Genomic DNA, 1153433 nt, shown 5'->3' with positions numbered 1-1153433 from the left:
TGAACATTTCTTCATATGCCTGTTGGACATCTGTATGTCCTCTTTGGAGAAGTGTCTATTCAGATGCTTTGCCCATTTTTAATTGAGTTGTATAAGTTCTTTATATATTTTGGAGATTAACCCCTTATCAGATGTATCATTGGCAAATATGTTCTCCCATACAGTGGGTTCCCTTTTCATTTTGTTGATGGTTTCTTTTGCTGTGCAGAAGCTTTTTTAGTTTAATGTGGTCTCACTTGTTTATTTTTTACTTTGTTTCCCTTGCCCAAAGAATATATTGGCAAAACTATCACTGCAAGAGAAGTCTGAGATTTCACTGCCTACATTTTTTTCTAGGATTCTTATGTTTTCTTGACTTACATTTAAGTGTTTTATCCATTTTGAGTTTAATTTTGTGTATGGTGTAAGTTGGTGGTTTGGTTTCTTTTTTTTTTTTTGCATGTACCTGTCCAATTTTCCCAGCACTATGTATTGAATAGATTCTTTACTCCATTGTATGCTCTTGCCTCCTTTGTCAAATATTAATTGACTGTAGAGACATGGGTTGATTTCTGGGCTCCTGCTCTGTTCCACTAATCTATATGCCTGTTCTTATGCCAGTACCATGTTGATTAGAGTACAATGGCCTTGTAGTATAGCTTGATATTTGGTATTGTAATCCCTCCAACTTTGTTCTTCTTTCTTGGGAATGTTGAGGCTATTTGAAGTCTTTTTTGGTTGCATATAAATTTTTGGAATATTTTTTCTAGATCTGTGAAATATGCCATTGGTATTTTAATAGAGATTCGGCTTCTAATTTTAAAATAAATAATGGTAATGCTAATGCACGCATATAATGTTATAGTGTTCTTTAGAAACAAAAGCAATGAAATGTCATTATTTTATGGGCAGGACATTTCTCTGTTATGTTCTTGTTTCTTCCTGTGGTTCCTCCCGTCACACAACATCTTGGCTATTCAGGAGTAGCACCTTGACCTATGCATCTGTTGCTGACCTTTCAAAAGATCAATACATTGCTACATTAGCCTTTTTTTATTCTATGAAATGAATGGAAACTGATGCCAAACTTTCCCTTTGCAGGCATAAGCATTTTTGGAAGGTGAGAATAAAGAAGCTTTTCAGTGCTACATTTTGCACGATTAAACAACCTGCCACCTCGGCACAGCACTCTGGGAAAATAAATCGTGCATCTGAGAGGTTCTTTTTAAGGTCATTATCTACTGCAGCCACACAGCATCCAAATTCCCCTCCCCTCAGGAGAGTCCAGCCCCTTACCATGGCGCAGAGCTCTATCACATTACGCCACTTCTTATCTCACAACCTATTTCTGGGCTTGTTTACATGCCTGCAAAAGTGGGCTTCTGTCCCCTGGAGAGCTGGCAGGCACCCTGTGGTCTGATACCTCTTGTCCCTGAACATTAGACACTCTGTTGCCAATGGAAAGCCGCCAGAGAAATCACGTAATTGACAGTCTTGGAAATTTCACCTTTATCTCAGTCGATTAGCATGGGGGTTTTTTTCTTCCTCTTGTCAGCACAGAAAGATGACATTACGGAAAATGTAAAGTTAATGCTTATTGAAGGGCAACTTAGAAATAGGGGCTTGTGCAGTTCAGTTTTCAGTAGTAAAAAGACATTTCTACTACCGATTTCTCTCCCACAAAAGGTTATAGAAGCTCTAGCAAGTGTTGCTGGAAAGTAAAATCCTCTGAGATGACTCTCATTTTTCTGTTGTCTTTTATTATGAAACAAGGGGTATGTTATATTAGAACACCTCAATTTCTCTTTTTAGTGCCCAACCACTCAAACTAGATCACATGTTAATTGCCTTATATTCCTGCCTAAGTACTCCCTGCAGTCTGTTCCTCCCCTTTTACCTTATTAAATTATTTCTCAAGTGTCACCAATGGTCCCCTAATTAATCAAGTCCAATATCTCCTCAGGGTTCATCCTTCTGACCTCTTCATGGCCTTTGCCATGGCTGAGCACCTGCTCTTCCTTTCTTGCTCTTCTCTTGGTTTCCATGACATTGTACTCCTTTGTTCTCCAAACTTGATGAATGGTTCTTCTTCGTCTTCTTTGCTGGTTCTTTTCCCTCCTCCCATGACCAAACTGTGGGTTTCTACCAAAGCTATGATCTCAACCCTCTGCTTTTCTTCACCTACACTTACTCCATCGTCACATCTTCAGTGAACACTCCTCTACAGAGACCCCAACCACTAATCCCAATGCAGCTAACTCAAGCTGCAATATCTTAACTAAAACTGTCTATGAAACATATTTATTTGGATAATCAGCCAATAATGTCTTAGATTCACCTTAATTGCAGTGTGCTCAAAGTGTACCTACTCATTGTCCCCTTCTCTCCTCCCACTTGGGTACACTTTATATCTCCATCAAATACTATCCCCCCCAAACCAACCAGCATAACAATTTTGGCCAACTTCAATGCATCCTTCAAACTACTACATTAGCATAAGAACTTCTATAATACTTCACTATCTGCTTCATTAAATTCAAATTCCTGTGTGGGTGGCATTCAAGGTTTTTTACATATGGCATTAATTTATCTAATTTTGGTTTTTGAAATTCTCCAGTATGGGCCATTGTTGCTGGTCAAGCAAGTCTCTTCATTATAAATATACTTCTATACCAAACCTGTACCAATTCTATCTCTTCTGGTTTTGCTCTTTCCTTCTAGGTGGAATTACTTTGCCTCATCAATGTATCTATTGACTGATTCTAACTTCTTATAAGACAGATAGTTGTGTGATAATTAAGTATCACCTATAAATAATTAGTGATTTAAAGAGAGGTTATAGCCCAATGAATAAAAAACTCAGCCTTAAGAGTCAGAGTACTGTTTGAAATACAACTCACTTGTGATGTGACCTTGGGCAAGTTACTTAACCTTTCTCTGCTCCTGTTTCCTCCTTTATAAAATGGAAATAACACACTACCTACCACATAGGGTAGTTGGGAGGAATACATGAAGTAATGCATGTGAACTATTTAGTACAGGGCCCACCCCTTAATAAGTACTCAGTAAAGTCAGCTATTATCATTATAAAATGTATCTTCACCCTGCTGAACCAAATTTCATAATTTGTTTATTTAACAGATCAATCCTAGCTGAGAATGAACATAACAATAACCATGAATTGAAGACTGAAAATGTACCAATGTTTGATATTAATAAGCTGCTGAAGACTGGAGGGACACACAGGCACAGGAGGGCAGGCAGGTGATGGTACTGTGAGGGCAGGCCCTCTCTCTATTTTGTTCACCTTTGTACCTAAGGTACAGCACAGTGAAGAGAAAATGGTGAGTTCTTCATGTATATGGGTTGAGTGAACTACACAAAATCCCCAGATTTGGAATTTGAATCTAAGACAATGAATTTCTCAAGCTAAGTTTTCTAATTAGTAGTTTCTGTTAAGCCAAGGAGACCCTTTTGAGAAACTGGTCTAGATCTCTCCCTCATTGTGGATACACAGAACTCCTCCCAGTGGGTGGCTGAAAGGACATGAATAATTCCATTTATGGTTTGGTGTCTTCATTTACAAGCTTGACCTCCAACTTCCATTGCATACTGTAAGAGATTCTCCTTGAAAATAGTCTAGCAGTAATGCTTTATAAATGATTATTAGTTTCAAGTAATCCCTTAGGAAAGGACATGAGGCAACCACAGAAAAAGCATTAGGAAATACCTTATATATGATAAAACTTGCATGATTTTATGCAACAACTTGTCCATCAAAGTATCTACAACAGCAAAATTATGATAATAATATATCCACATTGATTTTCTAATTATATGCAGGCAACATGTGTTTCATAGGCAATAAGGAGATTTGGTCTCTAGGTAGAAGTGTGAAGTGAAACAAATTTTCTTGGTATACACCCCACATTTCTCTCTGTGTCCTTCTTCCGCATCTTAAAGTTAACTATTTTTCCTCCTATCTCACTCTTAGGACCAGTCCTCATGCTGATCAAAATAAAAGTCCACCCAATGGAGTGCTACACACAGGGTCACCTTCTTCCAAAGTTTTTCAGGATCCAAGATCACAATTCCTTTTTCTCCCTCCTATTCTTCCTTTGTCCACACCTCCCATACCCTGTAATAGCTGAACAAAAAAGTAATCTATTGTGATAAAAACTATGCATACTGGGGTATGAATGACTGAAACCCTCAGTATTCTCAGGGATGTATCTGCTTTTAAAATATGAGCCAGTTACACATTTGAATCTCTGATCTTTGAGCTGTTGGAATCTTAGATTTGGATATCTCATATAAGTCCTCAATCGACTCCTCAAAACTTAATCACAGAGAGGTTCATCAGTTCTCATTCACCTTATTATGTTTTGAAGGGCAAGCAGATAGTAGCACTAATTGTTTTCAAACAGAGTCATTGTAGTCATCCATTTAGTGATGGATAGTCACTGTCACATCAAGCCATCCCTCCCTCTGTCATTATCAGGGTAAGGTATTAAATGCCATCCAGTTTTGTTGGTTTGAGCTCCTCCACATTTCTCTTGGCAGAGAATTTTTTCTAAGTACCATTGTACATGGTTATTTTTAAAAAATAAGAAACGGTTTCTTCCCTTAAGAAGGATTAGTCAGTTTTCCATTTTCATTGTTTTTGTACTGGGATTAGCAAACATTTTTTAAAAGGTCCAGATAATAAATATTTGTTGACCAAAAGGCAAAAATCAAGGCTATCCTGTAGTTACTTAAATAACAGGAGAGAAAACAAATTTCCACACATATTTTATTCATGAAATTAAAAACTTACTTATGAACACTAAAATTTGAATTTCATATGATTTTCATGTGTCATAAATATTCTATTAATTTTCCCCCCTCAATCACTTGAAGATGTAAAATCCATTATTACCTTGTAGTTTTACAAAAACAGGCTGGGAGGGGTAGATGGGGAGGGGGAAGAAGTGATAGATTTGACTGTAGTTTGTTGAAAACTGTTTTAGAAAATGCCTTACGTGGCCCAAATCCATTAATCTAAGTCCCAATCTTTATAAAGGAAATAAAATTTACTATCACATATCTTTGAGTTGGGTAACCATGATCTGCAAGATTCGGTAGATAATATACAAGGTATTTGTATTAGGACTCTCTTGAATGGTTGCAGGTCACAAAAGGCTAAATTAAATCAGCATTAGCAAAAGAGGGGATGTGTTGCAGGCTAAGGTAGGAGAACCAGTGGTAGAACTAATGTTAAAGATGGTTTCAAGTGGGACTTTAAGCACTATTAGGATTTTCTATCTCTGTCTTCTCACTGCTTTTCTCTGAGCACAGATTTCATTCTCTAAGGGTCTTCTCTACCTAGTGGAGAATATAGCTACAGGCTACTTTAGGTTCACATGCCAGCTTGCCTATCTCAAGAGGATGGTTTTTCTATTGCTGGTTCAGTGTATTAAATCCCAGGGTTTCTCTATTGCTGGTTCAGTGTATTAAATCGCAGGAGAATCACTATAGCATTTGCTGTCAGAACCCCACCTGTTCCCTCTCAGGATCAGGTCTATTTTTCAAGCTCATGTCTCCCAGTGTGTTGTCACTCCCAACAGCCAACACCTGCAACTCTTTGTTGGCACACCTGCCCTCAGGTGGCTAAAAGCAGCTTGGCCTGCCCATACAGACTTCTAGAAGTATCTTGAAATCTATATCAATGGCAGGTAGCCTTTAAACAATGACTGACAGGTGTGGAATATACTCTAGCACCTTTACACAAAAGTGAGGTGTAGACTAGTTTTTCAGAGCTTTCCTATGTGATTGAGACAAAGGTACCTTTGTAGAAAGGTATTAACATTAGCAGGGCTGAAACTGGTAACCTTAAAAATGTCCAATTATAAGGTTGGCCCTTGGCTGGCATCTGGGAACTTGGATTTCAGGATGTTTTTCACCATTCCATTATAAGAGTTGTTGTACCTAAAGTGTTGGTACCAACAACTGGTGTTCATGCTGAACACCTATTGTCTTTCTTGTAACTTTGGACTTTGGTAGGTGCTAGGCAGAAGGTGCCCATAAGACCAACTCCCAGTAAAAGCCTTGAGCCCTGACCCTCCAATGAACTCTTGGTTGGCAACATTTCATATGTGTTGTCACAATTCATTTACTGAAGAAACTAAGTGTTCCTGAGTGACTCCATCAGAAGAGGACACTAGAAAACTTATGCCTGTTTTCCTTTGAACTTCACCCTATACATCCCTTGTCCTTTGCTCATTTGGCTTTGCATCCTTTCACTGTAATAAACGAGAGCTGTAGGCACAATTATATATTGAGTACTGTGAATCCTCCTAAAAAATCATTAGACCTGGGAGTGGTCTTGGGGAACCCTGACATAGTCTCCTTCATAGGACCCTGACTGATCCTACTGCCTTGCTTGGTGCTGGCTCCTTCCCAGTACCACCTCCCTCTTCTTCAACTTTCCCCTAGAGCTTTCTTAGAATATTTCCTAATAAGTCACATTCATAGTACTCCTCCCCTCAGGGTCTACTTCTGGGGATCCCAATATAAGACAGATTCTGATTATTTCCAGCCTAAGTAATGACTATAATCAGGGGGTGGGGTGGGGTGGGGAAAGGTATTCTGACTGTTCAAATTTTGATCCTTGATCATGTGGTCCTGTCTTTACCAAGAAGAAAAGGGCCTTTCACCAAGAGTAGGAGGAAGGGAGAACAAGAACTAGACAAACACAAGCAATGACTAAACCATAGATAATATGGCGTTTTCCTAGATCTAAAGACTTATATACTAACATAATATGATATTCCTGAAGGAATACCCTCATCTGAAAACACCTTTGCTCTTCTTCATTGACCCTTTTTCACAAAGCAAAATTTTATTAGTTTACAAGAGCTGCAGTAGCTACAATTAGAAAAACATCAAAGCCTTGCCCTAGCTGGTGTGGTTCAGTGGTTAGAGTGTCAGGTTTATGCTAAAGGGTCATGAGTTCAATTCCTGGTCAAAAGCATGGTACCTCGGTTGCAGGTTCACTCCCTGTCCCCTTGTTGGGGCTCATGCAGCAGGCAACCAGTTGATGTCTCTCTCTCACCTCCATGTTTCTCTCTCTCCCTATTCCTCCCTCCCTCTCTTCAACTACCTCAGAAAAGCAATGGAAAAAATATATGCAGGAGAGGATAACAAAAAATAAATAAAATCAAAGCCTTGTTGAAATGAAGAAGGTTGTGGTTTTCTAAACTCTGTTCATAGCTTAGTGACTTGTATCCTACAAACCAGCTTTTCAGCACCTAACTCAAGTTTGCACCTTGAGAAAACAAAAAATTACTTTTTATCACAAAATGTAAATGGAAACCCTGAACATTAAATCTTTAAAATCCAAAATTCCATCATAAATTTACTGATTTTTTAAAAAAGAATACCAACTAGGTGGAGTATCACACCTGCCCCTGGCATCCCATATCCATAAGCATTTTCTCAATAGATGTTTCTATCTTTTAAACATCTACTCCTAAAACATCTCCTTTTTGTTTTTGTTTTTTTTGTTTTTCTTAACTAGGATTTCTTTTATACACTTGTTGAAAAGTACGATTATAAAAAAAATACATTCACATTGAAAACATTTCAAAAGATACAGGTATGTGCAAAGTGAAAGTAAAAGTCATTCATAATCTCACCTACCAGAGATAAATATTAAGGTTTTTAAATGAATATATATGTATTTGCTTACTGAAAAAGGGGCTGATATGACTAACACCATCCTGTCATTCATTTTTTTACACTTAAAAAATATGCCACAAGCATTGTCCTAGGTCGTAATAATTGCTCAGAAATCTACCTCAGTTTTTAAAATGTATATATAGTATTCCATGTCATGACCATCACTATTTATTTAACTATTTCTATATTCATAGTGGCATTTAGGTTGCTTCTAATTTTTCACTACTTAAACACTTATGCAGTAAAATATCATGGTATGTATTTTTTTAAGAATTTGTGATAGTATTACTGTAGGATAAATTCCTGCAAGTTGATTGGCTGAATCAAAGTATGCATCATTTAAATTTTTGAAAATAATTTCAAAATTGGTTCAAAAGAGTCTAGACTCTTTTAAGCCACTCACCACTGTACAAAAGTACCAATTTCTGTACCTTCACCAAAATTAAGTATTTTAAGTTTGTAGAAAATTTTCTAATGTAATAAGTATCTTATACTATTATTTGCATGCTTTGATAATTATGACTTTGAGTATCTTTTCAACTGTCTGTTGGTCAATTACATGTCTACCTCAATATATTATCTTTTCACATAATTTTCCTATTTTAAAATTAAACTAATCACTTTTTTCCTAATAGGAAGACTTTATAAATTTTGTATATTACCCCTTTATCAGTCATATGCACTACAATATTTTTCCTATTTTCATTTGCTCCTTAGTGTTTTTATGCAAGTTTTTCATTCCAGACTCTAAAATGTTTCTGTTATCAAACTTGTTTATTTTACTCATATGGTTTCTCACTTTGATATCATGTGAATAGGGTCTTTCCCACCTCCATATTAGAAAAATATTTTCATGTATTTATGATAAAACTAATACAATGCATGCATCTTTCTCTTTGCATCACTTTATTTCTACTTTGAAGTTTCACCTTTAAAACGTGTGTCCCTTATCATCAAATCCCACTTAATCATCACCTAGTCTTGCTAAATACATTTCTTTCCTTTCATCTTTGCTCAAAGCCAACCCTCCATTCTCATAAATTCCTTATCAGAATCGCACCCAATTTACCTAATTAGTTCTTCTCTCTCCATCTAAGGCTTGAGGGAGGAAGTATGCTTTTTCAAGTGCAGACTCATTACTTACATGCGAGGGATGAGTTCTGCCCTTTTCACACAATGCTTCCCTTTTTAACTAAATTAATGGGGACCATGTTTCTTGCCCTATCACACAAAAATTCCAATTTGCACTCATGTCTCTGGGTTGCCCTTTTAATGAGTCAAGTATGCCTGAAACTGAAACACTGTCCCCTGTCTCTACTTTTGTCTTCCCCTCACCTCAATTGGGTTCCTGGTTGGCTTCCTTATTTGTGTTAGTGGCATCTAGTTACTAGTGTATTCATTTCCTAGGGCTGCCATAACAAAGTATCACAAACTTGATGGCTTAAACAACAGAAATTTATTCTCTCACAGGCTAGGAGTCCAAAATCAATGTGTCAGCAGGATGAGTTTCTTCTGATGGCTATGAGGGAGAAATCTGGCCATGCCCCTCTTCTAGCTTCTGGTGAGTTCCTGAAGATGTTTGGCATTCGTTGGCTTATAGAAGCATCACCCTTATCCCTGCCTTCACGTTCACATGGTTTTATTCTTCCCGTGTGTGGTCTGTGTTCAAATTTTCCCCATTTATAAGAATACCAATCATATTGCTTTAGGAGCCCACATCTTGACTAGTTACATCTGTAACAACCTTATTTCCAAGTAAGATCATATTCTGAAGTATTAGAAATTTGGACTTCAACATGTGAATTATGGGGGAAACATAATTTAACTTATAGCATGTAGGTTTAAAGTTACAAAAGTACCTTTGTCACTTACCCTTTCACCCATCCACCCCTTGACAATATCAGATCATCTGTCAAGTCCTGTACAATGTCCCATTATCATCTTTACCTTTTTAGCCAACAGTTCAGGTTCTCATTACCCATTCCTGAACTCGTACAAAAGCCTCCTAATTTCCGCTACTCAATTTACCCTACACCCTGGTAATATGTTGATCCTCTTCAATTACATCTGGTAAATTCTCAGTGACTTGTCATAACCTATAAAATAAAATACAAGTTGCTTCCCCTGACATTCAGACAGTAATTCTTAGCCTTGGCTTCCCTAAAAAGCAAACCCTGAGACAACGACTGGAACCTATGTACTTTAATTTTAGAAGAGATCTTAAAGAACATAACTGTGGCATGAGAAGAGTAAAACTAGAAAGTGAATGCCAATTCAAGCATGTGTTAGTGAGCAGGTTAATACTATGGGCAACTGGGGTTTGATCCAATTCTCTTGGGGACTGTCTGAGGAAACATGCGGAATAGGTTTCAGAAATACCCACCTGACAGGTAAAAAAGATAGATATTTATCCAGAAACACTCAATCCTCCATCTCCTGTTGGTCAAAAGTTGCCCCATATGCTTGTGTGAGAATGGGTGAGTGGGCTCTGCAGGCAGCCCCACCAAGCACAGGAGCCCCAGATCAGGAAGTGAGGGAAGTGGTGGAGCCAACTCGAAGTGCTCCAGGTAGCACCTTCGTGCAGCTGGTTGCTGGACCAATGGCTGGAGTATGTAGGTGGGCCAGCGTGATGGGAGGTAGAGTATTAGGGGTTTTCAATACAAGTGGAAAGAAATACAGGCTCTGTCTTGAAATCAGAGTTATATGTCTCTAAAGCCCATATTCATAATCTCTGCGGGGAGATCACAGATGAAATAGTCCTTTTCAGCACACACACAAAGAGCTGGCCAGTTTCTTGAGGCAAACTTTGAAAGCTTTTTTGGCCACTGTCAACAATGAACATATGGAGTTCATGTCATTGATGTTGGTGAGGTCTTTATAAGAAATAGGAAAACCATGTTCTTTATAAGAACAAGACAAGAAAGAGACGTGGGTAATTAGCTGACAAAAGATGATATGTTTGGGAAATGTTGAGTTAGAAATGCCACAGGGCAGTTCAGATGGCAATGTTCGTCAGACAGTGAGGAATTAGAGTTTAGGAGCTTAAGGTACAGACTGAAACTGAACACTAGAAAGCCACCTGTAAATATTTCTTAATTTAAAAAAAATGTCAGAAACATGGTTGACATTATTAATGGAAATTAGAGAGAGAGAGAGAAAAAGAAGCCAAATAAAATAATTTAAGTAACATTTATACTTTTCGTTTGGAAAAGTGAAATATCAGAGAATGAGTCATAAGACAGATGAAGTAATTAGGGGAATCAAAAGAAGATTGCTTACAAAAGTCAAGAAAAAAAGAGAATTTTAAGGAGGAGGAAAAGGCCAATACTGTTAAATGCTCCAGAGCTACAAAGAGGCTAAAGGAACTGAGGGTAGATAAGTCTGCAGTTGTGAGCTGTCTGTGCTGGTAAACCAAGGGGGATTGTTGGAGCAAATATCCAGATGATTGCATAAAACATGTATTGAATGCCTGCCAAGTACTCAGTACTGTGCTACCCGACAGTTTATGTGTCCTTTCAAGAAGCTCATATTATATTTGGGAATGTAAGACTAGAACATATCAAACAGCAACATAATAAAATTATTTCTTCTTACATTTTGGGGATTGAGAGAGAGAGAGGGAGATTTGTATAATGTTCATTGTATAAAAGTTCTATAATTTTTTAAGGGAACTTTTTATATTAAGATATTTGGAGAGTAAATTACAGCTGGTAAAAAAAATAATACAGAGAGATCCTGTGTGCCTTTTATCCAATCTTCCCCAGTGCTAATAATCTGTAAAGCTATAGTACAATATCACAATCAGGACATTGACATTGATACAGTCAAGATAAAGAACATTTCTATTCCTTTTGGGTTTTGCTAGATAATATTTCATGGAAAGGATTTACCACAGTCCGTTTAATCATTCACCGTTTGGATCATTTACAGTTTGGGTCATTATAAATAAAGCTACAATAAATATTAGCATACAGGTTTTTATATGAACATGTCTTCACTTCTCTGGGACAAATGCCCAAGTGTGCAGTTGCTGGTCACATGGCAGTTGGATGTTCAGTTTTTAAAGAAACTGCCAAACTGAGTGGCTGTACCATTTCATATTCTCACCAGCAATGTATGAGTGATTCCAGTTTTTCATATCCTTACTAGCATTTGGTTTTACCATCATATTTTACTTTAGCCATTCCAGTAGATATGTAGTGATACTTCTTTGTGGTTTTTATTTGCATTTTCATAATGGCTAATGATGTTAAACATGCTTATTTTTATCTAAAATCTTCAGTGAAATGACTTTTTATGTCTTTTGCCCACATTAAAATTGAACTATTTACTTGTAGACTGTTGAATTTTGAGAATTTCTTAAATATTCCAGATACCATATGCCAATGTGTGATCTGCAAACATTTTCTTCCACACTGTAGTATGTCTTTTCATGCACATAAAACAGAGTCTTTTGTAGATCAAAAGTTTTTAATTTTGATAAAGTACAATCTACTGATTTTTTGCCTTTTAGGGTTATGCTTTGGTGTCAACTATAAGAACTCTGACTAGCCCTAGATAATGAATATTTTCTTTTATGTTTATTTCTTAAAGTTTTATAGGTTTGTATTTAGCATTTAAGTTTATGATGGATTTTGAGTTAATTTTTAAAAAATATATGTTTATTAATTTCAGAGAGAGGAAGGGAGAGGGAGAGAGAAGCATCAATGATGAGAGAGTAAATGATCAGACAGAGACACTCCTGCATGCTCCCTGCTGGGAATCAAGCCTGCAACCCAGGCATGTACTGTGACCAGGAATGGAACTGTGATCTCCTGGATCATAGGTCGATGCTCAACCACCGAGTCATGCTGGCTGGGCTTGAGTTAAAATTTTATAAGGAGTGAGGCTTACATTAAGATTTTTTCCCCCAGTTGTTCCAGCACATTGTTGAAAAGGCCATTCTTTTCTACTTTGAATCCTTTGCACTGTTGTCAAAAATTTGGTGGGCTTATTTTTGTAGGTATATTGCTAGGTTTTCTATTCTATCCATTGATCCATGTATCTATGGCCACCAACACCACACTGTCATGATTACTGCAGCTATATAATGTTTTGAAATTGGGTAAACTGATTTCTCCTGCTTCTTCTTTTTTTTTCTTTTTTTCTTTTTTACCTAACTTACTTTAAAAAAAAAACTTCCATATAAAATCTTTAATAATATTCTCCATATATACAAACAGTGTAACTGTGATTTTGATAAGAATTACATTATACCTGCATATAAACTTGGGAAGAATTGACATCTTTACCAAATTGAATCTGCAGTCCATGAGCATGATATATTTATTCAACTTCATTTTTTACATCAGTGTAATGAAGTTTTTCATCAGACAAGTCTTGTTCATGTTTTCATAGATTTGCACATAAGTATATCAGATTTTGAACAATTATAAATAGTATTGCATTTTTTATTTCAGTGTCAATCTGTTCATTGCTAGCATATAGAAATTGAATTAATTTAGCATATTTTTCTTTTATTCTGTGACCATGCTGAATTCACTGATTATAGTTCTTGTTTTGTTTGTGTTTTTTGTAGATTTCTTGAGATTGTTACGTAGATAATTATGCCATCTGCAAATAGGAGCAGTTTTACCTCTTTCTTTCTGATCTATATTCCTTGTATTCCTGTTTCTTGTCATATCACATTGGATAGAACTTCTAGCACTAGGTGAATTAAGAGTGATGAGAGTGGGTATCTTTACCTTGTTCCTTCTCTCAGGGGGAAGGCATTCAGTCTTTTATCATTAGGTATAATGGTAGCCGTTGGTTTTTTATAAATGCTCTTTATCACGTTGAGTAAGTTCTTCTCTATTCTTATTTTACTGAACAGTTTTGTCATGAATAGATATTGAATAAGTTCCTTAATTTAATATATTATTCATTTATTTACATAATTGGGTCTTTTTCTATTTTATACCACTACAAAGAGCTTTAGGAAAGCCTCCAAGCAAAGGAAAAACTGAGGAGAATAGGTGGCAGGAAGAAATGAACAAATCCAAGAGAGAGGAATACTATAAGCAATGACTCAGGAAAAGCAAACCATTGAGGGGAGAATAAAAGAGAATTTTGTTTTAAAAATGTTTAAGTTGATTGTGTATACATGTAATTGACTATTTTCAGATGTCACTATATTTAGCCTGTTTTTGTCTTTCAAAACTATATGACCTCAGGTGAGTCATTAAAACAGAATAATCTAATAGAAAGACAATGAAATAGGAACCCAAAAGACAAGAGATGGGTACCATTACTGCCATTTACTGGGTAGTATCTTGACTAAGATCCTTGTTCTCTGTAATCTTTTGTTTCAATATCTGTGACATGATATAGTGATAACACCAGTCCTGCAGTATCCTTGATAATATCAAGTGAGGCACTTTAACTAAACATAGATCATGTTTCCAAAACAATTATTTGGACAGTTTCAAAAATATTTGGCACTATGCCAAGTCTTTTATGTTTAAAAAAATTGTTCAAGTTTTAATTTATGTTTTTTCTAATTTCAAACATACAAAATTGAGTTTTTAAAGTGCAATTAGAGTATAATTAACATACAAAAATTGCACATATTTAATGTATATATCTTGATGAGTTTGAATATATGCATATACCCATGACACCATAACCACAATCAAAGTACTGAACATATCCATGACCTCAAAACATTTCTTGTGTTCTTTGTGGATTGTGTGTGTGTGTGTAGTTAACTGTATTGTTAACTATAGGTACTAAGAACTTATTTCACCTTGCAAACTGAAACTTTATACCTAATGAGCAATAATTTCCAGTCTCCCTCTCCACAATAAATATCTGTCACATGAAAGAGTAGTTGAGGAAGACTTCTATATAATGACATGAAAAAAATCTTGAAAACATTTTTAAAAAATAAAGCAGCATTCTTAATAGGTGAGTGCAAGGCCAAGCTGTGGTTAAAGGGGCATTTTCACATTTTAATTCATATGCTTTTGCATTTCTTGAAGTTTTGGAAACAAGAATATAATTGAATATTAGTTTAAGAATTAAAAATTATATTTCTAAATGCAATTGTTATGTAATTTTTTTCTAATCTGAATCACTCAAAATAAGTTTTGAAAATAATAGAGAATCATGGTTATCCTATATTCATTTTTTCAGTGTTTTCTAACTTTATTTCTAATAAGCAATTCTTGAGAAACTGGGAAAGTTTGTTCAGCTGTATCTAAATTTGGTTTATTTTATATGCTAATTCAATTATTCAACACTATGCTGAAGTCTTAGAGGGATACAAAATGGAGGAGAGCTCATACATAAAAAGAACAAGGACATTGTCATTTCCATCCTTACAACATAAAAAAGCTTAAAAAATCAAAATTAGGGAGTTTTCTTGGGCAGGCCCATCAAAGTCACAGGGCAAACTGTCACCCTGAAATCTGGAGACACAGGCAAATATAGAAAATAACAGCCCGGCCAGGCATGGCTCAGCCATTGAGCATCAATCTAGGATCCAGGAGTTCGAGGTTCGATTCCCGGTCAGGGCACATGCCTGGGTTGCGAGCTCAATCCCCAGTCAGGGGCATGCAGGAGGTGGCCGATCAATGGTGACTCTCTCATCATTGATGTTTCTATCTTTCTCTCTTCCCCTCCCTTCCTCTTTCTGAAATCGATAAAGATATATTTTTAAAAAAAGAAAATAACAGCCAATATTATCCTACCTGAAGCAGGAGCCATTGAAGCCAGTAACTGGTAGGAATGCTTAAGTAGTAATTTTGATAAATGGCTGGAAGCTAAGTGTGGACTATTATGAGTGAGAAACTCCTGGAAGCTATTGTCTTGGGGATGGGGGCATACTTTAATGAGTTTGTACCCCCTGGAATACCAATAGGTCCCCAAGGTGGAGACAAGAAGAAAAAAAATCACTTCATTTCTCTGGCAAGGGGAAGGGGAAAGCAACCATTTGGAAATATGTCCAGAGCCTTTTCCATAACAAAGACCTGCTCTCCATGAAAAAAGACTTCATCCAGAGCCATATTTTAGCTGGGAGAGGGACATTTTTCACAACCCCAACTGCTTCTACCTTTTCTATCTTATGTTAAGGCTGGGTGGGGAGGTGAGAAGGGTGGAAGGGTAATGGTGAAGAAATACTTTCGAAGGTCACAGCCTGTTGACACAGGCCCACTAAAAGACTGAAATTTAATAAGATTATGGGATAATTCCTCTCCTCCACTCCTATCACCACCTACACAGAGCTTCAGTAGGATGGCAGTGGGATTATAGCTGAAAGAGGCTTAGACTCTATTTAAGAAGAAATTGGTCTAAATATATCAATTAAATACAGAGATTATAGTAGATTAAAAATAAACCCCAGCTAGATAATGTTCTCTAGAAGGAACACACTTTAAATATAAAAACACAAATAGGTTAAAAGTGAAAGAATAAAGAAAGATATAAAAAAGTGGGAGTAGCAATATTAACTTTAGATAAATGAGACTTCAGAAAAAGGAACATTAGCAAAGCTAAAGAGGCATTACATACTGATAAAGGGGTCAGTACTCCAAGAAGACATAACAATCCTGTGCATTTCTGCACCTAACTGAGTGTCAAAATAAGTGAGGGAAAAACTGATAGAAATGCAAGAAGAAATGACAAATCCACTAGTGTAGCTGGAGAGTCAACATCCCTGTTCTAGTAATTGATAGATCAAGAAAGCAGAAAATCTGTAGTGTTGATTCAAACAGCACTATCAGTCAATTTGATCTAATTGACATTAACAGAATCTCAATCCAACAATATCAGAATATACATTCTTCTTAAGCACACATGGAAAACCCACCAACCTAGATGACATTTTGGGCCATAAAACATACCTTAAAATTTTTTCAGTAAAAGAAATCATGCAGAGTATCTTCCCTGATCTCAATTAAATTAACAAATCAATAACAGAAAGATATCTGGAAAATCCCAAAACATATGGAGATTAAACTACACACTGCTGAATAACACATAGATCAAAAGAGAAATTTGAAGAGAAATTTCAAAAATGTATTTAACTAAATGAAAATAAAAATACAGTTTATCAAAATGTGTGGTATGCAGTGAACAGTACATAGAGGGGGATTTATAGAATTAAATCCATATGTTTGAAAAGATAAAGATCATAAATTAATAGTCTAAGGTTCCACCTTAGGAAACTCAAAAAAGAAGAAAACTTTAAGCAAAGAAAAACAGAAGAAGATAAATAATAAAAATTAGAGGATAATTCAATGAAATTGAAAACAGGAAAACAATAGACAAAATCAACAAAATAAAAACTGGTGTTTTGAAAATACCATTAAATTGATAAACCTCTAGTCAGGCTAACCAGGAAAGAAAGACAGAAGACACAAATTATTAGTGTCAGAAATAAAAGAGTACTTAATTATTACCGGCCCTTGGACATTAAAAAGATAATAAAGGAATACTGTGAACAATTCTATAACGACACATTTGATAACTTAGATGAAATAGACCAATTCCTTGAAAGATACAAACAATGGAAAGTCAAGAAAGGAAAGATAGATAATCTAAGTTGGCCTACATCTATTAAAGATATTAAATCAGTAATTCATAACCTTCCAAAACAGAAAGCACCAGGCCCAGACTGCTTCATTGGTGAATTCTACCAAGTGTTGAAAGAAGAAATGATACCAACTCTCTACAATCTGCTCCAGAAATTAGAAGCAGAAATTAGAAGCACTTCCTATTTCATTCTATGAGACTGGCATGACCCTAATACCTAAATCAAATAAAGACATAATAAGAATGGAAAACTATTGACCAATATAGATGCAAAAATCCTTATCAAAATATTAGCAAATCAAATCCAACAATGTATAAAAAGAATTTAAAACGACAACCAACGTGTGGTTTACTCTAGGTGTGTAACACTGGTTCAGCATTTGAACCATATCACCATGCTAAAGAAGAAGAAAACATGATCAAAGCAATTGATAAAGAAAAAGTATTTGACAAAATCCAATACCTATTCATTTTAAAAACTCTCAGTAAACTAGGAATAGAGAGAAACTTCCTCAACTTGATAAAGAATATCTCCTAAGCCCCTGGACAGTGTGCCTCAGTTAGTTGGAGTGTCATCAGGTACATCAGAAGGTGAACTGCCAAGTTCAATTCCAGGTCAAAGCACACACCCAGGTTTCTGGTTGAAGCCAGATAAGGGTGCTATGGGGGAAGCAAACAATCAATGTTCCCCACCCCCTCTCTTTCTCTCTCTCTCTCCCCCCTCCCTCCCTCCTTCCCTGCCCCCTCTTTCAGATCAATTAAAAAAAAAAAAGAGTATCTACCAAGACCTACAGGTAATATTATACTTAATGGTGACAAATTGGAGGTTTTCTTTCTGATTGAGAAAAGGCAAGAATGTCCCCTCTAACCATTCCTATTCAGCATCATACTGGACATTCTAACCAGTCGAATAAGATAATAAAAGGGGGTGGGGGGCATATATGGATTGTAAAATAATAAATAAAAATGTAATTCCCAGATGACATGATTGTGTATGTAGAAAATCCCAAGGAGTTGAAAGGAAAAAACAAACTGGGAACTAATGATTGTAGCAAGGTCTTAGGATACAAGTATAATACACAAAGGTCAATTGGGTTTTTTGTATTGGAAATGAACAACAATAATTTGAAAAATAGCAATACTATTTAAAATAGCAAAAGATATTGAAATTCTTGCTTAAAAATCTAATGAAATATGTACAGGATCTCTATATGGGAAACTACAGAATTCTGATGAAAGAAATCAAAGAAGCTCTAAATGGAGAGATATTCCATGTTTATGAATTGAAAGACTTGATATTGTTAAATGTCAATTCTTCCTAACTCTATCTATTCAATATAATCCTAATCAAAATTCTGACAAGCTATTTTGTAAATATCTATAAAGTGATTCTAAAGTTTATTTTAAAAGGCAAAAGACCCAGAATAGCCAGCACAATACCAAAGAACAAAATTGGGAAACCGACAGTATTCAACTTCAAGACTTATTATAAAGCTATAGTGATCAAGACAGTGCAATATCATTGAAAAAAAAAATAGGCACATTGATAAATAAGTCATATAGAGAGCCCAGAAATAGAGCCACACAAATATAGTCAATTGATCTTTGAAAAAGGCAGAAAAGCAATTTAATGCAGACAAGATAATCTATTCACCAAATGGTGCACAACTGGATGTATATTTGAAAAAAAAATTAGACACAGACCTTATGGTTTCATACCAAATTAACTCAGAATGGATTGTATATTTAATGTAAAATTCAGTACTATAAAACTTCTAGAACAATAAGTGAAAATCTAGATGACCTTGGGTTTGATTATGAGGTGTTGGTACAACAAAAGTACGATCCATTAAAGAAAAAAATCAGGAAGTTGGACTTAATTAAAATTTAAAACTTCTGGTTTATGAAAGACATTGTAAAGAGAATTAAAAGATTGGTAGTAAATATTTTTAAAAGAAATATCTGATAAAGGACAAATCCAAAATATACAAAGTACTGTTAAAACTCAGCAATAAGAAAACAAACAATCTGATTTAAAAATACACCAAGGACCTTAACAAACACTTCTCCAAAAAGATATACATATGGCAAATAAGCATATGAAATGATGCTCCACATCATATGTCATCAGGATAATGCAAGTTAAAACTACAATGAGATACCATTACACACCTATTAGAATGGCTAAAATTCAAAACACAAGTCCTCACCAAGTGCTGGTGAGGACTTGGAGCAATAGGAACTCTCATTCCTGGCTAGCGAGAATGCAAAATGTACAGGTACTTTGGAAGACAGTTTGTAAGTTTCTTATGAAGCTAAATGCAGTCTTACTAAATAATCCAGCAATTGAATTCCTGGATATTTACCTTAATTTGAAATTTATGTTTTCCCAAAAGCCTGCATGCAAATATTTGTAGCTGCTTTATTCATAATAAGCCTCAAACCAGAAGTAACCAAGATATCCTTCAATAGGTGAACAGATAAACAGTCACATGTTCATAAAATGAGACATTATTCAGCAATAAAAAACGAGCTATCAAGCCATAAAAAATGGGGGACCTAAAATGTATACGGCTAAGTGAAGATAGCCAGTCTTACAAGGTTCCATGTAATTCCAGTTATATGATATAATGGAAGAGGCAAAACTATAGAGACAGTAAAACCATCAGTGGGTGAGGGAAAAGAAGAATGGTTGTATAGATGAAAAATAGGTTTTTTTAGTTGTTTTCTATTTACAGCAGTGAAACTATTTTTTATGATACTAGACATCGTGTGTGTTTTCAAAACCTATAGAATTTTATAGCACAAAGAGTGAACATTAACTTATGCAAATTTGAAAAAACTATTTAGAAGGGCAGAAAATCTCATAAAGAAATGCAGATTGTGACAAATTGACTTAACAATTATAAAGGTATATATGAAAGAAGCTTACTGAAAGGGGTGGGTGAAAGGTGCTGACCAAAGCAAGTTTGAAAATGAGTAGCGTCTATAAGACTAGAAGCAAAAGAAATGCACATAAGCACTATACTTTAGTTGATAAAGTTGTATCCCATGGGAGTGTGGGCTAACAATTCTGAAACCACTGTACATGTATACAGGAATTGAAAAATTAAGTAAGTGCATAGTGGTTGGTGAGAACCAGGTTTCTCACTGATGGAGTGGAAATTTACAGATTAAACAATAGGATGAGGCTAGAATGATCCTTGCAGTAATAAATCAGAGTTGGAGACATCAGTATAAACTCATGTTTAGCTTAATGTAGATACAGATGGTTACATATAGAAATAGATATATGCATATGGATGAGTTAAGTAAAATACATTCATATATTTCTTGGCTATGTCAGCTGACAGGGTCTAGAAGCAATGGCATGCCAGTTGCAATGAGCATACTTAGCATCCAGATCTTGGATTCTAATACCATTTTTAAAAATAAGAACCAGGATCCTTGCAAAAATGGATGATTCTGGTACTTAGGCAGGAAATATACAAGATGCGCCTGGAGCATCTTCTAGTGCAAGAAGGTAAGGAAGGGGTCAAAAACAAAACAAAAAAACCCTACGCTGATGATATATTGAAGAGACACAGGAGCCAACTGAAAGGACTTGCAATGGCCAAAGATGGGACAATTTGAGGAACAAAATAAAGAGCTAGTGAACTATAACACAAAATATAAAATATCCATAGTCCATACTGATATACATAAATTACTGAATTCATTAATAAATAGAAGAGACAAATTTCTCTTGCAAAAGAATTCCAAATAATTTATGTAGATACTCTGCCCTCAAGGAGGGATCCAAAAATTCCCACTCTGCACACAGTGACTCCTTCCAAATAATACAAGTTGGGAAAGGGTGAGAAGTTGGGTAACTTTATAGTGGAAAGATCTGAAAAACAATGTTTCTGTTAAATAAACAACTCATATCAACAGTGATAAGTCACAGTGAAGCTATACATCATTGATATGTGATGAATTCCAGAAGAGTCATATTCTATAAAACACTTGACCAGTATTCTTCAACACTGTCAAGGTCATCAAAAACAAGGCAAATCTAAGAAATTGTCAAAGCCAATAGTAGCCTAAGAAGACACGAAAACTGTGACATGGTATTATGAGGGGATCCTGGAACAGAAAAAGATGTGGTAAAAACTAAGGAAATTTGGATAAATTATGGACTTTAGTTACTAATAATGTATCAATATTGGTTCATTAATTGAGGCAAATGTACCACAGAAATGTAAGATGTTAACAGAGGAAATTCAGTGTGAAGTATATGGAAATGCTGTACTATCTTCTCAATTTTTCTGTAAATTTAAAACTGTTTTTAAAAATAAAGTCTATTTAAAAAATCTGGTTTGAGGAGTTCCAACATAAATGACATAAAATAGAAGCATTTAGAAAAAACTGATGAAAAAATTTGCCGTGGGGAAGGAACAAACACAGTTTTGACTTAAAGGTGCTTTATAACCACTAGGAGAAATTTTTAGACAAAATAACTATAGAAAATAGAAATGTTCTAAATAACTATAGAAATTTTTAGACATAACTATAGAACAAAGTAGTTCTATAGGAAGTCAAAAAACAGTACAGAAAAGATGTAAAAATGGAAGGAGGTTAGCAAGAGAAAAGATATTCCAAATAGAAAACACAGAAAATATAGTCTGGAGTCCAGTTTGGGTGAAGAATAGTAAAAAAAAAAAAAAGGATTTGAATCCAACTGCATGATTCTTTGAGTGCCTAATTAAGAAGTTTGGTAATTTATCAACAATTACAGTATTTATACTGCTCATTAGTGTTGTTTAATATCAACAGGTTAAATAGTTTTATTTTTTTACTCCAATTTGGGACATCTAGAAGGACATTGCTGAGCAGAGTTACAACCTGTATTAGACAAGATAAATGAAGTATTTTGGAGTAGGTTACAGAGAACTCTTCCACCTCCAAAGTTATAGCAAAAAAATTGCTGAAGTCTTAGAAATAAAAATTAACCTTTGTAGGTGAATAGAAATTCAATATGTAACGTGTTTGATTATTAATATTTATCTTGCTTATGTCCTCTCTACTCTGCTGCAAGAGTAAAATGTCTTTTTAATTAAAGATCAAGCATAGCAAGGTGTTATCCATATTTACTAACTGAAACCAAAAATAAAAAATAAAAAGGCGAACAACTTCTAGATGCTTACATAATATCTTTTAAAAACAGTTACTTCAGAGGAGACCATATAGTGACTCAAAACAGGATGTTTAAAATTAGGTTTGGTTAAAGCACAGATTTGGAGTCAAACAGAGCTGAGTCTCAAACCTGGCTCCACCATTCACAGCCTCTGTGACCTGAGAGGCTGTGAATTTGAACCCCACTTTCTCTTCTGTAAATTGGGGACATTAGTTTCTTTCTCAATTGTTTTTTAAAATTTAAATTAGAAAATATGTATATATGTCCATTTCTGGCACACAGTAAGCCTCCATAAATGTCAGGTATTGTTATTTTAAAATAATAATTAACAAAGCACTTCACTAATAATTTTAAACAGTGTTCATTATTTTGCCCCATGCCTTTTCATACATGAATATCAATAATCTTCTTGTAAAAGGCATGGGTGAAGATGCTTGTACATTTTATAAGCCTCACTTGGCAAATTCCAAATTTCTAAATCTTTATTTAGCCAGCGTTCTTGGATGGCCTCCTTTTCCGTTGGTCTTTATGATAAATAAAGGGAAACAACACCCTTCTCTCCCATCTCACCCTGAGACTAAGATGCTGCTGCTACCTCTGCCTTGCAGAATATTGTGTGGCAGGAAGTGCAATTAATTAAGGGAAGGTTAAATGCATATTGATTCCAAAAATATAGGGTGATAATTCAAGTCCAAACTTGTTTTCAAAATGCAGCACCTCAGAAATAATGAAACCATGACGGGTGTGAATGAAAGGAGACGTAGCACCAGATGATCCCCACAGTCATTGCCATTTTGATGTCTGGGAAAGACCAGGTTTCCAGAACCTATGAACAACACTGGCTCATCAATGAGCAGAGGACCTTTGGGACCAGGGCTTTATCTAAGCACCCGTCTCTCCCTCCTACTCTTTTCTTGAGCATTTAAAATTCAGTCTATTCATCAAACACTCAGGAGATGTTCTGCCATATAAAGCAATGACAAAGTTTAGGTGAGCTTTACTGGACATAAACATTTTCTATTTTCAGTTAATAAAGAAATAGAGAAAAAAGTGGAAACTTATGAGAGAATTATATTTAAAGGGGCGATTAAAGAGATGTAACAAAAATGAGTATGTAACAGAAGTCTTGACATTGCCCGAGTGCATGGTCGTTTATGTGTTGTGCTTGAGACATAAAATACCAGAGAAAAAATAGCAAAAAAAGAGAGCACGTGTGAAGGGGCACTACATTTTTTAAATTGAAGCGATAAATTATACCTGAAATCTCCCCAGAGACCTGTAAATAGGAAACTGAAAGCATTTCCTTCTATTTATTTTATAAGTACAATAAACTTTATCAGCTTTTAGTATTGGAAACGTGTGCAATATTTATAGGCTGCTTACCTTCGATGCTATTCGGGAGATAGTACCAGGAGGCTAATGAAAGAGAAAATTGGGGTGGGGTTAGGGGTATTTTTTCCTCCTGTCCAACAATCAAGATTTATTATAAAGATTTATCGTGTTGCTTCCTGGGCCATTCACGGGAGCCAACATAAGGTGCTCTGTCTAGCCTGTGAAATAATGGGATTGGCCACAGGCACAGCGCTTTCTGGCTATACAGAAGGTCATTACAGAAAGACTCCTTGCACCAACACAATAACAGCTGTGCTCTAGGCCTCCTATGAGGAGACATTAAGAGAAGAGAAGAAATGAGACTTGAGGTGGCTCTGTGCCACATGGCGAGATCAATAAAGCAAGGTTCTGTATAAAGCCACTATCTAACATGAGTCTCCAACCACATGTCAATGGCAACAGCTGATGTGGTGCTTGGGACTTTAAGAGCAGGCAAGTTTAGACTTAGGAGCGGTAAAGAACAGTTTATCCAGGACTGAAATCTCTTTGTATCATGCAAATTTGAAGTTGTGGATCAAGGGTCATAAAGTTAAAACCTAGGCACTCTTGAATACCTTTGCAAAATTATTCCCAATATCATCACATTTCTAGTGTGACAAAAATGTTCTTGCCAGGTACCATGGAGTATTGATGTGGCCTTCATAGACTCCCCAAACATCAGGGGCTATGTGGATAGTGCCTGCTTTCACCCCTGAATCTTTATAGAAGTTTGTACAGATCAGTCAGCTGTTTTCACCTTTTCATTCGCTGGCACTGTATTGTTATTGTCACTGAGTTAGCAAATCTGCTCACAATTTTGTCTTAAGCTGTTTCTAAATCTCTCTTAATATACTTATTGCTCATATTTTAATAAAGATTCATGTTTAATAAATTTAGGGAATTCAGAACAATAAAACTAATTTTAATATTTTACATAACTGCCAGGAATGTATAAAAACAATTCAAAACCAACAATTTAAAATCTCAAATCTTTTGACAGTCTGCTCTGCAGACAATTAAAAAAATTAAAATTAATACTAAAATTAAACATTAAACATAAACATAAAGAGAAGGAACTCATTGTATCAAAATAAGCAATAGATATGTTCTATGAATCCAATCTGGAGACAACTGCAGAGGGAAGTTTAGACAGAAGCCTTGCTTGATGTTATTATGAAAACATCTGGTGAAGGTATCACGTACCAGAAGCCTATAGCCAGACAGTGGTCAACTTCAGGTCAGTTGATCTGTGCAGGGACAAATATTGCACATGGGAATTGTGTAAGTCACTGTATTTCATGCCCAAATCTCTTTAGAGTTTTCCTAGTCTCACAACCCAGGGTAGAGTCAGGCTGTGCTGTCAGCCACAATAATAGTGCTTAAGATCCTGGACGACAAGAATAAAATCTATGCAGTACTCTCAGATACTACACTCTGAAACTGCAATGATAAATATATTTCATGAAGCCTGTTTTGATTTTGTTTTTGCTTTTCTGTTGCTTTTTTTTTTTTTTTTTATCTTGGATGGATAACTGCATATACCCCTCAGTGAAAAATAGTGAAAGACTATATCATGTCCTCCACTCTACTAATCCCATTGTAAGACACGGTTCCAAGTCTCTGGTTCATTACAGAGTCCCCCAAACTCTGAGAAATTAGGATCTGTGCTGGAATTTTGGTCAGCTGTTTCAGAGATTACTGCAGTTGGTGGGTAAATCCTGCTCAGGCCTCTGCAGGTTCCAATCCACCCTCGGAAACTAGTAGTGCCTGATTTCATTCAAATTCTCACTAGAATGCACACTTCAGTCAGGCAGGGGTTCGTGTGCTTTGCTCAGTATGCCACATGCCCAGTGTCTCACGCTCAAGAAATATTTATTGAAAATATTTATTGAGTAAATGAATAATGAATAAACCCCATGAACTTTCTGGGAGTTTATAAGAAGAGGTAATTATGTCTCAAGTTTCCTGGGAATCGTGAGAGGGCCTGGGGGCTATTGGGGATGGCTGGGTCGGGAAGGGAATGTTGGTAAGTACAGCACTATTTAACAGGTCAGCTGCAAGCATTATTAAAAATACTCTAACAATAGTACAGGTCCTTGGAAGTAATAAATTGTACACACTTACTACATTATTAAATTTGCTCCTCATTACATCTTTGTTCTTTCTTTTCTCTTATCTCTAGGTCGGAGAACAAAGAGGGTAAAATTTAGCAGGTAAGAAATAGCAGGATATGAAAATCAGTTCCTTTAAAATTTGACAAATATTAGAAGATACAAACATTAGAGATGGTTTCAATGAAGCATCTTTTTGAGAGCTTGACCAATTTTCCCCCATAAAGAATTTTTTTTAACCATTGTAATAAAATTACAACAGGCTGGGTCAAATACAAACAAAATTAATTCAGCCAAATATCACTAACACAGACTGTACAGATGTATAACTGAACAGAGAAAATGGTCTGTTGTTTGGGACTGATTTTCCTAATGTAACCATTATCATAAAGCCCTTAGCCATGTCATCTATGTGATGGGCTGCTTCTATCGAAATAGCAGCTATTAGCTGAATTCTTCTCAGTGTTACCTGGAGGCTGCTCTCACCTGAGAGGTTGTCATGTTTTTCTTTTCACTTAGGAACAGATGTGCTATTCCAATGAGAATCTCTAATCATCTATATACCGTATGTGGAAAACATTAAAGCAACCCCAGAACGTCCTTTGTGACTTCAAATATACTAACCCATAGTAATCTAGCTGAGTGACACAAAAACACTATATTAAAGCAACAACAATCACAAGCTTGGAGCACATCTCACTTTAAGCAGAACTGTTCTTCCAGGTATTTGTTCTTTCTAGCATAACTGGTGACTCATGAGGGTTCCATGCCACTGGTGCCCTCACAGCGGAAATGAACTGTCAGGAATATGTAGTCTACAGTGTGCTCTCCGGTATCAGTTTCAAATGTTATGCAACAAACTTGGAATTCTTGGCAGTCTAAATGCCTTTAGTCATATCCGTATGCACAAAGTTCTGTGCTATTATCACCAAAGGTCTGTACATATAAATTATTTATAAAAATTATATAAATTAGAAGTATGCATAATAGGGCTATGGCTTTATAGCCTTCATAATCAACATTGTATTACATTAAACCTGGATGGTAATTGATTATTTAATTTTAAAAACATTAAATTATTTTAAAATTTTATCTATCTTTCTATCTATCTGGTCAAAGTATGAGAGTTAGTGTATAAATATAAACCTGTTTAATCTACAGAGTTTAGATGATAACTATAGTCAAATACCCAGCAACAGAAAAAAAAAAAAAGCAACAACCAGATAAAGATGAGTTCCAATATGAACAGTGTTTAATTGAAATGAGGTTCACTAACGGAATAAAACTGATAAATTTGGTGAGAATGTTAAATACTTGGTTACTTGATGCCAACCAGCAATTTAGAAGTAACTAGGTATAAACATTTTGCTTCCTGACTACATTTAGCATTTTAATAGTCGTGACTATTACATACATACGTGGAAGTAGCCTAAGCAAGAGAGAAGACCCCAAGACAGTCACAACTTTGAGGCGAACATGAAGGCAGAGGAACTTGATCAGCAGGGTGGGTGTACGCTTAGGCTTGTCCTGCTTACATCGAGGGGCTATGTTGCAGTTTCCCAGTCAGAGCTTCGAAGCTGTATGTGACTCTATGCCATAAAACCTGTAGTGTTTCAGGCATTCTCATTTCAACCTCAGGAAATTACATAGATGAGGTCCTATGATGGACTTGAGTCTGAGGCCATTTTGACAGAGAGAAATTGCAAATGTAGCTCCCAAGTCACATTCTGAAAGGGACATGCCCCAGAGCCAACTATGCCTGACTCAGTCCATTTTATTAAGCAAAATTTCCCTTTCATCTACAATTGATTAAATAAGAAACCAAACAGCTGTACCCTTCTTGGGCCAAGATAAGGTGCCATATTTCTTTATACTCAATCTCCACAGTTCCAGGAAATCACTTCACCTAATCATTAATTCTATCTACTCTCATTCAGCTTTTTTAAAAATGTTGGTTAGAAGAGCCAAAATAACTTTCTCAATTACTCTAAGAAGCATTTGCCATATTTCCTAGCAGAAGAAATAAAAGATGTGTTTTAGAAGCCAGTAAGCAGATCACAAAGACTCAGGGAGTCATCACCATTTTTTAAATTAATTATTTGTGAAATAGTAGCTACTTAATGCAGGAATAGACTTAGAAAAAGGCATAGATCTTAGTCAAGAAGCTAATGACCTATGTCAGACAGACAGAGCAATTTAGTCATAAAATACATCTGCAAAAAGGTGGATCTTACACTCAGGTTGGAGTGGTACCTTGGATCCTTTTCAATTTGGAAGGGGTAGTGGAGGAAAAACTTTAATGATGGAGAATCAATGAAGCTATTCACCAAGGAAATGAGAAATTTAGTTACCCGGAAGGATCAGGAACTCTTTTATGATTTTATGCATTTATTTGATGCACAGAATGTATTACATCTTGCTCGAGGATATGCTGATGATACAACATCTCCCTACACTGCTCCAGAATGTACACATTATATATTGATTTTTCAACTCAGAGTCCAGTTCTTATACTTATTAGAGTACATGGTACATAGTATATGCTCAGTAAATGCTTGTTGAACAAATAAATGAAAGCTTAATTCTTTCAAGGATAATATATACTCTGGGAGACACGGTAAGTCCTGAACAATTTTTTAAATTTTTTTTATTGATTTTTAGAGAGATAAGGGAGAGGGGCAGAGACAAACATTAGTCAGCTGCCTCCTGCACATGCCCTACCGGGGATCTAGCTGGAAACCCAGGCATGTGCCCTGACTGGGATTCAAACTGGCAACCTCTCGGTGCACAGGACGATGCCCAACCAACTGAGCCACACCAGCCAAGGCCAAATTTTTTTTTTTTTTTAATGTGGTAAGGGGACAGACCTGAGCAAGCAGAGTTTGATAAACAGAGCCCAGCCAGGCACATGGTGAGGATATGTTGCTCTATGTCAAAAAATGTAATTTCTCTTGCCATGTTTTGGAGAGATTTCAACAAAAATATAAAGTGCTTTTCCGTGATTAAATTAACAATGGCTTTGAGTTCCTAATGCTGAAGTTGGACATGAAACAGTCATTTTATTTGTGTCGTACACATGCAAATTGATTTGCATTTTGCAATGTCCCTTATTTTAAAGATTATGTCAAGATATCTATATAGCTATAGATATGATTTCACATTTTCATGATTCAATAAGAACAAGACTGTATACGGTTTATCCCTGGGCAGATTATGAGCAATAGGTGCCAGATTGGGGATTAGTAGGAAGACGAATAGCCAGGAAAGAAGAGAGGAAACCAAAAAGAAAAATGAGACAAAGCTGAAAATAGCATCTTCTATCTTCTCAGTAGTTCTGTATGCTAAGTGTGCATGTAGAAATGGGGCTTAGGAAGCTAAAGCGTACGTCTAAATTGTAAGGTTAGCTGCCGTTTGATGTTCTAATACACCGGATCCCTATGTACTCATTGAATGTTATCATTAGCCATACTTCATTTGTTTTCTGGGGTAAACTCACAAATTACGCTCTAGAGGTACAGTCGTCTGTCCTTTTATTCCTAGCCCCGGGACAGAACAGAAAGAATAAACAGCCTAAGGAATCCACCGCTTTTTGAGTATAAAGACAAGGGCACAATGACAACTAGTGCACCAAGGCCCCAGTGGTGGGAAGCAAGGTAAAATTGAATTGATTTCTCTGGGACTCTCATTTATGAGCAAATGTTTTGGTAACTCGTTTTGTCTACTTCCTATAATGTTATTTTTCAGAGCTCTGAACTTGAACCCTAAATATGTCTTCCACTCCATCTCTCCAGCTAATTTGGTGAGTGACTCAGGAAGCTGATTTGTGAAAATCCATCTGTATCTTAATAGTATGTCAATGGAATCTTGACTTATTGAGATACCAAATTCAGGTTTCTCTGCGACAGGATTTTGACTAGAAATAACACTGTAACCATAGAAACACCTATTCAATGAATAGTCTTGGGAGAAACAACATCACAATACTATTCAAAAAAGAAGAAAAGCAGGGAGAATTTCCTGACAAATTTGAAATAGAGAAGGATATTTCTCAACACAAAAGCATTGTGACATTCTCAGTTAGGAAGATTCAGATTTTTTTACAACAAGTAGACATTTTCTATCTTTCCTTCAGTCCACACATATTTTTGGAATGCTAACCACGTCCCGAGCACTGTTCTAGGCACTGCAATAAACAACGCAGGCCAAGTGGTAGATGCAGAAAAGAATAACACAGAGAAAGGAGATAGAACATTATAATATTGGCGAGGGTTCTACTTATTAAGGGGTGACCGAGAAAGACCACTATAAAAAGGTCACAATTGAGCTGACACCCAAAGGAAGTTAAAAAACAAACAAAGCAGAGTTTTCATCCTCTGGCTGGAGACAATAGTAGGTGTAAAGACCCTGCAGTGGGAATATTTTTTGGGTGTTGGAGAAAAAGTGAGGAGGCCTACAGTACTGGAATAGAGGAAAGGAAGGTGAAAGAGTTGTGATGAGAGTAGTGGGATCAGATCATGTAAAAATACACAGGCCACAGAAAGGACTTGGGCTTTTACTTTGAGTGATAAAGTAATTGTTTGGAGGACTTAACCAGGGGAGTAATGTGTGTTGATTTTTGAAGAATTACACTAGATGCTATATGGAGATTAAATTGTAGTGGGGACTAGGTGAGAAGCAGGGAGACCAATTAAGGATGCAATGACAATCTAGAAAATAGAAGACAGTGACTTGGGCAGGATGCTAACAGTAAACAAGGCAGCAGTAGGATTCTTAACATATTTTGAAGGCAGAACTGACAGGATTTGCTAATAAATGAGAGTAGCTAGCACAAATGAGAGTAGCTAGCACATAGTGCATTATTCTCACATGAGTGATGAAATTTAAAAATTAGTCCAATGCAAACTGCTTATTTTTCTAGAGAGAATTAAAGCTTAGAGAAGTAAAATTACTACTTGTTTTCATAACAATGATAACATTTTGCATTTACATATAGGCCTCTTTCAATATACTGATGATTTTTGATATGTGAACTTGTCTAGACTGGTCCCCAGTTATTCAATGGACTGTGAAGGTACGTTGTAGATGTCATTAAAGCCCATAATTAATGACTTTAAATAAGGGAGATTGACCAGGTTCTGCACTTCTTTAGGTGTATAGTTATTTTTTTCCACTAATAGACAGATCAAACATTTCCCCAGCCAGTTTTGTTGTGACTTCACCCTAGTTTTTGGTCTGGTGACCAAAAGGGTAAAATAGAGACAGGTGAGAGGAAAGGGGAAGGGAGGTGTGAGAGTGCATATCACCCTGCAATATTGTAAGCAAAGGAAGGGCCCTGTTCTTCCTACTTCTGTGAGTTCAGAGAAAACTGAGGATTCAAGATTTTCAAGGACATTAACACAGATAATCCCACCCCAAACCTCAAAACCTCACTCCTTTTCAATTAAGGCCTTGACCTTGGTGGAGCAAATTTGCCAGGTTGACAAATCAATCTTCTCTGGAATTCTACTACATTTAAATCACATTCTGGGTTTGATCCTTAGTCTTTTTGCCCTCGGCCCCTCTGGCTTTCTCACTTTGCCCTAAATTTGAGATTAATCACTCTCAGCCCTTCATTGTCTTTCTCTAATGTGTTGATAGCCCCCAGCCAAAGTCATATAATTCCACAGTATTCTATAATTAGTACTTTCCCAGAACCTCTCAATCGCCTGAGACAGTGCACCTGCCAATACACCCTCTTTCAGTTTCCATCCACGTTTACCTCTGGTGAAAGATGTAACTTTGGCATTGCTACAGTATTCCAAGAGTTATCAAAATTCCACCTACCACCACTAATGGGGCTCACTGCCAGCCTGCCAAAAGGTAATGGTGTTCCAATGTCCCATTTTAAAGCTGCTAGGACAATTCTGGTACCAACTGTTTTAGGTCAGGCTTCCCAGGAAATAGACTGTGGAGCAGAGATTTGAATGTATACTTATGGGGAAGGCTCTTATTAAGAAAAACACTTGTAAAGGAGTAAGAGGGATTAGGCAGAAGGAGAAGATGAAGAGCATTGCAGTTCCAACAAAGGACTTAGCCAATCCAATGGGGGAAGATCTGAGTTGTAATGGCCTTCAGAGCTGACTCATTTTGAGGACAGGGCTTTATACCCCTGCACTGATCAGTAACGGAATGCATGCTGCTTCTGAAGTGGGGTGTAATTTTGTGCATGGCACCTCCCTTCAGTGAAAGGCAATTCCTTCAGAAAGCCTCAGTGATAAGTCAGCAACAGCCTACTGGCAATTGTGGAAATGTATGTTTTGATCCCAAAGAAAGGACACATGTGGGGTACCACAGGATCTATCGCAGCATATGTTTTTGCTGAACTGCAAGTAGTTCAGTAGGGCGCAAGTGTAGAGTATGAGAGGGATAGGACTATATGATAAGGCCAGATGGGTAAGCTGTTACCAGGTAAGGAAGAGTCTGTCTTGCAATGGCAACCTCCAAAGTGTAGCAATGACCAACAGGTACTTAGACGTAAAACCTGGAGTTCAAGAGAAAGACCTTGATATAGAATTGTCTTATGTCTGACACATAGAGTTGAGAGTCACTAGGGAGTCATAACGGACAGTCAGTTCACCTGAGTCTGAATAAAGCTCTTCCCATATTACCTACAGTCCTCTGAATCTCAGTTTTCTCATCTGAAAAACCCTCACAGGACTGTTAGGAAGAACAAGTGGGATGGTTCATGCAAAGCACTTAAATAGAGCTCTCTGAAAATATTAACCCTTTACATGGCATACTAAATCATTCCTGACTTTGTTCTCAAGTCAATGAGAGGATTAATCCTGAAATGACAAAACTTTTATACCTACTTATCCTTTAAGAATACCTATGAAATGTGTGTATATATGTGTGTGTGATTGTGTGTGTGTGTGTGGTGAGAGGGAGGTTTCATTATGTTACTATTTGTCTTTCATAGCTGGAGAAATTGGAAGTCGAGCTGTTAAGCTCTTGAGTAGTTAAATTCCCACAGCAGGATGAGTCAGGATAAACAATTCAGTTCTTAAACTCCTCCTGCCACTGGGCTCTCTAACCACCAAACTCATAACCCACTGGGAAAAGAAAAGGACACTGATGTATAATGTTAATCCCCTAGCAGATGAAAGGAACTTCAGGGTGATCTTTCTGAGATCATTGCTCAGGGGTGAGGCCCCAGGTGTTGAGAAGAGAAGACATTATGAGGTTTATTGAGAAGAATATGACAGGGATGCGTTATCAGGTGACAGGGTGATGAGGTGGGTGAAGGGACTTCACCTCTTCTCTGAGGTCAGCCTCAGGTTGAAGGAAACGATGTGTCTGACTTTGTGGTGGGGGTGGAGAATTTTTAGTGACATTTCTCTGGAGTGGAGAGATGAAAGCTAATGAGTTTCTGGTCAAAGGCAGCAGCCTCCCTCTCTTGGGTCTGAGCATGACTTTAAGTTTGCTGTTTTCTTATAACCTCCTTTTATGTAAATATCACTTCAAGAAGGGAAGATGAAGAAGCAGCTTTGGAAACCCCAGCTTTGTTGATTACATATATTTTAAAAAAGCTACAAGTATAACATAGGAGGAAAGGAGTGGCCATCCACCTAGTGCCATGAGGGGAAGGGATAGGTACCCTGTAAAGAGATGGATTGCCTGGAGGTTGAAGGGGAGAGGGGAGGAGGAGAGGTGTAACTGGCAGCAACTATTAAACAGAAAGATGTATCTGTTTTCTGACAAGAGAGGAGGCAACGTGAAAGCAGAGCTTGCGAATATAAATGTCAGCTGCAAGCTTGAACTGCAGAGCAGTGAAAATAGTCCTCGGTAAAAAAGAAAAATAAAAGTGCCACCAAACTCCCTTTTATTGCCATCAGGCTTTTAAAATTATGATGATGCTAATTTCTCCATTTGGAGTGGGGACAAAGTGATCAATAATATAAACCAGGGCTTCTCCCTCCCTTCTCCCTACACACACACACACACACACACACACACACACACACACACACCACACACACGCCGAGCCAGAAGACATTTAGGAGAATACCATTGATAAGATCATCGGGAAAGTTTGTTAAATATTCATATTTGTGGGCCCATCTACAAAGATTCTAATCCAACAGATCTGGAGTGGCATCCAGGACTATATATTTTTAGTCAGCTCCCCAGGGAGGCTGATGTGAATGGTACAAGGATAACACTAGGAAAAAACCCCACCCTACTCTACATGGTCAGTGCCCATCCAAGTCTTAACCCAACACTCAGGAATATATAGAGCAAATCAATACATGTTTACTTGGCCAATACAAATAAGAAACCAGGATAAGAACAGTACTATCAGTATAAATACTTCTTTTTCCTTGAGGGTTTCTTCCAACCTAGGAATCTACAGAGAATAGCTCTTTCCAGAATAAAGGCTAGTCTGCCTCAAAGTTAATTCCCATTTCTACCCTAGGGGCAGAGATTGCTGATCATTTTTAAAGTAGGAGGTTTTATTTTTTACTTTCAAAACATACTAAAACTTAGTCTAGACTCTGTTGCAGGTATAATATCTGGTCCTAGACCCAGATCACTTTCCTCATTTCCCAAAAGCACCTGGAATTGCCACATCTCTAAACAAAAAAACGGTAAACTGTTTATATCGCCAAACAATGAGAAGTGGAAGGATCAAGTAGACAAGACTGCTTCAGTAGGGATTGTTTTTGTCATTATTTTTTCTTTTTCTATTTGATTTAGAAATTAAAATAATATTACAAATTAAATTTAATTTCTGTCTTTCTAGTTTATAACCACCCAGGAAAGATCTTTCTTCTTTGATTAGGTAACTAAAACTAGGATTGCATTAGCGGCTTGATAAGGAAAACTTGATTCAGAGTTGGCCTGTTAATAGCCTAGTGTTGTAGGAGTTAAGCAATAACAAACCAAAATGTAGATATCTACTATGGCACACTGTGGAGACTGATCTTCAAGCCCTAAAGAGGTTCTAAGAAGGTGCCTAGTGATCTTTGTGCATCCAAGCCCTTTCAGTTTGGGACATGCATTGGAAGGTTCATGCTAAATCATTCCATTTCATACTCTAAAATGCTCTAGTATCTCCAACCTTTGGAAGCAGAAGAAACCTCTTGAATCCAAAACCCCTTCCAAATACCACACCATTTTTTTTCTCTCTTGTAGAGCTCAATTTCTTGAGAGAACTGTCCTTCCTGCTCTCTCTTTATTGCTAACTTTTTAGTTAACTCAATCCAGCCTAATTTTCAGCCCACTGCTGCTTTATAACCCCCTTTGCTAAATCGACTAATGTTATCAAATCCATTGGTTATATCTCTGTACACATCTAACTTGACCTCTAAGCAATATTCAGTATGGTTTACTGTTTCCTTCTCTGATTGTTTGATACCATACTCTCATTTTCCCAATTTTATGGCTTTTTTTTTTAAATCAGATTCTTATTTGCTAGCATCCTCTCTTCTGCTTCCTTGGCTTCTTCTAAATGTGGGAATTCTTTGGCCCTCTGCATTTCTCTGTCTACATTCCCTGGTGATCTCATGCAAGCCTATAGTAATTAAAATACCCTCTGTAGCCCAATTCATCTAAAATTACATCGCTAGTTCTGAGCCCTTCCCTGTATTACAGCCTAATGTATTCAACTTCCTACTTAAACATATATCCAAATGAAACTCTTGATCGCCTCAAATATTACATGCCCATGTCTTCTCTCAGTACAATACCCCCATTCACACAGTCACATAAGACCAAACCCTAATTGTCATCCTTAAGCCTTCTTTGTTTTGTCATTGCCCATATTTAATCTATCTAACGACCCGGCTGCACCCTGATTCAAGCTACCAGCACCTCTCAAAACTGCTGCAGTATCTCTTACCCAGTCACTTTGCTTGAGTCCTTGCCTCCCTACCCATTCCCATTCCCCATATAGCATCAGAGTAATTATTTTAAAATCAGATAATGACCTCGCTTTCTTTTCAATGGCTTCTTTGCACAGTCTTCAAGACCTTGCGTGCTTTTGTCCTTTCCGTATCCCTCCCCTTCCCTTGTTTAAAGCACATTGATTTTTTTTGTTAATTTTTTTTTAAACTCCAAGCTCATTCCCACTTTAGGGCTTTCAAACTTTGTTTCCTCTCTCTAGAACAATTTCTCCACATGATCAACTACTTCTCATCATTTAGATCTTCCTTCAGTTGTCAGTTCCTTCCTGGCTATCCTAGCTAAGGTGGACCTCAGGCATCCCAGGTACATTCTGTCACACCACCCTGTTTGTTTTTTTTGTGTAGCACATATCATGACCTGAAATCTTAGTCATTTGTTTGACATCTACCTACTCCCCATACACCCTACCTAGATTGCCTTTCATGAAGGCAGTAACCGCATTTAGGTTAGTGCCTGGCAGATAACAGGGTCATAAACATTAAGTTACGAATTTTAGGATGAACGTACAAATCATGTATTAGAGTCAAAGATGTAGAATGTTGGCAATGAATTACCCCTTTAGAATTTATTTTACTTGTAGTAGTGAGTTGTGGTTCATCCCTACCTGAAACTCAGAATATATTCAAAGGACTATGATAAGTTAGTAGGTAGGAAGCTTCCTGGTGTTTGTTTTATTGATTTGGATTATTGTATTAATTTGGATTAAGATATCTTTAAGAAAAAAGTTTGTGAACAAATCCAAAGATTTCAGGAGTAGTTATGGAGTGGGAGTAATGATGTGAAGAGAGGGCACTCTGTTTCTCAGTCAAATCTGAAGCACTAGGGACCAAGTCTATATGAAAAGAAGTTATCAGGGAAAGCATACAGCTGGGGATTTTTTGTTTTTAGAAACTTCATAATGCAGAAAACACAAGCAATGTTAATTCAATGCCTAGGTAGAAAAGCGAGACACTGTACTGGGAGAAGAGCATCTCAGCATCTCTGTACACCTATGGCTCCAGTATAGCATGGATAATAGGTAATGGTGATACCTGTGGCCGCTCAAGGGTTTGCAGCTTTGGGAAACCTTGGAAATAGTCTTCTGGGCAGAAAGCCAGAGTTCTCACTTCTTGGCTCTCCCTTTTTAAGATTAGCTCTTGTTTCAGGCCATCATGCTCACAGATGGCTGTAGAAGAACCAGATGTACATCTCTCATTCATTTCCAGGGGCAAGACAGTGAAAGTTTAGGAATCCTAAAAAAAAAAAAAAATCTTGTTCTATCTCATCAGCTTTGATTCAGTCATAAACCCATCCTTGAATCAATCATCATGGTCAAGAGGTGAGGAGCTCTCTTAATGAGCTGAAGTCTGGGTGTTCCACATCTGGAGGTCAGAGATGGGAACCCTCTAAACTAAGACTGGGAACAGTGAGATGATTATGGCTCAGAAAATGGCTCATTTCATTCATTCATCAGCATTTACTGAGCACCTACCATGTTCCTGGCAATCCTCTAGGTGAAAATACCATGGTGAACAAAGCACACAAAATCCCTTTAATTGCTGCAATTTCCCAAGATTTCAAAGCTTCTTAATGACTTTTTGGCTCTATCTTGGGTAGTCTACTCAGGGAGCCTCTGTTCCACACCACAGTAGAGAGGAACCTTTCAGCTGAGCTGCCAGTTCTCCTCATCTGTAAGTCTTGCATGATGTGACTCCCCTGCTACAAAAAGCTACAATCATGCAGAGCAACCATAACCTTTCCCCTGAACTTAGAGGTTGCCAGCTGCTGAAACTATTTGTCTTCACCCAGTATTCAAACCTGGGCGTGGATGGACAGGAGACTGAGGGCAGAAGCATAGATGATGGGGTCATGGCTTCCTCTAGACACCAGAGAAACTTCACCTGTGCCCTCTTGGCAGAGGAGCATTCACTGCATTTTAATATAATGCTATCTTCTGCAGATACTTCATTTTTAGGCTAGTAGAAAAGGGAGGCATCAGAAGAAAGAATGCTGATGGGGGCGGTGCAGTAAAGGAACGAGAGCTAATAAACATTTCCCTCCCAAGGCAATATGAAGAATATTCTCACATTAAGAATAAGTAAGCATGCTTGAGAAAACTCAAGGTCAAAATGAAGTATAAATTATTGATTTTTAGTAAGTCAGGAACTAACATTCTACACTAACCCCCACCTCACGTTCTAATTTTGGCAGTAATTCAGCAGTCTCTCTCATGTCTGGGAGTCTGCCCTTCAAATAGCACCTGATATTTTTGTTTTATTTTCCTTTCTCATTTTTTTTTTTTTTTAAATATATCGTTATTGATTTCAGAGAGAGAAAGGGAGAGGGAAAGAGAGAAAGAGAGAGAAACATCAATGATGAGAGAGTTGTGATTGATCAGCTGACTCCTGCATACCCCCCACTGGGGATAGATCGGGCACAAACCTGCAACCCGGGCATATGCCATGACTGGGAGTTGAATCGCCTACCATCTCCTAGATCCTAGGTTGATGCTCAACTGCTGAGCCATGCCCAGCAGTTTCTTTCTCATTCTTACCTTACTTCTTTCTCTCCTTCTTTCATCCTCTCTCCCCCTCCCACTCTCATTTCTCTCAGCCTCTTTTCCCTTCTTTTTGCTTTAGGGTGTATCCTAGCAACAGCTATTTTAATTAAAAAGGGATGGGTAGGGCCATCAGTGTTGCCAAGGTTACCAGTATTTCCTGCTGTCATGGAGGAAGTAACTTGTGCACCTATCATAATGGAATCAGATGCTCTGACACATTCCTTGCTACTCTGCCTTTCTCCTCAAAATCCAGAGAAAATGAGTCTTCCATATCAAAAAGTTTTATAAAACTGTCTCACAGTTTCATGGATATTACATTTAGTAAGAAATTACTCTATAGCCCAGATGCTATTAAAAAGTTTAGGGCAATATAAAATGGCAAAAAAGACAATATTTATATTTTGACATCTTTTTAGAGGGCAGCAATTCTATTCATTTGATATACTGTCATATATCCATTAATAATAGAAACAGTATTATTGGCCAGCAAAGCTCATACTGTGATAATGACTCAATATTGGATACATTTGCCTTTTATAATAGCAAATGTATCCAATATTGATATAATAGCCCTAGTAATTTGTATCTATATACCATCATTTAAGGGAGTACATCTAATTTAAAAGATAAGCCCTGTCCAGGGTAGCTCAGTTGGTTGGAGTGTCCTCCTGCACACCGAAACGTTGCAGGTTCAATTCCCCATCAGGGTACATACCCAGGTTGTGGGTTCAGTCCTTGGTCAGGGTGTGTATGGGAGGCAACTGATTGATGTTTCTCTCTTACATTGATGTTTCTCTCTCTCTCTCTCTTCCTCTCCCTTCCTCTCTCTCTAACAAATCAATTTTAAAAAAACATATCCTTGAGTGAGAATTTTTAAAAAAGATAAAAATCTTTTAAAAAATTTATCCAAATTATCCTTACCATCATAAAAAAAATTAAAAATTTATTCAGCAGGGTCTCTTCTGTTCATTTTAAAAAGATAGCCATTAGTGTCCAGGAACTAATTCAAAGACTGACTATGTTGGCCTTAAAGCATAAACATCAGGCTCAGAAGACCTAAGAGCAGCCTCTATATGTAGTCCCATTTCTGAACTCACATTCCCCAGACTAGTCGGGTGAAAAATTTGAAAACATGTATTTATAAAGATACAAGCACCCCTTTGTTCATTGCAGCATTATTCACATTGGCCAAGACACAGAGACAACCAAAGTGTCCTTCAGTAGAGGACTGGATAAAGAAGATGTGGTACATATATGCAATGGGATATGAGCCATAAGAAAAGGTGAAATACAGCCATTTGCAACAACGTGGATGGACCTCAAAGATATCGCGCTAAGCAAAATAAGTCAGTCAGAAAAAGCTAAGAACCATATGATTTCACTTACATGTGATATAAAACTGAAAGCAACAAATGAACAAACAAGAACACAAACAAACAAAAACTCATAGACACAGACAATAGTATGGTAGTTACCAGAGGGAAGAGGGTGAGGGGTAATAAAGGGTAAAGGGGGTCAAATACATGGTGACAGAAGATGATTTGACTTTGAGTGGTCGACACACAATGCAATATACAGATCATGTATTATAGAAATCTATACTTGAAACCTATATAATCTCATTAACCAATGTCACCCAAATCAATTTAATAAACAGATACTTCACCTAAAAAGAAATACAGATGGCAAATAAGCATATTAAACAATGTTTTAAAAAAATATTTATGATGTTCCTACATCACAGCACCTTACATTGGCATAACTCCTTACAAAATCCTTAAATTTCCTTATTTCATTCCTGCAATGGCTCTGGAAGGATGCACTTTCCCCATTTTATAGATGATCAAACTAAAAAGCAGGGAGTTTGAGTGACTTTAGTGGCAGAGGGCCTGGCACCAGGTCTTTTGACTCCTAGTCATTCCTAAATCATTGCACAGTGCCTTCCTTTCACAAGATGCGGATAAAATAGTACCTGTGCATGGATTCTTCCCCTACTTCCTTTCAGTTCCTCCTGGAAGCACCTCTTGACTAAATCATTTGCACATGAATCTTCCTCTGGGGTCAATTCCTGGGGAACCCAACCTAAGAAAGGCTACAGCTCCTATCACAGTGCTCTTCTCAGTGGCTCCAGCTCTCACTAATCCTTTCTCTTGCCCCTTCATGCCTGAGATTGGTAGCAATTCCCACTGTTGCTAGTCTTGAAGTGTTTTAACAGTCTTGGTGGTTCCCTTAATCCTGTTCACATTCACTCTCTAGTTCTTTAACTGATGTATCTTGAGATACTTTTGGTGGTTTCTGTTTAATGCAGATATCATAACTGATAGACCTTCCTACTGATATCCCCAATTTCTCTTTCACCCTTCCTTCTCTTCAATCCATTCTCCATAGAACAGCTTTAGAGATAGTTTTAAAATATTACCTAGATCACATCATTCCACCCTTAAAGCCATCAGTGGATCCCTACCATGCACAGATAATGTCCAAGTTTCCTGCCATTATATAAGAGGTCTTCCATGTGTCAACTGGTATCTTCCTCAACTCTGACTGCAGTGGTACCTCGGTTTTGCAACGTCTCCTTTGACGAATATTTGGGTTCACGAACGCCCTAAACCCGGAAGGAAATGCTTTGGTTTTCGAACACGCCTTGGAAGTCAAACATGCCACAGGGCTTCCGCTGAGGGCAAGATCCTGAGGCCTAGTTGTCAGCTGTTGATCCCTCGGTTTTCCAGCATTTCAGAACTCAAACGGTCTTCCGGAGCGGATTACATTCCAAAACCGAGGGACCACTGTACTTCCTTCCTAATATACTTACACTGTAGCAATACTACCTACATGTAATTTCCAACAAAGACCAGGCTGCACCTCACCTCTGCTCCCAAAGTGTGGCATGTTTTCTTCTCCAAATGACACAGACTGATTCCTCCAGTTCAACAAGTGTCATTTCTCCAGCAAGGCTGCAGGGCCCTGGAAAGTAGAGATTATTCACTTATTAATTTTTATATCCTCAGTTTCAGCCTGACACAGAATAGAAAGCACTGAATGAATGGCCTTTCAAGGAGAGAAAATAGCTACTACTGTGCTAAAGCACCTTAACAAACCCTCAATTATTATTAGAGATATCTTTGAAAAGTAAACCAATAATGTTAATAATTGCCAGCTATTTGTGTCAACTCTGTACAAGACACTTAATGTTTAATGAATGTTATTATTTCATCTTCACAACAAACATAGGATATTATTATCTTTCTTTTAAAAAATGAGAAAAATAAGGCTCAGAAAGATAAGAATTGTCCCTTACGTCACACAGTTAATAAGGATAGATTTGGAATGTTGAGTCCTCCATAGCTGTCTTTATTTCAGTGGCTGTGCTCTCTCCTTTACAGAGAAGCATCTGTGCCAAAATATAAAGTAGCATAGCACCTATGACACAGCCCTTAGTCTACTTCTATTCCTAGCCTCCTGGTCAACATGAAGAAGAGGGACATTCATTGTATTCATATATCTATGTTTATATTAAATTCACAAAACCTTGATGGCATCAACAATACTTTATATGTGTATCCATTCCCAGCTATTTTAGAAGGCATTTTGTCTGGGGGCATTTCATCTGAAGAGATGGTAGAACTAGAGACAGTCAGATATTTACACAGGACAAATACATCCTTACTATATACTACAAACAATAAAATACTCACAGAACATTACTTCTCTGCAAGAGCTACTACTACAGTCTGCATTCCTGTAAATGTGCTTCACCAGTTCTCTTTAGGACTCAGCGAGGCCCTGATCACATGCTGATCACACACACAGAGCCAGATTCAGACAATTAAAGTCGTGATTTGTTTTTGCTACCATCAAAACTTGATAACTAAATGGTAGCAGTAGTTAATGTAGCATTTTATAAGCAACAGTGAATTACCCGTGGTTAGTGACTAATAATAAATTAGCATGGTTATACTCAACACAACACACACACACAAATGTCTACCAGTGAGAGATCATGTCACAAGCATGAAAAAGAGAAATTTTGAATCCGGGTGCGCAAAATCACAATAGGCAACTCGGGAAAACTGATCTGCCTCCTTTTGACTTTTGCCTAGCTTCAGGGCATGATTTCAGTCTCTCACTATTTTACGATGTGGCCTTCTCTGCACTCCTTCAACCCAATCAAGGGGCCAACTTGTCCTGGTTCTGCCCAGGACTTTCCGCATCCCAGGCTTCCAGTTATGATAACTGGTAGGCAGAATAATGGCCCCCAAAGATGTCTGCATCCTAACCCCTGTGACCTGTGAATAGATTACATGACAAAAAGGACTTTGCAAGCCCCTCTAGATCTGTACAAACCAGGACAATTGGTCAACCTACCCCATTTCTCACCCCCTAGGACTGGGCTCTAGAATTCTCCTTTAACACCTAGGTACCCTTCAGCTGAAATTACTTGGCTTCCCAAAAGATGCCCTAAAGCACTGACTCTTAAACATCAGTGTGAATCAGAATCACCTGGAGGGTTTGTTAAAGCAGATTGCTGGGCCTGCTTTCAGAGTTTCTGATTCAGTTGGCCAAGAGCAGTGCCTGAGCCCTAGCCCTCTTGGCTCAGTGGCTTAGAGCATCAGCCTGAGGACTGATGGGTTCGAGGTTTAATTCCGGCTAAGGGCACATACTCAGCTGCAGGCTCCAGCCCCAGTCTGGGTATGTGTGGGAGGGAACCAATCAATGTGTCTCTCTCACATCAACAATGTTTCTTTTCTTCTCCCTTCCACTCTCTCTGAAAAGCAATCGAAAAAAATCCTCGGGTGAGGATTTAAAAAAAAAAAGAATGGAGGCTGAGAATTTGCATTTCTTACATGTCCTCAGGACAGGCTGACTTGCTGCTCTGAGCACCAGACTTTTAAACCACTGTCCCAAGAGATAAAAACTTCTGGGACAGACAACTGGGAATCGAATTTCATCAGTACACCCACTTGCCAGGCATAGATAACAATGAGATGGGCTTGTGGACAGGTTCCAATTATTAGATCTGATCAAACACACAACTCTGACACCGCCTGCTTGATCTGCTAGAGCACTTTTGAAAACAGTTCCACCTTGATGTAGTGGAAGGGTTCTAGTCCCATTCTTGCCTTTTATAAACCTTGGGACCCTAAGCAAATTACTTACTACTTTGACTCTCAGGATTGGAGGTAATCCATATAAAGTACCTTGCATGGCATCTGGCATATGACAAATGCTCAATAAACAATAGACATGCAAGAAGCTCAGCCTTTCTAAAATATCGCTCACACAGCTCATACAACCTAATGAGGATGAGAAAGGGGAAAGTGGATATTTGCCATTCGACCTTGGTGTAAGGATTTGAAGTCTTGACTATACCATTCAAATTCACCAATATTCCCAGCACATTCTAATAATGTAGGTTTCCTGGATTCTCCTATTTTTTATTCATTTGAAAACATGCCTGAAACACCTCTTATGTAAAAACCTTCCATTTAAAATGTTGCAGCCTCTTCTATGTCTAGGATTCATTCATTCAATTATTTATTCAACAAGTATGTATTAAGGATCCACAGAGAATCCAGACATTATTGTAGGTGCTGGCTTTACAATGTACCAGAAGACAGAAAAGATCTCTACTCCCACACAACTTATTTTTTTAGGGGAAGGAAACAGAAAATAAAAGAAAGGAACAGGAAAGAAAAGAAAGGGAAAAATTTTAAAAGATAAGAGGAGAGGAGAACAAGAATGTTAGTGGTGAGAAGACAAAACTGGAAAGGGACTGTTTTACATTAACCAGGTGGTCAGGGGCGTCCTCTGTATGGAGGGAGCACTTGAGCTGAGATGTGAATGACTGGGGAATAGGCACTGCAAACAGAGGAGCAGACAGAATAATCCAAGAAGGAATGAGTTGTGCTCAAGAAGTAGCTAAATGGAAGTCAGTGTGTATGGATATAGAGAGCAAAGGAGAGAGCTGTGAGATGGAAGGATTCTGTGATTCTATGATGCTGTAGGTGTTGGGTTGGCATGGATTAGCTTCTGGCAGCAGGAAGCCTTATTAGGCAGAAGAAAATACCAATTTCAAGGTACATTTTCCATACACGATTAGCTTCTTATGTCTATTATTCTGATGACTAATCTGGTTTCTGCTTGTAGCATACATTTGTTGCTATTGTCAGCCCAACGTCCCTTTTCCTCTTTTTCGGGAAGAAGAAACAGTTCTCCTTCTACCCCCACCATCTGGCTGGTTGGGGTGGGGTGGGAGTGTTACCCGAGCCACAAAGAAGTCAATAATACAGGCAAAACCAATCAGAAATTCACCTGGGATCTTTCTAACTGAAGTTTGTGGGGAACAGCTCTTTTCCCTCACAAGTCATGAAGCTTTAAAGATAAAATTCTGAGGCACCTCATAGACATGGCTCCAGCCTCATGGGGAAAGTTGGTGTCCATGAGTGAAAAGAAAAGAGAGAAGCTGGGTTGAAATATGGGGAGACAGAGACAGAGAGAGACCTGAGGCCTTCATTTCTCTGGATGAAGACCACTGGATCCACTCTTGTTTCCCATTGCCAGAGTTTGGTTCCCTGAGACAAAGTGTTTCTCTAAGGTTTAAGACAGCTTGAGTTGAGCTTCTGTCATTTCAATTCAAGAGTTCTTCCTGTTACACAATTCATGGCTGCACCTTAAACCTGGACCTTTCCCAATTCCTGTCTTCCTGATTCTTGTCAGCAGCCTCCCCAGACATGTAGCCTCTATCTACCTGAAGCTTTCCTTGATTCTCCCAATCTTGGGAAGGGAAATGGCATAGTTGTTAGCCCCTGAACTTTAAAGGAACACATTTGTAGCTGAACTTCAGTTTATTTCAGACTAGCCTGAGTTGCTTAAGCAATCTCAGTTCCAGTTCCTTCACCTGTAAAGAAATGAAAATAATAAGTGCTTACCCAAAGGTAAGTACAACCCTATTAAACTTAAGGAGGTGGGAGTTAAATGAGGTGATGAAAGTAAGGCACTCAGCACCATGTCTGGTACACAGTTAGCCTTCCACAAATGGTAGCCTTCATTATAACTCAGTATTCAGACTCTATTAGTGCTCCTTAACTTCCCTTTGGGGTTTGCCCTCTGCTGCTGGCCAAATGGAATAAAATTGCTTCATTCTTTTTACCCTTCCCCCTCCCCTACTGAACCACCAACTGACTTATCCATCCATAATCTATAAAAAATTAGACTGTGTTCATGCAGATCTAAATAAAACTGGGGTGTGTGATCCCCAGTGCTGGTGCTGTATACTTACGATCACTGATGCTAATTGCAAGACATTGTGTCACTGCTCTGACATGAAAAAGGGTGAGATTGACCACACAGAATTACAAGCTGATAGGTTTTTGGAACTCTACTATGAAGCTGTTCTGCTGGGAGCACTGACAAGATAATATATGCAAAGCATTTGGTTTCCCTGGAAGACAGGTATGAGCAAATACATAGTAGAATTAATTATTGATTATCTGTGGGAAGGAGATATGAGAAGCAGAGACACATACTTCTCTTTTGGCATATTTTACATTCTGCCTTGTGTTGCGATTATTTTCCCTATCAAACTGTAACCTTCTCAAGACAAGGGGCTTTGCTTTATGAATTGCTGTAGCACCTATAATTCCTAGCAAATAGGAAGCTTCCAACAAATGTTGGTTAAGTAAATGTCAAATGAATAATTAGAATTCATGGTTAAAAACAAAACTTTTACTTTATTTGGAATAAAAAATAAGCAAGTTATAAGACAAGAATAGGCTTTGGGTTCAAGTCCAAGCTCTCCCTTCATTGGTTTTATAAATTTGGGTCAATACTTGATATATTGTATTTTTTTTTCATCTAAATAATAGGAACTTCAGTGCCCACTTGGTACTGTTGTGGTGAGAATTAGTATAACAATGCCTGGAACTACTCAATAAATAATAATATAATTATTAGTAGGATCCTAATGCTTCAAGTTATGTTTCAGGTAGTTCTGCATGCTTCCTTCTGGTGGACCAAGTTACCTCAGAACTGCCTTGGTCAGATAGAATCTTCCTTAAAATGGTCAGTTTTCCTCAATTACAAGTAGAGAATCTTGCATCTTAAACTATTTTTCTTTCTCTTATTTTAAATGTAATTAAATCAACAGTCTGGGCCAAATAAGAAAAAAAGACTTCACACTTACTGTATGACAACTAGGCATATCTCCTGCTGTGGTGACGCATTCCAGATACCTGCTACATTCCCTTGGCTCTCCTTTTACTTGTGAGGTTTTTCTAGGATTGAATTTGTTCTTCAAGGACATCATAGACCCTTGATGAAACATGTCAAGTGTTCTTTAAAATGCTCTTTAAATTGATCACTCAGTTTAAAAATGCATAGGAAGCAAATAAATCTGTTTGTGGATCCAACTCAAGAAGAAACTAGAGTGATGGCACAGATAATTCACCCATAATTGCTCTCAAGGCCCAGCAAACTCCCAACCATCTAGATATTTTTGCTTTGACTTAAGGGAGCAAGGTGTTGCTGCCCTATAATGAATGTTTCATAAAACTATCAAATCACTTACTTCTTTATTCTAGGCTGATTTCAGAGAATTTTTGATAGTTCCTAGTTGGAAAATTCAGGGTTTTGGATAGGTGCATTAGTGAGGGATGGAGGGTTCCCAGCAGCTTGGACTTTGAGTGTAGTTCATAAAAAACAAGTACATATCAATGGTAGGTCAACCCTTGCAGTGATGTCTTTTTGTGCCTTATTATTATAAATATAAGTCATTTCCTTCAACATTGAAGTACTAGACAACAGTGGAGAAGGGAATCTGTGAAAACACTCCAGTAGTTCTCCTTTGCTCTCAGGTAATTACCACAAACTACTTCTGACACTAGACATGTAGATTTTCCACATGTCAAACAATTCTCTGACACCAGCTGGGTGTCCTATAATTCAACTAAATTCTGACACTATCTACCTAAAGTTGGCATGGATCCCATACATTAAGGATTCAGACTCACAAAACTGCCCCCACTTCAGATACCAAACACAAATCCCAGGTAGAGGGGTTTCTATGACCTCCTCTTAGGGTTTGATAATTTTCTAGAATGGCTCACAGAACTCAGGGAAACAATTGTCTACATTTACTGGTTTGTTATAAAACAATACAATAAAAGATATAAATAAACCACCAGATAAAAAGATACAAAGATCAGGTTTGGAGCTCTGGTATTTGGGGATTTTTATAGAGACTTCTTCAGGTAGGCATGTTGAATCATTAACGCAGAGGATGGGGAGTAGAGCTAAAATCTCAACCTTCTAATCATGGCTTTGTCATTCTAGAGACCAGTTCCCATCCTGAAGCTATCTAGGAGCTCACCAAGAACCACTTTATTGGAACAAAATACCCCTATTACCCAGGAAATTTTAAGAGATTTAGGAGCTCTGTGTTGGGAACCAGGACTAAAGACCAAATATTAGAACAAAAGATGCTTCTAGTACTCCTGCCATTTAAAAAATTACAACTGTTTTTAGGAGTTTTGTGCCAGGAACTGGAGATCAAGACCAATATATTTTCTATTATTTCACAGAATCTAACTGCTCTATAAATAAATCACTAAAAGCAGTGTTAATGTGGATGAAATGGGAAAGAGGCTTATGGATTCAGCCTCTAGAGTAATTCTCCAAAAGTCAGTCTCCTGTGAATAAATAGTTGGCCAAATGACCGGCTAAAAGAATGTATACTCTGCCTTGTTTTCATTTGGTCTTCATACAATGCTTTAAAAAACATCTAGTTTGTTTCTCACCAGGCTCCCTTCTGCTATAGCTGGAGACAGGAGAAAGCAGAGTTATTTGGAAGCTTTCATGAGCTGCAGCAGGGCTGAAGAACCTTTCCCGTAGCCAGGAATCTGTGACTTGACCAGTACAATCATCATGCGTACAACTTGGTGATAGGTGTCTATTTCCAGTGTTGCCTGTGAGCACCACCCCCTTCCAGGCTTCTAGAGCACTTCTGCTATCCCCTGGATACACAAGGATCTCAGCCACAAGTGTCCATCTGGATTCTAACCTCCCGCCATATCTCCCCATTTCCCTAGACTATTTCTTCAACACCCTTCTCTTTGTCCCAGGCCTTGGAACCTACCTGTTTTCCAAAGTGAAAGCTAGTTAAACTGATAAACCAAGTGTATTACTCCTCCCAGGAGGCATATTCATATGTTAGTGAATGGCTTATGGAGGAACAATTTATAAATGCTAAAATAATAAATAGCTCCCATTTATTATACATTTAATGCATATCAGGCACCAAGAGTCACTTTACAGCCATTATTTCTATTCTATGCCACAATCACACAGGAAATATATTTGCCATTTTACAGAATGAGAAAACTGAAGCAATTTGCCTGAGGTCATAGATCCATTAATGGACAAATCTAGAAAATTATTCTGAGTCTGTCTGATTTGTTCTGATTCAGTATATCTAATGCAGGACTTTAGGTCCTAAAAAATAATAAACTATAATCCCAAATCACTTTCAATGACATAATAGAAAAGTGATTTAGGGATAAATAGGACTCTTGATGACCTTTATATCACACCTTGTTGTAGCTTCTTTTCTCCATCTCAGCATATAGGCAGCTCTACCCACCAAGAAGACCCCGATTTAAACTAAACATTTTACTGGTCATTAATCCCAAGGTAAACATATCTAAAGAGGTCTCTTAATCTCAAATCCCTGGCAATTCTGAACATAGGGCCTATCTGCTTTCTTTAGTTTAGAAATAAATAGCTCACAGGACATTTCATAAAAGACTGAGGAGTCAGAAGAAAGAATTCAACTGAAGCTGAGGATTAAGCCTGTCAAGCTAAAGGTGCAGCTCTCTGTGACTTCGGTGATGTCCAGGGAACCCAGAAAAGCACGGCTTGGTCTAAGAAGAGAAACAGGATAAGACCTCTAAGGAGGTGGATTTGGTGAATAATCAGAAAGAGAAAGATGTAGGGCAAGAATAGCAGAGCAATGAATCCAGCAATTGTTGGTCTTCAACTAATTCCAAAAGCTGAAAAAAGTTGGAAGTTCGGTCTATTTAGGTAACTCTTTTTCTGCTACATTGTGAATAAAGATTCTTACATCCCTAGTAAAGCAGAGTTTATTTTACCCAAGAAAACAATCATGAAAGTGTCTCTATTGACATTGTACTCTGGAAAAAGTACAAGAGAAAGAAGAGTATTGTTCCCTAAAGGCAAAGCTATAAAGAAGGTATCCAAAGACATTAGGTTGTGGTGGTCAAAGGGCACATCACCATTCCCCCTATTCACCATAACTTTGCATCCAACACCCTCCACACCCACCCCACCCAACACACACACCTTCCCTCTCCCTACCTTACCCAGTCAACTGAAATTCGTTGGGCACCTTTTCCATGGAAGGCCTTGTGTTTGGTAACCATGAGAAATACAAAGATGCATGAAACACAACCTTGGCTCTACAGTATCTCCATAGAATCACAGAGCTGAAAGTAAAGGACTTACTGTTTGAATGGCATTTTTTTTTAATCTATCTTTATTGTTGAAAGTATTACAGATGTCCCCCTTTTTTTTCTCCCCATTGATCCCTTTCATCCTATATCTGCCCCACCCTCAGGCCTTCCCCATACTATTATCTGTGTTCATGGGTTATGCATTTATGCATAAAAGTTCTTTGATTAATCTCTTCCCATCTACTCCCCAACCCCTGCCTTCCCTCTGAGATTCCTCAGTCTGTTCCATGCTTCTGTGTCTCTGGATCTATTTTTGAACAGCATTTAAATCACTGAATTCTTGTAAGTCTTTCAAAGTCAAACCTTTTATCAAATGTTCCATTGCAAAGTCTATGCACCTAAAATTAGCAGTCACTAATATCCTGACCACTTCATTTGCATTCTTTATTCTAACTCTCACAGTGACACTTTGAGAGATATTATTCCTGTTTTAAAGGTGAAAAAATGAGACCCAGATAGGTTAATCAGTTATATGGCTGGAATATGTAGGAAAGCCTGACTCCAAAGTTCATGCTAATATTTACTCTACTGCCTCTCACTTGCTTTATATCCAAATGTGGTGAAAGCTGGTGTCTGGGATCGTCTTTGTAATCCTGGTGCAGAGTGGGTACCCTGTGATTCCCCTGAAATCATAATGTTATATAGGCAGATAGACAATGGGCCGGGTACAGAAACTCACCAGGGCAGAAAGTCCCGGATGCCTAGCAAGGAACAAAACTGGGAAAAGAACCTCACTCCCAGGGTAACCTTCCCTCCCTTAGCATATTGCTGGTCATGTGGTTTAGACCTCCTGTCATGTTTTTCCCTAAAGGTAACATCTAGGCCTCAGTTATATTTCAGCTCCAGGTCCAGAAAAGCAGCAAAACCAGACAAGTGATGCAGTGGCTGCCTCAGGACCAGCTACATGGACTAATGACCCCTGCCCTGGCACTGACCAATCAGGGGAGACCACAGCCATGAAAGAGCATACCTGGGAAGCTGATGAATATTCTAATGAGACCCTCCCCTAGACCTCCCCTAAGATTTCCACCTGCAAGAGAGAGGTACATATACTCAGAATGAAGGACACAGCACATGCTCTCCCCCAGGGGAGTACACCTGCACCATTCCCTCCCCCCTTCTTCCCTCTAAGGGACCCCACAAGACTTGCAACCAAGGGAGCAATGGGCAGTGGCAGCTCATCTGGGGCTAACCCTGGAACCTGTCTCCAAGGCCTTCTTTTCTCTGACTTCCCAGTGAGTCATAGCAGGCCAGCCTAGGCTCTCGTGTTGCTTCTTCTATGTCCTTCCTTGTTTCACTGTCCTAAGCATATTTTTGCTGTGGCTAATAAATTCTTACCTACTTTTCTACACTCTGTCTCTTGATTGAAATCATTCCTTCAAGAAGACAAGAACCGAGGTCTTGTTTTCTCTTCGATAACAACAGTGGGCAGAAGGATAAGTGTGGCAATCCCTCCTTATATTCCACTAGGAGAAATTTTGGTCTTTAAAAAATATATAATCTAATGAGATAATAACAACTAAGAATATAGTTCACTTAGGGATAAATGGGCAGGGGTCAGTCTAATTTCTATGAACAATAGTAAAATAAATCCTTAAGGTAAGTAGGACTGACATACGGAGATGGCCTGGAACAGTTCATTTGTGGAGAACTGTCACAATGCAGCAGAAGGCAGCAGGACACCTTTTAATGAGTCCAAAATCTGCAACCTACTAATAGTATGACTTTGGACAACCCACAGCCTCTCAGAGCCTCAGTCCTCATCTATGAAATGACTATCATACTGCCTACTGCAGGCCTGTTGTGGAACTCAATAGCATGACACATGCAAATCAATTAGAAAACTGCAAGTATTCTCACCAAATAGGCTACTTTAAGTTTTAAGTTATTTCCAGTCCATGGAGATTTCCTTAAAGTAAAATTTTATACCCCGTTATGTCCATCCCCTACTTCCCACTGTGCCATTTTCTCAGAAAGTTTTCAGTGTTCAAGGATAAGATATGAATTCTTTGTGATAAATCATTCAAACAAGTGGGTAAAAAAAGTTCCATGAAAAAGAGACCAAGATGCCCAAATTGACAGCTAGTGTCATCTATGACAGATGCTCAGAGTAGCACCTTCTTCTCTCCATGGGCCTCAGGAATCCTGAGCTGGGGTGTTTCCTCTTGGTTTTCATCTCTGCAGGCTGGCTTTCCGGGGGGTGGGGTGGGGGTGGAGTGTAAGCAAACTCCCTCCCCATTTGCCTGAGGGGGAAGATGCCTAATTACCATACTTCTGATTTCACTCTGGAAGGCTGGCGCCAGGGCCTGAACACACACACACACACACACACACACACACGCACACACACACACACACTCCTGAGAATACAGACAGACAATGGCTGTCATCACCAACCCCGCCCCTCCCAAAACCATCACCCTCAAACCAGGATGGAGATAGTCAGGAAGAAGTAGGTGACTGGCAGAGAAGCTGCTTAAACAGAATGAATACCTCTTGGGGCTTTGACCAAGCCTGTTTTAAATATTTCATTCACATGTATATCCCAGCACTGCATTGACAGTTTTTCCCTGGTGAGCAGGCCCAGATTTTCATATTTCTTTTGCTTTTAGAGAGCTTGCCTTGTAGGAAAAAGCTCCCCTCCCCCCTGCCTTGCCTGGTATTACTCCTGAGAACATTCCTGAGCAAGGCTGTTTCCAGCTTCCATTCCCTGCCCCCTCCTTCTATGCTTGGAGAAACTACAGTGAAATCTCAGAAAATATTTCCTTTCCCTTAGGAAAAAGCAAGTTGAATGTTTAGCAAGAAAATCACTTCAAAAGCATTTGTTTCTACCCACCCCCTCCACCAGCCTGAGAAGCCAGGAAATGAAGCCACCATCAAAAAGTAAACCAACACCCCAGGGACTGTGGTAAGGGGTGCTCTGTTGCATAAATACCAGGCCACAACCCATTAAATGGAGCTGTTTTAACTATATCACAGGGTTTTCCTCCTGTGCTTCTAACCCCAAGGGCTCACGCTAAGCTGAGTGCCTGTCCACAGCATCTTTCTCTTTGGGGTCTGCAGATTTCATCCATATGGTCACCATTTTTCTTGCACAAAATGTATAACGTTGACCCTGCTAAAAAGAAGAGGTTCTAATCCAGTGTCATGGCACCTGCTACTAGCTTCACATATGTATGTTAAGCTTGATTGGTTCTGACCACATACTACATTGCTGATATGGTTTCCTTGTTTCTTTCCTCCTCTTTTTCTTTCTTCCCTTCCTCCCTTCTCTGCCACCAGTCTTTCTTCCTTTTTTTTGAAAGGGTGGAAGTTAGGATGGGATGGAAATGAGAATCTGGAACTATAGTAAAATCATGACAATTTCTTTCAGATCATTGGCTCCAATTAGCCTTTAAGGCAAGGACCAACCTTGAGCTCTCTTTGGGAAAGACTGTAGGCTTCTGTCACTGGGAGAAAGGGAACCTGTGGTCCAGCAGCAGCAGCCTCACCTGGGCACCTGCTTAAAATGAAGAACCTTAGGTCCCACTCCAGACCTACTGACCCAGAATCTGCACATTAACAAGATCTTTTGAAAAGCACTGGTCAGTGGGATGGCACCATATAATATTCACCTGCCAAGACATTGCCTCTTCACCATAAACCCACACTAAGACACAGGGAACAATCTCTGCTTCTCTGTGTATAAAATTACCAGTTTAATGGCTCCACTGACAGTATAAACACAGAAGTATGCACAAGCTCAGTGAGCTACATGGAGCCGAAATGTAAGGAACTGAATAGGCTCCCTACCCATGGAAGCCAGTGCTGCCCAGTAGCTCAGCTTCAGCTGAGAAAAGAATTTCCAGGAAGACAGACTGCCCCAAATCTGGATCATATCAGCTACTCAATAGCTTGCGAGCCCCTGCTGGTGCTGGCTTCACGGAAACAACCCTGGACCAAAAATCACCAGATGCAGATTCGGTCTATTTTCATCTTATTCTGGTTTAGGACAAGTCACTAGATTTATCCTCAGGTTCTTCATCTCTACAGTGAGACTATTTATACCAGCTTAGCTTGCTATATAAGTTAGTTATGAGGATCAAGTAAGAAATTTCAAAACACTGTGTAAACCACAGAGTGGTATTCAATTGTTATTTAGTATTGTTAATTAGTATAGAGTCATAGGACAGAGGTAGCTTCAGATTGGAAGGGATTTAATAGATCTGATGTCCTTTCTTAAACAGGAATTCCCTCTTACTAGTAAGAGAAATCACCAGTTGGTACTCTCCTTTCAGCCCAATGACCTCTGAGAAGGAAGAAGAGTAATAAGAGGATGGATGGATGGATGGATGGATGGATGGATGGATGGATGGATGGATGGATGGACAAGTGAAAATTTATTGAACATGAACACTATGTTAGGTGTTTTTACATATATTTCACTGATGTTCACAAGAGTGCAAGAGCACACAGACTTTCTGGGGTGGATGCAGTTATGTACCATTCCCTTCAGGAAGAATCAAGGACTTGTTCTTCCAGCTACTGGAAGTGCAGCCAGCAGAAATCTCTCAATTGTCAGCCCCTTGGAGGATTACTTTGGTTCAAGAATGCTGCATTCAATGACTGCTCAGCACAAGGGTATCAAGGTCCAGCTCTCTTCTCCAACTCAGGATGGCTCTGAAGAGTCATCCCATCTGTGTTTTCCATTGAGACCACATCAAAGATCCATCTATCTTTCTGTTCACGGATGCTTTCTTCCCTTGCCTTTTTTCCCCTTCCGTAGGGAACCATCCCAAGAGCACTTCCTAATAAACCATCTGCCTGATAATCCCCATCCCAGAGCCTGCTTCCCAGGAAACCCAACCTATGACACATCTTCATCCTAATTTATTATGCTTTGAGCCTATCTTGTCAACCACACACATTACTGAACATTCTTGAGATCAGACTATCAGAGACTCAGGGAAACAGAGACTACCCTATCAAAGCTGGAAGAAAACTTGAGGGTCATTTAATTCAGCCACTTCATTTAATAGAAAAGGATCTGAGTTTAAGTAATTAGACCAAAATCACCCTGTTAGTCAATGGCAGAGCTGAAACCAACCCCAGGTCTCCTTACTAATGAGCCAGTATATTTTCTATTGCACAATGACATTTTTTGAGAAAGAGAGAAGGCCTATGTCCATACCTGAGAAAGAATATAACACTCTCATCAATTTACAAAGTTGAAGAACAACAAGGCATTCAATAAAAAAGCTCCCTGCTTTAGTTTTTGGCATCTTTCCAAAAACAGATACATTAACATTTTTAAATACTGCTGGTTTCATATTCTTCCTGATAAGTAACTAGATATATCAGTTTGGCTGAGCTGATCTTCATTTTTGATGACAAATTTAGGTTGGCAGATAATCCAAGACAGATTCAACAAGCTCTATTCTGGGATCTCATAGGCCTGCTGAAGTTAAATACAACTTTAAGGTCCTCAAATAATTTCTGTGAATTACCATCCTTCTACTAGACAAAATGATCATCATTCAAATGCTGGGTTAAGACATAGCAGGCCTAGAGGATGAACAATGAGGACTCCAAGGGAGGGATAAGAAAAGGGGAAGACATCTATGGTTCTTCTTGGCTTATAAGTAGAGCAGGCAATTTTTCTTTCTATAGTAGATGTGACAGACTCTCTTCTGTATGTCTATAATACACTGTATAGTCTTGATTTTGTACCACATTGGATTATGGTTACCCTTTATGGCTCTATCTCCCCCACTAAACTATGAGTTTTATCAGTCAGGCTCTGTGCTTACTTTCCTGAGTGCCAGCATGTGATCAGCATTGAATGAAATGTTTGCCAAATGCATGAGTGTTTAAATGAATGATCGATTTTGTGGTCTCCTCATTCTTTCCTCAAGATAACTGCACATAAAAGCCTTATAGGGTCTGAGGACCTTACGGGAGAGTCTGGAACAGAGAGGAGCATTAAGAATTATCTTGTGTTATCTCAATATGTTTTACATATAAGGAAAAGAAGCAGAGGGCTGAAATAATGATTACCTTATACCTATACTATCAAAAGAATCATATTTTGTTTGGGCTAAATGCTTAAAAGGAGTGAATAGGACCCAGAGTTTTATTAGTCCATATTTTTGCTACCTCTCTTAGGTAAGAATTTTCAGCTTTTTCTTATATTTTAAATCTCTCCATTGAAACCTGAAAATATGCCATCTGGTCTGAACCTCATGATAAAACGAGAAACTGGGCCCAAAGTTGCCTTTATAGAATCACTCTACAGAATAAGGGTCTTCAGCCATTGATCCTTCTGCTTATGTGAAATGAGAAGGAGCACAGCTGGGCTGTCCACCTCAAGTCTTATTAAGCAGGGAGCTAATCTGATCAGAGGCTTGACTTAACTGAGGTTGATACATTTCCTCAGGGGTTTGCTATCCCAGAGGAGGAGGGGAATCAGCAATGTAAGTGTTTTCACTGAGGGATGCCTAGATTTGCAATTCAATTCAGCAAGGGGGAGAAACAGGATGGGCTACTGGGCTGAGGCTGAAAGCCAGGGGGTCATTGGATTCCTTAGCAGCAGTGACTGTTCAAAGGGGCACGGGGTTGTGGATCTAGGGCAGAGTAAAAAGCTTCAAATGTATTCTCTGTCATTCTGAAGAGAGGTGCCTCCTATGAAATGAAGAAGATTGCATCATCGATTTGATTAGCAGAAGGAGCTGGCTAAGACTAGCTGGCATAATCCTATGCTCTGTGATTTTCTCAAACACCTCCATCTTCTATTGTCATTTCTGTTGTCAATTATCAAACAGGCTATCAAACCAAAGCCAGGTGGAACTGGATAATCATAAAAATATCATCAGCCTGTTATTATTTTTGTTTTTATAATGTTAGCAGGTTCCAAAAATATGCTTTGCATGAAATTATTTTCATTGTTAGCATTAATTACACATCTCTGTGGAGCTCAAAAGATAGTGCCAGCATCATCTTAGCAGTGGGTCCCTGATTTTAAAGTTCAGAATACAGGTGGGCTTAAAATAGAGCAGAGGTCAGGCACCCAAGGGAGTGGAAGTCCTCAGCATTAAAAAATGAGGAATTAAGAAACTGGACAATGGGAGAGAAGTAGTAGAGAAGCACCAAGAAGCCTACTTTTGAATTGTGGGTGAAAAAGGAGCCACATATTAAACCCGACAAGCTCAGGAGAGGCCTGCATGGTGGCTTCACAAACTCAGAAACTTAACGTAACCACATAAAATGGTCTGAAATTAAAACTATTTAACTGAAAGCAGTTCAAGGCCAGTAGTCATATCCTAGGGCACTATGTTTCCCTAACAAAGGTCAGTCTTCACCAGAACTGAGCCTATCTGTTGTATTTTTTGCATCTAAGATAGCATACCTCAAAACATATTTTTGGAATATCAAAGTAATTTCTAATCTGCCCCACCCACAAAGTACAACCACCACATCAGAATAGAAACCACAAATCCCCTCATTATTCTTATCATGTTAATTTTAACTGTTAACTATCCTATACCCACCTATGTAAAAGAAGTATGTGTCTATTCCTTTTACTTTGTGTTTTAATTTATCTTTATTGTTGAAAGTATTACAGACGTCCCCTCTTTTCCCCCCCATTGATCCCCTCCACCTGGCATCTGCCCCCACCTACCCCCCCACCTTCTCCACACTATTGTCTGTATCCATGGCTTATGCATATATGCATATAAATTCTTACTTTTTATCCAGTCCCAGAGATTTCCCCCCTTTGCTTTCTCTTGCCTCCCTAATCTATCACCAATGGATTTTACATAACCCCCTTACCTCCTCTCCCCATCTTTCCCTTTGATTCTGATGTATAAAATAAGTGGTAAAACTGACATTCTCCAGACCATTTTCTCAATCCCTTGAGATTTTGCTTCCTGGCAACTGTCATCAGTTTGGCTCAAATAAACTCATAAAAATTCTTGCAGGTTTGGACATTTCTTACACTGGCAGAATTAATTCAATGTGAGAAATAATTTAAGGATGATTTCTATGCAAATTGCCATTTGATAAAGAATTAAGTGGCATAACATCATTACCTGATTAATAAACCCAAGAGATAAAACATTTTTTACATCATACCAAATGTATATATGATCATAAAACTGCAGGAACCAGTATTAAAATCCCCCTGCCTGGGATACCCTAGAGCTCTAAGGCATACCTTAACTGTACCCAGTGGGGCCCAAATGGCATAACTGCAATCATATTTTTAGGCAGGATATGATACCAGAAGTATCCAGAATATCCACACCTAAATACCACAAAGCAAGTATAATAAACTTAATTATACCTAACATTTGTGTAATTCTTTAAAATACTTTTGTGGGCCACTTGGCTTCTTTCTGTAACTGAGACAAGTATAACAGTATTATCATATCCATTCTGCCATGTTATCTCTTTTCCCTTACTGTCACATTAATTAGTGACAAAAGCTACATAGGCAAGCATAGGACCCAGATTTACTAATTAGTTCCATAGCATTGGTTTCATTATAACAGAAAGTCAAGAGTTTCACTTTTGACATGTGCTTTTGGTACCCAAACTACACTCGATGCACAGAGGGAAGTCTGTCCACCATGACAGTTCATCCTGGGAAATGAGGACTCTCAGGACATCTGCCTCCTGTCATCATTCATCAATTCAGTCAAATCACTGCAACTAAATACAGCCATAGAAGCCAAAGAGGACCATTAGTGTTCCAGTCCAGGAGTCACAATATAACCACCAGGTAATTCATTGAACACTGAATCAGCCAAAATAGAGCATGCTACCTTTCATCAGTGGGCTTTTGCACAATCAAATGACAGGTCTTCATGCAAAGACAGGGAAGCATAAAGGGGAGAAAAGCTGCCCTAATCTCGTTGTTATTTTATGAGCCACTAAGTAAGACTGATTTCTAGAAAAATCAATTTAAATAGTCATCAGCTTCTTGACCACTCAGTATGATTCCTATTGCCTTTAAAAATATCTCTCTGCCAACAAAATGAGCAACATGGATGAAATGACTAAGTTCCTAGAACCACAATATTTTAAAATTGAATCAGGAAGAATCAGAGAATCTGAGTAGATAGATTAAAACTAATAAAATCAGCCCGGCCGGGCGTGGTTCAGTGGTTGAGCATCAACCTGGGATCCAGGAGATCAGGGTTCGATTCCCTGTCAGCGTACATGCCCAGGTTGTGAGTCGATCAATGACTCTCTCATCATTGATGTTTCTATCTCTCTCTCCCTCTCCTTTCCTCTCTCTGAAATCAATAAAGATATATTAAAAAACAACAACAACAACAAAAACTAACAAAATCAAAGTAGTACTAAAAAAACTCCCAGCAAACAAAAGTCTGGACCGGATAGCTTCACAGGTGAATTTTACCAAACATTCAAAGCAGAACTGACACCTATCCTCAAACTATTCCAAGAAATTAAAGAGGAGTAAAGACTCCCAGGCTCATTTTATAAGGCCAGGATTATCCTAATTCCAGATGAAGACACTACAAAGAAAGAAAATTATAGGCCAAAATCCTTGATGAATAATAGACATTAAAATCCTCAACAAAATATTAGCAAATTGGATCCAGCAATACATTGAAAAGATCATACACCGTAATCAAGTGGGATTTATTCTGAAATGCAAAATTGGTACAATATTTGCAAATCAATAAACATTATACACCATGTAAGCAAAATGAAGGATAAAAACCTCATGATCATATCAATAAATTCAGAAAAAGAATTTGATAAAATCCAGCACCCATTTATGCTGAAAACTCTCAGCAAACTGGGAATAGAGGGAACATATCTTAACATAGTAAAGGTCATACATGACAAACCCACAGCCAACATTATGGTGAATGGGCAAAATCTAAAAGTGTTCTCCTTAAGATCAGGAACAAGACAGAGATGTTCGCTTTCACCACTCTTATTCAGCATATTCCTGGAAGTCGTAGCCATAGCAATCAGAGAAGAAGATGAAATAAAAGGTATCCAAATTGGAAAGAAAAAAGTAAAACTGTAATTAGTTGCAGATACTGCAAATAGAAAACACTAAACTCTACCAAAAAACTACTAGAAATGATATATAGATTCAATATTGTAACAGGATACAATATTAATATTCAGAAATTGGTGGCATTTTTATACACCAATAATGAATTATCAGAAAGAGAAACTAAAAAAAAAAATCCCACTTACAATTGCAGCAAGAACAAAGTAAGATACCTAGGAATAAATTTAACCAAGAGGGTAAAAAACCTGTATTTGGAAAATTATAAGACACTGAATAAAGAAATTGAGGAAGATACAAATAAGTGGAAGCATATATCATGTTCATGGATAAGAAGAACTAACATCATTAAAATGTCAATATTACCCAAAGCAATCTATAGATTCAATGCAATTCCTATCACATTTTCCTACCAATGGCATATTTCACAGAACTGGAATAAAAATGTATCAGGAACCACAAAAGACACCAAATATCCTCAGCAATCTTGAGAAAGAAGAAAAAAGTTGGCTGTATCATGTTACCTGACATCAAACTATACTACAAAGCCAGCATTAAAACAGCATGATTCTGGCATAAAAGCAGACATATAGATCAATGGAACAGAATAGAGAGCCCAGAAATAAGCCCACATCTTTATGGTCAATTAATATTTGACAAAGGAGGCAAGAACATACAATGGAGTAAAGACAGTCAATTCAATAAATGGTAATGGGAAAATTGGACAGATACATGTTAAAAAATGAAACTAGACCACTTCCTTACATCATACACAAGACTAAATTCAAAATGGATTAGACTTGAATGTTAGACTCAAACCATAAAAATCATCAAAGAAAACAGAGACAGGGAAATCTCAGATATTTCTCATAGCAATATTTTTTCTGATATATCTCTTTGGGCAAGGAAAACAAAAGAAAAAATAAACAAATGGGATTATATCAAACTAAAAAGTTTTTGCACAGCAAAGGAAACCATCAACAAAATGAAAAGACAACTCACTGAATGGGAGAACATATTTGCCAATAATACAGCTGATATGGGGTTAATATCCAAAATTTATAAATTACTTATACAACTCAACACCAAAGAAACAAATAATCCAATTAAAAAATGGGCAAAGGACCTGAACAGACTTTCTCCAAAGAAGACAAATGGCCAATAGATATATGAAAAGGTGCTCAATGTCACTAGTCATCAGGGAAATGCAAATTAAAACCACAATGAGATATCACTTCATACCTGTCAGAATGGCTATCATCAATAAACCAACAAACAAGTATTGCCAAGGATGTGGAGAAAAGGGAACCCTGGTATACTGTTAGTGGGAATGCAGATTGGTGCTGCCACTGTGGAAAACAGTATGGAGTTTCATCAAAAAGTTAAAAACAGAACTGCTTTATGACCCAGTGATTCTACTTCTGGGGAAATATCTGAAGAAACCCTGATTCAAAAGAAATAGTCACTGTTATGTTCATTGCAGTGCTATTTATACTAGCCAAGATTTGAAAGCAGCCCAAGTGCCCATCAGTATATGAGTGAACAAAAAAGCCGTCGTAAATTTACACAATGGAATACTACTTGGCTGTGAAAAAAGGAAATCTTACCTTTTGCAACAGCATTTATGAGCCTAGAGGGTATTATGCTAAGTGAAATAAGCCAGTCAGAGAAAGACAAATACCACAGAATTTCACTCAGATATGGAATCTAATGAACAAAATCAACAAACAAGAGAGAAACAGACTCATTGATACAGCTGTCAGAGGAGAAGAGTGTTGGGGGCCTCAGTGAAACAGGTAAAGGGATTAAGAAAAAAACAAAACTCATAGACACAGACAAAAGTATGATGAATACCAGAGGGAAAGGGGGGTGGAGGCAGGTAGAAGAGGGGAAAGGGGCGATAAATGGTGACAAAAGGAGACTAGACTTAGGGTGATGAACACACAATATAATATACAGATGATGTATTATAGAATTGTATACTTGAAACCTATATAATTTTATTGACCAATGTAACTCTAATGAATTCAATAAAAATATATATTTTAAAAAATCTCTAAAACTCTTCCAAGAAACAACTTTTCTTAGATCTTTAACACAAGAAAAAAACTTAAAAGAACCTTAAATATATGTTAAATATATTTAATATTGGTTATCTCTAGAGAATAGCCTTCTGAGGGCACTTTTTATTTCTAATTATTGCATGGTTCCTAATGATTTAATTTTTAAAGGTTATGTATTAATTTTGTAATCAGAAAATATCAATATAGATGAAGGAGAGAGAGATACCGAGAGGGATGGAGACCATATAGGTTCTAGGCCAATGCTATCATTTTAGAACTAAAACTCTAAGTCAGAGACAGATTATGGTTCATCAAAAGTTATATGGCTAGCTTTTGGCAAAACTAAGTTATCGGGCTGACCAGAACTACTGAAGCTCTTTATCAGTGTCTATGTGGTTAGAGATTGGCAGATGACTCTAAAGACCTTTCTTCTTCTAATAATCCGCAGTTCCAAGAGTAGAAAGGCACTTTGCATATATTGTCTACAATAGGGTGGTAACTTTATTTATTGCCTAAACAAGACATGTTGTAAGTGAAAGGGAGTACTATTAATAATTATTCCTAGACATCAGGTAAAAAACAGAACCCTTTGGGCATACTGGGTTGTAGGGTGACCCTGTCCTTCATAGATGAACAGTTTCTAGATCCTCATGAGGATTTCAAATAGCCAATGTCTAAGAGTCATCGATAACGCTAAAGGAAATAAACATTTTCAGAGATGTATGAAACAGAGGAACAAAATTTAAGAAGTTCACACTCTTTCTGTTTAATGGCTAATTGAGGCCATAATTAGAGTAAGACATTAAATGAGCTCTAGAATATTACCAAATGCAATGATTAAAGAAATTAAAAAAAAAAAAAAAAAAGTGGTAGGGGAAAATTTGGGGTGGAAAAGAAGAAGATAGAGAAGTGACCCATAATGGGGGTAACAGCTAGTCTCATGATGCCATAAAAAATAGTATTTATAAGAAAAATCACAAAAGTAATAGTTTAGGCAACAGAGTAAGCAGATGACTTTGATAAAATATTACCAAAGTAAGCATCATTTCTCACTGTGACAAGAGAAGCGCTGAAATATAAGGATGCTATGCAGGTATCAGTTCCATGTTTCCTGGCTTACAGGCTGTTCAATTTCCAGCCATGGTAACACATATTAATGGGAGGTTGGAACTTAAATAAGTATAATTTGAGCAAGCCAATTCTCTGTGGTATGCTTTCTGTAATGGATTAAAAGCTAACTGAAATGACTAGTCGTTGTAGAAATAAGGCATTGATCATGTAATAATAATAAGACTTGGCTTCCAAACAGCATAAAGCACTACTCAAAAGCAATTCAAGATATATTATTTGGTCCTCATAGCAGCCCTGAGAGTCAGAAATTATATTGTTGTGCCGATTTTATAAGTGAGACGACTGTGACTCAGGGCAGTGAAATAATCTGCTTATTGTTTTACCTTTACTGGAGAAATTGGAACTAGAACTCACTTCTGACCCTCCACTCACCTCATAATCCAGTGTTCATTGTACTTGAATGCCTAGAGAAAGAACTGACCTTGAAAAAGATGTGGGTTTAGTGGCTTCTGCCCATCCATTTCAGCCAAAGTCCCTCTCTTCGGTTTTCATATCCCCTAGGGACAATCCATCTCACTCAGCCCCTTCCCGTTCACCATCTGACCTGCCATGCTCTCTGAAAATTGCAACTGTGTTTTACCTTTGGAGTAACCAAATTCAATTATAGTTTCTGCCTTTGTGTTTCCTCAGCCTTTTTTCCTACACAAATTGATGGTGACAGCAGCGATACCAATTCAATTACATACCATCTTCTGGTTCCCAGTAATGATTCTGAGTAGGTCAACAGAGACCAGCTAGGCACAAGAATGACCGTGAATTAAAAGGAAAGGATAAGGGGTGAAAGCCTGAATTAGAAACCCATTTCCACTTACTGAGGAAATTTAAGTCAACTTCCCTCACAGAAAGAGCAGGGTAAATCATGGAAAGAGAAAGGAGAGAGTAGGTTGGTCAATTTATGAAAAAGGGTTTCTAGAAAGGATTAGAGAGCTTCACAATTATATTGTCCCGGTGAACAAGACCTGAGGGGAACCAAGTTAAATAACATCCTATCAAACAACTGGGTATTGTAACAGACATGTCATAGAAGAGTAAATTATTTGGGGAATTTTAATTCATTAAAAATTATCGATGTATTAAGCTCTCACCATATAGCAGGCTTTCTAGACTAGAGTGGAGATACTGCAGAGAACAAAATAGCAAAGTGCCTGCCACCATGGTGGTTACATTCCAGTGAAGAAGACAGATGGGTAATGTAAGTGTTATGAAGAAAACAAAGGAAGATAAAAGGACTGACAGTCATATGATAGAGACATGCTATTTAGGTAGAGGGGTCAAGGAGGACCTCTCCAAGGAGGTAACATTTGAAAAAATAAATGAATTGAGGAACAGGCAAGTAACACACACTACCAAATTCACTGAGGGCCAAACAGTAAATACATTTAATTTTTTTAACCTTTGTCTATATGTGTTACTAGCACAGACTTTCAAGTTTATTATTTTTATAACTGTCACCCTAGAAATGACTGTAAGAGGCTGAACAAAAACCTGTCATCTCTCACATGCTAAACTGAGTCCTCTACAAAATGGAGCCAATTTACCAAACCAAGTGATTTTGTGGGTGTATGTGTGTATGTGTTTCTGAGACAATTCATTAGAAATCAAGTCCTAAATAGTCTTCCTCTTCCTCTTGCTCTACTGCATGTTACCTAATTGTTCAGTCTTGGTTAAAAATAGACTTTCTGTGTTAATAAACTTTTTACAAGTTGGAGTTTGATTCACACATAATAAACCAGTTGGTACTACTGATTTAAGTCAATTCCAATACATATTATTAGCAGGATAATGTATTAAGCACAAAATGGGAAAAGAAGAGTAAAACGCTATCTTTGCTCTTAGACAACATACAATGTAGTATAGCAGAGAAGTACACAGATCGCTGTAATATGAGAATTATACTTCTCTCTCAAAGAAAAGAGAAATTTATTAAAATTAAGAGAAGTGTAGATAAGGAACATAAGTGATTTCAGGGAAGAGGAAAGATTTGAGATGAGGCTTGAAAGCAGGGTAGGATGTCAAAATGTAAAACGAGAACCAGAAGGCATCTCAGGCCAAAGAAGCACTATAAATATATTATTGAACGCAGGACAAAGTAAGGCCTGTTTGAAGACGGGCAAATACTCCAGTTTGGTTAAAATGCAGGTTATTAGGCATAAGGCAATGATAAATAAGTTAGGTAATGATAAATAGGGCAGGAAAACATTATGAATAACCTGGAATGCTGGAGGGCATTCAAAGGGTTTTGAACTGGGAAATGTCTTTAAGTGTTTCTAAGAAGGATAGGGGAGAAATAGTCCTAAGATGGGACGTGCACTAGGAATATACCTCTAATGTAAAGAGGACAGGTAATGAAAGTCTGCTAAGTACAGTGATGGCACTGGGAACAATACTTTTTAAAGAGAAACACAAACTTGCGATGACACAATTAATGGCACCTTTTGAGGGAGCTATTAAGAAGAGGAAATGAAGAGTTCTGCTTTATAAATATTACAGTATCTCTAGGACACGCAGGTGGAGATGAGTGGGTGAAAATCTGTGATTGGACCTTGGGAGAGGTTTGGTAGAAGTCATTTTAAAGGTGAAAATGTGGCCATGGGAGGGGAATCAGCACAATGGGGGGGGGGGGGCAGGGACTATAAAAAAAAGGTAGAAAGTGGGGTCTTACCTTAGGGGGATATTTTTTGTTAGGAACAGCAGGAAAAAGAAGCAGAGAAAAGAAAAGAAAAAGTCATTAGAGGTAGGATAGCAACTTATAAAAACCAATGGAGATAACAGTTTCAAGAAAAAAAAAGTATAGTCAATAGCATCAGTGAGACTTAGAGATCAAGGTGGTCTAGAACTAAGATCATGGGATTTACTACTTAGTGATGGAGGAAGCTTGTTTAGATTAGGGCAGGTATAAGCACAGGTGTACACAGAGGAAAAGAAACTAGAGAGCTTACATGAAAAGTAAAATCAGGGTAAGAATTATTAACCCAGCACCAGGGGAAAGGAATAAATTAACATTTACCCTGTGTCTACTTTGTCCCAACACTATGTAAGATACATTTATGTTTTATTATTTAGTTATCATGTCAACACTGTGAGAAAGATATTATTATTTTCTGTTAAAGATGAAAATCTAAGGTGCAAGGGGATTAAACAAGTTGCCCAAGGACATATATCTGTTTCCACAACAGTCCTGAACTTCTAGCCCTTGTGAGGCTAGAGCTGAAGGCCAAGGGCTAGGTTGAATGGTTTCAGCAGGAAAAAGGCCAGCACCTTCTCTTCAGAAATAGGACCAAAAGAAGAAGGGGACTGTAAAATAGATACTAAAGAGGATGTCACTTGCTGTGAGTGAGTCTTTGGAAAAATAGAAGAAAAAGCATTAGAAATGTTGCTTTTCAGTTTGATGTAGTCCCATTTGTGCGTGTTTTTCCTTTGTTTTCTCTTGCTCTAGGAGATGTATCTGTGAAAATTCTACTACATGAAATATCTATGACTTTACTGCCTATGTTTTCTTCCAGGATTTTTATGGCTTCACAACTTATACTTAAGCCTTTTATCCATTTTGAATTTAATCTTGTGTGTGGAGTAAGTTGGTGATCTAGCTTCATTTCTTAGCATGTACCTGTCCAATTTTCCCAGCACCATTTATTGAAGAGGCTGTGTTTATCCCATTGTATGTTCTTGCCTCCTTTGTGAAATATTAATTGACCATAATGGCGTCGGTAAGTTTCTGGAGTTGCTGATAGCTAAGATCTGGAAGTAGATAAAATCTGGAAACAGCCCAAGTGCCCATCAGTATATGAGTGGATAGAAAAGCTATGAGACATTTATACCATGGAATACTATGCAGCTGCAAAAAAGAAGGATCTCTTACTCTTTGGGGCAGCATGGACAAATCTGGAAAGTATTATGCTAAGTGAAATAAATCAGACAGAGAAAGACAAATATCAAATAGTCTCACTTATATGTGGAATCTAAAGAACACAATAATCTGATTAACAAAATAGATTCCGTGACAAATAAGCATGGAACACACTGACAAATCTCAGAGGGAAGGTGGGGGTGGGTGGAGAGAGATTAACCAAAGAATTTATATGCTTATATGCATAACCCATGGACACAAACAATAGTGTGGTGAAGGCCTGGGGTGGGGGGTAGGTATGGGATAAAAGGGGTCAATGGGGAAAAAAGAGGACATCTGTAATAGTTTCAACAATAAAGATAAATTTAAAAATAAATTAATTAATTAATTAAAATATATATATATATGTTGTAAAGTGCAGAAAGGAAGAGATTCTATAATGGTAGCAGTTACATAATTGAAATGACCCACTGTGCATTATAGGCTAGAGAAAGAGGCATGTGAGACTAGAGCAGAAGTTGGAAGAGGAGCTCAGGGCCTGAAGGTCATAGGAACAAAAAGCAGGTCACAGAAATGACCTACTTAGTATGTGGTAGACATTCAATAAGTATTGATTGGTATTTGATTGAATGAATTAAAAAATAAGTGAATACTGGCCAAACATAGGTAGTAGTAATATACAAATGAATAAGATACAGTACCTGCTTTAAGGATCTCATGAATTAGAAGGCAAAACAGGTCAACAAATAATATAATGCTACGGAGGCACAACAGAAAGGAAAGCATGGTCAATTCTGCTCTCATGGGACCATCATAGAAAACATTGTACAATAGAGAAACAGGTCTTCCAAATTCAGTGCTCTTACCCCTGTAGACAGAAGCCAGTCCATGGGAATGAAAATAAAACTAGAAAACTTCCAACCATTTTTAATTTATGTTTTTGTGTAGGTTTTGCGATGTATGTATATAAAAATATATACAATATATTGTATATATTTTTGTATATATTTTTGAATATATAAAGTAGCATACCTAAATTTGGGTTGAATGCTCTAAATTTTTGTCTCATGTGGTACACAACTAAAACATCACCTAGGGGATTAGGGCCTTGAGCTGTGTCTTGGAGGGTAACTAAAAATGCTCCTTCCACTCAGAAGTGGGACAGGGCATTTCAGAACGAAAGTGACAGCATGGATCCATTTCTTATGCTTGGGCATTATGTGAGCATACAGAATCAATAGGAAAAAAATTGAAAAGCTATTCTATTGGGAAAGGGGGGTATTGATAGAGTTATAAGCAAAGGAATGGCAAGATGAGATTTTCATTTTAATTAAATTATTCATATCAATAAAGAAGGAATTTGAAGGATAAAGAACTGGAGATTTGAACTTGGGAAGTATTTTAGTAATTTGGGTAAGAGATGATTAGGGCCTAACAAGTGTGAGTTACAGGATATGGAGAAAAAGAGACATACTTAGAACCTATTTTGAGGTTAAATGAGCAAGTCTTGGTGATAACTAGATATGGGCTTTATATCACTGAAGATAAAGTTCAGCTGTGAAAACAGAGACTTAAAAAATAAGCAGTTATACAGAAGAAAGTTTATTTCACTCTTATGTAATAGAAGTCAGTCTAAGACTGGCTCCATTTTCCTCAGGAACCCAGCTCCTTCCAGCTGCCCATTATGTCATCCTTGATGTGGACTTTTCCTTATGATCAAAGTTGGCTGCTAGAGCCAGAATCATCACCTCCATGTTACAGCAGAAGAATGGAGGAAGCGCAAAACTAGTGCATGCTTCCTTGTTTTAGAGAGAACTTCCTAGAACACTTCTGCCTACATTTTAGTGATCAAAACTCAGACACAAAAGCCTAGTTGCAACGTAGGCTGAAAAGCATAACCTTTATCCCAAGTACCAGAATAAATATTTTGGTTCTTCATTAAAGAGGAGAAGAGTAGATATTGAATAGCAACTTGCACTCTCTATTAAGGAATAAAGAAAAGTAAGAATCATAGATAAATTATAAGTTTCTAGATTGAGTGGGAAGATAGTGACACCAACAGAAAGAGAGACTGTAAAAGTAGGAGAAAGTTGAACTCAATGATGAGTTCATTTTTTGAATGTTGAGTTTGCAGTGACTGCAAGACATGCAAATAGAAATACCTCACAAGCAATTAGATGCTGAAGAATGGCCCAGAGTTAGATTCAGATGTCATCAATATACGAGATAAGATGACCCAGAAAGAGAATATAGAATGAGAACTGTGAGCTAAGGATGGAAACCTGGTTGATAGCAGGATGGGAGGAAGTTGCCAACATATAAAAGGCTCAAAACAAACAAACAAAAAAGCCTACTAAGGAGCCGTAGAGGCAATAGTCAGTTTTCAGGAGAATATGCTGTGCCATAATCCAAAGGGTGGAATGAGCATTTCTGTAAAATGCAGCAGAGAAATAAAATAGGAGGACTGACAAAAAATAATGATCATTGAATATCATGATTAGGAGTCATTGGTCACACTGAGAGCCCTTTCATAGGCATGGAGTGGCAGAAAAGTAGGAATAATGGCCAGTACTTCAGGAACTATCATGGGCATCCTAATCACCTGGGGATTTGGCTAAAAATGCAAACTGTGAGGAGGGGCTCAAGGTTCTTCATTTCTTATTAGTTTTCAATGATCCCCTGAGTGCTGGCTGCAGACCATGCTCTGAGTAGCAAGGTTGTGGACCAGTGGTTCTCAAACATTAGTATGTATCAGGATCACCTGGGGGGCAGATTACTGGACCCCATTCCCAAAGTGTCTGATTCAGTAAGTTTGGAGCGGGGCCTGAGAATCTGCATTTCTAAGAAGGTCCCGGAGAGATGCTGATGCTGCTGGTATGTGGGACCACACATGGAGAACCACTTCTATGGCTTCTTGTTTTGATAATTGATCTGGGAGACACTGGACCGCAGCTAAAGAGATATGGCAGGAACAGAGGGGAGGGAGTGTGTTGATATTTCTGCCTTCATTTTATTGTTGGTGATAGTAGTGCCAGTGTATTCACACTCTCATTGGATTAAGCACAAGTGTCCATTATGGGCTGGTATGATATATATTCTCAAGTTTTCTTCCTCTGTAGTTTCTCCGCATTAGCCTGAATCATAGATATACTGCAATTCTTATTCAGCCAACCATCTGTACCTCATTTCACAGTCTGTGAGTAAAATCAATATCTAATACAAAGAAATTAAAATACCCTAGTATCCCTAGCCAGAAGAGTCTCCCTATCTTAAAGGAATGTTTTCTTCTTAGTTGGAAAAATCAACCTACTCCACTCAATCTCTTGTTTATTTTCTATGTCAAAATCTTTGGGTTACCTACTGATTACCAGACCTGGCCAATTAGTCTGATTATCTCATCACATGTTTTCAACTTCTCCAGCTGTGAGAGTGACTTTTTATGTTGACTCTTTCAATAAAGAACTTGCCAAGCTGAGACAAATGATGAGTAAAGTAATAAACGCCCACCAACAATTTAACCTAAATACTTGTTTAGAGTAGCAGAACTGAGCCAGGGGATAGAGTTCGGGGAAGGAACTGTCCTGCTGTATTTTGAGGCTCTGAGGAAGTCCATAGCTTCTGGCACTTGTAAATGAAGTTGGAGCTAATTTCAAATTGGAAGCCATTATTGTTACATGAGCTGTATATGTATATGTGTATGTGTATGTGTATGTGTATGTGTATGTGTATGTGTATGTGTATGTACATGTGATTCCTTTGGAAAATACCAAGTGCTATCGGATTTATTGTGTATGTTCTGGAGAAGTAGGACTGAGGAGAACACACTGGTAAGGAAGTAGAACAGAAAGATGAATAAGGCTCCCCCTTCACAAGAATATATACTCTAATATTGTCTCACCCTTATTCCTACCTCCTCAGAGAAAGAAAATGGTACAGATAAGGTGTTTTTGTTTTTCCACAGTTTCCTTCTATGCTCAGCGGACAGAAGGGTAGAGGACTTGTCAAAGAAACCTCACAGGTCCAACATTTTCCATATGGTCTCCCAGTTTTTATGCATAGCCATGGTAGGCTTTCTTTTATTTAAACAAAAAAAATTTTTACAGGTCATCTTAGAAACTCTATGGGAAAAGAAAAATGCTCTTAGGCTAGAGTGGAAAGCAGACGTATCTTTGTCATTGAGAGAATGCCCGTGTTAACAAGATGGTTGGCAACCACCCTATGCCTCCTTCAAAGCCTGCCTTCTCTCCAGGCCCCCAGCCTGTCCCCTCCAGCTTGCTCTCTGATCAGTGAGATTCTCTGTGTCTTTGCGTAAAGGTCATGGAATCTGAACAGCTGCAAAACATACCGAAGGGGAATTAACTAGCTTGATTCCATCCTACTGGTTGAAATACATGACTCAGAATGAGAATCTCAGATTAGTGTTACGGGTCATAATCCCAGGCACTTGGAAATTCAGACACCTGTGTAACCTCTCTCAGAAAACAAGCTATCAATATCATTTTCTCAAAAATCCTGGGAAGAATAAATAAACAGCAAAGTGCTCAAAATTCCCTGATGGAAGTTATCGATTTCAGCTACAACAGTTTTGAAGACAATTACAAGGACCAAAATTCATTCGGTGACACAATGTCTCTTAATTTTCTAGAGAATACATTTAAGATCAATGTAGGAACAGACTGGGTGTGGACAAAAGAAAAAAGCACACATACAAGATAATTTGCTAAATTAACTGATTAATTGAAATAAACACATCAACCACAGCTGGTTTCCAGTCATTTAGAAGCACTTGTGAACATGACTGGATCAGGCGATTTGAAGTGTGGCGTAGACCTAGGGAGTTTGGGAGCAGCAACATGTTTATTTGTGCTTAAATAGAAACCCAGCTAGTCCAAGCAAGAACTTCCTCCACAGAAAGAAACTGCAAATAACCCATCCTCAGGCTGCCAACTAGAGGCTTATTTTAGAAAGAGTAAGCAGGATCCTGCTGCTTGGCCAGTCCAAGAGAATTTAGAGGTGCTTCTCCCACACACCAGGCACTCATTAGCATGTCTACTCCGTTTCTCAACCAAGTAACAGCTGCAAACAGACAATAGTGGGAAACTGTCACAGAGAAAGATTTTTTAAAGTACTGGAAAAGGCTGTTAATTAAGAAAAGATGGAGGGGGATGTTTTCTTTGGAAAGAAAAGCAACTCTTGGAGAGAAGAATAAAGTTTTGTAATAGAGTTTTGGAAAAGAGATCATAGTAAAATATATTATCATTCTGTTCACAAAGTTGAAACCGTAGTCACTTGCTCCTCAAGCATTTACCCAGCACTTACAGAGTACAATGCACTGTGCTGGGTTCTATGGGGGGAAGAAAAATGAAATCAGGCAGCTCCTACCCTTAGGCCACTGGCATTTCGTTGCGAGGGTAAAATATTTATACAACAACTGCTATGCAAAATCATAAGTTTCAGTCCCTTGCGAAATGGAATAGACCAGCTGTTCAGAACTGTTCCTTACAAGGCACAGTGGTAGGTGAGTTTAAAGGATGTCAGCTTAAGATGAATGCCACTCTTGACTTTGGAAGGGAAGGAATGTGAAAGGTGGAATCAAGTTGATTGTCTTTTCCCTCTTCTTTCCTTAAAACCCATAAGCTCAGGAAAGTTCCCCTCTGTTTATTGGAAGCTCACTCACAACGAGAGCTATATGTCTTTCACTCAGCAGAAAGTTCAAAGCCAAAATCTGGAATGGAAATATAAGGAACATCAGGCAATACAAGCCTCAGAGCAGCCAAACAAGCCAGGTCAAAGACAATCCAAAGCAAATAGAACCAAGGAAAGGAAAGCCAGTGCAAATAGTACTCATGGGGCACCTAACTGGGGGTGGGGGGAGTCGTTACAGGACAGAATTAAAAATCAGACCACATTTGATGAGAAATGGAGAATAAAAACAATTTACTGATTAATCATTATTATTCTCGATCACCACCTTATGAGGCAGAGAAAATAGGCCCATTTTACAGAAGTAATTGAGACTTGAACAGGTTCCTAAACTTACAGAGTGGAGAGATAGGAAGTTACAGCACTAGAATTCACATATCAGCTGATGAGCTAACCACTACACATATGGACTCCCTCTATGTGGAAACTACAAATAGATACTGGTAGCAATGGATTTTTAAGATTTCCATCCTATGCCCACGTTTCTTCTCTTACCATAGGTTTTAAGCTGGGCCGTGCGTGTCAAGCTTCTGTAGGCAAAGAACAGCTCAGAGTCTAAGTGAATGGCACGTTCGGCTCAGAGCAGACCGCAGACACCGTTAGACACTGTCATTTTCTACCCACCCATCTCTATTCTATCCCTCCTCTGCGAGTGTTCCTTTAGAGCCTTTTTCTTCTGGGTAGGCCAGCATGACTTGAGAAAAATGAAGCTTGGGAATCACAAGTAATGCCCTGATGTGCAGAGAACCAGGTTCACAACCTCAAGAACAAAGTCCTTTCTTCAGAGCTGCTTCAGTACCTCTAGTCAATGGCTACCTACCCCTCTGGTCTCTGCAGGGAAGAGACCAGGGTCCCAGGCTCACGCTGGCCTTCAGTTCAAGTGGACGGACATCCAGGAGGTTGGGGGTGAGGACTGCAACCCTTAGTTGGGGCTCAGGGGTGGTGACACCACCGCCTATTTACAGGTTCCAATGACTAGTTTCAACCAGCTAAGAAAATCAAGTTTGAGGAATGGTAAAAAGCATAACAGGAAATATCCTAGTTTCTCACATTTCTCAAGACTGGCTCTGAAATGGATCTGCTTAGTGCATGGGTGTGCATAAATGCTAATTGTTTGAAAGGAGCAACTCTTGGAACTGAAGCTCAGCTGATTATTTCATTGTTGCTGTTCATCTCCATGCTGAGTTTGCCTTCTAACACACCCAGAGAGTCTATCTAAGTGGGAGGCCGGGAAGGAGGGCGCCAATGGAGCGGAGATGTGCTTAATGCAGACACCATTAATAAATCACTGATAGTTAAGATATAGATTAGATGATGGGCAGCAGATGGGAAGGAGGTACTTCAAATTGCTTTTCTCATATAGATTATTGGATTAACAAGGAAGCAGCAGGCAAGTGGCAAACTGGTGTAATAAATTGCTATCATAAAAAGAAAATATTGAACTTATCCCAGGATGGTAATAAGGTTTTGTAGTTCATTAGCCCTCTGGAGAGGTGCTTGAAGTGGGACTATCCCTCTGAGACGGTAATACAGAGAGCACTCCCCATACTGCTCCTCCTCTCCTCACTATTGCACCTAAGCACCTCCTGGTGATGGGAGGAGGAAGGGAGAAAGCCAGCCTGAAGAGGGAATTGAATTAATGAATCTGGCTCTTAGCAGGCTCATGCCCAGCCCAGTACGTGACAAGTGGGGAAGCACATCACACCATTCCGGCAACCAGTACTACCTTCACTTTTTGTCCCTTCCCTAGCCTCCAACTTTTTATTTTGAAAAATTTCAAACCTACAGAAAAGTTGCACTAGTAATAAAATGAGATGCTATTTTTGCAGGATTCATCAATGTGAATATTTTCCCACATTTGCTTCTTCTCATTTTCCTTCTCTCTCTTTCTCCATCTCTCTCTCTCTTTTTTGGTGAACTGTTAAATGGCAGACATCAAAATGTTTCAGCCCTACATGCTATAGTATGTATCTCCTGAGAACAAAGTCATTCTCCTAAATATACACAATGGAATTTATCATTTTCAGAAAATTTTAGCATTGACATACAATATTATATAATAAGCATTTCATGTTCCAATTTTCTAAATTGTTCTAATAATGTCTTTTATAACTTTAAAAATCCACAGTCCAATCAAGAATTATGCATTGTTTATTGTCATCACGTCTCTTTAGTAATTTGTATTCTAGAACCGTGCCTAATTTTTTTTTTAACTTTTAAGACATTGACATTTTGAAGGATCCAGACCAATTGTTTTACAGACTGCTTCTCAATTTAGATTTTTCCGACTGCTTCCTCACGATTAGAATAAGGTTAAACATTTTTGGCAGGATGTGTCCTTCTTAGTGCATCACATCAAGAGACAACTGTCAGTTTTTTTCAAACTTGGTGACAGTAAGTTTGATCATTTGATTAAGGTGATGCTGCAGAATTTCTCCACTGTAAATGTACCATGTTCCCTCTGTAATTAATAAATAGTTCTCAAACTGGGTGATTATAAAGACCAACATTTTACATTGCAGTTTTAGCATGCTTTGGTGATTTTTGCTTGAGTCAATAATTACAATAGTGATTGACAGCCTTAGAAAAATCATCATTTTTTATTTTTTTACATTTATAGTGCTATTTTCTTTAGAGATGAGCTTTCTTTTATTCTTTCCATTTACTCTCATTGTTTTTGGTACCATTTTGGCTTCATGGAGTTTTTAAAGTAAGCGTTATAATTCATTCCTGCTATTATTTATCTTGCTGTTCGAGGTATCTCAAATTTGGCAAGTGGAAGCCCTTTCAATTTGGCTTCTATGGGTTTTGACATTTTCCTAAATAGTGTGGTTCAATTGACCCCTCTAGGTCTGAATCAGGTTTGGGTGCTCATTAAAAAGTCTTAATCCAAGGCCCCACTCCAGACCTCCTAAATCAAACTCTGAAAATAGAGCTTAGGAATCTGCATTTTAAAACTCCTGATGATTCCATGAATCTCACAGGATCTGGGCTGTTATGAATGAAATAAGTGACAGTGAAAACCACAAAGATGACTTATTATCATGAAAAATTCTTTTCACTTGAGCTTCCTAGGCTACTTTTTATCTGAGAGTATGGATTTTTTTTTTTTAATGAGAAGTTGGCTTCTTCAGGGTAAGCTTTGAGCCTATGTCCTCTGTTGGGTAAACCAGGTAGACAAACCCTGAACTCTCTTGAGTCTTTGATACAAATTAGGTAAGTTGGACAGAATATGTTAGAACCTCCAACTCCCTTCCCCTAACCTCCAAATTTCATGATAGAGTTTCCAGGGAACACAGTGGCCTTTCAAATATTCAGGTTCTGATCCATGCTGCATTTCAGCCCATGGAAACCCATGCCATCTCAGGGGGAAGCAGGTAGTTGGTAACTTTATCACAAAACCCTACCATTTCCATTGCTTTTTCTACCTTCCCTGGTCCTTTCACAGGTTCCAAAAATATGGTTCTTTGAAGATTCCCAAGGACATACTGCCCCATCTAAAATTAACTGTTTCATAAAAGATATGAGATATTCTTGCAAAAAAGGTAGGTAAAATGAGTCATCTACTCCACTTGGAAGCTATGAAAACTGAAAGGCAGAGAAACAGGGGGGTGAGAGGGTAGCTGGCTGGAGCAACCTCCCAGACATTGGGAGAGCCCTTCACAACACTCTGAAGTAGGTAAACTCTGTCTTTAATAACTCACATTTACAGCCATATTTATCAAGTATATACTATGAGCAAGGACTTTGCTAGTGCTTTATCTACTTTAGCTCATTTAATCTTTATAAAAATTTCGGGAAACAGAAACTATCACCATCTGTCTCTTAGAGGTGAATAAAATACATCTTAAATATTTTATTACGTGTGCAATTTACATAGCAAAGCAAAAGTTACATCTATGTTGCTCTAACCAGAACCCAAGCCTTTAAACACACACAACTGAAAAGGGCCTTCAGAAACGTGATTCTTTATATTAACCTAGGTGCTCGCAGTCTCAGCCTGTTGCTGCCAGCCAAAGGTCCCCACCTAACACTCGACAAAATCTGCCCCTCAAATTCCAAAGAAGCAGGCATTCAGGAAACTTGGTTGTGATCTTAAACAAGCCACTGTGCTTTTCTAGGGCTCATTGTCATCATTCTGGAAAAACAAGAGGGATAGATTAAATGTGTGTGTATATATATAATATTTAATAATGTATATATTGCCTTTCCCTTGTTAACACAATCTATCCAAACGCCAAATGCCTGATTCACATTTTCATACTAAGGTTTTAATAGTTTTGCTTTATTCTTTATTTTTTTAATATTTTAATGTGCCCATGTTTGTTTCCAGAGGCATTTGTATTCCACAAGAGGCTAATGTATTAACTCAAAACATGAGTTCTTAATAGTGGAAATTTCTAGGCAGAGGATCCAATGAGTATTGAAAAGCTGTTGTATCCTGATTATATTTCTTTTCCCATTCTGAGGATGATTGTGTTCAGGAAATGCTCTCTGAGATAAGGCTCGATAAAGTGGGACTCAAGCCCAGCTCTCCAAAACAGGGTTGGCAGAAATGAGGTGAGAAAACAGGCCCCACAAGCCAGCTGGCATACATGGCAGGGGGTCCTCCCAAGCATCAGAGATTCAGGGGAACCATAGAAACCATATGTGTGAGAAACACTGGCAGAGGAGGGATAGCAGATCAGAATCATCGCCACATGAGGTAAATCCCAGGAGATTCAATAGATAGTGGTTTCCAGGACCCTTATCTTCCAGGGAGCAGAAGCTCCTCTGTATCCCACTGGCTACTGAGACAAAACCCACTCCTCTCACCCTCACCCCACCTGGTTTCTCCTGGTTCAGATATCCCTCAGAAGATGGCTGGCTGACTAGAAATGGCCTGTGTCTCTGTCCACTGATTTTAAGCTTGAGGACAAGATAGGCATGATTTTGTTACTCGTCACAGCTCATAGCTCTTCTACAGAGCAGATACTCACTGTATGTTGTATTAAAAAAAAAAAAAAAAAAAGCAAAGAAAATGAGGCCAAGTTTCCAAGTTGCAGAACCCCAATTGATATTCTAGGCGAAATGAGTCAACATGTAGACCTAGTTCTTTTTGATATTGCTTGTAATTCACTCAGTCATGCAACAAATATTTACTGAGCACTTACTATGTACCAGGCACCCTACTAGAAGTTGAGACTATAGCAGTAGTTGATGAAATAACGTTCAGTCTAAGAAAAAGTCTTGTAAGAGTTTATTTGAGCCAAACTGATGACAGTTGCTGGGAAGCAAAATCTCAAGGGATTTCAAAAGTGCTCTGAAAAATGGCCGTTTTACCACTTATTTTATATATCAGAATCAAAGGAGAAGAGATAAAGGGGTTTGTCAAGGTAAGAAACATTTAAACTGTAGAGAGTTTTTATCTGTTTATTTGAGCAAACTGATGACAATTTCTGGAAAGCAAAATCTCAATGGATTGAGAAAATGCTCCAGAAATGGCAGTTTTGCACCTTAATGTATAAAATAAGGGGTTTTATGACAATGAGGGGTTTTGTAATCTCTTTTCTGGTGCAGTGAGGGGTCCAGAATAAAGGAAATTACCCTGACATCTTAAAGGAATGTTATTTTAGATGCAAAAACATAACAGACAACCTCAGTTAAAGTAAAGATTGACCTTTGTCAGCAAAGATACTGTCTTAGGACATGACTAGCAGCCATGACTTGCTTTTAGTTAGAGAGTTTTAATTTCACACTGTCCTATGTGATTACTTTAGGTCTCTGAGTTTGTAAGGCTGCCATGAAGGCCTCCCCTGAGCTTGTCAGGTTTAGTATGTGGCCCCTTTTCATCCATAGGTTACATGAAATCCATTGGTGGTAGATTAGGGAGTTGAAAGAAAGCAAAGTGGGGGAAGTCTCTGAGACTGGATAAAAAGTAAAATGCAAAGACACATACTTCTTTTACATTGGTGGGTAAAGGAAAGTTAACAATGAACTTTTACAGCACATAAAGATGGTATCCGGGAGACAAGATAGCAAATATTTATGCCTGTTTGTAGCCTGATTTTTTAAAAAATTTTAATGGTATCTTTTACCCAATAGTTTTAATTTGCATATTGTTAAATTTATCTATTTTTAAAAAATATATAGCTTTTGGGTTTTATGTCAGGATTATAAAGTTTTATTTGTTCTAATCATTCTATTTGTTTTATTTGTACTATTTCAAAATAGGTCTTTATCTTATTCTAATACCTTTAAGGTTTTGTTTTGTTTTCTTTAGAATTTGGGCTTCATTTACCACTTATTTTGATATAAATAATAAGATGAGATTTCAGCTTTTCCCCTCCACCATATTTCTTTTCATCATTTTTTAATATTTTATCTCTTTCATCCTAATTCTAGATTATTATAGTAAACCAAAAACATATATCTATTTGGCTGTATTTCTGGACTTTATCTTTTTAATTAGATTATTGGGATGACATTGGCTAACAAAATTATATAGGTTTCAGTTGTACAATTCTATAATTCATCATCTGTATAATTCATCATCTGTATATTGTATTGTGTATTTGCTAAGCAAAGTCAAGTCTCCTTCCATCACTATTTATTCCCCCACTCTCCTTTCCCTCTATTTTCTGTCTATGATTTTCTTTTCTTAATCCCTTCACCTATTTTACCCCAACCCCGAACCTCCAACCTCTTCCACTCTAACAGCTGTCAGTCTGTTCTCTGTATCTACGAGTCTGTTTCAATTTTGTTTGTTAGTTTATTGTGTTGCTGAGCTTCTATATATAAGTGAAATTGTTATAGGAAGTTAGACAGATAAGCAGAGCAATGAAGACAGGCCAGGTACAGAGACTCACCAGGGCAAAAAGCCCTGGATGCCTAACAAAAGGCAAAAGTGGGAAAACAAGAACCTCACCCCAGGGTAACCTATCCTCCCCTAGCATATCACTAGTCATGCCATTTAGACCTCTCTGGTCTTTTCCTCCCTAAAGATAACATCTAGGCCTCAGTTGTATTTCAGCTCCAGGCCCAGAAAAGCAGCAAAACCAGACAAGTGATGCTGTGGCTGCCTCAGGACCAGCTACACTGACTAATGACCCCTGCCCTGGCACCCACCAATCAGGGGAGACCACTACTCTGAAAGAGAATACCTGGGAAGCTGATGAATATTCTAATGAGACCCTCCCCTAGACCTCCCCTAAGATTTCCACCTGCAAGAGAGATAAATACGCTGGGGATGAAGGACCCAATGCATGTCATCCCCAGGGAGCACACCTGCACCATTCCCTTCCCCCTTCTTCCTTCTAAGGGACCCCACAAGACTTGCAACCTAGGGAGCAACAGACAGTGGCAGCTCCTCCGGGGCTAATCTCCTGAACCTGTCTCCAAGGCCTCCTTTTCTTCTGACCTTCCAGTGAGTCATAGCAGCCTAGCTTAGGCTCTCCTGTTGCTTTTTCTATGCCTTTCCTTGTTTCACTGTCCTAAGTATATTTTTGGTGCAGCCAGTAAATTCTTACCTACTTTGCTATACTTCGTCTCTTGATTGAAATTTTTCCTTCAAGAGGCAAGAACCAAGGTCTGGTTACAAAATCATATGGTATTTGTCTTTCTCTGACTGGTTTATTTCACTTAGCTTATTACTCTCCAGGTCCCCCCCCTTCTGTTGCAAAAGGTAAGATTGCCTTCTTTTTTATGGCTGAGTAGTATTCCATAGTGTAAACGTACCACTGCCATTTTATCCATCACTTACAATAGAACATGAGTCATCCATAAAGAAGAATGAAATCTTGCCATTTGCAACAACATGGATAAAGCTAGAGGGTATTGTGCTGAGTGAAATAAGTCAGATAGAAAGACAAATGCCAGATGATTTCACTTATATGTGGAGTCTATTAAAAAAATAAACAGGCAGAACAGAAACAAACTCATAGATACAGAGAACATTTTGATGGTTGCTAGATGGGAGGGGGTTAGGGGATGGGTGAAAAAGTGAAGGGATTGAGAAGTACAAATTAGGAGTTACAGAATGGCATGGGATGTAAAGTACATCATAGGTAATATGGTCGATAATATTGTAATAACTGTATATGGTGTCCGATGGGTACTAAATTTATCAGAGTGATCACTTTGTAAATTATATAAATGTCTAATCACACAGTTGTACACCTGAAACATATAATATTGTACTTTGACTGTAATTAAAAAATAAAACACTATTTTTTTAAAAAAAAGAAGAGGATATGTACTAAATCATAATACTGGATCACAGGATCTTCTCCAGTATGGTTGTTTTAATCTTTGTAGCAATATCTGTCTTTAATCTTTTTTTTCTCACTTTTTTTCTCCACAAACCACCAGCACCCCTTTCCCTGTCTGAACTATAAGAAATAGAGTAACTATGTGGATGTCATGTAGCTTTGCATCTGTATTTTTGAAACAAGAAATCCTTATGCTTAGCACCATTCTAGAAAGAAAGATTGCTCACAGAGCTAGTCCTAGGAAAAATTGGAAGGTAAATAAAACTTGCCTTGAAACTTAACCCCATTTACCTTTCCAATAGCATCCCCCAAGGAATTCCCAGGGAAGGTGTTAAAATTTCCTTTTGCTTCCCCGTTTCTCTATAATGTCAGCTCACTCAAACCATGTCCATGGTCCATGCTCAACATGTATCCCCCCCCCCCCCTTCAGTATTGTCAAAATTTACTTCTGTCCATGGAAATCTTACTTCAAAAATTCTGTTTAATTTTCTTCTTCAAAATATTCTGTGTAAGACACAGGGCCCTTGAGCTGTAGCCGTGTAACTGTGCAACCAGCGGCTGGCAGCAACAACCTGGTATAATGGCCTTTCCATCATTATATGTGAATACATTTTTACATGTTCAGTGAAGGATAGGAAGGCTGTTCTGCTCTGTTAAAGGTTGCAAAGGAAAAGAAATAAATTCAGGAGAAAAGCGTACTGGGAAATTCCCCCTGGCATTGGCAAAACTGGGGTTTTAGTCCAGGCAAGATCAGTAGTTGTGCCTGATTCATCTCACAAAGTGAATTGGCCTTTGGCCAGGAGGAGAGAACTAGAAAAATAAAAAACCAAGATCAATGATTGAACAATGAGGTCAATCACTAATAGAGGTAATGCTGACTCTCTAATGCTGACAAAGAGTTCATCAGCTTAGAGACAGAGAAGGTAAAGCCACTGGCCCCTAAAAGAAAAAGTCCCAAGGACCTTTGGCACCGAGGTAATCAAAGCTAAATCTCAATCAGGTTTCAACAAGGAACTAGATTTAGATTCAGGGAACACTCTGACCAAAGCCTATCACTGAGTCAGGTGTAAATTAAACTGTGCCTGACAATCATTAAGAAAGTGTAAGAAAAGTACTATTTTCTTAACAGGCATTTATTTCCACAGAAAAAAAACTTTAAATTTTCAGTTGTTTTACAACTGCTATTTCTCATACTGGCCAAGAAGTTCAAGTGCTTATTAGAGCACATTGTTCTTGATATGAAAACACTAAATACAAGCATGTCTGTCTCTATCTCAATTTAATAAGCCCAAATCTTAGGCCCTGCAAAGACACAGCAAAAATAAAAATAAAAATAAAAGTCATTTGAAATAAAAACCTGGTTTAAATCATAGCTTAGCTATTAACTAGCTATTCGATCACTGACAATTTACTTAAACTATAAGAGCCTATTTCTTAATTTTTAAAGTGAGTACTATATTACTAACTGCTAAGATATTCTGGGAGAATTAGAGATAATACGTTCAAAACAGTTAGCACCATACAAGCACAGAGTGGGGACATAAGGGATGGCTGTGACTCTTATAATCTTGGCATATTCCAGCCCCCTGTGGCCAGAAATTTGTTTCCAAGTTTAGCTTCCTTGAGTCATAAATAAACCTGTCTTCCAAAGTGATATAAAATTCAAAGGGTTATGTTAGAGATAATACCACAGTTCCTTTCCCTCAGAAATGATCCTTTGCTTTGCAACAGCTAAGGCTAAGCTCCTGCTGAGTTAGTCATGGCTTCAGGTGCTAGTCCTTCTTTTGAATGGGCAGCATTTTAACCAGAGATGATCACTCATTCATTCAACAACCTATTTACTACGGCTCAGGCACTGCACTAGGTCAGGGAGCACACAAATTAGTAAGATTATCACTGTTTTCAAGGAGCTCATGAGAGCTCACACTGATTTACCATAAAGAAAAAAAATGTTAACAGATGTTAATTAAAACATTTACTTTCTATTAATGTATAGAATTAAATTTAGGTAATATATATGTATATGCCTTTTATAGTAGACTCGTTTATGTCTCATACCATGGGTCTGGTTAGATAATAGAAACCATGACAGTTATTTTCTTTTTTTATTTTACTTTATTTATTTATTACTTTTAAATATATCTTTGTTGATTTCAGAGAGAAAAAGGGAGAGAGATGGTGAGCGAAACAGAAACATCAATGATGAGAGAGTCACTGATCGGCTGCCTCCTGCAGGCCCCCGACTGGGGATCGAGCCCACAACCCAGGCATGTGCCCTGACCGGGAATCGAACCATGATGTCTTGGATCCTAGGTCGATGCTCAACCACTGAGGCACGCCTGGCTGGGTGAGGCCAGTTATTTTAATAGAGAAATTTAATAGAGGGATTTACTTAAAGAGGTTTTGTCGAAGTAGAAAAAGGCAAAAGAGAACCCTTGAGATAACAGAGACAGTGACTGCAGAATGCAGCTACCACCCCTCGGGCTGGGCTAACAAAGGGAAATGGGTTATTAAAACAAAGAAATTTGGAGGATGACCCCATGGAGCTGAGGCCCAGAATTCTGAGGAAGAGACACTGCCCAGCAGGTGCTAATGACTTGGGTGCTCAGAGGGTCCCTACGGGGCTGGGACTCAGCTGGTACAGAGACTTGCGAAGAATAAGGTTGGGTATAGAGTATGGAGAAAAACTGAGAACCGAAACAAACTGCTACTGAAACTAGCCACTGCTGCTGGGGCAAAGCATCATTGCTGGTGTGACAGTGATGGGGGCAAGAAGCCAACGAACAGGAAGATACATGACACTTTTCTTTTCCTCTTCCTGCCTTTCACTCTCCCTGCACTGTGCTCTATTGGCAGAACCTCAAGGGGGCCAGCTGGCAAAGCAGGAGCATGGTCTACAGGGTCCCAGACAGAGCATCGGAAAGCAGAGTATAGGAGAGTAAGTTTGACTCAGAAAAATAATAACTTCATATCCAGCACACTATTTTGTCTTTAATAGTCTGTTATTTACCCATAATTCTGCTCACAGTCGTCTTGGGCCAACTTCAACAATGATATTTATTCATGTATCCATTGAACTAGGCACCAAAGGAGTTTTTGTGTTTTGTTTTGTTTTTTAATATATCTTTATTGATCTCAGAGAGAGGAAGGGAGACGGAGAGAGAGATAGAAACATGAATGATGAGAGAGTTGTCATTGATCGGCTGCCTCCTGCACGCCCCCAGCTGGGGATGGAGCCTGCAACCCGGGCATTTGCCCCAACCGGGAATCAAACCCCAATCACCTGGATCCTAGGTCGTCGCCCAACTGCCGAGCCATGTCTGTCCAGGTAGGAGTATTTTTAAAAAGACTAAATAAGTATTAAGAAACTTTGACTCTAAGACTTGCTCTGCCAGTATCTGGTATTGAAAAAACAAAAACAAAAACTTTAAGAAATAATATAAATGTTTTGTTGTTTTGGAAGGAATCGTGAAGATCATCTAGTCCTGTCCATTGTTTTATAGAGTATCTTAGCAATTTTTATACAGTAGGAATCCTTCACCATCCATATGCAGCCTATTTTGTTTGCTATGAAATAGGAGTGCTGAACCAATTGACCTTGGCTCTGTCTAACATGGGTTTGTCTCAATTATCACTCTGCCAACATCTCGCCCACCAAGCACACCCAGTCATTCAGCAAACATGTAACTAAATGTTAGGCATTGTGCTAGTCCCTGAAAATGGAGTTCCTGTCTTCAGTGATATTACAATCCATAAGGACACAAAGACAAATAGGTTATAAGACACTGGTTTTGGTGTACTGATGGAGGTATGCACAGAGCATTAGGCAAGCATGGAAGAGGAAGATTTATTCCAAATTAAATGTGGAGTTTGAGTTGAATCTTGAAAGAAGAGAGTTAGCTGAGAAGAATGAGAATAGGTAGAAAAGCCAGGAAACAGGAGGCCATCCCAGATAGAAGGAATAGCAGGATCAAAGGCTAGGACATGAGAGGAGGTTGTTTCAGTCTCCACCAGGACAGGCATACAGCCAAGGCAGGGGACAGTGTGTGATGGTACAGTTTCAGCTACGATTAAGAAATTCCTAGGGCCCAGCCGGGCATGGCTCAGCGGTTGAGCGTCGATCTGGGATCTAGGCGATCGGGGTTTGATTCCCAGTCAGGACACATGCCCAGCTTGCGGGCTTGATCCCCAGTTGGGGGCATGCAGGAGGCGGCTAATCAATGGCTCTCTCATCATTGATGTTTTTTTTCTCTCTCCCTCTCCTTTCCTTTCTTTGAAATCAATAAAAATATATTTTTTTAAAAAAATTCCTAGTGACATTTTAAAGCATCATTATTTTATATTACAAGAATTCCAAAGAAACAGTTCCAGAATTGGTTAATTAGGCAGCTTAATAATGTCAAGTTTCCCCCTTTATGATTCTTTGTAGATTCCCTCTTTTGTGATTCTCTGGCCTCTCTTTCATGGTTCCAAGCATCATATTCTCAGCACAATGTACAAAAGCATGAAAAAAAGGGCAGACTTTTCTCCTTAAGCATCATTCCTTTTTAATCATGTAGAATCATCTTTCCCAAAAGCCCTGGTTGTGGCCTGTTTCCAAAAAAAGAAAAATTAAGCCTAAAGTAAAAACCTGCATGGAGGTAATTATTTATGAGGGATGGACTGAGATGTGTGAAACAAGTGGGCGGGGTCAATGCAGAGGTGAATTTTTAAGCTGGCTCCCACCATAGGCAATTGTGGCTGGGTTTCGCCGGAGTCCTCTGAAGATCCATGTAGACTGCCCTTCAGGCTTGTCAGTCTTGCTCCTGTCCCCCATTAGACAAGGGTTTACCCACAGAAGTTGACTTTGTTGCGCTTCCAGCTCTATGAACACATGAATATTCCTGAGCATATTCTTAAGGCGCCCCACAAAGAGGTACAGAGATGGTCCAAGGCAGCAAGCAAGAAACTCACAAAGTGCTATAGGCAGCATCTGGATGGACACCTGCTTGTTATATCAATGGGCAGAGCACAGAGCTGGGCTGAGAGCATGTGAGGTAGGACCCATAATGTCTAACACACCTCCCAGCAGATTTCTCCTCAGTCTCCACTGTAAGTATTACACCATCATCCATTCCAAAACTACAAAGGATGGCAAGGCGCAGTGATAAAAGAGAGCTGCAGGCATATTACAAAGTGTTCCATCAATAGATAACGCCTGAAAAACTGTAGCAGCATTTTAGGCATGTTAAAAATATGGAAGTATTTTTTGAAAGAAAGACTTAAAAGTATTGAAAGAATTTGCCTGTGCATAGCAGGATATCAGGATAGAGTGCTGTTTGCTTATTTATTTATTCATATATTTATTTATTTTGTTATAGTCTTCTCGCACCTGAAACAAAGTTCATGTTTAACTTTGATTAAAGAAAAATTTTAAATTGTATGTGTAAGTTAACAAACAATGTGTAACTTACATAATTCATATACTCTTTGCCTTCAGGTGCTATTGATGGCCCTCGAGATGACCTTAGAAAGAGCAGAGTAAGGGAACACTATGTGCCTAGCTTGCAGTAGAAAGTCAATAGATGCTTAATAAAGAAATGGAAAGAAGGAAGGAAAGAACGAAGCACTGAGGAAAGAAACCTCTGGTTAGCACTGCCACCATCACCACCTCCCCCCTTTGGTGAGGAGGAAAGGTGCCCACACACAGCAAAGCCACCCCGGAACTTTCAGTTTAAGATCTTCACTGTGAGATATTTTTGACATACAGTTAAAATAAAGACAAGAAGGGAAGCCTTGGACTGACTTAGTTTCATCTTTCTGCTCTTGGATCTAAGTGGATACAATTATATAATAGTATAATGCTAGAGTCTTAAATATCAAGGTTGTACTGGGCACCTAAAAAACTCTGTATTGTCCCAGGCAACGAAACAGCAAATATCCTTGCCAGCTCTTAATTATGTGGTCTTCAAATGCTGTAACATAAACTCATTGGTAAACAGTAGGTGAAAAGTGAAAAAGATGACAAGTCTCTTCAGAAAAAAAAAAAAGTGGTCAGTGAATTTCTGAATTAAATATACTGAAGTACCCTGTAATACAATGACATGTTAATGCCATCCTTGTGTCCCCGGTGCTTCCTATGATGTCTTGCATGCAGGAGGTGCTTTATAAATTATTGTTGACATGAATTAAGCTGTATTGAATAGTGGAATTTATTTGGCATGTTTCCCAGTTATTCTAGCTCATATTTAACCTTGTCTTTAGTTATCCCTTACACTGGCATGTAGACTGGATGATTTCTGAATTTCCTATTGCAGAGCTCAGTCATGAGGGAAAGGAGTAGAAAGGAAAGAGAGGAAGGATGACGGTCAGAGAAAGAAAAACGGAGGGGAGGAGGAAAGGGGAAGGGGAATGGGGAACACAGGAAAGAAAAGGGAAACTGGAGCGCTGAAAAGCTTCCCTGAGGAGGAACTGAGGCAGCAGAAAATGGCTAAAGTTGGTTAAAATTGCTTTCATTTTCCCAACTTCGCAACGCCTTCAAATTTCCCTGCCTCTTTTATACTTATAATAAAAATTTCCCTATTGTGAGGTTTTATCTTTTTAAAAAAAGTGTGTACTTCAAATACAATTATGTATTTTAAATCTTAATACTTCTACCTCTTAATTTCTTTTGTCATTTTTTTTCTATTCTTAACACAAAAGTGATATCAAAAATAGGTAGGATTTGATGCCATGAGAACAAGGTTGTAACTCTCAAGTCTGCCGACTAGATTAGAATGCTATCGTCAGCACAAGCTAACTACGATTCAGCAAGGGGATGCTGTGAACAAAAAATACGAGCCTTTCAAAGACCAGAGCATTGTATATTGGATTGGATTTGAATCTCCTCTCTACTTTTAATATTTGTCAGTCATTAGCAGAACTGTCCAAATTTTTGCACCACAAATGAAGTGCGACGTGAGATCCTTGGAGAAATTAAAGATGACAGAAACAAAAATGACTCCAGATTAGAGGAATGAGTAGCAGTATGAAATCCCAAAGGAGCTGAGATTATATGTTTTAAAGAAAAAATATATACAGGAAAACTTAATTAGTCTTTAAAATATTATTGGATTATGTAGGGCTGGTGGTGGGTGGTTCTTTTCTGTCCCCATTAAGAAAAAAATAAAAGTGGTAATAAACTTTAGTATTAATCAAAGTGACAGAAATTTGAAAGAATCTCTTACCTTAAATATTAGTAAAACTCTAGACAATATTACTATATCAAAACTATCCAGGAAACTTTCGGGTGAATTCTGCCACAAATATCCAACGAAGCAAATTTACTTTTGGGTCACAGTCTTATTTCATATCCTACAGACTCTGAAATAGTGTGTTAGCATGTGGCTTTCTCATTTAACCATGTTATACAGAAAGTCTGCCTTCCTATAGAGTGAGGGATGTCACATAAGTAAATTAACCATAGTGTCCAGCTAAATCATTGCATCTAGTTTAACAAAGCCTAAGTCAGCACAGTGTGAATTTTATAAATCCAATCTCCTTCATCCTCAGGCTAGTTAGCCAATTCCTAGCCTGGGTTCTCAGGGATACCGCATCTGGTTATGCTCCAGGCAAAATTCCAGTCTCCAGTGACAACTGAGCCTCGAGTTACATGTTCCCCTGAGTTTCATAACCCAAAATCTTTTTAACAAGTCTCCCTTGAGTCAACTGTCTTACTTAAATCACCCACCACAGTCACTGTCATCCTACTCACATGTACAGATTATTATCACGTGCATTGACTCTTTTCTTCGTGTTTCGTTGCTAGTTAGGTTTATTATAAAAGTCACACTTAGAAACCCAAATTTTCAGCAGCGTGTTTTAGATAACCCAGCGGACAGGAGAGCAATTCCCAGCTAATGGGGGAGGAGGGAAATCCACCAGAGTGGCTGGTATTCTCGTCTCCATCTTTGGCCCAGCTTTCTCTCAGGCCCTCCTGTTATTCCGCTCAGGCTCTGTGACTGAGCTCACCTGCCCCAATGACTTTAATTCCTACTTATTCACTGATGACTCTCAAATCTTTACCTTCGACCTGTACTTCTCTCCTGAGTTCCTGATTTAAACACCCTTCTGGATATTTCAGTTCGTATGCCTTCCTACGTCTCAAATTCAACTTGTCCAAATTTGAATAGTTCACCTACATCCTTTCCTCCACTACATTCCCCTTTCTGTGTTTTGTACCTAAGTGAACGTTACCCTCCCTACCCATTTCTGTGATTCATAAACTTGGTAGTCACCTTGGATTCCTCATTTCCCTTTTGCCTGCCAATATTTTTTTAAAAGTTTTAGGAATTATACTTTATTAATTGCTTTCAAATATATTCTCTTCATCCCATCAGCAACATTATTAATGTTATCATTAATAATTTATTATTAATATTATTTAAAATGATTTCAAGTCTTTCACCAGGATTCCTTATGCCATTTGTCTATGCTCAATCCATTCTTGTCCTAACACCATTCATTTATTCACTCATTCAAGAAAAACTTCCCAGGGACATACTATGTGCTTAGTGCTTGCTCTTGGTTCTGGACCTTACCTTGCATTCAGTGTGATCCTACTAAAATTCAGATTGATCATGTGATTCTCTTGTTTCAGTTTCTAGTATCAGGGGAGAAAAATTATCCAGTGTCTAGAGTTCTTATGTAACACCTAAATTTTCTTATGTAAAAGCATAGTTTACTAGGGTCCCACATCTTGGCCTCTGTCTACCTTATCACTGTCATTTCTTGGCATTCCCTCTTACCTCTACTCCCACTTGATTTTCTAGCAATATTCAGTCATTTGCAATTCCTCCACTGCTCCATGCTCCTCCTCATCTCTTGGCATAGGTTCCAGTTTCTCTCTCTGTCTGGAAAGCCCATTTCCTCTATTTCAATGCCTAAGTCACAATTGCCCTTCAAAACCCACTGCTGGTGTTCTCTCCTTGGAGAAGCTTTCTTTGACCCTTTCTTACTGTTCTCTCTGCCTGAAGTGCTTCTCTCTAACTTGCTTCTGTACATCCCCTACTCACCTCTGACAGAGCCCATGTAATTTATATTCATTAGTTTACATGTGTACCAGTCCCCCTAGATAGTGAGCTCTTTATGGGAACATAATTTATTTTTTTTAGCACCCCTTGTGCTTAGCATATGGTACGTGCTTGACAAATATTTGTTCATTGAATTTCTGCACAGTTGGAAAGATGTCTGTAAAAGAAGATTATGAACCTACCTTCACTGATTAAAAGGAATTAAATCAGTGGGAGAAATAAGAAAAGTAGATGAAGGGAGTGAAGCCATTGAAGATTGCTTGCCTTTTTGTTAATTAAAGAGAAAGTCACAGCTTTCTTGTGAAGGAGGTGGAAGAGAGAAGGAGGGGGCACTAAGAAAGTAATTTGTGACCTCTTTTCACTGAAGTCTGAAGCAATCAAAAAATGCAAGTTATGGGTGTTGTAGTAGCCTGAGGGGGAGATGGTACTGATGTTGTTATTGTTTCATATACTATATTGAAAATGAAGGCACATGATACAGTTACGAGGCAGAGGCAATAACTTTGCCCAGGTTGTGACAGGTAGGGCTGGGTGGCCCCCAGTATCATTATTCCAGTTTTCTGCTGTATTAAGTTAGCAGGGCTGAGCATAGTGCACCTGTTTCCACTTCTTACCCTGGCTAGTAATTTGCTTTTTACATTCTGGAGAACATCATTCCATAGAAGCCCTGGATTAAGCGAGCAATGAACAAAATTAGATAATGATACAGTATCCAAATGAGTCCCTAAGAATTCAACCAAACCACAGCCCAAACCTTAGGCAAATTGTTTGCAACAACTCATATTTATGAAGAAATGGGGAGGGGTAGGAAACCTAATATAGTCAGTGTTTGATGTGATTATGTTGGTTCAGGTAGGAAAGCCTTACTAAGGGTGTCAGAAATTTCACCAACCTTTCTTGAAGTCAGTTCACCATGATATGTCCAATCAACTGATTATGTAGAACAATAAAATCATGGAGCTGAAATAAGCCTCACAGATATTCTGGTCCAATTTCCTCATTTTACAGGCGAGGAAACCAAAGCCTAAAGAGTTAAGAGAGTGTTTACTTGAAAATTGTTTTCAATGCTCTCCTGAGGTCAAGATTTAGCAAAAATGATCTCCTTGCATTTCAAACACTCTAATCTTAGTTTAGGCAGTTAGGAAAGTGCAGTTTACACAGCCTCTCAGGTCAGGAGTTACTGCTTATACCACAATGACTACATTTCCAAAATGCTACTTTCCTGTAATTATCACAATAGATGTACATACATTAAAGAACAATGTCAGGCTTAAGAGTGAGGCTGCGTGTATACAAGTCAGTATGCTAAATACATCTGGTAAATTATTCGTGACTTTGAGGGAGTCTTCACCTCTAAACATTTTAACCCAGTTAGCCTGTTACTTGGAAGGAATAGCTGAAAAAAAGGAGCTTGTCAGCTAAATATATGGATCTGTGAAGGTCACAGTGAAATAAAGTCATGGAATAAAATAAAATAAAATCCAGGGTAACCAAGTAATACCCCTTTCAGAGCTTCTAAGAGATAGCTGAAATTTCCAAAGAAAATACATCGGAATCAGAAATCAATGATGACGCTATTAAAAATAATCTCAGCCATGTTCTTCTCTTAGACTGTAGTGATACTTGCAGGTAATAAAGAAACATAGACCCTCTTTTTAACTTTCTTCTTCTCCAAAATATAACCCTCAGAGAAGAACCCAGGCTAATCCTTCCTGTATTGGAAAGCCCAGGACATCAAGGGTCTAGAAGTTAGTTGGACATATAGAGCTCATCCTGCCTGGCAAGGAGTTTTAGGGAGTTACTCAAGCCAGAAAAGGCAATTTGGACTTGAAATTCTGCTATCTGTTCAGGTAGTGTCCCTTCTGCTGAATCCAGAGAATTCTTGCCAACTTGGACAGCCACACTCTGTGTCGTGGATGTCTGCCCAGGGAAGCTGGATGGCTACCAACTCCTGCTTCACAGAGAATCATCTACACTCCTGGGAAGTTTCCTCTCAGTCATGAACCATGCGAAAGGAAGTTTGAAAGGAAGTTTCACATGAAAGAAAGTAGCCCTGGCAAAAGTTACCAATGGCATGAATAGAAATGAGGGCTTACCAGATGATTTAAGAAGTATAAGGTAGGTGAACCCTAGAAAAACTTGGGGAAGAGGACAGGTATGGTGATTCATGAGGTGAAGTTTACCTTAGTATCTTCCAGTCTGCCATTACCACACTTTATTCATTCTTGATACCCTAATGGAATAATTTATAAAAGTTTATTAAGCATAAACTACATGTTGTGCTAGATACTGCATGTAGATCTCAAGAGGTGTGAAAAGAACCTCTGCACCTAGAGAGCTTATTATGTAGCAGCAGGATAGAAAAGACAAGAAGGCAAGCAAAGTAAAATGTGATAAAGGCCAAATGAATTCTACAGAATAAAGGTGTTATTTCAGGTGAGAGAATCTCAATAGATTGTGCTTCAGGGAAGGAAACTTGGAACTTGAGCTAGGATTGAAAGATGGTTTGATAGAAATACCAGTTATGACTCAATACATATATTCGTCTTTATTTTTAGTAAGAAATTTAAAAAAGCAAAAAACTAATTATATTTGTATGGATACCAAGTCAATAGGTTACATTTCCCAGCATACAACAGACCCGGTTGTAGCCATGTGATTAGGTTTTAATCAATAAGATATAAGTATTGTGTAGACAACCAGAAAAGCTGCTTAAAATGACAAGAATCAGCAAGAAGAGGCACCAGTTTTTATACTGTTACCTTTTCTTATTTCTCTGACCTGAAACTTTACCATGATGGCTAACCTATAGCAGCCATTTTATTTTATTTTATTATTTTATTTTATTCTATTTTATTATTTTATTTTATTTATTTTATTTTATTTTAAAATATGTCTTTATTGATTTCAGAGAGAAGAAGGGAGAAGGAGAGAAGAGACAGAAATATCAATGATGAGTTATTGATCAGCTGCCTCTTGCATGCCCCCTACTGGGGATCAAGCCTGCAACCTGCGTATGTGCCCTGACCTGGAATGGAACCGTGACCTCCTGGATCATAAGTCGATGCTTAACCGCTGAGCTATGCTGGCTGGGCTATAGCTACCATTTTAAACTAGAAGATAATCTTGAGGTTAGAAATCACATTCTAGGATGGCAAAAAGGGCACAGGAATAAGAGAGTCTGCAGTATTTCAAGGTTTAAAGTCTAGACCAAGGGTTTCCAAAATTGTGGTGTTAATCAGTCATTTAAAATTTTTTTTCTCAAAATAGGGAAGGACAAGCCTTTGTACGGTTAAAAATATAAAATTAGAAAAATATACATCTTCATTTTCATTTCATATGAGTAAAAACTTTAACATTAAAAAATAAGATATGATCTCATAATAATCCTAAGTTGAATAAAATTAGCATTAAGAAAAAATTACATATTGTTCTTATATTTTATTTCAATATGGACCAGCAGCAACACTTTCATGGGTTAGCAAAAGTCTACACATAAAAGTTTGGAAATTGTTACCCCAGATTTAAAAAATTTTATTCTAGAGTAGTATTCCCCAAATGTGACCTTTAAAGTGATTTTGAGTGGTAAATGAGATGATTTGGGTGGTTTCTGAGGTTTCACATAGACTGGGTAATAAATAACAATGAATCATATAGTGAAAAAGTTATGTCTTTTTCTGTTTTCCTTCAGCTCCCTGAGCAGAGACGGAGATTCAATCTGTAATACTTTCAGCAATAAAGATAAATTAAAAAAAAAAAAATCAGTTTGGGACTTCTACCAGTGATCCAACACTAAGGAAATTTCCCATTTAATAAAGAGGAAGTAGATATCAATATCAGAGTCTGATACAAGTGCAGGTAAAAATAATTAATTACAAGTTGATTAACATTGTTTAGTTTCTATTATATTTATTTTTATAGTTACCTTTTTTATAGTAAAGGTCTTCCATTTTAAACTGGTGATTAAAAAGTTTCCTTTTAAAACAGGTTTATATAAGGTTCTAAAAAGTCAGTCTATATTAAGTAGCTATATTAATAGCTACTTGAATATAAGGGAGAATTAAAGTGGGCACAGGTTTTGTAGCAATGTGGATTAGATAAAAAGCAGACAAGATACAGGTCAGGTTAACCAGATCAGGGCCATGGAAGTCAGGAAGAGCAAGACCAAAGAGATGCCAAAGAGAACTCAAGGCAAGACAAGACCTTCTGGCAGAACCAAGTTTTTTCATTTTGACTTGTTGCCTAGGTTTCCAGGGTAGAGCTATCTACCGAGTAACTCTTTACGGCCTCCACAGGGTTAAGTTTCCAATTAGTCAGTAATTTGTGTAACATCTTCATGAGTTTCTGAATATTCAAGTACCACTCAAGATCCAAAAAGCTAGGTTATAGTTAATGTATTTTTCAGAAAAGCTGAGAAAACCATTTGTTTTGATATTCTATATTTTTATTAAACTAATCCAGTTGAGCTCAGCCTAGTCATTAGCTGCATCATTCTACAGACTAAATAGGTTCCCCAAATACTATGTTTCTTATCAAAAAAGATTTGATTCCATGAAATAAAAGATCATTACAGCTTCCAGAACCACCAAAGAAAAATTTCCCTCTAGGAGGGCCTAAAGAAATATTTACCTTTCTTCTGCTCTATGAACTCCATCAAAAACTTGAAGATTTCAAATAGATTTCCTTTCAACGGTCAATTTTTCCTTCCTTACAAGCAGTTCTCTGATTCCAGAATCTCACACTTATTTTACTAGCCCTTAAATAAATTTTATGAAGGTGTCAGTTTGAAAGGGTTCTTAAAGGTTGTCTAATTAGCCTCCCATGCAATGTTTAAACTCCTTCTACCAAAAACTCTACATGGAAATGGCTTTCACCTAAAATGTGTTATACCACTTGAAAGCATTCTAGCATTTAGTGTTTTTCTAAAAATAAATGAAATTGCACTGGGTTGTCAGCACACTCAGGCTAAGACCTCTTTCAGTCCATCTGAGAGATGGATGGCCAGGGTGGCTAAAATGTGTTATCTTTGGCGATATAACCATTTTTCTTATTGTAGAACTAACTGACCCATATAGAGATCAACTGATGACTTGGCCTCTTTATCACCCTGAACTCACAGAGTCATCTGGATCAAATACTAACAAATTATGGTAGTAATACAGTTATTTGGGGGAAGATATATGTCCTAAAATTAGAATTTAAAAAGTCACATTTATCTGGTACTATCTAAGTTATTGAAAAATTAAACTTGCATTATAATTAAACTAATAGTATTGGGTTATACCTTTTGGCTTCCACTCAAAAGAGAGTGGAAGGAGATTAGCATTAGTAGATGCCAGTAATTATGCTAGACATTTTCATCTATATTATCTTATTTAGCCATAACAATTTACAGAGATTCAATTTGAAGTAAATTTTCAAGGTCACACAGCTAGCAAGTGGTTTGATCTGTGATTGGAAAATTTAACTGTAAAGGTGGATACATGACATTATGAATTTGTTAAAACCCATGGAAATGTACAATACAGAAAGTATTGTAAACTATGGACTTCAGTTAATAATGTATCCATATTGGTTCATCAATTGTAATAAACATGCCACATTTATTCAAAATGTTAATAATAGGGACAACTGTGATGGGTAAGAAATATATTGGAACTCTCTGTACTTTCTGCCCAATTTTTCTGTAAACATAAAATGGAAAAAATTTATAAAAAAATAAATAAAAGATTCACACATATACATTTAACTTCCAATCACTCACTTCCCATTCTTCTCTAAATTCACTCCAGTCAGGTTTCCCATGGTCCTACCTATCCATGGACATTAACCTTATCAAGGTCATCCAAGACTTCCACATTGTTACATCCAATTCTCAGTCCTCATCTTACCCAACTTATCAATAACATTAGACACATCAATCACAACTTCTTTGTTGGAACACTTCCTCATTTGGCTTCTAGGTATTACATTCACTTGTTTCTTTCATCTTTTCCCTGATCCCTCCTTTTCAGCCTTTGCTGGTTTCTTCTTTTTATTTTGACCTCTTAACATTAGAAGGTCCCAGAGCTTAGTCCTTTTGGTTTCCCCACTTCTCTATCTACCTTACATTCTTAGTAAATTTATTTAATCCAAGGACTTTAAATTTAGTTAAACAGAACCAGTTTGATATTATGATATATATACATACATATGGAATTGGCTCACATGATTATAGAGGATGATAAATTCAAGTCTGCATTGTGGGCTGGTAGGTGGAAACTGAGGAGAACCAATGGTGCAGATGAAGATGAAGTCCAAAGGTATTCTGCCGGAAAATTCCTCTTGCTCAGGAACGCTGGTCTTTTTATTCTATTCAGGCCTTCAACTAATTGGATGAATCCCACTCACATTATGGAGGGCAATCTACTTTCCCCAAAGGTCACCACTTTCAATGTTAATCTCATCCAAAAACACCCTCCAAGCTGACACATGAAATTAAAGATTACACATCTCAAAAATAATTTGGCCAAATCTGCTCCACCCATTTTCTTTCCCCAACTCAGTTAATGAGAACTCCATCTTTCCATTTGCTTAGGCCAAAAACCATGGAGTCGTTCTTGGTTTGTTCTTTGTTTTACACTTTGCATTTACTTCTTTGTCTCCCACTTCCACTGGCACTGCCCTGGCCCATGTTATCATCATCTCCTACCAGGAGTAGAGCAAGAGCCTCTTTACTGTTCTCTGGCTTTTTCACTTCCCCTCCTCTTCAGCCTGTCCTACTGTTTCTCAGACTGAATTATGCATACATATCACCTGGGAATCTTGCCAAAGACAGATTCTGGTTTAGTATATATGGGTTGGGACCTGAGAGTCTATATTTCTAATATGTTCCAGGAGATGCTGATATTCCTGGTTTATAGACAACACTTTGAAAAGCAGAAGTCAGATTGATACCTTTAAAACAAAAATGAAATCATATTTCTTTTATGCTCAAAATAATCCAATGGCTTACTACTTTACTCAGTGTAAAAGCTGTGCTCCTTGAGTGGCCAACAATCCTAAATGGTCCAGATTCTCCTTCTTTTACTGTCATCAGCTACCACTCCTGCCCTTGCTCATTCCGCTTCAACCACACTGGCCTTCTCAGTGCTCCTCAGATACTACACCCAAGACCCTGCCTCTTGTTCCACTCTCTGCCTGGAAAGCTCTTCCCCAGCAAACTTCAATCACCTTTAAGTCCTGGCTCAATTGTCACCTTATCAGTGAATCCCACTCTAACCACTCTGTTTAGAATTGTAAGCACTTTCCCCATCCCAAAACTTCCTGTCTTCCCAGCCCAGCTTTATTTTTCTCCATAGTACCTTATCACCTTTACCTAACTCTTACTCATTAGCGGTAATGTTTGTCCCCCCCATCAAAGTATAGGCTCCTTAAGAGCAAGGATTTTTGTCCATATATCTCCAGCACTTAGCAGTTCCTTGCACATGGCAAATACTCAATAATCATTTGTTAAATAAATTAATGCATAAATAAATTCCAAAGACCATGTTTATTCCAGGACACCAGACTGTCTCTCCAGAAATAAAAAACTCAACAAAGCTTCACAAGAAACAGATCCAAATGAAAGTCCTCACATAAGCTTGTTAAAAATATATAACTAATGCCACCAGCACAGTACAATTCAATGCAGTATAAGTAGTATGAGCTGGCTCTTATTAAAATATATGCTTCATACAAAAAGAGAAAGGAAGAAATATTAAATGTTAGCAGTGGTGAGTCATAGGTAATAAATACTACTATATTTCCAAAGCTTATTATGAAAGTATAAATAAATTGGAAGTAAAGAAAACTTATGCAATATAATTGTTTTTCTGTTCTACATTGTTAGAATTTAAACCATTATAGTTTCATTTATGGTGTGCTAAAACAGAAAGAAGCTTCTGTGTTAATCCAGGTTCCTATTTCAAACCTCAGAACCTATCTAGCTATTTCAAGCAGAAGATAAATTGATTAAAGGGAAAGATCACAGGATCTCTAGAAACTCACAGCCAGGAAATCAGGCTGAAGTTCAAGTCTGAGGCTGATTAGCCCTGAATAAAGCAGATCACTCTGTCAGTTCCCTGACGGTGTGATCCACCCACCAAAGGGCACAAGCAGCCAGCACAGTTCTCACAGCACAGGAGTCACGGAGGCTGCCGTAGAACCAGCTTCACCACTGCCCCAGCTCTCCTTGCCCTTCTACCACACTCCACCAACCCTGCCAATGACAGGGATCCCAAGCAGCACCCCTTCTTAGGTCATATGCTTGGGTTAGGTGCCTAGTGGCAAAGGAGCCTGGAAGAAGCTTTTAGGACTCTATTATGGGAAATTCCCAAAATGCAAGAAAAGAACTTAAGAAGTGTTGAGAAACCACAGTTATGCCACAGGTCTACTTTGTGGGCTGAATCTGACCATCTCAGCCTTCAGACCTCAAACTACTACATCTTTGGGTTCAAAGCAGTAGCGTGCATTCAGGTCTGGGGAGCCATGCATAGCAGCTCTCCATTCCGCAGCATTTCCACCAGACAAGTAGAATAAACAGAAATAGTCTCAAGAGCAGAAATAGTAAAATGCAGTAAGATAATTAGGAAATGATAAGTTTGGAGTACTTATGATCTTTGTTTTAATATAATTTATTTAATGGAACGTTTATATAATTTAATTTTTACTAATGGATGTTTAACCACCAGCTCACAGGATTTCTAAACTTTAAGAATTAGCTCTCATGAACCAGAACAGCTGACTCCAGCACACGATGGGCTCAAAATAGGTTATGCTTTTTTCTGACATAGCTGGTATCTTTACAGTCTTGGACATCAAAAACTGCACAGATTTTCTGTTTCTAAACTAATTTGATAATCTCTTCATTTCAGTGTAAATGCGCCTAATGTATTCTTTAAGAAAGAAAATGGAATTCCTCCTATGTTCTTCCATTTCTTCTTATTGCCTTTGGGCAGATGCCTCAGTTTTTGAGAGCCTGATCTCAGGCTTCACCTTCAGAAGTCACCATTCTGTCACAGCTCCCTCCTTGACAATTACAGCCTGCATGGTCAGAGATATGCATAAACCAGTTAGGTGTATACTTCTGGTTAATTACTGTATTTAATCTCTCAGAGTGCAACTGTTCACACCCAAACATCTATTCCTAGATTAGGGCTTTTTCTTTCCTTAGTATATGGCTAACTTCTACCCATTCTCCAGGTCCCAGCTCAGACTTCACTCCTTTGAGGAAGACTTCCTGGAGCCTCCAATGTCCTAACATAGCGAAGGTGAGAGGTCCCTCCTGTGTGTTCCCACAAACACACACTCACCTCCACCATAATGCTCAGGACACGGATCATAATTTTTGGAGACTACTCTTTTACTTGACTGTCTTTATAAACACTTCTGGGCAGGAAGCCTGCATTATTGTCTTTACATGCCCAGTACCCACTTAGTACAGTACCGGGGATGCGGTAGACACTCAATTCATCCATCCCTTCATTAGTTCATTTGCTCTCTGGCTCAATACATGTTGAGCATCTACTAGGTGCCAGACACTGTTTTGTGTGTTAGACATATAGCAATGAAAAATAAATCCTACAGTTATAGAACCTATGTTATAAAGGAGGTATAAATAATATATAGTATGTTAGATAATGATATGTGCTATAGAGGAAAAAATAAAAATGTTATTTGTAAGAAAGAATTTCGTGGTAGGGAAGGGATTTAAGTAGGGTTTTCAGAGAAAAAAGCATCATTGGTAAGTTGACAATTAAGCAAAGACCAGGAGGTCAAGAGGCTAATATAAATAGCTAAATATAATTAGGTCCCTCTCTACTTTCACAGGACAGTATAAAATAGGATCTTTTGGGGCTAATGTTTCAGACAAGGATTGTTGAATATTAGTAGGCCTGCATCTCTAAACAGCCCCCGCACCTAGAGAGCAGTTGCTTTCTCCACACAGTAATCTCTCCTTTCTCTTCCTCCTACTCTTCCATTCAAACCCTGGCCCCCCTCATTCCTCTGACTCATCTGCTCTTTTATTCTTGGTCATACATTCTTTTCTGACTCATTCAATTCTAATCAGTGAGAATTTACTTCCCATGTGGCCAGCACTGTGCTAGATGAGAGGAAAGATTCTTTTAAAGAGCACAAGATCCTTGAGGACCTTCTGTCTAAATACAGACAAAAGAGCTATAAGCAAGTTCCTTCTCTTGACAAACACCTGTGTTAATATTACTACCTATAAAGTGATCTTTATTTTGTTAACAAAGAAAATGCATAACATTGCATTAAAGGGAACATAACATGATATACTTGGAATTGGGATGAAGTTTACTTGTTATCAATGCCTATATCTTCTAATTATTCCCCAGATCCTCGCCTTAAAAATAACATTTTTCTAGTACACAGGTGGTAACTGGATATGCATTATTCATGTGCTCAAGGCATCTACATTTGTGTTTTGGCAAAATATCTACCTCTCTCCCAGATCACACTGTAGCAATTATGCAGTGGCTAAAAAACAACTGGGTCTTTGTTGTTGAGTAGCTAAAGATCCCAGAAATGTGAAGTTTATTTTATCGATTTAAAAAGAACATGCAGATTTGTCCAAACTGGATTTTCATTTGTTTATGTGTTTCTGATTTAAAGGGGACAGTGTTTTGCAACCAGGACTGAATGAGTCAGACAAAACATTTCCAGCATCCTGGTTTGGTTATAAAGAAAAGGGTCCACCGGGTGTGGCTCAGTGGTTGAGCGTCGAACTAGGATAAGGCGATTGGGGTTCGATTCCCAGTCAGGGCACATGCCTGGGTTGCAGGCTCGATACCCAGTTGGGGGCGTGCAGGAGGCAGCCAATCAATGACTCTCTCACCATTGATTTTCTATCTCTCTCTCTCCCTCTCCTTTCCTCTCTCTGAAATCAATATAGATATATTAAAGAAAAAAAAAAAAGGAAGAAAAGGGATTAGCAATTGAACACCTGCTTGGTGCCAGGCATTGTGGCAGGTATTTGCAATATATTATCTTATTTAACATACGCTGTCTCAGAATCTTCACACACACACACACACACACACACGCATACACACATACACATACACACATACACGCACATGGGAGGAGGGTGCTATTACCATCCTTAGGTTAAATCACAGGAAACTGAGTAACAGAGAGCTTGAGTAAGTTTTTCAGTGAGGTGTAGCTTGGGAGCAGCAGAAATGGCATTCTAATTTAGGTGTGTCTGACTCAGAATCATGGCTTTGTCACTTTCCATATTTCTCTCAGATGACCAAATCCATGAGGTTATTACTTTGAATCTGCTTTAGCCCAGACCATAGCATTCCCTCCTCCACCCTCCAGCTTCCAGCTAGAGCCTTACACATCCAAAGTGTGGTTTTTAAAGATACCAAATGAGACTGTGTGAACCAGATGAATAGAAACCCATCCTGACCACAGGATAAACAAGGCTAAACACATATATTGATGATGGGTCATCAGTGCCATCGTTGTTGTGCTCAAAAGCTAACACAACCTGACCTCTTTATTTCCATAAATCTGTGTCACTCCCTGTCCTTTAAATGTCAGGCACTGTCATTTACTAGGCCAGAGAAGGGAATGATAAGGATTCCAGCTGTATAGATCAGGAGCGGAAATAGCCAGGTGCATTTTGACTAATCGTAGTCTTCTTAGTAGAAGACTAATCAGCCAGAACTTTCCGGCCTTGTGTTTCTGCTAATTCGCTTTTGACTGGGATCAGAGTCATGAGTCCTGAGCTCCAGTTTCCATTGCTGCTGCTTTAGTGTAGAGAATGTTGCAGTGGGGGGGGTGTTGATGCTGATATCTGGAAACACATATGGCCATGATTAGAGTGGTTAATTGGTACCATAAACCAAAAGGGTTCTAGGGCTCCTTCAGGGGAGATTAAATGTAACTGTATCCCAACGAAGAGTAAATCAGTGGTCCTCAATCTGTGCTGCAGTTCGTGTCCACCAAATTTTTATCAGTGTATAAATCTTATTTTTACCACTAAGTAAACACACCCATCAGTAAAATCTGTCAAATAGTCCATTGAGCTAGGCAGATTTGGACACATTTGGAGGAATAAGGTACAATTTGGTGCCAACTAAGAGGTAGGTACAGCATTAAGTCAAGCGTGTGGCGCGTAGAGACTGTTTACTGGAATATCTAAGAAATTTATTTTGTGTGTAGAAGATAACGGGGTCAGTAACACAGTGCTAATGCTCAATTAAGGGCTCTTGGAAAGGAACAGAGGCAGAGCTGAGGGGTGAATCCAGAACCCACTTCTAAGGACTTAGTTCTGTTTATTTATCCATCCACTGATTCTGTTAATGAATGTTACTAAGCAGGTACTACGTGTGAAAGGGAACCAGTCTCAGATAGAAATACTCCTGGCAATAAACAGCCATGGAGCTCAACCAGGGCCTTGAACCCAATGTGAAGTGCACCGTAATACATCACATTTTCCAGTTCAGTGTGTGTTTACTGCTCACCTATACAAGACCCACTGGGGACATTCGGTGTCTTGTAACTTGTAATTGCTAATGAGCCTCTGGCAGGTGTGGCTTACCCTAATGGACTGAAGATGTATCAGGTGCTTTTAGTTATATCTGGAAAAGTGCCCTGGTCAATGGCAAATCTCTTTAATTGGGCTTTTATCAGGCCCTTCCCTACTTCCTCAAAGTGGAGGAGGCTATAGAGCGAGATCAATGCCTGTTTTAGGGAGTGCTGACACATGCTTCCGAAAATGAATAGAGGGGGTGCCTTCTTTTGATATCATTGAAAATCACTTGCTGGAATGAATTTGATATGGATCGGCCACGAGAGCTGTATTACTGATGGATGACACAAATGAATTCGTAGTAGCATCTAAGCCTATTGATTCTATCCTATCTACATTTTGAAAGTGTTGTGTGGCCAGTAGCCCAAAGCTTTACCTCTGTGCACAACATTCGGGAGAACTAACTGACCACCCCTAACTGAGCAGAAAATGTAGGGGCATCTGCTCACTTTATTACGACGGGTGTATTGATTTGCTAGGGCTGCCACAAGAAAGTACCACAAACTGAGTGGCTTAAACAACAGAAATTTACTTCTCACAGTTTTGGAGATGAGACGAAAACCAACGCATGTGGGCAGGGTTGCTTCCTTCTGAGGGCTGTGAGATTCTGTTCCATGCCTCTCTCCTAGCTTCTGGTGATTTGCTGGCAATCTTTGGCATTCCTTAACTTACAGAAGCATCACCCTGATTTCTTCCTTCATCTTCACATGGTGCTCTCCCTGTGTGCAGCCTGTGTCCATATTTCCCCATTTTATAAGGACACCAGTTATAGTTTGTTAGGGTCCTATCCTTCTCTAATATGACCTTATGTTAACTAATTACATTTGCAACAACCCTATTGTCGAATAAGGTCACATTCTGAGGTACTGGAGGTTATAACTTCAATATATGAATTGGAGGGTGTCATTCAACTCATTACAATAGGGAAGGAATAGACAGGGTCTATATCCTGCTTAATGAGACGAATATAATAGGCTGGAGAACCACCCAAGGGGCCACAACCATGACTGGCACTCCACAGATAAGCCTCACAAAATTTGCAAACCTGACTCAGATGTATAAGTTATACAAAATGAGTCATTTAGTACTTTCCAACTTGTCAATTCTGTCGTGTGGCCAGTTTACCCAATCTAGGAGATCTGCTTATTAAAGTTTACTTGGAGAAACACTTAACTAAATACAGCAAGGTAGAGCAATTTAGCAAAGTAATATTTATAGTATATTCTATTTTTCACACTGATTCTGTTGTAATATCACAGACACATTTATGGAAAAGACTTGTATATAATAAAATAAAAATAATAACTACAGAAAATAGTTGTAAATCATATTGCTCACAGAAAATTTTTATTAAAACTATAGTAAAATAATCATGAAACTCTAGTAAATTTAAAGACAATGAAACTATAAAATCATAGCTGGTAACATATGAGGAGATTTATCTGCCCCATAAGGCAGTTAAAGCAGGTTGACTAAAATTGTCACCAGCCTCAAGCCACACTAACATTTCTATCTCTGCATTCAAGACAGATATTCTACTTTTTCATATTTTACCTCATCATTTGAACTTAGTAGCTGTTTCCCAAATTTCTGCCTTGTAGTGAGACTTGTAGATTTGTTAGAATAGTTCAGGTAGAGGAGATAATAAGACATAATTTAAGAGTTGAAATATCTGATGCTTGCTTATCATTGGAGCTCATCCTAAAATCTTCCAGGATATGTGGTTGTCTAGCAACCAACCAATGTCCTATAATGATGTACAAATTGATACTTGTGCTGAATGAATGTTCGAGTCCAAACCCAAAGCTTTGTGTAGTTAATTGAAAGCTAATGTCCTCATTAGGGGCTGTTTGGGAGGCTCAACAAGTGCAGTTTGCATGTGTTAAGTGTTGAATATTTATTAGTGTTGTTTAATACAGAGTAGAAAGAACTGGACAACCCATCTGGTAAGAACTAAGAGAATAAAAGGGTAGTTTGGAACTGCCCAACTCATAAATACTTTCAGGAGAGCTGATGCCCACCCTCATGTTCACTGCAACTGTCTTACCCTACGTTGCATCCTCCTGGTTCCTGACTTATTCTTTTTTTTTAACAGGATCTCACTATTACTAAGTCCAAACCACTTTAAACCTGGCAAGTAGATTCAGATCTATTATATTCCCTGTCAGTCATCTATAGTTCATCATAAAATTAGCAAAAAGAAAATGAATCTTTGTAGTTGACATGTTTAAAGCCCTTTGGGTTGACATTAAAATAAAGGTAGATTAAAAATGCTACATTAAGAAAATTATTTGCCTTAATTTTTGCTCACACAACCACCCTGAGCTTCTAGGAGTTATCCTGACTCATTGTTTATTTATTTTTTAAAAATCTTTCTTAAAAAGAGAGATAGCTACTTTAAGAAAAATCCTCTCAAGATCTAAAAATGTAAGTGATCAGTATTTGCTAAATTATTCTGTTGATACACTGACCATCTATTATGAGTTTAAGATTATGCTAGATTCTGTGGAAATAAAGGAAAAGTATGCCATGTGATTCCTCTCCCCATCATCAAGGAGCCCACCTGCTTATTAAGTATCAGAAACAGAACAAAAAATAAAGGATTCTCGATTATTCCCCCTTTCTACCCAATTTCATAATAAACCACTCCTTTAATAGTGTTCCCACAGAACCTACTTCTACTATTAGCCTTACTTAGTTCTGTCTGCTCTGATACAGTTTCTTCAGGTTAAGGACAGCGTCTTCTCGGTACCATGTGCATCTAGCATGAGTGAACATAGTACCTAGACCAGAGTAGGTGCTCAATGAGTATTTGCTAAATGAATGAGTGATTAAATGATTCTTTTATAGTGTCTCATGCAGTCCCTGAATCTACTAATACATCTGTGATGTCTCTAGGTAAGCTTGAGGACATCTCTATGGCCACAGAAAGAAAATTCTATGCGAAATTGGTGCCTTATGTTACTGTCAAAACTCTGCCTTATTAGTAACCTCAACCAATAAACTTAGATATTGTCAGTCTGTCAGCAACAAGTATATTTTTTGTAGTTTTGTATATAAGTACCCAACAGAGCCTTCTGAGATTATTTAAATGTTCTATGTCCACACTGTCGAACATAAAAGCAACTAATCACGTGTAACTGGTATGACTGAGGGACTAAATGTTTAATTTTATTTAATTGCAATTAATTTAAATTTAAGTAGCCACATACAGTGTTTCAGAATGTGAATGGGCATTAAACGCATTCAAGTGTTTTGCCATTAAGCACACCCCACTGTGCTGCCATGGTGCTAGCACAATATAGCTTCCTGACTTGTGATAGTCCATATTTCTAGTACATTTTTTTGTCTAATGACACAGAAATGGACTAGGAATGGATAGAAGTTTAGCTTTATTGTGGGAAACTTTCATTCTTTAGCCAGAATTTAACACCTTATTCACCAATTTCCTTAATTCTCTGACACCATTGAATAGTACCCTTGATCTGATAGCAGCTTTTCAGAAGGAAAAAGGGAAAAAGGAAAATAAAGAGAGAAAATTTCTACAATTTTCCTACATGACTCTTTTTAAATTTCAGAAGTATTATAATATAAAATATGTATACCATATAATTTAAAACAGAAATTTAGCCTTCTGATGTAGAAAACAAGATAAATGCACTTGTGTCTATAGTCTGCCAAAATTATGAGTTGCAATAGCTACTATATTCTTGAATAGGGTATTTTTTTTAAAAAAAATATATCTTTATTGATTTCAGAGAGAGGAAGGGAGAGGGAGGGAGGGAGATAGAAACATCAATGATGAGAGTCATTAATCAGTTGCCTTCTGCACGCCCCCTGCTGGGGATCGAGCCCACAACCTGGGCATATGTCCTGATGGGAATTGAACAGAAATCTCCTGGATCCTAGGTGGATGCTCAACTGCTAAGCCACGCCCAGCCAGGCAAATGTGCTACATTTTTAAACACTCAGAATTTTTGGAAGTATTGGTGTTATTCTCTGCCTTTCTCTCTACCCTTTTTAACCTCTCATTCTCTCTTCTTTTACACTTGTCTCCTTCACTAAGTTCCTAAATTCTTTCCATCGCAGAGAGATATTTTTACCACTGTTGCATTATTTAAGTAGATCTTTCTTCTTTGCTTCTAAACTGGTAATTCTTTATCTTAAGAAATAAATGAATTTAGTTGCTTTTTAATTCACATAGCTCTCAATTAATTTTGTACTTTTCTTCAGTAGCTCTCAATTAAAAAGAGATTTTCCTATAGAGAGAGTCATTTCATTGCAAAGTGTTATAGTGTAAAAAATTTATACTTTGCAAATTCAGAAAGAAAAAATTTACTTCCCTAAAGTAATAATCTGCCTAGACAAAGAAGATCATTTTTTTAGACACACCAGAGCTGAAAGTGAAGGGTCTCTATGGCTGTTTTAACTTATTTCTTACCCTAAACACAAATTCTAAGTACTACATCTGGCAATGAACCTGTGCTCTCTCTCTTAGATAAAGGTAATAATATTAATATTGTTATTAATATTAACACTATTAATAAAATCATAATGTACCTTCTATGTGTCAGGCTCACTCTCTCTCTCAACCTCTCTCTTTTCCTCTCTCTCTCTCTCTCTCTCTCTCTCTGTGTCACACACACACACACACACACACACACACACACACCACTGTGAGACATTATTACTGTCATTTTTCAAAGAACAAAAAAAAAAATTCAGCAGTTACAGCCAGTAACTGATAATGGGAGAAGTAAACTCCTGACCTTAATGCCACAGCCCTTATTGAATATTCCAAATTCTCTTGAAAATAACCACTTAGAATATTTTGGACCTCAAATTCAAACTTTCGGCCAGCTAGACCAATAATATTTATTCTGTTTCCTTTATATACCATGCTATTTTTGGTCCTGGTATAGAAAGGAATTCATATATTACAGGTTTGTTTGTGTGTGGTTTCATTTATTTTTTTACATTTAAGTCTATTTTCCTGAAAGCTTTTTTAAAAAAACAACAAAAACACAAAAACACAAAAGCAAAGCTTTGTTGAGATATAGTTTACATACCATAAAATTCACCACTTAATGTACACAATTCTGTGGGTTTAGTATATTAACAGAATTGTGCAACCATTATCACAACCTAATCCCAGATTATTTTCATCACCCCCCCAAAAAATCTTACCCACCATCCCCCATTTCCCCAGCGCTAGGCAACTACTAGTCTATTTTCTCTTTCTATGGATTTGCTTATTCTGGGTTTTTTCATATAGATGGGATTATGCAATATGCAGTCTTTGATAACTGGCTTCTTTCACTTAGCATAATAGTTTCAAGATTCATTCATATTGTAGCATGTGTCAAGAATTCATTTCTTTTTATTGTTGAACAATATTCCATTATATGGACATATTCCATTGTATCTGTCCATCCATCACTTGATGGACATTTTGGTTGTTACCACTTTATGGCTGCTATAAATAATACTGCTGTGAACATTATGTACAAGTTTTATGTAAACATGTTTTCATTTCTCTTGGGTATAGACCTAGGAGTAGAATTGGGTCATGTGGTAACTCTATGCTTAACATTTTGAGGAACTGACAAACTGTTTTCCAAATTCACAATGTCCCATTCACACCAGCTATGTATGAGAGTTCTCAATTTTTCCACATCCCGCAGGACACACATCTTTTTTTAAAATTTATCTTTATTGTTGAAAGTATTACAGATGTCTCCCCCTTTTCCTCCATTGGCCCTTCCACCCCACATCTGCGCCACCCCCAGGCCTTCCCCACACTATTTTCTGTGTCTGTGGGTTATGTATTTATGCATATAAGTTCTTTGGTTAGTCTTTCCCCATCCTCCTACCCCCTTCCCTCTGAGATTCCTCAGTCTGTTTCATGCTTCTGTGTTTCACATGAAATAGTTTTTTAAAAGGGAGTTTCACACAGATGTGAAGTTCAGGGAAGGTATTCCAAAGGCTAATTTACAGCACTGGTAATTTTCTCCAGAATTAAAAAGGAAAATAAAAAGAAGAGTTCAATGTAGCTGATATTTGGCCAGTTTGAGTTCTGGCCTGGAGAACATCTTGTCTAAGTATCAATCTCAGAGGTTCTTTCACAAAATCCTTAAAGTGTATACAATTCTTACTATCACCATAGTTATTAGAATTTTAAAAAAATATACCCAAATTATTAGTCATTAATAACCATGTTGAAATATTACATTTTGTCATGATCCAACCTAAAAATAGTCTTTCTATCTAAATTTTCTAAATGGTAGGCATTTCAAACAATGTTCCCCAGGTTTACTAACAAAAACAGAAAAAAATCATGTCTAGGTAAAACTGGGCTTTCTGTACGTTCTAAGCCTATGTAACCTCGAAAACTTAAACATGTTTAATTTGGATAATACAATATATTCCATGGTGCCTAGCAAAGTGCTGAACACACATTAGGAAATCAGTAAATACTCAGCGAGGAAAGGAAGGGAGGGAAGAAGGGAGGAAGAACTAGGAGAAAGTTAATTAAGAAACTTAAGGATACCTCTGGGATAGGGAAAAGTAGGTATTCCTTGGAATATAAGAATGTTTCGAAAATCAGAGTCTGCACAAATTAAGCATCCCCAAAGGGTGCTGTATAATATGTAAACCATAATGTTTAAAGCTTCATTAGTATTCACTAGTATGACTAGAGATGGTTATACTGAATTTAAATAACCAGGTAGATATGTGTTTCGATGATGAGACAGAAACCTGACATTTAGAGAAATGGTGATGTATTATTGCCTGACCTGTCAGGAAAGCTTATCAGAGAGAACTGGGCACCAAAGTTAAACAAATGAGTATAAGAATGTGTTAATACTGAATGGGTGAAGAGAGAAAGGTTCAAAAAATTATAACCCCTGTAAGCTGGTATAAAAATATGATTTTGCAATTGGAATTCCCAGGTATAAATCTGAGAGGTTCCAACAGCATCACCTTCAGTCTTAAGAAAGCTCTCACCATTAAGTTTAGCCTGTGTGAAGACAGAAATATACATAAAGTAGAGGCACAATGATTACGGGATCAAGAGTCATGAGAGTAGAAGTCAGTTCTCTCAAATATCAAAATTACAACACAGACATCATGAGATGACAGGTGTGACAGAATAAGCCTCTAACCCGAAACATCAACTGTCCACATCCTTTAAACCAGTCTTCCCTTCTATCAACCTCTAGAGTTCAAACTGGAAATAAATTCAATGAACCATCTGTATTGTATGCTATATTTACTCTTCCCAAGAGTACTTTTATTTTATTTAGGGGCAGTCCCTCTGGCCAAATAAAGGATGTTCTGTTGGTACCAGCCAAAGTGTCAATGGGAGTCAGATGAGGAGACTCATTTTGAGTGGTCTGGGAAAGGAGTGAGAAAAGAAAGCAGAGAGGACAAGACCTCCTCAAAGCACTCACCATAGTCAGCTACCTTCCCCACCTTTTGCAAAGTAATCTCTACATGTCTGATTGGGGGGAAAGATAGCACATATAATATAGATATTAAAGCTGTCAATTCATTGTACTGTGGAGAAATGGTCTGGTTTTGAGGACCAAGAAAATTTGAGGAAGTGTGAAATACAGTACAGTAGACTGAGGAAGAATCCATGGTGGTTCTGGGGTCAGGGTCATGAGACATGGATTCAAGTCTAACTCTGACAAAAAGTTTCTATAATTCACTTTTTCTCTTTGTGTGTGTGTGTGTGTATGCACACTCTTCTTTGTTTTTTTCTTTCCCTTTATATTTTTCCATTGCCATTTATCCCTCCTATACCCTCTTCCAACTCCACCCACCTCCTTCCACCACCACCACTGCACAGTCACCACATTGTTTTTTGTGTCCGTGAGTTTTTTCTCTTTTTTTTTTTTTTTTTTTTGTTCAATCCCTTCACCACCCTCCAGCACTCCCCACCACCACCACCACCAGAGCTGCCAGCCTGCTCTCTGTCTATGAGGCTGTCTCTATTTTGCTTGGTAGTTCAGTTTGTTAATTAGATTCCACATATGAGTGAAATTATATGGTACTTGTCTTTCTCAGACTGGCTTATTTCACTTAGCATAATGTTCTACAGGTCCATCCATACAGTTGAAAAGGGTAGCATATTCTTCCTTTTTATGGCTGAGTATGTATAATTTACTTCCTTTTTATTGATTTCAGAGAGAAGAAGGGAGAGGGAGAGAGAGATAGAAACATCAATGACGAGAGTCATTGATCAGTTGCCCCCTGCACACCCCCTACTGGGGATTGAGCCCAAAACCCAGACATGTGCCTTGACTGGGATTCAAACCACCATCTCCTGGATCATAGGTTGACGCTCTACTGCTGAGCAAAGTCGGCTAGGTAATTCACTTCCTATTTTTTTATTTCATCATCTGTATTGTTAAAGCAACAGTTTTTAAGAGGTAAAACTATATCACTCATACCAATGTCAAATGAGCACATCCCAAATTTTAATGAAAGAACCAATAAGATATTACAATAGCCAGGTAAAGAATTGTAGTCAGATAAGGAATGCTGAATTTACAAATATAAAAGTAGTACAACTGATCTATATCCATAAGGTAATAATCAATTCCACTCTATCATAATCATTCTTTGTATTATTATCAGGCTTTGATAAGTTAACTTTAACCTTGGCAAAATTGTAAAATATCCTCAATAAATACAAGAACTAGTCAGGGTACCCAGCAAATTTTAATCTTTTATAAGTTTTTCTTATAATAGGTTAAATGATCTCTTAGGGCCTTTTCAAATCTAGTATTCAATTAGTTTTCACAGTCAATAAAGGGAAAAGTAGAGAGAAGAAAAAGGGTAAGAGAGGCAACGAATTGAGAAGTCTAAAAAACCTTACGTACACACTGATAATCTAGTTTTATCACCAATAACCTTCCTCCTGTCTCACACTCCAGAATTTGTGTGCTTATTATTAATAGGTAGCATACTAGTTTAAACAGAAAGGGGAAAAACATAAATTACGAGAGACTCTAAATTTATTATACTCATGGATAAATGGCAAAGCCTTCATTGCACATTCACTGGATGCCAATGAAACACCATGATCCTTGGTTGAAGTAGAATTTGTTCTTGGTTAGACTGACAAGGGTAATTAATGCTTCTATAGAAAAGCCCTGATCCCAGTTACTTTATGTCACATGAAAGAAAATTCCCCTATCCACTCCTCCCTCATCTGCGGTTAATATTGAGCTATGAATCACACAATGACAGCTCTGCAGAGACAGGCAAAGTGGGGGCTGAGCTAACCCTGCAACACAAAGCACATAGCCAGGACTGCAGGAAAGAGCAGATACAGCTTTCCAGAGCAGAGCGGAGCAGAACTTCTTGCATAGGTTGTGTTTCCAGAGAAGGCTATCTGGGCTCTTCTGAGGCCACTGGTTATATTAGCATCTCTGTGTTATCTAGCCAGACATGAGCCCCTCTCTTCTACACACTCCCCTTCTTTTGTTCTCTCTTCCCCATCAGGGCTTATCATTTAGAAGCAAGCCACACCTAATGGCTGAAAGGAACAATTATAAGGAGGTTACGCCGGAGTTATTTAAATAAGCATTTTAAAATTTGCCAACATTTATTAAACATATCCTCTATGTCAGGCACACTATATTATCTCACTTAATCCACCCAACAAGCCCATGAGGTAGGCTTTAATATGATCTCATCTTATAAGTGAAGACAGTAATTAATTCGCTTGAAGTCCCACAGTTAATAAATGGCAAAGTCAGGGCACAAACCTGGTCTGGCTGGTACCTGACCTCACACTCTTAAGCATTGTGCACATAGCTTCATCCCCACCATGCCTCCCTACTGAGCCCTAACCATGCTCACAGGCAAGAAAAGAGCAATTCTACTTCCCTCAGAAAGGTAAATGGTAGATTACTTTATATATCACCATGCCGAGCTGTAGTAAACTTAGACCCACAGCACCTGTGCAGGGAGAAACCTGAGGACCTCATGACAGCACAGAACTGGTGCTGCCCTACTTCCTGCTCACTGCTTTTTTTACCCCCTCAGCGATCCCACCCGAACAAAGAGAGTGCAGTAGGATTTACTTTTTACAAAAGTTTGTTCTGGGCAGTAGGGTTTTCCTTGAGCAGAATTAAGTAAATACAATAAGGTCTGAGAATTCTTTGTAAGACCTCATGACCCTGTCTATTGAAATTCTATAATTCCATAATTAAAAATTCCCTCTATAGGAAATGTTTTCCTTTGTGGTAGCATTGCTAGGCAAGGAATTAGATCAGGCTTTGGAGGCAAATGAATCTCACCTGCACCCTTGACTAACCAGGCAAGTTCTTGACCTCCTTTGAGCCCACTTTACCTGTGAAAAGACAACCTAGTGGTCATGAAAAGTTGGTTGTTAGACTTACAGATACAGAGAATAGACTGATGGCTACCAGAGGAGAAGGGGCTTGGGGGGGATGGATGTAAGAGGTGAAAGGATTAAGAAATGCAAATTGGTAGCTACAAAATAGTTACTGTGATGTAAAAGTACAGCATAGGGAATATAGTCAATAATATTGTAATAACTATGTGTGGTGCCAGGTGGGTACTGGAAATATTGGGGGGAATACATCGTAAAGTATATGATTGTCTAACCGCTATGCTGTACACCTGAAACTAATAGAGAATAGTGTTGAATATAAATTGTAGCTGAAAAATAAAATTTTTAGAAAAGTTGGTTGTTTGAACTTCCCTTTTAAATGCAAATTAACCTGAAATAACTACTACTTTATTGTAATTTAATTTACAAGATAATCTTTCTCTTCAATAGATGTTGGGGAAATGATTGTTCTGGTAGAAAAGGAGAGACCCTAAATTGAAAGAATGAACATTAAAAAATAGAGAGGAAAAGAACCAAAGATACATTTTCCCTAAATCACAAAATCACCTGGAGAAGACAGTTCTTTTCTTCGAAACCAAAATCAAAGGTGGTAAAGGGAGGAGATGAGGGAAGGAACATTAATAAAGGATTTGGCAATGCAAAGACATCAAAGCCTATCTGTATCACCTGGGCACAAATCTTTTTTCTGATCATGCAATATTGCCTTCAGGTTTATACACATCTTGAATACTGCAGACTTGCAGGACAATGCCAAGCCCTAGGGCAACATTACAGCTAAAGGGTCATCACTGTATCTTTAAGCAGTACAAAACAGAGATGTGTTCATATTTCATTTTGTCTTTCTCTTACAAAAGGTACCTGGCACATTAACCAACTAGCAAAAGAACACAGCTGCGAGTCAAAAGACTAACCACTGGCCCAAAAGACTGTTAAGGTAAAAAAAGGCAATATAGGAACTATCATCTATCATTGCTTCCCTCTCCTGCCCACATTGTCACAAACATCACTCCCCCCGACACATACACTCATGTCCAGTATTTTTTGTTGTTTCACTTAACAAAGAAACAGAAGACATAACTAAACTGTGTGTACGACAGTGTACGGCTCACTTCTCTGTTAATTAAGACTGCTGTCTTGCATTGTTGGACACCCAGGGATTCCCCAAGGCCCAGCCTGTCACTAGCTCAGTATCACTTCTTTTCTCTGCTCAGTGTCTTTTCTTCCTGATGCCTATATCGGAAAGAAATTTTAAAATAATTATAATGGATGAGTCTATTTTGTTTGTGCTTCAAAGAGTTTCTAGGAACAAAGCCCATAGAGAATGAACCTTACTAGGACGATTCCACATTTAACTAAGAGATCTGTGGACTCCCAATTGAGAAAAAGGCCTAAACATCACAATGAATATTTATTAAGGCCTCACAGGTATGCTAATGTTGAGCTTTTGTTATTTTCACTGGCAGTCGCAACTTCAGACAGAAACAAAGGCACTTTTCTATTAAGGAAAAATGCAGAGGGGTAAAAGTCAAAAGACCTAGGATTCCGCTCCAGAATCTGAAACATTCTTTTGGAAACCTTTCTGAGTTCTTCCCCCTGAATAGGGTTTACCTGACTACTTCAGAGGGTTTGGGTGAGAATCAAGAGAGATTATATGTGGAAAAGTGATTTATAACCTGTTAAGTATTATATAAATATTAAGCTACACATAAATCCACTATATTAAAAAAACAAATACACCCTGGAACTTTAATAACACCAAGGTGACTACCACTATTGCCTTTAATTCCTGCCATCTTATAAAATATGCAATAGCAGTAGAGACAAAATAAATGTTTAAAATAAGACTTTCAGGATCTGTGTGGTCAGCTATGCTCACTCACTAGCAAAGTGTCTTACTACTCCATCTCAGTCTCCCAGCACACATGGCTTCAATTACATATAGTACAATATATGTAATTTTTCAGTATTGCTTATGAATATCAGAAACTACAATGTCCAACCCACCCATGTCAACGACTGAAGCATGGTGGCAAAGGGGGTGTTTCCAATGACAGGTGCAGTGAGCACACAATGCCAAACTTTTCTCAGATTACTTTCACAGGTCTAACCATTCCTTTCCATCTCACAAGTGTGACATGGTGTGAGAGTACCTGGGGAGCAGGGAGCATTTCTCGCCCACTTCTAAATTTCCAAGGTTAAAAGGGTGGGCATCCTAATTATTAAAAACACATTAAAACTATTAAAAATAAATACAACTATATAAACTATTTAAATTGCATCAATTAAAAATGCAGTTTAATTAAAATAGAAAAATGCATAATACTAAATTTTTAAAAATTATTTTAATATAACTTAACCAATAACAACACTTTAATGATACCATTTCTAACTGGCTGACATTTTTCATGCTGGAGTGTTTGTTGTTATATATCAGCACTATATCATCTTGCCTCACTTGTAGGGTAGCTGCACTGTTTGAAGTGATTACTAGTTCTCTGATAACTAGACATAATATCCAGGAATAGGTTGTGTAAACTGTCTATACTATGAGATCTTATCCCCAATTGTATTTGACAGATCTAGGGTGGACACCTACTCAAAATTCTCTCCCAGGAATTCATACTTTTGAACTAAGAAACATAATTACTTTGGCCCAACTACTGATGCTTTGAAGAGGTGATCCATTAACTGTGATTTCTAGAGCTTCTCCAGAACACATTTCTCTCAATGGCTGGCTGGTTGTTTAATTCTTCCTTGGAATCTGCAAATAGCCTAATATGTGTCCAGTGAGTTCCTTTTTTAGCTTACGTTATTTAAAATCTATATAGATACTTGCCATCAAAAGAACCTTAATATAGAAATTGCTACTCAGTTTTATTTTTCCTTTGCTCATTAGTAGTAGGCAAAACTCTAAAATGGCTCCCAAGATTTCCACACTCTAATTTGCACTCCCTCTATAATTCCCTGCCCTTGAATAGAGGTAGGATTTGTGAATACGGTAGGATATCATTCCTATGACCTTAAATAAATCAAATCAGAGATTATGCGGATGGGCTAACTGAATCGGAGACTGGCCCCTTTCTGAAGTTATAGCGAGTCGATGGGCCTATAGAGCAGGGGCATGTGACAAGGAACCATGCATGGCCTCTAGGATCTATGAGGGGCCCCGCCTAAGAACCAGAAAGAATGTGGGGGCCTCAGTCCTACACCCACAATGAACCACAGGGTTAAATGCTGTCGAAAACCACATGAGCTTGAAAGCAGACTCCACGCTCCAGAAAGAAATGCAACCCAGTCAATAGCTTGATATTTGCCTCATGAGATCCTGAGAAAGACCTGGCTAATCTACGCCCAGATTCCTGACCTTCAAAAACGGTGAGATAATAAGTTTATGCTGTTTATAAGTGTCTACGTTTGTGGGAAATTTGTTGTACAGCAATAGAAAACCAATACAATTATCAATTATTTTTTTATCCATTGAAAATTTATTATGCATTAGGAAGTTTAATTTAAAACCAACAGCATAGGAGGAGGACGATGGCGGCGCTGTGAGAAGCGGCAGAGCGCCCACGCTCCCAGCCAGGGATTTGATTTCCTCCTAAAATCCTACGTAACCAGCTTGAAAAACCAGAGAAACATACCTGAGTGCACGGAGTGCGAGTGGGGAGCACTGAAGACACATCATGGAGTCCGGTAAGAGAGGGGGGCGTAGCAGAGGGAGCCCCCCTGAAGCCTGTGCTGGGCGCCGAGCCCGGAGGCATGGAGGCTGCAAAGCTCCCTCCCCTCGGGAGTGCGGACGGCCTCCAAAAGCGGGGGTCCCACACCCGGAGCGACGAGAGGGGAAGGAGTGCCCCGCGCACGGGGCAGAGGGGCCCAGGGGAGCGGTGAGTCCCGGAAGGGACGGCGCCTTCCTAGGAAACAGCCTCTAATGGCGGATGGGCACATGGGGACCCTCTGCCTCCCTGTGGGGCACTGTGTTGAGCCCCAGAAAGCGCTGAATCTGCGTGCTGGGGGGAGGGGAGGAGCCCTCCCGCCCTGAGCTCCCGGTGCCGGGAGGCTGGGATCTGTGACCAGCCCTGAGGGGCGCCGTGGTGGCGTGTGAAGCCACCCCAGCTTTGCTGAGACCAGTGGTTCGGGGAGCCTCGTGGAGCTGACTTTGCGTCCCCTCCCTCTGGGTGACTTGGTGCGCAGGCAGAGGGACCTTGCAGGGCGGGCTTTCTGCCTGTGTGTTGCTTTGTGCGTTTGCAAATTTGGTCGCGGAACTCACTCCCACCTTCCCGGCATGCACTGCACGGACAGACCAGCGGAGGCTGGGACTGGCGTCTGCAGAGTAGACAGTCTGAGGGGCGGGCCTGGTGCGACCAGCCAACCAGAGCTGAGCAGGGAGGGGCGGAGCCCACGAATAAGACTCTGGGGGACTGTTGTTTGGGAACTGGAGGAAACGCTGAAAACCCCTGCTGTGGGCTGGGCAGGCAGAGGGCTCACCAGAACGTGTTTTTAATCTAACCCACTGAGCCCAGGATGCTGAAATGGCCCAAACAGAAAAGGCAACAGGCTGAAATCAATCTGAAGCTGCAGCAGGCCAGAGCCTGGGGAACTAGAATCAGAGGACAGGGTAGGGACTGAGGACCTGGCGGTGGAGCAGAGACTAATTCCCGCAGGGTGAGCGCCTGACAGCGACACCTCTAAGGGGAGTGATACCCTGGGCTACACTAGCCACCCTGCACCCTAAAGACTCTACAGAAGACTCTGGAGCAAGACCAGGCAACTACAAGGTTGCAAAATAGCTGACAAGAGGAGGTGGTCCACGGAGAGCCTCAGATCAACCATCGACCTAAGGACACCAGAGCCAAACCTAGACGGCTCCTCACATTGGCTGATACACAAGCACCTCCCAGGAGAACTGAAATCAGCACACAAAACAGTGACCCTCAGACAACACAAGCTGCCCAGAAGAAACTCACCTGATTGACTACCTTTTTTTCTTCTGTTTTTTTGTTTTGTTTGGTTTTGGTTTTGGGTTTTTTGGTTTCTGGTTTTTTTTGTTTGATTTTTATTTGTGGGTTTGTTTATTTTTTCTCTTTTTTCCTTAGGAAGAAGAGAAAGGGGAGAAAATTTGTTTTTTTCTTCTTTTTTAAATTTTATAATAATTAAAAAAAAATTTTTTTAAACATTTTTTTAACTAAATTTTTTTTCCTCTTTTTTATAAAAGTATTGTGCCTTGCTTAGCTTGTTTGTAGTTTTGTTTTGGTTATTTGCTTTGTTTTGTTTTATCCTTGCTTCTAATATCAAGACTTTCTTGATATCCCGGCTTAGCAACTGGGATTTTATCATTATAACCAAGTTTACAACTTTCCTCTATAGTTTCCCCCAAATCTCTTACCAGACTCCCTCCCTGCCTGGGCTATATCTCTCTCTCTCTCCTCTCGATCCATTGGAATAACTTTTTTTCTTTTTTCTTTTTCTACTTTTCTTTCGTTCTTTCATTATCCTTCCTTCTGTCTTCCTGTCTTTTTGTTCAATTGTTAGTTTCTCTTATTCTCTTTATTGTATTTTTGTTTTCTCATTTTCAACTATTATCCTATTCCTATTCTCTCCCTGAATTTTTTGCTGGCCCTTCTTTCAGGATCTTTTCTCTGCTTCTGTTACTCCCAGTAGCTTCTCTATTTTTTACATTTTTTTATTATTTTCTAAATTTTCACCAGTATTAACAGTAATATACATCTCTCTCTCTAAGCATTACTTTCCTTTCTCTCTTTCTTTTTTTTTTAAGCATTTGTGTGTGTGTGTGTGTTCTCCCTTCACTTTCCCAGTTCTATTTTCACATGGGTTGTTTTCATTGTGACTGTCAAGATATTTTGTAAGATACCTCTTGTTTCCTGGAATTTTAGTTGTGCATTGGCCTGCCTTGCCAACACCCGTACAACAGCTTACACAATAAGATTGGGGCTAAGACACAGCCAACCTGAGAGGATGGTCCTCCCAAGGACTGATCAATGACAATCTAGACCCAACTACAACAAGAGAACATAAAGAAACCACAAAAGGGACACTCACAAGAGGGACATGCCTAGAGCAAAGAGCTCAGAAGTATAAGGAAAACATACCTCTGGGCTCTACTGGACCCACAAGACAAAATCCCATCCCACAAGACTGGGAGACAGCAAATATATCAAATATATAGATACAAACACTAAGACCTACCAAAATGGGGAGACAAAGAAATAACCCCCAAATTAAAGAAAAGAAAAAATTGTCAGGAAAAGACTTTGATGAGATGGAGTTAAGCAAGTTATCAGAAACAGAGTTCAGAGTATGGATGATGAAGATGTTCAAGGAACTTAAGAAGACACTAGATGATAAGATCAAAGACCTTAGCGAAAACATGAAAAAAGAGATACATACCATAAACAAAACTCAGAGATAAAGAATGCTGTATCTGATATCAAGAATGCACTGAAAGGAATTAAAAGCAGGCTCAATGAAGCAGAGGATAGAATAAGTGACTTAGAAGACAAGGTAGAAAAAAATTACACAATCAGAGCAGCAAAAAGAAAAAACACTTAAAAAGCATGAGGACATTCTAAGGGAGCTTTGGGACAATATAAAGTGAAACATTAGCATTATAGGAGTGCCAGAGGGGCAGGAAAGAGAGCAAGGGATAGAGAACTTGGTGGAGGAAATAATAATAGAAAACTTCCCTAGGCTGGCGAAGGAGAAAGCCACACAAGTTTGGGAAGCACAGGGGGTTCCAAACAAGAGGGACCCAAAGAGACCCACTCCAAGACACATCATAATTAAAATGGCAAATGTCAAGGACAAAGAGAAAATATTAAGGGCTGCAAGAGAGAGACAAGCAGTGACCTACAAGGAAACCCCCATAAGGCTGACAGCTGATTTCTCAACAGAGACTCTTCAGGCCAGAAGGGAGTGGCATGAAGTTCTCCAAGTAATGAAAAGCAAGAACATGCAACCAAGATTGCTTTATCCAGCAAGGTTTTCATTTAAAATTGAAGGTGAAATAAAGAGCTTCCCAGACAAAAAAAGGCTAAAGGAATTCAGCACCACTAAACCAGCATTGCAAGAAGTGCTGAAAGGACTGCTTTAAGAAAAAGAAGGAATAGTGAGAAAAAGGTACATCAGCATAAAGGGGGAAAATGGCATTAAGTAAGTTGATATCAATAATAACCTTAAATGTAAACAGAATAAATGGTCCAATCAAAAGACAAAGTGTAGCTGAATGGATAAGAGAAAGGACCAAAATATATGCTGTCTACAAGAGACCCACCTGAGAGCAAAAGACTCACACAGGCTAAAAGTGAAGGGATGCAGTAAAATATTCCATGCAAGTGGAAAGGAAAAGAAAGCTGGAGTAGCGATTCTTATTTCTGACAAAACAGACTTCAAAATAAAGACCATAACAAGAGACAAAGACGGTCACTACGTATTACTAAAAGGATCAATCCAAGAGGAGGAAATAACCCTTATAAACATTTATGCACCCAATATAGGAGCTCCTAAATATATAAAAAATTTCTTGGGGGACTTTAAAGGGGAGATTGACAGCAACACAGCCATAGTGGGGGACTTTAACACCCCACTGTCAGCATTGGACAGATCATCAAGACAAAAAATCAACAGGGAAACACAGACCTTAAATGAATCACTAGACCTAATGGATTTAATTGGCATTTACAGAACATTTCACCCCAAAGCAGCAGAATACACATTCTTCTCAAGTGCACATGGAACATTCTCAAAAATAGACCACATGTTAGGGCACAAGGCAAGTCTCTACAAATATAAGAAGATTGAAATCATATCAAGCATCTTCTTGGATCACAAGGCCATGAAACTAGAAATCAACCACTATAAAAAAACTCAAAAATATTCAAACACATGGAGGCTAAATAGCATGTTATTAAACAATGAATGGGTTACCAATGAGATCAAGGAAGAAGTCAAAAACTTTATGGAAAGTAACAAAAATGAACAGACAACAACCCAAAACTTATGGGACACAGCAAAAGCAGTCCTGAGAGGAAAATTCATAACATTACAGGCCTATCTCAAGAAACAAGAAAAAGATCTATTGAACCATCTGACACACCAACTAAAAGAACTAGAACGAGAACAGCAAGAAAAGCCCTGAGGAAGTAGAAGGAAGGAAATAATAAAGATCAGAGCAGAAATTAATGACACAAAGACTGAAAAAAACAATACAAAAAATCAATGAAACCAAGAGCTGGCTCTTTGAAAAGGTAAATAAAATTGATGTACCTTTAGCCAGACTCACTAAGAAACAAAGAGAGAGGACCCAAATAAGTAAAATCAGAAATGAAAGAGGCGATATAACAACTGACCCAACAGAAATACAAAGGATTGTAAGAAAATATTATGAGCAACTATATGCCAACAAATTGGACAACATGGGAGGAATGGACAAATTCTTAGAAGCATACAACCTTCCAAAGCTGAATCAAGAAGAGGCAGAAAACCTGAATAGGCCGATAACTAATGAAATTGAAACAGTAACCAAAAAACTCCCAGCAAACAAAAGTCCTGGACCAGATGGATTTACAGGCAAGTTTTACCAAACATTCAAAGAAGAATTAACACCTATTCTATTCAAACTATTCCAGAAAATTCAAGAGGAGGGAAAACTCCCAAACTTTCTATGAGGCCATCATCATCCTAATCCCAAAACCAGATAAAGATGCTACAAAGAAAGAAAATTACAGGCCAATATCCCTGATGAACATAAATGCTAAAATCCTCACCAAAATACTAGCAAACCAGATCCAGAAATACATTAAAAAGATCATACATCATGACCAAGTGGGGTTTATTCCGGGGATGCAAGGCTGGTACAACATCCGCAAATCAATAAATGTGATGCATCACATAAACAAAATGAAGGACAAAAATCATATGACCATATCAACAGATGCAGAAAAAGCATTCGACAAAATCCAGCACCCATTTCTGATCAAAACTCTCAGCAAAGTGGGAATAGAGGAATCATACCTCAACATAATAAAGGCCATATATGACAGACCTACAGCCAACACCATACTCAATGGGCAAAAACTAAAACCATTTCCATTAAAAACCGGAACAAGACAGGGATGTCCACTTTCACCACTCTTATTCAACATAGTACTGGAAGTCCTCGCCACAGCCATCAGACAGGAAGTAAACATAAAAGGTATCCAAATTGGAAAGGAGGAAGTAAAACTGTCATTATCTGTACATGATATTGTACATAGAAAACCCTAAAGGCTCCATCAAAGTACTGCTAGATTTGATAAACGAATTTGGCAAGGTAGCTGGATACAAAATCAACATCCGGAAATCAATGGCATTCTTATACACCAACAATGAACTTTCAGAGAGAGAAACTAAAAAAGCAGTACCATTTACCATTGCTACTAAAAAAATAAGATACCTAGGAATAAACTTAACCAAGGATGTAAAAGACCTATACTCGGAAAACTACCTGACACTGAAAAAAGAAATAGAGGAAGATTTAAACAAGTGGAAGAATATACCATGCTCATGAATTGGAAGAATTAATATCATTAAAATGTCCATACTACCCAAAGCAATTTATAAATTCAATGCAATTCCTATTAAAATACCAACAGCATATTACACAGACCTAGAACAGATATTTCAAAAATTTATATGGAACCAAAAAAGATGCCAAATAGCTGCAGCCACCTTGAGAAAAAAGAACAGAGTGGGAGGGATCGCATTACTGGACTTCAAACTGTATTACAAAGCCACTGTAATCAAAACAGCCTGGTATTGGTACAACAACAAGCATATAGATCAATGGAACAGAACAGAGACCCCAGAAATAGACCTGCGCCATTATGGTCAGTTAATATTTGACAAAGGAGACAGGAGTATCCAATGGAGTAAAGACAGTTTCTTCAATAAGTGGTGCTGGGAAAATTGGACAGCTACATGCAAAAAAATGAAACTATACCACCAACTTTCACCATACACAAAAATAAACTCAAAATGGATAAAAGGCTTAAATGTAAGTCACGAAACCATAAAAATCCTGGAAGAAAACATAGGCAGTAAAGTCACAGACATCCCATGTAGTGGACTTTTCACTGATACATCTCCTAGGGCAAGAGAAACAAAAGAAAAAATAAACATATGGGACTACATCAAACTAAAAAGCTTCTGCACAGCAAAAGAAAACAGCCTCAAAATATAAAGGAACCCCATGGTCTGGGAAAACATATTTGCCAAGGGTGTATCTGATAAGGGGCTAATTTCCAAAGTTTACAAAGAACTCATATTATTCAGCAAGAGGAAGACAAACAACCCAATTAAGAAATGGGCAAAGGACTTGAATAGACACTTCTCCCAAGAGGACATACAAATGGCCAAGAGACACATGAGAAAATGCTCAACGTCGCTAATCATCAGAGAGATGCAAATTAAAACCACAACGAGGTATCACTTCACACCTGTCAGAATGGCTCCATCAACAAGTCAACAAATGACATGTCATGTGCTGGCGAGGGTGTGGAGAAAGGGAAACCCTAATACACTGCTGGTTGGAATACAGACTGGTGCAGCCACTGTGGAAAACAGTATGGAGGTTCCTCAAAAAATTAGGAATGGAGCTGCCTTTTGACCCAGTGATTCCACTCCTAGGAATGTATCCTAAGAATCCTGAAACATTAATCAGGAAGAATATATGTACCCCGATGTTCATAGCAGCACAGTTTATAATAGCCAAGATCTGGAAACAGCCCAAGTGCCCATCAGTAGATGAGTGGATAAAAAAGCTGTGGGACATTTACACCATGGAATACTACGCAGCTGTAAAGAAGAAGAATCTCATACCCTTTGGGACAGTATGGATGGACCTAGAGAAAATTATGCTAAGTGAAATAAAACAGGCAGCGAAAGACAAACATCATATGATCTCGCTTATATGTGGAATCTAAAGTACTTAATAAACTGATGAACAGAATAAATTCAATGACATGGAAGCATAGATGAGACTGAGAAATGTCAGAGGGATGGAGGAGGGCGGATAGGTGGAGGGGGAGAGAGTAACCAAAGAATTTATATGCATATATGCACAACCCAAGGACAGGGACAATGGTGGGGAGAGGGACTGGGGAGAGGGATGGGAAGGGATGGAAAGGGTCATTGGGGAGAAAAAGGGACATCTGTAAAATTTTAAACAAAAATAAAATTTGAAAAAATAATAAAAAATAAAGACCCTAGAAAATTCTAAATAAATAAATAAAACCAACAGCATAGCCAGGCCAAGTGTGGCTCAGTGGTTGAACGTGGACCCAGGAACCAAGAGGTCACAGTTTGATTCCAGGTCAGGACACAGGCCTGGGTCGTGGGCTTGATCTCCAATAGGAGGCATGCAGGAGGCATCTGATTGATGATGTTTTTCATCGATGTTTCTATCTCTCTCTCTCTCTCCCTTTCTCTCTCTTTAAAAATCAATAAAAACATGTTTAAAAAAACAACCAACAGCATAGTAAAAAGATATGTTATCTCTGTTCATAGCAGAACAGGTTTCAAAATATATTTTCTTTTAAATATATTCAGTCAGTATACAGTGCTTTATAAAATTTTAATTATTTTGTCTGAGATTACTTATGGTTTCTTTCCTATATCTGCAAGTGTTTGAAAATTGTGATAGCTCTCAATGGCTGTACCACTGGAACAATCTCTTACTTTCCTCTTTCTCTTTTCTTTCCCCTTCCCCCATATCTCCCATCAAAACTTCTGACCATACATGGTTCAGCATTCCTTAGAGGTTGAGTCAATCAGCCAGCATTAGGAAAACTAACCAACTGTGCTTCGGCACCTTGGACAGCAGCCTCCGTATGCCTGCCAAGCCCTTCCTCCACACCTGTGTTCTTTCACCCTGGCTATCTAGTCCTAGTTCTCTTAAGCAGATGAATTATGTTGTACTGTCTGCCATTCTTCTGTTTATGCTATTTGTTGTGGGTATCTGCAGTCAGTAACCAGCGAAGGAATAAGACCACTACACAGGTCAATATCTGCTTCTGTCCATTATTTATACCTACCTTTTTCATGAAACTGTCTATACTATTCCTGCATTCACCTCACACATTACTTTTTACAGTCCTTGTATGTATCATACAGCTCATATAGATTACCTGCATCCCTTCCCCCATCTAATTTTTTTTTTTTTTTCCTAACATGGTTATAACTAATTCCTTAGGGCAAGGAATCATACTTTGTACATTAGTATAAGCCTTGAGTACAGATCAATAAGTATTTGTTGATGGCGCAATACATAATATCATCATCAACTTTAGTCTCAGAAAGAAGGGGAAAAAAAGCACCTAAAAATTTGATGAGGAAGGATTTCCATCTGCTGATGTGCACTCTCTGTGTAATCCCCTCTCCTTCAGTGTGGGCAGAACCTGTGAGTGGGAAATAAAACACAAAATTATGATTTTATGGCAAATCTATTCATAAAATTCTATCTTAGATCCAGATCTAAAAAGATAAGTTCTGGATTTGAGAAATTGAAGAAAAAAAGTTATGGATACCACCAATTCTGTGCCCAAACTATCTCAAACATCCAAACGATATCAGAATCACAGAGACAAAGGGTTGCATCAGAGTGCACGGAGCTCTCCAGGGACCCTCTTCTGTTTCTTGGGGGTGGGGTGTCTAGGGTGGCAGTGATAGAACGTAGTCAGTGTATGAAAAGGAACCAGCCAGATCAGAATGCCTGAAAAGGAGTCTCCCAGATTTTATCTACTCTCTGTGGGAACGGCCATGAAGGTGCCCAGAAACAACATATGATCCCAAGTAGGGAAAAATTATATTCCTTAACAAGCAGTACTATATAGACTCATTGTAAGGGTTCTGGATACTAATTCTTGCTTATGTGATCCCTCTATTTCTGAACCTCCACCTCAGATAATGCAACTCTTTCTCTGGCCCTGAATTGCATGACCTAAGAATGTTCTATCTATGTCAAAGGAAGGGCTTTCTGTTGAGTTTAGAGTCAGGTGACATGGCCTTCGTCCCAGGACCATTTCCCATGTGTTCTGCTCTTCAGGTGTTATTGGTGTAGTGTTCTCTGTGATATCATCTGTTCCTAGTAGGAGCGGGATTCTTGAGGTGCCATAGGAATAAGAATTTCCTGAGGCCCTCACAGGAGGATGAGATATTGTGGAAAGTTTATTTCTGTGGAATTGAACCCTTGAGTTTTCAAGGTCTCATTTACCTGTATTCTACCATGGAAAAAGTCCCATTCTTCAGTAGAGCTAGAATCAAAGCCACTGCCCAGAGCTGCCATTCTATATTGAAGTCCAGCTCAGTCCAGCACCTGGCTAGGTTAGCTTGTGTTCCCAGATGCAGTCCATTGCTCGTGGGGTCCACAGGGCAATTCCTTTGTCTGGGGATTATGTATTCCCAAATTTTCATGGGCTTGCATTTGGGGTCCACCCTCCTAGCCAATGGTCTTTGTTCAGAGGTTAGACTGACAGACAAGCACCTTACCTACATCACCCCAACTTCACTTGCACTTGAACTCATCTTCCCCTTTGTCTGGTCCTCCTCCCAGTGATCTTCAGGGAATGGACGGGTGGTTCCCTGGGGAGTGTGATATTGCAGCTTTCCTGGTGAAGCTGCCCAGATGACCATGCTTATAATATCTGGCCTCCCCTGTGCTCTCTTCCTGTGATTAATAGCAACTAGCCAGTTGCCATGGTAACACAGGGACAACTTTGAGTAGTGTTTTGTTTGCATGTCAGAGTAGGATGACAGTGATCCAAACAGATACCAACACAGAATTGCCGAGGCAGCCCCGCTGAGTCAGTGCTGGCAACAAAGGACACCGGCGAGCTCAGGGGAAGCCAAGAAGTACAGGAAGTATGTGGGCACAGGTGTGTGGGAAAGAATGTCAACATCATGAGTCAACACCTGAGGACAAGTGGGGGTGGCCATAAGCACAGAAAAGGCAGAGGAGAGAACCAATGTGAGAGTGAATGGGAGAGAGACAAAATGAAGCAACGGTGTTAATTTACAGGATACAGAAGGGGAGAAGAGAAAGAGAAACAAACTGACTAAGTAGATGGTAACAGAGGTTCAAAAACAGAGAAAGAAGCAGAGAGTATCCACAGTGCCAGCTCGGTGGGGCAAAACTCCACTGCTAGCTTCTGGGTTTCACGAGACTGTCTTTTCAGCATGTTCCATGAAACATCATGCCCTAGAAATAGTTTCCATTTTTTTAGAACAGAAAAAAAACCAAAAAACTTTTATCTGCTTTTTCTCCCTCTCCATCTATCCTGCCACGCCTCCTCCCCACGGTAAAATTTCAATAATATTTCTCTGTATCTTGAAAGCACACATATGACAAGTAACCTATTACGATAATTCTAATATTTTTAATGAATTTCATGACTTTCTGATGAGGGAATTGGGACTTGCAGAAGGGAAATATTTTACCAATTCTTTAAAGGTAATTTCTGCCGCTGGGGAAGAGAGGCACATTAATTATATTCTTGTGATCAAGCAATGGTCCCTTTTAGGAGAGCCAAGAACTGGGCAATCAGTATCAGTGGCTATATTTAGCTAAGGGCCAGTTTCTACTTTGTACTCCGGCCTGTAAAGCCAAAGAGGAACGTAACAGCAGCACCATCAGGAATCCTGAATGCAGCTACAACATAAATGCTGTGGTCAGATGTAAGTCCTTCCTGCCCTTTGAAGACATGGGACGGGAATGGAGGCAGGGCAGCATGCCTTCACTAACAGGAAGAAACTTAACTCCAGTAGAAGGAGAAAGCGACAAAAGAAAAATAACTTTTTCCCGATCTCTTTGTAGTTTCTGTAGTCACCATATTCTTTCTCTAAGCCTTATTAGGAAAATATGTGTCTGTTTTCTCCAAATACTGTAAAATCATACAATCTTCCAATTGCATGAACTTACCTACAAAGGTAATTTAGTCTAATATCTTACTGAGAGTGGAATCTGATCAAATAGAAAAGTAGACCATAAAAAATGAAGAAAGTGAATTCCTTCATTTGGTCACTAGATTTTTGATAATAAAACCTCTAATTTTTCTCCTAGACTGGCAGTTCCAGACTGCAGGAAAGAATCAGGAGTCTGGGCTGGACTTCAGTCCCAAGGATCTGGGAAGAGAGGTAGAAACAAGATAGAACCAAGAAAGTGGGGTCCATCCTAAGGCACTTCAGTGCAGGCGAGGGATTCAGGGCCTTGGTGTAGAACTCACGCCCTGATCTACCTAAGCAGAGGGACTTCTAGGAGGAAGGGCCAGGTGGCACTCCATCCCTGACTAGTGATTTTCCAGCTGTTGCTTGAACCCTCTAAGTGTCTAAAAAAATTACAGCTTTGCCAGGCAAGCTATTTTATTGCTAGAAACCTCTGGTTACCAGGAAGGATGATTACAAGATCTGCGTTAGAAAGTTCTGCCTTCTATCTCCCCTTACCTCTTAATATCACATTTATCTTTCTGCAGCATCAGACTTTGACAGTACTTTTTCTTTCAACCCAAGCCCTTTTATTATTCTTAATTGGTTTTTGTGTATGTGTGTTTTTTCAAAAATGGGATCCCACTGGATTTTTGCTTTCCTCAGCTATTGTTCCAGGCCCCTGACAGTTTTTTCCCATTCATTTTTTGATGCTCTTTTTTTCATCTTGATGTGAGCCCATTAGAAAAGCTGAGCTGGCTGGGGCTCTCTGTGCAGCCACTTTACTTTCTATAGTTTCGGACTAGACCCCCTCTTTTCTTTCTCATAGATATTATTTACAATTGTATTGAGAATTTCATTTTTCAAGTGTTCCAACCTCCTGAGCCATAGAATAACATTTTATTTGAGTGTTTATTATGGAAACAGGGATAACGTATCAAAGTAAAAGAGGCAGACCACAGATCCTGAGGTGCACAGAAGGCAAGTGTTGATGGCCCAGTGAATGTGACAATAGATGTTGCCTTCTAGGCAGCCCCTCGGGACAGTCACTGCACAGAACAGGAGAATAGTAGCACCGCAGGAAACGCGGATGCTGAGCTGAGCCCACTCCCTGGCTAAGTGGTTCGCTTCATCCAACCAGGCTTTCAAGATAAGTGATTCTAATTTTGCTTGAACAGCATAGCAACTTGCAGTAAGTCATGGATATTTGGGTAGCTTTAAAGTGGTTATAATCACAAATGTCAAAAGCCTACACCAGGGATCAAAACACAAATGTTGACAGGAGCCAAGTAAGAAACATAAATGATAACTCGAGATGAATGTAAGACACTAACAGGTGGCAGTGAGTGTGTTTCACTGGGAAGGAATAGCAAATATTGAGATAGCACTTACCTTAAACCAGGCACAGGTTGAAGAGCTTTACACATATTTAATCCTAAAAACCACTCAAGGAGTTAGGTTCCCTTAGTATCCCCCAACTTAAAGGTAGGAAAACTGACACTCAAGCATTTAAGTTGCAAGCATATAAAGGGGATGTCTACTACTCAAGCCCAACTAATTGTTGACAAGAAGATTAATGTTCTAATGTTGTCAAATCTCATGACTTTATAATGGAAGCGAGGCATTCAAATTTATATATAAAATTTTGGCTTTATGACTCATGATCTTTAAACATATTTTATGGTCCAAACATGTCCAGCATTCAGCTCAGAGAACACTAGTTTGTGTTTCTGGTATTTAGTACACTTTAATAAAGAGATCTTTCTCAAGAATATGTCTTCAGTTAGTACTTTCTGCATCTTCTTTCTGGAATACTATTAGGAGTGACAAGATAAAAAATTCATTATGAGGAAGGAAGGAAAGGAGGGAGGGAGGGGAAAAAAGGGAGGAAAGAAAGAAGGGAAAGGGAGGGGAGGGAAGAAAGGGAAGGAAAAGAAGAAAGGAAGAAGGGAAGGTAGGAAGGAAGGAAGGAAGGAGGGGAGAGAGGAGGAAAGAAGAGAGGAAGGGAGGGAAGGAAGGAAGAAAGGTAAAATTAATTCCTGGGCCATAGGTCCTTTGTGTAGATGCATGTAGCACATTATACCACAGCTGTACACAACCACAGTTTCTGAATTCCAGAATGGCACACAAAAAACTGTGTATAACAAACAGAAGTAGATCCAATGGATAGTATCTTTTATTACTAAGCCTTTCAAATTCATTTCTGTATCTCCTACAACCTAAGTACATTACAACCATCTCTGCAGTCTTTCCCTCCCCTGATCCACTCCCAAATAAGGTGGAGCTGAAGCCACAGTACTGCCTTTCAATCTACCTAATTTCCCAGTCCACTCAACTGCCCCACACCAAAAACCTCTCCAATCATGCCAGGATTCCAAAAAGTCCCTTCTGGATATCTCTACTAACTTTCCAGAGACAAAAGTTTTCCTCTCAGGAAGAGCACACAATATAAGGCCAGTAAAGTTCATGGAGTCTGGCTTCTTTCTCTTCAAAGTAATTAAGGTTTAGGGAGATAAAGCAAGAGTTCATTTTAATAAGCAATCTGTGAGCTTCATTCCAGTGTTCTAGTTAATCTATTCAGATCACCAGTTAATTTACTATTTTGGAAACTTCTAGGAGTTGAGTGTATTGTGAAAGCAAATACATGCAAAATCCAGGTAGTTTTTTATTTCATGATTTAATGTTTTTCCTAAGGCTAATATCCCCCTTTTTGCTCTCCTGGCTAACCACTACTCATTGTCTAAACACAAATCACTGCCACTTCCAAGAAGCCTTCCCAGACACTCTTCCTTTACCTCAAGTTCAGCTGAGATGCTGTTTTTTGTGCTCTTCCTGCTAACTTTTATTCTTACCATGCTGTCCTACAATGGCTCTTTAGATGCTTGCACTGCTCTCCTCAGCTCCTGCCTCTTGGGGACAATGGATGGGTCCTTTTATTGCTGTGAATCCAGGGCCCAGCAAGTTACTGACTGATGCACAAGGAGCTGTCAGAAAAAGTTAATTTAATGAATGGATGAGTAAATGCTCTTCTATGCCCTTTGGGAGACACAAGGGAAAACTGTTATCTCTATCAAGAATGTCTGGGGTTGAATTTTGCCACAGAGGAAAGGAAAATCTCCCTCAGTGACCTTACCCTTTGAAGGAGACAAAAACACGAATCTCTCTCTCTACACTATTTCTCTCTGTGGCGATGGACTCTTAAAGAAAGTTTTATGATTTTACCAAGGATGCCTCAAGTACCTGTGATATCTGTCGATTTCTACAGGTAATCTGTACTGCTTGAATATGGACTCTGTTAGAGGGGGCATGGCAGGGAAGGGAAAAGACAATTTGTCTTCCATAGGGTATAGGCTAAAACTGGGCTTGCTTACCTGCTAAGAATTAGCTATTGAAGAGTCTGAAATCTATAGTATGTTTGTCTCATGGTGTTTTGAGGCACATTTGTGTATATTTGCATGCTTTCTCTTCTTGTTCCTCTTGTTTTACCCTGGGTCTTTTAGAAAAGTTCCTTTTCAAAAATTCATCTGATTTCAGCTTTCTAAAGGCAGAGACTAATATTCCCAATGCTTGTTTCATAAGGAAAGGGAGAGCAGCAGTGTCAGCAGAAATAAATAAAAGAACCCCAGGGCATGTATATCTATCCTTTGAACATCAAGAAAAGATAGGTTAGAGAATATAAAAGTGATATTTCTCATATACTTCTCCACCAACATTGTGTATTTAGCACTTTCTCTCAATCTTTGTGCCAACAACCTTGATTCAGGACCTCATTGTTTCCAATTTGCAGAATTTAATTAACTCCTCAGTGGTCTCCAGCACTCCAAGTCTCACCTCTCCCATCCTCACACCTTCCAATCCACTCACCATGCTCTGGAGCGATCTCCTTGAAAAATTATTTTACTGCTGACTGAATTAAGCTTCAGCATCATTCTCTTGCTTAAAAGTGAAGCACTACCTTGACACCAAAACCCAATGATATAACAAGAAAAATGCGCACCAATATCCCATATAAATATAGATAATGAAAATCCACAACAAAACACTAGTAAACTGAATCAAATAACAAATAAGAGTGTTATACACCACAAACAAGGTGTATTTATCCTAAAAATGGAAGATTTCTACAACATATGAAAATAAATCAGCAGATCACATTAATAGAAAACAAGGCCCAAACCATATGATCATCTCAGTAGGCACAGAAAAGTCATTTGACAAAATTCAACAACCTAGTATGACAAAAACACTTAACCCAGGAATACAAAGGAACTTTTTCAACCTGATAAAAGACATCTATAAAAAACCCACAGCTAATATCATATTAAGTAATATCGTACTTAATGGTGAGTAAAAATAATGTTTTCAGCCTAATATAAGGAATAAGACAAGTCTATACACTCTTGCTACTTCTAGTCAACATTGTACTGGAGGTTCTAGACAGGAAACTAAGCAAGAAACAGAAATAAGAGGCATGCAGATTGGAAAAAAAGGAGCAAAACTATCTCTATTTGTAGGTGACGTGACCTAATACATAGAAAATCCTAGAGTATCCACCAAAACTCTATTAGAACTAATAAATTATATCAGCAATGTTTCAGGATAAAAGATCAATATATGCAAATCAATTGTATTCTAACACACTATTGATGAACAACCTGAAAGTGAAATTAAGTGCATGCAGCATCTTTCAGGAAAAAGATGTGTGCTATAAAGACCAAATTTGGGGTGTGACAGTTGGTATATAAAAAGTACTCATTCCTTGTATTTATGTCATTGCATTTTTATATAATTTTTTTTTCTTTTTTTTTAAACATATCTTTACTGACTTCAGAGGAAAGAAGGGGGAGAGAGAGAGATAGGAACATCAATGATGAGAGAGTCATTGATCAGCTGCCCCCTGCACGCCCCCGACTGGGGATCGAGCCCACAACCTGGGCATGTGCCCTGACTGGGAATCAAACCCTGATCAAACCCGGATCCTAGGTCGATGTTCAACCACTGAGCCACTCCCGGCCGAGCTATATAATTATTTTCCAGTTACAGGTAAATGATGAGAGATAACATACTAATACATTTTACTTTTATTATTTTTAATATTTAAATTAATGGAATTAACATATTAAATGAAAGTCTTCCAACATATAAATAAAAGTCTATATGTGTGGCTGGGTAGACTGAAAACAAGGAAGTGTTGATTAGTTTTCTAAGAGCAATCAAGAAGAGTCTAACATTAATTATTTTTATTGTATCTTGTAAACAAGAATCCACTAATTCATTGATACACCAACTATTTAAAAGAATAGATGTAAGGAGACCTCAATTCCCCCTCCTTTTCAAAGATCATTATTGGTAGTGGGAATATAACTGAGCCATGATAGGAGACATGGCAAATATTAGACCCAGAGGCAGATACAATCTATGGGGTCTGATAATAGCAAGGTAAACAACAATGATAATTGACATTTATATTGAACTTACAAGTTCAGAATTCACTTTCACGAACATTGTCTCATTTCATTCTCATGATAGCCTCTGAAGTAATGAAGTTGAATTTTATTCTCATTCTATAGATTAAAAAAACTAAAGCCAGGGAGGTCGAATCAATTTTACAAGGTCAAAAAATCATTTCGTAGTATTATAAATTTGACTTTAGTTCTAGAAGTGCTATGGCTTCAGCTTTATGTTTAGATCTGTAATAAATTTGGACAAAATTTTTGTGTATTATATGAGTGAAGATCAATTTTATTCCCAAATATACATCCAGTTTTTTCAGCACCATACGTTTAAAAGAGTACTTTACGCCATTGAGTTGCTTTATCATCTTTGTGGAAAATCTATTGAACATATGTATGAGTCTATTTCTAGTCTTCTGACCTATATATTTATCCCTACACAATATTACACAATTGGTTACTATAAATTGATGGTAAGCATTTCATTCAAGAAATAAAATCCCTGTCACATTGTTACTTTAAAAAAAACAGTTTTGACTACTTCAGATCCTTTTCATTTCCATGGCAACATTATAATTAGACTGTTGAGCTCTAAAAAAAAAAAAGTCTGCTGTAATTTTTATTGGGATTCCATTGAATCCATAGATCAATTTTATTAATATTGAGACTTGGACCTCATTAGGGGGCCATTATTCAGCCTTCTACAGGGTGGAGGTAAAATTTTCTTGCAGCTTTCTGTATCTTAAACAGAAGGAAAAAGCTTATAGTTTCTTATGTTCTCTCATTCTCTTCTTTTTATGTTCATGATTTTTTGTCTTTACTTAATCCATGTGTGTGTTTACAACTTCTTTAGAGTTTTCCTCTGCAAATTCTCTCTTTCTGATCCATTCTGTATTTTTCTCCTGGTAATGGGTCAGTTTTTCTGCTATGTATTATATCTTCTAATTTTTTATTGGATGCTAGACACTGTGTTTCACGTTGTTTAGTGCCTGGATTTTAAAGAGTGTTAAAGAGTGTTGAATTTTGTATTAAAGAGTGTTGAATTTTGTTCTGGAAGGCATTAAATTTGTAGATCAGCTTGATCCTTTTGAAGCTTTTTAACAATGGGGAGGTACCCTTTACTCGAAGGCTTGTTTAACTACTAAGGTGCAACTCTTTTGGGGTCTCACTGAACACCTTGGTTAGTCAACAAAGAGTCATTGCTCTGACTGATTGAAAATCGGAAGTGTCTCTGTTCTGTGATCTCCTGGAATTGCTCAGTTTATATCTCCCCAACAGTACTTGCCCGGTCATGTGGCAGTAAGCAGCAACACCGATAGTGGACTAAAGAAGCTCTCACTCACTCTCTTTCCACGAGACAGTGGTCGGCCAGCTCCTCTTTGGGGCTATGAAAGAAGATTATAACAGTAAGTCTTTATGATTCCCGGACATGTCAAGAGGTATTGTTTTCTTACTAAAAGCAAAGGTGGATGCTCAAGTAGTTAATTTAAAATTTAAAATTATGTGAGCCCTAGCCAGGTGGCTCAGTTGGTTGGAGCGTCATTCCATATAACAAAAGATTGTGGCTCGATTCCCAGTCAGGGCACAGGATACAGGTTTGATCCCCAGTCGGGGTGTGTCTGGGAGGCAACCAATCAATATTTCTCCTTCACATGGATGTTTCTATCTCTCCTTGTCTCTCTACTCCTTCGTCTATCTAAAATATCAAAAAAAAAACATATCCTTGGGTGAGGATTAATATATACATATATGTATGTTTTATATATAAAATTATGTGACCATATTTGTGTATACGACAACTATAGCACAGTTCATATTGCCTGCAGACCAGGTAATTTTTAGTGAGATTATCATAAAGAGTTTCTATGAGAGTATTTATACATAATTTTTAAAAATATTCAATTTACACAAAAATAATTCCACAGTATCCTTAGTAGTTCACATAGCAAGTTATCCTTACAAGAGTTAGCTCTGAAATATATTTAACTTTCTAAAGTAAAAAAATATATGTAATTTCATCCAGAACTATGAGGAACATAATAATATTCTTTTTCTGATTTCTATAATTATTTTACTAAGGGGTCAGTCTGTACTCACTTCTGATAAAAAATAAAGCTGTTAAAAATGAAATGTTCTGATCTCTGTCACCTCTACTGAGAATAATCTACCTAGTGTGAATAGATTTTATTACATGTCATTTATGCATAGAGAAATGACTTCATTGAGCATTATAGTTTTTAAAGAATGGAATGAGGGGTTAATTAAATTTTGTATAGTCTTATTTTATGAAAACAGTTGAAAATGGCAAGGAATAACCTCTTTAAAAATGAGTCCTCTGATCAATGAAATAAGCATCAGTATATTAGAAACGCAGAAAAAGTTTGTCAGATTCCTAACATTTACTCTCCCTTTAACTCTGTTCTGCTGATTAATTTAAAATATTTGTCTCTTGCTTTGACCTGTCCCCTGAGCCTTAAATCAAGATGCTTGCTTGCCTACTTGACATGTGCACTTAGGTATCTGAATGAGAGGCTAAATTTAATGTGTCCAAAGTGGAACTCTCAATTTCTACCTTTGCCTGCACTACCTCAAATTTCTCCAACAGCCTCCTGCATATTATCTACTTGCTAAAAAACTAAGTCATTTCTCAGCTTCCCAGTGAATATCATTCAACATAAGACCATTCTCTCCATCAGGCTTTCCATTTGGCTGCTTCCATGTGTTAACCCAAACTAAGTTCAAATCCAATTTGAACTCTTTAGTGAAGAGAAATAACAGAGTCCTTTTCCAGTATCAAGCAGGTGATTCCCCACTTTTAGGACTAGAGTAAAATTCAGTAGGCACTTGTTCCCCATTGATTTTATCAAGACCCCTCAACTAAATCAAGGCAGTACTTTAGCAAAACTAGCTGCTGGTACTATATGTGTAGTTAGTATATTCATTTCCTATGACAGCTATACCAAATTCCCTCAGACTTGGTGGGTTAAGAAATAGAAATTTAGCCCTAGCCAGTTTGGCTCAGTGGTTACGGCTTCAGCCCACAGACTGAAGGGACCCAGATTTGATTCCAGCCAAGGGCATGTGCTTCCGTTGCCAGTTCAACTCCCAGCCCCAGGAGGAAACCAATCAATATGTATGTCTCACATCATTGTTTCTCTCTCTCTCCCCCTCCACTCTCTCTGAAAAAGCAATGGAAAAATATCCTCTAGTGAGAACTAAAAAAAAAGAAAAAGGAATAGAAATGTATTTTCTAGTTCTGGAGTCTGGAATCTTTTTCATTGTGCCAGTATCAAGGTGCTGACAGGGCCACTCTCCCTCCTAATGCCATTGGAAAGAATCCATTCCTTGCCTCTTCCAACTTCTGCTGGCTGCCAGAATTCCTTGGTTTGTGGATGCATCACTCCAATGTCTGTCTCCACTGTCACATTGCCCTTCCTTCTGTCTGTCAAATCTCCTTCTGGATGAGGGAATTTCTCTATGTCCTTTTATACATGTGATTGCACTCAGGGCCCACCTGGATAATCCAAAATAATCTCCCCATCTTAAAATTCTTAATTTAATCACATATGCAGAGCATTTTTTTTTTTTTTAATTTTGTGGGGGTTTTTTGGTCATGTAAGGTAAAATTCCCCTGTTTTAGGGATTAAGATGTGAATATCTTTTGGGGAAGGGCATTCTTCAGCCTACCACATTCATACAATAAGTATTTTGGGCAGTCTTTCTAAACATATTACTGATTGGATGAAGAGACCTAGGGTTGGATTACAAATCTAACTCCAATCATCTCTTTGTATATCTAGCAGTTGAACTGATATCATCTTCCCTTGATACAGTACAGTATAATGTTTTTAATGTTTTTCTCAACCTGTTATTACTATTTATTATCTAGAGCACAGTTACAAATAATTAGTGCTTATATTAACTCCTACAAATAATGTATTCTTTCTGGATTATTACAGACTCATCAGCTGCGGGTCACTGAAGGCATACATGTTAACAGTTTCACTTTAAGAGATAAAAATCAAATACTTCTTTATCCATGGATAGATTAAGCCACCTACATTGCTCCCAGTAATGTTGCAGTTAACACAAGGGTGAATATATCTTTTCAAATCAGTGTTTTCATTTTCTTCAGATTAATACCAGGAAGTGGAACTGCTGGGTCATATGGCAGTTCTATTTTTAACTTTTTGAGAAACATTCATATTCTTTTCCACAGTGGCTGCACCATTTCACACTCCCACCAGCACTGCATGAGGGCTCCCTTTTCTCCACCATCACTTGTTATCTGTGGACCTTTTTACAATAGCCATTCTGACAGGTGTAAGGTGATTTCTCGTTTTGGTTTTGATGGGCATTTCCCTGATGATTATTGATGTTCGTATGTCTGTTGGCCATCTATATGTCTTCTTTGGAAGTCCTCTGCCCATTCAGTTGGATTGTGTGGTATGTTTTTTTTATGTTGAGGTGTATGAGTTCTTTATATATTTTGGATATTAACCCCTTATCAAATACATTATTTGCATAAATCTTCTCCCATTCAGTAGGTTGTCTTTTTGTTTTGTTGATGGTTTCCCTCTCTGTGCAGAAGCTTTTTAGTCTGAAAGAGACCTATTTGTCTAATTTTGCTATTGTTGCACTTGCCTAGGGAGACATATTCAAAAAATATTGCTAAGACCAATGTCAAAGAGCCTATGTTTTCTTCTAGGAGTCTTATGGTTTAAGGTTCTACATTTAATTCTTTAATTCATATTTGTATATGGTATAAGAAAGTGGTCCAGCTTCATTTTTTTTTTTTTTTTTTTTTTTTTGCATGTATCTGTTCAGTTTTCCCAACACTATTTACTAAAGAGACTGTCATTTTCCCTATTATATGTTCCTGGATCCTTTGTGGTATATTAATTGACCATAGAAGTGTTGGTTAATTTCTGAGCTTTGTATTCTGTTCCATGACCTGTGTTTATTTTTGTGGCAGTAAAATGCTGTTTTGAATACTATAGTTTTGTAGTAGAGTTGGAAATCAAGAAGCATAATATTTCCAGCTTTAATCTTCTTTACCAAGATTGCTTTGGCTATTTTAGGTGTTTCATGGTTCCACATAAATTTTAAAATTGCTTGTTCCTCTTTTGTGAAAAATTCCATTGATATTTTAATAGGAAGATTTTCTATTTTTAGAAAGGAGAATTGTACCCTTAACATAGTATCTTGTACCATCTTTCTTTTATGTTATTCAGGAAACCATAAAAATTTATTGTTATTTCTAACAACTTCATGGTTAGATATTTCCAATGTCTATTTTTGAAACAAAGCTGTTACCCCTGCAAAGGGGTTCCTAACCATTTAATGTCATGGATTGAGAAAGTTCAGGGTAGTGGAAAGATCCTAGAATTTGTCATCCTAGAACCAGGATTTCAGTTCTGACTGTGCCATTTTCTCAGTTCAAGTTTTTTCATCTGCATAATGGAGGTGGTTATAAGAAAATCTAAAAAGCAATGTTGTTTAGAGAATTAAATGAAATAAGCATGTTTTGTGAACTGTAAAGTACTATTCTAGTTATAATTATGGTTACCTTTGAGACTCCTCCCATATATATCTTTGAAACAGGGTTTTATTTCAAATGACCCTCTGTTCATTGGTTTCCATTTAATCATTCATTTAATACTTACTGAGTATTGTCTATTAGACACTGTTCTTGGTGCTAGAGACACAGTAGTAACTAAAGCCATCTGAGTCATTGCCTTCATGACACTTACATTTTAGTAGAGACTGTTATGCTCTAGTGTCCTAACTTTAGAGACTTTTGCTAAGTTTGCCCTTTTAGAAGTCTGCTGTACTGTGGTTTATGAAGAAATAACACACGCACTAATATTCATTCACTCAACACATCACTGTGCATCTACAATGTATCAAAATTTGCTATGGATTCATTAATTAAAATGACAGCCTCTTCCCTTGAATGGATTTATTCATAAAAGTGATAGCCCCTTCCCTTAAATGGCTTAATCCCAAGGGTGAGATGATAAATTGGCAATGCTACTAGAGAGAAAGAAAGATTACAGCATCCTATAGAAGCTCTTAAGAGGAAACATCTAGCCCAGACCAGGAAGTCTTGTCTTCTCAGAGGTTCTAACCTCTCAGCTGGGTCTTGAAGGACTAACAGGACTGGTGAGGGAGAGATCAGATAGGCATTCTTGCAGGTAACTATCAAGATAAGTAATTAATGTGGACATTGGAGCATCTGCAGGTGAGAACACTGTGGCAGGGGACTGCTCAATTACAAGGCATTCAAAGAACATTTTCTACAAATTTCGGAAGGGTTCTTTTCCACATACACCCCAGTAATAAAGTACTTAGCAGTCTTATTTTTAAATAAATTTATCATTATTTGATGCCTATTAGTTCACATGCTAAGTAAACACACTTTATGTTTTCTCTTGTTTTTAATGTTTTTTATTGAGTTTTAGAGAGAGAGGAAGGGAGAGGAGGAGAGAGACAGAAACATCAATGTGACAGACATCCAAGGGCTGCCTTTTGCTTGCCATCTACTGGGGATCGAGCCCACAACCTTGGCATGTGCCCTGCCCCAGAATCAAACCAGTGACCTCTTTGTGCATGGGCTGACACTCAACAACTGAGTCACACTGGTCAGGCCAGAAAGGCCTTTTTGACACTATCTTTTCTTGATAAGACCAGGCAGGTTTTTCACTGCAGAACTGTCTTTAACATTTTTCTTGATACATACTTTTTTTATAACTGGCCTATAGTTTCATATAATTCCCTTTAATAATAATATAAACTGAACTGGAGCAGAGTTAAGAATGCTGATGAAGACTGACTAGGTACCATGGTGGGTTTTGGCAATGGTGGGAACTAGGTTAATCCTAATGTCATTCACTGGTCAGGTATTTTCATTTCCAGTTTAGCCAATTCACCCTATTTCTTGAAACACTCCTGATTGACCTCGTATCCTTGGTGCTAACCATTAATTGGGCTGAATATTTATTTGTGCAAATATTATTTTTGTATAATAGCTCCAATCTTATTTTTGAATACTTTTAAAAATCATTTTACAATACTCCTTTTAAACTATACATATATTTTATGTTGTAAAAAGCTAAATATTGTTGTAAAATTATCTGTAGAATAACCAAAGAGCTATAGGACTAAAGTTTATCTCACATTATGCCTGCATTTTCTGTTCTATGGTTGCTTTCAAAGCTAAATCATTTTTATGCTGGTGTATGGTTCTATTGCCCTTTCATGGCCTGTTTATGTTGTACTGATGATTATCAAGAGTGTGGTGTTGGGAGAAATCTGACGGTTTTATTTTTTTTCTCACAAAGAGGGAATTATTTCTTTTTTTTATGGGAACACTGGTAGTGATTACCCATTGATTTGCTAACTGCACGTAAAACATGCCTTTGCTACAACTTCTGTCTTTAGTGAAGGTGTCATCTTTTGATTCAAACTTGGAGGACTAGACTAAGCCAGTTAAAGTTGGCAGTGAGTCCTGCAATATATTGCCAACCCCATAAAGTATCAATGAAGGGGATGGTTCTAAGACAGAACAGCTCCTTTTCCCCTTTACCTCTGTGTGGAGATCTGTCATCCCTTCATCTGAAGTATTAAGGATGACCTTGTTGTTTGTGTGATTTATTATAAGAATTGGTCCTTACTGCCCTCTTCACTACTTTTTTATTATCAGTTGACCTGAAACCTCCACATTTTACTAATGTAATTTCTTCCATCCAGACATCCCCTGAAACCACTATGATTAGAATTTGTTTTTAACTCTGTGCCTTCTGGGATTTCAAAAAGTCCCCTCTTATTGACATAGTGCACTGAGGATCCTGGCACCAAGTCAGAGGGCACTTATTACAACCAAAAAACAGCAATGCAGAGCATTTGGATTGGGCAGACAGAGCTACAAGACCTTACAGACAGGGCCAGCATTTGGAGGAAACAAAACCTTCAGTGAAATTATCTGATGAAGAGCCAACACTGAAAGGCTATGTTTCCATAGTGATGCCACCAAATGGCAGAGTAGGAGATCCCAGCTTCTGTCCCCCAACAAAGATCAACAATTAGACAGCTATGCAGGAACAAAAACAGCTCAGGGAGGACTCCAGAGTCCATTTAAGAACTTCAACAATGCAGTGGAATGAAAAACTTGAATATAAACTGCACAACAAGGGAAAGAAGAAAAGCTTTATTTTGCCTATATCATCCCATCCCCCAAACCAGCATTGCTCATCAACAAGAGAGAACTTCCAAGCTAGAGAGCATTCCTCTGACCAGGAAATGAAGAGAAGGGTGAGCACCCAGGTTCCCAAAACTTTCCAGGTACCACACAAAGACCCTACTTTGGTTTTCCCCCAACCAGAGACAGGCAAAGCTGAGACAAATAGACAGCTAAGGACAAGGAGGAAAACCAGGAGCTACCAATATCACCCACACAGAAGTAAATGTGCTTTCCAGTGACCAGCTCTGCAGACAACCTCAGTAACTTTTACCACTGAAGAAACCAAAGGCCAGCACAGCTGCTGGGAACCTCCTGCAGATTTCACATGTGGGTAGGTTGCACATCAGATATTCACTTTTGCTGGTGCCAGCCACCACCCCATTTGGAGCCCAGAACCTATACCAGCAGCCAGTCCAAGCCTCTGCAGCTGCCTGAGTGCAAGAGGACAGCCAAGACCCCAACAACCTAGGTCCCAGTAGCCTAGACCCTAGTGACTGACCCCCATTGTTATGTTCTGCCCTTGGCAAGACCCTGTAGCCACAAAAGAGCACATTCATAGCCAAGGTCCCCACAGCCTTTTGGGGGCCCTGATTCAGCCCATATCACCTGTCACTGGCCTACACCACTGGGCTTACCTGCAACAAGCCAACTGCATGCTCCTGGCCCAACCTCCATCACTAGCTTCCATTGCAATGCACACTCCTGTAGGGGAACTGTGCAGCCTCCATTGCCTCAACATATGAAAAACAATTAGTGTAATGTACCATATTAGTAGAATAAAAGACAGAAATCATATGATCATCTCAATAGATGCAGAAAAAGCATTTGATAAAATTCAACATTTGTTAATGATAAAAACTCTCAACAAACTGGGTACAGAAGGAACACACCTCAACATAATAAAGGACATATATGACAAACCTACAGTTAAGATCATACTCAACAGTGAAAGGTTGAAAACTTTTCATCTAAGATCAGGAACAAGACAAGTAAGCCTACTTTCACCATTGTTATTCAATATAATACTTGAAGTCCTATCCAGAGCAATTATGCAAGAGAAAGAAATAAAAGGCATCCAAATTGGAAAGGGAGAGGTAAAGTCTCTGCTGATGACATGATATCATATATAGAAAATCCTAAAGATTTCATTAAAAGAACTATAAGAACTAATCAAAAAATTCAGTAGTTTCAGGATACCAAATTAACATTCAAAAATCAGTTGCATTTCTATACACTAACAATAAATTACCTGAATAAAGGAATAGAGAAAATAATCCCACTTACAATAACATCAAAACAATAAGGTATCTAGGAATAAATTTAACCAAGGAAGTGAAAGATCTATACACCAAAAAATATAAGACACTGATGAAACTAATTGAAGAAGACACTAATAAATGAAAGATAGCTCATGTTCATGAATTGGAGGAGTTAATATTGCTAAGATGTCCATATTGCCCAAAGCCATCCATAAATTCAATGCAATCCCTTTCCATCCCATTAGCGTTTTCCACAGAAATAGAAAAAATAGTTCTAAAATTTGTATAAAAGCACAAACAATCCAGAATAGTCAAAGCAATCTTGACAAACAACAAAACATCACACTTCTTTATGTCAATCTGTTGCAAAGCTACAGTGATCAAAACAATATGGCGCTGTCATAAAAACAGACACACAGACCAATGAAACACACTCAAGAGCCCAGAAATAAATTCACACATATATGGTCAACTAATACAAGGGAACCTAGAATCGTAAATGGGGAAAGGATAATGTCTTCAAAAAATGGTATTGGGAAAACTGGTCAGCACATGCAAGAATATGAAATTGAACCCCTATCTAATGCCACTTATGAAAATTAACTTCAAATGGATTAAGGACTTAAACCTACCACCTGAAACCGTAACACTCTTAGAAGAAAACATAGGGGAAAGCTCCTTGGCATCAGTCTTGGCAATAATTTCTTTTTTATATGACACCCTAAGCATAGGTTACAAAAGCAAAAATAAACAAGGAGGATGACCTCAACCTAAAAAGCTTCTGCACAGCAAAAGAAACAATCAACAAAATGAAAAGGCAACTACAGAATGGGAGAAAACATTTGCAAACCGTGCATCTGATAAGAGATTAATACTCAAATCAAATAAGGGACTCATATAACTCGATAACAAAAAATGGAACAATCTAAGTTAAAAATGGGAGAAGATTTGAACAGACATTTTCCCAAAGAAGACATGCAAATAGCCAACAAGCACAGTAAGTCCTCACTTAATGTCGAGAGGTCCTTAGAACTGCAGCAGAATGACCAAAACGAGAGATAGCAAATGCTGGCAAGGATGCGCAGAAAAGGGGACCCTGGTGCACTGTCGGCATGAAAGTAATTGGTGCAGACACTATGGAAAGCGGTATGAAGGTTCTTCAGAAAGTTAAAAATAGAACTACCATATGATTCAACAATCCCACTTCTGAGTATGCATTTAAAGGAAATGAAATCACTTTCTTGAAGTGGTATCTGTGCTCTCATGTTCATTGTAGCATTATTCACAGCAGCCAAGATAGGGAAACTCCTAAGTGTCCATCGTGAGATAAAGAAACGGTGATATATGATACACAGACACACACATACTGGACTATTATTCAGTCATAAAAAAGAATGAAATCTTGCCATTTGGGACGACATGGATGAAACTTGGGGTCGTTATGCTAGTTAAATAAGCCAGACAGAGAAAGACAAATACAGTATGGCATCACTTATATGTAAACTCTAAAAACAAAATAAAAGTCAAATACATAAAACCAGAGAATAGAATGGTAGTTGCCAGTTCCTGAAAGATGGGGGAAATGAAGACATGTTGGTCAAAGGATACAAACTTTCAGTTAGAAGATGAATAAGTTCCAGGGATTTAATGTACAGCATTGTATACTTGAAAGTTACTATGAGGGTAAAGCTTTAATGTTCTCACCATAACAACACATGAACAAAATGGTGATTATTTTACATGAAGGTTACTAATTAACTAACCTTACTGTGGTAAATATTTCATAATATTAATATATATGTGCATCAAACCATCTCATTGCATACCTTAAACTTAAAAATTGTTATATGTTGATTATATCTCAATAAATCTGGGGGGAAAAGAATGTAAATGATTAGCTAACGTCCTAACAGTGTGAAATGTATGTTTTGAAAATTTTCACAAAATGTTTATAATATCTGTTAGGTGAAAATATTAATAAAAGCTAGAATTGTAGTCCATAAGAAAAAAAAAGGCTATGTTTCCACCAACTAAAATTCAGCACGGTGCCAAGGAACAAGGGCACTGAGTCAGCAGTCACACCATGGTAAGACAAAATGGATCCGAAGCAACGTAGGATATGTATAACTGGGTCCAAACTAGATGACAATTATTTTAGCCCCACTAGTAAATGGTTATCATTTGTCCCTCCCTGCAGAGAAACGGGAAATTTATATTAAATCTCATCATATACCCATTAGTTTTCTCTGAATGTGTGTGTGAGTTTCCATTTGATGCTGCAACACATTACACAAACTTGGTGACCTACAACCTAAATGTATTGTCTCACCGTCCTGGAGGTCAGAGGTCAGGGGCTGCATCCTTTCTGGGAGCTGTAGGAGAGAGTCCATTTCCTTGCTTTTCTTGCTTTTAGAGGCCCCCCGCATACTTCAACCTGTGCTCCTGTCTTCACATCCCCGTCTGACTCTGTCCCTCCTGGGTCCTTATAAGGACATTTGTGATTACATTGAGCACACTGAGGCAAGACAGGATGATCTCCCAATTTCTATATTCTTAGTTTAATCTAATTTGCAAAGTGCCTTTTACCATGTGAGGTACCATTGACAGGTTCCAAGGATTAAGGCTTAGATATCTTTGAGGGCCATCACTCAACCTTCCACAGTGGGGTGAATTCTCAACAGTTCTTTTCAAAGACTGAAAGTTAGTCAGGACCAGCCAGCAAATCCTTTTTGTCATCTTATAGTCCAATGTGGCTACACCTGATTCAGATTCACTTGTGGTGTCCATGAGTCAAATCTGAGTGAGGAAAATCCTACACAAAATTGTTTGGGTGAGATTTCTTTTTATCTAAAATTCGCGTGTGCTATATGTTACCTAATGTATTTCTTCATTCAGGTCACTGGTATAAATTTTAAACTGCCAAGGACAGAGCCATTTTCTAGTCAAATAAAAACCTCCCTCCTTAAATATTAAACAGCAGCTATTGGACAAGTTATTAATTAATTTAATAATCCATGGAGTGTTTTACCATTTTACCCTAAATAACATGAAGGAAAAATGATCGAATCCTTCACTGAAATCAATAGGCACCAAGTTGATGATACTTTTCTCAATTAGCAGTCAATCACTACTTTAAAATGATATAAAATCAATTTGGCTTTACTCATGCTTGGTGAATGCATATTGGTTCCTAGTGATCAACGTGATCTTTTCTAAAGATTCAGAAGCCTTCTATTTAAAAACTTAATCCCAATTGCTGATATAAATTAAAATTCAGTTGTTCGGTTCATACGTTCTGGCATTAACATGTCTCACTGTAAAAAGTGGAATAGTGTATGCAAGTCTGAGGTTCATTGTCCCTCTCTTTATTGCCATGGAACTATAGCTTATTCTTACTCTACATAGTTAGAATAATCACCTTGGTCATTTTTTTCTCTCTTTCTCTAACGCTTACTCTATTCCCTTCACCTTTGCGTTAGCCTTCTGAGTGCTTTTCTTTTATATTCATCTTTTATTATATGTCTCTCTTTAGATCTTTTGTAAAAGCCTTTTATGAACTGGGACTGAGAACGAAATCCCTATGCAACCACATCATTTTTGTTAGATGTCATTCCTTTTGCCTTTCTCATTGAACTTTTCTAAACTTGCATAGCCTGAATCACATTTATAGAACTTTCCACGTGTCATCACTTATTTTCCCTTTCAGAGTCTGAAAGAATTTTAACAATTGGCTTTTTAGGTGTAGGGCACATGAATAACTGAGCTCAGTTCTCCTTTTCTTTGATATTAGGCACTTACTGTTACATTAGTAATCAGTTTTTCTTGCTTAGTTAAAATCAAATCCAAGATGATATGTGCTTATATTAAATCTCTCAGTAATAAAATAATCTGGTAGTCAAAAATTTATCAAATGCCCTCCTTTTGGCCAAATTAGACTTCCAACAGATTTCGAGAGAGCTAAAGTCTCCTGAAACACCAATATATTTCTTTGGAATCTGCCATATAGATGCATATTTTGTCTGTTTGGGATGTCTGTGAAACATCACACAATATCATTTTAATTTACTTTTCTCTCTGTGCCATTCAATTACCCTCTGCCATGCTTTCGATCTCAAGTTTATAAATTTGCAAACAGTTGGTATATTTTTTCTATGGGCAGATTCTCTTCACTTCTTTTTAAAAAATCTTTTTCTAGTTGCTATATTTCTGTTTGATCTAGTAACATCACACTTAGTAATGCTTAAAATTGTGTTTACCTTCTTGATAGCATATTGGATTCAATTATTACCCATTTGGGGGTGGGGGATAATTATGTGTCAATCTAAGGCCTAAGTGTCTTTTAAGATTTGTTTTCATACTGTTTTCACTTGATAATTCCTGGTCACAATAACCATTTGTAAAAAGAGGCACCATGGCATACAGCTGATGATAAGGAGAATCTACACCTCAAAGCCTAGCAATGAGAAATAAACACATTATAGCACATTTGCACAGTGGAATAGCATGACTATATAAAATAAGTATGCAAATAATGTTGGTACATGGAAATAACCACAGCCCTGTATACGGAAAATGTTATGAGAAACAAGTAGATCACCCCACTGATTCCAAATATGTGAAAATGAATATGTTCAAATTAATGGCAATTAGATCATTTGGAGAATGCAAATAGTTGGCACATAGTTTTCAATAGCAGTTTGGGGTATGTCCAAGGCATCAAGATTTTAAAACTAAGTAACCAAGAAGTCCATATTATATTTTTATACCTATGATGAGGCAACTTTATCCAACTGAAGTCCTCTCCAGTGTTTTCATTAGCTGACCCAGATACAATAGCTGAATCACTGAAATTCTTGTGAAGTGAACTTGGGCCAGAGGAAAGAAAAAAAAAATCGATTTTCTGTTTTTAGTTTTTTATATGTATGTACCTGTGTGTGTGTGTGTATGGTTGTGTGTATATATATACATTTAGAGATAGAAAATGACTGTATAGAGATGGAGATATACATATATACAATAAAGACCAAAGGTTTTAATTGGAGGGTTCATGAACTCCTCGGTTTCTCAAATGCAGCCAAAACTAACCTGAATCAGACTCACTTGGTGTTTTTGTAAAACATGGGCATTCTTGGACTTTATTTGCCTAGTTCAGTCACAAATGCTGGAGCCTAGGACTCTGCCTTTGTTGAAAAGCACCTGAGCTGATTCATAAGCAACCTAAATTTTAAGAACTATAGCACTATCATGAAAGATTTCTAGGGATTCACGAATCCCCAAATCCTGAGTGTATGATTATTTTTCATAGCTGTCTTTAGTGTTTTAATGGTTCCTGACTCCCAAAAGCTAGATGGAGCCAGGAGAAATTCTGAGATGCCTCTCTCATAAGCACACTTTTCCACAATAGATTTGGATAAGTTTAGATGGTCTAGCATGCTTTGAGAGTTTAAAAAAATAATAAGTCCCCAGCCCCAGCTTTTTCTTAAAGAGCTATAGTTTTCAAGGTATATTTGAGAAACAATCCTCTTCCAATGTTGGGCTTAAATAAGATTTACTTATGGAAGGAACCATCTGAAAGATTTATTTGCCACATAGACTGATCAAACTCAGAATTTAATTTGACTTTAACAGGCCTGGTTTTCTATAATAATGTGCCCTGGTGTTTAATAAGGTAGGGTGTGAGTTATGCCTACAGTCTTTATTTTACAGCAGATCTAAAAATCTTTTCTTAAGTCCTCCAGGGAAATCAGCCATCTCCAATGCAGAGATTGGGCAATGATTGTGTTATTGAGGATATCAAAAAAATTTCCCTTCTAAGAAGGGCAGTTCTTAGATGGCAGATATCTTTAGCACAACCACATCTATGGTGGTGAAAATATCATCTAGTTCTGTTCCCAATTACATTGAGATTGTGAACTTCAAACCTGATAGTGATGTTATAATGGGTATGACTTTGAGGGGAGCGGATGAGCACATTTTACATTTGGAAGCCAGAAAACAGACTATAGTAGATTGAAAAACAGAGCTACAATATTTTACAGCTCTTACCATCAAAAAGTAGAGTCTATTTTCCCACTCTTTGGATCTGACTATTCTTACAATTTTCTTTGACCAATAGAATATAACCAATTCTGATGTCTGGGCCATAATTTCTATATCTGCCTCTGAAAACTCTCCACTTCCATGTAAAAATACAGCTACTAAATGTGAGGTCACAAGGAGAGAGAGAAAAAGAGAGAGAGAGAGAGAGAGAGAGAGAGGGAGAGAGAGAGAGAGAGAAAGATGCAGCCAACAGCCACCATCAAGATTCAGACATGTGAGTGAGACAATCGTCCTATCCATGACTGAGAGAGGACATGACTGCAGCTGCATGAGTGACCTTAGGCAAGACCAGAAGAAGAATCACCCAGTATTTTGAGAAACACTAAATCATTATTTTAAGCCACTAAATTTTGGAGTGTTTTGTTACATAGCAATAAGCAATGCACAATGCAATTTTATCTTATTAAAAAGGTAGGAAAAGAGACAGAAAACACTAGAATGTTTTTAAAGACATTAACTTATTGTGGAAGACAAAATTATTTTCTGCCAAGATTGCCCTTTAAGGAAGAAAAATAATGTCGGACTCTGTCTTGAGACTTTCATTGATTTGTTTAAAAAATAGTTAATTTTACTATAATAATATTGAACTACATGCCCAAAGTTTTTCAAATAATTTAATTTTCACAATGACTCATTAAGATGTGTGTATTCTTCTCATATTTTTTAAAAAGCTGAAGCTCAGTTACTCAAGGTCATACAGGTAGTAAATGACATGGAGAAGTTTGAACCCAGGTCTGTCTAACTCTTAAACCCATGTTTTTTGCAGGTTTATCACCTCTTATAGGTTTAAGCATTGACCAAAATAGAAGTAATAATGTGACTGTTTGAAGAAAGGGCATGGCCCAAAGGCCTACCATGTATAATTCTCCTTAGTACACCTAAGTAAGAAATGAAGAGATAGAGACAGAGACAAAAAGAAAGTGTGCTAGAAAGGAAAGAATAAAGAGAAATAATTAAAATAATCAACTCCATGCAGCATTGAGTGAATTTAAAGAACTCATCCTATTGAGATAGTACTGCCTAAAAATACAAGTCACAAGAAACAATTTCATGAGTACTGGATCCTTAATAGTTTGGTGAAGAAACCAAGAAAATTTGGGGTCGGAAGCAGAAAGAGAAACCCATAATGCTCAATTCCCACAGCCCTTCCCTGGGTCTTGGCCAGAGTCAGAATTCTAGGCGGGCTGGCCCTCACTCTGCCCTAGTTTAGCATCTCCTATGGTCATTTGCTTGCTTCTGGGATAAAGAATATGCTGCTCTCACAGAATTTGTCCTGACGAGGCTTGGATTCAATATCCAAACACTGAAAATAATCTCTGTTTCTTTCTCCCTGTTTATCTCTGTCTCAAGGTCACTTGCTTAGTGAGGTGTGGGGTAGGAGTGGCCTGGGAGAAGTTGAGCAGCTCCATGGACTCTCAGAGCAGCATCCTATAAACCTAGCAACTCCTAGATTAACTCCTGGACTTCTTGAATACAAACCTCATCTAGCCCCTAAATTTTGCCTGCAGTGAAGGGGGTTAAATTTTTCATTTTCGCTTTGTTGTTGGTAGTTCAATAGATATTTGTTCTCTCTTCATCTCCTGCCCCTCCCCTCTGGGGCTGAAGGCTGGAGGTTTAAGTCTCTCTTGAAGAAGCAGCCATGCTTCATTTATTTCTGCTGCAGCCAAGCTGTTATGCTTCTGCTGAGATATTAAATCAAGGTAAACATTAATCCCCCAGGCTGGAGCATCTCTGAAGAGAAGAAAAATGTGGCTTCACTTCACAGGGAACACTACTGTCAATCCAGCCCCTCTGTTTTGCCCCTAGACTCCACACCCTTAGAGTTAATTATAAAGTGCTCCTGCTGGAGTATATAAGAAACCATATTTAATTTGGTAGGGAAAATATATTCACTAATCTTGCTTGAATACAAATGTTTCTGATGAGTAATAGACAAAAATAGATAATATTGTGCATCAAAACAAAGTACTTGCACTCGCAACAGAGATGACCATACAATCTATATTCCTGCATGACCTGGGTTCAGTGAAATGAGATGCAGACTATATGGGCAGTCATGCAATCCAGCTATATCACTCAAAAAGAGCAAGGTTGGTTTGAGAAAAGACCCAGAAGGTACCAGCTCAGGATTGCCATTTTTATACTGTTTTCCTCTAAATGTTTTAGTTTGTCATACTTCAATTTTACTTGGAATTTTGATGTCAGTGAAGGAAATTATTTACTTTAAATTAATTTTCCCAGCACCATTCACTGAAAAATTCATGATAGTGCTATAGTTCTTAAAATTTAGGATGCCAATGAATCAGCTCAGGTGCTTTTCAACAAAGGCAGAGTTCCAGGCTCCAGCATTTGTGATTGGAGTAGGTCCAGATAAAGTCCAGGAATGCCCACGTTTTACAAAAACACCAAGTGAGTCTGATTCAGGTTAGTTTTGGCTGCATTTGAGAAACCAAGGAATTCATAAACCCTCCAATTAAAATATTCGATCTTTATTATATATTAATATAAAATATATATGCTAGGCCTGTGTCTAGGCTCTCTATTTCATTTCAATGTTTTGTCCACTGGTTCCTATACCAGCATAACACTGATTTGATTATTGTGGTTTATTGTATGTTCTATTACCTTATAACCCAAGTCTCTTTATTTCTTTACAATATTTATTACTATTCTCACCCATTAATTCTTCCAGGTTAAGTATTTACTTTGTCAAATTGAAATAAATAAATCTTAGCGGGGTTTTTATCAAAATTTAATTGATTTTGGAAAGAATCAACATATCATCTAGAAATACATCTCCACTAAATAAATTTCTTCTTAAAATGTTTCACATTCTAATTTTTTAAAAAATTTTGAAGGACACTTCACTAAAGATATATGGATGGCTAATATACATATGAAAAGATACTTAACATCATCATATTTTTTTCTTCACTGAAACCACAATGAGATGCCACTGCACACTATTAGAATTCTTCAAAGTTAAAAAAAGAAAGGAAAAAATATATTAAATACTAGCAATGGGATTTCTCATTGCTGGTGGTAATGCAAAATGGTACAGCTACTTTGGAATACAGTTTGGAAGTTTCTTGTAACATTAAAAATATATTACCATAAAACTCAGAGCTCCTATACTTAGGTATTACCCAAGAGAAATGAAAATGTGTTTAGACAAAAACCTATATGCAATTATTTATTATGGCTTTTTTCATAATCACCAAAAGCTGGAAACACTCCACATGCCCATGAACAGGCAAAAGAATAAATAAACTGTGGTATATGCATATAATGAAACACAACTTAATAAAAAGAAACAAATTACTGATACTTGCAATAATGTGGATGAATCTCAAGCCCATTAAGTGCAATGAAAGAAGCAATACTCAAAAGGCTACATGCTTTATGATTCCATTTACATAAGGTACTGGAAAAGGCAAATTTTAGGATTAATGACTGCCGAGGGCAGGGTAGCAGGAGATTGACTATATAGGAGCATGATGCAGCTTTCTGAGTTGAAAGAAACATTCTATGTCTTGATCGTGTGGTGATGATACAATCTTTATCCATCTATCAAAATTCATGGAACTATTCATTTTAACAGAGTGAATTTTACTGCATGTAAATTATACCCCAATAAACCTGTCCCAAAAGAGGGAGAGGTTTTTTACTGGCTCATATATTTAAGAAGTGTGGGTGTTCTCTGGTTTCAAGCATATTTGGGGCTGAGTGCATAAGCAATGTCATTAGCCATATGTCATTCCTTCTTGCCCTTCCTTCCTCCATGTTGGCTTATTCTCTCTAAGTGGTAGGGCCTACCAGTTGCTCCCATATTACAATGATCTTTACAGTTTATAAACTCAAAACAAATGAGTTTTTGTTCTTCCTGTAACAACAGCAATCCCCCCTATTTAGATCTCATACCACATTGGTTGATCAATATCTGGGCCCTGGGAAGTGAGATGCTCTGGCTGACCCCCTTGAGTCATTTGTTAACCCCTGTGGCAGGAAAGACAGCCACATCAGAACTGCTTGGGGGGGGTAGAGGAGCAGCTTCCAAGAGGAAGGCGAGCCAGGAAGACAAAATAACAGATGATCCAACACCCTCATTCTTGATTACTGCACATCAGTGAGCTGTCCACTGTTCTTGTTGCTCAACAGTACTCAGCCAGTCTTCCCTCCTTCAAGCTGTGTTTCAAGAAATCTGTACAGCCTGTTTTCTAGATTTTCCTCTTTTAGTCTTATGCTTTCTCTTACAACATATCATCTGCTATGGAAACTTCTCTTATACCTCCCGCTTTTTCCACATGAACCCATCTCGGTGTCCTTGGGTAGAAATGGCTCTTCCATGCTGAGGGACTGACTTTAAGGTAGAATGCATTTCCACTCCCAGTTGGTGATCTGACCTGCCACTTCGGTGACAGCTGTCCTGGGAAGTGCCACTGCCGCCCATACTTGACTGACTCTCACTTGACTCACTCAGCAGTTGCCTTGATACAGAGCGAGAGAGGACAAGACCAACAGGTGAGCTGGGCTGATGTGCATAATTAACCTCACCATGCAAGCCTAACCCATGCCAAAGGGTGCTGTTAGAGCTCTTTCAGCTGCAGAGACTGACATACCGTCTGTGCATTTTTTAGGGCTCTCAGGAAGCAAATAGTTACACATTTGGAAGAAACATTAGAGACTATTTAGTACAAAAGTCTAATTTTACAAATGAGAAAAAGTAACTCAGAGCTTCTTGCCCAAGAGCTAGGACTAGAACCTTAACCTACTAACCTGTGCTGAGACTTCTCTTTTTCTGAGATTTTTCTCCCTGGCTAACAGATTTTTCCCTGAACATTTTTACCATAAATGAATGCAAATAAGTCTAGATTGCCACTCATTTGGTAGCAGATTTTGATGTCAGTGTGTTACCCTGGGAGGATGCAGACCTGAGTGACTTTGGAGTCAGGAAGGCTTGAATTTGAGCCCTGGCTATAAAAGATATTAGTTGGGGGACCTAGGAAATTTCCTCACCTATAAAATCAGGATAGTAATAGTACCTCTTTAGAAAGATCTCATGCATAATTAATAAGATTTTAGAAATATTTAGCATAACACCTAGTATGTGGTCTATGTTTCTTCCCTAGTGAAGAGATAAGGGTTAGAAAGGAGGGAACTCAGATAATTTTCCAGACAGTGGACCTAGTAGAACTGAAACAGTGATTTCATTTAATGCTGCTTTAAGAAAATACTGGTCTCCTATGAACATATCGCTGTGATGGATGTTGGGATGGGGGAGGAGGAGGATAGTTTTATGACAATAAATAAATAAATAAATAAATAAAAGCGAGTTCTGGGATTTTTCTAGGTAATATAAGTTTATTTTAGTATCTTGGTCTCTTAAAACCCTGAGATGATACAGAAAGGAACAAAGTCAAGGCAGGATTTGGGCAGCTAAATGGCAGGGTAGGACAGAAAAGTCTAGCTAAAATGACACAGGAGTACAGCGTATAGAGATATTCTTAGATAAGAAAAAACACACACAAAAACAACAACAAGGGAAATTGGAAAGTGTCTTGGGTTCAGGCAGGGAAAGAGTCAAGTCTAGGAGATGAGTCAATATAGGTGAATGGAGTGGAGGGTGCAGCTGGAAGAACAAGTAGTACAAATTGGGAAATTAATTGAAGGATCTGAGTCTCACCCTAAGGAGCTGAGACAATAAGACATTGGATCGTATGATGGCGACTACAAACAAGGGGCCTGGGTTCTAAGAAGTGAACTCACCATTGATACCAAGGCAAGGATTCCACACACATAACACCCCCCCGGACCAGGACTAGGCCAGAGTATTGTAAAGTCTACAGACTCGACAGAGGGGGAAACATTTAAGACTAGTATGGGCAGTGAGGAAATTGCCCAGTTTGCAAAGGAAGTCCTTCACAGTCTTCACATGACAGCAGGCTTTCTAATCCCTGTAACTTGAAATAGAAATAAAGAACAGGACAGCATAATTGCAGAATTTATAGAGATATTTTGGTACATGTGCCTGGAGGCATTTAAAAAATATGGTCTTGTTTTTCTGAATCAAGAAAATAAACTGAATACATTAATGATAAAGATGCTATCACACTAAAACCCAACTGATATATTTGTAAATAATTTTCAAGAATACTCTAAGGCTCTTAGGGTGCAGGTTATTTAGTCACATGAGAAGTGTTTTGTCAAGTAACTTGCAATTATCCTATGAAATTCAGTTTTGGAATTTCAAATTTGTAAGGCTATGTAAAGACCTTAAGGAAGATACCTTTATCCCTTGATATAGCAAAGTATCTCTCTCTCTCTCTCTCTCTCTCTCTCTCTCTCTCTCTCTCGCTCTCGCTCTCGCTCTCACTCTGGCTGTGTGTGTGTGTGTGCGCGTGTGTGCGCGCACGCGTAGGCACGTGGTAGGCAGCAGGGAGAGGCATGAGTGAAATATGTGGACATAGGGACTATGAAATAAAAGTTGAAGGACTGAATATAAAGCTAACTGTTAATTACTGAAATCACCTAGTGGTTTCCAAACTGTGATTTACACAGATCCAATAACTGTCTTGGGGTCTCAGTGACTAATCTAAGGAGAAAGCTTAGTCAGAAGCCCTGAAACTCATTTCAACCAAAGTGATTCTGCTTTTTATGTGTGTTATAAATTGAGATTGATTTCATAGAACATTTTGTTTGAAAACAAAGGACTCCAATATTTATCTCAGAAAAATTGTGAAGGATTTCAAGATGGACAAAAATTTGATTACTGAGTATCCAGTTGTAGTTCCTTTCAGTTTATTTAATTTGGAGAAGCTTGCACCTTTTATTGTCTTTGAGATATTTTACAACTATATGAATTATAGAATACTCTCAGTAATGCAAATGATTCTTTTTTAGTTACTTTAAAAAACTTTTATATTACAATTTACATTCAATATTATTCTATATTAGTTTAAGATGTACATCAAAGTGGTTAGAAAATCATGTACTTTACAAAGTGGTCCCCCTGCTGCTTCAAGTAACCACCTGGCCCCATACATAGTTATCATGATATTATTGACTGTATCCCCTATGCTGTACTTTACATCTCTGTGACTATTCTGTAATTATCAATTTGTACTGCTTAATCCCTTCGCCTGTTTCACTCAGCCCTGAAACATCAGTCTTTTCTCTGTATCTGAGTCTGTTTCTGTTTTGCTTGTTTACTTTGTTCACTAGATTCCATGTACAAGTGAAATCATATGGTATTTATCTTTCTCTGTCATCCTTATTTTACTTAGCATAATACCCTCTAGGTCCATCCATGCTGTTGCAAAAAGTAATATTTCATTCTTTTTTATAGCCGAGTAGTATTCCATTTTATAAATGTACCAACGCTTTTTATCCAATCATTGGGCACTTGGGTTGCTTCCATGTGTTAGCCATTGTAAATAATGCTGCAATGAACATAGGGGTACATATATTCTTTCGAATTAGTGTTTCAAGTTTCTTTGGATATATTCTTAGAAGTGAAATTGCTGGATCATAAGGCAATTCCATTATCAATTTTTTGAGGAAACTTCACGCTGTTTTCCATGGTGGTCGCACCAATCTTCATGCCCACCTACAGTGAACTAAGGTTCTGCTTTCTCCAAACCCTCGTCATCACTTACCTGTTGTTTGTAGATTTATTGATGGTAGCCATTCTGACAGGTGTGAGGTGGTGTTTCATTACAGTTTTGATTTTCATTTATCTGATGATTAGTGATGTTGAACAACTTTTCATGTCTATTGGCCAGCTGTATGTCTTTCTTGGAGAAGTGTCTATTCAGGTCTTCTGTCTACTTTTTAACTGGATTGTTTGTTTTTCTGGTGTTGTCTGAGTTCTTTATAATTTTGGATAGTAACCCTTTATCAGATGTATCACTGGCAAAAATCTTCTTTCAGTCAGTAGGCTGATTTTTAATTTTGTTGATGGTTTCCTTTGCTATGCAAAAACTTTTTAGTTTGATGTAGTACCATTTGTTTATTTTTCTTTTGTTTCCCATACCCAAGCTGATATAGCAAAAAAAAATTGTTGAGAAAAATGTTTGAGATTTTACTGCGTATGTGTTCTTCTAATAGTTTTACATGGATTTGAGTCTTACATTTAAGCCTTTTAACCTATTTTGAGTTTATTCTTGCATATGGTGTAAGAATGATACATGTAAAAAAAAAAAGAAAGAAAGCAACTAGACCATCTTTTTACATGTGAATAATTCTTATCCATAGAAAGGCAAATAATTTTTTTCTGGTGAAATATTGCCATGTAAATATTGACCAGTTTGGCATCTGTTTGTAAACTTATTTATTATTACCTATATGTGTGTGTTGTTTGAATTATCTTGGGAACTAGTTGTCAGATCTTACTGGTTCCCTCATGGTTTAAGGAGTTCAAGTCTTTGACATGTGTTCATTTTATATTAGTATGAGATTCATAATTTTACATTTAAAAATTATCCTTTAAAACTTATAAAACAATAATTGGCAGCTACTAATGTAAACATTATAACTCACACATAGAGAAGTTAGAGCCTACTGAATCTAAGTGACTTCCCAAGTGACAGTAAATTGTTAGTGTCTGCATCATGACTAAATCCAAATTTCAAAACTCCCTGTTTACTAATTTACTAATACACAAAAGGTTATTGAATATCAAAGTATAAAGGTAAACCAGTCAGTTATATTTTGTCACATATGATAAAATTAGCTGTCTTAATTGAGAATATGTATAAAATATATGATTTAAACTTAAATAGGACATGTCTAGACTGAAATCAGATTGTTCTTTACCTTCCTAAAGGAGGCCTCTGGTACCCAACAGCTCTGGGTCTGAAGGAATGGCTCTCATCATTTTTTCTGCCTCAACACCCATGATGGATGAGAGTCACATATGTGACACATTCAATGGGCACAGGTATGGTGGTCTATCCATTACATACAAATTCCCACACGGTAGTTACAACTTCCCTTTTTTCCTGCTTTAAGAGAGCATATCAGAATGCAAATGAATGGGTGACTATTAAGAGTTTATGCTGAAATACTTATTTTTAAAAAGCAAATCATTGGTAGAATTGGGTATTTTACCAATTATAAGGAATAAATTATCTGAACCTATCTTATAATCCTGGGATTCACTAGGGTATTTCATCTCTATGGTTGATAAGCACTGATTCAGAGAGATGTTAACCCTTCTTTTGAATAAAAGAAGCAGAAGCAGCTACACACAGTGAAAAGTGGAAATAAGCAAGGGGGAAAAACATATGAAACAACAAAGACCTTGAAGGAGATAATTAGAATGAAAGGAAAAAAGATTTCTAAGGGAGGGCCTTGGACAAGAAAGGACTGAAGGACAGTAGAGAAAGATAAAGACCAAATAATAGTGTCAACAATAAAAAATTAAAATTAAAAAAAAAATCAAATGAAGAAGCCAAATAAGTAAAGAACTGATTCAATGGTAAACCTTTAAATATATTTTGTCTTCTTGTGTTTTCTGATGAAGAAAGACTATCTTGTATCTCCCCCCCAAATTCACATGCTCAATTCCTAATCTCCAGTAACTCACAAGGTGACCTTATTTGGAGATAGGATCTTTACAAAAGTAATCAAGTTAAAATTAAGTCATTAGGATGGATTCTAGTCCAGGATGACTGGTATATTTTTAAAAGGGGGAAATTACATGCACGCAAGGAGAACATCATATAAAGATAAAGGTAGAAACCAGGGTCATGCTTCTACTAGCCAAAGATTACCAGCAAACCACCAGAAGCTAAGAGAAAAGCATGAAACGTATTCTTCCTCATAGTCCTTAGAAGGAAGCAACCATGACGATACATTGATTTTGGACTCCTAGCCCCCACAACTGTGAGACAATTAAGTTCTGCTGTTTCAACCACCCAGCTTGTGGTACTTTGTTATGGCAGCCCTAGAAAACCAATATAGCTCCAAGGCAGTTACAGTGGTCCTCAAGATAAGGGGCCCATGTCTACTTGTCAGGTAAGATGGCTTTCTCTACTGAGGGTCTAGAAATTAGAGAGAATTAGGGGCAGGGCAGACAGGGAACCAACAACTAGAGAGTGACTGTCAATTAGTGTTAATTAAATGGAAAAGAAAAGAAGAAAGTCAGACATTTTATTATGTATATCCAAAACACATTAGAATAATGAGTGGGCTACCAAGTGCTTCCAGGGTTCAGAATTATATTTCTGGCAGCAAACAGGTCAGGCAAGGTGGAGGGTGAGATAAGCCTGAAAAGTCAGGCTCATCCAGCAGCATGGTTTTCTCTGGGTCTAAAATACTGCCGAGAATGTGAGTTCCTGCAGCTTGAATGGTAATTCTCTGAGTAAAACAAAATAAAATTAAAATGCATGGGTGTTTTTAACAACTTTTTTTGAAAAACGTGACTGATTTAAACTCTGTAAGTTTGCAAGGGTAATGAATAAAGAGCTACCATGTTTGTTCTCACAGGACCTATGGCTTTATCTCTCTATATATGAGTCCTCACATATCTTTCAAAGAGGGAGAAGTGACAACTGGGATTATCAAAATTGTAGATTAAATGAAAAAATTAAATGTGTATAAGAGTACATGGAGGACAAAGAACATATGATGATTCCTAAAGCTAGAAAACACTCCAAACAGGAAAAGAAGACCACCATTTGAAGGAATGAAAAATGCGTTCGACAGTCAAAAGTGTAGGCATCAAGAAGGTACAAGAACAGTCACATACAATTACATGAAATGAATGTGACATCAGATGGTTAGACCAGTCTGACTACACTGAACTACTCCATTGTTGTGTGAAAACTTCATACCACCAGCCATCCCTCCAGGCATCCCAGAATCTTGCTTTCTCAGAATAGCTCTGTACTGTCAATAAGACAGGACCACTGTTCCATTATGTAGACCATGGTCAGTAGCCCTGTGGAAAGCAGTGATAAGGGGCATACTCTGTCCTGCCTTAAAAATAAATATGTTGCCCTGCCAGGCATGGCTCAGCGGTTGAGCATCGACCTAGGATCCAGGAGATCGGGGTTCGATTCCAGGTCTGGGCACATGCCCGGGTTGTGGGCTCAATCAATGACTCTCTCATCATTGATGTTTCTATCTCTCTCTCTCCCTCTCCTTTCCTCTCTCTGAAATCAACAAAGATATATAAAAGAAAGTTTACTGACTTTAAAAAATAAATAAATAAAATAAATAAATAAATATGTTAGGATATTCTTTCCTATCAGTTATCAAGTGATAGTTACCAAACTTGCATCACAGTTCTGGTGATGTGACATTCTGTTGTCTGGAATATCTGCTACTGACGTTATGCTCTTCCCTGGATCATCATCCCTCTTTATTTTTCTCCAGTTCTTGGTCTTCCCTTTCTGTTCTTTGCTTCTCCCTCACTTCCATTAGTGCATTCACTTTCTAAATCAAGTAAATTTTATATTCACACTTCTGCTTCTCCAGAACATGGTAAACAGCCCTAGCACCTGTCCAGACTGACTCTCCCTTCTTCCCAGGCCCATATCCTCTACGACTTAACATTTTTCCCTCAAAAAGGACAGTCTAATCCTAATAGCCATTATTCTATAGCAAAATAAGTAGTTGGGATAGATAAGTCTGTTGTTGGGGAGAGAAGTCTCCCCAGTCCCTTCAAACATTCATAGTCCTAATCTTATCTTTAAAAAATAATTAAATAAAACATCTTTACTTGCTCATATCCACCACCTTTCTCTTCCCTTGCTACTTAGTGATGTATGTTATCATAAATAGCATGAGACTAGGAATAAAAAAAATCTGGATTGAAGTCCTAACCATTTTTGTACTCTATAGAAGGAAAGTCTAGAAAAGTCCTTGAACTTTTTAATATTCTCACCTATAAATGGGATGATCATCATTAATCCTGACTACCATACAAAATTATTGAAAGGAGATTGCCTGAAAATGTCTGATCCAACTTAAATTAGAAAAATCAGCATGTTATTGAGACATTAGATGGTTGATAATCTTGCCTAAGAGAAGTCCATGACCTGGAAATAGATGGGTGAACTAAACCTTATCTTAAATGCTCAAAAGAGGCCAAGGTAAAATAATATTGACCAGAAAGTGGTATCAGATTTTGAAATGTTAAAATAAATGGAAAAAAAATTGTGAGAATGAGAATACCTAGGGATAGTTTGAGGAAGATGGCATGTCACTGCCCCTTTCTGGAATTCTATTCTTGCTTCTCTTCTACTGAGCCAAATCCTTTCAGCTCTCTTCAATAATTCCAGCCAACATTGATCTTGCCTCTTCCTGACTTCCCAGGGCACAGGAGATCTATATCATTTACTTGGGCCCTCAATCAACAGACTATTGTATATTGTCTTCATTTCTGTGCATTCTTTAATGTATTAATATTTAACAGTTTCTTAGGTTCAGGTGATTTATACCAGTGCATAGGGTTGAGCACAGTGATGGACACATTAACTGTTATGTTACCTATCTGCCTTTGCATTCTATCCTGTGATGCTTTCAGATTTCTGGTTCTCTTTCCTAGACTTTATGTAGTCTTGTATCCTCTTGGAAAAGGCAATTTTCTAAAATTTTCTTCTATATCTTTTCAAAAAGAAAAAATCCTTTTCAAAAGATTTTTGTTTTGTTTTGATTTGGTTTTAGTTTCCATAATAACTTTATTCCCTTTATTTTTCAGAGTTACTTCCTACTCCCATGTTAGCTCCTACTTCCTCCCTGCACTGTATTCTTCTCAGATATACAACTGATCTGGGTTGATGTCAACAACTTGGATTTATATGGAATTGTATATGGCCCACTTTCTGGCTTTCTGACACTCTGAACAGATGGAGTTTATATATATATATATATATATACCAGCCAGCATTTGCCCCATCTCTTTTCTAAACTACTGTATATTTTATGGGTGAAGACTACACTTCCATGATGCAATGCTCCCCACACACACCCCACCTCCTAGTTACTAACCTCCTTCTTTTCTGGTGATGTAGGTTCTGAGTATAAAAAGAGGGGTACTCACAGTATGAATATGCTTTTTAACACTGAACTGTACACTTGAAAAATAGTTAAGATGGTAACGTTTATGTTATGGGAGTTTTACCATAATAAAACACATACATATATTAGCCCCGGCTGAGTAGCTCATTAGGTTGGAGCATCATCCCCATGTGCCAGTGTTGTGTGTTCAATCCCTGATTCGGGCACATAAAGGAGTCAACCAAGGAGTGCATAGATAGGTGGAACAAGTCAATGTCTCTCTCTCTCTCTCCCTTCTTCTCTTAAAAAAAACAAAATTTTTTAAAAACTGAGAGTGTGTATGCTCCTGCTTGGGAACAAGGAAAAGGAAAGAAAAAGGGAGAAGACAACACAATGGATACCCCAAAAGCAGCAGACAAATGGTAGAGGGGTACCTTCCCAAGTTTTTATTTGAAACAAATCTAGCTTTTCTGAACCAAGGGCAGACCATAGGGTGTGAGGAAAGAGACAAGGTGTTCTTAAACGCTTTCAGTTAAGCATAATAAAGGTAAGCCATTAATTGTGTTTCTCAATCTAGAACCAAAGACCTTGTAGGTAGTGAAAATTCCCTCAGATTTCAGCAATAAATTGATTGCCATTGTTTTCAGTGTCAATGAAAATTTTCACCTTTTTCTCACCTTCATAGGTATATTTGCAGGAAGACGCCACAGAACTTTACTAGGAGCCACTATCAAGGTCTTTTATATGAGAAGCCCAATTTAAAAGAAAGCTCAGTTAATCAACTGTTTGATTTATTTATCTTACTTACAGGTTTTCAACTAAGGAAAAGAAAAAGGCAACATAATACAAAGTTTTTGAAAAATTTAGAAACTGATTAGAGGGGAGATCCAAGATGGCAGCAGACTAACTGGAAGCTACACTGAAACTCTCCTGGAACTAACCTGGATTTATAACTAAAACACAGAAAAAACCATCCTGAAAACCAACTGCAGACGAGCTGGAGAGCACCCTCATAACCAAAGAGTAAAAGTGGAGACTGCAAGGAGACTGGTAGGCAGTGCGGACTCGAGAGGGCTGGCTGGGCTCCCACAGGCAGCAGCTGAAGGTCCAGAGGGATATCTCATCTGGGGGGGGGGGTTCCCACTGAGGACTCTGGGGCCTAAACCCCAGGCTGGGCTTCCCAGCCAAGAGCACCAAAACTGAGAAAGGTGCCCACATAATATCTGGCTGTGAAAAGCAGCCGGGTTTCTGTCTGCCGGGAAGAGGCAGCTGGAATTGCAGGCACCCTCTTAAAGAGCTACTGCCCAACATTTTGTGTGCAGTCACTCACCTTGGGCTCCGGTGGAGGGGAAGAGGACTGGACTGGAGCTGTGTGGAGAGAGTCTGGGGAGAGTCATTCCCCCAGACTGTGAGGGACATCTTTCTTGGGAGGTGGCAAACTTTTGGCTTTTGCCTTAGTGAGGAAGCAATTGCCGCACCCTGCTGGAGAGCCTCTTGCCCTGCACAGAGGAGTTTCTACAGCCTGAGGCTTGTTAAGAGACTGATAACTAGCCACCCCACCTTGTGGAGCTTCTACAGCCTGAGGCTCATCAAGAGGATCAGGTTAACAAGTCTGCAGACTGAGGCAGACCTCAGGGTGCTTTGAGTTTTTGCCTGATCTGTTTTGGGACACAGGCCTTAGAAAAGCAAACTTTGGTGTGTGTCTTGATCCTGTCCAAACGCATCCAGCCCCAGCAGTGGAGACCTCAAGCCTGGGGTTGTTGATAGCCCCAAACAGCATACTCAGGGCCAGTCACAAACTGCGTCTGACATTGGCCTATACCACAGACCCTCCAAAAAGACTGAGAATCCTAGCAGATCTACCTAACATTTAGCCAAAATGGGGAGACCAAAAAACAAGCCCCAAATGAAAGAACAAGAAAAGTCTCCAGAAAAAGAGCCAAATGAAACAGAGATAAGCAACCTCTCAGATATAGGGTTTAGAATACTGATTATAAGGCTGCTCAACAGCATGAAAAAAGATTTGGAAACTATGAAAAATGACTAGTCAGAAATGAAGAATGACATAGCAGAAATAAAGAATACATTAGAAGGAATAAACAGCAGATTAGAAGAAGCTGAGCATCGGATCAGTAAATTAGAAGACAGGGTAGAAAAAATCAGTCAGAGACCCAAAAACCAAAAACAATTAAAAAACAGGAGGACAGTCTAAGGGAGCTGTGGGGCAGCATAAAATGTAACAATATTTGTATTATAAGAGTGCCAGAAGAGGTTGAAAGTAAGCAGGGGTTAGAGAACTTGTTTGATGAATTAATGGCAGAAAACTTCCCTAACCTGGTCAAGGAAAAAGGCACACAGGTTCTGGAGGCACAGAGAGTCCCAAGCAAGAAGAATCCAAAGAGGCCCATGCCCAGACATATCATAATTAAAATGTCAAAAATCCAAGACAAAGAGAGAATCTTAAAGGAAGCTAGAGAAAAGCAAACTGTTACCTACAAAGGAGCTCCCATAAGGCTGTCCTCTGATTTCTCATCGGATACTCTACAGGCCAGAAGAGAATGGCATAAAGTATTCAAGATAATGCAAAAGAAGGATCTGAAACCAACACTACTTTATCCAGCAAGATTATCAATCAAGCTGGATGGTGAAATAAAGAGCTTCCAAGACAAAAAAAAAGGTTAAAAGATTTTATCACTACAAAACCAGCATTACAGGAAATGTTAAAGGGACTGCTATAATTAGACATAGAAATAAAGAGAATGAGAAACAGCTATAAAGAAACAAAATGTCAGTAGATAAGTATCTTTCAATAATAACTTTACATGTAAATGGTTTAAATGCCCCAATAAAAAGATATAGGGTGACTGAATGGGTAAGAAAACATGACCCAACTATATGCTGTCCACAAGAGACCCACCTCAGAACAAAAGACTCATACAGGATGAGAGTGAAGGGATGGAAAAAATTTTTCCATGCAAATGGAAATGAAAAAAAAGCTGGGGTAGCAATACTCATATCAGACAAAATAGACTTCAAAATGAAGACCATAATGAGAGACAAGAAAGGTCATTACATAATACTAAAGGGACCAATCCAGCAAGAGGATATAACCCTGATAAACATATATGCATCCAATAAAGAAGCACCTAAATTTATAAAAAAAAAATTTAGAGGACTTTAAGGGAGAGATAGACAGCAATACAGTCATACTTGGGGAATTTAACACCCCATTGACTTCACTGGATAGGTCTTCCAGACAAAAATCAACAAGGAAACAGCGACCCTAAAGGACACACTAGATCAGATGGATTTAATCAACATTTACAGAATATTCTACCCCAAAGCTGCAGAATATACATTCTTCTCAAGTGCACATGGGACATTCTCAAAGATAGACCACATGTTAGGACACAAAACAAGTCTCTATAAGTTCAAGAAGACTGAAATCATATCAAGCATCTTCTCGGATCACGATGGCATGAAACTAGAAATCAACTACAATAAAGACACTAAAAGACATTTAAACACACGGAGACTGAAAAGCATGTTTTTAAGCAATGAATGGGTTATCAAAGAGATCAATAAAGGAATAAAAAACTTCCTGGAAGCAAATGAAAATGAACACAAAACAACTCCAAATCTATGTGACACAATGAAAGCAGTCCTGAGAGGGAAGTTTATAGCACTACAAGCCTATCTCAAAAAACAAGAAAAACTTCTAACAGACTCTTTAACCCTACAACTCAAAAACTTAGAAAGGGAGCAAGAAAAGCCTAAAGTAGAAGGAAAGAAATAATAAAGATCAGAGCAGAAATAAATAACATAGAGACTGAAAAAACAATACAAAAGATCAAGAAACTGATTAGGAAAAGAGTAGGAGAAGCTATGAACTATCAAGATGGGAAATGAGAGTTTCCAGGTATTTTCAAACATTTAAAACACAGTCCAATAACATGGGAAAAGAAGATATTACAAAGAGCTATCCTGGTAAGCTGGTTGCAAAGGGATTTTTATTTAACTCTTCACTACCAGCAAAATGAGGGGTACATTGCCATTAGCATATAGCCAATATTCCGTTACAGTTTCTAGCTGTGCAGCAACACTAAGAAGACAAAAGTAAGACAGCCCACTGCCCTCTGGAATCATCAATCTGTGTGTAAAACCTATGGACTCCAGAAAAAGATAATTATTCATTCCTTAAATACTATATATACAGAACTAGGTCTAGATCTTAAATGAGCAGAATAGCAGCTGCTGCCGTGGTGTGTGATAACAGAGATTTCAATGCTTCTTTGTATTACTCAGGGCCCTTCCTCTCTCCTTCCTTTCTTTTGAAGGTCAATGTTCCCAACCCTACAAGTTACCACTTATTCTTTTCTCATACTAACCAGATGCTACCTTCAGAGGCAGGAAGAAGGAATCTAATCAGAAGGCAAACTGCAGTAGAAGGAGCCATTTAATTTTCTTTTTTTTTTTAATTTAACTTGGTTTTATTGGGCTCCTACCATATAAAACCACCATGTAGGTGCACAGATAAACAAGGCACTATTCTAGACCTCAAGGAAGTTTTATAGTGGAAGGGGGACCTCACCTTAACCCAAGAGTCTATGGGAGGAAACAACAAATAGAGTCAGCTGATAGTGGACTAAATTGTGAGGAGATCTCAGGGTCCAGCCAGTGGTGTCTCATCACTTTCAAATCCTGGTTCAGCAGTGAGGAAGCTTGTTCTTTTCTACTGACTGGAGAAGAAGCTACACAGACGGGTTGTTTTTAAATTCCATTCCAGCTACCTCACACATCTATATTAAAGCTTGAGGGCAGTAGAAACATCTAATCCTGGATAATTAACACTTGGAAAGGGGAAATAAGTTTTAAGGTAAGAGAATTGCACTCACTTATCAGTTTTATAAGAACATAGATCTGTCTGCCACATTCATCTCTAAGCACAACAGAATGTGACAAAGAGCTTGCAATGATGCAAAATTATATGAATGGTCTTAGGGAAAGGTAAATACTATTTCCATTGCCTGTTAAGTTGATTCATTTACTCATTCATAATATTTGTTGAAGACCTTCTATATGCCCATCACTATTTTAAAAACTGGGTATATGTAAGATGATATACAACTGGGTGTATGTAAGATAGATGTATACAAGCTAGAGGGCCAAACCAGAACCATCCCAAAACATCTTCCAAATGCTTCGTAAGCCATGTGTTCCACTCTTGTAGGGATGCATCTAAGCTGAAATAGTCTACATCTCAATGATTTTGGCATTTTGATCTTTGACCTTTGGCTTTCTCCTACTGCGAGTGACATTAAGGATTCTTCAAAATATTCACTTGAAACTACCGCTGTTATTAGAAACCATTATAGTCAGAAAATTAGAAATCATTAACAGGCAGATAATGTGCTTGCTACTATGATATATGGGACTATATTCATCCTGCAGTGTAACATATCTGCTTCATCAGTGCAGGAACAGGACAATCTTTCATCTGGATGAAACAGCCTTGAAAGCTTTGTCACTGCAGTGCAGTAAGAAGCTACTAAAATGGTTCTTCCTGGCCTCTTTCTGCTGATTAAAAAAAAAAAAAAAAAAAAAGACTGCACCACCTCCCAAGGGCTTCATGCAGTTGCTATAGCAACACTACATCTGAGTCAGAACTATTAGCAATCACCATGGCAACAAGTGTTTCACTTGCCATTTCCAGAAACTCATTGCGTTTGGACTAGAATCATCACACCATGTAAAAAGGGGTGGGGTATTCCTCTCACTGGGAAACAGGATACTTTCTGCAAATAACTTATCCAAAAACTGTTTTAGATAAAATAAAATAAAAGGAATTATAAGGGAACCATGCTGTCATAAGCTGACTATCCTTTTTTCTAAAATATGATAGCCTAGTAGAAATAATGGTTAAAATGTTAATCATTGATATGGTAGATTCATTTTTCTCAATAAAATCTTTGTTTTGTAAAAGTTCCTTCCTATTTTGTACATTCCGATAACCGTTATTTCTCTTCCCCAGCTCTTTTTGTCTCTGCTAATTTCCCTTCCTTCACTCTGTCACACACTCTCTTGAATATTTAGCAGAGCGGAGATTTGTGGATCACACTTGTCAAGTTAGAAGCAGCGGGAAGGATCACACATTTCTGGAATTGCACCAGTGATGGACTGTGTAGTACTCTGTGGGAAGTGCTCATGGTGGAGCTGCAGGCCCATCCTAATTTTTTTTTTTAAACACAAAATGATAAGAATGAACAGATTTACATCCAGCCTGTGGCTTCCACAAATGGCTGGATACCAGAGCAGAATCAACACACCGCAGCTCTAGTCTCTGGGACCTACTGGATCATCTTTGCTCTCTCGCCACTCTCCTCCCTCCCTCCCTCCCTCCCTCCCTCCCTCCCTCCCTCCCTCCCTCCCTCCCTCCCAGGGTTCCTCTTCACCTCCTGATCTTGGTGCCCTCATCATACCATGTTATGTGGCACAATGACATTTTCTTGGGATTTTTGTCCTGAGTCACAGTTGCTATGGCAAGATAAAGTTGACTAGTAACTTTCAGAAAGGTTTCCGTGTGTACTGACAAAGTATTAAAAAAAGTGTTTTCCTAAACCAAAAGCCGAATTACATCAAACTTTAAATTGATCTTTTTCAAGTATCAAACAAGATACTTGGAAAAGAAAGCTTCTGTGTTCTCATGTGCCCTTTCTTACCTCAGGGGTCACACTTTGAAGAATGAAGCCGGGCTCCAGAACAAACTGTAGTTCAGAGAATACAACTTTACCAGTGATAGGAGAGAAATGGAGGTGACCCTTCTTTTCGCTGTGAATCCTAGGTTATTTTATTCTTCGATCCCATTATTTAGAATAAAGGTTGGAGAAGGGGAGAGGCAGGTAAAATTAGAGTCTCACTAAGCCAATGTGACAGGAAATCCTTGAGGAAAGACCCTCCAGCCCATTGTTTTGTTTGTTTGTTTTCACTTTGTTTTTTGTTGAGAGGTTAGGACTCCAAGGTCAGGATGACATTAGATCAAGAGTTGAGGACTATCCTGTAACCCAGGGTAAACAGTCATTCAGAAAAAAAAAAAAAGTTTGCATTTTATAATGAACCCACCTCTGAATGAGGCTCCCCCATTTCTATTCTGACCCTAGAGGAGCCAAGAAAATATGAATTAAAACTTCTGCAGAAAATGTGCTATTGGAATGCTCACATTTGCAAAGTTTTCTCTGAAATTCTATAATATGTATACAGACTGCTTAATTGTTGACTTGTCAATATTTTTTTCATGTTCTAAATAATATCAATGCTCCTCTAGAAAAGAAACCTGCCTTGTGACAAGGTGTGGATAGTCGAGTTAAGGGTTCACCTACGCAGTAGTCAGTGGGAGCAGCTTCGCTGGAAGACTCATACTCTGGAATTTACAATGGCTATTTGTGGACCAAACTGTAAGGAATTACAGAAGTGCCCACTTTGGAGTCAAAATTTTCTTCCTCACTTTACTAGCTTTGAAACAATAAGTAGTACATGACATGATCGTGCTGACCACATTTTTTCACATCTTTGAGATGAAGCTAATGATAATACCTACTTCATCAATTTTTTCAATAATTAAATGAACTAATAGATGTAAAACACCTAGTACAGTGCCTGGCATTCAACAAATATTATTACATTATAGTTTGATTTTATATACCGATTTTATATATTGCTTCCTACTCAGGGAGATATAAAAGATTATTTTAACAATTTTTAAAAATTGTTCATTAATTTTATTTATTAATTTCTTTATTCATTCAACAAACATTGATCTCAGAGAGGCAGAGATAAGATGTAGGCCTTGACTGGTAGGAGTCATAATTTCCTAAGGTAGAAAAGACTGGTAGGGGAAGGAAAGCATTGCAAATAATATTTCAGTTTCAGAATTAAAAAAGAGACTTTTCCCAACTGGGTGAAGTGGTCATGCATTTATCTTAGTGGACTGCTCTCCTTCTCTAACTCCACCTTTAATAGGTAAATATACCCACAGGCTTTTGTACTCCATTTGTGAAGCTATAGTATAGGTTATCCCAATACTGCCATTAAAATTGTTTAGTATAAAGTGTGTGTTTCTCTTGGCTATAAAAATAAAAGTTCCCTATAGACTGAAACTTGGCAAACATAGTTTGATTAAGGTGAGCTATTTTTATTTTATGCTCAAAAGGAAGCAATATGTACTAGTGAATCAAACTGTTTTGAAGTCAGAAAACTGAACTTCCATTTTGAATTTTCCCTTGAGTAATATATGGAAAGTTCCTCAGTTTCCCCCCATTTGAAAAAAACAGAGAACAGTTTCTGCCTCCTATGCTGTGTTATAGTGAGGGTTAGTAAAAGTCTTAAATATTATGATGAACCCTAATTCTTTCACATGCTGTCTCAGAATGGGAACCTGTAAATACTGCTTCTGTGGATTTTTTTCTTTTTTTTCCTTTAGTTTTAAAATAAGAAGGGCAATTTCTCAGTCTTTCTGTGTGTGTGTGTGTGTGTTTATTGTACTGGCTCTGGCCAGTGGTTTGTTGGAGCGTCTTCCCACACGCCAAAAGGTTGCAGGTTCAATTCCCGGTCAGGACACATGCCTATGTTGCAGGTTTGATCGCAGGTCAAGGCATGTGTGGGAGGCAACCGATTGATATTTCTCTCACATCAATGTTTCTCTCCATCTCCCTTCCTCTTTCTCTAAAATCAATAAAAACATATCCTCAGGTGAAGACTAAAAAAATTTTTTTTAATTATACTGGCTTTTAATACAATCTTGATTATGTTTTTCACAAGTCTAATATAACAGATTCTCACAAACACTTTAAATATCATCAAGGACAGATGAATCCCAATTGAGATTTTACTTAAAATTGCATTTACAGATTAATTTTGGAAGAATTAACATCTTATCAAATTGAGTCTTTTCAATAACCTTAATACATCTCATTCACTTAGTATTTCCCATGTCTTTTTTCCACAAAATAAAAGCAATTAAATATAATCAATACAGCCTGATTTAATCGTGAGCAAATAATCTAACAAGTGTCAGAGATTAAGCATTCTAGCAAACAGCCCATTCTAAAAGAACCGAGACCTGTTTGGCCACAATCAAAGAACAAGAGGATAGAGAGGGGTGCTCATCCTCTGAGCGTCATTTCAAATATTTTGTTTGTATTTGTACATTGCTGTTGATTTTTTACAAATTCCCACTTCACCACAATTTACAAAACTAGTAAATAAATTGCTTTGAGATACACTTTGCCTTTGATTTCTGCTTTCAAGGAAGCTCATGGAAGACAGCAAACAGGTAAGTTTCTATTTGCCACTCTCTTACACACACATAGACACACATACACACACACACACACACAAACACCCACCCCTAAGACTAAAATCACTTAGTTATCACCATCCCAAGTCCTCTTTCATAGAGATCATCCAGGGTAAAATCAACTGCATGACTGGCCTGACAAACAGTGACACTGTCCGGGTCTAGCTTGGACTGGGAAATCCTGGGAAATCAGCTGGTAGCTGAAAGTCAGCAGTAATTCACAATGAACAGAATTCTGCTTTTCTCCACGAAGTCTTTTCTTCTCTCTCCAGCTTAAAGATTTATCTTTTTTTCTCATAAAACTTTCAAGTCTATTTATCTGGCAACCTCTTCAAAAAGGTTACATTCTCTCTGTGGGCAGAAATTGTACCTTATGTTTGCTTTCCTTATAGCAGCTAAGACAAATAACTTGTATGGTCTTGTTAACAAATATTTTGATTTTAGAGTTCTCTAAGGACAAAAATAATAATAAAAATACTTCCTGACTGCTGCTGAGATACAGACAAAGGAAACTATTCCATCTGGGCACAGTGGGTACAGTTTTCTTTGCAACATTGCTGACTGCATATGAACAGTGTTTGAGGTATACATTGACTTAAGATCACTCTAGTAATTTTAGCTTATTTATATGGGTCGTCTTAGGGCCAAAAGGTACAAACAGCTCAACTTTATCCTAATCAATCAAGGAATGACAAGATGAATAGAGAAAGACCTAGAAACATTTTCAAGTATTAAGATTGTCCCTGTGATTTAGATAATACAATTCTGTATTTAAACGGACTCTGTTACTACCAAAGTCCATTCCAGTTTTGGTGACCCTTCTGACCCTCTGCTCTTGTAAGAAGTGGTCATTACCAGATTTAAGGTTAAAAAAACCCAAAAGCCTGGCCAGGCGTGGCTCAGCGGTTGAGCGTCGACCTAGGATCCAGGCCATCGGGGTTTGTCGATTCCCGGTCAGGGCACATGCCTGGGTTGCGGGCTGGATCCCCAGTAGGGGGCGCGCAAGAGGCAGCCGATCAATGACTCTCATCATGTTTCTATCTCTCTCTCTCCCTCTCCATTCCTCTCTCTGAAATCAATAAAAATATATTTTAAAAAACAAACAAACAAACAAAAACGACCACTATTAATTAGGGTTCCTTGGTTGCTAGCATCAGAAACCACTCCGGTTAACTTGAGAAAGTGTTATTGGAAAGCTACTGGGCAATGCATACAATAAAAAAAAAAAAGGCTGAAGACCTCTGCAATCAAGAACCAGGTAGCTTCCAAAGTTTTAAGCAGAATCTTAGTAAATGCTCTTCAGCTAGAATGAGTGGACTCTTTTTTTTTTTAAGAGAGAGTGATTAGCCAAGATTAGAGCACAGGCTTACTAGTTGGCTGTCCTAGAAAGAGAATCTGGCAGAAGGAACCTCCAGGGAAACCCATGTTTCCATAGATAGGACAGACACCCAGATTCACCAACTCACCCAGATTCCACCCAATGTAGGGAGAAAGAATCCACCCCCTCCTACCTCCCAAAAGAAATCATGAAGCTTTAAGCAATGGGGAAAGATATTGGGTGCCTCCATCCAAAACAACAAATATCCACTATAAACATCACCCCTTTTTTTCTGCTGTAGAGGCAATATTAGACCTATTTATCTGTTAATACTTACAGAAAAAGTGAGGAAAGTATGTGTGCCTGCTGTTTAGAACCTTTCTAATGAACTTGTCCCACCAGTATACTATATTCACATAAGCTTCTAAAATAAAGATTCTGCATAATCTTCTGTCCTGTGTATCACAGCATATAATCCAAGTGCTCAGTTTAGCAACATTTTGCAGCATTGATACAATCCCCATCTGATTTGCCTGAAAGATGAGAAGCAAAAATAATATTGGCAGCTTTTAATATTTTCCAAGCTTAACAAAAGAAGGAGGATTCTATGATAATAATATACAGTTGGATTGAAATAAGGAACTAAACGATTGGCTGTGCAAGGTTTATAATGTCTAAACTCCCACCAAGCTGCCATCACCTCTCCATATGTCTCCTGGTCATTAGGAGCCAAGTTTAGGATTTACAAAACTCAGGGTAATGCCTTTTCTGGTCATAATACCTGTAAGTGAGCAAATGAGGAGGATGACCTACTGTTCACCCAATCGGCATGGTTAGTAGCTGTTATCCAAGAAGCATGCTAGAGAGCCAAGACAGGACTTGCGTTTATACAAGCCTTCAAAAGGTCCTGCATGTCCATGTTCTGCTTTCTCGCCGATATTTGCACACTGTCATATGACAGCATAATGTATATTTACTCTGATTACTAGGTCATTTTCACTTCCCAGCCATTTGGCTGATAATTGCTATTCACTGTGTTTCCTAAATGCTAAATGAGAACATACCAGCACTGAAGAAAGATGTATGTGCCATTTTAGTGCTGTGCCAGGAAAAGAAGCCCAGATCACAGGCGTGCCAACTGCAAAGGCTTACTCTGTACTGACCAAACCTTACATCCTCATTTTTCCATTCAACATTTCAGAAGTTATATCTGCAGCTATATATTTAAAGTAATAGAAATAATGACCTTTGTGATTCATTTCTGCTGTGGCAAGCCGGCAAACTCAGTCCAAAAGATCCTGAATTATCTGTTTTAATTGATTCTTTACAGTTTGGATACACAAGCCAAATCATTGCCAACTCTTTCTTCTATCCTGTAAATGTATAGGCCAAAAGATTGCTTATCTTTCACGCTGGTTTTAAATGACTTCAGATGTCGGTACCTGCTATAGGAGCACATGGTTACCCTTTAAGATGTGGCATTTCCTATCTAGTAAAAACTCTTTGAAACCCTTTAGGGGTTTCTCCTAAACTCCAATTTTAGATGCATCCTCTCTGCAACTTCCTGGGCCTAGACAAGATTAAAGCTGAGGATACCATGCCTGGCTTTGTTTCCTGAGATTTGGGGTGAAGATCAATAACAGCACAGGCATGACTTAATGATCTTCACTTACTTTTGGTGTCAGGAGAGCACATGTTTGAGACACAGGTTTGCAGAGCTATAGAATAAAGAAATTGGGCACTAAGATGTTAAAGCAGAAGCCCCTCCTCGATAAAACTCCATGTTCACCTGTTTGGCTGTAGTGTGACTTTCCCAGTAAGATGCAGAGTGTTATACTAACAAGGGACCAGAATATAAAGGCAGGAAGGGTAAAGGGGGCAAAGCCAGGCTTGGTATTCTGTAAGTCTGTTCAAAGTAAGCTACAGAATTGAGAACTGTTCTCTGTGCTTGTCCTATGGGTTTGCAACTTGAATTAGTCAGACATTGCTGGGAGGTAGTTACAGGTATTCCAGCAAAACCAACAGAAAAGTTTGGGAGTTTCTGATTATGAATGTAGAGGTGCCTGGGTAGCAAGGAAAGCTTAATATACTTATTTTTAAACCACCAGAGAAACCAAGAGACAATGTCAATTGTTTTAAAAGAGTATCATAAATTCAAGAAAAAATACTGTGTCACACATGAGGTTTGAAAAGTTAAAAACAAAGAGCGGCACTACCAATGACAGTAACAACAAAGGTGATCCACAACACCGTCTTTTCCAACTTCCTCATTTCACCCTTGTTTCTACTTCCTATTTCACTGTGTCCACAGCATTGTCTTACATTGACATATAGATTGTATTTACAAGATAGCCATCTACCATCATTCACTCTGTTTGGGGTTCCACATATTTCTGGTGGGTCTTGGTTTAACCCTTTGTTTGTCTTTGTTGTTGTTGGTTGGTGGGTTAAGGGAGCTACTAGTTTGATGGGAAGTTTACATGATATTTCATGGAAAGGTAACTGGGCTTGAGTGAGAACGCTTGATTTCCATTCCCTTTTTACAACGTAAATGAGATAAAACCTCCCTGGGCCTTGGCATCTCTATGTGTAGAATAACATCTATCATGACTAACTTACAGGATTATTTAAGGAATCAAAAGAAATGAATATAAAATATGCTTTATAAATTGCAAAGTGCAGAACCAACAGGAATTTATTTTTTTTAATACAATGTTTTCCTGATTTTAGAAATTTTGAAAAATAAAGAAATGCAAACATAGACAAAGTCTTTTCTCAGAATTACAACTTTAAGTCACAGCTAAAATGTCTCATTCCTCATTTCTGGGGAAGCTTCTCTCCTTCAGTAAGGTGGCAACATCTGTCACATTCATATTTTGTCTCTGATTGTCTGAATCGAGAAACTATAAGGGAAATGGGAATTCTCAGAATATACTGCTACACAGATTCTTCCTACATTCCTTTAAGGAGCACATCTTCCGTGATGGAATATGCAATATTTGTCTATAACACACATGCACTTGCACACACATGCAAATACTTCTTATTCTATTCTATTCTTTTTTCTTTTTTTTTCTAATCTTCACGTGAGGATATTTTTTCCATTGATTTTTAGAAAGAGTGGAGACGAGGAAGAGAAGGGGGAGACAGAGAGACACCAATGTGAGAGAGACACATCGATTGTTGCCTTCTGCATGTGGCCCAACAGGGCCTGGGATCAACCTACAACCCAGGTATGTGCCCATGACCAGGAATTGAGCCCTTGACCTTGTGGTGCCCAGGCCAACACTCTAACCACTTAGCCACACCAGCCAGGGCACAAATACTTCTTATTCTGATGTTCAATTCATTTCTGGATGCTCTCTCAGAATGCACATAGATGGATTGCTGGAAAATTGTAGGTTTCAGTCAAGACATAGACTTCTACAGCAAACAGAAGAATACCTTGGATTTGTGATAGGCACACAATTCTGGTGATTGGTGGGTACCTTTCTTTAGGTCTTTTCTGGTCTGGATCTGCCATCATTTTGTTGATTTGCTGATTTATGTGTTGGTTTTTTTGTTTGTTTCAATCCAATTCTATCTGTGTAATAGTAGTAAGGAGTATCCCCAGATATAAGCATTAATGTGTATGTATCAGTCTTGGTGTGTGATTGAGCTGTGTTTTCATTCTTTCCAGTATACTCATTAGTGTTTTTACCATGAATTAAGAGATGTAATATTATAATTAACAAATATCTTGCATGTTGACCCAGAGGATGTGTTTTATCTGTTGGTTTTCACCCTTGCATCACTGGATGCCACAGCATCTCTGTCCATGCACATCCTTCATAACACCTGAAACAGTGTGGCTAGGAGGCACTCTTAGAGTGGAGGTCATATTAGATGAAAGAATAGAAAAGACATTGAAAACTTACAGCTGTTCAATGTCCTTTAATGTAGCACCCCAACCTAAATTCCTGGTTCCCATTTTGGTGCTCTCTTATTGTAATACCTGGTTTCCATTTGTCACATGTATCTCCTCTATTGTATTTTCTTGTCTGAAAGAGGAATTTTAAAATAGTAGGAGCAGGGGAAAATTAAAGGCCTGATATTTATGTAGTAGAAAGGTTTATGGTGGCAGGGAGCCAACACAAGATGAGCCCTTGTGAGCACTTCTGTCTTCCCTTGAGTAGCAAAAAGGGTTCAATCACATTCATCAAAGATTAAAGTGCTTTGAGCTGCCCCTCCAGAGCACTTGGAAAAAGATGCCTTCCTCTCCCTCACCCAGAGCATTTTAAGTTTTTCCACTTATCTATTAATTTCCTACATCTGGTACAGTTTTTCCAACTTTCCACCAGGGCTTCCTCTTAGAAAACCAGCAGTCATTCAGAGACATTTACTTTTCCTTTTCTGAGAAAAAACTTTGAGAGGCTTGAAGAGCAGAAAGAGGGGAATGTAGGGTTGACCTGCAAAAGCTGTGAAGTTTTGTTTTCAGAATTCCTGGCTTCCTGCTCTATGTCACAGATCTGTAGACATAGTTCTGAAAATTAAATAGAATGAGTAATGGGAACAAACCTGAAACATTCAACCCTGAAAGAAATCATGAGTCTGAATCAGGTTCAACTCAATTCAACTCAAGTATTGATTGACTGCCTAGGATGTGTTATCACAGAGTTAGCAGGCTAAAAAGCAGAAAACCTACAGAGAGGATTGTGATTAAGGCTCTCTCACCCATTGTACTTGATTTTCTTTTATGCCTGAATCTTGACTAACAACTTAGCTTATGAATTATAGAAAATTTTTGTGGAAAGTTTTTGGCTTCAGAGGATCCATTCTCATATCCTGGTAACAGGGTATTGATTTTCTTTGGGAAACAACCCTTCCTACTTTCAATTCATGATATTCATTAAAATTGATTCCATCACCAGTAACAAGGGAAGGTACGTGATGCAAGCTAAGGTGATCAGAGCATGGCAGTCCCCTAGCTACAGTGACTGGTTCTGGGAAAGGCACATGATGATATCAGAGCCAATCTAAGCTAATCCTGAGGCCATTTTCCAGAACCACCAGAAGAGAGATGCTAGCTCTCTGAGGAAGTTTCTGAGAGCATAGATTAAGGAACGAAAGCTGCTGGAAACCATATTACCATTAAAAGAAAGAGATGCCTGAAAAAGACCCAATCCAGAGACAAGCAGAACCAAGAAAGAACTCTGAAGTTGTTGTCTGAGCCATTAGATCCACCTTTCTCAAAGCCATCCCCCTTGGTATTCCCAATTACTTGAATCAGTAAGTTCTCCTTCTTCTTAACCCAGCTTGAACTGGGTTGTCACTAGCAACTCAAAGAATCCTGACAAACTTGTCTCTATATTTGAATTATCTCAAAGGATACAAATTTTCCTTCCATTAACCTTTGTTAATAGAGAGAAAAGATAATCATTAGGATATTATAGGGTATGTTTATTTATTGATATCTCCTGATATAAGCACATGTGAGTACTCATCTCCCCCAACTATGCACGGTAAGTGACTAATCAAATTCCAAAAGAGATCAGCAATTCTGCTCATTTGGTCTGAAAGATTCTGGGACAATATCAATCTCCTATTGTAATAGCCTAAAGCTCACCATCTCAATAAATCTGTTGTTTGTTACAGAATGTTTACTATCTGCCAGCCACCATGCCAAAAGCTTTACATGCCAAACATTTTATTGAGACTTCACAAAACCTTATTATGAATTCCATTAAAAATTAGAAAACTGAGGTTTATGCAAATTAAACAATTTAGCCAAAGTTTGGCTAGAATAAAAGAGCTAGATTTGAAACCATGTCTATATAATCCCAAACCTGTGACCTCAACTATATTATTTTCAGCCTACAGTCTTCTCATTTTCTTATCCTTTGCCTATCATCATGGTTACCAGTTGAGCTCAATAGAATCCTAAAGAAACTAACTCAACTCAGTTTCCTGTGGTTCCAGCCCTGCTCTGCTCACATGGCCCTCTTTGCTTACCTCAGTGCTAGGATTCACCAACTGCCCCAAACTTTGAAGATTTAAGCCATGCCGGGAAGCAACTACTCAAGGAGGCTCAGCCTGAGTGTGGGAAAAGGAGAGAGAGCATACAAGGAGTCCTCTAGTCCTCTGTAACTCACATGTCCTATTACAAACGAATCATCTTCCTCTTTAAACCAACTCTTCGTCAAAAGCAAGGACAAATCTCCAGTTATTGGGACAGCTTTTTCAAATGAAGTATCTAACTGTTGCCAGCAAAAATGGGGTTCTTTCATGGAGTCACAAGAAAAGCATTTCTGGGAACCCATGCATGAGAGGATGAGGTGTAGTGGTAAGATTTATTGGGGTAGAAATAAATGACTGCCCCCAGGTGTTCAGCATTTCATCCAGGACCAGATGGCTCAGCTCCATCCCACTGTGGAAGAAGTCCAGCCTTGTCCTCACCAAGCCCAGAAGGGCCAGGGTCCAGAAATTCTGTGCCATTGGCCTGGCATTGGCAGGGCATAGCTCAGTTCAGTCCATGCCAAAGCTTAGTCCAGCTCAGTCTCTGTCCCCATACAGCTAGCTTAGTCTCTGTTCCTGGCTGCACTCTGGCCGGCACTGAATTGCTGTTCCCTGGCCTGCTCTTGGGCCTGGGCTGCTACAGAGGCAATGTGTGTGAATGAGCCGGTGACTGCATGCTAACCGGACAGACAGGTCTTTGTTAAGCTTTGGTTATATCACCTAGGGCTTGGGAAGGGGCAAACTTTCTTTCAAACTAACCAGTCACTTTCCCAATACTTCATGGGCTGTTCTGGGTCTTCCCCCATCCAATCCCTTTCCTAGATCTTGCAGGATTTCTGTGTCCCTTATCCAATTTGGTCCTTTCCCAGGCGTGAAACCTCCTCTTCATGGTTGCCATCTTGGCTCCTACTGCGCATGCCTCCAAGTTCTGCTGCCTCATCTAGTTTCTACTGCACATGTGCTCCCCCGCCCTTCCCTTCTATTGCACACATCCCTAACAAAGAAATTTTCCCTGTTCTTCCCCCAGATAATTCTGCTACCAGGCCATTTGTAACCCAGGAAATTGGATAGCTGATCTTCCTGGGATTAAGTCCCTTTAAAAAAAATTTTTTTTTTTTTAATTGATTTCAGAGAGAGGAAGGGAGAGGGGGAGAGAGAGAGAAACGTCAATGATGAGAGAGTCATTGATCAGCTTACGCAAGTCCCCTACTGAGGACGGAGGCCACAACCCGGGCCTATACCCTGACAGGGAATTGAACCATGACCACCTGGTTCATAGGTCAATCCTTTTGGCAGAGGATGTGGCTTGCTCCTGGGGGTGTCTGAAAGCTGTAACTTCCAGATTTAATCAGGTTCAGCCAGTCTAGCTCCCTTCTCTTTTGTAAACTCCTAGCTGCCTAAGCTAACACAACCAGTTGTTAAACTCTGTACATTTTCCCTTCAATATACTCCTGTGTGTTACTTTCTTGTCCTACTTCATACAGCATTTGTTGTGTTACCTGATCTCCTTGGGGTTAGTATAAGCTCTTCTTAACCAGTTTCTCTGTCTCTGATCTCTCCCTCCCTCATTTCTCCTAGAAAGTAACCTAAAAGATCCTTTTTATCACATTACTTAACAGGTAAGAAAATAAAAAAAAACACCCCACCTTTATCTGCTTCCATTGTTTACTGAATGGGTTATAAAAAACCGTTTTAACATGGCTTTTAAGGGCTTCGGTAAACTGGCTTCTGTCTACTTTTCCTTCCCCTTACCTCCCTAAAGTGTCCTGATGGCTGGCTACTGAACTCAGCTTGCTTTCTCAACGCAGTGATCCTGGTCAGATTGTTTACCCTGCATGAGATGCATGTCCCTTTGTTTCCACCCACAGTAATTCTTTTCATTCTTAAAGACCCATATTACATTCTCTTTTTTTTGAAAATCCAACAGAAATTACTCCTCTTGCTCTGAAAACCTAGGGAGCTTACTGATATCACTGTTTCCTTAATTCTTGCCCCATGGTGCCTTGTGCTAACTATGCCAGTGGGATTTTGCCCTCCCCTCCTAGCACTCAGCTTTTAAGGGGCAGAGCTCGCAATTTACACATCTTTAGCCTAATACAGCGCCTGGCCTAGTACCTTGGCTGTAAGAGACCACACAGATCTACTAACTGAATACACGATATACATGAAATGAGTAAAATACTGTGATAGAAAGGATTCAAGATGAGCCCTAAGGGCCACTGCCTCCTGGTATTCATGCCCTTGTATAGTTCCCTCTTGCACTTAATAACCAATAAGATATTATAGAAATGACAGGTTGTGACTTCCAAGGTGAAATCATAAACAATATTGTGAATACCAAGAGTGGCCGTAACGTAAACTGTGGACTTTGGGTGATTACGAAGTGTCAATATAGGTTCATCAGCTGTAACAGTGTACCACTCTGGTGAGGGATGCTAATAATAAATGAGGCAATGCATGTGTTAGGGTAGGAGGTGTATTTTCCCCTCAATTTTGCTATGAACCTAAAACTGCTCTAAACAAAGTCTTTAAAAAATAATAATAAAAGGTATTATGGCTTTCACCTTGTGCTCTCTTCTATCACCTGCTCTTGGGGAAGGGAGCAACCAAGTCATAAGGATGTTCAGGCAGCCCTGTGGGATGGTCACATGTTGGAAAACCAAAGCTTCCTGCCAACAACCAGCACCCAGTTGTCTTCTACATGAGTGAGCCACCTTGGCAGTGAATCATCAAGTTTTCAGATGACTACAGCTCCTGCCAACATCTTGACTTTACTCTCCTGAGAAACCCTGAGATAGAATCACCTAGCTAAGTTGCTTCAGAATTCCTGACCCATAGAAACTGAGTGAGATAATATATGTCTATTGTTTTTTTAAGACCCTAATTTTTATGAAAAATTATTACAAAGCAATACGAAACTAATACACACACAGGCCCATATTGGTAGCTATAAATATGAGCATAAGAAAGTCCAAAAAACTTCCACTGGGTTTGAGGAGAAGATGAAGCAAAAAACAGGAAGTAATAAAAAGAGAGAGAAGACTTCTAAAATTTGAACACCTGAGTTGTATATGCAAGATGTTTCTGTTGCTAGAGACCATGAGTGAAAGATTATTTTCAGTATCCAGGTTTCTGTGCATGTTTCTGATATGTGAGCCATAATCTCTAGGTATTTTTGCAATCCTAATTATCAAATATATGATAAATATTGGTGACTATCATTTGTTCAGCATTCCTATGGACCAGAAACTGTTCTAAGATCTTCCCAACAGCCCTAGGATATGGGTACTCTCATTATCCCCATTTTACAGAAGAGACCACCGAGGCACACAGAGTTAGTAACTTGCTCTAGGTTTCTGAGCTAGAAGTTGGCAGAGCTGGCTTTGCATCCAGGCAGCCTGGAAAACAGCCCACACTCTGGATCATTATGCTATATGAGACATCACGCTTCCTTTAAAACTTGACAATATACACATTTCACAGAAATCATTTAAATGTATTAAGATAAAGTTTATTTAAAATTGGTGACTAAAATTAATTCATAGATTGCCTCAGGAATCATCATTTAGTTATAAGATGGTCTTACTTTACTTCAATTGATAGTTAAAATCCTGAAGTAAAGCTGAGAGGCTGACTCATTCTGAACTCCCTCAAGAGATCCTCTCAAAGCCTTGAGCGTATTTATTTCCAGCCTCCTGAGATCTGAAGCAGCCTTTGATTCAAGTTGGGTGCATCAAACAGTGATGTTTAAATCCAGGCAGCAATTGTCAATTTTTCAAATGCAATTAAATTTATTTTATTCTTTTGGTAAAGTCTAAAAGGAACATGATAAATAAAAAGAAAATTATAATTTAGTAGATATTTTCATTCAGCTCATTTTCAGTATATGTGCAAAATCCTGAAGAAGTCCAAAAAAATCTGTAAGACCCTGTCCTCAGGGAGTTTATACTCGGAGAGTTATACATTGATTATAATAGCCTTTCATTATAAATAAGGATAAATTATATTGTATGAATCTAATAAAGTAAACATGAATTTTTTTCACATCCCAAGTGTCCAACAAACCTTCTATTGATTGGATTATAGCTTAGAAAATAAAAATAATAGATCTCTTCTCAATATTCTCAATACAAATCTATAATAAAGATTATAAAATAATAAATATTTTCAAACTGTACTAATCTTGTTGTTTTGTTTTTCATTTAAATCATTTTTTAATTATAGTTCACATATAATATTATATTAGTTTCAGGTGTACATCCCAATGATTAGACATTAAATAACTTACTAAGTGATCATCCTGATAAATCTCACACCCTTCTGACACCATACATAGTTATTAGAGTATTATTAATTATATTCCCTGTGCTGTACTTAACATCCCCATGACTGTTCTGTAACCACCAATTTGTACTTCTTACTCGCGTCACCTTTTTCACCCAGCCCCCCAAATCCCCTCCCATTTGTCAACCATCAAAATGTTCTCTGTATCTATGAGTCTGTTTCTGTTCTGCTTATTCATTCATTTTGTTTTTTAAGATTCAATCATTGATTAATATGTATTTATTACCACTTTATTGTTCATATTTTTTTCCTCCTTCTCCTTAAACAAGACTCTTTAACACTTCATGTGATACTGGTTTGGTGGTAATGAACTCCTTTAGTTTTATCTTGTCTGGGAAGCTTTTTATATTTCCTTTGATTCTAAATGATACTTGTTCTTTATTTTTAAATACAAGATAAATACATAAGATAAATACACACTTATAAAAAGCGGTGAAAAAAGGAATACCACCCTGGTGATTCCCTGAAACCCTGCCCCACCCAACTCGTGGACCCATTCAAGCTGTTTCCGGGGACTTTTCCATACAAATCACCCTCACCTCTCACTAAGTGACCCCAGGCCCAGCCCTAGCAGCAGCCGGCCTTGGTTCACAACTTGGCCTCACCTGGGCACCTCCAAGCCCAGCACAAGTAGCAGCCATCTGCAGATAGCTTTGTAGCTCATGCCTGGTGGCCCTGGGAAGAGCACAGGTGGAGGCTGACCTTGGCCTGCACCTCCTGGGGAGCCTCAGAGCCGACACCCTCAGTGGACAGCTTCAGACTGTGTTGAAGCACCATCCACTCACCACCACAAGTGAACACTCAAGGTGGGACTCAGCGGGCACGAGAATTCCACTGAAGTCCTGCTCCATTGGGTGGATCCATGCACAGTTGATTCTGATTGGCATAGGGGTAAATCCTTTCCATTGACATGCCAACAGCAATCAAAGCTGAACTACAACAGAAGATGTATACAGCCCACCTGTAAAGGGAATCCACATGGGAGCCAAACCCACATCTGCAGATTACCTGTGGCCATTCAACTGAGCAAAACACATGTGCTAAAGTCTAAGTTGGATATTCCGCTCATGCTGTCAAGTGAGGTCCTGCATGACATCCTGAATTGTGCTCATATCTAACCTTAACTTAAGACTTAACTGATTTCCACATGAACTTTTAGGCATGGACATCTCCAGAACACTTGTAAGCCCCTGAAATAACTGGTGTGCAGCATGATACCCAAAAGCTAATTGGCAGCAGTGTACAGGGTGAAGTCCTCAGCACTTGTATTTACATAGGACTGGACACTGTGAAAACCACCAGTCACATAAGCATTTTAAAGATACCTCCAATGGCCCATTTGATTTGATTTTTTAAGAGTATATTACAAAATAGTTTTAATGTTGTAAAGGTAACATTAATATTTCAATGTGAATTTGAAGACTCAGGAATTTTTAAAGGGTATGAATGTTGATAGTGAATAAAACTGGTTACTTTGAGTATCTAGATATTATTCAATAGAAGAAATTAAGAATAGTTGAAACAGGCCCCGGCTGGGTAGTCCAATTGGTTAGAGTATCATACCGATGCAGCAAGGTTGTGGGTTCAGTCCCCAGTCAGGACACATATAAGAATCAACCAACGAATACAAAAATAGTGGAAAAACAAATTGATGCTTCTCCCTCTCAAATCAATAAATAGAAAGTATCTTCTAATAACCAATGATGGAGTGGTATTCAAAGGTACATAAAACAATAATATTCATTATTATTATTATTATTCATCATTATATTCATTATTATTATTATTACTATTCAACCTAGAAAAATGTATCAGTCCTTGACATAGAGGAAATCATAGGTTGGCCTTTGTCTGTATGACCATTCCAGTTCCAAATAGGAATACTAGATTACATTGTTTCTCATCTCTCAGTATGCAAGAAACTAATTATGTTAAATAATATTGCCTGAAGGGGTTTTTTTCAGTCACTGGAGAAAGATCAATGTGTTAAATGTCAATATTTAGTTTTAGAAAGCACACATTTTTCAAAAATATAGTTTTTTTAAATATTATTTTTCAAAACACAGAATTAACATTTTACAACAATATTCCTGGCCCTGGCCAGGTAGCTCAAGTGGTTAGAGTGTTTTACCTATATGCCAAGGTTGCAGGATCAATACCAAGTCAGGGCACATACAAGTATCAACCAATAAATGCATAAATAAGTGGAACAACAAATCAGTCTTTCTCTCTCTCATTCTCTCTTCCTCTCTCTCTCTAAAAATCAATAAATAATTTTACAAAAACAACAATATTCCTATTGTGATTCTTTGGTGGACAGTTGAAAAATACAACAAGACAAGCAGTAAAATATATATACCAAAAATTTACTGAAATAATATTTCAAGGAAAATATAAGGCTCTTATCAATCCAAAGGGACTTATTTAAGTGACTACAACCTTTAATATAACTATCAATTAGATGGGTTGGATATTCACTCCCTCACAATGCTAAAAGCTATACATGTCTCTGACTTGCATAAATAATAAATTGTCCTTTGTACAAAGATGAGCCTTTATTGTTCTATCCTTCAATCAAAATGGAAGTGCTAAATAGAAAACTACATCCCCAGGCAAGAAAAGGGTGTACTTCAGACAATATTGGATTTAAAACAAAATTAATGTTGTAAAATATAGAAAAGATTGAAAAACATATCAGGGAAATAATATCTAAATAACTTAAGGGGTCCTGTGAGAAAATAATGAGCTATTTAAAGCATAGGTACAGAACTCACCCCAAGCAGCATTTCTTCAAAAGAAGAACAGCTCGATCTGGTCCCAGGGCAATGACTATAATCATGCAAGTTCTGGGTTCTACTTCACGTAATGCCATTGACAGTGCTCTGAGAATCTGAGTCACAGACTGTGTCTGTTGGTGGGGTCCCAAGTACTTTCCATTCACCCTTTCTCAATATTCATCCACTGAATCTATGCCATAATGAGCCCAGGTAAAGCTGAAAGCATCAACACTAATAGCAGATTCTCAACTGGGAGTACCAAACAAATATAGCCTGTTTCTCAAATTCGCATCATGCCAAGCACAACGTAAAATTCCTGGAGAAAATGAGGTAACTATTGGCCTCCTCCAAGATCTTCTTGGTTAATGGAAATGCATGGATAGCCCCTCCTTTCCTACAGCCCCTCCATTGCCCGCCTTCCTCCACATCTTCAAACAGGAGATAGGCAGATCTAAATTGGTCAAATAAGAGTATACATGCTGGGCCTCAGCTCCAAGTGTTGCAGTTTTCACAATCAATTGGGAATGCCTTCAGGTTCTTCTATTGTCCCTAGGAATTTGGAAATTTAAGATACCATTTAAATATTCATACCTTTATTCACCTTAATTTACTATTTTAGATCTCTCAACCTTGCATTCCCTTCTGCTTCTCAATGGTATATGAGGCCTGAGTCATAATACCCAAGCCCAGGTTTTAGCTTCGAGGTGAAAATGAGGCAACTGGGCCTTTCAGCCTCTTTGGGTTTAGGCCATTCAATATACATTGCTTACCTGAAGGACTTCTCCCCAGCGTCTAGTTAAATGCACCAAAGTTCTGCATCGGAGTTTAGATCTAAAGTTTGGTCAAATACAATCATAATACGAACTTTTAAAAAATATATATTTTATTGACTTTAGAGAGAGGAAGGGAGAGAGAAAGAGAGATAGAAACATCAGTGATGAGAGAGTCATCTTTGATTGGCTGCCTCCTGCACACCCCCAACTGGGGATTGAGCCCACAACCCAGGCATGTGCCCTGACGGGGAATCCAACCATGATCTCCTGGATCCTAGGTCAATGCTCAACCGCTGAACCACACCCAGCCTATCATACCTTTTTTTTTTCTTCATTGTTTTTTGTTGTTGTTTTTATTGTTGTCAGGATTACAGATGTCCTCCGTTTTCCTCCTTTTTGCCCTTCTCCAGCAGTCACTTGCATACCATTTTGATATAATTACTGCCACAAAAATGAAGCTATTCTGTCAACATTTGAGCAAATATTTATAAATACTCTAGGAACTGTAGGTTGAGTTTACTATAGTCTTAGCAATGAAGCTAGTGGACATATATATTAAAGAGTTTCTACCTAAATGGGGAACTGTTTTTTATCTGCATCTTTGCAAAGTGTAGACTGCTGGGAGCACTCTTTTGGCTATGGCCATGAGACCAAAAACCATATCCAAGTCCAGATTAGGAACAGGCCATGATCAAGGGATCTATTTTAATATCAATGTCAAAACTCACTCCTCACAATTTTTGGAGACTCAGTGACCTCTAACAGTGTAAGGTGATTCCTGGAGGGCCTGTGGCCATTTGAACAGGGAGAATCTTCTGGATTAACTGAGGGTTCTGTGTGTATTACCCTTAACGTCTCTTTACATTTATACCCTGCTTTACCAACCACCACCAACAACTCATGTTTGTAGGCATGGACCTTTGACCTTTCTGAGGTTAGTGGAGCCCTGTAATTTTTCACAACACCATGTTTTTTAACTAAAACCATTGTGGCAAACCCATATCTTTAAATTATGCAGAATATATGACAGTCTCCTTTGCAACAGTGTGACCCCTTAGGAACCAGTCACATTAGCTAGCAACACGCCTCTACTTAATTTAGCTTTTTCTAGAGAATCATATAATTGCAACTACTTTCTGGTACAACTTTCCCTACCAATTATCTTATATGTGGATTATATTCCAAAACTTCAATCACTGAAGGTGTAATATTCCTATGACTTCAATGAACATATTACTGGTGGGAAGTCATCATACCCTCCACCAAGTAGTTTCTATAAAAGCCAACTACAGCTTCCCTTAAGGGGATTAACATACCCTTTTCTTGTTAAGGTAGCAACTCACAAAGCAGAAAGAATCTGTGTGGCTTCAAGTAAAAGCCTTTGGCCCAATATGGTAGTTCTCCATCCTGTTTATAGAGCCTTGGATATTACTAGTTTCTTCTAGTTTCTTGCTTTATGGAAGCTTCCAAATAGAACTTCCAGCATTCTTGACTTCAGGTTCCTCAGGGTGCAGACCAATGTCCCCAAGGCTTTTATATTCTATAGTACACACTTCTGTTCATTAGCCTCTCACATTAACAGTCCCAAAGTTTCCCTTCTCCTCATTACTCAGCTTCCAAGTCTATTGGCTTTCCCTGTGAACATTTTCTGGGTAAAGTTTAGGTTTCCCGAGCCTCTCTTAAGAACATGCATGTCCCTGCTAAGCATTCTAAGGGAATTTGGGAGACACATTTCACAATCATTCTCATTGGAGTCAGCAGATGAAACAGTTCCTCCTGGTACCACATTACCACCTCCTACTCTGGATACTGAAACAGGCACAAACCTACTATTCTCCTTTAGGTTAGAGCGATTGCTCTAGGCTATAACTGTGTCTTGAGGGACACTATAGTAGAGTTCCTTACTACCTCTCAGCACCTTCCAAACCCAGGGACCTTGGATGTGGCAACAAGGCCTTGTGGCCAAATGTTAATTGTCCTTGACATCTGCTCTCCCTTTATTCCATAGCAATAGATTTACTTGAGTACATGACTACTAATGAAAGACCTTAGACCTCACTGCAAGGGAGTATGTCCATGTTACTATCCCTGACCAGTACGACATGAGAGGAAGTGATATGTGTCTCTTCCAGATCTTATTTTTTAAACAATTGGACATGCACTCCCCTGACACCTTCTTTTTTCCCATTTACTGCCTGAAAGATGGATAGAAATGGACCTGCTCTTGGACCCAGGGATGAAAGCTTCAAGTTGAGATTGGCAGAGCCACCTTACGATTCTGGACTATTACAAAGAAATTATAGGAGACAATATTATAAGAGAAATAAACTCTGTCTGGTTTAAATCACTGACTTTTGTTCTCTGTTTGTGACAGCAGTTTTAGTGTGTGTACAGAATATTCACCTCCCTTTTTATTTCATATAGGCTCCCCAAATCTCATAGACAAATAAGTTCAACTCTGCTAATAATGCTTGATTACACAATTCTATTATAAAGGACCTGGAAGGGGACAAATAATAGTTGTAGAACCCTCTGTGGTCAACAAAGAAACAAGCAACACTGCTTATAACTGTTTTGATATCTCTTTTGCATTTCAAGCTCAGTAAGTTTTCAAGAACCCCATAGTTCTCCTTTACATCTGATGTAACTCAGTATTCTATGGTGGCAAAATTGCACAGGAGTTTTCTTCACTAAATGTGATTTTCTGAAAAGAAAAACTGCTATGTCTCCCTTCAAAAAAAAAAAAAAAAAAATGTAAGCATACATTTTCTAAACAGAACCTGAGAGAGACATTTGCTGAGCAATTATGAAAATTGCCCCATTATAGCTTATAAATTGTTCCTTTACATCTCAGACTGAGTATTACGACTGACAACCCCACCCACCCACCCACCAAAAGGAAATATGCTGCAGTGTTGTTCTGTCCATTGGTAATAAGGGATGCTATTTTCTCTTTGTGGGGTACAGAGGGAAAAGATACCCTGTAGTTTGCATGGTTTATAAATAGTGTTAACCATATACTCTCACCTGAAGTAATATTCTGTCTCAAGAATAATAAATCCACATCTCTTTTTACCCTTTCTACTTCCTTCCTAGAAGGTATATCATGTCACCCTAAAGGGGATTCATGACAACTATTGGGTAGGTACTTCTGGAAGTGGAAGGAGAAAATCTGAGGGGACTTTATTAGCATTTTTGACCCAGGGAATATTGTGATGGAAATTCTTCAGGTAGTTGGAGACACTCTCCTGGGATATAGGATCCTAAGAGCCAGTTTGAGGACCATTTCTCTAGGGTGCACAGGCTCATGCCATCATCATCATCATCATCAAACATTACTGTCAACAACTGTGTGTATTTTAATCTCCCTGTATTAGGGATTGTGATTGGAGACAGACGGAGAAATCCCTTACCCAGTAACTTTCAAAGAAGAGTAAATGAAATGTAAATTTGTTCTACATTTCTCAACATCTGCTCCAGAGATTTAAGATGCCTTCTAGGAACATGCCAACATGCTTTTATCTTTCTTCTCAACTTGCTTAATATCTCATAACAACAACCTGGAGTTTAACGTCATCCTATTTATCATTCTAAAGAAGCCACCCCTCCCTTTTCACACTCTCCCCTCCCATTGCCCCCAATACCGTCTGCATTATACAAGTACCATCCTACAGGCTGATCTGAAACGCACCGTTCTGTTTCTGTGCTGTCCGATCTACACCGATCACAACTGACACACACAGATTCCAACGTTTCACAATGTGTCATGCATGTGCCATTTTACTAAACATTCACAGTGAATGGAAGTATAAGTGGCACTATTTTTTTAAGCTTTGAGTACAAAAGAACAATAATCCTTGTTTTTCAGTTCCTCACGCTATGGCTGACACAAGACATAGATAAATTAGCACTCCGCAGAGTGACAAGACACACTGGGATGGTTTTGAAGAGCATACAACCATGAGTCAGTTCACCGTCCCTCTTGCATTGCCACCAAACACTAAGTCTTTGAAAGGAGAATAAACACTAAACCTTTGGAAGGAGAAGGTGTTTTGACTGCTTTGATGTACACTCCCTTTGACTCAGCTGCCCTAACCCAATCGTCCTAATACAACGTTCCAAGTGGACAAGAGAGCTTTGCGTAAGCAGTAGCTTCATTAACACGGAAATGAGGGCGATACCTGGTCTCACTGCTCATTACAGCTTAGAGGCGACTGATAAGTACTCCATAAAGTAGCTGGGAGCCCGTGTACTCACACCCCGCTCACACACGACAGGCCTTTTTGCAGCGTTCATCTGAGAAGCACCCTCTGCGCACCCCGCCCCCTGCACCAAGCAGCGTCCTCTGCGGCAACGCTGAAGCGCCCTCTCCTGTAGCAACCCCAAAGCGATGTCTCCAGCCCTACAGCATGCTCTTGTGTTCAGCTCCTTTTCGATTCAGTCACATCTGAGCAGTTCGCCAGGTGATGCCTGAAGGGAAAACAGAGAAAAGCAAAGTTCCTGGTCTGAATTGTTCCCATGGTCGGGCTTACGTGATATGAAAAGTAATGACCCTCAGGAACGGCTATTTTGATATATTAGAATGTTGAGATGCTCAATTTTATACTGAGACACACAGGACTGGAATACAAAGTGATGCCGGTAGAAAAATGAGAGCGAGAGAACAGTGTTTTGCTTCTTTTAAACAAGCCAGTCAAATAGCTCAGTCTGAAAGGCTGTGCGTGCTGGTGTGAGATGATCCTGCCCTCTCCCTTCCTCTCTCCTGCTTCTCCAGGGAAACAAGTGACACCTGGTCACTGCCCTTGATACGGTGTTTGATATTCTGAATTCCCATCAGCCCTGCACAGCGAGGATGATGTCAGCACAGTTGACATTGTTAGATCCCTGCTCTGCTTACATCAACTCCCTGTCGCTTGGGCGTCAGCTGACAGCGGCAAAGGGGAGAAGGCATCGACTTCTTAGCAACCAAGCTCATGTATTCGGGATCCAGAAATGACACCTGGTACTTTGCTTCTGGGATTTCCAGAGCTCCCCAGAGTTTCACCCAGATTGGAATATCATTGCTCTGAGTTAAAAAATCATTACTTACCCTCTTCCCATCAGGATATATATGCTCTTATAACATTTCAGATCAAAATGTTTATCACCAAAGTACTTTCTTACCAAAGTCCTCATCTCATATTTCCTCAGTTCCTCTGGGATTTCTTTTTCAACATTTTAGAAATAATCTCATTTCTGGTTAAAGTTGTAAAAACTAAAATGAGACCCTTCTATCACCCATCTACCTCAAATCAAAGATATGTACAATATAAGCAATCAAATGGGAAACAAAAATGATTGTGCTAACTGTAATCGTAGTCTCTTAAGGTGACTCCAGAGAAAGTGTGCCAGTATTTCTGTGTTTCATTTGCTCAATTATACCCATTTAGCAAAAAATACAGTGACACAGTGAACTCAGACAATTGCAATCTATATAGACATTCAGTCATATATTGACTATCTGGGTGGTGGGGGAGGGGAGAACTCTAAGAAAGAGGCCTAAGGGGATATTTCAGAAAGTTCTGTGCCACAATAGTTCTGTGGTAGAGCCATGGCACCATTCTACAGTCAGAATTCCCAGCAATGGAGATTTCATGCCTACTTTGCAAGAGCAATCTCTCCAAGGTACTGTGGGTATCCTGGCCGCTTCACATAAATGGTCCCAGTTATTTTGTAGTTCTCTTTCTGTTCACTTATTCATCCAACAAACATTTCTGGGTAGGATCCCTACTTCCGTGACACTCAGAGTCAAACGGGAGAGTTAGGTAAATAATTAGACAGCCACAGTAGTACTATGTGATGAGTACTCTCATAAGAAATAAATCCAGGGTGCTGAACGCAAGGAGAACCAGAGCTCAACTCACCCTAGAGCTGAGATGTGCAAAGAAATTCTCAGGGGTGACTGCCTTGAGTTTTTATAATTCTTTTTTCCGTTGTAATGCAAATGATTTTCTTAAGTCATGACTCTTTATCCATCACACTACTTCTAAAATTTTTAACAAGCAGCTCTATTCAGTCCAGACAGTTCATTTGCCTCCAGACATGTTCAGGTTACCTTGAGCATCCGCACTCCACAAAATAAGAGGCAGATATTACATTTGGCCTCCTGTGGCAGGGACAGGGAAAATGAGAGGCGTTCAGAGAGATCTCCGTTTAAATCTCAAGATCTGAATGGGCTGGAACTGGTAGTTGGGGGATACATACACACATATATATGTGTGTGTGTGTGTATAGTACCTCCTCCACTGGCACACCTCTGCCCCCAGCAGATTACTTTACAAACTGTATCATAACTGTTTACTTACTTATCCCTTACCCTCAAGAGACCCAGCTCTTTGAAAGTATGTTTCTGTATCTCCTAGGTATCCTCACTGCCTTACCTACGCCCTGAAACAGAAAAGGTGCTCAACAGATACTTTGGTGAATGAATCTTTTATGCTTTTGCATTATCTCCTGATTTTTGTTGTTGTTATTGTTGTTGTTATTAATCCTTACCTGAGGATATTTTTTCCATCAATTTCTTTTAGAGAGAGTGGCAGGGGGGCGAGTGGAAGAGGGTGGAGAGAGAGGCAGAGAAAAAAAGAGAAACATCAATGTGAGAGAGTCACATCAATTGGTTGCTTCCTGCACTCACCCTGAATAGGCCAGAAGCCAACCTGCAACCCATGCAAGTGCCCTAGACCGGGAATTGAGCTGTGACCCTTCCATGCACAGGCCAATGCTCTTACCATTGAGCCACACCAGCCAGGGCTTACTTCTGATTTTAATCCTGGCTTTAATCTTATAGTTCATTGGTTTAGAGCAGTGTTTCCTAATTTTTTCCTTATACTAGCCTGCATAGGAATGATAATATTTGTAAGGAACATGGCGTAAATGGGAGAGGCTGCTGCAGACTGTGGGCCATTAGCCCCACACCCTGACTGATGTCCCAGGACCCCGTTCTGCACAGTATACCTACCTCCTTTCCCCAGAGCTTAGGGAAGCAACATCAAGACATATCTGAAGTTCTTTTGAGGTTCATCAGTTGAAAAGCTCTTTTGGTTTATAGCATTAAAAAGGGAGAGCAAAACAGGTTAACTTTTTTCCACTTGGCTTTTTGTACCCCAACTTTGCTTCCAAAAGTTTTGTAATGTTTTCCCTCTTGACGTTCAGTTTTAAAAATATCTTTTTAGGAAATCTTGTGCATTGCTGGTGGGAATGTATAATGATGCCAACACTGTGAGGAACAGTATGGTAACTTCTCAAAAAACTAAACATAGAATAACCATGTGATCCAGCAATTCCACTTATGGGTGTATATACCCAAAAGAATTGAAAGTAAGGACTTGAATGGATATTTGTACAGCCCTGTTCACAGCAGCATTATTCACAGTAGTCAAAATATGGAAACAAACCAGATATCTATTGATGAATAAATGGCTAAACATCAGCTTTTAAAAGAAAATTCTGACACATTCTACAGTACAGGTGAACCTTGAGGACATACGTGAGATCAGCCAATCACAAAAGGACATTTATATGAGATACTTAGAGAAGTCAAATTCATAGAGAAAATTTAAAAATGAAAGGAAAATGGTGGTTGCCAGGGGCTCAGGGGAGGACATAATGGAGATTTACTGTATCACGGGTGTTGAGTTTCAGTTTGAAAAGATGTAGAAGTTCCAGATATGGATGGTGATGGTCGTGAGGGTTGCAGAACAATATGAATGTACTTAATGTCACAGAACTGTATATACTTAAAATAATTAAAATGGAAAATTTTATGTTATGTATATGTTATCCCAATAAAAGTATATATTTTTAAATGGCATTATTCAAAACACTAAAAATGATAATAATTATTACCATAACTCTTTGTGGAATGATTAATGTAATGCTTAGATACACTGTTGACTTCTCCAGATGTTATGGAAGGCACTTTGTTTCTCATCTTGCAAAGTAGAGATTGTCAATAAATATTCATTAATCCCACCCCCCAACCCAGCCCACCGTTATTACCACCAATATCTGTTGTCCAGATGGGTCCCTAACATTCCACACATTATGAAATTCTCAGGTCATTTCAGAATGCATCTCAACTTGACTTCTTTGTCATAAGCACAGAGGCATACACTTTTTCATTCCCACTCTTGCCTTAAATTTTTAATAAAATGTGATTGATTAACATTTAAATGCAAACACAAAAGCCTTGATCGATCTGCACTTACACTGATCAATGCTTCCAAGAAATGCAAAGCTCTAGTCTCTTGAAAATGGGACATAGTTTGGAAACTGACAGGTTTTCATAGGGTGCTTAGCATTAGATTAACACTTTTCTCATGACATATTTACAGAGCACAGGACAGAATTTAACATGAATCAAATAGCCTATTTTTTTGCTCATTTCACTCACTGTCTTTCCAAGGCAAAAATTAGACATGTTTTTGTTTTGTTTTTCTCTTACCCAGCTTCTATGCCTTCTTTCTCACCTTCCTCTTAGACTCTTAAAGTCTCATTTCTCATTCTTGGATAAGAAATCAAACTGAGGACAAGTTAAAGAATACTCTTGTTGGGAGAGAGAAGAGGGCAGAAACTGCCCAACAAACAGGGTCCAGTTGTACAGTTACAGAAAATCCTGCGCTCAACCCAGGAAAAACTGTCAGAAGCATGCCTAGAAACTAAGCTTAGCATTTTAATCCCTTGAGGATACAATACATTACTGAGACAAAGCAATTTGGACCTTGTACTTCAGTTGCTTGACCATTGTAGTTTCAACGCCTTTCAAATTGCCTGGTACATAGTAGGCCTTCAATTCTATTCCACAGAACCACCTTCTTCTAATTCAGTTAGCGATGCTGGTTTCTGTCAAGTTGCTTAGTAGCGGGTACTGTAGATAAGTAAAACAGAAAGTTGAATACTTTTTGTTTCACTGAGACACAGCAATGAGGGTCTAGGAAATGTCCACTGGAAGAATTCATATCCACATTGAAAAATCATCAAAGTAATAATAAGTAGGAGGAGATAAGAAGGAGCTTGACTTTCTCCTCAAAACGGGGATCTATTTAAAGATTCTAAGCAAGAAAAGAATATGATTAGATTTGCATTTGGAAAGATCTGCAGTTTGGAGATAAGATTGGATTGAAAGCCAAAAAGGAATATATAGTGAGATTAACAGTCCTTTTCATCTAAGTCTTCTTGGGTAAATTTTTAGAAGATAAAACTTTGACTGTGGAGAAACCCTGAAGGTTCACTGGGTCCCATAACTAATTGTGGTCCATCTGTGACCAGAAACAACTTCAAACCAGAAGTGACCCCGATTAGACTTGGCCTGCTCATGCTCCTTCTGCACTCAAAGCGTTAGGCCAGCTCCTAGAGGGGCTCTCTGCTTTCTAGCTTCCCCTAGGAACCCTTTCCTGCGTGTTCCATAGGTGCTTCAAATTCCACATGCCCCAAAACAATGGCCTTTTTCTGTCCCCTCTCCCTCCATGACCACAGCTATGCATTCCATATTCTTTATTTTGGTGATTATCATTGTCTTCTTTACCAGACACATAAAGCTGGGGATCTTTGCTCTCCTAGATCTCTCCTTTTTCTTTACCATATACATCTGTGTATTGATTCATTCTATGTCCTAAATACCTCTTAAACCTTCGCCTCTTCTCTGGCCTCATTGATTGTGCCATAGTCCAGAGCCTGTCATCTTTTACTTCAACTACGATAACAGCTACTACCAGGCCTCTTTGTGTCCAGTCTCTCTACTTGGAATTCCCCCCATTCCCAACTGTTGCTGCATTGAACTTTCTCATATGCAAATCTGATCATGTTGCTCCCCAGTTTAAAATCTTGCAATGACTGAGAAATTCAAATTCAAATTTCTTCATATGTCTTTTTGTGGCTTGACCCCCTAACCAAGCTGCCTGTTTAGCATCATCTCTTGTTAACCCCAACTTTAGCACGCCAGCCCTAGTCACCATCTCTGAATGAGAAACCCTTATTCAAAAGGTCAAACTCCATGTTCAGTGTCAATTTCCCTGTGCCGTAAGAGAAATTAGCCACTTTTTTGCTCTGTGTTCCGATAGCACTTGGTATATGTTTGGTTCTAACATTATTGCTTTGCATTGTAGTTATTTATATACATGTCTTCCCCCTGCCTTCTAAACCCTAGGTCTTAACTCTGGTCCCATTGGCTCCAGGATGAGTTTTGGAGGTTCCATGCTCATTCAAATAGCATGTATAATTCTGTGTGTAAGTGTGGCTACACACATGTAGGTAATTTTCATCTGCTTTCAGAAGTGTCTATGATTCCAAAAAAGTTAAATATCGTGACTGCCCTAAACCATGAACTTTTTAAGGGCACAGAACATATTGTGTGCTTTTTTGTATAACCGGTTTATTGAAGAGTCTGATCCCAGTGGGGAATAAACATGAAACAGTTTTATTTTTCTCTAATCCTTACTTTGAACTATGTTCTGTCAAATCTTTTCCTGCTTTTTAATGACATCTCAGACAGATCTCATAGCTTTCCGGTCTCTTTCAGTTATTAAAAAGACCAGTTCATTTGTTTGGCTCCTGATTCAAACAAATCAACTGTAAAAACACATCTTTAAAGCAATCAGGAACTTTGAATATGGGCTGGTATTAAAGAAGATCATGAAATTATTGTTAGTATTATTTGGTGTAATGAAACTGTGGTTATATCTTTTTAAAGTGTTTAAGCTTTAGAGCTATACACAGAGGTGTTTTCAGACTAAAATTACATGATATATTGGATTGGATTTATAATAGTCCAGACAAAATGTTAATAATTATTAAATTTGGAGAATGGGTACAAGGATATCCTTAATATTATTCTTTCTTTTTTGTGTATATTTGAAGTTTTACTAATAATGTACATTTTTTTCTAAACTTAGTTCAATCCAACCTGAAACTTCACTCACCCATATCCAGTGGTGTACTGGTGTTTAATGACCAACATCTTTGGGGGGGAAAATAGCTCTGATTTGTAACATTTGCCAATTTCCGCAGTGTAAATACTACCATGGCCAATTTCAAATTATAAACATAATACCATTGAATTCAGAGTTGGGAAGAGATGCGCAGTAGCACACTATTACATAATGTTCTCACCATACTAATACACTAGAAGTAAATAATCACATAAAGTAAAATGTAGCGATGAACTGTATTTATTGACTTTGTTTTCATGTAATTTATTTATTTAATTGCATGTTTAGAAATAACAATTTTTAATAATGGCTGTGTAACAGTTGGCTTACAAGGTTCCCGGAAATTTAACAATCTGCTCTGCCAGATCCAGAACACTACTCCAGCATCCTCCCCTTTCCCAACTGCCTAGTGCAGTGAAAGTTGGGAACCACTGCTCTAACCTGAACCGACACATCTCTACTCCTTACTCATTACTGTAAGCACACCCAGCTCCTCTCCACCAGGCCTCACCAGCCAGGGAAAGGGAGAGGCAAATAAATTACCCCCTCTCCTCTGCCACACTCTACTCACGCTACTGAATCCTTGATTCAGGATTGCCCCTTGAATCACATCCCAATTTGCTCCCTCTCTTCTTGAACCTTGTGTTTGCTTCAAAATAGCTATGCATATAGCTCTACAGTATTTAATAAGTGCTTCCATCTCTCATAAAGCAATAGCTTAATTTTTCATGGATTGTATTTTAAAAGAAAAGGATGAGAGAAACTTTTATTGCTAATAAACACTGTTAGGGTATTGATGATGCCTTAAATTACTGAGTACCCTCTTCGCTTAAGCTTAAGTACAACATATCCATTCATTATTTATAACCATTTAAAAATTTTAAGTAGTCCAATCCATGCTGTTACTTACACTTGTGACTTCAATTCAACAATGAAAAACCGTAATATGTATTTCCATATCCCCATTGAGAAGACAATTTATTTTGACCACTTTTCCCCAAAAAGAATAACATAAATTTTATGTAGAAGAAACAGACACAACAGAGTATTTATAGCACAGCATTTTATCATCATCAAAGTAAAAAAAAAATAAAAAATTACTAAACAGTATATCTGCACTTCCTATAATCTTTACTCAACCTAAACAGTACAAATTTACATGAATTTCCACAGTACAAATTAATTCAAAGATGGCACCTCTAAACCACTTGGCTTACACAACAGATGACACCTCTATGAAAATAATAGGCTGTGCTGCCATAGTCACAGACTGACAATACTGGAAGGAATTTCTAGCCAGCATCTTAATTCCCAGAGATATTAAAAGAATTTCAAGTTGGCTTTCACATATATATGTACACACACATATCATACAGCTAGTTAGTAACAAAAACAAAATAAAAAGAACTAATATTTATTGAGCTAGAACTGGACCCATTAATATAAATCTCATTTAATATTCACAGCCCTACTAGGTATTATAATACCCATTTTGCAGATGAAGACACCAAGATTCAAAGTATTTAAAAAATTTGGTCACCCAGCTAGGAAATTGGAGAGCCTGGATACAAATAAAAGCTGTCTGACCCCAAAGATTGCATGCAATCTTTGCCCCAAATCACTCTGTCTTCCAAGTCTGATACTCCACCCTGGTATGCTGACTCTAATTATCATTACTGCAGATGCAGGAGGGAGCAAGAACCAAATACTGCTACTCATTGAAATAAGTAAAATCTTAAATTATTCCATCTCCCAGGCTCTCCTACACAAATGTGGAATCAGAGACAAAAAAAAAAGCAGTAAGCTGTTTTGGTTCTTGGGTACTTTTGCCTGTTACTACTACTACATGTCTGAAGGTGTCTATAAACTAATTCATACAATGCAAGTCAGGAGAATCTGTTAGCCTTTCCAGCCTTCATCTTTGGTTTAATGCTATAGCCCCATCACCTAGAATAGTGTCTGGACCATTGTAAGAGCTCAAGAAATGTGTTGACTGTGTATATAGCTACTTCAAATGAAGAGGATTTTGAACATGGCAAGCTGCCTTAGTGCAAGATCCACAGCTCCTCTTGTGTTCTCACTTGTACTATTTAAAATGGAAAAAAAAAAAAAAAAAAGGTCCTTCACACAAGAGAAGGCAGTCATAAGCTAAACAGATGTGCTGCATTGCAGAAGTGAAGGTTAAAGGTTGAACTGAAAACCCCACTAAAGTAAAAAATGGTTTTCCTTCTTGAAAATAAATGTTCCTTGCTTTTTATGACCTTTAGGCAGAAGATTATTTAAAATCTCACTCAAGAATATAGCTAGGCTGCTGTGAGATATTCATTCATTGAGAATTCTCCGGAGACTTGTAAACAAGTATGCACAGTAATTTTGCATTATTTAATTATTTATTTTTGACGGAAGCTTTCAAGGTTTGTGGCCTTTTCCTCAGCAATTTTTTAATTAGCGTATCTGTTACCTCTGAGTGAGACAATTGCTAGAACTGCTTGCAAGGCTGCCTTATTGACATGCGAGAAGCATATCAAAAAGATTGAGCTTAAGAGGGAATCTGTACAGCCTGCCTGTTGGAAAATAAATAGCTCCAAGTGAATGTCAGGTTGTGGGCAATTCTACTGCAGAAGGTAGTGGTGACAATCAAGAGCATGCATGGGAAAATACTCTGGAAACTGAAACGGCTCAAAAAAGGAGGAATTGCTATTAAAGTGCTAATAATAGTGCCAAATTAACACATTTGCTACCATCATTTTTATCTTCTTCAAAATTAAAGAAAAATTTTGTTTAAATCACAGACTAAAATGGAAACTTAGGCTAACAGTTCAAGCGAAGAATGCTGGGCTCTTATCCAAATTGGTGCATGACACCCCGCATAGAGCAGCAGGTAAGTGCTCATCTTTCAGGATGGCCATGATGTTGCTAATGAACTGATAATCACAGTGCAATTTTTCTATGTTTTTTCCCTATTTCAATAGCACCTCACCTATCAGGAGCATAATATCAGCTATTTTTTTCCAGCTATTTTTTTTTTTAACCTAACTGGAATCTGAGTAGGGTTGGTATGTACAGAGAAAAAAGAGCAGCCAAAGTCAATGTCATCAAATCCCTTGAGCCAGAGCACTCATTCAGTCTGCCATGCTGATCAGAACCTTATCACGTTCAGTTTGTACACAAGGCTTGTCTTTATGGATTTCAAGATCACAGCGGACTATAAGCAACACGTTTTTAATACGGAAAGGACTTATTTAATCAGGTATATTGTACATTGATAGTAGTGAGAAAAGGTACCTGGGTAGAGCCTGCAATATTAAAGTCAATGTGCATACAAACTAAAAAATCATAGCAATCTAGGAAGAGTAATATAGAAGTGATCAGCCCTGGATACCCTGATGGCCTTTGAGGGCATCATTGTTTTACAGAATAATCACTTATGTGTGCAATGGTAACCTTAAGTCATCAAGAATAAGTTAAATAATGTTCAACTTTCTTTAATTAAGAAGGCAGGAAAGTGTGCAATCCATTTTAGAAATATATCCTTAATAAATGCCTTAAATTTTAAATAAAACTTTAAGCAGGCAAACCTGTTAGCTAAAATGACTTACTTCCTAATAGTTCTGACTCCCTGAAACTCTTGCAAGTCCTATATCTTCTTCTATTTTCCATTCTTAGAGCTAAGACTACCTGTGCCTTCCCAAGCATTTGAAACTAGTTCTTTCCTTCTTGGTTTACCTTTTAGCAAAGTGATCTTACCACTACCACTTCCCCTTCCCTAAAAACGTGTCCCAGGGATCTTAGTGTTTGTGGCCACCAAAGCCCCCGACTATGCATCTAACAACTACCTAGTATCTAGTGAGGCCTGAGAACTGGGTCAGTGAGATCATTGTGCTGGAAGTCACTAGGGATATGAAGGAGGGTACAGGGATGGATTGCTGAAGGAGAAACCAGGAGAACACAATTATTCTTTATTACAGACTGCTACGGTCTAAATTGTGTCTCACCTAAAATTCATGTTGAAGCCCCAACCCCTAACCTGATGGTATTTACAGATGGGGCTTTTAGGAAATAACTAGGTTGAGATGAGCTCCTAAGGGTGAGATCTCCATGATGGGATTAGTGTCCTTCTTAGAAGAGATCAGAGAGCTTGCTCTCTAGCCTCCTCCCGGCCCCCACCACTATCCACTCCCACCCCCAGCAAGAAGGCAGCCACCTGCAAGCCAGGAAGAGGGTCTTCACCAAATCCCAACCATGCTGGTGCCCTGATCTCAAACTTCAAGTCTCCAAACTGTGAGAAAATAAATTTCTGTTCTTTAAGCCACTCAGTCTAGGATATTTTGTTACGGAAGCCTGAGCAGACTAAGAAACAACACTCTCCACCACCATACACCCAGCAACTCTTGTTGACCACTTGTTATTATCCCTGTAGGAAAGGGTTTAAGGTTTTCATCTTTCTAACCCATAGGACAAAAAACAATCTCCCCAGGGAGGGGAAGGGCAAAGCAGGAAATGACGAGGCCGATCATTCCATATTTATTTATTTATTTATTTATTTATTTATTTATTTATTTATTTTTAATCCTCACCTGAGGATATTTTTTCCATTGCTTTTAAAAGAGAGTGGAAGAGAAGAAGAGAGAGAGAGAGAGAGGGAAACATCGGTGTGAGAGAGAGACATGTATTGGTTGCCTCTGGCACACACCCTGACCTGGGCCAGGGATCAAGCCTGCAACTGAGTATCACTGTCTGTGATACTTTTTATGAAAGAGTTGATGGGTCTTTCAGGAAGTTCCTGGAATAAACAATAAAGTTATTTATAACTTGTCTTCTAAGGCAAGAGCATCCCAGTGGAGAGTAGCAGAATATGCCACCCCAAAATATGCCAGTTTGGCATAAGGATAATTTTGAGCTGAAGGCAATTGAGATGTAGCAGATTTAAAAAGCAAACAACAACAATAAAAACCTCTCTTCCCTGCCCCTATTTACCTAAAAGCAGGACATAAATGTATAAAGGTGTCCCACCTCCCCTCTACTAGGCAGACAGAAGTTACCAGGAAAAACTCTAGACCCTTATCAGCCCAGAGCTGGCACCAGAGGAATCTATGTAACTTTACTAACTAGCCCTTATCTTCCATTAATCCCTCCATATATTTGCCTTCCCACAATTTGCCACCCCTAGAATCTCAAAGTCCTTTCCTCTGTCTTACCAATTCTCTAAAAATTTGTTGTTGTTTTGTTAAGATGCTATATAAGCCCAAATCCTAACACCCCTTTGAGTTACCCATCTCTGAACATTCATTTTTGCAAGTGGGATGCACATGCTTAATAAACTTCTGTTTGTTTTTCTCTCACTAATATGTCTCTTGTCAGTTAATTTATGGGGTCCCTTTTGGAGAAACAGGAGGGCAGAGGGAAAAAGTTTTTTCCCACCCAACACAGGAATGACAATGTTATATTGAAGGCAACAGTGAAGCGCAAAGTCAGGTCAGTGTAGAAAAAAACTGTGTGGATAGTTTCTATTCTCCATAATGCTCTTAATTGTATTCAGTTGTATACATGTGTTTCCCACCCAATAATTTATAAACTCTTTCAGAGCAGAGATGCTATCTTCCCCTGAAACACTGCCCATTGTTGTTTTTGGTCTTCCATATTGTTTCATCTTCAAAATCACCATCATCTCCAAGGCATGTATATCTTCTAGAAATTTCTATTATAATTTTCAAACCTTCTGTAGGCAAAAAGCTGTTAAACAAGGTAATGAGAAACACCAGTTGGGGGGTTTTCTAAATAAAAAACTAAAATTGTCTTAGATTCCCTGAGCATGTTCAAGGGAATTCATTCAGAGAGTGTATGTTTTGAGCTAATTTTAACATGAATTGATTGTTAAGCCTTCTCAATTGTTTGCAAAATAGTGCTAAAATAAGATAACTTGGATATACAAAAGCGCATTGTATTTTTTTTTCCATAGCAGTGCTAAGTGTTTAAGAATCACAATTGTAAAAATTCCATTTCAATGTGTCTTTATTTTTATTACACCAGTTTGTCATCAGCAAAACACTGTGAAGTTTCCTGAGGAGAGGAGAGTTCCTTTGCATTTAAATTCCTCAGAAAGAAATGTTTTTAATTATCACTGATATTATTTTAGATCCCATCTTAGTCACAGGTGCCCCGCTGATGACCTTTTCTATGAATCTGATTTCATTTATATCTTATAAAATGCTTTTTTCTCTTTCAGAAAAAATGTTGCTCTTCCTTTTCTCACATTTATTGCATATTATGTATCACTTCATCAAATGTTATAAGGAAGGGAGTTTGACATGAATTATAAGTTGATGGAATGTTTCTCAGAGACATCGCTTAACTATAAGAATGTTCCATGAAGATAACAACGGTAGGACCTATTTACTGCTGAATTGGCCACACCCCGCACTATGTCAGGCACCCCGGGCATTTTCTCAATTACTCTTTAAGCCTATTTCACATTCCAGATTCAAAAATGAGACCTTGGTCCCAGCCGGGCGTGGCTCAGCAGTTGAGCATCGACCTAGGATCTAGGAGATCGCTGCTTGATTCCTGGTCAGGGCACATGAAGGGTTTCGGGCTCGATCCCCAGTCAGAGGTGTGCAGAAGGCAGCTGATCAATGGCAACTCTCTCATCATTGATGTTTCAACTCTCTCTCTTTCCCTTCCTCTCTCTGAAATCAATAAAGATATATTAAAAACAAAATAATGAGACCTTGGGTGACTAGGCTCCTGAGAATTCACATTCTACTTCTACTTCATACTATCATTCCTTTTCTTAACCTATTTTAAGTCTCTCCCTTGGGAGGAGTCTCAAGAACAATTATAAGCCAAATGCAACACTGTATTCTCCACGGTTGTCAAGTGATGAATTCCAGGGTCCCCTAAAGTCAGCAGAAAGGCGTTGTACGGGGTCATATAAGTTCAAATCAACCAAAACATGCCCCTGTCTCTTACATTTTATAATTTCTTTTTAGATCATGATCTGCACCTTTTAAAGTGTTAGAGGGGAAAGGCTAAGAAATCCAGCTTCAAAAGATATAGGAGATAAGTTGAACACTGCCTTTTATCCTGCCATTAAAATCTTGAACGGTTTAACTACAGTTAGGCAGATAGATGCCTAGAGTTGTATTTCCCAAAACGTGGTAGATAGTAAGCAGTAAGTGTGTGAAGAGGGCACTTGCATTGCGTACCTTTGAGGAAGCTGAATTAAGCAAAGGCAAATAGGATTCTTTGCTGCAGGATTTCTAGAACCTTTAAGTTCTGAGGAGGATATATGGTATAGTATGCAGTGTTCATGTGTAAACATAAACAAAGGTCCCTGTGTAAAATAGAACACTATGTCACAGAGCATTTCCTAGAACTAAAGTTCAAAGAAAAATCATCGGGAAACACAGGGCTGGAAAATTAATATCAATTAACAAATGGCTTCAGGTAGCTCTGTTCTCTCCTTTATCAAAGCAGATGAAATTCATCTTCTCTTATTGATAATTTCTACCAAAGTCATGGGACTAATCTAAATAAATAAAATGAGGTATATGCCTGTCCCTCACCATTTGCTGTGGCCAGGGGGGGAAAAAGAATATGCTTGTTAGATGCCCAGGGACATGTGGCCATCCCTAATGCCCCCGTCTGGGAAGGTGTGAAGGCCGTGGGTTCAGACCCACATACATGGTTTAAGTGAAAAATCATGGACTACTACATTGACATAATGATAATGATATCTACCTTATCGATCTTACTAATGAGATTACTGTATTTAAAGCATTTTAGCACAATGCATGCCTGCCTGGCTCTTAGGAAGTGTTGAATAAATGGTAATTGCTATAACAAGGACAAGATCCACATCGTCACACCTTCTCTAGCTATCTGTAGGCCTTCCAGTCTAGAACAACTGCCTCCCAACCGGCTTATCCCTAATCCTGCGGGATAATTCTTCAAACTGCATCTAAATTACCTTTCAAAAATTCTTATCTGAGCCCTGGCTGGGTGGCTCAGTTGGTTGGAGCATTGTCCTGTACATTAAGGAAAGGTTGCAGCTTCAGTCCCTGGTTGGGGCACACACAAGGGGCAACAGATTGATGTTTCTCACATGGATATTTCTTTCTCTCTCTCTCTCTCTCTCTCTCTCCTTCCCTCTAATCAATAAGCATGTCTTTGGGTTAGAATAAAAAAAAATTTTTATCCAAGTATTCTACTCCCCTACTCTTCATAGATCTCTATAAAGTTCAAACACTTGCACATAAAAAGGTTTCTCTGCTATCTGGTAAAAGTCTACCTTTCCAAGTTCATCTTCCACCATTTGCCTGGTCCCATGGTCTCTACATTTCAGCCCTACCTCACCTCTTATCCTTGAAGACACTATACATTCTCATTCATCTGTTTAATCACATCCTCTGCATGTGCTCCTGCTGTTCCCTCAAACTGGGACATGCTTCCCGTGACTCCACCTGCGAAGTTTTCAAGACCAACTCATTTAGTATCTATTCTTGATATCCCCGGTCAGCCTCAATCACTTTCTATTCTTTGCTCCCATATAATTTTTACCTCTACCATAGCACTTCTCACACATTTTCATAAAATAATTGCTTGGACAACTGTCTATTTCCATGCATTACACAGGACTGTCTGTTGCAGGTAATAGAAACCTAATTTGAACTTACTTGGGCAAAAATATGGAGATTAAATTGGAAGTATTTTGGGTCACTCATGTAATCCATAGAATACACAAACAACCAAACTCTAAAAAGACAAGAAATACATCTCAACTTCTGAAACCATTCCAACCACAGACAAAAAAAAACACCACCAGAGTTTTGTTCCAAAGGTAAACCTGCATCATAGTTTTTCTGTGGGTAGGTTTTCTTTTCTCTGTGGAGTGTATTGAGATAAAATTTACATGTAGTAAAATATACCCTATTTGTATAAACTCTATGAGTTGTGGCAAACAGACATTTATGAAACCACCATTACAAACAAGATGTAGAATGATTTTTATCACCCTCCAAAACTTCCCCGTACCCTTTGTAATCAAATTTCCCCTGCAACCTCAGTACCTGGTGGCCACTGATCTGTTTTCTGTCCCTATAATTTTGTATTTTCTAGGATGTCACATGAAATCAGTATGTAGCCTTTTGAGTCTTACTTCCTTCACTGAGGGTACTTGTATTTGAGATTCATCAATGGTTTTGAATGTATCAATAGTTACTTGATCTTGCCTTATTATATTAACCAGGACCTTCAGTGTGATGTTGAACAGGAGTGGTGTGAGTGGACATCATTGCTTTTTTTCCCGTTCTTAGAGGGAAAGCATTCAGTAATTCACTATTAAGTGTGATGTTAGCTATACATTTTTTGTATGTGCCCTTTATCTGGATGTGAAGTCTCCTTCTATTCCTAGTTTACTGAGAGTAGCTAATATTGTTTTTGTTTTAAACCATAAATGGATACTTTATAAAATGCTCTTTTTTCATCTATTGTCAATATTATATGATTTTTGTCCATTACTCTGCTGATATGGTGAATTACACTGATTTTTGAATGTTGAACCAGCCTTATATTTCCAGGATAAACTCCACTTAGTCATAATGTATTATCCTTTTTACAAATTGTTGGATTCAACTTTCTAACATTTTGATGACAATTTTAGCATCTATTCATGAGGGACATTGATTTTTAGTTTTCTTTATTTGTAATATTTTTGTCTGGTTTTGATAACAAGGTAAAATGAGTTGACAAGTGTTCCCTCTGCTTCCTGGAAGTGTTTGTGTAGACAATGTTATTTCTTTTCTAAATGTTTAATAAGAAATACTAATTTCCTTAATAAATACATGATTATTCAGGTTATCTAATCTTGCATGTCCTGTTTGATAGTTTTTGTCTTTCAAATAATTTATCTGTATCATCAAAATTATTGCATGTATAGACACAGAGTTCTTCGTAATCTCTTATCCTTTTAATATCTGTAAAATCAATAGTAATATCCCGTCTTTCATTTCTGAAATTACTCATTTTTTGTCTTCTCTTTTTTTCCCCTTGCTCTGTCTGAGTGGAAGTTTATCAATTATATTGATCTTTAAAATACCAGCCTTTTGTTTCATTTATTTTTTTCTATTTTCTTGTTTTTAATTTTTTTGATTTCTACTCTTTATTGTTAGCTTCATTTTGTTTGTTCTAAGGTTTAATTTGTTCCTTTTTTCTAGAGTCTTACAGCTTAGATTATGGGTCTGAGGCCTTTCTTCTTTTTTAACATAAGCATTAAATTCTATAAATTGTATATAAAGCATTGCTTTAGGTGAGTCCCACAAATTTTCATGTGTTGCATTCTTCTTATTATATTTTTATCCTCACCATAGGACATGTGTATTGATTTTAGAGAGAGAGAAGGAAGGAGGAGAGAGAGAGAGAGAAGCACATCATGTAAGAGAGAAACATCAATCAGTTGCCTCCCATACTCGCCCCAACTGGGGACCAAACTAGCAACCTAGGTATGTGCTCTGACCAGGGATTGAACCTGCAACCTTTTGGTGTACAGGACAATGCTCCAACCAACTGAGCCACTCAGCCAGGGCTTCATTCTTATTTGTATTCAATTCAAAATGTTTCCTAATTTCCTTTGTGACTTCCTCTTTAACACATGGATTATTTAGAAAGTTGTTGTGTTGTTTACTTTCCAAAATGCGTGTGGATTATCCACATATCTTCCTTTTATGGATTCCTAGCTTAATTCCATCTGGTCAAAGAACATATTATGTATAATTTCAATCTTTTAAATTTCTTTAGGTTTTATAACCCAGAACATGGTCTACCTCAATGAATGTTCAATATATATTTAAACAGTGTATATATTCTTTTGTTGTTGGGTTGAATGTTTTATAAATGTCAACTAGTTCGAGTTGGTTGATAGCATTCACATCTTCTACAGCCTTACTGATTTTATGCCTTCTTGTTCTTTCAATTACTGAGTATTAAATTCTCCAGCTATAATTGTGGATTTACCTATCTGTTTCCAGTTCTACCAATTTTTGCTTCATGTAATTTGAAATTACATTGTTAGGGGGGATCCAAGATAGAGGTGGAGTAGGTGGAAGCTACACTCACTTCCTCCCCAAACCAAACTGGAGTGACAACTAAAATATAGACAAATCAACCTGAATAACCAATTGACAACTAGCAGAACATAAGTGTTATAAACAAGGATTTACAGAAGAAGCCACATTGACACTGGTAGGAAAGGAAGAGATGCAAAAGTCTGGCCCCGCACCCTTGGGTGGGCAGCAGTTGAGAATCTAGAGGGATATCTCAGCTGCAAAGGTCCCCCTGAGGAGCATGGGGTCTCAGTCCCATGCTGGGCCCCCCAGCCCAGGGCACCAGAGCTGGGAAGAGGAACCCACGCAACATCTGACTGTGAAAATCAGCAAGGATTCTAAAATTATGTTATGGCTCCTTAGAGACTGAAATTTTTATCATTATATAGTATGCATGGCTAGGTTTTGAAGTCCATCATGACTCCCTCACCCACAGAAGTCATGAGCAATGCCAGGTCCTGAGTTTCACATTTTGTCCCCTTTCACCACAGATTGACTATCTTTCCCAGGTAAACTCAAAAATTAACTCAGTTTCAGCTAGGTACTCAACCCTGGAGAAATCAACAGTGGCAAGGTGGCAGAGTCTGTAAGAACATGGCATCTACCCTGTAAACTGCAGGGTTGGAATGAGAGAAGGAGTAGTTCATAGTGGAGGGAGGCTAGGAAGATAGTACTAATGCTGCCCATCATGCTCTCTTCTAAATCATAAAAATGCTTAAGTCATGACAATTGTCATATTGGTAATCCTACAGAATCTATCAACATATCCAACAGAACCTATCAAGATATCCTCCATAGAAGTTTTGGCCAAAGGCTTTGTTTTGACTGCTTGCTTACTTGTTCCTCTGCCCAATCCTGTTTCTTTCCTTCCCCCAAAAGGTGTTATTGCTGAGAATACTTCCTTGTATATTACCTGCACACTAATCTACATCTCAGAGTCTGCTTCCTAGGAATCTGACTTGCAACACAGTCTCTTCAAAATCTAATAAAAGATATAGGTATGCTTTTCAAAATGACCACATAAACATTCAAGTTCATATAAATTTGGGATAGTCACAGCACTCTGATTCTCGCCATGGCCCCTAAGAGAACAATTTAAATCTCTCATTTTGCAGAAACTTAGGCATAGAGATATTTGTAATTTGCGTAAAGTCATATGCTGACTCAATGGAAAAACTAGAATTAAATCCTTGTTTCTAGACATATAGCCCATTACATTTTCCACTATCTTGAGAAATTTGGAGCATTTGCCTGTGTTTATATTTATAATTACTCAAATTAATAACCTAATAATTATGGAAAATATATCATGTTTCAGGCACTGTGCTTAATGTCTGTCCTGTATTATTTCATTTAATCCTTAGAGGAAACTTTTGAAGTAGACACAATCGTCCCCATTTTTCAGAATGACAGAAATGACAGAAATGAGGCTTCTTCAGAGTAACTGTCCAGAGGCAGTTTGAGAGCCAAATTTTTGATCCAGTCATTTTTCTATAGTGCCAGTTCTAATAATAGCAAATATACACATACATTGGAAATGTTTTTGCGCATAATAAATTTTACTGATTTTTCTACATATTACAGATCTATATAATAGGAAGTCTATACAAAATCTGAAAACCTGAACTTATGCTAAATGATTGGTTCATTAACCTAGCAAATAACACTTATTGAGTGCTTACTATGTGTCAGGGGCCTCAATCAACAATGACTAAGAAAGATAAAGTGTCTGCCTACAAGGAATTTAGAGTCTAGCAGGGATACAGACATTAAATTATTATAATTTAATGTATTATATATATGTGTATATATATATAATTATATATATAATGTATATAACTTAATTATTATAATTTAATGTATGCTAAGTTTCATTTTTATATCAAATTGCAATAAATGAAAGTACAGAATGTTATAAAGGCATTTATCAGGGGAACCTAAAATAGAATCAGGGGGTTTGGGGAGGTTTCCCTAAGGAGTGATATTCAGGTTGAGACTAAAGATGAGTACAGGAGAGTCCAGCGACATTAGATGGGGTAATGTGTTTGGCAAGTAAAATAAGGATGGAAGAAACAGGTCTCTATTTCAGTGGAAGAAAGGTCTTGTACCAGGGTTCTGAATGGCTGTGACTACCCTTGCCTCTATCTGTCCTATTTTGAGCGTGTCTTACCATATTTTTACTATGTTTCTTCTCTCTTCCTCAGTTCTATAATATTCTCCTTGATGAATGGAAATTAAGTAGTTAGTAGTTCTCATATTCTTTCTGGTATAGGCAGTCATCTCTCTGGAATGACTTGAAGAAAATGCTGAAAGCAGTCTTTATCCCATTTCACTGCCTAACTCATCAACACACTGCTATGTAATACCTCCCACTCAGCCCCTTCATTCATTTAAGTAATTACTACCCTCCATGGTCCTCATTTGGAAAGGCAAATCCTCTAGGAGTGACTATAAATGAAGCCCCTAAATCAGGCTGAATGATCTAATTACATTTTCTGCTTTCCTTATGGCCCAAATGAACAAGTGTCAGCAAACTGTCTCCCTGTTGAAACACTGTGAATTCCTGGTGTAGTAATTCCTGACCCAAGTTTTCCCCTTCTGTGACTGTGAATGCTTCGCTTTTTTGTTTGTTTGTTTGGTTAATCTTCACTAGAGGATGTTTTTTCCAATGATATTTAGAGATAGTGAAGAGCGATAGGGATGGGGGGAGAGACACAGAGAGAGAGAGAGAGAAAGAAACATTGACGTGAGAGAGACACACCAATTGGTTGCCTCCTGCACCCACCCCTACAGGTCAGGGATCGAACCTGCAACTCAGGTATGTGCCCTTGACCCTTTGGTGTGCAGGCTGATGCTCTAACCACTGAGCAACACCAGCCAGGGCATGGCACTTCTGTCTTTGGTACTTTGTAGTATCACCCAAAGGTGCAGAACAGTGTTTGCGCTGTTGATAAGGGTGTTCTCCACTCATATGGAAGAGCAGCCAGTCATGCCCACAGCCAGCCAAGTGACCTTTAAGAAGAATGGCTACTCTTTGCGTCACTCAACTCCATACTCAGCCCATACTAGAGCCATCTGATGAAAAAGGACACTTGTTTTTATTGCATAATCCTATGGTCTAAATTTAATGTGACCTGAGAAACTGACAGAAACAAGATATTGACAAGAATAAGGAGAAAAATGATTCTGCAGACATGTTAGGTAGGTCTTTTAGTTTCCATAGGCCTCATCTGCCTCAACTGCAAAATAAGGTTTGGGGACTAGATAGCTTCAAAGATTGCCTCCAGCTATGGTGACCAACTTTTTCCAGTTTGCCTGAGATGGTCTTGATTTTAAAACTGAAAGCCTCACATCCTTGAGACCTTCTCAGTCCCTGGCAACCTAAGATAGCTAGTCAGCCAACTCTCTCTCTTGCTCATGAGAAAGTCCTAACTCATCACTTGATGCACACATATTTAAATTCACTGTTTGGCTTAAATGGTAATAGTCTCAACTTCATGATGTTTAATGTCAACAGAAGTACAAATATTTTTGTCTAATTTCTCACATGGGCTTTATAGTCCTTTTATATTGTTTGATGTTTGTTAATTTAGGTAAATGAATGTTAATAGAGTTGAAGGTTGAGGGGTTTTTTTGCCTTGTGAAATTCTGGATACACCAAACTTCTTGTTTTGACTGAGTGTGGCATAGCAACTTTATGTGGCATGACATCTTTCAAAAGTGGCAAAGTACAGTGACATGATGCCATCAGTGAACTTCTCAAGAGTTGCTTTCCCAGCATCATTCATCTGCCAGTGCAAAGCACTTCACAAAATCTAAAATAAGGGTCACGGGTAATTCTAAATGCTGCAAAAACTATTAGCTGTTATTTGATATTAATATTAATGTAATTATTTCTGTGACACTTCTAAATTCATGCCTTTCTAGTCTCTGCTTAAAAAGGAAGCAATGACCTCATCCTTAGCTACTATTCTAAAATCAGTCATAGTGACTAAAACCCTTGTTTTCTTCACAAAAGAAAGAGATCAGATGACCTTTGCTCCGACCTTTGGCTTGATATTTACAAAAGCTAATTATGGGGTGGGCAACTCTCCTTTATCATTCAGGGACATTTGGTTAAGGTCTACTCTTTAAATTAAAAAAAAAAAGAAGTCATTCAGGAAGCTGCTTAGGGCCCTATACAGTATGATGAAATCTAGAATGGGATAGTTAATTTTGAATTTTGGCCATCAACATCGATTTCCTCAAAACCAATCAAGTAGAACATAAAGGCGATATAAGTCAGTCATTAAAAACAGTGTTTTGACTAACAAAACGTAATCAGTCCTCTGGTGTCCTGGTGGTTAGAGGCCATGGAGATACACAGTCTGACAGCTTTAGCATTAAAACTTATCTCATTTTCCACCACCACACCCTCCGCTACTGCATCAGCAAGAAAAGAACTGCAGGCAACTCTGTATTACTAAGACTCTAAAGGTTACTTGGCTAATAAAGAGAAGAATGCCCCTAAGATTGAGTGCAGTCATCTAGCCCACGGTGCACATATCTTACTTAAGGGGCTTTAATACAATCTTTATGCTTATAAATAGAGATTTTTGAAGGTCAAAAATTCAGAAGAAGGGGGGAAAAAAGCACTTGTAATTCAAACATTAATGGAGGCACACAGCATTCTTCTTTCTCCCCAGGGTCCCCCTGGCAATCTTGTTCTCAGGATAAAAGTAGAGGTCTGATTCCTTTTGTTCATTCCAGCCACCACCCTTCAGTCTGAGCAAGGCTGCCACGCCCAGTCATGGGACAAAGGCAAATACAGGAGAACTCTGGGCATGGAGACAGCCTGATATTATTGACAGATGTCTAATATACTGGTCTCAGTGACATGAAGGTGCAAATCAGTTGCTATCTTTATAAATGAACAATTAAAACAGGGGGCTTAATATATATGTGTGTGTATATATATATGTGTGTGTGTGTGTATATATATGTTCTAAAATGCTAACTGATAAAAGTATTCTTTTCCTAGAAAGAAAGGGATATAGCCAAAGGGTTTTCTGATTTTCAGAAAAAGGGTGAATGCTGCCCCCTTTTGACTGTTAAGAGCTATATACTAGACTGCTTTAAACCTGAAACATAATGCAATGAATAGACTCAAGATCCCATTTCTATAATGAAAAATCTGATTAAACCTTGGAAATTGGAAAGCTGAAAGGGCTCAAAGTTTATCTAGTAAAACTCTTAATGGAATTTTCCTAGCTTCCTGGAAGAGTGGTCATTCTTCATCCAGCCTCCTACCTCACTTTAGTTGTACCTCTTTCATTGGCCCTTAATTCTGCCTGGAATAATCATTTTAGTTTATTGCTGTTTCTCCCAATAGTGATAGACTTTTTTCTTTTTTATTGAATTTATTGGGGTGACATTGGTTAATAAAATTAGATAGGTTTCAGGTATATAATTCTATAACACATCATCTGTATATTGTATTGTGTGTTCACCACCCCAAGTCAAGTCTTCCATCAACATTTATCCCCCCTATAACCTCTTAGTGATAGACTTCTAGAGATCCTGAACCATGTCTTTTTTTGCCTGTGTAAGTATACACAGTACCTACAAAGCCTTGTGCATAGTGGTTGCTCAAAAAATACATGTTTATTGAAAGCAAATGTCTAGCTGAGGTCCAGATCATAGTCTAGTTATGAATAGTTTTCTCTGAGGAAAGCTAGTGAGTCCTTCTGGGGTTTAAAGTCAGGATATTCACATAAATGATGTCATACTTTAATCTAGGAACTCTAAACTTTTTGAGCATACATCCTCAATAAATGTTATGCTTATTTATAGATTATATAGACCTATAATTGACTATTAATGTTATATACATTAAAAATACACAAATAATAGACCCAGCCAGTTTTGCTCAGTGGTTAGAGTGTCAGCCCGAGGACTGAGGATCTCAGGTTCGATTCCAGCCAAGGGCATGTAACTCAGTTGCAGGCTCAATCCCCAGTCTGAGGGACACTTGCAGGAGGCAACCAATCAATGTGTCTCTCTAACATGGACGTTTCTGTCTCTCTCTCTCTCCCTCTTCCACTCTCTCTGAAAAGCAATGGAAAAAATATTTTAAAATAATAAGAATAATAAGAATAAAAATACACAAATAATAAAAATTAAACAAAATGAAGAACTTAGTTACACTGCATACAGACATAACATTGAGTGAAATAAACTAGACACAAAAGAGTGCATAACATATGATTCCATTAAGATAAAACTTGAAAACATAAAACTAATGTATAACATTAGGAGTCAGGATAGTGATCACCTTTGGGGGAGTATTGACTAGAGGGAAGAATATGAGTGACTTCTAGGATGCTACTAATGTTTCTTGATCTTGATGCTGGCCACGCAAGTCTGCAGTTTAAGAAAACTCAATAAGCTATGTATTTATGATATGTGAACTTATCTGTATACAGTATAACTCATTTTAAAAGATTTTTAAACAATACATTTTTTAAACCCACTTGCATTTCTTAGGGTGCATGGCCCCGATTTGGGCTACCTCTGATTTAATTAACAAAGCTAATCAAACTCTTCAGGTGACTGGTCAGACAGGAAGACACCTTCCAAAATGGAAATTCTCTAGCAGGAATGCCTCTGCATCAGTTCTTAGTTGCTATAGCAACTACGGGGCACTTACCCTCCTTGAGAAAGTTTGTTCATCGTCCTGCCCCTCTCGAGCAGCACGTTACTATTGCCCACTTGGGAAAGTCATTTTAAGCATGAGAACCTACCTTCTGGGGTGAAGGAGAGCACTTCCGTAGTGAAGAACCTCGTATGTACCTCCCACAGTCTCCTATTTCTCATCTGCAAAATGGGGTATGGGCTTCATGGCTTTGTGAGAAGGATTTGCTACATTAAAGTATGAAGAGGACAGAACCTGGCAACTTGTTGACCCTTTAATAAATTTATTAATTTAGGAAATGCCAAAAATTGTTAGGGAAAATACCCTGCTCTAGGAGCCTGAGGAACCAAAGCCTAGACTGGTCCTACCAGCCATTACAGTGAACACGTAAGCACATCATTAAATGCCTCTTCGTCTTAGTTACTTCAACTGTAAAATGACCACATGGCCTTCAAGTCACAAGGGTCAGCATCTAGATGTGAATAAAGACTAAGAGAACAATTCAAAGTTCTGCCAGTCATTGAGTAGAGGTTCAGTTTATCCCTGTTGCATGATTAGAATTTTATGACTTGCTGGCCAGTTGCTTCCTTGGCTTTTCACTTTATTACTACAATTTCCTGTGATAGTATAATTTCCTGTTTTCTCCCCTGCCTTTTTTTTCACCACGCTTAACCACATTGTGTTGTTGGACCATGAAGTTTTAAGGAAAGGACTCTGGGGAGATGGCAAGCCCTTTGAGACTGCCTGGTTAGCTCTGTGAACAGGACATGTCCTTTGACACACTGGAGGAAAATTGTGGTAGTGAGAGCAAACAAAAATGGTTTGGCCTGTGTCGAAAGATACAGCAAGGAAATGATATTTAAAAAGGAAGGAGGTCATTATTTAATTTTCAGAAGCAAAGTAGAACAATGAAAACCAATTGCTATTAAAAAAAGAAAAAAAGAAAAAAAGAACTGGAGATGATGCTATTCAAGAAAAAAATCTGTGGAATATTTTAAGCATTAAGAAAGGCTAAGAGCCCAGACCTCAAGTGTAAGTCTGCTTTTCTAGAATAATCACGTCCTCACAGCAAGGAGGAACACGGCGGGCACAGGCCCAGAAAATACATTGATGCCCAGATGTAAATATTTAGTAATAATGCATATATGAAAAGGTATTAAGAGGGGTCAGGAGAAATATAAAGATGCTTTTCACTGTTTAAGACTCTGAGATAACCGAATAGAACTACAGAATAAACAAAGGACTATGGAATTGTTGATATGGAGCCTTTCATATTTATCTCATCAATATTCTTGAGACAAGAGCAGAGTAAAACTAAGATTAAACTATGGTAAGGACAGAGTAATGGATGAGTATAATTGCCAAGAAGAAATGTGAGAGCAGAAAATGGGAAATTAAAGTTACCTTTCAAAGACAATAAGAGTAACAGGAAGAAGCAGCCCAAGATAAGTATCCTTGTAGAAAAGAACAGATAACAAACAAGGCAGGTATTTTCACCTGGGGAAGGCTGAGAGGCCAACGCAAATGCCAGAACTGTCCACAGGAAAGGTCAGGGCTGTGACGAGTGAGGCCAACTCCCAGATGGAGGGTGGTTGCTTTGGAGAATCCATTTGAATCCTACCTAGATCCAGGTACATAAATGTCTTTTAACAGATAATGACAATTAACTTTCTTCAGAGAAACTGACTTTATCATGTAAGGCAATGTTTTCCTGGCTGGTGGGGAAAGCTTACCAATTCCTAAAGCTGTACACCCATTAAAGTATGTATCTGAGATTCTGGGAAGGGGTGTCCATGGGTCTTGAATGCAAAAGGAACTCTTTATTAGGTGAAATATCTCCTACATCAATGCTTCTCAAACTCTATTGTAAATATGAACCACATGGGGATCTTGTTACAGTGAAGATCCTGATTCATTAAGTCTGGAGTCTGAGATTCTGAATTTCTACGAAGCTCCTGGGTGATGCCTACACCTGGATGATGGTCCATGGGCCATACTTTTAGTATCAAAGTAAACACGCACAATTTAAAAGGAGAAAGAAACATTAACAATATGAGATATATACCAAATCACCATTCGTTCCAGCTAGAGATTGAATATTTCATTTAATAAACAAAGATAACTCTATATAATTCCAGCCTTCCAGAAGTTCATAATTCAAGCAGACATTGCGTTGTTTGCAGCTGTCCACACGACTAGATACTATAGCAGAGACATGAATGTGGTGCTTTGCAGCACACAAATGGGGACCTGACTGACAAGGTCCAAAATAAAGAATAAACAGTTTGTACAAAAGAGCAGAGGCCAGCAACTGCAAGTAGTTTAGTATTGCTTAAATGCAGAATTTATTGAGAAGAGGCAAGAAGATGAGATTAGGCACCAGGTAGGTGCAGATCACAAAAGACTTGGTTCTGACCCTGAGGCGTTTGGGCATTATCTTATAAGCCTTGTTAAGCCATTGAGAGGAACAAAGTAATATAATTAGGTTTCTGAGTTTGAAAAGTCATCCCTGCTACAGTATAGGTTATAAGTGTGGGTAGAGCCAGAGGTGTAGAAACTTGTAATAGTCCCAGCAGAAAATAATAGGGTCTTGAAATAAATCAATGGCAGTGGGAATAAAGAGGTATGTTAAGCAAGCTGCCAGAGTAAAAACCAAGACGTGAGATGAAACGCTCAACAAAGACACCTTCAAGTAAAGAAAGGATATCTTTCCTGTGCTTAGACTCCAGAAATAAGTTAGGGGAAAGTCATACATTTTTGTGTCAATGATGTAATTATCAATTTTGAGCAAGAGGATGATAGAGACACACCATATATACATAATACATAAAATGAACTAGAACTTTAAGGTAAACATGCTAGAAATAAAGATAGAATCCACAAAGATGGGATGGAAAGAAGCAGTCATTTTTCGCAACCTAAAGCCAAGAAAATCTTTGTTCTATGTTTGTAAAGGAAGTAAAAGCCTACTTAATAACAAACTACTTAGAGAAAGAGTGAGAGCCTGGATTAACCATCAAATGACAAACATTTTGGAGAGGGTCTTCGAAAGAACTATAAACACATAACAGATGCTGTCTCAGGTCTATTGATCTGAAAAGATGTTTTTCTAAATTAATGTATGTGGTCATGACAGCAATCATAACCTGCTTCCTGACTCAGGCCCTTTTAACATCATCCATGGAAGAGCCTTCCCCAGTTCCCTTCCAGACGGGGTCAGAAATCATTCCTGAATAACTTACACAGGTAAAGTCACCGTGAGTAGAAATGGGCCAAGCAACTCCACCCTCTGGCCTCTCTTTCATGGCTGTGTCTCTGTCAGTATTGCCTCCCTTGGCTTTAACCTGTACTGCAACTATGCTCATTTCCCCAGCGGCATCCCAGCTGTTCTCCCAGGGGCCAACCTTCTCCCAGTGACCTTTTAAGCACTGCTGTCTTCCCTTCTACTCCTCTGAAACAACATCTTTTAGGTGCCTGGACCCAACTCCAGTGTCAAGGGTGTGGGGGGGGGGAGGGAATCCCCATACCACAAGCTGGGTATCCAACCATTCAACCCACTTCTGACACTGTCTACCTGGATATAGCATCAGATTCCATAGATTAAGAGTTCAGTCCTACAAGACTGCCCCCGCCTGCATGCACAGAGCCCCCTGCCCCTCCCCTACCCCCAACTACCCCCCACACTTCAGAAGCCAGTCACAAGCCCAGGTTGTTACCTGTGCTGCTGAACGGCCAGCTACAAATTGGAGATTCCAAAGACTCCCTCCAATTTAGGACGCCAATCCCATGTTCAGGGTGCTACAAATTGAAGGTTTCTAGAACCTCTCCTTGGGTTTCATTAATTTGTCAGAGCGGCTCACAGAACTCAGGAAAACAGATGACTTATTTTTACCAGCTTATTATAAAAGGGTGATAAAGGGCACAGTGGGCAGCAGGCTAGCCCATTGTTTCAGAAGCTGGTCCTAGAGCCGGGCTGCCTGAGTACAAACTCCAGTGTTACTTCCTGGTGATCTCAGACAAGTTACCCATTTTTCTGGACCTTGCTTTTCTCATCTGCAAAATAGGATATTTACCTTGTTTTATTGCACTTCATGTTCTTTAGTGATTTCTTAATATAGTTTTCATGTACACAAAGGCCTGTTCCTAGGAGCTGCCAGATGCCTCTGAAGGCCAATGGTGGCTCCTCCTTCGGCTGTTCTGCAGTTTAGGATGCTTCCACCCCAAATTTCTTCACTTTCTCTTTAACTCAGTTGACGCGCATGTAGTATGAAGGCTTCCTCATCATTTTATCCCATCAGCAATTTTCCTCATTACGTACATTTAATTAATCCCTTCTTGGCATCTTTGCCTTAGAGAACCAGATGAACATACTGCCATATATATATATTCGGAAATGCCTACTATGTAGATCTAATACCAAAAATAATGGGAAACCAGTAACTAGAAGGAAAACAAGAAAAAGCAGGACATACTATATAGAACATTGGTCTACTTGGATCTTTAGTTTACACATCAATAAACCCATCCCACTCTAAATTAATCTGCCCTTTATTTTTTGGTAGCACCTATTGTAGAGGAATAATGTCTGTATGATCCCCCATCACAAATCAGTCTTTCTTTTATTAGTTTCCAATTGTGCTTAAAACATACACTTAGAACCACAAGGCTCTGAAAGAATCAGGTCCCTGCCTGTTTCAGTCAACAATGGAATGAGTATAAGATTATAATCCATAAGATTATAATGGAGCTGAAAAATTTCTATAACTTAGTGGTGTTGTAGCCATGGTAACATCCTAGCCTTCCTAACATCAGAATGCAATGCATTACATATTCGTGTAAACAAACCTATTGTGCTGCCAGTCATATAAAAGTATAACATGTACAAGTATGTACAGTACATAATACTTGATAATGATAACAACTGGCTACTTTACTGGTTTATGTATTTACTATACTTTTTCTAATATAGGTAGAAAGAATAGACTCTAAAATAATGATAAAAAGTTTGCCGTGAAGCAATATGCCATGTTATGCCGGAAGCAGCCTCAAATATCTGTTTACTGTGTCTCTTGGCTGCATTATTTTCTCTTGTGCTTGATTTAATCTCATGTTGTTTTGTTCATCGTGACTCCTAAGCATACAAAACACACTGCTACTGTTTCCAAGGAGAGGCTACGTCAAGTGGCTGACCTGGAAACAAAACGAAAAATGATTAAGGACTACAAAGGTGGAAAATCAGTGGTGGCTATCGCTCGCCAATCAGGCATGTCCCATCCCACTGTAGCAATGATATTGAACAGCAAGAACAAAGTGATGGAAGCTCTTAGAGGATTGGCTGCACTGAATGCAAGGAACTAACAAATTAAAGAAGGGCCTATGTCAGACATGGAGAAATTCTAAAGACCTGGGTTGAAGACCAGACACAGAAGTGTATTCCTTTCAGCAACATAATGATTACAGCCAAAGCAAAATGTTTGTTTGTGATGTTGGAAAAAAAAGGTTGAGCCCAGCTATGATGTTGAATTTACTGCTGGTTCTGGGTGGTTTAAACAATTCAAGAATTCTTATTCATTGCATAATGTGAAAGTGAGTGGTGAGTCTGCAAGTACTGATGTGAAGGCAACTGAAGAATTTTTTAAAACTCTAGACAAGTTGATTGTGGAGGAAAATTACTTGCCAGAGCAAATATTCAATATAAATGAAAACTCCCTATTCTGGAAATGGATGCCTGAAAGGACTTTTTTCCATAAGGAGGCCAAGTGAATGCCAGGTTTCAAGATGTTTAAGGACAGGATAACAGTCTTGCTTGGGGACAACGTTGCAGGCTGCAAATGGAAACCCTTTGTGATGTGGCACAGTGAGAACCCCAGGGCCTCAAGCATGTCAGTAAGCACACACTGCCAGTGCACTACAGGAGCAGTAAGAAGTCATAAATGACCCAGATCCTCCTCTAAAATGCCCTCCTGAATTGCTATGCCAGTAAAATGGAAAAGCACTGTTTGAAGAAAAGCAGACCTTTCAAGATTTTACTTATTGTTGATAATGCTCCTGGCCATTCTTTTATTGGTGATCTTCATTCCAATACCAAAGTGGTATTTCCCCTTCCAAAAGCCACCTCTTTGATCCAATCGATGGATCAAGGACTTATAGCAGCTTTTAAGGCCTACTACCCATGAAGTACATTTGCCCAGGCTATTGCTGCAACTGAGGAAGACACTGATGCAATTCTGCAATGATTACATCTATGACTGCGTCAAGAACCTTGCTTGCATTTGAGGTGATGTCACCACGGAGTGTGGTATCTGGAAAAAGATACGCATGAAATTTGTCCATGACTTCAAAGGATTTGCCAAGAATGAGGAGGTTACAAAATCAACAAGGAGGTGGTTGAGATGACAAACAACTTTAACCTGCATGTGGATAAGGGTGACACTGAGGAGTCCCTCAAAGTGGTTACTGAGGAATAAGGAGTTGTTGGAGCTGGAACAGGAACACATAGCTGAAGAAGAGTCAGGAGAAAAGGGAACCGCAAAAGAAAAAGAACCTCTAAAAAAAATTCACAGTGAAGAGTTTAGTGAAGCTTTTTCAGGCCTCAACAAGCTCCTTTAAAAGTCTGAAAACTGCCCTGGTCAGTGTGGCTCAGTTGGTTGAGTGTTGACAATGCACCAAAAGGTCGCTGGCACATGTCCAGGGTGCAAGCTCGATCTCCGGTCGGGATGCATGTGGGAGGCAGCTGATCGATGTTTCTCTCTCACACTCTCTCTCCCTTCTTCTTGTCTCTAAAATCCATAAAAACATTTTTTTTAGAGTCTGAAAACATGGACCCCAACACCAAAATGTTTTCATTAATAGAGAGGAATGTTTATGGTGCATTATCTGCTTATAAGCAAATCTATGATGAAAAAACAACAATAAACAAATCAACCAAATCATCATGGACACATTTCTGAAAAGAGTGACACATCCTCAAAAAGAGCCTCAGGCAGGTCCTTTGGGAGTTTTTTCCAGAAGAAAGAATTGTCATCATAGGAGATGTCAGCTCCATGTGTGTTATTGCCCCTGAAGAGCTTCCAGTAAAATAAGATGTGGAGGTGGAAGACAGCGATATTAATGATCCTGACCCTGTGTAGGCCTAAGCCAATGTGTGTGTTTGTGTCTTAGATTTTTAACAAAAAAGTTCAAAAGTAAAAATAAATAAATATTTGAACAATAGAGAAAGCTTATAGAATCAGGATATAAAGAAAATACTGTATACAGCTATACAATGTGTCTCAAGCTAAGTGTTACTACAAAAGAGTCAAAGAGTTTTAAAAAATTTTAAAAAATTAAAAAGTTTATAAAGTAGAAAAGCTAGTGAGCTAAGTTTAATATATTGTTAAGGAAAGACAAATATTTTTTATAGATTTAGTATAGCCTAAGTGTACTGTGTTTATAAAGCCTACAGTAGTGCACAGCAATGCCCTTGGCCTTCACATTCACTCTGCACTCACTCACTGAGTCACCCAGAGCAACTCCCAGCCTTGTAAGCTCCATTCATGGTAAGTGCCCTGTACAGATGTATCATGTTTATCTTTTATACCCTATCTTTACTATACCTGTTCTATGTTTAGATATATGCTTAGATACACAAATACTTAGGATTTTGTTACAATTGCCTACAGTAGTCAGTACAGTAACATGTTGCACAGGTTTGTAGCAGAGAAGCAATAGGCTATATCATATAGCCTAGGTGTATAATAGGCAATGCCATCTAGGTTTGTGTAAGTGCACTCTATGATGTTCGCACACTGATAAAATTACGTAATGATACATTTCTCAGAATGCATCCCCCTCGTCAAGTGATACGTGACTGTATTTGGAACCGTTATCATCCTCACACTCTGTCTTAACCACACTGACCTTTCAGTTCCTAGAATATACTAAGCTCTTTCCCCTGCCTCAGAGCTTTTATCTATGCTGATATTTCTGCCTGAATTCCTCCTGTCTTCACTCTTTGAATAATTTCTACTTCCTTTGGCTATTAGCTTAAATGTCCCTTCCTTAAAGAGGCTTTCCTTGGTCCCCTTATCCCACAAAATTGGTTATAAGCATCTCACTGCTTTTATAATAGATCCTGTTTTCTTAACCTCTTAGCACTACTCACAATTTTAATTATTATAATTATTAATCTTTTATTGTGTGTTAAATGTCCCACTAGATTATAATCAGTAAACTGCCATGACTATTTTTTAAAAATCTTTTTATTAACTTTTAAAGAGAGAGGAAGGGGGAGGGAGAGAGAGAGAGGAACATCAATGTGAGAGTGAAACATCCATCGGTTGCCTCCTGCACACCCCCTATCAGAGACTGAGCCCGAAACCTAGGCATGTGCCCTGACTGGGAATCAAACCGGCAACATTTCAGTGCACAGGATGGTGCCTCACCAACTGAGCCACACCGGCCCGGGGAAGGAACCATGACTGTTTTATTTTCCTTTGTATATAGTGTCTTATACAGCTCCTGGTAGTGAGTAACCCTATCCATACTGTTGAATGAATGAATGAATGAATGAATGAATGAGTGCACAAACCTGTTAAAACATTTTTGAACAACTAGGGTTACGTAGCTTGTTGGAATATTCTTCTCTTTGTGCTCACTCCACTTTCTGATAATGAAGGAAGCAAACCTTAGTCACAGCACAGAACACCTTTTGACCTAAATCCCATAAAATGTATACAATTTATACAACTATGATATCCCAGAGATAGATATTCTTCCTTTTAGTAACCAGATTACATGTTTTCACCTTTTCTGGCTTAAAACAAAGTGTTGGTCATTGTCATCTTCTCAAATCCTTAGGCAATATTTTGGAAAAAAATTCTCCTGTACACTAACGTCTTCCACTTGTGATTACTCCAGAGTAGACATAGCCTCCCAAACTGCCCTTAATTTTTGTTCAGCAGTAATAGATACTCCCTGATGACAGTAATTTCTTAAAATCTAATATTAAAAGATCATTTTCCTTTATGGAGAACATTTGAACATTTCTATCAAAATAGGAAAAGTACATGCCCTTTGGCCAAGTAATCCACTGAGGAATGCTGTATTGTCTAATCAGCTAATTATTTCCATTTGCATTATTAAATTTATCCTTTGCTGGTGTTAATCCATGCAGTTCTCACAGGCACCCTGGGATTGTCCACGTAGTAGGAGACAATTAGCAGTCTTTCTTTCCAAGACAAATGTCTGTCTCTGTCCTTTCTATCATTTCAGTTTTGTTAATGTTGGTAGTAAATTAGTGAGCCTGAGTTCACTGGAACAAGATTCCAATCCTGTCGTTTCCAACTGAGAGAAGTCCTAGGTAGAGGGCACAAAAAATGTACTAGGTTCAAAGCTTTTGATTAATCTTAAAGTGGGTATTAGAAGTAGTCATCTTTCTATGAATATCAGGGATTTCAACTTTGAGAGAAAAAGTAATGGGTTAATTCCAAGTAGGGAATTCCTAGCCCTTCCATAAATGAGCATTATTCTATACATTTGAGAATAGAGATCCTGTCTCTACTATAACTATCCAAGGTAAATACTTGGACTTGTGGAAGTCCTCACAGAGCCATGTGAAACTTTACTTCCACCAACGTTCTACCTCCTTCCCCAGAACACAGAATTGTGTAACAGGTTAAAACCCCACAACACAGCAGCATTCACAAGTATCTCCATTATCTCCTTCTTTCTTAGACCTTCAGGAATGTGTCCCAGCCCATATAGACTCTGCTCAGACATTCCATGCTGTCAGTAGCAGAAAAAAAGGAATGAAAGAGTTAGCCAGACCAGCAGAATTGGGGCAAAGGGAGTTAACTTGGCAGTAGGGCTGGTCCCTAAAGAGGAGTGTAAATTTGAACCCAGCCCAGGCTGATGCTGATATTCAAGGGATTTCTAAGAAGACAGGGCACTATATGAAGAGTCTCTGGAGAGTAGCTGTATTCTGTTGGGCAAATATTTTGGTTGCAGTTAGGTTAGTCCCATTTGAAAGAAGGCTTGAAAGTAAGGCCCATCCCTCCAGGGAAAGCACATTAACAGAAAAAAAAATGATCAGAGCACCCGGTAAATGGTACAGAGGTTAAGTCAAAGCTACAGTCCCAGCAGGAAGCTGTACTGCACAACAGAAAGGAAGGAGAAAACCTGGTACATGGACTAGTTACAAATGTGGAGCATTACGGGGCAGATTGCCCCTCACTGCAAAAGCAAGTGGCAAAGAGCTCTGCACATGACACTAAAACTCAGACTCAGACTAGAGGCCACAGACTATTTGTGGGTCCTATCTACTTGTTAATTTGGGCAATTAAAATTATTGGTTCAGGTAGTTGCAGAATTGAGCCTATAGGAGAAAGATTATTGGAGCTTGCATTTGGACAAGGCTAGGAAAACAATAACTAAATAATATATATTCCTGAGCAACGTGGACAAAAAAAAAAAAAAAAAAAAGTGTTCTATGGAAAGTAAACTCAAGGGGTGATCTGGTCATAAATTCCTAACTAGGTAGGTCATGGTGAGTAGTCATGTCTCAGGCTTATAACTTTTTAGTGAGAGGTTTATCTTTGCCTTAAGCAAGCCCTGTCCACTGTTCTATACATCTACTTTAACTCACTACTGAAATAAACTATAACCACTCTCAAGAGAGCTCATAATCTTAAGGGCCCTGTAATCCAACCTCCACCAGATCAACTCCAAGCACATAATCTTAACAATTCTGTAATCCCATCCCACTTTCCTCCCACCTTCATGCAATCTTCCTTATCTTCCCTCCTTAATCTCAAATGCACAAAAGAAACTTCAAATTGTCATTCTCTTAAGCATTTATCTTAGTCTGTTGAGATCTTGTTTCCATGTACATCCTTTGGCTCAAATATTTATAAAAATTTCTTACAGGTATAAACGTTTCTTAGGTCAACACATGCAATACTCATAGATACTAGTTCATAAAAACTAGAATGCCTTCTTTCCATGGCAGAAGTGTGCTGAGTGATAAAAAAAAAATTTTTTTAAACCTCTGTTCATTGTTTATTCCTATGTCCTTGGGAATACACCCACACCCTTTTTAATAGTAATATTTTTCAGCTACAACTCCCTTGTATAAAGTTTTTATCAATATTTTGTGTCTCTATCACTCTCCTGAAAACAGGCTTAAAAATGAATGACAAGAACTCATTCGGTTAATTGATATACTGCACGGTATCCACTTTACTTCCTTACTAAAGACACACAAACTCTCTGTAGTAACGGCAAGTATCTTGGTCAGCTCAGGCTGCTGTAACAAATTACCACAGACTGGGTAGCTTACACGAAAACATTCGTTTCTCACAGTCTGGAGGCTGGGGAGTCTAAGATCAAGGTGTAGGCAGATTCAGTTCTGGTGCGAGCTGGCTTCCTGGTTTGTAGATGGCTCTCTTCTCTTTGTGTCCTCACAAGGTGGAGAGCAGAGAGAAGAAGAGAAAGCTCTTATTTCTCTCTTTTTATTATTATTACTTTTTGTTGATGTCAGAGAGGAAGGGGGAGAGAGAGAGAAAGAAGCACCCATCGGTTGGTTGCCTCCCGCACACGCCTGTAACCTGGGTAGGTGCCCTGACTGGGGATCAAACCCTCCACTTGCTGGTGTACGGACAATGCTCCAACCACCTGAGCCACGCAGGCCAGGGCTGGTTTACGTTTTAAAAGAATCACTCTGGCTGCCATGTGGGAAAGCTGGAGTGGGAGCAAAAAGGATTAGGAAGCTATTGCTGTTGTCCAAGGTAGAGATGGTGGTGGTTTAGATTAGAATGGGGCAGTTGAAAGGGAAAGTGGGGAGGGAAAAAGAGAAATTTGGGAACATTCATAGGTTTTTACCTGAGCAACAGAATAAAAAGATGTGTTATATGCTAAAGAAACATCCAGTGTAGGAGGTTCAGTTTTGGATTTTGAACGTGTTAAGCTTGAGATGCCTTTTAGACGTTTAGATAACAATATCAAATAGGAAACTGGATAGAGCCGGGAAGATGAGGGGAGAGTCACACTGGAGAGAAGTAGTTGGACTCCTGTAGACTTTTACAGAAATATATTTATTACTCTGTTACAGGGACAGGATTTATTTCCTTGTGTTGTAAATATGGTATATTTCTTTGCAGTGCAAGTTCCAACCTGGAGCCTGTGTTAGTTATTATGTTCTTCTGATTGCAGGCATCAGAAACTGTTTCTGAATAGCTCTAGCAAAAGGAAGAAATTTATTGAAAAGCATCTTTCAGTTCTCTCACAGAATAAAAGAAAAAATTGAAAGTCTCAACTCAGGAAGGGCAGCAACCAAGGCCTCACCAGAGGCCTTAGTGATAAGAGTTTGAGGTACTGCTATTAATACCATTCAGCTCTAATGACCTTAAGTCCACCAGAGTCACAGTAATGCCCTGCAAAGTTATGTCCTTCCCACATTCAATTCCCTCATCTATTAAACAAAGGGTTGACATAAATCCTTGCTATACAAAGTGTGGTCCTTGGACCAACAGCTTGTTTGAAATGAGAATCTCAGGTCACATGCTCTAGACCATCTATCAACATTTTCATTTTAACAAGATCCCCAAGTGATTTATATGCACATTAAAATTTGAGAAACACTGAACTAAATGGTTTTCCAGCCATAAAACTCTGATTGTCTGAATGGTCAGGGGTTATATGTCAGCTACATTGTGAAAGGCTCTTTGGATTCCTACCTATATAAACTTCATTTAAAATAAAATTGTAAATAATTTTGTATTAAATGATCACAAAATAGTTAAATTGTATGCTTAGTGTACACCTTGGTTACACCCAGGTAGGTAGAAATGTTGTAAACTTGCAGTACATTGTATGACCCTTCTTTCCAGAAAGTTCAGGCTTACTTTTGAGGTAAACTTCTACTCTGGTGATTGATATATTTATTGTATATCATTCAATGTTTTAAGGCTTAGAGATATGATATTCTTACTGGGTCAAAGTGCTCTAAAGTAGTCTTTTATTTATACTGCATAGTTGCTTTCATTGATCAGAATTCTGTATTTGTAGTGTTTTATTATTTATAGTTTTATTATTTATACTTCTTATGGCAATATTCTTGGGAGTTCATACTACCTACCTATTATAAAATAATAAGAATGAAAGGAAACTTATAAATATTAACACCATTGTTTCAGGAAAAGGCATGACAATTTTTAGATGATGAAAGTAGACATGAAAATTGTGGTTCAGAATTGTGGTCCAGAAAACCAACAGGTCTTGAAATGGAATGTAATCTGCCTGTGAACTCACAATCCCCCTAAATAACTTCCATGATTCCTTAAATAATCTTGTCCAAAGAATTCTCCTAGAAATGTATCTAGCAGCCATGATTTAAAGAAAATCTTTCAAATTTTTAAAGTAGGTTAGCTATTGAAACTTACTCATTAGCACTGTTTCTTTAAATGTGACCTCATATTAGAATTATCTGGAACACATATTAAATACAGAATCTATGATCCACTCCAGACCTTCCAAATCAGAATCTCTGAGGGTGGGGTCCAAAAATCTACATTTAAAAATAGTTCCTTAGGTGAGTCTTATCACAGTAAAGTTTGAGAATTACTGCACTAAAAATTAAATTTTCAAGTTTGGTTTTCCATTAACATTAGTGTCAATTTGCAATGACTGAGCCAAGTATTCACCGTTACTGTTTCATATTGTATTTGCTCACACTCTCCATGCTTCATATTGGAATGACATTTTGACAAGTACAGGGCTTTTTTTTTTTTAATTTTCCCAGAGGCTTCAAATAAATATTTCTTTTTGACAACCCATTAAGACAGTATGTACTAAGGTGCAGCATTTCCAGAACATCTAAAATATTGCCTTAGCCAGGATCAGGAATCACTTTTATCATTTTTTATTTTCAATTACAGTTGACATACATTACTATATTAGTTTTAGGTGTACACCCGAGTGATTAGACATTATATAACTTAGTAAGTGATTATTCTGATAAATCTCATACCCATCTGACACCATACATAGTTATTAGAATATTACTGACTATAGGGAATCACTATTAATAGAGGATCACTGACCTGCAGTGTAGGGGAGAGAGAGAGAAAGGAAAGAAAAACCACAAAAGGAGAGACCAGTGTAATATTTTAAAATAGAAAAATATGTATGTTTTAAGATTTAAGAAATCTATTTTGTTTGATGCAACTTTATCATTTTTTACAATACATGCTTGTTAAATTCACTAAAAAGAGAACATGGAAGTTCTATTATCTTACACCCCATATAAAACAATATGGGTATCTCTATAGTGACTCTACTGTGCTTAGCTCTTAGAAGGTACACTATACAGTTTGAATGAATAAATGGCATATACAATATGTACATTTTTACATAGTTTCTTGAAATTGGATTAATTTCTAGTTATCAATATACCACATAATTTTTCTGTAACAATAGAAATCTAATAGTCTATTGTATTTTATGTATCATAATTCATTTAACCAATAACCTACTAATGGTCATTTACTTTCAATTTTATACTACTAAAGACAATTCTGAAATAAAGATTTGTACAATTATTTGGTTATCTTTTGGGACAAATTCCTAAAGCGGAATCACTGAGTCAAAACTAAAACTGTAATACATGCTGTCCTCCTGAAATGCTGACTCAATACCTTTATAATTTATAACTATTTTCCCACAATGGATATCTTTGTCAATCTGATAATTAATAAATATAATCTCATTATTTTATTTTAATTACATGTATATAATTACTAGTGTAAATATATCTATTTTATAAATTTATTAGCCTATGTGTATATCTTTTTTATGAATTTTGTCTGTTCATGATCTTTAATTCATTTCTAATGGAATGGAATAGGACATTTTAAATTCCAACTAGTAAATACAACACCACAGAAACTCCATTATTTTGCAACCATCAAAGAAGAAAGACATTCCTAGAGAAATGAAATCAAATAGAAATTGAGAAAGCCATTTAAAATGCAGAAAGCCAAGTAAAATGCAGAAAGAAAGACAGAGAGAAAAGAGCAAAGTCAATGTAAGTGGAGGGATAGACTGAAATGGACATAGACATAGAGAACACAGAACTCATACACATCTACAGAGACAGACGCAAAGACACACAGAGACATGCACTGAAAAGACATAAACAGGGATCAAAAGTAAATAGTGACACCCAAAGGAAAAACAGATTGAAAGCACATGAAAAGGCACACGTGCATGACACATAATCGGATGTATATACATAGTGGTATATAGAAAGTCATATGAAAAACAACAGCACAAACATATAGAGAAAAAAATTATGCCCAAAAATACAGGAAAGAGAAATGCAAGAAAAGACATGCAGACTTAGCAACATGAGAACAGGCAGAATCAGATGAGCCTTTAATGAATTAAAACCCTGTAATATGGGGGTTTTTTTAAAGGTCCTTTAACTTTATGTGGCCTTATCCCTGGTAGCCAAAGTTAAGGTTATATTTCTTGCTCTTTCCTCTGCAGATCAGATCATCTAAAAGCAAGAGCCAGCCCTGGCCAGTGTGACTTGGGACACTGAAAGGCTGTGGGTTTGATTCCCAGTCAGGGCACATGCCCAGGTTTCGGGTTACATCCCCAGTCAGGGTGCATAAGTGATCCATGTTTCTCTCTCTCTCCCTCTCCCTCCCTCTCTCTAAAATCAATTAAAAAATAAATAAAAGAAAGAACCAGATTATAATCACACTTAGATTTCCCTCTTTATTTAGAAAAATACAAAAATGAACCCTGTTAATAAAACATGCACAAAGTAAATTCTTACTTTAGCAATTCCACATAAATGCACAAATAACTTATCCATTTTCTTTTTTCATTTAGACATAATCATTAGAATATGAAAAATAACTTTAAAAAATGACGTAAGCCCAATAGAGAGAACCACAGTTCTCACTAAAGCTATTTCTTTTGCTAAATCCTAATGCCAAAATGATCCTAACAAATCTACCATTTTCTGAATTGCTGTTGGGAAGGTGATGAAGGCAAAAGGTAAAATAGCAACTGAGAATCAAGCATCTGAAGAGATTATGGTAAAGTTAATCTAATTTGCTTATTAAGTTCCCTTCTCTGAGAAGGAAAAAAGTTCAGAACCCCCTGGTTGTTACAGACACCTTACTATTGAGTTAATCAAATCAACTGCATGGAAATTCTATCAAACGCTCATCAATCAACCATTATGAATGACCAAAAACAAACAAACAAAAAGTCTTAACTAGAAACCCATCAATTCAGCCTTGCATACAGACTCCGCCAAAGTATTGCAGGGATGCATAAATATTTTGAAATATGTTTAAATAATGTGTCCTGACTGCCAGTAAAATTTTTCCAAGCAAATGTTATTGAGAATGTTTGGGCTATCCACAAATGTTTTTACAAGCATTCCTACTAGGCAACTACTGAAGCCTCAGAAAAAAGTTCTGGCCAACAGGAGAATTCATAAGAAAGAAGTACTGCATAGAAGGGGACCTAAGGAAATGCAGACAGGACTATTTGAGGTGGTGGGTTGGTTCAAAAACAAATGCGTGTTTAATAAAAGCTTTTGAAACAAATAGCTCTGGCTAAAAAGAAACATTTGGATAGTGAGGGCACACCCAACAAAAATGTTTGTTTGCTGATACTAACATTTTGTTTGGCACATATTTGCCAGAGCAGAAGTGGGCAAAAATAAGATAAATGCAAACATCTCACAGAAGGCAAAATTACAGTAAATTTGTAAGTGTAAGAAAGATGAGAACATTTGTTTTCCTGAATGTAGAGCAAAAAAATAGATATTTATGGCTTGCTTAATGACAATTTTACCAGCATAAGGTCCCTTTAAAAATCCCTAAATATTAGTTATATTGGACACTACTGTAGCTTTTACATCTGTAGGATGCTGCTGCATAGTTCTTTTCAATTAAGTCACATAACAGTTCTCTGAGGTCAGCTGATGACAAGTATTATTATCCCCTTTACAGATATAATAAATTAGCTAGATAAGGCTGATATTTACCTTTATAATACATTTGCCTCCTGGCATTAGAAAATACACTTTTAAAACAGCATATTCTTTTGTTCTTTTAGAAAAAAATAAATTTAAGGTACATGCTATTGACTAATATTAAGAAAATAACTTGTATGATAAAGGAGAAAAACTAAAAATTGTAGGAAAATATAAAAGTTTAATTATTGGTGTATTTCTTTAATAACAAGTTTTAGAAGGCCTGCTGTCTACTCTTTGTTTTCATCCTATATCTTCGTCACCATCATAGTTTGCCTAAAATTACATGAAGTTCTTATTTATTTTTCCATTTTTCTTTTTTAATTCCTTGGTCTAACTAGACCCAAATTCTAAATGTTGTATACTGAGGTTCACACTCAGATACAATTTTTCCCTTACTTGAGTTGCCTAAGTTTCTGGATCTCCTTTCATTTCTGCTTCTGTTTTCCTTCTTCCCTGTAAATATGATGAATTTCATAGGTTCTGGTATCAGTTTGTTCTTCCGTGCTGACTCCTTTGCTCACTCTAACCCCTTGCAGGACTTTTATTGGCACCACTAAGTGGTCATGGTAGGTTGGGATGAAAGGCAAAATACCTCTATTTCTGGCCCCACTTGTCTCATAGCTCCAAGCCTAAATATCTAACTGCATATTGGAGATCTCCACTTGGTGTTCTACATCTAACTCAAAATGTCTAAAGGAGTATTCATCAGCTTCCCTCATAAAAAGCCTAATTTCTCCATTTCCATGTATGGTAATATCATCAGCCATAGACTGAATGTTTGTGTTTCCCCCAAATCCAAATATTGAAATCTAATCCCCAATGTGACGATATTTGGGGAAATGATGATAGGTGGGGCTTTTCAAATATAATGAGGTATGGAGTGCAAGCCCTCAAAGTGGGATTAGTGCCCTTTTAAAAGATACCCCAGAGAGTTGCTTTGTCACTTTCCTGCATGTAAGGTTACAGTGAGAAGACAGTGGTCTATGAGCCAGGAAGAAGGCTCTTGCCAGACACTGAAACTGCTGGCACCTTGATCTTGGACTTCCCAGCCTCCAGAACTGTGAGAAATAAATGTCTGTTGTATAATAGTCACCCAGCCTACTGTATTTTGTGATACCAGCCTGAAGGGACTAAGACATCACCATTCTAATAGCCTTTCAAAAAAATCCCTCCAGTTCCCTTTTCTATAGATCCAATTGCTAAATCCTATTGACCTTAATATCTGTAACACAAACTTTCTCTTTATTCTCATCAACATTACCCCAGTTCAACCACCAGTCATCATCTTCTTAATATTGGCTTCCTTGCTCTCTCTACTGTTTGTTTTCCATCTCTCAGCTTTGCTCGCTGTTGTCAGATTAGTCATCCCAAAGCAATGCCACACATTCGTGAAATAAACTAAAGTCCCTCTGGCTGATTTTCCTTTCGTTTTGTGGCAGCCAGGAGGAGTTAGAATTCAGCTTCAAGTACTTCTCATGTTTCCTTTACTTCTCCAAAGTGGATTGAGCAATCCAGCCAGAGGTATGTTCTCATGGGGTGGTCTTCACTATCAGAACAGCTATCATTTTATAATCTTTTCCCACTAGGTCTCTTCATACTCCATCCAGCAAAATAAACTGTTCTCCACACTCAGAATACATTCTGCACTTTCCAGCTTCTATGTTTTTTGCTCAAGGTGCTCACTTGAACACAGGAGTGTTTAAAATTCTCATCTCCACTTGTCCAAGTTCTTTCATTTTTTATGATATAAACTAGCCCATGAAGATCTTCCTAACTCAGACCCAAGGAGGAAGCAATCTCTAATGCCCAAAGCATATTCTCTGAGGCTTATTTGTAATTGTTAAAAACTTCTAATACATAATAGGTACCCATATCACTCTTACTAAACAGTAAGTCCTAAAACAGCTTTCAGTCTCCCTTAGCCTTTTAACAATAGTTATGGCATATAACTATTGATAATTGCCACATGATTGGATAAAAGAATGAAGAGCTAGAAAGGGAATTGTACTATAGCTAGAATATAAGCAATAAAGCATTAAAAAAAATGACTTCTTAAAACCTGTTTCAAGAACTTGTAGTTTAACAGTCCTCACAAAAATTAATTGCAGGAGCTAGTGAATCTAAAAGTTCTACAAATATGTGTCACTTTGAGGAATTCTAGTGTATGTTGGGCAAGGAACTATTAACATTATCTTTGTAGTGGGTCTCTTGTTTTTGCAAACCCACTATGAATTCCTTTTTATTCTGGTTACAGCACCTAATTTTGATTTGGTAAGCCTTCCCTCTTCAACTCTCAGTTGATCTGATACAAATGAAGCTGATTCCTGCTGTGTGTCAATAAAGTATATCCTCTCAGGCTACATAATTGATTCAGGGATGGGGCGCTGCAGCATGGATTAGAGTTCATCTCTGGACTTTTGTTATAACTATTGGGAAAGAGGCTTATCAATTGTAAACCTGAAACTCCAAGGTCCGACTTGGCAAAAGCTGCGTGAGAATGAAATCAACACGGAGGAAAACAAAGATGGAGAAAAGCTTTGCTGAGGATGTGATCCAACTTGGATCCACCTGTGTCTAAAGTTAGACTCTGTTACTCCCTGGTGTTTTGTATGTGATTTTTCCCCTGTTACATGAGTCAATAAATTCTCGTTTGTTTAATCTAGTTTGTGCTACGATTCTGTCATACCAAAATAATTCTAAATAATTCAATCATTAATTCTTGCACCAGCTCTGCAAGGTAAGCCTTATTATCTCCCACTTTACAGACTGGGGAAAAAATGGGTCTTGGAGCCTTAAAAGCATGCCCAGAAAATTGAAGAAGAAAATTCAAAATTGTCCCTCAAATATTAGTAGCATTATTCATGGGTGCTGCAAATATAAATTATTTATTTCTCTTTTTAAGGATTTTCTATATTTTCAAAATTTCTATAATAAGTGTGTATTAATTTTGTATAAAATAAATATTTTTAAGTATATTATTGTATATTTGATATTATTGTATAAACATTGTTATACTTTTCTTTATTCTTTTAAAATTAAGTCATAAGTATTTCCCATGTCATTAATATTTTTCAAAAATACTATTTTTAATGACTCCAAGTAATTTCCTGCTTGCCATTATTTAAACATTTTCTTATTGTTAGGAACTTATGTTGTTAAAATTGTTTTTGCCATTATAAGTAAGGTTCTGGTGAAAATAATGTATTTATATAATACTTGCTCACATCACAGATTAATTCATCGGATTAAATTCCCAGAATTATTTGGAGTTAAAAGGTACGATTGTTTTTATTTTTTAAAATATTTTCTTTTATTTTTAAAATGTTTTTATTGATTTGAGAGAGAGGGTAAGGGAGAGGGAGAGAGAGAAAAATTGACTGGTTGCCTCCTGCACACACCCCGACTGGGGACCGAACTGGCAACCTGGGTATGTGCCCTGACCAGGGATCGAACCAGCGACTTTTTGATGCCCAGGACGACGCTCAACCAATGGAGCACACCGGCCAGGATGGAATGATTGTTTTTAAAATCTCTTTGTACATATATATGGCCAATCTGTTGTCTATAAAATGGGTTCTGATTTAAAGTTTCATCAGAACTCACATCTCAATTGTGATATGACTGTTTTACCTCACCAACACTGCGTATTATCAGTTTTTAACTTGCCTATTACAGAAAATTAAAATTAGCACTACATTATTTTTAAACATAAATTTCTTTGATTATTGAAGACAGCAATGATCATTGCTGAATTTTAATATTTTATGTTCCTCAACTACTTATAAATCTCATTTTACAAAATGCCTGTTAATGCTCTTTGCTAATTTTTCATTAAAGTAGTCATCTTTTTCTAATTTTATTACACATATTAACTCCTTTCTTTCAACTCTTTACCATAAGCCTGAAATTTTTTATGTACAAAAGTAAAAATAAATTTTAATGTAGTCAAATCAATTATTTGGGGGTTTTTATTGCTATTATGTTTAGAAAGTCTTTCTCTTACTAATAAGCAGGCCAATAATATATTTTCCTAAGTACCTCTCTTATTTGTCCATTTCTCTTTAATCTCACTCACATCTCCATCATCTTTCTAGTCTTACCTTTATATTTAAACCTTCATAATCTCATCTGTTGTAATAGCTTCTTATCTCCCAGTATGCATTCTGGCTCTACTCTCATTATTGCTCTCAGAGAAATCAAAGTAATCTTTAATCTGACTGGATCTTTCCCCAGTTTAAAAATCCCCAATGACTTCCCACTGTCTTCAGGGTAAAAATCAAAACCTTTATGCAATATGGCACTTCACTAATTCTCTACCTTCTTGTCTCAAAATTCTTCCCTTTGTTTTCTATTTATAGTCTGATGAACATTTTTCCACAGATGCCTTTACATGGACTGTTTCATGGTCTTTTAACTCATTTCCCCTCTATACCTAGGTTGCTAAAATCTAGGTCTTAACTGAAACACATTTTCCTCCTGTAAACCTCTCCTAATTTACACAGTACATTTGCACTGTAATTGTTGTAAACAATAGCTACCTTCTCCTACAGATTGTAAGCTCCATGAAGGCAGAGAGAATGCATGACTTCCTGAACGCTATATTTTTAGTGGCTACCAAAGTGATAAATAATATGTATTAAAAGAAAAAAAGGAAAATGTATTATTTCACCAGGGCTACACTATTTTAATAATATAGCTTTATTATATGTTTTAGTGTCTGGTTGAATATATCACCAAATTTATTTTATTTTTAAAGTGTAGTTTGAGTATCTTTGTTCGTTTATTTATTTATTTTTATTTTTATTAGCCTCACTCAAGAATATGTTTATTGATATTTTAGAGAGAAAGGAACAGGAGAGACAGGGAGAGAGAGAAACATTGATGCAAGAGAGAAATATCGATCAGTTGCCTCTCTGTACACACCCCAACCTACTGGAGATCAAACCTGCAAACCTAGGTATGTGCCCAGACCGGGAATTGAACCCATAGCCTTCTGGTATATGGGAAGACCAACCAACTGAGCCACCCAGCCAGGGCTGTTTATTTATTTTAACAGAAAGGCATTTTGTCCAGTTCAAGGAGAAATAAGATTGGTATATTTTGAATGACTTTGAAACTATAAATAAATGTGGGCAGAAAGGAGTACTTTATAATATTTGGCCCTCTGATCCAGGTGTATGACATGTTCTCCATTATTCAAATCTTTTATTTCTAGAAATTTCAAAGTTTTGTTGCTATTCAAAATGAGATCTTTCTCCCCTTAGACTTTATAATAAACCATTTTATTTTAGAGAAGTTTTACGTTTAAATTGTTAGTTGCAAAGCTAATAGAGTTCCTTTTGACCAGTTTCCTCTATTATTGTCATCTTATATTAGTGTGATACATTTGTCACAATTAATGAATGGATACTAATACATTAGCATTAACTAAAGCTCATACTTTATTCAGATTTTCTTCACTTTTACCTAATGTCTTTTTTTCTGTTCCAGGATACATTATATTCAGTAGTCACGTCTCCTTAGGCTCCTCTTAGTTGTGATAGTTTCTCAAACTTGCCTTGAATTTTGATGACCTTGGCAGTGTTGAGGATACTGATCAGGTATTTTGTAGAATGTCTCTTGATTGGAATCTGTCTAATGGCTTGTTGTTGTTGTTGTTTTTGTTTTAACTTTGTTTGTCAGTTTATTTTGTTCGTTAGATTCCACCTATAAATGAGATCATATGGTATTTGTCTTTCCGTGACTGGCTTATTTCACTAAGCATGATAATCTCCAGGTCCCTCGGTGTATCGCAAAAGGTAAGATTCCCTTCTTTTTTATAGCTGCATAGTATTCCATGGTGTAAATGTACCACCACCTTTTTATCCGCTCATCTACTGATGGGCACTTGGGCTGTTTCCAGATGTTGGCTAATTGTAAATAATGCTACAATGAACACAGGGATGCAGATATTCTTTTGTCTGATGTTTTTTGGTTTGTTTTTTCCTTATGATTAGAGTGGGCTAATGTGTTCTGAGAAGGAATACCATAGAACTAAAGTGTTATACTCATCACATCATATAAAGGGCACACACTATGAATATGTCCTCACTGTTAATGTCGACCTTGGTCACCTGGCTTGTTTTCTGAGGTAGGCCTGTAATGCTATAAACTTCCCTCTCAGGACTGTTTTTATTGTGTCCCATCACATGATGGTAGCCATTCTGACAGGTGTGAGGTTATATCTCATTGTCCCCTTAATTTGCATCTCTCTGATGATTAATGACTTTGAGTATTTTTTCCTATGTCTCTTGGCCATGTGTATGTCCACTTTGAAGAAGCATCTATTTAGGTCGTTTGCCCATTTTTTAATTGGATCGTTTGTCTTCTTTTTGTTAAGTTTTATGAGTTCCTTATATATTTTGGAAATTAACCCCTTATTAGGTATATCATTGGCAAGTATGTTCTCCCATACAATGGGCTCCCTTTTTGTTTTGTTGATGGTTCCTTTTGCTGTGCAGAAGCTTTTTATTTTGATGCAGTCCCATTTGTTTCTTTTCTCCTTTGTTTCCCTTGCCCTAGGAGATGTATTTGTAAACATATTGCTAACAGAGACATCTGAGATTTGGCTGTCTATGTTTTCTTCTAGGATTTTTATGGTTTCAGGACTTGCATTTAAGTCTTTTATCCATTTTGAGTTTATTCTTTTATATAGTGTGAGTTGGTGGTATAGCTTCATTTTTTTGAATGTACCTGTCCAGTTTTCCCTGCACCATTTATTGAAGAGACTGTCTTTACTCCATTGTATGCTCTCACCTCCTCTGTCAAATATTAATTGAGCATAAAGGCTTGGGTTGATTTCTGGGTTCTCTGTTCTGTTCCATTGATCTATATGTCTGGTTTTTTTAGTTTCTTTTTCTGTGAGTTCATTATTGGTGTATAAAAATACCATCAATTTCTGGGTTTTAATTTTGTATCCTGATACCTTGTTGAATTCATTTATTAAATCTAGTAGATTTTTGGTGGAGTCTTTAGGATTCTCTATGTACAGTATCATGTCATCTGCGAATGATGCCAGTTTTACTTCCTCATTTCCAATTGCCTTTTATCAATTCTTCTTGTCTGCTGTGGCTAAGACTTCCAGTACTATGTTGAATAGGAATGGTAAAAGCGGACAGCCCTGTCTTATTTCTGTTCTTAGGGGAAATGGTTTTAGTTTTTGTCCACTGAGTATAATGTTGGCTGTAGGTTTGAAATATATGGCCTTTATTATGTTGAGGTGTGATCCCTCTATTCCCACTTTGCTGAGAGTTTTTATCAAAAATGAGTGTTGGATTTTGTCGAATGCTTTTTCTGCATCTATTGATATGATCATGTGGTTTTTGTCTTTTAATTTGTTTATGTGATGTATCACGTTTATTGATTTGCAAATATAGTACCAGCCTTGCATCCCTGGAATAAATCCAGTTTGGTCATGGTGTATGATCTTTTTAATATATTGCTAGATCCAATTTGCTAATATTTTGTTGAGGATTTTAGTATCTATGTTCATCAGGGATATTGGCCTGTAATTCTCTTTCTTTGTAGTGTCTCTATCTGGTTTTGAAATTAAGCTAATGCTGGCCTCGTAAAAAGAGATTAGAAATGTTCCTTCCTCTTGGATTTTTTGGAATAGTGAGGAGGACAGGTGTTAGTTCTTTGAATGTTTGGTAAAACTTTCCTGTGAAGTTGTCTGCACCAGGGCTTTCGTGTGCTGGGAGTTTTTTTTATTACTGCTTCAACTTCATCAGTAGTCATTGACCTATTCAGGTTTTCTGACTCTTCCTGATTGAGTTTTGAAAGGTATTTTTTTAGGAATTTGCCCATTTTGTCCAGGTTGTACAGCTTGGTGGCATATAGTTGTTCATAGTATTTTCTCACAATCCTTTGTATTTCTGTTGGGTCAGTTGTTACTTCACCTCTTTCATTTCTGATTTTGTTTATTTGGGTCCTCTCTCTTTGTTTCTTGATGAGTCTGGCTAAAGGTTCATCAATCTTGTTTATCTTTTCAAAGAACCAGCTCTTGGTTTCATTAATCTTTTGTATTTTATTTTAGTCTCTATGTCCTTTATTTCTATAAAATCAATAAAAACATACCCTTGGGTGAACATATATATAACTTTCTATAACAATTAAGTGTTTCACGCAACTCGAAATCATATAACAAAATTCTTTATACATACTTACCCAGCACCTTACTTATTGATGGGAATATCCTGGTGAACAAGATTGACATAGCCCCCATCTTTACAAAATTTATGGTCCTGTGCTCACTTTGGCAGCACATATACAAAATTTATGGTCTAAAAATCTGTTTATTATCTGTATGTTTTGAATAATCTACTTAAAAGTGGATTATAATTTTATTTTAATATTCAATATCCAATCCTTTTTTTAAATAAAAAATTACAGGATTGTCCTTTTAGACTAAACTTCTGTGACTATCACTTTTGACTTCTATAATTTTTAAAGTGTATATTTTAATTTGCAGTTATTTATTATTTCTACCAGCAGGTGGAACCCTTTAGATTTATTTTGTCTCCTAGTTTCACATAGCAACATACAGTGTAAGCTTTTGTGATTTTCTTTCAATTTAAAAATTGTATTTCTTTGATGTAATTTTTATTTCTAAAACAGAAGTTAATGATAGTAGGCAAGAATGGTCAGTACACATTTCAAAAAAAATCTACATTAATAAAATCTACATCAGCATGTTACAATAAAGTTGTGAATTCACAGACACTTTGTCATAGAGCACCTATCATGGTGTTCTATGGGGTAAATGCTTAAGCATGGGGTAAATGCTTAAGATAGACTCTATACCTCCAATGGGGAAAAATATGTATGAGCTAAAATTCAATAGGTTTCTATATTCTAGTCTAGATCATGGGTACGGAAACTTTCGGTAAAGCATAAGACAGTAAATAATTTTGGCTTTGTGGGCTTTAAGGTCTCTATTAAAACTCCTTAAGTCTTCTATTATAGCCCACAGCAGCAATATACAATGAACAAGGTTGTGCTCCAATAACAATCTTACACAACACGTGGGCAATGTGGTCTTTGGCCATAGTTTGCCCACCCTTGCTTTCAGGCCAGTGGCTCTTACACTTGAGCATGCATCAGCATCACCTGGAGTGCTTGGGAAAGCACAGGCTTCCAGGACTCACCTCCAGAGTTTCTGAATTGGTGGCAGGTCTCTGAAGGTGCTCAAGACTCTGTATTTCTAACAAGTTTCCTGGTGAGGCTGACTGATGCTGCTAGTCTAAGGAACATTGTTTACTAAGGAATCCTTATTCTAGGCTTTCATCATTTCTTCTGTGTTGTTTTTGTAACATTTAAAAACAGAGTTAAGGGGTGGAGGGGGAGAGAGTAACCAAAGAATTTATATGCATATATGCACAACCCAAGGACAAGGACAATGGTGGGGAGAGCGACTGGGGAGGGGGAAGGAACGGGGGGGGGGGGGAGGGTCATTGGGGAGAAAAAGGGACATCTGTAATACTTTAAACAAAAATAAAAATTATTTAAAAAATAAAATAAAATAAAAAATAAAAATAAAAACAGAGTTAAAATGAGCTTTTTCTTAACATAAACACGCAGGAAAAAAGGTTGGATGGGTAAGAAGTAAGACTATATGGTGACTTACCTGGTTCAATTATCACCACCTAGTATAGTGAGAGGAAATACATCCTGCACAGGGTCACAGGCTAAAAATGTGCTAACATTAGTATGAGATGGTGGGAGAAGAAGCACCCACAACTCAGAGGCAAACAATGCTTTCATCTTGACGTTATTCCTGTATTTTTATTATTATTATTTTTAATACCACAGTCTTTTTATTTATTGATTGATTTTAGAGAGAGGAAGGGAGAGAGGGAGAGAGAGAGAGACAGACAGACAGACAGACATCGATTTGCCGTCTCATTCATCTATGGATTCACTGGTTGACTCTTATATATGCCCTGACCGGGGATCAAACTGGAAATCTTGGCCTATCGGGGCAATGCACTAACCAATTGAGCTATCCCGCCAGGGCTAACTCCTGTATTTTTAATGCATATTTTTATATAGTTGATTTTGTAATATACTTTTTAAGCTTAGTGATCAGAATCACTCCACTTTTTACTAAAAATTGTCTGTTACCATTTTTAATGGATGCGTAATAGTCTATTATATACGTGTGTGATAGAGTGAAACGCCTGGTCCCTCTGACTTCATCTTGTTTCAAGCCTGCTTTGTTCTCATTGCCTACTGCTTAGTCCTGCGTATAGACATACTAATTATTAGAGGAATTCTGCTTGCGGCTTGAGTTCTACAAAAACAACTCCTTACCAGAAAGTGCCTCTCCTGAGGAGATAAGGGAAGTATGTACAAAAGTAATGATTGTTTATCAAAGATTTATAGGAAGCTCGTGACTGCACTCACTCAACTAGCGTCATCAGACTAAGAACAAAGCACAATCTTTCCTGGACCCTGCTGGCGGCCAGAAGTCTTGCCCCTCCCATTTCTCCCTTTCCTTGATGCAAGAAAAGCCTGAATTCTGTGTTTTCTCAAAATGGTTCTTTAGGACATGAGGCCCTCATCGTCTCAGCTTGGCTTTCTGAGTAAAGTTGCTTTCCTTGCCCCAACTCCCTGTCAATCAACTTTCTGGCTGTTGCGTGATGAGTGGTGCGGGATTGGGCTCACATGTGTGTCAGCATATTTTAACCATTCCCACCACCTCCGTAACTCTTGGACATTTATATTCTCCTCAGTCTTTTCCTGTTAAAAGTAATTTTGCAACAAACATGGTTGTGCATAAATTTTTCACCATTTTACATGTCTTTCAAGAACAATTAATGGAAGTGGAATTTCTGGCTATTTTTAAGGCTCTTGATGGATATCGGAGTTAATTTGGTTATAACTTCACCCTTATTTTATAACAGAGCCAGCTTCATTATACCCTATCCAGCATCATGCACTCCAGGCAGTTTTCTTAATTTATATACAACACAGACAGTAGCTGTAATTGGCTCAATTTTCCCTATCATATTAGAAAAATATCTGTTTATCTCCTCTGTCTCCAGTACCAAACCTTCGTCCCACTCATGCTATCTCACCCTCCCCACCCTTCATTGAGTTACATACACAAAAATAACAATCACAAGACACCTGGCTTCAGGCCCAAACACTGCCTAAGGCTGCATTCTCTAAGGTGTGTGGTGCTTGGCAGAAACACTTGTATGCATCTCTATGAATGTGCAGAGCAAAAGCCCTGCCCAAGGGTAAAACCACACCGGGTGGCACTCCAAAGAATGGTCAGGGGACAGATCTCTCTAACTTTGTGGCAGCATCTCCCTCTCCATGCAGCACAGCCTTAGTCAAGCCAGGGCTGAGGTGAAACAGCACAGGGAAAAGGACAATTTAATTTCTACAAGAAGCCACAGATACGCTTCTGTGCCTATAGTAGCCCTCGCCCGAGGAAATTTACCCCTGAAGATTGAGTGGAGAAGAGATCAGCTTTATAGCTTCCGCTCTGCATGGCTTTGAAAACAGTGCTTGACAAGTTTATGGGGAAAACTTGAAACAACCTATTGTCCAGAAAAATAAAAACTCAGATGTGTTCTGTGTTGATAGACAACTAAAGATCTGAAGAGGAACTGTCCTTGAATATACCGGGAATGACAGATGACAACCTATGCTGAATTCTCCCTCATTTCCACCCCCACCATGCCTTGGCATTTTATAAGTCCCATGAATCTTAGAATCAACACTGGGAGTACAGGGGTGTGACTCCAAAGTGATTGAGTTTCCGCCACTCAGCAGAATGGGATCTCGAAGTTGAAATTAAGTTCAATTGAGAAATAAGAAATGAAAGTTATATTTCTTGCAAGCTGGCTGAGTGGACTGAGTCTCAAACCTAAATGCCTGTCATTTTTTGATACTGTACTCCCAGGTATGTCACCAATCGCTACAGCTTCTACCCTGGATGAAAAGCATTTTCAGAATTGATGATGGAGAAAACTAAGGTAAAAACATGTCTACACAATATGAATGTTTTCAAATAACTGGCTTATTGGTGGAAATAATACTGTATCATGTATTCAATTGAGTTGGTGGTTAAAAGAAGCCCAAATAGTGATCCACAAGATCTCTACGATCATATCTTTGACAGCTTGACCAAATTTCTAGAGAATAACAGCAGTAGACCCAAGTTTCCATATTTATATTTCTTGCTTGAACTTCATGATGAAAAACAGAAAACTGTTCTGAGTTATTTTAACATTAAACACATTCGTCCTTGGACTTGAAAATGCTAATGCTTTCCTATGCCCATATGCTGAATAAAATTGAAAGTAAACAGAACTAGCATATTTTTGGAGTTGCTACTATAGTCATCAAACCAATTAAAAACTCATTTCAAGGTGGTTATTATAGCAGTAGTTGTTGTTATTTATATGTCTGAAGGAGAGACACTTCTGTAGTGCTACATTATACTACATATATTAACAATATGGAAAGAATCAAGAAAAGTTATCTATTTCATAAATGCCAGAATTGGTTCTTAAAGCTTAAAATTTTCAAAATCAACATCTTAAGGATAAAGTCCTTTCTGTACTATGAGTTTAACATTTTTAAGTAAAATTATATGTATGTTATAAAAGTACGGTAGATTAAGAATAATAATGTTTGATTGTCTGACTCATACATATATGAGTCTTCATTTATTTAATCAGATTGCCAGAGCCTACTCATAAATTAAAAGGCTTTTAAAGAATTAAGAGTACAGTTTGTCCTAGACTATAACATAGTTTACTGTATCTAACATATTTACCAATTTAGAAAGAGAAAAAATTAAGTTCTATTTAACAACCTTACCTGTACGATGATAAATATTAACCTAAAAGATTTTGTAGAGTATTTGCCAGAAAGTTCCTCAGATAGTTAATATTTTTTCATAGTTAATAGTCATTCTTATATGCAGAATTTTGTCTTCTCAACCACAGAGTAAACACATAGAGGATGGAGATTATGTTGTGCATTGCTCTTTATATCTCTATGTGTCACATACTTCTTCATGCTTGTGCAATACCTTAAGCCTGAGAACATCTATTCTACATTTCAGGAAGCTTCACGTGCACTTCTCCCTTTTCTTTGAAAACACATTAACCATAGAGTGCCAGCAGAAATTATTTAAATAAAACTAAGCTAAAATTATTAAATAGCTTGAGAGGCAAATTGCAGTCGTGGCTACCATACTCACAAATGCCCCAAACATACTAGTGGTGGTGATTCATCATTCTTGCCCTGTGCCATGAGAAGTGGTGGATATGAAGTCTGTGTAGTCTCAGCCTTCTTCAGGATGCTATAGCAACTACACTGACATTCCTGGCCAGTCTCACAAAACCAAGATCCCTCCCCAGAGAAAGTCCTGCTCATGTATCTTGGGTTTCTGGCTCTAGTCACACCTGAAACTCAATATGCACCTCCTCTTCCTGTCAAATATCTGCATTGTCCTGCATTGTCCACAGCTCTCCACAAGTGTTGCTTAACATGATGAAAAGGTATGAAATTCTCAGCTCCCAATAGATTTGCCCTTCCAATAGATGCTGGAGACTCCTTCCCTTGTGGATATACTGCTTGGTTTTATAATATTACGTTGAATTTATCAGCCGTATTCAGAGCCTAGAGCACCAAGGGTTGAGATTTTGTATATGTACTCACACAAGGAGACACAGTCTCCTTACCAGAGTTTTTGTGTGATCAGTCTTTTGAATTGTTTGCATTCTCTCTGTCTTGAGCTTCAAGGGAACCACCCCTTTGCTGCAGGGAAATCTGTGGCATTTTGTGTGCCCGTCATTCCCTTATATAACCCCATTCTGGTAAAAGCTATGCCATCTACGGACTTGTGTTGAAGAAATCTGTCAGTTAGCTCTTGCTGTGTGACAAAGAACCTTTTAACCTGAATGGCATTTATTTAGCTCATGTATCAGTGGGTTGACTAAAGGTTGGCTAATCTAAAAGGGAACAATGGGAGTTATCCAGTTGGAGCACTTATACTCTGCATGTCTCTCATTCCTTTCCTGGGTCCAGCAGGCTGTCCCAGGCCTGCTCTACCTATGTCAATGGCAGAAGTGCACGAAGATAAGAAAAAACATGCAAGTCCTTTTGCCCTTGGCTCAGCATTGGGATATTGCCATTTCTCTCTCATACTATTGGCCGTATGTCGCATGACCAAGCCCAAAATGTAGCAATATATCTTGCCTCTTCACCAGGAAAAACGTGGAGTCTTATGGTAAACAGCATGGATACAGGGAAGGGTAAAGAACTATAGCCATTAATGCAATTTACCACATTGCCACAGCTTTTACTTACACATAAATTACCTTCCCATAAACCCCAGGATCACATTACCTTTGCACCACTAAATTAGGAATTAGCAACTGATCAACAGCAGCCATCTCTTGTGTGTATCAACTTGAGATAGACTGATACAAGAGTTCTGATCAATGAGAGAACTTTTTGTTGAATAATAACGAGCTAATACAATTAGATATTTTCCTGGGGGGAAATGTGAAACATACATAGAGGGACATGGACAACTGAACTGAGCAGAAACTGAACAATACAGAAAATGAAGGCAATGAGTGGGAGATATCAGGCTTTGGAAGCTGTGGTAGGCTGAACAATGGCCCACAAGGATGTCCACATCCTAACCCCTGGAACCTGTGAATGTTATTTTATCTGGCAAAAGGAACTTTGCAGGTGTGATTAAGTTAAGGATTTTAAGATGGGGAGATTATCCTGGATTATTCAGGTGGGTCTGATGCTATCACAATGGGTCCTTATAAGAAGGATTCAGAAGTTAGAGTCTGTGATGACAGAAGCAGAGATTAGAGTGATGTGCTTTCAAGATGAAAAAAATACAGGCAGCCACTAGAAGCTGAAAAGGCCAAGAAAATGTATTCTCCCCTGAGAGCTTCCAGAAGGAGCCAACCAATACCTTGATGTAGCCTATTGATTTCAGACTTCTGACCTCCAGAGCTAGAAGAGAATAAAGTCATTGTTTTAAGCCATTAAATGTATGGAAATTTGTTACAGCATCAATAGGTAACTAATGCAGAAGCTGTGAGTAAAGCCATATGGTAGAAGGGAGTACAGATGAGGAGAATCCATTAACTGGCACCAGTAGTCACCATGGAAATGGCAGCAGCTAAGAGAGGGAGTAGTTCAGTCTTCTCCATAATGGAACATTAAAGTTAGAAGGATTAGACTTCTGCTTCCTTTAGAAGTACTCTAAACTCTTAAAGGATCTCCCAGTTCTCAAAGGTCTATCTCTTTAGCCACCAGCATTACTTTCACTTATCCCTAATTTTTCTGTTCCTTATATATACTTATAAGTTAATTAACTGAGGTAAACTTAGTGTTTATTATAATTCAAAGGGCCTAATCTACCTTATAATGACTAGAGCATATCAAGGTCCTCAACAGTGACATTATTGACATTTTGAGCCAGGTAATTATTTGTCGTAGGGAGTTTGCCTATGTATTGTAGGATGTTTTGCAGTATTCCTGGCCTCTACCCTCTAGATGCCAGTAACTTGGCCTCCCCAGGTGTGACAACCAAAAATGTCTCTAGACATTACCAAATGACCCCACAGGTCAAAATTGCCCGTGGTTGAGAACCACTGAACTCTACTAACCTCAGCCCTCATTATATGTTCTTTATTAACGGTAACTATTGTCAGGATTTTGATGTTTGTTAACTCTGACTAGTGTTTCAAAATTCTGAGAATAGAAGACATAACACACACTAGCTATGTGACCCTGCAGAAGTTTTCAACTTTTCTGTGGTTGTTATCTCATCTGTAAAATAGCAGTGAAGAAAACAGTATCTACCTCATGAGATGGTTATGAGAGTTGGATTAGATACATATCATGTGTTTGAAACAGGGATCAGCAAACTTCTTTTAAAAAGGGCCAGATAGTAAATTTTTCAGATTCTTCTAGGCCATAGGGCCAGTGTTGCAACTTCTCAGCTGTAGGGCAAAAGCAGTGGAGGACAATACTACGCAAACAAGTGGGAGTGGCTGTGTTCCAGTAAAACTTTATTTACAAAAACAGGTGACAGGCTGAATTTGACCTAGGCCAATTTGTAGTAGTTGGCCCAGCAGGTGCTTAGAAAGTGCCTGACATGCCCGGCCAGCGTGGCTTAGTGGTTGGGCGTCAACCTATGAACCAGGAGGTTGAGGTTCGATTCCTCGTCAAGGCACATGCCTGGATTTGCCGGCTCAGTCCCCAGTGGGCGGTGTGCAGGAGGCAGCCGATCAATGACTCTCTCTCACCATTGATGTTTCTATCTCTCTCCCTCTCCCTTCCTTTCTCTGAAATCAATAAAAAAAATTTTTAAAAAAACCCATAAAGAAGAGAAAATAATTTTTTTAAAAAAGAAAGTGCCTGACACATAATAAGTGCTCAGTAAGTCCTAGTTATTTTTATTATTATTACTCTTATGTGGTCTCACAGCAGGTATGAGGAAGTAGACCTACAACTGAGGAACAAAAGGTTTTCAAGGGAACCTTAATGTTTGGTTTTGGTTACTTTCCTCTTTAAGAGCCCATGGTTCTCCCTGGCAAACTATAAAGACCAAAGAAAAAGACAGGAATCTATACAGATAATAGGTCCCTTTCCTTATATTAGAAGTCATGCCTCCCTTGAAGAAGTGCCCAGGATGGTACAAAATCTTGACCAGTTTCCCATATCTACCAAAGATCATTGAAAGATCTTTTGGAAGGAAGGTATGTAGTAGTTCTTTATGGTGTCTAGGGGATCCTACAATCTTGACCAATGTGGAAGACCAAACAGAATTACAATCTAAGTTTCCTCACAAACTTTCTTCAGTATTAAATTCTAGAAAACTCTAAGCTAATCACATCAGGAGTTCAAATTTTGAAGGAATGAAAGTCGAAACTAAGCCCCATAGGAGAGGGGAAGCTTGACATTTCCTGGTATAAAATAGGTCACTAAATTGAACAATTTTTGTTGTGTCTGTTCAGCACCCCTTTTCCAAGTATTGCTTCACTCTACTCCCTAACCATAAATTTGCAGAGAGAGATGTCTCATTAATGTGACCCATCTCCAGGCCACAGTTGATTTGTTCTGGGGTGGACACTAGTCCTGGCTAAGCAAGTAAGTTCTTATCCTGAAAATTTTGTATCAGGGGTATAAAAAGAATTGTTTCTATCTAGGTGCTTAGACGACCCATAATAGGCAAGTACAAAGCTGTTGACAAATGTGGTTTCGACCATTGGATGGGGAAGCAAAGGAAATTGATCCACACCTTTCCTACAATGGTTAGAAACTGCACTTCCTAACTCTTCATCTTTGCTAGCGATTCTCCCCTTTCTTCCCTTCTAGTTCTCGTGAGGATTCAGTGTATGCTTATCTCCACTTTGAGATTACATCTCTGCAATAAAGACCCACTCAATTAATGGGGGCAAAAACTGCTCCTGGCTTCACTTCCACAACTAGAAAACTAGTCCTTAATCAAACTAATTAAATGCTATAAGTGTTTGGGGGCTCAAAGTCAAATTTTTAAAAGTTACATTAAAATTTTTTCAGTTACTAAGGGTAAAGATAAGAAGTGTTTTGTAGCCATTGTTCAGGTAGCACAACACTTTTATATTAGAATCCCTCCCTGCTTGTTCTCTAAAACTAGATTCTTGCTCACCATTCAGGACACAGTTCAAATCCCTCTTTGCCATGAAGTTTCAACAGTTAACAATTCCACATTAAGTATTCCCTTCTTTGATCTCCCAGAGCAGTGATTTTCAACCTTGTTCACATCATGGCACACATGAACTAATTACTAAAATTCTGCAGCACACCAAGAAATATATTTTTTTCCCCATCTGACCAAAAACATAGGTATAATTTTGATTCATTCACACCAAACAGCTACTGTTGTGTTGGCTGTTGTCATTTTTTTATTGGACAATCTAAAGAAAAAGAGGTCAGTGCCCCTGACTAAATAGTCAGGTATTGGATGTTTTAAAAATGTTTGTGGCACACCTGTTGGACATCACTGTCCCAGAGCATTTACTAGCAATATGCTTACTGCCATTTTCACGATAGTTATGGTGTCTTCTGCCACATAGCCAAAAACCTTGTAGAAGAGGCAGACCAAGGAAGCAGTGTCCATCACAGATTATTAGCCCCCCCGCCCCCCTCCGCCCCCCCCACTTCCAGCCCCATCTCCAACAGCCAACTTATTTACCCTTTCACTAATGGCTGGGTGAGAAAAGCTCAGGGTAAATGAGGTTTGAATAATTAGCTAAGTCAAATAGACTCTCAGAATTTAAACTTGAACTCTAGAAGGGAGAGAGGCAGAGAGGAAGACAGAGAAAAATAATAAACCCAGAGAGTAGCCATTATCACATTAATGGTAGAGCTATTGGTGCAGGGTCCTACCAGCTGCCTGGAATCCAGGACAAGCCTCCACTCTTATCTCCCTAAAATGCCATGCCATGGATCTTTATCCTAAAGCTCCGTCACATCCCATGTCTCTTATTATTACATAAATTCTAATGAAAACCCCCAGTGAGTCTCTATGACTGGAAATGAAAATAACTAGCAAAACACTAGCCATTTATTATGTCCCCTGTTGTCTTTTGTTGCATGTTGCATGCTTGACTATTTACTGAGATTATCAGCTCTTTGAAGGCAGAAATATTATGTGTCTTCCCAAAGGAGCTAGCATAGTCTTCCCACACATTGAGATCTTCATGAAGAACATATTAAATTGTAGTGACATCCAATCCCAGTATTTTTTCTATAACCAATTTAAAAATTATCCCAAATGTATTTGTTATATGCCATTTTAAATGATGACAGCTGAATTCTTTCAGATGTGGGATGTCCTACAAGATTTCTTCCCAGACAGTAGATAGAACAGAACAGTTTATCTAATCTATTATTTTCTCCTGCATTTAATTTACCTCCACTACAGATAGAGAATCAGCCAGCAAGTTCCTTAAATCACTACTATGTATTCACAGAATCAAATGTCTGCTGGTAAAACTTTCGTCCCTGGATTCTCTGCATAAATAAAAATCATACCTGGAGGTGAAAAAATACTATGGAGAGGCAAGTGAGAAATGACGGCAGCCAGAAAATATCAGGTAAGTGTACTGTTGGCTGTTTGAACTCCCCACCACTAGCTACACCCACCTTGGGAAATAGAAGCAGGGCAGTGGAGTATTATCTCTCAGCCTTCATCTCCACACTGCATTCTGACAGCACACTGGGGGCTCATCATATATAAGTATACAGAGTAACTCTACAAGGCTTAAGTTTTTCTCAAGTCTGTGATGTTTTGACATTTCAAACTATTAATCTTTAATAGAAAAGATAAATCAAAGGCAGGTTACCTTGGAAGTATTTTATTTAGCAATATTTTTAAATTACATCTCATAACTTTGATCCTTCCCTGGAAGTCTATACTTAAATCTGAAACTTTTACAAAATTTTAAAGCTTCAACTTTAAAAATACTCAATAAAGATGCAAGAAAGGCAGTAATATATTTTTAAAATGTATTCAGGACCAAATTACTTGTTCTGTTTTTTTTCTAATAAAGAAAAAAATTGCAAAAATATTCTTCCTAATACCAGAGACTATCTGTGTCTCCTTTCATTAGTATTAAGTCCCTGTATCAGCCACACATTTCTATCCTATGAAAGTCATGCTAATTCTTACATTTTATAAAAGAATTAGGAGAAACTTTTTCTACCAATTTCTCCTAAAATATGATTCATTCTCTTGCAGCTTTCATTTCCAGAAAAACAGATATTGCTTCTTTCTGTGTAAGAAACGCTATTGCTATAAATCTCAATTTTCCCCTCTTACTGGAAAATATTATCTAATCTTTTCATACTCTAAATAAAAATTCAGCTGTTAGTGTTCAATAATTCTAAAATGTAATTTTTCTAGTCTGTGTGTCCATGGCAGCAGACAAGACTAACTTCCACCCAGAATATAAAACAGAGTAACTGGAGATGTGATCTAAAAGTATATTATAATACATAACTATTGCTTGGCCTACTCCCCAAACTCCTCTCTGCCTATGGAGACCCACTCATTCTACACTTTTAGTTCAATGAGCCCTAGATGAGCCTGAGACTTATATCAGCCAATGGAATTCTCCCAATGGAAACTTCCCCCTCCCCCAGGCCTTTTGCTGGAATAGTAGAGAAATATGCATTCTGTCCTTCTGTGAATGTGAGTATTATTTTGTCCAGTATCTATCTCACCTGTTTCCCCTTATATGGCAGCCATTTGGCTTGGGTTGGACTGATACAACCCCCAATTCCAGAGGTGGGTTCTGATGAGTAACAGCCAATCAGTAGAGTTCCTGTCCCTCTTGCCCTAGATATTGGTTCCAGGATGGGCAATAACCTAAGTTGGTCCTCACGGAATAAAATAACTGAGGACACAGATTTGTTCTCTTGCTGTGATTGATGTGGTGTGCATCTGTGAGGCCTAGGACCAGCTGACATACAAAGAAGGGCTAAGAGAATCCCAGAGACTTTGATCAAATTGCATCCAAGTGCATCCAAACCACTGCACTACATCTGGACTTCTCTTATGTGAGCCGGTACATTTATTATTTAAACCAGTTTATGCTATCATCTATGACTGATGCCATTACCTGGAGATAGCCCACCTGAGCACAAAGTCAAAGTGGAGAAAAGTAGAGCCAGGAAAGCATGGAGGAGAGACTGATTGCTGGTCACTTCACTTGAGGTTCCTTCTTCATATGCAAATTAATACAGTATCCTGTCTTATTTAAGTCAGTGTGAGTTGGGTTTCTTCTGTCTTTAAATGTGAAATCCTGACCAATCCAGCAGTGTTTCTGGTTTGTACAGTTTACGGTTCCAAGACTAGATTATTGTCCCATTGAAAGAACCATTATAAGAACCAGATTTCAAAACAAAACAAAGAAAGAAGTATCATAATCTTTCAGAACTAAGTTAAGTATAATATAACCAACAGTCAGAAAACTTTAATTTATTATTCAGACAGATCACCAATTTGCTGCTTTAAAGGACAGTATTGGCTAAAAAATACAGAAAAAGTTAAAAAAAAATGGCTTAGATAAATTCCATCACTTTCTCAATACCTGGTTAAGTGTCTATTTTATATACTTCCATTGGATGGTTCTTATTATCTATATCACATTCCAGACTCCAAAGAAGATTCAAGGCTTCCTCTCTCCAACATCACCACCAAAGCTAAAGAAAGATTACGTGGATCAAGGCCAGGAGCACTGCTGTACTCCAGTGCTAACACTTCCAATATGACAAAAGAGGTTTCACATCTCTATGGCTTCGTTCTTCTTCTCTCTACAGTCTTCAAAAACTTTCTTTTGATGCTGTCTTTATGGAGTGGGGATCCTATTCTGGGTTTTTTCCTTCTCCCATGCAACTATTATTGGTAGGAATTTTGGCCCATTTTTCCAAGGTCTTTTCTACCACTATTACTCTTAGGCCCTGATAAATGGACAGAACATCAGGGAAGTCAAATAAGCAGGACATAAGTTTGGTGGTTAAAACAGAGGTTGAAAGAAAGAGCAGAGCTGTATTAGATAATATTTCAACCAGCTTATCAAAAAAAAAAAAAATCTCATAAATCAATTCTATCCCCAAATAAGGGATACCTCAACTATAACCTGTCAGTCACAGTAAACTACTTGACATTCCCTGAATTTACTCTGCTATGAATTTTGCCAAACCTCAGTTCCTAATATGTACTAATGGATACAATAATTGTACTTAACTCATAAAACTTTTGAAAAAATTAACTATACATATAGACACTAGGCACACAGTAAGTGTTAGGTAAAAAACGTATCTCTACCATGGCCTGTATTAAACTGTGATAGAATTATCACGTGTCTTTTAGGGGACTGTGTGATTTGTGAGGGTAGGAGGGTAGGACCCTGACTGATTTATATTTATGCATCAATATTTAGCAAAATTAAGTTCTCAATAAACATATGTCCAATACATAAATATCTGAATGCTTAGAGTTCAAAACTTCTATTCGCTATGAGGGAGAATAGGAAAGCAACTTTTCATAAAACTTTTTAAGCCATATACAAACCATATTTAAATCACTATAAACAAATATAAATAATAATGTAATAATGTGATAATTTTCAAGATATGTGCTTTGCATTCCTTCCAAATTTAATTTTATACTATCTCTGAATTTGCAGGGTAGGTAGTAGAGACTACAAAGAAAGCAAGCACTCTTCTAGGACACATAGATTAAAGTAAATCAGGGTGTTCAGGATCAGAATCAGGAGATAGGTCTAAGTGTATTTTCTTCCCTTTCATTTTTCCTCTAGGAAGGAATGCAAATTTACATCAGGCATATATAACACGCCTCTTAAACTACTGATATAGGGAAGCACTAAAATGTCTGAGGATTGACAAGAAGTAGAAGAGCTAGCAAGATGTTCAGTGAAAAGGCCATGTATGCAAAAGCAGTCCACAAATGCTGAAGGAGGCCAGAGACCAAAGAACCAGGCAGACAAGTCCAGCTTGTCCATGAATGTGTTTAACAGGGAACTTCCGTACAGAAATGGGACCTAGGTAGCCACAGGACCTTCCGATCTCCACATCTTTCACCTTTCAGCTCCCCTTAGAAACGGGCCTACGTGCTGGAAAAGGAGCACATGGGCAGTCAGGGGGAGGCCAAGAAGCCAAATACTGACAGGCCCTGGCGCCAGGGTGAGCTAAGAGATAGATAACATCTAGGGCTCCTTGCCCCAGAGGAAGGAGTAATGGAAACTTCATGACTAGCCTAAAACTTCTGTACACATTTCAGAGTCCACCCGGGGGGAGAAGAGGAGGTCAGAGGTCCAGGCTCTTTCATGGAGAAGTTAAGCTGAAGGTTAGCTTCACCATGGAGACAGATTTCAAGACAGGTTCAGCTCTGTCCGCACACAAGGGTTGTAATCATAGGCTCACGGGCCTCAATTATTTATAAGGAACAACTCCTTTCCCTGTCCCCCAAATCTAAATCATCCCAGTTTCCTGAAAATAAAACCACCTATTGTGCTTAGCCTTATGTACTTTCAATAGTACCCATCTTTCAACCAAATCCTTGAACGTTTTTAAAGCTCTTGGCTCCCAAACCAGCCTTTTGCCCTATAGTGAGCTTATCAGTACCTGCCCTAATGACAGATGTGTATGGATCCAATAAAGAATTCATTCAGAATGATAGTACTGTCGTCTCAGTTTTGAACATTATTTGCAAAGTGGATAGTTGATGAAGGTTTGAAGGAAATGCTAAAATTAGAAGGCAAGAAAAACATTTTTCATGATGACTTGTTTAAAAACTAGGGAAAAAAAACCTTATTTATTTATTTTTGGCAAGGGGGAGGAGGGTTATGGTCTCTAAATAGGCCAAGAAAATCAAGTTAAACATAATATACCTGCATGTTCTTTAAGAACAAAATTTATTGTATAATTGTAAAAGGTGCTGAAAATAGGCTTCCCCCCCCCCCCCAAATATCTATCCTCAATACTTAAAAGTTTATCATCCCTCCCCCTCCCCCCCATGGCTTTTGTACTTTCCAATGATTTTTATGAGGATAATTTTTAAAATTTTAATCTCAAAAAGGCATCCTGTTTTGAAACTTAAACTGTCCTTGGCAGCCCTGGCTGGTGCAGCTCAGTTGGCTGAGTGTCGTCCCATGCACCTAGAGGTTGCCTGTGCGATTCCTGATCAGGGCATATGCCTCGGTTTTGGGCTTGATTCCCAGTAGGAGGCCAATCAATGTTTCTCTCTCCCTTTTCTTTCCTCTCTCTCTCTAAAATCAATAAAAACATATAAAATTTCCTTGGCATTTAAAATGTCATTCATTTAGGTGCATTTTAAAATCTAGAAACTTTAAAATTCTAACTAAAATGTTGAAGAACACTGGAGTTACTAAAAGAGCTTTTAAATAAATCTTCTCTGAAGATTTAATACAGAGCAGATTAACTTTCTGCACAAATAGTTTAAGGATGCACAGTTTGAGAAAAGAAACTAATCTCTCCAATTTCCATTATGTTTTTCCCTACCAGGTGATGATCTTTAGTGTTTCTTTACCTACAGACATGAGCCGCTTGTGGCGGAGTTCACCAAGCTAGCTAGCTACATCTGTCATCATGTAAAGTCATACTCTTCAAGAAAAAACAAGTCAAGTCACCAAAGGTCCTTTTGTTTCTTTTTGCCAATCACAAATAGACACAAAATAAAACAGCTCTCTATTAGAAAATGGGCTTACTTGGTTTGTGGAAGAAGACAAAGAAGGATCTTCGTGGAGTTTGTGGCCTTTCCTCTGACTCTGGCTTCCTGACTGTGATTCTTGAATAGATGCTATTGCATTTTCTATTGGCCTGTGAGAGATACAAAATTAATCTTTGATAAACTGAACTATTTTGAAACCGAAGCTTGTTGCATGATTTTGAAAGATCTTAAAAGAACAGATTCTAGGCTGTTCTCTACAAAACATTTAGCAATGTGGAAATCCTACATGCCATCTCTACTTCATCCACCCTAACCCCGCCTCTCCAAAGGTCTACATGTTAGAAAATAGTCCAGAAATCCCTGAGCCACAGAGTGGCTTAGTCCTTATGTTATAGAATTGCTATTTATGAAAAATCTACTCAAGAATTGTTGTTAAAACCTAGAGAGTTATGTATAGAATATTAAATTTAATTTTAAAAATTAGAGCTTTATATTCCTTGAGTTTTTTTGGGAGTATAATGATGACAATGGCAAGAAACCTTCTGTGATAGGATGAATAGTTGTCCCCAGAGATGTCCATATTCTAATCCTCAGAACCTGTGAATGTGTTATATAGCAAAGGGGACTTTTCAGATGTGATTAAGATTTTGAGATGGGGAGATTATCCTGGGTTATCTAGGTAGCCCAACATAATCAAAAGGATCCTCATAAGAGGGAGGCAGGAGGGTTGGAGTTAGAAAAAAAAGTTAGATAATGATGGGGGTGGGTGAGCAGGGGATATGCTGTTGGCTTTGAAGATAGAGGAGGGGACCGTGAACTAAGGAATGCAGGTGGCCTCCAGGAACTAGAAAAGGTAAGGAAATGGATTCTCCCCTGAAACCTCCAGAAGAAACTCAGTCAGGTGACACCTTTAATTTACCCCACTGAGATTGACTTTGGATTTCTGATGTCTGGAACTGCAAGATAATAAATTTGTGTTAAGTCACTAAATATGTCATAATTTGTTACAACAGCAATAGGAAACTAATGCAACTTCTCTAATAACTTTCCAAGGTATATCAGGTCTATGGACAATTCTTTAACACTAAAAGTGGTCCTATTAGGCATTCACTGAACAACAGAGCCACAGAGAGGGAGAACATTGCTGGGTGAATCACATTTAGATGATTGCTCTTTGATATAATTATACATTTTCCCCCAGCTGAAATGTGATTGATCCAGTGACAGAAATTGCAGCAGACTTTAGGGCAATGAGGGAAAAAATTCCATCATTATTTGAGGATTAGGAAACAAAGTTTACATGAAAAGGCTTGTTCTGGCCCAGCATGTGATTAAGGGAAGAAATCTTTCTGATGCAACCACCCACCCATTACATGAATACCAGGAGTAAACTATTTCTCTATCTCTCTCTGTCTTTTTTTTTTTCTCCTCCCTGAAAGATCTCTATAATGAAATAACTATAAATTATACTGAGGCAGGGAGAGGGGGTTTCTTCACCACCTCTAATAAATCAGGGTGGGACCATTTATAGTGACATATGAATCAGGCACTAGAGCACTATTTACCTTAGAGAGAGACCCATCCGTTTTCAAAGCAACCCTGGATAGAAGCAACGATATCGATAGAAGTCCACCCAGGTGAATAAACCAGATATTCTGGTCATGATACAATAAGTAGGAATGACACCTTGGACTTAGTAAGCATCTCTGAGAATCTTACACTTTCATTGGGTCATCCTGAGTTGGGATGAGACATCCTTGCTCTATTTGATGATGGTTGGAAATTTTTAACTTGAATATTAAAAGATATGTGACTTGGTTTTGTGTGCTCAACTTGGTGATATATATTCATTCATAGAGGTTCCAGTCATAATGGAGTAGCTTATATCAGACTAATTTTATGTCAGAAACAACTAGAAAAGCTGAATAAAATATAAATATATAAAAACATTTGTTTGAAGACACCTGGTGCAGAGTTTGAGGGATTTTGATTCCTGATAGAAGGAAAGCATCACAAGGAGAGCTTTAAAGTCAATCTGGCCTTTTCCCTGAGGCATTTCCTAATTCACAAAATGAGGAAATAGACTTTGAGTAAAAAGCTACAGGCTCACTGGGTAGAGGCAAGAGAGGATATGGTTTGACTCCGTCAAAATGGTTGAAATTTGATGGGCAAAATTTCAGAAAGAAAGGACAGATAAGTAAGCCCAAAGCTGCATTTGATTTTCCCTTGAGAAGTTTGTGAACTTTGAGCTGTATATGCACAGAGTAACACCAACAAAGCCATCAGAAAACAGCAGCTTCATGAGGCTAGGGCTGAGCAGAAATTTCTTGCTATGGAAGACAGAAGATGGAATTTAGAGATGGCTAAAATAGAGGAGAATTTATAAACACCCAGACTTTCATTTGAGACCCTAGAAAGCTATTCCTATGGAAATAAATCTGCCTAAACAGACTTGCCTGATTAGACACTAATGCCTTAGGATCACTGTGATCTGCTTGCACACTGTGTGTCTCCCCAAAGAAAACTTAATTGCCATAAATGTTCATTAAAAATCCAGGATTCAGTATAAAATTATGAGACATGCTCAAAACCAGAAATGAGTGGTTCAAGGAGAAAAACAATAGAAATAGGTCCACAGGTATGGGAGTTTTATGTAAATAAGTACTTAATACTAAATAAGCATACTTAATATGTTTAGAATAAGAGGAAAAGATGGAGAATTTTAGCACAGACATGACTCCATCAACAGGAATCAAACAGAAATTCTACAACTGAAAAATACTATATCTGAAATTAATACTTCAATATGTGAAACTTTTGCCTCCAGACAGGATGGAGAAGATAGTAACATACCATGACTCCATTTGAATTTGGGAAAAAAAAAAAAAAATCAGATAAATTACAAAAACTATTGAAAACACCAGACTTGTGGTCACAAAGAGGAATTGATGAATCAAAATGCCAGAGGATCAGAACATGCACAGACTCAACAGATACTCCCCTAGGAAAAAGTAGTTAGCAAATTCAGCTTACCCCTGCAAATCCAGTATATCATAAAGGGCTTTAGACTTCTGCCATATTGTGCATTTGGGGGTTCAAGGCAAATTTTATGTCTCCAGGGACAGAAAAACTTATGTCACATTTGGGTTATAGGTGGATTTATAGAAATCTCCCTTTTGCTGCATTAGATGCAATTGTCTAACCTTAATTATTGGCATGTTGTCCTAACACATTTTGATGTTTAACTTAGTTTTATTTCAGTATGAAAGGAAGACTTTTCTTTAATATTCTTTTATTGGCTATTATCTGCTCAGACTTTTGGTAAGAACATGTATAGAAAAGTTGTACCTGTTTTCCAGTAAATGGCAAAAAATATCAAATAGTGTGTATTTCATACATGTTGTGCATGAAGAAGGGTAGCAAGATCTCTAATATATCCTTCAAAGACCATCTCAAAAGTCAAGCCTCCCATTAAGATTTCCATGATTTCCTATCCTTTACTCCTTAAGGCGTAAATAATATTTCTTTTCTGATCTCCCGTAACACTTTATTTATTCCATCTTTAAGATTCTTCTCATTTTGACTAGTAATAGGGATTTTTTTTTTCATATATATGTCTAATTAGTGCTCTTATTAGAATCCGAGCCCCTTGAGAGCAAAATTGAAAGCTGATTTGATTAACTTTTGAATCTAACACATATTCCTAAGTTCTTGAGTTAGGCATTCTCTTTTCTACATTCTCATGCTATACATACCACATATGTAAAAAGCATATTTTATCCCTTTATTTCTCTCCCAATATACAATGACATCTTTGCAGAAAAATGCCAAATCTTATCTATCTTTAGTTCCTAAGTTCTTAGCACTTTTAAATGTGCAACAAATATATCCAGTATGAATAATATGCACTTAATAGTAGTTGAATGAATGAGTATATAGCATAGTGAAAATAGGCAGACAGACTTGAGTTTAAAAATAAGGTCTGCCACTTGTGACATTTAAAGTCAAAATGTCTCATTTGTAAAATAGAAAAAGTACATTTATTACTGGTTTGGCCTTTTTTGAAGCTTTAGGAACTGTAAACTATATAGGATCTGTGAAGGTGCTAGGTTAGGGGACTAGCAGGAATTCCTTGTAAAGTCCTTTTCTAAGCAATCACTTTTATTTTCATTTTCTATTAATCATGCCTTTATCACTTTCCTAAGCTTTCTTATTAAATCATTCTTATTGTATCTTTTTCCTTAATTCTGCTAATGGCTAACCAAGAAAATATGTCTTTTGCCTCAACATAATTGTGGAATTCTTGCTACAACTTTTGCGATATTTGTATTTGTTTTTGTGGGGTTGATGGCCGAGGTATGTGTGTATGTAATGTAAAAATAAAGACTGAGGGACTCCTATAGACAGAGCATTCTAACCCAGATTCTAACATTAGGAGAACTGGATATAACCACCATCTTTTACCGGGGCAGTAATGTTCAAGGCCTCACCTGATCACCAATATTTGAATTAGAATATTTTACACTGCTTTCTTAATGCCTTATTATTATAATCCTAACAATTCTCATGGAAATGCATTGACTAATACCTTTAAAAATTTGTTGAAAAGGGTGACTTTTAAGTAGTACTTAGAGGGAGTCACTACTGGCCCTTGAAAGTATTATGGGAATAACTAGACATTTTTATTAAGTTTTACTTAATTTTCTAATTTGTAACTGATTGTGTATGGAATACTTTAGCACTGCATAAGTGATGCAGTGACATCACATTTTAGCTAAGATTTATACATAAGTTCTAAAATGTTTCATCTTACAGACTCAATAGCAATTTGAACATTTTACTGGACTTCAAATTTGACAGCTGATGCAATAATTTTGTAAGTTCTGAGATCCTCATACACATATTCCACAAAAAATAGATCTAATAGTATTTATGAGGTTAAGGCCTTGTACATATTTTTTCACTAGGGCCAATTTATTTTGTTTAAGTTCTGCCAAAAATCCCTAATCAAAGCCAGGCATCTGGCGCTTCCTTGTAAAATCCAATTTTAGCAAGAACCCTGCTAAATCAGTTTTGTAAAACCACCCTTCACCCCAACCCCACATATGACCATCCTGGATATATCATCAGGTTCCTCATGCTCCACCTTCCCTCAGGTGATGTCTAATCACTCCAGCCTGTCCTCAGCAAGAATCCTGTTAGGTTGGTTTAGCCAGAATTCCACCCACTCCCTTCCTTACTTCTAATGTTTCCTTGGTAATTTTCCATCCACTGACCACTCCCTCCCCTGCCCTGCTCCTTGGCTAAAATTTCCACTTGCCCATACTGTATTTGGAGTCCAGCACAATCTCTCTCCCCCACTACAAAATTCTAGCGGCACTGGTCCCTATTGGTGGTCCTGAATAAAGTTTGCCTAACCATCTTTAACAAGTGCCACCAATAATTTCTCTAATGCATGCTGTATCCAAGGAAGCCTAGGATAAAATTCAGAGGCCTTAGCACAAATCTTTTGGAAGCTATACATCAAATGCATGTCCTATAAGAATATTGTTTTAAAATTGCAAATACGGTATATTCTTTGTATGCACGCTATTTTTTAAAATTGAACTTATCGGGGTGACATTGGTTCACAAAACCATACAGGTTTCAAGTGTACAACTCAATAAAACATCATCTGCACCCAGCACTGTGTGCCCACCGCCGCAAGCGAAGCTCGCTGTCCCCATCCCCCCGCCCCACCCCCTTTCCTTCTGCGATAAAGTCCCTTATTTTGTGATATGTTCCTGCTCTCCTAGTTCCCTCAAATGTCCAGCTTTTAATTTTGGCGGAATTTTTTTCTTTGCATAGTGAAAGGAGAAACTTCTTTTTTTCTTTCTTAGCCCTTTTTAGGAATCCTTTTTAGGAATCTTTCCTCAGCTACCCGCTGGCCTTGAGCCTCAACACCCCTCCCCCCCGCCCCCCGCCTGAGGACTGGACCAACACTTGGTAAGAATTTGGCTCTGGGGAGTGCTATGTTGAGTGACAAATAGATGAGGATGAAGGTTTTATTGAAGCATCTGAACCGCATTTAATTTTCCGTGTTGCTTTATTTGTTCCTTAGCCCTCAGGATATTGAATTTTGTGGGCTCCAGTTGGGTCGTTGGTACTTCAGGCGTTTAGTAATAAGAAACATAATCTGCTTTTCCCGTTAGGATAATATCCTCATTTACATTAACGGCGGCTTATTCCGGACTGTTTTACATAGCATTTTTCTAAACCTCCAGAACGAACACATTTTCCCTGCGAGCTCTGGCATTGCCTCAGCGGCCTCTGGTGACCTCCCGGCTTGGCAACCTGCGCCCCACTCCGCAGGAATCAAGCCTGACCCAGCATGGCCTTGCGCGCCGCCGCCTCGCCAGACTCTCTCTCCGCTTTCCCTCCCATCGCCCTGGATCGAGCTTCCAACCAGCAGCCTCAGCGGTCGGCGACAGCGACACCGCCTCCTCCCTCCCCGCGGCTCCCCCGCGAGCTCGCTGCGCCAGACAGCGGGTCACCGCCGCCTCCGCTGGGGCATCCCGGCTCCATAGGCCTAGCACGCTCCAGACACCTGTCTCTCACTGGTCACCGCTGCTGCCCCTCACCCCGCGGCCCCCTCGGCAATTGGCCCCAGGCAGCCCTTCGTCATCCTCGGCCTCTCGTGGAGTCCCGCCTCCGTCGCCGGGTCATTTAAGTTTATCACAAATAAATAAATAAAGGAGGAAATAGAAATGCGTAGAAAGTAAAAGCAGTCGGGAGGGGGCGGGGGCGTGGAGGAAAAAAGGAGAGGAGGAGCGGAGGAGTAGACAACCAAACTTGGTTGTGTCTGTCTTGGCCAATCACGGCTCACTCCAGTCCGGTCTGACAGGCCCTCTCAACCAATAGCCTCTCACCTCTCGGATCACTGAACGACGAGATACGACCGACCCCTCCACACTGGGCGAAGGTGCGGCAGAGGGGGGCGGAGTGGGGAAGAGTGTCGACCAATTGCCTGTTAACAATCCTCTGAGCGAAGTTTCCACGCCCCAATAGGTGTTTGAGATAGCGGATTGGGCTTCTTCTAGCCCAATCGACGGTGGTAGAGATGAGGAAAGAGGAAGAAGGGGGCGGGGACAGGGAGGGGGAGGAGAAAGAGTGCATTTTGTTTATGGGCGGCAACCTCACGAGGAGCGTCCCATTCTTATAGGCTCACTGAGGCTACGAGTGGCACAAGAGTAACCCAATAGTGGGGAAAGATAGAGGGTTCGCGGCGTGAGGCGCCCAATGTGGACCTTCTGCTGAAGAAGTAAGGGCGGGGAAGTTTAGGAGTTGAGGAAAGAAGATTAAAGAGCGCAAGGAGGTAACGCCAAAAACTCTAATTTGTTGTAGGGCGGGCGGGAGGGAGGGGTATGTGCGTGCAGAGGGGGATGAGGCGTCTGCGAGGCGCTGGGAGTCGGGGGCGGCGGGCCGGGAAAGGAGGGGAGCGGGACGGGGTTGGTTGGGGAGCGAGCTGGAGCGGCAAGCCCGCGGGCCGTCGGCCGGCAGAGAGCGCGCGTCCCTGCGCTCCGCCCCGCTCGCGCCTCCTCTCCCCGGGCGCCCCTCCTCGCGTCCGGCGGCGGCGACGTCCTCACCCGACCCGGCTGGGAGGAAGGGAGCGCGGGAGGGTCTCGGGTTCCAGGAGCGGGCGGGGCGTCCTGCAGCTGGAAACGTGTCTTCTACCTACTTCTTTCTACTCCCTGCGCCTGCAGCTGCCGCTTCCAAGAAGAGGAGCTGAGGGCGACTAGCCTGGGCTCCGGAGCTGCTAAAAGCGTCCGCTTGTCTTCCGCCCCCCTCCCTCCTGACCCTCCCTTTCTTGCCTTGGCTTTCGTGGTCTCTGGAGCGTCTACAGAGAACGGGGGGGCGGGAGATGTCCTGGCCCCAGAGCCGCTGGATGCCCCTCCAGACCTCGGAGCTACCGGCCCCCGCCCGCTTCGCTGCTACGACTAGAGAGGAGGGGGCTTGGAAAAGGAAGACACCTTTCCTTTTTTCTCTCCTCCTTAGGAAGCATTAAAACATGTCGACTCTTTTTCAGTAGCTGAGATAAAAACAGCTGGAAGCTTTTTGAAAGTTTAAAAGAAACGCACTCGCTGTTACATTGTTCGATACATTACTAGCTGGGTGGCTTTCGGTCGTCTCCCACCACACCCCCCGCGCCTCCTACCTCTGCGAAGCTGTTATCGTTTTAAGGACGCCGAAGAGGCAGGAGGCAGGAATTTTCTAAAAGTTCTATTGATAAACATACTTGCACAACATATGCTAGGCACACACATAAACTATAAACATTAGCTAAAAACACAATATGGCGCACAGCTACTACCTAGCGCTGTTATCCGCTGATCTCTTAACAACCCGGTTGAATGGGGTCAGTGGCAGGATGATAGTTTTCCAATTAAAAATCCGAATGAAACCGGAAGTAATCTGGCAGCCTGTGGCTTAAGCACTGCCCTCAGACTCAGCATTGGCCCAAGCTAAACTGAACATGTTCACTTTCTAGACTTGTGGAAATCGCCTTCATTTATTTACCATTAAGAATACCAAAATGTTGCTAAAGGCGAAAGTTTGCTCACTGCGTAGTCTGGTATGTGTAAATTTCAGCTAATAAAATTAGTAGAGGCCAGTTTTTTCCTCAGTGTTTTCAACTGAACTCAAATCTAAAGTTACTGTAGTAACTTGTTGCTTTTGAAAATTTTGAAACCTAAATTATAACGACCATTTTGTAAATAAATTCTATAGGTAAACACTACTTAATAAGTTGTTAAATTCATAAACAGTTTACTCTCCTACCTGTTGCTCCTAATCCCAAGTACCCTTTGCTATCATGTGGAAGTAGTTAAAATGCACCCTTCCTCCCTTCCCCCAACATGCACCTGTAAATTTGACCAGCCCAGATTTGGCTACTTTATGCATTTATGCTTTACAGTTTGGTGTTTCTGTGTTTCTAGGAAAAGAACAAAGCCCCCTCAAAACAATTTCACACTGATTTTTCATCCCTTTGTTTGCTGGCTGTTATTTTTATTCAGACTGTATCAAAGTTGTCCATGCACGTACAGTGCATGGGTATCATTGTGCTCCCTTGAAATAGGCTTCTCTCAAGAAAGCTTTTGAAATTGTGCTTGAAGAACTGCTGAAGTTACTCATTGTTCAGAGCTCCAGATTCAGTTCCTAAAACTGGGGTCGTGAGTTCCATTTAGCTCAATTTTGGAGGGCTTTAGCCTTGAGAATACATCGTACTCAAACAGAGGAGAGAAGAAGAAAAGTGAGTTTTCTAGAAATTTAGCTGCTCAGTGAGGCAAGCCGTTGGGTTGTTTGGTTTTGTGATTTCAAATCTCACAGACCATGAAATACAGGCTTTTTGCATATGAAGATCAGGTGGCAAGTTAACTGGCTACCAGCCTCCAAAGCAATATGCCCTTTCATGGTGAGCTCCTGATTTTAACAGACTAAAGAAAGAAGTTTAAGATTAAAATTGTCAAATTTTATTCATTTTCAGGAAGAAGTCTTTATGCTTACCTGTCTAGCCCAGGTAAGATGCCAGTATTTTGAGATTACTACTGCACCAAGAAAATACAGTTATAATTCATGTGTACACTGACTAGCCATTGAAAGACAATATGAATTTAAAAGGAATACTAGAGGAAAAAAGAACTTTAATGTGAAGGTTCTAATTTGGGGTGCATGTGTATGCTTAGTTGATGTGACACCAGTTTCCTATCAGTTAAATCAGAAAGTTTTTGAGACCCACAAACATACAACTACTTTTGCTTTCAAACTAATACAAACTTGGTATAGGAATAAAAATCTAAGAAAAAATCCATTTTAAATAATTGTTTTTAATCTCAGACGTGAAAGTCTTCAGAAGACTTTCTCTGACCAAATTTGACTTCCTAGGAAAAAAGGCTATACTGAATAATTAGGTCATTTTGGAAGAGCAATAAAAGGTAGAACTAATTTCCTTTAAAGGATCTAACATTTATAAATGAATTACAAATTATTCTGAATATTTTAGAATGAGTATTAAGTAGATACATAAAACATTTGGAGTGAAAAAGTGGAGCTTGATTAGCTCTGCTTTATTCTCTGAAATAATCCTTTTTCTGAAATGTTGTTTAATTCCAACAACTTGTTCTAGACACTATTCTAGACACTTGGGAGGTAAGGAGAACAAGAAATAAACTTACCTGCATTGTCAAGTTCCATTCTAATGTAAACATGTACTTTACGTGCTTCAGATTGTTAGGAGGAGAGAGTTTTGGATGAAACTTTAAAACCTATCAGTTTTCTCGTTTTAGGGAATACATTCTGAAAGAGCTCACAGAGTTTGAGGGGCAAGGAGGTGTTTACCTATTGCCAATGATAAGAAAGGAAAAGCTTATTTTATTTCTTATTTTTACCCTTTGTTATTGTCATGAAATGTTCTCCATACATTAGGGTAGATCTTTATTTTTTAACAGAACACGGGTTTTATTTATTTTTTAATAATTTTAAGCATGCCTTTGAAATAAAATGTTACTTTATGTTTAAAAAAAAAATCTGTGTCTTGAAATTAACTGTAAAATACCTTTGGAACTTTGGTTAGCAAATTGTGATAGAACATAAGCTAGAATATCTGAAATGTTTTAGTTAGAATGAATTTGATTTAGGAATAGGTCTGAAAATCAAGTGCCTACGTTTTTTTCACTTGTGGTTTTATCAAGAGAAGATGGAAATTTGTTGTAATTAATTTACAGGTGACATTAAAGAGAGAGGCCTGCAAAAAAAAAAAAAAAGCTTTGTTATTTAAACCTTTCTTTCAAACTACAAAAGCATTTGATTGGCACTTCTCTGATTTAATAGACCATTTGTAATGCAAGAGGAACATTACAGAAGATTTTAGCATTACTTTAAATCTAATCATTTAGTCTGTAGGTGTAAAAATCCTAAATTTCTAACGGAAGGAAGCTTGGTGCCTGGTTAAGGGTGTATATGATTTAACAGTGAGTTTGTTGCTTCAAGTAGTGGGTGTCTCTCCTTTCAAAAACCTAGTCCATAGTCCTCAAATAACAGGTTGTGATTTTCTTCATTTTTCTTTGTCATGGTCAGTCTTATATTGTTAACCAAATATGAGTTCTTTTCTTAAAAAGGGTAACTCTTTTTACACAGTCCCCGCAGACCTCTCTGGTCTTCCTATCCCCTGCTGTGAAGGGCTTGTATTTCTATGCCTACATCAGATCTCTATTTATGCTAATTTGTAGCATAATCACCTCTTCCAAAGAGGGTACATATTAATGAACTTTAGAGAACATTGAGGTTGCCTCTCACTATTTGTATACAGACCTGCCAGCATCTGAAAACTATAAATAGGAAAATCTAGAAAGAAAAGCACAGACTGTAACTTATGTAATATATTATTTAGCTGAAATCTTTTTTAATGAGCAAGGTGGAAGAATGTTTGATAGAATGTTAAAAACTAAGAACTTTTCCTAATTTTAGTGAGGATGGTTGATGTATGTGTGTTTATGTGCATGTGAGTATATATTTATATATGAGTAATTTTTGAATAAAAACATATTTCAATACTGGATAAATAATTCCAGCCCTGCATAAGGCCCTTGACATGGAAGACATTAAAGTTCTCAGGTGATTTTGTGTAACTCACTTTGTTAGTTACCAAAAGTTTGCTGTGAGCAACATGAAACAAGCTAATTAAATCTTTGTAAATTTTGGATTAAAAAACATTTTGGAAGTTTTTTTAAAAGCATGATTACCAAGCAGCTCATAAAATGAATAAAATCTAAAGTGAAGAGTCTTAAAACTCTGCCTCCATATAATAAGACAGTTGAGAGTTTCAAAAACAGGTATTCATAGGGCAAAAGATAAAATCTTGACATCTGTCAAATTTTTATAGTATTAAAGTAAGCATGACTAATTCTATTAATATTCATATTTTTAGGTAAGTGTAAGTATGTGTACAGTGCATTTTAAGTCAAAATTTGGGGTGTTATTGGCTAGACATAGACATTTTTTTGCCAGAGATACTAGGCTGTGTGAGGGCTAACCATCTGTCAAGTGATAGAGACAAAGAAAGGTTTAATAAACTAGTCTAAAATTTGCACAAACTTGTTTTGAATTGTATTGTCATTTTGTTTTGGCCTTCATACTCTGTGTTGAATATGCATCGGGTCAGTCACCCCACTTTGTTTTATGAACAAACTATTCAAGGTCTGGATGAGGTTATTGTCACATCTGATGTGATCTAGAGGCAAGATAAAATATGTTTTGATTTTGTTTTCATGTAATGATAAATTCATAAATGGGCCACCCGCAAGCACACTTATTTTCACCAGCCCAATTTGAATTTTGGGTGTCTTAATTCTTTTGCTTTATATATTCAAGCCTTGTATTTCAAACCCATTCCTGAGCTGTTTGGTGGAGGGGGGAAGTAGCAACAGGAATCCAGATTGCCTGTTTTAGGTACAATATGGTGTGATGTGAAATTGAAACAGCAGATTGGTGAGAAACTTTAGTTTCAAACAAATATAAACTAGTTTGTTCAGTGAAGTCATACACAAAACAGTAGTCTCTATTGACAGGGCAACATTTTTTTTTTTCCAGTAATTTCCACACCATGAGGTCACTGTTTCTTTGGGCCAGCAGTCTGTTACCAAGGCATCATATAAGAAAAAGAAGCCCCAATAATGCTGATTGTAATGATATACTTAGATATGGCAGGCTGAGAAATTATTTATAGCAGTGCTAATTATATCAATAAAAATAGCAATATTAATGCTGTGAGTGTCAAAATCCATTTCTGACAGTATGAGGTAAACAGAAGTATAGTCAAACAAAGCAGCCAGCCTGTCTCCACTGTCAGCTCATGAATATGCACTTCAGGAAAAATATACAATTTAGAGAATTGGGTGTACTGATTTAATCTTTTTCAATTACTTTTGACTGTTTTTAAGATGTTCTTTATTTTTAATTCACACAATATTAAAACGACTTGGATTTTTAGTTTTGACATTCTTGGTATCTATTTTACTGTGATTAGTAAGATTCTAGAGACTTATTTATTTATAGTTAAGTGTGCATGTTAAAAAACAATACAAAGTGAAACAAAAACCATTGCTACCATACATACCCCCCCCCCCCCCAATAAATCTCTGGCTTCCTTTAGACATTAAAAAGCATCCTTCATGGTTTTGATTTAAGGAAATGCATACATTTCCTTTGTTGTTTTAATTACTTCTAGTTAGCTTTTTGAATTTTATGATATTTTAAACTTACTTTCCTAGGAATATAAAATCAAGGTAGTAGAAATCATTAAATTTGAAAGTTTTAACTTAAAGGGACAACATCTAACTTTTCAACCAATCCCCCATATATTTAACTGTTTCGTTTTACTATACATTATCAAAAGTCTCAAATGTAGAGTTATCCTAAGTCTAGTGTTGCCACTATCCTAGGTCTAGTTGTATGATCTTGGACATGTCATATAATCTGTATTTATCAGTTGGCTTCATCTTCAGGGTCCCTTTTAGCTCTAATAATATGAGTATGTTTCTTTCAACAATTGAATATTTTAGCTTCAGATAATGTTACTGGAAGTGATGTTTAAGGTACCAGGAAAGAGTATATGTAAAATATTTAACTTTGCTTTTTATTTTTAGTCCCTGATAAAACTTTCTTTTTAATGATACTTCTTTTCAAGTATGTCATAGTAATATCAGTACAGATATGTAATATTATGTATAAGTAATTAATATTAAGTACTTACAATCTTTTATAGTTGGTAATTATAATATATTCTTTAGTTTACATGAGTAAACTTTTTTTTTACCAACTCTCCTACACTCATGAAGATATATTGGTAATAGAATTTATAAACATGAATTTTTGCATTTCACTCTACATAAAGATTAACTGGGGAAGACAGGTAATAACATTAACTCACAATCATTTTCTAATTCTGTAAAATAATATAGTTATGTAAATAGATATGTTTCTTTCAAAGTGAAAAGGTTAACTTGGTTTTTGTGCCTCTCTAAGCAAAAAATCAGGAGCCCTTTCTATATAGATATTATAAAATGGGTAATTGTTAACTATTGCATTTGATTTTTGATCAGTATAACATTATACCCATCAGGGATAGGTTTACCTAAGAGGGCTGATAAGACAGCAAAAGGAAGTTGACTATTTTGATGAAGATAGTGGAAAGAATCTGTATTAGAAAAGACTTTACAAGTACTTCACTGTCAGATAAAGAAAGAAGCACCTGCACACGATTCATGTGTACCTACTTGATAGGTATTCATTTAAATATAACCTCCCCTGGCAGGTGTGGCTCAGTGGTTGAGTGTCGACCCATGGACCAGGAGGTTGCTGGTTCGATTCCTGGTCAGGGCACATGCCCGGTTGTGGGCTCGATCCCCAGTAGGGGGCCTGCAGGAGGCAGCCGATCGATCTTGCATTGGTTTCTATCTCTCCCTCTCTCTCTAAAAATCAATAAAAACATTTAAAATATATATATAACCTCAAAGTTTTCATTTAAAATTGAAAATAAAAGTTGACTCAGTTTCTTTTTGGTTGATTCATATTCCTTTGGCTGCTCCGAATGGTAGTGAGAGGCTCAAAATCATCAAACACTTTACCTGTTCACAAATGGAAACAGCAGCCTGGAGAAAGCTATTCTATCTCTGGATCCTCCCCCTTCCCTAGACCCACCCACAGCTCTAGATGTTCCTGGTACTACTGGTAATAACATTTTATAAATCACCTCACAGATAGAATGCACAGGGTGGAGCAAAAGTAGGTTTACAGTTGTAAGTACTTGAAACACAGAGTTTATTCTTATTTATTAATTATTCTATTAGTTTCCATATGAACAACTGTAAACCTACTTTTACCCCACCCTGTATATTGGGTAAGGGTAATTTATTCTGGCCTTCTAAATGTCTAGTTGATAGAAATGGCCGGAATATTAGATCAACCATTGGACACAAAAGGTGGTATGAATGTTTAAATGTGTGCAAGAAAAGAAAAAAAATATTCTAAGTGATATTTAAAAGGGAAGCTGAGTTTAGACTTAGTTAGCTTATGCCCAGCACATGTATTGAGGAATTAATGTAGATTCTTTTCTAAAGACATTGGTGCCAAAAAAAACTAGTAAAAATATTGGTGAGAAGCATAGCGAAAAGAAAATAAAGTACATTCTGCCCTTGTACTAAATAACAATAATAATAGCAAGAGCAGCCAGTATTTATTGAGATTTTATTCTGTACCAGGCGTTGGTTATATTTACATTTTCTCAGATAATTCCATAATCATATGAGACAGGTTCTTTTATTATGCCATTTTAAAAGAGACGCTAAGGCTCAGAAAGGTTAAGTAACTTGTTCAAAGCCACACAGCTAGTATATAACAGCTGGGAATTCAAACTCAAGTTCAACTTTAGAGATCCTAAAGCTCTTAATCACCACCCCATCATGCTTCTATTCTGGGACCATTTTCACTCAGTGTTTGCCCATATTAGTACTGGTAATTTTATTTTAAGAAAGTTATAGTGGATTTGGAGAAGGGCACAAGGTGAAAGGTATAAGTGGGAGAAATGGTTGTTATGGTAGAGTCTGTTTTTAAAATTTAACTCTTCAGTCTAGAATAACAAATGCTGAGAGAGAATATGTCTAAAAGTTTTACAGTGGGTGGATTGGGTAGCTGCTGCCTGCTTTGTTCGGTTCACTGAACAGCCCCAGAGATCACTAGCATTTGTTAAAGCAGTCCAGGGAAATCCTGAGTAGGAGCAGGTCAAAGGAAGCATTAGCTACTTGGAGGTAATGGTAGGTAGGGCTTGGAGGACTGGGAAGGTAAAGGTAAAAAAGAACTAAACCTAAGTAGATTGAGTAACTAAGAACTAGGGATCACAAAAAAAGTGGTGAAGCAGAACGGAAACACAGTAGATCAAAAACTGTGGCAGATCCTTCAGACTGGAAATCCCTTACATTTACTTGTTGTTTGTGCCCTTATATTTGTTTCAGAAACCAACAGCTGGCTTAAATAGGGGCCACCTAGAGTTTGGGATAGAAAGACTGCTGTGGTTTTGACACAAAGAAACATGATCACTGATACTAATTTAAGCATAAGCATATTACAGAGAAATGCAATTTAGTACAAAAATGTATGTGGTAAACCTGAGAATAGCTGTTATTTATTAAGTACCTACTGTGTACCATTCAGTTATGAAATCACTGATTCTGGGGGGATTTATAAGTTCCTATCTACTGTCCAGTTGTCAAATATAAGAAAACACCTGTTAGCTTTTCTGAGGATTTGATGGGTGAAATAAAGAATTCATTAATTTTATTTCATTTCATTATGTAATTTAGTCTCTGGTCTCCTCCACACATTCATGGAGTTTTAAACCAGGCTACATACACCAGGCTCAATGTGAAATAGAGTCTACTTCTCTTATGTAACTTTAACTTTTCCTTAGTCACCATACTGAAAGAAAGGTTTATTTTTATTTGATAGGATAAATACATTTCTGTCAGAGTATTAAGCTCAAATCAGCAGCCCAGGTAAAGTCAGTTTATTTGAGTTTGAATTATATTTAGGATAGCCAGCATGAGTTAGTGGAAAGGGAATTGTAGAAACTTTAAAGTGAATTTTTATTTCAAATAATTTTAATGACATCAAACCAAGTACAAATTGATGTGTGTGCCATGTACACATATAAACACCCCATTAAACAAGGTATTAGGGACTTCAAAAGTTTTTAAGAGATAATATTCATTGTTGAGATATATATATATGCATATATATGAATTGGATTATCTGAATGGAGTAAAAGAAGAAGGAAAGATGAAAGTGCTATACCATCACTTTTGTGACTTTACTTTTCCTTATGGTAATATCTGATTTTTTTTCAGACTGACTTTTAGTGCATTAGGAAATATGGTGCAATAATAATTTTGTGTGTTTCAAATGGACACATCACTAAGAAAAACATACTGTGAAGTTAGAAGGGTGATCAGTGTTCAGTTTATGCATACCTTTCCCCTTCAGGTTCATTGTCATTGTAACTCTTTTGCTCTTGTTTCTTTGACGTCTTGTAGTTCCTAGTCTTTTTAACAGCTATGTTGTTTGCATCTTACTTTCCTTTATATATCTGATTTTTAGAGAAATACCTTTGAAAACTCATGCTCTCAAAAATTTTTCTTGTTTTACTAAAGGGTAGAACAAGGCAGTGCTATGTTCAGGGTGTGATTTGAGCTAAAAAACAGTATGAAAAAAATGAACAGAAGTCCAGACCCTTCTGATGCAGATATTCTACATTATAGTCTCAACATTTGTTATAAAGTGAATTGCCAAAGTGTATAAAAGCCAAAAATAAATGGTGGTTGTTTTTCTGTAATTTTCTTTTATGCATAGGTCCGCTTCTATCTATTATTTGTGTAATGGTGAGTTTTATTATGTAAAAATGGGTGCATTCAGTGTAAAATGATTTGATTCGGTTTGGTGTTTTATATGAAGTTTAACTCCTGCCTCAAATTCTTTCACATTCATCACTCAGGAAAAGTAACATTTAGAATTATACTACACTGAACTGCAGTTCCTTAAGGGTAGGTACCATGTTTTTTTATTAATCTTTAAAACCTTAGTGTTTAGCAAAGTACCTGGCACACTGGAGGGATTCAGTGTTGATCAGGCTCTTTTGTAGTTGTCATAGGAAGATTACTTTGATCCTTGCTTACCAGGCTACCCAGTCCCTCATTTTCTTTTGACTGGCTCAAATTTAGCATTGTTACCATTATTACCTATTATAGGCTTTCTCTGTACTTTTCTAACTCCTGAACATTTTTACACATGCTGATGGTCTTTTCTCTTTTTGGATACTTAATGAAATTCTATCATGGCAGAAGTTTCCATAAAAAATTATATTTACCGTGATTCAGAAAAGAAATATATCAGATATTGTCCATCAGCAGTAAAGCAAATCTACAATCAATTCAGGATATTGTGTTGAATAGAGTACACAGAATTACACTACCTAGTGATTCAAGGAAGAAACCAAAATTTCATATCCTATGTGATTCCTATCTGGATAGTAGGACAAACAACCCATGGTATTTTTTGCACTTAATAGATTGCAATTGAGATTTGGAACATTCTGTATGATCTTTCTAATTCTTGAAAAAAAGTAAAGTTCATAAAGTTGCACACAACTGAAGAACAGAGTTTTAGCTTATTTTAACTTATCATCGAAGTTGTTTAGAAGTCTAGTCTGGTGAAACACTTTAATGTTGGGTGATATTACATCCTTAGCTCTTCTAGAAAGCGAAAAAGGTAGTTGGGCTGTGAACAACATGGAGGGTAATGTCATGTAAGCCACCATCTAGGACGCATGTTTAATTCCTATATAATGGCTGACATGCTTTTTCATTTTTGTAAGACGTGCTGGTTAGACATTGGGAAACTTACAAGATTGGCCAAAGTCATAATTTGTCTTTCTACTAACTGAAACTACAGCAAATTGATTTGAAATTGTTTCCAAACAAAAGATAATTATGTCCTGGAATAATTAAAACTGGGATTGCATTAAAACTTACTACAAGTGATTAATAGCTGTAGTATATTTTGGGATCTGTATCTAAGAGCATAAAGAGAACCTATTGTCATTTTCATATATTTAGGAATATGTTTTCTGAGAAAAGTATTAATTCTTGGGAATAATTATAATGAAGTCCCAGACATACTGCAGACTCATATACCTTCCTCCCTTAATGTTTTTAAAATTAAGAATTCTGAAAACCAGGTGACCTATGTGTGGCTATCTTTCCCTTCATTTTCAATTTCTGTTGCTTTTCTGAATCAAATCGCTGCTGAGATCTGTAAACAACTGTCATGACATCTTGGGCAGAAAAATGCTGCTTTGAAACTTCTCTGCCTTCGGTTGGGCAAGCAACCAGAGAACAGTACTAGCGTCCAGAGATAAAGATCAGAAAACAGGAGACAATGGGAAGAAGGCCGTGAGCTTCAGAGGTCTGTGAACCACTGTGGGAGAAGATCAGCATTCACCTATTTTAAGTATCCAAGTCTCCTCACCTAGCGAAAAAGCCAAAGTAGCTGAATATGCTGGCTGAGACTTCTCTGTCTCTGAGGTTGCAAAGAAGTAATGAGAGAGGAGGACAGAGATACCCTAAGCAGCTCGTGTTACTGGCAAAAATAAATGAAACCTGAATTTGGAAAAAAAAAAAAAAAAAGCATTTGAAGAAATTCAAATGCAGAGCAAAAAGAATTTTAGGTACTAAGAAAAACATCTCAGCTGAACAACTCAGTGGAAAAATCAAAGGAGAACATTATCACTGTTGAAACATGAATCAGTGAACTGAAAGAACAAGTGCAAGGAATATATCAAAGCACATAGAACAAAAACAAAACATGATGAAAATCTTGCATAAAAAGGATGAGTCTTGGAGGATGGATCAGAAATCAAAACGTGAATAACAGAAGTTACAGAGGGAGCAATAAAAACAAGTAGAGGAGAGGTATAATTAAATAATAGAAGAAAATGTCCCTGAGATTAAGAAAGATCAGAGTCTGTGGATTGAAAGGGTTTACTGATTTATACACTTCAGGCCAAATCAACTTTTCTACAACTGATTTACAGTTTGAGATCAAGTCAAACTCTGGGTCATACCCATCTCAGGGCTGATATGCAGCTGATATCCTTTGATAAAACTTAGGTATGAATTGAAGACTTGCATACAGAAGTTGCTTAATAAATACTGTTGATTTGACATAATTTTAGGTAACATACTGATTTCAACAAGGTAACAATATAGAAGTGAAAACATTTAAGAATATTTAAGAATAAAACTAGAAGTCAGCATATCATGATTTTAGACTAATCCCTTGACATCTGTGTCTCAGAATCTTAATCTTAAGAGTATATTTTTCTCACTTATTTCACAGAATTCTTTGTGAGGGACAAGTGAAGTAACAAATGTCTAAGTGCTTCGAAAAACAGGAAGCTTTGTGCAAAGAATGATGATGATAATGAAAATCTGAAGGCTGTCATGTTTTACACTTAATGGTCATGTATTTTATTTTATATAAATATTTCAAGTTGTATGTTTGATGTTAAGCCTCTTCACATATAATAATAGAACATATTACTGATGAAGGTATCAAAGTTTCAAAAAGACAAAATGGTGGAATCCATGGAAGGTATGAACACATTTAATTGCTTGAAGTCCAAGAAGAGTCTGTAGAATTTATTTCCATGGTCATTAAGGGAAATTCTTTATTCTGGTGTATCTCTTGATGACCTCTTGTTTGGGTTTTTATCACATCTGGATGAAATGATAATGTTGAATTTTGTTTCAACTTACTAAATGGCCTTGGACAACTAAGCACAGTTGTGTAATCTGTTGTTATATTTCGTTAGAAATTCTCCCTATAATTTGTAGCTGCAGTTAATAGTGACTGTAGCTTGAATACTTTAGTAAAATCTTTATTGTCTTTTAGTAACCAGACACCAAATTTGCCATTGGGTATTGAGGGGAGGGGGCGCTGCAACTATCGAGAAATACCTACATTATGATTTATTGGTTAAAAATAATACTACAAAAGAATAAATACATTTACATTCTTTTCTTATGGAAAAATAGATATAATCTTCATACACTAGAGTCTATACTATGTTATTAAAGATGCCTAGATTTTGGTTTGGAAAAAATGGAATGAATGAACGTGTTTCTCTAGGTGTAAATAAATTGTATCTGACTCTCTTCAAGAATACATGCTCATTAAATTAAATTAATTAACTTATTTATGTATTTACATCTTCATTTTAAAGTTTTCTTGCACCTACCTGGCCATTGTAGCTTAATGGTTTGAGTGTTTGCCATGCACCAAAGGGTTGCGGGTTCAATTCAATTCCCAGTCAAGGGCAAGTACCTGGGTTTCGGCTTTACTCCCTGCCCCCATTGGTGCACGTGTGGGAGGCAGCTAGTAGATATGTCTTTCTCACATCAATATTTCTTTCTCTCTCTCCACCCCCCACCTCTCCTCCTTCTCTCCCTTCTACACTCTCTCTGAAAAGCAATGGAAGAAAATGTCCTTGGTAAGAATGAACAAACAAACAAGTTTTCTTGCCTCAATAATTTGGTTTTTACTTTCTCCATAAATATTCTTGGTACTTCACTTGTCTGATTTTCTTCAGTTTCTCTACTGTTCCTCCAGCAATGGAGACAATATTATAAGAAAGTTGAAAAGATAGATCTTGAAAGAGAGAGTCTCTCTGCATTTCTTTAAATAGACCTTACCCAAGGCTACTAGTAAATACTGCCTGAATTGATTTTCTTTGATATTTTGTATTTCACTTAATGAAATCATTTGATCAGGCATAGTTGCACATATTATTTGTGTATTGATTATCTTTATTAAGTATGAAATTGACAGCAGTATTGATATATTTTTTTAATATATTTCTTCACTCTTGCTTAGCAGTGCTAGTGTTACTAGAGCAGTAGAAGGACTTTTCAGAATATTCTGTCTTCATTCTTGGATGTATGTGTCATTGCCAGTCATCTTTTAATTCTGTTCTTTTTCTGCCTCCTTTCAAGAAAATTTCTACTTACCAATGATTGCTCTCCCAAATGGAAGTTGTAGTTTGATAGAGAACAGCAAGGAAATCTTTAAGTAATCTGTTTATTCTGATCCTCAAGAAACTTAAGTGATCTTCCCTTAATTTGCAATATTCTTTAAGCCTCTTGTAACTCAGGAAAAGTTTCTTTCACTTCAGAGTAAACCTTGAATCCCAGAATCTTTTATCAGTATTGTCAGCTTCACTTTGGAATGGGCTGAAACCAAATCATTATTTCTTAACACTGTAATGAACTTTCCAAAATAATGGCACCAATCATCCCAATTCAGTGATCAGGCCTGTTTATTTAGCTTCTCCTCCAAGTCTGAATTTCTTGAGTCACGGATGCTCAGACCATGATTTTGTTTTTTTCTGCTTAGTTTTTTTTTCTTTTTTTTTTTTTTCCAAACTAAGTTTTAACTTGACTGAATACAAATGTTTACTTGTTCCATTTACTATACTCTTTATTTCATTCTTCATTCGTTATTTTTAATAAAAAATCATGATTGTATATGTGACATGGCATCAGGTCTCAGGTCATATTTTGCTTTGGCTGGTGGAACCTCCCTCACTCATTTGATCTTTTATTTGATCTTTCATCTTTTCAGATGTCCAGAGCTTAAATAGTGGTATATTTGTCGGAGGATTGACAGGTATCTTGCTTAATGTTTCTGGTAAAGTCAGTCTTTGACAATTTAATCTGCCTCCATTCTTAATCCTTTGTGTTTCTAGAATGCTTGCTTCTTTTGTTTCCTATTCTCTGTGTCTACTTTGATTTTTAAAATAAAATGTATAATCAGATAGTAAATAATTATGTTTTATTAATAACTCATATTAAAACATATTCAACTATTAATCTGCTATTCTAGGCATTATTTGTTAAATTATGTGAAAGGCAGAGTTAAGAAAGAAGTTTCTGTGGGATGGAATGAAAATAGGTGCCCACAAAGATATTAAGATACAGTGACAAAGAGCTGATTTATCAGACTCCAACTCATAAATGTAGATTTAAGAAAGTAGAGGAAAGAACTTTCACTGACCTGGAGAGATGTATGATGACACAGCACATGGAGCTAACTTGTGACGGATCGTTTGGAAAGGAGCAAGAGTTAGACATTGATGGAAAATCATGCATGTTTTTCACAGTAATTGGAGTTTTAAGGTAAATTACTAGACATGACCTGTTTTTATTAATCCCCACCTGAGGATATGTTGTTGTTTTTTAAATTGATTTTAGAGAAAGAGGAAGGGGGGTGTTGGGGAGAGAGAAAAACATTGATGTGAGAGAGAAACATGGATCGGTTGCTTCTCGTATGCGCTGTAACTGGGATTGAACCTTCAACCTTTTGGTGTACAGGATGATCTTCAACCAACTGACCCACTCGGCCAGAGCAACTCTGACTTTTTAATTGATAAATTTTTGCCTCAAGAGTGGATGTTTGATATTGGAAATTAATGTGTAGAGAAGGCAGAACTTGGAGGGGTAAATAGTAATTGGAAAGTAAGCTTGCTACATGAATGTAGGCTTGTGGAAAGGTAGTTGTCTAGGTCCTGGACTCTAGGCAATGGACACTGAGGTAATACTTAAAATGGGATATATCCTATAAGGGATAGGAATATATTAGTCAGAATGTACAGCAATTGTAGGAATGTGTGGTCAGAAAGAACAAAGATTAGGATGTGTGTAGATGGTCTTTATAGACACTCACTGGAAAAATACGAGATTAGACTTTATGGAAAAGCAGGGCACATAAAGGCATTATGGGATTGTGGCATCTTTTGAATGAATTAAAACCTATGGAGAACCAAGGCTCTCCTCAGAGGTATAAGGTTGTGCAGAGATATAATTTAACTTGATTTACATAAAACAGGAAGGAGTATTTTTGATGGAGGATTTTATTTTTTATTTTTATTTCTTACATTTAAGGGAGAACAGAGAGTAAGAGATAACTATATACTAACATTTTGCCAATGAAAATAGAGGAGAGAATTAAGACAATTTCGGTTCTTCTCATTTGCAGTCTAGATGCATAGCCCATTGACACAAACAGTGTGGTGAAGGCTGGGTGGGTGGGCAAAGCTGGGGGAAATGAAGGACATCTGTAGTAGTGTAAACAATAAAAAAAAGTCAATTGGGAGGTCCCAGATTTGAGAAAAAGAACTGTTATCTTGATATTTAGATTCATGCTTTAAAATTTCAGTTGGGCCTTGCAATTTTTTTAACATCTCCTCTCCCCATCATCTCTCATCTCTACCTAATTTTTGCCTTTTGTTTCAAGGTTAAAATTGAGACAGTTCAGCATGACATTGTTCAGATTTTCTTTTCAATGAAGATATTTTAGATAGGCTTACATTTGCTGCATAGCCAGTTTCTAATAGTCTCTGCCGTCAACATTTAGACAGGAAACCAAAGTGAAATTCTAAATGCTAAGGAGAACCCTTTAAGGTTTAGGAGTAATGTAGTTTTATTAAGATTACAAGAAAGACCACTGGACTTGACAAAGTCACTTTATATTCTAACTTAAATTTTCAAAATCAAAAAATGGGAAAACTTTCTCAAATACATGAGACTTCATGGGAAATAAGCTCTTATTTATATTGTAAAAATAAACTTTGAGCTGTAAAAATAAACTGGGACTTAGTGATACTGAAATTTTAAATAGTGCAAACTGTTCTTTTTTTAGGTGCTTATTGGACTATGGTTGGTTGGTTATTATGTGAATTTAAAGATGATGAAAGTAATCCTAATGTTGCTCAAACATAGCCAATCTTTAAACACTATAACCTCAATGATGCTTTACAGTCTTTCTTGTCCCACTTTTTTGTGTCAAACTAAAAAAAGTTGGAAATAATTCTTTAAAATTCCTTCCTTCACCATAGACAGTAGTTCTGTTTATTGTCAAATAACATATCTAGACTATTCTCCTAATAGCCTTTCACTTTTTTATTCCTGACTCATATTTATTTGCCTCACAGTCTAGAATCTTTCTGGTTCAAGTATCAATGGATAACAGACTGAAAATATTCCTTCCATCCTTTCTTTTTCCTTTTCCTAAAGATAGTTCACTTCTTTATCTTAAATCAATTCATTCATCCAGAAAAAAGGGTTGTGGTGGCAATAGGTAAAATATGAAACGTAAAATGTTGAGAATTATTGAAATTGGATAATGGATATAAGATAACATTCATTATACACTATTTTTGTATACTTGAAAATTTTCATAATAAAACCATTTTTAAATTGCATTCAGAAAAATAAAATAACCCAACCAACAGATGGATTTGTTGCCCAGTTATAACTAGATATGAATTCAGGGCACAGACTATAAAATTGATCTTATCTCAACAATTTATAATGTTGTCATTTAGTGCTTTATGTTATTTAGTCCAGGCTTTAAAGCACTTTGAATTATTACCTCAAATGCAAAAGCTCAGATCTGAAACTGCCAAACAGGGAAGACTGTCATCACTTTCATCCCTTTTCAAATCTCTATTTCTCTTTTGGTTAAAGCCATTTTGAAATCGTAGATGTTCTTTACCACACTGACTAGAATACTTGATTGTGCCTCAGAGATCTTCCATTTTGTCACTTTTTTCTTTTCTTTTTCTTTTCCCTGTGTACTTACGGCCTGGAATCAAATATGTTCTTGTGCGACAATCTGTTATAATAGAAAGAGCACTGGATTGGGAGTAATGAGTTTTTAGTCCTGGCTTTCTCATGAACTAGCTTGATGACTCTGGGCAATTATTTCACTCCTTAAATCCTTCTAATCTGAAATTTTCTTCAATTTCTCATTTGGGGATTTTAACCATTCAAAGTTATTTAAAAAAACACACACCAAAACTTCCTAGATAAAGGCACTGTGAGACTTTGTCATTTGTCCCGTCTGACTTAAATGCATCCTGAGGGTTTCCCTCAAGTTTTTACCTTGTATGTTTGCATCCCAAAACAACTACTTATTTTTTTAAATTGAAGTTTTTCAAATAGGTTATTTTTAAGAACTACTTTAGATTTGCAAAAAATTGAGAACATAGTACAGAAAGTTTTCATATATCACACACCCAGTTTTTTTATTATTAGTATTTTGTATCAGTATGGTACATTTGTCACAATTAATGAACCAGTATTAACATATTATTAACCAGTATCCATAGTTTAATCTGATTTCCTTAGTTTTTCCATAATGTCTTTTTCTGTTCTAGGATCTCATCCAGGATACTAAATTTCATTTAAAGAGTATACTTTCAGCCTGGCCGGGCATGGCTCAGTGGATCCAGGATCCAGGTGATCGGGGTTTGATTCCCGGTCAGGGCACATGCCCAGGTTGCGGGCTCGATCAATGACCGTCTCATCATTGATGTTTCTATCTCTCTCTCTCCCCCTCCTTTCCTCTTGCTGAAATCAATAAAGATATATTTACAAAAAAATTTTTAAAAAAGTATATTTTTAGAGCAGTTTTAAGTTTACAATAAAATTGAGAAGAAGGTACAGAGATTTCCCATATATCCCTTCCCCCCACATGCATAGCCTTCGCTATTATCAACATCACTCACCAGAATAGTACATTTTTTTCCCAATGATGGAACTACATTAATCATAATCACCCAAAGTCCATTTTTTTGGTCTTTAGATTCACTCTTGATATTGTACATTCTGTGGGTTTGGACAAATGTACAATGTCTCATATCCCTCATTATAATATCATATAGAATATTCTCACTGCCTTAAAAATCCTCTTTGCTCTGCCTCTGTTTATCTCTTCTTCCATCTCCACCCCTGGAAACCACTGCTTTACTTTACTATCTCCATAATTTTACCTTTTTCAGATTATTTAGTTGGAATCATATAGTATATAACCTTTTCTGATTTACTTCTTTCATGTAATAATATGCATTTAAGTTTCCTCTGTGTCTTTCCATGGCTTGATAGCTCATTTCTTTATGGCACTGAGTCATATTCCATTGTCTGGATGTACCATAGTTACCTATTCATTTATCTACTAAAGGACATCTCGGTTGCTTCCGGGCTTTGGCAATTATGAATAAAACTGCCGTAAACATCCTCGTGCAGGTTTTTTGTGGACCTGAGTTTTCAGCTCCTTTGGGTAAATACCAAGGAGCATGATTGCTGGATTGTATGGTAAGAGTATGTTTAATCTTATAAAGAACTGCCAAACTGCCTTCCAGTGTCTCTACTGCTGTGCATGGCCGGTATGTGAGAGCTCCTATTGCTCTGCCCTTCACCATGCTGAGTTGAAGTCAGTGTTCTGGATTTCACCATTCTCATAGGTGTGTAGTGGTATCTCATTGCTGTTATTTAATTTGCGTTTCCCTGATGACACATAATGTAGAGCATCTTTTCATATGCTTATTTGCCACCTGTATATTTTCTTTAGTGAGGTGTCTTTTAAGGTCTTTGGTCAGGTTGTTTGTTTTCTTATAGAGTTTTAAGAGTTCTTTGTATATTTTGGATAACAATCCTTTATCAGATGTATCTTTTGCAGATATTTTCTCTTGATAATGTCTTTTATAGAACAGAATTTTTAAATTTTAATGAACTAAGCTTATTGGCTTACTGTGGGGACTTGGAGACCTCTGTATGACAGGATTCCCTGGAATTTTTAACTCTCAGAGTTGTCTATGCTGAGCCTCTAACAACTGGTCAATTGCAGTTCAGGTTTTCCTACCCCAACACTGGTTCCAGTAACAATTTCCACTTGTGAGACACTGTTCTTGAAAGCTGTGACTCCCTATATTTGCCTGTTTCTCTCCCATCTTGGGGGCAACGGGTTGCCTTGTTTTCTCCCCTCATATAGATCCTAGAAGAATTGTTGATTTTTCAGTCTCTTCAGCTTTTTACTTGTTGTTAGGACTTCTAAGCTAAGGTTCCACATTGAATTTTATTAGTTAAGTACCATATAGAAATCTGATCCTTATTCATAACCATAAATAAGTAATTCATAATTTAGTGCTCGTGTTTTCTCTGTTCTTGTTTCCCCCCCCTCTTTTAGAATGAAACTGAAATATTTGGGAACTACTTCATTTGCCTTGGAACTATTAAATAAGAGGTTGACATGTAGGTAAAGTAGAATTAAACACAAAAAAACCCATAAGCTAAGGTTTATGAAGTATGTCCTGGGTGCCTGGCATAGAGCCTGTTGGTTCATACTTTTGAATTAGTCTGTTGGATTTAAATCCTGGTTCTGGTGTGTTAGTTATGAGACCTTGGCTCACTTTTCTTGACTGTAAAAGGTATAATAATAATAATTAATAGAATTTTGTGATGATTAAATGAGATAATATGTATACAATTTTTATCAGAGTCCACCATATGGTCAAATGCTTGATAAATGCTAGTTATTATCAATGCTTGAATTATCACATTTAGTCATCACAAAAGCTCTGGTCTATAGGTACTTTTATTTCACCCATTTTAAAGATGAGGAAAAACACCTTAATGATATTAAGGGATTTGTCTAAAGCAGTTGGGCCAAGATTTGACTCAATCTAGAACCCCCACACACCTTTAATTTTTATGCTCTATTTCCTCCTAATTAATAAGAAACAGATATAAAGACTCAAAGAAAAGTTTCTCTCAGTGTGGTCTTGAAATTCTTGTGCTCATGGAAGTGATTAATCAGTTGTTCTCTGAGAGTTGTTTAGATGAAATGGTGATCTTATTTTAGTGGACCATTCAATATTTTAGACATACCTATTTTACCAATATTATTTTTTTATTTTTTATGATTAGGTAACTATTTTATTAAGATATTTTTATAACTATAAATTAACATATAATTATATAGAAAGTATTGAAAAGTGCCCAAAAATAAAATGTATGTTTCTAGTACTTAGAGACAGCTGGTTTTTCTAAAAGATTATGTACACTTTTTTATTCTAAAAAAAGTTTCCCCGGTTTTATTGAGGTATAATTGACAAATAAAAATTGTATATACTTAGGTTTTACAACATGATTTTTTTTAAAGGGGTAACAACATGATTTAATATACATACATATTGTGAAATTATTAACAGTTAATTAACACATCTATATCACCTCACATAGTTACCATTTTTTCCCTTTGTGGTGAGAACACTTAAGATCTATTCTCAGCAGATTACAAGTATACAGTACAGTATTATTAACTATAATCACCAACCATCTGTATATTAGGCCCCCAGAACTTATTCATTTTATAGTATCATTAGGGAAGAAATAAATTGATTACTGAGGAAATTTGCTGTATTACTGAAGAATATAAAATTACACGCTAAATTTTATTTGAAAGTTATTCCCCACCTTGAACAACCAACCGTACTGGCTATTAGAAGTTTTCATATGGGCATATCTTCCTTAACTCAATGTTTTTTCATAAAAGCTATTTTCTAGGAAAGTATTACAAAATCATTTGGCTGTACCAACTAAATTCTCAGGTCCTAGAACCACAAGTGATAATAATGTGAATATGTCCTTACTTCACTTTAGGGCTAAGTAAATAGTTTACTAAATTCATTATCATTAGATGTTACTTCCTTAGTATAAACCATTCTGTTTATTTAGTTCTGGCTAGGACTATTTTTTAGTAGTTGGGGAACCAGGCTTAATGGAATGATAGGTGGAAGTTCAATTTTGTAACTTACTACTTGTAAGATCTTACAAAAATTATTTTCTTTCTCTGAGGCTCAATTTATTAATGAAAAAAATTAGAATAATGTCAAATTACTTTCTAGATTGGCAGTAAGGATTACATTCAGTAGTTGATGTGAAGAAATTTTGTAAGCTGTTATATGGCAGACAAATACAAATTGTTGATGAAGACATCCATAAATTGAGAACCCTCTGGTTTAGGAAGAAAAGGAAGAAATGGATTATCATTTAATGAATTTGTGCTATGGGTCAAACACTTTATATCTGTTTTCATTGGATACTTTTGTCCCATTTTTCCTAATGAGAAAACTGAAATTCAGGGAAAACGAGTAACTTGTTTGACGTCACAACTAGCGAATGTAGAAGATTGATTCATATCTGGGCTTGTTTGACTTTAAAGTCCATGTTCTTTCTATGAAAACACTCCGCTTCTCATACACCTAGAGAAGGAGTGTACCATCCATGAATAATTGAGAGAGAGGAAAAGCTAATCTGTCAGCTTCTCATTAAGATACAATGGTGCCTTACATTTTTTATTTCCTCTTTTACTTTCTGTAAATATTTCAGAATGATTTACTTATTTTTCTTTTTAATAGCAGTATGAGTTGGGTAGAAAACTGTGAGATTTCAGATGTGACTAAGTCACTAAATATTATATATCACAAGTGACCTCAGGTCATTTATCTGAAAAAAAGAGTCATGAAGAACATTTATGGTTTGTAAAGCATTCCACAAATTAATAAAAAATACTGTATAACAAATCAAAATTCTTAATTTTAGTGAATCAAATGGGATATATTATAATATATTTCAAATGAATTTTTTGTAATATTTAGGTAATAATTATTTCAAATTCATTGATTAGAATTTCCTTCTTTATGCAGAAAATATTACTGTGGAAACCAGCATTTAAACATTTCTTATATTTGGGGAGGGTTTGAGAAAAGGCAAGTTCCATGGAGTTTGACTAATCAAAGTGGTGTAGGTTACACAGAAGAGTTAATTAAAGAGAAAAAAATCACAGAAACAAAATTACGTTCAACTAATTTTTAAGTCAGCTTTTCATAGTGTAGCTTATTTTCATAGTGCAGCTCAATACTCAGATATAGATATGGAAACATTTAAAAATCCAAGTAGAAATTATTTTTTGATTTTCCATACCTTTCCATCTGTTATCACAGATAATCAAGGGTATTGTATTTTCAGAAGCTCTAGAGAGTGTTATGCTTCCTGCAAAGGTATAATAGGATATGTATAAAAACAAGAGCATATTTTGCAATGCTTGTGCAATTAATTGATTATTCCTGTCAATAATGGAGTTGCCGGAAGTTTTGGTGGCATCCTATGTACATTCCTTAAAAATCATTTGTTTAATTATTCAGCACTTAATCCATTCAAAGCATGGTACTTTACACTCTATTAAGATACAGGGATGGCTACAACATGACTTTGCCTCCAGGAACCTTGAAGTTTCATGGAAGAGACAGGCATGTAAACAACCAACTGTATTTGCCCTAATAAATGTTCCTGATTTTGTGCAGTTACTCTTTCTTTCCTGGGAAAGAAAACTAATTTTTATTGAGTGTTTATTATTTGTAGACATTATACTCCAAAAATTAATACATTTATTGTGCTTTGAATAGTGCCTTGCACTTTGTAAGCACTTAACGAATATTATCTGTTATTATCAATCTAACATAATCATCAAAACTATGAGATAGCTATTCTTATTCTCATTTTATAGATGAGCTATCTGAGACCTCAATAAATAACTTGCTTAAGGATACATAGCCAGTAAATATTATTCAGATCTGAGTCCACAGCCCATGCTGTAGAACAGTAGTATCAAAGTAGTATATATGCACTCTAGGAAATATGCAAGATGGCATATTATGGTTTGAGAAGCTATCACATGTTTTATGTATATTTTTTATTTTAAATACCTAAGAAATTAAAGTTGACTAATATTTAATATGTAGATTGTTGCTGGTAATGTCAAAGTATTATTTACATGCATTGTAAGTTATACAAACCATCTTGAGGGGAGGGTGGGAGATGCTTTTCTTAAAGATTTGGAGGTACTGAATTTTATCTGTGCCTTGTTATAAGGAGTCACAGATTACATTGTCTGCTTTTGACTAAACCAACACTTAGAAAACAGACAACTAAAAAAAATAGCAAAATAACGATAATACTAATAATCCAAGTACATTTGAACAAGAATCTCTCTAATACATATTATGAACATTTTGTCAGCTACATTACAAAGTAAAAACAATGCCAATTTAATCGTTAGATAATAAATGATCCAAAAAGAATGATCGAGAAGTCTATTTGAAATGTGGATTTATATTCACTCTCATTAAGGGTGAACCTCATCCTTGGTGTACGGTGTACCTTGAAGTATAGAAAATGAGATGGTGGAAGGCCATCTCCCTGGTAAGGCATTAAGATCTAAATATGCAGATCATGAAACAAGCAATGTTTAATGTCACATGATTCTCAGTTCAGACTTTTCAAAGTCATTAAGTTACTGTTTAGAAGACTTTTGGGGATTTTCCTTAACTGAATAGGAAAACACAAACACATATATCATTGGAAACACTGTTCTTCCCTCAATAGCAAAAACGGCTGAAGTACTGCATGAAAAATAATATGCCAACAAACTATATCGTGTTTCTTTGTCAGCAAATACTGTTAGAAGATGTGTGGAAGCAGTCCTGAAGATTTAAAGAAATAATTAGTTGAACAAATTATACAGTTTGAAAGGTTTACTATATAGTTAAAGTACCAATACTTGTAATATTTCAGCCAATGGTACTTGTTAGGTTTAATTTAAGTAATACAAAGAACTACATTTTTACAAATCACCAAAAGGATTACTGGAGAAGATACCAGCTAAGCATCAAAATTTTAAGTAAAACAATGCTTTCTATGAAAACTATGTTAACATAGTTTTGGAGTGTTGCAGTGGTTGGTTTGGTAGGAGTGGAAAAAAGATTTCCAGATAACATTACAGAGCTGCTTCTACACATGAAATTCACTCACTAAGCAAGCTATTTCAGCAAATCAATTGAAGTCAAAAGTATAAACAAGTGCTGTAGGATGTCATTGATGTGGTTAATTTGTTGTGTGGTTTTAAAAAATAATAAAATTTGGTAGAAAACAATAAAATTTGGAAGAACAGTACTTTGTAATAAGATGGAGAATGGCCACGAATGTTGTTTGTACATCAGGTTCACTGTTTGGTCAGTGGCAGGCAGTTGAGAAGCAATATCAAATTTATGGCAGTTGTGCATTTTTCTTTTACACAATGACAAAGAATTCTATTTTACTGCCCTCTTCAGTGATGACAGGTGGTTGGCATTACTATGCCCTACAACATATACATATTTTTGAAGAAAAAACAACAAAAAACAAAATACAAAACATACATTATCTCTATTTTTAAAGTAATGATACCTACAATGAATGAGAAGGTAACTACTTTTTGAAAGACCCATGTTATGGAGAGAATGTTTTCATATTGAATGTTTGTAATTATTTTATTTTATGTGTTCTTTCCTTTTTATTTTATTTATTGTGGTGATAGTGGTTGACAAAATTATCCAGGTTTCAGGCACACAGTTCTACAACACATCATCTGTACACTGTATTATGTGTTTACCACCCCAAGTCAAATCCTCATCCATTGCCTTCTATTCCCCCATACCCTCTGCCATCTCCCTATCCCTCCTTGTAATTATTTTCATTATAATGTAATTTTGTTGCTAAAAACCACTGTTACTGTAAAACTCTAGTTTCTGTATAATTTAAAAACTGTACAAACCTGTACGTGAACACTTGGAGCAGAATTTTATAACTTGTTTTAAAATCTTCCAAATGAAATTTTTAAATGGGTTTAAAAATTCTTTTGTTAAAAAATAAAATGCTACATATACCTCTTAGTTTATAAGAATGACTGATTGACATCTGGGAAGGTTGAAACTTACTAGCCAAATTTCAGCAAAATCTTTTACATAATTGGTGGTTGGGAATGGAAATTGAGTATTGTGATTTAATAAGCACAGCCAATGATCCTCTTCTTCCAATTGGATCTACTATTTTGTGAGCTCCCCTTCCCCCCGCCATGACAACCATGATAGCTAAGTATCACAATAACCTGAACATAGTACCAGATTTTTAAATGACTGTTTTGCAAAGTGTAAAACCAAGCCAAGATATAAAGAATGGCAACTATTTAATCAAATTACTCTGTCTAAATATTTTTTTTTTTTTTTAGTGAGAGCAAAAATGTTTTAAAATTGTTGATAAATACAGCAAAAGTAAAATTTATTTTGAGTATTGTTTAATCCTTATTTATCTCATCCTTTAACATGCCTATTACTTAATATATTCTGTTTGTAATATAGTGGTATATGTCTATAACTTATATATGTTTATATTAATCAGTGTCCAGTCAGTAAAACAGATATGATTCAAAACAGAGTGACTTTAATCCAGGGAATTTGTTACCAAAGTGTTGGAAAGTCTGGTGGGAGGAAAAAAAGGTGGCGCTGTTAGAAAGCAAGGTACCTGTAGAAAGCAAGGGTAAGTTTTGTTACCCAGAGCTTACAACAGCACTGCTGCTCAGACAGCTGGAGCTCTGCTGCTGCTATAGCTGCTGGAGTCACCACTACCACCGCATTTCAGTACCTGCACATCTACTGATACCAAGAGCCCAGGAGTCCACTGTTCCACTGAAGCTGTGGGGCTTATCAGCTTGCTAAAGCTTCCAGTCTCCTGTGGTGGCTGCTGCTGTTCTATAACTGTAGTACCATTGCTGCAGTAGCAGTCCTGAGGGCCAGATCCCAACAGTTCTGTGCTGCAGAGGCTGCTGAAGCACCATTGCTGAGATTTCTAGTGTCAAAAGCCTTAAGGGGGGGAAAATTCTGTCTCTGATCTTCTGCCAGTGCTTCCCATTTTGGAAAAGCAATCTGGGAAATGTAGTTTTCAGGTTCCACCACAGAAGAGAGCATGGAAGGAGTGGGAATGAAGTTGAGAATCAGCAAATGATCTACATAGAGTTCAAAATATTTTTACTAATGGAGTATATAATTTTTGAAAATTGAAGAATCCATTGCTCTAGAGTATAGGGAAGTAGCTCAATAGTAAAACTATTTTACTTCAAAGTTTATTAAACTTGTTTTAGAAGTCAGATTCTGGTTGTTATTCAAGAAGTACACATTGGTAATATATCGTTTATTTGCAGTCACTATCTGTTTTGATTAGTTGTAGTAACATTTCTTATGGGTCTCTGCACATGCCTTATCAGCTATAAATATTTTGCCCTTACCCACCACTGCCTAAAAACTGCTCTGATTTATTATTTATTTCTATATTAATTTAACTTTTAAAATAATAGTGAAAATGTAGCACCTGGAAAACTTCAGAATTTGCTTTATAGCATCTGATATTTTATTTTATAATATAAACTATTTTATACTATTTTATTGTAAACGTATTTTAAACATCTGATTAAACTGCTAAAGCACAAATTAATTATTGAATGGCATATTGAACTAAATGCATTTATTGGTGGAGGGAGTTTAGGTGGAGAAGTTTAATTATTTTAGACAAAACCACATGAATTTTATTAAATTGTTCACTTAAAGTCATTTTCAGTTTATTTCCATTTCAGACTTAGATATGACAACGTTAAGTGTGTAGTATTAGAATCTAAGACCATTAAATTTATAAAATGAACACAATGATGATTTATTCTTTCATAGCCTTTTTCATAATTAATACAGATTTAATTATGGGCAGTATTCTTCTCTTATTGATTATTAATAAAACTATTTCCTCAACTGGTGAGATACTTGTTTTATGTTTATATTTTACATAGGCTTAAATGATGTCGGGAGTATATTTTTGTATTCTGGAAGTACCAGTTATTACATTTTCAGTTTTGAAATGTTATCAGCTTGAAGTAGAGTAGGACATCCTGAAGTTGAATTTGTTTACTTGGTAATTTGTAATTTTAAAATACCCAATGTAGTTGTTAATATAAAATTTAATTTAATGTAATTCATTAACAATTTTCTATATCACAAGAATCTTGTAAAATATATCTAATATATTATACATTATGAATGTATATAGTCTCAATGAAGTTTTTCTGTATTTGTTAAGATAGACATTTTTATATAGATTCCTTTTAAAAAATTGATATGACCATGTATATTTAAAAGGTTATGGTTGCGACCCTATAACTTATTGAGGTTAAATGAGCTTTCTTAAACAGAATTAAAATACGGTTTCTATCCAGTTTGAATCATCCCGATGGCCTGTTGCCTCAGAGGAGTTAGCAAGCTGCTATCATGCTGACTCTATTATTAATAACTGGCTTCAAAATTACTGGACAGATTGTTATTAATGTTTCCAACCCTTTAATCAAACTGGTTCATGGTATGTTTCTTTTGTTACTTTTGAAAGTTGTTTATTTATTTATACACTGCCTTTCTTCATTATCCTTTCTTTAAATTTTACACTGAGACACAATATACTTTTAAAATGTAGATATAAAAAAATAAGTATTGAAATTATCTGGGGAATGCTTTCAAACCTATTCACCATCATTAGTCTTCTTCCAAAATTTCTTCCAATTGTTACCAGTTATTCTAGAAAAATTTTGGAGTAATTTTGTCAAGTCCCTCCCTCCATTCCTCACAATTTCATTTAATTGAATTTAAGCCTGACCTCAACCACTTCTTAGTTATGTGACTTTGGACCTTAGTTTCCTTATTTATAAATGAAAACATTGCCTTTCTTATAATGCTGTTGGGAGGATTAAAGGAGGTAGTATGTGTCGCACTAAGCACAGTTCAGTGTATGTAGACCCTAAGCACAGTTTCTGACACATATAGTAGTGATAACTTTGCTTACTAATAGTAAAAGCTTTCGTAGATTAAAAGAATGTGAAGACTGGGTTTTTCAATGTAGAGTCACCAGGCAGGACAATGGTGATTTCACCAATCTACTGGACAAACAACAACTACAATTAAGATGTCTCTTTTATATCATCTATGTGACTTTTAATTTTCCTATGTTATACACTCTGTAGTTTCTGTTTATTGTTGCTACCATATTTAAAACAATCTACATATGAATAAATTATTATGTAAGTATTGAAACTTTAAAGACAGTTGTTAGCAAACACTGACCTAGATTGTTTAGGAGAGAGGATTGGGCAGGGAGCTGAAAGAGTTCATGTAATAGATACATCTAACACATTTGTTTTATTACAAATGACACTTTTATGTTTTTTAATCCTTTAATTCAAAATTTATTGATTGTGTCATAAAGTACTTTCACCCCCAGGATTTCTGATTATCATTTAAGATCAGTTTATAGGGGTAGTAACAACAACAATAACCATAATAATCATGTAATTCAGACATTAATCTCTATGCCTCTTCTTTACTTGGCCATATTTCTCCCATATCTTTGTGGGAAAGGTGATTGACTCATAATCATATCTGAGTGATTCTGTGTTAAATACGCTTTGACTTTTTACTCTTGACTATTCGCCACTTACTGGCTACTATTCATAGTGCCACCGGTTACTCCTTGGAACTCCTGTAGTACTTTCTCATTGCGGAGCTTCTCTGTTTGCAAAGGTGTGAAAGTATGGCAGCACCTTCATTTTCTACCCTTCTCTTCCTCATTACACTACTGAGCAAGGCTGTAGAATAGATCAAGCTATTATAAGGTTTGGAGAGTAGAATATTTGCATTGCAAAATGCAAACTTCTTAGAGTTTAATATTAGGCATCACTCTTTGAAAAAACTCTTTTGGCCATCTTGACATTGGGAATTTCTCACTGCCCACCTTTCTTTCCTGTCATTCTCCTCTCGTTTCCTTCATCTCTATGCGCCCCTACTTTGAAATTGTTATTTCTTATGCAACTTACTTTAACCCCACAAGAGGAATTATTCCAGCCCCACTCCCTGACCGCAACCAGCTTACCAACGGGTTCTCAAAGGAGATGCTTCCTTTCCTATGAGGAACACTGAGGTCAACTTCAGACATACACTTGAACACTTAACATTGGATATATGAAAGAAATAATAGATAAATGAAATGTAAAGGCAAGCTGAATTTTCTTCTCAGAGATAATGTGAATTAAAATTCTGCTAGTGATAGGGCAGTACTATTTTTATTCATCATTTTATTGTGGCATTTTAAAAAAAAAAGCAAAGTTGAGTATTACTTTTATCCCTATATAACCATTTTTTGGTTTTCACGAGATATTAGAGTAAGACTGTTATATGCTGTTTAATACATTTTAAAAATGCTATTTACAGGTTGTTTATATCATTCTTAGAATTCAAATTTATTAAAGTTTTAATTAACCAAGATTTATAAATACCATGTATTGTTGCTTTGTTCATTTGTTCTTTCATCCATTCATTCAAGAAAACTTTATGGAGCTTCAACTGTATTTCAGGTGTTTTGCAAGGTGTTAGGCTGACTAAGCTTAATGAGTAGAGCCTCTTCCTCAGTCCAGTGGAGAAATGAAAAATGACTTCAGCACTGCAAAAGGCATAGTAAATGTGCTCCTAGTGATGTAGTTTATATGAAATACTTTGTTTTTGTTTTAAACTTAAACATTTGTTGACTAGAATTGAAATTAGACGTGCATCTCTTCCTACATAAGGATCATATTACTGGCCTTCTATACTTAGTAAACTGTGATTTATCTACACTCCTAGTTTTTTGGGGGGACTGATGGGATACACTTTTAAAACATATGACCAAGATTAGAGGTTATTATCTAATTAGGCCACAGAAAATTGACTTTATGATGGTGGCCTCAGTGACAAAGCCAGTACTTCATTTTGTTCCACTAATTCCAGACTTTTCCACCCATTTACTAGAGCTAAAAACTTTTGTTCTGTCCATCATTGCAACATACTCTTATTTTTACTCTTCATTTTTAATCTGGGCAGTAAAAATATCTTTTGGGAATATTCTTGTGAACAGTCTTAAACTATCCTAGCATTTTCTCCTGTTTAGCCTTAGGTAATATAAAACCATTAATGATACCTGAGAAAGGAATTGGCAAAAGTATACTTGGGATAGTGGCAAATACTTTTGAAAGTTAGTTGACTTTCTTTCCTTTTCAAAATTCAAAAAATGTCTTACCCATTAAGTACTTTTGGAAGTATTCATTTGCCAAGACAACAGTCTCTGGTCAAAGTGCAGATGGATAAATGATAACTCTAAAATTAATGAAATTTTATGCTCCAGGGTAATAGCTATCACTGGTTTCTACAATCATTTAAGAAGAACATGTACTGTGTACTTATAGAAGACACTTTACTAGGGACAGTGGATAAAATTTACTCAAAGGGTCTATAAACTATTAGAGAATAAACTCTCTCCAAACAAACTTCAATACCTCCCCTGCTCCAGGAATAGATGCATGTGTGCACATGCACCCCTACATACCTCTTTCATAAGCCACATTTTAAATTTAGATATTTCTATTTTTTTGAATTTTATTTTTGGCTTTTTGAGGGAGGGGCACAAAATTTAAAGGCACTGCATTACATGGGGTATTACATTATGTAGTGGCAAGATTATTTGCTTGCACTAAAATTATTTACATTCCTGTCCCCCATCAGCCTGTGAAGTTTGCAAAAGCAGAAACTACATCATACATTTTATCTTTTCACCCCAAAGTATAGTGTATGGCACATAGTGGGTATGCAATGCATAGTTAATGCACAACGATCAAAGCAAGGGTAAATTCTTTCTTGCTGAATGAATCTTATCAAAATCTTCAAAATCTCTTAATAATTCAAAGTTAAAACCAGCTGTATAAAATCACATGATGGTATTATTCACCATCTCTTACAAATCATTTATAATTGAGTCCTTGATTTTTCTATGCCTGTTTCAGGCTGTGAGAAACAGGACACTTTAAATTGTATTTTATTTAATATTTATTTAGTTCTTTAAATAATTATTTGTATTAGTATTAGCTCTTGTACTTGAATGAAGGAACTTTAAATAACTATATAGAGGTTTTTTCCCCCCCCCTTAACTCAGTATTCAGAAGAGCAGTCTATGGGAACTATATATAATGCAAGTAGGCTTTATAAATTGATTACTTTATTGATTATAGGTTATTTTCCAGTTCAAGCAAATGGAAGCACATATTTGTAGATATTTGGTAATAAAGATAAGTGATTGAATGTATAATGTAAACTTTTAAATATTATTGCTAGACTCAAACCAATGTATTGAGAGCTCTGGATATAAATTTATAAGGACATATTTGCACTATGCTGTATTAGTAATCAAGGGATGGTGAGGAATCATCACGATATGTTGAATTTGACTAATATCCACAGAATCTTATGGCTGGATGGGGCCTTAGTTATTATTAGATGTTGGGAGACAGTATGACATGAGCTCTAAACCAGGCAGGTGGTTTCAAATCCTATTACTCCTATACTATGTGATCTTAGACAACTCATTTAACCTCTCTTGTTTCATCACTTGGAAAATGCAACTAAAAATAATCTACCTTATAGGGTTATTATTAGGATTTAATGAGTTAATAAATGGAAAGTACTTAGAAGAGTACCTGGCACATGGTAAGCACCTAAACACTAGCTATCATCATCATAATTATTATGTTATCCAGTTAAATTCCTTCCTTTAAAATTTAACTTTATTGTTTTTTTTTTATATAAAGAAAAGGAGACATCTGTAATACTTTCAGCAATAAAGATAACTAAAAAACACACCAAACAGTTCAAAGTGAGTCAGTTTCTAAAATCAAGCTTCATTTTGCCTGAAAAAAAGAAATGGAAGCTGAGGATGATTACATCCCTTGCTCAGGGTATGCAGACTAGTTGGGGTGATGCTGAGAACAAAACCAGGTTTTTTTTGTTTGTTTTTTTAAAAAACATATCTTTATTGATTTCAGAGGGAGGAAGGGAGAGGGAGAAAGAGAGAGAGAAACATCAATGATGAGAGAGTCCTCACCTACCAGCTGCCTCCTGCACACCCCCAACTGGGGATTGAGCCTGCAACCCAGGCATGTGCCTTGCCCTGGAATCCAACCACCGTCTCCTGGATCCTAGGTCGATGCTCAATCGCTGAGCCACGCCCAGTCAGGCAACAAAACCAGTTTTTAACTTTCACTTTAGGATCAATTTTTCTACAGCATGAAATTGCCTCATGGCATATCAACATACTAGACAATTTAATAACTTTATAGCATCCAGAGTCTGATAGTCAACTAAGATGATGATATCACGTGGTGCTATGATTAATTCAATACATGGGTCTCAGTCCCAGCAGGGAGAGTGTATCTTGAACTCCAGAAAGTACTAAGAATGTGCCACTTATTGTGCTTGGAATCTAGTAAAGTGTGCAGATATGGAGAAAGTGTTGAGATGTTGTGCATTTTTCAACTAGCTAGTTGTTCTTTAGAAAAGGTGAATAGTCTTATGGTCCTTTACATTCCTTTTGGCTCCTGCTGGTAGAAATCAAATACTTCTTATTTTCCTTGGGTTAAAACAAAACAAAAATACCTAGAACCTCATTTTAAAAAGTCATGGCATACTAATCTAATTTGAATCAGTCTATCAAACTGTGAGGCTCATGTGCCTTTTTAAGTGACATTTTTCTTCATACATTTCAATAAAGCTTCAGAAAAATAATAGGGCAGTAGTAGAAAACCAGAACTAGGCTGAGCAGTAAGGAGCGAGATGCATGCTGGTACCTTAGGCACACTGAGTCTATTTTAGAAAGTTGTTTTTTTTAAGATGTGACCCAAGGTAGGGGTCAGTTACATCCCCTTTCATGTGTTTCTGTCCCCACTTTATTAAGTACCCACCCTGGAGAGGGATAAAACACCACTGGAGCACCAGAGAATTCGAATTGGTGGCTTACAATGAGAGGGGGGGCCTGACTCTTTGTTTCTTCTTTTTTTTCTTCTTTTTTTTTAAAAGGTATGCCTTTATTGATTTTAGAGAGAGGAAGGAAGAGGGAGGTAGAGAGAGAGAAACACCTATGAGAAAGAGAAACATATATGGGCTGCCTCCTGCACACCCCCTGTTGGGGATTGAGCCTGCAATCCAGGCGTGTGCCCTGACTAGGAATCAAACAGCGACCTCTCTGTGCATAGGATGGTCTGTGGGACTCTGCTCAACTAATTGAGCCACTCCGGCTAGGGCTGGACTCTTGGTTTCTTGACAGAATTTTCCCAGGACAATTTGCATAATGTGTGGCTGGACATTGCCTTCTAATTTCTGTGCTATACATTACCCTTTAAATAGCTAAAACAGTATTGATCTCTGTTCTGAACATGACCCAAGATTTTACTGACATTCTAAAAACTTTTTGTGAATTAGGTAAAGATATAATTGATCTATAAGTTATATATTGAAGTAATTAAGTTATTTACATTATTAACTGAAAACTTACTTTTAAACGAAGGAATTGATGCTCATATAGTAAAGTACTTTTGTTTATGCAAAGGAACACATTCTAATTTTCTTTTTTTAAAAAAATACATTTTTATTGATTTCAAAGAGATAAAGGAAGAGAGACAGAGAAACATCAATGATGAGAGCTGCCTCCCGCATGCCCCCACTAAGTACCGAGCCCGCAACCCGGGCATGTGCCCTGGCTGGGACTTGAATTGGGATCCCTAGGATCATAGGTCTATGCTCGACCACTAAGACATGCTGGCTGGGCCACATTCCAATTTTTGAAGCATGATGAAACACTAAGGCGTATAAAAGGATGGCTTTATAATTAATATTCTTAATATACAATTAATTATTGATGGCCAAATGCAGGGTTTGAGTAGGTTAGGTCCACTCATATTTTTTATTTAAGTTTTTAAAAGAATATTTAACTTCTATTTTAATGTTTCTAAGTCCCGTCTAAATGGCTTACAGCCAAACTGCATTGAAATATTTTAAGGAAGGTGCTGTCTAGGTAAACAAGCAGAGTCTAGTCTTAAAAAATTGGGGGACAAGGGAAAGCCCTAAAACTAGTGCTGTTTTCTTATGTTTGTAATTCTATAGCTGCAAATATATCACTTACAGGAGAAAAGGCACCTGGGAGTGGAGAAAAGGGGTGGGGAGCGCATCATGGGGTGAGGAGTGTAATATCATTATTTTGATTCTAGCATGTGAATGAAATTGGTTAGAGGTATCGCTCAAAGAAAAGCAGTTTTTTCCCCTTTAAGGATGGTTTATTTATAAGCATTTTGATTATTTTTATTTTTACTTCCTGATAAAAGAACAAGGGGTTTCTATTATGGTTTCAGACCCATAATCTATGAAATCTTGTCCTGCTTGTGATGGAAGCTTCCTATGGAATTTATTTCTGTTGTTGTAACACTAGGTACTATATGCATTGCACCTGTTCACACAGAGTACATTGCATTGTGATGTTTGTACAGATAGGTGCTCCAAATAAGAATCCAATCTGCCTTCTTCTAAAGTACTTTTCTATTAGGTATTTAATTAAACTTAATTCTGTTTTGGTCCACAATTTTGCATATGGTCTTGACTTATTTACTGAGCATTGATTTCTTCTTTGCAGTTATCAGTTTTGTCTGAGATCAGTTTTCCTATTGTATGGAATCTGTTTCTTTCAGAGCCTCCTTTAAGACTGCTCTGACTTTAAAATCATTACTAGGCTTTTGTCAGAGCAGATTTGTTGACAGTCTCCTCACATTAAAAGAATAAATTTAAAAGATTGCACAAATAGGCTGTGCATTTCACTATTTCCTGCTAATATGCAAAAAATATATTTATGATAATTACATGTACTGTGTGCCAGAATTGAAACAATACATTCCTCATAATGGAGCATAAATAAAGAAGGTGGAGCCAGCTGCTCTTAAACTGTTTATTTGCAAGCAGTAATGATATAGAGAATATACCTTTTTTCACTCTGTTAGTCTGGCATTACTGAACCTGTTGCTGCATTAGACGAGTTGCATTTTGCTGGATAGGGGAAGGAAGGCTGACTGCTGTCTGGTAGGAGGGCTTTGTCTGTGCCTTTCTCTCTCTGTTTCTTTCTGTTTTTCTTTCTCTCTCTCCTCTTCTCTCTCTCTCTCTCACTCGCTTGCTCTGTCTCTGTCTCTCTCTCCCTCTCTGGCCCCCCCTCTCCCTCCCTCTCTTGCTCTCTTTCTCTTCCCGTCTCTGTGGTTTGTAAGGTAGGTTGCAGTGTGTGTATATACACAACATCAAGAGCAGGAAAATGGACTCATTAGGGAGGCAGGCAGTCATTACCACTCACACTGTACTTCCAGGGAGACACCGATTATGAGAAGAGAAACTCAGCGCTGGGGAAGAAGGTAGGGCAGACAACTTTCATAAAAAAAATCCTGCTTCCTCAATTCCCCCCTCTACCTATCATCTCCTTTAGCCCCCAATGCTTTTATTCTTTCTCCCTTGGATTTTAATTTTCAGATTTAAGTTTCACAGAGCTGTTGCTAGCTTAAAATTTGGAACATCTATAGGAGGCCTACCCTGTGCTAATTTTCTTCCTACTTATTTAAGGGTGTGCCCTTGTGATTCAGTTTAATTACTTTAAAAATAATTACAAACAAACCTATTTTTCTCACTAAAGTACCAAATAAATCAGTATCTTTCACTCTTTTAAAACAGACCTCTCCGTATGTTTGTTAGTCTCTTTGCTTTTCTTGTCTGTTTATGCAATTCCATCTGTCTGTCTATATATCATGTTGTCCTTATTTATTGCTAACTGGGTTTTGTTAGTTATGTGCCAATGAGTTTTCACTGCAGTGCCAGTGTGGGTATTACTAAAGTGAGACTCTTGTTCTTTGTTTTACATTGAAGTTTAAAGTCCATATTTACAGTTTAAATCCTTGAAGCAGGTTGAATACTTTTTTGCCAGCATATTTATTTGATGGCATTGGCCATAAGATGAGGGGTAGTCACGGAGGGTGGGTGAGAATCTAGTTATTATTTTATCATCACATACTGTTCTATATTACATCTGGGGGATATATTTAGAAAGGAATAAGGTACTCTGTTTTGTAACTTTTATTTTGCAGATGGACTTTTATAGGGATATCTCTGTGGTTAGTAAGAATGCAAACTTTCTCAACAAGCAGTTTTTATCCTAGGACAGTTTCCTTTTAGTATGTTACTGTTTATTTATGCTTGGGGAGGGAGGAGTAGGGGGCTGGCCATCTTTTTACAAAGTAGAAGCTATGAAGTGTATCAGGCCATCTTGTGCAACAACTGTAAGTATTCTTTTAACATTTTGGGGACTGTAAATAATGTATTTATTATTTCAAACATAGTTTTGAGGTGCTTTTTTCCCTTTTATATTTTTTCTTTTTTATGGTGGGAAAAGTTGCGTTTCACACTAGCTGACATTGTTGAAGAGTTTTCCCAGAACAGAGTTCTTCGAAATTCAAAAGAGTAGTTAAATAGGTCCATTTGAAATGGACTTCTCAATTGAGTTTTATTCTGATTTGTTCAAAAGTAAACTGCTATTCATTTGATAAAAATTAGGTCAGATAGTAAGATACAGAAATGTTTTCAGCATATACATGAGCAACGGTAGAAAATGGATGCTGATCTATAGAGATCTTTGATAATAACAAATCACCTTTTTCATAATAAATTATTTATTTAATAGAAATGGCAGACTTTTTCTTTTCTTTTTAAAAAATTCCATTAGGCCTCTCTGACAACACAAAGAAGTCCATAAAGCAATATTCTTAACCCACCTGGGACACAGAGCAGATTCCCAAACACATTCTCAAGGTTCCAACCTAGTAAAATGTTTATTAAAAATCCATTATTCCAAGTGGGTGGCAAACTTTTGCTGTTAAAAGTCTTTTTTCCTTTCTTTTTAAAAAATTTATTCAGAGACTTTTAATTTGCTTATGTTGCCTAAATTGTCTTCTAAGCTGGAAAGGCCAGCTTTGACCAAAAGTAGTACAAATACTATGTATACTCAGGTCCTGTCAGAGATATTTTTCTTAAAGGGGAACTTCTAGGGGAGTCAGTTGAAAGTGTATGTTAAGAGGGGGTACATAGTATATAGTGTTTCATATATGATTTTTTTTCATTTCAGATTCTTGAACCAAAAATTTGTTTTAAAAGTAACATGCCAAGAGCGTGCATGTGTCATGCACCTGTCATTTTCTACATTAACATGAGTACTATCTAAAATTCTATGCCTTTTTCAAAAGAAAATTTTTGTATTTCTCTTGATCAACAATTCTCTTTTTCTGTACACTTATATGGAGATATCTGTGTACTTATATGTGCATTTATGTAGATATTCTCATACATGTATGGATGAAGGAATCAGATTTTTTTTCAGATATGACATTTTAATTTCATGTTAAGCATATTTATTTTAACCTTCCCTTAAATGGAGATGCTTTTAAGGGAAGGTGAAAATTTCTTTTAACCTTCTAGAAAGAATATAAAAGAAAGTAAAAATTTAATGATTTTTATGGTTGGCTTGAGTTTTAGAATGTGTATATGTGTTCTTCTGAATTATAATTCTTAGCCTTCAGTAGATCTAAAATATTTTTAGCATGAAAAATAATCTCAGCATTTTCTGGGAAGTACTGTCATAATCTAAATACAGCAGGACATTGTAAAATGTGTATAAGTAAACTTAAAACCAATGTGCTCTGCTGTATAGGGGTTTGGAAAGCTGAAAGGCTTGAGTCATAGGAGGGCTATAGAGTGCCAGAAAAATTCATTAACCGGCCTTGCTGGTTATGGTGGGCTCTTCCTATCAGCACATGAGGTGTGCCTGTTGAGAACCCTGAAGTCTTGGTCAGGTCACAGAGTGTTTCATTTTAATGTTGGAGCAGACAGTTATCTAACACACCCACATGAGGAAGTGCTCTAAAGCAGTTATTTCATGCTCTGCCATGCCCTGTAGCTAAAACAATTTGGTATTGAATGACGTGTGTGTTTTTTAACTCCTATCTGATGAAAATCAGCATTGGCTCCAGAAGAAGGACCAAACAGTAGAATACAAGGCAGTATAATTCACATGTTGGTTTAAACTTTTTTTTTTTAAAGTAAGGGGAGAATCACTATGATTTTTTTAAACTATAAAGATTAGTAATTTCTGGATTTTGCTCATTAAGATTTCAGAACTTGCGAATACTTTTCTTTTTCACATTTTTCTCCAGAAGCCATTCATCAAAAGGATAGCAGCTGCATACTTCCCCCTGAAATGTGAACAAATAAATGGCATCCCTGTTTATCTATTTTTGAATTTTAATGATTAGTTCTTGTGCTAATTAACAAATTCCTGTATTCATAAAATCTGGCACTTCATAAATATCCAATTGTGTGATTATCTACACATGTTCTGGCCTTCTATAAATATAAGGATTATCAGTGGACATGTTTATGGACTTGCCCAGCTTCAGTAGCGGCTGGTCATTGCTGCCACATAGGAAGCCAGGTTCAGACCCTGAGCAAATGTGTTGCTCCAGGGTCTGGCAAGGTATAGGGGAGCAGCATCTGGCTGATACTGCTAACTGGTGAGCGATCCTTTCTGGCAAAGGAAGGACTGATGTTGACATTCTTTGAATGCCGCTAGTTCCATTCTTCAGTCCCAAGGGTGGCCTGTTTAGGTCTAAAAGTTAATAAATGAATATTGGACCAGACTAGTTTTGGAGACCACTTTAGAAATATATTTTAACAAACTATATTTTTCAGTAGAAAATATACTTTACTCTACTGAACTTCTATAAAAGAAGTAAAATAGTATGCCTCCTAAGTTTCTTAATCAGTGAGGATCTAATAAGCACGAAAAGCCACATAGCACAGAAAAGAAAATCTAAATATTTTCATTTGTACGACTGTAACTATTGCAAGCAAGTTATAGAAATCAACTATTACATAGGAACAGTACAGCCTGCATTGGGGATAATAAACAGTAGTAGTTGAGCAAGTGTACATGCAACAGTTATTAAATAAAAAAACAGCCCTTTTAAATGATTTTTCTTGTATAAGCCAGTGGTTATCTTATACACGTACTTGGTATTATTTACAGTGCTACTAGAGTCAGCATTGGGCATTTGATTCTTTGCTCCAAACTTTCAAATCACATACAGGATTCCTGGGTATTTGGCAAAACTTTAAACTTGTAATTTTCTTGAAAACCCATGTTTCATGCATTTGCATTGCTTCAGTATTTTCAAGCATTTTGTAGAATCCTCAGGGACTATAGCCAATGTCAAATAACTAGCAAAATCCATTTAATTCTTTACCAAAAACCCAAGAGCCGTATCTATATCCTAGAAATTCTAGGGAATGCCAGGATTCATATGTTTTCCTGTAACATGGATACTATATATTTAATCATCAAAAAACACTGATGACATTATGTTTAATGTATTAAAATATGTATTTCTCGAGCTCTTTTACTTGTAGTTTCAACATAGGCAAACTTTTGAGGCTGTGGGAAGAAATAATGCCATCAATTATTACTATCATGTATGTGTAACCACTACAGCAGATGTTGGAAACAGCTTTCAAGGGCCTATAAGAAAAAGGGCTTTTCTGACACTCTAGCTGTTCAGCTGTAATAATGAATAAGTAGCATGCTATTTCTGCACTAAACTGTGGAAAAATTATGCTTGACTTTGGCTTCATAACCTCTCTTCTACTCCAGGATCAAGCCTTTTGGTGATTCTACAGTTCACTTGAAAGTAATCAGCTTGAGGACATGGAGCTTGCCTTTCTGGAATCTTTTGACACTCAACTGAAACTGCAGCCCAGGGTGCTTTGTAGTTCAGTTAACCAATGTAAATCTTATATAACTGCTTTAACTTAGGGAAAGTCAGCTGCTGACTTCCCAGTGAGAATACTGAGATAAGAAGCCAGGGTTGAGTTTAATTGACCCATCTAGTTACTGGATGGGAACTGAAGATATTATTAATTTCTTAATATTCAGTCTTACCTTTGAAATGTTGTTGGAGAGGGTGGCGATTAGAGCATAATGTGTTTACCTTCTTGACATTAGAAGTCATTTTGGCACTGAATACTTCTATGTCTCAAGGTAGAAATTTAACATACATATTACATAGTATGCATTTACAATGTTAAGAATTTATTTGAAAATTTTCCATTAAATAACTAACGTAAGGATTTGCATTTAATAAATATAACACTGCATAATGGAGTTTGGGGCTTTTGAAAATTAAAAAGATATCCAATAAATTGAAACTAAAAATGGGAGTAATTACAACTCATGTGTAGTAGCGTTATTTAGTTCTTCGGAAATTCTTAATCTAAACTTTTTTATAACCGTGTTTCAATTTAAATTATTTAAATTTTCTATATTTCTAATCTTTAGAAGGCTTTAATTTGTTTTTACTGAATGAGCCTGGATATTTGCTATTTTTACCTTTTCTTTCAGAAATGTTCTGTGAATTACTGTTGTAATCAAATTGTGATTTGTTGTTGGCAAATTCCTTTTATAGTATGAAATTCTTTCCAGTAAATGAAATGCAGCTGGAAGAAAATAAGGTAATGTCAGTTTGCTCAGGTACCAAATTAAAACTTAGTGAAAAAAAACTATTACTAGCAGAAAACTATCAGTGTTTTAGGCTATATATATTTTTTATAGATGTATGCATGTATATGAAAACTGTATGTCTATTATTGTAAACAAACAAAGCCCCTTATTTAGACACCAAGACATTTAAACAGTGAGAATATGGTCCTCTCTGTTATTGTTTAAATACGAACTAGGCAAATATAATCACATGGGTGCACGGGTGGCTTTATGCTGTTGGGTTTCTTTTTGTTCTTGGGTTTCTTTCTTTTTCTTTATTATATATATTTTTTAAACTCTGGACACACTAAAATTCTTTTCAGCCCAATAAATGCACTTTGGTTCTGCACATATTTACTGATGTCTCCATCTTCTTGGTTATTTGCACCCATCACCCAGGCTTTGGGTTGGGCAAAAAGAACTGGAATTGTTTTTACTTTTTATAGTTCTTCACATCAAAAATGATCCTTTTTCTCCTCACCTCATCTCTGGAGGGGAGAAGAACAGAGACAATCAAGAACCAAATGGAGATGAGAATATAAGTAGCGCTGAAGGTGGAGGGGGTGGATGCTTTTGAAGCTTCTAAATTTATCAGTGCAGTGAAAAAAAAAACTTTCTCCCAACCCTCCATAAAAGCCATCTGACCTAACTGACACTATCTTCTCCCTATGCCTGCCCAAAGCAGTTCAGCCTAAATTCCTTCTCCACTCCAAGACAGATTCCAGTGGTACCACCAAAAGAAAATAGAAGAGAGAGTCATAACATCTCACATTTCTAATACATTCACTGCCAGGTGTTCTTCATACCTTTTGCCTTTTAAGCCCTGGGTTTGGAGTTGTGAGCAGATTTTCATAGTTGTAGACAGATTTTATTTGTTTTGATAAGACACCTTCCCAACAAGGCAGTCCCAAGGCATGTCGCAGAGCAGCATCATGAGTTTAATTAAACTGGATGAAGTGATCAAATGAATAAATTTGTGTGTGTGTTTCCTCTCTTAAAGTAAAATACTTTTTATATAAAACAAAACAAAGAACAACTCTAAACTTCCTGTCAGTCTAAATGGATTCAGTTTTCTTTTTACAAAACGGCTTTCTGAAACCATTTTTGTATAGTGGTTTTGACCAGCACATTCTACATCATACTTTGCCCACTTGCTGGTTTGCTTTCTAAATGTTGATGAATGTGAATAATTTGTTAGTTTGTTTTTTTTTTTAAAAAAAGAAGCATGTTTTTATAACAGGCTCAGAATATGACCATAAATATGAAGATATGCTAGGACTTACATACAATAGTTTCAATCCTGTCAACTCAGCATGAAAAATGTGCATAAAAGTTTTAGAAAATAATTATTTTCCTAGTATGTTGAGAGAAACCCTATGGTGTGGTAAGAAAAAAATTAAAAAAACAAAAAACACCGAAGCACTACTTTGGAGAGCAGGAGGCATTAATTAATGCTAAAAAGGATTTAAAGTGGTTAAATCTGGAGGCCTGGTTTTTAGTCCTGACTACAGTATGAGATTTTGAATAAATCATAATCTCTCTATCCTCAGTTTTCTTGCCTATAAAATGAAGGGAAAAGTTCCTTGTTAGATTTTCTTTTATTTTAAAGAATGTGTAATTTTATTTTAAGTAGGTATATAGGCAGTTAATTCTGCTTGCATTTTCTACCTGTAAATTATTTTCTTCCGGTGTGGAGAAACACGTAGGTTGGTAATGATGGAAGGACAAAGGGAATTTAGGTGATCTGAGAAAGCAGTGCATACTTTAATTTTTTGGTGGTGGTTGTCCTCGGCTTAGATAGCACAATATATTATTGGGTCTATTTAATGATTCTATGAGTGCAGTAACCCCCAAATTCTCATTTGTAAGACAAAGTAAAGTATTTGCCTACGTGTGGTTTGATAAGAGGGTTGCTTTTAACGGAGTGAAGCACAGTGTGGTTACTATGGCTCTTCCTCCCCACCGGCCACTAGATGGAGAGGCGGTTCATGTCCACGGCCTTGCACGCGGTAAACAGCTAGCTCACTTCTAACTTTCTACGCGCAGAGCTACCCTATATGCCTTTGGACATTTCTATGAACACACATGACATTTTGCAGAAACCAACAGAGAATAGGTCTCTGTACAGGCAGGATGCGATATTCGTGAAATGCAAAATGTTTTGCTCCTTCTTCGGCTACGATTAATGCTGACAGACCCAGGAGAAGGCCAGCGTTAAAACTGGTTTTAGTCGTCAAAATAGGGCCTTTAACCTCTTTCCAATTTGTCCATTTAGAAAGGACCCTGAAATGAATGTCAGCACCACAGTGCCACCTTGTGTCCCTGTTGCTGTGAGATTAACTGATGCCTGAGCCCGTGAAAAGGAAAGAACAGGACATTTGCAAAAATTTGGCAAGTTGTTTCAAGTTCTGATTTTGTAGTAGCTGCACAAAAATCTATGTTTGACAATTTTTACTACCCAAGGAGAAGTTAGGATGTGTGCACTCTACTCCTTCTCTCATGCCAAGTGTATGTTAAAAATAAAAATTCCAGGCACAAACAGGGGTGTGTTCAATTTAGATTTGGGGATGATGAAGGCAGGGATTGTTGCAAATATTCACTTAATTCTTACCACTTACAAAGCCTCAGCTCAATCGTTTCAGACAGTGAGGGGCTCCTTCCTGCATATTTTCAGAAAAACTTTAATATGCATACCTTGGTACTTTCACTTTTCACACTGTATTGCCATTGTTTGTAAGCAGATTGAAGATGGTGTCTGCGTCTTATTCATCCTTCTGCTTCCAGAACTTTCTATGGCATTTAGCCTGAGGCATTCAAATGTTTGAAGTTTGAATGAATGATTATATCAGGCTGGTTTATAATGTCTCATTTGCTTTATTTTTGAGTTTTAAATAATTTTAGAGCATTTTTTCTTTGGAAAAACACCTTCTGATGCCACCTCCTTTCCAAACATCCCTTTATAAATTTACTTTGTCTCACGTTAAAATGACTGTCTCTCTTTTTGATTATGAAAACAATGTATTGCCATTTCACAAGTGCAATTATTTTTGTTGACTTTGGGGTGAAGATACATTATTTCTAGTTCTAGCATTACAAGAAATATACTGTGTTATCTTGGGTAAGATATTTAACATTTCTAGGTCTGTTTCTCATGCATAAAATATAAAATGAGCAGGCTGGACTAGTAAATCTTAAAGTACTGTTGACTAAAGGTTTTATGTTGTGGGTTTTTTTTGTAGGGATTGGGCACATTAGTATTATTCTAGTTGTATATTTGGTTTAACAGTTTTTAAAGTACCATGACAGCTTAAAATCAAATTGCCAGTCTTTGAAAGTACTATTTGTTATCCCATGGTTTAAAAGAGGAAACTGAGGCACAGGGACTTTTCTTACAGACTGCTGAACTGCAAATGAACAGGGTAAATAGTATTATACCTGATGGGTATTCCAATTCCTTGTTTTATTTTATTTATTTTTTTTGTTTGATTATGATTAATTGATCTCCATTTTCCTTCTTTCCTTTCACCATAAAATAAATAAATGACAAATTTAAACAGCAAGATGATCCCATGCTTTGGTGTAGGACTATAGACTTACTTGCAATTTAGACTCTTCCATGCTATTTTGAATTTTTTAATAACACTTAAAAATGAGTGCTACGTTTTAAATTTCAGATTTCTATTTTGCATAGAATTTACATCTGTAGTTTTCAGTCCATATATTACCATAAACACCACCAAACTGTATGATTTTGGGCAAGTTGCTTAAGCTTTTTAAGCTCAGTTTTCTGATTAGCAGAAAAGTAATAATAAATGTTACTCTTCTTGTCTGCCTCACAAGGTTATTGTGAGGATTAAATGAGTTAATGTATATGGAATTTCTTTAAAATAGTAAAGCCCTATACTAATTTAATAACATTTATTGTTATTACTGCTCTAATTAAAAAGGAATAGATAATAGAAACCCATGTCAAAGCAAAACACACAGACATTTAAAAAAACACTGAAACTCATGGCATTTCTTAGTTGGATGCTTCTAGTGGTGATAGGTTTTCTGGAGATGACTTGATATGTTTGCCCAGTTTTCTATGTTTTGGTTGAAAATCTGTAATAATAATAATAATGATAATGATTATGAGTCTAAAATTAGTGTTTTCTTTAGATACATTTTTTACCCTTCATTCATAAATTAATTTTGACAGTGATATTTATTAAAATAGAAGGTAATAAATTTAAAATAACAAAATATGAAGAAGTAAATTGTATATACCATTTTTATTTGTAGCTTTGGACTCTAGTCCAGTTCTTAAACTTCAGTGTATTAAGAATTGCCTAGCCCGGCTGGGTGTGGCTCAGCACTTGAGTATCAACCTAGAATCCAGGAGATCGAGGTTCGATTCCTGGTCACGGCACACTCCTGGGTTGCGGGCTTGATCCCCAGTCGGGGGCATGCAGGAGGCAGCCAATCAGTGACTCTCTCATCATTAATGTTTCTCTCTCTCTCCCCCTCTCCCTTCCTCTCTCTGAAATCAATAAAGATATATTTAAAGAAAAAAAGAAAAAGAATTGCCTAGGGTGTTTGTTACAATTCAAATTTCTGAGCTCCATCCCTAATAGGTCTGGAGTTTTGGAACTCAGGAGTCCTGAGTTCTAGTTGGTCCAAAACTGTTAGAAAGTGCTACTTTCCTTGGCTATTGTACATCATAATCACTTGGGGGCTTTTAAAATTTAGATTTCTAGGTTCCACTCCCAGATATTCTAAATCAAAATGTTTAGACTGGTATTCCGGCATCTATATTTTACAAAAACTATGTCATAAACTTTTAATACTGCTCTTGTTCTTAGGGTATATTGTTAAAATACATTTATTATTGCACCTGAATTCATCTCCATCGTTTATATTGGTTTTAAACTAAACATAAACTCACGTTACCTAGAAGGGAGCAAAGTTGAAACTGCTATGTAAGAAAAGTTTAGGCTTGAAAAACAGCAATTACCACTATAACCCCCAAATCAAGGAAAAGAAAAATTACTAAGCACCTTTTGATAAATTGCTTAATTTAATCTTTACAAAAACTCTATTTTATACCCTGATCCCCTGCCTGTGTTATAGGCCAAAAAGAAAAAAACTGAAGCTCATAGAGTCAATTGCAAAGTTCACATAGCTGTTAAGTGTCAAAGCCAGGATTCAGAGCCTGTACTCTTTCTACTACATCATATTATTTTTTCCCTGACTCACTAAAGCGTTACCAGGTTCCTATTATGTTGAATGATCGTGTATAGCTTTGAGGGTCTCAAAGTGCATCACTGACATGGTATAACAATTATTGCTTACACCATGTAAAATAAATTGAAAGAAGTTTCCATTGAGAAATAATTTCTAGCTGTAGGTAGAATTCAAGTTTTGTGAGCTGTCAGGGTTCTAAGTGGTAATAGTAATCATAATTATTGAACTGTTAAAGAACATTGTCTAATGGATCTTTTAACCCCCATGCCTTTGCTATGAGGTTTATAGATAAAGCCAGAAATGGGATAGTTAAATGACTTATCCAAGATTGCAGATTTAGTAAATGGCACCAACCAGGTTTGAACTTTGGTTCAATCTAACTCTGACAGCAAAGTTAGTGCTCTTAACTGTATATGTAATTTCTGACTCTGCTTTACAGTTAACCTCCAGAGCCAGGCTGTTCCTCCAAAAGTACAAGCCACTAAAAGCTAATTAAACTTTGTGGGATTTAAGTTCATTTCCTTTGTGGGGAACAAACTAGTTTGCCACACTGAATCAGTCCAGTAAATTTTTTTTTGTCTGTAAAGTTTGGCGTTAAAATGACTAATGCTTTAGAGGAGTCAGTTGACATGAACAATCTTTTGTTTGTGCCTTTATTTGAGATTTTAAAGCCTTTGATGGGGTAGATATATTTGAACGAAAATTTCAGTCTTACCTATTGTGACATGACGTGAAGCACAACAATTTCATGGTATAGCCATTGTTAGTGGTCTTAAGATAATTGATTTGCATTTAAAATCCAATGACAGTATTAGTAGATTCAATGCGGCAGTGCTTCATAAAATCTAAAAACTGATTCCTGAGCATTTCTGATGTTTTTTTAAAAATGCCTCACAGTATAAAATGACAGCCGGTGTACACAGTATAATATACAAGCTAGTACGATTTCTCATTTACCCATTACATGAATTGCTAAAATCATTAGGTTTATATGTTTTTATAGATTTAATAATACTCTAAATACAATAAGGGTGTTGACAATTTAAAGGAACCCTGAAATGTGTCTTTTAGGTGTGAAGATAATCATGGTCTTATAAATTTTAATATGCACATATTTTGGAGATATTCTTAATGCCTCTATAGTTATGTTAAAAGATAATTTTTAAAAAGGCCCACAAAGTCACTAACCAGAGGATTTAGTGTTGTCGTTAGCAAGTTTATTGGAAATTTCAAGTTTATTGGAAATTTCAGTTCTGTTTCAACTTTCTTCTCTAAGGGTGGTCTTTTCCCAGATGGCATTCTTTTAAATTTTATTGAGTGAATGAATGCTACCACAAAGCAAGAAAGGTAAAAATATAAAGTGAAGAACTTTACCTTTACTCCTTTTTCAGATGTAGAAATTAAAACATGATTTTAAAAATAAAGTTCCATTTAGCAGCAGAGTATAAGTTGGAAAATTTGGTCAGTGATTTATTTAGGCTCCACAGGGAAAATCCTGTAGGGTGTTTTTGAATATCCTAAATTTATTTTGATTTGAGACCAGCTTAAAGGGCATGTCTATCTTAAAACAGTTCTCCATTTTCCTGAGAAAAATTCCTGTAGGGCTAGTTGTGGGAGGTAGTATCCCAACAATGAACCTTTTGGGGCCAAATAAGCACTTTAACACAACTTACTCCATCCCATTCCTTAAACCAAAGCCCGTCTTGCCCACTGGGCTTGTTTAACTTTGACTGCTAATTTTATTTCTCTGCAGAGGCAAAGGAGACAGGAAAAAGGAGGGAAAATAACTGATGGCCTGTGGGTGAGGTTTTGGCTCACGGAATAAATTTTAAAAGATCCTAGGCAGTGTAGGGATGCATAAAGTGGTTGGTCTCTGAAACTTACCCCTACTCTACAGATTAAGAAATAAAAGTAGAAGGTGAAAACCTGCCTAAAGTTTCACCATAGATTACAGTGTGGGGATTGGCCCTAGAAACTGGGTTACTCATTGTTTCAACACACCAATTGGACAGTCCAGTTTCTCTTTTGATCAAGATGCCCTTCTAATATCCCTGACCTGCTCTCTTTCCTTTCCTTTTCTTTTTTTTCCTACTGTCTTTTAACATCTAAAAACTATTCTACTTATAATTTCAGGTTTAGAAGCTGGATGAACAAATACAGTGTCCAAAAATTTATGCACACTTTTTTCTGATAGCTCAATTGATATTCCTTTTCAGATTTAACCCATGGGATTTAATAATTATTCAAAGTGCATGTACATTTTTGGGGGACATCCTATATCTTTTTACTATTAGGCCATATATAGGTAGCTGAGCTGTGAGGACTGTGTGCATCATGTTAAGCCTTCTGCCTCTTTTATTGGGATTATGTAAGAAATGAACATGGAAGCAAAAAATAAAAATGGCTTTGCATTTTGGGTCTGAGCTCATGATAGAGCCATACACATGGACAGTGTGGTGGGCACCTAATAAAGGATAGGCTATTTTTAAAAAGTTCTAATTATAGTTGATCAGAAGATTTTGAAATGAGACTTTTTCTCCTAAATTGATGTCATTATATGGCTTTAAGGTGGATAAGGGACTATGATAGAAATATGAATCAGAACTTCAGTCTTCCTTAAAGGGTTTGTAACTGCCCCAAATATCTCCTCTGTTTGGACCTCATGGGAAAATTGTTTCTTGGTCCTAGTATCACTCTGTCAGAGTTGTGAGTATATATTGAGTTAATTTCTCACTGATACAATAAATATTTTCTTTAAAAAATAGGCAAAACATTTTTTGTGTTGAGGTGCCTGGAGAGTATTGCCATTTACCTCTAATGCCATTAGTACTGGTCTAGATACCAAACAACCTCAACTACAATATGAGCTTTATTTGGTAACCAGCAACTAACTTAGAAGTGATGCCATCATTTCAGACATGGCATGAACAGGTCGCAGTGTACTAATGTACCCTCTACATTTTTATTAGGAAATATTTAAGAGTTATTCAGAGCTTCAAAACCCCAATGAAATCCAGGTATATGTCCTCGTGTTGACACATCTGCAGACTTGGTTTCTATTCTGAGAATTGCAGTTTGAATTAATTGAGGTCAGAAGCAGCTACATATTTGATTCACCAAATGTGTCCTATCAACTTGCAAATAGCGGCGCTTTTCCTTTTAGGGTCTGAGGGGGTGGTGCTTGTTTTTTGTGTAACAGCACACACAGGCTAATTGTTAGAATATAAGGCTTTGATAGAAATGGAACATAGGCTTCTGGTAATACTCTTAAATTCACACCAATTGGCAGGAAATTAGATATGATTCTCTAAGAAATATATTGCAGAAGGCTTAAACTAGAAGTGGTTAAAAACAAAACAAAACCCTCTACATAGGCATTTAGTTATTTCCTCCCCAAACAAGTAATTTTTACAAATCTATATCTTTATTAAGCCTTTAAGATGAAAGAGGAGAGCTGTAGAATGGCAATGACTTAAAAGTGAAAAATTATAGTTAGTGGAGTTTGAGTAATCTTGAGAACAAATATAATCCAGGATATTTATCAGTGAGCTAAAAGAGGAAATACTACTTACAGCATACTACAAATAGAATGCCTCATTAAAATTCTCTTAAGAAGTAACAGCTTGGCTCTGGCCCGGTGTCTCAACTGCTTTGAACATCGTCCCATACATCAAAAGACTAACGGTTCTGTCCCTGGTTGGGACGTGGGGTGGGGCGCAGTGGGAGGCAACCTATAGATGTTTCTCTCCCACATTGATGTTTCTCTCTCTCACCCTTCCTCTCTAAAATCAATAAAACTATATCCCTGGGCAAGGATTAAAAAAAAAAGTAACAACTTGTTCCAAAGAAATTACTTTGTTTTGAAGAAATTAAGACTGGGAAAAAGAAAAAAGGAAGAAAGAAGAAGCTGGCAGTTATAATTTTTTTCTTACATTTAGTTACTTTAAAAAATTGCTTTTATTCTTAAATTTGAGTATGAGGGAGATGGGATTAGATTAATTGCCATTTAAATACGCAGTTCCAGGGTTGTAGGCATCTTTCTGAACCAGGCTGGAAAGACCATAGAAAAAATTTTAGTGTGGAAATTATATCTTATGTGGTGAAACAAAAATTCAAGAAGTTTCCTGTTATAATAAGGTGAAAGTGGTTACCAAAGAAACAAAAGTTTCTTATCACTCTGCCTGAGGCAAATGTAGCATATTAAGCTTAAAATGAATTCTCCTCTCCTGAATGCACACACCTCTTATTAAGGTCTTGGAAATTATGCACAATAGGAAAAGAGGAATAAAAATTTCTGGATGCATTTGAATAAGTATCCTTTGGGGTATAGGGGCTATCTAATATCTATGGATACTTTAGTGCTGAGCTAGCCAAAAATCAGTTTTTGCTATTTTACCTTTTACTTGGGTTTGACTTTAAATGGAATGACTTGTTTTCATCTTAAAAGAGGACTTTCTTTTAGTGAGATTTAGGTTCCCTGGTGGCCTGAAAGAGTTAATGCAGTTTCCAAGAGTGTCCAACTTACTTCCAGGGAATACTGCTGTGCATGTGAGAGTCTGGCTCCAGGATATTTGTTCACATCCCAAAACCAATTTGGCACAACTTAAAATGTCTGCTAGGGAGAGGATTCAGAGTGTTGTTAGGCCACGCAATTAGTGCTTTATTTCATGAACACCAAATTCACCCAATAGTGTTTTGTTTTAAAGAAGAGCTTGAAATTCACAATAATGGGTTTCATTTATCAGAGCCATATGGGACTCACCATCTTTGGATATATTTGTAAGGCTTTCACAAAGAAGACTCCTTAGGCATCTCAGATTTCACGGATTGGAGGACAATCTGGATGAATATCTTTTTTGGAAATGGTGAACTATCTTTTTCATATGTAGTCTCCAATTTCAGCAAGCTTTGAGAAGCCACCCCACCCGCCCCAAACAGGAAAAGAGTTAAGTAAACCTCAGCTTATTAGCTTTTACTGGAAAACAAAGACCATGATTCTTAGATCTGGTTCAAATGCCCAGTGTACCATTGATATTGAAATTTGGCCATCTAATCATTACATTTTGTGATGTGGGACATATGAGAGGGAAGGTGGTTCTAAGTCTTAACCTGTTTTTGCATTTTTTGCTAGTTCTGCCATGGTCACATGTCAATGGATTCTTGGGAAGCTATCTGCAACACAGCAGACTGATAATATAGCACTGTGGTTCTTTTGATGTTTACCTAAGATTTTTTTTTCTGCCTCCTCTTTTTTCATACTTCTCTGATCATTAGAGATCTGTCTTTATGCAATATATTCGTGAAAATGTCGATATTAATTGATTTTTTGAGAAATCTCATCTTTTTCCACTCATCTGTAAATTAAGAGATTTAAAAATAAAGTAAAAATGATCTTCATTTGACAGTGGTTGCTAATACTTTAATTTTTGATTCCTAGTTTCTCTTAAGCTATTAATGACCTACAAACAAATATTTGTTTACTATTTAAAAATGGATATATTTTTAAAACATAAGGTGTTTGACCCCCATACTATAGGCTGATGAGGCTGATGGACAATAGGTAGAACATTGGAATTATAGAATGAGCTATAATTGCTTAAATCAACTTGAGCGTTAATTATGCTGGAGGTTGACTGTCTCGTATTTTTTCTACATTTCGTTCTTAGTCAAGTATTCTAAAACCATTTAATGAGTGCAATAAATTGTTAAAATGCTCCTAGGATTAAGTTATATTATTTCCTTGTTTCTACAAACATAGGCATTGGGACCTGATGAAATTAAGTGTTTTTTTCACTGAAAAAGTTATTATGGAACTAAACACAAACTCTTTTTTTTTTTTTTTTTTTTTGGCCTGATGCCCTGGTATTTCCTATAGCAATTTTTGAAGCATTTTCTTTGAGAAAACAATATAGTGAGATAGCTGAGATAGTGGTCAATGACAACAGAAATTAAAGATGGCAGAAATACCCAGGACAATGTGTGGATATAGACTTACAGTGGTGTTTCATGGGTCTCTGGTTTTAGTATAAACCACAGGCTGTGAGGAGAAGATGGGTCAAATGAGAGAATGGGGATGTAGTGGCCAAGACTTAATTCTTTATGAATATTCCTATCAAAGGAAAGACGATGATGGAACGAAGGACATAATTCAATGCAGTGTGTGTGTGGATGGTGAAATAGTTGGATGCTGAGAGGAGAGTGTGAAAAAAAGGGAGAAGGATTATACATATGTAGTTTTGTGGCTGTAACTGCCTAGTTTTCTACATTCACATTGAGTTTCTGTTGTAGGGATGAATGGCTCCTATATGTAATGTTGTTTGTATAAATAGAGTCCATAAATCATTGAGACTGAGCAGGAATTTTATTTACATGTAAAGATAGACCCGTTTGATTTTGAGGTGTGGTTTGCTATTATTCTTAACTTATGGCCAGAGTAAAGTTTATATTGTTTTCACTCACTTTATAATCTGAATATAATTATGTGGGGCAGATGTGTGTGTGTGTGTATGTTGTGTTTACGTGCATGTATACACTTGTAAAGAAGGACCCTTTCATTTCTGTCTCTTTGTTTATCTGTCTCTTTCTCCCTCTCCTGTGCCTGCTGCTTTTTGCTTGCCAGTTTTTCTTTGTCTCTATCATTTTTATCTTTGAACCCATCTGTGTAGAAAAGAGAATGTTTGGTTTTCTAATTTTTTATGATTTTTATTTTTTTGTTACTCTGTTCTCCCAATTTGTTTTCACCTCAAGAATTAAGGCTCAAGTATAGGTGTTTTAGTTCTCACATTCAAGAGGTGTTTCTGCTTTCTTTTCCGTCCGTTTGTCCATATGTTTACTGGCCTCTGATAGGCTGTGCAGTGAGACAGCAGTTTACTATCTGTGTGTGTGTGTGTGTGTGTGTGTGTGTGTGTGTGTGTGTGTGTGTGTGTGTGTGAAATTAGCTAATTGGTGTTAGCAGAAATATTTTCACATGTTTTATAAGCAAAGTGCAGCAAGGTATATAAATGTAGATATGATCCAGACACGCGCACGCTCACGACTGTCACTGCTCATGCATAGGCGCTCAGAAGTAATTAATGTTAATAAGATTTTAATGTGCTTGTGAGATCATAATGAGGAGAAATGAATGCTCTGATTAGGAAAAGGTAACTGTGTGTGTGTTTTGGCTTAGAACAAGATTTCAATTTTTATAAACCGCAATTTTAGAACTTGTTTGTGATTGCATCAATTGGTTTTTATTTTCAAATTAGAGGTCTGTTTAGCCATTTGAATGATTAACCAAATAAATGGGTGAAACCCTGATCATAAGGAATAGTGCAGGTTTTCATTTGCAAGGCAATGTTAGTGTACAGCAAGGCTGTGATCATGTCTTTTGCCAATGTGCCATTTCATGTTGTTTCTTAGAAAGCTTTTTCAGAAGCTACTTGTGGAGACACTATTCATTTTTATAAATGTAGATGTTATCTACATGTTCAGAGACACCAATCAGACACTGTAACTATTGTGTCTGAGATATATTCCTGCCCGTCAGTGATGGTGTATTCAGTGTCCAAAGAATTTATATCACGCTTCTTGAAATATTTATTGGGAAAATTGTAAAACAACTAAGATTTTTCTGCTTAAATATAATCTTTACAAATTTTAGAGGCTTGACATCTTTTATGGTGAAGTACAATACCCTCAGAGCAAGCAAAGATGCTGTGTTATCGTTAATTCAAATGCTAGGCAGTCAATAGCCACTATAGACTGGCTTGAATCCAGCTGGACACCAGAGGTCCTTCTCCACAACAAAGTTTTTTAAAATATTGTTTACAGAGAGTTTGCATACATTTGCATTATTATTATTTTTTAATTATAGGATAAATCTAAATGTCTATTAAGGGTCTCCTTGCCCTGTAGCACATAGAAATCCCTTATGCATTTTTTAATATAAATAGTGGATTAAGATATTCAAAGATTGTAATCCCTTTTAAAGTACGCATAGTACTGGAATGCAAAGAGAAGTCTTGGAAATGAAGAACTGGACTATGAGGTAGTGTTGTTTATTTCTAACAAAATCATACAGATGTGGTTTAGGTTCTCCTAGGTTTGGGTCATATTTCTACAATCTTTCTTCTGGTGTTTAAAAATGATGATGAAGAAGGTGAATGTGTTGGAGTTTGTTCTACTGAATAAGTCCACGATTTCTGTGGTTCCCAGAGGTGTATTGGATTTTTCTTCCCATAGAATCCATGAGAATGATGAGTGTCTGACTAAAAGAAGCATTGGCTTTTAATGCTGTTTAGTTAACTTCGTTGGGTCTTATGTCATTTGTGGCATAATTAGGCAAAATTTTCCCACTTGCAGTTCGTAAGGGAATTTATTTATGTTTTCTTGAAGTACTTGCATGGTTTCCTATTATACGCTTTCTATGCAATCATACATATTTTAATATTTTCTGATCTGTCCAATTGGTCTGTCTATATGTCATTATCACATTGTTTTTATTATAGGGGCTTTAGAATATGTTTTAATAACTGAAGTGTTAACCTACCCCACCCTGCCATTGCAGACCTTGAGGTAAAAAAACAAACAAACCTGATGGTATTTTTATTGGAATCATGATAAAATAGGAAATAACAAAAGAATAATTAATATCTTTGTGAGGTGGAATTTTCTTATCTAAGAATCTGCTTTCCCCCCATTTGCTCAGTAAATTTTCTATCTTTTAGAAATGTATAGTTTTCCTTATTGAGGTTTTCAACCCTTGTTACTAAGTTTGTTCCTTGGTGTCCTACTCATTTATTTATTTACCTGCTTACCTTTTTGCACATTTATATCCTAAACAGTCTTCTCTTCCATATGTTTTCTAACTGGCCTTTTGTTTTTGTGTAGGAAAGCTATTGATTTTTGTAGGTTAATTTTGCAGATTCCCACTTTGCCAAATTTTGTTGGTGGTGGTACTTGAGGTGGGTTTGTGCTCCCATTCTAGCACAGTGCTTGGTATCTTTGAGACCATGGACAAGTTATTCTGGGCCGTTTCTCATATGTAAAGTGCAAATAAGAAAATCAGACTCCCAGAGTGATGGAGAATAAATGAGGTCATATAGTAAAGCACCTACCATTTTCCCTAGCACATAGGAAGCACTTGGCTACTGGTATTTATTAAATAATGTAATATAATGTGATATGAAATGATGTAATATAATGTTGTCATCATTATTATTCTTAAAGTATTACTATTATGCTATTGGATTATTGAAAATTTATTAAATCAAGGTTTTTACTGCAAGAATGGAGTGAATTAAAGAAACAAAAAAACTTAAACTTCCTGGTAAACCTTTGATTTAAGATACTTGCACTGCAGATTAACTCTGAGATTAGGATATTTTGTAGCTGTGCACATGTATTTCCATTACTTCTGTTTTAATTATAATTATTATATTCAAGACTCTTTAGTTCCGGAGAATAAGTAGAGATAACTTCTTGATCACCTAAACTAGAGTGATTATACAAAGCAATTCATAGAGTGTATTGATTTTAGCACTTGTTAACTATGTGAGTATTGAATGTATCTCATTTAAAGTCCTGTAACCATTATGTTCAACCTCAAGACTCTGGCAACTTTACTACATTTTCTTTTTAAATTTACTTTATTTTTGGAAGTATTACAGATGTCCCCTGTTTTTCATTTGCCCCCCTCCACCCATCTCCTACCCCATCCCAGGCCTTCATCAGTTTATTGTCTGTGTCTTTGGGCTACAACTGATTTGTACTTGTAAATCCCTTCTTGGTAAACAATGTACTGACTTGCAAATGAGCCCTCGTGGAGTAAATATTGAACATATATGAACTCATGATGGTATTGAGGTAAGCAAAATAGTAGTGCTTGCCAACCCATTACTTAAGAGTTCTGATAAAGTTGATGAAAAATAATAATTGATAAAAAGTATAATTCAGTGTTGTAGTCCTATGACTTTTAAGCTTCTACTCTAATTTAATAAAATTGATACTAATGTTGCAAATTGCTCTTTTAATTTGCCTGAAAAAAATCTGTTGTTAAAAAATGGAAATGCCAGAAATTCAAGGCTCATCTCACTCCTCCTCATCGTTGTTGTGAGGGTTAAGTGAGATATAGAATATACCATTAATAATGATAATGCAGGTGCTTGGCTCATGGTAAGTGCTGGAAAATCATTGTTTTTATTGCTGTTATTTTATTATTACATTTGCTAGTTCTTCATTCTCACCCCCACACATATTTTTCATATATATTCTTATTAGTAATATTTTTCTATGCTTACAATAAATGTATGAAATATATCTCATAATGGTCATTAAAAATAAACATACAATTATATATCTATTATTTGCCAGTATTAAAACTAGCTAAGGGTGAAGTAAGACTCCATCATTGGAGCATGTGAGAGCTTTAATTGTTTATGGATGAAACTTCTGAGGAGCTGCAAGGATGAAAAATACTTTCTCTCAAAGAATCATAGGTACATGTTGTCCATAGTTTAGTTTCCCAGTGTTCTGGTTTACCACTTAGTGTAATTACTCCTCCACAGCCTCACAGTGTTCCTTTGTTCATTCATTCATATGGAAAATGACATAGAGTATCTGTTAGGTATAAAACGCTGTTCTGGGTTGTACAAATATTGTATCTCATACAAATTTGTATGAGATATACAAATAGCAAGATTAATTAGATGAACTGTCTCTATTCAAGAAGTCTAGTAGACGATTCAGACAGCAAAAAACTGGGTAATGTGTACAGACTTTGGAGCCAGATTATTTGGTCTGAATCCCTGCTCTGAAACTTACTAGTTGTGTAAGTTTAGGCATGTTATTTTATCTCTCTGTGTTTCCATTTATTACCTATAAAATAATGTTTACTGCATAGGATTGTTCAGAGGATTAAATGATTTAATACATATACAACATTTAAAGCAATAATGTAGTGAACACTCAATAAATGTTAATTAACATTAATATTATTATTAGATAAAGCAGAATAAGATTAATACCATAAAACAATAAAAAAAAAAAGTAGTACTGTATTAGAGAGTAAGGTAATGCTAATTTTTACTGTGTCTCGGGGCAGTGGAATTAGGGGAGCATTATTGGATGAAGTAATGTTTAAACTGAAACCTTGAAGCATAATTTCTGTAGAGCAAGGAAGAGCACAAAAGTAGAAGTGAGCTGACTGCTAGGCTGAGGGTATAGCCTAAGCAAAGATATAAAGATGGTAGAAAAGTAAAAATTGAAACTTCTGGCGACTTTGTAGCCAGACTCCTTTCTGAAGGCCAGCTCCACTCCTTATTAGCTGTGTGGCCCTGGGCAAGGCAGGGTGTGTCTGGGTTCTCCCTCTCTGAATCCTGGTCTGGTAACTCTCGAGGCTGACCTTGTCGTGTGCTGCCTCTTGTCCAATGTCTGTAAACCATTATTTTGTCTGGTTTTTAGTTGTTTAAGGCAGGAGGCTAAGTCCTGTGTCTCTTACTCCATCATTTTTGGAAGCAGAATACCAACATATTACTTTTACGTTTCTCCTCATTGAGCTTAGGATTTGCCATCTAATTCTGTTAGCATCCTGTAGTTAGTTACCCTTTCTTGTATCCACTACATTACAAGTTTTGGTTGACTTATCTGCCTCCCCACTACACTGGCTTCTTTGGGAATGAGGGCTATGTCTGGTTCATTTTTATCCCTACCACCAGCCCATTACTCTGTTTAGAATCTGGAACATAGCAGGTAGTTAATATCTTTTATATTTGAATTGTAAGACTTTAAATGCTAAGCTAGAGTTTGAATTTTAATCAGTAAACCACTCAGGATTTTTGAGGGGGTAAGGAAAACTCCATGAGCTTTTTATTTTTATTTCTTTGAAGATAACTCGAGAAGCATAAAGGTGGATGACAGAGGTTAGTAGTTCAAAATAATTAAACTACATATTTAAGATTTTTGGGCAATACAAATGGGAATAGAAAAGGAGCATTGACAGGATCTGGTGATTATTTGGATGGGTGCTAATAAAAGGGATTGTGAGGAAAATGGTGAGCCAGATTTTCACAAGTAGTTGATCTATTCCTTTAGAATGAAATATTAGGTTTTTATCCTTTTTTGAAGGATTTTATTATGAAAATTTGATAGTAAAATTTCACGATGTAAACAAGTAATTAATGGTAGAGATATATCTAAACCCTGTTTTAGTGTTTTTATTGGACTAAAGCTTGATTTTAAAATATTTCATATGAAATGAATTATGGATTTTATTTTGTCATGTATGGATAATTTTCTATTGTACTACAAACATCATTGCCTCTCTTTATATACATTTTTTATTATATTCTCTTTATTTGGATACTATATATATATATATATATATATATATATATACATATTTTTTCTTTCCCTGTTTTTATTTTTTTCTGAAAGATTTGCTTCTTTTAGTTTTCAGAATATGTTGGTAATGGACTCAGGGCTAAAAGTTCATTTTGTGCAATTGAATGGGATAGTACCTGTAAAATGACTTAGAGTGAGAATTAATTTTTCACAAATATATTTTAACTTTGGTTTTGTAGTGTCAGTTTCCATCCAGATTGTCTTCTTTTTGAGAGAAGTTTTAAGAGCTACTGAAAGAGTAGAAGTGGTAGTGGAAGTGGGGGCAAGAGAAACATTAGAACAATTATGGATACCCTCTAGTGCCAAACATTTCTGTATAAAATATAATAGCAGCTCTTTGAAAAGTTAAAATACTTGTACCAAGAACTTGTTTACAGTGGTCTGAAGGACATTAATTAGAACTAATGGATTGAATATGTGCAACGGAAATATTTCTCCAATGAGTTCTGTTCACTTTGGCATAATCCTCAAGGAAGTAATGCTTCTTGTAAAGTGTGATCTAACCTGAGAAAAATGACACAATGTTTGAATCAACAATAGCATGCTGACAAGGTAGGAGAATATTTTTTATATTATGTCCCATTTCTCATTTTAGTTTCTTAGGCGAACTATTTGTTACTCCTGTTCTAGAATGACACCCACAGTGACTACCATACATTGAATCACCCTTTGTGCTGGTAACTGCACTACGAGGTAATATTATCCTCTTATTCTTCACAACAGTCTCATAAGACAGACATTATTTACATTTTATCAACAAGGAATCTAAGGCAGAATTAGATTAAATAACTTCCATAAGGCTACACATCTAGTTATGGCAGAGTTATTCGGAATCGGTATAATAGGTAAAAATGGATTTCTGAGTCTAACGTGTGTGCCATTATGTGCAATGAAAGGAGTTTCTCACTTTATTGTAGTAAACAGAGAAAGACGAGCTTTTTGGAACAGGATGGGGAAAGGGCTAGGGAGGGAGGGCAAATGTCCGTAGTTCTAACAGGCACAAGTAAGTTCATTAGAGAATAGAAGGCTGATGCTTCCCTGTGGCATGCCTTTCCAAAGCTCCAGGTGCGGCTTTGGCCCTCCTTTAGAGACCAATGTCCAGGGGAGCTGAAAAACTGCATTATGTCTTGCTGGGACCAGTTGAGGAGCAGGGGCAATGGTGACTGCAGGGAAGGTTCTTATAACTTTTAACTCTCTTTGGAGCACCTTTTGCAGGCAGACTTACTCAGTACAGCTATTCCAGACTGTTAGAGCCCATTGAACCTGATGCCATGTGATGAGTGTTGTTTTAGTTTCACTGCTGATCTGTCCTGAGCATCTGTGGTCTTAACCAGTGTGCTGTTTTGTATAACAAACATATTCAGTGTACTTGAATCAATGGCAGAAAACAACATCTATTCCTGTGTACAGTTTTAAGCCTCAAAGTAACATTGAGCTGTAGCCTGGAGGGGAGAAAAATCAGTTATATAATATGATCTCTTGCTATAAATGGGGAACCCCAAATGAGTATAACCAATTAGGAATTTTCTGAGTTTCTTTTAATCACAAGAATATTTACACCTGGATGAATTGCAGAGATGGAAAAACCCTGATTCTCCCAAGTTCCGCTATAAAGAAGTCTAGTTATTCCCCTTAGTTTGAAAAGAACAGTTCCCTAAGTGTTTCAAAATGTCCAGTTGGCTGCCTCAGCCATTCTCTTTGGAAGCTTCTTTCTCATCCTCATGGCACATCCCTCTGGCATGCATGACCAGCTGCAAGCTAAACCCTGTGGAATAAGAGTTCTTTCATCCCTTTGTGTGATGTGTTTCATTTTCAGAGTTTGGATGATCCTCTTCGGCAGCAGCAGCAGGCATTGTTAGTTTCAATAGGCGGCCTGGATGCACAAGAACAGTCATCATAGAGAGACAGGCTCTCAGGGTCTGTCCCTTCGTGCACTGGTGCTGTGTTAGATCATTTTCCCCTGCTGGATTAATGGCCAGAAAAAAACAGAAACAAACTGTACCCAAAGGAATCCAATTAAAGTACTTGAACTTTACTGACGTCCATCCTATTGTTTTCTTAACTTCCTAACCTATGGTTAATTATTCTGACCAGTAGAAAGTAATAGCATAAATAAGAGAATTATCTCAAATTCACTCCTTTTTTTTTTAGTTTGAAAAGGCATCAAAATTTTGTTGTATAAGATGAATAATAATCTGTATTTGGTATAGTTGAACTTTTTTTTGGTTGATGTTTTAAATCTCTTCTCTAATATCTTCACCAAAGTCATTGCCAGGACTTATTGTATAAAACTGCTCAGCCTTTAAAATTTTATTTCTGATGACAGTTTACGCTGCAGTATTAGTTCATTCTGGGGACTTTGGTTTCCTTGAATCTCCAATCAATCCCACTCCCTTGACTGTGATATTCTTTTTCTGGTTAATCAAGAATTCTCTATTTCTGTTCTATCATCCATGCTACTGTAAGTAGAAAAGTAATTTAGGCTCTTGGCTTTCAGCCTTGTCGTTTGTGAAATGACCTCCCTTGACTCTTAAGTTCTGTCCAAAATACAAAGTAGGATTTCCAATAATAATAACTTGAATGACGGTTGATAGTTTTCAGAGTGTTTTCATGTATTTTATTTTATGTAATTTTGACCATAGTTCTGTGAGATGGGGACAGGTATTATTGTCTTCATTTTTTAAAAAATATATCTTTATTGATTTCAGATTGAGGGAGAGAGAGAGAAACATCAATGATGAGAGAGTCCTCATTGATCCGCTGCCTCCTGCACACCCCTGACTGGGAATCGAACCGTGATCTCCTGAGCCACGCCCAGCCAGACTATTGTCTTCATATTTAAATAAGGGTACTGCAGCTCAAGCAGGTGAAGTAACTTACCCCACATGAAACAAGTAGTAAGTGGCTGAACCTGAGCTTTAAATTCAGGCTTTCCCATAAGGTGATGGTTTCCTTTGGTAGGAAGTTTCTTTGTTAAAGCCTAATGTTCTTCATTTATTAATTATAACTTTTTCTGTGGTCTGATTGTGGATGTTCATGCTTTGGGAAGGGGCTTCCTTATACTTAATTTAGTTTGGGATGGAAATTTGTGAACTTAGTTTTTATCCATGTAGGAGTCTCCTAGGGTTTCAAATTGAGAAAGATAAGAAGTATGTTACCTTTTTCGTATAGAACTTTGGTGTTATAAACCTCTATTCAAATCTGGTTGTGTTTTTCTTTTTCTTTATTTCTTTTTTAATCCTAACCTGAGGATATTTTTTCCATTGTGTTTTCAGAGAGAGAGAGTGGAAGGAAAAAGAGAGAGAGAAAGAAACATCCATGTGAGAGAGACACATCGATTGGTTGCTTCCTGCATGCACCCTGACTGGGGCAAGCCTGTAACTGAGGTACGTGACCTTGGCTAGAATCAAACCCGGGACCCTTCAGTCTACAGGCTGACAGGCTAACACACTGAGCAAAACCAGCTAGGGCTGATTGTATTTTTCAGCTGTGCATTAACTCTGCAAGAAAGGTAATATACCTATTAAATAGTATTCTTTGTGAATTAGGGAAGCTATGAATACAGTAGAAGTCCTCTTAACCAATTGCTGCTTCAGGCCAATGGGATACCTTCTGAAAAATGGTGCATTCCGTTTATCAGCTTACCTGCTGGTATGCTTACCTAGAGCCATTTGTGTGTGCTTTCAACTTTCTTTATTCCAGACAAATGTGCAATTGCAATTTAATTATGCAAACTGATGAAATATGAGTAAAAAGTATAAAGGGTTGTTGATTTAATGGAATTTAAGTTGAATGCTTTGGAAGACTTTTTAAAGGTGAATCACTAAAACAAATTACAGTCTAAATATGTGTGCACTGGACAGTCTGGAAATACTGCCTGGGGTGGGGGTAAAGGATGAAGGTAAAAGCTCTGGAAAGATCCTGCATTCAACTTGCTTTCCAAGTCCCTTTAAGCACTTATGATTTTAAGAAACCCAAAACCTTTAAACTCTCACTGACTTTAAATAAATGATACATTGTGGTTACAGTTTAAGCAAGAAGAATAATGGGACTTAGCAAATCAAGATTCAGTGACAGCCCTTGGTCCTACATCAAACGGTTGGTCAATTAGGTGTAAATTTTATATTTTAACTTTCTTTCTGTTTTCTTTTTTTTCATCACCATTTACCCCCCTCTCCACCATCCTCAACATGTTTTAACTTTAAATAGCTAAATACGTTAAAATTGCGTTAACTAGCTTCTTTCTGTTTCTCAGTATCCTGTGTGTAAAATGAAGATGAAAATAATTTTACCAAACAAGGACTTTTTTTTTTTTTTGAGTGCCTGAGGATTAAATGATAATACATGCATAACACCTAGAAAAATGCCTGGCACCAGTACTGAACATGTTAGCTATTATCATCACCCTCACCTTCATCGTCATCGACAGCATCAGCAGCATTTGAGATTATCTGTAGTTAGGCTTATGTACACTTATATAACAAACATAATCTTCTGGATCGCTACTACCAGCTATTGATATATTTTATTAGCAAAGCTTAATAGTTCTATTTGGGTTGGCAACAAAACTCTTATTTCCTACTCCCACCCCACCCCTTTTTTCAGGATTTCTGAGAAGAGGAAGTTTGACTATAACTACCTGTTTTCGGGAATTGCTGAGACCTGAAAATGTATTTGAGACATAAGTGAAAGGGCTAGAGTGTAGTCTCAGCTGAAGACTATCAAAAGGATTGAGATACAGAGAGATTAAGGTGTCCTGGTGGCGTTGTGTGGAGAGCTTACAGGGCACCTATCCACAATGAGCTGAGTTATCTAGCCAAGGTGTTTCTCACTTCAGTGAAAACTAAGTTTCACATAATTCTCTCACAATTGTAAATAGGGAACAAAGGAAAAGAAAATATAATCTTTAAAAAATATATATATCTTTATTGATTTCAAAGAGATGCAGGGAGAGTGAGAAAGAGAGAGAAACATCAGTGATGAGAGAGTGGTCGTTGATCGGCTGCCTCCTGCACGCCCCCGACTGGGGATCAAGCCTACAATGGTGGAACTTCTAAAACTTGGGTAGTATCCCAGGAAATAGCTGAGATATTGAAGTTACAGTTGGCTAGATATTCAGGCTTATACCCACCGAGGATCTACCCACTATATCCTTACGTTATACAAGGCATTTTTAAGGAGGTAGGATTCAAGGGCATTTTCTTCTTCATATGAAATTTCTATTAGTCAACACAATATTAAAAACCCCTTGCTAAGGGCATTTCCAGGCAGAGAAAGGAGCCAATCTCAGCCTGATGTTCAGAGTGCTCTGTTCTTGATGCAGATTCCTGGGGCCCAGTCCCTTGATATTTTAAATTTAGGTTGTGGATTAAGGCATTTCTATAACTGGCCTGGGATGATGCATTACCAAACTTGATGATGGGTTAATACCTCACCAGCAGTGCTTTGCTGCGGACAATAAAATTGAGGTAGGCAAGCAAGTTGGCTTTAGTTCATAATAGTGGTCAGAATATCATGGAACTCGAGGTAGATTTGATAGAAGAAATGATCAGTTAGGTATATGTGCATATACAATGGTGCTGTTGCTATTTTGCTTAGAGGGCAATTTGGATATCATTGCAGTAATATGCAAGGCAGTAACTTAAAGTTCTGCCTGAGAAAGTTCTCATTTCTTTGTGTTGGAGAAATGTATGTTGGCCAATCTTAAGATAATACTAACAATGGGATCATCTTTTTTTTTTTATTCCTAATCTTGTTTCAAATAGTGTAGTGTTTTGTTATGTTGAAAATTTTTGCTGTTACTCATTGAATGATTTAACAAATGCCTAAATAAAGACCAGACTGATGGTCCATATAGTTGTCTGCTGAATATATACACACTTTTAAAAAATACATTTTCATGCCATTTTGAACAAGTTGATCAACTATAATAATAAGTTCCATTGAATTATCTGGCTTATCAAATAGTAGATAAGCTGTTGCCTGGGTTTTGTTGGCCTGATGCTATCAATAATTTCATTTAACCACTCATTCATTCATCCACTGGGCACCTATTATGTTGGGGACTGTATTTGTAACTGTAGGGAATTCAAGGTGATTAAGACATAGCCCCTACCTATTAAAATTTGTAATCTAGTGGCTATTGTATAAAACATTCTTAGATTTGGCCTTTACCATAATAATGTGTTGATCCTTTAATTACTTCACATCCAAAAGTTCCAGTTATTATTGTTATGATCACATATGTAATTTGAATCTTCAGTGTTCTGGATACTGAATTTAATGTACTGCCAATACATTTAAACAGATTATAACCCCTAAAAGATAACCTAAAATATAAATGTGAATGCAAAATATTATGGTAAACTGAACTTCATAAAATACTTTTTATAAGGCTAATGCTAGGTTTTAATCATATCACCCTCTTCCCTTTCATCTGATTCCTTCTTTATCTAGGAGAAGAGATGGGAAAGGACAGTTGGCACTTGGTAATGAAAATCCATTATGTGTAGAAAACCCAACAAAAGCCTTTTGGTTTTTACCTGGTTTCTTGTTCAATAAAGTGCAAGCTTATGAGCCACAGGAGATGAAGATGGAGAGTGCATAGGTGTCTTATATGAAGTATCTTATGTGCCATGCTAAGGAAAATGACTTCTGAGTTATATTGAGAAAAAACATCTCAGCAGTTGAGTGAGGAAGAAGGGGTGTAAAGAGAAGAGACTGGTCTGTGAGACCAGTTGGAAGACAATGGTAATCAGGATGAAATACAGTTAAGGCTAAAATTGAAATAGTAGCTATGAAGCTGTGAGGAACATCACAAGGGATGGATTCGAGATTTTTTTGGAGGTAGAATTGGTAAGATTTGGGGACCACCTAGATAGAGGAGTGGAGGTGGGTGCTATTAAGAAAAGAGAAGTTTAGGATGACTCTAAAGATTTTTCCTTGAGTACCTAGATGGTGCTATTCATGGAGGAAAGGATTTTAGTAAAAGCAGGTTGCTGACCAGCTTGAGGTCGGGGAGAGTGAGAGGGGGAGGTAAGGAAGGATATAAATAATTCATTTGAATTTCAAATATTACTTTGCTTTGAGAAAACTTGGTGGGATCCTGTGTCCTGAAAGAGTAAAAATTAAGGTAACTCTGGTATGTTGAAGCAGGCTAAGGAGAGTGAGTTTCATCAGATAGGACTGATTGGGAAATTTTAGTGGAAAAGAGAAAGTCGGGAGTCAGATATTTATTCTTGGCGTCATTGTTTTCCAGATTTTCTTTAATGGCAGCTTTCCCCCATTTAGTTAACCAAAACTAGACTGGCTTATGTGAATGCTTTAACTTTCTGATGTGTCTGGGAGTCCTTGGAGAGTAGCTACTTTAAGGAGTTATATATGTGATGAGGCAGCATGTTAATGAGGCAAGTTCAAGTACCAGCTGTATGAATGGGTAGTTAAATAACCTTGTGTAAACCACTTAACCTTTTTGGGTTTCCATTTGCTCACCTCTAAAATAGGAGGGTTGAATTGATGATCTCTGAGAAGGCTTTTTAATAGTAAAAACCCTATGATTTTATGATGATGCGAATAACATGATTATACCTGGAGGACTGACATCTTCAGAAACTTAAACAGACTTTCAGTTAAACCTGGTGATTGAACACATGTTTTGTCTCATTCCCTTCTAGGAAGGGATTAAAAGTGTGAATAAAAGTCTAAAAAATATATATGAATTCACAGGCATAAGGAAGAGGAAGCAACATATGAAAGAGATACCATTTTTGGAAAATGTAAAGTGAATGGAGGCATCAGTAGAACTGAGAAAGCTGCATACAAGTGCCTGGAGAGTATTGTGCCAATGAGAAAGCAAGCCAGACATGCTTCAGATCTGGCTCAAGAACTGGAGACAGTACTTCCTATGGAAGACAATAACTGTAGTAAAAATATAATTAATGCACTCAGAGAGACAGGGTAAGATAGTACTTTCATGAAATATGTCAGGATGATATAAAAGGAATAATCAGAGAATAACTAATTATAATAGCTGAAATAACTTTAATAGAAGTATTGAAATTTTCCTAAAAATAAAGCAAAAAGTGAAATAAATGGAAAATGGGAGAGAAAAGACAAAATCAGACAAACAGTATAAGTCAAAAATATGATTATTAGAAGTTCCAGAAAACAGGGGAGACCAAATAAAATGATAGAGTAGAGATTATCATAAAATTATATTATAAAAATTTTCAGAACTGAAGAGTTTTGCTGGGCTCATGTTTAAAAAAAAAAGCAGATCTATACCAAGTACAGAACTGTATTATTTTAGAATGCTAGCAATATAGAGATAATAATAGAAGCTTCTAGAGAGAAAATATAAACTACATACACATTTGCTCAAGAATCAGCATGGTATTTGATCGCTTAATGGCAATAATTAAAGCTAGAAGATGTGGCCTTAAAATTCTGAGGGAAATTACTTTTAACTTGATCACACCTAACCAAACTATTAATCAGGTTGTGAGGGTAGGAAAAAAAGACATTTTTAGATGCACGATTCTCTAAGTGTACCTTCTTTGGTTGCTTCCTCAGGAATCTTTTTACATGCAAATGAGGATTAAGAGGAGAAAAGAGGAAAACAGTTTTTAGGAAATAAGTGATGAGAATGAGATAAGGGTGAAGGGAAGGGAAGTTGCTGGACAGCAGCTGCGCATTGATCTTTAGAGTAATCACTTCTTAGTTGAGTAGGAAGATGGAAAAACCCAGAAAGAGATGTGTTTAAAAGGAAGAGTTGGAATTAATAGAATGCTTCATGGTTAAGAGTGTGAAATAGAAGGGATGAGAAGTACTGATTCATAGTTACAAAAGAGTCACAGGAGATGGAAAGCACAGGGAATATAGTCAACAATATTGTAATAACTATGTGTGGTGCCAGGCGGGTACCTGAAATATCGGGGGAACGCTTTGTAACGTAGATGATTGTCTACAACTATGCTGTACACCTGAAACTAATACAAAATGATGTTGAATGCAAGCTGTAATTGAAAAATTAAATTAAATTTAAGAAAGAGTGTGAAATATATTCAGAGAGGTTTTACATTTCTGTTGCATAGCTTGGGAATTGGGCACGAAAATGGAATTATTAAGTCTATAAGGAAAACTGTTACTCAAGGAAGGAAAAGCATTAAAAATACACTAGTTGGCTGGATAGTAGGAGGGTAAAAGAAAGGAAGTGGGTGGTCAAGAGCTAACTCTTTACCTTCCGTGATAGGAAATGAATGGATTATGTGTACAATTTACAAATAAAAAGTAAGAATATAAGCATAAAAATATGCTTATAGAAATAAAGAGATAACTACTGGGAAGAATTTGGGGGAGCGACTTAAAGATTAGAATATGGGCTGCTGGTTTTGTTTGTTTGTTTGTTTTTCTTTTATGAGTTTATTTGAACCAAACTGACTGTGTATGGGGAACAAGATCTCAAATGCTCCAGAGAGTAATGGGTTTGCAACTCCTTTTATGCATTTAAAATTAAGGAGGGAATTTACGGAAGATTACCGGAAGGTGGGCAAAAGCAAATCGAAGATTAGATTATGTGATAGTTAACAAGATTATGTGCTCTCAAGTTTATTTCAAATAATGTGTGTTAATTTAGATGCACAGAAACAGTGGACAGGGTTTATGTAAGACAAAGACAAAAACGTTTGCTAAAGAAGTTATATGCCTAGGGCATGACTGCCCGCCAGGACTTTCCCAGTTAGGAATTTATGATCTGATCATGCTGTGAGGTTATTTTTCGTAGGACCCCCCCCGCCCCTTTTTTTTGTCCACAGTCCCCACTTTTGATCATAAACCAGTCTGAATGATGCATTGATGACTAACCTTTTGGTAGGATAGTGTGGTCTCACAGTGCTCAGAAGGCTCATTCCTAGGTACTCTCAGTATAGACATCATCTTGTTGACCATTGGGGATGGGGGAATACTGTAACCATGGGATTTCAGTTGAGGCTGAATTTTCCCTAAACCTGAAGGGCAGGTAAAAAGAAGGAAATCAAGTGTTGTGGCCTTCATTGTGAAAAAACACTCTGGGTCATGCATGTCTATCCTGTGAACTTTCATGATCGCGGTTTTGCCTTCTGTCTCATTTTTCTGTATTTGGCATCTAAGATAACATTTACATAAGCTATAAGAAGAGTATTAACAGTTATCTTATTCATGTTCAGTAATCAGAAATAGTTGGACTATATAGAAAAACCCAAAGAACAAGTATAGCTATTATTATGAGTAATATTAGTAGCAGACAGGTAAAGATAAACAATTGGTTTCTGAGTTTAATATCCATATACAGGCCTTGTTAATGTCTTTGGATAGCTGTCTACCTCTGAAGTCATCAGTGTCTCATCCGTGAGGACTTTGATGACCATTGTAAGCAGAGGCAAGTATCAGAAACGTTAGGTGTCCTTTTGTGGCTAGGTGCCTGATAAGGTCCCTTCCAATGAGGTTGGAGAGTGTCTTTTATTTGCTGTCCTTTCAAAAAATAATACCTAAAGTCTGTCTCCTGGGAGCTTGCTGTGAAACTGTTTTTGTTTTTTTAAAATAAATATTGTGGTACTATTTAAATAGTAAACTATGCAGTTGTATTGCTTAGAAAATGATAAATGATAATTTAAAAATTATAACAGATTAGGAATATAAGTATTTTGGATTTTGATTTTTCAGATAGAAGAGTAACTATTGATGTGACTTATCTGAAGGAATTAAATGGTTTATACTCTGGTATTTCAGAAATTTGGACATTCAGTCTCTTGAGAATAAATGTTATTTGCAAGGGTATTTTCTTATCCCTGTATAGTACACATGTTGTTTGCATGGTAAAAGTTATGGTGAAAAAACTAGGCGTTGCCCAGAGGTTGAGCATTGACCTATGATCCAGGAGATCAAGGTTTGATTCCCTGTCAGGGCACATGCCCGGGTTGTGGCTCGATGCCCAGCAGGGGGAGTGCAGGAGGCAGCAGGACTCTCTTCTCATTGATGTTTCTCTCTCTCTCTCTCCTTCTCCTTTCTTCTCTCTGAAATCAATAAAGACATATTAAAAAAAAAAAAATCTAAAAGTTGTTGCTACAACTTTCATACCTTAAGTATGTGTTCCAAATAAAAGCCAAGTTAACTACTGATGGCTAAGGAGAAATAAAAAAACACATGAGTAAACTTTCATTTAACTTTGTAGGTATAGTCATATAAGACAAATTAAACATAGTTCACTTGTTAAACAAAGACTAGCTTCCCCTCATTCTAAATAATGTCTGAATACTTAAGATCAAAAACTTCACATGGCTAGTTTATGCATTCTCATGGAATGCTTTTAACTGTTCACTGACTCATTACCTATTCATCTATAGCTAATGTAAAACCACTTTTGTTGTGGTTTCAAAAATATGGAGGTTATGTGATTCAGTGCATGCAGTTTAGAATTTAGATTATCTTTCAATAATCAAAAACATCCTTTGCCAAAAAATCCAGTATGAGTGTGCTCAAAATATCAAGTGCTTTTGAAGTTTTAAAATAAAAAACTCCGACAACAAAAATTCAACAACAAACGAACAAAAACCCCCTGAACATGTCTTGTAAACAAAAGTGTTTAGCAGACATCCTTAAACCTCCTTAAGAGAATTTTTACAACATAAGAGGGGCAGAGACAGAGACTGAGGTAGAAAAGGAGGGAATTTCTCCTTGAATTTTTTTTTTTTAAACCAAGGACATTTGGTGTTGAGAGGAGAAGGAGGAGAGGAGAAATGAAGAAAGAACATGATTTGTCTCAAAGATTTATTTTGTAATTGATTGTAGCTTATAAAGGTTTTCATTGATAGTTGTATGGGAGGGAGAATTCTAAGTTTCAATGCTGACACTTTGAAGAGTTGCCCTGTTGTTGCAGCTGCTTGGGCAGCCTTGCTCAAACATCAATGGTGCATTGTGGCAGCTTGCTCCGCTTCCCTGTTTCTGATGGATGTTCTCCAGGCAGTGAAGGGCAAAGGGGCTGGCAATGCTGGTAACTGGCATAATAGAAGTTGTTGGACTAGTTTGGAGTGTGTGTGTGTGAACTGAACACTTAATGACAGATTCTGTATTATGGTCAGTCTAAGTTCAGGGTCAGAAAGTACTTTCTGGTCAATTAATAGAGATGAAATATGTATTTTTATATTTTCTTTCTGTGGCATAGAGTGCATATTATTTAGTTTTTGTTTAGTGGTTAGTAGAGGGACTAATGTTTATGGCCTGGGAAAAAAATCAGTGTATACTCAGATATAACTACACTGAAATAGTTCTATCATAAAATAATTAATTTTACTGTTCATAATACTTTATTATTGATTTTTTAGGATATTCTAATTAAAGTTTTCTGTTACTTGTGAAAATCTGTTTCAGTTTTTTAGCTCCCTTCTATATGTTCAATGACACTCTATTCTTTTAGAATCAGACTTTCAGAAGGGATATGAAAAATGGCCTCATACTGAATAGATAGGGTCATTACTTGGAAGAATATGGCATAATGTTAGGAGGTGATGTAGAGAAGGAAGAGATAATGAAAGTTTATTTTGCTTATATTTTTTTCTGCACAGAGGAATAATCTTCATATTGGAAGGAGGGAATGGAAATCAGTGATTTAATTGGTTAGTAAGAGGCCATTTTGGCAAAATAAAAATTTCACAGAATTTGATACATTTTAGAATGATAACCATATATATATATTTTAAAACCCTGCACATTTATATAATGTGTGTTTTTCAAAGCATTGTCAATATCTATCTTTACTGAATCCTTATGATGATCCTGGGAATTAACAAGTTATGATTATTCCCATTTTATAGGTGAGGAAAGAGAAAAGCAAGCAACTAAAGAATTTTGAATAGTGGGCCCCAGGTCAGACTTTTCCACTTAATCTCATTTATTATTCACTATGCCCAAGAAGATGCTATTATCTCCATTTATAGATGTTTTTACTGAAATTAAATAATTTCTTCAAACCACACAGCTGCCCATCAGAGCACCTGGAATCCAAACCTAAGGACTTTGCTCCAAAGCCTATGATTTTTCCACTGAAATTCATAACTTTCCGATATGATTACACTTGGAGAGTTGGAAGATATATAATACTGGATATAAGCAAATGTGTAAAATCTTAAAAATAAAATAAAGATATATTTTGTAATCTACAGAGTTTATCTATCTTTGGCAAAATTCTAAAATGAAATATTGAATAGATTATTTGTAATCATGTAGAAACCAAGGTGATTACAAAGAGCCACATCATGATTTCACCAAGAGCAAGTTGTCATACTAATCTCATTTCCCTTTTTTGATAAAGTTAACTAGGTTATCAGATAAGAACATCTTGCAGACATTTGTATCTTGGAGTAAGCAGGGGATTTGACAAAATGATGGCAGTAGATTTAGGTGGATTCATAAGCTATTTGAAAAACTTTACTCAGGTAGTCATATTTGTTTTTATTTGTTTTTGGTAAATATTTATTAATTACCTATTTAAGAAAACATACTCTTAACTTGGATTTAGGAGAAGGATTTACTGTAGAGGTGGCATTTTAACTGGACCTTGAATTATAAATAGGATTTGTATTAAGAAATAGGGAAAAGGTTTGCAAGTAATAACATTCGCTCACATATATTGACTGTATGCTCTGTTCTATTTATTCTTCACAGGAATCTTTTTGAGGTAGATTCTGCATCATTATTCCTATTTTTAAAATGGTAATACTAAAACTACAGACCATTTAAGTATAACTTGCTCTGTAAACTGTTGGAATCAGGATTTGATCTTCAGCAGTTTACTCTAGAGCTGTACTCTTAGGAAATAAAATCAAGAAAATGGGTGTTAAAAGAAGGCTGTTTAAGTAATGATACATAATTCAGTATGGCTAGAATGTAAGTATGCCTAGAGGAAGACATCAAGTAATGTCTCTGACTTTTTTGTCATCAACGTTATTTCATTATTATTATTTTTTAAACATATCTTTATTGATTTCAGAGAGAGGAAGGGAGAGGGAGAGAGAGAGATAGAAACATCAATGATGAGAGAGTCATTGATCGGCTGCAGCCCACAACCCGGGCATGTGCCCTGACCGGGAATCAAACCTTGATTGCCTGGATCCTAGGTCGATGCTCAACCGCTGACCCACGCCTGGCTGGGCATCAACATTATTTTATATATTGGTGATTTGGATGAAAGGATGAGAAATTTCTGTAAAACTTCAAAATTATTCAAAGATGAGCTTTAATAGGAAAAAATATAATTTCTGTATTTTGTTTCAAAATATTAATAATATAGGCGTTACATAAAATACACAGTTCTTGAAAATAAGCCCTGAAATTTGTATGAGAGAGTAGGGACAGGTGGATTCTTAAAAAAACTAATGCCATCTTCTGCTGCATTGAAATAATTATATGTTTTGTGCCTGGATATACTTTGCTGACCATAATGCAGAGAAGGAGAACCAAAAAATTGCACAATGATCACACTGAGTTGAGAAGACAGAAACTGAAGGTCAGGGAGACTGAGGAAGTGGAATTAGGGTAGAGTACTGGAGAGAAGGGAGGCATAAAGAGAAAGAGCTGCAGAAATCTGCAAAGGCATTGCCATGACTCTCTTGCTAAATACTAAACTGTCCATACTTTGGGTGAACCTCTAGGAGGCTGGGCAAAGAACAACCAGAGAGCTGAAAGATGAACCACTCCCAGAGCTTATACAAGGATTGGAGATACCTAGTTTTGTTCAAAGTAGAGAGACCTTGTTAATAGTGTGGGGAATGAGAACCTAAAAGAATCACTCTTCTGCCATATCAGGTAATATTAACAGATTTCAGGAATTAGGATGTGGACATATCTTTGGGACTATCATTCAACAAACCACACCAGGGAAGTTTAAAAATATTCTTAACTAAATTATAATGAAAACAAATATTTTGGGATGCAGCTAATGCAGTGGTTAGAAGAAAAATTATAGTTTTAAATTATTATATTAGAAATGAGAAAGATCTACAACCAGTGACCTAAGCTTCTGCCTTAAGAGTTAGATAAAAATGGCAAGTTGAACACAAAGTAAGTAGCAGTGAGGAAATAATAAGGCTAGGAATAAAATAAATAAAAATATATAAAAAGAAGAAAAAATAAATGAAACATAGCTCTTACTTTGAAATTATGAATAGCATTGATACACTTTTAGGTACTCTGATCATGAAAGAAGAAGATAAAAATTGTCAATATTGATAATGAAAGAGGGAAATAACTACAAATCTTATAGATATTAGATGAATAATAAGAGAACATTGTGATCATTTATATGTTAGTAATTCAGCAACTTAAATGAAATGGACAAATTCCCTGAAAGACACAGCTAACATAATACTTAATGATGGAAGATTAAATACTTTTCTATGAATATCAATAACAAGGTAATCATATTTACTCCAAACACTTCTATTTGACATTTTTTGGAGATCCACAAGTGCAGTAAAGCAAGAAAAAGAAAAGTGTAACTGTTGGAAAGGAAGAAGTAAACTTTATTCATTCACAAATGATGTGATCTTGTTCTTATAAACAAGAATTTATATCAAATCCTATGAATCTACAAAAGCTAACAGAACTAGTAAGATAATTTACCATAATTGTAGAGTACAAGATAACATAAAAAGATCAATTATATTGCATGTTAACAGCAAACGATTAGACAAGAAAATATAAAGTACCATTTATAATAGCATAAAAATCAGATATATTTAGGTATAGAATTCTCTGTATAGATGGATAGGATACAAACATAGATATATGTGACTTATACATTGAAAACTAACAAAACATTACTCAGAGAAAATAAAGATACCTAAAATAAGGAATGATAAACCATGTTCATGGATCCCAAAACTCAATATTCTATATAATGTTAATTTTTCTTGATGCAATCTGTAGAATCAGTGCAATCCTAGTTAAAATTAAAGCAAGCTTTTTATAAAAATCGATAAGGTATTTCTAAAATTTATTAGGAAATGTAAATGACCCAGAGTAGTTGGGATAATTTTTATAAATGAAGAACAAAGTAGAAGGACTTGTGTTACCTGATTTCAAAACTTACTGTAAAGCAGCAGTAATCCAAGAGGCTGTTTTTTGCATAAAGATAGACATATAGGTCAATACATAAGAATAGAGTACCCATAAACAGACTCACACATACGTGGCTAGTAGATTTTTGACAAAGGTGCCAAGATAATTCTGTAGGGAGAGAAAATCTCCCTAACAAATGATGCTGGTACAACTGGTTAAATCTAAACATTTTCTAGAAGAAGAGAAAATGTAGGCAAAGCTTTCTGAAACAGGATACTGAAAGCATGAACCATAAAAGAACATAAAAGATAAAATAAGCTTTATCACAATAAAAAAATTAAAAATTGGCTCTTTGAAAAATGAAAAGGTAAGCCATATCTAGTACAGGAAAATATTTGCAGTACTCATATCTAACAATGTATTTGTACTCAGAATGCTTAAAAACACTTTCTCCCAATAAATAAGAAAAACAGTGCATTAAAAAAGTGAACAAAATATTTGGATCCTTCACTAAATAAGACATAAGAATGGTCAATAAGTACATGAACATATGCTCAGCATTTTTAGTTATCAGAAAATTGCAAATTAAAGCCATAAGGAGAGACCACTACAAATTTAATAGAATAGCTGAAATGAAAAACTTTGACGATATCATATATGGTAAGGGTATGGAGAAACTGGAATTCTCATTTATTGCTGGTGAAAAATATAAAATGTTTGAACCACTTTGGAAAACTGTTGGACTATTTTTTATAAAGTTTTACCATACACTCACCATATAGTCCAGCAATTCTTCTCCTAAGTGTTTACCCAAGGGAAATTAACGTGTCCACCTGAAAGACTTGTAAATGAATGTGCATAGCTGCTTTATTCTTTTTTTTTTTTAAATATGGTTTTATTGATTTTTAGAGAGAGGAAGAGAGAGGGAGAGATAAAAACATCAATGATGAGAGAGTCATTGATTGGCTGCCTCCTGCACGCCCCCTACTGGGGATCGAGCCCACAACCCGGGCATGTGCCCTGACCAGGAATTGAACCTTGATCTACTGGATCACAGGTCGATGCTCAACGACTAAGCCATGCTGGTCGGGCGGTAGCTGCTTTATTCTTAATAGCCTAAAATGGACAATAGCCCAAATATTCTACATCAGTCTATTGGACAAAAATTGTGGCATATTTATGCAATGGAATACTACTCAGCAATAAAAATAAATAAACTATAATGCACGGATTTTATTTTATTTACTATAATTTTTAATTTTTTTTCTTTTAATTGAATTTGTTGAGATGACACTGGTTAACAAAATTATACAGGTTTCAGGTGCACAGTTCTACAACACATCATCTGTACACTGTATTGTATGTTTACCACCCAAAGTCAAGTCTCCTTCCATCACCATTTATCACCCCTATACCTTCCTCTACCTCCTTCTCCTCCCGCTGGCAATCACCACACTTGTCCGAGTCCATGGTTTTTTTTCTCTTTTTATTGCTCAATCCTTCCATCCCACTCCCCATCCAGCCCTTCCTCTGACAGCTGTGAGCCTGCTCTCTATCTTTTCAATTTGGATGCCTTTTATTTCTTCTTCTTGTCTGATTGCTGTGGCTAGGACTTCCAGTAAATATGCATGGAATTTAAAAACATTATACTGAGAAAAAGAAGCTAGGCCCAAAGAGTCCATACTGTATTAATTCAATTTACATGATATTTATAACAGGCAAAACCATTCTTGAGTGACAGGAAGCATATCAGTGGTTGCCTAGGGCCATGAGTGGGGATGGAGTATTGAATGGGAAGGGGCACATTAAGATGTTCTGTATCTTGATTGTGGTGGTAGTTAAATGGGCATACACATTTGTCAAAATGAAGAAAATTATGCACTCAAATTGTGTCCATTATATTGTATGTAATGTATATATCAATTAAGTGGATTTAAAAAAAATGATTCCAATCTTAGGGCACATAAAAAGAAATATGTTGTCCTGGTCAAGAGAGATGCTTGTTCTACTGAAGATGAATGAAGTTGCAATGGCAAGCTCATCCACCAGAGGTGTTGGAGAAGGCGGAAGGGTGATGAGATGATGTTTAATTCTGTGACTCTATGATAATTTTGAAAATTATGTATAAGTAATTGGAATATGATGATTATTTTGTTCTCACTAGAGAATTTATATGAGTATATACCCTGGAATAGATAAGCTTAAAGACTGCTCCAACAGAATAAATCAGACTCTTTGAGGTACTAATTAGGCATAACCTATTGTTATGCAGCTACTTCTCATTTCAAATTATATTGTGAAATAAAAGAGGAAAAAGTATTTTTCTCCTTCTCTTCTCATATTAAGCCCAAATACTGTCTAAGTAAATATTGGTAACTACTGGTGTAAATGATATGCCATAAAGTTGAGAAGGAAGGATTTCGCTGTCAAAGTTAGATAGCTGTATGATTTAGTTATCTGGATATAAGCTGGGTATCCCCTGAATACTCTCATTGGAGAAGGTTATTTATAGTTCTTTGTATCTTTTTTATAATTTTGAAGAGAAGACACTTTAAGAAACAGAATGGCAATATGTAATACATATTCTGTACATTAGTTTTAAGAAATCTTAGCGCCCTGGCTGGTGTTGCTTAGTGATTAGAGCATCTTCCCTGGACACCAAGGGTCATGGGTTCCATTCCCAGTTAAGGCACCTACCTGGATTTCTGGCTTGATCCCTGTCCTGGTTGGGGCACCTGCAGAAAGCAACCAATCGATGTGTTTTTCTTACATCGATGTTCCTCTCTTTCTCTCTCTCTACCCCCTCCCTCCTCTCCACTCTCTCTAAAAATCAATGGAAAAAATACCATCGGGTGAGGATTAACCAAAAATACCCCACCCAAAACCAAAAATCTTAGCAATAGAAGAGACATATTAGTTTTTCAAGGATATATGTGTATCATTGTAGATGATTCTTTTTGTACTGTGTGATTATTTATTTATTTATTTATTTATTTATTTATTTATTTATTTATTTGTTAATCTTCACCTGAGAATATTTTTCCATTGATTTTAGAGAGAGTAGAAGGGAGGAAGGGAAGGGAAGAGGAGAGAGAGAGAGAGGGGGGGGGGGGGGCAGAGACAGGCAGAGAGAGAGAGAGAGCAAAAGAGAGAGAAAGCTTAAAAGTTTGTGGTAGTTAAAATTGCTTTGTGGCTGTGTATATTAATGATAGCAAAAGAAAGCCAAAAAGCTGAGACTTACATTGTATGTGGCTCTGGTTTCAGGGAGCCTCTGGAATGTTTGTGTTATCAGGAAAACATGAACTACGTAAAAATTCTGACTTCTACAACTCTGACTTGAGGCTGAAAACCTTCAACATGATCTAGCATGAGAACTGGAGGCAGGTCCTAATAGTTCTTATAATTAGTTTCTACATTTTCCCAATGCCTATAAAGCATTATAAGATTATTGAGTGTGAAAAGGTGCTAAGAAAATTCAACAAGACTGTGTTACTTTTAGGAATAATTGTAGTGACAGTAATTCCTGTAGGGGTCAACCTGGGAGCCATTTCTAGTTTTTTATTTGTGTGGTTTGTTTGTTTTTGTTATTGTTTAAGTTTTGTGTAGATCAGAATGTCAAATCAACCAATTACGTATTATCCAACTGTTTGTTGCTTGCAGATAAGGGATAACTTCAAATACTATTCCTGTTTTGGCAAATAAGTAATTTGTTAATTTGTGCTTGAGTTGTGTAGATTTAGCTTAGAGAGACTAAACACAGAACAGGAATAGTATTCTAAGAGAACACTGAACTGGGAAAAGATTCGGGTTTGGGTTCTAAAGCGGCTACCAATTAACTGAAAAATCTGATGCTGCAATTAATATAATTTCTCAACCTAAATTCTTTATTTTTAATATTAGGAGTTGAGTGAGAAATTCTCAAATTTGCTATGATTCCAGTTGTTGAACCTAAATTAACAAAGTTTAAAGAAGAGTTAAACTGTATGACTCTTACTGGTTATTTCAGCCTTTCCTTGGAAAAAAAGAACAACCTGTACTGAAAGTTGGAATAGTGTCTTTTATTGCTCATTATGAACAGATTATTTGATATCTTAATAAGAGATGTTTTCCTTCACAGCTATTTCTCTATAGTTTATTTTTTCATCAGTTTTTTTCTGTCTTGTATATGTAAAAAATGTATATTTCAATGCCTCATATGTTAAAATTGTGAATTTTTATTTTTTCAAAGCAGATACTGACTAATGGGAGACAGTTGGCTATGGTTGTTCCTGCAGAGTAAATAATTTAAACAATTGAACATGAAAGCCCAATTTAATTGAAATTATAATCATTAGTAGTTTTTGTGGTAGAGATGAAGATTTTTTTGTGTGCTATAGTGCCAAATCAATCACAAACTACACCAAATAAAAACTTTGCAACATATTCTGATAACCATACATTTTATTAGAGTCAGTTTTCATACTTTTTTACATTTGTTTCTGTGAGTGTTACCATGTTGTATCTCCTAGAAGTTTGATTCAGAATATAAGTATGATGCACAGGGCATTGAGATAATTTAAGTAAAGAAAAAATTATTCTCAGCTTTCAATATTGAAATTCCTGAATTATAGAATGAATATATATTACAATGCAAGTTAGGATGAGATACAGTGAAATCTTATTAATAAATATGTTAATATAAGCATATTTAATTTACGTAACTTTAATCAAATGCATTAATTAAAAGAAAAATATATGATTATTGTGCAGGTACTCGATACATATTCCTGTGAAATGAGCTCTTGCTCATTAGTGGGCTCATCACTCTCAGAATGAGACAAGAGACATGGTTGAACCCTGCATCCTTCTCATGTGAGCATCTTCCCATTCTGAATTATTCTAATATTTGATGACACTTAAATAAATCCTGCATAGTCCCTGAAATCAATTCAACTACTTTCTATGGTGCTGAACTGAAAGGAAAACAAAAACAAACAAACAAGCAAAACAGCAGAAAAACAGTTCTACTGATGAAGGGAAAAAGGCTGGTTAGATTTATTGAGAGAGGTGTATAACCTCTAGTGTGCTCCATCTTTTAAAGCGGTAGCTCAAATGATTTAGAGTAGTATTTCTCTTGTTTGGATTCACATAAAAAAACACACATAGGTTTTGTTTCATACTTGTTTATCTGTATTCACAAAATTTATTTTAGGCAAAAATCACTATTTTTGAAAAGAGTGCCAAAGTGGCTACCCAGCTGGGAGAATGATGGGCACTGATTTCAGTATTTAGTGTGCTCTTTACTGTAGATTTTACTACAGTGTAATAAAAATTAAATAACTAATAAGATTAATTATAAATATTTTAAATTTAATTAAAAACCTGATTAAAAAATGAAACTTATTGTTAATAGTAACTAAAAACAATTTAAACACCAAAAGCTTACAGTGCTTGTTTTTCAGTGGTGGGATTCTGAAGTTATTTCTTCTGAAATTTCTACTTTAAAAAAAAAATAAAAAAATCTTTATTGATTTCAGAGAGAGGAAGGGAGAGGAAGAGAGAGAGAGAGAGAAACATCAATGATGAGAGAGTCATTGATTGGCTGCCTCCTGCATGCCCCCCACTGGGGGTCGAGCCCACAATACTGGCATGTGCTCTGACTGGGAATCTGACCAGGAATTCAACCTCGATCTCCTGGATCTTAGGTCAGTGCTTAGTCGCTAAGCCATGCCGGCCAGGCGAAATTTCTATGTTTTAAAAACCATTTTTAAAATTTCTTACTAAAGTATTTATAGTTTTCTAATAGAAAATGAAATATACTTCAAAAATTATAATAAAACTCTTAGAAATTTAAATTTATGAATTTCTAAATTGAATTAGGTTTTCTTTTGTTTGTTTGCTTGTATCAGATAATCAGTGGCAGAAATGAAAGCTTGACAGCTTTTTCCGAAGAGAAAGTTTGAATTTCTGTTACAAACTTTGCAGGAGGAAAGATGATGAATTCCCTTTTAATAATACAACCTAATTCTAATTTTATCTCTTTGACTTCATATTTCTTAAAAAAGTTTTTTGTTGTTGTTTATTGATTTTAGAGAGAGCAGGGAAGGGGGAGAGCAAGAGTGAGTGAGAGAGAGAAACATCAATTTGTTGTTCCAGTTATTTATGCATTCATTGGTTTGATTCTTGTATGTGTCCCGACCTTGATGTATTGGGACGACTCTCTAACCAACTGAGCTACTCCACCTGGGCTTTCATATTTCTTTAGTATACAAGACACTACTGTGGTCTAGGCACTTTCATCTTTAGAAAGCTTTGGTATTATTAAATTCTGATTAGGCCTCTTGCATTAAGATATTGCTAATTCTGAATTTGTGATAATTGGAAAAAGGACTTGCTGAAATTTCTTTTGAAAAAATGGGTTTGTGAAACACATTGAGATTATGACGAACATTACTAGAATAATTTCTAACCTCAGGAGAACAAATTATCTTTAAGATATTATTTTAGCAACATTAATTTCTATTCTAACAATTAAATAACAGCTCTTATTAGCCTATAAATTCAGTTAAGAAAAAAACCTTTAAATCTTTACCCTTGCCCCTACCAGCTTTAGCTCACTAGCTTTCAAACTCTTACCCATCCATCATATTTCAGCTTAAACATCATTCAAGGGCATCTTCTTGATCATATGTCACATTCCTTTCTCAAATCATATAATAAAATCTCTTTTTTCCCCTCTCCAAAACGTTCTTTCTGCTGATAATTATGTGATCAATTATATGATTATTGATTAATGTCTGGCTTCCACTGCACATTAGTTAAATGAAAACAGGGATTGTGTCTTTTTTCTTCTTATTGTCATTCTAGGAACTAACAATACCTAAAATATAATGGGATCATAATATTCACTGAATTAGTATCTTGTATTAAATATTTTTGCTTCCATTTTTAATTATTCTGTCAGAATGACTGGTAAGACCATCCAAAGCCAATACCGATTGAAGTCATTTCAAACTAATAAATCCTTCCCAAGTAGTACTTTATTGTTTAAAATTAAATAATTGGGAGTGTGCTCCAAGACATGGAGCCTCTCTTCTGTGAAATAATATTGAGTAAACAGTTTGCGTTATATTCTAAAATACTATACTGTATTTGGTTAATACCTACTATTTGTCTGGTTGTAGAGGCATATAGAAGGGATACTTAACCAAAGCCAGGGAAGCTTCCTATAGCACAGAAGAAGTGAGTAGGAATCAGCCAGAGGTAGAAGTCTTAAGGGTATTGTAAAAAGAGGAAACTGCTTGTCCTAAAGCCTGGAGATTTAAAAAAAAAAGTGTGTGACAGGTTCATGGGTGTGCAAATACTTAAATAAGCCTGGAGTGAAATTTGCAGGTAAGAGTGGATCTGTTAAAGGTGAAGTTGTACAGGTAAACTAGAATATGTGCAGATTATTATAAATGCCTTTTTAGATAATAATCTTGAATACATACTCTTTTGTAGATCATCTAAAAAGTACTGTTTTAAGGCAGAAGTATTTAAGATATGCTTAATTAAAATGTAAACAAAATGCAAAAATGGTCACATCTTTATAAACAAAAGACAAATCATTGGTTTCACTTTCTGTGTGTGTGAGAAAAGACTGATGGATGACCTTTCATAGCAATCCTTCATCCATAAGCTCTGTGAGAGTAGCACTTTGAGTTTGATTCATTTTGTGAAGCTCATGGTTGCTTTGAAATGTAAACAGTAATAATTATCTCCACATTTGTTTTAATTCAGCCAGATTATTTATCTTACCTGAAAAGAAAGACACTTTGGTTGGCATATTATTATAATTATCATCATGATTTACTAATATAAATCAGGATCCCAAGATCCTGACTTTGGTATAGGATTTAAACCCACAGTAAATAGGCCAGCTTTGAGGTGGTGTAGAAATGGCATGTTGCACAGGCTTGTGTGAGAACTTTTCTATCTTAGCCAAAATAATTCAGGAATAAAAGGCTAATTGCATTAAATAAAAATAATAGATTTTTCTTGTGTGCGTAGATATACTTCAAGTAAAAAGATAATTGGTATTTGATATAGAAAAATTTACCAGCTATTGGTAATTAATAGTTTTGTTCGTTCCATCATCACTGAGAGGACAGTACCACAATTCCAGATAATTGCATAAGGAACGGGCTTTATAAACACTCAATTCCACCATGCATGAGGTACATTTATGTATGAGAGCAAGCTGTTTGCCATCAATTAAATCGTGATTTATTTGTGTTGAGTAAATTGTGACAAGATTCTGACATAGCTTCAGATTCTTTGTGTTTCTTGCAAAATAATAATTCTAACCATATACCAGAAAACACAGAATTTAATAACTAGAGAAATAAGTCAGAGTCTGTACTATTGAGTACATCTTCTTTCCTAAGGAAAATTTGGTTGCAGCATGTGTAGAGTAAGCAAACTCAGGCAGAAGAAGAGCAGGAGGTAGCTTCTCCATATCATATTTGTCCACCATACAAGCCTATAGAAGATCCATATTTAGGGCAAAAATGTCTGGTATCACCACAAGCAAAACCTCTTACACTGTTCCTTTAATGCATAGAAACAGTTATTACCACTTCAGGTACTGCAGTAGGAAAAAAAAAGAACAATCAATGAAAGATGACACCAAGGGAGAAAGAAAGTAACATTTGGCTTTGAAAGAACCTGCACTGCATATCATAATCTTCATTGCTTTTGGTTCTGTGGCCATACCCTCTTGGCCTCTCATTTTGCAATGTTTTTAGAAGTCATGTTACTATGACTGATGTGTGTGGCCATTAGAAGGTGGAAATTTACATAAGGATTTGTATCTTCATGTGCTGCACACATGCATGAGCTTGCTGTAAAAATAAAATGAACATTGAGAAAGAAAATCTACTGAAATTATACTTACAATGTGGTATTCTGGTTTGCTTGTTTGAGCTATTGCTCAAAAGAAGATCCTTTTCAGATGCCATCCAAACCATTTCATATCAAGGAAGCTCACTTAGGTACAGGCTAGACAGTCCATCTGAGTTTTATTCTTCAAGAGCTTCATTGGTTGCGATTATGGCTGGTGTTTTCTTTCACAATGATTCATAATAAGGTATTTGGATGAAGCATATTTTTCAGTCACAGATAAAGGCAAGGAGCATTGCTTATGATGTGCATGGGTTGCTATTCTTGAAAGTTGCTCAACTACTTAGAGTAGTTTTCTTATATGTAGTAAAAACCTGTCTTTGCTGCATCACCTATCTTAATTCAGACTTCTGTTTTTTGCCCTTTATAACAGTGTTTCTCTAATTTGTTACCTATGGACCTGGCAGTTTATCAAGGGGATGTGAATTTTGGTAGTTTTAGAGAAAAAGAAGAAATGAAATAATTTTGTTCACATGTATTTTACAACGTAAGAAATATTTTCATAAACTTTTATACTTCAAGTTCACGTATATATTGCAAAAAGTTTATCTCAACCAATAATCAGCTGCTTGAATACAGTGTATGATATGTCTTTGGCTAATATGTCTTTCTATAACTTACATATTGTTTACATGCACTAAATTTTGCGTTGTTACTTTTCTTTATAGTCCTAATTCACAAAAATGTATTAGTAGTGAAAAATAGGTTCCTTGACTACAAAAGTATTAGTGAAAAATTTAAATGAAGTATTCACAATAATATTATAAACATAAGTAGTGAATATTCTGGAGCAATCTAGAACACATATTGAGTATATGCTGCGAAAAGTGAATATGCAGTTGTGACAGTTTCATACAAGCATTAAAAGCACAAATAGAAAAGCCCAATGATGAATACCAGCAGTTCTGTTTCCTCTTAGTTCCTAGTGCTGTCTTTTCTCGAACTTTGTCAAATAATTAAAGGAAGCCATTGAAGCCTTTTTGTCATTTTCAGTACTTTCTGATACAAAATTTGATGACTTTTGTTGCCAAAAGTGAAAAGATCAAAACTACAAAGGCTTAATTCTGAGTTGTATTCCTCAAAGCAAAAACAGATACAAGTAATGCACAAGATTGTTTTAAAACGGATAAATCTACCTCAAAGTTAGTGACAAATAGGCTTAGAGATAAGGTACAAGAAACTGTTGATAAAATTTCTTTATCAAACTACATTGTTTGATTTTGGATTATATCAACACATTAATGCATTGTGGAAAAATAGATACCATCTAATATATGGGCTAGCAGATAATTAAATTTTAAGTTAGAAGGTCTAATTCAGCTCTTGGCATTTGTGCTGAGAATATCTGAGAGAGAAGTGCTTGATGACTTTTTGTTCTGCTTATCACTAAAAACACATACTCTACAATATAGGTTTGTATTTGTTTGTTTTTAATAATTACTTTCTGAGCTGTGATGTTGACTAGAAAACTGTCATTTTTATAGTATGGAGAACCAGTCTTACCCATAGTGAGGTAGGGTTTTTCTATATGTGAACCAAAGTGGTTTCTCTTGAAAGACAATCCAGAAACTACATTAGCTAGTATGAATGAGAGATGAGAGAAATAATGTATTTTCACAATACTTATAATGCCTATAAAAACTATTCCTGTAAGTGCAAGAAGTGCCAAGTTGTATATATCAGTTCTTAAATGGCCTTAACTTATTAATTTAAGGTCACATAATTTTTAGCTGAGATAAGAAAGCCATCGTTTTTTACAATACAAACCCTATTGGCAAATGACTCCATGACCACTGAGAATATGACTCTTACCCAGCATTTGATATCTTCTTGTGTTTTGGGGGCAAGAGATCTACACTACATTTTTAATGTGCTAAAGCAGTGACTTTCAGCTTTTTTCATCTCATGGCACATGTAAAGTAATGACTAAACTCTGCCGAACACCAAAAAATATATATTTTGCCGATCTCACAATAAAAAAGGTATACTTTTGATTCATTCACACAGGACGGCTATTGTATTGGCTGTTGTCATTTTTTAAAAATTTATTAATCTAAGGGAAAGAGGTCAGTACCCCTGACTAAATAGTCATGCATTACATGTTTTAAAAATTCTTGTTGCACATCAGTTGAAAATTGCAACGCTAAAGGATGGATTAAGAATTCATTCTTCTCAATATTACAAGTTGAAAGCTTCAGCTTTTGAGATTTGAGTAATTGTTGACTTATCAAGCCGAAGTTCATAACCTCAGGTTTAATGGTTATTACAAATTATCCAGAACTACCCGACAGAGCCACCACTAACTTGCTATTAACCCCCAAAACCTATAACTATAAATAATAATTCTCTGACTAGTTAAAAAAAATTTAAAAACTTGTTTATAAAGTTACTTGTACAATGGTTTAAACAACTTGTCATTACGCCAGATAAAGATACCTTGATGAAAGATTGCGAAAGATACCATTTTTCCACCTGAAATTGGTGGTCTATATGTTTGTTCAACTCTCATCAAGAGACCTAGCAGATGTTAACAGTTTGAAAAACAGTTTCTTTAACATTTCTTGTAATAATGGATTGGTGGAGATCAACTCCTTTAGCTTTTTCTTGCCTGGGAGCTCTTTATTTGTTTTTCAATTCTAAATACCTTCCTGGGTAATTTGGTTGTAGGTCCTTGCTTTTCATCACTGAATATTTCATGCCAACCTTTTCTGACATGCAAAGATTCTGTTGAGAAATCAGCTGACAGTCTTATGGGAGCTCCCTTGTAGGTAACTAACTGCTTTTTTCTTGCTGCTTTGAAGATTCACTCTTTGTCTTTAACTTTTGCAATTTTAATTATGATAGTTCTTGATGTGGGTCTTTGAGGTTCATCTTGTTTGGGATTGTCTTTGCTTATTGGACTTGTATGTCTATTTCCTTTGCCAGGGGAAGGGAGTTTTCAGTCATTCTTTCTTCAAATACTTCAAATAGGCTTTCACTTCCTTGCTTTTTTCTTCTCCTTCTGGATCCCCTATGATGTGAATGTTTGTATGCTTGCCTTATTTTAGCTGTTCTGATTCGGTGTTTTCCACTACCTTGTCTTCCAAATCGATAATTTATTCCTCTGCTTCATCTACTCTTAATCCCCTCTAATGTATTCTTTATTTCAGTTATTATTTTTAAATTTTTGACTGGTTCTCTTTTTTATGTCCCCCCCCTCCATTTTTATGTTTCCAATCTCTTTGTTAAAGTTCTCACCTACTTGTCCCCTAAATTCATTGAGCATTCTTATAATCAGTATTTTGAATTCTGCATCTGGTTGATTGCTTATCTATATTTTGTTTATTTTTTTTTCTGGGATTTTATTCTGTTCTTTATTTTGGGACACATTTATTTGTATGCTCTTTTTGGATGACTCCCTATGTTTGTTTCTGTATAGTTGGTAGATCTGCTACATCTCCTGGTCATAGCAGAGTAGCCTTATGTAGTAGTTGTCCTGTGGGGCTTTGTGGCACAGTCTTTGTGGTCATCTGAGCTAACTGCTCCGAGTGTGTACCTTGTGTGGGTTTTGTGTGCTCTCCTTGATTGCTGTTGGCCAATCAGTGGGAGGGATTGACCCTTAGGCTTATTGGCTGTGAGGAATGGTAGTGACTATAGCAGAGGAGCTATTATGAAGGGATTGGCCCCATGGAGAAGGATTCATGTTAGTGGGGCTTGGTGGCCTTCCATGTTCACCCTTGGGTGTGTTGTTCGTGGATGTGGTTGGGTGTTGCTCTGTTTGGTCTGAAACTTGTCACCATGTGTGTTGGTACTGGAGCCTCTGAGGAGGGGCTCTGGTGTAGGCCAAGGTCAGCTGCTGCCTGTGCCTAGCCTGGGGCCACCTGGTATGAGCTACAGAGTGATCTTCAGATGGTTGCCACTTGTGCTGAGCTTGGAGATGCCTGAGAGGCTAAGCTGCAAAGTGGGTGTTGCTGCCACATGTGCCAGGTTTGGGGCTGCTTAGCAAGAGGTGCTGGCATGCTGAGGCCAGATACTGCTTGTTTGGGTTTTGTGAGTCTTTGAGAGATTTTAGGACACTCCACAGTATAAGGCAAGACAAGCTCTTTGTATGGAAAAGCCAGTGGAAGCGGCTTGGGTGGATTCACAAGTTAGGTAGGATGGCATCTCAAGGAATCAGAGAGTGGGGTGAATGGCGTTAGCCAGATTGATGGAAACTGAGACTTGGTGACCACCTGATCCTATAGATGGGCGGAGTGCTCAATAAAGGAACAGGGGCCTCTGCCAGCACTTCTCTCTGAGAGAAAGCTGCCCCACTAGCCCTTGCTCCAAAGCCAGGCAATTTAGTTCCTCCCCATATGTGTCTGGTGCTTTTTAAGCTGATGCTGGAGCTCAGAATGAGTGAGTCTGTCAGCAAGTTAATTCATGCATGAGTCCCTTTAAGAGGAACCTTTGGGACTCTAGCAGCTGTCTGTCTCACTCACCCACAATCCCTGCTGGTTTTCACAGCCAGAAGTTATGGAGACTTCTCTTCCCAGCACTGGGCTGGGGACACTTATATGGGACTGGGACCCCTTGTTTCTAAGAGGGACCTCCACAGCTTATATCCCTCCTGTTTCTGAACTGCTACACTGGATGTGGGACCAGCCTGTTCCACATCTCCAACCCTCCTGCAAGTCTCAACATATATTCTTCTGTATATCCTTAGTTATAGGACTTCAGTTTAGCTAGTCTTCAGGCGGTTTTCTATGATGGTTGTTCTGTAGATTAGTTGTAATTTTGGTGTGGTTGTGGAGGAGGAAAGCGTAGTATTTATCTGCTCTGCCATTTTGACTGGAAGTCTTGGAGCTCTGGCATTGGTATGTTTAAAAAGGTTACAAGTGATTCTTATGGTTAGTCAAGATTGGAAATCACTGACATAGATAATGACCAAAGTAATTTCATTTTTTTGCACAATTTTAACATGTACTCACTAAAGTCCACAAACCAACATCCTTGGTTTAGCTGTCTTAAAAATATACTTAAAATTTAAAAAAAATGTCTTTTAGATTAACTAGGTAATAGGACTGAGCCACATTAGGCTTCTTTAAATTTAAGGTCTGAAACTTAGAGATAAGCATGTGTGATACCAAGAAATTAAATGACTGTTTGCCTCTACAAATCAAAACCAGATTTATGGTTTAAATGATTTTTTTTCCTCTCACTGAGGAATAAAAGAGGGTGAACCTAGGCTGGCTGGCAGCAACATGCTAATGTTTAGTTTTATATGATTTGAAACCTTTTGGAGATTAAATCCTGAAAATAGGGCTTATAAATTCAAGAAAGTAGAAATAATAGAGGAGGAATAAAGAGAAAAATAAAATGTAAAGTAAGACAATATCTCTAAACTACTCCAGTGTAGTTGACCTCTTCTTTTCTGGTTTGAACTACATTCTTATAATTCATTTAACAGTGTTACACATTCTTTCAAAGAATATGTTTTCAGAGTTAAAATATTTGTTTTTAAATTTACCGCATATGAAATGTGCTGATTCCTTCTGATATCATGGAGAATTTATGTCAATATTTGAAACATTGTTAACATGAGACTTTATGGGTAGAGAACATTTTCAGGGTAAGGCAAGAAAAATGATGTATATTTTCAGAAAGATGCAGATAGAAACTGGGAAAACCAGAATTTCAGATAAAAGTTCGTGAAAAATTTTCAAATGACATATATTAATGAATTATTTTCTCCCTTTGTGTTAAAATTTAAAATTAGATTTAACTTTGGATTACAACACTTACCGATCAAAGATGTTAGTTTCTAATCTTGTTTGCATAACTTTGGTTGCAAAAATGGAGTATGATAAAGTATGGGAAAGATGTAGCTTCTTGTTATAGATCTCATGGACATTTTTCAAATTTTCAAAAAAAAAAAGTTACCTCTCTATTAGAATAAACTCTCTGGAAAAAGAAAAACTATTCTTTTAATCTAGGAAGACTTATTATAGCTTCTTTTCCTTAGGAAATATAGAGAGACTTCCAACAACTACTAAATAATTTCACTGTTAAGTCTTTAAACTTTTATGCCTAATTTTAAAGGTATGACGCAGGAAGTAGAACTGTCTACATAAGGAATGTTTAGTCACTTAAAATTTTTTGGTCCTAAATTACAAATAACTCCTCTTTTTTGCTAATTATCTTATCAACAAATGATCATCTCCAACCAAAAAAATGTAGATATTCTCTAATGTATGTTCCCTGGTGGCACTAAATATTGGTCATCATTTTCTGTGACATGCAAATTCTTCCAAAATAATTCTCAGAAAAGCATGCAACCAATTCATAGTATTTGCATTCACTTTCTCTTCATTTCCCACAAAATTACATAGACTCATTCGGTTCTGTCATCTCCTTATCTTAACCTTGTCCTAGTTCTCAACTGTTTCCAGTTGTGAAATATGACAAAGGGAACCAAGGACTGGACTAGAGGTTTGGTTTTGGCACTATCATTTATTAATTGTAACATATGAACTGGGAAAGTAATTTAGTTTATATGAGCCTCAGGTTCATTTCTGGTAAAATGGGAATAGTAATGTTGGTTCATATAGTCATGGTGGGATCAAGGAAGAGAGAGGAGGTGCTGAGAATAAAAAGGCTTTAAAATTTTTATGTGGTATGGACATATATTATTATTATTATTTAAAAATAAATGGCGAGAAACAAAGGAGAAAATAAACAAATGGGACTACATCAAAATAAAAAGCTGCTGCATAGCAAAAGAAACCATCAACAAAATGAAAAAGGAGCCCACTGTATGGGAGGACATATTTGCCAATGATACATCTAATAAAGGGTTAATATCCAAAATATATAAGGAACTCATACAATTTAACAAAAGGAAGACAGACATTCCAATTTAAAAATGGGCAAAGAACCTAAATAGACACTTCTCCATAGTGGACATACAGATGGCCAAAAGACATATGAAAAAATGCTCAAAGTCACTGATCATCAGAGAGATGCAAATTAAAACCACAATGAGGTATTTCACACCTGCCAGAACGGCTACCATCAACAAATCAATGAACGACAGGTGCTGGCGAGAGTGTAGAAAAAAGGGCACCCTAGTTACACTGCTGGTGGGAATGCAGACTGGTGCAGTCACTATGGAAAGCAGTATGGAGTTTCCTCAAAGTATTAAAAATTGAACTGCCATCTGACCCAGTGATCCCACTTATAGGAATATATCCTAAGAAACAGAAAACACCAATTAGAAAGAACTTATGCACCCCTATGTTCATAGCAGCACAATTTGCAATAGCTAAGATCTGGAAACAGCCCAAATGCTCATCAGTAGATGAGTGGATAAAAAAACTGTGGTCCATTTATACCATGGAACACTATGCAGCTGTAAAAATGAAGGATCTCTTACCCTTTGGCCCAGCATGGATGCAACTGGAGAGTATTATGCTAAGTGAAATAAGCCAGTCAGAGAAAGACAAGTACCACATGATCTCACTCATATGTGGAATGTAATAAACAAAATAAACTGATGAACAAAATAGATCCAGAGACATAGAAGCATGGAGATTAATCAAAGGGCTTATATATTTATAAGCATAACCCATGGACACAGACATTGGTATGGGGAAGGCCTAGTTGGGGGGGGTGGATGCGGGGTGGAGGGGATCAATGGGGGAAAAAGGGACATCTGTAATACTTTCAACAATAAAGATAAAATTTAAAAAAAATAAAAATAAAAAACCCACACAAATGGCAGCTTCTGCAAGAGAAATTGAAAAGCCCAGTGGACTCCAGGCTTCACTCTTGATTTGCTCTAAATACTTTTATTCTCTTGAGTTAACTGCCTTTTCCCCTGTTATGTACCAACGTGGTCTTTAACTCTTAAAATACGGTTATTCCCTGTACAGCAGTCTACTTTGTACCAGTCAGTCCAAATAATGTTCACTCATTTAATGGAACTTCTGAATAAAGGAAAAAATACAGGCTCAGAAATAATAACTGATATTATAAAGAATTGGGTGCTCTGTGCTGCCATCTGGTGCCTATTAACTTACCCTTGCTGGTGCTAATAGTCGGAGGACTCAACCCCGCCCCGAAATAATATTTCAAAGCAAAAACTAATCTTTGAAAAAAATTAATTTCTCAAAAAAAAAATCAAATTTTCAGACTGATGCTCATAAATTTTCTAAAATTCAAATCTGATCATGCCATCTTTCTACCTAGAAACATCTTCCCTTTGTGCTCAAGGTTAACCCAAATCCTTGATATTCTCCTAAGGTATTTAATCTTAAACTACTTCATCAATCCTTTTTTTTTAAAATTCTCTCCTCACTCTATGTCATACACTTCAGCCTTGCCATGTATATATATAGTTTTGGCCATTTCACCTAAACACAACACTTACTTATATGCCTCAGAGAACATGACGCTTCCTCTGCCTAAAATGACATTCTCTCCCCCTTACTATCTAGTGACATCCTAGTCATCTTTTAAAACCCAGCTTAAATATCACCTCCTCTGTGAAGTCTTCCTTGACTCTCCTGGAAAAAGTAAACACCATTTAGTATGCTCCCAGAGCACATGCTTCTAGAATAAGACCCAGTACTTTAGCAAATGATTTTTGTGTGTGTCTACTTACCTTAATGGATTACTTAACAAGGCCCTAACTTGTTCTTTTTGTCTGCCACCTCAAAGTCTTTGGAACATATCAGGCTCTGAATAAATATGTCTTAAATGAATGACTGAATGATTCAGACATTTAACACTTTGTCAGGCCATGTGACTTGAAGTAAAAAACCCCAAAACCCCCCCAATTTTTGAAAAGCAGTCACCATTGTAGAAACTACTTATTAAATTGCCAAAAAACAACTTTTCATATTTTGCTATTCAAAATCAGATAATAGTAGACTGATAACTGCAGATTCCAGGCACTATCAGAAAAACATCCACATCTCAGCAGGATTAAATATTTTAGTTCTTAGCTTTGAGAAGAATCTTACAATCATATGGTAAATTTGCTCTTAAGAGTGAGTAATCTAGTCTAATTCTCCACATTTAAAATAAACACCTTCAGTCTCCTTATGCTCACTTATATTTTGGGTGAGATATCATATAATCTGTGAACAATTCTGATGTTAATATGCTCTTATTTACTCTGAGTGAAAATCTATATCTAGTATCCTCAGTCCATTATTTTAGTATATCCCTTGAGACGATGCAGAGTAAATCTAGTAGGAAGTTTTCACAGTAAATCTAATCGGAAGGTTTCAGTCTTGAAACCTTTCCTCTCTAATTATTCCCCCAGCCCCATAAATAGTAACATGTGAATACCCTTGATTCTTTCAACCATTCCTTGCCTGTTATGATTTCAGTCTTGTACCTTTCCTTGTCCCCTTTCTTAAAATGTTATAGTGATCCTGGGTCATTCTGTATCACAATATTGATCATGTCATCTGACCATTGCTGACGAGAGTGGGACTGTTATCTCCTTCATTCTGGATACTGTTATTCTGTTAGCACAGTTTAAGATTTAATCTGATTTCTTTTAATGTTCATATCACACAGTTGACTCAAGCTGACCTTACTGGAGATACTATCTCTTCCTTTCCAAGGATACAGTAACAGGTCACTGAGATATTACCTAATAATGATTTCAGAGAAGAAGCCTTTAATCTTAGTAGAGAGAGAGAATCCAAGAAAAGAAAGAACATTTTAAACAGAATGGTGAAAATTATGTGAATTAAATATAAACATGATACAATGACCAAAAGCCATTGAAAATGTTATGTTAAAATGCTAAACCTTTAGATTTTGCAGCTTTCATATTGCAGACATGTTACACAAATGTTGACAATATTACAGGTGTTAGAACTATAATAAAATATAAATTTCAATATTTTTAGCATTTCTCAAATATCATACAGTGTGTTATATTGTATTGTAATGTATTGTGTAGTTTTTCCAAAACATTTATTTTTATGAAATTTGTCATTTCTTTAAGGTTGGATGCATTCTTTATATTTAGAGATAAACTTGTTTCAGGAAAATATACCTTAGGTTAGATTTTATAATAGAAATTCAAGAAAACATATGATTTACATAGCAAAAAAATATAAGAAAACTTCACTGGGATAAGTTTAGTTCATTGAACAATTAATGGATGTTATTTTCATTCCTTACTTTCTTGAATACTTAGTAATTTACTGAATTAGTACATGGAGTATACTTACTGATGTGACTGGTTGCATTTCCATCTACTTATTTGAGATTTTTAAACTTCCTATTTAGATTGTAAAACTTGTATAGACAAGTCAGTTTTCTTCTTGTGTTGTATTTGCTCTTATAGTGTTTTATGGTGTTATGCGCACAAGGAACAAGCTTTGTTATTGAAGATTGTTAGCTGGGTTTGTGAGTACCTCCAGTATGTGGGATGTATAGTACTAGCCTTGCTCTTAACAAATACATTTTGGATTAAATATGCACTAGTTAACCCACCTTAAAGCTTACATAAATTTTCCTTGTAAGCCTTTGAACCCGTGACATTTGTCATCATGCGTAGGCTTAGATGCTGGATTGGAAGTCTAACCCTGAAAAGATGCTTATTTCTTTTTGTACACTGACCGAAACTTGGTAATGCATGCCTTATGTAGGTAGTGGTGGCACCTACGTGAAACTTCAGTGTTCGAATATAGCTAAGTTTTCTATAGTTAGGATAGTGACTTAATTATTTAATTATGATTCTCAATTTGTGCTATTTAGAAATTAAGAGAGAGTTCTCTGTATTAAAATGACAATGTTTTCTAGTGGATTGATTGATTTATTTATCTTTATTGTTGAAAGTATTACAGATGTCCCCTTTTTTTTCCCATTGATCCCCTCCACCCTGAATCCACCTCACCCCAGGCCAATGCCTGTGTCCTTAGGCTATGCATATAAGCATATAAGTTTTTTGATTAACCTCTATTTATTTAAAAACTAACTTTCAAAGCCAGGTTTAAAGGAATAGCCACATCTAGGTATACAGTTATTTTCGTTTGTTTGTTTTTAATTTATTTGAGAAAGAGAGAGAGAGGGGAGAGAAAAAGGGGGGGAAAAGAGAGAGAGGGAAAGAGATTGATTTGTTGTTCCACTTACTTATGCATTAGTTGGTTTATTCTTGTATGTGCCCTGACCGGGGATTGAACCCATAGCTCTGGCTTGTCAGGACAACTCTCTAACCAACTGAGCTATGTGGCCAGGGCACAGTTATGTGTTTTCTATACTAATAGTCTCTTATCAATCTCTGTTTAAACCCATCTCCTCCTCACACCAGACAGTCATTTAATATATTTGTATTTCTACTAACAGCCTACGAGCTTCTATGCAGCTTAGCTCCAGTAGTTCTTTAGATCACTTTAGCTTCAGGTATTCTTGCAAGAAGACTTTTATTTTAAATTACCAACTATGCCTCAGTTTTGAAAGTCCTATTTACCTAGTTAAAATCCTTGAGTTTGGAATCAGATAGATGTAGGTTTCACAATCACTCTTTTTGTGACTTTGGTTAGTATTCTTGAGCTCAAGATCTTTGTTTCTAAATAAGTGAAACTTATGTTGTTAAGAGAAAAAATTATGATATTTTATAAAGAATGCTGCACATTGTGCTTGCCATTAGTAAGAACTCAGTAAAGAGTAATTATCATAACTGTATATCACTATCCAATAAAATTTCTCCGTGTTATCCATTTAAATCAGTAATTCCCCTGTCCCTTTAAGTTTGTTCTGAATGCAGTTCTAGTTTCACTGTAAAGTTCCTTCAGGGCTGAAGCTGAATTTTATCTGGGATTGCTTTCTGTTAATCCTAGGGAGTGTTCTTAGTTTACTTTTTGCACATTTTTTGTAAGTTCTTTGAGGGCTTAGAGTTCTTCCAGAGGATTTTTTTTTTTTTTCCATTTTCTTGTCAAATTAGCAAAAGAAAATCATTACTATTTCTTCATACCAATGCTTACCAGGTAAGTTCTCCAAAAATTTATTTTTTGTTTTTGTTTTTTGTTTGGTGGGAAAAGGGCAAATAAAAAGTTACAAAGTGTTACTACCAGTTTTCATTTTTAAAAATTGTGATAAAATACCCATAACAGTTATCTTAATCATTTTTAAGAGACTCTCATATTGTGCAACCATCACCACCATTCATCTCCAGAACTCTTTTATTTTTGAAAAACTGAAACTCTATACTTATTAAGCAGCAACTCTATGAGTCCTCCAGCTTTCTTGTTTTTCAGGACTCTTTTAACTATTTGAGGTCCCTTGAGAGCCCATACGAATTTTAGGATAGGTTTCTCTAGTTTTGCAAAAACCATCATTGGGATTTTTATAGGGATTGCTTTAAATATATAGATCACATTGAAGAATATTGGCATCTTAACAATATTAAATTTTCCGGTCCATGAACATGGAACTCTTTCCATTTATTTATGTCTTCTTTATTTCTTTTGAAATGTTTTGTAGTTTTTATTGTACAAGTCTTTTACCTTCTTGGTTAAGTTAATTCCTAAGAATTTTATTCTTTTTTGATGTTTTTGTAAATGGAATTGTATTCTTAATTTATTTTTGGATTGTTCCTTCTTAGTGTATAGGAATAAAACTAATTTTTATGGTTGACTTTGTATGTTGCTACTTTGGTGAATTCATTTATTAGTTCTAACAGTTTTTGTGTGGAATCTTTAGGGTTTTCTATGTGTAAGATTATATCACCTGTGGACAGAGATAATTTTACTCCTTCCTTTCCAATTTTGATATTTAAATTTATTTTTCTTGCCTAATTGTGCTGGCAAGGACTTCCAGTACTCTGTTGAATAGGAGTGGCAAAAACTGACATCCTTGCTTGTTCCTACTCTTAGAGGAAAACTTCAAGTCTTTCAATATTATATTAACTGAGTTTTTCATTCATGGCTTTTATTATGTTGAATTAGTTCTATTCCAAATTTGTTGAGCTTTATTTATCTTTTTTAAATCATGAAAGGGTGTTGAATTTTACCAAATGCCTTTTTTACATCAACTGAGATGATCATGTGGTGTTTTTACCCCCTTCATTCTGTTAATGTGGTGTAGTACATCAATTATTTTCATACATGAACCATTCTGGCATTCCAGGAATATATCTCAACTTGGCCATGATGTGTAATCCTTTTAATATACTGCCAAATTCAGTTTGCTTGTCTTCTGTTGAGGAATTTTGCATCATTGCTCATAAAAGACATTAGTCTATAGTTTTCTTTTTTTGTAGTGTCATTGTCTGGCTTTGGTATTAGTAATGCTGGTGTCATAGAATGAATTGGGAGTGTTCCCTACTCTTCTACCCTTTTGGAAAAGTTTGAGAAGGATTGATGTTAGTTTTTTAAATGTTTGGTTGAATTCACCAGTGAAGCCATCAGATCCAGGGATTTTCTTTGTTGGGAGATTTTTAATTAATGATTCAATGTTCTTAATAAATAATTATGGTTTCATCTTGGTAGGTTTTGTGTTTCCAGAAATTTGTCGATTTTATCTATGTTAATTTGTTGGCATACAATTGCTCATAGAACTGTGTTATAATTATTTTTATTTCTGTAGAATCAGTAGAAATGCCCCCACTTTGATGTCTGATTTTAGTAATTTGAGTCTTCTCTTCTTAGTCCATCTACCTAAAGATTTGTCAATTTTGTTGATTGTTTTGAAGAACCAACTTTTGGTTTTATTGATTTTTCTCTATTATTTTTCCATTCTCTATTTTATTTCTAATCTTTATTACTTTCTTCTGCTAATTTTAGGTTTAATTTATTCTTCTATTTCTATCTTTACATTGTAAAGTTAGGTTGTTAATTTGAGAATTTTTGTGTGTAGTGTAAGTATTTGTAGCTATAAACTCTCAGCTTTTGGTAAGTTATATTTTAATTTTCATTCATTTCTGAGTAATTTTTAGTTTCTCTGTGATTTCTTCTTTGATTCATTGGTTGTTTAACTGTGTTTTTTAACTTCCAAAAATTTGTGTGTTTTCCTATTTTCCTTATGTTGTTGATTTCTAACTTTATTGCGTTGTGGTCAGAAAAGATACCTTGTGTGATATTTATCTTTTAAAATATATTGAGAATTAATTTGTGGCCTAACAACTGGCCTATCCTGGAAAATATATCATGTGCCCTTGAGAAAAATTATAATCTGTTGTGGTTGAGTAGACTGATCTGTATATGTCCATTGCCCCATAATTGTTTTTGTATTACTAATAACAAGTGATTTTTATAGTTTTTTATGCTTTAAAAATCCCCATTTTTACCGTCAGGAAATATCTAAAATATTTTATGTAATTTGTTCTCTTTGTAGTGACTGTATAACTTATTCCCCCCTGCCTCTTCCCCCTCTTCGTATCTCCTATATCTATACCTTTCCCTTTCCCCATTACTCGAGTTTAAAAACATAGACCTATAAAATTATTTCTTCATAATATCCAATGATATTACTCATTTAAACAATAATTTACTGTGTGTTTACTGTCAAGGTCATTATATAGTAAGAACTCAATCTGCATCATATTATATAAAATGATACTGTCATATTGTCTTTTATTTCATCCTAAATATATACTGAATATATATGAATTTTAAAGGATTAGGACAATCAGACAGGCCCAAGAAATAATGATTCTCACCACTGATTAATTTATCTCATTTAAACATTTAATTTGAATTTTCCTACTTCTTTTGAAAGCTCATAGGAAGAAAATTTTGTTTGATAATATGACACTAACTTATCTTTTGATAAAGATGTTAAAAGCAACCAGTCTAATGTACTCAGGGTTGGATAGCATGCCCTAATTTTTGTTGACTAGTGACCTCTAAAACTTATTACATTTGAGCCCACTTAATATCAAGTCACCTAATGGAAGCACATTTCTTTCCACCAAATCATTTTCTACTAATTCAGTACAATTTTGCCCATTTAATATCAATTGACACTAAACGATTTCCTGTGCAATGTCAATTGAAAATCACTGATTTCCTGTTAATACAGCACTTAGTGTCAATTTCTGTGTGCAGCAAAAGCGTTTTTTCAATTAACGACACCATATAATTTTTTGTTTTTAGTTATTTGCATGGCCTGTCTGATAATAATGTTCTGAAACAAAGACATAAGAAGGAGAAAAAGAGGACTTTTTTCCTTGGCATTAAATAATTTAAATCTAATGATTTTATTTTCAGTCTATAGGAAGTCAGAGAGCTTATTGAAAAACTTAGGAATATATTAAGCAGTGTGGTAGAAAATTGACTTTAGCTGCAAATAAGATGTGTGTTTTGAGACATTGTATGTTCTAAGCTATATGTAGAAAAAATGTTTTGACTAACAAGAAAATCCTTACTAGTACCACCTTTTAGGATTTAGCTCAGGAAGATCTACTATTGAATACTTATTAATAAAAATTTTTCTATTCATTGTAGAGAGATGAACTCATTTAAATATCCTCATATACTCTACTAGAAAAGTGGTACAACCTTACCTCCACTAATTCATGAAAATTAGGAAAGCTTTGTGGCCTGGCACAGCTAGCAGAAACATAGCTGAAGCTGTTCTGATTTAATAATATCAGGTTTACTTAGCAAGTACGACTATTTCTATAATACCCAGTATACATCTACTGTTCGGATAGTGATAGAGAAAGAAAGAAATTGCAGTTGATTCTCCCTGTCCTAGAGAATTATGACAAAAAGTATGTATATAAAAACATAGAAATTATTCAAAGTTATAAATCCCTATATATTTGATTTTTATTAAAGCACTAAGCTGTTTAGCCAAATACATTGTAGGATACCTAACTAGAATAAGTCATGGCTTCTTTCCATAATAGAACTCAAAATCTGATGAGAAAGAAAAGATCCATAAATGAGATATAATTAAGTAACACTTAACTTTAAATGATAAATTGTGGGACAGAGTGATAAATGTCTTTAGATTTTTGAAAAGATCAATATATACCTGGAATACTCTAGGATGAATCATTGAGTTGTACCCTGAAGGAAGCTACAGGTGTGTCTTGGAAAGGAGTACAAAACGAATTCTCATTAAGCGGCTGTGTCTTTTATTTTTATTTCCTCTCAGCCTTCTTATACTATTTGATTCTTTGTATACTATTTGGCTCCCTACTGACATTAGCTTCATTTTGGAATAATCCTGATTAGAAGACGTTTCAGCAATAATTCAAACTAATATTTTTTGAATGTGTACTACATAATAGATATAGTAGTAGGCACTGGGTATACGGCGAGAAGTAAATCCAGTTTTTATTCATTGAGGAACTTTAATAATAAGAGTGGCGTGATATATAAGTATATATCACGTTAATAGTATATACACTAATTCGATGGTGTGCAACATTGTGCTATGAGCAAACAAAGGTACCTATTTAGTTCAGCCCAGTAATTCATTAAAAAATCATTGATGTCTGAAGAGATGTTTGAAATGATCCTTGGAAAATGAATAGTAGATGACTTAGACAACGAGGGAGGGAAGATCCTTTTGGTCAGAGGGAACTGCATGAATAAAAGCACGGAGATTACAAACAACATAATGTGTGCGGGAAGCCATTATACCTAAACATGCATGTATTTGACAAAGTTTGGATCAGGACATATATACTGTTTTGTAATGCTTTCTCCATTTAACAGCATATGTTGATCATTTTTCTCAGGTTCTTAATTATTTTTCATAGAAAATTTTTTTTAAATTGCTACGTGGTACTCTGTCATGTTTCAAATAATTTTTCTGAATTTATTGTTGTCTTTTATTTTTGCTTATTTTTGTTATGTAGACGTTTTTATTTCTTTATGTGTTCAAATCTACTATTTAAAAAAATCGATTACTTTTCTTTATGGCTTCTGCCTTTGCTTTTATGCTTACAAAGAACTTCAACTTGGATTAAAAATTCTATATTTGCTTCTAGTTTTTCATGGTTTTATTGTTTACATAAAACTCTTTAAACCATCTGGAATTTTATTTTGATATACAGTGTGAGATAGGCTCTAAATTTACTCTGTTCTAAATATTTAACCAGTTGTCCCAGCATCATCAATCTAAAAATCTCTGTTTTCCCTGTTGATTTGAAATGCATTATTTATCATATGCTAAATACTTAATTTACAAATGGGTTTGTTTCATGCCTTCCTATTTGATTTCTAGCCTTTTTATTTTTTCTCTTTAGTCCTACCAGTTTCTTTATTCTTTACTTGGACTATGCTATTTTAATTATTGTGGCTTTTACAATACAGTTTAAACTTGTTAATAAGAGTTTTCTTTTATTATTTTTATTTTAAAATATTACTGAATATTCTTTTCCAGTTAACCTTCTGTAAGTGCTTTAAAATAATTTAATCAACCCCACTTCCTGTCCAGCCTTCAATTTCATTGGTCCTCTGATAGAGTTTTAATTAAATTTATGAATTATTTTGGGGAGAATTGACATGGGCTGATTAGCTGGAAATGCTGAAATTCAAAACTTTAGATAACAGGTTCAGTTTTAGATGACAGGTTCAATTTAGTTATATGTAACTATATATTTATTGTACCTGGAAAGAGTGCCTATATTTAACAGTAGGTGTTTAATGATTTGTTTTTGTTTTTCGCTGTTGTTATTATTGCTTTTTATTCCCTATATTTTCCTTTTTAAAAACCCACATATGCTTTTCATATTAAAAAGTAAGTCCTTTGTTGTTTATTTATTGACTGAACAGAGGTGAGAAGAGGAGAGAGAATTCTTGTTAAAGGGCGGCACAGGGTCAAGGAAGATTTGTATTAGGATGAGGGTGATTTACGTGCTCTGAAAAGTAAAGAGCCAGTGGAGAAGGAAAACATTGAAGATAAAGAGAGAGAAGTGATAAGTGATAGAGCGAAGTCCTAGAGATTTTAGATTACAAAAATCAAGTGTAAAGTGGAAGGGTTGGCCTTAAATGGAAAGATAATGATAGTGAGCTTGAAGATAACTAAATGAATCTATGACGTGCAGTGAGTCCATCTGATTATCACAGTAACTCCATGATATAGATGTTGTTCTGCAGATAAGGAAATTTAGTTTTAAAGATGTTAGGTGAAGAATAATTATTTTCATAAAACTTTGGTAAGATGAGAGCTGGAATTTGTACAATCGAAGTAAGCGAGGCATTTATATATTGTAGATGCAATGATTTCAAACTACCAGGAGTCGTTTGGGATAGATTGTCAGTAAGCACAGTACAGTGAACATGCAGAAAGTGGAGGAGGGGAAAGGTCATAAACAGTCCAAGTCAAAATGGACCCTATTTAACTTCCATTTTCTTCATTTTTTATTTTCCTGCTTTGCCTCCCACCAGAACTAAATGTTAGTAATTTATTAAACTATCCACAGAGCTTTGAAATCTGTAAAAATACTCATTCCTGAATCTTCTGTGTCTCTCATTAAATGTCTTCAGATATTTAGATATACCCCAGACTTTGCAACATTCATTTTTAATTTACATCAATGTGTTTTCCTATTTACCTAATCTTCATTCTGTCCAGCTAAATTTTTAAAAATTTTTCTTTATTGTTAAAAGTATTACAGATGTCCCATTTTCTCCCCATTGACCCCTTCCGCGTTGCTCCCTGTCCAGCTAAATTTTTTTAAGCCGCTTATTTTGGGTTAGGGATTCAGTTAGTATTTGGGGACACAAATATAAAAGAGGTTTCTGTTATTTGTGCAGAGTCTTTTTGTTTGTTTGTTTTTAAGAATAGTTTATGGATTTTTTTAGAGAGAGGAGGAAGGGAGAAGAGAGAAACATTGATGTGAGAGCACAACATAGATCAGCTGCCTTGTGCACACCTCCTACCAGGGATTGAACCCAAAACCCAGGCATGTGCTCTGATGGGGACTTGAACTGGCAACCTTTTGGAGCATGGGACGATGCCCAACCAGCTGAGCCACACTGGCCAGGGCTGTGCAGACTCTTTAATTATGATATTATAAAATCTGCAAAATTTCATGTCATAGGAGAATTGGGAAATATTTATGCAGACCAATCACATATTTATAAACCCTGGAAAGCAAACATAGAGTTTACTCTGATTTAAGCCCTTTGTTTTATAGGGAGGAACCCAGCTCCACAGATGTTAAATTATTTTTTATAAACATTATATTAATCTCTGTTTTCCTCAGTAGGTACACTTTTGATTATGTGATTCTATGAATCATATTCTTCATATATTAAAAAATGTATGATTTTGTTTTATTTCTATTATTGTGGGAATCATGCATTTCCAATTAGAAAACAATCATGGGTTATTTTTGTGTATCTGAGGTAAACCTTCATAATTAACACCAAAGAGTAAAGCCAAAGTTTTATAATTTTAAATCAGTATAATTCCTATTTTAGTAATAGTAGTTTCTAACAGTAGCAGTTGATGGAATTGTATTAGATTAGATTAAATTGTACTTCCTAAGTGAATAAGTACGAAGCATGCTGTGTTGTTTAAAAAGCAGTAATGTCAAGGCATATAAATGGAAGTTTTATGTGGAAGAGTTAACTGCTCGCTGTTGTGATTGAGGTGTGTGAGGAAGAACTTACTAACATTTCTCTCTCAACAGCTTACTTACTATACAGCTCTGGAAATCGCCACCATTAGCAACTAGTTCTTTTCAAATGGAGTGACTTGTTAAAATACAAGAGAGATGTAATGTACACACTTTATCCTTTTAATATATATTGTGAATTAATTTGCAAGATTGTTTTCCCAAAACACCTGGGCATGAGGTGTGCCTTGAGGGAAAATGGGCTTAACTAACAGGCAGGTTTTACTGAGGAGGGCAGGAAGAACAGAAAATCCAAGAAATAAAGCAGAGGGCTCTGAGTAGCCAGATGGGAAAGAGGGTAGCATTCTGTTCTTACTTCCATTAGGGGCCTTTTTGAATTATATTACAGTTGTGTTCCTGCCTCTCTGCCTAAGTTGTAAACTTTTCCGTGTAAGAGAAGGCCTAGTTCATCTTGTTATCAATAGCACTTACTATATAGTTTCTTACACATAGTTAAGGTCAGTGAATATTTATGGAGTGAAAAAGGAAAAAGAGGGAATCTAGATGATCAGGTTTATCACAAGGAAGAAAAGGTAAGAGTCTGAAGACAAACACTACCAGGTCCTTTTTTTCTTTTCTTTGCCTTGACCAACTTTGCCTTCTGCCGACAATAAATAGCCCTTTGATTTAGACCTGACAAAGTGCAGAGCTACAGAAACTTTCTATATACTCAAATTAAACTGTGTAGCATAGTTGGGAAACAGGATGTAGGTAGCAAATAAAAATACTAGTTTTCTTTAAAAAATAATTTAATAAAATACTTTCATCTCCAAACTACTTGTCATTTAATATTTTATTTAGAAAAGAGATATAATGTGGAATCATCATTAAAATCTTAACTGAACTTGCGTGATTGAACTAGCAATGCTTGGAAGTACTGTTTAGTAATGTTCTGATGAAAAAGAACATTTGCTTTATTTTAGCACATTTTTTCCTCCTCTGTGTCCATCAGCAGTGTAATGTAAAAATCAGGAAGGGGAGAAAGAAAAAGGGAAAAGCAAAAACTTAAAATTTTTAGATAGTACAAAGAAATGAAGTGAAAGAGAAGAAAAATTTAAAAGGAAAGGAGTACAAAGTGCCATATTGTAAATGTTTACCCAAGTTTGGGTTTGCCTATGAGAAGTATTTTCAGCCATCAGATAAAAGATAATTCTTTCCTCCTTTTCTCTATTTTCTGTCTAATGGCATTAAAGATAAATAACTAGTAAACTTTACTCATTGTAAACAACTAGATGGTTTAAATTTCAATAGTAAAAACAAACCTTTTGGAAATCAATATAAATTAAAAAAAACTAGAAAACATATCAACATTATTTCTTCATTGTTGTATTGATGTAGCCAAAGGATTAAGGTTATCTGTAAATTTTTTTAAAGATTTGTCTTTTTATTTAGGATTATGCTCATTTAAAAAATAATGCTGCTGATAAGATGAAGGCAGTGATCTCCAGTAATTTTCAAGCAACCTACTCTAGTACTGGGACTCTGCAGAATTTTGATCTCTACTGTCATAAGAACTTGGGGTTGAATATGTTCACCGGTTTAGTCTCTACTTGGCCAACAAGGAAACTAAACTACAATTTTCCCTAAGTACAACTCAACATAGATCATCTACCTCGAAAACATGCACATTAGGTCCTGAAAAGAGTGTGGCAGACTATATTTATATATTCAGCATTACCATGGTTTAAAATGACTAAAAACTTGCCTTACCTATAATCTCTGTGTATGCAGGACTGACCACTCCATTATATGGAAGTATTTTGTGATTGTCTTATATTTGTTCTTTTCCTTTCTCTCTCTTCTCCTTCTCTTTCAGGAAGCAGGGTATATAAATTTTATTGGAACATAGCTATTTGGAACTATTTGACACGATTTGACACTAACCCTCAGAAACAAGTTTCTGTGTAGTGTAATAAGCCTGGGGGTTTGTGCTTCCTTTCTTTTTTTTCAGTGTTATACATGAATAAAGGAAAGATAAAAAACAAGAGGGTCTTTTATTTGCCACGGTGCTCTTCCTTGGGTGCCATCCCTTTCTTTGTTCAGAGATGAAGATTCTGTGTATTTTTCTCACACAGAACACAGCCAGTTTTTCTTTTGCTCCATTTTAAAGGGTATAATATTTCTTGAACTGAAGGACACCTTTGTAATATAATTTCAAAGTGAAATTTTATTTACTTATCATTTTTATGGAAGATTTCTCTAAATTTTTGGCAAGAGATATTTGGCTATAATTGGTTGCATTTATCTATCTTCATTTCAAGGATTGCCATGGTACTGAAATTTCTGTTTAAAGAATTTGAAGAATGTTCAATTATATACAACTCATGCAACACACTTATTTACTTCTCTTCCTTCGTGTCAGCTATTTCTTTGCAAATGTTAAAAATGGTTGCTAAAACTCTGTGATTGTGTGTTTGTGTGTGTGTGATTGTGAGTGTGTGTGTGTTTTGATAAAAGAAACAGAGACAGAGGGAAAGTGGGCAGTCATTGCATTCAGGCCAACAGGCTCTTTTCTAGAGTGAGGGATTTTATTCTAAAGAATTTGTTTTTAATACATTTTTTTCCTTTCTTTTTTAAAAATTTAATCCTCACCCAGGGATATTTTTTCCATTGCTTTTCAGAGAGAGTGAAAGGGAGGGAGAGAGAGAAACATTGATGTGAGATACATTAATTAGTTGGCTCCCCCATGCACCCTGACCAGGGCCAGGGATTGAGGCTGCAACCCAGGTACCTGCCCTTGGTCAGAATCAAACCTGGGACCATTCAGTCCTTGGGCTGATGCTCTAACCACTGAGTCAAATCGGCTAGGGCTAAATTAATACATTTTGAAAGGTTTTGATACAATGTACTTGAAATGAATTTGAATAGAAATTTTCCCCTTTTTGGTTTACTTTTTGTTGTTATCAATTAAGCATTTAATTAATATCTGTATAACTTTTGTAAAGCCCCAAATATAGGGTGTCCCCCAAAAATGTATACACACTTCAAATAATTATTAATTCCAATGTTTCTTTCTTTCCAGATTTAATCCATTGGAATGAATAATTATTTAAAATGTGTATACAATTTTATGTATTTTATGAATAAAAAAATCTAAATATTTTCCTTTGTTATCTCAAAAATTAAATACACATACATGTGTGAAAGCCAAAGAGTTCATATCTGAGTGGATATTTAGTTACTATCATTATTTCTAACGTGGAGTGAACATCATTTTTAAATAACTATTTGTAAAGAACTGAGATTTATTGCAGTATTTCTTATGCCAGTACTTATGTTTTGTCTCACATAATGCTTCGAAAATCTCTCAGCATTAATCGAACTAACCCCAGTTTTTAGAAGATGAAATCAAGATGAGCTCAGAGAGAGTAGGTAACTACTAAGATGATTCAGGATCTAGCTACAAATCTCTGTCTACTTCTCTCTCTCTATTGCTGCCTTCTTAGTAGAGGTCACCACGATCTCCATTCTCGACCATTAAATTAGACTCCTAACTGGTCTCCTCTCTATCTGCCTTACTGCCTCCTATCCATTCTGCGTGAGAAGCTGGTTTATTCTCGAATTATGTCATATGTCAGCGGCTTCCCATTTCACTTAGAATAAAATGATGTAAGATTTATCTCAACATTCTCTCTTTTGTTTATTCTTTAATTTTTTATTACATTTATTGAGGTAACATTGGTTAATAAGATCATATAAGTTTTAAGTGTACATTTCTGCGATACATGATGTATATTGCCTTGTGTGCCCACCACCCAAAGCCAGTCGCCTTCCGTCACCATACATTTGGCCCCTTTACCCTTTACCGCCCTACCCCTTCCTTCTGGCAACCACCATACTATTGTCTTTGTCTATTAGTTTGGTTTTAGGTCCCACGTTCTCTTTATGTCATCTCAAATGAACTCTCCTTTTAGCTCACAACAGTCTAGCCACACTGATTTTTTTGTTTTGTTTTTAGTCGATGTCAAGTGCTTTTCTTCCTTGGAGCATTTATACGTGCTGCTTCCCACCCTGGCTTTCTGCACCATCAGGTACTTCCATCCTTGAAGTCTCAACTGAAATAATACCCCTCTTAAAACAATTACCCTGGATCTTTTACCTGGATCTTTTTTTTTTTTTCTTTCTAATCCTCACCCGAGGATATTTTTTCTGTTGCTTTCAGAGAAAGTGGAAGGGAGGGAGAGAAAGAGAGGAACATCAATTGGTTGCTTCCTGCGCGCACCCCGACTGGGGATGGAGCCCGCTACTGAGGTGTGTGCCATTGTGCCATTGGCCTGAACCAAACCTGGGACCCTTCAGTCTGCGGGCCGACATTCTAACCACTGAGCCAAACTGGCCAGGACCCTTTCCCTGGATCTTTGTTAGTTATTGTCAGAGGACCTTATTTTGTAATTAAGCATTTTGTTTGTTTTTCTATCCTTTTCTCTCTCCACAGTGCACTGAAATCTGTACAAGGACAGAACTATTCTATTTTATTTGTTACCCTTATACAGTGTAGGCACTGTAGGCACTCAGTAAATATTTGCCAGATGACTAAATGACTGAATAAATAAATACTTTCTTCATTTTAATATGTTTTCATGTTACTTAGATGTACTCATAAAATTTGCCCGCTTGGCAGTGTATATTTTGTTCTTTAACACTTTGCCTATTTCTGTTGTCCTGTAGTAAAGTTTGGAATATGTAAAATGGTGGCACATCTTTTATTTCCTTTGAATATTATTCCTTGCTCAGTACCTGTCATCTTTCTGCCAACCCAAAATATATTGTGGCTTTATGTTCTAGCAAAATATCTCAAAGAATCATAAAATGCTTAAGGAGCTGGAGGGCACCTTAAATACAATCTATCCCATCACCTTCCTGGACCCTGAGCCTCCTCTACAGATTGTCCACCAAGTGGCCTTGGAGACTATGCTTGGACATCACCAGGCTCAAGGAACTAAGTACCTTTCAAGGCAACCATCTAATTTTTAGTTTGTTTTACTAGTCTGATATTTATGTTTAGAGTTTTAGTTATTAATAAATTCCAAGGGTCTCCTGTCTGTTGAATTTTCACTATTTATACCCTTAGATTCATTTGAACTTTTTCAGTTTAACCTAACTTAGTTGTTTCTTTTTATTTAGAAACTCAATTAAGGTGACTTTTTCCTGAATTAATACAGCAGTTTGTAATGATGAGGGTAAGAGTATTTGGAATTTTTCTGCAAAATGTTTCCATCTATGGTTGTTTTCATTTCTTATTGTGATAGTTCTATTTTCTGACTGTATTCATATCATAATCAGTTTAATGTTTTAAGTAAAAATCTGATTCCTCAGAAAAACATCAGTTTTATCAATAACATAAAGTGAAATATCATTTATGAAGTCAACTTCTGGATATATTTTTACTGTAAGTATTTCATCATTTAATTTACCAAATGCCTACTAATTTTTAATAATGTGGGAATACCATTTTCTGAAGTCAAAAAAAAGAAAAGAAAGAAAAGGAAAATAAAGAGAAAGAGAAGGAATGAAAAGAAAGTTAGAGGCTGTTTAAAATAAAGTACACTGTTTGTGTCCTGAATGCCATCACACGGTCACCGCCCAGGCCTTTGCTCTCGCAGTTAGCTGCATGGTGAATACTTCCTCAGCACTTCCTATGTGTTCTGTCACTAGCCCTTTTTCTCAGCTATGTACTCAACCTTTTCTTCTTTGTTAGCTCTTTCTTCTTAGCATATACCTGGGCAAGAATTTGATCTCTCATCAAAACTATACAAAAAAAATATACAAACAACAAAAACAGAAAGACTTTTTTTTTTTGAAGATTTACTCTGTTACAACTTTCTTCTCTCTTCAAAATTTCTGGAATAAATTTTTACTTCTTCACCTCTCATCCTCTCTACAGCCCATTTAAAATGTACTTCTGTGCTTAAAATGTAATTTATTTCCGTCAAGATGACAAATTGTCAAATCCAATAGAATATATTCAGTTTTGAGCTTACTTTATTTCTCGGATGTTTTTAATATTTCTGACAACACCTGTCTTTTGAAAGTCTGTCCTCCCGTTGGTTTCATGATACTTTTTGGTTTTATCCTGACTCTGTCCTCTCGAGTTTCCTTTTCAGGCTTCTTCTTCCTGCCCCATATGTTTCTTCTTTCTCCCCCTCCTCCTCCGTCCTCCTTCCTCTTCCTCCTCCTTCCTCTTCCTCGGCCTCCTCCTCTTCCTCCTCCTCCTCCCTCCTTCTCCTTCCTTCTTCTCCCTCCTCCTTCTTCTTCTTCCTCTCCTTCCTCCTCCTTCTCTTCCTCCTCTTCTTCCTCCTCCTCCTTCCTCCTCCTCCCTCCTCCTTCCTCCTTCTCCCTCCTCTCCTCCCTCCTCCTCTTCCTCCTCCTCCCTCCTTCCTCTCCCTATTCCTTTCCCTCCTCTTCTTCCTCTTCCTCCTCCCTCCTCCTTCCTCCTCTTTCTCCTTCCTCCTCCTCCCCATCACTCTTGCTGTCACGTCTCACCTCTTCTTGGGTAGTGACATTCACATCTTTGTGAATCGGCCTTCGTGTCTGTTTTGGAGACTCAGCTCTGTAGCTCCAGCACGTGTTTCAGCTCTCCCTCTGCAGACTTACTGTACAGCCGGCCTGGAATCCTCAGCTGATTGCCCACAGCCTGTGAGGCTTAGCATCTGCAAATTTTACCCTCACTCTGAAAGTATACTTCTCCTGTCCTTCCCATCTTTTTGAATGGGACCCTCATCCGCCAGGATGGTCCAAAAGAACCTTGATTTCAAGTCCTTTCCTTTATTCCTCTGCAGCTGCCCTGTAGATCTGTAGGCCAGGGTTAAAGCCAGGACTAGGAAAGAATGTATGTCTTCATCAGAGGAAATGTATCATCAGTACCCCACCAATATTGGAAACATAGCCAAGAAAATCCTCCTGATAATGAGTAGGAAAAATACAAAGGACACTTCTTTGGAAGTAACATTGGACATTTAAGAGGGTGAAAGTATCCTGAACATTTCAAAAATCTCAAAGATTAATCTTATATATGAAGGGAGGGGTAGTGAATATCTAATATAAAGACAAGTTAATGAAAGAAAATGGATTAAAATCTAGATTCACTTCTGTAATTGTTGTATCTCTTTGGTATTAGGAATAACTAATTTCTCTTTGCCCCCAATGTATGTGATGCCAAACATTTTTTTTTTTTGATAGGGGATAAATCAGGGCATAAAAGTATAGGGGAGGCAGAGTCTAAACGAAGTATATATGTAATGTAAATTTCTGCTAGTGGGATTTACCCTGCTTTAAAAATTTGGGGGTTATTTCAAAATATCCTTCCAAAAATATACACTATTTACTCTCCCACCCACCATGTATGCTATCTCTTTCCTATAAGGCCACCAATTCTGAATATTATCCAATTTTAAGCAGTTTGCCAGTCTGATAATGGAAATGGTATGTGTGTATATAAGATTGGACATTTATATATTTTTTCAATTAATCATATATTCATGTCCTTTGATAATTTTTATTGGGTTATTTGTAATTTCTCATTCTTGAGTTTTCTTTTGCTTCTTGGGTTAGATTTTCTTCTAGAATATTCAGATGTATTTTTTTTTCATGCTCCATACTCCCTTTCTGTACTATTTTTACAGAGTTGTTTCATTTATTATGAAATGTATAAATCACTATATAGTCCTTAATCTGCTTGAAACTTGTGTGAGTAAACACTTCTTAATACTCTTCCCACCCTACTTGAATCCAAAGCTATTGACTTATCTTCTGAGTTTTTGTTTGATGATTAAAATTTTACCTTAACAGAGGCAGTCAGGCCAGGTACTTACGTTTTCCTGTTTATCTGTTTTCCATGCCATACTTTCTCATCCTTTTTTCTGGCACCGAGGGCAAGTCAGGTAAAAGTTATTGGGTTTTGCTATTACAATGTTAGATTATGTGTTAGTAGCTTGGGCTTGCTATGAAAAATACTATAAATGGAGCATTTGTAAGAGTGGCTTATCAACAACAGAAATCTATTTCTCATAGTTCTGGAGGCTGACAGTCTGAGCTCACGGTGCCAGCGCAGCCAGGTTCCGACTCCTCATTGTGTTCTCACATGGCAGGGAGAGCAAGCTGGCCCTTTGGCGTCCCTTTATAAGGGCACCGATTCCATTCTTGAAGGCTCCTCCCTGATGACCTAATAACTTTCCAACGTCCTCACCTTCTAATACTGTTATGTTGGGGGTTGTGATTTCAGTATTTGAATTGGGGGGATGCAGACACTGAGTCTGTAACAGTCCAAAGCCAGCAGTTAGGGCCTGTCTTTGTGCCTGTTCGTGCGGCTCTTCCTTCCATTCTCTGGCCTCAGAATGCTGAATTATTTATTTGTCTCTTTTTCTTTACTTTCTCTTAAGTGCCTATTTATTACAAAAAATAATGTTCTTTGGGAAATTATCATGGTTTTATTTTCCCTTTTATGCTTTCCTCCAGTAAAGAAAAGACAATAGTGAGCATTGACCATTTCCCTCCCTCCCTCCCTCCCTCCCTCTCTTTCTCTCTCTCTCTCTCTCTCTCTAATAACTCCTACTCTCATCTTAAGGTTGTCACAATTCTCAGTAAGTATTTCTCCAAATTGGAGGCTATTAGTAAATGGTTGTGTTCTTTTTTTAGTATTTTGTCCATTCTGTTAAAACAAACAAACAAACAAACAAACAAACACTGTCTGGTGAGAGGGAATGTTGCAAATTAGGAGTTATATCAGTTGTCTCTCTTATCTTCGCTGCTGTTTTTCAAAAATGATGGAAGGAAGTTGTGTCCCTTTCTTTACCTTTCTTTTATTAATTATTGCTATGAACATTTTTTGTGAGGGGGGCCCAGGGGTGATAGGTGAGAGAAGTTCTGATAGAAGCCTCCAAATTTATTTTGCTTTATTTTGAAGTTAGTAAAACACATAATGCATGTGTGTGTAATCTCATTTAAAAAATTATGGAAAATCTCAAATTTACACAAAAGAAATGAGAATGATATAATAAATCCCTATGAGTCTATCACATAGCTTCAATAATTATCAATAAATGGCCAGTAAACCACATCTATGCTCAATTATTTTGAAGCAAATCCAGTGTATTTCAGCTATAGTTTTTAAACTTTTTTCCTTGCCCTAAAAAGGGGTTCCTAGAGAAACTTTTTTTTTGTAATTTTTTTTGGTTTATTTCAGAGAGTGGAAGGGAGAGGGAAAGAGAGAGAGAAACATCAGTGATGAGAGGGTCATTGATCGGCTGCTTCCTGTGCGCCCCGAGCAGGGGTCAAGCCCGAAACCTGGGCATGTGCCCTGACCAGGAATCGAACCACCATCTCCTGGATTCTAGGCCGATGCTCAGCTGCTGAGCCATGCCGGCCAGGCTGGAGAAACTCGTTGGCTTTCTTTAAGTTAGATTACCTAATCGGATTCATCTGTAGCCCATTTTATAACTTTATCTAATCAGAATACCCTGAAAGGTAGAGGACCAGAGAGCATTTCTGTCTTCAAACTGCTTGCCTCTTTTTGGCCCTAGTCTGTTGTATTTTTTGTCATCAAAGTATGTATGCAAAGTAATTCAATTAAATAAATATTTTTAGAGATTTCAGTGTGAATCACATGGTTTCCTAGGTATTGCAGATATTGCAGTGAACCAGAAAGGTGCTCTCCTGGGGCTTACAGTCCAGTGTTTAACTTTGAGAGGTGGCTCTAAAGTTCAGACCGTTTGTTTATCGAAGAATGGTTCTTGGTGTCTTTGTGTTTTTTGTATGTTTAATTTTTTTTGCATTTGAGGCTTAAAACATTTCTTGTTAAAACATTGGCTTAAGTATCTTGTCAAGAAGTCTGGTGAAACAAAACAAATCAAAATTGCTCTTCACTGTGTGGCTTCACTTATAAACTTATAAAGTTTCTGTCACTTTATAAGAGCCTGAGGAAACAGTTTCAATGGAGACCAAAGTCATACTGGCTGTTTTAATGACATCACATCTTGTAGTTCTTCTATGAGGGACATAACACAGAAGGAGTGGGGAGAAGTTTAGCTGAAGCTTTGTTTGCTTACAGGCTGTGTGATGAGTCTCAGGTGCCCTATACGCTATTGTAGGTAGAAATCATTGCTTGTTTTTTTAATGTAAGTTTGATTGGAATGTGACTAATTACATAAGAGAGTTATACGGGGAACATAACAGGATATTCTAGATCTGCTAATTAAGATAAGCAGTATGAAGTAAAAATAAAGTATGGTTTGTGCACAAATGAAGGAACATACTGTTTCATTACCGTGTGATAGGGTTGATAAAGTTATTTTGGACTGACTTGCCAATAAATATCTTTAAGAAAAGCTTATGGTATAAATTAATAGTTTAAGATAGCAATCTTCATTGCAGTAGGCCAAGAAAAAGAAAACAATGAGCTGTCACAGAGATGTAAATTGAACTACCTCTTGAAGAAGTATATTGTCACTAATACTTTCCCAGGATTTCTTTTATTAAGGATTTTAAAATCGTACATTGTGTACTGTTGTGTTTGTGTTATCCCCTTCTTATATTTTCTTCAACAAATACATATTGAGTAAATATGTTATAGGCATTGTGCTGGAATTTGGAGATACTGTGGTGATTAAATGAAGCATGGTTCATGGGTCTTACAGACTAATTGAAATAGATATATTTATATACACACAAACTCATACACACTCCCACACAGAAACATATTAAACAATCACACAAATATATAAATATTTACTTTCAGATAATGCTACTAAATTGTGGTTAGTTTGTGCTAGCAAGAAATATCCAGTATATAGAGATTTATATTTCAATGACTTTTTAAAAATTTAAGCCTGTTTATGCCTAAAGTTTTTTTTTTGCCTTACAGTTTCAATTACAAATTGAATCATTGCTGGTTTGTATACATGAACATTACTGAGACTTCTTACTTTGTAGGAAGTTTATATTTTCTAATATTTTTCATTAGTACAATATAATGAAAGATGCCTCAGTTGCTTGGAATTTATTCTACAATGGAAAACAGTAAATAGTCAGTTAAAAGCATTAGATCACTGGGTAAATCATGTTCTGCCAGACTATTACTATCCTTTAAATATGAAAAAAAATTAAGTTAGAAAATTTTTAGCAAGTTTAAATTAACCAGGGACTATAAAGGAAAGTAATTTTAGCAGGATTATTTATGCTCTCAATCAAAGTTTAAAACAAAGTCAAAAAGGTATATACGTGGTATCTTCTTAGTTTTTGAAGATAATTCTTTCCATCATTTGTTCTTTGATCTCTACATGAGCAGAAACACATAAAGTAGCAATGGGGCCAAGGGTCCTAGATGTCTTGGCACTCATTAACTATGGCAATTAGCACTGTTTAGATTGATATATTTCCAAGATGAAAGCAGACTTGGGCCAGACAAACAAAAAATAGTGATAGCATTTGTGAAGGTGGAATAACATTGACCAACAAGAAGCAGAAAAGAAACACAGCTCACCTTAAAAGACTTAGAATATTTGAAAAATTGATTACATGATAAGACTGTTTCAACATAACTACAGTTCTCCCAGGACTTATTAATGCTTCGGTAGCATTAAAGTATAATGAAAAGACACCACGGCAGTCCGCTTTAATAGTTTGCTGGCTTGAACCCTGATACATAATGTTCTTGTAATAGTTTATAGGTGACTGCAGTAAATTGGTAGCGAATGTTTTCCAATTTTTGGCTCTTCATATCAGATCTACTCTTAGAGAACATTTCGTTCTGAGAATGTTATGAAGTCAATTGATCTAGTTTAGAAGTTGCTTGACAATTTTAGTGCAGTGTTAACTTTTCTCCCCTCCATACTGCGTGGCTTTTGAGCTGAGGTCAAATTAGAGTTAGTTTGGACTTCAGCAGTTTACTCACTTATGTAAGTTCACCCATCCTACCTAAATATTTTGTAAGTACTGCCACAAAGAAAGGAAAATCTAATTCTCCCCAGTGCTTTTGTTTGCTCTATCTATTTAGATAGCAGTTTAAATCCATTTTTCTCCTTGACAGAAGAAACAATTTGGGATGGATTAATTTTGAACATAAATAGTTTGTTGATGAATCGTTAATGATCTTACTCAGGGGTTGTATTTGAAATAAAAAGAGAATGATAAGGCACCAAAAGAAATGAATGCATTTTAAACAAAATAAAGGCTGAGAATTGCTTGGGGAATAATCAACTGAGTTATGTAATATGGAGTGCCCTACGGCGTTTAGTACATGCCCTAAATGTGTTTTAGTTTTTCAAGCAGCAAATTCATACTGTACTTAGAATAAAAACAAGTTACCGATTTAATGGAAATCACAATGGTCTCAATGTTAACATTAGACTCATGAAAAATTAGAGGATATCTGTGTAGCTTATTTATTCTTTTAGTCTCCATGTGCCTAGAAACATTTGTTTCTTATAAAAGTTATATTACAAAATTAATGGACTGAGAGCGGAAAGGGAATTTGAAGGAATGTGAAATAGAGTCTGGATTTACACTGAATACAGGTGGAAGATGTTTGAGGAACATTTATGGAACAAAATGCAGTCTCTTCCTACTAAGGTCTAGGCATTCAAAAGCAACAGAAAGAGTCAATGCGGTAATATAAAATAGCAAAAAAAAATTTCTGGTTGGACAGAAAGCTCTGAAGAGGTGGCAATGAAGCAGTAAAAGGAAAAACTGAGCAAATAAGAAAATGCAGAAAGTTAGAAATAATTAGAGAAGAAATAAAATGCCTCAACAGAAATGGGCGAAACAAAAATTCAGGGGATTTCAATGCAGAGCAGTCCAGATGACAGAAAAGGATTTTAAAATTGTATGTGCAAGAAGCAGATAACCCGATTGGAAATGAAGTACTTGCTTTTTCCTGTAAGAGGTGCAAGGCAAGACATTCCTAAGTAACACAACTCTGCACTAGGATTAGTTGCACTTTCTCAAATGTATTTTGAAATAAAAGGCTGAAAGCCAAGTGTCTTCAGCCACACGAATTACCCCAAGTCTTATGTAATACTTTGCCGTTAGTGTTTTATGGCTTATACAAGAAAGACAAATTATATTTTAAAATTGATATGTGTGTGAGCATGGTTATGCTACACTTGTGGGTTACCAAAAGTCATACCAATACCAGTCAATCAATCAACAGAGTCAGTTCAGTCTCGGTATTTTTTAAAAAAACCCTTAAATATCTCATGAAAGTGGTTTCAGTGACAAAGGTTTCGGATCTTTGCAAATGATAATAACTTTGGAGACATAGTGACAATCAGGTCTGGACAGATTTAGATAAATAATGACCCACTAGTTGATGGCAGCCATAGTCTTTAATTTTGAGAAAGAAATCTTAAAAGCAGTTCAACAAAGAAATATTTTCTTTCCTTTTTCTTTTGAAAACATTTGTCTTTTTTGAGGGTGATAAAGAAAAGATAAAATCTAGATATATTATATTATAATCATTATATTCTCTTCTGCCTTACATGTAAGCCTGTTTTGCCTTTTCACATTTATTCATCTTCGTCTTTAAATAAACATGTATTCTATGTATAATATATATTCTTTCTATATGTACATGGATGTGCACATGCGCATCCATGCATATTCTCTTCCATTTATGCTCATATAGTAGGTCTTTTAAAACATTTATTGAAATATTCGTTTTGGGTGGATTGATTTTACATTAGATAGTTTTATTACAAATGAAGGACTTTCCTTCTATTAAGTGAAAGTGTCTTTTAATACTAGAATTAAGCAGAACATTATTGCTACAGTATAACTTTGTATGATTGGATATCCTATTGGTTCTAGAACTTAGTTAATTGAAAAATTTGCAGGCTGTTAGATGGAGTAAAGGGCACGATGCAGTCATGGACTTCAAATTTTTCATCCCTTAATTATTTCTATAGTTTGTATTCTACATTAGTGGGCAATTTTTATATTGTGACAAAAGTCAACTTTTTATATTGTGTGCTATTTGTTTTTCCCCTCATATTTGGAATGCAATTTTTAATTTAGAGTATTTTTAAAATATATATATCTTTATTGATTTCAGAGAGGGAGAAATAGAAACATCAATGATGAGAGAGTCATTGATCAGCTGCCTCCTGCACAACCCCAACTAGGGATCAAGCCCACAACCCGGGCATGTGCCCGGACCGGGAATCGAACCTCGATCTCCTGGATCATAGATCGATGCTCAACAGCTGAGTCATGCAGGCTGGGCTAGAGCATTTTTTAAGGCACTCTTTAACTGTTCTTTTCCTGGATAATGACTTACATGGGCACATAGAACTTGATGTTTGAATTTTAGATATAATCATCCTGATTTCTCATTGAAATTAGGGCTAAACCTATGAAGTTTAGCAGCAAAGACAAAAGCAACCTTACCTACTGAAAAATTACTGTCATTTTCTACCAACTTTACTATAAAGATGGGGACAGTATATATATTTTTCAGTGTTTTGTATATATAGCATATATGTGTACACACACACACAGAAAGTTTTTCTGTAAAAAAACACTACACCTTAAAGAACAAAATAAACCAACAAAGTTAAAACAGACTCATAGACACAGAGAGTGGAGTGGTGGTTGCCAGAGGGGAGGGAAGTTGAGGGGTTGAGTGAAAAAGGTGAAGGGATTAAGAAGTACAAATTGGTAGTTACAGAATAGTTACCAGGATGTAAAGCACAGCATAGGGAAGATAGTCAATAATATTGTAGGTAACTATGTGTGGTGCCAGGTGGGTACTGGAAATATCGGGGGAACACTTTGTAAGGTATATGATTATCTAACCACTATGCTGTGCACCTGAAACTAATGCAAAATAATGAGTGTAAACTGTAATTGAAAAATAAAATTTGAAGTTCTTTTTAAAAATGCTACACTTACACAGCATTAAAAATATTGCTAAATAAAATTTATAGGTAACAAAGCTGTTCTTTACAGTGATATCCTCTATTGTGAAAATTTGTCTAAAAATTTTAATATAATGAATGTACTTGGAGTCACTGTCCAGACATGAATCCCTGTTAAAATAAACATATTTGCATGTGTTCTGCTGTGTAAACTGAGGTCTCTAAAAGGGATAATGCCATTGTCTTTGTTGTTCTGTCATCAAGAAGTTCTGTTTTTACAATTCAAACAGTCTGCTCTCCTCCATACTCAAAAAAGTCACCATCACGATACAGGTGTATCTAACGGTGGAATGTTTGTATCTTTGTTAAATTAAATATGTTAGAATATTTTACACATTTGCACGGAGAATGCTGTTCTCATAAAGAAAGTTAAATCTGAGGAGAGACATTTTGAAAGTGGCTGGACTTTCAGTTCAAAACAAATATTCAATTTAGACCCTAGTATGATTATTTCAGTAATTCATTCCATTTTGAAACTTTTTTTTCTGAATAATAGCAGTATTTTGGCCTTTAAGACACATTATTCGAAATATTTTGAGTAAAAGTTGAGACATTTGTCCCAAAGATTAGAATCTGCCCACATAATAACTCAAGTGATCTCCATTTTTAAAAACCTAATTTATGAAAATGTAGGATTTGCAAAAGAGATAAATTAAGTAATGATGGTTTGCTACATATAAGAATTATGGTTTGCAAAATATTTTAAAGGTATAATTTATTTACAAAATTTGATTTATACTTATTTAATATATAACAAGAATCAACTCCATATTATAAAACACTTTCAACTGGCTGTGATGAAATGGATTTTTATGCATCCAAATGAGTATCATTTTTTGCAAAGTAGTCACCTTGGGAGATATTTCCTCATTTCAGTTTTCCCAATTATTAACTAACTCATGCATTGCCATGGTATATTTGTTGTAATTATTGAACCATTATTGATTATTATTAATGAAGATGCATAGTTTACATTGGTTCTGTGTTGTATAGCATTATGGGTTTTGACAAATGCATAATGTCACGTTTCCACTGTTACTGTATCATATAGAATAGTTTCACTGACTTGAAAATTCTGTTTGCTGTACCTTTTTATCTCTCTACCTACATTCCTCCTCTCTCCCCTGCCTGCAAACCTCTGGCAACCTTTTTACTATTTTTATAGTTTTACCTTTTCCAAGATGTCATATAGTTGGAATTGTACAGTATATAGACTTTCTGTCTGGCTTCTTTCACTTGGTAATGTGCATTTAAGATTCCTCCATATTTTTTGTGGGTTGACATCTCATTTCTTTTCTTTTTTATCGTTAAATTGATTTTTAGAGAGAGAGAGAGAGAGAGAGAGAGACGTCGATGTGAGAGAGAAACATCATTGGCTGCCTCCTGCAGGTGCCCCAACCAGGGACTGAACCCAAAACCAGAACACAGAGAATCCCACCCACCACCCTTCAGTATAAAGGATGATGCTCCAGCCAATAGAGCTACACCAGCCGGTGCCATAGCTCATTTCTTTTTAGTGATGATAAAACTCCACTGTATGGATGTACCACAGTTTGTTTATTCTTTCACCTATTGAACAATAGACACCTTCGTTGCTTCCAATGTTTTGCAGTTATAAATAAATCTATTATAAACACTCATGTGTGGGTTTTTGTGTGAATATATGTTTCAACTAATTTGGGTCAGTGGGAAGGAGCATGATTCACTAAAGTTGTACTTCTGAATTTGCTAGTATCCTAAAAAATAAATTAAGGTTAAGGTTTAGATCCTATGGTAGTTCTATTTTTAATTTTTTGAGGAACATCCATATAGTTTTTCACAGTGGCTTCATCAGTTACAGTCTCACCAACATAGGGTTTTCTTTACATTCTCGCCAACACTTGTTATTTGTTGACTTTTTTATAGTAGCCATTCTGAAAGGTGTGAAGTGATATCTCATTGTGATTTTGATTTGCATTTCCTCAGTAGTTAGTGATGTTGAGCATCTTTTCATATGTCTGCTCGCCACCTGCATATCTCCTTTACCAGAAGAAAATGAAAACACTAACTTGAAAACATAGTTGCCTTGCTATGTGTTCATTGCAGCATTATTTACAGTAGCCAAGATATGGAAGTAACTTAAGTGTCCATGAGTGGATGAGCGGATAAAGAAGACAATGGGATATTACTCAGCAATAAAAAATTGAAATCTCAACATTAGTGACAACATGGATGGACTAGAGCGTATTATGCTAAGTGAATAAGCCAGACAGAGAAAGACAAATACCACATGATTTCACTTATATGTGAAATTGAAAGAAATAAAACCAACAAAGCAGAAACAGACTCATCGAGACAGAGAAAAAGCTGATGGTTGTCAGAGGGGAGTAGGGTGGATGGATGGGTGAAAAGGTGCAGGGGAATAAGAGGCACAAATCTTCAGTTATAAAATAATTAAGCCATGGTATGCAAGGTACAGTGCAGGTAATGCAGTCAGTGATATTGTAATAACTTTCTATGGTGGCAGATGGCAGATGGTTACTAGACTTACCATAGTGTTTATATCATAAGGTATCTAAATGTCAAATCACTATGTTGTACACCTGAAACTAATATAATGTTGTATGTCAACTATACTTTAATAAAATTTATTTTTAAAAACAGACTAAGGCGGGAAATAGGCCTATCTCTTGCAGTGGGCCAAATATTTGTGGGGTTTGTGATAGCACTAAATGAATAAATGTTATGCTGTGACATTATTTTCAATAAGTAAAATGAGCAAGTAATTATATTTCAAAGGCATAAGATAAAAAAATGCTTATATTGCATTTCTGCTGAGAGTTTTTCCAAAATTACTAAATAAAAGCAAACATTTGTGACAGGGTGGAGCTAAGGAAATAGAGGTCTTTGCACTGAGTTTTTTTTTTTCCTTTAAATGTTAGGCTACTCCCAGTGGATGGTTTAATGATTCTAAATGGAAACTGTGGAAAAGCAAGTCTAACAGTAACCAGATGTCCTTTGATTTAGAATCATAGGCTAAAAGTAGCAGCCTGTACAAAGCTTTTGAAAACTTACAATCCTTGTCATTTCTTATTTTCTTTTATGAACTATCTCAAAAATATCATAAAGCACATAATTAATATAAATACCAAATATCCATCCGTCATTTTAAGAATGTTAGCATTTACCATATTTGCTTGAGAAAATTCTTATAGAAATTAATCCTTACATTATCCTTCTGTTTACATTTCTCTATCTTTTTCCCCCAGTGATAACCACTCTCCTGAGGTTAATGTATATGTTTTCAATTCATACTTTTAGTATTTTTATATTTTATGTTACATGTGTTTGTGTTCGTGTGCCCATGAACACTTGGTGTAGTTTTGTCTATTTAAAAAAATTACGTAAATCATATCTTATCTAGGTCCCAAAGTGCTCCTGGAGTGCCACAGTGAGCACATAGGTATGCTTCGGGATGTTTTAAGTTTTCAAGAGGAATGTGGCAATAGTCAACATTTGTCAGATGCCAGGTCGACCATTGGCTGGTGATAGTTCACAGTCTCAACATTTAATTTTAGTACATTCTTCTTGATGGTGTCATATCTTTGAGAAGCTGGATTATTGGCAGTTTCTGTCATAGAAAGCAGATACTGAGAGACTATCAATAACAGTATGTGGTTTTTGGGTGTTAGTATCCAGTCTAATTTTCAGTTTGAGAAGTTGTGCAGTGCTTATTAGGCACACACGTCCCAATAATAAGTAATTTCAGAATCGTTATATATGAATGGAATTAAAATAATATTTCCTTTCAATTTATGTTTATTAATTTTTATATAACCACTAAGTTTCTAGGACATAAAAAGTTGAGTTGTTGAGAACTAAACTACTCCATAAATGGATCTGTTCAGTACTTTTTAGGCTAAGTTTGCTGTAAAAACATTACTAAGACACTAAGAGCTCTAAAAAAAGTAATAATGAGACATTGAATGCACTTGTGAACTGAGAAATTTTGTATCATTCTGCAACATATTTTAGTTTCACTTGACATTGTGTTTCTTCATAGTTATCTATGTTGGTATCTGCAAACCCAAGGCATTTTAGCCACTGTATATAGTGCTGTGTAGTATTTCATTGTGGGACTGGGCCACGATTTATCCATTTCTTATTGATGCACATTTGGGTTTCTTCCCTTGCCTTTTCCTTCACTCCCCTCACCTTCACTCTTTCTTTTTTTTTTTTTTTTTAAATTTTAAAAATATATCTTTATTGATTTCAGAGATAGGAAAGGAGAGGGAGAGAGAGACAGAAACATCAATGATGAGAGAGTCATTGGTCTGGGGATCGAGCCCACAACCCGGGCATGTGCCCTGACTGGGAATCAAACCCCGATCACCTAGGATCCTAGTTCGACACTCAGCCGCTGAGCCACGCCCAGCTGGGCACCTTCACTCTTTCCGTTATGCTCTCCCATCCTTTCTCCCTCCTGCCTTTCTTTCTCCCTCCTCCCTCCCTTCCTTCCTGTTGTCTTCCTTCAGTTTTCTCTTTTTCTTTCTCCCTTCTTCCCTCCCTTCCTCCCTTCATTCTTTCTTTGATAAAAAGAGAGCAGTAAAATACTTTAGTTTTATTTCTTTTAGGTAAAGTTGAGTTTCTCTTTATATTCTTATTGGCCAACCAGGTTTTATTTTCTATGATGTTTTAGTTTGTATTTTCAGCAGTTTTTAAAATTATAAGGTTTATGTTTTTTCTTATTGATTTGTTGTAGCTTGTTATATATTGTAGATAGGAATGCTTTGCTGATTATGTATATTGCAAATATCTTCTAGTCTCTTAGTTTGTCTTTTATCCATGTTAATAGTGTTTGTTTTTTTTGTTCCGTTTTGTTTTGCTCATATTGAGAGAACAATAGTCTTTCTAATTTAATCTCTAAATATGGCATGTCTCACAATGTATTTTCTAAGTGTTGAATGATTCTTACATTCCTGTGATAAATTCTCTATAATTATTATCTGTATGTGTATGTATATACATATGCACACACACATTGTTTTACTTGGTTTGCTCTTGGAATGTTGCATCTAAGTTCTGTTTTTTTCTTTTTTTAAAATTAAATTTATTGGGGTGCCATTGGTTAACAAAATTATATGTTTCAAGTATACAATTTTATGATACATGATCTGTATATTGCGTTGTGTTTACCACCCAAAATCAAATCTTCTTTCATCACCATATATTTGACCCCCTTTACCTTTACTACCCCCCACCCCTCTTGCCTCTGATAACCACCAGAGGCTATTGTCTGTGTCAATGAGTTTTTGTTTTTCTTGTTTGTTAATTTGTTGTTTTCAGTTTTATATCCCACACATGAGTGAAATCATATGGTTCTTGACTTTTTCTGTCTCACTTTACCACACTATTGTCAGTTTTGTCTTTTTAAAGAACCAGTTTTCACTCTCTATTGTATATTCATTCTATGCCACTAATTTTTCTTCTAATCTTGTTAATTTCCTTCTCCCTCTTTGGATTTATTATGCTTTTATTTTTAACTTGCTAAGTTAGATCCTCAACTAATTAATTTTACAACTTTTTAACATCTAATGTATGCATTTAAGGCCATAAATTTTCCACTAAGTGCCACTTTAGCTGCATCCCACAGGTTTTGATATGTAGTGTCTTTATTTTTCAGTTTTAAATATTTAATATTTCCATTATGATTTTTTCCTTTGGTTCATGGATTATTTATAAATGTGTTTTTTAGTTTCCAAATATATAGGGATTTTTAATCTGTCTTTTCATCCTAATTTCTGATTTTATTGCCTTCTGGTCAGATAACATGGTTTGTATGATATAAATCCTTTGGTGTTTGTTAAGACTTCTTTTAATGGATCAATAATGTTGAATTTTATAAATTCTACACATTGGTTTGGAAAGGACATGCAATCCTTGAGAGGAAAGTTTCTATACATCGGTTAGTTGAAAATTATTAATTACATTGTTTAAATTGTCTGTTCTTTTACTAATTTTTTAGTAAAAATGAAAGTATCTTCTGAAGATACTGTTGAAGCATCTTATGCCTCATGATTCACTCCTTCACTTTGTTTATTGTTCTGCTGGAATTTCACCTTCTGAAAAAAACTTTCTGTCAGCCTTCTGTCTAAATTATCCGCTTCTCCATATCATCACTCTCTTTCCTTATCCTGCTATTTCCCTGTGACATTATTAGTACTGGACATTATATTTTATGTACATATGTGTTCATTGTCTTCCTCACCAGAACATAAGCTTGCTGAAGGCAGGAACTGCACTTTATTCACTACTGTGTCTTCCCGGTCTAAAACAGAACCCGCCTAAACAGGCACTTAATATGTAGTTGCTGAATGAATGAACAAAAGAATGGCAAGTTTTAATACTATGGTAAGCTCATTTTCAGTTGAAGGAGGTAGTTTTCTGTGAGAGTTTTGTGGGTTCTTCTGAAGTGATTTAGCATTTCTTTCTGTCCTATGACCCAGTCCTTGCCCATAAAGTGATTGTTTTTGTGTTAATTTTTAAACTTGGATTTTCTATTTCAAAAATATAGGGAAAATGCTGATTTCTAAGGGGCCCATGGAACATATCTGGGTTTCATATTTTTTCGTGTGTGACTTTTTACCACTCTGAGCCCTAAGAATAGTTCAGGTTTTCATACTGCTTCTCCATGCTAGCCTGTAGAACTTTTCTCTCTTACTCTTATGGGCAGGGCATCCATTAAGAAGCATGTCTCAGTCGCAGCTCCACCCATCTTACTGGCTTAGGTATTGTCTGTTGTCCACACGTTGGTGCTAGTACTCCCTACACCATCCCAAATATCTAGATATTCATGTGTATTGATGCTCGAGGGTCCAACAAGTCTTCAGCCCCGCCCTTGGCTCTGATTTAATTTCTCTCTTCTTTTCTGACACTGAGATTTTCTTTTCCATATTTCATCCTAACATGGCTCAGTGTTTAACTATCAAAATTATCCTAAATATCTGAGTATTTGAAATGAAAGAGAGATAAAATCTGACATTCATTGCAATTATTAGCATTTCATAATAACTTGTCTTCACTTCTAGTAGGTCCATTAGGATCTTTATGTGAATCTTTATAAAGTTTGTTTACAGCATGGTAATCCCCTTATAGAAGATGCGCAATAAGAATATTAATGTATTTAGCACTTGATTTGGATTATATTGCCCTAATTCTTCAGTAGCTGACATACTTCTGGGCTGCCATCCCTCTGTGTGTGTGTGTGTGTGTGTAGTGTGAAGGAGGGAGAGGGAAAGAAAGAGAGAGGTTAAAGAGTTTAGGTGGAAAGAGAGACTATTATGAAGAAAAAGGTAGTTTAGGAGAAGAGGAGAGAGAGGGAGAGGATGAGGCGTGGGTGAGAATGCATTGATAAGACAGCCTGTACCTCAACAAGACAAATCTTTGGCAAGGTTGGTTTAATTCTTTTCAATGAGGCAGATGAACTGTAGCAGAAGCAAATAAATTATTCTAATTCCTTCTAATTCCAGTCTTCCCTCCCCTGCAACTCCTTGGCCCTTTTTTTCACAGGAACCTAAACTGGTGCTTTTTGCTGATACCTGAGTGAAGTTGAGAGGTTTGCATTTACACTCAATTTTTGGCACTTTGTGATTTGTGCTGTTCTCATGACTACAGGGGAAAATTGGTCCCTCTGAGTACAGAGTAAGTGACTGTCAGCTTGATTGTATGTGAAAGCTCCTATTCTATCATGTGATGTTAGCAGGAACTCAGGATCAGCAACCTTGTGTTCTTTGGGAACTGCTTTTCTTCAACATTCTCAATACATAGCGAGAAAACAGGTAAAAAAGGTATTCAAGTCTCACAAGTGAGCCATGAACACTTCAGCCTCTTTTGTAAATATTGCACCGTTTTGATTCTTCTTCATAGCAGGAAAGAGAAAGAATCTTTCCAATTATTTCTTTAATGAATCAGTTACTTTATGGAGCTTTTGACAACCATATTTTTTAGATCGATTCAACAAGCTCACCCCGATTGTGTAATTTCATAGTAAGCTTTCGGCATTCATCTTACCCGGGAAGGTCAAACATTTTATGACCTCAAAAAGCCTGATCCTTGTTTTGTACAGACAATTACCTAAATGTTCCCATTATTTAGAATGGCTATTTCAACCTTCTCAAGGTTTACTTTTACTAAGATTCTCAAATCTTTTCATTTACTGAGTACAGAATCCAATTGAAGCAGCTTTTAGAATAGCATCTAAAACCTTATATTTTTCTCACTTTATTTTAAAATTTGTGGTTGTATGACATGCTGATGTAACTTAATGGTAAACTTTACATTTAAACGTTACAGTTTTAGTGTTTCTGCAAAAAGCTAGCTGAAGCTAAAAAAACGCTTTGACACCACCATAGGCTCTAGAGATTTATGTAGCCAGAACAGATAGAGCAGAATTGGATGTCAGAAAAGTAGAGTACAATTTATTGGTTATCACAGATAGAAGGGCTGATTGCTTAATGAAAGCTGATTGGCAGTAGAATTTATTATAACCGTAAGATGGAGAATAGAAAATGATAGTGTTACTAATTAATAAATAACACGTCTCGCAACAATGTGGATGAATGTACTATCATTTAGAATCTTCACCAACCAAGTTTTAATTTAATTGTTTAGCTATTTTGGTGTTGGAATACAATTTTGAGAAGCATAAAATTAGTTTAAAATATGTGAAAATAGTTATCAACTAGAATCTGGTAAGGAGTATTTAGTACTTTGGATATATGAAGGTATATTCTAATTGGAAATTTAGAAGACCTAAAAGAGTTTGAGGAAGAAACAATTCTTATAATAGATGTAATGAAATGTAACTTGTAATGGCCTGACATTTTCAGTAAAACACTGGAAGAGCAATCAGTAAACATTGTGAAGACAAAGGAATCATGAGCAATGAACAAGATAAGTTTATTACAAACAAATCATGTCTGACAAAATTAATAGTTGTTTAAAATAGAATTGCAGAAGTAGCATGAGGAAAGGGAATTTATTTTTTAAACTTCAACTAAGTATTTTTTTGGCTTTTTAAAAAATAATTTTAAAATAGGGTTACATATAATGTGATAGATTGAATATTAATGGAAAGAAGATACATCTACCTAAGGCCAAATGTAATGCCCAAAATATCCCAAAATTGATTGTAGTATTGGATGGCAGCAGCGAGGGTGATCTGAGGGGTTTCGGTCTTCTCTAATCTTTATCAGTCCCTTAATACTTATACAATTTATGTAAAAACATGCATATCACACAAAGGAAGCTTCTAATATAAGTCCTTCCTAACACCCCTTCTAATCAGATTTTGTTGCTAAGTCTCCCCATATAGAATTTCTCTAGACTTCATTAATGGGTCAATAAATTTTTCCCACTCTCTCTCTTTTTTTTAAAACATATAATTGACATGTAACATTATATAGTTTCAAGTATACAACATAATGATTCAATTCATGTATATATTGTGGAGTGATCATCATAATAACTCTAGTTAACAACTAGCACCACACGGTTGTAATTTTTTTCTTGTAATGAGAACTTTTAAGATACATTCTTTTAGCAGTTTTGAAATATACAATACAGCATTAATAACTGTCGTCACCATGATGTACATTTCATCCCCAAGATTTATTTATTTTATAAGTGGAAGTTTGTACATTTAGACCACCTTCATCCATCCACCCCCCCCACCAGTCTGTCTTCTTTATATATGAGTTCAGTTTGTTGTTTAGATTTCCTAAGATTCCATTAGATAGAAATGAGATTATATGCTATTTGTCTTTCTTTGCCTGACTTATTTCATTTAGCATAATACCCTCAAGGTCCATCTCTGCTGTTGCAAATGGCAGGATTTTCTCCTTTTTTATGGCTGAATGAGGTTCTGTTGTGTGTATGCGCACTACTTTACCCATTCATTCATCGATGGACACTTAGGTTGTTTTAATGTCTTGGCTGTTGTAGATAATGCTACAGTGGATATGGAGGTGCAGATATCTTTTTATAAACTAAGTTTATCGGGGTGACATTGGTTAATAAAATTATGTAGGTTTCATGGAATACTACTCAGCCATAAGAAGAGATGAAATACTGCCATTCGTGACAACATGAATGGATCTTGAGAATATCATGCTAAATGAAATAAGTCAGACAGAAAAAGTCAAGATTTCACTCATATGTGGACTATAAAACTGAAAGCAACAAATAAGCAAACAAGAAAAAAAAAGAAGCAGATATCTTTTTGAGTTAGTGTTTTCAATTCCTTTGGATAAATACCCAGAAGTGGAGTTTCTGGCTCATACTGTTCCTTGATTTTTTGAGGAACCTCCATACTGTTTTCCATAGTGGCTACACCAATTTACGTTCCCACCAACAGTGCACAAAGGTTCCCTTTTCTCCATATTCTTGCCAACACTTGTTTCTTCTTGTCTTTTTAAAAATAGTGGTTATTTTAACAGTATGAAGAGAGATCACATGGAGGTTTTGATTTGCATTTCCCTGATGATCTCACTTTCTGTTTTTGTAAATAAATTTTTGTTGAAATATAAGCTTGCTTTTTTGTTTATATGTTTATTGCTTATGGTTGCTTTCATGGTGTGGTAGAGTTGAATGGTTGAGACAAAAACTGTATGACCTACAAAGCCTAAAGTAGTTATCATTTGGCCTTTTAACAGAAAATTTACTAATCCCTGGTTTAAATAAATAATTTATTTATATGTTTTACTTTTAGAAACATTAGAATTATTGTGATGTGTGGGCATAGGTACATTGTGAGTACATCTGTCATGGAGGGAGTGAATTTGTACATGTTCCTACAGTTACAGTTTAGTCTTACCCTGAATCTTCCATGTTTCATGGGGACTAAAACATCAATTTTGGCAATAAAGATCCAAAATGTGATATGTGACACTGTTATTGCCTTCATTCAGTTCCACCCAACTGTTCGTGAAATCTTAAAAGTTGATGATGACATATCAGTAAGTTTAATGGGGAAATATAAGGGGAACTGTGGCTGAGAAAAACAATGTTGTTAGTCTTAAGTATCAAGACCTTTTAGATCTTGTTCTGTGACAATCTTTTTTGTTTAGCACTTTTTTAAAAATAAGTCTCATCAAATTTATCTTGGAGTGTGCTCCCAAATATACTTATGTTAGGGGCAGGGATTTCGGCCAGGGATTCTAGTAAAAAATATCACCATGTTCATTGTAGGTGCTTGATAAATATTTATGGCTTAAATATTAACTTCATAATTATTTCATTTATTTAATTATTCATTCTTCAGGTATTTGAGTGCTTACTATGTGCCAGGCATACAAACTCAAAAGCCCCAAACAAGTGTGGTCTGATAAAGGAATACAGGCTGGGGCAAAAATAGGTTTACAGTTGTTCTATGGAAACTAATACAATAATTAATAAATAGTAATAAAAGAGTAAACTATTTTGCATACTCAAAACTGTAAACCTCCTTTTGCCCATCCCTGTATAAAGAAGACCACTGTGTCTGCAGTCTAGTAAAAGAGTTTGTGTGTAAGTGTTTGTGTTGTGTTAATTTAGGATCCAGGATGTTTTGTGCCTGTATGAGACTATTGGGAACAGGGCATAAGGTTAAGCCTTCTGTATTTTTTCTAAAGTGTCCAAATGGTCAGTATTTTCTAAAGATAAATGTAGGTGTCTGAGCTAAAATGCGAGTGATTGAATTGATTGTATCTGAATTAGTTTTTGCTGAATCCAAGAGAATGCCATGAATAGTGTCTGGATAGGAATGAGATGAGTAAGAGGGAGAAAGCATTGATATACTGAGTGTTTTGGAGAAACTGGAGGTTAGTGCTTGGTTCTTTAGCTCCAAGACCATGTAGATTTTAGGTATGTGAACACCCCTTGACACATTGTAGGCTTTACTAAATGTTTGCTGAGTCAATGTCTATTAGTTTAAAATCATATAAAATTGGATTGGAGGCTACAGTTTCTGCATGTGGAAGAGAGGTTACATAATGGAACCAGATTATGGAGGACTTTGAAAACCAGGTACGTAGGATTCAATATTGTGATTAGAATCATTATAAAGAATAAGGTTGATTTCCACATATTTGTTTTACTATGGTATGTGGGATGATTTAGAGACAGAAGGAGCTGAGGATGGTATTTTATTCCAGGCGTACTTTCTATTTTAACCAAGTTTTCATTCTCAGCTGACTTGGCAGCGTAGGAATCAATTACTCTGTAAAAGTTCCTGGGTCTAATGAAGAAAAGTTCCGTCAGTTACCAAAGTTCTTTCTTTTTATGTATGCTTTAAAATTTTATTTATTTATTTCTTAGAGAGAGAGAGAGAGATGGAGAGGGAGATTGATTTGTTGTTCTACTTATTTATGTATTCATTGGTGGATTCTTGTATGTGCCCTGACCAGGTATCGAACTAGCAACCTTGGCTGTTGGGACGAAGCTCTAACCAATTGAGCAGCCTGGCCAGGGCTTCTTGATACGTATCCTTGCATCTGCATTGCTATTGCTCTTACACTGTACTTTTTTATTGGGTATCTGATCTTTAACCATGTTTCAGGGCTCTCAACATTCTGCCTTATTTTGCTCTTATTGTTTGTGTCTCACTGGTACTTGCTTGATTGCATTTGTATGTAGGAAGTAATTAAATAAAAAGAAAATGGAATAAATTTATAACAAAACTTTTCTGTACAAACTGTAAGGATGGAAATCTTTTCTTTTTGTCTTCTTTTTTTGTTTTGTTTTCATCCTTTGTTCTTTGTGAGATCACTCAAAATATAAAGGTTGGTACACTAAAAGCAAACTCTGAGATACAAATTGGTTGTTATCCCTGGGAACACTCAATCTGTCAGTGAGAAGAATGTGCCAAGAAAATTTTTATGTTGTTGCAGCTTTGGCCACGGAAGCAACTTGCCTGCCCTTGCTAAATGTGCATTTTATTTTAACATTTTAATTCATAGACTCTATTTAAGACTACAAAGTAAAAATTAAATAATCTGGTTCGTTCCTCTCTTTAGACAAATTAGGAATAGCAGACATTCTCACCTTTGGGTACTGTTATGATAACATGCTCCATTTGTCTTGTCTTGGTTGGCCCGTCGAATATATAATCATTCAATTTTATAACTCATCGGAACTATTTCCAGAAAGGAAATGACGGGTCAGCTTTTATTGTAGGGTTCCACATTTACTGAGATCGTGGTGTCTTATTTTTCAATCTTGGCATTCAACTCTGGGGAATTTATAATAGTATATAATTGTCTGCTTCACAAAGGTGGTGCCAGTTTTGTCAGCAGCCTATGAACAACTCCCCAAATGGGTATGTCTGATCAAAACTGTATGACTGTTTCTTACATGGCAGTAAAGAGGTGGACTTGTGTTAAATATAAAACCACACTAGAAAACCCATCAGCTCATGACCAGTTGGAACTAGAACTGTAGTGTGGTTTGTAGGAGTGCAGATTCTGCAGCCAGACTGGGCGTGAATCCTGGTTTTGTCACTCAGCAGAGAGGTGATCTTTGACAAATCACTTAATCTCTGTGCCTCAGTTTACACATCAGTAAAATGGGGATAATCTGATATCAAGGTACCTACCTCCTAGAATTTTTGTGAGGTTTAAATAAGTAAGTATACATAAAAGCACTTAGCACACAACCTGAATATAGGAAATGCTTATGTAGTTGCTATTATCTTATAATCTTTAGAATTAAAGAGGAAAGTTAAGTAGCTTTCTCTGACATTGCCTCCTCTGAGAGTTATAAAAATATAAGAAAATTGTTGCCACTTCTAGAATGTGGACTGATTTGAAAACAGTACTATTTTGTTTTAAAGCTCAAAGCACTGATAGTGCAATTGTCCTAAAACGAGAGCACATTTAACCTTTCACCAAGACTGAATTAAGCACAATTGTTTTCAAGGGGACAAATCATGAGAAAATGGTTCATTATTAGGGTTGTCTTAATAAAACAACTTTAAAATCCTTGTTATGTCCTGAGATCACTGTGTCGTCAGTACAATCTCCTATGTATACATATTTAGAATTCTGTAAAATTAAATAAGTGGTCTTTATGGGGGTCCCTGGCTTCTGGAAATATTACACAAAATTTTGTGAACATGTACACTTTTCTAGAGAAGGAGATCCTTGTTTTTTGTTATCTTCTCAGTGGGACCAATGACCCCCCGAAAGTTTAAGAGCCAGCCTCTAAGATAGTATAAAATTTTCATCTTTAATGAAGATAAAGTTATAAGCCATTTACCAAGGCATAACAAACCTAGTATATCTTAGGTTTTTATTTAAAAGAATCAAAACAAAAACTTTATTCACCAATAGCTAGCCAAAAAATTTAATTACCCAGCACTCCAGGTAATCGATGTTTACTTGCATCAAGCACAATCATTCTCGAATATATTAGCTGAGCTGGTATTTGGTTACTGTTCATTCTTTCTTTTTGTCCTTCTAGTTTCAGAATTATTAACATTTTCCATTGTTTCATAATTGTATATTTCTTATGATATGCTTAAGAATTAAGAGCGTTCTATAAATGCTTCCTCCAAAACCATTATTATATCAACCTCATTAATATAATTTAGTACAGAGAATTTCTACTCATTCCGTCCAAAGGTATTGTGGAATAAAATATCTGAAAGAGGGCAAGGGAGAATTGGCATGAAGGGAATTTCACTGACCTCTGAAATTTTAAAAATGTTTTGCATTTCTTAAGTACTTATGCACCTGGTTTAAATTCACATTCACTTTGGTGTTTTTTAATTGCTTTTATTAAAATGTCTTAATAGAATATTTAAGAGTAATTGTCTTGTGGATCCTTAGAAAGAGTACTCATTCCAAGCTCAAAAACGTTAAAGCTTTAGTTGAGGAAGATTAAGTAAATAATTTAGAAGTGCATTCTGTTTACCTGTTAAAAATTAAGCAGGCTGGACTGTGTACTTTGTATAGTCATTGAGTTTTAATTTATTTATTTGTTGGTGTGTTGGTTTTTAAGAATTTATTTAAGGCATTCTGCATTTGGGAAGTAAAAATAAACAGAGTAAAGCTGCATGTAATAAAGGGATGGGCTTGGGTTACTTTTAAAGAGACAAGTGAGAAAAAAAGAAATTGATTGTATTTTCGGGTTAAAATGCAGTATTTAGTACATAATCTTTCTGAACTTTTTCCCTCTGTTTGGAAGGGAAACTGAAATACCTAACAGCACGTATAATTGAGTCAAGTGAATGGTCTTTTGTTGTTGCCCTAGAGCTCTGCGCAGTGGAATTTGATTTGATTTAGATGGCTTTAGTATGGGGGACAGCCAGGTCACTTTTACAGATTCTTGGAGGGTGTCTGCCATAGAACTTGTTAGGTTATTCTGGTGTTTTAAAAACTGTAATAATACCCAAAGCCAGAATGAATACCTCCACTAGAACTAAATTAGTCTTTTCCAGACTTAGAGGGAATGCATCTTGTCCTCTTCACCATGTGTGTACAGGTTCTTTCTGATGTTTTTTAAGGATTATAAATTTTATTTGCCAATTTTGATGAGATACAACCAAACTTAGTATTTTAATTTTTATTTAATAAAGAAGACTTTGTTTTATCTAATTACTGATAGAGAAGAAACAGCCTTTAGGAATTTCAATTTATTTTGTCCTAGGTGTCATTTGCTTACTTTGAATTTTTACTTATTTGAAATTATGCTCCTCCTACTTTCAAAACTGATTTGATGTGGCTTCATCTATTCTTTCTCATGGCATAATTTGTCTCTTTATAGTGATCCTGTTAAGTTGATGCTTGTTTTATCTGGTTTCTCTTATAATAGTATGCTTACTATATAAATATAACCTCAAACTTCTTAAGTTTTATATATTCTAGGCTGTGTCTTTTTTTTGAAAGTTTAATTGAAGATGTGATCAATTAAAATTTAGCTTTTAGGAATCTGATATTATTATAGGTAGTTGATTTTTTTTTACAAATCTTATTTGTTTCTTTATTCTTTTTTAAAAAAATTGATATTTAGAAAGAGGAAGAGAGGGAAAGGGGGAGAGAGAGAGAGAGAGAGAGAGGGAGAGGAACATCAATGTGAGAGAGAAACATCGATCAGCCGCTTCCACATATACCCTGTCCAGGGATCGATCTGCAACCTGGATATATATCCTGCCGGGAATCGAACCCACCACCTTTGGGTGTACTGGACGATGCTCTAACCAGCTGAGCCACACCAGCCATGGCTCTTTTTCTTTTTTTGTTGTTCTCCTTCTTCCTCACTCCATCTTCTTTCCTTCCTTCCTTCTTCTTTTTTAAAAATTGAATCTATGCAGTTAACAAAGGTGACCTTTCCCAGAAATAGGGACAGATAGACATTTTCAAATGGCTTTCTTCACATTCAAGAAATCTAATAATATATCATCTAATTTGTGTGTGCGTATGTGTGTGTGAGAGAGAAACATAGAGCAAGTGTCTTGTGTCAGTGCTTTTTTGTTTATAAAAGGTCATTTGTGCCCTGGCTGGGTGGCTCGGTTAGTTAGCGTGTTCTCCTGTGCACCAAAAGGTTGCAGATTCAATTCCTGGTCGGGGCGCATACCTAGGTTGCGAGTTCAATTCCTGGTCAGGGCACACACAGGGACCAACCGATTGATGTTTCTCTCTCTGTGAAATCAATAAAAATATATCCTTGGGTGAGGATTAAAAAACAAAAGTAATTTGTGTTTATTGTAGAAACTGAAAAGAAATTTTAAGAAGAAAAATATCTGCCAAAATCATACTGTCTGAGATAAGTAACAGGAATAATTTTGCCTATTAGTCCTTACATGCTTTTACTAATACATACACATTTTTTCTAATATATACACACACACACACATACAGAACTACATTTATATATACATATGACCAAACATTGTACATAATCTCTCTCTCTATATATATATATATATGTTTATTTATATATTATGTACAAATTATTAAAATTGGTATCTTATTATTATCATTTTTTAACTGGCTTTTTAAGCTGAATGACATACTATAAATTTTCACTTGTCATATTTAATGAAAGTTTATCATTATATCACATTTAATTTAACCAGCTCACTACTATGGAATATTTAGGTTATTTTAGTTTACATTTCTTTCATTGTTATTACAAATTAATATTATTTCATATATATCTTAGTTTGTGTTTCTTCTATTACCAATTGCATGCTCATTTGAAAAAATGAGATTTGTTTCATTTATTTATAGGTAAAGGTTATTAACCCTATGTATATCATACACATTAAAAATATTTATTTTTATTTGTTGTTGGATTCTTAATTTTGTTGAAGATATTTTTGGATTTGTAAAAATGTTTTATTTTAAGTAGTGAGATTCATAAATCTTTTGCTTAGGTCTATACTACTGCCATGTGCCTCAAAAGGCCTCACCTTGGAGTTTAGAAAATTATATACATATTTGTTCTTAAAGCTCTTTGATTATTTTACTTATATTCAAATATATTAATCCGATTTACATTTTGATGTCTGGTAAGAGGTAGGAAACAAAAATTGTTTTTTCTCACATAAATTAGTCAATTATCTCAACACTGGAAACGCTACCTGTAACATTTACCCCATACTGAGTTCCTATGGTCTGTGCTACTTACTTGTCTCTTCTACTGCCAGTATCACACTGTTATATATAATTCAGTCTTTGTTAAAAACTAACTTCGTTCGCTACTCCTTTTCTACAGGGCCAAAACCTAACACTTGATATTTTTTTCTGTTGTGATCTCCTATTTTGTTGTATTTTTTAAAATTTGAACTGACTTCAAAGCATCAGAATTACTAAACATCATTTTAGTTCAATTCAGTTCAACAAAGATTTATTGACTGTTTGCTATATTTCAGGCCCTGTGCTCATAATAGGAACACATAAATGAATCAGACACCTGTGTAGTAGACTCCTTGCACTAGAAAATGTATTAATCTGATGCAGGCAGGCAGAGCATGTAAATGGTCAAGACAGCGTACTAATATTGAAAACATTTTTTCTGATTCTTCCTTATTACTTTCTTTAATCTATGATTTACTGCATGTAGCTATTTTATATATATTTTCCCTTTTTTCTTTCTTTTTAATCCATAAATGATTAATTATTAAGCAACATTGATTTAACAGAATTAAATTGACTCCAGCATATTAAATATGGTAACTTTTTCATATTCATATAGTCTGTTTACTTTTTCTAATTAATGAACTGGTAATGTGTATTTCTATTTTCAGTTCTATAAATGTTTACTGAATTCTTGCTAGACACTATTTAAGGAGTGGTAGGGAAGTAAAAATGAATGACAAATTTGTAGTCTACTGGGGGAATTTACCATTTATAAAAATAATAGCAACATAAAATAATGATCTTTCAGAATACTGTTTGCTGTGTGCTAGCCATTTCATGAGAAAGCTGATATGTATCATATATAATCCTTATAAGAACTCATATGGTCTACCAGATATTTTTTGACTGCCTTCCTCACTTCACTGAGGCCTTTTCTTATTACCATCTCCTCTGAGAAGCTTTCCTATTCAAACCCATCTAAAATATCAGCCCATGTAACTCTCGGTGCTGTTACCTTGTTTTGTTTGCCCTCAAAGTACTGATTAGATAACATTATAGGTCTACCAGTTTATTTGCTTATTGTTTGTTTCCCTGCTAGAATGAATATTGAGTGGAAGACTATAAACAATGGGTTATAGTGGTTTGGGGTTGCAAAGGGCAAAGTTTAATTTAATTAATAACATTTCACTTCTTTAAGCATAAATTTCTTCATCTGTAAATAGATGTAGACTTAGTGCCTGTTTCATAGGTTGGTTAGTCTGTTCATCCTTTTATTCAATAAATATTCATTGATCTACTCTCTCTGGCAGACACCATTCATGAAAATGGGGTAATACAGTGAAAAAGATAGTTCTGATCTTATGACACTTTCATTCTAGTGAGGGAGACAGACAATAAATAAATAAAAATTAATTTTATAACATATCATGTAGTAGCCAAATTAATTTTCTCCCAGGTGTCCTTTCCTACCTCATCCCTACAATCTGAACTTTTTTTTTCTTTTCCATTTCTAGTTATCCTCTGTTTATTCATGAATAATGGTTCTTATCTCAGTTCTCCTAAGAAATTCTAATTTTTAGTGCCTCTTGGAAAGTTTGGTGTTGCAGAATAGGTGTGATATTACTCATGTGGCCTGAATATAATAGGGCTGTCACCTTCCTTTCCTGGATCCTGTTTATCAGTAAACCCCAAACTCTGACTTCTTTTGGCTTCCTGGTGTGGTTTGTTGCTTGACTATTGTTTGCCCTTTTTAAAATATTGTTTATGCATATTAAAGATCCAATCAATTAAAGTTCTGAGACTTCTTTTCGTTTTAGTAGGTCTTTCACTGTAGATGTTCTGTTTTACAGGATTGGGTTATGCTTTTATATGCATTTCCATGAGTAAAACTGCTTTTGAGACTTTAAATAACTGAATCTCTGTGGAGGTTATTAGTAAATATGACCTTAAGGTCATCATTGAGATTTCACAGCAAATTTGGATCATGTTCCAAGGATATACAATATCAAGCTCAATTTTTAACAGGGGAGTTGCTTCTAGTTAAATATTTTCATGTTCAAATTCATGTTCAGAATTGGCTTCAAAGGCACCTCAGCATCCTGCCTATTTAACTGCTCCAAGTCCCAACTTTGATTCTATCATCTCCATTTGTTTGACATCCCTCCCTCCAGATCTGAGTAGGACCCTACTCTTAGCTTTGCTTGCTAGGACCTGAAAACTTAAAGTCACTCCCTCATGTCCATGTATTAGGTATTGTAGACCAGTTCCAGCTATTTTGAACATGTTACTCTCTGTTCCCTATTTCTTTCCACTCATGTACTTTTAATTCTTTTTGGATTATCTTTTTTTATGCATATCTCTTCGACCTCACTCACTGTTTTGAGGTTAGACCTGTGTCTTTCTTACATGTATACTTCCTAACTCACCAGTGTTTACCAGTATATTGGGCATAGTAGACCTTTGCAAAATCTCTGATACTTAAGAATAAACAAATAAATGGGATAAAGACTATTTGGTATTAGTTTTTTAAAATTGTAAAAATATAAATGTAAAAGCCTTTATTTGTGTAAATTAAGAAATCTTTTAATAATACTATAATAAATAACCTGTCCTCCATATGAGTCCTATACATACAGTGGTTTACATTATATATTTTTGTCACATTTTACTGAGTACTTGTTCTGCACATACACAAATGAACATGTTAGCTCTTTTAAGAAACACTATAGATATTAGTTGACGTACACAAACTCAGCTATCTAATTCTCAAAACTACTCATAGAGATTTTATGGAAATCTAAATTGTTTCTTTGGCAGACTTCTAATTCTAAGTATTTCTTTTTACAGTTACACAAAAGAAGTGTTAAAACTTGCCCTTTGAGACTCTGAAGGCTGAAGGTAATGTCCAGTGATATTTGAATGGGTTTTATCTTCTTGAAAAGTTTTATAATATTTAAGTGTTTGGGTTTACTAACTTAAGTCTTTCCTTTATTACCCTTTAACACATTAAATATCCTTTTCTATGTCTGCCTAAAAAATAATCTGAAATTATAAGTTAGAAAAGAAGAAAGCTTGTGTCATCTGAGAAAATCTCAGCCTAATTTGATGTTGCTGTACCCCTTCCTCCATCTATGGGAATGTATTATGGCCCCTCCCCTTGGTAAAATCAGTTTGGAACTCTTCTAGTTTTATACCTTTCCCTTTCCTTAAATAGACATATTGGCTCAAAGCCAAAAAGTCAGTACCTATTCCTCATCAGAATGAGCTTTGTAAAAGACTCTAAAAAATAAAAATGCATTTGTTGGGAACACCAAAACCGTTCAGATGAGATTTCATGGCTACTAAAGTCCAGAATTTCAGGCAAGAAGTTTACAATCAACTTGTGTCTCTTCATTGTGTATAAAGAGCTCATAGGGATTGAAGAAGGTTTCTTAGACAAGAGGGGGTTGTAATTACTTTGCTTCTTACATGCATGGTTAGATCTTCCAGTGAGAATAACATGGTAGGGTAATTTATTATAGAACAGTAAATCACAGATTACATTGGAGGGGGATGGGACGGTGTGATCCAACCATCAGTTTTTTGAATACATACACTTAAGCATGTGTGATAGCTTGTTTTTAATTTCTTTACACCAGTGCACACCTCAAACATTCTATTTAGCAGTGGGATATGCAAATTGTTCCAAATGCAGCAGCAGTACTTTCACCTGAATGTCAAAACTGTCAGAGAGCTTTAAATCAAATCTTTATAACATATAAAAAACCTACCCAGCCCCAAGATTGAGGCACCAAACTAACTGCAAAAACTTGATTTCCGTAGTTTCAAAAAGCTCCTGTATGTCAACAGGGTAATGTCAAAGTTCTAATTCACCTGCTTTCTAATTTTAACCTTTTAAGGATTTTATTTTATTTGGCTTAATTACGATATTTTCTACAAATTAATGATAAATGCCTTGATTAATAAAACCAAATGTCAGAGAAAATGACAACTTGATGAAAAATTAATACCCAGCAATATTTTAAGACACAGAAGTACTAAAGATGTATCTTAAAGCTCATACTTCATTAGCTCTTATTGAAGGTAGGCAACCAGTATTCTCCTTGCACCTAAGTTTTCATAACCATATATGTAGATGCATTTTAGCAATACATTTTCATCTGTTTTTATTATTAGCCATTATAGATAGAAATATATTATTAATTTTTATCTCTCCTTTACCCCATAACATTTTTTATTTCACAAAATCAAGATAATATTTTATATTTTGGGTTGACTATAGAGATGAAGCTATCATACTGAGTCTATATAGCAGTGTGTGTGTGTGTTTCAAGAGATCTCAAGGTGTAAAACGTAGTAATTGGTGATTGGATACCTGCTAGACCATTCATTTGTTTATGAATATTTCAGCCTTTACATTTAAAATTATTCAGTAAAAATAATATATACACAGAGAGTGCATAGCCTTTCAAAGAGAAATAGACTTTAATATGAGGATTGCTTTTTTTAATATATTTTTTCTAACATTTTTATTAAAATACCTGAATAACAAGAAAGAATTATAACTCGCTTCCCCCCCCCGTAAACTGTTGCTTACATAAAAAACAAAACTGAAGAATAAGAAATATAACTTTTATTTTTCTCCTTTTACTGGAGATCATGGAGTTGAAAGATAAAAAAGAAATCCCCTGTATTTTTTTATATTCACAAATATCAAGATGATTTTTGAATATGAATACTTACATATTCAATTAAATGTTATGTGGAAATGGTACTATGCAGGATCACAGTCTGTGTTGGTTTTTTATTTTCATATTTCACAGATAAAGCTGCCAACCAAAGGCGGAAAGGCGTAATGGCCTTTTCTGTGTCGTACTTTTGTTTGGTTTGGTTGTTCAGGGATAAAAAGACCCAATAATATACTGTCAGTGAAATGAACTCACTTTGACCATCTGTTCATGTAATGACATGATGGTCATACCTATCAACTGACATTTTTTGCCAACTGATAAAGTCACTTTTTCCCCCCCGTAATATATACTGAGAATTTCCAGGTAGGTGTTTCAGGCAAGTTGCTCTGCACAGTAAGATAAATAGAGGTAAGTGCTGGGCAACATACTGTAAATACAATATACACCAATCACAATCATTATTCAATAGAGATTTCTAGTACTGTTGAGAACCGGAGTTGGATTGTGCTGAATCTCCCCGTAGCTGGCTATCGGCTGTATTGTTTTGTGTCATGCCTGGTTCCAGGCATCCAGTCTGTACTGGCAAAGCTGCTTGGTGAGGAGAGGACACCAGCACTGCTGCCCTGACTGCTTACATACCTGTCATGAATAATAGATTTGTCAGCTCGTTAATCATTGCATTGTAGCTGTCTCTGTTCCTTCTTAGCTGATCACTGCCCAGCGGAGTTTAAGTTCCATTGTAACACAGAGCTTCTATTGTGTTTCTCTATCTGCATTTATTTGTGTGCAAAAGCATCCAGTCTTTATTTTTCACATACCAGTAAATAAGACATGCCCCACTTCTTTGACAGTTCTTAAATTAGATATTAAACAGTGTGCTTTTTTTCCTCCCCTTGTTTATTCTATTTTTCAACCTTTCATCAGTTTTCTTTCACATGTGAACCAATTAACTTTTATTTATTAGTTACAGAATTTAATTAAGGAAATACTAATATTTACTTCACAATCCACAGCTTTATAAGTTTTTAGCTGAGATTCTAGTTGTTTGGGGTAAGTACTATAATTGAATGTCATCCTTTTCCCAAAGTGTCTATGAAAAAAGGAGATAGACTGAAACCAAAAATAATCTCTAAAAGGCTTTTGCTTGGTATTCCATTGTTTGATCTTAGAAATGAGGACAATGGACTCCATCTTACTCAAAATCATTAGTTTCAGGGATGAGTTATAATACTTTAAACTTGATGCTTGAATTAACACACACAACAATCAGTTGAGGTTCTTTGAGGAATCTAAATCTCATGGAAAATTAAAGTATTAGACTATATCTCATTAAAAAACAAAACTAATATTGTAAAAAAGTAAAATAAATGTTCTTTAATAGACTTAAAATGCCTGAATTCCAAGTTTCAGACTTAAATTAGACCATATCTTTTCTCTAAATGACTTTTTAGCACCTTTGGAAACTGTGTTCTCTCTTTTAAGCCTACTGTATTTTATTGTGAAGCTCAAGTAAATGAGACCTTGCTGGTTTGAAAAGATTAATGCAGCTTTCAAAGTTGCCTAATGTATACCTTAAGTACCAGAGGAACGATCAGTTCATTTAAGTAGGATTCATTTACCTGATTTGTTTTCTTTGGAAGCTTGTGTTTATTAATTGAATAAACTATGCTCATGAAAAACACTGATAAATAGAGCAATCAAAAGATATCCAGAGAAACCATGAACATTGTCCACGATATGTAGGGGATTTGTGTTTCCTGCCTGAATGCTGCATTAATTCTTCCTCTCTATCTACCATTTCCTCCAATATTCAGGTCTCTCTTTATATCCTTTAGTGATGACAAGATGTTTTTTATTCCTCTAATGAGGTGGGAAGCAGATTAACATGCTTTCTTCGTGGGAATTAGATTACTTATTGTAGTACCGCTCAACATATCTTTGTAATACTCCCCAACCCCTACCCACAACTAATTAGTGACTTTCAGAATTAGGGAAAATCTTGGTTGTGTGCATTGGCTCTATATTTACCAGTGATCATGGAAGTGTTACTAATACACTTGTCAGTATTAAAAAAGAATAAAGTAAATAAAGGGCCAGATGGTCGAGCCCAGGACCTATCAAGAGCCCAATATGTGTGGGCTGGTCCAACGGAATGACGGAAACATATTACCAGGCTAAGTGGAATCAGTTAGGCTTTCACTTATAAGAAAAACCCCATTTTTCAAATGTGTCTTCTTATGATAGAATGATTTACATGTTCGGATCTCAATTGTACTTAGTAATATTTCCCTGTGCATCAAGAGCCAACAATGTTTCATGTATCAGAAAAGTCCCTTGGAACAGGACATAGTGGCATCAAAGTACAGCAGTTACTATGTAAGCATTTTTGCTGGTTCAGAGAAGAATCCTGCTTTGTTCTCTCACAGAAACCTATTTTATTACTATTTTAACTTATTTATTACATTTTATTATAATTGAATACTTGTTTCCTCCAATAGAGTCTATGACTCATGATACAAGGAACCTGGTTATGTAGCGGCTGTAGTGCATGGCCAGGTGAGGAAGTGGTAAATATTCTTAGTGTTTTGTTATAATAAAAGCATTGTAATAGTGGTTATAATAAGATTAACCTAAAGAAATTAAGAAAGCAAGTTTCCTGTGATTTGTCTTTACATGTATACATATATGAACATTTTGTTTCCTATTCTAATTTCTATCTTTTTCACTTTTCATCTATTTTATTTTTTAATGTTGTTTAAATCTTTTTGGTTTCTAAGATAGGTGGATGAATCAGTGAATTGTTGGGTAGGTAAGCTAAGTAGAGTGTACATTTTAAAAAAATTTTTCCCCATAATCACAGAAATAATGCTAGAGGATATTAGCTAACCACAGGCCTCCCACCTTCCTTAACGCCATCCCTTCTTTCTACCCTCCAGCAAGTGTATATTGAATTTCTGCTCTGTGCCAGGAACTTCCTACTTGTTATATATAACTGTTGAACAAAAAAGACATAGTCCTTAACCTTGTGGAGCTTACAGTCTGATAGGAAAATATAATAAACTCATAAACATTACAAATATAGATATAAAATTAAATTAAAAAATTAAAATTTGCTGGACTTCTCAATTCTGGCACAGGTTAGGGAATTTGGTCTACAGTGGAAGAATTATCTTCAATGGCCTGCCTTATTAATAGTAGATCACTTCTAGATTTCAAAGAAGCAGGCAGGCCAAATTAATTCAGATTATGTTTTAAGGTACATGTGGCCTTGGATGATTGGTGAAGTGATATTTGCTTTCAAGGTGAATGATAAAGAAAAGTTTTGTAAACCTTGGCTTACTATTTATGATATAGATAACCTCAGTATGTATTTTCACATGTCAAATTGAAAAATCATAGTAATAATTTCTAACATTTTTTAGATTACAAAAAATATATTTCTTTTAAATATTTTTTATTAATAGTTCTGTGAATCGGGTTGTAGTAACAGTGATGGAAGAGCAGGTGATGGAAATGTATATTTATTTCTTCTTCTCTTTGGACATGTGTGAGGAATATTTTTGTGTTCTGATCAGATTGTTCATTATGTTCTCTTTGGATGTGTGTCCTGTTTGGCCTTCCTGCCTTGCATGCCCATTCAAAGGCATTCCAAGTCATTATGCTGGACTTCAGCCTTGTTCAGTAAAAAGGCCATTTCCTCCATCAGCTGTCCACTTGGACATACATTCTTTTTACTCTCAAAAAGATTTTATGTTCATTCAGAGTATATTAGATGGATTTGTCAAATTACTCACAGATAATCAGTTTTTTAAAGTTATAATTTGAGCTATGACCTCTCAAACTGTGAATTATAAGGTTTGACCCTTTGGTTCACTGTTTGACACAGCAGCCATTAATTACAGTTTTTAAAGGACATTTTATTTCATTTAGAATTGGTGTTATGAAAACAGCTTGAGTATTTTTCCTTTAACTTTCAAGAATAAATGCTGAAATGTAAATATATATAAAAGTATGTATATTGAAATATAATAAATAGCTAGCTTGGATATATATGCTATATTGAAATATATTTATGCATATTTCTAGCAGTACATTAAGTCTGTTATACATACCTATAGAAATTTTAATATAATAACCTATGAGTTACACAAAGATTATACTTATTTTATATAACTGGTTATCAGGATGAGACTGACTTTTAAATATGTTTATCATGATGATAGAGACTTCATTACCATTTGAATCTAGGCTTTTTTCTTTTCTTTCCCTTGAGCAGGGATGGGGAAGTAGGTGCCTATGAATGCCCAGTGTCTGACAGTAATGAAAGTTGTCAGGGTGGTTCAAAGTAGCATGGAAGGGGAGACTATAAACTGCGATGGGAAGGACATAGCAGAAAGCTCAGTTTAGCTAAGTGAGGAAAGACATCCAGATGTGTGGATCTTTTCTGATTAAGTACATAGTTTGTATTGCACAATTTTTCTTTTAGACCCACTAGTTTGTGGTTTTTAAGGAAATGTTTACCTCCTTTTTTTTCTTTTTCTAAAAGCAAAGTCAGGATATACTAACTAAAGGTAAAATTTTCAAAAGGCAAAAAAGTTTTTGAAACTAATTGTGAACACTTTCTAGTCTACCAAGTACATTAGATCATGTTTAGATTTCCCAGAATGCCCTGAGATATGAGTCTACCAGCTTCTCTCCCCACTAGCTTCTGTTAATATGTAATCATCCAATCTTTTAGGTAGATAACATTTTAGGAATTTTATTTTCCCATGGCAAAAAACAAACCTTTGAACTGAACATAAGAACTTGTAAATACATTACGGGGATTTTGAAATATGAAAATAGTTTTCAGAGATCAATAGGCTTAGAAAAGTTCTTTTTAATTTTCAAGGTTTATAATGATCTCATTTTTGTTTGGTAAGTATATTTCTTCACCTTTTCCTATTTCTCATATTACTTAATAGCTAATATAGGATGATATTGAAATTTTTATTAAAAATTTATTTATTGATTTTTTTTCCTTGAGAGAGAGATAGAGGGAGAAAGAGAAACATAGATTCGTTGTTCCGCCCATTCACACATTCATTGGTTGTTTCTTGTTATGTGCCCTGACTGGAGATCGAACCCACAACCTTGGCATATCGGGACGATCCTCTAAGCAGATGAGCTACCTGGCCAGGACAGACATTGAAATTTTAAAAAATGTGCTCCTAACCTACTTTTTTGAGCATCTAACTTGGAAACTTCCCTTCCACTCTTCCTATCTCACCTACGTCCTTTCCCTCAGCTCACAATCCTTTCTGCGCACACTGCACTGCTTGGTGCCTTAATACTGTGTCCTGCCGTGCTTTGTGCCTTTGTTCTTCATGTTCACTTGGCCTGCTGTGGCCTTTCTGTAACCCAGAGAAGTGCTGTGTCTGTCGCGGAGGCCTGTTTGTCCCCCACTGCAGAATCATCACATGCTTTCTTAGGGTCTCCTTCACATTTATGCACACGAGTATAACACTTACCATGTTGTGCCATAGTTTTTACTTACGCCTACGTCCTTTCCCAGATGCTAAGCTTCTTGAGGGGAGGGAATATACCTTCTTCATTTTGTGTTTAGATCAAACCAGCTTCTCAGTAAATGTTTATTGTATTGACTAGCCTATCAGACTTAGAGGAACTATATCTATCAGTTATACTCAGAATTTATCTACAACACAAACAGCAAAAAAGGATCCTTTAAAAATTATGTGTACTAAATTTCCTTTGGGTCACTACATGATTTCCCGTAGGTCTGGGTATTTGTTTTGGTGCTTATTTTTATAGCTCAGTAAGGAAACAGAAGCTTTTCCCTATATACTATAATAAGGTTAAATACAATTTTAAGAAAAAGAAATTTTCAGGGGGAAAAACCCAAACCCAAAACCAGTGACTTGTCAACATAGTTTTAGATCTTAACACTCAAAATGATAACATTGAAGGATTAATACTGAAAGTCTTAGAAGTGTTAGATACTCTAATTTTATGCAAACTACTATTGATGATTATACTTAGATTGAAATAGCTTTTTCTGTGTAGACTTACCCGAGATCTGAAATTTAGGCAATAATTAGCCTCTCAAATGGATCTGTTTGGAAAGCAGTATAAAATAATAGCTCTCTTCCCAAGGAAAGATACAGTTGTGTGAAGGCTGCACTTGCTTAATGGTGTCTCAACTGAAACAGGTGCCTTACTTGCTTTGTTCACCAGGAGCAGTTTATAGGTTTAAGCACTAAGTATACGGTACACTGTGGCCCTATTAACAGATCAGAATGAGGCCAAGGGAAAACTCAGCCAGGACCCACACACCTAAATGCAGTTAGTAAACAGAGAAACTAACTCTCATTAAGCGTAATTAAACCTAATATTGACTGTAAACTGTTACTTACCTTAAACTTCTCTGTAGAGAGAGTGGAGAGGGATTAACCTAGCAGATTGGGACATTAATTACTACCTCTTTCACATTAAAGTTACCATCAAGAAGGGTTGTATTCATAAATAAAACATAGAAGGGATCGAGAGACTGAAAATATGTAAATTTACTTTATGGAAAGGAAAGAAAAGCCTAAATTAAAAAAAAAAAAAAAGTGAGCTGTGAGTGATGCCAACCCTAGCAAAATGGAACTCTGGCTAATTACTACAAAAAAAAAAAAAAATAGGCTGAAATGATCACAGGACTGTGTCCTTGCCTTCTGACTGACAGACTGCTTCACAGGAGACTGCATGTCACCAGGGTCCACTTTTCTCAGCGTAGCTTCCTCCACTGCTCAAACTAACCTGGGGTTTGAGATGATGAAGGGGCTCGGGAGAAAGAGAATCTCTTTCCTTTCCCCCCCCAGTCATTAATAGCCCTTTATTTATGAAATAGATTATGATGATTGTACAAATGTTTGATTTGTCAGTAAGAAGGTACAGTGCTGTTTTTTGTTCAGTCAAAATGGTCTGGTAACTGGTCTCCCGCTACTCTTTAATAATCTCCTTCTTGGGTGCAATCTAAAGAGTATGTTGTGAAAGATATAAAAATGTCAGCTAAATTTAAGATCTACTGTTAAGTTTTTATGTTATACTGCTGCCCCAAGGGGGGAGGCCAGGATCTGGGAGATAAGAATTTAAAGAGAAAAGCAGAGTAATGACAATACAAACTTATCTACCAGCTTTAGAACTGTCTTCAAAATCTATCAGCCTGTCTATTCACCCTGAATATATGTTGTTATCTATTACTTGTTTTCTATTTCCTTTCCAATAAGAAACCATATAGTCCAGCTGGTGTGGCTCAGTGGTTGAGCGTTGCCCTAGAAAGGCATGTTATATGCTTAGATATAAGAACATAAATACAAAGTATAATTTTAAAATAGCCACCCAGCCAGTGTTGGCTCAGTGGTTGAGCATCGACCTATGGACCAGGCTGTCACGGTTCAATTCCCAGTCGGGTTGCGGGCTCGATCCCCAGTAGGGGGCGTGCAGGAGGCAGCTGATCAGTGACTCATCATTGATGTTTCTCTCTCTTTCTCCCTCTTCCTTCCTCTCTCTGAAATCAATAAAAATATTTAAAAAAACCCAACCATATACTCATTTCTGGATTTCCTTATTACTCCAGGGTGGGGTTCTACGTTTTGCAGCGGACTCCCACATACAACCTTACTTACGTTTTGTTGTATTGAACCATAGTTTAGTTTAAACATGTTAGGCTCCTAACCAGGTTGCGTAGTGCTGTGATGCTAAATTTTATCTTTCAGGTGCTCATGAGCACCAGGGTAATATGGTAGTTGTGCATGTGGAAAAGCGAGCCTAGAAATTAAGCCTGGAACATGTATTTAGTTTTATTTAATGGATGTGAGATTTAATTTTAGAATAAAACCCTTAATTTTTCCCCCCTGAATTTAAAGCTAGTTTCACAGCTCATAAGATGAACTAATGAAAAAGAAATAATTAATGGACAAAAATCTATCCTTCGTCTCCTCCATTGAACAAAAATTTGAAAACTGGTTGGATGACAGAGGATGAGTAAAAACAGTTCGAGTAAGAGTACTTTACTATCCTCTGTTCTCGTAACAGTCGTGACATTATGAAATAACCATGACAATGGCACTCTTATTAATCAGACATATTTATACAGAATTAGTGTTGGCTTCTGCTCTATATTACCTTTAGTTTTACATGAACTTTTATTATCTGTGCATATCAAAAGAGACGTGGTAAATGAACAAAGGAGCCCTGTTATGAGACAAGTATTTGACATTTTGGGAAGCTCTTATTATAGGGTTCCCTCTTTAGTGAGGGTAACGGGAAGGCTGTCATCAGTTGCACTATTACAGACACTGGATTTCTAAAAACAGAAATGGAGCTGACTTTTTTCCTTGAAGAAGATTCATGAGTTAGAACAATTACAGTGATCCAATACCGCTAACCAGACTTGTCCTCATAGTCTCCTTGTTTTATCATGTGAAACAGTGACCCCATAAGGCATCTCTTAAGATAATTAATTGTGTTTCCCTTGGTTTACAGAACTAGTTAGCTGTAAGTTTCTCTTCTGTTTTTGTTTGTTTGTTTGTTTGTTTGTTTGTTGAAATGTATAATCTCTAGACTTCTGGAAAGTCTCTGATTAAACCAAAATGCAGAAGCCTCACAAGGTCTATAGCCCGATGCCTCTTATTTTTCGTCCTGAAAGAGCTCAGTTCTTAGTAAGTTCTTTTGAGATCTTCTTCCAGGCTTGTAACAGGTCTGACTGGGAATTATGGTGATAAAAGCATGATTGTGGGGAATATTGAATTTCTTCTTAAAATCACAGGGCCTATACTTTCAGAGACTGACCATTTGTCGTGTATTTTCTATAGCTTGGAATAAAATTTGAAGTCCAAAGAATAAAAACAATACTATTGAAAAAAAAAATAGGTGAGTCACTAGGCAGTACAGCTGCTTAAGTAAGGAGAACCGAGATTCCAGAAGTGGAGAAAATGAGATTAAAATGACCACCTGTGGGGTCTTTTCAAACTATCGTCCCCCACGTTGATACTTATTTATGTAGATGTTTGTCTAAGAGCCAAAGATAATAGACACAGTTTGGCCAAGGGATACTTTAGCTACTTTTAATCTTTTAAAGTTTAAATGTAGAAAAAAGAATAGAGATTTTATAATAACAGGATTTTCTCCTATCCCCATCATAGCTTCCTGTTTTATGTTAACAGACACTGAGTTTTGGGGTTCAGTGAAAAAAACACACTAACACCCCAAATAACATATAAGCCCCTCAGGAAGAAAAAAGGCTGCCAAGTTTGTAGTTTAAACACATGTCAAAGCAAGCCAAGATTTTTGAATGAGCCTTGAAAAATCATTAAACTCCCCTTAATCACCCATTTATCCTGTATAGCAATAAGAAAGGACAAAACTGTTTTGTACCTTAAAATACTTAAACTGAATCCTTTAAAAATAATTTATTTACTTGCCTGTTTATTTTAAATTTCTAATATTTTCTATTATACATTTTTAATTGGATGCAAAGTCATTTTACCTGTGGCCATTCGACTGTCTCTAAGTATGGGGACACTAAAAACTTATTTAAAGTAGGAGAGATACCTTGGCTTTGAACTTCAGGATGAAGTGTCTTCTCATTTTAGGGGCATTAACCAAATCATCATTTAATCCAGGGTCACCCTGTATACCTTTTCTTGTTACTTATATGTCACTTATCACCCAAATTGCACTTGAAGGTGGTTGAAAGCAGTATATATTTCCACGTCTTAAATCCCCCACCAGATTATAAACTGTGGGAGCAGGGATCATTTATAACTTTATATCCTCTTTAGTGCTTTGGATATTACAGGTATGCAGTACATTTTTTAGGTTATTCTAGTTTTAAATTTGGACAAGCTGAGGTTAGTGAGGAGAGCCACCAAATTGAAAGGTAGTTCCATGAACTTTTTTTACATCAGAATGTGATTCATCTTAATTTTGAAGTACATAAAATTTTCAAGGAAAGAAATTCACCTGTGACTCACAAATCACTAGTTTCACTTAGTAGCCGATTATGTGTACCCCATCTATGACCCAATCTAAAGCTGGTTATACTTTGGGTTTGTACCATACCTTTAGTAACAAATCCATCCTTTTAGTCACTTAAAAAACATTTATTAGTGCTAACTATATGTGAAGCATAGAGATATACAAATGAAAATGTAGGATGTCTGCTCTCAAGAGACCAATGGGCTGTTGGGGTCTCAAACACAAAAGAATTCTGTAAGTATTAATACCTTAAGAGGGGCCTAAAAAAAAGTTATAGTAGTAACAGGAATCTACTTTGGAAATCAAGAAAGAATTATTAAAAATAATACTTGAATGGAGAGTTGAAATAGGAGTAGGAGTTGGTAAGTGAAGGAGAGGTAGGGAGGTGATTGCATCGGGGAAGAACATTTGAGAAAAAAGTAGCAGTGTGCATGAAGGCCCAGGAGAATGAGAAAGCCTGGCTCATTCAGCAGTGGTAACTGGCTCAGTATAGCTGCATCTTAAGGTGGAAGTAAGAAGTAAAGCTAGATGGCAATGCTGGTCAGATGATAAGAGCCGTGAATCCTATACTAAGGAAATTGGATCTTATCCTATCCCTGTTGGTGAGTCATTGAAAGATGAATGTAAGATGGTATATGTGAGTGTAAAGATATAACCTCCGCTACGTAGAGATCAAATGGGTATGAAAGATGATGGAGGCGTCTTGAATGAGTCAGCTTCCTAGTGAGTTTTAGTGTCATTTACAAAAGTTAGAAAATGCTACTAGCTACTGTCCTCTCTCTTTTCCCAGCCTACTCAAATTTCTCCAAAGACAAGGTCATGCATTGTTTCCATTTCCTCACCAATCTATTCATCAATTTACTCAGTCTGCTTTTGAGACCTCTATCCCTTTACCAAACTAACTCTAAATGAGATCTCATTGAGCGTTTTTGATCTTGCTGACCACTTCTTCCATTTTGAAATGTTTTCTGCCCTTATTTTCCATGGAATCCTCCTCTCCTGATTCTCTTCCTAGTCCCCTTGCTATTCCCCTGATAAATTCTTTGCAAGCATATTCTCCCATATTAGGCTACTAAATGTTGAAGATCCTCAAGGCTAGATCCAAAGTACTTCAGCATTTTGGACATCTTTGTAGCCACAGCAATTGACATGTTGTAATTCTTTCAAGGTTCTTTTTTTGGAGGACCATGTTCAAAGTGATATATGAATACCTACTCTTAAATATTCTTTATTACTAGTGATTTTTAATACTCAACACATGCCTACAGGGGAACTCATATGGTAACTTTGGTTCTAATTTGAACATCTTATAAAATATTTCTGATGTTTATGTTTTAACCTTGGGCAATTATTAATCCTCCTTGAATCTGTTTATTAATATTTAGTATATGGGTAGTCATCTAGCTCTTCAGGATTCCATGATGCTGTGTTTGATATTTTACTACCTCAAGAGGATAGTGAAATCTAAAGGCTGTGCAGATGACACTTTGAATTCCATAGTCAAAGTTTAGAAAAACGTTTACTTGTCTTTTCCACATCTGCAACTGACACTTAGTTTTTTGTTTTTCCCCTCCCCCCTCCCTCCCCCCTTCCTCCCTCCCTCCCTCCTTCTTTTTTAAAAAATTTATCTTTATTGTTGAAAGAACTACAGATGTACCTTTTTCTTCCCCATTGACCCCTTCTACCTAGGCCTTCACCACACTATTGTCTGTGTCCATGGGTTATGCATTTATGCGTATAAATTCTTTGGTTAATCCCCCCCCCCACTTTTCCTCTGAGATTCGTCAGTCTATTCCATGTTTCTATGTCACTGGATCTATTTTGTTCATAAGTTTATTTTGTTCTTTAGAGTCCACATATGAGTGAGATCATGTGATATTTTTCTTTCTCTGCCTGGCTTATTTCACTTAGCATAATACTCTCCAGGCCCATCCATGCTGTCCCAAAGGGTACAAGATCCTTCTTTACAGCTGCATAGTATTCCGTGGTGTAGCAGCTTTTTTATCCACTCATCTACTAATGGGCTAAGGACCTGAATAGACACTTCTCCAAAGAGGACATACAGATGACCAAATATTGTGCAAATTAAAACCACAATGAGGTATCACTTCACACCTGTCACAATGGCTCCATCAACAAATCAACAAATGACCCGTGCTGGCGAGGATGTGGAGAAAGGGGAGCCCTGGGACACTGCTGGTGGGAATGCACACTGGGGCAGCCACTGTGGAAACAGTATGGAGGTTCCTCAAAAAATTAAAAATGGAGCTGCCTTTTGACCCAGTGATCCCACTTCTAGGAATATATCCTAAGAAACCCAAAACACGTACCAGAAAGAACTTATGCACCCCTATGTTCGTAGCACAATTCATAATAGCTAAGATCTGGAAATAGCCCAAGTGTACTTCACACTTTGCTTCCTTATAGCTAAGAAAATTCTATGATTGTGGAAGTATGCATTCCTAATTCCATGTTTACTTAAAATTTCTTTGCACAATTTTTGCTATGAAATTTTATGAGAGCTTTTTTTTGTATTCTGGTTACTGCAATTACAGATGCTTATTTAACCCCACAAGAAGCCCAGATGTAATTAACCATGTGGGGCTTCTGTTGTTCAGAAATCTTATCCTTTTGTACATATTCCCTTTATTTGTCGTTGGTTACCAAGCTGCTTCTAAACCTTTTTGGTGATGGGTCACATTGCCGGTGTACTTTCAGCACTCTGTGAAAATGGCCACTTTAAGGACAGGTTAATTAGATATTCGGGGCACAGTTTTATTCTTAATCAGCACCAATTTGATGCTAGTGCTTACTCTACATCTAGCTTATTAATTTTAGAATGACCATTGTCTTTGTCATTACTTTGAATCTACAGCCTCCTGATTTGTGTGCTTCAAAGTATATTTAAAGCATGGAAATCTCCTTAAAGTGTTCCGTGTGTGTGTGTGTGTATGTGTGTGTGTGTATATATATATACATACACATACACACACACATATATATATATATATATATATATATATATATATGGTGTGTGTATGTGTGCATACATACATATTTTTTCATTATTAGTTCGGTAAAGCTAATCCTTAAATTTTCCTACTTATTACTAGTTGATATCCCAGTGATATACAAAAAACAAACAAAACAAAACAACAATTAAAAAAGAAACCTTGCTGTTGATGTTGGTATCCCTTAAAAATTGGGCCTCGGTGTTCTTATTTATGTACCTTACCCAATATCTAATGGATTTCCTTTCTCTCTGGATAATCTTTACTGAACACTTGCAATGTACAACCTACCTTATTTCCTCCCCCTCACTCCCCACCACCCCAGGTCTTCTACTAGATGGCCTTCCTTTACTCATTTGAGCAATCTTTTTTCTTTTCATTAAAAAAAGGGGGGCTTTTCTCTCAGATTTCTTTGCTCACTTTATCATTTAAACCTACAATATGATATTCTCCATTTCCACTTTTCTCTTCCTTTTTGTTCATGTTTTTATTCTTGACATTTTATCCAATACAATGTTTAAAGGTAAGCCTTGAGCAACCTGTGCCATTTTCTGTTTTAAAAATACTCCTTTAAGGTTTGCTTGTCCATCTCTAATTGTCCATTAGTGCTCATTAGGGGAAATGAGAGATCAGTTCACTTCCTCTGGAGTTTTGGAAGGAAAATACGTGAGTAATTCAGAGTATTGGTGATTTCTAGGTTTTGGTCTCCTTAGTTCTTGGTTCCACATGGTTTGGTCCCATGCTAGCCAGAAATGGTAGAGTTTGTGAAAAATTCAAGTGCAGTGTTATCATTTCTGGATAATTCAGACTATTTCTCTTTATATCTTTAAAATGTTTATTATTTCAAACTTGGAAAAGATAACCAAGTTTTAAGAATCTATAGGGTAAAGACTTTATTATTCTCTGAATAAGAAAAATTCCCCCACTCAATTGGAAATGTAAATATTGTGTGCCAATAGAAAGCTACCAGCTGATTTTATCTTCATTTTAAAAATTTTATATATTATGCTGTTCCTAGGTTCTGTGGCTAAGGATGGCCAATGAAGCATTATGAGCTGTTTCTCACTATCACACACAGTAAATCACAGGAAGTAAGAAATAGCTAAACTTTAAAAATATTACAATATAAATTCTTTAGACCAGAAACTGTGGTTTTCTTTTTTGATCTTGTCTGTAGAATAGAGGATCCTCCAAAGAGTAAAATACTCAATCAATATAAATTGATGGTGAAAATTCCTAATGGTTGCCCTTTAAAGGAGAGCTTTATAATTATCTTTGCAGCTTTAAGGAAAACCTCACTCCTGAAATGCTATTTATTGAAAAGCACAAATATTTGTGTGGAGACACTCAAATAAAGATGAGTCCATTTTTAGTACATTGTGTGGGGAGTGACATGCCTGGAACTCCATTAATAGCAATGTATGCTGTGTTCTTTTCATTTCATTTTGCTAATGAATTTATTATCAGATTGATGGGTGCTCAGAACAGAAAACTTAATTTGCAGAATAAGTAGTTAACAAAGAAGAGGAGTGCATACATCAGAAATCAGGGCCTAGAAAGCAATTTCCATTCAAGGTCAAGCTCTGGATACACAAGGATACTTGGAACCACTTGCTTCTTGTCGGGTATAAATTGAGCTAGTGACCTTATGTCTGTGGATCCATTTTCATTATAGAGGGTGATGTCATCTCCCAGGTAGCATTTGAAAGTGCGTGGTTGTTGCAGTGACCAAAAAGCACGATTGGAACGTAGTGGATAGGGGAAAGAGATGACTTTAAGTTCTCCAGCATGTTGTCTGATTACTTAGAAAAGGGACTTTACCAGGTCCCAAAGACAATAGTATTCTTGTAGAGAAATGCTATATATGCAATATAGGTATCCTTTATGGCAGTAGTTTTCAAACACATTTTCATAATAACTCACAGAAAGAACTCCATTTAAATCATGGCCTCGTATAGTCAAGCAGAGATAAGAAACTGAAACCAAAATTTCACAAGACAATAATGACTCTTCCTATGTGTGATCCCTACAAATATTTTTTATTCTATCTGATTTTATCTAATTCTATCCCATCTTATCATACTCCACCTTATCCTTTTATTTTTCTTTTAAAGCCTACAACCCACTATCTTAATTTTAAGGCCAATAATAGTATAACCTGTAGTTTGAAAAGCAGTATTTTAGAGATCTTGAAATTTCCTGATGAGTACAGGATAAAAGACAAAATAACTGAAGAGTTAGTTGCCTCTGATATGACTTAGTTTCCTTTAACCCTAAGCAGAGCCCAAAACTTCCATGTGTGACTATGGTCCAAATTTCTTTTTGGGAAAGGCCTTGGGCTCTGATGTCAGCAGTCCAGGTATAAAGTCTGACCACCACCCTTGCCCTTTGTTGCCATGCCAACGAAGAAAGAGAAACAGAGAACACTATCCCAGCTCACTCACAACATTTGGATCCAAAGACACAGTTACCTCTAGTGCATATTAGGAACCATGTGGTGTTATGTTAAAATGAACAAGTTCAATGAGATGAGAGCAAAACACTCTGCTCATCCTGTCAAAGTGAGTTTTCCCTAAGCTGTGAGATGGTGACTTGGCATATTGGGTCTCTCCCTTGCATGCTGTTGATTGAGGCAGATGCAAAGTTAAGTAGCCTGTGTATTTTGGTGCAGTGTCCAATTTATCATAGTTGTATAAAGTTAATCAAGATTCTTGGCTTCTCAGAATATTTTCAGGATATTGACTGTGCAGAGTACTTTTAAGGGCATAGTTGTTGATAGCAAGCCTACCACTATACCTTAACTTTCTTCCTGCCCTTCACCTGAAATTATTATGACAGTTAAATCCATTCTTGGCCAAGGGAGGGAAAGGTTAATTTGAAAAAATGCTTCCCTAGTGCTTTCAGTATGTCTTCCTAGTAGAGGATCATTATGTGGTTATTTCTAGACACCTACCCTTCTGTCTTAAATCAGAAAACCTTCAGCACAGGCTTTAGTAACATAGAGGTGAGCTGAGCATGGTCAGTTTTCTGTTGTCATCTTCTTGGTCCATGTGTTATTTTCATGAGTATGTATCCACCTGCTTGACTGAAAAGGCCCAGATTTACCTTCATTCATTGCATTTGTTTTGTTGACCCAGTGACAATGGCAGAATGACCTGGGTAAAGAATTAGAGATTTATATTTGGGGGATGAGAGATTACAATCATCTCCCCTTCCTTCTAGCTGAGTTTGATTAGCATTTATGCACACTTTTGTCAATATGGCTGGTTGTTCAGAGACATTGGTGTTATTTCCAGTAGTAGACCACATTTAGTATTAAATCTTTAGCATGATGAATGGATGTCTTAGATCTGTCAATAAAATAAAGCCAACACTCTTTGCCACCAAACTTTAAAATGGATTTAAACAATTAGACTTAGTATGCCACAAAATTTTGCCCTTTCCTGTTTCACTTTTACTAGAACCCTCTCCAGTTATTTTCCACTCATGTTTTTCCATTTATGGAAATAGGCTTCTTTCCTTACAAACAAAGCTAAATAAATGTATCCCTTTCCCCCCAATTTTTTGTGTGTCTAATTTACCCAGATAAACAGATTTCCTAGAAAGCCAAAGTCAGAGATGGGGTGATGGAGTAGCAATTGTTTTCGTCTTTTCTCTTTTGGAGCCATCATTTCTTATTTGACTATGGTGACTTATCAGCACCCTAAACTTCCCTTACAGTGTTACAAGCTTTACCTGGAAGACGTCTCTGCAGATTATTTCAGGGTTAAGTATAAGAGTTAAAATGATGAAGAATTGTCCTGCTTGAGTTGAACAGTATGAAAAGAAACAGTCGTGGGTTTTTTGGTTTTTTTTTTGGTCAGAGTCCTTAAAGATTGATTTTCATTAAGTCAGTGAAGGCCAAGATCAAAAGACAAGTTCAAAGTGCAACTAACAAGTGAGCTCAAATCAAGGGTCGGGAATAAAGCACAGCCACATGGAGAGAAAAAGAAATGAGCCTGGCTGAGCTCTGTGAGCAGAACTCAGGAAACTGTATCTTGTTTATATTGGTCCTCAATCACTTGGTACATGAATAGATATGTCTGACTTTTAGTTAGAGTGTCCAGGTAGATAGCAGGAGGCACAGCTATCCTGTCTCTGGCTACTGCGATTTAGGAACTTGCCTAGGAGTCTCTGGAGCTGGAGCTGTAGAATTAATTCACAGTCATGGGGTGGCTCATTGTGTCGGTTATCCTGGGCTGGTGAGGGGCTGAATGCTTCATCTCCACCTTCCAAGTAACCATAGTGGCAGTAGTACTGTTCACATCAGGAGCCACCTGCTCTGGTGGCATAGCTGTGGGATGAAGTGGAGTCTCAGACTCCCACTTGGCAGCTACGGTAAAAGTGGCTTCCTAAGGAATGACGACTAGCCCTTCTGTGGTAGAGGAGGTTTGTCAGCAGAAATGGCAGCTGCAAGTGAAGGAACCATTGTTTCCCCTGTTTCCCAGTGTCAGCCAGGGCAGTGTGGGATCTATGCAGCTCACAAGATGCTGTTCCAGTCAGAACCCAGTGAAGTTTTCTATTCCTCTGTTATTTCCCCCAGGGAGTGATTGGTTTCTAATGGTATATTTGCTGGTGAGTGCCCTTGAGGTACCACAAATCTCTTTGGAAGAGACCTTTGACTATTCAACTTTCACTTTCATTGTTCTCATTAAGTGTGCTGGAACTGGCACGTAAACTCTCTCTTTGATTGGGTGGGTCCTTCTCATCTATAGTCTCAGCTTAAGGGATACCTCTATAAATCAGCTTTTTCAGATCATTCTAAGATAGGACCCTCCTGTTAATCCATACCACTGTATTGTGTTTACTTCTTCCTTAGCATGCATGACTCTAGGAACTTGTAAGAGTGCGTGTGTGTGTGTGTATCAGTAATTACATTTACATGTAGTGTAATTATTGATATGTTCAGATTTGTCTACCATTTATATTTTGTTTCCTGTTTGTTCCCCATGTTTTCCATTCCTGTTTCCCATTCCTGCCTTGTTTTGAAGTTATTTGAACATTTAAAAGATTTGTCTACTGTGCTTTTGACTATATATTTTTGGATTGTTTTTTAGGGGTTATTATGAGGTTTACAATATACATAACTTTTCATAGTATTTTCAGAATCAATATTTTATCACTTCAAGTAGAATGTAAAACTCTTGCCACCATATAAGTTTTTTTGTTCTCCCAGTTTTGCATTATTGTTGTCATATATCTACATACATTGAAAACCTACCATATATTATAATTTTTACTTCCATCTGTCAAACATTTTAAAAAACTCAAGAGGAGAATAGTTTATTATGTTTACTCATATGCTTATTATTTCTGTTGTTTTTTCTTTATTTTTGATGTATAACATTTCCTTCTGGTATCATTTTCCTTCTGTCTGGAGAACTTCCTTTAGCATTCTTTTAGAGAAGTTCTCCTGGCAACAGGTTTTTATTTTATTCGTTCTTTTTTTTATCTGACAAGGTCTTTATTTCACGTTGTTCTGTAAAGATATTTTTACTGGATATAGAATTCTATGTTGACAGTTCTTTTCTTTCAGCACTTTAAAAAAGGTGTGTCATTTTCTTCTGGCTTCTCTGGTTTCTGAGGACAAAGCCACAGTCATTTGAATCATTGTTCCTCTGACGTGTGATTTCCTCTGGATGCTTTTAAGATATTCCTTACCTTTAGTTTCCACAGCTTATTCTTGATGTATTCGGACATGGTTGTTTTTGTTTTTACCCTGTTTGGAGTTTGCTATACTTCTGAATCCATAGGTGTATGTATATTACAAAATTTGGGAACTTTTCAGCCATTATTTCTTCAGATATTTTTTCAGCAATGTATTCTTTTTGCTTTCCTTTTGATACTCTGAGGACATGAATGCTAGACTTCATGTTCTTGCCCCACAAGTCTCTGAGCCCATTTTTATTTTTCCTCTTTGTTCATACTGGATTTCAGTTGATCTATCATACAGTTCAGTGACTCTTTTCTCTGGCATCGTCATTGTTATTTAGAGCACACACTGATTTGTTGCTGTTGTTTATTTTATTTTTCTGTTTCAAGACTGTTCTTTGTTGGGACAATTTTATAATAGCGAATTTAAAGTCTTTGTCACATAATTTCAACATCAGTCTCATTTCAGTGTTTGTGAGTGTTAATTATCTTTTCTCATGTGAGTTGAGTTTTCCTGGTTCTGCATATGCCTAGCAATTTTGGTTGTTACCTGGACATTTTTAATATTATGTTATGAGATTTTGAGTCTTATTTAGATTCTGTGGAGAATGTTATTGTTGTTTTGGCAGTCAATTGATTTGGTTAGGTTTAGGTTGTAAGTCACAACCTGTCTTCTGTGATTCCAAAGCCAATTTTATTTTCAGTTTTTTCAGATCTCTCCTGCATGTATATCAATGGCCAGTCTTGGACCCAGGCATTGGTCTCTTAATTTAGTTCTCAACTTCTTTTGCACACTGATTAAAATCAGATCCATGTACGTGCAGCTCAGGGTGAGCCCAGAATTTCATAACTTTATAGGGTTCCTTTCGTAAGCTCTTTTCTCCCCATAATATCACTGGTATTTTTTTGTTCCCTAGAGCTTTCCTTTGTCATCCTCCAGCCAGGGAGCTGAGGCTTAATTTATTGCACTCTGATGCACATTTCTGTAACTGTGCCCATGGGCCAAGTTGTGAAGGGACAGAGAGAGAAAAATGAAAGCAATGAGAGTTCACTAATCGTCTTGGGACCACAACTATGTTTTAAGCTTTTTTAAAATGAAATGTTTTACTGCTATAAAACATACATATAAAAAAGGGCAGAAATCTTAAGTATACACCTAGGTGAATTTTCCAAAAGTCAACATACCCATGTAAGCAGCACCCAGACCCAGAAACAAAGCATTACTTACCACAGAGGTCCCGTCATCTCTCCTTCCACTCCTGCTCCCCCAGGATAACACTAGCATGACTTCTAATACAATAGGTAGGTTCTGACTTTTGAACAATATATAAATAAAATCATGTGATATATCTTCTTTTGCTTATGTTTGTGAGATTTATTCATGTTGTATTACATCTGTGTGTAGTTGCATATTTTAAAATACATTTTGTTGCTTTATAGTATTCCTGTGTATGAATATATCACAATTTTATTATAAGCTATTCTCCAGTAGATGTTTACAATTTAGGGCCATTGTGAATAGTGGACATTCTAGTGCAAGTTTTGTTGTACATGTCTAAGTATTTCTGTTGGATATATACAAAAAGGTCCCACTGACAGTATGCTTATGTTCAGCTTTAGTAGATATTGCCAAAAGTTTCCAAAATGATTATACCAATTACTACTGTCAGTATGAATATATGAGATTGTCAATTGCTCTAATCCTTGACAACACTTAGTATTAGCTTTTTTTTTTTTTTTTTAGATTTACATTTATTGTTCAAAGTATTACATATGCCCTCTTTTCTTTTTAATTTTAGCTTTTCTGGTATATGTGGCATAGTAGCCCATTATGATTTTAGTTTGCATTTTTCTAATGACTGGTGGAATTCAGCATCTTTTCATGTGTTTACTTTCTATTTAGATATCCTTTATTATAATGCATTTGTTGAAGTTTATTGTTCACTTTACTGTTGGGTTTGTTACTATTTCTGTTATTGAGTTGTAGGTGTTTCTTTACATAGTATAAATGTGTGTCCTTTGTCAGGTATACATATTATAGCTATCTTCTCTTATTCTAAGACTTGTCTTTTCATTCTTGTATAAGTCTTTTGATAAACAATTTTTTCACGTTTATGAACTTTATCAGTCTCTTATTTTATAGTTAGTGTTTTTTATATCCTGTTTAAAAAAGAAAAACCTCTATCTACCACAAGATGATGAAGACATTTTTTTGTCATCTTCTTGAAGTTTTATTGTTTGCATTAACATTTAGGTCTGTATTTTAACCAGAATTCATTTGTGTGCGTGCGTGCGTGTGTGTGTGTGTGTTTGTATGTAAGATGTGAGGTGAGGATTGGGGTGGACAAGATTCATTTTATTTATTTGTTTGTTTGTTTATTTTTGATGGGGTATTTAATTGATCAAGCACTGTTTGTTGAAAAAGTTGGCCTTTCCCCAGGTACTTCAGGAGTATTTTTATCGTAATTCAAGTCCTTTCATATTTGATTATTTCTGGAGTCTATTCAGTCTCATTGGTTTTTATCAATAATATACTGCTAATTAATGTAGATTTAGAAGTGTTGTATCTGGTATTGTAAGTTGCTTGAGATTGTTTAGATATGTTCTCCTTTTAGATTGTTTTGGTTAAGTCTTGGTTTTTTGTTTCCATAATAATTTGGAATTTACTTGCCAGTATCCACAAAATGGAATTTTCTGGGATTTTGAATGCAATTTTATTTTGGAAAACCTGATGTCCAATCTATAAATGCATTATATTTACCATTTATTTTAGCTTTCTTTAATTTCTCTCAGTATTGTTTTATAGATTTTTGTGCAGGGGACTTGCATACTTTTGTTAGATTTATTTCTGGTATTCAATTTTATTTTATGATCTTGTAAAGCGTATTGTTTTAAGTTTCAATTTTTTAAATGCCTGTTGCTAGTATATAAGAAAACAACTCATTTATATATATTTATTTATTCACCTTGTAGCCAGGGATCTTGCTAAATTCATTTAGTTTATTAGATTCTATAGGGGGTTTTTGGAGTTTTTAGGAACACGATCATGTTTTCTTTGAATAATTACAGTTTTATGTCTAACTTTCTATGCCATATACCTTTATTTTTTATAGCTTTAGTGAGATATATTTGACATATAAAATTGTGTAAGTGTAGGTGTATAATGTAATGATTTAATATCCTTGTATGTTGTGAAATGATTACTATAGCAGGGTTAGTTAATACCTTCATCACCTCACATAATTACTATTTCTTTTTTCTCTTTTTTTTGGTGAGAAAATGTAAGATCTCCCTTAGCAACTTTTAAGTATACTATACAGTATTGTTCTATTACATCCCCATAACTTATTTTATAACTAGAAGTTTGTGCCCTCCGTATAACTTTAATTTTTATTTCTTGACTTATTATATTATGTAGGACCTCTAATGCAGTATTGAATAAAATCATATTTTTTTCTTTTAAATTGTAAATGCCCTCTATCATACTGAAGAAGTGTCTCTTGGTTCCTCAGTTTACTCAGTTGATTGTATGTGTATGTTTAAATCATGAAGGGGTATTAAATTTTATCCCATACTTTAACAGATCCATTGAAATCATAGAAAATTTTCCTTTAATATATTAATATGATAAATTCAATTATTTACTTTTAAATGTTAATCCACTTTTGCATTCCTAGAATAAACCCAACTTGGTGTTGATGTGTTATCCTTTTTAAAAAAAATGGGGAACTGGATTGAGTTTGCTAATATTTTCTTTAAGATATTTATGTGTACATTCAAAAGATAGATTGGCCTGTAATATTATTTTTAAGGTCCTTATCAGGTTTTGGTTGCATAGTTCTACTCTTTGTAAACAATGAGTTGGAAAGTATTTTTTTTTTCTACCTTTGGAAGAGTTAGTGTATGATTGGTGTTATTTTTATTCCCTTTAGATATTTGAAAGAATTTACCTGTTAAGCTATTCAGGCCAAAAGTTTGCCTTACGGAAAGGTTTTAAATTAAATATTCAGTTTTTGAAAACATATACAGTCTTTTCACTTGTCCGTATGTTCATTTTAATGTTTTTAATGATTTTAGAGAGATAAGAAGGGAGAGGGATAGAGAGATAGAAACACCGATGAGAAATACCTATGGGCTGCTTCTTGCACGCCCCCTCCTGGGGATCGCACCTGCGACCAGGGCATGTGCCCTGACCTGGAATCGAACTGTCACCTCATGGTTCATAGGTCCATGCTCAACCACTGAGCCATGCCAGTATCAGTGTTTTGATACTGGCCACTTTATCATGGTGGAACTGGGGGTCCTCTTTGTATGCTAATTTGATTAGCAGGTTATTTGGGGAGGGGGGAGGTAGAAGTTAACTACTTTGTTTCTTTACTGTCAACTGCTATGGCTGATAGAAATTTATGGCTCTGAATGGTTTGTATAAAATATAGAAAGCCATTGCAAATCATGATTTCCTTTGATTTGAAAGTATTGAAAAACCCTGAAGTAGGAGTCTCTTGGCCAATAACCTAGTGCCAGTTACATGTTGCTATCAGGCAAGTCTCTTTTCTCCTCTGGTCTCTAATTTCCTCCTTATTAAAGTGAGACATTGTAAAGCATTTACCTTAGATTCTGAGAGAGTCATTATGAGGACCAAATGAAATGATGTATATGAAGTTTTTTCTCAAAGTAAAACTATTATGTAAGTGGACGAGATTGATACTATTATCACTATTGGTACTGATGATACTGGATTACTATAGCACTGCTCAGTAGCTTAAAATTGTTTTGATACAAATTTCTCTAGTTTCCCTGATGATAAATATGAAGTCTTCCTTCCTGTATGTAACTTAATAGTATCCTTTATATTTTTGTTTTTAAAAATGGCACCAAATTTGCTCTGTGGATTTTGGGAGATCAATCCAGTAACAAGCTTGGAATAATTTCTTTGTCAGTAACAATGAGTTATAAATTCAGTGAATTTAACAAACAGGGACAGGATTTTATCTTATTAAGAATAGGCCCCCTAAGATTCCCGAGTGTATTTCACTCATTGTTGAATGGAGAAGCAATAGGGTCCTTTGGAGCAAACTTCCTGAATTACAAAGGGGAAACAGTTTATCCTTGAACCATTATGAAATTCAGAGGATGGATGGTATTCACTCATGGCCAATTTTGTAACATGATCAAGAAAATATTAACTCCTTTAAAGGGGTATGCATTATTTTAATTCATGTAATCACTAAATTAATTATTTAAAGATCACAGATCATTAAGTGATGGATTTTAAATGAAAAAAGAAGTATGCATAAGCTGAGTAAGAAGACAGGTATGCATTACATCAGAGGTGTCATTCAGATAGACCTGGAAACCATGTTTTTCTAATTAGAGAGTATGGCAGGAATCTATGAAACCAGTGCTTGTGAATAAATAGAGTTCTACTCTGAGAGCGTTTGGCACAATATAGCAGGATTCAGGATACTTTCCATGGTCCAAAGAGTGTCAGAAATGAACGGATAATGTCCTCCATTCTTCATTCATATGAATTAATCAAGTTGTAATCAGACTCTCTCACTGATGTGCATATTGAAGACAGAATGAAAAGCAGTGAAATGTACTGTACTCAGTGGACAGATAGTACTAGGACACAGACATGTGTACTTCCTATAAACAATTTTAGAATACAGGACTAAAATATGGTCAGTACCTGGCAAGTGACTCTCAAAAGTTTATTCAGTTGTATGATGAAGAATGAATGCACTAAGGAACACACACACACACACACACACACACACACAACACCCCTTGGGATGATGGTAGAATACCTATACTGAATAGTCATAGGAGAGGGTATGAAACATCAATTTTCATTCAAAAACCTAATACCATGGTTAAAATAAAAAACTTCCCCATCCTATCTTTGGCTTTGTTTAATGATATATAGGATTCATGAGTTTTCCAAAATTCTTAAAGTAGTCTTCAAATTTTTTTTTCCCTTTGGTTTTTCTACCATATCTCCATTTTCCTTACTTTCCATTCTAAATCTTTTAAAATATTGTACATTTTTTCTTTCACTTTTCTTACTTTATTCCCCAAAATAAAAATCATGTACTTTATTAAAGAAAAATTAGAAAATTTAAAAAAAAGAAAGAAAAAGAAAATATTCCTATTTTCTTTTCCTAATATTCCTAATATTCCTATTACTGTATTGGTTTACTTTTTTTCAGTCTTAAAATGTATATTTTCAAATGTATAATAATCTTAATTATTATACTATGTTGTATTTTAATTTTTAATTTTACTTAAAATGAGAACCTTTTCCATTTTAATAGGTATAGCATATTCTATTGAGTAGATAAACCATAGTTAACTTACTGAATCCTTATGCTTGGACATTTAAATTGCTTCCAGCTTTCAGTTATTTTTTTTAAAGACTGTGATGAACTTTGTGCATAAAATTTTTTTTTCTAGTATTTAGATTATTTCCTTGGGATAGATTCCTAGATTTGGAAAAAAACCCATATGTGATGGCCATGGAGGTGCCTTTCTTAGGTTTTCTTTCAAGAGAAGCTCATGAGGAGAGCATAGATAATCGACAGGCTCCAGTGACTACCCCTTTGGACCACCAAGGCATTCAGGCATCCACACTGAGGCTGCGCTTCTCTAGGGCTGCTCCCAGCCAGTGACTGAGCATGTTGGGGGTATTACAGCTGACACGTTCCTGTACAACTCGAGCTTATTCTAAGGAGCAACTTTGGCTCAAGGACTGCCCACCAGCTTGGCCGAGAGGTTCTCAGAACTGCTCTGTGTGTGAAGAAACCCTTCCTTTCCTATCTCCTTTCATGCGCGTCAGGCTTGCATCATGGTCTGAGCTCTCTCCCTGCCTAACCCTTGCCCCCATCATCATTCACAGGTTATTCCCCCAATAAATATCTCACACCCCCAATTGCTCTTGTCACCAGAGGACCCAGACTCATGCAATTGCTCTTGAAATACAGTGCCTGATTTCTTTCCACAACTTTGTGCCAAGTTATATCCCCACTGGAGTGCAGATTTTTGACACTGGACTTTTTGTTCCTTCCTTTAACTTTCATTGATTTGATAAGTGAAAGGATGGTATTCTGCTTTTAAAATTCCTGTTTCCTTCAGGAGGTTCAACATCTTTTCCATTTGATCTATTAAAATTCATCCTTTTTTTTTTACTAGAAAACTTTTCTTCTAATTCATAGTTATAATAATTCTTTTTTGTGGCATTTTTGGTAATGTATTTGAATGAGGGTCTCATTCAGTATTCACTTACTAGTATGTGGGGTAAAATAAGAATATAGGAAAATATCATGATCAGTTGTTTATTCAAGGATAAACTAAAACCATTTATGATTTGCCAGCATCAACAGTAGTAGAATCCAGGCCTCCTGTATGTCTCTTAAGAAAGCCATATAGTTGTAACATTTCTGTAATTAAAGTGTGTGTGTGTGTGTGTGTGTGTGTGTGTGTGTCTGCATACACATACATGAGTATGAGGATGTGTGTAAGTGCAGAGATTTTTGGGTGAGACGTAAGGCTTAAATTTCTTTGTTTAGTTGTCGTATATTTTTTTCTGTTAGTATCTTGCTTTCCTCCTTTGTTTTTCCTTCTCTATCTTTTTCCCACCTTTATTTCCAAGGTGTTCCTGATCATCTGATACTTTTTAGGTGGTTAAATTATGCATGTACCAATCTCCATGTTCCCAAACTCACATAGCTAATCAAGAATAAAACCATTTATTGTAAATTTACCTCTAGAATGAGTCTTGCTTTCTCTGATTTTGAGGATGGATAGATGCTCATTATGATCTGGTAGACAATTAAAACATGCACATTTAGAGTGTAGGTGGATAGAAAAGTACTGTGTGTTAGGTGTTAAGGGTTTTATTTTACTCATTTAAAGACAAAGATTTAAATGTGCTTGTTTAAATTCAACAAGCCCTTAGAGCCATGAAGCCTTGGGGGTAAGAGGTGCTTAAAACCAAATAGCACAGGAGCTGAAGAAGTAATTATATGCCAGACTGAAGAAAGAGCTGAACAAAGAGTGAGCTGATCTGGGAACAGGGGACGGAAAACTAAATTATGTCCCAGGTATCCACAGACCAAGAAAACAGACTGGGAAACATGCTTCTTACTGCATTTTACCAAATTTTATAAAAGACAATGCTTTTCAGAAGGTTTGCTAATCTGACTTCGCCCTTTTCTGCATTTTGACTTTAATCTACATTTAAAAAAATCTTAACTGGAAGGATGCTTTTAGTGAAAAATTCACAAAGACTTCATAATATCATACGTATTCAGGTTTTGAGGTAGCAGGAAATAAAAAACAATTGGTGGGGAATTTTATTGTCCTTCTATCCCTGAAGACCAACCTTTAAAAAGCCACCTCACCTCTCCCACCTCTTCCAAGGTGGGGAAGTTGAAGGTGGGAAGCACTCTGAGTAGATTTTAGATATTCTAAGGCAGTAGGATTAATATTATATTAAATACTTAAAATGTACCACATTCTCCAGTTTCGACAATGTGCTGGGGAGGAGGCAGATATATATTCTTTGTTCTAAATCCTTTCCCAGGAAATTCAGCCTATGGTTTAAGAAAAGACTCTAGGACTGGTTAGTAGGGGTCAGAAGTGAACATAAACCCCAAATGATTTTTTTTTCATTTCTCTTAGGTTCACAGCTCATTCTTTATGAAAGTAAAAATGATACCTATAAAATCTGATGTCAATAGGCTGGTCAATCTGACTACAAAAAAACGGTTATTTCACATTTCTAGAAAAATTTTCCTAAACAAGCTCACTGTGGACATACAAGTATACATTATTGCTATGAAAATCCTTTTAAAATTTAATACATTCTGAATTTTTGGTGATGAGAAATACAAAATCCATTTTAGAAGCCACTGTTGAAGTTTGTTTTGCCATAGCACTCTAACATGACAAAAAGTTCCAAGTTGACAATGAATTCCTAAGCTCCTAAGGCAAGTGCATTTTGCTCTTTTATTTTTTGCTAAGGTAGAGAAGGCTTTCCTGATGAGGTGATAGCTATTGATGAAGAGGAGTTTGCCAGGGAAGAAGAGGAAGGTGGCGGGGTGGGCGAGGAAGAAAATAGTACATTTTAGGTAATAGGGACAGTATGTAGTATTTCAATAGATCAATGGCTTCATCAGGTTTATGTGTTCAGAGAGACAGACAGGGGCAATTACATAGGAGGGGCAAAACCCCTCCGGTGGGGGATATTGCAGGGATGGAGAGGTAGATGCATTAACAGTGGATTAAGGTTGATCCTGTCCCGTGCTGTTAGTAGGGCCTGAGGAATGAATGGGTATGAATGCACTTGTCTGTAAGTGAGGCAGCAAAAAGTTGATTGAATGGCTTTTTCTTCTCATTGAGATGGCAGATTTCTTTGCAGATACTGAAGGGGGAGAGTGGAGTCGATTTCAGGAAAGAGGGACACTTGGCAATGGATGTCAAATACAAACATAGAGTGGGAGCTGATTAAGGAAACTTGAGAGAATTATTAAGCAACATTTAGGGCCTAGCTACATATGGAAGCAGTGGATGAGTAGTGTTTATATAATCTTTGAGTTTGGGAGACCATGTTTAGCTTCTGAAATCTAGGGGTGGAGAGGGCAGGTAGCTGGACTGCTCCAGGGAATGGATTTTCACTGACAGTGGCGCTCTTTCCATTTCTCCCCAACACTTATCTCTTGTCACCGAAGACTTTTTTTCTAGGCATTGTGCAAGTTTTGCTCAAGTGTTGGACAGGCTTCAAATGTTAAAGAGTTGATGTCTCTAGAAGAAGACGCTTAGGTAAATAACTGGTGGCAAGTTAGTCAATGTTCTGGAATATTCTACAGTTTCCCAGAATATCTCAGGAGGATCTAAGTCCAGTTTACCGCAGCAGGGAAGTTGCTTAATAAATGCATCCCTTATTGACTTTCTACCTGTTTCATTTATGGCTGTGTAACAAACTACCCCAAAATTTAGTTGCTTAAAATAACAAGGATTTATTATTTCTAACAAGTCTGTGGAGTAGCAGGGCTTAGCTGGGGAGTCCTGCTCTGGCTAGTAATGCCAGAGGTCAGTCATGTAGCTGCACTTGCCTGTCTGGGTCAGGAATGTCACAGTGGGTTACTTACGTGTCTGGGGCCTCAGTGCGATGGGTGAAATGGCCAGGGACTGTCTTGGCCTCTTTTCTCCACATGGTTTCTTATTACCCACTAATCTAGTTAGAGCTTCTTTACATGTTGTCTTGTATTCCAAGAAAACAAAACAGGAGGCTGTCAGGATTCTTCCGGCTGCAGCTCAGAACTGGCACAGTGTGACTTCTGCTGCAATCTATTGGTCAAAACAAGGTCCTAGGCAGCCCAGATTCAAGATGGGGGAAATAAACTGCCCCCTGATGGAAGGGGCAACTGGTGACAACAGGGATCTGGGAACTATTGATGGTTATCTTTGCACACTATTTCTCTTCTCTGCCTCACTTTCTTTCTCCCTTACCAGTGTTTCCTGGGGTTGTCTCCTGGGTAAACTACTTAACACTCAAATTCTTGTCTCAGGATCTTAACCAAGAGACCTTGGTAAGGAGACAGAGGAAAACCAGGAAGTGAATTGAAAATGTTAGCAGAAGAATAAATTAATGGGCCTTGGGTTTAGGCTGGTGAGAAAAACAACGTAAAAGGGATTAAAAGAGCAGAAAACTCCAGAGGCAGAGGGCTTGACAATATCTGTGATATCAAACCTGATAAGTTTGGCCAGGAGAGAAGCCTGCAGGGAAAGGAGACTATGGTGGTAGGCCCAGCAGTGGCAGAGTGTATCTTGGGGACTCCAAGGAGCAAAAAGCAGTGGAGCAAAGACAAGATTTCATCCATTGGCCTCTGGACAGGCTGCTGCCACCGCCTTGGTAGTAAGGGCCACCACTTTTGAAATCAATTCTCTGGTTGTATATTAGGCAATACCCCTTCAGCTATGTTACAGATGATCAGTGACACTAGATCTGGAGAGGAGGTGAGGTGCCCACAATCAGTGTGCAACACCTGGGAAACGAAGTTGCCCAAAAACAGCTAGAGGGGAATCTCCTGCCTACTGAAGTTGCAATGCTAAGGAAGTATGCTACTTTTTAAAACTGGGTGGTGAACAAAAATATATATGGGCAAGAATAGAAGCTTCTGAGTCAGACTGGGATCAATAATGGTATCACCACATAGGTGATACATGGAGTTGCAAAAGTAATTTAGCCTTTTTGAACCTCACTCCTTTCTTGTATTACATGGCATGAATACCTCATTTGATTGTGATGAGATTAAATAGTAAAACACTTGCTGAGTGTCTAGCCCAAAATAGGGCATAACTGAATATTAATTCCCTTCCTTCCATTTTTCCTTTCCTCATCCTGTAAACCAGGATTCATAGGCAAAGCATAACACACCGTCTTTTTCTTTCTTTTTTTAAAAAAATTTATTATTGTTTAAAATATTACAGATGTCCCTTTTTCTCCCCAATGACCCGTTCCACCCCATTCCTTCCCCCTCTCCAGTCCCTCTTCCCACCATTGTCCGTGTCCTTGGGTTGTGTATATATGTATATAAATTCTTTGGTCACTCTCTCCCCCTCCACCCACCCGCCCTCCCCCCTCCCTCTGACATTCATCAGTCTCATCTATGCTTCCATGTCATTGAATCTATTCTGTTCATCAGTTTATTAAGTTCTTTAGATTCCACGTATAAGCAAGATCATGTGATACTTGTCTTTCGCTGCCTGGCTTATTTCACTTAGCATAATATTCTCCAGGACCATCTATACTGTCCCAAAGGGTACAAGATTCTTCTTCTTTACAGCTGCGTAGTATTCCATGTGTGTAAATGTCCCACAGCTTTTGTATCCACTCATCTACTGATGGGCACTTGGGCTGTTTCCAGATCTTAGCTATTGTAAACTGTGCTGCTATGAACATCGGGGTGCATATATCCTTTCTGATGAATGTTTCAGGATTCTTAGGATACATTCCTAGGAGTGGAATCACTGGGTCAAACGGCAGCTCCATTTTTAATTTTTTGAGGAACCTCCATACTGTTTTCCACAGTAACACACCGTCTTTTTCTACTGTTGTAGTTTGTTTCTGAAGGAGTGTAGACCATGTGATCTACCGTCTAGTACCCAAGTGGCCAAAGCGTTTCCTCTGCCTCCCTTAATTTCGTTCATTACTAACCACTGTCTAGGACCACTGCAACTTAGTGCCCAGTCTGAGGCAATGTTTTTTTTAGTTTAAATGCAAGGCAAGAGGATTCATTTGACTAAGTAGCCAAACAGTCTGCTTGGAAGGTATTTGGCATTCACATAGATTTTGGCAAGAAATAAGCTTCATTTGAACTCTGTTGTACTCTTACTCATTTTGTTAAAACTGATATTCAACAGATTACAGTTACATTCAAGTAAGAATAAGGGACATTTTCACTATATAATTTGCTTGTGGTTTTTTGTGAATTGTAAATTAAGCTTGGAAGCTCTTGGCTGATGTATGTGTGTCTCCCTTTCAAAGGAAGGAGTTAAAATTCTTAATCTTGTCATTAGTGTGATTATAGATTAATTCATTCTTACTGCCCTTTCAAAACAAAATGAAGACGAGTGATATTGATCCAGCCATTTCACACTTAAACAGAATGATTTAGAAAGGGTGCAACTCAGTTGCACGTATGAGTTATATAAATAGCCTTTTAGGGGGTGGGAAGTTGTAAACAGGAACTTGAAGGTAATTTTGCCCTAATCCCCTCCTGTAATTTAGCCTGCCAGAATTTGCAAACTGATAGAAATTGTTACTTTTTCAGATAATTTCTGCTTAGAGTGATCTGTTTACGAGGTAGAAAACAAAAACATTTCAAAATTCCTTCCCTTGCCTTAGCAGTTTGCTCTTGGTATTTCTTCAACTTGGAATGCCCTTCTTCCCATAACAGTATTTACTCGATTGCTCTTTTTTCTCAACTCCCTGTTGCAGAGAATCATCCTTGATTCCTGGCCTTCTGCCCAGGAATTAGATCCTATTTTCCAGGTGAGCACCCATTAGATCTTCAACTGACTGCTGGTCCTCGTGTGATTCCTACTGGCTTAGTTCCCTGCAGGGAGCAAAGCTTGAGACACAGGGTTCTCTCTCCGTTTTTGCTCATAGTATTTTTACTTCTTGCTATGCTCTGTTATTATTTATGTATATATATCTTCTAGTATGTGTTGCTTCTTGTAGATTATAACTTCCCTAAAGGCAAATAGGAAATTCTTATATGTCTGTGTCTCGCAGTGGACAGTACAGCACCTGTACCAACAAGGTGTACAGTGTGTGTTTATTACAGTTATTTGAATGAATGTAATCCAGGCCGTTGTAAACAGCATTGTACTGCTTACCCTGTTTTCTTTTTTTTTGTTTCTAAGCAGAGTTTTTTATAAGGTGATAGATCTCAAGTTCTCAGAATCTTGATATTATAACATCTTTTTCTTGAAATTCATAACAAATACCCAATTACTTAGTCTTCAAATTTAAAATTATTTTTAACACACCATTTACAAAATTACCTCACTCACCTGAAGTACTGATGTAAACAAGCTTCTTATCTCCATAGGTATCACAACTTCATATGCCAGTTGGTGATATATTTGAGACTGTATGTGGGAACTGCATTTTTCTCCCCTCATTTTCTGGAAAGGATAAACTGTCTCTCCTGAATATTTTTTCATGGGCCTGAGATCTGAGGAATTTGCCAGACCTGTTTTGTAGAAATCATACAAGAAGACCTCAAAAATTGAAGAATTCAGAAATAAGGCAATTTATAGTCATAGAATGGGACAATTGAAAAGTAGAAACCATCTGTTCTGGCATCACATTTCACATGAGTGAACTGAAGCCTTGATCGGTGAAGGGACTTGTCCAACATCCCCAAGATGCTTAATGGTGAAGCCATATTTTCTGATGGCTGATGGGGGGAATGGGGGCATAGTTTTTTACTGTAACATAATAGAATTAGATCCAGAGATATACCAAAGGAGAAAAAAATATAATGAGATTATTTCAAATGATAGCTGTCTAGCATAGATTAGATTCTTGCTGAGTTTTAAATGAGAACTTTTCTTCTACTACCTGATGTTACCATGTCCTATAATGCATCAAGTCTAAAAGCAGATCTTGTAATGATCGAGATGAATGGGCTCCATTTTCATCTATAAAGTGAATGTGCTTTAGCTTATTTTTTAAAAATTTTACACTTGAGTGTGTGCTCGTTTTTAATGTAGAAAATATCATTTAGTTGGGAGCTTAATCACTGCTAGTTCTTGAGATAGTTTTTTAAGCTTTGAGATGTGTTGTGTGTCACTGTGAATCTTGGCAAAGAAACTTCAGACAGAGATTCTTTTCATAAATTTATTCTCCTACTTTGGTTCTGGGATCTGATAAGTATTGTTCTTGAAACATTTGGCTGACCTTTTTTTCACTTCCAAAACTTTTGAGAATCTGATGTACATAAATGTCACTTGCTTGCTTACCTGATTTGCAGCACATATTCCTTTAAGTTTATTGCCTGTTCCCTTGTCCTTTTTCTTCTAAGAAGCAAGTGACATATTTCTAGCCCATTGACTCCAGTTCTTTTCTGTACTTCTTGGTCCCTTTTTATTTTTTTTTAAATTTTTTAAAAATATATATCTTTATTGATTTCAGAAAGAGGAAAGGAGAGGGAGAGAGAGAGATGGAAACATCAATGATGAGAGAGTCATTGATTGAGCCCGCAACCCGGGCATGTGCCCTGACCGGGAATCGAACCCCGATTGCCTGGATCCTAGGTCAACGCCCAACCCCTGAGCCACGCCCAGCCAGGCTTTGTCCCTTTTTAGAGCTTTCTGTTCCTAGAATTAACCATAATACAAGAGTTTTGGTTCTGGTGTGGAGAAATAAACTTTTAATCAAGCAGCCTACCAGCAAACAACAACCAGAAAGTGGGCAAAAAGGAAAACAAAACAAAAGATAATACACTAACCTGAAGGTTTTACAGGATGAGCAATAGTAGGAAGATTTTAGAGGGGAATGAAACTTGGATAAAGCAACTGACATGGGGTGAAGTGAATCTCTGAGAGTATCTGAAGTTGTAGCGGCACCATAGGGGGAGTAAACTTCGGAAGAAAGCCCACCGCTTTCTGACTAGAGGAACCCTGGGTAAGAGCAGGGATACCAGAGAATGAGCACAGGAAAGGAAAGAGACAGAGATGGGAAACCTCAAATTCTGTATGTAAATTCTGTCTACGTCTTTGGCTGACCCTGGAACCACACAGGTACAGGGCAGACTGAACAGGACAGAGTTTAAAGTTTCAGACTAGCCAAGTTAATAGCCTGCTAAAACAAAAATATCAGCATTGTCTGGCTTTATATAACTCAATCCAGAATATCCACAATTATCACTGACAATGTCTGAGATAAAACCCAAAATTAATTTTTTAAAAACCCCAAACAAATAGTAAACTGCAACCCTTTCTCAAAGAAAAAGAAAATGAACAGATGACAATCTTAAAATAACCTGGATGTTGGAAGTATCAGGCAAGAACATTAAAGCAGCTATTACAACTATTCCGAATGAGGAAAAGAAAATAAAGGTTGAAATGCACACAAAAATAGGAAATCTCAATGGAGAAGTGAATATATATATGTTATATATGTTATGTTATTTACTTATATGTTTTATATACACCTCTGTTATATATGTGTTAGTTACATACATATACATATGTATATAACGAAATGGAAATTTTAGAACAGAAAAGTACATTATCTGAAACAAATCACTGAATTAGCTTAGTAACATAATGGTAGTGGCAGAAGGAAAAGTCAGTAAACTTGAAGATCAATAGAAATCATCCATCTAGAAAGGAGTGTGGAGAAAAAGAGTGGGTAAATAAGCAGAACCCCAGAAGCCTGAAGGACAGTTTTAAAAGATGTAGCATATAGATCATTGAACAAAAATGGAGTAGAAAAAATATTTACATGAGAATAAGAATAAAGGTTAAAGCTTTCCAAATTTTGTGGAAGACATATATAAATTTAAGAAGTTTAGCAAACCTGAAACACAGTAAGTTTGAAGAAAGTAATGGCTTGGAATATCATAGTAAAACTGCTGAAAGCCAAAAATAATATTGCATTCAAAATTGGATTTAGTTTTATGGAGAGATTATTATGTTCTATTTGAATATACTTTTAAAAAGATGAAGAAACATTAGAAGCTAGTGTTTAAGTAACAGGTTATAGTCTCATAACATTACACTCCGCTAGCTATTTAGTTCTGTGACTTTGACCCAGTTCTTTTCTTTAAGAACCAATTATTTCCTTTATAGAATGGTGCTAAAAATAAGACTACCTCATATGGTTGATGTACAGATTAAATTAAATAATATATGCAAACCTCTTGGCAAAGCACTTAGTAGGACCTAAATAAATGATAGCTATTGTTACGTTACCTTTTCCCCCCCTCAGTGTTCTTTGCTTGGTTTTACCTCTTAGTCTAATTATTGCAAATAATTTTCCTTTCTCATAAGTCATCTATCTAGTTTTGATATCAGTGTTTATTTTATTTATTTATTTTTAATATATCTTTATTGATTTCAGACAGAGGAAAGGAGAGGGAGAGAGAGAGAGAAACATCAATGATGAGAGAGTCATTGATGTGCTGCCTCCTGCACGCCCCCGACTGGGGATTGAGCCCACAACCCAGGCATTTGCCCTGATCGGGAATCAAACCCCAATCGCCTGGATCCTAGGTTGACGCTCAACCACTGAGCCACGCCTGGCTGGGCGATATCAGTGTTTAATGGCCTTATGCAATGAGTTTAGGTGCTTTCTTTTTCCCTATGGTTCAGTTTTTATAACATAGACCTCAACTGGTTTCTGAAGGTTTATTAAGTGTGACCTTTATTTTAAAAAATGGTTTTTTTTGTTTCTGATTTTGGACATAAAACTTTTAATCTTTCACCATTGAACATAAAGTTATCTGTGGATTTTTTGTTCTTCTTTTATTGGTAATGATAATTTACCATTTCAAATGAAGTGAAGAAACTTTATGTCCCTTGAGTCCCTTTCCCTCCCCCTACTTTTAAATATAATAGTGTTAAGTATTTCCTCTACCTATAGTAAGTACCACATAAAGTCACTTTATAAATTTTACTTCAGCTGTCAGACATGAATAAAAATATGTGAGGAGAGTTTATTATAGTTACCTTTATTTCTTTTTTTTAAACAAACTCGGGATAGAAAGGAAACTTCTTAATATGTTTAAAGGTGTTTCTTCTTTATATTATCATTTTTTAAATTTTAACTTTTATTTGACCCCCTTTACCCATTTTGTCCTTTCTCACATTCCTCCCCTTTGGCAACCATCAGTTTGTCCTCTGTACCTATGAGTCTGTTTTGTTGTATTTATTTTTGTTTATGTTCTTTGCATGCCACATATCAGCAAAATCATATGGTATTTGTCTTTCTTTGTCTGACCAATTTCATTTAACATAATACCTTCTAGGTCCATCCATGTTGCTGCAAATGGCAGGATTTCGTTCTTTTTTTACAGCTGAGTTTTATATGTAGGACTCAGTGACAGTGAACACAATACATACAGAAACTCAAAGGATGCAGCTAAAGCAGTTAATAGGGGAAAATGTATAGCTTTAAGTTTATATGTAAAAAAGACTATAACTTATTAAGCTAGTAAAGATACAATAGTGTAAGACCAAAAAAATGTAAAGTTAGGGAGATAGCAAAATAATATCAGAAATAAGTGAAATGAAAAAGTCATAAAGACAGTTAAAAACATTGGTTCTTTGAAAAGACAAATATGATAGACAAATTCTGGGAAGTTTTATCATAAAAAAGGAGAAGGTACAAGTAAACAGCATTAAAAAGAAAAAAGACAAATTTGTTTGGAGATTTTAAATAATTTCTAAAGACTATGAATAAATTCATGCTGTTTATTTGAACTAAATATTCAAGCTACTTTAAAACTTAGATTAAATGGGCAATTTTATAGAAACATATAACTGACTTGAAAGGAACTGGTAAATCTGAATAGATTGTTACAAATAAAAACATTACATAAGTGATTAGAAATCTATATAAGCACGCACACTCACTCACTCTTACACACTTACCCTAGCCCTAATACATTTAAAGGCAACGTTTAGCCCATTTGTTAATTTTTGCTTTTGTTGCCCTTACTCTACATCAAACTAAAAAATTTTGCATGGTGAAGGAAACCATCAACAAAACAAAAAGACAATCTACTGAATGGAAGAAGATAGTCCAGTAAGGGGCCAATATCCAAAATACATAAGGAACTCATGCAACTTAACAACAAAGATAAACAATCGAATTTAAAAATGTGTAGAGAGCTTGGCAGGCGTGGCCCAGCGGTTGAGCGTCGACTTATAATCCAGGAGATTGTGTTTGATTCCGAGTCAGGGCACATGCCCGGGTTGTGGGCTCGATCCCCAGCAGAGGATGTGTAGGAGTCAGCTGATCAGTGACTCTCTCTCACTGTTGATGTTTTTCTCTCTCTCCCTCTCCCTCACTCTCTGAAATCAATAAAAATATATTTTAAAAAAATAAAAATAAAAATGGGCAGAGAACCTGAAAATACATTTCTCCAAAGAGGACATACAGATGTCCAACAGACATATAAAAAGATGTTCAACATTACTAATCATCAGAGAAATGCAAATCAAAACTACAATGAGATATCACCTCACACCTGTCAGAATGGCAATCATCAAAAATCAACAAATAACAAGTACTGGCAAGAATGTGGAGAAAAGGGAACCTTTGTACACTGTTGATGGAATTGTAAATGGTGCAGCCACTATGGGAAACAGCATGGAGAATCCTCAAAAAATTAAAAATAGAGCTGCCAAATGACTCAGAAATACCACTTCTAGGTATTTATACAAAGAAAACAGAAACAAATTCAAAAAGATATATGCACTTCTGTGTTCATTGCAGCATTATTTTCAATAGCCAAAATATGGAAGCAACCTAATTTTCCATACATAGATGAATGAATAAAGAAAATGTGATATATGTACAGGGTGGGGCAAGAGTAGGTTTACAATTTGTATGGAAAATAATACAATAATTAATAAATAATAATACAAGAATAAATTTTTTCGCATACTCACAACTGTAAGCCTATTTTTGTCGCACCATGTATGTGTGTGTGTGTTTTCTCTTTTAAATAAAAGCACCACTATGTTTTAGCAGGAGAAATTCTGTGAGAATCTAGCTTGACATTTTAATAGAAAACAGAAGAGAATAGTCCTATGAGGCGCCCTTTGCATTTTCCACTCCTTTGGCTTGAATGCCTTTTCTCCAAGGATATCTTTCTATCTCATTCCCTCATTTATTTTAGGCCTTTACCTGAATGTGATCTTTCAGTGATATTATCACTGGCCCCCTATCTAAAATTTCAACTCCAGCTCTCCCACCCCAGCATTTTCCCCCCTTCCTTGATTTATTTTAATTCCTTAGCATAGACAGACCATTGTCTTATTTTGTATATTTAACTTGTCTGTCTTTCTTATTATCAGTTGCCCACACAAAAATGTAATCTCCGTGGGACCAGAAATTTTCATCTGCTTTGTTTACTCGTATATTTTCACCACCTAGAACAATGTCTGGCACATAGTAAGTACTCAGCAAGTATTGGTTTAATAAATGAATGAAATACGCAGTGGCAGTACTGTGTGCCTGTCCCTGAACTAGGCGGTGATGATACGAAAGAAAGACAGACGAGATTCCAGCCCTCACGAAGGTGACAGGCTTATAGAGAACACAGACCGTTACCAAAGCAGTTTATCGGTGCAGGTGCACAGAGGCTGTGAATTCAAATGACTTTTTTGCTGAAGTTATTGGTACCAGGTGACCGACTCCTGAAGAAAAGTACGGAGGCGTAGTGGTTACTTTGGTAGGAGAGCATCTAACACGTCTCACCCCCTTTCTTTAAGAACAAAGGGAAGAGTGCACACCGCACACGCTCCACCTTACACACACACAAACAGACTGGACAGATAATGGCTTAGACTAAATAATTTTATTGAGGAAGTCGACTTAAGTTTGACTAAAGTAGTGAGAAAATGTAAGCAACTACATGTGAAAAAATAATTTCAGTGAAGTTCTCATGATACCAAGTTTCTGTTCCCATGTTGGTAGCCGCTGTCTGACAAGCACACAGTGCAAAGAAAGGGCCGAGCTCTACATTTCTGCTGCCTTGTAATTGTGCCTAAAGAGCAAGTAGACATTTGCCTTTTATAACTCTGCAGGCAGTACATAGAGCAGGATATGCTGTTACTTTATCATAGTAAATAATAAAGTTCATGGCTATATTTACACAGGCTGAGTTTCCAGCATGAGAAATCATGTGAAGAATGTTAAATCTCTAATATGTGTTTAATGTACATTTCAGTTGGTTTTTCTCCTAACTATAATAGTAGCAATTATTTTATTTGTATGAGGGAAGGTTGTGTCACCTAAGGGAAAAGCTAATAGATTTCTTGGCAATTTTTTCTACCATGCTAAAATCTCTTTCATTTCTAACTGCTGTTATATTTCTACTACTCTTTTTTTTTTTTTCTTAACTTATTGTCCCTAATACCTACTTACTTTTTTTCTACCTTTGAGCCCTGTTTCTTCCATTTTTTTCTACCTAAAATGCCTGCTCCTGGGCTTTTAGTCAAATCATATCTATCTTTCTGCAGACAGTGGCTGGCCAATGTACAGGAACTAATTTGTCGTGAACCCTTCTCCTAAATGCTGTGAATTATACCAGCAGCTGCTTTCATATATACACCCTCATTCAATTACCGTTCAAAACTGCGGTGTTAGATAAAATCCTCACATTTTATTTAAGATTAAACTGAATATTGGAGAGTTTATGTAAGTTTCCCCTAGGATACACATATGTAAACTGGGATTCAAACCCTAGACTTCTAATTGGAAGTGGTAGCTGTCCTCATAATTCCATTGCTTCTTGCAGGCATTCTACCTCCGGCCCACCTAGAATTGCTCTGAACAGTTCCCGACTTGCTACTGACTGAATGGAGTTTACAGTAAGAGTACCTACAGTATCAAGGCTTCCATGTGGTAGATAGAGTTGGAATGTAGCAAAACCAAGGGCAGGAATGGCTGATACTACCTAATTTTAGTCTCTTGATTGAAAGCCCCTGCTCCAAACCTCATATTTCTATATCTGACAAATACTTATGGAGTGTTTATTGTGTGTCAGGCACTAGGGTAGACCCTGAACACAGAGTGCCAAGCAAAATAACATGACCTCCATAAGGCATACAACCTAGTGGTGGAGGGAGAGAATGAACACATGTACCAATAATCACATGAGTGGTTCAAACTGCATAGATGCCCAAAATAATAAAATAATGGAGGGATCTGTCTCAGGAACGATAGCCAATAGCCAAAGGCGGCCTCTCAGGGAGAACAGAAGAACCAAACAGTTGGTTACAAACTGCAGAACTCACTCAGAGAACGCTGGGTCTCAACTTCTGTCACACGAGGCGTCTGTTAAGTGGGATTTGGATTGCTCACTTCTCCCCGCCCTGGGGCCAAACCAAGCAGGTTTTCTAGTCTGTTGTCCACATTTGAGACTCAGATTCTCATCATTTAGTTTTATAATGATGAAGAGGAAAAGAAGGAAGGGAAAGTGAAAGAGGTTGGAAGATAGGTCTTTCAAAGGTTGAAAAGCAATTTGGTTGGGAATGCCATTCCCTAATTTTCATGCAGTGTGAATTTTCTTAATCAGAAATAGATGGTAACGCAATTCATTCAAAATCCCTTTAACCTCTTTTTAAGCCGTACCTACTGTTGATTAGGCACTGTGGTAAGGACTAGAGATGTAATGGCTAGTAAGACAAAACGGCTGTCCCCATGTTTACAGCCTTATGAGGACAGGTGCAATGCAGTGTGGTGATAATTAGGACAAGATTAAGCACAGAACATGAGATTCTGGAGGAGATCATACCTAAACAAAGACCCCAGAGATGTATGTGTACAAGCAGGGCAGTTGAATTTTCACATTCCCCAAGAACAAGTGATTCCTTTCCATAGTTATAACTTCCAGTTGAGAGTACTTTGAAAATACAATTCTTAATGTTTATCTAAATTCTGGTTTTGTTCATTTTCTTGACTACCTCTTAAATTTTCATGTAAGAAGTTCAGTTTTAAAAAATCATCTAATTAACAAAACCTATTTTCTCCTTTAATACACTGTGAAGTGTGGATTACAAGTAAATAGAGTTATTAACATTTAGTGTTTTGTAGATCAGGTTTCTACTTGAGAGTTCAAATTCATTATGTTTACATATAAAATTTGATATTAAATTGTTTCATTTTAAGTGGTAGCTATTAATGCTAGAAAATTCAAATATGACATTTTTTATAAACTTAGTTTTTCATACATTTTGTAGTTTATTAGAGCTGGTCTGACCTAAGGTCTAAGGGGTGTTTTTTGTATGATTTCCTTCTTCCTTCCTTATTGTGCTTTCTTTATCTGTTTCCAGTTAATTCACAGAGTTGATAAATAGGTAACTGTTTCTTCTCTTACTTCCTTTTTCTGATAGAAAGATTTTTAAGCATAAAGGGCTAAGTCTCAATAATTTACAAAATTAAGCATAATTAATAAGTTTTTCAAGTCTATTTTTAAAATTACAATTCCTCTTGTTCTTTATAGTCTCTCTGTTTAGATAAATCACAGAAATTAGGGCACTTCTATTTTTAAACATTAAATTGGCTTTATTGGTGATTAAAGTCTATATTTTATAATAACACTGTAATAATGATAGAACACCCATCTCAGTAATGGGTCTAGAAGAAGTAAATATATATTAAATAAAATTAAAGTATTCAGGATTACAGTGTCTTTTCTCAAAGTAAGTCAAATTTAAAATGTAAAGCACTTAAAATGTTCCTGAGGATGCTTATTCAGTCATAAGGGAAATGTTTTTAGTCTAAATTTAGGTTCAGAGCCCATTTATGGAGCCACTGGCCTTACAGACCTGCCGAGGCCTTTTTCAGTGTCCTAAGTGAGTTAGCTATAAGATTTATAAATGGCTGAAGAGGCACCATTAAGAACCTCTTTCATGTCTAGCCAGGCCTAGCCAGTGTGGAGGAGACATAAACTGTCCTGAAATTCACAGCATAGTGTTGGACCTATTCAGTTCCCGCTGTACCAACCTGGAAATGAAAAGTACTTACAAAAAACCCTCTACATTGTGTCTCCATTTGGAATTATTCTGACAGTAACTTCACCCTCACGTGAACCAAACAGTTCTAGAGATGAGGTAACTGCATGGGATTCTGCAGACACCATTTAACAATTCTGGACCTGTGCTGGCCTCCAAATCAAAGCAGAAATAGGACTAGAACAACAGCAGTATGCATTCTGCCGTCGAGTGATTGTTAAGGAGCCCACAACACCTTGGCCTGATTCCAGCTGGATAATTACATTCATCTTGTCCTTATTTTTCATATCCTGTTGTTTCAGGTAAATATGGAAAATGATCCTTCATTTTGCACCCAGAAAAATGGGCATTATTGCTGCACATGTTAGTACTTAGATCCTACTACCTTCCTCTTTAGTAACAAGGATGGTGGTTAAAAAGGCTGTTTGGCGTTGCTTATTGTGGCTATTAATATTATAGCATCCTGATTCAGAGACGGTCTGTGAACACCCAGCACATGACTGGCTCTTGGATGCGTTGTGGAATACAAGATATCTCAAGAAAACCATTTTTCTGTCTCCCTCCTCCCTGCTTAGCTTGGCCCCGTGTCTTAAAGGGACTGACATCCCCTCCTATTCTCATACGACTAGGACAGTACTAATAGCTTCCATTTAGCAATGCTTGCTTACAGCACGCATGTGCTAGATCTTTTACATGCCTATAACATAATACCCACAAACAGTCCTGTAGGGTAGGTACCATGATTGTCATTTTACAGACAGGGAAGATGTAACTTGCCACTTGCTCACTATCACACAATTGAAGAGAGGAGGGAGCTGGAATTCAATTCCAGGTTTGTCTCACGGCAAGAGCTAGTCACTTAACCACCATCCTGCCTCACGGAACTGTTGCTGCCCAGAACTCTGTGATGCCCCGATCTACAGGTCATTGGTGACGTGACTAGCCTGTCCTACTGCTTGGTTCCACTTCACACAGGTTGGCCCCGCTGACAGAACCTCAGAACCATCGTGTGGCACTAGCTTCAGAAGGGGCCAGTGACCATTATGGTTACAGGTCACAAGGAAACAGAACTGTTATTGAGAGAAACTCTACGCTGCGTCACTTTATCTGCACAACACAAATGGTACCCCTACCTTTTGGGTGTTAGGGATTCCCTCAGCACTCATCTGTCCGTTCCTGCCCTCCCTTTCTTTCCCTGGTGGTGGGGTAATAGCAGTGTCTTTGGCAGGATTAGCAAGCAGCTCACTTATTTACTTTGGTTGCCAATAAATAACTGTAGCCTGTTAATAATTGTGCATGTTTTATGTAGCCTTAGATAATCTGAGATAACTTTACAAATCTGGCATTTGATATTGGATCAATGGCCCTTCATACCTGGTCTCCTGTTATATAACTCTCTATTAACAAAAAGCAGATCAAATCAGGAAAAAAAACACCCAATGTAATTTACTAGGGCATTTTTATAAATCATACACACTCATGTACTCGTAACTTTTTAATGACTATTACCTAAATACCAGCTTTTGCTTAATAATATAAAAGAATAAACCTGACCTATGTTTTCTTGCTGTAAAGTGTAACAGATTCTGTCACAAATGCCTTAAACCATAGTATGTTTGCATCTTTATGTGAGCTGTATGTGCATTTTTAAAATCTGTTTTGTTTCTTAGGGTGTTTTTTTGGTTTGTTTGTTTTTTGAGACATTTTTAGAGCAGTTTTGGGTTTACAGTAAAATTAATAGGAAGGTATATTTACCGTTTTTGGGCATTTTAAAATTGTTAGCTCTGTGAGGGTAAGATGTATTCCAATTTATCTTTTAGCATATCGTAGCGCCGAGCACCATGCTTTGCATGTAATAGATGCTCACTTAATATTGTTTACTTAGTGAATATATTAGTCTGTATTAGGTTGAACAGATTTGCAGTCCTAAATTGTTCTTGCCATCATTTCACTCTGCATAATTAAAGACGCTTTACAAAAATGATTAAAAATGTGTTATTGAATTACTGGTGTAGGTTCTAAAGCAGTGGGATGAGAGACCGTGGCTGGGCCCCTGTGAGGAAGCAGTGAGGATGACTGTCTCACTGTGGGGTATACGTGGTGGATTTTATGTGTAACTGAATTAATGGACTTCCCTTAGGAAGGTTAGGTTTATGATTTCCATATGGCACTCTGTAACTTCTCTCTCTTACTCTTATCCTGCCAACTAATAATTTTCCCCTATAATAAAGTAATGTTTATTGTAGAAATTACCTACATATGAAAATAAAAATTAAAATAATTGATAACCCTATTATCTAGATATAATCATTCAATATTTTTGTGTTCTTTTCTTTTTTTTAATCTTCCAAGCAATTTCATCATGTCCATGCAGTTGTTACCCTATATGTTTATATAACATGATAGTACCACCAGGTACCTTGTGGGTTGTTACAAAACATTTCTTTACATTGATGAGCTATGCTTTACTTAATTATTTTTCTACTGTTGGGCATTTAGGTTGCTTTTAATTTTTCTCTATCATAAAAATGATCCTTTTAACATAAATCTTTGTTTGTTTTCAGTTATGTAAGATAGATTTCTAGAACTAATTAGTGAGTACAGATTTTGAACTTTAAGTTCTTGATACAGATTACCCAATAGTTTTCCAGAAACATGTTAGCAATTTACACACTCATCGCAAGTGTGTGAAAAGGGTGTTTTATTGAACCATCATCAAAATTGATTATTACCTCTGTACACTCCTAAGCAAATGTTATATAGACCTACTGATTTTAATATATTACTGTCATCCACTATGCTTAGAAAAAGTGTATAAATTAAACACTTCAATTTGCTTTCAGAAAGAATTATGAAATATTTTTAAGGGTCAAGGCAGTGTGGAGGCTGCATGTTACAATATAGTTTCCACCCACATGCAAATGTATTTTAGATTTAATTATAAACTCTGCATACTTTTGCTTAAGCTGAACTTATGTTGTCCTCTGTATGGATACCTACTTCATTGTCAGTTTTCCGAAAGTGTTTGGGTGAAGCATTATATGTGGCTTTAACATTCCCTCTTGTAGCAATTAGTCTCATTCCTATTTGCTGTTGTGACTAAAGTTAATGAACATTCAAAATTTACTTTATTTATTTATGCATTTTTGTGTGGACTGCTCTACAAAAGCAACTTTCTTCCACACCAATATACTAAACTGAGTGCAGATGAATCTGAGTGGTTTCATTTTAGAGATTAGTAGTCATATGTGTATTAGGAAGGCAATAGTCTTGGAAGAGTACCAAAAAAAAAAAAAAAAAATCATTTTAAAGTGTTTGCCTCGTTCTCTAGTGAAAGCATTTTCGTTTCAGAGGCCACGGTGAGTCTTAGTCCCTTGCTGGTACTTGTTTTGATAACGCTGCGAGGGGCCTCTATGTGTATGTATATTCACACACATGAATTTAAGGTGATTTGAAATATCCTCTGGGGAAAATATAGGTATAAAATAACTCACCTCTTTAAAAACTGCATTCTTTCCTGCTTCTCTGCAGAAATTGTCTCAGCATAATACTGGTTCTATTTAGAAAATTAATTTTTACTTCTATATTTGTTTTTCATTTCAGGTACCTGATAAATCTTCTCTGTCTGTGCCCGATAGCTGCACAGGTATGTATATGAATTACCTATACTTACCTAAATCTTTGTGTTAACTGACATGTTATTACATTTTTGTGTATTAAAATTGCTTACAGGTTTCATAATGTGAAAATGTTAATTTTTGATACTTGTACATATTGACAGTTTCCAAAGACAGTACATTTTATACATACCTTACATTTCACTGTCTTGTAAGAATCAAAGAAACCTTTTCTAAGATTTGATGAGGCAGAATAATTTTAATTATAAAGCATTCAACTGGTAAAACATTAGACAATGTTTCATGGAACTGTACAATTAACAGGACTGCTGATACGGGGTCAAATTATTGCAAAACCACTGTTTTTGACATCATTGCTTTACTTTCAAACTTTTTTTTCTGCTTTAGAGTTTATTTTCTGTGGTCGTTGCTGTAGGTAAGGAGTGGTTGCAGATGTACTGTCTGCTGCACTGTCTCAAGCAGTAGAGAAATGGAAAAAAAATGTTTGCACCTGTTTAAAATCTCCACCGTGCGGTGTTGTGGTTCCTGGGCAACAGGCAGGAATTCTCAAAAGCTTGGTTGCACCTGCCCAATTGTTGCTTGCAGCTGTGTCATATGAGTGAGCTCACGGAGAGGCATGTTAGCAGTTTGCTTGTGCTGTTACGTATTCTGTGTACTCTGAGTCTGAAAGATTCTTACTTGATGTCGACCTCGAACTATTATTATATTGATTAATTGTAAAACTCACTGATTTTAGCTCCTAAATATTTTCTCAAATCCTTCATTCGGAGTCTCAAATATTTTTTAGTTAACTGTCCTAGGTAATATGTATGTTAACTTTTCTAAGGGATACCTGGGGAATGTAGATCTCTTCAGATAAGTGGGTTGATAATAATTTTTGTCATGGTAGACACATTTTGTGTTTGGCTTAATTTCACCATGTTGGCAACCCCACTATGTGAGGCTGGATGTAGCTATTGATCCATTTAGCTGAACAGATTTGAAAGCATTTGGCTATTATTAGTGGACACATGGGGCATATTCGGGAAATTTAAGGGTATAAGATGAATTCTAGATTTGGGCATGTGTTTCTGTTGCAGTTTGGTGTAAGTAAGAAAGAAGAAAAAGTGAAAATTAAATAGCAGTCTTAGAAAAGGGGATACAATCCAGATGTAGTTTTTAAGGCTGGAATATTATCTTTTACTTTCATCCAATTCTAGGCACCTGGTATTTTCTAAGTGTTGCTGTCAGTGATGTTTCTTTTAGTTAGCAGCTCTGTATATTTTCAGACAAATATCTATATTTTTAATATACACAAGCTATTATAGACTGTATCTTACACTAGTTAAGTTCTCTAAATGCAATATAAAAAGCTGCAACTCAATATAAAAAGTGTGTAGTTAAATAATTTATTTGGTAATCCCAAATTCCGCATATTGAAAATGTATTCAAATGACTGGTGTTGTTCTCATTAACATATTAAAATGCTAAGGAGTTTCTATCAGTATTTAGTAACATAAAGTCTTAGAACTGGTGTATCTTTTCCATTTATTGATCTATTTAAATGTGTTTTTTAAAAATAAGTCACCACAATATAAATTTAACATCATCTTTGGAAGGAGGAAACATAGGTGCTGAGAGAAGTAGAGATTGTCCACAGTCCCTTAATACAAATGCCTTGTATAAAGTAGGTGGTCAATAAATGATAAATGAATATGTATATGAATAAAACATGCCTGGGATTATATGAAAAATAGGGAAGAACTAGAGAATCCTAGAAATGTGTTCCTCATTAAATATTTTGGATGGATCTTTATGGAGTTCCTTTAGTTCTCATAATGCTGATTAGACAGAGATGAAGACTACTGATAAATTCTTTCCTTAAAATGAGAAACGAATATGTAAGAATTGATCCTCATTATAACCAAGAATTAACATCACACTATTTTCAGTAAGCTTTATATTCATTTTTGCTGACTATGAGGAAACTCTTTATATTATCTTTATTTTACACACAGTGCTGAGATATTTAATGACTAAGTTAAATGGAACTCGTCGCCTTGGGAAATACTTTGCAGCATAAGAATAAACGAATCTTCTGTGTTATAGGGTTAATGCTGTAAGTTTCCTGAGCAATCTCTTGTTCTCTTTGACCTCTCTCTCTAGCCCCCTTCTTCTTTCTCCCCAACTCACCCCTATCTCTAGCTCACGGAAACACACACAAAAAAGTATGTTGACTTTCTTCAGGTCAAGTAAGATCAGATGATATTAAAAATCTGTAACTATTTTGGTAAACAGAATTAATGAGCCCTGTGTTTACTGTATACAGGTTTAGAATTATGGCTTCTATTATTTACTAAATTTTAACTGTAAATAAGCAGAGATAAAGCCAAGTAGAGGTAGAGTGAAAATAGGGTGATTTAGACCTGCTTTATATAGGCACTGTACAGTTCCATTTTGGGAGCATAAGTCAGTCACATAAGAATGGCAGAGGCTGTTTCAAACCATTTTGTTTAGGCTTCTCAAATTTGGTGCCACTGGTTGATGATATTCAGGGATGCTGCTAGGCTTGGAAGGACCTTTCCACTGGGACCAATTTTTCTTTGTCCTTAGTTTACACCAATGGGTGAGAGGCCAATATAAAGGACATTATTTTTATTATTTTTGGAACCTTAGTGTTGTAGATTAAACTGTATTCTTTTGTTGGTCTCAACATTAGAAATTAAGAAATGAGCCAAGAACATGTATTAACTAGAATACTAAACCAGTAATAACAGCTTCTTCAGTGACTTCCTGGGCACAGTTGCAGATTTTTTGTGTGATTTCAGGGTTAAAAAAATAAAGGAAGAAAATCAACATTTATTTAGAACATAGCATGTCTAGATATAATTTCTTTCATTCTTCCCTTTCTCCCCCTCCTCCCCTCCTCATTTCCTTCATTCATTTTATTCCACATAATAAATGGATCCCTACTATTTGCCTGACACTGTGCTAGGCTAAGAATAAAACAAAGTCCTTGCCGGCCCTGGCTGGGTAGCTAAGTTGTTTAGAGCGTCATCCTGATACTCCAACATTGTGGGTTTGATCCCCGGTCAGGGCACATATAAAAGTCATCCGATGAATACACAAATAAATAGAATGATACATCAATGCTTCTCTCTCTCTCTCTTTTTCTCTCTCTTTCTATCTCTAAAATCAATAAAAATAAATAAGTAAATGAAACAAAGTCCTTACCTTCAGAGAGCACACAGGCTAGTAGGAGACAAAGGTATGTCAATAGAGCTCATTTTGGCTTCACCACTTATTAGTATAGACCCAGTCAAGTTACCTAATCTTTGTGTTCCTTTATTGCTCCATTTTTAAAATTGGAGAAATAGTAGTATCTACCTCATATATTGTGTTGAGTTGGATATAACACAATACACGTAAAATTCTTAGTTTGGTGTTTGGCACATTGCAAGTACTCAATAAATCTTAGTGACACTATTATTTCTATCACCACTGTTATCACTACTACAACTTAGATACTTAAGAAAGACCATCTAATTGCCTGAGAGCAGGGATCCTGGTCTGGCACTGTCATATAGATTGTCTTAAAAGTTCTATCCAAAGTTCTAGGGCTTGAAAAGAGATTCTAAAAATCATACAGTGTTAGAATTTGAAGGGACTTTAATGATCGTCTGTCTAACATTTTTATTTCATCCATTGTAAAAAAAAAAGCTCAGAAAAGTTTTATGTACTTGTCAGGGTTATACAGTCTAATAGGTGAGATATGTAGAATTTGAACCAGAGCTCTTGATTCTTGGTCTAGTGTGAGATACCTCATGTGTAAACATATTAGAGTTAAATTTTTTTTCTACTAGTAATTGGAGAATTGATTGCTTATGTCCAGGAAGTAAATGGACTATGCCAAGTTGCTGGAACATTAACCATATGACAAGGTATCAATGTAGTGAACCTAAAAGACCTTCAGGTATTCTTATAATGGAATTATTTTGCTATAAATTGATTGAAGCCTCTTAGTTTGTGTTTGTGAATAACTAGTTTGTGAATAAGTAGTTTCTTCATAAGAATAACTGAGTCAGGGTTAGCAGGATATTGCTATCTAAGTGACTTCAGATGCTTTCAAGGAGCCTGCATACCTTAAGTAAGCATCTTGAAGCCAAGGATCTCTGAACTCTGAAATCTCTTGTCTGAGTTTGAATTTAGGATCTTTGAGGTCCAAATGATGTGCACTGAAACCCTAGTTCCACAATGCAGTAGCTATGTGACCCAGTCAAGGTTACCTAACTGTACTAAGCCTAGAGTTTTCTTATCCAGAATATGACTGTAACAATGTCTACCTTTTAAACAATGGATATAAGTATTAAAGTAGATTAAGTATACAAAATATTTAGTGTATGACATCCACTAGTATTGCCTACATATTACTTTTCTCCTCTCTCATGTTAAAATATAAAGGTTGCTATGATGGGCACTGGAAGAATTTGGAGGAAGTGTGAGATTCACCCATTAAGAAAGTTAATTTTGGCAAAGTTATGTCTTTGATGATAGCAGTTGAGTATCTCAGTTCATTCTGGTTAAACTCACCATTTCTAGCTATGCATACTACTCTCTATAGAAGGCTGGGTTTATTTAAAGCAGGTGTTGGGAAACTTTTTTCTGCCAGGGGCCATTTGGATATTTATAACATCATTCGAGGGCCATACAAAATTATCAATTTAAAAATTAGCTATGGAAAAAGCTCCTAGATGTATTGAATTTCGAGTCCCACCTGCATTTGCCTTGGCAGGGCCAGATCAAATGATTTCGCTGGCCTGACGTTTCCCCACCCCTGGTTTAAAGAAACATTTAAGATGAGGATAATCACATGCACTAGAAGGTCCATTGATTTCAGAAGTGCACTTTGAGATGGAAGGGCTATTGGTACAACTCCCAACTATCTTCTGAAAGTCAGACACCCTTAAAACAAATTTTTTGCAAACAATGAAGAATCCATACATGCCAATTAAACCATATACTCTTACATGCATCCTAATGAACTGAAGGTGGTTCAGTAGGCAAGGTTGTCACATTCTAAGCAGCCCTAGGTTTAGTGGTCATAGTTGGCATTTAGTAGATGGCTGTCTTTTTTTCTTGAGAAGGAAATTAGTGTAGTAAAATGACCTGATATTCTCCTAGGGAAATTCCCTCAACAGTAGAAAAGTAGATTTGTAAATCTGTATGTGTGATTTTCCCTAATTGTATTTAATAAAAACTAGATGATCTTAATTATAGCAAGCTAGTTTTATTTTATTTATTTTTTTCCTGCCAGGCTGTTTATAATGCAGCAGTGTATTCCTGAACAGCAATCAGAAAACAAGGGAAAAGCACTAGATAATTTATAGATAGACCATTACTTAGCAGAGTTGATAAAGTTGACTTGCCTAAAGTCAAGTGTACAGTTCTGACCGTGAGGAGGCGCAGTAAATATTGATCAATGAAATTTTTATTTAGTTGAGTCTTAGTTTGCTAGGGCTGCCGTAACAAAGTATCACAAACTGGGTAGCTTAAACTAGAGAAATTTGTTTTGTCACAGTCAGGGAGTCTGCAATCAATGTTTTGGCAAGGTTGGTTCCTTCTAGGGCTGTGAGGGAAAGGTCTGTTCCAGGCCTCCCTCCTTGACTTATAGACATCTTCTCTTTGTGTCTCTTCACATCACCTTCCCTCTATGTGTATATGTCTCTGTGTCCAGATTGTCCTTTTTCAAAAAAAAGTAAGGATGCCAGTCCTATTGGATTAGGATCCTCTCTAATGATCTCATTTTTAATTTGATTACCTCTCTAAAGACCATTTCTCCAAATAAGGTCACATTTTGAGGTACTTGGGGTTAGGAATCCAACATATCCTTTTTTTCGGGGAGGGGTCACAATTCAACTCTTAGCAGTTGCATTAGTAGTAGTTAACATTGATTGAGTGACTTTCATAGTTCAGATGTTCAACATATATTATTGATAATTCTTACAAAACTCTATTAGGTAGATGTGATTTTCCCCATTTTACAGGTGAGAAAAGTGAAACTCAAAGAGAATAAGCAATTTACTCAAGATCACACAGCTAGTGTTTAAACCCAGAATTCCTTGCCCCGTTTTTAATGGATAAGCTGCATAACAATTCAGCCTATATATATATATATATCAAGTCATTAGTGTTTGTGCCAGAGGACATTTTATCCATCAAAAATGGTACATTATACCATTGCATAAGTGCTGAACATTGACTGCCTACATCTCCACTTTTGATTTTTCTTTTAAATCCTCACCCAAGGATATGTTTATTGATTTTAGAGAGAGAGGGAGACAGAGAGAAATATTGATGTGAGAGAGAAACATCCATCAGTTACATCTCATATGTGCCCTGACCGGGGATCGAACCTGCAACCTTTTTGGTGTATAAGGGATGATGCTCCAACCAACTGAGCAACCTGGCAGTGCGTTCACTCCCGATTTTTTGCTGACCTTTGTCTTGAAGGCTTAGTGTTTTTTAGCTCTCCTGCACCTGATGGAGCTTTTGGACGGGAAGAATTCTGAACATAGGCTGGTGGTTGATTCCCGACTCAGGTTGTGTGAATGGTGTGAAGAGCTAAGTCATGCTCGGGTCCGCTACCAAGCACATGTGCACGCTGCTCCCCTTTTCTCTCTCTCTTTCCACTCCCTCACCTTTGTTTTCTACTTTTAACAGGTAGTTTGTGATTTCTTCTTCGTTTTTATAATCCTGCGATGAGTGATAAACATTGAAGCAGCTAGGAATGAAGAATGACAAAACCGGGCCTGCCTCTGCTTAGTTGAAAGCCAGTGCTCCTGTAGGTGTTTGCTACAAACTGGCCACACCCTTGTTGTTCCTCATTCACACTAAAGAGCAGAGGGGTGCTGTGTACCTTACTTAACTTTCCTATCTCGCCAATGAAACAGTTTGTTTCTTACTTTGACGTTTTAAAGCAGAACTTGTTCATGACCCATTTTTGCTAATAATTCTCTTAAGTAACCCTTGTACTCATTTATAAGATTTTTTTTCCACCCACTGTCTGTCTAGCCTGGTTTAAAATTTTTATATATGTACTTTTAAAAAATTGATTAGCTGGAGAGCTGCCCATTCCTCTGTGCTGTATAATAAGGATTTAAAAACTGCACACTGAATTCTGTATAGTGTAATTAAAACTGACCCACATTTGGACCTGAGTACACCAGGACTTAGCCAAACTTGCCATGAGCTGAGTTCTGGTGGCAGATGGGAACTAATGAGGACACACTCCACTCCAGAATTTCCCAGCTGCTTGGCCCCTTTTTGTACAAACAAGGTTTGGAGCGAAGTCCGGATCCCAAGAGCATGTTCTGTAAATGTGCTGTACCCAGTGATTTGGGAAATGTTCTTACAAATTCAGACTGTTTCAAGATATCCTTAAGACCTCTGCTACCGTCAGATTTTAAACATGAAAATTCAAAGGGACCATTTGTGCTCTCTCCAACCAATTTTTAATTTCAAAGTGAATTAAAATTACATTTTTTTCCATCTTTTTTTTCCTGTGACTAGGGATAGAATGATCACTTATATCCAAACCTGGAGATTTGCAGGTGGTTGTTCCAGGATAGACTAGTCTCCTTGCAACCTATGGATCTCTTCAACTGTTTTGATGTCCTGGGACTATTCAGGCAGATGTAATTGAATCAGTTTGAAGCAGCTGTAGCTGGCATGTGGTCTCTCAGATTGCTAGCACCTGCTTGTTTTTTTGCAACTCACTAGAGTGAGGGAAGTGCCAAAACCAGCATTGGTCTTGGAGCAGATAAAGCACTTCAGACCCTATATTCCATTCTCCTTCCAATCCAGCCACATCATCACTGGTGCCTGAATTAATAAAAACCCTTTTCATGATTATGGCTGAGGTGTACTCTTCCTTCTCATTCTTCTCAGTATTGACATCCTGACAGTACTGACCATGCTAGTCCAAAAAAATAAGGGAGTATAATGGTGATCAGGTGGCTTTGGGGCTCTCTTATCATTAGACAACTGGGTAGCCTGTGGTGTGCAGAATCATTTAAATGAACGCACCAAATTTATTTGCTGTTCCAGCACAGTCTTATTGGCACAGAGAATGAGCAGTTAATGTATAACAAACTGTGAGATGTTGTGGAATATGATAAATACATTTGCTTAACAGGGGGAATGCAAAATTGAACTATATCTCTAGTATAACTCTAACATAATCAACATGGATTTCTTTTTTTCTTTCTTTTTTTCTTTTTTAATCTTTACCCAAGGACATTTTCTCCATAGATTTCTAGAGAGAGTGGAAGGGAGGGAGGAGGAGGGGAAGAGAGAATGAAAGAGAGAGAGAAACATCAATGTGGGAGAGACACATGGATTGGTTTTCTCCTGCACGCGCTTGAACAGGGGTGGGGAACCTGCAACTGAGATACATGCCCTTGACCTGGAATTGAGCTCACAACCCTTTGGTCGGTGGGCCTATGCTCTAACTACAGAGCCAAACCAGCCAGGGCAACATGGATTTCTTCAACACCTACTACGTGCAAGAAGGTGCAGTCTATTAAAAAAATGGATAAAAATTTTAGGGCATAATAAATATAAAGTATGTTTTAAAAGATATAAGTTTGGGACTTTTTTAAGGTTTAATTTCATTTAAAATGCTTGTTTACCTTATCTTTCCTTTGCTCTGCTATATTATTTGGCAGGCATATATTTAATTCTTAAATATTACTAATTTTCTAATGCTTAATTCAAACCTGGAGGTGATAAAGACAACATATTTATGCCCTGGCCACGTAGCTCAGTTGGTTAGAGCATCGTTCTGATACGCCAAGGTTGCAGGTTCAATCTCTGGTCGGGGCACATAAAAGAAGCAACCAGTGAGGGCACAGATAAGTAGGACACAAATCAATGTTCCTACCTTCCCCCCCCCAAGCAATAAGTAAAAAAATTAAAGACAATGTATTTACTTCTTTTCTAGTTTATATTACACATTTCCTTCAAAATAGGTTTAATATTGATAATCTTTTGAGAGAAGCAAAGAGATAAATGGAGTTTGTGAATAATAGTAGTAACAGTAAATTCTAAAAATGTCATCTCATTAGCAGATTCCTATTTTGCAAGGCATGGCTAGTTGCTGTGACATAAAGAAGCATATATGATCCTTGCCTACAAGAATCTTATGGCACACTTGAAGAGATGTTATAGACATTAAGTATATCTCTGTATATCTATATATATCTATATATTACTCTTAGTGTTAAATGCATGCTCTAGGCCTGTATTTGGTATCAAATGAATACTATAAAAGTTAAAAAAGGTCATGCACTTTTGTCAAATAAATGTTCTGGACCTGATGTCTCCCCTTCCCTTCACTGTTTGTGAAGATCGTCACTAATCCACCATGGTTCTCTTTGCTGCTAAACTGAAATTTAACCTTAAAATCCTGCTGAAGACAATGCTTTAGATAACCATTACCAACTGATGGAATTAGGATTTAAGGTTGAAACCCATTTTCCATGACTGAAAAAGTCATCACGTGCTCAAGGTATTCAGGGGAGGTAGAGGGCTTGGTGAGCTGTAAGTAAGAAATAGGACTTGAGATAGGCCTTGAAAAAAATATAAAACCTAGGACTTAGGCAAGTAGAAATGAGAAAGGAGATCATTTTCAGGCTGAGGAGTAACATCCACAAATGAGTTAAGTTTGGAATTACATGGTATTTGCAGGAGGGATTGTGAGTAGACCTCAGTTGTAAATAGATAAGTGGTGATGTAATTTTTGCTTTAATGTTTTTCTTTTCTGCTAGACTATAAACCTGTGAAGTATTATATTATAATTTATTATAAAATACCTCCTCAGAGGGAAATTCACTGACTCCTCCTATCTGAGGTAGATCTTTCATATGTTTCTCTAGGTTATTTTTTCCTTCATAGTATACAATTCACCTGAAGCTTTGGGAGCACCTTCTCACTGCCAAGATTCTATATTAAAAATTGAGGGGATTCAAAGGTGATTTTTGTCCTCTATAAACTTATATAACAATAATTTTTAAAAAGATGATTTTAATTTTTATAATTCTGACACTCTCAACACGCTTGGGGGAATTTCTATTTTAACCAGGTATTTAAGAATTTTACTACATATTTCTGGTTTCCAGGATCAAAGAGGCAGTATATTATTGTGGAACGAATATGGGGTTTTAGAAATAAAAGATCTGGATTCAAGTGTCTGCACTGTCACTTATTGGCTATGAGATATCAGGCAATTCCTCTTGTGCTTTTTAGGCTCAGTTTGCTAATCTGTAAATTAGATGTGACGATATAGCAAATATAGCAAAGCACTTTGATATTAAAATGAGCCTTTTTTCTTCTTTCCCCTCCTTCTCCTCTCCCCTCCTCTCCCCTCCCCTCCCCTCCCCCCTCCCCTCCCCTGCTGCTTTCCCCCCTCCTCCTCTTCCTTCATTATCCTATTGTAATTCTACCTTGAAACCATGTAATAAAATGTTTAACATGGTCTACTCTATAGGTCCTTTTTTCCCACCACTTTCATTATTTGCTCTAGCTCTCACAGGTTTATTGTGCACTTTGAATGGAACACTGCACTTATCTAAAAAGATGCAAGAATTAAGAAAAACTCCATAACCTAGTCATTACTAATATTACTTTTGAATCATTGGCTCCTCAATAACAATTCTCTCTCATTTGTAATATAACTATTTAATATTAATAATTTATAAATTTAAGGTATCCGTTTTATAGTGATCCTATTTAAACATTGTCTTTTTTATGTTTTATTCATTCATTCATTCATTCATTCATTCATTCATTCATTCATTCATTCAATGGGTATTCTAGCAGTTTATATATCTGTATTTACCTTCCTCCTGATTATATAAATACCTTAATTGTCTGTATCATGCTGAGCTTATGTAGTGTGTGGAGACCCGTGTCTCTAAAAACAATTCAAATACAAATAGGTTCATCTCTGAGTTGTAAGAATCATTTATTCCCACCTTTGGAATATTTGGTGACTAGAAGGTTGATCAGAGTGTTGGCTAACCAAAATTTATTAACTATAGAAACAATTATATTTACTAATAATCAGTGATTAGTGCACATCTCTTAAGTTAAAAAAAGTATAATACTGTAATTGATATTTTCTGTTTCTTAGAAAAATACTTCTGCTTTGAACATATAATATTTAATGATCAATAGCTACATGTGTCATCCTTATGATTTTGAGGATCTTTAAGGGAATATATGAAAAAAAATTATAATTTTCTAAATATATGCATTTCTGTATATTTAGGGTTTAAATGTGTGAATAGATCTTTCATCCCTCAAAATGTATTTTCTTAAAGTATTTGAATTTTTCACACTATTTATTATTCTCTTTTATGTTAAGAACATCAAAACAAGATTGTACTGTAGGTCGTGACTTTTTAAAAATAAAAAAATGTAAATGAGTTAGGATCTTCTGAATTTTCAGATTTAAATAAGTACATGATGATATATACAGAAAAATGGGCAAACTGAAAATTAACTAAAAACCTTGCTTTTATAATGTCTTAATTTTATGTTGCAAACAGGACAGCTGAGTTCAGTATTGCTTTAAGAAATGGTTAATTTTGGATATTTGGAGACAGTTCAAACATAATCTTTAATCGTGCTGGTCTGATGCCTCAAGCTAGGCAATGTATACTTATTAGAGCCTATGCTAGTGTCAGGATAGGATATACCCTAAGCCAAAAGAAAGTTGATTTTCTTTCTCCTCTAAATATGTCATTTGATATTATATTTATATTTTCATTGATCAAAATAGGTATACTTACTTTCTAAATCCTGTTCTTAAACAACATACTTTTTCATTTGACAATTGATTTAAATTATGTTTAATTAAGTGATTTTAAGAATAACTTTTCTATTAATCATGTACTATAGAGAGTAACTTTATTTTACTGTAGTAAATATCTCTGGAAGGCTTATTTACTTACTCATACATTAATCCTTTCTGTTTTCTGTGGTTGACTAAGTTCATCTGTTCAGCATTTATAGAATACTTATTGACTTGGCACCTTCATATTTTTAATGGATTTAATTGAATTATGAGTCATTCTCTTTCTTACTCTTTTAAACTACTGAAATTTCTCTTCATTATAGATGCTAAACTTGAGTCATAGAAGAGATAATCAACAGGGTTACCCTTACTCCACAGAGTGCAGTGCAAAATTGAAAACTATCGTTGATATCACCGAGGTCTTCTGTGAATCCATGTGTGCTGAGATAGCAAATATACATTTTTAGTCCATATTACTTTCAAATAACTTTACTGATGATCTAAATCATGAGTTACAGAAAAGATTTTCATAATGATCTCCAGATACTGTAAGCACCGGAAATTTAGTGTCCTAAAGTGACAAAAAGCATTGTGCTAGGTGATTGCTTATTGAAATCGTGAGATAATCTAATCACTCTATATTTAGCATAGGCAAGGTCTTTCTTAGAGAATTATGAATCTGGCTATATATAAGAAATACACATTCATTAAGTGATAACTGGAGGTGATGAGTGTCCAGGACCAGACTGAAAGAGCAAGGCTCGGCTCAGAGAGGTCAGTTTCTAACTTTCTGTAGCCAGTTAGTGGCTAAGACAGAATTTAAACGCAGCTGTGCCCACTGAAACACCCACCCTCTTTCTGCTTCTCCCAAATTGATTCTCAAGCTGATGGAAACGTTTCCTTTTTCTGTAAATAAAGAGTAGACTAATATTAGGGTGAGGGTGGACAGAGTAAAGTAACCCATTCCTAAAACAATTGGAATAGAACTAGAAGCATTTGTCGGTCCTTCCCACCTCATGATTGTGGGATATTCCAGGTGTGTTTCCTTTAAGAATACTCAATAAACCAACTGTATGAATTTTAAAAGTAGATAATTAATAGAGTCTTTATATGAACTATGACAGGTCTTACCTACTGAACAGTTCTTTTAAGTTGCAGGTCTTCTGGTGCACTTCTGTTCTGGATAGCTCATAATTGTGTGCTCATAGGATACAAAAATTTAGAAGTAAGCATTCTGAGGAAATAATGCTGGAACTAAGAGCTGAATAATATGAAGGAGTCAGTCAAGGGAAGATCTGGAATACAGGAAATTCGATTTCTATATTCTTACAAGCTGCTCAAGGTGTGTGTGAATTACAGTAGAGGGGCAAAGGCATGCACGTCCTGTTAGCTATTAACATACAATTAGGAGGTCTGCTTCAGGGCCGGCCAGTTGACCTTTCTCTTTGTCCTGAGAGTAAACATGGCAATAGTAAGCATTTAGGAATTGATTAAAGATGCTTAAGTATATCTCCCTAAAATTTTACAGACTGTTATTTGTAAAAGCCAAAGTTAGTTGACCACAGAGAGGGACTGAATTCATTGCTACTCTTAGCTATTCTTATCAATTAGTTCCATTGCCCACTCTGGTGCCAGGGATTGGTGGAGGAGCCACAGTGATTCTTGAACTATCATTTCTCCCTTTGACAAATTGTCTTTTATAGTAGTATCATCTAATCTTTTTTTCTGTATATCAAGGCTGTGAATGAAAATGGAAGGTCAAACTGAATATCCTTAGATTTGATTTTTTAAAGTGTTAGTCTTATAGTAGGCCACGATTTAACACTGAGCTTTTTAGGACTATATAGTTATCTTTCCATTTGAGTTGAGCACAGGAAATCTGTTCTTCTCATCTTACTTTCATTCTGAAGCAGATATTTCTCCAAATGCTTCATTCAAAATTAAATTGTTTATCCATAACTAGACAAGGACATGTGGTGGTAAATTATTGAAATTGATGAGATTTGATTGAATTTTCCTGAGTTTAATGTGCCTAATCAACATTGCACTCGAAGCATCATTATTTTCCCATTGGCTGCTGCTGTAACAGATGACAGTATTACCATGACCCAGGCTGATACTATATGAAAAAAATGCACAAGGAAGTAAACAGTCTATAGTGAGCATTTGAAAAAACAGACAAATAACATTTGCAGAAATGGTTGTTTTAGGTGAGAGGGTTTAACTTTTTTTTTTTTCCACTGGAGAGACTAAAAATGTATCAATATAATGTTGATAGGCTTTACCTACATCCTAATTTATAAACCAAATTATGGTGTGATTAATAACACAATATTGTTATCATCTGTACCATTGAATCTTACCAAGGAAATTTCCATGATTCTGTTCTTATCACAATCATGGGAACCAGAAATGGAGGAAAGAATTTCTTTCTTCCTCAGAAATACCACAGCATACAATTTCCACTGTGTAACTTAGGTGACCATATTATTTGTCCTCCAAACCATAACAGAGATTTTGCTTTTAAAAACAACTATTCAAGTGACAAGAATATTAACTCACAATAGAAGCAGTCCATTATCATACCAAAGCCTCAAATATGTATTAAAAAGATACAGAGTACTCTCATTATAACTTGTGAGCATGCACTATAACGTTATAGAATATTACAGATGTTTAAAGAGTGCTTGTGGCGATATATACCTCAATTATAAACCAGTTTTGATATTTTGTTCTACTCAAGCTGTATATTTGAGAGCACATATCAAGAATAGATTCAAGAAAACTCCTGACCAAGGCTAGAAGTTATCAGTGAGTATATAAGAAATACATTTCTGATCAATCTTGTTTGACATATTTCAACACCTTGGCAGAATTAAACAGCTGAGACCCAGAAACACTATTCATATAGTGAGTATAGTATTTAAGATAATGTTTAGTTTATTCAGTTTGTCAAAATTTTCAGCGTATATGTTGCTTTCTATTGTGGTAAAGACATGACTACAGTCTGTCTATAAAGTATCAAATAGAGATTTGTTAATTGTAGTAACTGTAGATGCTGAAAATAAATATTTAAGTCTCAAGCATATTTTGCCACTATTCTGTGTTGGATTATTAAGACATGAAATATAAACTGTTAGAGCTATAAGGTAATTTACATATTATCTTTTAAGTCTAATTCAATTATTTTATAGGTGGGGAAATGGAAACACTATTGAATAGGTGTAGACAACTACAGAGGGAGGAACTGAGCACTGTAGGGCTTCTTATTTCCATTTAGTATACTTTTCACCATTTACCATTACACTGAACAGTTTCTTTTGCTATTTTTATTTTAAAAATACATGCACATGATAAAAAATAAAAAATAAAATAATACACAGGATATAAAATGAAAAGTATATCTTTACCACTTATAGTGCTATTACCAGAGATAGTTTCAAGTGTATTCATGTGCAGAAATATACCTATATAGCTTTATTTTACAAACAGTGAGAATCGTACTATTTTTTTTTGTATTTTGCTACTTTATTCTTAATAGTACATCTTAGAGATTTTTATAGTGTTTAATATATAGTATATATTATGCTATCTCATCTCCTTTTTATTGGTGCCTAGTATTCCAATTTTATGGATGTAACAATATGTATTTACTACCTAACTTATTGACATTTGGTTATTTCTAATTTGTTTTCTATTCAGAAAACATTGCAATAAACAACTTTCTAAATATATTGTGTGCTTATTTAAATATATACATAGTATAATTTCCTAGATATATTTGTATAATTAAAATTTTGTTAGCTATTAAAAATTTCCCTTCAAAAGCATAGTTCTAATATATACATCTAGCAGCAACGTATGAGAATTCCTGCTTTCCCAGTCTCACCAATACTGGGTTTTAGTTTTTTTCTACTCTGAAAAGTAAAAATGATATTTCATTATTGTTTTTATTTGAATACTTATGAGTTAGATTAAACAACATTTTAAAATTTTATTGGCCATTTGTATTTACTTTTCCTTGAAGTGGCTGTAAATACTTTTTCATTTTTTTAATAAAATTTTAAAAATCTTTTATTAATTTGCATAACCTCTTTGTATATTATGAAAAATAGCACTTTTCCTGTAATAGGTGTTAAAATATCTCTCAGTTTTAAATTTGCTTTTTGACTTTTACTCTACTCTTTTTATATGGCTGCATGTATCAATCATTTCCTTTACGGTATAGAAAACTCATATAAAAAAATCACCCATATTTTCTACTAGTACATTTGTGATTTAGTCTTTTAATATTTACATCTGTAATTCAACAAAAATTTATTTTTTATGATATATATATATATATATAAAATTTATTAACTTTTATTTTTGGAAATGAAAATAAAATATTTCATTTTATCCCTTGAAATTAAAAAAATCACTTTTTAAATCCCGTGAATTCCTTAGGAAGGCGGAGATCAGCTCTTAGGTAAAAATGAAGTGCTAGAAGTAGAAGTAAATTGTCAAAATGGCCATTTTAATTTATCAATCAATAATGTCTATTGTTTATGACAGAAATATTCCAAGAAACTTTTTCACTTATGAGAATAAATTATTATGTTTTAATAATCTAAGTAATGATTAAATCAGTGAAAGCATCATTGAATAAATGAAACCCCTAGCAAGATACTATTAACAGCAATCCCAGTTCATGTACTAAAGTTAATTTTACTTAAGAGTTCTTACTTATCAGTAAGTAGCTATAACTGTACAACTAAACTCAAAATGTGAACATTGTAATTTAAGCAGGATGCTGTAGTCAGGTGATGAATAAGTATATTTGTATCTTGAAAAGTTCACTTCAAGTTGTCATCATTACTAAGTAAAAAGGCAATTACTTCATATGGTTTTTCTAAACTTAAAAAGCAGCTTGGAGACTCTAAGGATTCTGATGGCCGACATCTTTGTAAGATTTGTAAATAAGTAAATGATCCATTCACTTAGAAATCTTGAATATTTGGCAATAAAAACATTATTGAGTTTAAGATCTATTATATTTATGACTGGAATTGATAAGGAGAGAAGTAAAGACAGATGAAATGTGAAAGCTAAATGGGGGAGAGGAGTCAGTAAATGCAATTTAACTTTTTCCTTACGCCTTTTAATTTATTTTTAATAGAATATTCTTTTTTTTTCTATTAGAAAAGTAATAAACCATCATGTTAAAACTATTTGGAAAACACAAAAAGGCCGAAAGAAGACAATAAAATCACCCTTGATATTTCTGTTACCACTTAGAAAAAAGTCATTATCAACATTTTGATGTGTGTATGTATCTGTGCATGCAAAACCATAGGATTATACTCAACATGACTGTAGATTCTGATTTTTCGACTACACTATATTATGAACATTTGTTTCTGTTAAGAAATAACTTTTCTGTGGCATGATTTCTATTGATTATATAGTATTCCATACAATAGATTTGTTATAATAATTTAGCCAGTCTTTTAAAAAAAATTATTGAATTTATTGGGCTGACATTGGTTAATTAAATTATATATGTTTCAGATGTGCAATTCTGTAATATGTCATCTGTATATTATATTGTGTGTTCACCACCCAAAGTCAAGTCCCCTTCTGTCACCATTTATCCCTCCTATACCTTCTCCTACCTCCTCCACCCTCCTTTCCCTCTGTTAATCACCATAGTGTTGTCTGTGTCTATGAGGTTTTGTTTTATTTGCTTAATCCGTTTACCTTTTTCAGCCAGCGCCCCAACACGCCTCTCCGCTAACAACTGTCAGTCTATGTTTTGTATCTATGAGTCTGTTTCTATTTTGCTGTTTATTTTGTTCATTAGATTTCACATATAAGTGAAATCATATGATATTTGTCTATCTCTGGCTTATTTTGCTTAGCATAATACTCTTCAGGTCCATCTATGCTGTCCCAAAAGTTAAGATTTCCTTCTTTTTTACAGTAGTATTCCATTATGTAAATGTACCACAATTGTTTTATCTACTCATCTACTGATGGGCATTTGGGCTGCTTCTAAATCTTGGCTATTATAAAACTGCAGTGAACATAGGGGTGCATATATTCTTTCGAATCAGTGTTTTGGGTTTCTTCAGATATATTCCTAGAAGTGGAATAGCTGGGTCATAAGGCAGTTCCATTTTTAATTTTTTGAGGAAACTTCATACTGTTTTCCACAGTGGCTGCACCAGTCTGCCTTCCGCCAGCAGCGTATGAGGATTCCTTTTTCTCCCTATCTTCACCAACACTTGTTTTTTGTTGATGTATTGAGGATAGCCATTCTGACAAGTGTGAGATTATATCTCATTGTGGTTTTAATTTTCATTTCTCTGCTGATTAGTGACGTTGAGCATCTTTACATATGTCTGTTGGCCATCTGTATGTCCTCTTTGGAGAAGTGTCTGTCTATTCAAGTCCTTTGCCCATTTCTTAATTGGATTGTTTGTTTTTTTGGTATTGAATTAGATAAGTTCTTTATAAATGTTGGATATTAACACACTTATCAGATGTATTTTTGGTGAATATGTTCTTCCATTCAGTCGGTTGTCTTTTCATTTTGCTGATGGTTTTTTTTTTGCTGTGCAAAACCTTTTTAGTTTGATATGGTCCCATTTGTTTATTTTTTCTTTTGTTTTCATTGCCTGAAATGAAAAATATTGTTATAAGAAATGTTTAAAATTTTACTGCTTATGTTTATGTTTTCTTCTAAGATTTTTATGGTTTTTGAGTCCTACATTTAAGTCTTTAATCCATTTTGAGTTTATGCTTGAGTATTGTGTAAGAAGGTGGTCTCGTTTTTTTTTTTTGTTTTTTTTTTGCACATATTGTCCAATTTTCCCAACAACATTTATTGAATAGACTCTTTATCCCATTGTATATTTTTGCCTCCTTTGTCAAATATTAATTGACTCTCAAGGCTGGATTTATTTCTAGGCTCTTTATTCTTTTCCGTTGATCCATATGTTTGTTTTTAATGTCAGTACCATGCCGTTTTGATTACTATGGCCTTGTAGTATAGTTTGATATCAGGTACTGTGATTCCTCTAACTTTGCTCTTCTTTCTCATGATTGTTGAGGCTATTTGGGGTCTTTTGTGGTTCCATATAAATTTTTGGAATATTTGTTCTAGATCTGTGAAATATGCCATTGGTATCTTGATAGAAAGATTACTTTGAGTGGTATGGACATTTTAATGATGTTAAATCTTCCTATCCATGAACATGGTATGTGCTTCATTTATTTGTGTCTTCTTCAGTTTCTTTCCTTATTTTTTTTAATGTTTCTTTATCTTTAATGTTGAGACCATTACAGATATACCCCTTTTAACCCCACTGATCCCCTCCACCCCACATGCATCCTATCCCCAGGCCCTCCTCACACCAATGTCCATGTCCCTTAAACATACAGGTTCCCTAATTAATCTCTCCCCACCCACACCCCCCTCCTCGTCTTCCCTCTGAGATCCCTCAGTTTGTTCCAAGCTTCTATGTTACTGGATCCACTTTGCTCATCAGTTTATTTTGTTATTACATTCCACATATAAGTGAGATCATTTGGTACTTGTCCTTCTCCGACTGGTCATTTCACTTAGCATAACACTCTCTAGTTCCCTCCATGCTGTGCCAAAGGCCAAAAGGTCCTTCCTCTTCATAAACACATAGTACTCCACGGTGTAAATGTGCCACACCTTTTTTATCTACTTATCTACTGATGGGCACTTGGGCTGGTTCTAAATCTTAGCTATAGTGAATTACGCTGCTGTGAACATAGGGGTGCATAAGTTCTTTGTGATTGGTGTTTGGGGTTCCTTAGGATATATTCCTAGAAGTGGGATCACTGGGTCAAATGGCAGGCCAGTTTTTAATCTTTTGAGGAAACTCTATACGGCTTTCCATAGTGGTCGCACCGGTCTGCATTCCCATCAGCAGTGTACTAGGGTGCCCTTTTCTGCACACCCTTGCCGGCACTTGTAGTTCGTTGACTTGTTGATGGTAGCCATTCTGACAAGTGTGAAGTGATACCTCATTGTGGTTTTAATTTGCATCTCTCTGATGATTAGTGACATTGAGCATTTTTTTCATATGTCTCTTAGCCATTTGTATGTCCTCTTTGGAGAAGTGTCTGTTTAGGTCCATCGCCCATTTTTTAATTGGATTGTTTGTCTTCCTTTTATTAAGTTGTATTAAGTTCCTTATATGTTTTGGATATTAATCCGTTATCCAGTGTGTCATTGGCAAATATGTTCTCCCATACAGTGGGCTCCCTTTTCGTTTTGTTGATGGTTTCCTTTGCTGTGCAGAAGCTTTTTATTTTGATGCAGTCCCATTTGTTATTTCCTCCTTAGTTTCTCTTGCCCTAGGAGATGTATCAGCAAACATATTGCTATGAGAGATGTCTGAGATTTTATTGCCTATGTTTTCCTCTTGGATTTTTATGGTTTCATGCCTTACATTTAAGTCTTTTATCCATTTTGAATTTACTTTTGTGTATGGTGTAAGTTGTTGGTCCAATTTCATTTTTGCATGTATCTGTCCAATTTTTCCACCATTTATTGAAAAGACTGTCTTTACTCCATTGTATGTTCTTGCCTCCTTTGTCAAATATGAATTGACCATGATGGCATGGGTCAATTTCTGGGTTCTCTGTTCTGTTCCACTGATCAATATGTCTGTTCTTGTGCCAGTCCCAGGCTGTTTTTATTACAGTGGCTTTGTAGTATAACTTGACACCTGGTATTGTGATCCCCCCAACTTTGTTCTTCTTTCTCAAGATTGCCCTGGCTATTTGGGGTGTTTTTTGGCTCCAGATAAATTTCCGAAATGTTTTTTCTAGATCTGTGAAATATGCTGTTGGTATTTTAATAGGAATTGCATTGAATTTATAGATTGCTTTGGGTAATGTGACATTTTAATGATGTTAATTCTTCCAGTTCATGAACATGGTATATTTTTTCATTTGTTTATATCTTCCTCTATTTCTTTTTTCAGTGTCTTGTAGTTTTCTGAGTAAAGGTCTTTTACATCTTTGGTTAAGTTTATTCCTAGATATCTTATTTTTTTAGTTGCAATGGTAAATGGGATTGTTTTTTTAGTTTCTGTTTCTGAGAGTTCATTATTGGTGTATAAAAATGCCATCAATTTCTGGGTGTTAATTTTATATCATGCTACCTTGCTGAATTCATTTATTAAATCTAGTAGTTTTCTGGTGGAGTCTTTAGGATTCTCTATGTACAATATCATGTCATCTGCAAATAATGACAGTTTTGTTTCCTCCTTTCCAATTTGGATGCCTTTTATGTTTTCTTCTTGTCTAATATCTGTGGCTAAGACCTTCAGTACTATGTTGAATAAGAGTAGTGAAAGTGGACAACCCTGTCTTGTTCCTGTTCTTAGGGGAAATGGTTTTAGTTTTTGCCCATTGAGTATGATGTTGGCTGTAGGTTTGTCATATATGGCCTTTATTATGTTGAAGTAAGATCCCTCTATTCCACTTTGCTGAGAGTTTTTATCAAAAATGGGTGTTGGATTTTAATGAATGCTTTTTCTGCATCTATTGATATGATCATGTGATTTTTATCTTTCAGTTTGTTTATGTGATGTATCACGTTTATTGATTTGCGAATATTGTACCAACCTTGCATCCCTGGAATAAATCCCACTTGGTCATGGTGTATTGCTGGATCCTATTTGCAAATATTTTGTTGAGGATTTTACCATCTATGTTCATCAGGGATATTGCCCTGTAATTCTCTTTCTTTGTAGTGTCTTTATCTGGTTTTGGAATTAAGCTAATGCTGGCCTCGTAAAAAGAGTTTGGAAGTGTTTCTTCCTTTTGGATTTTTTGAAATAGTTTGAGGAGGATAGGTATTAATTTTTCTTTGAATGTTTGGTAAAACTCCCCTGTGAAGCCGTCCGTGCCAGGGGTTTTGTGTGCTGGGAGCCCTTTGATTACTGCTTCAACTTCATCAGCAGTTATCGGCCTATTTAAACTTTCTGACTCTTCCTGATTGAGTTTTGAAAGGTTGTATTTTTCTAGGAATTCATCCATTTCATCCAGGTTGTCCAGCTTGGTGGCATATAGTGGTTCATAGTATTTTCTTACAATCCTTTATATTTCTGTTGGGTCAGTTGTTATTTCACCTCTTTCATTTCTGATTTTGTTTATTTGGATCCTCTCTCCTTATTTCTTGAGGAGTCTGGCTAAAGGTTCATCAATCTTGTTTATCTTTTTAAAGAACCAGCTCTTGGTTTGATTGATCCTTTATATTGTTTTTTTAGTCTCTATGTCATTTATTTCTGCTCTGATCTTTATTATTTCTTTCCTTCTACTTACTCTCGGCTTTTATTGTTCATTTTCTAAGTTTTTGAGTTGTAGGGTTAAAGAGTCTAAAAGAAGTTTTTCTTACTTTTTGTGGTAGGCTTGTAGTGCTATAACCTTCCTTTCAGGACTGCTTTCATTGTGTCACATAGATTTGGAGTTGTTGTGTGTTCATTTTCATTTGTTTCCAGGAAGTTTTTTATATCTTTCTTGATCTCTTTGGTAACCCATTCATTGTTTAAAAACATGCTTTTCAGTCTCCATGTGTTTAAATGTCTTTTAGTGTTTTTATTGTAGTTGATTTTTAGTTTCATGCCATTGTGATCGAAGAAGATGCTTGATATGATTTCAGTCTTCTTGAACTTATAGAGACTTGTTTTGTGTCCTAACATGTGGTCTATCTTTGAGAATGTCCCATGTGCACTTGAGAAGAATGTATATTTTGCAGCTTTGGGGTAGAATATTCTGTAAATGTTGATTAAATCCATCTGATCTAGTGTGTCATTTAGTGTCGCTGTTTCCTTGTTGATTTTTTTGCCTGGAAGACCTATCCAGTGAAGTCAATAGGGTGTTAATGTCCCTGATTATTACTGTATTGTTGTCCATCTCTCCCTTAAAGTCCTCTAAATTTTTTTTTATAAATTTAGGTGCTGCTTTATTGGGTGCATATATGTTTATCAGGGTTATATCCTCTTGCTGGATTGATCCCTTTAGTATTATGTAATGACCTTTCTTGTCTCTCGTTATGGTCTTTATTTTGAAGTCTGTTTTTCCTGATGAGTATTGCTACCCCAGCTTTTTTTTCATTTCCATTTGCATGGAAAAATTTTTTCCATTCCTTCACTCTCATCCCTGTATGAATCTTTTGTTCTGAAGTGGGTCTCTTGTAGACAGCATATAGTTGGGTCATGTTTTCTTGTCCATTCAGCAACCCTATATCTCTTTATTGGGGCACTTCATCCATTTACATTTAAGGTTATTATTGAAAGATACTTATCTACTGACATTTTGTTACTTTATAGATGTTTCTCTTTCTCTTTATTTCTATGTCTGATTATAGCAGTCCCTTTAACATTTCCTGTAATGCTGGTATTGTAGTGATAAAGTCTTTTAACCTTTTTTTGTCTTGGAAGCTCTTTATTTCACCATCCAATTTGATTGATAATCTTGCTGGATAGAGTAGTCTTGGTTTCAGATCCTTTTTTTGCATTACCTTGAATTCTTCATGCCATTCCCTTCTGGCCTGTAGAGTTTCCGATGATAAGTCAGAGGACAACCTTACGGGAGCTCCTTTGTAGGTAACAGTTTGCTTTTCTCTAGCTTCCTTTAAGATTCTCTTTGTCTTGGATTTTTGACATTTTAATTATGATATGTCTGGGTGTGGGCCTCTTTGGATTCTTCTTGCTTGGGACTCTCTGTGCCTCCAGAACCTGTATGCCTTTTTCCTTGACCAGGTTAGGGAAGTTTTCTGCCATTATTTCATCAAACAGGTTCTCTAATCCCTGCTTACTTTCAACCTCTTCTGGCACACCTATAATACAAATATTGTTACGTTTTATGCTGTCCCGCAGCTCCTTTAGACTGTCCTCCTGTTTTTTAATTGTTTTTTTGTTTTTGGGTCTCTGATTGAGTGATTTTTTTCTACCATGTCTTCTAATTCACTGATCCAATCCTCAGCTTCTTCTAACCTGCTTTTATTCCTTCTAATGTATTCTTTATTTCTGCTATGTCATTCTTCATTTCTGACTGGTTATTTTTCATAGTTTCCAAATCTTTTTCATGCTGTTGAGCATCCTTACAATCAGTATTCTAAACTCTATATCTGAGAGGTAGCTTATCTCTGTTTCATTTGGCTCTTTTTCTGGAGACTTCTCTTGTTCTTTCATTTGGGGCTTGTTTTTTGGTCTCTCCATTTTGCCTAATGTTAGGTAGATCTACTAGGATTCTCAATCTTTTTGGAGGGTCTCTGGTATAAGCCAATGTCAGACACAGTTTGTGCATGGCTCTGAGTACCCTGTTTGGGCTATCAACAACCCCAGGCTTGAGGCCTCCACTGCTGGGGCTGGATGTGTTTGGACAGGAGCAAGATGCACACCAAAGTTTGCTTTTCTAAGGCCCGTGTCCCAAAATAGATCAGGCAAAAACTCAAAGCACCCTGAGGTCTTCCTCAGTGTTCAGATTTGTTAATCTGATCCTCTTAACGAGCTTCAGGGTGTAGAAGCTCCACAGGGTGGGGCAGCTAGTTGTCATCAGTCTCTTAACAAGCCTCAAGCTGTAGAAACTCCTCTGGGCAGGGCAAGAGGCTCTCCAGCAGGGTGGGACAATTGCTTACCCCCTCAGGCAAAAGCTGAAAGTTTGCCTCCCAAGAAAGATGTCCCCAACAGTCTAGGGGAATGACTCTCCCCAGACTCTCCCCACACAGCTCCAGTCCACTTCACTCTCCCTCCACCGGAGCCCAAGGTGAGTGGCTGCACACAAAAGGTTGTTCAGTGGCTTTTTAAGAGGGTGCCTACAGTTCCAGCTGCCTCTCCCTGGCAGACAGAAACCCGGCTGCTTTTCACAGCCAGATATTATGTGGGCACCTTTCTTAGTTCTGATGCTCTTGGCTGGGAAGCCCAGCCTGGGGTTTAGGCCCCAGAGTCCTCAGTGGGAACCCCCCACAGCTGAGATATCCCTCTGGACCTTCAGCTGCTGCCTGTGGGAGCCCAGCCAGCCCTCTCGAGTCCGTACTTCCTACCAGTCTCCTTGCAGTCTCCACTTTTCCTCTTTGGTTATGAGGGTGCTCTCCAGCTCGTCTTCAGTTGGTTTTCAGGATGGTTTTCCTTCTTCAATTTCTTATGATTTTCGAATACAGGTCTTTTACATCCTTGGTTAAATTTATTCCTTGGTATTTTATTCCTTTTGAAGCAATTGTGAATGGGATTGCTTTGGGTTTCTTTTAGTTTTCCTGATTTCTGAATATTTATTTTGTATCCTGCTACTTTAATGAATTCATTTATTAGTTCTAGTAGTATTTTTTTTTAAAATATATCTTTATTGATTTCAGAGGTAGGAAAGGAGAGGGAGAGAGAGAGAGAGAGATAGAAACATCAATGATGAGAGAGTCATTGATCGGCTGCCTCCTGCACGCCCCTGACTGGGGATCGAGCCAGCAACCCGGGCATGTGCCCTCACCGGGAATCGAACCGCGACCTTCTAGATCGTAGGTCGATGCTCAGCCACTGAGCCACCCCCGGCCAGACAGTTCTAGTAGTTTTTTGATGGAATCTTTAGGGTTCTCTATATACAGTATTATGTCATCTGTAAATAATGGCAATTTTACATTTTCTTTTCAATTTGGATGCTTTTTATGTCTTCTTCCTGTCTGATGACTGTGGCTAGCACAGTGAAAGCATACATTCCTGTCTTGTTCCTGATCTTAAGGAAACACTTTTAATATTTGCCCATTGAGTATGATGTTGGCTGTAGGTTTTTCATATATGGTCTTTATTACATTGAGGTATGTTCCTTCTATTCCAGTCTTCTCTAATAAAAATAACCTATGATGAATATCATTGTGAACACATTTTTATGAACAATACTGATTTTGGTCTTAAGATAAATTAGTATAAGTAGAATAACTGAGTTCAAGATATGGTGTGTTTTTTCAAGCTTTGGATGTGTTTAGCTATACCACCTCCACCTTCCTGTAGCTTCATCAGCAGTCTCTGAAAGTTCCTGTTTTCTCATGTCCTCATCAGTTCTTGGTGTATAGCATGATATGGCTCAGAGAAGAGCTATTGTGGTCTGGGAAGGATGGGGACACAGAGGTGGGGAGAAATCAAGCACAGGGAGTGATGGTTTCGTCTAAGAGATGTTCCAGGCTGCCACAGGCTGTGCAGAGCAGCTTTCTCCAAAGCAAACTTCCATTTCAGAGGTGGCTCAGACTCTGCATGTTGACTTGGCACAGTTGAAATGTCCCGATTTGCTTTGAGGCAGTGGCTTGACCCTTGAAGCACACCCCATGTATTCAGTGATTGAGACTACTTACTCCAACTAATCATTGCACACAGAAAATACATAAAAGATTTGTATTCATCACTCAATATATTTTGTTACTCAAGTGTCATGAAACATTCAGGGTATATTAACTGGCAAATGCACACCTGGGGTATGTTACTTAGCTTTAGAAACTGCTAATTTAAAAAAATCAAATATTTAATTTTGAGGAAAAAAATCAGTTTTGGATTTTGAGCATATATATCATCTTTCATTTTGGCCCAATTAACCCAGCAGGTGTGTGCAAATTAGGTCACTACTTTGTCACCGTGGTAACATGCTTTGGGGAGGTGGATCTTAACCACCTCCAGCACAGGTGATGTTGGCTGAGTTAGTATTAAGAGATGCTTTACAAACAAACAAGGCAGAATTTAATATGTTAGAGTGTAGAAAATAGGTCTGATACCGGCTACCAACAGATAATATTCTATGACATGAAAATAAGTACAGTGCCACCTCAAAATTATATTAACAAGAGAGATTAATGAGCCTTAGAAAGAGACCTTTTACATAAAACTTATAATCTCTGAAAGGACAGTAAAACTTTATAACAATCATTCACTAGGTCATTATCTCATTCCCCCATTGAGCATGGGGTCAGGGCCCCTGGAATTTTAGGATGTTTTTAGAGTTACACCCTGGTTTTCAGAGGTGTTTTCAATTCCCTCCTGCCTACTCATTCTAGTGGCTAGATGACAGTGAGTCCTAGAGTCTTTTTTAAAAGACAGTGTCTAATCCTTTGAAGTGCTATTTTTGATCATTATTGATAATGGCTGTGGGGTAAGAAGTTGGCAGACTTGATCTATGCCAGCTCTCCAGCTTTAACACAAGTCTCTAACTCCATCTTCTTCTCACCAGGTGGGAAATCAGACATGTTTCAAGATCGCTGGTAGAGATCATGCAATCTGTTTGGCTGCCGAAGGTTCCAAATCATGTGGGCATTCTGCAGCCCCACAGAGTGGTAGAATTTCTTCACTCCTCACTCACAAGTTCACACCTCTTTTGGTCATTAAAATTGTAAATCTGGATTATCAGATGAAGAAAACAGGCCAAATTAATGATATTAAATGCATTTCCAAGGAAGTGCGTCTCCCATGACCACTTTCAGCACCCAGTCACAGATGATATTTCCATCTAGCCTGTGGGGGCCAATTCATATGTGGCATTGTGTTTTTCAGTGTGTCCCAGTATCCTGCCTTATATTTATATCACTTGTTATAATTTTGAAGCATTTTTGTGTATCCTGTTTCATTTTTTGTAATATTTTACACATGGCATTTCAGAAACTTGAATCCCTCTAGTGTTTATTTTCAGTTGCTTGTGACCGCAGCTTTATTACTTATTTCGTGTGTTTTTAATAGTGAATATTTACAAAACACTGAACAAACTCTTCAAGATTCCTTCGCATAATCTCCTTCTCCATGCGTCAAGGATGAGAGGAACAGAGAAGAGTCAGTGACTTACCCCACGTCAGGGAGTATGTGAATTCACTTTCAAATGAATAGAGGGCCCCTGGCTGGTTTTCAGGTCTTTTTTTTTTCTTATCTTCCAAGTCTTTTAGGTTTGGAGACTTACAAAGGTATAGCATTGGTAAGTGGAGAAACGGTTGATTCAAGTAGTCTTTTACCTCCATCTTCTCTTTCACCCTATACTCCCTGTGTATCTTTAAGTCTTCTTTCCCCATCTGCTCCCCCGTAGATGCTGAAAACCATTTTTTTGAAGAGCTGGTTCATCACACAAAGACCAGGAGTCTCAGTGAAATCTATTAACTGGCTAAGGTGAGGTATAAGCGTTGTCACTGGAGAACAGAGTGCACTATTCTACCCTTTCTGTTCTGGGAACAAGGTGGGTGGCGGCACAAATTAGCATCAGAACAGTTTTATCACAGTGGAACCCGAGGTGGTTTTAGGAATTAGACTCCAAACAAAATTATGTGAAGGGATTCAATCCATCAAATCTAACAAGGAAATTGTAATAGATTCAGGGAACTTGGATCCCTGAATTATAGTAACCAAACTGGAGAGGAAATGGGCAGTTAAACAAAGTAGTGCTGTATCTTTCGTTCATTTTTTGATGAAATAATTTTTGCCCCTTTTAACTGGTATGTTAAAAAAAATAGAGCTGGGTATATCTGAAACAAAGAGCTTACACAGTCACTGAGCTGGTTGGTTTTTATACCTTCCTTTACTGAGTATTGTCCTTCAGTACAATACAGAGCCATTTCTTTGTTCTCTAAGCTAGCAGTTAAATTGTATGTAAATGTATGCAAATTAGATGCTGTCTAATAAAGAGAGTCATTAGATGGAAGAAATATTTAGTTTAGGAAAAAAAAGCAGGTGTATTGTGTGAAAGAAAATGTAAGGCTACAAAAAAGCCCAAACTTTTGTGGACAGTTTCAGAAAAAATTATTAAAATAGATTCTAAAAAGGCTTACATCTTCCTGACCTTTCCTTTGTGCTTATATATATGTGTGTGTTTTTTAAATATTTACATATAAAACTAGGGGATTGGCTTCTTTCCCAGAATTACTGGAAGCACCTTCACCAGGAACATTTGGACTTGAATAATCTCCACAGCAGCATTTTCTTTCTTGAATTAAATGAATTGTAAAATGGATGATTGGTCCAGGAACACTGACTGCTAATTTGTGTTCCTCTCCTTTAGGTCAGTAGAAGCTTAGTGGCTCCATATTGGGTACCTTGCAATTGATCATCTTGATTACTTTAAGGTTCCCCTTCCACACTGCTTCACCCCAGCCTCTCAAAGACTACTGTGGGCCTCTTAAAAGATATGTAGACTATAAGCTTCTTGAGGGGAACCAACAGTTCCTTTTGAGCTTCATCAAAGCTGTATTAAATGTTGAGCACAATGCATAGCATTTACTAGGCACTCACATTTAATTTTGAGTGAGTAAGTGAATGATTGAATGAATAAATAAATGAAACAATTTTACATACATTAAACATTTTAAGGGTAAGTTAAGTAGTTATGGGTATGTCAAATACCATTATAGTTCCCAGCAAACAGTGGAGCAATTCTTCAGGTTTGCAGATAGCAATCATATGATAAATGCATAATGAAAAAAATATGTTGCTGTGGAGTTTTCTCAAGTCAATTTTAACAAAGTGTTGACTGCTCAGCATGTGCATCACTCACTGTGGCAGCTATTGTAGGGTAGAGAGTAGGCATAGTAGTTTCTCCCTAGGAGCTCCTAGTCTTCCCGAGGAATCACACACACATACTTAATACATAGCAATGGTACAAAGTAAAGTTACAGGTAAGATATTATGGGATCGTGAGAGAGAAATTCTGTTTAAAGAGTGTCTGAGATGGTTTTTTGAAGGAAATTAAACTGAACTAAGCCATGGTAGCAAGGAGCAGATGATTGGCTATGGTGGGGTGGAGTTACAGAATTTGCTAAGTTGCAATCCCCAGTTAATAGAAATATGCTAGATTTTTTTATATTCTCTTATGAGTTTCCAGCAATTGCTTGATTTTAACCTCTGTGGAAACATAAATGAGGGCTGTGATGGATACAATAATGACTAGAGTTAAATTATAACTCCAAGTCAAAATTTTAATCACATTCAGTCATTGAATAGGAAATAAGGTAAAGTATGCAAAATGACTTTATAACGTTTCAATTCTAAGGCATTAGAAAGATAAATTTTTATTATTTTTCATAATGTGTAAGATTGTCTATGGTATGAAATAAAATTTAGGGGATAAGAAGTTTAAGGACCTAGAATGGAATAGTCATACATGTGCAGTACCTTACAGTTTACAAAGTATCTTTCTAAGTTACTACTTTATTTTCCCAGCAATCTTTGAGGTTGCAGAATTGATATTATTTCCATTGTACAGGTGAGAGAGCAAGGTCTGAGAAGTTAAATGACTTACCTAAGGTCATACAGTAAATGTCAGAGCTAGGTTTTCCTGACAGGCTGTGTATTTCTTTTCATATACCTCATTATCATCCTGAAACAATGCACGGGATAATTATATTTCTATAGCAGCAGCATACATCTTGGTTCTAATTTTATTCCAAATATTTTCACTGATTTGGTTTTATAGCCACATTTTCTCCATTTGGCATGGTTTAATTTGCAAGCATGGGCAAGAAGAGCTTATTTTGGTAACTGATAAGGATATGAAAATCATAATGGGCCTATGGATTGAAAGCATTTTAATTTATTTTCTTGACTTTTGAGTTAAAGAAAAGATTTCAATGTGAAGATGCAAAATAGGCTGCACTGAACTTATCTTGAAGGTAACCAAAGGGCTGTGGGACTAACAGCTTTTGATATTACTTAGTGCTTATTATTGTTATTATTATTATTTCTTTTTAATTATGCAAAGTGCTAATCAGTTTGATTATGCACAGTGCTAATCAGGTTAATTATGCAAAGTGCTAATCAGTTCTTCTTGAAGCACACGAGGAGAGCAGAGGTGCTGGCGGTGAATGGCGTAGCTGGATGGGGGTAGTCACGGCAGTCATTCCTTATTAAGATAGGAGGAGACAAGATAGCAAGAGGGATTTATCCATAAAAATAAGGAGGAAAGGAAAGAGATCTATGAGCACAGGAAGGAGTGAGGCTTTGGCAGGACGGTGCTTACGCATAGAAAGCTGTTTTTCCCCCTGTTGCTTAGTTGGGTTGGGTAGTCTCTGCTATATTTCGAAGGCACTCATTTGAAGCCAAAAAGACTGCGGAGGGAAAGAAACAGAGTATTGTATAGCTAGACAAGTTGTCAAAACAACTTATTGTAGTTGGCAAGCACCAGTTCCTGGGAGGACAGTAGAGGAAGTAGAATCTAATAGACCTATACATGAGAGAGGACATCAATAAATTGAACTGAAAAATTAAGGGACTGCCATTCTGATAAAATCAACAGGGCCATCTCACCACTGTACTGTTACTGGGATGGTCCTCTCTGTAGCATATTTCCTGAGGTGAACTGAGGACTTCTTGGCCCTGGCAGTGGTCTCTATTGAGAGTAGTGATGATGACAAATATGACAATAAGGGGTTTATGTAATAGCTCCTAGTTGGATCAGCTTTGTTCCTGCTGAAATCAAAGTGGATTTTAATATTAACTTGCAGGTCTGTGCTTATTAAGCTGGGTGACTTCCTGTGAAGATGAGTTTATAGTAATATGTTCATATGTTTTTATAGAACAATGACCGTGGAACTCCCCTAGGAAAGCCCTTTCTATTCGGTCCTTCTGTTCTATTCTGTGGTCTGATAAGCTATCAATGAAATGCTGCGATATCTACTTGTTTGAATGTATTCAAAGAGCAGAAAGCATTTCAGGACTACTATGTGAATATTCATTTAAAGTGTTTTCAGTTCATGTGACTATTCCTTAACTCTGGAATTTGAATAGGAGATTTATAAATCATTTATAAAAAGGAGAGTCTGCTTTTCCTTTTATAACCTGACAGAGTGTTTACTTACCATCCCTTTTTAGGCCTATGTGTAAGCACAGCTCATCCTTACAAACGCCTGTAGTGAGCTAGATTTCTGGAAATGTCCAAATTATGTTAAGAATGCTGCAAAGTCACTGGTGGTGCCTGTACTAAAGAAGTATTTGTCCAGGTAGCATTGGTACTTGGAGTAAAGGCACACTCTCAGTTCTCATTTTTATTTTAACCAGGACCGTTTTCGTTTCAAAATATGAAGAGAATGACATAAATCTTTGGTTTCCAAGGAGAATCTGGAAAGAAATAGATTGTTAGAGGACAGTGCCCACAAATTGAGAAAGCCTGTTGGGGGCCCTTTGAGAATTTGGCTGGGAAATTCTGTTATAAGCAGTCCTTCTGCTCAGCTTCATGGGAGCATGGTTTTAGAAATAAAATGCTGCTTCTGTGCTCCCCACCCCCCAAAACTAAGATGAGAATGAAGTGTTCATATTGCCACTTTACTAATCAAAATCTTTTGAGTTCTTTCTTAGTATGTTTAAATTATTTTTTAATGATTCTACCCAAAGGACACCTTGCAAATTCCATTCATTGATGGTACACTAAACTCTCAGTTCCTGATTAAGGCATTTGAAACCATTTAAAATGTCACTGGAATGTTTTAAGGAGAAAATGATGTTATTCAAGTGACAAATAAAAATTAATTTAGTAACATCTAACTAATATGGCTGGTCTCCTTGCACCCACACCACACAACTCCCATACACAGACCCGTTTATCCCTTCATGAAACAAATATTATCTGGGCACCTTCTTTCATAAAGTGTGTACTATGTTTTAGTAACAGTACCATTTACTGGCCTAGATAACGGAGATATAGTTGGCCAAAAAGACACATGATGCCTGGCATTCTGGAGCTCACCTACACAGGATGAGGTGGTATTTTGCTCATGATCTTTAACCTTAAGGACAATGATTTTGTACTTTATTTCACCTTAGAACCTTTTTCCTCAGTAATCTATGATTCAACTAGTTGGCCTTAGTGTTTTTAATATTTGCAAGAAGAGGTTAAGCTAGATGGTTTCCAAGGTATCTCCATCTCAAGCTATGCTAGAGTTTATTAGCTGGTGATGCTATAAAATAAATGTACTCTTTATTACATGTATAGAGCCTTAGGAGCATACAAAGCCTCTCTTAGACTTTGATCTTTGAGGAAATAAATTAATTTTCGGCTAATTTTGTTGACACAACTTCCTTAGATTTAGGCCAGCATTGAATGTATAAAAGGGTAGACTTTTGAATTAGTTCTGAGTTTGAATCCTGGCTCTTCAGTTGTTAGAGAGCAAGTCATGACTGCTTTGAGCCTCTGTTTCCTCATAGTTCCTGCTGCACAGGGTGGTTGTGAGCATTAGTTGAAATAAACTGTATAAATCACTGAACTCAATGCCCAGTGGCACGCTAGAGGATAGCTTTGCTCCATTGTCAGTCCCTTTTTCATTTCTGGCAACTGTAGCCTTTCTGGCTCTCGCTACCAAAAATATCTTGAACTAATTCAACTTCTTCTCCCCAAGCTGCTTTTTCTTGCATTAAGCCTGTACTTCAATTAACTCAGTATTTTTTTTCTCTCGTTACATTTTTATAGATTATTTCTCTTTGTTCTCTTATTTGTGTACTTTGGCCACTTCCTGCTTATTCTTAGTCCATTTTTAGCTACTTATTTTCACCATATGTAACATAGCCTTAATTACAACAAAAATATGTGTGCAACTATAATTCAAGTCAATTACATAAAAATATGCTGTCTTTGTCAGAGCTGGGCTATAGTTGCTTATGGTTTTGACCTCCTGACTATACTGGAAACTTCTTGAGGGCAAGGATAGTGTCCTTAATTAACCTCTGTGTTCCTAATATTTAGCATGTACTCTACCAGTGAAATCCCACAATCTAGCAAGGGACAAGAAGTTTAAAGTAGTAGCACATAGGATGTACTGGTGGGGAACTGAAGATGTTGAAAGCTTCATGGACCAGATATTGGGAAGACTTCCTGGAGAAAATAATGTTTGAATTTGACCTTTAAAAAAGTTCTTAAAATATATTTTTCCTTGTGGAAAAAGGGAAGAGAAAATGAACTCTAGGTGGAGATAAGAGCTCATTTGTACAAAAAGTTGATTGGTAACTGGAAGGCAGGGGATTAGGTGACATAAAGGGAGACTAGGAAGGTAGATTGGCAGCATATTATGAAGGACCTATGAGCTGATTAGAGTCTTGTCTGAATAACCCAAGCTTTCCAGAATACGTGTGTATTTGTGGTAAGGAGAACATTGTGTTGCAACAACATGGACATTAGCTATTTTTTTAATGAAGAAAAAAATGGTAAGATTTACCAGCCAATGAAGGCAGGAAAGAGGACAACGAAGAGTCATGTCAGAAGGAAGGTCCAAGTCTGAATCCAAGCTCTACTCCACATTTGCTATATGACCTTAGACGATTTACTTCATCTTCCTGAGTCATGTATTCTTTAATATTACTTGCTACCTCTTATTTAAACTTACAAGAATTTAAGGCACTTTTATTGATTATAATTAAAGAGAGCTCTTCGGTTGGATGCTTTGTATCCCAGAAGTTGAAGATGATTGGTCTTTTTTGATGAGAAAGATGAATTTTGTACTGGTAGCACATTTAGCTTCAGCCAGTGGTAGGATATTTGGGAAGAAAAGAAAGATAAATAAAAGCAATATTGTTCTGACCCAAAGGAGATGAAAAGGACCTCTAAAAGTAAAAGTAAGACTATGACTCAAACTATCCAAGGAGTCAGAGATACTGAAAAATAGATTTGGCAGAGCTTTGCATTTGGGGGATGGACATAGACAAGAAGAAAATAAAAGACCATGTAGTACCCTAATTTTTCTACCCCAGATGTTGAAAGGTATCACCTAATGTTAATAAGTAACTACAATATGAGATTGGGGGGAGGGGAGAGGAGATGTACAGAGAGGATCATAAGAGAGCACTGGCCAGTGGTTTGCAAAGCTTTGAGGTCCTCATGCATGTGGCTGGTATAAAAGTATTTTCATGTAAGTGTTCATAACCCTCTTTTTTCTATCACAGAAGAGAATTCTTCCCAGTTCTCCCTCCTTTCTTTCCTTCTAAGAGCTCAGTCATGCCAGCTGGGTGTCAGGACTTTGATAACATAGAATCAGGGGAATGGGAAACAGAACTGGAAAAGTGACCATGGCCTGGGGGAAGGGTAGGGGTTACTCATCATAAAGTGCCAGAATCTTACTAGAGTAAGAGGAAAAGAATAGTGATAGGAAAAAAAATAAATGGGGTGGGGGTAGAATGCTTGCAAGGGATGGGATGGAGAGACATTTTGGCTGGGAGGCGAAAATAAGAGCAGAGAGAGATTTTGCCGTCTATATTCAATGTGTCCAAGACAGACAAAAGGGATTCTTCCCTCCCCCTCTTTTGGCATTTCTTTAGAAACTAAAGAAAAATTGTATATCTATCATCTATCTGTCTATCTATCTATCTATCTATCTATCTATCTATCTATCTATCTATCTATCTATCTATCTATCATCATCTATCTATCATCTATCTATCTATCTATCTATCTATCTATCTATCTATCTATCTATCTATCTATCTATCTATCTATCTATCTATCATCTATCTATATCTATCTAATCTGTCATCTATCTATCTACCCTACCTATCTATACATACATATATATAGGGTTTTTTTTCTTGGCTGCTATTTCTTTAGATCAAAATTAGATTTAACCTAGGACTCAACTTCGTTCCCACATTTTCACCACCATAACCAACACAACACAATGAAAAAGTGAAGCTTAAAATTGTTCCAGTGTTTCATATAAATAGTCTATAGATTTTTTCTGTGATTTATGCTCTTATTATCAGCTGTTCTGGATGTTAAGTTTAACTCTATAAAAATATAGAAGTGGAGGGATGATGCCCAATCAGTATGTATGGTATGATTCATAGTAGACAGTACTCCCCTGAAGATGGCCTAATTTCTAGGGCATTTCACCTACATGCTGATCTTAATTGATTTTCTTTAACTTGTTAGGGTTCAGATCAGCAAAGCAATTTCATGTTAATCACAACAAATTTATGCTTAGATTCAGAGGAAAGAACTCTTCTTTTCAGGCATTACTATGTTTCAGAATAATCGTCAGAGGAGTAGTCAATAATCAAGATCCCTATAAGAAATGTTAGCAAGTAAACATTAAAAAACACACACAATTAGTCAATGTTGTTATTTAGGAATTTAAGTTTAGCCAGGGTAAATGTTGAGTCATGAAATTATTCTCTGTGAGATTGACCAACTACCACTACCATATGGGAATGTGCTCGGGAACTTGCTGCCACTCCAGGGCTGGGATTTCAATGACTGTGTGAAGACTTCCTGACACAACACATTTTTTATAGAGTGGATTTTATACATTAGCTAATGTCCACGTTGGAAACTTTCTTTCATTTTGTTTTATATTTTTTGCATTAAAAAAATGCAATTTCATAAATCTACATCTCTTTTATTATTTTTAAAAATGGAATTCCCACTGGATTATGTAACATTAAGCACATGACTACACAAAGATTAGAAAAGCTGTGGCCATCAGGAATAAATATTGGTAGTAACACTCATGGAATTTTACACATAAAGTTTATTGTGAGAAAAGTGGGAAGACTTACATAGAACTTAATAAGGAAATAGGCTTTTAAAAAAAATAAAAATATAAATGGAGGCATTTGCTATTAAAATGGTAGCCCTTGAAGTTAGCTTCCTGCTTGCATGTAAGAGGAATTTTTTTCCCTCTGGAAAATAATCAAACCAATCTATACACATTTTATTATGAAAAAAATATTTGGAAGAATTCTATTGGTATAAGCTAATGCAAGATGACAATTTGTTTAATAAAAAGTGTTTTGAATGCCTTCTTCCATTGATCATGTTCAACTGGTATAAACAAAGATCTTGTGTATGGTAGAGGACTTATATTTGCATTCCTTTGCATGTTTAGATATTCTCTAGCAGGACTTATTTTTCTGTTTATTGACAGTACTCCTCAGAACTTTGTATATTTATAATGTATACATTAGCAGTGGCAGCATATGAGTTATCCGGAGTTTAGGTTCTTCAGTCAATGTAGCTAGAAGAATATAAAAACTAATTGTATTGGTTTTGATGCTTTTGGTGAAATAGGTTTGTTCCCTGGGCTTCCCATTGCACAGGACAAATGCTCAGGAGACATAAAGGGAGCTGAAGAAAAGCTGCATTGGTTTTGTTTGGGGAGTGCCTAGCTTTTCATCTGCTTGGGAAAGGAGCAGGCCTTATTGCCAGTTGCCAAGTGCTCTAATGCTGAGAAATATGTCAGCTGTGGTTACTCTGGGGATTTTGGCGACAATAAGCACTTTTCCCTGAGAAAAATCAGCATAGATGCCACACATTGGAATTGGACGAATTGCTTTTATTTTCTTTAAAAATCAATTTGCTTTTTCTTCCTTTCCCAGCTGTTGTAGCTTTCTTGGTTTTTATCTTAGATGATGAGAGAAACACATGTTCACTGAGGCCAGAAGGAAAGCTCACTTATTCTCTTCCAATGTGAATACCTTGAAGTAAGATACTGACTAACCCTAACTGAATAATGATATTTGGAAGGAGATCTGTCGGGGAGTGGTGTTTCTGGGTGGTGAACACAGAGGGTGGGGTAACAGAATCAGTATTTCAAGGATGTCAATGTAAATCACATGCATTAAGAAATTTAAATTTGCCATCTTCATGATATTTTCAGCTGAAAACCTTTGGGACCTAACCTGTTCCATAGAGAAGTGTTATTCACTATACTTTTTAGCAGGAAAGAAAATGCACTTGTTAGGAGTTGGACTGGTTGGATTAGTGCACTTTAAATTAGGTATTAAAAAAAATGGATCTTTTTCTGTTAATTCTTCCACTTTCCCTGTAACTTCTTACCTCTCAAAGGGAAGGTCACATCTGTATTCCAACTGACCTTGCAATCAAGACCAAAATTCCCTTCCAGGTCAACGTAGGGGAGGATAGGAGTAGCTTTTATTCTGATGCCCAGAGCAAACTAGTTTTACTGCCTTCTTTTATTTTACATAAAGAAGCTAATCATCTGACCTAGCTGCAGATTTCGTTTTAAAATTTGCCTCCTTTCTTAAGAGCCCTGTGCCCACAGATTATATTCATTCTCCTCCTCTGGACCTACCTTTGTTCTCATTAATCAAAGAGGCTTTGCCATCCTGGAATTCCTTTCTGTTGGATCATTTATTGACTATTTCTGTATGTCAGACACTATGTACTTCACATGCGATACTGGTCAAGTTTTGAGAGAGAGAGAGATTAGAAGAGAGAAAGAAGAGGGGGATGGGGAAGAGGAAGAGAAGAGGAGAGAGACTGAGGGAAAGAGAGAGATTTATTATAAGAACTGGCTCACATAGTTCCAAGATCTGCAGATGGCAAGCTGGTGACCCAAGAGAACCAGTAATATAGTTCCAGTCTAAGTCTGATGGTCTGAGAACCAGGGGAGTTGATGGTGTAGATCCTGTCTAAAAGCTGGTAAGCTCAACTCGGGAAAAGCCAAGGTTTTAGTTTGAGTGCAAAGGCAGGAGAAAAACCAGATGTCCCAGTCAGGAGGAATTCCTTATTACTCCCAGTAGATCTGCCTTTTTGTTCCACGCAGGCCTTCAACTGACTCAGTGCGGCCCACCCACATTAGAAAGGCAATCTGCTTTATTCAGTCTACCAATTCAAATGTTACTCTAATCCCCAAACACCCTCACAGACATCTAGAATAATGTTTGACTGAATATCTCGGTACCCTGTGGCCCAGTCAAGCTGACACATAAAAGATCATATACATGCTTTACCTAATTTAATCCTGACCAAAACACAGCCAAAGCCCCTATGAGGTAGATATTGTTGGTTATTATTACCACATTCAATGACTACACATACGGTTTGTGGAGTGGGATTGCCCTTATTCAAATTCTATCTCCACTGTTAATAGGTAAATTACTTCATCTCATTTTTCTCATCTCTAAATTGGGTGTAATAGTACTAGATACCATGCTAAATTATTGTGGAATTAAATAATATATGTAAAATTCTTAACTTTGGTGATTGGAAGATTGCTTAATACTCAATGAAGGCTCTCGACTTTTTATACGCATAAGGAATAAAGGTTCCTAGAGGTTAAGATTCTTGCCTAAAGCCACACAGCTACTAAGTTGTGAAATTAAGATTTGAACTTATACTGTCTGACTCCAAAATTATGCATTTAATCACCCTCTTTACTAATGTCTACTTCACAGGGAAGCCTATAATATCATGGTTAAGGCTCTGGTATTAGATTCCATGGGTTTAAATCTTGGCTCTTTACCTGGAGACTTTAGGAAAGTTATTTAACTTCTCTGTACCTTAGTTTCCTCATCTCTAATAGGAGTAAAATAGTACCCTTCCCAGAGTAACATAGAATGGAAGGATTTTTAGCAATACTGCCATCATCTGTGAATTTTAAGAGACAAAATTTCAAGCACAGGAAGGCTGTAGAGGAGATATTTCCTCAGTTTTCCTCAAATTATATCAGTTGGTACTGGGATGGGTAAGTAAGACTTTTGAAATCTAGAGAAGTATTGAAAGCATATTAACATATACTTAAAGCTACAGATAGCCTCATTTTGAAATACATTTCTTAGGAAACAGTTTTTGAGAGAGAATAAAAATAATGCTTTTTATTCAGAATAATTGTATATATCCTCAAAATGAAGTTAAAACCAGTGGTTGGGAGGTAGAAGGAAGCCAAGGAGGAGTCTTTTACAGGCTGAAAACACTAGGGCCTCTTTTTGCCCATTTAACAGAAGCCATGTAGGGTCCATTGCCTGGGACCAAATATTTCCGCCAGTACATAAGACAAAAAGATTCAGAATTTAAGAATGTTATATCTGACTTCTCATCTGTCAACCAAAAGCTGCTAAAAAGGCTCTCGCCCTGGAGAACTGTTTTCCTACATATGTATTTGTTTTCAGACAAGTGTATGTGTTTGAAGGTCTAAACACCATGGAAATGGCACCATGGAAATGCTTGGCTGGGGTGGGGTAGAAACCCTAGAAGTGCTGATTTAATCCTTGATCCTTCTGTGTGTTGGATTAAACGCCACATGCTTCAGTTGCTGTGTGTGGGGTCTTTTAGCACAATTTGTAATAAAAAGCAATCCTGTATGAAGGACATAAGAACTACTGATTCCCCTCCCCCCCCCAAGAGATTAATGAGAGGTTGGTTGTCATCTGGCTGTTGTTCATGGAAATTGAACTCTAGAGAAAATCATATAGTGTCTTACTCCCCTTTCACCCAAATTGTTTACATATACATGAAATCAGGTTAAAATTAATATTAAGGGCAACCTTGAAGGTGAAATGTAAAATCCATGTGCAGGTCGAAGGGAATGTGGAAATGAAGGGGAGATATGTAGGGTTACTCTCTTGCCTGAAAGTAGCAAGAGAAATCATAAGCCAGTTGTATATTATCCTCAACACTTCTGTGTCCTTCTTAATTCCTTTTGAATTTTAATTTCTGAAGGCATAGCTAGAAACCTGTCTTCCTTACCAAGTTTCTCCCTGAGTTACTACCACCCATCTGCCTGCTACAATTTGGAATCTTCTCAAAATAGGCAATAGTTACGGATGTTATGTGAAAACTGTTGGAATCAGATGAAAATTTTATGGTAAACGTCAGATAGAAATGTTCTCTCTGCTATATGATAGCTGTTACTTTATTATACCCTTATTATTTTCGTAGATTTACAAGGCTTACCTCTGTTTTTCGGGCAGTTGACATGAACAAAATTTTTTCAAAGAGAAAAACATACTTAAGAAATAGGAGACTAAGAGGGAAAATGTAATTGAATCTGGAAACCTTTTTACCTTGGCTAAATAAATAAGAACTGATAAGGAGTAAAATAAGTAAGAGAAGAGAAATACTGAGGTTCATGCAGACTGTTTTATTTAACTCCATTCAGTTTCACTGGATTTGATGGAGACAGTGTCAATGGGCATGTTCAAGGAGATTGGTAGTGGACTGCCTAGGGCTGTTGTATCATTGACATGAACATGTATAAACAGAAAAGGAATGCTGAATAATTCTGAATAGTGATTTTAGATATCAAATTTCGGCTTTACAAATGCACAGAGCCAGCAGGTTGAAGCAGGCCTGTCACCTGTATCTAGTTCTTGATTTCAGTGTTCTTGAAAATCAAATACATCCGTATCATTTTTTTCTTTTCTTCCTTTGCCAACAAGTGTTTAGAATGGTTTCCCAGCATTGCTGAATTCCCAGCTAAAAGATTTCGGCATAATATTTAGAAGAGGCATAAACCTCAAGTGGACTTCTAGCAATGGTTAAACATCAAATTTAGGTTGCCTTGGCCTCCTTGGCTTTCTTATAGAGCTAAGCTTCCATAGAATACTTGAAGAATCAGTTTACAAACAAAAATATTTACAAAAGCTTGATTTCATGTCCTAAGAGTGAAGCCAAATGAACTGAGGCTGTTTTCGAAAAACTAAACATCTCAAGTGGATTATCAGAAGAAATAAAGTCAATTATGCATGCTCCTCAACAAGCTATGCTTTGGTCAGTTATGCCTGGAGAGGATTTGTGTAGTCAACAGAGGTAGCACATCATAGAATCCCCTAGGGTGACCACAGATGAGATTGCCAGACTTTGTATCAGTAAGTTTTCTAATCAGCCTGTATGTGAAAGGGAATTTGTAAGACCTTATTATCTTCCAGTATTTTGTGCATTTCTTTATTTCTTTTCATTGAAATGGCCTTATTCTTTTTAAAAAAATGTTTTTGTTCATTTTAGAGAGAGAGAGAAGGGGGGAGAGAGAGAGAAAAAGAGAGAGAGAAACATTGACATGAGAGAGAAACATCAATTGGTTTTTACTGGGGATCGAACCTGCAATCTGGGCATGTGCCCCGCCCTAGAATCGAACCAGTGACCTTTCGGTGCATGGGACAAATGATGCTCAACTAACTGAGCACATCAGCCAGAGCGAAATGGCTTCATTCTTGAACTGCATCAAGATTCCAGTTTGAGGCAGTCGAAATGAAGCTCTAGAGTGTGTTAGTGTAGGTGAAGTTGAGAATTGACAATATGGATAATTGAAATAGATAACTCAGACCTTTCAGAACTTACCCTGATGCATAAATTAACTTCTGGTGCATTCATCAGATTTTCTAGGTAGTAATTGTCGGATAGCCACTCCTCTTTATGTGTATATGTTTTAATCATTCAGTACACTGACATTTCACTATAGTTTCCTCATGGACATCCAGGAAAAAGACTGAATTGTCAAAGCATTAGCAAATTAGGATGGTAAAAACAAGCAAACAAGAATCACTGGTTTACAGAAAAATTTTTACCTCATAATTACTTTATATATAAAACCATCCTCCTCTCAGACACATAAACAATAATTTAAGCTCTGCATCAACAAAGACTTTGTCTTTATTCCTAGAACCTCTTACAATACCTGGCATATATGTATATTCAATAAATATTCGTTAAGTAAATAAACTCTATTATAAAGAGACTCTCCATTACCCTAGATTTAGTTACACACTGGTTCAAATCAAATCTTTTCCTCTCTCCTCTACTTCAAAGAGCAGGCATTTATATAGGCTGTTCCCAATTTACAAAACAGATTGTGTTTAAAAATTCAGACAGTTTAGTCATTTGGAACCAAGACTGCTTCTCTCATTCATACATTTATTACAATAAGTACTGATTCAATATTCATTCTGGCCCAGGCACAGTTCTAGGCTCTGGGGATCCAGTGATGGACAAGACACAAAGTCCCCATTCCTGAGAGCTCTTAGAACAGTGCCTGGCACAGAGTGAATGCGCAGTAATGCTAACTGCTCTCTTAAATATTGACCGTAGTATTTTCAGGGATGTTTAATTCAGAGCTCTTAGCCTCTGTACTGAGTTCTCAGCTTATTTAATTCTCCAAAACAAATAGGAAAAAACAGGTGCTATTTTAGTTATATTCTTACCTTGTTCCATTAATCTTTACTGGGCACCCGCTTTCAAAAATTAAGGATCTCTCTCTCTCTCTCTCCCCATACACACACACCCCTTCCTTCTCTCCCTCCCTCCCTCTCTCTCTCTCTCATCTCTTTAATAATCTTGCTGTGTGGTCTTGGCAAGTCATGGGCCCTTCCATGTGATTCTCACTTGAAAATAATGAAGATATGATAATATTCTAATGCACACAGAGAACACAGCAGAACCTAGTAAATTAATGTTTGCATAGTACTTAGAAATCTGAGGTTAAGATTGCTAAGAGAAATGTACAGAGCTATTATTGCCACTAAAATTATGATAGACATTTTTTCTCTATCAAAAAATACCTCAGTTAATTGGTGTTTGTATTTTAAAAGTTGTATGCCACCTTAAAGAAAATGTTCAGTGTGTATCTAAAGGAAAAACAAATAAAAGTCCTGTCATTTCATTATTATGTTATGAAAATGTCTAAGCAATCACTAGTTTGGGGTAAGGAAACGGCATTTAAGACCTCATGATCCCCCAGTTCGGACAGATGGACGATTGCCTCTTCTTGCATGTGACAGGTGGCGGCTCTGGTGAAATGGCTTCCAAAGGTCTTCAGATGTTTGCCTCTCTCTTCTTTAGCTGCAGTTGGCTTGAAGTAAAGTAGCAGTGCACTCCAAATCTCACAGTAAGGAGAGGTTTTTGTGTGTGTGTCTTGTCAGCACTTTGGTTAACTCTATCTACCCAGTGGTTTAGCTAAAACAGCAGACCATAAATGCTCCACAGCAACCGGCTATGATTTCGAACCAGGTCTGAACACACTCTTCCAAAAACGGTCTTTCTTCCATACTGACTTTATATATTGTCTAGTGTGTGAAGGCTGTTGCATGTGATACCTCCTCTTCTAAGCAGAAGATGAAGTATTTTAATTGTAAAATTTAAGCAAGAGTATCTTAGCCCTAAGTTTCATTTATTTGACAAATATATAGTAACACCTACCATATATTAGGCACTGTTCTGGACATTAGTGATACAAAGTCTTCGGCTCACAAAGCTTAGTATTTCATTTTATTTTATTTTTACTTTTTATTTATTGTTTCTTTAGAGAGGAAGGAGAGAGAGAAAAAATTTTGTCTTTTCACTTACTTATGCATCATTGGTTGATTCTTGTTATATGCCCTGACCGGGGATCAAACCTGCAACCTTGGTGTATCAGGATGATGCTCTAACCAACTGAGCTTCCCGGCCAGGGCAAAGCTTATATTTTAGTAAGGAAGACAGGTAATAGGCAAATAAATATATAATTTCAAGAAAGAATACTACGAAGAAAACAAAACAAGGTAGGGCAGGGTGAAGGTGACAAGCTATTTTAGATATGATGATGAATGTAGGTCTCTTGAAAAGGTGATATTTGAATAGAGACCAGAACAAAGAAAGATTGAACGTGCCAAACTCTGACGGCAGAACATTCTAGGCAGTGGTAGAAAGAAGTCCTCACACTCTGAACTGGAACTTAGCTTGGTGTGTCCCAGGGAAGAAGGGATACTTTTTGAATTTTGGCAATCTTTAAAATTATGAAGAATCAGGTAGAAACTGGCCCATATGATCTATAATTATTTGCCATATACAATCTATAGGCCTGGAGGACATTAAGGCATCCTTAAAACATGATTTACAGTCTTAGATTTTAAGATGTCTTCATGATGCTTTGATTTTAGTAAAACCATTAAAGGGCTGACTGCATTCAGTCAAGTGGCATAGGACAAAATCTGTTCTGATGAGAGCTGAACTGTTTTCTTCCGAAAGTGCTTTGAGAAGGATGCCATGAGACAGAGCACACCAGTGAGAGAGGCAGGGTGACCGTGAGGGCGAGAAGAAAGGTGAAAGCACAGCACTGTGGGTGTGACTTTATTTTCAGCCTTTCTTCACGAAGAAAGCATCTGCCCTCATAATCACATGTAGACATCTCCTACCCATTGGCTTAGCTGATCTTGTTAGATGCATGAGTATGAGGGTTGTCTTTGTCATGCTATAATCCATAATGATGTTCTGCCTCTGGAAAGTTCTGATTCTTCTGAAAATACTGACATTTCTTATATTACAGCAACCTTTCTTAAAAGTGCATGAAGATTTTTAAAAAATTAAACCACGTTTTTAAACATACTTGGAGCTATCTTCTCAAAGGAGGCCAATGGCAAATTATTTTGTAAACCACATAGTGAGATCCTATTTCAGAATTTTGTATTTGGGGTGTTCATAGTGACAGACACTTGTAGAAACAGATTATTCTCTAGTACCTTCTTTGGTACTAGAACATGAAAGATGAGTTAGGCCCTTACCCTGTTTGCCTGTAAAAGATTCCTCAAAACCTTAGATGCAACTCTAGCATGTAGAACAACTGGGGGAATGATGTCTGTTAGCGACATTGTCCTTCTAAAGTGCAGCTTGAACCCTTGTTTTATTTATGCACATACTCCCCTGTCATTAACTCTTCCTTTACAAAAGTAACTGAAAAGATTGTTGTTCACTAGCTATTGCAGTCTTGTATAAAAGACTGCCTGTGTCTGGTGTACATCGCAAACTGTTGTGTGAGGTATTGAAGGCCATGATAAGAATATTTGGAGATAGCTTGATCCCTGAAGGAGATAAAGACTTGAAGAAAGAAAAAAATGTCATAAGAAGTCATCCAAACTTTCCCCCTAAATCAGCACTTTGAGGAATAAAAGCACATGGATTCTGACACACAAATGTTATTTTCTTTCTAAAAGTTTATCACCCTCTCCCCCAAATTTAAGGAAGAGAGAAGGGGGTGTGGGGGGAGAGGGAGGGACAGAGGAAAGAAAAGGAAGGGGGAATGCTTCTGTTAAATTCTTCATATATTTTCTGGTTTTTTTTTAAAAATAGTTTTGTCTCATTATACAACTTTGAAAGTTTAAAACCGACTGGTTTACTGTAAGAAGACTTAAGTAAATGCAATTTCTATTTTTAATGATAGCTCAAATTTCACGTGAGATCACACCAGTTCTCCACTGTAATTAAGTTTATGGCTTTCTTATGCACTTCAGCTCCCCACCATGTATAGTTAATAGTATTTTTTAGATAAGTATTAGGACACCGCAGCAGTGGTGCTGCAGTGGCTGGTGTCTGTAGTATAGTAGATGCCACCAAGTAATGAAATTCCATGATGTTTTGGTGTAATTGGTCTAAAAAGGATCATGACAGAGAAGTCTGTTTTCGCTGAATGTCCAGAGTGATAAAGGGCTGATGTGTTTGAATGAGGAAAAGGGGTGTGAAGCAAAGACTGTCCTTTTCGAGCTGCAGAACCCCCGCCCCGCACAGGTATTCCGAGGGGCTCAGATGGAGCTTTACGGTCGGGAGTGCGCTTGAGATTAGACTCAGAGCTCCTAAAGCAAGTATGATGTCCCATGATTTCTTTTAACATCAGAAGACGAAGAAAAAAAACCCCACGAGTAGAAACTGCAGGTGCTCCCTCTTTATTGCACTATGTAAAGAGAAAATGTAAAATGGACAGGCTTTCGACAATCATGTTCTCTTCATCAAGCTGTTATTGTTATTTTAGTGAGTCCACTAAAAAGAATTATCTAGAGCTTCTTGTTTTTACTTCTTTGTGTACTTGATGAATTCGTGATTACCATTTTACCTCATGTATTTAAACCCCTCTGCCGTAATCCCGCATTCTGCCTAAAAGCCATGTCTGCGGGGGCCTCCCCCCACCCCTTCCCTGCAACAGTTTTTAGGGATGCGACTGCATTTAAGCAGGTGCAGTAAATGCATTGTTGGTGGTTTTTCACTGTTGTGTGCAAATGCAAAATGTCTGGCGTGATTAAGCTGACATTAAGAGAGACTGTTAGTAAAATAAGCCTGTTTCATGAATGAAGACCTCACACTCGTTCAACGTAGCCGCCCTGACAAACGCGCTGCTCTCACTAATGTCGCACGGCGCCGTGTGCCCACAAAGGGAACAGACCCTTGTCAGGCTACCTTCCAGAGCTTTCCATTAACCGCCTTCTAACTCCTTCCTCATGGTCTGCAAAGGGAATCTGATTTTATTTTTAAGTGGAACAAAGGGATTAGCGGAGCACCACGAGGGCCAGTGATTGTGAGAAGCACGGAAAGCCTTAGTGGATTTTGGTCCTGAATTGTTCTTCGTCCTGTGGTTTTTGTCACTTTAGAATTTAAAGCACCCTTTTCAAAATGGCCACCAAGCCGGGGAGGGGGAGTGAAGGAAAATAATAAAGAGCAGAGGCAACCGAGTTGATGCTGTATAAATAAGCACGTTTGCTGTGCCTCCGTTCTGCAGTTTTTATGTCCCACTGATGAGAGAACTGGTTTGAGATGTAAATTGCTTCCCTTTGATTGAACCAGGGAGGAGATGTCATGTAACTCATCTCATCAGCATAGAGCATTGTGCGCCTTTGGTGAATTATAGGATAACAGAGCCGAGAAGGATTCCTTAACCTCTCTCTGCAGCCCTGTTCCCATGTTTAATAACCACAGAGGGGAGGCACGTCCCTTTCCTTCACCTGACTTCTGTGGTTTGAGCTCGTTGCTCCTGATCCTGTCCCTAAATATTTCGTAGAGGATCACTGTAAAGTGCCACTGTTTTAACTTGCCAAGTGTATCCCATGAATTAAAATAGCAAGTTTTAGGGAGGGTTTTGGCTTGCTTGTTTGTTTTAGGTAGGGAGCATTTAAATGATTGCTTTGGAAAATGAGAAAGGGAATCAAGAAATGATCTGAAGGCATTATTTTCCATAGTGGATCTTACTTGTTTAGATTCGGGATTAACCTGGGGTGGCAGGCAGCTCCACATAAAACTGAGGAAGGAGGAGGGGGAGGAGTAGAGGTAGAAGTGGGGGTAGAAACTCGCTGTGACATCCATGAGGTGGTATGCTATATGAGCGATTAGTAAATGGATTTAAAACAAAAGAATTGGAAAGAGGGCTGCAATCAATCTAGCCTGGTATCTCAACAAGCCAGGGACTTTTTTTTTTTATATATAAGAAATTCAGGGCAGATATCACAGCCCTATCATGACAGCATGGCCTTTTCTTCCTCCCCTTCTATTAAATCTACATTTTGAAGGTGGATGGTGCTGACTCATAAATTAAATTGGAGTAATACATACAGTGTATATATATTTCTGTCACTTTGTCTCAAATTAAACACGAACCTTCTCCCCTGACAAGATGATAGAAAAGTTAATTGCTCGCCCTGGCTTTAAATTGGAATTTGAATTTGCAAAATGCTAAAGGTTTATGAGATCTAAATCATGAGGAGCTTAAATTACATTCCTGTGATAAAATATTAATAAATCAATTAAAACATAAGCCGAGTATAATATTACTTTTTTTTTGTAGGAACCTTGAACACAATAATTCATTAGGGTGTAGTGCAGTAACAATTATTGTATCTTTTTTTAATTTTCTTTTTATTAGTTTTTTTTGATAAATACATCATAAGATAACATTGCACATGGCGCATTAGCATCACCCCACTGCAGCATCCAGAAATTTTGTTGCACCCCTAAATGAGAGCTCGGTTGTCTGCTGTTACTTACCCTTGTTAGCATCAGCTGCTTCTTTTACCGAAGGGGTAGTTTCCTCTGGGGAACATCTGTCCAATGCCAGCTCTGCCATTTTGTGGTTTCTAAATGTCTCCTCTAGAAATGGGCACAGTCATAATAATGCTACCTCAGAACTGGCATGAGGACCAAATGAGATAATGTACGTGGAAGCCATTTGTGGATGGTAAAGCGCCATCAAATGTTAATTATTACTGTCATAAACTGGAGAATTTTTATTTCTAAAAGAGTTCTTGGACATCACTTAGTAACCAATCCCCTCATATTAATTGGGAAGGATCAGAGGTCCAGAGAGGTTAAGCCACTTGTCTGAGGTCACACAGTTAGACAGTTAAACTGCTGTCACTAAAATCAAGACTCTTAAACTCCAACTCAGGGCGTTTTTCACAAAAATGCTTGGAAGGTCACATCGGTTTGGCACATTATTTACTCTCTCCATGTTGTTTTCCCTTTGATGCAGGGATTTGTTTTGACTGACCAAACATTAGTGATTTTTAGGGATAATTTTCTAAAGGGCCTGGTGGCACAAAAACATATCCTCACAGCTGTCAGGAAAGGGTCCATTTGGCTAAGGAGATACTGCTTTGTCCTGCTGCTCCCCAAATGAAGACTCAGCAGTGTGTCTTCCTCTCCTACAGGGCTCTAGAGGAAGCCTCAGAGGAGGGAGGACAGTGGCCTTGCTTTTTAAATACTTCTTCTGTATAAAGATGAGTGAGGATTCACGTACCACCGTTTTTATCTCCTTTACCTCTTTCCTGCTCTCCGGCCCTAGCCTGCAGTTTTCCTGCCCCCTTCCTACCTCCAAGTTCCAGGAATCACCGGGATTTGCTTTTTACTTATTTTGAAAATAAAGAGAACCTCCTCTTTAATACCAAACAGGCCTTCTCCAAATAATAGTACTTGGAAATGAATAGATATGTTTCTTATTCTGATGCTAAGATAACTATAGCTCAACAAAATGTCAGCAGATCAGAGAATAAGAGGCTGTTTTTACCGGTGGCATGGGATGTGATATCTGACAGGTTTTCACCATTCCATCTCTGTTTCCTCTTCTTGCCAACTCTAATAACAAGATCAGTCTATATTAGTGTTTTGAAGACTTCCGTTACACCATTATGAAATGTTTGCAAAATGATAAAGGATTATGTAAATTTTATATAATAATATTCTGTGATCTTCTATGAATGAGCTTAGGCAGAGCTCATCTTGTGGAATCCATTATAATCCATAGTGTATTATAAACAGAGGCAATATGGTCTCTGTCCTAAAGGTTTAAGATTAGGATATATTATTTTAAAAGAGAAAAAAGAAGTTAATTAAGAAAAAAACTTAATTGAAATAGAGAAACTGTTGAAATTATAAGATTAGTCATGGACATCAACAAAAAGTAGATTTTAAGGAAAAGTAGATTCTATGGTGGTAGTTAGAAAAAATGAAATGGTTCATGAATAAAAAAGCTATTGATCAAAGTATAACAATATATGAGTTGTCCAGGGTCATGAAACCCCAATGGAAATAAGCAAAATGTGCTTTGAAGAAGGCAAATGAGGTTGATAAAATCTAAGAGCTTTACATATTATATAGCTCTTCAGGGTCTCTTTGATTTTGAAATCCATTTATTGAGCCCATACTATGTACCAGACTTCATGTAGAAAGGATGTAATTTTCCCCTGCATAACATTCACTTTACAGATGAGGAAACAAATTTTGGGATGTTAAATGATGAGCACAGGGGCAGAGAGCATGGTCAAACCAAGTCTGACACAAAGCATCTTTTTCTTTTCATTGCTCTGTCCTACCTTCCACAGAAGACATAAAGCAGGAGATAGCATAACACACAGGAGCTATACAAATGTCCTGGGGAAGAGGGAGCAGGAAGAGAGGAAGTGGTGTTCCTGGAGGTGGGCTCACTGAGAGCAGTGAGAAGTGAAACAGCAGTTCAGGGCGTAGCCGAAAACTGGAAGAAGCACACAAAGGACTCACAAAAGTGTATCACATTGTGTCGGATAAACTGCCCTGTATACCTGTATTATCGCTGACGGAATCGTCGTACCTTATTTTGATCTAGATTGCCTTTTATTATTAGATCCTTATGCATTTCTTGTTGTTTATTAATTTACACAGCATATATATACACACATGTATGTCAAACATATATATTTATGATATATATGTCAATATGTCAAATATATATATACATATATATATATATAATCTTTTATTTGCCACTCACAGAATACCTCTAGGTAAGAAAAGAAGTATTGCTGTTCCCATCATACAAATTGGAAAACCAAGGCTTAGATAGGTTAAACGATTTACTAACATTTTATAAATAAATGGCAGACAGAGCTTAAGAATCTCAAACTTCTTACTTCAGTGTACTGTCACTATATCAAGTCATTTCTTTGTTTTAGAAAGTAAGAAATGATTATAGAGCTTTCCACCTTAATGTTTAAAAGATAATAGTTTAAATAGTTAACTAGAAATTTTACTTACTTCCTCCTATTATTCTCCCATTATAGAAAAAATGAGACAAATTCTTGAGGTTAAAGCAGCTCAAACATGACTCTGTCACTCATCCACGTGAGTGACTTACCGATACTCATAGGGCCTCTAACTTCCTTCCCACGCCTGGGTTACTTGCCGTTCTACAGCCCTAGTTTCATTTCATAGCTTCATGTTGAAGTCCAACGTTTAGTCCAAGATTTGAGCCCCCTCTTTAAATACAGGTGTGCTTATGAAGGGGGACATACAATGGTCAACTAGTGTAAATACTTAGTTGACACTTTACATGGATTAGTCCAGTTTTGGGAACAGGGATCCAAACACTTAACTGAGGGAAGGGTTGGAGAGAGGCTATTAAGTGAAGTTCTGTTTTGGCCAATTAAGAGACATAGATGAAAGTAAATGCAATTCTATGTTATATCTTCTTATGTGAAAAACAAACAAATGTAAACGAGACACATAAAACTCCCCTTTCTTTAGAAGGCAACCATATCCCAAATCACAAACCCTGCAATATTATGAAATTTTTTAAAAGCCAAAGGGGGATGCTGAGAATATGTTAAACATACGCCGTAGGCAGAACCTCCCAAAATAGATGGAATAAGCCCGAGGGACTCATGCTACAATTACCTACTTGGTACAGGAAAGTCTGAGGCCATGGGTGGTCTATAGAAGCACCCCTGACCCTATTTTACAACAGAGCTTAACAGAGGACCTGGCAGTGAATTAGGAATAACACCTGCCTCACACGTGGACCAGAAGCAGGATGTGAGGATGGTAAGGTGGAGATAATAAACGACATCTGCTTTTGCCAGATTGACCTCATTCTGGAAAAGAAAAAGAAATATTAAATCATTACCCATAAGATGTGTAACTTACAGGACATGCAAGTCCTTTAGGGCTCCCACTGTCCCAGGTGCGGAAGTCAGGAGCAGAAGCACGTCCCTTGAGCGATGTGGAGGCAGTGTGCCGGCAGACACGGCACCAACGTGAAGCTCCCTGCTGCCCCCGTTCACTGCCCCGCCTCTTCTAGTCAGCGAGCAGCTGATCCAGAAGAGGAGGGGTAATCAGAAGGAAACCAGCACGGGGCCTATACTGAGCTAACTATAAAACAAAGGTAACATAAGGAAAAGCAGACCAATATAGATGCCAGAAAATAACATATATTTTTGTAGTAAAAAATAGAAGAAACTGTGACCTCTTTAAAGTAAGAGGTCAAATTATATATACAAGACCGAAGAGATAAGACAACCAAAAGAGAAATAAAATGAGCTGTGGGAGAACAGGAAAGAAGTGGAAGAGAAAAGTAAAGCCATTAGAGATCTAGAAAGTAGCAAAAGGAAAGAACTAATAATGCCACCAGAGTTATGGATGAGAAAACTCAAACAAAATTAAAAAATTAAAAATAGTTTTAAAATGATGTGAGAAAATGATAATTATGGTTGGCAACTTATATCTCAGATAAAAATATTATCTCCCTAATGAACTGGAGCTGCTGAAAATACGAAGACAAACAACTCAATAGGAAATCTGGCACAGAACGTTCAAATGGCTTTTAAACGTATTAATAGATATTCAACACATAGATAAGAGAAATAAAGATTAAAATATGCATGATAAAATAAAAACAAATTTGAAATACACTAAGTTGTATTTTTATCCATCAAAATGCCAAAAATAACTTCAAATTGAGATACATTTTGTAATATCTATGGAAATAACAAGTATATACAGGGTGGGAACAGAAGTAGGTTTATATTTGTTCATATGGAAAATAATACAACAACTAATAAATAATAATATAAGACTAAACTCTTTTGTGTACTCTCAAGTGTAAACCTACTTTTGCTCCATGCTGTATGCTCTTTGGCCATATATTCTGGTTTTAAGAACTTAATCCACATGAGTAAAATAATATATGCGCAAGATTACTCACTGCAGCATTGTTTGTTGTTGGCAGTATTGGAAACAATCTAAATATTTGTCATTAGGGGATAAGATTAGATTAACTACCTATTGGATATCCATCAGTATATATATTTTAATTGAAAAAACCTGGGTTGCAGGCTTGATCCCCAGTAGGGGTCATGCAGGAGGCAGCTGATCAGTGACTCTCATCATTGATGCTTCTATCTCTCTCTCTCCCTCTCCCTTCCTCTCTCTGAATCAATAAAAATATATTTTTTTAAAAAAAGAAAAATACAAGATATGGAGCAGTGTGTATAATATAGAAATATATACATGAAGAGTATATTTTTATTGGGATATGCAAACAAAAAAATAGCAATGATTACCTGTTAGAGAATAGTGTAAAAACTGGGTGGATGGAAAACAGGGTGAAAGAGAGACTCTTTTATTCTATATCGTTTCATAGTTTGTATTCTGGAATCATGTAAGCATGTTATCTATTAAAATTTAATAAATAAAATGCTGTATTATACCTTTGGAAAGCAAAGAAAATATAGAAACAACTGATATCTGTGAAGGAAAAAAAGAAGAGCACAAATGGCAAAAAAATGATGTGGAATAGAGAAAGATACTTTCTGGCATAAAGATATTCCTGTATCTTTATATTGAAAAGGGACCATATCCCAGGAAAATCATGGTGCTGAGCGATAATCTATCTTGGTGAAGTTACAGAACTTCAAGGCTGAAGAAAGAAACCTGGAAGTAATACAGGAAAAAATATCAAAAAAGGGAGGGACTGAATTTGCCTCAAATTTTAAAATGCAAGAACTCAGGGACTATAACACCATAAACTATTCTAGTAAAGAAACAAAGCAAAACAAAAAATATGTTTAATGATGAATTAAGAATCTCTCAACTGAGATATTTGGACTACAGTTATGGTTCATATTCATGTCCCAGAAAAGCTTACCTATCCATAAAATTTCGAAGCTTCACAGTCTTCCCGAACCTCTCTCGAATGGAGTTCTAGAGCCATGTGCTAGATAATTTTATATTGCTTCACCTCTAACATTTTAGCAACCTCAGGCTCCACAGAGCTTTAAATTAAATGCAGACCTCAGATGGAATGATCATTACTGAGAAAAGTGGAACATGGTGATGACCATTATACTCTGACTTTGGCAAGTTACTTAACCTTTCTGTGTCTCAGTTTTCTCACCTGTAAAATGGAGAAAATAATATCACTTTCTTTGTAGGGTTGTTCTGAGGATTAAGTGAATACAAACATATAAAGCTATTAGAAAAGTGCCTGGAACACAGTAACCTCTTCACAAGTGTGAACAGTGACTGGTATCTCCTTCTAGCTGTGAAGTATCTTAGCACAGAGTTAAGCACTTTAATCTACTTGTTGTGAAACATCCTTGTTCACATTTTGGTCATGGCTAAAATAGCACCTTTCCCCTTGTGAACCTATGATAGGATCCATTGCTTTGCTGTTAACTAGTACTTATGAGTGTCCTTATATGCAGGATGCTTTGGAAGAAGCCTCTTGATTTTATCGTTAACTTCTTTACTTTTGGCTGTTTATTAAGCATCTCAGATCAGTAGAGGAAGTGATTAAACTAGGGATTAACTGCATCCTGAATAGGAAATTATTTTTTATACTTTCTCTGTTTTTGTAAAGTTTTATTTGTTATGTATGTGCATGTATAATCTATGACTCACAGACAACTACTTTCTTTAAAAACCACAATAAAATGAAATGAAAAATATAAAATCATGATTTTATTTATCTATACTCAGCATATGTTGTTCTCTTTCAGTGGTATTTAAAGTTGAGAGGTTATTAATGAAAAACAAACAGTATGTTGATATTTCAGCATATAAGTATCAACGGTCAATTAGAAAACAAAAATACAAAAATTAATATATATAGTTTGCTGTGCCTTTTTCTTCATTGGAAGAAAGTATTTTGGTAATATGCTTATGTTCATAAAATGTATCCAACATACAATTAAAGTTTCAAAATATTGGATTAGCTTATATGAGCCAATTTTGTCTCAAATTTATAAACAGTTGTATGGAGTCACATAAAGTATCAAAGGCTACCTTGCTTATATGTGGAAGATAAAAGCCAGGGTTCTTAACACTTAAAAGAAATGTTGATTTATGTTGAATTTCAAAGGAAATGATTAGATTATCTGCATTGCCTGGTTATCACAATTGTCTCATGTGCTCCGATGTTAGCTTATTTTTTTAAAAACACAGTTAATTCTTTTTTAGGAAGCCAGGAACTATCACAATAATAACTCATTTTTATGTTTTTATATCAAATTTAATATTTTGAAAATGACCACTTTCTCTACAGGTTTTAGGTTGTGCTGGTGCTGTCCCTGGTTGTGAAGAAAGTGTTCTGTTGGGATATAACAATCAAATCACAGTTAATGGGGTGACTGTGCAAGTTGGGCCCTTTGTCATTAAGGTCCACTCTTCTGATAGCAGCACATTATCCTGATGACTGGATTTGTAAGAAGGCGCCCACCTGTGGCCCACATTGGCAGAGGAGACTTAATGCAGAGCCCTGGCGAAGTAGGAGGTGGCCATCCTGGGCAGTAGGTTCTTTTGCTGGAAAGCCAGAGCGTGCAGGACAGCATGGACAATATTAGTTGGACAATATTATTTGGTTGATTTAGGTACTGAAGTAAAGTAACTAAAAGCAGAGGAGTAAAATTATATCATTAGAGAGGAATGACTGGTCTTGAGCAGGAGAAAAGCAAGTAGAACAGGTAGAGACACTGAGCAGGTGAACAGACAAGATTTAAGCACATGGAGGCCTTTACCTCCATCTTAGGAATGATTTTCTGTGTTTGGACCAGAGCTATTGTAAGAATTTCTGTGTCTGTTGAGGGCACCGAGGTTCTCACAGACTATAGTAAACACGATTTGGCTCACAAGCTCTCATAATCAGGCGGACTTGCACTGAAAACGAGGATGCTGTATAGAGTGCCAGGCCTCTAGCAGCACCAACTGTTAAATAATAAACAGGCCCTGTTTGTTGGCAGCCTCTCTCCCTCCCGCCAACACGGAGTGCCCATTCTCTGGGCCTACCTGCCTGCATGTGCCCAGACACTGAGAACAGTGTGTGTGTTGTGTGAGGTGGAGGTGGCGTGGAGGCATCAGGATACATCTGATCTGCTTAGTTTATTATTCCCGCAGGACCTCTGTGAGCTAGCAGACATGCAGGGCTCTGGCAGCCTGAACAGTGGCTATGCTGTCATTCTAGTTCATGTTACAGACTTTGCAGAGTGCAATGGCTAATTGTTTTTCCTATGTTCATTTTCTCTTCATGTTCTTTCTCTTTCTTTGAATTGGTTTGGAGCAAATGGGGATTAGGAAGGGTAAGAGTGGTTCTGCTAATTCAATACTTTACTTCTAGGAAGTTAGAAAGTATTCGTGTCAATTGTTTTATTTATTTTTTTTCTTTTTAATTCAATTTATTGAGGTGACATTGGTTAATAAAATTATATAGGTTTCAAGTGTACATTTCTGTGATACATCATCTGCATATTGTATGGTGTGCTCACTGCCTAAAGTCAAATCTTCTTGGGTCACCATATATTTGACTCCCTTTACAATTTACTACCCTTCTCACTCCTCCTTCCCTCTGGTAACCACAGTACTGTTGTGTCTATGAGATTTTGTTTGTTTACTTTTCTTGTTTGTTTATTTGTTTCATTTAGTTTTATATCCCACATATGAGTGAAATCATATGGTTTGATTGTTTTATTTTAATGGCAAGATGCATGTGGTTTATTCACATCGATAGTGAGTCAGACATTCGGTCAATCAGCAAATGCCTACTGAAAGCCCACAGTGTACACAGAACCCTAGACTAGGTGCTTAAACTTCACTCACTGTTCTTTATATGCTGTGTTACTGCAGGGCTGAGCTTGGAGATTTCCCTTGGGTTCCAGGTACCAAAGGGCTGCCATGGATTCTGGAAGTGCAGTTTCATTAAGAGCCAAGCTCAAAACACACACTCAAACCTCAGAAGAGTACAGTTCCTAAAAGTCCTCTATTTGGTTACTGAGAATTTTCCCCATTTACTCGTCCCAAGAAGGGACACTTGGTAATCTTAGTGTTATCTTGTTGTTTTTTTGGCCAAAGGAGTTTGCTGTGCCTCACAGATGTAGTGGTCAAAAATAGACTCTCTTAATTCCCCTAAACCCTCTCCAACCACCATCCCAGCAAAGCCCAGGATAAATAGGGCATGATACCAATCTCTAGGAGGCAGCTTGCATTAATCAGTGCAAATGAGGCACATTCAAATAGGGTAATCTGGGACATGTGGTGGTAGGGGAAGGGCAACTAAAGCAAAAAGACTGATTTTTCTTGTGAACTACTGCTTCCAAAGGCAATGCTTCAACTTTTAAGTAATGACAGTATCCCTGGGGTAAGTTTCTACCAGATGACCACTATGAAAAAACAGCCCTCATTAGAGGTCTCTTTTACAATATACTTGTTTAGAAAACTCAGTCAGATTCCTTTGTAATGATGGCTCCCACGTGAAGAAGCTATCCTTTGGTGGGAATGCCGAAACCATTTATTAGCTTGAGTGAAATGAAGCTTCTCCTATCTCACATCGCTAAATATGCTTTCAACTGTGGGGTAATCATTCAGTTTCTTTAACTAGTGTAATTTTTAGGTCAAGAGCATATGTTTTAATTAAAAACTCTAGTGACAGCTTGGGGGTGTTGCAGACTACTGAGGTATACTTGTGGTGGTGGTATTTCCTTCATGAGAAATGCAAGGCCTTATCTTCTCATTAGAAACACCTGGTGAATTTATAGTGTCAAAAATGGTTAAAAAAAATTACACAGTGTTGAATTCCCTCAGAATGGTTCACAAATACCTGAGGGTAAAAATTCATAGGGAAGCAAGGAATCATTTAAAAATCAATTACCATTATGTAACAAAATAATGCATTCATGTTCACCATTATTCTCCTGTGAGGTCCATATCCCCTTGTTAGTGAACTCTCAGAGGTTCATTCAAAGGAACTAGGCCCACATTAATTACCCTTCATCCAAGAAATGGTGCCTGTGTCCACTAGGCCTCCTCTTAACCGGCCTTGGAGCCCCCAGCTGTGGCTACTAGGAAAGTACGTACATGGGCCCTATCGTAGCTCTCATTTCTCCGTACATCAGGCTGCTTATAGCCAGTATCAACCACAAGCTCACCTACACTCGTGAATTATCAACATTTCCTGTGTGGATGAGGAGACAGATGCCCAAAGGTTTTAGAATTGTGTCTAAATGGAGACTGTGGAGGCTCTGGGTAGGGCTTGAGGGGCTCTCTTCAGGGTGAAGTGCATCGGTGTGCTGAAATCTCTTGGTGGCTTGACTGTTTTACCTCCTGTGTTCCAGGGGATTGAGTTTTTATTTCATATATACACATACAAATAACACTCACACACAATGTAGGTCTATATAGCTATACATGCAACACATATTATATGCTATATAATACATATATTTTTAATATTGTGTTTATCTGTCTACCCACCTATCTCCATCTCTGGTAATTGTTCCTAGTGATTTAGATGCTAAAATCTGTGATAATAAGCACTTTTATTTGGTGGGGGGAGTATCTATTTGAGCACCCTCATATCTGGAAGTCCAAGGTGCTTGTAAGATCCCACCAGACCATGTGGTTGAGACATGTGGAATTGAAGACCAATATAGTACATTCCTTTATTACTTATTAGAAAACCCTTTCACTGTCTAATTTAGTGTTTTGCATAATATAAAAATGTTTTTGGTGTATTTAATAGAAAATATGTATATAGTTACAGTTAACTTTGTTTGTTGGGGAAATGGGATTGCTGGAACAGCACTTAAATAAAACGAATAGTACTGACCTACTTAGAAAAATTAATTATGAAAGAAAAAATAATGGATTATAGTTGCAGATAATGGTTTTGGGGACGCTGCTGGTTGCAATCCATCCTGAGGCTTATTTGTAATTGGCACAATTAGAGTTTTCGAGAATTCAGCAGCTTTGATTTATTTACAGGGGTTCATATAGGATTTGAATTATTGCGGAGATGGGGAACGGAGGCGGGTAAGGCTGATGGCTTTACATTGAAGTTCTACAGAATTTCAAACTCATAGTTTTGGGAGAAAAGAATGGTCTCCAGGAAAAGAGCTCCAGGTTCTTTAACAGAGAGAATTTGATACATTTGGGTCCTTATATCAATAAACGTTTATATTAGGTCAGATAACAAAAGTTGAGCATGCCTCTGCATTTAAGACTACTTTATTTTCTAGTTGCCTACAAACTGTTTCCACAATTTGCATTTCACTATGTGAAACTTTTATTTATCCATCAGATATTTATTAAATACCTACTGTATATCAGATACCATTCTAGACACTTGAGATCCATCAGAGAAGATAAGTCAATCATGAAGTACTTTAGGAGATAAGTGCACAATCGATTTATGCATGATCCATAAAAGAATAAATTGGACTTCATCAAAATTAAAAATGTCTGCTCTTTGAAAACATTATCAAGAAAATAAAAAAATTAAAAGATAGGCCCCAGACTGTAAGAAAATAATTGCAAAGGATGTATCTCATGAAGTCTTGTGTCCAGAAAATATAAAGAACTTTCAAAACTCAAAACTGTAGGAATAAACTGGGTGTAACTTGTGAACTCCTGTATTCACAAAGTATCCAGCTTAATAACTCATTGTTGAGTGAATGAACAAATGTTTTTTGAGAAGAGGAGACAACAGAGATGGGAATGGTAGGAAGCTCTAAGCTCTTAGAAACAGTTCTCCCATTTCGTAGTTTTGCCTCAGGTTAGCTCTTCTGTCCTTGGAGCAGTTCTAGGTGGTGAAGTTTTTCATATGATATGTGCACAAGGATTAATACCTTCACAGATGACACATAGGGTATTGCCCAGGCTAACACTAAGGAAGAAGCTGTAAGCAGCTGATGCATGAGAGTAGAGCAGTGCATGGAAAGAAACTAAGCTGGAGGCCCAAGTTCCAGTCTTAGCACTGATGTGCAATGACCTCAGGCCTAACATTTTGGAACTTAGATTATGATCTGTAAAGAGTTATATTGCCCAGCTGCTTATCCCATAATCTTGTTTGAGAGCCAAAAGACAGATGGATGTTAAGAGTAAGTGTTGAATTGCTGTAGAAATGTAAAGGTTTGTTATGAAGGGGGTTAAAAAGTCCTGTAAAGGCAGTCTTAACCTTAACAGTATCAAACATTGATGTTCTCACAACTCTCTCGGCTCTCTCCTCACTTTGGATAGTCCTCCTGGTCAACCTCATCTACTTCTGCAGTTTTGATTAGTACCTTCATATGGATAACCACCTCATTATTTCCTTCAGCTCAGACATCTCTGAGCACTGCCTTCTAGATCTCCTTTCTTGAATGAGCCATAGATACCCCAAGCTCAGTATGTCCTAAACTAAACTCATAATCTTCCCTATAAACATGCTCTTGCTTCCCATGTCACCACGTAAGAGCCTATGTTAGAAATCTGGCGTTATTTTTACCTTACTCATATTCCCTGCTGTCATGCATGATTCAGTCTCCTACATCTTTTGATCTTGTTCCATGTCAAAGCTACCCCTCCAGTGGGTGGTCCCATCTTGCCTCACCTAAATTATTGCTGCATTCTCCTGATCTCCTTAATAATAATCTTACAACCTGGCCCCTGTCTCCTCTTCTAACCTGACTTATATTACTTTTGCCCTAGCGTTCTATGCTCCAATTATACTGAACTTTTCTTTTGTACCCTCAGTTCACCACACTCATCCTCATTTCTGATCTTTGCATTTCTCCCCTTCTTTGTTTGGAATACCTCTCTATTTTCCCCTCCTTTCCCTTTCTGCTCAGATACGCTGAAATAACTTAGCAAGTCTCAACTTAAAGTTCGTTTTTCCTAGATGCCTTTCCTAATTCCCTGACTGATTAGAATTGCTTTACATTGTACACTGAAAATCTATGCCTTTTTTTTTGTATACACACACACATATACATATATATTTATTTATTGAATTTATTGGGGTGACAGTGGTTAATAAAATTACATAGCTTTCATGTGTACAATTCTATAATACATAATCTGTATATTGTATTGCGTGCTCACCACCCAAATCAAGACTCCTTCCATCATCATTTATCTCCCTTTACCCTCCTCTACCTCTCTTTCCCTCTGATAATCATCATACCAGATGTGTCTATGAGGGTTTTGTGTGTGTGTGTGTGTGTGTGTGTGTGTGTGTGTGTGTGTGTTTTGCATAATCCTTTAGTCACAGACATCTCATGTAGTGGAATTTTCACCAATACATCTCCTAGGGCAAGAGAGCCAAAGGAAAAAATAAACAAATGGGACTGCATCAAACTAAAAAGCTTCTGCACTGCAAAAGAAATCAACCTCAAAATACAAAGGAACCCCACTGTATGCCTTTTTTTATGCCTTTTTTTTTTTTTTTAATTGATTTTTTGCCTAAATCTCTTTTAAGATGGAGAATAGTATATCTCATTCAAGGCTGTATTTCTAGTGCCTAACACAATGCCTAGTATTGACTAGGCATTTAATAAATATTTGTCAAGTGAATGAATAAATACATAAATTTTAATAGCCACAAATATTATTATAGCTAATATATTACAGTTTTTCACTTTCACTTTTTATTTTTTGCAATATTTTCCCAGTTTGTCCTTAGAAAAGTAAAAAACAGCCATTATTGAAAATATAGTTTACTTTCGTTATATGTTATATTTTGAATAGCTCTCAGTAGAGTCTCAATTTTCTGGTATTAAGGAGCTATTACAGAATGTGAAGTACCTGAAATTCATGACTCCTATATTTTTTCCTCTAGGAAATTATTGTTAGAGCTTCTTTTGTTTTATTTTTTCTGCCTTAACGCCAGGGATAACCAAAGATGTCTGTGATTGGTATGAATTTGACAACTTTGTCCAAGAGATTGTTATACTTTTGTCAACTTTCTTAGACTAACATTTAGGAAAATTCTATTATCGCAGTCTTTGCCTCTCTATCTACCTGTCATAAGTTCAAGCAAGATGCAGATATTTTTTAGTAATACTCTGGCATTACTTTTTCACTATTTGTCTATAAGAAACTAGAGAGGATATTAAAAATGAGACAGTAAAGGAACCCAGTCTGACTATGGTGCCACTGCTTAAAACGGCATGAATAGTCGGTTTGAAATAAAGATTGTCAAAACATTTGGTATGGTGCACCCAGTTTCCACATTAATCAATCCCTTATGCTCTAGTTAATACCTTCCTAAAATGTTGATTCTCAAGGAAAACAATAGTTTTTAACTTTTATAGATATGTGTTACACTTTTGAGTTTATTAACAGGTTAATTGAGTATTGAATATTGAACAGAATAATATTCTGCTGTTGGAATGCTTAGAGTGAGGTACTTTACTTACCAACATTTTACTAATGAGGACCTGAGATCAGAGATGTAAAGTAGTTTGATTTTTCATTTCACGCAATTTGTATAAAGCCCAGGTTTAAATCTGAATGTGTCTTGCTTACATGTTCTTTCTACTCCATACCATTACCTCTCTGCGAAACAATTACTTGTTTGGGGATGTTAGTATATTACTTCTGGGTAGATAGTTCTGCAAAGACCCTTTTTTCTAAGTAAGGTCACATTCACAGCTTCTGGAGATTAAGATGTGGGCATATCTTTTAGTGGGCCACCATTCAGCCCACTACGCTGGGTATTGTAGGAACTCTTTTGCTCTCAAAACAGTAAATACATTGTTGGCATACTCAGTAGTCAAAGTGCAGTGGCCGGTTAATGCTGATTCTCCATCAGGACCAGCAGGAGAACAGTGAGTGTCAGTCATTCTGTTACTAATAGGACAAGAATGATGATATTCTTACAGGGATGCTGCTCAAGCTTTTGGAGTGGCTTAACTAAAGCTGTGGCCCATCTTGCTGATTTGGTTGCAAATAGAGACTTCAGTAATAGGTTGAAAGACATCCAGTTTCCCTTCCTGTGGCCATCCTCAAATATCATGAAGGCATTGTTTCAGGTGAGAGTAATGAGGAGCCAGTCATGTGAAGATGGCAGGGGCAGGACAGTTGTAGGCAGAGGAGAGAACCAGCCTAGGGATGGTAGAAATCCACTTGCTGGGTTTGAAGGACATAATGGGCCACTGAGGCAGAAGCACAATGAGTAAGGGAAGAGTAGGAGATGAGATCAGAGAGGTGGGCCAGAACAGAAAATGGAGGGACTTTTTGGTTATGGCTTTGATTTTGAAATTTCATTCTTATTGCAACATATATACATTGTAGATTTTATGTAAGGGAATGATATGATCTGCCTTGCATTTCAAGACCCTCTGGCTTCTCTTTAGAAAATGGATCGTAAGAGGCAAGAATGGAAGCAGAGAAATTAATTAAGAGATCAAATAAGAGATAATTGTGATTTAGATTGGTGATAGCAGAAATGGTTGGGCTTAGATTATACTTTTGGGGTTGAGTTAATGGGGATTATTGATGGATTGGATGTTTTTAGATGAAGCAAGAGGAATCTGGAAGCTCCTAATGTTTGACTTGATAAACTGAGCTGCTTGTGACACCTTTCACTGAGAGGGAAGAAATGCAGTTTGATGGAGATGGTGATGTGGGTGCTATGGAATCAGGAGTTTTGTTTTGAATGTTTTATATTAGTCTGTAGTATGTAGAAATATCAAGAGAAACACCCATTAATCTCTCTTCAATGCTTTGACCAAGTTTCTTGCTTTGGAAAACCACCTTGAACATCCCATATATCTTGTTTCCTCATGAATTTTATTTTTAAAAAAATCTTTATGGTGGAATTTTGTCAGAGACTATATGAATGCTTAAAAAGATACATTGGCTCCATCCTTTCAATATAGTGAGTTAATCAGATATAATTTCTCTTAAAGAGGACTGCAAAATCCACTGAGGGGAAAAAATCAGTGTAGTATTTTGGTTATCATTTATTATAACAAATATCAAATACAAGATAACCTTTGCTCTCTCCTCAATTCAGACTTTGTTATAGCTTCTAATCATGCCTTTCTGTAGTCATTAGTAATTCATTCATGGCACCCCACTCACCTTAAAAGTTTGTAGCAGCATTGCTCTAAGTCCTGTGAGTGCAGTGGGTAATTTGAGTGGATCATTGTTTCCCTTCTGCAATAAGTAATGAGAATAAGTAGTGAGAATAATTATGGTTACATAGCTGCATTTGTCCCATAAGACAAAGTGATCCAAGAATTACAGAGAAAATGCTAATAATGCCAACAGCATTTTGTCATGAGAGGGTGAACAACTGTCAAAATCAATGTCTCAAAGACTTAAAAAAAAGGTAAATATTATCTAGGCTAGTTGAACATCAGTGCCCTGCATGAGTAGTTAGCAAAAATATCTTTAGATAATTTATGTAAAATATCTCTAGATACTTCAAATATGGAGTGATTCTCTAGCCCACTGAAAAATTTAGAATTGACTCTCAGATACTAAAATATGAAACTGAGAGTCATAGACTTGATCAGCTAATTCTGAGCCAATGTATTGTAACTGCTGTGTACTGGGAGATACTTGTGAGCTGGTATATTATAAAATTAAATTGTATTATATAGTGCATTGTATTGTTCCGTCAGGTTTTGATATCCTCACTTTAAATAATTCATGGGAAGAAATGATCACTTCATAATGCCACAAACTCACAGCAGGCAAAACTAATTTTACACAATATGAAAACAGATTTTATTTATTTAAAAGGAATATTAAAAAAACACAACAACAACTTTTTTGACACCAGCTGCTGAGAAATAAATAGAATTCTTTATGACAAAAAATATCTAAATCTATAAAAGCTGTTCCTGGGAGATCAAGTTAAGAATTGTGAAGATACATGTAAATGCCCTGGTCAATGCTATAAGCCTTATTTTGAGGAAAAAGAACCCTTCCATTTTGCTCACTCCCTGTGGGAATAAAACAGTATTGGGAGAAAATTAGCTTTCAAAAACAAAACAAAACCCTGACACCTACAATATAGTGCCAGTGAAATGGTAAGCTTTAGATATCACTGCAAGGACTCTCCCCCTCATTAGTCCAAGTAATACCTATAGGTAAATAATAACCAGCATCCTTAAGTACAAACTAAAACTTATTGCTTAGCTTTGTCCAAACTAGACCTTAACCGGAAATGGAAAGAATATTTTGGCGTGACCACAACAATTTTCCTTTCACTGTGGCTTTAAGAGTGGAATGAGAAAATAACGTGAAAATATACTGAGACTTTTTTGGGGGGGGGGGTATTAGATGGACATTTTAATACAGATGTACAAATATAATGCATTTTTATGCTAACAGTAAAAAATCTAGGCTTGCTGTTCAATTGATAACATATAACTCCGTATCTGACTCAGTCAGATGCTGGCTTCAGACAAAGAACGGGACCCGTGCCATGGGTGGGCCTGGGTTGGCCTCAGAAGCGCGAGGGCCCAGGCAGCCCACCTCCCCGAAGCCTCGGGGAGAGCGAGTGTGGGGAAGCGCAGGGCTGCAGGGAGGAGCTGAGAGATGGAGAAAGGGAAGGAGAGAGCAGAGTCTGAAAGAATCAGATATTTTAGCACCAAAGCAATGAAAACACATTCTGTTGGTAATATAAATGTAGTTTATTGAATTTTCACTTTTAAAAAATGTTTAACTTAAAAACTCTTGCTGACAGTGGGAATGTAAATCTGAGGCTAAGAGACTGACTCACCAGCAGAAGTTTATTATTATATCTTTAATAACAGCTGAATTCCAGTCTTCTTTGTGTACTGTAAAATGGGGCAGATTTGTATATCCATGGAGTCCTAGGCACTGCTGGAAGGGCTTGTCTCTGATTTTATGTGTTTCCTTCTTCAGGGTAAGATACAAGTCAGGAGTCAGAAATTCATTTTAAATTTCAAAAGGTTAGCAAATTTGAAGGGACACAAATTAAGCACTATTATTCTTTAGCTTTTTAAGATTTAATACTTTGGAGTGTAGCTGAGATCTTTGATGGGATGGTGTTTTTAGTAGCGTTCTGTATTTTCGAGGGGCAATAGCGTATACCCGGGTGATGGGTTTCCTTTTTCCTTAGTATGTCAACACAGCTAATATGTACTTTGCAGGGTTGCTTTGGGAATCACAGAAAGAGCACTGAGATTCCAATACAGAAGGTCTAAGTTCAGATTCCGGCTTAATTCCACTTGCAGGGTGTTTTAACCTATGCAACTCATTTTAAACTTTCTGTGCCTTATTAATTATTTATTTGTAAAGTGAGGTTAACAATACCTGTCTATAAGGTTCTCTCACCATTCAGCGAAATAACAAAGTTCTTAGGGAAGCTTAAAGTGCTATAAAAATGTTGATTTAAACCTTTTAATGAATATTATATAAATTCTGTTTCTCAAACGCAACAGTGCTGCATATTAAGGGACAACTTTGTGCATATGTAATATAATATATGTAAAAACAACTGTTTCTGCTGAGCATTTTGCTCTAACACAACCAGAGTTATCATGCAAACATTAACCAAAACAAAGCTGGTATAGCAATGTTAGCATTAGACAATCCGAGCAATATTGAGGTGGTTTTTCAATAAATCAATATATGGGCCAGACTATGTTCTAATTTAATTTCTTTTTTTTTCTGAGATTTATACCTTCCAGAATATTAAGCTCATATCCATTTTACTAAAATCTTTACATCAAGCTTCTCTTCACAATGCAAGGGCTACAGATACATTGAGACAAATGTTATTTAAGCAGAATTATTTAAAGGCCATATTAATTTTATGAATTGTATATATCCTGAAATAAGTTGTCACCCTTTCACCTGTTCACACAGATGCTACAAGTCAATTATCAAAATAGAACACTGGCCTAAAATATTCATCAGTTTTTATGTAGAAATGGGAATGGCATATCTAAGTGGAGGAGGGGAGGTTCATGCAATGCACAGATTTAGTATCCAAGATTTGAAACATCATGGCTGTCCATGCAATTAAGAACACTTAATTAAACTTACATGTTGACTTTGAACATCGAAAATTTTAGAAATAGAAAAGGTAATGTTTTATAGCTTTTAGGAATACAATGATGTCATTTTTATTTATAGAAACATTTATTATGCTTAGTTATAAAATGTCCAAGATTTTATCATTTGTGAATTTAGGGTGATTGTCCCTTTGCCCCCTTGTGGAATTTGCTTTGTTAGAATAGATTGTCACCTGGCCTGAGTGGCTCAGTTGGTTGAGCACCAAAAGTGACTGGTTTGCTTCACGGTCAGGGCACATACCTGGGTTGCAGGTTTGATCCCCAGTTGGTAAGCATACAGAAGGCAACCGATAGATGTTTCTCTCTCACATTGATCTCTCTCTCTTTCTCTCTCTCTCAGCACGTCCTTGGGTGAGGATTAAGAAATAAAAAATAAAAATAAAAAAATAGAATAGATTGTCACAATCGTTGAAGACAATTGCTTTGATATTGACACCAGTCACCATGCCTTTATTAAATCTAGAGTTGAACAATAAGACATATGAATAGCACTGGCACTTTTAGCCATAATAAAATTCGCTGAACATGATATATATCACAGAAAAAAGTAATTTTTGATAGGAAAGAAGTAGTTTAACCTGGATGCACTTTTGTGGAAAAGAACACTTAGTGATTGTTTTGTTAACCTGGCATTCCATCCAAACTTGGAATTTGTGTTTATCCAAAGGACTGCTCTGAGATTCAGCAAAATCCCTGAGAATGGACTGGATCACGTGGGGCAGAAGGAGGGCAGGATTCTGCTGACCTGCCAGAACAGGGTGCTGGGTTATCGCCTCCAAAGTAACACTACATTCCTTTCTGTGCGATTATAACATCTTTCATTTTCTGGGAGACTTGTCTATAGAATCTAAGGGGCTTATTCTCTTACTTGGAAATAATGCTGTTAAGCTGCTTGAAATCTCAACAGATTAATATAAATGTTCAGATAAAAAGTTAGTATTTTAATGGTAGTCTTCAAACATAATTAGTAATAAAATTTAAGCAGGGCCTGTGAGAATAGGATCATAGTATCCTAGAATAAAACCCTATCATTTTAGAGGCAGAACAATAGTCCTGTTCCTCTGTGTAACAGATGAAGTAGGTAGAATGACTAGATCTCTGAGTCAGGGGGCGTGGAAGATCCAGCGTCCCCGTTCCCCCCTCCCTCAGAAGCAGGCTTCTCTGGTCTCCAGTTGAGTACTCTTTCTAACAGAGCTTGACTTCTTTATATCTGGACAATAAAGTCAATCTGATAGGACTATATAGGTCATATTTTTTTCTAGGAAGTTAAGCATATGTCTACTCCTATATCATCCATAATAATGGCAAACATTTATAGCCCTTACCTCCCTGCTAGGCAGGCCCCTGGTTGTTTTACTTACAGTTTCTCTTTTAGATCTTCTTAAGAGTGGTATGAGGTAGGTTCTGTTGCATCTTCATTTCATAACTGAAAGATGAACACTGACCCACAGGAGATGAAGTGCATCCACCAGGGAAACAGACCCACTAAGTGGTAGAGCTTGGGTGGGCATCCAGGCAGTCTGGGTTCCAGAGTTAACCACTGTGCTATGTGGCTTTTCAAGCATGTTTTAATTGCGTACCTGCTCAGAAATGGCATGAATAAGTTCTCAGTGCTTCAGAAGCCTGAGCTTCAAGAAAGACTAAAATATATGTAAATAGGAAATTTACATATGTTTGGGAGAACTGGAGAATTTTACCTAGAAGGAAGAAACCAGGAGAGAAATTTGATAGCTATGGGGAAATGGGGTTGTAATTGTTTTCAATGACAATAGAGCAAAGCCAGGAGCAACGAATGGGAGTTATAGGAAGATAGGCTCTGGCTTCATATTGCAGTGCAGTCATAGAACAGGCTGCCTTGTTAGCGAGTTCCCTGTCTCTGTGTATCTAGGTTGCATGGCTGGTCCCTGTTGCTGTAGACAGGATCGCTGCAGTGGGATAGTGCACTCGAGTACAACCACACTTAGGTGAGAGGTAGGGAAAGACATTAAATTTCACCTGAAACAGTATTGTAAGGTATGTAAGGGCAAGAGGGCTAAACAGTTCTGGCTTTTAATTCTGGCACCATCATTTAATAGTCGCATGAATTTAGTCGAGTTATTTAACTCTAACTTCTTTGAGTCCCAGTTTCTTCACCTGTAATTGGGATAATTGTATTAATCCTCTAGAGTTGTGATAAGGAGAAATAAATAAGAAATTTATGTAAAATGCTTAGCTCTGTGCCAGGCACATAGTAAGTGCTCAAATGATAGTACTTTTTTCAGGAGTGAGAGATTCATTAACTTTTCAAAAACAGACCCCAGTGGTAATTACTCATTCCTATGGAAAAGATAGCTTGGCTTAGCAGATAATAAGTGGTAGGATTTTATGCCCACCGATCTCTCCTACCTTCGGATAAGGGGCCATGGACTCTGGATTGTGAGACTTGCTTATTGAGGAAGCTTTGTAAATCAACTTATTTAACATGCACTAGAGCAGCTTATGATTTAAAAGCACCCTGTGGTGAATCCTTTTATAATGTGAATAATCACCCCCTAATTGATCTGTTTGGTAAGTTCAGAATTTGGCTTATTGAATCTTCTTACAGCAAAGAGTATACACCTGCACTTATTCCCACAAGGTAGACAGTGTTTTCGTGCTGGGCTGACTTTCAGGGAAATACAGGGCGCCTCTTGGACTCAGGATGGCATAGGATGGGTAACTGCTGCAACATGTCAGAGCTCTGCAGTCAGTGTGAATCTTAACCCTACTTTGTGATGCATACATTTTTATAGGTATGCCAGCTCACGTAGGTCAGTCAGCCACTAGACCACTGAACATAGGAACAGTGCCTCAGTTGAAGAGTTGGTTAATTAAGAGTAATTTTCCTTATCTCTCTGAAATTTCAGTGGAAATCGACATGAAATGATGACGTGCTACATAGACCCTTCTAGAAAAACCAAACAGCATTGCGAAGCTGTGCAATAGAAGGAGCTCTGCATAAGACCTGCCACATGCTTACTGCATGGCATGGGAGAGGATGCCACTTATTTTTTTCTTAGTGTCCTGATTATAAAATAATTAGGTTAGACTTAGATCTTTTATGTAACTCTAGCCAAATATTTTCGTGCATTTGATGCATAAAATGAGGTGAAACTATTTTGTCTCTCTTTTTTTCCAATAAAAGGAATAGGACAGGAAATTTAAAAAGAACACTTAAAAATAGTTAAGAGGTTTTCTTATTCCTAGTCAACAATCCTTGTCACTCTGCCCCAGCTTGAACCCTCTTTTGCAGATGTGAAGATTTATATGACATTTTATTTTACCATGACATAGAAATGAATATGAACATGGGCAGACTGAAACCCAATCGGTTTTTCTCTCATCAGCCGGCCAGCGTTGACCTGTGTTTGGAGAAACTTGAATGTATTTGAGAGAAAATAAACTCACTCATAAATTAATTATATCTAAAGCTAAAGCTAAAATAATTATATATTTTTATTGATTCCCTTTATCTTCACAGTATCCATGGGAATTTTGCCAATTCTTTATTGAGTGCTTTAAGCTTATTTATAACCAACTTGGATGAAGTACACTTTGATTGTAGGCTGGTGACTGTCCCCTGCAAGTGGAATGGGGGAATAGCATGCGTCAGATGTGGATGCTTAAACTAACTGGCGCCTCTCAAAGACGGCCCCTTAAGAGCTCAGGTGACTACTTCACAAGAGCTTGAATCCACTTAGAATTTTCCCTACTTTTCCTGCTCCTTGCAGGAATGTGAAAGGAGCCCGAACTCATAAATGACACTGGCTTATCTTTTATCAAGTGATAATTTAAAACACATTTTTATACAGCTTTATGCATTATAAAGGGCTACTATTCAGCCCTGAATTTCTTATTGTCAAAAGCTTCAAGCGGATTTTTAAGAGAAACTGTTAAACTTAATTCAATTAAGGAACAATGAAGCTTCAAGTTTAACCAAATTAGAAATGCAGACAAAGCCTTAGTCTTCCACGATTATTTTCAGAATTATTCCGTCAACCCTAAAGATGCTAAAGCCATCAAGATTGCAGGCATCTGAGATGAAAAGGTCACCACGATGCCGGGCATAATGGCCAGTGGCCGCCAGTGGTTCACAAAACTTTACATTCTGAAGGTGAAAACAATTTTACTCAGTCTTTTATTTTGATTTTTAAAAGAACATTGCTATGTCTGGTTATATGCCATTGCCAATTTTTAACATGTAGGCAAACAAAAAACCTGCTCAGTTTTCCTAATAAATAAAAAATAAACAGTAAGTAGTTAATCACATAACAAAACAATTTCCGTGTTCCATTTTGTCTTGAAAATGTAGCAAAAACAGGAAGCATATAGAAAGCAGCAAATATCAGGAATAATTAGAATAAGTCATTTCATATAAATTCCAGAAAGGTGAAACTACAGTTACAGAAAAAATTTCTAACATATGGAGTAGAGATTAAGATTTAATTATATGTCATCCTATCAGAAACGTAGTACAGAAATTTCTTTGTGCAGTAAAAGATCCAGAAATAATTATTGAGTACTTATTCAGTGCTCAATATTTGATGTCATTAAAAATATGAATGATAAATATATAATACTTGTTTGAGATTGAGTCTGTGTGACAATAAGATCACCTGCACGGGTCCTACAGGATAATGACAATAGCTTCATCAGTTGAACCCATTTTTGTTTTTGTTTGTTTTTAATCCTCACCTGAGGATATTTTTTCCAGGATATGCTTTTCATAGAGTGTGGAAGGAAGAGAGAGAGAGAGAGAGAGACATCAATTGGTTGCCTCCAGCAGGTGCCCCAGGGCTGGGGATCAAGCCTTCAACCCTTGGTGAGAATCAAACCCGGGACCCTCCAGTCCGAGGACTGACGTTCTACCCACTGAGCAAAACCAGCTAAGGCTCAGTTGAACCCACTTAATCTCACTTGGACATGTCTGGAAATTTCTGTAGTTACCTATTAGAATGTAGACTTTTGGAGACCTCTAAGATCTCTTGTGGGTTTACATTTGTGAAACCTACAAGTGTCCTACCAGTAGAAACAAGGGAATAAGGAAGGAAAATAAGAACCAGGCCCAGGTCTGCTTCAGTTATTCTTACATCTATATTGAAGCTTTGGCCATGGGTTCCATCACAGAGTCTGACTTATGCTAAAGCAGAATATATAGTTTTAAGCATTATTGACAACCCATAAAAGCCCAAGAGCACCCTCTAGTGAAAGTTCTGGAGTAGGTTTAAGGGAGTTGCTCTTGGCCTAGGCTCTCTGGCTTTCAAATGACCTTTGATTACCCCAAAAATAGAAGCGGGGTTTTCAGTGTCTGGCTTTATGTTAAAACAATTTCCAGATCACAGAGAAGGTGGTCAAGTTTCCCTAGTGGTGGAAATGCTTAACTGCTAGTACCGGATACTCTACTGTTTCCATGATTCTTTGTTTTAACTGACAATAACAGCCAACCATACAAAATTTCTACTGTAGTCATGTGTTAAAATAGTTTCTGGAACTAATATAACTAAAGAAATAATGAGAAGCATGAGAAATGTGTTACTGAATTATAATACTCTTGCTCCACCCTCCACCTTTTTTCATGTTGGTCACTCATGGCCTCACGTACAGTACATTCAGGAAATATTTTAGTCCTTGACAATATTAGAAGTCAAGAGTTACAGGCTGAGATTTTAAGTAGAGGTCAAAAGTTATAGGAGAGGGCCAAGAAAATTAAGTCCTAGTATTTATGTACTTCTGAGTTTTTATATTATCTGATTCCTGCAAGTGAAATATATTTTCACTTAGATCTTGAGCAGAAATGAAAATGACATATCCCACAATGTTCAAGATAGCACCTTATTATATCAGAGCTGCAGTTAGAGAGATGACTACAAAGCAGGCCTGATCTTTGCTGTAAATTAGTTAAAGCTGTGAGTATAATACCACTCATTTAGATTGGTAACTGTTACATAATAAATGAAACAAGGTAAATCATTACTTGACTTTGTAGGTAGCTTGTTATAGAATGCTGTTATTGGAAGGAACCTTTGAGATCTAAATATCCCCATTTCAGGAAATCAAAAACCAAAAACCTGATACACCTAAATGTTAAGTAACTTGCCTGTGATGATACAATTGGATAGTGACAGCTTCAGGATTATAATGTAGGTCCCTTTTACCCATTCTGGTGTTCATTATGCTGTAAGAATTCACTTATTAAAGAGCTCACAATATAATTTCAAACAGTTTCACTCTCACTGGTTTTTGGTTTTTATGCCTCTAATAATTTATAGATATGTCTTCACACTTACAGTGAGAAAAAAGTGTGTACCTTTTCATTTCATCTTTTTTCTAGCTCTACTTTCATGTATGGTAGAATAAATGGTTACTATTAGGAAGAATAGAAAAATAATTATTTGGTAAGAGTCATATTTATTATTGAAACACTGTATCACACTATTAACTTTGCACAATGAAAAAAATGGGGGGAGGGCCCATAAGTCAGTTTAATATTCTAGCATTACTGCTAACCACCCTTATGATTCTGTGTTCTATCAGTACTTACCTCCTAGTGTTGATGGAAGGACTACATGGATGAATGCAGATAAAGCATGTGAAACATACTGGCATTAATTAAGTGCAATATCTGTATTGAAGGTTAATATCTAATATTAAAAAAAAGAGCCTGACACTCAGGATTATCCAGTCAAAGCTATGAACTATGTAATACTTTTTTAGGGTTATAGTCTGATTTCTTGAAAAATAAAAACAAAAAACTCTAAAGTCTCTCCAAGTTGTTTTAATAGAGAATGATTGCATAAGACAGGGCCATTTGTAAAGGCATATTACATATCAGTTCAGTAGAATTTTATAATTCATTTCTCAATTTATTATCATATTCTTAGTTGTGGCTTTACTATTAGTATTACTACATGTAACCTAATATTCAGCCTTTCTTTCATGTTATTGATGATGTTTAGTAGGCAAGGTGGTTGTATATGACAACTCACAATTAATTATGTAACTTCAGTTTTGCTGTAAAGTTAGTAATTTAATGAAATTTTATTCCTTGTTCTTTGCCTATTTTTTTATTCCTCAACACACAGTGCTGGTATTTAGAATCATAAACCCAGAAAATATTGGACGTGATCATAGATACTGACAGGTCTGATTCCTTCATCTTACAAATGAAGAAACTGACATCCCAACAGGGAAGATACCTGATTGAGTTTTATTCAACATTATGAATTTCAGCGATGGTGTATTTCCTTATTTTTCTAAAGATAGTTGAATCTGGAGGAATGATTGATTGTTTAATTTTACATCAATATCCTGAACCAATACATCGATCATATTAGTCAATGTTATCTACAAATAAACGATACATGGTATTTTAAACCTGTTTACTCAGTAGCACAGAATGCCACGTAAGCCCGCCAGTTTTGTCGTTCTTGTCGCTTTACAGTGATGTTAAAGCCCACACTGAAACACGTAAGTGATTATGTTTGAGGATTTTCTCCAGCTATGCAGCTAAACGGTGTTAGGAAGGGGACTGCACGTCTCTGCATGGCCTACTGAATACTTCTAGGAAGAAGAACCCCCTTCTGGAGTTAGGAGAGAAACATCACTTCTAAAACGCCTTTAAAAGTGCTCCAGCATAAACATCACACTGGAACGTTTCATTAGCTTTTTGAGAGTAACAAAGAAATGTGGAGCATAATAGGCTAATATGTTTAAGTGGCCTTGGTGGAACCCTACTTAACTCAGTGGGATTTTCTGCAGCGTGCAGAGGTGGAAAGCCGTTCCCTACACATTTACTGTGCGGGCTGCCTCCTTCTTTATTGCATGCCGTTAATGTCAAAGAGAAGTTACTTTCCACCTGTGATTCTGAAATGAAGAAAGTCTCAACAAACAACTTTTAGAAGAATCAATATTTAGATATGATGATTGGCAACCAGCAGCGCTGGTTTTTGGCACTTAGGATTTCTGTCAAAAAACGCTGGAAGAGGGGCCAACTTCAATCTCAGTATTTTCTAGCCTCTTAGGACTCAAATAAGCCATCAGGATATTAAGATTGTGAAGTCCCTAAATTCCTGAAGAAAAAGGCAAGATGTAAACCAAACCTTATTGGTCACAAGTTAAAAAAAAGTAATGAAATTAATAAAAATTTTCAGTTACTTAAGCCAGCAATAAAACTTATCTGCACAATATTTTGAATTAAGTAAATTGACAAGTTAATGGAAAATGATAATTTTTATGGTTTTATTAGGATTGCAAGTGACTGCACTGCGGATATTGCTGGTCTTGCAGTATGATCGTTGCCAACACTTGTCTCTCTCTGAGCTTCTCTTTTCTCTGACATGAATAGAGACTCATAGTTTTAAAAACACTGTGATCATTGAGATTTTCTTGAGCTGTTAGGAAAAAATAGGTGTAAATTAAGCCATAGTTATAATATTTTAAGTAAGATCAAACAAATTACAACAAATTAGAAGTTTCCCTATAGGGATGGGTTTCCTTTTTGTAAACAAGTCGTCACCAAAATTTATTGAAAAGTAAGAATTCTATTTGTGTGGCATTGAATTAATGAATCAAAAAAGTGTTTTGAATGACAGCTCTAGTGGCTGAAGTGGCATATTTAAATCATTATGTTTGTTTGTTTCACTTACTGTCAAACTCTTAGAAATACCATCAACTGGTTATACTGATAGATGGAATCTGCCTTTTAGTTCCAGGATGTGTTTTGTATCAAAGTTTCTCATCATTGGTTTTTGGAATCTATAGGCAAAATAACACATAAACACAAATGTAAATCCCAGCTGTAATTGTTTCTCAGCATTTGGTGACATAGTAAATTTCTTAAGATTTATATTCATATTTCATTGTAAATATCACCAGAACCATTTCGTAGGAAAATGAAAACTCTATACAAAACTTGAAAATAATGCATATGCTGCTTTCTCACCATGAGGAGCGTTTCCTAGCTACCCTATTTACCCCAGTGGAATTTTACAAAAATGTTCCTGGCACTCAAAGTGGATCTAACAAAGAATCAAGTGGGCTTATTTTAAAATTCACCCCTAAATATGTTTGCTGATTTTGAAATTCTGATTTTCGTGCTTATGTAATACCAAAACAGCTTTGGTTTTAAAACAAAAATTGGCAAAAATACTAGTGCATTATGTGTTCTAGTCACGTATGGTGTTTTGAAAAAATAGGTTTAAAATTGACAAAATTGTTCTATTGGCATTGCAGTTCAAGTGCATGCTTTTCTTCCTCACAAGTTGCATAAAGTAAAAGTAAAATAAACAAATATTTCCTAAATGAGTAGTATGTGAACTTGATTTTCATAATATCTAACAACTGTGCTACAGACATAAACTTTCATCTTGTGTTTTTGCATCCCATGTTTTACAGTGTATTATGTTTTAGTTTATGGTCAGTTTTGTAATATGTAGTATCAATTTTAAAAAGTCTGGGCTTCTCAAAAAAGTTTGCCCCAGTGATATGAATATTGCTCAAATTCTAGTATCAATGGCCCAGCTTTCTTTGATTTTTCTTTAAGTGCTTTTTTTTCGTAAAATACATAAACTTAGAAAAAGAAGTTTCCCTGGCTCATATTACACTCTAGAGACAAAGATGATACTGAAGTCCTTTTCATAATCAGGGCCTTTGTAAGGATCGTCCAGGTATTCTTAGCCAAAATATCCCTCTCATTGTACACCACTCCAGGGCAACATGTGGCGTGCCAGCTGGATGCCCTCCCTACATGCCTCAGGTGGCCACATTTCAATGGTGTCTATAGAGCACAGGCCAAATTCTCATTCTCTGTGTTAATCGGTGGGAGAATTCCCATAGAAAATGGGATGGGAGCATATTTTAGGAAAACTCAAAGAGATTATACAGATGATTAGGCCAGGACATTGTGAGTTTGGGTTTTATGTAAGATTTCTATAGCATTATCTTACTTGAACAAAGAATGGTAGAAATTTTGGAGATATTTAGAAATTAAAAATAATCATGTTTTTTATTCCACTGTAATTTTTCCAAATAGAATCCCACAAAAATTCTCTTTAGATACAAAAGGAGCTCATCTTGATTCATAACATCAAAGACAACTGATATACCTAGTAGTATAAGTTGATTGAGTTTTTTCCCATGATCTTGAAAGGATTTGAATTCTACTTATAGAAGTCTCATTATACATCTCTTTTCAATTAAATTCTAATCAATTCTACAAACATTAGTAAGTACTATGTGCACAAGGCACTGATAGATGCTCTGAATAATTCTGTGTATGATGCTTTCTGGTGTATAACATATTTTCACATTCATTATCTCATTTGTGTGGTAAAAATTTCCCTTATAATTATTACTTATTTAAATTGCAGAGAGTTTCAGATAATGCTATATTTTGAATTTGTTTTGTTTTCGATGAGTCCAGAGACCATTCTAGAAATACATTCAGCATTTTTTGAACAAAAAAGTTATATCATTGTATCATCATAGTAAATTGACTTGGGTTGGCACCAGTAGCATTTCCTAAAATTTTGTTTGTTTTATATGCCATGAGGCTCAGTCTAAATGTATTTTTAATGACCCAATTAAAAAGTTTGTCAACATGTTCACAAAAATAATTTTATTTACTTCTTTTAAGGCAATATTGAGTTATTGTATTTTATGTAGTCTTTTTTAAGATCCAAAAATTGATTTCTCTGAGAAAAAATTAATTTCTATTACACTTAAGATTATATCAAATTCCACCACTACCAGGGAGTCCATTTAAGTTCTCTACAACTCCTGGAACGCTGGCCGGAGAGCTTATATTCTCCGTTTAGCATGTGAAGTGTTTTCTAATATTGTTGCATCTAATGCAGAGTAAAATGTTCTACGACTACATTAACGTTGCACTGTGAAGTCTTATTTCTACATATTTCTGAGATTTTTTTTTTCCAAGTCTTTCTCTCAAACCTACTTTGTAAATACTTTAAAACAACCTTATTTTTATTTGTACTTATTCATCTTATTCCCCCTCATAGTATTGAAATGCAGTTTACCCCTTCTTAGGCCTAATTTTTAACATTTTCAAAGAATTTAAAGGGAAACCATCTTCATGTTAAGCACTAAACACACCGCTTTTTTCCCCACAAACTCGAAATTCAAAAACTGGTAGGAATTTCTTTGTCTTTCTAACATCAAATTTGCAAAAAGGCACTCCCTAAGTAACCCTTCCACTAAGTCACCTTGGGTGTTTGGCCAGAGGGCAGTATGTTGACCCCATCTGCCAAGGCTGGCTAAACTAGAATCTGGGACTATTAGAATCCCATTCATCAAGGTCTATGTAAAGTAAGGTAGGTAGGAAGCAGGAGGACAGATGGTAGGATAGGCAGCAAGGAACTTGTTTGTTGACATTGATATAGACCCTTCTTCCTGCCAGAGTGACTCCATGGACTTGTTTTGGCATGGAAGACTAGGCCAAAGCTATCATCTTAATAGAAGGTGAGCTGCAGGCAAACTGGAGAGATCCGTGCACAGTAGGTGTTTAGGGTTGGCTTAGGTTTTGTCTATCAGCTGGACTGTCATACATACTTGATTGATGTGCAGTGGGGCTTGAAAGTGCTGCGTTGATGTTGAGGACTGTGTCATAAGGTTCCTGATATGGTGCACATGTCTGAATGGAGTTGGACATTGACTGTCTTTGCGTATGCCAAGCGACACCAGACTCGAGCGCATTATTCTGCGGTTGAGTAGCAGATGGTGAGTGCAGACTTTTGGAGGGGGTGTGCCTTCAAACACAATATGGAGCCGGCAAACTTACTTAGAAGGTTATTGCATGTCTTGACTTTGGAAGCTATTTTTTAAGCACTGATAAAAAAAGTTCAAGTCCTCGTCATTGTCACTCTAAGAACACTCAGCATGGTTGGTGTTCCAGGCAAAAGAAGTGTGAAAATCAAATGTACTGTTCACCATGCTGGTCACAGTTGGTTGAAGGTGACTTCTTTGGTGTTGGTTAAATGGGCCAAATAAACGTTCTCAGACTGAATAATTGCTGAACATGGTTCCAAAATAGTTATTAACAAAATAGGCAAACTTTATCTAGAAGTAGTAGAAGAAGGGTCATCAGAGCACTGGAAGAATATTGGGGTCAAATATGGTACGTAAGAGTGACTTTATTTTCTTTGGTTTTTAATTCAGGAAATGTATTATATACTTCAGAAATAAAAATAAGAGAATCAAATATCTTAATAGATGTTCTTTATACACAAAATTACGGAGATTCACAGATGAATGAGCATAGTAATTCCACATGTAGAGGAAAAGCAATTTTTATTGGTTTTGATTTTGTTTCCCTTGAGTAGATTCTGAACACATATAAATTTATTTTAGGTTTAAAATCATTTATTTCAGATTAAGAAGTAAAGTATGCTCATTGATTATATTATGTAAATATAAATACATATATTTAAATTAGGGATGAACAATTCTAAGATTTTTCTCTGCCTCCTTCCAATTTTATGTATGTTTCTAAGTGTATTTGTGTGTTTTTTATATGTATGTATGTATATTTTTTAAATAAAAATTTGGATCATATAGTCCATATTATTTTTTTAATTAACATTGATTACATTATTAGTTCTTGGTCAAAGAAATACTCATTTTTAATGGCTGTATCTTATTGTACCTTACTTATATACCCCAAATTTTTAAATTACATATTTGATATTTAGGTTATTTTTCAGCATTATTCCTATTAGTCTGCGGACCATTCTTATATGTAACTTTTTATCTGCATCTTGGATTATGGTTTCAGCATATATTTTTTAAAGGCTGATTTCTGGGTTAGAGGATATAAACTTCTCAAAGTTCTTTTGGTAATCCTTTTCAAATTATATGTGATAGTACTTTTTAAAATTATATTTTTGTCTGCTTTGAATAGTACCATTTTATATGTATTTCCAATTGGCTGGTAAAAAGGTAGTTTATTTTGTTTTAATTTGCATTGATTTTATTTATATAGAGCTGAAATGTTTTTATATGCTTATTTGCTATTCTCTTCTTTTTATAAATTGTTTGGTCATCTCCTCTACTCTTGTAGTCTTGATGATTTGTAAGATTTTTAAAAATGTTAAGTCACTAATTTTGTCAAACGTGTTTCCAACATGTTTCTTCCAGTTTTCATATGCCATTAACTTGTTTTTGCTGCTGTTTATGTGACAAAATTTTAAATATTTGAGTGATTAATTCTGTTGTATTTTTTGCTTTACGGCTGTGGCCTTTGCTATTATTGTCTTTTTAACAGCTTGAAGTCTGATAAATATTCACCATTTTTCTAGTATCATCAGTGGTTTTATTTTGTTTTTTTAATTCTTTTCCTTCCAGGATTTATTTTAGCCTTAAGCTATAAGATAAGTGTCCTTAGTTTGGTTTTTAATAATTAATTGTCCCAGCATTATTTTCCCACTGATTTTGGTGCCATCTTTATTGCTTACTAATTTTTATCAACATTAGAACCTATTTTTGGGCTACTGGTTTTTTCATTTTTTTTTAATTGGTTCCATAGTATTTCCATTAGAGCTTCAAAGTAAGTTTACGCATTTGTTAAGTCAAATCTTTCCTTATTTTTCATTTTCCAGAAATAATTTGGCTGTTGTCACTTCCTTATTCTTCTACACTAATTTCCTGAATCTGATTCATAAAAATGTTTCATTGGAATTTGATTACACCTATAATGCAGTATTGGTGTCTGAAATATTCAGCCTTCGCATTTAAAAATATTGTATGTTTCTACTTATGAACTATTTCACGCATAAGTAAATGGTGTCTTTCTATTCAGGTAGGCCCCAAATTCCTTATTATACTTAAGTATAAACATGCCGTGTTCTTGCTGCTGTCCTTGAATGCTTACGTTCCAGTTTCCGGTCGTTCAGTAGAAAAGCCGTATTTTCTCCTTTATATTTATCAGCTAGCTATTGTATTCAACTTTCCTAATAATTTAGTAAGTTCTCTTGAGTTTTCAAGGTCATAACTTTTCTGCAAACAGTGAGGACTTTATCTTCTTTTTCCTCTCTTATTTCTATTTAATGTCCTATTTCATTGACTAGAATTTCCAAAAACAGTTAAATGATCATAGTGATAGGGGACATTCTTGTTCTTGACTATATGGTGATATCTCTAGTTTTTTCCCTAGTTAAGCTCAATATTAGTTGTTGATGTAAGACATATTTTTTTTGTTATATTGGTAAGGTGGATTAGAATACTATTTTTTAACTGTTTATTAGGAATGAGTGTCAAAGTATATATATTGCATACCTTTTTGGATAAAAGTTGTCAAAAATTAGTTGATGGACATAGACTTTTCTTGTGATGTCTTTTTCAATTCAAATCAATTCAAACACACATTTATTCAGCTCTTACAACCTGTCAGAAATTGCTCAGTAGGCATTGGAATTCAGATGCGTAGCTCCTTTCCTTAAAAACATTATAGGATATTTTGGAACAGAATAATTAAGCAAGGGATTTATAGTAATTGGTTTCCCATTATTAAATTGCCCCTGCATTTCTAGAAAAACTCTGCAGCTAGAATTTTATTATGAAAACTTTGAAGGCTACCTAATAGTGTACCATGTCAGAACTTGAATTTTAAAAATTGCTAAATGCAAAATTACGATTTGTGATAATAGTGTTCTTTTCTAATCAAGAACATATGTAAAACTTGATTATGTCTCTGAAAATTTATAGACCTCTATAATATAGATTGTATGTATTCTATATAATCAGGAAATTGGAATTTCTAATCATACTTTATTACTTTTTATATAGTATGATAGAAATGATGTGTAATATTGGGACAAATTACTTTCTTGATGCCATGATTGTATTTTCATTTCTCTGGGAGTCTTCTGAATTATCTGTAGAATTTAAGTATGCATTTACATTGATTTACTTTCAATTGAAGTTTTTTGGGTAATGATTTTATTGCATCAGTGTAGTTTAGCATAATTTATAGTTTTCCCCATCTAGTGCTATACTTTATTCTATTTTTCAAAATCCTTTATTTTGTTCTTTTATTCAGTATGCATGAATGAACATCTGATATTTTTAAACTATACCCTCTTGGCCAGATTCTTTATATTTCACACAAATCAAATCAACAAATATTGATCGAGAATCAATTTTCTACTCAGTCATGCTTGTTACTATGAATTACAGTACAGAAAAGCATAAATCACATACTTTCAAGGAACTTACTTTCTAGTTGGTAGATAAGATACAAATAAGAAAAAAAAATGCAAAATAACAAATTCTAGTGAAATGTTTGTTCTTTATAGTGGCTAACATAAATACACTCATATTCTTGTTCTATATTTAAGCAAATGTGTTAGGATGCACAGCATACTTATGTGTATTGAACTCACTTTGGCCTCTTCATAGTTTTCCTATTGATATTGTATCTTTACCATTATTTCTTCACTTGCTGCTTAAAAATTGTATTTACTTTTGCAAGTTTTTCCCCCCCAATTATCTTTAGAACAACACAGGATAGACAAATGTAATGCACATTAATCTCTGAAATATTAACAGCAATCATTTGTCTCACACCAAGTTGACCCTGCTTAGAGTTTGGAAACAGAAATAGTTCAGGCTACTGTAATTGTAGACTAAAAATCATTGCTTTCTGAGTTTCTTATTTCTTTAGAGAGCTTGCCCTGATTTTTAGAATCATTCACAAAAGAATTAATATGTAAGTAGGAGAAATCCAAATGCTTATATGAAATAGCATCTCTACTGAAAGAGAAATTTAGCAGTAAGCTTTGGTATACATTAGGAAAAAAGAGGCTTTTATGAGATTTTTCTATCGCAGGGCCACTCATTTTAAACTTTTAGCATTTGATAAATGTTCTGATTTATAACCTTAAAAATTTATTATATATTGGAAAATTTATATCCCTCCCTCAATTTTTAATGCTTGCATTGAATAATGTTTGTCATGGACCACAATACCTATCCCTGTGGAACTGTTATCCTATCTTAATTCAGAAGCAATACTATTGATTAAGTAATACTTAACAGCTTCTAAACTTCAAGGCATTTTTCAGCCACCATTTCTCCCTAACCTCACTATGAGCTTCCTGTGTGGTATCATTCATTTGAGGTCTTATTAAAATATAAATAAATTACACCCAGCTCACTTCCTCTATTTGCCCAGCTTGTTACTATATCGAAACAACTGTCTTAATGAAACACATATTGATGTATTGTGTATTTCCGTGCTAAACCAAACTAAGGAGGAAGTTATATGAATATATAACAGAACCCACTTCATAACAGTTTTTGTTAAAGCATTTTATGAATTGGAGATAATATGAGCCATGGGAGATGATGTAATTCTACATGACAAGAGTTCACAGAAAGAGGATAGCTCCTCAGATAGAATCGGTTGAGATCCTTGAGAGATATGCATTGGGGCTTTTATGGCACTTTACCTTTGTAAGCATAGCTAAATCTCACTTTTCCATATGAATATTGTGGTGTTGTGGTCAAGACAGTTAAAAATAAAAATAAAAAAACAAGAGTGCTATCTAAAATAGTTTTTGGCCTTTGTATAGAATATGTTTTCTTGTATACAAAATGTTTTAGTATCAGGTTTACCATTTTATTTTTGTTTTCTATGGGTTATGAATCTATTTGTCACCTCCATATTATGAAACAGAAATGATCTAACACTTGTGTCATGTCATAGTACTTTGTTATATATAATAGATAATCTTCATAAAGTATGATCAGATAAAACCTAACTCATGTAATAAGTAGCAATAATAATGAATAATGATAATAAAAGTAATCAGTAGAGACCTATGAAGTACAATAATACTTTATTAATTATTAAATTAATCTGTAGAAAATAGTTACAGTTGCTTGAGTACACATCAAATAGTCAGAATAGGACACAACTGAGTGATATGCAGGAGAAAAAGAGGAAGCCAAACCAGGATTAAAATTTGTCATGTCTGAATGAAATGCTGAGGTGCCAGTAGTGGTCGGTTGTCTCTGTGTGATCGGACTTTTGGTATTTATAATTTTTTTCTTATACTTTTCTGTATTTGCCAATATTTTTGCAATGGGCATGTGTTGAGTTTCTTGTCAAGAAAAGTTAATGTAAAAATGTGTTAGGAATAGACCACTTGCAAATAATTTATTGAGAGTTAACTGTATAAAATCTCCTGGGGAGAGTGGAAGCCAGGAGCTAAATTTAAGGGCAGTGCATTGCTTTATACAAATAATCTGCTGTCTCAGGACTTACTAAAGTTTTGCTGTCACTTTCCTTATTGCTTTAAAATCCCAACCTGGAGGCCACTTAATCATGGAGAATAATAATATGAATAGCATTTTGCTCTGCACCCATTTTTAACTATACTTAAGAAGAAAAGCCTTTAGTGCGTTGAGAATCTGATCTGAGATAAGATATGTTGTCATCTATGGAGAAAGATGTTATTAGGAGCATTCTTTTCCTCCTATTCCCTTTCGAAGTCAGTCTCTCTGAGGACTGTTTATGTAACTAACATTCTGTTTTTAAAGCATTGTTTATTGCAAGTCATGGAGACTCAAGCTCATGGGATGAGGTCATTACTAGGAGGCTTATCCGAATATTTATGTAATGTGTAACAGCTAAAGAACCAGCTAAATACCAATGCAATTAATTATATTTTGTTAGAAATACTATAGAAACATTTTATAAAGGGCCTCTGTTGCTTATATAGAGGTTTAGTACAGCTTTGGTGTAGATTATTATAAGAAATCCTTTCCTTCAGCTGATGCTGCTTAGGCCCGGAAGCATGGGTCTAGACCGGAGCACACCTCTGGACTGGGTGCCCTTGTGCAGGGCAGAACCTGCGCAATCAGTTATGGCTGCCCTAGGTTACATGCTTTATTAATTATCTGAAAATAGCTGCTGTTGCTCCATAGGTTCCATACGGTTCTGTTCTTGCACAGAAAGCCAAGAACAGCCCTCAGGCAACTTCACAAAAAGATGCTTATCTGAGCTTTAAGTTAGTCTTGGACCCTGATGGTACAAGTTTGTTACTTTGCCTCAGACATCTGGTTTGAATAGTATTGAGGGTAGAAGAAAATGAAATAAAGTCACTACAAAAGCATAGATGAGTTTATCAAATTCAGCTCCTAGAAGATCTAAATTGACATTTTAAAGTTGCATCTAAAGTTTTGGGGTATCCTAGAGTGATTTTAGATGACTTGATATATGGAAGGGTAGATAAAAAGACAGAGAGACAGACGGACATTCTTTGTTCCAAAAGAAATAAAGATGATTTAAAGGGATACATAGATATATCATGAAAGTATATGTGTGTGTGTGTGTGTGTGTGTATGTGTATATATATATATATATATATGTATGTATGTATGTAGATATGTAGATATGTAGATATAAATAAAAATAAACAGATTATAAATGAATTATATAATATAAATGAAGGAAATGTAAACTAAAATGGGTAAACAAGGGACAAACATGAGAAAAGGGACAGGAATTAGACCTATGTAAAAAAAGCATCCTTTATAGAATCTTATAAGCACATACAAATTGTTTTTCTACCATATGTTTGAAGAAATACATTGCTGATACTAAGACTAGGAAGAAATAGCTTCCTATGATATCCTCAGTATATAAAGGGATAACTTTATTATGTTATGAATATCATGATCAATATTCACTCTATGAAAAACAAAGAATATTTTATTGGTACACTTCTGTTGTACCCTCCATATAGATTGATAACATCTTAGTAATGTGCAACTTAGTTTTCCCAGTCTTATAAGATACATACCAGGTAGATAGCACTCCATTCTTGTGTAATTCCAAGGAAATTTTTGTAATATATCTAGACGCTAAACTCCAATGAAAGGATTGTACATCCTTTAGACAATTTTCTATATGTACTATTTCTCTAAGTTACACCTTTAATTGTTATTAGATGACAGTGAATTCTAGATTGTATTATTGGAAAACACTTGGAATACAGCTATTCTTTTTTGATCAATAGCAGAAGTACTAATCAAGTTAGGAGTTGGGTTGAAATTCTCTTACAGAAGTTGCAAAGTCTAACAAAAACACACAGATAAAAAACGTCCACCCACTTTACCTGAGATTTTAGGACCAAAAAATCTCTAAACATTTATTTTTATTTTGCTGTAATACAGACAAATGGGAGATGGGGACTCCAAGTTTCTTCTTTGTTATAGCTTGAATATTGCCAAACTGGTAATCTCATAGTACAAAGTAATGCATTTTTATCGCGTACTTCATCACCAGACTTACTCATTTTCCTAAGCAATTTATGTGATGTTTCTGTGCTTTGTTTTATGGATTAGATTCCTTGTTTTCCAAATAGAAGTAGTGATATATACTATTACTGTCTCCTGGGTAAAAGGTGAATTATGATGACATTTTAGTGAGGTGAAGTTTGGTGAACACTTTGAGTTCTTTGACACTTTGTAAATGTGAAGTATTAATATTGATCCAGAAACATCAGTAAGATATTCAAAGTTAATGCATTAAACACTCTGAACTTCTACTGCATAGAGTTTGCTAATTTTTCCATTTCTTTCAGTCTCTTTGAAGAAAAAAAAGTTTTGAAAATTGCTGGAAGTGGATACTACATGTTTATCTCATTTTATGTGATAGGAGTGATTTTGTAAATCTATTCATAATTTAAATGCTCTAGGAGAATCTATTCTCAAAGGAATTTTATTGTGGATTATCATGTAAAGCAAAAATCACTTTTAACGTGTATATTACTCCCTATTTCTGTAGGGGAACTTTCTGATTTACCAGAGTTATTTAAGGTCCCAGAGGAGCATATTCCCTTAGAATGTTGCTGAGGAGATATAACCTGGGTGGGGCAGGAAATTGAAGAAATGAGTTGGTAAAACTAACCTGTTCCAACTAAGTATTTGGACCACTTCAGAGAGATCTCTGAGCTACTGTTTTGTATGAGATTAAGTCTAGATGACATGTTCTCCACAGTTGCTTGGAATAGGTTTATTCCAGCCCAGTCCAGCTCCATATTTCCTAGAAATTCATTATGAGCCCTGTAATTCTAGCTCTTCCCATTGAATGTTTCCTCTCAGCTCTGTAAAGTGAGGTGAAATTCTGTGTCTCCCATGGGATAAGTTTGGTGCCCTAATCCTCATCTTCCATCCGACTCCTAGTCCTCATGGCCCAAACTAAGTAAGGATTTTCAGGGTTGGCAAACTTTTTTTTTTTAATAATTCTTTTTTAAAATACGTTTTTATATTTCAAAAGGGAAAGGAAGGGAGAGGGAAAGAAAGAAACATCAATGATGAGAGAGAGGCATTGATTGGTTTCCTCCTGCATGTCCCCTATGGGATCGAGCCCACAACCTGGGCATGTTCCCTGACCTGGAATCGAACCATGGCCTCCTGGTTCATGGGTCCATGCTCAACCACTGAACCAAGCCAGCCAGGTGGCAGACATTCTTAATCCTGCAGACTTTTAGAGTTTCTAGAGACACAGTGGAGCAGGCAGTTGAGAACTTCCTATACATATGCAACCATCACAGAAACTTTCATTCAGTGGTACTTGGACCTCTTCACCCACCCACTCACCCACACACAAACTGTAGTTGGGTCTCTGATTCTAGCATTAAAAAGAAAAGAATTAGGAATGCCATAAATTATTTATGCTCACTTTATAGAAGTAGATAACAAATTGTATCACCCAAATTGGATACTTCTGAAAGTAAAAGCGGCCACATTACATATTATGGTGAGACAACAGGCATAAGTGGACTACCCTCACCTCTCACCCTTCCCAAACTCCCTTGACATAATAGTTATACCAGGGCAGGGCAAGCCATGAAAACCCACAACTTCACTGCTGAAAGGGGTTGACTTGATGGAATAGATCATGAAAAACCACATGCCCCTAGGAGCTTTCAGAAACAGTAGTAATCTCAGCGGTAAACAAACAAGGAATGTAAACACCATAGCTAGCACGAGGTTGCAGTTCATGTCGAGATAGGCAATAGACTGGCATATTAGCCAGAAATATAACAAGGAGAATTGGATAAGGAGACTGGTATAGTGGGCCAGTCAAAGCTAAGACATATCACTGGTGGTTTGGAAGGCAGCACACATATTTCAGGAAAGGCTAGAGAGGGTCCAAGATATCCACATACCCCAGGCTGACCCTAAGGCTTTGTGCAAAGAGGAGATATGAGAGAACCCAATGGAAAGTAACAGCCAAAGACTTGTAAACTGCTTGAGCTTTGAATGCTTTCCTAAACCCATATACATCCATCTGCAAAGGTTGTTAGCTTATTGGCCCAAGGTGTTTAAGTACAACTTCTGACTAATCATTGGATATAAACAACAAACTGTGCTGACACAGGGGCAAGTCTTAACTAAAAACTGAAAATAAGAATTATAAAACTGACAAGAGACATGAGTGGCTGCACAGGATAAGGAAGACTGACCCCAAAGAATTAGACTGATAAATCACTAAACAAACAAACATACAAACAAATAAATAGCAATAGAGCTACCCCCCCCCCCCCGGAGGGATAATAAGAAGCCAGAATCACTATAATACATTATACAGAATGTCAGTTTTCAAGAAAAAAATTGTGAGACATGCAAAGAAACAGGATTGTGACCTATACCCAGTTAAAAAAAGTAGTCAAGAGAAACTGTCTTTGGGTCTCAGGGCAGAGAGCAGGTGTTGAATTTAGCACACAAACACTTGAAAGCAACCAGTATAAATATGTTCAAATAACTAAAGAAAACCTTGTTAAGTAATTAAATATATATTACTATAAGTATTCTTTAAATAAAGAGTATCAATGTAATGATAGAATTTTTTTAAAAGAAACAAATTAAAATTCTGGAGTTGAAAAGTACAACCACTAAAATGAAAAAAATATTCCAAAGGGACTGAGGAGCAAATTTTATATGTCAGAAGAGTCAGGGAATTTGATAAATTGGCAGAAATTACCCAATTTTATGAAGAACAGAAAATAAAATAATGAAGAAAATGAACAGAAATTCAGAGATCCATGAGATACCATCAAGTATACTAACATGTGTAATGGGAGAGAAGTAAGGGAGGAAAGGAAGAAAGGGCAGGAAAAAAATGACCCAAAACTTGCCAGATGTGATGACTAACATTAATCTACACATTTAAGAAGCCCAACAAACCCCAAATATAAAAAACACAAAGGGATCCAAACATAGAGACAATATAGTCAAACACTGAAATCCAAAGAAAAAGAGAAATTCTTGACAGAAGGAGGAGAAAAAAGACTCATTCAATACTATGATTAACAATTGATTTCTCATCAAAAACAAACTCAGAAAGCAGAGGGATAACATATTCAAAGTGCTGAAGGAAAGTAATGAAAAAAGATTGTGACACTCAAGAGTTTTATATCCATCAAAACTGTTCTTCAAAAATGAAGGTAAAGATATATTCCAAGATAAACAAAGCCTGAGGTAATTTGAGGCTAGTAGACTGGCCTTATAAGAAATACTGAAGGAAATTTTTCAGATTGAAAGGAAATGACAACAAGAAATAACTAAAATCCACCCAAAGAAATAAATAGCACTGATAATTTAATTTTGTAAGTAAAAATGAATATAGTATAAACATATAATGAAACTCAAAGGAAGGAAATAATAAAGATCAGAGCCAAAATCAGTGCAATAGAAAATAATAAACATCAATGAAACCAAAAGTTGATTCTTTCAGAAGAGCAACAGACCTTCAGCTAGACTGACCAAAGAAAAAGGAGAGAAGATAACAGATTACCAAAATCAGGAATTAAATTCCATAGAAATTAAAAAAGTTAAAAGGTAATACTGTGGACAAATACATTATAAGAAATTGGACAACTTACATAAATTGGTCTGATTTTTAAAAATGCACAAATTACCAAACTGATTCAAGAAGAAATAGAAAATCTGAGTAGACCTACAACAGTAGAGATAAAATTAAGTCACCCACAAAGAAAACTTTGGATGCAGATTGCTTCACTGCTTCCAATCCAATATGTATAGAATAAATACTACCAATCTTTCACAAATTTTTCCAAAAAACTGGGGAAGAAGGAACACTTTTCAGTTCATTCTACGAAAATAATATTACCCTGAGACCAAAGCCAGACAAAAACATCTAAGAAAAAAACAAAACAATATCCCTCATGAATATAGACAAAAACATCCTCAACAAAATATTTATAAACCAAATACAGCGATCTTTAAAAGTATTATAACACCCAGACATGTAGGATTTAGTCCAGGAATGCAAGGTCGGTTTAACATCCAGGAAATCAGTTAATGTAATATACCATATTGGTAAAATAAGTAAGAGAACAACATGACTATCTCGATAGACACACAGAAAACATTTGAGAAAATCCAATATCTATTTGTGACAGTAACTTTCAGTAAAGTAGGAATAGAAGAGAACTTCAGCAACCTGATAAAGGGCATCTGTGAAAAACCTACAACTAACATTATACCTACTGGTGAAAGACTGACTAGTTTAACTCTAAGATTAGGAGCAAGGCAGGGTTGTTATGTCTCATCTCTTCTATTCAACATTGTACTGGAGTTTATGTTCAGAAAGCTAGAAAAAGAAGTAAAGAAAAAGAAAATGAAAGAAAAGGGGAAAACACAGTCAAAAAAGAAAGAAATCAAAGATTGAAAGGTAACGAAATAAAACTTTATTTGCAGAAAATATAGTATGTAGAAAAACTTAAGGAATGCACTCACACACATTTATACACACACAGAGAACTAATAAATGGGTTCAGCAAGTTCACTGGATACAAGAGCATTATACAGTATCAATTGTATTTACATATACTAGCATCAAACAAAATTAAGTGACAATCCTATTCACTATAACATCAAAAAGAATGCTCAGTGGTTGAGCATCGATCTAGGATCCAGGCGATCGGGGTTCGATTCCCGGTCAGGGCACATGCCCGGGTTGCGGGCTCGATCCCCAGATCAGTGACTCTCTCATCATTGATGTTTCTATCTCTCTCTCACTCTCCTTTCCTCTCTCTGAAATCAATAAAGATGTATTTAAAAAAGAATAAAGGCATTTTTGTAGAAACTGACAAGCTGATCTTAAAATTTATATGAAAATACAAAGGACCCAGAATAGTAAGATAATTTTGAAAAGGGAGACAAAGTTAGATGACTTAAACTTTTGGTCTTAAAACTTACTACAGAAACTGTAATAAAGAAGAGAGCATAGTACTGGCATACAGATCAATGGAACGTAATTGTGAGTTCAGAAAATTAATGTTTACATTTTTGATCAATTAACATTGACTATGGGTGATGAGTACATGGGAGTTCATTTTACTATGCTCTCTATTCTTGCATATGTTTGAGATTTCTTATAATAAAAAATTTTAAGTGAAAAGAAAAAAAGAACAAGAGAAATAATTAAAATAGTATAATTCACTTTATATGCTGACCACAGAAAAAGATTTGTCTCTTAAAATTCAAATCTGGCCCTGGCTGGGTGCTCGGTTGGTTGGAGCATCGTCCCTTATGCCAAAAGGCTGAGGGTTTGATTCCCCGTCAGGGCACATACTTAGCTTGTGGGTTCAGACCCTGGTCCAGGCATGTACGAGAGGCATCCGATCAATGTTTCACTCTCACATCGATGTTTCTCTCTGACAAAATCAAGTCTGAACAGTGTCAGAATGAATAAATCATAGAGAGGTGAGTGAACTCTCAAAAATAATCTGAGCAAGATACAATAGATGGTGAATAGATGGGAGAGCATTAAGTGAAGTGCCCAATTAGGATAGACCTCCTATCTATGTCAGGATTTTACGAAGTAGGGTGTGGTCAGAGCAGTTCTTTGTTCCCAGTTGATGTTAAGATCTATAGCTCCTCATCCCCCTTCTTTTTTTGTTTTTTTGTTTGGGGACTTTTTTTTTTGTCCCCGTGACTTACAAGATAGGTTACTGTAATATAAAGCATTTGTTACTTTTCTGGAAAGCCATTTAAAATCTTTAACTAGTGCAGAATATACAGTTCTTTTGCTAAAGGGTCTCTGCCAAGAGAAGCATTCTTCTGGGCTTTGTAATTTGCATTGATTACTGAGCTGTATCCCAGTGCATCACTGGGTGTTGACTGTAATCTACAAAGCCTGACATAGTTTGGTCCTAACTAAGGAAATCTGACACTGGTGGTCAGTATTATAACGACTGAGATTGATCTGGGTGACTTGAAAAAAATTTAACAGATTTTGGAACCTGGAATGTCAGGAGTAAGTTATTCTTTCTGGTGACACATACTCTGGAAATTTTTTTAAAAGGTGGATTCATCGAATAGTACTGAACTTGAAAAAAAAACCCAGGAAGTTGAAAAGTAGACAGTAGTGCCAAAAATAAGGTACTAGTTCTAACTTTCTGCTCCTTAATCTAATCTGACTGCCTTCAGAATATTTCATTTCTTTGATGACCATTCTTCCAAGCAGTTTCTACCCAATACTTAACCCCACTACATAGTGACAGAGTTAATGATTTTCTCATGAGACAGATATGAATAGGAACAGCATTCAAAGACAACTGGTCTCACTTCCAGGTCCATCTTTGGGCCAAGATATGTAGTCGCCAACAGTGAGTTGGCGACTGTATTTTTTGAGTCCTGGCGCAAAGTAAGATCCATCTGTTTTGCCCAGCCGTTTGCCTGAGTGCCACAAAATGGTCCTGTTATTAGTCTTATTTGTGGTCCTATTTGAGGTTAGGGGATAATGTAAATAAACTTCAGTCCTCCTTGTGATGAACGTAGCATGGGAATTAAAAGTGGTGGCGCTGGTAGTGGTAAGTGATGTTGTGTCTCTATTTTCTCAATTGCTCTGTTTTCTTTGGATTGGGAAACAGACATTTAAGAATGAGTTTGTCATCTGGAAGGAGAGTTGTGACCAAGTTTCCCTCAACAGGATACAAGATGTTATTTTTGAGCTTCATTACCCTCACGAAGGGGGAAAAAAAAGAGAGAGGGAAAAAATAAATAAGAAAGTGAAAGTAAGGAAGAAAGGCAGAAGCAGAAGTGAAGAGAAAGGCCAGAGAAGGAGGAATGCTGTGAAGAGGGGTAGAGAATATTAGACTGTCTTTTCATAGAAACGGCTTTATTATTTTGAAGTGATAGTTCAGTTCACTCCACATCTGGTGAATTAAGAAAAAGGAAATCTGACTGATTAAATTGAACTGCTAGTTGTCAGTTAAATCGTTTATATATAAATATACAGTCTAGTTTCCATCACCTTTTCTTGTCTGAAACAGTGAATCAGTTTCACTAACCATATTTGAGCGGTGAGCAGAGTAATACCAATTGGTGATTCAGATTTATGTAGAGGTGGGCAGTTTTTACATTTCTGAATTAGTTATTGGAGATTATTGTTATTCCATATAATTTCTGAGCCTGAGTTATTTTTGTCAGGTTCTTTTATGAATGTTTTGTTGCCTTATAAGGAAATATACACACTCCCCTCCTCTCATTCAGTTGTCCCTGGTGACGCCTCCATAAATTCTCTCTTTACACTGGTACATTTTTAGTCTAATTCAGGCATGTGAGAAACAGGGGAAAAGTTTAGTCAATGTCAGTGATTTTTTTTTTTTTTTTTTTGGATCCATTCATGGATAGATTTAGTGAATCTAAACCAATTTGCATTTAAAATCTATATACATCAAATAGACACAATACTCAAAATATTCCTCCATATGCTTCAGGGGAAAAAGAAAACAGAATTTACAAGTGAGAACTAGATGCATTTTCTAATAATAGATGCAATTTCAGGGGTGATTTATGATCATGCTCTCATATGTGGAGCTATTAATATATTACCTTGCACTAATGTGAAGGTGGACATAAACATACCACTTTAGTTTTACAAGTATATAAAAAATGCACTGCCATGCTGTAAAGTAAAAGGAAGATAATTGTATTGTCTACATTTTATATTTTAAAACTATATTTTTCTAAATCATGTCATGTCAGCTAGTTGAAGCTAAAAATAGGGATGACTTCATCCAGCCTGTTTTTTTTAAAACAAAAACAAAAAACTATTATCTTTTTTAGAGAGGGTATTGTATGAAGAAAGGCTTGAAAAAATAGTATGGCATTTAAAGCCCAAATATTTATGGCATACTTGGAGATTTTAATGCTTGGACTCTTAATTTGAAGATTAAAAGCACATACTAAAAACGTGATTACAGTTATTTAAACAAGGAGGTCTGGTTCAAACCCTGATGGTCTTCCCATGCTGCTTCAAACAGCAGTGGCTGCATGTGACAGGATATACAATACGATGTGGTAAGGGGCACGCTAAACCCACAATGCACTGCAGTGGGCATTTCATGTTGCTAAGTGTGTCCCTTCACCTTCACGTCACCATCTGCCCCACCACCAATTCACTTATATGAAAGTAGTGGATGTAACATTTTTTCCCAATTCTATTTAAAGTCACGATTTCCCTTTAACATGCCATCATAGATTTTCTTCTCTATTCTCTGAAATTAACATTTTATGTAATCTTTAGGCTGTGAAATTGTTTAGGAGTTTTTTAAAATCAGATAGAATATTGTGAAAATTCAGAGGCATTGAGCTTCTAGTCATATCATTATGAAGTCCTTAACATGGAGGCATATTTTGTTTTTCAGAATTGCTTTTTTTTTTTTTTTTTTTTTTCCTTCCTCTTTAGATCCTTTTCTTTTCATTAAAAAACTACTCTGGGAAGAGGTTTTTTTTTTTTTTTTTTTTTTTTAACAGGAAAAAAAAAGCCACGCTTGACTGATAATGCATTGCTTTGGATGGTGAAACATTATGAAAGTTTAATTTTTAATTAAATCTGAAATACCAATTATAACTGAAAGAGATTTTAACCTGTTTCTTTTCAGGCTGCCTGAAGTTACATTCAGAGACTGAAATCACTGCACCTTAAAAACAAAAGATTGAGCTGCACTGCATTCCTGTAAGTGAAAGCTTCCTGTACCTTCCTCTGTGTTTTGGTGACCAGCTCAATAAAGGACAAAAATATTGGTAATGTCGTAACCAGACATGAGTAAAAATTTGAATGCCTCTGAAGAAATATATGTTTAAATGATCTTCTTCTTTAAAAAAAGGAAATTTGTTGGGCTCAGTATTCAGTGTGTCTTTTTTATCCAGCCTAAATTGTGAATCCTTTCTTTTGGCTGGTTTGAATTGCATTAGGGAGGGTGTCACCCACTGTGCATCAGCACAGTGACATTCACCCTGTCAGGAAGGATTCTTGCATTTTTTGTACAAGTCTCATTGAGGGTAACAGATTTCTTACGGAATCAAAGTAAATTCCGTTTTTCTTTGTGATGTCATTAGAAATGTTTAGCCTTTGTGTCAGTGGAAATGGAGAGAAAGTTCATGATGACATCACAAGATTCTGTTGCCTGGAGGACTTTGGGCAAAACTAAGAAAAATGCATAATTCCCTTGTGTGCGTGTGTTCCCCATTCTGCTATGAAGTAGTCAAAATAGCACATCTTATGTCTTTCCGTGAGCTACAAGGCTGTCTCTCAGAGCCCCATTGTTCCATAAATGCATGTCAGAGTCTACCACAGTCTGGTCTACCCTTAGTTAGCTGCTGTTTTGTCAATGTACTTGGAAGAACAATTAACATTTGGGATTTCAATGTCTGAATAGCAGGCAGTGAATAGAACCCGAGCATATAAAAGATTCAGACGCCCAGGGTAAGAAAACAGAAGCTTATCATTGGTGGGGGGAAAAAAGAGAAGCATTTTAACGCTGTACTCAAAGGTTGTGAAATACTCCAAGGAAGATCAACCTGTGTTTTTTTGAAATTTAGATCAAAATGTACATTTTGGTAATGATATCCAGAAGGTTATGATGTCTTCTTTAGTTTTACAGTTTAATGTATTGCAAGGTCTTTTGCTAAAAAATCTTAAAACACTTAAATAACTTTCATCTGTTTGAGTCATTGTTGGGATGCTAGATGTGGGGGATACTGCGTCGTGGATTTCAGAGTGTCCCAGTGCCTGTCCCACAGAGGACACTAAAGGTGACTCACACGATTGCTTCTATTTTCAATGCTGGTTCACAGCACTCTTTCATTATTGACTATAATTCTTACGTGTTGACTATAGACAGTCCTCAAGTTGTTAAAGATCTCTGCCTATTGTTTGAATCCCTGCTAGGTCCTTTTTATTTTTGGGAGATGATGCGTGGACAGAGCAAGAGCACCTCACTGTCAGGGTATCCAGAGGAACTTTGGCAGCTTATGCATGTTGCCCACTGAGCTCAGTGCCTGGCTGGTATGAGTGGATAAATGATGCTTGTTGTTATTTTTGTCATAACTACAGCAGTTCAAACCCATAGATGGTAAGGGCTCTAAAAGCAGGGTCTATTTCTTATTCATTTTTGTAATCCCCAGTGCTGGGCATAATAATAGTAATCAAGAAATAGCTGTTGTTATTTGTACAATTACAGAGTTTATTAAAAGTCAGAGTTTTAGGATTCATTCTGTCAGAAAATATTTATTGTGAAGAGGGGTTGAAAAAAGTTTTTGACAGGAAGATAATTATAAAGGAATTTGTCCAAAACAAACCTACTCTTTAAAATATCACATTAGGCACCTGCCTCCCAGTTTTTCTCCTTTTTGACTTTACATTAATTTCTCCTGACCAAAATGATATGTGCCCATTCATACCATATTTTTCTGTCTGTGAAATGCTGTTCAGTAGTTTTCTAAGCTGTATGTCTTGCATCCCATACACTGGAGTTGTCTCCAAAGATATATCTCCCTGAATCAGGATGGATGATATTCTGCACTGATTTGTCTAATTGCCATGCAGTGGATTGTGCTTCAAGGAAATAGGGCAAATGGTACAATAGGTATTGGGTAAAGAGGCCAGGGATTTGAGAATTTGCCATTAGAAACTTCTACTTTCAGTGCATAAAATGCCAGGACCAGGTTCTTGCACTAAGACCACAGCATTCTTTAGAACTCAGAACTCTTTGACTTTTTCTACCTTTAGCCTCCTGGTTGTTGATGTTTGTTGATGTTGTTTTTTGTTTATGTTTTTGGGTTTTTTTGCATATGGTGCTCTGCCCCCCCCCCCCCCCGCCAATTTTAATTTATTTCCAAAAGGGGTTCCTTTATTTTTATTAAATTAGCTTCTGGTGATGCAAATTAAGGCTCTCATAAAACTTAGCCTCTGAGGCAAAACTAAAATGATAAAATTCAGGTTTGGTGAATAGTACTGTTATCATGTTGAATAACATTGAAGGATATCAAAGAACTTTATAAACATATTTCACATTTTTTTAAGGTTAAAAAATTGAAATGAAAAGGATTTAGGAGCAGAGAATCATCAAACATTATAGGTAGACAGGATATAAGAAATAAAAGTTTAATCATCTCATTTTAAATTAAGTAAATTGAGGCCCAGTGTCAGGCATGCAGATTACCCAAACACACTGGTCACCAGTTCAGATCATCCTTAGCCATCTAGGCCTGAGAGTAGATCCACATTTAGACTCTGGGGCTTTGCTGTCTCCTTTATACTCAGGGACTGAGCAGTGTTTCCTGAGGAATAAATTGCCTTTGGCTTATTTTATGAAACCAATTGAACTGTATTTCCCTCCACCATGTAGCCCAAAATTCATATATAAAGGGATGTTTTTTTGCTATACATTTTTATACCATGCCTCGGATTGTGCAACAAGTCACAGAAGCAAATTTATTTGGTTGACTTAATATTGTTTATGATGCTTTACAAAGTGGAAAGACGACCATTAGAAACTTCAGTAGTTTAATTGGGCTGGGAGGCATGGTGGAACCAGTAATCAGAACAGAGCCTTCGCGGCGTGGGATTCAGACTTCACAAGAGTGCGTATCATGCGTGGTGGCAGAATGTCACTGTTGCCAGGGGTCATTTCTGTCAGAGAAAAGTTTCTTAGGGCCTGAAAAAAATGAAATAAACTTTAATAATTTAAAATGAAATACTTGCTCTGGTAATTTATTTCGGGTTTCCTTTATTGGATTCTGTCATTTAGCAATCCAAAGAGACCAGTGTAGGAATGTTTCTATTATTTTACCAAGAGCTAAGTCCTAGGTACGTCTTAGTTTCTTCCTCAAATTTATTTTATCTCCTCCAGACCTTTTCACCCCCACCATGAACAAGTTCAAGTCACTGTGTCCAAAAAATTAGTGGCCTAAGTCTTTGTGTCCCAAACAAGGAGACGCAATGTTCTGCCTTGAAGATTTCCATGGCAGCTTTGGCACGTAGAGATGAAGGGAGAATTGGAGCATGAGGATGCCAGAACAGGGCCTTAGAAGTAGATACTCGGCAAGGGTCTCTCCTCAGATCTCTCCTCTCTTTTCTCTATAATGATAAATTAGCATTTATCCTGTATCTCTTATGAACAAACCATTTCTCCAAGATACATAGATAAATAACACCTGTTTCCTATCATCAAGAAGCTTAGAACTGAAGCATGCAAACAGACTGATGAATTTCGGGGGGAGATTAACCAAATAATATATATGCATGTGTGCATAACCCATGGACAGACTGTAGTGTGTTGAAGGCCTGGGGAGGAGCAGGAGCAGGGAGGAGGGGTCTATGGGGTAAAAAAGGAACATTTGTAATACTTTTAACAATAAAGATAAATTTTTTAAAAACTTTATAATCTATTTGAGCAATAGGAAAACCTTTTTATAGACAAGTGTAATATGGGTTGAGTAGAGGAAGTAAATGGTTATTATTTCTTTGAGACCGTCAGGAGCAATATGATAAGTAACAAGCAGCCCAAGCTGAGAGAGTAATGGAAATGAAAGTGGAGGGAGCAGTGAGTAGTGCTGGTGTGACTGGAGTATAAGATGCTGGTTGTGGCCAGTGTTTTCCAAAGTGTGACCCATTCTCAGGTCATGAAATCAGTTTAAAGGATCAGAGTCAACATGCGTTTAATGAAACAGAATCGAAGAAAACAATTTATAAAAACTGTGTTACATATTTTTAAGACAATGACTACAAAATAAATATAAGTAAGTAAGTATTTCTTACTGGGAATCACACCACCAAAATATGAAAGCAGATACAAAGATGATAGGTATTTTAAATACTCAATTCATATAATCCTCACTAAGGGAAAATACTAGTTTTTGCCTTTTTATATTTGAGAAGATGGAGGGATTAAGCAATTTCTCCAGTTCATACAATAGGTAAATGGTAGAGGTAGGATGTGAATATATCTGTCAAGCTCTGCATTCATTCTCTCCCCATGATTTGACACTGCTTTTCAGAGTTGCATGACTTCAATTATTTCACGTCTGATAACTCACACATTTGTATCTCTAGTCCCAAACTACAGCTACAATATCCTTACTTAAATCTTCCACTGAATATCATACTAGTCTCTCAGAGTCAGTGTATCAACACTGAATGTATCCTCCTAGTTAAAAATCCTCCTCCTTTTGACTATCCTGATTTTCGTCACCCCAATTCCCCGGGTCTCTTAGATCAGAATATACTATTTGTTTTCCTGTCCTACCTCCCCCAGCCTCTCAGGTGTCCAGTGAGTGTCCAGTCTTGTTAATTTTCATTCCTTGGTACCTCTGTCCTAGTCAGGCTTTCATCGTCTCTTGCCTACAATAGTCTCCTAACTGGGAGAGACGGAAGGGAGACCAGCTTATCCTAACCACTGTTGCCCCAATAGATTTCCAGAAGCAGGAGCCCAAGATCATATCTCCATTGTTCTAACAAAACTTTAATAATTCTATATTAATTACTAAAAAATTCCTAAGCAATATTTGTGATATTGTAAAACCTAATTCTAACCCCATTTCTGACCTAATCTTATGGTCACTTCCCTCACCCACCTTCATTAGTTTTGTTTCTACTAATTCCCTGAAACTTTCCTTCCTTGACCTGGTCAGAAATAATCCACTCTCTTGCCTGGCCGGTGTTGGCTCAGCGGTTGAGCGTTGACCTATGGACCAGGCAGTCACGGTTCGATTCCAGGTCAGGGAACATGCCCCAGTTGCGGGCCCAATCCCCAGTGCGGGGCATGCAGGAGGCAGCCGATCAATGACTCTCTAATCATTGGTGTTTCTTTCTCTCTCCCCCTCTCCCTTCTTCTCCCTGAAATCAATAAAAACATATTTTTTAAAAAATAATCCACTCTCCCCTAACTCACCAAGCTCAGCACCTGTAGTCGCCCTGCCAACAATTTGATTTTGGACTTCTAGCCTTCAAACCTGGGAGAGAATAAATTTTTGTTTTAAGTCAACAAGTTTGTAGTAACTTGTTACAGTAGCCTAAGAAACTAATACAGCACTTACCTACACTGGTTTTGATACATGAATTACTTTCTACATTTTAAAGCAATATTTATGTGTATACCTTATCCTTTTACCTGAAAATAAATTCTTTACAGATAGAATCCATATCTAATTAACATGTCTAAACCCTGCAGAAATACCACAATAGATCATTAATTCGTTATTCAATCATGCTTAATTTAACATGAGTAATATAGAAATGATCCTTTTGACTCTCATGGAATTTATAGTCCCCTAAGGGAATCAGACATTAAATACATAAACAAATAATTACACATTATAAATTGTAGTCCATGAAAAGAGATAATAGGTATGCAAGACAACAGTGGATGGGGGAAATCTACTGTACTGTCCATTGAGTGCTCAGGAAGCAGTTTTCAGAGAAAGTCTTATTTAAGTTGAGAGTTGAGGGACAAGCAGTCCAGCCAGGTGAAAAATTTGGGGTGGGGACAGAAGCATGTGAGGTAAAGAGAGCTCTAGGCAGGGGCAGCATGGACAAAACCCCAGGGCGGAGACTAACTGTTCATTCAAGGAAATAAAAGGATTCAAGAGCGGCTGGGGCAGAGTGAGCAAAGGAGAATGACTGGAGGTGAAGTCAGAGAAGTGGCCAGAATACAATTTAGATTGAACACACTCAAAAAAGCACACAGTAGATATGGGGGGTGGTGTGTGTGTGATATATATGTTTAAGGATAACTCAAGAATGAAAAACGATCAAAATAATTCAAACCTAAATAGTATGCACAAGCTCATAGCATCCACACATTTATTTTGAATTCTCACTGGAGGTTTACTTCTAATTTTGAGGAGGGCTTGAACTTCTGAAACTGAGGTCTAATAATTCACAACATATTTCCCATCCGCATGACCAGAGTAGATCTCTGACAACCTTCTAAGTTAAGGTCAGGTTAATTTTATTTCCTTTCTAGTTAATTATTAAAATTCTATTGTTGGTTAATGGATCTTTTATTTTTGTTTATTTTTTAATGTTCACTGTGTAAGGCAGGAATGAGTACCAAAAATGTGTTTTACCCCTAGAATGTATTTTTAACTGTTAAACCTTAATCTTATGTTTAATTTTGGTGTATTTTATCATACGCAGTGACCAAGGGCCTGGAGGCATAGAAAGCCTTGAATATGAGTCCTCATTATTACTACCTACAATGTTCCTGAATTTCTGGATTAAAAATAATCCATGCATTAATATCCTGGAATGCTACTCAGTGAGAATAGAGATATTGGTATTTTTGCAAAATGATGGAAATTATCCACTTTTGCAATTAAAGAAGAAATAAAGATAATGTGAAAATTAAACCACAGAGAAGTAGGTTAAGCTCTAAACATTTGAGGAGTTATCTGCTGTAACTCAGGAAAAAGGCAGTAGAATCATAACATATTATAGCTACAGAGAACCTTAGGAATTATTTATTCCAGCCTCCTCATCATGGCGGTAAACAAAATTCAGCCTAGAATTCTTATCGAACTCAGAGGTTTCAGTCTTAGGGCTGGAACTGGAACTCCGGCTCTTAGGAGCTAGATTAACACAGCCAAACCAGCTAACCTGTGATCAAGGCCTCCGCCATAACCCTGGTAGAAAAGGGAATATTTACTGCAGGAGATGAGTCTACAGACAAGCTTTAATTAATAAAAATCTGAACAATATGTATTATTCACAATCTGTTTACTTCATGTACCAGATGCTTCATAAAAGTTGTTTTAATACTTGCTACCACACTCAGCAACCATTCCACAAAGTAGGAATCATTTCCGTTTTGTAATCAGAATACGAGCTCCAGAAAGATTAAGTAACATTCAAGATCGCAAAGCCAGTGAGTCTGTATTGATGCCATACCCAACTGATTCAAATTCTGTACTATCTCCTGCTTGGTGTTTTTATCTATTGCATTTTGTTACCACCTTAGCTCGTGGTCACAGAGGTCATTAGTTCTCTAATAGTGCAAATGTCTGGAAAACTTGGAAAAAAGTAGTAAGGAAAAAAGTTACATTTAGCAGGTTCCCTCTCTGCATAAAGGTCTTTTCATTTAAGTCTCACAACAGTATCTCAAGATAAATGTTATAATCCTTAGTTTACAATTTAGGAAACTGAGGCTTCAATGAAATTAAATTGCCCCCCACATTTTAGTAAAAGCCTAAGCCAGATTTCAAACACGTATCTCTTTGACCCCAAGTATTCTTCTCATATACCTACCCCCTCCCACGCCCCTTCCCAGTCTGCTCTTCTCCTGGGTGCTAGTTAGTCTTCTATGGGCTGCACACCTTGGCTCCTTATCTGCCAAAGAATTGTAACACATGCTCTCATAGACATCCCTAGAAGAAAGAGAGTGTGTTGAGAGGGTGCTTTTATAATTAAGGTATATCATCTGGTCCTGAAATAAATACCCTGCCACCTATATGTTTCCTTCTTTGAGAATTGAGGAGCACGGAAGGTTAGTCTAATTCCTAACATTTGTCTTTCATCTCTACATTGATGGGTGTTTCTCTCACATGGATGTTTCTTTCTCTCTTTCAATCTTTCTCTATTTTTCCCTCCCTCCCTCCCTCCCTCCCTCCCTCCCTCCCTCCCTCCCTCCCTCCCTCCCTCCCTCCCTCCCTCCCTCCTTCTTTCTCCCTTCTTCTCTCTAGAATCAATAAAAACATACAAAAATATATCCTTGGGTGAGGATTAAAAATAAAATAAATAAAAGACAGGAAAGTTGTAGTATGATAACCATAACTAATGACGAACAGATATACCTTACTTCATGATATAGCCAGTTATGAGAGAGACTTTAAGAAAAAGGAAGGAGAGAAGGAGAGGGAGCCAAGGAGGGAAAAGAGAAAGGGGAGAGAGAAGGAGAATCGCTCCTCTCAAATTAAAAAGGGGAGAGGGTGGAAGAGTGCAAGGAGGTGTTTGGTTAGGGGAGTAAGAAAGCATAAGGAAAAACATAAAATGTTATTTTGACACCCCAGTCCTCTCTTTACAACTGCACAAGTCTTTCCTGGTCCTTCATGAGTCCTACCCTGGGTGGGCTGGGTCTGTTTGGCATTTCCAGCTAGCCAGCTGTCCTCTCCTTCCATTTAGAGAGTGCTGACTCAGAGTGAACCACTTACAGTTGTTGGAAACTCTTTAAAATATGCTCACAATTATGTTTGTTGCTCTTAACTCCAGGGGGCTGAAGAAGTCAATACACAGCTGATCATGGCAAGCTTGCACAAAGATGTAGGTCCCCTTCTCTGCCCTGTGCCCTCAGTTTAAGAGATTTATGCATAAAAAGAACATAAATTCTTATTTATTTCATGTCTCCTTTCTGTGCCCCAGTAGCCTGTTGAGAACAGTCAACTCTAGCTAGAAAAATGTCAAAGAACAGCGGTGTGGTTAGAGAAACAAATAATGTTTATTAAGAGATTTTAATGAGATAAAAATGCTTATATAATGTTAACCAAAAAAAGCAATATACAAAACTTATATAAAATGTTAAGCATTTATTTCTGGGTGTTTATGGCTCATTTCTCTTCCATGCTTTTCATTTTCCAAAAGAAAGAAAAAAGAAAAGGAAAGGTACTACTGGGATGTCCTTCCTTTCTGTTTTGTTATTTTTGTTTGTTTGGTTGGTTGGTTCATTTTGATCAATGAATTAATTTAATGGTGGCATCTGTTAAAATGACGAAATTTCACCTCAAGTTTGAATGATATGATATTTAATTTTTTTAATTGCAGTTGACATTCAATATTATATTAGTTTCAAGTGTACAACATAACAACTAGACATTTATATAACTTATGAAGTGATAAATCTAGTACCCGCTATATCATATATAGTTATTGCAGTATAACTGACTATATTCCCTATGCTGGATTTTAGATCCCATGACTATTTTGTACGTGCCAATATGTGCTTCTTAATCCTTTAATCTTTTTCACTTATCCCCTGTAACCCCCCTTCCATCAGTTTGTTCTCTTTATCCATGTGTTTGTTTCTGTTTTGTTTGTCCATTTATTATGTTTTTACAATCCATATGTAAGTGAAATCTATATGTTCTATGTCTTTCTCGATCTGACTTCTTTCACTTAGCATAATAGCCTCTAGGTCCAGCCATGTTGTCACAAATGGCAAGATTTCACGCTTGTTTTTGTGGCTGAGTAATGTTCCATTGTATAGATGTGCCACGTTTTCTTTATCCATTCATCTATCGGTGGATACAGGTTGGTTACATATCTCGGTTATTGTAAATATTGCTGCATTGAACATAGGAATGCTTAGGTCTTTTTGAATAAGCGTTTTGGGTTTCTTTGAATAAATATGCAGAAATAGAAAGGCACCCAGCCTTCTGTTTCTTTGTCTCTTGTTAAAACTTTTGTTTTAAAGTCTATTTTGTCTGTTATCAGTATTACTACCCCAGCTCTTTTTTTTTTTCTTTTCATTTTTATTTACATGACGTATCTTTTTTTTCTCCCTTTACTTTTAGTCTGTGTGTCTGTTTTGTTCTGAAGTCTCTTGTATGCAGCATAGGTATAGGTCTTGTTTTCTTATTCATTCAGCCACTCATCTTTTGAATCTTTTGATTAGAACACTTAATCCATTTACATTTAATTATTGATAGGTCTGTAGTTATTTCTGTTGTATTATTTATATTTTTAATCTTTTTCTTCTTCCTCCCTCCTCCTCCTCCACCACCTCCTCCTCCATCTTCTTCTCCTTCAAGTCCCTTTGACATTTCTTGTAATACTGGTTTGGTGTCACTGAATTCCTTTAGCTTTTCCTCATCTGGGAAGCTCTTTATCTCTCTTTAGATTCTAAAGGATAGCCTTACAGGGTAGAATGATCTTGGTTGTAGGTCTTTGCTTTACATCACTTGGTATATTTCATGCCAATTCCTTCTGGCCTGCAAAGTTTCTGTTGAGAAATCAATTTACAGTCTTATGGGTGCTGCCTTGTAGGTAAACTAACTGGTTTTCTCTTGCTGCTTTTAAGATTCTTGCTCTTTCTTTAACTTTTGCCATTTTATTTATTTTTTAATTTATTTATTTTTTTAAAATATATCTTTATTGATTTCAGAGAGAGGAAAGGAGAGAAAGAGAGAGAGATAGAAACATCAATGATGAGAGAGTCATTGATGGAGCCCACAACGCGGGCATGTGCCCTGACTGGGAATTGAACCCCAATCACCTGGATCCTAGATCGACACTCAACCCCAGAGCCACGCCCGGCCTGGCACTTGTGCCATTTTAATTATGATGTGTCTTGGTGTGGGTCTCTTTAGGTTCATCTTGTTGAGGACTCTGTGCTTCCCCAACTTGTATGTAGATTTCCTTGGACAGGGTAGGGAAGATTTTAGTTATTATTTCTTCAAATAGGTTTTCAATACCTTGCTCTCTCTCTTGTCTTCTGGTATCCCTAAGATGCAAATGTTGTTACATTTGGTGTTGTCATAGGGGTCTCTTAACTGTCCTCATTGAAAAATTTTTTTCTTTTTCTTTTTGTTCTTCCAGTTAGGTGTTTTCTGCTTCCTCATCTTCCAAATTGCTGATTCAGTCCTCTGCTTCATCTAATCTGCTGTTGATTTCATCTAATGTATTCTTCATTTCAGTTAATGTATTTTTCATTTCTGACTGGTCCTCTTTTATTGTTTCTATGTCATTACATTTGTATCTCTTTATTGAAGTTCTCACTGAGTTTTTTTCTTCTGAGTTTTTTGAGCATACTTGTAACTAGTGTTTTGAACTCTGTATCTGGTAGGTTGCTTGTTTCCATTTTGATTAGTTCTTTTTTTGGAATTTTGTCCTGTTCTTTCATTTGGGATGTATTTCTTTGTCTCTTTATTTTGGTTGACCCCCTGTGTTTTTTTCTACATATTAGGTAGATCTGCTGCATCTCCCAGTTTTGTCATGGTGGCCTTATCTAATAGGCATCCTGTGGGGCCCAGTGGTGCAGTCTCCCAGGTCTATTGAGCCATGTGCTCCAAGGGTATCTCTGTGTGAGTTGTATGTGCCCTCCTGTTGTATTTGTGTTGTATTTAAACATTGGTGGAATTCACCTTCAGGCTGACTGGCTATGAGGACTGTCAATACTACAGTGAGTGAGCTGTTGTGTAGCGGCTGACCTCATTGAGTGGGATTCACTGTAGTGGGGCTCTGGTGCCTGCTGTGTCCACCCTTTGGGTTTGTTGTTTATGGAGTTAGTTGGGTGGTTCTCTGGTCTTTGTCTTAAGTCAGTTACCAGGTATGTTGATTCCAAGGCCTCTGGGAGGAGATCTGGTTCAGGTACAGATCAGCCACTGCCCATGCCTGGCCTGAGGCCACTTGGTAGCGACAAAGTGATCTGAGTTTTCTAGCTGACTGTACTGGGCTTGGAGGCATCTGGGAGAGGCTATGCTATGAACCAAGGCTGGATGCCACTCGTGCCAGACTGGGAGCCACTTAGCAAGAGGTACAAGGCATACTTAGGCCAACTGCTATTTGTTTGGGGTTTATTGGCCTGTGCAAGATTTTAGGGAAGTCCATAGCAGGGGCTGAGGCAAGGCCAGCCACTTGTAACAGCCACGGAAAATGATTCCAGTCTGTGCACTCATAGGGTGAGGCATATTCTCAAGGAATAACCAAGACTGGGCTAGTTTGATGGAGACTCAGATTTAACACCTGTCTGTGCCTGTAGGCTAGGTTGGGGGAGGGCTCAGCAAAGGAAGAATGGAGCCTTTGGGCTCAGTTGCCTAGGAAGACTCAACAAACAAAGAAAATGGCAAGAGAACTGCCTCTCCAGCCACCACCCTGATGCCAGACAGTTCAGTTCCTCCCTGTATGTCCCTGGAGCTTTCAAGGCGCTTCCCAGTTCTGGAGCCCAGAACAAGTGCATTTGTCAATGAGTAAGTCTGTGCATGGGCCCTTTAAGAGGAATGTCTGGAACTCAAGCAAACCTCTGTTTCACCCGGATAAAATGCTTGCTGATTTTCACAGCCAGACGTGTGGGGACTACTCTTCCAGGCACTGGTGGTCCAGGCTTGGGAGCATGATGTGAGACTGGGACCCCTTGCTCCTTAGGGGGGACCTGTAGTCCAGATATCCCTCCCGATTTTTAACCACCACATGAAGGTGTGGGACTAACTCTTTTCATGTCCCCGCCCCTCCTAACCAGTCTCAGTGTGGCTTCTTCTTTATGTTCTTGGTTATAAGCTTTTTATTCTTGGTTATAAGAGTTCTGTTCAGCTGGTTTTCAGGCGGTTCTCAAAGGTGATGGTTCTATAATTTAGTTGTAATTTTGATGTAGTTGTGGAAGGAGGAGAGCACAGTGTTTTCCTACTCTCCCGTCTTGACCAGAAGCCCCATGATATGGTATTCTTGCTGAGAATTTTTTTCTTTATAGACTGCTACAATGGTGTGGTGTTCTAGTCATTTTTAATGATTATGCAGTCCTTCAGCTCTGCTGGAATGATTGTGGAAATAGGCTTGCAAAGTAGATGGTTCATTATTTAATTACTAATGATGGATTCATGTGGCTCAAACAGAGATCTTGTCACTTCAGGTATGAATAGCTGAGAGAAGCAAGGTAGGTCAGTGGATATATTCAAGCTGTGCTTTTGTATATAAAATAAGTATTTACTTAGATGATGAATTACTTTGCATTCCACTTATAAAACTGTGTTAGTATAAACATTTAAATGGAACCAAAACTATATACAGTCAAGAAACTTGGTATTTCCAAAACTCTATAATTTTTCCCCTCTAAATATTTACCTATTTATCTTATTCTCTCCTTATAAGTTCCTCAAACCATCTTCATGGTTTATGTTGTAAGTTATGCAGGTCTTTAGAATCTAGATGTTAATTATCCCTATACAGGCAAACCTTGGAGACAATGTGGGTTTGGGTCCAGACCACCACAGTAAAGTAAAGTTGAGGGTCTTGCCTTTAATTTGTAAAAACCACACCTGTGAAGTGAAATAAAGTGAAGCACAGTAGAATGAGGTATCCTGGTAACTGACACCTCTTCTGCTTTTAACTAAAAAGCTACTTAATTTCTTTCAGCATGAATGGTTCCTCTGCATTTACCATTTTAAATTTCTCTTCTCGCTCAGCCGGGAATGGCTCAGCTGTTGAACATCGACTTAGGATCCAGGAGATCATGGTTCGATTTCCGATTAGAGCACATGTCCTGGTTGCGGGCTTGATCCCCAGTTGAGGTTGTGCAAGAGGCAGCCGATCAATGATAACTCTCTCATCATTGATGTTTCTGTTTCTCTCTCTCCCTCTCCCTTCCTTTCTCTGTAATCAAGAAAGATATATTTAAAAACAAACAAACAAATAAATAAGTGAATTTCTCTTCTCTTCATCTCTGTATACTCCAGGCCCTAATTGCCTTTTAAGTTACTTTCACTTGTTTACCTTAGCTCTCCCTAACTCGGGATCTCTTCCTGTAGCTCATATTCCTAATCCTGGATGCGCATTAAAATCACCTATAAAGTTTTGTGTTCTTTTAAATACAAGTGCATTGGCTCCACCCTAAATATTCTTTTAATTAATCAGGCATAGAAGTTAGCTGCATGCTATACCCTTATGGGAACCAAACTCTTATTTCATCTTAAAATTTTCAATTCAGTTTAAGAGGCTGCTTCACAATAGCAAATCATTTTTTCTGGACAATGATTAACTTCCTAACCAGACAATAATAAATTTTTAACATTATGCATAATACAGCTCTATGTATCATGTGACAAACACACACACACACACAAATACACAAACATACACATTAACTAATGACCAAACTTGAACAAATATTTGATAAACATAGAATTGCTATTACTATAATAATTGATTAGAAACTAAGCATAACTGACCAAATACTAAAAGTCCTCCTTAAACCTGACTCTTGTAAATGAAGTGTCCTGCATTGCTAAAGGATATTAGAATATGACTTATAAGTTCAGTGATAATCTAATAGGCTTTCCTTTATAGATCGCTTTCTTCTTTTCCCTGGATTCTTTCTTTGAGAATTCTTTGTCATTAATTTTTGACAGTTTTAATACAGTACGCCTTGGAGAAGGCCTTTAAATTATCATTAGACTACTCAACAGAAACCCTACAAGCTAGAAGAGAATGGAATCAAATATTCAAACTACTGGAAGAGAGAAATTACCAGCCAAGAATAATATATCCAGCAAAATTATCTTTTAGATATGAAGGAGAAATAAAGGCTTTTCCAGACAGACAGAAACAGGGAATTTACCACCGGTATCCCCCCATTGCAGGAAATACTCAAGGCTATCTGAAAGAAAGATCAAAAGGTCACAAAACTGTGAGTAAACTCACCAACAAACTCACAACATAAATAGAGATAATTTGTGATCAACAAAAACATCAAAAGAAAGAGAGTTAAGGTCTGAATTTACAAAGGGAGATGGAGATTTAAAAGAAAAAGGACTACTGTATATATGAAACTTTCTTTTACATAAAGCTAATGGTAACCAAGCACTTACAAAAAGAGGAAACAAAGGGAAAATGTGTGAAACACCACCAAACAAAAACAACAGACAGAAGCACAAATGAAAAGATCCAATGTAAAGCTACCAGAAAACAAATTATAAAATGTCTATAGGAAATCCTCATACTTCAATAATTACCCTAAATATAAATGGACAGAAAAAGTTGAGAATCATATGATTTCACTCATATGTGGGATATAAAACTGAAAGCAACAAATGAATAAATAAGAAATACAAACAAAAACTAATAGACCCAGAAAATAGTATGATGGTTAAAGGAAGAGGGGTGCGGAGGCAGTTAAGGGTAAAGGGGGCAAATATATGGTGATGGAAGATTATTTGACTTTGGGTGGTGGGCACACAGTGCAATAACATACCAGTCATGTATCATAGAAATGTACACTTGAAACCTATATAATCTTATTAACCAATGTCACCCCAATAAATTTCAAAAATTACATATATGTATATATAAAGACTGTGGCTTGGGTCTGATTTGTGGGGAAAATATTGGTGGCAGACAGCATGCTCACAGAGATGTACAATTGATATTCTAAAGGTGGTGGAAACAAACCAGACAGTAGTAGAATGAATGTGACTGAACTGTACGTCTAAAAATGGTTAAAATGGTAAAAATTTATGTTATGTATATTTACCACAATAAAAAAGGAACGTACATTTGAAAACTTTTAAGACATTTCAGTGAAACTGAATTGCACTTTAAGGGTTCAGAGGCACAATTGAACTGAGTAGTCTATTCACAGAATCATTAAGGCTTTGTTAAATATTATAATGTATTAGTTCAAGTAATACTCTTTACTTTGCTGTTGAGGCTTATACTTATGAAATTTAAGCACTGGTATTATTCTTGATTCACAAGCAGTAATGACTGTAATAAACTACAGAGAACAAATTTTAAATAAACACGATTATTATAAAACGCCTGTTGCTATATTAGAATTCTCATTTTGGTCAACTGATGGCAGAGGCAGAACTGCAGGTTTCTTTTTCACCAACAATATATCTCTTACCAAATTATCTTCTTGGTAGGAGAAGCAGTGGTTTTTGTATGAATCCATATTTTTCAATAATTCGATATGCAAGCCTGTTGCTTCCCTTTCTTTCCTGAAAATGTTGAACATTTTTATTGACTTTTATAAAGTTCTTTGTTTATAGTCCTATGAATTTTAACACATATATAGATTTTTGTAACACATGATGTGTTGATTTCAAAGACAAGATACAGAGCAGTTCCATCACCCAAAAGAACTTACTTCTTTATGCTATCTCATTATCTCTCCACAACTACCAACCTCTGGTGACTACTGATCTCTTATTTATCACTACAGTTTTGTCTTTTTAAGAATTGTCATATAAGTGAAGTCATATAGTATGTAACCTTTTGAGGCTGGCTTCTTTCACTCAGCATAATGCATTTAAGATTCATCCATGTTGTTTTATGTGTCAAAGGCTTGTTTCTTTCTATTGCTGAGTTGTATTCCTTTGTGTGGATGTACCACAGATGGTTTATCCATTCACCCATTGAAAAACATTTAGTTTTTTTCCCTAGCTTGTAGCAATTATGAATAGAACTGCTGTAAATAGTTGTGTACATGATTTTGTGTGAACATTAGTTTTCATTTTCTAGGATAAATACCCAGCTGCTAGATTGCTGAGTCAGATGCTATATGTATGTTTAGTTTTATAAAATACTGACAGTGTTTTGGTGAGTGGCTGTGACATTTTGCATTTCTACCAGGAATGTATGAGTTCCTATTGTTCCACATCCTTGTCAACACTTGATATTGTCAACATTTTTTATTTTAGTAATTATAATAGGTATGTAGTGGAAACATTTTTTCTTTTAACTACCTTTTTAAAAGCTACAGATGATAATGTGATTCTGAGGCCATAATCTTTTCTGACTCCAATTTTACATGTATTCTATTATGCAAAAAAAGTGGTCTATTATTTTTATATTTCTGGATAATGCATTCATTTAAGTTTTCAGAAATTTCCTTCTTGAAGATCTAAAAAAACCTCTTCTCTATATCTAAATTCCAATGTAGCTTAAAATAGTGTATGTACTGATATAAATGCTAAATAACAAGTTTAAGAAAATCAGTATACTCATTCAGTATGTTTTGTTGAATGTTTGCTATATCTCAGACAGTTGGGTGAAAAATATATGGTACAATAGGAAAGGGAAATCTGAAAAATATTAAATTATAGTTCTGTTTGCACTTCTAATGTTAAGGCAAATTATACTGAGAATGTGGTTGCTAAAAAAAATTATTTGAGATCAACACATCAGGTGTTGAATGGATCTTGGTCTCTACTTTAAAATAACATTTTGGAAAACTGAAAACAAATTTATGTCAATGAATGCACATTTTCTTTTAGAGAAAAGAGCCTTGTTCTGGGAGTTACAGCCCCACTTCTGCCATTTTGTAGCATTGGAGTTCAAGCAAGTTATTTCACCTTTCTGAATTTGTTTCCTTGTCCATGAAATTGTAAAGTTGGTCTAGTTGATCTCTAAATTTTCCTCCAGCTTAAAAATTTAAACTTACATGGTATGTTTCCAGGGTTTTCATCTAGCTACCAATGATGGTTAAGAAAGGTGATGTTTTTCTTATTTTTAACAAATATTTGACTTTGCATCATAACATAATTAACTAATTTGATTATTCCTCTTCTTTGCCATTGGACATTGTCAGCACCCTGAGACAGAGGTCTGTTATCGCCTTTTAAACATTTTTTTTATTTTTTATTTTTAAGTTATATTTTACATTCGATATCATCTCAACCTCTCGGAAACATTTCAAAATGTGATCTGATCCTTTATTTATTTTATTTTTTGTAATAATGTCATCCCTTGTCTTCTGTGACCTCATATTCTCCTGATTTTCCTCCTACCTTACTTAATTGTCCTTTTAAAAGGTTAGCTCCCCCTTCTCTACTCCATTGTATACCTTAGATGAGCTCATTCAATCCAGTAGCTTTAAATACTAGTTATATGGTGATGACCCTCAGATTTTTCTCAAGTTCAACCTTAACCTATCACCTGAGTTCCAGACTTAATAAATATAACCATTTATTTGCTGTCTTTATTGGACATTCACTACCTTAAATTTTTGATCCCCAGCCCGTCTCTGTGAATAGCACCGTCCTGCTGGAAGAGGCCTGTTCCACTATGCTCTGTCTCATCTCTTTTCTTCTTCTTATATCTTTGGCAATACAGTTTCCTCAAAAACTTAGTTGGCTTCTGAGCCATTTGTTTCAGGTCATTTCCATATGTGAGTAATCACAGCAACAATTCTTAAGCAGGCATGGTTGTAAAAACTGAAAACTGTGTTTATTTTTTAACTGTGATGGTTTTCCCATCCCCACCTTCTCCAATTTAATACTGACTATATAGAGGCCACTGGAAACAGTAAGCAATATGGGAAAGAGTACCCTCATTCTGCTCTTGCTCTGAGCTGGTTGCCATTGTCTGTCTGACAGATAATACTTGAAAAGAGAGACTTATGTCCTAAGGCTGCCCATGTTTCAGTTTGGGGTACAGAAGAAGCTGGCTCTGTGTTAAGGCTTCCCAAAGTTCGCCCTTTGCAAGTATTGCCCTCCATTGTCTGGTTCCACGCCCTCCGGATACCGTTTGTCTCCCGCAGCTCAGTTGGTCTTTCCTCTCTTCTCTTACTAGAAACGATTTATCCTGAATGAAGATGGGCAAGTCCCTACTCAGAAACTTTAAATGACTCTTCATTGCTCTTAGAAGTGCAATCCAACTCCTAAGAGTGACAATTAAGCCTTTCATCATTGGGCCATCAGAATTTCTATATATAATAACTCTTGTACATTGAAATGTATTAATGTATTTAAAAAGCATATTACACTACCTAGAATATTAGGTGCTAAGTAATAGTAATTGTTTCATTAACAAAATTACTTCATGTTTTAAATGTTTAAAGAATTCTTATCTTCAAAAAATATTTAAAGAATATATCTTAAGACCTGATAATTTACTTTTAGTAATCTTTCTATAAGAAGTACTTGCACATACATTACAACAATTTTTATTGCAGCTTTATTCAAAATAGCAAAAATTTCAAAGCATACTAGGTTTCCAGTGGTTAAATACACTGTTACATTAGACTATAGTTGGCTAATACAAAGCATAAAATAGATCCATATATACTGCTCTGAAAAGATTCCCATAGTATATTTTAAGTTTAAATAGGAAGTTGTAGGTTACTAGAGGTAATTCTCTTAAACTGATACGGAGTGAAATGGGAAGAGTGCTCCAAAGTGGTTATCTTAGGGGGTGACTGAGGAAGATTATAGGGACATAGGGTGGTACTTTCACCTCTTGTTAGAATTTATTTTTAGTTGTAGGATTGTTTTCAATTTTTTTAAATACTTGAATTTGTGTATGTGTGTGCAGGAGGGGCAGTTTTCAGTATTCTTGAATTAAACAAATTTGGAAGTTAAAAAAGCTCTTGTCAAAATTAAAGATGTCACTTGGAAGAACCATTAGGAACTATGTTCAAAACAGCATGAAGTGATTTGTGCTTACCTTGGAAGATAAAGTGTAGTGTATTGGAAAAATATAAAATAGAATTTGGAAAAAGGGAGGATTCTTGAAGACTTAATTTTACGAGGGCCAACCTTATTTAGAACCATTTATTTTTCTATAAAGTCATCCAGAATTGTTAATTTTCTATTTCTTTGATAATTACAAATTATACCTGTTCAGTTATACTTTAAATACTTGATAAATCAAATGACATTTGGCCTCAAATGTCATAGATCAACTTTTTAAATTCTTTTTGAAAAAAGGCAGTTGAGTATAAACGAATGTATCCCTGTAAGTTCTTAATATTTTTACTCTAAGTAAGGGTAAGAGAGTTCTACTTCTTTTCTTGTGTTTTGAAAAGATTCTATAAATGCTGGAGGTCACCTCTTTTACTATCTCCTATGAAAACTGTCAGTGAGTCTGGAAGCTTCTTGAGAAATTCCCATGATTAACTATAGGAGTTTTAATAATAATAACAATAATAATAATAATAACAACAACAGTAAAGCAATATAAAAGCCAAAGTTTGCAAATACATCACTAATTTATGTGAATTTAATTAATTTAAGGTACTAAGTATTAGCATAGCAATATAGAATTGAATTATATAAAGATTCCTTCAGTAGGAAAACTATCTGTATGTTGTATTTACTCTTTCCTTGTTTCACTGCAGTATTATGCCAATTTTCTCCCTGTCTCTAACATACCACTCAAATGCATTTTCAACAGAAAGCCTGTTCCTCTGTGATGACATTTAAAGAGGCCTGTGGAAAGGCAATCAAATCTAAATTTTCCTAAGAAAATTAAGAACACAGTAATCTGCTAGGCAGATATAAATATTTGATGCTATAGCTACATTCATCCATTCACTTAATTATTAGAATATATGGAGTATAGGGTTTACAGATTTTACTTTTTATTTAAATGTACTGAAGGCATTGGAAAACCAAAATTATTATGCTTACAAAGTAAGATAGTAGCACAAAATCTTCAAGTTGGAAGAGTTCTCAGAAATCATCTAATAAAGTACTTAGTTTTCTAGATCAGAGGTTGATGAATTGTGGCCCATGGGCCCAATCTAACTTGCTGTTTGTTTTTGTCTGATCTATGAGGTAAGAATGGTTTTTTACAGATGAACATTTGCAATTCCTTTCATGATAGGAACACTATCTTTGAACACCAATTAAGCAAAATGTTATCCTCTAAAAAAGAATTCTGTTTTTATTAGTAGACCTGTATGCTTAATTATTATTTTTAACTTTTATTAATGAAATAGCAATGTGATTTATTTTAAATACTTTTTTAAAAATTAATATTTTTAAATTAAATAATTCTATCTCAGAAAGTATAATGTGATTTTTCCCCCCCCTTTTGTTATATAAGCACCTACATAATATACATTCCTGATTTTGGCCCTTGACCCACAAAGCCTAAAATATTTATGATCTGGTTCTTAATAGAAAAAATTTGCGGACCTCCGTTTTAGATGAAGGACCTAAAGTCCAGAAACTGAATGATGTTCCCAAGGCATTAGTTAGATCTCTCATCTTTTTGCATCAGAGTATTCTAATCTTGTATGGGCTCTGCAGTATCTAGTTCGAATCCTGAATCTCCTTTTACTCGCCTGTTGACCTTGAGCAAGTCACTTAACTTTTCTTTTCCTCAATTTCCTTGTTTGTAACCTAGTATTTTTGTGAACCTTAAGCGACATAATATATATGAAATGATTGTAATAGGGCCTTGCACATGGTTAGTGCTCAATAATTATTAGTTATTATTATAATTAGTGTCAGTGTGTTTAATTAGTAGACTACCCTAAAAAGAAGAAATTAATCCACATTTGATCTATTCTCATTTTCTTATAAATTAAATGAGGGTATCTCATCTAAAGTTTGCAGAAGAATTGGCATTCAATCACATTCTCATTTTTGCCCATAATTTGTTCATTCTTCTTTACTTAGCTCCATGAGTTAATCCAAAATAGTATGTCCTTCTAAAATACAAACATGCATGCATAATTTATAATATTGATGGGAAACTTAAACACACAGCACATAAATGACAACCACGCAGCACACCTGGCGTGAGTCCCCCAGGTGAGAGTAAGACCCTTTTGTTTTCTCATCCTGTATGTCCTGTGGACATTTTCACCATATTTAACATGACCTGAACTGATCACCTTTCTTTCAGTGATGGGGCAGAGTCAGCTGCTGGTTTTGTTGTTACTTTTAATAATTATACTTAATTGTGTCCTGTGCAATGGAAAAGTGTTGTATTTCTGTTCATTGTTTTCTGTGCAATTCACATCACATAAAACATTATTTGCTCAATTTGTTGATGCCCTTCATCTCCTGTTTAAACTGCAGAGCCATGGTCCTGAACTAGATGAAATCCACTGAGATGAATGTCCTACGTATTGGATCATTTAATATTTTAGCCTGTTCATCTTCTGGCCTTGGCAGCTCTAGGTAACTACACTTTTTTGTGAAAAGAAGAAAAAAAAGACAGTTTTATTTCTCCCTAAGAGTTGAATTGAAGGAGGATAGCACACTTTCTTCATTAATAAATCCAGAAGTTTAGTTTCTAAAGCAGACTTACTGTGTGGTGTACAATTTTGAGGAAATATTTGCTATAAGGACATAGACTATAGTTCGTATTTGAAGAAGAACCACCACAACAAGATAAACACAAACCTTTACTTATTAAAACGATAGGAATTGGTGTTGCCTATAATTGCTTCCTCTGTGGCTCCTATGATGTGTTTGTTCAATTTACTGGTCCAAACAAGATTTTACTTTTCTTAGCCCTGTAGATATAATCTTACAAAAGAGAGCATATTTTATCTGTTTCATCTGTCATCATCATATCTTCCTGAGGTTGCTGTCATTTATTATAAAAGATGTCCCTTAACAGAAAAAGATATAATGAGGTAGGAAAATTGCTGCCATATTTAGTCTTTAAAAAGTTAACAAAATAAATGCAATTTTTTGTGTGCTTGATGTATCCATAATTAGATAGGTAGTTCAAAAGGAAAGATTTTAAATAGCAAACAGTATATATAAGACGCACATATGGCAATCTACTCTGTAGATAAACAAGACCAAATGAGAAGAAATTCAAGGTCAATAAAAGCCACTAGCACTTGTATTGTCCAAATATAGTTCTGCCATATTTCCAGAATGAGTTAAAATATAAATAGCTTACCAGCATGTGTTCCCATGACATCTAGTATTTCACCTAACATGGAATATATCACAATGTAATTATTAAATTAATTATCTGAACCTTCTTCTTGAGCAGAGAGCTTATTCTGTCTTGATCACCATGATATCCAATGTACTCAGCACAGTTCAGAATCCTATACACAGTCAATAGAGCCTAATATTAATTTGAAAAAAAACGAATGGGTGAATTTTTCTAAGGGGCATTCTTTTCTGCTTTGTTGGACCGATTGCCATTACAGGCACAGTTTATCAACTAATAGCCAGCTTTTCATATATATTAATACTCTGAGTTGGGAATGCTTTTAATGTTTATGTCACCTTTCATAGATATTTCTACTTATGTCTACCCATCAATCAATTTTCAAATTATGGTATAATACTCTATCTTCACAGATTTAGATTATTTATATCAACATTCAACTCAAATGTTACCTCTCTGCTAAAATTACTTTGATTCCCCAGCTGTAAGTAATTACTTATTCTTTAATATCCCATACGCATTATTAAGGACTCTCTTACTGAATTTACTTTCAGATTTACGCCATGGTTTATTAGTCTGTTTATATTTGTACCCCATATTACACTTAGTCTTTTAAAGAGTCAGTTCCTCCGCCTTATAAAATATTACGTAGTAGATTCTCAAATATTTGTGATTTTTTTTTAAAAAAAGAAAGTTGATTTAAAAAACTTCACAAAACTTACACGTCTACACTTCAAAAATATTTTATGCTTACTGAGTGAATTTATCCCCAGGACAGAGCTCAGAGATCCATTACCTGTACCTTCATGGCCAGTCACTTCTCCCTCAGCACTGCCCTCTGTTGTGTAGGAGTGCCTATGAGAGTCTTAGCGCTCCCTTTGGGAATTGCTGTCTAGCCTCTCCCATTGTAGTCGCTGTTATTAATTCACTAGTAAGTCATTCATTCAGTAAATATTTTACTGAGCAACTATTGAACAACAATGAATAGAACAGTTTTTGATCCTCAAGCGATCACTGTGTAATAGGAGAAAGCGTATGCCAAGAGATAATGACGTAGTAGAAGGTTCATTACTTTGAGACTTGAAGGAGATACCGTGAGGTCGTTCAGTGGGGCATTTGCTGGCTGAAGAGCCAACACCTCTCCTTTCCCTCTGTGAGTGTCCTCTCATGTCCCCCACAACATCAGAAGGTATATGCATCCTGCTAAGCCTCACCTGCTCCCTTCTTTTCTCCTTCGCCTTTTAAGGGTCACCTCTCAGTTGCTTTTAGCCAGAACTAAGTGCCATCTTGTAGTTTATTCCTTTAAAAAGGATGATAAATACATCTCAGCAAACCATACTGAGGCCTTTCTTCATACTGTTTCATTATTCATACTGAGATGAAATATGGGCATGAATTACACGAGGCAACAAATTGAAAGACTACTGGAACAAGTCTCATTAATGAGATGTTTATATTTATATCCTTACTCCTGAAAATGTTTAATAGGTTTGTACATATTAGTAGTAGCAGCTAGCATTTATTGAGTATTACTATGTGCCAGTCCCTGTTCTAAGAGATTTATATGTAAAATTCTGTCATTCTATCCCCACTACAGCTCTTTTATATAGTTACTATTGTTATCCTAATTTTACTGGTGAGAAAACTGAGGCACAGAGAAGAATAAATTTACCCAAGGTTAAGTAGGTGACAGAGCCAAGATTCAGTCCCAGGAAGTCTGATTCCAGAGCCTGCACTTTCAACAAGTTTACATACTCTTTAGTAGCAAGTTGCCAGATTTTAATTTATCTTTATATACATCTAAAATGTATTCACATTTTCTCTGTTTTTATGGAATAATTTTTATTTTGAAAGAGATTTTAACAATGGCCCTTGTGTTTCCCTTCAATTTGCATATGCTGGGGAACTGAGAGGTGGTATGATATGTAATTCCCTACAGGCAAATCTGTCCAAACTGTTTATATGTTAATAATCTAAGCAGTTCTTTTTAAAAAAAATGGATGCTACCATCTTTGTAATATTTAAGCAGAGACATGTATTCATATTAGAGAACACATCCTAGCTTAGTGACCTCCCTCCAGTGGAAAAGCCTTTCTCTTTTATTTTTTCTCTCTCCTGCACCAGCCTTCTACTCTAAAATCCTTTTCTGTTTCTCTCTTCTTGTAACAGTCATTTTGTCTCAATGCAAATCTTCAAGTAAGCTTTATTAAAACACTCACATATTGTTTCTTCATCAGTGAAATGAGAGATTGGATTGGATGATCTTAAAGTCCCTATTGGAAGAGTCTATGACCTATCTATATATTTGATGAAGATCCCATTTTTATTAAGAAAAAATATATACAGTAATCTGTAACCAACACACATCACAACAGTCATTGATGTAGAACATTTTTATCTAGAATTTAAAGTCTGGTTTTATTCATTACAGACTTTTTAAGAAAATTCACTAAATTTCTTAAAAGGAGAAGATAGTAACTTTACATTTTTTGTGTATGTAATTTGCCAGCGTGGAAGGGCTGTACAAATCTACCCACTTTGAAGATCTAAGTGTATAATCAAGGGGTGTTTATTGGAAAATTTATACTAACTGATAACCTGGGATTTTGATTAATGCAGGTTTCAGAAACATGATGACTAAAATGCTAGAGACAAATCCTTGTTCATTTGAAAGGTGCGCAAATACATATTTTTGCAAATGTTCTTGATTCTTGATTTCTAATGCCACATTCACCGTAACCTTTTCTCCCTCACAACACACTCATGTAAACTCATCTTCCTATATTTGTTATGGAACAGGACCGATTATTAGCTTTCAGGATCATAATCTATGCTAAAAGAGTTAAAGCACTTTTGTATTATGATGTTAAAAAATTATTTTATATTTTATCTCTTCAGCACTCAATGTGTTATTACAATGTTTATAGAGCTAAATGGGCCAATTTCCACTTATCCTGGCTACCCATTCTCCTGGGCCTTGAATTATACGTCAACTAGTTACTCCTTAAAAACTTACTGGGTGTCATAAAGCTAAGGGGAGCTATTTAAAAACAACAACATGTTCCCTGCTATCTAGGAACTCATAGAAACAAATGGGATGGTAAATAAATTGGAAAGTCAACATTGCCTTCTGGATTGTTGGAAGGGTTAATAAGTAAGTAAAGAAAAATGTAATTATATGGTACTGTGAAAACCTATACCACACTCAAAGATATGTATTTTGTCTTTCCAAAGATAAGGTGTACATGGTGTTTAAGCAGATAAAACAACGAGACACTGGAATATACAGGTGGACTTTGTATTGACTGCTCTTCACTTCAGAGAGTGAGTCTGAAGTCCTGCACCCTTGAATGACCTTCAGTCAGGATACAGCTGGCAGTGGTAACAAACGGAAAAGGCAGTGCACTTAGATTTTTATTATACGTGCTTTTCTAAATGTAGGTGCATGGGAACAACTGCCAGTTTGAATGCCCTGGGATATATTTCTTCTGTATAATAGTTGCATTAATCATCAGTTTCTCATTTGTTTATTTTGTTAAAAATAGAGTATTGTGTTCTTTCTGTTATTAAACCTACTGTCAAATGAATACTCAGTGTTAATAATATGAAAGTAGCAAAAAATAAATGACTATCTTTTACATATCCTGTCATTGGAGTGTATCTTCAAAAGGAAAACTCAGTCTCTATTAACTTTTCAAAGGTAGACTCCATTTCTAGAGACTAGAGTCAGCATACTTGCTGGTTAATCCAGAATCCATTTGGCTCTCCAGAACTGGGCTATAGAACTGCTCTGTGTCAGTGGTCTAGGTCTACTCGCCTCATGATGATCACGCAGATTAATGGTTTGGTTGTTGAAAAACCCAATAGCGTAAAAGAATTATGGAAATTGAGAAGTCTTCCTTATTCTTTTAAATGAAGTAACTGCTATAGATTTTTAATGATGAACTAGAGAAAGTGATAAACTGGGCAATTTGATCACATAATAGTCATTTTGCTATTTTGTACTTTCCAGATTTAAGTTATTGTTTTAATACATCTATTTAAGAATTATTGGGTTGAGTACCATGACTAGCAATATATTATATGTAAACATTTATTTCCAAGGGAAAATATGATAGATTTGTCCTACTGGATAAAATATGCAAACGAGTCTTAGAAAATTAGAACATTTCCATTTACAATCTGAATAATCTATTAAATGCCCTCATGTACTCTCTTTGCCCTATTTATTTTCATTCTCATCTTGCTGTAGATCACAAGGTCCATAAGAACTTCTGCATCTCCACAGAGAACTTTGTCTTTAATCTTGGGAGCCTATTTTCCACTCTTCCTTTCCATTCCACCAACTTAGGACTGATGCTTTCAGGAATATACTGAACAACGGAGTCTTGAAACATGATCTGTATTAGTTTTCCATGGCTGCTTTAATAAATTATTACAAACTTATTGATTTAAACTATCAGAAATTTATTTTCTCACAATTCTGGAGGCCAGAGGTTCAAAATCAGTATCCCTGGGCTGAAATCAAAATGTTGGCAGGGCTGTGTTTCTTCTGGAGGCTCTAGGGGAGAATGTGTTTCCTTGCTTTTTCCAGCTCTTGGGTGACTGCCAGCATTTGTTGGCTTGTGGCTGCATCACTTCATTCTCTGCTTCCATGATCACATTGACTTGTCCTGTGTCTGGGTGAAGTCTCCCTCTTATAAAGATACATGTGATTACATGTAGGACCCACCTAGATAATCCAGGATAATCACCTCATCTCAAAATCCTTAACTTCATTGCATCTGCAAAGTCCTTTTCTGCCATGTAAGGCAACATTCATAGGTTCGAGGGATCAGGGTGCAGATATCATTGGGAGGGAACAGTGTTCAGCCCGATACACCACTGGAACCTGTGCACCTACTCTCCATCGCCTGCTCTGCCCTTCTTTGTCATTTCTGCTAGCACCCTCAGCCAAACCAAGAAAATACGAGAAATGCCCAGAGACTTTCTTTTCCTGTGCACTCTTTGTACTTTAGATGGAACAATTGGACAAGTGACATAACAGGTCCAAGCATTAAACTTTATAAGATTGTATAAGGCTCGTCCATGAGCAATGGTCTGCAGATTTGTATATTTTCTTTGGCCTGGCTCACATAATTGCTATCCTAATTCTGAGGACACTTGCCTAAAGAAACCCAGTTCTGCTTTCCTCACTGTTAACCTTTATCATTGTGCCTAAGGCAAGGAGAACCCAATGGCTCAATCAAATGTCAACTCCCTGTCACACTCCATTCAGGAAAACTGTATGCCAAAGTAGTGGGTCTTGAGTATTTATTCTTATGCTACATAATGAAGAGGGACATTGCAGGAAGGTGGCTGTGGGGAAAACATCTGGAAGAAATAAATTTCTTAGGATCAAAGGGCTCCGTGAGCAGCCCAGAGGGTCCTCAGGGTGCTCCTCAGAGCAAACAAACAATTCTCTTGATGAGTCACTGCAATTTTCTTCTGCCAAAAGCCCACATGTGTTGCAAGATCTCAAGGAAAAGGGGTGGAGTGAGAAGAGAGAAGGAAAATTAAAGAAGGCAACAAAAGTGATTTTAAAAAGATCTTAACCATAAGAATAAAAGATTTCAACATGATTACAATCCTTTAATATACCCACCATCTTCGACATTGTATCACTTATGAATTTAGCAGAGTAAAATTAAGTATAACAAAATATTTTTTTAAAACACAAAATACAGCGTTGCAAAGGAAGGTTGTTGGGCAAGAATACAGCACTCTGAAACAACATGTTTTTTTTTGCTCTAACACATGAAAATCGGTAGAGGAGGGTGAAGCCCAGGACTATGTCTCGAACCCTAGCCAGTGGCATTTTACTAAGAAAAAAAAGTTATTTATGAATCAGTACAGCCATGCTTTGTTCTGCATGAGTGTTTTAATAGAGCTGGTGTAATATAAGGATCAGGTGGGCTCGTGGGAATGGAACAAAAGGTTTTGTAAAATTAAAGCAAAATAATTATAGCTCTAGGTGCAAAGCGAGCATACTCTAGCAGTTGATAGCAGAGACCTGCTCAGAATGGAGAAGGGAGGGGGCATGCTGGAAGTTTTTTCTTTTTCTCTTTTTTTTTATTCACTAACAAAGGCTTTTAATAGGTAACAGTTGTAAAGCACCTTTGAAAGTAATTAATGCACCCACACAAAAATTTATTAAAATGAAAATTTAAGGAATTGTCTAAAATGAATTAATTAACAACAAAAAAAAAAGAACATCATGCCTTTCTTATTTTTTAAAGAGGGAGAGAGGTTAAGCAAACCAGATTTTTATGAGATTGCATTTTAAAATATTCTTGGTTTACTTAGTATCTGAATAGTCCTGAAAAAGAGAGTTGGCGGGATTTATTATTATCCACTCCCTTTAGAAATATTAAATTGGAATGGACATAAAATCGGGATTAATTTGCTGTTCCTGAACCTCAAAGTCCCTCAAAATTATGATATCTCTTTATAAAATGACCAGAGTTTTTAACAAGTTTTCAGCGACCTGTAGAAAGCAGAATGTGGTGTTCAGAAGAGAAAGGTGACTGTTTTTTTCTCAAGTGGCCTTCTCCTTCCCACACTGCTCTTAACCAGTCTGGTAGAACCATGCTTCGTGTTCTGGCCTCATGGAATACAGAAGGAAAGCTGCAAGGTGTGGTGTTAGTCATTTTTACCTCAATGTATTTCCTATCTCTACAGAAAAAAAAAAAATGTATTAACTGCATTTATCCTGTTTCTACAAGAATTTTTAATCACTATATTTGTTTTTCCTTCTATTTTCTTTTGTATTACTTCATACTGTGATATCATTATAAAGTAGAATATATATAACCTGCTGAGAATTTACCCTTTAATGTGAGAATGATTTCCAGTTGGTGACAAAATATGTGCTTTTTCAGCATGTTGCTATTATACCTCTAAAAGTTTTAGGTTCTAAAACTGAGTAATTCTTCAGAGGTCAAGTTCTCTAAACCTTCCATGCTGAAAAAAATCACTGGAAATTGTTGTCTTCCTTCCAATATTCTTTTGTTCTGTCAAGACCAGAATCTGGCTTTGTGAAAAATGTGAATGAGAAAGAAAATTCATTTTGTAAGGTATATTTGAAAGATAGCTGTGGTGATGCCATATAAAAATACATAATTGTAGTTTTGCAAATAATTTCTTTTAAGTGTATGGTGGTTAGACAACCTGTGTAGTGGTGAAAGGACACCTAGTACACATATGATCTGTGAGTTTTGAATACGATTGCTTGGATTTTCTTTGTCTTGTTTTCTTTATTTCTTCAATGGTTGTTATCATCAGTCTTTATAATTCTTTGAACTATTGTCAGAATTTTCTTTTCCATTTTCAAGACAGTGGGTTTAGGTGATGTGAGCAATGTAGCACCATAAATATAGTGTTCTTGCCTGTGAGGAAAAGGCATATTTGTGAAACAACTTGTTGAGGACACTCTGCACTCCTCATGATCTTTGTTTTTCCTTCAGTTCTGTATTATTTCACTTTCTCCATGGAACAAAGGAAAATCAAGGGGAAAGAAGTGTTTGTAGTACCAAGAACTCTCTGTTTGTTTGTTTGTTTTTAAATTAAATTAATTGGGGTGACATTGGTTAATAGTAGTTTCTGTTCCAATCCTTTACTATGTAATTTTAAACTATTGTATCCATTGGCCATTGAACTAGAATGGTCTGTTACTTTTCTGTTGCTGCTATAACAATGACCACAAAGTTATCAGCTTGTAACATTACAAATTTATTACAGTATTTCATAATTCTGCAGATCAGAAGTTTGTGCTGGCTCACCCAGTTTCTCTGATCCCGGTTTTATAAGACCAAAATCAAGATGTCAGATGTTTGGGTTATTAATTGGGGGCTCTGGGAAGAATCTGCTTCCAAGCTCATTCAGTCCTCATGGTTATGGGACCAAGATCTCCATTTCTTTGATGGCTGTCAGCTGGAGGCCATCCTTGGCTTATAGAGTGCTGGGCCCGTATCTCAGAGCCAGCAAGAGTGCCTTGGATTATTATCACACTCGGAATCTCTCTGACTTCCCCTCTACAACATCTCTTTTCCAAATCTCAGCCAGAAAAAGTTCTCTACTTTTAAGGTAAATAGATTGGGCCCACCTGGATAACCTAGGATCCTCTCCCTATTTTAAAGTCTGTAATCTTAATTACACCTACAAAGCCCCCTTTCCATGTAACATAATATTTTGCTATGTAATGGAGGTTCTTGGCATTAGAGAGTGAACATTTTTGGAATGCAATTACTTTGCCTACCACAGATGAATTCGAGAAGATTTGGTCACCGCCATTATATATTTCTAGAGTATTCTGATTTTTTTTTTTTTTTTCCTGTGGAAGTAGAAGAAAATACTTAGTCTGAATACAAAATCTATTGGTAGGTCTTCTCCTAAGAATTTAAACATTTATCCTTCTATATCTCATTGAGCTTGAAGTGGTTTTTTCTCACTTGATAAATAGAACAACTAGGACACAAGATAAACCAAGCTGATCAATATGGCCTGAGCCAGACTGGAGATTTTCTGATTAATGATACAAGTTTTAGCCCTCAACACCCCTGTATTCTCCACAAAGCATGCTAGAAACCATAGTGGTAGCCCAACTGGAAAATGGAAGTAAGATTGAGTGAACCAGAAATGGGATTACTAAAATATTAGCGGAGATGACTTACATGGAGGTTTGAGATAAATACAGTTATAGCTTGGCCAAAAATAGGGAAATCTCCAGTCTTTCACTGGTATCTAGGAGAGTGTGATCTGATAAGTGAAAGCATGACACCAGCCGTAGTGAAATTGGTCCAGTAGAGGCAGCATTTTGATTCAGGCCTTGGCGCGGTGCATTAAGGATGCTGTAGTAGGAATCCAAGTTGAATAAGGACCTCATTTAGTTTACAACTGAGATTAAAGAGAAATGTTCAAGTACCCCAGGGACAAAGGACCAGAAATAAGTCTTTTGATAAGGTTGAAGAAAGGGCTAAGAAAGTCAGAAGGAAACAAGGTCAAAGGGAGATAAGAGAGAGGAACTAGGGACAAAGTTATCTACATGTCACAGTTTTACTCAAGGTGGGTTCTAATGTTTGTGAAGTAAGGGTTGCTTTGGGTATTAAAGAGAAATTCAGGTAAATTTACTAGGTTGTAATTTCTGTTACACACTTTCCTTTCCTCCCCTCCTTCCCCTTTCCCCCATTCCTTCTTTTTTTCCCTTTTCTTTTCAATTACTCTTCAGAGAAGAAAGTTTAAGCAAAGGTTATTTTGAGTAAGGAGCCTGCCCATTTTTTAAAAATGCGGTAATGAGGTAATATCCATATACAAATCCCTCTCATCTTCCTTTTCAACATTGTGGTTTTCTACTTTAACATTATCATGTATGCTAAACTTTCCCCCAATTAATAAATAAAACAAATAATTAAATCGATTTGAATTAACATAGAAATAGAAGAAATTACACTGTAATTCTATTTAGTGGTATAATTGAGTTATTTTTAGAGATGTGGGCAGGGCATCTCCAACTTCTATGAAGAATAGAAAAAGATTAGTTTTGACTGTCTTGAGCAAAAACTTCATATTACCATAAAGAGTGAAGAACTCTCTTCACACTTGTGTTTCATCCAAGAATATCTTTGTACTTACTATTAATTTTTTTTAATTTTTTTTTAGAGAGAATGATTTAGGGAAAGCAAGAAAAAGATGACTGTGTTATTATGGATTTCTGTCGGTAGTTTAGAATGTTGCTCTGCAGTTTCCCCTATGCCCTGTTCTTGTAGGATTTGAATTTCCCATCTGGATTGACTTGGCTGTCAAAAAGTCAAGTTGATTTTTCTTTCCACAGATTAAGTTGATAATTGGCTGAATAAAATGTTGAGAACGATTAGGAGAGGTAGGATTTTAAAGCTATTTAACACAACAAACAAACTTTATGGGGCTGTTTTTTGTTTAACTTCTCCAGGGAACACATTGTGTAAAGTTACAGCTTCCTGTTCCATGAAGTATTTCTTCCTTGACCTACCTGCCATAACTGCTTAGCTTTCACTTAAGGAGAAAAAGTTTCCATTCTGCTATTGAATCCTTCCAAAGAAAAACCAAGGTACAGTCTTTCTTTTTCACACAAAAGCATTCAAAGCACTAGTTTTAAAGAGAGATTCTTGCACTAGGTGTTTTTACTTTGCTCTCGTTCAGAATACAGGAATGCTAGCCTCTCTTGTCTCTTGTCTTATCTTTCTTAGAGCCTGCACACTCATTATTTTCTGTGCCCATTTCGGATTGTTTCACTCTCAATACCAGCTACCTTCTCATATTGCCTCTTCTACTGTTTCCACACCTTTCCTCTTACCCTTGCTTTGCCTCAGTTTACTTACTTTCCCCCAGAATTCCCCACACTCAGAATCCTCTGTAACTTCTCATCTAGGTGGGTGCCGCTGAATTTTGATTTAGACCAGGGATGGGGAACGTCCGGACCTTATAAGGTCCGATAAATCATTTGGTCTGGCCCTGCCAAGGCAGCTGCAAGCAGGACTTGAAATTCAATAAATCTAGGAGTTTTTTTCATAGCTAATTTTTGTAATTTTTGTTGGTAGTTTTGTGTGGCTCTCGAGTGCTGTTATAAGTATCCAAATGGCCCTTGGCAGAAAAAAGGTTCCCAGCCCCTGATCTAGACTAAAATTCCATTTCTTTTTTAAATATATCTTTATTGATTTCAGAGAGAGGGAAGGAGAGGGAGAGAGAGATAGAAACATCAATGATGAGAGAGTCATTGATCAGCTGCCTCGAGCCCGCAACCCGGGCGTGTGCCCCGGCCGGGAATCGAACCCCGATCGCCTGGATCCTAGGTCGAAGCTCAACCGCTGAGCCACGCCTGGCTGGGCTAAAACTCCATTCCTTAATAGTTCTTTTCTACATAGGCAGCCTCTTTTCTACCAATAATTTCTCTTGGTAACTATTCCACACTCATTAGGCTCTGTATTTTAAACAATTAAAAATAAATTCACATTTATCAACTTTGCTAGTCAAAATGCTACTTAGAGGTTGCGGACTCTTTCTTTGATGTCTCCTAGATGCCACTCAAACCTCAACTGGCTTATTTATTTAAAGCATATTAATGATACTTTTTCTGCAGTGAAGCTTCTTAAAGTATTCTGAACATGATTTAAACTTTACATTATTGTGCTAGTTTTCTAGCGCTGCTATAACAAAGGACCACAAACCGGGTGCTTAAACAACAGAATGTATTGTGTCAGAGATCAAGGTGTCACAGGGTTGGTTTCTTTTGAGGGATGTAAGACTGACTATGTTCCATGCCTCTCATCTAACTTCTGATGGTTCGCTGGCAATCTTGGTGTTCTGTGGCTGGTAGAGGTATCTCCCTGATCTCTGCCTTCACCTTCACATAGTATTCTCCCTATGTTCATGTCTGTGTGCAAATCCTCGCTTTTTATAAGGACAGAGTTACATTGGATTAGGTGCCCATCCTATTCCAGTATGAGTCCATCTTATCTAATTATACCTGCAATGACCCTATTTCCAGATAAGGCCCCAGTCTGAAGTACTGGGGGATAGAACTTCAACATATGAATTTTGAGGGAACACAATTCAAACCATAAAAATTATGAACATTATTTTTTGTTTAGAGCTCTACCATACTGATTTCTGGGGGACTTAGTTATGGACATGTCTGTAAGCTGTATGTAGTTCTCAGCCTTGGATACTTCATCCCTCCCCTATCCACTGTGCCTCCTTGTCATTCAGAAATGCAGGTTATTTCATATAGTTGTCATTGTGATTTTTTTTTTGGAGTGTCCCATCTTCTCATCTAACATGAAGGGGTGGTCCAAGTAACTGATGTTATTGTGCATTAAAGAAGAATATATTGGTTCCCAGTTAAAGTCCCACTGATAAATAAAGATGAGTTTGGGCAATTGCATGTACTTTTTGGAAGCTTTGTTTCCCAAGGACTCTATTTTCTCTTTTCTGGATTCTTGACCATGTTAAATCAAGATTGGCCTATTAGGACATTGGAGAATGATGATAATTGAGGTATTAATGTCTTATTTTCCCATGACAGATATTAACACTAAAGAAATACATTTGATAAAAATATTAGAAATTGAATTATCTTATCTATTAGTTGCCCCAGATTTTACTCATCAATGTAGGGAAATCAGAGTTCTCCTTATAATCCTGTAAGGTATGAAATTTGAGTAGATAGGAACTATGCTTTTGTGTGACTTGTATAGTGTCTATCAAACTGAAATCATTCAATAACCATAATACTAGCACAGAATTGTGTTGAAATCAAATGGTGTGAGTGGGTAAGGAAATGTGCACATTTAGTTCCTTTCAGGTAGTCCTCCTGAGTAGGATGAGGGTGCTGACCTACTAGGAGTGGCCCATGTGGCTCTCAGGGCACCATGCTGATGAGCCACCCACTGTGGTTCCATTTTGGCAGGCACAGTCAAATCGGCTCTTTGATCCTTTTGAGTGGCTCCTGCCAGAGTGAGTGCCCATGTTTGTTTTGCCCCTCCCCTTTGGTCATTACTCCCACCTGGCACTATAGAACAAAAAAATGAGAGGTGTCACCTCTGAAGTGAGGTGACACTTCAGGAACACAACTCTGCCAAGTATGAAAAGCTGCTTGATTAGTTCCGGTTCTAAAAGTACACGTGTAACATTTCTGCCACCCATTAGTGAATACACTTTAGTTTCTATATCACGCAACAGTCTGCTAAAAATCATATTTCCTGATTTTGTTTTCTCATTACTGGGGTCTTGGATCCACCCTAAAATGCAGCCAGCAATACAAATAAAAGGCAGGATTGTCCCCTGTCTTTTAATAGTCTTTTTTCATAAGTATCTGAATATACTTGGAAATATTTACTTCATCTCATGCCTCAATATTTTAAAACCAATTCCTCTACTATATTTGAAAATCATCAACTTTAGTGGCTTGATTATATTGGCCAAATTTTTTTACATCGCATAAAATTTTTGTTGAAAAATTTTAATAGATTTTGCAGTAGTATCTGCATTTTAATATACTCACTATTTGATAAAAAATGTAAACATAACCATACCCATTTTATAGCTGAAAAAGTAGAGACACTGAGGTGCTAAATATGTTCTTTAATATGGTACTGGGTGTTAGTCTCATTCTACCAATTTGATACTGGTGGTATCATTTGGATGCTGTGGGATTTAGGGCTTTAGCACATGCTCTGTGATATGAAACTTGCTCCACACTATCTTAATGCCATTTAGGTATCATAGATAAAAGGACAGAAAACTGAAACATATGGGGATGTTAAATGACTTGTAGCAAATCATAAGGCAAGGTCACAGGAAAGCTGATACGATCCTGCACTGCTTCACTCTGTGAACTAGCCACGGCTGGTTTTCTGACAAGAAACATTTTTCCCCTTCAAGAAATCCCAGTTTTCACAGTTGTGAAAGCTGGAGACCTTCACTGAGAAAGAATGCCTCAAGGGACAGGGAACTTTTGAGAAAATTTAAGGTTTTTAACCTCAACCTAGTGCAGCCCAACGTATCAATCACCACCTAACCATTTCAGAATATTAGATTTCTAAAATTCTTGTTTAGACAGCATCTAAATTTGAAACTGCAATTTCATGACCTTGTTTCTTCTGCATTATCTAGTTAACATTTAGTAAAACACTTAGGAATTAAGTATTAATATATGTATGTTAAAATGCCTGAGTTTGGAAATTGGTACATGGAATTTATTTGGGAAAAGTTTATAAAAATAGCATCTACTTTGAAATGTTTCTGTAGTAACTTCTGCTTGTCATCATTTTTAACCAGAAGAGGAAATTTTCCTATATAAGGCTGGAGACCATTAGTTAATAAGGAAGCAGGGACCTAACCAGGCCAAAAGTTTACTAAGTTGTTACTAATGCAGGTATTTCGGGCTAAAAGTACATGAAGTCGTCTTCCATACTTTTACTTCCTACCAATTATGATTTGCTGTTGGGAAATAAGCAGATTCTAGAAAGCTGTGACGGCCCAAGATGTCCCACCCAGGTTAGTATGGCTCAGACAGTCCCTATGCTCATTGACTCAACTTCTGGTTTCCCATGCAAACCTGATCTCAGCCAGAGGCAATGAAGTAGGAGCCAGTAATGGAGGGTACAAGCAGTCCTTCCTCCCGAAGGAATCCCCAAAGGAGAAACTTCGCATGCACATGCAAGGAAATGAGCCTTTTCAAAGCCCCCCCAGGGACTCCTCCATGAAGAAATGCCCCATTTCACCTAGAACCGACTTTGCCAACATCACTAAATGTGCGTTCCACTAACGTTGTTCCGTACTTTAGGTCAAGAACTGGAGATGGCTGCATTTAATTAAGGTCAAGAGAGAGGAGAGTGTGCGAAGAGGGCATCCGAGAGCCTGGAGTTGGAGGATGCTGGTAGTTAGCTGGTAGTTAGGAAAGTTAGCAGCAGAGGATTATCTGAGGAGAGCGAGTGGTGGCTTTCCTAGTGAGCTCCAAATAAGCTTTTCCATCTCCATTAAGTAAAATGTAATGTTGTATTAATCACGTGGAAAAGTAAGGGTTTTTTCTATTATTAACTGGTAAATTCCTGTGTCATCTATCTCTATTTTGTCTGTCAGCTCTGTTTTCTACAAACACAACCATTTCAGCTATATTATTAACATTCTCAAAGGCAATTCTACCAGACTACCAAGTGCAATTTGCTTTAGCTAAGACTTATTTACATTTATTGTCTAAGGCAGGCTGAGATAATATATGTGCCATTTGGTCCAGAAATAGTAAATCTTAGTTGTATGTGATGAGCTTTAACTCTGAATACTTCAGACACCATATATTGTGCACCTTTTCTGGGCTAGTTTCTATGCTGTGTACCTTACACACATTTGCTGCTTTCATTTTCACAACAAGCCATTTTAGATATCAGACAGTTGGGCCTCAGAGAACCTAATTAATTTGACCAAGGACATACAGATAGTAAGTGGACAAGCTAGGATTCAAACCTGAGCCTTTCTGACTCAAAGTCCGCCCCCCCCCCCCCTTTAAACCACTATCGCATGCTGCTTCTGAAGATGTAGAAGATTTTGAATTACCTTCTAAGAGTCTGTGCAGTTTTAGTAAGGGGAAGGGGGCTGCCATAGCATGTGGTTCTGTGGGGGTGTGCATTGCAGGAGCATTTCCTGACTCTGAAAGAGCCGCCTTTGGGGGATTGATTGGAGGTATCATTTCTTTGATTCAACGTTTCAACCTTAGTACCAAGCAGAGTGAACTCTCTGGCTAGAGTTATATGTGTGATCACTAAATGGATATAGATTTTCCCCGTCCTAATGGTCATACGGATATGATTTATCTTACAGTACAATGAAAACAGAAGCTGTACAAGTATGTATATAGCAAAAGAAGATAAATGGACTGTAAAAAGCAAAAAGACAGCGTGTGTCACAAATGCTTTCTATTTGCCCAAGACAACTGAGACACACTGAAAGCAAGACAGACATACATTGGTCACTGTTTGTGCCCATCCTGGAGGGGCTGCATACCTCTCTGATCATGTCAAGGTATTCTAGTCTGGGGGAACCTTTTATTTATAAGCAATTTATTTTAAAATCCAAAAATGTTTACCATTAGGTATCTGAAATTATCACACTTTAAATATCGTAGTTTCTAAATGGTAATCTCACTCTAGTAAGAGTTTTAGAAAGGGTTCAAATGTTTGCCTCTTCCTAGAATGTTCTTCCTACTCTACCTTTAGAATGTTCCAACTCTGCCTTTAGAAACAGTCCATGTATTACTTCTAGGAGCTCTGCCTTATACTTTTAGGCATATTTGTGTCTTTGCTCTTGCTATATAGTATTACAGTTTTCTGTTTGGATGTGCATGCTCTCTTTTAGAGTCCAGTGATTAAATTGTGAGCTCCTCGAAAGGCGGTGCTTTGTTTTTCCCTTAATACCTGGTATTATTCCGTTCCTACTAGAGAGTAGGTGCTCAATAAATATGTTTCCAATAAACTAATGAACTTGCAGTCACACACACATGCACACACACATTAAGCACATGAATAAAATTTCCCAAATATTAGCATGTTCCCCAAGTGCTTGTGCTCTAGACATTTTGCAGGAAATTTTACTAATTAAAAAAAATGTTTAATCTGTTTGCAGTCTTTGTTTTCACTTTGAGCATTACTTTTGCACATGAACTCAAGTGTGTTCTCTGGTACTGATTACTTGCTTGAACCACAGAGATAGTGTTATGAATCTTTATTTTTATTCGTGTGCCACCTGTTTGGTGGCTTTGTTCAAGCACATTATCTGTATGTTCGAAAAAATACATGGATTGTGTCAGTTAACTGGAAAAGTCTTACTTTCAAAAAATTCCCAGTATTTAATACAGTGCTTGGCATGTAGTTGGATTCAATAAATGTCTGTGGACTGCCTGAACAAGTCAGCCATTATTGTTATCTGTTTTGAGATGAGGTATGAGATTTAAAAAAATAAATAAAAAAGACTAGATGAAATGCTCGGTATCAGACAGCAGGCTAAGAAGAGTAAACCTGACACTCCCAATTCTTACCTCTGTTTCTAGGCTGTTACTCAGGCTCACTCAGAAGTGCTGTATATTTCTGATTTCTCAACTTCACCCTGCAGTAAACTTTTGCAATCTGGAGGCTAGAGACCTCTTTTGTAAATGTTGTCTGCCCGATGACTGCGTTGGCACCGAGGAGGCCTTAGCAGATAAAGTGGAGGAACATATGGCTCCCATCTGAATACAAATTGGTGGGCATAGCGTGGTAATTCAGAAGAGGTGTCCTTATATTGTAAGCTGAAAGAGTATGATTAGAGGTGTTTATAAACGGCATCTGAATTTCCCCCCACACCCCTCTCCCCACCCCCTTTCCACTGTAGTTTTATCTGCCTGAATCATAGGCATCCAGCGTCCCAGGCTCACTGCGTTATTTGTTAAAATGGCCAGCGTGAGGAATTATTAATTAAAGCTAACAAATCACCCTGACGAGCTGTGCCCTGGCATGGCTGAAGGTTGATTGGCGAAAGTGTTCTCCTTTGGAGAAAAGACTTTTTGTGCTCGTGACGCAGTCAGGGACGGATTATTGAATATTCAAGTTAGAAGAAAAATCACAGGACAAGCAAATTGAGTATTTACTGGCAAATAATTGCTCTCTTAAGCTGTGGCTCTCTTCCTAAATTCTTAACATTCCCGAGGGTTAGAAAGAAACAGAAAAATGCATCGGTACAGAGTGCATTTTAAAAAATATACATAGACTGATGTTTCAGACTTGTGCAGGTAAGTGTGATTGTGTGTGCATGGAAAGTGAAAGGGCAAGGGGAAGCAAGGGAAGGGTGAGGACATTTTTAATATGGTGAGTTTTTAAAAATCCATTTGTTGTTTATTGGAATACTGCTCGGCGTATTTCTAAGTGGACTGAGAATTTAGTTTCAGTGCTGCGTTTGTTGTGAAAGTTAGAGAAATGAGAAGGAGGGAGGGTTTTCTCAGAGTTACTTTATGTCTTTATCAGCAGAAGAATATGTTAATGTTGTGCCCCAATACTAGTTATAAACTTTGCTCAGATATTTGTGGATACATGTATAAAATTATCGTTTGATTTAAGGCTTTTGAGTTTATTCTCGACCTTGTTAATAATGACCTGTCTTAACAGTGTCGCAGACACATTTGGGTACAACTCTTGCATTTATTTTTGAAAGTAAATTCTGTTTTACATTAGCACCAAGCTAGTCCTTGTTCAGAATTTCGAATGGGACATTACAGCTTTGGAATACGTAGTTACTTAAACTTCAGGCTTCTGTAATAACCAAAGTGTCCTTATTGTCAATTGTGTGATCTTTTTATCTGAAATGTTGATCAGACTGCTAAGTTTTGTAGATATTGTGAGATAAGTGAAACTAGTTTACAGGCTTTTCCAAATCAAGTTTAAGTATATAAAAATACAGTAAGCACAGAAATAAAGTCTCATTCTATGTATACAATATAGACATTAAGAAACAGAGATACTCTCCTAAGTATAGCTAGATTATGTGAACAGCATTATCAAAACACATATATCCACTGAGGAAGAATTTCATATCCTGTGCAAACCTGTAAAATGTGCTTTCATCGACAACAAACTGTTTTTCAAATGAGAATAATTGGCTGGCGAAATAACATTTTAGGGTTGTAATAACTATGAATAACATGGATTTAAAACAAATGCAAAAACATAATTTAAACTAAATTAATTAATAATTGCAAAGTGCTTTAACAATAAAGCATCTACATGATAGTAATAGGGATAGGAATAATAATAAAAATGAAAATCTGGCAATCACCCAGAAATTAAATCCGATGGCTCTCATTAGGTTTTAGAGAATCAGAATTTTAAAATATAAAATTTTATATTTTACCTTCTAGTATATTTCTTGAACCTTGCAGTATTGTGCTGGTTAAGATTCTGCCTTACTCTATCCTATTTTACTAAAATAATATAGTTTGCCTTAGTATGTAGACTAGGACTTATAGGAAAGTTTAGAAAATATATTTTTTAAGGTTTAATTCCCACTGGACAGCATTTTGTCCTCAGATTTCAAGAGGCAGCCTCCTTAAAGTTTCTGGTGGCTATTTGAGGGCACAATTTGGTTCATTATTTTGAAATAGCAGAGGGGGCATTTAAAGCATATGTTCGGAGACTAAGCCATCTGCCTGCTTTATTATGAATACCACAAAATTATGAGGACTTGGAAAGGCTCAACAATTGAACCAGAGTTCTGTGCAAGATTAAAAAACACACAGCACTTTGATTTTAAAAAGTGTTTTGTAACCACTTACTTTTGCTAAGTACTTCATTAGTCTGCTGTGGTAGAATACTATCATTACGCCCTGTTGATATATGGGGAATGAGTAGTAAAGTGTAGCTGAGTGACATAAACCTATGGCAAGTTAATGACAATATTTCCTCTGTTATTTGACACACTAAATTTAAATACCTTTCGGAGTTTGGGATTTACTTGTCAATAGTGAAACTCGCAGCAAATTGGAGAAACATTGTAAAATGGTGACTGCTGGAACAAAAATGAAGTCCAGCTGCTTGCTCTGGACTATCTACAAATGAGTTGCAAGAGACATGCGGAGGTCAGACAAAAAGCACTTCTGTAATCCAACTGTGACGTAATGGAAGTGTGATCAGCTATTGGTGGCCCATGCTGGGGCAGAACAAACAAAGCAAAAGTGAGCACCACGTGGCATTGTTATAGAGAGGTGCTGTGTGCCTTTGGTATCGGGAAGGATGTGAGATCCAGAAATTCGCACTAGAGCAAAAAAAATCATATTTAGGTCTGAAACATAATAATATTTCAGCCCAGAGTGGTCAGATAAAGACAAAGCAAGATGAGTATCATTGTTAAGATGTCAGGTGCCCAGCTACAGTTCTTCTAACTTACCTGAGTTTTATGAGAACCAGAATTAGACTAGCTGGGTCATTAGCAGCAGAGATGCGGAGAATAAACTAAACCTAGCCTGATCAACTTTCAGTGTTGAAATTACCTATCACTATTTGTTGCTTAATGAAAATTATTTAATTAAAAGAGAATCATAACGGAGGCAAAGGACTGAAGTGTTTGGTTTGACGATTCTAAGTAAAAAAAGGCATGTACATATTTAAAATACATGTAAGTAATATGTACATATATTATTACATATAATTTTTTAAAAGAAATATTTCAGAGTTGTACACTTTGGCTTATTAAGCCTCTGGACTTTTTTGTACAGTCAGTCTAGAGACTGAACACACAGCTTTTAACACAGCTGTAGTTGGCTTTCAAAACATAAGGATGTCAGAATAACGATCTGGTGCTGACAATACCTTTGTCCAGTTTCATATGGGTCTCGTCATAGAGGTATTTAATTTTATGCCTCTTTCAATTGTAATCCTACTAATAATCAAGTGAGTCTAATAGCCCAAAGACTACAAAATATCTCCATTATTTGAGGAGGTTGGTTTTTATTTTTTATTTTGGTTGTGTTTGATATATACCTAATCCACACACATGCACACACATACTTTTTGTTTTATTTTCATTTCTTTCAGCCACACTGTTCTAAGAAGGTAATTAAAATGGCTGACAAAGAAAAAGAAACAGATAATACAGTAAAACACTTGAATCTGAAGTAGGTAAGAAAGATAAACAATAAAACAAAACAGTAAACAAGGGCAAGGATATGAAAATGGAGCCGGGACCGAAGTCAGCACGCAAACTACATTCCGCCAAGGGCTATACATTGCCTTTAAGCTTTCTTGCAGCCAAGTCAAAGAGAAAATTATGACAAGTTATGCAGTTTACAACATTCGTAAGAATAATAAAATAATTTCCATCATTCATTAACTAGGACTCTTGAAAAATGACGGACTCTGATTTTAGAGAAGTCAGTGCTGAGACAACTTCCATGGAAAACAATTATAGGCTGCAGAGACCTAAAGGTCTGGCCAAGCAGAAAAAACACCTTCCCTGGGTCATATGTGGAGGAGCAGACTGTCAGGCCCAGGGGATAAGTTTCAGGGGGTGGGCGAAGCAATGATATTGGCAAGGCCAAGATTCTATGAAAAATAGGAAGTTAGAGAGGGATTTTTAAAAATTATTTCTTTTAAATATATACATACATATTTTATAGTACATCAGAGATTTAGAAGGCATCCACTTTTATAATAGCCATTGAAACACATTTTATCAAATATACCTGTTGAATCAACATTGCTTCCCTAAGTTGTTCGTGAAACATTGCTGCACGGCTGCCATTCTTCTCCCACTTTTACTTTAAACACAGTCAGTCTTTGTGAAGTTTTATTTTTTATTTTAAATATATGTTTTATTTATATTTTTAGAGAGAGGAAGGGAGAGGGAGAGAGAGATAGAAACATCCATGAGAGAGAAACATCAGCTTGGATTGGCTGCCTCCTGCACGCCCCGTGCTGGGGATCGAGCCTGAAACCGGGGCATGTGCCCTGACCCTAACCAGGGATTGAACCAGCGACCTCTTGGTGCGTGGGTCGACACTCAACCACTGAGCAACACTGGCCGGGCATTCTTTGTGAAATTTTAAAAAGAGCCCCTCCTGGCTGGAAATGTACAGTTTCTTGCCCCTGCATCTTCTCTTGGTTCATTTTCAAAAGTCTTAGCAAAGTGCATGGTCTTTTCACACGTAATTTTAATGGTTAAGTCACACTGAATAAGCTAGACTTTTCTCCGCATTGAAAATGTGAAGCATAAAGATTTCTTTTCATAGCCCAATCCATAGTAAGTAGTCCAAGGATCACCCGTGTCAGAATTACCTAGGGTGGTTGTCAAAAGGGAGATTCCTGGACCCATTCCAGAATTTCTGAATTAGAAGTTCTGAAGATAGAGCCAGGGCATCTGTAGTCTAGGAAGCTACCCAGGTTAGTTACGCACACTTGTTTGAAAACCACTGTTTCAAGATTGTGACTTTAAAATTTCTAGTATGTGAACATAAAATGGTAGGATTTGCATGCCACAGTTGGTGAGAATTAATTATATTAATACTGACCAAGACACAAATTCATGTTCAATAATAACTGATGATTGCCTGCTAATAAAACTGGAAAAATCAAGCTTAGGAAAATACTCTGAGTGTGTTTGAAACCTAAAGCCATATCTCACCATTGTAGAAAACATTCTTTAATTTCTTTAGCTCTAATTTATTGAAAACTACTGTGTGCTAAGTCATGTGGGGGCTGGGGATGGAGATACAAAGATGAAAAAGAACAAGTCAGACTCTTGTCTGAGAAAAGCTGATAGTTTAGGATAATTTCTTATTACTAGGGCATTATCTTCTCCCAAACTAGGATGAACGGCTACATAATCTCCTCTTGAGTGAAACTCAAGATTTCCATTGTATTTTATTGGTATACATTTATTGATAGCCTCATATAGTAGGACTCTGCTACAGTTTGGAAGCTTCAAAACATAATAAACCCTCATAGGGTCCTCCTTTTTCCCCTCCAGGGGACAGTATCTGCCACAACTGGGATGGGATGTATCATGGGACCTTCTAATTTCATTACTTTCATCATCAATGAGAGATTTGTTACCAGTATTCTTAAAAAATATATATATATATATATATGTTTTTATTGATTTTAGAGAGAGCAAAGGAGAGGGAGAGAGAGAGAGAAACGGGGAGGGTCTCAGGCTGCTTCTGCCTAGTACTCTGCTCCCAAGTCTCAGCAGTGCAAGAAATTGGGTTTGGACAGGCTAGAAGGGACATACTGTGCACGAAGGAACTTGGTTGCTGGTCTAAGGAATAGGATGAGAGCTTGAAATTTCATTGGTGTTTCATGTTTTCCTGGGAAAGTACTGGAGACACCCACGCCTTCTATTATTTCCAGAACAATATGAGGAATATTGTAAGAACTTCTATGCCTTTTTTTTTCCCTTCCCTTCTTTTCAATACATATTTATTGAGTATTTAGTACCATGCTCTCTTCTAGGAACTAGGGATACAGTGATGAGTAAAATAAAGTTTCTACTTTCATAATATACATTAGGTATAAAATATATTAGGGCATATAACATATTAGGGGTAGAGAGGGAATAAAATTACTAAATATAATATGTAAAGTAATATAAATACAATAAGCTTTATTTTGGAGACATTGCCTACTGCTTTCTCCCTTACTTCCAATTATATCCATGTTGCTGCATAATATATGTGTGTGTGTGTATAAATATATATATTCCTTGATGCATTAATAAACTTTCCTGGGGAACATATCAGTCAATTCAGACTACCCTCTGTCATTGGAAGCTCTTTTTCATGAAGACCTGTGACCCATACATAATGTAAGGGGAGAAACAAGCCATCTTCAAGGGCCAAAAAGTGTGCACAGTCAGCCACAAGATCATTCTTTTTCTTTGCTTGTTCTGGTGTGTATGTTGTGGTTTGTTTGTTGGTCAGTGCTTTGTTTTGTTTTAAATTGAATGCTAGAGTTTAGGATCCCTGTGGGTCTAAGAGGTAGATAAATTATGGAGTCAGTTTTCAAGGGACTATAGATAAAGTAGAGGAGACAATGAACAATAGTATGTGGCTTTGATAAGGTTCCATGGAGAATAGAATAAGGCATACTGTGCTGTCCTAGGACAGATCAGAGAGTATAGAGGAGCAGGAAAGGTTTCTCAGAGGGAGTTGTTTTAACTGAGGCTAACGACCTAATAAGAAAAAAAAACAACAAAAAGAATTTTTTAAAGTTCTAATTTTTCAGCTGATCACCTAAGTAATACGTGCCTTCGGTGAAAGTATTTTAAACAATAGGGCAACATATATTTTTAAAGGGAGTGGGCGATGGAAATCACCTATTAACTCAGCACTTAGAGAAACCATTGTTAATACTCATCAGACTTTTTCTTAAGCATGTACTACACTCTAGGATTATCCAGACACACTGTCTTCTCAGAAAGGAGCATTTTAATTAGCGGCAGTATGAATTAGCAGCTCAAACCTTAACTCCCATTAGCTGTCTTCAGATTTGGACTCACAAGCCAGCTGGGTCCCAAACCTAGTTTATGTAGACAGAACACAAATGCAGTGCTCTTCTGCATTCACACCATCGAGCCTGCTAGAACCCCCACCTCGTGTTGCATGAGGGTCAGACTCATTGGCTCTGCTTCTGTATCTGTGTGATCTTGGGCAGGCTTTCTGACTTTTCTGTGTCTCAGTACCCTTCTCTGTTAAACTGGATTATCAACAGTACATACTTCATGATATTGTGAAAAATGAGTAAGGTAATGCATGTAAAGTGGTAATCACAGTACTTGGCACATAGTAAAGTATTTAATAAATGCTGTCATTATTTTGATGCTGATTATTATTATTACTATTACTATTACAGTTATTTTCATTACCAAGGAAGCTAGCCAAAAATATATTTTGTCCAGTGCCACTCCATTATCACTTCTGACAAGCAACTCAACACACATTTCTTACTGAGGGTGGGTCAGAGATATCATCTTTGCAACACACATTAAGAATCTGAGTTTATAGATGAAAATTATAATATAATTTAGCTCACTAGATAAATGACATTATGCAGACTAATTTTCTGTTTCTAGGTAGAAATGATGTTTACATCTGCCCGAAATGCCCTTCACGTTACAGATTTTGTTTCAACAATTTGTGACTAACTAGGTTTGTTTCATTAAAAGGAATTTTTAAACCCAAATCCCTAATGCTTTTCACATAGCGCTACATTTCTTTATACCATCAGTGACTAAAAATGAGTAGAAATACAATTTTACCTAAAGAGGCATCTTCAGGAAGGAGAGGATTCCACATTGTCAAGTTCTGTATGTTAGCATGATCGTGAACAAATATGTAGCCCAACAGGTGCCACATAGTAGGTGCTTAAAGAATTGCTTAGTTCTGAATTACATTTTATAAGAAAAGGTATGTAAATGTCAGTGCAGATATTCTGTAGAAATGTAAACGATTTGAAGAGAATGTTGATTCAATGGACTGACAACATATTAGGAAAAGAGTAATTGTGTGGAACTTGACGACACATTACGTTAACTTTTAAAACTGTAGGCTTGCCTCAATATGAAAGGCAAACTATAGAGTGAAAATAACGTAGACTCTCTAGTTGCACAGCCATGTATTTGGTTATCGCTTCTGTATTTACAAATTACTATATGATCATGGACATGCTGTCTTTAGTGTCTAAGTCCTCAAATGGAAAACGGAGCAATAATGGCTGCATTGAATGGTATGTGTGCATAGTGCATTGAAGAGTTCTTGAAACATAAAAGGCACTCAATAAGTGATATTCACTAACAGCATTAACAAGAATAATACATAAAAGCCATGTGTACAATGAACATAAGCTCATTATATATAGTATATATATGACTCATATATATTAATATATAAATACTATTAATACTTAAAATTGCCTTGCTTAGTGTTTAACACAATAGGAATTCTGTGTGTAAATTTTTCTTATTTAAATGCCTTCACAAAAAGATTTGCTTTAGTTATTCTAGTTAAATGAAAATAGAATTCAAAAATCTAAAACTATATTTTGAAAAATGACAATAAAAGCAAACACCACCAATGGACTTGTTACTAAAATAGTCAAATAATTTAGGTTTTATTCAAATAAAGAGCAAGGGTAACACTGCACTTCCAATGGTAAAAAAAAGTGAATTAACTTGAGAAACTCTTAAGTGGCCCCAAATTTGAATAGTATTAATTGGAAGTTTTCTAAAGATCAAAAAGGCTATTATTTCTAATTGCAGTGGTAGCTACATATGGAAAATGGTTGCAGAGATTCACAATACAAAAATAGTTCATTGCTAAATTCCAAATTCTGTTAATGTCACAAACAGTGGGATGTGAAACACAAATGAATTGTGATGACAGTTGAGTCCCAAGCTGCCTATTTTTTCCCCTTAGAGCTGCCCATATTTGGCTTTATATTTTCCTCAGTCCTGATTTAACCCATCAATATTTGTATTTTCTGAAGCTGGCCCCACCTTGGATCATACCACGTAAGGATTTTATTCCTGAATACTCTTCGGGCCCTAGGAATTTGGCTCTCAGTGATTTTCTCCCCACAGATGTGTATTCTTGAATCTTTTTTTGCCTCTCACCTTAGAGTAGGTTTTGATCACTTTTTAATCTCCAGTCTTTTAGGGCTTTATACTGCTCTCTAGTCCTCCATTTCTCTCTAGTGGTTAAAGCCCTTCGGTTTTCATCTGCAGGATGTTTCTACAGGGCACAGTTCTTCTCTATGTTGCTGTGAGTTGGGGCACTTCCTGTCATCCTGAAAACCTGTATGCATTTCCTACTGTAGTTATTTAACATCTGGTTTTCTAAATGTCACTCTTTCTTATCCTTGACGGTGGAAGGTCTTTTTGATCCTGGATTTGGGGAACAAGACTAGATACACTATTTTATGAACTCAGTAAAGCTCCCTTTTAAATACAGGAATTCCATATAACCATAAACTAGCTTGTGTTTTGGGAAATGTCATTAAAAACTTCTAAAGAGTATTGTTAAAATGACCAAATTATTTCGACGTAATGGATTTTGTAGCATGGTTAACAGACCTACCTCACAGAGCAACTGTCCTGGCTAAATGTGTTTTATCTGGATTTCACTGCGGGCAGTGATTTGGCTGCCGTTTATGGAGTGACCTCTCTCTGCACCCACCATTTTACATTTAATATTTGAAACAATCCGGTGAGATAGTTACCATTATCTTCATTTAATGGATGAGAAAACTTTGACCTAGAGAGTTTAAATGACTTGTTAAGGGGTGGGAAGAGATACAAATGTAAGGTTCTAAGACTAAAACTCGTCCTTTCTTCATTACTGCATGCTGTGTTTGGTTCTTTATTTACATTATTGGTAATGGGAAAGAAGTTTGTCATATCATTTCATTGGAGGCATAGCCAATTTCATCAGAGCGGACAAAGTGATAAGATTTACTGTGTTACTTTTGTAGAAATAAGAACCCAAGGCTATGGATTCATTAGATCTCCAGAAGGGTGACGCACACGAGTGTAGACAGCTTTCTTTACTGCTCCCTTCGGTTTCAGGAGACAGGTTATTACCAGTTCAGAATAAAATGGAACTCACAGTGGGTTCCATTTTAGACAAGGGTTTCTGACTTTCCATCAAAAGCCTCCTGTGACTTGTCCTAGTCTTTTTCTCCAAAATTAAAATTTGCTGATTATTTTCATCAAACATATTCTGGAGACGTCTTCACCAAATTTCTGAATACTTAGTATTAATGGTAGTAATCAGTACATTTACAAAGCAAACACAATATGTTTTCAATCTATTCATCATCAATCTTTGTGTTTCTCTTATGAGATACTAGTATCGCTTTCCTTTTACATAGAACTTCACAGTTTAACATTTTGAAAAATACACACCAAGAAAACAACACATTGTCTTTTCCTCAAGCTCACCAAAAGTAGAGGTGTATAGTTAGCCACAATTTTCACAGAGTAGAGTGGTGGTAGGAGTAGCCTTCATATCAAGGATGTTTATTTTCTAGGGCAGTCCTCAGGCCTGGATTTCCAATATGCCCTTGTGCAGTTGGACCTTGCTTTGAGCAAGGATTTGGGGGTTAGTGTGGATTGGCTTTATCACTTTTCCCCAACCACTTAAGTTGGTTCAGAACCCCTAAGAGATGCTCCTGAAATTTCCCTAGAAGTTAGAGTGAGATTCTAGCTATATTAAAAAAGGAAGATAAAAGAAAAGAAACAACAACAAAAAGTCCTGGAACCATATTTCTTCAAATATTCTCCTGAAAAAAATTATAAAAACTTTACTGTATGATGTTGGGTTTTGAATTACACATAATGAGTCTTTTTCCTGAGCTGCATCCCTCCTGCTCACCCTTCCTCTGTTCACAACGAACGTTCAGTTTCTTTCAGAGCCTGTCCATTGCCAATTTTGATATGTATCTTCATGAAGTTATTACTCTAAATTTAAAATGAGTAGACTTTTCCCTCTTTCACTTTTTGAAGACTCAGAAAGTTTTATTGTGTATTTATCAAAAAAATCACTGTAGAACTTGGCCCGAAATCCTGTTTTTTAAATAAATATTGCCATTTTCTTAAAATCTGAATACCATTAGCTATATTCACCCTTTCTCTTAATCTCAAATTTCTTCAACTCTTTTTTCCTCTCTGAATTATTGAGTCCTGGAAATACAAGTAAAAATTAAGAGTTCTAGATGATTATCACTGGAAAGTTTGCTGTTCTTAGATGTATTTAAAAATGGACTTCCTATCATGCTGTTTGTAACCTACAGAGTGTATTCTTTTCACAAATGTAAATTATGTAGATATTAAGGCATATTCAGAGAGGCTCATTAGCAAAAATATGAAGGAAAATCCTGCATGTAAATACCCACCTTCCCTCTTCACTGTGAATGTTGGACATGAGAAAATCTTTCCAACAGTGTGATGCCACGTTGTGCTTGGTGAATTTTAACATTTGCATTCTTTGGTGTTCCTGTTTATGAAGCATTTAAGACTTATGACCTCTTTTTCTTTTTAGCTGCACATGGCTCGATCTAATAAATTTTGAATACAGATTCAATATGGTTATAATCCCAATCATACCGCATTTAAAAGCAATGTTCTAGACTGTGTTTCTCTGCCAGCATGACTCCACAAAGAAAATGAAACCAGCCCTAGCAAAAACCTCCTTAAAACAGAGAGTGAAATGGGGCTTGCAAGAACTGCTTTGAAAAATGATTTGAACAGTGACTAACAACCAATTTTTCAAACACTGCTGTAGCCATTTCAAGCTGTAGAGTGGACAGTACACAGGAAAAATCAATAAAAGGAAAAGATCTCTATCTGTCACAGATGCAACCTAAAAATACCTTAAAGACCAATTCCCTCTCTATGTATCTATTATTGCATTCCACCAAAAGGTGTTGAAAAAAACCAGCTAACTTCTACTAGAACAAAGTGTCCAGACAAGCAAGTCTGTAAATAATTAAAAGAATAAACTAGAGTAGAAGAAGGGAATTGAGGGGTTGGGGGAGGAGATTGGGCACTTAAAACTATTGAGTGTACCAAAACCAGAAAACCCAGGGAAAGAAAGTACGAGTTCTTCAAAAGAAGATATTTTCCATCCATCACCAGTAACGGGATTGACAGTCTGATAAAGAAGCCCTTTGGGTAAGGTTGGTGGGAAGGACACTGTCTTCACCAAGGCTTCAGTAGGTTCTCAATGGCCCAGGGCAATCTGATCAGTATGTCCTTGTTTCCAGAACTGAGTAAACCAAATCAGGATGAACAACATATGGTTTAATAGTTAACTTTTAGAACAAGGGACAGGGAGATGCTTTTATGCCACGGTCCCAGCATTCATTCCAATCTCACTGCTAAAGTCTGTTCTGAGAGCATTTACAGCTTTCCAGAGAGTCTGACTTTGGCTGAATCCTGAAGATAGGAATATAGCCTTAATGACCTCCTTGCCCTGGAGTCTCCCTTACAACAGGTGAATCTTTGGGATAAATCATGCTCTGGAATCCAAAGTATTGGTATTAATATCATTGTTACTAATATTATTACTACTACTTTCTTACGTTGTAACTTATCTCTCCATTTTCCTATTGTAGAAATAAGTGAAAGTTTTGTGAATATGCAGAGTTGATTTCTCTGAGAAAGGTTGTGTCTTCTTCCAAGTTGGAAATTTGAGACACTCTGAAATATAGCTGTATGGATGCGCAGGTCCAGTCCTGCTTTTTAATGACTGTGGATAGAAAAGTTCCTAAAAACAATCTTTTTTTTACGTGTTTAAAAAAATTATTAGAATAACAGTGACTTTCCCCCTTACCAATGCTTATCAAAATTAATACAGTATAAAGTAATCTTTTATTCCACAAAGGGAGGGAGAGAATTTTGTCTGATTCAGCCTTCAGTGCTCAGTATTGTTTGGATAGTGGTATTTTTATTAAGGTCTCTGCTGTCTTAGAATCCTGATCAGACTCTTCCCCTCTGATGAGGAGAATGTTCCCAACTCTTTGCATCTTCTCCATCTCTTCAAAAGTAGAGTAACCATGAACTAGTATACTTGACGAATGGGCACTGGAATGTGAACAAGTACCAAGGGAGAGGAAACAAGCAAATTGAAGGCAAATTCATGATAAGCACTGAGGTCCTGGAAGAATCGGGTATGGAGTTGCTGTTAGAGTTACAGGCAAAGTAAACAGCACCAGAAACAACAATAGAAAAACCATGCTTCTCACTCCTTTCTACCCTGATTCCATTTAAAAACAGCCACCGCTATAAAAATAGCCCAGCAAAGAGAAAATGCATATGTCTGTATTTTGGGTGTGTGACCATGTATCTTCATTGCAGTTCCTCTGCCACACATTAACAGAGTGATCTGTTCCTCATGTTTCTCAGAGTTCACCTTCGTGTGCATCTCCTTAGCTGTTCTAATAGTGTTGGTATTTTCTCCTCTTCATTCTCTCCTGTTATTTGAGCTCTTTCTTTTTCTCATGTGTACAAAAAAGCTCTTTTCTCTAGCCTCTTTGCATACAGTCTCCATTTTACTAGAACAATTGGGTGTTCCTATATGATGCCTTTTAAAGTGGTAAGATACCAAGAACAGATTTTGAGCAATATTTTACCAGTGTTATTGAAATACTAGCAACTGTATATTCTATATACACACAGCGGCTGCATAAAATGAAAATTCTATTCATGTCTGGTCTCTTCTGCATTTATAGAATGACTATTGCAGTAGCATCCAGGCACTTTATGTTATTTCCTCTTATGATTATTTACCACCTGATCATTCCAAAGTGCTTTCTACAATCAGAGAATTTCATTAGCAACCCATTCCCTCGCTCTTTGTTTTTCTGCACCCTTCATGTAAAAGTATCAAGGGTCTTAGCAGCTATTTCAGCTAAATTACAGTAAAAAGATCGAGTGCTGCTGACAGGAGGGTGGAGAAAAAGTCCCCAAGCATCTCCTAAAATCCAGTTTATATTTTATAGTATCCAGATAATAATATTACATAAATATATGTGTGTATACACACACGCACACATATATATAGTGAAAGCACAATGTCTACACACTTATTTATCATGATTTCCACCGTTGCAATACTCAGAAATGTGAGGTGAGCAAGGGGAGTACTGTCTGCACCTCACATACAGAGACTCCTGGGCAATTGCATCTACTCACTGTAGAAAGCTTGTGATTTCTTATTGCTTCTTGAGCTGCCTGTAGCTCAGAATTATGTAAGTCAGTTCTTTTTAAAATCCAAAAAGTCACTGTTATATCTTTTAGGCTAAGAAGATAGAGACTTGTTTATAAAAAGGTTCATTGTGATTATAGATGAAAGTGCGTGGTTGGTACCTTAACAGTCTGACTGAATTAAAATCAAGTTCACTCTGGGGTTTCCTTCTCAGCTTTACTCCTCACTTTCTCTTTGACTCCAAGCTAATTGCATAACCTCTGGTTGACTTGTGCCTCGTCTACACATTCAAAGTAAAATTTAGAAATGAGGTTATTAATCTAACTAATGTAGGCTAAAACATTATTTTGAGAATTTTAGATTTTGACTTAAGCAGATGGTAACAAAAACTATTCTATGCACAAGCTCCTTATATCCTTAGACAACAACTTTAACTAAGCAGGTCCATTGGAATCATCTGGAGATGAGCGGTCACTTGGTGGATTTGTTACAACACAGATTGCTGGGCCCCACCCCAGAGTTTCTGATTCTGAGTCTAGGGTAGAGACTGTTAATTTGCATTTCTAACAAGTTTCCAGGTAATGCTGGTGGGTAGGACACTTTTAAAGTCACTGCAGTAAGAGAGATTTGGCTTAAGTACAGAAAAGGAAACAGGCTGACAGTGGCCTCAATCATGGCAGTAAAGTGGCAGAGTGCAGATGGAAACCTAGGGCATCTCAGATAAAACCTTACGGTCTTTCTACTACCCACATTTTTTCCTTCTACTGCTTTTATGCTTTGAATGACTTTTGGTTCCCTTGAGATCCTGAGTAAAATACTATTGTAAAGGAGTGGGAATTGGATCTTTCTCCCCTTGGATCTTGTAACTACTCTTACTGGATTTGGGAAAGGAGAGGAGCAGGCCATTCCAAATGTTAGTGGTTAGCTTTGGTACGAAGGGCTTTTAAGGCCAGCCTTTACTTCCCTTGTGGGAATGAGAGTAATAAATGTGAGCCTTCTTTGTGTTCGTCCATCACAGCCTGTAGGTAGGTATGAACAGGTTCTCTTAGGTGGACTTGTGACCTATACCCCTGTGACAGTGCTTTGTAAAAATTCCCACATGTATATTCCTTCTACAGATAGTCATGGCAAACAAACGGGGCAAGGAGTACACGGTGGGGCAGCGGAAAAGCCCCTGCAAAGAGTTGAGGACACTTGGTTTCGTGTGCTGTCTTACCTGGCACAGGTCTACCGACTTTCATGGGAGGCCGACAGCATAGTGCAGCGATTGGCAGCCCAGGCCGCTTGCTGGAATCGCCCCGGGAGCTATGAAACAAACACCCAGGTCTGGGGCCCATGCGCAAAAAATTCTGATTAATTGTTCTAGGGGTCAGGAATGAGCGTCAGTAGCTTTTCCCAGGTGATTCTAATGTACAGTCTGAGTCAAGAACTACTGGCCTACTACTGGTTAAGAGCCTGGATTTTGAAATCATACATATCTGAGTTTATATCTTGGCTCATCCACTTAACTGTGCACCCTGAACAAGTTATTTAATCTCTCTCAGCTGTAGTTTTCTCATTTGTAAAATACAACAATAACACCTGCCTTGTAGGGTATTTGTGAGAACTACATGAGGTTATATCTTTCCACGTTTAACGTAGTTCCTGGCTTGCAGCGTGGCTCTATTGCATGTTAGCTGCTGCTCCTGTTGTCATGTACATTTGGCTTCCTTATCTGTAAAGTGAGTGGGGCACTTTCACTTGTGAGGCGGAGGGCAAGTATCCTGAGATTCTCTGCAGATGCTTGTCTGTCCCCTTATCCACAGTGTCCCGCTCAGTTCCGACTTGCCCTTGCCCTTCCTAGATAGACATATTTTTTAGGTGCAGTCTTTGACAGACTCAACATGTATCACCATGGTTTACCAATTTTTATTGCTACTCTGCCCTCCTTCTTCCCATTAAGATTGAAAACTTGAAAAATAGCACCACCCCACTGAAATTCCCATAGGGGGTAATGGAGGTAGGATGTCTGGTTGACATATAGGATTAAGAAACAGATGGCAAAGCTTTGTAAACATCTACAAAAACTAGCATGGCTCCTCAGTCAATTGCTATTTTTCTGCCATCACCATTCTAAGAGTTCAATCATTGGTAGCTTTCATCACGGAGGAGGAAGGGTGTCCCCACCCCACTTCATGAAGATTGTTGCAGCTTATTATTTCCCTTCATTTCCTCCTATAAGCCCTGAAGAAGCCTTAGTGCACAGATGAGCAGTCACTATTCCTTAAGGCAGCCATGGTTTTCTAAGCCCATTTGCCTATGTTTACTAGCTTATACTTTTTAGATCACTTTATATTGTCAATTTTTAAAATAGATCTTTTTTGAAATAATTCCTCTTATATTGCCTTTAAAGTATACAAATTATGTCTTTGGATGGACAGAAAGGAATTATTTGACTGCCCAATAAAAGTACAGATGGTTCCATTTTCCTTGACTCATCTTACAGCACACATTAGTCAGGTCACATGCCTATTTGGGAATTTTTGTAGCACTAGGTCACTTGCCGAGCTTTGGGGCACATAAAAGACTATTTGCCTGGCTTTTAAGTTTGTGGATCTTACACTGTGCCTGGCATGGAGATAGGAAGGACATTTTTTTCCATTAAGCTTTTTCACTGTGTTTTGAAAGGAAAAGTTGAAACAGAGTCCCTACTGAGATTTTAACATGTTCCATGGTGGTAACCATAGGAAATAGGGAAACAGAACATTTTTGGACAGAAGGAAGCCAAGGAGTCCATCTCAGCTTGTCCTCCCCTCTCAGATACCAGTTGGATTCTACAATATTATTTTTATCTAGGTGTATATCTAATGCTTTGTATTTCTATAGCCTGCCTTCTGACAGAAGAGAAACATTGCTACTGATCATCATGAAAAAGATTGCTCTCTAAACCATACTTAGTTCCCTCTTCTGGAAAACTCAATGGAAACATTCATTCAGATGTTAATAAAGCTAAATCATGGACGTTTTTATTTGGAAAAATCCACTTTGATGTTTAATGGAATTTTCACAGGGTGTTATGATAGAGCCTAGGTCAGCCCCATAGGAGAAAAGTACTTGTTTCACAGAAATATATATAAACAAAATAATGGCATTTTTCTTCATTAAATTCAGAGTGGTTAAATTCACACAAGTGCATGCACACACACACACACACACACACACACACACACACACACTCACTCATCCTCCACCTACTTCTCTTCCTTTACCCACTCCTGCTCTACCCCGGAGGACCACAAATGCTGAAATCTAAATCAGCTCCCATTTCTGAACGATTCTATAATGCCAAGTAAAAGTGCTTAATCAGATCTATTGGTACTCTTCCCTAAAAACTTAATTATGAACATTTTGATGTATGCTTGTGTTTATGTGCCCTGTGTGTATGTCCTACCTGCAGGGAACATTTTTGGAATGATCTCATCCAATAGAGCTCTGTTGAAAAGTCACCAGTTCGTTAGCATTATCTCTATGCTAATAGTTTCTATTTTCATATTATATGGCAGTTATTATGCATGAGATCCTAGATATCACTTTTCATTGTTACATTCGAATAATGAAAGGGAGCTAACCAAGTAGTAGTCATAGCTATTAGTAATTTTTTTATATACGTTCAGTGTGGCAGCAGTTATATTTTCTGTCTCATATCCATACTAGCACCAAACCTTAAAGTGAATTTTGAAAATTCAGAATGATAAGTTTTTAAAAAATCTAGCTATTACCAGGTCAGAAATAGTACCTCACAAGACTGATATTAATATCATTATTAATAATCAAAATTGCCATTTCAAACTGGACCACCCCAGATTGCATAATCCTGTTTGAACACAATAAAATTAGTTTTTTCTAGTCCATTTTTGAAAGATAAACACCATGTACACATTAGTATATATGAAACATCTCAGAGATACAGACCCCCTAACATGGGCATCGTCCATAAAGGCGGGGGAAGCTTACTCAAGGAGCCCATTGAAAGGCAGGGTGGTATAACGTCAGAATGCCCATGCTCTAGTTCAGACTTCTGCCACTTAATGAGTTAACCATATATGGTTAAAGGATTTAACTTTTGTGTGCATCAGCTCCACATTTGGCCCACTGTCAACCTAAAGCTTCCTATATTTTAATAATCTTCAAAATAATTAAGGTCTTAAAATTACTTTGAAGTGCTTAATGTTATATGCAAATATAATCTGTCAAAGGTCACATTTTAAATGGGAATTGGGACCAAATTGTTGAGAAAAGTTTCCTTGTTCCAAGTGTTGTAGACAAGTGGAATGATGTCAGAGTCTCAAAGATTTGCACAGTTGACAGTGAGCATAGTGCCAGAGAGAAGAGGCTGGCTATGCGAGGCCCCTGACAGTGGACTGAGATGCTTGTTTATAAATTTATTTTATTTTTTTATTGTTGACACTATTACAGATGTCCCCCATTTTTCCCCTTTTGCCCACCTCCACCCAGCCCCCCTTCCCCACACTACTGTCTGTGTCCATGGGCTATGCATACATGCCTACATGTTCTTTGGCTAACCTCTTCCAGAGTGGACTAGGGTTTTTAAATGACTAGAAGAAATCAAAGACACTGGGATCTTTGGAGAAGCATGTAACCTAATCAAATGTGTGAAGTCTCGAATTCTCTACTGTTTGACACAAAGGATCAATTGGAAGGGTTTATCTGACTATTGGGTTTATCTGAATCTATTGTGAGATACAGGGATTTTGCCCTAAGACTGTTCTCATACTTAGTTGTACCCCACTAGCTAACTTAAAGTGCAGTTGTAGCCCTATCCCGCAGGTTCTGATTCCATGGTAGATCTTGGGTGGGCCTGTGATTCTTCATTCTAACCAATTCCCTCGTGATTTGGTTGCTGATGTCCTTGAATTTTTTTGTCAGAGCTGTTCAGTGCTCTAGCCTTCAGGTATGTGGTTTCTGGTTATGGGAAGCACCGAAGGGGTTACTTAATGCTCTGTAAAGCCCCTTCAGACAGAACTTTTCATTTATTTCAATGGAAATTCAGTATCTTTGAAATTTTCTGTTTGTTCCTCCTAAATTTGCATGGTTTATCATTTAGGAAAGAATACAAGTGGATTTGTTTGGTCAGAATTTTTACTTAATTGGCACTATAGAATCTATCAGTTTAGGAATTCTTTGACACATTTTGGTATTTTTTTTGTCCCCTTTTTATACATGCGCCCAGCTGTCTTCACAATACTAACATGAATTTTAAAAGCACAACTCAACAGTTCCATTTAATATATTTATCACCTATTGTCATATGAGGTACTAATGCCATCTGATCTAACCTCTCTAAAATCTTTGAGTCCATAAGGATAAGCAAGAAATATCCCCATTACTAAGAAAATTTTGTCATATGGAAGAAAAATCTATCTTATTCCACATATTCAATTCCCTTGTCATTTTACATTATAAATAAATAACAAACCAATTTGGCACATGCCCACCGATTAAAAATAAAAGTTGTCAGAGTGAGAGGAGAAAGACAGAAATATGAATTATTAATTATAATATTGAGCAGCACACAAAAGCCTAACAAGAAATAATATCACTTAAAAAAAGAGATTTTGTCAAAATAAAAATGGGACAATGACATAGTCTTTATCATAAAATTTGCATTGTTCATTTTAATTCAGAAATATATTTACCATACTTGGTGTGTTTATATCAAATTTAATGAAAATATATTTTAACCATGGAAAAATAATTATTTATAGAATAGTAGCATAAAAGAAAAGCTCACTTTTAAAGTAATACAGTAAATTATGATATTGGCCAGGTGGCTCTATAATATTTTCGCATATTATTCTTTTCCAAATACCCACTACTAGGAAAAGAAAGAACACTTCATTAGAAGAAAGAGTGATATTTTTCTCTTTAAGATAATTTTAGAAGTTAATATAGTTCATGTTGAAATGGGAATGGATGTATTGTATTTTTACCTAAATGAAGATTTCAAATGAATATATGTTGACTACTGGTTTCTAGCGACATCCAGATTTACAGCAGCGTAGACTGAGTTCTTCCCAAAAAGGGAAGATATCAGGGCTTTAATGGACATATTTCTAACTGTGTCTTCCTACATCAGAGTTGCACAATATTTGTGACAGACTTGAGCACTGATTTCCTAAGTAGGCTAGCCTTTTGTTTTGAGTCATTGAAAGGTTTTATTTCTGATAAAGTTTCATTTGTTTCAAGGAAGGTCTTAAAATTTAATTTGGAAACAAAGGCAGTTCTGAAAAAATTTCCCACATTTGGAATAATCACCTAGGAGTTATCCACATAAATTTTGAGAAAAATTCGTCACTTGCCATTTCCATGGATAGCAAGATTGGTTCTGTTTAGTATGTTTCTATTTTAACATTATACAAAGCTTCCCTGACTTGTGTTAAGCTTGCTTGTTCCATTTCAGTTGGTTTTGTTCATTCTGTCTTGATAGTTTATTCTCTCAGGTGTGATGTTATATTGCCTTCTCAATTTCCTTGGCAGTATCTTTGTTTTTAGTTTTTAACTGAATTTAGTGCTTGTGGAAGTTGAGAGGCAGGTTCATATTCAGGCGCAAGGCAAAAAGTCACGCATCTGCTTGCATCTTTGCAGTAATTCAACTATTTGATTTTTTTGTTGCCTACATGAAATATTTTTCAAACTACAAAATCCTTAGAGTGCTATTTAAGAAAAGCTTTTGTGTCATAGGATACCATATACTAATGTCTGCCAACATGTACTATAATTTTAATTTATCTTGTCAATGAATTTCTAACTTTGGCTCTTAAAAATATATCATCCCCATTGCTATTGCCATCAGCACCAAGCATTCTTTAAGCATCCCATCCATATTTGTATTCACAAGGGTGTTGTCCCTCAATGTAGGTTTTGCAGTAAAGAAATCTAATACAATAAAATTTTCTACTTGTCTTATTTCTCATTCTGTTCTTACAAGTCATTCCCATTTGATCAGAGAACTTCCGTCCCTTCAGTGTTACTGTCTTGTCCAAACATTCATGCAGAGGTGACTTTCCTGGCCCCTCTGATCTTCAGAGGCCGGCTTCCCTTATGAGTCATGTAAGTTTCATGGCCTTCCATTTCTTTTCCTTTCGTTTCTTTGGGGCCCACGGATTCCCACCATTTCACAGTTGCTGCCATCAGCTGCCCTCCCTTGCTGTGATTTATACAGGGTGGGACAAAAGTAGGTTTACAGTTGTGACTACACAAAACAAAGTTTATTCGTGTATTATTATCTGTTAATTATTGTATTATTTTCCATACAAACAGCTGTAAACCTACTTTTGCCCCACCCTGTATTTTATAACATCCCTTTTTGCCTAATGTTGATGACAATTGGTCTCAATAAATTCCTTATAATCTTTAGTTCTTCCTTCAGTTTTACTTTCTATACCACTGAGTAGGAGCAAGAAAATAACACAAGCAGTGACCAAAAAAGCAAGTACAGAACTACCAAAATGAAGGGCAGCAATCCTGTCTGATGATTGAGGTGTGGAGGTGAAGAGATACCAGCCAGAGAACTTTCTGGAAACAAAGAAAAAGAAATCTAAATAGAACATTATTTCAGAAGGGAAAAACATGTAGTCAATAAATTATGAGTAAAATTAAGTCATAAAAAAAAAGAGCCAGAAGAAAAAAACTGGTTTTTAGGTGTTTAGCAATTTTAAAAGTATAGTTAATAATATTTATTGAGATTCTTTTATGTGCTAGGCAACATGCTAAGCAACTTTTATTTGTTATTTTATTTATATATTTATTTTTTCTACAAATCTATGAGGCTAGATTTGTTTTGTTTTAATTTCCTCCATTTTACAGAAGTGAAAACTGAGGCTTTGACAGCTTAAGTAATTTGCCCAAGGTCACATAGCTGGGACTGTGGAGCCAGAAAAGAAACTCTTTAGCTTTTACATTGTGTTACCTTTCATGTGACAGCTTTTTAAAAACAGATATACACGTAATTCTTGCTTGACTACTCTGTATAGAGACCATGAAAGACTTCAAGTCAATTTATTTATTTTTTTAATCCTCACCTTTGAATATGTTTATTGATTTTAGAGAGAGCAAAAGAGAGAGAGAGAGGGAAACATCCATGTGAGAGAGGAACATTGGTTGGATGCCTCCTATATGTGCCCCACCAGGAATTGAACCTGCAACCTAGGTATGTGCCCTGACTGGGAATCGAACCCGCAACTTTTTTGGTGCACAGGATGACGCTCCAACCAACTCAGCCCCCTGGCCAGGGCTCAATTTATTCTTGATTTATACTTCACTGTTCTAAAAGTTCAAAATGTTTCCATAGTAAGCAGAGTTCAGGTTTCAGAAAATGCATTTTTCCTCAGGTTTGTTAGTTTCATTCCCTATAGTGAGGAAAAGTCATTTTTGGTTCGGTCTTTCCCTAACTATACAAAATGGCTGATTAACATTAGGAAAAAATCCTTTGGAAGCTTTTAATATAATATATTTTGAGTAAATGTAAAATAAATGAATAAATGTCTATCTATTACATAATTAATATAAGCAATGCTTCTTAGATAATTAAAGAAGTTTCCATTGACTTATTTCATGGTTACTACTGGTTAAATTTTAAGCTAATATATTAAATTCTGATAATCTGGCATTCTAAAAATATCTGATAAATTTCGTGTACTGGATAAATTTAAGACAAGATGACCTTTTTTGATGTGTAATGATTTTATGATAAATAATCTATTCCTCAGTGTAAAAATATCATCTTTCTTAAGCTTGAAGGAATGGTAACCAGCATATGAAATTCAGTTTGGGCCCAATATATCTGCTGTATACAATGGCCTGAACCAGCAAGTCGATAAATTCAGCAACTGAGCCTCCTGGAATCAGAATATGAGAATCAAAATCTCTTGAGTGGGAGGGTTCATACAAATTATTTGATCCAGATAATTTTCATATACATATATTTTTAAACCACAGAACCCTCTTTTCAAAATAAATCTTTTGGAGCCTCTACACAAAATAATGAGTAGTATTTTATTGAAATAAACACATTTTACAAATTCAAGTTACTTATCATATATTTATAAGAATATAATGGCAAATATACAAAGAAATAGAAACTTGGAATTAGATTATTATATTGGCTTAAGCCTTTAGTGTATTTTTGTTTGAGGAATAGAGCACTATATAGTGTCAAGAAAATCCTAAGACATAGGTAAGTAGTTGCATATAGTAACAGTTTTTTGTTGTTTGTTGGTTGGTATATTTGTTTGTTTTTTAAATAGTCTGCCTTTCAATCTCAGGGCCTTAATTTAAGTCCTGTATGAAAACCAGTCATACATTTAAAATTGTACACCATTCTGTGTGGCGTGATGAACTCTCTCATCAACCCTCTGTCACCTGACTGGGAATCCCCCTTTGTCCAGCACTTCCAGGCTGTGTGTGCTGCCCACCTGTTAGTCACTGAGCCATCCTGGTTATCAGATTGGCTGTTGTGGTCGCACAGTGCTTGCGTTCACGTAAGCTTGCGTTCGAGTATTTTACTTACTGATGGCACCAAAGAGCAAGAGTAGTTATGTTGGCAATTCCGATAAACCAAACAGAAGCCATGAAGTGCTTCAAGTGAAAATGTATGTATGTATAGGATAAAACATAGTACATATATTGTGTTTGGTACTATCTGTGGTTTTAGGTATCCCCTGGGGGGCTTGGAACATATACACTGCAGATAAGAGAGGACTACTGTATTTGAATTATTTCTTCAACTAGAGGTTAAACTCTTGAAGGGCGAGTATCTTTTCTTTTTGCTTTGTCTGCTCTGCAAGCATAATATTACACGTTGTACATAGACATAGAGTTCGTCCAGATGCATTTGGTTGCCATAGGCGTTCACCAGAGAATTTGGAAGAGGAGCCCAGAGCTCAGTCTGACCTACTCACCTCCTCCTCGGTATCACTGCTTCGGCCCCTGCAGGATGCTCTTGGCAGCAAAAGCAATCCAGAGAATCCCCTGGGCTTCCAGTGTTCAGAGTTCCCAAGATGGGGCTATGAATTAATAAATGGTGGTTTTCGGAGGCTGGGACTCTGAAAGAATAAGATTGATAGAGTAGTAGGACAAGGTTCAGGGACGTCACTTCTGATGAACTAGAGCAAAGAGAAGGAGGAGGAGAGGGTTTAGTAAAGAAGTAAAAAGGGTGGGTAAAAACTAGTGCAGAAGAAGAAAGAACTGTTACATGGTAGAAGCAAGGTAGTTCTGGTACGATTAGTGCTTTCTGTAGAAAGTTTTGTAGTGTACAAAAGAATGACCAAAAATCAGAATTGGCTTTCTGGGCCAAAAATGGGGGGAAAATCAAGTCCGAAGAGAGAATGTGATATAAACTGTGATACCAACCAAACGACATCAGAGCCAGAACTGGAAGAACTGTGTGGAATCCAGGGTGCGCTGCTGCTTTTCAGCCTTCCATCAGGCTTTGGTTATCCAGGTAGGCTTAGCCATTAGGGGCCTACCTATTATGAAAGTCAAGCCATATTGAAGCTATTACTTGATAAGCCAGTGAGGAAATGAAAGCAATTATAGTATGCTGTGAGTCCACAGAACCCTAACTAAGTCTCTTGTTTTTTTTTTATATAAATGGGAAACATTTCCCACTAATCTATTTGGAAAAAAATCTTTTTATAATATATGTGTTTACGTAAAACCAATGTCTTGTTGTGTTAGAACATTTTGCTTTTATGTCCGGTAGGCCATTTACTTTACCTCTTATTCTGTGTCTGTTGGAACATTTATTTATGTTCTCTATTTCATTCCTGTTGGAGCATTTATGTATGATTTGTTTGTTACTTTTATCAGTTGATCTTGCCCTCCCCATATGTTCATGTCTGACTGGCCTAGTTTCCCACATTCAGTATGTGATCTCTAGCCCTTCTTAAATATTAATTAGTGTAATTGAATTCCCTCCAGTATTTCTAACCTCAGGCACCTGAATCTCAGTGTTTTTATTATAACTGATTTGTTCATTTAAAGTCCAACCTGCCTCCCCATCTTCCATCCCCCAAACAACTTTTCTTGATTAGGTAAGGGTCGGGGTACATGCCTGCCTCAGAGAAAGTCTTCATGAGAAAATAAAAGCATTATATATACAACCTTTCTCAGCTAAAGACTGAAAAATGCAAAGCTGTCCTGAATCTTTGGCAAAGGAAGTCATCCAGAGTGAATAGAATAAAGGATGTAACCCTGTCCAGGTGCACAGCTAGAAGTGAAAACCAGAAGACAGGAAGAGCCATGTGCTGAGATGAAAGCAAAGGCCTACATAGTCATAGCCTGTTCGGCTCTGCCAGCACAGTCAGGGACCCAAGGGCAGCACCTCAAATAGGTCCTTTCTGTTCTTCCAGCTTCAAATCTATGTCTGACCATGATACCATCGCTGGATACAGTCTGTGATTGCACATGAGTGACTCTATTCCTTGGAAGGAAGCAGGAAAAACAAAAAGGAGGTGAGCCAGGAAACAGGGTTAGAGAACCATTGGCTAGTGGGAGGATCTGTCAATGAGATCATCACTCACTGCCATTCATATCTGAGGTGAAAACAAAAAGTCTTAGGCAACTGGAAGTGTGAAAAATGTTCTGATTTTCAGAAAATGTAAGAGGCTGTTTACAAGAACAAACACCTTGTTGTCAGTCCTGAACAAGAGCCTAGAATGTGTTATTAAAACAATAAAGCATAAAGCAATGGTTTATAATCCCCTGAAAGAAGTGGTGCCTGCGAGGAACCAGGATGGCTTTATGAAAGCAGGTCGGCAGTGTATGATCTAATCTCGCCTGGGTTAGATGCACAGGTAGATTAGTAACTAATCTAAGTAGGTAGATTTCTAACTGGTTGAATGACCACACTGTTAAGTGCAAACAAATGGCTCAGTGTCAGAATAGAAGGGATTCCTATGGCCTATTGCGGGAATATCCTAAGGCTTATCTTGGCTGCCATTCTTTCTCAATGTCTTAGATGAAAGCATGTTCATCAGAGTTGTAGGTGACATGAATCCAAATACATAGAAAAGTCATTGAATAAAGTAATCGAGTTCCACAGACATCTTGAAGGACTAAATAATGGGCTACATCTAACCAGATGGAATTTCTAAAATGGAGAAATACAAGACTTTGTCTTTATATTTTTAGAAGACTATTCATGAATGGCACAGGGAAGATGTGGCTTAACAGGCCAGTACATGAAATCTGAATAAACAGGAACATCTTCAGGGGTCTGTGACCAGGATGTTAGGGAAACGAAACGTGATATGAGGAATGGTTAAAGGAACTGGGATTGTTTGGAAATTCATGAAGAAGAAGTATGATAACTGTGTTTAAGAATATTAAGGACTATCACAGAGGATACATTAGGTTGTTTTCTTTGTTTCCAACAAGTAGAACACAAGCCAGTGATGAAAAATACAGGAATAAAATATTCAGGTCAATACAGAAACTTAACTTTTTGTCAACCTTATGTGCTCAAAGGTGAAAAACAGAGAAGGAAGAAAAATATTGGTCTGTAAAAAAATTGAATCTTGGTTATGCCCTTTTGATTCTGTCTCTTGAGACATTTGTCAAATCTCCCATAATCTGTTTCTGTACCTGTAAAGTAGACTTAATCAATTTTACATTGCAAGTTGTGAGTACTCTAGTGCCTATAATTTGCTGGAACAGCCATAAGAAAGTAGTACCGCAGACTAGGAGGTTTAAACAGAAATTTATTTCTCAGTTTTGGAGGCTAGAAGCCCAGGATCCAGGTAACAGCAGGGTTGGTTTCTAATGAGACCCCTCTCCTTGGTTTTCAGATAACCTTCTCAATGCCTTTCCTGCCATGGCCTTTTATTTGTGTGTGCTTCTCTTTGCTGTCTCTTCCTCTTTTCATAAAGACTACAGTTCTATTGGATTAGAGCACCACCCTTATGACCTCAATTAACCTTATAACCCCTTTAAAAGCCTTATCACCAAATACTTCCACATTAGGGGTTAGGGCTTCAACATATAATGTGGGTTGGGGAGGGGAGACATTGAGTTCATTACAGCCCCTAATATCAACAAATATTAATTTCCTAAGTCCAAGGTATTTAAGTATGGACAGCCACTTTACAGAGATGTTTTATAGGGTGTTCAAACCTTAGACAGTAGATTGTAATATATAACTTTAATGAACTCCACTAACACTAGTATTCTGTCATCATAAAAATAAAATCCCTAGTATAGCATCAACTCTGAAATTCTGCAATTTTCTGAAAATGCTCAGTAGCAAATTAGTTGTTCAGCACATACAGCAATCTTCTTTCAGTAAATGTTTTCATTTAATATTCAAAAATGCAGTCTAAATTTGCAAATACTTACTTCTATACTAGACCTCCCTTAACCTCTGCAGCCCAAATTTCCAAGATGCCTTCAAGGTGAAACCTTTGTCTCTGTTGTGGGAAGACATTGCTTTGCCCAGTCTTTCAACGCTCTAAGTCAGAAGTTGTGCATATATAAGTGGAGAGAGAATATAACTATCTTAAAGCAGAAAACAAAATGGACAAGTTGTACAAGTAAATGTGTGTAAGAAAGTAAATTTTTATATCAATTTAAAAGTAAATGAATGTAATAAAAAATAAAAATTAAAAGATGTATGGTAATTTTGTCAAAAGGTTTCAAAGTCTGAATCTATAGCTCAGATATTTGAGTTCAGAGCAGTGAATGAATTATTTTGTTCCTACACCCTTTGCTGTTATTCTTTAATATACATATGTATTGGCCCCTTATTTAGAAACTAGTATTTTAAAGTTGAGTCTTTGCCAGAATCTAGCCTCTGAGGTTGGTTAGTCCTTTGGTTTGCCTTTTTTGTAAGGAGGATTTTGATGGAAATGGGGCTGCGTTGTCTCTTGTGTCCGTGGGTAATTTGAGTGACTTTTAAAAGTCATTATTCTCCGTCATTGAAATGATACATTCTCTGCTTTTTCTCTTGATAGACTGAGCAATATTATAAAGATGCACATCTTCTCAAGAAATGCTTATCTCTTTTTTTGCCAGGCTAACTAAAAGCAAACAAAAACTCTGAACACGAATAGTGGTGGTAGCACTTGGCAATTGAACAAGCCACCCCGTGACAGGACAGTTGCTGACTGGACTGATGTGTACAACTGAGAATCACAGTTCAGTGGAAGAAGCATGGCGTCTTATGGTAGATTATTTGCTTTCAGGTCCTGGTTCTGCCATCTGTGACTTTGGGGAGGAATCAGATTCTCTGAGCCTGTTTCATGTTATACAAACTCTGCATTTGGGCTTCTTTTCAGATCTGCACAGTCTGACCCAATGTAGATACTCACTAAAGATTAATTTATTTCCTTCTTCTCTGATCCTTAATTTTCTCACCTTCTGATGGGTATAATGTTAGTACTTTCCCTACTTACCTATCCCATAGGATTGTTGAGACAAGCAAATAATATGATGTTTGTGAAAGTGCTTTTATCAACTGTAAGACCATACCATACAAATGGTGTTTCTTTCTTTTTATGAGTGGATGGGGCTGGCTGCTACACTAGAAATGGAATTGGGATCAGCCAGGAATTAATGTTGATACTGTTTCCTAAGAGACGTCAGGGGCCTCATGTTGTCTATATAAATTGCCTGAACTGATCTGTAAAATGAAGATCCTTAACAACAGGTATTCAAGTTTATTGTCTGTTTTTCTGTGATGTTTTCCAGGGAGCATAGGAAGGATTTTTTTTTTCCCATTCCTGTTATTTACACCCTATATTCTTGGGTTGCTGTCTGTTCTTGAAAATACTAAGACAAATTCTTATTCTTTGTAACTACGGGATCTAAGCCCATGGTGCTTAGTATCATTATTTCTGTTGTTCTGCTGGTAATTATTGTTATTATTATTAATTATGCTTTGTAATTATATAGCTTATTATTTTAAGGAAAGATTAAATGACTAGGAAATAAACAAGCTTCTGTTATTGAGAGATTTGGGAGTTTCGAACATTTTAAATCCACTATTGGCCTTTTTTCACAAAACAAATTTTGAAACACACTTTTTTTTTTGTCTTCCATTGAAAATAAAGTACTACCTTGTGAGGTAGTGCCCTTGGAGACATGCTTGAGTAAATAGCTTCTCAGAGCCTTTCATGCTCTCCCTCTGCTTTTTGAAATATTTCTTAAAGTATATAGTTGCTACATAGTGGAAGTTCGTTTTGGAGAAAGATTTCAAAGCAGGAAGTAGAGACCCTTAAACAGTAACCCAGGCCTGGGTGGGGATGTGTTGCGCCCCTGCTCGCTCCTGGTTGCCTGAAGCAGAGAAAAGGGTGAGTGAAGGTGAGCTGGAAACAGCCTCTGGATCGGGGCAGGCAGTTAAGTATAGCCCAAATACAAAATGTCAGCCATGGACCGCTAGAAACTCTTTGAAATAAAATGCCCACTCACCTTCTTCAGTCATTTGGCTCTATCATTTTCAATTCCTGAATATCCTTAATGCCGATTAAGTCTTCTTTAAGTTCCAGGCTGGCTGGCTTGGGCTTCTTTGGATCATGGGTCTCCTATTCCCGTAGTTAAGGACTTGAACCCAGTAGAGAGATTAGGGGCTCAGGGTAAGCATCTTTCTTCATAGATAATCTCCATCTAGGTTCTTCTGTGACTGGGTATTAAATGGGAATGGAACTTTATAGGAAATAAAGAGGGCTATTCAGTTATTGAATCATTTCTTTTAGGGAAAACCTCCTCCATCCAACGCTGTCTTCTCATCTTCTCAAAGGGACTAGCAGCACTAGCATCACCTCGGAATATGCTGTAAACACAAGCTCTCAGGCCTCACCCCGACCTACTGAGTCAGATACTTTGGGGTGGAGTATAGCAATTTGTTTTGAATTTGTATGATTCTGATGCATACTACTTACATTTGAGAACCACTGTTCTAAAGAGATGTCAAATTACACTGAGAAAATATTTGGGCAATTAAAATTTTTATCAAGAAAACAAAGCTGACTTTTGGAATTCAGAACCCTCTACTGTTTCACCACAAATTATCTTTCACAGTTTTATCCTAAACCTCTGACCTATGGTTCATCAACACCCCACCCCCCAGCCTAAAATGATCTTTGTCTCTCTGTCTAGCCTAAGCTTGTTTATTGTGAATTATCCAACTCAAATCCCACTCCTTGCAAAAGCCTTACCAGTCATGATGACATTCTCTTCATTTTGGTTTTCTATAGCTTACAGTGTCTGTATCATTCACTTAAGCCTTACCTGTGACATATCTTCTGTAATAAACTGTCAGCTATTACAATAAACAATAGCTTGCATTTATTCAATACCCAGTGTGGTCACCACAGCCCTCTCGGAGAAGCGCTGTGCCTGAACTTCTGAGATCCTAAGTAGCTAACTCTAGCTCACACAGTATGTGTTAAAGAAGATTCTTCTTTGGCCTCACACTTGACCACTAGGCTATATTGTCTTGTAATGTTGATACACTTTTCTCTTACTGGTATCTTTTTTTTTCTCTCCAGCTCAACTGTATGCTCCATTGTAATGAGAGACCATAATTCACTTGTTGTCTTGTAATAATAACTTTTAGAATATAGAGAGTTTATGCGCATCTGTAGGCATATTGTAGTCCAAATTAAAAATACATTTCTGTTATTCGTCCCATTGTCTTTTCCTTAGGAAAATCTGGAAAGTGGAAACGGTTAAAATTTCCCCTTAGATCCAGAACAGTCTCTATTTATCGGTTGGGTATCTTCCGTTTAGCAAAGTAATTGATCAGTTGTGTTAAAATATTTAAGTCACAATTGTTCATTGATTTTTATCATCAGTTTTGATTAACGAATTTTAAAAATACTTTATTCTATAATGTATTTAAGAAGGAAATAGTTATTTGGTTTATTTAAAGAATCTACCAATTTTCAGAAAGTTATTTTATTATTTTGTAAGAAAAGGGAGGAGTTGATAATTAATTTGACCCATGTCTATATACTTACATGTACCTATTAGTGATGAAAAAACTGAAGATAATATTGGTGTCTATGTAATAAACATTCAGAAAGTGTATTTAATTGCAGAATTAATAGATTTTTTTTTTTACTCTGTGAACATAATCATACCTGTGAACATGTTCTGTTTGTGCATAACTGAAATTCATCTAACTGAATTCTGACCTAAGAAACAGATGCTTGCCCTCTTCTAGCTCAGCCCACACCGGGTGGTATTTTGGGGGATAAGCGTTTGGCTAATTTCTGTTCCTTGTATAGCTATTTTACCAAAGTGAGGATCCTCAACTTTGAGTCAGAATCACCTGATGGTTGCTAAAATGCATGTTCCTGGATTCCACCCCTCTGTACTGAATCAGAATCCCTGGGAGGAGAGCCCAGCAAATTTCATTTTAGCAGCCTCTTCTAGGCGGTGCTCATGCACAGTGCAGTCTGAAAGCAATTGCTATTTAGACTCATCCTCTTTTCCATAGTGGATCAAGTTTTCCAGAAAATTGATCTTTGAGTCTCAAAACTGAGGGTTTTTAGACACAGAGGTTCAGTGACAACCTTCAACAGGCTTTCATTTTGTTCTGATACTTTTTTATCTTTTAACCCTCATCCAAGGAAATGTTTTTCATTGATTCTAGAGAGAGGAAGGGAAAAGGAGAGAGAGACATCGATGTGAGAGAAAAACATCAATTGGTTGCCTCCTGAGCACACCCCGAACTCGCAGCCTCGGTGTGTGCCCTGACTGGGGATCAAACCCACGACCCTTTGCTGCACAGGGCAACGCTCCAACCAACTGAGCCACTCCAGGCAGGGCTAGTTCCGATACCTTTGTTTGCCAGTCACTGTTATCTAGATTAATCAATATAAACACAAATGGCTTTTGGAGATAAGTATATTTGGCCCCATTTTAAAGATGTGGTAATTGAGGCTTAGAGAAGTAAATACCTTTCTGAAGGCCACCCAACTAATAATTGGATTCAGCTTAACTGTAGAATGTGTGTTTTTAAACTCCAAAACAGGGCTGAGTCAGAATTTGAAATCATATCTTTTCAATCCTGACTTTCCTTTTAAAAAGAGAGCTGAGTAGTAAAGACAGTAGTTATTTCCAAGTTTATGTCCAAACTCTGAGATTTTATATTAGTCAATAGTCATCTTAAATTACGTGACTGGTAGCTATAGTGTTATCATGTGATGAGCTTAATGAGTAAGCCATCACCTTCGATGTTATTAGGTGGATCAATGGAAGCATCTTCAACATAAGCCTGCCTGTTTAGTCTTCCTCATCTTCCATTGCCCTTAAGAGATTTAATATGTATTATTCTATACAACTAGGAAAAGCTTTTTATCATTACATTAAGAGAATTTCCACAATAGTATCAGGCAGCTTCATTTCCCTCAACAATGGCTTGTTTTGATAAATCTTTTGTAAATATAGCTGATACACTGTAGAGCTGACTCAGTGGTTCTCAACCCTGGCAGCACACTCAAATCACCTACAGACTTTCAAAAATATACAGAAGTTGAGTCTATTCCTGTAGATCCTGAATCATGGGGTCTGGAGTGGGGGCTAGATGGATGATTGTTTACAGAATCTCACAGGTGCTTCTGTAGGCATCCAGAGTGGAGAATCAGCGATGCATGCAGTTCATTGCCTGATATAGAATTTGGAAATATATCATACATTAGAGAACCAATTGAAGGAAGCAAAATTTCTTCACACATCCTACAGTAGTCCTTTGAAATAAATGTGGAGCCGTGAGCAGTTTGAGAAGCTGTTGCTTGGGCCATCCAAATATTCAGATTTGAGTGTCAGATAATGAAAAGGCAAGAGATAAGAAGCCATTAGAGCAGGTGCTAAGTGGAATGATAGGAAAAACATTTATGAATGCATTGGCGTTTGGAAGAGATTTTTTTTTTTAATTGACATTTTTGTAATAGAAGTCAGCATAATGGAAATGGCAGCATATTTGAATCTATGTACATTTTCTTTAGATAAAAATAAAAGGGAAGGGTATAATCTGCAAATGTTTCTTGATCTGATATTATTTTTGCAAGTTAGACAGATATGGGGCTACCAGTCAGCCCGATCCAGGCTAGCTATCAAATCAGAGCTCACTCTTCAAATCCCAGTACTAATCGAAATGATAAAGAGCTACCTTCCGATTAATCCTGCCCTGGACTTTAGACGAAAGATAGTGCAGTTTAATTACTGAGTGAAATTCACTTTGTCTGATCTGCCTGTCTTTGTGGTAATGTCATAATATAATCAGCATCACCCCCATCTGAAAACGGGGCTGTGAAGTCCAAGGACCTGTGTGATTGGAAGAAATAAAATGATGCTCAAACAACAACCAGCCTCAGTGCAGTAATTATTCAAACCTTGTTTTCATCTGTATGTCATTCTCTCATTGCCTTGTCATGACAGCAACTGAGAAAGGATGGGAGAGAGCGTGATTGAAAAAGAGATTGACCTGATGGATTCAGGCTAGGTGTGGGAGGGAAGAACCCAAGCTGTATAAAATCTTAAGGCTAATTAAACTTAGTTTTTCTTTAATATTTATCTCACTGGCTGCTACTGATCCCACAAGTCTAAGCTACACCATTCAGCTGATAGGTCTTCCTGCAATTAAAATCTCCCTTTCAGCTGAATTGCTATAGTTTTTACTTCTCTGAAAATAATCTATTTTTCTTTTAAAACAGGCAATTAGTTGGCAGATTTTTGTGTGTGTTTGTGTAGGTCTCAATGTAATTTTTATAAATGCAACTCAATAAGAGAATAGGGTTGCAGATTTTCTTTTGTCACAGATAATGGCCTTTGGGGCATTGCCGTCTAGGTTTTCATAGGCTGACTTACATAGGAGCCCTGAATCCAGAAAGATACCTGGCTTTCCCATGAATTATTACTCCATATGATACAAGATATTTGAAATAACCTGCTTTAGGCCCTATAGTTGGAAAGTTGCTAAGCCATGATTTGAACCAAGATTTGTCTGACTGTGGGTCATGCTCTTTTGATTCTGCCGTCCTCTCCCTCCCTGTATTCTCACTTATTTATGATTAATACTTCTCCAATTGGTTCATTTAACACATTAGTGCTGAGCATCTATATACCAAGATCTGTGCTATACTTTACATTTACATTAGTGAAATTAGAAAGGAAAAATCAGCTCATATATATCTTCGAAGAACTTGTAAGTTTGGTGGTTCAGTTTCTTTTCTGACATTTTTATGAACTGACAGTTTAATTCCAAAAGTCAATTGGACCATTAAGAACGAATGTAAAATATGAAGTCTAGAAGGTCTATTTTATTTCCTTGCTTTTATTCATAGTATTACCATTATACCCATCCCCCAAAAATCTCAGAATCAAGATTCCCAAGAATCACAGGGTCTTATAACTCGTATACAATCATTCATCAAGTTCAGTATTTTGTCACGAGTGGTTCACCACCACGATCCCTAAGCCTAGGAGAAGCAGAAAGCTTGGAGGCTAAGCAGACGGGCTCTGGAGTCAGATGACCTGGGTTTGAATCCTGGTTTATTACTTATTAACTGTATAAACTGGATCAAGTTGCTTGACCCTCATCTGTAAAATAGAAACAATCGAGTTACTTGCCCTTTAGAGCTGGCATGCGGATTACATGGGTTAACCTCTGTAAAGCACGTAGTTCAGTGCCTGGCACATAGTAAAGCTTTTATAAATATTAATTATCACATCTTTGTTCATAGTGTCTATAGAGTATTTTATTTCTTTTCCATTTCTAGGGTGACACTATAGAAAGCAGATGGTACCTGGGTTTTTACGATGGATTTCTCTCTTGGCCTCTCTCTTTCTCACTCTTTCCCTTAGTGCCTCTGGGCTCTCCCTGTTTCAATTTATTCTGCTCATCATTCCTAATTACTTATACTAAAATACCACTGTAGTGATGCCAGTTCCCTACTTACAAGCCTTTAATAGACCTCTTTTGCCCACAGAATAAAGTGAATTACTCAGCCCAACATTCACATTCCAAACTCAACCTCTCTTTTCAACATTATTTCCTATTATAATTCCAGCTAACTTGTTTATTTGCTACTGCAAATATAGTTTTCAATGATCTGCTTCCGTGCTTGTTCTCATGCCCTTCATATAACCTGAATTTTCTTATCACTTCACAAATCTTACGCATTTTTTTAATGTTCAACTATATTCCTTCATTGTAGTGAAGCTTTCCATTCAAACTACCTATAAGAGATCATTTTCTCTAAACCCCTGTTCTAAATATCTGAATTGCAATTATTTGGGGATGTTATCTCAATAACTAGATATTAAGTACCTCAGGCATAGGTTGGTCTTCAATGCACATTGCTGTTTACCCAATGGCGTCCGGAGAAACTCAAACATAGTAGTGATACAATTAATATATGCCAAATGAATAAATGGTCTGAAGGTGGGACTTCCTTCCTTGCTCTAACCACTTTTCGTTGCCACAAGTCACCCTGAATTTTGCTTTTTACTCCTAGTGCTTGTCTATACTTCCTTTTGAATATTTTTCATTGCTCCCTCTTTAATCCCCTCCTCTGATCACTCGCTTACGTAGTCCTTCTGTTCTACTGCTCTCATGGTGTCCCCTCACTCATCCTGTTCATGTGAACAGCCAGGCTGCTAATGGTCCTGCTTCTTCTGTTTTAGGTCACACTCTACCAACTATATCAATGTTAGAGTGACACGCGCTCATCTATAGAACAGAGATGACAGAACCTACTCTTTTTACTTTTTGGAGTTGTCGGGAATGCAAAAGATGATTGATGTGAAAGTATTTTATAAACTGTAAAAGACTCTACAAGTTATAGTCTCCAGTATCTAAAGGTTTTTTAGTAAGCATGTATTCATGCATTAAATGCATACTTAAAAATATCAAAAGTAAGATCTGATGGGCTGTATCATATTTTTTTAATGTAAATAAGATACACATGTGTAGCAAAAGATTATTCCTTCTACATTCATGTATTTTTCCCTTTTTTCCATTTAGTCCAACCCCTCTCTTGAGCAACTTATTTTATTTGGCCTTACTCTTTGCATCTATAGGGCAAATGGGAGTCTTCCTTAAAAGACCTTCACTGGGAAGAGTTTTTTAAATGATTAAAAAAAAATCATCCAGCACAACTGATCTTAAACAAACTGAAAGGAAAAATCTTAACAGTTCCTAACCATTCCTAAAAGATCATTTAAAATAAATCAACTTTATCCTGTACCACAGAGATCAAGATTATGCAAATTATCTGGCCACGTGGATTTTCTTGAAATTTTTTAATCAAAAACTTAACCATAAGACAATAGTGATGGTAATACCATTCAGACCTTGGTATACTGCCTCGGTCAAATTTTTTTCTTAGGCGATGTGTTTCTGTTAATCAGAGGGTGAATTAATGGATGGTTTGATGATGGCTTAGAACTTGAAATCACAGTCCCTAGCAACTGAGTGCTGCAGGGAGACATTTCAGCTGTTTTATTACTATTAAATGGAACCTGGACAAACAGATCTGTCCTCGTTTCAGTTTTTCTTATGGGAGAGTGGTCCCAGAATACTTCACACGAGTTCCGTAATAGGCAGGCAATGTGGGCCAGCCAACCTTGTCTTGGATATCTTACCTATGTTGGTTAAAAAAAAAAAAAAAAAAAAAAGGTGTCCATATCTTGAAGCATATCGTGAATTCCAATGGATATTATCAGTGGATTCACATTCCCATGAATTTTCTTTTTCGTGAGGTCTGACCTCATTGTGCTAAGTTTTGAGATTTTGGTAGTAAGTAGCAGGTGTCTTCCAGGCTTTTTTGCTGCTCCTCCACCCACACACCCAGCCTTCATTCCTACTCATAATCCAGCTGCCACCAAAGTACTCCCTCGCCTTACTGTGTCACTCTCCCCAAGGGAACCCGATACATCAGAGGCAGTGAAATCTTTACTCCTTTCTACTGGCCTCCTGGCTCCTCCTGCTTGTTTGGAGTTTTGAGTTAAATTTTTCAAGTTAATATTTAACTTGTGAGATAACTGTTTACAAAATTGTTGGTTGATAATCAGGGATTTTTCCCCCCTGCATTAATATGGTTATAGTTTAACTTAGTGGAACAGCTCATAAAAAAGTAAATATATATGTATATAATTAAATAAAAGTATTAACTCTAGGAATTTTGCTGATGTGTTCTCATGACTTGAAATGGAATATTTGCTCTAGTCTAGATAAAAGAAAGACCTTGGTTATAGGCCAGATGAGCTGACTACCGGAGAATTTAGCAGAAAGATGAGCCAACTTCTCCTAGGTGGCAAGCGACAGGCAAATAATGGGAACATCTCTTTTTTACTTAAGAAAATGCCCTTTGTTCTTACTGTTGGTAATATTGCATTGTTGGGGTTTTTCTCCAAATAATATATTTTGGATAATTTTTGGCTTTGATCAGCTTTGTACTATCTTTTGCTATTTTATCATGTCAGTGACCTTATGTGTTACAACACAGCAGACATGGGGCGCGAGCCACTCTTCATCTATTGCCCTCCAGCCAGACTGGTAAGTCAGGAAGGACTGTTTCCTTTTCTGAGACAAAGACAAATGCAGGCTCCAGCTGATGATTGCGAGAGTACCACCTGTGCTCTAGAAAGAAATCCTTGTGCTTTTCTTAGGATTCAGTGGTACAGCCCAGCCCTGAAACCCTATTCAGGCTATGATGGTTTATTTGGGAATAGGTTTCATCTTTGTTTCTTGCGATGTAGGCCTTGAGGAACAATCGTTGGAAGAAACTGTGTGGAGGAATTACGTGAATCTGGCAGAACTATGAGTTGTTGCGTAGATGTGACTTTCATGTTTAATATGGAGGTCTCTGAAACTCTGGGCCATTGAAGATACTCTGTGTATTGCCTCTATGTAGAAACCTGTCCATTCAGTGACTCTCTAGTTAAAGGATCATTTATGGTTATCCAAAAGTTAGTTCCTAATAATTTCTGCTATAAGAATAAACAATTTTCAAGCCAAACCAAGAACTAAATTTTCTGCTCTATTCTCATTTCAAACTCATAAAGCCAGACATTCAAAACCTGGATACCTCAGAAGCACCTTCTAAGGGTTCATTGTTTTGCCAAAAATGCTGTGTTTATTCTAAATCAGAAGTAATTTGAGATGGAATTACTAGTAACAGATGTCATATTTGATGAGACTTAAATAGGTTTTAAATGCCCAATAGGGTAGTAGGAAAAACTAGAAAGAGAGGTGTCCCAGAAGATAGCCAGTGTTTCAAATAGGGGAAGTGGTTAACCATGTTAAATTGTTGCTGAGAAGCTGAGTAAGATGAGAATAAAAATGTGACCATTGGGCTTGGCAGCTGCAGATACGGTAGAGTGAAATGGGTAAAGCTTCATTGGAATAGGTTGAAGAAAGACTCGAAAGCGAAGATATGGGAGTAGTTAACGTAGACAGTGCTTTCAATACATTCACTGTGAAAGGAAGAGGGATGGGAAGCAACTGGAGAGCAACTCAGGATCAAGAGGCTATCCTAAAGACTTGCCAAGCACGGTAGTCTTTTGTCTTGTTTGGTGTTTTTTTGTTTGTTTATCCTGCTTTCCCAGTTGAAAAATAACACAAACAAGAATCAGAGCCTCAGAGTAGAACACAAAAAAAGATATGGAAAAGGCACCACCAGTCTGGTAAGGTGTAGAAGATATTGGCGAAGATTCAACAGATCTTGGTTCTAGTTCAAGTTCTAGGAGCTACTGGTAAAATTACCCTAAATAACATTTCTGTGACTAAAAGTCTGGTTACTTATTGATAACATCTAAAGTCCATTTATAATACTCTAGTTCTATGAAGGAAAAAATAAGACTGTTTCAGAAATCTCTTTCTAGCAGAAATAAAATTCATATCATGTTTGACCACCTAGCAACCATTGCGCTCTTTAGGAGGCACATACATCTCGTTAGTTAGCCACCACGGGAGTGCTCTGAGGCGGTTGTATTTCACAGATAAGGAAACCAAGGCTCTAAAGGATTAAGTAACTGGCAGAATCATAAAGTGTGCAGACAACAGAGGCAGAGCTTAGACCCAAAATTCCGGAATATAATTCGAAGGTTCTCCCCGCTAAACAGAACTCCCCGTCCACCTCCCCGGTAGCCTTTTGTTGGGTCTTGTTTATTCCCCTTACTCTCCAGTGAATTCCTTTTTTTTTTTTTTTTCCATTTCTGGTCCAGGTTTCCATTATTTTTCTTTCCATTCCACTTTCCCCGGGACTTTCTGGGTATGGCCGCCTCCCTAAATATCTGCATTTCTTCGTAAAACAGAACCAAGTGCCCAGGAAGTATTAAGTGCGTAGGAAGAACAATCCCACCCCAAAGCACTTTACCAGTCTAGTGAAACTGCGTTTCAAACAGCCCATGGAAAATCAAGGCTCTGACCACAATGGCCAGTGTTAGCAGTCAAAACGCCTTTGTAACATCTTGTCATTTGGGCTTACAAGCTTTTAAAATCAGAGAATGGAAATGGAAAAGCAAGAAGGTAGGAGGGGGAGATGGCAAATGCAAAGCAAGAGAAGAGGTGCCACAGAGGGGTACATGTGTTCCTCAATGTAGGCCCTGCAGACCAAAAATTATAGTGTTTCTAACACTATTGATTTTTTTCAGCAGCTGATATTTCAATCTGGGTGCAGTGTGTCTGTGAGTCTACGCACACTGTCAAGAAGAAATATGATAGTGTCTTAAAAGATTAATAATATCGCTGGTCCTCTGGAGGCCTGTCTTAATTCACTGGCCTGTTCCCTGGCATGTACTGTAATTTATCTAGTCTGATTTGAATAGCAAATGGCAATCGGCTGCCATTAGGGAAATGGGCATCATTCTTATTGATCCAGCATGGGCTGGATTTTATTTAAGGAGAACTGCAAAATGTTATTACCTTCAGGAAGAGAAACTGAAAAGGGAGCTTTTCCCTGGTGTATTTTGGGAGTGTTCTACCTTAAAAAGGGGGGAATGGGTTGTGGATTTAGGAGCACAAGAGGGAGACGATGATCCTATTGTGTGATCAGAGACATGCACAGGCTGTTTGGAGTGTAATTGTTTACCAGCAGGGAAGAGTACTCGGGCCTCAGAGGTTAGAACATTGGACAGTTTGTCGGATCTGACCTCTTTCATCATCCAAGTTAGTGGAAAGTCCCTAGTTGTTCAGAATCAATTTGTCAGTCTGTAAAATGGGCTAAAAAAAATCTACTGGCCAAGCAAAGGTTTACTTAGTGTTTGTTACCATCGTGGGAGCCTTGAAAAAGGATGCTGAGAAATAAAACAAAAATCACAAAGAGGCCTATTTAACACAGGGTTGGGGTTTCAACATTTATTACTGCTCTTCACTTAGGACTCTTGAAAGGACAGGTCGTACAGCCAGTGAGGCATGACAAACTAGCCCCATAATCCTCATTAACCATAATGGGCACCTCTCGGGTTCACACAGAATATATTGACTTTAACGTTCACCTGTTTGTGGCAAATCTAAACCTGCACTTTTACCTCGTTTTACAGAATCAAGGAAAACTGTCAGCATTATGGTAGAAAATGTGGGAAACAGACCTGTCTTTCTGCCTCCCCCTACCCTCTTTGCCACAGGGAGAGGGGCTGACTGTGCCATTCCAGTTAGAGCTTGTTGGAGATTTACTGTAAAGAAGCACATGCCCTATTTTAACCTTCCTGAGCAGCCCTGGGAAGGGAAAAAGGTATGACAAAGGTGGCTAAAGGAAGTGCTCATTGCTACTTAAATTCTTCTCCGTTCCACCTCGGGTTGTTATGGAAAGAAACGATAATGTGCTACAGGAAATGGCCAAGTATAAAAGCAATAAAATAAATTGAAAATGACTTTGTTTTTTTGAGCGGCAGTAATTGCTATATGTTGTGATGTTTGCATAAGGAATTAGTTAATGTGTAGCAGAATGGCATGTGATACTTTTTATTTGCCTGATGACTATAGTCTCTGAGTGAATGACTTATTAAGGTTAATAAAGAAAAATTTGCTTGTGACTTGTAATGATCCAATTGCTAGAATTTAGCATCCCCTTATGCATTGTAGCCTAAAGGGGAGACGGAAAAAAACCCACACACATTAATGGCCGACTGGCTATGATTTTTTATAGTGGTGTGAGAACAAACAATGTCTTCTAAATTGTTGGTCTGTCTATCTTTCTGCCTGCCTGGGCAGGAATGTTATGGCTTTCTTAATTCTCCTGTGTGATTTATCATCCTAAATTCATTGTTTTGCATAACTCTGCTCAAAATGAAGAAATGTCATTATTTTGCAGCGAAAAAGTTGTCATTTGCATAATGCCTGCCATTAATTATTGTGAGACTAATGCAGTTGTTGATATTTTTAGGGCACAGTGGTACAGCCCGCACCTTGTATAATGTCATTCTGGAAACACTGGTAGTTATTAGGCGCCACAACATTGCGCGAATGGAAAAGAAGATGATGAAGAAGAGGAGAACACAATGGAGCAGGCTGTGATCTTTATTTAGCTTTTTTCTTTCTCTTTTTTTTTTTTTCTTCCTGAAATGCCTGGTGAGGAAAGACTATAAAAGGAAGCGAATAGAGCAGGGAGCTGTGACATCCAAGAGAACAAAGGGATTGAAAAGCAGAGGTTTTCTATTTAGGCTGAATCGGTGTAACCTGGGCTCCAGCCTGTCTAATGGAGGAAGTTGCGAGCCCCTGCTTTGACGTACCTGCTGAACCAAACCCCGAGCAGAATGCGGGGGTGGCCTTCTTAAACCATCAGGTGGGATAGGGGTTTGCTCTGAAACATGCCCACCTTGGGGAAGAAGTCTCTTAACTGGGGCACTTGGCTAAAGTTAAGAGGACATACCAGGGTTTCATGGAGGAGAACTGAAGACTGTGATTTTCAGGTTTAGATTAATCCGTCTTCTGTACTTCACTTACCTCTGTATTCATATCTAGGGCCATAGCTTTCCTTTCATGCAAAAAGCAGAGGAATACTGTAGTAACATATTAAGATAATGATTTCCCCCCCTCTTTTTCTGGCAATAGAACGAACTTTTGTATCTGATTCTTTAGGGCAAGAGCCTACCCTGCCTTTCTATTTCACAGGTAAATGAAAGTTAGTTATAAAAATTCAATCAGAGATGAAACTCATTACACTGAGTCTGGGAGGCATAAATATTACAAATGTAGGTAACTGTTGATCTTTTTAGTCATGGGAGCTTAAAAAAAAAGATTCACATCAAATAGAATTTTTCCCCTAATTTTACTGTTTCATGTGTATTATAAATTTAGATACTTCTTTTTTTATCATTAAATTTAAAAGACATAAAAGAAATGGAACCTCAAAGGTAGGTCTAGTTGCTAAGACTGACCAGAGATATTTAGGAACAAGACATTGCCCTTCAATATTTAAAGGCTGACATTGTAAATTCTGGAAAAGGCATTATTTCTCAGAATAATCCAGGTTCTGATGGCTGTTCTGTGCCCAAAGACCAACTACTCTTTTGGAGGCTGCTTAAAGCGAGACGGTGCTTATGAGGGAGGAGCCCACGGGGACTGTCCCACTGTGTCTTAGAGCAAACACCTCAGCAGAACTCGGGCCAGGGTAGTTTTGTAGACCTCACCTTGGATTTTGGAGCTTAACCTTCATGTGCTCAGTTCTGGAATATGTAGAAAACACGCATTCTGGGTTAGGAAAATTTTAATTCCCCGCAGTGACGTCACCATCATAAATTACCACATTTAGGGTTGTAGAAAACAGATGAGCCCATGCGTCAATTGAGACCAGTCTCCATTGCTAATTCTCACTTTTCCCTTTCTTCTGAAGAAAAGGAAATTGCCCCAACACCCCAGATTAATGTCCCTTGACTGTAATAAAATCAACACAAGCATACAATTTTAAAGCCTAAGGAAAAGATCCAAATAGTGGGGGAGTGGAGAGGAAATGAAAGAAGGGATTTGTGTTTCATCTGGTATCCTAGGGCAAGACTAATTCTTAGTCTTCTTGCACTTGTAGCCTACTTGTCTGTCATATATTCTGCATCTATATATAAATCCTACAAATAAATACATATGAAAATATGATAATTGAATTAGCAGGTTATACTGTGACTAGGTTGACCAACTCATCATGACTAGCCCAGAATTTTCCCTGTTTTAACACTAAAAGCCCCACATCCCAGGAATCTCCTCAGTCTCAGGCAGTCCAAGGCAGCTGGTTACCCTAACCATGATGGATACTCACAAGGCATATTGATTTAATAGTTTCATTCTATATTTCATCTTATATTTGAAGAAGCTTTCATATTTAGTAAAAACAACCAAAACTTGCTGTTAGGAACCCTTTTTGATAACATTTATTTACTAAAGCATTTTACCTAACTGTAAATAGAGTTGAGTAAGGAGGTGTGTAGATTTTCATGAACTGAGTGTCTAGAACTTTGACCAGCAGTAGTCCTGAAAGTAGCAGTTTCCTAGTAAACAATCAGCATCAGCTCTCATCCCCCTGTTTCAGGAAATAATTTTCGAGCTCAAGTCTTCCATAGAGACAGGCTAGGAATCCATATGTTAGTTGGCATGATTTTCATCACCTAACATCTGACAATCATGTCAGACTGGCATTCTTTAATACTCACTGGTTCCCGCCAGAACTTCTAACTTCTCTATCCTTTGCTTTGGAGCTTTTCTCCTTTTACAGCCAGACACCGCTCTAAGAGCTGGGGATACAAGGTGGCTAAAACATGTTCCTTAGCAGTGAGTTTTTCCATCTAATCTATGAAGGAGAAAAGTTGCACGAGTGAATTTTATGTAGCACATGTCTAACTGCGGCAACTGCTTTAGTCACTGAGATTAGTTAACACTATCACAAAGCTTAGACAAAGAGAAGAGCACTTAAAACTCTGTTATTGTTTGTTTCATGGATCACTTTGTTCATTTGTTTAATGAACATTGATTGAAACTCTGCTATCTGTTCAGCAATGTTCTGAACGCTGTGGATACAGACTTTTACAGAACAAAATGTATGAAAAGATACTTCACCCCTTCCCTACACTGGGAGTCCTCAAGCACAGGATTGCCACATCGGCAGCCATGCCGGTCCTGTCACCAGGACTAGTTGGGCTGGGAAAACGTTTCCTCTGTACACTCAGAGGAGACATTATTTTTAATTAACTACCTAATTTGAGTTTACTTCTCCCAAGAACTTGCTAAGTCCCGAGCTCTACCTTGTAGCTGGTTGCCTCTGGGACAATCCAGAGTAGCCCCTGTACCATGCAGAATATAGATCTTCCACTTAACGTTCATGTGACTAGGATAAGATTTATAAGCACTGAAACACTGTTTCTCCATTTATTCATTCAGTCTTTTAATATCTGTCAACCACCTATAATGTTTCAGGCATTGTTCTTATTACTGGGAATATAGTGAGAACTTAAAGCCCCCTATAAAACTTACTTTATAGCGGAAGGAAAAAGGAGCCAATAATTAAGTAAACACAAAATATATCATTTTAAATAATGATAAACTCTTGGAAGAAAACAATGCAGGATAAGGGGGTAGAATATAGGGACAGATGATGGAGAAAGTGCTGTTCGAAATAAGGTATGTAGGGAAGGTCTCGCTGAGCAGGAGACATTTTAGCCAAGATTTAAATAACGAGAAGGAGCTCGGTATACGGTGATTAGGATGGAGAGGGCTCTAGGCGGAGGGGATAGACGGGTGGAGTAAGTTAAGAACAGCTAGAAACACTCCGGGAAGCCCGGGAGGAAACGTAGGGCTTCAGTGGAGTGAAGCGGGAATGAGCGGGTGGGCAGGCAGGGCCCGGCCGCACAGGCCACGCTGCGATCGGGACGGGAAGCCAGGAGGGAGGTTTCAGGGGGACCGTGATCCAACTTACAGATGAAAAGACATCGTGGCTACTCTGTGGAGAACAGATGACAGGTATCGAGGGCAGAGCGGGACGACCAGATGGGAGTTACCGCGGTCGCCCAGTACACAGTGGGCAGCGGCGAAGGAGAGGAGAAGTGGTGCGATTCTGAGCAAGCTGAAGGTCGTTTTAAGGCAGCATCGGAGGGGCCTGACGTGGGGGCCACCAGGGAGAGCCGCTGGCCGCCGTGAGTCCCCGGCGTTTGGCCTGAGGAACTGGGTGAGTGTCAAATCATTAACTCATGGAGCTGGGAGCTATGGGGCATATGGAGGAAGGTGCAGGTTTAGGGGAAGAGATAATTATGACTAAATTTGGGGGCACATTGACTTCGAGATTCCCATCCAAGTGAAGAAATTGAGTAGGCATTTGGATTTATGATTCATCAGCTCAGAGGAGGGATTAGGGCTGGAGATGCAAACTGTTCCTTTTTCTTTCTTTTCATTTTTACCTATGTGTTTCCCTTAGCGTGTAAGCCTACAGGGTACAAGGAATGGACTCAGCAGTTCTGGAGGTAAAAATGCAGACCTTGTGTTATCTGATGATGAATATACAAATGCTACTCTCATTCATTCTGCCGTCCTTGGACGTATATAGCAAAGAGGTACCAAAGCCATATGGACACTTCCTGAAGATACATATGGTTTATGATCCCACTGAAATATAAGACAAACATGATTATTGTTTCTATCTTGAGATAAGACAGAAGGGAAAGCACATACTCTGTAGTTTATTAATGTGGGTAGAATCAGTGCGAGTCAGAAGGAGGGAGGTAAAACTGGAACCTGAGTTTGGAAGTGGGAAGATTAGAGCAAGCACTAAGGAGCAGGCAGGTCATCCCAAAGAGGGAGAAGTCAGGAACAGACACAGAAAGTCATAAATTAACTTTCTCCTTGCAGGGACCAAGGGTAGAGAACAAGGATATTGGCATGGCAGGGGCAGAATTTTTGTGTTTGGCAAGTTAAGGGTAGATGGATTTGTGTTGGTTGAACTTACCCAGTAGCACACTGGTCCTCATCTCTGGTGTATTTCAGAATCACTTTTGGAGCTTAAAGATGTGGATGCCTGCATATCACTTCTGGAAATCTGATTCCGTAGATCTTAGAAGGCCCTGGAACTTGTGTGTGTGTGTGTGTGTGTGTGTGTGTGTGTGTGTATATATATATATATATATATATATATATATATATTTTTTTTTTTTTTTTTTTTTTTTACAGGGAGCTTGTTCCAGAACACACCTCCTTCCAAAAGCTGTGATTATTTACTAGGGTTAATTGTCCTTCTGGACTCCGGGTAGAGTTGTCTCCAGTCGCCATTCTAGTGTGGGGTCCCAAGTGGGCTCTACTTGTTTTGGAATATTTTTTCCTTACTTACACAGAAATTAAAGTCTGTAGCTTTCTCTGTCTTTAGTTGTGTTATAGACATAAGTTGTGGTTTTTATTTTCTCTCCCTGTTGATCTACATTCCTTTTAAAGGGTATTGGAGAGTTCAAATTTGGTTTGCTGCCATTATCCAGTAGGAACTCAGAAGCATGCACATTGGTTTCAAGAGTAAATCCCTGCCTTTGTTAAATTGTTGCTACATTGTTGTATATTATGGACACTTAAATTTATAATCCCATACACCTGACATGTAAACTTGTGATGCTCCACTTGAGGTATTTAAAATTTCCATGGTAAAATAAAAAGCTCAGTTTTTTTAAAAGTCTGTGTTTTGGCGTCTAAAGTCTGGGTGTCAGATGCCATTATTATTATCATTATTATTATTATTCATTATTATTATTATTATTATTTAAAGGAACAGAGACTCACTCAGCTTGCTCAAGTGTTGGGGAAATGTTTCTGAGATATATGTGGCACAGTAAAGGAATTTTAATGGGAGATTCTGATGAGGTTCTTCCAGACCCAGGACTGCCCCAGGGACCTTTGTGGCAGGAGTTCATGGAACTTTACTGTAGTGGAGTAGGTATCATGGCTCAACTTCTATTCACATCTCTGCCTAATTCTTTTTTTAGTACTAATAGACTACCTATTGTTTTACTGTTCATAACTCAGGAACACATGTGGGCTGTCATGACTCCTCCATTTTCTCCCTACTTCTGTAGGGTAGGGTAGGGTAGGGTAGGGTAGGGTAGGGTAGGGTAGGGTAGGGAAGGGTAGGGAAGGGAAGGGAAGGGAAGGGAAGGGAAGGGAAGGGAAGGGAAGGGAAGGGAAGGGAAGGGAAGGGAAGGGAAGGGAAGGGAAGGGGGAAGGAAAGAAAAGGAAAGAGAGAGGAGGGAGCAGGAGCTGAACAGGAAGGGAAGAAGGAATTGGGGGAGGGAGGGAGAAATGAAACTTAGCTTGTTTACTTGGACTGAGCACTCACAATATGCTAGGTACTGAATTAAACATGCAAGAGATATGATTCCTACCTTCTGAAACACTACAATTCCATTTGCCATGATTCATAAGGTGCAATATGAATAGTGGGCTTCTAGGACAGTGCCCTATTGCTAAAATGCTTGAACCATATGGTACAGGCAATCTGCAGGACACATGTGGTCCACATTTGCAGGGGGACTGTGTAAGTCTTAATGTCTGTAGATTCTGGGAGAAGAGGACATTTGGGTCTGTTTCCACTCTAGAATAATATAGGAAACTGAAGGAACTCCTGCAGGTGTATAGTTAGATAAGTGGTGGGCTAGAAAGAGGTGATGGTGATGAGGAGAGAAAAAATGGACTCATTCTCACTTCACCTATTGGGTCTCCTCCGGGGAACTCTGTGCCACTGGTAGAAGGCCAGTCCTCCATGTGGTAGCTGTGAGCAGCTGAGGTTTTAAAAATGCTTAGGGGAGGTATGGCTATTTTCTTTGATGACAATGGGACAGTATTTGAAGTTGGGCCTTTCAGGAATAATCAGAAAGTGGTTGTGGACCTGGAACCCCCTGTAGTATTGGAGTTCTATAGTGCAGCTTGTCATCTGCCAGGAGGTGTGATGGGGGAGTGGGGATTACTCAGTTGAGGATTAAAGAAGTGAGAGTCCCTATCCCACTGCTGGGCCTGGAAAGACTTTCCGACAGTTACTTGTTTAACTAAAACTGGCATGAATTAGTGGGACAATTGTAACAGTTACATAAAAATTCCAAATAGCCCTTCTGAATAGATATGCACACATTTAGAAAATGCATAACAAATGACGTATAGTGAAAATGTAAACAAGCCATTTAATAACATTTTAATGCTTGATTCTGATCTCTTAATTAAAATGTGCATAAAAGAAAACAATGGTGGAACATCTGTGTGTGTTATGGGGATAGCCAGATTTATGCTGCACCCCGGGCTTTTTTTGTTCGCTTCTCTGTGGGTGTGAACGTGGGAAGGTTTCCTCTCTGAGCACTGTTACCCTTACTCTTTTGAGCCCCAGAGGGTCTGTGTTCCCACCCACCTTCTCTTGACTGTGCTGGTTGTCTCCCCTTTTCTTTCCTCTTATATTAAATACTGTATGGCTTGTTCTCTGCAAAAATTAAACTGCTCTCATCATTTGATCAGAAAGCCACTCTGCACTCCACCCCTATAACCTGAAACCCTGACCTAACCCTGACTCACCCTTCTTATCTCAGCAGATGTACACAGCATTACCTAATGTTTTTGGACTGAGTGAATGATCTCAAAGAGCTTGGGGAAAGCATGGTCCTTTGTGTCTGTGACCTTGCAGTACTCATTACTCAGCTGGACACTATGGGGTTTAGACAGAAATTCTACTCACTGTTGCTGGTGATTTTTTAAAAAGTATTATTCACTTGGGGGATGTATTTCTAGGCTTCATTTTGCCCAATTCTTAAATGAGAGCACCAGCAGTCATGAAAGTTGAGGGTTATTAAATGCTTTAAGATCTTCCAGTGAAAATGTTACATCATAACATGCTTTTATATCGATCATTATTTCAAACATACCTGATCACCAAACAGTTTGCCTTTGATTAAACCAGCATATAAAGTACCTCATATCTTCTTTTACTCCCAGGAGAATTCTGTATCATTTATATAGAAAGTCACAGCAAAAAGGCCTTCTTAAGCATAATACTTTTTTAAAACTTATTTTTATTGTTGAGAGTATTATAGATGCCCCCATTTTCCCCCTTTGCACCCCCAAGCCTTCACTGCACCATTGTTGCCCCCCACCACCACTACCCTCCCGCCTTCCCTCTGATATCTGTCAGAGATACGGAAGCATGGAACAAGGTGACATAAAAATTTAAGGGTCCCTTTATGAGGGGGACATCTCTGCTACTATCTCTAATCCTCAAAAATGTATCTGCAAAATATGTGATCTTATTCTTCATTTCACAGGTGATGCCTAAATCTACATTGTTAATAAGTGAAAGAGCTGGGATTAAACTCAGGTCAGCCTTTCTCTCAAGGCCAAAATCTATCCACAGTATCAGGCCCTGTCCTGTGATGGCTCCCATTTCCCGTAGCCAGTATCTAGATGGTGTCCTCAAAGAGTTCAGTAAAATGTAACCTGTTTGTGACAAGTGTCTGAAACTTGTTTTTATAACTTGGATTCAATTCACAAATAAAGAGAAATTATCAATATGTCACAGATCAAGAGCTGCGTGTATGGCTCGGCGTCATTTCTGTTTCTTGGTTTATGGATGCAGAATGCCTCAGGGAGTTTCACAAATCCACATGGCGTCTCCTAGCACTGCATTCTGTGTAAGCTGCACAAAGTATAAAACTCCTGTGTGCTGCAGTAGCTCACAACTGGTGACAATCTGAGGGAATTTGTGTAAAATTACCTTACCATATGTAGACGTAGTTTCTTTCCTGAATATTTTCCTAGCACTTGAGTTGGGGGTGAAACACCAGTTTGAGATACTGGCTTTGTACTTTTCCTAGATGTTTGTTTTTGGAAGTGTTGCCCCAAAGAGGGAGAAGAACAGGGAGGGGTTCTTTCCTCCTTTTGCTCGCCTCCCTTTGCCTTCTCCTGCCTCTTTCTCATCTGATTCAGTTTTATCAGTTTGCTATAATCCTTTGATGAAAAAGATATAAAATGTCCAGACTAGAAATTATTAGGGCTTTAATTCCCGTAAGACTACTCTTGGGGTTATTGTTATTTTTTTGGCCTGAACTTTGCATATTTCAGTTTCCTGGTTCAGGGTGTGCGCTGTGTACTAGGATGTGTAACTTATACCTGGCCCACTCCCCTTCCTTTGCCCCCTCCCTCCCTCCCTCCTTCCCTCCCTCCCTCCTTCCCTCCCTCCCTCCCTCTGTTTCTTCCTTTCTTTCTTTTCTTTCTTTCTGGGAGAATCTCTGCTTTGGGCTTGTGATAGATCCTGAAACAGACCGGTTATTAGATATTTATGATGGTTAGGCTGTGGTGGTGGTGGGATTTCCTGGGACATTCAGATGTGTATTAAGGAAAACATCATGATCTAGTAGGGGAAATGTGGGCCTTGGAGTAGCCCAAAAGCTCAGCTCTTCTTCTTACTAGCTGTGCAGCTCTGGGTGAGTTATTTGTCTCAGCAAGCCTCAGATTTTCCATCTGTAAAGTGGACATGAATAATAATACCTAGTTTAGATTGTGCAGAATGAGCTTGCACATTTAAAACATTCAGAACAGTGCCTGACCCTCAGGGAATGTTGGTTGCTTACATTTCATGCAGTAAGGAAAGGAAAAAATAGGAAAGAGTGGAAATTAGAAGATGATAATTGGGTTTGAGAAAAATGTTTTCATCATTTCAGTTCAGCATTGCAGAAAGAGTGTTTGTCTAGAAGGCAGGGACCTGGGTTCTACTTCCAGCCCTGCCACATATAGCGTCTTTGCTCTTAGCCTCTCAGTGTCTGAGTTTCCTCGTTTTTAAAATGAGTAAGTTGGAATGCATGATCTCTATTTAGTCCTAGAATTTTGCCTTCAGGTTTTCTCCTTCCTAGAGTTGTCGATAGCTGTTACTCAGCAGTGTGCAGGTCTCAGAGGCCAACAGCCAAGTATCCTAGACAGGCCTGTTGTTAAGATGCACTTTTCTCTGTGCAGCTATGTTTACATGTACATCTATGGTTTTTGTATATTTGTCATGTGTCTGAGTATTTTTGCACCTGCCTGCTTGTTAAAGTAAGAACACTAGCATGCATTCATACATTTTTGTGGGTATGTGTGTTTATATATAACCTATATATATACAGTATGTGTGTATATATATAAATATATGTCTGTGTGTATGAGAAACAGATGCGCTGTAGGCAGATAAAGCAGATAAATATAGATTCAAATAGAAGCAAAGCATATAAATATAGATGTTATATAGAGTGAAAGCAAACAGATCAGCACCATCTCCTCAGTGCTTGAAGTCTTTTTAATAAAAGAGCTGAAAATTAGTAACTGACATTGAAATTATTGATTGAATGACAGTGTCAGATCAGAAGGCATGGTGTAAGGTAAGAAAATAACCTTTCTCTCAACTTTGAGGAGCAATTAGCAGGAAGATGTATTACTTTTAATTATTTGATTTATGAAAGTTTTTAGATGCTATGTAGTATGGTGTTTTTAAGATATGTCACCTTTCCTTAAACTACTACCAGATGACAAAAAAACAATACGTAAAGGGCCTGTTCCAGTCCTGAGAAAGGACCTGACAAAGGAGACAAGATCTCTTTTATTCACAGTCTAGGATTGGCAGCTCCCTCCTGTTTCTAGGTATGGGCAGATAACTTGGTTTTATTCTACGTTATTTTTCACGAGCGCTCTGAAGTCTTTAAGGAAACCCTCCTAAAGGAGGTGTCTTGAAGCACGAGGCCAAAGTCACCACTGTTAAGTTATTTTCGTGGGTATGTTGTGTGAGTAAAACTGGGCTTCCATCTGCTACCTTCGTGCTACTGATTTCTGCAGTCAATATAATTGGTTGTAAGTTTTTGCTTTATTTTGTTTTGTTTTAGTGAGGAAGATATTGTGAGTTAATTTTAGCAGATTCAAGTTAACTGTGTCAATGCTTTTTAATGTTGTAAGTATTTCTTGGTCATTTTCATGAAAATAGGGAGTGTCTCCACTTGTCCCCAGATCTCATCCATTTCCCTAAACAGGCTGCATCTCTCCAGCTTTATTGTAAGAACATCCAGAGAAGCTTAAATTTGAAGGAAGCCCCTGAAGTTGTGCAGATACAAATTCTTCTTTTGCCTAATACAACAACTGCCAGAGTTGTTGTTGCTTTCTCTGTTGTTTAGTTTACTGTTGCCTTTCCTTACAAGGACGAGAAAAGGAGGCCAGGAAGATGATCCAGTTCTCTCCTCTTTTGTGCTTCTTTAAACAGTGTCGGTGTCTCTTCCTTCCTGCTCCCGGTCAAGTTGAGACTTGAGGAAGAGGGGGAGGTAAAGACAGAGCAACAGGACCCATCAAAAGTTGTGGGGTAAATTAGCGCTCCCTAAAAAACGGTGAATTCTTCCTTTCAGATGTGTGTGGCTACTTTTACTTTGTTGTTAACTTCTTCAGCAAATTATGATTTTAAACAGTATTTTAAAAAGTGTCCGAGTGGTCTTTAGAATACTATGTCACACACACACGCACACACGGACACGCACACAATAATAAAGTTGTAAAATATTTGTTAAGAAAAACTGTATTATATGAGAAAATGGACTATACTTTCCTCTTTAGAAATTATCTTGAAAGAATGCTCCATGGCAATGTATAAAGTTGGTAAACTCTAAAATAGTTCAAACCGTAGTCTCTTCAAAACTGTTACTATTTATCTGATGAGTTCTATTATCTTCAACAAGTGTTTCTGTATAAGATTATAAAATATTTGCATATGAAAGATTCAGTAGACTTTTAAAAAATAATCATTTTCCAAATTAACATAGTAAAACTTCTTTATCATTACATACATGCACACGCGTGCGCGCGCACACACACACAATCTAGACTTAAGTCACTATGACCTATTTAGCTTAAGAAATATTTTAGAATTAAAATTCTCAGGGAAGTTATGTACACGCACATTCCTCTTCTCTTTTTCTTTGTTCCTTTCCTTTTCTCCTGCCTTAACATATTTGCTGTTTAGAATTTGGCAAGTACTTTATAGTAATTAGCAAAAATGTTTGCAAGGAGAAAAATTGGTATACACACACATACACACATAGACACACATGCACACACATTAGATTGTTAATGTATGAATCATCTGATTTTAAACACATTCTATTTTTTAAACTTTTAGCTAATATAAATCTGTAAAGGAATTTTTATAAACATTCATATATCTGGTCTGATTTAAAGGTTCCTGGGAGACTGTACATTTCCTTACCTATGACAAAGAACATTTTCCAAATATGCATTTGGAAAATAGGAACTTATCAGAGCCAGGAACAAAGTAAGGACCTGTTTCTTTTTAGGAGTCATTTACCCTTCCCAACTCTATCTGGAGCATGTGGTGACTCTCACGACTGACGTGGAGAATTTTTTCCCCGTTAGATCGCTTCATATTCTGTGCTGGCTTTGTGGTATATTACAGTACGTGTGGGCCTGGGAATACATGATCCCGATCCTCACCTGCCCAACTTTTTAATTAGCTCTGTGTCCTTAAGAAGGTTAGCTAATGGCTCTGTAACTAGGTTGCTAATCTATGAAATTTAGGCCAATCTTACTTCACAAGGGTTAGTATTAACTAGTATAATATTAATGAAGTATGTGGCATGTAATATGTACTCAGTAAATGCTAGTTTTTTCTGACCTATTAACTTTAATTGATGTCTGTGATGTCCTCCTCTTATCCTTCCTCACCACTGCATGGCATAGCACAATACTGTACCCATTAGACCTTATAGCCAATGCTAGAAAAATAGGAGCAAGGGGTCTTAACTTTATTAATTATCTAATAAGCACCCTGAGGATGGGTCTAAGAGGAAAGAGATATAAGGAAACCAAAGGGGATTCCTGCCTCCTGTAATTGCAATGCTTTCTAGTCAACAGGAGTGGGAAAATTTTCCACACAGTGTTGCTGAAATTCTATTCACATCAATAAAGTGGAATGAAATATCCATCCAAGTGACGTGCATTAAGCCGTTTCAAATAATAGAACATCCTTTCATTGCCCATTTATATACCAAGTTAATGTCCTTCATTCCACATCGTATGTTGCTCACTTTAGCTTACTGTGGATTAGGCTCCTTAATTAACACCTACAATTTTTTAGGAAGAAGTGTGCTGTCAGAATTCAAATGGCATTGAAGTTGCTGAGTAGTTACTATATATTTTGTTTTTTAAGGAATAAGAAGAAAAAAGTACCTCTCATTCTAAGATATCTGGAGCTGTGTTTCAGCCTAGAGTCGATCATTTTAACTGAATTGTAAACCTGATAAGAGTTAAGGTTTAGAAAGGAAACAGTGACACGGTCGTAATGACATTGATTCAGGCATCCATGTTCCTGTTACCAGTTCTCTTTTAACTTCCTCGGCCTTCACCTTCTGCATATCTACAATTTTACTATGCAATTCTTTCAGACTTTTGTTTTTGGAATTGAGAGTTTGGCCAGTATCATTAAGCCACATTAAGTCACTAGGACCTCTCTGTGTCTCTTCCTGCTGTGCCATAATTAGTCTCAATATAGTTGTATCTATGGAATGGAAAGAAAGAAAGGAAAAAGAAAGGTGGTCTGATGTAATGGGAAACGGGTGGCCTGGAGATCGGGAGCCTTCGCTCTCCATCTGTGACGAGAGTCCTTGTAACACTAGGCCCTGCCCTCTTACTGACAGTGCAGAGGTCTGGACAGTGGTGACCTCATGGCTCAGCCTGTAGGCGTAGGTTACCCTCGGGTTATCAGTGTCTTGTTGCAGTTTTCTTTATTATTTTTTTAAATTTAAGTACATACCAAAGGCCTATTTATTGTATAATACTAAATTTACAATTTTTCTTCCCTTATTATTTCTGAGGATCTCAAAGCACATTAACAACAAAAAAAATATTTTTACTAGGAGGAGTAGTAAATAGAAGTTGAAGACACAGATGAAAAGTGGGAGAACAGGAAGAATTTGAGGTCAGGAATGGGCATAAATGAGGTAGAAACCAGAATCGTGATCCTCCTCACTCATCCAAAGAATGGGAGAGAAAGGACATGAGGAGGAAGAGGAGACCTGGATTAAAGATAAAAAATTAAGTATAAGATAGCTCTGAGGTGACTGTTTTACATGACATAAGGATCCTTATCTTATAAAAGAATCTTTTGAAATTTTTCTCTATGGCATTTAAAATGAGATTCAATTTATACAACGTTCGCTTATTCTGTGCTGCGGAGAAATGATTTATGAGCTTTAAATACTAGTCCTCAGTCTGTCTCAAATATATACCCTTGTGGAAATTACTTTCTGAACTTCAGAATCTTCATTTATAAAATGAGGAGGCCAGAAAGTTCTTACCCACTTTTAAGGACCTGGGAAATGAAAAAGCACTCGGGATGGTCTTGTTGACATGCTGCTAGGATGCTTATTGAAGAAAGTTGCCCATATTGATTAGATTATACCAATGACCAGTTTAAAAAAAAAACACAAAAAACCTTTTTGAAGGTTTTGATTGAAAGGTGCACGCTTCGTTCTATGGGAGTTAAGAAGATGGTCGCACCACCTTGTAGAAAGCTGCTATGGCTGCCATTGCTGAGCTTGCTTTCAGCTGAGTTTTCAACTGGAATTTTCTGAGAGATTATACTTGCAACTCTCTCTAAAGGTCTTATTCTCCAGTTAACTGAAAGATGGGCATTTATGATTTTCTAATCCAGAATTTTTTTCTCCTAAAACTCCTGTTTAACCAAGAAAATGGAAATCAGTACATTCTTGGTTGTCCTTCTATTAATTTAAATTTGCATAACCTAATCAAAACTCAACCTGCCTTGCCTGCCCTTCAATAAAAAGCTATATTCTCTCCTATTACTAAGTGGCTACATTCTCTCAGTATTTTTTTAAAGATGAATTATGTTGATATCCCATGACTTTTCCTTTAGAATGTGTCCATGAAAATTAAAATGGACTTTTCTGTGCCCAAGACTGAAGTGAAAAATAGCCCAAAAAGGCTGGTGGAAATGAATACAAAACTTTGCTGATGTTATCGGTATTATAATTTTATTTAAGCTTTTTCCCTAATAAAATGGAACTGAAGTTAACTGACCCCTAAACAACTGGTACTCCTCCCCTCTCTACCATTATTTTGTATCTGACGCCTAAGTCCAGCCTAAGATTTCCTGTGAGTCACTGGCATATATTTTCCTGAGCTTTTCTAGTACACCTCTCCTACAGAGATGTGTATCTCGTAATCATTTTACTGTTTCAACAAATAATTGCTGAGCATAGAGAGTGTGCCAAGCACTGTGCTAGGTGCTAGGTATAAACCATAGACACATAGTCATGGGTCATTAAAGCAGTCTCGACAAGTGGATGGAGTAGGCATCTTTTTAATATTTTCTGAGCTAAAGTGGGTAAAAAGACATCATTGGACAATCAGAAATGAAACCCCAGATTTTTGTTCTTTACTTTGAATGACCTGTGATTTTTCCCAGTCACCATTTACAAACCTACATCCCGAAGGAAACAAGCTACCTGTCTTGCTGTCTAGCTGGCTGCTAATAAGGGGAACTTCTGTTTCTCTTCCTCGCCTCAGTGGTTGTTTTCAGCCATAGGAGGGCACTCAGGTACAGGAAGGTCCTGTGCCCGGCAGCGCAGTCAGCGTCACCCTTACTTTCTGGCCTGAGCTGTGGGAACTGGTTGTATGGCATAGGAAGACCGAGCAGCCTCGGAGAACTGGGAATGTCTATAATCATCCAGATCAAAGTTAAAATCCAAGTGTTCTCCATAGGCATAATTTAAGAAGTTATTTAAATTTCCTTTACAAGTATTGTTCATCAGTTTAGAATCTTTCCTCTTTTTGCCCATTTCTCTTTCATTATCTCATATCGGGCTGTTCTGTTTAACCAAATAATTTGTGACATTTCTTCTTCCAAGCTAAAATAGTGACCTATTCAGAGATTTCTAAATGTATCCTTTGTGCATTTTTAAAGGAAATGGGTAAAATAGAACATATTGCTCTTTGTCCTGATGTGTGCCTTGCAAAATAATAATTGTCACTTGGTAAACTAGTTGGACCATAACATTGGCTCTCATAGGTGCAGATTTATAAATGCATAGAGAGAATGATAAATAGGTGTGTATGGAGAAGTCTGACAGTTTAGTGGAATTGCTATCAAGTAATTTGACACATTAGTACTTTCAGACATTCACCTGCCAGTAATCCTCACTAGATATAAGATTGGAATATTGGGGTCACTAACTCAAGCCCATTTTTCTGAGGCCTGAACAATAACCAAAAATCAGAGCTAAAGGAAAGGAATGAAACTGTTCCAGGCATTAGAACTGTTTCTCTAAATAAGCTCTTTCTCTCGCCCCTCTGTTCCCCCTTTTTTCTCTGCCTGCTCCTCTCTTTCTCTTTTTTCCTCCCTCCCCCTCCCACTCCTTTCTTTTCAGTGTTCTGAATTCATTAGATGGCATAGTGTAAATCAATAGTAAACTCTAACCGCCTACTCTGTACTCAGTTACGCAACACCACATAACCGGTACACAGAGACAAAAAGGGAAAAAGCACACACAGCCTTTACATTCAAATGCTCTTGCATAATTTTACTTTTCCACAGCCAAAAAGGAAATAACAGATGGGGAAACTTACAGGTTTTTTTCCCCCTTTTCTCAGACTGGTGGAAAGGGAGTTCGTTAATATCCATGGCCATTTCTAGTTGCCCTAGGCTGCAGCAAAACATCCCATAATTGCCAGTGCCTAACTGGCTCAGAACAGGGTTGTGTGACCCTCAGTGGCATGGCGCCTTTTCCAGGTCATAATAAGACTAAAATTATTATGAGGTGTTTAATGCTGACTTGGTTTTTACTGATTTTATGAAAAATCAACAACATTTAAAGTATGAAATGAATTTTGAAATAGAAAGAGCATAGGAAGACAGCTGTGTGCGTGTGTTTTCATTTGAAATGTATCCTGATGCAATATTTATGTAAAAAGCCGGTTATATAAACCCTGTCTTTTGCTTTTTACTTTGGGGGCTGTACAGAGCCTAATATTTTGTTTTGTTTTTTCCTCACGACAAAGTATATTCAAACCCAAAGTCGTAATGAAAGAGAAAACATCTAGATGCTACAGCAGAGACACTTAATTCAAACTTCCTATAGGCTTCATCCCCTGAACAGTAGTTGCACTGAAGAAGCTGTAGCTTCTGGATTTCTCATTTAGAACTTTTTGTCACACTATTCCCCAGAACACCATTTGGTTCATTGTACTGCCTTTAAGTCCCAAACGTATAATAAATGTTTTTTTCTCTCTCTCTCCCTTTGTAGCCCTTCACTCCTTTCCTACACCCCCAACTTTTTCATTGGAGTGATTCCCTTCCCAGCTTAACTAGAAGCACAGAGAGATTTGTGTGAGATTGATCAGTCTTCCTTCCCAGTTACAATATTTTGTTTCACATAACTGACTGACGTCCTCTGGGAACCAAGCATTTTTCTGATCGGGGAGGTTGGAGGGATTTTTGGATTTGTTTTGTTCTTCCGTTTTAGCATCTGCCTATAAATGGTTACCAAATGGATACAGAATGATAGAGGGCACAGCGCTAGGCATGACTAGGTATCTGCTGGAAGAAAGTTAGAAGGGTGTGAGCGGTGCTGGTGGCTGGGAGCGCTCTCAGTGCCGTTAGGAGTCCGCAGGAGAGGGCGGCTCTGAGCAGGAGCGGCGGGCCGCCTCCCCTCCATGCGCTTGGGCCGGCAGCATTCCTGGAGGTCATGCTTGGTTTCTGGCTGGTAAGGGCCTATGAAATTGGCTTGCTTGATTTTACTCAAAGTGAGAGGTGACTTTTCCTTTCCTTTTTTTTAAAAAAAGCAATCAGGTTCTTTCCTAGTTTGTTTAACTTTCTCTTATGTGTTAGAATGTAAGATGCCTTTTGTATGGAAAAATATGGTGCATAAAGATAAAAATCGAAGCCAGGAGAGTTTTGTCAGGGGTTTCAGGCTCTGCTGTCTGAACGTGTGGCTCTCTGTTGTTAACAGCGGCATAATCAAGATCATTGGGATTATGGTGTCTCTGTATTTCTGATGACATGGAGACATCATCTGTTGTCTTCAATAAATAATTACTACCAAGTATATCCTTTAAGTACTTTATAAATACATTTTCTTTCTGCTTTTCTTCCTTAAAATAATCTGTATCTCAGAGAAATTTGTTTGTGGGAAAATAATGAAAATTGGTCATAGTGTTCTACTCTTGAACCAGAAAATCATATTCACTGGCATATATTTTTTAAGTATCCCTCTACATGGGTTATAGCTTAGTTTGTATTCCAGTATGCAGTTTTGTATGTGTGTTTCTGATTATCAAAATGAATTCTAAACCATGTAATAAATTATATTCTTTATAATATAATTTTAACATGATTAATCATCTGTAACCAAGCACTTACTTTTGGTGTGTAGTTCTGTACATAGCAAGTCATTTAGAGTACCCTGATTTTCAAATAGGTGGAGGCATCTGGTTGTGAAAGAAATAGAGGAAAGTGTCTTTGATAAACATTTCTGAATTTTTTTTTTCTGCCTCAGTTTGTCAGAATAGCTTCCGTTTTCATCTTGGTGGATTTTTATACTCTCTGAGCCACACTTAGGACAGAGTTGACCTTTCACAATCCAATGGATGCCAACTAATTTATTTCAGCCCTCATTTTCAGTTGTAACCGTGGCTCAGGGAGCATATAGGCTACTTGTGGTTTTTCTTTTGCAATTTGGGATCCAGGCTTAGGAAGGACTGGCAGGCCTAAACTTTCTATTTCCTGGGCACGCAAGAAGCTAGGGAGAGTTTTAAATATTTTCCAATTTTTCAAAAGTCCTTCACAACTATTTCAACCTTGCTTGGAGTTGCTGTTGGCAGTAGTAATAGATACTTTTAAATGTTGCAACAAGAACCTCAGTCACTGACTTACCCTCTCCAACAGAATCGCTCCAGTTGTGCCTGGCACATAGTAGCTGCTTCACAGATATTTTACCATATTTTGGTGAGCTGGTGAGGGAAACTGCTGTGTCCATTCCCTCCTAGTGCTTATGCAGGTAAGCAGTAAGCCATGTGAGTAATGCAAGGGCAAGATGAAAGAGAATATAGAGCTCTTCAAACTTCAGAAATGGGCAGAACGTTTTATAAGAAACTCTTATTATCCTGTCTCTGTCTTTATAAAAGTAGCAAATTGCAGAAGGCAATTTTATATTTTTCCTAGAGGTCCTCAGTGCTGCATAGACCATGGGATCATTTAAAAAACATAATTTTTGGCAAGCTACTTTGGTGATCCTCATTAAGTTTCATGTGCAAATGTATTAGGTACTTATGATTCTGGGTTTCAAATATATTCCCTTTGTATGCTGCCACAGGGTCCTTTGAATCTTGGCTTTTCTCATTTTCCTCTGGTCACTTATATTTTAGACTTATTTTATTTATATAGGTCCTAGGATTATGACTATAGACAAATTTCATATGGAGTTCTTCTTTTATGCTGTGTTTTATTACTTTTAGCTACAATAATTCCTGATTTTTCTAAATCAATTTTGACTTAAATTACTTATGCTGGTTATTGTCAAGGTTTCATTCTGGTGGTGATATTGGGGGTGGGAGGTGATCTCCGGTAAAAACCACCTATGGCTTCTAAATTATAAAGCAGTGAAAAGACAAGCATGTGGAATTATTGACAGACTGCTGCTTGGTAGGCAAGCAATTTTTAAAATGCAGATTATATAATATTTGGGGATTTTGTTGCTCTACAGTAGAAGCTTTTTAAATGTTAATTTGGGGCTTGTTTTGTTGCTCTGTGACTTAGCATAAAAGGTTTTGGTTTCAAAAGGTTTCAGTTCACTCATTCCATTTGTGTCACAGGACTAGGAATATAATACTGTACATTTACTTAAACTCATGAAGGGGGATAAGACCAGTAACTCACAACTCATGAAACGAGGGGTAAATAATCCATAGCTTGTTGTCCAACCAATGCCACAATATTTACATCCAGAACACAAATAACAAACAACCAAAAACAAGGAAAAACCAGTCTGTTTTTATTTACAAAACGTTTAACCAAAAGTACAGTGAAGTTCAAATGGAGCTGCAAATCCTGGTGGTTCACAATGGTTTGATTTATTTTTTTAAACAGACCATGGATAATTAACCATAAAACATAACTTTCTCAACACAAGTCACAGTGAATTGCAGAAGCAGGCAGCAAGTCAGTCACGACCAGTTAGAGCCCTTAAAGTTAAACATGCAGGCAGTTCAACAGCCACTTTCTCGTGCACAGTTATATTTTTATTCTCAAAAGGAAGCATCCTTTACTTGTTATAGTATCAGCAAGTCGGTGTCCCCAAGTGAGAAGTAAATGGGTTCTTTTCAGTGATCGCCATGTTGTCATATTTTTATTAAATACCTGTCATTTATGGTTCTCTTTTCATTTCAGGATGTTTCACCATCACTAACTGAATATTCCTCGCAAGACATTGCTGCCTGGTAAGTTATTCCATTATTTCTAAACGGCAGTTCAAAATATTGTGAAAAGAAGTCTAGTATATTTCTCCCAGTCTCGGAAAGAATCAGACCTAAAGGCGTGGCAAGTCCACTTCCTCAAGTACAGAATTTGAGCAGAATGTATTTTGACCTTGGTAAAGGGTATATATTTCATACCCTATTTCTTCATTTGAAATACCAGCATTTAGAATCGTGAGAAACTATGATCCCAAGAACTTGTCATCACAGATTTCGACAAATGTTTTACAATGACTTTGCCACACTGAGGTGGAAGTAGTCAAAGGATTTGTTTGGAAGACTCTCCAAAGATCACAGTATGTTTTCCAAAGGCTTCACCTGTGTGGACAAGAGAGGTCATATGGTGAAGCTGGCGCTGATGTTTCCCATGTGGAACATTACTAGATGCTTTGGCATTAAGCAAACAAAAAAAAAACCCACTAACAGTATTTTGTGATGCTTTGAAATGCCTATTATTCTGTGATGTGCTGCGAATGTGGAACGTGCTTGCTTCACTTATATCACTTTTAAACTCAGCTAAGCCTGCTCTTATGCGTACGGACAAGCAGCAGGGAACATGTTCTTTAGGATCATGAAACCCCCTGGCCCTGCCTTTACCAGCCTTGTAAGTAAAAGGACCAAGACCAGGGCCACAAGTGAGACTAAGTTTGAAACTTTGAGGTCTCTGTATCCTTAGTGAGAATTTGTGAAGTTTTAAAAAGGTTGGCATCATGGCCTTCTAGAATTCTTGAGATGTCAGTGGCTGGAAGGGAGGGTACGGGTCGTCGGGACTGTGGGTGTGTTGGCTGGTAGATCGTCCTGTAGTCAGACAGAGGCCGAAAGAGCTGCGCTGGCTAGAGGCCGGCCTGCACGGAGATGCACTGGTGAGCGGGCTGGAGAGAGGAGCGGGCCGGCGCGCCCTGCCCTGCCTGGCCTCTCAGGATTCTGCCTGGCTCCAGCCTGGCCTGTTCAGTCATGAACATCATACTCATGCAAACCTTTAAAAGCTATACTCTTGACTTCACTTTATATGAATGTGCATAAAATGAAGAAAATAAACTCTTGGGGTAATAAAGTTTGCTTTCTAACAGGGACTTTCCATAGCCATTGCACATAGCCCATAGTGGTCACTGTATTTTTGTCTCTAATTCTGTTGCACATCTCCCTGTCTCTGAGCACATCCATCTCACCAGCGAAGGCCACAAGCCTTTAGAGTTGTAACTCGCCCTCCCTCCGCACTCCCAGGCTTTATTTGTTACACTGCCCAAAAAGAAACTCCTATCAGTGGGAGCGTCAGCAGTTCAGGGAACAGGCTTATTTGGTAACTTTAATTTGTGGCCGCCATTGCATTCTTTGCAAAATGATCTCATCACAAAGTGGCCTGAATTTCACACTCTTTCTGGCTTGCAGGGAAGCCAGGCCCTCCCCTGATTCTGTCCAACACACAGAAAGCCCTTTATGTTTCTGTGATCAGATAAAATCTGTACTGACGTTTCTTTTCCTGTGGGTGTACTTCCCTTCTAGGTACGAAGATTTAAACTATCAGGGCAGTGCTGTGTGTTTGCAGTTTCTCTGTTTTCGTAGATGAAAAGCTCCTTGGGAAAGGAGAGCGCATCTTACCCACTAATGAATAAATATTTATTTTCATTTTAAAATGATACATGCTCATTAAAAATAATTTGGAAAAACACATAAGAGTAAAATGAAGAAAAATTAAAGTAATTATTTCTATAATTTAAATCCAATCATTAATAACCATTTGATATATTTATTTCCTTCCTCTCATTTTCCCCTGAGGACATATTTTTTTAAAACACACTGTAATCATACTTTCTATATAATTTTGTGTCCTGCTTTCAAAATTTAACCTAAGAATTCTACATGTAATTACAGTTTTTATAAATATCATTTTAAATCAACATATACTGTTCATGAAGAGGAATACCTTACTTAACCCAGATGTCCAATAAGAGCATTGTTTTGTTTTTTGTCTTTTTTTTTCCACTTATTACATTTCCACAATATCTTGCATATAAAGAGTAAATGAATCAACCAATAAATATTGAGTAAACAAATGAAAGTTCAAATCAGTATATATTTTTAAAATGTTTGTTATGAAAAATTTTTAATACATTAATCTGTCTGTATTGAACTCTAATGTACTGATCACCCAGCCTGCACAATAATTAACTCATGATCTATCATTTTCCTGTGCTACCACCGTTATTTGGAAGCAAACCCCAGACATCATAACATTTAGTCCATCAATATTTCAGGCCCATCAGGACTTTTTAATATGTTAATGTTAAAAACATTCAGATAAATAGTTGTAATCATTGTATATAGGAGTATTTTTCTTCTGAGTATACTTTCATCATATTTTCTGAAATGTAACAATTGATCATAAAATCTCATTAGTGTGTTTCATAATATTCTTCAGCATATCTGTAAGCCAAAGGGCAATTTGGTTTACTAGAGAGACATTTCACAGATTTGGCTAGGTTTCTTGGAGGAACTATTATGTTGGGGGAGAAGGGACACTTTCTTTACTTGACTCAAATTTAGGATGGTAATTTGCACACCAAATCGATGCCACATTGTTTATACTCATGATTAGGTGTATGCTGTGTTACATGCAATTCTGTATCTGAAGTGAAAGGAAAACATAATCCTCTGACTACTTAGAAGTGCAGTGTGACTTCGGCGAACCCATACTGGGTAAATATGTTAAACCTCCTTAAACCAAATGTAACACTGGATTTAAAAGTTTATAATTTTTAAAGGTTTATTGGCAGAAATGGAAGATTTTTTCCTAAGTGAGAACTTATGAAGTCTGATAAGGGAGGAATTATACGTTAATAGTCTGGATAATTTTTTTAAGTGCTATGTTTGGGAAGTGGGAGTAGAGGGAGATGGTGTATTGCAGGGCAACAGGCCTTCCCTCTATACCTGTATATACTGCTCTAGTTTTTTCTAAGATTTCAAGAACCCTCTATGAGCCAGCTTTCTATGGCTAGACTGGATCCTTTGCACTCACAAATCCACAGATGAGGAATGCTCTGTGCAAGTTAGGCTCTCAACAGAGAGCCTAAAGTTAGGGTTTCCTCCTGTCTCTCTGCCTCAAATTGCAGGTCAGTGACTATTCAGTAACATGTGTCATCCAACAGGTGTATTCCACTCATCAGAAATTCAGGATGTGAGTAACCATGTAACTTACTGCATCAGTATAAACTGAATTTATGTGTTACTGAAGTCTATTTAATCTTAGGAACACATTTTCCATTGGCCTCGAAAGTGAGTAGCTAGAATATTGATGTGTCTAACCCTTGGGGAAGGAAAAAAAAGAAGCTTCTCCACCACACTAAATCTCTAGAAAAATATGAGGGTTTACAGTGCAGACACATACAAAATATTTTCAGCCAAATTTGGTAGAGGCAAGCACATGGGAAAAAAAAGAAAGGAAAGAAATAACATAAGCAATAAACTATCCCGAGCAAACAGAAAGCATCTGTAAAATTTGCCAGAGTGGATGGTGTAAACAATGCAAACTCTTTTTTTCTTTCTGTCTTATTTTTTTGTCCCCTCAGTCTTCTGATCAATTCTGTTTGTCCCTTACCCTGGCCTGTCATTATCACCATTAAAATATCCTTAAAAGGTCAGGAATGAATCTAATGGCTTGACGTTGATGCAGGCATTCCAAGAGGAGATAGGTAGGAGCTAGCCACTATAGTATTTTAAAGCTATAAGGATATTTTACCAAAACCCATATCTCCACATTTTAAAACAGGCAACCTTTCCATCATCATCTTAAGATTGATATTGACAACACAAAACTGAAATAAAGGCATAAATCTTCACTTCTTTCTGCACTTTTTTCTTACATGTGGTTTTGAATTATGTAGTTCATGTTGTATAAACCTAGAATATAAACTGCCTTTTAAAGAGAATAGTAAGTTTACCCATGGTTCTTTCTAGCTAATGTTTTCTACATTATACCCAGGTGAATCATCAATGCCTCATCATGATAATAGTATACTATTCTTACTACTACTACTAGTAATAATAGTAGTAGTAGTACTACTACAAATACTATCATCAATAATTAATGATAGTATTTGCTTTTTGGTGTACCTATGTGGCATTTCCTTATATTTATAGTCTTCGGGTCTGGTGTTTGTTTAATTTCTGTTACATTTGTGACCTTATGTATTCTCCAGTATAATACAACATTTCTTGGAATAAAGTAGTACTGTATTCTATATCTTCTATCCCCTTCTCCCTAGTCAAGTTCAGAGTCATGGTTGAATGATTCTCCTTGTGTAGGGCAGGGAATCCTTCACAGATACCACCATCAAGCCAAGATTTTCATTTAGACCTAAAGACATACCCCATAGATAGTTACAAAAGAAAAAATGGTTTGTTCATATCATCAGATCCATGTTTCATAAAGTTGGCATATTTTCTGCATAAACTTTATTGATATGTAACACACCATCACCCACAACTATCATAAAGATGGGAATTTTGGATTTTCTTACTGAGATAACTTTGGTGATTCCTTTTCACCTGAACTCATGAGGGAAGGATGGAAACCCCTCTCAAAGTAAAGATATTCCAGGAGATGATTTTGTAGCCAGCTCAGTACTTTTTTACTTTGGAAATACTGATGCAAAGTATCTCTGATACAGAGAGCCTTTGGATATGGTCTTCTCTTTGGGGGACTGCTCCATTAGCAAACCATGCTAGGTTCCATAGAGAATTGTTCTATCCCACTCTATGAAATATTGTTAATGTGCTGTTGATGTATACTTTTGGTCAAACGTAATTTGCTTTCTGGGTTTTTGATGGCCACTCTGTGAATCAACTGTGTATTTGTGGCATGGGGATCTGTAACCTCTGAATACTAAGATTAAAGACTTTTATAATTCATTATTTAAAGACAGTTTAGCCCTTAACTCTTTCTTGCTCTTTGTGCACAAACAAGTTGATTCGTTAATCATGTCTTTGTTTATTTTTATTGTTGTTGCTGTACACATTACACATAAAACAGGAAAGAGGAAGGGCTGTTTGTGAGAGGTAATTGCAATGGCAAAATTGTACTTTCTCTAACTGTTCTCATTTTCTAATGTTTGATTACATCAAGACCTGCACTCCACGAAGTGTGTTTTTGTTTTGCTAGAAAAATGATAGAGGAGAAAGATAAATCTAGTTCTATAAAGCGATGTCAAGCACAACTTGGCACAACTGCAAATATCAATATTTCATTCAAACCCTATTCCTCCACTCCTGGAGGACTTTGATTTCCGGCCATCCTTTGATAATGAGGATCCAAAACAAGGAAAAAAACAGAGACTACTTTTGAGACCCTTGGAGGTATAATCTTTTATGAGGACATGATGGGTTTAGTGGATTCTTAGAAGCCTGAGTTAATTCTGGGATGGCTTATCCAGCCCTGGGTATAATCAGAACTCACACAGTTTTCTGCAGATCAAATAAAAACCCAGAGGCTAAGTGAATCTTTAAGATTTTCTCCAGGTCATTCTTTCAACAAACTTTTGTCCAAGACGCTTACTATGTGACAAATAAATAGGAACCCATTTCCTTTTATTACCTTCTAACTCATTTTACTTATTTATTTATTTTTGTATTTAAGCAAGGACAGATCTCCTTATAGATTGCTTAGGGCCCTATGCATATTTGCATGTAGCCAAAGTTCCATCCCTTCCAGGAATTCTGGTTGTCAACCAGCGATCTTGCCTTTGTCTTTTCTCATGGTTCTGCCTGTGGCGCCTGTCACTAGCAGTCAAATAAGGACAATTTTGCCATTCTCTCCTGCTGCTCTAATTTCTTTTTTAGTGCCGGTACATGAATTTGTTATTCTTTATAATTCCCTTTGAAGTTAGAAATCCAAGGGGAATCTAAAACCGACCAGATGTTTCTGCTGCTGGAACGGGAAAAGAGTAAGGATTAAGTTTAACAAAAACTTGGTCTCTAGGAAAGAAAAAATCATTTCAGATGGAAATCATCTTTAAATCCACTCATTTGCTACATATCTATTAGTTAATTTACATTTATTAGTCTGTTGTAGAAAATATCACCTATCGATTTACTCTGGGGAAAATTTATAAATTTTGTGGACAAATAGACTCATGTTGTGCTTTGCTCCAGTCTGCTACCCTTTTGGAGTGTTAGTAGTGTTGCTCTACATATTTTCCTCACGTGTTTTACAGTGAGGGTTTTTGTTATTGTTGTTGTCGTTATTATTAAATGATCACTATCATGTCACTTTAGGCTGGGAGGCCCATTCTGCCAACTATCCCAAAAGGGTGAGGTCAGTGCAGCCTGCTGTTAGGGAGAGAAGGAAAGAAGATTTGCCAAATGCTTAGCCTTTGTGGAGCACTTCACCCTCTTTTGAAATATGTAAATCAAAACAGGAATAAAAGTGATGAAGACCTTCAGGTTACAAAAGAAAAGTCTTGTGGTCTTTCAAGGAATCAAATGGTGTCACAGACCGCATGAGTAACCAGGGTGTGACACAGAGAAAGTTAGATGTCGTAAAACACAGAAGAGGAAAGGGTATCAATGAGATAACATTTTGGGGGTCTCTCAGACTGGGTAGGCTTCAGGCTCTTGTACAAGAGGGAAGAATCATTAAAAATAAAATCAGAGCCCGGCTGGCATGGCTGAGTGGTTGAGCATCGACATAGGATCCAGGAGATTGAGGTTCAATTCCTGGTCAGGGCACATGCCCGGGTCGAGGGCTGGATCCCCAACGGGGGACGAGCAGGAGGCAGCTGATCAATGACTCTCTCTCATCATTGATGTTTCTTTCTCTGTCTCTCCCTCTCCCTTCCTCTCTGAAATCAATAAAGACATATTTAAAAAATAAAATTGGAAAGAAATGGGTCTAAGATGAGGGTGCAGGAAAACCCTGAGCTCACCTCCTTCCACAGATACACCTAATACACACTGATAGATGGAGCAGTTCCTCCTAAAGAACAACTGAGGGCTGATAGAACAGCTTCTGTATAATAAACGAGAGGCACCACGTGAAGAAGGGTAGGAGAAACCCAGCAGGGCCACCTTCAGTGTGGAGTGATGTCATGGAGGCTCCCCTGCAGATTTGCCTGCCCTGGGGCACAGTGAAAAAACAGCCATTTAAAGGGCACCTAGCAGAGGATGACTAGATTTATCATGGTCATCATTTTGTAAGTTATATATACGTCTAATTACTATGTTGTATACCTTAAACATAATATTGTATGTCAACTATAATTTAAACGATAAAAGTAAATAAAATATAAAGGACACTTAGACTTTATGTGAGAAAGATCCATTTACTGATCCCAAAGCATCTGCCAAACAGGTGAGGAACTGCAGGAATTCTCTGGATCTATGGAAATGCTCTAGGATCAGAGGTGCCAGGGAACACCATTGTTTACATTCACTTTCCACCTATATAGTGGAGGTAGGAACTTGGTCCAAGCATTCTATCTGTCCTATAAGGCTGCCACATTGTGCCCTGGGCCATCTTGGCCAGCACCCACCCTGCCTCCAGCCAGCTAGCCTTCCAGGGTGCACTAAGAGCTGCATGCCCTGGGACACCTCAATTTGTGTCTGCCTCAGATTCCCCCAGCCAGCCTGCCAAGGTATCCCCAGAGACATGAACCCAGGGACACCACACCTAGTACGCACCTCAGATTCAGCCAGTTGGCCCAATACATATATTCTACATATATGTCACTGTACATACATTCTACACAGAGGTTGCTCCTACACAAAGCCACTCTTTCAAGATCGGGAAAGATAGTTGTTTTATCTCATTCATAGAAACAAACACAAAAAGGCCCCCCCAAAAAAGGAAGAGGTAAAGAAATATGTTCCAAATGAAAAAATAACCCTGTCCCCCCATGAAAATCCTTCAATGGAATGGAGATAAGTAAAAATAAAAAATTTGAAGTAATGGTCAATAGGATACTCATGAACTTGGGAAAAGAATAGAGGACCACAGTGATAAAGTATTAGAAAATATAAAAATGAACCAGTCAGAACTGAAGAATACAATAACTGAAATGAAAAAAATACTCTAGAGGGAATCAACATTAATTAATGAATACAGAAGGATGGACTAGATACCTGAAAAACAGAATCGTCATAATCACCTAATCAGAACAGCAAAAAGAAAAAAAAAATTGAAAAAACAAACATAGTTTAAGGGCCCTTTGGGACAACATCAAGAATATTAACATTTGAATTATAGGGGTCCCAGAAGGAAAAGAGAGAGGAAGGGACAGAAAATGTATTTGAAAAATAATGGCTGAAAACTTCCCTAACCTGAGAAAGGAACCATATATTTAGATTTAAGAAGCACAGAGATGAACCCAAAGAGGTCCAAACCAAGACATTATATTTGAAGTTGAAAAAGTTAAAGATAAAAAATATCAAGCTAAAAAGGTATTTCACAGTGAAGGAAACCATCAACAAATAAAAAGACAACCTACTCAATGAGAGCAGATATTTGCAAATGATATATCCAACAAGGGGTTAACATCCGAACTATATAAAGAACTGATATTTCTCAACATCAAAAAACAACAACAACCAACCTAAAATGTCTATTCAGGGCCTCTGCCTATTAAAAAATAGACATACAGATGGACAGTAGACATGAAAAAGTGCTCACATCCCTAATCATCAGGGAAATGCAAAACAAAACCACAATTAGCTATCACCTCACACTTGTCAAACAGTTATTATAAAAGGGTCAACCTAACAAGAGTTGGCGAGGATGCGGCAAAAAGCAAACCCTGGTAAATCGTTGGTAGCAGTGTAAGTTGGTACAGCCGCTATGGAAAACATCACGGAGGTTCCTCAAAAATTTTTTAAAAAGATCTACCATACCACCCAGCAATTCAACTTCTGTATATTTTTCCCAAGAAAATGAAAACAATAATTCAAAAGATATATGAATCCATATGTTCATTATATCATTATTATAGTAGCCAAGGTATGGAAGCAACCTAGGTGTCCATTGACAAATGAATGGATAAAGAAGATGATATATATAAAGGAATAATACTCAGTCATAAAAAAGAAAGAAATCTTGAGATTTGCAACAACATGAATGGATCTACTGGGCATTATGCTAAATGAAATAAGTCAGACAGAGAAAGACAAATACCATATGATTTCACTTATATGTGGAATCTAAACAAACAAACAAAACAAAACAAAAGCAGACTTGTATATACAGAGAACAAACTGATGGTTGCCATAAAAGAGGTGGGTGAGGGGAAGGGTAAAAAAGGTGATGGGGAATAAGAGGAACAAATTTCCAGTTATAAAATAAGTCATGGCCATTTAATGTACAGTACAAGGAATATAGTCAGTAATATGACAGTAACTTTGATGACAGATGGTTACTAGACTTACCATGGTGATCACATAATGAGGCATATAAATGTCAAGTCACTATGTTGTGCACTTGAAACTAATATAACATTGTGTGTCAACTATACTTTATTAAAAAATAAAATAATTTTAAAAAAAAAATTGGAGAAGAGCCTTAGAAACCAATCAGAATATTTGGGTTGTTTGCTTAGTATTTCACAAGTGTTGGATTGCAGAGATGGATATTTTTTATTTGCTCACTTCCTGCACAGTGTCTGTCACACCATCCCCAGACATGCTCTCTAGGTTTCCCAGGTTTGTTAGGTTTCCAGAAGGACAGAGAAATCTGTGAATAACTGCTCTGCACCCCTTACTTGCTCAGTGGATTAAACATTTGGGAATATTTCCCACATATCACAAGGAATGAATACTCACAGTTCATAGATTCTATTGCCCTAGCTGTCTTATTTTTAAACAGAAAGTCTGAGTCCTCTGTAATCATATTAATCTTCTTCAATGGCACATATCAATTGCATATACCATTTTAAGCATTTTTTCAGCCCTTCAAAAAAGAGTAGGGGAAAAGACAGAGAGAAATCACTTAGCAGCTGATTCACTTATTTTAAGCAGCTTTCCCCATCTTAAAATATAAAAAATTCAGGTCCTGGAACATTGGGTGATTTGAATGTTCTGTAAGGATTTGAAAAAAAAGATTTTTTTAAATCATATGTTCTACATTTAGAGACCCAGATTTTTAATTAAGTCTTTAAACATAGGTTGAAATAAGAGAGTTTCAACCTAAACAGTTTCTCTTCTTCCTTTCCATTTATTTAACATTATTGTTGTTGTTATTGTTGTTATTATTATTATTGTCAAAGTGGATGGTATGAAAAGCGTTTTTGTTCGTCTCACTGCTGACAGAGCTCTCCCTTATAATCCAAGACTTGGAACTTGGTGTTTCAATAAAGGAAACACAGTTTGAGGTATTTTCCATTCAAACCAGAATCAAAAGTTTTTAATTAACACCATCAGAAATTAATGGGCTCAGTGCAGGACAGGGTTCCTACATACCCCACTATTGGGAACAAGACATCAGGAGGGAGCCATTGTGCGTGTTTGTGTTTTGTAATGTATTTTTATTTACTTATTGAAGCAGAGTCCCAGCTGCACATTGCATGCAAAACCACAGGAGTGAAACCTGCCCAGGGCAGCTTCACTCCAGCAGTTTCATTTTGCTCACTGATTATTGTCCTGAGTCCTTTGTGATTGTAATTGGTTAGAAAGTTTGAAATTAGCAAGTCCTTGTCAGCCCGTGTAAGCTTTGAAATCACGAGGCTTGATACAGCTATCAAGTCTGCGGAAGCCTAATGGCTCGTTGGGTTCAGAGCCTCAGAGCAGTGAGCACTCTCCCTCCTCGGGCTTTGCCCCAATCACCACCCACCACCCTCTGGAGCTCCCTGTTTTGCAAGAGGGCTTTGTGTGAGGCCTTTTCTTTTCCATCACTGAAGCCTATTTCAGGATGAACAGATTGTGGACTGAGTAATGGGGGTGGGGAAAATGAGAGCAAATGGGGTAAAGAGTGAGGCAGAGGCTCAAGGGAGTAGGGAGGAAGGAAGGGGGGGGGGCATTAAAAAAGGAAGCGGGATCCTAGATGGAAAGAGCTTTGTAAATACCCGTTTCTGTGTGACTGGGCTTGATGTCTCAGGATGGGCCTCACTGACAGCGCTTAAATGATCCCAGAGTCTTTTGTTTTTCTTTTTGAGAATTTTTTAGAGACTTGCCCACTCACTGTCAAAGGGAAACCACATATGTTTACAAAAGGGACCATAACCTACCCACCACCAGTGCCACTGCATTTCCTAGGGATTAGAGATACAGTTGTTTCCTTTATACGTTATAATAGAAGAATGGAGAGTTTATCAAGTCTTCTCCTGTAACCACACAAGTATCTATTGTTTAATCTTACACTCTGGCCCCCAAACCAAAATTATCCAGAAAACTCCTACGCTGCTTGGTGAATTTCAAAATTTTACCTTCAGCCATAGAACAACGCAGGAACTCCTTGGGCAGGGTTAGATCAAGTAGTTATTGTCAGCATTGATGAAATGTTTATAGAAGCTAAAGGTCTTAATAACTTTCTGTAAATCTCATTTATGTTGAAAGCCTTCAAGCTTAATACATTTAGGTGCAATCTTTAATTTCCCCCCATTTCTTCTCTACTTTAATACAAAACAAAAAAATACAAACCAATTACAATAACAGATATTACTGCCATGAATTCAGAATGTGAGGAAATTTTTCAGTAGGCCCAGTCATGACAAAATAATTCAAAAATGTATCACCATTTTTAGAAAAGCTCCCTAAAGCAGTTCAAAGATTTCTTCCCTGAAACACAGGGAGATCAATACATATCAACTTCTAGAGGATAACTGATGAACGAGTGTCAGGATTTTCATGAGAACTGCTGAGAGTTGGATCTTGACATCATAGCCAGAGAATCAGGTGAGTCGATTAGCAAATCATCATTTTTGTTTCTCAGATGGACAGTGTCAGGATTTACTGGCCCAAAGTTAGAGTTCTTGCAGGAATCAGAGACACTTATGTGGAATATAATTTAGTAAAAAAGATGTCAGTCCAACCTTTCCCCAGACCATGCTTTAGGGGCTGCTAAATTCTATTGCACTGTATATTATGTCCAAGCCCCAAATGTGTCTGGCACTCTGCCATGGTCCCTAAGCTCGCCTCTGATTTCACACCCAAAGCAGTTCTGTGTTAGCCCAGACTCCCACCTCGGGAGTGCTTTTCTGCATTCCGCCCCAGGACCTTTTCCAGTGCTGGGAGAGCTCAGTAAATCTACATTGGTTTAGTAATGGGGGATTGGTTGGCAGCTTAATGCCCTGAGAGTGACTCAACCAAAGGAAGAATAGAGCTGGAGAAAAAAATGTTCCAGCCTGTTTATTTCAGATGGATACCTTGGGAGGCACAATGTACAAGTCTCATAGATCCTGGTAGATTTGCGCTTCAGTTGCCAAACTGGTAGCCTCTTGGACACATAGTTATGGCCTTGTCCTTTCCTCTGACTCACTCGCACCACTCTGTCACTCCTGCCTCTGAGGTCACCTTCCAAATTGCTACCTGTACCCAAGTTCTCGTCTCAGACTCTTTTCTTTGGAGTGAACCCAAGACTAGGCAAGTCCTCAGATTTGTTGTTGCTTTCATCAGTCAGTTTATAGCATCTTCTTCTCTACTGTCTACTACACACAGTGAATTGTTGCATGTTCATAGCTTGGTTCTGAAAGGTGGATAGAAGCCTGATTGCTCACATCAATAGATTGTAACATTTGGAGAGAGTGACATTGTTTTATTTATCTGTGGTCTCCTATATCTACCACTTCCCTTGTACATAGTAGGTGCTCAATTGATGTTTCTTGGAAGAGTGAATAAGTGCATAATATATACCAATGACTTTTATTGGCAGAAATAAGAAATACTAGTGTGTTTAATGATATGTTACAACAAATTTGTTATGAATAATAAATTTATGAAGTACATGTATATATGATTAACTTTTTAAGAAATTAAAACAAACACAAGATTGTCCCTCTAATAAAGTTATACTCATACACTTGTGTTTTCTAATATGCTTTATTAAGTTGAAGAAAATGGGGATTGGACTGCCATCCTGTGAAGTATCTGGTCAAATTCATCAGGTTTTTGAATGACCCTTGTTTTGGGATATTTGTGGCTGTGATCATGTGAAGCCATTCTAGAATGAGACATGGTGACGTCTTGACTGTGCCTGTTTTCTAGACAGAAATATGAGATCTACCCTATGTATGATCAGCACCAGGGAAGAGTCCACATTCTGTGAGAGGTTAAGAGCTCCGGAACACAAGCAACAATGCTAGAGAGAGTTCGAAACTCTCTGCATCTGTGTCTGAGACGTGGATATTTTAAAGTTATTCCAGGGTGTGTTGACCAGTATGATCAGCCTAACTCCACAATACTCCCCTTCTTAACCGATGTTCAAGTGTAGACTGAAGAACACAGAGGATGAGGAAAACTCCAGGAAAAGGCACCTTTGTTTTCCAGATCGTTTACTTTGGCTCTGACTGAGTACAAATGTACTTGATGTTGCATGTTAACTATGTTCCCTTTGGGTGGAAGGATGTTTTCTTTCCTACTTTTAGAAAATGATTTTAACTTATAGCCTAGGAAGATAAACTATTGATAATTGCTGAATTTGTCCAAAAAATTCAGGAAGAAATGATTTCTTTTTTACTTTCTTAGCATTTACCTGGAAAACTTTAAAATTATAAGTATTCAGAAACATTCTTTTTAAGAAAAATCAACTCTCCATCTGCTGTTTTCTAAAATGGACTTATCTGGAATTTGTACGATGCGTTCCAGCATAATTTTTGAAACACACTCATCTTTCTACAGTGGTTATTGATCAGCTTCCTAGGAAATCCCTTTCCACGTTAGTGTTTTCTGGAAATATCAGCTTAACCTTGAAAGATTCAAAATGAGAGTCGGAGACACTGATTATAATGGTTGATGCTCTTTGCTCTAAAGATTTTGTAATTGTGCCCATTGTTTACTTTGCCAAACTCTGGGGATGGCTGTTGATCCCCTCAGGGAGGCCTAGTGGCAGCTAGAGCCCCAAGGGTTAGTCTTATCTGCCAAGCAGAGCCTCCTCTAATGCTCAGATCCCTCCCACTCTGTCCCATCGAGCAGGGCAAATACAGCCTTTCATATGTGAGCCATGACTTGAAAAAGTTTGGGAAGCACTAGTGTTATAGGCTGGATGTTTGTGTCCCCCCAAAATTCATATGTAGAAACCCTAATCCCAATGCAATGATATTAGCAAGTGGAGCCTTTGGGAGGTAATTAGCTTTAGATGAGGTAATGGGGTATTCCCCCATGGTGGGTCAGTGCCCTTACAAAAAGAGGAAGGGAGACCAAAACTTCCTCTCTCTTGACCATGTGAGGACAGTAGGAAGGTGGCAGGGCTCTCACCAGAACTCAACCCTGCTGACACCTTGATCTTGGACTCCTCCCCCTCCAGAACTGGGAGGAATACAGTTCTCATGTTTAAACTACCCAGTTTATGGTATATGTTTATGATGGGCTTGAGCCAGCTACGACACCTAGTCTAACGGATTTCAGTTAAGAGTAAATGAAATATTAAAAAGACAAAACAGGCAAAGATAAGTTTGCTGTCAGAAAACTGCATTACAGAAAGTGAACTTATATGAAAGAATTTTCCATGTGAGTGCTGCGGGGTCACAAGTTTTTCAGTATAAACGTTCACAGAGAGTGCACTGGGATGCTAGTAGCACTGTTTGAGGGGACTCTAGTCCTAGTCATTAACAGGTGTGTGTATGTATGTGATTGGGAACATACATGCATCATTAGCATGAGGGCTGCCATTTGATCTGTTTGCAGGGCCTATTTCCTTTGTGTCTTCTGCCTCTTACCTGAGTTGTTTAATTATCAGATAAATTTAATACAAATTTTAATCAAAATTATTTGCATTCGTATTTGCTTTGTTCCAAACTGTCTTCCCTCCTTGTGGTGGTTTCTTGCAACAACTAGCTAGTCACATCACCAGAGGCTACAGCTCCCTTTACCTTTCCTTTTGTGTTCGCCTCCGTGCAGCTCACTTGTGTCTGCATGGCTGCCGCTATCTGTGCCCTGCCGTTGCCTCTCAGAGTGTAGTGGTATTAGTACTATTAGTATCACCTGGGAACTTGTTGGAAATACAGAATCTGAGGCCCCACCTCAGACCTACTGAAAGAGAATATGCATTTTAATAAGATCCCACATTATTTGTCTAATCAGGAAAATGTCAGAAGCATATACGTGTCTGACTAAAATGCATAGTAGCAGCTTCTCCACTTATGAACTTTCAAATGAAAAGTATGTGTCTATTTATTAAATACATAGAAGCAAAAGTATAGACAATGTGCCACCACAGGTAGCATTAACAGCTGTTGGTGTATTAGTTATTGCTGTGATAATGCTGCATAACAAACAACCCCAAACTTAAGTGGCTTATAACTTTATTTATTTCTCACTTATGGATCTGTGTAGCAACTGGGTATCTCTGTTTCAGACTATGTTTGGGTTCATATCTTCTCTGTATGCTCCCCATTCTGAGACCCAGGATGAAGGGACCTGAAGCCTGGGACAAAGTTTTCTTATTGCAAATTCCAAGGGCACAAGAGGCCAAACCAAATCACACAATCAAAATTAAATCTCTACTCATGGCATGTCTGCTAACATTCTAATTGGTCAAAGCAAGCCATTTAACCAAACTCAAAGCCAAGGGGCAAAGATATATGCCCCACTCCGCAAATTAATACACACTGTATGAGACTTACAGTAAAAGCAGATGGTGAAGTGTAAGGATATACCAGTTATATTATAGAGATGGTGTGAAGAATTAGGGAAAATCCCTCTACCACATAAAGCATTAGTTTGGACTCAGAAACAAAATGACTTACATAGTTGCATAAGCAATTTAAGAAGCCTGATGTGGTCTGAGGGACTTTGTATGTGTGTGTGCTGATAGCACGTTTGCAATCACAGTATTTCTAACCACCCTCCAGAGGTCTTCTTTATAGATCACTTTTGAATTCCTCAATAATGATAACCACTGAATAGAGAATGGGATGTCAGAGAAAACACACTAGGTTAGAAATGAGGAGCCTTGGGTTCTATTCAAGCTCCATCTCTAAATACGTGTGGAATCTCACACAGTTCTAATGTTGCTGCTTAGTATTATTACCTCTAAAATAGAAATGTTCCTGTCCCAGCTACTCTATTTTGTGTTTTTTTAATTATGAAAGTATACATTGGCATTGGAGACTATATAGACTAAACTACAAGAGGACAATTAAAATCACCCACAATCATCCAGAAATAATCTCCTTTCAGACTTTGAGGATATACCTTTCTAGTCATTTTTTTTCTGTGCCTTTTTATTTTTGGTAAAATACTGTGCATGCTGTTTTGTATCCCACTTTATCTCTTCAATCTGTGTTATGAATAACATTCTATATTGTTAAATACTCCCCAACACTGTTTTACTATTAGCTTCCTATGTTCTACATTTACTATCCTGTTTTTGTGAAATTAGATGTTATAAAGCCTTTAAAAAGCAGAATGTACTTTAAAAATAAAGATATTATTATTACAATTAGAGAATTTTAGAAATTGAATAAAAGAAAAAGTAACTAAAATTTAATAAAGGCCTGCTCTGTGCCATATCCTATGCCTGGAACTTTATTTAGGCCATCTCATTTAATAATCTTTCAGCACAATAAGCCTTGTAGCATGATAGAATTCTGTGGGCTGTAGGCAGGGAAATCTGACTACATAGCCACTTTGTGACTTTGTGAAAGTTTGTTATCCCCTCTTTGACTCAGGTTCCATACTTTAAAGCGGTAACAATAAGCCCTGGCTGATGTGGCTCAATTGGTTGGAGCATTGTTCTGTTCACTGAATGGTTGAGGGTTCAATACCCAGTCAGGGCACATGCCCAGGTTGTGGGTTTGGTCCCCAGTTGGGATGCATGTGGGAGGCAACTGATCGATGTTTCTCTCTCACATTGATGTTTCTCGCTCGCTCACTCCTTCTCCCTTCTTCTCTCTCTAAAAATCAATAAAAATATATCTATGGGTGAGGATTTAAAAAAATTTTAATAAATAAAGTGGTAACAGTACAAAAGTTGTAAGGATTAAATAAGTGAATACATCCAAAATGTTTAGAACAGTAATAAGTACTCAATAAATATTAGCTAGTATTTTCTATCTTTCAATAACTGTACTAAAGTCCCACTCTTCCATGATTTCTCCCATTAAAATATAAATCCATTTTAATTCCAACTTCTTTGGTTTGAAAGTGGCTTCTAAGAAGAAGTAATGTAATATAAATGGAAAAGTTCTCTAAGCTTTTTAATTCTGGCTCCTTGGCTTCCTAATAATGCAGCCTCTGGGAATTTAGTTAAGATTCTCACACTCAGTTATGTTTTTATTTAAAATGGATAAATACTAGCCATCTTAGCATTAGTGTTTTCATGAGGAAGTAAATGAGATAATATACCTTTAGAGCCTGTTACTGTGCCTAGTCAATAAATGGCTTTGTGAATGCTAGACTTTTCTCCGTTGTATTGCTTTGTTGTTTTATTTGTTTTAACAACTGGTATCTCAGAGAAGATCATTCATATCCTTTTGCTGATAGCATAAGCTCTCACACATTAGTGTGACAGTCAATAAATATCTATAGGCTATAGGATGGCAATGATGTTATATGGTAAGCTGGTGGTGCAGTTCTCTGTTTTCACCAGTTTACCACCAGTTTTCCTGACTCTATCTTGGCATATACTCTTTAGATGTACCCATTATTTGTTTGATTCAATAACAGTATTTATTATATAACAGACTTCTTCTTAGCCTTTTGATTTGTAATGCATTTTTATTCAAATAAACAGAAAACAGTTTTATAAAGCAGCCTTTAGTTCCTTCCATTTGAGCATATAGAATTACTGAATGAATGAAAATGTGAGTGAATAATTTAACGAATGACTAACTTACTCATCTAACAGTTGTTGAGCGTTGGTTATGTAGTGTAGCATTTGGGCATCATTACTTCACTAAGTATATCAATACAGTTCTTTTTTCCCTTTTTCATTTGTAAAACTTCTCTGAAAGATTTAAGGCCAATACTATCTAGATACTAGAGGGAGAGAGACTTAGAAACAAAGAGCTGCAATATAAAGTAGATGAAAAAGTTGCTGTTAGAAGAGGCAAGGAGCTGTGGGAAACCAGAGCAACCGGTTGATTCCAAGGTGGATGAGAAGACAAACTTTGGAAAGGAAGGTATCTTTCAAGTAGATGGTGGAGAATGAATGAGGATTTCACCTGCTAGAAGAAAGGAATCAGGCATCTAGGGCGATGAACTATCAGGAGAACGAAGGCAGGAAGCCACGGTGGAACTTGGTGTGTTTCAGAAATGGCAAGGAGACTAGAATGGCCAGGCCTTAGGGCATTATGGAAGCTAGTGCTGATGGGGCTGAACAGTTTTCAGGAGCAGATCGTGGATGTCTCAGAATGAAGTTCTGTCGGTTAGTTAATAGGAAACATCAAAGGTAATTTTTTCAGAAAATAATGAATAGTGACATCCAATCTGTGTTTTTCAGAAGCCAGATATTATGTTACTTAACTCATAGTGGGCTCCATTGGTTATGAACCTTGGGTCAGTCAGAGAATCATACAGTTCCACCAAAAAAAAAAAAATCATATCTTTGTAGGATTCACTATATAAAAAATGGATGCAACACCAAAGTTACCTTTCTAAAACAAAAATTCGATCATATCATTCCTCAACTTGAAAATGCTCCCACATTACTTATAAAATAAAATCTTCCACATAGAATAAAGATTTGCAGTAACTCAAAGTAAAATCACATCTAAACTTTGTTGTATGCCATTACAGTGTCTTATATAATCAGTCAACCCTTTGGCTTTCTCATTTGTGAGATCATGATCCCTATCCTGCAGGTTTGGTGTGAAGTGGTTCATATAAAGCACCTAGTATATTGCTCCCCTACATGATAGGCCCTCAGCTATGGCAGCTCTAACTATAGTCACTGTATTATCTCACCTCTATTTTTTGTTTTTTTATCAGCCCCATCTATATTCCCACTACTATTTTTCCAATCAAGATGTTTGCTTTTTATATATTTATTGTGGATTATAATGCTTAGCACATAGTAGGTACACAGCAAATGTATCTTTAATGAATTACTAAATTATGTTAACTTCCTAAGTTACTCTTATGCTTATATACTCTAGATAAATATAAAACTCTCTTCTTTGTCATTACATTTTAAGTAATTCTCCATAATTGACCATTTAATGACAGAGTTTTAGGTGGGCTTTCTTTCATTGAAAATCCCTCTCTTTGAAATCAGGAACTCAGTACAACTTAAAGTCATATTTAACCTTTAAAAGACGGCATTTAAAAGACAGCATCATACAAACTCCATATATTTTCCAGGGTCAACTGTATAAATAATGGTTTCTTTCCTTTAGCCTGTAAAAAAGAACATATATGCTTAGGTTTTTGAGTATTTAACCTTCAAAAGACGGCATTTAATAATGCTGTAAAGTATACCTCAAGACTACTAACTTTAGAATTATCCAATTCAAACCCTTAAATAGATGTTTAAAATAATGGACAGCCCGGCCAGGCGTGGCTCAGCAGTTGAGCATTGACCTAGGATCTAGGAGATCGAAGTTCAATTCCCAGTTGGGGCACATGCCCAGGTTGCAGGTTCGATCCCCAGTTGGGGGGTGCAGGAGGCAGCTGATCGATGACAACTTTCTCATTATTGATGATGCAACTCTCTCTCTTCCTCTCTCTGAAATCAATAAAGATATATTTTTTAAAAATAAAATAAAATAATAGACAAAATGCCACCCATACTTTCAGTGTGGAGGTGAAGGAAATTTTGACAAGACCTCTAACTGATCGGAGAGTTTGCTACAGCAATCATTACGGTCTTCCATTGCCCTTAAATGTGTTCTCTATTTAAGACAGCAGGCTTGTTTTGAGTGAGTTTTTTGTGTGCATTTTTCAACTGTTTTTGTTTTTGTTTTTTAAAGAATAAGAACAGAGTTTTCAGAGCAATGCTGATATTAGTTAATGACGCCAATGCACCAATGAAAAGTGTATTTTTTAAGTTGAATATGTTCTTATTTTTTTGTTTGTTGATTTTAAAGCCAATCTAAACATGTGAAGGGAAAAAAATCAAATTTTGCCAATTTGAAAAGAACAAAAACAGCTAAACCCTTCTTTCAAAATTTCTAAGCCATTATGAGAATATTACAGACAAAAGATTGTACATGAAAGAATTTTTTTAAATCAGGTTGCTTTGCCTTTCTTTAGTCACTTCAAAAGTCTTTGTCAGATATGAAAAAGAAATATAATCAAAATAAAGAGTAAATATAATTAAAATGGTTCTTTGCCTTGACATATAAGCTTCTTATGGGCAAAAATCTGTATAAATTTAATATTATGAAACTTAGATTTAAAAGAAGGAATAAGAAGAGTGGGCAGGGAGAGAAAAGGAGAGAGGAAAGACGAAAAAGTTTGATTTTTACACAAGTAGACATAGAAAATGGTGGTAAGTGAAGTGGCATTAAATCTTTAATTGTTTTTGACAAGAATATTTTAGATCCTGTTTTTCGTGTGTTTTTTTTTTACCAGTAACTGGCATGTGCCTCGCACACAATATTTTTTTTCGGAGTTTACTGAATAAGGCCACATTAGTTTGTTATAAGCACAAGGTTTCTGATAACAGCAATAATTAAGAATTTGATTGATTTATCATCAAGACCTAATATTTATTGAACACCTATCTTAAATTCATCCTTTAGCAAGTAAGATAGGGTTGTGGTTGAAGGCTCACGTTCTTAAACACTTAGTTGTGTGACCTTCTTGAGCTTTACTTTTCTCCTATGAAAGTCCTTAATTCACAGGCTTATGGGGGGAATGCACGTGAGTTTCCTGGCACATAATAAGTGCTCACTAAACTTTATTTATTTATTTTTTTTCCAATCACCACTTATCCTCCCTATGCCCTCTTCCATTTCCACCCCCATTCAGTCACCTGTTATGTTACTTATAATATTAGAAATAAATATATTATCTGATAGAATTGTTATGAAGATATAATAAATTAATACATATTATTATAGAGGCATCTAAAACATCCAAGAGTTCAACAACATACATTAAATATCTGGAAAGCTCTACCCAAAACAATGAAGATGCATATTGATAATTTCTCTGAAAAGAAATACAATCTAAATGGGGAAAGGGATCATGTGTGTTAAGAGATAAAAATAGGTAGCAGTGAAGCTAACATTTATTAAGCATTGGCCCTCCACTGAGCTCTAATGTGCATTACCCAGTTTCGCCCTCACAACAACTATGTGAAGTTGGCGTCATTATTTCTATTTTACTCAGGAGGAAACGGAGGCATAGGATCAGAGTTAAGCACTACTGATATCTAGGGTTCACCCTTTATCTGACTTCAAATCCTGAGCTTTAACTACCATGTTATTCAAAACAGGCTCTGTGCGAACAACTGTGTAACTGTTCAGAAGAGAGGATGAGGGCTGAGAGCTGGTCAGTTGGGGGAGAGCTTCAGGAGGTTAGGAGGACTCGGTCTTATGGGACCAAATGTTCATCACGTGGCAGAATCTGGATCCCTAGGTTTGAATCTTGACTCCTCTACATACTGGCTGTGTGATCTTGGTCAAGTTCTTAAACTCTCTGTGCCAATATTTCCCCATCTGTGAAATGGGAGTGATGATAGGATTACCTGGTAGAGTTGTTATGAAGATTCAATGAGGCCATGTGTGTGATTCCAGTGGTGCCTGGGACATCTAAGACTTCAGTATGCCTTAGCAGACGTTAATATCGTTATTATTGCTGCTGGCGTTGTTAGTAGTGACACCCGTACTTTGACATTTTTTCCTTCCTCTTTAAAGAGTTAGTATCTAAAATGTAGAGAAGCTAGTATTTCAAAGGTGTAGGTCATTAGAAGACTTAAACCATGGTTTTTCTCCTTCAGCCCAAGACTGTGCTTCAGCCTCACAGGATAGGAGGTGAAAGCACCCCATGTCAGAGGGCTCATCGTAGATGGGGGTGAAAGAAACGCAGTAAGATAGTGTGCCCGCTACCCTCCGGTGTTTGTCTTTGTTTTGTGCCTGTCCACTGATATTCTCCATTAGCCTTCTTAAGAAAATAATATCAAGTAAAAAATTAGTGTCATTTTTACTTCCTGGGGACATATAAAGATTATTTTTAAAAGTATGCACACAGAGGCTTTAAAACAGAACCTTGGGAACGCTAAGCCACAGCTCACCCTGTCATGTATTGTCCATTTCATTAAAGGAACAGTAATGTGCTTAGCAGCTAGTGTTTAGAAATGCAAAAAAAAAAAAAGTACAGTAACCTTATTCGTGAGAAGAATATGATAATTTTCATTTACAGAAGCACTACAAGGAGCAGCTATCCCAAGCTGTGTCTCTCAGACAATGCTGTCAGTTTTTCCACTTTGACGAGTACAGCTGGGCTTGCAAGGCAAGGGCAAGAAATTCCAATGTGACTAGAGGTCCAGGCCATTGGCTACCATCTTTGCTGTACCAAAGGAACAGTGGCTGTCAAGGAAAGATGGGTTTTAAAAAACATTTGTAATAACATGATTATTGGCAGCATTTGACCGGTTCTGCTCTCTGCCTGTGACCCCAGCAGAAGCAGTTTATCAGACATTTGTTTTCTCCTGCCCTTTTCAGAGGCCCTTTGAAGCCAGAAAGCTGTACCAGAACACCCATATTTTTGATGTGTGTGTGCTTAATGTATGTATGCATTAAGTGGAATATTTTGCAGTGCTGGGTAGTATGCGTCATATGACTTTTTATAAATCAAAGGCATTTCTAATATTCACTACTTCATGAAAAGAAAATCAGTTATAACTCTGGATTCTTATTTTTGCTTCCCTTCCTCCTTATTTCCTTTCTCCTCCTTTGTCTGTCTGTCTGTCTGTCTGTCTCTCCCCCGCCCTCACCTTATAGACAGAGTAAAGCTTAATTTCAGCACTTACAAGATAACAAGGTAATTTGAGTTATACTCACTAACTTTATTTTCTGGTACTCACTCACCTTAGTCTACACCTGTTTTTACTCGCTCAGTATTGAATTATTTTAAGATGTAAATCTTTGAGCTAGGAGTTAATAATTAAAAATAGAGAAAGGTACCACGTGCTCATTCCTCTCCTTGCTTGCTTGCTTTCTTTCCCTTTCAAAATACTCAACTACAGACTTTATTGCATGGAAGTACAGTACCTCTTTACATACACATCGAAACTACTTTGTGTATGAGCTATAAAACAGCTAGAATTAAAACATGTCTAAGGCCCCAAAGCCTGTTCTTCACAAAAGAACCTTTCTTGCCTGATTTGGAAAGTGTTTTGAATGATGCATAACTAAGTAGAGTAACCAAACAATTGCTTCTGAGCATCTGAAGCTTGCCCATTAAGATTTCTATAGCCTTTTCTTTTGCTTTTTGTGCTTTAAGAAGTGATTCATGTTCAGTATATGGAAGTTCTGGGCTCAGCCCCTTGAGTTTTTGGTGGAAGGGTCTCCTTGAATCTAGTAAATAAAACAAATAAATGTAAGACCTGAGGGCGGTTGAACTCATGTGAGTTTATGCACCCAAATATTTTCTTTATGGAGAAAAAATGTATCTGTTGTATGTTTTAGTTTCCTAAATTCTGATACAGAAATGCACCCTAGTTTTTTTTGGAAGATACACAGAAGTCACATTGATTGTAAACAACTGATCCAAATTGTACCTGAAACTTCATAGAATAACATCAATACTTTTCAGATAGAAAAGTCATTACCTACCAATAAGGGTGAATTATGAGCATATTCCATCTAAGCAAAAGCATAGGCACTTAATAATGCTGAATTTTAGATGTTGCACTGGTGAGATAGTTTTTATACCAAAAAAAACCACAAACAGATGAAAGTGTATGTAACCTCAGGATATTTGCCTGAGTTAGAATTACAACGTAGCTGTCATTTTTGTGTGTCTTGGCTTTTATGAAACATAACTACTGATCCTCTGTCATTTAAATCAGTGGAGAACACGGATTTATCTTCATTTTCACCCTTTGTTTCCCCTTTTTGTGATAACAGTTATGAGATACGATGATGTAAAGTGTTTCTGCTTATAATGGTCTCAGCCTGTCCCTTGGCAGCCTAAATCTCCTGGCTAATTCACTGATCAGTTAAATAGTCAAGGTTATTATTATTGTAATTATTATTTTACATTTATAGAGCACTTTCCTCCAAGGGGCTCAAGGCATTTTACACACAGTAAATTACCAAATAGGAATTAATCCTTATATTGCCCTGTGGGGTAGGTACAGACCCGTAAATGAAATTCCACAGAAGTCCCGCCTGTGTCACAGCTCTGAGCTGCACTCTCCCAGCCCACAGTGAACCTGCCTGCCTAGACAGAGAGAGAGCAGAATGCTGTGGGCATGGCAAGGGATGGCTCCAAGCAAGATCGCTGGGAAACTGGTCCTGTGTTTTTTTCCTTGGTGTTTTGAGCTACCCTGGAGAACATCACTAATGGGAGAAGCTAAGAATCTATGCCTTGATTTGCAGTTCACAGATAAATTCCATCTGCGTAGTTTAATTTAATCATGATTCGAGACAAGTTAGGGTGTTGTCCTGCGACTTGCATGTGTACAGAAATTATATGGGAAGTGGGTTTCAAAGGGAGATTCCGAGGCTTTCTCATTCAGAGAGCCTAACTTAGTCAGAAAAGGGCCTGGAATTTATATTTTCACCCTGGGCGACTGTGAGGCAGGTGAGGCTGACCACGCTTTGAGAAACTTGAGGTGAGAAGGAAGAATTATAGGTCCCTCTTCTACACATCAGAAACTGATGGCCCAGGAAAGCAGTGTGTCACAGGACTTGGCAGAACCTGTACTAAAACCCAGGTTCTCAGATTCCAAAACCTGCATTCCTTTTATTATGCAGCAGTGCTTCCCAAAAAGGGAAACAGAGGCACACAGTAAACAGGATTGGAATGTAAAGGAAGGAGAGAATAGCTCCATGTGCAGCAGAGACGCTTTGCTCTGTGGTGGACTGGCACCTCCTGGCGCCTTTCACTTGGTGCCTGGACGGGGAGGGCCGTCTGTGGGGCAGCCTAGACCTAAGGAAGCCTGCTCCTTGGTCTCAGTGCCACCTGGGCGCCCGCAGCCTGCGAGCCCGTCAGCTAACTAGCGCAGAGGGTGCCTCAGAGATTTGCAGTGTTTAATTCTTCACTCTGCCCACAAAGAGCCCTCTCCTTAATAGGTGCTGCCACCAAAATAAAAAGTGGGTTTTGCCAGGAAACCAAGAAAAGCTCTTTTAATAAGCTTCCTGTTTACGTGAGTGGGCCCTTTATGGAATGGGATGGGTTTTACATTTTTTATTTGAAGCTTCTTTCTCCATTTCTGAGAGAGAGAGAGTGAGGGGAAAAAATATAACAGGAAATGGTTATGAACAATTTAACTATTATTTTTCAATTTAGTATTCCATTTGGGGTTATTTTATTCATTTTTTTTCTTGAATTAATTTTTATTCCGTTTTCTTCAAAAAAACTGGGACAAGGCATTATAGGAAAAACTGCAGACAGACACAGTGCATCCAAAGCTTTTATTATGTTCTGAAGTTCTTACTCCAAGGGTTAGAATTCCACGGCGGGGTTTAGAGGTGCTTGTGGGATTTCCTTGGGGTTTTCAGAAACCAGAAACACAAGCACGTGATGTTACTCATGGTAAAAATTCCCACACTCTGCATAAACTCACCGTGCTTGCAGTGGGTACTAGTGTAAATTGTATTAAGAGAATTTCCATGTCCTTCTTTTCTCAAATGCATGTATTCCTTAGCTATGAGTAATAATTATTATTGTTTCAGTGAAAATTTTTGTGAGTCTCTCTCATGTACCTTTTTATTTTTAGAAATTATCTTCTGCCTCTGAATTTTTTATCTTAAAAAAACAACAGCAGCAACAACACGGTGATTATTCCCAGTCATTGAACAGACAGATTTTATTTCAGAGGATCCAGTGACCTTGTTTCAATGGGGCGAGATGGCATTTATTCTTAGGCAGGGTGGAGGGCGGTGACAGCAGCGAGGATACATGGTGTCAGGTATGACATCCTTGTAGAAGCGCCTTTTGTATCCTTCTCAGCATTGGCCTCTCAGAACTGTCAGGTTTGATCCCTTCGAGATTACTTTATACCCAGGGTGGATCAAGATTTTGCTAGAAGCTTAAACTATTTGGGGGATCCTCTTGAAGAAAAAAATACAAAATTATGATTACAAATTAACTGCAGGCCTCCAAAGGGTCCATACAAGTGAGGGGCCCTGAAGTTTAAGCTCTATTAAATTCACAGTGAATCCACTAATGCATGTCCCCATTTAGGGCTTTACAGAGGCATCTTAATAAATTTTATTGTTTCATCTAATAACAAGATTATTTGAGGATAATGCTCTACTTTAAATGTCTAGTCTTTAGGTTAAAAGTAATAAAACATTATAAAAATAATGCAACAGTCTGGCTAACTGGTTCCCCATAGTGTTCATCTCCGTTTATCCAGGCTAACCCTAATTTAATGCAGGTCAACAAATGCCATTAGAACAAACATCCCTGCATGTAGCTTGGTATTTCGAGCAATACTTGAGATAATAAACTACAGGACAGCAAAAAATGTCAACAGTTCCTTGAAGTTCTTTATAATGGGATTATGGCTGTATTATGAAACTAATATCAGAAACTAGAGTAGGTTGCATCTGACCCATTGTCGACATCTCTTCTTCGAGTTGGAAAAGATGGAAGAGACATGGTTTCCCCACAGCATTTTGTTTCTACCACCCATTTTTACACTTAATTATGCTGTTTCTCACTGTTCTTCAGCTAAGTGGATTCGTCTTTTTCTCTAGAACAATATTGCAAGCATCTTGAAAGCAGAAGTCAGATTTTTTTCTGAATCTTTTATAGTGCCAGAACATTGCTGTTTCCTTCCTGTTTATTTCCTTATTTAAATCTGTCCCTTTGCCTTGTATTATTTTTATTTTTCCGGGGGGGTGACATTAGTTAATAAAGTCATACAGATTTCAGATACACAGTTCTACAATACATCATCCATATATTGTATTGTGTACTTTTAGAAGGAAATTTTAGTGGTCGTCTCTTGGTAATAATTTTGAATTGAACTGCTATGAAAACCTGAAACCATCTCTCCTCTCCCCTCTACTGTCCTTCTGACCCTAGAACTTCCCCGTGAGGGAGAAAGAGCAGATGTTTGGAGCTAAATCTAGAAATTAAAATGGGAAAAAGGAGAGGAAAAGCTTAGAAATTAGTGAGTTTCCATTCTCTGTGCAGCTAAGCCAGTTATTTCACCTCTTATTTCCTTCTCTCAGTGAGAAGTGCCTGGCTAGGAAGCGGCTTCTCGGGGTCCTATGAGGGAAGCACCACAAACCAATTTTTCCTGAGGCCCTCAATGCATTTTAACTCCCATGACCACTAACCAAAATAGCATTCAGAAGCAAGAGGTGAGTGAATCGTGCAGCATCACACACAGGCAGTGTCCAGATGCTCACCTCAATGTCAGTTCCAGGCTTCCTCTTCCATCACAAAAAGATGTGTTGCCTTTGACAAGGACACCCTTAAAAAATTAAATGTCACATGTTTGCATTTTAGCCATATTAAAAATAATTGTCACATAGTTTATTTTCTTCACTTTCAGAACTCATTTATATTGGTTCTTCCCTTCACATGTAATCAACATTCTTTAGCAGTGGTGTAGTGCTGAGTTAAATATTTGCAGAATAGTTGTGGCTTATTTAAAAAATAAATTTCACACCTACCTTCGAGCTTATGTTGTGCTCCCTTAGCTGAAAATGACTCTATACAGAAAGGGTTCTTACACTTGTAGCTTTAGCCTGATTTGTCTGTAGAGAGAAGTAGTGTCAGAAGTGTCTTGCTCTAATCGGCACAAACGAACGCTTGCAATACACATGGAAAAGACTATGTGTAGAAAAAAATCTGTCCGGAGAAAATGACTCCTAACTTTCATACCTCATTTAGGCTTTTTTTTTTCTCAGTGTTTTCACTGCTTTTTATAAACCATTTCAAAATATCTCTGTGTCAGTATAATGTTGCATAGTCTATAACTTCATATTTTCGAACCTCCTGGAATGAAAAAAAGGTTATTAGTTTGGGTGATATAAAATTACATGACTCAGTCAAGTAAATTGATCTGTTTATAATATTTGGCATAATTAGCTACCAAATAACTACTTGCTTTACCACTTCTTTCCTTAGCAGTGTATCCAGATTTGTCAGGTTATATACATATTTGAAATGGTGTTCCTTCTACTGTATCCTTCAACTGTTAGACTGTCTCATAGACCGAGTATCTTAAATGTTGATGTGGCTGATGTTAAAGGTCTGTGTCTCTGGGAGATACCAAGTCAGTACAAGGTTCCTCAGTAACAGCACTGTTGACATTCTGCGCCGGTTATCAGAGGTAGGTGTTGTTCTATGCATTGTAGGACATTTAGCAGTGTTCCTGGCCTCTCCCCACTCAATGCCAATAGCATCCTTTAATTGTGATCATCAAAATTGCCTCCAAGACCTAGCAGGTTTGACTCAATGGTTAGAGTGTCATCCCGCAGACTGAAGGGTCTCCTGTTCAATTCTGATCAAGGGCATGGACCTCAGTTGCAGGCTCAATCTCTGTCCCCAGTCAGGGCGTGTGCAGGAGGCAACCAATCAGTGTGTCTCTCACATCAATGTTTCTCTCTCTCTCCCTCTCTCCCTTCTACTCCCTCTGAAAAGCAATAGAAAAAATATCCTTGGGTGAGGATTTTAAGAAGTTGCCTCCAACATTATGAATTGTCTCTTAGGGGTAGGGGGCAAAATTTACTCCCCACTGAGAACCACTGGATTAGTAGTATACATTACATGCAACGAGAACCACTGTTGTTCATTTGTTGTTGTTTTTAATGGAGTATAGGAAAATCTCATCTGAAAAAAGTCAGTAGTTCTTAGCTGTGCATTTCTTTCATAGAACTGTAATGAGTTCTATTTTAGATGTCAAATTACATGGGCAAGACTCAGAGTTTCCTTAAATGGCTTATGTGTTAGAGAAAGGGTAGAAAGATTCTGCATAGATGTTTGTTTTCTCCTTTTGTTTATGACCTCCTTATTACAATGATCTTCTGAAAGGCAGACCAACCTGGCAAATTGCTATTGACTTAATTAAACTCCCCTTTCAACATTTACTTCCTTCAAATAGTTTAATAGTTGATATTTTACCCTTAGTAGTGATCCAGTGAAAACTAAAACCATCTTGGCATCGAGGCAGAATGATGGCGAATACACAGGCTTAACTCCACTGATTTTAGAAGGTCAGAGGCCAGAAGTGATATTTGGAGATCACTAGCAAAACAAAGAAACCAAAGCTTTGCTTAACTAACCTGATTTCAAATACTTCCAAAGACTCAGACAAGCAGCCTCACATTGACTGTATGAAACTCATTAATCCTCATAGTAACTATAGGAGGTAGGTACTGTTATTATGCTCTTCTCAAAGAGGAGAAAACTTAGCTTGCTCTAAGTCACACAGCCTGTAAGAGATAGAGGCAAGTTCCAAATTAGTCAGTACTCCATGGTTCATGCTCTCCTTAAGTCCTTGAAAATATCTTCGAATTTAAAGAGAAACTGAGAGGCGGGTTTCAAGTATCTATGAACAAAATATTTATCCAAAAGAATAAATGAAGAAAATAATTGAACTTTCAGATTTAAGGGAGGGAGATGATTGGAAAGAAGGGGTTCTATTTAATATGGAATACCATTCTAGACAACACTATGGCCATTGCTAAGAACTATGTAGTCTCTTGGCTCTTCCTAGGAAGATGGACACAAGGTGAAAGGAAATAAATCAAGTAAAATAGGTGGGAAAGGAGCTAGGATCAGGGATCTGGATGTGTGATCGTGATGGGGTAAACCCCAGTAAAAATCAGAGAATGCAAGGGACAAAGGAAGTATGGGGTCCATTTAGAATAGTTGCAATACCTAAAGGGTCCAGTCTGGTCTTACCAGACTGTTATAGCTGGAGGAAGCAGTCAATACAAGTGTGTTGAATGAATAAATAAATGTAAACACCCAAAGCTACAAGGTCACTAATTCATACACTCAGAGAGTGCAGAAAATTAGACTTATTTAGGAAGCCGCTATGGTAGCCAGTTACTAAGAAATGTCCATATGACGTCTGCCAAATAATATTTATTAACAACCATGTTTGTTTGCATTTTTCTCATAGTCAGTGAATTGTTATGACCTCACAAAATATTTTGTTTTTCACTAGCTTACATTATAGTAATCTAGGTTGACTTCTTTAATGACTGCCCTGCGTAAGAGATTCTGGGGTGTTATGTATAGGAACATGGTACTCTGTGTGCAGATGTTTTCAGAGAAGTGCAGAGGGTTTAGTACAAGAAAAATATAAAGCTATTTTCATTACTTCTCTTAGTAATGGCTAACATTTTCAAGGGCTTTTTATTGGAAAGAGCCCAGTGACCTCCAAGTCCCTTTTCTGGTTAAGACTTAACACTTCCCTTTTCGTATATTTGAACACTTCCGTTGACAGTGTCCATACAGGCACCTTTCTGCTTACCTGGATGAATACTGTGCCCCATCAGCTTAGCTTTGCCCTGCTCCAGAAAGTTTAATACCAGCCACATATTGGATAATTTATGGTACAGTCCTTGTTTTAGATCATTCATTCATTCTGCACAAATTAATTGAGCTTCCGCTTTATGTCAGGCCTAATGCAAAAGGTGGGGGTGTGCAAGTCATTTATAAATGCTTTGGGCAAGGTTAGTCCTATTACTAATTCCTAAGGAATCCTAACATGGTCTCTGTGTTCACCACTGTCCTTTTTACCTTGGACTTGCTCTTAGCCTATTTTCTTTCCTGGTGGTATTACACAAAAACCATGGCTGTGCCAGTTTTCTCACATTCTTCTTTCTGCAATGTATATAAAGCAACAGCTTAGTAGTTCACATATGCAAATTTAACACTAGGCCTAGTCTAATACGGTGTGTGTGTGTGTGTGTGTGTGTGTGTGTGTGTGTGTGTGTGTGTGTGTTGGGGAGAAGGGTGAATAATAGATCTATGAGAACTGTTTCTTACAGACCCAATTCAAGTAGTGCTTCAAGATCTATACACAAAAATATCTTCATTGGCGCTGAGATTGCCCTTTGGTTGGCTTTGGCGTAATGATTGTCAGCGCAGGAACATACTGGCACTGTACGACCTTCTGTCTCTAAACTTCAGCAGTGTTTAATCCCTCTTCTTGGGATTGGTATGCTTACAGCTCTTAGTTCCTTGGTTTTTAGCATGATTCCGAAGGTCCTGTCTTAAGTATAGTGAAGGTTTCTTTGTACTTCAGTTCGCTACAGGGCTTGAGGGCGAGTCAACACAAGTAATGACTTCTCTCTCTTCCTTGGCAGTGCAGCCGTGAACCAGAGACAGTGGTTGAAAATCTCAGGGTTTGCAAGGGGTTGTGAGGGGACAGATGCAGCCTCAGGGAACTGCTAGAACGCTCAGATTAATCGTCTAGGTACAAGTTCACTAGTCTCATGAAAATCTACCTTAGAGTTAGAAGGAACTCTAAGTCACTAAACCACTTAGTGTCAGCATAAACTACTTGGTGTTACTGGAGGAGAATGGCATCCATTTAAAAAGTAAAATCCTAATTTTAAGGTAAAGCTCATGTGGAGTAGAACACGAGAGGGAAGCATCCATGAAACCCGTGGTAGTAATTTTGGCCTCTGTAGACTTTGTTCCATGTAGCTGCCCTTTCCTTTTCCAAATTCACATCACCAACCAATTTTTGTTTATTCACACGAGTAGACACACTCGTGAAATGGTCTCAAGCAGCAAATGGTGTTGGAAGCCAGAGAGAGTGAACTAATCTTTGGTTTACAAATGTGCTGTGACGCTCGAGGAGGAGCCGCATTATCAACCAACGTTAACAAGGAAGCTCAGGCTTGAGGATAAGAAGCTGAAATGGGCAAAGAACAACAATGCTCAGAGCAAATAACATGCTGAGAAGTAAACTTCATCCTTTGAAGGAGATTATGCAAAAGCCAGCTTGAAAATAATGAATGAGAGGGCCAACTCCCTATGTTTTCAAGAGAGTTCATTCAGATAAGGCCTTACCTTGGCTTTGACAGGCTGTTGCTAAATGTGGGGAGAGTGAGGTTCATATCCCCTAAAAGTGCATCTTTCAGTCTCTAAACTCAGCAAAGATAGCAAAAAGGTACATTTTCCTTCCTCATTACCAGACTGTTTTATCTTTTTTTTTTGGGTCCCAGACTATAAATCCGTTAACTAGGCAGGGTCATTTTTGAGAGCTTTTGTATTGCCAAGAGACACCAAGTGGTGAGGTAGATCAAAGGGACCAAGAATTATAGAAGCATTGAGCCATTTTCCTTAGGCCCCGAGTATAATGTGGATAGTCTACTGAGCTCCAGGCCCCAAATCAAGTATTTTGCAGCAGGCCAGTCTGGATTTCTTGGGAAGTTCTCCCTGTTGCTTTTCATAGTTTAGATAATCCACAGGAACAGTCCTGATTAAATCAGTTACCCCCAGGCTATGGGCAGAAGCATAAATGGCTTTCAGAAGAAAATGGTCCAGAAGGTAGCCTGCCTTTCTCCCTTTCCCCCTCTCTCTCTCTCTCTCATCCCTCTCCCTCCCCCCTCTCTCCCTCTCTCTCTTTCTCTCTCCTCCCACCCCCTACTCCTTTTTCTCTGTCTATATATTTTCCTGTTTTTTCAGTTTTTTCCCCCCACCTCTGAAATTCTGTCTGTTCAATGTAATGGTTAAGAAGTGGGTATTACTGAAAAGGTGCTGTTTCCCTCATCATTTCATGATTCGGGTTTTGATTTTGAATTACACTACTGATCTGGTTGTACTTACTATGAACAGTTTTTTTAGTCTGTTATCTAGGGACTGCTTATCCAAAAATATTATGGTCGATCACCAGGCATTTGTTTCTCATGTCTGATTCTTTTTAAACCAGGCAATTACTCTATCATTTAATAATTCTTACCTCAAACTTCACTTGAAAGAAAGCTCATAAGATTTGAGGGGAGAAAAAAAATCCCTAAAAATAAAAGTTAGGCTAGTCTAGGCCAGGGTGGGAAATTCCATTGTGGCTAGAAGCCCATGGCAGGTAGAGTGGAATTTAATGAAGGAAACTGCTGTGTTTTTGTGTCTTTCTGTATGTTTTTCCTTTAAAACCAAGAGCTGGGCAGGCATCCCATTCGACCTGACGTGACCCAAGCAAATTACTTCTTATATAAAAACAACTGCAGACTTTGAGAATGTGAAAATGCACTGTGCCCTTGTCCAACTGAGGGAGACGAGCCTGAGAAACAGGACGGCCCTGTCAGTACTCGTTGAGCAGAACTATCACTCAAACCCGATAAAGGGAGATTGGAACAGCCTTCCTTGTGCACAGAGATTCATTATAAGTCGGACTTCTTTATTTTTTATTTTCTTAAACAAGCACAGTGGTAGATGGGAAATGCATTTTTAAAAGGCATGTTTTATGTAGGAGACAATAGTATGCACAGTTTTTCAGACTTTTCATAGAACTAGCATTTTTAATGTTTTTAAAAACTAAGATTAAATTTAAAAGACAAAGAGAAGCTTTTTCTTTGCCTTTTTTTTTTTTTTTTGCCACAGTCTTGGACTAGCAAAGGAGGAGAGATTCAGGGTGTGTCCACTGATATTGCATTCAGATGTGTTGTCTTGGCTTGTGTACTGACAGATTTATTTTAAAAACAAAGTTTAAAAAATGCATTGTGTGCGAGTGAAGTCACTTCATAAATCTTTTCCTTTATGAATTATTTTGATCACAAGGCTCGTTGTTTGAATCACTGAAGGACTATTCTCCTTAAAAGAAAAATGCCTTCATTTCCAAACTGTCAGTTCAAAAGCCAGCAACTTCCCCTGAACAGCATGCAGGGATCCAGCAGGGCAGAGAAAAGGGGACCACATGAGTCCTGAGTCTAATGTAAAGCATAATCCAGTTTAGATTTGCTGTGGTTCACAGAAGAAGAGACACGTTTTGAAAATTTAGATCCAGATTTTTTACCTTTTGAAAGATGACTTAGTTCGAAATAGTGATTCTGCTTTGCGGGGGGGAGAAAAAAACACCAAATAAATAAGGGAGCACAGTCTTTGATGCAGCTGGTCCATCAGAGGGCGGAAGGTTAGAGTTAGAATACTCTTCAAGCTGTTGCTGAATAATGAAGGGTAGGGCTTCCTAGCTGGGCAGTTACCACAGTCCCCTGGGAGTACAGAGGACAAATATTACCTAATGTGTACAAAGACTTTAAAATTTAGTTAATTACAAGCTCAGTGAGGAAAGTTGGAAAAGGCAGCAAGGACTGAATTCCATTAGAACGACCTGATAGGAGCCGCGGGGCTGTACTTAGCCCTCAGTTCCTAGGGTTAAATGGATGGGTACCAATAGGAAGGCAGTGAGGTTCTTAAAGTGAATGTCCTGCATGAAATCATTACACAAAAGGAAGAAGAAAAGTGACATGTTGAAATACATGCATACACGGAGATTGATAAAGCTGGATGAAGGTTACACTGTAGGTGCCTGTGTAACGGCTGAGTCTCCCTAACCAATGTGTAATGTGCTTGTGACTAAGGACCTTGTCTTGTTCTTAATTTGTTTCCCACACAGCACCTAGAATGTGGTGGAGACATAAAAGTAAATAATTAATAATTGGCCTGTTGTATCAATTTGCCAAGGTAATTTGGTCAGGTGGAATGGTAGGTGGCTCCCGGTTAAATATTGGAGGCTCCCTGGGAGAGATGAATTTGAAACTGATTTCTAAGGATAAGAAGGGTAGACAGAGCTGGACAGGTTGTTTCAGGTTCATTGATTCCTGAGGTATTTCTTGACTGTTCAATGCTTCAATGCTGATACCTCCGTTTTACTGCTGTTCCATGAAATGAACAAGAATTGTATGGTAAGGATGGAGAGCAATTTACATTACATAGGAAGCAAGTTGCTAATGTAGAAGATGGAAAGAATATTAATGGGAGATGCATATTGTTAGAACAAGTGATGAGTGGTGTGAATGAGTTTGATCTCAATTCTGAGTAGACAGTAAGAGGGGATGGTTGGAAGTTAACTCTGGAGTCAAACTGGGCTACTTTGTAAGTTCATCTCTATAAAATACTTCGCAAATGCCTGTTTTAGAATAGGCTTTAAAAATGGTGAGGATGGTGTTACCCATTTACCCTACACAGTGATACCACGTGTTCAGATTCCCTGTCATAATTGGAAATATCTCATACCACTAATCTCCCAAGCACATTCCTTAGGTGGTTTTCTTTATTTGTAACTCTTTTTCATGTCACTCATATAGATTTTTCTGTTGAATTTAGTTATACAGATATTCATTGGTTATATTTAGTAAGTGGAATATATACCATTTTCCTAGGCACTGTGAATTATTTTTTAAGAGATAAAAAAATATTATTTTCTCTTAATGAATAAGTAGTCCATCAGGAGAGGAAAGCCTATTGACACTGATTATAATGCAAATTTCCAAATCAATTTTTAAATACTAAGTACCATAAACAACACTTGTGACAGCTCTGGTTTTGATAATAAAGAAGTAACTTGTACTAGTCCAGGACAAATATTCCTGGAGGTACCAATTCCAAATTCTGCTTATGATTTTTTAGAAACAACTAAACTACAATTAAAAGCTAACAGACAGTTATTAGAAGGCATTGGAGAATGACCAAAAGCAGACAGAACCTGGAGAGAACAGTACTGGGTCAAATTCACATTGTAAGACTTTCCCATGTCGGAACTCCCCAGTCTCTATGGTGTGGGACAGTTAGAATTCAAGCAACTAGTCACAGTCTTATTGGGTGGAGGTGTCAGGGAACGGAGTTTGGAGTTGGCAGAGTGGCTGAAACAGGGAGAAAATCTTGGAAAAGATGGAGCCACAGAGGGAGGCGACCTGTAAATCTGCACATAAACTCTCCTGTTGTCTTGGCTGACTTGTGAACTGTGCCTGAGGAGGGGAGGCTAAAAGGACCTGGGGGGAGGGAACAACTAGAAGTCTAAAAGGACTGAGCAAACACATCTGATGAAGGAGAGAGAAAATTAGAAGTTTTGAGTTTTACTAAGTTAGAAGGGTTTGGTAAATGTCTGAAGCTTAGTTAAAACCCAGTAGGGCCACAACTCAGGGATGCAGATGATGACTAAGGTCTGAGAAATTAATTCAAGAAAAAAAACAAAACTGCGACATTGAAAGGACCTAATGAAGCATCAAACTGTCACCACAATGCCAAAGTGATGAACTAGTAATTTAATTGCCAGCTAGAATAGGAATTCATTCTTTAGATAAAGGTAACAGAACCCAGAGTCTCTGTCACATGTTATACACAAAGTCCAAATGCCACTAAGTAATGGCTGGACATGGAAACAGGAAAATGTGACTTCTACCTTAAAAACACAAAATAGTCCTTAGGTACAAATCTCTAGATGATGCAGGTTTTTATATCAGCAGACAAGAACTTTACAGCAAAACATATAAGTATATTCAGGACCTAACGGAAAATATGCTCATAATGAGGGAAAAGATGAGAAAATAAGCAGAGGAATGGGAATTATTTATAAAGAACTAAAAAGTTAAGGTACAATATCTGAAACCTACAAACAGAAAATAATTGAAGACACTTAAAAGCAGATGGGGATGGCAAAAGAATGTATCATTAAACTTGAATACAGATCAATAGAAATTATTAATATAAACACAAAGAGAAAAATGACTGAAAATATATGCAGTATCTATGATCTGTAGGACAATATCAGACAGTCTAATATTATTAGAATGTCTCAGAAAAAGAGAAAATAAATAGAATTATTTAAAAGTACCAAAGGGTTAATGTACAATACCTGAAATAAAAATAATTCATTGGAGAGGCCTAAAAGTAGATTAAAGATGGTAGAAGAGAGAATGGGATAAAAATTATATTTAAAGAAATGATAGCTGAAAATATTCAAAATTTGGTGAAAAAGCAAATTTATACAAGGAAAATCACATGTAGTACTGTTTTCAAATTTCTTTGAGCCAAAGTTATAAAGAAAAAACTTGAAAGCAGGCAGAGGGATGTGGGGAACAGATTGCCTATAGAGGAACAATTAAGTAAATGTCACCGGATTCCTAGTCATCAACAATGGAGGCTAAAAATAGGAGAAAGCCACCTTTTAATAAAAAGAAAAACTGTCAACTCAAAAGTCAGAGTACCTGTAATATATCTTTTTTATCTTGTTATTTAAAAAACTGCTTAATACATAAATTATAACACTAATGAAGTGATATAATATAGACCCATAATGATGGGTCTATAGTATTTATAGACTTAAAATACATTAAAAAATTACAGAGGGCAGAGTGGTGGTAAATAGAATTATACTCTGGTAAAACTCATACATTTACATGAAGTGATACAATATTAAGTCTAAGTAGAAAGTGGTACATTGTAATTCCTAGAACAATTGCTAAAAACTAATGCAAAAAAGTACAGCTAAAAAGTCAATAATGGATTTAAAATGCAATCATAAATTTTCAATTTAACACATTAGAAAAAGGAAAGCAAAGGAACAAAAAAGGGGGGGAAAGAAGGCAAATAATAAGATAGTAAATCTAAATTCAGCCATAGAAATAATTCTATTTAATATAAATGGTCTAAACACTACAATTAAAGAGCAGAGACTGTCAGACTGGATTAAAATAGTAATATTTGACTATATACAGTCTGTAAGGAATGTACTATCTTGAGAGTAAAAGAATGGGGAGAAATATAGAATATAAGCAGTAAACATAAAAAGTTATATTGACTATATTACTATTAGAATAGACTTTAAGAAAACGAATATTATTGAAGATAAATGGATATTTTACAATAATATATGTCAAATTATCATGAAGACATAAGTAATAAACATGTATACAGAATCTAATAGGAAAAAAAAAAAACCCAGAAAATTAGTCAAATCCATAATATCAATAGGACATTTTAATACTTTTACCGCAGTACTTGAGAGAGTAAATAGACAGAAAATCATTAAGGGTATACAAGATATTAAAAACATAACCAGCCTGGCCAGTGTGGCTCAGCAGTTGAACATCGTCAACCCAGGAACCGAGCGTCCACCAGTTCAATTCCCGGTCAGGGCACACGTCCGGGCTGCGTCTCAGTCCCCAGTGAGGGGCGTGCAGGAGGTGCCGATCGGTGACCCTCTCTCACCATTGATGTTTCTGTCTCTATCACTCTTCCTTCCTCTTTCTCTAAAAATCAATAAAAACATATTTTTTTAAAAGCCACGATCAAACACCTTGACCTATTTCACATTTACAAAACACTCTTTCCATCTGCAAAATATGCATTCTTTACAGCTGCACGTGGAACTTTTATCAAGGTCGACCACAGTCTGGGACATCAGATGAGTTTCAGACATTTTCAGAATATGTTCCCTGATCATAATTTAATTAAATCAGACATCAAAAAACAATAAAATATCTAGAAAAGAGCATGAAATTGAACAACAAACTTACAAATATCCCATAGTTGAAAGGATAAATTCATGAGGAAAATTATAAAATACTTTAAATTAAATGATACTGAAAATGTGATATATTATAATTTATAGCATGGGTTTAAGAAGGGATTAGCAGAAACCTAGAGGTTTTATTCCTAAATCAGAAGAAAAGTTTAAAATCAATGTGATAGATTTCCACTTAAAGAAGAAAAATATGATCATATTAAACCCCAAATGGATGAAGAAAAAATAAGTAACAAGACAAAAATCCAAGATATAGAAAACAAAGTTTACAGAGGCAAAGCTTGATTTTTTGAAAAGACTAAAAAAATGATAAGCCTCTAACGAGAATGATCAAAAATGAAAGATACAAATTACCAACAGCAGTAATGAAAGAGGGGATATCATTACACATCACAGACACTGAGAGGATCCCAAGGGAATATTATGAAAACTTCATGCAAATAATTTCAATAACTTTAATGAAATAGGTAAGTTTCTTAGAAAAACATGTTGCCAAAACTGACACAGGAAATAGAAAGTCTGAATAAGTCTTTATTTATTAAATAAATTTAATTTGTTTATCAAAAACATTCTTCAAAAGACAACCCCAGATTCAGATAGTTTCCTTGGAGAACTCTATAATATAAACTTTTAAGGAGGAAATAATATAAATCCTATACAAACTCTCAGAAAATATAGAAGGAGAAAACACTTCCCGACTTGTTTTATATCCTACTAGCAAAACCTGAAAAAGATATAAGAAAATTACAGGTCAGTATGTGTCATGGGTCTGGACATAATAGTCTTTTTAAAATATTAGCAAATAAAGTCCAGCAATAAATAAAATGGGGAATACCTCATGACCAATTGGAGTTTATCTCAGGAGTGCAAGTTTAGTTTAACCTTTCAAAATACATCGATGTATATTCATCATATTATTAGAATGAAAGAGGAAACTATCTTCTCAACTATCTTCTGCAAAAATATAATTTGAAATAATTTAACAGGGATTTATAATAAAAGCTTTCAGAAAACTGGAGGAGATAGGAACTTCCTTAATCTGATGAAGGGCTTCTATGAAAACCTGCAATCAGTCTCATAGTTAATGAAAGAGTGAGTAAATGCTTTCTGCCTAAGATCTAGTACAAGGCAAGGAAATCTATCCTTACTATTTCTGTTCAACATTGTACTAAAGATTCTACCCAGAGTAATAAAGCAGGAAAAATAAATTGAAGGTATACAGATGGGAAAGGAAGTAAAACTATCTTTATCACATATAACATGATATTTTATGTTAGGAATGTACAAAAAAATTACTGGAGCTAATAAGTGCATTTAGGAAGATTACAGAATCATTATACCAAAAGTTGATTATATTTTTATGTAGCAGTGACAAATAATTTACATATGAAATTTAAAGTTGATTTATAAAAGCATAAACATATAAAATACTTAAGAATAAGTGTAACAAAGAAAGATAAGACCTCTATACTCAAACTACATAGACCTTAGGGAAATACTCATTATTCATGGGTGAACATTCAATGTTATAAAAGTGTCATTTCTCCCCAAACTGATCTATAAAGTCAACAATCTGAGTCAAGATCTCAACAGTTTGTGTGTTTTGTTTGTAATTTTTAGAGAAATTGTCAAGTTAGTATTAAAACTCATATCAAATTGCAAATCACCTAGAAAAAGAAGAACAAAGTTTTGACATTCAGACTAATTTCTAGGCTTTCCATAAATACAGTAATAAAGATAGATTATACTAACCCCACCCAAAAAACACAAATAAGTCATTGTAACAAAATTGAGAGCCCATATTTCAACTCCAAATATATATTTGATTGATGTCAACAACTGTGACAACATAATTTAATTGGGAGGAAGAAAAAATTTTTTTAATAAATGGTGTTTGAACAACTGGATAGACATATGGAAAAAATTACTTATTGGCCTCTATCTTACACTATACATGAAAATTAATTTAATATGTACTTAACACCTGCAAGAACTAAGATTGTAATGCTTCTGGAATGACACATAGGAAAAAAAAATCTCATAACCATTGTTTAGAAGACACAGAAAGCCCTATACATAAAAAAAAATTGATAAATCAGACCTCATCCAAATCAAAGCCTTCTAATTATCAAGACAGTAAGAAAATGAAAAGGCAAGCAACAGATTGTGTGAAAATATTTGTGATACATGTAACAACGAAGAGCTCCATGTCCAGAATATGTAAGGAATGCCTAAAAATCAATAACAAGTAGACAGACAAAATTTTAAAATGAGTGAATGACTTGAGTAGGCATTTCACAATGGACGATCAAAGATGGCCAATAAGCTCACAAAAAAGATATTCAACATCATTAGTTATTAGGGAAATTCAAAATAAAACCACAAGATCATAGTTCATGCTTACTAAAAGGACTAAACTTTTTAAAAACCTCACATATTCAGTGTTGACAAGAATGTAAATAGAATACTTAGCATTCTTACATTTACTAGTGGGAACGTTCCACTTTGGAACATTGGGTCAGTATCTTAAAAAATTAAATACCTACCTTATGATTTTGTGATTGCTTTTCTGGGTATTTACCAATAACACATAAAAACTATGCACTCAAAACACTTGTACAACCCTAGTTGGTTATACTTAGTGGTTAGAGTATCCGCCCTTGATCTGAAGGGTCCCGGGTTCAGTTCCGGCCAAGGGCATGTACCTCGGTTGCAGGTTCTATCCCTGGCTGTTACCAGTCAATGTGTCCCTCTCACATCTATGTTTCTCTCTCTCTCCCTCTCTCTCCTGCCCCCTCTCCTTCCCTTCCACTCTCTGAAAAGCAATGGAAAAAATATTCTCAGGTGAGGATTAAAAAAAAAAGACTTGTATAACAACATTTAGAGTAACTTTATTCGTAATTGAATAGAATGCTAATAAGCAAACAAAATAAAACAAAACAAAACGGACTATAATACAGACAACAGTGTGGATGAATATCAGAATGTCTTAAGCAGAAGAAGCCAGGACCCAAAAGACTATACATTGTATGATTCCATTGATATGAAGGCAGAACTAATCTATGGTGATAAAAATCAGAATATTGCTTGTTTATAAGAGGTGAAAATTGACTGCAAGGGGACACAAAGAAAGATTCTATATATTTTTAAGGATGGTGATCACACAGGTGTATACAGTTGTCCCTCATTTTATCCACAGGGGATTGGCTCCGGGATCCCCCACAGATACCAAAATCTGAGGGCGCTCAAGTCTCTTATGTAAAATGGCATGGTATTTACATATAGCCTATGCACATCCTTCCGTATACTCCAAATCATCTCTAGATTACTGTTAATTCCTACTACAATGTAAATGCTATATAAATAGTTGTTATGCTGTATTGTTCAGGGGATAATGACAAGAAGAAAAGTCTGTACATGTTTAGTACAGACACCACCATTGTAGGTCTAACTACACAGCACGTGGCAGCAACAACATACCTTGGTTTGGGGAATATTTTTGATCCAACTTTGGCTGAGCCCATGGATGTAGAACTTGAGGATATGGAACCTCAGGATACAGACAGCCTACTGTGCATTTATCAAAACTCTTTTTATTGCACACTTTAAAATCAGTAAATTTTGCTTTATGTAAGTCTTACCATAATTTTTTTTAAATGTATGCTTGACCCTAGTCAACTCTTGCCTGAAGTGCTTCATCCATTTTGCTAACAGTTCCTTGGACTCTGTCCTAATTAACCCTCAGAGCTGTTACAACTTTTCTTTTCTTCCTATTGCCTTATTTCCAAGCGATTTGGTGGTACATAAATTGTCAAGATTTGGAAACCCAGGGAATGTTCAGGGTTAAGGAAAGAATTACCTATAACAAGTCGAGATATGGCCTTGGACAGGCATTGATAGTTTGGACAAGTTTTCACTGCTCATGTTCAGTTTGTGTGTGTGTGTGTGTGTGTGTGTATGATTGTTTTCCAAATGTGCTTTAGTTCTTGAGCAAGAGGGGTAAAATCCTTCACATTTACTTTTTATTTGATTACATATTGCAAAATTAATAGCAAACTTTAGCTTAAAACTTCAAAGAATGCCAGGGCTTTTTAGTTTTTCCTTCTTTCTACTATCCAACCAAAGTTTTGTTTATTTCCGGGTTTATTGCATATTTTTAAATAGTTATAGGCAAAGAAAAGAATAATTGAATACTCAAAGCTAACAATAAGCAAGATTTCCGTTTCCTTCTAAATGTAGGCTTACCACTTCCCCGTGTTGAGCTGTGAAGCTGGTGTGTTCTGGCAGGGTTGTCATGTGACTGAGAATTCTGCTTTACCTAAAACATTTTTTCTTGTTTGTAGCTTATGGAGGTGTCATCAGGTCTTATCTTATTTTACTCCTCTACCCACCCCCAACAAATATTGCCCAAATCTGACTATAATGCAGCCTTTCTTTTGTCGTGAATGTTTATTAAAGCACTTAATACCTGAATTATGAAATGTAGACAGGAGCACATTAACCTGGCTGAGTTATTTCCTTTCTTTTTTGTGTGTGTTTTTGTGTGTGTTTTTTTTAACACATATTCTAAGTCTATCAACGCCAGATGGCAACTACATTTTGATACACTGAATATTTACCAAGTCATGTGGTGTGCTTTTGAAGTTTTTTTTTTACCCTTTCCATCAAATGAGCTGACTCATCCCTCATTCATTTATTCCTGCTTTTAACAAGTTGCATTTTTAGAAACTTGACCTCAGCCTTATCACAGTGATAAATGGTGCTTTAAAGTGATGCTTCAGAAGTTCTGAAGGCCCGACTGCCTCTTATGGTCTATGACTAACATGCATGTTGCTTAATTTTTAAATGTTCATAATGTACCAATTTCTCTCACATATTTTAATGAACTTTACTTCAACTGCATTTCCAGGTTAGCATAGAGGAATGTGGTGGGAGTATATTTGTACTGAGACAGCTTTAGGATATTCAGGGAATTAAAACACTTATGGTTGAAATAAAATGACCATGAAAATAACAGTTGAGCAACTGATATTTTTGTTCAAGTCATAAATAAAGAGCCCTGTACTTTAGGTCTATGAAAGATTCAGCCTATTAGAAATAAGCAGTAGGCCTAATAATAGTAATAGTAATAAGAAAAAAGAAAATTAAAAGGACCTTAGAATACTATAATTGTCATGTTTTCTTCTTGGTTTCTTGGTCTTCACAGGAATATGTACTTGTAGGACCACGCTTAGGATATTTCTGTAAATAAATGCTGATAATTCCTTACCTAGGGATACAAAACATAAAAGAAGAAAGTGTTTCCACATGAAAGTGCATGGCATTGGTGGAGGCCAGTGTATAGTCTAAGAATTCTTTCTGGCCTACTGATCTCTGAAGATTATTTTCAGTTATTATTTAAAATTTTATGGCTACTTGTCAGTGATTTTTCAGAAATATTAGAGAATACTATGTGTCTTAATAAGTTAAGAATCAGTGCTTTAAATAAAAGAGTGGGGGTTTTCTTTGTGAATTACCTTTTTTTTTTTTCTTTTTAAAAGCAGACAGAGGTATTTGGAGAGAGTCAATGGAGAAATATGAAAGGACCTATTCAGTTTTACAAATCTTCCACGATACTCTTGTCCATTGTATTTTGTAGCTCTGTTGCGTAACTAAAATTGCTTCTATCTTTTGTGTGTGATTCATTTTGTATAGGCCTAGTCTGAGATAGGTTCTCAAAAGTATTGATTGCTTTATTAATTGATTAATGCGTATAAAACACTAAGTTAGTGCCTAATACAGTGTGTATTTAGTTATTATTATCTTAATATTGCTATTGTTATTACTACTTTTAAAAGGAAATCTCCAACTAGCCTTTAGAAGTTACTTCATTTAGCCTGTCCTTTTATAAAAGAATTGAGAAATGTATAACTTACTAGTGTAAATTTTAAGTAATTTGAATTATATTGTAGAGGCAAAAAAAATATATATATAGACATTCTAGAAGCAAAACACCACCAACAGTACTGAGTTCATTAAGGCTTGGATTACAGTTAGTTTTTATATATAAGAACTTGAGGTTGAATAATTTTATCCCAATGACACATGTGGAATTTCTGTCTCAGTGTGACCCTCTAACAGAGGAAGTACATCCTGATGAAGTGTACCTAAGTCACAAGGCAGAGACTTGAGTCCATTATAGAGCCTTTTGTTTTGTAGATCAGCAACATTGTTAGTAGTTTACTTACAGAAGGATCTCAGGGAATTCCACATTCTTTTTGTAAAGAAACACAGATTTTCTATTAAAGCTTTCACTTTTAAGCCCTTTTGTGTGTAATCAGCTTCTCAAGAACTGGAATTTCGAGAGTCTAGTTATTTTCTTTATTTCATGAACTTCACTTAACAATGTTTCCAGCTTTGTGAAGATTCATTTGATTGAATGGTAACATTTTGCATTTGGTCAGCATCGGAGTTAGTAGTAAAAGCCATTGTGGTTCACACACACACAAAAGTAAGGTTGTCCATATTGTTTATATTGAAAGAATATCCTTTCTCCTTTGGCTTCTCTGCCAGATTAAACTCTTGGGTAATTAAGTTACTGTATTATTTGGGGAGAAAGGAAATGGATGGGCATAGGTTAAAATTTTCAACTGTGAGATACTTCAGATGTAATGAAGATCATTTTATTTAGTAACATATTGGTGAACTGTCTAAAAGTTGTATTAGTTTTTAATCTTTAAGTATTTAATTTGTGAGGCTGCTAGTAAGTCCAAAGAATAGGAACTGGAATAAACTGTGATATTTGCCGCTTTACTTTTATGTTAGGAGGCACTACTTCTATATCTGCATTGCTTCAGTTTGTTGCCTTTGGGTTGAAATTTAATGATAATCCCCTGACAGAGTCAATGATTTTCTAGTATATTTATGAACTCCGCAATACATGGGGATGAATTCCAGTCAAGCTAATGTGTTTGATTTTTCTAAATTCTCTCCGTTATTTCAGGTGAAATTTCGTTCCTTTCTTAAATTGTTATTCTAGTAGATTATTATGTAAAATTTATCAAATGCTATCTTTTAGGGCACAGCCCTGTGTAATGTGACATTATTGTTGCTTAGAGTACAAATTAGTGAAGTAGTTAACAGTATACTTTTAAGAATGGCACTTTCTAAATTGAAGATATTGCCATTCTATTCGATCAGGGCTTGGAAGGTTTGGACATGGTGAGAGAGAAGTTTGTCCTGTCTCTCCTCATTTAACTAACGATACTTAACTCATTGGGTCTTTGAAAGTATTAATGGTGAAAATTTATGTAAAATGCTTAGCATAAAATGTGGTACACAATAAGCATTCAATAAATGGTTCCTATTGTTATTATATGTGATATGTTTAGAGCTATTCATGATGTTAAAATACTAATAGTGTGATGGGTACAATGTCTAGTATATAATAAGTAATAAATATTAATTATGTTAATGAATAGGTTCCTTAGTAATATTTTATTAACTGGGGGAAAGAATGTCATAGCAAATTCAGTACTATAGGCAAAAGAACTAGTCAGAGATAGCACAACGTTTAGTTACAATGTACCCTTAAGGTGCCTCCTTGTATTCCTCCAATAGACAGCCATACCACTGGTTAGGCAGAGAACATGTTCTAAAATGTGGGAACATTGGACCACCATACGTTTGTGAAAAAAATCTCTGAAAGATTAACCTTAAAAATTATCTAGTATTGTCTTCTGTTTCTTAGATCTGATCTTTTTTTTCTTTTTCTAATGATAGAAGTTAGAGAATAATCCTTTTTCTTCTTCTAAGGTTATCAATTAACAAATGAAGAGATGTCAACAAAGTACCACTGGTCAATTGTCAAATGATTGTTACCACCAGATAGTGCTCTAGGATCAAATATCTTTTCTTTGTCTCCCATAAATGTTGCGATTACTAGCTCCTTACACCAGACCCAGCTTAGAGAGATACTAGAGAAATACTGAGTACCTACTAACTGGCTGTATAATGCAGGCCGGGGCAAAGGTAGGTTTACAGTTGTTTATATGAAAAATATAACTAATAAATAGTAATACAAGAATGAACTCTGTGTTTTGTGTACTCACAACTGTAAACCTGCTGTTGCCCCACCCTGTATATATAACACAGGCTTCATAGTTAATCATCAGTTTAGAGATGACTAAACTGAAGTTTAAGCAGGCCGGCTAACTTGCTCAAGATGATGCTGGTAAGTAGGAGAATTTGGTTTTAAATGCATGGCTGTCTGTTCCAAACCCATGCTCTTCCTGGCATGTCACGTCGCCTCTTTTACTCAACCTAAGTAAATTGCCAAAAGCGTTTCCGAGAAGGGTAGCCTCACTTTAGACCTTTGAGACCTCCCAGCTGCCACCTGTGGCTTCCTGCCTTAGGCCCCTTATCTCTGGGTTGCTGAAGGCAGAGCTATGGAGGTAGAGGAGGAAGGAAGAGAAGATGGGGGGTTGATGGAGAGTGCTCCCCAGCTCTCCCTCCATGATAATGCTTACCTGTATTCCCAAGAGGAAAAATGTAAAAGCCCTCCTTTTGGGGGAGTAAAACTACCTTGACTAAATTTCTTCCAGTCAGTGATTAACCAGCAGCTCTAGCCCAGAATTCTCAATCTTTTCCTTTCTAAAGGTAACTCTTAAACCTTCCCTTCTACTTGCGCTGCATATCGTACCGAGGTTATTGATCTTGCAACGTTTTGCAGGTTTCCCTTAGGAATAATCTTAGCAACTGACTTTCATACAAACTGCCTGGGAAAGTTTAAGAGGACCAAACCCCTTGTAACCAAACAAAATAGAGCATTTGAATGGAAATTTAATAGCAAATTAGACTGGCATCATTACAGGAAGATGAATGAAACTTTTGTTTTCTTTACATTTGCGGTATAAAAGTCAACTCCCCGTTATACAATAGACTGGAAGAAAGAGATTATGCTTTTTTTTTTTGGCTTATTGTGCAGCATAGCTTGTTCTCCCGCAGGCTGTCAGTTGGACCCGAGCAGACCTCAGACCTGATCTCCTCTCTGCCCTGGCGGTGCCTTGTGCCTTGACTGTTGCACGTGTCCCCAGCTGGGTTTTCATTAGGAAGGAGACGTTTCGTTAGAAGGAAGTAGATTCCTCCTTCTCCAAATATAAACTCCAGTACAGGGGAGGAAATGTGGCTTTCACTCTGTTAAATTAGGGTCCCACTTCTTCTCATCCCCCCGTAAAAGTTTCCCAGACTCCTTCCCCCCACAGCCCTGCCGAGAGGCCTCCTTGGCCCGCACGCTCAGCGCTCTCTCGCTTAGCTGCTTTTCATACACTCCTTCCTTCACGTGTCGAGGTTTTTTGACAACTGAGAAATTTGAGGGGAAAAAATATTCCTAAAATGGTTATGTCCTGGTATTTGTGACTAAGGAGGGGACGGTGACTCCGATCACCTTCAGGAATTTCGCCCTAATCCTCTGCGCCCTGCCCTGCCCTGGCCCAGGCTTCGGACTTTATGCCCTCGCCGAGGGCTGTCGCTCATCGATATTTCTTTTCTTTCTGGTCTTCAAACCTGCACATGTTGTTTAGTGAAAAACCAAGGAAAACGAAATATTTCCTGCTTTTTAGATAGTTTTCACATGCATTCTTTGTAATTGTGTCATGTTGGAGAGGAGTGTTTGTGTCCATTTGGTAAAGCCAAATGGCTAAATAAATCCCAATTAAATGGGTATCATTAATTTGGCTGCTCCAAAACAAAGGTCTACTTGTACTAGAAGTCTGTTTAGCTTAAGGAGTCATATTAAATATCCATGACTCAACATCCCTCTTTGAGGCTTTGGGGAAGGGGGGGGGGCAATGCAGGGGAACTAATAATAATATTAAAATAAAATAACTTTGACATTCAACAATGCTATGCATTGTAAGCTAATGCCAGCCAGAAAGATATCAGGAAACAGCTGGCTGAAACAAATATAGTTGAAATATTTCTGGAATTAACAAATGAGGCCTGTTTCCGGAAAGTACTATTGAGACAAAAGAATATAGTCTTGGAGTGACTAGGAAGGTGAGAGGTGAGGTTGAGAGATCCTCGCCATTTAGATGTGTAATTAATTAGATGTGTCAGTAATACTTTAGGTTACATTCATGAAGTTTTAAGGTGGGTATTAAGTAATCATGTATATGAACTCTTTGATAATGTATATGTGTTTGAGAATAGTTGGTAGTAAAGAAAAATCTCTGTACATAAAAAATATTAAAATGTTACCTGAACTGTTGAGAGTAGATTACCTTTGGTACTCACTTACCCATAATGTCGCCTTCCACAAAGGGTTCTTTAGAACACTACATTTTACTTTTATCTAGGCGACTTTTACCAAATTTGTATAGATCTTTGAGCTTTGTAATATCTCTTTAGCAAATATCAGTAGGGCCCATGGTTTGTATGTATGTGTATAATAAACTGTAATGTTAACAGTAAACCTATATGGTTTACTAAAATATATGCTATTGAATGTCCATTATCCATAGGGAAAGAGATTTTTAAATTTTTAAATTAATTTTCTGTGTTTTTTTTTTAATTTCTAGAGCTAGTGAATTCATTTAAATTATATCCTAAATATGCTTAATCCTGACTACCCACAACTAAATAATTCTGAAATGTAAGGGCCTATTAGTCTCACTTTTCTTTCTGACCACCTTGGCAACATCAATAATTAGACATGAATGAATGAATGAATGAATGAATGAATGAATGAATGAATTGCAGTGATATGCAACAACATAGATAAACTCTAACAGTAGAATATTAACTGAAAATAATTAAATACCAAAATCATATAGAGCATGACAGCATTTTATAAGTTAAAAGTACCCATGCATACATATTGCCTACATAATATATACATATAAATATATTCACAAACATAAATTTACAAATAGCTAAAGATGTGATAAAGCATGAATAGAAAAACAAAGACATGGTAAACATAAGAATCAGGATGGTGGTTATCTGAGGTGGAAGAAGCAAGGAGATGGGGTAAACTGTATGGGTAGACGTAGGTTATTATAAAGCTCCAAGCTCTTTTTTTAGAGACGCTTTGCTGGTGTTTACTAATTCACTAAAAAATAACTATGTGAATAAAAGCAAGCCAAGCATGGACTAATACTAAGTATGCATCAAATACTAAGGATTACGATTAGCATGATTAATCCAATTCTGTGCACCAGAGGTACAAAAAAAAACAAAAAAAACCATGGTCACTATATTAGCTATCTATTGCTACAAAAAAACAACAACAAAAAGTTACTTCAGAACCTAGTGACTTGAAACAATAAGGATGTATTCTCTCAGGACTCTCAGCATCAGGAATTCAGGAGCAGCTTAGTGGGGTGGTTGTGGTTTCAGAACTTTCAGGATGCAGCAATCAAGATGTCAGCAGGGGTTGCAGTCATCAGAGGCTTGGCTGGCACTAGAAAATTCACTTCCAAGGAAGCTGGATCACATGGCTCCCAAGCCAGTGTTCACTGCTGCTCCCAGGTCCTTGCCCCATGGACCTTTCCACAGGGCTGCTTGAGTGCCCTCACAACACATGGGCTGGCTTCCTCAGAGTGAGTGTTGCAGAGAGTAAGGAAAAGCAGTAATGATTTTTCTGACCTAGCATTGAGACTCATATCTCATTACTTGTACCATGTTGTATTGGTCACACAGACCAACCCTGATACAATGTAGGCAGGACTGTACAAGGGTGTGACTACCAGGAGGCAGGGATCATAGGGGATCATCTTGGAAGCTGGTTACCACACAAAACAAACCATGTGGCTTATCTTGAACATCTAGCTTTTTTATCTACTGCAACTCTTAAATTTCAAACACTTTTCCCTACTCTGCCATTGGTGGCATCAGAGAATTCTTCTATCTAGAGTTGGAGCAAAAAGAAATGACTTTTTTTTTTTTTTTTTTAATGAGTTTGTTTGAGTCAAACTGATGACAGTTGAGAAAATGCTCTGGATAATGGCAGTTTTATAGCTTATTTTATACATTAGAATCAAAGGAGGAGACATAAAGAGGGTTACATGAAATCCAGTGGTGGTAAATTAAAGGGGTGGAAGAAAACAAAGCTGGGAAAATCTCTGGCATTGGATAAAAATTAAAATGGAAAGATGTATGCTTCTTTTACATTGGTGGGTACAGGGCAGTTAAGAATTAACATTTACAGCACTCAGAGATGGTATTCTGGAAACAAGATAACAGTGAGGGTTTCTGTGGTCTCTGCTCCAGTGCGTTGAGTGTGCCCTGAAGGTTCTGGAAAAGGAAATTACTCTGACATTTCAAAGGTATGTTATATGAGGTGCAAAAAGACAATAGAAAGACTCACTTTATGTAGATTGACCTTTGTCAAGGAGACTACAGTCCTAGGATGTGACTACCTGTCATGACCTGCTTTTAGTAAGGAATTTTTATGTTCAGACCATCCTTTGTGGTTGCTTTTGGCCTCAGGTTTACTGTGTGGCCCCTTTTTTGTCCATACTCCCTCTTTTCGTCATAAATCAATCTTAAGGATGCATTGATGAGACCAACCTTTGGTGGGATAACATGGTCCCACAGTGCTAAGACGGCTCATTCCTAGGAAGTCTTACTGTCATCATTTGTCTTGTTAAAATGGTAAACCATTGGGGATGGGGCAAGACTGTAACCTTGGATAGAAATCACGGCCAAATTTTTCTCAAAAGGGAAAAGCAGATAAATGAGAGGCAGTAAGGTCTTATGGGCCTTCATTGAGAAAAACCCCACACTGGATCATTTCTGACCTACAAGCTGTCATGATCCAAGTTTTGCTGCTGTCTCACTTTTCTGTATTTCGTATCTAGTATCACATTTGCTTATAGTTTGAGGGCACATCATACACCTTTTCAGTTTTCACAATATTACCATGAGATGGGTTCCCACTTACTAGTGTTGTTGTTGTTATTATCAGGCAGGTAAAGACAATCAAAGAAATACGTTTTAAGTTCAGCACCAATTATGTAGGTATACAGCCTTCTCGATGCCTTGGGATAGCTGTCTACCTCTAATGTTGGCAGCTTCTCATCCTTTAGGAGTCTTTGTTGTCTGCTGTAGGAGGAGGTAAAAGTCAGAGACGGGCAGATTCACAGTTAGCCCTCCCCCCTTTTTTTCCTTTATGAAAAATGTGAATCCATGAGTTAACACCTTTAAATTTAGCTACACATGGATTAGTCAATAATACCTGATAAGGTGTCTTCCAAGGAGGCTAGAGAGTGTCTTCAATTAATCTATTTTCCAATGGACAAAATCTCCTGTTGTAAGATATGGTCTTTGAAGTCTTTGTCTCCCTAGAGCATAGAGATCACTGAGTTTATCATAAAAGGATATAACACAGAACAGCCAGATGGAAGAGATGCATAGGGCAGGGAATGAGGAAAGGGTGTAGGGCGCCCAAGCCCTCTCTAGGCACACCACCCTCTGTGCATCTTCACACGTTCGCCAACCTGGAAGCTCATGACTTTCTGCATTTGATATAAGGCAACACCCACTAGCATTCCAATTTCAGTGTTTCCATTTAACTTTTTAATAAACAATAGATTAGCTTCCTTCTACATGTGCTTTCAATTCTGTTGAGCTGTATTATTTTTTCTTTTCTGATTATAGAATTTCTCATTTTTAACCTTCTAGGCTTTGTCTTTCCTAAATATCCTTGGAATTTTTAATCATTTGTTACCGTCATGGACTTTTCCCCAAAGATAGAGATTTATTAATTGCCTAATTAAATTTTTTTCTATGGTTTACTATATAATTCTTCCAGGTGGTTATTCTTGCATTCAACAAGTCTTTATAGAGAACCTGTCATGTGCCCAAACAGTAGAGTCTCACTACCCAGCAGAATTGGGAAGGTCTGAGAGTAAAAATATGTAGGAACAGGAGGAGTGTTGTAAGAAAAGGAAGAGCAAAATATAAGGTGAAAATTCAAATTAAATAGTTGGAGGGACTCTCAGTTGTTCTATATTACCCTTCTATTTGAAAGGACTACACTTTTAACCATGCCAACCTAATAGCTGACTATTACACTCCAAGGTCAACTGAGAATCATAGACCAAAACTTCAAGGTCAGGCTTTGTGAAATTTCAGTACTGCTGGGGCTTTTTGCTCCTCCTTATGGGCGAGATGCCTTAAAATGGTGATTCACTGATCTGATGGAAAATAAAAGTGTGTAGATTTATGCTTAGTAAGAAGAAAACCGTGCCTGCTACTTCATAGATAACTGAAAATTAGCCACACAGATAATCCCTTTCCTGCCATTGCTTCACTACTTGTCAAAATGCGTTCAGGTGAGTAAACCACAAAGGGATCAATCGATCGAAGGATGCGCAACATCATGTTCGCTGTCCCCCTGTGTCCTACGCCAGTTCCCAGCCCTACAAGAAAGGGATTTTCATTAGAGGTGTTTGTTTTTTTCCTTGTTAGACTTCAGTTCATTAACAATGGAAAGGGAAGAAAATTATTTAGAATGAGAAGCCATCGGCACAACAAAATAGCACATGCAACAACTGAGGAAAATTTCGCAGCCTCAAACGAGGAATGCTCATGAAGGAAGACGCATGTTCCAACCATATGTTTTCATGTAATAGTTTACAAATGTATCCAACCACATAAAAACTAAAATTAGCCACTTTGGCAGGAGAGATGACCTCTTTTCTTAACAGTGAAGATTTTAGCATATTTATTTTTCATATAAAAGGAGAGGTGACTAATAATGTTATAAGATGTCATAAAATATTTTTCATTGAATTTCTGCCCAGCTAATACTTGTAGCTTAAGTCAACTGAAGTCTAATTTAAATTTTCCAACATTTTGATATCAGATTAAATGGCACTTGCTAAAATAGATACAGAATTAATATATCACCTTATATTGTTTTGAAACTTCTTACAGTATGTTCTAGGATTACATACCATAGTCTCCAAAAAGGCGAAGAACTAGAGAGACATGAGAAAGGAATGGACGGCAGTTTTTAAAATTCATTTATGAGCGGAGCTTCAAACCTGGGAGGTTGAACCAGTGGAGTCTTTAGAGTCCAGGGTTGATGAGTTGTGGAGATAGTGAGAATTAGCTAGAAAGCTTTCCAGAAAAGACTAAACACAATTAACTTGCTATGGCTAAATGCTTAAAACTTGACGTTTGTAGGTTTCCAGACCTGTTTTGATCTCAGCCAGACATTAGTAATCAGAAAAGTGTTCCTTCTGTGGTACCCAAGCTATTGCCACTCTCCTAGACAAAACTCCGGAGCTGTTTGTTCATTCCTAGATTGCCAATATCAGATAAGTGTTGATCACATTCTAGAACATAAAAGTAATTAACAATAAGGTGCGAGTGAGGTTTACAGGTTCACGAGGCAGATTTGCATTTTAAAAAGGGGCTTGTTAAACACAATTGAACTAATAGATGGAATGTGTGAGAGACATTTCTCTCTCCAAGGGGTGGGGAAGGTCTCTGGTGCTCTTTTTCAGCCCTGGGATACCAAGTACAGTCCTGTTAGCATTCCTTTACCCTCTGCTGCCTCTCTTTTTATCCTATCACATTTGCAAGTAGGGTATATTTAAAATAGAGAATCATTACTTAGAGAGTTGCTTGATAGAACCTTGTACAAACCTAAATATCCTGAGGCCTCAAATTAGGTGCTAGAGCCCTAGTTCTCAGGGTCGTCAATTGATGTAGCCACAAATGCCATACATTACAGGATTAGCTCTCCATTTAGTGTATTTACCTGTTTAATTATTTGGGTGAAGGATAATTTATAAGAACTTTTTCTACAGTTACTGAAAGCTCCAAAGAAATGGCTCTTAAATAGTGAGGAAGGAACGTCTCAGACCTTTTTTTAAAGTTATTTTATTACATTCTTATAGGTGAAAAAGAAAAAAAACATTTTCTGTATAATTTTGATGTCAGGTAGACTGAGAATGAAGCCTGACACCCAGATTTTTTTCTGGTCCAAAGAATTTAGAATTTCAGGGAAGAAAAGAGAACATCAATGAGAAGAAAGATGGGAATATCTGTACGGATCCAGGAACTCATTTAAAAATGTGACAAGTAAAAAGAAAATATTTCTACTCCACAGACTAGCCTTTGCACTCCAGCTCCTCCAAGTCCCAAGTGTCCTTTCCTTCTGAGGAAAGATTATCTATATCAGAAACTCATGTAACCACTAACAAAACTTTTTATTGAAGTCATATACTTTAAACTCCAGCCTTTTCATTTTCTGGCCACAGTGCACAAGATCCATAGTCTCTCTTCCCTAGATTGTTGTGGGCTGTAAGTGTCCATGTGCAGGTGCCACCTAGAAATGTCACAGAGCTGTGTCACAGGAGAGTCCAGTGAGAGGCCCTGCCCCAACATGCGTGGCTCAACCTTAGCTGCTGTGGGCAGGTTTTCTGCAGTCCATTCAAGTGTCTAGGAATTGAAAAGGGGAAAATCTGTCTTTATTATAAAAAGGAGTAATAGCTACGTTGAGATTATGTTAGGTTTTTACAGTATATATAGCTCGTTCGTGTCTGTTTTTCTTTAAATGTCCTTAAAGACATTTTAGAAGGGGTTAATAATAATAACGTTCACGGAGAGATTATCTGAATTTGCCAGCTGAGCAAATAGTTGAGTTAGGATTCAAATCCAAAATTCAAGAATTTCATTTCAGATCTTGTGCTTTTTTCAGTACAACAAATTTTAAGGGCAGGTATGTCTTCTTATGTGAAATAGAATTTTAAAAATCAGTACTGCCTAAAATTAGGAATCCTAAGTCATTCATAGAAATATAATTTTCCAAAATTCTGATCCAAAGATGAGATGGGAAGATCTCTGTGATTGAAGCATTGAGATTAAAGTAGCACACTTTTACTTTATCTTTCTCTTCACGGATGTTGACCAATAGTTACTATTTTAATTTGTCCTAAAGAGAGTGATCATCATAACAATGGTGTTATAACTTTTTTAGCTTGTATGTAGGGTGACTCTTATAATTTGTCAACCAAACTGGGGCACTTTTGAGTGTGAAAGTGGCCACTATTAATAATAATTAATTATCATTAATAATTGTGCCTGTACAATTGGAACTGGAACTAGAAATACCCTGGATAAACTGGAAGACATGGGCATCCAACTTATAGGACATAAATCTGAGTCTGAAGGCCCTGAGTTTTGAATAAAAAAGGCCAGCAGAATGAAAATCCACAGAACCTGCCTTAACTCCACAGTTCCAGTGAGGCTGGCTCTTAAGCACAATGGGCGCTATTGAATGCTTCAGTCTCACGCTTTGCCCAAGAGATGACAGTGTTGGGGCATCCATTCAGTAGCGAGTCAGAAGGAAGAGTGCCACCTGCTGAGTGAGATTCCAACCCCCAATATTGTGTACCACTTGGTATCGGAGGCTCCCATCTAAACTTTGTCTATGCACAACCTAGATTCTCGGACCGAAAGACATGTCCTGTGCAGCATCCCCCAGTAAAACGTAAGTCACTTTCACAGGGGTCTAAGTGACAAATATGAACCCAGCATTTGACGTGACAAAAGGGAAAAACCTATTCAGTACTTAAATTATTTTTATAGCTGATCAAAGTAATATTATGTGAAAGCTTTTAAGTTAGTAATTGATAAAAGAATTAAACTGCTGAAAGTATAGATTTTTATACACCAAAGCTAAATTTGATAGCATAGGACTGAGCTTCACCTAAGAATATCCTCATAACAGGCATAAAAATAAATTTTATTTTGGAAAGAGATACTGTTTATGAGAATGTATTGCTGTGTGCCATCCATGCAACCTGCTGACTTTCCATTTCACATATAAAACGCTGTTCTGAAAGGTGACCCTGTAAGACTAGTACACTTAACAGACTAACAACACTACCAGAAAATGATAGATTGAGGGAGAGTTTGAAATGATTGCTAATTATTGCTGAATTATTTGAAATTCTTCCTATGAGATTACTTTTGTCCATCTAACTTAAGAAGTATTTTCCCAGTGAGTATAAAGTTCAAATTAATTTTGTTTGGTTTCTGTAAAAAAAAAATGTTAATTTCCTTGCAATTTAAACTTTTATTTGAGATAGAAAGTTTCCCTTTTGGACAACAAGTCGCAGCCTGGAAGTGGTAAAATGTCTACAGGGGAAACGAATGAACTTTGTTGTGGAATAGTTCACAAAGGAATACAAGATGCATTACATAATGCAGCCCTTTGTTTGTGGAGCCTCTGACAGAATCCTGCAGCTTTAGCTCAGGCTGAATGCTGCCACCAGAGTCCTCCAGAACTCCAGGCAGCTCTGAGTCTTTTTCCCCACTTCCTGCCATGATTACTCTGGCTTCTGATTAAATCACACCTTATATTTAAGGTCACTAACCTAAAACGACCCAGAGCTGCTTATTTCTCTCCTCAGCAGTTCCTCAGTACTTGTAATATTTGGAAGCCTTGAAAATAGCTTCTGTCCCAACTTATGTAGTCTTTTCTCCAAAAGCAAATGCTATAATAGTTTCCTCACTCGTGGGTTCAAACCTCAGGTGAAAGATTTTGGAAGCTAATTAGCATGCTAAGGAGTCTGGAGCGTTTGGGTGAGTCACAGTCATGCTTCCTAAGGGACAGAGAAAATGTCTTGTCGCTAGTGATATTTAACAAGTGCTGTGTCCTCACTTAGTTTAAATAGAGCTGCAATTGCATTGCATTGTCTTCTTTATATTTAATAAAAATTCTGTTTATATCATCTCTTCTTTCAAACAGCCACCCCTTTGGGGCTCATTCTTTTAATGTTTTATTTCTTAAAATATATTTCTACGAACTTTGGAAAACTGTTAAAAGTTTACTTTTATTGTATTAACAACTGAGCCAGGTTATAACAAATTCTTCTCATAGAACTTATTACAGACTCAAATGTTTCTTTCTTGACCTAGTTTAACCCTCTTTTCTTAGCTTAATACACGTTTCCCCTTGCTTTCAGAGTGAGGATTTTATTACACATATTGACTGTCCAGTATATATAATCAAGATATGAAGCAAATGAATATTTATTAAATGCTCAGAATGTGGCCAGTGTTTGCCATCCAGTTAGGGAGAACAGTTTGGATCATTCAAATTATAAAAGTTATTTTTTTATTAGAAATGTGTTTAGTAGCAGAAATCCCAACTTGAGTGGCTTAAACAAACAGGTTGTATTTCTCGTGTAACAAGAAGTCCACGGATAAGGAGTTGCTGGTGTGGGATAAAGTCAGAGCCAACACCTCTGGGACTGTTTGCCTTTTTTTTTTTTTTTTTTTCTTTTTTCTTTTTTTGCTTGCTGGTTGCTTTATGATCACAAAAGAGCTGCTGCAACTCCTAGCATCGTGTCCATGTTCCTAGAGGGAAGAAAGGGGAAGGAGAAGGATTGCCTTTTACCTCTACCTTTATCAAAAAAGGAGAAGCTTTCTCAGAAACCAGCCTCTCAAAACCGATTGCCACATAGATCTTACTGACTACTACTGGATCCCAAGGCCACCCGTGGTTGCTAGGGAGGCAAGAAAATTAGGGAACAGATGTGTCATAATTGGCTTAGAAATATCATAGCTCATCATGTAGGACTGAGCACATTGCCACTCTGAAAATAGGGGTCTGTAGCTGGGAAGAACTGGGGGAATGGATATTGGGTGGGCAGTAGTGTCTACTCCAGTTTTACTAGTCAGGAAAAAAAGAAGGTTCATGTGGACTACAAAAAGTAAAAAATGATTTATGAACATAAGCTGAACTACAGGATAACTAAAGCAGTTATGTAGAGGCATGAAAGCATAGCGGTGGGACCCTTTAAGGAAAGAGGAGAAGCTTAAAGTCAGGAATGTACAGGCTGTCTATGGAAAGTAGCCACTACTTTGTGGATGAATTCCTTAATTTTTTGAGGGCAGGAAGTAAGGCTTATTCTTATTTATTTTCCTAGCATCTCACACATAGTAGATGCTTATTGAGTCATAGTAAATTAATTCATAATATTCCAACCCAGACGTCCAGACGTGATTTAACATATTATGGGGATAATAGGACAGAACATTTAAAACTTAGGACTCCCTTGGCAATACCAGGATGAGAGGAAGCATTAATATAGTCTGGATACACTCCTGAGTGCTTGTTCAGAAGTATGGGAACCCAGGATGCCTGAGCAAGGTAGACTGAGAAATAGGGGCTGAAATACCAAGTTAAGAATTTGAACTTGATCTGTGAAAGCCTGATTATGTTTCTGGAATCAGATTTTGGTAATACACAAGATAGGCCTTCCAACTGTTAGAAGTATTTAACCTGTTGCTGTCACTTTCTCCCCTTTTCTCCCAGTTCTGTTCACTGTGACCTTCCAGTGTGAAAGGAGCTTTGGAAAAATGAAAAGTTCATTGGAGATTCTTAGATAGCTACTTGACAATAATTGAAGTTTTACATTTTTTGTGCCAGTCACTCTGCTGCAGTTTTTAGGAGATTATTTTTTAAAAAAAAACAAACCTTGACTAAAAATTGTTTACATTCTAATCAAGAATTTAAGTATCTTTACTGATTTAAGATAAAGAAAAGGAAAAAAATAATGATACTGTTCAGAGAAAAAAAAAGTCAAAAGGATAGTTTGACTTGCTTTTATTGTTATGGTGCTGATTTAACCAGACAATGTAGCCAAGAGTCAAACTTTTTTCTGCAAGTACCACACAAGTAACTTCCCCAAGGGGAAATCTTCGCCTTACTCACTGTAGGCTGGGTTATGTTTTATTTAACAAAGGATAAGATGTCTTGCCCTATTTTGTTTGCTGAACCCTAGAATTTAAATTTGGCTTACAGTCTACGATACAGCTTAATAATAGACTGAAATAATAAGTAAAAGTAATTTTATTTTTTAATTGACCTTCATGAGTCTCATATAGTTTTAAGGATCTGACATTACTTTTTGTTTTTATGACCTTAATTTTACCTGAAAAAGATGCCAGTAGACTGGGGGATAGATACAGCGTTAAAATGTATGCCCTTAGTAACTTGGCATTTCTAGCACACTCATGGTCTATGGCCACTTAATGAGATTTCCTTGTGACTTTAAGCTTCAGCCTCCCTGGTTAGATTAGAATACTTGAGACTATTTGAACTGAAGAGTACTTCTTATTTTGACAAAAGAACATCGATTTTGTTTTAATTGATTGAGTAATATATTTTCAGTGGCAGATCTTTAACAACTGCTCTAAAGACTTGTAGCATTATTAATATTGCATTTGGATAAGTAACTCAATTTATCTGGGCATTGGTTTTATCATCTGCAAAATGAGGTAACTATCCTTACATGGTCTCTAGCTAATTTCAGCTCTGAAGTTGTATGATTTCATTTTTCAGCTCAATTCAACAAATCTTAATGGGATACTTATAAGGCAAACCAATATGGTAGGACCTGGATGGATACACGGATGAATAATGATATCTTTTCATGCAAATAGCTTATAATTTGATGGATTCAGGATCGAGATGTATATTTCTCAACACATATTAGCTCCTTCTTTTGGGGATGTCACTTATGAATGAGGGCATATGATTTATTCCCCAAGGGACAGAAATTCATTCTTTCATTAATGTTTCTCATATTTGAATTTGGAAAACCAAAAAAGGGGTTAGAACTATCATTTTAATAATATGCCTTTGTATGCTACCTTCAGTGCAAAAAATGTACAGCTTTCCAGAACCATAGTCTCATTCATCCCTAAAGAAGCTCAGTGCATGTAGAAAAGATAAATATAGTTATTTCCATTTTAGTGATTAGATAACTGGACCCTAAGTTTCCTGGAGTGATATGAGCCAGTGAGTAAGCATAGTGAAAATCTAGGAAGTCTCACTCCAGAACTGCCCAGGCAGCTTCCTTACGTGTGACAGATTCTTTTAGCAAGTTCTGGGGAGCCCAACTGGTAAACCATGTTCCACACGTGATCCATCCTTACTCTCTGTCCAAACAGCGGCTTAGCTATTGCTGAATTCAGATGTATCAGCAGGAGAAACAAAAAGGTGCAGAGGAAGAATGGAAAGTGTGCAACAGCAGATTTGTTGTGCAGGTTGTGATACAGCGATAGACTGTTTCAGTCTTTGGTTTGCATTAAAATTAGAAGTGAAGAACAGTGGAGGACTCCTCCATAATAAAGTTGGGGACTCATCCATAAACATTTGACTATAGGCCCAGCAGCGTTAAAGAAACCCGCACTCTTGCTAGGTGAGGACGTCATTCTAAACATGCTGTCCTGGACACTCTCCCTCGGCTCTGGCATCACTAGGATTTTCCTCGCCTGCGTTTGAGAGGAGTCAGGAACATGAGAAATTTATTTCCTTTTACAGATCTTGCAAGCAGCTCCTTGGAAACAGGCGATTATACTTCCTTTTTTACCTAAATCTTCCGAGGTAGTAAAAAAAGTCATATCCGTGTTTCATTTCATGGTTTCCTTAGTCCGAAAATTTGCATCTGAGGCCTAGGAAAATGTGTGGCCTTCACAATTGAATGTTTAAACAGGTGCGCGCTGCACTGGTCTGGCTGAGGGGCGGGAGTCTCCTCCTTCTGGAAACCCTGACGTTAAGAGAACGGCTCTTTGCCAGCTTTCATGAGTCCTTGCGAAGGAAAGTTCAGGTGATGCTTAGGTCACATTACCTGGTTACCGGCCCACTTGCCTCACTCCCATTCTGTGTTCTCAGGAAGAAATTGATTTAATAGATTAAAGATATTATTAAATACATTCTGCATTAATATTATATGTCCTCTTTGAATCCAAGTGGCAATACAATAGAATTTCATTTTATAAATAACACCTTTCAAGCTAACACCACAGGGCACAGTACAAAAGAATCAAAATAGAACACTAATGCTGTAATCAAGTGCAGACCCCAGGAAGGCTGATTAAAAAGGCATGTTGCTGGTAAGAGCAGCCGACAGGGTAAGTATAGTGGGTCAGAGCAGAAAAGCCAGCTGAACAGAAGGGCAAACTGAAAGGAAACGGACTTGCCTGCCTGATGCACAGGGACCCGCGACTCTCCTTTGTCATCCTCTCCTTTTGGACTCTGGAATTGCAGGGGGGAGGAGGGTGCTTATGTTCATTGGGGAGGTGGGGATCAAATGCATGTAGGGTCGCAAGGTTTCTCCTCAGTCCTCAAACACAATACAAACCAAAGAAAATCCTAAAAACAACTGCCGACAGCAGGCAGCAATGCCTACGATATGACTGTGAGACAATCATGTTTTTGCAAACCCAGCGAGGCTTGCTTTGCTTGATCATAACACTGGTTTTCAGAAAACACAACTGTGAGGAAACAAGTAGATCCCTTTCATGATGGTGAGAACGGACAGTACCCACATGGCCAGGCTCGGGGAGATATGGAAAATGAGTGAGACCAGTGCGTTGTGGTCTTAGCCTGGTGATAGGCTCTGCCCCACAGGCCCTCCTCTCACCCAGCTGCTTTCTACGCTTTCAGCTCCTCACCACCACAGCCTCTTCTAATGTCGAAGGTTTCTGCTTTAAAACCCTGCCTCTAATTGTAGAATAAAAGGGTCTGTCCTCTTCTTAAAGGAATTAACGAATTTGGCAAAAATTAGGGAGGTATTTTGACACATACCTCCCATCTATATGTAAAACTGTCCTAACAGTGATCACTGTATATACCTCAAAGAATGAACCACTGGTGCTTCTCTATTCAACATTGTGGGTAGAACAATGTAAGACAGGAATCACAGGAGAAATTCCTGACAAAATATGTGATACATTTTTCTGAAAAATAGCAACCCACAGTTAACAGTCATGGAACACCAAATATGGGCTCTACAATAAAAAGAGAGAAAGGGAAGTGATAACCACGGCAACTTTTACTACTCTTGAAGCTATAGGTTGTTTGCAGCGACTCTCCTGATTACTTACTTAGTTGAAACGCTGGACTGAGATCACTGATGCATAAATTAGGTCAATAGTTTAGTATTTCTGTACATCTTTTTCTTACTCTGTCTATTATAAACAATTTAAACATGTGGGCAGTATTTGGGGGAAATATTGTTGTACAAATATTAGTATCGCTGCTTTTCTTTAATAGAATCTTATTGTCCTTAATTCTGTCAGTATTTATTTAGCTATGCAGAGCACCAATTTATTAGCAGAGGCAAACCGTAGTATAGTAAATGAGAACACTAGATTGTAATCTCCAAAGTGAGCTATTTCATGAAGTGCATGAACCAATAATAGCTATGCCAGGAATCAATGTACTGCCTCTCAGATCCAGATTTGCCCTTCCTTGCCTACTCCACAAATGTGTATCTGGGACCTTTAAATACTTTTCCTTTCCCCGGGGTTTGGGCGCACCTTTTCAGTAGAGGGTTCAGAGAGACAGTAGAGTAGGAAGAGGTTTTCTGTTCCTGGTTCCCATGTACTCCTTTGTCAGGCTCCTGCAGGTTTCTCCAGGGCCGGCTTCTGTAGCACACTCAGCTGCCTTGGTGCCCAGCAGCTGAAGCGCAGGTGGTTTCTCCAGTGCCCAGTGGCCAGCAGCTTCCTCAGGCACTCACCACACACACGCCCCCCCCCCCCCCCCGTTGGTTCAGGTAGTAGCATGCTTCAGATCAGACACCTCAGTGTGATCGGCTTTCCTGGCCCGCTAGGGTACAGATTTCCAGCAAGTCCTGCTGACAGCTCCTCAGCCATTTCTCTGCCATTCATTCATTCAATGGCTGTGCCTCCTCCAACAAGGTCTGCATCCCAGCCTAGGGGTGGAGAGGACTCTTCCTTGGACACTCTGTCTCAGCCCTACAAATAGTCATGCTCCTTATATTTGCTTATTCTTATATAATTTTGAATTCTCTCTACTTCTTACTAGCTGCTCCCTCATTACTCCAATCCCCTATTATAGTTAATAATTCTTTATATTAAACTTTTCCTATTCAAATTGCTGTGTGGTTTCTCTCTCCTCCTGATGGACCCTGACTGATACATAGCCAAAGAATATTAAAATAATCTATATTCTTGGGGAGTAGGGGAAAGTAAATATGATAAACCATCTCTTTATGGAATGGATTAACATTGCTACCGTGTGCCTTATCTAGGCCTGACTGTTAGCTGAACAAAAACTGGTGAGGATTTAATGCTAGATTGGAGAGTGAAATAATAATATGATGCTATATGCTATTTTTAACTCTCCATATGATTTTAAGGTCCAATTTTTAAATATTTTACTTACTGTCACCAAAAGTTTTTTAAAATGTAAACTAGAATAAAGTAAACAACAAAAGCCTAGACTCAAAAGGAATGTGTTGGTCTTAAAAAGATATTGCAAAATAATGACCCTTTCATGCAAATTTGTAGATTATTGATGCTAGGGTAATAATGATACCCATTGTTTATTTAGAGCTCAGAAAGTCCTCAGCACTTTACATTGGTTTATTGAATCCTTATAGCATTAGAGGTGGATACTATTATTATTTCTGTTTTACCAATTGGAAAACAGAGGCTCAGAAGGTTAAGGAACTAGCCTAATATGATACATGTAGTAAGTTTCAGAGCTGGAATCTGAACCTAGGTCTGCCTGGGAGCCCTGGTTTTAACCATTGCACTCTGCTCCCGGAATACTACATACTGAAGCAAATAGCAAGTAGCCGGGGCAAACAAACACAGAATAATTGTCTTGTTTTCATCAAAGATCCAGGACAAGAAACTCCAAAGTAGAATGTGTAGCACACCTTGAGATCTTTCTGAGACAGGCAGTCTATTACTTTTACCTAACAAGATTAGCACAAGCTGGGTGAACACTGTGATCAAATCCCCAGAACCAAAGTGTTAACCGTGTATCAAAACCCAGCAGCCTTTATTCTGAGCTGAATTGAAGGCAGATGAAATATTAACAGCAGTTCTAGCAGCACAAAATGAAATATGAGATCCTGTATCAGAAATTATTAGTAACCTGTTAAAAGAAATGCTGAAAAATGGCAGTTACCAAATTAAAACTGAGAAACAGAGCTCAAATGGGAAATTTCAAAAAGTTTGGAGGAAAATAAATGACAGATTGTCCTCTTGGCTCTTATTACTATGCCATCCTAAATCCTACTTGGCAATACGTGGTGGAGGTGAAATAAGAACTGCATCACTGCCAATGCTGGCCCTCAGATTTGTAGTCCTAAGTGTCTGTGATGGTGTCTGGGATTGATTAGAAAAGTTGTTGGAATTTGGTAGCATTTAGCTTTATCTAAATTGAAGAGTCTGGAGACTCTTATTATGAAAGGCTTCCTCTCATTTGTGAATTGGCCCCTTTGCTCCACTTTTGGATGGCTGGCTTCCTCCATGCCGAGCTGCACTAAATGTTCTACATGGGAAAGCTATTCTCCTTAAACGCCTTCAAATTTAAAGCATCTATCTGGATGTGTTCATATTTATGACTCAAAATATCTAGCATCAAAAAAAGGTTACAAACACCAAATACCGGGCTGTAAATGAAGGAGATATTTTTCCATCAGGAACTGAGAGCAGGGAAATGACTATAAGCAGAGCTGTCGAGCAGTTGATGCCAGAGAGAAAAAGGAAATGAGCTATAGAACCGTAGAATCCTGGTGTTGGCAGAGACCGTGGAGTTCATGCAGTCCTACCCTATCATTTTTCAATGAAGAGACTGAGACATGGGGAGTTAAGGGACTTGACTTGCCCTAGACACATAGTTGTTTACTGAGAGTCAGGCCAAAAACATTTCCCAACTCCCAGTCTGGAACTCTGTAGTTCAGCACGCTGCTGCCATCCCTCACTGAAAATTAACACTAACCCGGCCTGGAACGCAGAACTCCGCATCGGTGGGGAGCAGGAAAAATGGTGAATTTCGAGATGGTCATCGGTCTGGGGAAAGGAGAGGGGAAGCAGAGGATGCTCCTTTGTTGTGACTCCTTGGAAAAGCTTGTGCAAGACAGTTTGTGTCGGTTTACTCCTGTACCTTCCCACAAAAAATAATAGAATATTCGGGATATAAATTGTTCGGGGTTTATGTCTGTGCATTCAGATTTGATTTGCTCAGCGGATTCTGCCACATACAAGTTAGCTCTGCGTAGATTGGCAGGGGGAGGGGCATTGCACCCCTGTTACCTACATGAGCTTGACTTTCTTTCTCTAGTAGTGAAATGTGCTCCAGAGAACTCGTAGGGAGAATCTTCTCCATGGGACACTAATAACCGAGGGTCAGCTGTAGGTTTGAGATGTAAGAAATATCTTCTGTTAACCCTTGTATTCTGATAACCTCATGGAGAACTCTGGCCATATGTATGAGGGCCTTTTAATCAGGCTTATGAGTTAGGTGAAACAATTTTCTTTATTGGGAAGCACAAAGCAATTTGAAGTAAACCAGTAGCAAAGGAGATATAATAATGTCTCAATAGGAGTCCTTGTGAAATAGCAATACAGGTCTTTTTAGACCAGTCAAATATTTTTCTTAGTAGAGCAACCGGAAATGAGAGAATCAGACAATATGATGGAAACTACAGATGGAATGCTTTGCATGAAAAGTGATTATATACAAGAGAGAGTTCGGGAGAGGGTAGGCGTGGAGCTGGAAAGGAGGGGTAACTGAAATAAGAGAAGATAATGCTTGACCAGGTCTAGTAAAATATTCCCTGCCACACCACTGTTCCATGACAAGATTGCGCCAAGAGGCCTGAATAAACTAAGCTTAAGTTCAGAGTTGCCATTATTGTGGGAGGCATTGGGGAAAGCACATCCGGATTTGTGTTACACAGCAATCACTGTTGGGTGTCAGCATTCATCAGCCAGATGGTCAGACCCACAATTAATCAATTAGGCTGGGATGATCAGCTGGACTAAGTTTCCCCCTTTGGTGAAAAGCCCTCATCATGCGGTCAAGGCCAACAGCACTTTTATCTTGTTGCTTTTGGAGAAGCTTCTAAACATCCCCCTTCTTTTTTGAGACTTCTAGTTACAGGACTCTGTTAAGCTCCAAGCTGCTTTGACAACACAGATACCCCAAATCAAGATTTTAACATAATAGATTTTCAACATCTTCTGTGTTTAACGTACCCAGACAGAAGTAAGCTTTTTAAAGCAGCATTCTCTGAGGAGTGTTACTCAACTGATTTTACTAGAGCCTTCGTATTGGCTCCCCTCAGTCGGGTGGAACAACACTGGAAGTGATTCTTTCACTGGGCACTTGTGAGGAAGATACGATAGCCAAATAAAAATGATAGCAATTTATCAAGTGTTCACCATGTGACAGGTGCTCCCACGGTAAGGGACAAACATTGATTCGGCCCTTGCAATAATTCAATGAGTGGGATGATGTTCCATTTCAGAGAGAAGGAAACTGAGGCTAGAGAAATCTTTTGCTGGTGTTTCCCTTTGCCACACCGTTCTTGCTGCACACCATTTCATCTGAGATGGCTTTCTTCCTTGCCTTGGGGCCATCACTACTATTTGGGCCTAATTCTCAGTCTCCACTCCAGTCCTTATCTAGGTATGTTTCCTCTAAGTTTGTTTCAGATACTAAGACTTCCCGGCATCAGCTGGCTTCAAAGCAGTTTGACTCCTCCGAAACAAAATGGCTGTTACTGATTTATTTCTTACGCCTTCTGGTGTTCCCCTCTGACTGTTATTTTCCCTCCCCTCTCGCTGCATTGCTGCGCTGCTGCTCAGGAGAGGTGTTGGAAACTCCCAGCAGTGGGAAGTGCCACTTCCTGACGGAGGTCTGCGCCGTCCCCACTGAGTCAAAGTGTGGGCACCGCATATTTCCCTAGTGTTTCATCACTGAACCCATGCCGTTCTTTTCTCTCTCAGCTCTTCTCCACCCTCACTGAAGCTTTGTTTGAGGAGTGCTTCTCTTTAGCCACTTGCGACCAGTGTTTTGCAGGGTATACAAGGACACTGTTGACCCAAATACACCTTTTTGAGATATTAGGCTCTTGCTTATATGATTTTATACAGTATGAACCTTCTTTTTTGCTACCCAACTGCAGTGAGTGCTTTGCTTTTATTTGTTTGTTTCACTACTTACCAAATCAAGAAGGCAATACCAGAATACCAGGATAGTATATAGGTAACCACTTGTTTTCTCACAGCAAGCTCTGGAGCACATGGACAAAAAGGTATTCCAGAAATCTTAATGAGCATCTCTCCTCCTCCAGGGCTCCACCAGTGCCCTCTTTTTCTGACGGTGGTACTCTAATTTGTTCTTGCTGTGTTTGGTAGGCAGCTGTTTTACATTTTTCCCTTGCTGCTCCCTTTTTCTGCAATCCTACGATCTTCACCCCGGAGCTGATGAAGCTCTTTCATTTTGACCTGCAGTATCTCCGTGTATTGCAGAGCTGAGCCCTGCCATCCAGACTGCCTCTCTGCTTCATTTTGCTCCTGACCTAAACCCCCCTGCTATTCCAGGCCTGGCCTCTCATGACCAGAGACTGCTGACTCATCCTGGCCTGTGCCAAGCTGTGCAGTCGCTTAGCGATGTGGACAGGAGTCGAAGGACTAGAATGAGATCACTGAACTCATTTCACTTGTTGCTTACGGTACAGTCCAGCATGAGCTGGAAATGTAGGAACCTCAGCCTCCCGAGCAGAAAGAGTAAGTAGATTAAACACACGGCATCACCAAGTCCTCAACAAGCAGCAGTTGGGTGGAGGGTGGGGCGGGCTCTCTCAGGGCCGTGGCTGGGGCATTCGGGTTCCCCAGGAGTGTTCCTTTGTCTTCTCTTCTTCCTCTCCTCCACAGTCAAACCCTCCCCCCCCCTTCCCTGAACTTCCCTTTTGAAAATGTCCGGATGGCACAGCAATGATCTGGGCAGAAATGAAATTCTGCTAATAAGCAGCCTCCGCACGAAATCCTGGAACAGTGACACTGTTGAAACTGCTTAGTTTAGTGTGTCTACTGGGAACGCACATGAACTTCCCCACAGAATTCAAGAGGATGAAAACCTCTTTCTTTTGTTCCCCTCTTCTCCTTGACTCTCCTTTTTCTTTCTGTTTCCAGGGAGGTAGTTTCAGGAGACATGGCTGCATTCTGGTGTGGTGTAAAGTTTTCCGTCGGGAGACAATAATGTACATTCCTCTGGCAGGACGGGATGGTGTTTTTTTTTTGTTTCTGTTGCTGTTGTTTATTTATAAGACATTTCCTCTCAGTTAGTGGAAGTTAGATCGTAAGAGGCTCCAGTGATTTTCCTTCCACCTCCCCTCCCTAATTTCTGTGCTTCAGCACTCTGGAACACTGTGAACTCGACAAGCTAATCAGAGCAGGGAGCTTAGCAGCCAGGCCTGGACACTCTCGAGAGACTGTGCTGATTCTCAGTCGACACTCCTTGGATCAGGAACCACAGTCTTGGTGAGTGGTGAGGTTCCAGAATTTGATGTGTCAAGGATTCTATTCTTGGTGTCTCTGAGGCAGTCAGGAAATAACGGGTGTTTTTAAAGAGAGGAAAAAAAACACAATTTTTTAAAAAAGCTACCAAGCAATCCAACGAAATGGCGAAGATTTCAGTGTGCACGGCCGAGAGCACTCTATGGACAGTGGCAGAGCTTTGAGTCTCTGCTCAGGAGGAGCCTGCAGGCATAGGCTTCACGCTGCCCACATGGATGTCAGCCTTGACATGCCTAGCACACATGCTGGTAGGAGGAGGAAGATAGGTGAGTGAGTGGGGAGGGAGGCAGTATTCGGGGTGGCAGGAGGGGGAAGTGAAAGTGGGACGCATCGTGCATTTGAAGTTTCTCTCTGCCAACTTTTCATGCATCTCTGTTCTGAACATTTATATTATGCTCAGAATACTTATGTACCCAGCTAAGCAAGAAAGAAAAGTGGATGCATAGCAAAAGAATTTTGTTAATATTGCTCTTCTAAAGATCTCTTTGCTAAAAACTGGTTGCTTTTCAGTTAGGGAACCTCCCCCAACCCGACCTTTAGAAAATATTATTTGTCACACCCTCTTCTTTATTCTTCTGCATTCATGGTATCGAGCAGAAGAATGCAATGCGAATCCTTATTTGGTTTCAAGGAAATTTATCATCCTGACATAGGAAAACTAGATGACTGTCCTCATAGCATTAAACCCAAATATAGTATTGTCCTCAATACAAGAGACTCTGATTGAATGTGCTCTGGGAAGTTGTCGAAGGAATGGAATGGGGGTGGTTGCATCCTGTCAAATATGAGACTAACAGAGGAGTCAAGAGACCAGCTTTTGGAGTCAATATGTGCCTTCTGTGTCCTTATTAATAACTCACACTCTCCCCGGAAGTGGGATTTCAGTTGGAATGTGTGTGTGTCCTTTCCCATCAGGTCTCTACTCAGTTGCTCTCCCAGAAATATTTGATCTTACTGTGTTTTCCTGTCTTCTTTCCAAATTCAAGAATCAGGCATGTTCCAAACTATTGAGTGGAAAAAACAAAAAAACAAACAGAAAAACATGGTGGCCATAAAAGCATTTGGCTGTGTGGCAGCATCTGAACTGAATTGCTCTTGGAGAGAGGGAGGAGCCTTTGATGTCCCCAATATGGTTCTCATAGGCTGAGATTCCAGGAACCACAACCCAGCCTAAGGGGCACTTACTCGATGTTCTTAAATATTTGGAAAGAGATGCTATTTTATTGTTTTAGTTTTCCTTGCTATTAACACATTGCCAGTAGATTCCTCCTAAAAGTTGAAAATGCTTTAGCAATAGTTGATTTTGCATTTAACCAGATGTATATTGTATGTGTGTGTTGTGTGTACTCTTGTCCAGGCCGGCAGAGCCATCCAACATATTACATTGGTACTGAGCTTTGGAATTTTGTTTGCTCCTCTCGGCAATTCAGATTCTTAACCATATAACTCATGCATGCTCACATATAACCCAGTTCCCGACAGAGACTGCCCCCTGCTGCAGCCTCATCAGTGTCTTGAACAAAGAGTCCACTTCCTATCACAATTCCTATAGTTTGAGAAGCACATCAAACTCCTTAGCTGTCATTGTGACAGGAAGCAGGCTCCGAGTTTTATTAGGACCAGCAAGTGATAAGTTTAATGTATGTAATTTGCCTATTTCAGTTAGGGCACGGTAGTTATAGCCATACTATTTGTAAATATAATGTTTCTTGGGGATTTTCCAATAGGTTTCTTGTTTTCTAAAGGGAGAAGTTGAATGGAAAAATGGTATTAAAAATGTTTAAATGTGGTGTAAAAAATGTGACTAGCTTTTAGCCTATTACCGCCAAGACATACACAGAGGTTGTGCCTCCCTCAGTTACTACTCAGGCTGCACAGACTCCCAGGAGAAGTGTCTTTTAGTCTGCGGCAGGGGTGTCTATTAGGACTGCGTTGAGGGCGAGCTGGATTTCTAACACTTGGAGGACATTTTTTATTGAAATCTTCTATGTCTGTATACAAAATTTTGTCAGCGTTGTTAAGCAGAGAATAGGTAAACACAAATATCTAAGAGATGACATTTAACAAATATAACCTGCCAGGGAGATTTTCATTATTGTTGCCAAGACCTGGAGCTCCACGTGGCCATGGAAGAATTACATTGCTAAGCTGGAGTATTAGAGTCAGAATTTGATCAGTACACCTCTGATAGAAAGGCAAGATAATGACCTGTTTCTTTCTCCCTAAATGTTTATGTTAATATTACCTAATTTTTTCAATACCTATATTTAAATCTTTATAGTGTACTATCAAGAATTCAGTTTTCCAGTGCTCATCTTGAAAATTTTAATTTTATTTCAGAAGATGCATGTTTTAAAATGTATATTATCTTGAATGCACATTAGCTTAAGCACTTCCTATAAGTTATAGTCATTTAATTAAGCAGTCACAATTAGACACAAATGACATTGCTAAATAACAAAGTTACGATTAACCCAATAAGCAATTATTACTGCCAGGCTGGTGTTGCTCAGTGGTTGAGCATGAACCCAGAGGTCACTGATTTGATTCCCTCTCAGGGCACATGTCGGAGTTACAGGCTCAATCCCCAGTAGGGTGCGTGCAAAAGGCAGCTGATCCATGATTCTCTCTCATTGATGTTTCTATTTCTCTATTCTTCTCCTTTCCTCTCTCACCCACCCCCAAATCAATTAAAAAAAAATTAAATTCTTATTTTTAAATTAAATTTCTTATTTGTATAGAAATGATTTTTTATTTATGTGATTCCATTAAAAGAGTTGATTCCTAAGAAAGGGTTGATTCATTGTATCATGTGATTACATATTTTTGTTATCTTGTAAAAGCATGTGTATGCTTATAATCACATATGTATATTCAGCTATTAAAATATGACCAAATATTAGCTAGGTTTACTTTCTTTGAAATTAATCAAACATTTTTCAAATTGACCATAACTAAAGTGTAGTTGATATTTTATCACACTTATAACAGAAATTTTACATAAATATTTATGAGCAATACCTGCGAAAGGTAAGATTAGGTTAGCTGGTACGATTGGTAATTATTCTTTATCAAATATGCATGTTAGATTATAAACCTAAATTCTATTATGCACAACTTCAGAGTATTCATTGCTATATGTATAAAGTAGTTTAAAATTAAATAGAAATTAAATTGCTATTAATTATCTTAAAATTGAGGATATATTTAATGAATTTGCTTTGTTTTGTAAGAATGAATTTATGTCCAAATGACCCAGTTTATTCTAGTTTCTCAGCTATTTAGTTGTACTTTAAATACTTTGATGCTGATTTATATATCAGCAACTACAATTTTCCAGTACCTTTCAAGATACCCAGCCAAGTCATATCTTTGTCAAGTCACACTTTTCCTCTGAAGCTTTCCATAGTGAACCAAACTAAAAGTGACCTTCCCCTCTCCATTGATAGCATTTAAAAAATTTATAGCTTTCATTTGTCACTTCTCATATACTGCTTTGAAGTGGGTTTTTTAATGTATGAAACTATAAGTGGTTAGAGGGCAGGTACTGCATTTTATGTTTATTTAATGTCAAATTGCCTCAGTCTGAATGGAAGATCAATGAACAGGTGATGAGTGAATGAATGAATGAATGAATGAATGAATGAATGGCTGTCTATATGTCAGTACATTGACACTGAGTACATCTTGCTTATTATAATGGAAGGAATATGTCCAGAAAACAGATCAGTAGATTCTTCTGCATCTGAACCCCTTAAACTCACATATTGGATCTCTTATCTAGCCAGCAGCATTCCCAGTCATTTGCGGAGGTAGCTTCTCTAATCCCCATAGTGCCCGGGTGATTCCTCATGGGATGTCAGGACTCGTGAGGGTGGCCAGATACCCAGCTTGGTCTGCTTGTGCAGTCTGAAGGACAAGGCTCACCTACAATGTATTATGTTGACCAAAGATCTCTCCAGCTTGCCATGCTTGCTTATAGTCAGTCAGTGGTTCTTCTTTTTCTCAAACTCAGCATCTAAGAAGCTCAGGCTGTGTCAGCGATGGAAAGGCATGAATTTGGCTCTGAATGCCTCAGGAACTAGATAAGGCGGGGTGGGGCAGACAGAGAGCACTCTAAAGAGAGGGGCAAGTGGACAGGCAGCCAAGTCATTTCTACTGTCTTAACAAGCACAAATTAAATGCCCTGTTTTAGGCAAGTAATAGCTGAAAATAGCCAAGTGCGGTTGTTTCTCATGGATGAGTAGAGAAATTGGTAGGCCCGCTTGGTGCTGCTTTAGTCCCTGAGCTACAGCACACGAGGGCACCTTTAGTGCTCTGGGGACATCGGAGGACAGGGCCCATTTCAGCACCCTGAATGGTGTGCTGCTGTCATGAAGCACGTCCAGGGAGTAACTTCATATACTACAAACCAACTGTAACGAACAATAATTAAAAGAAACCAAAATATTGTGTAAAATATTCTTTGATGGCATCTGTTATCAGTGGTCAATCAACTTGGCAATCTCCAAACTACATCTTATTCTGTCTCCTACACAGAATTCTTTTCTAGAGCTTCCAATATATATATAAATGAAATGTACTGGTTTCATTTTCATCTTTTTATTTTCCCTGCTTATCCTCTAGTACACCAAATTCCTAGAGGTAAGCACCAGAGGGAGAGAGAGAAGTGATTCACATAATGGATAATTAACCCTTGAACAATGCAAAGTTAACTCTCCGCAGACATGCCAAAACCCCAAATGTTTTGTTGTTTAATCTGTTCTCCTTTGGGTGCTAACAGATAGAGGACATCTCCATTAGCACAGACTTGGCACCAGACAACCAGTGCGTCCTCAAGCTACCAATGCCACGCTTGCCTTCCGGTTCATTCTGGCAGGATTTATAGCGCAATGTCCTCTTGGGTAGTCATGTACAATCCACTGTGTGGGCTGAAATTGTATGAGTGCCTAATCCACTTTTGAAAATGAAAGAAAAGGATCTGTTTTATGAAAAGGACCTAATAAGGAAAGACACACATTGTAATAAAAAGTGTTAGCACCTTGCACCTCCTGATAATTGCCTTCCTAGTCAAGAGGAATCAAAATAGTGTAATAACTGTTAGAGGTACATCCCGAACCTAGTGCAAAGAATCATTTCTACCTTTTAATAGTGAATTGAAAAGAATAGCAAAGATTAAGCTACCCGTGTAGCTTTAATTTAGGCTCCTAACCTTTCTGAGACTCATCTACCTCATTCGTCTAATGAGGATAATAGTACCCATTCATCTTATTTACCAGAGTTGTTAGGGGGATCAGATTATAAAGACTCTCTTCATTGCATTTATTAAACATAGATTTAACATTCATTCATTCATTCACTATTTTATTTATTAATGCAAAGAATGTTTTTGAAACCCATATTCTGCATCAAGTATAATTTTAGAAGCGAAAGACTGATTCATTTATTAACAGATATTTGTTGAGGAGCACATGCTATGCACCCAACACTCTTCCAAGTTCTGGGATACTACAGTAAAAAAAACAAAGACACCTCCAGTCTCGTGATGCTTACATTTTAGGCAGAGGAGAAAGATGACAAACAAGTACATATGTAAAATATATAGCACATAAGACAGTGATAAGTATTATGGAGGAAAATAAAAAAGGAAAGAGAGAGAAAGACTGAGAGCATGTGTGTGTGTATGTCAGGGTTAAAGCTGCAATTTTAACTGGATGGAGAGGGAACGCCTCATTGAAGGGAAAACAGTTGAGAAAGATGAAGAAACAAGTTTTATGGATATCTAGTTAGAGCATTTTGGGCATCGGAACCACCAAGGAAAAGGCCCTGGACAAAAATGTATGTGGCAAGTTTGAGTAGCAACAAGGAAGCCTGTGTGGCAGGAACAGAGTGGGCGAGCAGGAGAGTGGTAGGAGATGCCGCAGCGAGACAGTGGGGCCCGAGCACGCAGGGCTTGATATGCTGTTGTGGAGGTTCTGGCTTTGCCATTGACAATGCAAAGGTGAGTCAGACATGACCTCTCTCCGCTTGCTAGAGGAGGGACAGATAGGAAAACAAGCTTTATAATGCCCTGTGCTAAGTATCATAGTCAAAGGATGTTTAAGGAACTCCAGAGGCACAAAATAGTGAGTGTTTATCTGGAGGTACCTTCTAGTGGAGGGTCGGGGAAAGCTTCAGAGCAGAGCTAATAAACCCATGCTGGGCCTTGAAGGATTTCCCCGGATAGTCAGAAAGAAGAAGAGCATTCAGTACGAGGACCAGCAGAGGCAAAGCACTTAAACAGAAAATAGCATGGCAGAGTTGGGGACCAGTATCACCGAAGTTTAGTAGAGGAGTGGGGAGCAATGATGCTGTAGATGTAAGCAGGGAACAATCATGTTGGGCCTTGATTTCCATGCAAAGAAGTTTTAACTTCATCTGGTGGCATTTGGGGAGCCATTGAAAGATTTTAAGTAGAGAAGGTTAATTATCACATTGTGTTACAGAAGATCACCCTGGCGGAAAGGTGGAGGGTGGATGGGAGGAATGGGAGAATAGAGACAGGAAAGTGAATTAGGAGGCACTGAAATTGTTCAGACAGGAAACAATGAAGCCCTGAACTAGGACAGTAACTGTGGGAATAGAGAGGAGGAGACATGTTCAAGAGATAAGAGACAGAATGGACACAATTTAATAACCTTTGGGCTGGGCATCGAGAGCAGAAGGAATTCTGGATTGCTCCCAGGATTCTGCCTTATACAACGAGGCAAGACAAGCTATGAGGAGGAGGGGCAGGCTTGTAGGCTGGGGGAAGATGATAAATTGGCTTTTGAATGTGTCGATTTTGAGATGTTGGGGGAGGCGGAATTCAGACTGATATCTGGCAGGCTGTTGGATCTGGTCAGGAGAGCTGGCAATAAGTCAGGGCTAGAGATAAGTTCGGAAAGTCATCTAAATTAACAGCATAATGGTGGTAGTTAAAATTGTGGAGTGGGCTTTTCTCAAGGAAAAATGTGGCCATAAAGTGAAAGGGTATAGTGCATTGATGATACAGAGAGGAAGAGGAGCCTTAGAGAAGATACTATGAGCAACTATTATGTCCCAGTCACTGTGCTAGGGGGAGGTGGACCAAGATGACTGGGCTCAGATGCTGCCCTGGGAGTTTGTACAATCATAAGAGGTTATTGTTACTGTCACCACCAACCCTAGGACAGTGCTAACAGAGGAAATGCCCAAGCATAACCAGAAAGTCTTGCAGAATATTTAATTAGCATCAAAGGAGATTATTATAAGGGCAGAATCCTAGAAAGTTTGCTGCATGCATTTTTGCTGTACAGTTCTTTTCTGATTCCTCCAATACTCGAGTGTGTGTTTTCCAGTGTTAGCATGGGTTCAAGCTATTGGCAAAACAAGCCAGGTGTAAATTATGGTAGAATTGAAATCGATAGCGCTTTGAAGCACTGGAGTGCCCAGTTCACATCAGGGCGTGCGTCTGTGTTCGCTGAAACATGGCTATCAAGTGCACCCCGAGTCATTAGATGTGTTATCCAGTGAATAACAGCATAATTATATTTTAGCAGAGCAGCCTTATGATAAATTCTCCTTTAGTGAAACTCCATATACAGAGCAATTTCTCCCGGCCGTGTACATTGCATGGCAAAGAAAGGATATCCTGCTGCGTATCAGAAGGCTGTAATTTCATTTAGGGGTTCTATTGACATCGTAAACTGCAAGAGCAGAACTCAAGTGGCTATTTAAGTCATAGGAACTTCAAGCTAAAATTACTGCCTAGTCCTAATCGCCACCTCCAGGGGACTCCTGCCTATACATATGTGCTTTATGTTTCTATAAATACTCAGTCACTTCAGAGGCTGAGGCGATAAGCTATCCTAAAATATGACAGGTATCTGTCACCTTTGCAGCTGGTACAGGCTAAGGGACAAAAGCAGTTTTATTATTCATTGAAGGTCAAATGTTCAAAAGGGCCAGCTGCTCCTGACAAATTCAGAGTATAGGAGTTCCTGTTTTTCTGCTGGGAGAATTCTCTACTCAGTTTAAGGTCAGGGTCTTCCAGTGTGCTGAGGCTAGAAGAGTGGGGACTTTAGACTTACCTGTACAGCAGGGTTTATCGTGAGACCTTGCCCAACTCTTTCCCCAAAAAAGTCACTTCCTAGATGTCTGAAGGGGACGTTCTGTCTTGAGATATAGGCAAGCTGGAAATTGGAAACCATAATAATTGACCTGAATGCTTATACTCTAAGGAAAATAAATTTATATAAAATTGCAAATTCTTAAATAGTAGTTATTAGATGATGCTTTGGAATTGACTCCAGGAGACCAACAAGGAAAGACTCAAAGCTAAGTACATTTCCCCTTGATTTTTAATGAAAATTTCATGTTCATGCCACTGTGTTAACAATCAACTTTGTTAAAAGTGAGCAGTGCAAAATTGGACGCTAGAGTCCAAACTTCTTCAGTCATTACGGTGCTGATGTTTTATTCGGTCACTCTTTCCTGGGCTTGGGAGTCATCTGTGCACATGCTGTCTTAATGAGGAATCCCAGCAGAATTATCATGGTTCAGAAAATCACAGTAGTAATAGAACTTACGACTTCTCATAAGGTAAATGTTTTATAGTCATCTTACTAACCCTTATTTCACCCTGTAGAGAAATGGAAGGCGGAGAGGTAGAGAGCTGGGTCTACATTTAGTAGCTGACAGAGACTAAAATTTTACTTTCCATGCTAGTCTGTCTATTGTTCTACTGCTTCTTCACAATATTTCTTTAATGCTTAAATAGTATAATTGAAATCTAGAGCCTAAAAGAGCCAAGTTTCTCTCATCTGTTACCATGATGCTTTTATTATCTGCTTGAACAACATAATGTCCCATTGTCACATTTCTGAGAAGGGCTACTGCTCTGGTAAGAGTAGCCTCAACTCATTTCTCTCAACAGGAATGTAAAGAAGATACTGTGTAGACATAGGTAAGCTTCTGCAGGAGGTAGTACACCTCTCCCCTTGCTCTCCTGGATTTAGGCAGCATAGCAGAGTGATTAAATGTGCAGCCTGCCTGGGTTCTACAACTCACTAGCTGTGTGACCTTGGGAAAGCTTTTATTTTTACTGCCTCCATTTCTTAATCTATAAAATGGGGGTGATACCTTCATCATAAAATTACTGTGGGGAGTAAATGATCTAATAAAGGTAAAATATTTAAACGAAGATCTGGTATATAGTGAGCTACAATAAGCATTAGCTGTTGTTATAATCACCATGATTATCTCCCTCATCCTAACTTATTGCTGTGCTGTAGGGTCATGGTTAGCACCTGTTAGGATAAAACCTACACACATGCAGGTGTGCATTCACACACACAAACACAGACACACACACACACGCACATATATGCACACACTCAGACACAACCCCCATCCACCTAGGAATGCTTACTTGCCCCAGCTGTGGGCTTAAGCATCACCAGCATGTTAATCTGAATGTCTTTCTAGACAAAGGACACAGGAGGAATCCATGCTTTGGATGAGGTGGTCTTTGTACTGAGTTCAACCTTAACACTGGTTTCAAGTACCGAATGCAGAATTACTCAGTTGCTGGACCTCACTCATTACCTATACTTACTCTAGTGGGTCTCATCTCATTACTTAAGTCCTGTCTCATCTCATTACTTAAGTCCTTCCTAAACTATAAATTCTGTTATGCTTAGTCTAGTCCAGATCTATTGATAGAGTCACCATTATAGTTCCAGCTCCATAAATAAATGTGGGGTGAATGAATGAATGAATGAATGTCCTATCCCAGCCTCTTTACTTACCTGATGTGCTAATGCTGACCTCATTGTCTTTCTAGGCTATTATATTCACTATCCCTAGTTATTATTCCCAGTCTTCCAGTCCAGACTCTCCTCGTTATTTTTGCCTTCTTTCACAAAATTTGGATCTCTGATTTGAAATTCTCAGTACTGATATCCAGTTATTATATATAGTAGGCCTGTCCTCCTATCTGCTTCATCTTTTCCTTCATGGAACCATGGACACCACCCCTACACTTGTGTTCTTTATGCCTCAGCCAATGCCGTTTTCCCATTTGAAATTTGTAAACTTTAACCGTACCAGTGATTCATTACCCATTTGCATTTTAATCAGATGCCCTTGGTTGTAGCCTTGATTTTGATCTCCATATCACATTATACATTTATTATATTTATTGTATTTATATTTATTGTATTTTGAGAAAAGCATGCTTATATCAGTAATAAGCAAGTGAAAGCTGACATCAGCCCTTATCTCCAAGACTCAGCATTCGGCAAGCTGGGCACACTATGTGTTGTATTATTTGTTATAGCTCCTTGATGAATATGAGATCTTGTATCTGAGCTTAGTCTCTGTTGCCCTATACCTGCTCTAACCCTAGGCTGATGCTAACAACAATCAGAGCTCAATTATCGTAAAATTTAATTGGGCATTGTTGGCTTATATAGAGTGGGTGTAATAGTCAACATCACACATAAAAGGGAGAGGAACTAGCAGCACTGTCGTTGCAGCCAGTAAAGGCCACTGACCATTACATGCCGACGTATTTATTGTGTTACCTTTGTTGTCACTATTGTTTGACTCTTATCCCAAAAAAAGGAAAAATATTTTTTAAAAGAGGAAAAGATACAATTTAAATTTAGAAACAAGTATGAAGCTAATTTTAATCACTATCTATCGTAATAGTTAACGGAGACAAGATACCTGCTTACAAGGAGCTTCTAGTTCGTGTCATCTTATTGCAGAGATTAGTATTTAAATCCTAAAACTAATTAGGTAGAAGTTGTTATTCTATTATTATGCACCAAAGTGAGCTGTAAGGAAAGGCAGTCACTGCTGCAAGAATCCTCATCGGGATGGCCTCTTATGGTACATGGGAGGCTTGAGAATAGAGGGAGAACTTTCGCTGTAGATGTAGAAGCTGAGGGTTGAAGGGTGAAGGAAGGGGGCCTTTTGGAAAGAAGGGGCCGTGGAAGATGGTGGTGTGGCATCCGAAACCAGGGAAGACGGAGAATGAAGAAAAATTTCAGCCTGAAAGAAGACATGGCTGTGGGAATGAAGGTGGTGTGCATGGGAAGTAATGAAATTAGAGATGAGATACATGCGAAGGTTAGGATATGAATTTGGAAAGGTCAGGTGGAGTCCAGAGTTTATTCTTTGTGGGTGATGAGAACAATGGCTGTCACAGAGTTAGAACTCAATAAGGGTTTGCTATATAACTGAAACATGTCAGAGATGCAAACAAATTATAAAAGCAGTGTTTTAGTAGTTAACCTGGCTACAGTGCACAGGGTGAGTTGAGGGGGCTGAGACTAGTCTCATGCCAGCTGGGAGGCAATTGCCATCATTCAGATGTAGAACACTCAAAACTCAAATACAATCATGACTGTGGAGATTTTTTAAAAGGGTATTTTTTTTAAAAAATTAACAGCACTCTCCATTTCTCTTCCCTACCAACCGTAACCCTAGTCCCTTCTAACCATAACTTTAACTGGAAATATTTCCTAAATGTGGGATACTCTTTGCCTTTTGATTTGATTTTAGTGAAGCCTATGACTGCTTAGAGGATAGGGACAGGTTGGGAAGTGAGCTCTAGGGCTCACTCAATTCTCCAACCAGTGAGGGCTTTATTATATCATATTCCTGAACAACATAATGTGCTCTCAAAGTTTGACTGCTTGAGAATAAACTCGGGGGACACACAGATCCCTCTGGGTTTCCATTTATGAATTCCTGATATGCAGGACTCGGGGAACCTCACATGTCACAGTACTGATCAGCTTAAGGAGATTCAGGGTACATTCTAGGTTCTTAACATTTTTCTTTTTCTTTTTTAATTAACTTTATTTTGGAATCGTTCAGATTTATAGAAAATCTGCAGAGTTAGCACAGTTTCCATATACCCCTCATCCAGATTCCCCTGTAGATAACATTTTACATTACTATGCTACATCTGTTATAGCTAAGGACCCAACATTGGGAAATACTTCAATATTAACTAGACTTTACACTTCATTCAGATATCACTAGTTTTCCCCCAGTGCCCTTTTTCTGTCACAGGACCCCATCCAGGATCCCATTACATTTAGTTGTCATGTCTCCTTACGCTCCTCTGGCCTGTCAGGTTCTCAGACTTTCCTTGTTTTTCACAACCTAAAAAATTGAGGAATACTGATCAGTTAAGTTATCTTATAGAGTGTCCCTCATTGTGGGTTTGTCTGATGTTTTTCTCGTAGCCCGAGGTTATGGGTTTTGAGAGGAAGACCACAGAGGCGAAGTGCCATTCTCATTATATCATATCAAGACTACCATTAAAATTTTAAAGCTAAATTTTTCATTCTCCTACCTTTGGTTTTGTTCTTAATTCTCACTGTCTGAATCCTGGAATAGCGACAGACCCTTCTCCTCCATTTCCTCCATTCCTTCCTAGTTGAAACATATCAGCACCAAAAGGAAACCTCCAGAGAGACTCTATGCTCGCAGAGATTTCAAAACCATCTCAAGCTCGCTCTTTACCCCTGAGGCATTCTCAGAAATCTCAAGAGTATTCTTGGACTTGGTCATGAGAAACGGCACTCATTAACTTTTTTTTTTGCCATGTGCCTAGTTCACCCACTGTTATCATGCATCCAGTTGGCCTTTCTCTGGACAGTTCTGACATTTCTTGAAGGACAACAAATTGGCTGATATTTCACATCTATATTCAGTTTCCTGTTGACCAATAATTGTGTGTACACATCTTAAGGCAAGTGTCCCATTTTGTATTATGGTTACTTGAATGGGTGCCTTTTACTGCCTACTTCGAGCTCCTTCTAGATTGGAACCATGCCCTACTTTTCTCTTTGTCTTCTGGATTCAGTATAATATATGCCCACAGAAGGCTACCACATATATTTTCAGACTCTCCTGATTTCATGAGTTTTGAAAAGGAACAACCCTCCTTGAGTATCCCATCCTGAGATCTGAGTCTTGATTGCAGAAAATACCTCCTAAGTGCCAGGCTCACTTGCCTCCCGAGCCAGTCAATCCCAGGTACATACTAGCCTAATTTTTCCTGGCAGTTGGCATAGGGAATGTGAAATTGATGGCTGTGCTTGTCAAACCTGTCTGTCTACACAGTGTAGAGCAGCACCATTTAGAGGAAGGGTGTTTGGAAAATTAAACAAGGACTGTCTGAATAGGAGACCTGTCGGCCTGCAAGGGAATGACAGGTTTCTGCCCACAAACCGGGCTTAGGACCTGCATATTGATGCTTCTTTTCACCCATTTGTGAGTAATGGGTCTCGCCCCATCAGTGGGTGAATGTGTTGCACCAATGGAAGCTGTTAGGTGTTCTCTGTAGGCCTGTATGAGGGAGCTGTAGAAATACCTAAACATGCACTTGCCGGCAGATCTCCGTATTTATCTGCCCGTCAGTGGGAGCAGACAGGGCACAGCTCTTTGATGGGCAAGAACTACAGGTTGAAGCCATGCTCCTCCTGCTGCTGCTGCTGCTGGGGTTGCTGTGGCTTCATCATTTGAGTCCTGAAGGGGGCTGGGGGCAGCTTGTTAGTGGTTGTTCCAGCCTAACCTGGGAGGCTAGCTCTGACCACTGACATAATTAAAGAGACTTTGCAAATGTGGACTGCAAGTGCTGTGGCCAGTGGACACTTAAAACCATGGCCACCTACCATCTGTAATCTTTCGACTACGGCTGGAGCATCCACACATCTCTGCTGTCTCCGGCATCCCTGACGCTGCTCTGAGGCTGCCTGACCCTCCTGGATTCTGCCTGTCAGGTGTATTTCCTGCCACAGCCTGGACTCCTCACTGCCTCTCAGCCTCTACTCCGCTCAAGAGATACACTTTCCCAGTAGGAAAAAATTGTTATGCCTCAGTCTTCTAAGGGAAACATCCTACTAAACTAGGTGCTTATTTTTGCAGCAGTTACACCCTTACAACTATATACATCGTTAGCCTTGGCCTTCCTCATCTCAATATGCAATGTACCTTGTGAGGAAAAAGACCTTTTTCACTCCCAAAGTAAAACATACTAGTGATGGCAAACTGAATTTGTGATTTCTTTGTACAGGGGTGGGAAAAAATAGGTTAATAATGATAAATAATAATACAGTAATCAATCAATAAATAATAATGTAAGAATAAACTCTGTTTCACATACAGTCACAACTATAAACCTACTTTTGCCCATGCCCATATATAACTGAGGAAAACAACCTGAGCAGACTTGTGTTTTTAATCTAGGCCCGTTTACCAGTTTAATTTGATAGTGGGAATTAATTGTGCAATTCTTAATATAACTACAGTACAAGCACAATTAACAGACATTTCTTACAGTTATCGTCCCTCCCTCTCATGCTTATAAGAGGGCATGGGCCATTCTTTTCTCCTAATTTAATTTCCCTCAAGATCCTTGAATTATTGCTAAAACCTAACAGCAGTACTTTTGTTTTCCGGTTGGTTTGTGTGTATCTATTTAATAAAACTGACTGAAAGACCCGAGTTGGAGAACTCCTATTAGACAGTGTTTCCTGTTGTGCCTTTCTAAAAGATGGGTGAAAGAGTGGCGAGTTTCACCCTAGCTGGTTTGGCTCAATGGTTAGAGTGTCTGCCTGTGGACTGAAGGGTCCCAGGTTTGATTCTGGCCAAGAGCATGTACCTCAGTTACAGCCTTAATCACCGGGCCTGGTCAGTGCTCGAGCAGGAGGCAACCAGTTGATGTGTCCCTCTCGCATCGATGTTTCTCTCTCCCTCTCTCTCTCTCTCTCTCTCCCCCCCCCCCCCGTCTCTCTCCTTCCCTCCCTCCCCCCTCCCTCCCACTCTCTCAGAAAAGCAATGGAAAAAATATCCTCAAGTGAGGATTAAAAAAAAAAAATTTTGTCTCAGACAGAATTTGGAAGGAAAATAGACTGACTTATCAAAGAGGTGAGATGATATGGAAGGGCTTGTTTCTGTGTGTCAAAATGTATAAGGCAGAAGGGGGACTGGTTTCTCTCCCTGCTTATTACAGTGTGGAATGCTTTCTTCTTGTTGTTGTTGTTAATATCCCTGGGATGCAGCACAGGCAGACTGATTTTTCTGAAGATCACCTTTGCCAGGGTAGAAATTAGTAATTTGATCAACCAGATTGGCAGACAATAAAATAAATGTGGGGGGGGAAAAGAAATCCTGTATTCAATTAAAGTATGTTGACTAAGCACAGGCTTTTTAAAAAAATAAATTGGGCATCGGTACTTGGAAAGTATAAGTAGATGCTTTTGCAGGAGGGAGCTAGGTGAAGAAGATTCCATTTGACTTTTTGCTATTGCTAAAAGCTTTAAAATTTAAATGTATCTAAAATTATTTTAAAGGAACATATGAGGTCAATGTTTGGTATGAGAGAGTCTGCACCAGCTTCAAAGGCACAACAGAAACATTGAAATGGAGCAATTCATTAGGAATGAAGAATTTTTTAGGTGCTGTGGCAAGGATTTTTCTAGAACAGTGTTACCTGATCCCAAGAATCAACAGGGTCACCTGCGAAATATGCACATTTCTGGGCCCCACCACAGACTTAGAGAATCAGAAACTTCCATGGGGCAACCTTGGCATTTGTATCTAAAACAAGAAACCTGGTCAAATGTTATGATCAGGGAAGTTTTGGAAACTGTTTGAAGAGATTTTTTTATATCACATAAAGAGGGAGAATGTTGTATAAATTTATTTCATATAAAAGTGAATAGATAGACATTTCTCCTATGCTCTTCCCAATAATTCAGAGGCATTTCAAATGAGTAAAAGAAGAATTTTTCTCTAGACCAGTGTTGTTGATTTTTTAGCTCTCATACCTCACCTTTATCCCCCCATATCAGTGATCTTAAGATTTTGTATTCCCTCTTTCTCACCCCTTACCCCTACCCAATAAATGCTCATCACATAAAAGTCCCTAGATTAGGAATTTGGAGCTTGAGATCTAGTTCTGGCTGGAACGCAGAGCTAGTTACTTAGACCTTCCTATCACTTTAATTTCACATCAGAATACCAATGAGGTTGTACATTTTTTTTTTTAACCATACCAGCTCTACATGGTTACAAAGATTAACTGGCTTCTCCTGCCTTGTTTGGGGATCATTACCATATATGATGATTTTTGTGCTTGACGGGAATGTGAGTTCAGGTTTAGACATGTCCATTGGTATTATTTACAGACTTTTACTTATTTCCAAAACCAAGTTAAGTTACAGTTTAATCTAAGATCAACTCTGGAAAATGTATTTTCTGCTACTATTAAAAGCATCTTCCAAGGAAATTATTGACAAGGGCTTTTCATATTGACAGGCACATGATGGATACTGATTTGTAAAAGGAGTAGGAGAATAAATGAATGAATGAATGAATGGACTACCTGGTAGCTGTATCAGGTGCTAACACCTTCAAGTCCATGGAGGCAAGGAGAATTGCACTCTTCAGATAAAGTATGGGGACTGGTTGTAAAAGTAATTTTTAAATACATATAAATGGCTATGGCTTGGGGTTTTTACAAAGCTATATGGAAAGTACTTGGCTGGGCACAACAATAAAAATAAAAAAGAGAGAAAGCGCCACTGCCATTTCAAAGAAAGGATCGAGCAATGCAGTGGTAGAGGCTCACATTTCCTAAAGCCGCTTGTCAGCTCAGCATGTCCTCCCTGTGAAAACACATACAGCAGTGGCCTGTGCACTCATTCACACTTCAGAGAAGCCCTCGGTTTCCTTTTCTCCCTCCATTTGAGCAGTGGGCAGCCTGCAACCTTTTGATCAAGCTAACTTTGTACATTACATGACTGAACTCAGCTATGCCAAACATCCTTGAGGAAGTTGACATTTGTGTACTTTGAAAGAAAAAAAAGAAAAGTGAATCCCAACTGCTTCCTCCTGCCCTTTTGATTAAGAGAACGGTAAGTCAGCAGGAGAGGTGCTGCTTTTAACAAGCAGGGGTGTGCAGGACTGATTGGTGTCTTTCTTTGAAAAAAAAGCAGAAAAGATTGATGTTAAACAACACTAATCAGAGTTGATTACAGGGACTGAATGAATTCATTGATGGGAAAGAGCCATGGTTCCAGAGACAACAAAACAGATAAGATGATAGTCAGAGGAATAGTATCTGGAATAGTTCTGCTCATCTCTGCAACCAGGAGTAAGTGGCCCCAGTTCTTTCACCACTCCCTGGAATAGACTTACCTGCATGTGCGGTGCAGTCTCTGCAGGGAACGCTCTTCTCTCTGAGCTCTGCATGGCTCACCCCCTCTCTTCATTTAGGTCTCAGCTTTCCCTGCTCACCTTATCTAAAGTGGTGCTTCCATCACCACCTGGGTGGGCCCTGCCCACCTCTGAAACCTTGTTTCGCGCTGTTCCCAGTGTCACCTAGAGCTCTGTCTGGAACCACCTGCAGCTCTCTGAATGGACTAGACTCTGCTTTGCTCTGTGATTTTTTTTCTGTTACCTCTATCTGATGTCCCTTTCCATCCTCTCTAGTCTTTGCCTGATTATTCGTCCCATACTTCAAGTTTCAGCTCAAGCATCAACACCTCTAAACTTGTTATATAAACCCCTCATTAAAACTCAGCACCCCATGCCTCTGTTCTCCCACAATATTTATACTTAACTCATTTAAAGCAGGTACGATCCTGTGTTATAACTAGTTGGATATATTTACTTTTCCTTCTCTCAAATACACCAATATATTTGAGGGCAGGGATTGTGTCTTTCATCTCTGTATTTTTAATGATAGTAAAATACCCAGAATGTATTGAGTGTTTAAGAAAGAAAGAAAGAATAAGGGAGGGAGGGAGGGAGGGAGGGAGGGAGGGAGGGAGGGAGGGAGGGAGGGAGGGAGGGAGGGAGGGAGGGCTCCATATTTTAAAGTAATTGCCTGAAATAAATAACAAAACCCAGAGGAAGAAAATCTTACATAGAATGGCCAACTCATTGGTTATCTGTTTACCAAAAAGTAATGGGACAAAGGAAATGGCAAGTCATATTTAGGAACTTCTACCCCTGCCCTTTTCTGTGGCTTCTAGGTTGTTGCAGGGAGCACTCTGACTATAAATATCAGGATACTTTTGGGGAACAGTTTGTTGGATTGATGCTGTAATTTCTGACCAGTATATGAATGTGTTGCTTATCTTACAAAAATTAGGCTGCTGCTGTTCAATTTATTATTAAATAGATATGGCTTCTCCTTTAGGAACTCCCAAGTGCTCAACATGCATCGTCAGCCTAATGCTGTATTCTTTTCCTCATGTTAACAGTCTTATGCATCCTGAAAACATCACCTGAGCACTTTAGAATCCTGATACATATTACCTAATAAGTGAATATATTATATTCATTATTTTTAATAACCTCATACATTTAAGCTCTTGGAGAAGTTTGTTTTCTTCTTATGTAGCAGCAGGTGGATAACCAGATCTTCCCCACCCAACACATGAAAAGTAGAACATACGGGAATAACCCTAGGCTTTCAAATGGGATTTGTCCCAAGTAGTTCATGGTTGCAATGTTTTGATGCCATTTTAGATTTTACTACTAACACCATTGGGTTTAGAAAGGAGCAGTTGTTAAGTAACATCATAAGAATGCTACTGTGCTAGGGAGATAGGAACCTGAAGCATTTTATGATCCAAGGTAATGGAGTCCCAAGGATGCCAAATACTGGCCACATTTGCCCAAATGCTGGCTGTACCAGTGGCCAGAAGATGGGGAACTTGGAAAGCACTTTATCATTCTGTGACACTTTCATTTTCACTTTTCTACGAGATTGTTCTTGAGTTAGTCTTGCATTTTTTCAGTGCATTTTCAGTGCAGCTCTCAATCTTGCATTCTCCAGGTATATCTTGGAGATCTTTCCATATTAGTACATAGAGAGATACCTCAATCATTTATCCAGTTCCACAGTATTTCATTATGTAAATGTATCACAGTGTATTCTACCAGCCCCTATTTATAAACAATTTTTATCATTTCCAACAACAATGCTCCAGTGAACAGCCTTGTACATAAATCACTCCGTAGATATGCAGGCTTTCTGGAGTATAAATCCTGAGAAGTAAAATTGTTAGTCAAAGGGTCACTTGCGTCTTAAATTTTGCCAAATGAATCTCAACAGGGGTTTATTACTGAGCAACCCTATTATCAATATACGAAAGTGCCTCTTTACCCCCAGCCTCAACAGTGGTTTTGTAGACTTTGGATTTCCGCCATTCATATGAGTAAAAGATGGCATCTCCCTGTATTTTAAATGAGTATCTTTTGATATGTATGCTTTCGGTGTCTGTTTTTCTACAAGGTGTCTATTCATCTCCTTTTCTTTCTGTCGGTTTCTTGTTCTTTGCCATGTTGTTTCTTGCTATTTATACATTAAGGAGATAACCATCTCTATGTGTTGCAAACATTTTTCCCAGTTTTCCACTTTTTAAATTACTTTGTTTATGGTGCATATATTTTTTGCCATACAGAAGTTTGATTTTAATATAATCAGATTTACCAATCTTTTTCTATTATGGCTTCTAGATATGGAGTCATAGGTAGAAAGTTTTTACCCATGCTAAGATTATAAAAGGATTTGCCAGTTTTTTCTTTTAGCATTTTAATAATTTAGATTTTTACATTGAAAAATATGAACCTTTGAATGAGTTTTTAATCCATAAGGTATTGTCAAGATAAAGGGGGATCTGAGGAAAGGGAAGCCCTGATGTTCCCAGAGCTTGATGAGCTGTGACTGATCTACCAGCATTTGCACAGTACATTGGCTCTCATTCCTTTCTGCCAGAAGGATGCGAAACCATTATGATGAAAAAGAACAATCTGGATTTCAAAGTTAAAATTAAGAATAACCATGCTTAGCTTTTGGAGGTGTTCACCCTCCCTCTTTACTGCTGATTGTTTTGGGTTTTTTATTAGTTTCTTTGCTTCTGTGAGTGTGCCCTGTGCTAGCAGAGAGGCCATAAGCTAATTGCATTATTTATTGGTTCAAATTCTAGTATCCTATGCAATTCAGCACTAAAATATCACTAACAGTGCATAGAAACCAGCCCTTGGAGTCAGAAACCCCAAATTCATCTATTGTACCCTCAGAGCATATCTATAAAATGAAAGGAGTGTGATCACCATTTCAATAAGTAAGAAAGCAAGTAGATACATTTTTAAAAGTCCTTTAAGTTCTGTAGAAACTTAATTCATGAAGTTACTAGCAGACGATAGTTTTTAGTTATATTCTGTGTGAAGTTTTGGAGGGAGGCTTTATGTAGAAAGCTTCCCCCCCACACTCTAGTTCATATTTGCTTACCTTCATCAGTAGTTTGCTTTCATTTTAAAAAATGGTTTTTCAACAGGTATCTATCTGTTCTAGATGCTGAGGTTACAGCAGTGAACAAAACAGACATCTACAAAAATTTCTTCAAAGAGCTAATATTTGGAGGGGAAGAGCAGAAAATAAATACACAGAAAATATTAAGTATATCAGATGTCAGTAAGTGCAGTAGGAGCAATAAAGTGGGGATAGGAAGTGCTAGGAACGGGGTGTTCTTATGATGACTGAAACCAAGAATCCTACACATTTAGCAGTGAACCTTCGAGAATATGTAAAGATATCTTGGAATTCCGAATACACTGAAATGACTTTTGATATCCTAGGGAGAACCAGAACCAGACATGTACAAGAAAACAGTCATTCATGAACATATTGACTCTGTTCAAGGTCAGACGACAGCATATGTCAAACTTTTCTACAGACATCTCACACATGCTCAGGATAGTCACCTCTCTCATATGAGCCAGACTCATCAGCAGCCTTTGGCAACTATAGAATTATTACTGAGAATAAAGGACCAATGCTGATGTGATTAAGAGCTGGTGAGAGTCTTGTTCATGTCATGTACTATGATTAACCTCAGTAGATGAAGCATGGTAATCTCTGCTGGAGTGAGACTCATTTGCCACAAGGACCTTTTCTCTGTCCCTAATGTAGCACCTTCCCTGTGGATCCCAAAGCCTCAGAGTTGTGACATATTACTCTACTGAAGCTATGATGCTGGTGAGTGATTTAATGAACTTTCTTCAGATCTAGATTATTGACAGTGATGTTCTTTGGCTGGCACTCACATTCCCCTGGTATCTAGCCCTAATTTACCTAATAATCACCAGTTTTACTTCTTGCTACTCCCTTTCACAAGCCAAAAGATTTTCTTTTCCCAGTGCATGTGGCCTTTCTGTTTATGCAGTTTATTCTGCTTGAAATGATTTCTATTTCCTCTCTGTACTTGGAATCCCTTCTGTTCCTCAGTACCTAGTTTAAAGGCTTCTTCATCTGGAATCTCCTTCCTTAGCCTTCTATTGAGGTCATTACTCATATTTCATCTAGCTAGCAAATTATTTATTATTTGTCTATCTATTGATCAACCTATTTATCTATCATCTATCTACCCATCCTCCTAAGGTACATGATAATTATTGTGTAATGAATAAGTGCTGAAATGGGAAATAGCAGACAGATACGAGGATACAGACAAGCAGTAAAATAAAGGTGGTCTTAAGTAGATACTGTAGTTTTCTTGTGACAAAATATTAAATAAAATATAAGTGCACCTTGTTTGAATTGGTCCAGAATCAGATAGGCTGTGTGGTGGCTTCCCAGGCAGCTGGCATGTGTGAAACAATCGGGAACGTGGTCTCCGTTAGCATGTATGAAGAATACTTCTAGCTGATGTGTCCAAGCTCTCTCATGAGGGTATAAACTATGCTGACCTCTCTCCCTTTATACCTGTTGGCATGCTGAGATTGGATCTTGTTTCCTTCCTGAGCTCTAAAGATAAGAAAGCTGATCCATTTAATAAGGCTTTTGTGCCCCTGATTAGTTGACTCCGATGTTTTCAAACATCACTGCTTTTCCCAAGGTCTGGGTAACATGTGGTTTATTTTAAAAATTCCATTCTTTCTGAATATTTTCCACAAGTAAAGGATGTCCTGTGAGAGAAAAAAAATAAGGCATTAATTTAAGAAGAAGTCCCGGTACGACAAGAAAATGCAAGCAGCCTGATGCGGCTGGTTGCTAGGAAGAAGTGCGCGCTGGGGGCATACGGCTGGGCCTCGGAAGGAACATGACGCACTCGTGTCTGATGAGACCGGCGGGAGAAAATAGCGCTTCAAGCCCAGAGCCAGGTTTAGTTATGAGTCGAAGGTGAAGTCAGTACTATTTAAAGTTTCATCTTATTTACAGGACTACTTGTAAGTGTAGGGTTCCCAAGAAAGCAAAAGACAGGGTTCCTGACCCAGAAGCCTTTGATATAATGAGTATGATGAAGATAATACAAGTATTATTGATACATATCTAACAGAAACTTATAACCAGAGTAAGTAGGACACTAATTAATGAATTGACCTGATTGGAAATCTCAGATTAAAGGAAATTTCTAACTCTTCTGTATCAGTGTGGGATAGGGCCATGAGGTGAAGTATTGTTGTTACATACACATTTTATTGGGTGAAAGGAAAAGAAGGAACTCATCTCTGGAAACTGCTGGAGTAGATTCAGGAATGACAGACCAAGGAGGCTGAGGAGAGGGAGGTAAGAGGACCGAGGAAGGGCCGCAGCACTCAGGCTGCTCCCAGGGGAGTCCTCGCAGACCCGGCCTCCACCTGAGCCTCCGCCGTACATCAAGTCTTCGTTTCAATCTGTTAGGAATCTCTTTCCTATGATTTTATAATGTAATTGCTCTGTGATTTGATAATAGAAGTTAAGCCTATACATTTTCATAATCACCTTCTCTAGAACACATCCATTATGCAAAGAAGGGAAACTTGTATAGCAATAATGATAATGTTTTATTTTAGGTGTACTGAATGCTTTCACTGATATTATCTCATTTGGTCCTCACAATACACCTCTGAGGTAGGTGCCATCCATTTTAGAGGTGAGGAACGTGGAGTCCTAGAGAAATTTTGTAACATTTTAAGTTTCTCCTTCCTCCCCCCCCCTTTCTCTCTCTCTCTCTCTCTCTCTCTCTCTCTCAGAGTCATAGAAAGATAAGAAAGCTCTGGGCATCGTTTGCCCTCCGCATAACGAGTCATGTAAACCAAACCTGGAAGATGATCTTAAGGAAGGTTAGATTCCAGCCTTCACTTCCTCTTACTAGATGTCTGACATTTGGCAAGTTTTTCAACATTTCTAAGTCTGGATTTTCTCACCTATAAAATTGGCATAATAATAACAGCAAAGGAAGTATTTTGAGAATTAAATGGACATAGTGTAAGTCAACTCCCCACCCAATGGACATTAGCCATAATAAAATGAATGGTTATCATTACTACCTTATCTTCACTGAAAGCACAATAAAGGTGAGAAAAGTCTTAAATTTTGAAAGGAGATAAGGTACTTAAACACTAGGTGTTTACATGGAAGAGATGGTTAACACCCTTCTTCCCAAAATGACCTTCAACAAATAAAGTATTAAAAGGTGGTGTAATCATTGTGTCAGTTGCCTGAGAAATCACATCAAGTCTGTCACCTCTCTGTGTTCTTCTTCGGCTTCCTTAGCCTTTGAAGAAGTTCTAGGGCTAAGCATCTTGCAGGGAAGGCTCCCTGTGTTCAGAAGAATAGCGCACTCCTGAGTGCCCCAAAACTATTGGAGTGTGAACTCTGTAAAATTGTGGGGCATCACGAGGCCTCCTCTGCCTCATCATGAGATGCCATGTACTGTTATGAGGTGACACAGGGATCATGCTTTTCAGGGAGCAATACAGATGGAGACCTGTATACTTTTGAGAAGTGTCACAGATAGCCTGTGCTGCCCCCATAATGTCCTGGCTTTCAAAAACAGCGTCGTGGTGAAGGGTGGCCAGGAAGGTACAGAACAGAACGGCTCATACAGCTGTTTTGAGTCCCCCGACCTAAAGGTCTGAAAAGAATCTTTCCTTCTCTCAAAGTAGAGGAGTGAAGGGACTTTGCAAACTGGACACAATCCACCAAAAATTCAACAGCAGTTATTGTTGGGTCAGAGAATTACAAGTTGGTTTTATTAAAATTTAATTTATGCTTTGCTAGCGCTTTCAGATTTCTTATAACTATCATGAATTACTTTTATATCATTTATTTTGGAGGTATTTCCTTTTAAAATATCATATATTAAGTTTTTTAATACAGAGAAAAATAAAGGAGAAAAAATTTCCTCATAACCTTGCCACTCAGATATCTTTATTGGCATTATTTTTTAAACAGATAGTTGGAAAATTCAAATAGAACAGAAAAATATATAATTAAAAGTAAATATTTTTCATCCCTCTAATCAAAAGTGTCTTGTATATCCTCTCAGAAAAAAAGCATATTTAGGTATATGCGAGCATATTTATACGCATATATGTTCTCATTTTTTTCATGTTAGAGGGATCGTACTATATATGTCTTATATCTTGTCATGTAGCACATATATCTACCTTATTTTTTAGCAACTTCACAGTATCTCTTATAGAACTGTACCACAGTTGTTTAAATAGTCACTGAATATTTGGTAAATATTCTTAATTTTACAACCAGAAAAATTCAGTGCCCTTTTTTTTAAAATGTGTTTGCTAGACCTTAGCCTGGAGTAAACCAGAACCTCTCTGCTTGTTATATGGTCACAAATTAAAGATCACTGTATGCATGTATGTACATATTGTATGCATGTATATATGTATGTATGTGTAACATATTAGAGATGAGTGTCTTGATCTTTAATTTTACAGTATAAAAATTTTACACTGTGAAATGTCAGAATGGCCACAGGCAGAGTGAATAGCGTCTCTTTGTGATCCCGGCTAAATCGTGGCCTCACATGGAAGTTGGCATACTTCTTGAAGTTTTAATGCAGTCACTGATTACAGTGTCTGAGATTTTACTGCAATTTCCATTTGAGTTAAAACTGATTTTGTCCTCAAAATAAAAGCCTTTAAAAGGAGAGAAAATAATTATTTTTTCCATGGCAGGAAGTCTAAATCCTTCCATTGTATCTCCTAATATAAAAAAGAAAAGTACTAAGAATCATTGAGAAGCTGATGCAAAAACAAAATCCCTTTTGAATAACTGAGCTTTGGAACTTGATTCTCCAAGTACCTGCTCATGTCCCAGGTACCCAAGAAAGAGCCAGATGCAGAAAAACTTTATACCAAGGCTTGATGTGATGCTAGTAAAAAGTAAGCTGAGGCTTTTCAAAACCGTTTTGCTGCAGGTCAAATTTTTTTTTTTTAACCCATGTGCTTTTGAAGAGGAGGAAGAATTTTGTTTGTGGGCATTGGCGTGATTGCCCTGTGTAAAATGTAGGCATTGCACAGCTCTAATACAGAAAAGTAAATGCACACGCAAGCCATATTCTAACCTTGAAGACGTGGTTGCTTTTAATGACACAGTGTGTGAAGGTCAAGAGAAGGTGCCCTGAGCAGATGAAAGACTTTCCAAGTGAAAAAGCTTCATTTACATTTAAAATATATTGAATTACACATGATTTCTAAGGGGCACTTGGTTGTTCTGGCTATAACCATGGCTTGTTTCTGTTATCACATGTCAAGTGATGGATTTACCTCGTATATTCCCCTGGCAGGTGTTTTCGGTGGAAAGGCAGGGAGAGGGAGGTGAAAGACGAAGGTAATTCTCAATATCTTGTTCTAAACCCACTAGGTGTCACTGCTTTCAGTGGGACTCTGGCAAGAAAACTGTCAGAGGCCACATCTGTGCCTTGGTGAAAAATGGATTTCCTGGCATCTTGAGTTTTAACCTCTAATGTACATGGAGAACTGTGTAGGAGACTTCCTCATGTTTATTTGCACCTGTGGTTCCCTTAATTTATTTTTATTTTGAAATTTTTAAAGAATTTTTGCAGTATTTATGCTTGAACTATATTTTATTCAGAAATAGTTTGTTAAAGCTGTTCTATAACATGTATCTCCCTAAACATAAATACACAGTGAAATTATTAAAGGTGTTCGAGTGCTTTGGGAACAGAATGTGGTCGGCAGGCTTGACCTCACATCCTTTGTAAGGGGCCTTAGAGAGGAAATGCCACGTGCTTTTATGTCAGTGGTATGGAAGTGATTTTCTTCTTTCTTTTTTTCTTTATCCTGCCTCTTATTCCATGTTCTTTCTCTCTTCTTGCTCTTCCTTTCTCTCTCCCAATTTCATGAAAATTCATTTATCTGTGACATTTAAAGATTGTGTCTGAGAGGTGTCTGGAGCTGTGGCCGCTGTGTACATCAATAGTGTCTTAGACTCTGGCACTCTGTCAATATTTGGGGGCCTCGGTAACCACTCTCAAATACAGTGTCTGCCAGCCATTGCGCGCTTAGTGTCTCAGTGAGGAATCGAATGAATGGATATTAGCGTGTCACACCCTTCTACAACTGGCAACATTTTGTAGACAGTATCCATGGGCATCTTGCATTCACCCTCTGCATCTCTCTATTTGTCTGATTCACTTATGTGATGTTATTTTGCCTCTATGTAAAAAATAAGAATCTTAAAAAAATACTGTTATGAAACTGAAGAAAACAGAATCATTGTACAGCCTTTATTTGGTGGGTTTTATAGTATATAGCTACATGTCTAGGCAATGTATTTTTAAAATTATATTCTAGTGTTTCTGCTTAGGTTATGATATTTGGATCAAAAGTATTGTTGCTATTTTATGGTGGAAATTATATATACACACACACACATACTTCCTAGGTAAAGCTTCCCTACTTTATGTATGAGTTGGTTGAAACAAGGTTGTTCTCTGAAACAGAACTATTTACATTTACAAATGATTCTTAGTGTCCTCTCCACTAGGCCGGTGAAACGGCCCATTTCTAAATTGAATCATGAACTTCCCCCAGATAATGACATATTGGCCTTTCGAGGTTTGTAAGGGAAACCAATAGGGCAGCATTTTAGTTACTGAACTACTAGTGTGTGTTGTCAACCCATGTGTAACCTTTACCATGTCTTGTAACGAGAATACATCAGGAATCTGAACTTTAAAGAAAGAAACAAGGTAAAAGTGGGAGTTTACCAGATACCAGTCTTATCTTGGAGATCTGCATTCAACCTAGGACAAGTATGGAAGAACTTGCCAAGCTTTGGGTCATGCTCAGATTAAATAATCCAGGTGTCCAGATATCCAAGAGACTATCCTGGAACTCTTAATGCCCCCTCGATGGAATCATTAATAGCTTCTTCCTTGCACCCACTGGACCAGCAATAACTCCTGAGTTTAATGAATTCAGCCAAGCTTCATGTCACCCAAGGGTCTTTCCCCGTCTGGATTTTTAAGTCAGGTCCCTAACATTTGAGTACCTGCTTTCACATGGGCTGCCAGGATCTGCTGTACACCATATCTATTACAGTGGCTCTTATTGGGACTGAGAAAAGAACTGCCTGATGAACATCATTCATGATGCAGTTTCACTAGAGCCACTGAAGACACACTTGGGACCTCCAGAGCCTTTAGCTATACTTCAGAAAGTGAAATATGCATATTTATTTACCTCATAATTATGAGTCATTTATAAGGTTAAAAGTTCATTTGACCAATTATAAATGCTGCCTCCAGATTTTACTTCATAATACAGAAGTCATTTTTTAATTTCAATCAGTCATCATCTTTGTAAGAGAAATGCTGTTGAGAGTTTGTACTGAACTAGACAGTATGGACGGACCAAGGGATGCCACAAGCGCTCCAACCCCCAGAAATCAACTGGCAGTGGAAGGGCGTGCCTCAAACTCAAAAAACGACAAATGGGCATGAGAATGATTAAGAGAATAGCAAAAAGATAACTATAGGTATACAAGGATCTGTACATGGTCTGCATCAAGGGATGTGGCATTTTTCTTACTAATTCATTTCTAATAGAATACAGGAACGTGTACAGCTTCTAATGAAGAAGTAAACACACTCTCCAGCCTCCATCTATCATTAGATCTGTTTTTGTGGTCCCAGAGAGGAGGGGAAAAAACCCAACAATATGCCACATTAACCACAGTATGCCACTTCATCTCCAGATATAATAGAGAACATTTTCAGTACCTCCCATGGATGAATCATGTCTCTATTATCGTCAGTAAGACTCATCTGCTAGGCTAAGAATTTACTCTCCTCTTGCTCTGGGTTCAGAATTCTACAAATATACATTATACCTGTTCTTTATTGTATATTGTTTGTTTAATGTTAGACACGAATCCTTTCTGGGGCAGAGGAAGAAGCAGGAATGAGATGAGAACACAGAATAAGCCTGCAGAATTTAGGGCTAAGAACAGAAGGAATTTGGGGGGGGGGCGGTTGGATCACTTTAGACACACCTTGGAATTGTATTTGAAATTTGATGGGCTGCAATTTAACCATCTCTTTTCATTAATAATAAAATGTTCTCTTCCCAAAGCGGGCAAGATTTAGGTTTCTCCTCCTTAGAAATCCTTGCAATTTCTTCAGTTCTTTCTTCTCTAGTGTATATTTTGACTACTGATCATAGAGTGAAATGGGAACAGCAGGATGAAGGTGATGACTGAGTGGGTCCGATCCCACCTCAACAGGGAGGCACAAATAAAAAGTCTTCAGCTTTGGCTGCCCTGCCAGAAAAGAAAGAGCTGCTTGACTGTATGGCTAACAATCAACAGAACCCTTCAACGGGTTGTTTAAAGAAAGGGTCTGTCTTATCATAAAGTGGAACCTACCATTATTATGGAGATGAGCTTTGTGGGTGTCCAGTGATGCCTTGGTCATAGACACCACTCAAATAGAGACCCAGGCTCTCTACCCAGAAGACACAGAGGTAAGTGGCCTGTCTAGTTTCAGGCCTGTGTTATGTCCTAGTCACAGGGGCCCCTTTATTCAGAAATCTGTCTCCTCTCTTTTTAGCCAATAAATTGTTATTCTTGTTTTCAGTTTTGAAGAATTGGATTATTTTATAATGATTACTACCTCCACCTTCCTAAAAAGTCCACTTGCTAACTTTTAACTCAAAAGATCCCACATAAGAGGTGTTGTAACTACTAAGGGAATGCTTCTTAGTACTCACCTCAAGATCTACTTTAAAAAAAAAATTGGCTCTGGCTGGGTTGCGCACTTGGTTGGAACGTCTTCCCACACACCAAAAGGTGGAGGGTTCAATTCCTGGTCAGGGCACATACCTACGCTAGGGTTTGATCCCCAGTCGGGGCACGTACAGGAGGCAACCTCTCTCTTTCCCTCTCTCCCTCCCTCGATCCCTCCCTCTTACTCTCTCTCTAAAAGTCAATAAAAACATATCCTCAGGTGAGAATTTTTTTAAAAAATGTTAGTACTGAATTTCTGATGTACATGCACCAGAATCGGGGCCATTGCCTTTGTTCTTGAAAAAATAAGCTGTTGAAATAGCTATATGCTACTCCATAATCAAAGTCCTTTTCCCTCAATAATTATAAGGCATATACTTTTCAGTTCCTGCTCATGTAATAGTGGCCTGGAAGCTACCAATTTAACTAGCTGTCATGGGCCCAATGATCATTTATGTGTCCAGAGGAATGAATGTTGAGTGATGAATGTTGAGTGATGTGTGTGAATCTCTTGGAATTGTATGCTGGGAGTAAAATAGATTGGGTGAGTATAAGAATAGATTATGCTGGTAGAAAATATATAATATAGATTTTTACAGAATAAATTTCTACAAAGACACATAGATTGGTCCAAATAGAGAATAGATTGGACAAAACAATACATTGGACTAATTAATTTATTTCAGAGGTAGGTTCTCTATAAATTTAGTAAATGAGCTGCTTATTAACAACATTGTTACATTTATATTCAGTGTCATTTAAAAATAAGATCAGTATAGGCATTCAAACTTTTACATAAATGGTGCTTTATGGCTGATCACCCAGGAGGCTGCAGTTAGGCTCTAGCTCAGCTTTTTGGTTGTGGGTGATGGAACTTTCACATTTGCCTTTATTGTCTCTTCTCTGCCAAAATGAAACTCACTATTTAGGAAACTGCACCTGTGTATAACCATTTTAATACGTCTGTCTGCAAATTATAGACATGAAAATCTAATCTCCGTGTCATGAAACAACCTTGGAAAGCCCTGGTAAAACTGACCTGGCAATCTTTTGCTGACACCAGACACTAGGGTAATGACCAGCACGAAGCTGTGCCATACGTTGTCTTCTTTCTGAGCCCAGTGAGAGCTCTGGTGAACTAAGGCAAAGTTACAGTTATAGTCTAACACCACTCACTTAACTAGCAGAGCTTTTAATTTTGTCTCAAATGACAAAGAAACAACAACAAAAAGCCCAGGGAATTCTAATCTATTTATTTGGTGCCAAGTGCTTCTGAATTCTCAGGAAATGATTATTAGGGTATCAGAGTCACTATGGAGAAATGGGATGCCATTGAGGTCTGTCCTGGAACCTGGTTTTTTTATTACCTTGATTACCTGAACACGTCTTCTAATATTAGCAAACCCAGTGTATTCTAAATTATTGCTAGTAGCCTTTCCAAATCTCAAAACAAAATCCATTTTAATTTAAAATTATACTTTAAGAAGCAGTCAGGGAAGAGTGATGCAAAATTGAGTTAACACCAGGGTATCAGAGATTGCAAAGAGCTGTAAATCACTATTTTAGATGTGGAGGACAGGAAGTACATGTTTTCAAAGTACAGTGGTTTTATGCAAAGTGTTCAAATAGCAACAATTTGACACATAGGTATAACTGCCACTTCAGAGGGAGGACAATCATTTGAAATGAACACTCAGTAAAAACAGAAAATAAGCAGAATGTTGTTAGCATTCCCCGGGAGAGAAAGCAAACGTCTCAAGTGGCAGTTCATCCCACAGGTCTCTTATCCCTTACAGATAACATTTCATATAGCTGTATTAGCTTGCATGTGTTAATAGCTGCTAAACTAAAACCACATACCTGAATATGAGGGCTTGCTTCTTTTATGCGGGCTTGTCTCCTTTCTCCATAAATTTGTTATATGTCAGTCAGGGGAGGCATATAACTTCATTTCTTTTGAGTCTTCTTGCAAATCTCAGATATTCCATTATCCATTACGGTTTGGTAAATGCCATTGATAAACTGAAAATAAAGAATGACTAGCTCTGCGGGCAGAATAACATCTAGAAGTAGGCGAAGGAAGTTAATCAAGAGTGTGAAATGTAAAAGTGAAATTTAAAAATAGCTGAAATAGTAGGATGTGTAAGAAGCACTCAGAATACAGACTTTGCTACTATTTCTTGAGTATAGATCAGACATCTAATCATGCTCGTTCTGAATTAATCTAAAGTTGGATATGAACATTTTAGAGAAAGAGCTATAAAACTCTTCCCAGTAAAATTTGAATTGAACATTTTGAGGGGAAATAAAGTTCTTTAAGAAAAAGTCAAAGACATTGAGATTTTTTTCATCTTAGAAAAAAAGGAGGTTGAGATTATAAGTTGATACCACTTTTTAAGCAAGTTATGGGAAGTAAAAAAATCAGACTTTCTTGCCTTCACTGACTTTGATAGTGACAAAATATGCTTATACAGCAATAAACAATCGTTAGGTTTGATAATGGGGTACGCTCTTGATAATGCGGCTTCTAAAGTTATGGGTTTGTCCTTTATGAAGCTATTTAACTTAGAATAGACTCACATCTTTCTGGAAGGGTTAAAAGTGTCAAGGAGAAGCAAGGGACTGTCTTCTCTCGGTGGTTCACATTTTCCAGGAGTTTCTTCTTCTCTTACTTTCTAAAATCCACTATTATTTAGAAGCAAAAACTGCTGGAAGCCACCAGGACTTCTAAATGTGCTTGGCCGAGTTAAGCAATAGAAGCACCACCAATATTTTAGTGGAGAATTCTCAGGAATCACACTACATTACCCTTTGTTACATATGATCACATATGTAACCATCGCACTATGTGACATTCATTGCATATAATAATTGATTCACTACAAACGTGGAATTGTGGGTATAGCAGCTGAAAAAATTTACTTGTGAACAAAAATTAGAGCATATTGTTCAGTATTCTGTAAAAAGGTGCAGTAGACATAGTGGAAAATTTATCACATATCACTCTCTTCTTGTTGCTGTTAATATTCAAAGTCAAACCCAGTACCATTAAACTTAAACCATTCCCTTCCTGTGGCATTACCTGAAGTAGTTTCTTTAATTTTTTTAACTTTTTTATTGATTTTAGAGAGAGGAAGGGGGAGAGGGTGGGAGGAGAAAGACAGAGAGAGAGATTGATGTGAGAGAGACACATCGATTGGTTGCCTCGAGTATGTGCACACAACCTGGTTTTGTGCCCTGATTGGAATCAAAGCCACCACCTTTTGGTGTACAGGACAGTGCTCCAACCAACTGAGCTACACCTTCCAGGGCTGAAATATTTTTGATTCATCTCCAAAAATAAGAAACCAATATTTGTTGGTATTTGTTATAAAATAAGGGGAGACTCCCACAGAATGGAATTAGGGAAAAAGACCCCCTCAGTTAAATATATATATCTACCAAGTTCTTTTTACTTGCCAAGGACTCTTCTAGGAACTAGAAGTAGGCAGGTGTGTAAATGTCCGTCACTGAGGAGTGCTCGCAGACAGGAGAGAGCCAGACATGGAGGTAGATGACTGCAGTGCAGTGAGTAGGCATTGCAGTAACGGTGTGTGCAAGGTACTATATAGATTTGCCTAGGACATTTCTGGGTTATGTCTGTGGTCACGGTATAATTATTCATAGGGTCCTTTAAAATAGCTATAGCATTCAAGTCTGCCTGAGGTTGTCTAGCAACATTTTCCATAAGATAGGACAGAAAATCAAAGAGATTAAGAATGCTTTGCTGCACACATCATCTACCTCCAAATGGAAATGAAAACCTGGGTAGACTGACTTTCATTTCTCCCAGGTTTATGGAGGGGGCAGGGCTGCAATGGAAATTTAACTCATGTGGAGTGAAAGGAGAGGGACAAGGCAGGACAATCTAAACACACTTGTTGGTATATGATATGCACAAGGATTGTCATTAAATGCGCCGTTAAACTGTTAATTCCCTGAAGCTCTTGGGACTGAAAGATGGGGTGAGAAAAAACTAGAAGCTATAGGGGGAATTTTAGAAAGACAGGTGAAGGTTCAATATAAGGAAGAATATTTTGTGCAAATAGAAGAGTCCTAAAGCGGCATTTGGGTTGCCTGCGAGGCTGAGAGCCCAAGCTCCTGGCAGGACCCGGGCACAAACTCAGGCACCAGAGCGGGACTCAGAGCCCAGGCGATCTGAGTCCTCTGCACACAGCCCTGTGACCTAATGACTCGACATTAGGCATGGCATCTTTCTGAGTCGCTTTTTCATCCTTCCGAGTAAGAGTCCTGTGCTTGGGGAAACCCCTACGAGTAAAAACAAAACTAAACACACACGTAGAAATATCATTACAATATCGTTCCGTTTGTGTGAGCTGAGCCTCTCGTGATCTCCTCCGAATACGCACTAGAAAGGGACCCAGGAATCTCAGGACAGACCCCGCTGAGCTCATTGTCCGCCACTGGTGGAGAAGAGCCGCCACGAGGCCCGTGGTATTGGGAAGGCGGCCGCTCAGGGCTTGCACCCCTTGGGCTGGAGGAGCTGCAGAGTCTTGCTTGGCAGCTGGGTTTGCATAGCTCTGCGCCGCGCACGGACGGGACCTGTGGCAAAGCTATCATTAGAGAGGAACAAAGCAGAGGGCTGAACAAAGGACGCACCCTGTGCCAAGTTTGAAGTTTAGACTGTCTCAGTAATCCTTGTCATGGTAAGAAAAATGTCCACCCCTTCCCCCACCTGAAAACAATAGCAGACAAGTGACAAAAGCAGGATCCCTGGAGGTAGCCTGGGAGCTGGGAGTAGGGTGAACTAAAGGCTGTCCACGGAAGCGAGAGAAAGGAGTTGGCATGGACACGAGGAGACGCTGCCAACCCCCCGCATCCACAGCTCGGAGGTGCGGGGTTGGGTCAGAAGCAGTTTCACCTGCTCCCCAGGGTGTGAAAGCAGGAGCAGGTCAGGCCCGGGCCGAGGTGATGAGATCCCAACGCTCAGCTTTCCCAGAGGCCTCGGAGGGGTGGCAACACAGCTGGAGCCAGAGTGTTCTCATTGCCCCTTCTCTATCAAATTCTGGAGTATCTACATTTACAGATTAAAATGTTATCCAGTCAGTCTAGAGGAAAGTCTTCTGAAGGCAGTGGAAATGACTAGTTGTTCCGTTGTTTAAGAGTGTAAGAGCTTGGGAGTAAGGGAAAACTAGTTTCAAAACTCTGCTACTTACAGATTTACAGTAAAGTATTTCAATTTCTCTGACTTTTAGTTCCAACCTGTGAAAAAGTAATAATCCGTACACCGTCGAGTTAGGTAAAGATTGCATTGCACATGTAAATTGTGTAACACGTGTAGTGTCTGGCAAATGATTATTAACAATAAAATCTTGATTCAGCAAGGACTGTCGTCCATTTCTGGAACATTCTGTCACCCACACTAGGCTCTGCCTCACTTCACTTCATGACGTTCTGCCTGGTTCTTGACATTTCACCCTCTGCTTCTCCAAATACTGTGAGCATCTGTCTCCCTGCTTCCAAACCTCATGCTTCTGTGTTTTTTAAGAGGTAAAGCTAGAATTATTTCTAAAATCAATACCAACAATAGACAAAAATTTAAATCACAGATAAGACACATACACAACCTTTAGGAAATGCTAACCTTGTTCTTAAGTTCTGAATGTCTTTTATAACATTGACCCTGAGATCACTTATGTCAGGTGAACAAGGAATAGGGGTTATTATTTTATCTTTCCCTCCCAAGGAGTAAAAGTGACTCTCCAAAAGTCACTCTTAGATCTTGGATGAAGAATCCAGTGTGACGACCTGCAAGGGTCTCCATTTACTATGAAAAAGTCAATCTAGAGGGGATGATCACAAGTGTTAATTTTATATTATAATACTTTTTATGCTTACAGTGTTTTCTGGATTTGGATTGGCCCTCTGGTTACCCCTCAGAATACAGGGAGAGGGCCCTGTAAATTCCCTTCTCCACAGTTAAAGCAGTCCTTGTCACTGAAACTCTCATATGTGAGGTTACATGTCAGTGTCTGTGACATAGTCAGGCCTTGGCTTCTCAGCATCCACTCATGGCAAGTGCATTTATGTGTCCTGAAGCATATGGCCTTGATATATGATCCCAGGGCAAAAGAGCAAGGTATTTTAAGCTGGCCACAATTTTATTGACTCTCACAGGCTTGCTTTGTAGTCATTCCAATAAACTGGATGAGAAATTTCTGATGCTCCAAGCTCTCCAGTCCCCAGGACTCCATTTCATGATTCAGCGTCCAGCGACCAATGCAAGAGTGGGACACTGTGTGACACTGTGACCACAGGAATAAATAATCGCTTAGTGATTCTCTGTGAGGCAGAAAATTCTAAACATGGAGGAACCATTTCCCCCTGATGAGAGCCAGAAATCCTGCGAGTGCTTGAAATGGCATTCACAAGTCTGCATGGTAAACAGATAAAAACAGGAGCGCACCAGTTGCACAAATGACTTGCTTGTCACAAACTTGTCATTGCAGTCATCTAACATTCCTTTCACGGAGCCCGATGGAAAGTATGGAACAAACAGACCCTGCTGACGTTTTGGCTCCGCTAAGCCTTCCCCTGAGCTAAAGCATCTGCAGCATCTTCCTGTTCTAGACCCTTTATCTGCTGAAGTTAGCTGATACTGTACATGTCAAAGAAATGCCTGACTATTGCATTAACAAGTTGATGACAAGCAAGTTATTCCTGCCACTGAAATACTGCTGCTTTTAACGGGCTGCCATTTTGACCTTCACTTATTATACAGAAGAACCCTAACCGAGCAGAGCACGCGGGAAATACCAGAGATGTTGCCCCAGGCCTGCCAGATAAACACGGACCACCTGCCCAGGGCGGAGGTGCAGTGGCGTAGTGGACGCAGGCAGTTGCCCCAGGGTTATGGATGGGATTTCCTCCTAGAACCGTAAATGTCACAAACACATTGGACCATCTCAAGGATTCCTGAGATAAAGGGAACTGAACAGAAATGCATTTCCTCCCGCACCCCTCCACCCTACACACACGTGCGCACACATAGGGGTGTATATACTTTATAGGATGTTAATAGCTGGAAATGTTAATGTAAATCATATACCAGCTTCACACATAGTTTTTTGCCAGTTCTTGCAGTTTCTCCTGTCAGTAGCCTCTCCCCAGCTCCTCATTCAGCATGACATCTGGAACTGTCTAAACCTAATCAGAACCATGCTCTTATCCTCTCAAAAGCGAGATACCAGCCTCCACAGAAACCGTCAGGAGCCCTAGGACACCACTGGTTCATCTCCAGCCTCGGCTGCCAGCAGGGAGTGCTCATACACTATGCAACTTCTGGCTCCTGTCTTTCTGTGTAAGGAGCCTTCCTCCCCTGGAGACCCACCGGTGGTGTCCCCAGAGTGTGCAGACTGGTGGGTCTCCGGCTTATCGGCACACAGATCCTAGCTGGAGCCTGTAACAGGAGCCTGGCCTGCTGCTTGAGTATTCTGCCTCAGCCGTGCCACAGGCATATCAGACCCTGGAACAATGGAACATTTGCCCGAAGACTCTGGCCTTTTCACAAAGCTGAGCTTCTCTTATTCACCAAGGTGTCAGGTGCCCTGTATTCTTTTTAGGCCCTTCCTTAAGGGCTGCTTGATAGTGTCTTATCTGGTTTAAATATTGACGGGAAACATTTGCATTCTCAGACATTTTCTGGCTTGTGCTCTACCTAGGTGCTTTCATTTTTTTAAAGTCTTGTGTAAAAACGATTATCATTGTTTAGCCATGAGAACCCAAATTTCTTGCCAAGGTAATGATGGGGCTTAACTTTCTTTTATATTTAGCAAATTGGCCACAGTACTGTCTCCCAGATGAAATGTTTTACTCCCATCCCAAATATCTCTAGCTGTAATCTAGACCTCAGCTTTGTTACCTCAGAAGACAGGTGGGAAGAGTGTGAGAAGAGGGTCCTGTGTTTTACACAGTTAAGTATATTGTCCCTGAAAAAGGAAATGAAAGTAGTCTGAGGCGGCACTTATATTTCTCTAAAAGAAAACATAGAAACAAATGATTTGGATTTTTAAATGGAGTTTTAGTGACTTTTTCTTTCTTTTGAAAGTTCCTAATAGGATTTCTGTAATGATCTCGTGTTTTCCTTTTTTAATAGAACTTAAATGGCAAAGAAACGATATGCTATTTTTGATTTAGGGAAAAAATAAAAATCTTTTTTATGGGAACTCTCTTTTTAAATACACATTAGGGAATAGATAATGGGAACAACAAAAAATGTTCTGTCTTCCTATTTAGAGGGATAGCTGATTAGTGTATGTGTATGTGTTTTTAATATATATTTACTTACTTGAGTGTTTAGTTGTCTTTTTATTTTAAGAAAGCAAGAAAGGAAGGAAGGAAGAAAAGAAAAATTCTTATGCTGGAGTAATTTCATTAGATTCATAGACTTTAGGACAAGAAAGGAGCTTGATGGTAGGGCTGTGACTGTATCACACTCCCACTTTCACGATGTGGATACTGAGACCCCAAGGCGTTTAATCACATAAGCAAAGACCAGCAATAGGACTGTGGTAGAGCTGGACCTAATTCAAGACCTGACCTTCAATTCAGACATTACTCTCTCAGAAATTACATTAAAACTGTAAAAACTTTCTTTTAAACAGGACAGTCTTATTGGAATAATTTACATTGATGTGCTTAAGTCTAATAGGATATTTGCTTTCGGAATAACTGGGGCTGTGAAATGGCTAAGCCAACTTAGGGATATATACTTGAACAGTTCAGAGACATTTCTTCCTAAACTGTATTTTATCTGAGTTGTGTAAGGAACTGTTATAATTTCAATTAATTTTTTTCTGTTACAAGATTTCAAAGGAATACTCCATTCCCATTTAGGCACCTGAAAACATATATTTTTAATGGGTCTGTTCCTTTAGTAAGTACTCATTTAAAAAGGTCATATTCTAACATTCTTGGAGATAAAAGACCTTTTATTAGATTAAAAGAAATCTGTCCTTTATTTCCACTTTTAGCCGTGTTTCAGTTGGTTCTGGTAATTGTCAGTTTTGACAAAACACTGATTAAGTCAAAACATCAATGGTTTTGTTTGTTTTGGTTCCTTTGGTTTAACACACGGGGATAAATAAAAAATGTATTTACTTTTTTGTAGCTATGATAATTATATACCCTATTTTTCATTTATGCAAAACTTATTTTTAAGGGTTTTCTCTTTGTTTCATTTCTCCATTTTTGCATTTTCCAAACATCTGTACCGTGGCTGATGGCGAAAGTAGCAGTGACTGGCGCTTTTCCTCCACGTTTTGAGAGAAAGAGAATTGGCTGGAATAACACCTTGCTGTCCATATGGTCGACTTGAAATACTGCATTGAAAAGGTATTGTCTCTTTTTCTTTTCTGAAACCAGAGGTGAAACCCACAAACAAATAGCCATGTTGATGCCAAACCACCTGTTGATTCACATCAGACAAGTCCTTGGCAGTGCATTCCCCACATCATCAGTTGAAAAATCTAAATGGATGGTTGTTCTTTGTGCGTTGGTAGCATCATATCAACAATATATGCTGCCGATCACTCACTTAAAAAAGCCTAGGTTCTTCAGGTAGTCAAGAAATGAACTGAATCTTGCTTTTGAATTCAACAAAATGATCACTTTGTAAGTATGTTTGACTATGAAGTGGTTATTGATTCTTGCAATATTAGAATCTGTTGTCAAGGACAGTTCCTTGATTAATTCTAGTTAGGAAAAGCTGTAGCCTTTGTCTTATCAATTATTTTAATGTAAAATATGTCAAACACATAAAAGTATAAGGAATAATGTGTATATGCAAGAATTCAGCACCCGGGGTAGGGTTAAACAAATCTTAATTAATTTGTAACATTTATTTCTAAACCTCTTTTATCTTTTATTTTTCCATTACAAGTCACATACAGTGAAGTGCACAAATTAAATGCACAGATAGCTTGATGAGCTTTTATGTAAATATACATCCATGTGGCACCATCTAATCCAAGATACAAAATAGTCCTCATACCTAGGAAAGTTCCCTCATTTCCCCTTGCAGGTGATATTCTCCAAAGCTTTAACAAAAGGTTGAAAACAACCAAAACTATTCTGGCCTCTATTGTCAAGAATAAGTTTACATAAGCCATATATGATGACTTGTATAAAATGCATCCTACTATATGCAAAACAAAAGTTTGTTTATTGAGTCTCTCATTGTTAGACATGTGTTCAGTGTTTCCCAATCACAACCAATATTGCAGTTAACATTTTTATACATGATTAAACATAGAGAAGAATTGGTAAACTGTAAGAAATAATGCATTTTCAACTTTACGAGGGATTGTAAAATTTCTTTCCAAAGTGGTAGTACTAACATATTCTCATGAGCAATCTATGAGAACTTCTCCATATGTTTCACAGCTTTTGGAATGGGCAGACTTAAAATTTGTGTCACTCAGATGGGTATTAAATAGTATCTTTTAGAAGTTTTTTCACTTATAATTTATTGAGGTTTGCTCTTGTGTGTTGCCTATTTGTATCTTTGCCCATCTTCCTACTGGGTTGTTTTGCTATTGTTTGGATGACTTTTGGTTTTGGTTTTTGTTGTTTTAATATTCTGGAATCCCATCCTTTGGGCAATATAGAATACAAATATCTCTTCCCTATTTGTAGTTCTCTTTTAACTCTTTCTGTACTAGTATTTATTTTTAAGAGCTTCTAATTTTAATGCAGTTAAGTTCATTGGTATTTTTCCTTTATGGTGTGTGCTTTTATGTCATTTAAGAAATCCTTCCATATGACAAGGTTATTATAAACCTTCCTATATTTTGTTCTAACAGTTTTAAAGCATTGCCTTTCTAGATCTCTAATCTTCTTCACATTTGTTTTGTATATGGTATCTTATATGCATCCTATTTTAATTCTTCTTCATTTATCAAATTAGTCATCCTTACTACTAATTGGTAATGTCATCTTTCCCCTACATCAAATCTGTTTTTAGGATCTTTATTTCATCCAGTGGACTGTTTTTCTCTATTCTTGTACTAACACTGTAGTGCCTTAATTACCATAGCTTTATAACATTCTTGTTATTTGGTGAAGTAAATCTCTCTACATTATTTTCTTTAAAGTTCTCATGGCTTTTCTTGGCCTTTTGCTATTCAATATGAATGTTAGGGGTAGTTAGTCAAGTTTGGCAAAAGCCCTGCTGAATTTTATTTGTAATTACCTTAACTTTAGAGAATAATCTGGGGGAGAATTGACAGTTTATAACATTGTATCTTTCTGCCCATTAACACACTATCTTTCTCTATTAAATCAGATCTTCTTTCATGTTCCTTAATAATTTTTTATAGTTTTCACCCTATAGGTCTTGCTTGAACCTGTTTTGTTAGATGTCTTCTCATATAACTTAGATTTTGTTGCTATTATATATAGAATTGGTTTTTATTTCATTGTTTATTGGTTATTATTAGTGCATATTTAGCAACTTTGCTGAACTCTCTTATTAATTCAAAGGCTAAACCGGAAACTCTCTTAGGTTTTCTACATAGATGCATATACTATCAATAAATAATGACAGCTTTTTCCCTTAAATTTCAATTGTTCAATGTTCGGTATCTTTTTCCTGTCATATTGCATTACTAAGACCTCTGTGCAGTATTGAATAGAAACTGTGATATTAGGAATATCTATTCTGTTTCTTTAATAAAAATGTTTTGGAAATTTGATATTTGCTTAAGGGTTTTGATAAATCAAAACTATTGTGTCAAGGAAATTTTTACCATCTATTTATAATTTGCTAACATTTTTAATTATAAAAATATTGAATGCATTTTCTGCATCAATAATATAATAATATTTCCCATTAATGTGTTAATATTTTATATGATATTAGTTGATATATTTCCTGATATTAAACATTTCTTACATTCCTGGAGAAAAATTTACTTGGTCTCGGTGGGTTTTTTAAACCACTGTTGAGTTTAATTTGGTGATATTTTATGTAGTATGTTTGCATGGGGAGATTTGCTTTTAGTTTTCCTTTTTAAACTGTTATTGTAGAGTTTTGGTGTCATGGTAATATCAGCCTCATAAAATAAGTTGAGCAGCATTTTTTCTTTCTTTTTTTTTTCTTTTCTATTTCTGACACCATTTTTATATTATAAGGATTATCTATTCTAAAGATTTGGTTAACGTTGCCTCTAAAATCACCTTGACCTGGCATTTTCTGTCAGCAGGAGGTAGATAGTATATGGTGAATTTTGATTATCTCTTCATTTACTTCCATGGTTATCGATTTATTCAAGTGTTCTGTTTCTTCTTAAGTCATTTTGGGGAATTTTTTTTATTTTTTAGAAAAGTGCACAATTAACAGTTAATCCGCACTTTCACATTTATTTGCATAAAGTTGTTTATAACAGTCTGATGATTTTTAATTTTATTTTTATGCCCCCCTCTTATTCCTAATATTCATCTGAGCTTTTTCTCTTCCTTTACTAGTTGTTAGACATTATTTTGTTTTATTTGCTTTTCTTAAAATCTGGCTTTTGATTTTGCTCGTCTATTTTATTGTCTTTTTATATTCTATATCATTCCTTTCAGCTTTTGTCAACACTGTTTTCTTCATTCTAATTCCTTATAATTTAGATGATTTTTCTTTTCCTAGGTTTCTGACTTGAATTATTACTCATTTATATTCAATACTTTTTATTATTTTTAAAAATGAATTTTAGTCTCTAAATTCTTCAGGTTTCTAATTAGCTGTATAACAGATTTTAATATGTAGTTTTTTTCAGTTTTAAATATTTTATAATGTCTGTTTTGATTCATTTTTACTGCATGAGTTTTTTAGAGGTGTGTGTTTTCACTTTCTAAACATTTATTTGCTGTTTCTCTTCCTGATTCTGAATTAAATTGCATTATTATGATGGGATTTGTCTTATATGTTTTTAAATGGAAAAATATTTTTCGTGACCCTGGTATGTATACTTTACTGCTGGGCTTGAAATGTATAGGTGACTTATCTGTTTCTTTAGTGATCTTGCTGACATTTTTATATGTATACCTAACTACATGTTTTTTTAAATTCCACTTTGTAGTATTTCTGGCTTTCCCCACAGTGTTTAAAAAAAAAAAAAAAATGCCTAACGTGTTTTACCTACTTACTAAGTATCAATTTTGTTATGTAACTGTTGAATGAAGGTTTAGTTTTACCTATTTGTTGTAAACATATACAAAAGTAGTTGTCATTGATTTTTATACTCAGCACTTAATTATATTTACTCCTATATTTCAGTTAACATTGCTCCCACCATTCTTGGATTCTATGGTTTCATTTCTTCTTGTGGAATTACACTTTTTAGTAATTATCTAAGGAGAGGCCTGGGTAGTACACTCTTTTTGTATATCTAAAAATACCTATATTTTATCTCTAATATTAAATAACAATGTATCTGGGTATATTTGCTCAGCATTTGAAGGTATTACTCAGTTATATCTTAGGCTGTGGTTCTGTCATTTATCATTACTTACAAGAAATCTGCCATCTATTTTTCATCTCTTTGTAGGTATCTACCTTTTTCCTATAGTAACTTTTAAGAGTTTTTCTATATCTTATCTTTAATATCTTATAGTTCTTCTGAAATGTGTTTAGATGTGAAATTATTTTTAATTATTAGTTTTGAATTCAGGATATACTTTCTAATCTCAGGACTCTTAATTCTGGAAAATTCTCAGCTATTATCATTTTTTTATTGTTTCTTTGTCATTGCCTTCATTTTCTTTTGAGATTCTTATAAGATGTATATTGGTATTTCCCAGGAATTTATTCTATCTCAACTGCTTTTTTTAGTTTCTAAAAATATATTTTACTTTCTGTGATTTTTATTCCAAATTAACCTTTTTTAAAAAAAAAAAAAAAATGTTTTTATTGATTTAGAGAGCGAGTGAGGGAGGGGAGAGAGAGAAACTTCAGTTGGCTGCCTCCTGCACACCCCCTAAAGGGGACTGAGCCTGCAACCCGGGCATGTGCCCTGACCAGGAATCAAACCGGTGACCTCTTGGTGCATGGGACGATGCTCAGTCCACTGAGCCACATTGACGGGGCCTGAGTAAATTTCTTAACATTATCTTCTAACTCACTCTTCTTGAAATTGCCCAATGTTAAATTATCCTATCTAATACATTTTTATATCAATAAACATTTTTTATTTTTAGATTTCTATTTGGTTTTTTATTCACTTATCTTATTGCTGTCTGTTTTTATTTAATCATTCTTATTCTTTTATAGTATGATTAATTTATTTCTTTCTGAGCAATATAAACATACTCATGTTGAAGTCATCGTCGGCAATTCTTTATAAAAATCTATCTGAAGTGAATGTTCCAATGATTAATTTTGTTGGTTGTTGTGGGTGGTTTTTTTAAATTTTTTTCCTTACTGTCCTTGTTTTATTGGATTTATTGGGGTTACATTGATCAATGAAATTATATAGGTTCCAAGTGTACAGTTCTATAGTACGTCCTCTGCACATTGCATTGGGCTCTCAGCCTCCAAAGTCTAATCTCCTTCCATCAGCATCTCTCCCTCATGTACCCTCTGCCACCTGCTCCCCCTCCCTCCCCTCCCCTTTGCAAATCACCGGACTGTTGTCTGTGTCTAGGAGGCTTTTCTGGTTTTTGTTGTTTTTATGTTGCTTAATCCCTTCACCTAATTCACCCAACCCCCCAGCGTCCTTCCCCTCTGACAACTGCCAGTCTGTTTTCTGTATCTGAGTCTGTTTCTATTTTGTTTGTTTATTTTGTTCATTAGATTCCACATATAAGTGAAATCATATAGTATTTGTCTTTCTCTGACTGGTTTATTTCACTTAGCATAATACCCTGTAGGTCCATCCGTGCTGTCATGGTAAGATTTCTTTTTTATGGCTGAGTAGTATTCCATTGTGTAAATGCACCACAGTGTTTTTATCCAGTCATCTACTGATGGGAACTTGGGCTGCTCCCAGATCTTGGCTCTCGTAAGTAGCACTGCGGTGATCATAGGGGTGTATACTGTTTTCCACAGTGGCTGCATCGTTCTGCATTTCTACCAACAGTGCATGTTTTCTCTGCATCCTTCCAACACTTGTTGTTTGTTGATTTATTTATGATAGCCATTCTGACAGGTGTGAGGTGATATCTCTTGGTTTTAATTTGCATTTCTCTGTTGATCAGTGACACTGAACATCTTTTCATATGTCTGTTGGCCATCTGTATGTCCCCTTTGGACCTTACTATTCTTATCCTTTAAGCAGCATTTGACACTTTGAAATTCTTCTCCCTTGGCTTCCCTTGTACTAGACCATCCTGCTCCTCTGTCTAAATTGGAGACTCCTTTAATGTACATTCACAGGGTCTTTTTTGATGACCAGCATACATGTCTCCTTCCTACTAGCTTCTCATTTGCCTTCTGTATAGTTGTGTTTCCCACTCTCCAATGTATGCAGTCTTAGTGTGACTGTAAATTTTGATATCTTGTCCTCTTAGTGGGGTCCAGTAGATTTGGACTCAAGCCCAACCTATGGAACTTCTATTCCTGTACCTTTAAATTTGAGTGGAAGACCCAGGATTGGGAAAAGATGGTTGAAATGCATTTATTCTAGCAGTAATGATTGGATAAGATAATTGAACAGTTTCTACTCACTATTTCTACTAATGAATTACTTTATTAGCCCTCCCATAAATTGTTTCTTTGTTTAAATCAGCCAGAATTGGCTTCTGTTTGTAATGAAAGAATCCCTTTGGATGTCCACTTTTCTCTCCAACCTTGGAAGAATTATCCCTGTTCCTTATTTTAGTTGCCATGTTAATTCTTTTCCATGTTCCAAATCAACATATCACACATGCTCCAATCCACTGCTGTCCATGTCTAATTAATAGTGTTAGAGTTCTATCAAATATTTGACATATTTAAAACAAACCCCATTTTTTCCCCCAAACTGGTTTTCTTTTTCTACTTCCTTTCTTTTAATGCCAGAACCTTTCTCAAAGACTTACTCTTATGATGACTACACATCTAATCACCTGCCAAATTATTGATTCTATAAGAGGTACACTCAAGTGCCAGCGAGTTGTACTCTAAGAACTTGGAAATTAGAAACATGAGTTTGCTCTCAGAATTAAACCATGAAATCTTTAAGACCCTTGCTAATAGTAGCTATAACATTTATTGCGTGATTACTACATTCCAGGAATGATGTTAAGTCCTTTTCACGTATTATCATAAGTAGCCATTCATTAATTTTGTTGGCGGTAGGTATTTTTATTCTCAGAGAAGTTATATCTATTAAGATTCTTTAGTTGTAAATAATGGAAATTTACTGGCAATTTAAACCAAAAAGAATGTTGCAAAAACATCAAAAACTTACAGAAATAATGGGAAGGCATAAGAAGCCAGTTTGGAAATGCATTTTTTGCTACGTTTCACAATATTTTTTTTGCAGGTTAATATTGGTCATAGGCTTTTTTTTGTCTTGTTGTTTGGTTTTCTCTCTTTCTTTCTGCCTCCGGCCCTCTCTCCTCTCTCTCTCTTTCTATTTGTTCATACATTTCTAACTAGTGGTTTTGCAGTTGCCTGTATCTGGATTCCTGGGTTCCTAGTCTCAATCCAAATCTTAGAATGGTAGCTTTCAACTTCTTCCCTTTCATAAGATCATGAAGCTGTGTTTTAATGCTCTCATCTCTCAGTACCTGCAGCTCTATATAAGCTATTGCCCCAGGCAGAGTTGGACACATTTTTTACAGCCTGTTGGTGAAATAGTGAGCCAGGCTCAGGTCCACCATTTCACACTGAGCCTCTTTGGCCGCATTGCTTACTCCAAAGAGCTCAACTCAGCTACCTCTGTGTGCTTCTGGATCCAGATTTCAGCAAGCTTATGGCTTCAGCCCACTTTGCTGCTCTTAGTTTTTTTGCAGAAATGATCACCATCTTTTAAAGTCTCAGTCCATCTCTTAGCTTTCTTATTTTGTATTGAATCAATTTTTTCAGTTAACAATATATCTTGGACAATACTCTTGGTTTTTTACATCTCCAATATTTAGATACATTATTTTAAAACAAATATTATATATAATAGTTATTGTTATTGAATGTTTAGTTGTGCTAGTCACTGAACTTTATACATATTATTTTATTCAATTCTCTCTATAATCAGTAATTTTTATTCCCATTTTATAAACTGAGAAATTGAGGCAAATAGGCTAAATAGTTCCCCTTTAGAAAAGAGGTTATAACTAGTAAATATCCGAAGTAAGATTTGAGCTAAGTTTTCTCCACTGTCAAAAACGGTGCTCTTAAAGTACTATCTTATGTTTAGATTTTGTGGAGTTTTTGTTTGTTTGTTTGTTTTTAAATATATCTTTATTGATTTCAGAGAGAGGAAGGGAGAGGGAGAGAAAGAGAGAGAAACTTCAATGATGAGAATTATTGATCAGCTGCCTCCTGCATGCCCCCAACTGGGGATTGAGCCCGCAACCCGGGCATGTGCCCTGACCGGGAATCGAACCTCAGTCTCCTGGATCCTAGGTCGATGCTCAACCGCTGAGCCACTCCCGGACGGGCAGATTTAGTGGAGTTTTTTTAAACCTATGTTATGGAATTTATTTTTAATACATTAATTAAATTAACTAATATTTATTATAAAAATAAATCTGGTTCTATCTCAGAAATTTTATTTAATCTCTGTGTTTTTATGCATCATTGTTTCTCTCTCCCTTTCTCTCTCAATAGATGACAGTTTTGTTTGTTATAAATCTAGTAATTTGAAAGTTTGAAAGCATAATTCTTCTAGTAATGATTGCTTTTATTTAAAAAAAATTTAGGCCTATTTCCATTAATTATCATCATTAATGAAATTGTATGCTATAGGAAATGAGAAATTTAGGGTGCATCTTCACCCTTCTCCTCCCAGTTTCTCATATTTTGTTATAATGTATTATATTTTTATCTCATGTATAGTTTATTATTTATTTTTATGATACAGCTGTGGAGAGGATAATCACAAAGAGCTGGGGCATTTTTTTAAATAGTAGAGAGCTTCTAACACAAAGTAGGTGCTCAGTAAATACTTGTTATGTGTGAAATGAATGGACCTGTTTTGCGTGCACATGCATGTACACAGAGAAAGAAAGCGTAGCTGAGATCTCTTTAGAGTGTCCCTCTACTGCTGGATGACCCACCTGCTCACTTAAACTTCAGATTTTGTAAATGGTTGAATAGCCATATGATTTAGTAAATACTCTTGCTGTCAGGCAAACACAACCCTTTACGATCAATAAGCCCCTATTCAAGTTAGTCCCATTCATAGCTCTTTCCACGTTTGCCCCTTCTGCCCTGCCCTATCCCTACAAATAATAAATATATTTGGCAACTCTCATTCTCACATCAGTGACTATTGTTAAGTTTTCATTTGACAAATACTGTGTGATTCTTGAATATGAAATAGTGATTAAATAGCAATCGTTGGATCATAGTCAATTGCTAACAGCCCATGTTCTTCCAGAATAGTTCATGTTGTTAACTTTTTAAATAGAGGCATTTTGAGGTAGTTCTTATTGTTTTATTTTTTAAGGATAGTTCTTAAAATTCCCAGTTATAGTCAAAGGAAATCCTCTCTAGAAGTCAGTAAGAAAATTTGATTTTCCATTGAATATCACTAGGTGTTACCAAGAAACTTAATGATGATCAACAACATGGTAGAATAAAAATGGTGATGCTACTATTGTAAAAAATCTTACTAATAAAACAATGTAGATTAGCAGAAAAAGTAAGGAAGTATAAACTAGGTCGTTTGCCGGTGTGCAAATTTTATGGAAATTTTAATGACATTTGGTCGATTTATAAGAAGTACAGATTATTTGTGTTTATAAGAACTCTCAAGCCTTCCATGTGGCACAATTTTAACAATCTTTTATATGTAAGAACAGATTAAAATTATACTGTCTTCCTAGCTGTTTCTGTTCTTTAAATTGTAAAAGTGATTTTTATTACTATCTATTTAAAAGGCACTGAACTTGGAATCAGGATACTTGGTTCTGTCATTAGCTAGCTGTATGACCTCGGGTAATTCATTCAACTCTGAGTCAGTTTCTTCATGTTACATGTGAAGAGGTAGGTGTGATGCTCTGTAAAGCCCCTCACAGTGTATATGTCTAGTATTGGGCATTGTGTGTGTCTCTCTCCCATACATAAATACCTACATGTATAAACTTAACTGCATATATTGTTTCAAACATCAATATCCTAAGTTTTCCAACAGAATTTATAAGGAAATATCCAAGAATGGGATTCATTTTTCCTGAATAAGGCAGTTTAATTTAGCCAATTGATAAATACCTGGGAGCTAGTCTGGGTTCTTGATCAGGACTGACATGATAAAAGCCGCATTTTCTAAAGTGCTGTTAGATAGCAGTCCACAGAAGGTCAGAACGGAAGCAGTCTGGAATAGAGACCAGGTAGCCATTGTGCCATAGTTCAGGATGAGACAGGAAGAGTCCAGAGCACAGTGATAGCATCAGAGATGAAGCAGAAGAAATGAAATAAAGATACTGATATATATATTTGTTAAGTAGAACATCTGAAAAGATTGTTAAAAATCATGAAAGAGGAAACATAAATGTCTAGTAAACATGTGAAAAATATTTTAACTTACTAGCTCTCAAAGACATGATTTATAAAAATAATAATTCTCAATGCTAGTGAGAGTACAGTAAAACTGGCATTCATATAATAGGGATATTGTCATAAAATCCTGTAAAGTAATACGGCACTATAGTATCAAGAACCTTTTTTTTAATGTATCCTTTGACCCAATAATTATACTTCTAGGAATCTATCTACAGGAAATAAAATTTAGACAAAGATGTATTTATACATAAAATATTCATTACAATGTAATTTATAAAACTGAAATAAGGGAACAACAATTTTAAATATTTCATCAGAAAAATTATTAAACAATTTCTGGAGCATCCATATATATTATTGCATATAATAATTATTAATTAGATAGTTATTAAAGATATTTTGAAGCATTTTAAACTAGGAAATACACATGAAATAATGTAACTAAAAATATCTGATCCAAAAGAAACCTATATACCTAATATGATCCCAAAATAGAAAGATGAAAGTATTAGGTTATAATCAAAAGGAACACATTAAAATGTAAACAATAGTTACCTCTGTATGGTAGAATTAAGTGATTTTTTTTCCTTAAACTTTCTAAATGTCCTAAAAAATACTCTGAATAAAGAAAATAAAAATATGAACAAACATCAAATCATCTAATTCCAAATTTGATAATAATTCACCTTAAGAAAAGAATGCATGTCTACTATTTGCCACCTCTTAAAAAGATTCAAATGTTGTGCTTTCCCTATTTATTAAGCTCTTGAAATGTCTAAGACAGAGATTTTAGGAGTCATATCATATTGACTATGATATATATTTTCTGAATCGTATCACATTGTTTCTATTGCCCAGTGTTTTTCAGAGTCTTTTTTTTTCCCTTTTGGATTCCTGCACACTTGCCTTAGGTTACCAGCCTGCACTTGGAGATTCCAGAACCTCATGTTCCTTCGTCCATCAGTCAGTTCTGACATTAATATGCTCAAACCACATTTACATGTACGTGAGATTATCACAAGGGAAGAAATCGAGATCACGCCTTATGTTTTCAGTTGCTTGAACTTCTAAATTTGTCATTGTGTAAAAAGTTCATCATCTAATAATAGAACTTTGAGTAACTGAAACATGAAAATGAAGTAAAGGACACAGCCAATATCACTATAGAGTCACCTCTATCGGATGGAAAGAACTACTACTGATAAAATCTATCAGGCACCCATCTCGGCCACTCTATGTAAGAAAAAAATAAACATAACAACTTACTTGGCTCTGTACCCAGAATTTAGCCAAAAAACAAAACAAAAAACCCAGTTGGATGCCAAAAAGAATAAACCAGATAAAGTTTTATCAGCCCAAAATATACAATTAACTCAGTCTGCCTCTTTTCTAACCAAACCGTATAAGTAAAAATGTTATGTTTTTTAAAAGTCTAAATTCCTTACACTAGCCGATGGCAAAGTGCTGGAGGAACTAAAAATTTCCAGACCGCACCCTCTTTTCCTTCTTCTGCCAGGAGAACCAACCACCCTTTCTTTAGCTCAGGCCTCCCCTGACTGCAAGTTAGCCCAGAGCCGCTTGGACACAAGCTCATCTTTTTCAGAACTGTAAGTCCAGTGACGGCAGAGGCTGTGTCCTGTTTGCCTCCGTTACCTCAGGTTCTGGCAAAGTGCATGATCGCTGAATGATCTAATGAAAGATTAGCTGTTTAATTTAGATGATTTTAGTAGCTATAAAAATAATCTAAGGAAAAAGTTACTTGGATACAAATGTTCACACCCTATGTATTATTATATAACCAATTTTATTAGCATTTAGGCAAGGTCTTTTTACAAGGATGCTATCACCGAATCCTGAACATCTTTGGGAGTAAACATCTTCCAAGAACATCTTTTCCTGCAAGGCTATGAGTAAAAGCAGTGTAGTTGTTAAGAGCTCTTGCGATGATTAGTGTGACACCCATAACAAGTTACTAAATCTCTTTGAATCTCAATTTCCTCATCTGAAAGATGGGAATAGTAATAATACTTACCTCGGAGCCCTTGCTGTGGGGATTGGATGAGATCTCACATATTAAACAGCCTGGCTTGGCCCTTGGGCTGTTATTACTAGAATTAATGCCTCCCAGGAAAGCTGCTTATATTTGCACACACATCTTGACAACTACAACAGAGGATACGGGTATACCAGCAGGGCTCTCAGTGGACATAGAATTAGAGAGCTTAATGCAGCAACCAGTGCTTCTCAGGCTTCAGTAGCGTAAGAGTTACTTGGGAAGCTCTTTTAATATGTAGTTGTTTGAGTTTCACCTCAAGACATACTCATGCAGTTTATTTGCTCTGGGCTGAGACCCTGAAATGTGTTCTTTTCACATGCTCCTCTTGAGATTCTGGTGTAGCTTATCCCAGACCAAGTTCTTACTAACCCTGGAATCGTGACTCCAGCGCAGCCTTGATTGCAGATCGCCTCCAGCCCGAGGCCTCCAGCCCCGGGAATCCCAGTCAATATCATATGGCTGGGCTGCCCCCGCCCCCGCCCCACCCGACCGAAAGCCGAGAAGAATGGGGAAGGTACACTCAACTGGGAAAACTTGAGTAACTACAGTAAATTATCTGTTATTTTGTATTATTTTGACTAATGATCGTCTGCATTTGTCCAAAAATGAGCTGACTTGAGAAGTAAGCTTGAACTTTGGAACACCGGTTCCCCCCCGTAACTGCAGAATGACTGGCTATATAGTGAAGTTTATCCCTTCTTTTTCCATGGAATTGCTCTCTATGGAACATAGATGAGTAAGCACAATTGAAGTGCAAAGTGTTAAATGCACGCTTCAATTTAGTCAGTGCGTTTGCACATTGAAGTAATTAGGATGTATTTGAAAGCATTCTGCTTGCACTGCCTTGTTCTCCATTTCCTACAAATCAAATTAGTGAGGGGGAGATTGGATTTTGACATCATTTTGAAAATATTTTCTTTTTCTTTTTTAAATTTTCTTAGTATTGTATTTTTACAAAGTTCAAAACACAACCAACTGTGACTAAATTCATAAAAACAAAACAAGAAGTTTCATAGTGCAAGAAAATGAAAAACAGCACAGAGTAATAGTCAGTAGAGCAACGTAAATCATACCTCACCAATACGGTTGTAATAACACACCTTATCCGTGTCTGATCAATTAATAGCAAATGCTTATTCAAGTAGTAAATAGCACATTCTTTCACTTTGAGAGCTCCAAATGCAATTTTTTCATCACGGGTCAAATAAATATGAAAAGACAGTCAGATCCACTGAGAAAAATCTTAACTATCTCCTGTTTTCATTGTACTATATGTGATGCAATGAACGAATATAAACAAAGATTAGGAAGGGTGCTTCCTTTGTTTGCTAACAAAGCATTCAAGCTAGATTGCTTATTTTTTACATAGTTCTATTTGGCAGAACCAAGAAATGTTATGAAGCTGTGTGTCATAGACAAAGACAGACCTGAGCTTATGTCCCAACTCTCCACATTGTCTGCATTATCTGTAATAATTGACAAATGATTTCATCTCTCTGAGCCTCAGCTTTCACATCTGTAAAGTGAAGGTAATATCAACACTGCAGAGTCATTTTCCTGACATGCAACAGTGTACTCAGAGTGCCTGGAGTTTAGTAGGTACTCAATAAATGGCAGTTACTATTAATGCAGGAAAGAAAATTTGGCACGATAAGAGTCCAAAATCTTCAGAGAAAATAAGACTGAACAAAAAATATTCTGTCTTCTCACTTTCCTATGGCTATATACAAGAGTCACAGATTTTACCATAGAATTTTATGGGATTTCTACAAAAGGGATTGTTTTACCTGTATAGTCTTCCTGCCACCCAAATTGTTGTCCTTAGTGCAAATCAGTGACCTCAAAATACATGTTGAGCCCGGCCGGGCGTGGCTCAGCGGTTGAGCACTGACCTAGGATCCAGGAGATGACGGTTCGATTCCTGGTTAGGGCGCATGCCCAAGTTGCGGGCTCAATCCTCAGTCGGGGGCGTGCAGGAGGCAGCCAATCAATGACTCTCTCACCACTGATGTTTCTATCTCTCTCTCTCCCTCCCCCTTCCTCTCTCTGAAATCAATAAAGATGTATTTAAGAAAACAAAAACATGTTGAGAAATTCCCTTTATATTATTGAAGTATATATTTGAATGACTGTAATTTCTAGTACAAATTATCATTTCTTTTGTTGTAGATAAACAGTACTTTGGATTGGGTGCAGATTAGTTACGTCTAACTCCTTTGTATTTTTCTATACTAATTTTATAGTTTCAATAGCCTATGTGTTTATGCATAGAAGTGAAGGGGAGATAGAATCGACAGAAAGAGTAGATTCATGCGTGTTTCTTGGAAAGCTGAGATGTGTCCTATTCAACCCAGTGTTCAATAACTACTTCTGTGTTTCATATACAGAAAGTGCTATTTGATGTTTGCTGAATTAAGGAAATGAGCAGAAACAGAATGCTGAGAAAATATTTATATAGCATAAAGAAACCAACTCGAGTAGTGTGTGTGCCCTGGCTGATTTTTCTGTGGTTAGAGCATCAACCTACGGAATGAAGGGTCCCAGGTTCAATTCCGGCCAAGGACACATACCTTGGTTGCAGGCTCGATCCCCTGCCCTGGTTCAGGGCATGTGTGGGAGGCAGCCAATTGATGTGTCTCTCTCACATTGATGTTTCTCTCTCCCTCCCTTCCCCTTCCACTCTCTCTGAAAAGCAATGGAAAAAAATTAAATTTAAAAAAAAAGTAGTGTGTTCACATAGTAGACAGAGAGCTTAAAACTTGCTTATGGGCATCACTACCCCTTAGTTAGGAGACTCAGTGTGGAATAACAGCCATTTTTATTCAGAGCCTCTTACTCACTGGAGGAAGCACCTGAACCACAAGAGCCAACTGACCTTAGGGATGTTCTAATCCAAGGGCCTCATTTCTCAGCTAAAGGAACTGAATGACTTCATCAAACACTTGGTGGTATAGTTTATTGATACACAAACTTTCGTTTCCAGAATCTAGTCCAGTTCATTTGATATTGTGAATGTTGCCCTTTATGTCCTCAAACTATCCCCTTGGGGGTTCCCACATATCCACAGTGGCTTCTCTTCCCTCTACCAAGACAATGCGACGGCAGATCCAGCAGTGCCTCTGATTACAATCATCTCACCTGTTGTGGCATTTCCCATAGAGCCTAAAAGGCCACAATGAAAAGATTCTTTCATTGACTCTTAAATTCCTTTTTTTACCAGGAAATAATCTATATTAAATTGTTACTAACCATTAACAGTTCATCCAAATTACTTTAGCTCCTTTTCAAGTGATTATTAGCTAGAGCTAAAAGGAATGGAGAAGAAAGAACTGTTATAATTTGAGGAAGGAGAAAGTGTTGGAAGAGTCTGCGCTTAGGTGTTACCCAGGGTTAGGCAAGGCCAGCTTGGCTGTGGCAGGGGATGGGGCGTGGGGGTGTCCAGAGTACCCAGGAAGTAATTCCAGGATTTGAACCTTTGAGAAGGAGAGAAGAGACATGAAGAGATGAAAGAATAGCAAAAAGGGGCAGAGTACTGCAGGTAGACTTAGTAATTTGGTCTTTTGGTTCACTGTTTACTATATTTGTAACTATTGCATTCAGTGGAGAAGCTTTATGTTCAGGTAATTTGTGTCCTGTTACAATTAAATTGCTACTCTCAAGTAATGAAAAGAATTCCTTGAATCAAGTATGTGACATCCACGAAACAGGAAATAAAGCATTTGGTAGGTAAATATCTTCCCCATCCACCTAAAGAGTGGAGGAAGTGTTGATGGGCTGTTGACGGTGACTTAAACTGGCATACCAGGAATTTTTATAAATGGTTTTCCCATGCTCCGTTGAATCTGTTGCTGAGACTTTAGTTGTATACCAGCTGTGCGTGCAAAATCTCATAATTATTCTTACTGTATTAAGCATTTTATAGCAATTTTAGCTCTAAAATGCTACGCAATAGTTTTTATGCAAGTGTACCAGACATGTAAGCTGTTCCAATGAAAACATTTCCTTTCATTGAGACACGTGGTTTCAGGATTCCAAACTTAGCTCTCTGCATTGACAGAGGAATCTTTAGGACAGACATCAGGGTTTGAGTGGGGGAAGAAGGGCAAGTCGATTTTCTTGCACATGCTTTAATTTTTCAAGCAGCCTCATCAGAAAGGAAGCATTTCACTAATTCTGCAAAACACTGATATTAGCAAATACTGCTCCTGAGCCCTAGCTCCTCCCCAGCCTGTGCTGTGGAGAAAGGCACTGGAGAGGAAGCCGGGGAGATCTCTGCATCCCTCTGGGGTATAATGACACACAGGCAGAAGGACTTGGACTTAACCTCTCTGCAGAAGGCTGACACCTTTAACACTGCGGCGCATGCTGCTGAGCCCTGCGGTGGCAAGTCTTGGGCCTGAGCCCAAAGCTGGTGTGGAGTTTGAACCCTTGGCATCCTGGCCCAGGGCCAAGTGCTATCAATGGAACCCCACTGACACCTTTAGTTATTCTTCCTAGATTAGGATAGTAATTTACTTGTCTCTTTGATTTCAAGTGTCTGGTTTTGTTTCCAGATGCCTCCCAGCTCATCTGTATTCCAGGGGTTTCAAAAGACTTTAACCCCATTGGTTCTTTCCTTTGTCAGTTCCATTTGGTGCACACAGGAGGGGTGCAGAACTAGAGAGAGGCAAGGGAGGGCTGTGTGTGTGTGTGTGATGTATGGGGGCCTGTGGGGAGGGCTTGGTGAGGCTGCAGGAATAAATGAAAGACGTATTCACTTTCAGAATATGAGCTATTATACAGAGCAAGTCAGGATGGAGTATGTGAGGTGATATGTAGGACGATGTAGTGAGAAGTGTCATCAGGTAGGTTCCTATGTAAAAGCCCTCCAACCAGCAGTAATTACAAACTCCCCCAAACGACTGCAGTATGTGAAAGAGATGGGGAGACTATAGAAATTTTATCCCAGTGCCAATGAGGTAACAGCACTTGGATTTTAACATGTATGATAGGAAAAGGCATTATATGCTGGAGTGTCATTTCGTGTTTACAAGGGCCTGTCTAGCACTGTTTATTGATTTTACTACATTTCTTTCCCCAGGACCCTGTAGATAGATAATTGCTAGAAATGTCCATCATTAGCAGAGCAACGAGTGCAACCATTGCACTAGGAAAAAGATACACCCAGGACCCTGCAAGCAGGCATCAAATGGGGGGAAGAGTCACACAATAACACGTGCAGCTGTAACTCCAGGCAAACACACACAACACCCTGCGTAGCCACTGCACTGAGAAAATACACAGAGCCCCCTGTGCAGCCATCACACATCAGGAAAATACACACATGACACCCCTATGCAACCATCACACCAGGCAAAAGCACAGACATAAAATGCTAAGTCAATGGGAATGAGCAGCTCATAAAAGCCTACTGGAGGAGATCACATCACAGCCAGGTACATCTGTTCTCAGCACTAACCATTATCGTTAGCTTAAAATGCCTAAAATCACTGCGCATCCTCAGGCCTAGGGACAGATTATTCCAAGAAGATTCTGCTAAATAGATTTGGCAATGCAGTGAAGGGGACCTCCACTACATTAAAGTGATGCATTTTGCATCTCAAAGGCTGTCAACTGTATTTAGAGGAACTGTGTGATTGAAGAACAGTACTCTGGGATGGGATGGCAATTTTTCCAGCCCTTCTAAATCTGGGGGTGATTTTTACCCCAACATGATGAGTTAAGTGTACCATTGAACGGGCAGCTATCGGATGGGGAGGTGACTAATAAAAGCAGAATTGGACACAGCTTTCATCTGTGCCGTGTTTTAAACTAGAACTCTCCGGGGAGATGTCATATCTCGAGGTCTCAGTGAGGTCAGACTTCAAGCCATGAGCTTGAGATAAATAAGTAGTAACTGCAGTCCTTGCTTCATAGGGTTGTCTGCCCAACTGGGGGGAATAAAGGAACCACCCACCTCTTCTTCTGCCAGTGCCTCCCCTTTATCCTCGTGCCTTGGTCTGTGATGTTACCCTAGCTGCGTGACACGGGGTCACAGCACTGCCAGGGAAACTCCGCGCGTCCCTCTGAAGAGTGGCCCGAAAAAATAGAAAGAGTTTCAAGCTTCCCGTCCTATGTTTCAATTACACTGGCGTTATGTGTTTCTACTGAGCGAGACAAGTTTCAAGCGAGCTTGTTAAGAATGATTTACACCATAATTCTAGGAAAAAACAAATGTGGCTGAGATTTGAAAGAGAAGAGTAGGGCGGGACGTGCCAGACAAAACGAATCTTAAGTAAATAGGGTGGAGCTGGGTTGGGTTTTGGGGGTTTTTTCCGGTGTTTTTTTGTTTGTTTCTTTGCTTTTTTTTTTTTTTAAAGAGAAGATATATGTATTCTTGGTAATTACTTCACTCACCTGGGTGGAATGAAGCAAAACAAAACAGAGTTGCTCCATTTGCTCTGTGTTAAAGCAAATTTTCAGGAGAGGACAGGTGTTTCTCTTAAATTCACATGACAGCATCTTCCTCGGAAGGAGCGGAGCTGGAAGTGAGAGCTGAGAATCCCACCCCCATCTTTTCCCCAGTGTGGTGGGAAAGGTTTTGTTAGGGTGAGCTAAGCATTTTCCATGAAGCAGTGCAGCAGTGACACGAGGTAATTGCACGGTGACTGGGACACGCCGCGTGGCTTACTGGAGCAAGTGCACGATCCTTACGTGATAACTACAGTAACTAGTTATCGCTACCGTGTTCTCTCCTGGTAACTATGTAATTAGTTTGTGTCACCAAAGCACCCTAAACCTATGCCTGTTCCAGCTACTCTGGTAGGGGGAAAAAAAAAAGAATAAACTTCTTTGCAAGGGGGAAAAAAGCTAATGAAGAAAGTTGCCAAGAACAGATATTTTGTAATCTGTGCTAAATCTCTGCTGGAAAACATGAACAGTAACAAAGCTGAGAAGACAGTAAAAGAAAATCGGGGCAAGGTGCCAGACGCCCAGACGGAAGGAGAATGTGGACCAAAAGATTGCGACAATCGGGTAATTATGGTTTATGAATTTCAGCTTTAATCTGTAGTTCACTGAGTCCTGATTAAATATCTGTTAAACACAATTAAAGTTTGTTTTTGTATTTCACCGTCTTGATCAGAATAATTAGAGACTGCGTGTTTCATGTCAAAAGTAGCAAGAGGAATTTTAGTGAATGAACATCGTTTTTAAAAGCCATTTGTAGCACCAGCTGTTGGCATTATTTTATATTTTAGTGTTATCAGCATAAAGATGGTCCTCTGGATGCTGAGTCGTTTCCAGCAGGACACGGATGTTCTGCTGCCGTGATGGGTCTGTGCTGATGAGGCTGAAATGTTCTAAGACCCATGTTCACTGGAGATGGTGAGCAGGGGAGATGGAGGTCAGGGAAGCAGATATTTTAGGGAAGACAGTTAAATTTATCGAAGCAAGGTGATGAGGGAGGACGTTTTCATGGTATAGTCATTGGTGTTAACACCTGCAAATGCTGGTCAGCTTATTGAGACAGGATGTATATGGTGGTGAGGAAAGGGCACGAGAAAGGTGTGGTGAGAAGTGTTAGAGCTCTTTCCTGGTTGGATCTTGACTGAAAAGATGTGTATCTTTTATTCTTAGAGTTAGAAGGTATAGCGGAAAGAACTTACCCTATTAATCATTCTTTGACTGGGGTAACAGTGTGAACTCTGCAAAAAGGACAAGTTGGAATATAAGCATGATTAACTGGGGTGGGGGAAGATCAACCCAAAGAACTTGTATGCATATATGCATAACCCCTGGACACACACACACACAGAATAAATAAGTGGGATTAACTGAAACTGGGGAAAGGGGTAAAATTAGGCTCCACTAACCAAAACTAAGATTATGGTTTCCGTACATGTGTGCCAAAAGTGAGGCTGGAGAGTTGTAAGCTACTATCTCTTTAAAAATTATATGAAGGTATACCTAAAAATCTCTGTGCAGCTTGCCATGACATGAGCTTTAAAGAAACAAGGTTGCAATCTTTCTTGCTATTTGAAATTTGGATACCTGGAATATTTTGAACCCTGCGATGAACAGAATAATGACCCCCCCACTCCCAAGATGTCCATGTCCTAATCCTCAGGCCCTGTGCATATGTTGCCTTACGTGGCAAAAGAGACTTTGAAAGTGAAAGCTAAGAATCTTGAAGAGGGAAGATTTTCTTGGGTTTTTAAGGTTCCTTTTAAGGGAAAGAAGGAGGCAGGAGGGCAGAGTAGGAGATGTGATAATGGAAGCAGAATCAGAGCAAGAGAGGGAGAGAGAAAGAGAGAGAGAGAGAGAGATTCAAAGATGCTACCTTTTGGCTTTGAAGATGGACGAAGGGGCCATGAGCCAAGGACTGCAGGCTGCCTCTGGTGGAAAAGACAGGCAGAAGAATTCTCCCCTAGAGTCTGCTTTCTTCCTAGGGAGCCTGGCTGACACCTTCATTTAAGGACTACTGATCTTCACAATTGTAATAAATTTCTGTTAAGCCATTAATTTGTGGTACTTGTTACAGCAGCAATAGGAAACCAATACAGTCCCCATGAACCTGCTCCATGAGTTTATATCCATTTAGAAGTTTTCCGGTTAGAAGGGCACCTAGGTATGAGAAAAACAAGGCTCTAAGAATTTAATTTTCTAAGGCCCACTCTTTAGGCTTTCTCTGTGGTGTCATTTGGAGGTAGCTGATATGTTAAGAATTAAGAAAGCCTATGTATTATAAATTAAAATCATGGGCAAATTCAACCCCATCCCCAGCTCCACTTACCAGGAACACATCCTGCACGAGTAGAAATGTTTACAGGAAGGGAGGATCGTAGAGTGAGAATAATTTCTCTAACAGTGACAGCAGTTAGCATTTGAATACTTACCACAGGTTGAACATTGCACTTTATGAATATTCGACCATTTTTGAACTACAAAAAATGGCAATTTCATATGGTTCAACAAACCCAATGTTATCTCATTTAAACTTTCTAGGAGTTAGATTAAAAAATTTCCCACGAGCCCAGCCAGTGTTGCTCAGTGGTTGAGCATCAGCCTATGATCCAGGAGATTGTGGTTCGATTGCCGGTTTCAGGCTCAATCCCCAGTGGGGAACGTACAGAAGGCAGCCGATCAATGACTCTCTCATCATTGATGTTTCTCTCTCTCTCTCTCTCTCTCTCTCTCTCCCTCCCTTCCTCTCTCTGAAATCAATAAAGATATATTTAAAAAAAAATTCCCACTATAATATAATTAATAAATGTCAGAGTCAGGTACAGTATAGGCTAATAAAATGCTTGCATCCAACATATTCAGGTAGAAATGAGATTAAATACCAATTGGCCATAGGTGTTTTAGCAGAGTTCAGGATGCAGGCATATGTCTCTTGTGCTATTCCAAAAAGTGACAGTTTAAAAGTTAGGAGAAAGCTACTGGGTAAAGTGAGCATAAGCCAGACAGACAGCGACAGTGATTGAAATTTGCTACCCAGCATGTTTGTATTCCAAAGAGCCTTTACCTACTTCCACAGAGGAAGATGGGGTAGTGTGGTATTGCTTCAAAGGATTCCTAGCGTCTTTTAGTTACGGCTTCCCTTGACACTCTGATGAAATCTGTGGACCCTCTCCCCAAAAGAAGACATAGTACCTTTTTAATGAATTCATAGGCCCCGTACAGCCTATCAGTGGACCTCAGATTAATTATCCCTGGGTTATAATTGTGTTCTAAGGAAAATGTTGTAGGACTGACTGGTCTGACATGATTTGAGACAAGAATTGTGCAAGACTTATTTAGCACATGATTTTGGACCAGTCGTTAGTATACAGAGGTCCAGTACTTCTGATGCTAATGTGCAGAGAAAGTACATTTTGCGGTGTATTTAAAGAACCACTGGGATAAGAAGCACTGGCATTGCCCTTGTTTAGTTTTTATTTATTTATTGTTTAGCCATTAATTGATTCATTCATTTAGCAAATATTTGTTGAGCCCCAACTGTTCTAGGCATTGTGAATATAATAGTGAGTAGGACTCACAAGGTCCTCCTTCCTCATGGAACATTCTAATTAGAGGAGATAGTGAATAAATATGTAAACATACTAACACACACCAATGAGTAACAAAGAGGGTAATCTAATAGAGACAGCATGTAACGAGACGGCATCTGGCTGAAACTTGAATGATGTTAGAAACCAGCCTCGTGGAGATCTGGAGGAAAAGCATTTCAGGCAGACTGGAACAGCAACTGCAAAGACTCTTGAGACAAAAAATGAGCTAAGTATGTGAATTATGACAGATGGTTAGTCAATAAGAAGTGTATTGGAGACGTGATCAGAAAAGGAGTCAGGAACCAGATTATACAGGTTTCATGGTGGTGAATTTGGATTTTATTCTAATTGCCTTTGGAAATTTATGTAGTAGGATCTAATTCTACACTTTAAGAAATCATTATAGTTGCTGTATAGAGAATGGAGAGTAGGGGATGGTGAAGAGAATTAATCCCAACTAATAGTTAAGAAAATGTCCAAAGATGAAGCTAAGAAGGAATCTCATGTAATACGTTGCCTCATGGAGGACTTGAGCTGCCAAAGAAGCAGAAACTGATTTATGGAGTGTAGCACTTCCTATGTCTTTGGTATATTAAAAATCATTTTGGCCAAAAATGTTCTTCCTGAGAGGAAGAGGAAAATGAAATGTGATCTCAATCCAATGGTGTTTGCAAATGAAGCAGAGTTATTTGATAGGGAGAGGATTAATAAATTAACGGAGAAAGTCACTGGCAACTGGGAACCTCAGGTAAGGGACCTTTTGTGAGCCTGGCCCCATCTTACTAAGGCTCATCACAAGCCTGCCTTCTCTGTTACCTGAAGTCTGCCTAAGATCCTGATCATCTCAAGTCTTCTCTTGCCCCTTTTGAATATAAGTTTAAATGTCCTGCTTCTTCCTGCCTATTTGCCCCTCAAAGTAGTCTGCAGAGATCACCACAGGGGGTGGGGGCAAATGTACTGTAATTTGAATGAACAGCAGGAAAGGAGGAAGAAATCCTTTTATGTTATAGATGTTTCCCAGTAGAATTAAAAGAGTAAGTCCAGGGGTAGATATTAGTACAGTGTATTGGGGCTTTAGTGAATGGCCAACATTGCTTGAAAGTTTAGTTCTCTTATACTTTGTCAACCAATTGAAATCTTTAATAAACAGTAAATCATAACAAATACACCCAGGAATAATGGCCTGTATAAAAATAGTGTAGGTAGCTTTTAGACAACTTATTTTCACCAACAAACAAAATTAATTATTTCTCAATGATATTCATAAATAATACAAATTGGGAAACTATGCCATTATGTATGAAAATTTATCTAGAAAATCATTTAGAAGGCAAGGGGCAAGAGCCTTTTCCAAAGGGGCATTCGATTATAGGTTACAGAGTCAGAGTAATTGTGAAAAGATGAGAAAACTACATTAGAGTTAAGGGTAGCTGACTGGGAGTGATTTTTTATCATCACAGTTCCTAAAATAACCTTGCAAATTATATTTCCAATAGTATAGTATTATGGAATAGTCTTAGTCAGAGGACCAAAAACAATTAGGTACTATATATGAAAGACATATTGCAAATACTGAATGTTCTGAGCTTATTTAAACTAGTTTAACAACTGGTTATTATTATTGTTATTGTTTTAATTAAAGTTGAAAAATCCTGATAGAATTACCTGGCCTTCTGCCACCCCAGGTCTGCACTGTTTTAAACACTTCCCTCCCTCCAGTTCCCAAACTGCCCTTTCTCTGGGGAACAGAATATAAATTATCCTTTCTAAATTTCAATAATGACTATTCCCATGTGAGATCATATCAAAGCTGAGAAGAGAATATAGAACTTTTAACAACCAGTACTATTCACACCAACTCATCTGCTATTTCTAATAAAACTGGTTGTTAATCTTCCCTGATTTGTCTACATCTTTCAGGTAATAAAAGTGTCTAAACTATAATGCATTTTTCCAGAAAAGATAATCAGGTAACTTAACACCTCTCTTCTCAGTAACACAATGTCCCTTTGTATCCAGTCCTGAATTGGATTGAGGTCTCTAGCTGGCAGTTGACATCAAAGGTCATTTTGCTCAGTTCACTACCTGATCTTTTTTATTGTCTTCTAGTATATTCCTAATTCTCAAAAAGATTTCTTCATCCCTAGCAGTATACTGAGAACTTCCAATTTCATTGTCTTGTTCATATATTGCATTAACTATTAAGATCTCTATAATTGTAAGTTTCTCTTCCCAGGAAAGCATGAGTCCCATCACTGGAAATATTAATAATCAGAATATTGTGAACACCAAAAGTATAGTTCAGTTGGGCACAGCCCTGAACTGCTAAGGGAAAAGAGAACTCCCAAATAGAAAGGGCTCTCCTAACTGTAATGATTTCATGAATTCATACTTAGTAAATTTCCTTAAAATGAAATGAGTCAATGAGAGTAAAAGATTTGATTTCCCTTCATTTATGTTGAGCCAATCAACTCATACTAGTTGGAAAACAGTGTCTTAGGCGAGACCAACTTGCGTTTATTGGCTTAATATAGATGCCGCATCCTGAAGGGTGTCTTATTTTCCCTCCTGTTTTGGCTATATCTACTATACTCCCTTGAAAAAAGAAAAGCATAAAAATATTATAATCTAGTAAAGGAACAGAACTTCCAAGACTTATTTACTAAAAAATAAGCTGTAGTCATTAAGTATTTAATGTTATCGGGGTTACTGACAAAAAAGCTTGGACAGAAATTTAAAATCAAAAGTACATTAGGAAGTAACATCACAGAAATATGAAAAATATGGAACCTTTTCTAGAATCTAAAAGCCCTGAAGACATAGCATTACTAGTAGAGCCAAGGGAGGCAGAATCAAAAGAGAAATCACAAGAGAATATCCGGCTTTAAAAAGAGATATATTTTGGATTAATTTTTCACAGCGATAGAGCATTTACCAAGGTATGAATAGTCTATAAAGTGCAAGTTATCCTATTTCCCAAGGAGATTTGATAGCAAACGCAGACGAGATTGGGAGAGAAGGGTGGATTTAAAGGAAAAGGTCAGTACAGGTTAGAGGAGGAAATAGACCTGTTGGAAGTTGTTTTGAAAATCACGAGTTTGTACTGTGAACGACTGTTCACCTGTACCCTGCTTTGTAGAAACAGTGTGCAAACAAATTCAGCGATGAAGGGAAGCCCATGGGGAGAAAACAGTTAACTTTCCACTGGCACGCCTATTCTGGTTTTGTTGTTGTTGTGTTTATATTGGATGGTGGGATGCTGTTCCCTTCCATGGACAGAGAGGATTTAAAAAAGAAAAGGAAAAGGAGTGGAAGGCAACAATACCTATGTTATCTCCAATGTATTTTTGAATGACTCTGATCCAACTTTCAGTTTCAAGCTGTTTAAATCTATCTCACTGATGGGTCCAAATCCCATGCTCACATGTTTGGGACAATTGAAGTCAGCGGGGTCTGTGGCTCCCTAACCCCGGCTTTATTGTATGAGGAGTAAACAGCCACTTGTAATTTAGGGAGTAAGTGCAGGTCTTTCATGATGCACATACCAGCCCCACTGAAAACCGATCAATTCCCGGGCTTGGCAGTGGCATTCATAAGGCCCCTACGGAGCATTATCTCATGCCTGAGGGTCATTACTCTTCCACAGAAGCACTGACAGTCGTGATGAATGGCGGTACCTGGGAAGAGGAGTGTTTGGATGTTTAAACAGATTACATTTTCCTTTTAGAGCAGTAGACATTAGATCACATCTTAGACTGTCTCCCCAGGTGGACGGTGGGAACGAAATCAGGGCGCACTCGAACCAGTGAGATTCGGGTGTCCCAGGCCTCGTTTCCATTGGGGTGGGCGGACTTGACTTTGCATCCTGTCACGACACTGTGTGTGCCACAGGACGATGGGTGGTGGCCGTGTACGGTTGCTGAGATGCCGGGCTGTCAGCAGGCGTGAGATTCCGTCGATCAGTATTATCTACAACAAGACTCATTACCTGCCAGCCAGTAAACATCCATTTACACCGTCTGCAGTGAATTAAAAAGTGACGAAAAGAATCAGGATCTGTTTTAGTTGCAGCATGATTGTCAAGTTCATTTTCATCTCTGGAAGCCCTTCAGTGCTTTGAGAGGCTTCAGGGGAAAATATATATGATGAAGAAACCCAGAAATAGCCTGGCAGTGACAATTATCAGGTTTTTCACCAGGAATTTACAAATACATTTAGCTCCTTAAATTGTAAGAAAAGTGCAGGCCTTTGTCAGTTCTCCTTTTCAGCTCTTCCTTTTCTCTGGTTTTCTGGTGTGCGGAAACTGGGAATCGGTGTTTGATACGCCTAAATTGACACTGACTAGTGAGAAATATTTCATAAAAGTGTATATTTCAACATAAACTCTTAGGCAAAGCTGCCACGGTATCCAGGGAGGAAGTGATGATTGGTTTCTAATTTACACGTGCAGTGATTTCTTTGGGAAGTGTGAATTCCATGTCCTACGGTAAGGTTCTCTGTAGCTGTTCCTTCTTGAAGCAGTTATTGGGGCATTAACAAGATGCAAAGGTCTACTGGCCCTTGGGGCTATTTAATTTATATATAAGCAAACTGGCTGTCTGTCCAGATCACACAGGCAAGTCACCCACAGGTGGAAACCAGAGCGAAAGAGCTGACAGGAGTGTCAAACACAAACCACATGAGGAATTGCAGGAGGTTCTGACGTTTATTCATATGCATCACCCTTATTGGCAGAATCTCTTATTTTTTCATCTTTCTTTTCCTTCATCCTATGTTCCAACAACAAGGCAACAGCTTTCACTTTTACCTTGAAGATGGGGGTGGTTCTTGGTGTTTTCCAAAGTATTGCTCTGAGGAAAGAGACCAATTCTGAAATGAGGATATTGAAGACAAGCCCTTCTGAAAATAGCCCTGGCCGTGCAGTAGTATTTCACTCCCAGAGAGCCATCTCCTCCTCCCACAGATTGCCCTTGTGGTAGTAATATAGAAAGGAGCTTATATATTACCTCATCTCCTTACAGAGGAAAGGACATGGACTCAGGGAGAGCTTCGTTTCTTTTAATCATTCCCAACATCCCCTGCCTTCAGTATTTCACTAAAGAGGTCCTCGGTTGCCTTTAGAAAGACACTCTAGTGAGAGAGGAAGAAACAGCGTCATGAGAATGATGACCTCATCTGGAAAGGCTTTCTGACCGAAAGGGAAAACTAGCCGTGACCCCCAGCCTCAAATCTGTGACTCAGACAAGGATGGAAGGATGGTATGAAGGTGTGGCTGCCTCTTCAGAATGTCGCTTAGTAGATGTTCTGACACTGCGACTTAGCAGGACACCTCATCTTTCTATCACAAGCTCTTCTTTATCTTTTTAGGAGGGAAGGTGCAAACCTCTATGCAGATGATTTTTAGGGCTACTGACTTAGCCTTGCTAGAAATACAGAAGAGAAATGTTCCGCTGTGGGAATAGGGAAGCTGTTTTGCAGAACCTGGCAAGGGAGTGAATGAGTTTCATTCCCCCTTCCTCTTCTTATGTACCCATTCCTGAACTTGTGCACTGTGTTAATTCCATGAGGGCAAAGTTATTTGCTGATGGGCTTATATAGAAGTGTAGATTTTGCTTCCCCAGGGATAAATTCTGATTATATTTGAGTCATTTCAGTACTGAACAGCACATTTTTGGGCTATAAGTAGAAGGAATGTACAAGAGTATACTGTGAATTTATGGTGTTCATTTTAACTAATAAATTTGACCAGCCTAATTCAAAGGTTGGGTTAGAAAAGCCGTAACCCACCTCTAATAGCATCAGGAAAGGAAAGCTTAAATGCACATATAACCAAACACAAAATCCTGACTTTTCACTGATTTGCCAAGGATCAAAGAAATACTTTAAGAAAGATGGTAAAAAGAGACCAAGTGTTTAGGAAAATGGAACCTAAATTATACTTTAATTTATCACATTTTTTTCCTACAAAGTAACTTAATATACATGACAGAAATTGTTATAAATTGAGCTACTGTGCTCATGAAGTGTTGATTAATACTTTATGTACCACATCATAGGTATATATAGAATACAAAATGGTGAAAATCTTAAAGTCTTACATATGTCACTAATTTCCAGTTGCTTTGGCAATCTCATGGTAAGGTCTTAGACTGGATTGCTTCTCAAATCTCAATGCCCAATTAAACATGAGATATTACTTCCAGTTGCTCTCTTGACAAAACACCATATAGCTATTTCATGAAATAAACCTACATTTATAGAGAGGAGGGAAAATTTTTGAAGCTAAATTGAGGACATTTCTTGGAGTGACCCAACATCAGTACTCCAGTTTGGACATATTTTTTGTGTTTATACAAAATAATGTTGAAAACAGTAGTTCTAAGGGCAAAAATGTAAGACAAGGAAATAGGCACAATCTCCACGTGCATTAAACTTCTAGACCCCCACCTTGGTCATGGACAAGCAAATTGAAAAACAATATTGGAAAACCTAGCCCCTGTGTACATTGAATATAAGGGGGTGTGTGTGTTTAAACAACCATGGATCGAATTGCCTGATGTAGCAGCCAGTCACCACATCTGCAGCAAAGACATTTATGTGGGGAGCTCCTACAGGTCAGAACCATGGAGTGAACCATAACTATATTGTTTAGAAATCCATGTCAGAGAAAAAAAACTCTTGACTTTAACCATTTCCCCCATTGATTTTGGGGTGTTTGGAAACACTGTTTTTCTTTACTTGGTGCTTATATATACCCTTATCTTTATTTTCATCTGTCAAATGTTGTTTATCCTTCAGGCCCATCTTAAATACCACTACCTTTAGGAAGCCCGTCTTGCCTACTTCTTTTTACCTCTCAGGCAGCAAAAGTCATTGACTTCCCCTATAGACGACCACCCCACCCCCCAAACCTTCTGGTGGTTCTTTTATGGTCCTTAGTGCTTAATTTCATCATCATCTATAATTTGCCTAGTGCCTCTGCTAGTTGTGAATTCTTTAAGTGAAAGAAATGTTCTCAGTATAATGTCTTAGACAGAGTAGATTCTCAGTAAATAATATTTACTGTTATAATATATTATAACATAAGATATAATGTAGTACATAATATATAGTATATAACATATGGTATAGTATAATATATGTAATATATAATATAATATATATAATACATAATATAATGTAATATAACTCAAATTGAATCTCTTTCATTGTAAATAGGAAATTTTTTTGAGACCTTTTTGTGCTACTTAGAGAAGGAGAGACTAGTTTTTTAAAAAACATCCCTAGTATTCAAAATTAGAAAGACAAAAATACTTTTTAATCCTTGTGAGTCTACAGCTCCCTTTGTTTCACATACTCAGGCATCTTCTACTTCAGACCCTCTTTTAAAAAATTTATCTTAGACTCTGTATGTTCAAAAGATAATTCATAAAATACAACTTTTAAAAAAGAGAACAAATATACAACTGGAAGAAAATAAAGAGATCAACAATGGGACCAGAAAATAAGAAATTATAATTTTCTTCCTAAAGGTTGAATGAAAGTTTTTAAAGACAACCAAAACTAAAAAATTAGAAAGCTAACAGCACACCTATCATTTGCAGGGCTTCCTCTATAGCTGAAATGGAAACAGTGCTGAAGAATGGCAGTCTTGTCCAGCGTCAGGCTTACAGATAGCTACAGACAAATCCACTTGCAATTTAAACTTCAATCTGTTCACAGAGAATGTGAATCAGTTTGATAAATGTATATGTTCTATGCAATCATCAGCCAAACTGTGGAATAAGTGATATAAATACCACTAACCACTGAACCAAAATGTACTCAGGAAATATTTTCATTGCATAAGAAAAATAGGATCAAATGCGGTAAGTGAGGAGAAAATAATAAAGAAAATAGAGTTATATAGAAGTAGAAAGAATATTTTATGGAAGGAAAATTGAGGAAGCACAGTGATAAAAGCAAAATAATACAAATGGAGTGGTCGGGGTCAGTCACCCACGAAAAATGTCAGGTACGAAGTACACTTCTTGACTGATAGGTTCACCAAAAGTCTAATATCAGCATCAGTTTAAAAAGGAGTCAACTTGTAACTTGTTATGAAATTTACCCTGCCCACTGCTTTCGAGGAAAAAATATTCTTAGGATGATGATGAGAGAAATAAAAACAGAAAAGCTCAAAGGAGGACAGCAGTAAATTGTTTACGTCCTAAATTGGGTATCATTAGCGTGTGTATAGTTTGGTGGAGATGGCTATGTGAAAGCCAGATTTCTGTTTACAAAAAGAAAATGATGCTACAGTAGAGAATGGATTGTACCGCATAAGACACAAGGAACCATTGTGGTACCAGGAAGAGTACCATGTTGAAAAACGTCAACAGTGAGGATATACATTGAATATTTAACGGGATTTTTCCATTAATTTAATAAAATTTTACTAAAGGAAGTAGAAATATAGGACTGAGAATTGTTGTATATAATGGTCCCACTGTAATTGGTCATGTACTATAAATTTAACACTGAATCCACCTTGGAGACAGTATTTAACACCCTAACACACAGGTGACCTACTTAAGACAAAGTCTCATTTATAGTTAGGACTGGTGGACAAGACTGTCTAAAATGAACACATAAATCGCTCTTTGGTTGGACATTTCATAAAAGGATTTTGTTTCCTTGAGTGAGAGGAGCGTCTGCCATTATTATAGGATAGCTATAGAACTGCCATCCTTCATATCTTCTCAGTGGCCAAAGGTCAGAAATAAGTATAGTGATTCCTTGGTATATTAAGAGACTTTCATGTATTTGTTTGTTTCTTGGATACTTTTTTCCTTCAACCACTATGAAGTAGTTATTTTCTTAAGCACGACTAGTTTTCTTCAAAGTAGGTCTTCAGGTCTTAGTGAGATTTCTACACCCATTTTTCTGTATTCCTTTTGCTTTTTACAGGGGGTGGCCGAAGTAGGTTTACGGTTGTGAGTCTTATATTATTTATTAATTACTCCATTATTTTCCACAAAAACAGCTATAAACCTACTTTGCCACATCCTGTATTAATTAATGTTAAAGAAATAATTCAGCCACGTGTTTAAAACTTGATTTCTTTTCAGTGCACTTGTAGGCGGACTCAATTCTGAGCCTGACTGGTCTCCTGAGCCTCTTTCAGTTCCTTAGATATCAGTTGCATGAGAGAAGAGAGATGACATAAGAGGTCACTGCTGCAGGTCAGCTCCCACAGGTGTCTATCATATCTGAGTTGATGGCGAATAGAGGCCACAGCCACTGGATTCCTGCACAGTGCTTTGTGCAAAATAAGTGTGAATTTCCCTTTCTCCTCTCACCCCCAAACAAACAGGAATCCGCAATATAATTGATGGCAGTTCCAGTGCCATGGCTACAAGGTCAAATCTGAGTGAAGGATAGAACATGCACACAGCCTGTATCCCTTCCAGAGAACCACATGCTTTCCGATTAGGACTGATCTCAGAGGAAACTGAAGCCTGCTGGAACCCAAAGCCAGCTTATCCACTGGCTTCATTTAAATGCATAAATGCTATTTGAGAAAAAAGATGCTATCCAAGTACACTAAGAAAAATTACTTGATTATAAATTGTATCGAGATGGCACATCCATCACTGATGAAAGCACTGCTATGTCGGTGGTCTGCGAATTACAAACAATAGAAAATTAATACAAAAAGTGAACATTCGCCCTTTAAGTAATGTTGCAATAAGGTTTAAGCCATTTTCCACTCAGCGGTGGAACTTTCTGCCTCCTCATTGTAAGCCTTACAGAGTCTTATTGTAAACCTCACACACAATAGGCACTTAATACATACCTGTTTAATAAAGAGCTGGGTAGCGGAATGAATGTGGGAAGCTCCTATCTAACGGTAGGGAAAAGGAGCCCTGGCCCCTACATCTGCACGCCTATGATGCACACTCAGGCGCACACATACACGCGCACACCCCACCCAAGCATGTGGATGTCCCATCACTGCCCAAAGTGTCTACCGCTCCGGCCATCCTTTTTTTTCCTCCCATTTACCATCCGTGGGATCCTTGCCTCAGGCCCCAGCCCTAGGATCTTTAGTCTCTTCATTTGCCCTTTGCTTCTGCTCTGTTAGTCTCTAGGTTCTGCCGGTTATCCCCAAACAACATCTTTCCCTTGCCCCCTTCCTTCTCTTTATTTTCAGGATCTCACAGCGGGTCTTGGGAAGGATGCCTCCCGTCTCCTGCCTGAACCACTGGAAACAGGCCACCCTTACCTCACACTGTTTTCATAAAATGGTCCTTTTAAGCACCCAAAATAATTGCCTTCATCTGTCATTTTCCTCATCTTGTGTCTCGGCCTAGGATTCTACACTGCTGCTTTTCTACCTGTAGGTTAAAATCCAAATTCCTCATCTGCTGCAAAGCTCCTCTACTACCCATTATTCCCCTTGGCCTCTCTTTCTTCCCCAACTCCAAGGTCCCCATCAACTTCGGTTTCCCCTAAAGTAGAAAGAACAAGGCTTTGTTTTAGCCCCTTGGCAATCTTTATGAGCCGACTGAGTCAGTTCCTCATAGAGCTCCATGCACCTGCAGGGACCCCCCTGCTCTTGACCGCCCCGCTTTCTCCACCTCAGCCAAGTTCACTGATTAGCCCTTTCCCGCCTCCACGCCCTCATTTATGCAGCCTCCACTCTGGGATGCGCCCCTCTTGCACTTCGGAAGACATCTGCCTACGACTCCCTTCCCTTCCACATCCTATTTTTCTTCTATTTGTTACCCTGACGTCTTTATACCCTCTGCGTGTGCTCACGCTGTGTTGATCTGTGTTAAGCAGTTTTGCCTGTGTGGGTTTGCAGCTCCTTCATTCCTAGCAAGATTATAAACATCTTGAGGCAGTAAGCATTTTCTTAAGTATGGTGCAGCATCCTGCACGTAGAACTTCAGTAAATGTTTGCTGACTACTTAATGAAGCATGTGACCACTAGGTCTCAGTGAAACATTTGGATTCTTAGTTCACGATTTAATTTAAAAAATAGTTGTATGTTGTAAAAAGACTTACTGGCTGTCCAAACCCCACTGATCCAGCCCAGAAGCATGGAAGTGTTTGCGGACCAGGTGAAGCACTCAGGACTCCAACATAGCTTATTAAATCGGGAGGCCTTGAATATGGTCTGTCGTGGGAAGAACATCAAAGGACCTATGTTTCTGGACAAGCAATAGTTCTCAGAGGCAGTGGGCCAGCCTTGCCATTCTGTAGAGGAAGTTTGCCAAATGTTGTCATAATATTCAAATGGGTTTGTCCTTAAATGAACACATCTGATGAGCATCCCCACCCAGGCTGCTCTCTGAAGATGTAAGTGGGCAACAAAGCACAAGTGTGACTCAGTCAGCTGCCATAGACTGACTGACTCCAAAAACATCCACACCCACCACTCTGTACCGTGCTATTTTACTGTAGTTGTGCCAGCCCAATGTTTGAGAATTATCAATGAATCAGGAAGGGGGAGAGGCCACCAAGATTTGTCCTATACTCATGGATCTTGAAAATCTTTCATTAGAAAATCCTAACTGACTCTCTGTAGGTCCCATAGGGACAGCTGTTACGTAGGAAACCTTCCTGCTGACTCAGTTTTTGCCCACCTAATAAAATCTGATGGCAGCACATGGCTTGCTTCAGGGCACATAGTTTCAGGGTTAAAAAAAACCTAGAATTAAATGTTGTATCTTGCTCCCAAAGAAGGGCTGTCTCTTGAGAATATATGGAAAGGTCTCTTACGGCCATGAATTACAGAACCTTTTTATGAAGACAGTTTAGATCCAAGATTTGAAGAGATTACTACTTTAATTAGAAGCTTGAATTATGGAGTCTTAACAATGAAGACCTCCTTGCTCCACCCTGAAAAAGAGAAGCAGATTATTGAGCAGCCCTTGGTGTCCCTGCTGTGGGTTCTCAGTGGTAACATTTTAACTGCACCATAGCTACCCTCTGCCTCACTGCAAGGTAGGAATTATTGTCTCCAATTTACAAATAAGAAAATCGAGGCTAAAGTGATGAGGCAGCTTGCACCATGGTGTATAACTAGTTGGTTGTGGGAAACACCCAGGTGTCTCTGGTGCCAAGGCCAGTGCTCTTCATCCCCACCACTGCGGCCTTCCACCTAAAGGACACAATGCACATGAACGCTTTTTGCAAACTATAAAGAGGTAGGCAAATGGTAGTTTATGTGGGAGACAGAAAGTCCCGAGGATAATTTCCAGACTATCTTGAAAAGACAGCAAATGGTTTTTATTCTGAACACTCTAAAGATTTAGCAGCCCCCTTGGTTATATACAAAAGGCCATAAGTTATTCTTCTGTGGCATCCAGAAGCATCCAGTAACAACAGAGTCCATATTTCTTTTGTCTAGCCTAACCGGGAGCACAAATGACCAAAGCATGACCAATGTTCCGCCATATACAGGAACATTCATGGATAACTCCATCCCAAGGAGAGAGAAGAGGTGTGAGCAGGATTCTTGCATTTTAATGTATGCATCCGCTTCATGAGCCATTTCATTGCAGGTTTCTGACAGGGTTTCTTCATGATAATCACATGAAATAGGTAGGTAGTAATTCTTCTAAATTTATTGACAGAGTAAAATTATCTCCTAGAGATACTATCTTCCACATTCTAGATCCTAAGCAAATACAGACTGAATGAATGAGTCACAGCTTTTGACATGAGAGATACCCCCTATATATTTGAAAATCTAGTTTTTAAGAACATTTCACGTAATTTTATTGGCCTTAGGTTATATGCCTTTTTTGTAAAATCCATTTCTTCCCTTAAACCATTGTGTTTTTTATTGGTTTGTTTTGGTTATTTCAAAAATGGCTCTGTTTGGCAATTCTCAGAATTTTAGCAAGAACAAATTTGTAAAAAAATATTTATATGATATAAATAAACTTTTTAAAAAGTTATTTAATGAAATAAAACTTAAATGATTAATATTTCTTAACTTCATTTATCTCTATGACCACCCACTAATCCTAACGATGGCTAGTCTTTCCTTAATGGTAATAGGAGATGGTATTGAGCATAGTAGATGCTCAATAAATAGTTGCTGAATAAATTAATGAATGAATTACCTCTCATTTATTTGTTATTTAGTTTTGTGAGGTTTCCTGGTGCAGGGAAGGAAGTGTTTAAACTACCACTTATTTCTTGAGATTTTTCATGTTTACTCTCAAAGGTAATTTTTGCAGGAAAATCTTTAAAGAAAAGAACTTCAAAAAAATTTGAGTTAAACTAGTATATAAAGAGAGCTCTTTCTATCTCAGAAAATACTCATTGCTTTCATTTTTGTTTTTATGGCCTTTGAAACCTTAACTTCTTCTTTGGTCTTAAATGTGTAAACTATATACTTATAAATATATGCTGATGCTATTTAAAAAACTTGGAGAATATAAGTCTTTGGGTGTAGACAGGTAGGGTCCTTGGTTTGATCAGGACAAAGCCCATTTTCTAATAAAATATATATTAGTTAAGGTTTTGTAGCCCGTTTATTAATTGTTGTTAAGAAAGCAAAGTATCAAGAAGTAGGCACGTTGGGCCACATCACAGGAGGTCAGAGACGGTAAGTGGTGCTGTGCTCATGAACTCAGCTCCTCCTCTCTGCAAAATCCCCTCTAACCATGGATAACATAGGGACCAGGAAATGATTGGTTATTTATGTTTTTCTGGGTACTGTAGGTACATGAGACTTTGGTTTCAGTAACTGTTACCAGTTATGAGTCATGGTTTCGGGATAGATCTATCCCCCTTTCTTTAAACACATTTGTGGCGCTGTAGTGCTCCCAGCAGCAACCCCGGCTGAGAATGTGCCGAGAACCGTGCACTAAGTTATCGGCCTATTGAAGAACGCTGTTGAAGAATCGTATTAATACCTTTGGAAAGGAATTTGGTTATGTTGTTCTGAATGGGTCTGATTCGCCTCAACCCTGCCTGTGTCCCTTGCCGCCAGAGGAGAAAAACCAAGTAAAGTAGGTGGAACACATGTATCTTTTGTGTACCAGTCTGCTAGACCTCAAATGAGATTACTGTTGACAGGGAAAAACAAATTTCCTTTTCATTCCACAAAGTAACTTAGCTGCTTTCAGATGCAAAAGCCCTTCCCCCCACCTCCACTCTCCCTCCCTCCCCCTCCCCTTTCATTCCTGTCTGGAATGGATTCCTCCCAAATGAGGATAATCCTGCCTTAGCTGTAGACTCACTTGGTTACCTTCCTGGGCCCGCACGGTCCACAGCAGGCTTTGCCACTTGTATTTGTTCCTGCCAGAATGCACTTAGGAGTTTCTGTTATTGTTATGGTTGAGGTGGCATTTTCGCTCTAAGCCCTTATATTTATGATTTATAACTTTCTCTCTAAATTGCATGTTGGACTAGAGTTTCTCAGGCATGGCGTCTATTTAGATACAAATGTTTCATAAAATTTGAACGAAATGTTGGGAATGGTAGCACAATATCCGAGAATTCACTTGACTCCCCTGCCCTCGGAGTTAGCTGACACACCTCAGTGTCTCATATATTGAGCGTATGCAGTGCTTAGTAATAAGCCAGAGACAGGCACCTAACCTAAGGAAACTATTACGGAAAAAAAACTCCTCTCTGTACCTTTCAAGAAAATGAATGTAAATGGTCATTGTTTTGTGTTTCAGAAATACCTTTGGACAGTCAAATGATGGTTAAATGATGGTTATTTGTGCCTTGATGGTAATAGTTGATATGGTGCTATAAACTCCAAAAGAGCTTTGCCAAGCCTGTGTTGCATATATTATTCATTGAATCTTCATAACAACCCTAAAAAATAGGTATTATTACTGTGATAATAAGACTCAGAAAGGTTAAAAAAATTGCTCAAAGTCATCTTGGCTACTAAGTAGCATTAAAAGGATTAAGTCCCTGTCTACTCATCTCTAAAGCCTTTGCTTGTTCTACTAGTTATACCCTAGTTATAGCCTAAATATTCTGTTTCCCCCTTAAGCAGGAGTCTCACCTGAATACATTTTGTCATATGTTGAAAGAACACAGGTACTGTCACAGCCCACAGGTGGTTTTGTTTGTTTCTTTTTACATACGTTCCCTTTCCTTCTCCAGAAGATGGCTAGTTTGTAATAAGAAGTGAAGGTCAAGGGACTTATAGGAGAAGTGGACACATTCCTATACAGAAGCAGGGTAACACCTCAAATGGGGCATTGAAATTTAAAAATAATCGTGCTTTTCCAGTGTTGTTGATTATGCAAGACTCTAAGCAAACATCTGTAAGTTGAATCCTAATCTATGGTGCTTTATAATCTTGCCTAGGAACTCTGTCACAGACACATTTAAATTAAACATATATTGTAGAAAATCATGTGAATGTTGTGAAACTGACAGAGTGGCACTAGAAACCTTCATTTTCCATGTCATGACTTTAGTGCAGTCAGAGGCTCAACCTTAACATTACACTGACTCAGCCTTTTTGCATTTAAGTATAGATATTGGGTTAAGACTATGGAAGTTAATATTTTAAGCCTCCATTAATGGTTGTAATTGATTTTTTGGTATTATTTTTTGCCATAATAATCAAAAGCGCATTTAACCTGGACAGGAAATAAATCTGGGATTCCAGAGATTAACATTGAATCTGCTAATGCGCGGCCCCCCGGTCCCCGGAAGCCTAGGTTAGCCGATGCTGTAGCAAAAGCTTACAGGTGACCAGAGCTCCTGGGACATGGTCAAGGCTTCAGTAGTTCTCTTAGAATTGTCATAGTAGCATTGTTTTGTTTTTTAGTTTCACAGCAGGATGTATTTGAAGCAAATGGAAGGTGGGGATTCAAAGATTTAAAAAATCAACATAAAAATTCAAGGAATTGCTTAATTTGTACATTTAACCCTGTATCATGACTCTTCATTAGGGATATTTGCGATACTGATTCAGCACCAAGCACGGGGGGCAAATGGGACAGAAAGGGCACTAACTGTAGTGAAGATGGCACTAGAAATTTGGAGGGCTCTTAATAATTAGGTACTTAAGCTCACCTAGAGAAGTGATTAGTGTTTAGAAGTGGAGGCATGGCTACAGGAACATAGATAAATTAGAAGGGAACAGAATGTCCAGCTTGCCTCGGTTATTTTAAACAATCGTAGCTGCACAGGCGCTGTGGGAATAACTGTTCGTGCCGCTTCCACAGACTCGCCCAGCCTGTCAGGCCCCAGCACACTCGCCCGTGGTGGTGCAGATGTAGCCTGAGCATGAGGCTCCTGAGTGGGTTGTGTGTGGTGTGTCTTTTTTCATGTCTCAATCACTGACTCACCAGATACTCTCAAATAAACCATTCACTCTCCTGATTTTTCCACTCTCCTACTTGTGACAGGGTTGAAATGCCTTCCGCTCAGATCACACTAACGTTTATAACAGAAACGTTCTTAAAAATCGTGGGTTGAAGACAGTTTACAACTAAGAGAAGATGAATATTCATAGCACGGAGTCACTCGGCAAGCACGTGGTAGGAGCTCACCAGGGGCTGGAGACACAAACGTGGCTGAAACACTGTCCTGGGGGAGCTCACAGCCTAGGGGGGGCTGTGGGGGACCGAAAGGGGGAGTGCCATCTAGTGAAGACAACAGGTAGAATATGGCAGGAATGGTATTAGTACAGAACAGAAGAGGACGTAATGTTGGATATTCGAAGAGCAATAGTAAGCACGTAATGGTGGGTAAATATTGATAATAATGTGACGCAGTCGAAAGAGCACTGGACTAGGAGTTCAGTGTGGCCTTGCTGCTCACACTGTGTTCTCTAGAGCAGCACCCTCTGTTCCTCGCTTTATCTCTATAATGGGTGTAATAGCTGATTGCTTATGCCACAAAGTATATTGAGAACCAAATGAAAAGCTATGTATTGGCAGCACTTTGAAAACTTTATAGTGCTATGCAAACCCCTAGCATTGTAACTATCGTATCACCAAAAGTGGCGGAGAACCAACATCGTTAAACGGGTGATTCAACCCCAAACTCATTGCACCAAAAAAAAGCCAGATAATTGTGGCAGAAGTAAACGTTGATGCTTAAGTAGTATGAAAGATGTCTCTGACTAAATTTTTATTATATGGAATTGATCTGTTCTAGCCACATACTAGCAAAATAATTGTGACTTTTCAAAATAATCTTCTGAAGCTAAGAGAGAACTAAAATTGGAAAGATCCCGGACACTTATTCATTAAAAATGACAGGATGAAAAAGAGGAGGATTGTGCTTTTCCAAATGTCAAAATTTAAAATGCTAATAAAATCCAATAAACAGGATATTTACCATGGCTACAACAACTAGCAAAGGTTAGCGTGGACAAGCACTAGAAGCCATTGGAGGTGCTGAGGGACAGCAATCAATGAGAATGCCAGCCCTGAGTGAGCTTTAATCTCATTGGCATGTGCTCAAGTCACGGAGCTGCTTCTTTCATAGACTGAACCTGACCGTAATCGTTATTTATAAGAGATTCTTTTAAATGCACAAGTTATTTCATTACTGTTGTTGTTTTTTGCATAGCAGAAGTTACTTTTGAATCTAAATGAGAAAACCCTTCTTACATAATTTAGCTCCAACAGTTTGAGTAAGATGACAGAACAGTCAGACAGAAACAGGCCCTGTCTCTACCCAGCTTAGACAGAGAGCAGAATATTCAAACATGTGTATCTTGCACTTAATTTAAACTGCGTGGTTGGTTACCTATCTCTTTGGCAATTCAGTATAAAGTTTTATTACTGTGAAATAGAATAGGGCAGGGATTTATGTCACACAAAAATGAATTTCCATGGATGGGAACACACATGAAATAATTTAGGTAAGCAGTATGTCAAATGAAAATTTAAGATGTTAGAGCTGGTGATGCAAAAGGAGGAAGCCAAGAGGAGTTTGTGTAATAGATGATAAATATATCACCAGGGATAGAAAAAGGACCACAGTTGCTATAGGAAGTTATTACTAATATTGAAGAATTGTGAAAAACATTGAAAATGAGTTTTAAGACCAAGAAACCAGAGCAACTGATTGGATGAAGGGGAAGCATTATTTGAATGTCAATGAAAAATATAACAATTAAAATAAATGTGAACGCTTAACAGTTATACCCAGGAATGAATGAAAACCACAAGCCTCGAGTTTCTGTAGGATTAGCCATTAGGGATATTTTCCTTAACTTTTTTAAAAAAGAAAAGGTTACCAAAGGGACAGGCATGAGCAAAGCTCTTGTCACCTCTGCAAAAATTCTTTTCCATTGATTCAGTTTTGTTTCAAAGCTGCCCTGATTGTGAGAAACAGGATGTGAGCGTGCTCACTCTCAGGATAGCTCTCCCAGTTCCCTGCTGGTTTACCTTCTAACCCGGGTAAGACGGGAGGGTATGAAAATCTTCCTTTTGTCATTGTGTACTTCTTGCCGTTTTAACATGTTTGTGTAAAGAAGTTCATAGTAGTATTAATCTGCTTGCAGTTCTCTAGTCCTCAAGCTGAGGCTAAAAATTTCAAAAAGGCTGTAGAAACATTATAGTGTTTAAATTTTAATTAGCTAATTTAGATACGGGACAGAGAAGGATCAGGGGAGCTTCATGTGACTAACTTGATGTCATCTACCACGGGAGGGGACTCAGGGAGGAAGAAGAGGTTAGCCAAGCAAGGGTAAGTAATGCTTTTGATTAAGACCACTTGTAGATAAGGTGGCCGCCAGAGGTGTAGATTTTTGGTAAAATGTCCAGGAGCCTGTAGGGCAATACGGGTCTGAATCTCCAAAGAAAGTTCTGGGCTGGAGAGAGAGATTCAGGAGTTAGTTATGTGAGGAAGTGGAGGGTGGAGCCCTGAGACTGGGTGAAATGACTCGAGGAGAAGTTGTTAGAGAAAAAAAAACAGCAGAATACAAGTAAATTCCCGTACTTAAAGAGTGCACAAGAAAAAGGAGCCAAAGAAAAGACTGGAGAGAATTGCGAGAGACAGAGAATGGGAAAATCAAGCCGGTATTGAGGAAACCAAGGATAAAGTGTTTCAGGGAGGGACTGTGGTGAGGCCAACTAAAAATAAAACAGAAAATGTCCAAGGAATCCGGCTCATAAGACGTCAATACTGACACTGAGAGTAAAGTACCAAAAGTGCAGCGATCTATTTGAGATAATGGTTTATAGCTATAATTTCATAAGTGGTAGTGGTGGCAGAAGCCCCATGTAACTCAAGATATTTTTCTTAAAAATCCCTTAGTTCTCATATTTCTCAATTTATCTCTTCACTTATCCCTCCCTTTGGTACTATTTTAATTTTTCAAAATATTGAATTTACACTTTATTTTGAGAGCATGGTTATTAGGAAGGCAGTACACAAAATATATTAAAAGGCTATGGTTGTCACAATAACACTTTCACTTGTGCGTGTCTGTGTGCGCGCACACACACACACATCATCCCTACCATCTACCTAAACAGGACAAGACAAAAGCTAGGATTTTTTTTTTAATCAAAATTTCTTTACCACCTTCCATAATTTTCAAATTAGGTATGTTCTGTTCAGCAGTCATTCAGCTAGCTAGAGTTCTGTGGAGGGTGAGGAAATGTATAAAACACATACAGTCCTGGAATCAGCCAATCTCTGAGTTAGGGGGTTCTTAGTTAAGGTAATATTAGTTTCTATAACACATAAACCTCTAAATCTTAGTGGCTTGATGTGATGGAGGCTTATCTTTTGCTCATGTCAGGGATCCAGGTTGGCAGGGTCTCTGTCATCTTTAGCACGTAACTTCCAAGGTCACCTTGGGTGTGACATCTAGCCAACCAGATCTGGAGAGAAAGAGAGCAGTCATTGCTCGGGAACTTTTTACGGACTAGGCCTGGAAAGGCACATGTCCCTTCTGCTGGCATCCCACTAGCCAGCATTTGGTCACAAGGCTGTAGCCATCATCAGGGATGCCTGGGAAATGGAGTTTAGCTATGTGCCCAAGAGGAAAGGCAGTTTTTTTTAATAATTAGCCAGTCACTACCTATGGGCCAGGGAAGGCCTGTGGGTAAGATTTAGACTTACAGAGCATGGGGAAGTCCGTGGGAGAATCATACAGAATGGGGAAGGCGCAGACGGATTGAAAGGAGGGTCGATTCCAGCTTCACCTCCACCTATAGGGTCATAACATTGGTTAGGATGTTAGCTTTCGGTATAAACTTCTTAACAACACTGTTCCCTCATCTGAGACGATTAGTGTATTTGGGAGAAAAAAGTCTGCAGTACATGCCGGACTGGCATGACTCCATGGTTGAGCATCGACCTAGGATCCAGGAGATCAAGGTTCAATTCCCAGTCAGGGCACATGCCCACTTTTCAGGCTCGATGCCCAGTAGGGGCCGTGCAGGAGGCAGCTGATCAATGACTCTCTCATCATTAATGTTTCTGTCTCTCTCCCTCTCCCTTCCTCTCTCTGAAATCAATAAAGATATGTTATAAAAATAAATAAATAAAAAGTCTGCAGCACAAAGCAATTTACTGGATATTGAATGTTAAAGCAGAAAGGAATCAGACTTTCTCCTTAAAACCCCTCGTATTGTAGGGGAGGAAGAAGGCCCGGGTGGGGCCATGCCCTCTGGCTTGGACCCTGTGAGGCAGCGTCTAAACCAGGACAGAACCCAGGCCTCAGCCTTCGTTCTGGTGCTCTTTCTGTGACATACAAGTGTTAGTATTGGGTGGGGGTTAAATTCTACTCACCACAGTATGTAGAAATAACCATGTAGCTTCATCATAAATGGTTTCTGTCATAGTGCTTTAAATTCTACTGTAAAACGAAAGGAAGTCAGGGGGTGTAAAATCTCTTCTGCGGTAATCAGTATATTCCATATTTATTTCTTATTTTTTTAAATTTTGTTTTTATTCTGTAGACCACTGTACATGTCCTCTTCTCATGTCTCATGTGGACATTTAACAACCAGAGCAAGGGTAGATGAAATCAACATGCTTACTGCTATTCTTTTACCTAAATATTAGCAGAAAGAGGGAACAAAAGGTGAGTGATGAGTGAGTTGTATGTCTGTAATTGAGTTTGCGTTGCTTTTATTGTTATAAAATTTTAATTGGCACGATGCTTAAATGTATATCAAAATGCATGTCGCAGCTTTTGTACAAAAATAAATTTGACTTTAGAACATATTTTCTTATGTGAAAATGATAAATTATCTCAAAACTTGTGATTCTTTACTTTTAAAAATCATAAGGTCAGTTCTTTAATTAAAAGATAAAGAAAAGTACTCACTGTTCATGTAGTCAAATTATTTATATCAGGATAATCTAGTAACCCAAAAATAAGAAAAAATTATGAAGGGAGAGATCCAATCTATCTTCAGATTAATTCCCTAAGAATGACTTCTTTTATAGTTTCATAAGATCCACTTCTAGCAGTCTCCCACCTCAGTACAAGAAAATAGAAGTAACACCAGGAACAACAAAGAACTTGTTCTAAATTTTGTTCACATCAGTTTCAATCATCGGGTTAAATTATATTTTATAGTTAATAATAGGTCTCTTCTATGTAAACATTCTCTTTTCCAAAGCAAGTAATATCAATATATGGTATAGAAAATATAGATACAATCAGCCCTCCATATCCGTGGTTTTCACATCCAGGGATTGACAACTGCAGATTGAAAATACTGTTTTCAGTCCTCAGTTAATTGAATCTGCGATGTGAAAGGGCTGACCGTATGCATTGTTTTACACCATTTTGTATAAGGGACTTGAGCATTTGGGTATTGAGGATTTGGGTATCTGGAGAGGAGCCCTGGAATCAATCCTCCAAAGATACCGAGGGACAACTGTGTAGATATAGGTAGGTATATAGATATAGATATTTATAAAACACTAAATTGGAATTTCAGTTGACCCTTGGACATTCTGGGGGTTAGGATGCCAACCTCCCACATAGTCAAAAGTATAACCTTTGACTCTCCAAAAACTTAACTACAGTCTGTTCTTTGTATCCATGGGTTTCACATTCATGGATTCAACCAACTGCGGCTCTAAAAACAGTATTTTTGGTCTGGGGTTGGAAATCTTCAGATGTGGGGGATCAACTGTAACCAATAGCCTACTATTGACATGACAATGATATAAACAGTTGATTCATGCATATTTTGCAAAAGATATGTATTATATACTATATTCTTACAATAAAGTAAGCTAGAGAAAAAAGTTATTTAAAAAAATCATAAGGAAGAGAAAATACATTTACTTTATTTGTGGGGGGAAAACTTGCATATAAGTGAAGCTGTGCTGTTCAAACCCCTGTTGTCAAGGGTCAGGTGTGCTGGTAAATACGTGCTGTTAAGTGGCGCAGAATGCAGCTGTGCATACTCTCACCCCAGCCTGTGGGATAGCCTTCGCCATGTGTTTCTACAGAGGCAGATTAGACAACTACGTTTTATACCCCTTAGATTATGGCAAGGAATTGCAAAGGCTACTAGGTAATGAAATACAACTGAACATATGAGAGGCAGATCCGAGAATGTCAGTTGGTGGAAGTGTAACGATGTAGCCGTGTGTGGGTGTGTATGTGATGACACCAAAGCGCTTCCTGCTCACGGCAGTCCCCTGAAGTGATGTGGATACTGTCTTACCCGCCCAGTATTTTGGCAAGCAGCAGAGGTTTATTGATGAATTCATGCTGCATTGAGTGCAAGGAACATCCCATTTCCCACTAGGAATTGCCCTCCTGTGAGGCTCCAGTCGGATTTTTGGACCTGCCATCTAGTGGCCACCGCGGTAATAAGGCAGTCGGAGCAGGCTGGCCTTCATGGGAAACCTGGAGTTTAACTGTGTCTCATCTGCAGTAACTATGGAGGCGCTGCACCTATGAAGCTGCAGTCCCCTCCTCCTTCATTAGACACACTGCCGTTTTCATAGTGCAGCTTCAAATCAGAACATTTGTTGTATTCACAGGAAAAACAGATTTGTCATGCAAAGTGATACACTTCCCACCTGCAATGTAAAAAAGAAAAGAAAGAGAGAAAGTCTTCCATTATGGAAAAGAGATCTGGAGTGGCGGAGGGAAGGGGAGGGGAGGAGGGGCGGCTGGAGAGCAGGCACACATTCTGTCAAGTAGTTCTACTTGTGCGACTAATTCTTACAAACTGTGCACCCAGCAGAGTAAACCTCTTATTTTGCTGCTTTTGCTCTGATCCCCCACATAGCTGTAATATTCTAGTTGTTTTTCCCTGTCCTGTAAACCACATAGGCATTCAATATGGTACATAATGTTGGCAAAAGGACAATTTACAAATGACTTAAGTAGGTAATTATTTATTAGAATATAGGTGTATAGAAGTCTATGTCACTGTAGCAAAACCTGGTAAGATGTTAGTTTTTTTCAGTGTTTCTGTTATAATCCCTGGTTATTAGTTTTCCTTTTTCCAGGGGCTTAGGAGTGGAATGTTGAAATGCACAGTGGGCTCTTATTATTATTTATTATTTGTCAAAGAAACATGAATACACAGAGCAGAGGCCAGTTTGTGAACTACACCAGACAGTCCCCAGCCCCAGAGACCTCACAATACAGCTCTTAAGCAGGTCTGTAAAATGCAAGACAGAATGAAAACAGATGGATGAGTGATACTTATTCAATATCTTAAATATAGAACTCAGTGGTGCAGGTGTATCTTCAGATGTTATTTGAAAGAAGAGACAGAATATCTTGGCATTGTGTCATTTATTCATAAATATTATAAATTTTATATTATTTGAGAAACTATTCTAAATATACAGGATGGTTTGAAAGAAGGTGTGAAAGCCGATCCCCTCCAAGGTGTGATGGGGGCCATTCATTCATTCATTCTAGAATTATTTATTGACAGTATATCATGTTTCAGGCACAAAATAGACAAGTTCTTTCCCCTTAAGGATTTACATTCCAGCGAGGGGAAAATAGAACCTCCGTGCAACAAAAAGCAAGCAAGTACATGAGAAAGATAGTTTCACGTAGTGATTAGTGCCATGAGAAACAGTAAACTGAGTGACGGGAAAGAGTGGCTGGCAAGAGTGGTGATGGCCCAAGATGGGCAGAAAAGAGAGTAAATATTTGAAAGTGGAAATTCTTAGGACTTGGAGATAACTCGAATAGAAAGGGCAGAGGGACATCACAGATGATTTATAGCTGTCTGGTCTGAGAAATCAGAAGCTTGCTAATGCCAGTCACATAAACTGGGCAGATGGAAAGTGAGAGAGGAGAGCCCACTGTTCCCATAACCACACCTCGTGACAGCGATGTACTTTATAAACCCCTGGATGCCATCCCCAGTTTCTTAAAGCTTTTAGCCACTAACTCACTAATGCCCTTTTTTATTTCTAGCTCATCACAATTCTTGGTCATGGCTGTGTCTAAATATATAATCCTTCCAATACCTTGCCTCTCAATTCCTTCATTCTCTTGTGATCTGTCCTCTATCCTACCACAGCTACTCACTCCCATGGTTGTGTTTTTTACCTTTTTAAAAATTACTAACAATTACAACTTTTCCATAAACTTAATTTCTTTTTTATTTCCTTTTTATTGAATTTATTGGGGTGATACTGGTTAACAAAATTATACAGGTTTCAGACCCTGAATTGTGTGTTCACTACCCCCAATCGAGGCTCCTTCCGTCACCATTTATCCCGCCCCCATCCCCTCCTCCTCCTCCCCCTCCCTCCCCTCCCCCTGGCAGTCACTACATGGCAGTCTTTGTCCATGAGGTTTCTCTCTCTCTCTCTCTTTCTCTCTTTGGCTCAATCCCTCCATCCATAAACTTAATTTCAAGCATCTCACTCTCCAACCACCACCTAATAGTTTCACAGCGCAATCCCTCTGTTCCCTGTATTACAATAATTCCTGAAGCCCACTAGGACCACTAATTCATTGATTCTCCCCAGAGCCCCCCACATTCTCACTTCCACACTGGGCTTAGAGTCCGTGGACAATGATTTGAATCATTTCCTTGCATGCACCCTGAACTCCCGTGATCTCTGGCTTCGCTGTCCTTTCCTGGCGGATCTCAGCTATAGCGGTCATGCAACCCCTGCCTGCCCGCGGAGTGCGGCTGGAGAAAAACACGAGTAAACTGACCTCTCTCACTTTAAACTCCCCATCAATCAAAGAGGCTCTTAAAAAAAAAAAAAGTCAGGGAGGCCTCCAAGGTTTTGCGTGCTTGTGTGTGTTTTAAATATACCTTTATTGATTTCAGAGAGAGGAAGGGAGAGGGAGAGAGAGAGAAACATCAATGATGAGAGAGTCATTGATCGGCTGCCTCCTGCACGCCCCCCACCGAGGATCAAGCCTGCAACCGGGGCATGTGCCCTGACCGGGAATCGAACCGTGACCTCCTGGATCCTAGGTCGATGCTCAACTGCTGAGCCACACCGGCCAGGCTCAAAGAGGCTCTTAATGCTGCTGTGCAGTTAGGTTATGCTTCCCTGTCCATTGACTTTTCCATATTTCTACAAGAATATTTCATATCTTCCCCTCTTTCAAACTCCCAACATCTCCTCCACTATTCTTACCCCAACTTGTACCCCTTCTTCCTACTTCACTGAGAAAATAGAAGCAATCCAGAAAGAACCTGCACACACTCCCTCTCCTGCACACCTCCCCTCCGTCTGTATCCGTGCCACGCACTCTGCTTTCTCTCCCATAACCGTGGAGAAATCTGCGAGCCCCTGCCTCAGCCTGCCCCTTGTTGTGCCTTAGATCCCACCCCCTCTCCATACTCATAAACAGTGCTCCCGAAAGAGCGTCCCTCTTTCTCTTACTTTAGCAGTTTTTCCCTATCTACCAAATCTTTCCAAACATGTAATTTCTCTCATCCTAAAAAATACTCCTGTCTGAGCCCACACTCCCCAGCACTGTTGTCCCATTTCTTTGATTCCCATTAAACCAAAACTCCTCAAGAAATGGCTGTAATCGCTATAGACATTTTCCAAGTCTATTTTCTCAGTCTCTCTCAATTTTCCTCCATCTTTTGCACCCACCAGTGTAGTAAAACTGTTCACACTAAGATTTCCATTTTGCTAAATCCATTAACCAAGTTGCAGCCTTCACCTTTCCTGATCCCTCAACAGCATTCCATATGGCTCTGTACCCCTTCGTGAAAACACTTTCTTACTTGGCTCTAAGTCCCCCACACTCACTTGACTTTCTCCTACATGACAGACCCTTTCTTCTCAGTCTCCTTCGATGGCACAGTCTCATTTCCCCGATATGCAAACACTAGAGAGTCCTCGGGATCAATCTTCTTTATTTCAGTTCACTCCCTTAATAATGACACTCAAGCGTATGGTTTAAGCTTGGAGCTCTAATGCAGGCCTTTACCCTGAATTCTGGGCTCACATATTCAACTGCCTACTCAGTACCTCACTGTAAATCTAATAGTTATCACAAATTTAACATCCTCAAATGGAATTTCTTATTTTACCCAACAGACACACAGTCTTCCCCACCTCGGCAAATAGCATCTCCATCCTTAGAGTTGCTCAGTTAAAAATTTATTTATCTCCCAGCCTTTTATTTCTCTCATAAATCCAACCCATCAACAGATTCTGCAGTTCTATCTCCAAAATACACGCAGAAACTAACCACTTCTCATTCTCACCACTGCTACTACCCTGAATCAAACTGTTACCATCTCTCGCTTGGATTACTGCCATAGCCTCCTAATTATCTTCCCTGCCTCTGGCCTTGCCGCTTGTAGTCTACTCTCAAAACGGCAGCCAGAGGGACTCTTTGTAATTATGTAATTTAAGTCAGACCATGTCACTCCTCTGCTCAGAATTCTCTAATGGCTCCCCACCTACTCAGGGGAAAAACCAAAGCCTTTACGTTGTCCAGAAGGCCCTGTGCGTTCAGTTTCCCTGTTACTCCTGTGTCCTCATTTAGCCCTTTACCCCTCACTCCCTCTTCTCAAGGTCCATTACCCCCCTTGCTTTCCTAATGACCATATACTGTTTCACCTCAGGGCCTTTGCACTTGCTTTTCTCACTGCCTACAATGCTTTCCCAAGACAAAACGTGTTTGCTCGCCATCTTCAGATCTTTGTTTAATTTTTACTCCTAAGTAAAGCCTTTCATAACACCATGTTTCAAATTGTACCACCTCCTCTGATTCATTTTTCTTAATAGGACGTACTCCCTTCAGATACATGTTTTATTTACATACTCATTTCCCTTTACCCCGGGATATAAAGCCCCATGATGGAAGGGTTTTGGTTTTTTGGTTTGGGGTTTGGGGTTGGTTTGTTTTTTCTGTTTTATACTTTAAGAAATCCCCAGTGCCTAGAACAGTGCCTGGTTCATAAAGGATGTTCAGTAAATATTTGCTGGGTGAATTAAGAAAAAGAATGAGTGCTTTCTCCCTGAGTTTGCAGGTGTTTCTATTAATGTAAAACTTAATATTGTGGCTTGGGCCCCATGATTCTCCATGGCAAAATTTTCAGATTCTTCAAAATTAATTTTGAAAGTAAGAGCACTTGATGCAGGCTTATCCAGAATATTAGTTAGGGTACTGTTTCTATTCAGAGCCCAAAGCACCAACATCTAAAACATTTATTACTTCTTCACTTGGTAAATGTGTATCGGGGAATATGGGTCTTTTAGACACAAGTAGTGACAAGGCTCAGAAACATAAGAGAACTTAGTAGGATGTACTATTACGCTATTACAAGTGACGGATAATGGAGGCCCGAGCTGATGTGTTGCAGTGGGAATGAGAGACCTAGAAATGTGAGAAACATTAATAGTAAAAGGTCACTAGAATCAGGAAACCTGGTTGATGGGGAAAACAAAATAGTGTCTACCTCTATCGTTCTATAAAGCGGAAAGTGACTATAAAAGAGTTAGGTAAGAGGAACTTGAACATCAAGGACATGAGTTGTAAAATTCTTTTTGTGGGATATAGACTCAGAGCCCCACATTGTTCTAGTCATTATGAAAATACTCGGTATGTTCATTGGTGACTGACAGAATCATTCTGGAAGATGTTTCTAGGTCAGACTCTCATTCTTCCAACCCCCGATAGAAAATTGAAATAGTTTGAGATCCCAGATTTTCCACCTAGTAACCTCACCCTTCCTGAAAGTGATATTTCTTATTTTATACAGAAATTATTAGATTAATAAATAGAATATTATATGTGTGTATAGATATATATACATAATAGTTTAAAACCCAATTAACTGTAAGTATTGGTTTCTATGCCAAAACCTCCTTTGGTTATTAAAAGAAATTCCATTAGAATTACAGCTCCGGTGATTATTTGAGGGGTGATAGAGAACAACAGATGATTCCCAGGTAGGGAGCTTGGGCGATGGGCAAATGATAATGCTGTTTGCGTACATAGGGAACACAGAAGGAAGAGAAACTTCAAAGGAGTGGGTAATTCAACTTTGGACATATGAGATAGCCAATTGGTGTTGTCCAGTAGGTCATCTGATACAGAGAGCTAGAGGTCAGGAGAGAACTAATGGCTCAAGATATAGATTTTAGACATATTAACATGTTGATGATAATTAAAAGTGGGAGACAGGGATTTCAATGAGCAGTGGACATATGTGTAATGTATGTGTAACAAAATATTACCAAATATAGACCTGGACATCAAGGAACTTACAGTGGGTTCTAGGGCATTTTTCTAGACTGGCTCTCTCTTCAATTCACTGCCATTCATCCCCTACACCAACCCGCATCCTATCTCTAACCTTCATTTCTATTTAAAAACGTCTACGATTCAACACCTGGACCTTTAGGCTGCAGGCATGCTTTTATCTCTGTGGTAACTATATTCCTCGAAGTTGTATACAGAGCAAAAGTGTGTACTTGAAATCACACTGTCAGTGAACCCTAAGCTCTCATTATTTTAAGAAACTCTGGAATGAGCCTGCTGGCTCTGTGAGCAGTGCTCCATAATTTATGTACTCTCTAAGAGTTTTTGTCAAATTTCCTTTGACTGGCGTGCATCACATTCCTAGGTTAGAACATCAAGCCATGGGGATGTTTAAGAAGACCCTTGTTAAAACGCGAGAGGGGAGTCCCCTTCGTTCCTTGTCCCTCTACTTGCGGGGAAGGAAACAGGCACTCAGTTATTCCTTGAAGGCCAGCCTCCCTGTAAGTCAGCCACCCTACAGAAATGTAGCTTTCAATTTTTTTTTCTCCTAGATGCCTTTTTTTTCTTGCTTGGAATCATTTATTAATTTTTATTTTTTATTGAATTTATTGGGGTGACATTGGTTAATAAAATTATACTGGTTATTTAGGTGTGCAATTCTACAACACATCGTCTGTATATTGTATTGCATGTCTATCACCCAAGTCAGGTCTCCTTCCATCACCATTTATCCCCCTTTACGTCTTCTACTTCCCCCGCCCCCTTCCCTCTGGCACTCACTGTTCTGTTGTCTGCGTCCACGAGACTTTCTTTTCTTTGCTCAATCCCTTCTCCCCTCTCACCCGTCCCCCAGTCTCCTCCCCTGTGACAGCTGTCAGTCTTTTCTCTGTATCCATGAATCTGTATTCACTTGGTAGTTTATTTTGTTCATTAGATTCCACATATAAGTGAAATCATGTTTGCCATACCACTTTGTCACCTCTATACCTTGGTAGGTTCGTTTATGTACTTTTTTATTTTAGAATACCTTATGCCTGTTCTTTCTCCTCAGACTAGCAATTTTCCTGACAGAGGCAGCCTTTGCAAGGAAAGTTTGTTGGTTTTATAGTAGTAGTTGTCATCTCTGTTGTTCCAAATTTATAGGATGTGGGATTATCAGGGACTTCTCTCCGCTGTGCCTTTTTATTGGTAGTCTCTCTTTCTAGTGTCTTATCTTTATTCCTCCAAAAAAAGCTTCTGCAATATGTGTCTTCCCCACCAATTGTAAGGCTACACTGTCAGTGTGTGCAGTCCCTGTGGCAGTGGGACACATGCCAGTACCAAGGTGACAGGAGCAACCATCATAGTGGGGAAATTGGCACATGCATTTATCTGGTACCTTGGGAGCTTCCCCACTGGACCCAGAATCAGATGCTACTGTTTTATCTGCAGGGCAGGGCAGGGAGCAGAGGAAATGCTGTAAACCCAGCCTCTCTACAGGCACAATAGTGTGTTTTGGTGGAATTCTGGAAGTTGATGTTATCACGAACCAAACTAGACTGGTGTGCAGATCCCGACTAGACATGGATAAACTGGCTGAGTTAGAGGTGGATCTTCCTTCTTCTTACAGATACATGACTAGTCTCTAAACGAGCTAATTTTACTGAAATTAAGATATATTCTTAGATAAGCTCTGGGTAATTCCAGTAAGCTATAAAAATCACTTGCTGACATTGTACAGACAGACTTTTTCAGGTGCTTTCCCCGACATCTCCCTATAGACCCAGTGAGAATAAAAGGAAGAAGGGCTCTCTGAGCACGGCTTAGCGTGGGGACAGTTCTGCTGGGTCCTGAAGGGAATGAGAATGAAGCCAGGAGGCTCCTCTGGTTCTTTCCTCAAGGACCGAACTTCCTCCCAAATAGATGGAAGGCCACACTCCCAGCACGGCACCTAGAAACAGAGGGCCTGGAGCAGGGTTTCGTAACACTGGCCCTGTTGGGATTTGGGGGTCAGGGATGTCTTTGTTGTGCAGGGCTATTCTGTCACTGCAGGATGCTTAGCAGCATCCCTGGCCTCTGCCTACTGGGTGCCAGTGGCAATTTCTCCTCTCCTGACAACCAAAACTGTCTTGAGACGTTACCATTGTCCCCTGATGGGGGCAAACATTGCCCAGGTTAAGAACTACTGGCCTGAAGCACAATGTGGTGGGAGTGAGAACAGAGAGCCGGAGGAGCCCTTCCAAGGCCCAGACTGTTCACGCAATTAGTCACTTACCAGGTGTTCCCCAAGTCCCTGCTGTCCCCCAGGCGCTCCTCTGCGTATCAGGGATACAACTCCGCACAGACAAAGCCCTGATCTCATGGAGCTTACATTCTACTCCGCATGTGTCTGACCAGCCGGATCCCTCTCCCTTCACACAGCCTAACAGCAAACGCCTCAAGCCAGCTGAGGGCCAAGAGAAGAAAAACACGAGTTCACATTCGAAGACTATTTTTTTTTTCAGTTTATGAATCTCAAAAACGGCTTTGATTTAAAAATGAAACTTGGCAAGTGATTAGTTCATATGTTTTAGTTTATAATATGTTTTAATCATTTTGGGTGTTTTCAAAACAAATGGTGAGATTAGGGTGGTGTTTTTTTTCCCCTTCTATTTTTGGCCCCTTTCCTCTGGAGAGTCCTTCTCTTGTGTTTAGTTTTGGTGTTCTTAGTATATTTGAAGAACACTTTTAAGTATTTGAAATGTGTGCACGTTGGTGAAAAGAGATGGGGAAGAGGTAACACAGAGCGGCATGACCCTCTTGAACAAAGGCCCGTGCTCCAGCCCCAAGGCGGTCCCGGGCTCGCTTCCTCAGGAAGCCTTCTCATAAGGCCGTCATCACAGGCCCTGACCCCGGCCGTCTCCTGCGCTCGTCCTGTGGCCTCGCTGCAGTCGCAGCTGAGGAATGGGCTGTGACATCAGTTCTTCAGGTGTTTCCCTTTAGAAATGAGCCCAGCGGGGCTCAGCACCGTGCCTGCTCTGTCCGCAGCTGTACTATCTTCAGCAAGGGGCTGGCACATGGTAAGTGCTTAAGAAACACACTATCAATGACTGACTGACTGACTGACTGACTGACTGACTGACTGACTGACTGACTGAGAAACCCAGAGTTTGGGGCTGTCCTGCCTGTGCCTCCCTGTGCATTACACCAGCCCCACCCTCGGACCTCATTGTGTTGACCATTATTGAATAGATGCTGAAGAAACATGTGAACTCAAATCGTGCTTAAATCAGAAAGTCTAGAGAACTGCTTAAGTTCACTCATCTTAGGGATATTTGGGGGCTTATATAGAGATTGCAGGAATGTAACAGAACAAAGGGGGTGTGGCATTGAGGAGTATTTTTAGGCGTTACTAATGCCCTGAGCATTGTTCAAGAGTTAGAGGCTTTAGAAGATAAAGGCTTATCACTGTCAGTGTGGGGCGCAAAGTGGAATTACATAATTTATTGTCTTGTTTTCTTGTTTGATGTGTGTTTCCCCCATTAGAATTTAAGCTTCATGAAGGTAGACAACTTATCAATAACTCTATTCTCTGTGTCTAGGGTGACATTTGACATATAGTAGGTATTCAGTAAATATTGGTTGAATAAATAAATGGCAGGCATTCAATCAATCCTATGTTGATTGGGAGATTAATTGCTCATTAGTGCACCAAAAAGGCAGTAACATGTTCTTATTAATTCATTCAACAAGTATATTTTGAGATTTTCCTATATGCCAGGCATCTTAATATCCTACCTAGACCAATGCCTAGCACATCATAGGTACCTAATAAGTATCTGATGAGTGAATGAGCTAATTGGCATTTCAGTATACTCAAATATGGTTTATTTACTGTGTTAGTTTACAGGACTGCCAAAACAAAATACCACAAAACTGGGTGTCTTATGCAACAAATTTATTTTCTCCCAGTCCTAGAGGCTAGACACACCGAAGATAAAAGTGTCAGCAGGGTTGGTTTCTTCTGAGGGTGCATAGAAGAATCTGTTCCGTGCCTCCCTCCTAACTTCTGGTAGTTTACTGGAAATCTTTGGGGTTCCTTGGCTTGTAGAAACATCACCCTGTTCTCTGCCTTCATCTTCACCTGGCATTCTCTCCAAGTGCATGCTGTGTCCAGATTTCCCCTTGTATAAGGACACCAGTCATCATCTTGGATTAGGGACCCACCCTACTTCAGGATTACGTCATCTTAACCTTTTTAATCACGTCTGCAGTGACAGTATTCCCAAATAAGGTCACATTCTGTGTTTACTAGAGGCTAGAACTCCAACAAATGAATTTGGGAAGGACACGATTCAACTCATGACACTAAAATAATGGAGATCTTCAGGTAGCAATATTTTTAAAGTTAACTTCTATATTGAAAACATCAACTTCTCAAAATACACCTAGGTTTATGATTCTATATAGAAACTGACATGGTGATATTAACAGCATTTACTATATTGCTTGAAAACGTGTGTGTTTATAAAAAGGAAATATGAAGGAAGTCTAAGAGGCATGACTGTACGTAGCACATTTTGTTAAATGGTTGTCACCAGACAATGGGTGATGTAGGGAGCACTGCTTGAGATTCTGAAAGGATCTGTATGGGAATCAGAGGCATTTGGACTTGACTTTACAGTCATCAAGGAACCAGCACAGAATTCAAAAACCTCTTGAATTGTAGAAGGGTATAAAAAGGGTGAATTTAGTGTATGTAAATTATTCATCAATGAACCTGACCTTTAAAAAAAACAAAGAAAACAGGGAGGTTAGAGAATGGACCTTGGAAACTAACAATTCAGAAATTTGGGGGTCACCTTGGCAGTATAATTAAAAATAGCTAGAGAAACCAGATTTTACTCTTTTGAGGAATAGATCAGTTTAGGAAGCATGAAGGTGATACAAAGGAGGGAGAAATCAGGTCCACAGAATGTGGTCTTTTGTTTGTCAGTTATGGCTTTTGTTTGTTTTAGATGAGAGCTGCTAAAGCATATTGGCAGGCAGTAGGAAAATGGAAAATATAGAAGAAAGAAGCAGTAATTGATACAGTAAGATCCTGGAGGAGGCCATTGGTGCTGGAGAGAAAAGTCTTTATAATGTTCTGGGTGGGTTCTGACAGAGGTGGGGTGATAGGAATGCCATTAGATGGCCTCTGTCTTCCCTGAAAAAAGAGGTGAGGTAAATAGCTGAGAATGAAGGGCAGGAGGTGAGTTGTAAGGAGTTAATTAGAGTGATAAATGGAAACTGAGAAATGAAAAGGAAACTGAATAGGAACAAATGAATTGTAAAGTAGTTCTGAACCCCCAACTCAAGTTGGAAACCAAGACTCTGGAGGGGCATCAGGCTGTACAGTTTTGTCATTTTTCAGCAGTCTGGGCGCAGAGCTCATACATGAAGGGTTCATCTGGGCTCAAGAACTGGCTAGGGACAGTCGAGAACCATAGATGAGGGAAATGATGGAGCTGGCAGATGTCTTTATAGTTAACAACCATGAGGGTCTGGACTGGTAGAGAAGAAATTGGAGATTGCTAGTCTAAGAGAAATGATTAAAAAATGAAAATCAAACAGGCGTGGCGAGAAGGTAGAGTACTTGTTTTCTGGAGGCATATATACCCCTGGAAGGAAGCCTGCTGCTGCCACTCAGATCTTTTGTCGTTGGTCCCAGGGAAACTACAGAAAGTAGACTGAATTCATCGGCGGGCATAGACTGGACGCAGGAGCATAGCCTGGAGGTCAAGGTTTTATTCCCAACTTTGCCGATAACTCAAAGCTGCCATCGTGACCACCATTGGCACAGAAGGCTGGTCCTTGGGAAAAGAATGTACTTGTGTATGTAAAAGTAGAACAAATGGGAGCCTCCCATGAGGCAAGGATGATAACTGACTGGAGGCAAATGCTTTTTGCTTCTTTCCTCAGATTGCAAAAGTGTACTGATATTTCCCTCAAAGCAGGCTCTTTTATTTCTCTTACTTTAAGATACTTTATTTTTTCTGGTAGAGAGTCCCCAGAGCTGGCACCCTTCTCCTTAATTCCGCCTGACTTTTAGGCATTGAATGTTGTCATATGTCCCAGCAACCTTCCCCACCCAATGACCAGATAAAGTATTCCCATAAGCTTTGTATTGGAATGTTTCCCCAGGAAGACAGGGCTAGCAAGTGGATGTTTAATTAGGGAACACTCTTCCATGCCTCGCAGACGACACCATTGGCTAATCCTCCTGCCCTCTGTATTCACATGAACACGGTGTCCCCTTATGAATTCACAAGGAGGTCCCTGCTCCTGTGGGCCCTGCCTCCGCATGTCAGGTGGCAGAGTAACCAGTCATGTTACTCACTGCCAGATACCACGCTCTACTTACCCTTTACTTGTGTGAATGACTGTGATGAACAAGATACACAGGGGTTAGTAGTTCCCTAAATCCCGTGAGAATTCCTAAGCTCTTTCTCTTGGTACTGTTTACATCTAAGTTCAAAAAATAACTTGGCAGGCATTTCAATAATTTGAAGGGCAATTTGAAGAACTCCCTTTTTCCTTTCAAATATAAATCTTTACATAATTTCATTTCCCCCCACCCTCGTTTCTTTTCCTGCTCAGGATTCCCTTACAGCTCTTTCCTGCCATGCTAAAAACCAACGGGTCTGGAGATTAATATGACCAGACATACCATGAATTTTTTAAATCTTAAAAGTCCCAGATTCTAGTTCATGGTCAATCATATATAGATTGTATTCTCTTGTACATATAAATATGCAATGTATTATCGTAAGTCTTCTCTAAGTTCCTTTTTTTGGTCTCTCTGTCCCCTAAATTGTTCCTAAATGCTTCTTTGTTATAAAGAGGCAGAGCAAAGACCTGAAGGATGGAGGGGGAAAGAGTATGAAGTGATGATGCATAGAGAAAGCACTGAAAGGGAAAACAAAGAGGTTTCCCTTTTCCCCAGGCCCCTCAGGGTGCATTGATGTTTGATTTTTATATTCCTCTCTAACGCCCCCAGATGACCTCTTCCCAGCCATTGGTTCTACAAAAAATTTTCTTTCACTGCCAGCAAATATCTCTCACCTACCCAATGAGTCAAAACCTCCTACCCTAGCAGCCTAATGTCCTCTCCTGCCTGCCAAGCAAGCCCCTTACGCACCCCTTACCCACTGACCCTGGGGCCTTGGGCCACCTTCCCCCAGCCCCACGCTGGCATGGAGAGTGTTAATGGCTGATGGGAGTCTGAAAAGAACTTAACAATAATTTGGTTTTATTTTATCAACATTCAAAATATAAACAGATAAACTACATGTTGGATCATTAATTCTCCTTCCACTGTTTAGAAAGCTGAAACCTGCATTTTTTAAAAGAGGGATTGATTGGTGTCATGTACGTAGTTATTTACTTCTGTTTATTCAAGATAATAAGAATATTAACGTGGAGGTGGAACAATGGTGTTTATAATTCCATCAACACTGTTTATGTAAGAAGGAAATATCTGAAAAGAAACAAGGAGAGATTTGCTGCTCTGCACATACATTAAATTCTTCCATTTTTGTTTCAAAGGATATGAGGAGGTATAAAAAGTTTCACAAGTTGAGGAGGGTTTATACCATGTTCACTGACATTAACCTAAGATAGCTAGGTTCAGAAAAGATGAAAATAGACTGAGAGGCACCTCCTTATAAGGAGCATAGGGACCAGGGACATGTGCTCCTTTCATTCCTCTCTGACACGGAGATGACTAGCATATGATTATGATCCTCTGTTGGGCACTGAAATGTTCTGTCCCAAAGAGTAATGAGTGCTGTGTCTGGGGGACCATTGACTAGTAATTTGCCTGTAGCTCAAGATATGCATCCTAGGGGCCGAGGCCCGATTAATCGTTCCAAAAACAAAGAAGAAAAAAGTGTTTTCAAATAAAATTATAAGGACCCATTTCAAATACTGAAATAGTTCTAGGAAGACTTTTATAATATTTTCTTGACTGTTTGAAAAACAGTAGTTGAGAGTGGAGAAGGGTTTTCTTAGCTAAGTGAAAATCAGCTGAAGCCAAAGGTCAGATGATATACCAGGGCGTAATGAGCGATGGGGGCAACTGAAAAGAGTGCGTAAGGAATAAGAAGAGAGGTTGTTAAGGGCGGGTTGTTACATTTATCACAACTTACCTAAGTGGACTGATAATCTGTCCATGATCATGGAGACACAAAAGCGCTCTAAAACATACATTAGAGTAGAATATCCTTGAGAGCAGGAGTGAAGTCGAATTAGCACTGTAGTTAATAATAAACCCCCAAAATATCCGTTAAATTATTAGATGCCTCCATCCGGGCAATGCTTTGCATGTTCTCCCTCATCTAAACCAATTCTCAAGGAAAGTCCAGAAACATTGTTAGGCTCACTTATAAACACAATTCTCTCTGCAGTGAGAGCTGCATTTTAATAAGGGCATGGCCCCTAATTTTTATTGATTCACTTATTCCTTTTAATCCCCATGCACATTCCTATTCCTCCCCATCCCCTTAGGTTACCGTATCTGTTGCCAGTTGGAATAATTTTGCATAAAAATGATGGGAAATAAGGTCAGAAAGGTAGTGAGGGGTTGGGCCTCAAAGACCATGGTAAAACTTGGAATCCCAAGCACCAGAGAGCCTGGAAAAGTCTGCTGGACAGGAAGGAGTCTTCAGGATCATAAAAACCCTATTGAACCATGATGACCAGATGAGTCATTTCTAGCCAAAGGCTGGAGGCACAGATGGACGTGCTGGAATTAGGCTGCATGTCAAATATAAAATTTCTGACCAGTATAAATAAAAACAAACTGTGCCTCATTGTACCCGATGTTTCGCCTTTGGGGCCAGTTTTACCCACCTGACACTCCCAGTTGGCAGCCATGCCTTTGAGAAGCTTAAATCGCTTTTCAGAGGAAAGCGAGGTCGAAAGTTCAAACCAGACCTGCACTCTCTATGACCAAGTGCTACCAAAAGGGGTGAATTTGCCACACATACTTTCGAGAATGAGAGAGATCTGATAGTTGGCCTAAGATGGGAACAGGAGAGGCCATTTTCTTGTCCATTTATGTGTAACTCTTTAAAACTCCAAAGCCACAGTACAAGTATAGCTGAGGGAACTAGCCCAGGATTTTTCTCATCATGTAGAGAGATGACAGACTTAAAATCAGATGGCTCTTCCAATAGCTTCTAAAGAACTGGAAATTGTCTGGCTCCACTTGTCTGGCCAGGGTATAGTTCTATGATTTTTCCATACAGCTTTTTAGCAGAATCTCATACTTACTGTCTAAATTAATGATATTCCTTTCTTTTGCCATGACAAAAACCACTCTGCACTATATACGTTATGTTAAAGATTCTTTATTTTAGCATGTGGACATGTTCTGTAAAAGCTTTTTCCGTTTCATCACGTTGACAAGCTGATTCCATTAAATCACCCTCCATCATCATGTTCACTTTTTTTTTTTCTTTCTTGAAAAGTTAGAAAACAGTGATCGTCAGAGTTTTCAAGGCACTCACTTTGGCAAAAATTTTAAAAACTTGAAAACCATGAGCCTATTCCTTGAAATGGAAAAAAGATAGCTATGTCATTCTTCTCATTGGAACCTTCTCTTGAAACTGCTAAACATAAAGAAGGGGGCTCTGGACCTTATTAATTTTTTTCCCAGTAAAATGAGATTTTTTTAAAAAAATTTCTGGACATAGATCAAACTTTTCTACCTCAGTATTTATTATGTATTAGTTGTTGTCTAAAATAGAAACATCAGTTAAGTTGGATGAATAACACGAAAGGGTTGAATTCAAATATTTTTGGGCATTTCTGCACCGTTGGATAAAATGTTACTTGGTAATGTTTTAGTGTCACAACACCGTTTTGAATTAGAGCAGCTACATCCCCGCTCTCCCACCACCATGCTGTCTTCACTGAGAAGAAAAAAAAATCATCTGCTCAGGTACTGCTGGGTCGTTTAAGTGCTGAGTGGATGTGTGAAATGAGAAAAAATGCTCAGTATGGGGTTAATTAGCTCTGGAGTTGTGGGTGGGTCACTTCCTCAGGACGGAATCCTGCAGGAGAGACCATGCGTGTGCGGACTGACAAAGTGGAAAGGAAGCTGTGAGCCCTCAGACTCTGGGGCACAGATTGATCGCCTTTGGAGACAAGAAAGTGAGGACTTGGGGGTCACTGGTCAGAGTGGAACGGCCTTCCCTTGAGTGTCCGGTGCAGGCTGCTGGCCGGCACTGGAAGTAGACCTGCGGTGTCAGGAAACCCTGGCAAATCCAGCACTTTTTGGAATTTACCTCTGCTGCCTCTTTTTAAAATCATATCTTGCTCGGCTTCTTTTAATGCGCCTTGTTTTCTGGCTCCCCCCTTGGGAACAACATCATTTCCTCCTGCAAGTATGGGTGAATCTTCTCCATTTTCATAACTGCGCTCGGGGACTGCCACAGGTTGCCTGGCCGCTGAGATGCGCTCAGCCACGGCTTGCACTGAGGGGGTCCCGCTAGGCTGTTTGCAATCTCATCCTTTCGTGGAGTGGGAGGTGAAGGAGCGCAAAACAGCCTCAGTTCCTAGATCGTTAATCGGGGAAGGAGAGAGTTCGGGTGTTTATGAGGAAATCTCACAGGCAGCGTTTTCTAGGGCAGAAAGATGCTGTGAAAAAGTCTCCTTGAGTGGATGGATGCTAACAGAGGCAGGAACTGGTGGAGGTGAACCCCGGGGAGATCACTAATGAAGAAATGTTAGTAAAGTTTCAGTGTATTTATGTTTTCTTAAGTTTCTGCCTAAATTACTCTGACATCAGTGGGAACGACACTTCATAAAATGTGTGGATAGAAAGTTTTTAAATGTTTATGACTTCTGAAAGAAAAAAAATGTGTGTGTATACATTATATATATATATATATATATATATATATATGATGTATATGCATGTCTTCATTTGCAGTTAAACTGTAACATTGGCTTCTTGAGTTGAGGAAGCAGGTGACCCCCTTGACAGTAAAACTGAAACATTGGAAGAGTCCATAACAGAGCCCACCACTGCCACACACACAGTCCCCGCGTACTCCCCCGTACCTCGTCACCGGTGCAAAAACTCGCATTTGGATCTTGGAGTAGAGAGAGTTAAGAAAACACAAATTCCCCCAAGAGGACGTGTCAAGCAACTAAATTAATAAATTTGCAGATAGCTGAGAGCAGGCTGGGGCTGGGAGGGTGGAGAGCTGGGAGTGTCCCCAAAGAGGCAGCCTCCGTGCACCTGTTTCTTCCTCTTCAATGGCCTGATGGATGTAGAGACACGAGGCAGGGAGGGAGGCCAGGAGTAAGGTTTATGAATTCTAACCACCTACATTATCAGCGTATCATAGCACAGCTTTTTCAGAGTTCAAGTTGCTGGTTAGCTGGACGCCTGTGCTGTTCCATTCATTCCTGAGACTGAAACACCGCAAGCAATGGCCACATGCGCCAGCCATTGTCGTAGTTAGGTTGTCAGTTCCCTTAATGCTGCCTTTATTTTCTGTGGTGATACTGAACAAAACGTTGCTTTTCAAAGGCCTTAGACCTCTGTCCTCCCAACTCCTGATCACAGTAATAACCAATCTCAGACAGTCATTAGTGAAGACTAGAACAATATCCTATAACAAGTCAGCTATGAAGAAATTGGCATAGTTTATCTCTTTTATTCATGTTCTTATGAAAATAATGGGCTGCAAAATAAAACGGCATTTCTCTCTTTCAATCTCTTTTTTTCTAACTGGATCTTTACAAGTTACACGGGGACTGATTTTTTTTTTCCTCCTAACAAAGGTTGAATAACAACACTTAAAAGCTTCAACAGCCAAAGTCCATCTTTAGAAATAGCTTTCTTCTATAATGTACTGCCAATTTCTTATGTGTGTGTATTTTGACCTTCCTGATGCCTCCGCTATGGGCTGCCTGTTGATTGGTACGTTAGTGCTTTGCTTATAAGAGTTGGGCAATAGTTCAGTGATCCAGTCCAAATCTGAGCCACAGAGAGAATGGGCTCATCTTCTATTTAAGATATGTGGCAAACTGCTTTAAATGAATTTGGTTCAGACAAGGTCATTGGAACTGTTCATCTAATCCTGTGTGCTGTATGTAATGGACACTTCTGCTGAGCTCCAGGCTGCAAGGTAAAGACAAGAAAGCCAGTAACTGCCACCCCTGTTAGAGCTTTTCCTGGGTCTGTTGTTAGACTTACGCTCTTAATCACATGGGACCCATTTTGGTCACTTAAAAGGACTCGTTCCCTGCTCTACAGATGTCTTCGAAAGGTAGTCCTGGGAGTAATCATAGTGAGTTCTTATATTATTTGCTGGTCTTTTTCTTACTTTTTTTTAAATTGGAGATTGAGTTGGTATGCAGATTCATACCAGGTTTATGAAATATTCAGCTGAATTTCTCAGACGTGAAAGAATTAATTGTTAGAATGTTTTACTTTAGCTAATTATTATGTTAGAACTATAGTAGATTCGAGTGCATTTTCCCTCAGTTCTGTTTGTGATTCCACTTGGCACATTGAATCATAATTCCCAAATTGAAACGTAAGCACTTTTTTATACTATTTTGAATTTAGTAACTTACAGACTCTCTATGTTGCTTAATACCTTTCAAGCTGTAGAATGTATCTTATTCAACTGTGTTGTGATTCTGTATAACTTTTAGAGCCAACGTGTTCGTGTTCCGGGATTTTGTAATCATTTAGGGCTAAACAAGATGAAAGGAGTTATTGAATTCCTCTCCTGAGTGGAGGCAGAGCTGCATTTATTCCAACCAAAATAGAGGAGGATCTTTCCTATTTTTAAACGGACATAAACATAGAAATGTCTTAACTGCTCTTAGCAATCTGTTTGGTTATTTTACCACTTGTACATTTAGGTTGTGCATCTTTAAGTCTTAACTTAAATTCTTCACGGGCCACTTTAATACCATTCTGCCCTAGGACAAGAATAGCGATCATTTTCCTCTATGACAACTCTTCTTATAGTCAGCAAACTACGAAGCTACACCTCAGCTCTTTTTATCCTATGTGAAATTATCCCAGTTTTTAAACATTTACTTCTGTTTTTATAGCTTTTTCTGTACGAGAGTGGCAAATGGGACTGTTTTAAAGAGCTGTGTCATATACGATGCCTCTGAGAGCGGCATTGCCTGGTTTAATGTGACCGTGCCGATGTGGAAATAGCCACGGCTTTTTCATTATATGCTGATGGACGGAGCATTTGTGTTCGTTTAACCTTGAGGCTGAAACTTGTTCCCAAAAAAGTAACTGACTCACAGCATAGGCTAGACCCAAGAATAAAGAGCATCAGTTTTCTTAATCTTTAAACTCGTCTTGCCCCCACTCCTAAAACTCACTAAAATTAACTTTTCCTTGACCTCTCTCTGATGCTATTTATTTACTGGTTTAGCAGCTTTTTCTATCATCTTTGTCTCCTAAAATAGATAGACAGCATTTATTCAACAAACAAAGTGCCGTGCCGTGTTTGGGATACGGTGCTAGGCTTGGGAGATTCGAGTGTGCGTGGTGAGCAGAGGCTCGGTGTCCCAGGTGTCCTCGGCATGTTCTGAGAGGAGCAAACAGCCTGTCACAGAATGTAAGGAAACAGCGGTGAGAAAACAAAACAAACCAAAAAAATTGAGAGAGGTGGATCAGGGCCAGATTGGGAAAGACCTTGGATGCTCTTAAGCAAATAGTTGGTGGTACAAGGACAAAAGTAACATTTTTTTTTAATCTATAGTATGGAAAGACCTTTCCAGGACTTTAAAACACAGACTTTGTCCACGCTGTCCTCTTGGTTTAGTATCTAACAGACCATCAGGTATAACTCCTTGATTAATTTGTATCTTTTGATATAAATTGTGTCTCATGATTTTTCTCTTTGTATTTAAAAAAAGAAAGAAAAAACATTTGAATGAACCATTTGAGTAAAGAGAGCCTTCTGTTCGCACTGTTCTGGATGTTTCTTTTTCCTGCTGTGCCCATATTTATTCCAAAGCGGTCTGCCCTACTAACATGTTGCTTTCTGTGTTGACACACCAAGGAGTCTCAGGATGAGCTTGCCCTATAATAGGCACAACCTTTTTTGTACCAAATGGCGTTAATGGCAGGTTGTGAGCAGCATTGTGACCAAGTGTTTCTAATTGATTGTACCACATGATACCAATGCCAGACCTTCTCAGCACCCCCTAAAGGATATCAGTGTACTGTAGGAAAAGGTCCCTGTATCCATTTGGAATCCATAAAGCTACAACTTCAGGAGTTAGAGGTATGGAGGGAAAAGTTGTTTGGGATCAGATTGTAGAGAGCTCCTGAATGTCACCATGCCATAGAGTTCGGTCTATTTTAGGAGCTGTAAGAAATCATCCTAAATGGAACAAACAAATTCAGTCCCTGCCACCCCTCCCAGCACTACTGCTTTTACTTCATTCTAATCTCTCAGGCCCAAGAATCAGGAAGAATCAGAGACTCGGGAGGATTTGTATGGGGTGGGATGGAGTGATAAGTTGTATCTCAGTAATGTCTCAGGCCCAGAAACAGCCCCAGATATAATTACTGAACTTTAGTTTTTTAATTCTCTCTTTTTACTGATCATTATTTTATCATCTAAGTTTTTGAAGGTAGATGTCACTCAGAGATACCATAGCTTATTAAGGAAAGGGAAGGCATCACTGTGATTTCCTTATAGCTCTTCTCAAGATCGATTCAAAAAATGGATGGTCTTGAAAAGCAGGCCCCAAGATATGAATGACCATTTGCGGCATTTCACAGCCTTCTTAAGACTGACCAAAGGGAAGGAAAATACTTCAAGAAACTTGTCTGCAGAAAACCCCAAAGTACCTAGGGGGCAAATGCACCTGAGCCATGTGCACATCTGACTAACCCTTCCATCTGACTTTAATTTGTAAACCTTTGTCAGACAGAAAACAGAGAATTAAAAGCCTCCACATCCAGGGTGCATGAAATGTCATTAAATCTAGCATAAAATTTCTTGAATCTGTCAGATAAAGGAAATCATGTATCCAGAGTGAAGATGGAATATCAATTGACAGGAACCTATGAAGCTGGCACTCATTCTGTGAGAGACACATGAATCTAAAAACCCCATAGTGCCCCATCCTTTGAAAACACTGGGAGCCAGAAAGGTATTAGGAAAATCAATAAGGTAAAAACCTTCATCCTACTCTTTGGAATGACTCCCACATAAGAATTAATTAACTAACACAATACTTCTAGAACATTAAAAGGATATTAAAATGTTATCTCTACCCATAGAAAACAAAGATGTAACCCCCCCCCCCAACTTCTAGAGAGAGTAGTTGAAGAAAGAAGATTGGAAAGATTAAAGGCCTGTCTGAGAGTTGTTTCTGTCCTGTTGTCACTCCATTTACCCTCTTCAGATGGAAGGATAAGGTTGAACTTCAGTTCATCCGAATTCCTCAGCTCTGTCATCAGTGCTGTGACACATTCTAATTTTCTGATTCATTTGTGATGAATGAGCTCTCCCTTTGCTATTCACAGTGCTAAAAGTAACCAGTTTTTTCTCCATTTTTTTTAATTGCACTGTTATTTTCTCTTAGCAAAGTTTGTCTCACTCTTTATCGGCCAGCATGAATTCCACAGGCAGAAAAGGCCTTGGACAGGACTAGCACTTAGGCTTGGAGCTAGTCGAGAGGAATGGGAGACTGACGGCCGGATTCTGTTTTTAACCCAGCCAGATACCTCAGCTGGCAAGTGGCTCAGCTTCCGCACCATAAAATGGGTATAATAATAGCTTTCCCTTACCACTGTGAAATATTTAGAATGCAAATCAAGCCAAACCTGCCTTCTTCCAAAGGCGAAGCTTGAACCAGCCTATGAAATCCTGAATGAGCCCAGATTTCAAGGGGAAACATAAAGTGGCAACCACCTAGAGGTAGTGTAATTTAGTGGTTAAAAATATGTAGACTTTGGAATGGTACAGCTTTATTCAGAACCCAGCAGCTGTGTGATTTGGGGTAAGTTTCCCAGTGTCTGAAATCTCCCTTTTTTTCTCTAGTGAATTGGAAGTAACAGTATTTACTTGCATAGTCAGGATTAAATGATAGACAGTTAATGCGGCTTTTCAAATTCTTCTACGTAGGTGATCTTCACGTTAGACTGAGTGACTCAGTAGTCAGGGTGCTGGGGACATTGCCTGAAGCAGCCTGCCACATATGAGATTTGTCAGTGAGGTCTCAGATTTTACCCTGAAAATACACACAGAGTTTTGCATTCTGTGTCTCAATAGAGTCTCGTTTGTTTCACTAAACTGGAAGTTCCACGAGGCCAAGAGCAGTATCTGTTTTATTTCTTCTATGACATTCAAGAAATAGTTATTGGATAAACAAATACATGTACAAATAAGGGTTTAAATTACTTAACCACAGGACACCTGCCCCACCAAATAGACAACCGTGTCTTCATTATTTATTTTGTGGCTTTTGTACTCAGTTCCACTGCTCCACCTCCCTGGGTATTCCCATAATCAAACTTGAGAGGCATTTACTTAGCAGGATGCCTGAAGCCACAGAAGGTACTCGGTTAGTAGTAATGCTATCATTTCTCTGCTCACTACTTCTCTGCCTCATTGTTCCTAAGGCTCTGTGAACTTTTTTTTTTAAGAAATTATAAAACACTAGGAAGGTCAGAGTCTGGGAAGCCTTTAATGGAGTCTGTGTGTCTCTAATCATAGACACTCACCCAGGTATTTCTTATACACTTTGTTTACTCCTGGCTTCAGCTTATAGCAACTTGTTAAAACTTCCTAGAGGTGATGAGCAGTAGGATTGAAAGAGCTTTTTCTCCCTCTCCCCTTAGGCCAGGGGTTACTAACCTGGAATTCCTGGATGGCCATGGAGACCGGGAGCTCCTTGGAACTTGGTGTTTGGGAGCAGTTTCGGGGGGGGGGGGGGAAGAGTCTCACAGGGAATAGTGATCTGTATCACTATTGCCCTAAAACATTACATGAATTGAAATCAGAATTGACTAAATTTATGTTACAGTTAATAATACTTTTAGTTCCTTGGAGTTTGATAGTATATAATAATTTCCACTCAGAAATCATGAAACTAAGTTTAGAGTTCCACAAGTCACCCCTTCTCCCCATCTCTACTCAGCCTCCTTCAGCATCTTTTAAGGTCCTGATTCATCTGGGCTTTGCAATTATAAATACTTTGCTAGATATCTGTGCCTTGAATCTAGCATGCATAATGCAAATGTTTTTAATCTTATGCAAAACTGTTATAGGTAATTCGTTGCATTTCAGATGAAAACAACTAACAGACATATAAGGTGAATATCACTTAGGCAGAAAGGATGCATATCAATAAAATAACAATTTGAACTGAACAAAAATAAACCTGTATAGATTAATACATGTTCTCAAAATTGCCTAACAGATTGTAATTCAATCAAGAAGTCGGGGCCTTATGACGTTTATGAACATTTATGAATTGTATAAGAACTATGAGATTAAATATTTAGCCTTAATATTAAATTTGGGATAGGTATTATTGTTTTTCATTAATATATAAAGACAATTATATCCAATAAAACCTTCCATGTAACTTGGCTTGAATTTGTCTTAGACTGTGTCATAACACACTGATTTTCTCTCCATCTTGGATTCCTGTCATTGACAGCCTGTGTGTCATTTGACATCCAGAAAGATAGTTTTTTTTATCTCAGGCCTTGGATGTATTAGTCAATCTGGGTACAATTTACATTGATCTCTTCTGATCACATCAAAAATTTAATTTTGACTGATTAACTTTTATGAAAAAATGCTCTTTTAAATTTAGAAAGGCACATTATGTGCTTAGATATAAGAACATAAATACAAAGTATAATTTAAAAATAGCATAATATATCATTGGAAGTTATTGAGCTTATAATGTGCAATAGAAAAATGATAAGTGAGCATATTTCATAGATCATATTTTTCTCTTTCTCTTCAAAGCTTGAGAAAGAAAGCAAGCTCAAAAAAGTTGTAGGAGAGGGAGGAAAATGGAAGGGAGGGAGGGAGGGAGGGAGGGAGAAGGGCTAGAGGGAGGGAGGACAGGAGGGAGGGAGGGGAAAATATTTTAAAAGATGCACCAGTACAATGGTTAGGATCCTGGCTTGCAGAAGAGACTAAAATATAGCAAAACTTAGAACCTTAAAGTCTTTGAAGACTAGTCAGTCATATATTATATACCATTCAGGTTTGTATGTTCTTTCAATGAATCATAAATAATCTATCGTGTTTAAATTTTTCATTAAGCTCATCAGTTTTGTGAAACGATTTGAAAGCATTGGAGACCCCAGCCACTCCTGTTAGCATACATCATGATCAGATTGTCATCTTGACTCTTCTTGCCCATAGGAGAACACCACCATCCTTTACACCTGCATGTGCATGGACAAGGTTTCACCTTGGAAATAAAGGAGACACTCTTCCTTTGAAAGAACTTCTATAATCGTGCATTTGTCCAGAAAATTTGCTGAGAAGTGAAGCCTCTTTATTGCCAGTTTTCTGCTTTAGCTATATTCTATGCTGAGTTATTTAATCAGATTCTTCTTGATCCCTTTTAATACGGCTTGTTTTGCATATTTCTGGAGGCCTTCAGTGACATGGTTAAAGTCATGGTGTCAGAGAGACAAGAACTCAGTCAGTGTTAAGTCCTTAAAACATTTGCGTGGGATGGGGGTGGGGAGACCTGCTTTGTTTTCTCAGCATCCTTGTCTGGGGTATTAACTTCTCATAGACCTTCTGTTACTTCAGTTTTATTTTTCTATAAGAGAAGCTATCAAAACAATGGTGAGCAGACGAGTCCCTTAATAGCTTATTTGGCTTGTGAGTTGAAGGTTAAAGGGGGAATTATCAGATTTGAAATATAGAATGAGAAACTGTTAAGGTCAACTCTCCCAAACCTGAAGCTGTCGTTAGAGATTGGTTTGGGGGGACAGTTGCTTTATCTTAGTATCATTTTGTTGGAGGAGACATTGCTAGGCTGGTGAGATGGGGTAGAGGCGACAATACCAAGGCCTCAGCCAGCACCAGCCCAGGTCCTCAACTGAGGTTAACGCATAGAGGTGGTGAATGTGTCCAGAGGATCTTCTGGGCACTAAATATAACTAAATGTGTCCTTAAAAGAACCAAAGTTTCTAAGAGTTTGACTCTTCTTTGTCAAAATTAGCTAAAATGTCTCATGTACTACACAGTAAAGCTTTTACCTATTTTAGCCAGTGCTGCCCAATAGACATTTGTGCAACAATAAACGTGTCCCACCTATAAGGCAGCCACGGGCCACATGCAGCTTGAATACTTGAAATGTCACTAGTGTGACAGAGGAACTAAACATTTAATTTTTCATTAAATTTTAATTAATTTAAATTTAAATAAATAAATGTGGCTGGTGGCTACTCTAGCGTACAGCACAGCTCTACAGAATACTCATATGATTGAGATCAGAATGAAGTTGACCAAAAACGAGATTGGCACTTGTTGGGCTGGGAAGTCGTGTGTTGGTCCCACAGCAGGAGTCCCGCCTGCGGAAAATGTTGTGAGATTGCATCTCCTTTTCCTTCGGGCTGCAGATGACAGAATGGGCTCCCACAGCTCATACTTTGGGAACAACCAGCCCCGTCGATGCAGTGCTTAGATTTGCTTTCCTTTTCCCCATAGTATCATTGGGTTCATTTTTAATTCCTTGTTTTTTCTTTGATTTTCAGTTCCTTGACCATCAGTCTGTGACCTGCCCCTTCTCTTTGTGTAAGTATAATGGTTTCTTTACTTTTAAAAAAAGCGTCGATGTGGGAAATCTGGGTCTTTGTTGGCATGTCATCTGGTTGACTTTGTCGTGGTTTCCAGAACTTCTTCAGTATGCATTAGATTGTTCTGTGTTTGGAGTCGATGCTGTTGGTGGTGGTAGTAGTTGCCGTTCATGAGGGGGCTGAAAAGACGAGCGGCCCCAGTGACTGGACTTCTGTAAAGACTGCCTTTCACTCAGCTACAGCTGCTGTTTGCGAAAGTCGCTGATCCTCTGAACTATAGCTTACATTCTACAGCCAGATACCAGCAACAGTTGGGCATTTCCCCACTGTCAGTCAATGGGCAATTATGTATTCTTCAGTTATACACCCATCCCTAGGTTCAATGGTTTTAATTTCAACTTCTATATCAGAGCTCTCATTTATTGACAAAACTTCTAATATCCTTTTGTTAAGAAGGACAAGACTGAAGTACAAGACTTCACCACTTAGGTTAAAATTGTGTGTGAAATTGTGAAGTCCAGAGAAAAAAAAGGTAGAGAGAGAACTCCAGGATTACACGCACGAGGAGGCTTATAAAAGGTACCATTCTGTTTTAGAAAAGATGCAAGTCATTTGGAGAGAAAAACAAACCAAAACAAAAATACTTGATTTTATATGAAAAGAGAGAATATTTATTATTTGGAGCCCAAACTAGCTGCACTGAATGGATTTGGATAAATCTTACCTTGAGCTGCTTGAAAGAGATTCTGAGGCATTGAATCTAAATAACCCAAGTCACTGCATGGGACCCCACCCGAGAGATGCTACAGGTAGTGGCATCGCCTAATGTGATAAATAATCATTTATTTACTTAAATAAATGATCCCTTCCAGCTGCTTCTCACCTTCCCATGAGCACAACTGGTTCCTTATTCACAACATCCTATCCTACTTCACTGACTCTGCACCCCCAGGTATTTCTTGTGTGTCATCATTTGCACAGAAAGGGGGTTCCCAGGGCTCTCACTTATGTGTGGCTTCCACTAATATTCTTAGAAGCTAGTTAAGTATATTTAGGGGAGCAGAATCCTCCAAAGGATGCCCAGGCGAAAGTCTAAAGTGACAGTTATTTGACAGCAAAAGGAGATTGATGAAACCCCCGGAAGACTGGTGCTGCGCGTAATGCATTTATGCAGCAGGGGTGGGTCCTCCCTGCCCCTGACAAGTCTTGTTGTTTCGCATCCTCGGTGTTGACAGAGTGGGTCTGTCAGTGCTTCGGAGGGTGTCAGTGTGCGTGCCTGTGGCTCCCACTTCTTGTCTCTGCGTCCCTGCCTCAGCTACCTCGCACTGCCTATTTCCAGTCCTCTGGCTGGCAAGTCATTTTTGTTACAGTTCTTTGTGTAAAAACAGTTCACATAATAGCCGAGTGTTAGACGAGGCATTAATCCTCCCAGCACCGGGATGAGTCAGCACAGTGCACTCCTGCCCGCGCCGCTCGGCTATTATGACGTCAGTGCTGTGGGGCGAGCCTCAGACAGGCGGTACAGCGGCCTGGAGACCTGTGTCACAGATTACAGAGCAAGAGGGAGACCTTTGAGATAAAAATGTAATTGAAAGGCTGTCTCTGGCTCATAGGAAAATGTGAAACTGATTCTATGCTTTGTCAACCATCAGTTGAGCAGCCTGTAGAGAGATCTTAGTTTTTTTAACCGGAAAGAAGGCTGGGAGAATGACCTGTAATGGGCTGATAGCTTCTTCATGTACCCACTAACCTTGTCCCACCCCTGGGCCAAGCTTTGTGCTCACTGGGATTGTTCCAAATCCTGAGGTTTGCCTTTATATCAAGGATGGCAGGGCCTGTGACAGCCCTGCTGTCCTCAAGTGCCCCACAGACACAGCTGATGCTCCAGAGGTGGTGCCCCAGATGCCCATCAAAGGGAAAAGAAAGGTCCCTTGGGAACAGATCAGAACATTATCTCCCCAGTGCTTCTAGCTCCCAGTGTCTCAATGGCCTCCTTCAGACACGTGCAGAATTCTGCCTGTTTGACCTTCTCTCCTTGGCACTGCATTTAGTCCAAAGACCCATTCTGGATTTGACACAGATTTCAATAGGAACTGAATAACTTCAAGACATTCCCCCAAGAGTTTTTCATTTCATTATTACTTAGCTGAACCGAGGAGGAGCCCTCCATAATCTGCCACGCTGCCTTAAAGCAGGTATCACAGACTTGACCTATTTGGGAAACCAGTTCTTATAAGTTAGACCTCTTCACAGTTCAGACTCTCATCCATTCTCTGGACAGTACTTTTGGATATTGAAAACTTTTGGATATTGAAAAGCTGAAAATTCACTGATTCAGTGACATTCTCTTGTTAACAAGACATTCTTCTATCGCACCATTTACCCTCACTCTTACCCTCACCTTATGATAACCATCAGAAAGTACCTTACTTCTGGTATCTTCTACCTTCATTAGGTTGCTAAGAGGATCCTATCATGCTTAGAGAAGCCAATACTACTGCTTGGTTTGGTTCTGATTAATTATCATGCACAGCTCTTTATTCAGTTTTTAGTGAACAAACATTTATGGAAAGCTAGTCACTATGCTTGGTACCTGGAACTCCAAGATAAATGAAATCTCACAGTCTGGTAAGGGAGATAAATAGTAAACAAAGGCTATCTCATGTGGTAGGAGCTGGAATGGAGGCATATCCAAGATGTAGGGAGGGTTATGAGAAAGGAATGCCTGCCTGCATGTGAAGAGGTGCCCAAGCTGGGCCTTAAAGTCCAAGGAATGAATCGCAGTTAACTAGGTAGATGTGGAGGAAGGGAAAGCAAAAGGGAATCATATTCAGGAAAAGTCAAAGCATTTGCAAAGTCAGGAGGCATCGAGCAGCGGCCAGATCCAGAGGACAGTAGCTAGTGTGGCAGGAGCACGGTGGTTGGAAGAGGAGCCTGAGTGTTGAAGCTGAAGGTGGTAGGAGGCCAATCACAGAGGCCTGGTATGCTGTGCACAGGAAGGCGTTTGGACTTGATGCTGCAAGCTTGAGGAGGCTTTGAAGGATTTTAGCCAGATTTGTGTTTTAGAAAAAGAGCTCTCTGCCCTTGCTGGTGTGGCTCAGTTGGTTGGAGCGTTGTCCCATGCACGGAAAGGTGGTGGGTTCAGTTCCTGGTCAGGGCACGTTCCTAGGTTGCAGTTCAGTCCCAGTCAGGGAGCATATGGGAGGCAACTAATCCATGTCTCTCTCTCTCTCTTTCACTCTCTTTTTCCCCCTCTCTTCCCCTCTCTAAATCAATTAAAAAATAAATTTAAAAAAGGGAAAAGAGAGCCCTGGCAATAGTAGAGTTGGCTGACTGAAAATACAGAGACCGGGTCAAAGGTGAAGACCAAGAGCCTGAACCGTGCAGTGGGGGTGGGAGTGGAGAGGAGAGGCTGTCTGGTAGTGTTGACATAGACACTGGTATTGTATAATGCGAACACGTCCTGGCCCAATGCAAAGTCCTTGCCTTCTAGGAGAAAGGCTGATGTGTTGTGTGGCGCCAAACTTCAGATAAAAGTAAATCTTTATGGGGGCTTCACCAGAAACCTCCATTTGAATCTGATCTCACTCGGAGCCGCTGCCTACTGTCTCCAGAGATGTGTGTCTCCTTCTCCCATAGTGGACTCGAGGGTAGAGCAGGTAGATATGGAGAAGTCATTCCCAGTGCCCTGCTTTTCTCATCCTTCATCTGAAAATGAAACAGTTTCTTAGGAATGTCCCCCTAAAGTCAATCAGTGCCCCAATTTTCTATCATTTTCCCTTTGCTGCCTTTTTCTAAGCAGAAGTTTCAAGCCATTGAGCTGAATTCCAACTTATGCACAGCCGGGTGTTGAAACAATTCCGTATATTCATTCCTGCTTTCTGAATAGAGTTCACCATAAGTGTGCTTTTCTCTTGTTCACTTTGGGCTGCCAGGACAATTCAAAGGAAATTTTCAACAGCTTATGTTTCATGTACCACGTTCTCTTTTGCAAATGGGAGTGTATGTGTGGGTGTGTTTAAGTCTTCTCTATATTGCTTGCTGGAGAAAGGGTTGAGGAGATGAACAAGACAAGGAACGGGGACCTCCTGAAAGCCCAGGTCCCTCCAGTGACCTGAGTGCAGAATGTAGGCTGGTGATCAGATGGTCAATTATGTGTTTGTCAAAACACAGTGGGCCGCATTCCAGACTGCCAGCTTTGGAAGCCCAGCTTCTGCCAACCAAATGTCATCTGGGAACATGCAACACTGGGCACTGTGAAGGAGTTTGAAATAGACCATGCCACAGCCAACCTACTGCCAGTCTTATAGCACCAATATGGCATGCACAGCCGGGCCCCATGTTTCAGAGCTCAGGAATTCACTGCACTAAATTCAGGAGGTCAGATGGGTTCATGTTTTCAAAGCCTATGTTCTCTGCTTTGAACATTGTGACTTGCTCCTCAGCAATTTCCAAGGGATTTTTCCAGTCACATCTCTGTGGAAACCACTCTTTTTGTGATGGTTATGAGAGCCTTGTAAATGTCCCAGAGCAGAGGGAAAAAATCAACTTGCTCTGACAATGACTATGATTCTGACAGAGGGATTCCAACTCTCAGGAAATTACATTAAAGGTGCATAGCTTTGAAAATATCAGGAAGCACCTTGGCAACTTATAAAAAGCAGAAGGGCTTTGCCTATTTTATAAAGTGATTTGCATATACCTGCATAAATAATGTCCCCACCTGTACTTTTATGCATTTAGGTTGAATAAATTACATTCAGTGATCTTTAAAATATTCACTGTCTTTCATTACTCAGATACCATTTTCAAGACCCCTCCTTATTTTTGTCTTGTGGTAGTAGTGGCTTTTTTTTTTTTAATATGTCAGCTAATTTAGAGAATCCAAACACTCTGCAGACCAGTCTACCACAGCCAGGAGCATCGCCTTCCTCTGCTCACATTTCTTGCAGCCTTTCTACCCAAGACCATGAGTTCCATGTGCTTTTCATAAAGAAAATGGGGGAGTATATTACTAAGACGGAAACACAGCTCCACTACCTGTATGTATATCCAGACTTGGACTGATTCACATCTCAGGGACGCACTCCTATTAGTGTTGTCACTCGGCCACTGCCACCACCCCTTCACAAACTACCCAGCCACTAAACCGTATCAGTTGTAACTTGGGCCTTCAAATCAAAACCTGGTCAGTGGGGCAGCCTCAAGCACAATCATCCCATAAGATATTATTAAGCACTAACTATATGGAAAGAATCATGATTCGTGGGGAGTTAAAACATAAATCTAGGTCACAGTCCTTGCATGCTCTTAAGGAAATTAAAATTGAATAAAGAAAAGAAGTTTTACCTTTGAGTGTTCCATAGGTGTCTAAGACAGTAAATGACAATTCCAAAAGGGATAATACAGCCCGGTAAGTACTATAGGATTTTATTCATGAAAGAATTTTGAGGCCTGGAGAGCTTCATGCAAAATATGATTGAGCTGGGTCTTGGAAAATGGCTAGAATGTAAAAAAGATGAAGAGTAAAAGAAAGATATTCCAAGCAAAAGCACAAACCTAAGTGTTTGGAATCATTGATGGGATCCAATACATAGCATTGCTCCTCCCCACTCAAATTCTAAGCCCATTGAAAAAGAAGATAAAAGACCTGATGGCTGGAGAACCAAAATTTTTATAAAGACCGGGTTGAAGAATGTAGCTTAAACTGAGTGGTAAAGTAGACTTGCTGACTCCCTTCCCTTCGATCTAAATCTTGGAAAAGACTGTCCAAGGGAAAATTTAGATCCACATAAGAGCAACAGTTCTCCAGGTCACTAACTCCAACTCGTCTCAATGGGAAAGGAAGGAAAAAGAGGCTACATTTCTGCACATAAATTTTGATAGATTGGCTCCACCTAACTGAGAAACATGGACCAAGTGCTGTCTCACCAACAAGGTGATTTTCCTCCATTGGGAAGTATAAGGAATGAGGCAAGAGGCCAGGTGTGTTCAGAAACCTTCCTTCTGAAAACGAGGCAGGAAGAGGCAATCCTACCAGCTTGTGACCCATGGGCTGGAGAACAAGGGGAGGAAGCACTGAGTGAGCTGACTATGAGAACCAGAACCAAGAAGCCAAACAAGGCTCTGTTTGTCTAAGGGGACATACCTGTGGTTGGAACTATAGTCATAGCCTTATCGAAGTTTTAAGCTAAGGGTTCCTTTTCAGACTCTCAAAGTTATCAGGACCAGAACCCGAGGGAACTGGCAAGAAATTAAGATAATGGGACTAAAGCCTCATGGGGCGGGGGGGGGGGGGGAACCAACAAAAAAAAACAAACCCTCTTACCTTTTGTAAAACTAATAATAACAATAAGAGATAACATCTTTTGAGTGCTTGCCTTGCTTTAGGCACTGGACAGCATAATTTTGATGGCTATCTGATTTAACCTTTAAAACTAGTCTTATTAATTTGATGTTGTGATAGTCCTAATTTTGAAGATGAAGTGGAGATTTTGCATGTTTGATTAAATTTTCCAAAAATACCTAATCAGTAATAGACATAGAACTCGAATCCAAGACTATCTTTCTTAAAAATCTTGTCCAAATTTTGTTAAACACAAAATGAGTGTCTACTTAATGCTGAAGAAAAGCAGACATAATCTCTGCCCTACTAGAGTTTAAAATCTGGGGGATGGAAGGCATATATTAATCAAATGGTCACACAAAAAACTTATAATTACATACTGTGCTTACTACTATGAAATAAAAGTGTCAGGTGCTCTAAGAGCAAATGTAAGAGGAGAATCTAAGTGAGTCTGGAAGTGCAGGAGAAGCTTTCCTTGGGGAAGTGGCATTTGAGCTAACATAGGAAGAAGGAAAACAAGAAGTGAGGTTAGGGGGTGGAAGAGGTTTCCAGGCACAGGGAATAGCGTGGATGAAGCCCCTGAATACAGCTGGATAGAGAGATTGAGATAAAGAGCAGCCCAGGTTGAAGGGATACGTGGGGCCTGATGATGGGATCTTTGTAGGCTGTGTTAGGTGCTTTCCTCAGCGGGGCAGGAAAGCAAATTTAAGAAAGAATGTGTGTGATCAATTTTATATTCTAAGAAGATATACTACTCTTAGACGTTTATCTCAGACAAATGGAGACATATACACACAAAAACCTATACACTAATATTCATAGCAGCTGTACTTGTAATAGTCCCAAACGGAAAACAACCCGGATTGCCTTCTATGAGTGAATGGTTAAATGAACTTGTACATGCATACTGTGGAATACTTCTCAGCACTAAAAAGTAATGAAATCTTGATACATACAAGATTAACCACAAAGATATTACGCTGAGTGAAAAAAAGCCAATCTCAAGATCATCTACTTTATGATTCCATTTATAAAGCATTCTTGAAATGACAACATTATGCAGATGGAGAACAGATTAGTGGTTGCCAGAGGTTAGGGAGTAGGGGAAAGATGGAGGTGACTGTGGCTATAAAACTGTAGTGAGAAACAGCCTTATGATGGAACTGTTTTGTATCTTGGCTGTGGTGGTGGTCTCATGAATCTATACGTGCAATACAAAAGCGCAAAACTAGTTACACACACACATACACAAAGACACAAATGAGTGCATATAAAACTGGTAAAATCTGAATAAGGTGAAGGGATTGTACCAGTGACAATTTCGTGGTTGTAATATTGTACTGTAGTTATACAAGATATTGCTACTGGGCAAAACTGGGTAAAGGGTATGCCAGATCTCGCTGTATTATCTCTTACAACTACAATAATCTTGAGAGTAAAAAATTTAAAAAGATTAAGCTAGCTTTATTGTGGTGAATGGTTTGGAAGGAGCAAAAGTAGGAAGGCTATTGTAGTAGACTAGACAAAAGATGGACTAGGGCAGTGACAATGGGAATGGAGGAAAATAAATGGAACTGACATGTTGGAAATAAAATATACAGGATTTTCTTATGAAGGAGAAAGAAGTGGCCGCTATGACTACTGGCTTCATGCCTATAAAACTATATGGAGGATAGTGCCAGTCACAGTTTTATGAAACACCAAAGGCAGATTGGGTGGAGGGAGGGTTATAAGATGTTTTTGAGATGCCCACTCTGAGGTGCTTTTGAAATAAGCAGGCATATTAAATAGGCAGTTGGATACATACATCTGGAACTCAGAAGTAAAGGAAAGGCAAATGAAGCTGTTGGCATGGATGATATTGCCCAGGGACAGGGTTAGATTGAGAAGAAGGCCCAAACGGGACTTGAATAACTCTTAATAGTTCATCAGCTGGTTGAGAAAAGTGAGGCTGTGAAATGAACAGAAGGAACATATAAAGAGAGAGTAGCAAAATCATAAAACAGCAGCCCAGAACCCAAGAGAAGAGAGTGTTTTAAAGAGCTTAGGCAATAGTGAGAAGTGCTACTGAGAGGCCAAGTAAGATAAGGACTGAAAAATACACTTGTAATATGTTAATTTGGAAGTTGTTGACCTTAGCAAAGCTGTTTTGTTGAAAGTGGTTGAAGCAGTCTCCTGTTTGCAATGAGATGAAGAAAAAGTGACAGGTGAAGAAATAGAGACAGCAAGTGTGGCTAACTCATTGTTTTATTGCAGAGGAAAGGAAAGTGAGCGAGTGTGATACCCTGGGAAGGGAGAGTGAAGTTGGAAGGTCAGGGAGAAATGGAAACATTGGTGCTTGTATATGCTCATGGGAAGATTACGGTAGACAGAGGAGAGATTCAGTGTTCAGAGGCGAGACGACAATGGATATTGGTAGTATGAGATTCCTGATACGGCCTGAGACCTAGAATGCTGAACACAGGAACAAAAGGAGGCTTACCTCATCTGTTGTTAAAGAGAGAAGAAAGAAAGGAGAGGGGAAGATCCAAGCCCTCTGCAGATTTGGTGCTGAGAGGTTGAGAAGTTTCCCCAAAGATGGCTCCTAAGGAGCAAGGTCCTTCTAAGAAAAAAGAGATGAGATTTGAGGAAAGGAGAGGTTTAAAGTGCTTGTTGGGGGAAAGGGACAGCACGTTGACCAGAAAAGCACAGTAGGATTCTCCCAGGCAGAGTGGAAGTCCTAGGTGTGTCTGGTGGGTTAGTGTTGACAACCCGCCTCCTCGTGTGGTTTTCTCCAGTGGTTCAGTGAACAAGGTAGAAGCTCAGAGTTGAAATGAGGATGGGCTTCTGCCAGTATGTGTGAAAAGACAGTAGGGGGGCTTAGCTTCTTTTCTGGTCCTAGCTGAGGCCAGAGAGAAAGGGCAGTAAATGGGCTCAGTTCAATTCTCCAAGTCTCTGATGAGCACTGACATCGCACCAGGCACTGTATCTGGTACAGAAAAATCAGAGGTGAATAAGGCACCATCTCTGACCTCAAATAGCTCAGACAAGGGAAGTTTGAAAGTTGCCATTAGGTCAGAAAACCTTTGTCAAAAGGCACGATGACCCCCCCCTTTTTTAATGCCTATTCCTTCCTCACATCCTGGCATTACCCAGTTATTTCTTTCTTTCTCAAAAACTTTCTACTGTATGCCTTATTGCCTCTGCCACATACACATCATACATATATGAGTGACAGCTCTGATTTCATCATCATTTTGCTAAAATATGATCATTTAGGAGTAATTAGATAAGCTTCCTGAAGTGTGGTATTGGTGCTGTGGGATCTAACTATACAGAAAGGCTATTTACTTAAAAGACGGGTGAAGAGAAGAGTGGGTAGGTAAGAGAGTGGAAGGGAAAGCAAGCTACTTATCTATAGACTTTATGGAGCAGCTCATCCTGTGATTCAGGGAAACCCATTCGAAATGAATAGACAAGCCTCTATTTCTCATGGTGGCCTGTAATATCAGCCCCTGAAACAGCTTCCAGAGCTGGAGACGTTCCAGAGTGCTATAGATTATTAAATTCCAGCTTCTAAGAAGTGGAGACCTGAAGAATGTAGAAATTTCTAATTTCCACTAGAAGTGGGATTCCTTCCTCGGATTTATCCTAAGCATTATAAAATGTGGCTTAGAAAGGGTGATGGCAGTGAGGGCTTTTCCCTTATTCTAACACATTCCATTCTGCTACATTCCCTTTAGGAAATGACATTAGGGCCATTCGACTCAAAAGTAAATTGCAGATACATCCGGGGTAAAATTTGGCAGCTGTTGAGCAAAGCAGCTGTATTTTTTTTAAATATTTACTTCTTTCATGATTCTATAATTCACACTTATTGTAAAATATCAAGAAAGTATAGGGCAAGGAGAAAACATCCAAAATCCCACTACACAGAAACAACTATCTTCAACAATTTTTTAAATCACTCTCTACCCTCTTCTCTGAATTTTAACATAATTGAGCATATACATTGTATCTATACAGTTGTACCCTATGTTAACTAAATATTATGTAATAAGTATTTCCCATTATAATTGCAAACTCTGTAATTTCTGAATGCTTTCCTATTATATAAAATCCATCAAATTTACCTAACTATGCCCTAAATATAAATATTTGGGTTATTTCCAGTATTTGAGCTTTAAAGTCCTTTAAGGTCAGAACTATAATGCATCACTTGAATTGCAAACTTGGAGGAAAATTGAGGCAGGCAGTGATGTCACTCATCAAGAAAATGGCCATTCAATGATGTCACCCTGTTAAGAGAGGTCATAATTGCTAATGATCATGAAGCTCATCTTTGAATCTTTAAGTAATTGTTGCAGGGTTCATCTAGGCTCTTTGTCTTCCCAAAGTAAAAGACCTGCCCTGTTGGGTGTCCTGCCATGCACCAGAAGGTCCCCGGTTCATTCCTGGTCAGGGCACATGCCCTGGTTGTGGGCTCCATCCCTAGTAGGGGGCGTGCAAGAGGTAGCAGAAGGATGTTTCTCTCTCACATCTCGGTCATATCGATGTTTCTCTCTCTCTCCTTCTCACTTTCTCTCTCTAAAATCAATGAAAATACATATTTTTTAAAAAGTGAAAGATCTAATTTTTATTTCTAAAAAGTGTACATTTAGTTTTGTTTGAATTCGCTACAATACAGATGTATAAAGAAGGTAAAATTCATTGAAAATCTTACCTCCCAGAGATAATCACTATTAACACTTTGGCAAATATATTTTCATACATACCTCTTTGTCTGTCCTTTCTTTTTCTTTCTCTTTGTCTTTCTCTTTCCAAAATGAAAGGCAAAGCTACTTACTGTTTTGTAATCTGCTTTTTCACTCAACATTGTAATAGGCATTTTTCATTTAATAAATATAGATCTACATTATCTTTTTGACAGCTATATTGTACTCCAGTATATGAATAATTTATTGAATCACTTACTAATGGATATTTAATATATTTGGAATTTTTCTAACTGAACAATGTTACAGTAATTCTTTTTATACACCTATGCATTTTTTAAAATGCACTTGCCTAATTACATCATTAGAATAAATTTCTACTAGTGGAGCTGCCAAAGATAAATGTATCAGTTGATAAACTGTCCTCCAGTGAAATTGTGTCAATTTCTGCCTCCACCAACAAAGAAAAAGACTGCCCATTTCCCTGCATCTTCACAAATTCTGTAATTGTTCATTATAGTTATTGCCCTATAAGTGAATTTTTCATATTGGGGGTATGAGATGCTTTTTTCCAAGCTTAAAACCAAAATTTGAAAATGGAAAGAAAAGTATATTAAATTTGATTACATAAAAAAAAATCACTATGGTAGAAAATATTTTTTTTAACTGGGAAATATATTTGTGACATATTACTAATATTTTAAGAATGGTTATAATTCAACAATGAAAAGGTGATTAATAAAATAAAAATTTGGACAGAGCAAATGAGCAGTCTAACACATATTTCGTGGTTTAGTCTTATTCCTTAGTGCAAAAGCAGTGTTCCCCAAAGTCCTGTGAAACCACCTCAAGTGCCGTTTTCTATGCTCTGATAGCAAAACCCACCTCACTACCCTCCTGGGAATGTTGCCGGAGCAAAGCACCAATCTCGGCACTTGCATAGTTTCTGGTTGGGGGGCAGTTAGCACTTCTCCTGGTTTTATATATTTATGTTTATTTGGCATCACCATCCCCCAAAGGGGCAGGCTAATTGTTCACTTACTCGAATATAAAAAGGATCATCTGAGTCTGCCATCAGACTCCAGAACCAGTAAATTATTGGGAAGGGAGAAATACAGACTGGCAATATTGCCTGATCCGTGTCTCCAGGGCAGAATTGACACTATTCTTCTACCCGATGTAGATAGAGATTTCTGGATGTTCTCATAAATAAAGTGCTAGAGGCCATGTCATCAGTGTCCTCCACCTTTCCCCCCTCTCTCTCTGGCTCCCGTGTGTATTACTACACACTTAATGAAACGGGATATTTTCCAGCAACTTCAGGGAAAGTGAAAGACCCTAGAGAGGCAGAAATGTCACACTGACAGCGTCAGTCCTGCCTCCGCCATATAAACCGTGACAGGCGTCTGCCCTGGGTTTGCGGGTGGGGAGGAGCATCTTTCGAAGGGGCAGGGCTCGCGTGAAGCTGTTCCGAGGGGTAATTGGAGTGTTCCTGAGCACGCTCGCTTGCAGATGATAAGGGATGGCATGTGCTCTGGGGGATTCTTTCTCCCCCTTTGGTGGAAAACTGTGTATATTGAGGTTGTGCGTTCCTTAAAGCCATAGGCCATGTCCAGAAAGGGAGAAGATGAGAGACAGAACATGTTAAAGATGGTAGAGAAGACATTTAGGCCACCACAAGCCAAGGAAAGTGGTAGACAGCAGGCCTGGGAAGCAGCTTGTTCTCCACCGAGCTGTGTGAGGATGTGGTTCCAGGCCTCGGTGCTGCCGGCAGTGCCATTAGAGGCCTCGCAGCCAGATCCGTGCCCTCAGGCTCAGTGCTGTCTGGCTTTCTTTTTTTTTTCTTTTTAACTATTTTTTCTTTTTTAAAAATATTTTTATTGATTTTTTAGAGAGAGAGGAAGGGAGAGGGATAGATAGATGATGATAGATAGATGATAGATAGATAGATAGATAGATAGATAGATAGATAGATAGATAGATAGATAGATAGATGATAGATAGATAGATAGATAGATAGATAGATAGATAGATAGATAGATAGATAGATAGATAGATAGATAGATAGAAACATGGATGAGAAACATCATCGATTGGCCGCCTCCTGCACGCCCCTACTGGGGATCAAGCCTGAAACCCAGGCTTGTGCCCTGACCAGGAATCGAACCACTTGGTTCCTGGGTCGATGCTCAACTGCTGAGCCACAGCGGCAGGGCTGTCTGGCTTTCTTAATGATGCTCTTAGAGAACTTCACATATTATACACCTGCCTCCATACCATAGCCTATATTCGGAGGCCGAGTGGGGACACATTAATTATGATTAATGTTGAACATTATTAATTGTCATATGAGTGTTCCTTATTCAAGGACTCTTTCTACTGGGGCCCTTACAGAGGCATCTTGTACAACAGGTCTGTGCAGTGATGAAATTAAGATTTCTTTCTTTTACTAGATTCTTCTTTTATGCACTCTTTCTGTGTTCTCTGTTATTCTTCACTCCTCCCAACTTGGGGTTATTGAGGGCAAATCAGGCATGCCTACCTTCTCCCAGAAAATCACTTCCAGATATTTACTTAGAATGGGCTGCCTCACCTCTCACACTTCCACAGGCTAAAATGGATTCCACCTTTAATTCCTTCCTGTCAGTTTCTAGGCTTTTTGGTCCATGATACATAACTATCCCCTCTAATCTAAATTTAACCCTGTATTTTGGATAAGAGAAGCATGTTTCTCGTGACAGAATTCAAGGAAGAGATACATGTAAATTCTTTGACAACGTCCTTGGGTCTGCCTGGTCCTTACAAGCTAGTCAAGGATGCATAAGAGAAGTAATAGGAAATCTCCTCTTGGAAGCCTTTCCTGGGATTTCCCCTGCTCTTTTCCATCATCACCGTGTTTGAATATCGTGCACTTCTTGGTTCTTCACCCACAGGTTTGCTCCTCCAGCGTTTTCATTACTGCACTTTGTAGGAAAGGTTACGAAGAATCTTAATAGTGTTTACTTTGCCCAAATGCAGGAAGTGTCTGTTGACAGTGTCTAAGCACTATCTATCCTCTACTTATAAAGAATCAGTTTCTTCATCTTATCACCGCCGGTCACTAGCAACGCTCATCTAGGATAGGTACAGAAGCCAGCACCTCACAGTGTTCACCCCTCCACCCAGCTCTCTGATAGACCTAGGGAAGAGTTCAGAAATGTACACTAATGTCCAGAAAACCACCACAGACACCTGAGCCTTGGTGTAGGAATCCAAGAGAAATCTTATTGGCCACCGTTGTTTGGAAATTTTCCCTTTTACCCAAATAGCAAAGAAGTACAGCCAAAACACTTCAAAGGATATCTTTTGAGCCATTTTTGGTTTGGGATTCTAGTTTATTCCTTCTGAAAAAAATGGGGGGGGTACATTTAAATTCCAGATAAATGCTTTTACCAAATAAGAAATGAATGTGTAATTTTTTACTGTTGTGATAAAATAATCTTTCATGAAGTGCAGTGTCCAGCATTCATCTCCACTCCAGTAATGACCAGGAGATGGAGGCCTTCTTCAGAGGAGACGGAGTCCTATGGGTAGCCCACCAAAGGGATGGTGGGCTACCATCCCTGTGAAACTGGAAGGGATGCAACTAGAAGCCAGGAAAACAACAGAGCCATGTTCTAACAGCACCAGCCATCTGAAAATGAGTTGGGCTTTAGTCAAGATGGAATCAGTGCATTCTAGATTTCATCCATTTCTAGGATTGTGCAGGGTTTTAGTTTCTTCTTGTGTCTTAGCAAAATTCTTTTTGTAAAAATAATTTGATCTAAAAAGAAAGACTTCCCCACACCCCAGTCAGATTATTTCATGGGAACAGTACACCCTGTGGCCAACCACTCTGACTTGTGGACCAGCCTGAGGATTCAGGGAAAATAGACTGAGTGACCCACAGGGACAGTCAGTACCAGCTGTGGACAAGATCCTTCACCATCTTACAAAAAGCTACCCCAAATCAGCCGTTTATTTCCTTTCTCAACAATAGGCATTGGAAAACTTAAAGATCAAAGTTCCTTTTGAGGCCTGAGCTATTGATGTATTTATAGAGAGATTATTTCTAGGTCAGCTACAGTTACCTTTGTCTGTGGCTCAGGACCTCAAAGCAGCCCCACACAGGAACACATGCACACACACGTGCACATGCACACGCACAGTCCATTGGTGTGGGCTTTTCTCCTGCCTATTAGGTGCGTTACAAATTTGCTTTTAATGGGGCCTCTCTGAATTCCAACAGTAATATTTCTGGAGCTCTCCTGGCTCCCACAACATTGCTGGGTGCACATTTAATATGTTTTAGCTTTACTGCCTGAAGATGGAATCAGGGACATCTACCTGCACATGGCAGTGCTTTGGCTCTTGCAGTTGCAGAACTTAATGTATGTATCAGTAATGAAAATCTTAATTAAGAAAGCTGCATCATTGTCCATGAACACTCATTTCTCTCCCCTGCACAGCCCTTTGTGTATAGCAGCATATACCTGGTCCAGACAGACAGAGCCTCGAAGAGCTTGTCTGGCAGATCTTCTCTTGATTATTAACAGCTAGTGAATGACAAAGTCTCGCTCTCCTTTTGTCTTGAAGCTGAGGCTCAGAACAGCAGAGCACACAGTGTACTGGAGGGTTTGTTTGTGTGTTTTGCAACTTGCTTTTATTATGTTGGTGGATTTAAAAATTCTACAGTTTTGGTCAAAACTAACTTAGGTATTTTAGAGTTGCCAAAACACTAGCAGATGCATATTTACACATATACTTCCAGAGAAATGTAATTTTCCATATAGAAACAATGCAGAAACATTAAAAAAGGACAGTTTGAAGCTGCCTGCCCATGTTTCTGGTGCCTGCCATATCCCTCCTCATGTGACCTTAGCAGTCACTTCTTTTCTTGCGCCCATGTGCATGCGCCAATTTGTTATTTGTGCAGAGAGTAAGAAGCTTTAGAAGACAGAATAACTTTGGGACCTAGACTTTGGGTGGTGAGCACACAATACAATATACATTTGATGTATTATAGAATTGTACACTTGAAACATATAATCTTATTAACTAATATCCCCAATACATTGAATTTTTTAAAAGTTTTTTTTAAAAGATGGCCTTACAATTATTTTTATGAAACAATGTCCAAGTATAATGTTTTAGTAATGCCCAAGTCATAATTCCAAAAATATAAAGTTAATTCATTTGCAATTCCAGAATAGAAGGACATGGCCTCCTAAATTAGGGTTAGTGATGAATATTGAGGGCCTGTCTTCTTACCGTACATATACCATCCTCATCAAGAAGGGAGCAGACAACATGGTCTGGTGGTACTACTGTGCTCTGTTTGCTCTACTTCTTAGAGCTCCACATGCTTCAACTCATTTATTTTACAAATCACTGTAAAGTAGGCAGTGGTCAATTTTCTGCCTATCTGTAGCTTGAGAAAGTTTGCATAAATATTCTCTGTGTGTCATATAAGGTGTGAGGAAAACCTTATTATGGGAAAATTATTGTGTAATATTCTGAAATTTAAAATATGGTTTCACCCAGCCCCTGTGGCTCAGCTTGTTGACCATCAACCCATGAACTTAGAGGTCACCGCTTGATTCCTGGCCAGGACACTGCCCGAGTTTGGGGCTCCATCCCCAGTAGAGGGCATGCAAGAGGCAGCCAATCGATGTTTCTCTCTCATTGATGTTTCTCTCTCCCTCTCCCTTCCTCTCTAAAATCAATAAAAATATATTTTTTTAAATCTCATGGTTGCACTCAACATTTTTAATTGAGGTTAAATATGAAAAGTAAATGAAAACAGACATATGATTTTATACTAGAACCATAATAAGAGGTTAGAAGAGATGCTATCAGAACTGTTGGTTGCTAGATAGGAAATACTGTGAACATGTTGTTTTCCTCTGGAAGATTTTCCTTTTCAAGAACCGTCTGGCCAACCCTGCCGTACATCCTAAAACAACTATGAAGTAATTGTCCTAGAAATGTATTGCAGGTATATAATGTAAGGCGGATAGTAGGCTATCAACAAATGTTTGGAGAATGAATAAATGAGTGATTGTGAATGAATAAGGGAAAGAATGAATTTTGTTGGCATTTCAAAGATGAAATCAGATGATCAGGTACATTTTTTAATTTGTAAAGTCCTTGGATTAGAAGTTTGAAATGTGCTGAATTTCTATACCTTGATCTTCAACTTTCCGTGTGTGTGTAAACAATCAGGGGATTACAATGTAAAACATACTTCCTACTGTGAATCATGAACTTATATTTGAAAACAAAAATAAAAAGGGAATCAGTAGATCAAGATTGTATCTTCCCCATTCAACATATCTACAATTTGCTTAAAACTGAAGAGCGACAAGACCCATTAAAAATACCAGGCAATGGGCCTTCTGATGATATCCCCTCATCCCTGCCTCTCTGCTGAGACCTCAGCGTGTTCCCTCATCATTTTTATGCTTGAAACACCATATGTTGTATCAACTTTGGCCCTGTTAACAGCTGAGGAATCAAACAGGTTTAGGGCCAAGAAATGCCATGCGACTGGAGTAAAGGTCTTTGGAAAGCTGACTGCAAGGATGCTCTTCAGTTCAAACCTGGTCACCCTCTGCTCACACACAGAAATATGTCCACTAGCAGGTCATGAGTGGTCCTGTCAGTAATCATGTGTCCCCGTGGTCCTCCAAAACACCGTATTTATATTAGTGTCTAATGAGATGTTCATGAAACAGCATGTAGGCTGTTATATTTAAATTCCTCTGACTTCCTTATTTCAAAAGCGAGTATCTTTAAACATAGTACTAGCATTTCTCTATATGCAAACCTCTGTACATAAAAAGGTTTACATTTTAAAACAAACATGTTTTTGAGTTTTATCCAAATTCAAAAAAAGCATCTGAAAAATTTAACAGCTGAAAAACACTTTCTCCTTGCTGAGAAAACTTAAACCTTGCTAGGCTTTATGCAACTTAAAAAAAAAAAAAATCACTTCTGTGCTGAGAACTAGCATGAGAAATCTCAGCATGAAAGGTTGTTGGAATTTTTTTTCTTTGTGGAGTTAAAACCATTTGTTGGTTTTAGAGTGATGCCACAATATGCATACGCTTTGTCAGGAATAAATATGATATAATTCCAAGGGCATCTTCAACAAAAAATTAGGGGGAAATGATAAAGGCTACTTAAGCAGTGATCTACTGTCTGAAAGCAAAGGTTGAGGACATAATTGTACCGTCAAGGTCTGGAAAGGTTGCTAACCCTGAGCTAGTTGTTGCTGTTTGAAGGCCGAAGGGTATTTGCTTTATTGTCTCACTCAGTCCTTACTTAGCCCTTCGCAGAGAGGATCTCACAAGGGAAGCACTGCTCTGGGATGGCGTCCTGGGCTTTGTTTTCTGTTTGTTTCAGCACTTCAATAAATGGTCTGTTACCGCCATTATGACCTGCATGCATTTGCTGAGCAGTTTTTCAAAGCAAAACAAATGATGTGGCTGTGTTTCTAGAAACCCGGACCACGTTCAAGATAGTATGGATCTGGAAACACACATAGACATGTCCGTGCAGTTGCATGTTTATACTGATGCACATGTTCTGGCATATTCAGGAAAATGAGAACGTAGACTGGACAAGGCAGATGTGGAAATGACAAGGCAGATGTGGAAATGACAAGGCAGATGTGGAGATACAGCTGGCTCAAGCTTCCACAGCCCGCGCCGACCAGTGCACACGTGTAGAAAGGAGCTTATAAAGAAAGCCCACGTTCAAGCCTGTCCTCCTCAGGATTCTCCTGGGAACAGAGGACACAAAGTAATTTTTAAAATACCGTCCTGCCAACTTCCAGAGTGTGGTACTCTGGGTAGTGAGTTAGATGGGCCCTGGATGGGAGAAGAGGCACCATAGCTATTGTTTACAGGGTGGTTTTTGAGACAAACAAGTCCTTCCTTGAAGACAGGCTTAGATATTTCAAGACCTCCTCAGAAAAATTTTTCAGCACCTTCTGTGCTCCAAATTGAGGCAGTTTGCATCATGTTTCAGTATAACTGAGTAACAGGCTGGCAAATTCCCTGCTTTCTTATTCACCAAAATCCAAAATAGAACTCACAAAAACTCCCTCTTTCAAACCCCCACCCCACAAAAACACCCCACTGTGCCCCCTCCCCAGGAAGGAACAGACACACATACAAAAAAAAAAAAAAACAACCAGTAAATAGAGCCAGCGCAGAAAGACAAATCCCTAGCTCTAACTGTAGCACTTTGCTCAGTATTGTGAGCTTGCTAGAGCTGTCACATTTTTTATAATACAGATGCTTAAGTGGTCTATCTGAGTCTGAGGCGTTGCAGCATCCCCTTTGGTGTTTCTTGACTCGAGTATATTGCACAGGAGTAGCCTCCCAGACCCAGAAAGAAAGACTTAATTTGCCATCTGACGATTTTTTTTCAATTCTGCTCTTCTGTGACTTAATTTTTCATATATGTAGAAAAGCCACCTTTTTCGTATTTTTGCAGCATTTTCCAAATTCCAGCTTTCACTCTCTGTGTCTTACACATACACACATACGCACATCCACTTATAGGTTACATATTTAAATGAAATATTTAAATATAGACTACTTCATAGGTTTTCTAAAGAGTGGCCTGTGCATGTTTGTGATATTGAGTTATTTTCACAGTAGACGTAAGATAAGCAAAGCCATGGGAAGTCATTGTTCAAAACCAAGAAGGATGGAAAAGATATATGCACCCCTATGCTCGTTGCAGCACTACTTACAGTAACCAAGACATGGAAGCAACCTAAGTGTCCACTGATGGATGAATAGATAAAGATGTGGTATATACAATGGAAGACTAGTCAGCCATAAAAAAAAAATGAAATTGTGCCATTACGACAACATGGATGGATCTAGAAGATATTATGCTAAGTGAAATAAGTCAGGTAAAGAAAGATAAATACTGTATGATTTCACTTATATGTGGAATCTAAAAAAAAAACAAAGCAAATAAATAAACAAACAGAATCAAACCCATAGATATAAAGAACAAGCTTTTGGTTGCCAAAGGAGAGACAGGTATTTGGGAACAATAAATAAGTAAGTAAAGCAAGGAAGAATATTAATCTTTTTGCACCATGAGATAGGCATTCTTAAAGGACATCTTATTTTATGGAGTACCCCTTTATAGTCTCTTAAAATTATTTTCTAGAATAAATTTTTAAAAATAATACTGATTAAAGTGAAAGAAAAGAAGCATATGCTCCATTCAGAGGTTCAGTTAAACTTCCAAAATTGGGCCAAAATTCTGTCCAAAATTCAGATCTGGCCTCTGAAGGACAAAGAAGAGAAATGCTGAGGTCTATGCAAAAGAGCAGAAGACCCAAAGGCCATTTCCAGTAGCTTAGGGGTGAATTCCAGAGGTTCAGACCTGTGTTCGACAACAGGCCCTGCCTGTTCCTGTGTTCTTCGGGGCAAGTTAATTAACCTTTAAGCCCCAGTTTTCTTAGCTATAAAATAACAATTGTAATAGTGATTGCTTCAGAGAACTTTTGCAAAGATTAAATGAGCTAATATATGGGAAGCATGTAGCCCAGTATTGGCCACATAGAAAGTGCTCCCTGATGGTAACTATTAATCTGAATTATTTCAGCTTTGGCAGTACCTTGAGCATGAGAGCCTACCCTGGAGATGCAGAGGCTGTACTCTTCAGTGTGCTATTTCTGGCATGTTTCTCAGTTTATACAGCCTGATTTTTCATAACCACAACACATATAAATATGCAACCACAGTTTTGTTTCTTCAAGGTGATGTTTACTACCCTCTAACACTCTGCCAGGTGCTGTGGAAGATATTTGATGCACATCATTTTATATAATTCTTACACCAGCCGTTTAAGTTAGCACTGCTGTACCCATTTTCCAGGTGGAGGAAGTAAAGCCGAGGGCATCAGTAGTTTGCCCACAGTTACATAACGAGGCAGCAGGGGAGTCGGGCTTTGAACCAGGCAGCTAGTGCTTAAACTTTAACAATGAAAATGAAAACAAACAGAAACCATTGTACACAGATGTTTATCATAGATAAAAGTATATTTTTACCTTTTCATCATAGACATTTCAAACATATAGAAAAGTAGAAAGAACATCACAGTAAACCTTCACTCACCTTCCACAATTATCAGCCGATGGCAAATCTTGTTAGGCATAACTATATTATAAAACTGGAAAGAGCTCTGTGTTCAACTCTAGGGGATTGGTTAAGTGTATTATGACATATCCATTAAATAGAATGTTTGAACCATTAAAATGTTTATGAAGAGCTTATAATAACCTGGGCTTTTTTGCCACATATTAATTAAAAGGCAGCTTTCATAATTATACATATTGTTTAATCACAACTATTTTTTAAATGATAGATTTATGGATCTTGGAAATCTAAGATTTGAAAAAGAATTTTGTCTTACTGTTTTCCTATATGTCCTAAACTGTATATCATTAGCATATTTTATTTTTAATAATACAAAAATTATTTCCCTAATATTCAGAAAAATATGTAGGTGCACTCGTGTAAAGAGAGAGAGCTTACATGTATCTGACTTAACAATGGAAGTCAGTTTATGTAACAGAGCACCCCATGTAACAGAAGTTTATCTTCTGTTTATATTAACTATTTATTTTATTAATATTAAGTTTTATGTATATTTTCTTACATTTATATGCATATTAGCTTTCTTAGAATATACTTACGATAATTTAAACTTTTCTGAATAACTCAGGGTCATCATCTTAAACAATTGTGCTACATTTCACTGAGGCTGATGGGAGTGTCGAAGTATAAAAATAATGCTCTATGTTTGAATATTGTCTTGTGATTTCCAAGCAGTTCATTATGTCAGTAACCATTTGGTCCTTAGTCCATAAGATTATTTGCTGCTGCGCTTATTTACCGCCAAGCTGCTCTAATATTTTTAGTTCTCATGCCTTCTTTTTAGAGTTTTTATTTATCTTCTTTAGCTATCAAGTTACTTCTTGTTGTGCCAGCCTCTAAGATCTTCGTCCCTTCTCACATGCCCTGCTCCTGATCTGCTTTGGACTAGGAAAACCACCAGCCAGATTGTCTAGGATGCATATGAAGCCCATGCTTTGACCCATTCCAGCATCTGTGAGCAGTGCACCGTGTACTCAGCACTGGAGAGGGTACACAGAAAAGACACCAGCCCTGCCCTCAGGACAGTTTCAATCCAGCTTCAGAGCTAAGACATCTGCCTGCTTCGCTAGCATCCAGAGTAGAAGGCGACGTGCTCTACGAAAGTAGTTCAGAGGCAGTATTATTGGAGGTCAGAGGAGGGCTAACTGGGGGTTTTACTGGAAGAGGCAACACTGGATTGGGGCCTTGAAAGGCAAGGAGAACTTGAGCACACAAAGGTAGGAAAAAGAACATTTCTGAATGTTCTGGAAGAATTAGAAGGCCAAGGCTCTGCTGAGAAGTAGTTGATTTTAACTAGAGCATGGAATGTGTAGAGGCGAGTAGTGGGAAATAAAGCGGTAAAAGTAGATTGGGACCAGAAAGTGAAAGGACTTGATTACCTGGCCAAAGAACTTGGACTTTATTCAGTGGACAATGGGGAGCTTTTGAAAGTTTTTAGTAGGAGAGTAACATCATCAGAGCTGTGCCTTAGGAAGATTAATCTGGCAGCAGTGAGCAAAATGGATTGGAGCAGGGAGAGAGCAGAGGACGCAGGTCAGGTGAGAGAATATCACAGCGGTGCAGGATGAGGCAACTAGGGCAGGGGCAGAGGGAGCGCGCAGAGCCGGCGAGCTGATTGATGGGACGTGGCAGAGTAAGAATGGATTCATTATATTTGGGGAGCAAGGGAGAGAAAGGCATCGAAGATATCGCCACGGTTTCGAGCCTGAGTGGGGCCGTAAACAGAAGCAGAGGGCACCAGAACAGAAGGAGGTTTGGGAGGATGGTGCACAAGTTTAATTTTGAGCACACAGTGAAGGTGCTGACTGGGCACCCGGGAGAGACCCGCTGGGCTTTTGGAGACACGAGACTGCGGTGCTGCTGAAAGGCCAGGCTTGGACATGAAGATTTAGGGTCACCTCTGTCTCAAAAGCAAAGAGGACCGAGTCCAGAGGCAGAGCTTATCAGAGAGACTTCAGGAAGTTAGGTGGAGTCTACTGGATGCCAGTTTGGGATGCTCAAGGGTCTTTTTTACTTTCTTTCTGTTCTTAACCACATTTGGGATGCCACATAAGTCGCTTGCAGATGAATGAGCTATAGTTTTGTACAAGCAAATACACAAAATATAGTCTAAAGTCATGAAGTGATTTGGAATATAGCTAAGGAGGTCAATTTCACAGTATCCACAGTTTTTATCTTCACATTTAATATATTCCTGAGTGACCATAGGGAAGTCAGTGTACCTCTCTGGGCCTCAGAGATAAAAGAATCCAGCAACTCTTCCCTTCACTGTATACCTGCGTGAACAACGAAGGGGCCACATACTAAACCTGACAAGCTGAGGGAGAGGCCCGCATGACAGGCCTTATAAACTCGGTAACCAAAAGTGACCACACAGGACAGTCTGAACATGAAAATTCCTCACTGGGCAGGTCATGACAGTTAGTCAGGTCCCAGGCCTATAGCTTCCTCAGCAAAGATCAGTCTTTACCCTCAGTGAGCCATGTCCATTGTTCTTATGCATCTAGGAAACATACCTCTGGAATGTCAGAGTGATTTTCTTTTCTAGACCCCTTGAAGGCACAACTGCAGGCCGCGAGACCACCAGAGCAGGAGACCACAGAGCTCAGATCTCTCCTTGGTTCAGTGAAGAGAGGGCCGTTGGTCTCTATAACTCGCTGCAAGCACCTGGAACTGACATTACATCAGCATCACTTGGGAAGGGTGGGGAGGAGGCCAAGAGTCAGGAATCTGTATTTTCTAAACCTCCCAGGTGATTCTGATATGCAGCAGCCTAGGTTAGTAACCACTGAGCAAACAAGCGAGCTTTCACATTCTAAAGTGTTACCAATATTTAGACAAAATGCGGGCTTTTTTGCCACAACTCAAAAATAAGAAAACATATCCAAAATAACAAATTTACTGTCCAATTCAGTTTGTCTATGACTCCTCCTCTCCCCTTTAAATGGGGAGTAAGATATACAGTATATTTGAAAACCACTATAATTTAGAAGGCTCCTGTGATGTTATAAAATGTGGAAGATCATATGGGGGAAAGTGGAGGGGGAAGTAAACCAGGGAGGGTAGGACTGTGCACACATACAGCATGCTCCTCTCCAGCCACATCTGGGGACTAGCCCCAGACCCAGAATTCACTATGCCTGTGCTCTGCAGCTGATTTGAATGCTCCTGCTGTGTGCTTGCTGAGACATGGAGTCTTACGCTGTCTCTGGTTGTACCTGTCAGATTGTATACATAAGCATCTCAGAAGTACCTGTGCAGGCTGCCTTAGTCCATCCAGGCTGCTTTAACAAACTACCATGAACTGGTCGGCTTATAAACAATAGAAATTTATTGAATTTGGAGGCTGAAAGTCCGGGATCAGGTGCCAGCATGGTTGCATGAGGGCCCTCTTCTAGGTCACAGACTTCTCTTTGTATCCTCACATAGCAGAAGGGGCTAGGGATCTCTGTGGGGCCTCTTTTATAAGAGCACTAATCCCATTCATAAGGTCTCTGTTCTTATGACCTAATCACCTCCCAAAGGCCCCACTCACCTTCTGACACTATTTCATTGGGCATTAGGATTCCAACATGTGAATTTGGGGGACACAAACATTCAGACCATAGCACAAATCCAGCACAAATCTAGCATGGAATAAAAGAGCCTATTGAGGTCCTAGTCAGGGCTGATGAGAATTCTCATTAACGAGCTCATCTTTATCATATCTCTTTGTTAGTTTTTCATCATAGTTCTTAATTTAACTTTTACATAGCTCCATGATTACAGCATTGCCTCAGCATTCATAGGAGATACATCCTGAAGGCCCTGCAGAATCTAGGGCACACTGTCCTGGGCCAAGTGGGAAGGAGAGGACTGATGTCTCAATTTTTTCTTCACTGTCTATATTTTTTCTCCCTTCCTCCCACTAAGGAAACACTGTGCTGAACTTGATGGGTTGGGCTGGATTAACCTAGACTGGAGAGACAGACTGGAATTTGGCAAATCTGAAAGTTTCCAACTTCCAAACTAATTTCCACATCTTATTTGCTCAACAAGTATTTATCGAGGAGCTGCTATATGTAGGGCATTCCATTCCGCTCAGTTATTTATGTCAGAAATTAGCAACCAGTTGTGATTCTGACTGCACATTGGCTGCTGCCAGAATTCTAGACATAAGTGCAGAGTAGGACCAATGATAATAATGACGCTATAACTTTACATTTATGTAGCTCTTAACAGTGTTTTCACAGAATTATATTTGGTACCTTCCCACTCCCCCAGGGAAACCCTTCTCTCATCCTCATTTACCCTTCTTCCCCCTTCGGCTCTACAGTCAAACTGGGGCTTTATGACTTTAATTACGCTCAGGTGGTCTGCCAACCTCTTTATAGTCATTTACTCCAAGGTGTAAATGAGGTTTAACCCTCTTGAAGATACTTGTATTTTTAAAAAGAAGTTATGAGAGCAGGAAGACAGCTCTGTTGGGTGGGTTTTGGGGGTGGAGTGGAGGGATTAAGCTAAAAAGACAAGGAGAGCCAGGCCTGGCTCAGCGGTTTAGCATCGACCTAGGATCCAGGAGATCGAGGTTAAATCCTGGTCAGGGCACGCCCAGGTTTCGGGCTCGATCCCCAGGAGGGGGCGTGCAGGAGGCAGCCGATCAGTGATTCTGTCTCATCGTTGATGTTTCTCTCTCTCTCTCCCTCTCCCTTCCTCTCTCTGAAATCAATAAAAAAAAATTTTTTTTTTAAAGAGAAAAAAGAAAAAACTCGTGGACATGGACAAAGTGTGGTGATTGCGGGGGTGGGGGTGGAGGTAGAAGAGGATATGGGGGATAAATGGTGATGGGAACAAATAAAATAATAAAATAAAATAGGAAAAAAATAAAATAAAAAGAAGTTTAACAGGCAACTGAGTATGTTTCCCCCTTCAGATAGTAACATCCTCAGACACATCCTTTTTGCCCTTGTTCTGAAGCACCTAAAGCTTTACGAACATTCATAAAAGAGAACAACATAGGAAATCAGTGAAGCAGCCCAATTTCTCTTATTATCATCCCCCACAGACTCTCTCTCTCTCTCTCGCTCTCTCGCTCTCTCGCTGTCTCGCTCCTCGCTCCTCTCTCCTCTTTCTCAGTTCTGGGTATGACTATACTATTAATGTCACATGACAACCCTGTGTATCCGACACCTGCTGGCCTCACCATGCTGAGCCCATACCTAATCTGTTCCTACTCCAAACCTTAAGTCTTGGTTCCATCTTCTATTTATAATCTTATAAGCATCTTTAAATTTACCTCTTTAGATTTTGTTTCTCTGCTCTTGGAGGTGGTTTAGTAAAATAAGTGGAGCGTAGGTGCTAGAGGCAGATGCTACTTACTCAGCATGTGAGTTCTTTGTCATCTCTAAGCCTCTGTTTCCTATATGTAATGGGCATATTAGGAGAATTAAATATGATATATAAATAGGATCGGGGACATTTTGTTAAGAGTTCAATACATGTCATTACTATCATTAATGTTATTTTTTACCTCCATTCCTGTCAACAACTTCGATTTGGATTCCCGCTGCTGGTTCTGCCTTGGAGGATCTAATTCTTGGGTGTTACGTGCTAGTCAGAACGAGTTTCCTGGACCTGACCTTTTCAGCTGCAGTTGACACACAAAGTAGATAGTGATAGAAACCATGTTTTCTGAACAAAGACAGGACATCGCTTTAAAGATACTGCATATTTGTGGGCATAAAAAAGGCAAGATTTGAAACCAGGTCTGTTACAGGCCATCAGAGACTTACAGTTTCCATACCTATCCTTACAGTGTGAATTTTATACTCCGGAGGAAGATGAATTTGTGCTGAGCATAAGACCTCACTGATAACACATTGTGTTGAGAAAGCAAGGTCGATTACGCAGGGAAAAGTCTGCATTTCAGGGAGGTATTTTTCTTCCCCCAAAGAGAAAGCGGAGCCTTTGAAGTCAGATCTGGGGTTACATCCAAACTCCACCACTTAAAATCCACGGACAAAAAGACTCCAAAGCCCCTATTATTAATCTGTTACTAATAAGGAAGCTGAGGATCAGAAAAATAATTTTACTAAGGTTAATGATACCTGCCTCGTACACATATGATGAAGAATAGAAATTATGTATAAAAGGTTGGCATACTGTTTGGTCTAAATAAATACATTTCCTGGAAATCTAGAACCAGGTTCCTGTTCAGGATGAAAAGGAACTGAAATTATGCCCACCTTCCATATGACCAGGCTCTCTATTTAAAAACAAACAAAAACTTTATCTAGCTAGTATAAAACATGGAAATAAAAATTTTCCATATTTACATTTTTAACCCTAATTTGTCTAATACGTATATCCAGATAGACAGGTTAGATATAAATTAAGTACTTTTTTCATCGTTGATTTCTAAAAAGGAAGTATTCAAAGGATCCTTAATGTATTTTGCAGTATAGAAATGTCTTTTGTTATTATGTAAGGAAAACATAGGGTAATCTGAGGCTTTCTCATTTTAAAAAAAGCCATAAAAATGATCACAACATTTTATGGAGAAATACGGAGACACTTAGTGAAACCTGACAAAAAAGAGACTCCATATTTCAATATATTTCATGCCTAATTTCCAAGTAGAAACATTTCTTTTATCTAAATAAATCTTGAACATTTCAGATAAGTTGAAAAATTGTATGCTGAGTGTTTTTTGTTTTTTATTTCTAATGAATCAGTGATTTTGACCTTCGTTCCATATGCCCCTTTAATTTATGGTGAATAAAGTAATACGGATTTTTCAAAAATTAATACTCAAGCCACCAAGTTTCCAAATTATGATATTTCCATTGGCAAATGAAATAACATGCTGTCCGTGCAGTTAGTGATTTGAGGCAATTTGAACATCATGATAAAAGGAGGGGGATTACAAGCAGTGTTATAATTAAAGGTCTGTTGATTCTTCAGTTTAAATGCCATTGTTGAAAGATTTTTCACTCAGATGTCAAAGTCTGTGGCCAGCCAAAACTTGGCATGCTAGAACTCAGCCCAGGGAAACATTGTGTTCTACAGATTTAAAAACCAAAATCTGTCAAGAACAGAAACGTTGGGCTTGGGCTGATTTCTCGTGAATCAGAACCAGAGCATCGCCAAATACCACCTCCTCTTTACAAACGGAAGTAGTGCAGGTGGATGGTAATGGGAAATGTTTGTTCAGATGGAAATCGAAGGGAAATTATCGTTAGATGTCATCATACAGACCACTGGGTTAATGTTTTATGTAATTAAAGCATGTTTCTTTGATAAGCCTGAAACATTTTGGAAGTTTCTAGTTGATCTTTCGTGGGTGATTAAATGGGGAGCAATATTGACCTATCTTCCAAGATTTGTGTATTGAGGTTCAGTTTCTCCACATCATGTCCCTTGTTACAGGAAAAACTTGAAGCAAAACTTTATTTGCTTAACTCACCACCTAGAAATATATTTCCACATACCACGCTTCCCTCTCTTTAATTTGAAGATTACCAGTGGCCTTTGAGCTGCATCTAGCTAGCCCATAGAAGTTTGTTGTTTTTTTATCCAAAGAGTATTTTGAAATAATTTGAGAGTTTGAGCCAACCTTTAAAGATCAAGAGATCTCACACACACACACACACAAAAAAATCCAGATTTTTTCAGCTTCTCTTGAAAATGTGAAGATCTGGCAGTATTAGACCTACATTTTTACATGGCACCAATTTCTGGAACTGAGTAGTGGCTGTTCTCTTCAGACAAGCCATTTCCTCTCCAGTTTGCAAAGCCTCTATCACCCCAGATTTCATGCCATACCCACTTCACTCATTCACTCTACCAGCCTGGCTCCTACAGCCATTCGAATTTTCTTTAATGTCTTGTGGTAGATCTTTCCTTGCTGTTTTTGCTTGTGGTATTAAGTTTTAAAGCTTCCAAAAATTTCTTCCCAATAAATAACAGCATAGCAAAGGCTGTGCATACTTGGTGCTTAACAGAGCATTATTGAAAATGAGAAAAATTGAAATGTAACCAAAATGTCCAAAAATAGGGGATTGCTTAAATGTATGTTGATATATCCATGCAATGAAATACTATGTAGGGGGTTAAAAATATATATCTTGAAAGAATGCAGGTTAGAAAACAGTGTATACAGCAAGATTCCTATTTTGTAGGAGAAAAAAATATATGTACATACAGTGAAATGCTCAAATGATGTCTCAGGCCAATATTAGAAAAATATGTACATATGTAAATATATATATATGTTATTAAATAAGCCCCAAGTGTAGCTTTTATAGCTCCCCTTCCGTATAGCTTCCTTACCTTCGTTTAACCCAACAGTTGGAACATACCCTGAAGCTATTTTTTAATTCTCTATCTAAAGCTGACTATTCTTCTTCGTTTATTCTTTAGAGGATACAGTCAAGAGTAAGACTTCCATAGGTGTTTTAAATACTCGAAAAGCATTCTTGCTTGCCCGCATGATAGACTACCACCATGGCAAAGCAAGAGAGCCAGCTTCTGCGATGGCCTGGAGTTGGCTTCTTCTAAGGCACCTTTTGCTGATACTAAAAAATATTCAAAAAACTTAAAAGCATCTTTAAAACAGAAGAATTACACATAAATATGCAACTTAATAATATGAACTCAGAAACTCTTAAGGGCTGGAGTTGAAACTCATCATCACAAGGCATCAACTGCTTGCCAACCTGGGAAGCAAAGCTCACAGGTAAAAGCCTGCGAAGCACTTATGGAAATTCTTCTGATCCCAGCACTTAGCACAATGCCCAGCAGATAGGAAGGTCCCCAGAAGTATTCATTGAATAACATATGACTAAATTTGCACTTCCATTAAGGAACAGTTGACCTGCGTGTGAAACAGTCATCTTTAAACAAAACTCGAACAAATAAAATTCAGATTTCACTCAGCAAACTTCCAGATAAAGTTTGAGTGCTTCAGAGCGACTAAGGCCATGGGGGGAGTGATGGGGGTGGCCGAGTGCACGGGTGAGTTTGGGGCAAGAGTAGAAAGGAGCGAGAGGCAGTTCTTCAGAGATGAGTATAGTGATGAAGGCTCTGGCTCTTAAACGTGCCTCTTCCTCCGGCAGCACTAGCTCCACTGCTCCTGATTTGACCGTTGGCAGCCTCTCTCCGCTTCCCTAGAGCATTCTTCGCCTTTGGGCTCCGCAGCCCCTGCTCTCAGGACATCCGAATGACCTTGTCCTGCCTCCTCAGCTACTGTCCCTTCATCCGCCCACGGGACGTGTTTGCTTTTCCCCTCCCGCCACTGCGGTCTCGCCGACCGTGGGCAATCACAGGACCCGCAGCCGCAGCCGCACATCGGCGTCGCCTCCCTGACGCTGTGAGCATCTCGCCCTGGCCTGCAGGCTGCGGGGCTACAGGCAGTCGCGGGTCGCCAGCCGCCGACCGACGTTTCCGCCTGGATGTGCCACCCACAGCGTCTCAAACGCTGCCGTTACCCTTGGAGGGCTCTAGAGCCTAATCAAACCAACCCCAAATATATTCTGTGCTTTCCTACCCCTAGGCTTTTATTCTGTGCCTAAAACCTCTCTCTTCAAATTCTGTTGGAACATTTCTCATGTTCCAAAGCCCATCGCAGCCACTACTTTCTTCAAGTAACTTTTTGCAGTGTCCGTCGCCAAACGCTGTTCCTCGGGCTGCTGCGCTGACAGGCTTTCTTACAGCCCCCTGTGGCATTCACTTTATTTGGCACTGTATTTTAGTTACGTGGTGTTTATTTCCTCCCATGTTCTAAACATTAGATTTATGGTTTCTTACCTTTGTAGTTATTTTCTAGAGCTTAGGTCCTAGCAAAGTCCTTTGTTCATAGCAGGTGCTCATTAAATATATATTGAATTAAATTGGGTTAATATATTGATGGTTGTACATGTGTTATGATTTGAAAGGCCTAGAAAGTTCACCTAACCAGTGTGTCTCCCCTGCTTTCCTGACCATAAGATCTAGCTTTGGGGACTTTCTCTTTTACAAATGGGGGTTCCCCACAAAATTGTGTCTTTTTTGTTCCCTAGCAAGTAAACTGTTGACTGGTTAATAGTTGATTTCCCCCACCTTCTAAGATTCATTCACTATCACCTAAGAGGAATAAAGTCTTAAAAGTATAGGCCAGAGGTCAAGTATGTTCCCACAGGGTAACAAATAGGAAAAGTTCCATGAGAGAGGTCGGATAATAGAAAGTCACTTGGGCTGTGCCACCGACGAGTTATATGCCTGACTTTTCTCACCTGTAAAACTGGATGGCAATAATAATTGCTACCTTATAGAGATGTTATGAGAACTGAGTAACTAGTACTAAATACTAATTAATAAATAATAAAGTGCTTAAAGTAACATCTGACACACTGTAAGTGCTAAGTGTCAGCTATTAAGTATTTATATGTGGCAAACACATATGTAATATGCAGATTAAGTATATATGTGTATACTTAATAGATAATACATATATATATTTAACAATTATTATAATTGTTATAATTGTTATTTCACTTTGTGAACCTGATGGCAGATTCTAAAGAAACTCCTGGATAGCCAAAGGCCTTAAGTGTCTGGGGATGGAGCAGGTAAAAGAAAAGAGAACCTCCAGAGAACAAACTGATAGTGGCCAGTGGAGAGGGAGATGGGGACATGAGTAGAAAAGTTGAAGGGGAGTAAGAGATACAAACTCCCAGTCATGGGATGTAATGTACAGCATAGGGAATAGAGTCAATAATATCATAATAACTGGGCACTGTGACAGGTGGTTGCTAGCCTTGTCGTGATCACATCATAAGGTACATAAATGTCAAATCACTATGTCGTGCACCTGAAACTAACATAATATTGTATGTCAACTATACTTTAATAAAAAGAAAAAGATGAAAAAGGAAAGAGAACAGGCTTTGCAGGACAGACAGGGGTTTGACACCAGCCCTGCCCCCTCTTAACTGCGCGTCGCGGGAGTTACTCGGCCCCTCTGAGCCTCAGCTCCTTCGTCTGTAAAACCAGCCGGCCTTGCCTGGTACACTTGCCTTGAGGGTTAGGGCGCTTTTGTTCTCCCTGACCATTTCGAGGTGGAATCTCCTTCTTTTAGTGATTCCTATTATTTTTCTGAACTTCACTTTTGTTTTCTTGACAAATTAAATGTCAGACTTTTTGTTTTGAACCAAACTTAGAAGAAACAGGTGGCACTGCTTCAGAAAAAAGGAAAATGGTGGCAGTATCAGCGAATAATTTCAAATTATTAATAATTTAATTCAGTGGTGAAATGTTAAACTATGGATCAATTAATATGCACCAAGTCTAATAGAGAGCAAATACCAAACTGGTTAAACCCTTAATCTAGAACAAACTTACCGGTCAGGCCCAGGTTTTCTTTTTTTTAATGAAATACGTTCTACCTATGGAAATAATTTAACAGTACTCATCCACAGGTTTTGCAGTTGGTGATTTTTTTACAAGTACAAGAATTCAGATTTTTACCAAAAACAAAAAGTCCTTTCCACATAGTCCTATAGAAAGGAGTGTGTAGGGGGTGAGGGGAGAAAGAAAAACACAGGAAAAAACTATCTTGACAATATCTCCAAACTCCTGGATATTTGGATCTGAAAGAAAAAGAACCTTGTAGTGTCCCTTCTCACATTTAGTCCTGTTCTTGTACTGCTGTGATGTGGCACTTAATGCTCTAGGGGACCCAGAGCAAGTGCTACAAATGCAACCAAAAGTCTCATGAAAATGAGCCTCTTAACAGTGTGTGAGCTGGTCTGCAATGGCCTCAGGAAATCCCCCCGGCTATTCACGTCCTTTTTATCCACTACATTCTCTGACTCTAAGGGAAACTTCACTTCACCTCCTTGACCAGAATTGAGCAGACATTGATTTGGTTACTCCGAGCTTTATTTATTCATTTATTAGTCTTCATCATTCGCATTCCACCAGAACAAAAGAATATATCTTTCCTTTGCATTAATTTAAATTTAAGGATGTGCAAATGCGTGTTGGTGGGAGAATGCATATTTATGTTTATGTAATTTTATGGATAGCTTGCTTTAATTTAAAGTATTTTCCATCAAAGCTGTATTACACAGAGCCTCACCATCGCCATCGGTGTGCAGAGTGGCTCTGCTTGACATATTAGCTGAATTTCTTAAAATGTTGCATGGAAAGTGAGCTTTTTAAAAGAGAATCATGTTTTTCTATTCACTTCTATAATTAGTCAGGTTAAGTGTCACATGGGAAAAAATAAGTGGCCCAATGCATAATTTAAAAAAAAAATTAAGAACCACAACTTCACCTCAGTGATAATGATGCATTTATCTATGGGCATTTTATGTGCCTTAATTGCCCCCAAGAAATACCCATAAGAAGTGGATCCAATTAAACAGCAGGTATTTTGGAAGCAAATGCTATGTGTAAACCACTGTACTTGAGGCAATGGGAAATTCAGAGAAATATAAGTCAGGGTTTATCCTCAGGGAGCATATAGTCTAGTTAAGGAGAGTACAGTACAGAAAAGGTGGGATTATATACAACAATTGAAGATTTAAGTAACAGTACGAGATATTCAGGCATGTTCTCTGCGCAATTGTGTTAATGATTTATTTTAAAATATACCACAGTTAATTGCCCTTCCATTGGAAGAACTCACTGATTGGGTACCATATACACTTACAGCTATTTAAAAAGCAAAGGTGCGCCCTGCCGGTGTTGGCTCAATGGTTGAGCATCAACCTATGAACCAGGAGGTCATGGTTCATGGTTCGATTCCAGGTCAGGGCACATCCCTGGCTTGTGGGCTTGATCCCCAGTGGGGGGCATGCAGGAGGCAGCCAATCAATGACTCTCTCTCATCATTGTTTCTCTCTCTCTCTTCCTCTCTCTGAAATCAATAAAAACATATTTTTTTTAAAAAAGCAAAGGTGCATGAAATCTTCATCTCAACTCAACTCATATATTTGTTTAAACACAGTTTGGGCAATTCAAGCAATAATAATTTGCATCGTAGCAGAATCCATGTTCCTTTCCTTTTAAATGCTGAATGCCCAGTAGCTTTACTAAAATTTTCCTTCAGGAATGCTCGTTGAGCTAATAGACATTTCTAAGTAGAGGTTTGAGGTTAAGCAACCAAGGAATGGCCTTTGAAGATATTTTCACTCCTCGATACCAGCCTTGGATGCCATGATTTCTTCAATTTTGCAATACTGAATTTGTTTTCACTTAGGGAATATATTTAAAGCAGAGTTGGCCAGAGCACAACCATAATAAATTCTGCAGCAGTGTCTACTTAGTGTATAAACCGATCAGAACCAACCCAGAGATCATACAGGGACTTAATCTTTAGTTACCACTTTAGTTATAAACTGACAGAGAGATTAATGTAAATTCAGGGGAAAACCATGGAAGTATGTACAACTTAAATATTTAAAAATATGCAGGCTGCCATACCCAATTTTTCTATACATACCTTTACTCTTCTGCTGAAGTGTAAATAACAATCACATCGATAATGCCAAGCAAATGGGATTGTTTTCTTACGAAGCATTTTGGATACATCACTCCCTTTTGATCCTCAACTTGTGATGTCAACAACTTGTGAGATTGGTAAGGCAAACATTATCCACATTTTACAAATGAAAACTATATAAAGCTTGAAAGGACAGATGAATTGCTTAACAGCACAGAGCTCTTAAAAGGTGCAGCCGCTTCTCCTGATGCACACGTTGTGACTGGCTCAGAGGAAGCGGCAAGGCAAACAGGACCTTTGCCAACACCACAACCGCGCTGCAAGGCACAGCAGAGATGCCAAATGGGAGCTGTGGGCTCTGGTCTCCAGAGGGCCGACGAGCCCTCAGGCCAAAAGGCATACCTGCTACGATTTCATGCAAGACTGAAAAGGTATAGTTAGCTATCTTTTATAGGGTGTTTTTCCCCCCACTTACACAGTGCCATTGATAAATACTGTGAATTTTTGTTAAAGATTGGATTAAATCCTGGTGATTTTCCATGAAAAGCATGATTGTGTCTAATCTGGGTGTGTCGTCGTTTTTTTCAGCCCCCTAAGAACTTTAATATCTGCAGACGTCTCAGTCCTGATCTGGACAGTCCTTTCCACCTCCCAGGACTTACGGGGGGGTGTTTTTCCGTTGAAAAATTGTGAATATAATCAGTTGCCTTTGAGCTGGCTTCCCGGAGCTTCTTACTTATTTAAAAATATGGTGTAGAAATGATGGAGATCATGGGCCACTTTCCTAAAGCTGAGTGTCTCGGGGAATGGATAAAGAAGTGTGCTTCTGAATCCCACAGGACACGGGCTCTCATTGGCAATATAGAATTCAAAGCTGTCACTAAATTTTGCTACCTGATGAGTAGGAAAGGCAGAGGGATGAATAAAAAGGTAGAATTTCAAATCAAGAAATTCAGCACTTAGTTCCAGAAACTTGGTTCCAGAAACATTGGCCAGTGGGTCTGCCATTCAACATAACGTCCTTTAGCAGTCTACAGACTTCCAGCCTTCAGTTTGGCTTGAAAAATTGGACCTGACATCTTGAGTTTTTTTGACTCTTGCTGTTATTACTTCGGAGCCTTGGTTAATATGAAATATCAAGGCAATATCCCTAACACCTTGGTCTCAGGACACTCACGATCTAAATTAATGTTTTTTCCATAATAATAATAACCCTACAGTTATCAAATATTTTCATATTTATGATTTTATTCGGTCCTACCTTAGCCTTTTGCATTAGACAGGGTGATTATTATTGTTGTTGTTGTTGTTGTTGTTATCACCATCATTCCCATTTTGTAGATGAGATAAACAGACCAAAAACATGATCCAAGATCATGCAGCTGGCAACAGAGCCTCAGTTATATTCAGGTGAGCAGGTGATCTTACTCATAATTCAACATGTACTTCAGTAGCCTTGCCGAACCTCAAATTTGCTCTAGGACAGTGGTTCCCAGCCAGGCTCTAGAATTACCTAAAGGGCTTTTTAAAATATAGGTACTCAGATATCTACCTCTAAGTGTCTGATTTAGTAGTCTGGAGTAGGGCCCAAGGATTTATTGTTCTAACAAATTTCTAGGCAATGCTGATGCTGCCAAAGACCACTCTTTTAGGAGCCCTGTCTTACCCATTGTATGTAATAACTTAATGGCAATGATACATTAAGGCAAGATAGTCATACAAGACGGAAGTTTATTTTGCCTGATGCTTCCTTAGGCTGCTGCTTTTCTCTATTTCTGACCTCCATCAGGAAAGAGCAGAACAAATGTGGGGTCGGGGCTAGTAAGAGAATATCTCATTATTCAGAATGAGTTCAGATCTTCTGGCACTCAAAATTGATCAGCAAAACCTTTCAGTTTGCTTCTAACTAGAAACTACTGTTGTAGATTATCTTGGAGGTATGATTGCCAGCCCACCAATAAGGAGCCACGATAAGACTGGACATGGGCAAATATGATTAGATGGATCTATAGACAACTGATCCATTAATTGACAATCTTCAGGTAGACATCTCCATATCAACCTAGAAGGAAGTTCTTAATGGCTGGAGAGAGAGACCCATTCTTGACCTATCCTGGTCAATATTTTTCTGAAGACTAGTAAGAAGTTCTTGTATCACAAATTCAGTTTGAGCCAACCAGGTTATAGATCAGCTTTTTTAAAAAGCTAAGAAGTATCTCAGCTGTGTTGTGAGATAATGTTCAGATTAAGGTAGCTGCTGATGGTAGGGCTGGTTCCTCTGAAGGTTCTAGGGGATAATCAAGTTCCTTGCCTTTTCTAGCTTCTGAAAGCCATCTGTAATCCTTTGTTCATGACCCCTTCTACGAATAACTCCAACCTCTTGCTTCTGTCATCACATCTTCTACTATTAGCTCTGATCCTCCTGCCCCTTTCTCATAAGAACCCTAGTGATTACATTTAGAGCCTACCCAGATAATCCAGGATAATCTACCCAACTCAGTCCCTTAATTTAATCAAATTCACAAGATCCCTTTGCCATGTAAGGTAACATTCGTAGGTTCTGGAGGTAGGACATGGATATCTTTTGCAGGGTCATTATTCAGCCTACCACAGTTCCTTTTAGTGTGTTTATCAGACTACAGTAGGAATACTGTACCCCTTTCTCAGCACCAAAATCTAAGAGTTTCTTTATTAAAATATGTCCTAAAGGAGGATAACTATGAGAAGCAAGGGTGTGTGACTGGGGAAGGTGTGGGACCAGGAGACAGAAGAACCAGATTCCAGTGCTAGTTTTGCTTCTACCAAGTTTGTGTGACCTTAAGTTTATTCAATAAAATATATCTGCCACTTAGCTCTTCTCTATAAATTGACAGAACCAGAGAATCTCCTAATACCTCCTAGGTCTAAGTTTCTATGCTTCTATAGAATCTATTAGGCTGGCCCTGCCAGCTTGGCTCAGTGGCTGAGCATCAACCTAGGAACCAAGAGGTCACAGTCTGATTCCCAGTCAGGGCACATGCCCGGGTTGCGGGCTCGATCCCCAATAGGGGCCTTGCAGGAGGCAGCCATCAATGACTCTCATCATTGATGTTTCTATCTCTCTCCCTCTCCCTTCCTTTCTCTGAAATCAATAGGAAAAAAAAATAAAATAAATACATATTTTTAAAAATCAAAATAAATAAAATCTATCAGGCTGTGTCTAGATGACATTTAAATTTAAAACCAAGTGCTTACCTCTAATACTCAATATAAATCTTGTCGAATTTTCTTTTGAATTCAAAATTCACTTAAATTTTGAATTCTAAATACATGATCCTGTGTTAAAATAGTGATGAGGCTATAAAAATCATCACTATAAGTGTTTTTTACTATCTAATTCTTCAATATCCTACCCAGTGATACTACTTTAGTTTAAGCATCAAATCACTAGTTTTAGGGTAATAATATACCCCTTTCACGTATTAGAAACTTGAAGCACAGAGAGAATAAATTGCAGTTGCATATAAAGAACTAAGAGAATAAACAGTCGTTGCCTCCAGCTTTTCTGAGATATCATCTACCACCAGGTGTGACACCAGACAATACATTAAACACGCTAAGCAGAGTGCTAAGACCTTGTCCCGAAAATCTCAGTCTCAAGGCACGAGTGACAAACTAGAAGACAGTCCCTAAGTGACTGCTGTCACTATTACCGGGGTCAAAGAGGTGGGAAAGGGCTGGCATTTTATTCTTTTTTTTTTTTTTAATTTAACTTGGCATGGAACTGGACCACCAATTCTCAAAAGGAAATAGGGCTAGTTTGATACAAATCTCTCTACAGCATTAGAGTCATCCCACAAACACCCATTTTAATGATGATTTACAGAGGTCCACGAAGAATAATTTGGAGGAAGTTTATAGGAAGAAAAGGTTTGAGAGCTGAACCAGAAAAGGTGCTTGAAAGTAAATCAAATTATGGCATACATTGAATTATGGCATTTATTATTATGTGCAGAGTATGCATGGAATTTTGAGCTAAAAGCTGAGGAAGCAAAGGTCTAGAAACTCTCATGCATAGTAAATAAATTAACCCTTTATTCTCTTGCTTTCTCTGCATCCTATATTCAGTGACCTGTTCATACAAATGTACTCTGAAAATGCCTCATAAACCATGCTCTCCCATGGATGCATTTAACCTTTTGTGTTCCCAATTAAAATATATGCTTCCAGGAGATTTTCTTTGGTATCATGTTGACAGTCTTTTCAGGTATTTCAAAGGCCAAGGATTCTTTGGGAAACTGAGAAATGATTTGTCTGTTTATGACTGACAAACTTCACTAAATCTATTAAACTGGGATCCCTTGTCCTCCTCTTCTATAAGTTGAAGACTATTTTAATGATACGTTTGGCAAAGAAAAAACACACCTGCCAAATAAGTCAGGGTCTAATAACTGGATTAATGACTGTTCTAAAAACCATGAGTTTAGTATACTGTACCATTCAGGACCTATTCTCACTTTCTACTTTAAAAGATCAGTTTTCATTGCTGTTTTTTTTATGCTGGAAACTGCATAGTATCAGGAAATGAGCTTATCATGAGCAGGTCATCAGCTCTTGAAATGTCTGCCCATGAGAAAAAAAAAAAAAATGATTGGAATCCTGTCACCAAGGAAATGGTTTAAAAATCTGTTTATTTCAATGCCACATGAAAATCTTAGCTTCAACTAGTTATCTTTATTTCTCAATGAGTTTCATTCTTTTGCCCATTCATTCATTTATTACACGGCTGCTACACACTAATCATAATCATTTAGGAATAAAGAACACCTTGTGGGTTATGCAAACCTTAAATATAGCTATATGTTTGTGTGCGTTCATGTGCTTTTTTTAAAGAGCACATTTGTGACAGGAAGTGAAGAATGGTATGGTCAGGGAAAAATTAAAGAGACACGATGTAATTATCTGAACTGGAATTAAGCCAATTAATAACCCGTGTGCTAACACTACCCTCAAAGTGCCGAAAATGCCGTCAGATATTTCAGTGCCCTGGGTGGTCATAGCCAGCGATCTTCACCTCATCCATTTTCAGCACCACACAGGGACATGGCTCACCCCAGCCTCTGGGGAAGGGCTGCCACCTGAAGTGAGCTAGAGAAGAGGTGCAGATTGTACAGTCTGAGCAGGGGATTCTCTCAAGAGATTGTGCACAGATTTTCACTTATTTTTTTTGCTGAAGTCAAAACACTGTATTTGCTCACTTATACAGCTCAAATTTACCAGTACCTACTGTGTGCCACCCCGGCATCGTGGCTGAGGGTGGAGACTTTAAAGATAGTTGTCTGGATTTCATCTCCAGCTCCACACTTACTAGCTGTGTGCTTTTGAGCAAGTTACCTAACCCTTCCACGCCTTGATTTCCTTTTCTACGAAATGAGGATTGGTAGTACCTAATTGATAGGGTCATTGTGACCTAAAGTACAATAAAAATGTGTAAAGTGCTTAGTACAAATCAAGTGCTCAGTAATAGGTCGGTTATTGTTATTATTAGGAGCCAAGAAATATCCCAAAGTCTGGGAACAGAGAGATCAAACAACCCTGAGATGATCCTTGAAGTTTAGATTCTAGACCTTTGGGGTTCTAAGCTTTTAGTCTCTGTTGCCAGCCCTTTCTAACAAAAGTCGTGTCGTACATCCTTGCTTTGCTATGTGCATTCATGCCTTGTACCTGCTGCTTTGAATAGAACACACTCAGTACACCCTTAGTGTGCAGTTCTGTTTATTTACACCCTTGTTTTAGGCCTTCCTCAGTGACAGTCACCATGTAGTGACCAGCCATGGACTTGATATATGTTAGCTCATGTCATCCTGAAAACAACTTTATGGGCTCAATTTTATCACCTTTTACAAATAGGGAAACTGAGTCTCTGAGAGTGTCTGACTTAGGCAATGTTATAAAGGTCTGTTTGACCCCAAAGCTCATTTCCTTTTTCACTCTGTTCACCCAGCATGCATTTACCAAGCACTTCACTGCTCTGCTCGGGGCTCTTGCCTCTCAGGTGCTTTGAGACCCGAAGGAGGACCTACTGATGTCAAAATCACTAATCCCTCCTCCCTCTGAACTGATTGACTGTGGACCACGTGTCCAGCAGCCATTGTTAAAGAGGTCGATGTGCAAATAAACTAAATTACTCTGGCTGTGACTTCTCTCAGAGTACTTGCCTTTGAGTGGGCTCCCAGGTGTCTGACATTTTCCAGTTTTCTTCTTTCACCCTAAGTAGCAACATCATTGCTGGAGCATGACCGAGAGATAGTTTTTGCTTTTCTATACACCATGATTCTTGTTTTAGGACAAGAGACTTAATCTCTCTAGTAACATCTGATGGCACTGTTGTCTTCATAAGCACCTCTTTCCCCCTTAAAAAAAAATTACCCTCCTTTATCTGTTTTCAAGAGGGAAATCCTTACTGAATATGATCATATGTGTCCCCAGAAAAGATACCATCGAGTACATGGGCAGATATGACAGTTTCCCCTTTCTATTTTAGTAGCTCATTTTAATTGAAATATATAGGAAAAGTCACCCAGAGTTTATCTTTCAGGTAGAACATCTCAGCCGTGATTTCAAAAAACATTGTAAGCTGAAAAACTCACTCTCTTTCACCCACAGTGTCCCTATATTTTAAAAATGAGTTGTATGAGAGAACCACCTCTTTTTACATGGTGATACAGAGCACATAACATTCACAGAGAGAATTGCAAATGCTAGGAGAGTTCTTTGTAGACCGATGCACTGGCCTTCATCAGACTGGAGTGTGGCACCAGCTACACCTTTCTGACACGGGGCCTCTACCACGTTATGCTTTTTTGCTTTTTTCTGAGAAGGAATTAAGGACTTGCATCCCTAGAATTCAAAATGGACAAAAATATTGCTACTTGGACATTTTTAAAAATTAGAGATTTGTGCACTAGCTGTGTGGATGGAGGAATCTTGTTATTCGGAAGACAAGGGTGATTTTTATACCTGTTGGGCCAGAATCTTCAGTGAGAGCTGCAGGTTAGCTGGTATTCTAGAAAGAGCACTGGCCCGGTGGGCTGCTGGAGCCCCGGGTTCCGGTGGCATCGGCATCGCTATTGCCTCCGTGATTTATGAGTCTGAGTCTCTGGGCCTCAGTTTCCTTATCTGCTACATTCGGGTGTCAGAGGGAATGATCTCTGTGGCTTTTCCCGGCTCTGGTATCCTCTGGGTCTGCGAATCGCCTTCAGTGTCTGCCATAGTCTGCCTTGCCAGCTCTGTTTGTCACAAAGATTAATCCATTTTAACTGTACCTTGGAGTGCTCCCGGGAGAGGAGGCTGGATGGATTGTTTTGCACCTATTATTGCATCAGAACTTTTGCCTTTTTTGAGGAGATCGTGCCGTGCCTGAAATCTGTCTGCCTCTCTGCCCACTGACTTTGTCTGTGCTGCTCTCTGGCCACGGTGCCTCTCCTTCCAGCATCCATCTCCCTCCAAGATCTAGACTCGGCATCCGACTGTACCTGTCTTGTTCTCTGCAGCATCTGTCTGCTACACTCCTAGACCATCGTTAATAAACTTTCACACATTACACGCAGACCCCGATACGTTGGCACCTGCACGTAAATATCCACCCTTCAGAAAACTAGGGGAGGACACTCCATTTTTTAAGAAGACCTCCATCTAGTGCCATTTGTATTTGCACTTTTTGTTTAGTTGTAAGTTTTAATAGTTCCCCCTTTGAGGATTTGTCAGTACGAGCAGTATTGCTTATCAGAACACACCAACAGTCTTTCTGTAATATTCGCTTTTCCCCTTTGGTTCAGCCGAGCCTGCTGACAGATCATTCAAATTCAATTGTTTTATGTCTAAGCCGAACAGCTAATTAAAGTAGGGATGATTAACCTGACTGGCAGTGTCGCTCTCCCTCTCGCGCTCTCTCTCCCTCTCCCTTTCTCTCTCCCTCCCTCCTGTTCCAATCAGTCTTTTCTCACACTCTCTCTCCCTCCGTGTCTCTCTCTCTCCCTCCGTGTCTCTCTCTCCCTCTCTCCCCCCCCCTCCTCTCTCTCCGTCTCTCCCTCCCTCGGTTGGTCTCTCTCTCTGTCTCTTGCTCTACTGTTTTTTTTCCCTCTCTCTCTCTCCTAAACGTGGTCTGCTTGCTGATGGCAGAATGGCACTCGGAGATTTGTGCATTGTGTCTGGTTTCCTACGGGCAGGCTGACCCAGTGCCTCCAGGGACTTATCAATAGACCACTCAGAAGAGACACAGACAGGAGAGAGGAGGAGGGGTGGGGGGAGAGAGAGAATCAATATCAAGAATAGAAGGAGCTCCGAAGCCATTTTTTTTTTAAAGAAGTATCGGGACTTGGGAGAGGGTGACAAAGAAGGTTTTTCAAAGAGGCAGTGGAGGAGGTTCTAATAAATTTGGAAGGAAACAGTTCCCTGTCTTGGGAAAAGGAGAACTCCTGACTGATTAGCATTCACACCAGGTATGAGATGTTCGCTACCCCTTATCACTGTGTCGCAACCGAGATGGAAAAGGCTTTTTTTTTTTTTAGGAGACCGAGGGAGCATGTATTTCGCTGTGTTTGTTGTTGGGGGGTAAGGAGGGTGGCGTGAGATCTGTGGGCATTTGTGTACGGGAGCAGAAAGAATGGAAGCAGTACACGGAGGTGGGAAAGAGTATGGAGTGTGTTACTGTCTTCCCCGTCTTTGTGCACCCCCGGGGGGTTACCCAAGTTCATTTCTAGCAGGTGGATTGAGACGGGAGTTACTTAACGCTTGACCGCCAGTTTTGAAAAAAAGAAAAAGAAAAAAAAAAAAAACGCTGCTTCCTATGTCTATTAAAGGAAGCTCCGATTCCTCTCTCTCTCTCTCTTTCTCGCTCTCTCCTTCCCTCTCTCCCTCTCTCTCTGACCCACCCCCCCACGTCTCTTCCCCTCTCTCCCTCTCTCTTCTTTTTTTCCTCTCTAACCAGACAGCGGGAGGGTTCCTGGCTCCCAGCCAGCCCAAAAGCCTCTAAGTGTTTTGCACTTGTTTCAGGGAGTAGCTGCCCGGGGATTTTTCAGCATTTTCACTAGAGAACAAAGAGTTCTTTACAAAGGGAAGGGGGGTGGGGGGGAGTCAGCTTAATGTCTGATATATGTTTTTCTATTTTTATTAGTTTTTCGCCTAAAAAGAAAGAGACGGGAACAGAACATTCACTCTATAAAGACACAAAGACATTCAAAAGAAACCCAGTTATCTTTTTTCCCCATCACCTCAATATATATACATAAAAATAAAAAGGCAAAAGACCAATTAAGTTGGGTATGTTGCTCTTTTCTCCTCTTTTAATCTTTCTAAATCCCACTGTCCTTATGCTCGCTCGATGCTATATTTTTCTACTCAGAATAAAAGTTGTTCAGGATGCATCTCCTCAGATCATCTCTTTACCTTTTCTGGGTCCCCCAAATCCTGTCGAGGATAGAACAAGAGTCCACCGAATGATCGATTTAGTGTTGAGAACGTCTTCTACTTTTGCCACTTGGGTAAAAAGTTAATCATGGAATTTGGGTTCCCAAAATGCCGATGGGGTACAGTACTTCATTCGGTCTCACAAGTTTTTGCATCCATCTGTTTAAAAGGTACGGCTTGTGTCACTTGTCAGTTATTATGAAAGGTACAAAGGGAGTAGATATTTGTATTTTATTTTTGTTTCTGTCTAATTACTTAAATGACAAAACCCCCAGAGAGATTACTTGCCCCATCCGAGATCCATTAGTTCAACTGAGATTTCCCAGTGATCCTGGCCATGTAGCTTTGTGTTCTCCATCCGATATTTTGCCTGTGATGTGTATTTTTACCGTGAATTTGTGTTTGTAGAAAACATTCCAGAGTGCTTATCATTTTCAAATTAATGCTCCAACAAAAGAAAAAGAAATGAGCTTGTGAACTGTATGTGCAAAATGTAGTAAACAATTCCATCTTTTCTATCAGCTGTACGTTTATATCTTTATGCTAAGATTGCTGAATTATAAACCCAAGAAAAGGTTTTCTTTCTAAAAGTTATCCTAATGCATTTATATTTCTGTTGTTGTTTGGAAATTGTTTTAAGGTACATAATAGACACAAAACTGAACAAGGGGGAAATTTATAAGCACCACAAAAATCCGTGTATGTTATGTGCAGTACCTAGCTACAGATAACTGTTTTAGTAAGTGGGAACCAGCTACAACTGATTTCAAGATTCAGACAGAAACTCTTTTTTTTTTTAACTCACTGAAAAATATTTTTTTGTCCCTGGGGAGGGAAACTGTAGGGAAAATAGAGATATATACATATTCCCTATATTTTTTAGTATGCATTTATATAATTGCTTCTTAAGGGTGTAATACACATCAGGGCAAAGTGTGATGTCTAGTCAGTAAGCCTTTCTTGCTGGGAGGTGTGAGCGCCTTACGTTTGAAGTAACTTGGTAACAAGGAGTCTTTTGGGGGAAACTGTACTGTGTATGTGTTACCTCAGTAATGACCCTTCAGAGAAAAATAAAAAAACAAGAGCTAGGTGGCCAGTGTTTGTACTTGAACTCGCTGAAAGACATTAGAATCAGGGGAACTTTGGCAAATCCAAAATGTTCAAGGGTAACTCACTTCTTATAGTTATGTGTTTTTTCTTCAGGAAAATTCTTGTATTGCCTTCAGACTTTTCTATACTTTTGTAGAGATTTTGAATGTTTTTAATAGTGCTGAAGGAGAAAAAGATCTTTAAAGAGAAAGTCACCAAAATAAGAAAAAAGAAACTCGGTCTTTAAAAAGTTTTATATGGAAGGCAAGAGCTTTTTTTCCCCTATTGGCTTGTTTCTGATTTTTTTCCCCTTGAACTCTTTTGTTGCTGTGGGCTGTTGTGCTTGCATTTTTGTTTTCTGTGTTGTTTTTCACGTTTGTGGTTTTTTTTGGGGGGGAGGTCTATTTTTTGTGACCCAGGTATGTCTGAAAGGAGCAGAGGGGCCATGGTAAAAGGCTGCTACTGAGACCTGCACTCGCCCCTCTTGATCCCAACTCAGTCAGCTCCTATCAGCTGGTTGTGCCGCCAAGAGTACAGTGAAAGGTGATAGCTGTCATTCTGGGATTCTTCGTGGATCTGACCTGAGAGTAACACATTCACAGTAGAGGAGAAAAGGGAAAAAAAATAGAGGAGGAGGAAAGAAAAGCTCTTTGAGCTGGAATACACTGGCCCTTTCTTCCTGTAGGCAATCCGCTCCAGTTCTTGGCGACGTGTCCTGCACTATCAGATATCATATGACTTTTTATTTAGATTCCTTTTCGGAGAATGGCCTGTTAGGACTCTGTTTGTTTTCTTTTATTTAATTTCCTTCTCCCCTCACCCGCTAGTTTTGTGTATCTGTCTGTGTTGAGAGAGTGTGTGTGTGCGTATGCATATGTGTGTGCAATTTTTATCTTTGTTTTTGTTCTGTTGATCTGATGCTTTATTTAAGGACAAAGCTTTAATTATTTCAGTATACTGGCTTAATCATTTGCCAAAAAGAAACCTCATTCTAGGCTTTTTGGGGGGTCGATGTTTAAGCGCATCCATTAGCACATGAGGCTGGGAATCCTAAATGCGTGCTGGTCGGGCCCTTGGCCCACTCCCTCACCTGAATGTCACCCTCCCCCTCGGCAGCATGCACAGTACTGTAAGTTAGGAAACACCTGTGCTGAGTTGAGAGGGAAATAAAAGTAGAAGAACTTCTTCAAATCTGCACTCCTAGTTTCACTTTAATAAACTTTTTTTTAATCGTTGATTTTTCTTCTTTTTTTTTGACACTCTCTGCTGAGCTTGAAAGCATCAGAGATACTGAGAGATGTGTCTGAGGAGCTTTTGTGAGGCCAGCTGAGCACCCCTGGAAAGTAGAGCAGGGGCTGAAAGTCATTCAGAGACTTAAGAATTAAGTGAGAGATTTAAATAAGATCTGTGAGATCTGTGGGGCGTGCAGGGTTTGGTTTGGTGATAGATGGTAAAATGGAATACTTAGGGGAACTCAAGGAGGAGAAAGAAATTCCCAGCCAGGGGTAACACAGGCTTTCCTGCTGCAATTAATACTTTAAAAACCATATTTAATCATTTTTAAATTTTATATAACATGAGATTTAACCAGTTGATATGCCTTCCTCTTCATGCTTGCTGTGCAAAGCAGAGGAATTCTACTGATATTATTACGGGGTTTCTCCTAAATTTTTGATGTATTTATTTTTCAGTTTTGAAGAGTTCAGATTTTAGTTAGCAAAAGGAAAACATAACTTCCCTATGTATGTAAATGTTTGTCTATATATTATTCTTATCGCTACATAACTTTTCTATACGTACATAATATCCTGTTTGCATCAGGATTTTTTTTGTATAGTAAAAAGCAAGTCTGCCTTGAAGATTCAGATGGCCAGTGCATTCTTTAAAACCCATAGTTTTTAGTACCTTGTTACTTTTCTCTAAATTAATTTTTTTCAGACCTAAAGTTTCTAATGCCTTCTCTTAGCCAGGGGTGAATTTTGTTGAAACTTGGAGGAAAATCTATTCCACCCCTTTAAGAGCACCCAAAAGGGAAAGGAGAACTATTTTTCGTTCAACAAAAAATTTTAGAAGCCTTTTTTCCCCCAGCGGAAAACTCCAAAACAGCTTTGTCACAGAATGTTAAACTTGGCATGGATCAGAAATGTGAGTTTTGCTTTGTTTGAGGAAATTTGTTTTTGAAACAACAATGTTATAAATATTTTTAAATTGCCTGCTGAGCATGCGCTGTCTCTGACTTTATTCATAGTTTTAAACACACACCAAAGTGCAGTCTTCTGAATGGCCACAGGTAAGGCTGTTGATTTGTATGATCTTTCTCAGAGCCACCTTCAGTGAGTCTTCTCAGTTTTCCAGAAGGGAAAAGGGCAAGAGCTGAGTGTAGACCTGGACTCCCTTCTAAAAATCATAGAACAGGAGTAGCTTCCCCCAGTGAGGCTTGCACTTTATACTTAGGGTAAGTATTAATCAACTTTCCTTTCTTATAGCAGGCGCTTGCCTTAACTTTTCGGCTTACTACTAGCAGAGTAAGCGTGGGTTTTTTTTTAATTTAACTCAAGGAGGTATTTGGCTGAAGTAGAAAATTTGCAGATTTTTAAGGGCATCTATTGTGCATAAATTTGGGGATACGAGTATTTGCCAGTGAAATGATAGCAGCTCTGTGCCTACAGAGCAAAGATGTGCTAGTCTGAACATGCCTGATCTCATCTGGAATCGAAAGCTAAATCTAGGTGGGCCTGTAATAATACCAGAAAAGGAACACATGTATCTTTTGTGCAACTTTTTTTTTTTTTTTTTTTTTTTTAAAAGCCAGGCTTCCAAGGGGAATGACAAAGAAGTAGGTTCTCTCTTGCTTAACAAGTAGTCATACTCTGCGTCTGGAGAGATGTATGTCCAGTTGTTTTGTTTTGCTGTTGTCATCGCTGTTGAAGTATATTTTTCTTGTCAGTGGTTGTTAACACTTTGCATTTTTCAGAATGCTTTATCTCCATTAACTCCGTTTGATGTTTCCTCACTTGGTTACCTTTCTCAGGTATGCGATGACCCTCTCAGGCTTTGCAATTCTTATCGATTCTTGCCAGAAAATATTTATTCATTAGCTGTTTGTTGTAGTTATGGTGGAGGTAATCTCGTTTTTCGGGCCTTTATAACTATCCAAAATTTTTCATTTTGAGGTGAAATTGCTCATAGTTATTTTTGACTCAGAACTGAACTTGTCTTTTGAAAGCTTGAAGAAAATCCAATTAGCCATTTTTCGAGAACTAAATATTCTAATAAATGCAAATGAATTTTTTTTTACAAAATACATATTGATATGCAGTGCTTTTCTAATTCGTTTTTTTCTCATGCTTTAAAAAAGAACCTGAAAATTAAATGTATTTTTTTAAAAGGAAAGAAACCTGCCAGGTTAATGCTGATGTTTTTAAATATCCAGTTTAAAATAATTTAAAGTTTTGATTTCTGTGCAACATACCACCTTTCAAAGTCATTCATTAATACTTGGTGCAGATATACATGTACATACACACAGAGAAACAAGCCTGCTTTACATTGATATTAATTCTGTTTTTGTATAAAAGAGGAATAGCATTAATCAAATGTTTATAAATTTATTATATTTTTATTTTTCTGTAATTTAAAAATACAATTAACTGTTGCCTCCATCTGATTTTTTAATATATGTATATACTTATTAATATCTATTTGTATTTTAATAATTTATATTAACTTATAAAATATTTTTATAAGTCTTCCACATTCTTGAATATTATGTAGCTATATTAACGTTCAAGTTCATTCAGATACAATTTGCTTTGTTCCGTATCTGTTACTGTGTTAAGAAGTTTCTTACTTTCCCAATCTAGAACAACTATGGCCATTTTTTCCTGTATGTGATTTCTATATGTCTTCAGTATTCTGAAGAAAAAACTTTTTAATCTTGTAATCTCCTGGAAAGCTTTCAAACAAGTGGGAGAAGTAATTTTTACCTTGCTACTCCCTGTTCTGTTTGCTCTCACTGCACCGCCCCTCACCACCAGCAACCCTGAAAAAACAACAATAATAAACATGATATGATCATTTTTCTGATCACAGAACCAGGAAATACCAAAGAAAATTGTGGCAATATGAAGGAAAATGCCAAGAGTTTCTCCAGTAAGATCAGCTGTTTTCGTACTTTTTTTTTTTCTTTTTCTGAATTTTGTTTGTGACTTTTTTGGCTTGCTGAAGCATATCCCCATAATCTTGCGAAGCCACAGCAAATTCCCAATGCCACAACAACACGGTGCAGCGGGGGAGAGCCCAGGAGAGCGGGCCCTGGGTGGCTGCAGGCTTCCCCAGCAGTGATGCGGGGCAGGAAGAGTAAGTAGTCTACTCTTTTTGCTTCTTACCTGGGCTGCTCAGCTGGCCAGGTGGAGTGATTTTCTTTCTCTTGCTTTCCCTTCAGCTATCTGGGGGTTTTCCTTCAATAACCAATGGCTTTCTACCTCTTTGCAAGGATAGTTTACACAGCAAAGCATCCCATTTTTCTTTTATATTGATATATGGAAAGCTTTGGAGATTGGGAAAGGCAAAGGAAAGGGGCTCAGGGTACCTGAGAAATATTCAAAGTGGCATCAGACTCAGAGCTGGGTGGTTTTGGTCTCTAACTTTTCTATTCTCTCCAGAGCCTCTAAGAGGTGAAAGTAGTGAATGGGTAACTATAGGGTGCAGACAATGATCTAACTGATTCAGTAGATGGAGCTCTTCCCCCTAAGTCTGTGTTTAAATTAACGTCCCGCTGTAGTTTGTGGGGCTCTCTGTTTTAAGGTGTGTTCTACTCCACATGTAAAATCAAGGCAGCTAGAGAGGAGATCTCCTGGCACTTTTCAAAAGAGATGAAGCTTTTGTTCTAAAACACAAAACAGTGCAGGGGAGAAGTAAAGGCAGGGTGGGAAATTGAGTTTGCATATCTAGATTTCTTCCTGTTTGTTGATATTCTTTAAGTATTAAAATCCTAGCATGTATTATTCAAGTGATTATTACTGGAAATGTAGAAAAATGTATGGAACATATTATATTCCGGTTTTATTCATTGCAAATCTTTCAGACTATCTGAACTATGCAGATCTCCTCTCATTTGATTCTGCAAAGGAATCTTAATACTGTAATGCAATTGTTTCATCCAATTAGTCTCCAGAACCTGGCTGAAATGTTACGGATTTTGAATTGTGACAGTGCAGAGGAGGGCGAAGCAGCTGTGTTAGTAAGGTGCCTTTAGGGAAGCCAAAATATTTTCAGCAATAACTGAAAATAGATCTGCAGTATCTGGTTTAGTATGGAAAGAACTACTTGTTTATTTTTTTAATTAATTGAAATTAATAATTGCCATGAAATTTGTGTCTGTATTATATTATTCTCAGTACCAAGAGAATAAGTTAGATTAGGTCCCTCCCTGGTTTCAGAAGGAAAAAATACATGTATACTGTCTGTAATAAATTATCTTCCTTAGTGGAATGTCTTCTCAAAGATTGGAGATATTACTGAATATCTCTTGTTAAATCTTGATAAGACCATTTGGCTAAAGTAGAACTGGGCTTGGCTTTAGTACGAAAAGAAATAGCATTTTTAAAGGACTTGGATTTCCTTTGCATACCACGTGGCTGAGTCCGATACGGTCCAGGAAAATAGAGAGGATGAGACAAAATTATTCCTAAGCAGCCGCCGTAGGCCAAACACTGAAACTGTGCCAACCTGGACCAATCAGGCCGGCTTCTCAGAAGATACATGCCTTTGTCAAACACTTACACGAAGAAAAGGAGGGAGGAAGCCCCTGACATTGCATTCGTATGGATGATTCTTCACTGATTTCAATAAAGTCCATGGTAATAAATTCAGTAATTTTTTTTATTCATTTCTCAAGCAGAAAACCTGAATTTTCTTGTCCAGCTCGGGATCTCTACATGTTGCATTCTGACATCTTTTAAACAAAACTATCCATTTGAATTTAACCGAGTGAAAAACTTCTCACAGAGAGCAAAGAGTAAAATTGATGGAAACTCAAAATCAATTCCAAACCCATTTCTGGCATGATGAGAATAACATTTGTGCTGTGTTTAAAGCAGTTTAAAACAAGAAAATGATAAAATGATCAATATACTTGCAGCCAAAACTAACCAGGAGAGAACGATCTGTAATCCATTCCCAGACCTGAGACCTTACATTTCTGATTGAATATATGAAAATAAACGAATATACCTTTTTTTAAGGTATCATGATAAGCTTTATAATAGCAAGCAATGCTGAGATGCCAAGCTTTCAACTCTATTCAAGCTATGTTTTCAGAGGTTAGCCAAACAAAAATCTCTAGACTTAAACTATTGTGGATTTATTGATTTGTACGTAACTTGACCATAGAAACAGCAAAAGTTAAGGAATATATGGGATGTCACAGTGAACTACATTGCCATTCACAGTCTGTGAACTCTATATTTTTTTTAAAAAGTTTAAGCTACAAGGGAAAAGAATATTTTAAGCTATAGCTGAAAGAGAATTAGTCAATATGGAACAGACTGAATAGTTCTTTAAAAATACCTTGACTTTTGACTAATTTATTAAGTTCAATACACACATAAATATGAATCACGCATATTTTATGCTTATTACTGCAATGGAATGAAAGATGAAGTTGACACTAATAAATTTTGAAACTGTGGATTCAAGGTCAGTGAAATGCCACTGTCCAGGCTTATAAAAACCTCTCTAGACTTAAGATTTTGCCCCAATGAACTATGTTCTACCAATTTTTCCAGAGTCATGTAATGGGCTATTTATTGATCAGATAAAATAAAATTATCCTTCTGGATGAAGAAATGCTAGCTGAAAAATTAAAATGACAACAAATTGCATAAGCACATTTAATTTGGTTGACCTAAGGTGCAGTAGGAATGATGATAATTCTAATAAGCACTGTGACGAATGTAACTACAGAAAGCATGTATGATTACATCAGTGAGAGTGAACTCAGTGGGCAAGGTCAGAAAGGTGAGACATGGGAACCGTGGGGCTAATGATGAAAGTTACTGGAGATGTTTAAAGGTTACTGCTGGCGGCAAAATTCACAGATACCCAAAAGAAGAGTTAATCAATTTTAGAAGTAGATAGATAGGACAGTACTTTTCCCTATAGGATGTAATCAACTGTACAATTCCGTTTGCAGAGAATTATAACAACCTTACAGCTTTGACTGACCAGTCTGATAATAATTGTAAAGAGCTCTTATGCACCTCGGCTTAAAGATTCATATAAGTGTAATTGTTATAGGAACCTGTTATGCTATTGTTTGGAGTTGAAAAGCTCTGCTTTAAGTATCGACAAAGCAAATGTCAGCATCATAGAATCATAATCATTGCATCTTAGAGTCTGAAAGAGCCTTAGATATCTCAATATGGGTGAGGGGTTAGCAAACTCTCTAGAAAGGAATATTGGAATATCTCGTGTAGGACAATATAGAATTTGAAAAAAATATATGTATTTTATATTTTACAGTGACTTATATTTGGAAACAATTTAAAAGAGAAGCTTAAAAATTAGAGTAAATCTCCATAAATTCATCCTGACTGGTGGTGCTATACATTGGGTTCCAGGAGCTCTACATAAGAAGAGTGGCAGAATTTATAGAAAAGCACAAGGTTTTATTTTCAACAAAAGGGGCAGGTTAACAGATTAAGAAATGCTTCAGGGCTTAAAAATTCACTTTGCCTTCAGAAAATTTAAACTGAGAAGCAGCAAAACTTTCTCAAGGCGTGAAAGGCAAATTGTACTGCACTTTAAGTTTTCTAACTATTCCACCGCGAGCCTGACCCCTAAAACAGATTTATAAAAATAAAAAGAGGATGATATTTCAGAAGTAATTGAAGAACAGAGAAAAGGAACAAGCCCTTGGGGTTTCTATTTCTGTACTGATGACCCCACATTAGACAGGGTAGAAGCAAATATGTGTGGTAAGGATAAGGCATTTTGGGAAATAGAAGAAAATGCACCCAGGTCATGCACCCCCTGGACACCTTCTGCTGTTAACACTGTTCCCCTGACCCCCATTCTCCCTCCAAGGTAACGTATCTCATTTCTCTTCTTCCCTCTACCCCCTACCCCCTACCCCCTGAAAAAAGAGAAAAGAAAGAACAAGTTAAAGAAAAGAAAAAAAATTTTGAGAAATCGTAGTGAGATGACCTTTAGAAAGAAGTTATTCTTAGAAATCATCCTATACAGGTCAGTGTATCGTATTATCTTATCAAGGTATGAGCTCTAATCAGATGGTGCTGATTCAATGAGTTTAAACACATAAACTAGGCTTCTCCTTGCTTCCTAAGCACGCACCACATACACTAACACTTCCCATTCCTTTTCCCCTGGTGTTTCCAAATAGAAGCGAATTCTGCCTCCTTTATTTCTACATACTCAGTCTTTTAATGGCTCTTGTCATAGTCTGCCTTAGAAATTAGCCCTTTGTGTGTTTATTTGTAATGTAAGGAATTTGTCTCTGTGATTTTGGGCAATGTCTTTAATTTAATTTCACTGGGCCTCACTTTCCACATCTGTAAATAGGAAAGTGATATCTACCTTGCTGGTCATCACTCAATAGTATTGTTGGTGTCACTACTGCTGTTATTAATACTCCCTTGCCTCTAGTTCTTTCCCAGCAATATTCTTCTTGAGGTCATAGATTGATCTTATTGAGGTCAGTATTTCCTCAGGCAACAAACTCAATGACTTTTACATACTAGGAAGTGAATAAAAATGCATTCAATCTTTTTATGCAAGGCCGTAGAGCCTATAACTTCCTTACAAATATCCCTAAATTCTTTCCTGGAAGTTTAGAACAGTGCATGGTCATGGCCAGTGCCGACCTATGTACACCATGAAAGACGTCAGTATTGCTCCCTGTTGACTGTCAGTACCACTCTTTCTCTCTTGCAGGCTCCCCATAGACCCTCCAACCACTTAAGATTGTTCTTTGTAGCATCCCTAGAAGTGTCAGCTTATAGTTCTAGTCCATGTGATTAATGAGCTTGTTATATCTCTGTCTGTAGCCTGAACTAGAAACTTTCACTTTGGAGAGCAGGTCAAGATATTGAATTTAATTTTAGTTGCATCTGTTATAAGCCAATTGTGTATTCATTACATTTATAGATTCCCTCTTCAGCCATATATTTTCATGGCTGTTGAGAGCACCTGAATCTGTGTTGAATGTCCTTAGATTTTTCTTTGGGGACCTGAAAATGAGGCAATGAGACATTTTTGATAGCTAGCTGTCATCTTTGGCATTTCTTCCCTTTTGCGTCTAATGTGGCCCGTTTGAAGAGGGGGGCTAGTATAGAATTTTTATCTGACTTGAGTACGGCATGGTAATTCTGTATTAATGAGGTCTACAGTCAGAGCAGTTCATCTACACATTTCTGTGGAAATGGGAAACTTCTAAAAAGTGAAAATGATAAGATAACTTGAGGCATGTCAGGATAGAGACACAGCGTTAAATGCACAGGTTCCGTGGCAGGCAGGACGGCACATAAGGTGGACTCGGTGTGTACGTGGACCTCGCTGGTCCTTCGAGGTTACAGTGACTAGTGAGAAAACTAAAAAAGGGAGATCACATGGCCATGGCCAAAGAGACGCTGACAGCAGGGTGTGCTCAAGTCAGGAAGAATGTTGCATCTTAATCAGCCAGAAGTTCCATTTATTTGCTAGTGAGCTGGTATTTGTGAGGGGAACAAGGTCACATTTAATAAAACTGGTAATTCAATAAAGGGTTCTGACTTTGCCAGAGTAACGGTGTTGGCACCGAGAGCAGAAAGTTTTGCAGATTTCTGTGTGCACTTGCTGTTCCTGGTGCTCCTGGTGGGTGGCTGAATCATCCTGATGGCATTCAACAGGAACCAGCTGCTGGGAATATTAACATGCAAGCATTTATTCCTCTAGAGAGACAGTAGCATCTGCAGAGTTTTCCTATCTTGATAGTACAGATAATCCCAGGGAGCATTCTCCAGGAGTTTTAACTCTCTATTCATTTATACTTTTTAAAAAAATCCTTATTGACAGTATCTCAGGTTCTAACTGGAGAGAAGAGTGCCTGAGTCCGCACCAGATTGTAGAGACAGGTAGCAAGCACTTGGCCAAGGACATGGCGTTGCCTCTTGGGCTTTACCTTGAATTACGATTCTCGAGAGAAGTCGGCATTTCTCTCCCTTGGCCTGTCTCCATGGCAAAGAGCCGCCAGTAGTCCTAGTCCTCGGTGAGCTCCAACAGCGAGCCGCGTGGAAAGCCCTCTGTCTCCACCATGCTCAGTACAGGCTTCTTGGGAGCTCTCCTTTTTATATGTAAAACTCGTGAATTTGCTGCTTTCTAAGTGTGATTTGTCATTGTTTTTGGTTTTGGTTTTCTGAGCTGGTATCAACAGTTGGGGGAAAGGGAGGGCAGAAAGGAGGTTTGGACTCAGTATAACCTACCAGATCTTTTCCATCTCTAATATTTATGAATAATGTATTGAACTGATGGAAAAAAATGTTGAATATGTTCATTATGAATTATATTCACCGGTGTGTTGCTTAGAATATTAAAGAGCAAAGCAGTTGCAGCGTAACTTGTTCCTTACCATAAATATACTGGTAGGACAGAGTTCTGTACCCTTCCCTATTCCGCTGTGTGTCGTCCCCAAACGCATGTGCTACATGTCTGAGTAGCAAGTGCACACTGGGTACCTGATGGGATAAACTGGTACTGGGACATTCCTCGTGGAGTCTGGGTCCTAGTCAGAAGCAGATTTTTTTTTTTTTTCTAATCCTCACCTAAGGATATGTTCTTATTGATTTTAGAGAGAGCAGAAGGGGAAGAGAGAGAGAAAAGAACATCTATTGGTTGCCTCCCATACGCACAGCAACCGGGGAGCGAACCCACAACCTAGGGATGTGCCCTGACCACCAATCGAACCTGCAACCTTCTGGTGTGCGGGATGACGCTCCAACCAACTGAGCCCCCCGGCCAGGGCAGAAGCAGCTTTTGTTGAGAGTACAGCCTCCTGTATGGGAAATCACTGAGGCCGTTTCACAGAGCAGATGGTATTGAGGGGCTATTATGCTGCAGGCTTACAGTTCTTATTATCATCAGAAAAGAAACTTACAATTTTGTCCCTTCGTTTAGAAAATTTAAGTATGGATAGCTAATTTGTTGGCAATGTTACATTCTGATATAAATGAGTAAGAGTGGTAGATATTTCAGAGTAAAGTAACTTACATTTAGCTTCAAAATTCATTATATGTTTCTATTAGTTTTCTCACAATTATTTGATGTCGAGGATTTATTAAAATAAAATTGTGTTACCTAAGCATTTACCAGATAATGTTTGGAAACATAACCCAGAGGCATGACAAGAGGAAAGAAATCTGGGTTGGTTTTTTTATTCACACAAATAATCAACAAAATAAATAATACAGCGTTACAAAAAATACCATAATAATTTTTCCCTGACCAAATAACAGTTGGGCCCGTTTTTTTTAATCAAATACAGCACTGTAAGGGACATGCAGATAGGTACCAAAATAGAGAAAGACTATCTGAGGTCAAGAACGCAGAGGACGCCGCCTCCTGTACAGGAGAAAACAGTTCAAGCTGAAGCAGTTCACAGAAGGTGCAGCAGAAAGCCTGGCCCTTGGCTGCGACCGCAGGGGAAAGCAGGGCACTGAGCGAGTTCTGCTTCAGAAAAGCCTTTGCTGCGCGTTGCATCACTTCAGAGCCAGTGGACTAGCTCTTCTGAAAAGGGAGTCCCAGACCTCACATACACTGATACTAACTTTTACAGTGACCTCAAGACAAGCTAACTGTCCCAGTGTTATTTGCATTTCAGGGGTGATTTTTTTTCTTGTACTCTCTTAAGAGCTAAAACCCATCTGAGCCCATGAGGAAACAAGTATAAACTTAGAGTAGCAACGTTTATCAATAGTTTATCATCTTAGAAGGGAGGAGGAGAGAGGGAGAGCGAAAGTATGAGAGAGAGAGAGAGAGAGAGAGAGAGAGAGAGAAACAGAAACATTTATTAATAGTTTATCATCCTAGAGGGGAGGAAGAGAGGGGGAGAGAGAATAAAATCTTTTTTCAGGAAATTGCCTGGCCCAACACTCAGATCAGGTCACTCGCAAACAAGAATGGCTCCCCAAGTCCAGAGCGGTAGAACGGAGAGCAGATGTGCAGGCTTGCCCAGCTCCACCCTTCCCTACAGAACACATCACTTACCCTGTCTGTGTAATAGTGTGTTTGTCAAATAAATAGAAAGCCATCTACCCTCATCTCCTTCACAGCAGTAATGCTAAGGCTGATTGTGCACACGTATGTGAATGTATATATTATAGCTGTCTGCTTACAGCAGGGGAGGATGGTTTAAAAATAAATGAATCCGGATTTTATGTATGCATCTGTTTTGAAGGTCAGTCAGTTTCTTTTTAATTTTGAAACCTCCTCTGCTAATTACTAATTGTTAAAACACTTGAAAATAATGACTGAGCCTGTATCAACTCTGTGATACGGAAGAATTTTTTTTTTTTAATCTAAGCATGATTATAGAGATTCAAACACATTTTTATCTACTTATGGACCCTAGTGGCCTTACTCAAGGGAGTACAGACCTATTAAACAAAGTAAAAGGTTAGTTTTGCCAATAGATATCTTTTTAAAAAATCCTAAATCAAGGTCTAGTATAATTCTGACTATAGGAGTGAATTGGTTCTCTATATTAGACACTTGTATTTTAGAAAACGGGACAAGGTTATATCATAAGGAGTAAGCTTCATCCTGTGCAAATATTCTCAGCATATGCCCAGGCTTTGGTCTGTCCCAATGTGAATCGGGCTCAGTACATATAAAGGCCCTAAGATCATTGGAAAAGAGGCCACACTTACCTATTTTGTACTGCTGTTACTCTTCTGATGTTCATTTTGACCACTTGATCTCTGCTTTCTATATACAGACCTCAGCGGAATGATAATGACATGAGGAGGGCAGGTGAAGATAAATAAATGTGATTTTTTAGACATGACTATTACCCTCTAATAGCTTTTCTCTGCTCCATTCCAAGCATCCATGAAAGAGAAACTGAGCTTCCACGGAGAGTGAAGTCATAGCTCCAACTTAGCATGATAAGGAGGGAGCGAGCGTACTGTTAGTGAAACGAGTGAGTTTCTGCTGGGCTATGACCAGCTTCTCCTATTTCCTCTAGTTTTTCCCAGCCTGAAAAGAGTTATTGTGGTAATTCACCTGTGCTTCTGAGCCTGTGCGCACATGCCCAAGACCTGCTCCAGGTAAGGCCAGAAAGAAAGCGGGGACAGGACTCACATCCAGGAAGCTCAGCTTCTTTTTAGTAGCGTCTGCTTGCGCTGTTTTTTAGGGATATTTGTGTTTTTAGAAAATATGTTTCAGTTCCCAGACATCGATATCCTAGGCATCTTTCGGTTGTGACAGAACTGGGGATTGGTGGCTGTGACAAATGTAGCAGAAGCCGGTGTAGTTGCAATCTATCAGGCATGTTGGCAGACCCCAGGTTTTTCTAATTCTTGCTGCAGAATCCAGGGGCTCCCTTACGCTGTGAAGACAGAGTTAACTGAGAGCGTTGAGAGGGATGGTGCATCTTGCTTAATTTTGGTTTTGATAACTCTGGGACGGGAATGCCTTGGTGAAAACAATAACGAGAATCAGGGCCCACCTTCGGGTGTACGACCTGTGCGGGTGGTTGCCCAGGACCCCACACTTAGAGGGGCCTATGCTTGGTTTAACGTTCTGCTGTTGCCGTCTTAAAATTCCTAACGAATTTTTAATAAGGGGCTCCACAGTTTCATTTTTGCCTTGAGCCCCCAAAATTATGCAGCTGGCCCTTCCTGGATGTATCTTTCCCTGGCATGCCAGCTGAAGGTATCAGTCGCGTGTGTTTTCCTACTGAAAATGATCCCCTTCTTTTAATTCCTCAGAAGCTAATTCTTGTGTTAAACTCTGAAGATTTCTGTCCATTCAGTGTGGTTAAGAAGAACCCATCTCTCCTTCCTCCAGACACCTTGAGATGATTATAATCAAGATGGTCTTGATTTGTAATCAGAAACTCTGTAGTTGTCTCAGCCAAGTATTTCTTGCTAGAGGTTAATACTTGGGAGAAATCATGTGGTGGTGAAGTCTTTGCCTTTTATTGCATAGTGAAAATAGGCTTCAACCATTAAATTGAGATTTTAGAAAAGAACATCTAACACTCAGGTTATTTCAGAGTAGGTCCTCCAAACCATTATCGAACACAGTGTATTCTAAGACCAAGTCAATCTCCTCGCTAGGGCCCTGGGTCCCTGTCCCTCTCAGGCCACCCCCTAGCCCCCATTGCTGCTGCTGGCTGTGTGTCCTATGTCCTGTTTTCTCTTCTGCCGTCAGCTCGTACATATCCTTTCATCCTTCTTATTCAAAATTGACACTGATGGTGGGAGGGAGTTCCTCTCTTTAATCGACATATGGCATCTAATGAGAATAATTCCTGCTAAGTTCTGTATTGTACAAACACACTATCCCCTCCGCCACCTTGGTGAGTGTGAGTGACAGGATTGTAAGGTCGAGATTAGATCCCACCAAGGTTCACGGGCCTGTCCACAGTGACAGTTTGTTAGGACCAAGCCTTAACCAGAAGAATCCAGGCCTCCTGACTCCCAGCCAAGTATGACTCAGGGCATCCTCAACATTTCTAAGGGATGTGTTCTGCATGCCTGGCCCATGAGCCAGTTGTTAATCACCTGTAACCAGGAAGAGGAGGAGATACGCTCCAGGAGCCAGGAACTGGGCGAGTCACGTGGAAGAAAGAGCCTGACTGGCCACCTTAAGCTAGTTAGGTGATCCTGTAAAATGCTTCCTTCCACTGCTGTCTCCAGGATTGTTGGGAGACCCAGAGGGATGCTCACCTGACACGAAGCTGCGCTCACAGCAGACACTTGGGAAGAGTTAGCTTCTCCCACCTCCCTCTCTTCCACACAGCCACGCTGCCTCCTCTGGGAAAGGAAGGAAAGGAGGAATCTGTCCGAGAGGTGCCGGGCTGGGTAGTCTTCGTGAGTCTAAATCGTACATCAGAATAACCTGTCCCTGCCTAAACCAGGTGGGCTGAACTTTGCAGGGTTTTAAATCAGTGCTGACCTCCTGTCTGGTGCCAACGCAGCCATGACTCAGCACAAGGGTCAAAGCATTGCTCATCTCCCAGGGGATTCTCAGTGGGTCACCAGCCCCGCCAGGCCCAGGGCAAAAACTGCAAGGAGAGTGAGTCCTTTTCAGTCCTGGCCACTCCCTTCCTCCTCTCCTAGGCCTCCAGGGCCCAGAGTCCTGGTGCTACTCTGATTCCCTCCCAACCACCCCTGTTCCAAAATTATCTTTATCCCTTCCCCCAGCTCCAGTTTAAAACTTTACACTGCGGTACAGGCTTAGGGTGGAAGCGATTCGGAGCACCTAGAGCACCGAGGCGTGAATGGCTTAGCCCCCTACCGGATGTTTGCATCTCAGAGGAGTGTTAGAGATTGAAATGTGCTTCATTAGCAAGGGGGCTTCTTGTGCTCCTTTCTTACTGTAGATGGCTGCCCCTTCTGAGCCAAACCCATCTGCATGGAATCAGCCCTGTCCTGGTGCAGCTGGACCCACCCTACCCAGCTTTGCTATCTTTGGTCACATATGTGATGTGAACTCAGAAAAGCAAACTTTCTTCCTCAGAGGGGGGGGGGGGGGGGAAATGTCGGTTCACACAGTGAATAATCTAATCCTGGATGATTGCAGAGAGTCTCTGTCACAAAAATATGCCACAGTATCATTTCTTTTAATATGAAAATAAGTTTCTAGTGTGGACAAAAAAGGGGCCACATACTACACCTGACAAGCTCAGGGGAGGCCTTACAAACTCTGAGACCAAAATAGAACAGTCTGAACATACAAATTCTTAACTAAAAGCAGGTCATGGTGGTAGTCACATCCTAGGCCAGTATCTTCCGTGACAAAGGTCAGTCTTTAAGTGAGCCTGTCTGATATCTTTTTGCATCTAAGACAGCATACCTTTGGAAAGTCAGAGTAATCCCCTTGTTCCCACACCCCTCAGGGCACAGTCTCTCCCCAGAGCAGGAGACCACAGAACCCCTCATTGTTACCTTGTTTTCCCAATACCATCTCTATATGTTGTGTTAACTGTCCTGTACCCAGCAATGTAAAAGAAGTGTATCTCTCCATTCTACTCGTAGTCCAATCCCAGAGACTTCCCCACTTTGCCTTCTTCCACCCTCTTAATCTACCACCAATGGATTTCGTGTAACCCAATTTATGTCTTCTCTTCTGATTCTAATATGTAAAATAAGATGTAGAACTGCCATTCTCCCGAGCATTTTCTCAATCTGTTGAGACTTTGCTTCCCCACATTTGTCAGTTTGGCTCCAATAAACTCTTACCAGACTTTCTCTTCTATTGGATGTTCTTTCATGGACACTCTCTTGGTCCTAATGGGTATGATTCTGAAAGTCATGTAAATAAGTTTAAAACCTGGCTGCTTTGCAGTAAATCAAGGCTCCTACCTCCTGTAAACTGAGCATTTTGCACATTTGAATAATCAGTCATTTTGAGTTTCCTCTTTTTACAGAAGAGGGTATTACAGCTCAGATGGGACAGGGCTTTTTTCCTGGTCCCCCAGCTCACCTGCAGAGCTGGGTTTGAGGCCCCCAGGGAGGGGTAACTTTTATATTCAACAGTGAGGGGAACTCCTGAGAGCACCTCCAGCCACTGCAGCCAGTGTTTCCATCTTCCAGTCAGTTCTCTTTAGGAGTTGTTGCTCCTGCAGTGTGAGAGAAAATGCTAGCACGAGAATCAAAGGGAGGCGAAGGAGCATTAAGGGAGCATCAGCAACTATTGAAAAGACATTTTGACCTATTTCTGAGTTATCAATTTAATAGTATTTGTTGCCAGGAAATGCTCCAGTGGTGGGTGGGAGGCTGGATTGCACCAGCAGCCTGCTCTCAGGGACCAGCCAGTTACAGGAGGTGGTAATTCCAGTTAATAAAAGGGTGAACTTCAAACACATTTTAACCAAATCAAATTGTAGTGGGAAATATCGCATTACTGATGTTCAAGCCGATGCACAGCTGGGAACATTAGTCAGTGTAGAGGCCCCAAATTCTGACTTTTCAGCGTTTTCAGAAGAGTTTCTGGCAGTGAGAGAGTTCCCCAGGCACATTGTTATGTAGGAAGAGGAGATTTTTAACTAACATAGGAGCTAGCATACGTGAAAAATGTTTTATTCTTGTTAGACTTTTTATACGGTTGTCAGATACTTAAATAATATGTAACCCAGACAAACTTCAGGTGGTTGATAGGAAATCTCCCAGAGCCAGCAGTTTTAATTTTTGTGTTGTTTTGGTTTTTTTCTATGACATGTTGGCAAATGATAAAAGCAATTCGCTCTGCTCACCAGAGATGCTGGGCAGAGTTCCCCCAACGCTGATTTCATGCCATGAAAAGCACAAGGCATGGCGAAGAGCATGGGCTTTGTGTCCTGCCGTTCCGATTTGAGTCCCAGTTTAGCCCCTATGAGCTGTGTGACCAGAGGACATTTACCTACCCTCTCTGAACCTTAGGTGCCCCACATAAAAAATGGGCAAAATATCAGCCTTTTGTATTGGTGCAAGGACCAAATGAGATAACATATGTAAAGAAACCCACGTATAAAGAGAAACTGCTGGGCATGTACTAAGTGTTCAGAGGTGATCATGGTTATTTTCGACCCTTCTGTGTGTACGGTTTGCAAGGCTTTTTTTTCCTAAGAGTTAATTTTTTCCAATAATATGCGTAGCTTTTAATGTGATAATAAAAGGAAACACTGCTATGAATATCCCGCAAACTGATCTGATCAGTCCTTTTTGAGGGAATATCTGTTGGCCAGCTCACCTTCACGCCAGTTGGCCTAGACTTCCCTTTCTTAGCCTCCCCTGGGTTCACGCAGTCAGACCACAGGACACATTTTAACCAAATCAACTGGGCCCCTGGTAACACAGACCCATGTTATATGGGTAGAGGTGAGGCAGTGGAGCATATGGCAGCTGGAACTCTCTGTGCTCCTTCCTCACCTGTCCCACCCCAGCTGACCTGGAATTAGGAGAGATGTCAGACATCTTTCTGTGGGGTTGCCTTCTGCCCGGATTTCTTCTAAACTTTTTCCATGTGTCTGAGTCTCCGTTTTCACAGAGATTAGTTCTGATTTGGTTCGCCTACACTTTTGAAGCTCTAAAAGCTTTCCATTGTGGGCAGATTGTCTCGAATACTGTATTTGAGGATGGAAAAAGAAAACTCTGCCGAAATGTAAGCACCATTGAATCAAAGAAACAGTATTTTTTTAAAAATTGCATTCTTTGAGCATCCAGACAACCTTGAATCCTTTACAAAAGCACATCAGTAATGCCATCCTCCCTCTTAGAAAGACACACACACACACACACACACGTGCACACACTCACTACAGAAGGCCACTCTTCATGATGTAAAGGGCTAGAGTGTCCAAGAGGTGATTCTATGGATATGACCCAGACCTAGAAGTCAGGATGTCCAAATTCTGTTTCCTATGGCTTGGGAACCTGCCCTCTCGGATGAATCCCAACATATCCACCACACCCCAGGTCCAATGTCGTTATTTCTAAGGAGCATGAATTCCGACGCATCCTCCTTAAGGACTATCAGGGAATTCATTTGTTCCTGTTGAAAGACATTGTGATACCTGTGCCAAGGGCAGCTTAGGTGGGCAAAGAGTTTCCCTCACTTGGAACGATGAAACCCTGAATCATGGCTCCCATCACTCTGGGGTGGATAAAGGACCGAACCTTTCACACTAGTATGGGGAGAAAATGATATCATTATAGTACCAACTTCCTACGAGGTGCTGACAGTCACCCCCGTCTAGGCCCAATGCAGACCCACTGAGCTGGTCTGTCCATATGGACTCCTCTCTCACCCACGCACGCTTTTGGTAAACACGAATTACAGGACAACTCCGTGTGAGAGGCGTTGTGGATACAGAGTACATGCCCCTCCCCTCACAGCCTAGCTAACCCCTGTGCACACTGATGGCTGGGTGACTGAGAGCTTGGTCCAGATCTCTTCCTCTTTGTGCACTGAGCCATTTTAGTAAGTCTACAGAAGGGTTGTTCCACAGCCAGGACGCCTTGTTTCTTCTGAGGTGTTAAAGCACATATTTATGTGTCTCATGTGGCACTGATTATGTCCTGTCCCATACTAGAGTAGATTTATACGGGTCTTGTTCCTGCCACCACTGCATAGTAAGCTTCACAAATACAAGATTATATTCATACACAGTACACACTTCAACACCTAGAACACACTGTCAGAAATAAAAAGTACATAGTGAATGTTGTAATTTTAATGAATGAAATGACAATAGCATATAAGTATTTGGCAACAAGCTATCTTTTTGAACTCCACAAAGGCCTACCCAGAAAAGAGGAGCACTCAGTTATATCTTTAAACCTTAAGGATTTGTTTCAATTTGGTGTTTATAGACTTTATTCTTTCCTCCTCTTGGTTGACAGTATTTGCATATAGTAGGGTTTTAATAAATAGTTACTGATTGATTAATTAGAACCATAGACTAAAGTAGTGATTTCACATGTCTTTATATTAAAATAGTCATTTTGATCCCATCTACAGCTTTACCTTCAGACCTAGTCAACCCCTGCCACACAGACAGCCTGAGATTTCACTCTAAGTGGCACTTGGCTTAAACTTAGATGTGGTCATGAGATTTAATTTGGCATCTTTATCAGCCCTCTTACAGGGCTGAAGAAAAATCTGTGTTTTTTTTTCCTGTCTCCTCCTCTTTCTCATAGGATTGTTACATAGTTGAATGAGACCTATATCTACATAAAAATTATCTAATTCCTGGAACACACATAATATCAGATTAATAATGTCAGATTGAGGAAGCTTTGGCATCCCAGCGCACCAAATCATTTTGTACATCCTATTTTTGTGTGCTTATCCGTGGGCCTGCGGGGCAAGGGATTTGTTACTCTGAGCTTTTAGGTTAGGTGCCTATGATCTGTACCAGCTTCATTAAACAGTGTGCTCAGCCCAAACGAGACAGCTGATTCAGCAGGTCCTCTCCAGCCACACAGAAGCTTCACCCTTGCTCTCCAACCTGATTAGAGCCTAAATTTCATTCACACAAAATGATCTGAAACCAGTCACTCTCGTGCTAGGTCCCAGGAAGTCCAAAATGTATACACTATTCCAGTTTTCCTTCGGTTCTTCCTCAGAGAGATTGTCTCGCAGAAAGCGGGGGGAGCCAGTCCCTCCTCGGCTAGACGTTCTGTTGAGTCATGTTTGCTGTCCCCCGCAGAAAGGTTCCAAAAGCAAACGCAAGAGGTTGCCGCATGCGGGGACATGTGGCGCGCACGCTACTGAAGTGAGAGGCATAGCACACACCTGCTTGCTGGCTGTGGCAGGCCATCTTGACTGTGCCATGCCACAAGTTAGCATTTTGGATGAGCAATTGCCATTCTGTTGTTTTCTTCTCAACACATGGTGTTCAAAAACAGTTAAAAGAAAACTGTACCCATTTGCTCATCCCAGAACTCTAAAATTTCAAAGAAGCATGCCAAATTAATTTTCACATAATATTTTCCAAGCTTTTTCCTTGCACTGAGAAATGATACTTCACTTTTTGAACTCTTGGGCGCCCCAGCCTGAGGTAAATGGGTGCCGTTTCCCTTTAAATGGCATTAAACATATCAAAGCAGGATTATATCTGTCACCGTCTTTTTTTTTTTTTTTTTTTCTAATGGAATCAAAATCCTTCAGGGAGTGTCCCAAATCCACATTAATGTCTTTGAGTGCTAATGTTTCCACTGGGACTTTTACATTAGCAAAATACAAGTGTGTGGTTTCCGCCCCCTCCGCCGTCTGTGTAAGGAGATGATTGCGCATCCGCTGCTCTCCGCGGCCTGCAGCTCGCCCGTGACAAGGTGCTGGATGGCTGGAGGGTTTTGGTGCTAATGTTTCCTTTTTCCCTCCCGTGTGCGGCTCGCCCACAAAGCTAATGCGAATGCTGTTTTCAGCATGGGTGAATCTTCGGAATCCCAGCCATAAATTTTCTTCAAAAACGACTGAACTGCAGTAACCTGTCAATACCATCCATCGAGGGCCTATCGAGCCCGCATTTCACCTTTGGTTCTGATCGTGGGAGAATTAGACAGACACCCACGATTTCAGGACCTCACTGTTGACATTTTTGTTGTTGCCCTGGGGATGGCGGTCACGTGTTCCTGTTATTGGAATACAATTTCTCTCCACCTCGGTCGCCCTTTTCTCTTTCTTCAACAAAGCAATGAAAGTGGCGTGGCGTCAACTCTTGATTACCAAGTGGCAATGAAAGATTGCAGTGTGATAGATAGATGAAACTTATAAATAAGTAATTGCAGCGTAATAAAAAAAAATAATAAAGAATTCTCACATCACATTTCACCTAGAGTGCGCCTTTCTCTTGCATTTGAATATATTCCAGGAAGTTACAGTATTTCTAGAATAGTTGTTGTTACGTGTGGCATAGAAGGGACTCTGTAGGGTCCCTCTCCGACCCCTGTCCAGCGTCCTCCCTCCTTCAGCACCCTCCTGGCCACAGCGGGCTTTCCTTCTGGAGCTGGTGGGGACAGCCAGCCTGGCGCTGGGAGGTGCCCTGCTCTCTGAGCTCGCTCTGCATACTTTCACTTTCCCGAGCACCCTGGAGAACGCACCACTTCCTTAGGCGCTTTTCCCATCCCTTCCTCTTTCCTCCTCCTCTGTTTCCCACTTTTCTTCTCCCCCCTTTCCTTTTCTACCCCGCAGGAAACTAGGTGGGGAAGCTTGAACCGGGGTGTGAGTCTGTGTGGATGGTGGAGCGCAGAGGGAAGGGGGATCTCCTGATGCCTGAGCCCACCACTAGGAAAGAAACACACTGTTTTTATTTAAACAACCTTTCCCCACAGCTAAGCCTGCATATGTGGAAGACAAGCTCAAAGCTTTTCCCTTCCCACATTTTACCGAAGACAAGGTAAGCAGAGGCAGTGAGAATGTCACCCCTGGGTTGAAAATGAAGCCTTTATGCACAGGCTGTGTGCTCACTTTAAATATTTTTTGAGGGTAAATCCCTACCTATTGGCAATTAATAGAGAATTGACTGTGCGAGGTCTTTGTGGGGATTGTACATGGTTTTTCTGTGTGTTGAAAGAGTTTTAGGTTCCTTTAATTGTTTATGTTTTTAAGCACTAGTTGTACCAAAAGTTTGTAATGTCCCGTAGACTGTCTTCTCTAACTGGAAAAAAAAATAGCCTTTTGTACATGAGTCATTGGAATTTACTACGTTAATATTCTTTGTGATGGTTCCAGTATCGGTTTGTTCATGTTAGCATATTTAAATGTCAAGGTGGCAGAAAATGTGTGTTTATATTTGTATGAACTTCTGCACACAATATAGCAGATACTCACTAAAAATAGTGCCGGCGACATTCATAGTTGTTTCATCTTTGGAAGTGGGGATGATGATCTCTACTCTGGAAGGTTTTTATGAGGATTAAATGAGATGATAGGTGTAAATCCCTTAGCACAGTACCTGGAGCATGGTAGGCACTCCAGTGTCATTCTCTCCTCCCTTCCTTTCAGGAGAAATGCCCAGGTGATATGATCACGTCTTTGGTCTTAAGCTTAATATTCGTGATTTTTTTCCTCCATATCATATTAATCAGGTTTTAGCCACTCAATTTTTATTCACTTCAAAGGAAATCACTGTGCTCTGCCATATGCTAAATTACAACTCTAAGTGAAATTACTCCGAGATTAAGGTGCATTGGAGCTGAGAGATGTGGCTCCTCTGGGTTCTTTGCTTCACCCCCAACTGCACCCTCATCCTTGTGCTCAGTACCCTCTCAGAGGCTGTGCAGAAGCCAAGCAGCAGAGCCCCTTTTCTGAGTTACTTAGGGTAGTGAATTTGAGGGTAGATTCTGAAGGGAAAAACATGTCCAAATGCATAGAGCAGCTCAAATCAATGGCTGGACCTTTAGATTTGGGGCACCAGAAACATTCCAGATTATATCCAGTCATCGCTGGCTAAAATGTAATGTAGAGTCTATGCCTTCTCTCCTGATTTAAAAACTCACAGGTATGTTTTTTGTTCATCCAAGGGCAATGAGTTTGGCTACTCAGTTATTTTAGGTGGTATGTGTTGCAGATGTGAAACAACTATATTAAAAACTCTTTAAAACAATACAAACTATGGCTAATCGTACACTTTTTACTTTCGTAATACTTGCACATAGTTGGAACTCAATAAATGTTTGTTAAATGAGCAAATGAATGTAGCCAGTGGCTTCTTGGCTTCTTGACTATGGCAGTGACAATGGTACAACACGGGGTCCTATTTTTATTGCTCAGCAGTACTTTTTTTTTTAATCCTCACCTGAGGATATTTTTTTCCACTGCTTATTTTAGAGAGTAGGAGAGAGAGAGGAAGAGAGAGAGAGAAACATCGATGTGAGAGAGACACATCAATTGGTTGCCTCCTGAACACGCCCTGACTAAGGCCAGGGGTCAAGCCTGCAACCGAGATATGTGCCCTTGGCTGGAATTGAACTGGGGACCCTTCAGTCTGAGAGCCAACGCTCTAACCACTGAGCCAAACTGGCCAGGGCTATACATTTTATTTAAACATTTTTATGTATAGATCTCTCCCTCTCTGTGTATGTGCATGTGTTTATATCTATATACACATATATATATATACACACACACATATATATACACATTTACATATATAATTGTTCAAATAAAAGGCCTTAAAGACCCAATTCTATTGGGTCACTGATATTCTGTAATCCATCTGTGGACTCATTACTGATAAAATTGTCAGCTGCGAAATTAACTCTGTGACCGTTGGCATGTCCTCAGTTTCCTCATTTACAAAACGACTAAACAATCACTAAGGTAGAAAACCCAACTCAATAATTCTGCTCTTTCTCTCTTGTGAGAAATGACGTGTTTTTGAGAGATAGGCTGTTGTGTGAAGTAAGTGTAAGTTTTTCCCCTAGTTCAAGATTCACAAATGAAATCTGCCAGGGGGCTTTGAACTTGTACTTACTTGTAAAACTCAGGGCAGCCATGGAAAAAGGTGTCTTTTCATTCGATTACTTACTACTTAGACACTGGGACTCAACTTACTGGTGCCAACCTGACCCCCAGAGGAGCCTGCCCTGCTTCTGTCATTCCAGAAAGGAGACTGAAAGCTGCCCAGATCCCCCCTTTGGGAATCCTAAGGGCACATCCTCTTTGGTGGAGCTGAGGCCTGCTAGTTCCAGTCTAGCTTTGTGTCTGCTTTTCTAGAGTTGTAGAGTGTGCTTGGCATTAGTGACAGTCTGCCTCAGTCAGCCTCACCATTTCCAGAGCAAGGTGTTTCTGGTGGGTTGTTGTTTTTTTTTCTTTTACTATTGTAACTTTTAATTGTATAACCTGCATACTTAATGTTATGTGTGATAGAGTCTGATTGTCCCCATTAGGAAAGTAGGTTTTCGTATCATTATATGCTGATTTGGATCCATGAAAGAGAGTAAATTGCCCATATGCAACAGTACTTCTGGGTTGTGTTGTGTGTGTTTTTTCTCTCTTCCATTTATAAGAAGAAAAAGACCTTAAATGTGTCCTGTGTATTACTATCTACTTGTATATTTCAACTTTAAAATCCTCCTTAGATGAACAGTTCTCGAGGTTTCCATCAGGACAGCTGCCTTTGGGCGTGTCCCTGGTGACTTTATGGCTGTGGGCACTTCTTCCGCTCAGCTCTGTGAATATTCTGTGCCCGGCCCTCTCTCAGAGTCACATGGCATTTGCACAATCACCTCTCCCCTAGTTGGAGCTTGTTGATTACCAAAATCACCACTCTGCCTATATTGCTTCATCTCTGTTCCAGATGCTCCCCACATTTCTCAAGAAAAAGACAATCTTAACATTTAATGTCTTACATGATACATTTTAATAAGCACCCAAGTAGTATTAGATTTTGATGAGTGCTAAGGGGAAGACCCAGACAACAGACACCAAATTTTATTTTTAGAGACTACTTTGCAGTATAAATGTACAACACTTAGGGGTTGCCAAGTCTTGCACATCTGAATGAAAGAACAGAGTTGTTGCCTTGTCTGTGTCAGGATCTCCTTCTTGGTCTGCAGTGCAATCCAGCTTTGGTTTAATTAATCCATTAAGGTCTATCTTAACCCTAGTCAGTAATGATGGAGGGGCTCACCGGAGCCATCTAGAATGGGAGAAATTAGATGGATAATGATTTTTGTGCTGATGATGTGTTCTGTCTTTTTATATAGTTGATCCCGTGAGGGACATATTTCTTTGGTGTATTCCTGCTGATGTTCTCAAGACAGATATATTACAGAGAAATAAATCAGACTGTGAGGTTCTGCGAGTGTCTAATTCTTAGTGTGTAAATTTAGTGTTTTAAAATCAAAGCTATTTTTAAAACTATATTTTTATCAATATAATATTAAATAATCAAGCAGATGAGAGAAATCTGAGAAACTCTCATTTGGGTACTATTTTTTATTACACTTCGATGCTGTTATGGAATATTTATGTTAATAGTCTTCTTCTGATTACTCCCTCCTCCATGAGTAAACTGTTTAAGATGATTCCTCCTCAGTCCAGTTCAACAAGTGTCTACTGATACCTACCACATTCATAGCAGTCCACAGTTCTCAAAAATCAGACTTAAATGGCTTCATATTTCACAGTTGTTTTGTTCTTTAATATAGCTATTTAAAATCAAAACCTAAAGTTGCAAGGCAATAAATTAATCAAACTGTATTGGTTGAGTACCCACTATATTTTCCCCGCTATCAGTGAAATTTATAAGCAACTACAATATACATTTAAAATACAATAAATTTATTTAAAGTACGGTTAGGTGAATGGAATGCTTTTTACCTTGTTTTAGGGAGTTGGTAATTGGCTGATAATAATCTTGGAAATCTCTCTAGCAGAGCAAGGTTAAGGTATAATTTAAAGGAAGGAAAGATGTTCCTTAGTGCATGAGGGATTATTCCACCAACTCAGGCTTACGTGGGAAAAGTTCAGAGATGAAGCTAGGAGGCAGAGGAGATCTGCTTAGTGGATGGGCCTTAGTGGCACTATTTTCTTACAGATTATATGAGCAACCTTACAGGAGGCTTTCAGTGCCGAGAGTTTGGAATTCACAATTGATCTGAAGTAGGATAGAAATCTACTGGAGGACTGAAGAGGGAACTGTGACAGAATCCACTGAGAATATGTTTGGAGTGAGGAGGCAATTTTATATCTTAGGTGAAATGTGATCAGGAGCTGGCCAAGGATAATAGTAAAAAAATGTTTATTTGAGTTAAGATGATTATAAGAATTTGGATAGCAGAGTGATTTTAAATGAAAAAGAGAGAATGCACTATATGGAATCTGAGGTGCTAGCAGAACATCTAATCAGAGATATTCTGAAAAGGGAGTATTAACTAAGTTAATTTAATTAGGCATAACTAAGAGAGGTGACTTATAGATAAAGGTATATGAGTGTAGCCACCCCTCAACTGCATGAATATAAAAAGAAAAAACTATGGACCTTAAGATGGTGCCTTTTGAGGGACAGATAGTAAAGAAATGTTGAGGAAATAATGGAAGGGATAAGATTGAGCCAAGATTTTAAACTAGAGAAACTGAAGTCAAAGAAAGAACCATTTTGAGGAGCTTTTTACAGAACAGTAACAACAAACGTGAAGGAACGTTGTAGAATCATCTCAGCCAACACCCAGAATCTGTGTATGGGGACAAGAAGGCCAAGAAGAGAGAAGTGGTCCGAGGAAGCAGGAATGTCTGTAGAAGAACCAGGACTTAGACATGTGGGCCTTTGATCGTGATCAAATGTTCCTTCCACTGTGCTATGCTGCCCCTGTGAAAGACTTGTCTTATTACCTCTTGCAAATGTCATGCGTTAAGCAAAAAAGGCTGGATTTCTGGTAGGCCCGGCTGACACAAACTGACATGTGTAAATCCATTGGTGAGAGGAAAGGAGAGGGTGGTATTAAAATCTCTATCACTGTTTGAGCTGTGGCCGGGATGGTCAGCGGAACAAGGGGAATGAATCGCTTTGAGTGCTTCAGAGCAACGTCTTATTGCGTGCTAAGTACCAGAACCACATGTGTACAAGGGCACTAAGAGACACAGGGCTACGCAATTTTACAAATGAAGAAGCATATTTATATTTTGTTTAAATATCAACTCCTTTCAACGGAAAATTCTAGGGGCTGCCTGTCAAATTAAAATAATTAAATTGAACCTAGACTTAGTTGGTTAAAAAAAAAAAAAAAAGACTGAAACTGAAGAATCCTTCATTCTAACCTGAACTGAAAGCTGGTTTGCTTTGGACCTTGACTGGCTTTCTTCAGTCCAGCCATGCAAAGTCTTGGCCCGTGCTATAGTCCAGAAAGCATGGCGTGCTTTGCCTGCTGAATATTTTTAAATTGGCCCCTTTTCTTCAGGAAGACCTCCTAGGTTTTGCCTGAGTAAGGCCCATAAACCTGAGCCCACGCTAACTCCCACCACGAAGGCCTTGTGCGGGATGGAGGAGATCTGTACGACTGTGACATGTTGAAGGGGGCTCCCTGCATAATGCGATCCATGACTTCAGGAACAGAGCTTTGCTCCCATATTAATACATTCTGGAAATTGCTCAAGAGGCAGCTTTGGCATTAGAATAGCAACTTTCAAAGCAGTGAACGTCAGCACTTCTATTTCTCCTTCTCCTTGGCGTGCGTTACATGAAGCTGGAAAGACTAATTGGCTAAATGAAGGGACTCAGTGTCGCAGAGTTGAAATCCTGGCATGTAAATGGAGAGGTGGGGAGAGACTTTGCATGCATATCTATATGGCCTCCCTTTGTGAATTATCATAATAGAGATGGTTCTGCCCCTTCTCCGGTTTCCCTGCGAGATGAGTTGGGGTGTGAAGTGCGTGGCACAGAGACTCTCCATGCTTTGAATCTGTGATCACTTGTCTCCGTGTGCATCTTTGCCACTCCTAAATTGCATGCTTACCTAAGGTTGCTGAATAATGCATTGTTTTAAAAGAGGCGTCCCTGAATTAAAGTTATTATGTGACAATTATAATATGGCTGCATACAGCTGAGTACTATAAAGAAAAAACCCCAGCAAATGTCATTTTTAAAAGCAAACAAGGAAACCTCTTACTTGTTTTATAGGTGTTGGATTTGTTTCCTTGACCTCTGCGAAGCGTTTATAAGGACTGATCAATAATGGGACCAAGCGGTTCATATGAAAGCGGTTCATATGAAATCGGTTCCCTATGACCATAGTCATTCTGGCACGGAGGGTGTTTAAGGCATTGTACCACACAGATGCTTTGTGTGGAAGCGTATTTCCAGATAAACTATACGACTCATTGTTAACTTTTATAAAAAGCCAAGGTCTAGAACACATTGGGCTCATCCACTCTGCCTTCTAGCAACACTTTACCTAAATTGTCACAGACAAAAAAGGAGAACAGATGTATTTTAGAGAACTTATAAAAGGACATCACAGTATTTCAAGTGAGGCTTTAACATCTCCTGAAATATGTCAGAATTTTATAACTAAACCAAATCCTGATCTTCTTAAGCCCCCTTTTTTAAATGTTTAATCTGAATTATAGATGAAGAACATCTATTAACACATCATCTTACTGATAACCATTATCACATCACCTCTTAAAATATTTTGCGCCAGGAAGGAGGGAAAGCTCTTTAGCCTTTGCCCTGAACCCTCTCTAAGCTTTTCCCGTTTCCATTAATTATGGAACTTTGAATCCCAAGGTTGATATAAAACATGGAGTGAATTTAAGTTATCCACTTCTTGGTTAACTTGTCATTGTTTTATTTTTAAGGCACATTTTCTGTTTAGTGAAATTCGTGAGAGCTGGACCTGATACTGTGACAGTCTGGATTATAAACACCTTGCAGACATATAATGGATAAATGGTTAATCACTGAGAAAATAATTTCAAGTCGCTGGATACCACTATCTGAGATGTTGTGGCTAAAGAGTGTTCCATGGAAGCTTGATGCTGGAAGAGGGTCTTGGCAACTCAGCTGAAATCTAGATGAATTTCTAACACTGGTGAAACCAAATTTGAGGATGCTGAACTTGATTGACTCAGAGATCAGATTTTAAAGTGTTGCCTTCTGACCATGGAAGAAAAGGGTTTGCCGGGAGAAGGACATGGGTAGGCCTCGGCCCTTACAGCCGATTAGTAGAAAATGCCATATCCGTGTTGCATTCCACCCAAGAGGGGATAAACGCAGTGAACTTCAGCTATTGTCAGCCACTGGTCATCCCACTCTAAAGGTGGCTCGCTTTAAATATATCTTTTGTCTAGTAGCTCATCCTATCATTCCATTCATCTCATCAGTAAATGAATATGAATGAATATATGAATGCACAGATATCGTTCTCCTCAAATGGGAAATCTGAGGTTCCGTCAGGTTAAAGTACCTCACTTAGTGTTACCTATCTAATCAGTGGTAGATTCAAGACCAGAACTAGGTTTGATGTCTGGAATTGGCAGTGTTGTTTTCAAGGCCAAGTGGAGCAAGTGATGTTTAGTTTGATTTCAATCCATTTCAGAATCTGGACAACATCTTACAAACTGTCTGATTGTGTCCTGTTTTCCCTGTAGATTTCTAGAAAGGGAGCCACCACTGAGGGTGGAGGGTAAACCTAATTTCTGACCGTGAAATGCTTTGCTCTAGCAGTCTCATCAGCTAAATTACCAGAAAATTCATGGTCTGTGTCAGGCTCACATAGGTGAGTAATGACAGGTAGTGACAGAGTCACAAAATGTGCCTTCTTGCTGTGTGTTCCTCACACGTCAGACGCAAATGGCTTTTACAAAGCTCTCCCTGTGATTATATAAGGTCCTGATTCACTGCCACCAGATCGGCAGATCTCTGACACCAGAGATGAGGCAGCGACAAACCAAAGGGACCTCTGCCCTTTGTCATCTCAGAGCGGCTGCCAGGTCCACTCTGAATCCCATTGTGAGAATCCCCGGGACAAGGTAGGAAAGCCACAGTGTGAGCAAAAGATGCAGTGGTCTAAGCAAAATGCAATTACTCTTCCACTTTTCTTTGTTTTTGACCCTGTGTCATGTCTGGGGGAAAGAGAAAAACTGATTTCAATAGATTAAGAAGTCCTCCAGATTTCATCTCCTTCTGCATTCAACAGGGCTAGCGAGGGGCCACAGGAGAAGCTGTGGAATAGATTCCCTCGTGCCCAGCCCGTGCCTTGCAGAAGAGTAGTCCTCAGGGTCATTCTGTGAGAGATTGCATGAGGATGTGGCCCTAAACTAAGTGAGGTGGTGGCGGGAGGCCGGGGGGAGACCAGGTGATGTCAACCAGATGAGGGACATTGAAGGAGAGGGACTATTTTCCCTGAGAGGTTCCCCAACCACGGAGAATTTTATTTTAAAAATAACAGCTCTGGTCTTAAGTGACTTTAATGTCTTATTATTCCCTTCCTCAGGAAATTAGCGTTCTGAAAGTTAGGTTTTTGAGTGTGTCCTAATGTATGTCTAAACCAAGAGTGCATTTTTACGGCTGGGTTATAAACCCATCATGATCGCGAGGGGTTAAAACGGAACGCCTTCCAAAGATAACCTATACCTACTGCAGGCTTGAAACTCGATTAGCCCAGCTATTAAAATCAGGAGGACAAGCTGTTTCTTCCCTGGATACAAAAGCTGTTAGGCTACGGCCTGACCCAGTACAAAAGTTTTCTGAATCTCTCTCCACTTTACTAAACGCCGGCTCGTGGCTGCCGTCTGCAGTGAGGCTGTTTACAGCTCTTTGCTAAGTGGAAAGTTCAAATCAATTATTGTCCATTAGAGTTTAGGTATAACTGATGAAATATCCCCAGAGGAGTATTGTAAATGTATCAAGCCGTCCTTCCCCATTATAGAAATGGGGACGCATAGTGAATTACTTACCTTCTCTCTTACCCTTAATGCCTCTGAAAGGCTGCTGGGCAAACAGAGCCTATCTTGTCTTGCTGGGCTTTAAAGTGAGGACTTCGTCATTTGCTGATCATGCGTAGTGAGCGGGCAGAAACCTGAGGTCCCGACTCCCCTTCCAGCCTCCCTCAACCCCCCTGTGGGCGCACAGAGGTCTAAGAAACAAGAGATATAAAGAAAACCCTAAAAAATGACTGAAACTGCCACCCCGAAGTGCCCTACAACCAGGTTCTTTTAGAAATGATAAGTGTCCTGTTAACGATCAAAGTCGGGAAAGTGTTGACTCCAAATTTTTGGCAAGGGGCAGTATAGTTAGTTGAGCGACGGACAGTTTGTGCCCGGGATGCCTTCTCTCCTAAAACCGGGTCTCTGCAGCGGGGCAGCAAAGGGGACCCACTCACAGCTCAAATGTGAGGGGAGAGGCACTCGTTTCCCAGGTCCTGTCACCCGTTGCAGCGTCAGACACCACCTCTGCCCCGTGGAGACCAGCCCCGAGGGGAAGGGGGGGTCTCGTTCCTGATCTGCTGTGACGGGTGGAGCGGAGGCTCTTGCTTCCTTTGAAAGTTGTCTGCTCTCCTCCCTTAGATCTACCCCCAGCCTCCGCACCCTAGAGACCCTAAGGCAAATGCGTGGGGACTCGTCCTGTCATGGGGCAGCCTGTATATTATTCCTCAGACTACTAGGACTTTTCCCAAGCGAAGAGGTGCCAGGGAAAGGTCAAGGAGACATCCTTCTCCTGATCCCCCTGTCCTCCCTCCGTGCGCACAGGGGGGCAGGGCACCTTCTTCCTCCGAGCCGGTCCTGTTCCGCCCCAGCGGCTGTGGGCAAACCGCCGACATGTCCCGGCACAGTGCCCCGGACCGGTCACGCTGGCCACGAGAGGCATCCTTAAGATGCAGACCGATTTCCTTTGAGTTTCTCGTACTCCAAGGATCACCTCAAGGATGCTTCTGTCTGCGGACAGCTCTGTCCGTGGTGCTAAGTAGGAAGTTGGCTCCGTTTCTTCCCTGTGGCCCCTACTGCTTACCCCCAGCTCTCCTGGGGCTTCCAGTCATCCGTCTACAGAGGCGCTAATTGCTGTGCAGTAAATCTGGTTGAGCTGAAGCCAAGCTTCCAGGGTGTTTATAGGGTCATATCTTCTTCTGGGCACTCAGGTAATGAGACCTCAGGTTGTTTTTCACCTTCGTCTAGGTGGGTCCGTTGTGTTTTGTTTTGTTTTGTTTTGTTTTAAGCTGACAAGAAGTTCTCTGGAACCTGCCTTTGACTGTTAAACCATCAATCCTTTACCAAATGATGAACTGCAGAAACTGTCACTCACACAAAGGGAGCAACATGGCTCCATGCCCATCAGATCCCCCTCCTCCCAAATGTACGTGTAGCCCCACATCACCAGCTCCTGATAATTTATGATATTTAAAGAACTAGTTCACTTCCTTCCCCACATTTGTACCAGTGGCCATTGGCCTGCGGGACTCAGCACGCACAGGCTGTGTTTCCCCCCATTCAGGGTTCCTTTACTCTACCTGGTATAGCAGTTCTTTTGGAAACTCAGGTTGAGCAGTTGTTTCCTCTCGGTATTTTGGGAGAATTATTTTACATGCTAAATTTGAGACTAAAATTGAGTGGTTAAAAATCTAAATGCTTTAAAATAATATTATGCCTTCAGATTTGTCCTGTGTCCTAATGACAAAATGCTAAACTATATGCAGATCTATATCTTTCTTTAGTGGACCAGAGCATCTGGATCCTACACCTAAAAAGCAGGCTAAATACGATAGCCTGAAATATATGCCCAGGGTGGCAAACGTGTGTTTAAAATTATTTTCCTGCCCCATTAATGTAGGTAAGAGTGTGTTTAGTCCGTCCCTTCCAAGTCGGCTTCCCTGTCCTGAAGCCACTCTGCCTGCCCTCCCTGAGCATCAGCCGGCACTCCCCTAGATTGCTAATATGCTTGCTCAGATCTAAGGAGCAGTCCTGATTTTCAAGTTTCTTCTAGCCGTTATTTGTGTTCCAAATTATCTTACTGCGCCTGTATTAATTTTCTGTTTCCAAAAGTAAACTCCGTGTATTTTAAGGCAGCACGGTTTCTTTTTTACATTTTCCAGGGAACTGGTGTTTTTAATGTCATGTGAGGACAACATTACACAATGGGCCTTTGGCAGGGATACACAGAAATGAATACCGTGTGCGAACAAACATTAAATAGCAGTCTTAATTACAGAGTTTGACTCTGTTGTTTTTAATGCCCTTCAATTTTATAATTTGATGGAAAATGCATCAACACAGCTATTTTCTTTCTACCCTAAATGATTAAGGATTGATATACCCCCGAGCCATAGGAGCTCGTGAGATCTGTCTGATCAGGTAGGTCCTACATTTCATCCACTAGAGGGCAGTAAGGATACACATCCACACCAACCAATATGTGCAACATATGGTCGATGTGGAAACATAGTAGCCATAGCTTTCGTGTGTATGAAAAATTCCCATTACAGTGTTGCTTCACTTATAATTATATTGAAAGTAAACACTAATTCACAGACGGACTACGCATATTTTATTTCAACATACCCCACTAGTGTTTTGTCTATTCTAGTTTAAAATGCCCTGAGTAATGAAACTTCTACTACTTCCCTTGGGAAGCTGTATCAAAACCCAACTGTTTTTACTGCTTGAATTTTTCTTTTACATGTACTCAAGATCTATTATTCCTCCTTCAAGTCCATTTAGAACTCTATTATGTACTCCCCTTTCCCTTACAATAAGGTTAGTTCCATTCTGGAAAGCAAATGTTTATTGAGCCCCTACTGTGTGTAAGGCATCACTGAGTGAATGAATGGCCACCCGACGGGTGGCAGCACTGCGTTGGATGGGTTTGCATGAGTCAGAAAGCCAAAGGAGAAGCTCTCCCCGGTCAGACATCCAAAGGAAAGTTGGTCTGAGCTCTCAAGTAAGTGAGATCCATAAAGCTGTCACAGTGCTGGGAAATGTGTATTTGTGCTTAGGTTTCTGTATCAGAGGTATTACAAATGCATGGCCGTATCAGGTATCACGTGGAGAACAGTGAGGTGCGCAGCTGACACGGCAGTGGGCTCATGCCAAGCAAATGACCTGGTTTCTTACTAATGAAGGTCTAATCCTTCTTCCTTTTGCAGCTGGTTGTCGGCTTCGCCAAGAAGCGTCAGAACCTGTCCTGGGGCTCTTTCTACCCGTCTGCAAAGGATAGGAAATGGGTCTGCAAGCCTCTCCAGGGGGGTGGCACCTTGCTGTACACTGTGTTCTATTGTCCATTTTCTGTTATTGACTTTCTGGGTCCAGGCTTGGTCACACTACACAGTTGTAAAGAAGTCCAAGTTCATGTGCAATAGTCTGGTTTGCATCATTGGTTTCTTGGCATATTCTTTGATTATTAAGTATCTGAGGGGGAGGGTGGAAGGCATTCAAGCCAAGAAAGTTCCTTTAAGGCTAAAACTCATAATTACACAGTTGTTTAAATGTCTTTTCCTCCCCCCTTTACATTAGAGACGTAGCAAGATTTTTTTTTTTTCTCTGTTGGGTATAGTCATCTGGAAGGATTTCTATAAGGCTGTCCTAATCACCAAGAGCAAGCTCCAGATGGACGTGTGTGCAAACAAGAACTGTGCAGACTCCAAGAGCAAAAACTGAACATTGCAGGAATTCTAGAAATGATACTCTTTTTTTCATTAACATCCTTCTAACCTCTGTAGGAAGTAACCTATTCTCCTGGATTTTTTAAATGAAGTGCTTTTTTGCTTTTTTTTTTTGACAAGAGAGCAAAAATGTGTCACAGACGCTTCCTTGAGGACAATACTAGGGAAGGGTACAGAATCTACGCAATACCATAGCCCAGGTGCTCTATCGCAAACAAAGCTTAGATTTGAAATTTATGTCACCTGTAATAAAATCCACATGGGGATTTTATATGGAAGTAATTAAGTGCAAATGTGCAACAGCCATTTTTGTGTTTTTGCTTGTTTCAAAATACCAAAGGTGATTAGGTTATATTATGAACTAATTACTTAATTTATTTAAGTTGAAACGAGTTTTTGAGTTATACGAGGGCCAAAAACAAGAACTCATTAATTCATTCTGCACATCGCTGCAAGAAACAAAACAAAGAAGTTGACGCCTTTACTTTATTATGTTACAACACACCAATATTTGAACACTGATGAGGACCCGAGTGGTCAAAACATCTGCATTTGGTAAGGAAATAAAACAAATAAACGCTTTTTCTTCACCATTGGGTACTTTCAGTGTTGTGCTGAGATTCAGAATGCATTACTAATGGTACTAAAACGGGGCGTCTTTTTTAGTACATTTTCCTATGGAAAGTTTAAAAGACTCTTCAAACACATTTGAAAACAGTAAATAAATAACCTACAAAACTCAGTATTTTCTTAAATTTGGAAGTAAACCACAGTCATTCTGGAGCTTAGGACTCCGTACACCAAGTTTCAAACCAGAGCATATTTTGGTATTTTGATGGTTGAGTTATAATCCCCTGAAAAGAGGGACTGCTTGTGTACAGTAAAGACAGCTGCCATGGAACTGCAGCGGAGCTGCTGAAATAAAACCAGTGTCTGCTGGTCACTGCTGGCGGGAGGCGGCAGCCTCAGCGGGCCTGTGCCGTGGGCCACAAGAGGAGCTCTCTGGGACCCTGGGACGGGGTTTCACCCAGCGCGTCTGTCCTTGGCCAGGCCGTCGAGGGAGAGGTAAAGGGGAACACAATAGGCCCGTGGAACCAAAAACAAAAGAAAACAAAACAAAACCCTAGATGCTGGAAGCAAACTGAAGATGTCAGAGGACATTGATGACCCGAGGCCTCTTGTTCTAACGTTTGGCCCTCCATCCTCTGGGTTCTAATCCCTCTTTTTGGTTTTTTTAAAGTATTGTTAAAGAATTCAAAATGCGGTATATCTGACCGTGGATCAGGTGGTTGATATTCTTGTCTCAATTTTTATTTTTGCATCTTCTTTTATGACACGAATCTCATTATCGGAGGCAAAATTCTGGCATGTGAATCCTCCTAAATCGCTGGGTACCCTGCACGTAGTCAACATCAAGGCTCAGATATTTTCCAAAGACGTAGTAGTGGCTCCAGTTTTAATACTGGTTAACTTGTTTCCTACCACTGTAGGAACTGGGGCGATCCACAGTGGAAGCAGCTTTCTCTTTTCCCAAGTGAAAATGGAGGGAAACAGATCTGTAATTTTCATACGTCAGTGGAATGTTGTGAGGATTTGAGGAGCTCTTTATGTAGCCTTAAATTCAGGGAATTCTCTTTGGATTAATGTCTTTTGGGAAGAACACCCTCTGCTGATTTGAGGGGTAACAAATGGTAACCTTGTTCTTACACCACAGCTATAGCAATGCCATTGGCTCAACATTAGTTTTTAATTATTTTGCCCAGGGGCTCAGATACATTGGTATTAAGCCCTGTGCTCTCTTGCCAGCTCTCCGTTTTAACCTAAATTAGAATTCTTAACTACGAAATAGAGTTTTTCCTTATACCAAAAACATTTATTCATTGGGAAAATATTTATTGAGCAAGTACTATGTGTGAACCACTAAGCAGGGCCATCTTATTTTCTATGAGAACTGAGTTTATGATGTTAACCTCATGGAACCCATGTTCTAACCAAGAAAACCAGCCAGGCAAGACTCACAAAACTGGAACTTTAGACTTGAAAGGAGTCCTTCACTTTACAGATGAAGACATTCACACCTACACAGCTAAGTCATTTTGTCCAACTCAACACATCTAGTTGGTATCAAGAAACAGAGCCAGAGCTCAGAGCTGCTGGTCATCGCCCCAATGTTCCGTCCACTGCATGCCCCTCCTCACCCAAGTCAAAGGGCCTGAGCCAAGCGGAGATCAACCTCAGCAACTTGGCGTTGTCGGGATGAAATCCAAGGGGCTGAGCTGACTTCGTAGGAGTTTCCCCAATAGGAAGATGCAATAAAAATTAAGTATTATAGTTAAGATTGCTACGTGGAAGAAAAGGAAAGCCCAGTCAATACATGATGTTGTGAATCTTTTAATACATATAACATCTTCGTTGAGAACAAGTTTCTCTCTGGGTTTAGAAAATAACCCCTGACATTTTCAACTCTTTCTTCTTTGAGTTCATCAGCCCCTTTAGTTGAGTTAAACAATGACATCGTGACATAGTCTTGCCAGGTTCAGGCCTTATTTGCAGTGAGATTGTCAAATTAGCACTGAGGGAAAATAAGTCTCTAGGTAGGAAGTGTTCTTAAATAATAAAATAATTTCTGCTCAGAGAACTATTTCAGTCCTTTCTAAATGATTTCAAGCCACACCAGTTTTTTCTTGGCCAGTGGGCAGTCACCATTTGGCTAGTCTATCTCCAAGGGAATATTTGTGAAAGCAATGAGTTGCCAGTCAGTGTTACAAAACCCATTACATCTGTGGCTAAAATCCGGGAAAAAAAGAAAAGGGACCAGAAATGTAAAGCAGGAACGGGAAGAGAACCCTGGAAAAAAGATTGTAGGTGACTTTACTTTTACCTGAGTTTTTAGTAATACGCGTCAATAATATTGTACTCACTCATAAACGTATACAGTAATTCTGAATATATAAAAAATGACTGGCCCCATGGTACAAGGGCAGAAATTAAGATAAAGTATTTAATTTAAACTCTTCAAAATAAGAAAGAAATCACCCAGAGTCTGGGAAAGTAAACTCTGGATTTTTCTCTAATTTCTCTCCTCCTCACCATGCTGCTTCTCACCACCCAGATTTTTCCTCAATGTCCATTTTATAACCGGGATATGACCATGAGGCTGCCGGATCTGTGACTTTCCTGCACTTCTGAGATGCTAATTTTACTGAAATGTGTGAATTTAGATGAGGAAAACTAAGAATGACTCTTTAGATGAGTCAACAGAGAAGAAAGGATTGCATTGTGGCCCGAGGTACTCCGTAGTAATCCGTAGCTGCCTGCATTGCTAGCCATACGTCTTCACCTTCTCATAATCTTTCTTAATCTGCTTGCTTGTGTTCCCTCTTAATGAAAGCCGGAGACTTCTCAATGTAAAGCTGTAGATGTTCACATGGTTTCATAGCAAGAAGCTGCTGCACACACAACTGAAATACTGAGGGAAACAAAGAACAAGACTTCACACGGCTTTCACGGGTTACACTGGTCATCTTAAACTGCTAATGGATCAGGTTACTAGGCAGAAAACAGCAGCAATACCGTAGCATAGCTTTGGAAGCGGAGAATCCTGAGTTCAAATCTCAGGTCTGCCACTTACCAGCTGTGTGACCTTTGTTAAGTCACTTTTCCTCTCTGAACTTTCCTGATCTTTAGTGCTCTCATCTGTACCGTGGAGATAATGATTGCTGCCGAGAAAGAGTGGCATGACAGGACTTACGCAGTGCCACATGTGCGACTGTAGGTTTGAGAACTGGTGGCACCTCTGGCCCCAGTATGTCTAGTGTCAGCACTACAGTTTTTATAATCAATGTGGTTATAAGAGGAGCACCGCTGGGTCAGGCCATGGGCCTTTCAGCCCCACCTTCACCTTCTGATCCCAGGGCCAGGAAATCATTATGTGAGACACAGTTGTCCTCGTTGCTAATTTCAACAATTAGAGTTCCTTTCCTCCAGACACCCTCGTTTCCCTGAATAAACAACTATAGACGTATTTATCACCCGTGAATTTAGCTAAGCCTTTGTGATGCTATTTCTGTCATCAACCTTCAATGAATTTTATAAGTTTACTGCCTACTGTGTAGTTTTTGACTTTTTCTTAAATTATTTATTCTAAGGAGTAATAAGATGACTTCTTATCAACATATACTAGAATTTGATAAACAAATCCATACTCACTCTACCCGGGGTTTTTCTTTCTTAATAGAGATTTACCATATCCCTTCCTAGATTTGATCTTTCTAAATGGAAATCTTCATCTTATATCATGGTTACTTCCATTGAGTCTGAGCTTTCTCCTGTCTTTATTTGTTTATTTATTGAAGTACTTTATCCAAAAACAGTGTCCCCCACACAGGCTGCCATTATGTTGTGCTAGAGTTGTTGTGATTTAACTCCCCGCTTCCTTTGTCGAAATTACATCCTAAGTATGCTCTGGGCTCAAACCAGAATGATCTTAATGTGAATGCGATTGTATCTGAGCCAAGGTTCAGCGTGGGGGCAGCTGGCAAAATGTTCAACAAACAGGACCAAAGAGGAAGAACCATAACAGAAAATGCGATTCTGTCTGTAGCAAGGTGAGAGCCTTGAGGAAAAGGTAGAGCCTGAAACGTTTACTCTCACCGGAGATCCTTAGAAAGAGGTACAAGGTAGTGCGCTTCCCTGGCCAGTTTGTTCCCATGAAGCTGGAACGAGTGTGCCCAGGACCAAGCCTAGGTTGGGCTGCCTGGCCCGTGCTGCAGAGAGAGGTGGGGACTACCATTGTGGCAGTGCCAGCAGAAATAGAAGACTGAGAGCCTAAAACTGCTTACCTCTCCGTTAGCATTGCTAGCACGAAGTCAGATTTGAACTTTATGTGACTCGTTACGAGTGGGTGGCAGCCTACTGTGGAGGCAATCCGTGAACCCGAGGTCAGCATCCTGGTGAGAAATCCCTGCAGGTAGCGAGTGATGCAACCAGTTAGCACTGCGATGCGAGAGCTGTGTCCTCCTGGGCTTTGTTGGAGCCTTTCCTGCTTTGTTTCCAATCCAGTTTCTAAGGATATTTGGCACATTGTTTGGCCTGTACTTGGCACCACAGTTTTCAGGAAATAAGAATGTCTTACATTTGTGCAGTGCTGTAGAGAATACTTTTATATCGATTATCTCACTGCATGCTAACGGCTCTACAGTAACCGTTCACATTCCCATTTCATGAATGAGGAAAACCGGTTAAGTCCAAGTGTGTGCAAAGGGTGGCTACACATGGTAGAGCAAGAACTGGTCTCATGAGACTGAGTCTTATGGCCTTTCCAGGCTACCACCACAGTGATAACCAGGGCTTCCCCAGACACATCCTGAAAATATGCCTTCAGTTTCCCCTAAATGTACTGCATTATACCTGCTTGTACTGAAGTTGATCTGAATTATTTTGGACAAGAGCAAGGCTCATGAGATCATCCTGAAGACTTGGCCAATCCAGAGAAGAGGTCGTTTATCCCAGTCTTTTCTTCTTTTCCTGAACTTCCTTTCCAAATTAAAATCCCACTCCCACTCCTTAATTTGAATGTGCTTCAGTATCATTTTAATAACTCAGTGGCATCTGTAGCTCACATCTTTCTGTGCCCTCCCCTTCCTTCTGAGGGGCAGAATCCCTGAATGATCCCAGTAAACTCTGAAAAGCCTTAGCAGGGTGGATAATGGGGAAAGATCATTGCATTTCAGTTCCCTGATCCATTACACTCCCCGCCTTTCACCAGCAGGCAGAGTGCTGTGTTTTTTTCCTAACAGAATAAATTAAATATGAAAGAGAAGGGCTAATGTAATTCAAATAAACATGTTAATGACCCTATTTTTCCATTTGGTAACTAGACCGGATGTGGTGGAATGCCAGTTTTTTACTGAGCCTGTAATTTAAAACTTTCAACAAGGACACTTTTTTTCCCCCTTTTATTTCCATTCTCCACTCCCACCCCTTTTTAGTCTTACAGACACTCCTTACTGTCCAATTAGTTTTGGAACATGAAAACTGTCCTCACTGCCGCCCCAAGTCATAGGGGGACCTGGGGAGGTTTATCTCTGTGGGATGGCTTGTAAGTCTCGGGTTTTCCTGGAGGTCACCCTGCCAGAGCTCTGGGCTGTTCAGGGGTGTGGGGAAGGAGGCGACCGGCGCATTTCACGCACCTCCTCTCTGGCCCTGAACCCCCATTTTTGTGGACCTTTGATGTTCTGCATGTACATGTTTGCCGCTCCAGGCGGTACTTTAGCATTCAGATTTGGGAACGGAAGAGCTTTTAGTGTGTTTTTAACCCTGGAAATAGCCATCGATTCCAGCAACGTTTTTTATGAGTCAAAGCTGAGAGCGTGTCGTCATCCAAACTGAAACCCTAACTGACTCGGTGCGACCCCAGACGACCCTAATTTATTCCCTCCCCTGCCGCCTCTAAGCCACCTGTCTCCCTTTGCACCCCAAGAGCAATCACTTGCCCCAGCACCCCCCACCCCGCCTCCAGAAAATGCACTGCCCAAAATGAAGCCGTTCCTGCCCGCCAGACTTCAGATTTGCCACCTGTCTGCTCCATTTACAGCTGGTTACTGTAGAGCCCGACTTTTCTCCAGAGTGTGCGTGTTTAACCCCTGATTTCTCTTCCATCCCCAAAATGCGATGTCCCTTGGGCATTTTACCTGCCAGGCCAGCTCTCTCTTATTTCTTTTACTTTGGTCACTTTCCAGTGTTTGGAGGAAAACTTTTTGATGTAAACACATTTCAGTTTTTTCCAATTTGCAGGCAACGGAGGGGAGAGGGGCTCTGGCCCTGTTACTTCCTGTTTGTTTTTGTTCTGGGGAATGCAGACCATCTGTGTCTCTCAGAAGCTAGTCTGCAGCCTCCGTGCTCGTTCTGATATTTTACTTCTTCGCTTTCCTCTCGTTTCTCTCTAAATAATTTTCTATTCCTCCTCCAAAAACTCCTAAACCCCTCATTAAATCTTTCTTCCTGAAATTTCTTATCTTAATAGTACCTCTGGATACAGTTCCGTCCCCATTAAGGCCAGGATTCTAATTAAGTAAACAATAATGGGAGAGGGGGAAAGGGAGAGAGGGGAGAGAGGAAGCAGTAGGCGAAAGGGGAAAAAAAAGGAGGATTACTTTTTAAAATTGGATTTCACTAATTCCCAGACCCAATTCCCAGGTCCTCAGGTCCCTTGTTTGAACTGCAGCCTCACCTGTCAGTGGCACTTTGCCTGGTTTCTGAAGAAGCGTCGTGGGTGTTGGGTCTGAGTGGCCTGAGAGGAATCCTCCCAAGCTTGTTTTCCAGCCACATAGACTTTGGTTAAGGTTGTACTTTTTCATAATAATCAAGACAGCTATTTCCCAGAACGAGTAGCAATCTCACTTTTCTGAGGGCTGCCCGATGAATCCCAACATATGTCACCCTATATAAAAATCCTGCATTCTTTCGGTGTGTTTTTTTTTTATGCAGTTTCAGCAACCAAGGTCTCTAAACAGCTAGATCCCCTTTGGATAGATGACTCTGACTCTGTAACTTAATGGAAATTTAACTTTCTCACAATACAGTCAAATAGCTGCTTTCCATCTTCATTTCAGATGTCATTGCAATTTAGAACAATATTTCCCCCATACACTTTTTTTTTTTTTTTTTTAAATCAAAGGACTTTGATTTTTTTTTTTTCTTTAATTCTTAAGGTCAGAATTAAAAACTTAAATGAATTCCAGGCTTCAACCTCCCAGAATTATATTTCAGCCAGTTCGAGTCTAAAATGTGCTGCCGACAGTCCACTGGTAGAGGGCCGGTGGCTGCCCTCCATGGAGTGCCCAGCACAGTGTCCGCCGCCTGCTTTCTGGAGCTCTGGCCTTTGGTCTCCCAGCTCTGTCCCTTCACAGCTTCAGCTCGCTCCTGCTGTAGGACCTTCAGCCATGAGCATACCACTTAATCAGTGGTGTATGAAAATGGACTTGGTACAGTCAGCAACAGCTAGGTCAAAATCGATTGGCTATTTTTAAAAGGGAAAAAATAGGATGGAAAATTGCTCTTTTAATCTAGGTGGATCAGATGGTGCCTGCTTGCTTTCCACCTGTAGCTCAGTGCAGGCAATGCGTTCGGATGGAGGATGGTACTCTTTAGTGCTGCTTTCTTCGGGCTTAGCTGCTTGGGGTGAAAGCCCCCGGGAGTCTGCAGAGCTGAGTTTTCACATTCACATGAGGAAGCTTGTGTTCTTTTTCTCTTAGGAAAAAGAAAAACCTTCCCTGTTGCCCCCTCTTAGGAGATTTGAATAAAAGCAGAATACATTCAGCCTTTTCTGCCTTTTTGTTTTTCCTGCCATGAAATCTTATCTGACTGTGACATCACAGTGTGTGCTTTGGGCAGCCTTGTGCTGTGTAAAGGCGAGGGCCTTAATTGGGTTAACAGAACACACCAGGAGCAGGGGGCCGGGAGCGCTGCTCTCCCACTAGGTGCTTCTCCACTTCAGGCAGTGCGCAGGGAGCCGGGACCAGCTAGGGAGGGAGCTCCTTTTCCCATGGGTTTGTTTTTGTAATGCTGGGTTTTCTCTTTTAGTACATTAGCCACCAATGAAATTAATTTTTTAAAGGAAAACTGGGTTTTGTTTTTCAGACTGCATGGGGCTGAGGGGGTGGGGGGGGAATGTGCTGTCAGGTTTGTTCTGTAGCATTGATTTGTAACCAACAAAGGAAATGTCTACTTACCAGACACAAATCAATGCAACCAGACTGCGAAAGTACAAACAGAGATGTGAGAAAATTATTCGATCGTTAGTCTTCTATGGAATTTAAAAACGTGGAGGCTTTTTGAGTGTTCCAATCCCAAAAAGGAAAAAAAGAAAGTGAATAATTAGAGGAAAGGAAGGGAGGACATGATGACTGGTTCTAAATTCGTCAAGGTTTTTCTGTCATGATTATGGCAAGGTCAGGCAAGGTTATGCGACTCCTAAAAGATTAGCAGTGTTGTGAATGAATTTCAGAACTCATTAACCATGTCCTCAGATGCTGTTGTGGAAAACTGGTAAAAGACCAGTTTGTCCCTGAACTTCTGCTTTCGTCTGCCTAACGTGGTTGCTGTAAAATTGACAGTTTCTTGCCAACTCTCTTTATCCAAAAATAATCTATAACGCGTAGACCTAACTGTTACGTGGTATTTTTAATCATATAAACACATTACAGAAATTAACAGATGAATCAAACAAGTAAAAATATAACTCTAGGAAGCTAAAGATATTTATTTTGTAAAACTCTACTAGTTCAGACGAACTGGGAAAGACAACCGATCTGAGTTAGCTGAAAGTATGAATCATGGAATATTTTATGTAGTCTGAAATGAGATTTCAAAGTGTTACATATTTCTTGAGCACTGACTTAAAATAAATGAAGAATTGTCAGTAGCTCATCAGATGTAAGTATTTTAAAGTTAAACTAAAAGGTTCGTTTCCTCTTCTATAGGGTAAACATGGTTTTCCCTTCTCCCTCCTCCCAACAATCTTAACACTATTAGTTTGCTTGGCAATCCTATTTTCAGAAGTAGGGAATAGGTAAATTTCAACACAATCCATATCCTAACTATGACAGATTGTGAGTTATACTTATTTCTCCTTTGGGGGAAGGGGAGAAAAGATCAGATGTTACTTTTCTAAACACTTAATATAAATAGCTTCACAGTTTTTTGGTTTTCCTAATGTCCAGTAATGCCAGAGTCCTGTTCAAAAACTAGGGAGAAATTGGAAATTCAGAGACATTTTCTATCTCGACTATTTGCTTTTGCTTCTGTTCCTATGATAAAGTCAATTACCAAGATTCTCACCTCATCCTTAAAAATGTGCTATTTCTTTACTTCTCACCATTATCATGTTAATTACATTGCCTGCAGAAATCAAGGGAGTAGAACGGAATGAATCAGAGACCTACAAATAAAGTAATAAGGAATGGATTTCTGGGCAACCCCTTTGAAAATAAGAACCCTTGCAATAAAAGCATAAATGTCTCTCACTCTGTGTTGCACAATAATACCTCGAAGTCTGATTCTGGCAGTTCAGGCTTCGGAATTACAACCCTGAACAAAGGAGTAAATGAAGACCTTCGAACATCCAAATGAGTGTCCTCAAGTCTCTGACCAAACTCTACTGTCAACCAATATTGTCCCTATCGCACCCATTTATCTGATTTCCCAATCCAAAGCAGGCTAGCTAATACATCTAGTAGAGATGGCTCTCAAAAGCCGGGACAGTGACCCCAGTGAGCTATGACAGCGTGGGCTGCAGTGCAGCCTGTGGCCGTTAGACTGAGTGGGGAGGGATGAAGCCAGTTCTCAAGAGAAATAACAGTGTATTGGTAAGAAACAGGAGCATTAGTATCATAAGGATGACCCTCTATCATATGAAAAAAAAAGTGATATCAGCATACTCCATTTACGAAAACAGGGATATTGCCCTGGCCAGCATGGCTCAGTGGTTAGAGTATCAATCCACCCACCCAAGTGTCTCGGGTTCGATTCTTGGTCAAGGGCACAGTCAAGGGCATGTACCTGGTTTGCAGGTTCAATCCCCGGCCACCATCAGGGTGCGTGTGGGAGGCAACCAATCAATGTTCCTCTTCACATGGATGTTTTTCTCTCTCTCCTCTCCCTCCTCCCTTCCACTCTCTCTAAAAATCAATAGAAAAAAAATATCCTTCAATGAGGATTAACAACAACAAAAATAGAAAACAGGGTCATGTAAAAGTTTTCTACTAAAAAACAATGTAAAATATATTTTATTGCTTAAAGAGGCAAATTTATGTCATTAAAAATATATACAGGCCCTGGCCAGCATGGCTCAGAGGTTAGAGCTTCAGCCTGCCCACCAAAGGGTCACAGGCTCAATTCCCTGTCAAGGGCCCATACCTGGGTTGCAGGTTCAATGCCAGGCCCTGGTCAGGGCACACAGAGGAGGCAACCAATCCATGTGTCTCTCTCACATCTATGTTTCTCTCTCTCCTCCCCTCACTCCCTTCCACTCTCTCTAGAAATCAATGGAAAAAATATCCTTGGGTGAGGGTTAACAAAATATATATATATAGCGCCCCTGGTTGAGTGGCTCAGTTCATTGAAACATTGTCCCATACACCGAAAAGTAGTGGATTCAATTCCCAGTCAGGGCACATGCCCTGGTTGTGGGTTCAACTCCTGGTCAGGGTGCGCACAGGAGGCAACTGATCGATGTTTCCCTCTCACATCGCTGTTTCTCTCTCTCCTTCTCCCTCCCTCTCTCGATAAAATCAATAAAAACATATCCTCAAGTGAGGATTAAAAATATATATATATATATATATATATATATATATGGGACATTTCATCTCCCAATATAGCTTTTTTTTGTTATTCCTTTTATAACTTGGAAAAAATTAGAGATGGTTTTGTAGTGACATTATAAAACCAGTCTATCCAAAACTACTCAAGACAAACACCTTAAAAGGAAGGATATTTATTCTTAAGTGTTTTATAAGCCCAGATTTCTTAAAATAAAGATGTTCTCTGTCATTGATCTTATTTATATAATATATGTTGTCATCTGGAGTAAGGCACAGTTGCTCATATTTAGCTGGTTTACTTTGTAATGCGTCATTATAAGTGACCAAAAGCATGCTACAGGAAGTTGTTTGTGTGTTTTTTCATTGCTTATGCAACTTCCAAGCAGAAAATGTTCTTGAGACCAGATGGTAAAGAACAGTCAATTGCAAGTTCTCTTCTCCAGATGTATTGATGTTTTATGCCTTCTTGAAGCCAGTTCAAATACATTTGTGAATTAAGTCTTAACTCTGAGTAACTCTTTCACTTCTGCCAGTTCTTACTCCAACTGACAAAGAATTGGGCTAGAATATTTAATCACAGGCTCTCTGAAGCCAGCTGTGGCATGGAGTGGTGATGCCACGGCCACAGAGCTCAGATAAGAGTTTATCACGTGGGCTTTTGCGCATATCTGGTCACCATGCTACACTGACTGCTCTGTGTTTATGTTCATAGCACCAAACCTCTGTTCAACTCTCTCCTTTTCAATAGTGTACTTTTCTAAGATTTAAAGAAAAGAAAAAACGTTTGCCCAGTAATTTTACTTGGCATGGAGGTGCTGTTTGTTTGTTTGTTTGTTTGTTTGTTTTTTATGTGCTCAGCAATTTGGAAGTTTGCTGGAACACAGATGAGTTAAGAAAAAAAGCTGTTTGTCAAAAAAAATGCCTCTAGTAAGTAAAAATGAAGATACTATATCTGAATGAATGTGAAAAGTTATCCCCTTGTATATTTTTAAAGCTTCCCAAACCATTCTCAGTTCTCAGCCAAATGCAGCCTACCCAGATTGTCTTTAGGAAAGTAGCAATTCACAGAGATTTGCAGTTAACCGTATATCAAACCGCACTCTCTCTTCAGTCCCTGCTCACAGCTCACCATTTTAGAATATAGTGAGATATGCCAGAGCCCTACCATCTGTTTAATGGGCTAATTATGTTTGCCACATGCCTACTTCACAGGAATACCACGAGTGAGGTTGCCAAACATCATACAAATATATATGTTTATATATATAGATACAAAAATATACACATAAATAAAATCATATACATATATAACAGCATCCAGCATTTCTGAGCTTCAGCCTAGCTTTTGCTATCAGAATATATCACGGCCCATCACTTAAACCCAGCCAGGCACTGTCAGGGTTTATTATAATGCATGGCGTGGCCTTCAGACTGAGGGGGGCTGGAGACAGAAATTCAGATTCTATATACATACCTCTGTGCCATTTTTAGCTATGCCCCATATTCTCCCTATTAAAAATCTTGACATTTTAGCTTCATAATTAAGACAGTCAAATTCTATGATACTTTATGTTGTTGTATCCAATATTTTAACTCCTTCTTTTGAGAAAGAATATTTCTTCCCTTATTTAAAAAAAAATAAAGTCAGGCTGTTCCTAAACAATTTATATAGACTACAACTTCTCTTTACAAGGCTATAACTTTTCTCTTATGTACCACTTCTCTTCTGTTGGGCCTGTTCTCGAAGCCAGCATATTTAGCCTTTTAGGAGGACCCTGCAACTCTTAGCAGTCTTTTTCTCTGGTGTCCTCTAAGCACTATCTAGATAAGTGTTTTCAGCGACTCCAGTTATCACAAGGGCTAATTGCCGCTTGCTAGTCATGGAAATTACCACTGGGTCCCAAGTTGGGTCAACGTAAGTTGCTTCTGGGAAATAGGGCTTAACCTAGGTGGGTCTTGAAAAATAGGGGGGATTTTAAGCAGTAAATAGAGGTAAACAAAGGGCATTCTAGGTGAGGGGAATTAAAACAGCAACGGAACAGGACAAAGATGGAAAAGAGCAAGTCCCAAATAACTGGAGTGCCTAGTCAGGATATGATATAAGCCCCGGGTACTGGGTTTTCTGTGTGGCACCTTTATCCATGTAAAGCTAGCTTGGAAAGCTCTGAGCATTCTTGGCTTCAAGGATGCAGTGGCCTAAGAAACACTGAGAGAAATATCCACACCAGACTATAAATCCAATATGTTATCATTTTCTTTAAAAATGAAAAACAATAACAACCTATTAGACTATTATTGCAGTAACATTTTGCTCAGTTTTTTGTAAGTTACAGAAATATTTTTAAAAGCTTTATTTTTCCATGAGCGTTAGAATGTCTTCGTATACTGCCTTAACTGAAGTAAATTATTCAAACAGAGCTGTTTTGTTTTATTTGTTTGTTTTGTTTTTGCAGCATTATGCTTACCAGGGAATTCACAAACAAGTTGGAAGAGAAAAAATAGCCAGGATGTAAATATAGAAATAACTCAATCAGATAAGCTTGCATGAGCATGAATGAGGGCCTGTGACAAGGATGAGGGAGGATCTTTGTCAGCACCAGAATGGTCATGTTTTTGTTTTAGGCATCTAAGTCTGATTTCAGAAGAGACACTGATAGAGAAAGAAAGGGAGAGAGAAAGGGGGCGTAAATAGTAATGGAAGGAGTCTTGACTTGGGGTGGTGAACACACAATACAACATACAGATGATGTATTGTAGAATTGTATACCTGAAACCTATATAATTTTATTAACCAATGTCATCCCAATAAATTCAATTAAAATTTTTTTTAAGAAAAAAGAAAGGGAGAATTATTCCCCTATTATTTTCCCATGCATATAAGGAAAAGTGACTTGTATATTTACTGTGTGGCTTCTAGAACCCAGAAACCTAACACCGGATGCAAACCACATAGGCAGATCAGGAGAAAGCAGCGTATTTACAGGAACGAACTGGAGTGGGGAGGGAAACTCTGATGATGCTTACTTTACCGTCATCAATGTTATGACCAGAAAGACTCTTGAAGACCATCTAACCCAACACTCCCATCTTATATATGAGAAAAGCAAGACTTGGGAGAAGCTTGATGATTTGTCACATCACGCAGCAGGTGACATGTGGCCAGGGACATGGATCTTCTGATTTACAGTCAGACGCCTTCCAGCAGACCTTGCTGCCTTTTCAGTTTCTCTGTAACCGTTGCAGAGAACTCTCAACTTTGCCTCATCCCACCAACGTTGCTTTGTGTACCCTCATCGTCAGCGAGCTTCTCAATTAATTGCTTTGAAGTTTATTTTAGAATGATAAATTGTCAGATTCTTATGAATGATTCCAAAAGTTAAGATGGGTTCTCAGAAATGTTCTGAATATTCTACAAATACAGAGAAGCTCACTAACTAAACTTATATGCCTCTTGTTCATAAGAATCCTGTCCTTCCTATAAAAGTGGTGTGATGGTATTGTTAGGGTTTTCAAGGTTTCTGTAGTTCCAGACATTTGTTGGAACACATAAATAGGTCAGACCAGATCTGCTCACTTACTTCTGAACTGTGCCTGAGATGTTCTTAACTGCTGTGCCTTTGTAAGGAAGGAGGTCACTCCCACTGCCATCGGTATCACCAGTTCCTGCTATCCTACCGATGGCCTATCCCGTTCAAAAAAAGCTGTGCTTGGTGTTTTACTGATATTTTGTTTTGTGATAGAGGAGGAAGAACATGGTGAGAGTCTGGCATAGCCCAGCTCCCTTCTGTGAAAGAAGAGTCCGTCCCTGACAATAGGCATTCAATAAATGCCTCCTGAAAGGAGGCAAACAGCATCCACCCTTGCTCTTTTGCAAAGAAGTCTGTTTCATTTGCAAGTTAACTCTAAGCTTCCAATAAAATGCCCTGTGTTTGGTTGCACCACACATGGTTATTATAATCTTCTTGTCAGCAAAAACCCAGAAATACTTATTGTTGCAATGCAAGGTAATATAATAATCCAGTTTTTCCTTTTAAGTATGTCTGGCCCACCAAGCCCTTGCTCAGGTGCCAGGCACACACTGTGAAGGAAGGGCTGACACAGTGCCCTGAAATTTCAGGTACGGTAACCGCCTCCGATGCATAGAAGAGCCTGGGTTTTGAGGCCAAGGCAGGGAGAAAAGATAAATTCCCCACTCTTGCAGAAAGAGGAACCATTCGGCACTATATGCACAGTATTTAGAGAGAAAAGCCTTTTGTGAAGACAGCTGTGTCATCTGATGGCTGTTTTTTATCAAAACCGTCAGTCCACCGGCATTCCGACTTGAAGAACAATTTAATTCACAGAGTGAACGATGTAAACGGAAGAGTCTGGCCCCGTCGGCCACATCCCACCACTGTGGTTCTGTTGTTATGTGGGGTGATTTAGTGGTTGAGATCCCCACTGTGGTGCATTTGGATATTTGTGAGGAAAACCTAGAACTCCCTTCCTGCAGAAACCACATCTGTGGGGCACAGAGCAGAGACCACCGGAGAGCCGGGTAGAGGGTTTGTTACCGACTCCAGCCAGGTTTGCAGGTGGGGAGAATGGGACGTGAATAATCTCCCTTCCCCTTCCTCGCTCTTCTTTTTTAATTCTTTTTCTTTCTCTTCTTTCCTGCTTCTATTCCAGATTCTTTTGCTTATTGATTTGGAGACTATTCCAAAAGGAAATAGGCAGCCTAAGTCCTAATTTGAGGGAACACACAACCATCTTGACATACAACCATATCCATGTGCCCTTTTCTATTTCTAAACAAGTGAAGAGCATGCAGAAGAGCCCAGGGGCTGGTCTTCCAAGTGGGTGTGTCCTAGGACACTCTTTGCTGAAGTAGTCGTTCATTGTTTCTGTCGAGCAATCGAAACCGAGAGGCAAGTCTTCCTTCTGTGGTCCTGGCCCCAGTGAGTGGCAGGGCGTAGCCTCCATCTGTAAATTTCCATAAAGTCCTCCCCCTGGCTAGACCTCCTGGGCTCCTGGGAATGCACACCCAGAAAATACAGCCTGCCGTGATATTTCTTAGGTGGGATCTGATGAGGCGGAGAGGAAATGTATGTTCTTTCCTTCATACACCTTTTAACTTGCTATCTAGAGTCTTTTATTTTCTTTTTAACCAAATTAGTGGTCTAAAGAAAAACTCACCTTCATAATTTTCTAACAGCCATTTTTTTTCAGCCTGTCCTATTCTTTTGCTTTTTTGGTAATCACCTCAATGGGTGGCTGAGTGGGGATCATGTATGAAAAGACCTCATCGTGCCTCACAAGGCTGAGATTGTGCTCATGGGAAAAGCACGGGCCTTCGGATGGGGGGCTCTCTCTACCAAAGAAAGCAGCTCCGGCAACAGGGCCTGACACTGTGTAGCCTGCGGAGTGGGGCAGTGCAACCGTGTTTTCATGGTTTTTCACTCTCTGGAATTTTGTGCAGTGACTGTAGCCAGGAACCTGTGGAATAGCTGTCTCTGGTCAGACGAAAAGGACCTTTGAAACTTAAACCTAGCTGGTGTAAGCTAGTAGCCAATCTAACGAAACTTCTACCCCACCCCTAACCCCCGGCACCTCCCTTCCCATCTTGGGCATTTTTATATAGTAGTAAGTAGGATGTTACAGAAAGTGTCTGTCTGGTATGTTTTGAATCTTTGCTATTCAGAATACTTTGAAGAAGAATGCTTGTTTTCTACAGTTTATTAAACTGGTTCAGTTAAATATATTGGTCATCAGGCCCTGCAATGCATCATTATTCAATATGTTTTAAAATCCAAATAAAAATCAATTGTGCTGGTCCCTTTCTCCCTCTGCCTCCTCCCTGTCTGTCTCACTTTACTGTGAGGCATTGGGGGGGGAGAGTGTGTGTGTGTGTGTGTGTGTGTGTGTGTGTGTGTGTGTGTCTGGGAGGAAGACAGACTCCCTACCTGTAAATGGCTTGCTATTATTAGACGTTCAGTTACCAGGGGTTATGTAAGACAATTGAAGCTCTGTTTTTTAACAGAGACATGATTCATGCTGCTTGTAGTAACAGTAACCACCTCCGAACGAGACAGAAACCAGACGCAGACAAAGGCTGGAGAAATCAATGCCGACTCGGTACAGCCATTCTGCTGATACCCTCTGCCTTTCAATCAGAGCACTTAGGGATCAGGAGAGGAGGCTCCTGCTCGTTCTGGGGCTTCTCTGTCTCCCGGGGCTGCCAGGTGAAATCATGTGGGCCGAGGTTGTGCGCACGAGAACACCGGGCCCCAGGAGCAACGATGTCTGACCTGCCCCCCGGGTCCCCAGTGCGTCAGGCACACCTGGAGGGACAGTATTGCTCACCTGCACTGTGGCTCAGAATCCTCTGCAGCTTCTACTCTGAAAGGCTGGGACCTGAGTGTTTGGCTCAGCCACTCAACTAACTTTGCTCCAGGGATGCTCTGCAGCGTTGCTGAAAGAAGAGAGGGCAGGAGGGCACGGAGTGGGGTTTGAGCTGGTGCCAGTGCTTTATTACAGCTTCTTCCAAAACCTGAGTGGAAGTGGACTGGCCGTCAGTCCCACATGTGGGGAGCTCTTTCCTCCTCCTCCAGTAGCCACTCCTGAGACTGCATCAGTTCAGAACCTCACAGAGCGCAAAGCACTTTCCCGGGCATCAGCTTTTTTAGCCTCGTGGCTTTATGAGATGGGCAAGGCATACATCATTAACCAATACCGTTTTACAGGTGAGGGGTTGCACAGTGGGAAGGGAATTACATCATCCATGGACCCCTTGCCTGAGATTGTGTAGGGTTCAGAAAAGTTAGTGACTTGATAGCATCATACACTAGTTCTTACCAGATCCAGGAAGACAGGGCCGACCTTGTGATTCTCCATCCAGCACTCTGCTTTTCAGAGTTGCAGCAAAGCTTGCTGGCAACCATGGCATTTGGAGGAGGGGGGAGCAGGATTTTCTACTGAAAACTCTGGTTTTAGACTAAGCTCCTCTGCTCATTCGCTAGGCAACTGAAACCTCCCTTCCCCTCCTCAGTCTTCTCATCTGTGCACCTCATGAAGGGAGAACTCGTTTTTAGAGTCTTTGTGAAAGTGCCACACAGCCTTTAATGTGTCTAAATCAGTGTAAAACGTTGCCGATAGTGCCCCATCTCCACCGTGGGTGACACGCAGGAGAGAGATGGAGAGAGCTCAGACTTCACTCAGAACATAAAAGTAAACTATGTATTTTTACTACAAAAAGAAGAAATCAAGCTACTTTACTGCAAAAACTGCCCATGGCTCTCAGATAACAGCACCCTGACCCAGTGACCCGTAACACATCCAAAAGGTAGGACACCCTTCATTTTCATGCCTACATATGTCAATTGTCCCGACAGGCAACTCTAAACAGGAGCATGACAGAAAAATATCTAAGCCATTTAGCTTTACCCACCCAGTAATCCCCCACAATAAAAAGTCCAGTTTAAAAATACTTATTTATTGGTTACTGCTACTAATAAATACTCTACTGCATTGTCAAGAGTTTTAAGTAAGTATCAATGCAGAATTTTCTATTACAGAATTTGTACCATTACTCTACTATTTTCACACATTACATAATATAGTCTAGACCTGTTTCAAGTAACGGTAAACATTCTCATTTTTAAATAATTCTTAATTAAATCTTTTGTTTGGGAACCACTTTGTATCCAGGAAGGTAGCAAAATGCTTCACAGACTATACTTGAATGAAATGCATTTTTCCTTCTGCTAACACATGAAAATCATTTGTAGTTTTAAGGAAGAAAGCTATACTCTGTTCTCTCACATAATAAAACTCCCTGACTAGGCATTAAGACGCTAAATTTCTAGTTCTAGCCTCACTACAAATTCACTTTCAGAAAACCCATTAAGTCCCAACTTCAGATAACGGCTGATCTGAGAAACTCAGAGCCTGTTAATATCTACATGTTTCACACTCACCTGAGACATGCACCTACTCTGTGTTCATGTGATGTGGCCATTAAAGAGCTTTACGGGAAAGAGAAACATTTACTCCTGGGGGTTACAGGCTGTGCTATGGGCCAAGCTGCCTTGACTTCTCCAGACGGGCCCATAGGCAGAGGTTGGAACAGACTGGACGGCAAGAGCACCCCCTGCACCTTGCGGCTGCGTCCTCTGTGTACCAGGCACAGGGATGGGCAGTGGGTCCTCGCACAAGACTGCCCCCGACTTCCTTGAGCGGGAAAACAGCCTTTCCTCTTTCATCAGGTTACCGTGACACAGTGATCATGAATGGTGATCTTATCATCAGAGGGACATGTATTCCAGTGGTTGCTTTCATGAGTCCTTTGATGTTCCCACATTATTCTACGCTTCTCACCACTTGGTGTAGCTACTGCAAATTCTTATTTTCACCTGAGAATGGAGCTGGCTTTGCTTTTCTACATGCAGCCTTCGTCTCTCCCAAGCACACACATTACCATTTGCAGAAGCGATGATGGGAGTGGTGGGTGGTGTTTCTTCCCAATGATGTGGTACATTCCACCCGAGCCTGCAACATGCTAAACTGTGCCAATAGCTACAGAAAGCAAGTTCTGATCTACCAGGGCCCAGTGTCACCTATTTCTGTCTGTGGCAACCATTAACATGGTTATAGCCCCATACTACGCATAAAGGGCTGCTTTAGGTGCTGGAGTTTCTGTAGTTTATAAAACAAGGTCCATGCCCTAGAGAATTTACAGCCTCACCAATGATAGAGAAAACAGGCATTAAACTATAGCCATTTATCTAAGTGCTTAAATGAGTGGCAGGTGTCTATATGGGCTGAAGCAATTTTCACAAGAAACAGTTTCATAAGGGATACATGATTTAATATCGGCCTGGAAGGGGGGGGAAGGCTTAGATGAGAAAAAGGTGATAAAGATGTTCCAAGCAGCCAAAATAGTATGTTCAGGGGCTCAGAGATAAAATGTGCTCTATAAGTTAACTGCTTTAGACCAAATGGAGTATTGATGGAAAGGAAATCTGGGAGGGCTTATTTGACATAGATTCAATGAACTTACATATCCAGGCTAAAGAGTTGAAACCAGGGAAAATCCATTAAAGCATCTTTGTTTTAAGTATAGTCTAAGGTTAATAAGAGTTCCATTAAAAAGGGTGGGGGTCGAGGGGAGAGATCTGTAATCCAATAAGTGTGAACCATGCTAGGGTCTTTAGCACCTTTAATATTCTTATGTGCATTAAGAGTTTGCAAGAGGGACATACAGTATGTAATGTTTCCTGTATTTGTTTACCAAGGAACTATTTTTGATGTGCATCTTGAAGTTCCAGTGTTCTATAGAACTTTGAGCTATACCACCTGGAAAGATTTAGAAGGGCAGGCGTTGAAGATCAAGGCCAAACACTATATTGTGACGATTAATCTCACCCTATTATGAGTGAATACGTCATCAGCTACAGAGAAGAAGGTATCGCTGATGGAAGCAAAGGGCAGGATAAAGGTCAGAAGTAGAGAAGATAACCTCCAAGACAGGAAGAGAATGTGGGAAGAGGTATAGCTATATCTTAAGGAAACAAAATGATGACAATTCAGAGATATTGGAGAAGGAGATGAGAGCCAATGAGTTTACCACCCTGGATGGTCAAGGTCCTCTTACTAATGGAGGAGGGGAGGTCATCAGCTGAAAAAGAGAATGGAACTTGGTGAAATAGGACATATTAAGGAAAAACTAGTGTAGACTTGTACTTGGAAACGACACCAAGCAGGAATGAGAATTCAGGTAGCATGCATGTGTAGGGTTTCGTACTGAGGGTGGGAGGGAATGGTAAGTTTTGATATGGATTCGTGGGTGAAGAACATGAGAAGAGGTCATGTATATAGAAGGTCAGGGATCAAGGAAATCTGGAGGGTTATTGAGAAGTGTTAAAATGGTTGGTCAGACTCAACAGAGACATCCAGTGAAGCCACCAGGGGCCTACTCAGGGACCAGTGGAAAGAGCAGATTCCTTAGGCATTCAGGAAGAGGGGCTCTCAAGCTGGGGTTGGAACACTTAAGGTCAAACATGAGGTCTTGGGAGAGTAAATTGAAATGAAAATGAGGGCTAAGAAGTAGCTGGAGCAGGTGGCTGTAAGGTCTGTTTTAAAAAAATGGAAATGTGCCTTTGGATTGGAGTATCGATGAAAGCAGAGAGGGAAAACATAAAGCAAGTGTAGAAGGTTTGGGAAAGGATGGAAACAGGTTCAAGCAGGCATTCAAGGGCCACGATGGAGAACCCAGCATGAGCCTCTGCTGAGGGCCTCAAATGAAGAGAAACAGGAGAAGGGCAGGAGGTCCGTGGGGTTTAGTGACCACAGGCTCGGTGTCGGTCAAGACGTAGAGCACTACGATGACAGCCTGGCTTTAATCCCTGCTTGCTACCTACCGTCTGGCTTCGTGATCTATGGCTAATAACTTTACCTTTCCTAAGCATCCGTTTCCTCATTTATAAAATTAGAATATAATTCCCACCCCAAAGGGTGCGTATAAGAAATAAAGCACAATACTTGCCACACAGTAGCATTTCGTTAATGACAGTCAGATTCATGTGATAAAGCGGGAAAGGGGGAGTGACGATCCCTGTGGAGACAGTGACAGTGTGTTCTCCGGTGTGATGCCATGTCGATGCTTCTTGGTACATGTTTTTCCAGTGCAAGGGGCAAGGTGTATATAGAGATATAGATGATATAGATATAGATATAGATATAGATATAGATATAGATATAGATATAGATATAGATATATGATAGACAGATGATAATAGATATAGATAGATAGATAGATAGATAGATAGATAGATAGATAGATAGATAGATAGATATCACACACGTATATACATATACATACCTGTGATATAACACACTAATAACATGCTGCACCATAAATCGTGCTCGTGCTGGAATCCTCATCACAGTTTAAAATGACTTTATAACCAGACCCTGTGACAGGCTTTCCTGAACAGGAACATTTAGTGTCAAATGACTTAGAGAGGGGTTTCTATCATCAGGTATTCATTAAAACCAGAAACATCATCATCGTATGTATACATATGTGTATACATGTATACGTATATGTGTATATTCATGTGTATGTATATATTGAGACATATGTATATAGCTCACCTGATCCCAAAGAGCTCTCATTTCAAAAACAAGAACCAACTGTACCTGATAATGCTAAGGCTCCTGGGATGTGCAAGTCTTATTAGCAGAGTTTGTGAATTGTCAAAGAGGAATCCAGAGGTCTCTATGGAGAAAATTAACATAGATTTAATGTGACAAACAGTGGGACCTTCTATTGGCAGGGCCATCCCAGGGGCCTTCAAGCCATCAGAGGTATTTCTTCTGGACATGGGTATTAACTAGTGGTTAATTAAGGAGCTAAAGTTTTTTGAAAGTAAAACATTTATCATAGCCTTGGAGAGCTGAGGTTGGGACTCCAGAGTGGTTTGTCTGGCCATGATGCCTGTGGTGCCTTATTCATTAAATGTGTTTCTCACCAGTTTCCAGAGAGGTGGGATTAGTGATGTAGACTTGGGGATTCGTTTTAGGTAATTAGTTAAAAAGTTAAAAGTCAAATAGATTCCTTTAACAGGTTTAATGGTTTAACAGGTTGATGAGTTACTTAATTCCCATGTCTTTCTGCTCAGGGGACTATTAGAGTTTTAAGGGGCCTTCAAAATCATAAAATCTACCTCCTTTCCTACTGATTAAAAAGCGGGGCCACCTAGAGGTGAATGACTCACCCAAGACCATCCTGCTAGTTCTGTGATTTTACTTTCTTTTTCAGCACCTACTCCTTTTAACTCTCCTTACTTTTTCCTCTCACCAACATTCTGTTTCCCACAACTTCTCTGCTGATGATTTCTTGGACTGACCCTTGCTTTATGAAATTCCCTATACCTTAAATTATGAAATAGAAGGTCTTTGCCAATTAGTAACCCCTCACCACTAATTCATCAGTACATTTGGGATGAAGAGAGGAGGGAAGTGGAACAATTTTAAATTTGCTGTGATCGTTGAGACAGCTTTATCTACACCTGGGAATTGCTGTTAGACAATTAAGGTTAGTAAAGCTCATTGAATTTCTCAGAGGAAAGGTGTTATTTGAATTATTACCAGATAATTATTGTTAAAAATAACAATAATGTAAAAAATAGGAACTTTACATGTTAGAGACATTATCATTTTAATTTCCATGTGGGGAGGAAAGCCCTGGGGGACCTAGAAATGATTTTTTTTCATAATGTGCTCAATGCCGGAAACTCCTTGAATTCTGTCTAATGCCTGATGACCTGACACACTGGCCCAGAATCGGAAGCCAGTCGAGCCTTGTGAGCTATGAGCCAAGTTATTCAGCTTGACCTGCTCCTTCAAACACAACCCTCAGTGGGAAGGCGAGAGTCAGACATAAGACCTGTGGTACTCAGACCAGTGTCAGTAGCATCACCTGGGAGCTCGTAGAAATGCAGGATCACAGACTCCATCCCAGACCATTAGAGTTTGAGAAGGCAACTGTAAGGTAGATGAGAGGCCTAATAAATTTAGAGGTCTAATAAATGTTCTCATCGTCAGATAAGAAGGAGCTAGGAAGAAGCCTTACATATTTACAGTTTCTGAAAGAGTCCTTTTGCCTGAGGTCTGTGCTCTCAGTTCTTTCAGTGACTCTGAGTCATCATGGAAACAGCATAAGCATCTTTCTTGCGATGAGATCATGGTGGTAACTAGAAACGTGTCCATGCTGCATTGGAACAGTTGCTATATAGTGAAAAAAGGAAAGATTTAAAGTCAGAAAGACCTGGGTTTGAATTCTGCCCTCACTATCCACAGCTTTCTAATCTTGGAGTGGTTACTTGAGCTCTCTGAGCCTCACTTTTTCTCATCAAAATGAGTATGGTAACACTTACAGGATGACGTTGTGAGGGTTAAATGAGAATGTATTTACATAAAAGTACCTGCTGCAGTCCCTGACAAAATTTAGAGGTCTAATAAATGGCAGCTATTATTGTTACTATTATCTTTTTTTAAGATTTTTTTTCATTGATTTTTAAAGAGGAAGGGAGAGGGAAACACTGATCGCTGTCTCCTGCATGCCCCCTACAGGGAATCGAGCCCGAAATCTGGGCACGGGCCCTGACCAGAAATCAAACCTACAACCCTTCGGTGCACAGGACAATACCCAACCAACTGAGCCACACTGGCCAGGGCACTATTATCATTTTTGTAAGCTCTAGTCATGAAGGCCCATCTGTCATTTTAGAATGACTTGGTGTAGCTTCTGAAGAATGGGAAGGGTCACACTGAAATAAGACCTCTGCAGGAAGTTCCTCACAGTGATATGTGGCAGTGTGTTACGTAACAGCTCTGCTCTCCAAGGGCAGCCAAGACAGAGCTGCGGAGATGTCAGCGACAAACAGGCTGGAATGGAAATGACCCCCAGTCCCTGCCTCTGACACCAGCAAGAGCCTTGCCAGCTGGGTTCCAAGAGCAGATTCTTTATTTACAGTGATGATGTAAGAGGCAGGGAGCACAGCTGTATTTCCTGAGTCTGGGAAGACTGTGTGGCCCCAGCAGCGTCTCAGAATTATCTTTTGACTTAAAAACTGACTACATTGGATATGGAAGTCATTGAAAAAGAATAAATGTGAAACTTCATGAAGTCGTTTTCATGGAATCTTTCTTAAGAGGAGAACCACCCTTTAAGCAATAAAACATAACACGCCACACGGCAGTTCTGATTAATAGACCCTCAGGTGTGTGCTCGGCCAGAGGGGAAAGAAGAAGGGGATAGGTGTCAATTTACCAAAAAAATGAAAGGAAGATCATAACAGCAGGACGTGGGGCTCGGAAAGAGGAGCTGGATTAGAGGACAGAGATTATGCCTCCATTTAATTATAAAATGCACAATTCAAATCAAATGCTAGGCATATTTAAAATGTACACTCATCTAATTACACAGTGGATGTGTAGGCCGCCAGGCAGTGTTTCACTGCAGCGAACTAGACATATCGATCTGTGCTTTCCTTTATCGTTGTAATGTAGCTGCCCGGGGGAGAAGGGGCGCCGCTGCTCTGTCTGGTGAAGTGTTGATAACCTGTCCAGCGTGTGATGGTCTAGTCAGAACCATGAAGAGCTCTTGAGCCTCGTTTACTGTTTATGTGGCTTCTGGGGTGTTGAGAGTTAATGGACATTTCAGGGCATAGCGTGGCTCCACCATACTGGCTGAAAAGAGTATAATTAATGGTACCAAGTTTTTCTTCTGGTGAGTACCAGTGAGTCGAGGGCTCACCTGGGAGTCAGGGGAAGTCTTGTGCTACTGAAGGCTGCCGTTGAAAGGCTGAGTTTTTGTGGCCAAAGAAAAGCTGCTGAGATCTCCTGGAAAAGTCTGTTTTCCTAACCTGGGTAAACACTCTTATCCCCCACGGCATATTTGGTTCAGATTTTCATCTTTGGGTGAGAGAAAATGATTCTGTTTGAGGATAGAGGTGAGATTAAACAATGTTTCTTCTACCACAAGAAGAGAACAAGGGAAGGAAATTAGATAGACTTGGGAGCAGTCATCCATATATTTCTACAAGTAAATTAGTGATCTGGTGGGAGAAAAGTAAGTAAAAATTTAAGGTTATAAATACCGGGCAAAGCGAGGTTGAAAAGTGTTGAGGGGGCTTAATAGCAAAACTGCTGGTAGCCTGTGTTTCTATAAGGTCATGAATTACTGCGGCATGCTCCCACCAAGAACTGTGGCTGAACCCGCTGCTTTTGCAAAGCGTGAGAAATTCCTTCATTCTGGTTTTCACCCTGAGTTTATCACTACCCAGTGGTATTTACAATATTGTCATAACTGTTTCTGCTGGTAATGTTAGAAAGGTTTGCTCCCTTGTTCTTTAAATCCACCTCATTTTTAAAACATCATTTAACTATAAAAAGACATTTATGTGTTCCATTTATTGAAGTGAATTAAGTGAAACAAAATTCCTTATTTTTTGGAACCTAGTATATTCTTGCAGGCGATGTATTCCCAGCCCCTCGCTCTCTCTTGTCTAGTCAATGCTGATGGTCTGCTGGGCCCTATTGGTGCTGAGCAAGCACTGAGAGACAGTTAGAGATTTGTGAGCTTTTATATCAATTATCATTGCTCAGCCAGTCACAAGGATGTGGCGTTGAGCAAGTCAGTGCCTTTAATCTCATCTGAAAAACGAGGGGTTGGAGTAGATGAGCTTTATGGTCTTTCCAGTTCAGTCTCAGTTTCCCTTGACTCTAAGCAAGAATCTTTTTTTTCCTTTTAAATATGGTTCAGCAGACATCAGCTGAGCGCAAACCTGTGTGCAGGGCATTGCATACTACAGGGTATACAAAGTCAAAATTGTCTCTGCCTTCAAGGCACCTATGGGGGGAGATAAACTACACAAATAATTATCAGAGTCCATAGAAGATGCAAAGCACTTAGTGCAAAAGTGCTTCAGGATTCAAGAAGGGCACCTTCCTTTGGGAAATGCTGCATAAATGAAGCAGCATTTGGATGGCCCTTGAAGAAGCTATATGTAGACATTGGGAAAGGGAGGCAGCACCATGCACGTGGTGGGGAAGGGTGGGACTTTGCAGAGATAGAGAATGGACTGCAGAGATAAGGGTAGGAAATTAGGTTGGGGCTATGTTACAGGCGCTTTGGATGCCAAACTGAGAAGTAAGCAAAAGAGCCAAGAAGTGCTATGTTGAGAATAGTACTTTAGAAAAATGAATGCAGTATTGATTATGAAGGATGGGCCAATGGTAAAGAGAATCTAGAGGAAGTGAAGGCAGTTAGGGGCTCTCACAGAAATCCTCGTAACAGGCGGTAAACGGATAAATCAGTGTTGTGATAGAAAGCAAGTATTGATTCAGGAAGCATAGCCTGAGTAAAAACCACAGAACTTGGCAGCTGATTAGATTTGGGGGGCAAAAGAAAAGGAGGCGTTAAAGATGACTCCTCAGCTGTAAGCCCAGGTAACTGGGTGAAGATGGTACCAATGGCAGGGAACGGGAAGGCTGCAGAAGGAACATGTTTTGAGGGAGAGGCAGTAAGTTCTGTTTAAAAGTTTCTGAATTCAAGATGCCTGTGCACTATATGATGGTGTATTCATCTTTTCCAAGTGCCTGTGTAAACACTGAGTGAATGAATGAATGAATGGGCCCATTACCAGCAGTTATTTAGAGGGTTGGTCTGGAGCTCTGTAGACAAGCAGACACCAAAGGTAACAATGTGGGTGTTCTCTATGGAGAAGTGATTGTTGAGGTCGTGGAGGGTGGGTAGAGGCAAAGCCTAAGAAGAGAATCTTGAGGAATATCTAAATTTAGGAACAGGAGAAAGAAGACCAGCCAGTAAGGGAGGCAGAAGGGAGAACTGAAGGTAGGAGGGAAGTCAGAATAATGCAGGGTCCCCATGAGAAGGGATGAGAGCCCAATGTGGCCAAAGATGGAAGGCCTGGGAAAAGGCCTCTGAGCACGAGGCTCTGAGACAGGTGGTAGTCAGTGCTGTAGCCCCTAAGGCTGAACCCCACAGGTTAGAGGATATGGAGGAAATGGAGGCTTTGTTGTGCAGGGTGTAGAGAAGGTAAGAGCTCAGTAACGTGGCCAGGTCAGTGGGCATCTTGAAAGTAAGTAAGAGCTGAGCACTAAAGAGGGAGAAACTGCAGTGGAATCAGAACACTGGAGGAAGAGTCAGCTATGGCAAAGTTGAGGACACTGTCCCTTCTTCCCCCACCTTACCCTCCACCTCGGCTTCCAACTCAGAACCACAAATCAGTTCCATCTGCACTGCCAGGGTGCTACTGATGCTATGGGACCAGAGAGGCCGTCAGGTAGAAACACTGAAAACCAAGGCTGGACAACGTCCTCTCCAGACCCCTTCCCTGACTTGTCGGCCTCTGGTGCAGACTTGCACACCCAGCCTCTCAGCCAAGTCCCACTGTTCTGAGTCTATCAGAACAAATAATCTCAGTCACCTCTTTATTTAACAGCCTGATTTTTGTTTGTTTTCTAGATGCAGCCGCTCTCTGTATCCTGCCCCAATGAACATCTGCACTAGGCCCAAGCCTTGGAGTGATTTACCTGAAGAGTGACACCATTTATTTGGAAACTACTGTGAGTATATTATGCTTCCAAAGAAAGTCCTCTTAGTTCACTTTGTTTAATTAAAAAAAAAAACACACACAACCGCACAATTGTAAAAGCAGAAGAAATTTTAGATGGCTTCATCTGTTGGATGCAGCGAGGTAATCAGACGCAGCCCTGAGGTGCCCGCAGAGGTTCTCAGTTTCCAGCCGCTGCGCACTCTGCCCTCCAGGTGGCTGCGCGGGGCTGGGCCGGAGCGCACCGTGCGTGCCCAGGCGCTGTTCCTCTTGCTCACCTGCGCCTCTGCCTGAAGCAGGGGCAGCTCCTGCCCAGCTCGCTCGCCTCTCATCACCCCACTGTGCCACTCTGCTGAACCTCACCGGAGCTTGTCATTTCATGCCGCCCCGGTCAAATCCGGGAGCCTGCTTCCCTCTCCCATTTCTGCCTGTTGTCTGAGCTGCATCTCTGTGCCTGTGCTGTTGCCTCCTTGCTGCTCTAGGGGACCAACAGCAGCCCTGTGGGGCTCTGGGCTCCTTCAGCCACAGCTCTCAGCCACTGTATCCAGCTCAGCTCTGCCTCTGAACGCCTAGCTCTGTGTACATGGTTTAGTTCCCTCCCTAACAGGCATTTTTGCAGAAGTACACCTTTGCAAGTCAAGGTGCAGAAATAAGTTGGGGTAGGAGCTGGGATGCCTATAGGAAGACACTGGTGAAAGATTGAGATCACGTATTCATTAATCATTGCTAAAAGTGGCAAATGAATATTTAGGGTTTTTTGGTGTGTGTGTTTTTTACTAGAAAAGCCAGGAATTTAAGTTATTTAGAGGCTATGCATGCAAAATAACTTAATTACACATTTTAAAACAAAAGCTCATTCTTTGTGTCGTATTCATAAGTTTTCCTATTTGATAAGAGGTAGGTAATGGGATAGTATTTTCCAGACATCTCTGTTACTAGAAAATGTTAAACCTGGGAGGCTAACACCCATCTTAGGCTTCAGGTAGGACCTTCACATTTATATTTTCTATGTCTTTAACTATTCTGGCAAAAGTCAAACCCAAAGGGATAAAGCCAGAGTTTTTGTTTTGTTTCGTGTTGCTTTTTATCTTAAGTGCTTTGCCACCTGAATTGTAATGGATGGTAGTGGATGTGTAGGTGACAGGCAGGCCGACCTGCCGGAATGGAGACAGGAACTGTCACAGGCTCTACAGTACAGTGGGGTCAGGTGACTGGGGACTGAAGACATGACATGAGATCAAGCAGAATTTCTTCATTTCATACCTGTGCAAGGAACGTACTTGTGTGAACACCTTCATTCATCCTTAAGTTCAAAGGCCTTAGAATTCCCACATCTGGGTGATTTTCGAATATTTCTTCATCACAGACTAACTGTACTGGTGCAGATGGCACAGCTGTACTAGGGTGCAGACAGGTTTCAAGGTTTCTGTATCCTTTGGGAGAGGAAAGAGTCCACCACACCCACCTTCCTGTGCTGCTGAGAACCCAGACCCAGAAATATGGACCTGAGTTTTCCTGAAAATCACTGGCAGCCCCCAAGTGAGCATCTGGTTCTGCCACTGGAAGTATTTCACTTGAGTTGAAAGCCAGTGCCTGCTTTCACATTTCACAGGGCCTAGAGAATGGACAGATTGGGTCTAATCCTCACAGCCTCTGCTTTTCAGAAACTAAGCTCCCTCATATATGAAAGAGAAGTAATAATAAAACTTAAAATACTTGCTAGGTACAAAAAGCAATAAGGTGATTGAAGCATAAAAATATGGACTGATTATAAAACTTTGTCCCTTTCTGTGGGTTGACAATGCCCTTGGCCAGGTCTCAAGGCTTAGAGGTCTATAGGAAGGGGGCAAGTGTTAGATTTAAAATCTACCCACTCCCACACCACCTGGACAACCGTGCCCAGTGGCCCTGCCCACTTACCTGGACTGTTGTGAAAATTAAATGAGAGAATGTACATGTGGTGTCTGGCATAGCAGAGGTGTGTTTACTTGGTCAACTAAAATTTACTGGACATCTACTATGTGCCAGGCACTCTTCTAGCCACTAGAGTTATGGCAGCAAACAAACAAAAACAGCTGCTCTCATGGAGCTTACATTTGGTTTTCTTCTCCATAAATGACAAGTAGACAAAATAGGTATGTGGATGCTAAAAGGGAACTGATTTCATTTTATTTTGCTGTGTCTTTCCTTCCAAAAAGTAAACTTGAGAGGAAAAGAGTGAAGAAATGGAGAGAGAAAGAATAGATATTCCTATTAGTCTCCTACCACCCCCAACAGACACACACAAAACCCCAGGAACATTCTCTGCCCTGATTTGTGGCCCAGGAGGCTGACCTATCTGGACTCCGTTGCCCAGCTGTCTTCTCCTCTGGCTTCCCTTTGACTCTGGCCTAAAGGAGACGACAGCAAGAGATGTGAGAGTGGGAGGAGAGTGAGGTCACAGCATCTATTATTCCAGCCCCCTTCCCAACTCCAGTTCAGACTTGACTTAGAAAACACCATGCCTTCCCTTGCTCCTTTGGTTTAACAGTTCAAAGCTGAGACTTAACAGCTTTCCACTGCTGCTAGTCCCTGATGCTGCACCATCCCCTGAGGGCCCCTTAACCTCACCTAAACCTCAGTATACAGTCCTTTCATTAGACACTCTTCAGCTAAGACCTTTGAGTGTGCCATCTGTTTCTTGCCAGGACCCTGACTGATACAGTGGGGGAGATACACACTGAAAAACATTATAACTCAGCCTTGCCAAGAATGTAAAAAAAATTGGGAGAGTAAAAATGTTTTAATCACAAAAACATCTTAAATTGATCTGAGAACATTAGACCAAGTAGTGAAAGAATAAATTGTAAGAACTCATGATAAGAGAGAGCTCCTGAGGTTGGATTTCATGAATAGACAGTCATGCTCAGGTTTGATGGGCTTCTGCAGGCCAAGTGTAGCTTATTTGACCCTCATGGTCAAGAGGAGCTCTTGGTGTAGCAGCAGCAGTGACAAACTTGAACAGAAAGAAGGTGTCAGGAGGGTAATACAGTCAGATCAAAGTGCTCAAGACAAGATTGCTTGTCCCAGCATTCTTTCCATCTTTGCTCCAATTACAGTCTGTTTGCCTCTGCCCAAATCCAGATATTAAAAAAGATTACTAAGATAAAGGAAGTGCCCAATTATAGCTGAACTGACAGAAACCACAGAAATTATGCTCTCTGTGAAAGGAGCTACCATCATCGGGCACTGACCATGTGCCAGGACTATGCCAGTCACTTGAATGAATTATCTCATTTAATTCTCACATCAGCCCTTGAAGGCAGGTATTACTATTTCTACTTTACAGATGAGGAAACTGAGGCCCAGAGAAGCAGAGTGGTCTGTCTAGAGCACACAGCTACTAGATGGTGGAACTCACTCCTGCCACCAGCCCTCGTTGGGGTGGTTTATTAACCACCTGCCCTTTGCTCCCATCCCCAATGTACTGTTGGGAAGGAGAGTAAAGAAATGGTTACCAGTTCAAAAAGATTGGGGGTGAGGGGATCATTGGCCTAAATTATCATGATCTAATGACTGAGTAATTATTCATCAGAAGGAGGTTCTCACTAATTCTTTCCTCTCCAAGCAGACTGATGAGTGGAAGGCATGCTAATGTGCCGGAGAGTGGGGGAGCCAGTGAGGAGAGAAAATTGGGAGAGGGAGATAGAAGAGAGCACTCTCCTCTCCACACACCCTGGAGACTGATAAGAGCTCACACAGATAAAATATTTATTTTCCATATGTTGCAGAAAGCACGACCATCACTGTATGTGTGCAGTATGTGCAAAGACGTGCGAAATGTATCATCAAATGCCACCGATCTGGTTAATTTCCCATGCATGATACCTACATCTCATCAGTGTGTTTTAATGCATATTTCTTTCCACATACAATATGGTCTAGGAAGGAAAGAGCCAACATCACCCACAGCCTCTCTCACTGCTATGTTTCAGCCCAAGACTTGTTGCCAGGGCCAGCACAATGAGAGTTAAAAACCAGAAGGTCCCGCTGGCTGACCCAGCTGCCAGTCACCTTAAAACGCCTTCCCAGCTCTTGAAGCAGTCTCTTTCTCGTAACAGAAATGTCTGCAGTGGGGAGATGAAAATGGTTTTGTTCTCGTTGGACAATTGGGAGACACTCGGTCAGAATGTCAGAACTAACCGTTGAAAGGCAGGTGCCTGTGGCCACACTTTTTTTTTTCCATTTTGAATGCAGAGCTCCCGCCAGTGTGGCAGGAGGAAGTGCACAATGATTGGTCTGTTTCTCGGTGGAAGTGCTCAGGGTACACCCAGTTTTGCTTTGCATATATTTACGAAACATCTGCCCTTTTCTTGTTCTTAAATCCTTCCCCCTCACCAGCCCCCTTTCCCCTTTCTCCCAGTTTCTTCCTTTGTTGTTGTTGGCTTGTCTAACTTTCATTGGAGCTTTCATTTTCCGGTTGAGGGGCGACTTCATCAGAGTGTATAATTTTGACACTGAGAGGGAAGGAGGGAGGGAAGGGGAGTGGGGGGGGGGGAGAGAAAAAGAGAGAGAGGGAGAGAGACAGAGAGAGAGACAGAGAGAGAACACAGACTGAAAAGAAAGAAAGAGGCTGAGCGGCCAGAGCTTGGCAAACCAACCTTTGGCATGGTGACCAGGAAGAAGGTTCTGGTCTGGTGGGGAGATCGCCTCGGAAATGCTGCCTGGAGTCAGCCAGTGTGCTGCTGCCCTCTAAAGGCCCCAGGGAGCAATGCACAGCCACGGAGGCTCGGAGGGACTGGTCCTCAGATGTGCCATTTTTGTGTAATTCTGTTTACACAACCAAAGAAGGTATTTTCAGTTAATTACTATAGGACTTGCTCTTTCTTCCTTAACAAACTATAAACTGCAAAAACGGGGTCACAAATAACCCATCTGTGCCTTGTAGACAGAGACTGAGGCTGTACCTTTTTAGACGTAGACTGAGGCTATACCTTTTCTCAACTCTGGTAAAAGAAGTCCAAAGGACTAAAAGAGAAGGTGAGATAGGGAATTAATTGCTTCTAAGAACACTGAGTGACTCTCTGTATATGTGCAGCTGGGAAACAGCCCAGTGACATAAGGACAAATAAAGTGATATTGGACAAGTCAGGGTACAAACCAGTTAAGGTTGAGTTGTCAGCATTTCCTGTTCTTAGAGGTGTCTCCAATGCCTCTGTGCTGTGAATGTTCCCAAAGGTGACCCCTGAGCTAACAAGCAGGAGGGTGTGGTGCAAGAGGTCACGTAGGACGCAGGATCAAATCTAGGGGAGGAAGCAAGGGCATTTGTATAAAGAACAATACAGTTTGTGCCATTGTAAAAATAAAAGAGCGATGTTGGCCATGCGCTCATGTTTGAGAGAAGGCTTCCTTAATTTCCTATGGCGCACATCTGAAACTAGCCTGGGTATGTCTAAGAGCAGCAGAGATAAGTACTTTTTTTCTGTTAAGTGATATGTGTCATTAGTGTCCCATCCCTGTATGTAAATGAATCATGAGGATCAGCCTGACTTTAGTGAGCAAAATGACCCTGCTCTTACCAAGTGCCCTTCGTGGATTCAAAGTAAAAGTGGCCACTCAAGGTAGGTTTCACGGCTGCATAAAAAGTAGCAAACTTAATTGGGATTCAGACTATGACTATCCTCAAAATATACTTTAATTTCTGCTCCATGCCATTCTGTCAACAAGCATATATTGAAGGACAGTTATGTCTAAGCTGTTTGGCGTAGCTGAATACACTAGACGGCAGAAGCCAGGCTTGTTTTACTGTCCGCACACCAGAGCCACATAACAAGTATTTGGAAAATGAATACGTGAATAAATGAATGGTGGGAGGGGAGGGAAAGGGGAGAGTGCATGGACACAGGGAATTCAAAAATAACAAGGACATTTCCTTACCCTCAGAGAGTTTAGTGTCCTAGAGGAGGGATAAGCACGTAAATAGCCAGCATTGAAACAAAATTTAGCAAGTAAAAGAAAAGAAGGAAAAAGTGTTTTGGGGTTTCAGAGAAAGATGGGAGGGAGGAGAATTTGAGAAAGAGAAGTCCTATCTGGCAGAGAGAAATCAAGACAGTTATAAGATGGAGTTGAAAAAAGGGCATTCAAAGCAAGAGAAATAACTTGAGCAAGAATGGAAGATTCCCCAGGATGTCCTGGAAATATTCACGAAATCTGAGAGTTCAGGGTGGCCAGCAAGCAGGGCATGCAAGCTAAGCTAGAACAGATGCGGAGCTCACCTGAGGGCCAACGTGGTCGCCTCGGAGTTAGTGCGTGCAAAGAGGTGGGACTAGGAGTGAAGGTGCATGGAGAGCCAGAAAGTCAATAACGGTCCAAATAAAGTGTTCAGGTGATTGCAATGGAATGGAAAGGAAAATGGATGCGAAAAATATAAAGGAAGCAGAATTGTCGGGACTTGATGAATTGACGTTAAAGCAGAGGAAGGTGTGTAGCCCTGAGTTTCCAGCCTGGTGACAGACTACAGTGATAGAAATAAGGACCTTAGAGGAGGCGCTGGTTTTCATAGGGTGGGGGGGGAAGGAGTTGAGCCCCAGAAATTTTTATCTTGGGGACCTCAATAAACTGAAAACCAGACACCAGGTCTTTACAGGTCCATGTAGACACTCAGAATTTGGGGGTTAGCTCCACAGTCACCTGCTCAACAAACAGTAGGTAAAGCATTACAGTTTGTTTCTTCTTTTATATTGGCTTCCTCCATTTAAAAGCTTTCCCGCTCTTTTCATCTTTACCTGCCATCTCTGCCTCCTGCCTTCTGAAAAAGCAGAGTTTATTTCATAACCTATTGGACCGGAAACACGGCATGCTAATTATAACGCCACATTCTGTGAGGACAGATTTAACTACCCCGAACAACGATCCCAATAGAAAGTGTTCAGAGTAACAAGCCCATCGCCATGCTTATAGAAATAAGGAAGGCATGGAAACAGACTACTAAACATGGAAACAGATCTACTTACGGCAAAGTCTCCCACACGTAATCCTCTAACAAAAAATAAAATAAAGCACTTTCTCTGGTCACTGTGCATATAATGATAGTAAAGGTCACAGAGCCAAGGAAATTGGGAAGAATCTTCAGAGTATGATTAAGAATCCAGTTCAGCTGAGGCCTCGGGCACGTGTGTCTAAGCTAAGGATTTATTCATTTATATCAGTTGTATTGTCCAAGGGAGAGAAGACTGGACCTGACCAATAGCTGAGCTCTTTTACTTCCTATTCTTGACCCCAAATAACAGTAGTAATAATTACTTTCTGATTCCCTTTGCCTATCTTTTCATCACATCGCAGACACATAGTCATACTCCTCTACTCAAGAGTCACAAAGCCCTGGCCAGGTTGCTCAGCTGGTTGGAATGTCATCCCAGTATGCCAAGTTTGCAGGTTCAATCCTCAGGGCACATACAAGAATCAACCAGTGAATGCATAAATAAGTGGAACAACAAATCGGTCTCTCTCTCTCTCTCTCCTCCCCTTCTCTGAAATCAATAAATTTTTTTTGAGAGAGTCATGCACTAAATCAAAACAACAAAGGAAATCTTAAGCTTTGGATGAGTAATGAGTTTGGAATAGAGGATATCTATGTGACACCTTCCCTCTACCTACTGGTGATTGGAAATTATGTGTTGATCAAAAACAAAATCTAATAAAACTGCAAGAAAGTTGAGTGTTCATAATGTGTTCCATGAACAGAAATTAAAGCTGGAAGGAACCTTTAAGGCCTTCTAATCCAAGCCCTTTATTTTACAGATGAGGAAACTGAAGCCCAGAGAGGTGAAGTGAGGTGCCCAAGGCCACACAGCAAGTTAGAGGCACAGCTAGTACCATAGCTCAAGTCTCCTGACTCCCAGTCCAGTGCTCCTCCCATTACTCCACGGGTCCTGTCTCTAAGCTTCCTGACAAATGCTAGAACGGTAAACCTCAACTAGTATTTTTCCAGACCATGTTAAAACTCTTAAGGGGGGAAAAAGGATGCTTTCTTGGATAATGTCAGCCATACGTAGCTCAAGCTGTCTAAAGTTCTGGGACAGGGTCTTTTTATACAGCCAACAGAGTCCAAATGTGGTGCTGTTTGCTTGGCCCATATGCTTTCATGTGTTCCCAGTTAGGCCATTACTGGAGGGAAAGGAAAAAAAAAAACAAGAATCAGCTTGTTTTAAAACAAGGGACATACTGGACTCCCTCCCATCCCCCCTCAGAAAAAAAAAATCAAGTTATCTTTAACAGATTCTAAAAATGCCTTTTCCCAAATATGCAGTCAGTTCCTTCAAAGGGCCCTTTGTTTATTTTCAGGAAGAAACCCAAGACAGCTGAAAACCAGAAGGCATCTGAGGAGAATGAGATTACTCAGCCGGGCGGACCCAGAGCCAAGCCGGGCCTTCCCTGCCTGAACTTCGAAGCTGTTTTGTCTCCAGACCCAGCCCTCATCCACTCAACACATTCACTGACAAACTCTCACGCTCACACCGGGTCATCTGATTGTGAGTACACCAGCGAGGTGACGGTGCCTCCGCGCCGCGTGGAGCAGGCTTCCCCCCGGCTTCGGGCCTGCTGGCCTCCAGAGCGGGCCGTTTCCATTGTCTTCTGAAGTAGCCAAAAGTAACTCACCACCATTTTGATTCAGCCAACATCTCTCTTTTCAAAGCTGGAGTGTTAAAACCAGGTGACCAGGCACGTGGCCTCAAAAGGCTGATTAATCACACAAAAACCACATTCCCATTCGTAACATTAACTCAGAAGAAGAATCTGGGAAGTTGCATTGCTGCTTTCTAACCCTTCTTTTGCCCCCACGATCAGAATAACGGCTCTTCCACCGTGACTTAATTGAGCAGCCAAATATGGACCTCATAAGGCCAGTTAGATGCTAGGAAGCATCCAGTTTTGAAATTACATAACACAGATCAGCTTTGCATTAGTTGTTGGAGTCTCATGTAGCTTGGCTGAATTTCTGTCTTTCCAGTTTTTAATTTATTTTGAAGTGGTTAAAGGATAGCATAAATTTACAGAAGAACAGAGAATGGCTTCCAAGAATTCAGAAGCCACCCAGACTTCACGTAGCCAATAAGAACTCAGGTTAAAAATATTTTTTAATTAAAAAAACTGCCTACGGGCTAAATTTGGAAATGGGCAGCTTAATGAGATCGTCGCTATTGAAATCTTTTCATTGCTGTTTATTTTTGCTGTCTTCCCACTAATCTGGGAGTCACTTCTTTAAATTCTATTTTAAGGAAGTTGATAAATCACACTTAGGAGATTCTTTTTCTCTTTCTGAAACGTAACCCAGTACTTCAGAGAGAAAGAAATACATGTGATAACAAAGGAAAAGAATGGGAAAAGTTTGGGGTCCAATCTGAAAGAATATTCCTTTTAGTCTTGAGATACCCAACAACTATTCTGAATTCATCTCCGTAAAGGAAATCTGGTAACAGGTAAAGAGCTGGCATATTCTTCTATAGACTGACCAAGAAAACTTTTATGTAAAAAAAAAAAAGGACTCCATTTATTCTGTTCACAAAGACAAAAATTATTAATTAGGAAATGAGGTTCTAAATTTCCTAGTGTTGTTATTCTGGCAAAACAAATGTAAAACTCTACAAAGAGGGAAAGAGGTGAATGAGTCTGGGAGATTGCATTCCCTCCTCAATTCATCATAATAGTCTAGATAGAGGAACAAGACCCAAGGGTTGGGGTTGGGGTGAAGGAAGATTGCTCTGTTCGTGGTTGGGCTGAGACCACATTCCAGCTGACCCTAGAAAATGAAACAAGAATAGGGAGATCCAAATCTCTACCGTTTGTGTAATTTGTACAAAGTTGCTACTTTTCTGGAGAAACCTGGGGGGTCAGAGCAGGGACTGTGTTCTGCGGGCCATTGTCATAGGAACATCCTTGGCCTTTCTTGCCTGGCAGTCTCCAGCTCAAATAGTAATTACAGAAAGAATTGGAAAACAGCGTGGCGTGGTGCCCGTAGACATGTGCACACTGTCCCTTCCTACCAGGAAAGTAGCCTGTTCCTGTGGAGATGGGCCTGGAGCCCCTGCATGCAGACCTTCACCGCCTGGCTTTCTGCCACACCTTATGGGGAAGATTACATAGAATGGCCTTAGCCCAGAAATCCCCTGTTGCAGCAAAGTGTTTTTCTGACTAGAAGAAGCACTGGGCTTCCTTGATTGTACTTTACCATAAGCATCCTCTAACCAGGCCTTGGCGTTAGCATGGAACATGTGCAAGGAACTATATAAGCACGGTGCCGCCGCTCCTCAGGGATGAAGCCAGGCAGCAGGGTGTCCAGATAGAGAGGGGAAACCTAATCTCGAGCTGTTTCAAAAGTCATTTTGATTTTGCCATTAAGAGGTGAAAGTCTTCTCTGCTCCAACCTGTTGTTTAAATTGATTGTACTCTTCTCCAAGTATATTCTGATTGTGGTTTGTCCTGATTTGAGCTTACACTTAAAAGAGAATTGTTTTTAGGAAAGATTCACAGAAATATGGCCATTTGGAGATTGCTTAAGAGAAGATAGGAAAGAGGTTTATTTTAAGCTGTTAAATTTTTTGGATGCTCTTCTTGCATTCAAGAGGATTTTTTTTCTTTTCTTTTTTACTTTCAAATGTCATTCTTACCATAGATTAATTTAAAAGCCTAATTTCTTTAAGGTAACATATTCAGTTCCTATTTAGAACTAACAGATTTGGAGCATTTAAAAACAGTGCCCATGACTTGTTAGTCTCTTTCCCTTCAGAAACCTTCCACCAGGGTGTTGTCTTCAAGGCTCTCACAAGTGCCTGAATTTTTACAGCACCTTTTCATTTGTCCTGTGTTTAGCAAAATTATTCTTAATCATGCCTTAATGCCCATTTCCTGTCAGTCAGTATAATTCTTCCCAGTTTACAGATGAGAAAACTGACAAGTAGATGAATGACTTTCTCAGTAGTTAGCGCATTCAGATACTGAGGGACGTCTGTGACCTTGCTCTTGCTGTGGCAGCCCGCATTCTCTGTTCCAAGCCCAGAGATGGCATTCCAGGCTGTAAACGGGCATCTTGAAAATGTGCAACTACTCATTTTGGTGAGTGGGTTATAAAACACGACATATAAATGTCCCGACAGAAGAAAAGTCAGCTCTGAATATGAACTGGTAAGGATGGGTGAGCCACAGTGTTGTTGCCTCTGAAGGGGACAGGCCAAATCATAGAGCAAAGAGGATAAGTCAGACCCCTTGAGTTCCCAATTGACTATTTAACCTGCGGGTCCACTTCACATTCAGCCACAGATCCCAGCAGTGTTCAAACCAAGAAGGATTATGGTTGAGGAGTGCTTTCCTTTGTGAGATGATGAGGTTGGTATCACTACAGAGATGTGTGCTGCTTTGCAGCTCACACACTATCAGTTTCTTTTAGTAATATTCCCCCATGACCTCCTAGCTTGTCACCTCAAACAGACTCAGATGATGCCAGTGGAAGGCATTGGGATGAGTTCTGAAATGGGTACAAGGCCCCGAGGTGTCTGACAGGACAGTTCCCCACTGGACAGGCTGAGGGTGAGCTGAGCCAGGCTGTCCCCTCAGATGCTGAAGCAGGACTAAGCCACTCAGGAGAGCAGATGAGGCTCACCTCGTGCTATTGCCCATCACAGCCACGTACCCGTGACAGAGGCAACCTGACCTTCTACTTGCAGATTTCTCCCATATCAGTTTCCCCAGAATAAGCCTTCCCTTGCGGGGAATGGAGGAGCGCCTCTTCCCCTTGGGCAGTCCTCCCTGCCTTTGGCTGTAGACTTGCCAATCCCGTTGTCTTTCTTTCGTTGGGAGCCGACATCCGTGGTTACTTACCTTCCATGTTTTGCACCAGTCTCATCAGACTGTCTTATTTTTGCGTGTCCTTGCCAAGATGCACTTACGCGTTAACAGTTTTTATTTATTTTTAATTTAACCTTTACACATTACCAAACTGTTGTGTGGGTGGGTTTAACTTTAGCTCTGTAGGTAGCATGACTCTGCTGGGGCTGAGCACTGGTGAGGAGACTGCTGGGCTCGTCCCTCTCTCTCTCCTGCCATCCACCTTCGCTGGCCTCCCCCCACCCCAACCCTTTGCTTCAGCCGTCCAAGTCCCCGAGATTAAAATTTTTAGTACACTTGGTTCAGTTTGAACTTCTAAGCAATTTTTTTTTAGAGAACAAAACAAAGAGGATTTTTTATGGCAAACTCCATTAATGCCACATTAAGGCTGACATTTTAATTACCCCAAAGTCAGGAAATGCAAAGTTCAGGTTCCCACAGCAACAGAAACTGTCCCCCTAAGTGCCGGCCTCACAGCAGATTCTTTCATCCCTGATTACACAACACTGGGCACAGGGACATTGTTTTTATCCACATACGTGGAAAGGAGCACAGCTTATATCCTTTGTTTTCTTCCTGTAACTACAGTTGAGGATATGGGTCGTTAGCCGCCCTCCCCGACCATCTATATGCATGATCCTGGAACGGAGGCTATTACAGCCCTGCATGTGCACACGGACAGAATTAAAGTTGCTGTGGGAACATTAACTCTGATTTCCGGACTTCCGTGCCAGTCACATTTAAACCATAATGTTGTAATTTTTGGCATGTAATAAATGTGCATTTCATGTACACAGACAGAAAGAAGCATAAAATGTATTTTAAAGAGCAATTAATTACTAACTTTGTGATTAAAAAACATTTGGTGCATGTTCCTTCCCATTTAGCATCAGCTGCTGGTCTTAGCCAGGCCTAATAGATGACATACTGCGTCTCATCCTGTATCTCAGATGTACTTACTGTATGTTCCTGTTCTTCTGGATAATTAATTCCCTTAGTAAAGCTGTAGGGGGAAAACAAAATGGAAGGGATATGCAAGCATGTAAATAGGGGAAGGGATATTTAGAAGGAAATGATTCATTTCTGCAAATAGACCTCTTAGTCCCTGATAGAGAGCCAGAAATCTGCTAAGTGGGTGTAGACTAAGGTTCCTGGCCACCTGAGAGCATCTGGTCCGGGGCCATAGAACAACTTGAAAGCAGATTTCCCCCTGAATTCCGGGCATGCCCAGTGGGGGAGTGAGTTTACTCTGTAATAACTCCTCAGACTTCAGGCTGAAGAAGTTATTTTACTCTGTAACAACTTCGCAGTTTCTGTTCAAACTGGAAAAGAAAAATTGTAGGGAATCAAGTAAGAAACGGGTTTTGCTGAAAAACCCCCAATTTAGAGAGCAGTGTTTTGTTCTTCCTTTAGATTAGAATCTCCTTGACCTATTTGTGTTGGAGAAGGAAGTGCTTCCAAATCACCGTTTGAGCAAGTTTGAGAGTAAAAGGAATGGGTAGCAGGACTCCAAGGTGCAGTGTTGAAAAATGCAGATGCTCGAGCACTTACTTGAAACTGAGTGAGATAGACTTTTACCAAAAGGATGTGCAGCTTGAACTCAGGTACAACTTTAAGGGGAACAAGCCCACGAAGAGCCTGAGCCTCTGTTCTTGCTATTTATTCATTACCTCTCCTGTCAACGTTTCTTTTTGCTCAGTTTGGTTGCATGTGGTAGTTAACCTCTGAGAAAGACACTTCGGTTTCACAGGGCTCCGATTTGCTTTCACTCGGGCTGTCTGTACGTGTGAACGAGTGTCTGCGTGAGTGAAAACCGCTCAAGCACGTTTGAAGGCCTCTTTGGCACATCTGACTGCGTGCTCAGAAAGTTTCCAATCAGAAAGCTGATTCAGTGTAAAACCTTCCAAAAACTTCCAGAGGCACCTGTTCACATGAAAAGATTGGGTTTCGGCTGGAGGTGCTAGAAAGGCGGTGTTTATAACCAGAGATGTCTGTTTGCAGTGCCAAAAAATGAAAAACATTTTGTCCCCCGGAAAAAAACCTCCATAAATGCTCAAAATGTATAATCAAACAAAAGCTTCATTTGGATTCAAATGCATGTATCTCAGCAGATGTGACTAAACTAACTGGAATCCCCCAGGAGCAGCTGAACTGGATTCTTGTACGTCTTGATATCTGAAAGAGTTATTCTTAGACTTTGGAAGGACAAAAATGGTCCATCTGTGAAGAACCGTAATAGAGACATGGCAAAAAACAGCATCCTCTGAAAGAGTGTATTTATGGAATGTAGGACAAGTTGGACAATCCTGAAAACATTTTGGGGTCACACTGATTTGCAGAGGAAAGGGAGCCAAAATGGGATGGAGTAAACAACCACAGACGCCCATTATCCTATGGCTTGCTGTTAACTTCTAATCGATTCCATCAGTTAAACAGTAAATAGAGCATCTTTGGTATAACTGAGTGCTCTCGGTGTCTCCAAAATGCCCCGCCTTCCTCTTTATTCTACTTCCTGTAAAGAGCTATGCATTTACCTTTTCATTGCCAACCGTTTAAACGGTTTTTCTGCTGTTTCATTAACCAAGTAAGCCTCTTGCCTATTAAGTAGGGACTCATTTCTTTAAAGGTAGTCTTTCCCTTTTTAAAAAGTCACCTTTCTGCCCTGGCAGGTGTGGCTAAATGGTTAGAACGTCGGCCTGTGCACTGAAGGGTCGAGGGTTCGATTCCCGGTCCAGGGCATGTACCTAGGTTGCACGTTTGATCCCTGCCCCGTCAGGTCAAGTACAGGAGGCAGCCGACTGACGTGTCTCTCTCACATCGATATTGTTGTTTTTTCACTCTCTCCCTTCCCTCCCTCCCTCCTTTCCACTCTCTCTAAAAAGCAATGGAAAAAATATTCTCCGGTGAGGATTAACCAAAAAAAAAAAGAAAAGTCACCTTTCCACCCCTGAGCTAGTTGATACATAATCTCTTTGGAATTATTTTTATTCCCTTTGATAACCTCTTGTTTAGAGGTTTCAGTGCTTAGTCCAGCCTTTATACATCGTCAGCTTTAATTTCTTAGCGTTTGCTCTTAGTATATTTAGGGACACATTTATTTTAAAAATCATACTTCTTGAAGTTTCTGTCACAGTCTGCTTCTTTTTATAAAATTGCCCCTTTGTATAAAACTTGCCCCCCCCCCCGCCCCGCTTATTTGACTGGGTGTCTTCCGCCGTCACTTAATGCCGTGATTTCTGCTCCCTGATCTTGCCTCATGCTTTCCTGCACTCATTCATTTAGTCATTCATCAGATGTCACTGATCCCCCTTCTGTGCCAAGTCTTTAGCTAAGATCGGGGGTGAAGATGATACAAACAAGATGCTGTCCCTCACTTTAAGAACTCACAGTGTCCCCAACACTTTTCTAAGCCTATAACCCTGTAAAGGGGGGCATACAAATGCCATATTAAAGTGTTCGAGAGACATAAAAAGCTCCCAAGATCCTGAGCAGGCAGCTGAAGCAGTGGGAAGGGCTTCGCAAGGAAGGTGACATTAGACGTAGATCATGAAGCAGTAGGTGTGTGCAAGTAGAAGAGGGAGGGAATGGCATTCCAGGCAGAAGGAACAGAAGCAAAAGCACAGAGGCACAGACACAGCATGGTGTTCTCAGAAACAGAACAGCCTGGTTACAGTACTCAGACCTTGTTATGCCTCATTTTAATCACGGGACAGTTTGTATTTAGGTAAAGTTATCTGTCGTCAAAATTCAGCTGAGCTGAATTGTATGTCCATTTTAGAGACATTTGCTTTCTAAATAAATAATAAAACAAGAAACCCACTTATTTTCTAATAGGAAGAAGTGCCCATCTTTCCATGCAGCCAGTAGATGCAGGAGAGTATTATGAGGGACCTAGTGACAACTTACTGATGGACAAATTTTGTAACTTTTCTTACTGAGCAAGATTCATTCTTGGAACCCCAGAGTCACCTGCAAGTGTCATGCCGGATCTCTGTCCCTGACTCATCGTCTCCCAGATTCTAGCAATCTGTCCTCTTGTGAACTCCTCCCCAGTTCCTTTGGCAGATCTGCCGCATGGCTCATTGCCTCGAGTTACACCATGCACGCTGCTCCCCCAGATATCGCACGAATGGGCTTGCGATTGTCCACATATAACTGTTGAGACTGGCTGCTGATTTTCAGGGCTCTAGTCTTCATCTTGTCATCTCATATCTTGCTGGAGCACATCTTCAATTCTTATCTGCAGCTGCTAGTGACAGTTTCATATGTGCTTCCTGCACTTGTGGCAAATTTCATTATTGAAAATTAGTGTTTCTCCGTATCTGTCGGGGCTTCTCACAGCTGACTTTAAAAAAATCACAAGTACTGCTGCCTCAGAAATGGGTCATTTAGGATCAATCGAGAACATGCATGAAGATTCTAGACATTTCTTGCTTTAAGGAAATTTTAAGTGAGATCCTTCCACCAGTCACCCCACACCAGGTACCATACAATCCAACCCCTCATTACCCCATCAGCTTACTTTGTTGCTTTTCTTCTGCCTCTACATCCTTTGTTCTCTCTAAGGATTGCATACCAATTACAACTTTTTATCAGCACTGAAAGAGAGTCAAGATTACCTGGTCTAAACCGATTATTATACAGATGTGGAAACCAAGGCCCAAAGAGGGCAAGTATCACCCCAAAAGGTTCCCAGCAGTGTGGAAGACCCCCAAGAGAACGCCGTTAAGTACGGATTCATACCATACTGCCTGTTACTGAGTCTGCTTCTAAGAGAATGACGTTTTCTGAGTAAAAAGGGAGTCAGGACTATTCATCCCATCAGTTTCCCGAATGCTTTCGCTGTGGAGGACCACGCTAGAAGCTGGAGCCCTACACTCACAGACTTAGAGTCTCACGGAGAAGGGAAGATACAGTCACCACAGCGCCCTGCGGTGGCTGAAGCTGCGTGCTCATGGCCGGCTGCTCCAGAGCAGCGACTCTCTCACTTGGCAGGCAGGTGCAGAGCGGGTCTGTGTGCCTGGCACCACGCGGAGTTCTCTAGGGCACAGGACACAGACGGGACCCAGCAGACTCTGCCACCAGGAACCTTAAAATTTAGTACACGTCCTCAAATCACCATTATCTTAGAGAGAAGTTAGAAAGTTAATAAGACATTATAATCCAGTTAACGGTAACATCCAGTTCAGTGTATCAGAGAAGGTTCCATTTGAGCTCTCTTGAATGATGAGTGGACTTTCATGAGAGGTGAGGCATTAGAGTAAGGTATGAGGATTTTGCATTCTGGTGCAGATCTGTGGAAGGGTTGAAGAAGGGGTTGCTAGGGTTGGGACTTTGCTGTGGGAAGATCTGATTTAATATCAAGCTTGTGGAGTGTGCGTGGATGTGGGAGGCAGTGACTGCAGGGAGGAGAGAGCCCTGGGAGCCTGGTGGGTAGTTGGGACTATTGGTAACCTGAAGGGGGCTGGTGACAGGGGGGTGGGGAGGAGCCCGAGTCAACAGACTGTGAATGAGGGTGGACAGCTCTGGGAGCTGTTTAGTGGGAGAGGAAATCATCAAAGATTACGCCAAGATACCAACAAGAGAAAATGAAAAACAAGTGTTTAGAGGAAAAGAATACAGTTTCATTTTATACAGTGCTGAGTATGAGATACCAGGAGAGGGCTAACACTGAGTCACAGGTAGGGCACTGGAGTGCAGCAGCAGATTTGAAATTAGGGCTAGCAAATAACTTTGGCCAAGAGGCCTAAATACTTTAGGCCATGAATGCGGCAGTAAATTCAAAGATGGCAAAAGAAAGAAAACTGGAACGTTGGGGAATATTTACAATGATTGGTTAAAAAGAGAATGAGCACCATCAAAGGAAGAAACGAATGGAGGGTCTGAGACAAAGGAGGAGAACCCGGTGAGTGGAGAGAGACCTTCAGGGAGGGAGAAGGTCAGAGTGTGGGGAGCTGCAGGCACCAGAGATTGGTAGCTTCCTGGTGGCTGTCAAGACAACAGTCAGATACAGCCCAGAAACACCACAAAAAGGGGCTCAGGAGCAAACAAGATGAATGGTAAAGTAACAGTTCTGAACTACTTTATAAAGAAGTTTAATGATTTAAAAAGAAATAACAGGTAACACAAAAACAGGGTAGCGAATATTTTTGTGCTACAGGAATCCCAAGCAGAATAAAAACCAGTGCTGAGGGAGACTGCCATTAAACAGCAAGGTGAGGGAGAATTAGAGCTCCCATTTTGCAGGGCAATAGGAATGATAACTACATGTAAATGAAATTCAAAGTCATTACCCAAGCCCGAGGAATCAGTAATTTTATTCTATTAGTTCCTTCTCTACTTCCTTCCAACATGTGCTTTCTCTTTCTTTTTGCTAATAAGAGCCAGTGTTTTGAAAGAATTGTTACCTGTCTTCTTCAGATGACTTCACAAACATTCACTCACCCTCTGCAATCTCTGTGCATTAGGCGGAGGACAGGTGTCATATTCTTGGAATATTTACATTGTCTAAAAATTTTTCAAACAAGTTATCTCAAAGCATAATCTTATTTAAATGCCACATTCTGTGAACTCATGACAGGTCCCATTCAAGTGGCTCTGTAGTAATTAATAACAAACCTATGTGCTGTTCTCACGTACGGCTCCATTGTCACAAGACATCCTCAGGTTCATTATTTGTGAGGTTTTTTTGAAATGTGTTTACTTACAGTGTGTTGCTTTTTTGACGGTCGAAGACATCCCAAACTAAGGCCACTGTTACCTGAACACACAGTATCTGCAGTTACTTCTACTTTAGGATGGTGCTCTGGAACCAACTAAATCACGTTTCTTTACTCTGCTATTAAATTACCTGTAAAACGAATAAGAACATTTTGTTTCGCTACCGTAAGATATATAAACAACTGCATACAACAGTTTTGAATATGAGTTTTTATAATTTCACAAGGAAGAATGAATTCAATGTTGACATCAAAATGAACCTTGAGGAGTTTTTCCTGTCCTCTCCAACTCCAAAAAAGAATTCCCTCCTACTCATTTATTCTCAGTGTTTTAGGTGGGTTCCTTTTACCACTTTTATTCTAAGATTTCATGCAGTATTATTCCAGGCCATGCGTAATTTTTAAGAAAGCTTAGTGTGGCAAGCTTTCATTTAGTTTTTTGCTGTAATCACTTCCCGTCCTGTATAATCAACTATTATCTCTTTGCCTCATATCTCAACTGAGTGCTTGGAAATAAAAGAGATGCTGGAGGAAAGGTGTATATAAATTTGAGCTACAGAGCTTAATTCCATGTCTCATGGAAAATACACATGCAAATTCCAAACTTCAGCCATTGGATGTTAACCCCAAGGAAGAGTACGCATATCCTTTCCTTAGGGAAATTCGGTAGGTCTCTCCAGGCAGGCCTGGGTGCTTTTGTCCAATTTTAAGAAAACCCCCATAAATCTAGCCTTTTCCGTTTTATTCCCAACCTGAAGGTCCCAGGAGGGGTGACTGGATCCCAGCCTAGCATGTTGAGTCACGCACAGCAGACTTGTGTCCTTGGGCAGTGATGCAGCAGAGGCTTTAGGCAGCGGGCACCCCTCCCTCAGAGGAGCATTCTTAACCTGGGGGCCTTCGGCTCCACTGGTAGCATGACTGGGCCTCCCTCTAGGAGTCTGAACTTCCTGCAAAGACATGCCCACACCCGTGCATGCTTGTGTGTGTGCTGTCCTGGGACACGCGTGCATAACTTTCCTTAGATTAGGGTCAGGGAAGTGTAAGAATGAAAGAGCCACTTCCCCAGGATGTATCCTAGTCAGAATCTGCATCTTCAAGCGTGGCCCCCATGAGTAAACTAGGAAGCAAGGAGGAGAAGTCCGACCAGAACATCCAAAGGCAGACTGACTCCTGAAGCTCTTTCGGGTCCCTTCCATGGGCCCGCAGGGCAGGGCAGCGATGATAACAGACTTCTAAAGCTATTTCTGGAGCCTGTTGGTAATGGACTAATTTGCAGCATAGGTTGCTCAGAAAATGTTTTTTCACCCCCATGGTCTAGTTATTTGCTCTTTTTAATGTGAACTTCAGCCTGTGAATGCATTTGCATGCCTTTCTTTCACCTCCCCATGTTTCCACTTCCTCATATGCATAATGAGAATGAAAACAGTGTCTGTCTCCCTGGGTTCTATAGGAATCAGATGGAGCGCTGCGTGTAAAGCCCTGAAACAGCACCAGACAGGCACTCAGTGAATCTGAGCATTAGCTATAGTTTAAGTGTTGTAAATTATTAAGTAAATACTTACTAAAAATTGATGCAACATCAAGGAATGTTGTGGCAGGTGCCCGTCCTTCCCTCTGAGAGTGACGAACAGAAGCCCCAGGTCAGTGGGAGGAGAGCATGTGGGGAACCGTCACGCTCCGCACTTCAGGACAAGGCCAGTGCCCCTCTTCTTATCCCTTTGTAGTCAGGCCTGGGTAGACAGGGAAACCTCTCCATTACCCTTCACCTTCATTTATTCCCCCGCTTGTCTTGTTTTTCTCTAAAACTGCAAGAGGACTAATACTCACTAGGCATTTACTCTGTGTCAAATGCATTTCACCATCCTTACAAAACACCCCACTTTATTGATTAGGAAACTGTGACACAGAGGAGTTAAAAAAAATCAGCCTTTCTCAGTGTTTCCTTCTTGATATAGGGAAGGCTTAGAGTACTATTTATATTATAGTATTAACCTATTAAGTTCCTTCTTGTCCTCAAGTGCATTCTAATCGATGAGAGATTTTTGAGTTACAGAGAATGGATTTGTGTCTCTCTTATTTCAGAACACATGGTAGAACCTGTACAGGCCCCTCCCATGCACCCTTAGGTGCCCTTAACTGTAGTCACCTCCCAGCCCTACTACCTGAAGAAGCCAAAACATCAGGCCCTTAGAATGGGCAACGGCCGTGCTGCACATCAAAGCCCTTTCCCAAGAGATATACGAACAACCAAAGAAATGCTTCTCTTACCTTCTTGAAAGACAGTCTGCCCGATGGCTTCAGAGTATTTTCAAATAATTCAAAATAGAGGCAGAGTTAGGAGAGTAAATGTTTCACCACAGAGGATTGCTCTTAATCACCCAGCTCACTTACCTTCTTCCATTCTGAAGCAGGTTGTAGTAGCTGAAGAAATATATTAAGATATTCAGTAAGACTTCTTGGCTCATTGTACCTAGTGAGTCTTTCCTGTCCCATGGTGCCCACATAATTTTGAGTAATGCATGGAGATAATTTCAGACATTTGCTTCTCTTAGCTCCTGAGCACTTTTGCTACTGAGTACAGAATTCCAGAGACACATGGGTACAAAACTTGAGGTACAAGTCTCTTAGTAATAGTTGCAGATCAAATGCTCAACTAGATTGTATGCAAGTCTGTATAAATCCCAAGTCAGAGAGAGCTTTAAAAGAATAACTTACTGAGTCATGATTTCTGCATCTCATATGCAGTATTCCTGAAATCATATGTTGATGGCTAATCAGTGGAATCCAAAGACACAAATTAGATGGTACAATATTTACAGAGAAAATATATGTGTAGCTGGAAAAGCAAAGATCCTCCATCCTCAGGGTTACAGTCCCATGGGGGGGTAAAAAAAAAAGGTAGCAGTTGCAATCTGAACTGTCAACACTGTAGCCAAGAAAGGAATGAATATAACAGTGGAAAGAGAGAGCTTTTAGACAGAACTTTTTGGTTAAAGGACTTTGGACCTTCAAGAAATATGTTTGAGAAGATTCAGAAGAAATACTAGGTAAGATGAATTATTCCTGTTCCTCAAATAACATTCTAGTGGTTAAATTATTGAATACTTACTTTGGCCAGGCGGAAGAATTTGCGAGGTCAGAAATCCTGTCTCTCTTGTTCCCTGCTGAGTCCTCTGCAGAGTGCTTAGCCATAGTAGGTGCTCAGCAAAAATGTGTTGAATGAATGAATGAGGTGGGGAGAACTGAGCAAAGGTAAGAGTGTAGTCCGTTTGTGAGCATTTCACCCATTTGTAAAAGTATTGGCACTGATTTTTTTTTTTTTTTTCTTCATTCAACACACCTACAAAATGAAGTGCTTCCCAGATACCCTCTGGCTTTTATGCTGGGAAAACAGAATCACTTTCTGTTGGATGTCGGCTGCTACATGTTTTGATTCTAGTAGCAATATGGCAGGGTTAAGGTCGACTTTGTAGTATAATCTGGTGCCTGTTTTTGATAGATATCATGAAAATAGATACTTATTTTCAAGATGCTCAAACAGATGATTAGGCGAAAGCCCCAGCAAACCTTGAAACAACAACAAGGAAAGGTTTCCCCACTCCCACCTCCCCTAGCTGTACCATCCTGCACAGCTCTCTGCAACCCCACACCTTCCTCCTGGGTTCACCCTTTTCCCAGGTCTCAGCTTTGTCTAGAGAATACAGCATGTGACTGTCAGCCTTGCAAGGAGATAGTTCTTGAACTCTCCACCCCCACACGGTGCTCTTAAGCTTCTCTCTCCTGGGAATGGCATGATTTGACCAGCAGCAAGCGGGCAGAGCTGGCCCAGGGGGTGAGCCTGGTGTAGAATCTCAGTGCCCTCCTGCTGGAAGGGCCCTCGGAGAGCTCCCCACGCCCACCTCACTCAGCTCGCTGGACAGCAGGGGGATGTTTAGGAAAACAAATTCCTGGCTGAATGCAGCGTGGTTTAAATGAGAGCGAGATGAGTTCACTCCTCCAGGAGCCTGTGCCATCCTACATGGAGAGAAGACTAACTTTGAAGCCACGCTGTTCTCCACGGCACAATTTTTGTATACTTGGCGCTGGAACGTGGTTACCATCTGCTGCCAGTACATAGGGCTAAGGAAGTATTGGGGTGGGGAGGAGGAGGCCGGGAGGGAAGAAAAGAGACACTTGAAACGAGCTAATGATCTCCTTTGTGTTGGAGTCTAGATTTCAGAACATCAGTCTTGTGCTTCAAGAACAAAAACACCAGTGTGTCTTCGACCACACCAGGCGCCGGCACATCAGATAAGACCTGCGCTGTGTGGTGTTCAGGCAGCGAGCCTCAAGAAACTCTGAAAGTGAAATTAAAGGAGCAAACTGAGGAAGCTGAAAGGCGAAACAGCTTAGAGGAAAACACAACCGGGAGGGCTCTGCAGATGTGAGTCGTCAGGGTTACAGCAGTTCAAAACGAATCTACTAATTAAAGAGTCGGAAAATGCTATAAATCCCAGGAATTTAAGGATCTTTAGAAGAAAGGAGACGCTTCTGCATACACTCTGAGTACACTGTGATCCTCTAGCAGGATCTCGGGGTGAAAGTGGCCTGGCTGTTGTGCATTGTTGCGGATTTAAAAACAGTTGATGAAGAGTTACAGGGAGGTGTGCTAGAGGCACAACCGAAAAAAGGTTGTTCGACGAAGGTAATAAGACCAGAGCACATCTCCGAAAGGCAGTGAATAGCTCACAGAGCTTCCTTTAGTTTCCCTAATGTTATCTGTATAAATTGTTGGTTATGGCTCAGAATCATGTCGATAATTTATATACGGAAAGGACATATCAGAGAATACTAATTAAGCTGGGAGACATACACTAGTGAAAAAATTATTACAGTAAAGTTTAGCTTGCCTTTGGAAAAGATTGGCTCCTTGGTTAAGCTCGACACTGGAAGGCAAGTACTGTTGTGTACTCAGTAGTGGTTCTGTATCTCAAGTCTGAGAAATGCACACGGTGGGAAGGTGAAAACCGTTTTGGCTGTGCAAGGAAAGAATCTTCAGATGTGTATGTAATATAAATTCAGAAGCACTGACGATCCTAGACGTGCAAAACTCACTTTAGGGAGCACAGAGTGATGGTTCCGCACGGCGCTTGGAGCGGTCGAATCAGGAAATACGTGTCCGCTGCAGGAGCTCTGTCCTTGACTCCCATCTGCCATCAGGGACAAGTCACACGGCTGTGGCGCGACCACAGTTGGAATGTTAGCAGCACCGTCAGTCAGTCTAGTGTATGGTTTCCCTTCTTGGCAGCCCTGTGTGCCTCCACATTCTATTTTATTTGTTCTACAGCACCCCTGTGAAGCCCCAGCATCTTTATGCTATAGGTGGGATAACTGGTCCACACGGAAAGCACTGAATTCTCTGTCTTTAAATATGAAATGATTGATCATTATATGACCCAGCTGCTTGTACTGCTTTTCACATTATTTCAGGTTTCCCAAGGAAAGGACGTATTTTTTCCTCTCATTATTATTTTTAATTGGTTTTCAGAAACGTTGAGTTAAAAACAGAATCTAACAAATATCCCATGGAGATATTTGGTGTTCTCTTTTCTTTCAAGAGTAAATTAAGACCTTCTCTGTTCCTGTCTCCTGGCCCTCTCTGTAGATAGAATCCCATGCCAATTTTCAGATGAATAAGGGCTCGTTCTAATAGCCGGATCACAGTCCCTTCTGTTGAGGAAAGAGTCTTGTAAATTCATGTCTGGAACCTGCAGAAGTTACTTTTGGTTATAAACTTTAACAGTTTGACCTGAGGGTTTTTAAATAGTACTAATATGTGACCTGGTTGTGAGTTCAGCAGTAAATTTATACTCAGTATGTGAAAGTCCAAAAGGAAAACTAGTGTCTTTTCTTCTCTCTGGTGACCTACACGAAATATTGCATATTTACTTTGTAAATGAGGACACCCAGTGGCCACCAAGTGAACATATTCTAAACAATCCCTGATGTTGTTTAGGCAGATATAAATACCCATGATCAAAGCCGATTGATAGATATCTCTGTAACATCTATCAGTTAGGGAAGCAGTTTAGCTTCCCTAAGGTAGGCCAGAGTGGTCAGAGTGGTGGGAGTTTTGCCCGAGCATTTTTATAACATATCACAGATTGTTTTTTTCTCTCTTAGGGTTGGTTACAAGGTAGGCTCAGCTTTGAGTTCCACTGAATTCTCAGCTGACAGTAGGACCCAATGAGGTGCCTCTTGGGGGAAGTGGAATCTGGAAGATGGGGACAGCATGGCCTGTGTCAGAAATCATACACAAATGAGTACAGTTTATGGGAAACTCAGCAAACACATAAAAAACCAATTGACTTAGACTTTAAATTCATACTGAAAATAGAACTGTGGCTATTCCCTGATGAGAGGGGGTAGAGTAACAAAGGACAAGAAAAGAACATTACACAGGATTTCAGGGATGTAAAGGCCCCCTGGGACTACAACATGTAGACATATCAGAGGAAAAATGCACCCTGAGGTAGCCACTTACTGTCAGCATGTCTGTTAAGTGCATTGGAGAGTTGACCTAACCGATACTCAGATAGGAACTAGTCAATGTAAAGAAATGTGTTGGGCAGTGTGAGAGACCCATTAGTTTGTAGTCATAAGGAGTGTGGGTGGAGGTAAAAGAAGGCATAGAAGGGATAAATGGTGATGGAAAAAAATAAAGTAAAATTTTAAAATAAAATTTGTAGTCATAGTTGTAGTTATAACAATGCAAGGCACTAGCCTTCTGGAAGCTTACAGTCTTCTCATAGAGATAAGACAAGCACAGGTGACCAAAAAAAAAGTGGAGACAGTAATCAGTAATTTATTATTAAGAACTAACTGTGCTACTTGCATAAAAAGTTCAGATTTTTTCTTCAAAATTCAGGTGCAAGAAACATTTCCTTATTTTTCTAAAGCAAATTAAACCCAAGGCCACTAAGTTAGCAAGAAATTCAGTGAAGTTCCAGGGCCCCCTCTCCTTCCCTAGACCTTTACAAGACTCATGAAATCTAGGGTGGGGTCAGACTCCTAGTCTACGATGGTCTCCATCTTTGACATTGCTTGTCCACAGACAAAGACGCCATTGAGCCTTGTCCATCTGAGCGCCTGATACTACTACATTCGCTGGTTTTAGAGAAGCCCTTCACGGAGGTCCTCGGGCATGGCCCAGCCCCAAGATCATCACTGTTAATCTCAAGTCCGTGCATTTTCATTTGAGCCTCTAAATGTGTGACTGGCATGCAATTACCCCAACTGGAGTCTTGTGCAAGCAGAGACCTCAAATCTTGTCACCTTCCCCATTCAAGGGAAAGTTGTTTTTCTTCCTGTCAGGCCACCTCAATCTAACTCCCAAGCATCATGATCTGGCCGGTGTGGCTCAGTTGGTTGGGCATGTCCCATGCACTGAACGGTTGTCAGTTTGATTCCCAGTTAGGACATGTGCCCGGGTTTCGGGCTCGATCTGTGCAGGAGGCAGTTGATTGATGTGTTGCTCTCACATAGATGTTTCTCTCTCCCTTTCCCTTTCTGTTTGTCTAAAAATCAATTTAAAAATCTTTAAAAAATAAAAGAAAGAAAGAAAAGCATCAGCCTTCCCCTTCTCACCTCAGAAAGGGCCCAGCATAATTCTCCTTAGAGAAGGTGAATTCCAAAAACAAAGCTCTTTGTCTTGAGGTGTTTTAGGGCTTAACTTCTGATTTGAGTTCTGAAGCCACATCTCCCAGAGGCAAGGGAGCCCAGAACTGTATACAAGTCTTGGTCTTTCTTAATTGCCTTATTATTATATAAGTTCTCTAATTCAGTGGGGTAAACACACACACACAGATTGATGTTTCAGTTTATTACTTCACCAAGCAATGGGAACTAGGAAAAGAGAACTCAGGATGGACTCCAGTAATCCAAGAAGTCTCCACAGAGAAAGAAGGACTTTGAATAGGCTTCTCGAATGGTACATAAGATGTGGTAAGTAGAGAACGCACAGTAGTTTCAGAACTTAAGACAAATTCAGCAGAAGGGAGGAAGAATGGACACAGTACTTGCAAAGGATGGCAAAACATCCAGCTTCTTGGATTAGCATTGGAGATTTTGTTTCAGTGAAATAACATGGCATAATTAGATTAATACCTGTAACTACAGAGGACTCTTACAGCTTAATATCTTTTTTCCTATATGTAAATAATATAATAAAGTATATAAAAACATATAGAGAGAATATAAAAATAAAATACCTTACTCCTTAGTAGAATAATTACACAGTTGTGCTTTCTCCCTCACTTATGTACCAGTACCTCCCAAGGCCTTAAGTTCTGGCAACACTTATTTAGGATCTTCATCCCAGCATGAGCCAAAAAGGAACTTACATCGTATTTTTTTCTTAAGGAAATCCTGTGCCTGGTTCTATAATGGATCACCCTAGGTGGGCTGTTGAGATATAGTTTCAGCTACTTTCTTAAACTGGCCACATTAACTGCGTGCATCCCTCTTAACTAGTCATCCAGCAAAACAGTTGCCTTTCTTCTTAGCTTTTCTTTGTTCCCTTAAAATAGATAAAGCCTTCATTCCTCAGCAAAACAGTCCAGCATGGCTCAAGTCCACACCTTCCGTAGAGAAATAGTGCAGCCCCTCCTACCAACAGCTATGCTTGAAAACCAGTTGTCACTTTGGAAGCAACTTATTTTTTCTAGGAAGACACAGGCAAAAACAATTTCCGACCTGTGCAGCAACCGAGGACAAGAGGAAGCTCTGTGAATTGAGAGGCTCTGATTATTTTAGTCAAAAAGCTTTTTCTAAATGACACTATAGGATTCTGTTTTCTCACTCATTGAAGTTCAGTTAAGTCAAAAAGTTAATTTCTTACCTAACTATACTTCATCACCAATTGATGATATTTTAAAAAAATGAGTGCTATTCCTGGGAATTATGCTTGAGTCACTAGAGTTAAAATTTTATTTTTCTTTGAAAAGAAGTATATGATAATGTAGAGATCAAAAGAAGAACTGGTTAATAAGAGGATGCTGGTTTTTTATATAAACACTTTTTAAATTTATAATTTCTTTTCAGGCAAAATAAAGGATGGAACTTATTAACTGTACACTTGACTATATGGATCCTCCTTTAAGGCCTATGCAAAGCCAAGTTCAAGCTGCATACTTTGTGAATTTAAGTAGATCCTTTTGTTCACTTTTGTATCCCACCCACAGATGTAGCATCTCTGTGTTTTTGTTCCCCAGATTTAGTGAACAAAGGAAAAGGTTACAATAGGGCAGCAGCTATATTTGTAAGGAAAGAGCTTTAGGGGGGGAGGAAATCAAACTCCTAAAAGGTGTCTCAAAAGGTTTACGATATAAGAGGATTTAAAGGCATCAACCTCCGATTTCATTGACTTTTCTCCTTCGTCTCAGCAGGTCCTCCCTCTTCAAGAAGCCATTTCATTTCAGCTTTAGAATGAGGGCAGAGGTGTCTCTCTCAGAATGTTGTCTAGAATTATAGCTATCCAATGCCTTTGTTCACAGAGCTAAAACTTGGCTTTCACTGGAGAGTAAAGAAGGTGTTTGAACTTCCAATGTTTTATTCCGCTGGAATTGGATGCTCAAAGTATAGAATTCAGAAAGCATGTAGCTTGGTAATACCCCAAACTGAATATTGAGGATTGGTTCCATAAAGTTGATAGTCGATTATTTGCTGATTGATTAACTGTATTCTTACGTCATAACTACAGGTATTTAAGTTAACTTAAAAGAATCTTCAATACATTAGGAAAATATACTTATTTTTTCTTTTTTTACCATTTTTTAAATTTTTATTTTTTCAGTTACAGTGGGCATTCAGTATTATTTTATATTAGTTTCAGGTGCACAGCATCTGTGTAGACACTGATATGATTTTGAAGTGATTTCCCCTATAAGGCTAATACCCGCCTGGCACCATTCATAGCCATTACGATACTACAATATTATTGCCTATACTCCCTGTGCTGTGCTTCACATCCCCGCGACTATTTTTGTAACTACCAATTGTGCTTCTTACTCCCTTCACCTTTTTCACCCATCCCCACGACCCCCCTCCCCTCTGGCAACCATCAGTCTGTTCTCTGTATCCATGAGTCTGTTTCTGTTTTATTTGTTCATTTGTATTGTTCTTTAGATTCCACGTGTACGTGAAATATTATGATACTTGTTTTTCTCTGTCTGACTTATTTTACATAACACAATATTCTCTAGGTCCATCCATGTTTCACAAATGGTAAGATTTCATTGTTTTTTATGGCCAAGTAATATTCCATTGATATATGCACTTCTTTATAGAGTTGTATATTGATGGGCACTTAGGTTGCTTCTGTATCTTGGCTATTGTAAATAATGCTGCAGTGAACTCAGGGATGCGTATCTTTTTTAAATTAGTGTTTTGGATTTCTTCCGATAAATAGCCACAAGTGGAATTGCTGGGTCATGTGGTAGTTCTAGTTTTAATTTTCCGAGGGACCCTCATACTGTTTTTCATAGTGGGTGCTCCAATTGGCAATCCCATCAACAATACAGGAAGGTTCCGTTTGCTCCACACCCTCACTATGACTTGTTTGTTGATTTATTGATGATAGCCATTCTGACAGATAGGAGGTGATATCTCATTGTGGTTTTAATTGGCATTTCCCCAGTGATTAGTGATGTTCAGCATCTTCTCATATGCCCATTGTCTGTCTGTATGTCCTCTTTGGATAAATGTCCATTCGGGTTCTCTGCCCACTTTTTTTTAATCCTCACCCAAAGGTATGTTTTTATTGATTAGAGAGAGAGAGGAAAGGAGAGAGAGAAACATCAATGTGAGAGAGAAACTACATGCCCAGCCAGGGAGGGAACCCAAAACCTAGATATGTGCCCTGACCAGGAATCGAACCTGCAACCTTTCATGTACGGCCAACCCTTTTCGTGGGGTGTTTTTTTTTAATGCAATTGTAATTAAGATTGTTTTCTTAATTTCTCTTTCTGATAGTTCGTTATTGGTACATAGAAATGGAACTGATTGCTGAATATTAATTTTGTATCTTGCTATTTACTGAATTCATTTATCAGTTCTAATAGTTTCTTGATGGAATCTATAAAGTTCTCTATAGTATGTCTTCTGCTAATATTGACAGTTATACTTCTTCGTTTCCAATTTGGATGCCTTTTTATTTATTTTCTCTGATCACTGTGGCTAGGACTTCCAGTACTGTGTTGAATAAGAGTGGTGAAAGTGGACATTCTTGTGTTGTTCTTGATCTTAAGGAAATTGCTTTCAGCGTTTAACCATTGAATATGATGTTAGCTGTGGGTTTGTCATATATGGCCTTTATTATATTGAGTTATAATCCCTCTATTCCCACTTTGCTGAGTGTTTTTATTATAAAGGGTTGCTGGATTTTGTCAAATGCTTTTTCTGTATCTGTGATAGGATCATATGATTTTGCTCCTTCATTTTGTTTATGTGGTTTATTACATTAACTGATTTGTGGATATTGAATCAAGGTTTATCCCAGGAATAAATCCCACTTGATCATGGTGTATGATCAGTTTAATGTAATCCTGAATTCTGTTTGCTAATATTTTGTTGAGGATTTTTGCATCTTTGTTCATCAGCAGTATTGGCCTAAGATTTTCTTTTTGTTGTGTTTTTTTCTGGTTTTGGAATCAGGAAAACACTCGCCTTTTAAAATGAGCTTGGAAGCCATCCCTCCTTTTGAATGTTTTGGAATAGTTTAAGAAGGACAGGTGTTAATTCTTCTTTGAATATTTGGTAAACTTCACCTGTGAAACCAGGACTTTTGTTTGTTGGGAGTTTCTTTTATTACTGACTTGATTTTGTTAGTAGTTATTGGTCTGTTCAGATTTTCTGTTTCTTCTTGACTCGATCTTAAAAGACTGTATGTTTCTAGAAATTTATCCATTTTTTCCAGATTGTCTGATTTGTTGGCATATCAATTGTTCATAGTATTTTCTTATACTCCTTGGTATTTTTGTGCTGTCAGTTGTCACTCTCCTCTTTCATTTCTGATTTTCTTTATTTGGGTCCTCATTTTTTCTTGGTGAGTTTGATTAAAGGTTTGTTCATCCTTTCAAAGATGTGTTCATTGATCTTTTCTATTGTGTTTTGTTGTTTTTGTTTGTTTTCTTGCTTGTTTGTTTTAGACTCCATTTTGTTTATTTCCACTCTGATCTTTATTGTTTCCTTTCTTCTACTCACTTTGGGCTTTGTTTGTTGTTCTTTTTCTACTTCCTTTAGGTGTTAGCTTACATGGTTTATTTGAGATTTTCTTGCTTCTTGAGGTAGGTCTATAATGCTATGAATTTTCCTCTTAGGACTGCTTTCACTGTCTCATAGATTTGGGGGTTATTGTGTTTTTATTTCCTTTTTCTTAAGGTATCTTTTGATGTCTTCCTTGAACTCATTGTTAGCCCATTCATTGTTTAGTAACATGTTATATAGCCTCCATGTGTTTGTGTGTTTTTCAGTTTTCTTCTTGTAGCGGATTTGTAGTTTTGTACTATTATGGTTGAAGAAGATGCTTGATAGGATTTCAATCTTCTTAAATTTATGGAGACTTGTTTTGTGTCCTAATGTGGCGTATCCTGGAAAATGTCCCATGTGTGCTTGAAAATGTATATTCTGCTGCTTTGTGAAATGCTTTCAGTGTACCAATTAAATCCATCTGGTCTAAAATGCCACTTAAGGTCACTGTTTTCTTTTTGATTTTCTGTCTGGGTGTCAAAGTCCCCTACTATGACTGTATTACTATCACTCCCTCCCTTTATGTCCATCAATATTTGCTTTATATATTTAGGTGCTCCATGCTGGGTAGGTAAATGTTTAAAAAGGTTATAGCCTCCTATTGGATTAATCCTTTACCATTATGTAGTGTTCTTTGTCTCTTGTTATAGCCTGTGTTTTAAAGCCTATTTAAAGTCTGTTTATTCTAATATAAGTATTAATACCTCGGCTTTTTTTGTGTTTCTATTTGCATAAGATATCTTTCTTCATCCTTTAATTTTCAATCTGTGTGTGTCTTTCAGTCTGAAATGGGTCTCTTGTAGACAGCATATCTTACACACAGTATGGGTCTTGCTTTCTTATTCATTCAGCCACCCTATTTTTTTTATTGGAGCACTTAATCCATTTACATTTAAAGTGATTATTGATAGATATGTATGTTGTTATTTTCAATTTGTTGTTCATATTTATGTTTTTTTTACTTTCTTCTTCTTCTCCTTCTTCTTCCTCAAGTAGACCCTTTAACATTTCTTGCAATACCAGTTTGGTGGTGATGAACTCCTTTAGCTTTCCATTGTCTGAGAAGCTCTTTATCTCTCCTTTGATTTTAAATGATAGCCTTGCTGAGTAAAGTAATCTTGATTGTGGGTCCCTATTTTTCATCACTTTGAATATTTTGTGCAAATCCCTTCTGGCCTGCAAAGTATCTGATGAGAAATCAGTTGACAGTCTTTTTTTTTAATCCTCACCCAAGAATATTTTTTTCCATTGTTTTCAGAGAGAGTGGAAAAGAGAGAGAGAAACATCAATCATCGATGTGAGAGAGACATGTCGATTGGTTGCCTCCTGCATGCACCCAGACCAGGGCCAGGGATGGAGCCTGCAACTGAGGTACATGCCCTTGGCCAGAATTGAACATGGCACCCTTCAATCCATGGGCCAACGCTCTAACCACTGAACCAAACCAGCTAGGGCTCAGCTGATAGTCTTATGGGAGCTCCCTTGTAGGTAACTAATTGCTTTTCTCTTGCTGTTTTTAATATTCCTTCTTTGTCTTTAACCTTTGGCATTTTAATTATGATGTTTCTTGGCGTCGGCCTCTTTGGGTTCATCTTGCTTGTTACTTCCTGGACTTGTGTGTTTATTTCCTTCACCAGGTTAAGGAACTTTTGAGTCATTTTTTCATCAAACAAGTTTTCAATTCCTTGCTCTCTCTCATCTCCTTCTGTTACTCCTATAATGCAAATGTTATTACACTTGATGTTGTCCCAGAGGTCCCTTAAAGTATCCTCATTTTTTTGTTATTTTTTTTTATTTTTGCAGTTCTGATCAGGTGTTTTCTGCTACCTTGTTTTCCAAATCACTGATTCAGTCCTCTGCTTCATCTAATCTGCTCTTGATTCCTTCTAGAATAATCTTTATTTCAGTTGTTTTATTTTTAATTTCTGACTGGCTAAATAACATGTTACTAAAAAGATGGTTCCTACATCTTTTGTTACATTTCCTGTCTCTTTGTTGAGGTTCTCACTGAGTTGATATATTTTCCTAAGTTCATTGAGCATCCTATGACCAGTGTTTTGAACTCTTATCTGGTAGATTGTTTGCTTTCATTTGGTTTAGTTCTTTTTGGGGAATTTTCTCCTGTTCTTTCATTTGGGACATGTTTTTTTGTCTCCTCATTTTGGCTGCCTCTATGTGTCTGTTTCTATATATTAGGTAGATCTGCTACATCTCGCAAGTCCTGGCAGGGTGGCCTTATGTAGTAGGTGTCCTATGGGGCCCAGTGGCCCAGGATACCTGGACACATGAGTTTGGTGCTCTAGGAGTATCCCTTGTGTGGATTTTATGTTCCCTTCTGTTGTAATTTAGGCTTCATTGCTGCTTGCTTACGAGTGGGTGGGATTGATCCTCAGGCTGACTGCCTGTGAGGACTAGCCACTACCATAGCATGTACTGACCCCATGGAGCAAGATTCACCCCAATGGGAATCTGGTGCCTGCCAAGATCACCCTTTGGGTGTGCCATTTCTGGAGGTATTTAGGTGGTACTCTGTTGTGGTATGAGGCTGGCCACTGGGTGGTTGGTTTTGTAGCCTCTTGGGAAAGATTTCATTGCAAGCTGAGGTCAGCCACTGCCTGTGCCTGACCCAAGGCCACCTAGTAGAAGTTACTGAGCGATCCATGGTTGACAGCTGCATGTGCTGGGCCTGGATATGCTTGGGAGAGGTCATGCTGCAACTCAAAGCTGGCTGCCACTCACACCAGGCCTGAGGCCACTCAGCAAAAGGTGCAGTGCACACTGAGGCCAGCCACCACCTGCCTGGGCCTGCAGACCTTGGGGAGTTCTTAAGAACACTTGTAGCAAGGACCGAGGCTGCCTTTGAGGCACAGCCGCTAAAAGAGCCAAGGGAAGTGTGTGAGTTAGGTGGAGCATGGCCTCAGGAAGTCACCGGGACAGGACAAGCCATGTTCACCAGGTTAATACAGATTCAAATTTGGTACTCACCTGCCCCTGCAAGCTGTGTGAGAGAAGGGCTCAACACAGGGACAATGACAGCCCTCATCCTGAAGCCACACAATTCATTTCCTACCTGTACAACTTTCTACCTGTGCCTTTTGAGCTGTTGTCCCTTCACTAGAGCTCAGAGCGAGTGCCTGTGAGCAACTGAATCTGTACATGGACCCTTTAAGAGTGTGCCTAGGTTTCCAGCAGCCCTCTATCTCACCAAGGGGGATCCCAGCAGAGTTGGGTAGGGTGAGGTCTCATGGAGTCACCAGGGTGGGATGACCAGTGTTTTCCCAATTAATGCAGATTCAGATTTGGCCCTGCCTCCCCTGCAGGCAGCATGGGGGGGGGGGGGGGCTTAACACAAGAACAATGGTTAACACCCCCACCCCAAGCCACACAGTTCAATCTCTCTGCATATGTCTCTGGCACCCTTCAAGCTGCTGTCTCTTTGCTAAAGCTCAGGGTGAGTGCCTATGAGCAAGTGGCCCTTTAAGAGGATGCGCCTGGCTTTCCAGCCACCCTCCGTCTCACAGGACAGAATTGCCACTAATCTTCACAGCCAGGTGTTGTGGAGACTGCTCTTCCCCTCATTGGATCCCTGGGCTAGGAAGCCTTGTGTGGGGCTAAGACCCCTTGTTGCTTGGTGGGGACCTCTGCAGCTGAGATATCTCTCCCAAGTCTCAATTGCCACACATGGGTGTGGGACCAGCCTGTTTTACCTCTCCACCTTCCTACTAGTCTGGAGGTAGCCTGTGCTTTACATCCTTAGTTATAGGAGTTCTGTTCAGCTAGAGTTCAGGTGGTTCTCCAGGTTGATTGCTCTAGAATTTAAATTATAATCTTGATGTGGTTGTGGGAGGAGAGGAGCACAGCACTTACCTACTCTGCCATCTTGACTGGAACTCACTAAAAAATGTATTTATATGTAAGTATTAAAGAAATCACAATAGAAGTAAAACAAGGAACTGACACTAGAATGAGGCTGGGAATAAATTTTACATACCACGAAGTCCTATATAATTGCTCAGATGTGGCCTAAATTTTGATTCTGAGCTCCAGTTATGATATTCACAGGGTCCAAAAAGATAAAAGTAGAACCAGTTTTTCCTGGGTACTGAGTTCAGGGAGAAATTGATTTATTAATGTACATTTCAAATACCAAATGTCTTAAGGATGAATTTCTCCCACTGTTTTAGATTTCAGATCGTCTCAGGCTTTGTGGGTCCATTTACACTGGGGTATTCTCAGTAAATGTTTCACTTATAAATTGGTGAAAATTCAAGTGACCCCAAAAACAACTTCATCATTCAGTTGTATTTGCAGTGTTAAACTCATGGTCAGACGTTTCTTGGAGTCCTCCAGGAAACAACAGCAGACCTAATTAGAAGTCAGGCAAACCAAAGACCTGGGCTAACTGAAGGACACTGGGAGCCTCCAGAGCCCAGTGAAAAGGCTTCCCTAGAATTAGTTCTTCTTTTGGACCTGAAAATCCCACTAGTAATATCAGTCTAGTCCCATCCTTCAGACAAAGTTTAAAGCTCTTCCTTTTTGTTAGAGTGAAAACTGGAAAGGAGGTCAGGAATGGAGAAGTAATCCAGATTTGGGGAAGGGCCTGAAGATCATGGGACATGTTGTCCTAGTTCACCATTGTGTCCTCTTGTTGCCCATACTTGAAGCTTAGTGAAACTTAATGGTTTAATAGAAGGGAAGAGGGAAGGAGGGGAGGGTAAGAGGGAGGGAGGAAGGAAGGAAGGGGGAGAGAGAGAAAAAAAGATGAGCAGACGGCCTGTTTGAAGTACTTGCAGAGCTTGCAGGGGAACTCTTATCTTGTTGGCTGGATTAGAATCACATGTTAAGTTTGTATTTATTTTTTATTCAACATATATACCACAAAATCTAATTTTTAAAGTAAAAAAAATGTTAAAGTTATTCTCTAGATTTGTATTAACTGTCAAAGGGGATCCACCCTGATAAAACCCTGATTCAGATCAAATTTTTCTAACTAATAGTTGGCTTGAACAATATAAAACTACATGGCTCTGTTATATTGCTCCCTATTTTGGCTAGGGTTATTATTATCAACATTTATCTTCTCTTTTTTTTCTCCCTTCCTTTTCAGTCCTATTTTTATTTTTAAATCATTCTCTTCGGAAAGGTAACTACTGTCAGTTTGGCTAAAGTTGTTGAGCTTATCATATAAAGTGACATCAGCTCAACTTAAGTAAATGGGAAACATCAGCTCAACAGGCCCGATTCATCAGATGTAGTCATAAAGGTTGCATCAGTTTCAAAGGCTTTGATTATTGAAAGTTTTTAAGACCTGCTTAAAGAGAGAATCGAATCCCTCAATCCATGGGTCTTAACTTGGGAGAACACAGACCTGTTTGAGATTCTAATAAGAGCCTGACCTTATTCCTATGAAAGTAGAAATATGTCCATTCATGAAAAAAAAAATGTAGATGCCCCCTAAAGCCACATATACTTCTTAAGGACCTATAGATACTTAAAATGTGCTTCAGAAATGTTATACGTATGAATGAAAATTTAAGTAATATGAAAGACACACTCAATTACAGTATTGAGATCATAGATAGAATGGTATTGTAAACACTTTAAACAAGTTAGTAATTTTTAATATCTTTGTCCAGCTAACATAAGAAGCCTTGCCTACAAAATTATATACAGGCTGTCCCCAACTTTCATAGGTGATATATTTCTGAAAGTATCTTTGAAAGTCAGTTTTCTGAAAGTTGAACAATTTATTTATGTTTTATGAGAATTCTATTACCAATGATTTAAAAAAAAAAAAAAAACCAAAAAAAAAAACCAAACCATGATGATCTCTAATGGTTCTTGTACCCTGGGCCTAGATAATCTGGAAGATAGAGGAGAACAGTCCCTGGCAGCTGGCCCACAGCATCCCCTTTCCACTCAGGAATGGGTAAGTAAAGCAGGGCTGCTCTCCTTCCCACAGGCTGATGACTCTCAGTTCACCCACAGGGGCAGTGGTGCCTGCCACGTGCTAGATGTATAGAGCCAGAGTAGAAGAAAGGAGTCTTATTCTGCCTTTTGCTTTCCACTTACATAAGTGATTTCCCCAGTGTTGCCAGCCACCCTCCCTCTAAACACTGTGAAGAAGCCAGTGAGACAGAAACTGAGAGCCATCTGCTCTAGATGGTGGAAACTGTGAGTAAGCAACCTCCCTCCAGTGTCTTATCTTCTAGTCCATAAGCTCAGCAAGTCCCCCTCAGAATTTAGGCAAAGTCCCGCCCGGGGCAGGGCAACAGATGTTGATATAGGGACTAAAGCATCTGACTTACCACAGGCATCCCTGTGTTTTCCAGAGAGGAATTGCTCTTTCCTCGTATGACCAACATGTGATAGCTTAAGGTCATCACCAATCAGCTAATCTATGAAAGGGGAACCTCAGCATGCTGAAGGTATCGGGGTACAGTGTGGAAAAGAGTGATGGAAGAGGCTGGGTTGTGGAACCTGGCCACCCTAGCCCTATTTCATGTACTGACCCACTTTCCCCACGTGAGCCGTGGCCCAGATTGAAAGCTCAAGGGCTTTCAGCCCTGCCATTGGACTTAGGCCTGTTGACTTGACCGAAATTCCTGTTGGTTTTAATTTGAGAGCCGGTGTTTCCTCCCAAGTCACAGAGACGTCAAATTCCCATCTCCCTCTACAGCATCTCTCCCTTGCACTATTCTCATTTTATACATCCGGACTGAGGAAGGACTGGATTTCACACCTAATTAAAAGAGATTGTATTGCCTGCTGTTTCCTTTCTTGTTCATTTTCCCTTGTGCACTGGCAGCTTTTTATTCTCATGCTAAACCCCATCCCGGACCCCTGCAGTTTAAGGGACAGAGAGCAGCTGGGTTCCTACAAAACAGAGAGGTGGGCCCTCTGTCACCTGTTTCAGCACAAGCAGGTTTTCCCGCCGGTGCTCACTCCGCTCAGCCCTGTCCATGTTGTGCTCACTCAAAGAACGTAATCACTTAGGATGCGTGGCCACTTTCAGCGGTAGGTTCCTCACGTTTCTAGTGGATGCCATCCCAGGCTGCCTCTGTATTTTACTCCAGTGAAAAGGAGATAGGTTAGTACTTTAAAACACACAGAGAACTATTTTTAATCACTTTTTTCACTTCGCCCTCAGTTCTATGTTCTTACTGCTGTGGGGGTTTTTAGGTGGGGTGGCCTTCCTGAATACGCGTCATCTTTGTAAAGTTGTACGGTTTTGTAGAGTGAGAGGTTTTTTCCCTTGGTTTTTTGTGTGTGTTTTTTTTTTGAATAGCCCAAATGCCTATTCAGTGCCAATCTAGGAAAGAATGGAGTCAGCATTTTCACGCCATTCCTTCCTATACAGTCTCTGAATAACCATCTAATCAAGATTTGTTTTCAATGAGGACAAATCTCCTACAGTAGAGTATTTCAGATTTATTCCATTGGAATCTATACATTACTGCCCATTGGGTGAAAAGGACATGTTTCACAAAAGCCTGGACATTGCTTTGCTGTGGCAGAAACTTTTTCCCACTGTATTCGTGTTCAAAAATGAAAGAAAGCCTGGGAAAGGAATTGCTTCAGCATTGTGTGCTGGCGGAACGAGGCGCGCTTGAATGGAGAGCCAGGGTCCCCATCACATCTGTACCCATTTCAGCAAAACCGACTCAGCCCTTCCTGGCTGCTCCCTGCTATGCAGGACCAGGGTACTCGGGAGATGTGAAAAGAGGGCGTCTGTAAAAACCCACTGAGGCTTGTCAGGTCAGACTGTGCATGTGTGCAGGTTTGTGTTTGTCTCTATGGTTTTTAATAAAGGTGGTTGCTGGAAGCCGTTCCATCCTTGCTGCTTGACACAGTCCTTCAAGGAGGAGACATCTGCACAGCCAAGCTCCATGGGACTTGGCGTGTGGCATATCCCTCTTTCTATGCTTGTTCCCCTTCCTGACGCTCTGTGTCCTTACCCGAGTCACTGCACCAGAAAAGGGTTTTGCCCCAGCTGGAAACTTTTCCCTAGCAGGGGAGTCGGACAGAACTGGAAAAGACAATGATTCAGTAAAAGCCCCAAGTATTACAAAGATATCATGTGGCAGCAGAAGAGTTAGGACTTGTTAGGCCCACTACCCCAGGGGCCTTCCCACCAGGGAAGAGGCCTGGGTTGGGGCCCCTGCTGGCTCGGTGACGCAGGGCCATCCACAGGGAGGCCACCAGAGAGTTCCCACTAAGGAATGGATTACTGGGAGATGTTTATATTAATGGAAAACTCTGGGAATCCCCCCAAGGAAAGAGCAGCCTAGGAAAGAGATTATTTCAATCTGCACCTGAACCCTATCATACACAGAATAATCATACACAGGATATCACACTGAGGACGGACTGCTGTGGGGAATGCAAGCGGGGAGACTGAGGCAGGTGCCAGGCAGGCGGGCAGTCACCACAGCTAAAAACAATCACGCGCAAGCTCCAGAGCCCTTACTCAGGACTCGCATCACCTTTACATAAGAAAAGCTGGCTCAGTTATTCTCCTTTTAGCTATATGGTAGAGCAGTACAGTAGTAACTTCAGAATATAAATAACAAACTAGAGATTAACCGGTAGAATAGCCTATAGAAATATAAACAATAGGTAAGACTAAAATTAACACACCTAAACAGATGTAAATTCTTTAGCAAAGGTCAGATAAGAAGGTGTATTCATTAACTATGAAAGGCCAAAACAGAAACCAGAATAAAGCGTGATGTCATGTTGTTTAACCAGCAATAAAATCAAATAGTATAAATACAGTTGTAACAAGGCAATAAAGGGAGAAGCTGATTGTCCTGATGCTCTGAACGCTGTCTCTATGTCCTTCATTCTTCGCCGACGCTGTCCACACCTTTGGGGACCCCTGGACTGCTGGGGCTGGACCCCGGCAGATGGTGACACCATTACTGCGTAATCATAACTGAGACTAAGAGATTGTGTGTGTGTGCGATTACCTCTATAGCGTCTACCTGATTGTTTAGGTAGACTCAACCACTTCATTCAAACGAGCAGTTTAAATTTTCCTCATGAGATTGTGTGTGTATGAATGTGAGTGATATGACAGTTTTTGCTGTCAATCATTTCCATCTCTAAATCAACCTCCTTCGTCATTTTTAGTGTCTATTTCTTCTTCTATGTCTATGTCCTGAGAACAAGAATGTCCTCACCTATGTCTTGAGAACTTGGATGGCCCTAGATCTTTGGGCAATCTGAGTCTCGTTCCTCAGCAATCCAGTGTTACGCAGTGAAAAGAGCGTCAGGGGCATGCCTGGGTTCTAATCCCAGCTCTGCCACTTACTTAGCTCTGTAAAACTTTGGGCAAGTCGTTTAGACACTTGGAGAACCTCGACCCCCTCTTTTATGAAATAGTAATTGTAGGACCTGTTCTAAAAGCATATAATACTGTTGTAAATAGTAGTTGAGATGCTACATGTGAAAGAGTTGTGTACGCTGTAAAACACTACACAAATATTAATGATTATGATCATTGTGATAGAGCTTCTCCCCAGAATTATCAGAAAGAGGACAACTCTTCATCAGATATAACATCTCTTGTGATACATTTTTGGTTGGTGCTGTGAGCAAGGGTGTGTTTAAAGAGTGCTTTCACCTCTGTGGGGAAAACTATTTTTCATATGGCAGTGAGTCAGGCTACCCACAGCTTTCGCATAGTTGTTGTTCCTACGGGGAGCTGTTTGACACTTCCCTCAGAGATGCTGATCTTATCAGAGTCCAATAGTTTCAGTGGTTACGGTTTTACTTAAATGAAAGAGACCTTAGGGGATGGTAACATTGTATATAGAAAACTCTACAGGACAAATTGTCTCATCTCTTTTATTGTTCCATTTATAAACAAAAAATATGTTCTTTAGTAGATGACTATTGTTGAAGTCCCAAGACCTAGAAAGTTGAGCAGCATGCTAGTTCATGGATGTGTATAGAAGTAGCTGGAGGGCATGCTAGACAAACCCTTTCACACGCCTTTACCACAGACCCATGGGCACCTAAGGGCCAGACTTCATTCAGGGACAAAGCATGCAAAAGTACTGATGGAGATAAGAGTGTGAACTCTAGAACTAGACTGCCTGGGTTCAAATGCCAGCTCTACCAACAGCTGCTTGTGTGGCCTTGAACAAATTTCTTAATTTCTCTGGCCTCAGCTTCCTCATCTGAAAAATGGGAATAATAATATTACCTACATCATAGGGTTGTTCTGAGGATTAAATGAAGTAATGTACATAAAGTAGTTAGACCACTTCTAACAGTAGTTAGGATTTGATACATGGTAAGCTCTAAAAAAAAAAAAGATTTGGTCTTGTTATTATTATCATGGTACAAATGCATGGGGGACTCAGAAAGAACCTGGAATTTGGTCTGCTACTTCTTTCCTCGCTATTCCTTCCTGGGTTATTGGGGCCTTCCTCTGGGGCCATATTTTGTATTAACCCAGTTACAGAGGATTCACCATGATTCTTTAGTCTGGCAAAGACAATTTGTTTTACGTGAGTGAAAAAAATAGAAACAATCGCCTAATGAACTATTTTAGGCAAGGAACAGACCCAGTGGAAGTTGAAACAAGAAGAAATTCTCTTATGTAAAAAATTGTACAAATCACTGAAAGTGAACAGAGCCTGTAGGCAGTTAGTAAGTTAAGTGGTTACATGTGAGGCTGAGTAAATGTAAAAATGGGAACAGAAGAAATGATGTGGTCACACCGACTGAGCCGACAGCATGAGGAGATTGAGTGAAGCAAGGAAGAAATTCTAGCTGAGCCGAGGCTTTCCTGAGCAGGTCCTCTCTCCTAGGGCTGAGGAGCCGTCTGCAGGCCATTCCCTCCGGGGTTCCTTCCAGCAAGGCACCGAGAGCTCATTCACAGCCAACGGTCACTGGTACTTGGGCCACCTGGTTTTGAAAGCCCACTTATTTGGCCTCCCTCTCTCAAGGTGATTGTTCAGTCGTGAAGGCAAGAGTGGGGAATGTGACTGAAGAGTGGTTTGGAGAGAAGGATTCTTTAGAACCATTTGAGAGGTGAGGCAGAAAAGGAAGGAAGCCCTAAGACTGATTGTTATAGCCACCTGTTTTATTTCTTCAATCTGTGACCTAAATGTCACTAACGTTATCCCTTGTCTGCACAGCCCAGGGCATAAAGGTGGGTAGCTGACCATTGCCTTCCTCCAGGGAGCTGTGGGATACTTCCCTCTTGCAAGTGCAGGGGGCACCCAGTTGCCTAGGATGCTCGTACGTCCCACTCCTGGTTTAGTCCTGCTGTCCTGACTAATTACTGTGTTCCTTTCTCTCTCAGAGTGCCCAGTGAGAATGCTAAATATGATCACTGAGTGTACTCCAGTCTCCCAGGTCAATGCTGCCATCTCTGACTTTTTTAACATTTCTTCCTCATTAAGCCTCAGAAAATCACCACATCACATATATATAACCACCCTAGAAAGTTCTCAGATTGTTGGAGGTGACAAGAATGTTACCTGTAGCATGTTCTGCCCCTGTAGCTGGCAGGCAGCATTCTACAACGTGCCCCTCAACTGGAAACCGTGGTAGCAGCTGTTTGGTGAATATCTTAGTCCGGGTGGACTTTTCCAAGAATTTTTTGTATACATGGTGTGGATTTGGGGAATATGCCACATAAATTAATAGGAAGGGCATTTATTTTTTACTATGAATGTTGTTGCAGGCTATGAATAAAGTAAGGAACTTTAAAAAGTTGGGGAAAATGTAAACTTTCCCAAACGACCTGGACTTAGGCCTGTCCCAAGGAGTTTCTTAAGAACAAGTCTTCCATTTGCCTTTCACTTCTTATTTACTGAAGTTTTAGGAGTGGCAGGCAAATGACCCATCTGCTAATTGGGCTACTCTGACTGACAACCCTGGCTAACGCTCTAGGGGATTAATACGGATTCATTGCCCTAAAGCAGCTGGGACACTGTTGGGACACGATGCAAGGCCTTGTTCCCATAGGATACCATACCCTCAGCTTGACCCCTGTGCAAACTCCGTCCATCTCCCCCGAGCCCTCTTGTGTCTGCAGGGCGGGTGCGTCTACAGCCATGAGCATTACCCACCTGCGACCTACCTGTTAGGAGTGCCATCAGCTAGCTCTGACCCACGCCCCGTTTTGTGTCTGTCTTGCCGTGCAGGTGACATCAGTTGCAAGGGGATGACCGAGCGCATTCACAGCATCAACCTTCACAACTTCAGCAATTCCGTGCTCGAGACCCTCAACGAGCAGCGCAACCGTGGCCACTTCTGTGACGTGACGGTGCGCATCCACGGGAGCATGCTGCGCGCACACCGCTGCGTGCTGGCAGCCGGCAGCCCCTTCTTCCAGGACAAGCTGCTGCTGGGCTACAGTGACATCGAGATCCCGTCCGTGGTGTCGGTGCAGTCGGTGCAAAAGCTCATTGACTTCATGTACAGTGGCGTGCTGCGCGTCTCGCAGTCGGAAGCCCTGCAGATCCTCACGGCCGCCAGCATCCTGCAGATCAAAACGGTCATCGATGAGTGCACGCGCATCGTGTCCCAGAATGTGGGCGATGTGTTCCCGGGGATCCAGGACTCGGGCCAGGACACGCCGCGGGGCACTCCCGAGTCGGGCACCTCGGGCCAGAGCAGCGACACAGAGTCGGGCTACCTGCAGGGCCACCCGCAGCACAGCGTGGACAGGATCTACTCCGCGCTCTACGCCTGCTCCATGCAGAACGGCAGCGGCGAGCGCTCCTTCTACAGCGGGGCGGTGGTCAGCCACCACGAGACGGCGCTCGGCCTGCCCCGCGACCACCACATGGAAGACCCCAGCTGGATCACGCGCATCCATGAGCGCTCGCAGCAGATGGAGCGCTACCTGTCCACCACCCCGGAGACCACACACTGCCGCAAGCAGCCCCGGCCTGTGCGCATCCAGACCCTGGTGGGCAACATCCACATCAAGCAGGAGATGGAGGACGATTATGACTACTACGGGCAGCAAAGGGTGCAGATCCTGGAACGCAACGAATCCGAGGAGTGCACGGAAGACACCGACCAGGCCGAGGGCACCGAGAGTGAGCCCAAGGGCGAAAGCTTCGACTCGGGCGTCAGCTCCTCCATAGGCACCGAGCCCGATTCGGTGGAGCAGCAGTTCGGCCCTGGGGCGGCCCGGGATAGCCAGGCTGAACCCGCCCAGCCTGAGCAGGCTGCGGAAGCCCCTGCAGAGGGCGCCCCGCAGCCACACCAGCTAGAGACAGGTGCCTCCTCTCCAGAGAGAAGCACCGAGGTGGAGATGGACAACACGGTCATCACTGTCAGCAACAGCTCCGACAAGAGCGTCCTGCAGCAGCCTTCGGTCAACACGTCCCTTGGGCAGCCATTGCCAAGTACCCAGCTCTACTTACGCCAGACAGAAACCCTCACCAGCAACTTGAGGATGCCTCTGACCTTGACCAGCAACACACAGGTCATTGGCACAGCCGGCAACACCTACCTGCCGGCCCTCTTCACTACCCAGCCCGCAGGCAGCGGCCCCAAGCCTTTCCTCTTCAGCCTGCCACAGCCCCTGGCAGGTCAGCAGACCCAGTTTGTGACAGTGTCCCAGCCCGGCCTGTCGACCTTTACTGCACAGCTGCCAGCGCCACAGCCCCTGGCCCCATCTGCAGGCCACAGCACAGCCAGTGGGCAGGGCGAAAAAAAGCCTTATGAGTGCACTCTCTGCAACAAGACTTTCACCGCCAAACAGAACTACGTCAAGCACATGTTTGTACACACAGGTGAGTGCAGCGCCCCCCCCCCCAAGTCTGGCAGCTGGGGTGGGTGTGGAGATAGTGGGAAGGGAGGGGAAGAACAGCAGATAGCAGGGAAGGTTTAGAGTCATTTTTCAGATTTTTAAGGAGAACCCACTGTAGGCCATCCTTTAGAAGCCCCAACTGTCCCCATCATGGGAGCAAAGCACCCTGCCACCAAAAGACAAAAATCACAGAAACCCTTTATGGAGAAGGGCCAAATGGGGAAAAGCCTGATAAAGAATTTACAGGCACAACATCCCTTAAATACTTTGCACTTTGTAATATGTTCTTTGATCCAAGGCGTTTAAAACTGGAAAAGTCCTTGGAGATCATATACTCCACTTACCTTATTTTACAGACCAAAGTCATTAGGCAGAGCGCGGAAGGGTGTTAGTCTGAAGTAAGTTCTATATGAACCATTAGCTCGAAGAGGCCACAGCAAGGCTGGTGCAAGCTTAAGCTGCACTTATGGTCCCTGAAATGAGGAGGAGTGACAGACTCACTCTGTTTCCTATTGCTTATGCTTCATTTCAACATCTAGAGACCACAGCCTATTCTGATACCTTTTAAAAGGGCAATAGATTAATTGAGACACATTCAGAGGAGTGTGACTAGGATGATGAAGGGAAGCAAAGCCTTGGCATACGAATCATCGTTGAAGGTCCTGGGATGTTCCGATTGCAGAAAAGACTTGGGGCATCATATAAGCCATACTCAAGAGTCCAGCTTCAGGGACAGCATAACAGTAGTTCAGCAGGAGCTCTGGATCCAGATTGCTTGGGTTTGAATTTAGATTTAGTGACTACTGAACTTTGTCACCCTGGGGAAATTACTTAACCTTTCTATACTTCTGTTTCCTTGTCAATATAATGGGGGTGATAGTGATAGATCTTTCATTTAATGCTGTTTTGAGGATTAAGTGAATTAATAAATATAAACTTCTTAAAACAATTCCTAGTGCATAAGCACTCTATAAATGATAGCTATTATTAGCACTATTAACATTATTTAAATGGCTGGGAGGAAAGAGAGTAAGCTTGTTTTGTCTCGTTCCAAAAGGTAGAACTGGACTCATGACTGGAAACAGTAAGGAGACTCTTTCAACTAAATAAAATGATTGTTGACAGTCAGAGATGCTCTAAGATGGGATTGACAGCCTCCAGAAGGAGCGAGCTCCTATAATTAGAGGGGTTCAAGAAGAGAATGGATGATCATTTCCTAAGAATGTTGTAGAAGGGGTTCAGTCATCAAGTGAGTAGTTGGGAAAGATGGTGTTTCACTGCAGTATCCTGTGACTCCAGAGCTAAGATCTGACCTCCCAGCCAGTGCTCTTTCCTGGCTCCATAATGGGACAGACATAGAAGCAAGAACTCCATGGATGCTCTTCCATATAAGAGACCACATTTGTGAAATAATTTCATATGGAGTCTCTTGCCCCTGAAAATACCTATTGCATCAGTGATCACCATATTTGAAATTCCTATTATGACAGTCACTCTTCTGGTAAACCTCTGATTCCAGAATATCCTTCTTAAATGACAAATAAGTTGCCAGGGGAAAGTTACGTTTTGAACTACAATACACGAAATCAAATTAATCCTCAAAGCAACCTTGCACGAGTAGCCAGGGCCTAGGATATAAAGCAGATAATTTTAAATTAGGGAATGAGAGAGAAGGAGAGCAACAGACACTGAGACAAAGTACACAACGTAGAAGTAAACAGCTACACTAGACCATTACTGAAGGTGAGCTTTTCCTTCTTTGCAGTTCAGCTGAAGTCAAGACATCATGTAAACCCATGTACTTACCTTTATGCAAATTAGTTGTTTTTAAAGGTGACAGTTTTCACACCTCTAAAAGAGCATACAGATGCACTACAGAATTTAGGAAGAAAATCAGGTAGTGGTGAGTCACTATGTTTACTTGGGGTGAACATGAATGCACTAATAACCTGAGACCAATCAAGGAAATTTTCCATGTGGTATGGATATCATCATTATTTGGTAAATTAATCAAATAGTAATATTTTTATTTATGTGGCAATTTATAGTTTACAGAGTACTCTCATACAGTTTATGTTCTTTCCTCCTCTAAATAGCTGTCTTATAAACCATAAAATTAAGGATCAAGGGAGAAAAGAGACTATTTGTGGAAGTGTCTTCCTAGCCAAAGTTGACTTTCTTGGTCTTGAATAAACATTTTTATTCTCTCCTTCTGTGCATCTCTTCCAGTAAACCTAGCAGAGATGAAATTCACACATTCTAGTAGATCACATATTAAAATAAGGCTTTAAATCTGCAACATAAAAGGTTCAGTGTACTACTAAAATTTGTCTTTGTAGTGCATAAGCACATTTATCCAATGGATTCACCAGAGGATTTGTTGGTTAACACAAATAACTAGATTTGCCCATAAGAAAACCAGCAGTGGGTTTGTACATTTATGCATCATAGATACAAAAGCTACAAGTAAATTCATTTTATAATTCTAAGTAATGCTTAAAGTGTAGCCTTCAGATATGTAAACTGTGAGGATCTTTAGTAAATTATGAAGGTGTTTGTATTGTATCTGAGAACTATTAATAATGTACATATATCACTCTAGTACCTCATTTAAAAGACACAACACTCTTCTCTTTCGCCCCAGAATTATTTGGCATGTCAGTTTGGAAGGGCAATCTGCCTATCAAGACTTTGTCTGACTGAAGGAGTCCATAACCTAACAATGTTTAAGAACAACTGGTCTAGATTTTCAAAAGGCAACACAGCCTGATCATATGGAAGTAATGCAGGACCTGGATTCACTGTGGCCTACATTTCAAAACAAAGTTCTCACCAATTTCTTGGGAAAACATCACAAAAGTAGGGCCTCCCAACTTTACAGGAGCCCAGCAGAAATGATAAAAATTTAGAGCAAAAAGTCTAAATGTTGATCTAAAAAGACTCTAGAAAGTACTGGGGATACTTGGAAAAATAGGGATGGATTTAGTATTCTTATCTATAGTCTAACCAAAAAGAATCCTACCAATAAAGTATATTAACAGAGCTCAAAGGGAAGGCATTTGGGTCCTTGGCATCACAGCTGCTATGCATGGTCACTGGCTTAGCATTTCTGTAGCTCCGTTTCATGTAAGTGATACTTGCTTTCAACAACTGCAGAAAATCAATTTTGAAATTGGATTCCAAGTAAAATTCTGTGTATCTGTATGTTAATGATCCACATATTCATTGAGAGGAAGTGTTTGAGACAAATAAGTAGCCTATTGTATTTACTTTGGCGCAAAGCTCTAACTTAGAGAACCAAGGAAGCCCTGGTTATAAAGCATATTCCAAAACTATTATAATACTAAAATGTAGAGTGGGGACATAAGTGAAAGATGATTGTACTGGAATTATATTATTTGGGTTGAGTTTGGTTCCTCTAATTGTGGCCTTACGCAAGTCACTTAATTTCATAACCCTCCGTTTCTTTGAGTTTAAAATGGAAATAATAATTTGCCTGCCTTTTGAGTAGCTGTAAAGGTATGATGAATGGGAGAGCTTTTCATAAAAGGTAAAGTACTACTTAATGTTTAACAAGGTTATCATCATCATTACTGTACCCCCTCCTCCTAGGAGACATTGGGTTTCTTTGCTCTATATCCAATCTCTAAATAATAAGCTCTCGACGTGTTTCCTTCCTCTATGGAATTCAAGTGCTGAGGCAATGTGATACTCCTTGGGTTTCCCTTGAACTTCCTTCTGACTCCTTAAGTATTTTTTTTTTAAGAGTAAAAGAAAATCTCTCACCTAATTGCTCTTTTTCTGCCAGACAAACTACAGTAGGACTTCATCTCTTCTAGGAGTTTCTCAGTTCACTTTACTGCATCTTTATAAAATTTGTAAGAAAGGAAACCAAGAGTTAAGGAGATATTTGAAAACAAGAGTATCGGAGAAAAAACAAAGATAACATAAACCATCCTGTAGTGGGACAAAGCAGGACTCCTCTATGCTTCCTCCCAAGATTAAAAAACAAAAGTCAAAGGAGTGGGAATGGAAGGGGAAGACAGAGGACATGGAAGGATAAGTGTCGGTGTGGATGAAAAGGAAGCAATAGGGAAAACTCAGAGATAACTGGTTCGGGAAGTGCGAGCCCATGCCAGCAGCATGCAGGTTCTCCGGCCCAACCCGTCCCTGCATCGGGACCTCTGGGGGTGCAACCCAGCCGTCTGTCTTAACGAGCCCTGCCTCACAAATTCAGAGTCACCTCCTTAGACGGCTAGGTGATCAGGAGGAAGATGGCATCTGGTCGCTTTTGTTACATAGCATTGTTCTCTAAAATTCCACTCATAAGAATCCATGTGTTTGGAAAAAGTATGCCGGAGTAATGGATAACAACTTGGTTTCATTGTGGAAGCAAGAATCTCTCGTGTGAGACGTGAGCTAAGCCCCTCAAACTGCACAGGTGCCACGGCACAAGTATCCCTTCTGGCACGTAACAGGACTGACCTGTATTAGCATCATGTGGGTATCTTTACACCTTCCCATTAGAATGAGAACTCTGTGAGAGCAGAAACAACTTTACATATAATTATATATCTTTAAAAGATACATAAAGATAGATAATATATATCTCATACTTCAAATATACCCAGCATAATACCTTATAAACAAACATTCAACAAATGTTGATCAGTGAAGGAACTGAATTCTTCTCTGACAGTTCTTCTCCAGAAGGAAAAGTGGTCTGTTTCCAGAGTGGTTTACTTAGTGTATAACATAGCTCCACAGAAATAATGCAAAAATACTTTGCACATTTATACATTAAGTGCTTCTCCAAGGATGTGAACATGCTTTAGATACCATGTTCTATGTGTTCTTACCCTGCTCTATGTAACAAAATTGCACACATAATAATAAGATTGACCAAGATGCTATTTAGGGTATTTATTTACCACCAGGTCTAGGGTTATCAACCTCAGCAAACAAAAATACAGGAAACTCAGTTAAATTTGAATTTTGGATAAATAGTATTTTTTAGTCTGTCTTGTGCAATATCTGTGACATACTCAGACTAAAAAATCATTGTTTATCAGATACTCAGATTTTACTGGATGTCATATCGTTTATCTGGCAGTGCTATCCCAGTGGAACTTTTCTTTAAAACCCAATCTTTGGACTTTTTGCTTTAAAATCTATAAATGAATATAGGTTAGTGCATGCAGTTGCTTAAAAAAATTTGTTGAGTAAGTGAATGAACATTCAGAAATGTGAGCATGCTTTTCAAGAGAATGTAATTCAAGGGACTTATACATAAATGCATTATTTTCTCAGCAAGACTTGAGTTTCTTTTCCCTTCCTTCTTTTTCATTTTTATTTGCTAGAGAATATATTGTATCTGTGTTCCTAGTTGTTTCCTTCACCAACAAATGGTAGGTGGTTGGGTCTTTTTCTGAATTATTTTATCAGCAGCCCATTCAGTGGTTTTTAGCCCATTAGTGTCCTCTGCACATAGGATAATTTTGTTTACTTTGAGAAGTTCGGCAACTTCAGCCATGAATTTGATATAAATAGTTATAGCAATGATAGTAACATAACAATGTCATCAATAGAGTAATAATAGTGAGATCGAGATGATGTGATAATTCTCAAATAGAGACGGAGCTATTAATTATATCAAGCTGTGGACTAATGAGTGAGTATCAGGTATGAATGAGAAAGCCTTAGTTTTACCACTTTCTGACTGAGTGACTTTAGGTAAATTCTGTAATCAATATGAACCTCAGCTTTTTGCCACATAAGATACAGATCTTAATAATAGTTACTTTACATGGTTGCTCTGAGAACCAAATAATATAATTTATGTAAAAGCACTTAACTGTAAATGCTGTAACATTACCAAACATTTAGGAACAACCATGTTGTGCGTTGTAGCAGCATCAGACATCCTGCAGCATAACCCAGGGCGCAGGGGAAGGAGGGGATCACCTGTCTGGGCTGGGGCCATACTCTCAGCTATTACTGACTTGCCGAGTCCCCTTCAGGATGTTACTGTACCCCTCTAATGGAGATACCACCTTCTCGGGAGGTTAATATCTACCCCACTCCTAAAGTTGAAAGAAAAGTTGAGTAATAAGGGTGATATTCCCCGAGATCTTCGAAATTCTGCTTAACACCAAAATATTTTAGTTGTCATTCAAGCCAGAGATGTTTTGTGAATGCAGTGTGTCCCCAATAGGCAATCCCCCTCCCCCACCAGAAGGCCTCACAGGCCAAGCTGGCTCTGGGTTGGCACCCCGGAACCGAGAGGAAGGCTGACAGCACCCGGATCTCAGGGGTGCAGCCCCCCCCCCATGGGACTTCCCTGGCGGAGCGCAGACCCTCAGTCAGTGAAGGCTGATGCCATCTGAACACCCTTCCGTTGTTGTCACTGAGCGTTTCCCACTTTCTGTTCCAATCTTGATTTTCCCCATTCAGAGCACCTGCGATTTCAGGGACCCCTTCTGTTTTCCTTGCCCTTAGCCACCTTGCGCAGGCCACACCCCCTCTTCCCTCCGAGATGCCTGCCCTCGCCGCGCCCAGGCTGGGTCTTCTGGGCCCTCGCCTGAGGACGGTGTTGTGCTAGAGCGGATGATGGAGAAACCTAGAAACTGGGGGAGAGAGGTGGAAACAGTGCTCAGAAAACATCCTGGTAACAGCATTCAGTGTCCTTCCAGCAACCCAGGAAAAGCCTGGGTAGAATGAGAAAGAATCAGCAGGATTAGTGGGCTCTTGCTGAGCCCCCAGGACAGAGGTCACCATTCAGAATCGGGATGGCTTAGCCCATTAGGATGTATTTTACTTGAACTTCGGGCAGACCCTCTGCATCTATTAACCTCCCCCCACACACTTGTCCGTCACGGTAGTGCTGGCACAGGAGAAGGAGCTGAAAAGCGGCTCTTTAGAGAGCATGAGCCAAAAGATGGAGGAAAGTGTATGCGTCCACTACTCCCCCACCCTTGGAACAGTAAGGGACACTGCCCCCCTAGATTCCTCACGTGCTGTCTGCTTTCTCCATCCCCAGAGCTCAGTTGTTGCTAAGAAATCCTCAGTGCCATTTGCTGACATTTTATTCATGGCACCACTTCTTCCATTAGCATATACAACTGGGAGCAGTCTATATACCCTTATCTCTGAATTACATAGCGGCTATATCGATCATCTGAAACTACTGTTTTTCAAATCCTGGGTTGGCTTCCCCACACCACACCAGTCATTTCTCCCTTGGTTTCATTTATCGTCAATTCCTTTGTGCCGAAGGGAACGGTTGAGTTTTTCTTAAAATGGTCACATACTCTGTGCTAAGTGCCTTATCTCTTTAATTTTCAAAATGCCTTCACAAGACAGGTATTTACTGTATTATTCTCAAGTTACAGATAAGGAAACTGAGGCTTAGAGAGGTTAAGTAACATGCCCAAGTCACTCAGCCAAGGAAATTGAATTCATATCTGACTCCTGCATCTGATTAGCCCCAAAACGGATCATTTTAAAGCTAAGGGGCTTATATGAGCTTCCCCCTCACATTAAAATTCTAGTGTCTGTTTTGTACTTTGTGGGCTTTTTTGCTTTGAATCTAACGAACTGGGCTTGCCGTTTCTGGCCATAAGTTCACACCTAGAAAACCATCCACTACCCTCATCTTCTCTCCACGGAGAGCAAGAGTCCGCAGACCACATCATGCCATGTGTAATTCTGAAAGCCCTTTGGGGGTCGCTATAGGTAATATGCGGGGGGGGGGGGGGGGGGAACAGGAAAGAAAAATATTAACAGTGTTTCTACTGAGTCATATTGTTTCAAATGCAAACATAGAAATAAAAGTTGTGGACACCTGACTACCCTGAAAATACACCCCATTTAGTAAGACAGTCCTGGAATGCCTGTGCTCCACCAACACAGCACCTTAATAATTACTGAGAGCACTTTCCTTTAAGGGGCTCCCAAGTGCTTGCCTTGCAAACATTTTCCCTCATTAATTGTCACACCATTTTCCATGGCAGGGAATGGAACAGGATACTTTGCACTATTTAAAATGTGGGACTGCGGATGCATTGAGTGATTTAAGCAGGTTGCCCTCAAGTCATACACTGACAAGGCTGGGACTGGAGTCCTCAGGGGCGTGGGCCGCGGTGGACAGAACACCACCAGATCTGCAAAGGACCATGGCAGGTGCTCGGTCCTGCTCACTTTCAGAAGGGAAACAAACCCAGAGAGATGAGAACACGTAGAAAGCCCAGGGTTGCACAGATAATTAATGGCCAAACCAACACTTGGTGCATGCAAACCGCATACAGATCTGTGCTATGAAGGGAAAGATGACAACTGTGAAGAATCAATTTAAAGTCAAATGAGAAGGGTGTGAAAGTAAAAAGCCTTCATCAGTGACCTTGCCTGGAGGGAAAAAACACGAGAAGGTAAAAGTTTCAAAGGGTGAGATCTCTCTAATATAGACAATGTTTCAACTCCCTAGCAGCCAAAATACCATCTGGTACTTAAGAAGGCATGCGTCCCATGAAAGGTGACAGGTGGACATGTTTTAAAGATAGTTGGCCAGCCTATTGTAGCCTTTAGAGAGTGTACCCAGACTACCAGGATGGCAAAGACCAGCTTGAGTTCCAAACATGTTTACAGCTGACAGAAATGTTTCAACTAAAAATAACTTGCATGACTCTCTCTCCTAGAGTCTCTCATTTCAAAAAAATGTATCTATGTAAACACCATGCAGGGGCTGAACGCTTCATTTAGGAAGGAGGCTTCCTGAAACGCCCTCATATTAGTGTAAAAGTGAAATAAATGTTTCTCTTCTAACCTTGTGATCCTGTGGATCAGACTATCCCATTAGTGGGAATGAGGGAGAGGAAATCAGAAGGGAGTTGAGAGGAACGGGAGGCAGGCCAAAGTGTTTGTGAATAAGTAAAGGAGAAAATTCAAAGGTCCATGAAATTAGGAAATTTGTGGAGTGATTCCTGAACGAAACAGCCATTTCTCACAATCGTGTGCTTCAAAGCATATTCTTTTCTGTTTACAACACAATGAGGAAGCTTTCTGATGGGATAAAGTTTCATAAAGCAGATCGAGAGCGTAAAGCACCAACACTGAGTGTGGCGTATGGTAAGCACTCAATCCAGGGTGACTGTTTTCATGGCCATTATTACTATGACACATCAAACCTCTTCTGTTCTGTAGTGGGGGGGGGAATGGGAACAGAAGGCGCATATTTTAATTGAAGTTAACTCAAATTTAAGAAATAGATTTCCTACCTTGATGCATAGTCCAGATGTTGAAATATTACCATAGAGAACTTCAAAGGCCCTGGGGGCTTTAGGCTGGGTTGTGGAATCATCCACAGAACTAGGACTTTCTTTTCTGATGAAGTGGCCAATCAGAAATGAGGTGGGAGATGGAAGTACCTTAATGTAGTTCATCTCACCTGTCAAGAGCAGAGCTGAAAACAAACAGCACCAACAAAAAACAAGTCTCTGTTTATCCAGAGATGTCACAGGCCTATGGATGTTACTTAGAGCAGAGCACCTCGTGTGGTCATTCAGTGACAATATTCATACTTACCTTACTGCTTTTAACAAGCTTGATGGCTTGGTTTCTTAAGTCAACAGCAAACCAAAGCAGTAAACTGAGGAGAAAGAGGAGAAAGAAGAGTTTCAGCCAACAGACTGAGATTAAAGGAGAAAACTATTTTTAAAATTGACCCAAGAGGTCAAAAAAAGCATATGGAAACATTTAATGGGGGGGGGGGAGAATAGTGTTGTAATAGGAATACCATGTGAGTATTCCCACACCGCACTTGGTGGTCTGCAGAGTGATTTCATATGTTTTTTTTTTTATGTCAACACGAGCACAGTGAGGTACATAGGACTGTATACATCAGGGGCTTTTGGAGATTTGTCAGAGTAGCGGGCCATATGTTGGGGCCTGGACTGGAACAGGACCATTTGAGAGCACCGTGCTGTTTGCCACCTACTCAACCCTCCACACCAGACAAGGCCAGTTCAGTGCAGTCAATTAACAGAATAGCCAATTAACTCTTAAGTTACATTTTAGGAAGATTTCTGTCTAAAGTAGATAAAATTGAAAGTGTCGCTCTTCCGAATGGCTTATTCCTGTGTTGCCCAGTATTTGCCAGACCTAAAATCAAGACATGAGTGGGTTTACAAGATAGAATACTGAAAATGGAGAGTGTCACCAAGGAGCCAAGCTACGTGATCACTGTGCTTAGTTCCCAGAGATTGTGGAGAACCCCATGTCTCCAAAGATCTTCCTTCTCTCTTATTTCTTACATTTGTTTGATAACATTAATGGTAAACACATAGTTAAATCCCCTAGTGATGACAAGGAAAATGACCCCCTTAAAGTAGCCTTTAAAGACTTTTAGTGGGGAATATCTTGTAGCTTTCCAAGGAAGCCATTTCCGACACAGGGACACAGAAACGCTAGACTGCCCTGGCATCACCTTAAAGCAAGGTTTCTCAGCATGAGAGGCCAGGGAGGACTGGATCTTTCCAATCAAGAGTGACCCATTCACGAATCAGACCTTATTTTTTTAATTTGTTTTTGTTTTTGTTTCTTTGTTGTCTTGTGTTTCTGCCTCCCTCCCCCGCTCTGTCTCGCCCCATCCTGCTGGCTGTCTCCTCCCACATCCCCAGGCGAGAAGCCCCACCAATGCAGCATCTGTTGGCGCTCCTTCTCCTTAAAGGATTACCTTATCAAGCACATGGTGACACACACAGGCGTGAGGGCGTACCAGTGTAGCATCTGCAACAAGCGCTTCACCCAGAAGAGCTCTCTCAACGTGCACATGCGCCTCCACCGGGGGGAGAAGTCCTACGAGTGCTACATCTGCAAAAAGAAGTTCTCCCACAAGACCCTCCTGGAGCGACACGTGGCCCTGCACAGCGCCAGCAACGGGACCCCTCCCGCGGGCACACCCCCGGGAGCCCGCGCTGGCCCCCCGGGGGTGGTGGCCTGCACGGAGGGGACCACTTACGTCTGCTCCGTCTGTCCAGCAAAGTTTGACCAAATCGAGCAGTTCAACGACCACATGAGGATGCACGTGTCTGACGGATAAGTAATATCTTTCTCTTTCTTATGAACAAAACAACAAAAAAGAAACAAACAAAAAAAAGCTATGGCACTAGAATTTAAGAAATGTTTCGGTTTCGTTTTTACTTTCTTGTTTTTGTTTTTGTTTCGTTTCATTTTGTACTACATGAAGAACTGTTTTTTGCCTGCTGGTACATTACATTTCCGGAGGCTCGGGTGAAGAATAGTTTTCCCAGCCTCCCTCGGATGGTGGCCTTAAGGCCTGGTAGTGTTTCAAGAGGTCCACTGGTTGGATCTCTAGCTACTGGCCTCTAAATACAACCCTTCTTTACAAAAAAATCTTTTTAAAAAAGTTAAAAAAAAAAAGTTTTTTTTCTCACTTGTGAAGAGCACTACAAAAAATATATAACGAAATCTAAAAGGCCGACTGTCTTTAAGTACACCGCTTGCAGTGTTTCAGTGGACATTTTCACAATTCTGGCCACTTGGACTTCACAGTAACCAGTTAAAACTGTGGAATCTCACTTCTGGTTGAAAACCCAGAGGAGAGGCCCTGCTGATTTCCACCTACCATGTTGTCTGATTTCATAAAAGGGCTGTGGAGGTGGGAAGGGGCAGTGGGTTTGGTGATGTGGGGAAGGCGAATGGCAGGCTTCTCCCCCAGATTCTGCTTGTCCACACACCCCAGCCCACCTCCTCCAGGCCCCCCGTTCATCAGAAGCCAGGAAGACTTGGACGAGCATCAAGCAACAGTGGCTATCGTATTTATTCAGTGTCTTCGCTGAGCCACAGCCTCAGCTCAATCAAGAGGGACTTTCATGAAAGGCAGGAATGCAGATAAAACAAAGATATCAGAGGTTTGCACCTACGTTTCTATAGGTACAAGAGAAGGATTATTTCCAACAATCTTTGCAAAAAAAAAATTACAAAAAAAAGTGTCAGGATATATTCTTGTGGAAGAGAAAGAGAAAGAGAAATGAAAGGGGGGGGGGAACAATAAAAAGTTCTTGAGGCTTTTTTAATTCAAAATTTTATAGAGGGGCAAAAGTGACGTTTACCAGATAGAATGCCGATTTTTTTAATATATTTACAACAGTATTTGTGTAAAAAAAAAACAAAAAAAAGTGAGATTGTTAAAAGTAATTTTTTTTTCCATTTTGGTTTTGCATACACTGCCACCAATCCCTTCTCTTTTATTTTATTTCACACACATATATATATTTTTTGTTAAGTCAAGACTGTTAAGGTTAGCGATACTGCTTCCAGATAGAAAGAATAAAAGGCAATTAAAGTTATATTTGAAAGAGAGGAAGGATATTTTCTTCATATTTTTTTTAATTTTTCTTAATTTTTATTATTTTAAGTATTGCCTGGGTTGATGAGGGCCTCTGTGGCCCGCCCATCCCTGCTGTAATTTGAACTGCTGCTTTGTATTTTGATATGTAGTTCTTTGACTTTTAGGAAGCCTAGGTTGCTCCACTGAATTTTTTTTTTTTTTCAACTGATCCATTTAGAATTCTGTTCTTTTTCATGGGAGGGACTTTAACTTTCAGAAACAGATTTCTTGGTTCTCTAGAAGTTCATTGAGATCTTATGATTGTAGAATTTCTATGGACTTGACTGCTTTCTTTGATGAAACACTAGTAGTTTAGAGGTCTTGACAAATGGGTTCTTTCCCTTTGTGGTCAGCCTGGAGGAGGAGCTCACAGAACTCCGCCATAGCTCCTCACCCTTCACAGCTACAGAGAGCAACAGTAGCAGAAGCCTGTGACAGAGCAGGAAGCCTCGATGCCAAAATTACTTTCTTCCTTCCAGATATCACCTTTCGACTATTTCCACCATGGTTGAGAGGGTGAAATAAGATGACCATTCTCTAGCTGATTCATTAACCCTTGCTTTTTGGAAAGGCTATAAAGAAGGTAACATTTCTCAGATGCCAGCATTCATCATTCAAAGGCCACCTACCCATTGCATCATCCAAGGTGCCACTCTCTCTTCCTAATTGAGATTTCTCTCCTCGGTCCTGATCAAGGTATTATAATAGAGATTTTTCTATTTATAGACAGTGTCCTGAAGGGGTTCCAACTCAAGTACAGGAATTCTTAAACCTAACACATGCCAAAGGTGATTACATTGCCGGGCATATTTTTAACACTCTTAAGGGGGAAATTAAAACTTTAAACAAAGCAGAAACACCAAACTAGAATTTTAAAAGAGAAAACAATAGAGTATTTTAGTTTCAAAATTATTTTGTATTTTAACTGATTTTTTTTCCAGCAACTTATTTTCAAAAACTATAGCAAAGAAGTCTTCCAAGGGAAGCAGCTCTGTAATGGCTAAATTGGTTTCACCCATGTATTTTAGACTTTTCATTAAATCAGATTTTATCCATAATTTCTTGGTGATGTTAGTATGGTTAGTGCAGCTGGAGTATATGTGAGTTTGATTTGGTCCTGTGGTCTTTAACTCAGTAAATATTTTGCTAGATGTTTTAATGTAGACTTGGATGGTTAATTGACTGTTGAGTATCACCCATCATGATTTCTAAGAGAAGGCCTGCCAAGAACTGCATGTCCAAATTGACCTGTTTTAAAAGTTAGTAGAAAACAACTTGAAAAATAAGAAAAAGCCCATTTTTCTCTTGCTAATTTTTCTTTTTAAAATAGCAATGTTGTAAGACTAATATTTCCACTTAATACCAACAGAGGGAGCGTTAGTTAATTAACCACGTCATGAAATTGTTTTGATATTTTGAAAACAAGTCATTCAACCTACAAAAGAAAAAATTGACATTAAGAAAAAAAATTTTTTCGTCTAGACGAAAATGACATGATATCACTCAGCATATCTTATAAACAAATAAAGGTCAAAAGCCACTTTGAAATATTTTTCAATTATTTGACAGTAGCTTTTAAAACAGTGTTCTTATTTAAATCTTAGCAAAGTAGACAGAATTCAGAATACCTCCAGAAAACTTGATCTTGGGTGCCATTATGAGCCACCTTTACCTATCTGTTTCTCAAATTCAAAGGAAACCCATTTGCCTTAATGCTAATTTGCCATGTCAAAAGCTAAACAATTGAGTTAAAATCCATCTTTTGTTATAGAACATATAGGGGAAAAGTTCTCGTTGGGCTTGAAAACCTAATATTCATTCCTTTCCTTCAAAGGAAGTATGTCTTTTTTTAAAATGTCAGAGGATCCCTAAAGAATTTTTGGCAAGGTGATGTGATCATTATGACAGCATGGACCATCCAGGTTTGCAGAGCTGTGGACTTTTTCTACCTGTTTTCATGTGTGTCTGTTCCTCTCAAACATCTCGCAGCCTAAAGTCGTTGTTGGCAGATTGTTCTCAGGAGAGAGGAAGAAGCTAGACTGGAAGATCTAACCTGGGGGAGTGATGAACTTGCTGTGGGGCCATTGCCTTATGTTCTGGCCTTGAAAAGGCTGCTTTCCAACCTGACCTACATTTTAGAAACTAAACCAGTCATACCTATTTTAAAAAGATAGAGATGCTTTCAGGTTGTCTATCTTTACTTTTAAATAATCACAAACATCTTAGGAAATGAGGAAACATATTTGGCTTCGGGAATAGAGGATGAGCATGAATCCTTTCATTTTTTTTACTTCAAATCCAACAATCTTCTTGCATTTAGAACGTCATGCTAGGATGCTATAAGTGCTAAGAAAATTTTTTTCAGTAGCCAGGGGAAAATAAATAGATAAAATAGAAGCAGGTGTTCCAGATTTAACACCTCTTAGGATAAGTATGGGATGAGTACAAGAACTGGTATGGAAAATAACATTTTTTTTAGCAATTTATGATTTTAAAACTGGGTCAGCTGAGCAAGGGTAAGGAAAAATGTCCAAGAGGAATATGTATCCCAAGGCATTTAGATACAGTTTATGAAGAATAAAATTTTCAAGCACTAAAAACTTGGTAGCATCTCAGCGTAATGGACAGTTTTCCCTATTAAATGCCAATATTTGTATTCCCCGAACCCCAAGTGTCGAACATAACCCTAAAAAAGGAAGGAATTGGAACACATGGATCTGATTGAGAAATAAGCCAGGCCAAAAAAAAACCTGAAGTAAAGGTATATCAAAGTGTTTTTTTCTATATATTTGAATTGAGTAAAACTTTAGCTCCTAATGAGAGTTTTATAGACTTTTCCTTCCCCAAATTTCTAATGCCCTGAATCTGTTTGTGCCATAAGAAACTCTGGTGGATAATTTTCTGCTTTTGTCCCAGCTGCAGTCCATCCCTTCTTCCTGGGCATCTTGGAGGTCAGGCTAGCTCTGTGGTCTTAGAAAGAATGGCTTGGATTTGCTTTGTTTAGAAGTCATAGGGGTTTTATTTTGTATCATCCCAATATTCTACAAGGACCAAGAAAACCCTTTCCCAACCTATGAAGAGTTAGAATTTGTGCATTCTGATGTGAAAGAAGAGGTTTCCTCTGGGTGGGTTTGTTTCACATAAGTCCTAGTGGCTTGACCTACATGTACTTCCATCTTCCAAGCACACCAACAGCATGTGCCCAGCCCATGCTCCAAATCAGTGTTTTCCCTCAGCATAGAAGTTCAAAATGAGGTGTGTCCCTTATAAATCCCTCAGATCCCCAAGAGAACATAGTGAAGGTTCATGTTGCTTCCTAGTTGTGGCTCCCATAATGCTCCCCACACTTGTTGTCCTTAGGAAAGGGGGCAATGAAATACATCTGGCCAGGGTTCACACTAGACGTGCCCGTTCTGGAGCCTTCCTCTGTTGTTATAGATGTTATTTAATTAGTTGGAGGCTGGGAGCAAAGGATATGTGAGTCTACAGCAAAGGTATTAGATAACGTATCTGCCTCTGCTCCAGCCAGTGTACTGCTGTAGCAAAAAGAAACAAAACGAAGGTACAACGTAAGAGCAAACACAACCTGAGATACCCTTGGGATTTAGGAGAATGGGAGAGTGCCCTTTCTGTTGTGACATGCCTCTTAAAAGAAATCTTCTGAAAGAATTCATTAATTTAGGAATGAGTTGAAGTCCAGGGTAATGGAAGCCCTGGGGAAGAGAACAAAAGAATTGCAAAAGGTATTCAGCACCCAATAATGCAAAACCAGAAAGTGTCCAATCACAGTACAAGGAAGTTTGGCAAGAGGTATTTAGAGAAATCTCTGGGCTTTTCCATGGATAGGGTCAACAGACTTTCTTTTGAATGATTTCTGGCTCTGAGAAACCTCTTTACTCACTAGAAAAGAACTTTATTTAAATGGCTAATTTTGTCCCCCAGAAAAAGAAATTAAAAAAGAAAAATAGGACACTGAAGACAGAACCATGTGACTTGGTGACAGACAAAAGGAAGGGAGCACTAGAATTTCAATAGACTCCCTAATTCCATAGAAAAAGCAAAGCAACCCAATGCCTCCCCGTCTGCAGAGCCTGAAGAGAGTGCTTGAGTGGACCAGGCCACCGGGCTTCTGGGGCTAGACAGAACTTCCCGCCTGGGATCGCAACAGCTCTTTCTCTCTGTTTTAATGAAGACAAGGGCTGTTCTCTTAGGTGCCCAGGAAATAAGGTTACGTGGGGGCAAACTTTCAAAAGCAATCTCTACCCCGGTGCTCAGGCTGCATATGGAGGCAGAAAAGAGACAGAGAAGTGTCCTTGCTTTAGAGAAAGAATACCTTCCTGTTCCCAAGGGCCCCTGTGTAGAGTTGCCATTTCTGAACCAGCTGAAACCTCCACAGGAAGAAAAGCCGTGGTGACCCAGTGTTCCTGTGAACAGACCGCGGAAATTATTAACCCAAAGCATCATTTCTAGCACTATGTATTAAGATGATTAGCCTGACTAAAAAACTCCAAAGATTTTTCCAAGCCTGAATATTTTTGTCTCCGTGGACACTAAATCCATGGTGGTCACTGGTGTCCATCAATGGATCCCAGAAAATGGCATAGGTTCTTTTACAGAACTGGGTTAAAACCAGAAATATCATCTTTCCACACCACGGACTGAAACACCTGGATTCCAGGGTTTCTCCAGGCCCAGCCTATCGCTCCATAAACTGAATACTTTCAGACTAAAATCTAATCTGAAGTGACCTCAGCTAAGGTATTTTCACCAGATGCCACTTGTAGTAAATGATTGTTGCCTTAAATCAGAAAGCCCAGGGGATAGGACAGAAGAGAAAGAATTGGACGGGTGCTGAGATGTGGGTGGACGCTTCTTGCTTTTTAATTGTTGCATTATCACAAAATTGAGTCCTGTTCATGACTGAAGACTATGGAAACAGTGAGTTTTGGGGGAGGCACCAAACCTATCCGGAACTGGCCGCTCTCAGGAAGTGGCTGCTATTTCCTGTCCCGTTTCTGGGACATGGGTCTGGGCTCGGTGTGAAACAGACCTCATATTAGCTAAAGACTGAATTCCATAGGACAGGGTTGCAGGGGCCTGGGATTCCATTTTTAATCATTTCCTTGATGGAGCACAATCTCAACAAGATCTTTCTTTCCTATACAGTGTATATCTCTAAACTTTTTTTCTCGGTTTTAGTGGGCATCTGGTTTACCTGGTGGTTCTTCGTTAAATGCAAACTCACAACTTTGAAGTCTTCAATGAAGAAGGCTCATCTAAGATCATAGGGAAAATCCAGCCACAGTCCTGGGAGTCATGGGTTTTGAGATACCTAATTAGGGTATAAAAAGTCCGTACTAGCCCTCTTTCAAATTCAGAGGTTCCCTTGGTTCAAAATGCCTCAGTGAGATTCTGATACACCCAAGATAAAGAAAAAAAATTAACCTCGTAGTAGACATCTGTTTCTACCACTGTTGCAACAGAAGTTTGTTATTGCCCAGCGAAACCATTGCATTTTATATGTAGATTCTAGTAATGAAAGGGATTTAACCCAACCAGCATGTTGCAGCTGCTGTCCAAAATGTCTGCAAATAAGTATACATTATGCGTGTACACACCCAGCATGGGATGCTCCCAATACGAAAGTGTTCCAAATTCATATTCCCGGTGACAAGATAGATTCTGGAACTTCTCGTTAGTCAAGAGTCTCACATATCTGCTTCTGTTGCCCTAACCGGGTGTATCAGTGCCATCCACCATCTGTGACAAGGCTTTAGGACGTTCTGCAGGAGCCGAGCATCGGTCATCTCCATGTGCCCCTTCCATGAGGAACTTGAAATGTGCTTGTGTGGAGTAGTACAGTGCACTTAGCCACCTCTGCACTTCTACTGGATTTCCTGGCGTGTGTGTGAGCGTGTTTGTGTGTACACTTGTAGTCTGAGAGTGTGTGTGTATCACACGAAACACACACAGCAGTAGGTCCCGGAGCATAGATACAGTTGCTTCTTCCCACCGTTGTGTTGTGCTTCAGACTTGTGGCTCCCTTCCCGGGAAGCAGTCACCTGCCCACTCTGTTGCTTTTGTAGCGTTTCAGAGTTGGGAGAAACAAAGGCAGCTTGTTGGATCCACAGCAAACACACAGTGACAGGCTGTTTTCCTCCAGAAGAAGGTAGAACAGAAGTACTCAACTGGCAAGTAGACAAGAGGGAGCGGCAGTCTGGGGCACCTCCCCGGGCCTCCTGGAGAGGAGGGGGCACCGAGCCCGTGCAGGCAAGGCCCATATAAACTTGGGCCTGGGCCATTCCATGGCTTAAAGGCCTCCGTGTCTTTCCTCTATGCAACCCAGTGTGTGCACACAAAACCCACCCACTTGTAAGTTTTACTCCCAAACTAAAGCTTCCTAATCCTGTCCGCACCTGCAGGACATCATAAACTGTGTCTCCCGAACCAGCGTGGCCTTTGCCGAAGTCTTTCCAGGAGTGGGTTGTTTACCATGCCTAGCAAACCAATAGACTCTCGGGGGAATGATTTTGGGTAAGTTCTAAGAATTGATGGCTCTTGCCTATCTCCAATATTCAGTGAGGTACCATTCTGACTAAATGGACCTGGCTCTCGTAGCTGACTGTGAAGGGTGGCCTGGAAACAGATTCAATTTTCTCACTCCCATGTCCTTCTTTTACTAGATGGTTCATTATTTTTTATCACATGTAGATTATTTCTGCTAACTTACAAAATTCAGAGGACATTTTCTTTCCTCTTCTATTTTGGTGACTTTTGTTAAGTAAGGCTACTTACAGTTGCAATCTTTTCATTGTTGTTATTTTTTTAAATGTATATTGTCTTTCTATATCCAAAAGAAGTCTGTGACTGTAACCATAGTTATTTCTTTTTACTGGAAAAGAATGAGGTGTTTTTGTTTTTAAATTAACAGTACTAGTGACTTTGTGGAGAAATATGAGTTCCTATTAAGGTATGCTTACTTCGTACAGTACACTACATTGCAGTATTCCTGAAAGCTAGAACATACACACTATATGTAACAACTCTGTATTGAAATATATATTGCATTATATTCATTTTAACTTTTGAATCTGCCTATGATCATGAGTTGATTGAAATGTTATTTCTTTGCATTTATTACCCATCAACCTGCCGCAGTTAATCTGGTACATTTCATAATAATCATTACTGCTCTAGTTTGCTTTTTATATTATCAGCTTCAGTATTGTCGTTACAGGATTTTAGAATTTTTTTAAGCTCAGACTTAGCAAATGTAGGAAAGTGAAAACTTTTTGTAAAAAAAAAGAAACTTTTTTTTTTTTGGTGTGGCTGATACAAAGAGGTTCATAGTCAAAGTGATCTTGTTTCCCTGACCCTCTCAATATCTAAAGAACAAAAGAAGTGCATATGAATGTATCTGTGATTTTCCCTTCTAGGACTGTCACTGTCCAGATTTGCTTTTAAAAATATGACCAAGAACCTGCTTAACCTCCATGTGACCTGCCAACAATTAATAGGCTGCGTTTCAAAGGGCTGGCTGCTCATCTGAAAAGCTCAGACAGTGAAATGCCTCGTCGTTCCAAGTCTGTTTTCAAACATTGACTTTTAAGATTGGTTCTTTACTGAGTACTTTCTGTTTTCAGTATGCTTACAGTTATTTTAACTAGTCTTTAATGCTTCCCTGGAGGCAGCTTGGCTGTATAATATTCATTTCCCTAGGAGATTTAAAAATAATAATAAAACCAGACTTTGAGGAACTTTGCATGACAGAGGCTAATAGAAATAGAACTCAGAAATTATATATAGATAAATTTTTTAGTCTGCAGAATCAATAAAATAAATGATGGCTCTTGGGCACCTGGCCCTCAGTATCTCCATTTGTCTGTTGAGATGGGGATTTGGTTCCCTTCTTAACCAGGCCATCGTGAAAACTTCAGAAATCCGGCATCCTGTCTTCCTAACCAGAAATATTGTCAAGTACTATTTTCTGAAAAAGAGCTTCTTCAGCTTCCTTCAGCTATTCAACCCAATGCCTGGAAACTCCACAGTCGGATAAACTTGACATCCATCCTGGGTGTCTGAAACCAATCCATTCTCTTGGTTCTGTATTCAGGACAAAATGAAAACAGCTGTTCATAGTACTCAGCGTGAAAGCTCTTCACACACTGGACCGATATTAAGGCTTCTCAGTGTGAATAACACCAATTTCTTCCTTTCATCTTTTCTAATATATGTTTATTTTCAAATTCCATCCTGTTCTGCTGTGCCCCTCCAATAAATTCTCCCCCACCCCCTTTACCCAGGCTCTCCTCAATGCCTTCTGCTATGAAGCCTGGTACTCATTAAGGAACCGCCTACTCTAGACTACTTTGAAGGGCTAACATTGAGTCTAATAGCAAAATTATTCATCTGTCTCTCCAAATTTTTCAACTAAATATATTTCTACTAGACAAACATGATTGTAAATTGAGAGGGAAGCTGTTCCTTTTCCAATGATCACATAACACCCAAATTGTATCAACTTCATTGCTTTCCTCACCCTTTCTCTTTATTTCTTGTTTCTTTTAAGAGTACTTTAAATTACCTCTTCTTATTACCACCCAAGAACTCTAATAATTAGAACCCCTGCCCATTTCCCTTCTCCCTACCCCATTGTCAACGTCCGTCTTTAAGCTTTCGGTATTTAAAAGAGCATTGACATGAGTTCATCAACTTGAGAGTGGTAGGCAGAGCAAAGCATGTCTTCACTGTTCTTTCAGATTCTGAAAGTTATCAATGTTCTTTTGAGAGTAGGAGGGCCTGAGTCACAGTTTTAAATGTCATCTGTACTAGCTAAGGTTATTAATTCCTTTCACCTTCACATTTGGCCAAAGATAAAGAGAAAAATTTTTTCTGTTATTTTTTTTTTCTTTAAATACCACAGTGTTCAATTTCCTGATATGAGTAGACTATGTCTGAGGGAGAAAAAAATATATCAGTGTTAACTATTTCAATACCTGCTTATATTTAGCCAAATGACATATTACCAGATATTAGATTTACAGAAATCCAGCAAAAGAGGTAACATTTCAAAATAATTTTGACAAATGCTCAAGCCTTAGTGAGCTCTTTTAAAAAAAACAAAGCCACTTCCATTCAAACACATTGTAGGAGACAATTAGGAAGAATTTTTGTCATTTGTTATCTTTTGGAGAAGCAAATAATTATTAATTGGTTTAGAACTTTAAGCAGTCATTTAGTAAGAAATGAAAAGATTCAAAAAGTTTCTAAGGTATCTATTTTGCAACCAGCTATTTTTCAAACATAAACTTAATATGTGTTTAAATAAAATAATAGGGCAGATGAGGTACTCGAAGGGCCATGTAATACACTCCCCAGCTCCTAGGCACTCATCGTATAATTTGGTCATCGAGCTACACCTCATTTCCATGAGTTACAACTGTCCGGTGGCTGGAGCCTTGCCCGAAGGACTGACACTGTTCTGGGCCTGTCCAGGTACAGGATGTTGACGATGTGAGCTCAGCAGCCCCCGACTGCCAGCCCAGCACCCTTCCCATGATACTACCTTGCGTCTCCACTCTTCGGAAGACAAACTCTGTGACATTTAGAGTGTTACCTGATTTTGAGTGCATCGGGTATGCCTTCATTCCTTGTTTTACCTGTCAACAAACAGAATCAACATTTAATATCAGAAATGTAGTCTTAATTGGACTTTTGGTTTGACCCACCTCTTTTCTTAATCAAACCAGTGTATAACATCCCCTCACACCCCAGAGAGCGATGCAGTAAAGAGCAGGTTCAGAAGCTTTCCCGAGTCGTGTGTCTAGTAGGAAACCAACATTTCTTAAAGCCAGAATTCATGTAGCTCAGGACTGTGATCTTCCCGTAGCATGTTCTCCCAATTGTTCTCTCCTTCTCTTCTTTTGTCCATTCTCACTCCCAGCATCTTTTTTTAAAGTACTCTGCATCTAAAGTGCTCTTCTCCTCAGGCACTGGCTTCCGAAAGAATATAACTCTCTTTAAAATCCTAAATACTATCACTTAAAGTATAATATGGAGTAGGAGAGGATCAGGTTCTGGCAGGTCCCATTTGGTCCAGTTCATCAGAAAGGTTTCTGCAGGATACCTTCTTGGCATTGCTCCTTCTAGCCCCCCAAGAAAAACTCTAACCCCAACACTAGGATTTCTCACCACAATCGACATTAGTCTAGATTAATGTCCAAATCCTGTTTGATATTCTAGAGACTCCAGGGTGTGGATTTCTTATTGCTTATGAGCCTCCTGCTTTTCCAAGCTGACACCTTTCAGGAGCATCAACAGCCCTCACAGTAACTAATGCAGCAAAGTCATGGTCAGAAACATTATCATATATATGTGGGAGGATAGGAAGGAATTTCTTTCTATTTTTCCCCATAAAAAGCTTGCTTCCTCCGCCAAACCCCACCACAATGCATTTCAGAAAGTCTGCATCTCATTTTACAGGTCTATAGTTTTAGTATTTACCAGTATAGCTTAGGAAGTGTTCTGAGATTGAGACTGGTAGCAAACCAGTTTATTTTCTGCACTGGACTTTAGGACATGTGTGACAGACGCAATTCCTTCAAAGAAAGTGAAACTGACATAGTAAAGCCAAGGGATAATACTTTTACACATTAAAACAGTTGTTTGCTATCTCTAAACCTTGATTGAAGCATAATTATTACTTTTTAGAAAACCTGAAACTGGAGGAATGTGTATTTGCATAAAGTTTGTTTGTTAATTTATTTGTTTCCCTTTACCTCTTTCTTCTCACAATAGTAAAAGATTCTGATGCTTTAATTTGATGGCCGTGGGCGGCAGTTAGATAACTGTGGGCCCTACTGTCCTCCCTCCCCCCTTAGAAGGAAAAGCCTTCCATGCACCGTTAAGGAGTCTTTTCTCCATGAAAATCTTCTCTTCCTTTTCGAGTAGTGCTTGAGAGCCATGCGAGAGAAATTCTCTCTGCACCTTGAGGATAGAGTAGTTAAAATAAAAAACTATTCCATGAGAAAGAAACTGAATTTACCTAAACTAATAGGTCTCGGGCCAAAGAATAGGAGTTGATTGCCGGTGAAGGTCATGTGTTTTACACTACAAATCCTTATTGTGTCCTCAGATCTTAGAAATGCAGCTGGAAATAATTAATTTAATGAAAATTGTCGCTGGGTCTTTTGCATTGATAATCTCGTGAAGAATACTCAGAAAAGGGAAAGCAACAGAAAAGACGCTACTAAAATGCTAAGATCCGCTGATCTATATGTCCATTTCTGTAATGGTTCAGACTTCTTTTCCATTCATTTCAAAACTGTATGTGCTCATGAGGTCTTAAGTAGGGAAACATCCACTTCTCCACGGCTTCTCACCCCCCCACCCGGTGGTGGAGGTGACAGTCACAGGGGGAGGTGGCTGCGTGACCTATGCCGCACCACCCAGACCAACCACCACACGAGAAGGAAAAGCCAAAGTACAAACTTTTTTTTAAAGGAAATTGTAGTGTTTCATTTGAAAGTATATTGCTTTCAACTCAATTTGCAGATAGCCTGACAACCTTTTTATAACCTGCCCTTTTGTGCTATAATTTTCATTCTTAGCTCGGTCTTTAAAATAATTGCAATTAAGTGAACAGAGGAAAAGCAGGGGAAAAACAGGACAATGTGATGGGACTAAATCCAAAACAGTTCTAGTTTCCTAAAGCCGGTTTTCAGGGTTACCAGAGGAAGTTAGCACCACTCACCCCTTGCAATTCTTGCCCATCTCTGACCATTACAGTCCCGATAATTAGTGAGACAACCTCACTTCTTTGTGATTTAAGACCTCCTGATACTCTCAAGCCCCTATAGAGAAATGGTAGAAACCCTTGACTGCCCTGAGATTTAACCAGCTCTCAAGGGCATATGCAGAGAGATGACCAAAAATAAAATAATGGTTCAAATTTGATTCAAGATTTAGACATAGTCTAAAGTGCTCTGTGTATGTGCCCTGCCAGGGGCTTCTTTGAAAAATAAGGCCAATTACTCTGCGCCGGCTCTCCTTGGGACGAACTTTGATTTGGAACCATCTGAGTGATGATTTGTAGGAGAAACTGGTCTAGGATGTTGTCAGCAGGGAAACGCCTTCCTTAGTCCCATTGATTTAAACCTGTTTTCCTGAGGGGACTGTTAAGATATAAATTAAGGGTAAATTTCCTATATCTTAATATTAAATTTGGTTTTTGCACTATTGTTGGAAGAATTGTGGTTTTCAGAGTACGCAAAGCAGTCTTAGTAATCCTCATCATGGCAAACAGACAAAACGGTGGAACTGAGAAAATCCAACTCTGTTTTAAAGTCATCTGAGTGTACTGAACCCACTATGCCAAGCACCCTTGTTTCTATCATCTATTCTGAACTACACAGTGATTTTCCTGGGACTTCCCTTGGGCACATGTGGGTACGAACAGACGAGTGGATTTACATTTGGAGAGTAGAGACCCGGACAGACTGAAAAGACATATTCCTGAGGATTAGAATCACTCAATTCTGTCATATCCCAAACTAATTCCAGATTAATACTAAGCAAGAAGTAAGCTCCATTAGGCATCCTACTATGAATGTTTTTTTCATAGAGAATAATACCATAAGAGGTACAATGCAGACTCTTAATAATTCACTTTTAGATTTAGTAACTGTACTTTTTGTGTGTGTGTGTCACTGAGCTATTTGTACCAATTTTCAAGATATCATCCTGAGAGGGGCCTTGAGAATTTTTGTGTTTGTGTATTTAGAGCTGTATTTATGTGTGTTTAGAAAAAAAAGTAAGTAGGAGAAAACTGAGGTGAGGGAGATGGTGGTCAGTGTAAGGCATTGAGTGCCCCTGGTCCCTGTTTATGTGAGGTAAGGTGCTGCCGAGCCCTGGAGGAATAGCTGATTGCACTATTCAGAAATAAGAGCCCAGCACTGTTCAATTTAGGACCGTGTTTTGAGAGAGAGGAAAGCTTTGTCTTTTTCTGTACCCATCCCCTGTAGCATCAGAGCCATTTGACATGACAAAAACCATTCAATAAAAACCACTACTGACCTTTGCATTAGTTACCTTCCTCTTCTAAATACTACCCCTGGTTTCAACGCAACGACTTCCCTTGTTTCCTGCCAATCGGCTTAACATTTTACAGAATAATACATAGGTGCATGAGTTGTTTCTCTCCTTTAAGTTGAAACAAACAGGAGTGTGAGGCAGAGACTGAATTTCTCACTTTGTGGCACTGGTAACCTTTAGTAAGAGCTGTTTAGGGTTGAGCTTGGGTCTGAAATAGGGCTTTTTTTTTTTTTTTTTTTTTTTTGCACTAAATATGACTGCACTGCATTGCACTACTGAAATGTATTTACTTGTGCTGGGAGAGAGTGTGTGAAGTATGACAAAGGAAGAAAGTTATGAAACTAGAAGCATCATAAAATAAAGGGTTATTTCCATCACGCTTGGTCATAGCAGGGTTGGTAAAAATCTGTGGAACCTGCTAACCCTTGATCAGACCTAGAAACTGACATGCTGATATAAGGAAGCTGGGTTTGTGTAGTAAACTTAAGACGTTTAAGGAGGAGTTTGGACAATGTCATTTCCAACTAAGCTTTCAGTAAGCGTTGCAGTGGTAAGGAAGCCAACCCAGGTGATGAGAAGACCCTTGATTTGCCCTGCACCACCGAGGCCCATGCCAATGCACGTTCCTTGTGGCAGAGGGCAGTGGGAATGCCCCCCTTTCCAAAAAAACACACACAACCTTGTTCACATTGGAGATACCATTCCAGCCTGCACATGCTTTTCCATCCGTGGGTGAAACCCAGATCAGGCTAACCAAAGAGGAAGGCCATGCATGTTGTAAAAATCCTTTAATATGATGGTGAGGGAACAGTGCAATAAACACTGAGAACCAGTGAGGTGAAAGGTTTATTTTGAAACAAGCTAGGCCAACTTTGACATTGGAGAGAAGGTTGGAGGACTGAACAGAACCTACTTACTAGCTGCTCTGTCGTAGACTATCTTTTATTAAACAGAAGACCTTAATAGTGCCTAAAAGTTTAGTTTTGAAGTTGTTAGGGTGTGTGTGGTTTATTTTCAGTTTTCTATTGGATTTATTTTTATTGCCTTGTTCAATTTTAAAAGGAATTAGAATTTATGGCTCTGTAGTATCTATTAATGGGAGAATCTTACACCACAGGAAAAGCAATAGGTTGTATAGGGCATAATAACACACGAGTGAGGATGCTGAAGACTCTTCCAGAAGCCAAGGTGACAGCTCTGAAGGTTCTGGTTCAGTGAGAAAGGATCACAACCCATGTAAATAAATGGCTAATGTTGGATTTCTCTGAACACTATCACGTGTGGGGATATCAATTTGGAAAACTGTCAGTGGAGGCCTCTTTTCTAAGATTACAACATTGATACATCTGTTTCTTTCTCTCTCCTCCTTAGGATCCATCCAAGTCTACTATTCCAAGGTAAAAAATAAAATAAATTAAAAAATTGTAAGGAAGCTGTCAGCCTTGCTAGTCAGAAGAACTCCATTTAGAACTTTCAGAACTAACATGACCAATCCCTTAAGCACTCAAAGCATTATCTCCATTTTAAATAAGAAACTCTAAATGCAGAGCTCTTAACAGGTACTTAGAGATGTGCATTGGGTACACACCAAAAGGACACTGCACCAAACCAAAGTGATAGAAAGAAGTAATTGACCTTTTAAAATATATTCACATTAACTCTCCTAGGATACTTCTCTGGAGGTTTTGATAAAACAACTTCTTTGAAACTTATACCCATTGCAGTTTTGTCACCAAAGATTTTAATCTCTAGAACCTGACCTCCTCTCCCCCAGACAAAAGTAATACAACGAGCTCAAGAGATATGCCTTGGTGGTCAAGGGATTACACTCCGGTTTTCATTCTGTTCACAGGGAGAGTTATAGGAGACTTGTTCTTAGAGGAGCTACTGAACTATCTTTAAGACTTAGGGTTTGGTCAGAGGTTTAAAAAAATAGGAAAATAATAATAGTACTTGACACTGAAAACTAGTCTTTAATAAAATCATGACCTGGAGACTGATGGAGAGAAAGAAAATTCCATGGAAGAGAGTGAGCTCAATCATTTCAGAACCAAGCAAGGGTCATTGGTGAAACATGGAGCCACATGGACACAGAGCAGATCAGTGCTCCGCATGGCCAGCGGGGGAGTCAGGTAACAGGTCAATGCATTCAAGTATTGAAAAAACCAGTCTGGGTTTCACCATGGTTGCCAGAGTGGTTAAAATGTCCATGCCCATGACAAGGGCAGTGCTGAGGCTGACTGGTTGTGATAGTGCCTTTCTTGTTGTAGTGAGTACTGTGTTAATAATGTGTTCAGTTGTGCTTGTCTGGATCATTGCCCCCAGTCTTCTAAGGAGGTCTGAAGGGATAGTGTTCACTGAGGATGAAGGGATAGGACATTGCTCCTGGAATGCTGTGATTTGATGATATTTGCACTAGATTCTAAACTCTATTTAAACTGGAGCAACTGAATGAGAGAAAAACCAAGGATGGTTTGAAGTTCAAGGAAACCAAAAGCAGTATTTTCTGACTGATGCCATTTCTTTTTTCTTCTTCTTTTATTTTTTTCTGAAAGAAAAACTTCATACTTGTTGATTACTGAGCTCAACCCTTACCAATTCTTTTCCACACACATCAGCATGAATTAACCATCAGGTAGGAATGGTTCGCATAAAGGGCCTCTGTCTCTACTGTTTTGCATCTCTCCTCTGCCTCATCAAAGGCTGGGACATGGAGGTGGGGATCCTCCAGAGCCACCTGGCCCTTGGGAAGGCTAATAAGCATAGATGTCATATTGAGAGCTGGGCTGACAACTATTTGCTCAGAGGACTTTGGGGCCTATAGCTGATCCTAAAAGATGCTCAGAATGAGAAAGAAAGCAATGTGTTCAAGAAAACAAAGGGAAGTGGAAAACAATAGGGAAGTTTGCCCGTTGCAGCTCTCTTCTCTTTCCCACTTCACGGCCATATCCTTTCTATCACAATTATGTTTCATCTCATGTATCTCGTTACTGAAAGAGTTATCTGATTCCTTGGTTTCTCTCTTTATCAGTGGGCTGGAAACTCCTCCAAAATTAAAACCAGATACCATCAGCAGCTCCCCCTGTAGCCTACCAGTTTCTCAGATGCTGTCCACCTGGCCTTGACCAGTCAACTAAGATACCTTGGAAGCTTTGGCTGGTTCAACCACCTGTCTGCTTTATTTTTGTTTTGTTTCCATTTGAGTTTCGAGTAGTCCTATAGAAAGGTGGAAATCATGGGAAAGATTCGGAGGCTGCAGTTCTAGGGCATAGTTGGTCAGGAGTTTGTATGATCCAAAATAAATCTTTTTACACCTGTTTTCAGTTTAATCTGTTGCCCTGGTTATAATTTCTATTATATTTGTGGTTATTTTTATAAGACTAGAGTCCATTTGCTATGTCTATTTGAGTACTTTTTTCTATTTTCCCCATATGGATGCAGTACCAACCTGTTCATGAATATCTTTTTATTATATTATTAATATGTAATTCTACTGTAGACCAAAAATATAAAAACAAATTTGTCCATTTTAAAGATATAAAGAACTAGTGAGTTAAAGATTAAGAGTTGAAGGAAAAGACAGAAGAGCAGTGGTTAACTATGTTGAGTTAGAAATCTAAGAGTAGCCTTACCCATTTTTTAACCAGTGCTTGCCAATCATACCATAGTTGAGATTATATAGTCTTGGCTCCTTCATTCTTATGTTCTATAATTCTTGTTTGTCTGTTTGTTTTTCTTTTATGTAATTGAGGTTGCACATCATGCTATTTTTGGAAATGCCTGATTTTATTATATTGTAGTTTTATCAGTCATTTTCTTTAGAAGGATCGGGGGGAAAGTTTTATTTCTTCTTTTAATTTAAAATTTGTTTAATGCACTGGAAATAAAATTGGACACATTTCACTGTTTAAAAAATCAGAAACAAAACAAAACAAAAACCATAAAGAAAAAACCAGCAACCCAATAAGCAACAGGGAGGAAAAAAAGCTATGAAAAAAAAAATCAATTTGTACTGAATACACATACAGAATACATCCCACACAAAAGAGAAATACCATCAAATAAGAAAAATAACATCATTTAAGCTACAATGCTGAAAGTAAAAGAAACCCCAGGCTCAATGGGGATAGGGAAAATAGAGCATTCCTTCTGAGATCGGAGATCTTGTGTTTGTTTCAGTTAATGCCCAATCAGGTTAAATGTGGAGAGGTGACTATGGAGGAAGTCACCCCAGTCTTCCTGCTACCACTGGAGCTCTCCATCACCTTGTGTCCCATGCTTGAGCTCCATTTTGAGAAAGGAAAAAAAGAGACCTGCTATGGTTGAGAAAATGGCTTGTATATGGAGGTATGTGTACCGTACACATGAACAGAGCTTAGCCCTCCGCCCACGACCTACCTCGCGTGATGCTGCGTGAGGATTTGCAGCGGGTGGGCCTGCAGCGTGGGAGACTGTAGATGTCTCATAGAACATACAGCTGTGGCAAAACAACCTCTTGACTCCAACCTGATCTGGCTGCTTCAGTAGTCCCGGTTCCCAGCAGAGCCAGGTAGCCCATACAACATACAAGTGCACAGAAAATGGAAAGACAGAGAGGGTTTTCCTAGCCAACTGGCTGTACCATTTGTTCAATGTTTGCTGGGTTTTTCTGATTTTGTTTTGTTTTAGAGTAGGGGTGGGAGTAGATGTAACTTTACAATCCTAATACAGTAATTGTTTTGCATCTTCCATGTTTTATGCAAAAACAGACATTTAAATCAATAAATACTTGTGCCCTAGACTGAAAGTTAATGTTTAGGAGAGGAAAAAAAATTGTTGGAATTTTTTCTACATTTTTTTGTGAAGAATCTTTTTTGGAAAGGAAGGATACATATTTTTGTTGTGTAATATTTTCTATTTTTGAATGCATTTTATTGGTACAAGACTGTTTTTTTGGTGAAGACATTATTTAAAAAAAAAAAAAAAGAAAAAAACTAATCGAAAAGTTTGCCCTTAAGGATATGCTGCAGTTTTGAGGTTAAAAAAATAACTGATTCAAGATGCGTGTTAAAAGTTGGGATTATATTGTTGTTTTTTGTAATTGTTACAAGAAGAAGTTTGTACCCACTGCTGTTTATTTTGTTTCAGATGAGTAAGTAAAGGGATTGTTCTTGTTTTATTCTTTTTTTAGAGAAAAAAAAAAAAGCTATTTATGAAATGTCAAAAACACTGGACTGTGAGTTTAAGTGTGGAAGCATTTTACCACCCTGTGTCTTCGACCAATTATGGGAACCCCTTTTCCCTTCCCCCCGCCTTAGCCTTGCCAAATGAAAAAAATATAACATCAGTCAGCTGATCAAAGCCTCTGAAGCCCGGCTTTAATTTTTATGGTTCGAATAAGTCTGAAAAACCAAAGTTAAATTTGTTTCTGAAATCCCACTGTCCGTAGCCCTTTTTGTATGACACAGCCAGTCGACTCTGCCTCTCTGTCTTGGACCAGTGCCTTCTTAAGGCCTGGGGCCAGCTCTGACTCAAAGAGAGGCAAAAAGGTGGTGAGCCCGAGAGCTGAGGTTTTACGAAGCAAATGTGAGTGGGACTTCAGCCTCTCAGAGGGCAACCACGCTTTCCCATCCTGTGGCTGGGCTGCCCAGAGCACGCTGCTTATGGTGCCTGAGGAGAGAGCTTCTAGCTCCTGAGGTCCTCCTGTTACCATCGCTTTCCAGAATGGCTTTGCCTTTCCCAGTAGCCCACATTCCGGGGATGGGGTCGGGGGAGGAGGGCTTCATTTGAAAGAAATGACCGTGGGTGCTGAGAAGGCGCGCCCTGCCCTGGGGATGGCAGTGCAAGGGACCATCCAGCACAAGGGGGCTTTCCTGCCTCCTCTTTGATTCTGTGGATTGTCCATCCATCTGCTCACTGTGAAGGTGGAGAGGCAGGGTGCCCTGAGGCTGTTCAATAGCTTTTCCATATTTTTTCAACATTGAAAAAATAATCTTTTAAAACTGTGATTTTTTTTTTTTAATCATTTGGCTGGAGGGAAGGGAAAAGGGAACCACCAAAAGCTGTAACATGATTAACTGGAGATATTTAACTGGGGGCACTTTCTAGACCAAGATACATGAATTCCATTCTGGACCCTACAGCAGCCAAAATCTTGAGACTGTCAATGACAGAAAGTTGAAGAGAGGCCTCTGTTCCCTCCTTCCTCCTTTCTTCTCTCTGTCTCTGAATTCTCCTGTTCTCCTTTTCCAGCTTCCTTTGGACAACTGCCCCAGTGGCCCCTGGACTCCCATGTCATGTGTGTGTGCAGGCACATGCATGCGTGTGCACGCACACACACCACACACACACACACACACACACACACAAACTTGCAAAATGCCATTTTTCTGGGACCGAATAAAATCATGTGCCTTCATTTTTTCCTTCTAGAGCTAGATGAACCTCTTCCTTTTACAGTGTTTAAAAAAAGAAATAGGGGAGGTTGAAGTGCTAGTGGAGGACTCGGGCATTGTTTGAGAAGTAATTTTTGTTTAGCACATTCCCCCTAAACATTGAACACAAACGTGTGAACCCCTGCACAATGCTCTTCGGACATTTAGAACATCACATAACTAGATACATGGTAGCCCAAACCCATTTGATCTTAGAGCAGTTCCTGAAAATTCTATTTCATGGACTTCTTTGATTTTTATCAAAAATGAGGTGAGCAATGGCAAGCAGCCGTGTTCTCCCGATCTGGTGCTTTTGTGTGTGGCATGGGTGGGGTGGGGGCGGGGGCGTGTTTAGACAAAGGGTGCATTCCTACAGATCTCTGGTGCTGAAGGGCCTCAAGTTCCTTTCAGAGACCGCATTTGACACACTTTAAGTCACACAAATGAATGGTATCACATGCAATATTTTAATGCAACAACGGGAGAGGCTCTTTGAAACGGGGTTTTGCATCTTTCTGTAACATTTTGATTTCTCTGGTGCCTTATTCCTACTCAGTGCTGGCACTCACATACCCACGGGGCCTGACACGGGAGTCAGCCTTGGGAGTGAGGACGCATGGGCGATGCTTGAACGTGCAGGCACGTGGGGAGGCCGGTGTCAGTTGGTGGGGAGGGGACGAGGTGGCATCTCTTAGCTGGAGCCAAGCAGGAACTGCACAAATCCATACAAAGTAACAATTCCGACCTGTAAACACACCACAAACTCACCCCTCCTCATCTGAGCTTTCCTTCCTTCTCCCTCTATCTCTGCCTCCTCCTAAAGGTGCTGCTGCTGCTGCTGCTAAGGTGCCCGGAGTCCAGAATGCCCAGTAATCACTCAGGCGCAAGCCTGGCACTGCCACATCAGCCCCTGGCACGACCAAACCCAGGTTTCTCTTGCTTGGGGCTGAGAACCGTCAGATTTTTCTCATTAAAAATGTTTTCCAAGGAATCAGTGGATTACAGTTATTCTGCATTGAAAATGCACTTTAAAAAATAAATAGAAGCTCCATCCTATTTAAAATGGGCAAAGGGAGCCGGGGAAAGATAAACATGTGCTAGTGTCGGAACCCAGTTGAGTTTATCTCCAGTTGAAACAATATACACTATATTATGTATAAATGTATACACGCGTCCTATATATCCATATATACAGTGTATATATTATACATGTATAGATGTGTATATGTGCGTATATATACACATGCACACAACAAATCCAGATGCTCATTACAAATCCAGATGCTCAGTCTAAATCCAGATGCTCATTACAATTGTATCCAGATACTACACAAACAGCAGCAGAGGAAACAAGGTTGGACTCTTGCAACAGATCACAAAAAATAAAAGCAGCTACTTGCAGTGACTTTGGTCATGTCTGTATGTTCACAAGGAATGGATTGTAACAAAGAAAAAAAGGAACAGTGTTAGTGAAAGAGGAAAAATGGGCGAAACCATCTTGATCCAATGGGAATGCAGTAATGTTCTATACCATTTCATCTGTTATTTCTCTTAGTCATGTTGGTTTGATTTCAGTTTTTTACTATCAAATACATTTTTAAACTCAAGTGACCCACAACAAACGGAATAAAATAACTACAGTGAAAGCCCTTTTCAATGGAAGATGTCAGAAATCTCAAAATCATTGACCTGGCTCAGAACTACCATGTGCAAACCAGTACTCTCTTAATGTTTGAAATAAAACCTGAAAGAAAAAAAAAAAAAAAAACTTTTTTGAAGCACCTTAATGTGGCCATCCATTCGAGGAGTGGGCGCCACTTTTTTCTTTGAGCACCTTATTGACGTGTTTTGCTATCTGCTGTCTTTCTGTTACCTGTTGGCTGAATGGCTAGCTGTTAACACTCACATGTGCACAGGCCGGACGTCTGGGCAGGTGTGTTCTCAATGAAGTTTACTGTGGTGACTGCTGAAAGGTGAACCCATTTCCTGATGTTCCCGCCACAGTGTTGTGATAAGATTCGAAGAAACCCTACTTCCTGCACAGAAATGTTTCTTATCACATTGTACCTTCATACGGAAAGGAATATGGTCCCTTTTTCGCAATTGCTACTGTACACACGCACGCGCGCGCGCACACATCCATTCATCCAAGTGGTATTTTCAGTGTCTGTGTGGGTGTCACTGTTTATGCCGTTTCTGTTTCCCAGTGAATTTCGAGGGAAGGGCAACTTTTCTAACCAGCTTGTCTTTTCAGACCGAAGACCTGGGAATTGGGGAAGAGTTTGGAAAGAGGGAGAGGCAAGAAAAAGAGAGCTTTAAATAAAAGAATAATTTCCCAAGAGGAAGCTGGGCTCAGTGACTGCAGAGACGATAGCCTCCGATCTCTGCAGGCGGGCGTGGAACACTGCTTGTATCAATCTGTGTACCGTATAAACCATGGAAACACACACACACATCCATTCATCCGTATATACGTGGTTTGGGATGAGCAGGTCAATAGTTTTGAGATGGAGTTTGTTCCTTTTTTTTTTTTTTCTTCATTATACTCTTAAATTGTTGTCAGTTATCAAACAAACAAAAAAGTTGTTTTGAAAAACCTTGCATACGCCTTTTCTATCAAGTGCTTTAAAATATAGACTAAATACACACATCCTGCCAGTTTTTTCTTACAGTGACAGTATCCTTACCTGCCATTTAATATTAGCCTCGTATTTTTCTCACGTATATTTACCTGTGACTTGTATTTGTTATTTAAACAGGAAAAAAAAACATTCAAAAAAAGAAAAATTAACTGTAGCGCTTCATTATACTATTATATTATTATTATTGTGACATTTTGGAATACTGTGAAGTTTTATCTCTTGCATATACTTTATACGGAAGTATTACGCCTTAAAAATACGAAAATAAATTTTACAAGGTTTCTGTTTTGTGTGGAAGAGTAATTGATGTTGCTAAGAATGATGTTTGTTTTTTGGGGTTTTTGTTGTTTTTTTTTAAATGTTACCAGCACTTTTTTTGTAAGTTTCACTTTCCGAGGTATTGTACAAGTTCACACTGTTTGTGAAGTTTGAATATGAAGGAATAATTAAAAAGAAAACTCTTCTCTTGGTTTCCTACTGTGTCTTCTTTATACGGTGACAGTTTTTCTGCTTTAGGCAGTTCTCCACACTCCTCTATATACTGTGATCCAGGTCTAGTCTGAGATCTTCCAAAATGAGAACTATCCCTAAAAAGGCCAGAAAAATTCTCAGTATGTCAGTCCTCTTGGTACAAAAGGTAGGAATTCCAAGATTGGTAACATTGAGGTCACTTTATGGAAATATAATGCAAATTGGGGCATTCTCCTCCTGTCCAAACCTCACAAATGACCACATGGCTCATTGACTATTATCTAAATCATTCACCTTTTTTTCCTTCCTCACGTGCAAATCAGTCTCTATCTGCCTATTGTGGAAATAACCAATCCTTTATAACACTGTGCCCATCTGTCCTGTATCCTTTTACCCAGGGAAAGTTCATGGCTCAGAATGCGCCCCCATTTGGCGACTTTGGAGACCTCTGAGGGACTCGTTTGCTACAAAGACCCTTTCTCAGACGCCACTCTGCCCATGGGGCTCCTTAACCTCATCATTCTTGCAGGAATTGCTGGTGCAATAGAGACTTACATCTGGTTTTTACCTGAGGAAGTCAACCCAACTGAATTAGGTTCACCAAGCCTTCAGTAAAGCGTCTCTATTCCACTTGTGTGTGAAGGACACGGAGCACATTATCTCAGCCGTGGCAAACCTTAAAATCCATCCACTAGAAATAAAGATTCGTATAAAATCAAAACCTAGATTATACCATTCAACTCTCAGTGTCATGGGAGTTTATAAACTAGCAAAGATATATGAACAGGGCAAGTCAAGGAAGGATCCAAGACATAAGCAGTCTAGTTTGGGGATTCTTGGGGACATGCAGACTTTGAGTTGGGGGAGGTGAGCAGGGACAGACATTTCCATCAGTGTGAGGGACACAAAGATACCTGGGCATGGGCTTGGGATGGGAAGAGTCTGAAGGAGAACTCTGGGCTGATAGGTGACCCCTTCGGATTTAAATGTTGACTTCTTGCAGCTCAATCACTGAACCCCTAAGTCAACCTGATAGTCTATGAAATAGAAAACAAAGGGGAAGAAAACATTTTCATGACGCATAATTTGTCCCTATTTATTTCTGTGAACCCTGGCAACATCCTAATGATTCCAGCTGACTCCACCCAGAGCCTTTGACCTCTCTGTGCACAATCCCGAAACTCTTGAGGCCTCCTCTCTGCCTGTTGAAACACTGTGATGTGGCTTACATACAGGCTACAATAATAGTCAGCGGCACATAGGTTATTCACATGGTACTTAACAGTTTACAAAGTTCTCCTACATTTAGTTCATCCATCCTCGCAATTACCCTGTGAAACATTGTGAAGTAGTTACCATTACACCAGTGTATAGAAACACGGGTTCGGAAATATGTGCTTTTCCCAATATAAAATAATTCATAAACTAGCACTTGAAGTTGTTTTTGGAAACCCAGCAACACGTATACCACGCAGTGTTTCTCAAACTGGAGTGATGTATATACCCTGGCAGAAGCAAAAAAAAAAAGATGCTTCTCACAGACCACCCCCCATAGGCGGAATCTGATTATTATAATGTTTAGAAATAAATTAACAATATAGGGCATAATTATTTTTATTATCATCTTTCTTAAATATGCTCAAACATGCAACCAGGTAAGCCTTATATCTGTTACAGAATTATAAAACTAAAATAAAATGAATAAAGGTAAATTTTTTAAAAATTTAAAACACAAGTAAAAAATACTAATAAAGCTATAAAATTGATAGGTTAAAATAACAGCATGGATTTGCTATATTGGATGACGCTTTGCTCCCTGAGTGGGGCACACTGCCTGCCCCGGCGTGCGTCCTGCCTGCAGCAGCCCTACACTGCAGTGGGCAAGGTGAAGACACTTCCACCACTTCCCTAGTCTTTCGACTGCTGCAAAATCTTCTCCTATTCTGCCCACGTGGAGCAAATGAATTATTTATTAATTGAGCCTCCATATCTTGAAGCCAACTTAATTATAAACACAAATATGGGGACTGAAGATAATGACAGAACTCTGTTACAAGAAGGTCATCGATATCCCAGGTCTGTTTGACTTTTTAAAAGATTATCATCTCACAACACAAAAATCTTAAAATACTTAACAAATAACTTGCAGACCCCAAGGACACATCTGCAGTTCTTAGCATTCCTTAAATCCCAGTTTTTAAGAGTTAGATAATTTCAGATACCTTGGTTTGTCCCAACAATTTGGTGCCCCCCTGGGGACCTCTGTGGCATTAGCAGTCCCAGGCACACATGCTTATGGGACATGATAGAATAGTAATATGAATTCAGCATTTTACAGCTTATAAAGAGTCAACCGCCTTATCTTACTGCATCTTCCCACAAACAGTATAAATGAGATGTTATTATTACCATTGTATAAACAAGGAAACATCTGTAATGAGGATCAGGAAGTTCAGGTGCTCATTCCAAAGGCATGCAGTGAAATAGCAGTGCTTAGCACTCGGACCAAGTGCTTTGACTCCCAGCCCACGACACCATAGCTACTTCTCTGTTGATCACTGTAAAATCAGCCAGACTTTTGGCCCCAGAGAAAGTGTTCTTCACAACGTTCATGAAATCAGAATGACCAGGACAAGTCCTGTGCTGCAAGTCTCTTCCTGCACAACACCCCTGAGTTGCAACTTCTTGACAGCCCTGACCCTGTGCACGTTAACTGGACCACTTATCTCCCTCCGGTGTCTTTTGGAAAGAGTCTGAAAGAAATAAATTCACACCCTGCTTTTGGCCTCATGCTTTCTCTTGACCAAAGGAGGGATACAGGACACTAGAAGAGAACTTCCTCGTTTCTTCCTGGTCATAGTTCTTTCAAATGCATAACATCTGTAGAGCCGTCCCGCGGCCTATAAACACACCTCTCTGTGTGTTCTCCATATGCAAGTCAATTACTAGAACTGCAATGTTTAATATACTAGCTACCAGTCACATCTCCCTACTTACATTTGAATTTAAGTTAATTAAAATGAAATACAATTTAAAATTCAATTTCTTTGTCACATTAACCACCTTTCAAGTGCACAGTAGCTGCATGTGGGTAGTGGCTGCCACATTGAACAGCAAAGACACAGAACTTTCATCACAGAAAGTTCTGTTGGATAGTATTGGCCTAGACTCTATTTCATGCAAATTAATTCTCTGAAACATCGAAGTATATATTTCTGACCTCCAGGAACCTCAAGCTCTTGCACACATAGGGCTCCCCTGGGCCTCTTGACAGGTATGCGATGGAGTAGAGATGAGGGATCACTAGTTATAGTGTTGAAGCAGGACTAGAAAGAACCAGAAGGCTGAATGAAACGCATCCCCCTCACTGACAGCCACAGCCGTGCTGCTGGTTCCCTCTTTGTGGGGTGTAGTTTGCCCACCAGAATACTGCCATTCCTGTATGGCAGTGCTCAGCCGCCCTGCCTGTCCAGCTCAATGCTGATGGAACTTGTCTGAACTGACTATGTGGTGATTCATTGTAATTCTGGGGCTCATCAGGTGAGAAGGGACGAGTCATGAAATAAAATTGCATGGTAAGGTCCTGTCCACTGATGAGGATCCTCTACCTCAAAGCTCCATGACTCAGATTTCTTATTCATATTTGTTCAGTATAAGTCTTTGGATTATAGGTCAAACTCTGTATGCGCAGGCTTAGAATGTGGAGTGATAAGGGGTAGGGAATCAGTTAATTTATTTCTCCCTGAACTCTCATCATTCAATGATTCTCCTTCTATTCTCTCCTCCTGTCAAGGAATTCAAGAGGGGATCCAAGACAGCCCAGGGTCTCTCCTGTCTGCACTTAGTGGCCCCGGACCTCACTCTACCCTTGTGATTTTTCCCTACATATTTCTAGAAAGACATAATAAAAGGAAAAAAAGTCTAATCAAACCCTATGTTGAATAAGAGACAGAGACCATCAGTCAGAGATAGGCACCATCCCCCAGGTACCAGCTCGGCTCCGGTTTAGAATCTAGAGCTACAGAGTCCAATAAAAATACAGTGGGAGCCATATACACAATTTCAGGTTTTCCAGTAGTCACATTAAGAGAGTATAAAGAAAGGGGAAATCAGTTTTAATAATATATTTTATTTAACCCAACATATCCAAAATATTATCATTTTGACATGAAATCAATACTATAAGTGACTGATGTGATCATTTACATTCTTATTAGTCTCACTAAGTCTCCACAACCTGATTGTGTATTTTACACTCACAACAATCTCAGTTCAGACTAACCACGTCTCATGCTCGTAGCTGCACGTGGAGAGTGGCTACTGGCCTGGACTTTGCGTGGCCCCAGTAATCTGGCTTTTACGAGATTGGCTCCTCTGTTTCTCCAAGGAAAATCTAGTTTATTGAATTCCACTTTAAAATTTATTATTTATTTTCTGTTGAATTCAATTTCATTTTAGTAACCTGACCCACTTACGACATCTCTGGGTCCTTCTGGGTGGTTTTCTTTTTTTATCAACTCCAAACGGTATTTGTAAATGTTTCCCAGTTACCACAGTCATGTTAAATAACACCCAACTCTCAGTCTACCCTGGCTCAATAGACACCTCCATCAAATCCAAACAACACTCCCTTTTCATCATTACATCTTCATTCATTTCCTGCCCGTGAATTGTGTCCTACTCCCAACAAATTTGCACTAGTTGTGAAAGAAAAATGCTGTGTACTGCCATGGCAAACAACAGCCTTTTCCATGTGTCTCTCTTTCTTCCAAAAAGCTGGGCACTCTGGACAGATTTCAGCTCATTGTTCTGAACTACACACCTGTCTGGTCGAAAAGTGAGAAACATAAAAATAAAAGTCCAAGGAGCAGTAGGAGTTGAATTGTCTTCTTGCTGATTCTTCAACTAGCCTGATTCTTGGGGAGCAGGGCAATGTTTTATTCTAACAGTTGGCAGGAGACAGCTTTGCTTCCCAATCTCTCTTGGTTCCTGTGCCGGTGAAAGAAAATCACTCACCTGTAAACCAATCTCCTTCCTCATTTCTCTAGAGACAAAAGCCTAAATGCCACCTGAACAGAAATGAGCAGCTCCGATGCCACCCCAACCCCAGCACGAAGAGGTCAGGGATGAATTTAAGGGTTCAGAGAAGATAGCTTGGAGTATAAATTTTAAAAATCCTCTACCACTCTTATTTTTTCCCAGGAAGAGTCCTTATTTTAAAAACCTGTGTTTTCATTTTAGTGGGAAACAGATTCTTTCTTCAAAGCTCGGTGGTGGACTGATAAAGAAAAGGTGGGTCATGGTCCAAGGACTAAGACGCAGGCCCCGCGTGGACATGTGCCATTTCCGTGGCTCCCCCAGCGCGTGACGGGAAGAGCTCAGAGTCCTCCACATAGTCCATCGCTACACGCAGCGTATGTCCAACAAGAGGAGGCTTGAATCTCCTGCCCAGAGAGGAGAATCTCAAGTCCTGTTGGTTCCCTTGGTACCAGGGTCTTCCTTGTGGGGCCTTCAGCTCCCGACTTTGGTTTCTGCAAGTTCCTTGGACAAAACTCCTGCTCTCAGCAGCCCAGCCTCTCTGTTCCCTCCTCCTCCTAGGCCACTTCACCACAGGCAGCCTATCCTGACTGTCCCGCACCAAACCGGCTTACCTTCCCAAACACCTGGGCCTTCTAGCTCTACCTCCTTACTACCTTGCCATGGAAATGTTATCTCCCCAGTTAACCTGAAGTTCTCGAAGGCCTGAGGCTCGAGACCGTGGTTTAGCCATGCTTGAACCTCCTCTCAGAAGCTGGGACCAAGCCTTTCTCATAAAATGCCTCGATCCTGGCCGGGCGTGGCTCAGCGGTTGAGCGTCGACCTAGGATCCAAGCAATCAGGGTTCGATTCCTGGTCAGGGCAGATGCCTGGGTTGTGGGCTCGATCCCCAGTCAGGGGCGTGCAGGAGGCAGCCGATCAACGACTCTCGCATCACTGATGTTTCTCTCTCTGTGTCCCTCTCCTTTCCTCTCTCTGAAATCAATAAAGATATATTTAAAAAAAAAAAAAAATGCTTCTAATGTGTGAATGTTGATGGAAACGACAGTGAGAAATGAGATGAGTGTGGCTCTGCAATCACAAGCTCATCACCATCCACCACAAAACCCTGCAACCTGAGCCCCCGCCCAGTACAGTTGGGAGAAATGCATTGCTCAGAGCCACAGAATTGGCTCAAACTACCAGATGCAAAACCAGGTCACACTTTTTTTTAACACTGCATTCAAAATCAAGATTCGAGCTGCTCACCCTCGTCTGCCACAGTAGAGTGGAAGGGAAGGGTAGAGGAAATGCAGGTCAGAAGAGGGTGGCATCCATGCACACCATGTGCGCAGGGGCTCGGTGACGGAGGGTGCAGGCCCCGTGCATCCCTTGGTAATGGCACAGACGGGCTGTGTCTCATGGAAGGTGCCTCCGACCGCTAACCAGTCTCTGCCAGGAAGCTGATGTCCGCGAGGCTTCTGTAACTCAGGACGTTGAAGTAGTCGTGTGGCTCAGCATTGTCCTCTGCCCCCTGCTCTGTGCAGAGGCCCCCAGGCGCAGCCTCCGCCGGGACACGGCTTCCAGGGGACGACGCAACGCTGGGCCTCCGTTCCTCGGGCGCAGGCGGCACTCTCCCCAGGCTGCTGTCTGCAGAGCGGATTCTGAGAAACTTTTTCTAAAAACAAACAACAGAGTATGTAAGGGTGTTATTTCAAAGTTACTCCCCAACATGATACAAAATTATAATGATCTCTCTCTTCCTTTCTTACACACACACACACACACACACACACACACAGAGGCAATGTTGAGTTCTTACCAACACCGTTTCTTGACCCTTAATTTCTCAACTTTGTCACAGCTGGATTTCAGTGCTAACTACTCCACAGAAATAAAACTTTTTACACACGCAGTGCACCTGAACCCATTCCTCCCTATTCTCTAAGCCCAGTGGGGCAGTTTGCACCCAACCTCTCTCTCTCTGCCACCCCCACACTTTTTCAACTGTCCTCCTTTTTCAAATGTCCTCCCTCCCGGCTTCCATGGTATTGGTCCCCCGGTTCTCCTCCTCCCGTGAGCCCCGCCTGCATCGCCAGCCAGCCCTGCTCTTTTCTCTGCTTTCACACCTCCCCTTATAACGGGGTTTCCCCGGGTTCTGCCCTCTGCTTTTTCTCACATTCAGCACTTTCTCGGTGTCACTTCATCTAAATACACATCTACAACCACCCTCTTCCCAGATCTCCATCTTCACCAGCCCACGCTGTGGCCCTGAGCTCCAGACCCAGATGACTACCTGCTGACTGGGCAGGCCACGGGATGCCCCACAGCAAGCTCAGGCTCAGCCTGCCTCAGGGGAGCCCAACACACGCCCTCCTCCACAGACTGCTCCCCCCACAGTTCCAGCCTGGTGCACAGCACCAGCGCAGAGACCTGGAGGCTAATGTCAAACTCCAAGTGGCCGTAAAATCCAGTCCTAGGAAACCTGCTCCCTTTCCTGCCCCCACCTTCATGTCTTATCTCTGCCTGTGCTTCCACACTCACCCGCCTCTAGAGCCCCTCTTACCTCTAGTCCAGCTTCCACGTGGCCACCAGCGGAGTGATCCTTCACAAGCGCAAGCTGGGTCATGCTGCGCCCCTGCCCAAACCCTTTGATGTCCCCCACTGTCTACAGAAGCCATCGGAGGACTTCGAGGGATTTATAAAACCACTTAAGTTATGTAAAAACACCTGGTCTGAGTAGCATTCTCCCAGGAAGTCCATAAATTCACCCACAGGAAGCTTGTGTGATGCCCCCAAAATGTCCCATGTAACTTGGCGCCTTCCCAGCTTCCTGCAGCGCTTGCCCCACCAACACCCCAGCCTCTGGTCCAGGGCCTGATGTCGGAGAGGTGCCGCGAGCAGGGCCTGGGCTCGCTTCTCGCGTAACCTCACCAGCACCCCACTGAAGCCTGTGAATTAGCTCACGGGCACAGGCCGGTGCGGGCACTTGCCCAAGGACAAATCCAATTCTGACTTGGGTTTGTCCGACTCCAGGCTCTTTCTCCTCAACCAAGCTGCCTCTCATCTGCGGCTTCTAGAATGCCAGGCACTGCTTCCCGACTCCCCAGCTTTGCATGTGTTGCACCCATTGTCCATCCTCTGTACTTCCCTCCAGATGCAGCTCCACAGCACGTTGTCTGAGAAGCCTTCTCTGACCCTTCCACGGGAGCCGCACTCTCCCGTGTGCTCGAGTATGGTCCTGGATGTTCTCTGCTGTAACTCTGAATGCTGCCTGGGACCTTCTGTTTACCCCCTGTCTTCTCCAGGCCCCAAACTGTGAGGTCCCTGGGGAAGGGGCTGTGCTGTGTTTCTCTGTGTAATCTCAGAGCCCATGACAGATACTCAGTACATGTTGTAGGACACACACACGCACACACACACATGCACACACACACACGCACACACACACACACACACACATGCGCACACACAGTCTTCTACAGCCACATACCTAAAAGAACCAGATTTTCTGAATCAAAGTAAGGACTCATGGTCAGGCAACCACAGTTGTACCTGTGGGACATAGGCCTGAACAGTGAAATCTGTCTGGGAAAATCGAGATGTGAAGTCAGCCATCATATCCATATGAGGGCGGCACAGGTGAGGGATGTGCTCAGGCAAGGAAATCGGAAGCGGCAGACACAAACAGGATGGCAACAGAAATGCCTAACAGCACCCAGTGCAAAGATGACACCCTCTGGGTCTTACTGGAGACTTCTCTAAAGCAAGCTACCCACCCACAGTGTAGGTCTGAGGGACAGGATCTGAGTCACTAACACACTTGGCAAATCTCAACAAGCAAACTAGATTTCATTCTGCCCACACCCTCTCCCCCTGCACTGCTCACAGGATAGGAAACAGTGGCACCATTACTAGCTAGCGTCAAGCTCACAGCGCAAAATACACGCAGGGGGCTGTGCGGGAAGGTGAACAGGGCTGCATGGATGTTCACCAGAAACAAATACAAAAACTCAGAGTGATGCACAACTGCGGGCCCTGCGGAGTTGGACCTCGAGAGACACCATAGCCTCAGAAGAACACACACAGTCAGGTAGTCTCTCCCCACATAGTGTTTCATTCATTCCTTTTCAGAGAAATGGCTGCCCCTTATCTACCAAAAGTAGGACGAAAAAGCGTAGTTATCAGAGGTCATGCTGATGCTGGGCTGAACAGAAGTGCTGTATACCTTGGTGCAACCCTATCAATTTTTTTTAATTGATTTGTAGAGAGAAAGGAAGGGAGAGGGAGAGAGAAACATCTGTGTAAGACCAGCTGCCTCCTGCATGCCCCTTACTGGGGATCAAGCCCACAACTCAGGCTTGTGCCCGGATCGGGAACTGAATCGACTCTCAGCCAACTGAGCCACACCGGCCAGGGCAACTCTATCCATTTTTGAAACATGGATACCCAACTCGTTCTTAAAGGACTTATGTGACCTTTCATGCTGGTGTGTTCTTGCTCCAATTCTTAGCCTGACCATCTTTGCCTTTGAACCTTAGGGCTCTTCTGGCTTCAAAAAGACCTCTGGGAATGGGAAATATGCCTGAGGTGGGTCTTTCAGCTGTTCCATTTGCATCGCATCCTGTTTGGGGGACTCTGTAATTGTGATCAGTGTAGAAAACAAGTTTGAGATTAAGGCACTGACATCCTAAAGGATCAAAGGCAGCTACTGAGATTGCAGCTGGGTCCTGCAGGACACGCATTGCCCTCTTAGAGGATCTGGGGCTGGTAGTCATGGTCCTGGAGCTAGACACACCCGTCTCTCCTGTCCCTCACAGACAGTCCCCTGGGAGCATTTTTGCTAATAGCTGCTTGGCAAATAATATTCATTCACTTAGTCTAGTTGATCCATGCAATATAAATATTTACTGAGCACCAAGTATTATGAGGTTCTATGATAAATAAAATTTATAATAATTATAATAACATATATTTATAAGAATGATGGTTATTAATGCATTCCAGGAAAAATGCCAAGTGGCTTACTTGAATTATTTGACTTCAATTTTCTCACAACTTTATGAGGGCAGCACCATGATTATTTCTGATTTACAGGCTCAGCAAGGTCAGGTGACATGGCTACTCAAGTGGATCCAAGTCTAGTTCTACCTGATTTAAATAAAATTTTTTTTTAAAGAGAGAAAGAGACAGAACTTCAGAGAAGGCTGGATCTTAAGCTTGGGCAAATCTCCTATACCAGGGCCTTGATCGGTAAACAGGGGTCTCTCATATTTTATTTCTCACCCTGCAGGATTGCTGGGTAGCCCAGCACTACTGAAGGGTTGTTAAAATTAAATGAGCTAGTATACAAAAAATCCCTTTCGCAGAGTAGATGCCCAAGATGCATCACAGTCAAAGCAGCTGAACCAAACTTCCAGAGCACTGCTTAAGGGACAGGCTGGAACTGGAAATCGTAGGTGACAGCAAGAGAGGGAGGAGACAGGTCCAACCTTTCAGAAGCTCCCAGATAAGGGAAGGGACAGAAGAATATAAACAACTTCCCCAAAAGGCAGAACAAGGACCATGAAAAAGGCACAAAGAGCCATGGGGGAGATCCCATCTCCGTCTCTCTCTGGACAGAAAGAGAATCTGGAAGGGCAGGTGATGGGGGTGGAGTGGCAGAGTCTTACCTTTCTGGTCAATGCGACCACCACTGTGACCACTGAGCAGATGACCACCAGCAATATGACTCCAAGCAATAGGATCTTGAACCCAGCACTGTGCTCTGCCCCTAGAGGGACGACAAAATAAAGGAAATGGGCTAAGGCCAGAAGCAAAGGGCAACCATTTCCCCAGGGCGGCCTGAGCATTCGGCACAGAGGTGGGGACTAGCCAGGCCTTTTCCCAACCACAGGACTCGACTACGCAGCCCAGCTGCCTGGACAACAGAGCATCTGCCCGGCAGGATGATCCTGAACCACTGACCCTCACACAGTTGTGTAGCTCACACATTCACATCAGAGTGGACCTTTTTAAATACTCCCTTCCTCAATTCAACACCATCACTTTATTTATTTATTTATTTATTTTGTTAATCTTCACCCCAGAATATGTTTTCCAATAATTTTTAGAGAGTGGAGGGTAGGGAAAAAGAGGGAGGGAGAGAGAAAAAGAGAGAGAAACACTGATGAGAGAGACACATGGATCGCCTGTAGCACACACCCCAGGGGCCAGGGATTGAACCTGTAACCAAGGTATGTGCCCTGACTGGGAATCGAACCCACAACCCTTCAGTACACAAGCTGATGCTCTAACCACTGAGCAACACTAGCCAGAGCAACAGCATCACTTTCGGTAATAATCATGAAATGAAACAAATGATCACATCCAGAAAAAAATGGAAAAGGAATATTTTCTTTCATTAAACTTCATATTTATAATCATAGTAGTAGAAAATATTAACTTAAAAATTAAAATAAAATTAATATTAAGCAATATAAAAGAAAAAAGCACATAACCTTTCACTTTAAGCCTTAACACTAATTTCCCTGGGCCATGAAACCCGGTGGGAACAAGGCTCTAGAGCTGTATCTTTTACTGTTTTCCTTTCATTCATATCACAAACATTTATTTATTTATTTTTAAATATATCTTTATTTCAGAGAGGGAGAAAGAGAGAGATAGAAACATCAATGATGAGAGTCATCATTGATCAGCTGCCTCCTGCACGCCCCCTACCAGGGATCGAGCCCACAACCCGGGCATGTGTCCCTACTTGGAATCGAACCCCGATCTCCTGGATCCTAGGTCGATGCTCAACCTCCGAGCCACGCCCGGCTGGGCTCACGAACATTTATTAAGCACCTGGCACATAGCAGGTGCACCATCAATACTTGCCATATGAATTAGAGCATGAACAAGTGAATTTCTATCCACATAAAATGTAACTGGAAGGATGAAGAGGCAGGAAGGGAATTTTGAAGAGATGAGTGATATTAGATCCCAGGAGAGTGAGAGAAACAGGACAGTTGCCCTCATGGGTGCTGTGCTGTGGCTGGAAGGGTTTCCCTTCATCTCATCTCCACCTCCTTTCCAGGAACAGGGACAGAACCCAGGCGTCCAGGGAGAAAAGAGAAAGATATAGCAGAGGCTGGGCCCCATTCCCTCCAATTAAGGGCTTAGATTGCCCAGAAGGTGGCTAAGGAATGCAATCCCTTAGGACAAGGGCAGTGCCCACAGTCATCACACAGTACCAGGAGGGGTAGGAGAGGGAACCCAAATCCCCAGCACATGTTTCAGTTCCCTGCTTTGGCCGCAGGTGGGAAAAGAGGGCAGATGGGGAGCAAAGAGGTCATGGAGAGGCCAGAGGGGTTGCGGGGGGCTGTCCGTAGAACCAGAAAGGATGCAGGCTCTTGTCCGTGTGCTTCACTGGCCTATGTGGCAGCCAGAGGGGAAGCAGCATTTGAAAAGAAACTTTAAGAAGCCTGAAACACCAATCAGAAAGAGTTTATGCACCCCTATGTTCACAGCAGCACAGTTCACAATAGCTAAGATCTGGAAACAGCTCAAGTGCCCATCGGTAGATGAGTGGATAAAAAAGCTGTGGGATATTTGCACCATGGAATACTACACAGCTATAAATAAGAAGGATCCTGTACCATTTGTGACAGTATGGAAGGACCTGGAGAATATTATGTTAAGCGAAATAAGCCAGGCAGAGAAAGAGAAACATCACATGATCTCGCTTATATGTGGAATCTAAAGAACTTAATAAACTGGTGAACAGAATAGATTCATTGACATGGAAGCATGGGTCAGACTGACTAATCTCAGAGGGATGGAGGAGGGCGGGTGGGTGGAGGGGGAGAGAGTAACCAAAGAACTTATATGCAAATAGGCACAACCCAAGGACACAGACAATGGTGTGGAGAGGGACTGGGGTGGAAGGGGTCACTGGGGAGAAAAGGGGACATCTGTAATATTTTGAACAAAAATAAATAAATAAATAATTTTCAAAAAGAAACTTTAAGGTAACAGTTTCACAGATTTTGCTAACTCATAAAGTTTAATCTCTAACACAATCAGCACATAAAACTTCTGAGGGTGCAGTTTCGGGAACCAGAACACCTGCACTAAAATCAGCTCTAGCGCTCTGAGCGTGTCCACGCCTCAGCTTCCACCTGTGTCAGTCAGATAAGAATTGCATTCACAGCCAAGACTTACTTGGTTCCTGTTCCAGGTGCTGTCCTACAGGCATTTGCTTGTAGTAAGTAACTTAATCCTATGTGAGCACCTCATAAGGTCTTACATCTACCTTCTTTTCACAGATGAGAAAACCGATGCACAGAGCAGCTAAGTAAACTTGTCTGAGGTCAAGAGCGGCACCAGGATTTGGACATGGGCTGTCTGGCATCAGTCTGAGCTTGTAACCACTCCACTACACTGTCTCTCTGATATTATAAGAATCCTTCCCCACCATCCAGACAGCTGGTTGAAGTGTCCAGATGGATAATGAATGTGAGATTATTTTGGAAACTGTGAAGTATGGGGGAACGTAAATTATCATAAAGTAAAACTAGAACTAGCATTGTGAGCCATCAATTCTACTTCCAGGTATTTATCCAAAGAAATCCAAAACACTAATTTGAAAAGATATAAGCACCCTTATGTTCATTGCAGCTTATTTACAATAGCCAAGATATGGAAGCAACCTAAGTGTCCATTGATCGATGAATGCATATAGAAGATGTACATACGCACAGTGGATATTAGTCAGCCATAAAAACGAATGAAGTCTAGCCATTTGTGACAACATGGATGGACCTAGAGAGTATTATGCTAAGTGAAATAAGTCAGAGAAAGACAAATACCATATGATTTCACTTATATGTGGAACCTAAAAACAAAGTAATGACAAAAACAGAACAGAAACAAACTCATAGATACAGAGAACAAACTGATGGTTGCCAGATGGGAGGGTAGTGGGGGGATGGATGAAAAAAGAGAAGGGACTAAAGTGTATGAATCGCCAGATATAAAAACAATCATGGGGATATAAAGTACAGCATAGGGAATATAGTCAATAATACTGCGATAACTATGTATGATGCCTGGTGGCACTAGACTGATCAGGCTGGTCACATTTGTAAGGTATCCAAATGTCTATCAGTATGTTGTTCACCAGAAACCAATATAAAATTGCATGTCAACTGAAATTGAAAAAAATTTTAAATTTTTAAATGTAAATTGTACATTGACACTTAGCGCACAGCTTTGTTTTTAACCAGCTCTAATCCTTTGTAAACATAGGGACTTCTAATTTGCGTGATCCATGTAAACCAATAACTGAGAACATTTTCCAGATGACCTTATCAACTGGCCTTCTTAGTAAATATACATAAAATGTCCTTTTATACCCCAAGTGTGGCTCTCAACCTTGGCTGCACATTCGAATCGCCAGGGTTGCTCGCAGAACTTACCATGTCCTGGCTCTGCTCCTAGAGAATCCGACTGAACTGGTCTGGGATGGGCGCTGCCTTATTTACAACCCCCCAGGTGCTGTGAGTGGGAGCTGGGGTTGGGAGGCCCTGCTCCACTGTGCTTGGCAGGAATGCATTTTCTATCCTAGGGGATGAGGTTCGTCAGCTGCTCTGCTCCAGACGACATACCTGAGCTTTGTAGGACCTCCAGAAAGAGTCTCCCTCTGTAAACGCCTTCAGGGAAGGTGTGATAGACGCAGGAGTACTCCCCTGTGTCGTTCCTGGTCAGCGACTGGAGTGTGAGGCCCAGGTGAGGCCCAGGGACCACTCGCTCCCTGAAGGCTGGGGTTATGTACCACCCCAACTCAGCATTATGAGTGGCCAGATATTGGTGCTGGTGCTCCCAGTCGACCTGAGTCACCATGGTGGTGGTGGAGGAGAGGTGGCATTGTAAGGTGACAGAGCCACCTTCCTCTGCAGAAATGTTCCCCAAGGTTACCACAGCTCCTAGGGAAGGGGGAAAAGTAGGCATCAACAGCTGGCCTTGAACCTCCCCGTAGCAATTCCAACGGGCCCTGCGGCCAGAATTGGTTTTGGGAACGTTAGTGTCCTCGGTCCACCCTGTCACTCCCCCAGGAGGATGAAGCACTTCACCATCTCAGGATATTGGGTTGTCCTATAGTTTCATGACCAGCTCATGGATGGTTTTCATGTGCTTACTTTGTCTCCCTACCTAAAATATCAACCCTGTCAACCACTGCTTCTGTTTCATTGTATCTCCCAGCCCCCCAGTTTGGTTCTGAACGTATTATCCTTTGAAATAAAATCTGTCTGTTTGGTTGGCTGCCCTTTGGGGTGCCTGGAAAACTCTTCAGGAAAGCCATGACCTCCAAACGACAGGCACACTGGAGAGAAACCGGGTCTCCACAGCAAAGCCACCCTTTCAGCACTTACCACCCCTCAAATGGTTCAGAAAGCACCATAAAAACTAATTTATACTGCAGTTTTTAAATATTTGTGTCCCCTATTAATATAGAAGGAAATGGATTTAACATAAATTTAATCTATGATGGTAGAATCTCTAGAATCGTTTTGAAGGAAACGTTTTGATCCACAGAAATCATACAATGTTTTTCTAGAAGTTTCCTCAAGGACAGAAGAAAGGACAACGGAACATGAGTGAACTTCTACAAGCTATTTTATCATTCCTCCTTCTTAGTGCCTGTCTCTCCCCCTGCTTCCTTTCTGGGGTGGCAGTCAGGTTCCCCCAAACCCCGACCCTTCATCTGCCGCCCAGAACAGACCTGCACCTTCTTCTCAGAGGAGAAAAGGGGGGCGCAGGGCTCTGAACACTGTGGTTTCCTTCCTGCAGACACGGGTAGCATTCACTCCCGGCCTCCCCTTTCCCCCCTCTGTTCCCCCTCTTCCTCAGGCTCTAGGCCGGGGTTTTCTGTTCCTACCTGAAGCCAGGAGGGGAGCCTGCCTCAACCCCTGGGCCCAGATCAGGAGGAGACACCACTGCATGCTTCTGCCCGGGGGGCCTCAGGAAGCAGATGTGGCCTCTTCTGCCACGGAAACTGGCCGACTGCAGGTGGCAAGGCGAAACTGAGCCTACGAGGAGAGAGGGTCTCGGAAAAACCGAGTTCAGCAAAACCAGAGACAAACAGAGTTCTCAACACGTACACAAACTGCATAGGGTGAGCCACAAGAAAGACCGTGAAGGAAACACATTAAAAATAAGCATAGATGTGGTTAGAGGTATACTACACTGGTCTTTAGATTACTGTTAGTCAATCTATTGGTTTGAATTCTCTTATTGCCTTTTTTTAAAAAAAAACACACACACCAAAACAGCCTTTATTTAACAAGCTCAGGGCATCTGTGTCATGCCCAAGCTTTATAGAACCTGTTACCAATGGGGTTCCCTGGCTTTCCCTGACTTCATCCTATAGAATGTGTGCAGAGATTAGAGAAAGTGAAGTTTGTGCACTCTGAGGCTAGGATCTGCACTGGAAATCTAATGAGCCAGTGACTAAGGGGCAGTTACTATGGAGACATGACCAGGGTGGGACAAAGTCTTGGACTAACACTGCCACTTTCCCTTGAATGAGGTCTTCTTCTTGACTCTTATATTTTCTGTTTTGTTTATCTGGACTGAGACTTTGTTGAATTCTGGCTTAATCTCTATGACACAGTATCATCAGAGGAGAGCAGAAGAGTAAGTTTTCTTGTGCATGGCAACCCCTTGAAAACTGGGAATGTGGAGAAGGGTGAGCCTCAGTTGCCTAACCCTGGAAAGAGATTGCTTGACCCTTGCTTGAAGCTCCCAGTTCATCATCAGATCCTACTGTTGACTCATCTCCCTTCCTTCATTCATTTAAAAAGCCCATAGTGCCTACAAAGCACCAGACTCAACTGCAGGCTCTGGAGACACCAGGGAAAATAATGAGGGCCCCACCCTCAGACGGTTCACAGGCAGAGCTTGCTCTCTGGTGAAGCCACACTCTGGGGAGAGGAAGTGGAAGATCCACATTCACCTGCGTCCAGGGCTCACCGCTGCTCCCCTGGGCATGCTCCATGGTGTATATGCTAAAAATGCGCAGCTCCACCAGGGGAGCATGTGAAGCCTGGTACTGTGGTCCCTCTATTCCAGCCAAGCACCCTGACCATTCCACACCATCCAGACTCCTGTCACCCATCTCCCCCGATGCTTCATCTCAAACCAGCTTCTTCCCCTCCTTGGGTTCTATTCCCAAGTCTATACCATAAGCCATTCACCTCACCCCTCCTCCAGCTCCTTAGACAATATATGCCTCCCCAGCTTCTCTCTGCCTTTCTGAATTCAACCTGTCCTTCAAGGCTCACATCGAGATATCAACTCCACCCTTTTCAACAATCACAGTCCTTTAGCTAAAGGAGCAATAATAAAGGTGTGTCCAAGGAAAGGTGTTGAGGTTGAACTTGTGGGGTGGTTCCAAACTGGTTGCCAAGCTAAAGGAGCCAGGTGTGGGGAAATCAGGAGCAGCCAGTGGGGATAGAGCACACAGAGAGGTGGATGCTGGGGCTCGGGCTACAGTAAATGTGCAGACTGTGTTTCTGTAGCAGGGGTGGTCGGAAATCATAGAGGCAGGACCTGTCTTATATAAGGAGGAATCCAAAGAAATTTAGAGTGGGTGAAAAAAAATAGTTAAAGAATTGTCTTATTTGTTTCTAAGCAATCGCTCCAAAGAAGAACACAGTCGAGTTCATTCTGATGAATGGTGCTCTTCAGAGACAATTGAGGGTGGTGATTAACAGACTATAGAGTAAGATATACCAGGATCCAAATTCACCCTGGTTTGGTGACCTTGAGAAAGTTACTCGACCTCCTTAAGACTCAGTCTCCTCGTCAGCAACAAGAACAATAATATCCCCTCTCCCCACTCGTCATAAGGTCATTGTGAAGATCCAGTGAACTAATGTTTGGTAAAGTGTTTAGCACAGTGCCTGGAACACAGGAAGGTTCAATACTTTAATGATAGTATTGATAATAATATATATATTTTAATTTTTTAAAATATGCTTTTATTGATTTTATAGAGAGGAAGGGAAAGGGGGAGAGAGATAGAAACATCTATGGGAATCATTGATTGGCTGCCTCCTGCATGCCCACTACTGGAGATGGAGCCCACAACCCAGGCATGTGCCCTGACCTGGAACCAAACTGGTGATCTCTTGGTACATGGGACGAAGCTCAACCAACTGAGCCACACCAGCTGGGCTTATTGATAATTTAATTAAGGAAGTAAAAGGAAAATCAGAGAAGAGTATCTCTCTCTATCTGGGTAATGTATTATTTTGCCAGGAGTAAATCCGTGGTCTCTGGACTCCAAGACTAGGGTGCTACACAACCTCTTCTTTCTGTCATATGCATCTAATATAAGAATCTGAAGATAAAATGTTCCTGCAGAAAAGTGGCCACTGTACCAACCAGACCCTAAGGAGGCCTTTGAGGAAGGTGAATAACAGAAGAGTATCCCCAGGGAAGCTTCCAGAAGTCCCCCTTGGAGCCTCCTACTGGGTGGGACTCCATCTGGAAGCCTTGCTGATGTGGCCACCGCTCAGCAGTGACTGGGCGCACAGCTCTGAGGAGCAGGTCTGCACGGAGAGCTCCTGGCCACTGGGGCCTTTGGGGCCGGTTGGCAGCCTCTGTAGCACAGCATGAACCTCTGTGGTCGGTCAGACACTGACACACGTTTCCATTTTAAAGTTCTGAAACGAGCCACCATAGTTCTTCTGCCCTCACTTTATATTTTTTAATATATATATTTTTATTGTTGACAGTATTACAGTATTTTCCCCCCTTTATCCCCTCCGCCCAGCCCCTACCGCCCACCCCAGGCTTTCACCACACTATTGTCTATGACCATAGACTGAGATACGTCAGTCTGTCCCATGCATGCCCTCACTCCTGGTTGTGGGCTGAACAGGCCTGGTTAGTCTTGACTCAGCTAGATGGCTGCAGGCACTGAGGGAGGGACTCCATCTGCATGGAAAGCGGACTGCAAGGTAAAACACTCCCAGCCCAAGTCCTTTCACAGCCCAGCCTTCCCCTTGCCCACAACCACTCCACCTGCAGGCCCCACGGAGCCCACAGCCACTCCACTTGCTGCAGTTGGAAACTTGTGGCCAGGCAGGGATCACAGAACTGCGTCAACAGAGCTGAGAGTGGTCACACTTTCTACAAGACCTGTCACTTGTGCACAGGAAACACTACCTAGAGTTCTCTCAGGAAACAGACCACTCTCATCAGTGTCTTTGAGCACCAGCTTCTCCAAAGTCTTCCCGTTGACTCAGCCTTGGCGGGAGCTTTAGGGATATCCCAGCTTTCTCCTACCTCTTTTCCCACCTCTAATAAAGTGCATATTTGCATCAGTCACAGGGCTGGTGACCTCCTCAGCCAAGTGCTCTCAGAGCCCAGCACCTCCTGGCAGCCGGCTGTCTGTGGCCAAGGGGGCAAGGAGGCCCCTGATGCCTGCAGGTCTGCAGAGGGCTGTGGGAGCTGGGAGAAGGGACCTGGAAGGAAAAGAGAACACAGCTTCCCAGGCATCAAGAAGAGCCTGCCCTGTGTCCCCCCCACCCCCATCTACCATTTGTCATAGCAAAGCCACCCCACAGAGCAGCCATCTGAGCAATGGGTGGTTGTTCAGAAGCCCCCTTGTGGAGAAAGCTGCCTCAGAAAATCAAAGACTCAGTGTGAAAGGAATGTCTGTCACCTGAAGCGTTTTAATAAGCCTGTGAGCCTCAGGGTTTGCTGGCTGAAACTGGCTCATAGTGAATGCAAATGGAGAGAATTTGGGGGTGGGAGTGCTGACTGTGAGTCCAAGCTCCCTTGGGTGAGGTGACTCTGAGGACCTCCCTGACAAAGGCTGCCAAGGACTTCAGGGGACTATGGGAAATTTCCTTTGCCTTCCCAGCTGTGAAAACAGGAGAGAGACCCCCCAGGAGAGGTTGGAATGCAGAGTCCAAAGAAAAGTCTCTGAGAAGAAGCAGCTGATCTCTCCTCAACTTAGGCCTCTGCTGTACCTCTTCACAGCCCTTCTACCCACCGACGTCACTCCCTCATATTCCTCCCCCATTGGCGATGTGGTTATACTATCAATCCAGCCCTAGTCCCATCTGCCTTGGGAAAAGTATCCTCTACCCCTGGAAACTTGCTTCCTGATTCCTACTCCCTGAAGCCCTAGGCATTGAGGACAACTAGGATTGGGATGGAAGTTCAAGTGAACATGTCATTCATTCAAAGAACCTCTCAATGATCAAGTGCTCTCCCTCCACCAAGAAGAATGCCAGGCCTAGATGGCTTCACAGGAGGACTTGCATAACTTCAATATTAGTTAAAATATACACACATAAGTCATAAAAGAAAACTTCCAAATTAGTTTTATGAAGTGAATTGCAAAATGATATGAGAATTATTAAGATTGCACACAATAAGAAAAATCAGATTCTAATCTCATTTAAAAATGTTGAGGTGGAAAATTCTAAATAAAATATTGTCACAAGGACCCCAATAGCATATTAAGCAAAATACATAATCACGAGGTAGAATGTATTCCAGGATTGCAAGGATGATTCAATGCTAAGAAATCCATTAATATTAAAAACTGGATCTACAAAGAAAAAGCATATGGTTATTTCCTTTGATGCTGAAAAGAAAATTCAATCCCCATCACTGATTAAATAAAAAACACTCAGTAAAATAAAAATTGATAAATTCTGTCTTAGCATAATTACACACACACACACCAGCCCCAAAGTCAACATCTCTTCTGATGGGAAAACACTGGAGATATACCCATGGAAGTCAGGAATAAGACAAGGACACTCACTATCGCCACAACAAGTTAACATTTCAGAAGTACTGGCCAATTTAGTTAAGTAAGAACAGCAGTTAGAGGCATAAGAACTAAAAATAATGATATAGCCCTGGCCGGGTGGCTCAGCTGGCTGGAGAGCTGTCCCATACACCAAAGGTTTTGGTTTGTTTCCCAGTTAGGGCACATACCTAGGTTTAGGGTTCTATCCCTGGTTGGGGCGCCTATAGGAGGCAAGCGACCAATGTTTCTCTCTCACATCCCTGTCTCTCTCTCTCCCCCCCCTTTCTAAAATTAATAAAAACATATCCTCAGGTAAGGATTAAAAAAATAATAAGGATATAAAACTATTTCTAGTTATTGACGCTTATATGAATGGAAAACCCAAGAGAATCAATGGGGGGGGACTCACACAAAAATAAAATTTTGCAAAATTTGCAGGATATAAAATTAATATAAATAAATAGCCTTCCTATATACAGTCATTACCAGTCAGCAGATATTTTGGAAGAGAATCTCCATTTACAACTGCAGAAATAATAAATAAATAAATAAATAAATAAATAAATAAATAAATAAATAAATAAAATATTTAGGAATAAATTTGACAAGAAATGTGCAAAAGCCATATTAAAAAACAAAACAAAACTATACTCAAATGAATTAACTATCCAAACATACTTTTAAATGAACCCATACAAAAAGTAAAAGAAAACCTAGGTGGCTTCCTTTATAACCTACAAGTAAGAAAGCCTTTTTAACAAGGATTCAAAATCTAGAATTATAAATACAATTTTGTCAGGACTTCGACTACATAAGTTTTTCTTTTTTTAAAAAAAAGCTTTTTGCATTTAAAACAATCAGAAAGGTCTAGAAAAGAATATTTGGAACTTATTTCACAACCAAATGATCTTCTCCTTAACATAAGAGACCCTAGAATTAAAGAAGAAAAAGGCCAAGAACACTGAACTGGTTAAAATACGTGAACTGATAATTCATAGAAAAAGAAATACAAATGTTCTTTAAACATATGGAAAGTTCCTCAATCCCAGTCATAACAGAGAGATATGCAATAAAACTCCCCTGTGAAACCATTTCTCACCCACCAAGTTAGCAAAAATCAAAATTTTTACAATATACTCTACTGGTGAGGCTACAGAGAAACTGGTGATATCATATATTGATATTAAAAATACAAGATGATTCAACTTTTTTTTAATGAGAATTTGTCAATATCTATTCAGATGTCAAGTGTGTTTACCCTTTGACCCAGGAGTCCCACTTTTAGAGATCTATTCTAAGGACATAAGTGCACAAAAATGAAATGACATACGCACAAAGTCACTCATTGAGGAGATATATATATATATGCAAAAAACCATGAAACAACTCAAATGTCCATCAATAGGGACCTGGTTGGATAAATTATGATACCCAGCCCTTACTGAATAAACTCTGTTATGGCCACATAATGAAAAACTGGACAACCAAAGAAAGAGAGCATCTCAATGTGTTGACATGGAGGGAACTCCAGAGACTTTGTTAAATGAAACAGCAAAGTGCCTAAAGTATGCTACCGTAGGCCGCCTTTGTGGAAAAGGGATAAGCGGGAGTAAATACAGGAGTACAAATTTGTTTATATTTATAGTAAGAAACACTGTAAGAATTAATCAGAATTTTTTAATCCTCCCCCAAGGATATGTTTTTATTGATTTTTTTTTAGAGAGAAGGGGAGAGAGAGAGAGAGAGAGAGAGAACCATCAATGTGAGAGAAACATCCATTGGTTGCCTCCTATAGCCACCTAGACTGGGGATCAAACCCACAGCCTAGGGATGTGCCCTGATAGGGAATTGAACCCACAACTTTTTGGTGCACGGGAAGATGCTCCAATCAACTGAGCCACCCAGCCAGGGCCAGAAATTAATTTTTTAAGTTGGTTACCATTAGGTGGGGGGAGGGTGGGTAGGAGGAGGGGATTGGGATGGAAGAGAAACTTATTTGGGTATTGCTTTTAACTTCTAAGATATGTAACAGTTTTACATATTCAAAACATACATATTGTATAAAAATACAAAAGCAACACCATCCTTAAAATTGAAAAGAAAAAAGTAACAAATAAATCTAATGGCCTATAAAATTAATAATCACACAGAGAAAATCATTTCAGCTGAATTTAAAACTTAACCCTTTTATTTTCTTGGTGGGATATATTTTAGGACAAAAAACATATTCTATTCATTCTACTGTATTGTTATTTGAAATACAACAAATAAGTAATAACATTAAATTTGTTTCAAACCAAGCTCTTCAGACTAAGAGAAAATAGAACTGTAAATTCAAATAAATAAAACTCTGTAATGCTAAATTTGAATTTGAACTATCAATACAAAGCCATGATTTAATAAAGTCATATTGTCTAGCTAAGCCCATCGAAAGAACTAAAAATCAACACTATTCCACTAGCAATGGGTATTCCAGGAGTGAGATTACGGTTTCTAAAGCTGCTCTGTGTTTGAGGAACCAGAGCTGAGAGAAGTGGCTGACTCCAGGTTTGGGGCAAGGAATATACGAGGCAAGTGCAGGGCATCTCATTCTCGAAGGAAATAAAGAATCTTTCAAAGATTAATGGGGTCATGTCAAAAAGACCAGACCAATTTGCAGGGGCCACAATTAGGCCAGAGTTGGGCCAATTAAAGTGTGAAAGAGAAAAATGGCTATAAGAATATATTAAAGGCCATAAATCTATAAATGACACTCCCCAAACAGAAAACTCCCTCCAAAAAACCCAAGCCTCATTTGTCACCATTGGAGGTAGTTACTACACCAACTCCTTGTTCTGAAAATCGGTAATTAAAGTTAAAAGCATTTATTTTGTCTTCCCGTTTGGATCTGTATTTAAGGATAATTAAATAGCCCCAGTTGATGAGGGAAACTGCTTCTTTGCAGAATAATTTCAGCTAATAAATATAGAATAAATTTGGTAAATGGGAATGAAATAGTTGATTTAGTTAAGAATCACCAATGGAAACTAAAACCATTGCATAAAATGCGATGGCAAAGTTGAGTTCCAAGGTGCTTAGGCAGCCCTCACAGATCACTTGCTGATCACAAAGGGGGACATGTAACTGCTCAAAAGAGGGATCAAGCTGTCCCCACTTTATCCCAGGGACTAAATCTAACCATCACTGAAATTTAAACAACCAGATACACTATGCTATCTAATGAGACCCAATATGAAGTGTACAGTCTTAGCCACGAAATCTTCCTGCCTAAAATGTTTAACCTGAATCTTTAGGCCTAACTTCTAGTTTATTGGAAATCCCAAACAGCATATAGGTGAACAAGTTAAATCACTACAAAGCAGAGAAAAGGCAAAATGGGGGGCAATTGCTTCAACAAGACAATTGGGGTGGGATGGGGAGAAGAGGTGAGGGGGATTGTTTTAGATTAACATAAATTTAGAAGATATAATAGCCAAATGAAATTCATGGTCCTTGATTGACCTTTGGTTTAAACAAAGACATTTTGGGAACAACTGTAAGAAATCAAATATGGACCGAGCATGAATTATATTAATAAACTATTGTTAGTTTTGTTAAGTGTGTGTTATGACCTGAATTGTGTCCCTCCCCTCCCCAAATTCACATATTGAAGTCTTAATTCTTAGTACCTCAGAATGTAACTGTAATTGGAGATAAGATCTTTGAAGGGGTGATTAAGTTAAAATGAGATCTTTACGGTGGGCCCTAATCCAGTCTGACTGTTGTCCTTATAAGAAGAGGAAATTTGGCCCTGCCGGGCATGGCTCGGTGGTTGAGCATTGTCCTAGGATCCAGGCGATCAGGGTTCGATTCCCGGTCAGGGCACATGCCTGGGTTGTGGGCTAGGCAGCTGATCAATGACTCTCTCATCATTGATGTTTCTATCTCTCTCTCCCTCTCCTTTCCTCTCTCTGAAATCAATAAAAATATATTTTTTTAAAAAAAAAGACGAGGAAATTTGGACACAGAGATATTAACATACGGGCAGAGGGACAAGCAAGTGAAGAGAAAGTGAGAAGCGGCCATCTGCAAGCCAAGGAGAGAGGCCCCAGAAGAAATCAATCCTGCTGACACCTTGATCTTGGACTTCCAACCTCCAGAGATATGAGACAATAAATTCCGGTTATTTAAGCCACCCAGTTTGTGATATTTTGTTACAGTAGCATTAAAAAATTAATACAGTGTGATAATGACAATTTATGTAGGGAATAAATTTTTATAGATTTCTACTGAAGTTTTTAAGTGTAAAGTGTCATAATGTCCATATTTTTTAAATCCTTAAAAAAATAAAGAAGAAAGGGTGGCAAAATGATTGGTAAATTTGGATGATGGGAATGTGAGTATTAATTATCTCTCTACCTCTCTGTAAATTCAAACTTCATAGTAAAAAGCAAAGTTAAATGAAAGGAAATGTTCAAATGCGGCTGGGGGAAGGAGGGCACCAGGCAGGATGCGGGAGCAGGAAGACAGAGGACTCAGCGGGAGGCCCCTGCCTGTTGAAGGATTGCACTTCAGCACCTCTGTCTTTTAACACATCTGAACACGATATAGAGCGATTAGTGTGAGAATGCTCATTGCATCCGAGGAATTGCCAACAGCAAGGCTGTGAGGAGGCAACGATTAAAAATGAGTTTGGTTTGGCGGCAAAACATTACTAATTTCAGTTGCTTACATGAACTACTCAACATTTAAGTATAAATACTGTTTAGCATAATGAAAATTATGCGTGCAACTGAAAAATACAGTTGGAAATATATAATTAATTTGAAATGTTGTAATAATTAAAGGAGCTTTTCTGTATTTAGCCAGATCCCTCGTATTGGGTGTGCAGCTCCTAGCCTGAGCTAAGGCTGCCTGAGTCTCTGTTCTAACAAATCTAACAGCTAACACATTTCTCCATGTCCATCAGTCAACAAATATTGAGCACTTATTTTGCAAAACTGCAATGCGAGGAGTGATGGTTGATATGAAGAAGAAAAAGTTTACCCAAGGAGTTTCCAATCTAATTAGGAAGTTTAATACCCAAACAAAAATACTGTAAAATACCAGCTAGGACGAGCAGAGGAGGATTTGCAGGGTAGTCATTTGTATCAGGTATAAGGTGAAAGAGGTAGCTGTGTGGATGAAGCAAGGATGTCTAATCTCAGAGCAAGGAGACTAGACCTGAACAATATAAGGTCCAGTGTGGAAGCAGTAACAACCTTCAGCACGCAGCCAGTGCGGAGCAGAGCCACAGGGCCAATGCTAACCCACACACCAGATTCAAGGGCCCCTAGGGGACACCTCAGAAACAGGATGGGGCACTCACCTGGATTCCTCTTTCTTTTTTTTTCCCCAAAATATGTTTTATGGATTTTTTTAGAGAGAGGGAGAGAGATAGAAACATCAACGAGAGAGAAACATCAGTCGGCTGCCTCCTGCACACTCCCCACTGGGGATCGAGCCTGCAACTCGGGCATGTGCCCTGACTGGGAATCAAATCAGTGACCTCTTGGTGCCTGGAACGATGCTCAACCCCTGAGCCACACTGGTTGGGCTCCTCTTCCTTTAAGGCTCTGATCTGACCCAGCTTCCCTCCCTTCCTGCATGGCCCATTCCAAACTTTCCCATTCTGCCCTTTAAATCTCATGGATTGTCATCAGCAATATTGCTTTTATCTTCAAACTCTTTTTTAAATCACTGGTTTTCAAAGTGTGGGTCTGGCCCAGCAGCATCACATTGCTGAAAAAGTTGAGAGAAATGCAAATTCCCAGGCCCCATCCCAGACCTACTGAATCCAACTCTGGGGATGGGGCCGGGGGGCGGGGAGAGGGGTGGAGAGGTGGTGTCAGAAGTCTACATTGTAAGGAGCCCCCCAGGTGATCCAGCAGTTGCTGAAGTCCACCTGTAAGGACTCTCCCTCCAGATCTTCGAGGAGCAGCCTGTCAGGGCCTGGTCACTGCAGTGGCCCACCTCCCTTCTTGCATATTAATTAAACTATCCCAACCTGAAACAGCAATGAAGCCACCAGTTTACCCTTTATCTTCACCTCTAATTCTAATGTCACCCTCGACATATACACACACACTACTCTTGATTCACCCTGTCTGAATTTCTTAGAAATAGTTCTCTTTTCTTTTATTCTAAAAACAGTGGTCTCCACATTTTTTCCTTTTTGTTTCATACACACACCATCATTTAAAAAGAATTTAAGCAGTGACCTCCCAAGTGTGTATATTTATATAAAGTATGCACACATATGGCTATAGTTATAGTTTGTACATTATAAAACAAAAACTGAGAATAGGAAAACTTAGAGATTAGGTCAAATATTTAAATAACAAGTGTGAGGTCTTCTTTACCCACCCCAATGACTCATCTTGTGCAGATTACTTTGGAGACATCAGCTTTGAAGAAATGGAGGCACTGCAAGGACCGTGCTTCCACTGCGAGTTTCCAGACCCAGAGACACGTGGGCCCACTGACCAAGAGCACAAGCTAGATTTCTGCAGTTGTTGACAGTAAATAGTTAACAATAGATCTCAAAGGGAAAAAAGGTGCCAAGTTTGTAGCCTTTGTCAATGTCAGTGGCTTAAATATTCCCACCGTGGTGATTTCCAGCTACCAACATGATGTCACTGAACGGGAAGTTTGGGGGTGCACAGTCGTTTCCGGCAAGCCAACACAAGCCAGCTCCAGCCCTGGGTTTTGTGCCCAAAGCTTCTTGGTTAGGTCTATTTTTCAGTTAATTCCCTTTCTTCTCAGGAACTGGTTTCCTAATTAAGCATTTTCTAATTAACTTGCTCCCTTTTAATGTCTCAAAGCCCCTGCTATAACTGGGGTAATTCTTTAGTCCTTCTGGCTTTGGGGGCAGGGGTGGCCTCCAGGTCTGATACAGGAGCTAGATGGTCACCTGGGGTTTGTCCACTTGGGAATGAGAGTAGGGAAAGAGAGAAACTGGGAAAGCCATGCTTTGGAAGTCCCTACCACCTGGCCCTAAGTCAAATATGTGGGTTTATGCAGATTCACCAGCCTACACTAAGGGGTCCGGGGATTTAAACCTCTCCAGGACCCATGCTCCTTAACTCCAATAGCTTCTGCTTCCCTGCTGCCCTCTCTATATGCAAACCCCAAACCTGACAGCAGTGAGTAGGTAGGAGCTCTTGAACTTTTAGAGCCATATGAAAGTAAAAAGTGTTTATTTTTATTTATTTATTTTTTTAAATATATCTTTATTGATTTCAGAGAGAGGAAGGGAGAGGAAGAGAGAGAGAGAAACATCAATGATGAGAGACTCCTCATTGATCGGCTGCCTCCTGCACCCTCCCCGACTGGAGATCAAGCCCACAACCTGGACATGTGCCCTGACCGGGAATCATACCGTGATCTCCTAGATCCTAGGTCGATGCTCAACCACTGAGCCAAGCCCAGCTGGGCTAAAAAGTGTTTATTAATGTGAGTATCACTAATGTGAATGGAGCATGTACTAGGTGCCAGGCACAGTTCTATCTGCTTTATATGGTAGGTACTATTAGCATTCCTATCTTGCAGGTAAGGAAACAGGTTTGGAGAGGTTAGACATACTGCCCAAGGTCACATAGCTAATAAAATTTGAAGTAAAAATAAAATTTGAATAAAATAAGAAGTAAACTATGGATTTGAACCCAACCTGGCTGACCCCAGAGCCCTTGCTTACAGTAACTCATGCTCTCCTGCTGACCTCTAGGGTCTGATGTCTTTACAGTGGCTGGCACAGGAGTGGGCTTTGCGTGGGGTAGAAAACCCAGAGAAGCGTGCCCCGTCCTCAGGATGCTTTCCGAAAACTCACAGGCTCCTTAGGAAAGCAAGACTAATGTAAGTGAAGTAATTAGAAAACCTTAGCAGACAGCCTGTAATTAGCTGCAATGTGATATCCCCCACGGCTAAGCAAAGCGCTTCCTGGTGGGGGCCCGGAGACCTCACCCCTGCCTCCAGAGCTATAATCACTCTTCTAAAAAACCAGAATCTAGGTCAGACCAGGGCCCTTGGCCTGCAATCTGGTTCTGTAATTCTCTCTCCCAAGGAATCCCACCTGGCCAAACACATAGCCATAAAATGGCTACATAAAGCTGCATTATATGCACAGTTTTTTCCAGTTTTCTTAGACTAATGAGAAAACATTTTTAAGCCTCTTTTTGAAAGTTCCTGGTACTCAGGAGCCACAAAAGCCCTGAGCCCTGAGCCCTTCACCCCAGCAGCCTCTCTCTCTGGTAGAATCAATTCTTTGAAGTTGCCCACAGGGACCATCCTAGATGGACATGGTGGATAGAAAATCAGATATCCCTAGAGAAAAAGGAACTTTAGAAGTCCAAGCTTGTTCCTATTCCCATTGCTGTGGAACAAACTACCCCAAAACTCAGTGACTTAGAACAGCAGCCGTTTATTATCTTTCACAATTTGTGTGGGTGACAAATTCTTGGCTGGGTGAGTGTATTAGTTTCCTAGGGCTGCCATAACCAAGGACCACAGACTGGGCGGTTTAAACAACAGAAGCCTGTTGTCTCATAGTTCTGGAAGCTAGAAGTCTAAGACCAAGGTGTTGGCAGGAAGGGTTGATCTCTTCTGAGGGCTGTTAAAGTAATCATATTAGGCCCAAGATGAAGCCACTCATGCTAAGACCCACATCAGCAAAGGAAAACTTAAGTGAGTTTCTATACTCAGCTCTCCTGGGTCAGCTGATCAGGGCTTGACTGCTTAGCACAAGTTACCTGACCTGGCTCCAAGCTTTCCCTTCCCTCCACATAAGCAAAGTCACCCCACTTTAACCTATCAGGAAATGCCCTGTAAAACTTCCTTGTCCTAATTTTGGTCCTTAAAATCCCTCTTGCTTTGTACAACTTTTTGGAGCCCCTTTCTATCTGCTAGATTGGATGCTGCCTGATTCATGCATCAATAAATAAAAACCTACCAGATCAGTAAATTGTCTGTGGAAATTTTTCTTTTACAGGCCTCTCTCCTTGGCTTGTGTATATTCTCCATGAGTCTTCACGTGGTCTTCCCTCTGTGTATGTCCTAATCTCCTCCTCTTGTGAGGACACCAATCATATTGGATTAGGGCCCCACTCATATAACCTCATTTTACCATAATAACCTCTTTAAAAGCTTTATCTCCAAATACAGTCACATTCTGTGGTACTGGGTTGGGGTGGGCATGAGGGGTTTATAATTTCATTATATGCATTTTGAGGGGATAAAATTTAGGCTATACCATTTAGGGTTTTGTTCCTTGTGCATGCATTGTTGTCACTCAGAAGGACTCAGTTGGCAGATGGGCTGATCTGGAGAGTCCAAAATGGCTTCAGTCATGTGTCTGGTGCGTTGATAGGGACAGCTGGAAAGCTGAGCTCTGCTGTGCCTGTTCACAGGGAAGCCTTCACACAGCCTCTCCACCCTGGCTGTCCTGGATGATCAGATATTTTACATGGTGGCTGGTGCCCCAAGAAAACTGGGCAAAACCTTTAAAATCTAGCCTCAAAAGTCACATGGCACCACCTCTGTCATGCTGTTGGTCAAAGCAGTCACAAATCTGCCCCGATTCCAGAGGAAGTAACATGGACCCCCGCCTCTCCATGGAAGGAGTCTCAAAGAATTTGGGGCCATTTTTTTAAAACTGCCACAACTGTTTACAATTCAGCCATATTATCCACAAAATTTCATCTTGTCCCAGATGGAAAGAGCTTGATAAACAGTACAGTTATTCTCAACCCTTGGGGTTCCTCTCTGCTTCTCGAGGACTGGTGGAGGGAGATCTGGTTTATAAGAACCCAATGGTCCCTTTTGGGCCTTGATCTGCCATCTGACCTAATTAATCTTTCAGACTCTTTTCAAGTGGTCCCAACACTAGGATCTGTGGATGCTTCCTCACTAAGTTGGCTGCTATGCCTGGTTCTAGGAAGTCCTGACTTCCCACAGTCTCCACGCCCCCATCTCTTCATCGTGATCCCCTTCATTTTCCTCTTTGAGCTATTTTACTGGGCTCAGACCTCTCACTCCTGCACCTCAGAGCTACCAGTTTGTATCTTGCCTTCCACTTGCTCTCCTTCCATTTTTTATTGTAAAAATTGGAATTTGGGTATATCTGAATTAGATGGGACAGGCCTGCCAGAAACCTACTTGCTCGAGGGACTGGAAAGTACAGGAAGGAAACTTCCCTAAGGAAGGCAGTGCAAGGCACTGACAGACTGACTGAGAAGCAAGGCCTCAGTTCTCAGCATCTCCGCTGTCAGATCCTGTCAGACCCGAATGATATGTGTCTCTCAGATACATCAGAGCTCCCGTGGCTTAGGCACAGTCTGAACCCTGAATCCTGGTTAGAGACAGGGCTTCAGATAAAAACTGAAGGATCTATTCCCCTTCCTACTTTCGGGCCTCCTTGTAACTAGTGTTTCACTGAGAAAGGGGCTATTCTTCCCCTTTTCCAAGGTATCCTGTGAGATGCCTGTTTTCATTGGCATAAAGACTCCATGAGAACCAAAGGGGCATTCCAAGAAGTCACTAGAGGAGGAGGATGTCCCAGGGGCAGGAGGCCTACACCAATAGCTAGGGGCACCAGTGAGTGACACACATGTGTTCCTACAGAGGAGGCCTGGGAAACTCAAGAAGAGAAAATTCATCACTTTGCTCCTTCTCATTGCTTTGCTCCCCTTTCCCATCCCCTGGGTGGGCAGCATCTCTTTTGGTCCAATGGTACTTCCTTGCGTGTCACCAGCAAGCTCCTTCCATGAGGCAAGCCAAGGAGCTGTGGCACAGCCCCTGCCAATTCTACATCTTGTAACCTCATGCACTGGGAGTCGTCTGAATTGTTTCTTCATCTGTAAATTGTGAGTTACACCACCTGCGCACTAACCTCAAAGGGCTGTTTTAAGAACCAAGCTTTTAAAATGAATTGCTATGTAAATGTAAGTATCCTAACTATCCTATGTCTTTGAATATCTCCTTTGTGACTTCAAAGGACAAGAAGCCATTTTAACAGCAACTTCTAGACTTCACCTCCACCTGGGCACATATCTCTTTCCCTACCACACTTCAGACCTTCTGAATGTAGGGACAGTGTGTTATGTATCTTCATGTTCTTAATGCACCAACTGCAGAGCTTAGCAAACCACTGGGACTTAACAAATCATTAATAGCCAACTTAATTTTAAAACCTGCCCACCCCGTTCTTCCTCATCATGAGGCATCTCTATAATTCATAACCAACCACCGTATCTCTTTTCCGGATTAAGGCATAGCATTAATGATCGATTAATTAAATTTCACCATCACCTCTGTGGGACCATGGGGCAGCAATTGTGTCTTTTCCCAGTGACTGCCTTTATTATCAGGGGTTTCAGCATGAATCACATGTTCCTTGCTCCTGTGCACAGAGGAGTTTCCGAAAGGTCTGGGAGCAGAGTTCCTGAGACATTAACTTGAGGTCTGCCCATCTGTAGATCTGGCTGCTGCTCGCTGCCTCTACAGAGAGGCCTCATAATCCAAGTGGATTAAGATTATCTGGATCTTCAGAGAAAGGCACATTGTCAAGTCTGTTTCTGGCTGTCCCAGGTGGTGACAGCAGTGGGGTTTAGGACGTGAGCACAGGTAGAGTGCTACCATTTTCCTTCATTGGCAAAAGTTCCCTTCTTTCTTCAACTCAACTAAAACTAAAACTAGTGTCCTTTCCAGTTCTCATTTTAGACGCCTGCTGTTGCAGCAGTGACTCATTCTTTCCCCCTCCTGGCGGGGCTCCGGGGGTACTGGCGGGGAGAGGTATTCCCATTTGAATGGTCTTAAAAAAAATCCTTACCTCTGTTCAAAGAGCTCAAGTTAAAACAGGAGCTATGTAGTTTACTTTAATCTAATTAAGTGTACTACATAGATACTGGGTGCCCAAGTCTTAAAAAACAACTCTGGGCTCTTAGATGTGTAGTACTATGGAAAGAAAATGACAGAAAGGCCCTGGTTAAACTTGAAAGAAATAACTGCTCTAGTTATGACCATGCACCCCAGACTCATTTGCATGGATGAGTCATTAGGGTGAGTCTGGACCATGTACCCTAGGCTCATTTGCATAAGACAAGGAGTCCCGGGTTGTCAGTGGCATGCTAATTGGATACTAATCTACTTCTTTCACCCTGACAGAGCTCTTCAAACCCGTACAATTGATGATGTGGGGGAAATTCTCTATTTGGGTAACCCACAGACACTTCAAACTCACCATGTTCAAAGCTGAACTCAACATTTCCACCCCCAAACCTGCTCATTCCCTTGAGCTTTCTTTTTCGGTTGGTGGCACCTCATCTACACAGTAATCCAAGTTAGAAACCCCGAGGTTGTTCTTGATACCTAGTTTTTCTCCACTGCCACACCCAACATCCAGTTACCAAGTCCTTAAATTTTTGGAACCTTTCCCCGCTTCCACATCTCCAAAGTCCCTGCCCAAATGGAATCTTTCATCATCTCTCATTTGGAATATTGCAACTGCCTCCCCATGAGCCCTTGGAATGATTCCCCTAAAACACAAATCTGAACCTGTTGTTATTTCCTTAAGTCATGTCTGTAGTTCCCCTAAAGCTGCAAAAGAGAATCCAAAGATTTTTTTTTTAATTTATCTTTACTGTTGAAAGTATTACAGGTGTCCCATTTCCCCCCTCAGTTGACCCCCTCCACCTCACTCCTACCCCCTCCCCAGGCCTTCACCCTGTTATTGTCTGTGTCCATGGGTTATGCATATATGCATGTATCTTCTTTGGTTAATCTCTTCCCATCCTCCTTCCCCCTTCCCTGTTCCCTCTGAAATATGATCATCTGTTGCATGTGTTAAAGTCTCTGGATCTATTTATTTTGTCAGGTTCTTTTGTTCATTAGCTTCTTCTTAGAGAAGGCCCTTCAACATTTCATGTAGTGCTGGTCTGGTGGTGATGAAATTCTTTAGTTTTTCCTTGTCTGAGAGGCTCTTTATCTGACCTTCAATTCTAAATGATAGCTTTGCTGGCTAGAGCAATCTTGGTTGTAGTTCCATGTTTTTCATCACTTTGAATATTTCTTGCCATTCCCTTCTGGCCTGCAAGGTTTCTGTTGAGAAATCAGTCATATGGGTGCTCCCTTGTAGGTAACTAAATGCTTTTCTCCTGCTGCTTTTAAGATTCTCTCTTTGTCCTTAACCTTTGGCATTTTAATTATGATGTATTTTGCTGTGGGCCTCTGGGTTTCTCTTGTTTGGGACGATCTGTGCTTCCTGGACTTGTAAGTCTATTTCTTTCCCCAGATAGGGGAAGTTTTCTGTCATTATTTTCAAATAGGTTTTCAATTTCTTGCTCTCTTTCTTCTCCTTCTGGTACCCCAATAATACAAATGTTGGGCATCTTTAAGTTGTCCCAGAGACTCCTTATACTATCTTCATATTTCTGGATTCCTTTTTCTTTTTGCTCTTCTGGTTGGGTGTTTTTTATTTCCTTATATTCCAAACTGCTGATTTGATTCTCAGCGTTCTCTACTCTACTGTTGGTTCCTTGTAAATTATTCTTTATTTTAGTTCATGTAGCCTTCATTTCTGACTGGTTCTTTATTATGTCACTGATGATCTCACTTGTTTTCATAATAATCTTACTAATATTCTTGAGCATCCTTATAACTATAATTCTGAACTCTGTATCTAGTAGCTTTCTTGGTTCTATTTTGTTTAGTTCCTTTTCTGGAGATTTCTTCTGTTCTTTCCTTTGTGACATGTTTCTTTAACTCCACATTTTGGTTGCTTCCAGGTGTTTGTTTCTATGTATTAGGTAGAGCTGCTATGTCTCCTGGAATTTGTAGAATGGCTTTGTGTAGTAGGTGTCCTATAGGGTCCAGTGGCTCAGCCTCCCCAGTCACCTGAGTTGGGCCTTCTAGGTGTTCCCCTATGTGGGCTGTGTGCACTGTCCTATTGTAGTTGAGCTTTGGTTACTCTTAGCATCATTGAGAGGAACTGACCCCCAGGCCAATTGACTGTGAGGACTAGCTGCAACTACAGCCAGAGAGCTGCTGTGCTGGAGACACCCCTATGGAGCAGGATTCACTTCAGTAGAGCTTTGGTGTTCACCAAGTGCACCCCTTGAATGTGTCACTTGTGGATGTGGTAGGTTTGTAATCCAGCGTGGTTGAGTCTGACCACCAGGTGCACTGTCTCTGGGGCCTCCAAGAGGTTCAAAGTCAGTCTCTGCCAGTGCCTTGCCCAGGGCCACCCAGCATGAGCTACACAGCAAACTGTAGTTGGCTGCTACTTGTGCTGGGTTTGGAGGAGTCCAGGAGAGGCCAAGCTATGAACCAATGGAAGTTGCCACTAGTGCCAGGCCTGGGGCCACTTATCAAGCCATATGGGGCACACTGCTGCTTGTTTGAGAGATTTTAGGAAAGCCACTTGCACAGAAAAGCCACTGGAAATGGATGAGCTTGCAGGTAAGGAGGGGTGGGGTCTCTGGGAATCACCAGAGTGGAGCCAAAGCTGTGGGTCAGGTGCTGGCGATTCAAATATGGTGCCACCCTGCCAGCTGTGTGCAGGGAGGGCTCGCCAAAGGAGCAATGGCCTCTGCCAGCTCTTCTGCCTGGGAGAAAGCTGCCCTTCCACCTCTCGCCCCAATTTCAGGCAGATTAGTTCCTCCCCAAGTGTCCCAGGTCCCTTTCAGGCTGCTGCCCAGTGCTGGGCTCAGAAGGAGCGCGTCCGAGTGAGTCCATGCGCAGGCCCTTTAAGAGGAGCTGCTGGGGCTCCTGGAGCCTCCGTGACCCTCAGCCACAGTCCCAGCTGGTTTCACAGCCTGGAGTTGTGGGGACATCTCTTCCAGGCCCTGGAGCCATGGGCTAGGGGCCTGTTGTGGGGCTGGGACCCCTCACTCCTCCGGGAAACCCCCATCACAGAGATGTCCCTCCCGGGTTTAAACCGTGGCATGGGGTGTGGGCCCACAGCAAGTCTCTGATTCAGCCCTGATCTGCCCGTGTCTCCACCCCTCCTACCTGTCTCAGTGCTTCTTCAGTTCCCTGGTTGTAGGGCTTCTGTTCAGCCAGATTTCAGGGGACTTTGAGTGATGGTGGTTCTGTATGTTAGTTGTAATTTTGATGTGGTTGCGGGAGGCGGTGGGTGCAGCTGTTACCTACACCGCCATCTTGTTTCTCTCCTCGAGAATCCAAAGATTTTTAACAATAGTGTTTCACCTGGAACTCAAGACCCTCCACCTGTATAGGCCCTGCCAACGTCCTCAGTCTTGCCTCTCTTCATCCGCTCTTATACTTTGTATGTCTGTCACCACAAATTGATCATTGCTTTTCCTTTGATATTTGGCTAGAGTATGCCAGGTATTGTCAAAAAGATTTTCTGTTCTCTTTAGGCTACTCTTTTCCTGGTCTTCCACTAGAAAAAGAATTGAAGGGGATGGGCTTTTTCTTGGTCTTTGCCTGGCGGGGTTTCCAGGTTCTCCCGCATCCTGCAATTTGGGATATACAGAAATCAAAAGGAAAACCCAGGGAATTCACCATGGTGTTGTTTCCCAAGTCCTGGGGTTCAAAGCTGTACACCTTTTTGCTTCCACCTATCAGAGTTCCACCTATCAATGTCTGGAAATTTTCTAGTTATAAGAGGGAGGACTACTGAGGAAAGCAGGTATTCTGTCTTGGCCAGAGGCAAAGTCCATCAGTTAAGCTATAATAAATAAATCAAAGGGGCTGTTTGAGAAATACATAAGGACCAGCCCAGCTGGGTAGTTTGAAGGATATATATATACTCCTCTATTATGGAGAATATTGAAGAGGGGCATCCCAAGGAAAGCCCTGCTCTGGGGTTTTGGGATGTACTCTGAATGTAGGAATGGTGAAGGGTTATTCTCTATTAAAGCCTAGAGAGGAATTTATAAGGGTAAAAACCCTATGAAACTGAATACTGTTTTATGAAGAGTCTGGGGAAAGAGAGTGGGCTGGGATAAATCAGACTGTCTAAATAAAGCTAACCAGAGACTGTCACCACAGTAATCAGTCCTACCTCTACTGAAGGTCAATAAACCTCTAGGGCATCCTCAGATGAGCTTCGTTAACTCTCCCTGTGGAAGGGAGACCAAAAGCTCTACATAGAGATGGTTTAAGTTCTCAAAAGTAACAGCCACACATGTCCAGCCACTAATAAAATTCTTCGAATTGGCAGCTTTGGGCAACATTATGCAACAGCCTTTACTTAGACAAGAAAAGAAGAAGAAGCTATGGGCAAGGACTGGGACAGCCCAGGACGGGAAGGCATGGTTTGGGAGACCCCCCACTTGGGTTTCAGTGTGGACTATCTTCAGGATCCTCCCTTCTTCCCTTTGGCCCATGTCCTGTGACTAGGAATGGCTTGCTAGGAAGGATGGAAATGGGAGAAGTTAATGAGTTCTTAGAGGTGGCATAATCACCCATATCCAGACGCTTAAAGACTGCCAAAACTGGACCCAACTCTTTGGCAAGGACTCTGAGAGTTCTGAAGTGGGGGATCCTGAGGTTTATTGAATTAAAATAGAACACAGTGGTCCATCTGATATTGTCCCTTAAATCCCAAATTGGAATTATAAGTGTAATTATGGTTCTATGAATTAACAAATTCTGCTCTGACAGCATTTTCTCTTTCATATTCCCTTTCTACCTTGAGATTTATTAATTTTCCACTCTTGGACTTATGTGACCCATATCCTATATTCTCACTGCAGACAGAGATAGCCTAAAAACAGTTAGGGGCAAATTTGTAGATCTGGATAATTTGGATAATTTTCCAGGTAAAGAAACTGAAGTGTGAATTTCCCAAGGTTGCTTAACAAGTCAGTCTTATCTCAAACGTAGGCCTCCCCACTTTGAATAACCAAACACTCCTAGACCAAGACACAGTGAAACTCTTTGTTTTCTACTCGTGAATCTTTTTAGTGCCATATTACAGTGAGACTCTGACATCTCCTAACAACCTTCTGAAGGATCTGCTGTTGGCCTGGTGATGGGAAACATGCCAAGAAATAAACATTTATTTATTTGTATATGAATAATTGAGGAGTCGGGCAATCTGTCAGCAAATGGTAGACAAGTAGAATAGACAAAAAGCACATGGGAAACCTCCAGTCAGAAAGAATATTTCCTGAGAAAAACAAAAACTCATTCTCCCCACAGCAACCACCATGGGGAGGAACTTCAGAGCCCACTGGGCATCTGAGAGACAGGTGTTGAGCTCATTGCAGCAGCGCCAAGGCCCACAGGTGACTCCCACAAGCAGAAAAAGAAGAACTGGTCCTAAAACTGTGGTAGAAGCGATTTGCTTTTGTGTTCAGAGTGAAGGGGTCTCATGAGGCAGAAACAGAGCTGTCCCCCACAAAAGGCAGTGAGCTCCCCACACAGAGAACCAATGGATAGTTGTTCTGGGTTTGGGGTTTTGGGGTTTTTTGTTTATTATTTGTTAGGCTTTATATTTTTTGTCACACAGTGGTGAGTCTCACCACTTTTTTTTCTAATCCTCACCTGAAGATATTTTTTTTCATTGCTTTTCAGAGAGACTAGAAAGGAGAGAAAGAAAGGGGGAGAGTGAGAGAAACTTCTATGTGAGGGAGACACATCAATCGGTTGCCTCCCGCATGCGCCCTGACCAGAGCCAGGATCAAGCCTGCAACTGAAGTACATGCCTTTGGCCAGAATCAAGCCAGGGACCTTTCGGTCCTCCTGCTGATGCTCTAACCACTAAACAAAACTGGCCAGGGCTGGGCTTTATATTTTTTGAAGCAGTTAGTGGTGGTGAAAGACCTCTACATGGTCAGGTCATTCTCATCTTTGGCCCGCACTTCTCAGTCAGTCAAAAGGGTATAAAACACCTTTTTCTGAGTTATAAGAAGAATCAAATTAGACAGATATGTATTTGCTCATGGACCACATGCAAGGCACAGTGTTTCTCACTCTGGGAGATGTAAAGATGAATTCGACAGGAGCCTAGATCTGGAGAGAGTCAGGCTGCGCACACCATTAGCAGTATCACCAAGCTGTAGGTGAAAGTGATGATATGAGATAAAGGATGAGCGACTAGAGAAATACAAAGGAGAGTTTATTCCTAACATGGACAATGAAGGAGAATCCACGTTTTCAGAAGAAATGACATTTATTTGGGCCTTGGACATTTAGAGAAGGAATAGAACATTCCAGGCAGGGGCAAGGCACAGGCAGAGAGGTAAAAACCCGCAGGCCCACTGAGCCTGGAAGGGATAGAAACTTCAAGAGATTTATTCCACAAGAGAAGAAAGGACATTGAGTTAAACAGTTTCTAGAATCTGGCTGATGACCAGAGTGCCTGGGGAGATTTAATTGTTCCTTTGTTTCCGTTTGCTTTAAATACACCCTTAAGTTCCCATTGGGCTCCACTCCTCCAGGAGCCTGGGATGGGTGGGAGTGGGGTGGGGGCAATCGAAAGACCACCAGCACTTAAAGCAGCTTGAACTCACCTCTAAAAACATTCCAAGACAGAAAATGTGGCAGCATTGAAACATATCACCCATGTCACTATTAAAAGTCACTATTTTGACTTTCATTTTCCTGCCTGCATGTCATGGGGCCCTGTTGCTAAGAGCCCAGGGCCCATCAGATTTTTCAGTTTGTCTTCCACTCTGTCCTTACAGAAGCGTTTAAAGGGCCAGCTTCCCAGTCTTGCTATGGTAGAAGGAGTGGGACTTGCTGCATTCAAGATATCTGTGGGATGTGACTGAGGGCATGAGCGGCTGTCCCACTGGGCAATTGGGTGTAGGCGTTGGCAGCAGCAGAGGGGAATATCTGAGCAGGGCCAGTGTCACCCAGTTCTCTGCCACTTTCCAGACCTGCTCTTGACCCCCCTACTCCCCTCCTCTCAACCAGCACCAATGAAAAAGGGAGAGGAGGGTGCGGCTCCACAATAGGGCCCTGGATGTGCTCACACTGGAAGTTCCCCTTCCTCCTCTGTGCTTTACACAGGTTCACGGTAGATGGAGTCTGTGCTGTGAGGGGAGATCTCTCTGAGCGTTTGTATAGGATAAATTTGGAGAAGGGCTTAGATTTACCAGCACAGATGAATCTTGGAAGGACCCACTGCTGAGTGGGCAAGAAGTCCAAAGGCACCCTGCCATGCTCAGGGATTACCAGGTGGAAATGACCTGCTCCAGGTCTTCTCCGTGACAGAACCGGGATTCTTCACTGCTCTATAGCTGGACTCAGGAACCAGATTCTAAGACATAGTGATGGAAATATTTTGTTTCTACTAACTGACAACAGAATAGATCCAAAAAAAAAAAAAATGCACACTTTTAGGGTAGGTGAAACACAGAGCTCACCGGTTAACCATATTGAAACACTTCCTAAAAGATGTGGAGACCACAGAGAAGTAGAGATAATAGAGCAGCCATGGTACCAAGAAGCTAAGTTTCCTGTGTGATCCTGTGGTCTCTGGGCAGAAAGATCTTCACCTCTCTCAGGGCTGCTGCTAGAAGATCCCCACAGAGCTTATGGAAACACAACCTGGATTACACTGTGGATATCCCATACAATGTGTCATTCAAAACTGAACAAACCAGCCTTTGGAAAAGCTAAAAATAAAGGGGGTAATATATGAATATAAATATTATATAATGTTATGAATAAACATACGTTTTCATATATATGCATATATAAATATAAATGTAGCAAATGCATAAAACATTCAAGAAGGCCTTGGGGGGCTGTGGAGGGGATCAATGGGGGGGAAAAGGGGATATTTGTAATACTTTCAACAATAAAGATAAGTTTAAATAAAATAATAAAATAAAATAATAAAAAATGCTCCACATTCTGGACAGTTAAAAAAATGATAAATATCAAGATCACCTCTAGTAAACAATATAGTTACTTCCAGAAGTGGCATAAGGTTAATTGAATCAGGAAGAAATATACAAGAGGTTTCCATTACATCTGTAGGATTTTCTTTATTAGGCTACATGGCAAGTATATGGGTGGTCATTATATTACTGTCTATATGCTTGAAATGAAATTTTTTTAGAATATGGTTCTCTTAAAATAACTTGAGATATAGTTGCCATACATGAAATTTTCCCATTTAAAGTGTACAATTCAATGGTTCTTAGTATATTCACAGATTTATAACAGATTCCTCCCTCTCAAAGGAAACCACAAACCCACTAGCAGTCAATCACCATCCCTTCCTCCCAGCCCCTACCCTACTTTCTGTCTCCATAAATTTACCTATTCTAGACAAGCCATATAGTTGGCATCATACAACATGTATTCTTTTGTGTCTGGCTTCTTTCACATAGCATGATGGTTTTAAATTTCTTCCAAACCATAGCATGTGTATATCACTCCTTGAGGCTGAATAATATTCCACTGTACAGACACACCACATTTTGCTTACCCTTTTATCAGCTGATGGACATTTAGGTTGTTTCCTCTTTTGTCTATTATGAATAATGCTGTTATAAACACTCATGTACATATCTTTAAGAGTAAACTTTCTGGGCCCAATGTTAATTCCATCTTTAAATTTTTGAGGAACTAACAGATGGCTTTCCACAATGGCTGTACCATTTTACATTCCTGCCAGTGATGAGGTTTCCAGTTTCTTCACATTCTCACCAATACTTGTTATTGTCTTTTTAATTTTAGTCATCTCTGTGGATGTGAAGTGTTATCTCATTGTGGATTTGATTTTCACTCCCCTAATGGCTAATAACATTGAGCATCTTTTCATGTGCCATTGGCCACTTATATATCCTTTATGTAGAAATATATATACAAATCCTTAGCTAATTTTACTTGGGCTTTTTGTCTTTTGATTATTGAGTTGTAAGATTTATTTATATGTTCTGGATACAAATCCTTTTCAAATATATAATTTGCAAATATTTTCCCCTATTCTATGAGTTATCTTTTCACTTCATCAGTGGTGTCCTTTGAAGCACAAACACTTTTAATTTTATTGAAGCCAAACTCATCTATTTTTTCTTTTGTTGCTCATGATTTTAGCGCTATGTCTAAAAAACGATTACCTAACTCAAGAGCACAGAAATTTACTCCTATGATTTCTTCTAAGAGTTTTATAAATTTAGCTCTTACATTTGGGTTTATGACTCATTTTGAGTTAATTTTTGTGTCTAGTGTAAAGTAAGAATCCACCTTTCTTTTGCATGTGGATTCAGTTGTCCTAATACCCTTTATTAAAAATATTATTCTTTTGGGGGGAGAAAAATATCACTTTCCCTCCATAATCATTCTTTTTAATGAAAGGAGCTTTCTTCTTTTTCTGAAACTTTTTTATAAGGACACAGTCATACTAGAGTAGGACCCGCCTTAATGACCTCATTTTAACTTGATCTTCTACAAAGAGTATTTCCAAATACAATCATATTCACAGGTCCTGGAGGTTAGGACTTCAACATATTTGGGGAAGGGGATGTATTTCAACCCATAATAGGAATTTTGTTCTATTGTATCCTAAAGGGATTTACTATTGGAAACATAAGGTTAGGCTAATACTGTATGAATGGGGATGAAGTCTCCACTAAAAGAAGTAGATACCACACCAATCAATCATCCATAAATGTTAAAGATGGGAACAGGAAATGGAAAGACAGGCCTGAGATGGGTTCTTCTCTCTGAACCTTGACTTGGGCCTAGACTCTGGGGAATTGAGGCACGTTTAAGGTATTGCTGGGTGGTAGAGGAAACCTGGCCTCTTCCTTAAGGGGGAAGAATGGGCTCTGAACAGAAAGGCAATCCTATGGAGCTCCCAGGAGGACAGACTGGACACTGAGGGTTCTAAGAACACCCATAGCTCATAGCCAGCTGTAAGTTATTCTGTGTGGAAGTCCCTCTGCAATCCCCAGCCATCAGCAAAGTCTTGTTAAACTAACAGACTGAACTTCTATTAGAGAAAAAGTCTATGTTCACACTTAGACTACATAGCTAAAGGAAGGCAGAGGAATGGTGCTAGACACTCTGCCCGTGAGCATGTCCAAGGACGAAAAGCATTCTATAGCAACCTGCAGTAGCCCAGGTTGACACAGGAGCCCTTGTAAGAAGGCCCCTGAAAACTCCCAGAGAGCAGACTCTGAATAAAAATAGCTATTGATGTAACCTAACTTATGCCAACTTCCTGCTGAGCTATTCAGGTTATTTAAAAGCATTGCTACAGAAAACATTGGTCATTTTGGAAACATATATCATTAAAACCATATGCTAAAAGATAAATGCATTTAAAAATTAGACTTTTCCAACAAGCACATCTAATTCATTATATAATTGCCCACATTATTATGCCATTGTATACTGATCAGCCTTTCTTGAATTCTTAAAAGTGGATTTGACTGAGACCAAGGACTACACTTAAAGAACCACTGCCAGAGAGAACTTTGTCTAAAATGTGAGGCATCCTGAGACTGATGGGGGCACTTGTCCCAAGTAAGACTGTCCAGTACCTATTCAGACCAGCTCCTGCATAGCTGCCTGAGTCATGACCATCCACTACTGCTTCCCCTCCCTGGGGAGTGTCCTACTGTCCTGAAAACAAAGCTGAGCTCTTTGCCTTGTATCCTGACTGTACTGACAGTCACCAAATCCTTGGGTGAGAAAACTGTCAGATTTTCCCAGGTGATGTGCCTGCTTGGTCTTTCATTTCTCTGACACTAACATTAATATATATTATGAAAGTGATTAAGCAGGTAATAGCAACAAAAATCCCCATACAAAATGCATTCTCAATTATAAAATATTAGGAGAAATTTTTTTACATCAGGAAAGTGAAAAAAGCATTTTCTGCCATACCCTTTCATCAACATTGAAGATGGAGGTTCTGGCCAGAACAGAAGACAGAAAAATAAAACAAAGTTTAAGGTTTCACTGAAAGTCAGCCTGCCGGGCCAGTTCCCTGGGAAACTGGCAACGTCAGCAGCAGCATCTCTTTCCTCCTGAGTTGGTCAGATTCTCAGAGAAGAACATTCTATACAGCTTCCAGGGAGAGCAAAGACAGGCAGAGGTCCCAGCACTCAGGGGGTCAATGACCGTCAGCCCTCTTCTTCCCCCTGCTTCCCAGAACCTTCAGATTTTCCTCTCCTTCTCTAGTCCCAAGACCCTCTCCTCACGTTAATAACCATCTCCAGCTTGCAGTGGATCAGGGTCCTGCTCCAACTGCTGTCCCCACCCTGCACATGATGGTCTCCCTTCCTCACCAGTTCCAGAGGGATTTGGCACTGCTGGGCCCTTAATTCTGGAAGATTCTGCAACATAAATTGTGACATTTCTGATTCCCCCACTATAGCAGTGGGCTAGAGCAGCCTTGGGCTGCTGACTAATGGTCCATCCTGTGGAGAAGTTGCTCACCCATCCTCTTTCCTGGACTCTCCTCTCCCCAGGGGTTTGCTGTGGTGAATATTCTTGTACATGTCTCCTGGGACAATTGTGGGAAAGCTTCTTTTTGGAAAAGACTTTTAGGGAGGCAAGGGCAAATCTTTTCAATATGGTTTTACTAATGACAGGACCATCAGCAATGTAAAAGGGATTCTGAATTTCCATGCCTTCTCCAACACTCAGTAGTTGTACTAGACTGATTTTAACACCCAGCCTCTGGGTACAGTTTGATGTAGGTGGGCAGGTAAAAATAAAGTAGTAAGTAGGGCTCTTTCATATACCCTGCATGACCAAATTCCTTGCATGCATGTTCACATGCACATTCATGTGCATTTTAGGAGGTTCTCACTGACACAACTGGAGTAAACTTCCAAACACATGGGTGAACTTCCTTGCAGGGTAACTGAAAATTTAATTCCCATATATTTAACAAAACAAAAAAAAGTGAAACTGAGGCTTTGGGGACTTGGAGTCCCACTGGTGGCAGTTGAGTGTGATGTTTTCTGGTATCTGTAGTCTCCAGCCCCTCACTCAGCACAGGCAGGCGGAAGCCAGGGCCTTGCGGACCTTTGTGTTGCTGAATTGCAGCGCAGTGGTGTTGGGCATGCCCATGACCTTCAATTGGAAGGAGTTCGAGCAACTGGACCAGGTCCAGAGGTCCCTGTTCTGGGAAGTGACGTTGGATGCCTGCAGATTCCTGGTCTCACTGGGGCTTGTGGTTCCCAAACCAGAGTTGATCAAACAGCCAAAGAATGAGTAAGAGGCAAGGAAGAGAGGCCTTTGCTAAAGCACCTTTCCCAGTGACAGGTAAAACCCGAGACTGCCAGCTGTGTCTTAAGGAGCCTTGCTCCAGGGCAGACTGACTCAGAGAGCCAGAGATCAGGAAAGGTTGTTGGAAATGCAGGGAAGGAACTTGAGGCCAGCTGCCCTCTCCCACAAGGAGACCATCCTTAGGAACATGAGCCTTGGACACAATGGTCCAGGGACAGAGGCTAGCCTGCGCTCGAGGGTTTTACCGAAGCAAGACTCTGCAGGAGATAACTCTCTATGAACGTGACTCACAGGGTAACCAAGTAAAGACACCAAGTAAAATGAACCAAGTAAAGACACCTTGGTTCATGCAAGGAAGACCCTCTGCAAATACAAGGAATACGGGAAAGCGTTTAGCAAGAATTGCCTCCGTGTTCCACATCCCCGGATTCGCACTGGAGTGAAGCCTTGGGAATGCCCGGAGTGTGAGAAAGCCTTTCCCATTTGTGAAAAGGTGGACTTTGTTAGAAACATAAGGATTCACACTGGGGAGAAGCCCTATAAGTGTGTAGAGTATGGAAAGGTCTTTAACTATGGGCCACACGTCACGTGCCACCAGCAGATTCGCACTAGTGAGATGCCCTCTGAGTGCAGTGAATGTGGAAAGACCTTCACTTACCACTTTGTGTTTTTCCGACATGGTATGACCCACACTGCACAAAAGCCCTGTGAGTGGAAAGAACATGGGAAAGGTTTTTGGCACAGCTACTCCCTCCCGAGACACATAAGGAGTCACACTGGAGACAAGCCCTGTGAGTACAGCGAATGTGGGAAGGCCTTTGTCTACCATTCTGCTTTTATCCTACATAATAAGATCCACCCTAGAGAAAAAGACCTTTGAGAGCAAAGAATGTGGGCAAGCCTTTAGGGACAGCTTTTCTTTCCCCTGACGCTTGAGGAGTCACGCTGGAGAGGAGCCCTGTGAACGCAGTGAATACGGGAGAGCCTTCAGCTGCTGCTCATCCCTCACCGGCGTGGAGAGTTAGTGCCGCAGAGAAAGACGGGTGGGAAGGCCTTTTGCAAGTGGGCCTACCTCGGTCAACATTAGGGAACTTATACCGGGAAAACACCTTTTGAATACAACTACTGCAGAAAATCACTCGGCCACGGGAAACATCGTAGCTGGCATCTGAGATTTCATCCAGGAGAGAGACCTCTTGGTTGCTGTGCACTTAGAAAAAACCTCATCACTAAGTCATCTCAGGAATATTGTAAAAAGAACAAGAATGGGAGTGCTGTAGAAGAGAAAAGAGAAAAAAAATTCAGGCACAGCTTCTTTCACACTTTACTGAAGCCAAGCCTATGAAAATTTGAATGTTTCTCCATTTGTGGACATCTGAAAAGCCAAGGGGCCTCGCCCCTTTGATGTCATATATGTATATGTTCACTTCTGTCTAGTGGCAGGAGAGCTGGGCAGTTGAGGGCAGATTTATTGAAAGCACTCTTTGTTCCAAAACATTGTTTCTAATCTTGGGGAGCATAAGTCTTTGTGAAAAATATGCAGGCTTATTGAGTATTAAAAATACTGTAAAATTACTGTCTATTTGGGAGGTAAGGACTCACGTATGAATGGCACTTTCTACCTGCATCATTGAAGACTAAGGCTTAATTTTTTTAAAATCTTTCCTCATGTGGTTTTGAACACCCAGCCCGCGTTTTTTTCTTGACTTCAATGTCCGTGTTTCTTCCGATTCATTTTCTCAGGGACGTTGGCATGGTGGTAGCTGTGTGGCTTTCCCAGGTGAGCCTTAACTCATTTCTCTGAGGTTTCTCAGCTTGTTAGCCCCTCTGTAGAGGGGCTTCTCCAAACCATGTCAGCAGTTACCTAAAGGTTTAACTAGAGCTAAAGCAAACTGAAGAAAATACAACTACCTTAAGCTAATGAAAAACTTGGGAGGCTTTTTAAATTTAAAGAAATGAACACAGCATATTAAAATGTAAAACATTTTACATTCTATGTGTTAATTCAATTTCTAGAAATCTAGCTTAGAGAAATGTTCTCAAAAATGTGCAGAGGTATGTGTACAAAAACAGTCACTTCAATTTTGTTTTTATATATGAAACACTGAAAACGAACAAAATGTCCATTGACAAGAAAATAAATTATGGTACATCTGTTCAATAAAATACTATGAAATAATAAGTGTCTCTGTATGTACTGATGTTAAAACATCTCCCAGATACAGTGTTAGGTAAAAGAGCAAGTTGAATATAATAAATCTAGATCTGGAAAGATGAACATAGCTCTGTCAACAGTGGCTCTCTGTGGGGAATGGGATGGACCAGGATTGCAGGGAATGCTCAGTTTTTACTTTATATACTTCAGTATTATTTGCACTTTTTAAAATAAATAGCATGTATTATTTTGGCAATAAATGTTTCAAACATTTTAATTAAAATGGCACCTTAGAATAAAAGTGACTGCTATTATTTCTTATAAAGCATGAATTTTACAGAATTTTTTAAGTCCTGGTGTTATTATGCCTTAAAAAACTAGATCAAGGATTCAGAGCTATTTAGCCACACTTAATAAATGGTAAGGTAGTTTTAAAAATCACTCAACATACAGATATGTGCAAAAAAGTGAAACCACCTTCTTACACCAAACACATGAATAAACTCAAAATGGATTAAAGACTTAAAAAAGACTGAAAACCATAAAAATCCTAGAAAAAAGCACAGGCAGTAAAATCTCAGACATTTCTCATAGCAATATTTTTTCTGATATATTTTCTTGGGCAAGGGAAACAAAAGAAAAAATAAACAAATGAGATTACATTAACTAAAAAGTTTTTGCACAGCAAAGGAAACTATCAACAAAATGAAAAGATAACCCACTGAATGGGAGAACATATTCACTGATGATACAGTTGATAAAGGGTTTATAACCAAAATTTATAAAGAACTTATACAACTCAACACCAAAAAAAAAAACAATCCAATTAAAAAATGGGCAAAGACCCCAAAAAGACACTTCTCCAAAAAGGACATACAGATGGCCAATAGACATATGAAAAGATACTCAATGTCACTAATCATCAGAGAGATGCAAATTAAAACCACAATGAGGTATCTCCTCACACCTGTCAGAATGGTTCCATCAACAAATCAACAAACAACAAGCCCTGGTGAGGGTGTGGGGAAAGGGGAGCCCTGGGACACTGCTGGTGGGAATGCAGACCGGGGCAGCCACTGTGGAAAATAGTAAGAAGGTTCCTCAAAATATTAAAAATGGAGCTGCCTTATGACCCAGCAATTCCACTTCTGGGAATATATCCTAAGAAACCCAAAACACCAATTCAAAAGAATATGTGCCCCCTATGTTAACTGCAGCGTTACTTACTGTAGCCAAGATTTGGAAGCAGCCCAAGTGCCCATCAGTAGGTGAGTGGATAAAAAGCTGTGGGACATTTACGTACTGCTCAGCCATAAAAAAGGAAGGAAATCTTACCTTTTGCGACAGCTCAGGTGGACCTGGCGAGTATATGCTAAGTAAAATAAGCCAGTCAGAGAAAGACAAACACTATACGATTTCATTTATATGTGGAATCTAGAACAAAATAAACTAACAAACCAAATAGAAACAAACTCACAGGTAGAGAGAACAGACTGACATCTGTCAGAGGGGAGTGGGTTTGGGAAGCTGGATGAAAAAGGTGAAGGGATTAAGCAAAAAAACCAAAAGACCTCATAGACACAGACTACAGTACGGTGATTAACAGAGGGGAAGGGGTGGAGGTAGAAGACAAAGGGGGGATAAGTGGTGATGGAAGGAGACGGCTTTGGGTGGTGAACAAACAATACAATATATAGATGATGTATTACAGAATTGTGCACTTGAAGCCTATATAATTTTATTAACCAATGTCACCCCAGAATTAAAAATAAAAATGAGTCAACATATATGTAGAATGATACATGTAAAAAGTGAGAGTTTAGTATAAACACTCTTTAGTGAAAAATTTATTTTCTTTAAAATCTTAGTAACTTATAAATGTTCATTTGCAAGCGTTTATGTTCTGCGTCAGGTTTTCACCTCCTTGGAATTGATCACAAGGAAAGTACTTTGATAGCTGTTAATGTCAATGTATTGTGTATAAACACACACACACTTGCTGGACACAGCTGATTTGTGAATGTTGGCTGTTGAATGGACGTCGTTGGGTTATACTGGATCTACTTTCAGGCTTCGTAAGATATGTTAGCATTCTGAATAAAGAAAAGCACAGTTGCTTTTTTCCAACATAATATTCATGCTGAGCCATCAGGCGAATTTTCCAGTAAGGGAAAACAAGCTTGACATCCACTGATTATACCTTAGGGTTTGCCTGTGTTCTCCCCCACAGTATTTGTTAACATCATTTCACTCGGAATCATATACCATGAGAAATATTTTCCCTACTCAGAAATAGACAAGGGGTAGGATTTGCACACGAGCAAACCTGGAATCCACAAGTAAAACCCCGTTCAGGCGTTGCAGTGTAGTACTTTGCCGGAGAGAGTTGCCCTTCAAGAGATGGATTCCGTGTGATTCTCCTTTAGAGAGAAGTTGGCAGCTGTGTTGTGATGAAAGTAAATTCTGCCCATTTGGGGTCAGTTCCTGAAAGTGGATTGTGCAAGAGAAATAAGAAGACCTAACTGGCTTTGGAGAATGTCTTAGTTTGGGCAGCTATAAAAAAATACTATAAACTGGGTGGATTATAAATAACAGAAATTTCTTTTTCACAGTTCTGAAGGTGGGAAAAGTCAAGATCAAGGCACTGGCAGGCTCAGCCAGTCTGCTGAGAGCCAAAACTTCATAGATGCCTATCTTCTCGCTGCGACCTCACATGGTGGAAGGGACAAGAGAGCCATGTGGAGTCTCTTTTATAAATAAGGGTATTAATCCCACTCATGAGGGCTCTGTCCTATGGCCTACTCACCTCCCAAAGACTTCACCTCCAGATATCGTCACATTGGAATAAGGGTTCAACATGTAAATCTGGAGAGACACAAACAGTCTATAGCAATGGAGAAAATATCACCTTGAGGTCTCTTTTCTGTGAGATCCACTGAGCAGCCTCCCTGGTCACATAAGTGTAGACAAAGTAGGCTTTGGAGTAAGTGCCCAAGGTTTTTAGACAGTTTAATATAAGGAACATGAGAACTCTCAGAAGAAGATGCTGTTTCAGGATGAGGCATGTAGGGCAAGTGAGCAATCAAGTGGCTAATTGGAAAAATAGAGGGAAATGTCCATATTTAAATTCCAAGTTTGTGGGCCAATTCATTCCAGTTACAGGTGAAAAGGTGTTTCCTTAAAGAGAATAAAATCTCACACTTTTGGAGATGTAATTCTTTATATACTACATTTGGCTTGTTAACTATTTTTCAGTGAAGGACTTTGAATGTGTATCTCTCTTTAATGTCCACTGATGCTATTAAAAAGTCAGCTATCTGCTTATCATTGTCCCTTTATAGGTCATTTTTCTTTTCTCTGCAGCTTCTTTAAAGATCTGTTCATCTTTGATAGTCTATAATTTCTATATGGTGTATCAAGGTGTGGCTTGCTAATTTATCATACTTGGTATTCATAAGGATTTATGACTCTAAGGATTCCTGTGTTTCATCAATTCTGAAAATTGTTCTATTCCTTATAACCTTGGATATGCATCTCCCCTATTATCTATGTGTTATTACTTTCTGTAATTCCAATTAGATGTAAGTTTTATCTTCTCATTTTCTCTTTCTCTTAATTTACCTCCCATATTTTGTCTGTTTCTCTATTACTTTCTGATTATTTCATATCTATCTTTAAATTTTCACGTGTAACTGAAATTTTTAAATGCCAGTGGTTATATTTTCCATTTTTACAACTTCTAATTGGTTCTTTTTAAAAAAATATTATTGTTAATTTCTTATATTTTCAACACTTATTTTATTTTATATTTTGTATTCAATATTTCTAGAATCTGAAGTTTTTAAAATTCCTATTCTGCTTCTTGATGTTTCTCTTGATTTCTTCCCATAACATCTTATTTCCTCATGTATTTTGTGATTTTTAATTATGAGCTAATGTTAATTGGAATTATATCTGTAGGAAATCAAAACCCATGCCTTCAGATAAAATTTACGGGTGTTCCTATCAAGCACCTGGAGGCACAATCTATCTCAAGCTATTTTGAATTCTCAACTTGGGATTTTTCAGCTCATATTAGTAATGGGAATTTCAACCTTTAATCCAATGAGTGACTCATTGTTATGAATTTCTCAGGAGAAATTTATCCTTCCTAGTATCCCAAGCTTAAGATAGGCAGTTGTATTTACTGGGCTTTCTTCAAGGGGCACTTTTCACCCCCTATTTTCTCTTTTCACCAAGGATGTCATCTTTGGGGAGTACTAGCTTTAAGCAAGAGTCTTTTATCCTATTTCCCACCTTGCTCACACCTTGAGATTTGTCTTCTTTCTCCCAAACATAGTTTTCTCTGACTTGTGCTTTCTTGTAATTTTGGGCCTCAAGGAATTTTACTTTCTTGCCAATGCAACTATGCATTTTTTTTAATATATAATTTTTCCAATTTTACATTCCTTTTTAGGTGCATTGCACCAGAAGGATTTTTTAAATATATAGTATTCCATATTGTCAGAAACAGAACTTGTATTTTTTATTTAATTACCTATATCAGGTTTCCCCAGCCTTTAGAATTTAACAAAGAGTAAGCTTTATCCATACATGCAAAAAAGTCGACAGACATAGGCTTGCCAAATTTTTATGGTATAAAACAACATTTTAAAACAACAAACAAACAAATGAAAACCTAACTACCTCCTCCTAACACTATCATTCCATAGTAGAATGCTGGAAAGACAGATGATGACTTCAATTCACTTTATTTTGTACTTTGCTGAGACTGGTGACAACTTCGTCAAACACCATCACCGGTCCAGGGACTAGCATTTGGAAACCACGAAGCTACGTTGCATGCCATCAAGATTAGTCCATCTGAAAGTGTACCCGCTGTAAAATCTATTAACCAGAAATTCCAACTACCAACATCAAGTCAACTGCCAACTGGGCGAATGCCATTAAATTGTTTGTTTGCAATTGTGCAAATAACGCCCAATTTTTACAAGAAAGAAAGCATGCGATGTCAAGTCAAAATCCCGAGTCCCACCTCCACTTGGGAAAGCCACTCAGCCCCTCAGCCTCAGTTTCTCCATCTGTGACAGCAATATATTACCCCTATGGATACTTTGAGGACTAATAGGAGGAGTGTTCATCGGGGTCGTTAACTTCTCTATTATTCCCCTCCCTTACAAAATACAAACGGAATTCCCCCAAAAGGAGTAAGTGCCAAACTCCAAACAATAGGGCTTTCTTTTCAGTATGGATCTAGAACAGGCGATGTGTCCCATTGGCTCCTTCTATTCCTATCATAAGGAAGAAGTGAGGGCCAGCTAAGACTTCCAGGGGAATAAAATTTGCTGGCACCCAAGATAAGCCTGCCAACATTTAAGCTCCGCAGAAGCTGGGACTTTGCTCGTGGCTGCACCCCGGTGCCTGTAACAGTGCTCGGCACGTGATAAATGTTCAATATCTGAATGAGGAATGAGAAAAGCAATCAGAGCCCAACCACAAAATGAGCTGCAACAAAACTCCTGCGAAAATCGCCCAGCAGGAGCGGAAATCCTGAGCTCTACTTCACAGCCCCCCACCCGTCCTTGACGCCCCCACTCCCCACCCGCCCCGCCATGCAGAGCTTCTCCGACACCTTCTGACCGTCCCAGGGGCAGAACCTGGCTGGGAGAGAAAACAGCAAAATTAAAATCAACATGTGGAACCACCTTTGCAGAGTCTTTGCAATCTGGGCACGAGCCTGGCATCCAGCAACTGCTTGTACAGTGCCCAGTGCTGGCTCCGAAGCCCGCTTGAGCATCAATCAACCGCGTAGAGGATGGCTGGAGAAAAGCTATGAGAAATAATACTACTTAACATTCACTGAGCATTTTCATTATGCTAGCCAGGCTCTACACCGGGGGTGGGGAACCTTTTACCTGCCAAGGGCCATTTGGATATTTATAACATCATTCAAGGGCCATATAAAATTATCAACTTATGGAGTCCCACCTGCAGTTGCCTTGGCAGGGCCAGACCAAATGATTTCTCGGCCGAATATGGCTCTGGGGCTGGATGTTTCCCCACTCCTGCTCTATAATAATGGCCTTTTATGGATTATCACATTTAATTCTCAGGGCAGCCCACCCGGTTAGGTATTATTTTTACCCCCATTTTATAGACGCTTACAAAGGTGAAATAGCTAATCCTCTTGTTTGTAAAATTTGTGCTCTTGTGGCACCGTGTATGATAAAGATTTTGTACCACTTCAAAGTCTTTAGCATAGGCTATATATAAGCATATCCATATAGTGATGTGACTTTGCTTGAATAAATCTATTCCCTTTGATTTTCCTACACCAAGATACAAGTTGAAAAGGTAAATATGGGAAAAGAAAACCAAGTCTAAAAGTGAAAATAGGGTTCGAAGTGATGTAGAGAGAAAAGAACAATACTGGTCTCCTTTCTCATATTGTCTTTTTCCTTCCCTAAACGGGTCTGTCCTGTCCCTTTCTTCTTTACCGCCACCCCACCCGCTGTCTGACTTTTGTTATTTCTTACCTCCACCGCTGCTGCAAAGGCTTCCCAACTGCTCTCCCTATATCTACTTTGCCCCTCCCCATCCTAGAGATCCTTCAAGAAAGAAAGAAAGCGTGGGGTGTTTGAAAAATTGTAGAGCAACTTTTTAAAAAAATGTATCTTTATTGTTGAAAATACTACAGATTTCCCCCTTTCCCCCCATTAATCCCCTCCACCCCACTCCCGCCCACCCCCTCAGGCCTTCACCGCGCTATTGTCTGCGCCCATGGGTTATGCATATATGCATATAAATTCTTTGGTTAATCTCTTCCCACCCACCCCTCCCCCTTCTTTCTTTTAAACGCTGGTCTGATTCTGTTGATTCTCCCACCTAAAACCCTTTTCAATGGCTTCCTTTTTCCCTCAGGAGGAGGCAAAAGTCCCTAATGGGGCCCATATGGCCCTGCTTGTCCAGCCCCTCCCCATCCCCAGCCAAACCGCCTCTGGTGACTTCCACCTCAGCCACAGGGCTCCTGCGCTTCCCGTTCTCCCTACAGATTCGCTCTCCCCTCATTTCTCCGTGTCAGGGAGTCGGACTCGCCTTTCAGGCTGCTTGCCCTCATGTCACTATGTGGAGCGCACACGTGCCTGCTGCGGCCAAGTGAGCGAGTAAAGGCATAAATCCATGGCGGTCCACAAACCAGGCCTGTGGGCATCTGGTTTTCATCTTGAATCCTCCTGAACGATGAGGCTGGGGTTCTCTCCCTGCTCGTCTCTGCCATGGTTGATTCGTGGTCTGGATCAGACTGGGCCTGCAGTCTCGTGGCTTAGGTGTGTATGACTTCAGGGGCTGGGAGTATGCTTGAAAGCTCGACCTAGAGCCAGTTCTTCCGGCCCTCAAATAATTTTGTAGCCGCTTAGTATCTGATAATATGTCTGCTTAAATTCATTAGAGTGGTTTCTGCTGTATGAAGCTGAATCCACCAATGTGAGGTTCAAAGAGTGAATTTTCAGTCTCTGGGGCACTGGGCATTAACTTGTTCAGTCTACCTGAAGGCCTGTTCCAGGCCCGGGCCAATTCACATCTGTGAGAGTGGGTCCCTAGGCAGCACCCTTAAGACACCAAATCACACAGCAAACCCATGTCCAGCCCTTAGGGACACAGACTAAAGGATCATTCCCAAGATTTGTAACTCAGAGGTCAGTCCTTACATTGCTGCCCCTAACTGCCTTTTTGCTACCCCTGTTTACTGACTGGCTTCCTCTTTGTCTGTCCCATGAGCCAGTTTATAGACTCTTCCAAAGAACTCCTCATTACCCCTACTTCTTAGGCTATAAAAAAGGCTGAAGCTACTTCTATAAATCACTTCATATGTAAATAGCTACCCCTCTTACTTGCCTCATACACTCTATATGTTATATTTCAGTGTACTTTGTCACACTGTATTAGACTTACCTGTTTACTTTTCCATAACTTCCACTAGACTGTATCTACATCAGAGTGAGGTCAGAGTGAGCCTATTTGTAGATTGGGTAATGAATACATAAATGTCAGATGTAAATGTGGTTTTTCTTGCTAAATCCCAGGGTCTTTCCCCAAATCCTCTGACTAAGCCCTCAGCCAATCAATAAAACACTGCTACAGGGGGAGAGAGAATTGCCAAAAGTCCACTTCTTGAATAAATAGGCTCTTCTAGATTTGGTCAATCACATAAAAATTGCATAATTTCACACTTCCTCTGAGGAATGTCAAAATTCTATAGAGGTAAGTTATTGTGTAAGCTCTGCAAAGCCTCTCCCTCAGGTTACGGTTTTCTTCGTCTTGGAATTGAATATATCTCAATATTGTCTATTAGGGTATAATTGTGATGAAATTTCTGAAATGCAAAATAAAATTCTTTGACCACATTACAATCCTCCTTGGCAGCTCGTTGTCTTAAAGATTGGCATTCACAGATCTGTTATACCCATGATCCTGCTTATAGCGAGCAGCATACAAATGAATAGCAAATGGTGTAAAAAAAAACAATCTTGAACACCTGTGTGTGTTTGCTCTTGGCACTCCATTCAACTGCTTGCTATAAATTAATTCTCCCAGTTAAAATTAATTTCTCCCTCTTCTGTCGCCCAATACTACTTCCTTTATTCTGCAATGATAGCACCTAGCATGTTTTCTCATGTATTGCACAATCGAGTTCCCCAGTGTACTTGTTTAGGAACCACTACACCATATAGTCAAAGACCAGGGAACAACAAACTATCATTTAGACAAGTGTCCTACATGGTTAATTGGCTTCACTCACTAGCTACGTGACTGGTTCTCACACACCAGCCTCAAATCACTTGCATTCAAATTTATACTACAGCAATATTATAAATGATATTTGTTACATTCATATAAGGTATAAGTCTACGACACTGTTACTCAATGAGTGTGTCTCTGACCCTTGAATCAGAATGGTCCATGGTTATAATTAAGGTTGTAATTAATTAATACACACAGATTCCCAGGCTCCACGGTAGAGCTACTGAATCAGAGATCTCACCTGGAAGAGAGAACTCAATAATATAAAATACATGCTTGGACCCCATCTATTTGGGAATCCACTATTTTTCCAATCCCAGGCCTGTACATCATAGGTATTCAATAGATTGCTGTTACTGTTGCTGCTTTTATTTTTTAAAAATATTTAATTGATTTTTAGAGAGAGAAGAAGGAAGAGGGGGAGAGAGAAAGAAACATCGATGTGAGAGCAAAACATGGATTGGTTGCCTCCTGCATGCCCCCTACCAGGGATCAAACCTGCAATCCACGCATGAATCCTCACCGGGAATCGAACCTGCAACCTTTTGTCGCAGAGGATGACAACCAACCAACTGAGCCACACCAGCCAGGGCTTCTGTTGCTTTTAAATCCTTTTGCCCAATGAAGTTTGAGGACTACTGATTAGCTATATAATATACCACAATAGGAGAAATAAGTATAGATAATAAAATCAAATAATAAATCCATTAAATATTAGTAAAATAAAAAGTAAAATAAGAGAGATAAGTATGAACAAAATATTAGGAAAGACCAAGGTAGAGATAGCCAATTCTGCACAGAAGGCTCTAGAAAGAGCAGATTGTTGTTGAACTGAGTCATTCAGAAGGCACTGGAAATAGTCAATCAGAGAAGCAACACAAAATCTCTGTGGATGGGCAAGCGTGAGTTGGTTCAGAGAGGTAAACGTCCTATGTGTCAGAGGTGAACAAGTCTGTCATGATAGCTTAGGGGGCAGAGAGAAGAGATAGGACAAGGGACATTGGTAGAGGTGAGGCTGGCTGTAATGACTGCGAATAGACTGTAAGAACTCTTGGCCATATGTGCTTTCCCCTCCATTCTCAGAGCTGTAAGGAATCTCAAGAGGCAAACTGGCATAGCTGTGGCCTCACCTAGTAAGAGAATGGGTTGCTCTCAGACATGGAGCTTCCACATGCTCAGTTTTTTTGAAGTGTGTAGTTGTCCTTAGATGGCCCCCAGGTGACCATTTTCAGTTACTTAAAGGCCTTTCTGTTACAGTAACCAGTCAAGTCAAAGAGCCAAACACACTGGACTTGTTTGGCTTATGATTTATCTGAAAAGAAGTCCTAAGTGGGACCACAAGTTATTTTCAGCGACCACAGCTATAGAGCCCAACAGTCAATTCTGAGAAACTAATGTCCACTGTGGGAAGAACCCAGTTCCTGGTGTCTGATCATTTGTTCAAGCTTCAGAATGAATCAAGTTGAGGAAAGACTCTGTGGCTGGTTCAGCCTGACTAGAGTTGCTGAGGGGATTACAAATCTTGGAGAAAAGGGCAGGCTCCCTTTGTCCCTGCCTCTCAGTGGAGTAGGGTGGAGGGCAGGCTTTCTACTGAAACATTCAGACTTCATTCCCAGATAATGGGGTAAGAGTGAGGCCTGCAGGAGGGAGGAAAACCTTGCTGGGCCACAAGAAAAGGGGGCAGGAACCCAAACCAAAGAGTTATTCTGGACCTTTCCCCGTGGTTCTACTGAGAGAGGAAAAGCACTCTGGGTGAGGTCCCGCCACTATTCTCTCATCAACCTGTTTCTGCCTCCAGTCGGGTTCTGTCCCTCAGTCCCTGGTAAAGACAGCAAAGCATGGCCCTTTGCTCAGCATCAGCCTGGCTACCTGTGCCCCTGAGCTCACTCTTTGCTGTGCGGAAGACACACTCAAACAGGGATGGCCGAGTTTCCCAAACCTGACCACGCCCTTTACACAAAGGGTCTCACTTCACCCCAGCGCTGCTTAGAGTACAGGCTGTTACTATCTCCCTGCTACAAATGAGGAAACAGTGGCACAGAGAGGTGACGTCACCCCCCCACGGTGGGCATCCACGGCAGGGCAATAGGGCTGGGACATGGACCCAGACATTCCAACTCCAGGCCTATATGCTTGGCCTCGACACCGCACTGCTTCTCAGGCAGAAATGAAGCTTGATCATAAAAGCATCACAGGTTCATTATGGGAAATGTGAAGAAAATACAGAAAAGGCACAAGAAGGAAAAGAAAAATCACCGACAATCCCACCACTACCACCTTTTGGGGAAAGGTATAAAGGAAAAACGGAAAATCCCTTCTTATGTCTAACTTTAGCTCTCAAAGGTTTCCACTGTCCTTCCAGACTTTTTTTCCTTTAATGTTTACACAAATATGTATATATTTGTATACATATACACACACACACACACACACACACACACACACATACAGTGTTTTTCTAAGTAATAATGGCTGTTTGCACATTGCACAATAAGATTACTTCTGTGCATTGTTTTTTCACTTAATATGACATCTATTTTAATGATTGCATACTTACCCACTGTCTGCTGGACCACAATTTATTCGACTGGTGTTACAATAAATATCTTTGTCCATATATCTTTATGTACCCATGCTAGTAGTTCTGTAAGATACATTTCAAGGCCTCGCAGAGCATATGCATTTTTCATTTTGCCAATTGTCCAATTACCCAGTGGGTTGTAACTCTTTACCTTATGATGGCAAAATGGGGAGATGGTGTTGATAATGAATCTACATTATGTAATGAAAATCACACATAACTTATTTAAGCTTAATTGTGTACAACACTGAATAAGTGATATAAAAGGGGTTTCTCACACACATTTCAAACTCTTCCTCCCTAAGGAACTGCAGAAATACCTTCGCTTGTTGTGGGTAAGAACATGTGTCTCTTCCTGGCCCCTCTAGAATTTTCCTCTCTGCTGGGCACTGCTCTTGCTCCCACGTGAGTCCACACTGGGGTGTATCTTTCTTGTATATGTGATTTTGTTTATGATTTTCTGAAAATGTACGTTCTCAGTACCTTTACTACTTCAAAATGTTTTTTTTCCATTCATAAATTTTATATTTTTATTCTTAGGAACAGTGAAAGTGTCTTAGTACACTAGAAACGAGGAACACTGAGCACTATGTTTTACTCTTTTTTAAAAAATACATCCATATACTTTATTAAATAGCACTATTCAGAATGTACTTCAAATACCAGGTCTTTACTGGTATTTGAACTCTCCTCAAATGGCCGCTCCCTCAATACCCTCAGCAAAATGCTTACTGCTGATTTTTCTGTCTGTTTGCCTGGCCCGCGCCTCTGTTCCAGAGCTGGTGTCTGGTCAGTGAGAGGAGGGCAATGTCACTGGTTTTTGTTTGCTGTTTGTTTGTTTGTTTTCTAAAAGACTAACTTCCAGATTGAGTTGGGCCTGGTCAAACTCTTCAACTTCCCTCCTGGCTGCTGCCACCCCACCATTGTTCCTCTTAGCCAGTTCCCACCCACTGCCCTTCCAGACAAATGCCCATCTTTTTAGTGACTCTGCTGTCAGCCAAGCCCAGGACACCCACTTTTGGATCAACACAAACCCCTCTCCTTGACTGGAACACCCTTGTATTAATTACTCTCCCTGCCTGAGAGACAGTGTAGCCAAATGCAGAGCACGGGGACTTTGAGATCAGAAACTTGGGGATTCCAATCCTGACTCTTAACCCCTTTGGCTGTGTGATCTTAGGCAAGGCATTGCACCTCTCTGTACCCCAATTTCCTCAATTGTAAAATGGAGGTAATGAAACAATAAACTCACAGGACTGCTGAGAGAACCTGGTATACAGTGTCTGGTACACACAGACATAATAATTTGTAATTATTCCCAATACTACTCCAGAGCTAAACTTCTCCAAGGAGGTTTTACTGGTCATGTCATATAACATTTTAGGATTGTTTCATATTTTGGTAATTTTATCAAGTTTCTTTCAGACATGAGCTCTGGAAGAGGCTCTGACTCTTCAGCTTCATTGCCTTAGTGTCAGTCCCCCTTGGCTGGTGGCACGCGATGGAGTGGGACATTTACACACGGCAGGAGTAGTATGACTAATACAGGCCTTTCCGAGAGGGTCACATCCCCAAGGAGGGGACAGTCAGGATCTGCAGTCTTTAAATACTTACTCAGGTATGAGAGCTCTCTCTGCCAGCCTCCTCCCTTCAAGACCGGCATCTGGAAGTGATCCAGCTGAGGCCAGCAGGCCAGCCAGCTAGCTGGTAGGCAGACGTATTGTAGGAAGGACATTCCAGACATGTTGCCCCTCATACTGTGAGGCGGTTAAGAAATGTGTGGGATCTTTTTGGTTATTGCAGCACCTGTGAGATGAGAGGCTCTACTGACCTTTAGTGGGCAGGGGCCCCAGGGGCCGTATATCCTGCATTGCTTGGGACAACTCCACCCAGTGAAGAATAGTCTCTCCCAAAATGCCTGTAACACTCCTTCTGAGAACCATCTGTAGGGCTTAGACTTCGATACATCATTAGTATTGTTTCCCATCCTGGGTGAACTGGGCTGGAGCATGGGGTGAGCTGTTGGGCTCCCTTCGCCCCTTTAGCTTGGAGGCCGGGTTACAGTGATAGATGTCCCACTCCATGCCTGCTTCCGTCAGTGCTCACTCGGCTGCCAGCACAGAGGGGGCAGAAGGCAAATGCATATTGTCTAATCAATAAAGCTTTGACTTCAAACCCCTAGGTAGTACCCTTGCTGGTAAAATGCCGTCTGGCTTATGCCCAAAGAAAAGCCAACCCAAGGTAAAAAATCACTCCACTGAACCTTGGGCTTCCCAAGGGGAATATAACCCACTAGCTCCATGGCCCAATAATGGCATTGATTCACCCCCAACTCTACTCCATTCCTAGGGATTAGAGCTTGCCAAATATGGACAGCCTTTAAGTCTTATCAGAAGAACCCAGGAAATGAATGAGCAACACTTTCTGAGTGCTTGCTATATGCTGGCACTGTGCCAAGCACTTTATATACATTATCTCACTTAATACAGAGTGATAAAATACAGCTCACGTGAGAAAAAGGCAATGCCATCCATGCTAATCCAGTCCCTCGGCCTTTGTGGGGGAGTCACTCTTAGCTGGAAGTTTCGCTCTGGGCCTGCTGCACTCCCAGAATCCCTTAGGTGTCTCAGCAGCTCTGGGAGGCAAAGCAGCTAAATTCCTGAGTTAGGGGCCCACACGGGGAGAATTTATCTCTCACAGGCCTTCTGTCATTAACAGAGATAAATCCAGGTATTGTCGTTACGGTAATGGCCTCTGTGACTAAGAGGAGTTAAGTAGACTAGCGAATGTCAAATATCTTGAAAAATCTATTCACCATGAAGTCACCTCTAATGTGTTTGCTGGAAACAATAACATCCATTTTCGCCCCAGACACTACTCTCTGTGGTAAATAATACCATGAGGTGACTCTATCCGGTAAGTCCTCAGAACCTGTTTCTAATTATTGTCAGAGGCACATCAATTACCAATAGAGCCTCCAGGCAGCCCTCGATGTGGCTCTGATTAGAAACATGTTTTACTTCCATTTCTTCTGTCAAGCCCCTCAGCCCTGTACATATTAATTGCTCTGTCTTGGCTGTGGGCCTGCTTTCCTCACCCTCCTCTCTGAACCTCACCTCTTCTGGCTAAGTCGGCTTCTTTGTCTGGTCTGGGCCCTGCACCTCACCCTCTTTGACAAACAACTCAGCACTTGCCAAAGGGCTCACTCTGTCCCTTAAAAAATACCGGGGTGCTGGTAACCCAGATAGCTGATAAAACTGCTTCAATAAAATAAAAAAGTTTTAAAAGGCTGGGCCAGGTGCTACGATAAGCACACTGCATGCACATCTCATTGACTCTTTCTTCCAGGAGGACCCTGTGAGGGAGGTACAATTATTATCTTCATTTTACATTTAGAAAAACTGAGGCACAGGGAGGTTAAATAATTCTCCCAGAGTCACATAACTAACAAAAGGAGAACCTACACCCAAATGGAGCCTGTCTTCACTTCTAATTCTTCTCCAGCCCCTGGGCCCAGGGGTAAGCTGGGCTTCCTCTTTACTGTCCCTCCCCCTTCTTATTACTGACCTCTGTGTTCCTCCCACTCATTCCTTGACAATATTGGCATAGTTAGACTCTTTCCAAAGCTACTTCTATCACAATGCTTGGTTCTTTCAACATCCAACTAGACTTGATGGAGTTGGGCTCCAGGGGGCGCCACCCTTGTCAACTACAACAGGAGGCGTGGCCCCAGAGGTGTAGCTGCCCTACAGAGAAGGGCTCGCTTCCAAGTGCTGGCCCCCAGTCACTGCACTACCTCTCTCTGTTCCGCCCTACCTCAGCTAGCCACGCCATGCTGGCGCCCCTGCCTAGACGTCACCAACAACTACAACTGCAGCTGCAGTGATTCAATGTCTCCCTCTGGGACCATGGCCTCCTCTCTTTGCAGCTCATCTTTTCTAGTCTTCCAGCTCTAACAATTCTTGGGCCACACCAAGACCTATTAACCATTGTTCTTAGTACCTTTTTATTGTCCCTCACCCCTGCTTTGCCTCCTGTCCTCCTTCCCCAACTGAGATTTTTGGGCCTTCACTGTGTTACTCCCTGTGTACACCTTCAGCTGCTTCAGCCCACTCTCCCTTCATTGTACTCAGCTGGAAAAACCCTACGTCTGCTTTAAGCCAGACTCCCCTTACTACATGCCTGTAGCAGAGCAGTTAAGCAAGACTGGAGAAAACACCATGCTGACTAGTCCCACTTCCACGTTATCACAAACCTCACACAGGCCCCAGTGCTGCCTGGCAGCCTATTGTATTTCCCTAGTCCATACACTTTCCCAAGACTGTGTCTCCTGTCCCTCTCTTCAAACCTCCAACACCTCTTCCCTATCAGGAACTCTTAGCTGATAACTTCACTTCCCACTTGACTGAGAAAACTGGAGCAAGTTTCTAGCATCACATCTACCCATCTTTCTGCATTTCTGTCCATGTACTTTACCTTCCTTCCTGTTGCTGTGGACTATCCATCTTCTATCTAAAGCCAACCTCTCCACTTGGCACGAGATCTTATCCCCTCATGCCTACCCAAGAACATTCATTGCTTTAGATCAATTTTCCTCCTCTACTGCATCAGCACATAACCATGATGTTATTTCTCTGATCAGAAACACAACTTCCTTTCACTCCACATCTAAATCAAACTCTTACCCATTTCTGTTTCCCTATCACAAAACTCCTTAAAATGGTTGTTTACTCACTCCATTTTTTTCCGTCCTTCTTTCCTTGAAGCCATCCCAAGAAGACCTTTGTTCCCTCCATTCTACTGAAACAGCTCTTGTTAAAATCACCAATGACCATCCATTGCTAAACATGGTAAATTCTTAGTGGTAAACTTCCAGTACCATTTGACTCAGGTGCTCACACCTTCCTTCTTAAAATGTTTCCTTCCCTTCAGGGACATCACTCTCTGATCAGGTGACCATCTCCATTCCCTTGGTTTGTTCCTCCTCCTTTCCCTCAACATTTAGATGTTGGAATCCCCTAGGGTTTAAGTCTTCAGATTTTTCTCTTCTCTAGCTGCAATCATTCCTTGGGTGACGGTTCCAGCCTAGACCTCCCCTTTGACATCCAGACTCATGTAGTCAACTGGCCTCTTCGCTGTTCCCGGGATCCTCTCCTGTCCCCATGGCTTTATGCCTGTTTCTCTCTCTTCTTTGATTCGATCCCCAAAATAGTTTGTTCCTTTCAGCTCCACTAAACTATCACCTCAGAGGTGAGCTCTTCACTGCATGATTGATCTAACATTAAACCACCACCCCTTCTCCCTATCCCCACCTCAAATGTATTTTTTCCATAGTGTCTATCTCTATCTGGAATATTATAAATATAGTTGTTTATTTATTTACATTTGTCCCCCTTTAGAGGAACCTAAATCACATGAGAGTTTGAACTGCTCCCTTTTCAACATCCAGAATAGTGTTGGGTTCATAGTGGCCACTCATTTTAAGTGTATTTTGAATGAATGGATTTGTGATTTGAACCCATGCAGTCTGACTCCAGTGGCCTTGAGTCAGAATGCTCGAAGAGGGACATCCTTGTCAAGGGGGACTCCAAGAACTACTTGAGAATTTTAAGAATTGGACACCCCACCCAGTAAGGGCAGTGTCAGAAAAACAGAAGTTGTTTATCATAATCTTATTTTTGCCCCCTCTCTAGCAGGCTCAGAAACCCAAGTCACACATCTGTGTTACTATAAGATGCAAAACAGCCTTGTATCCTGAAAACATGTGGTTTGACCTGACATGTAGCCATATCTACAGATCACTGTGGGTATTGTATGAGTCTTCTTTTTTTTTTAACTCATGAACTTCTATTCCATCTGCCATGTTCTCACCCCATCCCCTACCTCTGCCCTGTGATATTTTCCCCATCCAAGCACACCTGTGCCCATTCATGGATAAATCTGTGCTCATGCAGACAGTGCCATCTTGCCTTGCTTAGTTGAGAAATATGTCTATAATCACAACTGCCATCTGAGCAGAGCTGGATGGAATCAGAACGCTCATTGGTCTATTGAAGTAACGTTGGGCTTCCAGCCTGCTCTCTGTATTAACAAAAAGAAAAAAAGCTAATTTTTTGTGTTCACCTAGATATTCATGCCAGGACTCGCATGAGAAAAACACTTCTTTCTGACCCCTGTAGTGATCAACTGATGCTTTGCAGCAGGAAATTTGATTGCCCTCATCTCAGGCTGAGTCTCTGTTTTACCAATCACGAAATGACTCAACCCCTTTGTAAAAGCCAGCTGTGACCGTGGATTCTGTGACCTCCCGTGGCGGTGAATTCAGTTTAAAAAATAATAATGATAAAATAACAAAGGTTATCGAAGCTATTATGCTTCCATTATCAACCCTTTGGAGGCTGGAGAAAATAAAGCAAGTTGGCAGGACCCGAGGAGCCAATGATACACGTTCCCCTCCTTGAGAAACATCTTGCAACACAGGTCCCATACCAGCAGCGCCTTTCCGGGACGGCTTCCTCCCTGCTGTTCCCCATCGGCACGAGCTCGCTGGGACACGCTGGTGAGCAGCACAGAAACTCATTGAGCGTGGCCTTCCTGCTTCCAGTCTCAGAGCCCGTCACCCCCGTGGCCACAGGGCTCTTGCTCACTCACTCACCGCTCACACTGACCTAGAAGATCCAAGAAAAACTCCACTGACTCACCCCTGCCCGGGTTAGCTAGAGGACTGGTCGGGAGTGTGCTTTAAATAGGACCAGATTCGAGTCTATTCTTTTCCCCCAGCTCCCTGACTCACTCACTCGCACTCTCTCTCTCTTCCTTGCTCTCGTCTTTTACAAAAAATAAATAGCTGAATTCTGGGCTGGCTGGAGATTTCAGCACTGTGACTGCTGTGCAGATGGATCCTGCTGAAGCTGGTGCTGGCTCTCTAGGGAGCAGCATGAAATGCTGGTTTTCAAAACCTGAGCAGCGTGCAAATGGCAGCTAAAAAGGAAATGCAGATCGGCGCTGGGTGTTAATTGTCCCTTCCTCCTCTTCACACACTTCAGAGCCCGCGGAGGCAGCGACAGGCGCGGGGCCTGCCCCTCGCGGGGCGGGCTTGCTTCCTTTCAAGCTGGACTGAGGAGCAACACCTAGAGTCCAAGTCAAAACATGGAACGGGATTTTTTGTTTTTCTTTTTTTTTTTTCTTCTCAAGTTCTCATCTGATGAAAGTCAGAGAGGTGGCGCCGAGCTTGTAATGAAAGTAAGATTCTGCGGAGAATGAATCAGTGAGATGTGACACAGAAAGGGGAAGCAGGACGGCTTTGTTTTGAAATGACAGGCGATAAGCTACGGGGGAGGGGGGCGCCTGGTGAGATTTTAGTCCATAACTAGGTAGCAACCTGTCAAGTACAGGCCCCTTCAATGCAGCACGCGAATTCGCACTTGAGATGATTTCGGCTCCAGCTCTGCCTGCGCGAGTGTGCGAGTGTGCGAGTGTGCCAGTGTGCCAGTGTGCGAGTGTGCGAGTGCTCCGAGAGCACACAGAGCCAAATGTCCAGAAGACACCGCCATGTCCTGTGAAGGGCACAACCGTAGTCACACTGGGGCGAGGGCTCGAACTCCTTCCGTTGCCTTCCTTGCTCAGGCAGTGGCAGGCCGTCGGGCCAATCCCAGGCCCCGCGCCATTTACTTTCACCCTGAGGACTCGTGTTAGCTTCCTCCCAAGGAGGCAATCAAGCAGAATCTTGATTGATTGGCTTGTCTTTCTATGTGTTTTGTCTGAATGAAGTGGGGCCATTTGAATTTGTGCAATTTTGAATAAGATGGGGGCCATAAAGAAACAGCTGAGAAAATTGACTATCAGTTGGCAACGAGAAAAGAAGAATCTGGAACTTTTTTTTCATCATAAAATCCTGGTGCCCTGGACCTGTGGGTGCCCCGTTTCTCCACGCATTTATGAAAAGGCTACAGCTCCCTGCTGCTGTCGCTGAGCGCCAGCTCCGTTCTAGCCTGCCAGGTGGAGGCAAAGATGAGCAGTCACAAATGAAAACAAGTTATTGCCTGGATCCATTCTCTCCTTCGTGGCCGGGAATGTGCAGGTGAACTGGTCCCCACCCCTGCACTTCACCAACATGACCAAGAAGAGCGTGTAGTGATACTTTCCAAAGAAAGGGTCCCCTCTGGCTGCTGTCCTCAGCTCAGCTGGGTGGTGTGCTCCTCACTCCAGACTCTCCTCCCTCTTTTCTTGACCATGGCAGAGAGTGATCTCAGCAGAGGATGGGAAAACCATCAACTGATCTTGCTCCAAGTACAAAGTGGACTCACTTGAGCTCCACTTTGTGTGTGTGAAGGAAGGAAGAGGGCAGACAAGGAATGTCCTTTCAAGGAACTGGCAAGAAAGCAGTTGTGGGGTGGGAAGGGGCTCATTTTGGCCGAACCCACCCCTGAAAGAGCTTCCTTGGCTAGAAATGGGGTTCAGGTATGGGAAAAGGTACTGGGCAGCCAGGCCTCTCATTAGAAGCACCTCCTGCGTCTGAGACCAGTCACTTACCTGCCACCTCCTGGTTACAGCCTGGTTTCCCAAATCTTTTTTCCTCCCAAAAAAGGAGTGGTCCCCACATGCAGGTCACCTCGACAGAATGACCACAGAGTCACCACTGATACATGGGAGTAATGGTTGTTGCCGCTGAAGATGGTGATGTTGGCTAATGGGTTTTAAAGTGTGACTTAGTCTTCCCAGCCCTGTGTGCACTGGGAGAGTCTGTCCCTTGAGAGGGATCCCCAGAGCAGATGTCCATGAGCTTAAACCCACTCTCCGCAGAGGTAGGATGGAATGGGGCTGACATTTTTTCTCAGCATTAACTTGATTCCAGTGATATGTTATGTGTAAGCCAACAAGAGCCTCAGGCAAGGTCTCAAAGCTGCTTAAATGTCACTTGCTGCTTAGTGAGTGCAGAAAGGAGCTGTTGTTAGAGACACCACCTCTCTTTAGTCACATAAGCTGGCAGACCTATGGAAGTGCTTCACTTGGAGCCTAGTTTCAAGGTGACTATGACAACCACAAGAGATGACACTGTCACTGCTGCCAGCCCAGCCCTTCCCACAGGTAATCAAAATAGAACCATCATAAACCAGTTCTCCAAGCCTATGGGACAGAAATTCAAACTAAGATTATTTAGCCAGAAGAATGTGACGGGAAGAGGTTGATTGAGAAGGGACATATATGATGGAAATATTTCAGAGTGATGGAAATTTTCTATGTCTTGATTGTACGTGGGTTCCGTGAGTGTCTGCATTTGCCCAAACTGATCAAACTGTACACTTTGTGTCTGTGCACGTCACTGCATGTAAATTATACTTTCATTATTAAAAAGCTACTGTATTTCTTCTAGGCCACAAGAGAAGAACTCTGGTAGTCCTCACCTCCAACCTACCTTTCTGGGAAAGAGCAGCCCAGAAGTTCCATTCCTGGTTCCCTATGCCCCACTCTGTACAATAGTAGATCACACCCAGGACTTCGAATTTAGAGCCTGAATCTGAAACCCTGCCTGCCACTCACCAAGTCTGTGACTTTTAGAAAGTCCCTTGATCTCTCTGAGGCTCTGTTTCTACATCTGCCTGCCTTATTAGATCATTGGAGGAAACAAAAAAATAATGTTTTATAAACTGGGAGGAGCTACAGGAATGCAGATTTTACACTGTCTCAAAAAATTGCCACTGTTTAGACTCATGTCAGAAATGGAAAAGCTCCTCAGTATAGTGTTAAATCTTCAATTGGACAAGCTGCTTTGAAAGCCTCCTTAAATAAAATATAACTGGATAATCATAATTAGTGGTATGAATTTTACTCCATAGCACCCAAGTGTGAAATAATGTTATATCTCCTTATTTCTTTAATCATAAAATCTATCCCAAGCTTCCACTGACCTGACAAGTAGAAAGTTCACTTTCAGTCAGTTTGAGGGTACCCTGATCAATATCAAGCATAGGCATTTCTATTGACACCTTCAGGTTAAGCATGTACCATGGGACTGGAAAATACAAGTTCTTTACTCCCTCTGCCACTACTCTTGTGACAGGGATTGTAGAGTCAGACTTTACTATAGTGCTGGCTTCTCTTTATAGGATGGAAAAATTATATGTTAACACTTGTTTTATATTAGATGTTAATATGTAATTATATATATCACAGTATATGTATAAACATAACATTAGCAACATCTCCTTCAGCATCTAGACCCCCCACCTATAAATCACAATATAAACTCATGGAGAAAGGTAGACTCAATGGATGCAACTCATTTCAATAAGCATGTGAGGTAAGGGGAAAAACACTCTCCTTAACTGTGGACAGTTAGATGCTCTTGGTTTGGATGAGCTGAGAGGGGTCAAAAACCTAACATGAACAACTCTTAAAGTAATGCATTGAGAGCTGTCTTCAGTTATTGGAATTGCTGCCAATGTGGGAGAAGAAAGTACCCTCAGATTGTCCTAGGGAGAGACTAAAGACCTATGGGTAGAAGTCACAGAAAACACAGAGAACCTAAAAGTAAAGAAGATATTTTCAACAAAAGTTGTCCAACAATGGAATAGGGTTTTTCCAAGGGTGATAGAAATTCCTCAACACTGAAGAGTTTCAAGAGACTGTGATAAGATAAAATAGATGTTGAGCGAGGGGTCTTCTACATTTAATGCTAATTGTTTATTATTCTGACACCAGAAAAGAGATTAGAATTTGTCAGAGTGTCTTCTTAGAATTAGCAGGTATGTTTAAATTGCCCTGAGAGAGAAAAGAAACAACACAGAGGAGATTCACAAAGACTCTCCTGGCTGGACCAGAGGTCCCATTAAAAGGGTGACTGGCCACCCCAGGCACTGTTTCTTTAGACGTTGTGGCTTCCTTAGGCCCAAAGTGAGCTGCTCTCAGCCCGATAATGATCTGAGAAACAACAGGAGGCTCTAGACATCAAGGTCCCTCTGATCTAAGATTCAAGACAGAGATATAAAGTTATGGCCAGGAGTAGGTATGCTAATTGAAACAAAACAAAACAAATTCAAGCACTGGTTTTTAACTATTTCAGGATCCCTTTGAGAATCTATGAAAGTTATAGCCCCTCATGGCAGAAAAAATATACATTTACACAAACATATACCATCAAGCTTAAAATTTCAAGGGCTTCTTTAAATCCCCTATGGTTTACTTAAGAACTAGAGGCTCATAATACTTAAGCACCATAAACAGTTGGTGGTGATGATGATGATGATGATGGATTGGCTTCCTTATATGAGTCAGTTCTCCCAAAACGTGAACAACTCTGGTAAATAAACACTGTGGTCGAAATCCAACAACTGCTAAAGTAAGAAGAAATCATAACCCATCTATTCCTTTCCCTGGTATCTTTCCACCCAGTGGTAGAACAAAGAGAAGCCAGGGAAGTAGGTAAAGATCTCTCAGAAGATAGCTCTTTTATGATCTTAAGGGAGGCCAGAACGTAGACTGAAACTGAATCATCAAAAAGTTGATACACAAGAATATTTTCAGTGTACTATTCTCAACCACGAAAAGGTTGACTATTCCCACTCCCCAATTTAGCTATTCTTTTAGGCTGCCCCTGGCTGCTGAGCCCAAACAAGTCCAGAGAGAGTATTTACTCCATTATCTTCTTTTAAAGTACCTTTGCCGGGCATCTAAACCAATTTGAGGTTCTTACCAAAAGAGCAGTAAACATGGAGTGTTAATTATAAGTTGCTGTATAACAAATTACCTCAAGATTCAGCAACTTAAAACAGTAAACATTTATTATCTCACAGTTTTTGTGGATCAAGAATCGGCACAGCTCGCCCAGAAGCCTGTATCTCAAGGTCTCTCACAAGGCTACAGTCGAGGTGCTGGCTAGGACTGCAGTCTTGTCCAAAGGCTTGACTGAGGGAGGATCCACTTCTAGCTCTTCACATAGTTGTTGGCAGAAATCAGTTCCTCACTGTCCTCTGGACCAAAGGCCTCACCTCCTCACTGGCTGCTGACCAGAGGCCACCCTCAGATCCTTGCCACATGAGTCTCCACCACATAGCTCACAGCATGGCAACCAGCTTCCCTCAGAGCAAACAAGCTAGAGAACAAAAGAGAGCAAACAATATGGAAGTCACATTTTTTTGCAACCTTCTCAGAAGTGCCATCCCATCCTTTTTGCTATATTCTATTCATTACAAATGAATCATTAACTTTAAGTGAGGGAAGGATTATTTACCTAGTTTCCAGGTATCTGGTGAATAAAATAAACCATTTCTCCATTCAAATACTTAATAGGCATTTATTATGTGAATGGTATTCTATTGTACCGTATTACACAATCTTGCTTCACTCAATTGAAGATGTGGGGGCAGGGAAGGGTGATGTAAATTGGATAATATCCATGGAAGAAGTCACTGTAAGAATTAGATGAAATTCTTAGAGCAATTGGCATCTTTCAGGTAGCTTCTAGTATCCAGATCACCTATGTTACAAATGTTTTTGAAAAGTCAGTGTCACTGTGCTGACATCTTTAAATAAAGCACACTGCTTTCTGAGTATGACTAATTATGAAGACTAAGTCTGTTCTAACCCTCCTTAATAGGAAATAAGACTCATTTTGGTACTGTTTATGATGATTATTTGATAGCTAGGCCAGAAGGCAAAGGAACACCTGTTTGAGTTCAAATTGTGTTACACTCCAACAGACAGCTTTCCTTTAAGAACATAAATTAATAGCAAGAGAAAGATGCAGTGTTGAAGCTATGAACCCTTCTGAGTTCTGGGGGCATGCCGTGAACCATCCCATCCTGGTTCAAATTTTTCCTCCAGGATATTATTTTAAAACAGGTATTGTAATAGCCAGTTTCATATGCTAATTGTTTTTCTTTAACTGACTGTAATCAAATAATTGCTTTTCTTTTAAAATATTTTTATACCCTATCCATGCCTCCTTACATCCAAATATTCTAAACTAAAGATATTAACCATATTTACCCTAGTCTTCAATTCCCACTCTTCAGAATGCAAAAGGTACATTTTTCACACCATGGAGAAGACTCTCTTTTAACTTATTTATGCAATGAGTTCAGTAAATACTTGTTTATGCAACCTTTAGTTGTTGAGTGCCTAATGTGTACCAAGAAGAAAACAATAACATATTCTCCCACTACCCATCATAATAAGAATAGGGGTAATAATAACCAAGTATGAATGACCATCAAGCTTCCACTTGAATGATCCTAGTGATAAGTAACTCACTATTTATGAAGGGTCAGACTCAGTATTGGCAAGCTCTAATTGTTAAAAAGTAATTCATATACTGAGCTGAGTACAGGTGAGGCTTGGTTCCAACATAGCATCTGGCATAGGTTGCCCTGCCAGGCAAAAATTAGGGACACTGCCAAGGCTATTCCATACCAAATACGAGAAGATATCCTTTGGCACAGAGACAAAATTCCCTACAGAGTTTTCTCCTGGCTCCAGCTACCTCTCCACTCCCTTAAGCCTTCAGCATCTCTACATTAGTAACACAGATTTACAAATTAAGTAAACATTCACTTTATAATTTTTTCTTCATTTTTCAACTGAGAGGTTGAGTAACGAACCACCTCGATCTCTTAAAGAACCCATTCTAACTATTATTTTACAGTAAGCTAATAATTGTTGAGCATCACTTGACTTCCTAAAGATGAGGAAGCAGAGGAAAATTGCTGGATCTTTCTGAAGGTTCTGTAATTCAAGAGAAAAAAGTTTGGTTCCTAGTCCAGTAAGGCAAAGTGAGATCCAACTAGACTGATTCTCCTACATATGATAGCTATAAACTGCACAAAATACAAAAAGTAAAAGTAAACTATCTGAAGGTACTGGACAGTGAACAGAAGCAGGTAGATTCTAGAGAAGAGTTGGAACTTGTTAAAAATGAATTAGCACATGGTGAGCTTCCCTTTTTTATTATGGTGTTCATTTTGAAGGCAGGCTGCAGTCAGTAACTGCTCAGAGCACCTAAAACTGCAATAAAACAAAATAGAACCTATCTGGTTGGAAAAACCAGAGAACAGAATTGGAGGAACCACAGCTACTAGAAATTGAGAGGTGAATCCCAGAAGAGAAGGAACCACAGTGGGTGAGCCCCAAAATTCTGTGTGTAGATTCTGCCTAACCCTCTGGTTGACTTCTGAATCACACATCTGTGATGAAGTCTCCAACTAAAGATCAAAGAAATGAATTAATATTTGAGTTGCCACCTAAAAGATAAAGTTTGCATTTTGAGTGCAATAAAGTCAATTGTCTAATAAAGCAACAAAAGCAAAATAAATTATTGGAAGAATATGGCAGAATCCATACCTACAATTCACAATGTCAGGATCAAAAGCAAAATCACTCACTATACAAAGAACCATGAAAATGTGACATTCTCAGGAGAAAAAGAAATTAATGGAGAGCAACTCCAAGATGACTCAAATGTTGGATTAACAGATTGGAAGCTATTATAACTATAATTGATGAGTTAAAAAATTATGCTTTCAGTGAATTAAATAATAGGAAATCTCAGCAGAGAAGTAGAAACTATATTTTAAAAAACAAATGTAAGTTCAAGAACAAAAAAGTTATGCATTTTAAAAAATCACTTCATGGACATACAATGGGATGGAAATGACAAAGGAAAGAATCAGCTAATTTAAGGATAAGTCAATAGAAATTACCCAATCTGCATAAGAGAAAAAGAATTAGAAGAAAAAATGAACAGAGCTTTCAGAGACCAATTGGGACAATATCAAAACATCAAACATACATATAATTAGAGTCTCTGAAGGAGAAAAGTGTGAAAGGGGGGCAAAAAGTATTTGAAAAAATAATGGCCAGACTTTTTCTAATTTTGGTGAAAAACATAAATTTACAGACACAATTTTAGGCAGATTCAATTCCAGGCAAAATAAATAGTAAAAAGCGTTATAGTCAAAGAGTCACAGAATAAACAGCAGCAGCAGAGTCAAACCACTGATTGTCAAAGATAAAGAGAAAATCACTTGAAAGTCCTGAAAGAAAGAAGTCAATCCTGGATTTTATATCCAGAAAAAAATATCCTTCGAAAACTGAGGCAAAATATAGAAAACCAAAGAACTTATTGCCAATAGGCATGCAATATCAGAAAGTATAAAGGAAGTTCTTCGGGCTAAGAGAAAAACGAAACCAAATGGAAATAAAATCTTCAACAAGGAATGAAGAACATCAGAAATGGTTAATTCCTGGTAAATACATAGGACTATTTATCCTGCTAATTTCCTAAAATATATAAAATTATTTAAAGCAAAAACAGTAATGTTACCATGTTGGAGTTTATAATGTATGTGGATGAAATACACACAATAATTATAGCATAAAAGATAGAGGTAGAAATAAATAGACCTTTATTTGTGAGATTTCTACATTTTGTGTAAAGCGGGACAATATTAACTCTGAGAAGCAAATGAAAAGTTAAAGATGCCTATTAGCAACCCTATAGCAACCAATAAAATGTCATACAAATAGATATAGCTAAAAAGACAATAAACAAATTAAAATATAATTCAAAATATATATAATTAATCCTAAAGGAAAGGATCACTCTAACAAAGGAAAAAGTGTCTTCTTCAAAGGAGAAATTTCTCCAAAATACTCTTGTTTCTTTTATAATCCTCAAGAAAGAACATTTTATATATGAAGCTAAAACCAGTAATAAAAAGAGGAAGCAATATAAAAGAAGGAAAGATTTCATGAAGAATTAAAACAAGCAAATCACTGTGATAATTGAAAACACTCATAAAACAAAGAAACAGCAGATTGAATACTGCAAAAAAGTAATAAATAAAATAAACTCCTAAAGAACAAAATTAAAAGGAATTAGAGGAAAAAGGAATGATGTGGCATTTGGGGGAGAAGTATAAGAGGGCAGGTCTAGGAAAACCTACTTAGGAGCAATAAGTGTCATGGAAACAAGAGTGGACAGATGGACAAATTGAACTGTGATGTGTCTCCACTTCTGCTTCCCAGGGAAGACTACCTACAATACCTTATAATCAAAAAGAATTTCTATTCACTGTTCTAAAAATAATAACAATTCCAAGTGTAATTCTTTAGTCAGAAACATGATGAATAGTCTAAATGATAATAATAAAAATAATCTGGATATAAAATCTCTAATTTTATTAATGAAATCTGGGACTTGAGAAAAGAGACAGGAAAGAAGTAAATGAATAATAATTTTTTTACCCAACCCAGAAGTTATCAATATATACTTCTTTCCTTTAAAAATAAAAGCTATGAGGTATCATTTTATTTAACTATGACAGGAAAAAGAAAATAAAAGGAAGCCTTAGCATCACTGAACTTCAGAAAACTATTTCTTCAAAACAAATATTCCATCCAAAAATTTTTCGTCGAGGTAAAAAAAAAAATTAAGAAAAAACGTTAAGAGGGTTAAATGATTATGTGAGAGTTTTTCAATGTTTCTTAATGGGAATCAGTTTAAGTTTCTGAGAAGTAATGCATCGGCCATCTCTCAAGCATCTGAAGCTACCACCAAGGCTAAATGGCAAGAACAAAAAACTGGGTTTTTTTTAATGTAAAAAAAACAACAACTAAAAAACAAAGTTTGAAACTTTGGAGTAAATTAATAAGAACAAGCTGCTCTGAAAGGGAAAATAATCTATAAAAAAGACAAATTAGTTTCAAGAGGGGAAAACTAAATACATCACAGGAATATGATTAAATCTAGTAATTATGACAAGACCAAAGAGACTACACACGAATACAAAATAGTTGGTCCTCTTCGTCTTCCTGAAATGTCTGACATTTTTTTCATTATTTCATTAAATGCTGTTTTTCCATTTCCATCAATTGCTCAAATCATAGAGTGTAATTTTCATCAGTTTCATAACATAACTTTCTCATATGCACTTAGTTTTCTCTGAATTTCTAATTGTATTTCTTTGTTGTTGCTGCTGTTCTAACTTTTCATTCATAGAGATATTTTTTACCTTCCTCTCATCAATAACATACTTGGTACCTCCAGGTTCTTAATGATCAATTCATAATATATATGCCTCTCTTTGAAGACATTTTTCATGGATCTTCTGATTTTATATTATAATTTGGGCTGTTTAATTTTTGGCCTGCTAATCAGTTGTTCAACTAAGAAATCTTTTAATTTCATTCTGGGGTTAGTTTGAATAGTTATTAACTCCTCATAATGAGGGGGGGGAAATCAATCAAAAATAACCCAGAACTGACACAGATATTAAATTTGGCAGCTAAGGATATTAAAACCATCATGACAACTGCATTCTTAATATTCAGAAATTTAAGTTGAGGCATGCAAAATAGAATGAAATGAATTTCTAGACATAAAAACTACAATATGGGAGATGAAATATTGTTAGATGGAATTAATGTCAGGTTAGACATCGCAGAAGAAAAGATTAGTGAAGCTGGCATAAAACGGAAACTATCAAAAATGAAGCAGTAAGAATTTTTAAATATAAGAGGCAGAGAGAGAGAAAAGTCAGCCAAATTGGAAAGAAATAAAACTGTCATTATTTTTAAATGGCATGATCATCTATGTATAAAATCCAAAAGAATCTTTAAAAAAAGCTACTAAAATTAATAAGTGCAAATAAATACCAGAACTAATAAGTACGATGTTGCATGATACCACATCAATATATAAAAAGCAATTGAATTTTTACATACTAGCAACAAACAATTGGAAATTGAAATTATAGAATAATTATGGGATAATATCATTTATAATAGCATTAAGAAAATGAAATCCTTAGAGACATATCTGACAGGAGTGAAAGAACTGTACACTGAAAACTAAAATATTGCTAAGAAAAGCTAAGGAAGACCTAAATAAATGAAGAGATATACCTTTGTCCATTGTTGAAAGATTCAATATTGATTTTCAAGGAAGACCCTAACTTGATCTATAGAATAAATGCAATCCCAACCAAAACCCCTACAGAGCTTTTGGGTAAAAAGGAACAAGCTAATTTTAAAGTTCCCATGGAAATTCAAAGCACCTAGAAGAGCCAACAGCTTTGTGCCAGACCTACCTGATTTCAAGACTTATATAGCTACAGGAATCAAGACTGTGTAGTACTGGTGTCAAGATAAACAGATGAATGGAATGAGAGTCCAGAAATAACCTTACATATATGGACATTCATTTTTGACAAAGGTACAAAGGCAATTGAATGGAAAAAATTAACATTTTAACAAATTGTGGTAGAAAAACTGAATAACCTTAGGTAAAAATATGAATTTCAACCCATGTCTTGTACCATAAACAATTAAGTCAAAATGTATCCTAGATCTAAATATAAAACCTAATACTATGAAATTTCGGGGGGGGGGGGAGACACACAGAAGAAAATCTTTGTGACCTTGGATTAGATCAAAGTTTCTTATATAAGACACCAAAGCACAATCCATTAAAAAGAAAGTACTGATAAATTTGATAAATTAGACTTCACTAAAATTTAAAATCTTTGCTCTTCAAAAGATACTATTAAGAGAATGAAAAGACAGATACAGACTGGAAAAAACATATTCTCAAAGCATGTACCAGATAAAGAGCTTGTATCCAAAATGTGTAATGATCTCTCAAAATTCGATAAGAACAAATACCCAACATAAAATGGGGATAGGATTTGAAGAGACCACCAACACAAAGATATAAAGATGGTAAATAAGCACATTATTCATTAGGGAAACAAAATCACAATGAGATATGGCCTCATATCTATTAGTATGACTAATATTAAAAGGACCAGTTGGTGGTAGGGGGACTAGAACTTTCATACACTGTTGTTGGGAGTGTGAAATACAACCACTTAGGACAAGAGAGGCATGCATATCACACGATCCAGTCATTCCACTTCTCCTAGGTCTTTATCCAAAAGAAAAGCAGCACATGTTCACACAAAGATTTGTGGTGTGTGCTCCTAGATGCTTTATTTGAAATAAGCCAAAACTGGAAATGGATAAACAATGGAATACTACTGAGCATTTGAAAAAATGAACTATTGCCCTGCAGGGCATGGCTCAGCCGTTGAGCGTCAGCCTAGGATCCAGGCGATCGGGGTTCGATTCCCAGTCAGGGCACATGCCCGGGTTGCAGGCTCCATGCCTGGTCCGGGCCATGCAGGAGGCAGCCCATCTATGACTCTGTCATCATTAATGTTTCTATCTCTCTCTCCCTCTCCCTTGCTCTCTCTGAAATCAATAAAGATATATTGAAACAAATAAATAAATAAAAATTCAAAAATGAACTATTGACACACACAACAATGCAAAATAACTATGCCAAGTGAAAGGCAGAAAAGAGTACATGCTGTATGATTCTATTTAAATGAAATTCTTAACAGTGCAAACTAATTTATACTGACAGAAAGCAGAGCAGTGGTTGCCTGGAGATGAGTCAGATACAAAAAGGGAAGGTTGGGAGACAGCACAAACGGGCACAGGGGAACTTTGGGGGGTGATGAATATGTTCACTATCCTGATCATAGTGATGTTTTCAAGGGCGTCAAACTTATGATGAAACTTATCAAATCCCAGCCCTGGCCAGTGTGGCTTAGTGGTTAGAGTGTCAGCCTGCACACCAAAGAGCTGTGGGTTCAATTCCAGGTCAAGGGCATGTACGTGGGTTGCAGGTTCGATTCCCTGCCCAGGTCGGAGTCTCCTCCTGGAGGCAGCCAATCGATGTGTCTTTCTCTTAATGATGTTTCTCTTTCTCTTTCTCTCTTTCTTTCCCACTCTCCCTCCCTCCCTTCCACCCTCTCTAAAAATCAATGGAAAAAATAACCTCAGGTGGGGATTAACAAACAAGTTTTTTTTAAAAAACATCAAATTCCACACTTTAAAACAGGCATGCCTCATTTTATTATGCTTCCCTATATTGTATTTCACAGATTCTGCATTTTGTACGATTTGAAGGGGAGACCCCCCCACCAGCAAAAAGATTATGACACACTTTATGATATGTATTTGCCTTTTTATGATATTCACGTTATTGAGGTGGTCTGGAAATGAACCCACAGTATCTTCGAGGTATACCTATATGTAAAGTTTGTCAATTATTCCCCAATTTTCATTAGAACTTTAGGGTGATTATGAAGCATAGTTTACATAAGAAACACTAGATTAGTTCTCCATCTTGGGTACCAATCCCTCCATCAACGTGGCCATCTGCTCAAAATGTGCTCTTGTTCCACAATGACATTCCAAAGACCTGGAGAGTCTGCAGCACATAGGGAATATCTTCTTCCTGGTAATGGCATTAAAGTGTGATATACTAGCTATCCCTTCCCACTTTGCATTAACTTCAAACTGGAAAATAAAACTATCTAGATTGTTAACCACAAGGCACATTTAAAAGTACTTCATGTCTTAATTGTCCCCCTTTGCCGGTCTCTGTTACTACCGAGTAACAAAGTCCCCTGTGGAACTTAGTTACTTTGCTTAGCTAACTTGTGAATAATTGAAATACTGTATAATGTTAGATTTTATGACTGTGATTGCAGATGTTTAACATGGCTTCATTCCCATGTTCACACTTTTGCAGGGGTGCATTGTCATCCTTGGACATGCCTGGTGAGCCAGCATAAAGTCAGCTTGCATCTCCTAACTAGACCAAGGCTGCACATACTTGGTCTTCATTGTAAGAGATTTCTGAAAGCATTTTCCAGTTGCTGCAAATAAGACAAAAATGAAACTAAAGTAACTTACATGAAATAACAGTCTCCCTTTAGAATTCAGGGTCTTCTTCTAGAAAAGGCTTTGCTGGTATTTAGTAGCAGATTCATAAGCTCCTCCAGCTCCCCCCTTCTCCACCCACCCTTCTCATCTTCCCCCAGCTCCCCACAAGGCCCAAAGCACTTGACAAGCCTCTGTCTGGCTCAGCCTCAAGTGGTTCCTTTTGAAAGAAAATCATTGATGAGTACCTGAGAGCTGATTGGAGATGCCTGCCTGGGGGAATTGCCTAAGTATTGAGCAGCAGACAAGCTTTCCCCGTCTGAGGAAAGTTGCTGCTCCTTCACTGTAGAGGACCAGAGAAGCACGTTTTGCTCTGAAGGTAAGTGACAAGCGACTTGAAAGCAAGAGGAGACTTTGTTTTACTTGAGTGACTTCAAAAGAAAAAAATTCTTTGCAATATGATCCAAGACTCTGTCAGCCTTTCCTATGGAAGAAGGCAAGGTAGGAAATGACTTTTGTGAGAAAAGACAGCATGTTTGCTGTCAAAAGAACAGAGAAAAGCGGGTAGTAAGTCCAAGTTCATCACATGGAAAACTGAAGACAGGATGCAGCGTGGTTTTGTAAGATCAGAAACACTAGCATTCCCGACACATCTGTAGAGATCATGTAGGACAGAAAGTACAATGGATTCAGGATTCCATTCAGGGACCGGCCAGGGTGTGCCTTCTGAAACATAAAAAATTTTTGGCTATGCCATTTTGAGATATCCTTTAGGCTGTGCTTCTCGGTCACTAGGATGAAGAAAGATGGATGCTGATTGACACCTCGACCATATTTTATGAATCAAAAATCAGAACACATGATACAAAGTTACTGTTAGGACAGACTGTTTTAAATTAGAATTGACCAGGAGACTCTCCACCTGTGTGATGGCAAAGGGATAGTACAAGAGGACTTAATTTGTATCTACTCGTCAGACTCCACAGAGAGCTAACTGCGGCAGGTTCACACGATCGAGCGATGTGCACATGCTCATTTATGCCCAGGAACACTGAATAAATAATATTTAAGATGCTTAAGATTTTCTTTTCTAGACTTTGATATTGTGCCCCTCTGTGTCTTTAACCGATGAAGGAAGCCAAGATTTAGAAACACATCATTCCCAATAAGGGGAGGGGAGAGTGTTTGAAAAAAATTCCAGTTAGAATACACGGAAGGTGTGTTCCTCAGCTCCCTCCTCCCCACCCCACTTCTGCCCACCAGGCCAAGAGGCTCTCATATGCAGCAGGGATGCTCTGTGTCAGCAAAGCTTGTAAAACAGAAGCCGGGTATGGACCTCATTGACTTGGGCAACCCTCTGAGAGGTGGGCGGAGGGGGCCTTTCAGGCTGGAAAGCAGCCCTTCTTGCTGTCCTCTTAATTCCTCTTCTCCTTGCAGTTGTTCAAGTGCTGGCTGCTGTGAGGAATCTAGCATCGTACCTGTCAAACCATCTGTTATAAAAGTCCAGGCTTTTTTTATTTATTTATTTACAATCCACACATTGAATTGATGAAATGGGGGGAGGGGAGCCAGTAAGCCTAAAATTTAAATATTAAGTTCAACGGATATAAAATTATTTAGTCACATTACTATAAATGTTTCTCAATGTTTACTCTCAATTTCTTTATTTCTGTTGTCTCGGACCAGTAACAACATTTGCCTGCCAGCACCACTTGGGAAAACACACTTTAAATTCTAGAGAATATTCTTTTGACAATTGGAGTAGGTGGACATAAAGTGTCATTGGGGCCCTGGTTGGGTGGCTCAGTTGGCTGGAGTGTTATCCCGTAAACCAGAAGGCTGCAGGTTTGATCCCCGGGCGGGCGTGCATAGGGGGCAACCGATTGATGTTTCTTTCTCACACCAATGTTTCCTTCTCTCTCTCCACCCCTCTCTCTCAAAAATCAATGAAAACATATCCTCAGGTGAGGATTAATTAAAAAAAAAAAAAAAAAACAACTCAAAAAATGTCATGAGGTAACCCTGGTTCTTAGGATTGAAGCTCAACTAGTATCTTTCATAAAATAGTCACCTCGTGTCAGATGGATGCTAGGCTTATCGGATGACTCCACAAGTTATATAAATGTCTAATCACTATGTTGTACACCTGAAAGTAATATAATATTGTATGTCAATTGTAATTGAAAAGTTTTTTAAATTATTAAATAAATAAAGTGGTCACCTAAGAGAGGTGAGAACTGTATGAGCCATTGAAGGACTGACCGCCTAGTCTCCAAAGGAAAACTGAGGTTGGAGCAGAGACAGACACAGGGAACAATGAAGATATGAGGAGATGTAAACTTACAGGAGCTTGACAAAATATATAGAAATTTATAACCTGCTTTGAAAATAAAAACAAGTATATCAAGACGTTGAGAGACTGAATATACAATCATAAAATGGCCAGGCCAGACCATATGTAAAAATAGAACTTTGTCCTACAATATGCACCAACCTGCCCTGGAATCCAACCCCCCTTATTTATAAATAAACAACCCAGGAAGCCAGCTTGCTATAAGTCAGACTTTCAGAAACAGAGATTGTTGTCTCTAGTGACAGTCAGGAAGCTAAAAAACAACTTACATAACAATCAGCCCCAAATGGCCAGGGCTTGATTAATAACTGACAGCTTCCCTAATTTTTGTCCCCACTTCCAACTCAGGGCCAATTAAAGAAAGCCAGACAAGCACCTCTAACCATCACATAAGAAGCCCCGCTTCTAGCTGGCCCCTCTACAGCGCTCCATGCCAATGGCCTCCAGCTGGGGCCTACCTGAAGCCTTTTTTTCCACCATGGGGCTGCCTGCTCTTGAGCCTCAAGTGACAGTGGCTGACTGCCCTGCTATAGTCAGCTCATTCGGTTTTCTCATTGAGTAGTTCTTTGTTTATTTCCACAATGTGCTTATTTTAGTTTGGAAAGCACAATGCTGTGATAGAGGTTCCATAAGCATTTCAGAAAAACCAGCACATTCTTAATAAATGAGTCCAGTTCTGTCACTATTTTAGCAACTCCGTTTTCTTCATGCCCATATCCAATCTACTGGCAAGTCCTGTCAACTCTATATCCAAAATGTAACCCAAATGTACCCCCTTCCCCCCCACCTCCAGTACCACCACTGGAGTCCAGAAAATCATTGGTGTGCTCCTGGATTGCGACAGTGGCCTCTTTACTGGTCGCTGCTCCCTCGCTCACTCCTGCTGTGATCTAGTCTCCTACAGCAGCCAGAGGGATCCGCATAGCAGATGTAGCATTTCTCTTCTTAAGCCTTCAAATGGCTCCCATCCCACTTAGAATAAAACACAGACTCCTATACCACCTGGCATGTTGCCTCCCCAGTCTCACCTTGTTCCACCTCTCCCGTCATCCACTACATTCCAATGACACCGGCCTTCTCAAATGTGCCAAACATGTTCCCATCTCGGGGAACACGCGCCAGCTGTTCCCTCTGCGGGGAAGGCTCTTCCCCTGACCTTCGCATGGCTCGCTGCTTTTTGTTGTTCAGATATGAGCTTAGCCACCACCTCCTCAGAGACGCAAAGAAAGTGCCTACTCTACCGTTGACACCCAATCACTGTCACGTCACCCAGTTCTGCCTCTCTGCATAACGCTCACCGCCTCAGACTTTCCGTCCTTAGTTGGTTTTACCCTCTAGCTCTTTCTATCAGAGCAGAGACCCGTCTGCCATGATTATACTCTGTATCCTCAGGCCTAAACCAAGCTTGGCATAGAATCGATGCTCAATAAGTATTTGTTGAATGAATGAATGAATGAATGAATGATGAACGAATGAACTGTCTGAGCCTTTGGACTCTGGTAGGGGAACCTGATCTTCCTTACCATACCCTAGCTCAGACCTAACTCCTATGCACTGCAAGGCCCAAATCAATTCCCAGCTTCTCTGGAAAGTCTCCCTGTCCCCTCAGAGGCTGTGCCTTTACCTTCTCCTCACACACAGCTCTGCCTGGGGGGCCCACTTGGATTTGATCATGGCCAACCTTGAAACTATTCCCTTGAAGCCTGCTGCCCAGTCTTGTTAAACTCTTCCCTTGATTCTTAGCTTAACATATGTGCATTTTCCACCCACCCAAGCACACTCCATACCTTCCATAAAACAGTGCAGTAAGCATAGTGGAAACTCAATAACTAGTTGTTGAATAATTTTTAAAATATGTATCAGGTAAAATTAAGGTAGCATGAAGGTTGTGCAGAACAGAGCCCACGTGGAATGAGGCCAAAGCTGAGACCTCAGAGCACTTCCATGTGGATTCCCTGCTGGTGTAAGTGGCTCACGTTTCCCATGGCCCATTCATCGGTTTGCTCTGCACAAAGCCTTTTTCATCTCTTTTTTCCTCTCCAGGATGCCGTCTGTGCTGCAACAGTAATGCTGTGCATGGACTGGGGTAACATTTACTGAGGACAAGCTTGTATGCCCAGTGGGCAGCCAGCCAGGAATTGCAGATTGAATGACATTTTTTTGTTTGGCAAAGAAAGAGCTGCTTCACCACCCCCGAGATAAGCACCAGTTCACCTGGTTGGTGAAGGCTTCTTGCTATTTTATTGAAATTACACTCCTGAAAACTCAGTAGTCACTCCCCTAGAGTCTGGTTTGTGATACTGGCTCTTTCCAAAGTATGTAAAAAAGCTAAAATAATGTTTTCAGGAGTGAATTTTCAAAAAGGATCAGCAATTCCACAGGTTATTCCCGACTTTTTCCCCATCTGCTGTGACAGCAGGTGTGATTTCACAAGCCCACTCCCATCAATCATCCTCTCCAACCTGTCTCTGGTGCCTGACAAGGTGTTTATGTGCATAACAGGGAAACCATCACTAGATCTTGCGAATGTATACGGCTGCTTTTCACAATACTCCGAAAGAAGACTTCCATGGAAACCTGGGTGCTGGGCTCAGGTGAGTGATTCATTTCATTGTCACAGTCTCATCTCCTTCCCAAGGATGCAAACTCAGAGCCCTTCAGGGTCAAAATAGGTATTAGGAAAGTATAAAGGATCCTAGTGTGAAACAACAAAAAGCGGAGAAAACTGTGGCCAAAATGGATAGTGCATGCTCTATCAAAAATGTATTTGCATTCACTTTACATGAAAATGTGCTGGCTAAAGGTGTCTACCACCAGTGTTCAATCTTTGCGCCTCTGTTAAGTGTTCTAGCCTGAGGCCCAAGCACTTATGTTCTTCCAAGGGTCTTAGAATTCACAAAATTGTGGACAGTTGGAGCTGGAAATAATCTTAGAATTTTATTTCAACTTTATCTTTTCCAAGTAAGGAAACCGAGGCCCAAAAGATTGATAAACCAGTCAAGGACACACAACAAGCACGGAGTGAGGGTAACAAAACTCTAGTCTCCAACTCCAACTCTAATGATCTTTCAGCTACTTGCCATCATTTTTCAAACCCTTTAAAGGTTTATTGCAGTGATATTAATAATAAGAAAAGGCCCCTCCAAAACGTCAATAGTGCTGAGACCTAGAAACCTCAGTTTAGAGGGTACCCAATCTTCCTTCACTAATTTTATTCCTCGTACTGAGATTAAAAGCAGTAATTAACACACGGCGGGGGGGGGGGAGGGGAATTCAAATGATAAAGAATGGATTAAAATGTTACATCAACTCAATGAAAGAGAATTTGATTATTAAAGATGATAACAATAATGTTAAGTGTGTACAAATATTATTCACAATTATTTTACATGATAAACATAGACTACAATATTAAGATTTCAACTATGGCCCGGCCGGGCGTGGCTCAGCAGTTGAGCATCAGCCTAGGATCCAGACAATCGGGGTTCAGTTCCCGGTCAGGACACATGCCCGGGTTGCGAGCTCAATCCCCAGTCAGGGGTGTGCAGGAGGCAGTCAATCAATGACTCTCTCATCATTGATGTTTCTGTCTCTGAAATCAATAAAGATATATTTTTAAAAAAAAAGATTTCAACTATGTAAAAGTGTATGCGCATGTGAATAAAGACTAGAGTGAAATTTGTAAAAGGAAGCTAATTCGATTGGCATGATTATTGTTAGTCTTTTTAAAATCATTTTAATATAGTTACAATATTCTTTATAGGATTTTAGATGATTCTCTGTAATATGGGGGTTCATTTTAATTTCAGGGCCAGCTGTTTGCTACTTCCTACCTTTTTCCTGGCTAGCAAAACCCTGTATTTTGTTCAGTTATCCAGGCTTTTCCCTTGAAACTCAGGGAGAATGTCCCAATAAATTGGTCAATACCAGCGTCCCCATTTCCTTTGCTAGTGACTGGCTCAAGCATGGACGTGTGATGTACATTTAGCAAATGAAATATAAAGAGAATTTGCTAAGGGACTACTTGGGAAAAGTTTCCTCAGTTTTAAAAGCAAGTTTCTTTCTCCACCTTCTGGTGTTGCCATGAGAATATGAAGACCTGGAGCTGCTGCAGCCATCTTCTCACCATGAGGCCAGCCTGAGGATAAGGCATATATGCTGAGATTGGCAGAGCAGAAAGATAGAAATGATCCCTAATGAATTAGTATGAAATCATCTACCTCTGGACTTCTTAGACGAGATAACCACCACCTTATCATTTAATTCAGTTGAAAAGACCATTTTCTGTTGTTTGCAAAAGCCCCAGTCAAAACAATAAACTTGATTCTCCCCGTGTTTTGGAAGCACACTCGGGTATCTTTATGAAGAGGGCAGCACACTTTCACATTTTCATTCTCTCTCCTCTTCCTGAGGCATACACAGCATGACTACATTTAAAATCTCAAGTGTCTCATCTCAGGAGTGTGGTTAGGATGGATATAAGCATAATTCATTTGCCTGAACTACGAGTTTTGATTCTACTACATACCCTAATATGACCACAGCCTGATGGCCTTTAGCTCTTTTATATGGCCCCTTTAAAACACAAGAGAGTTAGAACCAGTTTGAGAGAGAACTCATCTCTTAAGAGAAAATAAGATCAGAAAGAGGAGAAAGTAGGCATTTCTAGGAAGAAAGATATCATCCCAATAAATCTGAGTTTTTTAACTCCCCCAAAAGTTCTCGTGACGCCAAATGTCCTTGTTTGGATGCCTTGAGTTTGTCTTTTTTTTCAAACCAGCTCCTCTGTAATAGCCTGTCATTTTTCTTTACTCTGTAAGTGGTCATATTTATTTCGTGGCAGTGCAGTAGGCTATCTGGACAATAATGAAAAGTTTGCAATGAGGCTGTAGAGGAAACAAAAGCTACCAATGACTGCAAGGTTATTGCCATTAACATACAAAGTTCTACAAAGTCTTGTCTGGTGGGGAGAACTGAGGTTTTGAGGATTAGAAAAATGTAACCCATAGAGAACAGACTGAAGATACACTTTATACATGCTGAGTGTCTTGAAAAATCAGATACAGAGATAAAGGGGCTCCTCTGTGCTCTAGGGCAGATCAAACCATAATAAAGACACTTACCCGAGAGAGGCATGGTATGTGGACACTCAAACCCCAAAGTATGGCAACAATAATAATAGTCTATTTTTAATCTTAGAGAATATTTCCTCCTGGGAAATCCTAAAGCATTTTAAAATTATATTTTACAAAATAAACATACATATTTTCATATATATTTAGACATTTGCAAAAATAAAAAAGCACAGCCTAAGCTATAAAAGAATGTTGTCAACTATGAAAAGTTATTATCCCTTCTACCCTCTATTTTATTCCCCATAATGTCCCTAGCCCACTAGAGTAAAATAGTTGAAATATGCCTCACCCATTCTAGAATCTCTAGGTCTCTTTGTGCCCCCAGATCCTCGCTTTCCCAGCCATTTCTACTTCTGTCATAACACTTCTCCATCTCCTTCATCCTCCGGCCCCACACATATTGCCTCTCGATTTCCAGGGGGGCAATAAAAGCAAATGGAAAACAAGAAATTCTTTGTCTAGGGTCTATGGCTGCATCTGTTTTACAGATTTGTTCTTTACACCAGTGCTTCTCAAACTCTAACAAAAAACCTGGGCAAATGGTTAAAATGCAGATTCTGATTTCAGTAAGTCTGGGGTAGGGCCCTAGAGTCTCTATTTCTAACAACATCTAAAGTGAAGCTAATTCTGCTGGTCCTGATCCATAGTCCATACTTTGAGTTGGAAGCTTTTAAAAATATGTAAGACAAAAAGCACCTGAGATTCAAACAAGGCACATGAATTAATCAAATGGAAATTGCTTTAAAATGTGATAGAATTTGATAGAATTTGAGATGTGTTCTTCTGAACGCTAAATATGACAAGTTCTAGAAAAGTTGACTTTCTGTGTATCTATTATCTATAGCTACACAATAAAATTATTGGCTCAAAACAATACAAACATTTATTTTGCTCATAAATCTAAACTTTGGGCAGAGCTTTCAAGAGATAGCTTGTCTCTGTTCTCCACAGCATCAAATGGGACAGCTCAATTGGAAATTGGAGAAGTCACTTTCAACATGACTCATTCTCCTTTTTTATTATTGATATTATTGAGATGACACTGGTTAATAAAGTTATATAGGTTTCAGGTATACAATTCTATAGTCCATCATCTGTATATTGTATTGTGTGTCCACCACCACAAGTCAAGTTTCTACGCCTCCCCTTTTCCTCTTGTAATCATCATTCTGTTGTCTATGAGTTTTCTTTTTTGCTTAATCCCTTCACCTTTTTCACCCAGCATTCCAAACCCCCTCCCCTCTGACAGCTGTCAGTCTGTTCTCTGTGTCTACAAGTCTGTTTCTATTTTGTTTGTTTGTTCATTAGATTCCACATATCAGTGAAATCATATGGTCTTTCTCTGACTGGCTTATTTCACTTAGCATAATATTCTCCAGGTCCATCCATGCTGTCACAAAAGGTAAGATTTCTTGCTGTTTTATGGCTGAGTAGTATTCCATTGTGTAAATGTACCACATTTTTTTATCCACTCATCTGATAATGGGCACTTAGGCCGCTTCCAAATTTTGGCTATTGTAAATAATGTTGCAATAAACATAGGGATGTGTATGCCCTTTGAATTAGTATTTCTGGTTTCTTCAGATATATTCCCAAAAGTGGTATCACTGTGCCATGAGGCAGCTCCATTTTCAATCTTCTGAGGTAACTCCATACCGTTTTCCACAGTGGCTGCACCAATCTGCATTCTCACCGACAGTTCACAAGGGTTCCCTTTTCTCTACACCCTCACCAATGTGTGTTGTTTGTTGATTTAGCCATGGTGAGATGTGTGTGGTGATATCTCATTGTGGTTTTAATTTGCATTTCTTAGATGATTAGTGACATTGAGCATATTTTCATATGTTTATTGGCCATCTGTATGTTCTCTTTGGAGAAGTATCTATTCAAGTCCTTTGCCCATTTTTTAATTGGATTGTTTTGGTTTTTTTGGTGTTGAGTTTTATAAGTTCTTTATAAATTTTGGATATTAACCCCTTATCAGATGTATTATTGTGGAATATGTTCTCCCATTCTGTGGGTTGTCTTTTCATTTTGTTGATGGTTTCCTTTGCTATGCAAAAACTTTTTAGTTTGATGTAGTCCCATTTGTTTATTTTTTTCCTTTGTTTCCCTTGCCCAAGGAAATATATCAGAAAAAATATTGCTATGAGAAATGTCCCAGATTTTACTGCCTATGTTTCCTTCTAGGATTTTTATGGTTCCCAGTCTTACACTTAAGTCTTTAATTCATTTTTAGTTTATTCTTGTTGGTAAGAAGGTGGTCTAGTTTGATTTTTTTTTTGCATGTATCTGCCCAGTTTTCCCAACACCATTTACTGAATTGACTGACTTTACTCCATTGTATGTTCTTGCCTCCTTTGTCAAGCATTAATTGACCATAAAGGTGTGGGTTTATTTCTGAGCTCTCTATTCTGTTTCATTAATTTATATGTCTGTTTTTATGCCATTACCATGCTGTTTTGATTACTATGACCTTGTAGTATAGTTTGGTATCAGGTAGTGTGATTCCTCCAACTTCGATTTTCTTTTTCAAGATTGCCGTGGCTATTTGGGGTCTTTTTTGGTTTCATAAGATTTTTGGTGGAGACGGGCTGGGGGTCTCCATTGACCAACTGCTCCCCGATGTCCTGGGTTGAGCTCTGCAATGACAGTGACCAACTGCTGATCTGGAGGCCTCAAGTTCTGCCTGGCCCCAGTCGATGCTGCTTCTGCCCACTGGACCTTCTGCTCCCCAATCAGGCCCAGCCCTGTGTCTGCACACAGGAGAAATGAGGTTCACATCCAGGGCTTGAGATAAACCTTGTGAAGAGGGGGTTGCCTGAGTGTTTCTCAACAGAAACACTTAAGACAAGAAGGGATTGGCAGGAAATATTCAAAGTGATGAAAAGCAAGAACGTACAATCAGGACTACTCTACCCAGCAAATCTATCCTTTAAAATGGAAGGAGAAATAAAAAGCTTCCAAGACCAGAAAAAACTAAAGAAGTTCATTACCACCCAACCAGTATTACAAGAAATGTTAAAGGGTCTTGGAAGAAACAAAACAGAGAAGCATAAACAATAAAATGGTAATAAATACATACCTATCCATAATCACTCTAAAGGTAAATGGCTTAAAGAAGCAAGACTGGAGCCCAGTACTGGGCAATAATAAATGAATTTAGCTATTCTTTTATTTCAATACATTTTTACAGCAACAGAGTGAATTCAAACATAAAATCTAAGGCCCCCTCAGACAGCTCTCATCTATAGCAAAATCATCCGTGTCGTTGGAGAGTAATGAAGGCTGGTGTTGGGAAGAAGCAACTGTATTGCTTAGTTCACTTACTGCATTTGCCAACTTACATTTATACTCTACACCTTGACGTCTAATTCCAAAGAAAAATACACTGAGGGGCTCTTCTTTAGAGTAGATATAGGTATCCATGCAATTTAAGATCATCCATCTCAATCTACCTATTTACAGTGACAAATGCTTGTTATGGTAAGACATGGGAACAAATGTCCCTCCATTATACAGGGCCCTGCAAACTGGCTGCCCACACTGCTTCAGTTGGTCTCCACACTGTCCTGCTGAGTATGAGCTTTAGAGAGGTGTCCATGTTTGATGCTGATGGCAAGGCTCCTGTGATTAAACCAAAGAACTGCTACCCTGGAATAGCGTTACAAAGACTAGAAAGAAACCTTTTCACCACAAGCTCACACCAATTTACTTTCAAATAAAATCACTGAGCATGCCCATGAATCAGACACCAATACCTCTTAACTCTACCTTTGAACCTTCCACTTCAGTGCTGGCCAGGGTGAGTCAGTGGTTAGAGCATAGGCCGAGGCACCAAAGGGGTCCCGGGTTCAATCCCCAGTCAAGGACACATGCCTGGGTTGCAGGTTCCATCCCAGGGTGTGCGTAGGAAGCAACCAATGGGTGTGCCTTTTTCACATTGATGCCTCTCTCTCTCTGTGTCTTTCTCTCCCCCTCTCTTCACCCCCCGCCCACTACCTTCCTTCCACTCTCTCTAAAAATCAGTGGAAAAAATATCCTCAGGTGACGATTAACAACAACAACAAAAAAAACTCACCTTCCACTTCAGATTCAAAAGATAAAGCCTTCCCTGATGAACGCTGTTGTCTAGTACATGAGAATGTTCCAGCCATGCTATTGAGATGGGTTCCTGGAAGTAAGATGAGGAAAAGAATCTGTATTTTTCTTGATTTCTGCCCAAACATGCCTGTTCTGTAGGAGTCCTGGAGTTCTCAAAATCTTCAGCGCCAATCATGAATAAGAGTTCTGTTTACTTGAAAGAATGAAACTTGCTCAGTGTTGTATGAATAAAATGTGCCAGATTAAAAGAAATAATTGTTGCTCTTTACCTAAACTGGTGTCCTGAAAGAAAGGGCTGCTTGCCTCACCACCCATCACCCAGTCTTAGGGCGTGTTCAATAGAGCTATGCCACATGACAATGCATTTATACCCTATAAATAACGAGCAACCAACCTTCAATGTGGCACCTAAACTCTCTAAGCCTCTGTGTTAGTTTGCTATGGCTGACAACAGAACACCACGGATTGGGTGGCTTAAACAGCATAAATTAATTTTCTCAAAGTTTTGGAGTTTAGAAGTTCAAGATCAACATGTCAGGAGATTTGGTGTCTCCTGAGGTCTCTCTCCTTGGTTTGCAAATGGTTCCCTTCATGCTATGTCCCTACATGTGCATCCCTGGTGTTACTCTCTTCTTATAAAGACACCAGTCAGATCAGAGGAAGGCACACCACAATGGCTCCATTTTAGCTTAATCACCCCCTTTAAAAACATTATCTCCAGATACAGTCACATTCTGAGGTTGAGGCTTCAATAAATAAGTTGGGGGAGGGGGTATAATTAAATCCATAACAGCCTCTGTAAAATTGAGCATCATGAGGATTTATGTAAGATGCAAACAAGAACATGAATTAGAAATTGCTTTATAAATTATGTCACCACACAAATATTGTATTACTGATATCATTTTTGTCATTATAATTATCTCTATGACATAGTGTCAGTCTCTTGGGAAATATAAATTTTCTACCTTGTAAATAATTATTGCACAGTGGATAAGAGAACATGCTCAAGCCCTGGCCCGGTGGCTCAGCTGGTTGGAGTGTCATCCAGTACACGTATAGGCTTTGGGTTCAATCCCCAGTCAGGGCACATACCTAAGTTGCAGTTTCGATCCCAGGTCAGGGCAAGTAGGGGAGGCAACTGGTCAACGTTTCTCTCTCTCTCTCTTCCTCTCTCTCTAAAGTCAATAAAAAACATATGCTCCGGGCGGGGAGGATTTAAAAAGAGAGAACATGCTCCAGAATTAAGACGTCTAGATCCAAATCTTGGCTATCTGTGACCTTCCAAAATCATTTTAACCTCTCTAAACCTCAATTTTCCTGTCTATAAGTTAAGGTTGTAGAAATAATATCCACCTTTGAGGGTTATTGGAACTGTTAAAAGAGGGAATGCATGAAAATGACTAGATAATAGTACATGCTCAATAAGTGATGGTTGCTAGAAGCATTTAGACCTTGCTGCTGCTCCCTCTCTCTCAGCCAGCAGAGGTCTCCGTCGCCGTCAAGCTCAGGCTGGCTTCCCCGTGACAGCCTGCACTGCAGCTGCCAGGCACGTCCACTGTCGGCAGAGAAAGCAGTGGAAGAATTAGCACGCTGTCTGAAGGAAGGAGAAGAAATCAAAACAAGGGAACAGGGAATTGTTAGGATTCCATGGTAAAGTGTTCTGTGAACAGGCGGCAGACCATGAATCAAGGCTGCCTAAGCTCTAGTGCTGCTTCAGAAACAGGGTCTCACCTACGCTGTCCTTAGTTGCATCTTACTTTAGCCAATTCTAAAGTTGAGTTAATAAAAATGATTCATACATACCCCAGAAGAGCAATAAGAATTTATTGAAAAATATTTTTGTAAATTTCTCTGAAAACAATGGGTGCTGCTAAGTGAAACATTTAACATGTCTCACAGTATTAAGTTTATTTCATCTCTATCACCAGTTCTATTCCATGCCTCAGTTTTTCTTCCACTGTAATATATAGCCTTCTTTTCCCACACAGGCTTACACCTCCAAGTTCAATTATTCTGTCAGTTGTGTTTTAAATTATACTCATTTCTATTAACCACTTGTGGTATGAATTTGTTGATCTGTTCCTTCTGCTGAGCCAGTCATCTTCACACCCACCAAAAGCTGGAACAATTAAACTAAGGAAGATGAAGAGATTAAAGCATAGAAGTAAAGACAGTGAGTGGGAAAGTGGGATTAAAAAGAGCACTGAGGGGGAAACACACGTGAGCTAAAAGAGCATTGCACAGAGCAGATCGAAGCAGAGAGGGAAGGGTAGAGCAAGGTAGAAAACGGATCCTGCCTTCATCTGCCTACTACTCCTCTCTTTCAGCACCAAGGACAGAGGCTCTGCAGGGCTGCCCCAAGCAACATTCAGTTTAGGGTCCCTCCCAAATCTCCCACAGAAAACGGATGGGTTCTAAAGCAGCTATGACACATGCAGTAAGGTCTATTAGGGAAGCTGGAAAAGCAGCACACAAGTGATGTCACCTTAGAGGCAAAAATGGGTGATTTTCTTTCTGTTCGTTTCCACAGTTTCCGGGTCTTGGGAAAGGCAAAGTTTGCTTTGCTTGGGCATGTCCACTGTCAGTAAATGGCAACAGGAGTTGAGGTGCCTGAACTTCACAGTCTCCAGAAATCAAAAGAAATTTGCAGGGTAAGTAATTTTTCTTTTTGTTTCTACTTTAATACGCAGTGTTTTCCCCGAAGCTTGTTTAATCAGTTTGGGGTTCTGTGGTTCTCTAAGAATATGCATTGAAACTCCATACCCGCTCTTACTTAAAAATGTGAAATCCTGAAGAAACGATGTTTTGTTTTTTTTTCTTTTAGGGGGGCAATAGAAATCTGGCCTCTTTTCCCTCCTAAAAATTAGATTCTTGTGGGATCTCGTAGCTAAGCAAAGGCAGAATTAAAAGATGGAAAATAAAAAACTGTTATTATCCCTGGGATTTGTATGAAAGTCAATTGTATTCCTCTTAACAGTGTTACTTAATTGTAAGGGTCTGTTATTTTCAACTCCCCCAATTCAGCACCCTGGTAATCCAGGACTGGGGGTTTGGAGAGGCACTGCTTTCAATAGTCTATTTAAAGCAAGGTTGTTTCCAAGTCAGAATTCAATTATTCCCAACAGAGATATGCAGTACTTGAGATGATGATTGTGTATGTTTTCTATAATGATGGCATATAATTTTGGGGGTATTGTTGTTGTTTAATTGTGGGACTTTCATTACTTACTGTAGTTTATTGGGTCAATGAAGTTGTTACAATTAGGCATTTGTTCCAGTTCATGCATTTCATTTAATCAGATACTATTAAAATGCATGCACAAATAATAATGCTGCAACAGCAAAGTGGAACTTAGATTCTAAACTTATTCTGCATACCTGTTTGTACTTTACAGGTAAAACCCTTCGCTTACTAATCTAAAATATCAGTAAGAAGTCCATCCTTGGATAAAAGTAAAGAATCACTGCTTGTCACAGCATTGGTTGGAGCTCTTGTAGCCAAAGAGAAGCAGATACAATATGAGAAAGTCTTACTCAGACACTTGTTTATTTATAGCTGAACATTTTCAAGGGTTTGTGTGGTTAGCAGTGTGCAGGGTTGTTGAACAAGGAAAATACTGACAGTATCCCAATGAATACCTGATATGAAAGCATCGATACAGATGACTGCTATTATGAAATAAGAATTGGAGCAAATACCAAAGATTTTATTCAATATTAAATTCAACTTCTAATGCATTGAAATTTGTCATCAATTAATATTTGCTCATTGATTGACTGATACATTGAGTTCCCCATTTTATCTCTGATTAGAATGATAGGATGTTCAGTCCTTAGAGGTTGTGATGAAAAATGAGGATGTTCTGCTTTACTGAGCAGGTTTAATTAGGGAAAAAAGCATATTACCTTAGCTATGGGATCCCAGTAACCAGCTGTGGTTTTTCTCTGTACATTTGCCAATAATGTAAATGTGCTCACATATGTAAACATGCTATGTATTTCAATGCACCTGTGAATATTCATTAGGAAAATAAAGTAGACTGCAATCTGCAAGAATAAAATGTCATACAAATGCTAAAGACTACCTCTAATAACAATGACAATGTAACTCCCACTGTTGCTATGTGCAGTGCACACCTGCATTGACTTCACTGAGCTGAGTCAGGTGGTATGCACAAGGTACTCTTAAAAAGGAGGTTTTATAACTAGTCCTCATTTCAGATTTGTCTCCCTCACCCCAATTGTGGGGTAGTTAAGAACATGAACTATGGAAACAGGCATATGTTGGTTTGAATCAGCTCCATCATTTACTCGTGTACAACTGCAGAGAGATACTTGACCTTTCTGTTTCTTACTTTCTTTATCTGTGAAAATGGGGGTAATAACAGTACCTACTTTCTTTATCAGGTTGTTGTGTGGTTTAAATATGATAACACTTAGAAATGTTAGCAATAATTATTAATTTTTTCAGGTAATATAGCAAGTCTGCATTGAAGCCCAGAAAATCTCTGGAGACTAGAGGTCAGAATGTAACTGAGGCCCTACCTGGGTAGCTCAGTTGGTTGGCATGTCGTCCCGATGGGCCAAAGTTGGGAGTTCAATCCCCTGTCAGGGCACATACAAGAACCAACCAATGAGTGCATAAGTGGGTGGGACAGCAAATCGATGTTTCTCTCTCTTTCTCTCTCTCTAAAAAAAATAATAAATAAAAAATTTCTTAAGAAAATAATATTACTGAGTAAAAGATTAAAGAAGGCAAAAGACAAGAATCTATGATACAAGTGATTTGGTCATGGGACCCTGCTATCGAAGTGTTTTGTTCCGGGTTTAGGAAAAACCATCTTTACCTGGAAATGACTGCCACACTGACTTCCCTCCCAGCATAAACACATTAAAGAAGTCATAAGTCTGAGATTTAAGGAAACCAAAGATCAAAGGTGGCCTCAACATGGCCCTCTACACATTGAATCGTGTAATCTTGAAAATGTTACAAAACCTCTCTCTTTCTCTCTCTCTGTTTTAATCTATAAAAGGAAGATATCAGTATCTGTCTTCAGGGCTGCTATAAATATTAAAATGTGATAATATGTGTAAAGTACTAGTGTTTGGCGCACAGCAGCAGCCAGAAGTGGTAGTGACTATTGTCTTCAGAAGGAGACTGAGAACTAAAGGTGTTTGTGGGGGACGGGGCTTGTGTTTTTTGCTTAATTCAATATCCTTAAGGAACAAGAAAAAGAATTACAACCCTGTAAAACTTAATAAATATCTTCCTAACAAACTCAAGGGGAGCCTGGTATGGAACCAGGTGCCAAAGAGGCATCCCACACGTGTTCCAGGCAGACTGCAGTTCAGGACTGAGGTGTTGAATATCCGCAAAGCAGGATGTATAGCATAGCTGATGGGGGCCTGACCCCTCTCTGTCTCTCTGTTTTTCAAAATAGATTATGCTCTCACTCTAAAAGATGCTAAAATAAATGATAGAGACCAAGATTAGTCTTGGTCTCTATCATTTGTAAGAAATTCAAAGGCTCATTAAAATTTGTAACTGGTGCTCTATATAAGGGATCTAAAAGAGTAAAACCAGCCCTGGCCAGTGTTGCTCAGTGGTTAGAGCATCGGCCCATGCACTGCAGGGCCATGGGTTCCATTCTCAGTCAAGTTCATGTACCTGGGTTGCAGGTTCGATTCCCAGCCCTGGTTGGGCACATGCAGGAGAGAGAATCGATGTTCCTCTCTCCCCCCTTCTCCCATCCCTCCCTCCCTTTCACCCTCTCTAAAAGTCAATGGAAAAAAATATCCTCAGATGAGGATTAACAAAATAAAAAGTAATAAAAGAGCAAAACCAGTAGTAATCTTCTAGTCCTTGCCTTCTCCACTTTTTCACCTCCCATCCACTCTTAACTGCTAACACTCAGCTGAAGTCATCAGTAGTCTACTACTTTCCAAGTCCATTAGACATTCTGCAATTGTACTTTATTTGATGACCTCTTTACCTATTCCCACTTCCTTTAACAATAAAAGCTGCAACATTTCAAGTGCTACCTGCCAGACATTATGCTAGAGCCGTGATTCTCAATGGGGAGAGCAATTTTGCCCCACAAAAGACAATCGAGAATGTCTGGAGACATTTTTTGGTTGTCACAATTTAGGGGAAGGGGAGTGCTACTGTCATCTACTGGGTAGAAAGATGTCAGGGAAGCTGCTAATCATCCTACGACAGATGCACAGGACAACCCCCCACCACAAACTGTCAATAGTTACAAGCGTTTGCATCTATAATTTTATTTGATTATCATAATAACCCTGTGGAGTGGATATGATTATTCTCATTTTGCTGATGAGGAGACCAGGCTATCATTATGAATTACGTAGAGAGTGATTATTAAGTTAATGAATTCTCTAGTCTCTTCGCTTCTCCTACCTGAGACCAGTTTACTACTATCTGTTAGCATATCAGAGGGAGAAAGAAAGGAGAAAATCCAGGCAAGCTCTGTGTTATATAAGCGATGCTGGTTTAAAAAAAAAAAAAAAAAATCTAAGGAGAGAGGATGTTGAAACAATTAGCAGAGAGATGGGGAGGAATCTAGCATCTCCCTCGTTTTCTGCTTTCATCTCCCACACCGCATCTCATCAGGAACTGCGGGACAGCCAAGGCTTACCCGCACCTGCTGCTGTAAAGAATCAAAGGCCTGCGACAGTACAACGCCAAATAAGTAAATAAATCCGAAATCTATGAAATCGTGGTTCCACCATCAGGCTCAGAATTGATTTCCAGAGTTGAAGGTTTCCCTTCACATAATTAGTCATTGACATTCAGCTGTACTATTTTTAATTAGCTGTCAAACTTCTGCAGAGCAAAATGTCCAGCAAGATGGTAACAAATATCCCAGGGTTTCCTCATCCCTCTTTCCCTGACATGGCCAACTGCAGACCCCCGGAAAGAGTGATTCCCCACCGCTGCTTTCCAAGGTGGCCCCATTGCAGAGGGAAACGACTTCTGGGTCTGAGCCTGCATCAAAGGTGAAAATACTCTCAAACAATCAGCAAGCATTGTGTTTTTCCAAAAGCTCTTGGCGGCAGCAGTGTTATCTCCAGGGTAGCAGCTGCCCTTCTCCAAATAATGAAGAAATTATAATTATTATCAAAAATTATTATTATGCTTTAAAATATATTGAGTGCAAATAGTGTGCCAAGATAAAGAACAATTTCTTTGAACAATTCTCTGAATTCAATCCAAGTCGGTCTCCCCTTATAGTCATTTGTTCATTTTAACACTTACACATTCCAGGCTGAAATGTTTCAAAATAGAGTACGAAATGACAACCATGATTAGGCCAATCTCCTAATCAAAGGAGAGCTGCAGGTATCAGGAGTGAGAGCGAAACCTGGCCACCGAGCCAGCCTTTCCCTCTGCCAGGGCCTGGAATGAGAGTTCCCATGGAGGCCCATGGGCTCCATATCTAAATATTTTAGCCATAACCAACAAACCATTGAATAAAATGTTTAATCCTTTTGCCTTGACAAATAAATCTTCCTACTCTGAAAGGCCAGGTTTGAATTTAGCATTCCTAAGCCCTTAAGAGTTCCATACAAAATGTGAGAGGGCAGGAGAAGCTGCTCCCCAACTCCCATCCTGTCCCAGGGACTTTGTCTTCTTCTCTCCCCACCTCAGGCTACACCCAAGCTATTCATCTGAGCTCCCAAAGAGCTACCAAGTGAGCCCAGTGAGCCCAGTGAGCCCACATACACACGGCACAGTCTAGGCTCAGGTAGACAAATTCAGAACAATATCGATGCTCCCCTAGAAACAGGCTCCAAGCAGTTTGGGCTGAGAATTCTGTGATCTTTGTACCCAGAGCATGTTCTAAAAGGGGAGTGTGAGCTCTTGGTGGGCCTGCTCCTTGGTGCTATGGGAGGGCATGACCTCATCCTATAGGGAGGATATGACCAGATAGGGCCCAGAGTAGTGTCCTTTAAAGCACAAAGCCCAGGGCCGGAGTCACTCATGCCCAGGTCTCAGGGCCATACTATAGGAGGTAGAGCCTTCCCCCAGCACTGGCTGTAATGCACTGTTACCCTTGGCACACAGGCATTGCCACAGTTTTCTTCAGGATATGGTGACTTTTGTCCCCGTCCCCCCCCCCCCCCCCCCGCACACACACACACAAACTTGGCTCTAGTTGCCCACAGTCCTTTCTTCAGAGCTGGCCCCAACAGGCTGGCGTCCTGGGGGCAGCTGATGGGCTCTGCTGTCTTTCCCACTCTAGGTCCAAAGTCCCCACAGTTTGAGGACTGGCTCTTCCCAGTGAGCAGTGACATGACAGTTGTTATGGCTTTCAGAGCCGAGGAGGACATTGGGAGGATCAGAAGGCCCATGTGCTAGTTCTGCCACTAATAAACTGTGTGACAAGACATGCCATTCGTCCTTCCGGGTCTCAGTTTCCCTGTTTGAAAAGTGAGAGCTTTGGACTAGGTCAGAGGGTGCAAACGGGTGGGGTGGGGGTCATGGGCCCAGGGATGTGAGACTGGCGGCCAGGGGAGGACTTCATAGGCCTTAACCATTCCTTTCATTGGTAGCCAATCTTTAAAAATTAGGTTTCAGATGAAATTCCACACGTGGATTTTCCCTAAATATAAAAACCGCTTATCGCCTCTAGACTCTGTCACTCCTGCGACTGTCTCTCCCAACCCTACCACGCCCTGTGTAAGATGCAAGAGAGAATGGGAGGCTGAAGGAAGTTGAGACAGGGAGGCAAAGGAAAGTCCAACGGGTGCAACAGAGGATGGGAGGGAGGGCACAAAGCAGGAGGGGGGGACTCAGAGAAAATGACCAATGGAAGAAAAAGAGATTACGCTTACATAGCTTGCTAGGTGTCAGGTATGGCTTTCAATGTCTCACGTATAAAGCAGCTCATTTAATCCTCACAAAAGCCCCATGGGAAGGGTTCCGTCATGTCCCCCTTTTACAGAGACGGAAAATGAAGCTCAGAGAGGCGAAGTCACTGAGTTAGGCAGTGGCAGAGCTGGGATCCCGATTCTGCACTGGACCCCTCCCCAGCTTACTCAGAGTCCAAGCCTGGCTCTGTCACCAGCCCCGCACCCCTCAGCCCCACGCCCCCCACCCTGCCCCTGCCTCACGTGGCTCCAGCCACACTGACCTCCCGTCCGGCAGCCTCGTTGTCTCTGTAGCCGCTGTCCCTTCTGCTTGGACGACTCTTCCCCAGAAGTCTGCACAGTTAGCTTTCTCAGAACCTCCAGGTCTTGACTCAGTTGTCACCTCCCCCAGGAGGGCTTGATTACTCTAGTTAGAAATTGCCTCAGACACCCTCCTCACACCCCCCCCAATCCTTCCCTCTCCTTACCCCCTTCCCTGATTTATTGTTCTCCAAAATACATATCATCATCAAACATACTATATCTTTTGCGTATCTTGTTTATTAGTCTTCTCTTCCTGAATGGTGGCTTCAAGAAGGCAGTAATTTTTTTTTTTTAACTCCTTACCTGAGGATATATTTTTATTGATTTTTAGAGAGAAAGAAACATCACTGTGAGAGAGAAACACAGACCGGTTGCCTCCCCTACATGCATTGGGGGATCTAACCTATAACCTAGGGATGTGCCCTGACTAAGAATCGAACCTGAAACCTTTTGGTGCACAGGATGATGCTCCAATAAACTGAGCCACCAGCCAGGGCAAGAGGACAGGAATTTTTATTTTCCTTTTGTTCGTTGCTGTATTTCCAGTGCTTAGAACAGTGCTTGTTATATAGAAAGAGCTCAGTACATACGTATTTGTTGAAGCAATAAATCAAAATGTGCATGCAAGCAGCCCAGGTCCAAAGAGGCGCATTTTACCAACGTTGTTTTCTGTCTCCTCCCAGGACACCCATTGGGGTCACTCCTCTCCCTCTGGGCTATGGCGCCACTGAGTCAGCTGAGTGGCCACATCAACTCCACCTGTGGGACAGACAACTCCACGGGGGCCAGCCGGGCCCGCACGCACGCCTACTATGCGCTGTCCTACTGCTCGCTCATCCTGGCCATTGTCTTTGGCAATGGTCTGGTGTGTGTGGCTGTGCTGAGGGAGCGGGCCCTGCAGACCACCACCAACTACCTGGTAGTGAGCCTGGCTGTGGCAGACTTGCTGGTGGCCACCTTGGTGATGCCCTGGGTGGTATACCTGGAGGTGAGTGAGCCCAGGTTCGGGCTGCGCATGTGACTGTTCCTGTCCTTGTGTTCCCTGAGCTCCTGGCCTTCTGGGCTCAAAATGTTCCCTGCTGTGATCTGGGGACTGGAGAAGGAAGGACAGCCCCTGTCCTCCTCCCTTTCATGAGGGACGGGAGGTCTTGAGAGCAGCCACTCCCCAGCATCACTTGCCGACATCAGATCCAGGGAGCTGGGAATGATTCTGTTCCCGGGGCTCCAGTATCCAGGTAACCAGACTTGAGTGATGGGGCTCATCCTGAAAATGCACCAGGTTTACTCTCCGTGACAGGCATGTCTCAAAGACGTGAGCAATTGGGGGAGGCAGTCCAGCAGGCACCTTCATCAGTGTGTCAATGCACATGAGGCTGAGAACGTGCAGGAGGGATTTGGGACAAGGTTGGGGGGAGCAAAAGGGATTATAGAAAAAAATTTAATGAATGAGAGAAAAAGGAGAGAAAGAATAGCCTGTAAACAGATGAGGCTTCTTCAGATGGTTCAGTTGCCCTCAGACTTGGTTCTTTCCTCCTGGATATCAACTCTCCACAGACTGCTCCCAAAGGAACAGACCAAACCTCCAAACTTACATATGTGTATTTCTTTTTTAAAAAATATGATTTTATTGATTTGAGAGAGAGACATCGATGAGAGAGAAACATCAGCTGGCTGCCTCCTGCACGCCCCCTACCAGGGATCAAGTCCTAAACCGGGGCATGTGCCCTGACCAGGAATCGAACCAGTGAGCTTTTGGTGCATGGGACCATGCTCAACCAGCTGAGCCACGCCAGACAGGCCTAAATTTGTATTTTTGATGCCTCCCTTAATAGCACAGAGCCCTCACCAATCAGATAATGCAGCAGGCCCTGCAGAATTCTTTTGGAGAAGAAACATTTCTTAAATATGAAAGTATTTTCATTCAAAAGTGCAAAAGCAGAGTCAGGAGGTGATCAAGACACAACATCCACTTGCTAACAAAGAGATTGGGGTGCCTATACCTGTTCAAGAAACAGATATTCTCACCGGGAAAACATGCAATTTACTAAAGAGTTTTTTAAGGCATCTTGATATACTATTAATATTTCTCCTCTGCACTGTGCATCATTCTAAAGAGGTATCCAATGAAGGATCAAAATGATGCTATGATTAAGAGAAATTAAAATTCATCAAATTAATATCTCAGTTAATATTAATAGTCAAGATGACAGTTAATTAAGTATGACATATCACAGGAGAGCAGAAACTTCGAACATAGACTGCCTAGGCTGGTTTTTGTATTAAAGAATGACTGGAAACTAAAATTAGACTCATGATCTCAATAGGGAGACATAGAAGAAAGAAAATAAAGAAGAAAAGGAAAAGATGGAAAACAAGCGGTGTGATTAGGAATAGATTTAATGGCTAAGGCAGCCACTTTCAACCTCTTTCATCTCATGGCACACATAAACTAATTACTAAAATTCTGCGGCACACCAAAATAAATATATTTTTGCCAATCTGACAAAAAAAAACAGGCATAATTTTGATTTATTTACAAAAAAAATAACCCACCAATATTAAATACCTATCCTTTTTGCTCCAAAGTGACTTTTTTAAAAATCAGGTGCCTATACTTGTATATAAGTATTTCTGGGACCAAGAATTAACCAATCACACACAACTTTATTATGTTATATGACCAATAAGATGTGACCTCTATATTTATGGTTCAAGACAGGACATTCACACCAGATGGCTATTGTTGTGTTGGCTGTTGTCATTTTTTTATTTGGCAATCTAAGGGAAAAGAGTTCAGTGCCCCTGGCTAAATTGGTATTGCATGTTTTAAAATCCTTGCAGCACACCAGCTGAAAATTGCTGGGCTAAGGGAATACTCAGAGGAAAAAATATGCATTTATTCTTTGCAGTTAGGATAATCCTGACGACAAAGGGTCTTGTAATTATCTTGACTTTTCTGTCATCCTAATTAGGCTGAGACAGCCTTGAAGTCAGGAACAATATATTTGTCCTTTTTTTCCTGTAGTCCAAACACGCTAGCTGGCACATAATATGTGCTAAATAAATATTTGCTATATGAATGATTAAATGAACCTGTTTTGCATTGTCTGCATTAGATGGTCAATTCCTGCTTATATCAGTTGCTGCTGTGTCTATTGTAACAATGAACTATTTCTTTTACATTCAATAATAATGAGACTGGAAAGGAGTTAAAAGCATGTGATATCTCTGTTCAAAAGTGAGGCAGACTTTAGGTGCTATAACCTAGTATGGATTAGTCAATAATTCATAATACAACCATCCCCCACCAAGGTGTTTCTGTCCATCCCTATGCCTTACAAGGATTCTTAAGTCTTCCAGAAAGATGAATGTCAGAAACAAATGCAGGAAGAGGACTTTCAGTCTAATAAGCATTTCAATGGCCCCTGAAATAAAACCCAGCTTCCTGTGTCTGTAACAAAGTCGTTCAGGAGCACTCTTTGCCTGTCCATTTGTGATTGCTTCCAGGACTACGGATGGGCCATATTGGAAAATCTCTCTCTATATTGGTATAAGAGATGTACATTGTGACTTTTCCACACTAGATACCATGGCAGCCCCTTATAGCCACACCTGCCAAAAAAGATAATGCCACTTCTACTGCTGAACATGAGGGCAACTGAGGCATGAAATCTTGCCAAAGTCTCAGTGAACACTCTGCAGGTTGGATCTACGTGTTTTCCCCTCTGAGAAGAATTCTGGTGGAGCTCTTGGTCTCCCCCCATAGGAACCAATATGCCTTCTTTCCAATAGGTTATTTGGTATAGGTGTTCAATAATCAAGAGCATGGTCCAATAATCATATAAAGAAGATTTCAGACAGCAGAGACATCTCTCCACTGAGAAATGGGCTTTAGCACCTCAATTTGGTCTTTCCCACTTGCTTCAAGGCTCTACTCAATGCAACTTAATATCTCCGCATTGCTTCCTCCAGCAGCCCACTCAGGGGCCATGTCAATAAAAGATAGAATATAACTTAAAGTAGACATCACTAACAGGTTAATATAGTCGAAGGTTCTAATCCAAAGGACCAGGTCTCCTTATTCCACCCCAGTATATACTTTTTTTAGTCTTAAATACCTGCCTGCTTTCTGCAGCCCTCAGGAGCAGATGCAGTACCTTAACAAGAGAAAAGAGCACTTTGAGCCCTTAAAGGCCTTCTTAACAGCACTGTGAATATATAAATCCATGTGCTCTCACTAACTTGTCCTAATGATCGCTCAGTTTGAGTAGCTGCTCTAGTAATTGCATGATTATACCTAAGAGCTCCCTTGGAAAGAGGAAAGGATGCCATGTGGACCACAGAGACCGCTGTAAGCTTGAGGGGCCCCGATATGATAGGACAGAAATGAGAAGAACACTATGAGGGGAGACCAAATTAGCTGCCCAATTCACAGCTTCCTGTGCTCTGATTTGAATACATCCATCTTCTTTGAAGGGAATACTGGCTCATATTTGCCAGATACCTTCCTTAAAAGAAAAATTGGCTCATTTTGCCAGACATCAGTATGTATGAGTTAGGAATGTTTGGGCTGTAAATATTGAAAATTTTGACTGATTGTGGCTTAAACAAATAAGAGCTACTTTTCTCACATAACCATTCTGGAGGAAGGCAATTGCTGCTGGTTCAGCCCCATGGTATCATCAAGAACCTTCCTGTTTACCATCCGTGGCGAGCTGGCTTACTTCATGCTACTCACAGGATGGCTGCCACAGCCTCAGCATCACAGCCGTATTAAAAAATAAGATAGGTGGGGCTCTGAATGGGTGGCTCAGTTGGTTGAAGTGCTGTCCCATGCACCAAAAGATAGCGAGTTTAATTCCTGGTCAGGGCACATACCAAGGTTTCACGTTTGATCTCCAGTTGGGGTGTGTACTGGAGATCGATGTTTCTCACTTAACATTGATGTTTCTCTCCCATGCTCTCTTGCTCTCTCTCTCTCTCTCTCCCCCTTCCTTTCTCTCTAAAAAATCAACAAAAACATATCCTCAGGTGAGGATTTAAAAAAATAAGAAAGGTGGGACTGCAGAAAAAAAAAGCCATTTCCCTGGTGTCTCGAAACTTCTCCCTAAGGGACTTCACTTAAGTCTAATTGGCCAGAAATGGATCATAAAGCCACTTTTAGCTGAAAGGGACAACAGAGAAAGTGAAAATGTGGATTTCATTTAAAAAGATGTGGAGTCCTGGCCGGTGTTGTTCAGTGGTTAGAGAGTCGGCCCCCACACAGAAGGGTCTCGGGTTCGATTCCCAGCCCCAGTCAGGGCACATGCGGGAGGTAGCTGGTCGATGTGTCTCTCTCACATTGATGTTTCTCTCTCCCTCCCTCTCTCTCTCTCCCTCTCCTTCTCCTCTCTCCCTTCCTCCCTTCCATTCTCTCTAAAAATCAATGGAAAAAATATCCTCAGTTAAGGATTAACAACAAGAAAAAAGAAGTGGAGGTGAGGAATTGCTGTGCAGTAGGCAATAAAATGTCACATATCACATCACATCGTGCTTCTGATGGAATTCACTGGGATGAATGTCATTCTAACACAGTCATGCTTTGAGACAGGCTCAGAAATTGGAGTTAGAAGATGTGGGAATTAAGTGATTAAAATGGAGGTGACAACTATGCTTTTCTTATCTCATAGGATGTGTGTTAGGCTCAACTGTCATCCACTGAGGAAGTGTTTTGATAACTAAAATGTGTAATCTATAAATATCTCAGTTAAGACACTTTTAGTTGTACGTAAAAGGAAATTTAACTCCAATTGACTTAAACAGTAAACAGAATGCTTTGGCTCTCACACCGGGAACTTCTGGTGGGAAGGTGGACTGCAGGCACAGCTGGAACAGGGGCCCATCTCCATTTCTCTACAACTCCCTCAGCTCTGTCTTTTTCCATATATTGGCTTTATCCATAGGCAAAGGGAAAGCTATAAGCCTCCCATCTGCACAACATGAGCAAGAGAGAAAATCTGTGTCCCCGAATTTCTGGTAGATGAATCAATATATACTTTGATTAGACTGGTTTATAGCATGTGATTTTCTCTGAGCTAATTGTTGAATAGAAATTTTGATTTAGCAAAGAAGTGTTCCTTCCATGGAACACGTTGACTGCTCAGGAATCTCATGGATTCCCAGTGGAATCCGAGGGCTATTGGAAAGAGGTAGGAGGACTGTCAGCAAGTACACACTGCATGGTTTCCTTGTTACCATTCTCATCATTAAGGCCCACAGGAGCCAGGGTTCGGGGGGGTATATAAAGGTGAATGAGCAGCAGCCAATCACTGACGCTCCTCAGTTTCTCTGTCCCCAGGCCTAGCAGAGAAGTTTATGATAAAAATCATGCCGAGCCCAGCCGCCTCGGCTCAGCGGATGAGCATCTACCAAGGACCCAGGAGATCACCATTTGATTCCTGGTCAGGGCACGTGCACGGTTTCGGGCTAGATCCCAAGTGGGGGATGTGCAGGAGGCAGCCAGTTAATGATTCTCTCATCGTTGATGTTTCTATCTCTCTCTCTCCCTCTCTCTTCCTCTCTCTGAAATCAATAAAGACATAGTTTAAAAAAACAAAAACCATGCAGGCGACCTCAGCACTGTTATAGTCCAGAGAGCCCTGGCCTGGCTGTCTCTTGAATTCAGTTTGCAGCATTTTCTCACAAACTCTTTTCTGTGCCACACCAAATAGTTCTATCTCGGATTCCCTCTCAAGCTTTTAATTTCCTGCTTTAGAAGCTACAGTCTGTTTGGAGCTGTCCTCTCCAGGCACAACCATCCCATTTTGTTCCACTCAGTTAAGCACCTTTTGTGATGTTTAATGCACTTATATCAGGACAGAAAGGCAACCTAAGCAGCCAGGGGAGCATTTGGAATACTAAACTCAGAGTACTTAGGTCCCAGTGTGGACAGGAGAGAAGACTCGAGGGTTAAGTAATGTAGACAAGCCAAAAAGAGCAGGGTGGGTTCAGGCAGGGAAATGCAGCACAGAGAGAGACTGAGATCAGATGGTGACAACAGGAAAGAACAGCACTGTTTGGGGAGAGAGGAGACTTGGAGCTTTGTAATGATATAGATTATTAGAAATAAAGGAGAATCTGAATTTTAAATGGCCTCCTCCGTGATTTTTATGCACTCCAGGTACAGACTGTTGGGTTTATCCCAGATCTACCAAACTGGAATTTCCAGGGCTGCCTTAGACGTTTATAGCAACTATAACCAGCCCCCCATCCCAGCCCTACTCCCACCCAAGTGATTTGTGTAGCCAGCCAGCCATTTGCTACAAACAAGCATTTAGGAACCACTAATCTGTAAAAAAAAACAAACAAAAAACAAAACAAACAAAAAAAACCACCCCATTTCACAAATAAGGACATTGAAATTCAGAGAAGTAAACCCCCTATCTTACCCCGCAGCAATCCCCTCCTGAAAAAAAAAAAAAAAAAATCCCAAATGTGGCAAGCAAAAATGAAATCAAGAGGCTAATCTGAGAAGTAATTCCATCTTTGCCCCTTGGTTGTCCCCCCAAAGCAACTAAAAATCCATCCCTTAAAGCAAGAATTCTTAATCTAGGGAGTCCATCAACTTGGCTGCAAATAAAATTACCTCCTTATTTTCACTAAGCTGAAATTTAGTACTTCCATCAATTATGAACGTAGGCATCAACCCACGGCAGAAGAAACCCTTAATGTCACCAGTAGAAATCACAGATATTTATATTTCCAAGTCTCATTGTAGTTGTGCACACCTTGAAATACCATTTACATTCGTCAGGACTTTGAAATAAAATTTTATAGGATTTTGGCCCTGCCGCTAGGTCTTGTCATTTAATGCATTATTAAAGAAGCACATATATTTAAAATACTTCGGTAACTATATTTCAGTATAACTGTATCCTTTGCGATCCATTGTACTTTATTGTATGCACATAAAAACATTCTTCTGAGAAGGAAACCATGAGGCCAAAGGGTCCCATGGAACAAAGAATGCTTAAGGAGCCCTGCTTTAGGACAAGCATTTCTAAAGATAATGTAACACACACACACACACACACACCCCAAATATACATACACACACACCCTCCAGACAGGCACTTCCCAAACCTCCGAGCAGGAGGAATCACTGGAGGGATTTATTATTCTGAGTGGGGCCCGAGAATCATTTTAGCTGGAGCCTCGGGTGATTTGGGAAATGCTGCACTGGCTGTGCCTGTTGAAAATCAGTAGCCAGCTGCTGTACCTGAAGACACTTCCTTGCTTACCCCACCTCCTGCATTGCCACAGGGAGACAGTTACATTCATTAGCACGTGAGCGTAACACCTGGCTGCTCTATTATTCTGAAGTGAGTTATTTATTAAAATTTAGGGGAAAGGTAGAGTCATGTCTCTAAAGAGCTTTAAATCAATCAGATTTTTTTTGGCCTTTTTTTTTCCTGCTGTAATTTCAAAAATCACTTTATCTTTTGAGTTCTTCTAACACTTTCTACTTATCTTACTGTCAGCACTTATCACATTGTATTATAGCTATTTTCTTAGTGCCTATCTCCTGGGCCCTCGATGTGCCCACACCTATTCACACATTTCTCCCCTAACATGCACACACTATATTCTGAGGCCCTGGGGACAAAAACAGGTTTCATTCATTTCAGTGCGCCTATCCAAGCACAGCATTAGGCATATAACAGGCACTCAATAAACACTGGGCATATGGGTGGATGGATGAACAAACGCCAGCTCCTCTTCCTCCTATGCGATTAGAATGGAGTGAAATTGTACCCTTCCCAGAAGCAGAGTGTTAAGCTGCTCACCTTGGAGAAGCAAAATAAAGTCATGGTTAATATTGGGGGCTTGAAATGCCAGCTCCTTTTATGAGCTATGTATCCTTAGGCACATTACTCAACCCCTCTCAGTTGCCACTTTGACATCTATAATTGGGAATAATATTTACCTCATTGGGTTGCTATGAGAATTACATGTTCTTGACCCTTCACTGCTCTTTATTCATCACTTACTATTATTCGCTTGATGGGGAGGACTCTAGTTAAAAATATATGAATTTCCATTACACACCCCACCAATTAGAGACTCATTTTAATGAGTAAACTCTGGGGAAGGTTCGGTGATGGCACCTTACTTTAATCAGCTAATCAGATTGTTTTCTTCCTGTCTCTTAGCTGAGCCCAAGGAGAGAATGGAAATTTTGGTGGCAGAATTGGAGAAAAAAAGTAAAGAGCCAGAATGGGTGGCACAGTGGGGGGCTGGAAGCCAGAGGACAGCTTGAGGATTTGGGCCCATAGGAGCTAAAGAAACAGGGTACCAAAGAAACCTGCCAGGTGTGAACTTTCTCTGGGCCCTAAAGTCAGCAGCCACCACTGTATCTTGCATTGCTTCTTGCAACCCTGAGAGAGAGGCCATCAGGAGGGTATCTCATTCCCTACAGGGGAGATGATGTAGCCTGTCACCCAGAAATCCTTGATGCGCACACGGTTGTCTCCTTTCCCCTGGTGTGCACCCATTTCCACCCCTTTCCAATAGCTGCCCCCTCCTCACCTGATACTTCCATATAGCAGGGCATGAAGCAGCCCACCCTCCAATGCCGTCTACCCCTGGGAGCTGTGCCACCTCGGGCAAGGTGGTGAGCCTCTCTAAGCTTTCGTCTCTTTCTCTGCGATGAAGATGACAGTAGTCCTCTCTCATAGGATTATAATCGGCAATGGAGACCATGTGTATAAAGTGCTTTGCAGAACATCAAGACTCAGTAAGTCAGAGAAAGACAAGGACCATATGATTTCACTTATATGTGGAATCTAATGAACAAAATAAACTAACAAAACAGAAACAGACTCATAGATGCAGAGAACAGAGGTCATTGTGAGTGCCTAATATTAATACATTCTAACATTTATTGACAATTGTCAGAGGGAGGGGTGTCAAGGGACTGGGTGAAAAAGGTGAAAGGATTAAGCAAAGAAAAAACCTCATAGACACAAACAGTATGGTGATTACCAGAGGGAAAGGGGGGCATGTAAGAAAGGGTCTAAGGGGGATAAATGGCGGAGGAAGGAAATTTGACTTAGGGTGACAAATATACAATACAATATACAGATGAGGTATTATAGAATTGAACACCTGAAACCTATATAATTTTATTAACCAGTGTCACCCCAATAAATTCAATATAAATAGAAAAAATTCAATCCAAAAGCATTCAATAAGTGCTAGCTATTAGTATTAATAAAGACTGTCAGAGACCATTCATCTTTCAGAATAAGCTTGCATACCAGGTACTGCTCTAGGAGCCAGGGATTCAGCAGCTAACAAGTACAAGTCCCTGTTCCTACGGAGTTAAGTAATAGTCACTTAATTTCCTATCAAGTGAGTGTGTACTTTGTCCTCAAAAAGCTGTAGAAGCACATTCAGTAAGAAACAAATTCTGTTTTCAGAATCTGAAGTTTTAAAGCTATAGCAATCCTAGAATGGGCCATGTGGGCCCCTGACCCAATAATAGAGTAAGTTCTCAATAAATGTTAGAATGTATTAATATTAGGCTCTCACGATGACCTCTAGTTATTTTATTTGAGAATGCCTTGCTTCTCCAATAATCTTATAAGGTTTTCAATGACAAGTCCCAAAGTAAATTTTGCAAAGCCTCTTAAAACACATACCATACCCTCCTCCTATGAACTATTAGGAGCTTCACAACTACTTGCTTTTGAATGAATGAATGAATGAATGAATGAATGAATGAATGAATGAGTGAATGAGTGAATGAATGAGTGAATGAATGAATTTCTGTTGTTCTAACATCTACTTTGCCCCTCCAACACACAGACACAAACAGGCACTTGCAATTTGAAGGGAAAGTGTTTTTTCCTCAACTTAAGACAGGAATTACATAGTAGATGTATATTAAAATGAGAGTTCATATACAAAACTCAACTTTTTGGAAGAAGCTTTCACAGCAAACAACCATCCTATGTACTGAGCAAGACCATCTTTTATTCCCCTTGCTCCTTTAATTCACTGTGTTATTATGACTATACATCTCCCTTTTTAAAAGCTTTTCAGGGTGGGTGGGGGTGGAAGAGGGTATAGGAGGGTAAATGGTGATGGAATAAAAATAAAATAAAATAAAATAAAGATTAAAAAGTTTTCTATTCTCAGAATTCCTACAAATTCATATTAGACCTTTATTTATATAGAGACAAATGGTTGAACTAAAAGAAAGTAAGTCTATAGCCAATAAGCAAAAATGATGACATCAGAGCTAGTTTGAACTTCTCATTGTTGCTTTTAAACAAAATATTTTTGGTCAAAGTTTCTCAAAATAGGGTCTGCAGAGGACCACATATAGCTAAAATCAAATGCTATAGCACCATCGTTAAGCCCTATCATTTCCACAATGTCTCTTTGTCCTTAAGAAGCTACTTGAGAGGCAACTGTACCTGTTTCACTCTCCCTTCCTCTTAATTAGCCATTGGGCCTGCCCAGCCAGGATGCCCAGCTACAGCCAGGGACATGAAGCTTCACAGGTTTGTCCTTGAGAACCACGATCCCCAAGAATGGCAGCCCCACAGGCAGGAGGCTGGCAAAGGAACAAAAGCCTGGGGCCCAAGAATGGCTTGTGTGGATGTTCTGACAGTGACAGTCTCCCTGGCTGATCCCTTTGGTACAATAAGGTTATATAAAAATTTTTAATAAAATAGAAATGTGCTAGAATATAAGTTAAATTACCTGTAATCCTGACTTTTTTCAAGTGTTACTGGAAGCTCTGGAGCTTGAAAAGCACGTGTAAATGCATGAGGTCAGAACCATGCTCACTGATTCTGTGAGTGGTAGAGAGGACCTGGGCCCGTTTCCCATGACCTAGACCCTGTCTTTCTCCCCGACTCCTCGTGATCGGGATCTGGTGTTGAAGGCAGGCACCCTGGCACAGACTTATCGCACATAGGTTTTAAGAGATTTTGTTCCAGGATGCTTCCAAGATTTAAAACCAGAAGCTACATAGAATTTCATTTTGGAGGTAGGTTTTATGAAAAACATTTTCTCTGCTTATTTTCTGGGTCCATGGTGAGCTCTCCATTGGATGGAGAGCTCAGGAGAGAGGCAGCTTTGGCACAGTGCACACATCTGGCAGTAACTCAGGCTCATTTACTACCAGCCATGCATTTATGGGCCTATCACTTAGCCACAATGAGCTTTAGTTGCCCCCTGAGTGTGATTGGGGGTGGAGGGGGTATTTCTTTTTAAGTGAAGATTCAGGGGCTCCAGGTCTAAGGCAGGGTTCAGAAATCTTCATCTTTAATGAGTACCCCACTGTGGACCACACTCTGAGAAACACTGAGCTCATTGATTTGAGGATCCCTTCCAGCTGTAACGTTCTAGCATTCTGTGACTTTGTTCTTTTTTTGTGTGACCAGTCTTGGGCAGCCTGTCACTCCCTTGATGTCTGTCTGCCCTTGGTAATTATGATGTACCAACGGGGAGGGCATGCCAGTGTCTATAGGGGGCAACCTAGGGAAAGCATAGAGTTGATTGGATGCTTGTCCCTTTGCTGGGGGGAACAGTAACATCCTTGTCTCTGGTGCTCAGGTGACAGGTGGAGTCTGGAATTTCAGCCGCCTTTGCTGCGATGTTTTCGTCACCCTGGATGTCATGATGTGTACAGCCAGCATCCTGAACCTCTGTGCCATCAGCATCGACAGGTAGGGCTGGGATTCCTCTTCAGGGGTGGCCTAGGCCTGGTGGGGGATCTGCTCTTGCTGTATTTGAGACACAGGCTTTGCATCTGAGGGCACTGGGGTCACAGGGAAGTACAACTTCCCACTGGGACATTCTTTCCTCTTTTTCTTTTAAGCTATGGTTGTGGGTGAAAAGAACCCCCTGTCACAAGAGAGACATGATTGTTCTATAAGCTTCCCTAGCCTTTCCTTTCCCCCAGGTCACCAAAGAGGATTCTGTTTTTGCTTTCCACCATCCTTTGGGGTTTTTGTGACTCCTAATTGGGAGAAGGGGTGGGTCACAAGGATGAAAGGTGAGCTGATTTGGGTCGGGAAGAAAATTTCCTGTTACTATTTTATTTGTTTTTGGTAAAAGGGGGGGCTGAAGGGAAATTGTGACCATGTGATTTCTGGACATTTATTACATAAATATGTTATTTACAGAGGTAACAGGCAGCATCTGGTGTGCTATATCATTGCCTCCACCCCCTAAATTCTTACATTAGTCTTACTGTGTCCATTACAGAGCCTTGAACAAAGAATATTAAACTGAATTCAATGGTCCCTGCCTCAAGGTAGCCAATGCTTAACATCACAAATATAACCTTCAGAAAGGATGTGAGAGAGTGGGAAAAGGTGAGCCTTGGAGGGGGAGGGAAGTGCTGTATAAAGAGAGCTTCTAGAAGAGGCTCTGGGGCAGTCCCTTCCCAGCCTCCTAGTTCCTGACCCTCGTCTCTACCCGGTTGAGAATGTGCGGGTACACTCCATCCACACACATTCACACTCGCGGCTGCGGGGTGAGGCTGCGCAGGCTGTGCCCTGTGCAAGGGTGTGGGCACCGAATCCAGCAGGGCTTCACCTGCCCAGCCTTGAGTCCACCGGGAGAGGGTGCCTTTACTAATCTGCACAGAACACCCTGTCGCTGGCAGCAACCACGCTTAACGCACACTTCTATTTTCACCACTGAAGGCACAACCTACAAGAATAAGCCTTGAACCGGCCTCTGTCCCATACAGGAAAACTCCCAGGATGCAGAGCACTCACCTACCTGAAACCTGAAGGGACAAGCAGTTTATGTCTCAGACCCCAGTGGAGAAACGTGCTCCGTTCTGGGCTTCAACTTCTATATAAACAAATCTCCACCAAGCCTCAAATTGGAGCCTCCTTTCTATTCGAGGAGTGAAAATCAGCCTTCGTTCTGATCAAAAACTATCTCCACTACCCTCCACAGTGGTTTGCGGTACATGGCATTAAATTCTGTTCCTGCGATGCCAAAGAACTGGGGGACTCATTAGAGATGCAGTCATTCATGCAGATCTTTGGTCTCCACACAATGCTAGTCACCAGTCTGACAAACTTGACCAAATGGATTCAGCATTTTTTGGTCATGAAGCCCTGGTCGGTAATAACAGGGGAGTGAGAGATAGGAAAGAAAGGGAAATGATGAAAGGGTTTTTGAAAGCAAGTAATACCATTGTCATTAGGTTCTTAGGCGTAGCTCTGGATGCCTAAGAATTGGATTAAAGCAGCTTTTTCTTCATGACAAAGCTGAGTGGGTGAGCACAAGGCCCCGCCCCCTTGGCGCCTTGCCTCCCCAGGGGGCCACATACTGGGTCAGAACAAACTTGGGGAGAGGGCTGAGAAAGTGTCAGAAGGGGAGAACACGACGAGAGCGGTGAGAATTCAAGGCCTCCTCCAGAAGCCCAGGAATAATGCGACCAAATTCATTCACCGGGGAGCTGTTTAAGTGGCTCTCAAATGGCACCCATCACACAGGCAAGCCTCTGCGTCTTCGAAGGAGCACAATAGGTACCAGATGAGTCACAGGCACCTTGGAGTTTTAGTTTGCATCTAAATAAGCACTTTATATCTGCAAAGGGCTTTCTAATCATTTGCAAGGAGCTTTCTTCTTCAACAATTCCACTAGGGGAGTCCACAGAACTAAAGATTTATTGAGCCCCCTGTCCAATGAAATAAAAGGTGGTGAAAAGCAGCCCTCACAGAGCTCTGGGGCTCATTAAACCCAGGCGTGAGTGAGGCCCTCCCACCCAGCTCAGCCTCTCACCACCCCCATCACCAAGTTCCTCAAGAAGCACCATCCTTGGCTCCCCCACGCACACCTCCCACTCTGGGCAAGGCTTCATTTTAGGTGGAGGTCGAATTCTGCGAGGATCTTGAGACCTTCAGTAGAGTGACAAGCCCACAAACCCCAGTCACAGAATTGAGGCTCGGAAAGGGCATATAGTTTAGCTCATTTGTGCAGAACTGTTACCTGCTTGCACGGAGTCCTGCAGCCTCTTACTCAGGTCTGGGGCTAGAATCTGAGCCCCCCAATTCCCCTGCCAGTACTCTATCTGTTCCACAGACTGGACCTTTCATCGGTGGAGGTGGGGATGGGGCATCCTGGGAGAGGCCTCTGTCCATGCCAGCAGCCAGTTCTATAGGTGCTATTTCCCTGGAGTAAACAAGGCACAATTCCTATGTCCTTAATGCACCAGCTACCTCTGTGCTCATCCTAACTTGCCTGATGATAAAAGCAACAACAATAAAAATAGTTATCATTTATTCAGCTCGTACTATATGCCAGGCACTAAGAGCTCTCCATTATTGCCAACCCTCACAACACTCCGGCCAGGTAGGTATATTATCCCCATTTTCCAATTAATGCTGAGGCTGGACTGTGTAGATAAGCTTGCCCAGATCTCATAGCCGGCAGGTGCAGGACTAGGGGTTCAGTCAGTCTTCTCCTCCACACACTGAGCAGAAGCGCTTAGCCACACTGTGGGGCCCTAGCTCGGGAGCCACACTGCCTGCCTGCAAATCCTCGCTCTACCACTTAATAACAATTCAACGTTGGGCAAGTCAGTTAACCTCTCTGGGCCTCAGTTTTCTTATCTGTTTTAGCATAATAGCAAAAGGGCTGATGTGACGATTAAATGAGTTAATATCTGCAGAGCACTTCACACAGTTGTCTGGCACATAGAATGTGCCATACACTTGCCTGATAAATAAAATGTTCCCTAATAATCAGGAATAAGGGGCAGACACCCATAAATTCACTGATATGAACAATCACAGGTCTCTTGGGCTTGCACAATAATAATGACAATTATAGTAATACTGTTTTTTGAATATTTAATATGTACCAGGCAATGTGCTAAAATAAAATAAAAAATAAAATAAAATAATAATAAAATAAAATAAAATAATAAAGTAAAATAAAGTAAAATAAAATAAAATAAAATAAAATAAAATAAAATAAAATAAAATAAATAAAATAAAAACTTCGGAGAGATGCTCCCAGTCACTATTCATAAAAGCACTATGGGGCTGGATCACCATTGTACAGGTAAGGAAGATGAGTCTCAGAGACGCCAAACCTGTGGCCCACGGCCACACAGTTAAGTGGAAGAACTGGGATTCAGACGCTAGTCGATCTGTTTCTGGTGCCCAGGAACTTACCCTGCTTGCACAATGTCGGTGTTCGGGGGAAGCCAGAAAGAGCCCAGAGAGCAAAGAGCCCAAACACAAGGGGAGAGCGCCTGGCCAGGGAGTGACAGAGGCGACACGCAGTGTCCTCGGGCAGGCTAGGCCATGGAACCCGCCGGGCAGTGAGCACGGTGGACCAGTGTTCAGAGGCGCCCTGGGCTAGCCGCCGGCTCCCTCCCCAGCCCAGCCCTGCCCTAGCCTGCGGTCAGTCATCTGCGATCGATTTGGGAGGAGATCAGCGGCTGAGCGGCCGGTTAGGCGGGAATTCAAGGTCGCTACAGTGTGCTAGGAACAAGGGGCTGAGCTCCGTCTCCCTGCCTCCCACTGGGCCTGGAGAGCCCCCAGGTGAGCAATGAACTTCTCACCCGGAGAACTGGCAGAGTTCTCGCTGCATTATGGTGCCCTCCGATGGCTAATTCGGGAACAGCCTCTATGTCTCAGTCCCTAAGGAAAACCCTGGAGGCAAATTCGGGGGCTTCATTTATTCTAAATGTTTAATCATGTTTTAAAAATAATTAGAAGAGAATGTAATGTAACAATGGTAAATGTAGTCTCATCTCTCACTTCTTACAAGTTAACAAGAAGTTTTGACACAGAAATTTTCCCTAGTGCAGACTTTCTCAAACTCGTCTAATCATAAGATGCACTTGCTTGTTAAAAATACACATGTCTGGGTTTCACTCCAGAAACTATCAAAGTATCCAGGGGTGTGTCCTGAGAATATGTATTTTAACAGAATTCCCCAGGCAAGTAATAGAATCCTGTTAATTGGGGAAACTCAGCTCTGGACATAAGTACAAACCACCCTTCAAGCCACCTTTCTTAAGACACCCTTGTCTCCACAAGGCCTCAGAGACTTGTCGATGCCCTTGAGAGGGAGCGGGGCACCCAGAAGAGACACTGGCCTTGGAGATGGGAGACCTGGCTCTGCAACGACTCGTTGTGGGACCTTGGGTTTATCATGTACCTTCTCTGTGTCTCTGATTCCAACTTTATAAAATGGAGCCAGTGTTCCCTACACTTGCTGGCTTATTAAAAATTAACAGGAGCCTGCACAGAGTTGCTGAACATTAAAGTATATTTAGGGAAGTGTGGGACTGTCAGTGGTGTGCTTGAAACCAGCTGGTGGTGGCTGAGCTAATTGGCCAAATTCTAAGAACTTTTTGAGCCAGTTATTAATCCTTCGGTGTATCTTAAAGTGGACAATGGTGGGAGTATTTGTACCATGGAAATTGAAAAATGGTAAAAACTATGGCTTTCTTTACCCAGAGAGCCAGTTGCTAGCTATTTAACAGCACACCACTGAATGTATGGGATGGTCAGGCTTTTACATCAAAGGACATTATGTAAATGGAAGGCCTGGGCCCAGATCTGGCCAGGAGGAAGTGGGTCATATCTTTCCTTCCCAACCCTGACAGCTGTTTGGCTATGACATCTGCAGGGCCCAAGGCTCAGTCTCTTCTCCAAGGTGCCTCAGGGATCAGTGCTAAGGGCCAGACCCAGGTAGACATATTTGACTTGAAACCACAGCTCACTGCCCCAGCAGGGTCTGAAGTCCTGAGGGGAGTAAAAGGCCTGGAGGAATGCCAGGTGTTACTTGCCCTGCTCCTTCATCATCATTTAGGAATTCAAGGGAACATTTGCAATGTGTGTACATCAGAAGGGAACTGGGTTTGTCCTGGGCCATCCTTAGGGTTAGTGGTGGGCTCTTCATTTGACCTTTTTAAATAAGGGCCTCCATTTCTCCCTCTTGAGAAAGAAGCCACCTCTGTCACACATCGTGGTGCCAAGGTCAAGCCCCGCTGAGTCTGCCTCCATCTCAGCCCTCAGAGCTGACTCTCAAGCTGCCTTTTGGGGAATACAAATATTGACACATGAACTCTAAGGCCAGATGCACAAGAGGCAGGTGATTCAGGCAGAGCTGGCACGTATAGGAGGAGCATCAGGGAGCACCATCCCAGCCCTCCGCCCAGGGGTCTGTCCTTCCCTTCCTCAGCCCCAAGCCTTGAGGTTCACAGAGGGGCTAAGGAGGCTTCTGCTTAGCCCTTCTGTGCACCTCCTGTCTCAATCTTGCCTCCAGGTTCCCTGAGAAAATAAAGGAAAAAATGCATCTATGTAGACCCGGCTATACACATTAGGTCCCTTGCGCCTGGTTAAGATTAGAATTGTTCTCTTATCGAGAAGGAGGCCTTCAGGATCTGTGAGGCAGTCAATCAATAGCTCCTTACTACTCGCTTTGTGCAAGGACCTATGAGGAATATCAAGGCTATAAGATTATTTGAGCCATCAAGTAACTTAAATCATGTGGGGATCGCCAGCCATGAGGCAAGTTCGGTAATAAGGCAAGACAGGAGCATGCAGAGGAGCAACATGACTGATCGGCATAAGAGTGCTCCAAGTTAGAGGTCCCTGCAAGTCAAAGAGGGCTAGGAAGGTTGCTGGGGAGCTGGTCAGGAAGCAGCTCCCCAGGCAAGGAGAAGGGATAATGATTGAACAAAGACACCAGTCTCTTCTGCTGCTGTGGAACAAATGATCACAAATGTAGTGGCTTAAATTATACCTTTTTTTTATCTCACAGTTTCTGTAGGTCAGAAGCCTGTGCATAGCACAGGTAGGTTCTCTGCTTAGGGTCTCACAAGGCTGACACCAAGGTGTAGGCTGGGTTGTGTTCGCATCTGGGACTGGGGTCGCCTTCCAAACTCATTCAGGTTGTCAGTAGAACTCAGCTTCCCTGCAGTTGTAGCTCTGAGGTCCCCACTTTCTTGGTGGTTGTCAACCAAGAGCTGTTCTCAGCTCCTGTAGGTCCTTTGCCATTCCCTGCCAAATGACGTTTTCCAAAATATAACAGTTGGCTCCTTCGCAGCCCGCAGGGTAAGTTCTCCGGCTTTTAGAATCTCTCTGAATTAAGGAAGGGCCCGGTCCTTTTTAAGGACTTACCTGATCAGGCCAGGCCCACCGAGGATAATCTCCCCTTTGACCACTTCAGTCTCTTGATTCATAATCTAATCACAAGAACATACCATATTTACATGTTCAGTCTACATTTAATGAGAGGAGATTCTACAGGGATATCATAATGGGTAAACTTGCAAGACCTTTGTCTTTCTGCTTGAAATGGCTTCTATCTGAAACCATGGCTGAGTCCCTCTTACTCCTCTCATTTTCCTGCCCGGTCTATGTTAATTCACCCCTTCTTTACAGCTGCCATTATCCTCAAACATGTCGCCCATGATACGCTTCATTGTATACTAACATTTTCTTGGCCCATCCACTCCACTCATTTCCAAGTTCTATAAGGACAGGGACAATGTCCCATTTCCACATCTCTATATTTCCAGAATAGGGTCTGGCATATGATAGGAACTCAATAAACATTGAATGAAAGATTAAATGAATGAGTGAGAAAATTATATGGGCAAGTCAAGGGAGAGCCCAAAGGCCTGAGTATTGGGTGTAAATGTCTTGAAGAAGGGCAGGAAGTGGGACCAGATTAAGGAATTCCGAGAGATAGGCAAATCTATTTTAGATAACTTGAGCTTGAGATAACTATGGAACAAATGTCCAGGTAGTTCAACATGCAGCTGGAAATGTGTGTGAGGAGTTGCCACAGAAAAGACAACAATGTCCAACAAGAATAAAGAACTGCTTTGACCATGTAAAAGCAGGTGCTATAGACCGAAAGTTTGTGTCCCCCTCAAATTCATATGTTGAAATCCTAAGCCCCAAAGTGATGGTATTAGGGTGTGGGAGCTTTGGGTGGTGATTAGGTCATGAGGGTACAGACCTCATGACTGATATTAGTGTCCTTATAAAAGAGGCCCCATCAAGCTCCCTCGCCCCTTCCACCACATGAGGACACTGAGGAGACACCTGTCCATGAACCAGGAAGGGGGTGCTCGCCAGATACTGATTCTTCCAGTGCCTTCATCTTGGACTTCCCAGCCTTCTGAGCTGTAAAAAAATAGATTTGTTGTTTAAGCCAACTAGTCTATGGTATTTTTTATATAGCCATTCAAACAGACTAAGTCAGCATGAAAACTGGATTTTACTTCATTGGATAGTACTCATCTCTATTTTCAATATCTCTGTTATTTGGAATAGTTGTCACTGTGAGAGTTAGAATTTATATTAGAATACAAGCTGGGATAAACATCTACTTTGGGCACAGTTCTGCCATTATCTGAAGGACTGTGGGAGAAAATAAAGCACACACCAGCACCCAGAGCGTTCAGGGTTCAGGGTGGTAAATCCAGGACTCGGATATGCTGGGCCATCAGTCAAGACCTGTAAAGCTCTCCAGCGACCCAATGCTGCTATGCTAACTTCTTTATTCTTTCTCCCTTCCTCTGATCACTCCCCTCAGTGAGTTCTTCATCTAGCTTATCTCAACCTTTCCACTATTTTCACCTTTTCTCTCTTTCTCCATCAAAATTATTTTTCTCTGGCCACATTTATCAGCCTGATTATTTCCCTAGAACCTCCTTCAACTGGTCTCTCCTGCCCCTTCTGACCACGGCTATCCTCTCTCTCCTTTCTTTTACAGGTACACTGCAGTGGTCATGCCAGTTCACTACCAACACGGCACGGGACAGAGCTCCTGTCGGCGTGTGGCCCTCATGATCACAGCCGTCTGGGTACTGGCCTTTGCCGTGTCTTGCCCTCTCCTCTTCGGCTTTAACACCACAGGTAAAATAATGGCCCCACTTCCCAAACCCATGTGACTCAGAGCACACGTGAAAGGCTACAAGTGATGCTCAGCCCCTGGTCAGTGTAGTTTGTAATCAAATGAAGATGCTATAGACTGCAACGCTTTGACCTCCTTTGTTGATTATAGTAAAATATAAAGCAAACTTCGTTGATTATTGGCACAGGGATAAAGTTCTGCCCCAATCAATGAAAAATCTGGCTTATTCTTATTTTGAAAGAATTGTCATTGTATTCATTTGAAGAAATGTTCCAGTTAAAAAACTAAACCATATTAATAATTTAGGTGAGATTTGCTAATGAAAAGATTACAATTCATAATTGACTTACAATGCAAAGTAACATATCATTAAGCCTTCAAGTAGGATATACATTTCTAACTTTTTCTCAGGAAGAATCATTTCTAGCATTTGGGAACTAGTATACATTTCTGAGTTATTGGTGGCTGTGTTTCTTATATTTCAACATACAAAAATTCTGGCCATGATGTTTGGCACATGGTACATCTTCTATTGGATGGATGAACAATGTGTATATCTGAGATACTTGGGATTTTAGACATAAGACACCAATCCAATTGCACACCTTATATGGATAAATGCCCTCTGTGTCTGTTCTGTGTCCATCTTTGGGCCTCAGAAATTTCATGTGTTGAATGAAAACTATTATCACATGTAGAAAGTTATCGGTATTGGCAATAAATACTGAGTCTTTGCTAAGAGAGAACTAATGGATTCTTGTTCTAGTGTTAATTTGGATCTCTTGTTTTGTCCATTTGAATTGGTTCATTCAATTTCTACTATGTTCCAAGTTCATGGATTTCTAGTATATATTTACAGTCACATAGCTAGCTGTGTGTTTATGTTACATTACATATAAATACAGACAAATTCTAAATTATGGTCTTCAAAGAGTCATTTGCTGGACGATTTAAAAGTCAAAACACATTTAGGAAGATAGACAGAGGCTGTCAGAACAACCTAGATTCAAACTCCAATTCTACTGCTTACCAGCTGTGTCTCCTGGAATAAGTTACTTAACTTCTCTAAGTTAAGTTTTCTTATTGATAAATTGGGGATAATAATATAGTGGAGCATAAACTTGAGTAAATTCAAATATGTAGATTCAGTCTATATATTCAGTTAGGAAGTTTTCAATATTTGTTTTTATATATGACTCCCTGCAAATAAGCCTGGGAACGTCACTTCTAAAATTACATGTTGCGTTTGAACTCTTTATAATGTTAGACACATTGCTGTATGTATCATTCATCTATTACTCTTCAGAGCTGTAATCAAATATGTATATCTTTATATGTGATTCAGGGGATTTTTCAAAGCAAATTTCAACTCTGTAATTTTTACTTTACTCATTCATTGACTTTAGAATTTAACCCTACATATGATATAATTCCATTTTATCTCCATCATAGACTTTTTTACAATTAAATAAGAATTAAATTGGGATAACATACTTAGACGTGCCAGTACCTGCCAACTGTTCAAGGCCAGGCTTGTTTCTCTGCCACGTTCAAGGTTAAGTAGCCAAGTTATCCAACAAATACTTGGTGGTTAACTCAGGGTATTCCTAAAGTAGGATGTTATTATCATCTTTGCATTACTCTTTACCATGAGTTACTTTGTTATTTTCACTAAGTGACACTTTATACACACATGTATGTATGTACACCCCCCCCCAAAGTAACATTCCCCAACACGATGATAGAGACTTCCTGGCACTAAAGTACCAGTTTTGATGAGTGCTAAGTATGCTTTTGGGGTACGTCTGATAACTAAGCCACCTCCTATATCCTTGTTTCTATACCAAAATGCATTCTAAGTTAGTATTTATAGTATGGGGCACTCACTACCTCTGCTGGACAGAGGCATTGTTTAACCCCCTGCCAGCAGCAAGGCCCCACCAACGTTTGCAGGACTAGGTGGGCCCTCTTTCATAGCCTTGGAGGCTGGCGGAGGGGTCTTACTCTCACACACAGACACACACACTCTGCTAAGAATTCAAACTGTCTCAAAATCTGACATTAGAGGTCCCAGTTAATGTCGACATCTAAAGTGAAGAATGATGAGCTCATTGCAGGGCTGTTGCCGCCAGTGAGATCATTGTTGTTCCAGAAACAAAACTCAGAAAAATCTTTCCACAAGGGTTTTCAAATATAGAATTGAGACGGCAAAGAAGGCCTATGACTTAGTGTGTACACTCTCACTTCTCTAGAAATTTCTCTCTCTCTCCTTTAAGTTTACCAGTAAGACTGTTGGAAAGCCTCCCACTGTTCATATATTGTGTCAAAGTGTCAGGTCCGATAGAAGAGCATAGTAGACATTAGCCAATGGTGGTAGTGGTGTTGTTATTGTTGTTGTTATGTTTTAGGAAAGGTTTCTGTGCCTTAAAATATAACTATGCACCTGCTCCAAGGAAAATCTAAACAGTTGTAGTTCTGCTGGTCATAGAGGAGACCAGTTGTCTCGTCTGAGAACTCAGTTCAGGGATTAATGAGCAGAACTCAAGACGGACAGACCCAGTGTCCTTCTCTGCCTCAGTCTGACCTTCACAGTATCATTATCTTGATAGATGTGGGTTCCTCCAGCATCTCTTCCATCTGTACAGAAGTTCCCAAGTCCATTCAAAAGCACAATATAAATGACTTCTCTCAGCCATGTTTTTCTGTGAAAAACAGAGGAGAAGGGGGCAGGATACCGCCAATAGCATCTGATATTGGAAGTAAATAAACTTTCACTAAGAAGTGCAAAACAAAAGAACATTCTGACAGAGTGGGATTTTTTTTATGAAATGGATTGCCACTGGGATTGTGAATTGTCAGGGAACATGAGATTGTGAAAAGTTGAACCTCAGCTTCAACTTTGGAGTTGCTCTCATTGACTGAGGAAAGGCCACATGTATTTCTGGGTGCACACCTAAGGCAGGGTCTTAGGTCCCAGAGAGTTTCAAGGCTGTGAGGCCTGGCTGCCCAGTGTTGCCCCGGCTCCCAGCAGAAGCCCTGAAGTCTGGCCAAATATCACACTATCAACAGCCCCTAACAGCAGTGGAGCATGGAGTGTTGGTGCTAGAGAAAACCTTAAAGATCCCTGAATGAACAGCCAGTTCTTTTCATTTCACAGATAAGAAAAATAACAAGTATTTCAATTTTTGCTAAATCAGATAGCTATTGTATTATTTAAAAATTCTAGAGTGAATAAGCAATAGCTGGTGACGAAGGTGTAAGAAATCTTCAAGGGAAGAAAAACTTAAAGCTCAGAAAATCCTATCAGCTGCTTAACTTTCCTTCGAAACAAAGAAATGGAGGAGTGCTATTTATTTGATTTTATCAATAGAACACCTCACTGGCCTTCTGAACCCTGGAGCTGGGGGGATCTTGGTTGAGAAGCACAAAGTTAAAAGAATAAGCTCATTCTAAAATCAAATTTATCAGGGTCTCCTGTATTGCCGAACAAGTTGAGGACAAATTCTTCAATGAGCTTGAAATTCATTCTCTCTCGAGTCAACCCGCTTCTGGCCTTGCAGTTCACATCACTGTGGGATCAAGGTGCCAGGCCAGCCCACAAAAGCCTCTTAGGCTCCCTAGCAGAGCTAGTGAGTGTCTTTATCACCCCACACAGTGCCTTGAACACAGTAGGTGCTCCATAAAATTGTGTCGAGTAAGTAGACGAGTCCTCCTCAAATGTTGAGATTAGTTGGGATAAACATCTCAGTCTCAGAGAATGAGTAACTCCCCGGCCTTCCCCATTATCTTTCAATCAGTGACTGTTTATGTGTTTATGTAAAATGCTCATTTGTCTTCTTTGCTCATCTATTCATCATCCATCTATTGTCTCAATAGCTATTGGGCTGACAGCACTGCACCATTTCAGTTAAATAATTAAGACAAGGTACCTTATCTCCTGGGGAAGCCTCTGCTCCTGTGGGGATCTCACTGCCTTCACCTCCTCGGGACTCAGTAGAAAGAAGCTTCCAGAATTGCTGGTGTGGTGGGGTTCACTCTGCCCTGCAAACAGGACATACACCCCGGTCAGACCTAGTGGGGACAGGAGCAGGGCCCCACTCACTGGCCACTTGCCTCCTGTCACTCTGCCGGCTGACAGTCCTCACAGGATTCTGGGAGAGGCTGGAAAATGTGGTGTAAGGACAGGCAGCAATTTCTTAGGGGAGAAATGACAGGATGACAATGTAGGTTCAGTGATTCTATAGAAGGGCCTTCATTGATCAGTGATCCTGAAGTCACCATGTGGTCTCTCTTCGCTCTCTGCTTCTCATACATATGCTTTCAATATTTTTACTGGAAAAATAAGTATTTGCACATGATAAAACATGAGGTGTCATGGGAGACATATACATACTTATATGTCGCTCTCCTCTACCCTGATTGCTAATTCCTCCTTCCCACTCCCTGGAAGCAAACACTAATATTCAAAAATGATGCTTGAAACAAGTACGTACACTGGGGCATGCATGCAGGCACACACGTTTGTGTGTGTGTGTATATCCATTTTTACACAAATAGAAACATACTATACCCACTTTTGCTCCTGGCTTTTTAAAAGTAGTATTTAATATGTAGAATTTAGAGGTCAGCCCCCCAGAACCCAGAGAAGGGTAGAGAAGAATAGGCAGGATAGAAGGCCCTGAAATCACGGCCAGAAGCTGATGACAGGGGAGCTGACTCCAGGGGAGGGTAACCAGCGCCAGCATGGCTACTTAAAGTTTCGGAAAGACCCCCACTGCCACCCTATTCCTACCTCTAACCCCGCCCCCCTCAGGGACCGGAAAATGCCAATTTGTGGCCACTGCTCAAAGCTCTACGGGGCCGTTTCCTGAAGGATGCTGACACTGGCTTTGGTAGGATGATGTTAATTTGACCTGAATTTTATCCCCTCCCCAAGAGAACAAGAGAGTCTTGGAGTAGCTCATGAGGATTCTGGTGGCAGTGCTGTCGTTAAAGTCCTCACAGAGCGCTGAGCACTTTTGTTTTCATTCTTAGCTGTTACAACCTTCCTTCCCCCACAAATATTGTTCCCTGTAAGCCTCTCCCCAAATGTCCATTCCAAATGATATACACCATCCCTTTTCAGTTCAAAAAGCCCAGAGGAGGTAAAAGTTAAATAATAATAGTAAAGAATAGATAATAATAACAGCTGCCATTTATTCTCATTTCCTCGACACGACACGACACGACATTTTTATCCCTTTTTCGTAGATAATGAAACTGAGGCTTGGCCTAGTTAAGTAATTTGCCCAAGATCACACAGTCAATAAACGGCACCCCGGGTCTCAGTCCTCGGGCTGCCTGGCCTCTGCCTCAGAGGCCGAGAAGCAGAATGAGGGGCCTGGTGGCCGCTGCCCTCTCCCCACCGGCTCACACCTGAGTCTACATCTTCTGAGGAGAGATTTTGGGTTGGAAAATCCCCCAACTCTTTATGAAGATTGGTCAGGTGTCCCAACAGCTGTTGCGGACAGTGCTGAACAAAGCACAAATGTGCCACGTCCCACTGGTAGAGGGAGGTGGGGTGTTAAAATGACAGCAAGAACATTGGTTTTGGGGTCAGAGCAGCTGGAGGAACGTATCCGGGCTCCACCCCTTTCAGGCTGTGTGATGTTGGGCCACTTACTAAACTTCCCTGAGCCCTACTTAGTCTGCTCATCTGAGAATAGAGTCAGCAATGGCACCTGTGTCACATAATGTTGCCAGAACGGTCAGGTAGGATAATGTACATAAAGCCCTTGGCATATCCCCTAGAAGATATTAGTTTGCTTCCCGTTTCTCTTTCAAGAGGGACAAGTTACCAGGCCCCCTCCTGGGCATTGGCGGAAACTCAGCATCTGCTAGTGACAAGACACAGCAACAAGGCCCTCCTAAGGAGTGGCAAGAGCACTCCAGGACATAGAGCACGTTGTCTACAATGACAATATCCTTACTGGCCCTCTTCCTATCTCCCCCCGACTGTTGCTTGAATTCCTTGAAAAATCAAATGCCTGTCTCATATTCAGCCACCGCCTGCCCATATCCCGGATTCAGTACGGAGACCTGGCGCTCTCAGCAAAGAAGGTGTCCTCCACCCAGTGCACTCAGCAGCCCTCGCAGGCTCGGCTCAGCGGGCCCCATTGCAGGGCTGCCTCCCCCAGCAAGCCTCCGGCCTGCGCTCAGTGACCCTCGCCCAGCCTCCAGGGCTGCACTCCTCTGCGGCACTTAGCTCAGCATATGGAAGCGGTCATCTGTCTGTCTAGACTGTGAGCTCCTTCAAGGGCAGACGTGGTGTCATGCCTCTTTGCAGCCCCAGTATCTGGCATGTAATCATTAGGAAATTTTCCTTTTTTGTTGTTAATCCTTACCTGAGGATTTTTTTCCCCCCATTGCTTTTCAGAAAGTGTGGAAGGGAAGGAGGGAGGGGGAGAGACAGAGATTGAGAAACACTGATGTGAGAGAGACACATTGACTGGTTGCCTCCTGCATGTGCCCCAACGGGGGGGTGGCAGGGAGGGGAGTGAATCTACAACCCAGGTACTTGCCCTTGACCAGGAATCGAAACCCAGGCCCTTCGCTGCACAGGCCGATGCTCTAACTACTGAGCCATGCTGGCCAGGGCTGGTCAATTCTCTGTTTAAGTGAACTGTGAGCATCACAAAGCTGAATGAGACCTCCTACCCTCAGCGAGCTGACGGTGCAGGTGTCAGATCGCATTCCCCCACCCTCACAACTGAACCATCAGGATGTGTGTGCTAACTGTAAAAAGAGGCAAAAGAAAAGGGCTGCTTCTGAATGAGAAACTCAAACAAGCCTCCATGGATGAGGCAGCCTGTGAACTGGGACACGATGAAGGCGTAGGTGGGACCAGGAATCCTTGCTTCTCAAAGCTCTGTGTGGATTAGACAGTGGAGACATCATGTGTGGTTTCGGACCATATTTTGTGCTCCCCACTGAGGTCTCACATTTGGCAAACTACTTCTCTATCTCCTTTTCTCTCCCTCACAGGAGACCCCAGTGTCTGCTCCATCTCCAACCCTGATTTTGTCATCTACTCTTCAGTGGTGTCCTTCTACCTGCCCTTTGGAGTGACTGTCCTTGTCTATGCCAGGATCTACGTGGTACTGAGGCAGAGGAGACGGAAACGGATTCTCACTCGACAGAACAGTCAGTGCATCAGTGTCAGGCCCAGCTTCCCCCAACAAGTAAGCATGCGGGAGGGGAGGAGGGAAGACCGCACCCCGCCCTGCGGCCTCCCAGCCTTGTGTCCAGCGGTGCATGTTTTTGCCTGAGCTGTCACGTTGGAGACACACACCTAACCCCCACCTTCTAGTCTGCTGGTATTGGCTCTGCTTTAGAGGTAGGAAGTCCAATCCAAAAAGTTCATTGATCGTCTCTCCTAGGGCACATCTTACTTGTCAAGATGATAGGTGGTTCCTGGGCTTGTTCTGCTTCCCTTCAAAGTCTTTCATTGTCCCCAAATGGCCAGAAATTCAGATGTCACAGAGGGTTTAAAGTTTTAATATGAGAATTGTACCATGCACTGCTGGTGGTTTCCCAAGACTAACTTTTTGGCCAGATCATTCATTCCAAGAATCATTGGACCCATCTCTTTTCCTTACTAGATCTGTCCCTGTATCCAGGCATTGATGAGCTGGTAGAATGGGATGCTGATGATGCATTTTTTAGGCTCTGAAAAGGTTGTTGCCTCAGCACTGACCTTCCAGTTTATAGGGCTTTAAATTCTGCTTATTCCAGTGTCCAGTATCACAGTAGTTTACTCACAATGTACTTGAAGCATAAATGGATAAATACCAATCATTTGCAATCTTCTAGGGAAGGGATGGTGGGAATATTATTCAGCCGCTGCCTTCATGGAGCAAATAAAGCACACTTCCACCCGAAGTTAATGAACAGTCCGAAACTGAATGGACGTTTGCCAAATATGAGGTGGAGGCAACTGAGCACCCAGATATTGAATGTGTTTGAGGCTATGAGAAGAGAAAGATCAATATGCTCAGGAAAGGGGTTCAGAGACAAAGTAAGAACTGATTTTGAGCTTGAAGGCATTTGGATGTCTAGATCAATCTGAGTGAGAGTCAAACTCTCAGCATTGAAGTCTTAAGGTTTGGGTAGAACAAGAATATTGGTCCTCATGAAATAAGAGGTCAGGACTAGACTTTGAAGATACGAACATATTGTATTTAATTGTCATGTATATGGCTCAACTGTGTAGAGCTTAACCCAAAACTATTTCTCCTTCAACCCGCCCTAGTCTTCCTGTCTTCGGCTGCAACCCATTCGGCAATTTTCACTAAGGGCCAGATTTCCATCAGATGCCGCAGGGAAAATGGTAAGCAAACCATGTCTTTAATTGTAGGAAAAGAATAAAAGACCTTTTTTCAAAGACGTTGGCCTGACTTGATTCCACTTTCATCCCAAATGGAATCTAGCCCCAGTCCCACTCTTGTATCTAAGATACAGAACAGATCTGAGATCCTGCCTGATTTGAGTTTCAGAACAGGAATCACCAAATGACATTCAGAAAGCATGTGACTATTGGGTGAGATCCCAATGACTGGAGCCAAAATCTTTAGGATGTGGTGTGAGGATGCCATGCAGAGCCACCTGCATTAGAAGGAATGGGCATCCGTGAAATATTCATGAGCAGAGCCAAGAAAGGCAGAGAAGGCAGGGGCTAATGTGAGACTTCAAGTGCCCTATTTGCCATTTAATATGGGGAAAACCAAGACAATTTCATGGTCACCCTGATCCTTGTCCTTCCAATTCAAGCCAGCCCTGCCTCCCTAAGCCAGCCAAGTGCCAAGTGGAGCCTTAGGTGTTAAAGATAAGACCAGTATTCCTCTCCCTGAACTCCACAGCCAATTAAATATGAGGAATAAAGCTTCAAAAACCCATCATGAGGAAGGTCTGAGCCTTGTTCAATCTTTGTATAGTTAATTAACCACTTTTTACACAAGCCTGGTGGAACAGAGGCTCTTGTTGTAAATGATAAAAAAATACCTATATATGTATTTTATAGAGAGAGATAAGAGGTTTAAGTTGCCTATAGCAGATCCAAGGTTGGAGGAGACTCCAAGGCCAAAAGGAGAAAAAGTGGTTATTAGAGTATCCACTTGGTTGCTTGGCTGTAAAATGTGAGGTGAAGACAATTGCGCACCCAAATATTAAATGCCTTTGAGGTTATGAGAAGAGAGGCATCAATATGCTCAGGTAACTTGATTGCTGCACTTCTAAAGAGATATCAGAAAACCAAGAGTCTGGCATTGCCAGGAATGTGCAGAAACGGGTTCTGCCCTGCCATCTGGGGGTAGAGAGCTCTGCCAGCCAGACCCAAAGGAATCCTCGTGTGAGCCTAGGCAGTAGTGATGAGGGTTCGCAGAGCTGAAAAATACACTCACCAATATATCACCTTAAAAGAATCACTTTCCTTCTACAGGACTAACTTTCCACATCTGTAAAATGGAGACAAGGTACCCTAGGTCAGTGTTTTCAAATCTGAGATTCCCTAAACATTTTCAAGAATTTGTTCCCAGCCCCCTAGATTCAGAAATAATGCTTTAGAAGTTAAATATTGTCCCTTTTAGAAGATCACAAGTTGCCAGCACAATCATAAACAAAATCATCCTCATTCAGATAAAATACAATATGCTTGTTTAATTAGTAGAAAACCCCATCAAAATGAAATCCAAAATTTTTAAAAATGTGTTATACTAGAATCCTATGGATACCTCTGTGAAGCACAATTTAAAAATGGTGTACCATCTTGAAGGTCCCTTGCATTGACTCATTCAACAACGCTGCTGAGTGTGTACAGTGTACCAGCACTGTATGTCTGGAGGACTGTGATTCCTTAAACTAAGGAGAGATAATGAAGATTCTTGGTTGCTGACACTAACTTATCTAGAAAAAGGAATTTACTGGAAGGATATCCAGTAGCTCAGACTCAATGAGAAGGCAGAAGAACAGCTTTAGAAGATGCTGTTCATGTCTAAGGAAGAATCTGGGTAGAAGACCTAGGACACTGGGCATTGATGCCACCGCTGCTAAATGAATTCTGAAGTCTCCCTGCTTTAAGAGCTCTAGTTCAAGGTCCTTAGGTGGGAATCTCCAGTTGGCTGGCTTGGTTCATGTTCCAGAGTTCTAGCTGCCAGGTGAGGAGGTGGGGGAGAGTGAATATCTGACTGTTACGTCTTCAGTTATGGGAGTTGAGGGGTTCTGCCTGCTCCTCAAGATTAACAGTGTCTATTTCTTCAAACATGGAAAGCTCAGATGCTGAGCACACACACTTTCTCTCCAAATACCAAGACATCCATATATCTTCAGTTTTCTACTCTGAGTTTACGCATCCCAAAGCCATTTTTCCCAATTTCTTTTCTGTTTTACAAATGAGGCTTAGAGACATTTAATTAACTCGTCCAAAGATACAGCTACTAAGTAGAAAAGCTGAGAAAAAAAATCCTGGGTTTTCCTTTATTTTTTTAACTTTTCATTGTGGAAAATTTCAAAAATAAAAAAGTAGAAAGACAAACAGTAAATCCTTCATTAGCCATCAGCCAGCTTCAATAACTATGAACTCATGGCCAACCTTTTTAAAATATATATATATATATGTCTTTATTGATTTCAGAGAGAGGAAAGGGAGGGAGAGAGAGAGGGAGAGATAGAAACATCAATGTTGAGAGAGTCATTGATCGGCTGCTTCCTGCACGCCCCCCACTGGGGGTCGAGCCCACAACCCAGGCATGTGTCCTGACCGGGACTCAAACCTCAATCTCCTGGATCCTAGATCTGTGTTTAACCGCTGAGCCACGCAGGCCGGGCATGGTCAATCTTATTTCATCTACACTCCCACCTGCATTCACATACACCCACTGGATTGTTATGAAGCAAATCCAAAACATCATAGCATTTCAACCAAAAATATTTCTGTAATACTCTCTAAAGAATATGAACTCTTTTATAAAAGACATAATCACAAAACCATATCAAACAAAATAAATTAATAATGTCCTTATTTCCCTAATATTAAATATTCAACATGCAAATTTTAATTGTCTCATAAATTTTTTACAGTTGGTTTATTTGAATCAAAATTCAAATAAGATCCATATTTTGCAACTGGTAAGTATTATTGTTGTTGCTGTCATTGCAATTTATTTGTTGAAGAAACTGAGTAGTTTTTCTTAAAGGGTTTACCACATTCCAGATTTTGTTGCTTTACATCCAGTGATGTTATTTTACCATGTTCCTTTGACTATCCAATATCTAACTGAGAAAGGCCAAGATATACTCCGGTGCTATCCTCCTCCAGGGATTATTGTGATTCTCAAATGTTATATATGTGGCAGGTACTTTTTAGTGTAAAGTCAGAAGCAGATTTCACTCACCTTAACTTTCCATGGTCCCACCACTCTCAGATGCGCCCTCTGCAGGTTTTACACAATGATGGATTCCCCTTCCTTGGCTGCTTTCTCTTTTCTTTTCAGGAGCATTCAGAAAATAAACAATATTCCCAGAAATGTCAGGACTCTTTCTTGTCACACCCGCAGCCCCTCTCCCCCGGCCGGGCACACATGGGGCTGAGGCGTTACTATAGCATCTGCCAGGATACTGCCTTCGGGCCATCAGGCTTCCAAGAAGGGGAAGAAGAGTTGAAAAAGGAGAGGAGCACTCAGAATTCCCTCAGCCCCACCATGGCACCCAAGCTCAGCTTAGAGGTTCGAAAGCTCAGCAATGGCAGGTTGTCGACATCCCTGAGGCTGGGGCCCTTGCAACCTCGGGGAGTGCCACTTCGGGAGAAGAAGGCGACCCAGATGCTGGCCATTGTGCTGGGTGAGTCGGAATCAGGTTGAGCTGGGCCGGGTTAGGTTGAGTTCAGGGCAGCTGGCAGAGGGTTCAGGTAACCACATTTGAAAGAACTTGGAAATCCAATGACTGTAATATTTATAAGTGTTTATCATACAACTCTAAAGGGTTTGTGTGTAAATGTTAAGTGGTGGAAATCGCAGGACCTAGACTGAAATTTATGAAATATGAAACTCAGCACGTCACCTAGTTGAGCTGCGTTTATCCACTGTGTTTATTGTCTATCACCTGGACTTATTTATAATAACAGATAAATCAAATAATAAATAACATAATGATTAAGTAAAAGTGTGTGACACATGCCAGATATTTAATAAATGCTTACTCTAAAATATTAAGTAAAAAAAATAGGGATGCAAAAAACTACAGTCATGTGGTATGATAACATCTAGATTATTTTAAATACAAAAAAAAAACCCTGAGAATTAATTCACCAAAATGTCAAAAATGATTGGCTTTGAGTGGTGGGAGGTTATTTTCTTCTTTCTACTTTTTTGTATTTATCAAATTTTCCATGATGTATAAAATCAGAGCTAGTTTTTAATAGTAAAAAAATTTAACTTCTTCAACAAATATTAATTTATTTAAATTAAAAAATTGATAGGTTACAGGTACCATACAGAGTTAGTGAAGGTAATTCCTCTTCTTCATTATCACTGACAAACCTCACCTTCTCAGGGGCTTTATGAGAACCCCTAGATGTAATCTTCTCAACAGCAGGAATTACGTCAATTGTATCTTTAGGGTTTTCTTTCCTATCAGTGGCTAGGATCATGTCTTGATGGCTAAACATTACATAAATATTTGTTTTAAACTGAGAAGTAGAAAAAACTAGCATAAAGAACTACCTCAAGATCAAACTAGAAAATTGATTTAGGAACAAAGGCCTAAAATGAATCAAAAGACATTTTGATGTTTCCTCGTCAAAAAAAATAATACTAATAAGTGGTTAATCACACCTACTTCACAGGGTTGGCTTAAAAATTGAATGGGTATGTAAAATTCGGGCCTAGTATCTGGCATAAAGAAAACAAGCATGGATCACTTTCATGTTATAACAAAAAGAGTAAGCAAACCTGTTGCTCAGGTTTCTCTTCCTTTGATACCTAGGGACCTTCATTGTCTGCTGGCTGCCCTTCTTTCTGACCCACGTTCTCAATACCCACTGCCCAGCATGCCACGTGTCTCCAGCGCTTTACAGAGCCACAACGTGGCTGGGCTACGTGAACAGCGCCCTCAACCCTGTGATCTACACCACCTTCAACGTCGAGTTCCGCAAAGCCTTCCTCAAGATCCTGTCTTGTTGAAGGAGAGAAGAGAAGACTTCATGTGTCCACCTTACCTGCCATGCCGTTGGGCCACCGGCCAGCACCTGCTCATAAAGACTGTGCCATGACCTCTGGCATGTGGCGGGGAGAAGATTGCTGGAGCCAGGGTGCCTCTGAGTGGCAGGTGTAACCAACTGCTGCCTCCAAAACAGAATGTTCCTCCTCCCCAGCTAAAATCTGACTTCATCTTGGCAATCTCCAAATGGTTGGAGGGCCCCTGTGTGATAAGCAATAATTCAGAAAGAAGCTGATAAAACATGACTCTACACATACACAAAATCTATCATCAGAAGCATGATTCATTACAGTGAGGGGGAAATGAACAGATCTCATAATTCTCAACTTGCCAGGAGTCCTTGAAATCTCAGCCAGTGAGCCATCTTGCAGAACAGACAGCCTCTCTTCCTTCAAACCTCTAATTAACTGTCAGGCTAAACTTGTACTGATGTGGGCCCACTCCTTTTTGGTTATTTCTTTCATTCATTGTATCCTGAAATATAATGGCAAGGCCAATGCTGCTACCTCTTCATAGAATCTGATTGGCTACATTTGGTGAGGGACATCACTCACCCTGAAGGAGAGACATTGTCCCACATTGGGACCTAGGCTTCTTTTCAAACCTCTCTACCCCTGTGTTTTAACTCTAGCTAAGAAGGTCCTTTGATTCCTGTCTCAACTCCAGAGTAATTCAAGATGGGGGTGTTAAGTGAAAAAAGAATGACAATTCCCACTGTAGTATCACTCTTGAATCTTGTGGTTCAGAACACGCCTTAGATATGCTTTTCATGATGCTATAAGGTTTTCCTCCCAGACATCTCCCTCTCCTGTTTGACAGAGACCCAGTACTTTCAGACCATAAGACTCATTACGTATTTAGTGTCTGCAAAGTTCCTGTCACCTCCCAGGTTCTGGATATATGATTTTGAATAAGACAGATCCTGCCCTCAAGAAGCCCACCACCTTCTCCTATATTTGCCCATTTACTTGTCTAAGGGTGGTAGGGTCTCACCTGGATTGCCAGAGGACCTCAGAACTGAGAGCCCAGGCAAGGTAGCTGTCCAAAGCCATCACATGAACAGTCTTTGTAAAGTCCTGGCACAGATCCTAAACATCCCCGTTCCAACAACTGAAATTAAAAGAATATCGAAATAATGTAAATGTCATTCAAAATTGCACTTAGAAGGAACTTGAATATTTTTATCACTTACCTTTTCACCTTCAGAAGCTATTTCTTATTGATTATAGAATTGGCATACAATTATGGATAATTTATGAAATGTTATCATCCTGGACCTTAATAAACTTACTGTTAGCTGTTAGTGCATTGGCATGGCGTACCTGCTGCAATGCTGTTAAACTCTAAAGTGCACAAGAAATTCACAAGGAATCCAAGGCTTCCCTTTCCCCATTCCTCTAGCCCCTAGGTGTACAATTCATAATATTTACCCCTAGTAAGTCAGTTACCTGTTTCTCCTAAATGCTTTTAATGCCAGCATTTTTTAAATGTTATTATCTTTAACAATGTTTATATTGTAACTTGGTAAGAAATTCTGACTGTCCACTAGGTCTTGTACCTTGTGCCATTTAACTCAGCTGGTTTATGGTGCAAGCAAAACTGGGCACTGAGACAATTAAATATCTGAAGAAGTAAAAGTATATGATTCCTAAGTTTTTCCATGTGAAATCAACAGCAAGCAGGTTGGACAATGGGGTAAAAGATCACTGAATTCCATGTCAAAATCAGAGTTCTAGGATAGAAACATAAACAGCATTAGTATTAACATTTGTGAGGAATGATAGCAAATATTTTTTCTCCTCTTTTTGCATCAAGTCATTCAACCCTAATGATAACCTTAGCAAGATAAATTCCATTTGCAGATGAGAAAACTGAGGCAGAGGGAAGCTAAAAAATTTGCCCCAAGTCACACACAGTAAGTAACAGAGCTGGGATTCAAATATATTTCTATCTAATTCCCAAGACCATGCAATTTATCACTTCCTCCCACCAGAGAGGTAAAGGGGTGGGAAGAAAAAGGTGGGGGGAAAAAGATAGAACAAGATCCCTGGGAAAGCCTCACTTTACTCCACCCACCTTCACCCATAGGCTTTCCTGAGAACCCAGCCCAAAGCATTTCTCTCCCTGTCCTTCCAAGTTCAATTTCTGAAACAGTCACATGGGACATCCATAATCTATTTTTATAGAACCATGGGACAGTCCTTAGAGATTATTTGGTTTTACCCTCTCCTTAATTTTCAGAAAAGGAAACTGAAGCTTAAAACTGTTGTCCCATGTTGGTTAATGACAAACACTCAAATCTGCTGAATCCTATCAGCACTCTTTCCCAAGAGCCCTATAATAACTATGAACTCCATGCAGATAGAAGGAGAAAGTCATATTGTCGTCTCCACCATAGACTGAGAGTTACTTTTTCCCTAGACAATGTCAATCAGGATACAACATTCCCTTCCCAGAATTTCCTTCTCATCCAGGAAGACCCTCTTGGGTTGTCCCAAGCACTCACTTCAGCATCTTTATCCTAGAATTCTGCATTCTACCTCCTCTACCTCTATAGTTCCTACACGATCCAGCAAATTCAGCCTTGGGGCTCACTACTTTTAGAGCCAGCAAGGCCAAAAATCCCAGGAGAGATGTTGGCCTGAATGAAGCAGAGCAGAGTTCTTGGAGCAAACCAAGTCTGGGGCCCAAAGTAGCCTCATATCTACCTATACTATTTAAGTGAAATGCAAATAGTATGGAAATCCAAATAGATTACAACCAACCTTCAATTTGAGATCTTAAGGAAATATTTCCTTCTTTTAGGACATCATGCTCCAAAACTCCATTCATTATTCATTTATTACATCAATTACATATTCAATAAATGTTGATTGATTGCCTTCTATGTGCCAGGCACACTACTTCGTTCTAGAAACATGATTGAAGATGACACAGTTCTTGCCCCCAGAAGCTTGCAGTCCAGAGAGGAGGCAGAATTCATATGTATGGTGATGACCCTCTTGTCTATAGTAAAGAGAATTCATGGTGTTTGGAAGTCTCATATTCAGCCTTGAGAAGGCTTCTCAGACAAGCACTGTCAGGGTTGAGACATCATTAAAAAGCAGGAGGGGCGTTCCAGGTATAGAAAACCTCTGAAGAACTAAAGATAAAACAAGCAAGGAGCACACAAGGACTCTCAAATAAGCCCATCTGGCCATAGAGAAGGGATCTGAAAGATAAGACAGGAAAGGAAAGGGTCTCCTCTTTGGAGACCTCCTCTACCTTTGCTCAGGTGCCAACTGAGCTGGTGGTGTCACCTCTCTAGAAGATTTCTTGATCTTGCTTCCACTTCCTTCCATGTGGACAACACACATCGTAGAACAACTATCACTGACTTACTTAACTACTTCTTTCTGAGCTACAGTGAATTTCAACAAATGCAGAATTCAATTTCAATTCTTTCTTCTTTTCTCTACAAGAGGGGAAATGGCTACTTGAATGAATGTCAAATCATAGATGGTTAAAATTAAGGCAGTTCTGAGAGTTTGGGTCTGAAATCGAGGGAGGTCAGGCAAAGAGATTTGTTTTCCTGAATGTGTGGACCGGAACTAAGCAGAGAGGCAAAAAGTTTAAGAGATTTGCTCAGAACTGGCTCTTTCCCCAAGGTCCTGACTCCCAGGCCTATCCTTTGGTCCTTTAGTCTCTGCTGACATCAGGCAACTGAAAAAGCTTAATTTAAATCAACACACAAAGAGCAGAGAGGGGATGACAGGCAATTAACTTGATTCCTCCTGTCTACCTAATTCTCTTCTCATCAGGAAGGGAGTGAGTTTCCATGACTACCTCCTGACACAGAGACTCAGTTGAGGGTGATGCCCATGTCAGCTCAGCTCTGTATCACACACTGGCAGAAGCGGCACCTGCGAGACTGAACCAAGCCCAAGACCTGGGACCTCTTGCTCCACCCACCCTCACTTCAGTTAATCACCCAGTCTCCGTCATTGCACATCAAGTCCCTGCTCTGTGCAAAGTCTGCTGGGTTCTGGGAGGAGAGGAGACTGTAGGTCTCTGAGGATGGATGTGCCACCAGGAGGGAGCTGAGCTGAACCACCTTATAGGAAATACAATGGACAGAAATAATTCAATGGCTGCTAACACCAGCAAGTGACCTTGAGGGAGTGTTTTAACCTCAATGAACTTCAACTTTCTTATTAGTAAAATGGGAGACCTAAAGGCCTACCTAGCCCTCCTCACTAAATCATTTAAAATTTAGGTAACATCATGTACTAGACATTTTGTCAACCATAAAACTCTAACATGTATAAGAGATTATTATTATAATTGATATTATTATTATTATTATTTTCTCCCTAAGCAGCTGTTTCTATCCTACCTATCTGGTTCACAGCCCACCTTTCTTTCTCTTTGCTGATTCTCTAATTGTCTCAAGTTATTAGGTACAGTCTGTTTAGCCTCCCACATGAAATCTGATTTTTCTCTTATCTTTTGAATAAGGTACTTGGCTGAATGTGTAAGTCAGATCGTTAGGCAAATGGATAGTCCCAACAGGGCACCCTTTCTCTGTTCACATAGTGCCCACTGATCTAACACCAGGCTGATGGCTGATACCTGATTCTAAAAGCAACTTTGGGGCCTCTGTTCCTCTCCTGGCCAGGAAATGAGGAGCGGAACATATCTATTCCTGAAGACCTCCATCTTCGTTTCTCACCATGTCTAAGCCTAACACCCTTTCCTCTTATTCCATCTCTTCCTGCCTGAGAAAAGTCCATTGGATATAGTGTGTGTGTTTCCCAGGTCTGCTGTCATAAACTGCCACAAATTGAGTGGCTTAGAACAAGAGAAACTTATTCTCTCCCGGTTCTGGAAACTAGAAGTACAAAATCAAGGCATTGGCCTGGCCATGCTTTCTCTGAAGACTGTAGGCGAAGGTCCTTCTTTGACCCTTCCTAGCCTCTGGTGGTTGTCGGCAACCCTTGGTGCTCCTTCGCCTGGGGCAGCATAAGTCCAAGCTCTGCCTCCATCATCACATGGTGTGCTCGCCGTGTGTCTGTATCCAAATTTCCATCTTCTTCTAAATCATTGCATTAAGTGCCACCCTAATCCAGCATGACTTCATCTTAACTTGATTACATCTGCAAAGACATTATTTCAAAATAAGGTCACATCCCAGGTTCCAGGGGTTAGGACAATTGAATGCATATTTTTGGGACACACAAGTCAATTCATAAAATGCGGTGAGAGTGGTCCAAAAGAAGAGGCCTTGGAACTTGACGGGTTAGGGAAATGTATAAAAGCTACGTCATTGGGAATATCAGAGGTCAGATTTCAGCCTTGGCAGCCTATAAACTTCCTGGAGCTCAGCTTTCTTATGAGTGATGTCTGGATTCCTACACTGTGATAAGGCAAGCTAAAAATAATTCTAGAAGGATATAAATCATTTTTTTGAGTCCTAAAAACCTACAAACATGCTTATAAAAGTAAAAACTGTAAAGGCAATCTTAGTTGCTTCTCTGTGTCTTAAAAGGGGATGGGGGTGGAATTCAACTGCAAACTCACTGGGGCTGAGGAAAGCTAAGAGGGAATACCATGTAGTTCTCCTACCCCATGTAGCACCACTCTGGGCCGACTAAGGAGGGAGACAGTGTTTTCCCCTTTGAGAAAAACAGATAAAATTGTCTTTCATTATGCTTTGAGCAGATTCCATATTAAAGACCTTTAAAAAGCTTGCAATTTATCACGACTTATAATCACGGGATTTGAGAGCTGAAAGGAACTTGAGCCCAGTCCCTTAGTAGAAATTCTCTCTAACCTCTCTGACCATGGTCACCAGCTGTATTAAGGAGCTGGCTCACTTCTTCCCAAGACATGTGGCGGGTTATCCTTAAAAGAATCCCTCCCTCCTTTAAGCCAAAATCCACCTCCTTATAAAATTCACCATTTGGTCCCTTTTCTCTCCTTCAGCACAGAAACCTCTATTTCATCTTCCCAATGACAGCCTTCGTAGAATTAAAACAGTTCTCTAAGGTTTCAATCCCTATATCTCTACCGAAAGTAACATTTTCTCTCACTGCTTGCTTCCTTTTGGATGTAGCCATATTGTTAGTGTTTCTTTTAAAAATATGAGAATACAGTCATTTAAATGTTGTTTAACCAGTTCAGAGTGCCATGGACTCATTTTTTCACATGATTGGAATATTTGGTGTTCAATGACCCAACACAAATTGCATAGACTCTAGGGGCTTATACTGAAACTCTAAGGAGATTCAAATGCCTAATGGACAAGCTTAATGGAATAGGCCTTAGCGATCAACACC

The 1153433-nt window shown here is 38.7% G+C and overlaps 4 protein-coding genes and 1 long non-coding RNA gene across 7 annotated transcripts; 4 read left to right on the top strand and 1 right to left on the bottom strand.

Annotated features, from left to right (window-relative positions):
• The first annotated feature begins 344033 nt into the window (after positions 1-344033).
• Positions 344034-825006, top strand: LOC148092889 (uncharacterized). Its single transcript, XR_015714668.1, has 7 exons — positions 344034-344100; positions 403089-403139; positions 450526-450568; positions 545381-545454; positions 646282-646331; positions 753787-753886; positions 824666-825006. It is a non-coding gene; the product is annotated as an uncharacterized LOC148092889 (long non-coding RNA).
• A 116522-nt stretch (positions 825007-941528) lies between these two features.
• Positions 941529-989897, top strand: ZBTB20 (zinc finger and BTB domain containing 20). The gene is made up of 3 exons (XM_016200239.2): positions 941529-941712; positions 976233-977837; positions 988528-989897. Exons 2-3 carry the CDS (start codon positions 976253-976255, stop codon positions 988947-988949), a joined length of 2007 nt encoding a protein of 668 aa, XP_016055725.2. The 5' UTR covers positions 941529-941712; positions 976233-976252; the 3' UTR covers positions 988950-989897.
• A 29438-nt stretch (positions 989898-1019335) lies between these two features.
• On the bottom strand, positions 1019336-1029064 carry TIGIT (T cell immunoreceptor with Ig and ITIM domains). Its single transcript, XM_016200147.2, has 4 exons — positions 1028816-1029064; positions 1027545-1027862; positions 1023567-1023667; positions 1019336-1019572 (listed from the first exon to the last, which is right to left on the bottom strand). The coding sequence occupies exons 1-4, from the start codon at positions 1028877-1028879 to the stop codon at positions 1019336-1019338; spliced, it is 720 nt and encodes a 239-aa protein (XP_016055633.2). The 5' UTR covers positions 1028880-1029064.
• Positions 1029065-1057733: 28669 nt separating this feature from the next.
• ZNF80 (zinc finger protein 80) lies at positions 1057734-1058780 on the top strand. Its single transcript, XM_087817804.1, has 2 exons — positions 1057734-1057885; positions 1058231-1058780. Exons 1-2 carry the CDS (start codon positions 1057734-1057736, stop codon positions 1058778-1058780), a joined length of 702 nt encoding a protein of 233 aa, XP_087673930.1.
• A 54896-nt stretch (positions 1058781-1113676) lies between these two features.
• Positions 1113677-1147079, top strand: DRD3 (dopamine receptor D3). 3 transcript variants are annotated; one of them, XM_016200146.2, is made up of 7 exons: positions 1113677-1113946; positions 1125568-1125680; positions 1133728-1133870; positions 1140892-1141088; positions 1145457-1145592; positions 1145692-1145739; positions 1146883-1147079. In XM_016200146.2, exons 1-7 carry the CDS (start codon positions 1113677-1113679, stop codon positions 1147077-1147079), a joined length of 1104 nt encoding a protein of 367 aa, XP_016055632.2. The 3 variants fall into 3 exon arrangements, with proteins under 3 accessions (XP_016055632.2, XP_087673998.1, XP_016055631.2); XM_087817872.1 differs by adding an exon at positions 1142159-1142236 and having other exon boundaries at positions 1145394-1145739; XM_016200145.2 differs by having other exon boundaries at positions 1145457-1145739.
• The last annotated feature ends 6354 nt before the right edge of the window (positions 1147080-1153433 follow it).

The sequence above is a fragment of the Miniopterus natalensis genome, chromosome 6 (genome assembly GCF_054644295.1).
Source record: "Miniopterus natalensis isolate mMinNat1 chromosome 6, mMinNat1.hap1, whole genome shotgun sequence".
NCBI classification, from domain to species: domain Eukaryota; kingdom Metazoa; phylum Chordata; class Mammalia; order Chiroptera; family Miniopteridae; genus Miniopterus; species Miniopterus natalensis.
The sequence above is the reverse complement of the archived record's forward strand: the minus strand, read 5'-3'. Positions and strand labels throughout refer to the sequence as shown.

Coding starts and splice junctions, on each gene's coding strand:
- ZBTB20 (XM_016200239.2), top strand. CDS start 976,253: ATGACCGAGCGCATTCACAGCATCAACCTTCACAACTTCAGCAATTCC. Junction 977,838..988,527: donor GCACATGTTTGTACACACAG/GTGAGTGCAGCG, acceptor CCACATCCCCAG/GCGAGAAGCCCCACCAATGC.
- DRD3 (XM_087817872.1), top strand. CDS start 1,113,677: ATGGCGCCACTGAGTCAGCTGAGTGGCCACATCAACTCCACCTGTGGG. Junction 1,133,871..1,140,891: donor CTTCGGCTTTAACACCACAG/GTAAAATAATGG, acceptor TCTCCCTCACAG/GAGACCCCAGTGTCTGCTCC. Junction 1,145,740..1,146,882: donor GATGCTGGCCATTGTGCTGG/GTGAGTCGGAAT, acceptor TTTGATACCTAG/GGACCTTCATTGTCTGCTGG.
- ZNF80 (XM_087817804.1), top strand. CDS start 1,057,734: ATGCCCATGACCTTCAATTGGAAGGAGTTCGAGCAACTGGACCAGGTC. Junction 1,057,886..1,058,230: donor ATCAAACAGCCAAAGAATGA/GTAAGAGGCAAG, acceptor AAATGAACCAAG/TAAAGACACCTTGGTTCATG.
- TIGIT (XM_016200147.2), bottom strand. CDS start 1,028,879: ATGCAGTGGTGTCTCCTCCTGATCTGGGCCCAGGGGTTGAGGCAGGCT. Junction 1,027,863..1,028,815: donor GGCTCCCCTCCTGGCTTCAG/GTAGGAACAGAA, acceptor CCCCTTCCCTAG/GAGCTGTGGTAACCTTGGGG. Junction 1,023,668..1,027,544: donor GGAGGTCCTACAAAGCTCAG/GTATGTCGTCTG, acceptor TCGTCCCTCTAG/GGGCAGAGCACAGTGCTGGG.